The sequence below is a fragment of the Trachinotus anak genome, unplaced genomic scaffold (assembly GCF_046630095.1).
Source record: "Trachinotus anak isolate AG129_WGS33_773 ecotype Australia unplaced genomic scaffold, CSIRO_AGI_Tana_v1 ptg000003l, whole genome shotgun sequence".
NCBI lineage: Eukaryota > Metazoa > Chordata > Actinopteri > Carangiformes > Carangidae > Trachinotus > Trachinotus anak.
The window spans coordinates 18,456,918-19,400,882 of NW_027273854.1; the positions used below are offsets into that span (position 1 = coordinate 18,456,918).

The window sequence follows — 943,965 nt, forward strand, 5'->3', positions numbered from 1 at the left end:
GACTAAAAGAACAGGAAGTGAAAATTGGCTGCAAAATAACAGTTGTATGGACTAAAATGTAGCTTTGCAGAGAGGGGGTCTGGTCTGATGCTAGAAATTGAAGACGTGATTCCTCACATGGGGCCCTGAGGTGAATAAAACATACTGTCTTTACAACACACATTGTGAAGGCAGCCACCAGTAACAACAAATAATCAACACTTGATTTAATTTTGTATTTTCATAGGCCTTAGTGGTTGGGGAAAGAGTGGGAATAAAAATCAGCTTTGACTCTGGACCACCAAGACCCATCTGGAGACATCACATACAGCTCATGTCACACTTTGTGAGAATCATATAGTAAACAGAAGTTAAACTAAATATGACTATTGATTTATAGAACAACACATCAAACAGTAAAACCTGCACAGTATCGTCCTGGATCAAGACTTCAGGCAGTCATTAAATATGATGATTTTGTTTGATGTCATGCATATCTGTCCAATTAAGTTTGAACCAATGAAATTTGGGCACTAAAAGTTCATATCTCTCACTTTCCAAATTCACGTAAACCTACTTAAATTAAAGCTGTGGCATTTTAATGTAGTGTGTTATGACTTGTACTAATTTTCAGGCTTGGACCCCAGAGCAGATTCATACACAGACAAACAGTAGTAATTATAAAAGATGGTTTATTGTTTGACCACAGCAGCTCAGAATGGTCAGAGTCTCTTTTGTGGGGAATGAGCAGGGGGGCCGAGGAATCCAGCAGGTGAATGGCGTGGCAGGTAATGGAGGAGGAGGCAACAGGTGAGTGGCAGGGCTGGTGGTGTGTGGAGACAGTGGGTGAGTTGGAGTTGCAGGAACAGGATCAGCAGGAGCAGAGGAGGAGAATCAGGTAAGAGCAAAATCACAACAAATGATATTTCCAAAAATATATGAGATTGCAAGAGTTTTGGAGGCCTGGAGTATTACCATAGGGAAACAGAACAATCTTGCAGAGAGAGTGAGCAACCAGGGCTTTTCAACAGGTTTGATTGAGTGATGCAGGTGTGTCAGGATGCCAGTTGTGCGACCATGTCCCTGCTGGGAGAGAGAGGGAGAGCAGAGACACACACAGACACCCACACACACGGGAGGAGGAGACAGGGAAAAAGAGACAGGGGACAGAAAAACTGGGGAACAGGCTGTGGTCCAAGCACAACCCTGACTTTAGTGTCTATTAATCTATTTAAAAGTGAATGTGCTCAAGCCTGAAAAACAAAAGTGGAACAGTCCAAAATACACCTGGTCTTGAATGTATATGTATTTTATTCAGCTGTGTTGGTAGTAAATCCAGTGAGTCAATAAAAGCACAAAATAAAAACGAAGTTCTGTAAATGATCATCACTACCACTAGATGTCACACTAGACCTCCAGCATCTCAGCAAATTGACATTTACTTAGCTGCATATCTGTAAATAGTGCTTGGCCTCAGGTGGTAATAATTTTCAATCTCCTAAATAAATAAAAAGGAAACAAGTATCTTTTGTGTGGATTTCCAGTATAAAAACTCCATCCTTTACCAGATAGTTTTGATATGGCCAGGAATGAGTCTGTTTATCTGCTCGATAGTTCATCCTTTCGTTTCTCAGACAACACATATAAAGTGCACTTAAAGTAAAAGCAACACACGTACTAGGGCTGCCTTTTGGCTCCTCAATTCAGGTAAACCTACTTAATGCTAAACAAGTTTGACAATCATGACTGTGTGGATTTCTCACCTGACAAAACAACGGTCTGTGTCAACTCAACTTCACACTTTAGGCCTCCCTGTATTGTCTTGTTGCAGTCCCTGTTGTCTGACTGTGTTGTTGTACATGTTGACCGGCCGGCCTTAATTTCTTCCAGCATCCCTGGAAGAAATACCCCTAACACTGCAATTAGTATTTCATTATTTTTCAGGCACCTTATCAGTGTCATACTAACAGGAGCAATCAGAGTAACAGGAAAATAGTGGTAAATAAATAAATAATGGTAACAAGAAAGATCAGTAAATATGATCTGAATTTATTGAAATAATGTTACGACTACACATCTGCACGACATGTAAATCATTGCAGTCAAATGACACATGAGGACATGTACAAATACACAGTTAGACGACACATCATAGCAACTGAAGTTCAGTCAGACCCCTGAATTACATCTAAACAGGTTTCCAAACCCACCAAACCATGGGAGTGGAGAAGAGGCAAACTGGCATGAAACAGCGCCCCCTGCTGTGCCTGACACTGACCTGCTAACTGTGTTTGACACCACCTGCTGCCCTCACTGGTGCTTCTCCTCCCTGACAAGAGGCCAACTTAGAGCTTAAAGAGTGGGGAGTTTTTTTTCCATCTGTGAAGCTGCTATTTCTATAACAAATCACTGGGCTACCCAGAGATCTTGGAGGAACCGGACATCGTTTGGTACAAACAGCAGCCTCCGCCAGTCCTGGGTTAGCTTGCACATCATCTTCCACAACTTCTTCATCCTGACTCCTCCGGCTCCGTTTGACAAAGAACATGTGAATAGATGACACGTCTCTCAATAAAGACACCTCCCTCTCCTCTTTTTCGCCTGTGTTTAAAACAACCACTTTATTACTTTCATTCATTTTGAACTGGTTCAGCGATGGGTCATTTGAACACATTGGAGTAGAGGTTGTTTCCATGGCTTCCACACTTGCACTTGACCAATTATATCATTCTGTTCAGGTTAAAAAAAATATCACCCTGCTTTTTAGTGGTCATACATGATGTCATTATCTGAAAGTTAAAGAGAAAAAAAAAGAAAAGAACAAACTTTTTCTTTCTTTCCCAAACTGCTCGTTTGGGCCCCAAGTGTGTGTGGGCCCCTGGGACTGTGCCCATAATGCCCATTGGATAATCCGGCCCAGCTCTCAGGATTCACGCCAAGACATAATCTCCTGGAGGAAGAAGATTACCAGCCCTTTGTTCTCTCTCCTTCCCTTCCTCCTCCTGCTCTGCATTTCCAAGATTCTCACTCTTACCTGAAATCTTTTCTGCTTCTTTTATGGTACAACTTGATACTAATATGTGTAATCTCAGAAGCCACATTGGTAGTCTAAACAAGCCCTGTTTCTACTGAAGAAACAGTGTCACTGCCCCTCCTGTAAAGGAGGCCGCTGCACCTGCTGCTGCCAGTGCAGCTGTACCATCTACAGACACCGAGCTCTCAACAGCCTTACTGACATAACATTGTCAGAAGATTTTATCTTTGAGCTTCTTGGTAACAATCATGATGAGATCACACTGAGAGGTCAGCGGGTCTGCAAGAAATAAATAAATAAATAAAAAGTTACTGAAGTAATAAGAGAAGAGATGTGGAGAAAAAATCTTGGATCAATGACATTTTCACATTTTATTATAGAGTCGTAGAATGTCAGATAGTTAAAATGCCTGCATGTTGCATGAATGTAGTCTTTAAAAAAACTCCAAATCAATACAAGCTAATGTACGGTGGCCCTGAGAGTGAAAACACAACATTTCACAAAACACAACAACATTTCAGATTACAGACAGGGTGGGACAATGCTTCTCATAGGTGATTGGACAGAACCCAAGTCAATTCAGAGTTTATTCAGTGGATGAGTATCCAAACATCTGTTCGGTGCATCGGAGGCCTGTAAAATGAAGCAAGTTCAACATACCAGGATAGCTTTTCATTACCTGGCTTCACTTAGCCTCACATTGGCCATCCTGGATAACTTTTACTACAAAACTCTTCAATGGCTCAGCTAACTCTGGGTTTTTCTATACAGCTATGAGTGCCTTTATGTGAAGAAGGAAGAGTTGTACATGAACCATGAACAAAGTAATTAATATAAGAAGAAACTTGATACCTGCAGTTAAATCTGGTTGTACCAACAGCCAAAAGTGATATTCAACAAGGTGAAATGTAAACAAACTAGAATTGAAAGAAACCCCACTAGAAATAATTCCCAATTATTATGTTAGTATAAGGATATACTGTAAATAAGTACAGGAATTATTATTTAGTTTCTAAATGAGTGAGTATTTTCCTCGTTTTTGTCTGATGATGAACAAACTTTTATCAATATGTGATGCAGGTTAAAGTTGTCCGATTGTTTCTGCCTCCAAAGCAGAGAGGGAGTGACGGACAGCCTGACAGGAGTACCAGAACATTTGCCGGTGGCCTGAGAGTTTTGGCCAAAGTCACACTTTGTTGTGTCTTCTGAAATGGCACTGGGTTTAGTGAAATGTTGGATTTTCTGAAATGTCAGTGTGTTCTGACTCCCGGGGACCCCGTACCAGAGCCTGAAACTGCAGCCTTCTCTATTGCAGGAACATGCTACCTACCAAAAAGGAAACTGAGTGAGGTTGAGATAAAATAAGTGAAAAAAGAGCCTGAAGCCTAAATCTTTTTTTTTTTTTTTTTTTAATTTATGTTCAGTCTTTACAGTTTTGGCTGCATAATTCTCAAAATTAACAGTATCCCTCTACTTACCCACTAACATGGCGAATAAATAAATAAAAGTAGTTGTTATTCATTTAATTTTTTCTTAATGTTCTTGTATTGTTATTAAACACATCTGAAACATTTGCCAAATGAAGAAATGCAGTGCATGGCTGCAGAAGAGCAAGCTGGAGGAGGTGGGGTTTGTTTGCAGGAAGTCAGTCAGTCTCCTTAAAGGGCCAGTGTCGAGATTTGCAGCTGGATGATGGGTGGACTGGAGCTGCTGGGAATCGAAACTTAACTGGGAACTTCGTGGATTTCCTTCCTCCTCCTTGCTGTTAATTCTCGTCAGCACGGCCTCTCGGCTGCTGAAACTTTCCCCCCCTCGTCTTTCCCCACCTCAGATGCAGCATGACGCACTGATGAATTTCGCTTGGGCTCAATGAACTTCCTCACTTCATCAGGTTGGTGTGTTTGAAGTCTTCCCCGTCGCGCCATGGTGGCCAGGGGAGCGTGCAGGGTCAGGGGCTTGTTGGCTGGATATTTGGAGGCTTTAACACTGAACAGGCATGAATACAAACTCAGTGAGTGTCTGTTGTGTCTTTGCACGATGTGTCAAAGAGGCGGTTGTTTCTTGGTTTCTACTTCTGCAGGAAGTGGGCGTACATCAGCTGCATTCATGCCATCGTAACATCAGCCAGTCTTTGCTACTAATCCAGTTGTGCTGTTTGTCTTTCTCCAAGTGAACAAGCATGGATCCTGTCAGACAAAAACGCAAGGAGGAGATAAGCAAAGCTCTGAAATTTATACAGTGAGTTTTTTTTTTCTTCTGATTTTTAATTTGAGGGCCCTGATAGAAAGTGAAACCTGCCCTGTCTCTGAATGACTCATATTCTTGATAACTAAGCTGTGTCAGTACTTTGCTAAGCAAGTTTATTTCTTTTGTTCAAGGTCTTCCCTGGCTTATCCAGAGCCCGAGGGCTACCAGGTATCAGCTGTTCATACAAACACAATGTTATGTCTGTCTCCACTGTCTTTCCCCCCTTGCACTCTTGGTTTCATGCCTTTTTTATGATCCACAATCACTCAGTCAGAAGTTGTAGCTGAAATCACAGACCTCTCAATGTGCTTTCTGTTGCGCCTCCTCTGTCTCTTTTCTGGCCATCTTTCTATTCATTCTAGGCTCCATCTAAAAATAAAGATGGGACATTTTATTCTTTCTTAAAACCTTTTAAGTTTTGCCCTTTCCCTTCATAGAGGCAGTGTTGAGCTTTACCTCTGCCACTATGAAAGCTTCAGATTTTCTTATATCAGCACGATAATCCCCTTTTTGAAAGTTATTGGTCACTGTAATCATTTCTCTTGTCCACATGCACCCTGAAGGATTCCTTTGCAAAGATACTTGTCTAAAAATAGGCTTTCAGCCTTCTGAGTTAGCCAAAACAAGTGGATCTTCCTATCCAAAGTTACAGTATTTCTAGTACAAAATTCCCTCCACGCCTTAGCAAGAAAAAGTCCCAGCAAACAAATACTATACAGATACTCAAAAGACTGTTAATGTGGAAGCCAGTTGATTTTTTATCAATACTGTGGCTATAGTCCACCACTTGGGTCCAGATTGAAATGTCAAAACAAACAACTACTGGATGGATTGCCATGACATTTTGTGCATACATTTATTATCCCACTGATTTTTCCTCGAGTGCCACCACAAAGTTGATATTTTTGGTTCTTGGTGACCTGTTGTGACAGTTATTCTATGGATTGGCACCAAATTTTGTTGACATGCATGGTTCCCAGATGATGTATCCAAATAACTTCGATGCTCTCCTGACATTTCCTCTAGTGCCACCAGCATTTTTTTTTGTCTTAGCTAGGGCTGAACTATATGGAAAAACAAAAAAAAACACTTTTGGCAGATACTGCATTTGCAATATGAGTGACAATTTAGTTTGCAGTGGTCATTTTTGCATTTCATTTTCAATGGTATCATGTTTGTTGGGACTTGTACCAAACAAGTATGTTTCCTTATGTCTGGAGAATATGACTTGTAGACTGGAGCACATGTGCAGCACCACAGTGCTTCTTTTATGGTATACTGTGACATATTTTGCCTCCTGAGATTTGGATACTGCACTTGGCCATATTGTGATTTCGAATAATCGTGCAGCCCTAGTCTCAGCATATATGAAACTTGGTGCAGACAGTTATCCTCCTCAGGATGAGTTGTAATAACTTTGATCTTGTAACATTTCCCTTAGCACTGTCATCAGGTCAAACTTAAATTTGTCCGGGACTTTGGTTGCTTTAAAACATTGACAATGAAATACCACGAATGATCACATGCTAACAAGCTGCACTGGGATGGTGAATATTAGAAACATGATACTTGCTAAACATCAGCTTGTTAGCATTGTCATATTGACATTAGCATTCAGCTCAAAGCATCACTGTGCCTACGCACAGCCTCAAACACCTGCTTGCATGGCCGTACTGTAGACACTGTTGAAACTTCTCATGATGATCACTTGATTATTATTGTCACTTCAGGGTCATTATAAACAGGAGGAATGAATACAGGAATAAAAATACCAGTAACTTTCACATACAAATGGGCATGAGACAGAACTAAAAAATCTGGATGTTTCCTTTTAACCAGTTGTACCAGCAGCACAACTGAATCCATCACACAGCTTAAGTGTTTCATGATAAAGGAGTGGTGTTTGATGTACAGAATTGGACAGACTGGCAATATTTCAGATTTCAGGCCTGGAATGAATAATCAAAGTGTGAACGCTAATATTTTCTTGTACTCAAAATCTCAACTGCACTTTTTTGGACATTTTGTCTGTATCCTGTCATGATTTGCTTATCTGTTTTGCTTCTGATCTTGATCCTAGTTAAAACCTAAAGCGCTAAATAAAAAATATATCCTCCTCCTCTCCTTAACCATTTTTCAGTATTCTCAGACCCATTGTGCTGACTATCCATGCACAAGTATTGTGACTGTGTAAAATCATTCATAAAACTGGAGACACACACTCTCTTTTTTCTTTTCCTCCTCCCCAGGACTTCCTGACCCACCTCGTGTGCAACCTGCTCGATGAGGGCAACGCCTTGTTCAGAGACAGAGAGTGGGAGCAGGCCGTGAGAGAGTTCAGTGAAGGCCTGAATGTCTCATGCTATGCCGCAGGAGAGGACATCCAGATCCCTGAAGTGTTGCTGGAGAGCCTGTATGTCAACCGGGCTGCTGCCTACCACAGTATGGTGAGATACATTTGGTCCTGTGCATTTCTGAGACAATGTGCCATTCTGCAAATTTGCAACAGAACGTGTCTGTGAGCATCAGTGCAGCCAAGACAGACAAGTGTAGACATCTGTTTTGGCAACGTATGCCGCTGTAAATAAGACTTCTATGTCCTGTGATTAAACACTTCTACACACCCAAACCTGATCTGAGCGTGAGTCAGTCAACTGTTCATCCAGAAAAACTTGGATCAGCCCATAAGAATTACTGGATGAAGTAATTTTTCAACCTCTTTCAACTTTTTATCTTAAATATCAAGTACCATACCGGTGGTTAGTCTACTAAAGTTTATACTACATACCTTAATCATGAATATTTTTTAATTATGTAAAACTTCAATTGATAGCCCGAGCTTTTATTTGCTTCAGTCACAGAATTCAACCGGCCTATATTTGGGACAGACGTCCACATGGGACAGGCCTTTCATTCCTTTTGCACAGAACTCGTGCACAGCATGGATGGGAATTCTATCAAATTGATTATTTAAACCAGTATGAATATCACTGGTATAAAAACTACCAGACTATCAAATAACACATGCTGAATCATTCATTTGATCTAGCTCTGAGGGACAGCGCATCTAGGCCAACCCCGTGCACAGAGAGAGAGAGAGGCAGAGACAGAGACAGAGAGGGAGACGTGTCAAAATACCAGTAGCCGACCTGAGACGGGATGAAAGTCGAAGGTTACAATAGTTTTTTAAACCTTTACTTGCATGAGCGTTGTTCACTCTAGTGACAATACATCCAAAGAACCTGGTGTCTTATTGAGACCTGTGTTTATTTGACCAAACCAAGTTTTGACACTTTAAAAAAAAAAGTTTTGTGCAGACGTTCAGTGTTTCCAGATGATGTATCTTAAATGGCTTTAATATTCCCCTGACGTTTCTTCCAGTGGCAGCATCAATTTTCTGTGAAATGTCTGAACACATTGGAAAGATTTCCATGACTGGTACAGACATTCATGTTTCCCTCAGGATGAATTATAATGACTTTGGTGATCCCTTCATTTTAGGTCAAGAATTTAATTTGTTCTGCACTTTGGTTTGTGATCAAATACCTGCTGAACTAATAATATATCCATCAGCTACAGCTGTAGTTTGTGTGTAATGCTAAAATGCTAACACTAAATTGATGACATGGTAAACATTACATTACATTTACTCATTTGCCAGATGCTTTTATCCAAAGCGGCTTCAGTACAGTAGGAGAGTACTGTACTAAATCTATTATACCTGCTTAACATCATATTTATCATGTTTACATTTATGACAATGCTCACCACATACTAGCATTGTCATTGTAAGCACGTTAGTAAGCTGACATATGTATTTTGCATAGGGAACCACTAGCATGTCTGTAGACAGTCTTGTTTGCCCGTAAGAGATAGATTTGTGTTGTGGCAAGTATAGCTGCTAATTGGTTAGTTGATCAATAAAAAAATAATCAGCAACTATTTTCATAACTGATAAATTGTTGGGCTAATCTTTCTGCAAAAATAGCCAAAAACAAGCTGTTTTCAGCCTGTCAAATATGAAGATGTTATGCTTTTCTTTGTTTTGTATTATATGAAATTAATTTCTGACATTTTTAGACTAACAACAATTGGTCGAGATTAATTGATAATGAAAGTAATTGACGGTACAGCTCAAATCATTTCTGCATTTAAGTATTATGTACACTAAATGATTGATTAGAAAATAATGCATACATTATTTTTGAAAATGTAAATGATTTTAGCCATTTTTTAGGCTTCTTAGTCAAGATGATGATGAGTGTGGATACTACCATATCCACACTGTTTTTTTTTTGTTTTTTTTTAAACATTTTGATTTTAACTTAAAATTTGTGCTTGGTTTGAGGATAAAAATGAAAAAAAATAAAGTGTCTGGTTATATCTATACTATATTTAGTTGATATTCCTCAAAGCAAATAACAATTTCAGTGCACGGTTGGAACTGGGAAAGCCACTGAATGACAAATAATGTGGGAAACATAACATACATAATTGAAACTTCAGATATAAGGAAATGGGAAGAGAAGGTATAAGAGAAACTGTAGTTGTGATTAACAGTGCTGTCCACATATATTCCTACGGCCACTAACAGATCTCAGAATTTGGACTCAGCAGTATATGGCCTTTAAACTTGGTGTATAACGTCAAATTTCCTTTTTGCAACAAAGGGGGCTCTTCTGTCCTCACCACTCCTCTCAACTGAGTTATGAAGATAAAAACAATACCACTCTGATTTCCACCCCTAAAGAATGTGACCTGCACTAAATCATTTAGATGTTTATCATCAGTACCAGGCCCCTGAGCTTAAACCTGCATACCAAAGAAACAGTCCTCGTACAAGCTGATATTGTACCTTGTTTATGCATTAGTTTGCCTTTACTTAACTTAACTTTGATGCTCCTCATTTGAACTCTTTTCACATCTTCCACATTTGTTTCCTACAGGGGGAATATGATCGAGGTGTGAAAGACTGCGACAGAGCCCTTCAAGTGTGTAAGGAAAGCCGCAGGGCCCTGTACAGGAAGGCCCTTTGTTTGAAGGAGCTGGGGAAGTACAAGGAGGCCTACAACTGCACCACAGACTGTCTGCTCATCACTCGTCTGGTAAAGGAAAGAGAGGATTGGGAGAGTCGATGCAAATGGGTCTGAGAGCAGCCTGAATGCAAATCTGTTATTTTCATGCATAGGAACACCGCTTCATTGAGTAAGAGTGTGTGGTAATGGTTGATGTGGTAAAGGAGGGAAGTTATCACAGGGTTGGAGACATCTCACCTTTTTAAAGTCAATTGCTGGTTGTTGGGTATTGAAGTGAAATGCATTATGTTCAGATTACGTGCCTTTTTTGTTCCAGAGTAAACAGATAGGCTGTCATACTGTACACAGGCAGTGTTTAGATTTGGCCCAGCAAGCACAAAGCTGGCCACCCACGTCATTATATGTTGGTGTTTGGTTGAATGTAAGGTATGACGTCTGGTGACCAAAATTCAGGATGTCAGGACAACGTCTAATGCCAACTTTAATTTGACATAGAATACTGACGCCAGCTGACATTGATATTTTGTTAGTTTTAAGTTGTGTTGTTAAGTAACCAAAAATCCTGGCAATGTCTAGTAATCTTGACACTAAAATATTGAAATTCTAGTTGTGAGCAAAACCCAGCATTTGCAGAACATCAGCTAAATATCATAATGTCAGTTAGTGAATGTTGTGTTTTGACGTCAACCCGAGTTTCATGCTAATAGCTAATTAGCTCAAAGCACCGCTGCCTAAATACAGCCTGACAGTGCTGCTAGCATGTCTGTAGGCTCTTAGTCTTGTTTCCAAAGCTTTTAGCAACATCTCCTGGTGAAATAGAAAATGGGGTTTGTACGGTTGTCATGGAGTCATCTCAATGAGTTAAAAAAAAAAAATGTATCTTGTCAAAACTAAAAATATGTTTACAGTCTCTTTAGCATTGGTTACATGAATCTTAATGCGCTTTCTCTTAGCAAGATGTGAAGAAGTGTGGTATGCTTCATTATGTTAATGTCACAGACTCTTAGCTTGTGCACTGGATTCATTCTTTCTTCTCTTTACTCTTGACAGGATAAAGATGTGAATGAACTTGCACAGGAGCTGGCCATCCACCTAGGACTAAAAAATCGAAAACCCTATGTCAGCGCAAAGGTTGGTGAAATGATTATTGTTCAGATTTTGTTCACTGAGGAATCCACGTGAAGAATGTTAAAGTATTTCCCAGGTTTTGTCCTGTCCAGTCCTGTAAGTTAAATATGCAGTGCAGTGGGCTAGTAGCACCCAGAGATATTAAAGAAATGGCTGCTGTAAAGACATATACAATAAAGAAAACTATTTCTATTGTCTCTCAGTAGATGCCATCATATCACCTAACTCTAATGCAGACAAGGTGCAGATTTCTCCGTATCTGAACCTCAGTTTGCTTTGTCTCTCATATCCAGTTTGTTGTCTTGTCTTTTATAGGAAGACGCACTTGTAACGACAGGTGTTGCAAACGGAAACATGACCGCTGAAGCCATCAAGGCGAGTTCCACACTGTCTGTCACATTCACTGCCATACGTGAAAAAAAACTAGAATTATTCCGTTGCATTTGTATAACGCCGCCAACCAGTCCAGCTGCAGTTTGTTAGCATGTGAATTATTGAGTTATGGCCATATATATGTGTTTTGTGTGGTCACAGTGACCTTGACCTTTGACCAGACCTTTGACCAGACATATATGAAATATAATCAGTTCATCCTAGAGTCCAAATGAAGAAATTCCCTCAACATGTGAGTGAGATATGGAGTTGTGAGAAGGGAACGGACGTACATGAAAACATAACGCCTCTGGCCTCAGCAGTCTCTCAGTGTGGAGGCATAATGAGAAAATAAGATTCATACAAAGCTCCAGTCAACATGTACAAACAAACAGCAAGCACAGTTGAATTCAATTAGAAAACATTAAGCTGACAATGATCACACAATCCGTGATTGTCCGTGTTTTCCTGTTGTTGAGACTTTACTCATCTCACATATTCTCAGATCCTGTTCCAAGGGATTTGAAATGATTTTTTTTTCCCCTTATCACCTCCAGGTGTCTGGTGCTAATTTAGGAAATGGTATGAATCCTCTGAGTGGCCTCGCACCAGGTGTGAATCCTTCGACTTGATTAAAAGTATTGCATTAACAATACAGAGGACATGTATGTCTCCACATCTGTTTCAATTTTAATGTTCTGGAAAGATTTGTTCAAAATAAATTACAGGTAATCTCTAAATAAATTCCCTCCTGCTTCTCTTCAGTCAGCTTTCGTAGCATGCCTCAGTCCACCATCCCCTCCACACAACCTGCCGCCTTCTCAGTGGCCGACAGGGTGGACGTTTTGGAGGACTCCGAGCTGATGGGAGATGACTTAGACAGTCTGCTTGACGGGTTCCCCACAGGGGAGCAGGAGCCAACTGAGGTAAAATTCCTTTGTACTATGCTTGTCCATGTTCACACAGATATTTACTCTGTGTCTAAAAACACAGCCTTTCTCATTCCTTCCTCATTCCTTCCAAAAGATGCTGTGTTGTGTGGCAAAAAAGTTGAACCTGGATGCAGCCTTTGTTCTTGCAGACCAGTAACCAACTTTTGTCGCTGATAATTACTTAACTGGAAGGTCGGGAAAAGCATGTAATTATGAATTAAAAATGTCTGAGTCTTGAAAAGTTTGGATCATTGCACAGATGTATGAAAAATATATTTTTTTTGAAGAATCATGTTGTTTTTTTCATTTAGTAAAATCAATATGACAAATGATTCTTTCATCATTTTACCTCTTCTAAATTTGAATTAATATTATGTCACGCTGTCACGCTACCTAATTGTCTGAGTGAATAAATTAATGATATCAAAATCATGTTGATATTACCCACCTATTGTCACTCAACATTGATCAAAGCATTCAGATCTAGTCATCAGTTTGCAGCATTGTAGCACCTTGAGATTCTGTCTTTTTTTTTTTTTTTTTTTTTGCTTTTTTACATTGAACATCCATCTTCACTGAAGTTTCTTTCTCCATGTTTTCCAGACGTGCGTCCAGGCAGCATTCTCAGTTCCCAGCAGGACTTCCACTTGTGCGCACACAGTCCCCCCAGTGCTGCCTGCCCCAACACCCCAGCTACCCCCAGCCTTCTTCACCTCGGCCGTCAGCCAACTCAACTCGCTGGATTCCTTTTCAGGTGGTGAGCACAGCACTAGGACTGCAGCACTGGATAGCCTGGACGACCTTTTGACCTCACAAAATCTGGATGCCTTAGACAACTTCCCTGGAGTCGGAGGTGGTGCAGGTACTACAAATTTACGACTGACCTCTGCCGCACTGGATACCCTGGATGGCCTTGATTCCCTGGATGACTTCTTGGATACAACACCAAGTGCTGCTGCTACTGAGGAAGTTAATGAATCCAAAACTGAACTGGACACAGGGGAGAAGTCCCTTGATGATTTGCTAGATGAACTAGATACGCTGGAGACTGTCTCTGATCCAGGCGGTCAGTGTGGTGATGTCCCTATGACTGGTGTGAAAGCTGTGGACCAGCTTGACTCCCTGGATGCCCTGGACTCCTTTCCCTCAGTGGAAGGTGCAGCTTTGCCAGCAGTCTCTATTTGGGGAACAGGCCTGGACTCGCTCTCCGATTTCAGCTCAACTGGTGATTATGGTTTATTGGCAGCTTATATTATTGCCAAAGCAGGAGGCCTGTTCTTTCCTAATAGATGCTGATATTAGCTAGATGGCTTTAACTTACAGTAGTGTTTTTTTTTTTTTGTTTGTTTTTTTCAAGTCTTTGTAGGACTTTAAGATGTCTGTAGAAAAATTGAATATATGCCGTAATTTACAAAAAAACGAAAACAAAAACAAAAAAACAACAACAACAACAAAACAAAAACAAAAACGGAAAAGACTAAGCATAATTTTGTTTGGGGCCCCTTGAGCTACAGTACAGTGTATGTTTCATGTCCACGTCGAGGAATTTAGGAAACACTTTAGTAAGAGCATGTTGAGGTCCATATATAAATTTATGCCACGTTACACAAGAGATGTATGACATCAGTAAGCGTTCCCCTTTTTTTAAGGTAGCCCATTTAGCACAGTGTGTACACATTACATGTATACGTACAATAGACTTGATTTTCTCTTATTGCTCCCCAGGTATCACTGGCCCTCACACTGCTGTAGCTCCAGTAATGCGACCTCCAAAGAATAACTCCAAAGTAAGACTGATTATCTGGCTTGTGTTACCACCTGGTTTTGTTTTGTCTGTTCTGTTGGCATTAACTGAAACCTTATTCTTGATGTGGCAATAAAGGGGAGGAAGAACCAAGCGCCGGTTGCAGGCTCTAACCCCCTGTCTTCCACCCATGAGTTCCTGCAGGCCTGCTCTGCCTGTTTCCCTCGGCAAGGTACGTTTAGCGGTGTAGTCATGTCTCAAAGTATCTGCAATTATACGAAAATCATAATGATCCCGCTATATCTTAGTCTTTGTTTGTAGACATTCTCAGAGGTACATGTTCAGTAACAGAAACATCAACCCTTACCTTTGTTTTTTTATCTGGCTATCTTCACATTTAAAAAACATTTGTTTACAGGTCGAGGGATATATACTTTTGTTCACAAGCCGGACCTGGTTCACAGCTGTAAGCGAGACATTCTGTTATGTAGACGAAAGGCAGATTATCCTTCAGAGTGGACCAGAGTGCGACAGATGCCTCCTTGCACATCCTTTAGAGGGCCCTTTGTACTTTGCAGGGGTAAGAATCACAAAGTCAAGTAGATGATTGACTTCAGGATTTGTTGGTATTCATTGTTTATTGCTTGTTATTATAGTTGAACTGATGTTCATAGTACATAATATTTTATTCTTCAGATTACAGAGAGTATGAAGTACAATTCAGGCCTGCGAATGGTCTGGATTCAGAGATTTTCCAGGGATACACTAATAAACCTCCACAACTCCCTCCCATCCTGCACTCCTTGTAGTGGGACGGGATTTTACTGTGTAGTTTAAAAGGGAATTTGTAATAAAAGGGAGGGATTAACATGACTGTTTTGTAATTTCTTTCATGTCCAGAGCTGCTGAATTCTAAGGAATTGGGTCTGTGTAAGTACGGAGAGAAATGTACATTTGCCTACAACCAGCTGGAGATTGATGTTTGGACAGAAGAGAGGAAGGGGATGCTGGACAGAAGCCTGCTGTTTGAAACGGCAGCTGTCAAACTGGACCCTGTAAACAGCATCATACGCCTTCTACAGGAACACAAGGGCATGTTCATGTTCCTCTGTGAGGTCAGTGCACTAACAGTTTATATAGCTATCATTTTACAAACCTGCTTTCAAATCCAGTCATGTCTGTTTTACTTGTTTTCGCTATAATATAATTTGTTGTTTTATTATTTTCTTGCTCTAATATTCTAATATTTAATTATCTTTTTTAATAAATATTGATGGTTACTATTTTCTGTTATATAGTATGTATATTACTATTCTTATTTATCCTGTAATATTTTTCAGAAATTATTGTGTGATGGAAAAGTCACCCAGAGAAGAGGGTCCAAGTTTAAAGATCCTTTATTCACATAAAAGACCTGAGTTTGTCTCTGCAGAGTACAAGACTGATTAATGCAAGAAAGTACACTCAGATAGATGGTAACAAATCTCCGCCCCATGTCTCCTCTCACAGACAGTCTTTAGCCTTCTACATGTTTAACATACACAAGATGTTTTGCATTACTAGGTGTCAGATCTCTCATCTAGTCCTGGTGCTGGATGCAAGGACACTCAGGGCCCGTGTCTTCACTAGGAAGGTAGCATGGGACACACATTTCTTTCATGAGAATGAGGCCTTGTAGTCTTTAAAATTCACTAATGAAACACATGGAAATGGTACAGTACATAATGGATATAAAACAGCAAGCATAGAGTTATTATCTGGAATAAAATTAACAAACAGGTTTCCACCACATAATTCCCCCCTTTCAGGCTTTAGCCTCACCCTAGCATCTGTATGAGCACAGTAACACTTGTCCAGAGGACTTTTAACCACTCCATCTGTACGGGGAATATGGGATCAATCATATAAACCATTTCTAATCTGCGGTGGGTATACAAGTGTTTACACAGGCGAACTCTCTTAATTACTGGTTACATTAGGTGATTATGTAGACAACTGTCATACAAAGTTTGATTATATAAAGTCTTTCTTACCAGGGTGCCAGGGAGGGAACCTCCCTGTAGACACATGGATAAGTACAGAAGAGTACATTATCTCTTAGTTTCAGCATAAACAGCAATCCACACTCAACCATCACTCCATGATAAGCACATCCTCTTATCTCAGCATCTTCTATAGCATATTATGCTCTGATCTTATAAGACACTTTCTCACACTGAAAACGACCAACATTGATCTGTGTTACATCACGTTGGACCCTGAACATGCTTTTTACTTTTTTACATTACTGGTGGTTTCCCATCTGCACAGCCACTAAATGAGTGCAGAGTCTACCCATGGTCCATAGGGCACTGTATCATATACAGTGGCAGCAACGCGGAGTGTCCATCTCTGTTTGTCTGTTGTCTTTGATGTTGTCTCCTCCTCATGTACTTTGCATACATCTTATCAATTTTTAATGTATTCATATCTCTGTTAAATCATGGATAACAAAATTGGCTTTTTTCCCTTATTAACTTTCAACAATAAAGAAGCAAATGTATTCACTTCTATGATGGTAAAATATCAAAAGCCAATAGGATAGAGTTCAACATAAAATAAAATAAACAATACAGATGATAATACATAATATAATACTATAATGATAATTGTACAGAAATTAATAAATGGGTTAATAGATACAAACAGAAATTAATGCATGAATAGTTAAATGCTTAGCAATTAAAATATTTAATTGGAAATGTAACTTATTTCTGCAAATTTAAGACATTTCTACTTGTAGATATTTATGGTGAGCACCACCAACCTCATTAACATACAGACAAAAAAAATCCTGAAATGAGTATTTTAGATTACTTGAAATGTAGAAATAGAATAATAATGCTAACATTAACTTTATTGTTTGTCCTGATTAATTGCCAACAATTATATAGTTATTAATATAATTACTTATTTATGTAGTTATTTAAACATGTTATTGTATATTTATTATTTTATTGCTCTATTATTTATCTATACTAGCATTTATGTATTTATTTAATACTAATAAAACATGTTTTGTCCTCCATAGTGTGATCAATGGGATTTTCTTTTATTAAAATAAATGCTATATATGCTTTATGTAGCGTTCCCATACTGTTTTACATTAACTCTGTGATACTGAGTAGAAACTCTGGTCCCAGTTGTGTATTAAATGTTTATTACTGGAAATCAAAAAGTACCAGTTGCCAGTGTTCTATGCTTGAAGCAAGCACTGTTACACACAAATCTGTGTCTTGCACATTTACACAGCATTCTTCTGTATCATAATAGATTTATTCCATAATAGTCATTTGTTGTGGCATTCTTAATCTAATGTGTCTGTCTTTCTTGCCTTCCTGTCCTGCTGTTGGTCTTGGGTTTTTTTTCTCCTCTTTTTATTTTTGTCTTTCTGTCTCTCCAGGCGTGCTATGACAGTAAACCTAGAATCATCAGCAAGCGCTGCAGAGACAATCACACCATCTGCTCCAACTTGGATGCTCGCCACACCTTTGATGCTAATAAGTGAGCGTGTTTACAACAAATGTGTCCCTGCAATTCCTCGTCCTCTTACCCTTGACTCATCTTCTTGAACCCACTTTGATTTCTCCCTCTTTGCCTGTCAGGTGCTTGGCATTTGTGGTGAGGACCCACAATGTGAACTACAGAAAGGTCCGTCCACTGAGCGTCCTGTGCCAGTTGGATTTGTGCCACCAAGCAATCCGGTACGGCTGCCAGAGAGAGGACAACTGCCATTACGCCCACTCTATCATAGAGCTCAAAACTTGGAGAGTGCAGCGAGACACAGGTACAGACACATGCACTGGAAATAGTACAATCAATTGTGTTTGAATTTCATTTGTTATCTTTGGGGAAAGAAAACACTGAAGAGACGTAAGCTTCAGATGGTGGTGAGATGACAATATGTAAGGGGTAGCAGTAGGTGTAAACATTTCTGATTCACATTTGCTTTCTTTTAAAGATACTCTAATCAATATTTTGCTTTCATGATGTGCCACTTAACTGTTTTCATTCACTTTCACCTCTCGTGCAACTGCAGCAGCAGTTTTTATTGAAAAAGCTTAAAAAAAAACACTGTACACTACCTGCTCACCACCAAACAGCAGACAGACGAAGCTAGCAGCTAGCTGGTGAATATAATAGAGAATTTAGCAGCTTAAGAGAGTTGGTAGAAACCAAAAAAAAGAAAAAGAGAACATGAATATTTGACTTACATTGATCAGGTCGACAGAAATACAACTCCCAATGTATGATTATGTTGCTCCATATCTGCTGTATGTGTAAGTAAGCAAATGTTTGCTAACATGTATGCCATATCATTTTTCTATGGTATTAATATGTTCCAAGTATGTTTTCAATAATCCAAGTAAAAACTAGAGGATGGCAGCAGCTTGTAGTATTTCTCTCAAAATGCATCAACTTTATATCTGTATTTGTGGGTTTGTGTAATTTACAGGTATCAGCCCTGATGAGATTGTGAAAATAGCCACAAAGTATAATGACAAACAGGAGCAAAACTCAAGCAAACAGAAAGGGAACAGGGTAAGAAACAATTGTCACCACTTTTCATGAAAGGACACAATGTTTCTCCAGCATATACGTTGTCAAAGTTTGCTTTTCGTGCATCCTCTCTGTGTGCGCTTAGTTTTCTAAATGTATTGACTCTGCACGAGGAAGCGGTGACACCACCTCACTGTTTTCTTTGTGAATGTCTGCACTGACAGATATTTTCACCTTTTGTTATTTGTACTATGCTTTTTTTTTTTGAAAAGTAGTTGTTTCATTAATTATTTCATAATTGATCTTGGCAGAGGAGAAATGAAAAGTGAAGAATGCTGTAACGTGACCATCACTCTTATCTTTGTTTATTTAATGTAATCTGAGCAGTTGTCTTCTGGAAGTAGTGGGAGCAAACCAAGAGGAGGAGCTGGGAAGAATTTGAACATGAAGATGAAGTTCGCCTGCTCTCAGTGCTGGCGGGATGGTCTGATTAGTGAACCAGACAAAGCCCTCAAGTACTGCAACGCTAAGGCCAGGCATACGTGAGTAAAAATAATATATCTGCAGAGTTCCTATACATGTCAAGAAAATAATGGAAAATGTGTCTTTAATAAAACGTCTCTGTTTCTTAAATTACAAATGTTATCTATAAACATATCCTTGTAATATTATCAGAGAACCAGTTAAATACCAGCACATAAAGAAATTTAAAGCCTACTTGTTAATAAAAAAAAAAAAAAAAAGGTTAAAAACACTGGTAAATCACATATAGTCAAACATATCACAAATCACTGGTGTATTTGGATAAACCTGCAAAAATCAAGAATAAAACAAGCTAAAATAAAATCACCTACATTTTTCTGTCCTCCTCTTGTGACATCGTCTTCAGGTGGACCAAAGACAGAAGAGTGCTGCTGGTCAAGAGAAGTAAATGGGTTCAGGTCCGACCACTGCCACATGCCAAGAACTACCCATTGCAGTATGATGTAGGTGTGCTTCCTCTGTTCTTTTGCACTTGACCGCATCACATATTTCTGATCAAGCGCTCTGATTCGTCACAGACAATTCCACATTGACAAACTAGGGCCATCCCCACTCTTTCTTGCATTTGTTGTCTCTTTGTCTGTCACACTTTGTATATCTGGTCCTTTAAACATGACAATTGTAATTTTGCCCATCATGGTGTCTTTTGAAAGTTTGTTCTGCACATTGTGATCTGTGCTTAACAGTTTAAAGCTTTGTCTTTGCAGATATGTACCCAGATTTTGGAGAAAGGGAAATGTAACTATACTGGGTACTGCACCTTTGCTCACAGCCAAGAGGAGAAGGAGATGTGGATGTATATGAAGAATAATGACTGTGAGTTATTAAAATCACTCTACATTACAGTTTCCATTAAATGATAAAGCAATACAAAAACCTACCTAAGTTACTAGTTTGAGCTAGTAGTTTATCTACTTCTGTCTGGTCTCATTTTGTTGTTGTCCATCCACGTGGACATTGTGACACCACACTGAGCTACTTGCATCTGGATCTACAGCGGAGATTAAAGTGCAGGTTAAAGGTCCCATATTGTATGAAGTGAGATGTCCATGTGTTTTTGATCATAAAGCAGGTCTAGGTTCTATATTAATACTGTGAAAGTATCAAAGCCTCAGTCCACAGTGAAATGCACACAGCCTGTATTCAGAAACTGAGCCTTAAAATGAGCCATCAGGACTTCTATAACTTTGTGACGTCACAACAAAGCAGGCACCGCTCTCAGCCATGCCCCAAGCTCGGCTCAGCTTTTTATTCAATCACTCAGAAAACAATCAGAGCCTTGCTTCCGATTGGCTGACTGCCAGTCACCCTTCTGATTGGCTCACTGACCTGTTGTTACTAGAGCCTCCTGAGAGAAGGGATGTAAAACTACATTGCGCTTAAACCACAAATATATCTTCTTATGGATATCAGCACTTAAAATAAAACATCAGAAATGTATAAAATAGACCTTTAGCTCTTGTAATGCAATTACATAATCAAAAAAAGGTCTGACACTGCATTTAGATGTAGACACCTACAGTCTGATATTGATTTTTTTATCTTGCTAAATGTCCACGCAGTGATATGAGATTTTCTTTATCTACGCTTGTAGTGCGGGATATGCAGCAGATGTATGACATGTGGCTGACATTAACCGCCCAAAACCGCCAAGCAGATGGAGCCATGCTAACCCAGTCTGTTCCAGAAGAGAAACATATTGTCATGCCAACCGACTATGCTGAACCAATGGTGGGTTGACATTGGTTTTTCAGTCAAAGTCAAAGACCAAAAACGGCTTCACTGTCAACAAAACAAAAACTTCCTGACTGTGCATCTGTAAGAAGAAGATGACAGCAATTTCCTCTTTGTATTTTAGAGTGGCTTCCACTGCCGTCTGTGCGGTAGACACAGTAACAGTGAGCGACAGTGGCAGCAGCATATCTCCTCTGAGAAGCACAAGGACCGAGTGTTCAGCTGTGAGGGAGAAGACGAGGCTCTGACGTGGAGCTACCGTTTTCCTGGAACATACTTTGAACTCTGCCCCAAGTAAGACCTTTTTCCTGGATCACTTTTTGAATTCAGAAAATGATTCATTGTTGAATTCAGCAGGTCAGGGACAGGGACCCTGCATCAGAGTCTTTTTAGTCTTAATTCCAGGGTGAGGTGGGGACACCTTGATTACAAAACTAATAGGGCAACTTCGCACCCCTTAGAAATCCCTATTTTTGGAGACCTTCGTGGTTTAACTTATCACCCTGCTGCAGTGATGGACTCACAGGTGTGACAGTACACTGTGACTGTGACATAACTGAGAGTTTAAACTATTTCTGACAACAGTTTACAGTGTTTCTACTCTGATTTGACCTGACTGTGGCTCAGGAGGTAGAGCGGGTTGTCCACTAATCAGAAGGTTGCTGGTTCAGGGAGTTACACTGACACATGGTCTTCACAGTTCACGCTGTGCGTCTCTGTTAAACATTATAGTTCTTTTAGATAATGTATAGGACTATAAAGGTTTGGAATAATGAAAACAGAATAATGAAATGGAAATTAAAAACAAAACATGTTAAAACTGAAGAAACATTTAGCATCCTGTTGATGACTGACAGGTTGGGTGGCGGCTGTGCTGATGGTGTGAGCTGCGACTATGCCCACAGCGCGGAGGAGCTGCAGGAGTGGACTGAGAGACGGGATTTCCTGCGACAGAAGCTGGCCAAAGCCAGGGAAGACATGCTCATCATGCCTGATGAATTTGACTTTGGGAAGTACAACTTTTTACTTCAGGACTGAGAAGAATATATTTTGGCTTTGTGAGCTAGCTACCAAAACATCAGTATCAGTGTATTAGAAGTTTTCAAATCAAGACCAAAATGAACAGGTGATGTGATCAAACTAGCAAGGTGTCCAGTTTGCCAAAGGTGCGTTCTCAAAATGCCAAGTACCATTTACTTTAATTTGGTAAATATTTGAATTTCTTCAAGCTATGTATGGAGTTACTTGTATTTGCTCATGTCTGTTCAGCTAAAGTCTCAATACAAACTACTTAATGCTGTGAAAGTAAGACTCATTTTGGCACCAAACAGACAAACACACAGTTAATCACAGAACAGTCATAGAGGGTTTATAGTTAACCATAGATACAACTTTATGTGTGCAATGATCCATGTGGTCATCCACATGAATCTTTTCGCTTCTGTTTAAGCCGAGAGTTTATTAAGAGAAAAGTGCATTCATTCCGTAGTTCAGTAAGAGAGAGGATGTTCAAAGCCCCATAAATGATTTTTCAGACTTATCCTTTAATACAAATAAAATTTGTATTGTTCAGTTCTGATTTGAAATCAAGCAGAGACTTTAGTTTTTGGTGGTATGAATCAACTATATTTTTATTTTATCATTTACATGTGTTATTCTGTTGTTGTTTTTTTTTATCCATCAGAGATTGGTGTTGCTAAACTGGTCAAATTATTTTAATGAGACTAATAGTTGTGGTCATTGTATAGCTAAATGAGAAGTAAATAAAGTGAAGCACTGTGGCTTCAGTCAGATCTGATCCTAAGGGTTGAAAAAGAATATACAGGACAGGAAAGAAAATTAAACTCAGTGCAGTTCATCAGGTCATATAATTGCTGTGTTTATTGATGTGTGTGTGAACGTATGTTATTTGCCATAAATATTAGTATGTGTGGGGTATATTTAAGGAACTGTGCACACGTATGACCAAGAAAAGAGAAAAGGCACATATTAATAGACATAGACTGTATATACAGCATATGGTAATAACTAAAAGAGGTAGAGTTAATAAAGACAAAGAAATCTTTAGCAATAATAGCTAGAAATACCCAATGATGACAAAGATAATAAATAAAATAATCCGAATAAATAAAGGTCATGAGGGTTTGAAGTCATTAGCAGATTGTGCCCTCAACAGCAGCTATTTAACAATGGTCAACTGTAACTGGGCTCATTTACTAGTGCTGTTCTTATGTACCGATTTAAGGCATTTGCACAGTTGCGGCTACACATCTGTATTTAAAATTCAGAGAGAAATATTGTATTTTTTTACTTGAAACGTAAGAAATTCTGATTTTACATGTAAAACATAATGAGCTCATTGTTATAAAGCTAAAACCACAGCTATAAAATTAAGAATTTCATAAATATGAATCAGAATCAGAAATGTATAATAATGTAACACTCACAGGGGCCAATATTCCGTATTGAGTATTAATATTTTTGATAAGTAAATATTGCTAATTGATACTTACGTTCTTTTATTTTAATAGCGTTTTGCTGGAGTGAACTTGTGATGGAGGACCTGTACAGTGTGCCTACACCTCATCCACTTGTTGGTGTCGTCACCTTTTTTTAGTGCATTGCTCACTCCGGCCGGTAGATGGCGTGGGGGGCTCAGTTGGACCTTGAGTCCTCTCTAACCTGCACATGCTTCCGTGCGTGGGGAGAAATGTGCTCGGCTGGTCGCTGTTGTTGTGGTCCTCATCGAGCCGGGCCCGCCCCCTGCTCTTTCATTGGCTCGGCGGCGTGACTGACAGGCGCGTCCTCAACTGTCATCGAATCAACATGTGAAGGGGGCGTGGCTCCCAGCTCATTATGATGCAGACTGTTCGGACACATGCGGGAGTCCCCGTGAGGCGAGTTGCTGCAAACTTGGTAAGAAGTGACTGCGCGCACACACGCAGAAACAGACGCAGTCTCAGCTGGAGCGGTTCTCACTCGGCTGGACTCGACTTGTTGACATCAGGAGACAGTTTCACAGGTCGCTCATCATGTCAACGCTCAACCACAGCTTTTTTGAAGAAAGGAGCGACGTTCCCGATCTCCTCAAGTCCTTGGCTGACTATCCTGTCCCCTTCTCTGCCTTTGATGACACCGGTAAGAATAATATATATATATATAATGTTTTTTTCAAGCAGAAAAACAGACTTGATACATGTCAAGGCGTTGTTATCATAAAGTGCCTTTCAGTAAGCAATGGTGGAGTGTATTTATTCATGCACTTATTTTGAGGTACTTCATGTGATGCGACTTTATTTTCTACTCAGCTGCAGTAAAACTGAGAGGGAAATACTTAACCTCTAGTTTTCTGGATAAAGATTTTACGCGCAAAACACATGAAGTCCCTAAAATCCTACCTATGCTTCTAATGATCAGTTTTAGTTGAACCTGTTATGAGGATGTGTTGATTCAATTGTCTGATCACTTTGGAGGAGTAGTTTGTGATGCTGTTTAACTGCATTGCACTGTACAGAGAGGTGTGTCTGTCACTAAGCCTTGTCTCATTGATATAAATGGGGAGGACAAAGCCAGTTTTAGTTGGATATACCTGGTGCGCTGGTAACCGAGTGTAATATTTGCTGTTAAAATGACTTGAATAAAATTAGAGATTCAGGACTAGTGCTTTTACATTGATTTATTATTACTATCTCAATACTGAGTTCAGTACTTCTTTCACCATTGATGTGAAGTTACTAATACACAACTGAGCAAAACACTCATTCCAATGGCACTACATGCTGTCTGGTATCTCTCTCACACAGTTCATCGTTGCATTGATTACTGTGGTCTAAATACATGCAGATAATGATCAACTCTTATAAACTGGGCATTGTTGAACTTTAAGATAAGATCGCCTTTATTAGTCCCACAGTCGCAGTGTTACAGCAACAAAGTGTTTATGATCTCACGAGTGCCAACACAGATGAATTTCCTTCTATTTGTTTGCAGTGTGTCTCACAGTGTAATGCCACGTAGATTAGAGTACAATTGCATGTATTCTGTGGTCTAAGGCGGCTGCTGTTGTATGTTGGCAGATTCAGGCCTACATGGAAATGTGTCCAGTTGATCAAAGGCAGTAAGCTGCATTGTGTCAGCAGACTGTCTGTGCTGTTTTTCCATGCAGTCGTAACACGGCAGCCTGCAACTGATGCAACAACACTGAAACAGTCCTCACTCAGGGTTTCATCACATCATTAGTTTCTTTTTGAATTCAGTTCTTCATCTATACTTTCTTGCTTATATGCTTTTTTTTCAGCATTTTGGGCCTTAATTTGAGAGTTGGCAGTGTAGACAGACGAGGCACATGAGAAGAGATTGAGGCAGAAACAAAGGTCCCTGGCTGTAATTGACTGAGATATGTTGGAATCACATGTTATGTTAACATACAGCCACAAGAATGCCACAACATACCTGTACTCACATGTCGCGGTACGCTTTGTTCAGATATTGACAAAAACTTGGTTCTGTTGTTCTGTTTACGTAGCAAGGTCCAAGGTCAGGCTCAGCTATAAAACAGCACTCCTCCAGATGGTGAGGACAGTGTTGTTAGTAGATTATGCAATATGCTCAATTTACTGTGTATAATCAGATTTGCACAACCAAGTTAAAGCTTTTACCACCTGTTACGCTGCTCGGCGCTGCAGCCCTGAAACCCCAGTAGACCATGCTGGGATTTAGATTGAGATTAACTGGCATCTTGTTTTTGGTGCAGCTACAAAGTGTTTACATCTTTATGTCATTGGAACACATGCTAAATGCGTGCAAAGGTAATGGTCAGGTTGTAAACTCAAAAATAAACTGGGCATTGTTGAACTTTAGTGCCAACACAGAAGAATTTCCTTCTATTTGTTTGCAGTGTGTCTCACAATATAATACCATGTAGATTAGAATATCAATTAGCATGTTTCGAGCTTGTTAAAATCCATATGACAGTCTAGGTTTTTTTTTTCACATTTTCTAACTTTATTAGATATGAAATATGTGATTTTCTGTATAAAACTTAAATTGTTATAAAACCTGTAAAAGCTTAGCCTCATGGCTGTTGGCCTCATTATCAATACAGTAAGCTATATTAATATTAATATAACTTAAAAGTTGTATATGGTTAACTAATTCACTTCATTCATTATCACTGATGTAGACTGTTACGTGCCAAATACACAGGGACAGTAATTCATTCCTCCAGTTTCTACTTGTTTTGGTGCTTTAGGTGAGTTTATTGTTGACACGCATGTGGAAACTTCCCTGGACTGACAGTTTTACTGTCTTGTTTTTTGTGCCTACTAATCATATGACACGACACTGATGGGTCACCTTGCTGTCTGTCCCTTCCTTTAGCTGTGGTCAATAATGATTACATATTCTCTTTGGGACAACCTGATATTTCTTTCTCACCTTTTCCTTGGTTATTTCTTGTTTTTAAGCGGCATTATTAGCACTTAATTAACAAGAGCATGCTATAATGCAGAAAATGGAATAGTCTCTCTTGTTTGCTGAGGATCAATATTATGTATTTTATCAATGAGACCAAAAGAAGGATCAATCAATCATCTGCAGATCAATCATTCGTTTTTCTTACCGTGATTATGTCTTAGTCCACAATGTCTGACAAAGGGGAAAGATGAGGAGAGAGAGGCTTTGCGCCCTTATTTGCCCCAGAGGTGTTTGTCAGGCATACTGCATTCTCTCACCATGCTACACACTCACAATGTTGTGTGTCTGTAAAACGGCACGGCCCCTCTCGCTGCGGACAGGACACCACAGTAATACTGTTTGGATCTGCCGTTAAAACTCTGGTGCCCTGCTCAGATAGACTGAATCTTTATGCAGCAGGCATACAAAACCTTCACGTTCTCATTTGTCATGAAATACAAGTTGGACCACGAGGCCACCTCCTGTCTGAGCTGCTTCACGAGGGTAAATAAAGTGTTTCACCGTGAACGGACAGTAGAGGGCACTGACCCGTGTGTACTGTGAGACAGGGCCAGCAGATGTTTGGATGTTTTGCAGTATACACAAAGGAGACTTGTTTTTTTTTTTTTTTTTTTTAAACGTCTGCAGGATGTTCCACAAGTAATCAGGAAATATTACTTTGTACACTGTACACCTTGTTCTCCACACATTGATTTGAGAAAAGTTTGTGGTTATACAGCCAGACTGATCCAGTTAGACCTGCCACCTTGATATCGATTATCCTGACAAAGGGCCAGTCTAAAGCTAGGTCCAGTTGTATTCATTTAATCGTTGAATGTGTTCTTTTTGTACAACACATTCAAATTCCTATAATGCAATTCAAAAATGCAGAAAACACAAAAACAAAACAAAAAAACGTATATGTGAATTTCCCGTTCGTACAAAAACGACATTGATTTGTTGTATATTACATGTATAGATATGGTATATTTCCTCCTCACTATCCAATCAAGGTGACATTGCAAAAAAAACAAAAACAAAACAAACTTCACCTTAAGTGCACAATGTTTTACAAGTGCTCACTGCGAGGGCTGAGGCAGCAGAGGCTGGACCGACCTCTGCTTATTGCACGGTTCATTTCGATATGAGGGGAGTGTGAACGGCACATCGGTCCGCTCTTATAGAAACACACACAGATCAGTGGTGCAGGTGGGGTGTTGTCTGTGGTGCGGTGTGAACATCGTGTCCCCGAACACAAACATCCTGCTGATGAGAGCCACGGACCCCACGGGCCCCACGGGCCTCCATGCAGCGTGTGCGTGGAAACGTGAGGTCAGCCAGCGTTTGTATGCGGGAGAAATGGCATGAGAAACAGCATTGTGGTGTTTTTCGTCAAACATGAGGGTTGTGTGAAACACTGGAGGGCACGAGGTCATACAGAGGTGCAGCTACCGCACACACACACACACACACACACACGCACACACACACACACCTCGTTGGATTTCAGAGGGTTACTTTAAAGACCCATGCGTGGTCCAAACACTGTGGGATCTTATTATGAAGACGGGCTCAGTCGCGATCTGCGGTCCGGTAAATAACGTGTACCCGCCCGCCCCGGCTGGCACGTGCTCAGCATGTGAGTCCACGCCCCTCCACAGATCGTACCCTCACGTGAGAGGGGCGGGGGGCACGTGTTTGGCCACGGGTGTGGTGTGTTCCCGTGGAGTGGTGAGCAACGCACTGCTGTGTGTGTGTGGAGAGAGGTTGGGTGGCTGCGGACCTGAGTGAAGCCCGCAGGTGTGATCACGCTTTGTGAGTGTGTGCTTCCACACGCTTCCACGCTGTGTGGAGAAAATCACATATTTCACGAAATATGTACATTTCTTTGTGGAGAATCGGTCGGTTTACGGCCAAAGAGCGGTCGTAAAACCACTACAACACAGACAAAAAGGCGCGTCCACGCATCCCGTGCGTCTGCAGCCGGCGTGATACATATTCATGTGGACAGATCTGACAGCCAATCAGCGTCCACTATTCCCCGAGTGGGCGGGGCGTGTGGCGTGAATATGCAGCGAGGACGCCCGGTGGGCACGTAGAGCAGGGTCTGTGTAGTGTTGTGTTTTGCACCCAAAAGCGTGAATATTGACAACAGGCCTGAGAGCAGCGCCAGCAGCGGACACACAGGCGACGAGCCGCGCTTCTGTTTCCCGGAGGAGGAGGAGGCTCTGCCGGCCGCGTCAGGAGCATCGGCCCGGTCTGCTCGGAGCTCGGCCGGGAACAATGTCTGGCAAAGCCGCGGTGACAGCGGCGGCACAACCCGGTGGTAACGTCGCTTCAGTGGCTCGGCAGAAGTCCTTCCCTTTCGTTTTAAAGAAGATCATGGACATCCCCCCTCCTAATATCCTGGAGGAGGGCGACGACGGTGAGATTTAAACGTAAAACCGAGCGCTCAGGTTTCCAGGTTGTTTCTTGTGAACATGCTGCGAGTTCGCAGACGGGTTAGAAACTATTTTGCGTGTTTATCCTTCTGTGTCTGTCCCAAGTGCTGTTAATAGCATCTGGATGAAATAATGGCCGTCAATTACGCGAGATCAGCACGGATGTCCCATGTGTAGCTCGCAGCCAGTCTCGTCCGAGGCTGCGAGGAAACACGAAAGAACAAAAAGTTCTCGCTCCTCTCTGCAGCTTCCCCAGCGGCGCAAACAGACGGGGACACGCTTCAAGACCAAGACGCTGCTCGGCTTTTCATTAAACACGATCGCCTCGTGTCATCTGGTCCCTACTTTGTGTGGTGGTGGTGTGTTTTTGGGTCCATGTGTAGAACAAACAAGACTCCGCTCCTTTTTCTGTGCGTGTTTACACATCTACTCTCTGACTCCCCCAAAGCTTAATGTCCCTTATCTCCTCTAGCCATTTACTGTCTCACTTTAAAACTCATTAATAGGTTCTTTGGCTGTTACCCATATTTGTTTACCCTCCTCTCTTTTTTTTGCCAGATTTCACTTACATTGTCTTTTTCCACCAACTAATGTATTTTCTCATGTGTGTACCCATGCGTCTTTGACTCTCTGAGCAGTCATGTGGTCTCAGGAAAACCTCTCACTCATAAGCAAGCAGCTATTTATTTAATTCCCGTTCTCTCCTTTCTTTAATGCAGAAATAGAGAAGGAGAAGCTGTCCTCATCTGAGGATGTCGAGGGAGGCGGGGCTGGAGCAGCCAGCGCTGGTGGAGGTTCTAGAGGAGGAGGAGGAGGTGGTGGTGGCAGTGGGGGGGTGTCAGCCTCCCTAACCCCAGCCATTTGGGAGAAGACCATTCCCTATGATGGGGAGACCTTCCACTTGGAGTACATGGACCTGGATGAGTTCCTCCTGGAAAATGGGATCCCCGTGAGCCTGGAGGAGGAGGAGCTGCAGAAGACTCTGACCTCGGTGGATGGCAAAGGCAAATCCATCCCCAAGGTTGCTGCTACTGCGACTACTACCACCACCCCTACTACTACTACTCCTCCTCCTCCTCCTCCTACTGCAGCCTCTGTCTCTGCCTCAGCCCCTTCCCCCTCTGCCTCCACCACCTCTACAGTCACCTCAGAACCAGAGGAGGCAGTGACAGTCACTACCTTACAACCAGCTAAACTAGAGGAGGAGGAAGAGGAAGAAGATGAGGAAGAGGATGAAGGACAAGAAGAGGAATCCTTGGCTGAGGAGGCAACAGCAGAAGTGAAAGTGAAGGAGAAGAAAACAGGTGAGTCATTTAGATTTCTAGAGGTTAATAGTTGTTAAACATTGGGATAGCTGATGGGTTTTTTTTTTAGCAGATGTGTTTGTTTGGATTTACAGTTTATCTTATTGAGTAAATAATTTAATAAAAAGAATTTCCGCTGTCCCAGATTCTTAAATTCTGTATCTGGAAGCTGAATACTGGACACTAAGTCATGCCATTTGTTGCAGGTGCTGCCTGTAGTTTGTAGTTAAGTGTAGTTCTGGTTGCTCTCACTGCTAGAGATGCTGGAGTAAGATGAACTAACACGGCGTGTGTAGACACACAGACATAACACAGACCTTTGAGCCCATATATGTTTGGAGCATGGCCAGCATCACATCCACTATAGATCATTGTAACCTGTGAAAACCTTGTATCTTCAAGTTTTCTATAAAAACTAGAAAATGAAACCAGATATTGTCAGTGAGTAAAATCGGAGAACATGGTGACTAAAGCATCTACAGGCGAAATTCAATGTCATGTGTAAATGCAAGCATCACATTCACGGCTGACAGAGGGATTATCTCTCTCCCAACAATGGACAATGTTTGCACATGTGCACACAGGACAGATAGAGGCTCAAATATCAACCATTATATTTCACCTGAAAAAAGGACATTGCAGTTCCTTAAGAAAGATATTACATTACAACAGTACAATCATTGATTACAACAGAGTTTAATTGAGACATAGTAATGTCTTCTGACTGGAATCCAGTCAGAAAATCTAATTTAAAATGAAATGCAACAGAGAAATGCAGCAAATACCCACAGTTGTGCAACAATAACCAGCAAATGTTTGGTGTTTACTACGCATACTTGAAAAATCATTAAAGTAATCCAGTTACTGTTCAGTAGATCTGCTTAGCTGTGTTTTACTGGAGTGACCTTTTTGGATCCAAGCTTACATTTTCTTTCTATGCCCCCTAGAGCGTAACACACCCTCCCCCATCGACCCAGATGCAATCGAGGTGGACATTAATTTCCAGCCAGATCCCACAGACCTGGTCCTGTCCAGTGTGCCGGGGGGAGAACTGTTCAACCCGCGCAAACACAAGTTCTCTGACGAGGAGCTGAAACCGCAACCTATGATCAAGAAGGCCAAGAAAGTGTTTGTTCCTGATGAAAAGAAGGTAGGCTGATTTTTATCATATGTGTGTGGTGCTGGTCCGATGCTATGACCCATCATAAGGAGATATAATTTTTATAGCGACCAAAAGACTTGTTGATATACAGACCGGTGAGGAATTAAATGAAAATGTGAATACAGAAGCTTCTATATAAGGCAGTAGGTCTATGTGGGTGATATACTGTGACCTTTGCAGTCGCCTGATCTTAACCCAGTTGAACATCAACATGTTTCTCAGTGCTCTCCACCCCCATTACAAGACACCATGAGGATGAGGGGATATTATTTGCACAGTGTAGCATATCCCGCCAAAAGATGGTCGGACACTTCAACTGATGATTTGAAATTTATTGCAAAACTCCAAAATCATGATAATAAAGAAAAAAACAACAATGTAAAAACTGTTAGCTCCTTTCTCATACAGTTTCAGTGCATTACCTTAATATGAACTCAGTTAAACTATATAGTTACTGTAGTTTGAAACTACTTAAACACACAAACCACATCTTAATATTACAGGAATGACAATAGATACCAACCTTGTGCCTCTTCGGGGGGTTGCTAATAATACATTAAAAGTTTCCTTCTCTGTGTTCGCATCTTACTGTTTTACTGTTTTTCCCTCAGTCATACCACTGCTATGTGAACAGGAACTCCGTGTCTGTACCGGAAGATTGGTTTTCAAAATAAAAGTGCCTCTAATCAAATAAAGAAACAAGACAATATAAGCTTAAAAACAGGTGAAAATAATGCAATAAATGTAACATATGGTATTTCAGCAGGGCTATTTCCTCTCTAGGCTTAAAACATGAATTGAGTTTCTTACACATAGACTGATCAAGCGTGTGTGAGATGACTGTTTGATATTGTTTCAGGCAAAATTGAAGACAGCTCAGTGTTCTGCTCAGTCCTGGTTAGATTAAATCTTCTGCAAACAGAGGTGTGGCTTGTGTGATTTAGAGATCAAAGATGGCGCTGTTGTTTGTGTTCGACTAGGTCTCCTTTCGTCTTCCTCTCATTCACTTCCACTGTCTCCCCCTCAGGATGAGAAATACTGGTCCAGGAGAAAGAAGAACAATCTGGCAGCAAAGCGCTCTCGTGACGCACGGCGGCTGAAGGAGAACCAGATCACCGTGCGTGCCTCCTTCCTGGAGCGGGAAAACGCTGCACTGAGGCAGCAAGTGGCTGAGCTGCGGAAGGACTGTGGCCGCTGCAAGAACATCCTGGCTAGATATGAGGCTAAGTATGGCCCACTGTAAAGAACTCAGAACAAAATCCATGAAAGTATCAACGAGACAAAAGCAGAACTCCCTTCCCCGCAAAACTCAACACAGACACAAACACCAAGGGAATCTAAATTTGCACTTTTGTCTTTGCTGACCTCCAGTCACTGTGCCAAGCTCTAGTTGTTGCTTTTAACACGATGCTGGAGTTTTGGATACACACTGGCAGGCAGTGAGGCATGATGGGAGTAGTTGTCACAGGAAGGCCTGTGGAGAGCGCCTGGCTCCTACACTCAGAGAGGAAGGGGACGGTTGTGGATACTCCCATGGTCATACACACATGGAAAATATGATCTGTCTCAAGACAGTTTCAGGAAAGTCAGGGAATATGGAAAGAGCAGGCTGGTACAGAAGAATCAGAGGCTTTTAAATACTACACAAATCCGTTTTAATCACTGCATAGCACTTCTTCCTAGTGGACCAAAGCATGAGTAACATCGGTTAGAAGTTGTGTATTTAGAATGGTGCACACTTGCCGTCCCTCACTTTTCCTTGTGTTGCACTTATGTTTGTGTCTGGACTTGGGTTCAAATACTCCAGCTGAGGCTCAGAGGAAGGATGTTTATTAAGTCATGACACGGTTGGAGAGGGACAGATGAATACATGAATAAAGGAGGAGGGGGCAGATTCACGGTGTTACTTCCAGCCTGAAGAGAGAGGAAACAAAGACCTCAGGTCGGCAGAGGAGAAAAGGAGGAGCGTGTTGGTAGGGGTGTGATTCAGTCACAGTCAGTCACAGTCACAGTTAATTCCCTCTTGTAACGCACATGCACACATCTGTACACACAAAAAAAGGTGTTTAAAAAAATGTTGTATATATAGTCATCTCCCTGCACCACATAAATACATGTGTGTGTATCAGTGTGTAGTCCTTTTTTGCACTTTTTCTTAAAAAAAAAAAAAAACAGTGTGTAAAGATTATAGTGGTGGCAGGTGTCTACCTTATTTACCACAACCACAGTGGGAGACACAGCAGCTTCTAAGGAAAAAAACACGCATGACCTACGGTTAAAAGCTGCTGTGATTTAGTTTCCTTTTGTACTAACCTCAAATCAGCTTCAGGAGCCTCACACAATATTTTATTAAAGAAGACAGATTTTGGGTTCCCTTAAAAGATGGTGGTTTCACAAATACAGAAAGAGTTGTAGTTTTTTTTCTGTAGGTTACTGTCTGCTGTCAAAGGCCTAAGTTTGATGATCTCCAGGGCCCTCACTGGTGGAGGGGTATATTCATATGTAGGGATGTTTATTTTACTGCACACTGCAAGTAGAGGGCGCTAAAGCCACTACCTGCCTGCTGGTGGTGTAGTGATGGCTGGATTGATATATGTAAAAGTATATTTTTTAATTTAGCCAGGCCCAAAGTTGACTGCTTCTATACCTTGTAATTAAATGATTGTTTCATGGCCTGTATTTCCTAAGACAGGGATTCTGACTGTGTCTTTATTAACCCAATACTATTCCTTATATCTGCCAAATAGTCAATGAGTGCTGTATTTATTCTGATGGTAATAATGCATCTGTTGATTGTGATGTACAACAATATGTCAGATAATTCTATTTCCTTTGAGAAACAATACTTACAACAAAACCAATGACTAAGCAGGGAATTCAGTGGGTAAACTGTGCTTTTGGATGTTTGTGTTAATAACAGATTTATATAACTGTATGGATTTTCTTTTTTCTCTATACATACATACATACATACTGTATGTGTCTAAATACAGAAAGGACAGGGCACACTCGTATTTACCTCATCCAGCACTTCCTATTTTGAATGGGTAAAAGTTTAGTAGGGCTACAGAGACAGAGGTTGGTTGAAGCAGAGAGCACATAAAAAGCCGCTTAGTTCCATTTGGCAAAACTTTGAATCCGACTTTATAAATTGAGTTATTTTTGCCAAACTGGCTGAGCCTGTGTCTAAATTAGTAAACACATTGCAGACTGTTATGGGACTCTATATCTCAAGTGTCTTTGACTGATGCAGATTTTGCGATCAGTCATTTTGTGCTCATAATCATCTTGGAAAGAAAATAAATGTGGCAATAATACTCTGTTATGTAATGCTTGTTTAATTTCAGTGATGATGTTGTATGTAAAATTGCTATGATGTACTAAATAGAAATGCCCCAAAGTCATTTGTGCTTCCAGTTTAGATCCTCTGTCGTCTAGGATCCTAATGCATGAAACCCAGTAAACTTGTCTTTTTCTTCTTCACTGTTTTACACCAAGTGTACTTATGTTTGTAAACCATCACTGGAAACTATGATATGTTATTGGAGGGGTGGGCTGATGGTCTGTTGTACAGTGCTGTCAAAAGGAAAAGCAGAACATCTCATTTATGAAGTCTTGTGTTTATGACTTGCATAATAGCGCCACCCATCGTTGTGCAGCCAGTGCTTGACCTTGGGGTGAACATCAGCTGAAAATGGCATCTTTCAATCACTGTGTGGATTGTTTTCTATTTACTTAAGATTGATCTATATCTAGATACACTGGATCAGTTGGTGCTTTAGTGTTTTCTTGATAGTTTTATGTGTTTGTTTCATTTTCCTGATGGTGTAGTATAACAGACACTTCTAAGCAGTGCGTTTTATTTTGAATTGACATTCGGACTTGACATTGACTGTCTTATGCTGTTGATAGATCAGTGTAGTGAATGCAAACTTCGTTATTTCCTGATTGATTTAAAGTGTTCTGCATAAGGCTGACTAAAGGTACTTGCCAGGAGAGCCTTTTAAATGGTAATAAATCAAGATCTTTTATAGTACAGCATACACTATGTAGCAATCTCTCTTTTTGATGCAAAGCGCCTCATGAAACTGGGCTTGTAGATGTTGTAGGTTGTAGATAATCCAGTTCTACACATGCCAACCTGCGCCACCTGTAGGGAATGAAAATGACAGCAGCAGTGCAGAGTTTTTGACCTGCAGATGTAGCTGTGTGTAAGAAGTAACAGCTACTGCACTTCTACACATGTGCCACATGTAAATCCTGTAGCCGCTGTTTTCTGCTTTTTTTTTTTTTTTTTTTTTTTTTTTTTGGTCAGGATTTTTATTCAACTGTGGTAAAAGGTTTGCAGATTATACTTTTCCAATATTCAGTGTGTATAAAAGCTGCAGTTGTAACATTCTGCCTGCAGGTGGCGCATGTGTGAAAGTGCAGTTGTTTTCTTTGTCTGTAGATGGCGCAGACGAGCAGATGTGAGGGTCTGACCTGCTGTTTTCAGCAGTGGATCTGGTCTGAAACCGTCACTGGCTTCAGGTGCTTCACATTACAGACACTTTTTCCTTGTTTGCGATTCAAAGTAGCTCCTGCTCTCCTGAAAAAATATTTAAACGTCTTTATTGAAAACATTTTTAACATTTTGTTTGTTTTGTGGTGTTCTGCTTTATTTTCTCTCTTTTTATATAAATATATGTTTTTGTTGGGTGTTTTTGTATCGTCCTAACTATGTATAAGATACATGCAACTGCAGTGCCATGTCCTAACTGTATCTTGTACCATGTATATGAAATAAATTGGGATTTAATGACATGTGGGCTCCGGGTTTGACGTTGCCTGAGTCATCGACCAGCTGCAGCAGCTCTAATGGGAGGCACACTGAGACACAAAGAAACGATAGGTTACAAAAGAAGCACACTTTGGTGGACAATTGGAGACGTCCTCATCATTGTTGTTGCAACCGTGCACATACCCAATCGTCCCGAGTGCGCGTGTATACACACACACACACACACACAAAATGTGATTTTGTTTTTGTGTGTTGTTTTTCACTGTCCCTTCGGTGCCTCGGTCCTGCTGCTCATCAGTATTCCAGAGGAGGAGGAGATGTTGCGTAATGATCACATCAACACACAGGGGAGCAGCGTTGCGTAACAGCAGCAGCAGCAGCAGCAGCAGCAGCCTCAAAGACCAGCGGGATGGGTGTGTGTGTGTGTGTACGGAGGATGAAAAGCGGGGAAGCATGGGAGGGGCTTTGGGAATTGGGAGGGGGGACAAGTAGAGGAAAGGATCAGGTGGATGGAAAGATGGAGGGGAGAGAGGAGAGGAAAGGGTGCTGATGAGGGGGAGGGAGAACGGGAGAAGGTGGTGGAGGTGGCAAATGCATGGACAGAGGAAAGATGGAGAACAGGGGTGCAGTTTAAGACATGTGAGGGGAGGGAGATGGGATGCAGTGAGTGGGCGATGAAGATGTGTGTGTGTGTGTGTGTGTGTGTGTGTGTGTGTGTGTGGAGGAGAGCCAAGGAGGAGCCCAGTCACGCATGTTAATGTCACACCACTACATGTTAGTGTAGAAAGCACGGTCTGGTGTGTTCGCCTCACATTAGTGAACCAACCTCACAGCTGGCTGCAGCCGACAGAGACACTGGCACAGGACAGACAGACAGAGTGCTAGATGATGAAACATAAAGTAATATCTGCTGGGATGGGTCCAGCTGAGGTAGGTGGTGAGCAATCTGGCTCATCACCATTTGAGAATTTCATCTTTGCTTTGAATTATTGATCAAACATCACTTGAATTTATTTACTGCAATAAGAAGAAACGTTGCTCTGGCATTTCAATCTGAGGCTTTTCACAGAAACACAGGGATCTACTTTTCATAATCTTTGATCTGCAACATGTTCAACATTAATTGAGTATGACGCACGTCGGCAGCAAGAGGTGGAGGGGAGGTGGATTTATCTATGACCAAGCTGAAGATTCATGTCTGCATTAGTTTCCCATATAGTCACATAACGCTCCACAGCTCGGCATACCCAGAGACAATGAGGACGACACAATTAGCTTATTTTCCATGCTTATTTTTGCCAATCTGTTTTTATTACAAACTTAAAAAAAGAATCTGATACAATAAGAAACTGCAGTAGTAACTCCCCATTCCCAAGGGGCAGCACAGAAAACAGGTCATTGCATTTCAGTAGTGAAAGATTCATTATACATCTACAGGGTGTACAGATCAGATACAAAATAGGAAAAATAATAAAATACAGGCAGGAAAGAAAGCACTATATTTATACATCATCTGAACTTTTAATTATATCTATTTATTCTTAAATGTTAAATTTTACATAGAAAATAAACTTCTTTTATGACAATGAAATATTCCAAAGTGCAAAATAAAACGCACACATCGATATAAGCAAAGGACATCAGAATACAAAATTCTTATTTTTCCTTTTCATTAATGATCAACCCTGATCGTAGAACAGCCTGCATTTAGAGTTGATTCGTGTTGTGTTTCTCATCATATTCTCATCTCTTCTCCACAAACCAGCGTTCATTCTTAAAGATGTGAGGGCAAACACAGATTCTACAATTCGCACTCATCCTCAGATCTCTCACCTCAAGAGCCAGATTTATACATATAAGAAATTTAACAACACAATCTCATTTGCACTGAATAATTCGACAAATGAGGGGGAATTTTTTTTTTTTTTTTTACAAAAATTAGTCACTTGGACATTTTAGACATGCATGTGACTAAAAATCTCTCCCAGAATTGAAAACACACAATAAAATGAGCGGTTTCTTCTGTTTATTTTCTGCAGGCTTTCTCAACCAGGGTTGACGAACATCAGATCAGAATCACATTCACAACACATTCACTTCCTTCCTCCTTCTAAACCTGCTGCTAACACTGTCTTCCTATTGAAGAGAGATTGTTTTTTTTCCAGGGTGCGGAGAGGTAGAAACCCCTTTAATCCTTCAGGGTAATTTAAATTATGGCATTAAATTGCACTGGAGAAGGGTGAGCATCTGTGTAAGCAAAGACAGACTGGGATATGGCTATAGTATCAGGACCAAAAAGGACCAGGCTGGGGGGGGGGGGGGGCGGCGGCAATCTGGGTTTAGATACTGTAAAATACCGATAAAAACAGGACTGTTGCTCAGTAAAGCTGATGGGCAGTTGTTCAAAAATATGAGAAAGCAAGGAGGGAGAGGGGGGGTGTTAAAGAATAAATACCAGGGGCAACCACATGAAATGCAGTATATTCACATAAAGAGGGAAGGTGAACATTGCACTCAAATGAATGTGAAATGTGGAGGTTTTTGGTTTAAATGTACTGCCTATGGGAGTAGTGTTGTCAAACTGCCCTGGGAGCACAGATAAAGTGATATCAGCCATCTTTTCCTACACAAACCCACTGTAAACATTCACATCTTAAACTCCAAATCCAACTTGAAGAATGAATACATTTACCCGTCTTATTAGACAAATGCTGTACAAGATACAATAAACATTCAATACTTTATTCTGTACATCTTTATTTTTGTCTCAGTTTGCATATATTCATGTTATTTTCTGAAAAAATAACCTCAGCATGTAAGAAACTAAACAAAGAATCTGAACATAAGAACTTTTTATATACATATTCCTGGACTCCAGTCATGTCTTACTCATACAAATGTAAGTGAGAATTTGCAAAAACAAAAATATAGAAATACTGGAAATAAATTACAAAACAAAAATTGGGAATGCATCTTTCCCCTCACAATCAGAGCATTTACAGAGATGTGTAACTCCCCACAGATCCACTAGGAAAAAACAAACAAAACAAAACAAAAAAAAAAAAGTAAAAGAAATAACACTTGCATGCATATGACAAGCTATCACATTGCAATACCAGCGTGAGCACAAGTCAAGGGTCCTTGGATCATCATGTACAAAAACAGTTGTGGGTACAAGTCTAGAAAACATTCAAATAAACGGCCAGGACTGACAGCATCTTCACGCCCATGTGATGCATTTAAATACCAATTTAGCTTGTGTTGAATCTCTAAAGCATTTCATGACAGCTGGATCAAATATGCCTTGACCAAACCGAGGGCAAAGGAATGTGGGCGACACACAGCATCACAAGCCCAGAAATAAAGTGCTGGATAGCTCAAATTGACATGTGGGGGTTACCCTTCCCTGTAGCGACTAACCAAGAATCACATGGACCCGACTGGTAAACAAACATTAGAAACAACAGACTTCCAGTGATCTGACAGGCCATCCAATAAAACGACAAAAGCCACACACCAATAAAGAACATTCATCTTTGTATCTGTGTCCACATGGCTGCCATTTGGGAAAAGAGACAGAGCAACCTGAACTGTAGGATTCTCTGGTTTTTCTTTGTGGCAGCCAGAGAAGCAGAGATCACTGAAGAATTTCAAGAGGAGGGAGAGAATAATGTGAGCCTTTGGCTTCAATACCATTTAAGCTCACCAGAAACGTGCTCTGGGTTTTAAAGTCTCACTCTCTAAGCCAATACACTCTGGATGCCACAGAGGCAACACAGCCCCTCTAGCTGCTTCTCTCCCTCTCTCATTTCCTTCTGTCTTCCCGTCTCCCTCTCTCCTCGCATGCAGAGGAAAACCTCTCCTTCATAGTCAAAGTCATGCTAAGCCATTTATCACAATCCCCCACTGCTTAGCTGCTGCATCCCCTCCCCCTCATCACCTTCTCCGCCTGTTCACCTTCACACACTGCTGACTGAAATTGTGTGTATGTTCACATATTTCTGCATGTGAGCGTGCATGTCTGTCCATTTGAATACGTGTGAAACCATACCTTACATCCCTGTGTGTATAACTGAGGTATCACTTCATGGTTATGGTCTTAAAATACAAAGATTCATTTGCCTTTTCACATTCACCAAGGTTTTCCTGACCTTCCCAGCTGCAGTTTCCCCTGACAAGTACAACACTTTCTCCTACATCACTCCCTAACACCCACATGCTCCCTTTTTCTGCTCCCATCACTGCTCCAACTTCATTTAAACCCATGTCATGTACACATCCCAGCTGACCATAAACTGCTTTCAATATACACCCGCTGACAACAACAGAGTGAAATTGTGCCTGTGCACGAGTGCGTTTCAAGGGTAACGGGCCCAACGTACAAACAATGAGCCTCTCGATCACGCTGAGCCACAACAAAACAGAACAGGACTGCACACACAGAGACAGCAGAGCCCCCCCCCCTCTGTATTTGTGGCAAGTAGGGCAGAGCAGATTGCAGAGCAAAGTGCTGAGCTTTCCACAGCCATCGTTCCCTGCAGGACTTGGCGAGGTCCTTTTTCACAGCATGACAGTGCAGTGCAAAATGGAGCTATACTACAGCCGGGTCCATTAGACTACAAGTAAAGAGAAAAACAAATGTCTCACATTAACATTCAATGCAAAACAATAAATGTAAGAGCTTGGCAAGGACTCAACGTAGAAAGGAAGTCACCCCCACCCACTCCTGTCAAAGCGAACACAGAACGCGACAAGTAACAGCAATGGACAAAGGGGCAGGGTGGGGTTGGGGGTTATGGAGGAACAAAACAAATCACACGACATTTTCAGTGAACGTGGTATTTTAAATCTTTGTAGTAAACTAATTCTTAATTTGTATTAGTATCAGAACAATTTCTTAGAAAAACTGAAAATATCAGGAGCATCACTGTCCTAACACCCAACTCCTCCTACAGCAACTCTTCTCATTACAAATGAAGGCTTAGTTGGCCAGCACAACAGGCTGGAAGGACTGGCTGGGATATTGCAGATTGTAGCTTCCTAAACCCTCGACAAATGGCGGCTTCTCCATGTATGAAATTCCTCCGTTGCTGCCGATGATGCCCACACTCTGGGCTGGAGGAGGGCTGGAGAAGGGGTCAAAGGATGGATGGGTGTTGACAGTGTGGGGGGGCTGGAAAGGGCTGGCATGAGGTTGCATGGGCTGGGTGTCTGCATCGAAGTAAAGGGGGCCTGGTGATCCTGGGTAGACAAACTCTTTGGCGTTGGGAGAGAGCTGGCTGGGGATGGGACCTCCGAGGGAGTGCAAGGAGAGAGACAGCGGCTTGTGCTTGAGCAGCTCTGGCGTTGAGATGGTGGTCGGAGAGCGGGAAAGCATTCTCTGGGTCGGTGGTACGACAACTCCAGAGCTGGCTGGCGACCCGGCCCCGCTGCACTTCTTCATCTTGGTCGAGCCAAATTTAGTGGCGGCAAAGCTGGCGGTGGTGAAGGTGATGGGTTGGGGGCGGGCAGTGGGAAGAGCGGAGGTTGGCTGCTGAGTGGCGAGGTAGGGCAGCCCGCCACTGGGAGGGGAAGGGGTAGAGGTATTGGAGGAGTGGGCAGTAGGGTCAGTGGGCGTACTGGAGCTGGGGTAGCTGAAGAGCCCGGGGCAGGACTGGGCAGACAGAGGTGTGGGAGAGCTGGAGTGCGACGGCATGAGGGCAGGAGACGCCTGACTTCCAATCGGTACAAACACCTGAGCATCTGGGTTGAAGCCCAAATTCTTGGCTTCCTCCACCTCTGCATCTCCTTTACCCTCTCTGATCACTCCCTCAGCCCTCTCACTGTCACAGCCGAGGCCCGGAGGGTCCTCCAGGTAGAGCACCTTCACTGCCCCCTTCTCTCCAATCTGGTAGGATACCTCATAAGGGTCGATCCACACACTGAGCTCTGCAGGAACATTTGCACGCACTTCCTCCGTGTCCAGACCACTTCTCTTTGCAGCCAACTCCACCACGGGGTCCCTCGGTGCTCCGAGGTGAATGCAGCGGAAGGCAGAACCCCGGAGAGGGGCTTCAGGGTACCAGTGACCCTCAAAACGAGACACCAGTATCCTCTCCAGCTCTTCGCCAAACAGATCAGCTCGACGCCGAGGCAGCTTGTTGTACAGGTAGGATACGATGAAGTTGAGGGCAACCTTCACTTCTAGATGCATGGCGGCACCAGGTTAGCACCGTCTTGGGAGCAAAGCGTTTAAAATGATGGTGCTGAGAGTGAGGCAATGCAACTGTAACACAAGTTTTTCCTCTGGCTTATTGTAAAGTGTATGATTGTTTTAGTGTCACCATGGTAAGGCACCTTGAAGGTGGGGGCAGCAGGTTGCAGGCTGTTTTTTCGCTGTCACAAATATGTAAGTGTTTTCAGGTTCCCACTGTGAAGATGAAAACAGAAGAAAGCAGTCATTTTTCCTTGCAAGGACATGGGGAATTTTATTGTTATTCTATTGTTGTCTAGCTGTACACAGGTAATCACAATGGTGTTAAATAGACACAGACAGCTTTGATTGTACAGGGGCTGGAGGGTGCTACCAGAATAAATAAACTTTAGCAATTAATTATAACTGTTAATTTTAGGCAAATATTATTTACATTTGTTTTTGTCTTTACTGTATACTATGGTTAAAAGGACACCGGCAGTACTAAAACATTTGAAGGTCTTTATTTACTCATACTGGAACTTAAATATTATTATGAGCTGAGTTCTTTAAAACAATTGCAATTTTCTTTCAAAAAATTAAAAATTAAAATAAATAAAGTTAAAAAAAACACACACACACACACACACACACACACACACACACACACACACACACACACACACACACACACAATAAAGAAATGCTGCCAAAATCAACTAGAAAATGTGCAAGATCCTGGTGGAGCGGTTTAGCAAATGTATTAATTCAGGGACCATAATAATAGAATAAAATACAGTAGAATGGCACAGTCCATCTTCAATACATCATGAGCCTAAATACACGAGACTGGCAGAAGTGTCACTGCTTACTACAATATGGAGGCATTTCTGTATTGACCTATGAGGGCAAACATCGATTTGAATAAGGAACTTAACACTAGTCTCATCTGTTGTGAAATGACTTTACAGCCATTAAAAATTTCAAATAGATTCAAACAGTTTGGGGAAATTGTGTGAAAAAGACCAATATCATGCTTTTAGGAATGATTACTATTACTCAGGAATCATATTTCTATAATATAGTAAACAATGCAGTAAAGGTGTTGCTGTACATGGTTCGTGAGAGGTAGGCAAACTTATTTACACAACCACTATTCTTATTCAGTAACACACAGCAATTAAAATGTTTTATATTTTATATCAGTTGGTTCTTTCAACTGCAGGATGTACTGATTGATGTAACAGATGCTGTGCTGTGGGCTTCATAAATCCTTTATAATCTGAATCCGATCCCATGGAGTGCGTCCTGGTTAATGCTGTAACACAGTCACACACAGGCCATTCATCACCATGCACAGTCAAGCTGAAAAGAAAGATACATGCAAAAAAAAACAAAAAAAAAACAAAAAAAAAAAAACACACAACACCACAAGACTCCCTGAGGAAGAAGTATAAAATGGCAGGACAGTTAATCGACTCCATAGAACACCATGTCCCACCATGCAGTGCGTGCGATCACCCCCTCCCCCCTACGCGCACACACAAACAATTCACTCACATTCCCTGCCAGATGGGGATTCGGCAGCTAAGATTAGAAAGACGCCTCCGATTAAAGACAATTCTAATGTTATTACAGATAAAGCTGCAACGGCTGGATGCAGGGCTGCGGGAGTGACAGTTCAAGATGAGATTTACATTTTCCTTTTTGCATGAAAAAGGTGACATTGAAGAATAAGATGGGGGCTGGTTTGGATAGGCTATAAATAGGACCCCATTTTGCATCATCTGTGGTGCAAATTCTTTTCTACCACCTGAGTTAAAAATGAGTTAAAGTGACTGTAGCTAAGAATCTTCGAGCACAAGAGAATCCACTGGTCCATCACTTGCAACAGCCATCCTCACTAAAATCCTCGGGTGCACACACAGCTAAGCTATCTACAGCAGCTACTGCATTTTGTTCCTCTCATTACAAAAAGGCAACAGCAAGATACAAAAGCTCCAATGTCATCCAATGACATTAGAGAATAACTCAGATAATATGTGTAAATGTATTGCTTCTGGGCTGCAATAATTGGTCTAAAACATTAACACAGTAAAATCCATCAAAATCTTTCATGTTTGCAAATCTCTTCGCCGTGTTCATATTTATATCCTTCACCTGCAGATTTGTTACGGTTTGAAGGAGCTGGTTTTATTTTTAAAGGCCTGCTGTTGCGGATCAGTGCAACAGCAGGATCTCTAGTGCTATTTTTGTTTACATGGACTCATTATCAGAGCTGCAAATGTGTGACAGTGTTTGCTGCAAAGCATCCGCTACAAGTCAGGTTTTAACTATTCAGCAGCAGAGCCACAGTGATCTCACAATGAGCACAAGCTAAAATACATATTTGATTAGAAATATCATCATTGAGGTTCAGAACGACACATGCAGCCCTGCATGAACCAAGTGGTCACTACTTAAACAATCTCAATAAAATGTTATATTACTGTGATTTCTGTCTTGCTGAATCCCACTCAGTTTTCTCCCAATAGAAGTTTAAGCTGTTTGTTATTTATAAACACGCTGAATTGGTAAGATGTTACATATCTACCTGGCAAACAACAGAGGATTAATATGCAAGAGGGGAGAGATTGAAAAAATATCAACCAGGTTTGCATGTGAGGTGAGAAGCTCAGATAATAAGGCAGCAGGGTCTACCTGGGGATTACTGCCATATGTCAGTCAAAAGGCACTGGAGCAGAAAGGACACTGGTTTAGCTGACATGCAGGTGGAGAATCCCTCCTTGCCAAATTGTCGTTGTAAATTAAATTATGTAGCTAATTAAGTGGTGAACAGCCTATCGACCGAGTATGTGCACTGAGCAATGAAGAAGAGAGTCCCTCCTCAGCATAAACAACCCCGTCAAACCACGAATAAAAACGAGAGATAACATGACAGCTGGACAGACTTTTAGAGGATCACGTCGGCTAATATAAAAACGGCTAAGGCAAAAAACAAAAGCCTTGTCTTCAATGGCAGACCCGGTACTGTTATTCATTATAGTCGGCGCATTTTGATGGATAACCAAAGCTTCAGGAAAGAAAAACACCAACACACGGCAACATGCAGTTGTCAGCTGACAGGCCTCTTAGGATATTACAAGAAAATTAGCCTATTTTGTGCACCGGCCGACAGTTAATTACTCACCTATCGCTAGTGATGCCCTAGCTTGACTTTTACTCCTGCGTTTCTGTTTTAAATCCCTTGTGTTGTCTCTGATTTCAAGGCGAATGTGTCGAGTCGTCGGATTAGATGCTGACGAGAGGATATTTTTCACCTTAGTATTGTTGTTTTTTTTAAACTGCTGCCCCAATTATCTGATGGTTAGAGGGTTTTCCAGTTTGTCTTGAGCTGACAGTTTGCATGGAGGGTCCAGGGAAACTTTCCTGTTTGACAACCATGCGTATTTATACACTGTGACTCGCCCACACCCCCGTGACGGAAGGCACTACTTTCTTCGCATTGTAATGGATGCTGCTTTATTATTATTATTATTATTGTTATCATCATCATTATTATTATATTCTTTGTATAACTGTATTAATTATGTCTGCTCTCCTGTCAGAAAATCAGTAGTGTCAACCTTATAGATTATATCTTTTTCTTTCATATGAGCCCGCAGACTAATTTAAAAACAAAAAAGAAAAATAAACATGTCATTCCTCGTTTTCTAAAAACGACATCGATTTATGGTCTTTCTCGAAAAGTGGCGACACCAGTACTACACAAAAAGGACATTTATGTCCTCATGTGAAACCCAAGTTCACCTAGCAGGCGCTAGTTTTTTCGGCGGTGGGATATTTGTAGTTTCCTACGGTGCAGAACAATTTGCTAAAAATATAAGGAGTGATAGCAACAGAGTCTCTATTGGCTGGGATGGGGGAGGACCCACAGATTATAGGGCTGCAGCGTCCATTCAGCCAACCAAAGCAACCGGACTTATACCAGAGGCTTGTGGGAAATGACGTTCTTATTAGTGAATAATGTGTGATTATAAGAGTATTCAATTACTTTTTTGTTGACTATATATTTGTCCTGTGTGACGTGTATCACATATATTTTCGACACAAACAAGAATTGAAAGTGAGTAGTAGATCCTACAAAATGGGTGTGTAAAAATGCCCATCCACGGGAACAAGCTATTTTATGTTTTTGAAGTGAATAGATTATTTCATATTGCAGAAAGCCATAAAAACCTGGCTTCATTATATATCCGATCATATGTGATTTCATATCATGTATTATGCTTAAGTCTAGTTCCAGTGGATGGAAATACTGAAAGAAGTATCAATACTACACAATAATAATACAATTCAATTTGCATTCAGGGGTAGAAAATAATGTAGCACACTTAAAGTGCAGCAAAAGTGAAAGCACTCCTTATGCAGCTGAATGGCCCCCAAGGGAGTGCTATATTATATTATTGGGTTATTATCACCGTTGTGTTTCTATGTAAGCAACATGATAATGTAGTATCTGATGTAGATGAAATTAACTCAAAAATAATGGTAACTGTAACTTAGCGCAGTGAAAATACACAGTATTTTCTTCTGAATTGAAGTATGACTAGAAAGTAGAAGTGCTCAGGTACAAATACTTAAAACACAACAAGTACTTAAAAAACTGTAATCAAGAAAATGTTCACTTTCTACCATAGCCCACTTGATACATGTGGAAAAATGTATGTGACATATAGAAGTCATGTAGAAACTTAACAACAACAACAACAACAACAACAACAACAACAACAACAACAACAGTAGTAGTGTTCTTTTTAAAGCCATTGTGTATTTTTTTAGGCATCACATTAGAAATATTACATACATTACAAAAGAAGTAACCTAACAGTTACAAAGACAAACAAAGATATTCACTACTTTTCTATTAGGCCTGTATGAGGTAGGCAATGTTCAAATATGGGATTCTGCCTCCTTTTTAAAAGAGGTTTTAGCTTTTAACACCTCACATTCATGGATTTAATAATTCATAGCGTGAAATAACGGGATACTTAAGCCAGTGACGTCACACCAGAGCGACACTCATCTTTGTCAGTGAACAAAATGGCGTCTTACTGTTTGACGGTCTCTAGGCTGCAGGTAAGAAAACGTATTTTTAACTTTTACAGAATATTTAACTGTCCTGCTATGGAGTACACATGTGACAACAGATATGCCCTGTTGTGTGCTGCAGCCGCCGTCGCTTATCGTTGACCGACGGCGGGTAAACGTAGAGCACAATACGCACCAAGCCGCTTTCTGTCAGGTCACTGTGTCCCCGTTTGACTCCGGTTTGCGGCGCGTTTGTACAGTTATAAACCCCGTCCGACCTGACGATAACCAGCATAAAATTGTCTCATTGATAATAACAGTATTTAACTCAGTCCACATCACAACTGAACAGTGACTGTAAACGCACACAAGTGTCCTGTTGTTTGCAAGGTGATCGCAAGGTTACGGAGTTGTCTTAGTAACAGTTCACTCCTGACAGCGGGGACTGATGCTCAGTGGCGTGTTTCCGGTCCTGTGTTGGGTAGTGCATCATATCAGATCATGTTTATTTTGGAATCCACCGGGATTTTTGTAAGCGTATGTTTGCTGATGGATGTACACATCTTTAAGTAAGTTTTTGTGTTTTATTATCTATTTGTATTATTTATTATGTTTGATGTTATTCACATATCTTTTTATTGAAATTTCATAATCAACAAAAATACCATCACACATATAAACATTAACATACACACACATCCATGATTCCCATAAATAAATCTAATTTGGTATAAAGCAGAAGAAATTACAGGGAGAAGAATATACCTGTTATTTTACACACTAATGGAAGAGTTTGAAAGAAAGACAAAATGGTGGCCACACACTAATACAACGTTCTGGTCAAGCCTTGAGAACTATTGTGCTTCAGTTTTCTGAAGGAAAGACCATAGTGTCAGTCCTCAGTCTCACATTTCAAATGTTGAGTTTATTATTTGGATCAATATGAGGTAAATAGCATTCACTGCATGGACTTGACATTATTTACAAACTACACATCCAGACAAGTTCTTCAATGACCACAAAGCCTCTATTTTGCAATTTTGCATCTTGGTTTTTCGAAACCAGAAGAAACAATATTTGGACAAGAAGGTGGAGCTGAGGAGGAGTGAGGGGCGGATGTGACCTGCTCTGTACTCTATCCTGACTGTCAGGCAGGTCGCCATGTGTGTTACAGTCAGTCAATCACATGACAGCCACGCCCTAATGCATACCCTGATTTATAGACTATTTTCCACTAAATGAGACCGTAATTCAAAAAATGAGGTTGTACTGAAGAAGACTTGAAACTAGCCACTGAGACCATAAACTCATTAGGAAAACGTTTTCATTTTCCCATAGACTTCAGTACAGTCAGACGTCTTTTTGTAAACAGTAGATTGGATAGAATGCAGGTTGAGAGCACTTCCGCAGTGGCTTCACCTTTCAGACCAGGAGTCTACGTCCATTTTTTATAAACAGTTTGTAGTCAAGACCTCTTTGAATGTTTAAAAAACATCTGAGTGCTGTTTGTAAGACTTTGTAACGCTGTAGACTTAACTTATAGAAACACTAATCTTCAGGTTGCAAAGGCAATGGACATCCTAAAATGATTGATTCTGCTGATGAAATACACACATTACACCTGATTTAAGGGTAATCATTTACTCACAGAGGCCTATCCTTAACAGCATGTCATAACATTACAGAGTGCATGCCATTAAGTACTGTATATCTTTCATGAAATCTGAATCAAATAATTAATTTTCAGATGACAAGTAGAGACATTCAGGTGCTTCAATGGATCTAATATTGATTGTACAGACAGTATGTATGCACCTCTAGTGCTCATACGTAGTTTAACTGTGAAGGAGACAGTTGAATCAATGAGTATTGGACTGTCAGTAACAGTCCAGTGGATGAGGCTAACCTCTGAAATATGAGCTGTGTAAACTTTCACCCACTTTTTTTGAGCGCAGTGACTTTCCACTGAATATCAACACTAAAGGACAGATGTTAAGCAACTCATCATAGCTGGTTTAAAGATTGCCCCTCTACTGTATATCACACTATCATCCATAGGCATATAATGTATGTATATAATGTGTTCCTCTACATAATATAACAGCACATTGCACACTTCAAATGGATCAAAGTTATTGAAAGAAAGGTTTTGTAAGGTATATTGTGTCTACAAAGAGATGATTGTTTGGAATTGTTGAGCAGGTTTTTGAAAGTCTGTGGTCATTACCAGCATGAACAAAATCCTGGCATTCAAAGTCAGTCTTTTTCTAGAATGGAAGCAAGAGAGTTGTCAACCCATACTGTCTCCACTGCCTATGTTTGCTGAAACACAGTCTGGAGATGTTTTTTAAACTAGTGCCTGCTATTTACATGGCAAGGAGAAAAGTTAGAGATGAGTTCTAGTGTTTTAACTGAGTGAAGAGGAGCTTTTTCAGCAGGTGTAGCTGGAGTACAGTGTTAGCAATTACTGATTAATTAATATATGCTGTGTTTGTGTCTAGTACTAGTCCAGAATAGATCTAACCAATCTACTGAGCCCTTTGTAACCAAAATGGAGGATTCTTCCTTAGTCTTTGTGTTGGTCACATTTTTGCTGGTGCCCCCAGTCCAGTGTCCAGTGTTTTAACTAGCTTCACCTCCCTGGGTCCCTGGTCATGTGTTCCATTCTTTCATAATTTAATTGCCTCTCTTTCTGCTCCCTGGTTATTATATAACTCAAAACTGCATGTGTTAGTGCTGGATTCTGCAATAAAACATTGTTTATGGTGTTACTTCTCTGAATTGTATTCTTTTCCCATTGGTCTAGCTGGCCCTTGGAACAGGGGCGAGGCGATTCCATGTCTCCGCAGCCTTCAGCGCCAAAGCCAAGGTGGCCATGAGCCGTTTTGAACCTGGCTCCAGCATTAACTATGAGAAGATGCACGAGAACATCAACACTGTGCGCAGGAGGTCAGCAGCAGTTGCCCTCCTCAGAAATACACACACAGAGAGTCCTTGTTGATTACAGCTCGGCTCATGAGGAATGGCTGGTGTTTATTACAGCTACACAGTAAATCTTGTGACATTTACAGTGTTGACTTGTCAGAGCCAGCAGGGCCCAGGAGCTAACTTTGGATGACCTGGTGTTTCCCTCTTGCTTAGTTGACCACATGCTGTAATCCAGGAACAGGAAAAGCATTTTGTCTCGTGACTATTAAAAGAACAGTCAGGCCCAAATGTTTGCTGTCCTGAGAAGCCGTAGTTGCTTCTGGTGTTCAGGATTTTCCTTGATTCTTTGCCAAATGTAGTAAGTAAGTAAGTACTGTTTGTTAGACTTCATGGGCCAAACTGATAAATTTCATACATGAAGTAGGACACATTAATCCAAGTTTGCTTTAATTTGCATTTCTCAGCAAATGTAAACAGTAACAGTGAAAAGATAGTTTATCTGATTCTTCACCCAGTGTCCAATTCAACACAATATTTAACGCATCTTTGCACCAATCAACCCCACCAGGCTCGGCAGGCCTCTCACTCTATCGGAGAAGATTGTGTATGGTCACCTGGATGACCCAGCAGGGCAGGAGATCGACCGTGGCCGCACATATCTGCGTCTGCGTCCGGACCGTGTGGCTATGCAGGATGCTACAGCTCAGATGGCAATGCTTCAGTTCATCAGCAGTGGTCTGCCCAGGGTGGCTGTTCCCTCCACCATCCACTGTGATCACCTGATCGAGGCTCAGATCGGAGGGGCTCAGGACCTGCAGAGGGCTAAGGTGAGTACTATGGTACAGCGATTGGTTGCAAATTGCTATTTCCAGGAAAGAAATCTGATGAGATACGTGTTATTGTGCCTGCCTGCTATCCCACTGGCCTCCATTTTGCTGTGTAATCAGATCAGATACAACCACATGAGTTATGTCACAGAGCCTTGGACAATGGACATGATCTGGCAAGCTTATTACTATGTTAACAGACTGCTTTTCATACAGTGGAAATCATAGTTGGTAAATGAGACAAATTTAAAGCTGATTTCAGGTTAAGGAGAGTTGTTTCTTATTTTACGGCCAGTCACACGCACACATATTTGAACACCTAGCTTTGTGGGGACCCATCATTTACATAATGCATTCCCTAGGCCCTTACCCTAACCCTAACCATCACAACTAAGTGCCTAAGCCTAACCCTAAAACCAAGTCTGAAACCTGAAACGGCAATTAAAACTTGTGGGGTCCAGCATTTTGGTCCCCACAAAGCTGTCAGACTCCACAAATATAGTAAAACAACTGTCGGCTTCATAAGTTTCTCCTGTGACTTCTGGCTCAGTTTATTATGAGGTTTTGTCAGTTAACACGATGAGGGAAACAAGAGCCAATTTCTATTATGAGTAGTATTTAAACAGTGCAGTTGCACGTTGCAGTATATTTTGAATAATACTATACGTTGTTTTTTGGTTTGTAAAAAATTGGTTCATTTAAATTTTTTGTCAATTGTTAAAACGTTGTAACAATTGCCTGAATTGGCAATTACAATTTAACATTGTTTGGGCAGCATTTTATTCTTATCCAGCAGGGATTCCTGTTGCAGAGGCAGCAGCCTTTAACAGTCTGTGGGCACAATAGATAACTTGAGAGAAAAAAATCGGAAGGGTTGATCAAATTGTTTGTTTGACCTAATGCCTGGAGGTCATGTTGAATAACAGGATTTAGGATTAAGTGCTGCACCTGAGTTTATTCTCTTATAGTTCCATGAAAATAACCTCAACAGAAGCCCTAACGCCTCCCTAAATACTCCTAACACAGGAGGTGAACCAGGAGGTGTACAACTTCCTTGCAACTGCTGCAGCCAAATATGGAGTTGGCTTCTGGAAACCAGGCTCAGGGATCATCCATCAGGTAAAGTGCATTGATTTATAATTATGCTAACAATGACTTTTTTGACTTCAGTACACCTCCAAGGGTGCAGAGAAAAATCAAACAAACATTCCTTAATGATTGTACACTGTCAGCAGTGAATCAGCACACACTTCCTCCCTCAAAGTATCTGTGCCAGAACAGTTAATATAACCTCTTGTCTAGGGCTTTGAGAAACTGACATTTCTAGAAATGTAGTGCATCATAAATAACAGTCAGTTTTTTTTTTTTAAAGTTAGATGAGAAAAATGTGTGACTGACTGTGAAATGCCCCTCTTCTTTGGCCAGATCATCCTGGAGAACTATGCCTATCCTGGAGTTATGCTGATTGGTACAGACTCCCACACTCCCAATGGCGGTGGCCTGGGCGCCATCTGCATTGGAGTGGGTGGAGCTGATGCTGTGGATGTCATGGCTGGAATCCCTTGGGAGCTCAAGTGTCCCAAAGTGAGTTGCTGGCATCATCTGATTTCTTGTAAATTGATTTGAATCTTAATTAACTTTGACAGTGTCCGCCCTGTTTTCAACCATTAAATGTCTCCACAAATGTATCTTATCTGTTTGTTTTTTCCATCTGTTCAAGCCCATGTGCTTTTCCCCTTCAGGTGATTGGAGTGAGGCTGACAGGCACCCTCTCTGGCTGGACCTCTCCGAAGGACGTCATCCTGAAGGTGGCTGGCATCCTGACTGTGAAGGGCGGCACTGGAGCCATCGTAGAGTACCACGGGCCTGGAGTGGACTCAGTCTCCTGCACTGGTAAGGATGAGATACATTACAAGACTTAAACTGTTGGTGAAACACATTTGTTGTGTTGAGATACGGCAATCAAAGAAAGGAAGAACAATGACAGTTTCAATGACGCTTGAATTTTCAGGAATGGCCACTATCTGTAACATGGGTGCTGAGATTGGAGCCACTACGTCTGTTTTCCCCTACAACCACCGCATGAAGACGTACCTGGAGAAAACCGGCCGTGGAGGTCAGTCACTGACTGTTTGCCTCTGTGTGCTTAGTCTTTATTCAGTGTGTCTTACCTTCAACTTTGTCTCTTCTTTATTCCCTCACAGAGATTGCCTCTGTGGCTGATCAGTTCAAAGATGACTTAGTCCCAGACAAGGGCTGTGAATATGACCAGGTCATTGAGATTAACCTGAGTGAGGTGAGTTAAAACACTTTTCCCTGAACATTATTATCAGCATACACCAAATCCATGCTACATACTAATTATTTACACTATGTATTATACACTAAGTGTCATAGTATACTGGTTCAACAATAAGCATACAAAATATTCATCAAATTTTTATACAGGAAGTGATACAACATGTATGACAGTCAAACTCTGACTTTAGGATGTCAAAACTAATCAAATTTCCTAAAGAGATGGCAAAAAGATGTATACTTCTGTTTTCCAAGATCATTCTGGAGCTGTTTCATCACCTCCCACAAATGTTTTTAATGTTTTCCAGCTGTGAGCAGCTGCTCCATTTCCTTTGTGCTTTTGCATTGTGGGCCAACAACATCCATTAACAGCAGACTCAGGAATTAACCATATTTAAAAGCAGCATGCTGTCTGGTTTGAGTATACTCAAGTTTGTCGCTTTTCCAATGTGAATACACTAAATACTTACATTGCTTAGGATTGGGTGTAGTGTGGATTTAGGATGTACATTTACATCCTACCACCATAACACATGGTATGAGGCTATATTTTGTTATTTTGCCGTTGTGACATCAGTCTGTGTGCGGACACATCAGGATCATTAAGTGATATAATTTGATTTGATTGATTTTGGAGCACCTTGCTAGTAAGATATGTTTATTTGGTTAAGAGAAGCGTTTCAACACAGCAGCCTGCTTATTCATTAGCTAGTCAATCATACATTAACTGAATGAAAGTCCTTGGTACTGAAGCTGGGCAGTAAACCAAAAATGTTATCAGATATCATCACTGACCTGCAAAATTCTGCTTATGTTGAGTCAAAGCTTTCCTGGGGCGATTTCAAGTGCTGTCCAGTAAAAAAAACAAAAAAACTACAGCACCATCTTCTCATTTAGTCACTTACTTTTGCTTTGTCTTGCTCTGTATCATGTGGTTGTGATGGTGCATGGGGCAGCATCAGTGCTTATTAGTGTTCCTCTTTTTAAAGTTTCCCAATTTAGAAAACAATATTTATAGCATACGCAAAGATGTCCCACATTACTCAAATTATGACCGTCTTTCATTCTGCCTTGTCCCTCCCCCCCACTAACAGTTGAAGCCCCACATCAACGGACCATTCACCCCTGACCTGGCCCACCCTGTGTCCGACATTGGGGCCATAGCTAAGAAGAGTGGCTGGCCCCTGGAGGTTAAAGTTGGTCTGTATTTGTGAAACAGCCATATTGCCTTATAATGTTAAATATTTTTAATGCTTTGTCTATGAAATATGATGTTTCTTTCTCTGTTCTAGCTCTAGCTGTGTTATTGACCAGATGTGATCAGATCAAATTACAGCTCTGTCATGTTGCTGATGATCTTCCAGAGTGACTTCATAGAATGAGTGCTGAGTGAACGCAGTCTAATTCCAGTCATTGACAGAGTGTAATTATGATGATCAAGATGTATACTTACAGACTTGCTTGTCTTTTCACTTTTCTCCTCTTCAACAATTTTCCTCACATTTCATATGCAAGATGTGCTATTAAAAATAGATGAGCACTTCCAGCCGACCACTGTAACTGTATACTCCCTCCTTTTAGGTTCCTCTTTCTCCTCTTACAAACATTGCACTTGTCTCTTGTAGGTCTGATCGGCAGCTGCACCAACTCGAGCTACGAGGACATGGGCAGAGCGGCCTCTCTGGCCAAGCAGGCTCTGGATAAAGGTCTGAAGTGCAAGGCCCAGTTCACCGTCACCCCTGGCTCTGAACAGATCCGCGCCACCATTGAAAGGGATGGATATGTGAGTCAGAATCTCACCAAGTGAACTCATAGTTAAATTTAGCAAGTGACCTATAACATCTGGCCAGTGTTTTTTTTTTTTTTTTAACAAAAGACTCTTAGGCATTTCTATGTCTGAAAGAGGGAATAATTTCTATAAAAACATGTTTTTCCTCTTCTAGGCCAAGATCCTGAGTGATGTTGGAGGAATTGTTCTTGCCAATGCTTGTGGCCCCTGCATTGGACAGTGGGACAGGTATGCACTTCATTTGCAAGGGCTAATTTTGCCTTACTAGCAGCAAGGTCATGACAGTTGCTTAGTCTGTTGTGCCAACACTTGGGCACAGGGCAAAATATTTTGACAACTGCTGGCCAGATATCCATGAAATTCAGTTGAAATGTTCCCCACATGATGATTTCTGACAACTTTAGTGATGTTTGCCAAAACATTCAGACCAATATGCCCTTGTTACAACAATATTGTAATGTGATGAACACTGCTGTTTCTGGTTACTGTTTTTGCACTAGGTTGGCAGGAAAACTCATTCATGCTCCTCAAAATATACATACACAATACATCTCATAATTTGTGGAGCACATTTATTTTCCAAGATGACACTTTCATATAGTTGTATAGTTGAATGTCATGAATATTGCAGCCACTAAGGATTACTAATGGGGAGTTAGAACTGATGCACACAGTATAGAGTGAAGTCTGAAGATCAAAAATCCCTCTTCTATTTTATCTCTTCAGGAAGGACGTGAAAAAAGGAGAGAAGAATACTATCGTCACGTCATTCAACAGGAACTTCACTGCTAGGAATGATGCTAACCCAGCGACTCACGCTTTTGTCACCTCTCCTGAGGTAAGAAGGACTGCACAAGCAAAAGACAAGCTCAGGAATTCATAAATACATGGGCATCAATACACAGAATCACAGAAGCTCTTATACTCAGCACAGTGGCAGAAAAGTACTTCCAAAAAAAAAAAAAAACTGTGACATTTGCTCATCCGCTGTCTCCTGATGTTGGTTGTCTAAATGCACAGATCTAAACACATTTCACTGCTACTGTTGGCTTATTGTTCTGTAAATCAACACAGATTGTCACTGCCTTGGCCCTCGCTGGGACCCTCAACTTCAACCCTGAGACTGACTACCTAACTGCTCCTAATGGAGAGAAGTTCAAGCTGGAACCCCCCACCGGTGATGAGCTCCCATCCAGAGACTTTGACCCGGGCCAGGACACTTACCAGCACCCCCCAGCTGAGAGCAGCTCAGTCAAGGTGATTCTTTTTTTCAAGATACATTTTCAACATTTGATTATCCAGAAAGCAGCATAGCACAAATGACAACAAGACTTTTACACCGGGAACACACTGCCTGCTTTGCATGTGCGTTGCTGCCTCGCTGCTACTGCCAGTTCAATCTTGTTGGATTTCTTTTCATTATAAAATCAATTTACAATGTCACTAAAATGTGACATTGTGTCTCCACGCAAAGAATATTTATATTTTTAAATGTATATTTTTAATGTCTGTGTCATATTCAGATTCAGCATTGACACAGAAATTTTGATATGACTATCAACAGGTTTTTTACCAGTTCATTTTTGCTGGGAGCCGCACGCATCATATGTAAAAATTAGGCAAGACAGTGAATTTCTAGATGCGTAAGATGCACAGGTCACGCAGGCAGTGTGTCTGCTCTAACCTGTTAACATGGGCACTGAAACCAAAACGTTCTGCAGCCGCCATGCAGACGCCACGCAGATAGTGTGTTCCTGACCTTTGTGAGGTGAGCATCTTCTGTCTTAGCCCAGTCAGCATTGAATAAGTACACGGAATGGTATGCTAACAGAAATATGAAAGTGTGTTAAGACGTGTGTATTGTGAGAGTTGTTTAGACAGAAAAGCTTTATTGGTGTTAACTGCCTCACTACACTTAGAAAATATACCTGGAACAACCTTTGTGCCTCAGCCTGATCTGATGTTGTTCAGGTGGACGTGAACCCATCCAGCAACCGTCTGCAGCTGCTGGAGCCCTTTGATAAGTGGCATGGAAAAGACCTGGAGGATATGAGGGTCCTCATCAAGGTGAGCAGGAAATGGAATACACATTGTGATTAAAGTAAAGGAGATCTAGTAGCTCTACAACAGAAGGAAAACTGCACCAGTCACAGCCTAAATAACAATGTTATTGTCAATCAATCATATGAGAACTGAGATATCTTATCTCTCTGTGCGGTAGAGCTCCATCGTTGTCTATTTAGCTGCACTGTGGCTCTGGGTTGCATGTTCCTTCATTATGATGAACACTAAAGTTTATTTTCAGTTAATCACACATACACAATCCTGCTCCTGAAAATACTCAATGCACCAAATGTGGATTAATTTGCAGCTGAAAATAGTCCCCATCAAATGCACTATTTACTCGTTTAGCTAATGTTTGCTAAAAACTGCAGCGCCCAGTGTTGTTTTTTTTTTTTTTTTTAATGAAACTATATATGTGGGACCAGTTTTATTCAAGATTTATATCTTCAGTAGTAAAGATTAGACTTGGGGCTGAGAGACAGGGTAGAGAATTTGAAAACTGATTCCTTCTACTTTTCCTTTCTTCTGCATTTGCTGCTACTCATCCTTAGGTGAAGGGAAAGTGCACCACTGACCACATCAGTGCCGCCGGCCCCTGGCTCAAATTCCGTGGTCATCTGGACAACATCTCCAACAATCTGCTGATTGGCGCTGTCAATATTGAGAATGACGCTGTCAACAAGGTCAAGAACCAGCTGACAGGAGAGTATGGCGGTGTACCAGATGTGGCCCGCCAATACAAGGTGAGTTTGACAGGATTGTGTTGATGTATTCTTTTATATTCAGGTATATGTTAGTGTTCAACTAAATAAAAGCCCCAGGCAAAATTCTTATTTTTGTTGCATATTTTCCCAGAAACCAGATTCCTCAATTTCCTGTTCATCACTTTATTTTTCTCTGTCTTATTAAAAGCACTTTGAATTACCTTGTTATTAAGTTCTATACAAATTAAGTCTCCTAACAGCTTTTTAAATTTTCCGTGATCTTTGTTTAACTTTATAACCCAGGCCAATGGAGTGAACTGGGTGGTGGTTGGAGATGAGAACTATGGAGAAGGGTCCAGCAGAGAACATGCAGCCCTGGAGCCACGACACCTGGGAGGACGCGCCATCATTGTCAAGAGCTTTGCCAGAATCCACGGTGAGTTTCAGAAAAAACAAGCAAATATCCATATGTGTAGAGCTACTCTGGCGTTACTGGAGTTGTGCACAATTTTTATTATGCTTAAACTCAGACTGTCTATTTATTTTCCTTTTGAAAGCAGAGGCAACAGGGAAACTGTATCTTAATAGTTGTAACCGGCTAATTGAATCTGGCATGTTTACAGTCTGCCAGACTAAAGATGTCTCTGGCAGTGTCTAAGAGAGTCTCCAAGTTATTACTGCAGTCCATTACTGCCAGTTTTCTTGCACATAGGAGGCTGGATGTAGGTAAATGGGAAGATGAAAGTGTTTCTGTTCCTTTGATTTGTGTGAGAGGATTTCCTCAGAACTAGCCGAAAACACAAACAATAAAGCTTTCAACATCATTTGGTCTGTTCTCATAATTTATCGGCAGCTAATCGGTTATACTGAGACACATGCTTGTCTTATTCTCCACGATCTTGTATTTGTGTGCAACAGATATTCTCCTGTCAGACAGAGAACCCTTCTCTGGTACAGTATGAGTCAGTATCTTGCTGTTATCCTTTATTTATCCATCTTTTCTTTATTCCTCACAGAGACTAACCTGAAGAAGCAGGGCCTGCTGCCTCTGACTTTTGCTGACCCCCAGGACTACGACAAAATTCGCCCAGATGACAAGATTTCAATCACCGGCCTGAAATCCCTTGCCCCCGGCAAGGTGAGCAATCATCTGCACTAATGAAACATTGATCCAGAGGACAGCCCATCCTCTCCTAATATTATGTTAAAGAAAAACTGGATGAATGATTGACACATGATTCATGTTTGCCTCCTGTGTCCCTCTCCAGCCCCTGACAGCAGTGATTAAGCACAGCGATGGCAGCCAGACATCCATCTCTCTAAACCACACCTTCAATGAGACACAGATTGAGTGGTTCAAGGCTGGCTCCGCCCTCAACAGGATGAAGGAGCTCCAGTAGATGGTGGCGAGGAGGAAGGCGAAGCCTGTAGGGGCCTTGGCCTTGGCCTTGGCGTGGGTTAAGAAGGGGAGAACCGTGGGCCTAGAGAGGAGCTTTGCAAAGAGGGAGAGACGATTTGAACAGTAGATGGTAACCAGTAAGCAGACATGGGAACAGCTGCAGTCATGCTCAGTTAAAGAAAGAGCATACACGCACAAACACACACACATACACACAAGGTCGCTGTACAGATGAAAAGCGCACACACTCACACACACTCACACACTCACAAACACAGACAGCATTACTGTGACAGCACTCCCAGTTGACGGGCAGACATGCACAAACACACTCAAACAAGCGCACACTGTTATACTGTATCGTTCGTACTAGCAGCTTATTTGTTCATTTAGCACTCAGCTCACTTTCATACACACATGCTCACCTTTCTCCAATGAACAGCGTGGTCCTTTCCTATTTTTGTGATACACTGGCAGCACTACTGTATTTCTCTAAAGCAGAAGTTGTTGGTTTCACCATACATCGTTCCAAGTCGACCTCTGCACAAAGAGGCTCATTGGAAGCATTAACATAAAAGCATTATTCATAATCAGCTATACTGTATACTGTCTTTGATGACTGTATCTAACGGTATGCGGGCCTGATACATACAGAATATTATTTAAAACGTTGGTGAAACAGTGATGAGTTATTTAAATATCTTTAACTGTAAAATCCACTCCAAGACCAGACATTTCTTGTTCTCCATTATACCTCCTCTTTAATGTTGTTCCATCCAAACAGCTCAAGAAGCTGACTGAGTTGTTCAACTCACATGAATGTATACATTTTTCTCTTATTCTCTCCAGATGTGTCACCTGAAGTACATCTTACACACCTAATGGCGATGAACTTCAGGGTTTTGTGCTTTCTGATACAATTATTGACTTGAACAAGTGTTTCTCCGTCATTCTTGATTAGAGCCTCACTGTAAACAAACTACCAGGCTCAGTTATTTCCTCTAAGCAGCGAAATCCCATCAGCCCCTACAACTGCTCTCACTAGGTCTTGAGTATTCATGCTGCTATTGTTGCACTTTTAATTTTCATCAGCCAGCACGTGAATCTCTGTACACTCCCTGCTGCGCTTCTCATCCCCGCTTGCTTGTTCTCTTTCTTTTTGCATGATATAACACCTCATTGTGTGAAAACTTTTCTGCGTGGTTGTCTCTCTCCGACTTAGACAACAAACCAGAACATATAGTGCTGTTGTGTTAGCACTAGCCTTGCCATTCTTTTCTTTCCATTTGTGCTTTGTTGTGTGTGTGTGTGTGTGTCTCTAAGAGCCAGATGTTTTCATCAGGTTAACATCAGTCTGTGTTAGCATCTGTCTGTCCCTCTTTGCTCCTGCTGCCTCTCTTTGTATTCACCGGGCTGGCCCATGCAGTCCAAACCAAAACCTGATGTTTGGTTAAATAGGCTGTTATCAGGTTTGTGTTGATCGACAGTAAAGCTGCACTGGGTAAGATTTTAGTGTAAATTCTGGTGTAGAGTATAGACACAAGAAAGCCTCTGTGCCCATAGGAAAAAAGCAGCAGCTGTGTAATAAAAATTCTTTCTAAACAGCTGCAATCAGGCTGTGTCAAGAGAAACTGCTACACTTTTATAGTAGCTCTACATCCTGATTCAATTAGCTTTACAGATCAGTTGGTCATCCAGCTCATTGTGCTGTGGTTTCTCTGTGTTAAACTCCCAGTTTTTCAGTTAGTCCTCCGCATCATCTGGAGCTGCCAGTGTGTGAAATTGCCTCATGTAGCTGTAATGGGAGATGACAGGCTGCGTTTGTCTTTGAACTGAATTTTTTTTTTCTTTTAATCAGGTTGAAGTTTGGTCCTCCACAGCATGGGAAGGCCTGCAGTCTTCTTACACAAACTAACGCACAATCTAGTGTCCAGATGCCTGTACACTAGCACTTTGTAGAGTTAGAGAAGTAGCTTTCAGCTGTGCTTTGCTATGTGTCGTTTTTCCTCTGTAAAACATCTTCCTCTTCAGCATACATCTCTGTGGTGTGTGACTCTATAGGACTGACATACAATTTGTAATATACAGACAGTAGAAAAATCTAGATTCAAGATCATTCTCATATATATATATAAACCAGAGTTTTGCCATAATGTATTCCTAGTATGAGCCACTGAAACATTGTGGTCATATATTTTTGTGGGCTTAGGGATATTTGAGGTCATTGCTGCTATGATTTATGTGGGAGTACTGCTGGTCCTCTGTGTTTAGTTCTCTCATCATGCAGAATCTAAGTCAGTCACTTCTTCAATCTGCTGTTGCAGAAGTAAAAACATTTTGGTATAATACAGTTCCTGAAATAAAGCCCTATGTACTAAAAAGTCACTAGGTTCGGATCTGTGTGTAAATGATGTGCTGTGTAGCTGCACTTTGTATAGGGGTGTGTACGTAAATAATAAATCATTATATATATATATATATATATATATATATATATAGTAACATGCTATATGCTGCCTGTCTAAATGAGAGTCCCCAACTCCATTTGTGACCTCTTGTAGCATAGTGTCATGATATAGAGTCCCCCTGTGGTCTTTATTAAACTGAATCTCCATTAAACTAATGGTTTCGCAGAGCAGTTGACACGTGGATTGTGGGTTAAAAGAAAGAAAGCACAGGTACTGAATTGGAGCTGTCGGTTGCTGCTGGGCGTTGACAGTGAAAAGGGACTTGTTATTTTTAGGAAGGTGAATAAGCAGCAGCCCAACTTTAAGGACTTTTTGCACATAAATGACTCCTTATATGGTTAGCTATTCTTAAACTCAACTGCTCAACACTTTGAGAATCATCACAGAAACTGTTGTCTGCCCTCACTAAGATCATCTTTTTGATGTTTAAACACTCCTGATCCGAGTATCAGATTAACTGCCAAAGATGCCTAATTAAAATGTTAAGAAATAATAGTTACCATGGAGTTGTGTTTGAATCAATCATTCATTTTCATATGACATTTCAAAAATATCACCATGTCCATTATTACTTGATTACATACAGGGTATTATTTTTCTGAATGAATTCTCCAGGATCTTCAAAAAAACTGAATAATTTGATCATCATCTTTTTTCTGTCAGCACATTTAACAGCTGCTTGTGAAACTGTTTGCTTATACTGTGATGTACGATGCTACTTTGATGTTCACTGATTCAATTTTAACAGTGCTATACTGTAAACCGACAAATCAAATGATGTTGTTCATGAAGGCATTGTGTAAATAAGAATGGAAAATGAGCAGATGTTATTTTAAAGTAATGGTTCCCCTCACACTCCTGTTTTAGCATTAAGCTTGATTTTTGTAAAAGTAAATGATACAAAATGTCTGCAGTTTTGTAGCTTGTGAGATTTAAAATATCTTGACATTTACAATATAAATGGTAAATTAATAAAGGTAAAATTCTGAAATTAATGTTTTTGTGTTTTTCTTTGATCATAAGAATATATGATTGTCAGTATTGCGATGTTATTGCACATGTACTGGCCTATTATGGAGAACCAGGGATACCACAGTCAAATGAACTATCAATCCATCAACAAACAACAAACACAAATTTCAATAGACTAGTGTTTTTTGTTTGATTGTTGAACTCAACTTGGTATGGAACCTTAATCAAAGATGTGAAGAACAAAACATCTCAGAGGCCTGTCACTTTTATTTTTTAAACAATTTTGATTTAATTTCAGAAATGAATTGACTTCATGACTATTGTGCCTCTTTGTTAATACAGAAGATTTTTTTTTCATTAGAAACTGAATTAAATGCACAGAAAAATACAAAAATAATATAAATTAATGATGCCTATAATAATTATTTCAACAAAAATGTAGAAAAATATCATCAACAACTTGCAGGGATTGTTGATGTAAAAATAAAATATATTATGGAGTGATCACCGAGGACACAACATATAGAAAACAGAAAATGCATGCTATTTGGCTATTCATGTCATTTGATCTGATGTAACTGATATAATAATTTTTAGTTTTTTATATTGTTGTGTAAAATTATGGAAAACAAATAGCCCGTTAGGGCGATATAAAAAATGATAACAAGGTTAATGTAAAAAAAACAACAACTGTGCACTGTACCTTTAAGTTTTGCGACATGTCGTAAAAGCTCACTGCCGTAAATAATCACATGGAGACAACATGGATGCTTCAGACTGCTGCAGATGAATATATTTTTGTGTGTGGTCGTTAGCTAGGTTGGTGTTTCCTCCTCTTCGCTCTGGTTGTTTGTAGAGAAGAAAAACAGCAGATGCTCCTGAAGACTAAGCGGCTCGTCCTGTTGTCAGACTGACAGCTCAGACCGGTTGTTGGACCACAGGTGGTGTGTGTGTGTGTGAGTAAGTGAGTGGGGTCCTGCATCATGTTTGTGTTGGTGGAGATGGTCGACACTGTCAGGATCCCTCCGTGGAACTTCCAGAGACAACTCAACGAAGCCATAGCCGAGGAGCTCAACAAGAAACTGGCCAACAAGGTGAGTTTCACCCTCACTGAGGAAAAACCTCCATCATGATCGAGACTTCTTTTGCAAAACAGACCTCAGTTCAGCTGAAATAATAAGAGACAGGACACAATGCACGGCCAGTCATGTACAAACAGCCTTTGTAATTCATAATATTAAATGGTGCAAAGTACTTGAGGCCAGTGTCTTCCCAAGTTCAGCCTTTACTCATGAGATAACCAGTCCCAGTCCTGGTCGTCTCCCAGCCTACTTTTAGAAAATATATTTTAATAGTTTTATATGCATAAATCATAAATCTGCCTGACTTGGCTTTACATTCTGTACAGCACCTGGTGTCCTCTGTCCTCAGACCCTTGATTCAGATAAAAAACCTTTAACTGGGAAAAAAGGGAGAAAGGAAGAAGAACAACAGGGGAGGAATCCCTCCTCTAGGGCAGACAGACATGCAATAGATGTTGTGTATGTGCTGTAGACATGAATTCACTATCGATGAATTACACAACATATTTAGGAAATATGGTTCCAGGAGGATTTAAAGCAACTTACAGGTGCATCCAAAAGAGGTGGGGCCTGAGCCACATGACCTCAGCTCGATCATGAAAACCTGAAAAGAGGCCGGACCACACAGACAAGAGACAGAGAAAAGGACGCTATTCACACGCAGGGAAAAGACTGAGTCTCCTAAAGCATGAAGCTCCCAGGATGACTGATGGTCGAGGAAAACCTGGGTACTGAAGAGAGAGAGAGAGAGAGAGAGACACACACAGAGAGAGAGAGAGAGAGAGAGAGAGAGAGAGAGAGAGAGAGAGAGAGAGAGAGAGAGAGAGAGAGAGAGAGAGACACAGACAGGTTGGACAATTGTGTTCATGTTCTGGTGGACAACAGACAGGTAAAATATCATACATCTAGTTTATCATATCATTAATAGATGATGCTGATGAGCAATAAGGCGACTAACAATTATTAAACAGTGGTTCTTAAACTTTTCCACATCACTGACACAAATGAGACCGCTGACCCCCATTTGATAGGATTTTGTTCCAGGGGTCTCCATCATATTTTATTTTTGCTTTTAGATGTTTTATAACAGAAGATGTTTAACACCCATGAACCAAATAGTCATTACTATCCACTATCAGATCCAGGTGAAGATGTCTTCACATGTCTTTTTTTTGGTGTCAAACAGTCCAAAACCTTCACCAGTTTACAATGACGTGAAACATCTTCACATTTTGAGAAGCTGAAACCAGGGAATGTTTGGCACCTGAAAAATGAGTTCATTATCAAAATAGTTGATCTGTCGATCATCTAATTAATTAATAACTGTAGAGCACTGCAAGCAGTCATTATATCGATTGTACTTCACGCATCAGTTTTCTTTGTTCTGTGTCTTCCATAAATTCAAGATTAAATATTAAATATTTCAATTGGTTGTAAGTCATCAAAACTACAGAAACACCATCAATTACAACAATTTGACAGTAAACAAAAAGACATAAATGCATTACAGTGGAGGTGAAGTGATTAATGATGATATCAGGCATCTGCATGTGATTTGGATGTAAGCACAGCAGTTTGTGTTTAAAGGCAAGATTAATGAAAAGGTGTTTTTTGGCTCCTCATTTTGAATCTTAGCTTACTAAGGCTATGTTGTGATGATTGAGTAAATGCTCTGTGGAATACTGAACTTTCAACATCTTTGCATTTGCTGAACGGTGCCCCGCTCTCATCACCTCAGGTGGTCTACAATGTCGGCCTCTGCATCTGTTTATACGACATCACTAAACTGGAGGATTCCTATATATTCCCAGGGGATGGAGCCTCACACACCAAAGGTATGAGGATGGGGGTGGGAAAGCTGTGATTTTCTTCACTCGTGTTTTTCTGTCAGTCCTGCTGATGAATTGGTTTTAGGACATTTAGAGCGTGTCACCCCAAAGCAGAAAGCCTTTACCCTGACATCCTCACAGAAACTCAGATCACAGTGGCACAGGGAATGGGATTAATATACCTACTTTTCCTCATGATGGTTGATTCTGTAGAAATTTGGTAACACATGGTTTCTCTCAGGCTTTTCTGCCCTCGTTAAGAGTAAATGGAAAAACAGAATAATATAGACCCAGAAATGATTGATGCCTTTTCTTTATCCAAAAATAAAACACATCTACAGGTCTGCTGAGTGATATTAGTTGTGCTTTTACCCACTGAGAGTCTCATCCTGTCTTGGTTTTCTGTCAGTTCATTTCAGGTATGTTGTTTTTCACCCTTTCCTCGATGAGATCCTGCTCGGCAAGATCAAGTACTGCAGTCAGGAGGGAGTTCACGGTAACCTCTGTCTTAACATTGCAGCTTTTTTTGAGTAAATCTGTGCAGAAGTATTTTCAAATTCATTCTCAATAACCTTAAAAGGAGAAATAAGAAATTAGATCTGCAACTAATGTTTATTATGCTTGTCGTTTACTTCTACAACAGTTTTCCTAATTCATCCATGGTAATGAGGTAAACACTGACTGCACACTGCATCTCTCTGTTTCAGTGACAATGGGCTTCTTTGATGACATCTTGATTCCACCAGAGTCACTTCAACAGCCTGCAAAATTGTATCCTGACCTCCAGTGTTGTGATTTCATCACAAGTGCAGCTCTGCCTCGAAACATTTGTGTATTACATGTTAAAGTTTCTATATGTAACATGAAGAAAACCCTCGTTATTAATGACAACTGCAGTTCACTGAATGGCCAAATCTACAAAGTAACAGGTTCAAGAGAAAAGACATTTTGTTTTGTGCTGGGGGGGCGGTCGTTTGTTGACATTAGTGGAGTCGATTTCAAAGGAGGGCATCGGCCAAATCAGTGACATTGTGCACATGAGACTGAACATGATTGACTGGCATCAAGTTGATAGATGAAGTATCCAGTTACACTGTTATTGTCGTTTGACTGTAAACTATATTTGAAACTATAGACTACATTTGACTCTCCAGTGCTGACAGCGTGAAAACAGTGGAGATTGGTCTGGCTATGTGAGACTATAGTTTGTTTACAGGATTTATAAAGTGCAATATTGTTATTAGCTTGCTAGCTAGTACAATATGGGCTAGTGACGTTCAACGAATCATTCTCCTTGCATGATGCATTTACTGCATTTATATGATATGTGAGTGCTAGCAAGCGAGCTAGCTTTATCAATCGCTGTTTGTCTAGTTTTCACTGACAGGGCCAGCAATGTCAGCAACGCTAAATTGTCTGGATGATATAACTAAAAGTTAGCGAATTAGACAGAAAATGTTTTTGCCACACCTCATCATTAATGTCATAGTTTCCATCACAACTCTCACTTTGCTGAAACGATGCGCTAATGTGTCAGCATAATTGGATAGACCTTTTATATTGTCAAGTAACTGAAAAAGTCTGGCACTGGTTTGAGTCAACGATAATCCTGGGAGCTGAAGAGAGGTACTCGGAACCGAGCGTGAATGTCACATCCTTTGGCTTTTCCTGGAAAATTTTGTCCCGAGTTATTTACAGTACATAGAAATCAGTCCACAGGCTGTTACAGGGATCTGAGAAAGTTGGGGAAGGTCTCATTTTTTAAGTTATGTTATAATCGGTTCACACATTGGCAATCAAAAAATTGCTTCACATTCTTCCATATATTCCATATATATAATTAATTGTACTCTTCTAGAGCTGATTGTGACTGCAGTTGAAGTAGTTGCAGCTCCTGGGCTGTCAACCCGTCCTTAGCTGCGGCCTCAGCGATGAAGCAGAGCAAGTTTGGGTCTGGGAGTATGAGACGGATGAGGGGGCCCATGACCTCTACATGGACCAAGGGGAGGAGATCCGATTTCGGGTGACGGATGAAGTCTTTGTCGACACGTCGCCCACAGGCCCGGCCACTGCAGCAACAGACACACCAGCTCAGCCGGGACAGTCGACGGCGCCGCCAGCAGAGGACAGTGGGGAGAAGAAAGAGCCACCGTACACTCTGATTGTAAGAACACACTCGCTCACTAACACACATTCACATCACCAGGGGATCTGCTCAAGTAAAAACTGTTAAATTGTGTTTTTGATAAATGTGTGAAAATCCATTTTTATTTTGTTGTCTCAGACTCTTTGAGGGTGGAGCTGCACACGTCGTCAGAATTTTCTCCCTAAAGTTCACCAAACTCTGTACTTTATATTATTAACATTTTTAGACTGAATGCATCTTAATGCCTCACAGCAAACCTTCAAATGTAGCTGAAGAATGTGGTTTTGTTTTGCCAGATTTCTTAGGCCACAGCTGGCGTATCACCGTGGACCTGGTGCAGTGCCAGCTGCCCGTCATGTTCTACAGAGATAGCTCAACATTCACTGTAAACAACGGTGTCATAGAAATTGCTCTCGTTTGCCTCTGGTAGTTAAGAGAAATGGTAGCCACTTTAGCTTTGTGGTGCTAAACGGACTGTGTAATTTACTGCTGTGACTCAGCTCTTCTACTCGTGTTCAGAAGATTAATAAAGGTACAAGTTGTCCTGGCCTAAGAGATGCAACAAAAATAGCAGGAGAGACAGGGAGCTTTACATGCACAAGCAGTTCTGAGGAGAGAGGACCTATCAACCAAAATGACTGAAAGCATTTGTGAGTGCAGCAGTTTTATATGTGGCCAGAATAAAGCAAAAGTAGCTTCACGTCCATCTGACACCTCTTGCGCTGTTGTTTCAGGGGACCATCTGTGAGCCGGGGCTGGGGCTGCTGTCATGGTGGAACAGTTAGCACTGCAGTGCAAAGAGAGACTAACTGGGTGTTAGGAACAGACTGACCATCATGACTGATCGGAGACACGGAGGACATGAGGGACAGTCAGCTGGAGACACTGAACCCTGTTGTTTCAGTACAGAAGTCAAGAAGCAAAGTGGAGCTGCTTTCTGAACCAAGATACTGTTGGTGGAGATGTGACTGATTGTTTAGTAAATACTGCCCTAAAAACACCAGCTTCACGTTTACATGTAAAACTGACCATATATTTAATAACAGAAAGGTTGAAGAGTTTTCACCTTCAGCTGATATTTTCCACAAGATTTTGACCCTCAGTTGAAAAGAAAATAAGTAAGTCATTAATTGTTTGAACAAAAGTGTCATAACGGCTTTAGTGGGATGGACAGACATACACAGATCAATAAATCCGGCTTTAATGTGTCAAAGCAGATGCTGTTTAACACTCTTTGTCATTTGTCAGGCGTGAATAAATGTGATGCCTACTTATGTTAGAACTTGTATGGAGAGAAACAAGGCAGTGACATTTTGTTGACATAAAATGAGCTGTGGGTCAAATGTCTAACGCATTTGTGAATTACAATAACATGGCAACAAGTAAAGTTTTTTTTCAGAGGGGATCAACCTAGCTTTTTATTTTAAATGTTACAGCTACTGCAGGTATTTGTGCACTTATCTCCAGTTTATTCAACAACCTTGTGATATTTTCCATTTCTCTTTTGCCACAGAGAGAAAGGATATATCATCAGCGTGAGTGGATGTGATCTGGGAGTTTGTCATTGTGTGTGATTATAGGAAGTATATGAAAAAGGATTAGCCTTTAAATCCTACAGTTTGAGGGGCAGTGAAGGACATAGTCCTGCTTGTTTATAACAGATCTGCCCTCTATGTGCTTAATGTTGGTTAGCAACTCACACACACACACACACACACATAGAGTACTTATGTTTATTGTACAATCAGAAATGCAGTGGGCTGTGTTTCATGTGACAACTGCATGGTCAGTTGATATTTGTCTGTTGTGAAACTAGGCCAGACTATAAAGTTTTTATCAGCAAAAGTAGATGGGATGCATGTGACCCTCCCTGCAGACACATTGCCTACAGGAAGCTTGGCTTAAGAACAGGATGAAATCATTTACCATGTACCCGACTGTATCTCATACAAACCTGATCTCAGTGCATAAAAACAGTTGTTATTGGTTTTCATCAGTATATGTGTATGCCATGAAAGATGCAGGTAAAATGCAAAATCCAGTCTACAACAAAACACAGGCTTAATAATAGAACAGCTGTATAAAAGGTGCCATATGACAAACATAATAGAATCATGACAGAAAGAATATACTGTTCCCCCGACAGATTACACACATGACGAGGAATGAAGAAAGTCATTTTCACGCTCACATACTCTCACTCTCTCTCTCTCTCTCTCTCTCTCTCTCTCTCTCTCACACACACACACACACACACACACCCGCATCACGCCATCGGAATCTCCGCCAGCTGCGCAGACTCAGCAGCCCCTCACACCGTCACATCAGGGTTTTCCGTGGGTCCGGGCGGCTTTAGTCGACTTATTTATTTCATTACTCGTTATATAATATACACCGACTTTAAGCGCACACATCACCGCACGCACACAGATCATCCTCAACCGACTGGCGCGTCCGATGCAGTAAGTAGCATTTCTGTGAATATATGCATGTTGAAGTCTCTGCAGCGGGGGGGAGTGTGTCAGTGTGGCTTTGTGTTTGCATCGGGACAATGTCTTCTTTGCATGCATGGCAGAATGTCCGCTAAATAAAAAGGCAGGTTTTATTTATTAATATGCTATTGTATGGACGACTGAAGGGTGTTACATTTCCACCATGTCTGACCGCCAGCTGGTCCTTCCCGAACCGACCTCTCACCCTGCTTTCGTGCAAGTTATACTGTTATACCGATTGCTTTTTTTTTTTTTTTTTTGACTTTCACACATTTCTGAGAAATCGCAGAGACTGTTGCTGCTACAACTCGGGGCTTCGTGTCATTATTGCTCGTGATTTGCTAAAACAATAAAAACGGAAGAAATGCAGGGAGATCAAACCAGATTTTATGGTGTTTCTCAGAGGAAAGTGAATTGAAGTCGTGACAAACTCCACACACACAATTCCCAGACACATTACAGTCGTGCATGTCCATAATCATGGGAAAGGGAAGAGAGATTTGTCCCTGACCCGAGCCAGAGGAGCCATGACCCTCTTCATTCATTTCTGCACATCCAGATGTTCTCCTGCTGGAGCCTCTGCACACGAGTGCAAACTGAGTCTCTCTAAATGTTTTGGTCCACTCACTCACTATGGTGCAGCTGTTTCTCATTGAGAAGAATTATTACAATAATCATCAGTAGTTTTGCCCGGGCCGCTGAGAAGTACACTGCACAGTGTTGCGCTATAATATTATTTATTTCCGGTCCTGTAGGATAAAATATATAACCGTTCATTTGGGAATGGGGCACTGACGTCACGAGCGCACCACTGGAGGCGGCGTTCTGCAGCTGTTCTGACGTCACTCTAGCTCTGCCTGCATCATCAGAGGCAGAGGAGAAGAGGGGGTAGAAAAATTAAAAAAGCGCCCTGCAAACACACACGGATGAAATAACTGACATGGTGCCTGTTGTCCGGACTGTGCTGATGGTGTTTCTGGGATGAATTCGCCCCCGGATACTGACAGGAGATCAGGCAGTTGCCTCCTTATCCTGTGACCGTGGAGAAATCAGATTAGACAGACTGAAGGGCAAGGTCACCTGACTTAAAAGGTTATATTGTCCATTTCAGTATTAGTGAATAATGACAGATAGATATTTTTAACTGATTTAAGAAAGCCTGCACAAACTGGACTTTACCAGGAGTGATTACTAAATACATGCTTTTGAATTATTTTCACAACCCACGTCCCTCTGGTAGGACTCAGTGTTCTTGGACCCATACTATATATTAAAAGTCAGGATATCACAGCCTCTATTGCAACAATTTTGGTCATTCTTTTTTTTTTTTACCCTTAGCAACTCCCCCAAATATATGGATGTGCAGTACAAAATCACTGGAATACAACTTTAGTGATTGAAATTAGTTGATGTAAAGGGATTTGAGATTTGATTTGAGGAAGGGTTGGTTGTGTCCCCTGAACATTTGTCATGTTGGAAGGATTTTTTTACTCTAGCCTCAGAATAAAAGACAGTGAATATGATTTTTACTTAATAAATCCCTTATATGGTTTGTGGTTTCTGACTTGAACAGGCCTTATGACGGCTGGACACCTCCTCTCATCCTTTCTTCCCCCTGTCAGGTCTGAAAGCCATATGACGACTCTCTGATCTTCCTCCATTCTCTCCCTGTGGTCTTTCTCCTCACAGCAAGTCCTCCTGACAGACTCGAAGCGACAGTACTGACCTGGATAACTGCTGAGCCTGTGTCCCACACTGAGGCAGACGGACCCACAGATACACCAGGCGACAGACAGCGGTGTCAGCAGCCCATCAGCAGCCTGCGCCTCAAGGAGTAGCAGCAGCAGCAGCAACATCCACACCATCCTCCCCCCATCACCCTCCTCCTCTTTGTCACGTCTGACATGGCAGACCCCAGCCTCACATCGCCCTCTGGGACCCCGCTGCGCTCCCCCAACGCCCCACTCACCCTGTCCTTCCCCTTTCTGAGGGAGGGGAGCCGGGTGTGGGAGGAAGGGAAGGAGCAACCGTTGCCTCGGGATCTGCCCAGCCCACTGCCAACAAAACGCACCCGCACCTATTCAGCGTGAGTATGATCAGTGTCATTCTTAAGTACTTGTATTTTATTTGAACTTTTCAATTTCATGCTACTGTTATACTTCACATGTATTTCACAGAAAAGTATTGTCGTTTTTACACTACGTGTATCAGCATCACACAGATGCTGGTACTGAAGAGAAGTTAAATACTGTACTGTTTACACTGTGACTCAGCAGATTAGTGTTCTCATCTCTGCTGCCTCATGTTGTGACATTATGAGGTGGTGTGTAGGAGTCGATGTGATCAGCACTTCATCTTCTTTTCTCACCTCCTTCTCACATTTCTCCATGTCTCTTGTCATAAAGGCCAGAATCATGAATTGTAACTTTAAACTGCTCTCTCTACTTGTTTTTGTGCTCTGCTACAGCCATAAGACAGTAAGCCATACTGAGACGAGTAATTTTATGGTTAATGTGAGACATTTAATGCTGTCTTCCTCCCCTCTGCCTGCAGTACAGTACGTGCTCACTCAGGTCCAGTGTTCAAGGGCGTGTGTAAGAACTTCTCCAGGTCACAAGGTCACGGCTTCATACAACCCTCCCACGGTGGTGAAGACATCTTTGTTCACATCTCAGAGTGAGTGGCAGAAACACTGAACTCATTCTTAGAAGACGAAATCATGCAGATTTCCCAGCAGAGGAACAGATCATGCATCAGCTGAATTACAAATACCAGCACAAACAAACTCATACGACTGTAAGAACTCAGCAAACAACACTGTACAGTTTGTACTTCTTTAAAAGCGAAAGCTATTTTTTCCCGCTCTCCGGGGACACAGTGACACCTGCAGTAATTGGACATGCACAAAGAGTACAAGGACTTCTCTGTGCTGGTTTTATTCTACTTTTTATTCAGGACAGGTAGTACATCAAAGGTTTTCAAAGCTTTAGCAAAAACAAATTTGCGAAACTTCTCCAAACCGATTATGCAGGATGATCCAGTTCAAACATCCACCAAACATCTGCAACACGGATCTTAATCTTACCTTAAAGTTCATCAGTATCAGTGCTCCATCAGATTTCTGTATTTGCTTCTCTAACATGTATGTGTGTCTGTAGAACCACACTCTGTAAAATTATCTACCAGTATTCCTTTAAAAGTAGAGTTTGACATTTTGGGGAATATACCTATTTTCTTTTTTGCCGAGAGTACCACTGTCAAGTCAGCGTGGTAAGGATGAAGCTGTAGCCATGAAGCAATTAGTTCAACACAGGTTTAACAAAGCTCTGTTCCAAGTTCAAAATGACACCTACTAGCACATTTAAAGCTGATTAATTAAAATGTTGTGTCCTGTTTGTTGAGTCCATACATAGAAAGAAAGTAAAAGTTGTGATTTAATAAAGAGTTATTGGCTGTAACTATTTCTTCAGCAAACACGAGCCAGTTACAATGACTTGTCAGAGTCTTTGCTGGTTGGCTGTCAGGAATTTACTGTACCCTGTAGAGGTGCTGGTGTTTTACCTTTGGACAGAGCCAGGAAAGCTGTTTCCTCTTGTTTCTTCATGCTAAGCAAAGCTAACTGCATTGTGGCTCTAGCTCCATACTCCACATGAACAGGCATCTCACATTTAGCAAGAAAGTGAAAAAGCTTATTTTATCCAACGTTGAACTGTTCCTTTAAGTCAGTGGTTCTCTGACCTCCAGCTTGATGAAATCTGAAGAGGTCACAATATAACTCTGCTGGGTGATAAGCAGATTTATTGAACACAACAATCTCCCTCTGATTTTAGCTATTTTTCTTGAGAAATAACGGACAGTTCGTAGACTTCCATCTTCTAAAATTTGATTAAATTAAACAACATAAAATAGAAGAAAATATAGTTTTGTTTCAAATGTTTACTATTCTGATGTTTGGGAGTAAGTTAAACAGAGATTAGTCATAAATCATAAGAAAAAAAGGATAAGAACCACTGCTTTATGCTGCTTTACCTCATTTTTTACACCGTGACAGTGAAAAACACCATCACCTTCAAAACTCACTGTTTTCCCTCATGCTTCATCATCCTAATTTTTCTCTGTTTCAGCATCGAGGGAGAGTATGTCCCAGTTGAGGGTGACGAGGTCACATATAAAGTGTGCCGGGTCCCACCCAAGAACCTGAAGGTGCAGGCAGTCGATGTGAAAATCACACATCTCAACCCAGGGACGAAACATGAGACCTGGTCTGGGCAGATCATCAGCTCATAGGGCCTGAGCTCTGGGCCTGTTGGGCCATGCTGGGCAGGGCTGGGTAGGGGGTGGTAGATGCGCTCTGGGACTGGGTAACTCACATTCTGTGCTTAAAACCTTTTTTTTTTTTTAAACGTTTTACATACACAGCAAAATGTCCAGTTTTAGTAAGTGTCAATAACTAATTTGTAGCTGGCAATGATATATCAACTCACACAGCTGATAAACTGTCCGTTTACTACACTGATTTTGCTGTATATGTGAAACTGACCATTGATTCATTGTAAGGAAAGGCACGTGTGATTTATTTATACTTTCTATTCGAAGTCAAATTTTCAGATGGGAGTGTAAAGATACTCTGATTTTTCAATCAACCGTGAAAAATATGAAATATTTGGATAAACCGTATACATAACTGTGGTGCAGATCTTCAAACTGAGGCATGACTGCTGAGTGTACAGTAAGGAGGAGAGCGGCGCAGGACAAAAGGCTGAATTCAGTTTTACTTCCCTTCTTTGCAGCAGTGATGCACTTGTTTACTTCACCAAAGTTTCCAGGTTCACATGTTAGGCAAGCATGGGTCAGATGACTTGTTGCAACCTACACTGTGTTTACATCAAAGGCACACTTTGAAAAGATGAGCTCAAAGTTTGAATTCAACAACAGGGTTAACAGATGTAAAAGAAAGTAGTTTAGGGACTTGAGTAGGGTTAAAAATATTTTAATGATTGTGTTGCTAAGTGAAAGAAAGAAAGAAATGGCAGGTTGACAATCTGTAAAGCAGTAAATCACCCAAGACACCCAAATAAAATCTATATCAAAATCCAAAGCCCTGAATATAAATAGTTCTTAGTTTGCACCCTTGACAGGAAATCAACTTCTTCTAGGTTTCAGGTCACCAGTTTAGACAGATGAGGTTAGGACAGAAAAGAGGAAGTTTTATTTTAAATTTGAGAGGGAATGTACAGAAGGTTGGAGGCAGAGAAAATCAGAAGTTAGAAATATAGTCACTTTATGCTTTTTCCATCTAAATTCTAAATTTAGATGGAAAAAGCATAAAGTGAGACCACGACTGAAACAGAAAGACCATATTAAACCAAATATTGGCTTTCCAAAATCATAAACAAACTATATACAGTATTTTACTGTGAATGGAAAGTGGTTCCCATGAAAAATACATATCCTTGGTTGTGTTGTCTTGATTGTGGTTATTTATTTTAATTATTTATTTGATGATTTGTCCAGATTTGTGTGTGTCCTCAGTTTACAAGCTTTTATATTTTGGGTAATACACTCAAAGCTTGCACTGAAGAAATGTGAACTTCCACTATGAAAACTGCCACGACAGCACTCCAGACATCACCGTCAGGTTTTAGTCCATTTTTTTGTCCTGTTTAAAAAATCACATTTTGAAAAGGTCTAGAGCCATGAAAAAAAAAATCTAAATCTCTTTTTCTATTATTAGAAAAACATGTATCTGTGTGTGATTTACTGAGTGTAGTCATCGTGATGGTGAACTACATGACTTCATAGTTGGTGCCAATAGAGATCATTGTCACAATAATGTTGTTTGTAGTTATTCAGGTTATATACTGTACTGTATGTCATTTTCTATTACATTTGTCCCATAGAGTCTCAATGTATCTTGTCAGTGTCACTGCCTGAATTATTTCAACATGAACCTTTGTTCATTTCTGTCACATCAAAGGGCACTTTCTTTTGTGGACGAGCCACTGTGGTGGTGATCCCTATGATTACTTCTACTGAGCCTTGAAAGAACATTAAAACATTTTAAGTGTCAAAGATTTTGTGGAAGCCGTGTTTCTTTAGGTTGCATGTGGAAGTGAGACAGTGGGAGGAAGAGGAAGAGTGGTGTGAGCTCAACAAATGGTGAGAGAGATTCCTATAATAAGGTCACAATAATGTTCCCAGGCTAATGATGAGGTTGAATTGTCTTTTTCTTTTTACATCAGTCACTGAATACTCTTCCAGTACGTTACATTCTATATTTAGTTGGATTTCTGAATAAAATCAATGACATGGTTGGTGTTTGATCTGGAACAAGGCTAAACCTGAACTCCCTGTGTACTGTCTCCAAACCGAGAAAGGATAGATAAGTAAACTTCGTGCTAGTCTTCTTGAAAAACATGCCAACCTCGATAAAAGGAATTGATAAGCTCAGGGGCATATGATTCTGTTGGTCTGGACAATTTTGAACCTTGATTCCCATCCCTAGCTGGGATGGATCAGGGGTTTGCCTTGCACGAGCAAGGTGAGGCTTAGGACGAGGGGCTTACTATCACCTTTTTCCTGCTGGCCCCATGCACAGTGGCACATTACTCTGCTAGTGTAGCTCCCAGCTGCTACTCCTACCTGGCAGCATGCTGATCTAAATCTACTGCAGGTAATACATTGACTATGCATGACTACCTCACACAACCCAACATCAAATAACAGGTCCATGTGGTGCACTTAAGACCAGGTTCAGCCAATATCATTCTGTTGTAGAGCACTGGTTCCAGTCCAACCTGCACCACCTGTTGCCAAAAAAGTGAAAAGAAACAGTTTAAACAATGGACTGCTTTCAACCTGTAGAATTGCCTCTGGGCAACATTTACAGACCAGAAGTAATACACTCCACAGTTTAACTGCAACACCAAAACTTAACTCGTCCACCAACTGAGGCAATGACTGTTTCAACTGCAGTTTTTTGGTTGGACAGCAACAGAGGGGCCAATGTGAATGTCTGTGACTAACTTACTGACTGACTGAGTGATCATAATTCCACCAATGGTCAGCCGAATGCCATGTTACTGAGCTGTTGTTTACCCATTGGCTGTCGAACTTTCAAACTTAATTGGCACAGAGAGGTGGAGCGGTTTGATACCTACACAGAGACAGAGCTTTGTTAGGAATGTGGCTATATTTAAATACTTTATTTGTGGGCAAAGAGAGTAGAGACAGTAGAGACTGGCTGATACGAGGGAGGATGCAAATAGGATGTGATGATGTCAGTTGTTTACAGTGGTTCCATACCAGTTTGAAATTCTTGTGTTTTACAGCATCTGCGTAGAAAATGAAAATAACGCAACAAATAACAAAATAAAATATAACTCATGATCCAAAAATAAGCACAAAAAAATGTAATAAATAGAACCGCTATACCTACACAATAAAAATATAAACACATGAATAATGTGCTGTAAACAGTATTCTCTTGACTGAGGCATATTTTCTGCAGAATATTGATAAATCACAGAGTTCACACTCCTCTGTGTATCATTATCCTCCGTCCCCCTGGAGAGAGCAAGAAGGGAGGGTTTGGTGCTGAATACTTCACTTTGGACAGGTGAACTGCTATGTGGACAGTAACCATTGAGGCTCACTTCTCCGGTGGTCAAATGCCTGTCAAAACTTAATATGAAACACTGCTGAATAACATAGAGAGCGACCTAGATAATTAGAAAATCAAAAAATGATAAATTCATTCACAAAAGTCTGACATCTGGTGTTAGCCAAAAGTTAAAATGTATTTCACTTTGAAAGAACCTGGGTAGATCAGATAGAAACATTTCTGGCGACCTCCAGTGGTAAAATGAAAAGTGCCTGTGAGTCTGAGCGAGGAGTAAATAAGCATTTCTGAGGTCAAAGACCAGTTTGGTCCACCTGGGTTAAGAATGACACTGGACATCTGAGGTCAGTGAAATTATATCAAAATGCTTTATTACAACGAATGAATGAATAAATGAATAAATGAATGAATGAATGAATGAATGACATAAAATAAATTTTTATCCATAAATGACTGAAAACCAACATGATCACTCTTACAGTTAGCATCAGAGACATCTTAAAAGCCAATTCTCTGCTGTGCTTGTCAATCGACATGATCCTTTTGATGCAGAGGGAGTGTTTACAGCTGGTCATAGGAGTGCAGCTGATGTATGTGAATTATCAAAAGCCTCATATTCAAAATAATTATCCATCAAGGAGGCATTATCTTTCTGAACCATAACAGAGACACAGACTATTAACTTGTTATTGGAAAATTGAACTGGCAAAAAAAAACAACAAGTTGAGCAACTGTTGAAAAAAGCACAAATCTTTAAAAATTTAGCAACAAGGACTCAAGCAATAAGCATCCAATCAATCTATACAGTCAGCATGTTTACAGCGTGAAGGCCATGATACAGCTTGTAAAAATATTTTACATAAAAAGCTGTCAAAACCTACTGACAAAAGTTGGTAGAGTGACTTGGTCACAGTAGCTTAATTCACTGGTTAACATGAATCCATTGAGTCAGTAATGTTCAGTTTTAAATATAAATCTGATAAATTGTCACTTAAATGAAGCAAAACAAGCAACACTAGCAAGCTTCTTTCATTCCCAGCAGCTTTGTGAGGTTAAAACAGGATCACACAGTATACCATAAACAAATTGCATCCACTTCAGAGCGATGTAGGGACCTGGAATTACTCATATATCCTCAACTATTGAGGGGGAAAGGTCCACATCATCTTTAACACTTCATTCATGTGTCATTTTCAAAATGGACTCACAAAACAACAAGCAAAAGTCACCTGTTTTAAAATCACTCTCTCATTCTCTTATCATCTCTTTTAGCAGTTTTTAACAAGACTAAACTAAAAGTATAAAATTATCCCGACATTAGTGCAAAACATCATTCTATAGATACATATAAAGTAATGTGGAGCATTAACTTTTCATTTTATAATCTCTCAAGCATTTGGTTATATTTATATGCTACACATCGCAGAGGTGTGACTCTGCTGTCAAATACAGTATTAAAACCTCACTTGAACACATATCAACATGTAACACTTATTCAGTTACTGTCCCTTTAAACAAAAACTGTGGGTTTTATTAAACACACTTAGTGAAATCAACCCACATGGAGAAAATCAGTAGTTTATCTTTTAGCAGTTCATTAAAAGCCTGGAGTTGTACCAGCAGAGACCCACAGGCAGGGCGAGGCAGTTCAGTGCATCAGGACTCGTGTGGTGGAGCATCAAAGAAAATCTCCCGACAGAGCCTGGCTGTGTCCTCCGGGGAGTAGACTGTGAAGCCAATTGTCCGCGGGTCGTTGAAAATTTCATAGTCGTTTCCTCCCTACAGAGGGAATCATTAGCATTATAAACCAGCACATGGAGTGGATTACTGCGGCCTGAACTGGCTTCTTCTGTTACACCAAGATGCTTTTCATAATCTACAGTCATGTCATTTCAACCCCTCAGCCTTTACAAACAGTGGAAGGCCTCAGTTTCATTTCGGTGTTACTGACCTTTACAGAGCAAACTATACTATGTTACTATACTGTGTAATATACACAACAATGTTTCTCTCACAGGACTGCATCTAGCTCTGCTATAACATTTCCTAAGATGAACTTACATCTGAGGTCTCATTGCCAAAGAAATAGATGGCGTCCAGGCCTTCACTCTCCAGCAGCTCCAGACACAGTCTCTTGTCCCAGCCCTCTGGAAAAATGTCAAAGCTGATGAGACCACCTAAAACAAGAGGATGACAAATATCAGACATTGGTATAATCATCGACTTTACACACAATAGTCTTCAACAAATACACCTATATATAACAACAACAACTCATCAGTTAACACATATTTTTCATACTTTTGGCAAGGAACAGACAAAGCCCTGTTAATGTTGCATTTATGATACAGTTATGATACAGTTTTTATTAACCAGTCCACTCTTCTTTTTATTTACAGTCAACACCTCTGAGCAGCTGATGGGGGCTTTTTTAGCTCCAGGAGGGACAAACCTGTTTGTTCTGCCAGTTCAGAGAACTCGTTGGCACAAACATGCACTGTACACGGAAAAAGGGATGTGCCAAGTCAACCAAACATGGCCAAGTGTTTCTTATATTCAAGGAATCCTTAGTTAACTGTTCCATGTGTGATTATGGCTGCAGCTCAGAGATAATACCATGATGGCAATGTTTTTTTTTCTAAAACCGTGCAATTACATAGGCCAGCTCTCATTACAGCTCATTTTGGTTCTTCAATTTAAAACTCACAGAAACTCAGCTGTGTGTTGAACGATTGCATTGACCTTTGAACTGTGAAAGAAGACTGGAAAGCCTCCTGCAAAATTCTTGCCTTTCTCTTTTCCCTCCCAGTGCCCCCCCCCTCCCCTTTCCACCTTAAATTCTTTTCACCACTTTGTTTCTCAGCTGATTTCAAGAGCTGACAACAAAGGCGACAGCTGAGAAGCATCCAGCCAATCAGAGGGCTCTGTCTCTCACACACCCTCTACACACCTCCAACCGAAACAGCTTCAACTCCAGACAATAAACACCTCAGTGATACAGTCACATCTGTAACAACCCATCCCCCACCCTGCTTTTTCCCCTCCTGAGCAGAGACCACGTAAAGGCTGCTAAGCTGCTGACAATGCACGTGTAACCTTACTCAACCTTCACTCAATCCAATTACACAACCTGCCTTAATAAATACAGGTTCGTAAGCATTTTGGTCAAAGGACACAATAGGTGAAACGTTCTAGAGAGAATACAGACAGAAATCTGATAACGTCAATGAATGTTCAACACAGCAGGGACATTCTCCTGTTACAGATAGAGGACAGGTAGGTATGCAAGTCTCACACAAGGGATTGCTTGTCTGTAACTACGTCCCCTCCTCTGTGATCGGTATCATTTAATGAGGAGGAAAAATCTATACGGGATAATGGTACCTGATGTCATCAGTCTCAGTGTTGCTTACATTCTGTACACCAAGCGCGGATTGGATAGTGTCAGGTTTATATAACACCTACTGAAGAGACCAGTTGTATCAGTTAATGAGAGGGGCAGGGCAGAGATAAACACAGGGGAAGGCAAACAAATACATTAAAAACTCTGTGCAACTTCTGCTGCAACCAAAAACACATATCCGCTTTCCACCTCAGCAGCAGTGAGCATGAAGTAATATGTTACAGTGGCTGACCATTGGTTAAGTCATTAAAAAATAGAGGTTGGCAGACTTTTAGAACAGTAGACCTCTGTGAACTCAGTCATTAGATATGAAATAACGTCCCTTCTCTTTTCTGCCAGGGATCTTGGGAATGGAGACTATTAAGGAAAAACAATCTGCCTGTCTGGTTTGTTTGTCTGAACTATGAACATCCTTCACACGTCATCAGCAGAGGCTCACACCTCGCAGAGCACGTAAGCAAACACTGAGTGCCCGATTCACCTTACTGCTGCTGTGTTGCCAGAGGGAAAGAGGGAACAGTGTGTGTGTAATAGTTAACAAGGGCTCCAATGTCCAGCAGAAGGTCCTCCACACATCATTAAGTGTGAGGCAGAGGGGTCTTCTTTTTTAAACAGAGATAAGAGACAACAGACAAACATAAATGCTGTAAAACGGGTTTGTCATTAAGCTACACAGCTGTAAACAGAAAGATAGAACACAGACGACCTCCAGCAACAGAAACAAACATGCTTTTACTGGCCTGATCCCTATTATAAGGAGAGCTGGAGTGTTAAAACTGTACTAGATTTACCAATGTCCAAACACAAAGCCTATAAAATCCAGTGTGGGGTTCATGATAATTAACCAGATCTGAGCTTTGTTTAAACACTCAGAGCTGTATTTTAAATTCTAGTGGCAGTCACAGTTTTCAAAGCTACTACTTAGTATGAATAATATGTATGAAGTGATGTACAAGTCAAATAAAATTCACATGGAACAAAGTCATCCGGTGTTTCGATCACTTTTACTCGACTTCAGGGATCATTTAAAAGAGCTATTTATAAGCTTTGCTATGGCTATATAGCCATTGTTAGCATTTACATCTGTTTACTTACAGTCTTGCCAAGAGTTTCTGTGATCACTACATTTACAAAACAAGAGGATATAACTTGCCCTCTGAGAAGTGCTACTTCTTCAGGGCAGACTGGACGATACACTGACTTAGTACCAGAAAGTGACGAGATGGTCCGGCCGGGCTGAGGCTAGCAAGTTAAGCATGCTAACTACAGTAGAAGAAAATTTGTGATAAAAATAGAAGCATAGGAATTGCGTTCCACAGCTGGAGACTGCTCTTGGAAAGTAAAGGAATGAAGTTTGATGCTGAATTTGCAATGCTTCTTCCAGACTGGTAAGTAGACATCTATTAATGCTAATGTTGGCTGTGTAGCAATAGCAAAACTTACAAGCAGCTCCTTTAAGGGGAATATCAGAGTTTAAGAGGATAAAGCCAATGTGTAGTTTGCAGGGGCATCCATTCATTTATCCAATTCCAATATCTCATCTTAGGGTACCTGCCAATACCAAGTACTGATCATATTCTGCGCTATCTGCATCCCTAATTTGAAATCTGGATACCTCACTTGGTGGAGGTTGCTGTGATCATTTTTATGTGAGGTACCATGAGGCGAGGCATTGGATAAAAGAGATTTACATGGGTTGTGTTACACTGGATTCATCCCTGAGCCAGTCACACAGATAAAAAAATCACAAAAAGGGCCTGATCAGACACATTAATTAGTCTGTCAATGAAGTGTCACTGTATTTGAGGCAGCATGGATGCTTAATGACAAATACACACGGGTTTTTCCTTCTTTTTCCCTACATTTATGCCAGCTGGCTCTGCTGTGTTTTCCCTCCTGGAGATTAGGAGATGATTCATTTGTCACGTCAAATTTCCTGAATATTTACAGAATGTGGTTTGTTTGTGACTGCACATGCCTGTACAAAAATTATATATGATTTAGTTCCAGTGTGATTTCTCTCCCTCAGCCTACACATAAGTAAAGAGTTGGCTCATTTTGCGACCTCGTTAAAACTAAGGAGAAGCTATTATTGTATCATTTTTAGACCTTATTACTTTGTGGTTAATTACTAAATTAAAAAAAGGAGCAGTTTTTTGAGTAAATGGGCTTTAAGCTTTCGACTCTCTCACCTTTAGTGAACCGTAGTCCCTTTCCAGCAAACTCCTCTTTTAGGGCAGCAACAAATTTCTCCCTGATCTTCTCTCTCTGTGGAGAAAAAAAAACACTCAGATTTAAGCTTGAAGACTTATGTATTCATTTAGCACTCTGGCTGTGACTACCCCTTGGTCATAACTATTATGTGCTCTGTTCCCCAGAAGATTGAATTTATCCAACTTATCATGTACATGCCAGATCTAGATCCACAATATCTTCTGTATGAATATAACAGAGGATGCAGCTGTTTAAATGTTAGCAGGTAGCTGAAGGGTTAAGTGCTCTTCTGTGCCATCTGCTTCCTCCATATCGCCCTGCTCTGTGAGCCATCAATGGACAGCCTGTTAAGCTGTCCTGAAAACGCACCATTGTTTGACCTCTGTCTGCTTAATCGAGCACATTTCATGAAACAGAGACAGAGACAAAGAGGCGGTTCAACCATGACTCTCAGTGACTGATGTGTAAAAACATACAATTTGTATTTTTTCAAAAATGTAATACTCAAATACTCTTACTTAGACTAGAATTGCTTCATGAGCAGCCAGTGGTGACTGACACAAAGACAGCAGAACAATGACATGCTAACCCATAAATAGTGACTACAGACCACATGCAGTTGATCTGCATCATTCTCTCACATGTTGGATGGGGATGTACCATTTTGTACATACACTGGTGTAATGACAAATGGACATAACAAATAAAATGTCCTGTTCGCGGCATGCCTGGTGTTTGCTCACTAATAACAAAGTATTTTAACCTTGTCGATTTCAGAGAATTCGATTCGCTCCTCCGGTGTGCAGCTCCGACCAATGGGAGAAATGTTGAGCATTCCATTCCTGAACTCAATGAACGTCCCCCTGCAGGCGTGGTTAAAAGGGATGCATGGTTAAATGTCATTAAGAAAGACTTAACTGAGGCAGAGATCTGCTTTTGGTTGGACAAATACCAAGTCCAGAAACAGAGCATATAAACTTGTTAACATTGTGTTTCACTTTATTTTTACACAGAGGCCACAACAGGCACATTTACTGTGCTTCAACAGATCAGTGCTGATAAAGGGATTAAGTATCCTTGCATACCAGGAATGCAGGTCAAAGGTGTGAGTGTGTATGTGTGTGTGAGTATGTATCCACCTGGGGGTTTAACTAACTAGTGGTGTAATTGTTGTGCAAGTTTGGTCATAGCCTTGCCTTTTCTTTGGCAGCTTGATGAGCCCCATGTAGCTGAGGCAGAAGTTGATCAGGTCCTGAAGAAGCTCTTCCCCAATCTGGTTCTGAATAGCCTGCCGGGATGAAAATACACCTCATTAATAAACAAAATGACACTCTGTGCTCTGTGCCATTGTTGGTGATTTTTAAGGACAGTTTAATAAAGGTGAGTAAAATGATGAAGAAAAACCCCTTTCCCTGTGCATCAACATGGTAAAGAGGTCATCACCATCAGCTCTACAGGTTGAACACATGAAGCATGTACAGTATGTGCTAGGTGCATGCATGCTGTACTGCTCTCAGGACCGATACTGTGTAGCATACCAGCTGACATTGGGACTGTTCACTCACATGTTTTGAGAGGAGTTTCCCATCTTTGTACTGCACTGTCCCGTTCTCAGCAAATACATAGTCAAACTTGTGTATCACTGCAAGAGAGGAGGCAGGTGAATACATTAAAATACATTATATGCTCATCTGGCTCTCTTAAACCTGCACGGTCAACTAAATTAGTGCTTCTTCCACTTCGCTATTAGTACGGAAGAACAGCACATCCCGCTATAATTACCTGGTAGCAGATTACAGTGTATGTAACACCGCCTGGAAAAGTCAAGTTTAATCTCTCTGACCTTCCCACTCTGGCCTGTGTCTTCTCTGCCAAAGACACTCAGCAGTGAAAGTCTAACTTTGCCTGATTGAAAAGCTGATTTAATTTTGACTTGAATAATAACTGTAAAACAGCATAATAGTGATACTGATAGTGTAATAACTGTTGAATAGTGTGATAACATATTATAATGAAATGTCTCTATAACTGGGTTAGGAACTTATCAAAGGCTGTCAGAATAAACCATAAGTGATATTTAGTTCATACAGGGTGTAACACAAACCGACCAATGGTGTGACAAAATTATTACTTGAATATTGTAATAATATAATGTTATAACAACATGAAAAACTCATTATATTTTAAACCAATTCTGAGTGTCATTTTATAACATTTTCTTATGGGTTATCACATTATGCAGCAGCTACAACATCAGCTGCGTCTGATGCATCATGAAATATGAAAACATTCACCTTTAGCACACTTGGCATGGTGATGAAAGCACATGGCTCTTTCTTGGCACAACCTTTTTACATGCCAGCTGTAGACTAATATTTACTGATAGACAGGCTTTCAGTCTGTCCATGCAGGTATGTGTGAACCCGGTTAGGATGTCGCTGCCCCTGCGGTGTAAGGGTCAGTGTGCCACTGTGTTTGGATGGCAGGTTTGGGAGTCACAAGTTGATAAAGCAAAAGTAAATTTAACCACTGGAGCTGTCATGTGAGCTCATAAGTCAGCGACAGCGCAGGAGTCTAAGTTTAGTATGTTGCTTTTTTCAACTGTGACTCTCAATGTGCTGTTGTGAAATCATCTTAAGACATCCATGATGTGTTTGAATGCAACAGTTACTAGGCCAGCCCCGTGAATTGCTGCATAAATAAAGGAAGAGGAAGATGAAAAGACCGATCTAACTTCTTGTGTTATCATCCTTTTATTTCTCTATCATCAAGTCTATTTAGATGCTTGATCTTAATTCGAACTCATGGCCTAAATCCTAAATTATTCCCATTCTCTGTGCTTCACTCTGTTGACTGGTGTCAAGTTACGCAGACTTTACTGTAAAAAGTGTCAGGTCACGCTGTGATCCAGCTGGGTGAACGATGTACAGTGTACTAACTGTCAGTGGTTTTTAGACAGGAAGTGGACCACTCACCATCATCCCCCTCCCCGAGCTGCTCTGCTATCTTAGAGTAGTCCGACCCTCCCACGATGCCGATCTTCACTTTCCTCCTCAAAGTCTGGAAGAACTCGTCCAGCTGTGGGTTGATTTTCTGCAGAATATGGGGAAATGCACCTCATGTTATCTTTGTGTTAACTGGTAGAGATCCCTCTCACCACACGCCTGAACCTGCACACATTTCACTAAAAAGCTAAATATATGTGTGGCACTGTGTTATTGAGGCATTTTAACATAGTGATAACAGAGAACAATGCACAGCACTGCAGAACTTGGCTTTGTGGTGTTGCAATTTGGAGCACGTCTCCAATTATCTAACATATGGGAGAAAAATGTCTGAGCTGCACACAAGGGAGACTGCATTATATAAAATCTTGGCACTGACCTCCATCTCAAACACACACACACACACACACACACACACTGTTACCCTAGATAAACCCAAGCATTCAAACTCAATTACAAAACAAGGAAGACACATAAATCATTATAAAATAACTTGGAATGTGTAAACACAAATTCTTAACAACTTTCAGAATGACTACCGCTCAAAAATAGAGGATCAGAAAAGTGGGAATTATTCAATTTTTCTTCCAGGTAATTCACAGAGAATATTAATAAAAAAAACACACACACTATTTAAGTGAGATGACAACCAGCACACATGAGCATATACCGCACAGACCCTCCACCAGTCGCAGAAGGACAATGTAAGGTGTGAGCAGGGGAAGGGAAAGGTATTACGAAAACATGAAAACACTGTATGAGGGAGCGTGTGAGGTCAAAAGGACAGAGTGTGCTTCCAGCCGCAGTCTGTCTCCAGCCCTGGCTTGCGATGACCACAGCCCTCAGCTCACCTCTCTGGGTGCCGTCAGAGTGCCGTCCACGTCAAACAGGCACAGGGTGTTTCGGTCAGACGAGAAGCCGTTTGATTTCTCCATTTCTTCTTCTCTTTCAGCTTGTCTTGTTTACAGATGGTTTACACTTTTAGTCGCAAGTGTTACAGGTCCGCTCCCGTGCAAAGAAAGTAAAAAAAAAAAAAAAAAAATCACATTCACACAGCAGTCAGTTGAAATATCAAAATAAATAAAACAGATTTCGAGGTGAATTGTCTCCTCTTATGCGAGCTGACAGCCACTTCTTCTTCTTCTTCTTCTTCTTCTTTCCTGTCTCTACAGCTCGGCTGGCTCGGCTTGGTACGGTTCAGCTCGGCCCAGCGAAACACATGAGCTCACACTTCAACAAACACAACGTGCTCAACGTGTCTAGTGATTTTGCAACGCTGTCTCACCAGCAGCCAATCACAGCCGCGCTAAGGGAGGTGACGTCGATAAAGGGGCGGGACAGTCCGGTCAACATCAAGCTGACCTTTTACCTAAAGCGAAGAGCAGGAGTGGATGTGATGGACATATGGTATCACCTGTGTTTATTATTGTAGAGTAATGCATTATTTATCAATAAGATGAAATTATAATACAGCAAGGGACAGCATCCTAATGAATTATAAACATACTTAAGAGTAATGGAAGTAAAAGTACAGGAGTACAAATAAGTTCCTGAAGATATAATTATATTGATATACATACATTGATACGTACTTGCATCTTTTTAAGTCAGAAATATGCAATTATTACACATTTACAAACACATTACCTTGAAATTGTTTGCAAGTTTGAGTTTGTTACAATTACTCTATCACACACTGAAATTAATCACAATAGTCACAATAATTTGTGTGCCCATCCTTTTGTGTTGGATACAGTAAACTTAAAGTTTGCAGGTCTGTAACTGTTGGACACCTCTCCTCACTCCAGTGTCTATAAGAATTGAGATAATCATGAGGGACATTTATTAAAGTGACATTTATGAGGTGGAGAATGTTGCTTCAATTAATAGATATTGTGCGTGGCTTAAAAAATTAAGAGAAACAAAATTTAACCCTCAATTTTAGTGTGATTGCTTTGTACTGCATCCCAACAAAAATGCTGTACTATGTAACAATGATTTTGTTGTTTCACATTCAGCATCATAATTGCTTTTGTGGTTTCCTTTTGAAATGGTATTTAACAAGTCTGTTAAGGCCTCCTCAGGCTCAGATCACATGAGCCCTCCTCTTTATTTGATTACTGTCGATGCTCAAATCAGCTGCTATGTTACAAAGGCAGGTTTGCAGCTGGGCCCGTTTTAGTTCTGTAAGGATTTAGACTGTATTCACTTGAACTGAAAGGTTGTTTTTGTAGGCTGGCATTGCTACTGGTGACCCGCAAGAACACCATTCACTGAGAGATGATCTCATTATAGGGTTAATCTACAGTATATAAGAATTGATTGATTGTGATACAGTAACAAGGGAAGACAGAACACACTGTTTAACTAATCTCTAATGTGTAATGTGATAAATGTAATAAAAAGTTTAACATGATTTGCTTCACCAAACCAGCCCCACAACATATTGCTGCATCCTGCTGTATGCATTAGCATTAAATACCTCCACTGTGATTAAATTACAGCATGATGTCTTTGCCAGAGGGTATATAGACTAGTAAAAAAAGAATAAATCTGTAAAAGAATAAGAAAATAAATGTGGAAATATAAACAGGAATACATAAAAGAATGAATAAGTAAATAAGATATGTGGAAATATATTGAGACATGAAAGAATAAAAAGCTTTTACCAATTGCTTTTGCTAATCCTTGAAAGGCCAAACTGTCAGTCTATTGGCTTTGGTTAGCTTTTGCTCCTAGCCTGAGAAGCTGATTTGTGCATATGTGAAACCTGCTTTAACAGGAGCTCTTAGCATGTCATAGCATTAGGAACCCTCATGGCCTTCTACACTTTCAAAGAAGGCCAAACATATCAGCATTTTAAATGTTAGATGAAATCTATTACAGCTCACTTTAGCCCTCAGAACTGCCTTATTTCTTCATGGCATAGATTCAACAAGGGCTGGAAACATTCCTCAGAGATTTCGGTCAACATTGACATGACAGCATCACACAGTTGCTACACATTTGTTGGCTGCACATCCATAATGTGCATCTCCTGTTCCACTGCATCTCAAAGGGGCTCTATTGGATTGAGATCTGGTGACTGTGGAGGCCATTTGAGTACAGTGAACTCATTGTCATGTTCAAGAAACCAGTTTGAGATGATTTGAGCTTTGTGACATGGCGCATTATCCTGCTGGAAGTAGCCATCAGATGATGGGTACACTGTGGTCATAAAGGGAAGGACATGGTCAGCAACAATTATCAGGTAGGCTGTGACATTTAAACGATGCTCAGATGGTACTAAGGGGCCAAAAGTGTGCCAAGAAAATATCCCCCACACCATTATACCACCACCACCAGCCTGAACTGTTGATACAAGGCAGGAAGGATCCACGCTTTAATGTTGTTTATGCCAAATTCTGACCCTGCCATCTGAAAGTTGCAGCAGAAATTGAGACTTGTCAAACCAGACAACCGTTTTCCAATCTTCTATTGCACAATTCTGGTGAGCCCATGCAAATTGTAGCCTCAGTTTCCTGTTCTTAGCTGACAAAAGTGGCCCCCGGTGTGGTCTTCTGCTGATGTAGCCCATCTGCTTCAAGGTTCAATGTGTTGTGCATTCAGAGATGCTCTTCTGCATACCTTGGTTGAGTAGTTATTTGAGTTACTGTTGCCTTCCTCTCAGATCAACACAGTCTGGCCATTCTCCTCTGACCTCTGGCATTAACAAGGCATTTTCACCCAGAGAACTGCTGCTCAATGGATATTTTCTCTTATTCAGACCATTCTCTGTAAACCCTAGAGATGGTTGTGCAGGAAATTCACGGTAGATCAGCAGCTTCTGACATACTCAGACCAGCCCGTCTGGCAGCATCAACCAGGCCACGTTCAAAGTGACTTAAATCACCTTTCTCCCCCATTCTGATGCTTGGTTTGAACTTCAGCAGGTTGTCTTGACCATGTCTACATGCCTAAATGCATTGAGTTGCTGTCATGTGATTGGCTGATTAGATATTTGTGTTAAAGAATAGTTGAACAGGTATACCTAATAAAGTGGCCGGTGAGTGTATAAAAATCTCCCTCTCACCCCTCCTGGGGTGGTGTGTCCTCCTCAAGCTCAGGTCCTCTAGCAGAGGCCTGGGAGTTTGAGGGTTCTACACAGTATCTTAGCTGTTCCTAAGACTGTACCCCTCTGGACTGAGATCTCAGATGTTGTCAACCAACATGATATCTCGTTAGTTAGCCATCACCAGTTTGTCTGGATCTAGGAGTCCCATAGGATCTTAGCTCAGTCATTCTCAACCACCTTAGGAGGTGTCTTCCATTTTGACCTTGGGACTTCCAGTCCATACTGTTCTTGTGCTGCCATGATTAGTGCTTCTGTGCTGTATTTCAGTGCAGCTTTCTCCAGCCACTGGTAGGATTTCTTGATATTAGCCACTTCTTCTATCTGTTGGTGGTACATGCCGTGTAGGGGCTTGTCCCTCCATGATGGTTCGTCCTCCTCCTCATCATCCTCGGGTTTCTGCTGCTGCGGCCATCTTCCTGATGTACTCCTGGATCTTAGTTGTTTCATCCTGAACAGTGGTCCTTACACTCACTAGTCCTTAGCCTCCCTCGTTCCGCTTAGTGTACAGTCTCAGGGTGCTGGACTTGGGGTAATGCCCTCCATACATTGTGAGGAGCTTCCTTGTCTTGATGTCAGTGGCCTCTGTCTCCTCCTTTGGTCAGCTATTATACCAGCGGGGTATCTGATGACTGGCAGGGTGTACGTGTTGATGGCTCGGACCTTGTTCTTCCCATTCAGCTGGCTTTTTAGGATCTGTCCTCCTCTGTGTAGGCATTTGGTTGTGGCTGACTTCCCTGCAGCCTCCTCATGGTTTCCATTTATCTGTGGGATCCCAAGGTATTTGTAGTTGTTCTGAACATCTGCAATGTTGCCTTCTGGTAGTTCAACCCCCTTGGTTCTGACTATCTTCCCTCTCTTTGATACCATCCGACCACATTTATCTAGTCTTAATGACATTCCAGTGTCATTGCTCTAGACCCTGGTGATGTGGATCAGTGAGTCAATGTCTCACTCATTCCCTGCATACAGCTTGATGTCATCCATGTAGAGGAGGTGACTGATGGTTGTTCCACTTTGAAACTGGTATCCGTAGCCCCTCTTATGATGATCTGGCTGAGGGGGTTCAGGCCTATGCAGAACAGCAGCGGGGATGGCGCATCACATTGATATATGCCGCATTTGATGGTGACTTGTGCAACTGGCTTTGAGTTGGCCTCTAGAGTTGTCTTCCACAGCCCCATTGAGTTCTTGATGAAGGCCCTTAGTGTCTTGTTATACATTTCCAAGCTTTCCAGTATCTGTGTGTGCCATTGAGTTGTAGGCTTTCTTGTAGTCAATCCAGGCAGTACACAGGTTGGTCTGGATGGTCTCGCAGTCTCAATTGACTGCTCTATCAACCAGTTACTGGTGCTTGACTCCCCTGGTATTACTACCAATTCCTTTCTGGGCCCTGCTCATGCACTGAGCAATGTGCCTACTCATCTTAGCCGCTATGATGCCTGACAGGAGTTTCCATGTTGTGCATAGGCAGGTTATTGGCCAGTAGATGGATGGAGTTGCTCCCTTCTGAGAACCCCTATGATCAGGTCTGTCCATCCTTGGGTCAACCACTCTGGGTGGGTTCCATCTATCAGCAGCTGGTTCATGTGCTGCTAGACATTCATGGAGTGCAGTTAGTTTCTTTAGCCAGTAGGTGTGGATCATGTCAGGACCTGGTGCTGTCCTGCTCTTCATGCCTGACACTCTTTCTTGGATGTCTGCCATTGTAATGGTAATGGAGATTGCTGTGGTCTGCTCTTAGTTCCACTTGCCAGTACTGTTCAGTTTCATCCCTGGGTAGATTTGTCCTTGTGTTATTACCCTGCCTTTGAGAGTACACTTTGGATGGTTTGGAGGAGAACATCCTGTTTATCCTCTTAGCTTCTGCTTCTGGTGGGTAGCTAGGGCTGTGAGTCTTAGTTTGGCAGTCTCCAGTGCCTCAGGTATAGATAGTTTGTTGTACTTCTTAGGTACCCCTTTCTTCATCACACCTTTCTGTAGCTTTGAGAGCTGACTGACTTCTCTCTGTGTCACCTTGATCTTGGCCTCCAGCTTCCTCCTTCATGAGGGATGTCCTTTGTGGCTTATATTGTTCATCTTGTAGCCAAGCATCTCTAGGATCACTGTTGCTGTGGTGTATATCAGCTCATTGGTCTCAGTAATGGTCTTAGTAGAAATACACTCTAGTGCTGCATTCACATCTTCTAGCAGACTTTCAGAGGGTACTTTGTCACTTAGCCTCGGTAATCGGCCACGGGGGTGACAGGTGTCCAGCTTGGTAATGATCTTCAATCCCAGGACAACTGCCCTTGTGTTCAGGTACTCTACGCTTGTTGGGGCTTGGTACACAGTCTCGTTGTGGGGATGATGATAGCGTCCTCCTGACCCCCTTTCGTCATTTTGTGAAGATTTTGGCTGGGAGCCTGTGAGGTATGGCATAGAGCAGACATGGTGCCACTTTGAAACAGGTCACTTAAATTTCCACATAACTGACTCACTTAAATTTTTAGTATTCATTCACTCTGTATGTATAGAAACATCTTAGATTAGTTCAGATCAAGTCAAGTCAAACTTTCCTTACCACAGAGAAAATGGTCATGATGAAATTCCTAGCAAACCAAAAGTAAGATCATTCACCATACTTAATTTATATTTTGCTCCTGTGTGGCATTCTGGTAGTGTCTTCTAAGTCCATGGGACATTGGCACCTTTTTAGTGGAGGTCACCTACAAAAACATTAATTCATTCACACCTTCATTTACAACACAGGAACATGAATATTATGTTTTGACTGAAAATCAAAGGTCACCTTAAGGTCTTAGGGCTTTCAACTACATTCAAAATGACACTGGTTGTCAAAACTACACAATGTTAAGTTCCAAGGAAATTTTCTCTGCAGCTTCTCATCTCTACTGAGCAATTTATCCACAGGGGGGCAGAATGGGAGAGAAATAGAGATAGCACCTCTCAGGACACACACCTCTCACACATTTTATATCGGTTGATGGATTTTCACCAGGTTAGCAAGTTGTGAGAAAATATAAAAAGTTGATAGGGTCGATTTAAGCTTCAACATATTCATTATCTAAACAAACAAGTATTATAAGACCCGTGAATCACTGCCTATCAGGCTATTGCTCCAATACAGAACTCCCAGTTAAATACATTTCTCACAAACTGTATACAAATGCTCATGAAGTCCAGCTTCCGTCATTGTTGACTGAAGTGATGAATTAGTTGTTTGCCAGAGGAGGGCAGGGGCCTCATGCAACAAATAGCCCTTTCCATTACATACAACAATATTTGTTTTACATGTGTAAATGAGAAATGTTTACGTGGGAGTCTTGTGTGTCTAAAAGTGTGTGCTTTGAAACACTGTTTGTACGTCGAAGCCAACTTTTGTTTACCATGTAGATTGTCAAAGAATACACAACTGAAAATTGCTGCACTATTAGTAGTGGAAGTGCAGCCTAAACATTAATACTCCATTTTGATATTAACACTTTTATAAAAAACTGGATCAATATGTAACCTATTCCGTTTTAAAAAGGTCAAATTATGAGCTGGGTCAAGTGAGAGGTCAAATTATGACATAAAAAATGGCATCTTGCCATCCTAGTTTTTAAAAAATTGTATGCAATATTTTCATAATTCATTGGATAGTTGACTTTGATTTATTTTATTAATGGTGATATAGATATTTACCGTGTGGGTTTGTTGGTAGATTGATGTCTCCTAGTCACCTGGACTCTTGCATCTTTGCTGATTATTGGTACAAATTCTTGTCTAGGGCAGTTTTGCAACAGGTGACAGGCTTAATACTGGCACCATAAATCGCTTATGTGTTCTATCTTTTCCGCATTTCACAGCTATCATAAATCACCACTGCTTGGACCTGGGGTTCAGAATAAGTGATAATGTCAGAACACAAAGCAGTTTGACCCCTTTTGGCCAAGCACCTGACTTTTATGTTATTTATCTTGGCATATGTAGGGTATCTGTATATATGTTTGTATGTGTTTTGACCACACTGGACAGACTTTGTGGTAGTTAGTGGTATCTAGGTTCAATGTTCCCTTCAGTGTGGCAAAAGCCAAACCAGTTTGGTGTCATCAAGGTCTTACATTTTTTTATATGTCTGATTTATTAGTAAGCTGCTATGGATATGGTATGAGGAAGGAGGCAGTGGAGGATAACTATTGACTAATCATAAACAGACTAATCATTAGCTCTTGAAATAATGAACATGCCTCTTTATCTGACTTTGACCTCAATCCCCATTTTTCTTCCAATCCCACCAGACAGGGTCTTACAGCTTTAACCTTTATTCAAGGGATAAGGCTGTCCTTTCTCTGTTTATTGTCAACAAATCCCACAAAAAGACCAAAACCAAAAACGTGTTTGTCTGTGTCTCACTACTTTCTAACTTGTCTACTCTTTCTATATGTTCCCTATTCTTTCTCTCCTTTGTTCCTATTGAAGATGTAAATATCTAAAAAGAGGTAACAAATATATTTCATTTTTAAAAAGGCTTAGCGAACAGCTGGCTAATTTAGTTTTTAAAGGGATACAGGAATAATGTGCTGACATTTCCTATGTCGTATGTGTGCGTGTGTGTGTGTGTGTGTGTGTGTGTTTGTGTGTATGTGTGTGGCCTACGTGCTAATCCACCTGTTTGGGTGCTGTGTGAGTTGAGTGAAGGTCTCCATTAAAACAACCTTCTTATCTTCCTTTAAGCTGAGGGGAAAGTGCTCAGCTGGACCCATTTTCTCGGACTTAGAATAACAGCCACTGTTAACAACATTCAGTTGCTATTTAACAGCCAGGTTGTGACAATAAAGCAATGAGTTTTGTCCCTTTTAACACATTACTATTTCCTCTGCCTGATAATATGCCGGGGTGTGTTGAGATGGAAAGCCTCTTCACATTAAACTATAAATGGGAATAAATGGCTGCATGGCCCAGGCCAACCATGCTATTACAACGTCATATGTGTGTGTTTGTTTAGAAAGTTTACGACCCCGCAAGGTGGTGGCCAGACAGGAAACTGAGTGATGATGTACTGTACTGGAAAGGCAGGAGATTTAACTGGAAATGTTGAGCTTTAGCCCATTTCTACTTGTTTGTTTTATGTGGTAGAGTCACACAGCGTAATAATGTAGTGTTTTTTTTTTTTTTGGTGTTAATTGTGAGTTCACTAAAGAAAAAGAAACAGCACATGTGTTTGTGATCTTCCACATGTTGTGCTCCAGAGTTTTTGGAGAGATGACAATTTTTTTTTCTGACAAATATCAGACATTTTACAGAGAGCTCATTTAAATTCACTCACACAAATGTCTTGTAAATACAGCTTCTCTCTGAATGATAATTCTTTAAATTCTTATAAACTGAGAAGCACAGAGCATAAAACAGTGTGAGAAAGACAATTCTATCATGGAGTGATAAAAGAGGAATCTGACACAAGTAAGATTTAGGACTGGCAATAGGAGTACAGTGTGTTTATACAAGATATGTGAAGAGGATTGATTGATAATGAAATGACAGATCAAAAAAATAAAAATATTGTAAATACTGTAAAAGGTACAATGAGCGCTTTTGTCTAGTTAATCTAAAAAAGCAGATCAAGGCAACAGGCTGATTAAAATATAATATTTATACTGTGTACATAGTGACCAAATATTCTGACGAAAATCTAAGATTACATGAGAAAACATTTGTTTGAGAGCTTGGTGAGTGTGTAGATGAGATGTTGGGAGCTGGTAACATTTAGTTTGTGACACAAAATCAGAGAAGTTAAATGAAGGACTTTAATTTTTTAGCATCAATAAATTTACCTTAATGCAACATAACCCTGAAACTGTTGTGCTATCACTGAGAGAAAATGTGTCTTTTGCAACACTGCTTGTAGAGCTGCATCATCATGCAATCATCAGAAAATCAATCAGCGACTATTTAGATAATTGATTAACCCTTTAAAGGAGCTATTTGTACGTTTTGCTATTGCTACATAGCCAGCATTAGCCTCAACAGCTGTTTACCGACCAGTCTAGAAGAAATGTTGTGAGTTCAGCACCAGACTTCATTCTTTTACTCCCCAAGAGCTGTCTGCAGAGGTGGAAAGCAACACCAGTGTTCATTCTCCTTTCCATCACTTCTTTTCTTCTACTGATGTTAGCATGCTAACCAGCTAGTTCCGATCTGGGCGGCCCATCCTGTCGCTGTCCGATAGCGACTTACTGTAGCCTTCAATCTACCCTGAAGACTTAGCGCTGCTCAGAGGATGTATTATAACCTCTTGTAATATAAAGAGCAATGGCTGAGGCACTTGTCAAACAACAATCACCACCATCAGTTCCTGTCAAAAACCACACTTAACAGCAGAGAACACTTACAAAAGACCCCCTATAAGTGATTATCAAGTAGTTGTCTTAACACAGTGGTAAATTTAGTATTTTACAGTATTGGACTGTTGGTTGCATTACACATGATGCAAACTTTTATTGACTGTTTTTTGCTGCATGTGATCCAAATGATTAAATGATTAATCAGAAAAAAAGATAAATCTGCAGTGTGGACTGCCTTGTCTTGAAGATGTGTTTTTCTGAAACTTCAGTGGCCCAAACAAATAAAAAAACATGTTGTATCTGCAGTCCACACCTTTGATTTGGTTTAAGTGTTATATTGTAATTGATTAAAGCTGGTCTTCTCAAAATGAGGTGACACTGGCGTAGCAGTTTGGCCAAGACTTTTATAGACTTAATCCACCCTGCTTTTATAGCAGACAATATTTCTCAGCTCCACACAAGCCTTCACTTTTATTGCCTCCTTTGACCTTTGGTCCTTTCACCATGCAACCTTTTCCCCGCCCCTGTCTGTCCTCGGAACATACCAGATAATGTTAAAAAAAAAGGCAAAATATCCGTCAGCACTGATTCCACTGTCTATATATGTTTCTGTTACCAGTCTACAAGTCATGAGATGAGAATTAATCCACTATTGTCGTTGCAAAGATATTAGTGTTTTATTCCCACACTTACTCTCAGGCTGTTACTGACAAACTGGTCAGAAATGGCAATGACTTGGCAACAATCTCAGATGTTTTAACACCAGAGATGTAATGTGGAGGCAGGTCTAAACTTCATGTTTACGAACAGGATGAATTATGATCTCAGTAAGTTTCTAAGTGAGAAGTTAGTCCAGATGGAGTGTGGGAGTCTTTCCTGCTCTACCCTCCCTCTGACTGGTGCATCGACTGTCACTTGACAGTTGTTCATTAACGCACCGAGGACAGGTACACCAGCCTGTACCAAGGTGGAGGATTATTGATCTCAGGTTTGCCCTAGAGGAACAACTGGTGTGAAGATTGGATTTCTTGTCTTTTTTTGCATTTACTAAAAGTGGCTAGGGTCTATATCTTACACAAAAGTTCATACTCTTCTTTTATTTGGATGCTGGCCAGTGAATCAAGAGACTTCTACTTAGTCACTGAAGAGCCCTGTTCACTTCTGTTTTTGGACTTCTGTCGTCAGTGGAGAGGATCTGTTCAGGTGGACAAATGTAAAGACCTGCCCTCAGCCTGCTGTTTATCTTAACAAAGGTATATAATATTGACATGTAGAGACTGTGGAGAAGATACGGAATTCTGAGAGGGAAAGGAAAATCTTAAGGATCAAGATGCGCAACTCACACAGTTTACCTTACCTGGGAGTAATGATAATGGTGGTGGTCGCCAACAAGATGCTAGATGAGTGTTTGTCATCAAACCGTACGTACACCATCAATGTTGTGCTGCTGGAGGACAACACTTATGCGTGGAGTCGACCATATGTGGAGGCGGCTGTGGAACGAGCTATTGAGGAGGACAGACAGGAGAACATTAAGCATGGTATGGAGTGATCGTTTCTAAATGAGGCTGAATGGATCCTACAGATAATAACAATTAAATGTAGTCCACACAATGCTTAAGAACAACCAACAAAAACACAACAACATCTTAAAACTAAGACAGTTTCAACTGGAAGTGAAGTTGTAGCGGCTCCTAGAAAACCATTAAACAGAACTACAAAGTCAGGATGGGTGTTTACAAATGTATTAACAACTTTCTCTTCATCCTGTTGAGTGAGAAGAGATCATTACTGTTGTGTAAATGATAAAAGAGTGCTGAGAATGATAAAGACTTCAAATGAAATTTAAAATCAAAATACAGCCCAAAGCTTTTCTGGATGGAGCTTTTTACAGATAAACAAAACAAAATTTAAATGGATTGTAAAAGATTTATAAACAGACTTTTATTTCTATTTCATGATCAGTTTGTCTACATTTTATCCACACTTTAAAGTCACGTGGTCAGGGTACCATGGCTGTTTCTAGAATATTTTAATTATGGGAACTTGACAGGAGGATAGTTGGGTATTAGTTAAAATAAGTGTTCAATAAGTGTTTTTCCTTTTATAGCAAACTTTAAGAAAGTTTCCATGTTTCTTACTGTCAAATTTTTTTTTAAACACAAGAAGCAGCAAGCAAGAGTAAACTTTCATGTTCAGCTAGATAAACTAGTTTGAAAATGAAAAAAATGTCTTTGACCAGTGCTACTTTTGTTCCTTGCCACTTTTCACTGCTCAGTGCTATGGACACATTGAGGTCAGTACGAATGCTAAGGTGTGATACAGAGCCAGACAACCTCAGGAGACTAAAAGCTGCAACATGTAAATAGGACAGTTTTGTAGCTATCAAAAGACATATATCTCCTCTTTGGTAGAGGCCAGGTGTTTCTGCTTTCAGTGTTTATGCTAAGCTCTGCTGAAAATCATCCCAAACACAAAAACATCCTAAACACACACAAATGACATTGATATCAAACTTGTCGTATAAATTAAAGCAAGCAAGCGTTTACCATTAACAGGTTCGGTTTGTTGTTGGCAGATTCTATGTAACTGACATGAGACAAAGGTGCTGATCTGTTTTGAATGTGTACTGTTCTTACTACAATAAGAAAAGAGCCAACTACAGCTCACTGCAGCATGGTTCCAACCACATCATCCGACCATATACTGCATTTTTAATCTGTATAAACCCCTGAGGTATCTTGGGACATGTATATGGGGGTCCCATATTATTTTTCATAAAAATAAGTCATATTGTTTGTGTAGAATGAATTTTACTCTTACTGTAATCATTTTGTCTGAGGTTGGTCCTCCAAATGAAACTCTTTGCAATGTTCAGTATTTGTCTTGCAGCTGCTTAAAGTTTTTGTAGAAAACAAAGAAAAAACTTAGGCTAGATTTACACCTGTAGGTAATAAACCAGTCTATCTAATCTTAACATAGATAAGATTAAAGAGATTAATGGGGTCATTTCTTTTAATATTAATAACTCTTATCTTCTGTCCATGACTCAAGATTTAAACTTCACTTTGACGGCTAACTACACTGGGTTTGACACCACCATGTACAACCGGCAGGGCTGTGGGAGCAGTACCTGCGAGGGAGTGGCAATACTCAAGATACTGCATGTGAGTGTGATCAAAAGATGTCAAAAGAGGAGATTAAAATTAAGCGTTTCTTTCAGTGTTTATATTAAAGTGAAATCAATCAAGGTTGTGGAGGTTGTATAGGTAAAAATGCCATTTGGTGAAGAGGCACCGAGAGGCTCTAAGACCACTTTCATACACTTTCTGACATGAGAGAGAGAGAAACCAGAATCTCCAGTCCTGTGGTTACCTCTTATTTTTGTCCTCTGTCATCTCTAATATCTTGGCATAAAATATTTTTTTTTGAGCAACTGTAAAAAGTGATGAGTTGCAAGGAATTCAACTTTTTTGTGCCTAGATGAACCACAATAACAAGTTCACCTGTTGTGGTTTCTTCTTAACCTTAGGTCACCCTTTAGCTATTGCTTCATGACAGGATGGTTATCATGGCACACTTCAATCTAAAATTATGAATGAACCATTTAATGAAACTTTCTCTGGGATAATAAAAAAGGCTGATAGGAGAAAGTCATTACGTTATTATCTAAAAAAACTACAGTAAAAATCAGATTTTGCTGTCAGTGCCTCAGTCAATGATCAACCTCTTCTCTGCAGACCCACCATTTTGCACTAAACTGTTTCTTCATTGAGGAAGTAGACACTGTAGCAGTTGAAGGCAGAGATACAAATATACACAACTAGCAATCTGATGCAGCTATGGGATGCTGTACGTTGAACCTCTCATAGGTCTAACTCTTGTTCTCTTGGTTTGTCTTGAACAGGTATTGCTCCTGCTTTTGAGACGAGAAAGTTTTGAAAAAGTTTAGACAAGTTTATTAGGGGTTCAGGGAAATGAAGGAAATCACAAACTGACGTGGAGAATAAAGCATCATAAAAGCATTAAAAATCACAGACTGGTGATTCATATTATAAAAAATTTGGGTACACGTCATTATAAAAAACTCTGTTTCTGAGTTACATACTGATAAAGCCCCTTGATGACAGAATCACTGCATCTACTGTATCGCTCTGCAGAATAAAGGTGCAGTCGGATGCGTCATGCTGGGGCCTTCCTGCACTTATGCCACATTCCAGTTAGTGGAGTGAGTATGACTTTGGTTCTTACTATATTTAATATATACAACTTAACAGCTGACTGATTTTTCACTCAGTGAATTTTCCTGACTTTTACCTAACTTGACTTTTTCCTCAGTGATGAAATTGGCCTGAGCTTGAGCATTCCTATCATCTCTGCTGGGAGCTTCGGTCTCTCGTGTGACTATAAGCCCAAACTGACCCGGATTCTGCCTCCGGCACGCAAAATCTCAGACCTGTTATTGAACTATTTGCTGGAAACCTTGACATTTAAGGGTCGTTGGAAGCAGGTTTATGTCTACAAGAAGTCCAACAATGTGAGCGAGGACTGCTTCTGGTGAGACAACACAGGTTGAAGGTCACTTGAGTGACCCCTGTAGCTTCATTTGGATCTCCAGCATGTACAATTTTGTTCTTGTTTTATTGCCACAGGTACATCAATGCATTAGAAGCACCCTCTGCCAACTTTGCAACAAAGATAAACAGAGAAATGCTGCGGGGGGAGGAAGAGCTGAGGAATGCAATAAATGCTAAGAAAAGACACAGCAACAGTGGGTATTTTTTTGAGTTGGTTTGAATTACATCTCATTGAGCTGAACCATTCCTTCAGCAAATACTGTTCAGAACCTGAAAAACATCATGTAATGTCTGCAGTAACAGTAACAACAGATGTGAGGAGGCAAAATATCACAGAGTAAATTACTGAGCAGGGTTAGAGAGTTTGGGCCTATACTAAATCTACAAGTTATTTATTTATTTACCATAGTCGCACATCTGTGGTTTTGCGAGAAACACCTCAAAAATTGTTGGATAGATTGTCACAAAATTTGGTACAGACATAAATGTCCCATTCAGTCCAGTGCTTATTATGATTAAATACTTGAAAACCTATAATAACATTCCAGATAGACCCAAATGTAGTTTGTGCTTGGTGCTAAATGGCAAATAATAGCATGCTAACATGTCAAAACAAGATGGTAAACATTATATCTGCTAAACATCAGTGTGTTAGCATTGATCTTAGTACAGTTAGAATAGCATAATTATTGCATATGCATGTGGAATGACTTTTTTCTGTGACAGAAAACAGCTGCTCCTTTAGTCAAGGGCAACTATGTCAAACTCATGACGATTCTCTGTTATTTTGCTCTATTTTCATTTTTTCTGTCTTGGTAGAGCAACTTGCTCATCACCTGGCCACTGTTGGCTGTGAAAAATGAATGAGAATGATTTGTTGGTGGTGTTTTTGATACATAGTACATGCTTCAGCATTAAAATCAATCTGTACCCGACGTTTTTGATCTACATTTAATGTAACACTGAAATAATGTAACCAGTGCAGGAAAAGAATTGTGCTAAATGTACAGTACAGCTCAAATGTTTTTCTTCCTGCTTTAGTGAAAGTGATTTATTCATTTCAGTCTTCATCATGTGTGGGAGCCCTGATGACATTGCTTCAATAAAGGGGAAGATGGAACACCGAATAAATGAGGACATCATGTTCATCCTCCTCGATATTTACAAGTAAGCCCGGCCATGAGATTACCATTTTGCCCATTATGAAACATATTGAATATGTCGAAGTAAGGCTATTCACAGTGACAACTTCCTCCAGCCCTGATTATCACATCAACACAACAGCCAATAAAAATATGAAGGACGTCCTGGTGATCACACTGCCACAGAGGAACTACAGCTATGGATCAAACTCAGCATTCAACGACACGGTGAGCAGCAACTCACAAACAACACTGTGTAAAGCAGTTATGGTGTAACTCTCTGACTCTTTTTCTCTTTCTTTCACTCTAATGTGCAGATAAATGACTATGTGGCTGGGTATCATGATGGCGCTTTGCTGTTTGGCAAAGTGCTCAGAGAGAGGATGCTCAGCCAGCAACACAAGGGATCCTATGATGTGCCTCTGAGTGACAACCCGTTTGGAAACACCTCCTTTTACGGTACATATGAGCAGGGATAACTTGAGGCTAGCAACAAAATGGGAGACTAAATTACAATGCAAAAGAAAGTAGACACTACCACAAAGATATCATGAGATGCGGGAATAAAGCGCCTGTATGGATGAGGGTGTTGTAGTGGAGCATGCAGCCAAAATGAAGGGCTGCTTGGCAAGATGGTTCTGTCATACTTTTTATCTACAGCAACCCTTTTTTGATGCTTGTAGTTAAAGCTGAAATTATCAGTCAGTTAATTAATTGGATTGACAACTTTTTAAATAAACTGATTAATAGTTAAAATTCTATCTCAAGCTAAAATGACATTTTGTAATTCTCGTCTCTCAAATCTGAGAAGTTGGTGCTTTTTCTACACCATGCTAAACTGAGTGTCTTTGGGATTTGAGCTATCAAAAGCTATTTGAAAAGGTCACCTTGGACTCTTAATAGACCAAGCAAGTAATCAAGAAAATCACTGTGACTAATGAAGAAAAGCAGTAATTGCAGCTATAGTTATGCTTACTAATTACTGAAAAATATTGTATATCAGATTTAATCTTACTTCAAAAAAATAAAAAAGTTCTATTCTGCAGCAAAGACACATTATCTTTGCAGTTTTAAAAAAAACTTTTTGTGGATCATCCAATTCAAATGTAATTAGATTGTGATGAAATCTAAAATGCTTTCTTTGGTGTATGTGTGTGTATGGTTCTGTGTATTTCCTTCGAGCAGGTATGGGAGGACACTATGTGCTCGATGAATATGGTGACAGAGATGCTAACTTCTCCATGATTTACACGTCAACTGCCACTAGCAAGGTGAGACTGCTATCCATTCAGCAGTTTGCACATGCAGATTTTTTTTTTTTTGCCAAACTGCTTTCCTCAAAAGAGTCAGCATAAAGGTGAATATTTGTTTATATACTGTCTCTCCCCAGTATGAAATTCTGTCAGTGTTTGACACATCACGAAATGAAACCATAGAGACAAACCCAAACCTTGCCCTGCCATGGAAAGGGAATCGGTTGCCTACTGACGTGCCAGAAAACCCAGAAGGTAATACACACATACACATGGATGGTATAAAGGTAGTATGGAGAGATGTGGTGCTTCTGTAGCCTGAAAACTGTCCAGTTCAGTTTCTCTCAGGTCCTCACAGTAAAGTTTTTGTTTGTATTTCTCAAAAATGAGGAGGGAGTGTTTGAAATTGCAGGCAATGTCTATATATCGCCAACCCTATGTAGGCTCTTGCTGTAAGGTTGAGAAACTTACAGGCAACAAAACCTCAAAATTTGAAGATGACATTTAGAAATATAATGTGCTTGCATAGTCTTGTATTTTAGGTAACACTATAAATGTTTTGTTGTTAATTCCACTGTTTGTTTCCAGACTTAAATATGCAGGATGTGATTGTGATCGTTCTGAGTCTCAGTATCGTCATCGTGACAGCCATTGCTCTCATCTTCTACAGGTAGGCCGCAGACATATTTCACAACTGTATCAAGAAAGGTTATGAATCTCTGTGTTCAGAGGGCAGGGAGATGGTACAACAGCTCTGGCTAGGACATAAATTGTTGACAATTGGTGACAATATGTTTTAGTGACACAAAATATTTTGGTTGAAGTTTGGAAAACTGAAAGACCACAAAAAGCTAAAAACACTTTCATAAAGTTGTTATGTAATTGGATACACTCTGAAAATAAGAAGGTTATCCCAAAAATGCCCCCTGTACTGACCATGTATGCCTTGACTGTGTGTCTGTGTGTGGGGTCCAGGTATTACTCATGTTGTGGGGACCTAAATTTGTTCACACATTGCAGGGACTCATCATCCTTATGGGGGACAAAAACCAGTCCCTATAATGTAAATCATTAAATTTTAGATGATGACTTGACATTTTATAGTATGGCTTAAGTTAAGGTTACTAGGGTTAGAAGAGTAGTAGTTGTGGCTGAGGTTAGATTAAGTCTTTAGGAAATGAATTTAAGTCAGTGTAATGTCCTCTGAAGTCATGGAGACACAACTGTTTGTGTGTGTGTGTGTGTGTGTGTATGGTCCAGGTATTACTGAAAATGTGGGGACCTAAATCTGTTTAACCATTATGGGGACAAAGGAAGTCTGCATAATGTAAATCATTAGATTTTAAGGTGAAGACATGTTTTAAGGTTGGGGTGAGTTAGTAGGGTCAGGCAAGTAGTAGCTGTGGTTGAGGTTAGAATAAGACTTAAGGAAATATAAGTCAATGTAATGTCCTCTGAAGTCATGGAAACGCTACCGTCTGTGTGTGTGTGTGTGTGTGTGTGTGTGTGTGTATGAATAATGCTAGGCAGAACAGGAAAGAGCGTCTCCTGCAGAAGAAGTGGTCTCACATCGACCCGCACCTGATTGGTCCGCTGGATGAGAAGGCGGTCTCGCTGAAGGTAAACAGACCCATTAATCAACTGTTTCCTGCATGTTAGAGTATAATACACATAATTTACAGTAGATGCTACTTTTCTATAAGGGGTCAGGCCAGAAGGTTTGGGAGTGAAAACCTCTGGAGTGGAGTGAAAAGTTTAATATGATGAATACTCAACTAAAATTGAAGTAACCCAGAATTGTACTTAGGACCAGTACTTAGTAAATGTCTTTAGTTACTTTCTACCGCTGAATAGGAGGGCAGTAAAAGTTGACATTTGAGTGTAATGAGAAAGGAATTTGTTACTAAGTTTAACCATAAATGAAGTACTGTGTGAAGCAATCACATTCCTCTCTCACTGTACATCATATGTGTATTTATGTAACAGATTGATGAAGATAAGAGGAAGGACAGCACATACTTCAGTCATCGAGGCTGCTATGACAAAAAAGTACCTGCATTTCAACTTCCAAAAATCAATATTTAATATATAAAAAAAATAAAGAGAAAGAGATGATGATGTTGAACCTCTGTGTTTGAGTGTTTTATTTCTCTGTATTCCTCAGCCTGTAATCTTGAAAGAGCTGAAACACACGGATGGCGATTTCAACGAGGACCAGAGGATTGAGCTTAACACTGTAAGACACCTCTGTGTTTATGTAAAACTTCAAGTTTTTAAAGCATTAGTGCATTGAGTTTCTCCCCGCCACTTCCTCCTCTGTTACATATCTTCATGTTTCAGCTGCTGCGCATCGATTACTACAACCTGACCAAGTTCTACGGCACAGTGAAGTTTGAGTACGGTGTGTTTGGCGTGTTTGAGCTGTGTCAGAGGGGCTCCCTCAGGGTAAGCAGAACGTCACTCACTCAGACCCACTGTCTTGAAATTTCCCTGCATGTCAGATCCTGCAGCTGCCAGTGTTCCTTATCTCTCTTATCTCTCAGTGTATTTTATCAGTCTGTAAGTTTTCAGCACAGTGGGAGTGCAGGAAAATAATTAATTAATTAATAAAGTTTTGGAGAACTGCGCTGTCTTAATGCGGTCATATGACCTCTATAAATAATTTCTTTTTTTTTTTTTTTTCAGATTTTCAACATCAATTTAAAAAAATTGAAAACAGTTATAAGTCAAACTGATTCTGAAAAACATCCAGTCTAATGTGCAACACTGACACTTTCTAGTGTAATGTTCATATGACTTTACTTCATGTTACGTGACTACAGTACAGACAACATGTTTATGACAGAGCTCAGTGACCTCCTTTCGCCAGTGCTCACAATGACTTTACTGTTTGTTTGATAAGTGATGGACACAGTTTAAAGAATGCTAATGGTGTGTGCATGAACATAATCTCCACACACACACACACACACACACACACGCACACACACACACAAAGATTACTTAAGTATTTCACAGTTCCATTAACTGAATACAGTGAGTAAGCACAGTGGTAAACGTGATCTTTATCTGTTATTCCAGTACATTCTGAATGACAGGATCTCCTACCCAGATGAAACCTTCATGGACATGGAGTTTAAGATATCAGTCATGTATGACATAGCAAAGGTAATATTTTATTTATCTATTTTATGGGTCATTTATTCATTTTCTGTTTGTTCATTTAGCACACCAGGAACATAATGACAGAACAAATATCAACTGTTTACAAACACCCAGGATTAAAGACAGTCCTCCATTTTTGTCATCTACAGGGTATGTCTTATCTCCACTCCAGTAATATTGAAGTCCATGGTCGCCTCAAGTCCACTAACTGTGTGGTAGACAACCGCATGGTGGTCAAGATCACTGACTTTGGCTGCCACACCATCCTGAGGCCAGGCAAAGGTGAGACTGAGTTTTTCACTCAAGTTGATTATTGATCTAAACACAGAGTACTGGCAGCTCATCTTCTCCTCTCCTCTCCTCTCAGATGTATGGACAGCCCCGGAGCATCTTCGTAAAGATGGAGTGTCTCAGAAAGGCGATGTCTACAGCTATGCCATCATTGCCCATGAGATTGTTATGAGGCGAGCCCCATTCTATACACAGCACTGCTCTGATATTAGAGGTAGGCCTGCCATAAGTGACGAAACAAACAAATCAACATTTTGTTTGTTTTAAAGAGAAACTTTTTGTATGAATAATGAATTTGTTTAGGAAACTATTTGTTTATTAATATATGAGAATTGACTATGACAAAATTATTTAATTTTAATATTCATGTGGATGGGCAAACACACATAATCATCCTCAGCTCTAAGTCCTGCTCACCTTGTTTAACTGATGGCTTTGTGATCTCTCAGAGAAGATCTACAGAGTGCAGTATCCCACTGATATGGCTGTGTTTAGACCCGACCTCAACTTTGAGAGTGCATCAGAGAGGGAGATCGAGGTAAGAGAGCTGCTAAACACTGAGGGGGACATTTGCTGTTACAGTGACACACAGGTCGATAAAGCTGCTTGCATCCATCAAAGTTAAATGAAGTCGGGAAAACACTCCCCCCCTCTGATTTTGTTTTTGTCTGCATGTGTATGTGTGCTTTTGTGTGTATACAGCTGTATATGCTAATAAAGAGTTGCTGGGATGAAGACCCAGAACGGAGGCCAGATTTTAAAAGAATAGAGGTAACTCTGGGTAAGATTTTCAGGTACGTAAACACCAGACATTCATTTTAATAATTTCTATAGCCCATCACATGGCCAAAAACATGTGGACACCAGACCATTACATACATATGTGATTGCTGAACATCTCAGCCCAAGAACCTTTTAGTCTTTGGGGAAGGCTTTCTAAAAGATAGGGGTGTCCACATATTTTTGGCCATACAGTATCTGTATGAGGTATTAGACAATCAATGCTGCACTAATCTTTTGCATGATGAGTAATTCATTAAATGACATAAATATGTGTTTGTAATAATATTGTAATGTAATGTAATAATATATTCTAACTCTTACACAGTAACCTACACAACCAAGCCACTGAGACGTACATGGACAACCTGATCCGACGCCTGCAGAATTACTCAAGGACTCTGGAGCGTCTGGTGGAGGAGAGGACGTCTTTGTACAAAGCTGAGAGGGACAGAGCTGATCGCCTCAACTTTATGCTACTTCCTGGGTAGGTTCATGCCATACCTGCTGCAGGGGGCGGCTGAAAACAGCGACATGTTTAAAGCTGCACTAACCACGTTTATTTGACAATGGATCAAACTAAATGTGTGTAGTGTGAAAGAGGTTGCTCACCTTGAGAAGAGGAATTATTTCCCACCTCTGCAGTTTCCCCAGCTGTACAGAGCATTTTAGTCTACACTGATTCATTAGTTTATGGACCTCAAACCTGGCTGTCATGAGCATCATTTTCAGCAACAGCAGGGAACCGATTCAAGTGAAAAAGCTCTGATAAACCCATTGTACTCTACCAACTAGCTCGTAAACATAGTTGACAAGAGGTAGAAGGAGGGTGAATTTTTGAAACACAGCTCTACATGAATACCAGTGTTGCTCCACATTGACATAGGAAACAGTTTTATTCTCTCTTTTTATGTATTGTCTATAATTGTATACTTATCACATTTCATAAAACCTGGATGCAGGATTCTTTTTGATAGGTGGTGTGTAGAAATCATTCCAGCTTTATGCAAAAAATACTGTATATATTGATGTATGTTATGATTCAAACCAAATCCATTTCTTGGCCCCTGGGTAATAACTACCATTGTCTTTGGTGGCCACAAGTGCCTGCCCCAGCTCAAGGCAAAGCTGTATTTGTATCTACAAGTACATGTTATATTCCCTTGGCGTAAATGTAACTGTCAGCAGTTTTAATGTTATTAGAAGTTATAAATTAACATCAGCATTTTCCACTCTCCCTACCTCACCTCAGCCCAGTGGTGCGTTCGTTAAAGGAGACGGGCAGAGTGGAGCCAGAGCTGTTTGAAGAGGTGACCGTTTATTTCAGTGACATTGTGGGATTCACCACCCTCTGCCACTACAGCACCCCCATGGAGGTGGTCAACATGCTCAACCACATTTACAAGAACTTTGACAGCATCCTTGACCACCATGATGTCTATAAGGTACCCTGCTTACTGGATCCTCAATAATCTAGTGTTTAACCAGTCAAAGGGGTCACAGGGCAGTGGTGGAAGTTCAGTTTAGAGGCAGAAAGTCTCTGCTGTGTCTGCATCTGGTTGTACTATGAAGCAGCCGGGGTTGGGTTTAGACTGGTACATGTGGCTGATCATCAGCTAATGTTTTAATCAACAAAGCTTTTCATCCGTTGTCTCTCAGGTTGAGACAATAGGAGATGCATATATGGTTGCATCAGGTTTGCCCAAACGCAACGGCAACAGACATGCAGTGGACATCGCCCACATGGCCCTGGACATCCTGGCATTTGTAGGGACTTTTGAGCTGCAGCACCTGCCTGGCATCCCTCTGTGGATCCGTATTGGTGTGCATTCAGGTAACAGAAATTCATGGTTTTGTTCTGCCTGCCAGGCTGATATTTAAAATTAAGCATATTTCCATATTTAGTCCTCAAGGCAATGTAATATGTATCCATTAAAGTGGCTAATTTGACACAAAAATAAGTCATGCTTATAAATAAACACATAATGTACTTGACAGATAAAATAGCAAAAAAATAGCAAAATTTGTCATTTCCTCAAAAAAAAAAGATAAGATGTATAAAATGTCAAAAAATGTATGAGGAGGGACGGTGGCATGTGGAGTTAAACACATGAAAGTAATAAAAAGCAAGAACAGTAGGTGGCAGTGTTGTACTGATACAACACACGAGACATTTCAAGCAAATGTCTTGTGTTTGTGTGTAGGACCGTGTGCGGCAGGAGTGGTGGGGAACAAGATGCCTCGCTACTGCCTTTTTGGAGATACAGTCAACACTGCCTCACGCATGGAGTCCACAGGCCTGCGTAAGAGACAACACTCACTCACTCACTCACTCACACACACACACACACACACACACACACATTTTTTTTTAACACAATCACAATATTCAGTTCAGGTGCAGCTTCTGATGTTGTCTCTCCAGCTTTGAGAATTCACGTCAGCCAGTCCACCATCAACATCCTGCAGAGGACAGACTGCAAGTTTGAATATGAAAAGAGAGGAGAGACGTACCTGAAGGTGAGCTGGGTTTGCTTTGGCTCATTATGTACTCATTTTCCAGGCATTTATATCTAGTGTAAGCTGTGCAAATAGTGGTTACTAGTTTCATTTCCTCTGTTTGTGTGTGTGTCTATGTGTAAATGACTCACAGGGTAAAGGCAAAGAGATGACATACTGGTTAACAGGGGTGACTGGGGGCAAATACAACCTGCCAACGCCACCAACAGCGTGAGTAAAACACAGTCCCATTCAGATTTTTAATTTTGGGCATTTTATATCTTCTTACCTTTGCATCCATAATCCAAAAATGATCCTCATGTTATTGTCTCAGGGAGAACTTCCAGCGGCTGCAGCAGGACCTGGCAGAGATGATCGTGTCCAGCCTGGAGAAGCGTGGAGATGAGAGCGAGGGCTTTGAAAAGAGGAAGACCCTGTCCACCAAAATCCGTCGGAGGGAGACCAGCATCAGCCTGCAGAGTGACAGCCCGCCAGAGTACTTCCACCTGGCTGTCACCGACAACCCCAGTACCTACTTGTGATTACAGAGGAACTATGAGCACAGGAAGTAGGCTAGACATTGTCGAAGTGCGTCATAACCTGTACCTGTCTGAATCAGCACTGTTGGGTTTCTTTGGATGGCTCTGTTCATCCAGGGGTTGGAGAGACTGGGAACAGCTGTGGAATAAGCAGGCATGTTAAAGGTGAGACTTTGACACAGGGCCAAAGGGTTCAGTTGTCTTTTTTTATCCTATCATCCATTCTTCACACTTTTCACCAGCCCATCCCTCTGTCTCCTAAAATGAACTGTTTCTTGACATTACTTTGTCTCATTGTTCATTGAAAGGAAAAATCCACCTTCAGATGTGGAAGAAGAAGCGCTTGAAATAAAGCCTTCCTCTTTTATTGTGTGGCACTGACACATGATCACACTTACTTTACATCATTACATTTGAGCTGTTATTCATGGGAATAGGAAAGAAACAGGACCAAAAAGTAAAACTGGCGTAAAGAGGAGGATATATATTTTTTTACTGTGTGGAACAGAGCATCATTTTCTAATGAAGCTCACAGGTTTATTAGTCACTCTCTGCCACAGTCTTTATTTTGATTTTACCACTTGGTGGAGCCAAAGTCATACAGTAGACAGCACCATGGGTTTAAACGTCACAAACCTTTTTGAAATTTGTAACATACATAACAACCTTTACCTGCTCCGTGGACAATGATAACTTACGCTATCATTGTTGTCACAACTACATGGATTTTTTCTATTAACAAAACTATAAACAAATCACACGGTCGGTTCTCACCAAAAAGATATCGAGATATTAAAGGACAATATCAAATGTGCTCTTTTTAACTTTACTTTTAACTTTACTTTGGGCAGTTCTCTGTTTATGTTTAGATGTTGCCTTCAGGAAGCTCACTGATTGAGAAAATTTGACTAAATTATTTACCATGTAAATAGCCTTTTCTGCTGCAAAGACAGTGAAACTATGCCCAAACAATGCTTGTCAAGAATATTTCTCTTTCAAACTACAACAATGCCACCCTGTGTTCCGAACATAGGAAATATTTCTGTGATGATTTTTGTTTTGTGTTTTATTAAATGATGTTTGAAATATGGCACAAGATTCAGAGAAGTTTCTTTGTTTTTTGGCAAAACTTTGTGTAAAATACACTAAAATATACACAGACTTACAGGTATTATTGGACACCAACATACATCATAACATCTGCATTTTTTAAAAACAGTGATGAGGAATAAAACAACAACAATGGTCTAATATTATTTAAAAACCATAAAAACATGGTAGAAATGATAGATATCCAAAATTTGGATCTCACCACACCAGCCCGAGGTGCATATTACATGCAGTGGAGAAAAGTTTGTAAGAACACACACACATACATACACGCACATGCACAATTACACACACACACACACACACACATGCACGCGCTATACAGTTTTTGTTGTTACTAACGCAGTTCCACCCAGCTCTGTGGCAGGAAGTGGGATCTTGTGCTCCCTCATTGTGCTGCATGCAGGCAGTCCTCCGCCCCCATCTTTTCCAGCGTGCTTTGCGGGGCCCCTGCAAGAGATGAAGCCATCCTCCCACTTTGAGCCTGTTTGGTCCCCCAGGTGCAGGTGAGGACAGGACGACAGGGCCTCTGCTGCTCTCTGAAACATCTGTGCCTGACTGTTTCTCTCTGAGGGCAGTGGGTGAATTGTGGCAAGTGGCTCTGTTTTGTGAAGAGGCTGCAGGCCTGGCCCCACGTCCCCTGCAACACAAACAGCAGAGTCTCTGATAGTCACATTGAATAAAAGATATTGTGTGATAGGGTCTCAATGACCAGATCTATGCACATGTGGATCTGAACTGGAAAACCGTTAGCTTTTATTTTTAGTCACAAAGACAACCACACACATTCAGCATGTCTACATATCAACCCTCCACTGTTGTGGGTCTTTCTTATATTATACCGGTAAAAAAAAAAAAAAAAAAGAGTTATATTGATTTAGAGACTGATGCAGCCGTATTCATCTAACTCTTTCCTGGCACTGTGTCTCTGCTTTCTCATGGGCTGTCCCTCCCCCAAAATGCAACATTATTCACTTCAGCTCCTCATTTGATTCACCAGAAACATGTGATCAGATTTTACAGTGTGTAGGAATAAAAATATTGAAATATAGGACGGTGTGACGGTCAAAAACATTTTCTGTTTCAGTCTGTCATTTTTATTTTTTTTTATTTTCATTTTTAAATTTTATATTCCTTGAATAAAGGCTTATAACATGTAATACATGATTATATAAATGTCCATTATAGCATTGGAAACTGTAATAAAAAACAATGTAATATACATTTAAATAATGTATTAAGTAATGTAAAATGTCAGTGTATAACATTTCTGTATGACGAGGAGGCAAAGTGGCTGCATAACTACTGAAAAAGTAAGAATGCTTAGATGGGCTTCCTCGCAATGCCATATTGTTTTCACGTCAGACCATAAATTGTTGAAGGGATGTAGAATGTGTAAGTAAAATATTTAGTAGACTACTGAAAAAATGACTTTCAGACATTACGAGACAATGGTCAGACTCCTGCATTACATCACGAGGAAAACAATGATGTGTGTCACAACGACTAAAGCTGAATATCTCCACTCTGCTGATCTAGATTTTACATTCCTGGTTGTCCTGTGGATAAAGGTCTATTGACAGACAGTTCACTCAGTGAGGAGAAAAGCATGCCACTGATAAAGTGAATGTAGCTTCTCCACAGCCCTGATATTGTTTTTGTTTTACATGTAATTGAGGTGCATTCAAGAAGATTAAAAATATGCCCAGCACAAAAGCTCAAGCTTTTCCATCTGATCTCAAAGGGGCTGCTGTATATAAAGGCAGCTGGGTCACATGACTGCCAGGGTCATTTTAAATTCAGCAGTTTTAATCGGCATGTCCCCCAAAATGAATACAGACATCAGCAGCTTTCAGATATCCACCTTTATGGGTACAAGATGATCTCTCTCTCTGTCCACCAGGCCACACTCTTGCCTAAAGTTGTTAGACTTGTTATTCTGATTTCAGTGCCTCTTGGTGTGTCTTTTTTGTCAGTTTATGTGTTTTCAAGGTCATATGCAGACCTACTTCGTGCTGCCTAACCAGCGGATGCGTGTTGAAACCAGAATAGCTGGTAAGAAAGCGGGGCTGACCCAGGGGACGAGCGAGAAGAAGAGAACAGAAACTGAGGAGTTTCTACTGTGAGGAACGTCACACTTCATCACCTGCCTGCCTGCAACCCCACTTCCTCCACTTGACTCTCAGATGCCCGCTCTGCATGTTAGATCCCCCACTTAGAGTAAAAGAGATGCCTGCCACTGGATAGATGCTTGAAAAACGACATCGCTGAGGAAATATTTCATCCAAGGCATGGAAGATCACTGGGCTTAAGTGATCCATTCCTTTAGCTGTCTAATTGAAGTATCTGATATGCCTGCATATTCGATTTCAGCAACTCCTTCTATAAGAATTGTTACATCAGTTTAGGTGTTAAAAGGTCAATTACTGACATTGATCTGATTTATTTTTAAGAACAGTTACAGAAAGATGATATTAAGAGCCAGTATTTTAAAATAAATCATATTTAATGGTAAACATTTTGTGCAACTTTTTCTGAAAAGCCTCTGAAGCAGTATTTAAACCCTTATGTGACACTCAAACTCTCAACAAAAGTAAAGATAAACAAAAAATAAATTAAACAAATTAAAAACCATCGTGTCATATGAATAATTACACTGGTTGTCCTCACCTGAGCTGCTGCTGTGTCTTGCCTCTCGTCTGTATATGATGAGCCAGAGAGCCAGAGCCAAAATGGACCCCACTGTGGCCAGCACCACAAAGATCCACAAAGCCGGGCTCAGCACCATCAATGGGTCGGCCTGGGGAGCGGAGGCCATAACTCTCACGTGGTTTACATCAGCCTTCAGGGGTGGCTCTGGTGGATCAGACAGATTAAATGAGCACAAAGTGTTCACTTAAAATCAACATAGGTAGCCTATATTAATGTGGGAACTCCGTGCTTCTGCCTTCAACAGACAAGTAAACAATTTAAAGACAGCTGTACGCAGGTGAAATCCCTTAAATGGTTTGGACCAAACACGAGGAAATAAATACTGGTAGATCAGTTTGAAAACAACACGTTTTAGATAGAAAGGAAGAATACAAGCCAACATCTAAAAGTAACCTAGAGAGCATCAAGTCAAACTAGGTCTGTCAGACTTAGCACAGCTGCACTGCTCAGGGGGCAGATAAAACCTTTTAGAGGTAAAAAAACAAAAAAACAACCAAGGAGGTTCAACTTACCTGTTGGTCGGTCAGGTTCGTGTCTGGTGTCCATATTGCTGGGGATACATTTTTTGATGAGGTTGTCCCACCTCTGTCCAGCAGAACAGGCCTTCTTGGCCATTGCTTCCGTCTCACTGGGGATACATTTTTTGATGAGGTTGTCCCACCTCTGTCCAGCAGAACAGGCCTTCTTGGCCATTGCTTCCGTCTCACTGGGGATACATTTTTTGATGAGGGTGTCCCACGTCTGGCCAGCAGAACAGTTCTTCTTGGCCATGGCTGAAAGAGGGTGAGCAATGAGGAGACCTGCTGCAGTGTAACCCTCCTCTAAACTTGTGTTTGTGATTCAAACTGATAAAAAACAGTAGAGAACAGAAGTGTGAGACACTGAGGGGGGATGTGACGAGAGGGTTTATGAAATGAATACAGAGTGCCTAACAGATGTTTCAGTTCCTCCATTTCATAGGAAAGGGTGAATCACTACATGTCTCTGGGGGCAGAGAGCGCTTACTGTGTATCTTTCAAAAACAAAAAGGTCCTGACCTCCAAGCTCCTAAGCCTGGATTAAATGGTGTCTGACTGGTATTGTGTCACTGTTGTATACAAGACAATAAGGAAGAGGATCCAAAAGAAGATCACCAGATGGGCAGTTCAACAACTTTGATGAGAATAATAATAGAAAAACTAACAAGCATAAGTCATAAATAGAAACAGATGAAAAATAGAACCACCAGGCATCAGGAGGGGGCTGGTAAAGATCAAACTCTCACTCTTACATGTGATGCATCACAGCCAAGCTTTCATAAATTGCATACTAATATTTGTCATACTAACTCATATATGTGCTACAAATATTCACAACACAACCAAATACAGACAACAAAAACGTGATGATGGGGGAGTGCCTGTGGCTCATCTGCTGGAGCGTGTTCCATGAAGGTGTTTTAACCGCAGCAGCATCTTTGCCGCACGTCATTCTCTCCTTCCTGACTTTCCTCTCGAAACTTTTTAAAAAAGTGATGAACCCACTTAGCCGCACTTACGTGAATGCATTATAACACGTGTGCGAAAACACATCCATGTGCACGTTGTTCAATGCTTTTACCTTCAAAATTCACAAATCAGAGAACAGCAACTGCTTCCAGCCAAGTTAAATCACATTTTTTAGTGTCCCCTGGTCCTCGTTTTTACAATGGGATAGTGTATTTGGTTCTGTTGTCTGAATTTGAAGCTTATTTATGTATTTGGTTGTGTTGTGAATATTTGCATCACACGTGTTGCCAAATTGATGATGATGTTTTGTGAATTTGCTGGTGTTTTGTCCATTTGAATGTATTTTCTTAAGTTGCAGTGTGTTGAGCCCTGAGGGCCACTGTAAATAAGGCAGTTGTGTTACATTTTCTGGTAAGAAGTTTTCCAGAACTTTTTGCTATTGATGGCGACGAGCTTTAAAAAAAAGTAGGAAATAACAGCAATCATTGTGTGAATGCAAAGCAACAAGCTGGGTCATGTGGAGAGACTAGATTAGAACAGTAAAACTTTAATAACACAATTATCACATGAAATGATAGCAGGGTAAAAATGTGCAGCATTACACAAAAAAACACAGGCTTATACAAAAATACAAACCTGAGATATTTTCATTTAGCTCAGTACAAAAATAGATGCTCATAAATCACAGTATGACATTGCACTGATTGTTTCATTTAACATTAAAGTGATAGTGTTTTCATATCTGGACACAATCAAGCATTAAAATAAAATCTCAAAAGAGCCCAAAAAAGATAAAAGACAGAGCAGCCACTGATTTACTGCATTTTATAAAATCACATAGTTACTCTCAGTGTTCAAGGCACAAATGGCTGCAGGTATAAAAAACACTGCTCATTTCTACTGTATGTCAAAGTAAATCAATCACCATACCCTGAGTAAGACGTGTGTGAAAATACAGATTTAAAATCTGATTGGCAGTGTGACAAATTGAAAACCAAGCTTTGCATTTTATCAGGCGGAAGGAAGCACTGCAGGTCACAAAATGTATACATTTAAAAAGAAAGCACATGTTGGTGGGACGCAATTCTGATCTTTAAGTAACAGTTAAGATTAAATCATCATTGTGTAAACAAAAACACAAAAGATTGTACCTTTTACTTTGGATGTTCATTACTCTGAAAGCTTTAAAGCCTCTCCCTCTGTCTCACACCAGCACACACACCAACACACACACACACCTCTCACGGCTTGAAAAGAAGAGGCTGCATCTTGATGAAGGTGAAGTTGTAGTACTGTGGCAGGCCTTGGTGACTGATGCTGCTGAATTTATCCCAACGGAACGGCGGGAGTCCGTCCTGTGTGGTTGGCCCGTTCACTGCCTCCGCACCGAAGTCCCCAGCCATTTGGAAATCTGTCACCTGGACGCGGATCAACACACGAACGAGAGAAAATCTGAGCTGAGCTGAAACGTTTTTAAAGCTACAAAACCTACGTGACCTCTTATTAATGCAAGTTGATTTGTGGTGACAGGACACTACCTTAGTGTCATAGCAACCTCCTGGTGAAGGCCCCTCTGACCTCAAGTCGTTACGGCAGCAGATGGACTTGCAGGGGTCACCTTTGGAGTATGGATCCTTCTTGTAGTCTGAACACAAGCAAACAAAAGTAGATCTTTATTTAAAATGTGGAACCAGCTTTATCTGAACATTATCTGAGATCTGCTGTTTAGTCTCATGCAAAACACAGATTCATGATTGGGTGAGGGTTCTGCTATTGAACCACAAAAATGAGTTAGCAAAGATATCACTGTGTTTTAAACTGCGTGATCAATGTGAAACTAGACGCAGCGGTGAGATAAACGTGGGGGAAGCAAAACTGAAGAATCAAGCTTAATGCTGGCTCCGGGTGATATAGAGAGCCAGCTAAATGTGAGTCAGGCAGAGCCACACACCATTGAACCTCATGATGTGCTTCAAGGAGTCCAGGTCCTTGACATCAGCCTGGTCACGTCGGAAGATCTTGGCTCTGGGACAGAGATCATAGGAGAAGTCCTCGCCATACTCCTTCCACATCTCTCCGTAACCACTCAGCAAGTAGATCTTCTGGTGGAAAGGGATGTTGTAGGACGGCCAGTAACCTGCCGTAAACAGGCAACAAGCTTCAAACAAACCCAGTAAATGAAACAAATACAGCAGGGAAACAGAAAAAAAGATCTGCTGTTACCTCTGCGCAGAGCCTGTGTCTGGTCAGAGTACTCCACCAGACCTGGGATCTGCTCCACCACAGTCAGAGCGCCGTCATCAACACTGTGGCCCAGCTTCACTTTGCTCCTGTCCAACACCATGTACTGGTTGTTGTAGGTACCTACAAGAGTTGAGGGTGGGTGATGATTTATCAGAGGGGCTTCTGACCAGATCTCCATGATGAGTTTAACATCACTTCGCTGCCGACAGGGAAAAGTAAGCAAGTCTTAAGTCTTTGTATCATAAATAAAACCATTTATGCAAGAAGTTGCCAAATTCTCACGATCCATTTCACAATGATCATGAAGTCTTGCACAACATAAGCAAATCTTAAAATCAATTTGTGCATTTATTGTAATGTTGACAAATGCAAAACTAGACATGATGCTTGTGATGATGAAATATTCCAAGGTTCATGCTGGGGTTTTACTACTTATCTCAAAACCAGACTTGAAACTTGACCCTTGAGAAGAGTCAAATCTCACTCAGCAAGTTGATTTTCATTCTGGGCTAAAATAAATGTAATCAAACTACAAATAATGTATCAAACAATCTAAAAACTAAATCTACACCGACATGCTTTAGGAAAACGCTGGCAGTAGTTAAATATACATTATTTCTTATAAAAGTAAAACATAAGCAAAACACTCATTCTTTACTTCAACTTTCAGGTTCATAGATCTGCTTTTAAAAATGCTCTTTAATTAACTGTCATTTGTTACAGAGCGTTGTGCTCCACTCACCAGAGTTGTACATGGAGAAGGTTTTGGCCCACTCTTCTCCGGTGTGTGCCAGACTGTGAGCCAACCTGACCCTCTGCCATGCCAGCAGGCTTTTGGGGGTGATTGTGTCAAAAAGGGAGGAGTTGAAGACATTGTTGGTGGTTTGAGTCATCATCAGGCCACTGCCCAAGAGGTAGAAGTCATCCAGAGACACCAGGAAACCTGCGGGAGAGAGATACTGTGAGCTGAGACCAGCAGTGTGTGTGTGTGTCAGGGTGGAGTTTTTCCTAATGGACGTTATAGGCTCCTGCTGCTGTCAAAAATCCACATAACAGCAAAGAAACCACTGGTAAATTTGTTTTTCTCCTTTTGTTGCGATTTGTTTTGTTTATGTCGAATAACACACAAATTGCCATGATTTCACTGCCATGCTTGTTATTTTTGAAGAATTCTTGAAAAAGAGACGTCTTGGGCTCTACGTACCAGGGTAGCTGCTGAAGGACAGTTTCCCAGTGGCCGCGTGGGGCTCAGTGATGTGGAAGTCCCAGTGTTTGTAAATCCGCATGGTGGCAGCATACGTGTACCAGCTGGAGTGGGCAAACAGGAGGTTCTCAAAGCCAGGCAGCATCTGAGGAAGAGAACAGCACACAGAGAAACAGGATTCAGGATTCAATTGCCAGAAGAAAGAACTGGACTTAATGTCAATGTGACTCAGATTGGAAAAAGATTTAAATATCTGACTCGACACCTCAGCACCAATTTAGGGTCAGAGGTCAAGAAGCCGGGCATCAGTATTATGAAAAACTCTTCAGCCACACAGACTCTTTGGTGATTCCCAAGGTTTCAAAAGATACAAGAAAATTCAGGCTGAATTGCAGGGGTGTGAGTAAAGTCATACAAAAGCTACTTGATGTAATGGTGGAGCCATAAAAAAGTCATCTTGGATTTCAGTGTCAAATATCATCTCGCTGCAGTAATGTCTTGCAAAAAAGACAGAGAATGGGAGAGAGGGAGCAAGTGAGAAGGAAAGAAAGAGAGAGAAAAAACAAATACTGAGATAATATGTTGATGCAGCTACATAATTAACTATAATTCACATAATGTGAATTTTGCAAATGCTGCAATACAGACGCATAGTACAAGAAATTACAATAAGAAAGAATGTAAGTAAAATGATGGTATCTAATAAACGCATGATAATGCCCGACCAGAGAGGGGAACACTCTGGACCACTGTTACACCACAATCAGTGGTGCTTATCACGCCGTCCCCCGGGCTGCACTGGGCCACTCTGACCATGTCATGGTCCACCTGATTCCCACATACAGGCAGAAACTAAAACTGTGTAAACCTGTTGTTTACAAGAACCTCCAAGAACCTCCAATTGCACCAATCACCAGAACAAATTCCTGGTATGTGAAACATACTTGGCAATAAAATTGATTCTGATTCTGATTCTGATTCTAAAACATGTGATTTTAGGTGAAACACGTGGCAATACTGCACTCGCAACAGATCTAGGAATCATTCCCACACGAAGGAAACAATTTTTCTGCAGTTGGTGTTACTAAATAGATTTCTTACCCCACGCAAGACACATTTATGCTAAAACAAGTGTGTGTGGGAGATCTTTATTTATGTAGAAAATGAAACTATAAACTCCGCTGCATCTCTGGAAACACTGAGCACTGTAATCCTGGTGGGGGTGTTAAATGGTCACAGAGGAGAAATATTCACTTTTATCGAGTACATTATCCACTGATGCAAAGAGAAAGCTAAAAAAGAAAACGGAAAGTTTTACATCATTTAAATAAGTTAAGTATCCGAGATAGAGAAATCTCTCAGGAACTTAACTCATCACTGGTGGGTGATCGTTTTGCACACATACTTGAACACGTGTGATTACAGCAGATGTTAGAGTTGCATTGTTTACTCTTGACCACATCTTATGTAACACTGTCATTTGTGCTGCTGTGTGCATTGCTTATAATGTGAAGTATGTAACAGGCCTTCCAGCCTGCCGAGAACATGTTTTGACCTCTGACCTTGATGAGTGCAGAGCAGTGTCCCATCCCTGGAAGTTTGAAGTCTCTGAGTGGAGGGTTGGAGCTGGGCACCAAGGCTGGGATCAGATCCAGGAGGTCTCCCACCGCGTTCAGGAACTGGATGTCAAACAGGGACAGCGGCTATGGGAAGCACACGAGATTAACAGCTGTTAGTCAGAAAATGAAAACGAATAGTACTGTTGGCTTCATAGTGAGACAGCCACCAACCCAAAAATAAGTCTTTTGCAAAACAACTGTTAAACTGAGAAAAAAAAAATTCAAAATCACTGAAATCAAGAGCTGTTTGGAGACTTTCATGTTCCCTTTTTGTCTTATTGACTTTAAAGCAATACTACCAGTTACATTTTATCAATAGTTATACAATAACATTGGCACCATAAGTGATTTTGCTTGGTACTCAGTGGATCATAAACTAACTTTATCTGTTTTTTTATCAACAAAAGCATCAAATAAAACATATGATCTCATGTCCCTTAAAATTTTAGAGTGTGATTTACAGTCTGTGTATGTGTGATATATGATCACAAGGTTGGTTTGTACAGGAGGTTGCTAATTTTAAATCTGAAGTTAGCAGAGCAGTATCTGAATGTGCTGCACCACTATACAATGGTCTTTATAAGGACACTTCTGTTTTCTCTTTAACTGCAGCATATGAATACACTTAAAACCTAATTTTGAACAGTTGCAGTTGTTTCTTTTGAATTTTTGTATTTTTTCATATACATATTTTTTTCATTGTTCTTCTGGGACATTTTTATGTCTATTGTATTGTGGTGGTGTATACACAGGGCTTCTATGCATGTAAAATGTTAATGTTACATAGCCTTAATACCTTTTTCCCTTCTTTCTTGGCCCAGTCTCTTACGCCGGCTTGCAGCCCGTCCATCTGGGCCACGATGAAGCCTGCATGTTTCCACAGAGGATCAGAGCTCTTGTTCAGTTTCACCTGCTCTCTGACCCATGAATCCTGCTTCCTACAAGCACAAGAGTGACATTTACTGTAAAACACATAGAAGCAAAGAGCCAATCACTGCGTTCGTAAATAAAAACCTGTAGACATGTAGTCTAACAAATACATTTTAAGTGACATTTTTAAACTGAGATATCATCCATAGTCAGAAATATGATCCCATTGGGTGACACAAAACCCTTAAACTATTGTAAAAACTCAGTTATTGATCAGAAATTCAGATTTTTACAAACAAATATGTTCTGCAAAATTTAACAATGTGATGCAAATGCCACTACAGAGAGCGACATCACACCCCGAGCTGGGCGTAGTATGTGCTCGACTCAACAGCTCTGAGAAGAGGATATGAAAGATGATGACAGTGATGTGTGACTCAGATTGTGTTTAGTGGAGCTGCTGCTGTGGTTTTTAATTCTTAAAAGGAAACGAGAACAGACTCACGCCATGAAAATCTGAACCAGGTCGAGGGTCTTTGGGTTGTGGATCAGTTGCGGATACATGTTGGTGTAGTGGTCCATCATCTGCCTGGGGAGGGAGAATACACATGAATGTGAAATGGATGTATTCAAAATAACAATGATACTGTATTTACAGTTGTGAAACAAAGTGATTGAAGATGTTTGGTTGGTTGATTGTTTTCTATCTATCTTATGAGTTTGTATTTTTCTTTGTTGTTACAGAAGGTGTCAAAGATCAAAGTTTCCCATTTTCCTCTGTGTCTTATCAGACTAAAGTTATCAACGGACCCACTTTAGGATTGTAGTGGCTACTGTTCAACCTGTACTCTTTGATTACTGATATTTGTTTTGTTTTGATTATCAGATGTTTGAATGGCACGGATGGGCTAACATAGATCTTGTTGTGTAATGACAAGGATACTATAGGAATAGTACATTCATGACACTTACTGGGCAGTGAGGAAGCCTTCGAGGTAGCCGGCCAGGAAGAAGGTGATTTCGTCAGTCTCGGGGGTCTTTCCATAGCCAGCACGGATCTCTAGGACACTCCAACCTGTGCTGGACAGGGTATTGTTCAGGTACCCGTAGGCATCCCCCTCCGTTTCCAGCACCCCCTCCTTGAGCAGGACCATTTTGTGTTGGGGGTCCCAGTACACTGTGGCTGCTGTCATCTCTGAGAGGAAATCAAGACATGATCAAAACTAAATGTAGATACTAAATCTAAAAATCTGTAAACTACAGATATTGCATTTTTAAGCTGATTCTGCCATACAGTATACTGACAGTGCACAGATGCATCTCCATTATGGGTTGCATGTTTAATATTTTTTTGTAGCAGGAGTGACATCAACAGTACTTGAGGGTCACATGACTAGAAGAGGTGTATCCCACTTACTAAAAAATCTCAACTCAAGCTGTCATCTTCAACGCACCTTAAATTACAACAGCTGACAAAGAATTATTAAACACCATTGATGCAATACAGCATGCACGGTTTAAGCCAAACGCCATCTCTAAAATCTTGAAAAATAAAGCCATTAGATCCTTATACAACCACGCGTGAAAACGGCCTACTTACTGTCTGCAGAGGCGAAGGTCGCAGCCGCAATGAAAAAAAGAAAAACATACAGCCTCCTTACTAAAAGCATGGCTGAGTGAGAGCGGTCAAGGGCTAAAACAACTGCAGAATGGGGACAAGGACCAGCTAAAAGTGGCTCAGACGAAGAGGAAATAAGTTGTTCTGTGGCGAAGGGAAAGTCCGAGGCAGCAGGAGCGTCAGCGGAGCGGAGTGTTTCCTGATTGGCTGCGGACCGGAGGAAAAGGGAACAACACACCTTACATGTGCCCTTTGAATGGCAGCACAGTTCTACTGCTTACTTTCTGCCATGTAGGCAGAAATACCTTAAAATCACTTCGGCTTAATTTAAGGATTTTTCGTAATGGTATTTCAAACGGGTAATAAAAAGCTACACCCCAGATGGGACTCGAACCCACAATCCCTGGCTTAGGAGGCCAGTGCCTTATCCATTAGGCCACTGGGGCTGTGCGGCTCAACCACGTCATATCCTACATATTTATAGTTTCACTTAATTTGTATTTCAATCTTTCTAAAACAGGCCTGACATTCAAGTTATTATTTATCCATTTGTGGGAAAAAATAACTGTGTAAATAGGTCTACTAATTTCAGCCAAAATGCTGTAATTGTTTATGAGCCAACTTGTGCAAAAGAAACATGTAGTAGGTCCCTCTGATGCATTACATTCCAGTTATACAGAAATACAAAACAATACACAAATTGATTTTTTTTCAATCCTACATAGGGACTTTAGTGCACTCCCATCATTGCTGTCTGCGGAACAGTGTGATCTGGTGTCACACTGCCCCCTAGTGACAGCTTCAAATAAATGTTTCCACCACTAAGTCATGAAAACGCACAAGATCATCTTAATCCTCAGAAGACAAAATGAAAACAGAGTCATATAATTGAATAATTATATTCACTATAATATAGAATCAATCTTGCTAATTAAAACTTTTACATATATTTTGACAAAAAGAATAAATAAAGTTGGACTTACAAGAAAAATCACAACACCAGAGGTTTAACACACTTTGCACTTGTACATACTTTTTACAGGTAGTGTTTGCATTCAACAATCCATTACCACAGCATGGTAAAGCTCTGTGAGGCCGAGCATGTGTCCACTAGGTTTCTCCTCTTAGACAGAAATATTGCCAGTTACCGCAAAACTGGAGTGAAACAAACATGTTGAGAGGAAGTGAGCAATGTATGGGGGTGTTAAGAAAATAACATGTTAACTTTAAATTTATGGTATGAGTAGATAAAAGAGAGTGAATGGAAAAAGGCCTTGGTGTTCACAGCTCTGCCTTTTTTTAAATAACTAAAATGTGGTAAGAAGAAGAATCTAAGGGGAGTAACAGCTGCATGTAACAAACACCTCATGCAGAAACAAAATTACAGCTCACCACAAGCAAAAACGCCTTCACGTTTTGTATAATTATCCACAAGTTTCATTTGCCAGGTGTTTGTTACAATGAGGAGAAAATCTCTCTGTAGAGAGATTTAGGTGAGTAATCTCACTTTAAGATTTCAGGTAGCTAAATACATCCCTGTCCAAAATGCAGCAAGTTTGTAACAAAAAAAGTAAAAATTTAAATGTCAAGCTATAACTGTTATAATCCATATGTACATTAAACCACAGCCCAGACCCATTAGACTTCATTACACTAAGAGCTAAGAAGGCACAGCTTGTATGGATATAGTTCCTACTGAATAGCATGAAAATCCCTCCACAGTATTCAGATCAACATAAAGTTGCCTTCTGTTTTTTTTGGTTCTCTCACACACTGATTCAGCTATGACTACATGTGTGGAGGACAGTCATTTTAAAAAGCAAAAGCTTCTTTTTTTAAGGAGAAAGTTGAGAGTCAAAAAACCCACAAAGCTGTTGATTTTACAGAATCCCAGGAAAAAAACACTAACAGACCAGCATACAGCATTATAGCAGCAAATTTTCAGTTGTATTCACCTTTGCTAATCAGTGTTAACCATTCAAACTGCTATACTGCACTCCAAAGATCACTGTTTGGTGAGTGTGTTGACATTAAATGCAAGTGTACAGTTATCTTAGAGGGGTGGACTTCATCTCCACAAAAAGGCCAGTCACACTCTCTCTCTCTCACACACACACACACACACACACACACACACACACACACACACACACACACACACACACACACACACACACACACACACACACACACACACACACACACACACTCATTGGTCATCGATTAGTTTCTCAGCGCCGTTCTCTGCTTGTCTGCCTGCACTGCTTCCACCTTCCTCTCTGCCTCTTCCTTGCTCCTCCTCATCCTCTTCCTCATCTTCGGTGTAGGACAACGACTGGCTGCTGTAGTTGATCATGGTGCGGGAGAGGTCCACTTCGATGGGAAACACATCTGCCTCCTTCAGGACCGCGTAGCACTCGTCGTAGTAGTGTGACATGCCTGAGACGAAGCGCTGCAGCTGGAACACAATGTCCTGAACTGTGGATGAAGAACAGAAAAGAGCGGGGTATTGATGTGAATAAATGAACTGACAGGGAGGCTGAGCTGGTTATTGTAGAACGTTTAAATATAGGTAATGTTGTGGAAGAGATAGGTGTACAGTATATATGCAACTCATTAGCTTCTTCCTCTTTGATGTCTCATGTGATGCATGTACACTGTCTCACCACTTCACCTAACAGATTCTGCTTTAAATTTAAAATGGCAATGAAAGCAAAAACTTATTTATTTATTTTTTTTATTTTGTGTGTTTAGACCTGAAACTTAATACATCCTAGCATGAACACCATAATGGAGAAAATAGCTGAAAAAAAAAACTACAATAACAACAATGACAGACCATGTTTCTGATCCAGCAGCTCTATCTTCTCCAGAACATCCTTCCTCATTTTGGCGAATCGGGCCCGAGCCTCCTGCCGACACCGCAGCACCAGACGATACTCATAGTTACCGGTGCTGACACGATAAAGGGGCTCTCCCATGGCCTGTAGGAAAGGTCACATCATTTACTGCATCATATGTGTACATAAACATCTAGGTGACGCACACAGCCAGTGTGCTCTGTCAGGGTTTTGTGGCTCTGCCAGTTTAGAAGAATCAGTTTGTGATGACTGACTGAGTCTGAACCAGTCCGCACAAAATGAGGCAGGCCACCCTGAATATAATGTGTTAGAACCATCACAATTATATCATATTGTTTATATCATACTAGAATTCAAATGGCTACTCACAATACTGCTGTATTCTTCATCGTCCATTTCCTTCACCTTCAGGCAGTATGACTGAAAGACACAAGGAATTCATACTGTTATTCTGTTGACTGACAGTTAAACAGATTTACAGGTGTGGGCACTATGCTGTGTCGTGTACAAAAGCAGAAGAACAGAGAGCTGTTGATTTACCAGATACTCAAACTTCACATCTAGGTACTTGCGGATGGTGAGCTTGGTGTCTGGTATGGCCTTGTGAAGGTACGTGTTCAGGTCATGGAGCATCTGTCCGAGGTTTGATATGAAGTCAGAGAGACAAACAACAGAAAAGAGCAGTGTTGGATTAACTCCAAACATCTTAACAAACAAGTATGTGACCATATTTGATGAAATATAACTGAACATAAATCCAAAGCACAAAGGAAGATGGTAACACATTAAAAGTAAAAAATTCAAGGTGAAAAAGTTTTTCTATTCCTAAACCATAAAAAAAACAAAAAACATTTCCCTCACTGACAGGCCTGAGTGCTTTCAGTGCAGTGACTGCTTCAAAGCCAAATTTTAAACTATACTTACAGGTTTGATGGTCTTTAGTAGTTGAATACCATATTTCTCAATGCTGCGATGAGCATCAGCAAACTTCACAAATGCCTCACTGGCTGCAGCCTGGGGCTCTCGAACCCCGATGACAGAGAAAACATCCCCAAACGCTGGAAGGGCACATTATACAGATATTAAAGTGAGGTCTATTAAGATCATCTGTCTCTATTCTAATCTCTATTTATATTTATATATATATATTTATTTATATCAGTGTAACTCACCTCTGTGAGTCTGAGAAAGCTCAAAAAACGCTCTGAGCAGCCTCTTTGTGTGCTCCATCAGTCCTACAGGAAAACAGAGGACAAGTTAACCTTCACACTACCCTCCCTAACACAGCATGTGGGATTAAAACACCAAACATCACCTGATTCCTCTGATTACTGATGGCAAAATGTGAGTTATCACACTTAACTACACTGGTTACTGAAGTGCAGTTTTGTGTTTTGATTGCTCTTTACCTTTGTAGAGCTCTGCTGTTTTCTCCAGCTCTTCCAGTCTTTTGACCAGTCCATCTGGAAAGCAACACGAATTTACATAAGAAGAATTTCCATCTATATCAATAAACTAATAAACTTGCAATGATCATAATAATAACCTCACCGTTGCAGAGAATAGCTCTACTGAGTCCAAGAGCGTCTGCTGTGCCTGAGCTCATATTCTCTACCAGCCGATGTTTGACCTTTTTCAGCACTAAAACACACAAAACATAAGTTTAACGCTCACTCCAGCACTCAATATGAGTTATTGTTACAATAAAAGAATGCAAAGCAAAACACAATCCACATTAAGTAATATAAAGTAATTATTGATCAGAAAGTGAATAAGAGGAGGAGATACCTATATCCAGAGACTTCCCCTGTTTTGGGTCTGCCTGCAGTTTGTTGTAGTGGATCGTTGCTTCTCCCTGTCACACAGTTACATCAACAACAGCAAATAAAATAGATAAATCTAAAAGAAGATCACTAGAAAAAACAACTGGCCTCTATTCACTTATAAAATAAATCAATTTAACAACTAAAATACAATGTGTTGTTCCATTACAAATTTAATAATGTGCATGCTTTTTTTCCGCTACTTGGTGCCAGGGGTGAAATTCACATGCAGTAGTTGCACTGAAAGGCTAACAGCAACACAATTTAATCCTTTAATTCCCACACTGAAGCCTCTCTTTAATCCTCCACGCAGGAAGTCATGGAATTTCTCCGGGTGTGAACAATGAATGCCAAAAACAACACAGCCACTCTACATTGGTGACGTTATGCCAAATGCTAGGGGCTATTGTCCTGACCCCCTTTAGCATAGCTTGTCAGAACAGTTAGGTCCCTCTTCTCCACAGTCCAGTGGTGGGTTTGCACCCATAATTAGTAAACTGTTGTGATTATTCACTGATAAATCCTCAGCTACACTGGGACACAAAAATGTGAGTAATGTTTTAATCATTTGATTTGCTTCTTTTCATGTTCACATGTATTTAATTTAGTTTTTTTTAAAATTCAATTAAAGGCACTTGATAACAGTGGTGTCAAGCTAGGTCATTGAATTTGTGTTTTACTTGGTTTAATCAGAACATGAGAGATTATTCAAACAAAGACTGGTTTCTTATCTCTGTGTGTGGTGAGAGAAAAACAAACTCCCTAGCCACAAAGTAAAATTACCTGCATTTGACAAGTGGCTGGAGTTTATTTTCCATTTTAATCATCAAATACTTTCATCCCTAACTGAGAGGACTGCACAGAGCTGGTCAAAGGCTAGACTGTGTGTCCATCCACAGAATGGTAGAATGAGTATATAATAAGCCATCTGATCATGTCCTGGTGTTGCTCAGAGCTGTTTATAACTGTGAACCGTGACTCCATCTCCAGAGCTTGTGTACCTGGACAGCTTGAATCATCTTGGCCACTTCCACTTTAGTCTTTCCCTTCACCGGTTTCCCGTTCACGCCTGTGATTTCATCGCCTGCTGCCAGCGTCCCCTCCAGAGCTGCTGGGGTGTTATCAAAGACCTGTGGAAGAAGACAAAACACATTTATTAAGGTACCAATGAAACAGAGTATAGACATTTCACCTCTGATTTGATCAAATATTATAAAGATTGAAACATGATACAAATGTTCTGTCCTAGATTTCAAAACATAGTTATGATCTACTGTTCTGTACATACCTGGACAATATAGAGGCAAGGACAGTACTGTGCCCCACCACCAATACTGATGCCAATAAGGTTATTACCATCTTTCTTCAGACACACAGTGCCAGGTACTGTTGGAATCCCCCTTTTGAGGAGAAAAGATGACAGCCTGAGATTTGCAGCATTTAACTGAATGTGTTTTGGACAAGAAACACAGAATTATTGTATAATACTCGAAACTGCTCTATATACAATTTGTTTAGTAATGAGGGTGAAGTGGTCCTATATATGAATGGAAGATTTTAAAATTCACGCTGAAATATTTATCTGAATAACGCAGATCATAAAAAATGGAAAACATAATTGTGACTCACAGTTTGTCCTCCTCCAATTCATAGTCCATGTCTGTGAACATTGCAGGGCAGTGTCACTCCTGTCCCCGTAAAAACCTGAGGGTGAATATAACAAAGTCCATAACGTTAGATATTGTTTGTCTCCACCTGATGATGATTACAGAAATATCCAGTCGGCGCAGCGACAGTATTGCTACCAGTGGTACACACAGTGATTCAAAGTGGGATGAGCCTAATAATTCTGGTGGCAAACGCGATGTCTATCAAACGAAAAAGTGCTCAAAATAAAAGAGGTCATTCTGGCAGGAGAGCTTCCTCAAGACACCGACACTGACTCGCAGCCAGATCCCATTATCCGAGGAGACTCCAGCTGCTGCAGCAGATGTACGAACAGCTGGTAACGAGCATCGCATGCTAACTGCCTGGGTTAGCCGGTGAAATGAGTCTAAATGTCTTCAGCTCTTAAATTTAACGCACTGACCTCTGTAAAAACTACTGTAATATTTCATTGTAGCGACAGAAGTCAGCAGCAAGAAAACAGCTCGGTAACGCTGGCTAATTAGCTGCTAGCTACCGTAAGCTACTAGCAGGTGTCAGTTTACTGGCAGGTTCAGAGACGTCGACACGCCGTAAACGATTTACCTTCAGAGTTCGCACTGGTTACTCATACAAGTGTCCTTTCCTATGCATAAAATATATAATAATATATAATAATATGCACAAAATATCTCTCTGTAGTAGCAGCTATCTGAATTTCTGGGTGCACTGACAGCTCCTCTGTTTACTCTGTTTTGTCACTTCCGGCAACACAGCGGAAGTTGTGGAGAAAGGCTAATATAATCTTTATTGTTTTCTACTGGTCACAGTTGGATGCACCAACCTTACGTTATTAAACGGGAATAACATAATACATGTACATTTTGTTATTTAACGAATACAAAGCCCATGATGCATTTCAAAAGTCTTCAACGTATTTAAACCGATTTAAACGCGAGTTTTTCCCGCCCTCCAGTGGTCACAGTGAGGGACTGCAAGTCGTCAAGTTACTCTACATGTAGACCGTGCAACCATTTCCGGCGAGTACTTTCAAATTACAGAGACCCAACTTAATGTTATCAGAGGTGAAGTAGCACAGTCCTAAAACAGCAATGTAAGTAAGTATATACTTTAGTGAACCATCAGGACAGACACGGTGTTCAGCTAGCTTCATATGTCATGTGACCCTCGCCACTGACACTGGTTTAAAATGACAGTAAACTACATCCGGTGAGTACTGTCACAATAAAATAAACAAACCGAGGCCATCAAACCCTTCTCCAGTGAGTCATCTCCGGCATCACTACAAACGGGAGACCACAGCGGGACCAGGGGTTTAACAAGCCTTGGATTGTTCCCTTACCACAGGTTAGTTTTAGCTCTGAAAAGATAACATTTCTGGACGTGTTTGACGAGGAATGTCAGATGGAGGCAACCGGTGCTAGTTTTTGTTGGCTTTTCTAACTATGCTTAAGTTATTCACCCTCCAAAAATACCAACACACTTCTGTACAGGCTGCACTTTATGGCATGTCCACCTCGCATCAAGGCAGTCATCATCGATGTGTACCGCTTTGCATTGGCCACAGAGGAGACCTGCAACACAGAGTAAAGTTACCGTCATTGCAGACAGCGTTTCCGGTGAATCCATTTGTCAAACTACGACGAGCAATGCGGGTTTTACTGACAGGGAGCTGCGCCTTTTGATTATGTTGGGTTTTACTGATATAGGCGGTAGGAAATCACCGCTCATATAGACGGCACATCGTTTTGGTTGACGGAATATAATAACTTAGATTTTTGTGTATGGCATTTTCATGGTTGATAACAGTGCAGACATTCAATGATAATCACACTAGTGTTATTCCCACTGAGAAATCGGGACACCCTCTTTTTAACTTAATTTTTGCTTGACACATATTGCAGTTCCTGACTTTGACAGGTGGCCACTGCGCTGAACATCTTTCTACTTCATAGCTAAGTAACAATCTCCATCTGTCACAGGACGGTATCAGTATTAAAAAATATGTGAACCCTTTGAAATGACCTGGTATTCTGCATTGATTGGATTGAAAGGTGATCTGATCTTCATCAAAGTGACAATTATACAACAATTGTGAAGTTTTATGTCTTAATTAAACACAGCCATTAAACATTCAAACCTTTAATAACCTCCTTTTGGTAACAAAAACCTCAAAAAGGTGTTAATGTTAACCAATAATCCCTATAAGCCTTTAGCTGTTGCTCTGTGTTTCTTTGTTACGTTACTGATCATTTTGTGTTGTGCCTTTGAAGTCACCCTAGCTGGACCCCCTCTTCTAACTATAGTCTACAAACCCTGCATAATTGCTTAGGAGACATTAAAAGGTGGACGTCTGTCAACTCTCTGCAGCTCAGTGACACTAAATCTGAGGTCATTCTCATTGCCGCTGCTCATGTCAGGGTCCAGATTGATACCAACCTCCTTGGTCCACAGGCTTCCAACCTGAAGCCCTCTGCCGGAAATCTCAGGATAATAATTGACTCTGATTTCACGAAATCAAATCATTTGTGTCACTCACTGATCTGGAGAAGGTTATTCACACATTCATCTCATAGTGTCTTGATTACTGTAGCTCCATGTACATGTCTCCCAAACATCTCTTTGTTCTCTGATAAAAACCAAAGGTGACTGTATTTGTTATTAGAGCCCTCAAACTTTAGAACGCCCTGCCCGAGGAGATCAGGTGTGCTGAGTCACTGCCCTGGTGTAAAACAGTCAAAACATACTTGTACAAAGCAGCTTTTAATTCTGGATTTTAATGCTTTTATCTTTGGTTTCTACTTTTGGTTTTTAATTTTTAATGTAATTCTATTTGCCTTGCTAATTGACACTTTGCCTCTCTTTATTGCTTAAGTTATTAAATATAAATAATAACCATGTATATATTTCATTTTTAATTTAATTTTAATAAACAAACATGAAAACATTTTCAGCATAATAGACTGGTTGAATACCACAGATACAGTATACTCTGGTAGGTGTTACTTTTTTCTGCAATGTGAACAACAATATCCTCAACACCTTCCTCAATGTACACAGTGGCCCTTAATCTTAGTTTGTTCATCACCTCACAGTCGCACTTTGGCAGCTGTTTCTCTTGTTCAATGATCAAGGAGACAGTTAATCTCATTTGCAAGATGAGTTCAACAGCAATGATTAAACAGAGTAGTGCTTCTTCATGGAATAGGCTTCTTGACTTATTGTTACTGTTAAAAGTCCTATAACTCAGTTTTTTGTACTCTAAATTATAAATAAAGTACAATGAGACTTTACAATCACACCCCTCACATTGTGTCTTCCAGGACAGAGGACTGTGCCCCTGTACCAAGATCATCGTCCTACATCTTCCATTATCTCCAGGACTCTTCACCAACACCAGGGCTGAAAATGAGCATGGTAAGTTCAAATTTGTTGCTGCTTTTATTTCACTATACTGTACCCTGGAGTTTTTATTTGTTGAATAAAACAGTGGACAGATAGAAGAAATATTTGTTTTAGCAAGTCTGCTAACATTATGTCCAACAATAATCTTTCCTCTTCTGATCAAATTGTTTGAAACCCTGAATGACACAACTGTGTTTCTCAGCAACTCGAACTAAAGAATGTGGATCTGCGAGCTGGAGATCAGCTGAAAGTAAAGGGAGTAATTCTGCATGATGCTGAGAGGTAAGATCACCAAACACAGTATATTTATTTTATATTAGCCTCTTCACTGAATAAAAAATATAATAATATCTGTGTACATATATTCGGGTTTATTGCTTTAGTAAAATTTAGTAAGTAGTCTGTTGGTAAATGTCTAATGTTACATTCTGTGTGGTCTTCTGAGCTCTGCAAACACCTGGATGTTAGCACTACATTTCTTTTATAAACTCAGATTCCAGATCGATCTCGGCTGTGATGCAGACGACCTGGCGCTGCACTTTAACCCTCGTTTCCATGACGACACTGATGGAGCTGTGCTTGTGTGCAACTCAAAGACTGCTGGTTGTTGGGATGATGAGAAACGGGAAATACACAACCCTTTACAGAGAGGTGCAGACGTCAAGGTGAGGGAGTCCAGCTGAAGGAGGAGAAGACGTGTGTACTTGATGAAAAGTACCATGAAAGGTTTTGTAAGGATTTTCTTTGAAAGGCTTAAGGTTTGAAGGGAAAATATATTTGCTCACTTTCCCCTTGACACATAGATAGTTTGAGTTTTATGCGTCTCAGAGTGTTTTTACTAAAATGAAAAGGTTTTACTCTCTAAGCATCTGTTTTAGATTGTACTGAAGCTGGAGGGAGACACTTTTGAGGTGGAGCTTCCTGATGGACAGGAAGTCCAGTTCCCTAACCGTGTTGGCATGGATGTCATCAGCTACATCAGAGTCATGGGGGACTTCAAACTGACTTCCTTCAAGATCTGCTAAGAGATGCAGCTGCTGTAACACATGCACGCTGTGCTTCTGAGTTTGGAGAAAGACGAGACTGAGACTTGGTCAGTTATTGGAAGAAATATGAATAATCGAGAGATGTAACTCTTCAGTACACGTGAAATGTATCTTTATTTAAAAATGTCCTGTTGTTCACAAGAATAAAAAACATTTACATTTAAATGATCTTGTTTTGTTGTCTCTGAGGGGTCAGTTTAATAAACTGTTGCCTGATCCTTGCTTTGAAAAATACAGTTAGGCCCAGAAATATTTGGACAGTGACAGAAGTTTTGTTATTTTAGCTGTTTACGAAAACATATTCAGGATACAATTATATAATCAATATGGGCTTAAAGTACAGACTCTCAGCAAGGGTTTAGGAATTACAGCTCTTTAATACGTAGCCGCCTCTTTTTCAAGGGACCAAAAGTAATTGGACAATTGACTCAGAAGGCTGCAAAAAATAAAAAATAACAAGGCTGCATGGGCTCTTCGTTAACCTGTCATCAGTTAAGCAGTTAAAAGGTCTAGAGTTGATTCCAGGTGTGGTGTTTGCTTTTGGAAGCTGTTGCTGTGAACACACAACATGTGGTCAAAGGAGGTCTCAATGGAGGTGAAACACACCATCCTGAGGCTGAAAAAAAGAAGAAATCCATCAGAAATCCATCAGAGAGATAGCAGAAATGTTAGGAGTGGCCAAATCAACAGTTTGGTACATTCTGAGAAAAAAAGAGTTCCAATGGCACTGGGTCACTTGTGTTTATTGATGAGGTGACAAAAGTCAGAAGCAGCCGGATGAATTCTGAAGTGTATAGGGGTATACTTTCTGCTCAGATTCAGCCAAATGCAGCAAAGTTGATTGGACGGCGCTTCACAGTACAGATGGACAATGATCCAAAACATACTGCAAAAGCAACCCAGGAGTTTTTTAAAGCAAAGAAGTGGAATATTCTGCAATGGCCGAGTCAATCACCGGATCTCAACCCAATCGCGCATGCATTTCACTTGCTCAAGACAAAACTTAAGGCAGAAAGACCCACAAACAAGCAGCAACTGAAGACAGCTGCAGTAAAGGCCTGGCAAAGCATCAGAAAGGAGGAAACCCAGTGTTTGGTGATGTCCATGGGTTCCAGACTTCAGGCAGTCATTGCCTGCAAAAGATTCTCAACAAAATATTGAAAAGTAACATTTTACTTAGGGTTATGTTTATTTGTCCAATTACTTTTGAGCCCCTGAGATGAGGAGCGTTTGTATAAAAATAGCTACAATTCCTACATGTTTAATCATATATTTTTGTTCAACCCCCTGAATGAAACCTTAAAGTCTGCACTTCAATTCCGTTGTAGATGTTTCATTTCAAATCCAATGTGGTGGCATGCAGAACCCAAATCATGAAGATTGTGTCACTGTCCAAATATTTCTGGGCCTAACTGTATTCTCATATGACACAAACTTCAGATAGATCTGATACAGAGAGTGACAGTCCAATTAAAGGCCATTACACCAATTTTACACCTGAAGTTCAGTTTATTTGTCACAAGGAGTCCTCTACCTGTGCAAACACTCAAACTGATGTCTCTGCAGGGAGATATCTAAAGTCTGAGAAAATAACTCCAGTGATGTCATACTGATGTCATCAGGGTTATTTCTGGCTTTAGAAGCCATCTCAAATGCATCAAAGGTGACGATCTGTAACTTGATTTTACTGCTGCCTGGCATTTGATGTTATCTGTAAATAATAAAAATATACACACTGAGAAACTGGGACTGAAAAGTTACCACACAGTCAGAGAACAGAAGTATGACTAACCCCAGATTATATAGCTGAAAGCTCAAGAGCCAGATGTGAATTTCTTATAAGACCAAAAAAAGCCAAAAAAGCGTAAGGTGGTTTTCAAGTCTTATCAAATAGAAATAGTCAAATAGGCTTTAATGTGCTTCATGGATCATCTGCAAAAGGTGGGGTCTTCTACAAACAGATGGAAGGTCTCAAAAGTGTCAATTGAGACTCAATTGAGACAAAAACAAAAAAAAAGAAACATGGTCTTTCAGTAGATGTGATTTTTTTATTATGCTCATCAATAACATGAAAGGTTTTTGTGTTGTCACTGAGTGATCAGTTTATAAATGATAAAATCCTTTAGAAAACTTTTTCCTCACATGACTTACATTCTTTACATTGAGCCTGAATATCAGAAAAGCTCAGACTGAGAAAAACAACAAAGATGATATAAATATAATGATTGATTATTTGAAATTAGATTAACATAACACTTCAAATACTTCTATACAAAGCGCCCCATCCTCAATCGTGTTTTATGTTATTTAAAAAGATTCATCTTAAAATTTAGAGACTTACAAAAATACAAACGGACAACATGTGTTTGACAGTAATTTTTAGAAATTATTTACACAGGTTATCAAAGAAATATGCCTTCAACTCTTTGCGGTGTATAAATTGGTCTGACAGCATGTCTCTCATCAACCTTCTCACAACTCTTCTCAAAATTCATGGATTTTGATTTAATAAAACTTCAAAATATTCATCATGGAAACTTTTATCATATCAAAAATCTCATACTGACCAACTTTGTAGATGGCACTTTGATTTAATATTTATATTTTTTATGCCTCATTTATTCTCCAAATGACTATTGTTCTTCTGTGCTCTGTGTTTTAACTATAATCAATTATAATTATTCATCATCTTTTTCAGCTAAGTAGTTGTGTTGGATCACTCAGATTTGTACATTTCATCCAGACTTTTAATGGCATCGTCTATCCTGTAGTCTCTCCACTCACTGGGAATTTCTCCTTTGCCCTCAAATTTTAATTTATAGTGGTCCTCCAGCTGCTTTTGAAATCTACACACAAACCATTTCCAGTACGTCAGTTTAGACTCATCAGGGGTAATTCTCCAGTAAGCAAACCTTGGACCAGCAGTTCGGTACTGTTTAAATGGAATACTTGACTCAGAATCATGATGAGGATAAAAACTTTGGTCACTTGCAACATTTGTTGTGCAAAAGTTGTTGCTCATCTCCTCTGTGCCTCTATAATGCCATCCGTTAATTCCAGAGGGTCGATGAAAAGGGACACTGTGGTCATCAGGGCTGTGATCTTCTATGGTGTTGGTACAAACTGCTGAACAGAATGGACACTTCTCCCAGCAGCACTTGCACAGCTGATCAATGAGGATTTGATCAGGTGTCAGCCTGAATTCACTCATGTTATTCAGTGAGAGGCTGCTCGTCTCCTTCATGATGAGTACAAGGCCTTTCTCTATCTCTTCTTTAAGAAAGTCAAAGTTGTTTATGTCTCTGAAGGTTTCAGAACAAATGTCATCAAACATCAGCTCATCTTTTAGCAAACTGGTAAATTCCTCCAGCCACATGTCTGTGTGTCCTCTCTGGGTTTTGACTTTCTCTGTTGCAGTAAATAAAGCCTGACTTACAAATTGTTTCATGTCCTCAACATTTTTCTTGAGTATATCCTGTGCTTTATCTCTGTGAGATGTGAAGATGTATTTCTCTACTTCCTCTTTGATAAACCTCTCCACATGTTTCCTTGGTTGATGGATGTAGGTGATGAAACCTCTGAAGTCCTCTTTCTCTGCCAGTGATTTCAACACATGTTTCTCCAGGTTCAGTCTGTTCCCATTGAATGCTGGGAAACTGCACCTCATCTCTCCAGCCACATCAATGGCAGTCTTGTTGCAGACAGCCTCAACAGTGGAAACCTTCAGTTTTTCACAGATCAACTCTCCAAGAACAACAGCAGAAGAGCTTCCTTTACAGAAGCTTCTGAAAATGTTGTAATATTAATGCTTTTTATTCTCTAAATAAATTAGAGCATCATTGTTCATCTTGAATTTCTTGTGGGACTCTGAAAGCCAACTCTTAGCTCTGTCAAACACATACAGTAAGAGATCAACTGTGAACTCCTTCTTCAGAGCATATTTCCTCTTTGATTCAAATGCTGTCACTTTTTCTTTGACATTTTTGGCCACTTGTAGCAAATAAGTTGGACTGTAGCCACTTGTAGCTACAGGTTTGCTCCTGATTGTATCAAGTGAATGTTTTTCAAGTTCATCAATGAGGGATCTGAAGTGGTTTTGTTCTTCAAATGGTAAGGATCTCTTTGATGTATGTGATTCTTTTTGTTGTGTTGGCGCAAATCCAATCAGTGTTTTAATATACACCCATAGAGTTCTCCATGAATATCCTCCTTGCCCTTTTGTGTACTTCTTTGCCTTCTTTTCATCCTCTGGTTGTTGGTTTTCCTCACAATGCTCCTGATACTTGGTGAGGGTCACATAATCAAAGTAATCACAGATCTCTGATATGTTTTTGAATCTGCCACTGCTTTTGGATTCACCTATCAGAGCCCATTCAAAACCAAGTTCATACAGGATAATTACATGATCTTCCTCCAAGTTGATGTCTTCAATAGGTTTTATATCTGCAGTTAGTTCTCTCACCCAGCCTCTCCAGACAGAGTCAAACTGCTTCCTAAGTTCCTCTTCAGCTTGTGTCTTGTCTTTTAACTGCTGAGCGAGCTCTTTGCTCTTCTGTAGCAGCTTGTTCTCAAACTCTGTCTTCTGATCATCAAGCTTTTTACAAGCTGTCTTCTGCTGAATAACTTCATCCAGTTTTCTTTTCACTCCTCTCACCTGTTCATCATGAAACTCCTTGATTTTGTTTTCAAATTGGCCTCGCCACTGAACCAGCATTTCTTTGTCTCTGTCATCATCAAAGTACTTTCTCATTTCTTTTTTGATTTCTTCATATGTTTTGCTCATTTCTTTAGTAAGATAACTGAGCTCAACCTTGTCAAGTTTTCCATTTTCAATTCTGTTATAAAGCTGGTTTTCAATGGTCAACATGTTGCTCCTCAGGGCCCAGGTCCAGTTCCCGTACTGGACCTCAAGGTTTCTGTACACTTTGATTTCAAGAGTGTTTTTGAAACTGAAAACAAAGTGTTCGTTCATCAGGGCTTTCCACAGGTCCTGGACTTTGCTTTTGAACTGTGACAGAGTGATCCCAGCAGACTGTGAAGCTTTAGAGAGGATGATGTTCTTCAGCTCTTGGACGCTGTCGCTATAACCTGGATTTGGAGGAGCCATAGGTGGACTTCCCTCCCATAGTTGGGCAAAGTATTTCACATCTTTTTGCACATCAAATGCAATGACATCACTGAAACACTCAGCATCACAAACCTCCTCTTTGGCAGCGAGTTGGGCCATCTGGTCCAGTTTTTCTTGCAGGCATCTTTTTCCATCCATGTTTTTCTCTGCAGCTGCAATATCTGTAACATTCTGGTGAACAAACACACAACTTGGAGACAGTTTAACTTTCTTCATCCTCATGAAAGCCTGGACAACAATCTGCAGAATGTCCTGCATGTCAGCTGGATTCTCTCCAAAGATGTTGATCAGTGTCATGTTTCCCAGACCAACAACAAATGTTGCCAGTTCATTGTCGTGGTGAGGAGTGGTGTTACCGGCTAATTCAAGAGCACGCAGTCCTTCAGTGTCCACCACTAGAACGTAGTCAAACCTGAAGTCTTTCTTCCTCTCCTCTGACACTTTGACCAGCTGCATGAAGGCACCCTTGGTGCATCTGCCAGCACTCACTGCAAACTGTAACCCAAACATGGCATTCAGCATAGTTGATTTTCCACTGCTTTGTACGCCCAAAACTGACAACACAAACACTCTCTGGTCACCCAGTCTCTTGATGACTTCCTCTAAGAGACTAGAGATCCATGTTAAAGGCACATGACCTGCATCTCCATCCATCAGCTCCATGGGGTGTCCTGATATCATCAGCTCTGCAGCCAGCTCAGGGTATTTAGACCAGTCAGTCTGTCGCCTCTGTGTTTGTTTCTGCAGAGATTTATGGGCTTCATAGATCTGCCCCATTTCTCTAAAGATGTGCTCCAAACCAAAAGTTGCTGACTGTAGTTTTGTTGAGATTTGTTCAAGCTCAGTTTGTTTTCTGTTTAACTGATCAGACTTGTCATATTTCTTCTTCAGAGCCAAGACCTCAGACCACTTGTCATGATAGCTTTGGAGAATTGAATTGAGATCGTCAGTGGAGAGAGCATCTATTAAGATCTGAGTCCATTTCAGGAAATACTCTTTGTCTGTTGATGGCAGAGATGAGAGACTTTCAATGAACAACTTCATCAGTTCACTACAGGAAGCATCACATTGTTTCTGTCGTATTTTCATCAGTTCCTGTTGCTTTTCACTTTTCTCCTTCTCAATGTTTCCTTTGAGATGATGCAGTTCTTTGTTTATTCTGCACCACTCATGCCACAGTCGGCCTTGACAAGGGAGGAATTTATCTTTGATTTTTGAAACGTCCATCTTCTGAAGAGCATTCATTACTTTCTCTGCAGCAGATTTCCCTTTTTGGCAGACTGTGTCATCTTCATCCACTCTGATTCCAGAGACCTTGGCCATGGTTTCAAGCTGGAAGGATGTATGTGGTCCAGACAAAATCTCTCCAATGATCCTTTTCAGTTCTTCAGAAATATCTGACTGGCTTCGGTCTTTTAAACCCATTTTGAATGTTCCCTTTTTTATCTCAACAGCATCACAACTGTCATCAACAATGAGAATAATGAGAGGCTTTGAAGACTTCAGAAGGGCTGAAATAACTGTCATACTTTTGTGAGTTTTCTCCAGAGTTGGTAACAGAACAACATTGACTGAAGATTTTTCAGTCAGTATGTTACGCTGTTTTTCAAATGTCAGGGCATCACCATGAAGATTACAGAAGGCAGTGCAGTCAGTGAAGGCATCATCAGATTTACCAGCAGGACAGTACCAGGCGATCTCTGCCACACCATTCATCAAATGGCGAGATTTGGTGCTACCTGGGCAGTTTCTGTGGAAGAAGGTGTTGTGACGGTTGTTGATCAAAGTGTTGATCAGATGAGATTTAGACACCGACAGTGAACCCAGGCGGAAAAATGACACCATGGATGTCTCAGCTTCACAGATGGGCAAACTCTTCATGGTGATGATGCTTGAATTATCTTTGGTTTGAGTTATCTTCCATGTTTTTCTTATTTGCCTGAATGTCCACAGAGGACACTCAACGTACATTTTGACTGGGTCAGGAACAAGCAAAGGTAAGGCGTACTGACACTGAGAGAGCTTTGTCATCATGTTCTGCTTCAGGAAACTGTCTGAGCAGTGAAATACTGCCATTTGAATGTCCATTGGATGAATGTGAGTCTGTTTTGATTGATTAGAGTCTGGATTGGTGCTAAAAAGAAGGTCTTCGTCATTGTCTACTGTGTCAACAGTTTCAGCCACTGGAACAGATGTTGACTGGCTCACCTCAGCATGGTCTTGTCTTACAGGAATATATCTGGCTCTGTAATCTAATATCATCAACTTCTGAAGAAAAGTATGAGCTAGATCTTTCTCAGATGTTTCATGGTCCTGTTTCACAGGTGGACCTATTTTAAGAAAATCTGTTGGAGACAACTTCTGTTTGTCTTGAAGTTGAAGTCTGTGAAACAGAGTTTCAGTTTTGTTTTTCACTTCAGAAATCTTCACTGACTGCTGTAAATAATAAACAAATAACCATTCAGTGTACGTAAAAAAATGATAACATCATATGGTTATAAGGTAAATAGTCCTTAAGTTCTCACCTCATCCTTGTTTGCACTCATATCCACATCTGAGGTGCCTGCAGGACAACAATGAACCAGAGAGTTCTGTTGGATCAATACATTTTTCTCATGTTCATTGTAAATGATTTTGAATGTTAGTTATTTAGTAATTAATCTTATTTTGAAATTTTCTGTTATTGCAAAATAAAATATTTCATTAAAAATTATTTTCTCACCTGTTTCAGAAGGAACAGACTTGATTTCAGACTCTCCTCCTGTTGCTGGCTTGTCATTCCTCTCCGAGTGTTTCCCATCATTCACTCGGTCACACTGACAAAACCAGTGATTTAATTTAATCTCAAAATAAGTAGGTCAGAACCATGGTGAAGACCAACAATACAAAATGGTACACTAATTCAGAGTACAACAAAACCAAACATAAAAGTAAGGGAAAACAATGAGCACAAATAGGTTTATATTTTAGGGAGAAGAAAGTAAACTCTTCAGTAATTTCAGCTTCATTTATCTGGCATCAAACCAGGAGCAATGTGGAGTCAAAGTCTAAATTAAAAAGGCAAAGCTTCAAGTTAGAAATCAGAAATATCAGTTCTCAGAAATGACAAGGAGCAAGCCCATTGATCAGATTAGGATTTCCCAGCAAGCTTTGCTTTGTAACTTTTGAAAAGAAATGAACCAAATTAAATAAGTGGTAGCTGGATTTTTTTTCATAAACCATGCAGTTTTGGAAAATTTCAATAAGGGCAATAAAAATATAAAAGGCTATGACTCAAAACTGAACGTGTGATGGGCCCTTGACAGCTACTGGGCCCTGGTGTTGTACACCAGCTACACAGCTCCGAGATATGTCATTGTTTATAGTAATAAATGGGCCAAAAAACAGGAACAAGATAAACACACAACACTGAACATCAACAACACACCTTCAGTAAAGAAATACAAAAGCAAGGTAAAAACAATGTGCACAGCTGTTATTATTCAGGTGTGAGACACTTTTAGAAAAGAGATGCTACAGTGATGATCAAAAGTGAAGGTGAAAAATTCTTACCTTTACTCCGTTTTCATCTGTGTTCTGCTTCTTCTCTTTAACTGTAGGATGATGTGAAAACAGCAGATTGTATACAATCAAAATGAGCTAACTGTGTTCATTTTCTGTGTCACAGTAAAATGCATTACTTTATGCAGATAATATTACACATTTCACTGCCTTCACTGCTGTCTCGTTTTTCTCAGTTTCTTTGAAACAAACAACAAATGAAAATCGCTATTCTGAAATCATTGTGTGCAAATCTCTGTCTCTTTACACTTAAACAGTTTATGTATTTTTTGTTGCTTTCATACAAAAGTCACATCTATAAATACAAATACAAAAATCTATATATTATCCAGTCATGCTTTGCATTAGTGATGAAAAAGGATCAAAGTGTGTTTCCGATGATCTGTATAATTCAGATGTGTTTAGCAGCATGCTCCATGTGGAAATCCACACAGGTAACTGTCTATGCAGGTAACTTTACACAGATCATAGAAGCTTTACAGTTTTTTTCAGCTGCTTTAGCACAAACACCAAATGAAAAGAGATTCTCAAAACATGTGTGCAAATCTCAAGTCTTTTTTGCAGTTAAACAGTTCATGTAAATGCACACATCTTCAAATTATCCAGTGATGCTTTGCATTAGTTTCTGTGATGAAAATGGATTAAAGTCTTTTTCTAATGATCTGGATAACTCAGATGTGTTCACCAGCATGCTCACTGTGGAAATCCACACATGACAAATATTTGAGCCACTGCTGGAGCCTTTCAAAATTAAACGTGTTGTAGGTTTAAATCTGGTAATAATAATAATAATAATAATAATAATCTTTCAATTTAAGCAGATTCATCCTCCAATTTTAATGCAACCTGTTGTCAAATTTAAGTTCTAATTCATTAAAACACACTCACACCACAGTAACCAAGGTCGTTCCTGGTGGTCTCTGTAGCTCTCTTGGCTCCAATAATTAAATAAATGTAAGAAACTGAGCAAGAGATCAGAATAAATTATACTCAGACATAAGTACATAGAGTTTCCTGGCATAGGCACTTTTGGCATTTGTTAAGTAGAGCAAATCAAATTTTAGTACTTCACACAATGGGAGGGGATCTCGCTAAATTACATTTATGGATATTATTATTGTTACTGATGAAGATGATATTGTAGATCTGGACAGCTTTAAAGAGAATTAATCTTTATTTATGGATTTGGAGCACAGACAATCAGACAAGGATTTCCATAAGTTCTGGATTGTGGGTCTGCTGTGGTGAAACTACCATGGTGCATCGCTTTAGATGTTTCTGCTGCACGGAACTGTGTTATTATATTTTCAGACAAGCTCCTTTCATAAAGGAAGGTCCAGTGTGTCCTATGCTAAAGGAGAAAAACAAAGGAGCTTCAATGCTTCCTATCTTATCATTTACAGAAGGAGCAGCTCTTCTCATGGCTGCAACTTAGATTCCAGGTCATTTCACTCAGTTTGGAACCTTCCTAAGCTAAAAAGACTTTTCACACGCAGTTTAGAGCTTCCCCGCCTACCTAAATACCTGGTCCTGTAACCTGCCCGTCTGCCTGGATTTGTACCTGTAAGCCTGGTTCTTATCACTTGTTCAATTAAAGTGAATCCACTGCACCAGCCTGCCTGTGCTCCTACCAACAGCTGTGACAAACCAGTTGATTCATTTTGAAAGATGCAGTCCCTGAATGAAATTTATTTCACAACAATGAAGAGGGGTCCACAGTTTAGTTCACACTGACTGCTTCTGTGTTTACTTTGTGAAGAGTTTTGAAAACGTGAACCCATAGAGAAATGTATTAAAAATGAAAACAAATGTAAAATGTTACCCTGCTCATTGGCTGCTGATGGTAGTTGAGACTTGATTTCAGATTCTCCTCCCACTGTGGTGCCGTCATCTTTCTCCTGTGAGTGTTCAGCATCACCACAGTCATTTACTGGGTCACACTAAGGAAACGTGGGATTTTATACAAACTTAAGCTCAATAGATAAGAACGGTTGAAATCAAGAAAGTGAAGAGCAAAAATATAAGCGTGTTTGTATTTTAATGAGAGAGAAATTAAACTCCTCAACAAAAGTGTTTTCCACTCCTCCATGCGTCCAAGGCTCATGGAGTCAAACTCTGTCCAAGTTCAAACTAAAAGGACAAACGGCTCCAATCTTCAGCTCAGGTTCATGTTTTAGTCGTGAAATTTAACATCACTTCAGAAATGTATCAAAATGGAAATGTTGCTGTATGACAGTGACTACTGAGGGACAGGGAAACTCACCTTTTCCTCTGTTGTACCCGCTCCCTCCTGTTGATGTACTGCAGGGTAATGGAACAACAAGCAGATCACCGGATCAAACATCAGATGAATAATTTAAGTGCGAGTTAGCCATTCCAGATTAATAACATTTATTAGCAAAAATTGTGTTCATGTCAAAGATTATGAACAGGATATTTGCAATGTTCACAATTCAACAACATCTATCTACACAAAAAGAGACAATGTGGTTCATTTGAATTTTGCAGAAATGCAATACAAAAATCAAGAGAAATGAAGTTTTTCTCACGTTCTTTAGTAACAGTTGAAACAGTCTGAGATGTTGAACTTGTGTCCTTCAGTGTATCACTGTCCTCTGTGGGTCGCTCACTCATGTTACTGCTGCTTTCATTATTGATCTGTTTAACTTCATCAGTCTCTCCTGCTGATAGCTCCAAGCCTGCAAATGTAAGACATTAGTTTAATTACTTGGTTTTTTTGTTTTATTACATTATACATAAAAATCTGTGCTACTGTTCTTTAAATTTTCATGAAAATGTTACCTTTCTCATTGGATGCAGATGGTATTGTAGACATGACTTCAGGTTCTCCCCCTGCTGTTGTGCTGTCATCATTTTTATCTGAGTTTTCAGCATCACCAGCTTCATTCACTGGCTCACACTAAGAAAACAGGAAACTTCATCTGACTTTGGTCATTAGAATTTTGAAGATTAAGTATGTGAAAATGAAAAATGCACACAGTGGTACTGTACAACAGCACAAAAAATAAAAAACAAGGGAAAACTCAGCTTATCAAAGCTACAACCAGTAGGTTACTGGATTCAAAGTCTGTGTAAGTCTTAAAAAAAAAGAGCTCCAGCCTTTGGCTTAAGTTTCAGGTGTTTGCAATGAATTATAACCTGACCTCATAAAAAAGCATTGAAATAGAATTGTTGCTATATGACGGTGACAATTGAGGATCAAAGGATCTCACCTTTATTTCTGTTGTAGCTCCTCTGTTCTCCATCTGATCTGCTGCAGGATAATGTAAAAACAGCAGATTGTATAAGATCAAGAGGAGCTCACTGTTTACTTTTTGTTCATTATTGTAATTTTCATTTCTTTCCGCGGGTAACTTAAGACAGTATCACTGCTTTCAGCCAGAGAAAAATCATAGCAGCTTTATAGTTTTCCTCAGTAGCTTTGACCAACAAATGAAACAACACACGAAAAATCAAGATTCTTAAAACATTGTGAACAAATCTCAAGTCTCTTTTGCAGTTCAACAGTTAATGTATTTCTTTCATACAAAAATCAAATGTATAAGTAGAAATACAAACATCTTCAAATTATCCAGTGATGCATTAATGATGAAAGTGGATTAAATTCCTTATCTAATGATCTGGATAACTCAGATGTCTCCAGCAGCATGCTCGCTGTGGAAATCTGCACATGCAAAATACTTGTGCCACTGTTTCAAAATTAAATGTGTTGTAGGTTTAAATCTGGTAAAAAATAAATAAATAAATAAATAAAAAGAATTGATCACAGGTAAATCTTTCAATTTAAGCAGATTCATCCTCAATTTTTAATGCAAAGGCAGTGATATTGAGCTTTACATAAGAACAGTTACTGGACAAGGACCAGGCAGACATCATAGAGAGACAACAGGCGGCTCATACAGGAGGGAGGATGTAAACATACTGTATGTGATGTGCTTGGTCAGGACAGGTGGACACAGATGAACAGTCAGAGACTTGTTGGTGAGGGGAGTACTTTGTAAGAAGATGTTTGTTTGAACTGTACATAGATATATCACACACAGTAAACAGTAAACAGTATTTACTGTGAACAGGGGAAACTTGTGAATGCTCTTTTAAATCTTGTGATTGTATGAGTTTATTCAGTTGGCTGTAGATGATATTTGACTTTATTGTTGGTTTATTGTCAGTATCATTGAAAATGACAAGAGTAGATACTATTTCACATTTCTTCACAAATTTGACTTTAAATTGATGAATCACTGGTTTAATCTTTAACTATGACATGTTTTTTATAATCTGATCATGTGTCAAGTGTTACTGATAGATAGATAGATAGATAGAGAGATAGATAGATAGATAGATAGATAGATAGATAGATAGATGATCTGTGAACAGCAACATTAAAATCTCACCTGTTTGATTTTGATGAAACACTGAGGAATCTGACGTTTCTTCTTCTTCATGCTCTTTATTTTCACCACAGGTCAGTCCATTGTAGCAGTGTGGATCATTTTCAGAGACCATGACATCTATTTTTTCCAGCAGTGCTGCTATTTCATTTTCCTCTCTCATACTTTTTGTACATGTGTGGTATCTTTTTTCAACAAAACTACTATTGGCTTTCAGGTCTGTCAGTGCTCGGTCACATTCTTCATCTGAGCCATGAGTCACAACTGTCATTAAATAAGCAAGTGATTCTTTGCCAAAGGTTTTTTCTAACCACTGCACTCCTGAGCTGTAATGGCTGTTCTGCAGACCATTTGGTAGCAGGAGGAGAAAGGCATGAACTCCCTGATTTAATGGGAATTTGTCAGTGTTTTGTTGACCAAGCATGTTAATGACAGAGATGTGTCGACCACACAGATCATAGAGTGAGGATGAAAACTGTTGTGTTTGCTCGTCATGGTCAAGTAAGATGTTTTTTGATCCAACCTCAATAGAATTTGTGTCACCAATTAACACAAGTGTGAGCTCAGGCAACACTGAAACAACAAGAACAACATCTGTATGTTATTCTACACAAATCATTGACACAATGGTCTCAGAGGTTTGTTTGTGATTTTACTTTAAGTTACTACAAATGAAAAAAGAAAATGAAAAGATTCTCACGTTCTTTGATGTTTGTAGAAACAGTCTGGGATGTTGGACTTGTGTCCTTCATTGTTTCACTCTCCTCTGCAGACAGCTCACTAATGTTGGTGCTGCTTACTGTGTTGACCTCTTTGACTTCATCAGCCTCTCCTGTTGAAGGGTCAAAGTCTCCAGATTAGAGGTTAGTTAAATATGTTTTCATAAATTCACAGTGCTGAAATATAATTTGTAAAACGTGTGATTTCCTCAGTTAATTCTTCATGAAAATCTCACCTCTCTCTTTGGTTGTAGATGGTAGAGACTTGATTTCAGATTCTCCTCCTGTGGTTGTATCGTTCTGCTCTGGATGCTCAGCTTCACCAGGTTCATTCACTGAATCAGACTAAGAAAATAAGAGATTTTATTCAATGATGACTTCTCCAGGTTTGATCCACTGAGATTAAAAATGTTTTGATTGGGAACCAAAACCAAGAAAACAGCATCAAGATCAATGTCAAAATTGAAGATCAACAAATAAAGTTTATACATTTATTCATTGAAGGCGCTGCCTCTGAAACCATAGTGAGTGTGAGGGTCACTCTCCCTCTCCTCTACCAGTGAACCCACTGACACATTTCCACAAGAATTTCATCATTTCACTTTATCTGAGAGTAAAGTTGCTGCTTGTTTTATACCCAACAGAGCACAAGCACTGAGGACATTGTTGGAACTAACTGATCCAATACTTTTGCATTATATTCATTTATTCATCCATCGTCCAATCATAACCTTCTAACCTGTTGCATGTGTTTGGAAATGTTTCCAGGTCTGACCCAGTAAGATTGCTGTGGTGACTTTCACATAAAAGTGACCAAGGTGCTTTTTCAGACATGAGACCCACATGTTAAACTGCCTTCAGATTAATGTAAAGGGTCACATCTGCAGGTGGGAAAACAGTATAATAAAAAGTCAAGTTTTCTTTGTTAACGTTTGGTCAAGTTCACTCATCCACTGCCAAACATGAAGCAGCTCATAAAATGAAAACCTGATCAGTTCGAGAAGAAAACACAATTTCACAGGTCTGATCTTTTTGGACAGTGTGGACACTGTGTGTGCTATGAACTCTTATCATTTTAGATTTAGAGATTCTCTAAAGGATTCTCCGACAGTAAACACTGATTCGACTTAGAAAAAAGGGGACACTGTCAGAATAAATTCAGCTGTATGATGGTGACTTATCTTATATTTTACCTTGGTTTTAGCTGCACTTCCCTCCAGCTCATCTTCTGACAGGTCATGTAAGAAGAAGCAGATTGAACAGGATCTATCATAAAAACAATATGTAGTTTGCTAACAATATTCAACTTGTAAATTGTCTAACTTTCAAATTACCTTTGTCATCTCTCACAGATGATATTACAGGTTGGGTTTCAGACTCTCCTCCTCCTCCTGCTGTGTCGTCACGGTTCTCTCTCTCCATCTCATCGACTGCTCATCTTTACAGTCATAAGACAAAGCCATTCAGACAAATGTGATAATTAACTGTTATTGGAAAATGCAGGTGAAATGTAGCAAATATTGAAAAACTTCTCTTAGAGTAAAATGCAAGTGAGGACTTTCTGTGTATTTTGCTGAAAAAAATCATCTCAAAGTGAGTAAACATGACATATTTTTAAAATGGCGAATGATAGTTAAAGGAAATGGCCGCCAATGAGAACGCCTGTCCTTCACAGTGTCTGCTGTGAGCATTTGCTCAACCACATCAAAAGTGAAAGCAGAAAACATTCTGACACACCCAGATCAAACACACTTTAAACAGTTTACATTTCACCTGTTTTTCCTTAAACTGTAATTTGCATGTTCATACATCACATGTACAGTATCCATGATTTAAACAATAAAAAATAGTCAACAAAAATGTGAACATGCAAGATTTCATTTCTGACTTCAGCTGCTGAGTGACAGTTTAAACTCTGAATCAAAATAAATGTAACTCCTGTTGGTTTGGTTTTTATGTTATTAGAGAGAAAAAAAACTTGTTTTTCTGATGTGAGCAATTTCCAATTTTTTTCACTGAAAGCCACAAGAGTCAGGTCAAGATCAAATAAATGTGACTCTGCACAGCAACCATACACACTTGGTTAGTCTCACTCTTCCACACAAGTCATAGTAGACAAGACTTAAGAAATGTCACAGTTTGAAACCAAAGTGTCTGTTATAAAAACTATATACATGCACCAATTTTAAGGTATTTACTCAAACACATTGTAGAAATGTTGGACAAACTCACCTTTGTTTTGTGTTTCCTCAGCTCAGTGTGGTGTGTGTAGATGCGCCTCTTTGTTACAGTTGTTACTGTTCTCTATATACAGATCAGACGATTTGATAGGTCAGCCCCTCACAAACCCCTCCCACCTGCTCTTAACAAATCACAGGTGATGTGAAAGTAAAACTAAGACTGTTCTGCTCTTTCTGTTCTGATTTCTATGAAACCTCGTGACTTAGAGGAAAGTCACAGATTAAGAATTTTATGTGTTTAATATTGTCTTCAGATAAAAGTGGCGGCAATAAAGACACAATTGAGATGCGTTTTATTTTGGTAAGACTTGATACTGCAACAGTTGTTTTTCTCAGACAACTAAAAACACTGAGGAATAACTCAAGAGCCACCAGTAGCTCACCCCCCTGTTTTAGAGTTAACTCACCCAAAGTTTCAGAAGATATTTTCTGCACAAACCATGGAAGTGGAGTTCATGGAAGCAACACGACTTCACTCAGTAAATGTGCTTCAAATGCAGCTACATCAAATACACAGATATACTCACTCCTCTTCAACACTAAATAATTATTTTGTCAGTTTCTAATGAGTCACACTGCACTGTAAAAATGAAAAAGTTGAGAAAACTCAAAATTTCAAGGCAACTTTTGAGCCCAACAAAAAAATGTTGAGTTTTAAAAAAGTTTCATCAACTCATATTATTTTGTTTGTATAATTACATTTTCTTTTTTAGACAAACTTGAAAGTTTGAGTTGTGCCAACTTAAAAGTCTATGTTTTCAAACAGTTTGGCCAACTAATAATTAGTTTAATTAGTAAAACTTAAAAGTTATACCAACTAAGATTTTTACTTACTCAAAAAAGTAAGTTAGGGTTGTTAACTTAATATTTCAAGTTAAGGTTAATAACATTTAAAATTGCATTTCACAGAATACAAAACAAGTTTAAAGTTTACTTCATACTTTATTAAAAGTAATAATTGGAAACTGTTCCATTTAACATTTGTGAATGCCAGACAGCCGTAGAACAAGCAAGATGTACCACAGCTACTTCAGCAGCAGAGAATCGCTGTCTTAATGCAGCAAACCCAAGTGCAGAACAAGTAGCTCCATAACAATAATAACTTCCAAGTGTTATTGACCTTTGGTCAAATACATTCAAAACATTTTTACCATGTCGTAAACATGTCATTGTGCAGTGCACATTACAATTGTAACAACAGTAACAACATTGCTGACATATCTGAAGTGGCTGTGTCAAACACAAATACGCAAAACCTGTAAAAGCACCTGTGTGGTTAACAACACAACAGTTTATATATATTTTAACATTTAAAAAAACAATGCCAGTTAAAGGCATACAATTTAACATTGTATATTGGGCAGAATTATCCAACTGAATAAAACACCCATAAAAACAAAACAAAAAAGCAACATAAAACGATGCTCCTACCATTTTTTTCCTTTTGGTTATTAGCCTCTTGACCCTGATCCAGACAAGAGGATAACATTTTTTTAGTTTAATTAGCTTCACTCCAATGAACGGTAGTAAACGGGATTCACTCTGCTTATTCATCAGATAATCTTTCCAATGGTGTACACAGTCCTGTTTGCCTGTTGTGATTGGTTTATTTACCCAGTTATGTAATTTTTAGAGTCAAATTAGCGAGTGATGTTATTTTTGAATCAAATACTTACAGGAAGTAAAGCGCAGCTACAGCACAAGAACAACAGGAAGAATTAGGTCAACAAAATAAAATGTCTATGTACGAGGAGAAGGATAGACATTTTATTTTGTTGTCTTCTTCAAGCAAACAGGACTGTTTACACCGTTGGAAAGTTTATCTGACCAAGCAGAGTGAATCCCGTTTACAACCGTATGTTTGTTTCTTGTTAATGCACACACAGTCTAAACGATTATATCTATGCTCTTGTCTGGATCTCGATTGAGAGGGTAATTACAAGGAAAAAAACGCTGAATATAGCTTTAAGAAATAGTATGGCCTTTTTTAGTCAGGCTTTAGCTGACTTACAGTAAAAGCTTGGTTTTGAGGTTCCTGACACGCTGTGTGCAGTTGGTGGAAAGTTTCATAAAGATGGTCTCGATCACTTCAAAGGTGTACCTGTTTTCTGACTGTCATCTGGATCAGTTTCCTGATAAAAACATGAGGGTGGTGCCAAATTTAGAGATAACTGAAAATTAAGAATTAGGAACCAATTCCGTCCCATAAATCTAAAAATGTTGAGCCTCCTACTGTACTCACCAAGCATGTCCTGAAGAGCTTCTCTGAATCCTCGCGAAGAAACAGGGGTAGACCTTGCAGGGCTGTGTTCCTTCTGTGTAGTCCAATGTCAGATGTCTGAAACCCCCCCTCCAAAAAAAAAAACAACTACTGGTCAGAGATGTGACCAACACTGTATTATTACATAAGTGGTGTTGCCTCCTAAGAGCAAAAATTAGAGACTGAGCCACAGATATGTAAATTCCTATAATAAACATTTAAATTGATCTCAAGTGATCAGTCTACCTGGTGATCAAGCTTGTCAAGGAGTTTTTCCATTTCTTGACCAATGGCACCCGTCTTGGCACGGTATAATTTCAGCAGGCGAGTAAAGTACTCATCTGAGGCTGGCCTGAAGGTCCCCAATAGCTCCTTGGTGGTGACACGGTAGAACTATGCACAGATCTGTTGAACACAAAAGCAGAATCACATTTCAGTATTAAACTTACTGAAATTCATATTAATTTATTATGAATTCATATTTCACATGATTGGTTGTGCCACAAATAAGCACTTGATTTCACAGAGAAACAGCCAGGTAAAATAGTTGTCTGTGTTAGACTTGGCTGCTAATGTATAGACCGAATCAGCTGTTTGTTTAAAATTACTTTCGGGTGGAAAACCCCTGCATTAGCTTACAAACAAATTCATTGTCTTTATCCTTATTATTTCAAAGTAAATACATCTCATTCATCTCAAATGTACGGTGCCCGCATAACTTAATATCTTAATATCAACACTTTACCTGATGTTAGATTGGAGACCCGTTTCACCTGTTCAAGATAATTTGACAGCTTGAGTTTACAGTAACACAGTGCACAATGTTACTGTTACAGCTAAAGATGACAATTTAAGTTAATTTCTAATATCTCCACCACCGAGTTATCTGACTGTTGTTGTTAGCGCGACGTCACGTGATTAAGTGCGTCGCTTAGCTACAGGGTAGTCAACTACAAGCTAACTCGCTAGCATTCATTCAAAAATATACCTCAGTTGTATGGCTCATAGCCACATTTACCGCAACCTATCGATAGAAAAAACATCACCGACCACATACATGTAAAATCGTGTGTTACCTTCTTAACCCTGGCTAGCTCCGAACCGTAGTTGGGAGCTGGGTTTTGATTTGGCTCGTTGCGGGTGACAAGCGTTTAGGAGTCCGGGCCAAAGTGTGTATAGGGGAAAGGAGGACGGGAGCGACGATGGACTTTGGTGCAACACCGCACATTTAATTTCTTTTTTTTTCAGCTGAACACAATACAGGGCCTCGACTTCTGTCTGGTCACAAGTAGCATCACATGCGTCCAACTCTCTCTGTTATTGTTTTACTTCCTGCACCTCTCCCTGTCACACACACACCGGGCCACTTTCTTAAAGGCACAGGGCTGGCCGGTGACACGCCATAGATATACACACCTGTCGTTCCGATGGACAGCAGCGCCAGAGGCGGCATCTACGTGTATATGTCTATGGGTGACACGCGGCTAGGTCTTCATGCTATACAACGCTTTATTTGCTGTTAGCGGCTGAGCCCCATTGCCCCAAGAACGAGTCGGCAAGCCGGCACAACGTTAACACTCCGTTTGTGTGGTTTGGTTGAAGTGGTGAAAGTAGCAGAAGCACTGAAGTGGACGTACGCTGTTTTCATGTTTTTGTTACATGCCCATATAATTGCTTGGGGACTGAACTATGTCTCGTTTGGGTGGCAATGCTTGGTAACGGCTTTTAGCTGAGTTTCTCCCCGTCATTTTGGTATGCTTCATGTTAGGACGGGTGCTTCCTAGCAGACGCTGGTCGTCTGTGTTGTGCATGCATCTCACCTGTCCCCCATATGGGGGACTTTCGGGTTGAAGAGGCTAGCTAGCTTTCTTGCTAATATAACAACAATCTCCAAAGCCCCAAAATAATAATATAAAAGTTATGACTACACGCGTAGCCAAAACAATCGCGAATTACATTTATAATACAGAGTAACTTAAACAGTTTATTTGCGGAAATACTCACCATCAGAAAAAGCTGATCCAACATAGAGGGAGACCCACAACGTGTAGGCTTGTAGGTGAAACCCCTGAAAATTCCGTTGAGAACCCGCGTTTTTCCAAAGTGTCGAAATGAGCATGTCCATTGTAGTTGGCCCAGCCTCAAACCGAGTCTGCCTTAAACTTGTGTCTCTTGCTAACAAAGATACTACAGTGAGGCCAGCTCTTGACCCAAAATTCAACATTGTTGGTTGGATTAAATAACATTGCAAAGTTGACATGGATACTTAATGTATCTGTGTCATCTGACACAGAAATCATAATGAGACCAACAATTTTAAGTTTTCGTTTTTACAGTGTGTGGAGTTTGTTTATATCAGATATGCTGTAGGCAACCAGCAGTGATAGCAACTCCTCTGGATAACAGAACAGATGAACTTTTCCTAGAAACAGTAAATATGTTGCCATGTATTAGGTGTGTTAACCTGTTGGCTTCAGCTTGAGTCTGTTTTCATGTTTGTTCACATTTTAGACCTATAAGTGAACCGAATGAGCTATTTTAAGATCCTCTTTGTTATGAACAATTGTATAGACTGACAGCTATCACTGGATCACTTACTGAGGAGCTTTTTTCTAAGGAGATATGTGGACGTTTATTTAAAGTGGTGTTCTCATGTCTGTGTGTTCAGGTTTGACTCATATTTTTTGACACAAAAACTGACACTGATGTGAGTTTTTTTGATGACTTATTTAAACATCTTATCCATCTTATTTGGTCTGGAGATCAGTTTGACTGTTTTGATATGTTATGTGAATACATACAACCAGTAATATAAGACATGAGGAGCTCTCTGTCACAGCCTCGCTGTGACTGCAGCATTTTCCCCAGTGTTCCCTGTGTCTGTCTTTTCCCCCTGTCTGTTTTTTTTTCTGAGGTGGCACAGTGGTGTAGTGGTTAGTGCTGTTCTGGGTTTGAATCCCGGGCCTGGGGCCTTTCTGTGTGGAGTTTGTATGTTCTCCCCGTGTCTGTGTGGGTTCCCTTCAGGAGCTCCAGCTTCCTCCCACAGTCCAGAGACATGCACAGTATGTGAGAGTGCCTGGTTGTTTGTCTCTGTCTGTCAGCCCTGTGGTAGACTGGTGTGCTGTCCAGGATGTACCCTGCCCTCATCCAATCTCAGCTGGAATTTGCTCCAGCCCCCTCATGACCTGGTTCAGATAAGCAGAATAGATAATGATCATCCAATAATGGATGGATGTTTTTTTCCCCTGTGTCTCCTCCCCTTTTTGTGTGTGTGTGTGTGTGTCTGCTCCTCAACAGGGGCATGGTGCAGCACTGACTACCTGGCACACCTGCAACTCATCCCTGCTTTCCCCCAAGGATTCACATTCTCTCTCTCCTGCAGTTTTATTTAGACCTTTTATTATATCAGCCTTGTCTGCATCTGAATCTGCTCCTGGTTCCAAATAGAAATAACACCCAAATGTAACACTCTCAGCCCCGTTTATTTTGTCAAAGTGGCTCAGAGTAAAAAAGGTTGGAGACTCCTGCTGTACATGATACTAAAGGTACAAACCTCTGTTTGATTTCTGCCTAAACTGTAATGTCTTTTGTTGTTTTTGTATTTTTCTGACAATTTCCAAAAATAAATGGGATTTCCAAAGCGATTACAAACAAAGTTAACTCTTTTTCACATATAAAAAACTTTAAATAATTCGCTGGAGGAGCTGGAGGAGTGTTTCCATGCAGGAACAACAGACTATCACACAAATCTCATGAACTGGGGGTTCGTTCTCAGCTCACTGATTTTATTGTTCCAGACACAGTTTCAACATCTAGACTTTGATCTCTTCCTCCTCTTCAGAAAAGGCATATGATGTTTTGCGGCTGCGGGAAACGGCAGGAGAAGGTGTGTTGTTGTTCACCCTTGTTCCCTTTGTGAAGGACTCTCCACCATAATGACGAGACAGCACGTCAGCTGCTCTCTGAAACCTTTCTGCCTCCATTACAGGCTCCGCTCTCTGTGGAGACCCAGCGGACGCATCAGGCGTCCTCAGAGACCTCCTGTCCTCCTCTTGCTCTGTCCAGTTAGAGCTACAGGAGCGGCCCCTGTTGTTCATGCTCCTGCTGAACGAAGGGTTGGGCGAAGTCACGCCAGGGCTCTGCACAGGCGTCTCTGTTAGAGAGCTGTCGTCTTTATCTTCTTCATCTCCTCTTTCATCTTCCTCACCTGCTGCCTGGCTGTGATTGGACATCTGAAGGCAGCTGGGGTTGTCAATCAAGCTGAGCACCTCAGTCATAAGGGAGGGTCCGAGGTCTACAGTGAACGAGGTGAGGGAATCTGAGCGTTTCAGTGCGATGCTGCCGCTGCCGTCTGGTAGAGACCCTTTCTGGGCATCTCCATCTTGACACTGTCTGTCAAGGCGAGAGAGGCGGGGCAGAGTGACAAATCCAGACTGCAGTCCTGCAAACAGAGAGGACAAGAAAATGATATGACACAAGGAAAAGAAAACATCTCAGACACAGTCTCACATTTGAAGATGGCAGAATAAAACCATACAAAAATAATATCAGTGTTGGTATGTTACAAGCACTGTGTTGTAGCTGGATTTGGGATTTAAACGCTTCAGGAGAAAATTGAAGAGTCTTTTTTTTATTTTTTTCAAAATAAAAACATCTTAAAGTGAACTGGTACTTGTAACTTGTAGTGTACTGGTGAACTTTGGTATGTTTAACTAGTAGTCCCCTGGTCAATAAGATTTAATGGCCTTAGTCAGAAGGTACTAGGGTAAAAAGATTTAAGGACCTTAGCTAAAAGGTTTTAGGTCAAAAGGTCTAGGTGCCACTGGGAGATGGGTGACTCCCTCATTTTATGTAAGGAAGCCTTTTTTCTGTATTTACAGAAACCATATGTTTTACCTTAGGTTCACGAAAACAACCAGCCTATATAGACGGTGAGTTAGAGCAGTTATTCAGAGGAGATTCATATTAGCTTCGACTCCTCTCTCAGGCAACCCAGGGTGCTTGATTTGATGCTGGACTTCTTTGTAATACACCTCTTTATATACAAGCAAGACGGTGTCAGTGGAGTTTTCTTCATCATCATCACATCATCGCTGCTTAAGAAACAACAAGATCACACTGGCCACAACGCCCCTCAAAGAGTTAACGTTCGACCCATGAATACTCAGCAGTTATTACATTTGAGGACTCAGCTCTCATGGGTCAGACCACACCCAACCTCTAACTCAGTCTTCATTTTGATCTCAGCTTCACACTTGTAAAGATTTGTTACTGTATCTTATACAGTTGTGTCACTGTTGCACTGACAAAATCTGTCCACAGATATAAACACCTGCCCATGCACTCAGAACCACCTCTGTGGTAGTTCCTGCTACAGCAGGTGTCTCCAGGACCACATTTTGCCATGAGAACACACACACATGGTGAAAACAATACTAGCCACACTGCTGTGGCTGGAAAATTAAGACAGATTAATTCACTTCTGAGAGTCTGGACTCAGCTACATGATCTCTATATGATAATACAAAACAGGCCATATGCTATCAAATGAAAATAAAAGTAGTAAAAAATAGTTGTTTTTTAAAATTTGTCTATGCCTTTAAAAAAAAAATCAAAACCGATCATAAACCTTGTTGCTCAGTGATGAATGAACGTGTTGTTCTGTCTCTTATCCATATTCTGTGAAACAGAACTGATTCCAGGTGAAAGCTTAAGTAAATAAATTCAGGTTTTTCTGTGGAAATGTGTCCAGCTGTGTTTGTTTGGTAGAAACATCAAAATATGCTTGGACAAGTCTGCTCTATCGGCCCAGCCAAGCATATCAAGACAATCAGATAACTACTATATGTAACTTCACTCACACATACACTGCTTTGTTAGATACACATGGGATCTGTACACACACACACACACAAACACAGACAGACACACACACACACATTCTTGCTTTTGTCATTTGTGGGGTCCACCCAAGAGTGACTGCTGAAGACAAATATCGCTTCAAATTAACAATTAAAACAACTTTTGCTCAAAACCAGTTTTTGAAGATGGGACACTTCTTGTTTTCATCACTGGTGGGGTCCACCTTCACACACTTTGTTGTCTCTGTCTCCTCAACCTACTACATTGTCAGATATTACATTTGTCCCCAGCTATCAGCCATTTCCCTAACTGCATTTTATGAATATACTGACTGTATGTACGTGGTTGATTAGAGCTGGGCAGAAATACAGGGTGTACATACCCTTGATCACTAGTTTTCTGAGATTCTAAGATCTATTTTTTTCATATTAGCAGATGTTTCTTGTGCAAGCTCAAAATGTTTAAGTGTTTTTTTGTTTGTTTTTTTGATAAAATAGTAGCTCTAACTCACACCTCCAATCTTGTTTCATCGACTGGACCTCAGGTTTACTACCTCCTGACTCCAGTTAGCTTTTGTTGATATCATTAGCTTAGAGGTTCACATACTTTTTCCAACCTACACTGTGAATATTTGAGTTTCAAAAACAATACAATCATTTGTGTGTTATTAGTTGAAATAGATTGTGATGGTAACTTGGATGGAGAATTACATTTTATGAAAAATTTATCCTGAAATAGAGATAATTCCAAAGGTTTCATTTACTTTTTGTTGCCACTGTAGATGTACAAGTCTTGATTAACTGTAAAGCTAAAGCTAAATAGAAAATGGCCTTACTTTATTAGAATTATAAAAAAAAAAAATAGTAAATTAGATATCACAAAAGCCCTAATGCATGTTGTTATGACGCGGAGCACTATAACACACAGTATGTGACTGAATGAATAAAAAAAAAAAAAAAAAAAAAAAAGATGCCAGACAAGAAGAGTTAGATATCAAATTTAGGTCATTATGAGGAGAAAAAAAGACCAGAGTGTCATTAGTAGATGCCTTTAAAGTTCTTTAACAAAAAAAAAAAAAAAAAAAAAAAAAAAAAAAAAAAAGGAGAAAGACAGTGAAAAGAGCAATAGCCTAGTTAGGTGAGCAACAACCTCCTGCTGGCAGCTGATTCAGGTAACTGCTCAATTCTAGTCCTCCTGGACTTGAGCTCGGCTTGTAATACTATCAATCACACTGTCCTCTTAAACCGTCTGGAGGACCCCGTAGGCATATCTGGTGTTGCCCTTCAGTGGTTCACCTTCTATCTACCTGGTAGACACTTTTCAGTTGATTCTGTTTTCCTCTGCTCCTAACAACTGTTGTGTTCCCCGGGGCTCAATCTTAAGTCCCATCCTTTTCTCCCGTTACATGTTCCTGTGGGTGACATAATACAAAACCATAAAATTAAGTTCAATATTTATGCAGATGACACAAATCTATTTTCCAATGACAAAACGACTAATCCAGTCTACAAACCCTGTGTGGCGACCGGGGTTAGAGGTTAGCCAATTAATTCACTTTAACCTTAGCTTAGTGTTGCCAGACAACGCCACCCTGGGAATTTCACCCAGGGAACTATCATAATCCTAAAGGCATGCAGATCCGTCATACAACGGGGCAGAGACGAGGTCAAATTACAAAAATCACTTTATTAAACATTGAATAAAAAGAAATCCATAACATCCACCTGATGTTACCAGGGAAATTAGGGGAACCAATCAGGGTGGAGGCCTACCAGTAGGGAGATGGGTCCAAAAAATAAAGAGGGTCCCGGGAAGGTCACCCCAAACACTCGTGACACACGCACACACTGGTGAAAATCAACCTGGGGTGAAAACATACACACAACACACAAAGGAGACACCGCCACCGAGGACACCACGTCCCCCACTGTAGTCTCAACTCCCTGAAAGGACAAACACAAGAGTAAAAAAAAAAAAAAAAAAAAAAAAAAAAAAAAAATATATAAAAACCAAAATCAAACCTAACTATACAAAAAAAACAATTAGCTAAACTAGGTAAATAAATCAATACAAAAAACTAAATCATACTTTGACAAATAACCATTATCTACAACATACTCAGAAGTAACCACACGCACTTAACCAAAATGATTAATTGCAAATAATCCACACACACACACACACACACACACACACACACACACACACACACACACACACACACACACACACACTAAAGAGGCTGCCAGGCCGAAGCGACCAATGCCGCGGGTGCCGACAACCCTCCGTGAGGCAAGTCAGTCCGAAACGGAGCGACAGTGCTCGGCTCCAACAGGTGAAGCTGTGCGGCAGAATCAAAGCAGTCCCCAAAGTACTGTAATTTCCCAAAGAGGGCAATCCCCTACAATCAGTGTATTTCTCTATAAGCACAGCTATTCGCTGTGAGCAAAGCAACTTCCTGTAGGCAAACGACCTCCCGTAGGCAAAGCAGCAGTGGTCAAGCGGGCAGTGAAAGTAGCCGATACAGTGTTCCCCCAGTAAAGCCGTTACCCGTCCAGCTGCCTCTGTCCACACACGCAGGAGAGGGGAAGGACCCAAGACTGCTGTTTCTGCAGCGGCAACCTGCAAACACACACACACAAATTGCCATATGCGCACTGCAGCAACAGCGCAGTACATGAAACTGAGGACCCACCGGCAGTAATCGTGTGCAGCTCACAGACCCATGGAACCCAATCCGGCCCTACAACAAAAGCAATAGTCTTATTTACTGTCAACTAAACACGCAAACTGGTAACGCAGCCACAACTAGCCTACCTGCAAACCCCAACAGAAGAAGGACAGGGATGAGGCAACAGGAAGTGATGTGCCCTCGGCCTCCACAAGCAAGAGAGAAATCCAGTGACACCTACCGGCTTTTATACCCCCCTCTCCCTACTGCCATTGGCCAGAAGGAGACAGGCAATTAGGCACCATCTCCTACAGCTGGACACAGGGCCACAATGCTCATCCTGCTACACCTGCATACTTAGGAGACATTAAAAAGTGGATGACTGTCAACTCTCTGCAGCTCAGTAACACTAAATCTGAGGTCATTCTCATTGCCGCCACTCATGTCAGGGTCCAGATTGATACCAACCTCCTTGGTCCACTGGCTTCCAACCTAAAGCCCTCTACCAAAAAAATCTTGGTGTAATAATTAACTCTAATTTCAAACTGGACCTCAAAGTAAAAATGGTTGTGCAATCATGTCTGTATTATCTACAGAATATTGCCAAAATCAAATCATTTGTGTCATTCACCTATTTGGAGAAGGTTATTAACACATTCATCTCACAGTGTCTTGATTACTGCAGCTCCATGTATACATGTCTCCCATTTAGCCTCCTTTTACTGGCTACCTGTGTTTTTTCGAAATTATTTTGAAATACTTATATTCACTTTTAAGATCTGGTTAGGGACCTTCTTGTATCTCAGAACTACTCTCCCCTTGTGACCAAACGTGCTGCCTGAGATCCTCAGACAAAACTCTGTTATCTGTCCCAAAGTCTTGGCCAAAGGTGACTGTATTTGTTATTAGCGCCCCTAAACTCTGGAATGCCCTTCCCAAGGAGATCAGGTGTGCTGAGTCACTAGCCTGGTGTAAAACCCTGTGGATTGTAGCCAGCAGGGGGCGGTATGAGTGTGTCAACAGCAGAATACTGCCATGTTAGAGCACAGAGGAAGTTGTTTGCAGCATTCTGGGAAAAGAAAAAGGCGCGCATACGGTGACTCCTCTGTAAAATAGCGAGGAAAGACTTGGAAGACATTAAAAATAAGACTCGTTGTGCTCTGGTCAAGCACATCACAAAGTTTTGTGAACGTGAGGACTTTCTGGAGAGGGAAGACGAAGGCATGTCGGTGCTTTTGGAGCTGAACGACACACTCGACGCTCTGCGGGAGAACCGACGACGGGGGAGCACCGGCATTCGTCCTGGCACCTGCTGCTGTGGAGAGGGAGGTCGAGGTGGCTCGTTCAGCTCAACCCACATCGCAAGGAGAGCGAGGGAACCACCCCTGCTGACGCTGGAGACCCACATCGCTCAGGGAACAGCGCAGGCAGAGGTGACTCCAGGCAGAGGTAGACACTCCATCGGCAACAGCTGCTGTGCTTCTGGTGTCTTTAGAAAGGACTTCCGGATAAACTGACATGTTGGTGAGTCCACATCAAGGGACACCTTAAGGTTTAGCAGTCTTGAACACCAGATTGAAGGGGGTTTAAGGAAGAGGCTACACGGAAAAGGAGATAATGGAGGCTGTGATTCGTGCTGTAAACCCTGGCTTGAAACTGAGAAGTTACCTGGAAGGAAAAAGAGATCTCACGTTAGCCACACTCAGACAGATTTTAAGAACACACTATACTGAAAAGGATGCAACTGTGCTGTACCAACAACTGACAAAAGCTGTACAGGGGCCTGGCGAAACTGCACTTGATTTTCTGGTCAGAGTACTTGATCTGCAGCAAAAAGTTCTATTCGCATCTGAGCGAGCCCAGTCTGGCCTGAAATATAACCGAGAGCTTGTACAAAGCCAGTGTTTCCAGTCCATCATGACAGGCCTATCAAATGATAACATAAGAGGAGAAATGAGGATGTATCTGCAGGATGAGCTCAGTAGTGATGAGTTGCTTCTACAGAAAATGCAGATCGCCCAGTACAATGAAAGTGAGAGGGTCCAAAAGATTAAAATCACAAATAAAGCCACTCATAGAGCAAGTCTGAGTACAGTAGAACAAAATGGTGATGAAAATGACTCTTTCACAACAACAGCAACAGCTAAACCGAACAAACCAATTCAAGAGAATCCTTTATTTGCAAAAATAGAAGAGAGCAACACGGCAATTAGGGAACTCACAGGCCAAGTAGCATCCCTTGTGCAAACTGTCCAATGTGGGAGGCAAAACAGTGATGTCAGTCAGGCCAATGTTTTTAAGAGACCTAAGAGACAATGAGTAGCATGTCAACAGGACAAAAAGGACTGCTTTAGGTGTGGTAGTGACACACATTGGGCTAAAGGGTGCAGAGTCGGGGGCAGACAGAAACTGTTGGAAAACTCACAGAGGTTGTGACAGGGGGACATGACCTCAGAGTTAAAGTCCCAACATGACCCAAAACTGAACCCTCAAGCAGAACCTGTAAATTTGGGCACCATGAAGAGGTCATGAAAGACATTGCCCACTCACCACCCCACAGCACTTTCAAATTCACACGTGGAGCTCAAAGGAGACAAACCCTCCGGCCCATACAATCTCATTACAAAACGCAAGCGAGTTGCACAGCTTATAGGCAAAAAATGTCTTGTCTGGTGCAAAATGAACACTGTTAAGACTCAAGCCTTGTGGGGCACAGGAGCACAAGTGTCCATCATGAGTGAGGCATGGAAGTCCCAAAACTTACCTGATGCAGAAATCCGCCCAATCATTGAATTGGTAAGTGATGATGAACTACTGGATGTAAGAGCTGCAAATGGCTCAGAAATCCCTTTTCAGGGCTGGGTACCAGTTAGTTTCAGTCTGTGTGATCCAAAAGCTAAAGAAGCAGTGTCTGACAATATACTGGTTCCAATGCTAGTGAGTAGGGACATAGTTCAGAGGCCCATCATAGGATTTAATGCCATTGTCGAGATGTTATCAAGCAAAAATGATCAGGTTCAGCTTAGTGACAACATTGTAGTGCTAAGGAACTTGCTAAGGTTAGGATCAGGAAAAGTAGAAGCACTTCTAAATGTCATTCAGGGGGCTACAAATGAGAATGTTGCTTACTTTGTCAGTACAGGGCGCACATCTACTGTAGTCCCAGCAGGACAAATGAAGTGTATCACCTGTCCTTGCAAAACAGATCTGAAAGTGAAAGCTGAAATGCTATTTGAACCTGAAGTAAATCTGTCATTGGACGAGGGACTCACAATTAACTGTCAGCTGTTAAGTGTTTCCTGTCCCACACGTAAAGTCAACATTTTTGTGAGAAATACCACACAACATGACATCACAATGCCAGGCAAAACTGTGATAGGGAGCATACAGAGAATAACAGACAGTTATCTTGTGCAGCCAGACGAACAACAGGTTAGTTCAGTTGCTGCTGAAACTCCCCAGGCTCCATCATGCTCCACCACAGATCCATCTCAGGGCGATCCCCATGAAGAACTGTTTGATCCACCTATCAGTCTGGACCACTTGACCAATGAGCAGCAAGCAGTGGTCAAGCAAATGCTCAGGGAGGAATCAGGAACATTTGCTAGGCACAAGGATGATATTGGATATATTGAAAACCTGAAAATGGACATTAATTTAACTGATGAGGTCCCAGTAGCCAAAACATACAATGCCATACCTCGTCCACTGTATGATGAGGTCAAGAATCATATCCAGGACTTGCTGAATAAAGGTTTTATCCGCAAATCCACTTCCCCATATGGAGCTGCAGTAGTGTGTGTGAGAAAGAGAGATGGGGATCTAAGACTTTGTATTGATTAATAAAAAGACAATCCCAGATAGACATCCCATACCACAGATCCAGGAGATACTTGATGGTCTTGGAGGGAATGCTTGGTTCAGTGTGTTGGACCAAGGTAAAGCTTACCATCAAGGGAATGTCAGTGAGAACTCAAAGAAATTCACAGCCTTCACCACCCCCTGGGGACTGTACGAATGGAACAGAATCCCATTTGGCCTCACAAATACACCCTCCGCTTTTCAGCGCAGTATGGAAGAGAGCCTGGAGGGTCTCCGAGACAAGATATGTATTCCATACTTAGATGATGTGCTGGTCTATAGCAAAACTTTCACGCAGCATGTAGAAGATGTGAGGTCTGTCCTAAAACAACAGCGAGCTTGTGGAATTAAATTGAGGCCAGACAAGTGTGACCTGTTCAAAAATGAAGTTCGTTATGTTGGTAAAGTGATCTCAGCTGAAGGCTACAAAATGGACAATAAAGAAATAGAAGCTGTACAAGCGCTAAAGACAAAACTCCCAACAAATATCAAAGAGCTGCGCAAACTTCTTGGTTTCCTAGGCTATTATAGGAGTTATGTGCAGGATTTCTCTCGTCATGCTAAATGCTTGTACGACCTTCTCTTAGGAGGCGGAGCCCAAACCACTGAGTCAAAACTCACCTTTCGGTCAGCAGGGGCAGGACAGCTCCCCCACATCAGAAAACAGTATGGACTGACACTCACCAGACAGCGTTGAACTATTTAATTGATGTTTTGCCTAACCCACCTGTTATGGCTTATCCAAGGTTTGAAGATCCCTTCATTCTTCACATTGACGCATCGGAACAGGGACTGGGGGCAGGTCTTGTATCAGAGGCAGGAAGGCAGGCTCAGAGTTATTAGGTATGGTTCACGGACATTGACACCAGCAGAAAAAAACTATCGCTTACATTCAGGTAAGCTTGAGTTTTTAGCACTAAAATGGGCTGTTACCTTCTGTAACAATATACAGTGACAACAATCCAGTTACATATGTTTTGAGTACAGCTAAACTAAATGCGACAGGACATTGCTGGGTGTCTGAGCTTTCTGACTTCAACATAACACTTAAGTATCGCCCAGGGAAAGCAAACGTAGACGCAGATTTCCTATCTCGTGCGCCTGTGAATATGGACTCTTATATGAGTGAGTGCACAGAGCATTGCTCCCCTGAAGCTTTGAGTGTAATATTTAGCACAGTTGAAACATTAAAACAACAGGAACTGGACTGGATCTCAGTCATTACATGCAGTCCACATATTCAGGAGTTAACTGCGGTTAATCAGCCAGATGTGAAGGTAACACATCAAGAGTTACTGCAAGCACAGTTACGAGACTGTCTTATCCCGTGTACTTCAGTCGAAGGCATCTGGTCAAAAACCAGACAAAAGTGTCATGAACAGAGAAACAGTGAAAACTAAACAGTTGCTTCATGAATGGAGGAGACTATATGTTTCCCAAGAGGGTCTATTACAATGGAAAACGTCAACTTTCACTCAAATCGTGCTTCCAGAAGAGTACAAGGAGTTTGTCTACAAGTACCTTCACTGTGAGATGGGGGGTAGAACGGGTGGTAAATCTTACTAGGCAAAGGTTTTATTGGCCTGGGATGCAAAAAGATATTGAGTTTTTCATAACAAAAGTTTGTAAATGCAACATCCAGAAAAAACCTACCGTGTGTAGCAGAGCCCCCATGTGTCACTTACCTGCAACAGCTCCTTTTGAAATGGTCTCCACTGATTATCTTCACCTTGAAAAAAGCAGGGGAGGGTATGAATATATTTTAGTGATCATCGACAACTTCACTAAATTTGCTCAGGCTTATCCAACCTGTAACAAATCAGGCAAGACAGCAGCAGAAAAAATCTTTAATGATTTTTCTCTCAAATTCTGTTTCCCTGTAAAAATACATCATGACCAAGGTAAAGAATTTGAGAACCAGTTGTTCAAACAGCTGCAAAAATACACGGACATGACAAACTCAAAGACAACTCCCTATCATCCACAAGGGAACCCAGCTGAAAGATTTAATCACAATTCAATTCAATTCAATTAAATTTTATTTGTATAGCGCCAAATCATAATATACATTATCTCAAGGCACTTTACAGGGTAAGGTCAAGACCTTACTTTGTTACAGAGAAAAACCCAACAGTTCCCACAACGAGCAAGCGCTTGGCGACAGGGGGGAGGAAAAACTCCCTTTTAACAGGAAGAAACCTCCAACAGAACCGGGCTCAGGGTGGGCGGCCGTCTGCCTCGACCGGTTGGGTTTAGGAGAAGATAGAAAGAGGGGGAGGGGGAGGAGAGGGGAGAGAAGAGAGAGAGAGAGAGAGAGACCAGGAACAGCTGTGTCGGTAATGGCGTTATTAATAAAAATGACAGGTAACAGTGGTTAATAGTAAAGATGAGTAGTGGTGGATCTGGATCCTGCTGCTCCCGAGGCAGAGATACCTGCAGAATGAGGACAGAGAGAGGGAGAGAGAGGAGAAGCACAAACTACGGGAGAGAAAAAAAAAAACAAAGTTAATGGCATGAAGTCATCGAGAGAGAGAGGGGGAGAGAGACAGAAATAGGGAGAGAGCGCCCAGTGAATCATGGGAATCCCCCAGCAGTCTAGCTCTATAGCAGCATAGCTAAGGGATGGGTCAGGACATACCCGAGCCAGCCCTAACTATAAGCTTTACTAAACAAGACAGTTTTAAGCCTGATCTTAAAGGTAGAGAGGGTGTCTGCCTCCCGAACCCACACTGGGAGCTGGTTCCACAGGAGAGGAGCCTGATAGCTGAAGGCTCTGCCCCCCATTCTATTCTTACTAACTCTGGGAACCACAAGTTGACCTGCATTTAGAGAGCGAAGTGTCCTATTGGGAAAATAGGGAACTATAAGCTCTCCAAGGTACGATGGTGCCTGACCATTAATGGCTTTGTAGGTGAGGAGGAGGATTTTAAATTCGATTCTGGATTTTACAGGGAGCCAATGCAAAGAGGCTAACACAGGAGAGATGTGATCCCGTTTCCTAGTTCCTGTCAGTACTCGTGCTGCCGCATTCTGGATCAATTGGAGGCTTTTTACTGAATTTTTGGGACATCCTGACAATAAAGAGTTACAGTAGTCTAGTCTTGAGGTAACAAATGCATGAACTAGTTTTTCAGCATCCTTTAGACATAGAATGGGTCTGATTTTAGCAATATTGCGCAGGTGGAAGAAGGCTGTCCTAGAGACTTGCTTTATATGTGAAGTAAAGGACAAGTCCTGGTCAAAAATGACACCAAGGTTTCTGACTGTAGTACTGGAGGCCAAGGTGATGTCATCCAGAGTCAGTATATTATCACATAGTGTATCTCTGAGGTGTTTTGGGCCAATTACAATAACTTCAGTTTTGTCTGAATTTAAGAGTAAGAAATTACTGGTCATCCAGATTTTTATGTCCTTAAGACAGACCTGAAGCTTGGCTACCTGGTTAGTCTCACCTGGCTTCATGGATAAGTACAGCTGGGTGTCATCTGCGTAACAATGAAAATTCATCTGGTGCCTCCTAATAATGTTTCCCAGAGGAAGCATATATAGACTGAAGAGCATTGGTCCTAGCACAGAACCTTGTGGAACTCCATGACTGACTTTAGTTATGATAGAGGAGTCATTATTAACATGAACAAACTGGAGTCTATCTGACAGATATGACTTAAACCAGCTTAGTGCGGTTCCTTTGATGCCGACCATATGTTCTAGTCTCTGTAATAAAATCTTATGATCAATGGTGTCAAATGCGGCACTAAGATCTAGTAGGACAAGTACAGAGACAAGTCCATTGTCTGAAGCTATGAGGAGATCATTGGTAACCTTAACCAGAGCAGTTTCTGTGCTATGATGGACTCTAAAACCTGACTGAAAATCTTCAAACAAACCATTCCTGTGCAAATAATCACATAACTGGTTTGCAACGACCTTCTCAAGGATTTTGGAAATAAAGGGGAGGTTGGATATGGGTCTATAATTGGCTAAAACATCAGGATCAAGAGTAGGCTTTTTAAGTAGAGGTTTAATTACTGCAACTTTAAAAGCCTGCGGTACATAACCAGTTGATAAAGATAAGTTAATCAGACTTAATATAGAAGTGTCAAGTAAAGGAAAAACCTCTTTGAACAACCTTGTTGGAACGGGGTCAAGAAGACAAGTTGATGGTTTAGATAAAGAAACTGTTGAAGTGAGCTCAGGGAGATGTACAGGAGAGAAACAGTCAAAATATAAGCCAGTTACAGTGGACTCTGAGGCTGCTGAACTGGACAGTACATCTGAACCAGCTGTGGGGAGGCGATGGTGAATTTTTTCTCTAACAGAGACAATTTTATCTGTAAAGAAGCTCATGAAGTCATTACAACTGAGGGCTAAAGGTATAGATGGGTCAACAGAGCTGTGGCTGTCTGTCAGCCTGGCTACAGTGCTGAACAGAAACCTGGGATTGTTCTTGTTTTCTTCTATCAATGATGAATAATAGGATGTTCTGGCTTTACGGAGGCTTTTTTTATACGCCAATAGGCTGTCTTTCCAAGCCTTTAGAGATTCTTCCAGGTTAGTAGAACGCCACTTCCTTTCTAGCTTCCTTGAATTTTGCTTTAAAGCTCGTGTTTCTGAGTTGTACCATGGAGCTAGCCTTCTCTGACTCACTACCTTCCTCCTCAGAGGGGCCACAGTATCTAGAGTTGCACGCAGTGAGGCTACAGTAATATCAACAAAATCATCAACCTGTGTGGATGTGAAGTTAAGAGAGCTATCCCCTACTGCATTGATACATGGCAGTGGGCTCAGTACTGATGGGATCCTTTCTTTAAATTTGCTAATGGTATTGTCAGAGAGACACCTGCTGTAATAGATTTTTTCCCCAGATGCTGTGTAGTCCATGACTGAAAACTCAAATGTTAACAGAGAATGGTCAGATAAAAGAGGGTTTCTGGGAGAAACTGTTAGGTATTCAATGTCAATCCCATAAGTCAGAACCAGATCAAGGGTATGATTAAAAGAGTGAGTGGGTTCATTAACATGCTGAGAGAAGCCAATTGAGTCTAATAATGAATTAAATGCATGACTCAGGCTGTCACTTTCAACATCTACGTGAATGTTAAAATCACCCACCATGATAACTTTATCTGTGCTGAGAGCTAACTCAGATAAAAACTCTGAGAACTCAGATAAGAACTCAGAGTAAGGGGCAGGTGGACGATATACAGTAACTAGAAGGACAGGTTTTTGTGTCTTCCGGTTTGGGTGTGACAGACTAAGAATAAGGCTTTCAAATGAATGATGATTAACCTTATGCTTGGGATTCATTAATAAATTGGAGTGATAAATGGCTGCCACCCCTCCTCCTCGGCCTGTGCTTCGAGGGATATGAACGTTAACATGAGTGGGGGGTGTTGATTCATTCAGACTAACATATTCATCCTGCTGCAGCCAAGTTTCAGTCAGACAGAGCAGATCAATGTTATGATCAGTTATCAGATCATTGACTAGTAGAGATTTAGATGAGAGTGATCTGATATTCAATAATCCACATTTAATTTTCCTGTTATTTGGTTCTGGACTAACAGTTGTGCTAATTTTTATTAGGCTTTCATGTCTAACTCCTCCTCTGTTCACTTTTGATTTATTATATTTAAATGTAGGTGGTCGGGGGACAGACACAGTTTGTAGGGGGTGAATGGCAGGCGACTGCTCTAAGAGAGGCGCAGAGAAGAGTGTAAGACTGCGACTCTGCCTCCTGGTCTCAACTCTGGTTTGTCATGGCTTTGGCTTTCTAATAAACTCAGTGAAGTTTCTAGATATGAGCGCAGCTCCATCCAGCGTGGGATGTATGCCGTCCCGTCTAATCAGACCAGGTCTTCCCCAGAAAGTCTGCCAGTTATCAACAAAGCCCACATCGTTAGCGGCACACCACCTCGATAACCAGCGGTTGAACGATGACAAGCGGCTGTACATGTCATCGCTGGTCAGATTGGGTAGGGGCCCAGAGAAAACTACGGAGTCCGACATTGTTTTAGCATAAGTACACACCGACTCCACATTAATCTTAGTGATCTCCGATTGGCGTAATCGGGTGTCATTAGTGCCGGCGTGTATTACAATCGTACTGTATTTACGTTTATCCTTCACCAGCAGCTTCAGGTTTGATTCAATGTCGCCCGCTCTGGCCCCAGGAATGCATTTGACTATGGCCGCTGGTGTCGCTAACTTCACATTTCTCAGAATAGAGTCACCAATGACCAGAGTTTGTTTCCCAGCGGGTGTGTCGCTGAGTGGGGAGAACCTGTTAGAAACGTGAACAGGTTGGTGGTGAGCCGTGAGCTTTTGTTTAGGACTAAGCCTCTTCTTGTTACGAACAGTCACCCAGCCGCCCTGACCTCCCGGCTGCTCGGGAGCCGCTGGGGGGAGAGAAGGAGCTACAGAAGGAGCCACACTGGGTCGGTCCGCACCAGCTACTGGGGGCTGGCTAACTGGAGAAGCTAAAGATGTGGTTTCCATGGTGCGGAGCCGGGATTCCAAATCACTGAGCCTCGCCTCCATAACTGTGAACAAACTACATTTATTACATGTACCATTATCGCTGAAGGAGGCAGAGGAGTAACTAAACATGAGGCAGGCTGAGCAAGAGAGAGCAGGAGAGGGAGAGACAGAAGCCATCGCTAACTGCTAAGCTAAAGTAGCTAACAGAGCTAGTGTGTAAAAAGCTGTGTTTTAGCAGCAACAAACACAACACCACCAACAACCGGAAGTGACACAATACGCTTACCGCAGCATGTCGCAGCACGTCCTTCCACAGATGTTTGGAACACACCTGGTTTGTCCTACTTTTGTTCCTACAGGATACTACTAAATATACTAGTACTTTTGTTTATTATGGACTGTGGTAATTTATTTTTGGGAAGAAATGGACACCTGAGCACATGAGTTTGTGAATTGAGTTGTGACTGTCCATATGTGTGCCACAACACAATACAGACTGAAATAAGGTGAACATAGAATTTTTTTTTTCAAGATGTCAGTAACACAGTACTGTTGAAGTGTTATTACTACATTGTTGATGTTAGTGAACAGAAGTTCTATTCACAACCCATACAGTAAAGATTAGTTAACTTATGGCATTGAAAAGATGTAAATGGAATGGTTTCAGTATAAGTTTAAATTAAAAATCTCTATGGAGTGAATAGTGAGAAGATGGGAATTATTTTTGTCTCAAAGCATAAATATTGTACTGTACTGTTGTTACAACTACTCAGAGATCTAGACACTGTTGTGTTTTTGTAAGAGTAGAGTGTGAAGAGATCACATAGTATATGATTATTAGCTTCAGATGTAGTCTGTTGAGTATTGGCGCCACATTCTTTAGTTAAACTTCACTCCAAGTGCTAATGTTGAGGACAACATTTGTTTGCAGGGGAGGATTGTAGCAATCTGTGGATTGTAGCCAGCAGGGGGCGGTATGAGTGTGTCAATAGCAGAATACTGCCATGTTAGAGCACAGAGGAAGTTGGTGTGTGTGTGTGTGTGTGTGTGTGTGTGTGTGTGTGTGTGTGTGTGTGTGTGTGTGTGTGTGCGTGTGGCATTCTGAGAAAAGGAAAAAAGCGCGCGTACGGTGACTTCCAACATCTTTTTTGTAAGTCCCGCTGTGAAAATAAAAGTAATGTTTCCCACACCACGTCGTTGTGTTGTAGTGGTGTAACACTTTTAACAAATCAGGTGTGGCAGGTATGAGGATCTGAGAAAAAAAACCCCAGCTAAACCAGTTTTATCTGATTTCCCTGAAACCCTGTGATTTACAGGAAACTTTTGGTTTTAACATTAATATAACAGTAATAAAATCTCATTTATAAAAACTAATTATTTTATATCACTTCTGTTAAAAGGTAAATATTGTCCAAGGGTGTAGGAGAGTCTGATACAGTGCTGGTTGTATACCTGTGGAGTTGGGAAGTCAAACCAGACTTAAACAATTTTACATTGATCTTAATCTGATTTCGATTATTTCCAAATGTAATATTTATTATTTATCTATTAATTGCATAATTTCCAAACTTTGAAACCTCCTCTCAAATCCTTTCTCAAATATCTCAATTGATACATTGGATATTTAGCATTACCATGCCAAATGTTGTACCCTCCCCATCTCCGCTCCCCTGCCTTGATCATACTACCTGAGTGTCACTAATTTGTCCTTTTGTTTCTTTGTCTCTGACCTTGTCTAGGAGCCATTCCTGCCCCCCCTACTGAGTTCACCCTCCTGTAAGACAGTTACCTGTTGCTCATGACTAACCAATACACATCCACTACACGATCCATTCATGAACTGTCTGCGACCACACCTGGGGACAGGGTATATCTGTTCTCTGGCCCACTCTGACCCACTCTGTGTCGGTAGGCTCACCATGACCTGGAACTCCAATAAACTTACACCACCACAGCAAATTTGGAACTAGACTCGGAGTTTTCTTTTCCTCAACAGTTCGATCTTTCATGGCAACTGTTCTTTATTTTACACTGCTGACTTTTCTCTCATCATACCTGATCATCATGTCCAACTCTCTTCTTCCCCTAGAGAATCAGAGAATCACTCCATCTCCAGGTATGGACCTTTCCCAACTTCAAGCCTTGGCAGCCAAACGCAAGTCTGCTTCAGGCGGTTCTACTCATTCTATTCCGTATACCAATCGGTCTCTATCATCATCATTGCAGTCTATCTAAGGCGCCATCCAGTCCATTGACTCTCGCCTACAGGCTCTGGAGAATTCCCAAACTCCTTCAACTTCCGCAGCTTCATCACAGATTCCAATGATCCACACACCTGCACCACCACAACCTTCTGCCATTGCAAACTCTCCATCTCTGCCTCAGTATTCTCTGGCTTCTGCTGTGCCGGTGCCCATGCTAGATAGGCCCTATGTTCCATCTGCAGCTAACATTTCTTCTATTTAAGGGCTAAGATATTACAAAGGAAATACATTAATCTCCTTAGCATCATCCTCCCTTCACCGGAAAGTCACAACCGGCGAAAACATCACTGCCATCATTAAAGCAGCTGATCCTAGATTGTCCAGGCATATGTCTTTTAGTGAATTCGTTGTACCTTTTGGCATATTCTGTGAAATCATCTGTTCCGTATACCCGAGTGCAGGCAAGAATTGGATGCTTATTTGGCATTGATCAGCGATCTCAACCTGAGATATGGAAAGTACATCATCTACCAATTTCACAAGCAATTCTTCAACAAAGCTCCTCTCAAAATCTCTCGATCTAACATCTGCCTGAACTGGGCCAGACGGGATACTGAACTATTAGTCATGATAGTCGGCGGTGCTCAACCCGTTGTATGCGCTAATTGAGGACACACAGGTCACTCAGAGCCTCTCTGCCCTCAAACAATGTTCTCAAACTCTCACCAAAACTTTAAAGGCCAACTTTTTTCCACTGAGACAGAGAGAACCGACAGTCACGGCTGTAAGGTATACCTGTTCAACAACCAGCCTATATGCAATAACTTTAATGAAAACGTGTGCACTTACCCAAGCTGCAGTTTTCTTCACATCTGCAGTTACTGCAAAGATGCGCACCCAAGATCAGTGTGCCCCTGCAGGTTTCATCCTCAGCAGACTCGTCAAGGTGCAAAGGTTTATTAAAAAACCATCCATCCACTCCAATAAATGTCAGGGCACTTGCAGCAGAACTGTCTTTTCATCCTGATTCTGTGTTTGTAGATCATTTACTCCCTGGTCTCTCTCAGGGGTTTAGAGTGTTGTTTCCTCGCTAGACTCCTCATTTGTGTCAAAGAATCTCCAATCAGCTATAAAAGAACCAGCTACTGTGTCCCAGCTATTAAAAAGGGAATTGGATAAGGGCTATTTAATCAGCCCATTCCGTTCAGCGCCGTTCCCCGTCTTTTGCTCCCGTCCATTAGGAGTCGCAACAAGGAAATACTCCGGAAAGAAGAGACCCTATCTTTCTGCTCCTCAATCCACTGTTGATCGGATCACGCCATTAAACTTATTAGGTTAGCCGGTCAGGGCGTATGGGTTTCCAAAGCTGACATCACAGACACATTCAAAATAATTCCCATCCATCCATCTCAGTGGTATCCTTTTGGCCTTAAGTGGGAGTCAAAGTTTTACTTCGCAGTTTGCGTTTGGTTGCAGAAGCAGTCCAGCAATTTTCAATCAGGTTTCCGAAGTGCTTTGCTGGATTCTGCTAAACAGAGTCCGAGTTCTGTCCCTCCTTCATCTTCTAGATGATTTTCTGCTGATGGATCCTCCTCAGGATACTGTAAGTCCGGCTCATCCTTCAGAAAATTTAAAAACCTGTTTGATTATTTAAATGTTCCCCTTTCTGATGAGAAAACCATAGGTCCAGCAACGTAGCTCAAGTTCCTGGCTGTGTCTCTGGACACGGTAGAAATCAAAGCTTACCTCCCATTGGAGAAACTTGAGCCCATTCACACTATAACCATGTATTTCACTCAGTCTAAAGAAATAACAAACAAGCAACTGCTGTCCCTCCTCAGGCATCTTAATTTTGCAATGCGAGTTATTCCCCAGGGCTGTTCATTCAGGATTTGGCCGTGCCCAATTTACAGGATATTGTCTCAGTAGTTCAAGGCTGCCGCTCAGATCTGAATTTCTGGTCCCGTCTGCTGGCTGAATGGAACAGTATTTCGTTCTTTTGTGACGATCTGGTGCTATTGTAGCCGGAGGTTGTTTCCCTCCCGGCCACTACATGGCACTAGGCCAACTCGCCAGGCACCCTGATTACTGGGCGGCGCCGTGCACACTGTTATATACAGGTGTGTGGGTATACCTGACTCTCTTTTCTCCTCCAATCTCCTGTGGTGGCTGTGGTCTGGCGTGGCAGAGCCCGTTTGTTTGGCGTGGCCACCATCGAGGCGCACAATATCCTCTATACAGGTAATGTGCTCTGCCATTTCTCCTTTTTACATGGGTGCGTAACGGGCATATTGGTGATGCAATCTCCGCTCTTTGTAGCGCGTAGCACGGCCAACTGCTGGGGCCGTGGGAGACGGATTGCTCCGCTGGAAGCCTTCCGGGTCCGGTAACTCGTCCGTTTGGTAGGTTGATGTTGTCTGCCTGGCCATCGAGTCTGTCACTCAGTTCCCAGCTGATTATTGTAATGTGTACTTGTAGGCTGCCGTGTAATTGAGCCGTGGCCTGTTGGGCTCTCACTCTCCCCTGGGGCCTCATCGCTATATTGCAGGGCGAGGTGGAGGCAATTTGTTTGGCCCGCTATCGGCCACCATTCCCTGGATCTTCGCTGCTGTTTTGGCTCTCGTCTTGTGGACAACTGTGGCGACACCTGTTTTAAACAATTTTGTGTACATTTGTCTTTATTGGTTGCCTTAATGTGTGCCGAGGGCAACATTTATTTAGGTTATATTTTGTTTGTTAGGAATTAATGTAGTTATTTGTATTTCTTTGGATTTGGTTTGTTTTGTTTTGTTTTGTTACTTTACTTAAATATCTGTCTGTCCACACCAGTCTGTGTGGCCCATATGGCATGTTTTTATTAATGCTCCTCTTTGTCATTGGTCAGGTGCTGTGGGCTGAAGGCGGCAGTCCAATCCCTGGTGGCGGTGTCTTCTTCACGATTTCCTTTTGCTGTGTGTGAGTGTGCAGTGTCACGGGTGGTTTGTTTTAGGACTCCGTCCCCCTTTTTTTTTTGGTTTCCCCTTGCCGCATGGTAAACCCCAGCCCTGTCCTCATCCTCATTCCCTGCCTATGTGCTAATTTTATCGTATTATTGTGTTCGGCTGGTGTGCAACACTTTAGTTTTGTTTCTATATGTTTTTGATAGGTTTCTTTTGTAAAATAAAATTCTTTTCCCTTAATTGAAAACCGTCTCTTGCCCCATGGTATATTGAGAACCTGTGTGGCCTTACTCCTTTAATAAAAGAAAAACACTTACATTAGAATTTCCTGGGGGTGAAATTCCCCTGGGTGGCGTTGTCACAACTGAACAAAGGAAAAAAAGAAAAACCCGACCTCGCTCGCCACGCCACACTATCCTCGGATTCTTTAAAGTTTTCCACCAACGCAGCGTCCTCTGTAGGTTTTGGAGGGTGCGTCCTCCTCAGCTCTGTATGAAATTTACCCCATAACAGTAGCTTCTTCTATGGGGTAAATACGCAAACGCCTAACCCTCAATAAAACCAGGATTCCTTCCAGTACTATCGTAAATTCGGTAGCTTACCAGCTCGGTAAGTAAACTTTTTTTGGGGGGGGGGGGGATTCTTTCGGCTGTACTTGGTCTGACTGGGGGGACTTGCGCCTGGGGGGCAGAGAGAAGGGGGGAGAGAGGAGATGGTTGTCATAGGTGAGGTATGGTCAGCTGCAGCAACCGACTCAAACAGTTCAATTCAGACACAACTGTCAACTTTGCAGGCACCCTTGAATAACTCCATAGTTGTATTTTGAGATCAGTCGTACCAAAACTAGCTCGGCCCACCATGACATCACAGCTAGTTACACATACTGTATGTCCTGATATCTGACACAAGCTCAGGACATTGCATATATGTTGGCACACTCACCCAGACCTCAAACCTTATCTTTCTAGGTGCCACTCTGTCTGTGTCTCATCTTAACAAATTAATTGATCATCTTTCCTGTTCTCACTAACCACATGAGTGCCTGAGAAACACAGGTTAGTCATGACAATGTCATTCTTGTGATTGTTATCTGGATTGTGTTTTGTAATCCGATAACCGTTCTTGCTTAGCCAAGATAGATACTGTTGGCAAATGCCCAGATGTTAAAAACTAAATGAACTGACAAATGGACAATGCATTTTGCTGTCAGGATGACACATCATGATTCAGCCATTTTACCTCTGTATCCCCACAGACAGACACTCAGACACACGCACACCCTCACACACCTGTAGATACTTAGTAGATGAATCATTGTATGTTCTTACATTGTAAATAAATGTCTTTAAAAATATGTACTGGTACTTTAATGTTGCACAAAGAAGAATCTTGCCATTCTCAGTAGAACTTGCATCCTTCAACTTTACTTACTTTGTTGTGGTAATTTTGGTTGTAATTATTAATCAAAGTTCCAAATCAACAGTAATCATTTTGAGACTGCACAATATTGGCTATCTTTTGCCATTAAGTGTGTTGCCCCTGAGAATAACTGCAATTAATTTGGGAGTTGTTATTTAATATTAATATTTCTAATATTAATATTTTATTAATTTTTGATAGCCAATAATTGACAACTACCAATGGCCAACCCAAAGGAAACGTGAGACTCATATTTCTCTGCTTTGACAAACAATTTATTTTCAAGGAGACACTGACTAACATACTAAGCACATACTAACCATATGTGCTGCTGGTGTTCTTGAGGGTTTCTGGAAAAGATCAGCATATCATCCAAATACACTAACACAAAACAGTTTCACATGTCTCTCAGAACATCATTGACAAGGGCTTGGAAAACCGCCGGAGCACTGGTGAGCCCAAAAGGCGTCACTAAATACTCAAAATGTCCAAGTGGTGTGTTAATGGCTGTTTTGCATTCATCCCCCTCATCCCCCAGGTGGTAAGCACTAAGCGGATGGCTTGGTGAAGGAGTCTGAAGGCCGAATCAATGAGGCAGAGTGGGTGTCTCTGGTCTTGCTGACATTCAGCCTCAGGTGGTTGCGTCCACCACTGCTCTGTACTCCCCCTCCCCTCCCCCACCTATACACCCAACAACAGTCGAGTCATCAGAAAATTTCTGCAGGTGACATGACTCGGAGTTGTATTGAAAGTCTGTGGTGTATAAGGTGAAGAGGAAAGGGGACAGCACAGTCCCCTATGGAGCTCCTGTACTGCTAACCACCGCGTCAGACAGGACACTGCCCAGACGGACAAACTGTGGCCTGCCCGTCAGGTAGTCAGCAATCCAGGAGACAATGGAGATGTCAACACCCATCCCCCGCAGCTTTTCACTCAGCAGCAGCGGCTGGATGGTGTTAAAAGCACTGGAGAAATCAAATGAAATCAAAGAATGTGATTCTCACAGTGCTGCCTCCACCATCCAGGTGCATATGATATATATATATATATATATATATATATATATATATATATATATATATATATATATATATATATATATATATATATATATATGATGACACTATGGGAATGCAGAGGGGCTGGAGATCAATCAGGCGCCCATAATGGAGACTGGAGGTGAGTAGTGTGACATGCGATGGAGAAGCAGCATAGAGTCTGCAGGTGAGCAGTGTGGCCAGTAATGGCGGAGCGGTGAGGGAGGCTGCAGGTGAGTGGTATAGCAAGTCATGGCAGAATAGTGGGTAGGTGAGTTTCCTAACAGGAGTAGGCAGCAGTGCTGAAGCTGGACACACTGGGGAGGTGACACAGGTAAGGTTCAACCCAAGCAGGTAACAAGAGACCAAGCATACATTAAGTCCACTAGAGAGGTTAGGTGGCCTGAAGTGTTACCACAGTGAACACACACAGAACCGGCCCTAAAATTGAACCCTGAACCCTGATTGAACCCTTTTGTTAGTGGTAAGAAAGTGGATTGGATATTACCTGCTTTCACACATTGCTGTCTATCAGTTAGGCAGTTCTGGAACCACCTATAAGTAATCGGGTTACAACCAATTTTAAATAGTTTCTGTAGAAACAGCGCATGGTCAACTAAATTAAAAACTTTTGACAAGTTGAAGCAGAAGGCACCACAATGCTTCTTTTCATCCAACCCAGTCACTATATCATTTAAAATTAAAGATGTTACAGAGAGGGTGCTATGGTTGGCCCTGAATCCAGACTGAAGAGTGCTTAACACAGAATATTTAGTTAGACAAGTCTTAATTTGATATTTAACTAATGTTCCAAGAATTTTTGCCAGACAGGATAATTTAGAAATTGGACGGTTGTAGTTATGGTCATTGTTTGTTTCTCCTCTATGTAATGGAGTAACATGGGCAACCTTGCATACTTTGGGAATTGTACCTGATAAAATGATTAAGTTAAAAATATGCATTATACCTTCTGAGATTAATAGGACAGAGAGCTGCAGAAGAAAAGGGTCTAGGCCGTCTTCACCTGTTGTTTTCTTGGAGTCAATAGCAAGAAGTGCTCCATAACATTAGGATCTTTTTATCTTTTGATTGGAGCAAAGATGATAGATTAAAGGTGAACCAAGGACTGGACCTTTCTTTAAGTCTTTGTTTTTTAAATTGGGCATGTCTATTTGCCACAGAATTTAAACTGTTTATAAAATGATCCAAGGGGGGTGATTGATAGAATATCTTGTTCAGAATTAGGAGATGTAAAGGTGGATAAAGAGGGTGGCTTGGGTACTGATAACTTTAGTTGCTTGGAAGCTGGGGATTGACAGGTCAGTGGTGAGGACTCTTGTTTGTATGATGATGGTGAGATGAAACCTGGCACTGTGACCTCCTTCATTGGATAGCAGCTGGGCCTGTGTTCATAGTTGGTTTCAGATTGGAGACTGAGCTGCAGCCCCATTTTGCAGCGGACGTGCAGTGAAGTTGGCAGAGGACCAGTATTAGACGCATTATTAGGGTATTTGACCTGGGAGGTGGAAAGGATGGAGGTGATAGTACCAGCAGAGATCGCTGATACACTGCTAGTGGAGGAAACGCTTAACCCAAGATGTCATATCAATTCACCAGCTGGATATCGTGTGTTAGGGAACGTGGGAAGAGGGAAGGGATAGCCTCATCTTCTTTTTGCAACCAGTGCCCACTTTCCTGTGCTCTGGGTGTAACGTAGTGGAGCCAGGGGTTCTCTCGGACAGAAGCCAGGGTAGGAACAGCAGCGGCTGGAGCAGCAGCAGTGTTTCCAACTTGGGCATCAGTATCTATAACGCCAGTAGCTCAGGCAAGTAGAGGAATTCATCTGTACATGATGAGTGAGATGATTGCATGCACAGAACAGAGAGTGCTTCTGAATAAAGCTGTGGCTTCATATTTCCACAGGTAAACTGACTATAAAGACCACAGTAAATAAATATATAATAGTAGTACATTTGAGTATATCCTTAGTTTTAACGTTAACATACAGACACACTTAACTTGAGCTGGAAATGAGTTTTCTTCAGTAGTTAAAAATAAAGCAGGATGATCAAAAGAAGATGCATGTTTGCGAAATTGAAAGACAATCCAGTGCTATTGTGTGTAAGCTAAAGACAGTGTAATGAATGAACAGCTCTTGTGTGGGCAGTGCTTGCGTGTTGAAACATGGGGAAGGCCGACAGTCAACAGGAGAGACTTAAACGCACAAACAGAAAAACAGTTCTTAACAGTCTTTAAATCTCAAAACAAAATAATAGGCTTGGAGAAACGCTAGTCTTGTACAATTCTACAAACAATCTCACTGTATAACTTTAAGAACAGCTCATTCAGAACAACTCATTGGTTTCATGAAAAGCACACAAGGTCAGTTAACGGTTAGGCTACTTGTCAGAAGTTTTAAAAAAAATTAATGACGGTATCCATGGTATCTGTGCTATCTGTGTCGAACATTACGAATAGGTCTAGATAGTGATGACTGTGTGTTTGTGCCCTTCAGTCAAAGTGATATGTTGATGGTTGGTGGTGGGGGAACATACTGAGTTCAGAGTTGTTTACAGTTGAACAAATTGCACAACGCACAATGAGGGTTCAGTAATATTAAAAAGACAAATAAATCTGATTGACAAGAGCCGTGACACTGTTTACACAAAGAAGTTGGTAAACTTTTCAAGTAAAGGCGTGGACTGCTTGTCCACCTCAAAGTGTAACTGTCAGTCTTTACAGCTTGAGCGCTTGGTGTGGAAGTTAGTATGCACACAGATTATTCTCAGTGAATTTAACTCTTTTCAGTGCAGTCCTAATCCTCTACCAAAGAGTTCAGAATTGTGGTGTTTCACTGAGCAACAACTATCATGGCCACCAGATTGCAAAACTTGGAGCGCCAGTTACCCACAAAGGTTAAAGGAAGCAAAAAGACATTAGATTAATAGTAATGTTCAAGGTGATGGTCATGGTAGCCCATGGTTATTTTGGCCGATCATCCCCTCGCAAACATACATACTTTACCTGCTAAGACTGAAGTCACATCTAACCTCGCTAATGTCCGTCATAACCCTCATGAAAGAAATTGCTATATATGCCAGAATATGCCAAGTTCTATGCATTTGCCAATGCTCAATCTGATTCCATTTATTAAAGCAGACTACAAATTGTTCAACTGAAATGACTTTATCGTCCAGAATGGAAGACAATGCAGATGCTGCTATCTGACATTTCTTTTATGCTGTATTGTTCACTAATCAAGATATTTTGCTTTAATTGAAAAAAGATTTTTAAGAAAAGACAGGGAATAGTGAGGTTTTATTACAATATTATTGAAATTACTTTCAATCATAGATTTTGGAATTTTGAACTAATAATCTTGAATTTGTATTCATCATGTTGGGATCTTATGCCAAGTGCTGAGACCAGAACATTAGAGGGTAAACCCAGAAGCCTGAATCAGTTTTACAGCTGTGGTAAAAACAGCTGTAAAACTGGGAAATTCTTGGTTTTAAATTCAAGCTCTGGATTCTCACCGGAGGAACCCCCAGGAAACCCCGGGAATCCCCGGAACTCCCTGGTGATGTCACTCAGGTAATAAAGGAAACCCCCACATGGGCTTTTTCCCATGCTCTGTTGTTACTGTTAGAGGTACTCCAGGCTTTTCTATGTAACTCAGCTGCCGAAGCGAGCAACCAAACCAAACGTTTGACTTTCCATCTCTAAGACTTAGGCCACGAGTCTTCAACTCGCTGGTCAAGCAAAAAGACTGCCACAGAGGAAACAGCTTGCCACGATCATAGAGGAGCGAGACAAGGGCCCTTCCAGCTTTCATCCAAGGAACGCCCTGGAGCTATAGAAGCAGAAAATTACACACTCCGATCATCGGAGCGACTTAAAGTAAGAGGCTTATGTCTGGGCAGAGAATTGGAAGATAGATATTATAGCGTGCATCTTGCTGTGTTTTCCTATCAGTATTAAGCTTTTGTTGGACCATCGTGTCCTGTGACACGATGGTGACACGATGGTCCACAATGCAGAAAATACTGTGTTGTGCTGCTTAATTACTGTTGTTGCTGTGGTGAAGTTCGTACTTCTCCACATCGCTGCTTTGTGCCACTACTAACCTGATAACTGAGGTCTTTGCTAGTTGAAAGACCAGTGCCAAGTTCACCTGCCTTGTTACCGTGTGGCACTAGAACTAGAATTTTTCCCTGCTATATCCTGACACTTTCCTTTCTCCCTCTTTACTTCTTTGGTTCACACTTAAACACACACACATGCTGGCATACACAGAGCCAGACAGCATGGCAGTAATTTGGCTTGCCCTGACGCCATTTCTAGTTATAATCACATTATTCCCCATTGTTCCACTTCCCTCATTCAAACTCGTAGTGGAACCTGCCATCTAGCTCTGTGTGACGACATCACGCACGTGATCTCGACCTCGCTCACTCACACACACACATTTTTACATACACATTTACACCTATCTACATACACACTGAGGAAGAAAATAGACATTTTGTGTAGTGGGGACTTTGGCACATGTCTGTCTTACCTTGTTAATTTCCTTAACTGTCTTACAATACCACTATCTTGCTAACCGATTTAATCTGCAGGGGCCCTTCCTGCCCCCCCGATAACTTCATCATAGGTGTTACTGTGAGGTCTCTACATTCAAATGCCTTTGGTCCTACTTTCTTTTGATTTATTGTAATCATGACTGCAATGCCTGTAACAACTGTAGCAACTGTACTAACAAAGTGGAGACCTTTGGAAACAATGATGTGGACACACTGGGTTACTCCCCAATTCGGTCTTATCATCCTCGACTACCAGTAGTGAAAACATGAATTACAAGTGTTACTGACCTTGTCCATTGAAATCCTGCATTTTTATGCTACAACTGCCTTTTCTTTCCTCGTTCGTAGTATATTCTGCAAGTAATCAGTTGAGTACACCTGAGAGAAGATAATTGGCTTCCTGTTTGCTTCCCATTGAAAATGAAGCCAATGCGGAAGTGCCTTAAACCTGCATTCTATCGAATGACCATCAGGGGGTGACTCCACTGGTTGCAAAAAGAAGTCCGATTGTATGGAAGTCTATGAGAAAATGACCCTACTTCTCACATGGTTTATGACCCCAGTAAACGTTTTCATAACATGTTTATGGTCTCAATCGCTGGCATAAAGTCTTCTTCAATACAACATGATGTTCATTTTTAAAATTATAGTCCCCTTTAGAGGAAAATAGATGATAAGTAGGGTATAGGGAATGCATTGGGGCATGGCTAACATATGATTGACACATTGTCACTTGTCAATCAAGAGCAGTCCCTTTTTACAGAAAGATGTTGAATTAGCCATGAACTTGTTTTTGGGTGTAGTGTTGAATGTTGACAAGTTGTCCACACACAGTTTAAATTTTGATCTTCCATCGTATTTTCAGATCGTGAAAGTTGGTTTTAACTTTTTGTTCGTCTAAAATGTCAGCGTTGTTCAGCGTTTGGTTGAACCAAAAGACATTCTAAGGAATCGGCTGTTAAGTTTATCTGGTAAGTACATTTTACTTTTACCTTAACCCTTTTCTCGCTAGCCAAAATTAGCATCCCAGTTTCCAATTGATATCATAGTGTAGATAAATTACAAATGCACCTTGCTAGCTAGCTGGGTTAGCAGCCGACTGGAACAACAGAAGGCAATACTACATTTTCTGATCAGGTCCTCAGTTCACAAGCGGCAGATTGTAGCAATAACATTTATTGGATCTCCATTTAGAAACTCTGTTCATTCACACCGATCATCACAATACAGTTAGTGTGTTATGTATAATACACAATATAGGAAATAACTATATTTACTTATCCTGACAGCTGGTTCATGTATGTGATTAACTGTAATCTGTTATATCTGAACTAAAGTCTTCTACTGTAATTTGAAAGGTTTCAATGCTAAAAACTGAATGACCACTGCCAACAGAAGGAGGACCTCATGTATGGACCACAGTGTTTGTTTCCATTCATCTGGTTGTGGAGAAAGGAGGCTGCATGGACAACATCCTTAGTTATCAGATGGATAGTGGTGATGATGCTAGAAAACCACTTCCAGTTCAGGTGCCTCTGATGGAAAGACAGACCGGTTCTGTAGAAGCCGTAGAGATGTTAGGAGCTGTGGTATGGTGGAGCGAATCTGTCTTCCCATGAGAAGTTGTGCAGGAGAGTAGCCGCTTTCCAGAGGTGTGGCGCGGTACGACAACAAAGCCTTTGCTTTCTCACCCCCTCCTTACCACAGTCCTTTGACCGTAGCCACCGCACGCTCGGCCTCCCCATTTGCCTGAGGATACCGCGGGCTACTGGTTATGTGGGTGAACCCATACTCTGTGGCAAAGTCCTTAAAGGGAGCCCCACTGTACTGTGGCCCATTATCAGACATGACTGTCTCTGGCACTCCATGACCGCTAAACACCTCTTTCAGAGCTGCCACAACTGTCTCAGCAGAGGCCACATTGAGATGGGCCACCTCTATGTAGCGTGAAAAGTAATCCACTATCAGAAGGTAAGTCTTTTTCTTCCAAAAAAACAAGTCTGTGCCAACTCTATTCCAGGGTCTGTCTTGCACTGGTGTAGTCAGCAAGGGCTCTGTGTTCTGCTCTGTGCTGTGAACATGTACCGCAGTTTTCCACCATCTGACTGATGTGTACAGACAGACCTGGCCACCACATGGACTGGCGGGCCCTAGCTCTGCACTTGACAATACCTTGGTGTCCAATGTGAAGGTCCTGGAGAATTACTTGTCTCATGCAGTGGGGAATTACAATCCTTTGGCCCCTGAGTAGCAACTCCCCAGCCAAGGTGATATTTTCTCTTTCAGGCCAATATGGTCCCAGTTCTGGTGGGAGGGCATGTTTTTCAGGCCATGCGGTCTTGCAGTAACTGATGAGCTTAGTGCAGACAGGGTCAGCTTTCTGTTTCACTTGTATGGCTGTCAGCCTGGCTTCTGTTGCAGGGAGGCTTTGAATGACTGCATCCACAAACACTTTAACCTCTGCCTTGTCCTCTTTTTCTTTTTGTGTCCATGTGTGTTTCACAGGGGTAATGGGATAATGTATCTGCTGTTATCAAGTTCTTCCCAGGAACATGTACAATGTCAAACCTGAATCTGAGCAGCCTCAGCCGGAACCTCATCACTCTTGGTGGGAGCTCATCTAGTGCCTTGATGCTGAACAGTGGCACGAGAGGCTTGTGGTCAGTTTCCAATCTGAACTTCAGTCCCAGGAGGTATGATGAGAGACGTTCACAGGCCCACATAGCCGCCAGGGCCTCCTTTTCGATCTGTGCATATTGTTTTTCTGTCTCCGACAGTCCTCTAGAAATGAACATGACTGGCTTCCAGGCCCCTCCCTGAGGTTAAATACCTGGGTCTCCACACCAGATAGTTGGACCAGTCCCAGCCTGGTCAGGTGCGAGAAGGAACTGATGAAGCCTCTTGGATGAGAGGTGAAACGTCTTCCTAGACAAATAACCAAGTCCAGTTGCTTTGATTTAAAACTCCTTTGAGATACTATGACCTGGACAAATGAGAATATTCACGGGTCCTTTTTTGTGACATTTCCTACACTCTGCATCACAGGCGGGGCAGTCTTTCCACAGGTGTTTCTTTGAATTTCCACATCTGCCACATCCTGAAGACTGTGTGTCACCTTTCTCTTTTGTCCCCTGTTATTCTTTTTATAAATGACTTCCACTTGTCCAGTTGCTTGCCCTGTCCCCCTCAGCACTGGCTGTTGTTTTTTCACTGCTGCACTCTGTTTTACTCTCGTAATAGCTTTTTCTAATGTTAAATCTGCATCTAACTGTAAGCTTTCTGATAGCCTAGCATCTCGTATGCCTACCACTATACGGTCCTTTATTAACTGTTCTCTCAGGGCACCGAATTCACAGTGTTCAGCCAGCGTGTGTACTGCAGTTATGAAAGACTCCACACTCTCACCGGGCTCCTGGCTCCGTCTGTTGAAGCATGCTCTTTCAAATGTGACGTTCCGCTTGCTGACAGTGCGCATTGAAAGCTTCTGTGACACGCTTGTATGACTTTTTCTCTGCGTCCGTCAGAGGTAGTACATTCAAAATATCTTCGGCGTCGTCACCTGCCGCATACATGAATGCGTTCACCTGAAACTCCTCCGACTGCTTGTCCAGTCCTGATGCCATTCTGTAGCGTTCGAAGCGTTTCATCCATCTCGGCCATTAATTAGCGTCCGTGAAGTCGAACTTGCCTGGTGGGGTTAGCTGCGAAGCTAGCGGTGGGGCTACCTGTGCGGCCGCTGCTGCTTGCATATTTCCCCCGTTTCCTCCTCCTTCTTTTTTTTTCAGGTTTAGTTCGTCTTCTCCGAGTTTGCTGATCCCTCTTCTGACACCGTGTTGTGTTATGTCTTATGTCGGATGACAACAATGACGAGACGGAGACCAGAGTACAAACTTGTATTTTACTTAACTCACTTGTGCGTCCCATAAACAGGTCCCCCTAGCAACCTCTACCTAGCGTAGCTAGATCCCTTACAAAACAGTTACCACCTCAGAAATATTAGCCTTACGAAATCGTTGGTGCGTACTGAAGATCTGACAGTGAAATTTCAAAATAGTCAAGTTAAGAAAGAAAAGAAATTGATATTTAATGTCTTTTTATGGTTTTTCTTTTGTATAGTGAAGTACACCTTATGTACATTAATTTTACTCGTATCTGCTGTTACTGTCATTGAAATGTGTTTAATGTGCTTTTCTAACTTGTGATTGTAGTTTTGTTTATGGAATTTTAAATAAACCTACTGTGATTAAAGTGTACTGAGAGCATGAACTACAGAAGTGTTGCCTGGGTTTTCCAGATTTACCATACACCTTATGATGTATTTAACAGTACAGTTTGGTGAATGAATTTTCAGTGTCATTGAAATTGATCATTCATAGCACATAAAGTACATAAAACACATGCAAAGCACAAACTAAAATATCTGGCTTTTGATCCTTCATTGTCAATGTTCTAGGACATTAACATTTGATAAATATTTGTATTATTTATGTTGTTTATTGAAGCTAACATAGAAATAGCCTTCTCATTACAAATTCTGTCAAAACCACCATCAGTGCATTGTACAATCTGTGCATGTTGCTATTGTCAAAATTTATACCAGATATAATTCATACCATAAAACCATCAACAAACTTAGATCAAGCAACTCATAAATACTTTTATTGCACCTTTAAAAATCAAACACTGGAAATGTATGTAAGAAAATTTACTAAATTCAGTAACTTATAAATATAAAATACTTTTGTGGATCAAGATAAAGGTGAACTGTCACAAGTTTGCATAATAAATTGTTTCCATTCCTTCATTTTTAGTAACAAGTAGTAGAGGTGTTAGACAGCTCTTCCACTTCAGACCACTGCAGCCAAAACAATAGTTGGAGACACCATCATCACCAAGGTCGTTCCCCGTGGTCGCTGTAGCTCTCTGGGCTCCATGCTGGACGTAGCTGTCCCCAACAATCCAGACTGAGGCCGGCTGGGAAGAAACATTGTAATAGTGAGAGATGTATGATATTCCACGTGACGATCGATTGTACTGCGAGAATAAACATTAATCAAAAACACTGTTCTGTGGCGGACATGATCTCATTTCTTCCGATCTGCTGGATCTGGAGGTCTCCAGCACAGACACAGACACCAACAGTTCACTGTAATAACGTTATCGTTTTGTAACTTAATGACACTGAAAACCTGCTGTCATCACTAACACTCATTAAGTCAGGCAATAACCTTTGATTCACAAAACCAGTTTTAAAACACAACAGTGTAGTGTTTTACCATTCACAGTCTATGGTTTTACCACAAGATGTTATTCTGCTACTCTACAGTTAGCTTACATACAGTTAGCTTACTCTGTGTGTAAGATAGCACACGGTAACTTCAGTTACAATAACATTTCATTATCTGTGTGTATATTACATTCGTGTGTGTAAAATTTTCCAAATGTGGACATGCATGCAGTTAGCTATTAAAAGTCAGTTAAACGTTACCTTGACTTATGGAAAATGACTGATTTCAGATTCACACGAAGCAGCCTCGCACGGTCCGTCAGATACCCGGTGTAGGTGGGCGTGCATAGTGAGCTCGGCTCTTAGGTCAGCTCCACTCCTCACTCCTCCTCAGCTCTACCCTCTTCTCCAAATATAGTTTCTTCTGGTTTGAAAAAATCAAGATGGCGATGGCCAAATTGCAAATTCGAGGCTTCAAAACGGCAGGTCACAAACCAATGGGTGACGTCACGGTGGGTTGCCACTTGGTCTGGACAGAGATCATTTTGATTTTAAAACAATGTCAAAATGAAAAAAATGTAGTGTGGATGTAGCCAAAGAAAAATTACTTGGAGCAAGTGGCAGAGGAAAGTGTTACCCAGTGACAATAAAGGGTTAAAATATTGCAATGTATTAATATTACGTTATTAAGTTTTCTCATTTGAACAAATAATGTTTTTCTCAGTTGAAAAAATAGGGAGATGATCAGCCACTCAGTAGTCATAGTTGGTTAAGTCCTGCCTCTGGTTGAACATGACAGGTCAATCACCAAGTACCTGCACGATCAAGGTTGTGTGAGAGACAGAGATGAGATGTGCTCATGGATGTATTATAAGACCTAGGAGTTTACATATAAAATACACAACTGTCTTATAAAACATTAAATGAAATGACATTTAAACCATATGGCACTTATAATGACAGAAAAGAGGAATAGAAACATGGATTTGGTATAACATCTTTCAAATTCTTAGATTAATCATAATACAAGTGGCTAACTGATCAAACAATATAACAAAGGCTTCCTGAAGTTAATAGTAAATAAATGTGGGTTACACTGCAGTCCTTTTGATTATAATAATAAAGACAAAGACATTGTGAATGTCTGTAATGTCTGTTACCTTGTGTGAAGGATGCTGACAGTATGGTCACATGAAAGATATTATTTTAAAATCTGTTACATTTCAGCTCTATAGGATAGAAATCTGGGGATTGACTTATTGCATAACACATCACATAGTTTATTTTATATCTTTCCTCAGATCTGTGTCTGAAAAGAGAAAACTGCTGGTTTATGATTCTTCTATCTAAACAAAGATGGAGGAAGAGCAGGTGAAATGCAACTAATTGCAAAGTCCTTTCTGTGAAAATGAACTTCATAAAAATCTCATTTGCATTGTGTTTTAGCCTTGCCACAAAATGACCTGCTAGCATCATTTCAATGATCTTATCATTAGCTCAGGAGAAAGTGTTAACAAGGCAGGGCAGCTGATATCACTCTGTCATTCTGATTTAATTAGAAGAGCAGAATGGTTGCTTTAAAAGGGAGTGGTGCTTGAAATCATTCTTCTTTTGTCAACCATGGTTACCTCCAAGGAAACCCATGCTGTCATCATTGCTTTGCATCAAAAGGGCTTCACAGGCAAGGATATTGCTGCTAGTAAGTTTGCACCTAAATCAACCATTTATTAAATCATCAAGAACTCCAAGGAGAGAGGTTCAGTGGCTGTGAAGAAAGCCTACAGGCTCCCAAGAAAGTCCAGCAAGTGCCAGGACTGTATCCTAAAGAGGATTCAACTACGGGATCGGGTCGCCAACAGTGCAGAGCTTGCTAAGGAATGGCAGCAGGCAGGTGTGAGTGTTTCTGCACACACAGTGAGGCGGAGACTTTTGGATGCTGGTCTGGTGTTTCTCTCTCCAAGAAAAACATCAAGGACCGGGGTCCTGATGAAGCTGCCTTCAGACTGTTTGGGACATCCGGAAATAGGATTGTCCAGATGAAGAAAAGGCGAACTCTACCATGATTCCTGTGTCATTCCAACAGTGAAGCATCCTGAGATCATTCATGTGTGGGGTTGCTTCTCATCCAAGGGAGTGGGCTCACTCACAATTTTGCCTAAAAACACTTCCATGAATAAAGAATGCTATCAAAACATCCTCCAAGAGCAACTTTGCCCAATGATCCAGGAGCAAATTGGTGATGAACAAGGCAAAAGTGATAACATAAAGTGATTGCATAAAGTCTGTCTCCACGGACAGTGTCCAAGAAGAAAACAACTAAATGGCAAAAGACTATGAGATTGCCAAAGAACATGAAAGCAACGTAAATAGTAGCACACTACCTATGATAAACACTTTTGAAAATATCAATCCACACCACAGACTAGCACAACATGATCACTAAAGCATATAGACATACTAAATTACAAGTGTTGATATTTGTTGTTGCTGTTGACTGTTCTTAGATGTCTGTATACAGACAGTGCTTTCCATTCATCTTTCATTCGTTTGATTAATCATACCAAACATGCCAAACATGAACTGTAGATCGGTTCATGTTTAGATGTTATGGAGTGATATATCATTAAAATCATTAATAACATCAGACCAGAACCTCCCTCTCTGCAAAGCTACATTTTAGATCACACAACTCTCATTGTTTGCTAATTTCCAGTTACATTTAGTCTAAAATAAATTGGTTGAAATCTTATTTGAAAGCAGTTTTCTGAAGTTCACTTAAAATGCTCATTTGTAATTTTTGCTGCAACTGCACTAAAATGTTCACAGCATTTTTTACCAATTAATCTCCGACTATTAAAATAAACTAAAACTAAATTAATGATGATAATGTTTATGATTTTTCTTTGATTGAGCAAGTTTAATCTTTATCAAGAGAAAAATCTGGTCTTCTCTTAAAGCACATTCATAACAGAGGAAGTTTAGATACAAATGACTGTGTAAAGGGTCTATTTATTACAGTAAAATACACAGGGTTGATATCTCTGTGAGTAATTACAGATAATATACTGCAGTAAGAATAGGAGTCTGAGGACGTTACTCAAATACAGAACAAAACGAAATACTCCAAACACCAGAGAAACATGAAGAATAATTCATCAAATCCTTTAACAAAAACAGAAAACTGTGAGGAGACGATTATTGTAAAAAATTCTTATATAATGAAAACATATGAAGGTGAAAAAGTTCACATTACATACATGATTTTGATTAATGGAAATCAGTATCTCCAGTACAGGATTCATGCATTTTCACCATCAACAATACTTGAATAATAATCTCAAAACATCCACTTTATGAGTCACCCTGACTCAGTTATGTTTGATCATTTCTATTAAAACCCCTACATTCATTCCCAATTTGCAATCCTCGCTTCTCCTCGAGGGTCACAGAGGGGCTGGAGCTGATCCCAGCTGACATTTATAAAAAATAAATTACAGAGATAAAAATACAGACTTAATTAAAACTACAGACCTTGTGTTGTCTGTTTTGATGCCTTTTAATGAATGAAATGATGATTAAATCAGTACTATAGAAAAAAGGTAAAAAAAAAAAAAAAATGTAAACTACAAGCAGTTATGGCTGCTGTTTCTTATTTAAAATGAATCAAATTATATTTCTGAAAAAATGTCTCAGCTCAATATCCTACACCTGTCTTTGCTCTTTAAACTTCAAAATTGTAAGATATTTTCATGCTTCTTGTATTACAGTAAAAAGACACATCTTTAGACAAACAAAAATAATATTCTCATAACAATTCTTACTATACCTGATCATTTTTAAGAAAGGTTTCATATTGTATCAGTTTTTTTCTTTTATATATCCACATACAAATTTCTTGCATCTTCATCAAAATAGAAAATATTGCAAATTTTAGTGAAGGAAAAGTCTCCTTTATGACTAATTCTGATCTCGCTCATACTTTTTACAATTATCCTTTAACAACTATATGCTGTGTTTTCCTTTGCTTTGATCCACTCTCAGGAATACTTATGGCTTAACCTTGTACTGCAAATCACTGTGTATATGTCATAGAAATAAAATACTAAAACTTTAATTAAATTACATTGGATATATTCATTACATTCAATTACATACAAGTAATTAAAGTGGTCAAATTATAAATAGTTGCAGTGTCAGTCATTTATCTATTGTTGCACTCCTTTGTTCAACCAAAATCATCTTTTTCTTTTGATCAGATACTTTGATTAAAGCTGCAGGTCATTCACTGATTGTACATTTCATCCAGACTTTGAATCGCTTCTACTTTACTGTGTTTTCTCCACTCACTGGGGATTTCTCCGCAACCCTGGAATTTTAATTTATAGTGGTCCTCCAGTTGCTTTTGGAATCGACACACAAACCATATCCAGTATGTCAGCTTAGACTCATCAGCAGTGATCTTCCACTGAGCATACTTATCCCCGCCCTTTTGGTACTGTTTATAAGGAATTATTTCATCTGAGTCATAATGGGGATGGAAAAACTTATCACTTGCAACTAATGTTGTGCAGAAATCAAGAACCAGATCCACTTTTTTTCTAATGTGCCATCCTTCAATCCCAGAGGGGCGGTGAAAAGGGACACTGTGGTCATCAGGGCTGTGATCTTCTATGGTGTTGGTACAAACAGCTGCACAGAATGGACACTTCTCCCAGCAGCACTTGCACAGCTGATCAATGAGGATTTGATCAGGTGTCAGCCTGAATTCCTTCATGTTATTCAGTGAGAGGTTGCTCATCTCCTTCATGATGTGTTCAAGGCCTTTCTCTATCTCTTCTTTAAGAAAGTCAAAGTTGTTTATGTCTCTGAAGTTCTGAGAACAAATGTCATCAAACATCAGCTCATCTTTTAGCAAATTGGTAAATTCCTCCAGCCACATGTCTGTGTGTCCTCTCTGCGTTTTGACTCTCTCTGTTGCAGTAAATAAAGCCTGACTCACAAGTTGTTTCATGTCTTCCACATTTTTCTTGAGTATATTCCGTGCTTTATCTCTGTGAGATGTGAAGATGTATTTCTCTACTTCCTCTTTGATAAACCTCTCCACATGTTTCCTTGGATGTTTGATGTAGGTGATGAAACCTCTGAAGTCCTCTTTCTCTGCCAGTGACTTCAACACATGTTTCTCCAGGTTCAGTCTGTTCCCATTGAATGCTGGGAAACTGCACCTCATCTCTCCAGCCAGATCAATGGCAGTCTTTTTACAAACAGCCTCAACAGTGGAAACCTTCAGTTTTTCACAGATCAACTCTCCAAGCACAACAGCAGAAGAGCTTCCTTTACAGAAGCTTCTGAAAATGTTGTAATATTGATGCTTTTTATTCTCTAAATAAATCAGAGCATCATTGTTCATCTTGAATTTCTTGTGGGACTCTGAAAGCCAACTCTTAGCTCTGTCAAACACATACAGTAAGAGATCAACTGTAAACTCCTTCTTCAGAGCATATTTCCTCTTTGAATCAAATTCTGTCACTTTTTCTTTGACATTTTTGGCCACTTCTTGAAAATAGGTTGGACTGTAGCCTCTTGTAGCTACAGGTTTGTTTGTAATTATCTTAATAGTCTGTCGTTCAAGTTCATCAATGAGGGATCTGAAGTGGTTTTGTTCTTCAAATGGTAAGGATCTCTTTGATGTATGTGATTCTTTTTGTTGTGCTGGGGCAAATCCAATCAGTGTTTTAATATACACCCATGGATTTCTCCATGAATATCTTTCTTGCCCTTTTGTACACGTCTTTGCCTTCTTTTCATCCTCTGATTGTTGGTTTTCCTCACAATCCTCCTGATGCTTGGTGAGGGTCACATAATCAGAGTAATCACCGATCTCTGATATGTTTTTGTATCTGCCACTGCTTTTGGATTCATCTATAAGAGTCCATTCAAAACCAATCCCCTCAAGGATAGTTAACTGAGCTTCCTCCAAGTTAATGTCATCAATAGGTTTTATATCTGCAGTAAGTTCTCTCACCCAGCCTCTCCAGACAGAGTCAAACTGCTTCTGAAGTTCCTCTTCAGCTTGTGTCTTGTCTTTTAACTGCTGAGCGAGCTCTTTGCTCTTCTGTAGCAGCTTGTTCTCAAACTCTGTCTTCTGACCATCAAGCTTTTTACAAGCTGTCTTCTGCTGAATGACTTCATCCAGTTTTCTTTTCACTCCTCTCACCTGTTCATCATGAAATTCCCTGATTTTGTTTTCAAATTGGCCTCGCCACTGAACCAGCATTTCTTTGTCTCCATCATCATCAAAGTACTTTCTCATTTCTTTTTTGATTTCTTCATATGTTTTGCTCATTTCTTTAGAAAGATAACTGAGCTCAACCTTGTCAAGTTTTCCATTTTCAATTCTGTTATAAAGCTGGTTTTCAATGGTCAACATGTTGCTCCTCAGGGCCCAGGTCCAGTTCCCGTACTGGACCTCAAGTTTTCTGTACACTTTGATTTCAAGAGTGTTTTTGAAACTGAAAACAAAGTGTTCGTTCATCAGGGCTTTCCACAGGTCCTGGACTTTGCTTTTGAACTGTGACAGAGTGATCCCAGCAGACTGTGAAGCTTTAGAGAGGACGATGTTCTTCAGCTCTTGGACGCTGTCGCTATAACCTGGATTTGGAGGAGCCATAGGTGGACTTCCCTCCCATAGTTGGGCAAAATATTTCACATCTTTTTGCACATCAAATGCAATGACATCACTGAAACACTCAGCATCACAAACCTCCTCTTTGGCAGCGAGTTGGGCCATCTGGTCCAGTTTTTCTTGCAGGCGTCTCTTTCCATCCATGTTTTTCTGTGCAGCTGCAATATCTGTAACATTCTGGTGAACAAACACACAACTTGGAGACAGTTTAACTTTCTTCATCCTCATGAAAGCCTGAACAACAATCTGCAGAATGTCCTGCATGTCAGCTGGATTCTCTCCAAAGATGTTGATCAGTGTCATGTTTCCCAGACCAACAACAAATGTTGCCAGTTCATTGTCGTGGTGAAGAGTGGCGTTACCTGCTAATTCAAGAGCACGCAGTCCTTCAGTGTCCACCACGAGAACGTAGTCAAACCTGAAGTCTTTCTTCCTCTCCTCTGATACTTTGACCAGCTGCATGAAGGCACCCTTGGTGCATCTGCCAGCACTCACTGCAAACTGTAACCCAAACATGGCATTCAGCATAGTTGATTTTCCACTGCTTTGTACGCCCAAAACTGACAACACAAACACTCTCTGGTCACCTAGTCTCTTGATGACTTCCTCTAAAAGACTAGAGATCCATGTTAAAGGCACATGACCTGCATCTCCATCCATCAGCTCCATGGGGTGTCCTGATATCATCAGCTCTGCAGCCAGCTCAGGGTATTTAGACCAGTCAGTCTGTCGCCTCTGTGTTTGTTTCTGCAGAGATTTATGGGCTTCATAGATCTGCCCCATTTCTCTAAAGATGTGCTCCAGACCAAAAGTTGCTGCCTGTAGTTTTGTTGAGATTTGTTCAAGCTCAGTTTGTTTTCTATTTAACAGATCAGACTTGTCATGTTTCTTCTTCAGAGCCAAGACCTCAGACCACTTTTCATCATAGCTTTGGAGAATTGAATTGAGATCATCAGTGGAGAGAGCATCTATGAAGATCTGAGTCCATTTCAGGAAATACTCTTTGTCTGTTGATGGCAGAGATGAGAGACTTTCAATGAACAACTTCATCAGTTCACTACAGGAAGCATCACATTGTTTCTGTCGTATTTTCATCAGTTCCTGTTGCTTTTCACTTTTCTCCTTCTCAATGTTTCCTTTGAGATGATGCAGCTCTTTGTTTATTCTGCACCACTCATGCCACAGTCGGCCTTGACAAGGGAGCAATTTATATTTGACTCTTGACACATCCATCTCCTGAAGAGCAATCATTACTTTCTTTGCAGCAGATTTCCCTTTTTGGCAGACTGGGTCATCTTCATCCACTCTGATTCCAGAGACCTCGGCCATGGTTTCAAGCTGGAAGGATGTATGTGGTCCAGACAAAATCTCTCCAATGATCCTTTTCAGTTCTTCAGAAACATCTGAATGGCTTCTTTCTTTTAGACCTATTATGTATTTTCCCGCTGTCTTCTGAATTGCATGACGACCATCATTAGTAATGAGACAAATGAGAGGCTTTGGAGACTCAAGAAGGGCTGAGATGACTGTAGCACTACTGTCACCTTTTCTCAGAGTTGGTAACAAAACAACATTGATTGAAGATTTTTCAATCAGAATTTCACGCTGTTTTTTACAGCTTTTTTTTGACAGAGCATCACCACGAAGATTACAGAAGGCAGTGCAGTCAGTGAAGGCATCATCGGGGTTTCCAGCAGGACAGTACCAGGCGATCTCTGCCACACCATCCATCAAATGGCGAGATTTGGTGCTACCTGGGCAGTTTCTGTGGAAGAAGGTGTTGTGACGGTCGTTAATCAAAGTGTTGATCAGCTCAGATTTTGACACTGACAATGAACCCAGGCGGAAAAATGACACCATGGGTGTCTTAGCTTCACAGATGGGCAAACTCTTCATGGTGATGATGTTTGAATTATCTTTGGTTTGAGTTATCTTCCATGTTTTTCTTATTTTTCTGAATGTCCACAGAGGACACTCAACATCCATTGTGACTGGGTCAGGAACAAGCAAAGGTAAGGCGTACTGACACTGAGAGAGCTTTGTCATCATGTTCTGCTTCAGGAAACTGTCTGAGCAGTGAAATACTGCCATTTGAACGTCCATTGGATGAATATGAGTCTGTTTTGATTGATCACATTCTCCACTGGTTTCATAAAAAGCATCTAAAACACTTACTTCTGTGTTAACAGTGTCAAACAGTGGAACAGATGTTGACTGGCTCACCTCATCACTGTCTTGTCTTACAGAAATATATCTGGCTCTGTAGTTTAGCATCATCAACCTCTGAAGAAAAGTATGAGCTAGATCTTTCTCAGATGTATCATCTATTTGAAGAAAATCTGCTGGAGACAACTTCTGTTTGTCTTGAAGGTGAAGTCTGTGAAACAGTGTTTCACTTTCTCTCTGACTTTGGTTCTTCCTGTTGATCTCTTCAGAAATCTTCACTGACAGCTGTAAATAATGAATAAATACATATATATGTAATGGATATAAAAAATATAGTGGGGCAGAAGTATATACCGTATTTTCTGCACTATAGGGCGCACTGGATTATAAGGCGCACTGTCAATGAATGGTCTATTTTCGAACTTTTTTTATATATAAAGCGCACCGGACTATAAGGCACATATACACACACACTGTAATATTATGGTGAAGCACAGTATGTATTACTCCGCGACGCTCCTGACTATGATAGCCGTAATGCTGCAAGCGGTGCGGCTTTGTAGTTTACCAAAGTCATACTAAAACATTTTGACAGAGCGCCGTGAGCGCCGTGTACCACACTAAATCACTTCGAGGTCAGTAAGCACAACCAGAATTAATCCATATATAAGGCGCTCCAGATTATAAGGCACACTGTCGTTTTTTGAGAAAATCAAAGGCTTTTAAGTGCGCCTTATAGTCCGGAAAATATGGTAGTACTTGGATCTTGTGAAAAGAAATTGGGAGTTACTTACTTGATCCTTGTTTCCACTCATACCCATCTGTAAGGTACCTACAGGGCAACAATTAACCAGAGTGCCAGATCACTGTATTATTCAACTAGTTTATTTTTCTAATGTTGTCTGTAAATTATTTTGAATGTAAAGCTTAGTTAATTCTATTTTGATTGTTTCCTTTAGTTGTAAATAAAACAATTTCAAAATGTTACCTTGCTCCTTGGCTTCAGCATCACCAGAGTCACTCACTGGATCACGCTGAGAAAATGTGATTTTATATAACTTTGAGTTCACTGATTAAAACTGTTGAGATCAAGTCAGTGAAGATCAACAACACTCAGCAGTCATGTTTCTACTGCAGTTTTGCACAAAATAGAAGTGATTTTCTTTTTTTGAAAAGTCAAAAAGTGAAAAGTTTGTGTTTCCATTGAGTGATGTTGTGTAAATCAAATAAAACTGAGTTTTCTCCTCTCTCTATCATTCCAATAAAACATTGTGATGGATTTCCAGCATCTGCGAACAACAGCCATTGTAGTTTTAATCAAAAGCAATGAGGACCTCTATATCTGGCAGCAGACCCCTATCAGGGATTTTTGGGAGATAAAATCCTGAAGACTTTTGGATGTCATGTGACCACTCGTCAAATCATGTGACCTAAATTGCAGAAAAAGCATTTACACTTCACTTTTGCAGAATATTACTTTGTCAAATAACGGGAAAAACCACCTCATACAAGCATATAAATTTTTTTGTGACATTTAAGAGTTTTTTCAAAATGTACATGTTTTCATAACTTTTTTTTTTAGTTCGCAATCAAATTTAGCAATAGGCAGTTTAATGGAGACACAGCTACTAGTATGCTCTAGCGAGTACAACAGCACAAACTAGAATTATCGCCTACGCCACTCAGACTAGTTTCAGATTATATCACTGTTTATCCAGAGTCATATACAATACTAACATTTACGTGAAATTTTGTCATAATTGCTGTGTGAAGTCTTGAGTAATGGCTAAAAAGTGTTTTGTGAGGTCACCATCACCATGACCTTCGACCATCAAAATCTAATTAGTTCATCCTGGAGTCCAAGTGGACATTTGTGCCCAATTTCCTTCAAAGTGTTGACATATTGTGTTCACAAGGCCTAAACTATGTTTTGTGATGTAACCACGACCTTGACCTTTGACCACCAAAATCTAAACAGTTCATCCTGGAGTCCTGATGAATGTTTGTGCGAAAGTTGAAGTAGTTCCATCAAGGCATTACTCAACTATCTTGTCCAAAAGAATGTATGGACAGACAACTCAAAAACAGTATGCCTCCAGCTCTGGCTGTTGTCGGCACGGATGCATAAAAAGTAATACAAAGGGAGAACAGTATGTATAAATTAAGTACAAGCATGTTTGTTTTTTAATGAGAGAGAGAATAAACTCTTCAGCAAAAGTGCAGCTCCAAAGCTCCAATCTTCAGCTCAGTGTCAGATTTTAGTCATGAAATTTAACTTCAGAAATGTTACTATATATCAATATGTATATCAAAATGGAAATGTTGCTGTATGACAGTGACTACTGAGGGACAGGGAAACTCACCTTTTCCTCTGTTGTAGCTGCTCTCGTCTCCTGCTGATCTACTGCAGGGTAATGCAACAACAAGCAGATCACCGGATCAAACATCAGATGAATAATTTAACTGCTAGTTAGCCATTCCAGATTAATAACATTTATTAGCAAAAATTGTGTTCATGTCAAAGATTATGAACAGGATATTTGCAATGTTCACAATTCAACAACATCTATCTACACAAAAAGAGACAATGTGGTTCATTTGAATTTTGCAGAAATGCAATACAAAAATCAAGAGAAATGAAGTTTTTCTCACGTTCTTTAGTAACAGTTGAAACAGTCTGAGATGTTGAACTTGTGTCCTTCAGTGTATCACTGTCCTCTGTGGGTCGCTCACTCGTGTTACTGCTGCTTTCATTATTGATCTGTTTAACTTCATCAGTCTCTCCTGCTGATGGCTCCAAGCCTGCAAATGTAAGACATTAGTTTAACTAGATAGTCACTGTATTTCTCAACATTGTATGAACACTGACATACAAATTAAATCAAAGAAATCTAAACTGAACCGCAATTTTACTGTCGTGCAAATCTGTTGTTATTATACAATCCAAACTTGAATCTTTTTTTTTTTAAGTCGAGTAACCAACCAAATTAAGGACCAACATGCCGCACAGCCCTCAAGTTCATCTCACACCCAAAAGGCACTAATGCAGCTAAAACACTTCATACACAACACCTGTACCACAACACTGACTGACCACAACAATTATCCTTCTCCAACCATGTTCCATCTGTCTCTTGGTTATGCCGCTTTGCTCTATGCATCATCAAGAAAATCAGGCCTTACCCGACTCTTGGTCCAGGCCTTGATTATCTTTTGCCTCAATTACCGCAATGCTTGTCTGGTGGGCCTTCCTCTGTGCTCAGTGAAACCCTTTCAGATGGGTTTCCAATAGGGCACATATCACTACTCATCAACCCACACTGGCTCCCCATGGCCACCCGAATCAAATTCAAGTCACTAATGCTTGCCTTCAGAGTGATGTCTGAGTCTTCACCCATCAACTTGATTTCAATCATGCAGCCTTATGCTCCTTGTCAGCCAATGCGTTCCTCCAGGGAATGTCGTCTGGCAACGCCATCCCTACACACAAGGCAATCTCATACCAGACATTTCTCATCTGTTGTTCCCCAATGGTGGAACAAGCTACCAAGTTCTATCAGAGCAGGGATGTCCCTCTCTATTTTCAACAAACTCTGCTCCTTTCCTAAAACCTTAATATGTCTGACTAGCACTTACTATGTGCTTTTCGATGCACTTCCTTATAAAATCTGCCATTGCTTATTGAATAGATGTATTACCTAAAAGTTACACAAAGGTATAAGTGAGAAAACACTGTCATGATTCCTCAGCCCTGTGTAAATAGGCTGTTCTGCCCACATCCTGTCATACTCCACTCATCCACTGGATGTCCTCAGACTTTCCTCCTGTTCCCAGATCCAGCTGCTGATCTGTTTACTAATCACTGGAGCTGCAATAGTAAAGTCAAAATAATCTCCTTTCCTAACCACTTCTCCTTGACCCAGATGGAAATTGTCATGAGGTCAAGGAAAGATGTGAAAGAGAATTCATAAGGACTTAGGAAAAGACAACTGCGCTGCAGAGAGAATCCCATTGCACTTAAACTGGGATTTTTTTTCTTTTTAAAGGAACTGTTTTTTACAGCCTTATAACACATGGACGATCAATAGGCCTACTCCTTTCCTAACCACTAAAACAAAGCAAACAAGATTGAAATGTTGAAATAAGATCACATGTAAGGAATACACAAGTGGAGAAAGTCGATCCATTAAAAATAATAATTAAATAAATATAAGAAACTGAGCAAGAGATCAGAATAAATTATACTCAGACATAAGTACATAGAGTTTCCCAGCATATGCACTTTTGGCATTTTTATACATTTGTTAAGTAGAGCAAATCAAATTTTAGTGCTTCACACAATGGGAGGGGATCTCGTTAAATTACATTTATGGATATTATTATTGTTATTGATGAAGATGATATTGTAGAAATCTGGACAACTTTAAAGAGAATGAATCTTTATTTATGGATTTGGAGCACAGACAATCAGACAAGGATTTCCATAAGTTCTGGATTGTGGGTCTGCTGTGGTGAAACTACCATGGTGCATCGCTTTAGATGTTTCTGCTGCACAGAACTGTGTTATTATATTTTCAGACAAGCTCCTTTCATAAAGGAAGGTCCAGTGTGTCCTATGCTAAAGGAGAAAAACAAAGGAGCTTCAATGCTTCCTATCTTATCATTTACAGAAGGAGCAGCTCTTTTCATGGCTGCAACTTAGATTCCAGGTCATTTCACTCAGTTAGGAACCTTCCTAAGCTAAAAAGACTTTTCACACGCAGTTTAGAGCTTCCCCGCCTACCTAAATACCTGGTCCTGTAACCTGCCCGTCTGCCTGCATTTGTACCTGCAAGCCTGGTTCTTATCACTTGTTCAATTAAAGTGAATCCACTGCACCAGCCTGCCTGTGCTCCTACCAACAGCTGTGACAAACCAGTTGATTCATTTTGAAAGATGCAGTCCCTGAATGAAATTTATTTCACAACAATGAAGAGGGGTCCACAGTTTAGTTCACACTGACTGCTTCTGTGTTTACTTTGTGAGGAGTTTTGAAAATGTGAACTCATAGAGAAATGTATTAAAAATGAAAACAAATGTAAAATGTTACCCTGCTCATTGGCTGCTGATGGTAGTTGAGACTTGATTTCAGATTCTCCTCCCACTGTGGTGCCGTCATCTTTCTCCTGTGAGTGTTCAGCATCACCACAGTCATTTACTGGGTCACACTAAGGAAACGTGGGATTTTATACAAACTTAAGTTCAATAGATAAGAACGGTTGAAATCAAGAAAGTGAAGAGCAAAAATATAAGCGTGTTTGTATTTTAATGAGAGAGAAATTAAACTCCTCAACAAAAGTGTTTTCCACTCCTCCATGCGTCCAAGGCTCATGGAGTCAAACTCTGTCCAAGTTCAAACTAAAAGGACAAACGGCTCCAATCTTCAGCTCAGGTTCATGTTTTAGTCATAAAATTTAACATCACTTCAGAAATGTATCAAAATGGAAATGTTGCTGTATGACAGTGACTACTGAGGGACAGGGAAACTCACCTTTTCCTCTGTTGTAGCTGCTCTCGTCTCCTGCTGATCTACTGCAGGGTAATGCAACAACAAGCAGATCACCGGATCAAACATCAGATGAATAATTTAACTGCGAGTTAGCCATTCCAGATTAATAACATTTATTAGCAAAAATTGTGTTCATGTCAAAGATTATGAACAGGATATTTGCAATGTTCACAATTCAACAACATCTATCTACACAAAAAGAGACAATGTGGTTCATTTGAATTTTGCAGAAATGCAATACAAAAATCAAGAGAAATGAAGTTTTTCTCACGTTCTTTAGTAACAGTTGAAACAGTCTGAGATGTTGAACTTGTGTCCTTCAGTGTATCACAGTCCTCTGTGGGTCGCTCACTCGTGTTACTGCTGCTTTCATTATTGATCTGTTTAACTTCATCAGTCTCTCCTGCTGATGGCTCCAAGCCTGCAAATGTAAGACATTAGTTTAACTAGATAGTCACTGTATTTCTCAACATTGTATGAACACTGACATACAAATTAAATCAAAGAAATCTAAACTGAACCGCAATTTTACTGTCGTGCAAATCTGTTGTTATTATACAATCCAAACTTGAATCTTTTTTTTTTTAAGTCGAGTAACCAACCAAATTAAGGACCAACATGCCGCACAGCCCTCAAGTTCATCTCACACCCAAAAGGCACTAATGCAGCTAAAACACTTCATACACAACACCTGTACCACAACACTGACTGACCACAACAATTATCCTTCTCCAACCATGTTCCATCTGTCTCTTGGTTATGCCGCTTTGCTCTATGCATCATCAAGAAAATCAGGCCTTACCCGACTCTTGGTCCAGGCCTTGATTATCTTTTACCTCAACTATCGCAATGCTTGTCTGGTGGGCCTTCCTCTGTGCTCAGTGAAACCCTTTCAGATGGGTTTCCAATAGGGCACATATCACTACTCATCAACCCACACTGGCTCCCCATGGCCACCCGAATCAAATTCAAGTCACTAATGCTTGCCCTCAGAGTGATGTCTGAGTCTTCACCCATCAACTTGATTTCAATCATGCAGCCTTATGCTCCTTGTCAGCCAATGCGTTCCTCCAGGGAATGTCGTCTGGCAACGCCATCCCTACACACAAGGCAATCTCATACCAGACATTTCTCATCTGTTGTTCCCCAATGGTGGAACAAGCTACCAAGTTCTATCAGAGCAGGGATGTCCCTCTCTATTTTCAACAAACTCTGCTCCTTTCCTAAAACCTTAATATGTCTGACTAGCACTTACTATGTGCTTTTCGACGCACTTCCTTATAAAATCTGCCAGTGTTTATTGAATAGATGTATTACCTAAAAGTTACACAAAGGTATAAGTGAGAAAACACTGTCCAATTGCACCAATCACCAGAACAAATTCCTTGTATGTGGAAACATACTTGGCAATAAAACTGATTCTGATTCTGATTCATGATTCCTCAGCCCTGTGTAAATAGGCCATTCTGCCCACATCCTGTCATACTCCACTCATCCATTGGATGTCCTCAGACTTTCCTCCTGTTCCCAGATCCAGCTGCTGATCTGTTTACTAATCACTGGAGCTGCAATAGTAAAGTCAAAATAATCTCCTTTCCTAACCACTTCTCCTTGACCCAGATGGAAATTGTCATGAGGTCAAGGAAAGATGTGAAAGAGAATTCATAAGGACTTAGGAAAAGACAACTGCGCTGCAGAGAGAATCCCATTGCACTTAAACTGGGATTTTTTTTCTTTTTAAAGGAACTGTTTTTTACAGCCTTATAACACATGGACGATCAATAGGCCTACTCCTTTCCTAACCACTAAAACAAAGCAAACAAGATTGAAATGTTGAAATAAGATCACATGTAAGGAATACACAAGTGGAGAAAGTCGATCCATTAAAAATAATAATTAAATAAATATAAGAAACTGAGCAAGAGATCAGAATAAATTATACTCAGACATAAGTACATAGAGTTTCCCAGCATATGCACTTTTGGCATTTTTATACATTTGTTAAGTAGAGCAAATCAAATTTTAGTGCTTCACACAATGGGAGGGGATCTCGTTAAATTACATTTATGGATATTATTATTGTTATTGATGAAGATGATATTGTAGAAATCTGGACAACTTTAAAGAGAATGAATCTTTATTTATGGATTTGGAGCACAGACAATCAGACAAGGATTTCCATAAGTTCTGGATTGTGGGTCTGCTGTGGTGAAACTACCATGGTGCATCGCTTTAGATGTTTCTGCTGCACAGAACTGTGTTATTATATTTTCAGACAAGCTCCTTTCATAAAGGAAGGTCCAGTGTGTCCTATGCTAAAGGAGAAAAACAAAGGAGCTTCAATGCTTCCTATCTTATCATTTACAGAAGGAGCAGCTCTTCTCATGGCTGCAACTTAGATTCCAGGTCATTTCACTCAGTTAGGAACCTTCCTAAGCTAAAAAGACTTTTCACACGCAGTTTAGAGCTTCCCCGCCTACCTAAATACCTGGTCCTGTAACCTGCCCGTCTGCCTGCATTTGTACCTGTAAGCCTGGTTCTTATCACTTGTTCAATTAAAGTGAATCCACTGCACCAGCCTGCCTGTGCTCCTACCAACAGCTGTGACAAACCAGTTGATTCATTTTGAAAGATGCAGTCCCTGAATGAAATTTATTTCACAACAATGAAGAGGGGTCCACAGTTTAGTTCACACTGACTGCTTCTGTGTTTACTTTGTGAGGAGTTTTGAAAATGTGAACTCATAGAGAAATGTATTAAAAATGAAAACAAATGTAAAATGTTACCCTGCTCATTGGCTGCTGATGGTAGTTGAGACTTGATTTCAGATTCTCCTCCCACTGTGGTGCCGTCATCTTTCTCCTGTGAGTGTTCAGCATCACCACAGTCATTTACTGGGTCACACTAAGGAAACGTGGGATTTTATACAAACTTAAGTTCAATAGATAAGAACGGTTGAAATCAAGAAAGTGAAGAGCAAAAATATAAGCGTGTTTGTATTTTAATGAGAGAGAAATTAAACTCCTCAACAAAAGTGTTTTCCACTCCTCCATGCGTCCAAGGCTCATGGAGTCAAACTCTGTCCAAGTTCAAACTAAAAGGACAAACGGCTCCAATCTTCAGCTCAGGTTCATGTTTTAGTCATAAAATTTAACATCACTTCAGAAATGTATCAAAATGGAAATGTTGCTGTATGACAGTGACTACTGAGGGACAGGGAAACTCACCTTTTCCTCTGTTGTAGCTGCTCTCGTCTCCTGCTGATCTACTGCAGGGTAATGCAACAACAAGCAGATCACCGGATCAAACATCAGATGAATAATTTAACTGCGAGTTAGCCATTCCAGATTAATAACATTTATTAGCAAAAATTGTGTTCATGTCAAAGATTATGAACAGGATATTTGCAATGTTCACAATTCAACAACATCTATCTACACAAAAAGAGACAATGTGGTTCATTTGAATTTTGCAGAAATGCAATACAAAAATCAAGAGAAATGAAGTTTTTCTCACGTTCTTTAGTAACAGTTGAAACAGTCTGAGATGTTGAACTTGTGTCCTTCAGTGTATCACAGTCCTCTGTGGGTCGCTCACTCGTGTTACTGCTGCTTTCATTATTGATCTGTTTAACTTCATCAGTCTCTCCTGCTGATGGCTCCAAGCCTGCAAATGTAAGACATTAGTTTAATTACTTGGTTTTTTTGTTTTATTACATTGTGTAATGGTTGAGACAGAATTGAAAGTGAAATAATTTTACCATAAAAATCTGTGCTACTGTTCTTTAAATTTTCATTAAAATGTTACCTTTCTCATTGGATGCAGATGCTATTGTAGACATGACTTCAGGTTCTCCCCCTGCTGTTGTGCTGTCATCATTTTTATCTGAGTTTTCAGCATCACCAGGTTCATTCACTGGCTCACACTGAGGAAACAGGAGATTTGATTTGACTTTGTTCATTAGAATTTTGGAGATTAAGTATGTGAAGATGAAAAATGCACACAGTGGTACTGTACAACAGCACAAAAAATAAAAACAAGGGAAAACTCAGCTTATCAAAGCTACAACCAGTAGGTTACTGGAGTCAAAGTCTGTGTAAGTCTTAAAAAAAGAGCTCCAACCTTTAGCTGAAGTTTCAGGTGTTTGCACTGAATTATAACCTGACCTCATAAAAAAGCATTGAAATAGAATTGTTGCTATATGACGGTGACAATTGAGGATCAAAGGATCTCACCTTTATTTCTGTTGTAGCTCCTCTGTTCTCCATCTGATCTGCTGGGTGATAATGTAAAAACAGCAGATTGTATAAGATCAAGAGGAGCTCACTGTTTACTTTTTCTGAGTTACAGTAAATTTCATTTCTTTCTGCAGGTAACTTAAGACAGTATCACTGCTTTCAGCCAGAGAAAAATCATAGCAGCTTTACAGTTTTTCTCAGTAGCTTTGACCAACAAAAGAAACTACACATGAAAAATCAAGATTCTTAAAACATTGTGAACAAATCTCAAGTCTCTTTTGCAGTTCAACAGTTAATGTATTTCTTTCATACAAAAATCAAATGTATAAGTAGAAATACAAACATCTTCAAATTATCCAGTCATGCATTCATGATGAAAGTGGATTAAATTCCTTATCTAATGATCTGGATAACTCAGATGTCTCCAGCAGCATGCTCTCTGTGGAAATCTGCACATGCAAAATACTTGTGCCACTGTTTCAAAATTAAATGTGTTGTAGGTTTAAATCTCGTAAAAAATAAATAAATAAATAAAAAGAATCGATCGCAGGTAAATCTTTCAATTTAAGCAGATTCATCCTCAATTTTTAATGCAAAGGCAGTGATATTGAGCTTTACATAAGAACAGTTACTGGACATGGACCAGGCAGACATCATAGAGAGACAACAGGCGGCTCATACAGGAGGGAGGATGTAAACATACTGTATGTGATGTGCTTGGTCAGGACAGGTGGACACAGATGAACAGTCGGACACTTGTTGGTGAGGGTAGTACTTTGTAAGAAGATGTTTGTTTGAACTGTACATAGAAATATCTAATGAGATGGTGTCAGCAGATAAACAAGAGTGTTTTTTACTTTACTATCACACACAGTAAACAGTATTTACTGTGAACAGGGGAAACTTGTGAATGCTCTTTTAAATCTTGTGATTGTATGAGTTTATTCAGTTGGCTGTAGATGATATTTGACTTTATTGTTGGTTTATTGTCAGTATCATTGAAAATGACAAGAGTAGATACTATTTCACATTTCTTCACAAATTTGACTTTAAATTGATGAATCACTGGTTTAATCTTTAACTATGACATGTTTTTTATAATCTGATCATGTGTCAAGTGTTACTGATAGATAGATAGATAGATAGATAGATAGATAGATAGATAGATAGATAGATAGACAGACAGACAGACAGACAGACAGACAGACAGACAGACAGACAGACAGACAGATAGACAGATAGATAGATAGATAGATAGATAGACAGACAGACAGACAGACAGACAGACAGACAGACAGACAGACAGACAGACAGACAGACAGACAGACAGACAGACAGATAGATAGATAGATAGATAGATAGATAGATAGATAGATAGATAGATAGATAGATAGATCTGTGAACAGCAACATTAAAATCTCACCTGTTTGATTTTGATGAAACACTGAGGAATCTGACGTTTCTTCTTCTTCGTGCTCTTTATTTTCACCACAGGTCAGTCCATTGTAGCAGTGTGGATCATTTTCAGAGACCATGACATCTATTTTTTCCAGCAGTGCTGCTATTTCATTTTCCTCTCTCATACTTTTTGTACATGTGTGGTATCTTTTTTCAACAAAACTACTATTGGCTTTCAGGTCTGTCAGTGCTCAGTCACATTCTTCATCTGAGCCATGAGTCACAACTGTCATTAAATAAGCAAGTGATTCTTTGCCAAAGGTTTTTTCTAACCACTGCACTCCTGAGCTGTAATGGCTGTTCTGCAGACCATTTGGTAGCAGGAGGAGAAAGGCATGAACTCCCTGATTTAATGGGAATTTGTCAGTGTTTTGTTGACCAAGCATGTTAATGACAGAGATGTGTCGACCACACAAATCATAGAGTGAGGATGAAAACTGTTGTGTTTGCTCGTCATGGTCAAGTAAGATGTTTTTTGATCCAACCTCAATAGAATTTGTGTCACCAATTAACACAAGTGTGAGCTCAGGCAACACTGAAACAACAAGAACAACATCTGTATGTTATTCTACACAAATCATTGACACAAAGCTTGTCAAAGCTTTGTTTGTGCTTTCATGATTCTTCACAGTGTTTGAAACTCAGCTGAAATATAATTTGTAAAATGAATTATTTCCTCAGTTAATTCTTTGTGAAAATCTCACCTCTCTCTTTGGTTGTAGATGACAGAGACTTGATTTCAGACTCTCCTCCTGTGGTTGTATCGTTCTGCTCTGGATGCTCAGCTTCACCAGGTTCATTCACTGAATCAGACTAAGAAAATAAGAGATTTTATTCAGTGATGACTTCTCCAGGTTTGATCCACTGAGATTAAAAATGTTTTTATTGGGAACCAAAACCAAGAAAACAGCATCAAGATCAATGTCAAAATTGAAGATCAACAAATAAAGTTTATACATTTATTCACTGAAGGCGCTGCCTCTAAAACCATAGTGAGTGTGAGGGTCACTCTCCCTCTCCTCTACCAGTGGACCCACTGACACATTTCCACAAGAACTTCATCATTTCACTTTATCTGAGAGTAAAGTTGCTGCTTGTTTTATACCCAACAGAGCACAAGCACTGAGGACATTGTTGACTTATTACGGTGAAAATATTTTACCTTGGTTTTAGCGGCACTTCCCTCCAGCTCATCTTCTGACAGGTCATGTAAGAAGAAGCAGATTGAACAGGATCTATCATAAAAACAATATGTAGTTTGCTCACAACATTTAATTTATAAATTGTCTAACAAATTACCTTTGTCATCTCTCACAGATGATATTACAGGTTGGGTTTCAGACTCTCCTCCTCCTCCTGCTGTGTCGTCACGGTTCTCTCTCTCCATCTCATCGACTGCTCATCTTTACAGTCATAAGACAAAGCCATTCAGACAAATGTGATAATTAAATATTATTGGAAAAAGCATGATGCTGTTCAAAGCAATTCAGAAATTATTTGATCAGGAGAACATAAAACCTAGTTCATCTCATGGTAAAAGTACAACATTGAACACAAAACATTGTGGTGGACATCTTGATGATAAATCAACTTCAGGTGAAATGTTGCAAATATTCAAAAACATGTCCTCATGAAATGCAAGTGAGGCTTTTCAATGTATTTTGCTGAAAATATAATTTCAAAGTGAGGAAACATGACATATTTTTAAATGGCGGATGTTAGTTAAAGGAAATGGCAGGAGTGTCTTTATCACTGACTGTCTTTGACAACACCTGCTTGTGAAAACTAAACCACTGTGTCACACTGACAAACTTGTTCAACCACCTCAAAAGTGAAAGTAGAAAAACATTTTGACACACCCAGTTCAGACAATCACACTTTAAACAGTTAAAATTTTAACTGTTTATACATCACATGTACAGTGTCTATGATTGAAACAGGTAAGAATGAATAGTGTACAAAAACGTGAACATGGAAGATTTTACTTTTGAATTAAACTCATGAAAAAAATCTGATCAGATCTGAAGTCAAGATAAAATAAATGTGTCCCTGCACACCAAGCAAACACATTTAATAAAACCTCTTCAACACAAGTCAGAGCGGACAAGACTTAAAGAAATATCACAGTATGAAACAGAAGTTCTTGTTTGAACAGTCAATGTCTGTTATAAAAACTATACATGCCCTGATTTTTAGGTGTTACACAAACACATAGTAGAAATCTTGTACAAACTCACCTTTTGTTTTATGTTTTTCTCAGCTCAGTGTGGTGTGTGTAGGTGCGTCTGTCCTATCATGAATCCTAACTATTCTCTATATACAGATCAGACGATTTGATTCTAGGTGAGCGCCTCACAAACCCTTCCCACCTGTTGTTAACAAATCAGATGTGATGTGAGAGGTGTACTGCAGACTGGTGTGTCTGTTCTGCTCTTCCTGTTCTGACTTCCCTGAAACCTTGTGACTTAGAGGAAAATCACAAAAATAACTTCATCCATCTTGAAACAATTATACAATGATTTTAATCTGACTCTGATTATTTATATTATGGTATATGCCTTATTTTTCTTATTTTCAGCATTTGATATTTTCTTCAAATGAAGGTGGCAGCAATGAAGACGCAGTTCATTTGCATTTCATTTTGGTGTATTTTGTTTTGGTAAATCTTATCTTATTTTTTTCTTGCAAATTGTGCAACAGTTGACAGTTAAGAACACTTAGGAATGACTTTGACTTAGACAGTAATTTACTTGATTTACTTTATTTACTCTGACTCTTGGGTTCACTCTAAACAAAACTCAATGTTCTAAATTTTGCTGTGGAGGTGGATCGGTAATGGTCAGCCATGTGAGAGGATATACTAGTCAGTTAACATGCTGAACATGATATTGAAGATATAAATATATATAGATATAGATATAGATATAGATTTATGTATGCCTCAATGTAGCTTCTCTCTGGAGTCTTCATCATCCCCCTGCAATTACTGTGGTAATGTTCGTGGTCTATTACATTTCAATCTAATTTGATCCTATGTTGTAAATACTGTGTTGCTGGTGAAAAGATATTTAGGTTCAAAATAGTTTTTTATATATAGGATATACATTGTATTGTCTATGCTATGGCATTCCAATGATTATGAACAAGTTAAAATGCTGTAGTCAGCCAATGAAGCTACAAAACATAACTGAATCCCTCCATGAAAACCATGAAAAACATTTTATCTTCACTTGCTGCCGAATGGATTGTTAATCATCAGATTACCCATCACATTACACCTATGCAGTAACATCCCAATATTACCATCAGATGAGTTGGAAAATTAATTAATGTGTTACACTGAACAAAATTAATTCCTGTTAGAAACATAGACTAGTGAAGATGTAGACTGGTGATCTGTGTCTGCATTTGAGTCCAGATATTCTTTAAATGGAACAAAATTGAGATAAATCCAAAGAGTTCACTTACTTTTTCTTGCCACTGTAGTTAAACAAATCTTGATTAACCGTAAAACTAAGGATACATTTTTTTATGATTAGTTGTTTATTGTTTTCATAATGAGCAAAACATGTGCAAACATTTAAAACACAAATGACTATTACCATGTGATAAAAAAAGATAATATGAGGAATACAACTATTAGCTCACAAAAGATAAAATTAATACTTAACACATTAAGTTGAGGGTTGCAAAGAATCTTAAAAGCTTACACCTTTGCCTGGCTTCTGGCCAATGGTGTTTCAACCAAGGGTAGTATAGGTAATAGTTTACTGTTAGTTGTATTAGATACACATATTGGGAGTGAGCACTTGCACATACGGACATACTATAATGCACATACATATATACATACATACAGATATCGATGTACACACACACACACACACACACACACACGCACACACACACATTATAGTGTATATTCTACAGGCAAGTCAGTATTTAGAGCAGGGGTGTCAAACTCAAATACACAGTGGGCCAAAATTTAAAACTTGGACAAAGTCGTGGGTCAACATTGATATTTATTGAAAAAAATCTTCCTCCAGATATAACAATGAACCTTTTCATATGGACCCAAACAAGTTTTGCTTAAACATTGAATATGGAACAAGCAAAGCTTAATACTATACAATATATAACTTAATATTGCACACATGCAAAATCGAATTTCAAATAAAAAAAACACATCAATGGCATTTATTTCTTAAATAAAATTTAAATAAATATTGTATGCCTCTTTTTTTATTTGCAGCTTTCTGATTTAGATTTCAACAGTAACATTTTTCCACAGGCTAATAATAAATTTAAAAATAAAATAACAACAATAAATCAATTAACTAATAATAATGTTACTCCTGTTTTCTGCCTTTCTTTACGCCATTTTTGGGAGGGGTAGCACGGTGCCAGTAGTAGCATGAGGTTGCTATGACTACTGTCAACAGAGGAGAGGGTGTTTATGGGTCTTGTCCTGATGCGCCAAGACACCAGTAGAGCATTCTGGGATTTGTAGTTATCGTGTCGTACTGCACTCCGCTCGCAAGCCGTTTGCCCCAGAGCATGGCGGTAGTATTAGCGAAACATGCACTGTATAATACCAGCGGGCCAGCTCTAGTTGTCATTTGGTATTGTCTCGCAGGCCAAATATAATTACACTGCGGGCCAAATTTGGCCCGCGGGGCAGAGTTTGACACCTATGATTTAAAATGACCTCCCTTGGCACTAAGCACATCTTGGACTCTTTTGGGGAGACTGTCCTTAAGTTTTCTGAAGTAATCTGCTGGTGTATTATACCACTTCCCAGAGTTCTTCTCTACACTTAGGCTCTCTTTTTTGTCTTTCTCTGTCCAGGTGATCCCATAGTGCCTCTATAATATACAGGTCTGTACTCTGTGGAGGCCAGTCCATGATTGTCAGTGTTTTATCAGCTATTATTTTTCCAAATATGATTTCATTGCATTAGCAGTGTGCTTGGGATCATTATCGTGTTATCATAAAAACTAAAACCATTCTAAATCAGGTACTTTCCAGAGGGAATGGCACAATGAATTAAAAACCTGTCTGTACTTTTCAGCATTCATGATCCCATCGATTCAGACTATATTGCCAACACCACTGGCAGAATTGCAGCTCCAAACCAGGACAGACCCTCCACTATGTTTCACTGAAGGCCGCAGCGATTGGACCCAAAAATTTCAAAGTTAGATTTGTCACTCCATAATACTCTTTTCCACTGATCTTCATTCTAAGCAATGCTATAATGACCTTATATAATTACCTCCCAGTTTCTTTATTAGAATACAACCAGAAAAAAAATAGGGCCTAGGGCCTTTCTGTGTGGAGTTTGCTCTCCCTGTGTCTGTGTGGCTTCCCTCCTTCTCCCCGGCTTCCTCCCACAGTCCAAAGACATGCACATTAGGTTAATTGGTGACTTAGGTGTGAATGTGAGTGTGAATGGTTGTTTGTCTTTGTGTCAGCCCTGTGATAGACTGGCAACCTGTCTAGGGTGTACCCCGCCCTCGCCCAATGTCAGCTGGGATTGGCTCCAACCCAGTTAGGATAAGTGGTATAGATAATGGATGGATGGATGGATGGATGGATATATATAGTTATGAGATATGTGAATGACTTTCATTGTCGTTTGTATACTGCCCGAAGGAAGCTTGGAGTGGTTCACCTTTTTGATCGTAAGGTCGAGTCTCGCCAGTTTCAACCAGGTGATCAAGTGTTAGCATTGTGGTCCATTGTTGGTTCTCCTTTCCAGGCGATGTTTAGGGGGTCATGCACAGTTAAGAGCCATATGTCTGAGTGTGACTATCTTATCCATACACCGGACAGGAGAAAGAGAGTGCAATGGTGTCATGCCAATCTACTGAAGCCATACTATGGTGGGCATTCAAATGTTGGGAAGGAGGAGGAGGGGAGTAGTTCTGCTGCATCAGTGAAAGTGTAAAAGTTGGGCTAGCTGTTGCTAAGCCTGTCACAGTCCCATCTGAAGACTTTGTGGTTCCATCAGAACAGACTGTCATAGGGAAGCTGAATAACTCATCTTATTTGGAGAACTTAGAGGCTTAATTAAGTTATCTGTCAGATAATGCTTGAATTATCTTTGGTTTGAGTTATCTTCCATGTTTTTTTTATTTTTCTGAATGTCCACAGAGGACACTCAACATCCATTGTGACTGGGTCAGGAACAAGCAAAGGTAAGGCGTACTGACACTGAGAGAGCTTTGTCATCATGTTCTGCTACAGGAAACTGTCTGAGCAGTGAAACACTGCCATTTGAACGTCCATTGGATGAACGTGAGTCTGTTTTGATTGATCATGGTCTTTATTGGTGCTAAAAAGAAGGTCTTCGTCATTGTCGTATGTGTCAAACACTGGAGCAGGCTTTGAACTGTCTTGTCTTACAGGAATATATCTGGCTCTGTAATCTAACATCATCAACCTCTGAAGAAAAGTATGAGCTAGATCTTTCTCAGATGTTTCATGGTCCTGTTTCACAGGTGAACCTATTTGAAGAAAATCTGCGGGAGACAACTTCTGTTTGTATTGAAGGTGAAGTCTGTGAAGCAGAGTTTCAGTTTTCTCTTTCACTTCAGAAATCTTCACTGACTGCTGTAAATAATGAACAAATAATCATTCAGTGTATGTTAAAATGATAACATCATATATCATATAAAGTAAAGAGTCCTTCAGTTCTTGTGAAATTAATTTGGATTTCTCACCTCATCCTTGTTTGCTCTCATATCCACATCTAAGCTGCCTGTAGGACAACAATGAACCAGAGAGATCTATTAAATCAGTAATTGTTTCTAATATTCACTGTAAATGAATTTGGATGTTAGCTAGTAAGTAATTAGACCTCACTTTGACTTAGTGTTTTTGCAAAACAAAATAATTCAGTAAAATTTTCTTACTTGGTCCAGATGGAACAGACTTGATTTCAGATTCTCTTCCTCTTACTGTGTTGTTGTTGTTGTTCTTCTCAGTGTTTTCCTTCCTTGACTTGTTCACACTGAGTAAACCAGTGATTTAATAAATCTTAAAATAAGTAGGTTACACCATGGAGATTAAGAATGTGAAGATCAACAATACACAGTGGTACACTAATTCAGAGTACAACAAAACCAAAAATAAAAGTAAGGAAAAACAATGAGCAGAAATTACATGTAAAGTAGGTTTGTATATTTGAGAAGAAAACTCTTTAGTAAAACTATTTGCAGCTTCACTTATCTGGCATCAAACCAAGAGTTTTGTGGACTCAAAAATTGCCAAAAAGGCAATAGCTCCGATTAGTTGAGGTTTCAGATGCTTGTGCTAGATTTTAACCTGACATCATAAAAAATAGGCAGCATTGAAAAAGAAATGTTATTGTACAACAGTGAGCTCTGAGAATCAAATAATCTCACCTGTACCTCTGATGTAGCTGCTCTCAGCTCCAGCTGATCATCTGCAGGATATTTGTCATAACAAGCAGATCACAGAATCAAACAGAAAGAAATGTTTCTGGTCAGTGAATTCCAGGTCAGTAAGATTTAATTACAAAGATCATGTTCAGTATATTTATAATGGTCATTACTCAACAAGTTCTGTCTACTCTACATCAAATAGAGATAATATGGTTTATTGGAATTTTGTAGAAAAATCACAGGAAATGAAATATTTCTCACGTTCTTTAGTAACTGTTGAAACAGTCTGAGATGTTGAACTTGTGTCCGTCAGTGTATCACTGTCCTCTGTGGACCACTCACTCATGTTACTGTTGCTTTCATTACTGATGTGTTCAATGTCATCAGTCTCTCCTGCTGATGGATCAAAGCCTACAAATATCATAAATTAGTTTAATTAGTTGGTTTATGTATTTTATAAGTCTTTGTAAAATGTAAGATAAATCTGAGCAGAAAACAAGACAGACATCCCTGGGTTGTGATGCATCCAGGCAACCCCTTAAGATTCAGCCCCCAAATTCAAAATCCAAGGACTAGGGCTTTTCCCACAGTTTCCCACAGTAAATTAGTGGTGTGGACAATTGCAGCTCTCAAAAAACCCAGTATTTAATGGCTCTGATTGATCAACTGATGTAAACACCCCAATTTTCATCCCCTTTCTGTGCTGTGAGGTCTTTCTGAGCACAAACTATGTAGACAGATCTTCTGTTTGCCCAGCACCGTGCTGGCACGACAGAGATACCGCAGCTACATTGCAGTCAGTGACGAAAGAGGGAGTGTGGCCCCAAAAATAGTTTTAAAAACACGTCTCACACAGAGGAACCAACACTTACAGGAGCACCAACCCAGGGATGAGACATGACATATCGGTTTTGCCACTTTGAACGGTGGCTGCCAGTTTACTCTTTCTACCCTGCATCTGTGTCTGCATGTTTGTGCTCTGCAACTCCATGTGTTGACAATGTATATGTCGTCTCCAGCAAACTAGGCTGGCATTGTAAAAGGAGTCAAGCCCCTTTTTTAGCAGGTTTGCCAACATTTAAAAAACCCACTTATACCCTTTGTGGATTTTTGAGTAAAAAGGTTATAACAAGATACTGCTAATGGCCCTGGAGAGCCACATTGCAGACTCCACATGCCCCTCTGCAACCTCTTAATCTTTAGAGCTCTCTTTCAGCCTACCAGTGTTGGGCAATAACGTGTCACTCAGTAACAAATTACTGTAACATTATTACTTTCTCCAGTAACAAGTACTGTAAGGGTTTATAATTTCTAAAACAGTGATAATATTACCGTTAATAAATCATCAGAACGTGATTTGTTTTTGGTAGTGGGTAGGCCATCTTATGATGACATCGTCCTGCTGATGTTCTGGATAGCAAAGATGAACTTGCAGCTGCTAGTTTTTACGTGAAGTAAACACTACTAACCTATCTAGCGCACCTGAGGAGTTGTTTTGTAGTGTAGGAGGTTTGGTGCTCATCCCAACAAAGAAAAGATGGTCTGAAAAGAGGTTTGAGAAGCTTTGAGATATAATCATTACTTCACTTCTGAACATTGGGGTTTATTCAATATGTTGGGGCTGAAGTAACAAAACAGAGATACGCCATCATCCTAAATGTGCAATGTTTAATATTTTTGTAAAGCTAAAGTAATATAGTAATATAACGAGTAATAAAACGAATGACTTTTGATATGAAGTAATAAAGTAATATGATTACTTTTAAAGGCGTAATAAGTTAAAAAGTAACATATTACTCTTCCTGAGTAACAAGCCCATCAACGGACGTGTGAAAACAACAACATAATTGGTCTTTGCAAACATAAATGATGTACGTTTTTATTTACATACATAGTGAGGAGGGGAGAGCTGATCACAGTTAGTTACTTGAGATGCATGAGGAGACGCATTTTAAAGGTAAGTGTGAACTGACATAATAGAATAACAAGCATACTTAGAGCTGTCCACTTGTGAAGGGATCACTCAACATGCATGTTAGGTTTAAAGTCTGAATTGGGACAACTTCTCCTAGACAACTTCTCCTAGACAGCTCTCAAGCACACGCTATCTGGAGTGCTGGGTCTGATTGGTGGTATTGAACCAGGGGATGTGGATTTTTGCAAATTGCATTACAAGCTGTAGGTGGAGCCAGAGGAACCAGATTTTTGTGTTGCTTCATGTACTACTGTCAGAATATAGTGACAGAATCAGCAAATAAGACAAAACAATGGTTGCCTACTGAACCTTTAATAATGAGTAAATGAGTGGCCAAGTGAACCACAGTGAATGACTGAGTGAATGACTTGGTTACACACGGATTAATATTGACTTAAAAATGACTGCGAGTGTGACTGACTGAATGACTGAATGAGTAACCAGGATGACTTACTAAGTTCATCAGTGTGTTGTTGATACTTTGAAGAATAATTAACATGGTACATATGTGTAAGAAACCAAGAATTTGGTTTCAGGTCAGGTTTTGATAGCAGAGTTTCATTTTGTGATAGAGGTGAGATGTTTAGCTCCAAGTGTTCTGTCTCATTTGGCTTGTGTGTAGAGTTTTGACACAATTCAAATATGCAGTAAATATGTAAGCAAGTGCAAAAAACTGTAATGGAGCTGAGGAATGGAGACAAAGGGCTCCCTTTACCTGTGAAAATAGATATGTCCATTGCAAATATGAAACCGTCACTGCCCATGTATTTCCATGAGCCCTTTACGTTGGCATGGATGTTAAGCAATACATCCACTAGAGGGCAGCTCAGAGTCAAAGGTTTTCAGACAACTACAAACATGGCGACAGTGGAGGTGGTTGTAATAATGTGCCTCTTAAGAATAGGGCAAAAGTGGAGGCGTACAACACAACCAAATACACAAATACGCTGCAACACTCAAAACACAACGTAAGTGTTTCTAGGGGAAACTAAAGGTGATGAACCTGGCTGGAATTCACTTGGACCCAGTCCCAGTGCTCCCCTAAATCCTAAGCCCTGAACTCTCACTTGATGTCACCTGTTAAGTGGTTGAGTGCAAGAGGGTGCAAGGGCTCAAACTGGTATAAAGAGGAATGGGACAGCACTTTGTGACATATCACATTCACCAGGGTTATGGTGCATCTAGCAGCCTACATCCATAGGTGCATTGCTTTATATGTTGCTGTGGCAAGGAATTGTGGGACGGCAGTTTCTCCTTTCCTTTCGTGAAGGAAGGTTCAGTGTTTCCTAAGCCAAAGGAGATGAGATAGGAAGCAGTGAAGCTCCTTTCTTTATCAATTAGAGAAGTCAAACAACTTTTATTGTGGCTGCCACTTAGATACTTCCAGGTCAACTGATCCAGTTAGAAACCTTCCTGAGCAAAAGACTTCTCAACTGCAGACCCTGTCTGTGTGTGTGTCTGTAGCCTGTTAGGTGTGTCTTCCTGGTCTCTGATCCCACAAACTCAACTGCACACCTGCTACTCATCATCCCATCAACTCTACAAAAGTGGAAATTAAACTACTTTTAAACAAGTTTTGTCTTGTTGTCTGTGTCAAATGGGTCCAAATACCTGCACTGAGCTTAACAGGTTCCTCATTTCCCTGTATTTATGCTAGTCTTGTTCCCCAGTCAGTTGCCAGACATGTTTTGCCACAAAGCCAAAATAAAGTTGTACATGTGCAGCTGCTTTTTCACTTTTTCTCATTCATATGCACACACACACATACACACTCAAATTTTTTTTGCAAAAAGTTTACTTTGTTGATTTTTACAGAAGCATATAGCTGCCTCACCAGATCAGCAATGTGTTATAAATAACCAACAAGAGATTACGAATGTGTGACTTGATTTTTGTGACACTGCATTGCATAAGAGTTAAGTTATTGAATATTATTCATAAATAATGACCCAAAATTATGAAAAAGCACATATTTCCAAATTAGGTGTTGTAGTATAACCAACAGGAGACTACTGATGTGTGATTTTCATGGCATTACATTGTATCAAAGGGAAATTATTAAATATTTTTGTAGTATCTATTATTGGTGTTTCACTTTACATGGTCCTTGCACAGTAGACGCACAGCTACGAGGACAGCTTGTTTTGATGAAAACTAGCTTGTAGCTTGTTGTTTACTTTACTACAATAGGAATGATGGGTCATTTGTGTCATAACAACATTTCGATGATGAATTATTGAACTGAGAAGTTATCTCACTATGTCTCAACCCAAGGATGAGCCATATTCCTCAATTTGTCCCTCCTCACACTATTTCCTCATTTAAAGTTTGAAGTTATCACATTTTAACATGAAATGTCTCACATTATAACAATATAAGTTATCATGTGAAAAGTTGCACATTTTACAATATTCATAGTGTATTGTTAGGAAAAGTGTCTTTTTATAACATAAGTTTGTAGGTCAATATAACATGAAAATATATTGTTATAACTGGAAAATATCTTTAACATAATAACCAAGAGTTTGCAGAAAAAGCAGACACTTGGCAACTTAGCATAAATTATACCTGTAACACTCTGGAGTGAAAAATGGCAAGATTGAGATTGGGGACAATTCAGCAACACCATGACAATGACAATGGTCCCAAATTAAAACCATGTCATTATTAGTCTTATTACAACATTTACAAGCAATTCAATTAATCAGGCCTGAAGTAAAACCATCTTTGGAAAGCTTTTAATTTTTTGCTTAAACTGCTGTTTGTCAAAGAGCTTTATTTAATTACATGGTATGGTTTGAGGTTGTGTTTTGTAGTGTTGTGCTGAAATACGTTATATTATGTACTTAATTTTAAGTCCCTACTCCATCCTATTCTTTGTAAAACTTTAAAATAGATGGATGGACCAAGTGGTGACCCTTCGTGACGTCACCCATTGGTTTGTGAACTGAAGCCTCAAGTTTGTAATTTGGCCCTTGGTATCTTGGTTTTTTGAAACCAGAAGAAACCATATTTGTACGACAAGGTGGATCTGAGGAGGAGTGGATCTGACCTGCCCTGTACTCTATCCTGATTGTCAGGCAGGTTGCCATGTGTGGTACAGTCTGTCAATCACACAGTAGCCGCCACCGCGGCGACCACAATTTCAAAAATAAACATGTTGTGTTACAGACTTGAAACTAGTAAGTGAGACCATAAACTCATTAGGAAAACGTTTACTGAGGTAAATCGAGTAAGAAATAGGGCCATTTTCTCTTTGACTGCAGGACAATAAGACTACCTTTTGTCGCCCCCTGATGGTCATTAGATAGAATGCAGGTTTAAGGCACTTTGCATTGGTCTGTACTTTTCAGACACAAACTCCACGTCCATTTATATATAAAGTCTATGGGATGGACAGGTATTGCAGGTAAATGGAAGAAGTTTGGAACCACCAAACCACCAACCACTCTTCCTAGAGCTGACTGGCCTTAGTCAGGAAGATGACCAAGAACCCGATGGTCACTCTGACAGCGCTCTAGCGTTGCTCTGTGGAGAGAGGAGAACCTTCCAGAAGGACAACCATTTCTACAGCACTCCACCAATCAGGCCTGTATGGTAGAGTGGCCAGACGGGGGCCACTCCTCAGTAAAAGGCACATGACAGCCCGCCTGGAGTTTTCCAAAAGGCACCTGATGGACTCTCAGACCATGAGAAACAAAATTCTCAGGTCTGATGAAGCAAAGATTGAACTCTTTGGCCTGAATGCCAAGCGTCATGTCTGGAGGAAACCAGGCACTGCTCATTACCTGGCCAATACCATCCATACAGTACAGCATGGTGGTGGTAGCATCATGCTGTGGGGATGTTTTTCAGCAGCAGGAACTGGGAGACTAGTCAGGGTCAAGGGAAAGATTAAGCAATGTACAGAGACATCCTTGATGATAACCTGCTCCAGAGCGCTCTGGACCTCAGACTGGGGCAAAGGTTCATTAATGACCCTAAGCACACAGCCAAGATAACAAAGGAGTGACTTTGGGACAACTCTGTTAAAGTCCTTGAGTGGCCAGAGCCCAGACTTGAACCCAATTGAACATCTCTGGAAAGATCTGAAAATGGTTGTGGCACCGATGCTCCCCATCCAACCTGATGGAGCTTGAGAAGTTCTGCAGAGAGGAATGGGAGAAACTGCCCAAAAATAGGTGTGCCAAGCTTGTAGCATCATACTCAAAAAGACTTGAGGCTGTAATTGCTGCCAAAGGTGCTTCAACAAAGTATTGAGCAAAGGCTGTGAATACTTATGTACATGTTATATTTTTGTTCTTTATTTTTAATAAATTTGCAAAAGTTTCAAGCAAACTTTTTTTGCTTTGTCATTATGGGGTATTGTGTATAGAATTTTGAGGTAAAAAACAAATTTAATCCATTTTGGAATAAGGCTGTAAGATAACAAAATGTGGAAAAAGTGAAGCGCTGTGAATACTTTCCAGATGCACTGTATAACTAGTCTGGCTTCCTGTCACATCAACAATTAGGTTTAGCTTACAAATTTAGCATTCTGGTTTGGGTGAAAAGGGTAGCCTGGTATGGAGTCAAATTCCCAAGCTTGAATCATTGGTTTACTCTACCCCTGGCTCAATATGTTATTGTACAGAGGAAGGCCTAAGGCACTCAACTCTTAAACATAAAAAAGGAGAATTTCCACAATAGGGGCGCACTTCAAAAGTCCTCCATGAGAATAAAATAAATGAAAATAAAACACCTGGGAGTTTTGTTTCTCAGTTTATTTTACCATTTTGTTGGTAGACTTGGCACACAGGATAGATTCATGTGAATAGTATTATGTAACGTGGCCCTGAGAGCTCATTGCACTGCAACTTAAGAAAATACATACAAATAGATAAAACACAAGTCAATTCAGAAAACATCTCTCAATTTCACACAGTTAACTAGGAGATGGTTCAGTGAGTGTGGCATCATGGGCATCATGTCAAATTCTCAAATATCAGTGGACTGCAATTAAATATTAAGGGGGAAGAACACATGGGCTGCAGAATCTCAAATGACGCAGATAAAGATTAAAGATTAAACTAAGACAATAAATAAAAGTAGTTTCGCATGTCTTTTTTAGAGAAAAGAAAAAGTAAAGTTCTCAGAGACTAATATGGACCTAGTGTAAAGTAAAGAACAACAAAACTTCTTACCAGAGCTGCCTCCCCATGCAATGGTGAAAAGAGAATAGACGAATGTGAGAGAACTCTTTAAATAACCTTATGGTGACCAGGTACACTCGATCAGGTAAATGAGAAGTGGTGAGGGTAAAATCAAGAGCCAATCAGTGATGAGTAAAGGAAAGGAAGTGAGGTAGGTGAAGAAAGGAAGAGGAAAAAAGAAAGAAAACAGGAAACTTCATGTTCTGCAAATATTCACAACACAACCAAATACACAAACACAATGCAAATACTCACAACACAGTGGAATTGGACATGCTCACAAAGGCATGTGGAGGCTGCAGTTGTAACCTTAGTGCTGCTCCTTACTTTCTTAATCCACAGATATTCCAGTGTGCGGTGTCCTTGCTACTATTTAAAGCAGATTAACAGTGCATTACTTCTGGAAGTTGTAGTCAGGTGCTTTCAATCAAATCCAACATGTGAACAGCGTGTGTGTTCAATTAACCTCATACAATTTGAGTAACAAACTGTCGCGGAAGAGTCAGTGGAAGCGTCAGCCCTTGATTAGCATCACTGATACCTTTACCTGAGTAATTAAATCTCACTTATAAAAACTAACTATTTTATATCACTTCTGTTAAAAGGTAAATATTGTCCAAGGGTGTAGGAGAGTCTGATACAGTGCTAGTGGTATAACTGTGGAGTTGGGAAGTCAAACCAGACTTAAACAATTTTACATTGATCTTAATCTGATTCTGATTATTTCCAAATGTAATATTTATTATTTATCTAACAATCGCATAATTTCCAAACTTTGAAACCTCCTCTTAAATCCTTTCTCAAAAATCTCAATTGATACATTGGATATTTAGCATTCAGTTTACTCAAACTGAGACTATTGGCTGAGGTTATTCAGTTAACAGTATATAACCAGTATATTCCAACATCCTTTGAAAAACATGGATAGAAATATATATATATATATATATATATATATATATATATATATATATGTGTGTGTGTGTGTGTGTGTGTGTGTGTGTGTGTGTGTGTAAGTTACAAGTTCAAACCTCAAAAACCTCAAAATTATTTCAGAATATAATATCAGGAGAATATAAATTTAGTTCATCGCTTTGAAAAGAAAAAAGCCATAAAACATAAAACATTTTGGTGATCTTAAATATTGAAGATTTAACTGCAGGTGAAATGTTGCAAATATTAAAAAACTTTTCCTTTTTTAGTAACCCCTCCCACCACATATCAGGTGTGGCAGGTATGAGGATCTGAGAAAACAAAACAGCTAAACCACTTTTATCTGATTTCCCTGAAACCCTGTGACTTAGAGGAAACTTTTGGTTTTAACATTACAATAAAAAACTCACAAACCACTGTCAGCATTGAACACTACACAAAGCTGAGAAGAAATATATATGTAAATTTTTGTTCAAACCTCTTAGATCATCAACTTAGATCATCACTTTGAAAAGGACCTTTGAAACAAAACCATAAAATATGACATAAAACATTTTGGTGATCTTAAATCTTGAAGATTTAACTGCAGGTGAAATGTTGCAAATATTGAAAAACTTTTCCTTTTAGAATAAAATGCAAGTGCAATGCAAATTCAGGAAGATCTATCCTCTTGCATGCATATGCTGTATATAAACCTGATTACAGCACACCCCTTCTCACATATTCATTCATTCTTCCGGCCTGTGGCTGTCATCAGTCCTTTCAGCTGTTCAGACAGCTGTTCAAAACTAACCAATAGCAGGGTGACACACTTGCTAACTCTCGTTAGCCTATCATCTGCCGGCGCTCCCTTTTTAAAGATGTTCCATCTCACTTCTAGTTTCCTGCTCGCTGACGTGCATCTACTGCTGACATATTTCATGATCATTCGTTCAATCTTTCATGGCAACTGTTCTTTATATTACACTGCTGACTTTACTCTCATCATACCTGATCATCATGTCCGACTGAGATTCAGACTGCTTCCCCTAAACCACTCAACGCAGTGTTCGGATTGCTGCCAGACAAGAGCCCACCGGCTTGGAAATCCTGAATATTCTCAGAGAATCACTCCATCTGCAGGTCTGGACCTTTCCCAACTTCAAGCCTTGGCTGTTATGGCTTCAGAATCCCCTACCGGAGCGGTCTCACCTCCTACATCACCTCCTCCAGCTATCGACCGTAAACGTTCTAAGAAATCCCACCATGCAGCACCTCCAGCCGCAAACGCAAGTCTGCTACAGGCAGTTTCGCTCATTCTCTTCTGTATTCTGCATCGGACCAAACCAATCGGTCTCTATCATCATCATTGCAGTCTATCTAATGCGCCATCCAGTCCATTGACTCTCGCCTACAGGCTCTGGAGAATTCCCAAACTCCTTCAACTTCCGCAGCTTCATCGCCAATTCCAATGATCAACGCACCTGCACCACCGCAACCTTCTGCCATTGCAAGCTCTCCATCTCTGCCTCAGTATTCTCTGGCTTCTGCTGTGCCAGCGCCCATGCTAGATAGGCCCTATGTTCCATCTGCAGCTAACATTTCGCCTCCTTTAAGGGCTAAGATATTACAAGGGAAATAAATTAATCTCCTTAGCATCATTCTCCCTTCACCGGAAAGTCGCAACCGGCGAAAACATCACTGCCATCATTAAAGCAGCTGATCCTAGATTGTCTAGGTGTAACCAGGGTTAGTTAAACCCCAGGTTGGTTATAGTCAATTATCTGTATGTGTTACTGTCTCTTTAAATTAGGTGGCAGTTGTTGGGCGCGGTTTTCGGTGAGCGAAAAGCTGAGGGGATTGTGCATCTCACCTTAGCGCCGCTCTCTGCGAGTCCTTCTCGACCGATGTCTGGTGTGTGTGTGTGTGTGAGTAGATGCTGGAAGAGGAGAGAAGAAAGAGAAAAACTTAGAGTTGAACCGATAAAAACTAACAGAAGTCAGAAAACTGAAGAGAAGAGTCAGAGAGACAGGAGAGACCATCGGTGTGCCGCGAGTTCGAGTAGGACGATGTGAATTGTTGTAAACAATAGATATCCCGGTGAGTCACGATCAATGTTTATCTTAGCATGCTAACTCACTATCAGAGTGCTAAACACTGAAAATAACTTGAAGATTAGCCTTGAATACTCTCTAAAACCAGTCGGGATAAACTCGAAACAGGTCTGAATAATTTATTAATGTCTGAAGCCTGGGTTCATGTGTTTTATGAATCTTGTGCTGCTAGTTCATTGCTGTGTGTAAAACTCTCGGTAGCCGCTCGGTGCAGGCTAATGTGAATTAATGTGATTTATGTAAATAATACGAGCTGTATGCTAAAAACAGAGTTTATTTTGAAATGCTAAATGTGAATTCATGTTTTGGTTACTGAGATATGATGAATATTACAAGTTCATGGGGAAAAGTTATATTAAAAAATTTGTTTAAAAATGGTAGTAGTAACAAAGTAAAATGGACACTGAAAAGCAGTAACTTTATTTAAATACATTAAAATGGACTTTTATTATGGACTGAATGAGTAATTATTCCTGCATGGTTGTGTAGGCTGGTTTTTCTTCAGAGTCCTTCACTTGGGTCCTTGGTTCGTCTGCTGCCATCCACCTCCCTCTCCCTCCTAGTTGCTACTCCCCAGTCATCCACACCTGTAACCCCCCCCCCCCCAGCAATACTCCCCATTGGACATTCATTGTTAAAGAGGGCGGTAGGACTGAGTGCACTCATTTTATTTATTTTTTTCCTATTCATTTGAACTTTCTGAATAATTTACCTTTTGATACCTGAGATCTCAGAGGGTTTTTGTTATTTTTATTTTCCTTTTTTTTTTGGTTCAGGTCAAAAAAACAAAGGTACTTAAAACGGTTGTGTGCATTGAATCCAATTTTGAATGATTGTGTACTAGTACGGTTGATTTTTTCATGCAGTATCCACTGTAAGTTATTTACCATTTAACATACTGCACTGCAAAAAAAAAATATTAATTGGGTCCAATATAACTACTTCCAACCTCCAGTCTGTTGTTTCTGTGTGTTCTTTGGGGTAGATGTTACAGGTCTGATCCAGCATCAGTCAGGTAAATATCCGCGGTCTCCTCATCGGGTCTAGAGTAAAAGTTAACCCTAATTTTATTGTATGATACTACGCTGCATTAACATAACAGGTGCAAATAGGGGTTACTCAGGCATATGTCTTCCAGTGAATTCGTTGCACCTTTTGGCTTATTCCATGAAGTCATCTGTTTCGTATATACCCCAAGTGCAGGCAAGAATTGGATGCTTATTTGGCATTGATCAGCGATCTCAACCTAAGATATGGAAAGTACATCATTTATCAATTTCACAAGCAATTCTTCAACAAAGCTGCTCTCATAATCTCTCAATCTAACATCTGCCTGAACTGGGCCAGACGGGATACTTAACTATTAGTCATGATAGTCGGCGGTGCTCAACCCGTTGTATGCGCTAATTGAGGACACGTAGGTCACTCAGAGCCTCTCTGCCCTCAAACAATGTTCTCAAACTCTCACCAAAACTTTAAAGGCTAACTTTTTTCCACTGAGACAGAGAGAACCGACAGTCGCGGCTGTAAGGTATACCTGTTCAACAACCAGCCTATATGCAATAACTTTAATGAAAACGTTTGCACTTACCCAAGCTGCAGTTTTCTTCACATCTGCAGTTACTGCAAAGTTGCACACCCAAGATCAGTGTGCCCCTGCAGGTTTCATCCTCAGCAGACTCGTCAAGGTGCAAAGATTTATTAAAAAAACCATCCATCCACTCCAATAAATGTCAGGTCACTTGCAGCAGAACTGTCTTTTCATCCTGATTCTGTGTTTGTAGATCATTTACTCGCTGGTCTCTCTCAGGGGTTTAGAGTAGGTGTTGTTTCCTCGCTAGACTCCTCATTTGTGTCAAAGAATCTCCAATCAGCTATAAAAGAATCAGCTACTGTGTCCCAGCTATTAAAAAGGGAATTGGATAAGAGTTATTTAATTAGCCCATTCCGTTCAGCGCCGTTCCCCGTCTTTTTCTCCAGTCCATTAGGAGTCGCAACAAGGAAATACTCCAGAAAGAAGAGACTCGATCTTTCTGCTCCTCAGTCCACCGTTGATCAGATCAAGCCATTAAACTTATTAAGTTAGCCGGTCAGGGCGCATGGCTTTCCAAAGCTGACATCACAGACACATTCAAAATAATTCCTATCCATCCATCTCAGTGGCATCTTTTTGGCCTTAAGTGAGTTTTACTTCGCAGTTTGCGTTTGGTTGCAGAAGCAGTCCAGCAATTTTCAGTCAGGTTTCCGCAGCGCTTTGCTGGATTCTGCTAAACAGAGTCCGAGTTCCATCCCTCCTTCATCTTCTAGATGATTTTCTGCTGATCGATCCTCCTCAGGATACTGTAAGTCTGGCTCATCCTTCAGAAAATTTAAAAACCTGTTCGATTATTTAAGTGTTCCCTATTCTGATGAGAAAACCATAGGTCCAGCAACGTAGTTCAAGTTCCTGGCTGTGTCTCTGGACATGGTAGAAATGAAAGCTTCCCTCCCGTTGGAGAAACTTGAGCCCATTCACACTATAACCATGAATTTCACTCAGTCTAAAGAAATAACAAAACAGCAACTGCTGTCCCTCCTCGGGCATCTTAATTTCGCAATGAATCAGATAGATCAAGGCTGCCGCTCAGATCTGAATTTCTGGTCCCGTCTGCTGGTTGAATGGAACGGTATTTCGTTTTTCTATGACGATCTGGTGCTATCCTCGGATTCTTTAAAGTTTTCCACCGACGCAGCGCCCTCTGTAGGTTTTGGAGGGTGCATCTTCCTCAGCTCTGTATGAAATTTACCCCATAGCAGTAGCTTCTTCTATGGGGAAAATACTGGCAATGCAAACGCATCTCGGTTCAATGCAACAACGAGGCAGTCGTGAACATCATTAACAAAGGCCGCTCATCTGTTGCAGAAATCATGCCATTCATGAGATGCATTACATGGCTATCCATCACAAACAACTTCATAATCACAGCTCGTCACATTCCTGGTCATATTAAACAAATTGCTGATTCTTTATCCCGTTTCAATTTTCACACGTTCAAGTTGCTCTGTCCAGAAGCCAGCCCCTTACCTCTACCAGTTCCCCCTCTCTAACCCTCAATGAAACCAGGATTCCTTCCAGTACTATCGTAAGTTCGGTAGCTTACCAGCTTGGTAAGTAAACTTTTCTTGGGGGGAGGGGTGGGGGATTCTTTCGGCTGTACTTGCAAGTGTGGTGGCAAAAATGTTTTACCTTGTTCAATAATTGAAAAAGAAGATCTTCACGCGTCAGCTGTCTTTCTTGAGTTTAATAAACATTCATGAATGGAGTCACACAAACACAACCGAACAGCAGTACAGTAAGTGAGTGAGTGGCCTGAGGATGTTACCCAGGGCCACAGTCTTATAGTTCCAAAAACACATTCCACAAAGACAAAATACGATACTCTCTCACGGGATTGTCTCTGTGCTGAGTCTTCACCTGCTTGCCTCTCCCCCAACGCAATGTATGAACAACACACTTATCACAACGAGAAGGGCAAAGACATCCACATATATTGTCTACATGTGTTCTTCATTAGTTCACACAGAGGTCTTTCACACAATCATAAAGGATGTACAAAGGTTAGGTTAAAAAACTTCATTAGAACTATCCACACAGTCATTGGTTACACAGTTTTGAATAGGCACACATGAGTTATACCAAAATTTCCCATTACACAAGTACAGCCAAAAGAATCCCCCACCCCTGACTGGGGGGACTTGCGCCCCTATTCTTTAGGGGATTATATACATATAGGTATATGTATTTTGCTGCTGCTCATCCCAACCCTAAATAACTCCCCTACGAGACCAAGCGCCAAAGTCTATGATTTCAGCGCTATTCATCACATGTTTTGTCTAATTAAAATATATTCTTTCACTTCATTCACTTGTCTCTCTTGATTGAAATGTAAATATGAAATGACGGATGATAGTGAAGAAAAGGTAGGAGTATCTTGACCATTTATTACACATTTTCTGGGTGGAAGAAAATAATAACTCCTCCTTTTGAAAACTAAACCACTATGTCACACAAACAAACTGTTGTTCAACTGTATCAAAAGTGAAAGAATGTGTAGGTGACACACCAAGATCACAGTTCCAAAGGTATATTTTTCTTAGTCTTTCCTCATACTCTTAATTTGCATGTTTATATATAATGTGTGCAAGACCCATGATTTAAACAAGTAATAGTAATAGTGTAAAAAAATGTGAATATTTGAACATTGAAGTGTTGTGTTAAACTGCAGTCAGCTGCAGAGTGACAGTTTAAATGGACACATGCTCATTGTAGGCATTTTAGGCAGTGGACACGGGTCAGCCTGTCAACCCAGACTGGTCTGCGGCTACGACCGGCCAACTGGGAGTTGAACTGGAGACTCACTGCTCAGAAAATAGGATGAATACCAATCACTAAGCTACACTTTCGATCAATCATTCTATTTTGACTGGAAACGTTTCTGAAGCAGTTTGAGAAGTAAGTGAAACGTTATCGTTAGATAACTGATTAATGTCACTATGTGATTGTCACAAATAAATGTTTTACTATGTATATTTATTGTCATTGTAATAGTGTATATGGATAACTGCTCACTTCTGTTGTGGCTTCATTTGCATTTGTATTGTGACTTTTGTATTTGTGTTGTTGCTTTTGTATGTGTTGTGACTTTTGCATCCCATTGTCAGGGCCAGTCAGAGTGGTTGTATTTGGCAGTGGTATGTATCTGCAAAATGTTTGTGAATTTTTTGTGTTGTGAGTATTTGTAGCAGGTGATGTCAAATTGAGAAAGATGTAGTTTCTTAATTTGCACTGCGTTGAGCTCTCAATGCTGCAGTATTCAGCTGACCCGTACTGACCTATAAGAATGGAAGCATAGATGTCCTGATAACATTAGGCTGACTAATAGGTGTCAAGGCACTGTCTCCCAACCTGAAACTGCTCCCAGACACTCAGGGAGGGTGCTGATTCTTTGTAGTCAAAGTTGGAGACAGTAATTGGTAAGAGAAGTGAGGGGGGCAGAGAGAAGGGGGGAGAGAGGAGATGGTTATCATAGGTGAGGTATGGTCAGCTGCAGCAACAAACTCAAACAGTTCAATTCAGACACAACTGTCAACTTTGCAGGCACCCTTGAATAACTCCATAGTTGTATTTTGTTAGTGAGATCAGTCGTACCAAAACTAGCTCGGCCCACCATGACATCACAGGTAGTTACACATACTGTATGTCCTGATATCTGACACAAGCTCAGGACATTGCATATATGTTGGCACTCAAAACTTATCTTTCTAGGTGCCACTCTGTCTGTGTCTCATCTTAACAAATTATCATGACCATCTTTCCTGTTCTCACTAACCACATGAGTGCCTGAGAAACACAGGTTAGTTAGGTACACAATGTCATTCTTGTGATTGTTATCTGGATTGTGTTTTGTAATCCGATAACTGTTCTTGCTTAGCCAAGATAGATAGTGTTGGCAAATGCCCAGATGTTAAAACCTGAATGAACAATGCATTCTGCTGTCAGGATGACACATCATGATTCAGCCATTTTACCTCTGTATCCCCACAGACAGACACACGCACACACACACCTGTAGATACTTAGTAGCTTAATCATTGTATGTTCTTACATTGTAAATAAATGTCTTTAAAAATATGTACTGGTGTCTTTAATGTTGCACAAAGAAGAATCTTGCCAATCTCAGTAGAACTTGCATCCTTCAACTTTACTTACTTTGTTGTGGTAATTTTGGTTGTAATTATTAATCAAAGTTCCAAATCAACAGTAATCATTTTGAGACTGCACAATATTGGCTATCTTTTGCCATTAAGGGTGTTGCCCCCCGAGAATAACTGCAATTAACTTTGGAGTTGTTATTTAATATTAATATTTCTAATATTAATATTTTATGTGAAGGAAACGTGAAACTCACATTTCTCCACTTTGACAAACAATTTATTTTCAAGGAGACACTGGAGTACTAACCATATGTGCTGCTGGTGTTCTTAAGGGTTTCTGGAAAATACACTAACACAAGACAGTTTCACATGTCTCTCAGAACGTCATTGACAAGGGCTTGGAAAACCGCCGGAGCATTGGTGAGCCCAAAAGGCGTCTCCAAATACTCCAAGTGTCCAAGTGGTGTGTTAAAGGCCCCATGGCATGAAAAATGTGATTTTGGTTATTTTATCATGCTTTGGGAGGTCTCTGGGCCACATATATACTGCCCCATGCATCAAACTGGTCATAAACGGAGAAACGCACACCACCCATTTGTAGGAACCATCTCTTTAAGACGAGCGGATAGCACTTCCTGATGTCAAAGAAACGGTGTTGCGCTAGGATGCAAGGAGGGCGATGTGTCCTTGCACAGTCTGCCAAAAGCCACAGTCCTCAGAGACCAGTGGCTTCTTTTTATTTCTGGTCTTTTATAATTGTAGCCGTTAACTGAATCGCTGTTCACTGCAGCCTTTAACTGGATCACCGTTAATGCCTTCACAAACGTTAATTCAAGAAAATACAAACAGCTTCGTTCATCACTACGGTTTTTTAATGGTCTTCCGTTAACCATATATGGCGACCGTGAAGTAGGGCTGTCGATACACTGAAAAAAGTAGCAACACTAAAACGTTGTATCCGGATATGACTGAATAAAAGGGGGAAAAAAGTAGCGTTACTAGCCCCCCCCCCGCCGTTACACACGCACACAGCAGCAGGCAGGTCGGCCCCCCCCCCCCAGCACCGCTACATGAGTTACCGGTAGTTGTAGCGCATAACAATATTAACAGGGTGAGTCGCTACAGCATTAATGTCGCCGTCTTATTATTAAAGGCTGACGTTAATGACACCCACTGCTTCAAAGCAGTTACAGTGAAGGCAGCTAGGTGTGTGTGTGTGAGAGAGAGAGAGAGAGAGAGAGAGAGAGAGAGAGAGAGAGAGAGAGAGAGAGAGAGAGAGAGACCCTGACCCCCGACCCCCCAATCGCCCGCAGAGCAAAGCAGCAGGTGTGAGTGAGAGATTGTTTTTCACCACACGGCGCAGTCGCGGTGTTTCTGTGTTGGCTGCTGTCTCTGTCTCCGGATCCGAGTCCGGTTCAAACACATATGGTCTTATGCCATCCATTGCAGGTGAATTTTTCTGAATGCAGCTTAGGTTTCAGTTACATGCCTGTGATTGGCCCGACCACACGCCACTCAAAAACAGTCAGCCAATCAGCCAATCTCTCTTCTGATTGGCCAAATGACCTGTGCCTGCTGGAGCTCCAGAAAGAGGCAGGTAAATAAACCCGGAAAAGGGTGCACAGCATGGGGCCTTTAATGGCTGTTTTCCATTCATCCCCCAGGTGGTAAGCACTAAGCGGATGGCTTGGTGAAGGAGTCTGAAGGCCGAATCAATGAGGCAGAGTGGGTGTTTATTTTTTGATTTATATTTGATGTTATTGAGTCCGGTATAAACAATGCAAGTATGCAAGGAGCCATCTTTTTCCCTGCAAAGAACAATCCTGTGCCAACTGGAGACGAGGAGGAAATGAGTCCTGCAGCCAGTGACTCATGAATGTACTTCTGTACCCATTCCGGATGAGAGAGATTATTCAAACGTGTGGTGGCAGGGACTGCACTTTATGCTTATTGCAAACCTCTGCCAGGTCGTGGTGACAAGACGGAACCTGGAAGACGGAGTTGTGAGAGGGGATCAGGAAGAACTGGATCACCTTACGGTGATTGCCAGACGGGAGGAGAGAAAAGGGAACAGTCTGGTGGGTGACGTGAGAGGAGTCTGCCATCTAGGGTGGTTACTGTTTTAGGTGTAGGTAGTATTTGAATTTAAATACTTTGTTGTGAGGCAAAGGTGGTGTCCAGGAAGTTATCATCAGCGCCAGGGTCTATCAGAACTTTTAGAGAAACAGTAGTTTTTTCCAGAATGAGCACAGCCTCCAGCTGTGTGTGCTGTGGTGGATTGCAGGTGGAGGATGAAGGGATTTGGCTTACCGGTTCTCCTCCAGTCCACAGTGAGCCTTGGCTTTTGGCAAACTCGGACAAACTGAAAGAGTGTGTCCAGTTGATCAACAGTAAATGCCTGCAGACACGTGATCCAAATGCGCTCCTAGTTGCGCTACACTGGCACTTAAAGATTTGAAATATTCGATTATGCCCTACAACATTTTTCCATGCTGTTCAAGTTCCTTGTGCAGCTAGTGCGTTTCTGATTGAATCTTGATCTGCAGGCACCATGCAGAACCGGCCCTAAAATTGAACCCTGAACCTTGATTGAACCCTTTTGTTAGTGGTAAGAAAGTGGATTGGATATTACCTGCTTTCACACATTGCTGTCTATCAGACAGCAATGAAACCACCTTTAAGTAATCGGGTCACAACCAATTTTAAATAGTTTCTGTAGAAACAGGGCGTGGTCAACTAAATTAAAAACTTTTGACAAGTTGAAGCACAAGGCACCACAATGCTTCTTTTCATCCACCGCAGTCACTATATCATTTAAAATTAAAGATGTTACAGAGATGGTGCTATGGTTGGCCCTGAGTCCAGACTGAAGAGTGCTTAACACAGAATATTTAGTTAGACAAGTCTTAATTTGATGCTTAACTAATGTTCCAAGAATCTTTGCCAGACAGGATAATAGTTATGGTCGGTTGAAGTTATGGTCATTGTTTGTTTCTCCTCTATGTAATGGAGTAACATGGGCAACCTTCCATACTTTGGGGATTGTACCTGATAAAATGATTAAGTTAAAAATATGCATTATACCTTCTGAGATTAATAGGACAGAGAGCTGCAGAAGAAAAGGGTCTAGGCCGTCTTCACCTGTTGCTTTCTTGGAGTCAATAGCAAGAAGTGCTCCATAACATTAGGATCTTTTTATCTTTTGATTGGAGCAAAGATGATAGATTAAAGGTGAACCAAGGACTGGACCTTAAGTTTTTGTTTTTTAAATTGGGCATGTTTATTTGCCACAGAATTTAAACTGTTTATAAAATGATCCAAGGGGGGTGATTGATAGAATATCTTGTTCAGAATTAGGAGATGTAAAGGTGGATAAAGAGGGTGGCTTGGGTACTGATAACTTTAGTTGCTTGGAAGCTGGGGATTGACAGGTCAGTGGTGAGGACTCTTGTTTTGCATGATGATGGTGAGATGAGATCTGGCACTGTGACCTCCTTCATTGGATAGCAGCTGGGCCTGTGTTCATAGTTGGTTTCAGATTGGAGACTGAGCTGCAGCCCCATTTTGCAGCGGACGTGCAGTGAAGTTGGCAGAGGGCCAGTATTAGAGGCATTATTAGGGTATTTTACCTGGGAGGTGGAAAGGATGGAGGTGATAGTACCAGCAGAGATCGCTGATACACTGCTAGTGGAGGAAACGCTTCACCCAAGATGTCATATCAGTTCACCAGCTGGATATCGTGTGTTAGGGAACGTGGGAAGAGGGAAGGGATAGCCTCATCTTCTTTTTGCAACCAGTGACCACTTTCCAGTGCTCTGGGTGTAACGTAGTGGAGCCAGGGGTTCTCTCGGACAGAAGCCAGGGTAGGAACAGTAGCATCAGTACGAGTCCTTCTAGGGGTTTGGGGATTTGGGAAGAGATGGATCCAGTGGGGTTTAGGAGGTGTCCAGAGGTGGATGGTGTGGTGGACTGGTGAGTAGGCAATGTGAAGATGACAGATGAGTATGAGAGGGGTATCAAGATGAGGCTTCAGCGGGGGCTGGCAGCAGCACTGGTGCAAGCGATAACTGAGGGAGAAAGAGACACAGGTGAGAGCAATCCAAAAAACAATGAGCAGTGATCATGCAAAGCTTTTCTTTACTAGAGAGTTAGCGATGGCTTGGAGAGTTACCACAGTGAGAGTGGAAAACAATCTGGCGACAAGTGGATGAGGAGCCGGGGTTTTTGTACTGAGCTTGATGAATGATGATATGCAGGAGTGCCAGGTGTGCCAATGCTGGCCTTGGCTGATCTAAAGCAGCAGAACAGTAATCTTCGACTGCAGGTTCAGCAGGGATCTTCCCAGAGGTGATGGTTCTGCTGGTGTCCCTCAGTGACTTCAGCTTCAGGTAAGTGGAGACCTTTGGAAACAATGATGTAGACACACTGGGTTGCTCCCTGATTCGGTCTTATCATCCTCGACTACCAGTAGTGAAAACATGAATTACAAGTGTTACTGACCTTGTCCATTGAAATCCTGCATTTTTCTGCTACAACTGCCTTTGCTTTCCTTGTTCATAGTATATTCTACAAGTAATCAGCTGAGTACACCTGAGAGAAGATAACTGGCTTCCTATGAGAAAATTGCCCTACTTCTCACTTGATTTATGACCCAGAGTAAACGTTTTCATAACATGTTTATGGTCTCAATCGCTGGTATTAAGTCTTCTTCAATACAACATGATGTTCATTTTTAAAACTATAGTCCTTTTTAGAGGAAAATAGATGATAAAGTAGGGTATAGGGTATGCATTGGGGCGTGGCTAACGTATGATTGACACATTGTCACTTGTCAATCAAGAGCAGTCCCTTTTCACAGAACCGACAATGTTGAATTAGCCATGAACTTGTTTTTGGGTGTAGTGTTGAATGTTGACGAGTTGTCCACACACAGTTTAAATTTTGATCTTCCATCGTATTTTCAGATCGTGAAGGTTAGTTTTAACTTTTTGTTTGTCTAAAATGTCAGCGTTGTTCAGCGTCTGGTTGAGCCAAAAGACACTCTCAGGAATCAGCTGTTAAGTTTATCTGGTAAGTACATTTTACTTTTACCTTAACCCTTTTCTCGCTAGCCAAAATTAGCATCCCAATTTCCAATTGATATCATAGTGTAGATAAATTACAAATGCACCTAGCTACCTAGCTGGGTTAGCAGCCGACTGGAACAACAGAAGGCAATACTACATTTTCTGATCAGGTCCTCAGTTCACAAGCGGCAGATTGTAGCAACAACATTTATTGGATCTGTCCTTTTTATTTGACCCAATATTCTTGTTACTGGGCAATCAAATATGCTCTCATAATTTGAAGTAGCCTAGAGATTATGTCGCAGTGAAGTCAAGTGTTAATTGTGGTGTATTGATGTGTTGTAATAAAGACCGTTTAATACAACATGTTTTCATACTTAGGTCCCTGTATGTGTGTCTGTAAGTGTCCTGTGTTACACTGATGTCTTTCTTTTTACCTCTGCAGAAGAAATTCTGTTTGGACAAAGACACACGTTAGAATCTCCATTTAAAAACTCTGTTCATTCACACCGCTCATCACAATACAGTTAGTGTGTTATGTATAATATACAATATAGGAAATAACATTAGTAAATAACATGTAGCAGTTCATTCATTTGATACTGTAAGTTCACACACACACAATAGTCCTCAACTGAAGTAGACATTCATGCACTTATCCTGACAGCTGGTTCATGTATGTGATTAACTGTGATCTGTTATGTCTGAACTAAAGTCTTCTACTGTAATTTGAAAGGTTTCGATGCTAAAAACTGAATGACCACTGCCAACAGAAGGAGGACCTCATGTATGGACCACAGTGTTTGTTTCCATTCATCTGGTTGTGGAGAAAGGAGGCTGCATGGACAACATCCTTAGTTATCAGATGGACGGTGGTGATGATGCTAGAAAACCACTTCCAGTTCAGGTGCCTCTGATGGAAAGACAGACCGGTTCTGTAGAAGTTTGTTTAATATTCTCTGTCTTTGGTGTTCAAAGGATCAGTTTCTTACTTTTGACTTCTGCTGTTGTTGACAGGTGATAATAACATTTTTATTTACAGAAGTAAAGTAAAGTAGAACAAGTATTTCCCAATTTGACATTTAAAGGACGACAGCTGGCACTGTCAAACCAGAAGTGCAAACAGAAGCAGAACGTGACTCCTGTAGCAGATGTGTGCTGCCGTTACCACCTCAGAAATATTTGCCTTACAAAATCGTTGGTGTGTACTGAAGATCTGACAGTGAGATTTCAAAATAGTCAAGTTCAGAAAGCAGCAAAGAAATTGATATTTGATGTCCTTTTATGGTTTTTCTTTTGTATAGTAAAGCACAGCTTATGTACATTAGTTTTGTTCATATCTGCTGAAATGTGTTTAATGTGCTTTTCTAATTTGAGATTGTAGTTTTGTTTATGGAATCTTAAATAAATATAATGTGATTAAAGTGTACTGAGAGCAGTTTCTATGAACTACAGAAGTGTTGCCTGGGTTTTCCAGATTTACCATACACCTTGCGATGAATGTAACAGTACAGTTTGGTGAATGAGTTTTCAGTGTGATTGAAATTGATAATTCATAGCACATAAAACGCATGGAAAGCACAAAATATCTGGCTTTTGATCCTTCATTGTCAATGTTCTAGGACATTAACATTTGATAAATATTTGTATTATTTTTGTTGTTTATCGAAGCTAACATAGAAATAGCCTTCTAATTACAAATTCTGTCAAAACCACCATCAGTGCATTGTACAATATGTGCATGTTGCTATTATCAAAATTTATACCAGATATAATTCATACCATAAAACCATCAACAAACTTAGACGAAGCAACTCAAATACTTCTATTGCACCTTTAAAAAACTTAAATTTAAAAATAATCATTAACCATCAACAACACTGGAAATGTATGTAAAAAAAAAAAATTTTACTAAATTCAGTAACTTATAACAATAAAATACTTTTGTGGATTGTTACGTCCCTATTTGGCCAGGGGATGTGGGGAGTAACACAAATTTAAACCCAGGGAAAAGGAGAGGAGGAAAGCAGAAATATACAAAAAAAAAAGATAATTTACAATGACTAACACAAAGAAACATCAACGAAAAGCGGACTTCTTTGGAAGGAAGTGGTCGTTCTGCCTGAAACAGAGATACAACAAAGAATTAAATTAGCACCAAGACCAGGGTTAACAACTCTACCGAATCCGGTACACAACAGCTCACAGCTCACAGCTCACAGCTCACAGCTCACAGCTCACAGCTCACAGCTCACAGCTCACAGCTCACAAGCTTCCGAATGGCCCACTGGCACCGACTAGGTTCCTCCTCGAACTTTAAATACCCAAGCCACCTGATTAGTTAAGTGAACACTGGTGGGTTCACTTACCATGAGAACAGGGGAAGGGAAAAAGAAGGCGGATACCTGGAATGAGAGGAGGGAAACACACAACCACACCTACACACGGCTCAACAGCCGTAACATGGATCAAGGTAAAGGTGAACTGTCACAAGTTTGCATAATAAATTGTTAAAGCCCTCATTTTTAGTAACAAGTAGTAGAGGTGTTAGACAGCTCTTCCACTTCAGACCACTGCAGCCAAAACAATGGATGGAGACACCATCATCACCAAGGTCGTTCCCCGTGGTCGCTGTAGCTCTCTGGGCTCCATGCTGGACGTAGCTGTCCCCAACAATCCAGACCTAGGCCGGCTGGGAAGAAACACTGTAATAGTGAGAGATGTATGATATTCCACGTGACGATCGATTGTACTGCGAGAATAAACATTAATCAGTAACACTGTTCTGTGGCGTAAATGAGCTCATTTCTGCTGATCTGCTGGGTCTGGAGGTCTCCAGCACAGACACAGACACCAACAGTTCACTGTAATAACGTTATCGTTTTGTAACTTAATGACACCGACAACCCGCTGTCATCGTTAACACATTAAGTCAGGCAATAACCTTTGATTCACAAAACCAATTTTAAAACACAACAGTGTTGTGTTTTACCACAAGATGTTATACTGCTGCTACTCTACAGTTAGCTTACATACAGTACATACTTACTCTGTGTGTAAGCTAGCATACGGTAACTTCAGTTACAATAACATTTCATTATCCGTGTGTACATTAAATTTGTGTGTGTATTTTTTTTCCAAATGTGGACATGCATGCAGTTAGCTATTAAAAGTAAGTTAAACTTTACCTTGACTTATGGAAAATGACTGATTTCAGATTCACACGAAGCAGCCTCGCACAGTCCGTCAGATAGCCGGTGTAGGTGGGCGGGCTCTCAGGTCAGATCCACCCCTCACTCCTCAGCTTTACCCTCTTCTCCAAATATAGTTTCTCCTGGTTTCAAAAAATCAAGATGGCGACGGCCAAATTGCAAACTCGAGGCTAAAAAACGGCAGGTCACAAACCAATGGGTGACGTCACGGTGGGTTGCCACTTGGTCTGGATGGAGATCATTTTGATTTTAAAACAATGTCAAAATGAAAACAATGTAGTGTGGATGTAGCCAAAGAAAAAGTTACTTGGAGGCAGAGGAATTACATTATATACATTTCAGCTCTATAGGATAGAAATCTGGGGATTGACTTATTGTATAACACATCACATTGATTACTGAATAGTTAGTTAGTTAGTTTTCAGTGACTGCAAAGAGAAAACTGCTGGTTTATGGTTCTTCTATCTAAACAGAGATGGAGGAAGAACAGGTGAAATGCAATTAATTGCAAAGTCCTTTCTGTGAAAATGAACTTATTCATAAAAATCTCATTTGCACTGTGTTTTAGCCTTGCCACAAAATGACCTGCTAGAATCATTTCAATGACCTTATCGTTGGCTCAGGGGAAAGTGTTAATAAGGCAGGGCAGCTGATATCACTCTTCTGATTTAATTAGAAGAGCAGAATGGTTGCTTGAAAAGGGAGTGGTGCTTGAAGTCATTCTTCTTTTGTCAACCATGGTTACCTCCAAGGAAACACATGCTGTCATCATTGCTTTGCATCAAAAGGGCTTCACAGGCAAGGATATTGCTACTAGTAAGTTTGCACCTAAATCAACCATTTATTAAATCATCAAGAACTCCAAGGGGAGAGGTTCAGTGGCTGTGAAGAAAGCCTACAGGCGCCCAAGAAAGTCCAGCAAGTGCCAGGACTGTCTCCTAAAGAAGATTCAACTACGGGATCGGGTCGCCAACAGTGCAGAGCTTGCTAAGGAATGGCAGCAGGCAGGTGTGAGTGTTTCTGCACACACAGTGAGGGGGAGACATTTGGATGCTGGTCTGGTGTTTCTCTCTCCAAGAAAAACATCAAGAACAGACTGGCATTCTCCAGGAAGTACCAGGACTGGACTGCCAAGGACCGGGGTCCTGATGAAGCCGCCTTCAGACTGTTTGGGACATCTGGAAATAGGATTGTCCAGATGAAGAAAAGGTGAACTCTACCATGATTCCTGTGTCATTCCAACAGTGAAGCATCCTGAGATCATTCATGTGTGGGGTTGCTTCTCATCCAAGGGAGTGGGCTCACTCACAATTTTGCCTAAAAACACTTCCATGAATAAAGAATGCTATCAAAACATCCTCCAAGAGCAACTCTGCCCAATGATCCAGGAGCAAATTTGTCAGGTTTAAACATCCCAAAACATTATTAAAATACAAAGAGAGAAGACACAGAGTTAGAGCTCTTTTTACACGCAAGGAGAACGGACAGAGATGTACTCAGTTACACTCTCCAAACCGCTCTGAGTACATCTTGCCGTCTCCTCTTTTTTATTTCCTTAGGGTGGTCCCTAGTTATATGAGAGATGCAGCCTCTAAAGGATGGGGAAAACACAGGCTGCACTCCTTATCTGAAAAACGTTATGAGAATGCTTTCTATTCTAGCAGGTGTGTTCAAGGTCTAAGACCGTGCTATTCTATCAGTTGCATAGTTTCTCAGTACATCCCCCTGCTCTAATGAAAGGAGTTTCATGTTTATCTCTTCAGTGTGGTTTCACTCTGTGCCCCGTCCTTGACTCTGCATGTGAGTCCTCCTGATGAATCTGAAAGACAGCTTGCACAACATTCTACATAGTCACACACACACAGGCATATGTATAACTCTTAAACAGTGTAAGCAAATGTAAGATAACTTTTATGTATAATAATTCCAACATTTCCCTCCTGTTTATCATATATTTGCTTAAATTCTCATATCACTTATTTTCAGCCACTTCATTTAGATTTTCAGCTGCAAGATCATTTTTATAAGAACAAATACATTTACACTCAGAAGAAAATGTTGCATGCAAACGACGGTTTTACTCATAATCTCCTGGATCGGGAAAGAGATCAGGAAGATGCATGGAGTCGTCTTCGTCCTCTCCGGAGTCATGATCTGTACCTAACAGGGGATACATCTGTGCCACACGTTGTTCCATAGGTGATATAGCTGTGGTAATGAGATGGTTAAGCAGAGAACGCAAACAAGGAATACAACAACAACCACACAATGTCAGAATTGCTGCAAACACAGCCAATGATACTAAAATTGAGGAAATTAACACTCGATACTTTCCAAAGGCATCCATCCATGACTCCCACATCGTGGTGTCGACACCAGAATGCTCTTTCATCTTGCTGTTAAGAGTGCGTAAGCCTTCAATGGCCTTTGTCAGGCTGCCATCAGCAGCGGTGTTGTTTGGTATAAATGAACAGCACTGTTCACCAAACATCGCACAAACGCCTCCTTTTTCAGCAAGTAACATATCCATGGCTATTCTGTTTTGGAAAGACATGAGTGACGTTGCTGACAATTGTCCATGGACGGCCTCAAAACCGCTTTGAGTCCAATTTCCAAGTTTCTGAACATTGTAGTGGATGTAGTTGATTCTGTCAACGTTCTTGTTAATCGTACACCACCAACAGATAAAAGATTCGAACCCTGCTGCAATTTGATCAACCAATTTGTACTCATCAGGAACTCCACGTGGAACTCCTATTGCGTCTATGTAAGTCGGATCATTACCAGACAACCAGGTTGTAGAACATTTGTGTCTGCGCCATTGTTCAGGCATTACACTTGACAAGGTATTAATCAATTGAGCAGTAGACATTGGGTAAACAGATACTGGAAGGAGTAACGTCACTAAGGCACAGTATCCTGTTGTATTCACGGGTAAACGGTCAAAGATTCTGTCATCTCCACACCACCACCAGATGTCGCTACGAGACACTGGGGTGAAAAGTGCTGACACCGTCAGTGTAGTTGCACACCATGATCTTGACAAATTTCCTAATTGTTCTCCATTACCAGTTTTATTAATACAAGAGAAATTGCCTGGCGCCACAGTTTTTGAGAATATTGGTTTTTTCTTTTCAGGCCCAGTATTGGGGAACACTGCATCCCAGTACTGGCATGCAGCATTCGGATTAGTGTTACTCATTATGTCAAAGATGCACTCATCAGAGATAACAGCTGGTACTATCTGGAGTACGGGTCTTGGACCCATACAGACCACGCAATCTGTTTTTGTTAGATTCGCAGCTTGTTCTACCATTAATAGCCAGTTGTTGTTATAACCAGATACTCCAGTTGTGACACGAAACCATTCATCAACACTATCAAGCATAACACTGACAGCCCTCACACCAGCTTGTCGAGTATATCTATTCAATCTAGGCTGCTCTGTGGTTTTCATGGTGCTATTGACACATACAACAATCGGAAAGTAGGGGTCAGGCCCTGATGACCACGCCCACAGCAGCAGTCCCCAACAGGAAGTGTTAAACAATGTTGCATTTGGGGGACGTATTTCACCGTCGGGGAGAGAAAAAGTCAATCTAAGTTGTTCTCCTGGATGACTGAGAGTTACTCTGTCTTTAAAGAATTTAGCCTCTTCGCTATGTCCCGGTGACCAATATTGTCCTGCCTGTGTCGTAATGAGAGCACTCCAATCAAGTCGCAACACGTGTCCAGTTAGGTACCACCAATGACCCAACCAATCTTCGCCTGTGGTCCGTACAGTGCCCCGGAACCCTTTTAATGCTTTTATAGGAATATCTACAGCCGTGGTTGTATTGGGAGACACTGTGACAGTGATCGAGTTATTATACGTCCAGGATATTATCCATGGGATTCTGTTCAATCCTGGAACATTACTTCTTTTAACCCGCTCGGTGGAATTGACAGCCTGGTTTTGTTTGGGCGGCTCCCAGAGATACCATACCAGTAGAAAGGTCAGGATAAAAAACACAGTTGTTATCCAACAACAGATAGACTGATTTAACCATCTTGGAGTCATCTTAGCTAAAGGACTTTCCTCTACTTGGTTTGGTGGCTTGGAAAACTTTTCACTGATTTTCAGGTCTTACCAGACTCTACACGTCTGGCACCACCCTATTATCAGACTTCTGCTCACCTCCCCTATCGGAATCTTCAACTGAGATGACTCTTTTACAGTGTGTTAGATGTATCCAAGTACCTCTCTCCGCTACTGCAGTAGGAGTAGTTAGCAATACCTGGTAAGGTCCTTCCCATTTGGGAGAGTACCAGTGTTTCTTCTTGATGCTCTTTATTAGAACCCAGTCTCCTGGTTCCACTAATTGGGTGTCCTGCTGGGAGACAGAGGGAACGTCATCAGTGTTATCTTTCTTCTGTCTCTCCAGTATTTTTCTCATATAATCTGCAAGATTTGTTTCATCATCAGTTTCCCATTCGTTTTTAAACTGAGGCAATCTATAAGGTCGCCCAAACAGTGTTTCATATGGTGTCAGACCAGTAGTGCTGGTAATGTTTATGTACAGTTTTACTAAATCTAAACAGCCCGTCCAGGGTCTGCCAGTTTCTTCAATGCACTTTTTTAATCTATTTTTTATTGTCCCATTCATTCTTTCTACTAGACCTGCGCTTTGTGGATGATAAGCACAATGGTTTTTTAAGTCTATGTGGAACATTACACCTATTCTTTTTATTATTTGATTTACAAAGTGTGTTCTGTAATGGAAAATTTTGCTATAACTCATGTGTGCCTATTCAAAACTGTGTAACCAATGGCAGTGTGGATAGTTCTAATGAAATTTTTGAACCTAACCTTTGCACATCCTTTATGGTTGTGTGAAAGACCTCTGTGTGAACTAATGAAGAACACATGTAGACAATATATGTGGATGTCTTTGCCCTTCTCGTTGTGATAAGTGTGTTGTTCATACATTGCGTTGGGGGAGAGGCAAGCAGGTGAAGACTCAGCACAGAGACAATCCCGTGAGAGAGTATCGTATTTTGTCTTTGTGGAATGTGTTTTTGGGACTATAAGACTGTGGCCCTGGGTAACATCCTCAGGCCACTCACTCACTGACTGTACTGCTGTTCGGTTGTGTTTGTGTGACTCCATTCATGAATGTTTATTAAACTCAAGAAAGACAGCTGACGCGTGAAGATCTTCTTTTTCAATTATTGAACAAGGTAAAACATTTTTGCCACCACAGTTCCATTGTCACTGTAGATTTTTTCCGGTATGCCATAGCGAGGAATTACGTCTTTGCATAATGCTTTTGCTACTGTTAGAGCGTCTGGGTGTTTAGTTGGAAACAACTCTATCCATTTTGAGAAGGCATCTATTATTACTAGACAAAACTTTTTCCCTTCGCTGTGATTAAGTTCAATAAAATCCATATGGATTATTTGGAACGGATATTGGGGTGTTGGAAACTTACCCCTCTTTGGTCTCATATTTCCCTATGAGTTATGTTTAGCGCATGTCAAACATGCCTTACAAAAATTTTTTGAATACGAGTTAAACCCATAAGTAGTATAATGTTGTTGTATCTGTCCTACCATCCCTCCTGTTGAGACATGTGTAGAACCATGGCTCAATATTGCTGCCCATTTGTATAAATTCTTCGGTAGGATGGGTTTATTTCCTGGTCATTTATAGATGTCGTCAGTCAGTTTAGCACCATTTTTTTTCCATTGATCTTTCTCGCTTTGTGGACTTTGATGTTGCATATCTTTTAACACATCAACTGTTAATGAGTCATTTTGTTCTAAACACATTACTTTGGTGCCTTCTGCTGCTTCTTTAGCAGTTTTATCAGCAAATGCATTTCCTAATGAGACTATGTCTTTACTTCTAGTATGTGCTGCACATTTGCATGCTGCTAACTATTTAGGAAGTTTTACTGCTTGTAATAATTCAGTTAACAACTGAGTATGTGTCACAGGTTTTCCTACTGAGGTCACCATTCCTCTGTTTTGCCAGTATTGAGCAAATGTATGCACTGTAGCATAAGCATATTGACTATCAGTATAGATTGTTACTGTTTTGTTTTTCATTAGCTTACATGCTTCAGTTAGTGCCACTAGTTCTGCTGCTTGTGCTGAGTAATTTGAAGGTAGTTGTCCTGCCTTTAATACTTTATCTTGCGTTACTACAGCGTAGCCTGTTAAGGTTTTCCCTTGTTCGTTCTTTTTTGATGAACCATCAACATAAAGAACTTCCCCTTTTTCTAAAGGTTGGTCTTTTAGATCACTTCTGCTTTTAGTCATGGTTTCAGCTAATTCCTGACAGTCATGCTTTGTGCCATCATTAGGTAGTGGCATTAATGTAGCTGGATTTAAGGTTGTACACCTCTCAATTGTTAGGTGAGGTTGCGATAGCAATGTTGACATGCACGATAGATGTCTAGCTGGTGACAAAAATGTCATGTTTGTCTGCAGGAGGAGTGCAGAAACTGCATGTGGAACTCTAAGTGTTAGTGGATGGAACAATACTATTCCTGCACTAACTTCAACTGCCATAGACGCTGAAATTACTGCTCGTACACAGTGGGGCAACGCACATGCCACACTGTCCAATTTGGAGGAGAAGTAAGCGATTGGTTTCATCTTTTCTCCATGTTGTTGCACTAGTACAGAAGTCATAAAATAGCCTTTGCAATCTACCATTTGTATAAAAGGTTTCTTATAGTCTGGTAATGCTAAGGCCGTACTGGAAACCAATACTTGTTTGATTTTGCAAAATGCTTCCTCTGCCTCCTCAGTCCACTTCAGTGGAGTTGTCATGTTGATGCTTTCTTCGTACATAAGTTTATTCAATGGAGCTGTAATTTCAGCGTAATTTGGAACCCAATTCCTACAATAATTTGTCAATCCTAAGAATGACATCATTTGTTTCTTTGTTAATGGTTTTGGTGCTTGTAGAATTGCTGATTTTCTGTCTTCCACAATAGTTCTTCCTCCTGCACTCAAATTATGACCTAGGTATTTCACTTGTGTTTTACATACTTGCAGTTTATTTTTACTGACCTTATGACCTTCTTTAGCTAAATGCTTTAGCAACGCTATGGTATCTAATTTACAAGTTTCCTCATCGGGGGAGGCCAGCAGTACGTCATCTACGTAAAGTAGTACTTGGCTGCCTCCTGGAGGTTGGAATTTGGACATGCTAGCACTCATCACTTGGGAATATATTGTGGGACTTTCACAATAACCTTGTGGCAATCTAGTATATGTATAACGTTGTCCTCCGAATGTAAAAGCAAACCAAAATTGACTTTCCTTATCTACAGGAATGGAGAAGAACGCATTACTGATGTCTACTACAGTGAAAAACTTAGCATCTGGTCTTAATGAGTTTAGCAAGGTGTACGGGTCAGGAACGCATGGAGCTCTTTGAATAACTGCATTATTTACTGCTTGTAAATCCTGAACCATGCGCCATCCTGTAGATGGAGCTTGTTTCTTAACTGGGAAGATGGGAGTGTTACAAGGAGAGTCTTCACATTTAATTATTACTTCAGCCTTGATGAGATCTTCTATTACTGGTTTAATGCCTTCCTGTGCATCTGCTTTAAGGGGATATTGTCTAATGCATGGTCTGTACTCAGTTTTTGGTCTTATTTGTACAGGTAATGCCCCTTTTATTAACCCTACGTCAGATGGTCCCTTGGACCATAGTTCATTTGGTACTCCTTGTAACAATTTCTCTTCCTCCTCAGTTAACAATATGTCTCACATGTCTTTGGTGTACATATGTGTCCCGTCCTGTACTTGTATTGTCCAAAACAAGGATTTTCTTATCAGTCCTGTTGCTGCACTGGCCCACGTATTTGAAGACGTGGGAATCCAGTCAGTTGCTCTTTCCCCCTCCTGTACTATTTTTCCTAAATCCTTCCACTCAAGGTCTTTGCTTTTATGCAGAGATATGTGAGGAGGGGTCCACATTTTAAAAAGTTTATGGATCTCAGGTCCCAGAGTTACTCCGACTACAGAGTTGTGTTTTGTGTCAGAGTACACGTAATTTACTGTGACTCTGGTGGGAGTTAGCTGTTTTAGCTTTTTCTCATAATCTGTATCTGGACCTGGTGTATTTCTGTACCACATGGTCACATGCAGGTCGTCAGGTGACATTTTGTCCTGCGGAGTTGAAATGGCTCGCCCCCCCTCATTTATGAGTGCTGCCCCAGTACAGTGTGGAAGTTTGTTAGGGACATCGAGTGAGTAGTAAAAACACGGAGTTCCTGTCCCTTGCAGTACAAACACCTCTCCTTTTGCTAATTCAGACCTCCTTTTTACTGCAATGTACCCTTTATGGGTGGGAACTAATGCTAATCCTAGCAGTAGTAGCCCATCTCTTCCTAAAAGATTAACTGGACATTCTGGAAAGATTAAGATTGCAAGTTTGCCAGAGTCGCCTTTAGGGTCTCTAATCCAAACAGGTTCTGATTCGATTACTTCTTTAAGTTCACCGTCTGCGGATCTGACAGCCACTGTGTTTGGCCCTGGTTTACCATTTGGGATTGGTTCTCTACAGGTTGTTCTACATGCTCCTGTATCACACAGAAAAGTTATGGACTTTCCGTTTACTAGCAATGTTATTTCTGGTTTAGGGGAATCTAGGGCCATAATTTCTTGGAGATTTAAGATCTCCTCAGGTTGGTTTGGTTTCTTTTAATCGGCATTGGGCTTTGGACTGGAATTAATAGGTTCTTGGACTAGTCATGCAGAGGAATATTTTTGGTTTGGACAATCTTTAGCGATATGTCCTTCTGTTCCACATGACCAACATCCTCTCATCCCTGGTTGGTAAAAGTTGTGTCCTGTCCCTCGCCCTCGGAAACCTCTGCCTCTCCGACTCCTGCTTCTAGGATTTCCCCTACCCCTGCCTCCTTGATAGTACACCTCGCTTTCTCCACTAAAAAAGGTGTCAACAGGTTTTGTTTTATTCTGTTTCTTTTCTCTCATCACCTTTTCAGCATGAATGGCGTGACTTATATATTCATCTAGTGTTCCGTTTGCTAACCCTACATAGTTTTTCTCTACCCAATGGCGTAAGCCATCTCTTGAGCCAGCATGCAGGGCATTTTTCAACTGTTGCTTATACACACCATTGTCCCCCCCGTCATCAACGAGTCCACTATGAGCTTTAAACACTTTCTCCATTCTTACTCTATAAACCTCAAAGCTTTCATTTTCTAATTGCTTAGTTCTCCCTATTTCTGTATAGTTTGCTTTCCTCATAAATCTTGCCGTTGCCCGTTCCTCCAGGGCACGGATTCGATTGTTTAACTCTTGAGAATCATGATTCATGACTTCACCACCATGTAAAGGGTCCCAATTTCCCCTTATGTAATGCCAGTCTGGACCAAAAGCCTGCATCCACACCTGCTGCACCTCTTGTCCATTTAAATGGTATGACTTTCTCAAATTTTCCATGTCAATCACAAATTGGCGTATATCCTCTTTGTAGGGCGTTACGCCCTCTATAGCCTTTTTTGCATCATCAACTGTCCAGGTTCGGTATACCAGGATGGTTCTATTTCTTTCATCAGCATTAGGGTTTGCTACCTCAATCATTGGGTAGGCGTCTGCCTCATTTACATGTAACAAGGGTGGAGCAGATGGTGGCTCAGGACTAAATATTTTGCCCAGGGTCTTGGACCATGGGGCGGATTTTTCTGTTGTAGCCCTGGTCTGTCTTTGTGGTGTGACCTCCTCATAATTTGGAGGTAAAGGTGGATACAATCCTGTTCTCAACTTAACATGTTCATCTTGTGTAGGCGCTGCTACTGCTGCTGCGCTTTCTACATCAAACTCTTCCTCAACTACTTCCTGCCTACGTCGCCTACTGGAGGTTGTTTCATCATCCTCCTTTCTGTGAAACATTATCTGTTTGCTTTTTTCTATTTCTGCACTTTCCTTTCTCTTAGCCTTCCTATCACCTTCTTTTCCCTTAGCCTTCCTCTCACCTTCCTCTCTGATCTGTGCTGTTTCCAGCCAGTATTTAACATCCTCATATCCATCTTTGCGCATTTTCTTTATATTATTTTTATTAGCTTTTGCAATTGCTTCTTGTGATTTAATCAATTTCTGAGAGCTCAATTTACCATCATAGTTATATTTTTTAATCCATTTTTCAAGGTATTTTATTGTTTGTGGATCTTTCATTTCGATATATTTCCAGTCTTTGCATTGCAATGCTTCTCTAGATTTCTCTAGTTTCCTTTTCCCATTTTATATGTGTTTTAGTCCAGTGTGATAACACCTAGGGTGTTCTAAACACTGGGAAATTAAGCAGGACAGTGATTCAAATTTCCTTCTGTGGTAATTCTCACTTCAACTCTTTTAGAGTGGAGAATTCTTGCCTTTGCATCCACAAAAGTCCACTGTTTGATTCCTGCTTTTTGGTATGAGACAAAGCACCTAGTGGTATTTTATCTCCAATCACACTCACAATCACTCATTCAGTTTTTTCATCGTTTTTACGCTGCGTTTCTTTTTCTCACGGAATTTAAGTGCATCAGAGGGCTCCGCCGCCCCGCGGAATTTAACTGTCTCGCAGGGGACTCCGCCGTCCCACGCGGAATTTAACTGTGTCACAGGACTCCGTCGTCCTAATTTACCTGCCAGTGCCTAGGATATTCAGGGTTTTTCTCTAAGCGCGCAATGACCTTCAGTCATTCCATTTTTTAAAGAAAACTGTAACTCACCGATATGTCTTTCCCCTCTCGGACTACCGTCAACCATTGGATTCCAGCCAGCGGGTCGGAACTCCCAGTCCCGGAAAGGGTCTTTAAGAAAACTCACTCTATGGAGTCCACCGTGGCCACGGTTTTTCCTGGGGTCCACCTCGCCCGCTGGAATCCTCAGGTGTATTGGTATCCGGCATCCCAAAACATTATTAAAATACAAAGAGAGAAGACACAGAGTTAGAGCTCTTTTTACTCGCAAGGAGAACGGACAGAGATGTACTCAGTTACACTCTCCAAACCGCTCTGAGTACATCTTGCCGTCTCCTCTTTTTTATTTCCTTAGGGTGGTCCCTAGTTACATGAGAGATGCAGCCTCTAAAGGATGGGGAAAACACAGGCTGCACTCCTTATCTGAAAAACGTTATGAGAATGCTTTCTATTCTAGCAGGTGTGTTCAAGGTCTAAGACCGTGCTATTCTATCAGTTGCATAGTTTCTCAGTACATCCCTCTGCTCTAATGAAAGGAGTTTCATGTTTATCTCTTCAGTGTGGTTTCACTCTGTGCCTCGTCCTTGACTCTGCATGTGAGTCCTCCTGATGAATCTGAAAGACAGCTTGCACAACATTCTACATAGTCACACACACACAGGCATATGTATAACTCTTAAACAGTGTAAGCAAATGTAAGATAACTTTTATGTATAATAATTCCAACAAAATTGGTGATGAACAATGCTTTTTCAAGCACAATGGAGCACCATGTCACAAGGCAAAAGTGATAACATAAAGTGATTGCATAAAGTCTGTCTCCACGGACAGTGTCCAAGAAGAAAACAACTAAATGGCAAAAGACTATGAGATTGCCAAAGAACATGAAAGCAATGTAAATAGTAGCACACTACCTATGATAAACACTTTTGAAAATATCAGTCCACGCCACAGTCTAGCACAACATGACCACTAAAGCCTATAGACATAAAAAATTACAAGTGTTGATTATTTGTTGTTGCTGTTGACTGTTCTTAGGTGTCTGTTGTACAGACAGTACTTTCCATTCATCTTTCATTCATTTGATTAATCATACCAAACATGCCAAACATGAACTGTGGATCAGTTCATGTTTAGATGTTATGGAGTGATATATCATTAAAATCATTAATAACATCAGACCAGAACCTCCCTCTCTGCAAAGCTACATTTTAGATCACACAACTCTCATTGGTTGCTAATTTCCAGTTACATTTAGTCTAAAATAAATTGGTTGAAATCTTATTTGAAAGCAGTTTTCTGAAGTTTACTTAAAATGCTCATTTGTAATTTTTGCTGCAACAGCACTAAAATGTTCACAGCATTTTTTACCAATTAATCTCCGACTATTAAAATAAACTAAAACTAAATTAATGATGACAATGTTTATGATTTTTTCTTTGATTGATTTTTATCTCTTTATCAAGAGAAAAATCTGGTCTTCTCTTAAAGCACATTCATAACAGAGGAGGTTTAGATACCAATGACTGTGTAAAGGGTCTATTTATTACAGTAAAATACACAGGGTTGATATCTCTGTGAGTAATTACAGATAATATACTGCAGTAAGAACAGGAGTCTGAGGACGTTACTCAAATACAGAACAAAACGAAATACTCCAAACACCAGAGAAACATGAAGAATAATTCATCAAATCCTTTAACAAAAACAGAAAACTGTGAGGAGACGATTATTGTAAAAAATTCTTATATAATGAAAACATATGAAGATGAAAAAGTTCACATTACATACATGATTTTGATTAATGGAAATCAACATCTCCAATACAGGTTTCATGCATTTTCACAATCAAAAAACATCCACTTTATGAGTCACCCTGACTCAGTTATGTTTTATTTTCTCTCATTTCTATGAAAAACCCCTACATTCATTCCCAATTTGCAATCCTCGCTTCTCCTCAAGGGTCACAGAGGGGCTGGAGCTGATCCCAGCTGACATTGATAAAAAATAAATTACAGAGATAAAAATACAAACTTAATTAAAACTACAGACCTTGTGTTGTCTGTTTTGATCCCTTTTTATGAATGAAATGATGATTAAAATTGTACTATAGAAAAAAGGTAAAAAATTGAAACTACAAGCAGTTATTGCTGCTGTTTCTTATTTAAAATGAATGAAATTATATTTCTGAAAAAATGTTTCAGCTCAACATCCTACACCTGTCTTTGCTCTTTAAACTTCACAATTGTAAGACATTATCATGCTTCTTGTATTACAGTAAAAAGACAAACAAAAATATTATTCTCATAACAATTCTTACTATATCAGGTCATTTTTAAGAAAGGTTTCATATTGTATCAGTTTTTTTCTTTTATATATTCACATACAAATGTCTTGCATCTTCATCAAAACAGAAAATATTGTAAATTTTAGAGTCTCCTTTGACTAATTCTGATCTCGCTCATACTTTTTACAATTATCCTTTAATAGCTATATGCTGTGTTTTCCTTTGCTATGATCCACTCTCAGGAATAATTATGGCTTAACATCATACTGTAACTCACTGTGTATATGTCATAGTTTTTGTAATTACATACAAGTAATTAAAGTGGTCAAATTATAAATAGTTGCAGTGTCAGTCATTTATCTATTGTTGCACTCCTTTGTTCAACCAAAATCATCATTTTCTTTTATCAGATACTTTGATTAAAGCTGCAGGTCATTCACTGATTGTACATTGCCTCCAGACTTTGAATTGCTTCTACTTTACTGTGTTTTCTCCACTCACTGGGAATTTCTCCGCGACCCTGGAATTTTAATTTATAGTGGTCCTCCAGTTGCTTTTGGAATCTACACACAAACCATTTCCAATACATCAGCTTAGATTCATCAGGGGTAATTCTCCAGTTAGCAAACCTTGGACCAGCAGTCCGGTATTGTTTAAATGGAATACTTGACTCAGAATCGTGATGAGGATAAAAACTTCGGTCACTTGCAACATTTGTTGTGCAAAAGTTGTTGCTCATCTCCACTGTGCCTCTATAGTGCCATCCGTTAATTCCAGAGGGGCGATGAAAAGGGACACTGTGGTCATCAGGGCTGTGATCTTCTATGGTGTTGGTGCAAACAGCTGCACAGAATGGACACTTCTCCCAGCAACACTTGCACAGCTGATCAATGAGGATTTGATCAGGTTTCAGCCTGAATTTCATCATGTTATCCAATGAGAGCCTGCTCATCTCCTTCATGATGGGTACAAGGCCTTTCTCTGTCTCTTCTCTGAGAAATTCAAAGTTGTTTATGTCTCTGAAGTTCTGAGAACAAATGTCATCAAACATCAGCTCATCTTTTAGCAAACTGGTAAATTCCTCCAGCCACATGTCTGTGTGTCCTCTCTGGGTTTTGACTTTCTCTGTTGCAGTAAATAAAGTCTGGCTCACGAGTTTTCTCATGTCTTCAACATTTTTCTTGAGTATATTCCGTGTTTTATCTTTGTGAGATGTGAAGATGTTTTTCTCTACTTCCTCTATTATAAATCTCTCTACTTGTTTCCTTGGGTGTCGGATGTAGGTGATGAAACCTCTGAAGTCCTCTTTCTCTGCCAGTGACTTCAACACATGTTTCTCCAGGTTCAGTCTGTTCCCTTTGAATGCTGGGAAACTGCACCTCATCTCTCCAGCCAGATCAATGGCAGTCTTTTTACAGACAGCCTCAAGAATGGAAACCTTCAGTTTTTCACAGATCAACCCTCCAAGCACAACAGCAGAAGAGCTTCCTTTATAGAAGCTTCTGAAAATGTTGTAATATTGACCCCTTTTACTCTCTAAACAAGTGCGTGCATCATTGTTCATCTTGAATTTCTCGTGGGACTCTGAAAGCCAACTCTTAGCTCTGTCAAACACATACAGTAAGAGATCAACTGTAAACTCCTTCTTCAGAGCATATTTCCTCTTTGATTCAAATTCTATCACTTTTTCTTTGACGTTTTTGGCCACTTCTAGCAAATAAGTTGGACTGTAGCCACTTGTAGCAACAGGTTTATTTGTAATTATTTTAATAGTCTGTCGTTCAACTTCATCAGTGAGGGATCTGAAGTGGTTTTGTTCTTCAAATGGTAAGGATCTCTTTGATGTATGTGATTCTTTTTGTTGTGCTGGCGCAAATCCAGTCAGTGTTTTAATATACACCCATGGAGTTCTCCATGAAAATCCTCCTTGCCTTTTTGTGTACTTCTTTGCCTTCTTTTCATCCTCTGATTGTTGGTTTTCCTCACAATCCTCCCGATACTTGGTGAGGGTCACATAATCAAAGTAATTACCAACCTCTGATATGTTTTTGTATCTGCCACTGCTTTTGGATTCATCTATAAGAGCCCATTCAAAACCAAGTTCACACAGGATAATTAACTGATCATCCTCCAAGTTGATGTCTTCAATAGGTTTTATATCTGCAGTTAGTTCTCTCATCCAGCCTCTCCAGACAAAGTCAAACTGCTTCTTAAGTTCCTCTTCATCTTGTGTCTTGTCTTTTAACTGGTGAGCGAGCTCTTTGCTCTTCTGTAGCAGCTTGTTCTCAAACTCTGTCTTCTGACCATCAAGCTTTTTACAAGCTGTCTTCTGCTGAATAACTTCATCCAGTTTTCTTTTCACTCCTCTCACCTGTTCATCATGAAACTCCTTGATTTTGTTTTCAAATCGGCCTCGCCACTGAACCAACATTTCTTTGTCTCTGTCATCATCAAAGTACTTTCTCATTTCTTTTTTGATTTCTTCATATGTTTTCCTCATTTCCTTTTCAAGATAACTGAGCTCAAACTTGTCAAGTTTTCCATTTTCAATTCTGTTATAAAGCTGGTTTTCAATGGTCAACATGTTGCTCCTCAGGGCCCAGGTCCAGTTCCCGTACTGGACCTCAAGGTTTCTGTACACTTTGATTTCAAGAGTGTTTTTGAAACTGAAAACAAAGTGTTCATTCATCAAGGCTTTCCACAGGTCCTGGACTTTGCTTTTGAACTGTGACAGAGTGATACCAGCAGACTGTGAAGCTTTAGAGAGGATGATGTTCTTCAGCTCTTGGACGCTCTCGCTATAACCTGGATTTGGAGGAGCCATAGGTGGACTTCCCTCCCATAGTTGGGCAAAGTATTTCACATCTTTTTGCACATCAAATGCAATGACGTCACTGAAACACTTGGCATCACAAACCTCCTCTTTGGCAGCTAGCTGGGCCATCTGGTCCAGTTTTTCTTGCAGGCGTCTCTTTCCATCCATGTTTTTCTCTGCAGCTGCAATATCTGTAACATTCTGGTGAACAAACACACAACTTGGAGACAGTTTAACTTTCTTCATCCTCATGAAAGCCTGGACAACAATCTGCAGAATGTCCTGCATGTCAGCTGGATTCTCTCCAAAGATGTTGATCAGTGTCATGTTTCCCAGACCAACAACAAATGTTGCCAGTTCATTGTCGTGGTGAAGAGTGGCGTTACCTGCTAATTCAAGAGCACGCAGTCCTTCAGTGTCCACCACTAGAACGTAGTCAAACCTGAGGTCTTTCTTCCTCTCCTCTGACACTTTGACCAGCTGCATGAAGGCACCCTTGGTGCATCTGCCAGCACTCACTGCAAACTGTAACCCAAACATGGCATTCAGCATAGTTGATTTTCCACTGCTTTGTACACCCAAAACTGACAACACAAACACTCTCTGGTCACCCAGTCTCTTGATGACTTCCTCTAAGAGACTAGAGATCCATGTTAAAGGCACATGACCTGCATCTCCATCCATCAGCTCAATTGGGTGTCCTGATATCATCAGCTCTGCAGCCAGCTCAGGGTATTTAGACCAGTCAGTCTGTCGCCTCTGTGTTTGTTTCTGCAGAGATTTATGGGCTTCATAGATCTGCCCCATTTCTCTAAAGATGTGCTCCAAACCAAAAGTTGCTGACTGCAGTTTTGTTGATATTTGTTCAAGCTCAGTTTGTTTTCTGTTTAATTGATCAGACTTGTCATGTTTCTTCTTCAGAGCCAAGACCTCAGACCACTTGTCATCATAGTTTTGGAGAATTGAATTGAGATCATCTGTGGAGAGAGCATCTATTAAGATCTGAGTCCATTTCAGGAAATACTCTTTGTCTGTTGATGGCAGAGATGAGAGACTTTCAATGAACAACTTCATCAGTTCACTACAGGAAGCATCACATTGTTTCTGTCGCATTGTCATCAGTTCCTGTTGCTTTTCACTTTTCTCCTTCTCAATGTTTCCTTTGAGATGATACAGTTCTTTGTTTATTCTGCACCACTCATGCCACAGTCGGCCTTGACAAGGGAGGAATTTATCTTTGATTCTTGAAACGTCCATCTCCTGAAGAGCATTCATTACTTTCTTTGCAGCAGATTTCCCTTTTTGGCAGACTGTGTCATCTTCATCCACTCTGATTCCAGAGACCTTGGCCATGGTTTCAAGCTTGAAGGATGTATGTGGTCCAGACAAAATCTCTCCAATGATCCTTTTCAGTTCTTCAGAAACATCTGATTGGCTTCTGTCTTTTAGACCCATTATGTATTTTCCCTCTGTCGTCTGAATTGCACCACAATCATCATTAGTCACAAGACAAATGAGAGGCTTTGGGGACTCAAGAAGGTCTGAGATGACTGTAGTACTACTGTCACTTTTTCTCCGAATTGGTAACAGAACAACATTGATTGAAGAATTTTCAATCAGCATGTCGCGCTGTTTTTTACAGCTTTTTTTTGACAGAGCATCACCATGAAGATTACAGAAGGCAATGCAGTGAGTAAAGGCATCATTGGGTTTTCCAGCAGGACAGTACCACGCGATCTCTGCCACACCATCCATCAAATGACGAGACTTGGTGCTACCTGGGCAGTTTCTGTGGAAGAATGTGTTGTGACGATTGTTGATCAGAGTGTTGATCAGCTGAGATTTAGACACTGAAAGTGAACCCAGGCGGAAAAATGACACCATGGGTGTCTCAGCTTCACAGATGGGCAAACTCTTCATGGTGATGATGCTTGAATTATCTTTGTTTTGAGTTATCTTCCATGTTTTTCTTATTTTTCTGAATGCCCACAGAGGACACTCAACATCCATTGTGACTGGGTCAGGAACAAGCAAAGGTAAGGCGTACTGACACTGAGAGAGCTTTGTCATCATGTTCTGCTTCAGGAAACTGTCTGAGCAGTGAAATACTGCCATTTGAACGTCCATTGGATGAATGTGAGTCTGTTTTGAAAGATCACGGTCTACACTTGTGCTAAAAAAAGCATCTACAACACTTACTTTTGTGTCAACAGTTTCAGCCACTGGTACAGATGTAAGACAACTGTCTTGTCTTACAGGAATATCTCTGGCTCTGTAATCTAACATCATCAACCTCTGAACAAAAGTATGAGCTAGATCTTTCTCAGATGTATCATGGTCCTGTTTCACAGGTGGACCTATTTGAAGAAAATCTGCTGGAGACAACTTCTGTTTGTCTTGAAGGTGAAGTCTGTGAAACAGTATTTCACTTTCTCTCTGACTTTGGTTCTTCCTGTTGATCTCTTCAGAAATATTCACTGACAGCTGTAAGTAATGAATAAATATATATATATGTAAAGGATATAGAAATATAGTGGGGCAGAAGTAAATAGTGCTCAGATCTTGTGAAAAGAAATTGGGAGTCCCTTACTTGATACTTGTTTCCACTCATAACCATCTGTAAGGTACCTACAGGACGACAATTAACCAGAGTGCCAGATCACTGTATTATTCAACTAGTTTATTTTTCTAATGTTGTCTGCAAATTATTTTGAATATAAAGCTTAGTTAATTCTATTTTGATTGTTTCCTTTAGTTGTAAATAAAACAATTTCAAAATGTTACCTTTCTCCTTGGCTTCAGAATCTCCAGAGTCATTCACTGGATCACTCTGTGAAAACACGTGATTTTATACAACCTTGAGTTCACTGGTTTAAAACTGTTGCGATCAAGTCAGTGAAGATCAACAACACTCAGCAGTTATGTTTCCACTGCAGTTTTGCACAAAATAGAAGTGATTTTCTTTTTTTTGAAAAGTCAACAAAACACAATTGTGAATGGTCTGTGTTTCCATTGAGTGATGTTGTGTAAATCAAATAAAGCTGAGTTTTCTCCTCTCTCTATCATTCCAGTAAAACATTGTGATGGATTTCCAGCACCTGCTAACAACAGCCATTGTAGTTTTAATCAAAGGCAAAGAGGACGTTTGATACACGTAATGACGGAAAGACAAACCTTCTATATCTGGTGGCAGCCCCGTATCAGGGATTTTTGGGAGATAATAATTCTTAAGACTTTTGGATGTCATGTGACCACTCATTCGTCATGTGACCTAAATTGCAGAAAAAGCATTTTGACTTCTCTTTTGCAGAATATTACTTTGTCAAATAACCGGAAAAACCACCTCATACAAGCATATACATGGTTGACGAGTATGCTCTAGCGATTACAACAGCACAAACTAGAATTATTGCCTACGCCAATCAGACTAGTTTCAGATTATATCACTGTTTATCCAGAGTCATATACAATACTAACATTTATGTGAAATTTTGTCATAATTGCTGTGTGAAGTCTTGAGTAATGGCTAAAAAGTGTTTTGTGAGGTCACCATCACCATGACCTTTGACCATCAAAATCTAATTAGTTCATCCTGGCTTCCAAGTGGACATTTGTGCCAAATTTCAAGTCCAAATTTAAACTGAAAAGACAAACAGCTCCAATCTTCAGCTCAGTTTCAGATTTTAGTCATGAAATTTAACTTCAGAAATGTTACTATATATCAATATATATATCAAAATGGAAATGTTGCTTTATGAGAGTGACTACTGAGGGACAGGGAAACTCACCTTTTCCTCTGTTGTAGCTGCTCTCTCCTCCTGCTGATCTACTGCAGGGTAATGGAACAACAAGCGGATCACCGGATCAAACATGAGATGAATAATTTAACTGCGAGTTAGCCATTCCAGATTAATAACATTTATTAGCAAAAATTGTGTTCATGTCAAAGATTATGAATGGGATATTTGCAATGTTCACAATTCAACAACATCTATCTACACAAAAAGAGACAATGTGGTTCATTTGAATTTTGCAGAAATGCAATACAAAAATCAAGAGAAATGAAGTTTTTCTCACGTTCTTTAGTAACAGTTGAAACAGTCTGAGATGTTGAACTTGTGTCCTTCAGTGTATCACAGTCCTCTGTGGGTCGCTCACTCGGGTTACTGCTGCTTTCATTATTGATCTGTTTAACTTCATCAGTCTCTCCTGCTGATGGCTCCAAGCCTGCAAATGTAAGACATTGGTTTAATTACTTGTTTTTTTTGTTTTATTACATTGTGTAATGGTTGAGACAGAATTGAAAGTGAAATAATTTTACCATAAAAATCTGTGCTACTGTTCTTTAAATTTTCATGAAAATGTTACCTTTCTCATTGGATGCAGATGGTATTGTAGACATGACTTCAGGTTCTCCCCCTGCTGTTGTGCTGTCATCATTTTTATCTGAGTTTTCAGCATCACCAGGTTCATTCACTGGCTCACACTGAGGAAACAGGAGATTTGATTTGACTTTGTTCATTAGAATTTTGGAGATTAAGTATGTGAAAATGAAAAATGCACACAGTGGTACTGTACAACAGCACAAAAAATAAAAAACAAGGGAAAACTCAGCTCATCAAAGCTGCAACCAGTAGGTTACTGGAGTCAAAGTCTGTGAAAGTCTAAAAAAAAAAGAGCTCCAGCCTTTGGCTTAAGTTTCAGGTGTTTGCAATGAATTATAACCTGACCTCATAAAAAAGCATTGAAATAGAATTGTTGCTATATGACGGTGACAATTGAGGATCAAAGGATCTCACCTTTATTTCTGTTGTAGCTCCTCTGTTCTCCATCTGATCTGCTGCAGGATAATGTAAAAACAGCAGATTGTATAAGATCAAGAGGAGCTCACTGTTTACTTTTTGTGAATTATTGTAATTTTCATTTCTTTCCGCGGGTAACTTAAGACAGTATCACTGCTTTCAGCCAGAGAAAAATCATAGCAGCTTTACAGTTTTTCTCAGTAGCTTTGACCAACAAAAGAAACAACATACGAAAAATCAAGATCCTTAAAATATTGTGAACAAATCTCAAGTCTCTTTTGCAGTTCAATAGTTAATGTATTTCTTTCATACAAAAATCAAATGTATAAGTAGAAATACAAACATCTTCAAATTGTCCAGTGATGCTGTGCATTCATGATGAAAGTGGATTAAATTCCTTATCTAATGATCTGGATAACTCAGATGTCTCCAGCAGCATGCTCGCTGTGGAAAACCTGCACATGCAAAAATACTTGTGCCACTGTTTCAAAATTAGATGTGTTGTAGGTTTAAATCTCATAAAAAATAAAAAAATAAATAAAAAGAATTGATCGCAGGTAAATCTTTCAATTTAAGCAGATTCATCCTCAATTTTTGATGCAAAGGCAGTGATATTGAGCTTTACATAAGAACAGTTACTAGACATGGACCAGGCAGACATCATAGAGAGACAACAGACTGCTCATACAGGAGGGAGGATGTAAACATACTGTATGTGATGTGCTTGGTCAGGACAGGTGGACACAGGTGAACAGTCAGAGACTTGTAGGTGAGGGTAGTACTTTGTAAGAAGATGTTTTTTTGAACTGTACATAGAAATATCTAATGAGATGGTGTCAGCAGATAAACAAGAGTGTTTGGATGACAAATATTGATTTTTTTTTTTTTTACTTTACTGTCACATACAGTAAACAGTATTTACTGTGAAGAGGGGAAACTTGTGAATGCTCTTTTAAATCTTGTGATTGTATGAGTTTATTCAGTTGGCTGTAGATGATATTTGACTTTATTGTTGGTTTATTGTCAGTATCATTGAAAACGACAAGAGTAGATACTATTTCACATTTCTTCACAAATTTGACTTTAAATTGATGAATCACTGGTTTAATCTTTAGCTATGACATGTTTTTTATAATCTGATCATGTGTCAAGTGTTACAGATAGATAGATAGATAGATAGATAGATAGATAGATAGATAGATAGACAGATAGATAGATAGATAGATAGATCTGTGAACAGCAACATTAAAATCTCACCTGTTTGATTTTGATGAAACACTGAGGAATCTGACGTTTCTTCTTCTTCATGCTCTTTATTTTCACCACAGGTCAGTTCATTGTTACAGTGTGGATCATTTTCAGAGACCATGACATCTATTTTTTTCAGCAGGGCTACTATTTCATTTTCCTCTCTCATACTTTTTGTACATGTGTGGTATCTTTTTTCAACAAAACTACTATTGGCTTTCAGGTCTGTCAGTGCTCGGTCACATTCTTCATCTGAGCCATGAGTCACAACTGTCATTAAATAAGCAAGTGATTCTTTGCCAAAGGTTTTTTCTAACCACTGCACTCCTGAGCTGTAATGGCTGTTCTGCAGACCATTTGGTAGCAAGAGGAGAAAGGCATGAACTCCCTGATTTAATGGGAATTTGTCAGTGTTTTGTTGACCAAGCATGTTAATGACAGAGATGTGTCGACCACACAAATCATAGAGTGAGGATGAAAACTGTTGTGTTTGCTCGTCATGGTCAAGTAAGATGTTTTTTGATCCAACCTCAATAGAATTTGTGTCACCAATTAACACAAGTGTGAGCTCAGGCAACACTGAAACAACAAGAACAACATCTGTATGTTATTCTACACAAATCATTTGCACAAAGCTTGTCAAAGCTTTGTTTGTGCTTTCATGATTCTTCACAGTGTTTGAAACTCAGCTGAAATATAATTTGTAAAACGTGTGATTTCTTCAGTTAATTCTTCTTGAAAATCTCACCTCTCTCTTTGGTTGTAGATGGTAGAGGCTTGATTTCAGACTCTCCTCCTGTGGTTGTATCGTTCTGCTCTGGATGTTCAGCTTCACCAGGTTCATTCACTGAATCAGACTAAGAAAATAAGAGATTTTATTCAATGATGACTTCTCCAGGTTTGATCCACTGAGATTAAACATGTTTTTATTGGGAACCAAAACCAAGAAAACAGCATCAAGATCAATGTCAAAATTGAAGATCAACAAATAAAGTTTATACATTTATTCACTGAAGGCGCTGTCTCTAAAACCATAGTGAGTGTGAGGGTCACTCTCCCTCTCCTCTACCAGTGGACCCACTGACACATTTCCACAAGAACTTCATCATTTCACTTTATCTGAGAGTAAAGTTGCTGCTTGTTTTATACCCAACAGAGCACAAGCACTGAGGACATTGTTGGAACTAACTGCTCCAATACTTTTGCATTATATTCATTTATTCATCCATCATCCAATCATAACCTTCTAACCTGTTGCATGTGTTTTGGAAATGTTTCCAGGTCTGACCCAGTAAGATTGCTGTGGTGACTTTCACATAAAAGTAACCAAGGTGCTTTTTCAGACATGAGACCCACATGTTAAACTGCCTTCAGATTAATGTAAAGGGTCACATCTTCAGGTGGGAAAACAGTATAATAAAAAGTTTTCTTTGTTAACATTTGGTCAAGTTCACTCATCCACTGCCAAACATGAAGGAGCTCATAAAATGAAAACCTGATCAGTTCTAGAAGAAAACACAATTTCACAGGTCTGATCTTTTTGGACAGTGTGGACACTGTGTGTGCTACGAACTCTTATAATTTTAGATTTAGAGATTCTCTTAAGGATTCTCCGACAGTAAATACAGATTTGACTTAGAAAGAATGGGACACTGTCAGAATAAATACAGCTGTATGATGGTGACTTATCTTATATTTTACCTTGGTTTTAGCTGCACTTCCCTCCAGCTCATCTTCTGACAGGTCATGTAAGAAGAAGCAGATTGAACAGGATCTATCATAAAAACAATATGTAGTTTGCTAATAATATTCAACTTGTAAATTGTCTAACTTTCAAATTACCTTTGTCATCTCTCACAGATGATATTACAGGTTGGGTTTCAGACTCTCCTCCTCCTCCTGCTGTGTCGTCACGGTTCTCTCTCTCCATCTCATCGACTGCTCATCTTTACAGTCATAAGACAAAGCCATTCAGACAAATGTGATAATTAACTGTTATTGGAAAATGCAGGTGAAATGTAGCAAATATTGAAAAACTTCTCTTAGAGTAAAATGCAAGTGAGGCCTTTCTGTGTATTTTGTTGAAAAAAATCATTTCAAAGTGAGCAAACATGACATATTTTTAAAATGGCGGATGATTTTTAAAGGAAATGGCCACCAATAAGCGGCAATCCCTGCTGTGAGCTGTTGTTCAACCACATCAAAAGTGAAAGTAGAAAACATTCTGACACACCCAGTTCAGACAATCACACTTTAAACAGTTAAAATTTCACCTCTGTTTTTTCTTAATAACTTTAATTTGCATGTTCATACATCACATGTACAGTATCCATGATTTAAACAAGAATAAATAGTCAACAAAAATGTGAACATGCAAGGTTTCATTTCAGACATAAATTGCAGTCTGCTGCCGAGTGACAGTTTAAACTCCCGTTGGTTTGATTTTTATGTTGTTGGAGAGAAGAAACATTTCTTTCCCCTGAGCCACAATATTTCACCACTCTAGATTCCTCACACACACTCACTCATGAGAAGATCAGAGATCAAATCTGAAGGCAAAATAACAACAAGCAAACACACCTAGTCATACACACTCTTCCACACAAATCAGAGCAGATAAGACTTAAAGAAATATCACAGTATGAAACAGAAGTTCTTGTTTGAACAGTCAGTGTCTGTTATAAAAACTATACATGCACCGATTGTATTTACACAAACACATTGTAGAAATGTACAAACTCACCTTTGATTCAGCACTGTCTGGTCTGTGTAGACGCACCTGTCTTATTATGAATCCTAATGGTTGTAACTATTCTCTATATACAGATCAGACAATTTGATAGGTCAGCCCTCACACCCCTCCCACCTCTGCTCTTAAAAAATCATACATGATGTGAAAGGTGTGAAGGTCTGAGACAGTGAAACTAAGACTGTCCTGCTGTGTCTGTTCTGATTTCCATGAAACCTCGTGACTTAGAGGAAAGTCACATATTAAGTATTTTAGGTGTTTAATATTGTCTTCAGATAAAAGTGGCGGCAATAAAGACACAATTCAGATGTGTTTTATTTTGGCAAGTCTTATTTTCTATAGCAAATACTGCAATACTGATATTCTTCACAGACAACAACAAACACTAAGGAGTTAACTCACCCAAAGGTTCAGAAGATATTTTCTGCACAAACCATGGAAGTGGAGTTCGAGGAAGCAACACGACTTCACTCAGTAAATCTGCTTCAAATGCAACTACATCAAATACACAGATATACTCACTGCTCTTCAACACTAAATAATTATTTTGTCAGTTTCTAATGAGTCACACTGTGGAGTTTGTTTATATCAGATATGCTGTAGGCAACCAGCAGTGATAGCGACTCCTCTGGATAACAGAACAGATGAACTTTTCCTAGAAACAGTAAATATGTTGCCATGTATTAGGTGTGTTAACCTGTTGGCTTCAGCTTGAGTCTGTTTTTCATGTTTGTTCACATTTTAGACCTATAAGTGAACTGAATGAGCTATTTTTTCATAACTTTGTTATGAACAATTGTATAGACTGACAGCTATCACTGGATCACTTACTGAGGAGCTTTTTTCTTCTCTGATTTCTAAGAAGATATGTGGACGTTTATTTACAGTGGTGTTCTCATGTCTGTGTGTTCAGGTTTGACTCATATTTTCTGACACAAAAACTGACACTGATGTGAGTTTTTTTGATGACTTATTTAAACATCTTATTCGGTCCAGAGATCAGTTTGAGTGTTTTGATACATTATGTGAATACATACAACCAGTAATATAAGACATGAGGAGCTCTCTGTTACAGCCTCGCTGTGACTGCAGCATTTTCCCCAGTGTTCCCTGTGTCTGTCTTTTCCCCCTGTCTGTTTTTTTTCTGAGGTGGCACAGTGGTGTAGTGGTTAGTGCTGTTCTGGGTTTGAATCCCGGGCCTGGGGCCTTTCTGTGTGGAGTTTGTATGTTGTCCCCGTGTCTGTATGGGTTCCCTTCAGGAGCTCCAGCTTCCTCCCACAGTCCAGAGCACAGTATGTGAGAGTGCCTGGTTGTTTGTCTCTGTCAGCCCTGTGCTAGACTGGTGTGCTGTCCAGGATGTACCCTGCCCTCATCCAATCTCAGCTGGAATTTGCTCCAGCCCCCTCATGACCTGGTTCAGATAAGCAGAATAGATAATGATCATCCAATAATGGATGGATGTTTTTTTCCCTGTGTCTCCTCCCCTTTTTGTGTGTGTGTGTGTGTGTGTGTGTGTGTGTGTGTGTGTGTGTGTGTGTGTGTGTGTGTCTGCTCCTCAACAGGGGCATGGTGCAGCACTGACTACCTGGCACACCTGCAACTCATCCCTGCTTTCCCCCAAGGATTCACATTCTCTCTCTCCTGCTGTTTTATTTAGACCTTTTATTATATCAGCCTTGTCTGCATCTGAATCTGCTCCAGGTTCCAAATAGAAATAACACCCAAATGTAACACTCTTAGCCCCGTTTATTTTGTCAAAGTGGCTCTCAGAGTAAAAAAGCTTGGAGACTCCTGCTGTACATGATACTAAAGGTACAAACCTCTGTTTGATTTCTGCCTAAACTGTAATGTGTTTTGTTGTTTTTGTATTTTTCTGACAATTTCCAAAAATAAATGGGATTTACAAAAGGATTACAAACAAAGTTAACTCTTTTTCACACATAAAAAACTTTAAATAATTTGCTGGAGGAGCTGGAGGAGTGTTTCCATGCAGGAACAACAGACTATCACACAAATCTCATGAACTGTGGGTTTGTTCTCAGCTCACTGATTTTATTGTTCCAGACACAGTTTCAACAAATAGACTTTGATCTCTTCCTCCTCTTCAGAAAAGGCATATGATGTTTTGTGGCTGCGGGAAACGGCAGGAGAAGGTGGACGCCCAGCGGATGCATCAGGCGTCCTCAGAGACCTCCTACAGGAGCGGCCCCTGTTGTTCATGCTCCTGCTGAACGAAGGGTTGGGGGAAATCACCCCAGGGCTCTGCACAGACGTCTCTGTTAGAGAACTGTTGTCTTCATCTTCCTCACCTGCTGCCTGGCTGTGATTGGACATCTGAAGGCAGCTGGGGTTGTCAATCAAGCTGAGCACCTCAGTCATAAGGGAGGGGCCGAGGTCTACAGTGAACGAGGTGAGGGAATCTGAGCGTTTCAGTGCGATGCTGCCGCCGCCGTCTGGTAGAGACCCTTTCTGGGCGTCTCCATCTTGACACTGTCTGTCAAGGCGAGAGAGGCGGGGCAGAGTGACAAATCCAGACTGCAGTCCTGCAAACAGAGAGGACAAGAAAACACACTGACGTCTCTGATATGACACAAGGAAAAGAAAACATCTCAGGCACAGTCTCACATTTGAAGATGGCAGAATAAAACCATACAAGAATAATATCAATGATGGTATGTTACAAGCACTGTGTTGTAGCTGGATTTGGGATTTAAACTTACATTTTTAATAAATTTTCAAATTGATGGCACGTTACAAAGTGCAGACCTCTGTCAACACTTCAGGGGAAATCCATCCTACGACAGATATGAAGAGTAAATTTATTTTTTCATTAGAAACTAAAGGACATTAAACTAAGCTGAAAATAAGATGAAGTCTCAGAGTTTTTCTTTGCTACATTCAGAATAATAATTTGAGTAAATCTGATCTCCATATGGCAGTAAACCTGCCATGCTGTGTTGATTGTTTAGTTCACTACAGTCTGTCTGTCTTAGTCAGCATTTATTCAAAACAATGATAATAAAAAATGAATTAAACTAAATAATAAAAAACATCAAATGATAAATAATAAAATCAAATGTGCTGACTGAATGAGCTGTTATACAGGACGCTTGTCCAGCATTTCAAGTACCTGACCACAGGGTGGCAGCCTGTGACAACACAGCAGCAGTTTGTTTTCCACACCAGCTCCACTTGAAGAGGAGAAGGACACACTTCATCTTACAACTGTCAAACAGCAGAAAACAAGAGGAGATGTAGAGAGAGCATGATGTCACTGAAAGGAGGGGAACACAACAGATATAAATATAAATGTGAAGTGAGCTTCTCATGGAGTCCAGTGAAGAGTGGGTGACATTCAGTTGATAAAAGTGGAAAATGTAGAATAAAAGACCTTTATAGACATTGTAAGGAAAGATATTTACTGTACTAAAAATTATTTGTAAAGTCTTGGTTTAGTCAGTTATGTTTCTTTTCAGTGTTATAATTTAGATTTAAGCAGAGGAGTCCCTTTGTTCTTCTATTAACCCCCAGTTGTGATAAGCTGTGATTCTTCTCAGTTACTCTTTGCTGATTTTTATCCAAAATAAAAATAAAAAATGCTTATACTATGTGAAATTATTAAGGACCATGTAACCGAACACTTAGTTTAATCTCTCTCCTGCCAATACTGATAATTGTTACCTACATTTTTTATTAAAGAAATGATGTCTCATGCCAGGTCAGTTTCTAGTTTCTTTCTTTAAACTAGAGACCATCTTGTGATGGGATCACACCGGCCACAACACCCCTCAAAGAGTTAACGTTGGACCCATGAATACTCAGCAGTTATTACATTTGAGGACTCAGCTCTCATGGGTCAGACCACACCCAACTTCTAACTCACTCTTCATTTTGATCTCAGCTTCACACTTGTAAAGATTTGTTACTGTATCTTGTGTCACTGTTGCACTGACAAAATATGTCCACAGATATAAACACCTGCCCATGCACTCAGAACCACCTCTGTGGTAGTTCCTGCTACAGCAGCTGTCTCCAGGACCACATTTTGCCATGATAACACACACACACGGTGAAAACAATACTAGCCACACTGCTGTGGCTGGAAAATTAAGAGAGATTACTTCACTTCTGAGAGTCTGGACTCAGCTACATGATCTCTATATGATAATACAAAATAGGCCATATGCTATCAAATGAAAATAAAAGTAGTAAAAAAAATACCTAAATTCAAAACCTATCATAAACCTTGTTGCTCAGTGATGAATGAACATGTTGTTCTGTCTCTTATCCATATTCTGTGAAACAGAATGATTCCAGGTGAAAGCTAAAGTAAATAAATTCAGGGTTTTCTGTGGAAATGTGTCCAGCTGTGTTTGTTTGGTAGAAACATCAAAATATGCTTGGACAAGTCTGCTCTATCGGCCCAGCCAAGCATCTCAAGACAATCAGATAACTACTATATGTAACTTCACTCACACATACACTGCTTTGTTAGATACACATGGGATCTGTACACACACATACACAAATGCAGAAAGACACACACACATTCTTGTTTTTGTCATTTGTGGGGTCCACCCAAGAGTGACTGTTGAAGACAAATATCACTTCAAATTAACAATTAAAACAACTTTTGCACAAAACCAGTTTCTGAAGATGGATACTTCTTGTTTTCATCACTGGTGGGGTCCACCTTCGCACACTTTGTTGTCTCTGTCTCCTCAACCTACTACATTGTCAGATATTACATTTGTCCCCAGCTATCAGCCATTTCCCTCACTGCATTTTATGAATATACTGGCTGTATATACATGGTTGATTAGAGCTGGGCAGAAATACAGTGTGTACATACCCTTGATCAAAGGTTTTTCTGAGATTCTAAGATCCTTTTTTTTCATATTAGCAGATGTTTCTTGTTTCTTGTCTTTTTTTTTTGTAAACTAGTAGCTCTAACTCACACCTCCAATCTTGTTTCATCGACTGGACCTCAGGTTTACTACCTCCTGACTCCAGTTAGCTTTTGTTGATATCATTAGCTTAGAGGTTCACATACTTTTTCCAACCTACACTGTGAATATTTGAGTTTCAAAAACAATACAATCATTTGTGTGTTATTAGTTGAAATAGAATGTGATGGTAACTTGGATGGAGAATTACATTTTATGAAAAATTTATCCTGAAATAGAGATAATTCCAAAGGTTTCATTTACTTTTTGTTGCCACTGTAGATGTACAAGTCTTGATTAACTGTAAAGCTAAAGCTAAATAGAAAATGGCCTTACTTTATTAGAATTATAAAAAAATAACAAATTAGATATCACAAAAGCCCTACTGCATGTTGTAATGACACTGAGCACTCTAACACACATTATGTGAATGAATGAATGAATGAATAAATTAAAAAAATGATGCCAGACAAGAAGAGTTAGATATCAAATTTAGGTCATTATGGGGAGACAGAAGACCAGAGTGTCATCAGTAGATGCCTTTAAAATTGTTTAACAAAAAAAAAGGAGAAAGACAGTGAAAAGAGCAATAGTCCACTAGGGTCAGCAACAACCTCCTGCTGGCAGCTGATTCAGGTAACTGCTCAATTCTACTTCTATCTACCTGGAAGACACTTTTCAGTTGATTTTGTGTTTTCCTCTGCTCCTAACCACTGTTGTGTTCCCCAGGGCTCAATCTTAGGTCCCATCCTTTTCTCCCTTTACATGTTCCTGTGGGTGACATGATACAAAACCATAAAATTAAGTTCAATTTTTATGCTGAGGACACGCAAATCTATTTTCCAATGACAAAATGACTAATCCAGCCTACAAACCCTGTATACTTAGGAGACATTAAAAGGTGGATGACTGTCAACACTCCACAGCTCAGTGACACTAAATCTGAGGTCATTCTCATTGCCGCTGCTCATGTCAGGGTCCAGATTGATATCAACCTCCTTGGCTGGCTTCCAACCTAGAGCTCTCTGCCAGACATCTTGGTATAATAATTAACTCTAATTTCAAACTGGACCTCGAAGTACAAATGGTTGTGCAATCATGTCTGTATTATCTACAGAATATTGTCAAAATCAAATCATTTGTGTCATTCACCTATTTGGAGAAGGTTATTAACACATTCATCTCATAGTGTCTTGATTACTGCAGCTCCATGTACACGTCTCCCAAACATCTCTTTATTCCCTGCAACTCATCCAAAATGCTGCAGCTAGACTCTTAACTGGTTCCAAATGTGAACCAGTTAAGAGTTAAGATCATTTAGCCTCCTTTTATTGGCTACCTGTGTTTTTTAGAAATGATTTTGAAATACTTGAAAGATCTGGTGCACCTTCTGGTATCTCAGAGCTCCTCTCCCCTTATGACCAAACGTGCTGCCTGAGATCCTCAGACAAAACTCTGTTATCTGTCCCAAAGTCATGGCTAAAAACCAAAGGTGACTGTATTTGTTATTAGAGCCCCCAAACTTTGGAACGCCCTTCCCAAGGAGATCAGGTGTGCTGAGTCACTGCCCTGGTGTAAAACATTACTTGTTACGGCTCGTACTTTTGTCAGGATTGGACCCCAGAGCAGACCCAGACACAGACAAGCAGGTGAAAGAAAAAGGAAGGTTTATTGTTAGACTTCAGCAGATCAGAGTGGTCAAAGTCTCTTTTTCAGGGGATTAAGCTTGGAAGCTGATGAATCCAGCTGGTGAGTGGCGTGGCAGGTAATGGCGGGAGAATGTGGAGACAGAGGGGGAGTCAGGGGTGTGGGAGCAGGACTGGTCTCACAGCAGGAGCAGGTAGCAGCACTGGAGCAGCAAAACTCTGGAGCGAGGAGAAACACAGATGAGCACTTTGTTCTGGAGAAATCACAAAGCAAATATCTAAGTTCAAACATAAGGGACTGGAATGGCCTGACATGTTACCATGAAGCAAGCAGAACAATCTGGCAGAGAGTGGGTGATCAACCAGGGTTTTTAAACTGCCTTGATGAATGATGGGCTGCAGGTGCTGCACCACGCCTGCACCACGCCCCTGCTGGAAGGAAACACACAAGAACACAGGGGGGAGGAGACAGAGGGAAGACACACAAGGAAACACTGGGGAAAAACCCCAGCCAGGCTGTAACACTATTCAAAACATACTTGTATAAAGCAGCTTTTATCTTCGGTTTCTACTTTTGGTTCTTACTTGTGGATTTATTTTTTATTTGGTTTTGTCTGTTTTATTGATTTTATTGTTTTAAAATACAAATTTGTAATTCTTCTTGCCTTGCTAATTGACACTTTGCCTCTCTTTATTGCTTAAGTTATTAAATATAAATAATAACCATGTATATATTTCATTTTTAATTTTCAAGCAAAAAACAAACATGAAAATGTTTTCAGCATAATAGACTGGTTGAATATCACAGATACAGTATACTCTGGTAAGTGTTACTTTTTTCTGCAATGTAAACAACAATATCTTCAAGACCTTCCTCAATGTACACAGTGGCCCTTAATCTTAGTTTGTTCATCACCTCACAGTGGCACTTTGGCAGCTGTTTCTCTTGTTCAATGATCAAGGAGACAGTTAATCTCTTTTGCAAAATTCAATTCAATTCAATTCAATTTTATTTGTATAGCGCCAAATCATAATATACATTATCTCAAGGCACTTTACAGGGTAAGGTCAAGACCTTACTTTGTTACAGAATAAACCCAACAGTTCCCACAAAGAGCAAGCGCTTGGCGACAGGGGGGAGGAAAAACTCCCTTTTAACAGGAAGAAACCTCCAACAGAACCGGGCTCAGGGTGGGCGGCCGTCTGCCTCGACCGGTTGGGTTTAGGAGAAGATAGAAAGAGGGGGTGGGGGGAGGAGAGAGGAGAGAAGAGAGAGAGAGAGAGACCAGGAACAGCTGTGTCGGTAATGGTGTTATCAATAATAATGACAGGTAACAGTGGTTAATAGTAAAGATGAGTAGTGGTGGATCTGGGTCCTGCTGCTCCCGGGGCAGAAATACCTGCAGAATGAGGACAGAGAGAGGGAGAGAGAGGAGAAGCACAAACTACGGGAGAGAAAAAATACAAAGTTAATGGCATGAAGTTATCGAGAGAGAGAGGGGGAGAGAGACAGAAATAGAGAGAGAGTGCCCAGTGAATCATGGGAATCCCCCAGCAGTCTAGCTCTATAGCAGCATAACTAAGGGATGGGTCAGGACATACCCGAGCCAGCCCTAACTATAAGCTTTACTAAACAAGACAGTTTTAAGCCTGATCTTAAAGGTAGAGAGGGGGTCTGCCTCCCGAACCCACACTGGGAGCTGGTTCCACAGGAGAGGAGCCTGATAGCTGAAGGCTCTGCCCCCCATTCTACTCTTACAAACTCTGGGAACCACAAGTTGACCTGCGTTTAGAGAGCGAAGTGTCCTATTGGGAAAATACTATAATACTATAAGCTCTCCAAGGTACGATGGTGCCTGACCATTAATGGCTTTGTAGGTGAGGAGGAGGATTTTAAATTCTATCCTGGATTTTACAGGGAGCCAATGCAGAGAGGCTAACACAGGAGAGATGTGATCTCGTTTCCTAGTTCCTGTCACTACTCGTGCTGCCGCATTCTGGATCAATTGGAGGCTTTTTACTGAATTTTTGGGACATCCTGACAATAAAGAGTTACAGTAGTCCAGTCTTGAGGTAACAAATGCATGAACTAGTTTTTCAGCATCCTTTAGACATAGAATGGGTCTGATTTTAGCAATATTGCGCAGGTGGAAGAAGGCTGTCCTAGAGACTTGCTTTATATGTGAAGTAAAGGTCCTGGTCAAAAATGACACCAAGGTTTCTGACTGTAGTACTGGAGGCCAAGGTGATGTCATCCAGAGTCAGTATATTATCACATAGTGTATCTCTGAGGTGTTTTGGGCCAATTACAATAACTTCAGTTTTGTCTGAATTTAAGAGTAAGAAATTACTGGTCATCCAGATTTTTATGTCCTTAAGACAGACCTGAAGCTTGGCTACCTGGTTAGTCTCACCTGGCTTCATGGATAACTACAGCTGGGTGTCATCTGCGTAACAATGGAAATTCATCTGGTGCCTCCTAATAATGTTTCCCAGAGGGAGCATATATAGACTGAAGAGCATTGGTCCTAGCACAGAACCTTGTGGAACTCTATGACTGACTTCTGTGATGATAGAGGAGTCATTATTAACATGAACAAACTGGAGTCTATCTGACAGATATGACTTAAACCAGCTTAGTGTGGTTCCTTTGATGCCGACCATATGTTCTAGTCTCTGTAATAAAATCTTATGATCAATGGTGTCAAATGCGGCACTAAGATCTAGTAGGACAAGTACAGAGACAAGTCCATTGTCTGAGGCTATGAGTAGATCATTGGTAACCTTAACCGGAGCTGTTTCTGTGCTATGATGGACTCTAAAACCTGACTGAAAATCTTCAAACAAACCATTCCTGTGCAAATAATCACATAACTGGTTTGCAACAACCTTCTCGAGGATTTTGGAAATAAAGGGGAGGTTGGATATAGGTCTATAATTGGCTAAAACATCAGGATCAAGAGTAGGCTTTTTAAGTAGAGGTTTAATTACTGCAACTTTAAAAGCCTGCGGTACATAACCAGTTGATGAAGATAAGTTAATCAGACTTAATATAGAGGTGTCAATTAAAGGAAAAACTTCTTTGAACAACCTTGCTGGAACGGGGTCAAGAAGACAAGTCAATGGTTTAGATGGCGAAACTGTTGAAGTGAGCTCAGGGAGATGTACAGGAGAGAAACAGTCAAAATATAAGCCAGTTACAGTCGACTCTGAGGCTGCTGAACTGGACAGTACATCTGAGCCAGCTGTGGGGAGGAGATGGTGAATTTTTTTTCTAACAGAGACAATTTTATCTGTAAAGAAGCTCATAAAGTCATTACAGCTGAGGGCTAAAGGTATAGATGGGTCAACAGAGCTGTGGCTGTCTGTCAGCCTGGCTACAGTGCTGAACAGAAACCTGGGATTGTTCTTGTTTTCTTCTATCAATGATGAATAATAGGATGTTCTGGCTTTACGGAGGCTTTTTTTATACGCCAATAGGCTGTCTTTCCAAGCCTTTAGAGATTCTTCCAGGTTAGTAGAACGCCACCTTCTTTCTAGTTTCCTTGAATTTTGCTTTAAAGCTCGTGTTTCTGAGTTGTACCATGGAGCTAGCCTTCTCTGACTCACTACCTTCTTCCTCAGAGGGGCCACAGTGTCTAGAGTTGCACGCAGTGAGGCTACAGTACTGTCAGCAAGATCATCAACCTGTGTGGATGTGAAGTTAAGAGAGCTGTTCCCTAATGCATTGATACATGGCAGTGGGCTCAGTACTGATGGGATTCTTTCTTTAAATTTGCTAATGGTATTGTCAGAGAGACACCTGCTGTAATAGATTTTTTCCCCAGATGCTGTGTAGTCCATGACTGAAAACTCAAATGTTAACAGAGAATGGTCAGATAAAAGAGGGTTTCTGGGAAATACAGTTAGATATTCAATGTCAGTCCCATAAGTCAGAACCAGATCAAGGGTATGGTTAAAAGAGTGAGTGGGTTCATTAACATGCTGAGAGAAGCCAATTGAGTCTAATAATGAATTAAATGCAATACTCAGGCTGTCACTTTCAACATCTTCATGAATATTACAATCACCCACCATGATAACTTTATCTGTGCTGAGAACTAACTCAGATAAAAAGTCTGAGAACTCAGATAAGAACTCAGAGTAAGGGGCAGGTGGACGATATACAGTAACTAGTAGGACTGGTTTTTGTGTCTTCCAGTTTGGGTGAGACAGACTAAGAATAAGGCTTTCAAATGAATTATGATTAACTTTAGGCTTAGGATTTATTAGTAAATTGGAGTGATAGATGGCTGCCACCCCTCCTCCTCGGCCTGTGCTTCGAGGGATATGAATGTTAACATGAGTGGGGGGTGTTGATTCATTCAGACTAACATATTCATCCTGCTGCAGCCAGGTTTCAGTCAGACAGAGCAGATCAATGTGATGATCAGTTATCAGATCATTGACTAGTAGAGATTTAGATGAGAGTGATCTGATATTCAATAATCCACATTTAATTTTCCTGTTATTTGGTTCTGGAATAACAGTTGTGTTAATTTTTATTAGGTTTTCATGTCTAACTCCTCCTCTGTTCACTTTTGATTTATTATATTTAAATGTAGGTGGTCGGGGGACAGACACAGTTTTTAGGGGGTGAATGGCAGCGACTGCTCTAAGAGGCGCAGAGAAGAGTGTAAGACTGCGACTCTGCCTCCTGGTCTCAGCTCTGGTTTGTCCTGGCTTTGGCTTTCTAATAAACTCAGTGAAGTTTCTAGATAAGAGCGCAGCTCTATCCAGCGTGGGATGTATGCCGTCCCGTCTAATCAGACCAGGTCTTCCCCAGAAAGTCTGCCAGTTATCATCAAACCCACATCGTTAGCGGAACACCACCTCGATAACCAGCGGTTGAACGAGCGGCTGTACATGTCCCCGCTGGTCAGGTTGGGTAGGGGCCCAGAGCAAACTGGAGTCCGACATTGTTTTAGCATAAGTACACACCGACTCCACATTAATCTTAGTGATCTCCGATTGGCGTAATCGGGTGTCATTAGTGCCGACGTGCATTACAATCGTACTGTATTTACGTTTATCCTTCACCAGCAGCTTCAGGTTTGATTTAATGTCGCCCGCTCTGGCCCCAGGAAACATGTGACTATGGCCGCTGGTGTCGCTAACTTCACATTTCTCAGAATAGAGTCACCAATGACCAGAGTTTGTTTCCCAGCGGGTGTGTCGCTGAGTGGGGAGAACCTGTTGGAAACGTGAACAGGTTGGTGGTGAGCCGTGGGCTTTTGTTTAGGACTAAGCCTCTTCTTGTTCCGAACAGTCACCAGCCGCCCTGACCTCCCGGCTGCTCGGGAGCTGCTGGGGGGAGAGAAGGAGCTACAGAAGGAGCCACACCGGGTCGGTCCGCACCAGCTACTGGGGGCTGGCTAACTGGAGAAGCTAAAGATGTGGTTTCCATGGTGCGGAGCCGGGATCCAGATCTCTGAGCCTCGCCTCCATAACTGCAAACAAACCACATTTATTACATGTACCATTATCACTAAAGGAGGCAGAGGAGTAACTAAACATGAAGCAGGCTGAGCAAGAGAGAGCAGGAGAGGGAGAGACAGAAGCCATCATTAACTGCTAAGCTAAAGTAGCTAACAGAGCTAGCGTGTAAACAGCTGTGTTTTAATGAGAATCTCACGAAGAGAAGCAGAGAGCTGAGAGCGATCGAACAGAAGTTACAACAGATAATTAGCGGTTATATACAAAAATACAACGAGGATCAGCTGAATTCAGAGAGAGCAGCAACAAACACAACACCACCAACAACCGGAAGTGACACAATACGCTTACCGCAGCACGTCGCCGTCACGGAGCCTACTGAGAAAATGAGTTCAACAGCAATGATTAAACAGAGTAGTGCTTCTTCATGGAATAGGCTTCTTGACTTATTGTTACTGTTAAAAGTCCTTTCACTCAGTTTTTTGTACTCTAAATTATAAATACAGTGAGACTTTACAATCACACCCCTTACATTGTGTCTTCCAGGACAGAGGACTGTGCCCCTGTACCAAGATCATCGTCCTACATCTTCCATTATCTCCAGGACTCTTCACCAACACCAGGGCTGAAAATGAGCATGGTAAGTTCAAATTTGTTGCTGTTTTTATTTCACTATACCGTACCCTGGAAGTGTTATTTGTTGAAAAAAACAGTGGACAGATAGAAATGTTTGTTGTTGGCAAGTCTGCTAACATTATGACCAGCAATAATCTTTCCTCTTCTAATCAAATTGTTTGAAACCCTGAGCTACACAACTGTGTTTCTCAGCAACTCGAACTAAAGAATGTGGATCTGCGAGCTGGAAATCAGCTGAAAGTAAAGGGAGTAATTCTGCATGATGCTGAGAGGTAAGATCACCAAACACAGTATATTTATTTTATATTAGCCTCTTCACTGAATAAAAAATATGATAATATCTGTGTGCATAAATTCTGGTTTATTGCTGGAGTAAAATTTATTAAGTAGTCTGTTGGTAAATGTCTAATGTTACATGTCTGTGTGGTCTTCTGAGCTCTGCAAACACCTGGATGTTAGCACTACATTTCTTGTATAAACTCAGATTCCAGATCGATCTTTGCTGTGATGCAGACGACCTGGCGCTGCACTTTAACCCTTGTTTCCATGACGACACTGATGGAGCTGTGCTTGTGTGCAACTCAAAGACTGCTGGTTGTTGGGATGATGAGAAACGGGAAATACACAACCACTTACAGAGAGGAGCAGACGTCAAGGTGAGGGAGTCCAGCTGAAGGAGGAGAAGACGTGTGTACTTGATGAAAAGTACCATGAAAGGTTTTGTAAGGATTTTCTTTAAAAGGTTTAAGGTTTGAAGGGAAAATATATTTGATCACTTTCCCCTTGACACATAGATAGTTTGAGTTTTATGTGTCTCAGAGTGTTTCTACTAAAATGAAAAGGTTTTACTCTCTAAGTATGTTTTTTATTTAGATTGTACTGAAGCTGGCAGGAAACACGTTTGAGGTGGAGCTTCCTAATGGACAGGAAGTCCAGTTCCCTAACTGTATTGGCATGGACGCCATCAGCTACAACAGAGTTACAGGGGACTTCAAACTGACTTCCTTCAAGATCTGCTAAGAGATGCAGCTGCTGTAACACATGCACGCTGTGGTTCTGAGTTTGGAGAAAGACGAGACTGAGACTGAAATGTTATTTAAAAATGTCCTGTTGTACACGAGAATAAAAATGTTCAAATTATCTTGTTTTGTTGTCCCTGAGGGGTCAGTTTAATAAACTGTAACCTGACCCTGAAAAACATTTTCTCACAAATAGTGATACAAACTTCAGATAGCTCTGATACAGAGAGCAATCGTCCAATTAAAGGGACTTTACACCAATTTTATACATGAAGTTCAGTTTATTTGTCACAAGGAGTCCTCTACCTGTGCAAACACTCATGATGTCTCTGCAGGGAGATATCTAAAGTCTGAGAAAATAACTCATCAGGGTTATTTCCGCTCACACTTGAGTCTTTGAATATTTAACAAACTGGAGGTGTGTGGTTTGACAGACACTGCTGAGTTGCAGTTTGGGAAATGTAGGATCCAGTGTCTTTGGAATATTTAATAGTCTTTCTCCGCAAACTTAACAAAGATGCAATACTAAATTGTTGCAGTTCTCCTGAAAACTGGCTTTAGAAGCCATCTCATATGCATCAAAGGTGACAAACTGTAACTGGATTTTACTGCTGCCTGGCATTTGATGTTATCTGTAAATAATAAAAATATACACACTGAGAAACGGGGACTGAAAAGTTACCACACAGTCAGAGAACAGAAGTGTGTGTCACACTTTGGGCAGACAATAGAGCAGCTTAAGCCATGCGTGATTTTCTCAGAAGACTGTAATGTGAATCAGGAACCATCTACAAAAGGTGGGGTCTTCTACAAACAGATGGCAGGTCTCAAAAGTTTCAATTGAGACTTTGTCATTTGAGAAAAAAGAAACATGGTCTTTCAGTAGATATAATGTAGGTATTTTTATTATGCTCATTAATAACGTGAAAAATTAAACTCAACAGATGTGTTTGTGTTGTCACTGAGTGATCAGTTTAATAAATACATAGAAAGATAAAAACCTTTTGAAACATTTTCCTCACGTGACTTCATTACGCCTGAACATCAGAAATGTTCAGAGAGAGAAAAACAACAAATCTCATGTTGATATAGAGATAATGACAGATTATTTGAAATTTGATTAACATAATACTTCAAATACTTCTTCAACAGGAAGCACCCCGGATCAGTTGTTTTATGTTATTTAACAAGATTCAACTAAAAATGCAGAGAAAGGCAAACAGACAACACTTATTTGATAATAATATCCAATACATATTTGAGAAATTAGTTACACAGGTTATCAAAGAAGTATGCCCTCCATTCACTGCTGTGAAATCATTTCTGACAGCATGTCTCATCAACCTTCTCACAACTCTTCTCATGCTCACTAAACTTCAAATTTAATGTGATTTGATAAAAAAAAACCTCAAAATAATAATTACATAATCGTAATTATGCATCATATCAATTATTTCTCTTTCTTTTAAAAAACAAACAAATAAAAAACAACACATTGTGTTCTGCTTTATCATCATGGAAGCTTTTATCATATTATATCACACTAACCAGGTTTGTGGATGACACACTGATTTCATATTCATGTTAACACATGAGTTTTTATGCCTCATTTATTCTCCAAATTACTATTGTTCTTCTGTGCTCTGTGTTTTAAGTGTTAATATGAATAAAGCAATCAGATTTGTATATGCTGTAGTTTGTAATGATTCATTTAGTATCCACATTTGTTTGTCACAGACAAAAACAACCTGTCGATGATGAAATCAGTCAAAGTCTGTGAACGGCATTTTACAGAAGTATTGAAGTTTGATTCATGATTGTGTTAGGTCACCCAGACTGTATATTTCATCCAGACTTTTAATCGCCATAAAATGTGGGTTTACATGATTTGCAAATCATAGCATTCTGTGTGTGTCCCAACTTTTTCAGAAACGGGGTTGTACAACCTCAGTGCATCAAATGTGAGTGCACTTGTGATCACCACAGCAAATTCGATTACACGTGCGATTTCAAGTTAAGGCTAATTGCATTAATAAGGTTATAAGAGATCACCTGAACCCCACATCTCAGTTTTGGTTTGGGTTGTGTCTAATGCAGCATGGCTCCACATGGTAAAGAGGGTACAAGTGCATCAGTGGGCGACTGAACATAAGCTGAAAAAAAAGTTGCAGCAGTGATTAGAAAATATAGGAAAAAATCATACCACCAATAATTTGCTATTTGCAGGTAACTTGTGACTTAGCACAGGGATTATCTGTGGTTATTGGTGTTTCAATGTCTGATCAGACGATGCAAAGGACATTGCATAAAGTCTGTCTCTGCAGACAGAGTCTGTGTAGTTATCCCACATTTCATAAATGTACAGCGACCTCTAGTGGTAGCCCCCTGTTAGTTTGGGCGGGTGTAGCTGGGACCGGTCAGTTCTTCTGTTGTGCTGATGTTATTTTGACGAGGTGAAGCTGAGCTGTTGATTACCTAGCCGACGGGCAGCTCGGTTACTGTGTGTGCACCAGTTAGCATGTGTGTAGTTGAATGCTAATACAACAAATAAACACCTGGAAGACAGTAAGAGGGCGTCCGCGAGTTTGAGTATGACACTGTTTCACCGGTTAAAATACCCTATACGGTGGGAGTTAGTGGATCAGTGTGGTGAGTCTACTAAGACCGTACAGTAATCAACACTAAGCCAGCCCCGTGACGGAGAAGCGGAGGCCGGACAGTGTCAACAACAACACTACTACAGGAGGCTAGCGTGCGGACGAGACCCGACGGAGCGTCCCTGCCGACTGGCAACGCCTCGGACTTCAATCAAGCCCTCATCGGAAGTGATCGCTTGGTCTGTAACTGTGCTTGAGTGACTTTCATTTTGACTGTTTAGCGCGACGGCATAGGATAAGCCGATCGCCGCAAATTCGCTGTTAGCACGGTGGTTAGCCGCTAAACTAACGGCTACGCTAACGGAAGTGGATCGGCGCCATCTTAGTACAGGTACGGGGGACCGGAAGTGCGTCATCTGAACAAGGAGTGAAAGGGAGAGACAATAAAAGCATGGCGGACTGTGGAGAATTAAAGAAAAAGCGTTCCTATGCACAAGGGGCATTTAATAGGAAGGCAAATGCCATTGATTTTAATATGGACCTTTTAAATGAACATGACCTCAAACTCGAACTGAGAGCACTCAAGAGTAGTTATGAAGAGCTCTGTTATAGCAGTTTTGATTACATTGCTGTTATGGAAGAGGGAGATGCCAGTGCATATGATACGGACGTTGCTGATGTGAAGAAAAGGCTGCAGGATTGCCGCACAAAGTTTCAAGACACAGAGATGAAGGTGAAAAAGACATTGTGGTCTCGCTGTGCATCGGGTCAATTTGGCAGTCTGAAGGCGGACATGAAAGAAGTGTTCTGTCAGGCTGAAGCACTTCAGTCAGGTCATATGACCCATGAGCAGTATGATATGGTGCACACAGCATTAGAGAGCAGAGTCGAGGCACTGGAGGAGTTTGTGCGAAACTGGGACCGCTACAGCCCGGACAAGGAGGTAGATGACATGCGGGTTTGTCTCAAAGACTACAAGGAGAAGAGAAGAATGACAATACTTGCACTGACTAATTACATGCGCCAAGGCAAATCAGCGCATGATGACCTTGGTGTCCGGGCAAGCGATGAAGAGGACGAGGGAGATGTTGATAGCAAAAACGATGGCCAAAGCGGTGTGGACGGTGGAGGAACGGCTGCCGCTGATAAACCAAGTGGGCCTTCGGACGGTGGTGGAGACAGTGGCCCAGCACAGGGTGATGGTGTGCAATGTGCAGGCCCAACCACCAACCCTACCGCTGATGTGACTGGCAATGCACTGAATGGGAATAGGGACTGTCTTGATGGGGCACAAGGCAAGGGCCCCCCATCGGGGTCTCCCCAAGCGCCACCACAGAGACATCCACCACGGTGGTCCATGAATCCAACATTTGACCCTGGCTTCGCTAGCACACCGCGGCAGCAGAGAGGGGCGCATGCTGTGGTACCGGATAGTGTTGGGGCAGGACGGAGCATGTCTGCCACCTCACAGGGGTTAATCGGGCCCAGGATTGCGCTCGCACCCCTAAGCCTACCGAAGTTCTCCGGAGACAGGAGAAGCTATTGGCGATGGAAGAGTAACTGGGGGACTCTTCAAGCATTAGCTGAACCCACGGGCTCCCCAGAGTGTAGGCTCTTTCACCTGCTGGACAGTATCGCTGACGCAGTAAAGTGCGAACTCAGGCTGTCTCATTGCCGTACTGCGGAGGAGGTCTTCCGGGTTTTGGAGGACTGTTATGGGGACATGTCGCAAATAGCAGACGACATTGTACTGGAGCTACAAGATTTACCAGCTGTCCGCAACAACCAGCCGAGGGAGGCTTTGCAGCTGATCCAAGCGGTGGAAAGGGCGCTGTTGGACCTTATAGACTTGGGTTGTGAGGACGCCATAAAAAACCAGTTGGTGATCCGGTCACTTGAAAGTAAGCTACCAGACAGTCTGAAGGAAAGGTGGCTTTTGTACCGGTGTGACTCGGCCAGCAACGTCAATCCACGTAACCGGTTCGACAAACTGTGGCAGTTCCTGAGAGATCAGAAGACGGTTCTGGTGCAGCTGGAGCAGTTGCAGATCACCAGACGGCCGAACTCCGCCAGAGCAGGTGAACCGAGTCCTCGGGAAAGGCCAAAGGAAAGATTGGGGGACCGAAGGCAGGAGAGGCGTTCATTTACCAAGGCCACGGCAAGCGAGGCCAGGGTGGGATCATTGCGAGATCCTTGCAGCATGTGTGGCGAAGAGGGGCACACTGGACGTCTATACCGCTGTAAGACATTTAGGAAGGCCAACCCGGTAGAGCGAAGGGCTCAAGTAAAAAAGACAAAAGCCTGCCCCAAATGCTTGGATCTCCATGAGAGGGACAGTCCGTGTAGTAAAAATTTCCTATGTCGCAAAGATGAGTGTAAAGGAGGTGGCGCCCCTCCAGATCACCACTTTTTCCTGTGCCTCAAACCACCAGCCAAAAAGGACACGGCTAGAGCGGAGACCGAGGGGGGTAAGAGGAGAGAACCCCGTGGTCCAACCGAAGAACAAGAGGCTTTGTTTGCTAGCCTAGGTCTAACCCCGGAGCAGCTGGAGGCTGTTCGTAAGGCGTGCACAAACAAGGTGTCGTCAACAGTATGCGCTGGTAAAGATTTGGTGGACGACAGTGGACCGAAAGAGCACCCTGTCCTTATGATGTTGGTGGAGGTCACGACCAAAAGAGGAGACTGGGTCGGGGCCCTAATCGATCTAGCCTCCGATACTAACTATATCACCCACCAGGCAGCAGAGAGGCTTGGATTGTCAGGTGAGCCAATTACGCTGGTCTTATACGGTGTAGGTGGTATGGAGGCGAGGGTTGAGACAAAGAGGTACTGCGTGAGCATAAAGGTAGCCACAAAGAAGGGAACATGGCGGCTCCATGAGATGCTCTGCTATGGACTAGAGGAGATCGCCAGATTGGACCATGCAGTGGACTCGGAGCGCTTGGAGAAGTTCTTCCCGGGTGTTGTCAAACCGGGGGAGCTGACCCGCCCGGAGAAAGTTGAGTTACTCATCAGTACCCGGGAAGGTCGCCTTGCCCCCCAGCGGATGATGAGGTGCGGCGATCTGGTGTTGTGGGATGGTCCACTCGGAAAGACCGTCAGTGGCATGCACCCGGACCTTTTTGAGGACATTGAGGTAACTGCCCGCCACTCATCGACCCACTTTGCATGCTCTATGAGGGCGGGGTCCAGGAGAGTCAGGGTTCTCCATAACTGCTGCCCCGAGCTAAAGAACAGTGTTGAAGTTGGAACCACGGCCGCGTGCAATGCTAAGATCGTCAAGTGGCTGCAGTGGGACAGCATTGGGGCTGCCTGTGACCCTATGTGCGGTGGGTGTCGGTGTGGAAAGTGTGCCCCTGGGGGGAAGGAGATGTCTCTCGCTGATGAGCGAGAGTTAGAGATCATCAGGGGAGGTCTGACATTCAGGTTAAGCGACAGCCACAGCGACAAGCCCCACTGGGACGCCAAGTACCCCTGGAAAGAGAACCCTGCTACCCTGCCAAACAACCACGAAGCTGTCAAGGCAGCGTTTCTGAAATCAGAGAAGCGCCTTGAGAGGGACCCGAAGTGGAAGGAGGCTTACGCGAGGCAGGTGCACGACATGGTAGCCAGGAGTGCTGCAGTCAAGCTTTCCAAGGCTGCGATGGACAGTTGGAATGGAGCTGTGTGGTGGGTGAACCACCTGACAGCCCCCAACCCACACTCTGTCTCCACCCCAGTAAGACTAGTCTGGGACAGCAGCCGGGAATTCAAGGGTGTTAGCCTGAATGGCATCCTGCTGAAGGGACCAGACGTCTTGAACCCCATCCGGGCAGTCCTGCTCCGTTTCCGGGAGGGGGAGCACGCGGCGGTTGGAGATGTGACCAAGATGTACAACTCTGTATGGTTGGAGGATCAGGAGGTGCATGTCCATCGCTTCCTGTGGAGGGACTCTCCGGCGGACGACATTGAGGACTACGCTGTGGTACGGGTGAATATGGGTGATAAGCCGGCTGGTTGTATCGCCCAGGTGGCTATGAGGGAGACTGCCAATCTGCCCCAGTTCGCCGACAAAGTGGAAGAAAGACATGTCATTGTGGACAACGCCTATGTGGACGACATTCTGGTGTCCCACAATGACCCCCAGAGGCTGGGCGAGATCCTTCAGGGGGTCAAGGCCATTCTTGCAACTGGGGGGTTTTTTCTCAAGCCATGGGTGCGGTCTGGCCAAAGTGGGAGGCAAGGTGGTGCTCCCACCCAAACGGAGACTATCGTGTTACCCAACCAGTTACGCGATGAGGACAACAAGGCTCTGGGGGTGGGTTACCACGTGGGGGAAGACAAACTTTTCCTCAGGGTGGCCATTAATTTCTCCACAAGGAAGAAAAAGATGCGCACCGAGCTCGACCTCACCATGGAGGACATAGAGGAGAAGGCCCCAGATCCCCTTACCCGCCGAATGTTACTAAGCCAGGTGGCCGGGCTTTATGACCCCCTTGGTCTTGCGACGCCCCTGAAACAGAAGGGTGTCATTCTTGTCAGGAGGGCCTTTCAAGAGGCCGGGACATTGACTAAGGATACGTGGGACAAGCCACTGTCTGATGAGCTGCGCGGGAGGGCTACCGAGCTCTTCAAAGAGTACGCCCGGCTGAGCACCATCACTTTCCCCAGGAGTATTACACCTGCCGGCTGGCTGGGTAAACCCTGGGGGATCACATTTTCCGATGGGAGCTGTGACTCTTATGGAGCGGTTCTCTACCTGCGCTGGGAGACTTCAGGGGGTGTTGTGACCCGGCTCGTGGAGTCAAAGGCTAAATTAACTCCCCTCGACCAGAAGGGCGATGCTGTTAAGGCAGAGATCTGCGGAGCCGTCTTTGCCGCCCGTCTGAAGGGGTACTTTCTGAAGCATGGGCGGTTGAAAGTGGGCCGGTGGTACCACTTCGTCGACAGCCAGACGGTGTTGGGAGCCATCCAGCGGGAAAGCTATGGGTTCCAAACTTTCTTCGCTAACCGCGTTGGTGAGATCCAAAAGGCCGGACCCGCGACAGATTGGTGGTGGATCCCCGGTCAGTTCAATGTGGCCGATCTTGTCACGAGAGGGTGTTCCCCTGAACAGCTTGATGGTGACTCCTTGTGGCAGAAAGGTCCCGAGTTCCTGGCTAGGGTAGTGGAGGAGTGGCCCATGAAGTCTGCTGCAGAGGTGGCCGCCGGTACCAGGGAGGTTGTGAGTAAGCTCCAAAGGAAGGCTTTCTCTGCCGCCATTACAAGGGCGCAGGCAAAAAGGTTGTCTGCTCCAAGCAGCCCTACCGGAGTGGATGCCATGGTCAGAGATGGGGCGATGACGCGGCCTCCTACGAGTGACAATGGGAGATCCTCGCCAGATACTGCCACAGGGTCTTCACCCACAGCATCTAGCGTCTGCAGTACACGGAGGTTTTGGGGTTCGGCCCTTATAGGGCAAGTGACTCTTGCAAGGTTTGCTACACTAACCAAGCTTTGTGGGGCTGTGGGATACATCCGCAGAGCCTTGTACTCCTGGTTACTCGGCAGAAGCCGAACTAGTGAGCGGGAACAGTGGGAGGCAGTGCTTACAGTCCAGGAGCGAGAGGAGGCGTTCAAGGACTTATGTCTTGCTGCCCAGACAGGTGTGACTTTCCCCACGACGACACTCAACCGTCTAGTCGTGAATAAGGACAGTGCAACGGGTCTCTTGCTGTGCCACGGCCGGATCCAGTTCGTTGATATGGGGGAAACTGGGGTTCCGCTGATCCCCTACAAGGAGCGGATCAGCGTCCTCCTTGCCGAAGAAGCTCACCGCGCCAACCATGAAGGTGTCGCCGGCACTCTCCTTCGGATGAGGAAAAGAGCCTGGGTCGTGCAAGGCCCTAGAGTTGCTCGCAAAGTTGTGGACTCATGCATTCATTGCCGGAAGCGCAGAGCCAAGTTATGCTCTCAAGTAATGAGAAAACTCCCTTCAGTACGTACCGGGCCAGCAGCTCCTGTCGAGTACACAACGCTGGACCTTTTCGGTCCATACACAGTCAGGGACGGTGTAAAGCGGCGTACAAAGAGAAAGGTCTGGGGCGTGGTCTTTAGTTGTATGGCCTCAAGAGCGATCCATGCCGATCTGGTCGAGGACCTGTCGACTGAGGGCTTTCTCAAAACTTACCAGAGATTTACTGCCCTAAGGGGTCATCCCAAAAGGCTCTGGTCTGACCAGGGTACCAACTTCGTGGGGGCCAGACCTGCGTTGGAGGATTTCTACAGCTTCCTGGCTGGTATCGACAAGGGGGAAGTTCAAAGGAGAGCAGTTGTGGCTGGGACTGACTGGGTGTGGGAGTTTAGTCCAGCGGACTCACCGCATCGGAATGGGGCAGCGGAGGCAGCTGTCCGAGTATTGAAGAGGTCATTGAGCAGTGTGGGAGAGGAGGGCAACTTAACCACCCTGGAGTTCCAAACTCTCCTCTACCTGGCTGCCAACCTTTCCAATGAGAGGCCCATTGGTGCCAGAGCTCAGGTTCAGGAGGAGACTTTGGACGTTGTGACACCGAACTCATTGCTACTGGGTCGAGGGGGGCCTAGAGGTGATACTCAGGGTTTTGAATTCCCTACCTACCCTTTCAGTCGCCTGCGAGCAGTCCAGATCGAGGTGGATAAGTTTTGGAGACGTTGGAGCCAGTTGGCTGGACCTCACCTGTTCGTTCGGCAAAAGTGGCATGCCCCAGCCAGGAACGTCACCATTGGAGACCTAGTATGGGTTGCAGACCAAAACGCCCTCCGAGGTCGATTCAGGCTGGGTCGTGTTGAGGAGTCATGTCCTGATGATAAAGGTGTCGTCCGAGACGTCAAGGTGAGGATTTGTCATAGCCTCCCCATCGGCCTGGCCCAAACAAGGAAGGATAAGGAGCCGTGTCCTTCCACGATCCTACACAGGGACGTCAGGAGGCTGGTGGTGTTACTGCCAGTAGAGGAGCAGGAGGGAGTTTCGCTTCCTCCCCTAAGCATCTAAGAGGTGCTGGAACTGTGGAGACTTGAATGTGGGACTGAAACTGTTTCATTGAGCAGTTGTGATTATGCTGTTTTTTAGTAGTTACTTGCAAGTGTTTCATATCCTGTGTATTACATTGTTGTAGTAATAATAGTTATTGTGGCCTACTTGGTCTAGGACAAGTAGCCCAAGTGGGAGGTGTGTAGTTATCCCACATTTCATAAATGTACAGCGACCTCTAGTGGTAGCCCCCTGTTAGTTTGGGCGGGTGTAGCTGGGACCGGTCAGTTCTTCTGTTGTGCTGATGTTATTTTGACGAGGTGAAGCTGAGCTGTTGATTACCTAGCCGACGGGCAGCTCGGTTACTGTGTGTGCGCCAGTTAGCATGTGTGTAGTTGAATGCTAATACAACAAATAAACACCTGGAAGACAGTAAGAGGGCGTCCGCGAGTTTGAGTATGACACTGTTTCACCGGTTAAAATACCCTATACGGTGGGAGTTAGTGGATCAGTGTGGTGAGTCTACTAAGACCGTACAGAGTCCAAGAGGAAAACCACAAAATGGCAAAAAAACTATGAGATTAAATTTTGCCAAAGAACATGAAAACAAAGTAAATAGTAGTATACCATGATAAACATCTTTGAAAATATCAGTCTATACCACAGACTAGCACAACATGACCACTAAAGCCTATAGACATACAAAATTGAAATTTAAGTGTTGATTATTTGTTGTTGCTGGTCACTGTTTTTGTCTGTTGTACAGACAGTGCTTTCCATTCATCCAGGGGCCATGTTTGATGAATCATGCCAGTTGTTGATCAGTACATGTTTGGATGTTATGGATTGATATACAGTTAACATCTCTGCAAAGCTAAATTTTAGATCATACAACTCTCATTCATGGCACATTTCCAGGTTGAAATCTTATTTGAAAGTTTAACTAAAATGCTCATTTGTGATTTTTACTGCAACTTAAATGTTTGCAACATTTTTACCAACTTATCTCTTGACAATAAAAACTATTAAAATCAACTAAAAGTAAACAAAATTGTTCCTGATTAGTCTTTGATTGAGCAAGATTAATCTTTATCAAGAGAAAAATCTTTAGACACCAATGACTTTGTGAACGGTCCATTTATTACAGTAAAAGAAAATATCTTTTTTTACACTGAGGTTGATATCTCTGTGAGTAATTACAGATAATATACTGCAGTAAGAACAGGAATCTGAGGACATTAACCAAATGCAGAACAAAATGAAATACTCCACACCAGAGAAACATGAAGAATGATTCACCAAATACTTTAACAAAATCAGAAAACTGAAGAGACGATTATTGTAAAAATATTATTACATTATTAAATTATGATAAAATGAAAACACATGCAGGTGAAAAAGTTCATATTACATGCATAATTTTGATTCATGGAACTCAGCGTCTCCAATAAAGGTTTCATGTATTTTCACCATCAAAAATACTTTACTGATTTAATCTCAAAACATCCACTTTGAGTCACCCTGACTCAGTTATGTTTTATTTGCTCATTTCTATTAAAACCCCTACATTCATTCCCAATTTGCAATACTCGCTTCTCCTCAAGGGTCACAGAGGGGCTGGAACTGATCCCAGCTGACATTCATAAAAATTAAATGAAAACATATAAAAAATACAACCTTAATTAAAACTACAGACCTTGTGTTGTCTGTTTTGATGCCTTCAAATTAGTTAAATGATTAAATCTATACTATAGAAAAAAGGTACAAATTGAAACTACAAGCAGGTATGGCTGCCGTTTCTTATTTAAGATGAATGAAATTATATACACTTGTGAAAACATGTCTCAGCTCAACATCCTACACCTTTCTTTACTCTTTAAACTTAACAATTCTAAGAAAATTTCATTCTTCTTGCATTACAGTTTTAGACAAACAAAAATATAAAATACAAAAATAAAGCTATATGCTGTGTTTTCCTTTGCTTTTATCCACTCTCAAGAATCCTTATGGCTTTACATCCTACTGCAAATCACTGAATAAAAGTATTAGTATTTTATTTCTATGACATATACACAATTACATTGGATGTATTCATTACATTCAATTATGTACAGGTAATTAAAGTGGTCAAATTATACATAGTTGCAGTGTCAGTCATTTATCTATTGTTGCACTCCTTTGTTAAACTAAAATCATCTTTTTCTTTTGATCAGATACTTTGATTAAAGCTGCAGGTCATTCACTGATTGTACATTTCATCCAGACTTTGAATCGCTTCCTCTTTACTGTGTTTTCTCCACCCACTGGGAATTTCTCCATAACCCTGGAATTTTAATTTAAAGTGGTCCTCCAGTTGCTCTTGGAATTGACACACAAACCATTTCCAGTACATCAGCTTAGACTCATCAGCAGTGATCTTCCACTGAGCATACTTATCCCCACCCTTTTGGTATTGTTTATAAGGAATTCTTTCATCTGAGTCATAATGGGGATGGAAAAACTTATCACTTGCAACTAATGTTGTGCAGAAATCAATGACCAGATCCACTTTGTGTCTTTTGTGCCATCCGTTAATCCCAGAGGGTCGATGAAAAGGGACACTGTGGTCATCAGGGCTGTGATCTTCTACGGTGTTGGTACAAACAGCTGCACAGAATGGACACTTCTCCCAGCAGCACTTGCACAGCTGATCAATGAGGATTTGATCAGGTGTCAGCCTGAATTCACTCATGTTATTCAGTGAGAGGTTGCTCATCTCCTTCATGATGGGTACAAGGCCTTTCTCTGTCTCTTCTTTAAGAAAGTCAAAGTTGTTTATGTCTCTGAAGTTCTGAGAACAAATGTCATCAAACATCAGCTCATCTTTCAGCAAACTGGTAAATTCCTCCAGCCACATGTCTGTGTGTCCTCTCTGGGTTTTGACTCTCTCTGTTGCAGTAAATAAAGTCTGACTCACAAATTGTTTCATGTCTTCAACATTTTTCTTGAGTATATCCCGTGCTTTATCTCTGTGAGATGTAAAGATGTATTTCTCTACTTCCTCTTTTATAAACCTCTCCACATGTTTCCTTGGTTGATGGATGTAGGTGATGAAATCACTGAAGTCCTCTTTCTCTGCCAGTGACTTCAACACATGTTTCTCCAGGTTCAGTCTGTTCCCATTGAATGTTGGGAAACTGCACCTCATCTTTCCAGCCAGATCAATGGCAGTCTTGTTGCAGACAGCCTCAACAGTGGAAACCTTCAGTTTTTCACAGATCAACTCTCCAAGCACAACAGCAGAAGAGCTTCCTTTGCAGAAGCTTCTGAAAATGTTGTAATATTGATGCTTTTTATTCTCTAAATAAATTAGAGCATCATTGTTCATCTTGAATTTCTTGTGGGACTCTGAAAGCCAACTCTCAGCTCTGTCAAACACATACAGTAAGAGATCAACTGTAAACTCCTTCTTCAGAGCATATTTCCTCTTTGATTCAAATTCTGTCACTTTTTCTTTGACATTTTTGGCCACTTCTAACAAATAAGTTGGACTGTAGCCACTTGTAGCTACAGGTTTGCTCCTGATTGTATCAAGTGACTGTTTTTCAACATTGTCAATTAGGGATCTGATCAGTTGTTGGTCTTCATACTGAAAAGACCCTTTAAAGTAATTTAATACTTTTCTACCTGCTTTTGAAACACGGTCACGCAATTGGCTAATTGTTCCCTGTCCTCTTGTGTCTCTTTCGCTCTCTTGAGGTTGTTGGTTTTCCTCACAATATTCCTGATACTTGGTGAGGGTCACATAATCAAAGTAATCACCGATCTCTGATATGTTTTTGTATCTGCCACTGCTTTTGGATTCACCTATAAGAGCCCATTCAAAACCAAGTTCATACAGGATAATTACATGATCTTCCTCCAAGTTGATGTCTTCAATAGGTTTTGTATCTACAGTTAGTTCTCTCACCCAACCTCTCCAGACAGAGTCAAACTGCTTCTGAAGTTCCTCTTCATCTTGTGTCTTGTCTTTTAACTGCTGAGTGAGCTCTTTGCTCTTCTGTAGCAGCTTGTTCTCAAACTCTGTCTTCTGACCATCAAGCTTTTTACAAGCTGTCTTCTGCTGAATAACTTCATCCAGTTTTCTTTTCACTCCTCTCACCTGTTCATCATGAAACTCCTTGATTTTGTTTTCAAATTGGCCTTGCCACTGAACCAACATTTCTTTGTCTCCGTCATCATCAAAGTACTTTCTCATTTCTTTTTTGATTTCTTCATATGTTTTGCTCATTTCTTTAGAAAGATAACTGAGCTCAACCTTGTCAAGTTTTCCGTTTTCAATTCTGTTATAAAGCTGGTTTTCAATGGTCAACATGTTGCTCCTCAGGGCCCAGGTCCAGTTCCCGTACTGGACCTCAAGGTTTCTGTACACTTTGATTTCAAGAGTGTTTTTGAAACTGAAAACAAAGTGTTCGTTCATCAGGGCTTTCCACAGGTCCTGGACTTTGCTTTTGAACTGTGACAGAGTGATCCCAGCAGACTGTGAAGCTTTGGAGAGGACGATGTTCTTCAGCTCTTGGACGCTCTCGCTATAACCTGGATTTGGAGGAACCATAGGTGGACTTCCCTCCCATAGTTGGGCAAAGTATTTCACATCTTTTTGCACATCAAATGCAATGACATCACTGAAACACTCGGCATCACAAACCTCCTCTTTGGCAGCTAGTTGGGCCATCTGGTCCAGTTTTTCTTGCAGGCGTCTCTTTCCATCCATGTTTTTCTGTGCAGCTGCAATATCTGTAACATTCTGGTGAACAAACACACAACTTGGAGACAGTTTAACTTTCTTCATCCTCATGAAAGCCTGAACAACAATCTGCAGAATGTCCTGCATGTCAGCTGGATTCTCTCCAAAGATGTTGGTCAATGTCATGTTTCCCAGACCAACAACAAATGTTGCCAGTTCATTGTCGTGGTGAAGAGTGGTGTTACCTGCTAATTCAAGAGCACGCAGTCCTTCAGTGTCCACCACTAGAACGTAGTCAAACCTGAAGTCTATCTTCATCTCCTCTGACACTTTGACCAGCTGCATGAAGGCACCCTTGGTGCATCTGCCAGCACTCACGGCAAACTGTAACCCAAACATGGCATTCAGCATAGTTGATTTTCCACTGCTTTGTACGCCCAAAACTGACAACACAAACACTCTCTGGTCACCCAGTCTCTTGATGACTTCCTCTAAAAGACTAGAGATCCATGTTAAAGGCACATGACCTGCATCTCCATCCATCAGCTCCATGGGGTGTCCTGATATCATCAGCTCTGCAGCCAGCTCAGGGTATTTAGACCAGTCAGTCTGTCGCCTCTGTGTTTGTTTCTGTAGAGATTTATGGGCTTCATAGATCTGCCCCATTTCTCTAAAGATGTGCTCCAAACCAAAAGCTGCTGCCTGTAGTTTTGCTGAGATTTGTTCAAGTTCAGTTTGTTTTCTGTTTAACTGATCAGACTTTTCATGTTTCTTCTTCAGAGCCAAGACCTCAGACCACTTTTCATCATAGTTTTGGAGAGTTGAATTGAGATCATCTGTGGAGAGAGCATCTATTAAGATCTGAGTCCATTTCAGGAAATACTCTTTGTCTGTTGATGGCAAAGATGAGAGACTTTCAATGAACAACTTCATCAGTTTACTACAGGAAGCATCACATTGTTTCTGTCGTATTTTCATCAGTTCCTGACGCTTTTCACTTTTCTCCTTCTCAATGTTTCCTTTGAGATGATGCAGTTCTTTGTTTATTCTGCACCACTCATGCCACAGTCGGCCTTGACAAGGGAGGAATTTATCTTTAATTTCTGAAACGTCCATCTTCTGAAGCGTATTCATTACTTTCTTTGCAGCAGATTTCCCTTTTTGGCAGACTGGGTCATCTTCATCCACTCTGATTCCAGAGACCTTGGCCATGGTTTCAAGCTGGAATGATGTATGTGGTTCAGACAAAATCTCTCTAATGATCCTTTTCAGTTCCTCAGAAATATCTGACTGGTTTCGTTCTTTTAGACCCATTTTGAATTTTCCCTTTTTTATCTCAACAGCATCACAACTGTCATCAACACTGAGACAAATGAGAGGCTTTGAAGATTTAAGAAGATTTGAAAAAAATATAGTACTTTTATCACCTTTTTTCAGTGTTGATAACAAGACAACATTGACTGAAGATTTTTCAGTCAGTATGTCACGCTGTTTTTTAAATGTCAGAGCATCACCATGAAGATTACAGAAGGCAGTGCAGTCAGTGAAGGCATCATTAGGTTTTCCAGCAGGACAGTACCAGGCGATCTCTGCCACACCATCCATCAAATGGCGAGATTTGGTGCTACCTGGGCAGTTTCTGTGGAAGAAGGTGTTGTGACGGTCGTTGATCAAAGTGTTGATCAGCTGAGATTTCGACACTGAAAGTGAACCCAGGCGGAAAAATGACACCATGGGTGTCTCAGCTTTACAGATGGGCAAACTCTTGTTGTTGTTTGAATTATCTTTGGTTTGAGTTATCTTCCATGTTTTTCTTATTTGCCTGAATGTCCACAGAGGACACTCAATGTCCATTGTGACTGGGTCAGGAACAAGCAAAGGTAAGGCGTACTGACACTGAGAGAGCTTTGTCATCATGTTCTGCTTCAGGAAACTGTCTGAGCAGTGAAATACTGCCATTTGAATGTCCATTGGATGAACATGAGTCTGTTTTGAAAGATCATGGTCTACACGGGTGCTTAAAAAAGCATCTAAAACACTTTCTTCTGTGTCAGCCACTTGAACAGATGTTGACTGGCTCACCTCAGCAGTGTCTTGTCTTACAGGAATATATCTGGCTCTGTAATCTAACATCATCAACCTCTGAAGAAAAGTATGAGCTAGATCTTTCTCAGATGTTTCATGGTCCTGTTTCACAGGTGGACCAATTTGAAGAAAATCTGCGGGAGACAACTTCTGTTGATGTTTGTTGTGAAGGTGAAGTCTGTGAAACAATGTTTCTGTTTCCCTCTGACTTTGGTTCTTTCTGTTCTCTTCATAAATCTTCACTGACGGCTGTAAACAATGAATAAGTACATACATATGTACTGGATATAAAAAATATAGAAGACAGACAGGCAGAAGTAAATAGTACTCAGATCTTGTGAAAAGAAATTGGAGTTACTTACTTGATCCATGTTTCCACCCATATCCATGTCAAAGGTACCTACAGGACAGTGCCAGATCAAGGTATTATTCAACTAGTTTATTTTTCTAATGTTCTCTGCAAATTATTTTGAATGTAAAGCTTTGATAATTCTCTTTTGAGTGTTTCCTCTAGTTGTAAATGAAATTATTTCAAAATGTTACCTATCTCCTTGGTTTCAGCATCACCAGAGTCATTCACTGGGTCACTCTGTGAAAACATGTGATTTTATACAACCTTGAGTTCACTGGTTTAAAACTGTTGCGATCAAGTGCGTGACGATCAAAAACAGTCAGCAATTACGTTTCCATTGCAGTTTTGCACACAATAGAAGCAGTTTTTCTTTTTTAAAAAGTCAACAAAACATAATTGTGAATGGTCTGTTTCCATTGAGTGATGTTGTGCAAATCAAATAAAGCTGAGTTTTCTCCTCTTATCATTCCAATAAAATATCATGGTGGATTTCCAGCATCTGTTAACAACAATCATTGTAGTTCTAAACAAAGGCAACGAGGTCATCTGGTGCACACAATGATGGAAAGGGAAACCCTCTATATCTGCCAGTCCTGTATCAGGGATTTTTGGGAGATAATAATATACAAGATTTTTGGATATCATGTGACCACTTGTTATGTCATGTGACTTAAATTGCAGAAAAAGCATTTCCATTTAATTTTGCAAAATATTACTTACTTACCTATAATCTGAAAAACCACCTCATGCAAGCTTGTGTATTTTTTTTTTTTTTAGTTTGCAATTTTAAACTTAGCAATAGGCATTTTAATGGAAATGCAGCTCGAGCTCTGCTCTACCTATTCAGAGTACATCAGCGCAAACTAGAATTATCGCCTTGCAGTCATATGCTTCCGCCACTGAAACTAGTTTCAGATTACATCCCTGTTTAGCCAGAGTTATATACAATATTAACCTGTGTGAAATTTTTGTCATAATTGCTGTGTGAAGTCTTGAGAAATGGCTGAAAAGTGTTTTGTGATGTAACCACGACCTTAACCTTTGACCACCAAAATCTAATCACTTCATCCTTCAGTCCTGGCGATGTTTGTGCCAAATTTGTAGAAGTTCCATCAAGGCATTACTGACCTATCTTGTCCAAGAGATTGCACAGACAGACAACCCGAAAACAATATGCCTCCAGCTCTGGCTGTTGTTGGCACGGAGGCATAAAAAGTAATACCAAGGGAAAACTATGTATAAACAAGAGAAAATAAACTCTTCAGCAAAAGTGTTTTAAACTCCTCCATGTTTGTATTCATGAAGTCAAACTCCAAGTCCAAGTTGAAACTAAAAAGACAAACAGCTCCAACCTTCAGCTCAGGTTCAGGTTTTATTGATCAAATTTAACCTCAGAAATGTGCTCTATGAAAGTCAATACTGAGGATCAAAGGATCTCACCTTTTCCTCTGTTGCAGCTGCTCTCTCCTTCAGCTGATGGACTGCAGGGTAATGGAACAACAAGCAGATCACCGGATCAAACATGAGAGGAACAGTGGTTCATTTGAATTTTGCAGAAATCCAATACAAAATCAAGGGAAATTTCTTTAGTCACTGTTGGAACAGTCTGAGATGTTGAACTTGCGTCCCTCAGTGCATCACTGTCCTATGGGGAGCACTCACTCATGTTACTGCTGCTTTCATTGTTGATCTGTTTAACTTCATCAGTCTCTCCTACTGATGGGTAGGAGAGATCTAAACTGAAGTTTACTGTAATGTAAATCTGTTTTTATTATACAATGAAACTTCAATCTTTTTATCATTTTTTATTGAGTAACCAACCAACTTAAGTACCAACATGCCAGAAAGCCCACCAGTTCATCTCACATCCAAAAGATACTAATGCAGCTAAAACACTTCATACACAACTCTTGTACCACAACATTGATTGCATGGCTTGTTTGTTTGATTACTTTTTGCATTAGTCCTTCCTTTTTAGTGTAGTTGCTTGCCATCTTGCTGTGAAGTTAGGCACCCCTTGTGAGGTCCCTACACTTAATGCATGTGAGTAAAAGCACAGGAACACAAATGTTGTTTGCACCTCTTTTGCTGTGATGTTTCATGTACTGCGCCTGAGGTGAGTACACTGTATAGCACCCCTGGCACTCTTCAGTATTCTAGCATTCATGTAGCATTTTAAAACTGTCTCTGACCAATTATTCTTTTCCATCCATGTTCCATGTGTCTCTTGGTTGTGCCACTTTGCTCTATACATATAAGGGCACATATCACTCTGCTACTCATCAACCCACACTGGCTCCCCATGGCCACCCAAATCAAATTCAAGTCACTAATGTTTGCCTTCAGAGTGATGTCTGAGTCTTCACCCATCCACTTGATTTTAATCATGCAGCCTTATGCTCTTTCTCAGCCAATGCGTTCCTCCAGGGAATGTCGTCTGGCAACGCCATCCCTACACACAATGCAATATCACTCCAGACTCTTCTCATCTGTGGTTCCTCAATAGTGGAACAAGCTATCAATTTCTATCAGAGCAGGGGTATCCCTCTCTATTTTCAAGAATCTCTTGAAAACTCATCTCCTCTGAGAGCACCTCCTTTCCTAAAACCTTAACATGTCTAACTAGCACTTACAATACATTTTTGATGTGCTTCCTTGTACAATCTCCCAGCACTTATTCAATAGATGTATTGAAGTTACACAAAGGTATAAGTGAGAAAACAGTGTCATCATTCCTCAGCCCTGTATAAATAGGCTATTCTCCACCCATCCACTAGATGTCCTCAGACTTTCCTCCTGTCCCCAGATCCACCTGCTGATCTGTTTACGAATCACTAGAGCTGCAATCGTAAAGTCAAAATAATCTCCTTTCCTAACCAGTTCTCCCTGATCTCGATAGAAATTGTCATGAGCTCAAGGAAAGATGTGAAAGAGAATTCATAAGGACTTAGGAAAAGACAACGGCGCTGCAGAGAGAATTCCACTGTCTTTAAACTAGGATTTTATTCTTTTTAAACCAACTTTATTTTTTTATAACCTGATAACACATGGGAAATAAATAGGCCTACTCCTTTCCTGACCACAAACATGAAACAAACTAGATTGAAATGTTGACATAAGATTACATGTAAGGAATATACAAGCGGAGAAAGTTGATCCATTAAAATAATTATTTTTAAAAAATATGGAACTGAGAAAGGGATCAGAATAAATTATACATTATACTCAGACATAGGTATATAGAGTTTCCATTTTTATACATTTGTGAAGTAGAGAAAATGAATTTTTAGTGGTTCACAAAACAGGAGGGGCAACAGCTTAGATACTTCCAGGTCATTTCATTCAGTTAGGAACCTTCCTAAGCTAAAAAGTCATCAAGCACAGCCTACAGCTTTCCTGCCTGCCAACATTCCTGTTCCTTGTTTCCACCCCACTATTTTTATTCTAGTCCTTTTTCCCCAGTTTCTGAATCAAAGTCCACTGCACCAGCCTGCCTGTTCTCCTATCACCAGCTGTGACAAACAAGTCAATTAATTTTGAAAGATGCAGTCATTGAATGCATTTTGTGTCACAACAGTGAGGAGGGGTTCACAGTTTAGTTCACACTGAACGTTTCTGTGTTGACTGTGTGAGGAGTTTTGAAAATTTGAACTCATAGAGAAATGTATTCAAAAAACAAATGTAAAATGTTACCCTGCTCATTGGCTGCTGATGGTAGTTGAGACTTGATTTCAGATTCTCCTCCCACTGTGGTGCCGTCATCTTTCTCCTGTGAGTGTTCAGCATCACCACAGTCATTTACTGGGTCACACTAAGAAAACGTGGGATTTTATACAAACTTAAGTTCAATAGTGTTTTCAACTCCTATATGTGTCCAAGGTTCATGGAGTCACACTCTGTCCAAGTATAAACTAAAAAGACAAACAGCTCCAATTTTCAGCTGCGGTTCAGGTTTTAGTCATGAACCTCACTTCAGAAAATAATGTATGAAAATGGAAATGTTGCTGTATGACAGTGACTACTGAGGGACAGGGAAACTCACCTTGTCCTCTGTTGTAGCTGCTCTCTCCTCCTGTTGATCTACTGCAGGGTAATGGAACAACAAGCAGATCACCGGATCAAACATGAGATGAATAATTTAACTGCGAGTTAGCCATTCCAGATTAATAACATTTATTAGCAAAAATTGTGTTCAAAGATTATGAACAGAATATTTGCAATGTTCACGATTCAACAACATCTACAGTATCTACACAAAAAGAGACAATGTGGTTCATTTGAATTTTGCAGAAATGCAATACAAAAATCAAGAGAAATGAAGTTTTTCTCACGTTCTTTAGTAACAGTTGAAACAGTCTGAGATGTTGAACTTGTGTCCTTCAGTGTATCACTGTCCTCTGTGGGTCGCTCACTTGGGTTACTGCTGTTTTCATTATTGATCTGTTTATCTTCATCAGTCTCTCCTGCTGATGTGTCCAAGCCTACAAATATCACACATTAGTTTAATTACTTGGTTTACGTGTTTGGTTTATGCACTGTGTAACTGTTAAGCTAGAATTGAAAGTAAAATAATTTTAGCATAAAAATCTGTGCTACTGTACTTTTTCATTAAAATGTCACCTTTCTCACTGGATGCCAATGGTATTGTAGACATGACTTCAGGTTCTCCTCCTGCTTTTCTGCTCTCATCGTTCTTTTCTGAGTTTTCAGCATCACCAGGTTCATTCACTGGCTCACACTAAGAAAACACGAGACTTCATCTGACCTTGTTCATTAGAACTTTGAAGATTAAGTATGTGAAAATGAAAAATGCACACAGTGGTACTGTACAACAGCACAAACAATAAAAACAAGGGAAAACTCAGCTCATCAAAGCTGCAACCAGTAGGTTACTGGAGTCTCCAACCTCTAGCTGAAGTTTCAGGTGTTTGCGCTAAATTATAACCTGACCTCATAAAAAGGCATTTGAACAGAAATGTTGCTATATAACAGCGACAATGGAGGATCAAAGGATCTCACCTTTATCTCTGTTGTAACTCCTCTGTTCTCCATCTCATCTGCTGCAGGATAATGTAAAAACAGCAGATTGTTTAAGATCAAGAGGAGCTGACTTGATCACTGCTTTCAGCCAGAGAAAAATCATAGTTTTTAGCTTTATAGTTTTTCTCAGTAGCTTTGAACAACAAATGAAAAATCAAGATTCTCAAAAACATTGTGTACAAATCTCGAGTTCAACAGTTAATGTATGCCTTTCATACAAAAGTCAAATATATAAGTACAAATACAAAGATCTTTATATGATCCAGTGGTGCTTTGCATTTGTGATGAAAATGGATTAAAGTTTTCTAATGATCTGTGTAACTCAGATGTGTTCAGCAGCATGCTCACTGTGGAAATCTACACATGCAAATACTTTGATCACAGTCAAGATCACAATTTTTCAATTTAAGCAGATTCACCCTCAAATTTTGCAATGCAACTTGTTGTCATATTTAATTTCGAGGTGCAACTTCTCAGCTATGATTCATTAAAACACATTAACACCACAGGCAGTGATACTGAGCTTTACACAAGAACCACAGTTACTGGACAAGGACCATGCAGACATCATAGAGAGACAACAGGCGGCTCATACAGGAGGGAGGATGTAAACATACTGTATGTGATGTGCTTGGTCAGGACAGGTGGACACAGGTGAACAGTCAGAGACTTGTAGGTGAGGGTAGTACTTTGTAAGAAGATGTTTTTTTGAACTGTACATAGAAATATCTAATGAGATGGTGTCAGCAGATAAACAAGAGTGTTTGGATGACAAATTTCTCTGTTTTACTTTACTGTCACATACAGCAAACAGTAGCAGTAATGTGAACAGAGGAAACTTGTGAATGTGCTTTTAAGTTTATTCAGTTGGCTGTAGATGATATTTGACTTTATTGTTGGTTTATTGTCAGTATCACTGAAAATGACAAGAGCAGACACTGTGAACAACAACATTAAAATCTCACCTGTTTGATTTTGATGAAACACTGAGGAATCTGACGTTTGTTCTTCTTCGTGCTCTTTATTTTCACCACAGGTCAGTCCATTGTAGCAGTGTGGATCATTTTTAGAGACCATGTCATCTACTTTCCCCAACAGCGCAATTATTTCTTTTTCATCTCTCATACTTTTTGTACATGTGTGGAATCTTTTTTCAACAAAACTACTATTGGCTTTCAGGTCTGTCAGTGCTCGGTCACATTCTTCATCTGAGCCATGAGTCACAACTGTCATTAAATAAGCAAGTGATTCTTTGCCAAAGGTTTTTTCTAACCACTGCACTCCTGAGCTGTAATGGCTGTTCTGCAGACCATTTGGTAGCAGGAGGAGAAAGGCATGAACTCCCTGATTTAATGGGAATTTGTCAGTGTGTTGTTGACCAAGCATGTTAATGACAGAGATGTGTCGACCACACAAATCATAGAGTGAGGATGAAAACTGTTGTGTTTGCTCGTCATGGTCAAGTAAGATGTTTTTTGATCCAACCTCAATAGAATTTGTGTCACCAATTAACACAAGTGTGAGCTCAGGCAACACTGAAACAAGAACAACATCTGTATGTTATTCTACACAAATCATTGACACAATGGTCTCAGAGGTTTGTTTGTGATTTTACTTTAAGTTACTGCAAATGAAAAAAGAAAATGAAAAGATTCTCACGTTCTTTGATGTTTGTAGAAACAGTCTGGGATGTTGGACTTGTGTCCTTCATTGTTTCACTCTCCTCTGCAGACAGCTCACTAACATTGGTGCTGCTTACTGTGTTGACCTCTTTGACTTCATCAGCCTCTCCTGTTGAAGTCAAAGAGGTAACCACCAAATTAGAGGTTAGTTAAATATGTTTTCATAAATTCACAGTGTTTGAAACTCAGCTGAAATATAATTTGTAAAATGAATTATTTCCTCAGTTAATTCTTCTTGAAAATCTCACCTCGCTTTTTGGTTGTAGATGGTAGAGACTTGATTTCAGACTCTCCTCCTGTGGTTGTATCGTTCTGCTCTGGATGTTCAGCTTCACCAGGTTCATTCACTGAATCAGACTAAGAAAATAAGAGATTTTATTCAATGATGACTTCTCCAGGTTTGAGCCACTGAGATTAAAAATGTTTTTATTGGGAACCAAAACCAAGAAAACAGCATCAAGATCAATGTCAAAATTGAAGATCAACAAATAAAGTTTATACATTTATTCATTGAAGGCGCTGCCTCTAAAACCATAGTGAGTGTGAGGGTCACTCTCCCTCTCCTCTACCAGTGAACCCACTGACACATTTCCACAAGAACTTCATCATTTCACTTTATCTGAAAGTAAAGTTGCTGCTTGTTTTATACCCAACAGAGCACAAGCACTGAGGACATTGTTGGAACTAACTGCTCCAATACTTTTGCATTATATTCATTTATTCATCCATTGTCCAATCATAACCTTCTAACCTGTTGCATGTGTTTTGGAAATGTTTCCAGGTCTGACCCAGTAAGATTGCTGTGGTGACTTTCACATAAAAGTGACCAAGGTGCTTTTTCAGACATGAGACCCACATGTTAAACTGCCTTCAGATTAATGTAAAGGGTCACATCTGCAGGTGGGAAAACTGTATAATAAAAAGTCAAGTTTTCTTTGTTAACGTTTGGTCAAGTTCACTCATCCACTGCCAAACATGAAGCAGCTCATAAAATCAAAACCTGATCAGTTCTAGAAGAAAACACAATTTCACAGGTCTGATCTTTTTGGACAGTGTGGACACTGTGTGTGCTATGAACTCTTATCATTTTAGATTTAGAGATTCTCTTAAGGATTCTCCGACAGTAAATACTGATTTGACTTAGAAAGAATGGGACACTGTCAGAATAAATACAGCTGTATGATGGTGACTTATCTTATATTTTACCTTGGTTTTAGCGGCACTTCCCTCCAGCTCATCTTCTGACAGGTCATGTAAGAAGAAGCAGATTGAACAGGATCTATCATAAAAACAATATGTAGTTTGCTAACAGTATTCAACTTGTAAATTGTCTAACTTTCAAATTACCTTTGTCATCTCTCACAGATGATATTACAGGTTGGGTTTCAGACTCTCCTCCTCCTCCTGCTGTGTCGTCACGGTTCTCTCTCTCCATCTCATCGACTGCTCATCTTTACAGTCATAAGACAAAGCCATTCAGACAAATGTGATAATTAACTGTTATTGGAAAATGCAGGTGAAATGTAGCAAATATTGAAAAATTTCTCTTAGAGTAAAATGCAAGTGAGGACTTTCTGTGTATTTTGCTGAAAAAAATAATTTCAAAGTGAGCAAACATGACATATTTTTAAAATGGCGAATGATAGTTAAAGGAAATGGCCGCCAATGAGAACGCCTGTCTTTCACAGTCTCTGCTGTGAGCTGTTGTTTAACCACATCAAAAGTGAAAGCAGAAAACATTCTGACACACCCAGATCAAACACACTTTAAACAGTTTATATTTCACCTCTGTTTTTATTACTTAAACTGTAATTTGCATGTTCATACATCACATGTACAGTATCCATGATTTAAACAAGAAAAAATAGTCAACAAAAATGTGAACATGCAAGATTTCATTTCTGACTTCAGCTACTGAGTGACAGTTTAAACTCTGAATCAAAATAAATGTAACTCCTGTTGGTTTGGTTTTTATGTTATTAGAGAGAAAAAAAACTTGTTTTTCTGATGTGAGCAATTTCCAATTTTTTTCACTGAAAGCCACAAGAGTCAGGTCAAGATCAAATAAATGTGGCTCTGCACAGCAACCATACACACTTGGTTATACACACTATTCCACACAAGTCATAAAAGACAAGACTTAAGAAGAAATGTCACAGTTTGAAACCAGAGTTTATGTTTGAACAGTCAGTGTCTGTTATAAAAACTATATACATTTTTAAGGTATTTACTCAAACACATTGTACAAATGTTGTACAACCTCACCTTTGTTTTGTGTTTCCTCAGCTCAGTGTGGTGTGTGTAGATGCGCCTCTTATGAACCCTAACAGTTGTTACTGTTCTCTATATTACAGATCAGACGATTCGATACATCAGCCCCTCACAAACCCCTCCCACCTGCTCCCACCCCATATCACAGATGAGGTGAAAGTAAAACTAAGACTGTTCTGCTCTTTCTGCTCTAATTTCCATGAAACCTCGTGACTTAGAGGAAAGTCACAGATTAAGAATTTTATGTGTTTAATATTGTCTTCAGATAAAAGTGGCGGCAATAAAGACACAATTCAGATGTGTTTTATTTTGGTAAGACTTAATACCGCAACAGTTGTTTTTCACAGACAACTAAAAACACTTAGACACTCAAGAGCCACCAGTAGCTCACCCCCCTGTTTTAGAGTTAACTCACCCAAAGGTTCAGAAGATATTTTCTGCACAAACCATGGAAGTGGAGTTCATGGAAGCAACACGACTTCACTCAGTAAATCTGCTTCAAATGCAGCTACATCAAATACACAGATATACTCACTGCTCTTCAACACTAAATAATTATTTTGTCAGTTTCTAATGAGTCACACTGTGGAGTTTGTTTATATCAGATATGCTGTAGGCAACCAGCAGTGATAGCAACTCCTCTGGATAACAGAACAGATGAACTTTTCCTAGAAACAGTAAATATGTTGCCATGTATTAGGTGTGTTAACCTGTTGGCTTCAGCTTGAGTCTTTTTTCATGTTTGTTCACATTTTAGACCTATAAGTGAACTGAATGAGCTATTTTAAGATCCTCTTTGTTATGAACAATTATATAGACTGACAGCTATCACTGGGTTACTTACTGAGGAGCTTTTTTCTTCTCTGATTTCTAAGGAGATACATGGACGTTTATTTAAAGTGGTGTTCTCATGTCTGTGTGTTCAGGTTTGACTCATATTTTTTGACACAAAAACTGACACTGATGTGAGTTTTTTTGATGACTTATTTAAACATCTTATCCATCTTATTTGGTCCGGAGATCAGTTTGAGTGTTTTGATACATTATGTGAATACATACAACCAGTAATATAAGACATGAGGAGCTCTCTGTCACAGCCTCGCTGTGACTGCAGCATTTCCCCCAGTGTTCCCTGTGTCTGTCTTTTCCCCCTGTCTGTTTTTTTTTTCTGAGGCGGCGCAGTGGTGTAGTGGTTAGTGCTGTTCTGGGTTTGAATCCCGGGCCTGGGGCCTTTCTGTGTGGAGTTTGTATGTTCTCCCCGTGTCTGCGTGGGTTCCCTTCAGGAGCTCCAGCTTCCTCCCACAGTCCAGAGCACAGTATGTGAGAGTGCCTGGTTGTTTGTCTCTGTCTGTCAGCCCTGTGGTAGACTGGTGTGCTGTCCAAGTGCTCCTCAACAGGGGCATGGTGCAGCACTGACTACCTGGCACACCTGCAACTCATCCCTGCTTTCCCCCAAGGATTCACATTCTCTCTCTCCTGCTGTTTTATTTAGACCTTTTATTATATCAGCCTTGTCTGCATCTGAATCTGCTCCTGGTTCCAAATAGAAATAACACCCAAATGTAACACACTTTATTTTGTTAAAGTAGCTCAGAATAAAAAAGGTCGGAGACTCCTGCTGCACATGATACTAAAGGTACAAACTGTAAATGACCTTTAGTATGATCAGTATATTTCCATAAATGTGTATATTTCCATAAACGGCAGGAGAAGGTGTGTTGTTGTTCACCCATGTTCCCTTTGTGAAGGACTCTCCACCATAATGACGAGACAGCACGTCAGCTGCTCTCTGAAACCTTTCTGCCTCCATTACAGGCTCCGCTCTCTGTGGAGACCCAGCGGACGCATCAGGCGTCCTCAGAGACCTCCTGTCCTCCTCTTGCTCTGTCCAGTTAGAGCTACAGGAGCGGCCCCTGTTGTTCATGCTCCTGCTGAACGAAGGGCTGGGCGAAGTCACCCCAGGGCTCTGCACAGGCGTCTCTGATAGAGAGCTGTCGCCTTCATCTTCCTCATCCCCTTTTTCATCTTCCTCACCTGCTGCCTGGCTGTGATTGGACATCTGAAGGCAGCTGGGGTTGTCAATCAAGCTGAGCACCTCAGTCATAAGGGAGGGTCCGAGGTCTACAGTGAATGAGGTGAGGGAATCTGAGCGTTTCAGTGCGATGCTGCCGCTGCCGTCTGGTAGAGACCCTTTCTGGGCGTCACCATCTTGACACTGTCTGTCAAGGCGAGAGAGGCGGGGCAGAGTGACAAATCCAGACTGCAGTCCTGCAAACAGAGAGGACAAGAAAACACACTGACATCTCACATTTGAAGATGGCAGAATAAAACCATACAAAAATAATATCAATGTTGGTATGTTACAAGCACTGTGTTGTAGCTGGATTTGGGATTTAACTTATGTTTTTAATACATTTTCAAATTGAAGGCACGTTACAAAGTGCAGACCTCTGTCAACACTTCAGGGGAAATCCAGCCTTGTTCTTCTATTAACCCCCAGTTGTGATAAGCTGTGATTCTTCTCAATTACTCTTTGCTGATTCTTACCCAAAATAAAAATAAAAAACGCTTATACTATGTGAAATTACTTCAGTACCATGTAACCAAACACTTAGTTTAATCTCTCTCCTGTCAATACTAAAAATTGTTACCTACATTTGTTATTAAAGAAATGATGTCTCATGCCAGGTCAGTTTCTAGTTTCTTTCTTTAAACTAGAGACCATCTTGTGATGGGAACACACCGGCCACAACACCCCTCAAAGAGTTAACGTTGGACCCATGAATACTCAGCAGTTATTACATTTGAGAACTCAGCTCTCATGGGTCAGACCACACCCAACCTCTAACTCAGTCTTCATTTTGATCTCAGCTTCACACTTGTAAAGATTTGTTACTGTATCTTATACAGTTGTGTCACTGCTGCACTGACAAAATCTGTCCACAGATATAAACACCTGCCCATGCACTCAGAACCACCTCTGTGGTAGTTCCTGCTACAGCAGGTGTCTCCAGGACCACATTTTGCCATGAGAACACACACACGGTGAAAACAATACTAGCCACACAGATTAATTCACTTCTGAGAGTCTGGACTCAGCTACATGATCTCTATATGATAATACAAAATAGGCCTTATGCTATCAAATGAAAATAAAAGTAGTAAAAAAAAAAGCTTTTTAAAAAATTTTTAAAAACATTAACATAAACCTTGTTGCTCAGTGATGAATGAACGTGTTGTTCTGTCTCTTACCCATATTCTGTGAAACAGAACTGATTCCAGGTGAAAGCTGAAGTAAATAAATTCAGGGTTTTCTGTGGAAATGTGTCCAGCTGTGTTTGTTTGGCAGAAACATCAAAATATGCTTGGACAAGTCTGCTCTATCGGCCCAGCCAAGCATCTCAAGACAATCAGATAACTACTATATGTAACTTCACTCACACATACACTGCTTTGTTAGATATATATGGGATCTGTACACACACACATACACAAACACAGAAAGACACACACACATTCTTGTTTTTGTCATTTGTGGGGTCCACCCAAGAGTGACTGTTGAAGACAAATATCGCTTCAAATTAACAATTAAAACAACTTTTGCACAAAACCAGTTTTTGAAGATGGGGCACTTCTTGTTTTCATCACTGGTGGGGTCTACCTCCACACACTTTGTTGTCTCTGTCTCCTCAACCCACTACATTGTCAGATATTACGTTTGTCCCCAGCTATCAGCCATTTCCCTCACTGCATTTTATGAATATACTGGCTGTATATACATGGTTGATTAGAGCTGGGCAGAAATACAGGGTGTACATACCCTTGATCAAAGGTTTTTCTGAGATTCTAAGATCCTTTTTTTTCATATTAGCAGATGTTTCTTGTTTCTTGTCTTTTTTTTTTGTAAACTAGTAGCTCTAACTCACACCTCCAATCTTGTTTCATCGACTGGACCTCAGGTTTACTACCTCCTGACTGCAGTTAGCTTTTGTTGATATCATTAGCTTAGAGGTTCACATACTTTTTCCAACCTACACTGTGAATATTTGAGTTTCAGTATGGACAAGAACAATACAATCATTTGTGTGTTATTAGTTAAAATAGATTGTGATGGTAACTTGGATGAAGAATTATATTTCATGAAAAATTTATCCTGAAACAGAGATAATTCCAAAGGTTTCAATTACTTTTTCTTGCCACTAGTGGTGTGCAATACTGCATATTTTGGTATCGATCCAATACCAAGTAAATACGGGCCAGTATTGCCGATACCGAAACCGATACTTTTCAATAAATAAGGTGGATGCGTCATTGAATTGCTAAATCTCAATTAATTTTCATGACCTTAAGTGTTTTTTGTGATGTTCCATTTTTAATCATTAAATAGTTAAAACCCAGGACAGAATTAGGACAAAGTTTATAATTAAATATGTTAATTGTATGTTTATATAAATTGGTAGTGTTTCCATGATACCTAACTAGCTTTTTACAAATCCCACATTTTGCTGTTGTCTCGTTTTCGGCTTGAAAATACAGCCAAACAGCGCTCCTCTTCCTCTCTGCCATTCTTCCGTTGTATTTTCCCTGTGCGTGCTGACGAACCTGAGCCGGAAACTTGCTTGTTTGTTTGCTTTGCGCGTCTAAGTCACGTCACGTGACTCACGTGACGGCGCAACATCTAAACATAAGAGGGGGGAGGGGGAGCAAAGTGTGCCTGCTCTGCGCTGACACAGGAGCGGCGAGTCCGGCGACCTGGTTTCCTCTTTGCCGAAACCGCAGAACATAAAGTAAAGAATCGATCTCACCAGGCTAGTATCGATCCGATATCGATACCGACTTGGTATCGATACTATCGATATTTGGATCGATCCGCCCACCACTACTTGCCACGGTAGATGTACAAGTCTTGATTAACTGTAAAGCTAAAGCTAAATAGAAAATGGCCTTACTTTATTAGAATTATAAAAAATAACAAATTAGATATCACAAAAGCCCTACTGCATGTTGTGATGACACTGAGCACTCTAACACACATTATGTGAATGAATGAATGAATGAATAAATTAAAAAAAATGATGCCAGACAAGAAGAGTTAGATATCAAATTTAGGTCATTATGGGGAGACAGAAGACCAGAGTGTCATCGGTAGATGCCTTTAAAATTGTTTAACAAAAAAAAAGGAGAAAGACAGTGAAAAGAGCAATAGTCCATTAGGGTCAGCAACAACCTCCTGCTGGCAGCTGATTCAGGTAACTGCTCAATTCTACTTGTATCTACCTGGCAGACACTTTTCAGTTGATTCTGTTTTCCTCTGCTCCTAACAACTGTTGTGTTCCCCAGGGCTCAATCTTAGGTCCCATCCTTTTCTCCCTTTACATGTTCCTGTGGGTGACATAATACAAAACCATAAAATTAAGTTCAATTTTTATGCTGATGACACACAAATCTATTTTCCAATGACAAAATGACTAATCCAGCCTACAAACCCTGCATACTTAGGAGACATTAAAAGGTAGATGACTGTCAACTCTCTGCAGCTCAGTGACACTAAATCTGAGGTCATTCTCATTGCCGCCGCTCATGTCAGGGTCCAGATTGATACCAACCTCCTTGGCTGGCTTCCAACCTAGAGCTCTCTGCCAGACATTTTGGTAGAATAATTAACTCTAATTTCAAACTGGACCTCTAAGTAAAAATGGTTGTGCAATCATGTCTGTATTATCTACAGAATATTGCCAAAATCAAATCATTTGTGTCATTCACCTATTTGGAGAAGGTTATTAACACATTCATCTCATAGTGTCTTGATTACTGTAGCTCCATGTACACGTCTCCCAAACATCTCTTTGTTCCCTGCAACTCATCCAAAATGCTGCAGCTAGACTCTTAACTGGTTCCAAATGTGAACCAGATAAGAGTTAAGACCATTTAGCCTCCTTTTATTGGCTACCTGTGTTTTTTAGAAATGATTTTGAAATACTTAAAGATCTGGTGCACCTTCTTGTATCTCAGAACTACTCTCCCCGTATGACCAAACGTGCTGCCTGAGATCCTCAGACAAAACTCTGTTATCTGTCCCAAAGTCTTGGCTAAAAACCAAAGGTGACTGTATTTGTTATTAGAGCAAATACAGAATCCTAAACTCTGGAACGCCCTTCCCAAGGAGATCAGGTGTGCTGAGTCACTAGCCTGGTGTAAAACATGACTTGTTACGGCTCATACTTTTGTCAGGATTGGACCCCAGAGCAGACCCAGACACAGACAAGCAGGTGAAAGAAAAAGGAAGGTTTATTGTTAGACTTCAGCAGATCAGAGTGGTCAAAGTCTCTTTTTCAGGGGATTAAGCTTGGAAGCTGATGAATCCAGCTGGTGAGTAGCATGGCAGGTAATGGCGGCAGAATGTGGAGACAGAGGGGGAGTCAGGGGTGTGGGAGCAGGACTGGTCTCACAGCAGGAGCAGGTAGCAGCACTGGAGCAGCAAAACTCTGGAGCGAGGAGAAACAAAGATGAGCACTTTGTTCTGGAGAAATCACAAAGCAAATATCTAAGGGTTTTTAAACTGCCTTGATGAATGATGGGCTGCAGGTGCTGCACCACGCCTGCACCACGCCCCTGCTGGAAGGAAACACACAAGAACACAGGGGGGAGGAGACAGAGGGAAGACACACAAGGAAACACTGGGGAAAAACCCCAGCCAGGCTGTAACACTATTCAAAACATACTTGTATAAAGCAGCTTTTATCTTCGGTTTCTACTTTTGGTTCTTACTTGTGGTTTTATTTTTTATTTGGTTTTGTCTGTTTTATTGATTTTATTGTTTTAAAATATGAATTTGTAATTCTTTTTGCCTTGCTAATTGACACTTTGCCTCTCTTTATTGCTTAAGTTATTAAATATAAATAATAACCATGTATATATTTCATTTTTAATTTTCAAGCAAAAACCAAACATGAAAATGTTTTCAGCATAATAGACTGGTTGAATACCACAGATACAGTATACTCTGGTAGGTGTTGATTTTTTCTGCAATGTAAACAACAATATCTTCAACACCTTCCTCAAAGTGGCTCTTAATCTTAGTTTGTTCATCACCTCACAGTGGCACTTTGGCAGCTGTTTCTCTTGTTCAATGATCAAGGAGACAGTTAATCTCATTTGCAAAATGAGTTCAACAGCAATGATTAAACAGAGTAGTGCTTCTTCATGGAATAGGCTTCTTGACTTATTGTTACTGTTAAAAGTCCTATAACTCAATTTTTTGTACTCTAAATTATAAATAAAGTACAGTGAGACTTTACAATCACACCCCTCACATTGTGTCTTCCAGGACAGAGGACTGTGCCCCTGTACCAAGATCATCGTCCTACATCTTCCATTATCTCCAGGACTCTTCACCAACACCAGGGCTAAAAATGAGCATGGTAAGTTCAAATTTGTTGCTGTTTTTATTTCACTATACCGTACCCTGGAAGTGTTGAAAAAAACAGTGGACAGATAGAAATGTTTGTTGTTGGCAAGTCTGCTAACATTATGACCAACAATAATCTTTCCTCTTCTAATCAAATTGTTTGAAACCCTGAACTACACAACATCTTGGCTGTGATGCAGAAGACCTGGCGCTGCACTTTAACCCTCGTTTCCATGACGACACTGATGGAGCTGTGCTTGTGTACAACTCAAAGACTGCTGGTTGTTGGGATGATGACAAACGGGAAATACACAACCACTTACAGAGAGGAGCAGACGTCAAGGTGAGGGAGTCCAGCTGAAGGAGGAGAAGACGTGTGTACTTGATGAAAAGTAGCATGAAAGGTTTTGTAAGGATTTTTTGAAAGGCTTTAGGCTTGAAGAGAAAATATATTTGATCACTTTCCCCTTGACACATAGATAGTTTGAGTTTTATGTGGGTCAGAATGTTTCTACTAAAATGAAAAGGTTTTACTCTCTAAGTATGTTTTTTATTTAGATTGTATTGAAGCTGGCAGGAAACACGTTTGAGGCGGAGCTTCCTAATGGACAGGAAGTCCAGTTCACTAATCGTGTTGACATGGACGCCATCAGCTACATCAGAGTCACAGGGTACTTTAAACTGACTTCCTTCAACATCTGCTAAGAGATACAGCTGCTGTAACACATGCACGCTGTGGTTCTGAGTTTGGAGAAAGACGAGACTGAGACTGAAATGTTATATAAAAATATCCTGTTGTACACAAGAATAAAAATGTTCAAATTATCTTGTTTTGTTGTCTCTGAAGGGTCAGTTTAATAAACTGTAACCTGATCCTGAAAAACATTTTCTCACAAATAGTGATACAAACTTCAGATAGCTCTGATACAGAGAGCAATCGTCCAATTAAAGGGACTTTACACCAATTTTACACCTGAAGTTCAGTTTATTTGTCACAAGGAGTCCTCTACCTGTGCAAACACTCATGATGTCTCTGCAGGGAGATATCTAAAGTCTGATAAAATAACTCTGGTGATGTCATCAGGGTTATTTCCGCTCACACTTGAGTCTTTGAATATTTAACAAACTGGAGGTGTGTGGTTTGACAGACAGTGCCGAGTTGTAGTTTGGGAAATGTAGGATCCAGTGTCTTTGGAATATTTAATAGTCTTTCCCCGCAAACTTAACAAAGATGCAATACTAAATTGTTGCAGTTCTCCTGAAAACTGGCTTTAGAAGCCATCTCAAATGCATCAAAGGTGACGATCTATATCTGGATTTTACTGCTGCCTGGCATTTGATGTTATCTGTAAATAATAAAAATATACACACTGAAAACGGGGACTGAAAAGTTACCACACAGTCAGAGAACAGAAGTGTGTGTCACACTTTGGGCAGACAATAGAGCAGCTTAAGCCATGCGTGATTTTCTCAGAAGACTGTAATGTGAATCAGGAACTATCTACAAAAGGTGGGGTCTTCTACAAACAGATGGCAGGTCACAAAAGTTTCAATTGAGACTTTGTCATTTGAGAAAACAAAAAAAAGAAACATGGTCTTTCAGTAGATATAATGTAGGTATTTTTATTATGCTCATTAATAACGTGAAAGATTAAACTCAACAGATGTGTTGTCACTGAGTGATCAGTTTAATAAATACATAGAAAGATAAAAACCTTTTAAAACATTTTCCTCACGTGACTTCATTACGCCTGAACATCAGATATGTTCAGAGAGAGAAAAACAACAAAGTTCATGTCGATATAGAGATAATGACAGATTATTTGAAATTTGATTAGCATAATACTTCAAATACTTCTTCAACAGGAAGCATCCCAGATCAGTTGTTTTATGTTATTTAACAAGATTCAACTAAAAATGCAGAGAAATGCTAACAGACAACACTTATTTGATAATAATATCTGATACATATTTGAGAAATTAGTTACACAGGTTATCAAAGAAGTATGCCCTCCATTCACTGCTGTGAAATCATTTCTGACAGCATGTCTCATCAACCTTCTCACAACTCTTCTCATGTTCACTAAACTTCAAATTTAATGTGATTTGAAAAAACCCTCAAAATAATAATTACATAATCATAATTACGCATCATATCAATTATTTCTCTTTCTTTTAAAAAACAAACAAATAAAAAAGAACACACTGTTCTGCTTTATCATCATGGAAGCTTTTATCATATTATATCACACTAACCAGGTTTGTAGATGACACACTGATTTCATATTCATGTTAACACATGAGTTTTTATGCCTCATTTATTCTCCAAATTACTATTGTTCTTCTGTGCTCTGTGTTTTAAGTGTTAATGTGAATAAAGCAATCAGATTTGTATATGCTGTAGTTTGTAATGATTCATTTAGTATCCACATTTGTTTGTCACAGACAAAAACAACCTGTTGATGATGAAATCAGTCAAAGTCTGTGAACGGCATTTTACAGAAGTATTGAAGTTTGATTCATGATTGTGTTAGGTCACCCAGACTATACATTTCATCCAGACTTTTAATCGCCATAAACTGTGGGTTTACATGATTTGCAAATCATAGCATTCTGTGTGTGTCCCAACTTTTTCAGAAACGGGGTTGTACAACCTCAGTGCATCAAATGTGAGTGCACTTGTGATCACCACAGCAAATTCGATTACATGTGCGATTTCAAGTTAAGGCTAATTGCATTAATAAGGTTATAAGAGATCACCTGAACCCCACATCTCAGTTTTGGTTTGGGTTGTGTCTAATGCAGCATGGCTCCACATGGTAAAGAGGGTACAAGTGCATCAGTGGGCGACTGAACATAAGCTGAAAAAATAGTTGCAGCAGTGATTAGAAAATATAGGAAAAAAATCATACCACCAATAATTTGCTATTTGCAGGTAACTTGTGACTTAGCACAGGGATTATCTGTGGTTATTGGTGTTTCAATGTCTGATCAGACGATGCAAAGGACATTGCATAAAGTCTGTCTCTGCAGACAGAGTCCAAGAGGAAAACCACAAAATGGCAAAAAAACTATGAGATTAAATTTTGCCAAAGAACATGAAAACAAAGTAAATAGTAGTATACCATGATAAACATCTTTGAAAATATCAGTCTATACCACAGACTAGCACAACATGACCACTAAAGCCTATAGACATACAAAATTTTCACTTCAAATTTGCACTTTCCATTCATCCAGGGGCCATGTTTGATGAATCATGCCAGTTGTTGATCAGTACATGTTTGGATGTTATGGATTGATATACAGTTAAAATCATTAACATCTCTGCAAAGCTAAATTTTAGATCATACAACTCTCATTCATGGCACATTTCCAGGTTGAAATCTTATTTGAAAGTTTAACTAAAATGCTCATTTGTGATTTTTACTGCAACTTAAATGTTTGCAACATTTTTACCAACTAATCTCTTGACAATAAAAACTATTAAAATCAACTAAAAGTAAACAAAATTGTTCCTGATTAGTCTTTGATTGAGCAAGATTAATCTTTATCAAGAGAAAAATCTTTAGACACCAATGACTTTGTGAACGGTCCATTTATTACAGTAAAAGAAAATATCTTTTTTTACACTGAGGTTGATATCTCTGTGAGTAATTACAGATAATATACTGCAGTAAGAAGGAAGTAAGAAGGAATCTGAGGACATTAACCAAATGCAGAACAAAATGAAATACTCCACACCAGAGAAACATGAAGAATGATTCACCAAATACTTTAACAAAATCAGAAAACTGAAGAGACGATTATTGTAAAAATATTATTACATTATTAAATTATGATAAAATGAAAACACATGCAGGTGAAAAAGTTCATATTACATGCATAATTTTGATTCATGGAACTCAGCGTCTCCAATAAAGGTTTCATGTATTTTCACCATCAAAAATACTTTACTGATTTAATCTCAAAACATCCACTTTAAGTCACCCTGACTCAGTTATGTTTTATTTGCTCATTTCTATTAAAACCCCTACATTCATTCCCAATTTGCAATACTCGCTTCTCCTCAAGGGTCACAGAGGGGCTGGAACTGATCCCAGCTGACATTCATAAAAATTAAATGAAAACATATAAAAAATACAACCTTAATTAAAACTACAGACCTTGTGTTGTCTGTTTTGATGCCTTCAAATTAATTAAATGATTAAATCTATACTATAGAAAAAAGGTACAAATTGAAACTACAAGCAGGTATGGCTGCCGTTTCTTATTTAAGATGAATGAAATTATATACACTTGTGAAAACATGTCTCAGCTCAACATCCTACACCTTTCTTCACTCTTTAAACTTAACAATTCTAAGAAAATTTCATTCTTCTTGCATTACAGTTTTAGACAAACAAAAATATAAAATACAAAAATAAAGCTATATGCTGTGTTTTCCTTTGCTTTTATCCACTCTCAAGAATCCTTATGGCTTTACATCCTACTGCAAATCACTGAATAAAAGTATTAGTATTTTATTTCTATGACATATACACAATTACATTGGATGTATTCATTACATTCAATTATGTACAGGTAATTAAAGTGGTCAAATTATACATAGTTGCAGTGTCAGTCATTTATCTATTGTTGCACTCCTTTGTTAAACTAAAATCATCTTTTTCTTTTGATCAGATACTTTGATTAAAGCTGCAGGTCATTCACTGATTGTACATTTCATCCAGACTTTGAATCGCTTCCTCTTTACTGTGTTTTCTCCACTCACTGGGAATTTCTCCATAACCCTGGAATTTTAATTTATAGTGGTCCTCCAGTTGCTCTTGGAATTGACACACAAACCATTTCCAGTATGTCAGCTTAGACTCATCAGCAGTGATCTTCCACTGAGCATACTTATCCCCGCCCTTTTGGTACTGTTTATAAGGAATTCTTTCATCTGAGTCATAATGGGGATAGAAAAACTTATCACTTGCAACTAATGTTGTGCAGAAATCAATGACCAGATCCACTTTGTGTCTTTTGTGCCATCCGTTAATCCCAGAGGGTCGATGAAAAGGGACGCTGTGGTCATCAGGGCTGTGATCTTCTATGGTGTTGGTACAAACTGCTGAACAGAATGGACATGTTACCCAACAGCACTTGCACAGCTGATCAATGAGGATTTGATCAGGTGTCAGCCTGAATTCACTCATGTTATTCAGTGAGAGGCTGCTCATCTCCTTCATGATGAGTACAAGGCCTTTCTCTATCTCTTCTTTAAGAAAGTCAAAGTTGTTTATGTCTCTGAAGTTCTGAGAACAAATGTCTTCAAACATCAGCTCATCTTTCAGCAAACTGGTAAATTCCTCCAGCCACATGTCTGTGTGTCCTCTCTGGGTTTTGACTCTCTCTGTTGCAGTAAATAAAGTCGGACTCACAAATTGTTTCATGTCCTCAACATTTTTCTTGAGTATATCCCGTGCTTTATCTTTGTGAGATGTGAAGATGTATTTCTCTACTTCCTCTTTTATAAACCTCTCTACCTGTTCCCTTGGTTGATGGATGTAGGTGATGAAACCTCTGAAGTCCTCTTTCTCTGCCAGTGACTTCAACACATGTTTCTCCAGGTTCAGTCTGTTCCCACTGAATGCTGGGAAACTGCACCTCATCTTTCCAGCCAGATCAATGGCAGTCTTGTTGCAGACAGCCTCAACAGTGGAAACCTTCAGTTTTTCACAGATCAACTCTCCAAGCACAACAGCAGAAGAGCTTCCTTTATAGAAGGTTCTGAAAATGTTGTAATATTGATGCTTTTTATTCTCTAAATAAGTTAGAGCATCATTGTTCATCTTGAATTTCTTGTGGGACTCTGAAAGCCAACTCTCAGCTCTGTCAAACACATACAGTAAGAGATCAACTGTAAACTCCTTCTTCAGAGCATATTTCCTCTTTGATTCAAATTCTGTCACTTTTTCTTTGACATTTTTGGCCACTTCTAGCAAATAAGTTGGACTGTAGCCACTTGTAGCTACAGGTTTGCTCCTGATTGTATCAAGTGAATGTTTTTCAACATTGTCAATTAGGGATCTGATCAGTTGTTGGTCTTCATACTGAAAAGACCCTTTAAAATAATTTAATACTTTTCTACCTGCTTTTGAAACACGGTCACGCAATTGGCTAATTGTCCCCTGTCCTCTTGTGTCTCTTTCGCTCTCTTGAGGTTGTTGGTTTTCCTCACAATGCTCCTGATACTTGGTGAGGGTCACATAATCAAAGTAATCACCAACCTCTGATATGTTTTTGTATCTGCCACTGCTTTTGGATTCACCTATAAGAGCCCATTCAAAACCAAGTTCATACAGGATAATTACATGATCTTCCTCCAAGTTGATGTCTTCAATAGGTTTTATATCTGCAGTAAGTTCTCTCACCCAGCCTCTCCAGACAGAGTCAAACTGCTTCTGAAGTTCCTCTTCATCTTGTGTCTTGTCTTTTAACTGCTGAGCGAGCTCTTTGCTCTTCTGTAGCAGCTTGTTCTCAAACTCTGTCTTCTGACCATCAAGCTTTTTACAAGCTGTCTTCTGCTGAATAACTTCATCCAGTTTTCTTTTCACTCCTCTCACCTGTTCATCATGAAACTCCTTGATTTTGTTTTCAAATTGGCCTCGCCACTGAACCAGCATTTCTTTGTCTCTGTCATCATCAAAGTACTTTCTCATTTCTTTTTTGATTTCTTCATATGTTTTGCTCATTTCTTTAGAAAGATAACTGAGCTCAACCTTGTCAAGTTTTCCGTTTTCAATTCTGTTATAAAGCTGGTTTTCAATGGTCAACATGTTGCTCCTCAGGGCCCAGGTCCAGTTCCCGTACTGGACCTCAAGGTTTCTGTACACTTTGATTTCAAGAGTGTTTTTGAAACTGAAAACAAAGTGTTCGTTCATCAGGGCTTTCCACAGGTCCTGGACTTTGCTTTTGAACTGTGACAGAGTGATCCCAGCAGACTGTGAAGCTTTAGAGAGGACGATGTTCTTCAGCTCTTGGACGCTGTCGCTATAACCTGGATTTGGAGGAGCCATAGGTGGACTTCCCTCCCATAGTTGGGCAAAGTATTTCACATCTTTTTGCACATCAAATGCAATGACATCACTGAAACACTCGGCATCACAAACCTCCTCTTTGGCAGCTAGCTGGGCCATCTGGTCCAGTTTTTCTTGCAGGCGTCTCTTTCCATCCATGTTTTTCTGTGCAGCTGCAATATCTGTAACATTCTGGTGAACAAACACACAACTTGGAGACAGTTGAACTTTCTTCATCCTCATGAAAGCCTGGACAACAATCTGCAGAATGTCCTGCATGTCAGCTGGATTCTCTCCAAAGATGTTGATCAGTGTCATGTTTCCCAGACCAACAACAAATGTTGCCAGTTCATTGTTGTGGTGAAGAGTGGTGTTACCTGCTAATTCAAGAGCACGCAGTCCTTCAGTGTCCACCACTAGAACGTAGTCAAACCTGAAGTCTTTCTTCATCTCCTCTGACACTTTGACCAGCTGCATGAAGGCACCCTTGGTGCATCTGCCAGCAGCATAGTTCAGCATAGTTGATTTTCCACTGCTTTGTACGCCCAAAACTGACAACACAAACACTCTCTGGTCACCCAGTCTCTTGATGACTTCCTCTAAAAGACTAGAGATCCATGTTAAAGGCACATGACCTGCATCTCCATCCATCAGCTCCATGGGGTGTCCTGATATCATCAGCTCTGCAGCCAGCTCAGGGTATTTAGACCAGTCAGTCAGTCGCCTCTGTGTTTGTTTCTGTAGAGATTTATGGGCTTCATAGATCTGCCCCATTTCTCTAAAGATGTGCTCCAAACCAAAAGTTGCTGCCTGTAGTTTTGTTGAGATTTGTTCAAGTTCAGTTTGTTCTCTGTTTAACTGATCAGACTTGTCATGTTTCTTCTTCAGAGCCAAGACCTCAGACCACTTTTCTTCATAGTTTTGGAGAGTTGAATTGAGATCATCTGTGGAGAGAGCATCCATTAAGATCTGAGTCCATTTCAGGAAATACTCTTTGTCTGTTGATGGCAAAGATGAGAGACTTTCAATGAACAACTTCATCAGTTCACTACAGGAAGCATCACATTGTTTCTGTCGTATTTTCATCAGTTCCTGACGCTTTTCACTTTTCTCCTTCTCAATGTTTCCTTTGAGATGATACAGTTCTTTGTTTATTCTGCACCACTCATGCCACAGTCGGCCTTGACAAGGGAGGAATTTATCTTTAATTTCTGAAACGTCCATCTTCTGAAGCGTATTCATTACTTTCTTTGCAGCAGATTTCCCTTTTTGGCAGACTGGGTCATCTTCATCCACTCTGATTCCAGAGACCTTGGCCATGGTTTCAAGCTGGAATGATGTATGTGGTTCAGACAAAATCTCTCTAATGATCCTTTTCAGTTCCTCAGAAATATCTGACTGGTTTCGTTCTTTTAGACCCATTTTGAATTTTCCCTTTTTTATCTCAACAGCATCACAACTGTCATCAACACTGAGACAAATGAGAGGCTTTGAAGATTTAAGAAGATTTGAAAAAAATATAGTACTTTTGTCACCCTTTTTTCAGTGTTGATAACAGGACAACATTGACTGAAGATTTTTCAGTCAGTATGTCACACTGTTTTTTAAATGTCAGAGCATCACCATGAAGATTACAGAAGGCAGTGCAGTCAGTGAAGGCATCATCAGGTTTTCCAGCAGGACAGTACCAGGCGATCTCTGCCACACCATCCATCAAATGGCGAGATTTGGTGCTACCTGGGCAGTTTCTGTGGAAGAAGGTGTTGTGACGGTCGTTGATCAAAGTGTTGATCAGCTGAGATTTAGACACTGACAGTGAACCCAGGCGGAAAAATGACACCATGGGTGTCTCAGCTTTACAGATGGGCAAACTCTTGTTGTTGTTTGAATTATCTTTGGTTTGAGTTATCTTCCATGTTTTTCTTATTTGTCTGAATGTCCACAGAGGACACTCAACATCCATTGTGACTGGGTCAGGAACAAGCAAAGGTAAGGCGTACTGACACTGAGAGAGCTTTGTCATCATGTTCTGCTTCAGGAAACTGTCTGAGCAGTGAAATACTGCCATTTGAATGTCCATTGGATGAACATGAGTCTGTTTTGAAAGATCATGGTCTACACTGGTGCTTAAAAAAGCATCTAAAAACACTTTCTTCTGTGTCAACAGTTTCAGCCACTGGAACAGACGTTGACTGGCTCACCTCAACAGTGTCTTGTCTTACAGGAATATATCTGGCTCTGTAATCTAACATCATCAACCTCTGAAGAAAAGTATGAGCTAGATCTTTCTCAGATGTTTCATGGTCCTGTTTCACAGGTGGACCTATTTGAAGAAAATCTGCGGGAGACAACTTCTGTTGATGTTTGTTGTGAAGGTGAAGTCTGTGAAACAATGTTTCTGTTTCCCTCTGACTTTGGTTCTTTCTGTTCTCTTCATAAATCTTCACTGACGGCTGTAAACAATGAATAAGTACATACATATGTACTGGATATAAAAAATATAGAAGACAGACAGGCAGAAGTAAATAGTACTCAGATCTTGTGAAAAGAAATTGGAGTTACTTACTTGATCCATGTTTCCACCCATATCCATGTCAAAGGTACCTACAGGACAGTGCCAGATCAAGGTATTATTCAACTAGTTTATTTTTCTAATGTTCTCTGCAAATTATTTTGAATGTAAAGCTTTGATAATTCTCTTTTGAGTGTTTCCTCTAGTTGTAAATGAAATTATTTCAAAATGTTACCTATCTCCTTGGTTTCAGCATCACCAGAGTCATTCACTGGGTCACTCTGTGAAAACATGTGATTTTATACAACCTTGAGTTCACTGGTTTAAAACTGTTGCGATCAAGTGCGTGACGATCAAAAACAGTCAGCAATTACGTTTCCATTGCAGTTTTGCACACAATAGAAGCAGTTTTTCTTTTTTAAAAAGTCAACAAAACATAGTTGTGAATGGTCTGTTTCCATTGAGTGATGTTGTGCAAATCAACTAAAGCTGAGTTTTCTCCTCTTATCATTCCAATAAAATATCGTGGTGGATTTCCAGCATCTGTTAACAACAATCATTGTAGTTCTAAACAAAGGCAATGAGGTCATCTGGTGCACACAATGATGGAAAGGGAAACCCTCTATATCTGCCAGTCCTGTATCAGGGATTTTTGGGAGATAATAATATACAAGATTTTTGGATATCATGTGACCACTTGTTATGTCATGTGACTTAAATTGCAGAAAAAGCATTTCCATTTAATTTTGCAAAATATTACTTACTTACTTATAATCTGAAAAACCACCTCATGCAAGCTTGTGTATTTTTTTTTTTTTTAGTTTGCAATTTCAAACTTAGCAATAGGCATTTTAATGGAAATGCAGCTCGAGCTCTGCTCTACCTATTCAGAGTACATCAGCGCAAACTAGAATTATCGCCTTGCAGTCATATGCTTCCGCCACTGAAACTAGTTTCAGATTACATCCCTGTTTAGCCAGAGTTATATACAATATTAACCTGTGTGAAATTTTTTGTCATAATTGCTGTGTGAAGTCTTGAGAAATGGCTGAAAAGTGTTTTGTGATGTAACCACAACCTTAACCTTTGACCACCAAAATCTAATTACTTCATCCTTCAGTCCTGGCGATGTTTGTGCCAAATTTGTAGAAGTTCCATCAAGGCATTACTGACCTATCTTGTCCAAGAGATTGCACAGACAGACAACCCGAAAACAATATGCCTCCAGCTCTGGCTGTTGTCGGCACGGAGGCATAAAAAGTAATACCAAGGGAAAACAATATGTATAAACTAGAGAAAATAAACTCTTCAGCAAAAGTGTTTTAAACTCCTCCATGTTTGTATTCATGAAGTCAAACTCCAAGTCCAAGTTGAAACTAAAAAGACAAACAGCTCCAACCTTCAGCTCAGGTTCAGGTTTTATTGATCAAATTTAACCTCAGAAATGTGCTCTATGAAAGTCAATACTGAGGATCAAAGGATCTCACCTTTTCCTCTGTTGTAGCTGCTCTCTCCTTCAGCTGATGGACTGCAGGGTAATGGAACAACAAGCAGATCACCGGATCAAACATGAGAGGAACAGTGGTTCATTTGAATTTTGCAGAAATCCAATACAAAATCAAGGGAAATTTCTTTAGTCACTGTTGGAACAGTCTGAGATGTTGAACTTGCGTCCCTCAGTGCATCACTGTCCTATGGGGAGCACTCACTCATGTTACTGCTGCTTTCATTGTTGATCTGTTTAACTTCATCAGTCTCTCCTACTGATGGGTAGGAGAGATCTAAACTGAAGCACAAGTTTACTGTAATGTAAATCTGTTTTTATTATACAATGAAACTTCAATCTTTTTTATTAAGTAACCAACCAACTTAAGTACCAACATGCCAGAAAGCCCACCAGTTCATCTCACATCCAAAATAAACTAATGCAGCTAAAACACTTCATACACAACTCTTGTACCACAACATTGATTGCATGGCTTGTTTCTGTGATTACTTTTTGCATTAGTCCTTCCTTTTTAGTGTAGTTGTTTGCCATCTTGCTGCGAAGTTAGGCACCCCCTTGTGAGGTCCCTACACTTAATGCATGTGAGTAAAAGCACAGGAACACAAATGTTGTTTGCACCTCTTTTGCTGTGATGTTTCATGTACTGCGCCTGAGGTGAGTACACTGTATAGCACCCCTGGCACTCTTCAGTATTCTAGCATTCATGTAGCATTTTAAAACTGTCTCTGACCAATTATTCTTTTCCATCCATGTTCCATGTGTCTCTTGGTTGTGCCACTTTGCTCTATACATATAAGGGCACATATCACTCTGCTACTCATCAACCCACACTGGCTCCCCATGGCCACCCAAATCAAATTCAATTCACTAATGTTTGCCTTCAGAGTGATGTCTGAGTCTTCACCCATCCACTTGATTTTAATCATGCAGCCTTATGCTCTTTCTCAGCCAATGCGTTCCTCCACGGAATGTCGTCTGGCAACGCCATCCCTACACACAATGCAATATCACTCCAGACTCTTCTCATCTGTGGTTCCTCAATAGTGGAACAAGCTATCAATTTCTATCAGAGCAGGGGTATCCCTCTCTATTTTCAAGAATCTCTTGAAAACTCATCTCCTCTGAGAGCACCTCCTTTCCTAAAACCTTAACATGTCTAACTAGCACTTACAATACATTTTTGATGTGCTTCCGTGTACAATCTCCCAGCACTTATTCAATAGATGTATTGAAGTTACACAAAGGTATAAGTGAGAAAACAGTGTCATCATTCCTCGGCCCTGTGTAAATAGGCTATTCTGTGCCCGTCGCCTGTCATACTCCACCCATCCACTAGATGTCCTCAGACTTTCCACCAGTCCCCAGATCCACCTGCTGATCTGTTTACGAATCACTAGAGCTGCAATCGTAAAGTCAAAATCTCCTTTCCTAACCAGTTCTCCCTGATCTCGATAGAAATTGTCATGAGCTCAAGGAAAGATGTGAAAGAGAATTCATAAGGACTTTAGAAAAGACAACTGCGCTGCAGAGAGAATCCCACTGTCCTTAAACTAGGATTTTATTCTTTTTAAACCAACTTTATTTTTTTTATAACCTGATAACACATGGGAAATGAATAGGCCTACTCCTTTCCTGACCACAAACATGAAACAAACAAGATTGAAATGTTGACATAAGATTACGTGTAAGGAATATACAAGCAGAGAAAGTTGATCCATTAAAATAATTATAAAAAAAAATATGGAACTGAGAAAGGGATCAGAATAAATTATACATTATACTCAGACATAGGTATATAGAGCTTCCATTTTTATACATTTGTGAAGTGGAGAAAATGAATTTTTAGTGGTTCACAAAACAGGAGGGGCAACAGCTTAGATACTTCCAGGTCATTTCATTCAGTTAGGAACCTTCCTAAAAGTCATCAAGCACAGCCTACAGCTTTCCTGTCTGCCTACACTCCTGTTCTTTGTTTCCACCCCACTATTTTTATTCTAGTCCCTTTTCCCCAGTTTCCAAATCAGTCCACTGCACCAGCCTGCCTGTTCTCCTATCACCAGCTGTGACAAACAAGTCAATTAATTTTGAAAGATGCAGTCATTGAATGCATTTTGTGTCACAACAGTGAGGAGGGGTTCACAGTTTAGTTCACACTGAATGTTTCTGTGTTGACTGTGTGAGGAGTTTTGAAAATTTGAACTCATAGAGAAATGTATTCAAAAAACAAATGTAAAATGTTACCCTGCTCATTGGCTGCTGATGATAGTTGAGACTTGATTTCAGATTCTCCTCCCACTGTGGTGCCATTATCTTTCTCCTGTGAGTGTTCAGCATCACTACAGTCATTTACTGGGTCACACTAAGAAAACGTGGGATTTTATACAAACTTAAGTTCAATAGTGTTTTCAACTCCTATATGTGTCCAAGGTTCATGGAGTCACACTCTGTCCAAGTATAAACTAAAAAGACAAACAGCTCCAATTTTCAGCTCAGGTTTTAGTCATGAACCTCACTTCAGAAAATAATGAATCAAAATGGAAATGTTGCTGTATGACAGTGACTACTGAGGGACAGGGAAACTCACCTTTTCCTCTGTTGTAGCTGCTCTCTCCTCCTGCTGATCTACTGCAGGGTAATGGAACAACAAGCAGATCACCGGATCAAACATGAGATGCATAATTTAACTGCTAGTTAGCCATTCGAGATTAATAACATTTATTAGCAAAAATTGTGTTCATGTCAAAGATTATGAATAGGATATTTGCAATGTTCACAATTCAACAACATCTACAGTGGGTACGGAAAGTATTCAGACCCCTTAAAATTTTTCACTCTTTGTTTCATTGCAGCCATTTGCTAAAATCAAAAAAGTTCATTTTATTTCTCATTAATGTACACTCAGCACCCCATCTTGACAGAAAAAAACAGAAATGTAGAATTTTTTGCAAATTTATTAAAAAAGAAAAACTGAAATATCACATGGTCATAAGTATTCAGACCCTTTGCTGTGACACTCATATTTAACTCACATGCTGTCCATTTCTTCTGATCCTCCTTGAGATGGTTCTGCTCCTTCATTGGAGTCCAGCTGTGTTTAATTAAACTGATTGGACTTGATTAGGAAAGGCACACACCTGTCTATAAGACCTTACAGCTCACAGTGCATGTCAGAGCAAATGAGAATCATGAGGTCGAAGGAACTGCCCAAGGAGCTCAGAGACAGAATTGTGGCAAGGCACAGATCTGGCCAAGGTTACAAAAGAATTTCTGCAGCACTCAAGGTTCCTAAGAGCACAATGGCCTCCATAATCCTTACTTGGAAGAAGTTTGGGACGACCAGAACTCTTTCTAGACCTAGCTGTCCAGCCAAACTGAGCAATCGTGGGAGAAGAGCCTTGGTGAGAGAGGTAAAGAAGAACCCAAAGATCACTGTGGCTGAGCTCCAGAGATGCAGTGGGCAGATGGGAGAAAGTTCCACAAAGTCAACTATCACTGCAGCCCTCCACCAGTCAGGGCTTTATGGCAGAGTGGCCCGACGGAAGCCTCTCCTCAGTGCAAGACATATGAAAGCCCGCATAGAGTTTGCCAAAAAACACATGAGGGACTCCCAGACTATGAGAAATAGGATTCTCTGGTCTGATGAGACGAAGATTGAACTCTTTGGCATTAATTCTAAGCGGTATGTGTGGAGAAAACCAGGCACTGCTCATCACCTGCCCAATACAATCCCAACAGTGAAACATGGTGGTGGCAGCATCATGCTATGGGGGTGTTTTTCAGCTGCAGGGACAGGACGACTGGTTGCAATTGAAGGAAAGATGAATGCGGCCAAGTACAGAGATATCCTGGAAGAAAACCTCTTCCGGAGTGCTCAGGACCTCAGACTGGGCTGAAGGTTCACCTTCCAACAAGACAATGACCCTAAGCACACAGCTAAAATAACAAAGGAGTGGCTTTGGAACAACTCTGTGACCATTCCTGGCCCAGCCAGAGCCCTGACCTAAACCCAATTGAGCATCTCTGGAGAGACCTGAAAATGGCTGTCCACCAACATTCACCATCCAACCTGACGGAACTGGAGAGGATCTGCAAGGAAGAATGGCAGATGATCCCCAAATCCAGGTGTGAAAAACTTGTTGCATCATTCCGAAGAAGACTCATGGCTGTACTAGCTAAAAAGGGTGCTTGTACTCAATACTGAGCAAAGGGTCTGAATACTTATGACCATGTGATATTTCAGTTTTTCTTTTTTAATAAATTTGCAAAAATTTCTACATTTCTGTTTTTTTCTGTCAAGATGGGATGCTGAGTGTACATTAATGAGAAATAAAATGAACTTTTTTGATTTTAGCAAATGGCTGCAATGAAACAAAGAGTGAAAAATTTAAAGGGGTCTGAACACTTTTCGTACCCACTGTGTGTGTGTGTATCTATATATATATATATATATATATATATATATATACGTATACCTCAATGTAGCTTCTCTCTGGAGTCTTCATCATCCCCCTGCAATTACTGTGGTAATGTTCGTGGTCTATTACATTTCAATCTAATTTGATCCTATGTTGTAAATACTGTGTTGCCGGTGAAAAGATATTTAGGTTCAAAATAGTTTTTTATATATAGGATATACATTGTATTGTCTATGCTATGGCATTCCAATGATTATGAACAAGTTAAAATGCTGTAGTCAGCCAATGAGGCTACAAAACATTATTGAATCCCTCTATGAAAACTTTACCTGTTCCAACATTTTATCTTCACTTGCTGCCGAATGGATTGTTAATCATCAGATTACCCATCACATTACACCTATGCAGTAACATCCCAATATTACCATCAGATGAGTTGGAAAATTAATTAATGTGTTACACTGAACAAAATTAATTCCTGTTAGAAACATAGACTAGTGAAGATGTAGACTGGTGATCTGTGTCTGCATTTGAGTCCAGATATTCTTTAAATGGAACAAAATGGAGATAATTCCAAAGAGTTCACTTACTTTTTCTTGCCACTGTAGTTAAACAAGTCTTGACTAACCGTAAAACTAAGGATACATTTTTTTATGATTAGTTGTTTATTGTTTTCATAATGAGTAAAACTTGTGCAAACATTTAAAACACAAATGACTATTACCATGTGATAAAAAAAGAAAATATAAGGAATACAATCCGATAAAATTAATACTTAACACACTAAGTTGAGGGTTGCAAAGAATCTTAAAAGCTTACACCTTTGCCTGGCTTCTGGCCAACGGTGTTTCAACCAAGGGTAGTATATGTAATAGTTTACTGTTAGTTGTATGAGATACACATATTGGGAGTGAGCACTTGCGGGCATACTATAATGCACATACATATATACGTACATACAGATATCGATGTACACACACACACACACACACACACACACACACACACACACACACACACACACACACACACACACACACACATTATAGTATATATTCTACAGGCAAGTTAGTATTTAGAGTGACCTCCCTTGGTACTAAGCACAACTTGAACTCTTTTGGTGAGACTGTCTTTAAGTTTTCTGAAGTGATCTGCTGGTGTATTATACCACTTCCCAGAGTTCTTCTCTACACTTAGGCTCTCTTTTTTGTCTTTCTCTGTCCAGGTGATCTCATAGTGCCGCTATAATATTCAGGTCTGTACTCTGTGGAGGCCAGTCCATGATTGTCAGTGTTTTATCAGCTATTATTTTTCCAAATAAGATTTCACTGCATTAGCAGTGTGCTTGGGATCATTATCATGTTATCATAAAAACTAAAACCATTCTAAATCAGGTGCTTTCCAGAGGGAATGGCACAATGAATTAAAGACCTGTCTGTAATTTTCAATATTCATTATCCCATCAATTCAGACTATATTGCCAACACTACTGGCAGAATTGCAGCTCCAAACCAGGACAGACCCTGCACCATGTTTCACTGAAGGCCGCAGGCACTCATTCATCCATCTCTCTCCAACTTTTCTTCTCACATATTGTCAACGATTGGACCCAAAAATTTCAAACTTAGATTTGTCACTCCATAATACTCTAATACTTAGAATACAACCAGAAAAAAAATAGGGCCTAGGGCCTTTCTGTGTGGAGTCTGCATGTTCTCCCTGTGTCTGTGTGGCTTCCCTCCTTCTCCCCGGCTTCCTCCCACAGTCCAAAGACATGCACATTAGGTTAATTGGTGACTTAGGTGTGAATGTGAGTGTGAATGGTTGTTTGTCTTTGTGTCAGCCCTGTGATAGACTGGTGACCTGTCTAGGGTGTACCCCGCCCTCGCCCAATGTCAGCTGGGATTGGCTCCAGCCCCCCCGCAGCCCAGTTAGGATAAGTAGTATAGATAATGGATGGATGGATGGATGGATATATATAGTTATGAGTTATGTGAACGACTTTCGTTGTCGTTTGTATACTGCCTCTGCAACTGCCCGAAGGAAGCTTGGAGTGGTTCATCTTTTTGATCGTAAGACCGAGTCTCGCCAGTTTCAACCAGGTGATCAAGTGTTAGCATTGTGGTCCATTGTTGGTTCTCCTTTCCAGGCGATGTTTAGGGGGTCATGCACAGTTAAGAGCTGTATGTCTGAGTGTGACTATCTTATCCATACACCGGATCATGTCAATTTACTGAAGCCATACCATGGTGGGCATTCAAATGTTGGGAAGGAGGAGGAGGGGATTAGTTCTGCTGCATCAGTGAAAGTGTAAAAGTTGGGCTAGCTGTTGCTAAGCCTGTCACAGTCCCATCTGAAGACTTTGTGATTCCACAAAGGTGATTATTCTCACCTTTCACTGATTTCAGACACACATATTCACCCTGTGCAGCATGACAAAGATGTTGGAGATGCTAAACCAGTTAAGCAGTGCTTCTATCATATTCCTTTGGAGAAGCAAAAATGCATGGAAAAAGAGGTAAAGTACATGATTGAATGTGGTATACCAGAACCAGCATCATCCAATTGGGCTACGCCATGTTTGTTGATCCCTAAATATGATGCTTCTGATAGACTTTGTACAGATTTTGGGAAGGTCAATGCAGTCTAAACGCCAGACTGTTACCTGATGTTGCATATTGAAGCTAGTATGGATGAGGTAGGGGGTGCGAAGTTTATTACAAAGCTGGATCTTTTAAAGGGGCATTGGCAAGTACCACTGAGACAAAGGGCAAAATAAATTTCTACCTTCATAACACCTGGAGGACTTTTTTCCTACAATGTCATGCCATTTGGGTTGCAGAACACTCCAGCCATGTGACAGCATCTCATGAATTAGGTTTTGAATGGACTTTCAGAATGTACTGCATATCTGAATGATGTCGTTGTGTTCAGCATCTCAAGGCTCTGTTTGATGACCTGGTTGAGGCCAAACTGACAATTATTTGCTAAGGCCCCAGTGACATATGGTGGTCCAGGGGAGTGGGGAGTAACAGTGTTAAATAAACCGGGGAAAAGGAATAACCAGGAAACAAATGGTAAGGTTGCAAATAAGGTAATTTATTATAACGTAAATAAGGTAACCAAAATCCTTTCACGGCAACACAAAACGAGCTCCGGATAACGGGTGGAGCCAGTAGACCCTGGAAAAGAAGAAAGAGCAACAAACAGGAAGTGATAGGTTGAAACAGAGAACAGCCTCCCAGCCATAGGCAGTAACACGCAGACACTATCTGGTGTACACACAAAAACTGGCCCACTGGCCGATAACAATGATCACAGAGCTGTCACCACTCGCTAGCGCACGCATGGCACACGCTGCTGTCTGACCCACTGGCCCAGACTAGGCCTCCTAAATCCTCCTTATACTCCAGCTCTGATTGCCAAATTAGGTACAGCTGTGCTGCTTCACCTGTTGGAAAAAGGGGAGGGGCCAAGAACACAACACACACATACACAAACACCACTCCGGCACGAAACACACCACCTGAATTATTCTGTGGTTTAAAAGGAATCACTGGCAGTGATTTGGTCCCTACAGTTCTTTGAGGTATATGCAGGTTTTGGATCAGCGCCAGTCACAATATTCACTGATCATAATCCTTAGACCCCTTTGACTGGGGCCGTATGTGTTTTCCTGGCTTGGTCTGCTATGCCCTGGTCTCCTGCTTTGGCTTGCAGTGCCTGGCTTCCAGGTTCCTGCTCCATCTACTCTAGATAGCGGAGTGACTGCACCTATATGTTCCATCTGCAGCTAACATTTCTCATAGTTTAAGGGCTAAGATATTACAGGGGAAATACATTCATCTCCTCAGCATCATCCTCCCTTCACCGGAACACAAAAATAAAGTCGCAACCGGCGAAAACATCACTGCCATCATTAAAGCAGCTGATCCTAGATTGTCCAGGCAAAGATGCACACCCAAGATCAGGGTGCCCCCGCAGGTTTTGTCCTCAGAAGACTCGTCAAGGTGCAAAGATTTATTAAAAAACATAAATCCACTCCTATAAATGTCAGGTCACTTGCAGCAGGACTGTCTCTCCATCCTGATTCTGTGTTTGTAGATCATTTACTCGCTGGTCTCTCTCAGGGGTTTAGAGTGTTGTTTCCTCGTTAGATTCCTCATTTGTGTCAAAGAATCTCCAATCAGCTATAAAAGAGCCAGCTACTGTGTCCCAGCTATTAAAAAAGGAATTGGATAAGGGTTATTTAATCAGCCCATTCCGTTCAGCGCCGTTCCCCGTCTTTTGCTCCAGTCCATTAGGAGTCGCAACAAGGAAATATTCCCGGAAAGAAGAGACTCGATGTTTCTGCTCCTCAGTCCACCGTTGATCAGATCACGGCATTAAACTTATTAGGTTAGCCGGTCAGGGTGCATGGCTTTCCAAAGCTGACATCACAGACACATTCAAAATAATTCCTATCCATCCATCTCAGTGGCATCTTTTTGGCCTTAAGTGGGAGTCAAAGTTTTACCTCGCAGTTTGCGTTTGGTTGCAGAAGCAGTCCAGCAATTTTCAATCAGGTTTCCGAAGCGCTTTGCTGGTTTCTGCTAAACAGAGTCCGAGTTCCGTCCCTCCTTCATCTTCTAGATGATTTTCTGCTGATCGATCCTCCTCAGGATACTGTAAGTCCCGCTCCTCCTTCAGAAAATTTAAAAACCTGTTCGATTATTTAAGTGTTCCCCTTTCTGATGAGAAAACCATAGGTCCAGCAACATAGCTCAAGGTCCTGGCTGTGTCTCTGGACATGGTAGAAATGAAAGCTTCCCTCCCGTTGGAGAAACTCGAGCCCATTCACACTATAACCATGAATTTCACTCAGTCTAAAGAAATAACAAACAAGCAACTGCTGTCCCTCCTTGGGCATCTTAATTTTGCAATGCGAGTTATCCCCCAGGGCCGTTCATTCATTTCAAGATTGCTGGATTTGGCTTCCTCCGTGCCCAATTTACAGGATATTGTCTCAGTAGATCAAGGCTGCCGCTCAGATCTGAATTTCTGGTCCCGTCTGCTGGCTGAATGGAACGGTATTTCATTCTTTTGTGACGATCTGGTGCTATCCTCGGATTCTTTAAAGTTATCCACCGACGCAGCACCCTCTGTAGGTTTTGGAGGGTGCATCTTCCTCAGCTCTGTATGAAATTTACCCCATAGCAGTAGCTTGTCTTCTATGGGGAAAATACTGGCAACGCAAACGCATCTCGGTTCAATGCAACAACAAGGCAGTCGTCAACATCATTAACAAAGACTGCTCATCTGTTGCAGAAATCATGCCATTCATGAGACGCATTACATGGCTATCCGTCACAAACAACTTCATAATCACAGCTCGTCACATTCCTGGTCATGTTAAACAAATTGCTGATTCTTTATCCCGTTTCAATTTTCACATGTTCAAGTCGCTCTGTCCAGAAGCCAGCCCCTCGCCTCTACCAGTTCCCCTTCTAGAATCTCTAACCTTCAATGAAACCAGGATTCCTTCCAGTACTATCGTAAGTTTGGTAGCTTACCAGCTCGGTAAGTAAACTATTTTTTTGGGGGGGGGATTCTTATGGCTGTACTTGGTCTGACGGGGGGACTTGCGCCCCTATTCTTTAGGGGATTATATACATATACGTATATGTATTTTGCTGCTGCTCATCCCAACCCTAAATAACTCCCCTACGAGACCAAGCGCCAAAGTCTATGATTTCAGCGCTATTCATCACATGTTTTGTCTAATTAAAATATATACTTTCACTTCATTCACTTGTCTCTCTTGATTGAAATGTAAATATAAAATGACAGATGATAGTGAAGAAAAGATAGGAATATCTTGACTATTTATTACACATTTTCTGGGTGGAAGAAAATAATAAGTCTTCCTTTTGAAAACTAAACCACTATGTCACACAATCAAACTGTTGTTCAATTGTATCAAAAGTGAAAGAATGTGTAGGTGACACAGCCAAGATCACAGTTCCAAAGGTATATTTTTCTTATTCTTTCCTCATACTCTTAATTTGCATGTTTATATATAATGTGATTGTAGCAGAATAAAGATTTGTTGTAGTGGCTTTTGGCGTAAGAGGATCTTTCTGTTAGATCACTCCATAATTATTGGCCAATCACCATAAGGGGACGCACTATAAAAGCAGGTGACTCTCGGGTGCTCTTTCGTTTCTGCTGAGAGCGCGCGCCTCGTTTCCGGTGCCCCTTGCTTCCGCTTTGTCGCAGGTAGGAGAGAGTCGCCGTTGTTTGCAATTTGGCACGTCCTTGTTGCGAGGCTGCTTATATTGGTTGCTTATGACTTTATAGATCTCCTGGCTGTTGCTTCCCGTGTTCTGAGCAGTGAATTTACTGCTGATCGCCGCTGGTAGGTTCCTCCCCAGTTTCATTGTGCCGCAAACTCCCTGCCGATGGTATTTTACCAACAGTTGTGCTTTAGGTAATGACTGCTGGATCAGACTAGCGCCTGCAGATTCCCTTGTCTTCCTGCGGGTGAGAGCTCACGCGGCCCGATTGGTATGTAGCCTACTCTAACATTAGTTTTCTATTTTATTTTATTATTGTGGTCTAATTTGATCTGCATGCATTGTAGGAACTGGCCTGCTGTTGGTGTGCGCAGCCTTGTTGGAGCGACGGCTGCTGCCGTGGCGCACACAGCAGGGACGCTGCTGCTTTGCCTCTGGCTGTTGTTCGGCCTGTAATCGTTTAATGTGTCTGTGTTTATTTTAACTTGGGCCCGTTTTTTCTAAGTGTGAATGGGAAGAAATGTGATTGTGCAGGATTGTATTTTGCGATGTTCTGATTTATTTGTAATTTTGTACCTATTTTTCCGTATGGTTGGTTACTTTTCTTATTGTTTGTATTATTTGTGATTTATTACCCGTTTCAGTAATACAGCTGCCATCTAAGCAGCCTTAATCAGGTATGGTTTACGTTGTGTGAGTGCAGTCACACAGCTGTTCATCCACAAATAGTCTTGTAGTTTATTTTGTTATACATAGGATTTGTAAGATATTACTACTCTTCATTTTCATGTTAATGTATCGTTATATATGTGCTGATTTACTAATTGAATTGATCATTTAGCACTAATTAGTTTCTTTTCTTTAGTCTATTTTTTATTAGTTTACTTTCCTTTTTTTTCTTTGGTGACCCCACTGGCAGGAGGCCATTTTGAGAGCTGCTGATAACCAGTGTTAAGGTTTCAGCATTTGGCCACTGCATGGTTTATATCTTATGTTGGAAGTTGTAATGCCTTAATTATGTTTTGTTTGTTTTAGGAGCTGGGTACCTGCGGTGGTGGTGGGGCTGGTGTCCTTTGGTGGTGGAGCCCTCTTTTTGTGTGCAGTGTCTTGAGTCTCCCAGCGTTGACTCCACTTGTGTGGGTGTGTGTATGTACATGTGCTTTCGGGTGACTTCTCCTGGGATCCCCCTTTTTTGGGCCTACCCTACCACTAGTAAGCCCCCTAAGCTCCAGTTACTTTCAGTTACCCTGCTATTGAGTGAATTGTGTTTTTAATGATTATCCTGATGTTACTAAATTGTTAATAAATATTATTGATGGATGGAACCATGTCTCCGGCCTCCTGAGTAGAACGAACCTGTAAGCCTTTCTAAAATATCTGGTATCAATTGAGGGTTCACAATTCCTTGGGTGAAATTCCCAGGGTGGCGTTGTCGGATTACCATATGTGTAATGTATAAAACCTAGGGGTGTGTGTTTGTGTGTATTCTCCTCCCCCTCGTGCTCGCCCCGCCACAATCTGGCGTTGTCGGCAGGATATACTTTTGAGAGAGCAGAGACGTGTGTTCCATCCAACTTTGTTTTTTTGTTTTTTTTATTATTTTTTTTTCTCCTCTTTTTGGGTAAATTATATTTTGTGTATTGGAGTTAAGTGTTTAGAGGCAAAGCAGCAGCTGGTTTCCTTGGAATTTGCAGTGAACCTTTTTTTTGAGCCATGGAGGCAGAGCTACAGGAGTTGAGGGATTTAGTGGCACAGCTTAAAGCTGATAATGAGAGGCTGCGTCAAGAACAGGCTCCTTCTGTACCTGACCCCAGTGCTGTGCCATCTACCTCATCTGCAACCCCTGTGGCCCTTCCCACTGCTGGTGTCTCTGTAGCAGAGAGACTAGTGTTTGTACCAAGAGACAGGAAGTGTTCGATTTTCAGAGGAAGGTCAGGTATAGGGTTGAGTGAGTGGATTGAGGAGGTACAAGCTTGCATGAGGGCACGTCATTTATCCATAGCTGATCAGGCCTTCTTTTTGTTTGATCATTTAGAAGGGGAGGCACGGGAAGAGATAAAGTATCGTCCCGGTGCAGAACGTAGGGATCCAGCTAAGATAATTGCTGTGTTGCAGGAGCTCTATGGGTGTTCAGAGTCCTACGTAGCACTACAAGAGGCCTTTTTCTCAAGGAAGCAACAGGAAGGGGAGACTCTGTTGGAATTCTCTCTGGCTTTGATGAGTCTTATGGAGAAGGTAAAGCAGCGTGCACCAAGTGACATGGCAAACGCTGATGTTCTGTTGCGGGATCAGTTTGTGGAGCAGGTTTTGGATAGTGCACTACGTCGTGAGTTAAAACAGTATGTGCGTGGACAGCCCCTAGCTAGCCTACTGGATGTCAGGGCAGAGGCCATGAGGTGGGAGCGTGAGGGCTTGCCTAGTGCTGCACGAGGTCGCAGTAACTCTTTTCCGTCTGCAGTTGGTTTACAGTATGGGGTCCAGGGTGCCCCTCAGTTGGGGGCTAGCTCCCCTCAGGCTTCAGAGCTGAGTGAAATGAAGGAGCTGCTGAAACAACAACAAGAGCAGCTGAATCAATTAACACAAAGTATTGCTCTTTTGCAGCGCCCTCGTCCGAGTCGTTCACCTCATAGGGGCCCTATAATATGCAGGCGCTGTCAGCAGCCCGGCCATTTTGCAAGGGAGTGTGACGGGGTACGTGCTCCCCCTCACGCTCAGTCCACTTCACAGGGTCCCCCACACTTTAGCCGGCAGCCCCGTCCTACCCCGGCTTCGGAAAACTAGCGGCCACCGAATTGCAGAGCCACAATTCGGGTGGGGTTTCTACTGGCTCAGTTACTGTGTCCAGTGGCTCGGCTGATGCTTCAAAATTGATTTCATCTTGCCCTCATCTTGATGTAGACATGGGTGGTGTCACTGTGCCTTGTCTGATAGATACTGGTTCCATGGTTTCTACAATCACAGAGAGCTTCTTTCATGCCCATTTTGAGCCATGGGGTCAGGAGCACCTTCAATCATGTCACTGGTTACAGCTTAGAGCTGCCAATGGTTTGGCTATTCCCTATATTGGCTACTTAGAGCTAAGTGTTGAGCTTTGTGGTAAATTGATACCACAGTGTGGTGTGTTGGTAGTTAAGGATCCCCCTGGTGATGTGTCTTCTCAAGTCCCTGGCGTTTTGGGAATGAATGTGATCCGTAAATGTTACCAAGAGTTCTTCATGCAGCATGGTCCAGCCTTGTTTGATCTGTCCTTTGTTGTTGGGGCCCCTGAATCAGTGGTGCAGGGCCTACAGAAGTGTCATCAAGCCAGTGTGCTGGCCCCGCAGGGCCAGTCAGGGAAGGCTAGGGTCCGGGGAAGGAAGGCGTATCGCATCCCTGGTGGTATGATGAAGATAGTGGCCGCCACCTGCTCAGAACAGTACTCGGGAGCTACTGTGTTGTTTGAGCCTCTTGACTCTGGTTTGCCTGCAGGTTTGCTTGCGTCTCCTTCTCTGGTTAGGGTGTATAGGGGCATAGCCTATATACCAGTTGTTAATGTGGGTTCCAGTGAGGTGTTGCTCTATCCACGCACTATTGTAGGCACATTGGACCAGGTTAATGTGGTGAGCCTGCCCGCAGGAGTCACAGAGGTGCCATGCCAGGTCGCCACAGTGGCCGGTCAGTCAGCTTTTCCTACTGTGCAGGATCAGTTTGAGGGCTTAGATCTGTCCTCGTTGCCTTCTGAAGAGCAGGGTCAGGTGAGGTCCCTTCTCAGAAAGTACACTTCTGTGTTTTCTGTTCATGACAGTGACCTGGGTTGTACCAACCTGATATCCCATGATATTCCTCTGGTAGATGAGGTCCCCGTAAGGCAACGTTATAGGCGTATCCCTCCATCTGACTACGAAGTAGTCAAGGAGCACATCAATCAACTGCTGGAGACACAAGTGATCAGAGAGAGTAGCAGCCCTTATGCTTCCCCCATTGTGCTAGTCAAAAAGAAGGATGGCAGTCTACGGATGTGTGTTGATTACCGGCTTCTCAACAACAAGACCCGGAAAGATGCGTTCCCGTTGCCACGCATTGAGGAGTCCTTGGATACATTGACTGGTGCTCAATGGTTTTCCACTATGGACCTGGCTAGTGGGTACAACCAGGTCCCAGTCACTGAGAAGGATCGGCCCAAGACGGCATTCTGTACACCCTTCGGTTTGTTTGAATGGAACCGGATGCCCTTTGGGCTTTGTAATGCCCCTAGTACATTCCAGAGGTTGATGCAGAGGATCTTTGGTGACCAACAGGGCCAGTCTTTACTGCTCTACCTTGATGACATTGTGATTTTCTCCTCCACAGTAGAGCAGCACCTGGAGCGGTTGGATGTGGTGCTGGGTCGGCTGCAACAGGAGGGCCTCAAGGCCAAGCTCACCAAATGTGCTTTTTTCCAGAAGGAAGTGCGCTACTTGGGCCACATCATCTCCAGCAAGGGGGTCTCTACTGATCCCAGTAAGGTGGAAGTAGTGTCCAACTGGAAACCCCCTACCACTGTGTCCGAGCTGCGGTCCTTTCTGGGGTTTGCCAGCTACTATCGCCGTTTCGTGGAGGGGTTTGCCAAGCTTGCAGCCCCACTGCATCGACTGGTGGCAGAGTCGGGGGGTACCAAGTCCAAAAAGCGGCCATCAGAGGGTGTCACAGAGAATTGGACAGAAGAATGCCACAGAAGCTTTGAGACCTTAAAGACTAAACTCACTACTGCACCAGTGCTTGCTTATGCTGACTTCTCTCTACCTTTTATCTTGGAGGTTGATGCAAGTTATGGTGGCCTAGGGGCAGTGCTCTCCCAGGAGCAGGAAGGCAAGGTGAGGCCGATAGCCTTTGCTAGTCGAGGGTTGAGGCCCACTGAGCGCAACATGTTGAACTACAGTTCAATGAAGTTGGAGTTTTTGGCCCTTAAGTGGGCCATGACTGAGAAATTCAGAGAGTACCTGTTGGGCCATAAGTGTCTTGTCTATACGGACAATAACCCACTCAGTCATTTGTTAACAGCTAAACTTGGTGCTATGGAACAGCGTTGGGCAGCCCAACTTGCCTCCTTTGACTTCGAGATTAAGTATCGTTCAGGGAGAAGCAACCGGAATGCAGACGCCCTCTCCCGGCAGCATTCCCCTGGCCCCCAAGATGTGAAAGCCATGCTCGCTGGCACCCCAGTACCCAAACCCCTTCAGCAGGCTTTACAACCAGAAACGATCGAGGTAACTCAAGCGGCTGTTTCTGTCTTGCCTCAAAACACGCTCTCTGACATTTGTGCCCTCCAACAGGCCGACCCAGTTATTCAGGAAGTCTTGGTGTTCTGGAGGCAAAAGCGGCAACCCAGCCATGAGGAGAGGAAACAGTTGTCACAGCCGGCCTTGACGCTACTTCGGCAGTGGGATCGCCTGCTTGAGCGAGATGGAGTTATGTACCGCCAGGTCTTTCGCCCGGATGGGGTGGAAGCAGTGTTCCAGCTGCTGCTGCCTGCTGCTTCAATACAGGAGGTGCTGACTCGGGTTCACCAGGATCATGGCCATCAAGGTGTGGAGAGGACTTTGGCCCTTCTTCGGTCCCGGTGCTACTGGCCAGGTATGTCCACTGAGGTAGCACGGTGGTGTCAGGCTTGTGAGCGATGTCAAGTTGCCAAAGACACTCAGCCAACTGCACGGAGCTCTATGGGACATCTCCTGGCCTCGCGACCTAATGAAATTCTGGCCATTGACTACACCCTTCTAGAGCCGGCTGGTAATGGAATGGAAAATGTTTTGGTGATGACTGATGTCTTTAGCAAATATACCCTGGCCATCCCCACCCGTGATCAACGGGCCTCCACAGTGGCCCAGGTGCTGGTGGTGGAGTGGTTTTCGAAGTTTGGTGTCCCTGCCCGAATACACTCCGATCAGGGCCGCAATTTTGAGAGCTCCCTCATTCAGCAGCTTTGTGGTCTCTATGGGATTGTGAAGTCACGTACCACCCCATATCACCCAGCTGGAAATGGCCAGTGTGAACGTTTTAATCGGACCCTCCACAACCTGTTGCGTGCTTTGCCTGTGTCCCATAAGAGGGACTGGAACTCCTGTTTGCCCCAGGTCCTCTATTGTTATAACACCACCCCCCATCAAGCAACTGGTGAGTCTCCCTTTTTCCTTATGTTTGGGCAGGAACCAAGGCTGCCAGTTGATTTTCTGTTGGGCAGAGTTCAGGATCCTGTCAGTGGAGGTGTTCATGAGTGGATTCTGGAACACAAGGCCCGGCTCCAGATGGCGTTTGAAGGGGCCCAGGAACGGCTGAAGCTTTCTGCCCAGCGCCGGAAGCAGAATTATGATCGACACATTCAAGTTGCACCACTGATGGAGGGTCAGTTGGTGTTCCTACGTGACTACGGTGCCAGAGGGCGTCACAAGATCCAAGATCGGTGGAGTTCTGTGATGTACAGAGTCTGTAAAGAACCCAGGAAGGATGGAGCAGTATATACTATTGCACCAGTGGATGATCCAACCAAGGTGAAGCATGTCCATCGCACCTTGTTAAAGGCTGTTATTGGCGCGAACCCCCCCAGTCACGCTGCTACCAATAGTCCATCATGCATCAATGAGCTGGCTTCCGATGAGGAGTTGTCATGTGATGGTGACCTGCTGTTTATGAACTCAGAGGCTTTTCATGTTCACTCGGCCCAGCCACCCACTGGTCCGGTTACTGAAAGCCAAGCCGCTCCTCGATTGCTACCTGCATGCCTTGACTCAACCTCCACAGAGCCAGGTCCCTCCTTGGCTCCACTCCTAGCAACAAATGCTCCATCACCAGTCTCCGTGGCCATCCCATCCACCAGTTACACTGACACAAGTGATGTGTCAGTGCGGAGGACAACACGGTCAACAGTGGGCCAGCATTCTAATATTCACCATCTTCCTAGGCCCATGGGGCAGTTGGTGCAAGGGGCTGCAAACCCTCTTGATCCTGTGTCTAATGGAGTAGTTGCTCTTTTCAGACCTTGGTGCTAGTGTAATTTGTCTTTGTCCATCGTCGGGGCGACGATGCAAGAAGCGGGGGTAGATTGTAGCAGAATAAAGATTTGTTGTAGTGGCTTTTGGCGTAAGAGGATCTTTCTGTTAGATCACTCCATAATTATTGGCCAATCACCATAAGGGGACGCACTATAAAAGCAGGTGACTCTCGGGTGCTCTTTCGTTTCTGCTGAGAGCGCGCGCCTCGTTTCCGGTGCCCCTTGCTTCCGCTTTGTCGCAGGTAGGAGAGAGTCGCCGTTGTTTGCAATTTGGCACGTCCTTGTTGCGAGGCTGCTTATATTGGTTGCTTATGACTTTATAGATCTCCTGGCTGTTGCTTCCCGTGTTCTGAGCAGTGAATTTACTGCTGATCGCCGCTGGTAGGTTCCTCCCCAGTTTCATTGTGCCGCAAACTCCCTGCCGATGGTATTTTACCAACAGTTGTGCTTTAGGTAATGACTGCTGGATCAGACTAGCGCCTGCAGATTCCCTTGTCTTCCTGCGGGTGAGAGCTCACGCGGCCCGATTGGTATGTAGCCTACTCTAACATTAGTTTTCTATTTTATTTTATTATCGTGGTCTAATTTGATCTGCATGCATTGTAGGAACTGGCCTGCTGTTGGTGTGCGCAGCCTTGTTGGAGCGACGGCTGCTGCCGTGGCGCACACAGCAGGGACGCTGCTGCTTTGCCTCTGGCTGTTGTTCGGCCTGTAATCGTTTAATGTGTCTGTGTTTATTTTAACTTGGGCCCGTTTTTTCTAAGTGTGAATGGGAAGAAATGTGATTGTGCAGGATTGTATTTTGCGATGTTCTGATTTATTTGTAATTTTGTACCTATTTTTCCGTATGGTTGGTTACTTTTCTTATTGTTTGTATTATTTGTGATTTATTACCCGTTTCAGTAATACAGCTGCCATCTAAGCAGCCTTAATCAGGTATGGTTTACGTTGTGTGAGTGCAGTCACACAGCTGTTCATCCACAAATAGTCTTGTAGTTTATTTTGTTATACATAGGATTTGTAAGATATTACTACTCTTCATTTTCATGTTAATGTATCGTTATATATGTGCTGATTTACTAATTGAATTGATCATTTAGCACTAATTAGTTTCTTTTCTTTAGTCTATTTTTTATTAGTTTACTTTCCTTTTTTTTCTTTGGTGACCCCACTGGCAGGAGGCCATTTTGAGAGCTGCTGATAACCAGTGTTAAGGTTTCAGCATTTGGCCACTGCATGGTTTATATCTTATGTTGGAAGTTGTAATGCCTTAATTATGTTTTGTTTGTTTTAGGAGCTGGGTACCTGCGGTGGTGGTGGGGCTGGTGTCCTTTGGTGGTGGAGCCCTCTTTTTGTGTGCAGTGTCTTGAGTCTCCCAGCGTTGACTCCACTTGTGTGGGTGTGTGTATGTACATGTGCTTTCGGGTGACTTCTCCTGGGATCCCCCTTTTTTGGGCCTACCCTACCACTAGTAAGCCCCCTAAGCTCCAGTTACTTTCAGTTACCCTGCTATTGAGTGAATTGTGTTTTTAATGATTATCCTGATGTTACTAAATTGTTAATAAATATTATTGATGGATGGAACCATGTCTCCGGCCTCCTGAGTAGAACGAACCTGTAAGCCTTTCTAAAATATCTGGTATCAATTGAGGGTTCACAATTCCTTGGGTGAAATTCCCAGGGTGGCGTTGTCGGATTACCATATGTGTAATGTATAAAACCTAGGGGTGTGTGTTTGTGTGTATTCTCCTCCCCCTCGTGCTCGCCCCGCCACATGTGCAAGACCCATGATTTAAACAAGTAATAGGAATAGTGTAAAAAATGTGAATATTTGAACATTTCAATGTTGTGTTAAACTGCATTCAGCTGCAGAGTGACAGTTTAAATGGACACATGCTTATTGTAAGCTTTTTTGGCAGTGGACACGGGTCAGCCTGTCAACCCAGACCGGTCTGCGGCTACGACCGGCCAACTGGGAGTTGAACTGGAGACTCACTGCTCAGAAAATAGGATGAATACCAATCACTCAGCTACACTTTCGATCAATTATTCTATTTCGACTGGAAAAGTTTCTGAAGCAGTTTGAGAAGTAAGTGAAACATTATTGTTAGATAACTGATTAATGTCACTATGTGATTGTCACAAATAAGAAATGTTTTACTATGTATATTTATTGTTATTGTAATAGTGTATACGGTTAACTGCTCACTTCTGTTGTGGCTTCATTTGCATTTGTACTGTGACTTTTGTATTTGTGTTGTGACTTTTGCATCCCATTGTCAGGGCCAGCCAGAGTGGTGGTATTTGGCAGTGGTATGTATCTGCAAAATGTTTGTGAATTTTTTGTGTTGTGAGTATTTGTAGCAGGTGATGTCAAATTGAGAAAGATGTAGTTTCTTCATTTTCATTGCGTTTAGCTCTCAATGCTGCAGTATTCAGCTGCCCCGTACTGACCTATAAGAATGATAACATTAGGCTGACTACTAGGCACTGTCTCCCAACCTGAAACTGCTCCCAGGCACTCAGGGAGGGTCCTGATTCTTTGTAGTCAAAGTTGGAGATAGTAATTGGTAAGAGAAGTGAGGGGGGCAGAGAGAAGGGGGGAGAGAGGAGATGGTTATCATAGGTGAGGTATGGTCAGCTGCAGCAACAAACTCAAACAGTTCAATTCAGACACAACTGTCAACTTTGCAGGCACCCTTGAATAACTCCATAGTTGTATTTTGTTAGTGAGATCAGTCGTACCAAAACTAGCTCGGCCCACCATGACATCACAGGTAGTTACACATACTGTATGTCCTGATATCTGACACAAACTCAGGACATTGCATATATGTTGGCACACTCACCCAGACCTCAAACCTTATCTTTCTAGGTGCCACTCTGTCTGTGTCTCATCTTAACAAATTATCATGACCATCTTTCCTGTTTTCACTAACTACATGAGTGCCTGAGAAACACAAGTTAGTTAGGTATGCAATGTCATTCTTGTGATTGTTATCTGGATTGTGTTTTGTAATCTGATAACTGTTCTTGCTTAGCCAAGATAGATAGTGTTGGCAAATGCCCAGATGTTAAAACCTGAATGAACTGACAAATGGACAATACATTCTGCTGTCAGGATGACACATCATGATTCAGCCATTTTACCTCTGTATCCCCACAAACAGACACTCAGACACACGCACACCCACACACACCTGTAGATACTTAGTAGATGAATCATTGTATGTTCTTACATTGTAAATAAATGTCTTTAAAAATATGTACTGGTGTCTTTAATGTTGCACAAAGAAGAATCTTGCCAATCTCAGTAGAACTTGCATCCTTCAACTTTACTTACTTTGTTGTGGTAATTTTGGTTGTAATTATTAATCAAAGTTCCAAATCAACAGTAATCATTTTGAGACTGCACAATATTGGCTATCTTTTGCCATTAAGGGTGTTGCCCCCGAGAATAACTGCAAGTAATTTGGGAGTTGTTATTTAATATTAATATTTCTAATATTAATATTTTATACATTTCATTTTTGATAGCCAATAATTGACAACTACCAATGGCCAACCCAAAGGAAACGTGAAACTCACATTTCTCCACTTTGACAAACAATTTATTTTCAAGGAGACACTGGAGTACTAACCATATGTGCTGCTGGTGTTCTTGAGGGTTTCTGGAAAAGATCAGCATATCATCCAAATACACTAACACAAAACAGTTTCACATGTCTCTCAGAACGTCATTGACAAGGGCTTGGAAAACCGCCGGTGCATTGGTGAGCCCAAAAAGCGTCACTAAATACTCAAAATGTCCAAGTGGTGTGTTAATGGCTGTTTTGCATTCATCCCCCTCATCCCTCAGGTGGTAAGCACTAAGCGGATGGCTTGGTGAAGGAGTCTGAAGGCTGAATCAATGAGGCAGAGTGGGTGTTTATTTTTTAATGGTGATGTTATTGAGTCGGGTATAATCAATGCAAGTATCCAAGGAGCCATCTTTTTCCCTGCAAAGAACAATCCTGTGCCAACTGGAGACGAGGAGGAAATGAGTCCTGCAGCCAGTGACTCATGAATGTACTTCTGTACCCATTCCGGGTGAGAGAGATTATTCAAACGTGTGGTGGCAGGGACTGCACTTTATGCTTATTGCAAACCTCTGCCAGGTCGTGGTGACAAGACGGAACCTGGAAGATGGAGTTGTGAGAGGGGATCAGGAAGAACTGGATCACCTTGATTGCCTGATTGCCAGACGGGAGGAGAGATAAGGGAACAGTCTGGTGGGTGACGTGAGAGGAGTCTGCCATCTAGGGTGGTTACTGTTTTAGGTGTAGGTAGTATTTAAATTTAAATACTTTGTTGTGAGGCAAATGTGGTGTCCTGGAGGTTATCATCAGCACCAGAGTCTATCAGAACTTTGAGAGAAACAGTAGTTTTTTCCAGAATGAGCGCAGCCTCCAGCTGTGTGTGCTGTGGTGGATTGCAGGTGGAGGATGAGGAGATTTGGCTTACCGATTCTCCTCCAGTCCACAGTGAGCCTTGGCTTTTGGCAAACTCGGACAAACTGAAAGAGTGTGTCCAGTTGATCAACAGTAAATGCACAATCCCTCCCAACCCTGCAGACACGTGATCTCTTGTTGCGCTACACGGGCACTTAAAGATTTGAAATATTTGATTATGCCCTACAACATTTTTCCATGCTTTTCAAGTTCCTTGTGCAGCTAGTGTGTTTCTGATTGAATCTTGATCTGCAGGCACCATGCTGGCCAGATTGTTCTGTTAAGTTTTGGTATTAACTCAGTTTAGGACACCAGAGCAGATTCAGACTCAGAACATGCTTGGTGGTTACTGACTTTTACTGTTGACAAAGCCACAGGAGATTATCAATCAATCAATCAATCAAAGTACTTTAATGATCCCAAACTGGGAAATTGTTGCGTTGTAGCAGCAGCATAACTTACAATATGTACAATTTATTATTATTTATTTAAACAGATTTATTATATAGGGTGATGGCTTGTGGCAGGAATGATTTCCTGTATCTGTCCCTTCGACAGCGGAGCTGTAGCAGTCTGTTGGAGAAGGAACTCCGCTGTCAATCCAGTGTTTGGTGGAGAAGGTGGTCAGGGTTATCCATGATGGATAACAGTTTGTTCAGTGTCCTCCTCTCCACCACGGCCTCCACAGTGTCCTGTTTACAGCCAATAACGGAGCCAGCCCTCCTGATCAGTTTATTGAGTCTGTTGGTGTCGCTGGCTCCGATGCAGCTCCCCCTACAAACCATGGCAAAGAAAAGTACACTGGCAACAACAGACTGGTAGAACATCTCCAACATCTTGCTGCACACGTTGAAGGATCTCAGCTTCCTCAGGAAGTAGAGTCTGTTGATGTTGACGCCCAGGTACTTGTAGTCCTCAACCTCCTCCACATCCTCCCCCAGAATGCACAGTGGCTGTGAAGCCATCCTCTTTCTCCTGAAGTCGATCACCATCTCTCTGGTCTTGCCGACATTCAGCGGTTGCGTCCAGCCCACTCCACAAAGCTGTCCACCACTGCTCTGTACTCCCCCTCCCCTCCCCCACCTATACACCCAACAACAGTCGAGTCATCAGAAAATTTCTGCAGGTGACATGACTCGGAGTTGAATTGAAAGTCTGTGGTGTATAAGGTGAAGAGGAAAGGGGACAGCACAGTCCCCTGTGGAGCTCCTGTACTGCTAACCACCGTGTCAGACAGGAGACTGCCCAGACGGACAAACTGTGGCCTGCCCGTCAGGTAGTCAGCAATCCAGGAGACAATGGAGGTGTCAACACCCATCCCCCGCAACTTCTCACTCAGCAGCAGCGGCTGGATGGTGTTAAAAGCACTAGAGAAATCAAAGAATGTGATTCTCACAGTGCTGCCTCCACCATCCAGGTGCACATGATATATATATATATATATATATGATGACGCTATGGGAATGCAGAGGGGCTGGAGATCAATCAAGCAGCCATAATGGAGACTGGAGGTAAGTAGTGTGACAGGCGATGGAGAAGCAGCATAGAGTCTGCAGGTGAGCAGTGTGGCCAGTAATGGCGGAGCGGTGAGGGAGGCTGCAGGTGAGTGGTATAGCAGGTCGTGGCAGAATAGTGGGTAGGTGAGTTTCCCAACAGGAGTAGGCAGCAGCGCTGAAGCTGGACACACTGGAGAGGTGACACAGGTAAGGTTCAATCCAAGCAGGTAACAAGAGACCAAGCACACATTAAGTCCACTAGAGAGGTTAGGTGGCCTGAAGTGTTACCACAGTGAACACACACAGAACTGGCCCTAAAATTGAACCCTGAACCCTGATTGAACCCTTTTGTTAGTGGTAAGAAAGTGGATTGGATATTACCTGCTTTCACACATTGCTGTCTATCAGATAGGCAGTTCTGGAACCACCTTTAAGTAATCGGGTCACAACCAATTTTAAATAGTTTCTGTAGAAACAGGGCATGGTCAACTAAATTAAAAACTTTTGACAAGTTGAAGCACAAGGCACCACAATGCTTCTTTTCATCCACCCCAGTCACTATATCATTTAAAATTAAAGATGTTACAGAGATGGTGCTATGGTTGGCCCTGAGTCCAGACTGAAGAGTGCGTAACACAGAATATTTAGTTAGACAAGTCTTAATTTGATATTCAAGTAATGTTCCAAGAATCTTTGCCAGACAGGATAATTTAGAAATTGGACGGTTGTAGTTATGGTCATTGTTTGTTTCTCCTCTATGTAATGGAGTAACATGGGCAACCTTTCATACTTTGGGAATTGTACCTGATAAAATGATTAAGTAAAAAATATGCGTTATGCCTTCTGAGATTAATAGAACAGAGAGCTGCAGAAGAAAAGGGTCTAGGCCGTCTTCACCTGTTGCTTTCTTGGAGTCAATAGCAAGAAGTGCTCCATAACATTAGGATCTTTTTATCTTTTGATTGGAGCAAAGATGATAGATTAAAGGTGAACCAAGGACTGGACCTTAAGTTTTTGTTTTTTAAATTGGGCATGTTTATTTGCCACAGAATTTAAACTGTTTATGAAATGATCCAAGGGGGGTGATTGATAGAATATCTTGTTCAGAATTAGGAGATGTAAAGGTGGATAAAGAGGGTGGCTTGGGTACTGATAACTTTAGTTGCTTGGAAGCTGGGGATTGACAGGTCAGTGGTGAGGACTCTTGTTTTGCATGATGATGGTGAGATGAGATCTGGCACTGTGACCTCCTTCATTGGATAGCAGCTGGGCCTGCGTTCATAGTTGGTTTCAGATTGGAGACTGAGCTGCAGCCCCATTTTGCAGCGGACGTGCAGTGAAGTTGGCAGAGGGCCAGTATTAGAGGCATTATTAGGGTATTTGACCTGGGAGGTGGAGAGGATGGAGGTGATAGTATCAGCAGAGATCGCTGATACACTGCTAGTGGAGGAAACGCTTCACCCAAGATGTCATATCAGTTCACCAGCTGGATATCATGTGTTAGGGAACGTGGGAAGAGGGAAGGGATAGCCTCATCTTCTTTTTGCAACCAGTGACCACTTTCCAGTGCTCTGGGTGTAACGTAGTGGAGCCAGGGGTTCTCTCGGACAGAAGCCAGGGTAGGAACAGCAGCGGCTGGAGCAGCAGCAGTGTTCCCAACTTGGGCATCAGTATCTATAAAGCCAGTAGCTGAGGCAAGTAGAGGAATACATCTGTACATGATGAGTGAGATGATTGCATGCACAGAACAGAGAGTGCTTCTGAATAAAGCTGCGGCTTCATATTTCCACAGGTAAATTGACTATAAAGACCACAGTAAATAAAAATATAATAGTAGTACATTTGAGTATATCCTTAGTTTTAACGTTAACATACAGACACACTTAACTTGAGCTGGAAATGAGTTTTCTTCAGTAGTTAAAAATAAAGCACGCTGATCAAAAGAAGATGCATGTTTGCGAAACTGAAAGACGATCCAGTGCAATTGTGTGTAAGCTAAAGACAGTGTAATGAATGAACAGCTCTTGTGTGGGCAGTGCTTGCGTGTTGAAACATGGGGAAGGCCGACAGTTCAACAGGAGAGACTTAAACGCACAAACAGAAAAAAAGTTCTTAACAGTCTTTAAATCTCAAAACAAAATAATAGGCTTGGAGAATCGCTAGTCTTGTACAATTCCACAAACAATCTCACTGTATAAACTTTAAGAACAGCTCATTCAGAACAACTCATTGGTTTCATGAAAAGCACACAAGGTCAGTTAACGGTTCGGCTACTTGTCAGAAGATTAAAAAAATTAATGACGGTATCCATGGTATCTGTGCTATCTGTGTCGAACATTACGAATAGGTCTAGATTGTGATGAATGTGTGGCTGTGCCCTTCAGTCAAAGTGACATGTTGATGGTTGGTGGTGGGGGAACATACTGAGTTCAGAGTTTTTTACGGTTGAACAAATTGCACAACACACAATGAGGGTTCAGTACATTGGTCCTAATCAAAGAATTCAGAATTGTGGCGTTTCACTGAGCAACAACTATCATGGGCACCAGATTGCACGACTTGGAGCCCCAGTTACCCACAAAGGTTAAAGGAAGCAAAAAGACATTAGATTAATAGTAATGTTCAAGGTGATGGTCATGGTAGCCCATGGTTATTTTGGCCGATCATCCCCTCGCAAACATAAATACTTTACCTGCTAAGACTGAAGTCACATCTAATCTCGCTAATGTCCGTCATAACCCTCATGAAAGAAATCTCAGCAATTGCTAGATATGCCAGAATATGCCAAGTTCTATACATTTGCCAATTCTCAATCTGATTCCATTTATTAAAGCAGACTACAAATTGTTCAACTGAAATGACTTTATCATCCAGAATGGAAGACAGTGCAGATACTGCTATCTGACATTTCTTTTATGCTGTATTGTTCACTAATCAAGATATTTTGCTCTTTTTAATTGAAAAAAGATTTTTAAGAAAAGACAGGGAATAATGAGGTTTTATTACAATATTATTGAAATTACTTTCAATCATAGATTTTGGAATTTTGAACTAATAATCTTGACTTTGCATTCATCATGTTGGGATCTTATGCCAAGTGCTGAGACCAAAAAAATTAGAGGGTAAACCCAGAAGCCTGAATTAGTTTTACAGCTGTGGTAAAAACAGCTGTAAAACTGTGAAATTCTTGGTTTTAAATTCAAGCTCTGGATTCTCACTGGACGAAACACCAGAACCCCCGGGAATCCCCAGAACTCCCTGGTGATGTCACTCAGGTAATAAAGGAAAACCCTGCATGGGCTTTTTCCCATGCTCTGTTGTTACTGTTAGAGCTACTCCAGGCTTTTCTATGTAACTCAGCTGCCGAAGTGAGCAACCAAATCAAACGTTTGACTTTCCATCTCTAAGACTTAGGCCACGAGTCTTCAACTCACAGGTCAAGCAAAAAGACTGCCACAGAGGAAACAGCTTGCCACGATCATAGAGGAGTGAGACAAGGGCCCTTCCAGCTTTCATCCAAGGAACGCCCTGGAGCTATAGGAGCAGAATATTACACACTCCAATCATCGGAGCGACTTAAAGTAAGAGGCTTATGTCTGGGCAGAGACTTGGAAGATAGATATTATAGTGTGTATCTTGCTGTGTTTTCCTATCAGTATTAAGCTTTTGTTGGACCATCGTGTCCTGTGATTGCTAAACACTGCAGAAAATACTGTGTTGTGCTGCTTAATTACTGTTGTTGCTGTGGTGAAGTTCATACTTCTCCACATCGCTGCTTTGTGCCACTGCTAACCTGATAACTGAGGTCTTTGCTAGTTGAAAGACCATTGCCAAGTTCACCTGCCTTGTTACTGTGTGGCACTAGAACTAGAATTTTTCCCTGCTATATCCTGACACTTTCCTTTCTCCCTCTTTACTTCTTTGGTTCACACTTACACACACACAAATGCCGGCATACACAGAGCCAGACAGCGTGGCAGTAATTTGGCTTGCCCTGACGCCATTTCTAGTTATAATCACATTATTCCCCATTGTTCCACTTCCCTCATTCAAACTCGTAGTGGAACCTGCCATCTAGCTCTGTGTGACGACACCGCACACATGATCTCAGTCTCGCTCACTCACACACACACATTTTTACATACACATTTACACCTATCTACATACACACTGAGGAAGAAAATAGACATTTTGTGTAGTGGGGACTTTGGCACCTGTCTGTCTTACCTTGTTAATTTCCTTAACTGTCTTACAATACCACTACCTTGCTAACCGATTTAATCTGGGGGGCCCTTCCTGCCCCCCCGATAACTTCATCATAGGTGTTACACTGTGAGGTCTCTGCATTCAAATGCATTTGGTCCTACTTTCTTTTGCTTTATTGTAAACATGACTGCAATGCCTGTAACAACTGTAGCAACTGTATTTACATACAGGTGATCACCCCCTCAGTGTGTCACACCTTTAGGTCTGGTAAACCACAGAAAAATGGCATATTAAACCTCCTGCCAAATTTGAATGAATAAAAATATTGTCAAATATATAAAATTAGGTTTCAAACTCTGGAACGCTGGGGTCGTGTCTGCTGGAGGCACTGAAACCACGCCAATGTCTGGAAAGCTTCCTCATCACTTAAAGGTCTAACAAATCTATGCTGAAAGTAAACATGACTGCGTCCAATAGCTATATTGATTGTACACACACATACATACACATACATACACACACACGTGTTGTACATATTTTCACATTACAAATTGCTCTAAATTGTACGATGCCCTGGACCTTATCTATTTCGATGCCGGCATCGGCCAGAGAACTAGCTTATAAGCTATACAAGGAGCTAACTAAGCCCATTTTCACTGGTCAAAAAACCAGCTAAGACCCACTAACATTGGGCTTCTGTCGGCAGTGATAAATTAATTTGCAGTAGACACGGGTATTTATTGGCTCCTGCTCTGATCGGCTCCAATCAGCATTGATGTACACACAAAACAAGGGTGAACCCACTAATTTTCGCCTCTTTTCCTGCTGTAACGTCTCTCAGAGGACACAGACACACACCTGTCACCTGTCCAACATGGCGCTGTTACACCAAAAACTCGGCGGCTACACTGATCATGGGGATGAAAAACTGAGCTGCAGCTCTGAAAGTTTTAAAAAGACACAATCACAGATCGAAACATCTCATACGGAGGCCCCGACACTTTGACAGACTTTTACCAGTTTGCAGGGCGGCTAGCAGCTCACTCTCCCTCCACTGTTTCTGTGTTTGTGTGCTCTAAGTGCAGTGATGACATCACTCCCTGCAGTTGTGTGTCCTGAGATCAAAAAGAAAGACAAACTCAACTGGCTGTGAAAAAGGAGTGTATCGGCTTTTAATAATGAGTTTACCCGCATTTAAGAGCCCACTTATACCTGCTAATTTTAGTGGAAAATGGGTATTTGATGAGAGGATGAAGCAGATCTATCCTATACTATCCTTCTGGTCATGAAAAGAAGGAAAATATCATGAGTGAGTAACAATGATTATCTATTCATACATTATTCTCAAATTACTAATAACACCACACCGTTGGTATTGCTGCATCTAGGAAAGACACATTTTGGGAGGCAAGGCATAGCTAACCAGCGGGAGAGGGGGGAGAACCACTGATGCCAGTCCGTTCCGTACTTTTATACCGTTACAGCTTTAGGGGCAGGATATGCTAAGTGGGGGTCCAAGTGCGTCACCAGTACCCCGTTTAGGGCCCACCCAAAAAAATGCTCAACACAAAAATTATGAAATACAGTTTAACAGTATAACTGCACAATTCAGTACCACACAAGTTTCATGTTTCACACGTTTTCAGAATTAGTTCTCCCACATATATACTGATTTTATAAACAAATCAGTGAATTTGCTTTACAGGATCTTTAATAATAATTATGAATAATTAACAATTTATAGAAATATTTGATCATTCTAAAATTATTTCCCAATAACCAATCTGCTCCTACCTGTGCACAACAATCATTTTTACATTTTAAGAGGTTTTAATAATTGTTTTAATCTTCAAGAGTATATTTTGAGAGTTTTTAATCAATTATAATGCATTTTCATTTGCATTATTAATTATGTTTAAGAGAGCTAGAATGTTTGGTTTTAACACTGTCTTTTCTGAAGAGTGTTCTAATTGTCTCAAGGATGTGAGGGTCAAAAGCTCAGAGGCAGTTGGTAACTGTTTCATATGAGTAGAGATTTAGGTTTTGATAACCTACAAGAGGGATAATTAAAAAGGGATTTTTCTTTTCTTTTGTATGTGTATCCCAATATTATGTTGGTGCTCAGTTCGATAGGCATAGTTAGTTAATCAGTTAGTTTGTAAATTGCTTTACTGAACAGTAATAAACTGTGTAAGCATTCTTCCTGAGTATTGGAAAATAGAATATCATTTTAAGTGACACTGGAGGTTGATAAAATAAGTTCAATCCAAAGGAAAAGGAGCAAGTCAACTTTTCCCGTTGGACTGGATCAACAAGCAACCTCTACTGGTGGTTTAAAAACCCACTGGTTGGCTCCAACGCAAGAATCTGAGCAACACCAAAATATGGGCACTGATCAACTAAGGCACTGAGTAATTGATGGATCAGAGTTTGGTTAATTTATTTTAATGTCATTTTCAGATCATTTATGCATCCATTCTATTTTCTGTTTAAGATAAAATTAATTAATAACTTTTCATAAGCATTGTAATTTACAATTGTTAGGTATGAGATGATTGGTACTGTTTGTTTGATTTATTTTATTTGATTGTTATCTCACATCTTGATTGCATTATTGTATTCTCTTGTAAGTTGATTTATAGGCAGAAGTCATCCCTTGGATGTATTGTGATTTACGGTTGATATGGATACCATCAGAGGGGGTTTAAATTTCATAAGCTGGTGTGCCTTTGACATTTCCATCTTCATTAAGACTGTTAGTAGTGTTACTTCAATTCTGACAGATGTCTTATTTTATTAAATGAGTTAAATAGTTAATTGGTTTTAAGTTAGTGTTTATCTCATGATCAAAAAGGGGGTAACTGTCACAGAGATTTTCTTCACTTTCAGTGTTTCTTTTCTTTTCCTAGGCCTCACTCATTCTCTGAGAGTTCAGGCTATTAACAACCTTCAATGTTTGACTGTTTATCTTCTATTGTGACTGTGTCTAGAAGGAGCCACAACTATCCTAGCTGGGGTAAAGAAGGTCTTATAGATAAGGAGGTAGAAGGAAAACATAAACTTAGAAGATATTACTCAAATCTAGTTAGTGTCAAGGATGCGCTAAGTAGGTAAAAGGACAAGACACATGTAATATTAAATAGGTAAGAACCTGTGACAATGCGGGTTTTGATGTCCAATGGCATCTTCACACATGAATGTTTAGATAAGAGTTTAGCCTTATTTGGAGTAAGGTGTGGTAAATGTTGCAACTGTGTGAGATCTGAATATATACTAACTGTCAGACAAGACATCTTCAGAAATTGGTGTAGCACTACTCTGATACACAGCTGACTGTGTACTGCTCATCACTTTCTGCTTGGTGTTATTGTAAATAAATACCTGAAACATCTGAACTCCTGGTCATTGTGTCTTCATCAGCTCAAAAGAATTTCCATCACAGTGACCACGATCTACTAATGAAAATCCCAAATCGTTATCTAGTAACTGTTACAATTTGGGGAACAGCAGATTCAGACACAGACAGTTAGTGTGATATGATAAAATGCTTTTATTAGCATGCGCCACAGAGAGTACGAGTCCTTCTAGGGGTTTGGGGATTTGGGAAGAGATGGATCCAGTGGGGTTTAGGAGGTGTCCAGAGGTGGATGGTGTGGTGGACCGGTGAGTAGGCAATGTGAAGATGACAGATGAGTATGAGAGGGGTATCAAGATGAGGCTTCAGCGGGGGCTGGCAGCAGCACTGGTGCAAGCGATAACTGAGGGAGAAAGAGACACAGGTGAGAGCAATCCAAAAAACAATGAGCAGTGATCATGCAAAGCTTTTCTTTACTAGAGAGTTAGCGATGGCTTGGAGAGTTACCACAGTGAGAGTGGAAAACAATCTGGCGACAAGTGGATGAGGAGCCGGGGTTTTTGTACTGAGCTTGATGAATGATGATATGCAGGAGTGCCAGGTGTGCCAATGCTGGCCTTGGCTGATCTAAAGCAGCAGAACAGTAATCTTCGACTGCAGGTTCAGCAGGGATCTTCCCAGAGGTGATGGTTCTGCTGGTGTCCCTCAGTGACTTCACCTTCAGGTAAGTGGAGACCTTTGGAAACAATGATGTAGACACACTGGGTTGCTCCCTGATTCGGTCTTATCATCCTCGACTACCAGTAGTGAAAACATGAATTATAAGTGTTACTGACCTTGTCCATTGAAATCCTGCATTTTTCCGCTACAACTGCCTTTGCTTTCCTTGTTCATAGTATATTCTACAAGTAATCAGCTGAGTACACCTGAGAGAAGATAATTGGCTTCCTATGAGAAAATTGCCCTACTTCTCACTTGGTTTATGACCCAGAGTAAACGTTTTCATAACATGTTTATGGTCTCAATCGCTGGCATAAAGTCTTCTTCAATACAACATGATGTTCATTTTTAAAACTATAGTCCTCTTTAGAGGAAAATAGATGATAAAGTAGGGTATAGGGTATGCACTGGGGCATGGCGAACGTATGATTGACACATTGTCACTTGTCAATCAAGAGCAGTCCCTTTTCACAGACCCGACGATGTTGAATTAGCCATGAACTTGTTTTTGGGTGTAGTGTTGAATGTTGACGAGTTGTCCACACACAGTTTAAATTTTGATCTTCCATCGTATTTTCAGATCGTGAAGGTTAGTTTTAACTTTTTGTTTGTCTAAAATGTCAGCGTTGTTCAGCGTCTGGTTGAGCCAAAAGACACTCTCACGAATCGGCTGTTAAGTTTATCTGGTAAGTACATTTTACTTTTACCTTAACCCTTTTCTCGCTAGCCAAAATTAGCATCCCAATTTCCAATTGATATCATAGTATAGATAAATTACAAATGCACCTTGCTAGCTAGCTGGGTTAGCAGCCGACTGGAACAACAGAAGGCAATACTACATTTTCTGATGAGGTCCTCAGTTCACAAGCGGCAGATTGTAGCAATAACATTTATTGGATCTGTCCTTTTTATTTGACCCAATATTCTTGTTACTGGACAATCAAATATGCTCTCATAATTTGAAGTAGCCTAGAGATTACGTCACAGTGAAGTCAAGTGTTAATTGTGGTGTGTTGATGTGTTGTAATAAAGACCGTTTAATACAACATGTTTTCATACTTAGGTCCCTGTATGTGTGTCTGTAAGTGTCCTGTGTTACACTGATGTCTTTCTTTTTACCTCTGCAGAAGAAATTCTGTTTGCACAAAGGCACACGTTAGAATCTCCATTTAAAAACTCTGTTCATTCACACCGCTCATCACAATACAGTTAGTGTGTTATGTATAATATACAATATAGGAAATAACATTAGTAAATAACATGTAGCAGTTCATTCATTTGATACTGTAAGTTCACACACAATAGTCCTCAACTGAAGTAGACATTCATGCACTTATCCTGACAGCTGGTTCATGTATGTGATTAACTGTGATCTGTTATGTCTGAACTAAAGTCTTCTACTGTAATTTGAAAGGTTTCGATGCTAAAAACTGAATGACCACTGCCAACAGAAAGAGGACCTCATGTATGGACCACAGTGTTTGTTTCCATTCATCTGGTTGTGGAGAAAGGAGGCTGCATGGACAACATCCTTCGTTATCAGATGGATGGTGATGATGATGCCAGAAAACAACTTCCAGTTCAGGTGCCTCTGATGGAAAGACAGACCGGTTCTGTAGAAGTTTGTTTAATATTCTCTGTCTTTGGTGTTCAAAGGATCAGTTTCTTACTTTTGACTTCTGCTGTTGTTGACAGGTGATAATAACATTTTTATTTACAGAAGTAAAGTAAAGTAGAACAAGTATTTCCCAACTTGACATTTAAAGGACGACAGCTGGCACTGTCAAACCAGAGGTGCAAACAGAAGCAGAACGTGACTCCTGTAGCAGATGTGTGCTGCCGTTACCAACTCAGAAATATTAGCCTTACAAAATCGTTGGTGTGTACTGAAGATCTGACAGTGAGATTTCAAAATAGTCAAGTTCAGAAAGCAGCAAAGAAATTGATATTTGATGTCCTTTTATGGTTTTTCTTTTTATAGTGAAGTACAGCTTATGTACATTAGTTTTGTTCATATCTGCTGTTACTGTCATTGAAATGTGTTTAATGTGCTTTTCTAATTTGAGATTGTAGTTTTGTTTATGGAATCTTAAATAAATATAATGTGATTAAAGTGTACTGAGAGCATGAACTACAGAAGTGTTGCCTGGGTTTTACAGATTTACCATACACCTTGTGATGAATATAACAGTACAGATTGGTGAATGAGTTTTCAGTGTGATTGAAATTGATAATTCATAGCACATAAAGTACATAAAACGCATGGAAAGCACAAAATATCTGGCTTTTGATCCTTCATTGTCAATGTTCTGGGACATTAACATTTGATAAATATTTGTATTATTTATGTTGTTTATCAAAGCTAACATAGAAATAGCCTTCTAATTACAAATTCTGTCAAAACCACCATCAGTGCATTGTACAATCTGTGCATGTTGCTATTGTCAAAATTTATACCAGATATAATTCATACCATAAAACCATCAACAAACTTAGACGAAGCAACTCAAATACTTTTATTGCACCTTTAAAAAACTTAAATTTAAAATAATCATTAACCATCAACAACACTGGAAATGTATGTAAAAAAATTTACTGAAGTCAGTAACTTATAACAATAAAATACTTTTGTGGATTGTTACGTCCCTATTTGGCCAGGGGATGTGGGGAGTAACACAAATTTAAACCCAGGGAAAAGGAGAGGAGGAAAGCAGAAATATACAAAAAAAAGATAATTTACAATGACTAACACAAAGAAACATCAATGAAAAGCCGACTTCTTTGGAAGGAAGTGGTTGTTCTGCCTGAAACAGAGATACAACAAAGAATTAAATTAGCACCAAGACCAGGGTTAACAACTCTACCGAATCCGGTACACAGCTCACAGCTCACAGCTCACAGCTCACAGCTCACAGCTCACAGCTCACAGCTCACAGCTCACAGCTCACAGCTCACAGCTCACAGCTCACAGCTCACAGCTCACAAGCTGCCGAATGGCCCACTGGCACCGACTAGGTTCCTCCTCGAACTTTAAATACCCAAGCCACCTGATTAGTTAAGTGAACACTGGTGGGTTCACTTACCATGAGAACAGGGGAAGGGAAAAAGAAGGCGGATACCTGGAATGAGAGGAGGGAAACACACAACCACACCTACACACGGCTCAACAGCCGTAACATGGATCAAGGTAAAGGTGAACTGTCACAAGTTTGCATAATAAATTGTTAAAGCCCTCATTTTTAGTAACAAGTAGTAGAGGTGTTAGACAGCTCTTCCACTTAAGACCACTGCAGCCAAAACAATGGATGGAGACACCATCATCACCAAGGTCGTTCCCCGTGGTCACTGTAGCTCTCTGGGCTCCATGCTGGACGTAGCTGTCCCCAACAATCCAGACCTAGGCCGGCTGGGAAGAAACACTGTAATAGTGAGAGATGTATGATATTCCACGTGACGATCGATTGTACTGCGAGAATAAACATTAATCAGTAACACTGTTCTGTGGCGTAAATGAGCTCATTTCTGCTGATCTGCTGGGTCTGGAGGTCTCCAGCACAGACACAGACACCAACAGTTCACTGTAATAACGTTATCGTTTTGTAACTTAATGACACTGAAAACCTGCTGTCATCGTTAACACATTAAGTCAGGCAATAACCTTTGATTCACAAAACCAGTTTTAAAACACAACAGTGTTGTGTTTTACCACAAGATGTTATACTGCTGCTACTCTACAGTTAGCTTACATACAGTACATACTTACTCTGTGTGTAAGCTAGCATACGGTAACTTCAGTTACAATAACATTTCATTATCCGTGTGTACATTAAATTTGTGTGTTTGTGTTTTTTTTCCAAATGTGGACATGCATGCAGTTAGCTATTAAAAGTAAGTTAAACTTTACCTTGACTTATGGAAAATGACTGATTTCAGATTCACACGAAGCAGCCTCGCACAGTCCGTCAGATACCCGGTGTAGGTGGGCGGGCTCTCAGGTCAGATCCACCCCTCACTCCTCAGCTTTACCCTCTTCTCCAAATATAGTTTCTCCTGGTTTCAAAAAATCAAGATGGCGACGGCCAAATTGCAAACTCGAGGCTAAAAAACGGCAGGTCACAAACCAATGGGTGACGTCACGGTGGGTTGCCACTTGGTCTGGATGGAGATCATTTTGATTTTAAAACAATGTCAAAATGAAAACAATGTAGTGTGGATGTAGCCAAAGAAAAAGCTACTTGGAGGCAGAGGAATTACATTATATACATTTCAGCTCTATAGGATAGAAATCTGGGGATTGACTTATTGTATAACACGTCACATTGATTACTGAATAGTTAGTTGGTTAGTTTTCAGTGACTGCAAAGAGAAAACTGCTGGTTTATGATTCTTCTATCTAAACAGAGATGGAGGAAGAACAGGTGAAATGCAATTAATTGCAAAGTCCTTTCTGTGAAAATGAACTTATTCATAAAAATCTCATTTGCACTGTGTTTTAGCCTTGCCACAAAATGACCTGCTAGCATCATTTCAATGATCTTATCATTAGCTCAGGAGAAAGTGTTAACCAGGCAGGGCAGCTGATATCACTCTTCTGATTTAATTAGAAGAGCAGAATGGTTGCTTTAAAAGGGAGTGGTGCTTGAAGTCATTCTTCTTTTGTCAACCATGGTTACCTCCAAGGAAACACGTGCTGTCATCATTGCTTTGCATCAAAAGGGGCTTCACAGGCAAGGATATTGCTGCTAGTAAGTTTGCACCTAAATCAACCATTTATTAAATCATCAAGAACTCCAAGGAGAGAGGTTCAGTGGCTGTGAAGAAAGCCTACAGGCTCCCAAGAAAGTCCAGCAAGTGCCAGCACTGTCTCCTAAAGAGGATTCAACTACGGGATCGGGTCGCCAACAGTGCAGAGCTTGCTAAGGAATGGCAGCAGGCAGGTGTGAGTGTTTCTGCACACACAGTGAGGGGGAGACTTTTGGATGATGGTCTGGTGTTTCTCTCTCCAAGAAAAACTTCAAGAACAGACTGGCATTCTGCAGGAAGTACCAGGACTGGACTGCCAAGGACCGGGGTAAAGTTATTTTCTCTGATGAAGCCGCCTTCAGACTGTTTGGGACATCTGGAAACAGGATTGTCCAGATGAAGAAAAGGTGAACTCTACCATGAGTCCTGTGTCATTCCAACAGTGAAGCATCCTGAGATCATTCATGTGTGGGGTTGCTTCTCATCCAAGGGAGTGGGCTCACTCACAATTTTGCCTAAAAACACTTCCATGAATAAAGAATGCTATCAAAACATCCTCCAAGAGCAACTCTGCCCAATGATCCAGGAGCAAATTGGTGATGAACAATGCTTTTTCAAGCACAATGGAGCACCATGTCACAAGGCAAAAGTGATAACATAAAGTGATTGCATAAAGTCTGTCTCTATGGACAGTGTCCAAGAAGAAAACAACTAAATGGCAAAAGACTATGAGATTGCCAAAGACCATGAAAGCAATGTAAATAGTAGCACACTACCTATGATAAACACTTTTGAAAATATCAGTCCACACCACAGACTAGCACAACATGATCACTAAAGCATATAGACATAAAAAATTACAAGTGTTGATTATTTGTTGTTGCTGTTGACTGTTCTTAGATGTCTGTATACAGACAGTGCTTTCCATTCATCTTTCATTCATTTGATTAATCATACCAAACATGCCAAACATGAACTGTGGATCAGTTCATGTTTAGATGTTATGGAGTGATATATCATTAAAATCATTAATAACATCAGACCAGAACCTCCCTCTCTGCAAAGCTACATTTTCGATCACACAACTCTCATTGGTTGCTAATTTCCAGTTACATTTAGTCTAAAATAAATTGGTTGAAATCTTATTTGAAAGCAGTTTTCTGAAGTTCACTTAAAATGCTCATTTGTAATTTTTGCTGCAACTGCACTAAAATGTTCACAGCATTTTTTACCAATTAATCTCCAACTATTAAAATCAACTAAAACTAAATTAATGATGATAATGTTTATGATTTTTCTATGATTGAGCAAGTTTAATCTTTATCAAGAGAAAAATCTGGTCTTCTCTTAAAGCACATTCATAACAGAGGAGGTTTAGAAACCAATGACTGTGTAAAGGGTCTATTTATTACAGTAAAATACACAGGGTTGATATCTCTGTGAGTAATTACAGATAATATACTGCAGTAAGAATAGGAGTCTGAGGACATTAATCAAATACAGAACAAAACGAAATACTCCAAACACCAGAGAAACATGAAGAATAATGCATCAAATCCTTTAACAAAAACAGAAAACTGTGAGGAGACGATTATTGTAAAAAATTCTTATATAATGAAAACATATGAAGGTGAAAAAGTTCACATTACATACATGATTTTGATTAATGGAAATCAGTATCTCCAGTACAGGATTCATGCATTTTCACCATCAACAATACTTGAATAATAATCTCAAAACATCCACTTTATGAGTCACCCTGACTCAGTTATGTTTGATCATTTCTATTAAAACCCCTACATTCATTCCCAATTTGCAATCCTCGCTTCTCCTCGAGGGTCACAGAGGGGCTGGAGCTGATCCCAGCTGACATTTATAAAAAAATAATTACAGAGATAAAAATATAACCTTAATTAAAACTACACACCTTGTGTTGTCTGTTTTGATGCATTTTAATGAATGAAATGATGATTAAAATTGTACTATAGAGAAAAAAAAATTTAAACTAAGCAGTTAATGCTGCCATTCCTTATTTAAGATGAATGAAATTATATTTCTGAAAAAATGTCTCAGCTCAACATCCTACACCTGTCTTTGCTCTTTAAACTTCACAATTGTAAGAAATTTTCATGCTTCTTGTATTACAGTAAAAAGACACATCTTTAGACAAACAAAAATATTATTCTCATAACAATTTTTACTATACCTGATCATTTTTAAGAAAGGTTTCATATTGTATCAGTTTTTTTTCTTTTATATATCCACATACAAATGTCTTGCATCTTCATCAAAATAGAAAATATTACAAATTTTAGTGAAGGAAAGTCTCCTTTCTGATCTCGCTCATACTTTTTACAATTATCCTTTAACAGCTATATGCTGTGTTTTCCTTTGCTTTGATCCACTCTCAGGAATACTTATGGCTTAACTTTGTACTGCAAATCACTGTGTATATGTCATAGAAATAAAATACTAATACTTCAATTAAATTACATTGGATATATTCAAGTAATTAAAGTGGTCAAATTATAAATAGTTGCAGTGTCAGTCATTTATCTATTGTTGCACTCCTTTGTTCAGCCAAAACCATCTTTTTCTTTTATCAGATACTTTGATTAAAGCTGCAGGTCATTCACTGATTGTACATTTCATCCAGACTTTGAATCGCTTCCTCTTTACTGTGTTTTCTCCACTCACTGGGAATTTCTCCATTACCCTGGAATTTTTTTTCATGGTGGTCCTCCAGTTGCTCTTGAAATCGACACACAAACCATATCCAGTATGTCAGCTTAGACTCATCAGCAGTGATCTTCCACTGAGCATATTTATCCCCGCCCTTTTGGTACTGTTTATAAGGAATTATTTCATCTGAGTCATAATGGGGATAGAAAAACTTATCACTTGCAACTGATGTTGTGCAGAAATCGATGACCAGATCCACTGTGCCTCTACGATGCCATCCATTAATCCCAGAGGGGCGATGAAAAGGGACACTGTGGTGATCAGGGCTGTGATCTTCTATGGTGTTGGTACAAACAGCTGCACAGAATGGACACTTCTCCCAGCAGCACTTGCACAGCTGATCAATGAGGATTTGATCAGGTGTCAGCCTGAATTCACTCATGTTATTCAGTGAGAGGCTGCTCATCTCCTTCATGATGAGTACAAGGCCTTTCTCTATCTCTTCTTTAAGAAAGTCAAAGTTGTTTATGTCTCTGAAGTTCTGAGAACAAATGTCTTCAAACATCAGCTCATCTTTCAGCAAACTGGTAAATTCCTCCAGCCACATGTCTGTGTGTCCTCTCTGGGTTTTGACTCTCTCTGTTGCAGTAAATAAAGTCGGACTCACAAATTGTTTCATGTCTTCAACATTTTTCTTGAGTATATCCCGTGCTTTATCTTTGTGAGATGTGAAGATGTATTTCTCTACTTCCTCTTTTATAAACCTCTCTACCTGTTCCCTTGGTTGATGGATGTAGGTGATGAAACCTCTGAAGTCCTCTTTCTCTGCCAGTGACTTCAACACATGTTTCTCCAGGTTCAGTCTGTTCCCACTGAATGCTGGGAAACTGCACCTCATCTTTCCAGCCAGATCAATGGCAGTCTTGTTGCAGACAGCCTCAACAGTGGAAACCTTCAGTTTTTCACAGATCAACTCTCCAAGCACAACAGCAGAAGAGCTTCCTTTATAGAAGGTTCTGAAAATGTTGTAATATTGATGCTTTTTATTCTCTAAATAAGTTAGAGCATCATTGTTCATCTTGAATTTCTTGTGGGACTCTGAAAGCCAACTCTCAGCTCTGTCAAACACATACAGTAAGAGATCAACTGTAAACTCCTTCTTCAGAGCATATTTCCTCTTTGATTCAAATTCTGTCACTTTTTCTTTGACATTTTTGGCCACTTCTAGCAAATAAGTTGGACTGTAGCCACTTGTAGCAACAGGTTTGCTCCTGATTGTATCAAATGAATGTTTTTCAACATTGTCAATTAGGGATCTGATCAGTTGTTGGTCTTCATGATGAAAAGACCCTTTAAAGTAATTTAATACTTTTCTACCTGCTTTTGAAACACGGTCACGCAATTGGCTAATTGTCCTCTGTCCTCTTGTGTCTCTTTCGCTCTCTTGAAGTTGTTGGTTTTCCTCACAATGCTCCTGATACTTGGTGAGGGTCACATAATCAAAGTAATTACCGATCTCTGATATGTTTTTGTATCTGCCACTGCTTTTGGATTCGCCTATAAGAGCCCATTCAAAACCAAGTTCATACAGGATAATTACATGATCTTCCTCCAAGTTGATGTCTTCAATAGGTTTTATATCTGCAGTAAGTTCTCTCACCCAGCCTCTCCAGACAGAGTCAAACTGCTTCTTAAGTTCCTCTTCATCTTGTGTCTTGTCTTTTAACTGCTGAGCGAGCTCTTTGCTCTTCTGTAGCAGCTTGTTCTCAAACTCTGTCTTCTGACCATCAAGCTTTTTACAAGCTGTCTTCTGCTGAATAACTTCATCCAGTTTTCTTTTCACTCCTCTCACCTGTTCATCATGAAACTCCTTGATTTTGTTTTCAAATCGGCCTCGCCACTGAACCAGCATTTCTTTGTCTCTGTCATCATCAAAGTACTTTCTCATTTCTTTTTTTATTTCTTCATATGTTTTGCTCATTTCTTTAGAAAGATAACTGAGCTCAACCTTGTCAAGTTTTCCATTTTCAATTCTGTTATAAAGCTGGTTTTCAATGGTCAACATGTTGCTCCTCAGGGCCCAGGTCCAGTTCCCGTACTGGACCTCAAGGTTTCTGTACACTTTGATTTCAAGAGTGTTTTTGAAACTGAAAACAAAGTGTTCGTTCATCAGGGCTTTCCACAGGTCCTGGATTTTGCTTTTGAACTGTGACAGAGTAATCCCAGGAGACTGTGAAGCTTTGGAGAGGACGATGTTCTTCAGCTCTTGGACGCTCTCGCTATAACCTGGATTTGGGGGAGCCATAGGTGGACTTCCCTCCCATAGTTGGGCAAAGTATTTCACATCTTTTTGCACATCAAATGCAATGACATCACTTAAACACTCAGCATCACAAACCTCCTCTTTGGCAGCGAGTTGGGCCATCTGGTCCAGTTTTTCTTGCAGGCGTCTCTTTCCATCCATGTTTTTCTCTGCAGCTGCAATATCTGTAACATTCTGGTGAACAAACACACAACTTGGAGACAGTTGAACTTTCTTCATCCTCATGAAAGCCTGGACAACAATCTGCAGAATGTCCTGCATGTCAGCTGGATTCTCTCCAAAGATGTTGATCAGTGTCATGTTTCCCAGACCAACAACAAATGTTGCCAGTTCATTGTCGTGGTGAAGAGTGGCGTTACCTGCTAATTCAAGAGCACGCAGTCCTTCAGTGTCCACCACTAGAACGTAGTCAAACCTGAAGTCTTTCTTCCTCTCCTCTGACACTTTGACCAGCTGCATGAAGGCACCCTTGGTGCATCTGCCAGCACTCACGGCAAACTGTAACCCAAACATGGCATTCAGCATAGTTGATTTTCCACTGCTTTGTACACCCAAAACTGACAACACAAACACTCTCTGGTCACCCAGTCTCTTGATGACTTCCTCTAAAAGACTAGAGATCCATGTTAAAGGCACATGACCTGCATCTCCATCCATCAGCTCCATGGGGTGTCCTGATATCATCAGCTCTGCAGCCAGCTCAGGGTATTTAGACCAGTCAGTCTGTCGCCTCTGTGTTTGTTTCTGCAGAGATTTATGGGCTTCATAGATCTGCCCCATTTCTCTAAAGATGTGCTCCAGACCAAAAGTTGCTGACTGCAGTTTTGATGATACTTGTTCAAACTCAGTTTGTTTTCTGTTTAATTGATCAGACTTGTCATGTTTCTCCTTCAGAGCCAAGACCTCAGACCACTTGTCATCATAGTTTTGGAGAATTGAAGTGAGATTATCTGTGGAGAGAGCATCTATTAAGATCTGAGTCCATTTCAGGAAATACTCTTTGTCTGTTGATGGCAGAGATGAGAGACTTTCAATGAACAACTTCATCAGTTCACTACAGGAAGCATCACATTGTTTCTGTCGAATTGTCATCAGTTCCTTTTGCTTTTCACTTTTCTCCTTCTCAATGTTTCCTTTGAGATGATGCAGTTCTTTGTTTATTCTGCACCACTCATGCCACAGTCGGCCTTGACAAGGGAGGAATTTATCTTTGATTTCTGAAACGTCCATCTCCTGAAGAGCATTCATTACTTTCTTTGCAGCAGATTTCCCTTTTTGGCAGACTGCGTCATCTTCATCCACTCTGATTCCAGAGACCTTGGCCATGGTTTCAAGCTGGAAGGATGTATGTGGTCCAGACAAAATCTTTCCAATGATCTTTTTTAGTTCTTTGGAAACATCTGACTGGCTTCTGTCTTTTAGACCCATTATGTATTTTCCCTCTGTCTTCTGAATTACACGACGATCATCATTAGTAATGAGACAAATGAGAGGCTTTGGAGACTCAAGAAGGGCTGAGATGACTGTAGTACTACTGGCACCTTTTCTCAGAGTTGGTAACAGAACAACATTGATTGAAGAATTTTCAATCAGCATGTCACGCTGTTTTTTACAGCTTTTTTTTGACAGAGCATCACCATGAAGATTACAGAAGGCAATGCAGTCAGTGAAGGCATCATTGGGTTTTCCAGCAGGACAGTACCAGGCGATCTCTGCCACACCATCCATCAAATGGCAAGATTTGGTGCTATCTGGGCAGTTTCTGTGGAAGAAAGTGTTGTGACGGTCGTTGATCAAAGTGTTGATCAGCTCAGATTTAGACACTGAAAGTGAACCCAGGCGGAAAAATGACACCATGGGTGTCTCAGCTTCACAGATGGGCAAACTCTTCATGGTGATGATGCTTGAATTATCTTTGGTTTGAGTTTTCTTCCATGTTTTTCTTATTTGCCTGAATGTCCACAGAGGACACTCAACATCCATTGTGACTGGATCAGGAACAAGCAAAGGTAAGGCATACTGACACTGAGAGAGCTTTGTCATCATGTTCTGCTTCAGGAAACTGTCTGAGCAGTGAAATACTGCCATTTGAACGTCCATTGGATGAATGTGAGTCTGTTTTAATTGATCACATTCTCCACTGGTTTCATAAAAAGCATCTATAAGACTTTCTTTTGCATTTGAACTGTCAAACACTGCAACAGGATTTGAATGGCTCACCTCATCACTGTCTTGTCTTACAGGAATATATCTGGCTCTGTAATCTAACATCATCAACCTCTGAAGAAAAGTATGAGCTAGATCTTTCTCAGATGTTTCATGGTCCTGTTTCACAGGTGGACCTATTTGAAGAAAATCTGCTGGAGACAACTTCTGTTTTTCTTGAAGTTGAAGTCTGTGAAGCAGTTTTTCTCTCTGACTTTGGTTCTTGCTGTTGTTCTCCTCAGAAATCTTCTCTGATGGCTATAAACATTGAATAAATATGTACTAGATATAAAAAATGTAGAAGACAGATAGAAGTAAATAGTACTCAGCTCTGGTTTAAAGAAAGTGGAGTTACTTACTTGATCTGTGTTTCCACTTGTATCCATGTGTAAGGTACCTACAGGACAACAATTAACCAGAGTGCCAGATCAAGGTATTATTCAACTCATTTATTTTTCTAATGTTCTCTCCAAATTATTTTGAATGTAAAGCTTACTTAATTCTCTTTTGAGTGTTTCATTTAGTTGTAAATGAAATTATTTGAAAATGTTACCTTTCTCCTTGGCTTCAGCATCACCAGAGTTATTCACTGGGTCACTCTGTGAAAACATGTGATTTTATACAACCTTGAGTTTACTGGTTTAAAACTGTTGCGATCAAGTGAGTGACGATCAAAAACAGCAATCATGTTTCCATTGCAGTTTTGCACAAAATAGAAGCAATTTTTCTTTTTTAAAAAGTCAACAAAACACAATTGTGAATTGTTTGTGTTTCCATTGAGTGATGTTGTGCAAATCAACTAAAGCTGAGTTTTCTCCTCTCTTTATCATTCCAATAAAATATCGTGGTGGATTTCCAGCATCTGCTCACAACAATCATTGTAGTTTTAAACAAAGGCAACAAGATCATCTGGTGCACATAATGATGGAAAGGGAAACCCTCTATATCTGGCAGCAGCCCTGTATCAGGGATTTTTGGGAGATAATAATCTACAAGATTTTTGTCATGTGACCACGTGTCATGTCATGTGACTTAAATCGCAGAATTTCACTCATTTTCATAAACATTTTTTTTTAGTTTGAAATTTCAAATTTAGCAATAGGCAGTTTAATGGAGACGCAGCTACTGGTATGCTGTACCAATTCAGAGTACAATAGCACAAACTAGAATTATTGCCTTGTGGTCATATGCTTCCGCCAATGAGACTAGTTTCAGACACATCCCTGTTTAGCCAGAGTCATATACAGTATTAACCTTTGTGTAAAATGTTGTCATAATTGCTGTGTGAAGTATTGAGTAATGACTAATTAGTGTTTTATGACCATGACCTTGACCTTTGACCTCTGACCATCAAAATCTAATCAGTTCATCCTGAAGTCTAAGTGAACATTTGTGCCAAATTTCCTTCAAGGCATTCAAATTGCATTCACAAGGCCTCAACCATGTTTTCTGAGATTACCAAGACCCTGACCTTTGAAATGTTGCTGTATGACAGTGACTACTGAGGGACAGGGAAACTCACCTTTTCCTCTGTTGTAACTGCTCTCTCCTCCTGCTGATCTACTGCAGGGTAATGGAACAACAAGCAGATCACAGGATCAAACATGAGAGAAATAGCTTAACCGTTAGTTAGCAACATTCCATGTTGATAAGATTCATGTTTCAAAGAATATGTATAGTATATTTACACCATTCATTGTTCAACAACATTTATCTACACAAAAAAGAGACAATATGGCTCATTTGAATTTTGCAGAAATTCAATACAAAAATCAAGAGAGATGAAGTTTTTCTCACGTTCTTTCAAAGCTGTTGAAACAGTCTGAGATGTTGAACTTGAGTCCTTCAGTTTATCAGTTTCCTCTGTGGACTGCTCACTCATGATACTGCTGCTTTCATTGTTGATCTGTTTATCTTCATCAGTCTCTCCTGCTGACAGCTCTAATCCTACAAATGTCACACATTAGTTTAATTACTTGGTTTACGTGTTTGGTTTATGCACTGTGTAACTGTTGAGATAGATTGAAAGTAAAATAATTTAAGCATAAACATCTGTGCTACTTTTCTTTAAATTTCCATTAAAATGTTACCTTTCTCATTGGATGCCAATGGTATTGTAGACATGACTTCAGGTTCTCCCACTGCTGTTGTGCTCTCATTGTTTTTTTCAGAGTTTTCAGCATCACCAGGTTCATTCACTGGCTCACACTAAGAAAACAGGAGACTTGATCTGACCTTGTTCATTTGAACTTTGAAGATTAAGTATGTGAAGATGAAAAATGCACACAGTGGTACTGTACAACAGCACAAAAAATAAAAACAAGGGAAAAATCAGCTTATCAAAGCTACAACCAGTAGGTTACTGGAGTCTCCAACCTTCAGCTGAAGTTTCAGGTGTTTGCGCTAAATCATAACCTGACCTCATAAAAAGGCAATGAAATACAAATGTTGCTATATGACAGTGACAATTGAGGCTCAAAGGTTCTCACCTCTATTTCTGTTGTAGCTCCTCTGTTCTCCATCTCATCTGCTGCAGGATAATGTAAAAACAGCAGATTGTATAAGATCAAGAGGAGCTGACTTGATCACTGCTTTCAGCCAGAGAAAAATCATAGCAGCTTTATAGTTTTTCTCAGTAGCTTTGAACAACAAATGAAAGATCAAGATTCTCAAAAACATTGTGTATAAATTTCAAGTTCAATAGTTAATGTATGTCTTTCATACAAAAGTCAAATATATAAGTACAAATACAAAGATCTTTATATTATCCAGTGATGCTTTGCATTAGTGATGAAAATGGATTAAAGTCCTTTTCTAATGATCTGTGTAACTCTGATGTGTTCAGCAGCATGCTCACTGTGGAAATCTACACATGCAAAATATTTGAGCCACTGATGGAGCTTTTCAAAATTAAATGTGTTGTAGGTTTAAATCTGATAAAAAAGAATTGATCACAGTCAAGATCATCATCTTTCAATTTAAGCAGATTCACCCTCAAATTTTGCAATACAACTGTTGTCATATTTAATTTGGAGGTGCAGCTTCTCAGCTATGATTCATTAAAACACATTAACACCACAGGTAGTGATCCTGAGGTTTACACAAGAACCACAGCTACTGGACATGGACCATGCAGACATCATAGAGAGACAACAGGCGGCTCATACAGGAGGGAGGATGTTAAAATACTGTATGTGATGTGCTTGGTCAGGACAGGTGGACAGAGGTGAACAGTCAGAGACTTGTAGGTGAGGGTAGTACTTTGTAAGAAGATGTTTTTTTGAACTGTACGTACAAATATCTAATGAGATGGTGTCAGCAGATAAACAAGAGTGTTTGGATGACAAATATTGAATATATTTTTTTTTACTTTACTGTCACATACAGTAAACAGTACTTACTGTGAACAGAGGAAACTTGTGGATGCTCTTTTAAATCTGGTGTTTGTATGAGTTTATTCAGTTGGCTGTAGATGATATTTGACTTTATTGTTGGTTTATTGTCAGTATCATTGAAAATGACATGAAGAAATACTATTTTATTATCTTTTGTCTTCTTGACATTTCCTCAGACATTTGACTTTGAGTTGATGAATCATTGGTTTAATCTTTAGCTATGACATGTACTTTATAAACTGATCATATTTAAAGTGTTACTGATAGATAGATAGATAGATAGATAGATAGATAGATAGATAGATAGATAGATAGATAGATAGATAGATAGATAGATAGATAGATAGATCTGTGAACAGCAACATCTCATAAAATCTCACCTGTTTGATTCTGATGAAACACTGAGGAATCTGACGTTTCTTCTTCTTCGTGCTCTTTATTTTCACCACAGGTCAGTCCATTGTAGCAGTGTGGATCATTTTCAGAGACCATGACATCCACTTTCCCCAACAGCGCAATTATTTCATTTTCATCTCTCATACTTTTTGTACATGTGTGGAATCTTTTTTCAACAAAACTACTATTGGCTTTCAGGTCTGTCAGTGCTCGGTCACATTCTTCATCTGAGCCATGAGTCACAACTGTCATTAAATAAGCAAGTGATTCTTTGCCAAAGGTTTTTTCTAACCACTGCACTCCTGAGCTGTAATGGCTGTTCTGCAGACCATTTGGTAGCAGGAGGAGAAAGGCATGAACTCCCTGATTTAATGGGAATTTGTCAGTGTTTTGTTGACCAAGCATGTTAATGACAGAGATGTGTCGACCACACAAATCATAGAGTGAGAATGAAAACTGTTGTGTTTGCTCGTCATGGTCAAGTAAGATGTTTTTTGATCCAACCTCAATAGAATTTGTGTCACCAATTAACACAAGTGTGAGCTCAGGCAACACTGAAACAACAAGAACAACATCTGTATGTTATTCTACACAAATCAGTGACACAAAGCTTGTCATACCTTTGTTTGTGCTTTCATGATTCTTCACAGTGTTTGAAACTCAGCTGAAATATAATTTGTAAAACGTGTGATTTCCTCAGTTAATTCTTTGTGAAAATCTCACCTCTCTCTTTGGTTGTAGATGACAGAGACTTGATTTCAGACTCTCCTCCTGTGGTTGTATCATTCTGCTCTGGATGTTCAGCTTCACCAGGTTCATTCACTGAATCAGACTAAGAAAATAGATTTTATTCAATGATGACTTCTCCTGGTTTGATCCACTGAGATTAAAAATGTTTTTATTGGGAACCAAAACCAAGAAAACAGCATCAAGATCAATGTCAAAATTGAAGATCAACAAATAAAGTTTATACATTTATTCATTGAAGGCGCTGCCTCTAAAACCATAGTGAGTGTGAGGGTCACTCTCCCTCTCCTCTACCAGTGGACCCACTGACACATTTCCACAAGAACTTCATCATTTCACTTTATCTGAGAGTAAAGTTGCTGCTTGTTTTATACCCAACAGAGCACAAGCACTGAGGACATTGTTGGAACTAACTGCTCCAATACTTTTGCATTATATTCATTTATTCATCCATTGTCCAATCATAACCTTCTAACCTGTTGCATGTGTTTTGGAAATGTTTCCAGGTCTGACCCAGTAAGATTGCTGTGGTGACTTTCACATAAAAGTGACCAAGGTGCTTTTTCAGACATGAGACCCACATGTTAAACTGCCTTCAGATTAATGTAAAGGGTCACATCTGCAGGTGGGAAAACAGTATAATAAAAAGTCAAGTTTTCTTTGTTAACGTTTGGTCAAGTTCACTCATCCACTGCCAAACATGAAGCAGCTCATAAAATCAAAACCTGATCAGTTCTAGAAGAAAACACAATTTCACAGGTCTGATCTTTTTGGACAGTGTGGACACTGTGTGTGCTATGAACTCTTATCATTTTAGATTTAGAGATTCTCTTAAGGATTCTCCGACAGTAAATACTGATTTGACTTAGAAAGAATGGGACACTGTCAGAATAAATACAGCTGTATGATGGTGACTTATCTTATATTTTACCTTGGTTTTAGCGGCACTTCCCTCCAGCTCATCTTCTGACAGGTCATGTAAGAAGAAGCAGATTGAACAGGATCTATCATAAAAACAATATGTAGTTTGCTAACAATATTCAACTTGTAAATTGTCTAACTTTCAAATTACCTTTGTCATCTCTCACAGATGATATTACAGGTTGGGTTTCAGACTCTCCTCCTCCTCCTGCTGTGTCGTCACGGTTCTCTCTCTCCATCTCATCGACTGCTCATCTTTACAGTCATAAGACAAAGCCATTCAGACAAATGTGATAATTAACTGTTATTGGAAAATGCAGGTGAAATGTAGCAAATATTGAAAAATTTCTCTTAGAGTAAAATGCAAGTGAGGACTTTCTGTGTATTTTGCTGAAAAAAATAATTTCAAAGTGAGCAAACATGACATATTTTTAAAATGGCGAATGATAGTTAAAGGAAATGGCCGCCAATGAGAACGCCTGTCTTTCACAGTCTCTGCTGTGAGCTGTTGTTTAACCACATCAAAAGTGAAAGCAGAAAACATTCTGACACACCCAGATCAAACACACTTTAAACAGTTTATATTTCACCTCTGTTTTTATTACTTAAACTGTAATTTGCATGTTCATACATCACATGTACAGTATCCATGATTTAAACAAGAAAAAATAGTCAACAAAAATGTGAACATGCAAGATTTCATTTCTGACTTCAGCTGCTGAGTGACAGTTTAAACTCTGAATCAAAATAAATGTAACTCCTGTTGGTTTGGTTTTTATGTTATTAGAGAGAAAATAAAACTTGTTTTTCTGATGTGAGCAATTTCCAATTTTTTTCACTGAAAGCCACAAGAGTCAGGTCAAGATCAAATAAATGTGGCTCTGCACAGCAACCATACACACTTGGTTATACACACTATTCCACACAAGTCATAAAAGACAAGACTTAAGAAGAAATGTCACAGTTTGAAACCAGAGTTTATGTTTGAACAGTCAGTGTCTGTTATAAAAACTATATACATTTTTAAGGTATTTACTCAAACACATTGTACAAATGTTGTACAACCTCACCTTTGTTTTGTGTTTCCTCAGCTCAGTGTGGTGTGTGTAGATGCGCCTCTTATGAACCCTAACAGTTGTTACTGTTCTCTATATTACAGATCAGACGATTCGATACATCAGCCCCTCACAAACCCCTCCCACCTGCTCCCACCCCATATCACAGATGAGGTGAAAGTAAAACTAAGACTGTTCTGCTCTTTCTGCTCTAATTTCCATGAAACCTCGTTACTTAGAGGAAAGTCACAGATTAAGAATTTTATGTGTTTAATATTGTCTTCAGATAAAAGTGGCGGCAATAAAGACACAATTCAGATGTGTTTTATTTTGGTAAGACTTAATACCGCAACAGTTGTTTTTCACAGACAACTAAAAACACTAAGACACTCAAGAGCCACCAGTAGCTCACCCCCCTGTTTTAGAGTTAACTCACCCAAAGGTTCAGAAGATATTTTCTGCACAAACCATGGAAGTGGAGTTCATGGAAGCAACACGACTTCACTCAGTAAATCTGCTTCAAATGCAGCTACATCAAATACACAGATATACTCACTGCTCTTCAACACTAAATAATTATTTTGTCAGTTTCTAATGAGTCACACTGTGGAGTTTGTTTATATCAGATATGCTGTAGGCAACAAGCAGTGATAGCAACTCCTCTGGATAACAGAACAGATGAACTTTTCCTAGAAACAGTAAATATGTTGCCATGTATTAGGTGTGTTAACCTGTTGGCTTCAGCTTGAGTCTGTTTTTCATGTTTGTTCACATTTTAGACCTATAAGTGAACTGAATGAGCTATTTTAAGATCCTCTTTGTTATGTACAATTGTATAGACTGACAGCTATCACTGGATCACTTACTGAGGAGCTTTTTTCTTCTCTGATTTCTAAGGAGATACATGGACGTTTATTTAAAGTGGTGTTCTCATGTCTGTGTGTTCAGGTTTGACTCATATTTTTTGACACAAAAACTGACACTGATGTGAGTTTTTTTGATGACTTATTTAAACATCTTATCCATCTTATTTGGTCCGGAGATCAGTTTGAGTGTTTTGATACATTATGTGAATACATACAACCAGTAATATAAGACATGAGGAGCTCTCTGTCACAGCCTCGCTGTGACTGCAGCATTTTCCCCAGTGTTCCCTGTGTCTGTCTTTTCCCCCTGTCTGTTTTTTTTTCTGAGGCGGCGCAGTGGTGTAGTGGTTAGTGCTGTTCTGGGTTTGAATCCCGGGCCTGGGGCCTTTCTGTGTGGAGTTTGTATGTTCTCCCCGTGTCTGCGTGGGTTCCCTTCAGGAGCTCCAGCTTCCTCCCACAGTCCAGAGACATGCACAGTATGTGAGAGTGCCTGGTTGTTTGTCTCTGTCTGTCAGCCCTGTGCTAGACTGGTGTGCTGTCCAAGTGCTCCTCAACAGGGGCATGGTGCAGCACTGACTACCTGGCACACCTGCAACTCATCCCTGCTTTCCCCCAAGGATTCACATTCTCTCTCTCCTGCTGTTTTATTTAGACCTTTTATTATATCAGCCTTGTCTGCATCTGAATCTGCTCCTGGTTCCAAATAGAAATAACACCCAAATGTAACACACTTTATTTTGTTAAAGTAGCTCAGAATAAAAAAGGTCGGAGACTCCTGCTGCACATGATACTAAAGGTACAAACTGTAAATGACCTTTAGTATGATCAGTATATTTCCATAAATGTGTATATTTCCATAAACTGCAGGAGAAGGTGTGTTGTTGTTCACCCTTGTTCCCTTTGTGAAGGACTCTCCACCATAATGACGAGACAGCACGTCAGCTGCTCTCTGAAACCTTTCTGCCTCCATTACAGGCTCCGCTCTCTGTGGAGACCCAGCGGACGCATCAGGCGTCCTCAGAGACCTCCTGTCCTCCTCTTGCTCTGTCCAGTTAGAGCTACAGGAGCGGCCCCTGTTGTTCATGCTCCTGCTGAACGAAGGGCTGGGCGAAGTCACCCCAGGGCTCTGCACAGGCGTCTCTGATAGAGAGCTGTCGTCTTTATCTTCTTCATCTCCTCTTTCATCTTCCTCACCTGCTGCCTGGCTGTGATTGGACATCTGAAGGCAGCTGGGGTTGTCAATCAAGCTGAGCACCTCAGTCATAAGGGAGGGGCCGAGGTCTACAGTGAACGAGGTGAGGGAATCTGAGCGTTTCAGTGCGATGCTGCCGCTGCCGTCTGGTAGAGACCCTTTCTGGGCGTCTCCATCTTGACACTGTCTGTCAAGGCGAGAGAGGCGGGGCAGAGTGACAAATCCAGACGCAGTCCTGCAAACAGAGAGGACAAGAAAACACACTGACGTCTCTGATATGACACAAGGAAAAGAAAACATCTCAGGCACAGTCTCACATTTGAAGATGGCAGAATAAAACCATACAAAAATAATATCAATGATGGTATGTTACAAGCACTGTGTTGTAGCTGGATTTGGGATTTAAACTTACGTTTTTAATACATTTTCAAATTGAAGGCACGTTACAAAGTGCAGACCTCTGTCAACACTTCAGGGGAAATCCATCCTACGACAGATATGAAGAGTAAATTTATTTTTTCATTAGAAACTAAAGGACATTAAACTAAGCTGGACATAAGATGATGAAGAGTTTTTCTTTGCTACATTCAGAATAATAATTGGTGTAAATCTGATCTCCATATGGCAGTAAACCTGCCATCTTGTGTTGATTGTTATTAGTCCCATTATACACAATTTAGTTCACTATAGTCTGTCTTAGTCAGTATTTATTCAAAATAATGATAATAAAAAATACATTAAAGAAAATAATAAAACACATCGAACGATAAATAATAGAATCAAATGTGCTGACTGAATGAGCTGTTATACAGGACGCTTGTCCAGCATTTCAAGTACTTGACCACAGGGTGGCAGCCTGTGACAACACAGCAGCAGTTTGTTTTCCACACCAGCTCCACTTGAAGAGAAGGACACACTTCATCTTACAACTGTCAAACAGCAGAAAACAAGAGGAGATGTAGAGAGAGCATGATGTCACTGAAAGGAGGGAAACACAACAGATATAAATATAAATGTGAAGTGAGCTTCTCATGGAGTCCAGTGAAGACTGGGTGACATTCAGTTGATAAAAGTGGAAAATAAATAAAATAATAAAAGACCTTTATAGACATTGTAAGGAAAGATATTTACTGTCCTAAAAATATTTTGTAAAGTCTTGGTTTAGTCAGTTATGTTTCTTTGCAGTATTATAATTTAGATTTAAGCAGAGGAGTTCCTTTGTTCTTCTATTAACCCCCAGTTGTGATAAGCTGTGATTCTTCTCAGTTAATCTTTGCTGATTTTTATGCAAAATAAAAATAAAAAATGCTTATACTATGTGAAATTACTTAAGGACCATGTAACCAAACACTTAGTTTAATCTCTCTCCTGCCAATACTAATAATTATTACCTACATTTGTTATTAAAGAAATGATGTCTCATGCCAGGTCAGTTTCTAGTTTCTTTCTCTAAACTAGAGACCATCTTGTGATGGGATCACACCGGCCACAACACCCCTGTTTTTTTTTTTGTTTGATTTTTTTATAAACTAGTAACTCACACCGACTGGACCTCAGGTTTACTACCTCCTGACTCCAGTTAGCTTTTGTTGATATCATTAGCTTAGAGGTTCACATACTTTTTCCAACCTACACTGTGAATATTTGAGTTTCAATATGGACAAGCTCAATACAATCATTTGTTATGAAAAATTTATACTGAAATAGAGATAATTCCAAAGGTTTCATTTACTTTTTCTTGCCACTGTAGATGTACAAGTCTTGATTAACTGTAAAGCTAAAGCTAAATAGAAAATGGCCTTACTTTATTAGAATTATAAAAAATAGCAAATTAGATATCACAAAAGCCCTACTGCATGTTGTAATGACACTGAGCACTATAACACACATTATGTGAATGAATGAATAAATAAATAAATAAAAAATGATGCCAGACAAGAAGAGTTAGCTATCAAATTTAGGTCATTATGGGGAGACAGAAGACCAGAATATCATTAGTAGATGCCTTTAAAGTTCTTTAACAAAAAAAAAAGGAGAAAGACAGTGAAAAGAGCAATTAGTCTAGTAGGGTGAGCAACAACCTCCTGCTGGCAGCTGATTCAGGTAACTGCTCAATTCTAGTCCTCCTGGACTTGAGCTCGGCTTGTAATACTATCGATCACACTGTCCTCTTAAACCGTCTGGAGGACCCCGTAGGCATATCTGGTGTTGCCCTTCAGTGGTTCATCTTCTATCTACCTGGAAGACACTTTTCAGTTGATTCTGTGTTTTCCTCTGCTCCTAACAACTGTTGTGTTCCCCAGGGCTCAATCTTAGGTCCCATCCTTTTCTCCCGTTACATGTTCCTGTGGGTGACATAATACAAAACCATAAAATGAAGTTCAATTTTTATGCTGATGACACACAAATCTATTTTCCAATGACAAAATGACTAATCCAGTCTACAAACCCTGCATACTTAGGAGACATTAAAAGGTGGATGACTGTCAACTCTCTGCAGCTCAGTGACACTAAATCTGAGGTCATTCTCATTGCCGCCGCTCATGTCAGGGTCCAGATTGATACCAACCTCCTTGGCTGGCTTCCAACCTAAAGCCCTCTGCCAGACATTTTGGTATAATAATTAACTCTAATTTCAAACTGGACCTCAAAGTTCAACTGGTTGTGCAATCATGTCTGTATTATCTACAGAATATTGCCAAAATCAAATCATTTGTGTCATTCACCTATTTGGAGAAGGTTATTAACACATTCATCTCATAGTGTCTTGATTACTGCAGCTCCATGTACACTTCTCCCAAACATCTCTTTGTTCCCTGCAACTCATCCAAAATGCTGCAGCTAGACTCTTAACTGGTTCCAAATATGAACCACTTAAGAGTTAAGATCATTTAGCCTCTTTTTATTGGCTACCTGTGTTTTTTAGAACTGATTTTGAAATACTTATGTTCGCTTTTAAGATCCAGTTAGGCACCTTCTGGTATCTCAGAGCTCCTCTCCCCTTGTGACCAAACGTGCTGCCTGAGATCCTCGGACAAAACTCTGTTATCTGTCCCAAAGTCATGGCTAAAAACCAAAGATGATTGTATTTGTTATTAGAGCCCCCAAACTCTGGAACGCCCTTCCCAAGGAGATCAGGTGTGCTGAGTCACTAGCCTGGTGTAAAGCACTACTTGTTACGGCTCGTACTTTTGTCAGGATTGGACCCCAGAGCAGATTCAAAGGTCAAAGTCTCTTTTTCAGGGGATTAAGCTTGGAAGCCGATGAATCCAGCGGGTGAGTGGCAGCTGAAGGAGGAGAAGACGTGTGTACTTGATGAAAAGTAGCATGGAAGGTTTAGTAAGGATTTTTCGAAAGGCTTAAGGCTTGAAGGGAAAATGTATTTGCTCACTTTCCCCTTGACACATAGATAGTTTGAGTTTTATGTGTCTCAGAATGTTTCTACTAAAATGAAAAGGTCTTACTCTCTAAGCATCTTTTCTGGTTTAGATTGTATTGAAGCTGGAGGGAGACACGTTTGAGGTGGAGCTTCCTGATGGACACAAGAATAAAAATGTTCACATTTAAATGATCTTGTTTTGTTGTCTCTGAGGGCGCAGTTTCCTAAACTGTAGCCTGATCCTGGCTTTGAAAAATATTTTCTCACACACAGTGACACAACTTCAGATAGATCTGATACAGAGTGACAGTCCAATTAAAGGGGCATTACACCAATTTTACACATAAAGTTCAGTTTATTTGTCACAAGGAGTACTCTACCTGTGCAAACACTTCTGTCTCTGCAGGGAGATATCTAAAGTCTGAGAAAATAACTCTGGTGATGTCATACTGATGTCATCAGGGTTATTTCAGCTCAGACTTGAGTCTCTGAATTTTTAACAAAGTGGAGGCCAGAGGGGGTCTAATGACAGACACTGCTGAGTTGCAGTGTGGGAAATGTAGTATCCAGTGGTTTTGGAGCTTTTAAAAGTCTTTCTCCCCAAACTTAACAAAGATGCAATACTAAATTGTGGCAGTTTCCTAAAAGGCAGCAGATCACATTCAAAAAGAGGAACAGTCGACTAAGATTGTTCATGAAAACTGGCTTTAGAAGCCATCTCAAATGCATCAAAGGTGACGATCTGTCACTGGATTTTACTGCTGCCTGGCATTTGATGTTATCAGTAAATAATAAAAATATACACACTGAGAAACTGAGACTTAAAATTTACCACACAGTCAGAGAACGTGAGTTGACTAACCCAAGACCATATATCAGGAAGCTCAAGAGGCATGTGTGAATTTCTTATAAGACCAAGACAAAAAGACAAATAAGTATAAAGCAGCTTTCGAGACTTATCAAATAGAAATAGTTAGGAAGAAGACTTTAATGTGCTTCATAGATCATCTACAAAAGGTGGGATCTTCTATTAACAGATGGCAGGTCTCAAAAGTGTCAATTAACTTAGGCTTTGTCTTTGAGAAACAAAAAAAAAAAAAAGAAAATATGGTCTTTCAGTAGATATGATGTAGGTATTTTTATTATTCTCGTCAATAACATGAAAGATTAAACTCAACAGGTATCTTTGTGTTGTCACTGAGTGATCAGTTTAGAAATGATACAATCCTTGAGAAACATTTTCCTCACATGACTTAGATTCTTTACATTGAGTCTGAATATCAGAAAAGCTCACAGCTGTGAAATCATTTCTGACAGCATGTCTCATCAACCTTCTCACAACTTTTCTTATGTTCACTGAACTTCAAATTTAATGTATTTAACTTTAATAAAACCTCAAAATAATAATTGCACAATCATAATTATGCATTGTATTAAAAAAAGATTTTTCTCTTTAAAAACAAAAATAAAAAACAACACAGTGTTCTGCTTTGTCTTCATGGACATTTTTATTATATCATATCACACTAACCAGGCTTGTAGATGACACACTGATTTCATATTCATGTTAACACATGAGTTTTTATGCCTCATTTATTCTCCAAATTACTATTGTTCTTCTGTGCTTTGTGTTAATATGAATAAAGCAATCAGATTTGTATATGCTGTAGTTTGTAATGATTCATTTACTGTCTACATTTGTTTGTCACAGACAAAAACAACCTGTCGAAGATGAAAGTTTGATTTACGATTGTGTTGGGTCACCCAGATTACACATTTCATCCAGACTTTTAATCGCTTCTTCTTTAGTGTATTTTCTCCACACTCTGGGAATTTCTCCTTCACCCTGAAATTTTAAATCATAGTGGTCCTCCAGTTGCCCTTGAAATTAGCACACAAACCATATCCAGTATGTCATCTTAGACTCATCAGTCACTTGCAACTAATGTTGTGCAGAAATCGATGACCAGCTCCACTGTGCCTCTATAGTGCCATCCGTTAATCCCAGAGGGTCGATGAAAAGGGACACTGTGGTCATCAGGGCTGTGATCTTCTATGGTGTTGGTACAAACTGCTGAACAGAATGGACACTTCTCCCAGCAGCACTTGCACAGCTGATCAATGAGGATTTGATCAGGTGTCAGCCTGAATTCACTCATGTTATTCAGTGAGAGGCTGCTCGTCTCCTTCATGATGAGTACAAGGCCTTTCTCTATCTCTTCTCTGAGAAAGTCAAAGTTGTTTATGTCTCTGAAGGTTTGAGAACAAATGTCATCAAACATCAGCTCATCTTTCAGCAAACTGGTAAATTCCTCCAGCCACATGTCTGTGTGTCCTCTCTGGGTTTTGACTCTCTCTGTTGCAGTAAATAAAGTCTGACTCACAAATTGTTTCATGTCCTCAACATTTTTCTTGAGTATATCCCGTGCTTTATCTCTGTGAGATGTGAAGATGTATTTCTCTACTTCCTCTTCTATAAACCTCTCTACATGTTTCCTTGGATGTTTGATGTAGGTGATGAAATCACTGAAGTCCTCTTTCTCTGCCAGTGACTTCAACACATGTTTCTCCAGGTTCAGTCTGTTCCCACTGAATGCTGGGAAACTGCACCTCATCTCTCCAGCCACATCAATGGCAGTCTTGTTGCAGACAGCCTCAACAGTGGAAACCTTCAGTTTTTCACAGATCAACTCTCCAAGAACAACAGCAGAAGAGCTTCCTTTACAGAAGCTTCTGAAAATGTTGTAATATTGATCCTTTTTATTCTCTAAATAAGTTAGAGCATCATTGTTCATCTTGAATTTCTTGTGGGACTCTGAAAGCCAACTCTTAGCTCTGTCAAACACATACAGTAAGAGATCAACTGTGAACTCCTTCTTCAGAGCATATTTCCTCTTTGATTCAAATGCTGTCACTTTTTCTTTGACATTTTTGGCCACTTCTAGCAAATAAGTTGGACTGTAGCCACTTGTAGCAACAGGTTTGCTCCTGATTGTATCAAGTGAATGTTTTTCAACATTGTCAATTAGGGATCTGATCAGTTGTTGGTCTTCATAATGAAACCTTAATGTAACTGAATACTGTTACTGTCTCTGAAACAAATTCAACCACTCGTTTAAGTTTCCCCATTTATTTTTCTTTTCTTCCCCCTCTCAAGGTTGTTGGTTTTCCTCACAATGCTCCTGATACTTGGTGAGGGTCACATGAGAATAATCACCAACCTCTGATATGTTTTTGTATCTGCCACTGCCTTTGGATTCATCTATAACAGCCCATTCAAAACCAAGCTCTTGAAGCGTAGTTAACTTATCTACCAAGTTGATGTCTTCAATACGTCATGAATGAATAAATAGATCCTAGCAGTAACCCTCTAGAGTTTTTGGTGGGGACAATTCAGTAACACCATCAGAATAGTCGGGTTAGGCAGGTATTTGTGATGTAAGGGGCTTGGGAGTGTATTATGTCAATGAGTGAGTGAGTGAGTGAGTGAGTGAGTGAGTGAGTGATTTTCAGTGTTCCAGCAAAAAGCAAACATGAAAATGTCCTCATCATAAAAGTGGCTGAATAGCGGGGGGGGGGGGGTCACTTGATGCAGCTGAGCTAAGACGACGTCTGGTCCGGAGCTCCCAAGGAAAACTCGGTTTTAACTTATAAATAACACCCGCTCTACCTCTAACTTCGCCCAATAGTTGTAATATGGACTTGAGACCTCGAAATAAGACTCAAAGTTCAATTATTGACCACTTTTCTTCTCGGGAAGCTGGAACACGTGAAGCGAACACCAGGTGCAACATGGCGGCGAAGGACCAACGCGAGGTGGAACAAAGCTGCGCCATTTTACAGGAGATAAAACGTGGTAATGAAGCCCTCTCCCAGAAACTCGATGCCAAAACTGCTGAAATTAACCAGGCTATTTCGGGGCTGAGAACGGTAATAGATGGGATGTGCTCACGCATTACGGAGGCGGAGGAGCGGATTAGCACAGCGGAGGACAAGCTAACTGAATTGGACTCTCGCGTCCTCCGTCAGATAAAGGAGAAGGACTTTCTCATAGACAAAGTTGACCAACTACAGAACCAAAGCCGACGCAATAACATCCGCATTGTTAACCTACAAGAGGGCGGAGAAGGGACAGATCCAGTGCGGTTCTTCACAGATTGGATCCCATCGGTGCTGGGGCGAGAGCACTTTCCCGAGCCCCTGATTATTGAACGCGTGCACCGGTCCCCGACATTCAGCTCGCCAGGAGATAAACGGCCCAGACCCATCCTCATCCGCCTGCTTAAGTACCAGGACCGGGATAAAATTCTCCGAACAGCTGCTAAGATATCCAGAGAGAAAGGTGGGCTAATCACTTATAACGGAAATACGGTGATGTTTTTCCCAGAGCCTGGCGAAGCGTAGAAGGGAATATGACCACGCCAAGAAGGAGCTGCGAGCAAAGAAACTTCAGTTCAGCCTTCTCCATCCAGCGATTCTGAGAGTTATCCTACCACATGGAGAGAGGAGAGTTTTCAAAACACCCGAGGCGGCAGCATCTTTTCTCCGAGACTTCCCGGGAGGTGATGAGTCCTGATCCTTACCTGTGACCACAGGTGCAACACTGCAGCTTTTCTAAGGTCGAGAGGAAAGAGATTTTCCTGTATATTCTTTTCACGAACTATCCAGTGGCCTTTGTGTAAGTGCAATGTTATCCTTGTTATTATGGATAAAAAAAAAAAAAGGGAACTCGCTGTGTGAGACTGCACCTGAAAGACAATTTCAATTACCATGTTTATCTTTACAGGTAAAGCGGGTGTTAAAATGTCTTTATTCCATGTTACTTATATGCCGAGTGATTACAAGTTTCTATATAAAAGAGCTCCGGGCCCGACAAGGTACTAGTTAGGTATGTTACTTTCAGAAAGCGTTCAGCGGAGGTCCCGGCTGGTGATTGAATGGGGGGGGGGTTTGGGTTTCGTTTGTATTTTCTTGTTTGGTTTTATCAAAAGAGCGGCATCTTTGTTAAGTTTACAACTGAGAGACTATAAGGCGAGTCATTGTCAAACTTCTTCATATGAATAAGGTGGTGAAATTTGTTAGTTTTAATGTCAATGGTTTAAATGGGCCCGTTAAAAGGAAAAGGGTGTTAACATACCTGAAAAAGATAAAAACAGACATAGCTTTTATCCAGGAGACTCATCTTACCGCGCAAGAGCACAAAAAACTAAAGAGAGAGTGGATAGGTCAAGTCTTCTTTTCATCATTCAGCTCTAAGGCGAGAGGAATCGCCATTTTAATAAATAAAAACATCCCCATCACTATCCAGGAAACAATTAGTGACCCATCAGGCTGCTATGCTCTGATAAATTGTCGAATTTATTCGGAATACTGGACTTTGTTAAATCTCTACGCCCCCAACTATGATGATATTGCTTTTATTCAGGACATTTTTCTTAAGGTATCAGGAGGCCATAAATATATTCTCATGGGAGGAGACTTTAATTTCTGTTTAGATCCAATTTTGGATAAATCAACATCTTCCATTTCTAAAACTAAGTCAGCCTCAACTACTCAGTCATTTATGAAGGATTTAAATCTAACAGATGTTTGGAGACAGATGCACCCCCCAAATCATAGACTATTCTTATTACTCTAGTCGCCATAATTCACATACTAGAATAGATCTTTTTTTGCTGTCAACACAAGTGACTTACAGAGCATTGGAGTCTGAATATTTGCCAAGGATACTTTCCGACCACTCTCCACTCACTCTGTCCATAGAAATGCCTGAGAAAATGCAGAACATGTATAGGTGGCGTTTGAATCCGACCCTCCTTAAAAAAAAAACTGATTTTTGTAAATTTATCAGGGAACAAATTAAATTATTTTGTGAAACAAACTGTGCTTCCTCCCCCAATAGTTTCATACTATGGGATACATTAAAAGCTTATTTAAGAGGACAAATAATCTCCTACACAAAAGGACTTAAAAAAAATTATACACAGCAGAAATGGAAGAATTAGAAAGAGAAATTCTTACACTGGAAAAAGACTTTCAACAACATAGGGATAAGAAGACGTATAAACTACTGGTTAACAAAAAACTTAAGTATAATACATTATGTACATACGGGGCTGAAAAAAAAATATTTTGAGAACAAAACAAAGGTACTATGAACTGGGGGAGAAAGCTCATATTACTGTATTACTGGAACAAATAATAAATCACAAATAATACAAACAAGAAAAAACAACCAGGCTGAAACGTAGATACAAAATTACAAATAAATCAGAACACCGCAAATAGACTCCTGCTCACGATCACATTTCTTACCATTCACACTTAAAACGGGCCCAGGTTAAAATAAACACAAAGAACATTAAACGGCTGCGATCGCCAACAGCAGCCAGCTCCTACAACGCATGAAAATCAAATTAAACCAAAGTGATAAATAAATAGAAAGCTGATGTCAGAGTAGGCTACATACCAGCGTGAGCTCTCACCCGCAGGAAGACAAGGGGATCTGCAGGCGCTAGTCTGATCCAGCAGTCACTACCTGAAGCACAACTGTTTGTGAAATGCCACCGGCAGGAAGTTTGCGGCACAATGAAACCGGGGAGGAAGCTACCTGCGGCGATCAGCAGAGAGGTCACTGCTCAGAACACGGGAAGCAACAGCCAGGAGATCTGTAAAGTCATAAGCAACCAATATAAGCAGCCTCGCAACAAGGACGTGCCACAGTGCAAACAATAACGGAGCTTCTCTCCTGCCTGCGGCAAAGCGGAAGCAAGGTGCACCGGAAACGAGGCGCGCGCTCTCAGTATGAACGGGAGAGCACCCGAGAGTGACCCGCTTTTATAGTGCGTCCCCTTATGGTGATTGGCCAATGATTACCAAGTGGTCTAACAGAAAGATCCTCTGAAGCCAAAAGCTGCTGCTGGCAGGAAACACGTTTGAGGTGGAGCTTCCTGATGGACAGGAAGTCCAGTTCCCTAACTGTGTTGGCATGGATGTCATCAGCTACATCAGAGTCACAGGGGACTTCAAACTGACTTCCTTCAAGATCTGCTAAGAGATGCAGCTGCTGTAACACATGCACGCTGTGGTTCTGAGTTTGGAGAAAGACGAGACTTAGACTGAAATGTTATATAAAAATGTCCTGTTGTACACAAGAATAAAAATGTTCAAATGATCTTGTCTTGTTGTCCCTGAGGGGTCAGTTTAATAAACTGTAACCTGATCCTGAAAAACATTTTCTCACAAATAGTGACACAAACTTCAGATAGCTCTGATACAGAGAGCAATCGTCCAATTAAAGGGACTTTACACCAATTTTATACATGAAGTTCAGTTTATTTGTCACAAGGAGTCCTCTACCTGTGCAAACACTCATGATGTCTCTGCAGGGAGATATCTAAAGTCTGAGAAAATAACTCATCAGGGTTATTTCCGCTCACACTTGAGTCTTTGAATATTTAACAAACTGGAGGTGTGTGGTTTGACAGACAGTGCCGAGTTGCAGTTTGGGAAATGTAGGATCCAGTGTCTTTGGAATATTTAATAGTCTTTCTCCGCAAACCTAACAAAGATGCAATACTAAATTGTTGCAGTTCTCCTGAAAACTGGCTTTAGAAGCCATCTCAAATGCATCAAAGGTGACAAACTGGATTTTACTGCTGCCTGGCATTTGATGTTATCTGTAAATAATAAAAATATACACACTGAAAACGGGGACTGAAAAGTTACCACACAGTCAGAGAACAGAAGTGTGTGTCACACTTTGGGCAGACAATAGAGCAGCTTAAGCCATGCGTGATTTTCTCAGAAGACTGTAATGTGAATCAGGAACCATCTACAAAAGGTGAGGTCTTCTACAAACAGATGGCAGGTCTCAAAAGTTTTAATTGAGACTTTGTCATTTGAGAAAAAAAAAAGAAACATGGTCTTTCAGTAGATATAATGTAGGTATTTTTATTATGCTCATTAATAACGTGAAAGATTAAACTCAACAGATGTGTTTGTGTTGTCAGTGAGTGATCAGTTTAATAAATACATAGAAAGATAAAAACCTTTTAAAACATTTTCCTCACGTGACTTCATTACGCCTGAACATCAGATATGTTCAGAGAGAGAAAAACAACAAAGCTCATGTCGATATAGAGATAATGACAGATTATTTGAAATTTGATTAGCATAATACTTCAAATACTTCTTCAACAGGAAGCATCCCAGATCAGTTGTTTTATGTTATTTAACAAGATTCAACTAAAAATGCAGAGAAAGGCAAACAGACAACACTTATTTGATAATAATATCTGATACATATTTGAGAAATTAGTTACACAGGTTATCAAAGAAGTATGCCCTCCATTCACTGCTGTGAAATCATTTCTGACAGCATGTCTCATCAACCTTCTCACAACTCTTCTCATGTTCACTAAACTTCAAATTTAATGTGATTTGATTAAAAAAAACCTCAAAATAATAATTACATAATCGTAATTATGCATCATATCAATTATTTCTCTTTCTTTTAAAAAACAAACAAATAAAAAACAACACATTGTGTTCTGCTTTATCATCATGGAAGCTTTTATCATATTATATCACACTAACCAGTTTTGTAGATGACACACTGATTTCATATTCATGTTAACACATGAGTTTTTATGCCTCATTTATTCTCCAAACTACTATTGTTCTTCTGTGCTCTGTGTTTTAAGTGTTAATATGAATAAAGCAATCAGATTTGTATATGCTGTAGTTTGTAATGATTCATTTAGTATCCACATTTGTTTGTCACAGACAAAAACAACCTGTTGATGATGAAATCAGTCAAAGCCCGTGAACGGCATTTTACAGAAGTATTGAAGTTTGATTCATGATTGTGTTAGGTCACCCAGACTGTATATTTCATCCAGACTTTTAATCGCCTCTACTTTAGAGTGGTTTCTCCACTCACTGAGAATTTATCCTCTTCCCTGGAATTTTAAGCGATGGTGGTCTTCCAGTTCCTTTTGAAATCTACACAGAAACCATTTCCAGTTCCTCCAGCCACATGTCTGTGTGTCCTCGCTGGGTTTTGACCATGTGCAACCTCAATGCAGCAAATGTGAGTGCACTTGTGATCACCACAGCAAATTCGATTACACGTGCGATTTCAAGTTAAGGCTAATTGCATTAATAAGGTTATAAGAGATCACCTGAACCCCACATCTCAGTTTTGGTTTGGGTTGTGTCTAATGCAGCATGGCTCCACATGGTAAAGAGGGTACAAGTGCATCAGTGGGCGACTGAACATAAGCTGAAAAAATAGTTGCAGCAGTGATTATAAAATATAGGAAAAAAATCAGACCACCAATAATTTGCTATTTGCAGGTAACTTGTGACTTAGCACAGCCATTATTTCTGGATATTGGTGTTTCAATGTCTGATCAGATGATGCAAAGGACATTGCATAAAGTCTGTCTCTGCAGACAGAGTCCAAGACGAAAACCACAAAATGGCAAAAAACTATGAGATTAAATTTTGCCAAAGAACATGAAAACAAAGTAAATAGTAGTATACTATGATAAACATCTTTGAAAATATCGGTCTATACCACAGACTAGCACAACATGACCACTAAAACCTATAGACATACAAAATTGAAATTCAAGTGTTGATTATTTGTTGTTGCTGGTCACTGTTTTTAGGTGTCTGTTGTACAGACAGTGCTTTCCATTCATCCAGGGACCATGTTTGATGAATCATGCCAGTTGTTGATCAGTACATGTTTGGATGTTATGGATTGATATACAGTTAAAATCATTAACATCTCTGCAAAGCTAAATTTTAGATCATACAACTCTCATTCATGGCACATTTCCAGTTATTTTTAGTCTAAAAGAAATTGATTGAAATCTTATTTGAAAGTTTAACTAAAATGCTCATTTGTGATTTTTACTGCAACTTAAATGTTCACAGCATTTTTCACCAACTGATCTCTTGACAATAAAATCTATTAGAATCAACTAAAACTAAATTGTTCGTGATTTTTCTTTGATTAAGCAAGATTAATCTTTATCAAGAGAAAAATCTGGTCTTCTTTTAAATTGTAAGAAAATTTCATGCTTCTTGTATTACAGTAAAAAGACACATCTTTAGACAAACAAAAATATTATTCTCATAACCATTTTTACTATACCTGATAATTGTTTTCTTTTATATATCTACATACAAATGTCTTGAATCATCAAAATAGAAAATATTGTAAATTTTAGTGGAGAAAAAGTCTCCTTTGACTAATTCTGATCTTGCTCATACTTTTTACAATTATCCTTTAACAGCTATATGCTGTGTTTTCCTTTGCTTTGATCCACTCTCAGGAATACTTATGGCTTAACCTTGTACTGCAAATCACTGTGTATATGTCATAGAAATAAAATACTAATACTTCAATTAAATTACATTGGATATATTCAAGTAATTAAAGTGGTCAAATTATAAATAGTTGCAGTGTCAGTCATTTATCTATTGTTGCACTCCTTTGTTCAGCCAAAACCATCTTTTTCTTTTATCAGATACTTTGATTAAAGCTGCAGGTCATTCACTGATTGTAAATTGCCTCCAGACTTTGAATCGCTTCCTCTTTACTGTGTTTTCTCCACTCACCGGGAATTTCTCCGCAACCCTGGAATTTTAATTTATAGTGGTCCTCCAGTTGCTCTTGGAATCGACACACAAACCATATCCAGTATGTCAGCTTAGACTCATCAGCAGTGATCTTCCACTGAGCATACTTATCCCCGCCCTTTTGGTACTGTTTATAAGGAATTATTTCATCTGAGTCATAATGGGGATGGAAAAACTTATCACTTGCAACTAATGTTGTGCAGAAATCAATGACCAGCTCCACTGTGCCTCTATAATGCCACCCGTTAATCCCAGAGGGGCGATGAAAAGGGACACTGTGGTCATCAGGGCTGTGATCTTCTATGGTGTTGGTACAAACAGCTGCACAGAATGGACATGTTACCCAGCAGCACTTGCACAGCTGATCAATGAGGATTTGATCAGGTGTCAGCCTGAATTCACTCATGTTATTCAGTGAGAGGCTGCTCGTCTCCTTCATGATGGGTACAAGGCCTTTCTCTATCTCTTCTTTAAGAAAGTCAAAGTTGTTTATGTCTCTGAAGTTCTGAGAACAAATGGCTTCAAACATCAGCTCATCTTTTAGCAAACTGGTAAATTCCTCCAGCCACATGTCTGTGTATCCTCTCTGGGTTTTGACTCTCTCTGTTGCAGTAAATAAAGCCTGACTCACAAATTGTTTCATGTCCTCAACATTTTTCTTGAGTATATCCCGTGCTTTATCTTTGTGAGGTGTGAAGATGTATTTCTTTACTTCCTCTTTTATAAACCTCTCTACCTGTTCCCTTGGTTGATGGATGTAGGTGATGAAACCTCTGAAGTCCTCTTTCTCTGCCAGTGACTTCAACACATGTTTCTCCAGGTTCAGTCTGTTCCCTTTGAATGCTGGGAAACTGCACCTCATCTCTCCAGCCACATCAATGGCAGTCTTTTTGCAGACAGCCTCAACAGCGGAAACCTTCAGTTTTTCACAGATCAACTCTCCAAGCACAACAGCAGAAGAGCTTCCTTTACAGAAGCTTCTGAAAATGTTGTAATATTGATGCTTTTTATTCTCTAAATAAATTAGAGCATCATTTTTCATCTTGAATTTCTTGTGGGACTCTGAAAGCCACCTCTTAGCTCTGTCAAACACATACAGTAAGAGATCAACTGTGAACTCCTTCTTCAGAGCATATTTCCTCTTTGATTCAAATGCTGTCACCTTTTCTTTGACATTTTTGGCCACTTCTAGCAAATAAGTTGGACTGTAGCCACTTGTAGGTACAGGTTTGTTTGTAATTATCTTAATAGTCTGTCGTTCAAGTTCATCAGTGAGGGATCTGAAGTGGTTTTGTTCTTCAAATGGTAAGGATCTCTTTGATGTATGTGATTCTTTTTGTTGTGTTGGCACAAATCCAATCAGTGTTTGAAAATACACCCATGGAGTTCTCCATGAATATCCTCCTTGCCTTTTTGTACACGTCTTTGCCTTCTTTTCATCCTCTGATTGTTGGTTTTCCTCACAATCCTCCTGATACTTAGTGAGGGTCACATAATCAGAGTAATCACCGATCTCTGATATGTTTTTGTATCTGCCACTGCTTTTGGATCCATCAATAACAGCCCATTCAAAGCCAAGCTCCTCAAGGATAGTTAACTGATCATCCTCCAAGTTGATGTCTTCAATAGGTTTTATATCTGCAGTTAGTTCTCTCACCCAGCCTCTCCAGACAGAGTCAAACTGCTTCTTAAGTTCCTCTTCAGCTTGTGTCTTGTCTTTTAACTGCTGAGCGAGCTCTTTGCTCTTCTGTAGCAGCTTGTTCTCAAACTCTGTCTTCTGACCATCAAGCTTTTTACAAGCTGTCTTCTGCTGAATAACTTCATCCAGTTTTCTTTTCACTCCTCTCACTTGTTCATCATGAAACTCCTTGATTTTGTTTTCAAATTGGCCTCGCCACTGAACCAGCATTTCTTTGTCTCTGTCATCATCAAAGTACTTTCTCATTTCTTTTTTGATTTCTCCATATGTTTTGCTCATTTCTTTAGAAAGATAACTGAGCTCAACTTTGTCAAGTTTTCCATTTTCAATTCTGTTATAAAGCTGGTTTTCAATGGTCAACATGTTGCTCCTCAGGGCCCAGGTCCAGTTCCCGTACTGGACCTCAAGGTTTCTGTACACTTTGATTTCAAGAGTGTTTTTGAAACTGAAAACAAAGTGTTCGTTCATCAGGGCTTTCCACAGGTCCTGGACTTTGCTTTTGAACTGTGACAGAGTGATCCCAGGAGACTGTGAAGCTTTAGAGAGGATGATGTTCTTCAGCTCTTGGACGCTGTCGCTATAACCTGGATTTGGAGGAGCCATAGGTGGACTTCCCTCCCATAGTTGGGCAAAGTATTTCACATCTTTTTGCACATCAAATGCAATGACATCACTGAAACACTCGGCATCACAAACCTCCTCTTTGGCAGCGAGTTGGGCCATCTGGTCCAGTTTTTCTTGCAGGCGTCTCTTTCCATCCATGTTTTTCTGTGCAGCTGCAATATCTGTAACATTCTGGTGAACAAACACACAACTTGGAGACAGTTTAACTTTCTTCATCCTCATGAAAGCCTGGACAACAATCTGCAGAATGTCCTGCATGTCAGCTGGATTCTCTCCAAAGATGTTGATCAGTGTCATGTTTCCCAGACCAACAACAAATGTTGCCAGTTCATTGTCGTGGTGAGGAGTGGTGTTACCTGCTAATTCAAGAGCACGCAGTCCTTCAGTGTCCACCACTAGAACGTAGTCAAACCTGAAGTCTTTCTTCATCTCCTCTGACACTTTGACCAGCTGCATGAAGGCACCCTTGGTGCATCTGCCAGCACTCACTGCAAACTGTGACCCAAACATGGCATTCAGCATAGTTGATTTTCCACTGCTTTGTACGCCCAAAACTGACAACACAAACACTCTCTGGTCACCCAGTCTCTTGATGACTTCCTCTAAGAGACTAGAGATCCATGTTAAAGGCACATGACCTGCATCTCCATCCATCAGCTCCATCGGGTGCCCTGATATCATCAGCTCTGCAGCCAGCTCAGGGTATTTAGACCAGTCAGTCTGTCGCCTCTGTGTTTGTTTCTGCAGAGATTTATGGGCTTCATAGATCTGCCCCATTTCTCTAAAGATGTGCTCCAAACCAAAAGTTGCTGCCTGTAGTTTTGTTGAGATTTGTTCAAGCTCAGTTTGTTTTCTGTTTAATTGATCAGACTTGTCATGTTTCTTCTTCAGAGCCAAGACCTCAGACCACTTGTCATGATAGCTTTGGAGAATTGAATTGAGATCGTCAGTGGAGAGAGCATCTATCAAGATCTGAGTCCATTTCAGGAAATACTCTTTGTCTGTTGATGGCAGAGATGAGAGACTTTCAATGAACAACTTCATCAGTTCACTACAGGAAGCATCACATTGTTTCTGTCGAATTGTCATCAGTTCCTTTTGCTTTTCACTTTTGTCCTTCTCAGTGTTTCCTCTGAGATGATAGAGTTCTTTGTTTATTCTGCACCACTCATGCCACAGTCGGCCTTGACAAGGGAGGAATTTATCTTTGATTCTTGACACATTCGTCTCTTGAAGCAAATTCATTATTTTCATAGCAGCAGATTTCCCTTTTTGGCAGACTGCATCATCTTCATCCACTCTGATTCCAGAGACCTTGGCCATGGTTTCAAGCTGGAAGGATGTATGTGGTCCAGACAAAATCTCTCCAATGATCCTTTTCAGTTCCTCAGAAACATCAGACTGGCTTCGGTCTTTTAGACCCATTTTGAATTTTCCCTTTTTTACCTCAACAGCATCACAACTGTCATCAACAATGAGACAAATGAGAGGCTTTGAAGACTTAAGAAGATCTGAGAAAACTGGAGCACTTTTGTCACCCTTTTTTGGAGTTGATAACAGGACAACATTGACTGAAGATTTTTCAATCAGTATGTCACGCTGTTTTTCAATTGTCAGAGCATCACCATGAAGATTACAGAAGGCAGTGCAGTCAGTGAAGGCAGCATTGGGTTTTCCAGCAGGACAGTACCAGGCGATCTCTGCCACACCATCCATCAAATGGCGAGATTTGGTGCTACCTGGGCAGTTTCTGTGGAAGAAGGTGTTGTGACGGTCGTTGATCAAAGAGTTGATCAGCTGAGATTTAGACACTGAAAGTGAACCCAGGCGGAAAAATGACACCATGGGTATCTCAGCTTCACAGATGGGCAAACTCTTCATGGTGATGATGTTTGAGTTATCTTTGGTTTGAGTTATCTTCCATGTTTTTCTTATTTTTCTGAATGTCCACAGAGGACACTCAATGTACATTGTGACTGGGTCAGGAACAAGCAAAGGTAAGGCGTACTGACACTGAGAGAGCTTTGTCATCATGTTCTGCTTCAGGAAACTGTCTGAGCAGTGAAATACTGCCATTTGAATGTCCATTGGATGAATGTGAGTCTGTTTTGAAAGACCGCGGTCTACACTTGTGCTAAAAAAGTCATCTAAAACACTTTCTTCTGTGTTAACATTTTCAGCGACTGGAACAGACGTTGACTGGCTCACCTCAGCAGTGTCTTGTCTTACAGGAATATATCTGGCTCTGTAATCTAACATCATCAACCTCTGAACAAAAGTATGAGCTAGATCTTTCTCAGATGTATCATGGTCCTGTTTCACAGGTGGACCTATTTTAGGAAAATCTGCTGGAGACAACTTCTGGTGATGTTTGTTGTGAAGGTGAAGTCTGTGAAACAATGTTTCTATTTCTCTCTGCCTTTGGTTCTTCCTGTTGATCTCCTCAGAAATCTTCACTGACAGCTGTAAGTAATGAATAAATACATGAATATGTAGTGGAGATTAAAAAAAAATATTTCGAAGACAAACAGACGTAAATAGTCCTCAGATCTTGTGAAAAGAAATTGGAAATTACTTACTTGATCCATGTTTCCACCCATATCCATGTCAAAGGTACCTACAGGACAGTGCCAGATCAAGGTATTATTTAACTAGTTTATTTTTCTAATGCTCTCTGCAATTTATTTTGAATGTAAAGCTTACTTAATTCTCTTTTGAGTGTTTTCCTTAGTTGTAAATGAAATTATTTGAAAATGTTACCTTTCTCCTTGGCTTCAGCATCACCAGAGTCATTCACTGGATCACTCTGTGAAAACATGTGATTTTATACAACCTTGAGTTCACTGGTTTAAAACTGTTGCTGTGTTGCACAAATAGAGGCAATTTTTCTTTTTTTGAAAAGTCAAAAAGTGAAAAGTTTGTGTTTCCATTGAGCGATGTTGTGCAAATCAAATAAAGTTGAGTTTTCCCCTCTCTCTATCATTCCATTAAAACATTGTGATGGATTTCCAGCATCTGCGAACAACAGCCATTGTAGTTTTAATCAAAGGCAATGAGGACGTTTGAAACACGTAATGACGGAAAGACAAACCCTCTATATCTGGCAGCAGACCCGTATCAGGGATTTTTGGGAGATAAAATCCTGAAGACTTTTGGATGTCATGTGACCATTTGTCAAATCATGTGACTTAAATTGCAGAAAAAGCGTTTACACTTCACTTTTGCAGAATATTACTTTGTCAAATAACCCGAAAAACCACCTCATACAAGCATATACATTTTTTTGTGACATTTGAGAGTGTTTTCAAAATTCACATTTTCATCACTCTTTTTTTTAGTTCGCAATTTGAAATTTAGCTATAGGCAGTTTAGTGGAGACGCAGCTACTAGTATGCTGTACCAATTCAGAGTACAACAGCAAAAACTAGAATTATCGCCTTGCAGTCATATGCCTCCACCAATGACACTAGTTTCAGACACATCACTATTTATCCAGGGTCATATATAGTAGTAACATTTATGTGAAATTTTTGTCATAATTGCTGTTTGAAGTCTTGAGTAATGACAAAAAAGTGTTTTGTGAGGTCACCATCACCATGACCTTTGACCATCAAAATCTAATCAGTTCGTCCTGGAGTCCTGATGAATGTTTGTGCGAAAGTTGTTCCATCAAGGCATTACTGACCTATCTTGTCCACAAGAATGTATGGACAGACAACTCAAAAATAATATGCCTCCAGCTCTGGCTGTTGTCGGCACAGAGGCATAAAAAAGTAATACCAAGGGATACAATATGTATAAACTAAGTACAAGCATGTTTGTATTTTAATGAGAGAGAAAATAAGGTCTTCAGCAAAAGTGTTTTAAACTCCTCCATGTTTCTAACCAGAAGATTCATGAGGTCAAGTCAAGTCCAAGTTTAAACTGAAAAGACAAATAGCTCCAATCTTCAGCTCAGGTTCAGGTTTTATTGATCAAATTCTACCTCAGAAATGTTGCTATATGACAGTCAGTACTGAGGATCAAAGTATCTCACCTTTTCCTCTGTTGTAGCTGCTCTCTCCTCCTGCTGATCTACTGCAGGGTAATGGAACAACAAGCAGATCACCGGATCAAACATGAGAGAAATAGTTTAACCATTAGTCAGCCAAAAAGAGACAATATGATTTATTTGAATTTTGCAGAACTTCAATACAAAAATCAAAGGTAATGAAGTTTTTCTCACGTTCTTTAGTAACAGTTGAAACAGTCCGAGATGTTGAACTTGTGTCCCTCGGTGTATCACAGTCCTCTGGGGAGCGCTCACTCATGTTACTGCTGTTTTCATTGTTGATCTGTTTATCTTCATCAGTCTCTCCTGCTGATGTGTCCAAGCCTACAAATATCACACATTAGTTTAATTACTTGGTTTATGTGTTTGGTTTATGCACTGTGTAACTGTTGAGATAGAATTGAAAGTAAAATAATTTTACCATAAAAATCTGTGCTACTGTACTTTTTCATGAAAATGTTACCTTTCTCACTGGATGCCAATGGTATTGTAGACATGACTTCAGGTTCTCCTCCTGCTTTTGTGCTCTCATCGTTCTTTTCTGAGTTTTCAGCATCACCAGGTTCATTCACTGGCTCACACTAAGAAAACAGGAAACTTCATCTGACTTTGTTCATTAGAACTTTAAAGATTAAGTATGTGAAGATAAAAAATGCACACAGTGGTACTGTACAACAGCACAAAAAATAAAAACAAGGGAAAACTCAGCTTATCAAAGCTACAACCAGTAGGTTACTGGAGTTAAACTCTGTGTAAGTCTAAACTAAAGATCGAAGAGCTCCAACCTTTAGCTGAAGTTTCAGGTGTTTGCAATAAATTATAACCTGACCTCATAAAAAAAACGCATTGAAAAAGAAATGTAACTCTATGACAGTCACCAATGAGGCTCAAAGGATCTCACCTTTATTTCTGTTGTAGCTCCTCTGTTCTGCATCTGATCTGCTGCAGGATAATGTAAAAACAGCAGATTGTATAAGATCAAGAGGAGCTCACTGTTTACTTTTTCTGAGTTACAGTAAATTTAATTTCTTTCCGCGGGTAACTTAAGACAGTATCACTGCTTTCAGCCAGAGAAAAATCATAGCAGCTTTATAGTTTTTCTCAGTAGCTTTGACCAACAAATGAAACAACACACGAAAAATCAAGATTCTTAAAACATTATGAACAAATCTCAAGTCTCTTTTGCAGTTCAATAGTTAATGTATTTCTTTCATACAAAAATCAAATGTATAAGAAATACAAACATCTTCAAATTGTCCAGTGATGCTGTGCATTCATGATGAAAGTGGATTAAATTCCTTATCTAATGATCTGGATAACTCAGATGTCTCCAGCAGCATGCTCGCTGTGGAAAACCTGCACATGCAAAAATACTTGTGCCACTGTTTCAAAATTAGATGTGTTCTGGTAAAAGAAAAAAAAAGATTGTGATATTGAGCTTTACATAAGAGCAGTTACTAGACATGAACCAGGCAGACATCATAGAGAGACAACAGGCTGCTCAGAAATAAAAAAATACTGTATGTGATGTGCTTGGTCAGGACAGGTGGACAGAGGTGAACAGTCAGAGACTTGTAGGTGAGGGTAGTACTTTGTAAGAAACTGTACATACAAATATCTAATGAGATGGTGTCAGCAGATAAACAAGAGTGTTTGGATGACAAATTTCTCTGTTTTACTTTACTGTCACATACAGTAAACAGTAGCTAATGTGAACAGGGGAAACTTGTGAATGTGCTTTTAAGTTTATTCAGTTGGCTGTAGATGATATTTAATTTTTATTGTTGGTTTACTGTCAGTATCATTGAAAAGGACATGAAGAAATACTATTTTATTATCTTTTGTCTTCTTGACATTTCCTCAGACATTTGACATTGAGTTTATTAATCACTGGTTTAATCTTTAGCTATGACATGTTTTTTATAATCTGATCATGTTTCAAGTTTTACTGATAGATAGATAGATAGATAGATAGATAGATAGATAGATAGATAGATAGATAGATAGATAGATAGATAGATCTGTGAACAGCAACATTAACCTGTTTGATTTTGATGAAACACTGAGGAATCTGACGTTTCTTCTTCTTCGTGCTCTTTATTTTCACCACAGGTCAGTCCATTGTAGCAGTGTGGATCATTTTCAGAGACCATGACATCTATTTTTTCCAGCAGTGCTGCTATTTCATTTTCCTCTCTCATACTTTTTGTACATGTGTGGTATCTTTTTTCAACAAAACTACTATTGGCTTTCAGGTCTGCCAGTGCTCGGTCACATTCTTCATCTGAGCCATGAGTCACAACTGTCATTAAATAAGCAAGTGATTCTTTGCCAAAGGTTTTTTCTAACCACTGCACTCCTGAGCTGTAATGGCTGTTCTGCAGACCATTTGGTAGCAGGAGGAGAAAGGCATGAACTCCCTGATTTAATGGGAATTTGTCAGTGTTTTGTTGACCAAGCATGTTAATGACAGAGATGTGTCGACCACACAAATCATAGAGTGAGGATGAAAACTGTTGTGTTTGCTCGTCATGGTCAAGTAAGATGTTTTTTGATCCAACCTCAATAGAATTTGTGTCACCAATTAACACAAGTGTGAGCTCAGGCAACACTGAAACAACAAGAACAACATCTGTATGTTATTCTACACAAATCAGTGACACAAAGCTTGTCAAAGCTTTGTTTGTGCTTTCATGATTCTTCACAGTGTTTGAAACTCAGCTGAAATATAATTTGTAAAACGTGTGATTTCCTCAGTTAATTCTTTGTGAAAATCTCACCTCTCTCTTTGGTTGTAGATGGTAGAGACTTGATTTCAGACTCTCCTCCTGTGGTTGTATCGTTCTGCTCTGGATGCTCAGCTTCACCAGGTTCATTCACTGAATCAGACTAAGAAAATAAGAGATTTTATTCAATGATGACTTCTCCAGGTTTGATCCACTGAGATTAAACATGTTTTTATTGGGAACCAAAACCAAGAAAACAGCATCAAGATCAATGTCAAAATTGAAGATCAACAAATAAAGTTTATACATTTATTCACTGAAGGCGCTGCCTCTAAAACCATAGTGAGTGTGAGGGTCACTCTCCCTCTCCTCTACCAGTGGACCCACTGACACATTTTCACAAGAATTTCATCATTTCACTTTATCTGAGAGTAAAGTTGCTGCTTGTTTTATACCCAACAGAGCACAAGCACTGAGGACATTGTTGGAACTAACTGCTCCAATACTTTTGCATTATATTCATTTATTCATCCATTGTCCAATCATAACCTTCTAACCTGTTGCATGTGTTTTGGAAATGTTTGCTGTGGTGACTTTCACATAAAAGTGACCAAGGTGCTTTTTCAGACATGAGACCCACATGTTAAACTGCCTTCAGATTAATGTAAAGGGTCACATCTGCAGGTGGGAAAACAGTATAATAAAAAGTCAAGTTTTCTTTGTTAACGTTTGGTCAAGTTCACTCATCCACTGCCAAACATGAAGCAGCTCATAAAATCAAAACCTGATCAGTTCTAGAAAAAAACACAATTTCACAGGTCTGATCTTTTTGGACAGTGTGGACACTGTGTGTGCTATGAACTCTTATCATTTTAGATTTAGAGATTCTCTAAAGGATTCTCCGACAGTAAACACTGATTCGACTTAGAAAAAATGGGACACTGTCAGAATAAATACAGCTGTATGATGGTGACTTATCTTATATTTTACCTTGGTTTTAGCTGCACTTCCCTCCAGCTCATCTTCTGACAGGTCATGTAAGAAGAAGCAGATTGAACAGGATCTATCATAAAAACAATATGTAGTTTGCTAACAGTATTCAACTTGTAAATTGTCTAACTTTCAAATTACCTTTGTCATCTCTCACAGATGATATTACAGGTTGGGTTTCAGACTCTCCTCCTCCTCCTGCTGTGTCATCACGGTTCTCTCTCTCCATCTCATCGACTGCTCATCTTTACAGTCATAAGACAAAGCCATTCAGACAAATGTGATAATTAACTGTTATTGGAAAATGCAGGTGAAATGTAGCAAATATTGAAAAACATCTCTTGAAATAAAATGCAAGTGAGGACTTTCTGTGTAATTTGCTGAGAAAAATCATTTCAAAGTGAGCAAACATGACATACTTTTAAAATGACGAATGATTTTTGACCCATTTACAACCACGGGGATCACCGGTGACACCGTGGTGCATGTGTATTTCAAATTACCATAACTCCTCCTGAATTAGATTTTTGCAATCTCTTAAATGTTCAATCTGCACTTTTCAAGAATTTATAAAAAGAAAGTTGAAGAAAATTCAATTCCGTTTTTGTCCTTTTCTTCTCATAACACACAGCTTTAGGTATTTAATTACATAAGAATGGTAAATACTTGACAGATTTTTAAAGTTCTACTTCTCCTGGAAAAAGGGTGTAAATTATTTACACATAGGGCATCTTTTGGCACAATTATTGACAACAATAGACAAAAAAGACCAGGTGTTTTAACCCTATAATGCCAAATGCATCAAATTTGATACAAGCATTTCTGAGACCTATTGCATCACCTTATGGTAAAAACTTCACTCAAAACCCTCTTATATCCAATCTGATACTTGTCTTCCAACCCCTGGCGGATACCTTTATCACTACAACAATTCAAACGGTACATGGGACAATCCAAGTTGGCCACCTTCAGATAGTTCCCAACTCACTGGATCAAGGTAAAGAAAATTGCGATTTTTACGATTTTCCAGTGACATTTTCTTTGAAATTTTTAGTAATATTCTAACATGAACACTTTATCTGTTGAAGCAAGTTATAATTACATAATTTTTTGCATTTTAGTATGGAGTAAAATTGTGTATAAAATTTGGAAAAACCTATATGCAAATAATTTTTTGTAATTTTTTTTTTTGTCAAATTTTGTGAAAGGGCCAAATAAAGGTTCCAGATTCAAGAAATAAGAATTTTTCTGTCCATTATTTCTGGGGTCAGCCATTACAGGGTTAATAAATATCTCTATTGTTGTGGTGCTTAAAGGGTTAAAGGAAATGGCCGCCAATGAGAATGCCTGTTTTTCACAGTCTCTGCTGTGAGCTGTTGCTCAACCACGTCAACGGTGAAGTAGAAAACATTTGGACACACCCAGTTCAGAAAACCAGACTTTAAACAGTTTACATTTCACCTGTTTTTTCCTAAAACTGTAATTTGCATGTTTATTGCAAACACTTCGTCATACACGCTCTTCCACACAAGTCAGAGCAGACGAGACTTCAAGAAACATCACAGCTTGAAACCTAAGTTCTTGTTTGAACAGTCAGTGTCTGTAAAACTATATAAAACTATACATGCATACTATACATATAACATATAACTCTACATATACGTTTTAGGTATTTACACAAACACATTGTAGACATGTACAAACTGACCTTCGTGTCGTTTCCTCAGCTCAGTGCGCTGTGTAGAGTCTGTCTCATCAGACCTAACGGTGTTACTGCTGCATATAGATAAGCCATAAGTCCGACATTTGACTCTCGGCCAGCCCCTCACAAACCCCTCCCACCTGCCCTTAGCGAATCAGAGGGGATGTGAAACTGAAACTAAGACTGTTGCTCTTTCCCTTGTGATTTCCCCTAAACCTTGCGACTTAGGGGACAGACAAAAATAGCTTCATACAAACACCTCTTCTTACAGACAATCATACAGTATATAGTTTGTATATTATTATATTGTTATTATTTATCTTTCCTAAACATCTGTTATTGTTATATTTCCTTGCTGCTTTCCTGTTCTCTGCACTGCCACTTTGCAGCTGTAACACTGAATTTCCACACTGTGGGACTAATAAAGGCGATCTTACCTTATTGATCTTAATCTTTTTTTCTTTTTTTTTTTGTCCTGTCCCAGTATCATTGGCAAGCAGCATGAGTGGTCTGGATGCCTTGTGTTGTTGGGGCAGATTTACTGTGCGAAGGAGTGTGGGATACTCCTCCTATCGCATATTTTAACTTTATTAAGACAACCGGACCGCATCAGGAATGAGAGTGGACAGGGGATATATGGGGAAAAGGAAAATGGGAGTGGGGAGACGGGGAGAAACAACAACAACAGCACAACAACAGAAAAACAACCACAGTAACAATAACAATAGCTAACAATATCCACATTTATGGTCACTCTATAGTTCTTAACCATTAGATGCTCCGTATGTGTATTTGTGTATATGTGTATGTGTGTGTGTGTGTGTGTGTGTGTGTGTGTGTGTGTGTGTGTGTGTGTGTGTGTGTGTGTGCGGATCTGTCTGTGTGTGTGTGTATGAGGGAAGGGGTAGGCAGGAGTGCGTGTGTGTATGTGTGTGTGTTCATGTGTGTATGCAAGTGTGTGGCGATTTGTCATTGGATGTGGTGGGTAATTGATGTGGGGGCTGCAGTATATTATTATATTGTTATTATTTATCTTTCCTAAACATCTGTTATTGCACTTTCCTTGCTGCTTTCCTGTTCTCTGCACTGCCACTTTGCAGCTGTAACACGCCACCAGCAGCTCACCCTCCTTCTAGAGAAGCTCAGCCAACATTCCATCGACCAGCTGTAATGGAAGATTCCATGAACTCCACTTCCACAGTTTGTACGAACTGTGGAAGTGGAGTTCATGGAAGCAACACAGCTTCATTCAGTAAATGCAGCGAGTCACACAGTGGAGTCTGTTTGTATCAGATGAACTTTTGCTAGAAACAGTAAATATGTTGCCAGTCTGATTTTCATGTTTGTTTACATTATAGATTACACTGTCTATGCTATGGCATTCCACTGATTATGAACAGGTTAAAATGCTGAAGTCAGTCAATGAGTGTATGCAGTCCTGTCGTAGCCCTCTATGAAAAATGTATGTTACCTGTTCCAAGCAGGTAAAACTAACATTTTTTCTGCACTGGCTGCCAAGTGCATTGTTAACCATCAAATTACCCATCACAACACTTTTACAGTCACATCCCACTATGACCATCAGATGCAGTCATAACATTGCCACACCAATCTGTGCTGTTGTGCTGCTCCTGCTGTGTTGTAGTTTTTGGTCTGCATATGCTCTTAATAGAAACCAGAGAGGATGTCCACACAAAACAACTGGCTTTACTTATTGTAGTATCGTACAAAGTGAGTTAACATTGTAATGCAAGATGAGATTTCAAGCAATGTTTATGTATTTATTTTTTATATCAGTCCTTTAAAAATGTTTGATAAACAATCCTGTTAAAGGTACAGTCATCACATCACAGAGGAATTTCAGCGGCAGTTGTACAACAGAGTTTTTATAACATCATGAAACACACTGAAAATACACTTACAGCACTTCTCAAATGTCTTAGGGCTTTGAAACTTAACATCTTTTTCTCTGTGATTAAAATGTTGTTATGGGTTTGGTGAGTGAGGAGTAATACAGAACAGAAAAAAACAAAAAAAAATGAAACAAACAGGATTTCCAAAGCGATTACAAACAAAGTTAACTCTTTTTCACATATGAAAAACTTTAAATAATTCGCTGGAGGAGCTGGAGGAGTGTTTCCATGCAGGAACAACAGACTATCACACAAATCTCATGAACTGGGGGTTCGTTCTCAGCTCACTGATTTTATTGTTCCAGACACAGTTTCAACATCTAGACTTTGATCTCTTCCTCCTCTTCAGAAAAGGCATATGATGTTTTGCGGCTGTAGGAAACGGCAGGAGAAGGTGTGTTGTTGTTCACCCTTGTTCCCTTTGTGAAGGACTCTCCACCATAATGACGAGACAGCACGTCAGCTGCTCTCTGAAACCTTTCTGCCTCCATTACAGGCTCCGCTCTCTGTGGAGACCCAGCGGACGCATCAGGCGTCCTCAGAGACCTCCTGTCCTCCTCTTGCTCTGTCCAGTTAGAGCTACAGGAGCGGCCCCTGTTGTTCATGCTCCTGCTGAACGAAGGGCTGGGCGAAGTCACCCCAGGGCTCTGCACAGGCGTCTCTGATAGAGAGCTGTCGTCTTCATCTTCTTCATCTCCTCTTTCATCTTCCTCACCTGCTGCCTGGCTGTGATTGGACATCTGAAGGCAGCTGGGGTTGTCAATCAAGCTGAGCACCTCAGTCATAAGGGAGGGGCCGAGGTCTACAGTGAACGAGGTGAGGGAATCTGAGTGTTTCAGTGCGATGCTGCCGCCGCCGTCTGGTAGAGACCCTTTCTGGGCGTCTCCATCTTGACACTGTCTGTCAAGGCGAGAGAGGCGGGGCAGAGTGACAAATCCAGACTGCAGTCCTGCAAACAGAGAGGACAAGAAAATGATATGACACAAGGAAAAGAAAACATCTCAGACACAGTCTCACATTTGAAGATGGCAGAATAAAACCATACAAAAATAATATCAGTGTTGGTATGTTACAAACACTGTGTTGTAGCTGGATTTGGGATTTAAACACTTCAGGAGAAAATTGAAGAGTAATTTTTTTTTTTTTTTTCTTCAAAAAAATAAAAACATCTTAAAGTGAACTGGAAATAACATAATGGAGACTCTGAGTTTTCCTCTGCTACATTCAGAATAAATCTGATCTCCATGTCCCAGTAAACCTGCCATCCTGTGTTGATCGTTATTAGTCCCGTTATTCTCTGTTTATTTCACTACAGTCTGTCTGTCTTAGTCAGCATTTATTCAAAATCATAATAATAAAAAAAAAGAATTAAAAACATTACTGAAAATCAATTGTGCTGACTGAATGAGCTGTTATATAGGACGCTTGTCCAGCAATTCAATAACCTGACCACAGGGTGGCAGCCTGTGACAACACAGCAGCAGTTTGTTTTCCACACCAGCTCCACTTGAAGAGAAGGACACACTTCATCTTACAACTGTCAAACAGCAGAAAACAAGAGGAGATGTAGAGAGAGCATGATGTCACTGAAAGGAGGGGAACACAACAGATATAAATATAAATGTGAAGTGAGCTTCTCATGGAGTCCAGTGAAGACTGGGTGACATTCAGTTGATAAAAGTGGAAAATGTAGAATAAAAGACCTTTATAGACATTGTAAGGAAAGATATTTACTGTCCTAAAAATATTTTGTAAAGTCTTGGTTTAGTCAGTTATGTTTCTTTGCAGTATTATAGTTTAGATTTAATCAGAGGAGTTCCTTTGTTCTTCTATTAACCCCCAGTTGTGATAAGCTGTGATTCTTCTCAGTTAATCTTTGCTGATTCTTACCCAAAATAAAAAATAAAAAATTCTTATACTATGTGAAATTACTTCAGGATCATGTGACCAAACACTTAGTTTAATCTCTCTCCTGCCAATACTAATAATTGTTACCTACATTTGTTATTAAAGAAATGATGTCTCATGGCAGGTCAGTTTCTAGTTTCTTTCTTTAAACTAGAGACCATCTTGTGATGGGAACACACCGGCCACAACACCCCTCAAAAAGTTAACGTTGGACCCATGAATACTCAGCAGTTATTACATTTGAGGACTCAGCTCTCATGCGTCAGACCACACCCACCTTCTAACTCACTCTTCATTTTGATCTCAGCTTCACACTTGTAAAGATTTGTTACTGTATCTTGTACAGTTGTGTCACTGTTGCACTGACAAATCTGTCCACAGATATAAACACCTGCCCATGCACTCAGAACCACCTCTGTGGTAGTTCCTGCTACAGCAGGTGTCTCCAGGACCACATTTTGCCATGATAACACACACGGTGAAAACAATACTAGCCACACAGATTAATTCACTTCTGGACTCAGCTACATGATCTCTATATGATAATACAAAATAGGCCATATGCTATCAAATGAAAATAAAAGTAGTAAAAAAAATCTTATTTTTCTAAAAATTTGTCTATACCTTTAAAAAAAATTCAAAACCGATCATAAACCTTGTTGCTCAGTGATGAATGAACGTGTTGTTCTGTCTCTTATCCAAATTCTGTGAAACAGAACTGATTCCAGGTGAAAGCTAAAGTAAATAAATTCAGGGTTTTCTGTGGAAATGTGTCCAGCTGTGTTTGTTTGGTAGAAACATCAAAATATGCTTGGACAAGTCTGCTCTATCGGCCCAGCCAAGCATCTCAAGACAATCAGATAACTACTATATGTAACTTCACTCACACATACACTGCTTTGTTAGATATACATGGGATCTGTACACACACACACAAATGCAGAAAGACACACACACATTCTTGTTTTTGTCATTTGTGGGGTCCATCCAAGAGTGACTGTTGAAGACAAATATCACTTCAACTTAACAGTTAAAACAACTTTTGCTCAAAACCAGTTTTTGAAGATGGACACTTCTTGTTTTCATCACTGGTGGGGTCCACCTTCACACACTTTGTTGTCTCTGTCTCCTCAACCTACTACATTGTCAGATATTACATTTGTCCCCAGCTATCAGCCATTTCCCTAACTGCATTTTATGAATATACTGGCTGTATATACGTGGTTGATTAGAGCTGGGCAGAAATACAGGGTGTACATACCCTTGATCAAAGGTTTTTCTGAGATTCTAAGATCCTTTTTTTTCATATTAGCAGATGTTTCTTGTTTCTTGTCTTTTTTTTGATAAACTAGTAGCTCTAACTCACACCTCCGATCTTGTTTCATCGACTGGACCTCAGGTTTACTACCTCCTGACTCCAGTTAGCTTTTGTTGATATCATTAGCTTAGAGGTTCACATACTTTTTCCAACCTACACTGTGAATATTTGAGTTTCAATATGGACAAGAACAATACAATCATTTGTGTGTTATTAGTTGAAATAGATTGTGATGGTAACTTGGATGAAGAAAAATTTATACTTAAATAGAGATAATTCCAAAGGTTTCATTTACTTTTTCTTGCCACTGTAGATGTGCAAGTCTTGATCAACTGTAAAGCTAAAGCTAAATAGAAAATGGCCTTACTTTATTAAAATTATAAAAAAATAGCAAATTAGATATCACAAAATCCTGCATGTTGTAATGACACTGAGCAGTCTAACACACAGTGTGTGAATGAATGATGAACAAATGAACAAATGATGCCAGACAAGAAGAGTTAGCTATCAAATTTAGGTCATTATGAGGAGAAAAAAGCATTAGTAGATGCCTTTAAAATTCATTAACAAAAAAAAAAAAAAAAAAAAATTCAGGTAACTGCTCAATTCTAGTCCTCCTGGACTTGAGCTTGGCTTGTAATACTATCGATCACACTGTCCTCTTAAACCGTCTGGAGGACCCCGTAGGCATATCTGCTCTTCAGTGGTTCATCTTCTATCTACCTGGTAGACACTTTTCAGTTGATTCTGTGTTTTCCTCTGCTCCTAACAACTGTTGTGTTCCCCAGGGCTCAATCTTAGGTCCCATCCTTTTCTCCCTTTACAGGTTCCTTTGGGTAACATAATGCAAAACCATAAAATGAAGTTCAATTTTTATGCTGATGACACACAAATCTATTTTCCAATGACAAAATGACTAATCCATCCTACAAACCCTGCATACTTAGGAGACATTAAAAGGTGGGTGACTGTCAACTCTCTGCAGCTCAGTGACACTAAATCTGAGGTCATTCTCATTGCCGCCGCTCATGTCAGGGTCCAGATTGATATCAACCTCCTTGGCTGGCTTCCAACCTAAAGCCCTCTGCCAGACATTTTGGTATAATAATTAACTTTAATTTCAAACTGGACCTCGAAGTATAAATGGTTGTGCAATCATGTCTGTATTATCTACAGAATATTGCCAAAATCAAATCATTTGTGTCATTCACCTATTTGGAGAAGGTTATTAACACATTCATCTCATAGTGTCTTGATTACTGCAGCTCCATGTACACATGTCTCCCAAACATCTCTTTGTTCCCTGCAACTCATCCAAAATGCTGCAGCTAGACTCTAACTCTTGGAGTTAAGACCATTTAGCCTCCTTACATTGGCTACCTGTGTTTTTTAGAAATGATTTTGAAACACTTATATTCACTTTTAAGATCCAGTTAGGCACCTTCTTGTATCTCAGAACTCCTCTCCCCTTATGACCAAACGTGCTGCCCGAGATCCTCAGACAAAACTCTGTTATCTGTCCCAAAGTCTTGACTAAAAACCAAACTGTGTATTTGTCACTAGAGCCCCCAAACTTTAGAACGCCCTGCCCGAGGAGATCAGGTGTGCTGAGTCACTGCCCTGGTGTAAAACACTACTCAAAACATACCTATATAAAGCAGCTTTTAATTCTGGATTTTAATGTTTTCATCTTCGTTGTACTTTTGGTTCTTACTTGTGGTTTTATTTTTTATTTGGTTTTGTCTGTTTTATTGATTTTATTGTTTTAAAATATGAATTTGTAATTCTTTTTGCCTTGCTAATTGACACTTTGCCTCTCTTTATTGCTTAAGTTATTAAATATAAATAATAACCATGTATATATTTCATTTTTAATTTTCAAGCAAAAAACAAACATGAAAATGTTTACAGCATAATAGACTGGTTGAATACCACAGATACAGTATACTCTGGTAAGTGTTACTTTTTTCTGCAATGTGAACAACAATATCCTCAACACCTTCCTCAATGTACACAGTGGCCCTTAATCTTAATCATAATCTGTTCATCACCTCACAGTGGCACTTTGGCAGCTGTTTCTCTTGTTCAATGATCAAGGAGACAGTTAATCTCATTTGCAAAATGAGTTCAACAGCAATGATTAAACAGAGTAGTGCTTCTTCATGGAAGAGGCCGCTTGACTTATTGTTACTTTTAAAAGTCCTATCACTCGATCCTTTGTACTCTAAATTATAAATAAAGTACAGTGAGACTTTACAATCACACCCCTCACATTGTGTCTTCCAGGACAGAGGACTGTGCCCCTGTACCAAGATCATCATCCTACATCTTCCATTATCTCCAGGACTCTTCACCAACACCAGGGCTAAAAATGACCATGGTAAGTTCAAATTTGTTGCTGCTTTTATTTCACTATACTGTACCCTGGAGTTTTTATTTGTTGAATAAAACAGTGGACAGATAGAAGAAATATTTGTTTTAGCAAGTCTGCTAACATTATGACCAACAATAATCTTTCCTCTTCTAAACAAATTGTTTGAAACCCTGAACTACACAACTGTGTTTTTCAGCAACTCGAACTAAAGAATGTGGATCTGCGAGCTGGAGATCAGCTGAAAGTAAAGGGAGTAATTCTGCATGATGCTGAGAGGTAAGATCACCAAACACAGTATATTTATTTTATATTAGCCTCTTCACTGAATAAAAAATATGATAATATCTGTGTGCATAAATTCTGGTTTATTGCTGTAGTAAAATTTATTAAGTAGTTGTTGGTAAATGTCTAATGTTACATGTCTGTGTGGTCTTCTGAGCTCTGCAAACACCTGGATGTTAGCACTACATTTCTTGTATAAACTCAGATTCCAGATCGATCTCGGCTGTGATGCAGACGACCTGGCGCTGCACTTTAACCCTCGTTTCCATGACGACACTGATGGAGCTGTGCTTGTGTGCAACTCAAAGACTGCTGGTTGTTGGGATGATGAGAAACGGGAAATACACAACCACTTACAGAGAGGAGCAGACGTCAAGGTGAGGGAGTCCAGCTGAAGGAGGAGAAGACGTGTGTACTTGATGAAAAGTACCATGAAAGGTTTTGTAAGGATTTTCTTTAAAAGGCTTAAGGTTTGAAGAGAAAATATATTTGCTCACTTTCCCCTTGACACATAGATAGTTTGAGTTTTATGTGTCTACGCATCTTTTCTGTTTTAGATTGTATTGAAGCTGGCAGGAAACACATTTGAGGTGGAGCTTCCTGATGGACAGGAAGTCCAGTTCCCTAACCGTGTTGGCATGGACGCCATCAGCTACATCAGAGTCACAGGGGACTTCAAACTGACTTCCTTCAAGATCTGCTAAGAGATGCAGCTGCTGTAACACATGCACGCTGTGGTTCTGAGTTTGAAGAAAGATGAGACTGAGACTTGGTCAGTTATTGCAAGAAATAAGAATCATTAAGAGATGTCACTCTTCAGTACACGTGAAATGTATCTTAATTTAAAAATGAACACAAGAATAAAAAACGTTTAAATGATCTTGTTTTGTTGTCTCTGAGGGGTCATTTTTTAAACTGTAGACTGATCCTGGCTTTGAAAAATATTTTCTCACAAATAATGACACAAACTTCAGATAGATCTGATACAGAGAGCAACAGTCCAGTTAAAGGGGCATTACACCAATTTTACACCTGAAGTTTAGTTTATTTGTCATTTGTGTAGGCACTTATGTCTCTGCAGGGAGATATCTTAAGTCTGAGAAAATAACTCTGGTGATGTCATACTGATGTCATCAGGGTTATTTCAGCTCAGACTTGAGTCTCTGAATTTTTAAAAAACTGGAGGTGTGGAGTTTGAAAAGAAGTGGGCATTTATGAGGCCAGAGGCGGTCTAATGACAGACACTGCTGAGTTGCAGTGTGGGAAATGTAGGATCCAGTGGTTTTGGAGCTTTTAAAAGTCTTTCTCCCCAAACTTAACAAAGATGCAATACTAAATTGTGGCAGTTCTCCTGAAAAGCAGCAGATCACATACAAAAAGAGGAACAGTCGACTAAGATTGTTCATGAAAAGTGGCTTTAGAAGCCATCTCAAATGCATCAAAGGTGACAATCTGTCACTGGATTTTACTGCTGCCTGGCATTTGATGTTATCTGTAAATAATAAAAATATACACATTGAGAACTGGGACTGAAAAATTACCACACAGTCAGAGAAGAAAGTGTGACTAAATCCAGACAATATACTGTAGCAGAAAGCTCAAGAGCCATGTGTGTATTTCTTATAAGACCAAAAAAAAGCTAAATAAGCATAAGGTGGTTTTCAAGTCTTATCAAATAGAAATAGTCAAATAGGCTTTAATGTGCTTCATGGATCATCTACAAAAGGTGGGGTCTTCTACAAACAGATGGCAGGTCTCAAAAGTGTCAATTGAGACTCAATTGAGACTTTGTCATTTGACAAAACAAAAAAAAAAGAAACATGGTCTTTCAGTAGATATGATGTAGGTTTTTTTATTATGGTCACCAATAACATGATAGATTAAACTCGAGTGATCAGTTTATAAATGATACAATCCTTTAGAAAAATTTTTCTCACATGACTTACATTCTTTACATTGAACCTGAATATCAGAAAAGTTCAGACAGAGAAAAACAACAAAGATGATATAAATATAATGACAGATTTTTGGAAATTAGATTAACATAACACTTCAAATACTTCTTCCACACAAAGCGCCCCATCCTTAATTGTGTTTCCTGTTATTTAACAAGATCCAACTTAAAATTTAGAGACTTACAAAAATACAAACGGACAACAGGTGTTTGACAGTAATTTTTAGAAATTATTTACACAGGTTATCAAAGAAATATGCCTTCAACTCTTTGTTGTGTATAAGTTGGTAATTTCTGACAGCATGTCTCTCATCAGCCTTCTCACAACTAAAAAATATATGTATTTTGATTTAATAAAACTTCAAAATATCCATCATGGAAACTTTTATCATATCAAGAATCTCACACTGACCAACTTTGTAGATGGCACTTTGATTTAATATTTATATTCTTTATTCCTTATTTATTCTCCAAATTACTATTGTTCTTCTGTGCTCTGTGTTTTAACTATAATCAATTATAATCACATGAGAGCAAGTATCATCATAGTTGTACAGTTGTGTTGGATCACTCAGATTTATACATTTCATCCAGACTTTTAATTGCATCGTCTATCCTGTAGTCTCTCCACTCACTGGGAATTTCTCCATTGCCCTCAAATTTTAATTTATAGTGGTCCTCCAGTTGCTTTTCAAATCTACACACAAACCATTTCCAGTACGTCAGCTTAGACTCATCAGGGGTAATTCTCCAGTTAGCAAACCTTGGACCAGCAGTTCGGTACCATTTATACCAAATTTTTTCATGTGAATGTGAACGAGGATAAAACCTTTGATCACTTGCAACTAATGTTGTGCAGAACTCAGTAACCAGCTCCACTGTGTTTCGATAATAACCACCACTGACTGCACGGGAACGATGAAAAGGGACACTGTGGTCATCAGGGCTGTGATCTTCTATGGTGTTGGTACAAACTGCTGAACAGAATGGACACTTCTCCCAGCAGCACTTGCACAGCTGATCAATGAGGATTTGATCAGGTGTCAGCCTGAATTCACTCATGTTATTCAGTGAGAGGCTGCTCATCTCCTTCATGACTGGTTCAAGTCCTTTCTCTATCTCTTCTTTAAGAAAGTCAAAGTTGTTTATGTCTCTGAAGGTTTGAGAACAAATGTCATCAAACATCAGCTCATCTTTCAGAAAACTGGTAAATTCCTCCAGCCACATGTCTGTGTGTCCTCTCTGGGTTTTGACTCTCTCTGTTGCAGTAAATAAAGCCTGACTTACAAGTTGTTTCATGTCTTCAACATTTTTCTTGAGTATATCCCGTGCTTTATCTCTGTGAGATGTGAAGATGTATTTCTTTACTTCCTCTTTTATAAACCTCTCCACATGTTTCCTTGGGTGTCGGATGTAGGTGATGAAACCTCTGAAGTCCTCTTTCTCTGCCAGTGACTTCAACACATGTTTCTCCAGGTTCAGTCTGTTCCCATTGAATGCTGGGAAACTGCACCTCATCTCTCCAGCCAGATCAATGGCAGTCTTGTTGCAGACAGCCTCAACAGTGGAAACCTTCAGTTTTTCACAGATCAACTCTCCAAGCACAACAGCAGAAGAGCTTCCTTTGCAGAAGCTTCTGAAAATGTTGTAATATTGATGCTTTTTATTCTCTAAATAAATTAGAGCATCATTGTTCATCTTGAATTTCTTGTGGGACTCTGAAAGCCAACTCTTAGCTCTGTCAAACACATACAGTAAGAGATCAACTGTGAACTCCTTCTTCAGAGCATATTTCCTCTTTGATTCAAATTCTGTCACTTTTTCTTTGACATTTTTGGCCACTTCTAGCAAATAAGTTGGACTGTAGCCACTTGTAGGTACAGGTTTGCTCCTGATTGTATCAAATGACTGTTTTTCAACATTGTCAATTAGGGATCTGATCAGTTGTTGGTCTTCATGTTGAAAAGACCCTTTAAAGTAATTTAATACTTTTTTACCTGTTTTTGAAACAAAGCCACAAAATTGGCTAAATTTCCCCTGTCCTCTTGTGTCTCTTTCGCTCTCTTGAGGTTGTTGGTTTTCCTCACAATGCTCCTGATACTTGGTGAGGATCACATAATCAAAGTAATCACCAACCTCTGATATGTTTTTGTATCTGCCACTGTTTTTGGATTCACCTATCAGAGCCCATTCAAAACCAAGTTCATACAGGATAATTACATGATCTTCCTCCAAGTTGATGTCTTCAATAGGTTTTATATCTGCAGTTAGTTCTCTCACCCAGCCTCTCCAGACAGAGTCAAACTGCTTCCTAAGTTCCTCTTCAGCTTGTGTCTTGTCTTTTAACTGGTGAGCGAGCTCTTTGCTCTTCTGTAGCAGCTTGTTCTCAAACTCTGTCTTCTGATCATCAAGCTTTTTACAAGCTGTCTTCTGCTGAATAACTTCATCCAGTTTTCTTTTCACTCCTCTCACCTGTTCATCATGAAACTCCTTGATTTTGTTTTCAAATTGGCCTCGCCACTGAACCAACATTTCTTTGTCTCTGTCATCATCAAAGTACTTTCTCATTTCTTTTTTGATTTCTTCATATGTTTTGCTCATTTCTTTAGAAAGATAACTGAGCTCAACCTTGTCAAGTTTTCCATTTTCAATTCTGTTATAAAGCTGGTTTTCGATCGTCAACATGTTGCTCCTCAGGGCCCAGGTCCAGTTCCCGTACTGGACCTCAAGGTTTCTGTACACTTTGATTTCAAGAGTGTTTTTGAAACTGAAAACAAAGTGTTCGTTCATCAGGGCTTTCCACAGGTCCTGGACTTTGCTTTTGAACTGTGACAGAGTGATCCCAGCAGACTGTGAAGCTTTAGAGAGGATGATGTTCTTCAGCTCTTGGACGCTCTCGCTATAACCTGGATTTGGGGGAGCCATAGGTGGACTTCCCTCCCATAGTTGGGCAAAGTATTTCACATCTTTTTGCACATCAAATGCAATGACATCACTGAAACACTCGGCATCACAAACCTCCTCTTTGGCAGCGAGTTGGGCCATCTGGTCCAGTTTTTCTTGCAGGCGTCTCTTTCCATCCATGTTTTTTTCTGCAGCTGCAATATCTGTAACATTCTGGTGAACAAACACACAACTTGGAGACAGTTTAACTTTCTTCATCCTCATGAAAGCCTGGACAACAATCTGCAGAATGTCCTGCATGTCAGCTGGATTCTCTCCAAAGATGTTGATCAGTGTCATGTTTCCCAGACCAACAACAAATGTTGCCAGTTCATTGTCGTGGTGAAGAGTGGTGTTACCTGCTAATTCAAGAGCACGCAGTCCTTCAGTGTCCACCACTAGAACGTAGTCAAACCTGAAGTCTTTCTTCATCTCCTCTGACACTTTGACCAGCTGCATGAAGGCACCCTTGGTGCATCTGCCAGCACTCACTGCAAACTGTAACCCAAACATGGCATTCAGCATAGTTGATTTTCCACTGCTTTGTACGCCCAAAACTGACAACACAAACACTCTCCGGTCACCCAGTCTCTTGATGACTTCCTCTAAAAGACTAGAGATCCATGTTAAAGGCACATGACCTGCATCTCCATCCATCAGCTCCATGGGGTGTCCTGATATCATCAGCTCTGCAGCCAGCTCAGGGTATTTAGACCAGTCAGTCTGTCGCCTCTGTGTTTGTTTCTGCAGAGATTTATGGGCTTCATAGATCTGCCCCATTTCTCTAAAGATGTGCTCCAAACCAAAAGTTGCTGACTGCAGTTTTGATGATATTTGTTCAAGCTCAGTTTGTTTTCTATTTAATTGATCAGACTTGTCATGTTTCTTCTTCAGAGCCAAGACCTCAGACCACTTTTCATCATAGCTTTGGAGAATTGAATTGAGATCGTCAGTGGAGAGAGCATCTATTAAGATCTGAGTCCATTTCAGGAAATACTCTTTGTCTGTTGATGGCAGAGATGAGAGACTTTCAATTAACAACTTCATCAGTTCACTACAGGAAGCATCACATTGTTTCTGTCGTATTTTCATCAGTTCCTGACGCTTTTCACTTTTCTCCTTCTCAATGTTTCCTTTGAGATGATACAGTTCTTTGTTTATTCTGCACCACTCATGCCACAGTCGGCCTTGACAAGGGAGCAATTTATCTTTGATTCTTGACACATCCGTCTCTTGAAGCAAATTCATTATTTTCATAGCAGCAGATTTCCCTTTTTGGCAGACTGCATCATCTTCATCCACTCTGATTCCAGAGACCTTGGCCATGGTTTCAAGCTGGAAGGATGTATGTGGTCCAGACAAAATCTCTCCAATGATCCTTTTCAGTTCTTCAGAAATATCTGACTGGCTTCGGTCTTTTAGACCCATTTTGAATGTTCCCTTTTTTATCTCAACAGCATCACAACTGTCATCAACAATGAGAATAATGAGAGGCTTTGAAGACTTCAGAAGGGCTGAAATAACTGTCATACTTTTGTGAGTTTTCTCCAGAGTTGGTACGAGAACAACATTGACTGAAGATTTTTCAGTCAGTATGTTACATTGTTTTTCAAATGTCAGAGCATCACCACGAAGATTACAGAAGGCAGTGCAGTCAGTGAAGGCATCATCAGGTTTTCCAGCAGGACAGTACCAGGCGATCTCTGCCACACCATCCATCAAATGGCGAGATTTGGTGCTACCTGGGCAGTTTCTGTGGAAGAAGGTGTTGTGACGGGCGTTGATCAAAGTGTTGATCAGCTGAGATTTAGACACTGAAAGTGAACCCAGGCGGAAAAATGACACCATGAGTGTCTCAGCTTCACAGATGGGCAAACTCTTCATGGTGATGATGCTTGAATTATCTTTGGTTTGAGTTATCTTCCATGTTTTTCTTATTTTTCTGAATGTCCACAGAGGACACTCAATGTCCATTGTGACTGGGTCAGGAACAAGCAAAGGTAAGGCGTACTGACACTGAGAGAGCTTTGTCATCATGTTCTGCTTCAGGAAACTGTCTGAGCAGTGAAATACTGCCATTTGAATGTCCATTGGATGAATGTGAGTCTGTTTTGATTGATTAGAGTCTGTATTGGTGCTAAAAAGAAGGTCTAGGACGTCTGTGTCAACCCTGTCAAACAGTGGAACAGGCTTTGAACTGTCTTGTCTTACAGGAATATATCTGGCTCTGTAATCTAACATCATCAACCTCTGAAGAAAAGCATGAGCTAGATCTTTCTCAGATGTTTCATGGTCCTGTTTCACAGGTGGACCTATTTTAAGAAAATCTGCTGGAGACAACTTCTGTTTGTCTTGAAGTTGAAGTCTGTGAAACAGAGTTTCAGTTTTGTTCTTCACCTCAGTAATCTTCACTGACTGCTGTAAATAATAAACAAATAACCATTCAATGTAAATAAAAAAATGATAACATCATATGGTTATAAGGTAAATAGTCCTTAAGTTCTCACCTCATCCTTGTTTGCACTCATATCCACATCTGAGGTGCCTGCAGGACAACAATGAACCAGAGAGTTGGATCAGTACATTTTTCTAATGTTCATTGTAAATGATTTTGAATGTTAGTTATTTAGTAATTAATCTTATTTTGAAATGTTCTGTTATTGCAAAATAAAATATTTCATTAAAAATTATTTTCTCACCTGTTTCAGAAGGAACAGACTTGATTTCAGACTCTCCTCCTGTTGCTGGCTTGTCGTTCTTCTCCGAGTGTTTTCCATCATTCACTCGGTCAAACTGAAAAAAACAGTGATTTAATTTAATCTTAAAATAAGTAGGTCAGAACCATGGTGAAGACCAACAATACAAAATGGTACACTAATTAAGAGTACAACAAAACCAAACATAAAAGTAAGTAAATGAGCAGAAATTAAACGTCGAGTAGGTTTATATTTTAGGGAGAAGAAAGTAAACTCTTCAGTATTTTCAGCTTCATTTATCTGGCATCAAACCAGGAGCAATGTGGAGTCAAATACTTTCAAAGTCTAAATTAAAAAGGCAAAGCCATTGATCAGATTAGGATTTCCCAGCAGGCTTTGCTTCGTAGCTTTTGAAAAAAAATGAACCAAATTAAATAAGTGGTAGCTGGATTTTTTTTTCATAAACCATGCAGTTTTGGAAAATTTCAATAAGGGCAATAAAAATATAAAAGGCTATGACTCAAAACTGAAAGTGTGATGGGCCCTTGACAGCTACTGGGCCCTGGTGTTGTACACCAGCTACACAGCTCAGAGATATGTCATTGTTTATAGTAATAAATGGGCCAAAAAACAGGAACAAGATAAACACACAACACTGAATATCAACAACACACCTTCAGTAAAGAAATACAAAAGCAAGGTAAAACAATGTGCACAGCTGTTATTATTCAGGTGTGAGACACTTTTAGAAAACAGATGCTACAGTGATGATCAAAAGTGAAGGTGAAAAATTCTTACCTTTACTCCGTTTTCATCTGTGTTCTGCTTCTTCTCTTGAACTGTAGGATGATGTGAAAACAGCAGATTGTATACAATCAAAATGAGATAACTGTGTTCATTTTCTGTGTTACAGTAAAATTCATTACTTCCTGCAGATAATATTACACATTATCACTGCCTTCAGACAGAAAAAAATCATAGTGGCTGTCTCGTTTTTCTCAGTTTCTTTGAAACAAACAACAAATGAAAATCGCTATTCTGAAAACATTGTGTGCAAATCTCTGTCTCTTTACAGTTAAACAGTTTATGTATTTTTTAGGCATTTTTATACCTCCTCTATTTTTAATTCTTGTGTTCTCTTTAGGTTTTTATTTATTTTATTTAATTAGCATTGTTTGCACCAAGGGAGCAGCGCTCAAATTTCGTTGTACTATGTATAATGACAATAAAGGCGATTCTGATTCTGATTCTGATTGTTGCTTTCATACAAAAGTCACATCTATAAATACAAATACAAAAATCTATATATTATCCAGTCATGCTTTGCATTAGTGATGAAAAAGGATCAAAGTGTGTTTCCGATGATCTGTATAATTCAGATGTGTTTAGCAGCATGCTCCATGTGGAAATCCACACAGGTAACTGTCTATGCAGGTAACTTTACACAGATCATAGAAGCTTTACAGTTTTTTTCAGCTGCTTTAGCACAAACACCAAATGAAAAGAGATTCTCAAAACATGTGTGCAAATCTCAAGTCTTTTTTGTAGTTAAACAGTTCATGTAAATGCACACATCTTCAAATTATCCAGTGCTACTGCTTTGCATTAGCTTCTGTGATGAAAATGGATTAAAGTCTTTTTCTAATGATCTGGATAACTCAGATGTGTTCACCAGCATGCTCACTGTGGAAATCCACACATGACAAATATTTGAGCCACTGCTGGAGCCTTTCAAAATTAAATGTGTTGTAGGTTTAAATCTGGTAATAATAATAATAATAATAATAATAATAATAATAATAATAATAATAATAATAATAATAATAATAATAATCTTTCAATTTAAGCAGATTCATCCTCCAATTTTAATGCAACTCAAATTTAAGTTCTAATTCATTAAAACACATTAACACCACAGGTAGTGATCCTGAGCTTTACACAAGAACCGCAGTTACTGGACATGGACCAGGCAGACATCATAGAGAGACAACAGGCAGCTCATACAGGAGGGAGGATGTAAACATACTGTATGTGATGTGCTTGGTCAGGACAGGTGGACACAGGTGAACAGTCAGAGACTTGTAGGTGAGGGTAGTACTTTGTAAGAAGATGTTTTTTTGAACTGTACATAGAAATATCTAATGAGATGGTGTCAGCAGATAAACAAGAGTGTTTGGATGACAAATACTTAATTTCTCTGTTTTACTTTACTGTCACATACAGTAGCGAATGTGAACATGGGGAAAGTTCTGAATGAGCTTTTAAACCTGGTGTTTGTATGAGATTCAGTTGGCTGTAGATGATATTTGAATTTATTGTTGGTTCACTCTCAGTGTCATTGAAAATGACGTACAGAGAGAGATACAATTTTAGTATTGATATCTTATATCTTATCTGATATCTCATACATTACAAATACAAATTGAACCGTTTCGTACTGAACAATAACATCAGTTGCTTTTTCAGTCCACCAGATGGTGCTGTTGAGGTTTTTTCTAGTGAGGTCAGAAGAGGTCAGAGGTCACGGTCAAGGGCATTAGTGGCAGGCATCGGAGAAAGACGTCAGAAAGGCGCATCTAAATCAAACTTAGGGACTTATTTTAGATTTTTTCACAAGGATGGCTCAAATGAGATGGATATGACACTTGGGATTTGCAAAGAGTGTCGTAAGAAAATGAAATACTCTGGGAATACTGCAAACATGAGGGCTCATTTCTCATCCTGAGATAAGGTTAGCGGAGAACGGCTAAGCTAACGTTAAATCAGCTCCACCAGAAAACCAACCAACACCGGACACACCTCGCTTGACAAAGCTTCCTCCCAATACAGAGCGAACTAAGACAATAACACAATCTATCACCTGTTTCCTGTGCAAAGACCTGTGTCCAGACAGCGTTGTGGAAAACCAGGCTTTTGTGACATGCTGGAGACACTGGCGCCAGTTCTTTCACGGACACAGCCGTAACACAGGCTCTACAGAGGAGTGAGGCTAAAGAGCAGCTAAGTTTGGGAACAGCAGAGCATTAACTTGCGACGTGTGGACATCACGGGCTGTGGATTCATATGTGACTAAATAATCTGCAGTTGAAAAAAGGTGATAAATCGCAGTATATGTTATTGCAATACTGAGCATATTGCGAAATGTTTATAATTGAAATGATATTGTATTGTGAGTTAAGTATCATGATAATATCATATTGTTGGGTCTTTGATAGATAGATAGATAGATAGATAGATAGATAGATAGATCTGTGAACAGCAACATTAAAATCTCACCTGTTTGATTCTGATGAAACACTGAGGAATCTGGCGTTTCTTCTTCGTGCTCTTTATTTTCACCACAGGTCAGTCCATTGTAGCAGTGTGGATCATTTTCAGAGACCATGACATCTACTTTCCTCAACAGCGCAATTATTTCTTTTTCATCTCTCATACTTTTTGTACATGTGTGGTATCTTTTTTCAACAAAACTACTATTGGCTTTCAGGTCTGTCAGTGCTCGGTCACATTCTTCATCTGAGCCATGAGTCACAACTGTCATTAAATAAGCAAGTGATTCTTTGCCAAAGGTTTTTTCTAACCACTGCACTCCTGAGCTGTAATGGCTGTTCTGCAGACCATTTGGTAGCAGGAGGAGAAAGGCATGAACTCCCTGATTTAATGGGAATTTGTCAGTGTTTTGTTGACCAAGCATGTTAATGACAGAGATGTGTCGACCACACAAATCATAGAGTGAGAATGAAAACTGTTGTGTTTGCTCGTCATGGTCAAGTAAGATGTTTTTTGATCCAACCTCAATAGAATTTGTGTCACCAATTAACACAAGTGTGAGCTCAGGCAACACTGAAACAACAAGAACAACATCTGTATGTTATTCTACACAAATCAGTGACACAAAGCTTGTCAAAGCTTTGTTTGTGCTTTCATGATTCTTCACAGTGTTTGAAACTCAGCTGAAATATAATTTGTAAAACGTGTGATTTCCTCAGTTAATTCTTTGTGAAAATCTCACCTCTCTCTTTGGTTGTAGATGGTAGAGACTTGATTTCAGACTCTCCTCCTGTGGTTGTATCGTTCTGCTCTGGATGCTCAGCTTCACCAGGTTCATTCACTGAATCAGACTAAGAAAATAGATTTTATTCAATGATGACTTCTCCAGGTTTGATCCACTGAGATTAAAAATGTTTTTATTGGGAACCAAAACCAAGAAAACAGCATCAAGATCAATGTCAAAATTGAAGATCAACAAATAAAGTTTATACATTTATTCACTGAAGGCGCTGTCTCTAAAACCATAGTGAGTGTGAGGGTCACTCTCCCTCTCCTCTACCAGTGAACCCACTGACACATTTCCACAAGAACTTCATCATTTCACTTTATCTGAGAGTTAAGTTGCTGCTTGTTTTATACCCAACAGAGCACAAGCACTGAGGACATTGTTGGAACTAACTGCTCCAATACTTTTGCATTACATTCATTTATTCATCCATTGTCCAATCATAACCTTCTAACCTGTTGCATGTGTTTTGGAAATGTTTCCAGGTCTGACCCAGTAAGATTGCTGTGGTGACTTTCACATAAAAGTGACCAAGGTGCTTTTTCAGACATGAGACCCACATGTTAAACTGCCTTCAGATTAATGTAAAGGGTCACATCTGCAGGTGGGAAAACAGTATAATAAAAAGTCAAGTTTTCTTTGTTAACATTTGGTCAAGTTCACTCATCCACTGCCAAACATGAAGCAGCTCATAAAATGAAAACCTGATCAGTTCGAGAAGAAAACACAATTTCACAGGTCTGATCTTTTTGGACAGTGTGGACACTGTGTGTGCTACGAACTCTTATCATTTTAGATTTAGAGATTCTCTAAAGGATTCTCCGACAGTAAATACTGATTTGACTTAGAAAAAATGGGACACTGTCAGAATAAATTCAGCTGTATGATGGTGACTTATCTTATATTTTACCTTGGTTTTAGCGGCACTTCCCTCCAGCTCATCTTCTGACAGGTCATGTAAGAAGAAGCAGATTGAACAGGATCTATCATAAAAACAATATGTAGTTTGCTAACAGTATTCAACTTGTAAATTGTCTAACTTTCAAATTACCTTTGTCATCTCTCACAGATGATATTACAGGTTGGGTTTCAGACTCTCCTCCTCCTGCTGTGTCGTCACGGTTCTCTCTCTCCATCTCATCGACTGCTCATCTTTACAGTCATAAGACAAAGCCATTCAGACAAATGTGATAATTTTTTTTAAGTTATTTTTTTTGGCCTTTTTAAAGCCTTTATTGGATAGGTCAGTGAGAGAGTGACAGGAGGGTCAGGGAGAGAGAGGGGGGATGACATGCAGCAAGGGGGTCGCGGGGCCCTCCAGCCCCCCTAACTGTTATTGGAAAATGCAGGTGAAATGTTTTAAATTTTGAAAAACTTCTCTTAAAATATAAAATGCAAGTGAGGACTATCCGTGTATTTTGCTGAGAAAAAAATCATTTCAAAGTGAGCAAACATGACATACTTTTAAAATGGCGAATAATTTTTAAAGGAAATGGCCGCCAATGAGCACGCCTGTCCTTCACAGTGTCTGCATTTGTGAGGGGCTGACCGAGAGTCAAATGTCGGACTTATGACTTTTCTATATGCAGCAGTAACACCGTTAGGTCTGATGAGACAGACTCTACACAGCGCACTGAGCTGAGGAAACGACACGAAGGTCAGTTTGTACAACAAGCTGTTGCTCAACCACTTCAACGGTGAAGTAGAAAACATTTGGACACACCCAGTTCAGAAAACCAGACTTTAAACAGTTTACATTTCACCTGTTTTTTCCTAAAACTGTAATTTGCATGTTTATTGCAAACACTTCGTCATACACGCTCTTCCACACAAGTCAGAGCAGACGAGACTTCAAGAAACATCACAGCTTGAAACCTAAGTTCTTGTTTGAACAGTCAGTGTCTGTAAAACTATATAAAACTATACATGCATACTATACATATAACATATAACTCTACATATACGTTTTAGGTATTTACACAAACACATTGTAGACATGTACAAACTGACCTTCGTGTCGTTTCCTCAGCTCAGTGCGCTGTGTAGAGTCTGTCTCATCAGACCTAACGGTGTTACTGCTGCATATAGATAAGCCATAAGTCCGACATTTGACTCTCGGCCAGCCCCTCACAAACCCCTCCCACCTGCCCTTAGCGAATCAGAGGGGATGTGAAACTGAAACTAAGACTGTTGCTCTTTCCCTTGTGATTTCCCCTAAACCTTGCGACTTAGGGGACAGACAAAAATAGCTTCATACAAACACCTCTTCATACAGACAATCATACAGTATATAGTTTGTATGTTATTGTATTGTTATCATTTATCTTTCCTAAACATCTGTTATTGCACTTTCCTTGCTGCTTTCCTGTTCTCTGCACTGCCACTTTGCAGCTGTAACACTGAATTTCCACACTGTGGGACTAATAAAGGCGATCTTACCTTATTGATCTTAATCTGACTGCGATTATTTAGATTAATATCGATGCCTTATTTTTCTAAAGTATTGTTTGATAGTGTCTTCAAATAAAAGTGGCAGCAATAAAGACACAATTCAAATGTATTTTATTTTGGTAAGTCTTTTCTTTCTTTCTTTCAAGTCATGCAGCACTTCTTCACAGACAACTACAAACACTGAGGAATAACTTGTGAGCCACCAGCAGCTCACCCTCCTTCTAGAGAAGCTCAGCCAACATTCCATCGACCAGCTGTAATGGAAGATTCCATGAACTCCACTTCCACAGTTTGTACGAACTGTGGAAGTGGAGTTCATGGAAGCAACACAGCTTCATTCAGTAAATGCAGCGAGTCACACAGTGGAGTCTGTTTGTATCAGATGAACTTTTGCTAGAAACAGTAAATATGTTGCCAGTCTGATTTTCATGTTTGTTTACATTATAGATTACACTGTCTATGCTATGGCATTCCACTGATTATGAACAGGTTAAAATGCTGAAGTCAGTCAATGAGTGTATGCAGTCCTGTCGTAGCCCTCTATGAAAAATGTATGTTACCTGTTCCAAGCAGGTAAAACTAACATTTTTTCTGCACTGGCTGCCAAGTGCATTGTTAACCATCAAATTACCCATCACAACACTTTTACAGTCACATCCCACTATGACCATCAGATGCAGTCATAACATTGCCACACCAATCTGTGCTGTTGTGCTGCTCCTGCTGTGTTGTAGTTTTTGGTCTGCATATGCTCTTAATAGAAACCAGAGAGGATGTCCACACAAAACAACTGGCTTTACTTATTGTAGTATCGTACAAAGTGAGTTAACATTGTAATGCAAGATGAGATTTCAAGCAATGTTTATGTATTTATTTTTTATATCAGTCCTTTAAAAATGTTTGATAAACAATCCTGTTAAAGGTACAGTCATCACATCACAGAGGAATTTCAGCTGCAGTTGTACAACAGAGTTTTTATAACATCATGAAACACACTGAAAATACACTTACAGCACTTCTCAAATGTCTTAGGCTTTGAAACTTAACATCTTTTTCTCTGTGATTAAAATGTTGTTATGGGTTTGGTGAGTGAGGAGTAATACAGAACAGAAAAAAACAAAAAAAAATGAAATAAAATACACTTATTCAATAGTCTGAAACAGATACAAGTGAAATTAGTGTAGTTGTGACAATCTTTAAGTACTTTTAAATCCTTGTAACGTAATTGTTCATTGCTGTGACATTTTTGTTGAGTTTTTCTTGCAGTTTGTAATAAGAAAACAAACGGGATTTCCAAAGCGATTACAAACAAAGTTAACTCTTTTTCACATATGAAAAACTTTAAATAATTCGCTGGAGGGGCTGGAGGAGTGTTTCCATGCAGGAACAACAGACTATCACACAAATCTCATGAACTGGGGGTTCGTTCTCAGCTCACTGATTTTATTGTTCCAGACACAGTTTCAACATCTAGACTTTGATCTCTTCCTCCTCTTCAGAAAAGGCATATGATGTTTTGCGGCTGCGGGAAACGGCAGGAGAAGGTGTGTTGTTGTTCACCCTTGTTCCCTTTGTGAAGGACTCTCCACCATAATGACGAGACAGCACGTCAGCTGCTCTCTGAAACCTTTCTGCCTCCATTACAGGCTCCGCTCTCTGTGGAGACCCAGCGGACGCATCAGGCGTCCTCAGAGACCTCCTGTCCTCCTCTTGCTCTGTCCAGTTAGAGCTACAGGAGCGGCCCCTGTTGTTCATGCTCCTGCTGAACGAAGGGCTGGGCGAAGTCACCCCAGGGCTCTGCACAGGCGTCTCTGATAGAGAGCTGTCGTCTTTATCTTCTTCATCTCCTCTTTCATCTTCCTCACCTGCTGCCTGGCTGTGATTGGACATCTGAAGGCAGCTGGGGTTGTCAATCAAGCTGAGCACCTCAGTCATAAGGGAGGGGCCGAGGTCTACAGTGAATGAGGTGAGGGAATCTGAGCGTTTCAGTGCGATGCTGCCGCTGCCGTCTGGTAGAGACCCTTTCTGGGCGTCTCCATCTTGACACTGTCTGTCAAGGCGAGAGAGGCGGGGCAGAGTGACAAATCCAGACTGCAGTCCTGCAAACAGAGAGGACAAGAAAATGATATGACACAAGGAAAAGAAAACATCTCAGACACAGTCTCACATTTGAAGATGGCAGAATAAAACCATACAAAAATAATATCAATGTTGGTATGTTACAAGCACTGTGTTGTAGCTGGATTTGGGATTTAAACACTTCAGGAGAAAATTGAAGAGTAATTTTTTTTTTTTTTTTTTTTAAATAAAAACATCTTAAAGCGAACTGGAAATAACATAATGGAGACTCTGAGTTTTCCTCTGCTACATTCAGAATAAATCTGATCTCCATGTCCCAGTAAACCTGCCATCCTGTGTTGATCGTTATTAGTCCCATTATTCTCTGTTTATTTCACTACAGTCTGTCTGTCTTAGTCAGCATTTATTCAAAATCATAATATAAAAAGAAGAAAAGAATTAAAAACATTACTGAAAATCAAATGTGCTGACTGAATGAGCTGTTATACAGGACGCTTGTCCAGCAATTCAAGTACTTGACCACAGGGTGGCAGCCTGTGACAACACAGCAGCAGTTTGTTTTCCACACCAGCTCCACTTGAAGAGAAGGACACACTTCATCTTACAACTGTCAAACAGCAGAAAACAAGAGGAGATGTAGAGAGAGCATGATGTCACTGAAAGGAGGGGAACACAACAGATATAAATATAAATGTGAAGTGAGTTTCTCATGGAGTCCAGTGAAGAGTGGGTGACATTCAGTTGATAAAAATGGAAAATGTAGAATAAAAGACCTTTATAGACATTGTAAGGAAATATATTTACTGTACTAAAGTATTATGTAAACCACAATCTTGGTTTAGTTAGTTATGTTTCTTTTCAGTATTATAATTTGGATTTAAGCTTTGGCAGAAGAGTTCTTTTGTTCTATGAAGACCCAGCTGTGGCTCAGTCTTTGAATTCTGATAACAGAAGCCTGCCTTTCTTTTCATCACTTAAATCTGAGCAATGGATCATTGCAGAAGTTGTAATAAAACTTGTGTAAATAGCAACTGAGACAATATGAAAAGATGGATATGAATTCATGACATGAACCGAGGTACTGAGAACCGTTGGCGACGAAAAGTACCCATCATCCCTCAGATGACTGACTCTGTACGCCAACTCCACATCACTAAGTTTGGGCAAATTCCTGATGAACTGTGTAACAAATCTGGAGGCGGAGAGGGGATTTCCAGCCCAGACCCTGCACGCTGCTGCCTGATAAGCTCTGATTGGTTCGCAGATATAATGAATGGTGCGTTTATGCTGTGCATAAACAGGTGGTCACACATGCACACAGAGAAGACAGGGAATGCCCACTGAGTGTCTTTCTTTTTTTCTCCCAAACCAGCTGTGTGTGTTTGTGTTTATAGACCTAATTGTGTACAGGTGTTGCCTAGGTGATTCCAGATGACTCAGAAGAAGCCCGCTTGTTTGCTGGTTGTCTTGGAGGAATGTGGGCATTATGTTGAAAGGAGGGCAACCTCACCCTCTCTATTTATGTGTTCACCGACATTTATAGTCCTCTTTTCACCAGCTCTTCGTGTTGATTGGTCTCCTGGAGAGTGAATCGTAAGAACTGAGACTGTATTGATGTATCATTGTACCTGGTTGCATTTTTTGTCTTATTCATGTTGATTAATACTTTGCTTCTGTACCAATGGTCTGCAGCCCATAAGTAGGTCATTGGTTATTCTGTTTTGGTCACACATCAAGATTTTTTGGGGAATTTACACATTTTTTTGACAGGACAGGAAATGAGGGGGTAGAGACAGCGGGACTGACATGGAGGAAAGATTCCAGCCGGTCAGGAATCGAACCAGGGACTCACCTGCTCAAAGCATATGTGCCCAAGAGGTATGCAATGCAAACCAATTAATATGTAATTTTTCCATTATTTGTTTCAGTTATTCTATATCAGCCTTTTTTGATTTTTATCCAAAATGAAAATTTAAAAAATTGCTTATACTATGTGAAATTACTTAAGGACCATGTGACCAAACACTTTCTCTTCTGTCTCCTGCCAATACTGATAATTGTTACCTACATTTGTTATTAAAGAAATGATGTCTCATGCCAGGTCAGTTTCTAGTTTCTTTCTCTAAACTAGAGACCATCTTGTGATGGGAACACACCGGCCACAACACCCCTCAAAGAGTTAACGTTGGACCCATGAATACTCAGCAGTTATTACATTTGAGGACTCAGCTCTCATGCGTCAGACCACACCCACCTTCTAACTCACTCTTCATTTTGATCTCAGCTTCACACTTGTAAAGATTTGTTACTGTATTTTGTGTCACTGTTGCACTGACAAAATCTGTCCACGGATATAAACACCTGCCCATGCACTCAGAACCACCTCTGTGGTAGTTCCTGCTACAGCAGCTGTCTCCAGGACCACATTTTGCATTGATAACACACACACGGTGGCTGGAAAATTAAGAGAGATTAATTCACTTCTGAGAGTCTTCTCAGCTACATGATCCCTATATGATAATACAAAATAGGCCTTATGCTATCAAATGAAAATAAAAGTAGTAAAAAAAATACCTTAATTCAAAACCGATCATAAAACTTGTTGCTCAGTGATGAATGAACGTGTTGTTCTGTCTCTTATCCAAATTCTGTGAAACAGAACTGTTTCCAGGTGAAAGCTTAAGTAAATAAATTCAGGGTTTTCTGTGGAAATGTGTCCAGCTGTGTTTGTTTGGTTGTTTGCTTGGACGAGTCTGTCCTATAGGCCCAGCCAAGGAAGTCAGTTAACTTATGTGTGTAACCTCACTCACATGTACACTGCTTTGTTGGATATGGATGGGATCTGCACACACACACACACACACACACACATACACATACACACACACAGACACACACACACACACACAGTCTGAAGTTGACTTTGTGAGAGTTAATCTGCACTGCTGCTGTTGTGGCAGTGTTAAGACCTTGCTCTGTTATCTACTAAATAAACAGTTATTTTTGGGTATGATCCCTCTTTGCTTCCCTTTTCTAAAACAACAACATTTTCTCAGCTCACTTTTAACGGAGATGATCCTGCTGCTAAGATGCTTTACATAAACCCCGTCCCATGCTGGAAGTGATTATCTATATTATCTCACCATATGTGCATAGGGAGTCATCTGTTGAGCTGATAGAGCTGGGGAACAGCACCCTCTGTAGGCACCCATTAGGAGAGTCTATGTTCAGCTGGGGCAGGGAGATGGCGTTCTTGATGATGGGTGAGATGTCTGGTGGCGGGGATGACAAGTCCCGGGAGTCCCCTCGTGGCCATGGCCCAGAGTTCTTCCGTACGTGCCGAAAGGTGCGTGTGAAGAACCCAGTTGTCTTGGAGCTGTTCGCTGAGTCCGGACTTCCTGGCTCCCTGATGCCCCCGTAGTTGCTAAGGAATGAAGTGTCACCAAACACATCCCCACCACGGCCAACATGCATAGTATGTCGAAAGTCGCCCAGCGGCGGGCTGATCATGTCCACTGAGAGGTCACTCTTGAACCGGCGCTTCCCCTGAGAGCCAGACACAAGGCCCTTAATCCCTGGCAGCTTTCCCAGACTCATGGTGACAGAGTTGTGTAATTTCCCTTTAATTCGAATGAGAGCGTCTGATTACATGTCAGTCAAATTTGAATTCCAGGACAGGGTCCACCGAAAAACCAGAGAGAAAAAAAATTAAAATGCCAAGACAGTGAGGACAGAAAACACAAATATGTGGTTGTTCAGTTGGCAGAGAATGTGTGTATAATCCATTCTCCACACGGCTGGAGCCAACTATTCATCCACTGTGGGCCAACCGTTTCCCTTTTGGGTCTACAATGAAAAATGCCAGTATGGATGTAGAGTCAGTCTACGTCCCCTCGTTATTCTCCTCTTTCTCGCTCCCTCTCTTGTGCACAGCTAGTTCTGCACGTCTGCCCAAAACAACCAAACACTCAACTCACTTCTACTCAGCAGCAGCCTTCAGTCATGACAAAATAACAAAGAAGATGAATTACGAGCTAATACCCCGTTTCTTCTGGCTACCAAAGACTATGAGGCCGGAGAGTTTGGGGCCGACTTGGCACTCCTTCAGTTTCAGTTCAGAAAATGACAGTTTCGACTCGCAATATCCAGCCACAACTGCAACTCCACTGATATGTGATTTCAGCCAAACAGCTGAGCTGGTTTGTGTGAAAGAAGCAATTAAAACAGACTGATGTTTACACTGTGTTAACTTTATATCTTTTTAGACTTGGAGAACTTTCTTGTTGTCAGTCTCAAGTTGGGTTTTGCTTGCAACACTACGAGGATCACCTCATCAGGAAGTCTTGTGAAAAGTTTAATTTGCCTTTTACCCAAACCTAATGACAGAAGCTGATATTATAGATAGATATTATGGCTCAATTCAATCCAGACTATGTTTTCTCCTCTCACTATTGTTTTCAGGTTTAGTTTTCATACATGATGAATCATTCATTGTTAATTAGTGATCATGACCTACATTTCTCCTGTCTCCTCCTTTCAGCTTTAATTTTCTATAATCCTGTGCTTTTAAAGAAAGTAATTCACAAAACACAGCCGAATGCCAACCCAGTCTTCAGTCTACAGCTTACTGAGTCCCCTCTGTGCGTGTAGATCTCAACTTCTGACAGGGTCTTGTTTCTTTCATCCGATAAGTTGCTCTGCACTTGTTCAAGCAGAGTGAGAGAGAGAGCAGGGGGGGTCCACCTCCATGCACCGTCTTCTAAACCTAAAGAGGTTTATCCATGTGTGCACCACGCTGTCCATGGGACACCGGGTCTGTCGCCAAACTTCTTTGTCCTCTGTTCCCCGGTTCCTCTGTACCCAAGACGCCAGAGCTTTGACAGGCAATGAAAACAATCAGAGCAAAGGAAAAAGGAGGGGGTTGCTATCTCAAAAAGACCAATAACGTAAAGCGGCGTAATCCAGCAACTGTTTTGTCTGCATCGTCCTGGAGGAAAGATAAGGCTCCTTTAGGATTGTCCGTGCACTGGATTAGCTGATAATCTCTTCTGTCTTCCCTCCCTCTCTGACTCCCTCACTCGCTCTCTGCCTTCTTCAATCCACTTAGTTCTCCAATGGTTTCCAGGTAGGAGGGAGGGAGGGGGTCTCTGTTTTCTTTCAGTTCACTTAAGGCCAGCTAAGAGAGCAGACAGAGAGAAAAGGAAAGAGATGTGAGTTACACATTAGACCAAAGACTAAAGCAGGGACTTTCAGGCGAACATTAATGTGTCAGGCAACCAAAACTTTGGATTGACTGAAGCTGAGAATGTTTCTCTCTCTGCGTCTGTTGCCTGAGGAGTCAGAAGGTTTTCAAGGCACTCAGCTTGTCAAATAAAACCTGACTACACCGGGAATTTCGAATAGTCTTTTGTGTACTCTCTAAGTCTGTGTCATATGCAAGACCTTTTCCATTATTCTCTCTTGAGTCAACAGCGCTGCTCTGCAGCACTGAAATGTTTAGATTGTTTAGATTAGATTATTTGTCCACTGAAAAATACATAAATCTAAAACTATATTTGAAAACTATTTTGGTTAATCATTTCCATTATTTATGAAGCACAAATGCCAAACATTTGTTGATTACAGCTTTTGATGGTTCACTGCTTTTCTCCATTTCTTCCATAATAGTGAATTAAACATCTTTGGGGTTTGGACTGGTGAGTGGACAAAAAATGCCATTTGAAGGTGTCACCTTTGACTCCGGGAAACTGTTCCTGGCCTTTTTAATTATTTTGTGACATTTTATAGATGAAGCGTTAACTCTATTCTTCAAAAAATGAATAAATAATGATTCAAATAATATAATTCATCATTAGCCCAATTTTATTAAATGTAATGGATGGGTAGTGAAGTTCCTATAGATGCTTACAATTTTCTACATTCATTTTTCATGAGTTTTCTTACAACAAGGCCCTGTGTGCTTTTTTTTTTTTTTTTTTTTTTTGGATACACTTTCTTCCTGTCAGCACCGGTAAGCTCCAAACACGTGACCTCTCCAAACCGCAGCCAGTGTTGGATTAATGTCACACGCTGATGGAGATACTGTACAGCCGAGGCCAATCTGGACCTGCAATATAACAACTTGAGCAAGGTTGATCGTGCCACTCTTACTGGGCACTGGCCTGGGCTCAGATTACCTTCCCTAAATCTTTAACTAATCCCAGTTTTCCACAGTTCCCGGACAAATGGCCATCGTCCACTGTCATTAGCTTGAGGGAGGAAAAGAAAATATGAAGGGAAGGTAGCTATGATGAAGGTATGGGTGTGACAGCAGGACTTATCAGCTCAGAGATGGCCATTCCTAAAGAGGAGGAGGAGAGATTGGATGGATTGTAGCCGTTGCCTGACCACTCCTGATCCCTCAACTCATCACACTTAGCTTAAGGAAGCGATTAGAGCCTGTGGGGCACGAGAAGGTGAGAGGCAGACAAATATCCACAGTCTGTCTCAACAGCAAGTTAACAGAAACTGCTTTGTGCTGGGTTTAATGTCAGTTTCCAGATTGATGAATACCGTCAGATCCCTATCCTTAAATCCCTAAATCCCTGTCGAGGATTTGCCTCTTTTCCTTATTGATGGTGCTTTTCTGTCATCTGACGTCACAGCCGTTCATGGCGTAACTGACATGTTTTCTCCTGCCAATTTCTTTTACCCCCATATCAGTCTTTTTATATGTTTTTCTTCTTCCTTTTTGGCTTTGTGAGCCGTAAATGCAGCTCAGCTCAGATCTCTTCATGTACAACAGTGTAATACCAGCACAGAAACCGACTGTGGAAACTTTATTCAGAAAACTGGCCTCATTGAAATACACAGAAAGACATTTAGATCTGCTAAACATGTTATTTATCCGTAAATTGTACCTGCAGACATCCATAAACAAGCCTGTTTCGCGTGAGCTGCCTGACTGATTGCAGAGACAGAGGCAGACGGGCTGGAAAGTGTAATGGGAACAGCGTGCAATGGGGAGAACAGACCGGACGCCATCTATTATGGCCATCAAATAAAGGATCTGAGGACACTGATGAGAAACACATTTTACCTCCTGTCTTTATGTGTTTTTTCCCCTGTCTTCTATTTCAGGCTCTAACTTCAACCTTGCCGTGTTTATCGTTCTGTTTTTCCCTCTGTCACAAAAACACACAGTGTCAAACAAACACGCCTCCCTTCTCTGTCACTCTCCCTGCTGCAACCAGATGTAGTGTGTCAAGTCAAACATCTGGTACCACAGAGCCACAGCTTGCAGAGTCAGGCTCTTGTGACATTTGAGGGGCCGTTCAATCACTGTGGCACAGAAAAAGATACATGTGTAAGTGCATGGACTTACACACACACACACACACAAGGCTGTGTCAGTGTGGGTCAGCTCTGAGGTTGCTTCCTCCGCTGGTCTGGAGGGCCATGGTCCTTTTACGGCAGCACGGCACCAGCAAACTGTGGTTGAGGTCGGAACACCCTGACCATTACACACAGCTCCAAAATACAACATGCGCTCAGTTTAAAAGGATCGACTGCTGCAACGTGGCAATACACTCCAAGGCCTACCAGGTCCTTCTGGTGAGGGCGTGTGTGTATGTGACTTTGATGCTTTATGAATGTGATAATATCTGATTTGGATGTCTGACACCTCACCGTGATGACATGGGCTCATGATGATGGTATCAGACTGTGAACACAGATATGACATATGTGTCATATCTGAGCACTGTGACTTGTAAATGAACTTCCAGTTCACACTCTGTCTCACTTTCCTTAATGTTCTGTTGAGTCAACAAAATAACTCACAAGAGGAAACACTGCAGATAAGAATTCGCTGCACATTAAACCTCTTCAACTAGTTCAATGACTTCTTTCACAATGTGCAAAGACTTTAAAGAAAACATTGCAAAGGAACAGCAGGCTAAGCAAACAAATTCATCTTTATGGCCAGGTTTAACTCTTGCCAGTATTCTTTAGTTTCATAAATCCTTTTTTGTTATGTTCTGTCAACAGAACAAAGGGGAAATGAGGCCAAGCAACAGTGAAGCGCAAACATATCTCATTCCATTCAAAAGCTCTGCCTAACAAAGAGCATAAGGAAACATTACCTCTCCAAACTTCCACCTAGCAAACAAAAACAGGGAGGTGCAGTCAAAGAAACATAAAAGTGGCTATTCAAAGCAATGCTGCTAAGTCCTTTTCACGGTGCATCATATAAACCCTGTCCACATTTGAAATCATCCAGACAGGATGGCAGTCAGTGTCCACTAAAGTGCTACACTGCTACAAGGACGGACAGTGAGTGTCTTGCTCAGCAGGCCAGATGTTGGGATGGTTAAATGACCATGTCCCCACCCCCCTGACACGACGCCAACCACTGATCTGATGTCTGTCGCAAATCTTGGACAGTTGCTCTGTGGTTTAACCAAACATGGTCTCACCAACTGAGTCAGAACCACCCTGCAGTCCATGGTTCTCAGTAAGATGTGACCCTGTGTGAAGACATATACACTGCAGTCATGAAGACTTCAGTATAACTGTCACACCACTGCAAACACGATTGTAAAAGTTGTCCATTCGTGATGATGCAGCTTGTTTTCCTCTTGTCAGGGTTTTTGAGATGCTTCGTCATGACATATTTTAATTGAATAATGATGCTGTCTTTTGACTAATGCGCCTGCAATGTGAGCACAGGTTGTTTGGCCTCCCAGGAGCACTGATAGTTGTCTCAAGTTTGCATTTCACATGTTACTTAAAGGAGCTATTTGTAAGTTTTGCTAATGCTACATAGCCAGCATTAGCATTTATAGCCGTTTACTTACCAGTCTTGCCAAGAGCTTCAGCCATTGCATTAGACAGGTTATAATACATATTCTGAGAAACAACTTCTTCAGAGCGGACCGGACGATACTGTGACTCGCTGTCGGAAAGTGGAAAGACGGGTTAAACGGACCGCAGCCAGCTGGTTGGCATGCTAACTTCAGTAGAAAAAAAAAAAGTGACAATACAAGTCAACCTTGGCGTTGCGTCCCACAGCTGGAGACAGCTCTTAGCAAGTGAAGGAATGAAGTTTGACGCTGAACTCGCAGCGTCAACAGCTGTTTATGCTAACGTTGGCTATGTAGCAATAGCAAAAACTTGCATATGGGTCCTTTAAAGCTGACTAATTATGCTAATTTACATTCAGGTGTTTCTACATAATACCCTGTAACTGTGCTAGAGTCACTTTCCATAAGGTGGTTACTTTATCTAAACCACTTGAATGAGAAGAGAAACATTTTAACCCAGTCTGTGCGCAGTGATGAGGAAAACTCTTTTGGAGCATGGACTGTGTGTATTCATCAGCAGTCTGTGCCCTCACGCAATTTCAAGTGAGAACTTTAAAGCAAGTCTGTGTATTTACTTTAAATGACTTGCTGCTGAGTTCACACCGTCTCCAACAAGCTCCGCCATATATCATATAAACATATATCAAACAAGGCGGTTTATAAATGACCGTACCTTAAAATCAGCTCAGGACCCGTCCTTCCGCAGGCAGACGACTTCACCACCTCTTTCGCCCGATGTCCTCTTCGGTTTGCGGCGAGCACCGTGTGTTTCCGCTCCGACATGCGGCGGCTCCGAGCTTCTGCTGACAAGTGGACTGCAAGAAGATGAAGAGGAGGAGAGGGAGGAGGAGGAGGAGGAGGAGGAGGAGGAGGGTGGATTCCAGAAGTGAAGTGAATGGTGCTGATAAAAGCCAACATCAACTGGCTGTTAAAAGTTCATCTATGGTAAGTGCCAGGCCTGGGAAGACAGACAGGGAAGAGCATACAAACTAGGATGCTCATTAAAAGTGTACAGGAAAAACTAAAAAACATGAACAAGCTGAGGCTCATCGATCAAAATGTCAGTCTGAGTTCATCAGAGCAGCCAATGGCTGGAAGAAAGACACTGAGCACATTCTCCTGTGAGGCTGGATGCTGCAATAATAAACCACTGTGACTCTTCCCACACTGTGCTGTCACTGAGTGCTTGTGCTTCTGGCTAAATATGGGTACATGTGCATGTTCGTGTCTTTTGTATTTTGTCACCTTGTTTAGTTGCAGCAACTTACATATTTAAACATGAGCTGAGATATGCAGTAAACAATGCAACACACACACACACACTGACTTTTGCTCACCTCCGTAAAAATGATCTCTTAATAGCCACCATGGGTGTCATCTACTTTTCTTCTCTCCGTCACCCCTTTTGACCTCACACTTCAAAAGTAGACTCATCTCGGGCTTTCATTAGGGCATGCAACAATAGTGTGCATGTGAGAGAGAGTGTGTGTGCATGTGAGAGAGAGTGTGTGTGCATGTGAGAGAGAGTGTGTGTGCAGCAGGATAAGACATTAGCCGAGAGTTTTGAGCAGTTATAGTTGTATTTTAAACAATTAGATACCAATGATCTTGCACTTCTTTGTGAAAAGCTTAGTCTGGTGTGTGTGTGTGTGTGTGTGTGTGTGTATACAGAAAAATATATGATGCAAAAAAAGTCAAAGATAATTTTGTGACTTTTCCAAAATGTAAAATAAAAGCAAAATAAAGAAAAAATCAAAAGGAACATGAAATTATTATTTTTTATCTTAAGCCTCACTTCAGTTCACTTTCATCAGGACCCTTTCATGAAATGAAAAACCACAGCACTTCTTGTTCTCATGATTTCATCTGGCTTTGCAGTGAGTTCCAGAAGGTACGTCTGCGGTCTCACGTATAATGGAGAAAAGTATTGCTGCTGGCACCAGCTGCTGCGTCCCGATGGTGGAAAAAGATTGTGAAGCGATTCTTCAGGATGAACAGAGGACAGTGATCTTTCAGACTCGAGTCAGAAAGACCAAGCCGAGGGTCAGTGAGGGCCTGTATTGCAGCTTGGACAAACAGAAATCTGTTACTGCCGGAAACAAATGTTCTGCGGCAGATGGGAAAAGAGTGAGAAAGAAAAGAGAGGCTGAACCGACTCGGGGATGAGATGAAAGAGAAGAGGGAACAAGGTGGACACAGGAGAGGAGGCTGAAGAGAAGAGTGGGTCCGCTCTGAGGAGGGGGACGGGGGAGGCCAGTGAAGAGAAGGGGATGTGAGGAGAGGAGGAGTGGACCTTGAGAACAGACATGGGAACTGGAGGGATCATCTTTGCTGCGAACCAGGGAGGGCGAGCAGCTCCTGTTGACAACAGCTGCGATGTATCAGACGCTCTCCGATGAGCAGTGAATGTGAGGGTGAGGAAAAGAAAACCAGAGGACAGAGGGGGGCGAGAGCAATAACAGGAAATCAGGCACCATAAAACTATCAAGAATTGTGTGAAATTGTTATCGTTGTACATTTAAAAGAGGAGTGACAGAGATATAACATGGATAAAAGAAGACAAAGAGACCACATTATGAAGCTTGTGGGAATGAATAGAGGAAAGAGGAGGAGGGGGAGAGGAAGGAGTGTTAGTCAAACAGGATGAGAAGTCTCTGAGACAGAAAAAGACTCTTCCCAGGAAAAGACTTTCTCACAAATCAGAGAAGCAGCCGAGAGGCTTCATTTAGTATTCAACAGCTCAACAAATCCATTAAAAAAATTTAGAAAAAATAAAATAAAAAGTCAGTTATTCCACTTTCCCAGAGCATCACTCTTCATGGTGTTTTTGTTTCTTTATTTTTTTTTTTTTTTTGTGAGTCTGGGCCCGGTTCTGAAGGACAGACCCAGATTACAATCCTGTTCACATGAGACCCAGATGTGCATTTGGGGGACATCATTCAGGAAGTGGGATTGATCAGGTGAAGTAGGGGGAGAGCGGTGGTGAAACTGATATATGGAGGGTTGAGTTAAGGGGTACACGAAAGAGGCCAACCCCAGTGTCTTTGTTTGGACTGCGCCCCAGGCCTGTTGTTGTGGACTGTGACCTGCCAGGATGCTGAGTGCTGGCCCAGAGACAATAGAGCATTGTAACATCAGTCCTCGGTGCTTTGTAGGCTGCAGTAAAAAAACAGGCACACGCTGAAACATTTATTTCTGACAGTGACTGTTCACCTTTGTTTTTAGAAGCCTGATCTAAATCGAAGAGTCAGATGTTTCTCAGAAAGTGACTGATGGTTGGTTTCCCATCAGCTCCTGCATATTGCTTTCTTCTTTTGAAATATTTCTCAGGAAAATCGAGTAGTAAAGGGATACTACACCAAAAATCTGAGTATCAAATGCACCCCTCTGTGCTGTGTTTTACATGATTGTGATGGTACACGGCAAAGTTACCTTGAAAATCTCTCAGGAGTTGAAAATCATGTTACAGCAACAGTAAGATTATTTGACCCAATCGGATCTATGTTCAGTGCGTCACCTCCATGAATCCAAACCGACTACAGCTGCAGTGCCTTCATGTGTCAGAGCAATAGGAGAGAAGGCGTGATGCTCAGAAGCCAGACAGAGCTTCTGTATGGAAAGGAGACCAATGATCACCCATGAAACACAACTCCTTTCCAGGTGGGAAGTCAGAGGGGGATTGTGAATTTGTTGCTGGACTAGCAATCACTGTGTACTGCACTGTATTTACTGCCCTTCATTTTTTTTTTTTGTCAGTGTCAGATTTAAGCACAACACTGTCTCCTCCAAGATTCCCAAATTAGAATTTAAAAAAAAATAGTTCCCAAGGCATACACTACTTTTTGCTGACAATTCCACATTGCAAAATGAAAAATTACAAACCCCAACCCTGCCAGTGATCACACAAAATAATGACTACTCATAAGTGATGTACATATAGTTGTTTTTGGTTTTTCTGCAGATACTGTATATGTTACAGTGTTATTTCTGATAGCCACAGCCCCCACAAGGTGTCAGGTGTCATCCAATGATCAGCCACAAAGGATTTCACAGACTTTTCTCTGTTTTCTTGAGCAACTACTAGTGATAGTTTCTGCCTTTAGACCTATGGTAGAAAATAAACTGTACCAAACAGAGAAAATAATGTACGATTCCTCGTGAAATCGCCGTGTATGTGTGACTGAAACTGTGAGAAACTTTTCTGCACCTTTTGGGAGGGAGGTCACAGTCCGGAAAGCATCGAGAGCCACCGGAGCACAGTACACTCCACTGATGTCAGATTGTTCAGTGAACATGAAGCAGCAACGGGAGCAGAAGTTAGCAGATTTCAGTCGTTCTGGGTGAGTCACAGAGACTTCAGCGAGGGTTAATCCCTTGTTCCTGTGTGGTGGGGCCTGGTGCATGAGGAGACAGATGATGATGATGATGTCTGGGAGAGCTGGTGAGCATTGAAACCAGCCATTGTACTTCCAGACATGCTGTATTCATGGTTAGATTATGCAGACAGATGCCGATAGAGCTGGACATGGAAACAGAGACCAAATATTGTCAGGTGGTTTATTAGGGAACTAAATGGCTTCCTCTAATCTCAATGAATAACTCAATTCTTCAAATTCCTGTAACATGAAATACTTTTGTACCGTATATACACACACATATTGTTGTGTAAAGCTTGAAAGCTAGAACTTAAGTGTCTTACCACACTCTTTTACTTGGTTATTATCATTCCCAAGATGACAGGTCATCCTGCTGGTGTTCGTTGAGTTGATGCCAGTTAAAAACCTCAGGGGATGTGCACCAGCAGCAGGTGAGGCACGTGGCAAATGTGTGACCCTTCAGTGAAAATGTGTTTCTCCAAGTTTGCCAATGCAGACATCACACTTAAGGGCAAACATCCACCCACAATGAAATGCAAGGTTAAATATGCACAAACATATACCCAGACCAACATGCAGACGTGTTTTGCTTACCGTGACTATCGTGTCTATTACTGTACGTAAACTTGTTCCTGTTCCAGGGCAACTTTTAGTATGTGGTTGGCAATAGATGCATTTTTAAAACTGTTTGTGTATCTGGAAATTGATGTGCAGTGGTTGGTAAAGCTGTCCATGTCTGCAGTTCGAATGTGTGGTGGAGCTCAGATTTAGACAGCTATGCTACACCCTGTAATTCAAACGTCAACCCAAACCTCACTGCTCTGGAAGGAGAGTGACAGGAAGGGGAGCAGGCCTGGGCGTCAGTTTTCACTGGTACCACAAAGTCATGTGTGTGTGTGTGCACACATTTTTCTGTGTAGGTGTATCTAAATGTGAGAAGCGCAGACTCTAAGCAGAGTAATGAGTCAATCAATTACTCATTAGCACTGGTGCTGCAATATATAACACAGTTGCTTGGAAATACATCTGCACTTTTACAAGTGGAGCGGTTAACACGTAGACTACGTTTCATATGTGATCCTCTGCGTGTCATAGAAGTGGGGGTCTTATTGTCCAACCTTTGTGGAACCCGAGCAGACTTGTGACTGGACTGAAATCCCTTTTTGTACTCCAACAATATACATTTATGGCTTGTATTTTCTTCCACACAGCTTTAGTCTGAAGCTGTGTCTATTTGGGAAACTTAAAACTGATCCAGTATATCTCTAATATCCAGTACCGGCTCTAAAGCAAAGACACATCCCCACCACACTCCCCAGGCCTGGACCAAGAGATGATATATACAGTGTAGTGATTTCAAAACCTAAGTATGTAAACTTGTGCTCAGCTGCTCCTTGATTCAGGGGAGTGCACAGGTTGAATGACGCTTTCAAGTTTGTACAGATGAGGTTCTGTGAGATTTGTATGGCGAAGTAAAATATTTCACACAGCACAGCAGGTCATGGAGATCAAATCAAGTGATAAACACTCCCTAAAGTGGCCCCTGGTCTAAATCTGTCATCTTTCTGTCCCATTCATTGTTTCTCCAAGCTTCTTGTTTGTGTCAGTAAGATTTTTTTTTCACTCTGACCCTCTGGTGTTATTGATGTTGATTCTATGTTAAACAGGAAATTGCATGATATTATTCTGGGATACTTACACGAGCTCATTAAGCTGCACTGGTGCTGCAATATATAACACAGTTGCTCGGAAATACACGTGCACTTTTACAAGTGGAGTGGTTAACACATAGACTAAGTTTCATTGGTGTCTGATATTCAGTTCTCTCTTAGAAACTCAACTTTGTCATAAAGCATCAATGGTATCTGGAGGACCACCAGCCTGATCAATAGTGACAGATGCTGTCACAGTATCCTGCCTACAAAGGAAGCATAAATCACATGTCAAGATTTAAATCTGTCTCAATTACCGATGCCCCTGTCCCTCCCTTTCTCTGCCTCTGTTTTCCAAAATAAAAAAAAAGTCAGAAAAGACACATTCTTCACGGACACAAAGAGGCGATTCTGTTCAGCCGCCAGGCTTGAGTCATAGATGGAGCCATAGGGGGTCAGCTGCTGGGTGAGGAGCCAGGCCCGTTGTGTGCTGGGGAGGAGCAGAGTGGAACAAACCTAGAAACGAAACCCGCAGACACTGGTGCTGTTTAAGCTGTACATTGTTGAATAGTGATACATGTCAGCATATTTAGATTAATCCAGCTGTTCTGATTTCATCGTTTGCTGAGGCAACATTTTTCCAGTCACTTATAATAATCACACAGACATAGCAACGCAAATTCAAGAAAAGCAAATTTAAGACACCTGCTTATTTCACAAAGAGCAGCAGTGATGTTTATCAGACCCACTCACTTCCTGTTGCCTTGGGGCTGCAAGTTAAAAAAAGTAGCTGTTGGATCAAAACTGTGTTCAAGTGTAGTTCAAGACAAATCATTCAGCTGCATCTCCTGCTGGTCAACTGGCGTGACTATCTATCCCACAGTGAGAGTGATCATCATCAGCCTTGTCTTGTCTTTTTAAAAAGATACTGAAATCAACACCTGTTGTTTGAAGAGGGAAAAAAATCAACTTAAAGAGTCAAAAACCAAAGTGTACGGTGAATTGAAGGAATTCTGCACGGTTTATTTCTGTCGGACCGAGCTGTCACAATATCACACATTCCAGCATGAGCAAACTGTGGGGTCCAGTGCCGCCGTCAATGGCTCCTCTGTGTCGCTGTCACCTCAGAGACAACAGGAATGCTCATCCACTGCAGCCCCCCCCCCCTCCACGGGCCAAGGCCTGCACAGACTGTTGGAGGAAGGATTGCTCTGTCTAAAGAAGAAGCACAAAGTCAACAACAGATGCCGAGGCAGAGAGGGGAAGAAAAAGATATTAAAGAAAAGAAAAGGGTGAGCAAGAGGAAGAGGGACAGAAAGACAGACGGATGCAAGATGCGAGTTCATGAGTCACAACTAAAACAAGAGAACAAGATAAGATAAAGACGCAAGGAGGAAACTGAATTATATATATGACCTACTCTATTTCCTGTTTGTAAATTCTCACATTTAATATCAATCACCAGATGTACAGATAGAAACAATCATCCTCCCACATGGTTACCTCACTAATGGCAAACACTGCTCCACTGCTTTTGCAGGCTTTTGTGATATGTATGCAACTACACATCCTTCAGCAAGTGTGTAAAATGAAATGATGACATATTTGCACAGCTTACCACATACTAAGTGTGGCCAAGGCCTGATGCAAAGTCTGTATTTGTTTCACCACTGGAAACCAGCAGGGTTACCCGGAGAGTGTTCGCTCTGGCAGATGAGTCCATAATATATGGTATCTGCTTTATCTACAGGAAGTCACACTGTCCCTCAGCAGCAGCACAGAGACCCCAAACAGGAGGCCTGTTAGCTCAGGGGAGGCCCAGAGACAGAGAGCAGCCTGGCACTTCCTGTCCACATGCCACACCCTTTATTTAATTTGATGCTCAGAGGGCCTTCCAGTCTCTCACCTGCTGCCTTCGTTTCCGAGCTAAACCCAGAATCAGATACTGACGAGTTAATCGATCGGTAGAACATAACTCAAACAGTATGAGTCAGCTGCCCCACTTATCAAATCTAATGCTCCATTAATGACAGTCACTCTGTGGGAAGTGAATGAGACATCGCCACCATATGGTCTACTGGAATTAATAACAGTGCCTATATGAAACTCTGTGTCATTGTGTTTTGAAGTATGGGATTAGGCAGGTCTCCCATGGCAGCGCTGGTGACTAACCTGCTCTCCTCCAGGGCACAAAGTCCTACAACACAGAGCTGTCACTCCTGCAGTTTCATGAGCTATTTTTTGCCTTTGATTGCAGTGAAACACCTGGAGAGTGAGTCACAGTGTTAATGAGTCATATTTTCATAAAGATATTTCTGTGTCAAACCTTCGTTACAAATCTTCAACCAAACAGTCCTGTATGAGTTCTTACTCAGTTCAACAGATGTTCAACAATGTTCACTGTGTTGTCGCTGAGATTGTGGGCGACAGCTTCATGAGAGGGCCACCGCTGGCTGAAAGCGCCATCTAGTGCTGACGGACTCCTCCATGCCAACATTTTCTTCTTTGCCAAGGGTAAATTGAGGAAATCCGTATTATTTGATAAGTGGGGATTTTTCTATTTTCCTTGGCTGCCGATTGGCTGGTATTGGTTGACTGAGGGTGGAGGAGCTGAGTGTGTCAAGGTGTGCGTAAAAGGAGGACCTGTGCGTTTCGTGCTCCCCCGCGCTCTGACCTCACGCCTCAGTTTCTCTCCTGACTCGCCTCCGGACCTGAGCGGGATGTGGAGGACCTGACTACACTGCGATTTACCCACTTGGTCTCATCCTCAGAATATATCCACGCAGGTTGAGGACATGAGTGGTAAGTTAACTTTTCAGTAGCGCCATCCATTTTCTTTCCATACGTCCGTGTTCGTTTATAACGTGTCACCGGGAACAGACTGGCAGCAGTTCTGTCATATTATCTGGCAGCAGGTCTGTGCTGCAGCCTGTTATTTCTATAGTAGCAGTGATTGTGTCTCTGGTCCGTGTCTGTGTTAAAAAACAAAAACAAACGAAGTCTACTAGCTTTAAAACACAGTTTCAGCATCATATTTTATATTTCATACAATAATCATTATGTTGACGTGACGCTCTGTAATGATCCACCGTGGAGCATGTACTATATATATATATATATATATATATATATATATATATATATAGTACATGTATAGTATAGTATAGTATATAGTACATATATATATATATATATATATATATATATATATATATATATATATATATATATAGTACATGTATAGTATAGTATAGTATATAGTACATATATATATATATAGTACATGTATAGTATAGTATAGTATATAGTACATATATATATATATATATATCTCTCATTTCTCTCACCATTGATCTTAACTTCTTTTATAACTTTATAATTTTGCAAACTAACAGTACATTTTCTAATATTCATTAACATGGCTTATTTTGAGATAAAAGATGTGACACACATCACAAACATCTGTGAGAAATTCTAATTCCGGTTCCTATTCGCCTTCTTGTTGGAATATATCTGAACATATTGTCTGGTCAGTAGATAGCACATGTGTAGTTTTGTATCGTTAATTGTTATATATATATATATATATATATATATATATAAAACCACAAAATATAGACTTACTTCTCATTTAGAGGAAATCATATATATATATATATATATATATATATATATATATATATAAAAAATTTTTCCTCTAAATGAGAAGTCTATATTTTGTGGTTCAGATAAATATTTTTTTGCAGTTTTAACTTGACTTTAGTTTTAAGGATAAGGATTATACTCAATATTTCAATTTGTAACGACTGTTTTTGAATACATTGAGTGTAAGGTGGAAGAGGTAAGTGGTAATCACATCAGAACAATGTCTCAATAGACAGTTTATGGGTAGTCGCAGAGATTCCAGAGCATCTGGACCTGCCCCAACCTGCCTCCCTGCTCAGGTAGCTCGGATCAGCTGCACGCAGCAGCACAGGCTCACTCTCAGTATTGGTAAATAACTTGGATGGGTAACAACAGAGAGACGCTGAAGGTGAATACTTACAGAGTCACTTTTATGGCTGAGTAATTTACAGCGTTTTTCTGGAATTTCAATTTAGTCAATAAAATGTCACAAATAAAGAATCACTGGCTACAAGAGCCCAGAGCTGTGTTTGTTTGTTTGTTCCTTTGCTTGTTTGTTTTTTGAATGTAGAAAACAAGCATTATAACATGAAAGGAAACACATATGGCTCTGCATCTCAGCTGCAGTGAGAGGGGCAGGAAACTGGTGACCTGGAGCTGTCCGTGATTAGAGCAGTCTCACTACATTTGTTAAACCAACAAAAAGGAGATGTGGGATTCTGCCTGTAGATCAACACAGCTTTGGAGGGTTTGTGTTGTTGTAGTGCGCCTTGTTCAGCAATTCCTCACTGGATTTGGAAAACAAGCAAAAGCTCTCTCTACCTTACATCACTGATAACAGAATTATCTCTTATTACTATTTCATGTAGGTGGTGGTTTTCAACAAACTCCTATAGCGGCAGCTTTATTCACTTTCTCTCTGTGTCTCCTCCATGAAGTGAATGGGGCTGAGAAAGCCTTTGTCTGCGGTCCCCTGGTGTGTTTTTAGGTGTGCAACATGACTCATGCCAGTATTTTCATTCCTGCACTCTGAGGCACTGAGCCACAAAGTGTCTCTCACACAAGTTTATGACCCTCATAACAGCAGACCCTTTGCTCTACAACAGTTAAACCGAGTCTAAAACCACTGCTGCTGCTGTTATATGAACTCACACTGACTGAACTAGCAGTTTTTGATCATTCATGCAAACATTTATTGGCTTTTACCTAATGAAGGTATGTGAGATTTAACACCATACCTGCTGTCTGTCAGGAAAATGGCTTCAAGTTGAATGCTCATCTGTCAGACTCAGGTTTTGTAGGGAGTAAATCCCCCTCAGCATGCTTTGGAAGATTTACAGGAAGGAACACTCATCTCATTCCTTCACTATGCAGCAGATCAGCCTAGTAATCCTTTATGCATCCATATGAATGTCTTCTATTATAAAGCCATTCAGAGTTGGACAAAGAGGATCACCATGTAACAAAATCTCATAAATAGGGGGATTTCAAAATAGCTCATAAAGGTTTCTTACATAAAGGTTTGCTTCTGATGTCTTATCTTTGCGTTAAAAGCCAACGGACTGTGATTGGATCATGGAGGTAATTGCTGAACTGACCCACTTTTGACGGCTGACGGTAACTGTTTCAGAGACACAGATAAGCTTAGTGAGACAAAAACAAATTCCAGTGGAATTCTCCGTGGGAAACAATATTTAGTCTAGGACTGGATATAAGATATGTGTCCAAATCTGGCCCTTAGGGTTGAAATGTTAAGTGACAGAGACATGACTTGCAGTAACAGATATATCTTGAGATATATCTCAATTCATCTTAATTAAATGTTAAGAAAAAAGCATGTACAACACTGTCCTTTCATCATCAATGTGCAATCATATTTTTCCAAGGACATCCTATAACATTTTCTTGAACTGAAAAGTTTCCGGCCTTTTCCAGGTGTCACAGTTTGGGCGGAGGAGGGGGACATAGCCCCCGAGGAGGCGCGATCTTCACCCCCCTGGACAGAGGAGCGCTGTGAGGAGCTGTGGGATCGCGTGGAAGGAGTGCGACACAAGCTCACACGCATCCTAAACCCGGCCAAACTCACCCCGTACCTGCGGCAGTGCAAGGTCATCGATGAACAGGATGAAGACGAGGTGCTCAACTCCACGCAGTACCCCCTGCGCATCAGCAAGGCTGGTGAGAGGAATAAGGATTCATTTGGAGAAACATCAGTAGTATCATAGTGTCATCAGTCATCCAGCCAAAGTAATCTGGCCTGTTGCAGCAGCAGCAGCAGCAGCAGCTAAACCTCTGAGTCTGACATAGTTTATTATCTGAACACACACATATGATACACATTTTTCTAGATTGAACGTGACTCACACTCTGAGAATATCATCATCTCTGATGACTATTGCAAATAAACATGAATAAAGTTGTTTAAAAATGAGAGAGAAAAGACTCCAAGCTTTCTAACTCCAGAATTAACTTTTCTTCAATGGCAAAGTAATCCGCTGACAAATATCTGCACATCCACATTCACCCTGTGATTAGGAACTGCTAGTAGTTCATTTGGCAGACTTTGAACTGCCTCTTTGCAAAAATGTATTCAAATACACAGCAGAAAATCAAAACGAGAAGAGCAACAATGAAGAAACTTCAATACAGGTTTGCACTTGCAACGTGTAATATGTTTTTTACTGATATAAACTGATCATTGCCTGGAAGACAGGAAACTAATCTACAATCTTACAAGGTGCTTCAGATATTGGTAGCCCAGTATATCCTGTGTGGCTCTTTCATATAGAATGTCCATATAATGCTCATTATACGTGAATGATTGCGCAGCAGGTTGTCAGAGAGGAACATGTGGTAAAGATAAATGTTGCAGTGAGGGAAACAGGCAGGTGCCCCGGAGAGAGTAAGATGAAAGACATCACTAAGTAAAGGGGAGGGAGGAGTAGGAGAAGATAAAGATGAAGGGGAGATGTCGCAAGTAAAGACGGGAGGAGGACAAGCACCTGGTCCAATACTGAGTAAAAATTGTTGTTTCGTTGCCAGTGAGTTAGCTCATGCTTAAGCCAGTCATTCATCTTGTTCATGTTTGAAATACCTGCATAACTACAGGGGTTAATGACACTCACATCAAAGAGGCAGCAGTTTTGTGGTTCGACCGTTTCAGTTGTGATGGTTCACAGAACCAAATCGCTGACAGGAACATGCATCAGCTTTTTGCTTTGCTTTTTAACATTTGTCCCATCTGAAGCCCGTGGGCCGGGGATAGCATTATTGCAGTGTTTTATATCACATTTTGGTCTTTTGTTGAACAGGTCGTTTGCTGGACATTCTGCGCGTCCAGGGCCAGCGAGGTCTTCAGGCCTTCATGGAGTCGCTCGAGTTCTACCACCCAGAGCAGTACACACAGCTGACCGGACAACAGGCCACACAGCGGTGCTCCCTCATACTGGGTAAGCGGGGATTTCCCTGCATATGGAAAGCCGAGAGGATGGCAAAGGGGCACACTCAAGTCATGTGATGCAGAAATGACTCAAAATCTATTCAGCTTTAACAAAAGAAGGACAACAAGAATGTGAGGCAAGATATATCCAGTGAAAAATGGACTCTCAGGTATGGAGCCAGAGGAGAGGGATAATGTTACAGTGATACAAGCGCGTTTACCCTTTAAAACTTTCATTCATGCCTGTAGGTGCATCTGTCTTGACTGTCCATGTGGACTTTTTTAATGCTATGAAATGCCACTGACAGAAATTGCGTTAATGATTTCACTACGTCAAATTTCAGACTCAAAACCCACTTTTGTTTACGTCTTGGAACTTGAGTGCAATTCTTGACGTTTGCTGAGCATCTACATAGAAAGTTATGCGAATGGTTCTTTAATGGTACATGGTAAATACACTAAGAGATAAGAAATTCAAATGTAAATAGAATTAAAGAAGGTTTGTATTAAAATGTTGCAGTGAACAAGCAGTGAGCAAACAGAGCTGAGATACAGGCACTTACAAAGTATCTTAACAGGCTTTGCAAAATTAAACACACGATTCTTGAGTTATTATGATGCTCAAGAGTGTCTAAATGACCGTAGGGCATGCCAAACAAACACAATATACTGAAAGGTTGTGTAACATTTGGCACTAATGGACCTTAGGACTAAGTTAAAAAGCTGTAAAGCCAGAATGGGAGCTTGAGAGAAATAAGTAAATGGACTGAAGTTGGTTTGTCCTGGTAGATGTTGACCTCTGCTGCAACTCTGCTTCTGCAAAGGAAGCAGGCAGTGTCTTAGTTTACCCAAAGTGGCAAGTGCATGCTGATCGGTAGTGACGTCAGAGTAACATATCTAATCATACATCCGCTTTGTCTCCTCCCATATTAAAACTCTTAAGGCTTAAAAATGAAGTCTCTCTGACTTGCTTGTGTGTTTACTATCTCCATACACTGACCAGTTTCCCCTGTGACCTTATAACCTTCACCTGTGTCTGTCCCTCCCCAGATGAGGAAGGTCCAGAGGGTTTGACCCAGTTCCTGCTTCTGGAGGTGCGTAAACTGAGGGAGCAGCTTCGAAATAGCCGCATGTGTGAGCGACGCCTGTCTCAGCGCTGCAGGATGGCGGAGGATGAGCGCAGCCGTGCTGAGCGTAAGGCGCAGGAGTTGCGTCACGACAGACTGCAGCTCGAGAGGTTTGTCTGGCTTTTCCATAGAGATCAGTTTATTCCTCTTGAGTCGGGTTATTCCCGTTTGGAGAAAGCTGTGAAAAGAAAAGGCTGTTTTATAATAATATTCTTTCATCCTGCAGCTTCAGTGAGTGAATCCAAACTGATTAGGAGCTACAATTAATACATCTATTGTTTCTTTTTGTTTTGTTGCACAAAAATGAATCAGTGACAAATAGTAAGAATGTGACCACTGGATGATTTGTGATCTCAAGGCTGCGTCAGGACTGTGAGTCGGCCAGCCGAGAGCTGGGAAAGCTGAAGGACAGACACCTGGAGCAGGCTGTGAAGTACTCCAGGGCCTTGGAGGAGCAGGGCAAGGCCTCCAACCGAGAGAGGGAACTACTGAGGCAGGTGGGTCGGTTAGGAGCGGCATGGGTAAAATGAGGAACTATATTAAAACTACTTATGCTTGAACTGAATGTACCCTAGAAGAGACACATAGTGTCACTGATGTTTTTGGCATCACAGCAGCCTTCAAACATATTAAACCTACAGATATTAATACTATGGGTTGTCTAACACAACCACAGCCTGAGAAACCTCGGAGGCCCCTCATTGTTAAGAGGGAAGTGAGAACATGAGTCATTCCCTCTCTATTGCCACATTTCTCAGCTGATTCACAGAGTCTAAAAGCTGTTGTATACTTGCTGCAAGAATGGTCTATTAGCTGGTGATTTATAAATGCTAGTAAATTAATAGTGATCTCCTTGTTTCAAGTCCCTCACACTGGTTGCCCCTGTTGTTCTAGTGTTTGAGGAAAAGAAATGTCTTATGTGATGGCATGATAAGGCGATAAAAAGGAAGCTGAAAGACCAACTGTGTAGATGTTATCAGTCCCCAAGTTTATGTTTTTTCACAACACCATGCCACTGAGGTATGAACCACCTGGTTGCGAAATTTTTTTGGTTCATTTTATCCTTAAAGATGGTGATGTTCATAAACAGCTGCACTGTATTTCGACTATCCTCATATGACCTTGTCTGCAGTCTTCATGTGAATCAGAATTAAGAATTAATGTTTATTATTAATACACAGCTTTTTAGCCATGTCACTGGATTGAAAACACGCTTTACAGCAGCACTCCAAATGCCAGGTGTAGGAACGTAAAAGCACATTGTGAAATGTCGTGGTATATGTCTTTATGGCTGCTTTGCTCTGTCTCCTTACAGGTAGAGGAGCTGAAGTCCAGGCTGACAGAGGCAGAGCAGCAGACAGTCAGTGCTCCAGAGAAAACCACACCAGCCACCAGAAACAGTTTGCTCTCTAATGGAGTCAATGGTTCTGCTTTAACGGAGAAGCCACCGCACCATACTGAGTTTCAGAAATCCAAGAGTACAGAAACTCAAATGAGGGATTCAGTTCCTGCAACTGGCGTCATAGTATGTTAATTCTACAGTATTTATCATCTGAAAGCACCTTTATAACTGTCTCTTCTTGTGTCCGGATCAGCTACAGTGCTTTTTCCTTGTGATTTGTCCCTCAAGAGTTTTGATCTTTTTCTGGTTGTTAGTTTATGCTGTAAAAATGTTGCTTCTGTTGTTTACCTCAGGCTCTAATGGATATCCTGCAACAGGACCGCAGGGAGGCTTCAGAGCAGAGGCAGGAGCTCTGCGACATCATTGCCAGAGTACAGGAAGAACTACAGAGCACTGAAGAGCAAAGGGACAAGGTGAACAGTTACCACTCATCACCTTAAAGTGTAGTTTAATTAGATTTTCATTATTGTTTATTGTGTGGCTTTGAACATGGTTTTTCTGCCTCTGAACAGTGATTGTAATGGTGAACTATTGTATGTTTGCAGCTGGAGTCGCAGTGTGAGCAGCTGCAGCTGAAGGTGAGGACTCTCCAGCTGGACTGGGAGACAGAGCAGAAGAGGAGTATGTCCTATTTCAACCAGATCATGGAACTGGAAAAGGAGAGAGACCAGGTCAGTGTGAAGGAAGGGTCTGAATCGAGCCTGGACTCCAGCCTTAACAATTTGTACGGCATGCAAACATCCTTTCTCTGTCTTTTTTCATCTCTTTACCAGGCCCTGCGTAGTCGAGACAGCCTGCAGTTGGAGTACACTGACTGTCTGCTGGATAAGAATCGTCTGCGTAAACGCATTGCAGAGCTGCAGGCCAACCTGGAGCAGCAGCAGAGGGACCTGGAGAGAGAGAGGGAGCGGAACCAGGAGAAAATGGAGCAGAGCAGCCACTGCCTGCACTGTGTGAGTTAACACGGAGATACAGCAAGTTACGAGTGCAGCACTGTCTTTCCACTGCAACCACATTTTCTATATCAATACATGTGTCTGCCCCCCCCCAGTCCCACCTGTCTCTGTGCAGCGAGGAGCAGTGCTACGGCCCCTGCTGTTCCCTCGGCCTGGACCTGAGCCCCCGGGCCAATAGCGGCCACTTGGTGCTTAGAAAGGTCAGGGCTGCCTTTCAGCAGAATCACCATCATCCTGGTCATGATTTAAATCAGAATCAGAGGTCCTCACTGTAGGAATGCTGCCAATCACAGCAGTTGTAGCGGCTGTATATGCAGTAGAAAACCTTTCTTTACAGTAAGGGATCACATCCACGGGACACAGCTGTCTTCTCATGTTTTTATGCTATGCAAGGAATGTAGGTTTTGGACTGCAAAGCTAATTTCTTCAACTAGACTTGAATCGTGTTATTGTCTTAGAGATGTTGTAATACAGTCTTATGCAACTTTTAGCATGTTAGCACCTGCAGAAGTAGCTGTGAGCGCATGCCATGGTAACTTGTCTTTCCTGTTCCACAGACGCCATCTAGAGGTGGAGCCAACGACAACTCTGAGGGTGAGTCGTGCGCGCTGACAGCTGGAAGAAGATTCTTGAGTTTTGCACAGGAAAATACTTTTGCTTAAGCACTGCTTACATTATTTATTTGAATAATCTCTCTGCTCCTTCGCAGATTCTTGTTCCAATTCAGAGGAGAATCTTCTGTCTTCAGTGAGTAACACAGCTCTGTTCAGTGTCATTAATGGCCACATGAATGAAAGAGACAGAATGAAAGACAGAAGGAGTCAGAATCAGTGTCGTTTTATTTACCTCGATCCTCAGGCAGAAGACAATGAAAAAGAGATAAATCGGCTCTCCACGTTCCCCTTCCCTCCTTGTATGAACTCCATCAATCGACGATTCAACACAGAGTGAGTTTATCAGCCCCACGTATCCTTGGTGATACTTATTTTCAGCATTTATTACACTTGATTGACATCCCTGTTTTTACTGCTCCACAAAGGTTTGACCTGGACTCCTGGGGCAGTGATGAGAATGATAATACCACAGGTACATTTGATTCTGTCATGATTTGCATAAACAGCCACCACTGTCCTCTTTTCAAACATAATAAGAACTAGGATGATTCACTTTGAAATGAGTTTTTCATTTCCTTTCAGTCATTTGGCATCAGAGTACAATAAAACAAATTTGAGAAGACGACTTTAGTTCAGGTTTTCTTTGCATGACACACCCTGTGAGTGTGAGTTATGAGGCTCCGTGCTGTGGCGTGTTTTTAGGTGAGAACACTGAACCTTCTTTGTGGGATTCCTGGAACTCCCTACACTCTCATCTCTTCCCCCCTGACCTGGTCAACCTGCCTGCAGTCTCTTCACACCAACCCAATCCAAGTGTTCAGAGGTGCTACTTTAAAGCATTGTAGCTGTGTTCTGCTTAATAGCTAATAATGTCATGAGTAGAAACATCTAACACCTTAATAGAAGGGAATTACATTGACATTAGAGGGTTGATTTAATGAGGCTATGGTGTGAATATTGGTGCATGGACCTTTTAAGACTGTTATATAATTGCATGATCTTAATTTATAGCATATACAGGATAATAAAGCTCTCATTGAATATTAATAATCTCATTTGTAAGATTTATCTAATGTATGTGTCATATTGCTGGCCATCCCTTAGGATGCCCCCCCACTCTCCATCTTCAAGCCCCCCCACCTTACCAAAGCATGGAAGAGCCAGTCTAGCTGATGATATCACGATAATCGGAGGAAACCGAACAGGGATCTTTGTGAGCCATGTGCGAGCTGGTTCCCCTGCGGAACAATGTGGGCTGAAGGAGGGCAGCGAGCTGCTGGAGGTGTGTGTCTGTGTGGTGAATAAATTATGTGAGAATGAATATACGCTACGTAAAAAACATGCGGGCTTCAGCTCATGCTCATATGTGTGTATTTATGGGACAAATGCACGTTACAGTTCAATTGAAAGATCCTTGGCTGCAATCGAAAGTAAGACATATGAATATATTGCAGAAACATTAAGCTGTAATATAACATTCAGTTAACATGTTGTGCAGCTGGAGCGGGTTCTGTTTGGTGGGGGCAGCGTCCTGCTGGGCCAGTGCACCGCTGAGGTAGCCCACTTTTCCCTGCAGTGGTGGACAGAGCCTTCAACACTCAAACACCAGAGCAACCCAGAGGGTGAGTCTGTTATCTAAGAGATTAGAAAAATGAATGAACACATATAAAGTTATATTAATTCATGTATGAGAAAGTTGAGACTTAGCTGTCCCCTCCTCTGCTTCCTGTCATCAGCATATGCAAAGCTGTGCTCCCAGCTCTCGTTGCCAACATTCATTGGGGCTGACTCTTTCTATGTACGTGTCAATCTCAATATTGAGCCCCACGGCGAACCGCCATCTATGGGCGTGTCCTGCGATGACATTATACATGTCACAGACACAAGGTACAATGGGAAATACCACTGGAGCTGCTCCCTTGTGGACCCACGCACAGCCAGGCCCCTGCAAACAGGAACCATGCCCAACTACAACAGGTATGCTCATCAGACCTCGAATTGACTGCTGTAATATTTCAGACACTATGCCAAATCTGGCCAATGAGGACTTTTTTCACAGTTGCTCTGAAAGGCAAAGATCAGCCTGGTTTGAATCATAGTGTGTAGAACACTGTATTTTAATTATACAGCATCAGGAGTGTAAATAACCTGAATTACACCATTTTCCATCTCAGGGCACAACAGCTGTTACTTGTAAGCCTACGAAAAATGGCCCTGGAGCAAAAGGACTTCAAGAAGAAGGTGATAACCCTGCTTATATTGAAATGACAAGCTCAAGCGCTCAATGGCTCAACCACAGAACTGGTAACCACATTTAACGCAGCTAATAGATGTTTATTTTTCTCAATTTTCCTACATGCAGTTCTTGAAGAAATCATCTGGCCGTGTACGACTGGTTAAGGCGGTGGACCCCAGTGGCCGTGGGATTGGTTCCACACAGCAGGTCCTTTACACGCTCAGCAAACGTAAGATCCAGCTATAGGGTTCCCAGAATGTGGTACCAAATAGCATGATAAATCCACAACAGTCTGTGAATGTGTGCACTTTGCATTAATGTGTGCCTGTCCCCTCAGGTCACGAGGAGCACTTGATCCCTTACAGTTTAGTGCAGCCAGTGCAGGTTCAGACTAAGCGGCCAGTCATCTTCTCCCCCTCTCTTCTCTCCCGTGGTCTCATAGAGAGACTGCTGCAACCAGCAGAGTCTGGTTTGAACTTCAACACCTGCCCACCAGGTACGCACGCAGCACATACACTTATTCACACACTCGAAGACCCAGACCCTGAAAAACTCAATGAATACAAAAGGTCGACAGTTCTTCATTTGAAAGTCACATGACACGTTTCTTGTGGTTTGCAGAGCCAATCCAGGCTTCAGAGAGACAAGATAAGAGTGTGTTCTTGTTGGATTCCTGCACTCCAGAGCAGGCTCTGGGCATACGGCTGCAGTCAATCCAGGACGTCATTAGCCAGGTAATGAAAAAACACATCATTGTAGTCTTTTTCCCCGTAAGTCAATCTTATTGTTTCACAAACACACAGTTACAGCTTCTTGTCTCAACTAACAACCCAAAGTCTCCTTCAAGAACAAGTAAGAAGGATGATTGTAGATAAAATCAGTAACAACTCATAGCTGTGTACATCATCATACATCATGCAAATCTCCCTCTTTGTCATTTTCCAGGACAAGCACTGTCTACTGGAGCTGGGGCTGCTCAGTGTTGAGGGCTTACTGAGACAGGGGATTTACCCAATTGTCATCCATATCCGCCCAAAGAACAAAAAACACAAGAAGCTGAGGTAAGTGCACTTTCACTTGCTCAACGAGTACAGTAATTTCGTCAGATCATAGCTGCATAATTGTACTTAATTCAGATTTCTCCAGGTTCACCATACATTTCACACCATTCACCTGTGTAAAATAAGCATTTTACTTCATGTGCAGATTGTGGTGTGTTCTTACCCCTTTTTTTTTTCTCCAACATTTGAAATAGGAAGTTTTTCCCCCGGTGCGGGGAGGACAGTGTAATGGAGGAAGTGTGCCAGGCTGAGGAGCTGCAGCTGGAGACGCTGCCCCTGCTCTACTACACCCTGGAGCCCAGCACCTGGAGCTGCACTGATGAGCTGCTGGCAGCCATACACAATGCCATCCACAGCCAGCAGAGGGCAGTAGCATGGGTCGAACTAGACAGGCTGCAGTAGAGGAGAGATGAAGCATATGGACTGTACATCCAAAGTGCAAACTAGATTCTCCTGTCCTCGAATAAAGAATCTGGTAGCGAACCACGGTCAAGTCTCTACAGAGGATTATCATTTAGGGTTAGATCATCCTGCTGTTCTAAGTGAGTGAACCAACATCAATTTTGGACCTACTTGGAATCTCAAAGGAGGCCAGATTAGGCGTATGTGTACACAAACAGAAATTTTATAATTCTCATCTATATAGCCAAGCTGGTCTGGCTACAATGGGAGAATAGTGAACAGCAAAATTAAAACTAAAACAGATTTGTCCCTCACAGGGAAGTTACATGTGAGTACAGACTTATCTGAAACTAGCTGTTTTTATTGGCATGAATTGTACCATGTTTTTCTTCCCCATTCACACAGCTGACTACACATTAAGGTTTATTATATAAGTGTTCTGTCAAAATTAGGCTTGACAAAAGAGGTCCATCTTATAAGCATGTGGGTCACTGGTCATTGAGTTATTTTGTGAGTATAAAGTGAAGCTGTGAGGACACAAAGAGCAACAAATATAGGTGAGGAGATTGTTGTATGTTGCAGGAAGAGATGTAGCGAGGATACAAATGTGCTCATCCATATTTAGTATTTAAAAGTATCAAGCGCATATACTGTAGTTATATGAACACTTATATGAACAAAAGCTGTTTCTGGATATTCTTTAAGTGGGCTACGTATAACTGAAGGTCTGCTAGTGTTTCAACTTTATTCAAACTACATTGTACAACAGAAGCTTTGGTTCACTGTGAACAAATGGTTTTGTCTTGTAACTGCCAAATCCTTTTTTTTCTTTTGTAACCAGTTTTTTTTAAATTAATTAATACAAGAAGAATTTAGCTTTACTTCACTTGCGTGCTCAAATACACTGAATTCTGTATCCAATTGTTTGTTTGTTTTTTTATTGAAATGCAACAGCATGCATTTAGGCGTCGCTGCAGTGAGTAGATTAAATGAGGAAACTATACAAATAATCTGTCGTTTTTGAAAACTTTGAAAAGCAAACTAATTTTACATTCATTCACTAGACCAAGTCAACTAAACTAGACTATATTTTTTCTATAGAAAATATCATATGTTTATTTAAAGGGACAAAAACGCTGTGTTTTACAGAGGCAGAGTCAAAACTACCTGAAAGTGTTAACATTGTTCCTGTTCACAGGAGGAAGAAGATTCACCTTCATTCACCAGTAAAATAAAAATATGGAAAAACATGACTTTCAAATGTTTCAAAACTAAAGTTACAGAAACACCACGGTTTTCCTCACAAATCAAAATAAAATGTACTATAATGCTACTTACACTCTATTCACATATTTGTACCCATTTGTTTTTGTTGTTGTTCTTTTAATGCCATTTGTTTACCTGCTCGTGCCCCGTGTGTATGACGTCATGTTTCCGGTGACAGGACGCCCCCCGGTGGACGGTGTCGGCGCGCGCCGCGCTCCTCCTCCCCTCCCTGATCAACAACCAGCCCGGTGATATCATATGCTGGCTAAACCTCCACACAGAAGCAAAATGGCCGACAGTAAACTAACCGATCATACAGCGTCTGACAGTCATCAAGGGGTTATGCGTGTTTTGTTTACAGCTTGAGAACTACAGTCGCGCAAAAAGGATAGTCGCCTTTCCTCGTTTTTTCTACGATTAACATTTCGCCTTTCGGTGATGTCATTTCTTATTCAATTCAGCCTTGGAAGCCTCGAAGAACTCGCTCGCTAGGCTAGCTACCCTGCTAGCCTGCTAGCGGTAGGTCTGCAAGAATTTTTGCACAGAAGCACTTTATGTCCTATGTGATTCCCGAGGTGAGTATTGAACGTTAACGTTATGCGCTTTGGTGGCTGTCGTAATTTATGTGCTGGTTAATTAGGTTGATGATTTTCTGCTGTTACTCAGCCAGCAACATTTGGGTTTCTCAGTTTTAGAAGAGCTTCGCTTGTTATTCGTTGCAATGCTGAAGAAACGTCACTGAAGTCCGTCGTTTAATTTGGCCCTGTCGACCGTTAGTACCGAAAACCCGCTGGGGTTATAGCCACGTTGAAGTTAGGAAACAGGACAGCAAATAATGTAAATGAAAGGCCTTGTGTTTGAAAACAGGGGGCATATCTTTAGCCAATATGACGTTCCTGTTGTCCGCAGTCAACTGCGTACAGGTTAGATTCGTCGTGCGGAGCGACAGAGGCACCTTGCTCTGGGACAGCTTATCCCGGCAAGACCCCGGCTCTTCGGGTCACGGCACAGCGCTCAGCCGCTGCTTTAAAGTCGACTAGCATTAGCTAGTTGCTTACAGAGTAAAGCTCTTTGGTGGTTCTCGGTAGCTATTCCTTTCTTGGCCTGTCATTTATATGAAATTCACGTCGTTCGCACCTAATGCGGCTGCGAACATCTACCTTGTAGGGGCTCTCACACATTAACACAAACTAATTGTGATAGGTACTGTCGGCTGGTGTATTTATACAAGCTACGGCGAAGCTGTCTAGTTAGCTTACATTAGCGCTGTATGACATGGTGCTAATTATGTGCAGCTTAGCTAACAGAAACACTGGGCCCGGTCATATTTTCAGCTCTCGGTTATGTGATATCCCTTTACTTTTCCACATACAACACTATCCGGGTTTTCTCGGCGTCCTGTAGCATGCTTTGCTTTCAACAAAAACGGCCACACACGGCTTGGGTATGAGCTGTGTATTTGCATATCGCAAATACATATGTTTACTTTTTGCAAGGTGGGGGGCAGCGAGAGCTCGTCCTTGATAAAACTGGACAGAGCCCGTCAAGTACTCACATTAAAGCTAGTATCCTCTGGATCATGCTGCCATGGCAGTCTCTACTGTAATTCAAGAGAACATTTCCAGAAAGGTAGAGTTTAAAGTCACTTGTCTGTTTGGCTGTTGCCTGTGTTGTATGTTGGTTGGAATTGCAAGCGTTTGCTGGTTAATGAATTATGCAGTGAGAAGCTAGACTACCATGGGCTGTTGTCAAGCTGTCTGCCCCTGGTTAACATTACAGTCCTTACAAGGAGGACTGTAGGAGTATGCCTGGCTGTGATCTGGTCATATACATATTATTGATTTTGATTCAAAGTGTGTGCGTGTGTGTGCCAACAATGTTTTCTTTTTCGGACATTAAGTTACTTATTGTGGCTTGAGGTGTAATATGAACAATTGAATGTGTACATCTATTTATCCTCACAGACAGGAGAATCAGGAAAGGGAACAGTAGTTCATGGAAGACAAGAAAAAGAAGAAAGAAGATAAAAAGAAAAGGGAAACCTCTCAGAAGGTAAACAGTGTCACCAAACATTCACAGCTCATTCTGTCTATATAATTTTCAGATAATTACTGTGATACTGCTGCTTCCATATCATTACCACTTCCATGAGCATGGATTGTCTTTGGTGAATTTGACCTGATAAAAACTAATTTGGCAATTTCAGTGCTCAATTTTCTTAGATAACTTTAAGTTTTATAGCTTAGGGCTTTGGGAATGATTTTGTCATATTTGGAGATCATAAGAATGAATATCAAATGTCATATTTTTATGTTTTCTGAAACAGTGCTTTGCTATCAAATTCGCCTTTGCCTTATGTCTAACTCAATTATGACTCTGTCTTTATATTTTAGGTGCCAGAACAGAAAATCAAAGGTATGTTTTGTTTCTTTTGTTTGTCACCATCACATTCTTAAGTGATATGAACTCTTGTTTTTAAATATACTTTAATCAGCAGTACCCAGTTCTTATAAGAATTTCAATGTATTGTTATGACCAAGGGAATTATTGTATAGGGTTATGCACATGTATCCTCACAAAAATCCTAACAAATTTTGTCAGACTTTTCTTAAACTGTTAACTAAGTCTACCAGTGATTCACACCCTTTATTTGTTTGTCTCAGTGCCAGAATCAGCCAAGCCCACCTGCTCCCAGCCGCTCGCCACCCCAGGCTCAGTGTCCCCCAGCCCTGGCCCGGTTGCCCCCTCATCCCCCAGTCCTGGTGCAGCTGGGGTTTCTGCACAAGTTCCTCCTGGTGGTGGGAACAATGCAAAGCAGCGGACTGCTGTGGCCAACGGACAGCCCTCCTCCTCTCCCTCTGGAAGTCAGAGCTCCCAGCAGCAGCGATACATGTCCAGAGAGGTTCCACCGAGATTTCGCTGCCAGCAGGACCATAAAGTGTTACTGAAGAGGGGCCAGCCACCGCTGTCGTCCATGCTGCTGGGGGGTGGAGGAGGGGAAGGGGGCACAGGCGGAGGCAGTGGCTGGGTAGCCACCTCACCTGTCTCCTCACAGGGAGCAGATAACCCCAATGCAAGCACAGCTGGAGGTGTAGGTGGGTCAATGTCTCGGCACAAAAAAGATTATTGCATTTGCTATCTAGTCCACTGTGTACCACGTGTCACTAACAGTAGTGATCTTCTGTCTTATAGTAGCAGCAGTTGATGACCTTGATTTTGTTTAGAACCACAGCAGTGCATCATACAGTTTATCCAGCAGCCATTGACAGGATTTACAACAGTACACAATCCATCAGTTGACATTCTAATGTAAATGTTACTGAAATTATCATTGTAAACTTGTACATGATGATGATAATAATAATAATAATAATAATAATAATGCATTCAGTGTGGGGATTTGTAAGCTGTAGTACTCTGACCACCACTTGGTTCATTCCACAAGTCATTAGTCAACATTGTCAATGTTCAAATTGTCAATTGAATCAATGGTCTCAATTTTGTCTATATAGATTCCAACCTGGGTTCATCCTCCCCTTCACCCCCCAACTCATCCTCATTATGTGTCGCTGCTCTGTCGTCTTCTTCTACTACTACTACTTCAACTTATGCAAATTCCACATGGGGGGCGGGCTCTGGCAGCCAGTCCTCTTCTCAGGGCTGCGGGAAGGTGATTGTGGATGGGACTGACCTGGAGGATTGGCCAAGCATCCTAGGCGGGGCCAAGTTGAGTTCTGATGGGGCTGGAGGAAGGGTGCATGAGCAAGACTGCCCCAGTAACAACAACAGCAGTGCCTCATGGAGTGAGAGAAACATCCAGCAGAAGGGAGGAGCAGCAGTAGGAGGAGGAGCAGGGAACATGGACAATCCTTCCCCACCTTGTTCTTCTCCTCTTTCCTCCTCTTCCTCGCTTAATGAATGTGTTCAGTCAAGTGGTGGTGTGTGGGGCTCTTCCACCTCCTCTCAGGGGGAGGCAGGGCTAGGATCGGCAGCATTTTACAATTCCAAAGTCTCCCATCTTCTTCCTGGGCCTCAGGAGAGCTCCGTGGGTGGCAGCAGCAGTGTCCCTGGTGCCAATTTCAACCCCAACATGAACCCCTCTGCCTGGCCTGCTCTGGTGCAGGGTGGGACATCAACTTCGGCTAGTGACGGCCTTCCACTACACTCGTCCATTACTTCAGCTTCCTCGTTCTCTGCCAGCACCACCACCCTCATCACCACTCACTCTCTTTCATCTGTGAATCAAACTGGTCTTCATCAGCAGCACACTGAGACAGCTGTGGGGGCCAATAGTGGGGAACCGCAGCAGCACTTAGGAAACACAGGGGCGGAGCCGGGTTCAGGTGGGGGAGCACGAGGAGCAGGACCAAATCAAGAAGGTGGTGATGAGAGGGACTCTGTGGTGGCTACTGTTGAAGAGGAAGGGAGTGGTAACCTTTCTGGCTCTTCCTCATTAGCTGCTGCTTCTTCTTGGAGATCCATGCCTCCCGTGTCCTCTGACCTCAGTGCAGGTGCATCGCAGGCAGATGGGTGGGGTGGAGGAGGGACTGTGCCTCAGGGGCAGGAAGGGAATGTGTGGGGCTTTGGTAGCCAGAGTGAGAAGGCAGGGTGGGGCAGGGGAAATGATGGTGGCTCAAATACCCCAGTGGTATCTCAGGGAGCGTGGGAGGGAGGCAGTACAGAAGCAGAGTGGAGTGGCACAGTGGGAGGTGTAAGTTCAAGTAACTTAGCAATAGGAAGTGGAAGAGGAGGAGATGGGAGTAGCAACAGCAGTAGTAGTGGAGGCAGCGTAGGTGTTGGTGGCAGCGTTTTGCCGGACTCTGCCTCACCAAAGTTTGAAACTATGACAAAAGCTTGGGACAATCAGAAAGGGATGGAAAGTGGGGATGGGGCAGTTGGGGAGTGGGGTGGAGGAGGAGGGCAGGGTGAAGGCATGGGAGATGGAGGACCTTCATCTTCTAGTGGTGGAGGTTCCATAGCTGGAAGTGGTGGAGGAGGGAGTGGTAGCAGTGATAAGCAGGACCGAGCCTCATCTGTGCGCAACCGCTCCCAAAAGACCTCCAATGCTGAAGTGGCCTTACTTAGCATGCTCAATCGATCTGACCTGGACCCCAGGGTTCTGTCTAACATGGGCTGGGGGCAGACCCAGATTCGACAGAATGTGGCCTGGGACCTGGACACCACAACAGGAGTAGGAAGCAGAAATGAAAGAAGCACTTCATCTTCCTCTGCATTCTCATCAGCAACCATGAACACTACCACTAGTCGTGGTCATGGATATCCGTCTAACACCAGTTCAGTAACTAATGATCCATCTTCTGGAAGTCACACAACCAGCCTAAACTCTGGCCCTGCTCCAGTGAAGGATGGCTGGGATGGTGGTGCAACACAGTCCACTTGTGGTCCTCACATGCCTGGTAGCACTGTAAGGAAGCCAGGGATGCCAGAAGAAGAAATGGAGGGCAAGCCAGGGAAGGCAGCTGGAGGCTGGGGGGATCTTCCACCTGAAAACCAGGGCAAAGGATGGGGGACTGAAGATCAACAATGGAGGGATCACAGAGGAGGAGGAGGGAACAGGAGAGACATTGGAGAACAGGGTAGTGGGTGGGCAGATGGTCCAGACGATAAAGGGACAGGGGGATGGAAGGGGACTGGAAGAGGGGAGGCAGGTGGTTGGGGAGGAGATTGGGGACAGAGAGACTCTATACCTGGGGGTGGTTGGGGAGATGGGCGAAGCAGAGGTGGAAGCAACTCTGATGAGGGCTCCTCCTGGGGTAATTTGGAAGAAGGGGGATCTCAGCGAGGAGGATGGGGAGGAGGAGATGTGGGTGGAGGCAAATCTCACCAGGACTGGGGGAATGCCAAGCCCCACACAGCATCAGCACAGATACCAAACAGCCAAGTGGCACCAATGAAAGCCCCAAATCAACAGCAGCACCAATCACAGGGCCAGCAGCCACCAGGAGGTCCCATGCAAGGAGGGTGGAACAGCCGGTCCAATGTTGGAGGTGGAGGTCCACCATCCAAGAATCAGAACCAAAGTTCGGGCTGGACCTCTGGCCCGATCCCCCAAATTTCTGCAGGTGGGGGTGACACCCTAGAGCCCAGTGGCTGGGAAGAACCCTCCCCTCAGTCCATCAGTCGCAAAATGGAAATTGATGATGGCACTTCAGCATGGGGAGACCCAACCCGCTACAACAGCAAGAATGTGAACTTGTGGGACAAGAACAGTGCTACGCCCAGCCAAAGCCACAGTCAGCAGGCCCCACCACCATCCATGCAGCAACAACCACCTAGAAGGCAGCAGGGAATGCAGCACAGCAGGGACACAAACCCCAGCAGCGCTGCAGTGGGTAAGCAGAAGTTGTTCATGTATAAAGATATAGAAACAGCTGCAGCAGAGCACAAAGATATTTGCTTATGTCAGCCTCATTGACCAAATTGACTCTTGTAATTAGTATCACACGATTAACTTGGTATTTTTAATTTAAAGTGTAATATTCAGTTTCATCAATCTCTCATGTCCAGGTATGTGGGGAGGAGGGGCACAATCTGTGGATAATGGTACAGCTGCATGGGGCCAGACGTCAGATGCAGCAACAGGTTGGGGGGATCCAGATGAATCCAGCAAACCTTCTGGCTGGGGTAACCCTTCACCCAACCCTGTTAAATCTGGTAAGAACAATAAATCAAAATATTACAATATCTGAATTCTGAGTTCTCCCCGCTCCGTATCATTTCGAGATATGATGCTGAGTCTCATATAAAATAACATTACACATCTCTCAGTTTGAATTGGATTCATCATTTTTCCAAGTTCCAATCGGACTGAATCTTTAGAAATGCCTACCAATATTATTGTAACCATCTGCTTTGTTTTTGATGCAGGCACAAAGTCAATGGAAAGCTGGGGTGGGAAGGGAGAAAGCTCTGTTACAGCCTCCCGTCACCCTAGCTGGGATGAGGAAGATGATGGCGGTGGAGGGGTCTGGAACAGCACCGGCTCCCAGGGAAGCAGCTCCTCCTTCAATTCTGGTGGCTGGGGTCAGACTCATGGAGGAAAGAGAGGCAACATCAAGGTAGGGAACAGGAGGTTCTTGGATACACAAACCGGTTTATATGGCCTCTCTTGGTTCATTGTATTAAGACAAAGCAGTTGTCATTTTGTTTTGTAACTTTCCCTAATACTGACTATTATTTTCTTTTTTTGACTGAGAATATGTTTGAATTTCTTTCCAAAAGAGTGGAGGCGGAGACAGCTGGATGAACCCAGTGTCACGGCAGTTTTCAAACATGGGTCTTCTGGTATGATGTCAATTCACTCAGCAGCTGTAATAACCCTTGTTGATAATATCATTATGATGGATGGATTATCTTGTTACTATGCTATGAATGAGTGTGAGGCCACTGAATGACTTTGTTCTTTCTTAGGGTGATGACCCAAGTGATGACAAGAAGATGGAAGGAGATAAGAGAGGAATAACTGACTATAATGGAGAGATGCGAAGGGGAGGAAGAGGTGGAGGTTACCGTATGCCTAGTTCCAAAGACATGGGTCCTGTTGACATGGGGCCGTATGGTGAAAAGGTAAGAGTCTGTTTATAGTGCTAAATAGTATTAAGGCGGTTTAACACCTTTCATTTTTAAAGATGGCTATCATTTTATGTTTTTTTTTGATAATTATATCTACAATATCTGCTACATGGGTGTGAAATTCGAAGGCAAGTGTGAGTGCTTATGGTTTCCATTGAACTCCAGATGGGTGGCCATGGAGTGTTTGTTGGCAGTGGCGGAGGGATGCCTCAGCCTCGAGGGATGCACCAACCTGGCATGCATCCGATGAACCCCTCCCAGGGCTTACGTGCTCAAGTGCCTCATCAGTTCCTGTCTGCTCAGGTCTGTTGTTCACTGTCTCTGCTGTTATTAGTCAGGATGAATGTTGTATCTACATGGAGGGTCTCCTGAGTCCTGCCAGTGTTGATTTCAAATAGACAACAGTTTTTCTTGGTTATAAGATTTTCAGTAAAGTACAAAGTGATCCGTGTTTACTCTGGTTAGTCAACTCAAATATTGTCTGTTGGGCTTGCTCACTGTTGAACAGAATTTGTTATTGCCTGATTGCCTCGTGGGCTCGCAATAAATAACGCATGAGTGGCCAGGTAGCTTTTAAGGGGTCATTAACACAATGTTTAGACATTATAAAATGATCTACTTCATCCTTTTTGTTTCCCCATGTACTGTGCGATAACTGTTTTAATGGTTTTATTTTCCCAGCATTCCCCAGTTTTGTGTATCTAACATCTTGTAAAATTGCCACAGGAGATGACACCTTAGCTGTCTAATTCATCTGGCCTGAGACAGTAATGAGCCCCACACTTGTTGCATCTTGAAGTCTCTTGGCTTCATGAGAAGCAGCTGCTCAAAATTGGAATCTGTTCAGGCTTCCTCTGTGCACATGCACATGTCTAATTAATGCAAGAAATCAATCTTGTTTTCATTTAGACAAAAACATTCAGACAGTTTTCTCCCCCACACAGTCTTTCATTTGTACTCACTTTATTAACACATTTCAGTTCTTTCATCAGGCAAAGTTCATTCAGACAAATAGCACCATACAAACAGCACCATTCATATATTTGCTGAAGGCTCTCTCAAGGGAAAAAGCAGCCAGCAACACTTTCCAGTGTGCGTACAAGTTAGTCAATGGGCCCTTCAAATATAGAAAACAAACATGATACTGAGCTCAGTAAGTGAACATAAATGGGAAATATTAATATTATAAACAGTAGGTTTACATTATAATGAGGCACTTTAAGGACATTAGACTACATTGTGTAATATGAAACAGATTTGTAAAATATGTTTGTCTCTATCGTCTTCAAAAAGTACAACAACAAAAAAAGACATTAAAATAAATCTAAAAATGGCCACTACTCACATTACTCTAAGATCATTTATATATAAAAAAAAAACAAAAACACACAAGTATAACAATTTAATGAACAGAGCCCTCATCTTAACCAAGACTGGACAGTGTGTGGGATTCTTTCTCCTCAGTCAGTAGTTTTTGATCCTATGCATCTTTCACCAAGACCTCATGGTGTGAGCTTTTTGAAATTGTGAACTAATGAATTTAAATGTATTTAGTCATTCATGAATTTGGAATGAATGTTTCGCATACTCCTCCCTCCAAGTGTCTAAATCAGTAGCCATATATAAATCAGTTCCTGTGACATGCAGGTGCCGGGTCCTATGCTGAAGCAGATGCCCTCTCCTGGTGGCAGTGTGGGTGGAGTGGTGGGAGGAGTGGGAGGTGTCGGCAGCGTTGGAAGTGTCGGAGGGGTCGGTGGTGTTGGAGGAGGAGTGTTCCCTCCTCAGATTTCCCCACAGCAGCTAGCAATGCTCAGCAACATTTACCCCCACATGCAGCAGTTCCATCTGGTATGTGTCTAAATCTTTTATTGTTGATTTATGGAGTGATTCATCATACTTAAATTGCATGGTGAATTGTAGTAATCTCATCACTATCTTATATTTGCTTTGTTTACCTCCGTCTCTCACCATTTCTACGGACCATCTCACAGGCTTGTCAGCTCCTGATACAACAGCAGCAACAGCAGCAGCAGCTCCTGCAGAACCAGAGGAAGTTCCCTCAGCCTCAGCCTCTCAGGCAGCAGCCAGACCCACAGCAGGTGAGCATGATCATTTCTACACACAGAGGTAACAAATTATATGATAGGATTATTTACACCCTCTGGAAATCCACCAATGTGACTGCAATGGAGACTAGAACTTATATTATTCTAAATATTGGTAAAGGTGTTCATTTATCAGGGCAGTTTGGGAACATTCCCTGTGCTTTGCAGCAGTGACTTATTTTCTTGAATCATGTCCTTTTTAGCTGGCAAGGATTATGGCTATTCTGCAGCAGCAAAGACAGCATCAGCAGGGTGGAGTTGGAGGAGCTGCAGCAGGAGGAGGGAGCTCCAAACTGTCCCCCTCTCACCTGGGAGGAGGCCTATCCAAACAGCCCATGGTAGACCCCCTTCCACATCCTGGAATGGGGGGCCCTTTATCAGACCTTCATGCCAAAACGCAAGGGATGTACTCTGGTGAGTCTAATGTGCAAATTGTTTGTGGGTTTGAAAGATGTAGTCAGCAGTATAGTTAGCTATAAATAAAACCGGTATAAGTTTTTTGATTTTTTTGTTTTGTTTTTCTTTTTTTGTTTTTTTTTCTTTTTACTTTTAATGGTTTATAGGCTTTCAAAATAGCATAGTAGAATCCTGTCTTATGGTACTTGAAGTCAGCAGACACTGGTCAGGTTAGGATCAAGTGCGCCCTAGGCTAAAGCTTACAGCTATGTCCACCTCTCAGTATCCTGGAGCTGTCTAATTAGTGTAAACACTGACCTCTTTTCAGGGCTTGCCCCTGGTGGTAACCTGTCAGGACTTGAGCTCGGCCCCATGATGGGAGGGATGAAGGACACAGGAGGACAGCAGTCCCGCTTCAAATGGATGATGGAGGGACACTCCCCCGCTCCCTCTCCCCCTGACACAACCCTTCACAAGAATGGTGGGTAAACAGATGGTTCCTAACAGGATGTTTGCAAAAGCAAAATTCACACTTTGGGAAAGCTCACCTCCCAGACTGCTGTCAATCTGGTGTTAACTGTGCTGCTAATCACCTTCATTCACAATGTCAGTCGAAATGATATGAAACAAATTCATATCAATCTGTTTGACCTTATTTCTCTCTTGTGTACTATTCTGAAGGCCCTTTACCCAGTGCTATAAAGGTGAGAGGAGGATCCCCATACTCCCAGTATGAAATGCTGGGCGGTGATGGTTTAGGGATTCCCTCACAGGGCTCTGCAGACAGCTGGCACCGAACTCCTGGTAGTAAAATGGGGAGCAAACCTGCCACGTCTAGCTGGCCTCCAGGTAAATATATATGTTTTACTCTGGTCCTTGCCACCAAATTACAGAGAGTCAACATCAGAGAAGAAATAGACAATAGAAAATGTTTATTTCAATTCATATGACACACTTACTTCACTCAAATGTGCAGGATGCCCCTTGTTAATTAGCAAGTGCCATTTTTGTACCTAAAGAAAATCAGGGCAAACTAATTACATTATTTATTTATTTATTTATTTATTTATATATATATATATATATATATATATATATATATATAAAATCATAATCGAAATCTTCTTATGATTTTTGATTTGAAAAATAGTAATAGCATCACAGCATATAATTTATATCAGTCAATGAGTTTTCTGTTGTCCAATGACAGAGTTCCAGCCCGGTGTGCCCTGGAAGGGAATCCAGAGTAGTGGGGACCCTGAGTCTGACCCCTACATGACCCCTGGTAGTGTTCTTGGCTCCCCAGGACCCCCAAGCCTCAATGACTCTGACCACCAGTTACTGCGAGACAACATAGGTATTTGACTTAATGTGCCCAATATCTTAGTGACCAAAGCGCTTAAGAGTATTACTTATTAATCTCAAAAAAGTATGAGATTTATACTGACACAAGTTACACTTTTGTCCCAAATAAAAGCAAAGAATAGATTGTAGATTGTAATGGCAGCAAGAGAATGAAGCTGAATGACTGAGTGAAAGCATTTTTTAAATATTGCTGTCTCATCTGTTATACAGCTTAAGGTGCTGTTCTTAACTGAGAGCATTATGTTGAGTTCCCATTCAAAGCCACAGCTCTTTTCTTTGAGGATTACCTGACTGTTACCACTGTAAAATGGTGGACATTTAATATGGGGAATAATGATACACAAGTCTGTCACCTGAATTATTAACACCAAACATTTCAGTCAGTTTTTTTCCCAGAAAACTTGGAATGCCAAACTGAAAATTACATTTCCAGTTTAGCTTCTTATTACCACCCTGTGTGATGAATGTCAGCTGATCTAACTGAATTAAAATTCCACAACTGGACATAATGCTGAACGCACTTGTCGCTAATTCTGGCAGGGCCAGATTCAGGCCAGTACTACATCCATGAATGTCCGTGACTGATTAGGTTACACCATTTAACCAAGTGTTTGACTTTTCCCATTGGCCACTGCTCTTTCAAAATGACTTGATGTGAATCGTTTCTATTTCATCATCAGGAGGCCTCATACCAGCATTTCAGTATGACGCCCTGTTATGCTCCTATTGCCCTCTTTACTGTCTTTACAAACTCAACATTTCCTATAAACATTTCAAATTAAATGCCTTTTAGTGTTTTAGAACCCTTTATTTATGAACAGGGCTTTTATTGCTGTGCTGACATGCTGAAGTAATCGATGTGGCAGACCTTTGGGATTTCTCTCAGTGCTTCCGATGGCCAGTCTGACTATAGAAAATCTATAGTGCAAACAACAATAAAATCATATATATATATAATACATAATTGTGACTTAATGCTTGAAAACATGTTCCAGTACCATTTCTAGACAAGAAGTCATAGGTCAAAAGTCTGACAGTGTTCCTCACACACTTTTACTTTGGTTCCTTCAACCTTGTAATGTTTTGTAGGGCCAAACCCCTCCCTCAACACCTCGCTGCCTTCACCTGGTGCCTGGCCCTACAGTGCCTCAGACAGCCCCCTCAGCAATGCACACAGCACAGGTATGTTTTAATTTGTCCGATTTTTGAAATAGTCTTCATTTCCTTTTGCATTTTCACCTATGAATCTCCCTCATTTTGTGAGTTATTACTTGTCTTTATTTCTGTTACCATAATCGTGTTTACTGGTGTACAAGTTGGGTTCTCTCAGCAAAGATGCCTAAGGAGTTAGCTGTAATGTGTCCTCTCCACTCCCAGTTCTGTGGTCTGTTTGTCAAAACTCATTTTCCCCCTCTTTCTCCCACCCTCTCCATATCCTCTTCAGGAAAGTACTCCGAGTACAAGCCCAGCTGGCCCCCAGAGCCCATCGGACAAAACAAGTTGTGGAAGACCAATCGCAACAGCTCGCAGCTGCCACGCCCCCCTCCTGGCTTAACTAATCAGAAGCAGGCCTCGCCCTCCCCATGGGGTAGTGGAGGCCCACGGTTGGCCCGGAGCTGGGGAGGGGGAGGAATTCATCAAGAGTCAAGATTTGGGCCAGGTACTGTTTATGAGAAAATATTTCATAATTTCATAACTATTTGTCAACTTAGCACTGAACTGCTGCATATACTGCGTAGAGAAAGATCTCATTGACAGTGACATGATGACTGTGGTCTGACTGTAGTATGAAGTCTTGTATAAAAGTTGTCTCTATATAAATAAGGTTATCATCAATGTAATCTCTACCATGACAGCCCTCCAATTGTTTCAGCCTTGCCTTGTTTTCTGTTTGTCTTACTCCTTTTTTGTTTGTCTTTGAAGGCTCAGCTTGGAGCGATGGTGTGGCCTCCAGAGGCAGCTGCTGGCTGCTACTGAGCAACCTGACCCCTCAGGTAGGGAGTGAGAAAAAACATACTAAAGAGACTATTTTAAGGGATTTTGTGGCAGTAAGTAAATTTAAATTGTTAACACTGTCACCACAAGTAAACCTGCTGTCTATAAACTGAAATAATACAGAAGTGTCAGGTTAAGATGTACCATAAGTGTACTATATGAGCAACATAGAATTACAATGTCATTAAAATGCTTCATCACAGCAGAATTTGTCATGGCTGTAGTGTCCAAACAGTCTGGTCAGGGTTTAAATTCAAAAGCTTCAAACCCCTGTGCTCATTCATCTGTATTCCCCTTCAGTCTGTCTTATGCAAATGAGACAGAATGATGCGTGACCCATCTGTAATTGGATTGTGAAGTTGGATGAGCCATTTAATCAATTAGGGTCTGTACAAATGACTGTGGCATGACACTGCCCAGGGAAAAGGATAGACATGAAAATGTTTAATTATAAATCTAGACAATTTTTAAAAAAATCATATAGTTTTTTGTCTTTTACAATAATGCATGGCCTTATGCAGCCTCTTTTACACAGGCTTGCAGAACTTGTGTATATTACTGTAACTGTGACAGGATTACACACCGACAAAGCCAGCGTGTATAGTCTCACCACATTATTTATTAATTCACGAGTCTTCATACACAAAACTATTGTTGTGTAATCTCCTAGATTCCCTGACCTTTCTCTGTCCCTATAATTGATGACTCAAGATTGCGGACAATTACTTTAGCGATGTCACATCACACACACTGAATCTTTTACACTTAACCTTTATTATTCTTTCCCTGCAGATCGATGGCTCCACACTGAGGACTATCTGCATGCAGCATGGCCCCCTGCTGACCTTCCACCTTGGGCTGACCCAGGGCAGCGCTCTGATTCGCTACAGCAGCCGGCAGGAAGCAGCCAAGGCCCAGGGTGCACTGCACATGTAGGTTAACCTGTAACCTCACTAAGAAGCAAATACTTAACATTGAACATACTCCTGTTGATCTATAGAACCTTGACTTGTAATTCCCTCTCAGGTGTGTTCTGGGCAACACCACAATCCTGGCGGAGTTTGTGAGTGAGGAAGAAGTTGCTCGCTATTTTGCACATTCCCAGGCCGGAGGGGCAGAGGGAGCCAGCTCAGGAGGGGCCGCGGCCGGTGGGACACAGAGCTCATCTGGAACAGGCACCGCTGTGGCCAGTAGTGGAGGTAGCTCCCCAGGGAGTGAGCGGGCAGCAGCGGGCACAACTTCAGGTGGAAATGGAAATGGTGGTGGAGGAGGCGAAAGTGGAGCAGCGGTTCTAGGTAGTGTGCGCTCCTCTGGCTCTGGCTGGCAAAGTCTTGATGGTACAGGCGGTTCTTCAGAAACCTCTTCAGCCCAAGGACCTGGGCTGGGGATATTTTCCCAGTGGAGCACCAATGGGTCTGGGGATGGAGGAGGTGTTGGGGGAGTAGAGGCCGGGAGGTCTGGGCTCTGGGGGGGCATGGCTGCTGGATACACTAGCAGCAGCCTGTGGGGGGCACCGCAAATGGAGGAAAGGCACCAAATGGACAGCCCTGCCGCATTGTTGCCCAATGACCTGCTGGGGGGAGGAGCTGATTCCATCTGATGAGCCCCCTCCATTTGTACGTGTAGGTTTGGACACACTGATACAACATACACTGGGATACATATGTACTTACTATAGCACACACAAACACATTTACATGGTATGCATATTAATGTACTACACATATACCACATGTGCATACACATACATGGTATGCATATTAATGTGCACACACACAAAGCAGAAATGTGAGACATGCTTACACACATTCTTGTGGCCAGACTTAAGCTATTATATAAACAAATGCAGGGACTGTTAGATGTGTATACAGCCTTTTTCCACAGATGAAGATTTCAACTGCTTAGACTTGAAACCTGAAAAAGAATGAAAAGTCAGTTGGTCTGAAAGACTTGACTGGATTGCTATGTGCTTAGTAAATAGGGGACTTTTCAGCAGATTTACATACACATGCACACACCAAATACAGACAAGCCTTCAGACAGATGGGCACTGTAAACAGCATTACCTTCATCGTATAAGAGAACTTAAAACTACTACATGATGTGAGGTTCAAGTGCAGTTTGTATTCACGTCCCCTTAAAGATGGAGACAGAATCCAAACACATGCAAACAGCTCTGATTGACAGCAGAACTGTATCTTACTGTGTATGTTAAGTTTGTTTTTCTGTTTGTTTGTATGTAAGGTTTTAATTTTTGAACAGTGAAAATATTGAAAAATGTCATTGTTCTGTTTTCAAAATGCTGACCTCCTACTGTTGTATCTCACGCACTCTTTCTCTGTTATTCTCTCTTGAACATGTTTGTTACTGTTGCAGTGATAAATGTTAAATTGCTGGCAGTTTGAGGCTATGTTGCATTTCTCCATGTGTCGATACTGCGCGCAGTATCATACACATTATATGGACATGAGTATGAGTGAGACTGAGACCAAGTAAGTGGATTAAACCACCACAGTTGTTGTGCGTGTGTGTGAATGTGAGGATAATGTGTGTGTGCATGTTACTGCCTGTCATAATGTGGGCAAGGCTGCTTACTATACAGAAGGTCTATACAAAAATGTTTTGAGTGCATTCGATATACTGCTGACTGTGTGTTAAGAAATATTGGCACTAATGCTTTTTTCTCATTTGAAGTTGTTTTTTTAGCAGACTTGTCTTTTTTATTGTCCGACCTGCAATAATAAAAAAAAAAAAAAGAACATTTTAATGACACAAAGAGCTGAAGGCATATGCGTTGAGAAAATGGACATGCCAAATCTTATCAAACTGTGTGGAGTGGGAGGGAGGGGTGGGACGGGTTGTTTACAGATGCAGAGTAAGAGTTACCGTACGTTTTTAATGTTCTGTTGTTGTGTATTCGTTTTAAATTAAGACAGGCTTTAACACTCCTGTTCAGTGTTTTCGTTTTGAGATTTTACAAAGGAAAAATTTATTTAAACAAATGAGAACAAGATTAATAAAGATGAAAGTATTGGCTTCTAAATTTGTAAATGTGGTCATTTTTGTAATGTATTTGTGTGTGTGTGTGAACCCATTTTTCTGGATTTGTGCTAAAAACACTTGGAGGTTTGTAGTTTGAAACTGGCCCTTGTCTCTGTGGATGTCTCTGTTGATCTGATGCAGTGTGACAGCATCTGCAATGAAACCAAATGTGAACACTTTGAACTGCATTGTATGTTGACAATGAAAAGCTGTACTTTGAGTGTGTTACGGTGATGAGCATAACAGAGAAACGACGTTAAGGTGGAATGGCTGTTCATAGACTGGGCTGCATCGAATCAAGCCAGGATGTCCATCTGTTGCCCTCTCATTACCATCCACAAACCAATCCCTCTTAACACCCACGTCATCCTGCAGTAAGCCACTGCTTACTGTATGAAATTACTGTGAGCTGTCACTGTGTGAAGTTGGTACCTTTGCCCACAGAAACAATATCACAGACCGCTACTTTTGTCCAGAGATAAAAGCCCAGATTGAACAGATAGGACCCTTGTGACAGGACCCTGATTGTTGATATTGTTTCCCTCAAATTTAGTCACACAGGAGATGCAGCTGTGTACTGGTGGAAAAGTGATATTTCGTGCTCGTCAGGGCATCATGTGGGAGCTGCTTGTCATGCACCATATTAACTACAAGAGGACAAAAAATATTATTGTTGTTGCTACATTTACTCATATCATCATATATTTGAACCCGTACTGCATGATAACCAAACAATGAGACCAGATTCACTTTGTAAACACAGAATTATAACTCAAGAGTGACAATTAGAAACTTAACAATTAGTGAGTGGTCACATTTATGGAGGAGGAGGGGGCAGTTTCGTGTGACGTTTTTCTTTAATGACTGTGCCCTGACACCCAGGGATGACATCACCGACGTTGTGGACGGGCGTGTTGTTAAGTAACGAGAGGGGGAGACAGACTCGAGTGGAGCGGCCGCTCATGCTGCTGGAGCTTCTCAGGGACGATCAACAGGGAGTGCAACCGACGACAGAGCTAAGAGCTGGGGGCATGAAAGCCGTCAGAATCCGCTCCCATCCTCCTGTACCCGGGCCCCTGTCCGACTGACAACCACCGGATCAGAACCTCCACCGAAGCAGCTCTCGGACGAACCCAATATCGGGTGAGTGGTGGGTCGGGGAACCGGAGAAACCAGGGGGGAAAAGGAGCCTGATTCGGCCGAACTAGAGTCCCGTATTCACGGCTTACGGGAGAGGGGGAGGGGGCGAGTAGTAAGGATGGCTATCTACACAGGCTAGTCTGGTACATGGGTGCGGTTGTAACTATAATACAAAATGTGGCCAAGTGCGATATAACCACACATTTCCAGCTCGTTTTAATTTCGACAATATTCACGGTGCAGGACGTATCACGGCTCGGTGAACGTATTTCTGCTAGCTTACTCTTAGCGGCTAACACTGAACTAACGTTGATGCTTGCGGTTGGTGTGTATATATATATATATGTATATATATTTTTTTTTTACTAGGGTTACTACCGTGTGTAATTTATACAAATGAGCCTTTCTAAACATTATAACTGTTGACAGATGTCATGAAATGTAATATTATAGCTAATATTGTGCTCCAGTAACGTTGATCGTCTCTTTGCTCGCCTCAGTACAAGAGGACCGGGAAACGCAGCCTGACGTCTGACACTGCAAAAGAAATCATGAAACTATGGTTTTTGGAAGTTGGTGTTATTTTAGTGAGGGTGGAGTCTCACACACGAGTGGACTGTGCAGTGACAGCCGCCTGGGAGTGAGGGGCAGCGGCGCTGGCTTTTTCATGTGATTGTGAAATCTTCTGGCTCCGGGCATCTCTGACACTTGTTTTTCTGTTGGACTTCTTTTGCCACTTCCACACAGGACTTTTTTCCTACACAAGTGTTTCTGACTAATTTCAAGAAATGCAACTTTACCACACTTCGGACATCCTGACTCCACACCCGCCTGTAAGAAGTGACGGTTACACGCTGTAGCAGTGGATGAAGCCAGTCCACAGTCTTTCAGGCCACTACTACCATAATAGCACATGTTGCTTTTTCAAGCGGAGTGTGTGACAGGTCGTTACCACTTGCCACTCTTTAGGCAGGCCCGTTTTGAAACATCAATTAATGCATTCTTGCATGTCTCTGCAATACCAAATTCTCCCCTGTGAAGCTTTATAGAATGAGCACATGAGGGTATGTGCAACTGAAAGCCATATGGGCACAGTCTTTGAACATGCAGTAATTAATCAATGGCACTTGCAGTGTGGCCTTGTGATTAATGTTGCTCTTTAAATCAGGTCCCTGACTGCATCACATGAGACACCCTCTTGGTGTAATGAAACCTAACCCTTTATTAACCCAAATCCATCTGCCTCCGTCACATCTACTGTGGCAGGCCGTCCTTATCAGCTAGAATTGGCAAAGAGGTGTAGATCGTACATCTTGCAGTGCGATGGGTCAGTTGACGCTTTCACTTGAAATGAGGACAGAGCAATGCAAATTGTTTGAGTTGGAATCATTTGAGAAGGCTCAGATGATCCAAGACGATCGGAAATCAGGCATAACTGTTGTTGTGGAAAAGAGCTGGTGTCCTCAGCTGTGTTCTGTCTGATTTATTCCACTGCTTACAGTCAAGCAAAGTAACTCCTGTGATAATTCATTTTGAGATAAAGGAAGTTTGGCTGTAAGCAGACTGAATACAGAGGACAAGTTCTGCAGAGTTGATGACTGTTCTGCTTGCTTGAGTTGGCATGCCCACAAAACCGAGGTTGTCTGAGAATGCTTTGTTTTGCAGTTTCTCTGAGCTGTCATCATGTTGTCATGAGACTATTTCATGTTTACAGAAGAGGATGTAGATCCAGGCCACTCAAAGTGCAACACAGGAATCCAAACAGATGACACGGTCAATTTCATATATTTCCTTGTTGACTTATCAAAGTGGCACGTGATGCAAACTTATTTGATAGCCCAGAGCCTGACTATTTGAAGACACAGCTGTGCTACATTTAGAACAAGGGTCCACTGTTACTATAAAGGGCACGGCTTGTTTACATGGTGTACCCAAATCGCTGGTTGGGAAGTAAATCTCTTTAATAAATGCGCTGATGCATTCTCTGCAGCACTTTGCTTTCTGAAGTTCATTGCACAGAAATGTCTGAGGGCCTTGACACAGATAAAGTCAGCCAGCACTCCGCGCCTGCTCATGCCTTCCCTCCCTTGGCAGCGCCAGTACAGAACAGTAGAGAGCTTAGTCTTGCTTTTGCAGTGGCTGCACAATGTGGCGTGGTGGAGCGAGTACTAAATAAATGATGATCCTGCTCCAGCATCACGTGCAGTTCAGCTCAGAAGATACAATTCATTTCCTCGTGTGTACCGAGTCCTGATGCAGCCGTTGATTCTGATCCACTCCTCTTTCAGGTGGCAACTAGCATGTCTGTGTTGTTGTATTTCTTTCTCCTCCTTTCCCTGTGTTTGCTGATCTCCCTGCTTAGGCTACATTCTCACACAAGCACGTGGTCTGTTCAGCACGTCTGGGATTGACGATCATCATGTGAGCAGCTGACTGGCTCTTGAGGATATCTTCCCTCATTCTGCCACTGGGGGAAAGTCTAGGAAACAGTTCTATAATGTTTCAGAGTTAGTGGTGAGAGTACAGAGGTGCAGCACAGACAAGCTAGCTCCGATGTCACGTGTCGTGCCGCTTTCTAACCATATCGGTTTTGTCTTTTTGGTGACAGTGACGATTTGCAACCATGGAGCTGAGAGTGGGGAACAAGTACCGGCTCGGGCGAAAAATAGGGAGTGGTTCTTTTGGAGACATTTACCTTGGTAAGTGGAAACGGACAAAGTTCTTCTGTGCTTGCATGCCTTACCCAATTTTCCACTTTTCTCCTATGTTCAGGTTGTTTCCACATTAGCTGCTTTACAGTCTCTTTTCAAACTGTACCACTAAGTTCCCTTTCAGTCTGGGCACTGAATCTGATTTTCCTTCATATTCATCCATGACTGGCCTGGTACTGGAGAAATTGTCATGACTGTTGCATCTGTTTTGGTATTTATTTATTTATTTATTGATCTTGCATCTCCTCAGGTGCCAACATTGCCACCGGTGAGGAGGTAGCCATCAAGCTTGAATGTGTGAAGACCAAACACCCACAATTGCACATTGAAAGCAAGTTCTACAAGATGATGCAAGGAGGAGGTAAGAAGTGACTGCAGCTTTGACATGCATGGCAAGATTTTTCAACGCATTCCGTATCAAAACTTTTGTCACGGATAATATTGTAGAGGCAGATAACCTTACTAAGCCTGCAGGAAATTTGTACAATGAATTCTTTTAACAAAATGTCTGAGGGTCTGTCATCTCCACACATTTTTGTGATTTTTAATTCCATCTTAATTGAGTGTATGTGGATGAGAAATGTATTACCATGGAATTATCTTTCGTAAAACTCATTGATTTGTATATCACACAGTATTTGCTACATGCCAAACATTTCAGTTGTAGGTGTGCCAGTAATAAGGGGTTGAACAAACTTGTATTCTAGTGGGCATTCCATCGATAAAGTGGTGTGGTGCAGAGGGAGACTACAACGTGATGGTAATGGAGCTGCTCGGTCCCAGTCTGGAGGACCTGTTCAACTTCTGCTCCCGGAAGTTCAGCCTGAAGACTGTCCTGCTTTTGGCAGACCAGATGGTACGTCCTGTCTCTACATGAAGCTGGGGCTGTTAGACTTAGGACAGTTTCACAGTCCCCTCAGTTCACATCTCACTATCTGAAACCGTTCTGTTTATGAGCAGAATACAGAGGCGTAATATTTACAATCCTGCTAGATCATGTGCATGACCGGAATCATTTTCATTTGTTGGCGCACACTCACATATATTGCACATGATTCCCCTAAGGCTTGTTTAAAGATTATAGATGTTTTGGTCTCCACTGTACTTCAGAATACTAGCCTCTGCTTGCACTGCGCTGGCCTAGATATTTCATTTCATGGATAGCCCTCTCAAGCACAGCTCATCAAACCTTTTGTTCTAACTGCAGCCAAGTTGCTGTTTGACTCTCTACTTATAGCCTGGGGTCATCACCTTCTTGTGTCCTGTGTCCATATATCCTGTTGCCCTCCCTTGTCCTCTCTGTTTTAGTTTGTTCAAGGTATTGATGCAATGCATTTTCTCCTGTTCAGTGAGCTGAGAAAACTACATAAAGGAAGTGCTAACCTTACAGCATGTAAGATGCGATGATGTGAACTTGTGGCAATGTATTCATGTCATCATGACCCTCCCCAGTGTATCCTCTGTGTGTATCAAAATCATTTCTGTTCTGTGTTGCAGAAGCTGACAGTTTTGTCACTCTTTGTCTCACCTATGCCCTTCAGATTAGTCGCATTGAGTACATCCATTCCAAGAATTTCATCCATCGGGATGTGAAGCCTGACAACTTCCTAATGGGGCTTGGCAAGAAGGGTAACCTGGTGTACATCATTGACTTTGGCCTGGCAAAAAAGTACCGTGATGCCCGCACACACCAGCACATCCCCTACAGGGAGAACAAGAACCTGACTGGCACGGCACGCTACGCCTCCATCAACACACATCTTGGAATTGGTAATGTGCAGCATGCAAACAAACCTGATTTGCTTAGTGTTTTTTGAAGGCTATATTTTGTGTGTGTGTGTGTGTGTGTGTGTGTGTGTGTGTGTGTGTGTGTGTGTGTGTCTGTGTTGGGTGTCCGGTGTCAAGAATTGGTGCTGGATTAGTCACTTGTTTTGTAGAACATTGGATTAAATTCCTCATAAAACAAGACTGCAGTTACTTCTTGACCCTGTTGTCCACACACATGTTCTCAGGCAGTTCAGTTAGTACTCGAAAGCCCTTGTTAGACTTGGGATTCACATTTGTTTACATTCTGTGTATAGCTGCCATGGCAGTGAGCTCCAAGTGTCTAAAAGTGTGGATAGTCCTGACTTAAGCTGAAAGAAATACAGCAGTCCTGGGTTGTTATTATGCAGTCAAATGGAGGGAAAATATGACATCAGTAACTATTTGTTGGTGCAATAAAAATTGAGAGTAGAACAACACAAGTCAGATTTTATTGTATTGATAAGAACGTTAATGATGGTGTTGGCCTGGTGAGAGGCAGCTCAAGTCTTGTGTCTTCTGCTCCATCAGGGTGACACCCTCACTCCAGTTTTGACAGCTGCCTCTAAACTCCATGTTAAATGTGATTCATCAGAGCGGGCTTATGATGAGATCTCTCTGTATGTCACCCTCACCTGATACTATCACCAGTCGTCAGTTGTCTTCACTCTAATCAACAGTCATAGCCCCTTTCTTTAGAGTCTGTGTAAGAACATGTGGTTTTTAAATCTGGTGTTCTTAATAGCACTTTTTTATTTTTTCAGCTAGGATGCTACCACATCTAGCTCTACTCTACTTTTGGACGTTCTCATCTCTTTATCAGTCATTTTGTTTACACACACCCTATCAGATCATTCAGCGGATGCAAGGGAACAGAGCTTACAACAGAGAAAAAGAAGGAAATGCCAACTGGTATAGAAAACAGCCCTGCCGTGGTGTTGTCATTTCAGTGTAATGCTCTATAAGACATACTGCAGAGCATTTTTATATGCTAACTGTTTAAACACATCCTCCTATCTGATGGCAGTGTACTAGCTGAACGGTTGCAGACCCAACAAGTTATTTATCTCTGTATTTTGGTTTTATAATGTTGACTTTGGGTCAGATACTAACTGGAGGTGAGAGTGAAGGGTGGTTGGCAGAACAGCTCGGGACATGAGCTCAAACTCTGAAGGAAAAGAACTGTCTGTAATATTTAACCTTACTCTGCATCTAAAATGATTTAATAAAGCAGTTTTAGTTGTCAGTGTTTTAAGTGTTAATGAAAACACCAATTTAAATGTGAAACTTAATCAACCAGTAATCCCAGTTAGTAAGTGTTGAGATGACCATAACTTGCACTTTAGTGTATATAAAAACTGCTGATAATTATGTTGTCAGGTAAATGAGCAGTCTAGATGAAATGGGGATTAGCTGACACTGAAACTGAAACTGCCCACACCTCAAGCAAAAAAAATGACCTCATTATGCTACAGTCATCTTTCAGGCATAGATATTGGTAACCTGCTGAATAAACTAGTTGAGCCACATATTTGGCTTTGCTAGTTATCTCCATATTTCTCTGTTTTCCATCTGTAATCATGTGGAACAAAATAAATTGTTGTTTGGCCAGGTTGTGTCATGTTCCCAACTTAAAGATCCCTACAGCGCAGTATCACATGAAAGCACAGTAACATAGAAAGTCTACAGAACGGCGTGGGCCGTATTTTATCTATTAGTTGGCGACTAATAATTGTGTCTTACAAACCACTGAAACCCGTAACTTGCTCTAATTCCTTACAGACACATGATTGTTTCAAACTCGGTCCTGGGAAATGGTCCTCTGTTATGGCACTAAGTGGCTATACCTCAGCTTTTTCACTCACTCTTGTGTGCACTCTCTGTGCTTTCTGTTCACAGAGCAGTCCAGACGTGATGACCTGGAGTCTCTTGGCTATGTCCTCATGTACTTCAACCTGGGCTCCCTCCCCTGGCAGGGCCTCAAGGCTGCGACCAAGAGACAGAAGTATGAACGAATCAGCGAGAAGAAAATGTCCACACCCATCGAGGTGCTTTGCAAAGGATACCCATGTAAGTGATGTGTTTTGATGTATTGGGGTGGCAACATACTTGGTTGTGACATTATCTGCATCTGCAGTATTGGATTTCCTCAGTGTGGAATTGAACCAAAACAATGCAAATGTAATCTAATCACATAAAGTCAAAGGTGAATACCCATTCAGTTTTGCTGAGATTGTCCTCATTACTGTTTCTCCTACAGCTGAGTTCTCCACATACCTGAATTTTTGCCGTTCACTCCGTTTCGATGACAAGCCAGACTACTCCTACCTACGACAGCTCTTCAGGAATCTGTTCCACCGACAGGGCTTCTCCTATGATTATGTCTTTGACTGGAACATGCTCAAATTTGTAAGTTTGACTAGTTTCCAACTTAAGTATTGTTTATTTTAGTACTAGCTGCCACTAACTTTTTCAGCACAGTGCTCAAAAAGCCCACTTAACAGCTTACAATATAGTACAGATAATTTAAAGCACTTTTTGTCAATGGAAAAGCTTTAGTGTGGCTGTTTTCATCTATCAGGGTGCCAGTCGGACAGCTGAGGATGGGGATCGGGAGAGGAGAACGGGAGATGAGAGGGATGAGCGGATTGGAGGAGCCCCCAGGGGGTCTGCATCACGAGGCCTCCCCCCAGGTCCCAACCCTGGAGCTCCCAACAGAGTCAGGAATGGGCCAGAGCAAGCCATCTCTAACCCTGCCTCAAGGGTCCAGCAGTCTGGTGAGTTTTCTTCTACATTGCTCATGTCTCAAACTCCTACTATCTGTTATTTAATAACAATATTCCATTATTAAAATACGGATGGCAGGGTTTTTTTTTTTCCTTCAGTGTCTGCATCATATGTGGTCAGCTCTCAATTTAATGCATCATTTCAGGGAACACGTCGCCACGTGCCATTTCTCGTGCAGAGAGGGAGAGGAAGGTGAGCATGAGGCTCCACCGTGGGGCTCCTGCCAACGTATCGTCCTCTGACCTCACAGCCCGTCATGACCAGTCCAGAATTTCCACATCACAGGTGAGAAAACCCTCACAGGTCCTTTGGTTGGCCAGGTGACTCCTGCTGCCTATGCAGGAAAAACATTTTACACAGCAGGGCATCCACAAAGAATAGTTGAGTAAATCACAACCTCTTAAGCCCATAGTTCAGTACTTCAGTTATATTTTGATGACTCAACTGTAGCTAGAAAGTTTGACTTACAAAGACTGAGTTAATATTGCGACAGTTATCTCGACATTGTCTTTTTGGTGCAATATTCAGTGGAGTATTAAATGAGTTAATGTGGTGTTGAGTTAAAGATGTGAATTGTGAACCCCAATATTTTGATGTGAAAATGTTTTGACGATATGAATCCGGACCCAAAGGGATAATGGTGAATTATCACCCAGCCCTTCCTTCTCCCGCAATTCATGATAAAATAACAGGAACTCTTTCAATAAAATCAAAACCAATTCAACAACGAATACTACCCTAGAATTACAATGAGGTCCAAAGTCGACCTGCGACCACTTTCTGGTCTTGGCTGGTCTCCGACTTTTGAACTCCTTTGTAAGTCAGCACTTCTCTGATATCGTTACAGAAAGTGTGTAATACTAGTTTAAGAAATGTGGTATTTTGGGGCGACCCGATGGCCAAATGGTTAGGGTGCATAACTTGTGGGTGCAAAAGCTCTGAGCAGGCAAGTCCCAGGTTCAATTGCCGGTCGGACTCTTTAATGCATGTAATTCCCTTAGTCTTTCTGTCCCATTTCCTGTCACTGTCCACTGTCATATGAATAAAGGCTTAGAAATGCTAATAAAAAAATAGAGAAATTTAGTATTTTGGCATGGCTACTATACCATACATACGGTGTAGTACTAAAGTATTTTTTAAAAACAAATTTTCCTGTGTTTACTTTGTACTCCAGCACATGGGTTTGATACCAGAATCAATTCTGCACTTCTAAAGTAATGATGAAGTTAAACATATCTGTGCATCTATAAGACCATGGCCACAATGAGATGACATTACCATAGTCTCAGTTTCAGTAATCTGGAGTGTCACTGTTTATCAATGGATAATTCTGTTCTAAAACAACAATGCTGTCATTGGGTGACGGCTATATCATGACAAAATGTGTCCCAAGAACTGGCCATTTGCATGTATAGATATGTGTGATGTTGCTTCTAGTATGGGAAAGACCTAGTGGTTCAGCATACTATAATAATAATGATTCCTGCTGCATTTGTGTGTATGAGGGAAGGAGATCTAGATTGCTAATTCCTTCCTCTTGATTGTGTTTCTTTTGCAGGTCAGCGTGCCATTTGAGCACATGGGGAAGTAGAATTGTTTGGCTCTGCATGCACATGAAACTGACAGGTGAGGTGAAGTTTCACTGATTTATTCACATTCTGGCTGCAGAAATACATCACCAATACGCTTCTTTCTCTGATAACTAACAATCCACTTCTTGTTGCAGGGCTGCAGGTATATTCATCGCTCGGGTCTATTTTCCTTTTATTTTTTACCTTGTCTTATTTCTAGATAATTGCCAATGGACACATGGATATTAAGAAAAGGAGAGTACATTTTTAAAGGATCCAGGGAAATACATGACAGCATCCAGCACGCACTCTTTCATGAACCCTCTTTGCTGAACCCTGGATCACCACAATACAAAAAGCAAATGAATGACAGTGCTACACCATTGTTACTCCATGGTTGCTCATACCTGCCCCCCTCTTCCTTGAAGCATTCCCTCAATACCCTCTGTTTGACAAATGTGAAGGAACTGTTGGCATCAAAGAAGCAAAAAGGTATCAGGGACACACGCATGTTTCTCCTCAAAGGTCAACTTTGTGATGATATAGGCTTAGTAAAGATTTTTTCAGTTTTAACACAGCAGAAGCAACTTTTCAGTGAATGTCGTCTCTTTTATCTTAAATTGGAGCTTGTTCTGGGTTTCCTTTCTTTTGCATTGTTGAAAGAAGTAACAGCTAAAAGATGAAACGGTAGGTGGGGAGAGATAGATGAGAGGGTAGTGGACAAAAAGAAAGATAACTTTGAAAAGGATAAGTAAGTGATATTTTAGCTGTTGTAGAGTAATGTTTATGGTGAAGTAGCAATTGGTCCTTGCTTGACCTTCATCCATCTATGTTGTGATGATGTACTGTCCCTCAAAACTCAGCCACCAAAACCCCCACCGACCTTTATTTTGCCTGTTTTGATTGTCTGTTTTCGTTTGGTTTTAATGTCAGCGGGTAAGGTGAAGAATGACCATAGATATTGCAAAGAAACACTCCCAAGTCTTGAGGGAAGCGCCTCAGGAAATTCTCAGTGTATTTGACCAGAGACCATAGCTGCCCATTTTGGCTAACAAATAGTGGCTGCAATTTTTATGACAGTTCTTAATGTTACCTTTTTTATTCTTTTGTTATTGGAGGTCATTGGGGAGTGGGCAGGCTCTAATAGGGATTACATTTGGGGGATGGGGCATCCAATGAGTTTTTTTTTTTTCTCTTTTTTTTTTTTTTTTTTTAAATGTTTACTCCACTGTAAATATTTTTTTTTATTTTGATGTAAAGCCAAAATGTGGTTATTTGTTTTAAGATGTAAAGTAGAAAAATGCATACTAATGACAAAAATAGGGCCTGGGCTCAGAAGTTTAGGTATTAGTATTGTGGGATGGGCTACTGTTGCTTTGCCAGCTGGGTCATCCAACATTTGTGTGTGTGTGTGTGTGTGTGTGAGTGATACAGTAAATCCTTGCTCAGAATACAAGTACAATGTCATCTTTCTTTGTATACAGATTGTTTTTATTTGTTCTCTTTACTATTTATGTTAAACTATTTTTATTTGTCAGAAATAACTTTCTATTCTTTATTCTCTTAATTGTTGTTTTATTTCATCATCCTGTAACTTATTAGAATTACCTTGATCCCCCCCCATCTCTGTTCTTCTGTTATGCCTCAAAGGTTGTCTGTCCACCTCGTGTAATACATAGGGCTTTCAATATTCCTTCTGCAAAAAGTATACACCAATAATTTGATGTCACCTTTCAATTTTAACCTCCAGCAACCTTGATGATGTCATTCAGAAGAAAACATAGTTGATGCAATTGCAGGGATGTGTAAATAGCAGTGTACTGTGTGTAATTACCTTTGTACAGGCCACCATGACCCAGTGGCATTGTAACTGTTGGGTTGGGGATGGTATAGAGGAGGCTGTGGCGATGGGGATTTCACTTTATGTATTGTGTACTGATAGCTTGTACAGTTCTTTAACACACTTTATTTACAACAGTATTTGTGTATATTTTATGAAGTAATAAAAACGAATAACGTTGCACACAACTTTTTGCTGACCTTTTCTTCCTCATCTTTTGCTTTTTGCTGAGTGTATAAGTTCATAAACTGGTGATTGTATGGGAGGCAATAAACACAACAGCATGTGTAGTGCACTGAGCCTGTATAAAGTTAGATCATGTTTAATGGCAAGGTACCTAAAAATGCCAACAGCATGACTACGCATGCGCCAACAGCGAAGTACTTGCTGGCAGCTGCTGCCATTGGTACAGTGAACAACTGCTGGTGGTGATGTGGATGAGGTAACGGTCTCTAGTTCATCTGCAATGGATGGGAAATGGCAAGATTATAGCCGTTATTCTTCATTGACATTTTAACTTTGTAATTAAGTGTGTCGCTTCCTTAAAAACTTCTTATATTTCTGCGTTTTGACTTTACGTGGAGAAACCACAGCAAGCTAGCGCCAGGCTAGGAAGGCTAGCTAACGTTAGCTAGCAGCGCTCGGCGTAGTTAAAGCTCAGCTGCCGACACTTTCCAGCTGCATAAAAAGGGGCAAGTTTCCGGGGTTCAAACTACGATGCAGTGATCACATAAGTGGCTGACTGTCGTCTGGACGTTTGCGCTTGGCCCAAATAACTTTTTGAACTTCAAAAGGTTTGCAGTCGCCTTGAGATGAGCTAAATTGATGCTTGGATTCAAACCAGCGCAGATCAAACAACTGCAGAGGAGGTAAGTAAAGCAGCAGGATGGAGTCAGGAGCACTGAACAACAGCTCCCATTTTTTTTCTGTTTATTGTGTTTTCCTCAACTCGCAGACGGTCTCAACGCACAATCAAAATCAGCTGAGGTGAATATTGCCCCCGCTGAATTTGCATTAAATACGATGTCGCCCTTTATCTAAAATGCAGCACGGATTTGCGTGTACAGGGTCATAAAGTGTCTCGGTCTTTTGAGGGATTTGTCACAGCTACACTTAGCACAACTGAAATGAGTTGTGGTCACTGCCTCTGATTGAACACGACCTTAATGGCCTGATGCTCTCCTAGCCTAAGGACTTATGATGGTCTGTCACAAACACTGCTCTTTCGATCGAGGTCAAAGTACAATGCATGTTTTGAAACCTAGCCACGGGTGCAGTCAACAGGATTGTTGAGTTGCCCCTCTCTCTTGTCCGTGGCCCACTAGGAAACACTGAGCCCTGTTGTAGGTGCGAGAACAGACCTCACCCTATGTTCATATCTCTCAAAGAATCGGTAGATCATTTTTATTTATTTATTATGTGTAATAAGACAACCTGATTTGACTCATCCATTAATGGTTTGCTAAATGAATAAGTAGACACCATTCTCAACATACTCTTCATATTCATCAGGCTAGGCAGTATGGCAAAAAGGTGCTATGAGAAATGGTAAGACCTTTCCCCAATCTCAGTACATGCAAAATGCATTGTAAGTCAAATTGGAACTGTGTGCTGTGTCAGAAATCATTGCTGTGCAAGATCTTTGACTAAGTGATTGCTTTGTCGTAACTAAGAGAAAGGGAAACAAATTATAACGGCTGACATCTTGCACAGTCTTTAATTACACCAATTTCAAAATATAAAATAATAATAATAATAAATTCATATTCTAGCTATGTCTCACTGCTATACACACACACACACACACACATATATATATATATATATATGTGTGTGTGTAGAAAAAAAAAAACAGTCCAAGTATGCAGAAAGTTGAATTTTCTGATTAAACATATTCTGGTGTGTGTGTGACACACCATGATGTGTTTCTAGTCACTGCATGAGTTATCCATGGTCACACCGAGTGCCAATATTGAACCTATATTTAGCTGGTACACGGAGGGGGGGAATCATTGTGAAATTAGTTTCTGTGAATGATTAGATTATCGCCTTCCTGGTATCCACACCAAGACACTGACGTAGTTAGAGAGATGGCAGCACTCAGAGATCTGCGGTGATCTCATGAGGCGGGGAGCTTTAGATGCTGAGAGCTCTGGTTTGGCCTGTGTTGTTTTCATTTGTCCAAATCTGTGCTGCCTAATTATGTTACACACCGATTGTCTTATTTACACTTCTTATTCGTCATTGTTGATACTTTGATGTATGGGGTTTTCTATTGGTGTGATATCTTCCCATTCTGCTGACGTGGCACAAATGCAGTGTAAGCGTTAGCATTGACAAGGCACACACACCTAATAAAGACATCTCAGTTGGTGTTGGACTATGCAGTGTAGCCCAGTTGGCTCAGTTTATTTTTAACAATGGATATTGAGAAAAAGTGAAGCACAAATATGATACGTACAGCCACTTATTGTCTCCCATCTTTCCGACCTATAGCTCTGGTCATATAATGGTCACCTGTTCATAAAGCAAAGATTTGTGGAGTACAACAGGAACTTAACATCACCATTAGCCATTTCAGAGAGTAAGCATTTGGATGAACATTATAGTTTTTCTCCATTTCATTTCATTTATGTCAATAATCTGTACGTACCTGTGCCCTCAGGCCTCACGGTGTTAAGCTTGCACTTTAATGCTGATTTGTGGGAAGAAGAAATATTTTTGTGTTTAGCGCCATCTCTAGCTACACTACACTTCCTCCGGCCCTCAGGAAGGCACAGAGAAAAAGAAGGGGAGAAATTGGGTCAGCAGCCCTCAGCTCATTGCTGTCACCCCAGTTCGCTGTGTTTGAGTGATTCAGCCCCCCCACCCCATGTGCTGATGTGTGTGGATTTTGCACTCTCTATCAGTCTCTCCTCACCCACCTACCTTATGCCTCCTCTTTTCACTCCCTCTGCTTTGATCTCACTTCATCTGTCTATCCACACAGTCTCTTTTGGAGTGTAGATCTGTGCACTGTCCTACTTTGCTCTGTATCTTTAGCTGTTTTCTCATTCTGACATTAGCGGATAATGGCTTGAGATTTAGCTCTTGGACTATGCAGGCCTACTGCAATGCATCTACATATTTTTATATAAGCTTTATCACAGAGACATGAGGTTTTTTCAGCTGATTGTTGTTTAAATAAGCCTAGTGCTTATTAAAAATGTCTCGGCTAAATAAGTGTGTTTTACATAAAGAGCATCTTCGTTGATAAAATCTCCTCTGTCACCTTTCTTCATACAGATGAGTCAACTTTGGCGGCGAGACATACCCCTTTCAGAGAGGTTGGGGAATGACTCTCCAGTTGGCCTGGCCCTGGGGTCCCCAGCCACTGTGGGCCCACAAGGGTCCAACTCCTCCTTGGCACCAGAAGCCCCAGTGGTCACACCAGAAGAGCCATTTTTCCTCATGACGTCCACTGCCCAAACTATATCGGGTTTCTTTGTTTGGACAGCTCTTCTAATCACGTGTCACCAGGTAAGAAGACCCCAGCATTTGGTGGATGCAGATGGTTCAGTGGTCAGAGGATTGAAATGAAATTTATATCTTGAAAATTTCAGGTTCTCTCTACACAACTATAGTTATTTATGAGAGAACATGATCTAGGAGGTGGAGTTAGAATAATACACCCCAAATGTTCTGCCGGAGCCATGTGCAGTGGGACACGTAGTCGTCAATGCTTTGGTCTTATTGAAATGAATGAGCAAGTGTTTTATTTACACTGCACCATTATCAGTCTGAATGCAGCAAGATACTAAAGCTCTATATGCTTACTTATTATATGCAACAGTGGATATGGATTAATGCAAGCTTAATACAAAGTGTAAATTAATCTTTGCATCTGCTATCTAGCCCCCACAGCCTTTTGGCAGGGGGGAAAAGTTGGAGTACTGGAACCTAAACCTAAATCTTGCACATGGTCCTTCAAGTCTACCCACTATTCTCCCTCTTTTTCTTTAACCTCTGTGTAGAGAAGGTAGGTTCTCTGAGAACAAAAACAACAGGAGACATATTCACACCCAGGAGCATTTTTCCATGAGCCCCTGTTAATCTAAGGCTTTTCATTTGTACATGCACACACCGGACACATGCATGCACAAGCTTTGTGTCCCGTGGGGAGAAGGCTTCTTTTAAATATTGAGCAATTTTCTGCTTAGCTTGTCCACACTGCTTGTTTCACATTTGCTGAACAATTACATGAGGCTATTTATATTTCATACACAATTAGTGTTTGCATGAATGTAAGGAGACAAAAAGCAGTTTTTTATGAACCCACCTCTTATGAATGATGGAAGCTGGGTTGATAATACTGTTTTAGGTAGGTTTACCACCAGAGTAATAGGGATTCTTACCTAAAATCTATCTTAGATAGCCACAAGCATTAGAGTTAGAGTTCTGTTTTTCTTTTATTGTTTGGGCATTTTGTGTCCTCTTTTGATGGCTAACAGTTGAGATATGATAGGAAGTGATTGGAGAGAGAGATTGGACGGTTTCAGATGAACTCTCAGTTCATGGTGGGTGGCCCAACCTGAAAGCCACCAGGGAGTTCCTACATGCCAGGCTTTATTGACTGAAGTTGTATGTGCTGCCAAAACACAACCAGCATGAAACACCTCAGGTAGCAAGACCTTGATGAGCACTTCCTGAACTGCTGCTTGTCTGCATAGTGAGACATTTTGTGTTTTAGCTTCTTGTGTAATGTTAACAGTGGTGTTCAAAATCTCTGGAGGATGGAAGTGTTAGTGCTAGTGGTGCAGCACAGTGGATTTGTCTTGTTTATCATGTTACAATGGCGTTTTCAAGGTTAATGATTTGTCTTTCATTGTCTACTGCTGCTCTTCACAAACACTGTTAGAGAAGAGCCTTCTGTCACCTCGGCAACAGGTGCTCCTGGCTTAACTACGACATCATCAAAGACCAGGGAATGGGTGTGTGAGAGACAGTGCATGCAGAGGAGGGAGGAGGGTAACCTAGCAACAAGCCCTGTGAGCAAAGTGCACTATCTTGCTTGGTTTGTTGTCACTCGCTCTTTGTTATTTTACCCAAGGTGTGTGTCTGTTTACAGTCCAGGAAAGGTGATAGGTGGAGCATTGTGTAAGTGGAAGGGAGCCGGATGGCGCAGACAGAAGTGCTGCTGACAAAGACCCACCCTGTCCTTCCTGCCGTCTGCTGCTCTGAATAGGAGTGATAAAAGCCCTAGTATCAATTACCTGAAACAACACTAATGGCAATGCACGCACACAACACACACCTTGCAGACACACAGCACTCAGGCATATGTGCGCTGGCTGTATTCTGACCTGTACAGACAAACTAGAGCCTGGTGAGAACACGCATACAGGTTTCATGAGGTAGTTTCAGCTAACCCATTTGTCCACCACATTCTGAGTTGTGGTTTCACTTGGAGGAAGCTGATACATATATTATATATTACATCATTTTTCCTATGTTTTTAATCTGACAAATGTGTGTTGCTATTTCAAAAATTAAAAACAGTTTTGCATTCACAAGACCAGAACATTTTGCATATTTCACACAATTGTAAATATATACATTCTGCATTGTACTAATCTGCTGTTCATCAGCTCACACATGCATTTCTAGGTAACTTGTAAAGTGCTCTCTGATTAAATAGATAGGTTACCTTTGCCAGTTGATGGAAACTGTGGAAATGCATATTCTCTCTATTAACCCCTATATCCCAGAAAATCAACTACATGTTTTTATGTGTGTTTGTATAAGAATAGTTGTTTGTTCTCATGTACATGTGTATGTGCACCTGTGCCTGCCTTTCAGTGCATCTTCTTGTCTTTCTCTCCCTCCTTTGAGTATTTAATTTTATCTTAAGCTTATGCAGTATTCCTAGCATGAGCAGCTCTATTGCAAAGCCAGAGTCCCAGTGAATATGATGCCTTCAAGAAAACATGTTCCAGCTGCTTCTTTGCAACTTATGGAAGGCTGATGTTGTAGACAAGTGAAAAGTTAAATCTTCCTGTTTAGGATCCAGAGTACCTGTGTGGATCTGAAACAGCAAGTCTTAGTCTTAGTATAGTCAGTAGTATAGTATAGTCCGTATAGTTCACTCCTAAATGATCTGACATCTGATGACATCAGATGTCAGATCTGCTTCAGTTTCATGCTCGAGGAGTGACTCATTTCTGCTCCAAATTTGTGACAGAAAGATAAAAATAAATAGTTAAATGGAATAAATGATAGTTAAAGTGTTGGTACTTGTGTTATTTAATCTTTGCACCAATTGCATGTTAGATTTCTGTCATTATTGCTTATTTATTTTTAATGAAACCCATTTTTTTCTCTCCTCTTCTTTCTCTTTTCTTTTTAGATCTACATGCACCTACGTTACTACAGCTCTCCAAATGAACAGAGGCACATAGTTAGGATCCTCTTCATAGTCCCCATCTATGCCTTTGACTCTTGGCTGAGCCTTCTTTTCTTCACCAATGAGGAGTATTATGTGTACTTTGACACAGTCCGAGATTGCTATGAAGGTGAGTGGACAGAGGAACACAGTGCAATCAACTGCTACACTAGCATTTTCTGCTGTAGTCTGGATGCTGCTATATTTGACAGGCACATCGCAGCCCAATATTCCCTACAGTGTTGAGAGTGAGCGTTGTGTGCTCCAATGTGTGTCTTTTGATTCCCAGTAGAAACAAGGGAGTGAAAATTTATGAGCTGTGATACCTCAGTGGCAGATGGCCTTTGCAGTGTCTTCATTTACAAAGGTTGCCATCTTTGTTCTCATGTCTCCCTGGCCTGTTGGGATTGCAGGGGAGGGGAAACCTGTTACCTAGCAACTGTATGAAAACGGGCAAATCCTTGAGAAGACTTTTAAAAGGCGTCTCATTTGTGAGCAGATAAATCGCAACCTTGTTCTTTATCCCACCAACCTATCATGCAAATAATTTCACTGGGTATTCATGCAGAAACAGGCACTTGTATAACATGCTATGGCTATGCTAATGTGAGTTTTCTATTTTTGATACAACATCATATGCATTTTTTTAGGATAACTCATTGTACATACATCTAGTGCTAAAATGATTAGTTGGTCAACAGGAAGGCCCCTGTGATGATTTGCCTTGAAATGACAAGCTCAGCACTTCTGAAACATAATCAGCAAAACATAACTGTAATTATGACAGTTACACAAGGTGTTGACAACACTTGTATAGCTATAATTGAGTCACTGTAACTAAACCACTGCTGCTATAGCTAACATACATCAATATGTTACTGAAAGCAGTTAGAAACATCCAAGGTTGATTATGTGATTTTTTTTTTTTTTTTTTACAAATACCAGTGGTCACCATGAAAAACCAGTAACATTTTTTTCTGCAGCCTTTGTCATCTACAACTTCCTGAGTCTGTGTTACGAGTATCTGGGAGGAGAGAGCGCCATAATGGCTGAGATCAGAGGGAAACCTATTGAGTAAGTCTTGTTTGCTCTCATTTTCTTCTTCTTCTTTCTGGTATGAGCAGTTACTTTAGTAATTTAATGTTAAAACAGTCTGCTTACTTTTCTAACTACTTTGACCTGTATGAACCTGCTCTTCACTGCAGGTCAAGCTGTATGTATGGGACCTGTTGTCTGTGGGGGAAGACCTACTCCATTGGTTTCCTCAGGTTTTGCAAACAGGTACCAAACACCCTCTTTGCTCATTAACAGATCACTGTGTGATATCACTCAAAGGGTTTTATAGCTGTCCACTGTCTACACCAGTGTTCCAGCGTGTTTGATCATGCTTACTACAAACACAACATAGATCACTTTGCTGTTAACCATTGGCTGTTATTTTGGTTTTTATTCATTTCCAAGACAATAACAATCCACTTGAATAGAATTGAAGCATGTTTGAAGTATTGTAGATATCCCATCAGAGTGACTGTCACGATATACTTTACAGAACATAAATGTGTATATTCTCAGTAGAATCCATTCACTGAATCATTGATTGAATGTCACTATCATTAATATTTCCCTAGATGTGCTTGTCATTGAAAATTGGTTGTTGTCAGAAGTTTTATAATTTAGTAAAGACTGTAGTAAAACTAGGGTTTTTAGCATTGCTGCCTTGTTTTGACACTGCATTTCTTCTGTTCATTCTCTCTTGTTTCTACCATGTTTCCTCCACTGCCTCCCAATCTCTCTCATTCTTGTTTCCTCAGGCAACACTCCAGTTCTGTGTGGTGAAACCGCTGATGGCAGTGATAACTGTCATTCTCCAGGCTTTTGGGAAATACAGAGATGGAGACTTCAAGTAGGTTTCCACAGCAGCTTACCCACTGTCACTCACAGCTTGGACATGTACTTCAGCAGAGAACTCCTTATGTTCTGACTCGCTGTGTTGTGCCACACTACTGTAGACACTGACCAACTTCAGCCAAAAGCCTTTTGAGACCATAGTGGCTGAGCAACGTTCGTCAAACCCTCTGAATACGGAGCATTAATATCTTTAATGAATGATCACTCTCAAAAGACATAAATTCAAGTGTCTTGTTAACTCTACTGTTCTGTCTTCAGCTCATTGCACTAAAACGCTTCTCCCCTCCAGTGTGGCCAGTGGTTACCTGTACGTGACCATCATCTACAACATCTCCGTCAGCCTGTCGCTCTACGCTCTCTTCCTCTTCTACTTTGCCACGCGTGAGCTGCTTGTTCCATACAGCCCCGTGCTCAAGTTCTTCATGGTCAAGTCAGTCATCTTTCTCTCCTTCTGGCAGGGTAAGAAAGCCACATTCTGAGCATGTTAACTCACACACACACAGGCATGTTTTTATTCAAATGTTACGTAAATTTGAAGTGTATTTGTTATGCATTGTTATGCAAAATATTCTAGTGGGTGAAACTAGATTACAGAGTGTAATTAAGAGGCAGCTTTGCTTACTGTATGAATTAATTTGTTTTCTCTGAGTGGTGGTTTTGCTGCTTCATTTTCTGTATTTATTTGTTGGGTTGTGGGCTATGATGCTGCATCTCCCTGCCAGAAATAAAATCACAAAGGGTGGAAACTGAAGAGGTGGAAAACCTCATCACTTACTGAACATCATTGATATACCAGTCTTGTCACTTTTTGTGGCAGGTGCTTTAATTTCTCCCATCGGCTTTTCTCATGCACACATTTGAAATGCGCAAGAAAATTTTGTAATTACTCTCTCTGTGTATGATTTCTATTTTCTCACTCTTCAGGAATGCTGCTGGCCATCCTGGAGAAGTGTGGAGCCATCCCTCAGATCAATTCTGCTGACTTCTCAGTGGGCGAGGGAACAGTTGCTGCTGGTTACCAAAACTTCATCATCTGCATTGAGATGTTCTTTGCTGCTGTTGCTTTGCGCCATGCCTTTACTTACAAAGTCTACATGGATAAAAGACTGGACTCATATGGTAAAGGAAGTGCATATTAATGTGTGTTTGTGTGTGTGGGCTAGTCTGGGGTATTATGAAGCTGGTGGAATTCATCCTGGTTTGAGATAAGAAAAGTAAATCTAAATATGTGGATAATGACGATAGTTTGCCTATTTTGTGTGTTTAATTGAATATTCTATCTAATCTAGATGTACAGTTCACACAGGGCTCTTGATACAGTGATTTCTACAGTCTTTCCAAACTGATCTCTCTCTCTCTCTTTGTGTCCCACCCTTTTTACTTTGATTCCTATCTTTAACACTGTAAATATTTCTCCTTTCTTCTGCTGTTTTCCTTTTCCTTCATTTTCTGATGTTCCTTGTCTCCCTTTTCTCCTTTTTCTCTCTTCCTCCCTGTGCGTCACTGAAAGGCTCATTTCCTATCTATGGACAGTACGGTAGGTCTGATGCTAGCTGTCTTTCGTCTGTATCGTTTCGTACAGTGCTTTTTGTTTGGGGGTTTTTTTGTATTCGTTGTGGTTAAATGTCCATTACTTTAAAGTCTACCATGAATTCCATTGATACATTTAGAATCATGGGTATTTTGCCATCTTGTTTTGTTTCCTTACTTTTATTTTGTAGTCAGTGAATTCAGCTCTTGAACCTTTTTCGTTTCTCCTGGTATAATTTTGTTTAGTTTACGTTTCCCACCCAGGGTCAGTGGCTCCCTCTTACTCTCTCCCCTCTCTTCTATCAAACATGCCCCTGCTTGCTAGGAGCAGAAAGACGTGTGGGTGATAAGAACTGAGGCAATGCAAATTAGTAGCAGAAAGTGATGTTCCCTTAAAATGTTTTGAAATGTTAAAATATCCATCTTGACCTCCAGAAATATCTTACTACCCACTTTTGCTCTATTATACAATCCATAGGGAACAGATTTATTTCTTCCATCCTTCTGATTAAAATTTTGGACAAATGTATTTTTTTTAGCCAACACTTCAAAGATTTATTTGGAAAATTCACTTGACAACTGGATGGAAACACAGTTTCTGTCATTCCATCCCTCCCTCACCTTCCATCTTGCTCTGTGTCTCTTAATTAATATTTCACTTTCCCTCCACTACTTCCAGGTCGCTGTGCCCCCATGAAGAGCATCTCCAGCAGCCTGAAGGAGACCATGAATCCAGGGGACATGGTCCAGGATGCCATACATAACTTCTCCCCAGCCTATCAGCAGTACACCCAGCAGTCCACACTAGACCGCAGTGGGGGACCACCCCTCTCCCGCAGCCACAGTAACCTCAGCACCCGCGGGGACACCGAAAAGACCTTGCTGCTCAGCTCTGACGATGAGTTCTGAGACTCAGACATGCACTCAGAAGGTCACTTTACCCCCGTAGCCCATATTGAATTTTTAGCAGCTGTGTGAGACAAATCAGGTCTTTTGTTACAACCTGAACATGGAAGGTCAGATTCTGTTTTGGGGTTTTTCTTTTTCACATTTAGACAGCAATCAGAGATCAGATTCATGTCAGACTTGGGAAATTGTGTTTATCAGACTGCAGGAAGGTGTTTTACAAGGAAAAAGAGGAAATAAGGGGAGACAGAGGGAGCATGAAGAGGACAGACATGTTGTTTACAGATAAAGCATTGGGGTTAAGGGAGGTTGGGAACATTTATGTTGATGTCATAGAGGCCAGTACTGACAGAAATACCATATCTACATTCATCCATGGATCCATGAATATGGATCAGTAAAACTAACCGTGCCTGCATCCAGCATCCTTACGCTGCACTTTAGACACCACGGCAAAAAAGAAAAAAAAAAAAAAGATATAAAGTGTTCACAAGTGCCATCCTCATGTGAAACACATGGCCTCCTTCGTTCTTTAGTTTTTATATTGATTCTTAATGCACCCTCCTCCTCACCCCTCTGCCAACTCTGCCTCTTACTGAAACATTGCCAAATAGAGGGAGCAATACCCTGCGCTTCAGTTAATGAGATACACTGTCTTCAGATTTAGAGCTGATTTATTGTTAAGAAAACTAAGGAGCCTTTGAATTGCAGAGCTTCATTTTAATATATAAGAATTTAATCACAAATATTTTTTTTTATTTAAATGTTGTATGGCCTTGATGGTATAACTCATTTAAAGATTAGTGTGTTGGAAAAGTGTTATTCCAGACATGTTATAAATATTCTGTGTTTGTTTTCGTTTTGTTGGGGATTCATATGAACAAGTGAATCTAAAGTGTAATAGTATGATTGCGGCTGATGGCGCAGCTTGAGCTCCTCTCACAATGTTATTGTTTGTGGAGCACCAAGAGAACAGCTGTAGAGAGCGTGGGCAGAGGGACTGACGGAAGGACAGCACCCACACAGATTACAGATTACTGAAGAAGCAACACTTCCCTGCAGACTCGGCCCAGCTGTGATGTGCCGTGGATGGAGTCCCATAATTAAGGGCATTACAGGCAGCACAGATCAGGCCTGCCTCTGCTGGCACTGTTTATAATGGCATCACTGCCAGAGGACTAGTGAGTGCGTCAGGGCATTGGTCACTACAGACAAAGTAGGACATGTCAAGATGTGTCAGTGCAAATGAGGCTTTAAATGTGACTGTACTTGAATACTGAACAGAAACATATGGGCATTAAAAGTTGGTTTGCAAGATGATAGAATGTTACATGATACATGAAATTTTTAATTTAAATAAGATTGTTATCAACTGAGATTTAATTTGCGTTTTAGCAGCAGCCGGCATAGAAGTTGCTTGTGGTCGTGATCCTAAATATTCAATGGCAGAGCACAGCTGCTGAATAGGTCCACACACATGACATGAGGCCCGGTGCTGCCTTTAAATGTGCATTCAGCAGAATCCAAACCGATCTTAACTCTACAGCACAGTCCTTGTGAGTAATGAATATAGTCAGGATAAAAAATTAACTGCCAAATGGGTGTGCCTCCTCAAAAGTGCACAGTCAACTTTGTAAAGAGAAAATCGTACTCCATTAGAATGACAGTGTTTGTGAATTGAGGAATCCACCAGCAGTGGATAAAAAAAGTTGGTCTCCGGCTGTGACTGCTAACCCTTATCGCCTCCAACCGCCTCCTGCGCTCAATAGTTAACACATCCCTTTTCCATCCCTTGATTCACTTAAAGGCAAAAGTTGAGTGAATTTATTCTATTAATTTAACATTAACTTAGTGGTATTGAAAAAGTGAAATTCACTGCCTTACACTTTCCCCCGAGGCAACAGCATATCAAACTGAAGCGTCTTGATTCAAAACACTATCAAATAATAGTTTTGATACTATGTCATGTAAAAGCTGGATGTTAATTGTGAAGCTGAATATATTAAATCGGGAAATATTATACCAGAAAGGAAAGAATGTTGTAAATAGTTCAACTAAGCACTGCAAAACATTCATGATGACGACTGTAATGGCATTGCTTGGTATAGTGCTTTGTTTTAATATTTTTGTGTTTTAATATTTTAATTTTCATATATTCTGATTTATTTCTGTTGCATACTTTTTGATTTGTATATTGGTAATATCTCATGTTTTGATGCTATATTGGTTTCAGTTGTTGTTGAAAAGGAAATAAAAGACAAATGGAAATAAGACATATCTACCATGTTGTTGTCAGTCAGCTTTCACTGCTTAGGCCAACATGAACAATATTGTCACAACAATACGTAATATTTTGTGACACTATAAAATGTTTTTCTATTATGAAGTACACTTTTGAAATAGGTCAGAGTGAACAGAAAAATAGAAACCCCTGTTGTCAGCAGTTGTAGAAAGTGAGTGGATCTATTCAAGTACTTTGCTTGACAGTTACAGCTACCAGTTACTATGCAGGTTGAGATTTTGGAAACTTGTATCTGGCAAATGAGATGATGCACATTGAAGTGTCAGCTAATCAATGTGTTAATTAATGACCTCCACCTCCACCAGCTCCCACATTAAATGCTGGTTACACATTAATACATCAGTAATGGCCACAATGCCGTGACACAGGGGACAATTGCTTGTTGAATGAGTGGTGCTGTACTTTAAATACATTTTGCTGCTAATGCGAATGCACTATTATTTCTATTGTTTGAGAAACAATTTGAAAGCTAAACCTTTACTTTTTACTTGTATTTTTACAATGTGGTGTTGCTATAAAGGATGACAGTATTTGGTATACGAATACTCTAATGTAATCCAGTAGAATCCATCAATACAGGCTGTATGATCTTTGTCGATGTTATTTCTTTTATATTATTTGTAATTTTTTTTTTTATTACGATTGTGAGCGAATTGTTGACTTGATTGGGCTCAACATTGTTAGTGATAAAGAAAGTATTCAATATGACTCATTTATAAATACTTAATCGTAGTTATTACAAATTATGGTAGCATGTAGCAACTGCATTTTATAAATCTATGTTAGACTAGTGGTGCAAAGTGGTGAATATTAAAACATGTAAAAATCAATAAAATGCGTAAATATTACAGCTCAAATACAAAAAAAGGATCGAGACTAAAAGGTGTCAATCATACGCGAGGGGCGGGGCTTCCTCCGCAGAGGACCAATCACAGTAGCTTTCGCCCGCAGGCCGGACGTGAAGCGAACAACAACACGGGGGCGCAGTCGCTGCTGCGCTTTGTTTTTGTGGCAGCCGAGCTGAATTTTGCACTCGTTGTATTTGACATTTCAACAAGCCAATAAGAAAGTGGCAGTTTCTTCATTCAGTCCGTGTTTCAAGTTAACGTTGGCATTTCGCTGAATTAGACGGCGCGTCGGATATAGTTAGCTGCAGTGTTTTACGAGCCAGGCCTGGGACGGTAACGGAAGGTGAAAGCCAGGCTGTGAGAGACAACCGGTCCACCGAGCTGACAGTAACACTGCGGAGGCCATTTGTCCTCAAAATGAGAGGTTCGTACGGGGACAGAGATAGAGACCGTGGCCGTGACAGAGGGTAAGCAGCACAAGTCAACACAGTGAGTTAGCATGTGAGCTAATGCTAGCGCAAACTGCTGGCTGTCAGTGTAAATGTTTTGATACGTTTGTTGCTGTGCCAGTGATAATGTGAGCAGTGTGACACAGGAAAGCGAGCCATACAGTGTGAGTCCCGTTATTTCTGCAGCAGCCCTCGCTTCGGGTCCAGCAGAGGTGGCCCACCTCCGGGTAAAAAGTTTGGGAACCCCGGGGACCGTTTGCGAAAGAAGAGGTGGGACCTGGACGAGCTTCCCAAATTTGAGAAGAATTTCTACAGTGAACACGTTGAAGTGCAGCGATTGAGCCAGGTACTGATGCTGCCACAGGATGCAAACCCGTGGTGTGAAAAAGGACATTAGTGTCACTTTCAGGGTTTTTATACCGCTCGATCTTTGCTTTGTTAGTTTCACACCCTCGTTTTCCTGTCTTGTGATCTCAGTATGATGTTGAGGAGTATCGCAGGAAGAAAGAAATCACTGTTCGCGGTTCCGGCTGCCCAAAGCCCGTCACCAACTTCCATCAGGCACAGTTTCCCCGTAAGCACGTACATACATGGATATCTACACATGCTAAACTGTGCAACAGTTAATCACCCTGCCACAGCAACAACTACACTAAATCTGCTGGCTGTTAACACAAACAATCAGAATATGTTTTTCCCCCCTACCTCTCTGTCTAGAATACGTTATGGATGTGCTGATGCAGCAGAACTTCAAGGAGCCCACAGCCATTCAGGCACAAGGTTTCCCCCTGGCCCTCAGCGGAAGAGACATGGTGGGCATTGCTCAGACTGGCTCTGGGAAGACTTTATCGGTGAGATACGTATCTTCCTCTACTCCCATATTTGCAAAGATGAATGCATAAGGCACTGCTTAATCGCACGGCAGCAAAATCCACTGACCTCTCCTCTTTTCCTTTCTTCAGTATCTCTTGCCTGCAATTGTGCACATTAACCACCAGCCCTACTTGGAGCGTGGAGATGGACCCATTGTACGTGAAGAGAAACCAAATACACTGAGTAGTGTACTCTGGATCATCACAGTTTGCAAAAATTATATTAAACGTTATCTTAACACAACATTTAACACTATAAACAGTGAATGGCATTAAACGTGTGCTTTGTAGTGCTTGGTTCTGGCCCCCACAAGAGAACTGGCGCAGCAGGTCCAGCAGGTGGCATATGACTATGGAAAATCATCCCGCATCAAAAGCACTTGTGTGTATGGAGGTGCTCCCAAGGGACCTCAAATCCGAGACCTGGAGAGAGGTGAGGAGGGTTTACTGTTTGGATGAACGCTAATGCTGTTTGTGTTACATAACTAACTATTGAGTTTATCTCTCTTAGGCGTTGAGATCTGCATTGCCACACCAGGTCGTTTAATTGACTTCCTTGAGGCTGGAAAGACCAACCTGCGGCGCTGCACATACCTAGTTCTAGATGAAGCTGACCGTATGCTGGACATGGGCTTTGAACCACAGATTCGCAAAATTGTGGACCAGATTAGGGTAAGGCTAATAAGAGGATGTAGAAAATATATTTTGTTATAGAATATTAATGCAGGTAAATTAATGTTTTGAAAGTGTATGCATTATGTTTTAGTACATTTTCATTAGCAGTAATTTTAGTGTCTTTCATTACCTGTTGTTCATTTGATGTGCTCTTTGCCCAGCCTGACAGACAGACCCTGATGTGGAGCGCTACCTGGCCTAAAGAAGTTCGTCAACTGGCAGAGGACTTCCTGAAGGACTATGTCCAAATTAATGTTGGCGCGCTGGAACTCAGTGCCAACCACAACATCCTCCAGATAGTTGATGTCTGTATGGAGAGTGAGAAGGACCACAAGTAAGCGGCTGATCGCATAGCTGATCTTTCTTTGTCTGCTTCGGGTTAATTACAGTTTCTGTTGTTTAATGTCCTCTTACTATTTCTATCTTAATTATTCTTACTCCTTTCCTGATCATTTTCTACATCTCTTTCCTGTCTCTCTTCATCCTTAATTAAATGATTGTAACCTCTTTGTTTTGCATGGTAAGTGAGGTGGTCATTTCCATGTATAACTTGTAATTATTGTGTGTCTGGTATTTACTTGGTTTTCTTTCTTCAGGTTGATCCAGCTGATGGAGGAGATTATGGCTGAGAAAGAGAACAAGACTATCATCTTTGTGGAGACCAAGAAACGATGTGACGACCTCACACGCAGGATGAGACGCGATGGGTGAGTACATCTAACAGGTGTGAATGCTCTCCTCCTGAACAAGCTCATGAAAAGCTTTTTTAGGTAAAATGAACTCAACCCAGCACCAGTGATTTAATATGGTTCTGTACAGTGGAGTCTGTCATTTTTATCATACATGACTATGTTCACCATGTCTTGTAGTTGACCTAGAGCTCTGTGCGAGGGGGCAGATGGAGCACATCCTTTCCACAGTGATAAAAACTGGTTGAAACCATAAGGCCATAACTGACAGGTTGCTGTTTTGTTTTTTTCCTAGGTGGCCAGCCATGTGTATTCATGGCGATAAGAGCCAGCCAGAGAGAGACTGGGTGTTGTCAGGTACAACAAATGCACTGACATTTGAACCACAGTGACTCAAGATATTGTTCCCTTTTCTTTGATGTTGTCTCTTTGCTCTCGATCATCTATAAGTTTGTCTCGTGTTGCAGAGTTCCGTAGTGGCAAAGCTCCCATCCTCATCGCGACTGACGTGGCCTCTCGTGGTCTGGGTATGTCCTGTGTGCTCAAGTGCAAAGCAAATAATTTCCTCAGTATAACCACACACAGATATGGTACATACACAAGATATTTGACCATTTCATATGAAGAATGATATGAACAATGATTAGTAAAATAATCAGGCTTTTCACTGCATGTTTATTTACAATAGATTTATGATTAAAAGGCAACCACAAACACATACACATTTGCTTTTCTTAAGCAGCATATGATGCATCTCAGATAAAGGGTGTATCTAAGAAGCATCATATTTGAAGCAGGACTTCCTGTGAAGATTTAAGCCACTTTACACTGACAAACACTAAACATAGGAATGATGTTGAATGAAGTGTGAAGATGTAAGGGGTAAGGCTAGTGAAATAGCCCCTTACAGGATGGCAATCAACCTTTAACCTAATTCTATGTTCATTTGTTTTCTTTTCATTTTGTTTTTGTTTGTTTTTTTGTTTCCAAGTCTCTCTTCCGGCAACTAGAAGCACACAGGCCCTCGGGAGCCTGCAGCCGGACCTAGGCATGACAAATCGAAAGCTGACTTGGGGAGAGAGACGGCCTGATTAATCAGTCCCAGACACAGCCATCTCCGCTGAAAACCTAGAACAGTGCCCACAAACAAAACTCTCCCCCCTTCCAGGACGCTGGCTCCCTGGGTGACATGGGGGGGGGGGGCAAGCGCGGGATGCTGCTGGGCTTCCAAATTTGATCCTAGGGTCGGGGGCGGCTGTCAGGTGAGAGGGCGAAGAGGGCGGTGTGGAGGAGGGCGGGCTCCCCTTGGCCATGCCATCATCACAGTGACGCGCCACATCATTTCCTGATTAGATTAATTCACATTCACCCAGTGACTTTTGACAAGTTTTCAATATCTGTATTTATTCTGATGGGATATGGATTAAGAAAACTTTGCAGAGTCCTTGAGGAGATACATTTCCATTCCCAATACCAAACTTTGGAAAATTTTTACCTAAATTAGTCACGAAGATATTACACTTTAAATAGATGACACTTAAGCATTGTGAAGGTGAGATACAGTGGTGCACTCCCAGAAGACAGAGAAACAGACAACTGCCAGGAAGTGAGAGTGGAAAGCAGCCAAAGCCGGGCTTGGACGGCTATGCTGGAGGCTCCCCTCTGAACTGCCCCCTGATGCCAGCCCCTGACACCCCCCACCACTGGCTGTGCCGGCCGGCCTCTCCCTCTGCGGACGTCATGTCTGGTCCTGGCTGGCAGGAGTCCTGGCCTGGAGGAGCCACCTCTCTATAATCGATTTCCCTCTCTTTTCACTCTTGCTCTTTTCTGTCCTTTGTTTCACTCTCAATTTCTCTGCCTCTCTCACACACCATCGCTCTTTTTCCTGCTGTTGTTTTCTGTCGTGGTTACGTTACTTCTCTCCCTCTTAAATGTTTCTTCTGTCTCTCGTTCATCTGTTTTCTCTACCTCTTTCCACCACCCGTCCTCTTCTGCCCCCTATCTCATGCTCTCCTATTACCTTTGTGTTGGTTTTCTTCAGACCATTTCTGACCCTTGTCCCTTTTGTCCCTTTGCCCCCTATCCCCAAATCCACTGTGTGTCCTGCTTTAAATTTTTCTTTGTGGACATCATATCCAACCACCAGTTATGTCTGTAAATAACTCATCGGCTTTTGATGACTTGCTAAACCCCCCGTAAGGACTAGTCCGAACTGTCAGGAGTCAAATTCCCTATCAGACAGAGCCCACTGTCAAATCCCTCTTACAGACAGGTTCCACACATGTTCTCCATAGTGTCTGTTTCTTGTTACTAAACTTGAAAAGCTGGGCTCTATAATATCACTGCCTTTGGAAGTGACCTGGGAGGCATTTGGAACAAGCTACACCAATCAAAGACCATAAAAGCCCACAAGAAAGTCTGCCACACTCCACCTGTCACTGCCACACACTAATGTAAGAAATAGCAGAGGAAGTCTAACAAGATCCTTGAAGTTTACATGAAATAATCCGGTAAAGGCCTCTCCACCCATCACCTTGTACTACAAACAGCATAATCCAGCAGTACCATCTCCAGGGTCATTAAAAGGCTGGGGGACTTGAAGAGGCACAAATAAGACTAGAGTAGGACCGCATCCCAGCACAGTCCGGCTGGAGCTCTGGCCCACACAGTTTCCAGCTTTGGGAGTGTTGTGGAGGAGTGGCGAGGTGGCAGAAGGGACTGCTTTTGTCCTGAGCGCTCTCCTCCTACCCCTGCAGACCTCCTAGGACTGGTGATGGGTAGGGGGACAGAGGGGTAACTTTGTAAGCCATCACTAAATCTCTGATACAGGGTAAGTACTGTACCTCAACCCTCCCTTCCCCATTTTCTCCTCTGCCAGCCTTCATCATTATGCTTCCAAAACAAAGACTTGTTTTTCTGTAAGCAGCAGTGTTTTCTGAGCCCTTTGTCAACTGTAATGAGAAACAGACCTCTAATTTGTTTTGAACAGACTGTTTTCCTAAAAGAAATTAACTTTCTCAGTTGGTTCTTGTACTGAAACCATTAATCAACTGAATCTGTCTTTTACACAAGAATCATCTGTTGAAGTTGAAGTTTAAGTTTCAGGTCACTTGCTTCTCAAAATTAGTTTCTCTCTTTTTAAATTTCACTTCATATTGTCTAAATTCTTCAGCAAAGCACAGTAACTTTTTCACCACTTAATTCAGTTGATCAGTAGCTTTGGCTGCATGTAACCCTATTTGCATGTGTGCAAGTACGTAATTATTATACTAGATTATTCAGCCCTGTTATGTAATTGGCATGGTAAGTAGATCAATTTTCTAATTGTATATTTTACAAAAAGTTGCTCACTTGACAGGTAAGTGATGTTTTCAGAGGATGATGGGTGTCTTGCAGGTATTGTCTGTCTGAATGTTGCCAGTTTCAAAAGCACAAAAGCTAAAATTCATGAAGGAGTAAACTGATTAATTTCTCAACCAGTGTTAGTTTTATTCTGACTTCTGTTTTTATCTTTTCCATCCCTGTAACTGATCCCATCACACCACCCCCTCTCAACCCTGCTGCTGCCTCACATGTCAAGATGTGGAGGATGTCAAGTTTGTCATCAATTATGATTATCCCAATTCATCGGAGGACTACATCCATCGCATCGGCCGTACGGCCCGCAGCACCAACAAAGGCACTGCCTACACCTTCTTTACTCCAGGGAACCTCCGTCAGGCCCGTGAGCTGATCCGGGTCCTGGAGGAGGCCCGACAGGCCATCAATCCCAAACTGCTGCAGCTAGTTGACACTGGACGTGGAGGAGGCGGAGGAGGTGAGGGATGCATCCTGTTAGACTGTGGAATTCATACAGAATCAGTTTTTTTATACTTGTACAAGAGGATAATCTAATATTTTCCCTAATGTCACTCATATGACCTTATTTTGAAAGATGGGGTAAAACAGCTCAAACTATCATAAAATACCCTTGACTTTGTTTGATAGGAGCCACGGCTTTATCCCATGGTAAATAGTTGTTTTTGTGAATGAGCCAATTAGCAGTTTGATGGGAATTTGCCTTCCCTTTCTGTTAGTCCACTCTCCTGTCTTTTCCAGGTGGCCGTCCCCGTTTCCGTGGAGGCTCCAACTCTAACAATCCCAACCTGATGTACCAGGATGAGTGTGATCGGCGAATGCGTTCAGTGGGTGGGGGCAGCAACTCCAAGGACAGCCGCGGCAGCAGCAACTACAGTCGTGACGGCCGAGATAGCCGCGGCGGAAGCAGCCGGGACGGGGAGCGCAACTCCTCTTCCTCCTCATACAGAGATCGCAGTAGCAGGGATGGAGGTCGCAGCTATGGCTCCAGCTCCAACTCATATGATCAGTACCAAAATAACAGCAGCAGCAGCAGCAGCGGCCAATACAGCAGCTCCAGGGGCACCTCTGCTTCAGGGGGTGGTGGAGTGGTGCAGGCCCCACCTCCATCGTCGGTTCCCCAGCCTCTGATGGCCCAGCAGTTCAACCCTCCCCAGCCCATGATGGGCCTGATGGGGCATTCACCTTTCCAGTTCGCTCCTCCACCACCGCCTCCTCCCTCAGGGAGAAAGTAATGTTATCTGTGCACCACAGTCACACACAGCACAGCACACACTACACCCATTCATACAGCAACTATTTAGTCCTTGGCATTTGTCCCATGTCATATCAATATTCCTGTCATGAGCTTGTTTGGGTTGCAGCACTGCATCAGTGCACTGTGTTGTCGTCAAAAAATTCTAATTTGTTCAGATTTCTTAGACTGGTTCACTGATTGTTTATTCAGTGGGCAACCGTTTTTGGTTTTGACTTTTTCTGTCAAGTCAAATTAATCAGCATTAGTTATTTAATTTGACAGAAGCTTGTCAGTGTCACTCCACTGAGTTTGTCACGATTGTCTTGAAAAAGATTTTTATACTAAACATGCTGTTTTTGTATTGTGAGCCTCTTTATGTGAGCTGCTACGGAGGATTTATAGAGTATCTGATTTTCCTTCTAGGTGTTTCAAAGGTAGGTGCTGAAGTTAATTCTTGTACATTAGCTTGTTTCTGTTTTAGGTTAAATATCTTTATTTTTGGATTTGACACTTTGTAAACCACAAGATCAGTTTGTATTACTGAAGAAGACTTGATGTATCTTTCCCGATCCTTTGAACTATATCTTGATGATTTCCAGACATGGATAATAATTTAGGCCTTATAAAGGCAACTCTGCAGGGGCTTTGTGTAGTGATGGCACTAGTTCAAGTCACATGCATGTATATGAGTTTTTCCTGATTAGTGTACTAACAAATATCCTAAGACCTGCCATAGGTTACCTTATTCAGTTAATCACCTGTGTGGTTGAGTCTTTGCTGCAGTGATAATTGAGATTTTCCTAGCTAATAGCAAGTCCCCTTTTACAGTTTGTTTTTCATGTTTAATAAAGCTCTTCAATGTGTCATTGTGTACTCTTTAAATCCTTGGATGTAGAAACTTAACTACAGCACAAATTAAACATCCCTTTAATTCACAGAGAAAAAAAACCTTTATTACCCATTTGGAATAGTTTACCAGTGTTATGCTCATGCACATTGCACAAGTCAAATGTACACAACAGAACTGCCATCATTGGTATTTACAGAGCAGTTGTATTGGAGATAAGTGCAGTGGAATGTGATTGAGAGCCTGTGTTGGGGAGGAAGTGTTCAGCGTGGCTCACATGCATCGCAGACTGTTGAAACAAGTTGGACATGTTTGAGACAGACACTGTGCTCAAGGGCACCTGTGTGCAGCTCAGTTTGCATATGCTCAAGTGTTTGATAATCAGTTTTACCCAATAAATGCTAAAATATTCACTTAAATCACAAGCTAAAGAAAAAATGAACTCATATCCTACTGAAAATGCTTTGAATATATTAAGAATTTGACGTTATGATATAGCTGATGAGTATCAGACAAACTGCAGACCTAATATGACTGACATGTAACAGATGAGAAAAAACAAATCCATCTACTAAAATTTAAATAAAGTTAGAACTGCAAAATAGGCACATATGGCAGATAATACACAACTCTGATGTTACAGTAATTCTTGCTCTTTATAGAAGATGAGGAAACTACAGGGAAACTAATACTTAAGAAAAAATTCTGTGCAAATCAAAAAGTGGACTCAGTCATTGCAAAAGAAATAAGTGATATTCACTCATCACAAAATGAACAGATGCCACAAAAAGTTGATTACGTAGAGCTTTGTTTTGCAAACTAAGATGGTCTATGTAATGTACATGTTCTTTCCATCCTGGTGTGCTGGATTTTGCAAGCATTGTGTCCCGTGTTGGCAGAGCATGCAGAGGTGAAGGTAAACAACTGATAATGGATTTAAATTGACTCTGTGCCCCAGCTGGAAAAAAAACATAAAACAAAAAAAAAAAATAAGCACACCAAATCTGCAAATTTCCACACATTTGTCATAGTTTTCTTCCACCGTAGCACTGTCTGTCCAAAAGATGAAAAGACTGCAACAACTTAAAGGAAGCAGTTGCAGGTTTGTTTTAAAGCAGCCACATACAGCAGACTAGACCTAGACATACATGACTCATTTAGAGCATAGCATACACACGTTACACTGACTGAGCATGAGCGGAATCCAAGGAAAACAATAGCAATCAAAGAAAGTACAATGTCATTACAAAGGAAAACGGGCTTATGCAGAGTGTTGAGTTGGTTTAGAAGGAAGCCGAGTCTGAAAGCAGAGAGTCTGTCTGGTTGTAGTTGTATTTAAATGCTATAGGTTCCCCCACGTCTCCGGAGTAGGAAACTGTTCTAGACTGCCGCTCTCACTGTACTCCTGCTCTCCCATGGTGAAGGTTAGTCTGTACTGGAGCTGCACTTTCTCCTAAAACACGCGCACACACACACGCACACACGCGCGCGCGCACACACGCGCGCACACACGCGCACACACGCGCACACACACACACACACACACACACACACACACACACAGGATAGGAAAAGGTAGACAGGTAGATGATTAAACTTCCAGAGACCCTTTGCTGGACAAACAAACTCTGTACTAATCTTATAGTTGAAAGTCGTAAGGGACAGCTACAGACTTCCAATATGTGCAGTTCACTCGACCTTTTACTGATGGCAGTAAAAGAGTTTATGGAACATTTGTCTCACCCCACTCATTTTGTAATTCAAGTTGTATGTCATGTAGTTTCTTCTACTCAGCTTTGTCACCTTTATAGAAAGCACCATATCTCCCTGAGGGTTGAGTAACTGTCACACACAGGACAGTTTGCAGGATGACATGTTTTTTAAGGTATTATTCCTATAAGACATTTTTTTTCTTGCTGTGGGCGTCAGCTGATCAAAAGTGTACTTTTAAACACTTCACAAAACCAAACTAGGACTTAGTGGTTACTTTGGACTGCCCTATTTGAGCAATTTAAATCTGGGGGGAGATTTTCATACATCTTAGACATTATAAGCAGCTTCACCATTTTATTTTCAAGGGGATTCCCTGTGTCTAGATAGTTAAAACTCATACCTTGTTTGGATTTGCCAGCAGTAGGATCTGTGTGACAGCAGCAGGAGGAAGGATGGGGTTAAAAGCTGGGAGCTCTGTTCCTGATGGGGGCTGCAGCTTCACTGCCATAGACTGTGGTTAATAAATGAACACATTTTTTCTTTACTGGGACAGTAATTCAATTGTGGTGATTCAATAATGTCTTTACAAGATGAACTTTGCTGAGATCTGAAGCTCTTATCAAAATCAGCTGGTGATCTAATATACTGTATCCAATGGGAGACAAAGGCTCTCAACTTTGTCACTGCTGACCTTTGGAGCAGTAGTCTCAAAGTTTATGTTGGTGACAGGGACGGGGGCTGAGGACAGCATGGAGATGATCACCACCAGCACATCAGGACGAGACGGAGGCGAGTCACGAGCAAAGTGAAAGAGAACCCGCAGACTGTGTCCATCAAACACAGTCACAGGTAAGAGACTACCTGTAAAAAGAAAGAAGGATGGAGAGAGAGGAGAAGGGCATTCAATGAATCCATACAAATGCACTCCCAGGTGGGCAGAAGCATAAAGCTATCGAGTGACCTCAGTTTACTTACTGGGCTTAATGGATTCTAGTGGTACAAAAACATCCGTCAGGGTAATTTCAGCAGCAGGAGTGTCCGTGTGAGTCGGGGACATATCCAGCAACGTAGCTCCAAGGCTGGGCTGAGAGTTGAGTTGTGGCGCAGGATGTTCAGAGGCAAAAGTAGGGATGGGGTTTGGGGTAATGTTGGCCCCAGACTTGCTCTGGAGATCTCTAAGAGTTGGTTTGGACTGTTGCTTGTCCCTGAAAGCAGAAAAATGAACCCATCTCATTTCTGTGTGCTTGTGAACTTTTCACAGGGAGCCGCCAGTTTTTCCGTCGCAGTCCAAATTCAAACAAATTTCATGTGTGTATGTATGATTACTAATTCTAAATTAGATTCTGTTATTGAGTCGTTCAGTTTGAAGGTATGGCATTCAATTATCATTTTTCTAGCAATGGCAGACTTGGTCCTGGCCTTACTTGGAAAATGGCATCAAAAGGCTGCTCTGCAGCGCCTGCTGAACAGACAAGCTTATCAAATCAGAACATAGAAAATATCAAGGCTATCTTGAGGCTGTTCCCCATAGCTTTAGCAGAAATGTAACAGTGTTAGTTGAATACCATTTGACCTGCAGGCCCTCTGGAGGCAGGGACTGCTGCAGCAGTGTCTTCCCCAGCAGGTCCAGCTCGTCCAGGGCCGAATTGCCAGGTGTGGAGCCAGACGAAAGTGGCTGAGAGTGGGAGGGTGGGTCTGGACTCAGGAGGAGACTGGGTGCTGCGGGGGTGTCTGCGTCTATGCTGTCAGAGGACTGGAAGTAGAAAGTGTGTGAGGGAAACGGTGGTCTTGATGATTATACTGGAGCACTATTAAGAGCAATTTATGTTCACAAACACAATTTTCAAATAGAGGGTGTGTGTGCGTTTGACAAATGACATTAAGGTAATTTGTGCTTACAGTCACTGGACCATCACAGGTTAAGTATTACTTGAATCCTCCCTGCACTCACCTGGAAGGAGTCCCAGGCTGTGGAGTCCTCAGGCTGTGAGGGAGGGTTGGAGGTGTGCGTTCCTTCACTTAAACCTGGGGGATGCACAAAGAGTAGCATTATATTACTACTACTATTTAATTAGAAAATAATTCCACAAGTTTCTCTCTTCAATTTAAATCTAATTTAAATTCCTCATAGGGTACTCTTGAAAATAAAATATATTCAATTGTGGCATCAAAAAAAGTGTGTATTGTTTGATATGCTGTTACCGAGCGACATGAGCTCATCGTCAAGGAGACTTATCCCCATCTCCAACGAGGGGGCGTTGAGGCTGTCTGTCGGAGTGGGAAATTCAGGGAAGGATGGAGGCGACTGGGGTGATGTGTCCAATCCTGACAGATCTAGCAGTGCTGTCCTTCCTCCTGTGGGAAACGAATTCAAGCAAGTTCATTTTAAAAACAAAAAAGTACTAAAATCAATAAACATTCTTGCATTAAACTAATTACTAAAACCAATCCATGAAGACTGTCCATGTTTTTGTGTGCTCGCTGCTTCACCCACCTGTTTGTTTCTGTGTGTTTAATGTGTTGTTGCCGTTTACTATCTCCCCCTTCACCTGCTGTTTGTAGAGGTTGATGACATGAGTCAGGCTGTCGTTGGCCTGCAGGATCTCCGCTGTGCAAAGATAAGAAACAGACATTCTCATATTGTATGTCAAGAACAAAATGCTGTGAGGTTACATGATTTAACACTGACTGGCATCAACTTTATTATTATATGAGGTACTATGTCTTCTATATTTACACTCTGGGTGTGTGTCTGGATGAGGACTAATAAACAATGGGAGATCATCCCTTTTCTCCCCATTTGCATGATGTTGAACCACAGTGGAATGAAAGTAACACTCACCCAGAGCCTCGTCGTTGTCCTCCGTATCACTTGCCAGTCTAAACAGTGTAGGTCTCATTTTCTCACAGCGCTGGTACAGGTCCTACACACACACACACACACACACACACACACACACACACACACACACACACACACACACATCAAATAAAATGCTTGCAATCAAGTTTCTGATTTACAGCTCAGGCTATAGCTGTGTATACACAACTGAACTGTCTGAATCTCTGACTTTGAGGTCACCTGTATGAGTTCAGCATTACTCTGATTGCTAGCAGTGCTGTCATAGTCCTGCAGGAGCTGAGTCAGCAGAGTGACGCTCTCCTTCACCTCCTGAATGGCGTTCACCCGCTTTGACACCTTCTCTGCCCGCCTCTGATCCTAAAACAGGCAGGAGAGGAATTCACAAAGGGCATACAGAGTCGGGTGTGACAACAAACACATGCACATGTATGAAATGATCATGAAAGCAAAAGAAAAGCCGGATCAGAAAAAGACTGATAGAAAAGTCTGGGTATAAGAGCAAACGCGTCTCCTACTACCCCTTAAATCAGGACAAATTTGCTCTGAACTCCTGCTGAATCACTCTGGCAGCAACACACAAATCCCCCCAGGGCAGCCGACCCATTTCCTCATTCAGTTAATGTTCCTGCCATGAGCACAGCGCTCTGATATTTTACTCCTTTTCTTAAAAAAAAGCCCTCAAAGTGGCGGTGTAGTTCATGTATAACAGAAAAGTGCAATTTATAAAAGGAGTAGGAAAGAGGTTTACCTCTTGGACCATTTCCTTGATGAGTTTGTTGGCAGCTTTCAAGTCCTCAGGGTGCGAGCTATTCAACAGGCGAGACAGCATCTGACAAACCAGACATCCATGGTTCATATGGTGAAATATGAGTGAACATTTTTTCCTCATGCTGCCCAAGATATTTTCATATAACTACCACAGTAATACCACAGTAAAGTGCTTACTTTTGACTTCTCCTCATCCTCAAAAATGGCATTCTTAGGTCTGGGTGGAGGAAGGTTCAGTAGTTTGTCAGGTGGTAGCTCTGGGTCTTGTTTGATAATACCTGATGTACAAACACAACATGAACCAGACAAAGAGTTAAATGCTTGACAACATTACTTATGACTATAGTTATTAATTGCTATGGCCCTTCTTACAATGTAAAGAGTGTTATCAAATTAATCCCAAAAATGAACCAGATCTGCACCTTTAAGGCCTTATAACAACTTTACAAGTTACAAGTTCCATTTATCTGAAAGCAGACAGGCTCTCACCTTGTTTTTTCAGCATCTGATAAGCATCTGAGATCTTGGCCTCATCAGGTAACCCCAAAGTCCAGCTATAGATCAACTCCAAAACCTTCTTTTTTACCGGCTCTGGTGACCGTGAGCCCAGGTACTGGAAGAGGGAATGAGAACAACAACAGTGAGTTACACATACATGCACGCACGCACACACACACACACACACACACAGGTGTGTATAATAAAAAATAAAAAATAATATTTGGAAAATATAGAAGCACACAGAGAGGGAGTTGGAAAGTCTTACCTTTGGTGAAACTACTTTGATGAGTTCATTAAGAAAACGGAACTTTCCCACTTCATTATGAAACCTTTTCCCACAGTTTTTCATACACGTCTCCAGAACCTTGTAATGAAACAAAATACAAAAATATAAACATAGTTCTCTAACAGGTATGCCACTTCAGACTACTTAATACACGTGTAGACCAAAAGTAGAGGTGAATTTAGGTTTGAGGACTGTTTCTTTCTGTTACAGCACTGAGTATATCTGAGAGTATTATCAGGAACAGGAGACTCTTTGACAAACCTAACGTTGTCCCCTACATCCTACTGATTTAAGGATTGATGCATAGGGATCTTTGGGAGCCCACAGAATATTTTTATATAAGGTACACAATTTCAAATATAACCTGTATAATCGTATTCTTAGCAGAGCAGAAAAAACTGATGGGATACTAAAACTTTGCACTGAAAACCAGGATCAACATTACTGAGGTGGCTAATTCTGACAGATGCAGGTTCAGGTCTAAACTCACCAGCAGGGCCTGCATGGCCTCCCACTCCTGTGGAGACTGGATCTTGTGGGCCAGGAGCCTGGTGGCCAGTTGAGGTCTGTAATACAAATCACAAGCAATGGTGAGTGTCCAAGGTAAACAGTGGACAGAAAGTGTTCTGCAAGTAGTGCTGAGCAAGATATCTGCATCCACATCACAAAAGGAAAGTCTGGTCTCTGTGAGGATTATTTTTATTTCTCTTCTGATGCTTAGTGTGAAGAAATACTTCTAATCTGCATTCAGCACTAGATGCGTTGTAAAACACATATGCAAGTCGTGAACTGAATATGTTGATTTACATTCACAGTAAAGTTTAGTAAGCGGTTGGATTTTAAAATAAGCAGGGAAAACAGCTCACATCAGATGACTTAAATTTGAATCAGCAACAACCAGGGCATAATACCACAATTAAGGAATGAAGCACAAACTATGTCCTGGGCCAGGAGGCTCTCCTCTTACCCCTCCAAGTCATTGTTGAGCTGGTCACAGAAGGCATGGATGCTGCTCCAGTCTGTGTCTCTATTGAGTGGGTTTGTGGCTCTGTCTGAAATGTTGCAAGCAAATGGGATGTCATATAACAGAAGACAGATGTTACTTCAGATGTTACTTTACTGTATTGTATGCGAGTTATGCTGATACATGCGCTTAATATTTTGGTTGCACTAATGTTGTCAAATCAAATAACACATTTTCCAAGTGTTAAACTTTGCATTACGGTTATATTATCAATCTTAACTTCTTCAACTGAGTGAAATATGAATATCTCTACCTACCCAGGCACTGTCTCTATACTCAGCCACCTTTTTAGGTTCACCTATCACAAAGTAATGCAGCCTATTTATATCAACAAAGGTAGACAGAATATTACAATGCAATACAGATAAAATGGCAGGCGACAGTAGTTTCAACAAAAATATGATCTTCATGAAGGTATGGTTTAGTGTACAAGTTGTATATTTGTCAGTTTTCCTCTTGATATTCATTTTAAACAGGAATACGCTGGCAGCTAAGTGCATGTTGCATGATTCCTTCATACATACCCAAAGTATTTTTCTGTAATAGTTACGTTAAATCAAACGTATCTAGATTTTTAACATGCAAAACTTGAACTGAGGGCGCAAGAAAGTCAACGAAGGCATACAGGCTCCCTGAGTGACTCCATGATTTACCGAGCAGAGACATGCACAGGGCAGGTGCTAACAGGGTGACATGTTAGCTAGCTCACTGTCGGTTGTCGCACTGTGTCACTGTCTCGTCTCGAACTTTCTTACGAGACCACAGCTTTGCCATATTTATAATCTACCCCCTCTCACTAAAAAACACGGGGCCGCCATGATCGTGTCGCCCCCTGGCTGGTTCCGCTACCGAGCCGTGAAGCTAAAGCTACACCTGGTTGTGCTGTGTGTTGACAGCTGCCAGGCACAGCAGCTCCAGAGCTAGGCTAGCATCCTATATGTGACGGCGGGGTCCGAGCCCCCTCTGCTGGGGCGCTCGCTGCTGTCATTTCTGTAAAACAACTCACGGATGATATTTTGTGGGTGTCCGGGTCTCCAGACAACACTGGCTCGGTAGGATAAGTTTAAGCTACTCACTGATACGAGACTCCAAACTCTCCGCATCGGGCGGCGTAGCCATCACTGCGAGATTTATGTGGCGCGTCGGTATCGCGATGGACGCACGGGCACGTAGAGGCAGAGGGGACGCAGAACTAGAGCGGGTAGAAAGGGTATTCACACATGAACAGGATAGCGGTTTTGAAATGTATTCGTATAATACCAAAATCCCGTGTTATTTGTATATCTCACGTATTTTTTTTAAATGTATAAATTAACTAAGCTTAACAACCCTTCCTGGTGAAATAAATGATAATCACAACAGTAATGTAAGTGAACGTCCTCACCACAGCTGCATAACGTTCGTCTACATTATTTAGTGTGTTTCATATGTAAAACAATATCCACAATGTCAACGATGACAACATCAAATACTATATGTTACCCACAAATAACATCATAACATGTGACTTTGAAGGGGAATACGCAGTCTAGCTTATGTATTTCTATGATCAGAGAGTCAAGCGAGAAAACAGACCCACACCGGACGTTGAATTTCTTCAAAATTAAAGTGGGTCATTTGGTTGGAGTGGGCATCAACATAAATAAATAAATTAGAGGTAATGTACACTGATTGTAGTGTTTTCCCCAAACGTGCTGAGATTTCTCTCGAGTCGACTCGAAGTGTAAATGTTGCCATGGGTTGCCCTTTAATATGTTTTATTCCACTTGCATAACCGGAAGTGATTTTTTTTAATTTGCCTACTTTACTGATGACCAAAAGAAATGTACAAAAAATGAAGACGGATGTGTTATAGCCAATAAAAATGAATATGTTCACAAGACAAAACACGTTTATGTTATTCATTCTTGCCCGGTCATAATGAAGCTGCGATGCATCCATGTTTTGATTGTGTATTAATCTGTAAGGACACAGTAAGGACATAAAGTCTGGCAAGTCTGCATGTCACCAGAAACCTCCCCTTCCTAATTATAGCGAGGCAGCAGCTCGGCGTCTCCCTCCAGTGGCAGCTATTGTGTATCTCACCGAGTGTGAGGCACAACAAGGAGCAGCGCTGCGTGCGGCGGGACTTGGGTGATATTTACAACCTTTCCAGCGCACCGCAGATGTTTGGCCGACAGTTTCAGCAGCTCGGTGGTGGCTTGTGGTGAAAAGTGACACTGCGTTGCCGTGACAGAGGGGGGGGGGTCGCTTGAGACTTCAGTTGTGACTGGAAACAGTGAAGCAATGTGAAGTCGCCTTACATGCACCTTCGTTTTCATCTGAAAAAGCGACATAACAGGAGGAACAACGCGACTTCCTCCCTGCTGCTCCACCTACTCGATTTCGCCGCATGTTTTCTCCAAAAAAAAAAAAAAAAAAAAAAAAGTTGCAATGCAAAGGTAAGAGATGCTCGTTTCCTGTTTTATCCACAGAGGCCAACCTTTCGATCTCCTCTTAACTTCTTAACAAGTGCCATGTTCACCCAGCCCGCATGTCTAATCTCATCTCACGCAAGCGATGGCATCACCGAAGGCTTTGCGGGACTGGTGCCGCGTCACATGCGCCAGGTACCCTGATGTGGACATAAAGAACATGTCAACCTCGTTCAGAGATGGACTCGCGTTCTGTTCCATCATCCATAAACACCGACCCGACTTGATGTAAGTAATCCAGCGGTTTCATGGAGCTGTGTTGGCTGTGCAGACTCATCCTCAGGCAGATGGACGAGGACAGTGAGGTGGATCATTTTTCTTAGTGGCAAGAAGTGCGTTGCGTGATTTTGGACATGTCTCACACTGTAAACGCATTGTTTGTCCTTGTCTGTTGCATGTGGTCCTTTCCTGAGATTTGTCTTGTTGACTGTAACATGCTGTCTAATCTGGAGCAGAGCGGGACTAATCTGCTCTCCTTTGCTTAATCTCTCAACCTTTTCTTGTCCCATTAAATGAGATTAGTTAGTTTGTTTTTATCTTCTGCAATCAGTGTTTGAACTAGGATCATCTCATCTAACAGTAATCTCCGATGATGGGCTGCACTTTGCTTTATGTCTGTGGAGCCTCTGGTTGAGAATCATCCATCAATAGGCAACTCTTTTGTTTTGTTTTGTTTGCAATTTTGTCTCTTAATCATCATTTAATCAATCTCTCCATTTTCCCCACCCGGCTCCAGAGATTTTAGCGCCCTCTCCAAAGATAATGTTTATCAAAATAACAAACTGGTGAGTCCTTTAACTCTATGCTTTGCACACTAAAGCCACAAAGGAAGCATGTCTCTTTCAATTCTGCGTGTGGTATTTGTCTACTGTTAGTAACACAAAAGACACCAGCATATTTTCACAGTCATCTGCGTTCATTCTGTGCTTCTGTTTTCGGATCTATAGGCGTTTGAGGTGGCAGAGACAAAGCTGGGCATCCCTGCGTTGCTGGACCCAAAGGAAATGGTTTCCACCAAGGTGCCTGACAGCTTGAGCGTCATCACCTACATTTCACAGTACTACTACTTCTTCAACAGGAAGTCTCACGGTGTGTGGTGCTCTACAGCCTTTTATCAGATGTTCACGTCAGCAGAGGTTTATTGTCTGGCTCAGAGGCACCTCATCAAGAACTGATGATTGTTGAAGGCCCCTGTTGTATCTGCGCTCTTTGCAACACAGCACATTTTCAACATAAAGTTCTCATTTACCAACACGTGCTCCACTTTGCATGACTTTTCTTGACTTTGCAGCAGGTCCTGCTGGTTTGAGGTCATCACACGTCACAGTCTTCAACAGTCTCACTCCCGAGGGTCTGCAGCCCCTGAAGGTAGTCACTCACAGTCATTTTAACGCACACATGCTCCCAGTGTCAACATGCTTGCTTTCACATTGCTCGTTGTCATGAGCTGGATTACCATCATTGTCTGCTGGATTACCATCTATCTTGGCTGCGAGTTTCTCTTCTCCTTTCAGAGCGCGACTCATCTGGAAACCGCTAACGACCATTTATCCAGCACAAGGCCACGGACGGTGTGTAATCTGTGTTTCAAGCCCGTCCACCTCATACAGAGACATTTGGTTGACGGAAAGATCTGCCATCGCAGCTGTTTCAGGTGAGAGCACAGTTCACAAGGTAACAACACAAGGTCCTGTCAGCGTTTGGATCCAGATATATCCAGGCTGTCTGGACCCGGTTGAGACAGACTGCAGTTCACACATAAGAATGCGTCTCTAATGTGTTTCAAGTGACCCCTTGTGATCATATTAGACCTCCCTGCTCACATGTGGTTATATCTGATGGGAATCTGTCTGCACTCAGACACACAGCTTCACTTTTTTGTTTTGTTATGAATCGTTAAATAATTGAATTTTCTTTGGATTATGATTTTGTGAGTATTTTGACATTACTTGAGGCATTTTTTTTTTCTGTTAATGTGTGTTGAAGATGCTTTCACAGCAACACATTTCGTTTTTGTCGTTCAGGTGCAAATTGTGCCGCAGCACTCTTTTACCAGAGTCTTATACACAGGGAAGTGATGCTGGCTCCTTGATCTGCACTCACCACATAACAGACAGTGAAAGTACTCGTGTTGACCTTCATCTACAAACTGGATGTACTCAGAATCATTCGAAATGTAAGTTTGAGGCAGGTTATTTATCTCTTGGTGGATTGGCTATCACCAGCGTCCCTCATTACACTAGGAAAACAGAGTCACAGGACAAACAGGTTTGTCAAACAGCAGAGATGGAGGGGGAGGAAAGGCAGAAGAGGAGCGGAGACAACAGTGACTCAACTGTTGGACTGAAGAGCACGGTACCCAGCGTTAAAGACAGGTCAGTCGAAGGGGCTGGAAAAGCGGGACCCGCGCCCACTCTGTCAGACAGCGAGAAGGAAGCCACAGAGACCCAGCAGCCGCCTGAGCTCTCTGAGGTCCCGACAGAAGGAAATGCTCAGCCCGTTCCAGCACCCAGGCGAATGTTAGACTCTTCTGTGCTACCTCTTCCTGCACCCAGGATCAAAACTTCCCAGACAACAAATGGCTCACCTGCTGCAGGTAAATAGGCACTACGTTGTTTTACTGTATCTGTTCAGATTTTTTTCTCACTACTGTCTGTATGTTTGCATGTCGGTAGTAAGTCCATGTTCCTCTCCTCTCCTTCATGACAAAGTCAAAAGAATTAGTGAAGCAAATTTTTGGTTTTCTCTCTCTCTTTGTGCAGGTAATTCATCCAGCCAACGTAAATCTCCGCTCAGCTCATCTCACATGTAAGTGCACGCTTATATCAGTATCATATATTATCAAATATATCTTTTTTATATTTATTTTGCTTTTTAATATATATGCAAAATTTCCATGGTGTCTTTCAAAAGAGAGTACAAATTAAGAAAAAAAGTTTAAAAATAATCATTTCTGATGATTTCTGATTTCCTCAGAAATCCTTCCTCACTATTGGAGTCACCTCTAAAACCACCTTGTGTCTTTCTCCTTGTAGCACCAGCCCAACCAGTCCTACAGTGAAAACCAACCATCCGTGGATGACCATCGTCCATCCCGGACCCTGGACACAGCTGCCTCCCGCTCCGGCCCCAGTACCCACTCCTCGATCCAAATCTGTCTCTAGCCTGCGGGGGCCCTGGTGCAAGCCAAAAGTGCCCCCTCCCAATCCATTTGCAGAGGACATGGATGAGGAGACTCAGGAGGAGGCTGTGAAACCTGAACCTTCAGACCAAACTAAGTCTTCAGTGGAAGCTGGTCATTCAGAGAATGGTGGCAATCCCACAGAGGCTGCTGTCTGTTCAGGTGATTCTGCCATTAAATCTGATGACAATAACTTCAAACCACTGGATAAAGAGGCTGGTGGAGCTGCAGCACCTGACCCAGCAGAGGGAGGGAGCGCAGTTACTAACACAGGGCAGACTTCCAGTGAAGTAGCTAGAAGCACAACTCAAAAGGCTTCACTGGTTTTGGATGGAAATGGAAGCGCGGGCAGCTCACTACCAGATGTGACCGAAGCAGCTGCAGAGCCACATGTCGCTTCAGATCAGGCACAGAGTCGCTTTTTACCCAAGAGTCTTTCTGTGCCAGTGATCACATCTGTCCCCTCTCAAAGCTCCTCAGTGCCTGTGGGTCTAACAGGGGCACATGAATCTGTCACATCATGCCAAAGTAAGGTATGACCTTCATGGCTAATTAGTAACAATGAAATCTACTGTGAAGATGTTCTTTTACAGCTACAGTCGCAGGCTACATGGCTCTATAGAAAAGGATGTTTTTTATAGAATGTTAATGCTAAACATATCAGATTAAACAGGTTTCAAGTGCTGCAGGGGTTTATTCTATGTGCTAGTTAACGCAACATAAGAATCATACACTTTATGAAAACCCCTACAATTTTCTTTCCATGTTTAGCCGGCCTGCAAAGAGAATCCTTTTGATCGAAAAGCTGCAATCCCCAAATCAAAGACTTTCCAGGACCTCCCATCAAGACGGGCTCCTGCCCCTGGACATGGCTTCCCACTCATCAAGAGGAAGGTACAATGGCAGGCTTTAAACCTCAAAAGGCAACAAACAATAATAATAACTCGATAAATGTTTATACATATTTATTAAATAGATGAACATTGCTGCCCAAAAAGAATGACCGTCTGGTTTGTCTCCATGATGTTCAACCTTATCAGAAGGATTAAAGGCATAGTGTGCCTTTGGTTCTTCTGTTCTGCCACTTTTTTTCTTCAAGTGATGGAAAAAATATCCACAGCTCAAATAATCCGGTTGAAATTGACATATGTATTTAAGAGCTTGAAGATCCAACTGACACCAAAGTGTGTGTCATGAAGAGAGCTAATGAAAACAACTGAAATGGTCGGAGTCGTCATGTTGACATTTAAGGTGTATTGACTCATCTCCAAACGTCAATCATGCATTCTTAAAAGTCAGTCTAATATTTGATCATGTGATGATAGTTGACTGATGTATGTAAACTTGCCAGTGAAGGAACGGTGGTGACAGTGCGCGTGCATGAACATCATAGGTGCGCACTGGTACTTAAGCAAATAGCACTACACCGCTGATTAAAGGCATTATTACTTTAACTAGTTTTGATCATTCGTTTAATGATTATTTCAGCTGTGATCACAAGGTTCAGTCATTAGGAACTGCACGTGAATTGTTCTTGTGTAAATAAATTCATACATTGTGCGCAGTATTTTTGGAGTGAGCTCTTCCTGAGCTTCAGTTGTGTGTGTTGCTGACAGGTGCAGACAGACCAACATGTTTCTCCAGAAGAACTGCAGACGCAGATGGGAGAACTGGATAAACATCTGGAGGCACTGGAACTGAGAGGAGTCGAGCTGGAGAGGAATCTGAGACACTGCAAGAATGGTATTAACTGGCACAAAATCTCTCTCACTGTGGTACAGCGTGCGTAAATGTGATCAGTGTAACAGGGATGTCTACGTCTCTGCTTTCATGGTCGGTCCTTTTTATTTCAGCCAAAGACGAGGAGCGAATGCTGATGGAGTGGTTCTCTCTTATCCATGAGAGACATGTTCTGGTGCGCAGAGATGCAGAGCTGGTTTACCTGTAAGTAGTGAGCTCTGAAGAGGTGTTTTATATGCTCTTATTTTTCAGTTCCACTGCTTTTTGTTGCTGAAAAAGTTTCATGCGTTTTGGTTTTTTGTGCATTTTTCCAGGACAAAGCAGAAGAAGTTAGAGGAGAGACAGGCAGATGTGGAGTATGAGCTGCGACGTCTCCTCAATAAACCTGGTCTGTATGATACTGTGCATGTCACTTTTGTCGGCGTATATATCTGATAATAATAATAATAATAATCACCTATCATTGAACAGGGAGCATATATAATCATATGATTAATAGGCTCAATATTTCTAGGTTAACCTCTAAACATAGCTTTTTTCTGATGTGGTTTAAGGGCTTTACAAATACACACCAGATATAACAGCAGAGGTTTAAATTGTCTGGTTGTGTGAGTTTCACCTTCTCCCTTGAAACCTCACTGCGTACAGTCTCTTGAACGTGGCAAACGTGATGCAGTGCGAAGTCAATATTTGTTTTGGTTTGTTTTGTTCAATGTCACACACCTTCACCTGCACATTCAGAGAGCGACTGGAGCCAGGAGGATCGAGGTCAAGAGCAGAAGCTGATGGGCGAGCTGGTCGCCATCATTGAACAGAGGAACCAGATCGTCAGCAGCTTGGATCAGGACAGGCAGAGGTGCAGGAAAGAAACAATACATGGTGCTTTCACATTTATAGATGTTTATGTTGTTATGTAGAAATACAACTTTGTTTTTTTTTTTTGATCAGGGAAAGACAAGAGGATGAGCTTTGGGAGGCTTCGATGAAAGACAAAGGTGAGAAAATAACTTTTTAGTTCAAAACGTTTTTCATGTTGTGTGTCGTCACCTGTTCATGTCTTACTCTCCTCTCCTCTGTGAAGAAGCCAGAGCAAATTTTTGCCTTTGATTCTCTGAAGCTTATTAATGTTCTGGACACATACCTGCTTACTAAAACATTTCAAAACGGTCACCCATGTTTTAATTGCACTTAATTCTTCTATTTCTCCTCAGAGTTCCAGAAAGAAGGACTAAAAGAGCTAAAGAAGTCAAAAGGAAAGTTCAAGCCCACAAAAGTTTTTAAGATGCTGAGCCATAAAGCAGAGAGCAGCAAAGACTCCATGGACAAAAAGAGCTGACGTACGATCATCACTTGCCCTGTCTGCGATATGCAACCAATGTACATTCTTGTATTAGTTGATGTATGCAAAGCATATTTATGTGGGAAAGTTTCATGCCTTGCCTATGGAGAAAAACTGTACATATTATGATTAACAAACTTTGATTTCGAACTGTTTTTTGAGATGCCAGTTATCTGCTACGCTGAAAAAGGTGCATTTAAATTCACCCGAAACAGTCAGGTGAAACCAACTTGTCTTGAGTTGGTAAAACATTTACCAGTGTAGATAGTATTTCCATCATCAGTTTCATTGTTTTTGCACCAATGTTATGGTTTTAAGTGATGAAAGCTGGAGAGAAGATCTTGGAAATCCTGAAACAGTTTTTTTAAAAAGTGATTGAGCTTTCTGATGCAATATCTTGACTATAGTGGCTGCAGTCTCCCTTTATGTGGATGTATGCCACCTGTTGTCTTGTACACAGTTTGTTCAATGCACAAATATTTGTGCATATAATAAGAATTTCTAAAAAAAAAAAAAAAAGTTAATCCTGGAAAGACCCTTCTGTACTGAGACTTCACTAGCGCTTCAGAGACTTTTTTATGTAGTCTCAATCTAATCTGTGTAAACTAAATAGCATTGAATGCATCAGATATACTTGAGGAATTGAGTGCTGTGTTCATGTATAAATGTTTTAAGGATATTGAAATCAGTATCCACACGTTCCTGACGGTTTAAAAAGGAAATTTGCACACTTAACGACAGTGAGCAAGTGTGTCCTGCTATATTTTGCACAAATTTGTAACGCAATCTAAGTAAAATTGTGTCGGAGGGTGGACATATACCAAACCAGCACCACCATAAAAAGAGACAAATAAAAGCTGACTCACATCAAAGTGTATTTATTATATTCGACCAAGGAGCATCAATTTAAAAATGTTGACACCTTTGTGAGCAAACGCCAAAACAAGCGGAACGAAAGACAAATGTTCCTCTAAACCACCCGGAATGTTTTCCAACACACCGAGCTACCGGAAGTCGGAGTGCCATACCGCTCATGTGGGTACATGTTGACAACAAGAAGTGTCTCGGAACATTTGCAATAGTAAGGATCCACGGGGGACGTGTACGAGCCTCAAAATAAAACATGTCCGACAACGAAGACAAGTAAGTGACGACGCGCCGATTTAAAGCTGCGTGTTCACATAACACAACCCGGGCTGACGTTAAAGCTAACCAACGTTTAGCCTGTTAGCTAGCTGAGCTGCCCTTTCTAAACTTATACTGGACCTGTGGTCTTTGTCACAACTGTCCCTTGTCACATTTGTAGCTTCGATGACGGGGATTTCGATGATGCCGAGGAGGACGAGGGATTAGATGACCTTGAAAACGTGGAAGATGTAAGTAAGATTCGCTTGTCTTACAGGACAAAAGCGACATTTAGCTTGTGTGTAACTCGTCGATCCACTTGGGATCTGATCTGACTGTTGTTGCTCGCGTTTTCCACCGCTGTTCCGTGATAATGTAATTGGGTCCATATTCAGTGAGTCCAAATCTGTCTTCCTTGCTCTCGTGATCAGGAGGATCAGGAGAATGTGCAGATCCTGCCAGCAGGAGAGGGCCAGCAGGCGAACCAGAAGAGGATCACAACACCATACATGACCAAATACGAGAGGGCCAGGGTCCTGGGGACACGGGCTCTGCAGATAGCGTGAGTGATGTCGTATGTGTGAAGCTCCACACTGTCCTGGATGGTGTGTCCACACTGTCCTGACTCTTCTCCACACGCTCGTTTACACCCCTGCCTTCTGTGTTCACTGTTTTATGGCCATATGTCATAGAAGGGGAAGTGCTGAATGTGAGGACAGACACTGATGCCTCTGCTTGTATTCTTCTGCTGTTTGGAAATTGTAAATACTGGTATAAGAAGCAGCGCCTGAGGGAAATGAATTGCTAACGCCCTCTACTGTTTGATCATCACATTCATCTACAGTTTTGTCTTGTGATATACTGTGTATGTACATCAATACTAAGCTATGTGGTTTCTTATAGTGCATCAGTATCATCCTGCTTAAATTGCCAGGATAAAATGGGCTTGAAAACTATTACAAAAGTATTGGAGAGGAAACAGTTAGGCTCCAGTCTTTTAGATGAACAGTCTTTAAATCAATTAATTGATCAAACCTGATTTGTTTGACATTTCGACAACAACTTTTGTCTTTTGCAATAGCTACATAGGGATTGAGAACCAATACCTTGCCATAGTTGTATTGTAGGATGGTTTGGATGTTTGGGGGCAGCTTTATGAATTAGCCACTTACAAATATGGTTAAGCATTTACAGTTCCTGTCTACGTGCTGACTTGTTCTCAACAGGATGTGTGCTCCAGTCATGGTGGAGCTGGAGGGAGAAACAGACCCTTTGCAAATAGCAATGAAAGAGCTTAAGTAAGTAATGTTTTATCTGTTATGCCTTATAAATTTAGACCTTTAGTTTCTTTTTGTCATTATTTAAAGAGCAGGACGTTGAGCTTCTTTATACTTCCCAGTGTTTTACCGGGACTTTTGTTTGTCTCCTCCAACAGGAGCAGAAAGATCCCCATCATCATCCGCAGGTACCTTCCTGACGGGAGTTATGAAGACTGGGGTTGTGACGAGCTCATCATAACTGATTAAACAGATTATGCAGTCTGCACCGACAAAACAGTTCATGCTGTTTCACACCCTCCATCGCACTGGGTCAGTCAGCTGCACCAACCCAGAGGAGTCCTTAGACTGATGCCGTCATCACACAACTGCTTAGACCTTCACCTGAAACACAAAATTATCAGGTGACTATGTGAGTGGGTGAAATATATATAATATAAGATGTACCAAGCAGACATGTAGGTGTGGCACGCAGGTTGATAATCTGACAAATGATGAACTAACATGAAATTCAGAGTTAGTGTCTACTGTACTTCCTGTTTTAACAGCTGCATTATGACAAACATCCACAAGGGGGAAATGTAACTTAAGTCAAACATTTGTGTTTTTTACAAAGTAATCCTGTGTTAAAATTATTCCATTTGTTGTTTTGAAGGAGAGAGGTGATGAGTGTAAAATAACTGTTTTATAGTTTAGAATAAACTCTTTTGTATGAATAACCACGTCTCATTCATGTTACTTGCACTCACAGTCAGGGAAATGAGTTATTCTCTGGGTTAATCCCTCTGTCACAGCAGTTAAATACTACAATCACGCAATAAGTCAGTTACACCTGAATAAATGGGAAGGAATTGTAAGTGTGATGTCTAGTTGCCCAGAACCTACAGTATATGGCATTGCTAAATCATATTTCAGGCTCAGAAGTAATTCTTCCATTGAGAAAAATAAACTTTCTACAACACTACAACAGCCTGAGTTCAGCACCACTTTGGTGAAACTCAGCATTTAGTATTTGTATTAACTGTTGGAGGTGTTGATAAAGCTTTAGTTCTAGTAGTATTGACTAAATATCCTCTTACTAGTTACACACAGTACTGTAAGTTACAGAGAACTGTAACCCAGCAGCTGCTGGAAAATCAGTATTTCTTTTGGTGAGATTTCTCGTGCGTCTGTCAAAGCAAATTGTTAAATTATGTCAACGTTCAAAATCCGATCGATTTAAATACTCTTCCAATAGTTTGAATAAAAGGTGAACTTTATGAGCTTTCAAACATTTTTTTAGGCGTTGCTTTTGTTTCTTCGCTCTATCTCTGATATCTAGTGTGAAAGCCTGACAAACACATATGCACAAAGCAGCTAGACAGTCGGTGTATTGTTTCGGGGAAATGGGTTGTTGCCCAGGCAGAATGAAGGTCAGCGCCTGCTTGAAAAAGAAGAGGGCTGAAAGTTTACAAGAAAGAGAGGATTAAGAACTTTGTAGCAGAAGAAGCTGTGTGATGATACTCGAGCCTCTGGTAGAGGGATGGGTGGATGATGTTTTCAAATGCAGCTGGGGAACAAAACAGCTAAGATCCAAACTGATGTAGTTTCCTGTGGTTAAAATAAAGCCAAGAGGCGTGTATCGTTGTATTCTCATCCACCTCACAAACATTAAAAATATCATCAGTGAGAATCCAGTTTATACTGGTATCTATTACTGGGCTGAGCCACAGTCATGTTATTAATTTCTGAAAAACTGCCTTAATCTGTGGGACTTTTGATTGGAGGAGACAGCGCCCCAGGGGGACGCTGCACTCCTTTCATGGGGCGGAGGGGGCAGCGCATGTGACACTCACCAGTACCAGCCACATTGAGGCCACCATCAGGTCGCCCTCATCCCAGTGAAGGGTATGGCTCATGTCTCCTGACTTGTTCTTTTGCCCATTACTCCCTGCTCTCCACTTCATTTCCTTGTTTTATTTAAATCTCATCTGTCTTTATTTATTCCTCTGTGCTATCATTGTGTCCCACACATTATGTCTTTCACCATGGTTCTCATCTGCTTTTACATTTATATATCTTCATCATACAACTGTTACTGGATTGTGATCCGTCTTTTTCTAGCACTTGCTCTCTTTCACCTGTCGTGCCCGGACAATTCCCCGTTAACCATAACTTTTTATTTCACTAGGACAAAATCATCTTTGATATAATTCTTAGCATTTGTTCACTGGATTTATATCAGATTTCCATGGCTCAGTTGTATTAAATCAAATGGACTCTCACATTGATTCCTCACATCTTATATGTTATTTATAGAGCCTCTTTGTAACATATGGTGCTATGTGATTTCTTCTTTACATTTGAGCTCAGGACCATCTAACAGTCTTTGAGAAGTGGGCCACATGAGAACAATGACTCTTAATGCAGGAAAGTGCATTTTACTGCATAGTTTGGACCTTTTTGTATTCAACACAAACTCAATAGTTTGAGCGAATCATTTCTTTGTTAAATGTTACATAATGATCCCAGCAGAAAAATGTCAGTTTTTTGTTCCAGTTCTGTGGACGTTCGATGATCCCTCACATCACAAAGGTGAACCAGATCCTACTGCCTAACACGTGACCTAAGAGAATAAGATTTAGTGATCTACAATGCAGAAGCTGGATTTGAACTTGACCTTCAGAGGTTGAGAGAAACAACCTCAGCCCCTCCACCTAACAAACAAAACTTTCGGTCCATTTCTGCTCTGCACCGCATGGGAAGCTGATGGCCTCTGCTGCTCTTAGCTGACACCTGCTTCTACATCTTCTGTCTGCTTAACTTTCTTCATTTTTGGAAGGTTTAATCTCATTACAACTCCAACCTTTTTTTTTTTTTTTCTCGGTGGACGGGTTGAGTGTGGGGGATGTAAAAAGGAGGGTGGGTAGCGGGGGTTGCAGGGTCTATGTGCAGAGAGTGTATGAGAGTCCCTTTGTATCCTGGGGAAGCTACAGGCCAGGCGGTTATGGGTAAGGCTCCCTCATTGCCCTGTTTCCCTCCTCCCCCCCTGGCTCCCATTTCAATGGCCCTCTTTGTCTCTCCAAAGTATCACACAGCCGATTAAAGCAGGGGAATTAGGAGTCAGGCTTAACCTGCAACTCACACACACAAACACGCACACATAAATGCGCACTATAGTGAACTTCAAATATGCATATAGGCATGCACCCACCCACAACCCCCACCCCACCCCCAACCAACCCCCCTTCTGAGACTGGATTAGTTCAAGTTCAGTCGGAGGAAACTTCCAGCTGCAGTAACCGGCTACAATCTACAGTATGTGAATGTGGATCTGAGACTGCTCATCCTGCTGCTGTTGTAGTGTAACCTATCCTCCCCACAGTCTCTTTCACTGCCCGCACATCCAAGGCACCGTGTCTCATGTTCAGCTTGCCTCTGCTAATGGCCAGTGTTGGGCCGCTGTAGCTGCGAGCTGAGTCGCAGCCAAAGTGAATTAACCATTAGCTGAACAGATTATGCTGAGAATGTGAGCAGCGCTTGAGCCGTTAGATCCCACGGAGGCATGCGCTTCTGTTTGTGTAATTAACAGTGAGAAGATGAGTATGTGTCGCCGTCAGAACAATAGGAACATTACTATAGTGGAGGACAATTAGTTGTTTAAGAAATGAGGACGTTCAGCTTATTGTTTATTATTGTACTGTAGCTGTTATTCAGATGTTTTCATTTCCATTATTTGTTTCCGTTGTGAAAAGGTTTAATGAGGCAGACTTGTATTAAAGCGGAAATAGTAGCTTTATTTCAAGTGAGAGTAAAAGATCATTAGTCATCATCACATGTTTAGGCTTTTGCTCCTGCTGTTATTTAGAAGTCGTGTTGCTGTGCTGTGCTGGAAAGATTCAATACTAAAATTGCTGTAACAGTCAAAGAGGTTTCTTCAAAATGAAACAACTCACAGCGCACACAAACATAAAACAAATATAAATAGGAAATGTAAAATCCATAGCAACATTACAGATGTTTCACACACAGCAGTGAGGATGTAAAATGAACTCTGCCTCTTGTGCTGGAGGTAAATGGTTACATAAAAATGGGCTTTTAGCAAAGAGAAAAATGGAGCACGGATTAAAACAAGCAGTGCTGCATGAATATGGTTCAGATCTGTGTCCAGTAGTGCTAAAGAATATTTCAGTGATAATCATTAAAACAAAGCAAGATGAAGAATAAGATACTTAAAATACAGCTCTGTTCAGGAGCTGAGTTGTAGAAACAATGTGGAAATACAGTAGAGCAAAGAGAGAGGAGAAAAATACACAATGTGAGAAAAAAAATCTGATTAATTAATAGTTTTTTTTTAAAATTGAAAAAAACACAAACAGGATTTAACAAAACACAGCCTGTTGCCTCTCTGTTCTATGTGTTAGTAACAGGTATTATTATTATTATTATTATTATTATTATTATTAGGACAAGGCACATTTTATATCTAATATTAGGTTGTGTTAAAACTTATTATCTCCTGGAGGCTTTAATCTCTGGCAACTGTTTCTCAGTATTGGCATCACCCACACTGAAGCCGTCTTTAAAAAAGATTCACAACTACAATTACAGAAAAAGTGACATTTCACATTGAATACTGTTCTATAAACACACTTTAAACGACACACAAGGAAAATGGCAAAGCAGTGGTGCAGGCTTTCAGTGGAGATAATAATGACAAATAGCATTTGACAGCATTAACACAGTCAGTTGTTAAAAAAAAAAACAATGCAAAAGCTTCTGTTATGTATTCTATGACACATTGCAACCATGGTCAATGAAAACAAATGATCCAAGTATAAATAGAATTGTCTTTTATCATGAATGTTCTGCATGAAAACGTCAAAAACCGACTAAAATCATCACACTCATCAGTGCCTTTGTGAAAAAATTTCAACAGTCACTTTTGTCGCCGATACATTTTCAAGAAATGTCACATTGGAAAAAGTGTTGACAGCTAAAAGAAGACTAGCTAGCTACATAATGTAAGGTAGTTTTGGGTGTCATGTTGGGAGAAACATCTAGAAAATCTGTTTCTTCTCTGCGTATAAAGTTTTGGTCTCAAAACTTTGGTCGTTTTACAAATATTTCATATCTGTACGCATTAATATATGTACATTTTATAATTTCAAGTACATTTTACAAACTATGCTGATAATAGTAAAGTATTCATTTCACTTAACAAAACTCAACACGCTTTTATGGCATTTTTCTTCCACTTATGTTCGTTGTGTGTAAAAAAAGGCATTCGAAGTGAACAATCATTTGAATTAAATAGGGACAAATGTGCCAACAGAATGTTGTCAGTGTTTGTTGTATTGATTTCCAGAAGCAATACAAAACTAACACCTGTCTGATAAAAGGTCAATCTTGCCTGAGAAATAAATGGGCCAAGGCCAAATGATTTGGCACTCCATTCTTTCCTATAGACTGAATCTGGATCTTTCTCAGTCACACCCTTCATAAACACAGATCAGGGTTCTATATTCCAGATTTAGAGGTTGTTAATTCTCACTGTGCGTCATGGTTCCTGTTGCTGCTGACCCCATCTGTTGGCTTGTGGGGTATAGACGACTGTGTGCCTTCTCTGATACCCAGGAAGTCACCAAACCAAAGGGGACGTGATCCTTTTCCACCTATAGTTTGAAGTGCTCTGACAGCTCTGACCTGGAAAGTGCTCCATCAAAGTAACACACTCTGTGACTACTACACTGTGCGTCCCAAATCATCCAGCACGCTTCAAAAGCACCACGCTTCAAGCTCATCCTTGGGCTGTGACAGCATTACCCTGGGTGACGGCAGAGTGGGGTTTCTCCCATCTGGCCTCCCCAGCCTCCTCCCCCGGTGCTCGCCCACTCCCCCCAACCCAGACCACTTTGACCTCCGATACCACCAGCACTGCTGCTCCTTGGGTCTGACATGGGAGCTGAACCTGCACCAGTACCCTCTGGTCTCGTTGTCTGTCATGGCCGCGACAGTGTTGTGTAGACAGGCTGTTCCCAGTGCGTGGGGCTGTGCGACTGTGGTACACTGGTCGGGTCAGTGATGGGCGTGTACAGGGGCCTCTGGGAGGGACCCATGTAAGAGAAGGCTGAGTACAACCCTGAGGCCTGGCTGGAGTGGGCATAGTATGACCCTGAGGCCTGGTGGTCAGCATATTCAGCAAACTGAGCCCTGGAGGCCAGTGAGGGGAAGGCGGAACTGTAGTGAGGAAGGCTGAGGGGCGTGTATGTGACGTGGGAACCTGCTGAGACGGCCTCTGCAAAGTGACCCCCAGCACCTCCGGCCTCACTTTTGATCTGGGCCTTGGATGGGTCTGAGCCCAGAGGGGAGCTGTGATGTTGCTGTGGCTGCTGCTGCTGCTTGGAGAGCCAGGCTGCTGAGTGTCCACTGGCCGCTGCCAGAGCTGAGGAGATGCCGTAGGTGTACGGTGAGGCCGGAGAAGCTGTTGCAGCTGCTCCTCCCCCAGCACTCTGCCCAACCCCCGGGTGCCCATTCGGGGGAAGATACTGGTCAAACTCGTTGACATCAAAAGGCTCCATGTTGGCCATCACCTCGTGGCTCATCTCACCAATGTCCACATTACCAAAGTCAATGTGAGGTTTCCCCGATCCCGGAGCAACTGAGCTCCCTTCTGCTCCCATTGTGGCACGGGAGCCCCCGTTCCCAGCACCGTCCCGCTTCCCATCCCCTGCCTTCCCAGACTGAAGTTCTGTCTTGGGAGTGGTGGGAGGAGTGGGAGGACTGTGGCTCTGACCTGTAGAGACACAAGAAAACATGAAGTTACAGCTCTTTTTGTTCCATATCAGTCTGTGCACCACACTGTCCAGCTGAATCCAGACCTATCTAAAAACAGTGCGACAGGGTATCTGTGGGGTAGTAGAGGGGAGCCCGCAGCCCACCTGCAGAATGAGGGTGGTCCCCATCTGCCAGAGGGGACCCGGCTCCCCCACTGAGGGCCACTTCCAGATGGAGGCCCTTGTAGTGGGATTGGCTTTGGCTGACCTCACCCTCCGAATGGCCGTCGGCCTCACTTCCTGACCCAGAACCAATCTTTCCATTCTTGCGGCGTCGTGGCTGGTATTTGTAGTCGGGATGGTCCTTCTTGTGCTGCTTCCTCAGCCTCTCTGCTTCCTCAATGAAGGGTCGCTTGTCGCTCTCATTGAGAAGTCTTGGATAAAAGGAAAATACACAAGTAGTTGGGTTTGGTTACGCGAGAAGATGAGAAAAAAAAAATCCTAACACTTAATCCAAATTTGGCCACACTTTTATTTTGCTGCTGTGTATAAAGTATTCTATAAGAAAATGACAGACATGTCTAGATATTCAATTTAGGTCATTTTTCATTTAGGGAAACAGTAATAATCTATAAAAATTGTTAACAATAACATGAATACTAAAAGTGCACATTAAGAGAAATTCTTTAAGGCTCAGTATTTCAGAGGAAGTCAGTGATCTGGTATGTTGATATTGCAGCAGTGATGTGTTGTGCAACATGCTTCCCATTCATAAGTTTGACCAGTTTTCAATGAATATAAACACATTAACACATAATGCAGAATGCTACGGTTTCTTTCGTTGTTCCAGGTACAGCTTACTCATTCACTACATCTGCACAGCTGCATCTAATGTCATGCTTGCCAGGGGCTTTTGACTGCTGGGCAGTAATGAAATAATGCAGGCCATAGAGGCATCCTGTCTGCAAACATGCAACTGAGCTCTGTATTACTACCACTGGCAGGAATGGCATGAGAAAAGCCTGACCTTCCTCAGCCTCCCTGTTCATCGTGTTTCTGGGCTAATTAGCCAATCAGGCCCAAGCCCAAGGTCAAGTCTTCATTAAATTAATGTTCAATCCCCACAAGGTTAATGAATTTAACCTTTCTGACCTGTCTTGTCAGCAGATAGTGAGTATTCTGTAAAGGAAAGCAGCAAAGAAGGAGAGCTGCTGTGAAATGGAGACAGAACTTGAAATCTAAAGCACCGCAGGGTTTCGGTATCAGAGAGCCGGCAATGTCAACAACTAGCCCCACACTCAGGAGTTCAGTCAGAAATAATGACATATTTCATGACATATGTAGGCTAAACAAGTAAATTTGTTAACTAAAATGAGCAAGGTCATTTAATCTCATTTAAATAACATGAAAATGTTCCAATGCTTTTAACTTTCAGAGTTGAAAGGCTACACTTTCAATACGAGCTGAATGGCTCTGAAAACGCCCTCTAATCCCCTCAGCAGCCAGTTGCTCCAGCTACACGGCCAAGAATTAAACAGTGTATGAAATTAGCCTGATCTCAGGAACATGTGACCATGACGCACTCACAGCAGATACACAGTGAGCTGTGACCAAATCTGGCACACGAGACAGTGTGGCCCGTCCTGTCTCCTAAAAGTTACATACAACTGATTTACAAGAAAAACATTTCGTAGAAAACAAAATGCCACCGATTAATTTAGCCTACACGAGGGAATGTTACATTTGCCAACCGTCATTATATTAAGCAAAACTAGAAAGATTCAAGTCAAAACAGAATGAAGTAGATGGATGAATAGTGCATGTGCACAAATACCCGCAGTTGTGTCATTCTGTGAAATCATCCACGAGTGAAGGCGTCAATGTGAGCCTAACGTGTGTGAATCTTACATTAAATCCATGTGATGGAGAATTATGAAAATGAAATAAAATGAAAATGTTGGATAGAAGTGATGGGGAATTTGAGGCGGCAAAGATCAGCTGATTGAGGTGAGACTGCTGCCATTCAGATTTAGAAAACTTTCATGTTGTCATTATTGGGAAGTAAACATATTCAATGTTGTTGTGTCCAGTTTCATTCATGCCTGAAACCTTTGTCCTGTCCTAATCTGGACCCCCCCCCCCCACCCCCCACCCCTCCTAAAAATAGCCTCTGACCCCTACAGAGCACTGATCTGTGTGCGAATGTGTTTCTTAAAAGCTGAAGATTTGCAGAAGATTTGAAATGAGCAACACTGTTGCCTATATTTGTAGCCTATATATGCTAAATAAAGTCAAAGTGCAGTAGATTAGAGATTCTTAGAGAAGAGATTTTTTTTGTTTGTTTGTTTTTCTTTTGTTGTTGTTCTTTGTAAGAGTATCTCCAAACCCACTCCTGACTTGGGCTGTCCCCAAAAATGCTGCTGTGCTGTGAGTGAGCATCATCAGAGTCACTGGACAGTTGGTTGATAACACCGTTACCTGCACAGCTGTTCCTGGTCTCTCTCTCTCTCTCTCTCTCTCTCTCTCTCTCTCTTTTCTCCTCTCTCCTCCCCGCACCCCCCCTTCTTCTCCTCCTCCTAAACCCAACCGGTCGAGGCAGACGGCCGCCCACCCCGAGCCCGGTTCTGTTGGAGGTTTCTTCCTGTTAAAAGGGAGTTTGTCCTCCCCCCTGTCTCCAGGTGCTGCTCTTTGTGGGAACTGTTGGGTTTTTCTCTGTAACAAAGTAAAGTCTGGACCTGACCCTGTAAAGTTCCTCCAGATAATGTCTATCATGATTTGGCGCTATACAAATAAAACTGAATTGAATTGAATTGGCGGAAACATCAGACACTCAACTCCCCACATAAAGCCCCCCCCCCCCCTCACCTCCAGAGCTTCCCCAGGGTCTTGCTGAGCTCCGCGTTGTGCAGGTGTGGGTGCTGGTCGGCCAGTTTCCTGCGCGCGGCCTGCGCCCACACCATGAACGCGTTCATGGGCCGCTTCACGTGCTGCCTGCCCTTGCCCCCGGTGTTCACGCGCACGGGCATGGGCACGAGCGTCCAGTCGTAGCAGTTGAGCACGTGGCTCACAGCATCGCGGATCCCCGTGGGGAAGCGCTCGTCCTCGTCCTCGGACCTGGTGGACGAGCAGCCGGCCGACGCGTCGTCCAGTCCCGCCAGCTGCGGCTGCTGCTGCGGCTGCTGCTGCGGCTGCTGCCCCCGGAGAGGCGAGTCCCCCCCGCCGGTCGCACCGGAGGAATGACCCGGGGACAGGGAGCGGCTGTCGTCGGACATCCCGGGACTGAGCTCCACCTCCGATAAGCCCTGCTCCTCTCTGGACATCTTTCTAAACGCACGGACCTCCAGGTGCGCAGAGGATGCGAGGCCTGTTCCTAAAAGCTCAGCTCTACCTGTCGGGTCCTTGTTCTGGTTGTCTGTCCGGCTGACTGCTGTCTGATCTGTCCCTCTGGCTTCCTCCAAGTTATAATATAAACTGCCAGTCTGTCTCTACTCTCAGCCTCCGTTGCAAAACTCTGTGAGGGTTCCACATTAAAGTTCTTTCCATCCGTGTTGTTGGTATCATAGGCGGCTCAGTGCGCACCTTGGACCCCAGTTTACCTGCTAATGCACAAATGTCTGCGCCAAACTCACCCGGTCTCACCTCTCCCCCTTCTCTCTCTCTCTCTCTCTCTCTCTCTCTCTCTCTTTCTCTCTCTCTCTCCTCCGTGTGTCCCGCGATTGAAATCCAACAGCAAAGACCTGAAACAGCAGAGTGATGAGGAGGTCAGACGAGACAGTCCGAGCAAAACTTCTCCAACACCTGTAGACCTACGAGGAGGAGCTTCTGTTATCTGGTTAGTGTCTTTTTTTAGGTGTAGGCCAAGTCACCGGGTGTAATTGGGTTTGATTTTGCACAGTTTCTTTCTCTCCATCACAGTAATAAAACTTAAAAGACTGGTCTTAAAAGGATCACAGGATTGCCCCAACCCAGCCTTTTTTTTTTACCCAATAAAATAGTTCTTTTGCGCAACTAAATAAAAGGAATATATAACTTAAACCACTTAAAAGCATTCAGATTAGAGTCTCAAGTGCTTTCTTTTGAATGTCACAATACAAGATTAAAAGGACTCCATATTTGTTCAAACCTGCACAAGGTGAGGCTTCTGGTATTAATCCACTTCAGTTCATTTACAGGAAGACTTGCCGTAATGCTACAGAACCTTGTCCAAATTCAGGGGGCAATGCTTAAGATTTCTTATTCTATGGGGCAGACACTTTTATATAAGTGAGAATAAGTAGGCTATATATATTTGCAGAGGTCCTGCTCCCGCAAAAAAAAAAAAAAAAAAAAAAAAGCTACTGTTTAAGGTTTTGCAGTTATTCCAGGCTCCCCGGAGAGGAGGTGCTGTAATGTCAGGAGGCCGCAGCCGCACAGAGCCCGGGTTTATACTCTGCGCTCCGTGGATAAACAGCCTGGCGCTGGAAATATAAACCCCGTGTACGTGCGTGTGTCGGTACTCGTGTGTGAATTAGACACAGTCTGGCTGTTCAAACAGGGGAAGGTCTATCGGCGGGAGCAAAATGTGTCCTTGTTTTGTCCATTAAATCAACACCCTGCCTCCAACTTTACGCCCTCAATCAGCGAACTTCCCGTGAACCGGCGACGCTGTGTTTTTTGTTTTTGTTTTTTTTTTCTACTAAGGTGTCACGTTGCAGGAAAATTAGCGATCTCGCCCCCGTCCGGTGACATTATGCGAAATAGGCTGTAAGTTAAAGAGTTGGTGTTTTCTTGTGGAGGTCAAGTGGCGGATTACAGTCACTTAACCCGCAGGTTACCGCACCTTTATGTTTGGGCCGCCGCTTTTAGCCATTTGAACATGCATTTAAATGTGCGCTTCTGATTATACGCAGGAATAGTCATTTTAAATTGGCATTTGGGCTGATTGCAGAGTTTCAAAAAAAAAAAAAAAAAAAAAAAAAGACAGATAATGTGTAATAAATGTTCAACGTGCCACGAGCCCATGGATGTCAGGGACGGAGAGGAGTGATCGGGAATCACCTGACCGAGTGGAGATCTTTTCCTTTCGTCACTGAATGTGTTCGTGGTGAAGCGTGTTGCTGCTTTAACAAACAAATAAGACACAAACAAGCCGATAACACAATGTGTCCGTTTAACACGCCTGTCAGTCTCATTCAGCGGTTTTCCATTCAAGTCATGCTTGTTTTTCATTTACATTTCTGAGCACATTTATAGTGTGGGATGAATTTCGGCTATGTCGCTTGACTTGCCAATAAGTTGGCCCTAATTTGCTTGTTTGAGTTGTTATCGCTTTATTATTATTATTATTAGTATTATTAGTTAGTTTTACAATAGCTCACATTTGTCTCTGAGTTGTGTTTAGTTGTGTCATTGTCGACTTCTAAAAGTTCTCCCGTCGTTAAGAAGATTTTGGAGCCTTTAGCTTTTCTCAGTATCCTATAGGTTGTGATAATGTCTCCTCGGTCAGTCGTACAGAAAACTCTTATTTTAAACCAGGCCTATGTAGAGGAGAGAAAACCTGTCCAAACAAATGATAATCAATGATACATAAAAATGAAACATCCCAGAAATCAATGTCAAACAGGAAGACTTGTTACGCTGATAACGACCATAGGGTTTCCACTGTTCCAGTGTTTAGGATCAGCGCCCTCATCAAGAACTGTCCCGACATGTCCTTATGGTTTAAACATTCAAATATTAGTTAAATATCAGATCTACACCGAGACATGGATGATTGAAATATCCCAAATGTGATATTTAAGTTTCAGAATGAAAACAAAAAACACTCATATAGAACTACATCGCCCAGCTCACAAATCCTGAAAGCTGCTGCTGCTAATAATAATTATCATGGCGATGTTAACGACTATGAGAGGAAAGATCAATAGATCTCTAATTCTGGGTCGGGGTCTTCTGTCTGATTCCGATCAGGAGCAGTAATCGACCCGCGGCGTGAGAGCAGCAGCAGCAGCACAGGGGAGAGGGGGAAATGCTAAGCGCCTTACTTCAGCAATGAGAGCAGGAGGTCGCCGGTTTTTCACGACAATCCGCGAGTTCCCGACTGTCCAGAGTGACGCTCGCTCCCCAGCCCCCTCGCTCGCCGCGCCCGAGTATGAATGCCCGCTCTGTGTGCCGGCGCCGGGGCTTAAAGGGCCCCTTGTATGAGGCCGAGGGAAAAAAAGAAAAAGACCCCGAGGAGGACGAGTCTTAAAGGGACAGCGCGACTGTAGGGACGCAGGCCCGGAGATCTCTGATTGGTCTCTCTCTCTCTCTCTCTCTCTCTCTCTCTCCCAAAAAAATGTGGAAAAAGAGGAAATTTGAGTTTTTTGTTTTTCTCAAATGGGTCTGAGACTGAATATGAGAAGAAAGAATGCGCGTAAACTGCGCATGAAATTTTTCGCATAGAAGACTTGAACCTCTCACTTCACATTAAGAGATGTAGCCTGCAGCTTCACTAGGCTGTAATACCATGGAAATACATTCTGTATAGTGCAGGTAGTTCCGTGTCATGATTCCACACATGGTAAAATCACACAGGCCGCTGTTTTGTGTGGTAACTTGACAGGAAGTTGATGCCATTGGCAATTCTTCTGGAATGAAAATGACAACTTAACGCACCATCTCAACGGTAAATAGTAGGTCAGTTAAAACTGAGACTGTGCCCGAACCCAAAATATAAGCCTGGCGTGAGTATAAATTGGAAGCAAATTAAGAAACTTGGTCAGAAACTGGGAGAGGAGGGGGACACACTGCGCCTCTGGAGCACGAAGAGGCTGAAGTGCCTAAAAGAAGTCGAGGCTGGAAGAGAAAGTTGCATTTTAATAATGTTGCTCTCATCTTATGCACCGCAGAAACTCAAGCAAATGGGGATGAACTGACAGACCATATAGGTCCTATTTGACGGAACTTTTATAAAGCTCAAGGTTTTGGATCATCAATAAACTGAAGGTGTTTTAGAGTGAAATGTAAAGATTGAGACGTAAATCACTCCACATACACATCTATCCTAAATCCCGATATCGTGAAGTCATGAATTTAAATGGACACATTTTAGAGTAATGGCGTGCATTGATGAGGTATCATTTTTATACCGGTGTATCCATCTCTGTCCACCTGCACAGCACAGGTGTGGACCGCGCTTCTTCGCTCCGTGTGGGAGTTTTATAATTGCATCATCTGACAGAGCCGCGGCGGCGTTTCAACCACACAGCGCTGGCGGAAAATGCAGAAAAGGAAGGACGAGCGGGGACATTGTAGGCCGCACGGATACAAACACAAGCGCTGTTCCTCACAACAATGACCCCTTGTATCCCCGCCATGCGACCCACTGGCCCCCAATCCAAAAATCACCACTTTTTTTTTTTTTTTTTCATTATCCATGAATGTTGACTGTGATAAGGGAATCCTAACCATGAGTGCATCTCTCTGTCTGATTCTCTGCCTCTTTCATTCCTCCTCTCCCCTCCTTTCTTTGCGCCCTTTGTTTTATCTCAGGTGAATTGTAATCATGTGATCAAAACGAGCACCCCCTTCCCCCTTAAATGAGAAAAAAGGGGGGAACAAAAAGCAGTTTTGTGCATATAAAAAAAAGAAAAGAAAAGAAGGGAAAAGGCTTGTGTCTTCCCTTCCACCGCCACTCTTTATCCGCGTCTCAACAATCTCTGACATGCAGAGAAAAGTGCTCCAGGAGCGGGGCCACTCAGCCCGGGAGCCGTGGTGGGACTGCCCGGCCCCTGGAGCTTTAAACCGGGGACCTTCAGAGAGACACTCCGGGGATTTCTCTCCCGCTGTGCAGTTGAGGATTTGCGGCCCAGCCTCGGTTTGACGTGAGTGTTTGTTTAGGAGCGTGTGTGTATGTGTGTGTGTGTGTGTATGCGTGTGTGTGTTTGTGCACAAATAATGAAGATGTTGAGAAATGAAAGGAAATGAACAGGCCTAACAAAGTTACATCGGTGGCCCACATCAATTGATGGCCCTTAGATGAGACTGAATCCTCTCTGTGGCCACAAGATGTTTGAGAGACGCGTTGCTTGATGAAATAAATCAGGAATTGAGTCGGATTTTATGTCTTGTGATTTAACCGAGTGGCACTGTGACAAAATGCTGCAAACATGAATTTGTTCGAACTATCAGCGACAAAAAGCCCCAGTTATCTGGAGAAAAGAAAATTTCATTTAGGCAAAGTTCTGCTAGATAATGTCCTTCAGACATCCCCTGTGTGTGCAAACGAATAATGAAGGATGGCTTGAGAGTCTGCAGAGTTAGTTAAGACAGACAGAAATTAAATTAATCGAATAGAGATGAATGAATCGTTTGGAAAAACAAAGGGACTAGTGAACCGTTTTATTTCAGATGTTACTCTTCCAGCGCTTCTATTTTTATATTAGGCATATGTATAGCGTGGAGAATCAATTCTTTTTCCATAAAAGCCTTCTCTGGCAGCTGACTAAAGCTAGACAACTCACTGTAAAATGTACAATTTTTTTTAGCGGGCTTATATAATAAAAAATTAAATTTTGTTGAGTTAGGCGAGCTTTAATTAAAAAAGATGTAACTTTCAAAATAAAATACTGAACCAAACAAATCCTAAAAGAAATTGGTCTCAGTGAAATGATACAAAACTTCAGACCTTTTGTAGATTTTTTGAAAACGTAATATGCAGTAAATGATTTACTGTGTATCCTGCTCCCACTTACACTATTTAGATTCTTGGCATGAATTAATTTTGTTGATGCTAATAGTAGCTCAATGCTATTCTGCATTGCCACTAATGTGAAGCCATAATGTTCATGGAAAATATAGAACATTCATAACAATAATTTGATTCTTTTACTAAAATAGTGATTTTGTTTCACTGTACATTTATAATCCATGTAACTGTTAAGACTCACTCTGCAACTCCAAACTGTTTTTATTTCACATCAAATCCTTTGCTGAAGTAATTAGATGATAATTATTCCTGACTGGATACTTTGTACAGAAAAGACAAATGATGTTAGTTGGATAAACTCAAGATACACACAACAAGATAAACACACACACACACACACACACACACACATATAAACAGGCAGTAAAAAGAGGATGAAATGATGCAAGCTTGTTGCTCTCATGTGACAATGATGTAGTTTGTTGTGAAGCAGAAACTGAGGCACAAACACACACAAACAGCACATAGGGTGACAGTTAAAGGTCAACAGGTCGTGGCTCTGCAGAAGGCCCTGCAGTCCCATGGTCAGACCAGAATCCCCTCAGAGCTGTAAACACACACCATCATCCCCACCACTCCACCACTGGCTTTATGCAAGTATTATGTATTCCTGGTTTATGTCCTCTGGAGACTCAACTAATAACACAAGAGTTTGTGAACTGAGTCATCTACTGGTGACAGTCAATGAGCTGACCATCTCCTATTAGCTGACCTTGGCCAGGTGGCATCACTCACAAAAAAATAGTGACCAATATGCAAATATACAATAAATATACAAATTTGTAATTATTTTACAAAAAAAAATAATAATAGAATTGTAGGGCACACTGGATTTGGAGGAAATAATATGAGAGAATAGAAGAAGAAGAAGAATATAATTTAATTATGCAGTAAATTATGTGCAGTAAATTAATATTAAAAGTAATCTGAAATCATTTCACTACCAAAAGATAAATTTTACTTGGTGCATGTTTCCTCTAGACTAGTTGTTTTATATATTTTATGTTGTCACGTGGCCAGTGGGATTTTTTTATTTTTTTTACAATACAATAGAACAGTGTTTATATTGTGTGTTATGGAGTGAGGGGAAGCATTCTTCAGCCAAGGTGCCACGATGGGAGTATCACCCCTATCGCCTGTTTTCTGGTTCAGACAAACATACTCACGAGGTGCTGACTCACAAGAGACAGGAATCCGTTCAAATGGTCTGAGAATGACATTAGTGCTGAGCTGTTGAAAGTCCGAGCAGAGTTGGAAACAAGAATCTCAACATATGTGATTGTCTATATGTTAACACATGTCCCGAGTTGCTGTAGTGTTGTTTGAAAGTGGTTTATATCCCTCTCTTACTCACAGACACGCTGTCTACCCCTTTGTGACACCCTTACTCTCATTTTCTCTCATTCGCTCTTTGTCTCCCTGCATGCACCTGTGCAGGACAGAGCAGGTGTGTCGGTATTTGGTCACTGAAGTGAATCAGTCAAGCTTGCAGAAGGATCCAGCGGGCTACTGTTATTGCAGTTATTAAGTTATTATGAATGTTATCAACTTGGTCTTATATTTGACAGTAAAAGCATTCAAGCTTGAGTTGCTCCGGGAGGTCAAAGGTCAGGATCAACCGCAGAATAACAGGCGGAGTTGGAGTTGAGTTTTGCTCAAAAGAACTTCAGGGGTTTCATCCCAGGCCCCTTGTTCTTTTCAAGCAGAAGTAACTGAGCTTCTATGATTTATAGATTCTCCCATCTTAGTGATAAATGTGAGTTTTATTTCCAGTTAAAATATCATTGAATATTAAAACAAATAATTCCGTCCTTCACACAATCTTCTTGATCTTTTCACTCCACCCATCCTCCTCAGTAAATTAATGCATCTGTGTTACATTTAAATAGACGCCCCCACCGAACATCTGTGAATCCTGCCTTTGTGATCATATAGCACCAAGTTCCGAGGCCTTTGTGTTGGTCTTGTCTTTCTCTGAGATGCTGATTTGTGTGTGTGTGTGTGTGTGTGTGTGTAAGGGGTTCTGTGCCAGAACTTGGAAGGGCTTTCACTGCAGCTGGGTACTGAGGTGTTTTGTGTGCCTTCAATGTGAGTATGCAAATGTATCTATTTTTTTGTATACACTTCTGTGTGTCTGTATGTGTGTGTGTGTGTTTGCATGTCTGCATGTGCAAGCATGTATGTTACAGAAGGACATATATGTGTGTGGGCTTCAAGAAATGGACAGTGCTGCCACTGGTGCTAGTCAGATGGGCATGAATGGGGGTGAGGTGTGTGTGTGTGTGTGTGTGTGTGTGTGTGTGGCTGCCTTAGTGAATAGCCCATTGTGTGCTCTGCTTCATATCTCCACTGACCAGCCAAAGGAAAGAATCTAGTTACTCCAATTGTGTGAGGGGGAACATCTAAAGGAAATTGATATATGGGGGTTGAGGTGGTGGTGCTGGAGGGGGTGGGGGTATTGGGGTAAGGGTCCTGGGTGAAACAGAGAGAAAGAGTTTAGTTACCTGTGGCTGATCTCTATTGGTATTCTGTAATTACCCTTCTACTCATTTTAGAGCACTTGCCTCATATTTCCTGGTTTCACGGTCAGGAGCTAGTTGGTGGTGCTGACTACGTGCTCATTATTCCTCATCGCACTGTGTTTAGAGTGACAGTGGTTTATAGGTGTTTTGTAAGTTTGTGGAAATAAGAGCTCATTTTCAAGACTGTTATACTGCTTTTGGGGAGAAATGGTGACCTGGTAGTCCACCACCTAGTAGCTTTTAGCTGTCATTATGGTTTATGTAAAACAGGATGGCAGCATCAGTCTGTCGGCCAGTCGTTCCACCACTGTAGTCCAGACTTCAATTATGCTTGAAACACTTTGATGCAACATGGTTATAAGTAACTGACTTTCATCAGATTTGTACAGTGATGAAGTAGTTGCATTAAGTTGAATAACCCACTGAGATACTGCAGCTACTTGACTTCTGACCGTTGGCACCATGAGTTTAGGTTTATATTGATTACTTTTTTATACACATATACTTAGTCTCCGCTTAAGTGTAGATGTACTAAGCAATAACACATCCTTCAATATGAGCCAAAACCAGCTCTGCTCAGCCCTGCTGCAGCTGTGACAGCAACAAGAGGCAAAAGAAGAAAAAAAACAGGGACGATGCTGAGGGAATGAGAGAAAGAGAATCCTCAATGGTGCCTTGTATCCCTTGCAACTGTCCCCTGTCTCCCTCTCAGTCACATTATTCACCACTCTCTTCTTCTGCCATGCAGTTCGAATGTGTGTATATGTGTGTGGTTTTTGGCATTAAACCCCTCACACATGTCCACACATATAAGCAGATTTCATGGCAAGATTTGGAAACTCCCAAACAACCCATCTCTGTAGGACAAAGGGACATGCCTGAAAAATGATAATTGGGGCGGAATGAGAGGCGAGGGATGAGGAGATTGAGTCATTTTCAGGAAAATGCAGAAAATGGTGTTCAAGAATTCAGCCGACAACAAGGGTGTCCTTTGTTTAGGATGCTTCTGCAGCATGTCTGGCTGGCTGCTGTTTGGGACATCATCACACAGAAATGATGTGCCTCTCTAAAAATGTTCAATTTCAGTGATCCTCAGACTATTTTTCCCCTTAGCCACAACACAAAAGTCTCATTAAATATCAAATTTAGCTTGACATCCTGGTAGCTGAGCACAATATAGATTTCACAAACTTGTAAACACACTTGGTGGAAAGATAGTGGGTGCATTTATCCAAGAGCTGCGCTTATTGTGCTTTGTGTTTTGTACTTCACCTGAGAATTTACATTATATACTTCTTTTTTTAGTCATTATCTACATGTTTTACTCATTATCCATTTTACTCTAACCTTATTTTTTATACAAAAATAGCATAAATTAATGAATGAGAAATAATAATCCAATAAAGCAAGCCATTTACAGGGGCCTTCTTCGCCCAATACCTAATACCTATTCAATATAGATAAACATTTTACACACAAAACAAATTATCATCTTATAGAGTATGATTTATCCCTAGGGTGATGGACATTAATAAGCCAATTAAATGCCATCAGTAATGCAGTGTACTTTAAAGTGCATTCTGAAAATGTTCAGACCCTCTCACTTTTTTCAGTTTTGATATGTTGCAGCCTCGTGCTAAAATAGTTTAAATTCATTATTTTCCTTCATCAATCTGCACTCAATACTTACTAATGACAAAGCAAGATGTTTCTACACCTTGATTTGAGTCCACCTGTGGTCAGTTCAATTGACTGCAGATGATTTGGAAAGGCACACACCTGTCTATATAAGCTCTCTTGTCCGACAATGTATATCAGAGCGGAAATCGAGCCATGAGGTGGAAGGAACTGCCTAAATGGAGCAAGTGTGGAAGAACCAGGACTCTTCCTAGAGCTGACCGTCCAGCCAAACTTAAGAATTGGGAGAGAACGGCCTTGGTAATGGAAGTGACCAAGAACCCAATGGCTGAGCTCCAGAGATCCTGTGTGGAGATGGGAGAAAGTACGAAATGGACAGCGATCACTGTAGGACTCCATTTATGGCGGAGTGGCCAGACTGTAGCCTCTCCTCACTGAAAGACACACAAAAGCTGCTTGGAGTTTGCAAAAAAGCATCTAAAAGACTCTTCTTTTTCCTGGTCTTATGAAACCAAAATTGTACTGTTTGACCACTCATCACCTGCCCAAGTTCTTGCAAAGCTTTGAGGTGTTTCTGGGGTCTTTATCCTGCTGCAGTATGAATCCATCTCCACAAAGATGCAAACAAGAGGGTCTGGCATGTCTCTGAAGCATGGAGTGGCATTTCTGTTTGGTCAGGGTGCAGTCAATTCAGTGCAGGTGTCTCACTGCAGAGTAGGCAAAACATCTGTAGACCTGAATATTCCCACCACCACGTTTCACTGTCAGTTTGATACACTAGGGGGTAATTTTCTCTCATGTTCATGTCCTTACATACACCTTCCTGTTTCTGCTGTAAATCTTAAACTTGGATTCATCAGTGATTAGGACTTTTTTATAGTCATCCACCGTGACATGCTGGTATTTCTTAACCCACCCCAAGCATTTGGCCTTGTTTCCCTCCTGAGAAGTGGTTTAGAGACTGCTACTTGTCCTCTGAGACCACTACAAGACAACATTCTTCTGTCAGTCCTTTTGCTGATTGTTGCTTGCATTCTTTTTTTTTTTTTTTTTTAGGAAATTCTGTATCTGTCATGAAGTTGCTTTTTAATCTCTCAGGGAACTAACAGTGATGTATTGATCTTCTGATGGTTTGGTCACTTTTGGTCTGTCTGCTTTGGATGCAACTGATCTAGTTTCTGCAAAGCATTTTGGAGTTCCCTTAGAAATCTTAGTCTAGCCATGATTTGCAAGTTGAGTTACGTGAATGAGCTTCTGATGGATAGATCCAACTGAGCGTCTTCTGAATGCATGTTTCAGTATATGGGGTACAACTCAAGGAAATCTGACCTTTTGTACAAAAGTGTTAAGTTGGTCCATGACCCAAATTTGCTTAAATTTGATTTCTGACCTAGAAATAGTACAAAATCTTAAATATATATGTAATCATGTCTTGTATGAGTTTGTGTGAATGCCAGTCCTTCAGAGAAGACCAAAGTTGCATGCAAAGTACAACAATAAATATCATATTAATGCTTATAACGTGATTTTCTGGCATCTTGCATCAATAACTGAGTGCTCATTAGATGTGCATTAATCATCATTGCCTTGTGGATTGACCTGGGCTTTACTTCCTTTGATTTTATAGGACAGAAGCTGTTCTGATATGAGACAGACTTGGGGAGTACAGGAAGAGGGGTGATGCTTCTTAGGAGGAGATATGGAAAAGGAGGATAAAAAAAGTCACTTTCCAATCATGAGTTTTTCTCGGAACATTGAATTAAGGAGCGTGAACGGGCGGGGGCCTGGAGGGTCTGGGGGTGGCAGGCCGCAAAGATGCCTGAATGAAAGAGTTTGTTGTTTAATGCTGGGAGAGGCAGATGAAAGGGGAGAGGGAGATGGAGAGTTTGTCGGGCACCAGTCCCCTCTCCCATCGCCTTCTCGCCCCGCGGCCCTCCCTCACTCTGCCCATGTGAGCCAGGGTTCAAACACAGGGCCCACAGCTGTTCTCATATACACAAACACACACTTACACACACATACACACATGCTCAGACACACACAGAAGTACATATTTGGTTAAACACAGGCACACAAACATACACTTAACTAAAGCATAGAGACAGAAATGGAAAATACATGCAGAAATGTGAATCTGGAAATATGTGTGCTGCATACTTATCTGTTCACAGGCAATCACACATATACACACACACACAGCCACACAAACACACAGTCATGTGTACATGTGCCACCTATAGGTATATACTAGGAGACACCAGTCAATCAAGAACAGAAGGATCACACATTCTGTAGAGAAAAGTCAAAACTCAAACATTTAAAAACTTTATTACTACTATATACTACATATACTGTATACTATTATTACTGAAGTTGTCGGTAATGTAAATCCATCTCTGGCAGGGCGCATATTTAAGGACAAGAAAATACCATATCTGTTCGCAAAGGTCAAGAATGAACAGCCATGCTCAAACAAAGTACATGTATTAAATGCACAGTGAGACTAAATTGCATATAGAGTGTACAGAATGTTAGACTATAGTACTTGTAATAAATATGTCAGTACATAAACCTTCCTGGCTAACACAGAAAAAAGTATGATCAGACAGGTTGGGTCTAGTTTAGCTGAGGAAAGTCCAAGACCAGGTCAGCAAATGATCTTTTAAATCAGGGCCTGCCAAGTAAAGGACACATACAGTAGTACATTAGTTTGCAGTGATAAACACAGCAAATATAGACATATGCATAAATATATACAAAACATGTAGGTATCCTAATCCAGAGAAGATGCAGACAATTACAGTGCAGAGTAGTCTGTTAAATCGGTTGTCAATTATGTCAGCTTGAGTGATGGACCTTTTTTTTCTCCAGCATCCCTAACCCCATTACTCACATTCAGTCTAGATCCAGATAAGAAATAACATCAGTGTAAGGTTCAAGCTGTCAGGCCCAACAAACAAAGCCGGCATTGTCGTAGTCAGAGAAAAACGTTTGTTACTGTTCAGTGTTGTCTTAGTTCAATGGTATTCCTACATGATCAGTGATAATATCATTTAACTGACATCAACTTACATAAGAGCCTGTTTCTTCGTATGGTCAACACACTGCCCTACAAGAGCACCAAAAGCATGACTTATCCACTCATGTGAAGGGGATGTGGATATGCATCGACGCTGAACAATCACTGGAGAAGAGGTCTGAGATGAAAACGCCTTCTTACAATTTCAACTTGAAGAGATTCAGTGTATTTGATGTTAATCTTGAAATGCAGGAGACTATTAAGCACTGCTCACAGATGAAAAACATTTCATTTCATGTCGTTTTGTACAGTTCAGTAATAAGATTGAGTTGAATTGAGATGATTGGGTGAGTAGAAATGCAGAGCTTTTATATTCAGTAGTGAATATTACTTTTTAAAAGGAGGAAATGAGGAGATGAGAGTGCATCTTGTGTAAGAGTTGGCTTTAATTCTTGCAATGCAATCCTGTCATTATAAGGAAACATATTAGAGGTTTCACAGAAGCTACCTGTCTTACAGAGATAATGAACCTATTTTACAGGTTTTTATGTTATTGTGTTCACCTCTTGAAAAGCAGGTTGTCGGCCTCACTCTTCTCCCTTCTAGGATGGCACATTCTGACAGAAAATATTTTGGGAATCTGTAATCATACACCTGTAATCCAGCAACAGGGAGACAGGTGAGACCGAAGCACAGGCTCAAGATGGCTGGAGAGAGCTGCAGGGAGGAGCAGTCACTGGTGAAAGAGGGGCATGTCTGAAATTAGGTTTTCCATAGCTAAATGTGAGGATAATGTCCCACACTGACTGTGAGAAAGACTTTAATGTTTGAACGTTTAAACTGATCCAACCGTCGCAGCATCAAAAGCAGCTGATTAATTAAAAAGAGAGACCAAAGAGGACACTGGGAGCACACAGATTTAGACAGAAGTGAAGAGGATCAAAGCAGCAGGAAGGAGCTTGAAAAGGGGTCACAACAGTAACACTCAGATCAGTGGTGCATTAGTGCCTTGGGGAAAGATAGAAGAGAGGAAGAAGTACTGGAGGGGTGTAAATCCCAGGGGAAAAGATGGAGGGATGGAAAAAGACCAGAAGATGATGGACGGACACTGGCACGCACAGACACACACACATCCCATAATTAGCATGCTAACAGGCAGTTAAATGTCCCACACAAAGGCGCACTGTTGAGCCTGGGTTGTTCACTTCGGAGACAATACACAATAGGAGTCAGTGGGAGCCCCCAAATCACACTAATAGCTGATGTGGCCCAGCACGACACGGCACTATTTTACCATTCCACCGATCACACTCATTCACTCACTCACTGACTCACTAATGAAAAGCTGATAGCCTCGAGGCCTGCAGTTACTGAGCAGCCAGCTTTCCCCTTCCTCCTGATTCCCCTCTTTTCATCTTTTCATCCACTGACCGAAATGCCTCTCCTGAGGTTCAGAGGTCCAACATGTGGGCTGTTTTTGCTGTCAGGGCTCTTGTGCATGGGAACAACACCAGACAGATGGAGATGGAGGATATATAATTAAAGGAAGATCAAGACGGGACAATCATGAGGGCTGAAAGGGGAAGTCTCTTATTAGGGACACAGGGTGATTTTAACTTGATTAAAATCTAGACAGAAAAACTCAGGAGAAATGGAAATTATTTAATTATAGTACAGGAAGATGTAGTGAGTGATAAATGGAGATATTTGCCATACTGATGTAAGAAAAAAGCTCACTGCAAACAGCAGTCAGCGCTTTCTGTTAAAGCCCAATCCTGCTATTGTCTGTCAGTTTAGCCTCTCTGAACCTCTCCATCAAATTCATCTCTGGTGCAACCAGTCCCTGTACAACCAGCGTGCTTTAAGGTCTATTTCCAGGAACAACATAGATTTGCAATGTAATTATTGCCTCTTAACCTGTCCAGTGTTCAGAGGCAGTCATTTACATTTACATTTACTCATTCAGCAGTGAGGGACGACACTAAAGCTTCAGTGCGGTAGGAGACCTTGGTGTAAGTACTAAGTACTACTGCTCTATTCAATAAGTGTGGTAAGTGCTAGTTAGAGGTGTTAGGAGTGGAGGTGTATTTAGAAGAGATGAGACTTCAAGAGATTCTTGAAAACAGAGACGGTGGGACCCGCTCTGATAACATGTGGTAGCTTGTTCCACCTTTGGGGAACCACAAACGAGAACAGCCTGGACTGCGATGACATTGTGTGCCGGGATGGCAATGCAAGGCAGCCTTCCTTAGAAAAACACCATGGCCGAAAATGACCATAGGTTTTTTATGACTTAGTTCAAGTACATGGGTGCAGACCCAGAAGTCACTCTGAAGTTGAGTGTTAGTGACTGGAACAGAACAGGATCAGAGAAAGATCGCTGGTCATCAAACATGACACCCGGGTTTCTCACAGCCCTGGTTGGGCAAAAGATGAAGAGGCAGTTTGATAAAGTAACCTCACTGCATTCTCCCTCAGGATTAGAGAGATATAGATTCTTCCTCTTCTTTTTACACTTCCTCTGCTAAAGGTAACTAGAGCTCAAAAACTATAACACTTACCTCTGCAGATATGTTTAAAATCTCAGCTGCCTATCACCAAACATTACGACAAAAAATATTGTTTTGATTCAGTTGCATTTCAATGTCACTTAAAATCGAAAGATTTTTTACATTGTTTTCTTTGCTTGACCCACATCGTTCTCCATGTCACCTAGCTGCCATAAGCCAGTCAATTTTGCAGCTCTGTCCTTTTCATCAGCAGATCAAACGGTAACTGTAGAACAGATCACACAATTTGGAGAAATTCAACTTCATTATTCAGATCTGATAGTGATGTGTATTGGACAGCTTGGCATCTACTGTTCAGTATGTGTTAAAGCTATTCAAGAACAGTTCTCTGATGATTGGCCAGCAGGGGGCACTGACCTCCACTTCATGAATCGTTTGTAACATGCACTTAAGGACTTGGTGAGCAGTTCATCCTGAAGTCCAAGACTATAGACTCCTAAAAAGATGTGTTATATGTCCCTGGCACGGACACTTTGTGGGTTGAAGTATTTCACGATATCATAATCCAATAACAAGTTAAATTTGTACGTTTGCCTGTTTGTTAACTTAAGTTTTTCCCATGAAAAATAAAATCATATTTATGTCTCATTGGCAGGAGAAACTGAATTTGTAGTGTGAAGGTAGTCATAGTTCACTAGTTTTTAGCCAAACTACCTAGACCTCATGTCTAAAAATACACACACAAAAATGTTATTTTCCTCCTTTAATGATGTTGTCATTGTCAGGAGTTCGAGCAATGTAACCCCGTTGCGATAAGTGATTACTTGATGGACTCGCTGGCATCATGTGCAGCATTTCAAAGAGCACACACACCCATGTTAAACCCACACAGGTGATTTATTGCGCCTGAGTGCACTTGACTGATGTCTTCCTCAGTCTATTTTTGCCTTTGCTGCACCTGTTAGAGCAGGAAAACGATCGTTCTCATTGCTACGTAGAGTCCAGTGACCTCACATTGTTCCATTAATCAACATCAATACATTAAAACATCTGTGTTGGTGTGCAGGGCCTTTAATTAACACCTCATTGAAAACTTAAATGTTCCATATGTTCCAAAGTATCAAAGCTCTCATTCCACAGAGAGATGTACGCAGCCCGTGTTTAGGAAGTGCCAACCTTACAGAATTTGGTTTCTCTGAGTGTTTACCTGAAAACTGCTATATTTTTAGTCAATCACTTGGCCAATCAGAGCCAATCAGAGAAACCAATCAGAGAGAGGAGATGTAAAACTACATTGAGATGGTTCTTGGTACTTTTATCTTCTAATAAATAATCTTCTTATTGACCTAATATATCTTCTTATCGATATCAAAACTTAAAACAGGAAAAGTGTAAAATACGTTTTGTTTTGTTTTTTTGATGAAAAAAACTACAGGCAGAGGAAAATACTAATAGATGGATGGAGTATTCAATGTCTTCTCAGAGGTCTGGTGTTGTCACAATCCTCTAATAAAAAAATTCTTAGTTAACATGAAAATAATCATCAGACCAGTATAACATATCTAGAATTCCATGAGTGTGTCCACTGATATTCATCTGCCTCTGTTTTGCACAGTTGTTCCATCACAGTGACAAACCAGAACAGACACTTGACTGTGAGTCATTGCTCATGTTTAACCGTCCCCTTTGAAGAGTTATCAGTCACTGACATAATGATTTGTGGCACTGAAAGCCGTCCAAGTGGTCATGAAATGTTAACTTTTTATATGTACAGTATCCATTAGTTCTGTGTTGCATTTCCCTTGCCTGTAAATACTGTTACTTGATTTCTTTTGAATTTCTATTGGTCGAAATGATATGATGCACCAGGAAAAAGCAGAGGACCTGCTGTAAATCAGAAGGCTATGACATGTGGCGTGTTTATCCAAGCATGACCTGTGTCAGCTCTTTGGCCAAAGACAAGGGAAGTTAAGATATAAGATATGTTGTGAGGTTCATTTCCAACTAGTTTGATATGAAGAGATGCACTTTTCCATCACTGGACATAAAGTTAAAAAAAACAAAAACAATAACATTATGTTCAAATTTACAGTCACATTTATCAAGTTTCCGGGGCTTGTGAAATGGCATGTGATGTGATGATGTTTTGAGCTCCCTGTAACATCGCTACCATTCTGTTATCTCTTGTTAGATGCCTCACTCACTGCAATGATGCAAGTGTAAAAAAAATCAGCCCTTTCCAAGATATTCACAATGTGTTCAGATTCTCAGCCAACACACACACAGAAGTAGAGGCCAAAACACATTTTGCAGTTTTTTTCTGTTGGGTATTAATATCTTCTTTTTTCAGAACAGTCATTAATTTATATTCAGCTTTGTAAATTCACAATTCATGAGCCAGGTTCTCTGTCGCCCTTCCAGTGCACCACTGCTGGGAACACATGGTTCAGTGTTTTCTGCTCAAAGCCTCGATGATAAAAATGGCTGCAGAGGCATCTAGTGGCTCTAGATGAGCACGCACATTTCATACAGGAGCTTCAGCACTCACAGCTGCATTAGAAAAGAGACTGTTTGTGTCTGTGTGTCGACTGCCAAAAAGGAGAAACAACCAAAATTATATAAATATTTATTTGCAACATCAAAAGGAATACAAGGAAGAATAAAGTGCTTTGTACTTTAGATTTTTTTTTCTTTTCAGCTTATTTCAAATAGGACAACAGCTTGCTTAGTGCATTTTTATCTCCAAGCAGGGGTTGGGAAATCATTCAATTTATATGAAGCAGGAAGACTTTTCAGCAAAGGAAACAAAATACTATGTCTGTTACACAAAGTGGCAGTGGCATTACACTGATTGTTCTCTTGTACTCAGGTACTCTTGTGCTCTTCTGTGCTCATGTTGAAGCACTATACAATTCAAAACCAGCCTTACAGATGGGCTCTTATACACTGCCAGTCAAAACATAGTATACTTTCATATTTTTGGATCGGTCTTAAGCAAGTAAATATTAAGTTCTTTCTGAATAACCTAAAAAGAGATAATGAAAGTAAGAGTTTCAGGTAAGGTCTCAGTAAGACAGTGAAGACATTTTCATCAGGGACAAATACAGATGTCACCTGGCCACAGTCCATCTCTCCTTACCTTTCTCTCTCTCTCTCTCTCTCTCTCTCTCTCTCTCTCTCTCTGTGAGTTTGAGTGTTAAACTCACTCACATGAACGACTTGGGATTTATACATAAACATTTTGGTGTTCAGGACATTCAGGGTACTCTCAGTAGTTTAAAGACGTTGCCAGGAAACTTTAAGTATTTTTGAACAGTCAAGCATTCAAGTTAAAAACACATCTAGACATCAAATATAGAACAAATGTACAGTATAATACACATTTATATAATAAACTACAGCTGTCTGTTTCAGAGGCCTACACTGGTCAAAATATAGGTTATTCACAAGTTACTTATACTTGTTCAGCCGTTTATAACAAATTACATTGTTTGAGAGTAAAATGCAAATATAACCTTTTTCTTTTGGCTGGCAGTGTATGTTTGTCAATAAAACTGTTTACAAATGCTTCACATGTTCCTTGATATTTAACAGGTTTTGCAATGAAAATTTTGACAATTTAAATTTTGAAATCTAATACTATTGAATGCTTGTCACTGAGATGCACACAGACATCAATCATTGTCTACAGCCACTCTCTCACACTATCAGAGTAATTCAAAAATACACACATTTGGTCAAGCAAAAATAATTAGCAAAAAGAAAAAAAATCCCAAATGAGAAAAAAATAAAAGTTGTTCAAGAATAAGAGTTGTAGTATCATCAGGTGCCGCAGGTGTACTGGTCTGACAGCTGCATGGTCCCACCTAAAGGTTAGAGTAAATGCATTCTTTTGCTGTCTACATCATGGCCAAATTGTATTTAAACATATGTTGGTGTCAGTTACGATCTGTAAAATGAACTTTATTTATTTCAGTATCGTTTAGATGTACTTTCATTTGCCATCTGATTTTTGAATGTCATCTATTTTACAACCATTGTGACATATTAATTCAAAGCAGTTCTCCTGACATACATTTACACATGACTTTATGCTCTCTATCCAAATCCAGTGTCTTATTGCACGTTCCCAGAGACTCTACTCCTCAACTTTTATCCCTTGGTTTCCTGTTGTGCCTCAGAGTGGCTTCACACCTCTTTACTATCAAAGACAATGAGTACACTTTGGCTGCATGCACCCATGTGTCCAAACTATAAATCAGAGGCGCTCTGTGTTTTCCATTCCAACTCCAAACCTTTGGCGAACAGCAACAGCACACACATGAATTAAAGCCACTTCTCAGTATTGTTTCTGTTATCACTGGCTGCAGCCTCCACAAGAAACAAGTGATGAAGTGAAGTGATTCAAAAAGTAAACAAAAATGTTGCTTTATATTGATAACACTGATAATAACACTAGACTATTTTAGTATCTATAATCTAATAAAGGTGTGGGTTACTATGGAGTTAAATATTCTGTTTGGTTTTCAACATATTCACTTAAACGCAATGCTTGTTTTCAAAAGAAAAATATTTTTTAACATAAGAAATGCAGTGATTTCTCCATGAATAGCAATAAATCAAAACATTTGTTAAAAATGATTGTCTTAAGGAATCTGTATCACGTTCAGAATAAAAAAAAAACTCCCTCTGCTACACTTAATGATTGCACTTTGAATGGTCTTGTTGGTATACTGCACAGCAAACTCAACAACAACAGTTTCTCACTGATGTATACTGAAAACACCTAGAGAATGGGAGGATTTTTATGTTTTTCAGGAAAAGATTGAACAGAACAGACATTTTCACAAAAGTGCAAATAGCAGACTTTGCAGGGAACTATTGCAGGCATGATGAGCACTGAAATCCATGAACGATGTGGAGATTATCAAGCATAAATGAATCACACTTTGATTAAAGAGTGCATCTTAAAAATCGACCATTTAAGTCTTGAGCTCGGTCCTCTTCAAAAGGGAGGAGAAGTACATCAAAAGTGCTATTGCTTTCAAAGAATCTCTTGTTTACATTCACAGAGAAAAGGGCATTTTTAAGTAAAGTAGGATTCTAACTATGCAAAATGTACATACAGTCTAAAACATGACTCAAGTTTCTGGACTTGTGCTTTCCTTTGGTTATGAATTCACAATAAAAGACAGCTAAAAGCCCGTCAGTGCTTTGATTCATTGTCCTCCAGCAAAATCAGTCCGATTGGTTGTTATGGCTCTCCAAGGAATGTGCCAAAAGTTATTTAGGAAAACAATTTCTTCTTTTTCTTACTTTTAAATCCCCATGAGAAGACAAAACAAACGTATGTGAATATAAACCAACACTGGCAAGGCAAAGGGGTTGAAATATCTGTGCATGCGATCCAAAGCTCAACACATCACCAAGAAATCCTTCAGATCCCTCCCTCAGGTGAAAGAGGATGGTCATGGGAGCTCTTTAGAGCTCTTGCTCGCTCTTATACGTCACAGGATCAAGAGGAATGGCAGTCTGTAGGATGTCAAATTCCATCTGGTTATTGTCCATGTCCAGAACACACATGACGCTGTGGCTGCCTGATGTCACGGTGGCAGTGTCCTGGAACATGTTTTGGAAGTCTACAGAAACTGAAGTCCTCCTCTCCTCTGCCTTCTCCTTGCCTGCGATCTGAGAGGAGTCAAAGATGTCGTCCTCCTCCTCCCCACCGCTCAATGCTACCTCGTTCTCGTAACAGAAGGCGCTCAGCGACCTGGGGATCAAGTCTTGTGTGGTTCTGCACGCAGAGGCAGGAGAAGCAGCAGAAGAGGCCCGGCTTGCAGCCTCGTCAAGCTCTTTGGCGCTGAGGTGAGGTGTGGACGGCACCTCATAGGTCTTGTGGAAGCGAGCATAGTCTACCTTGTAGCGGTCCCGGTCCTCATAGATCACAGGCTCAAACCTGTGACCCCAGAAGATCTCATTGGCAAGGTAGGAGCTACGGAACTGGGTGGTCATGGCCGTGGCCTCCACCATCCCTTCCAGGATCACAACAATCTCAAAGTCGTCTGTCTCCAGATCAGCTCGGCTCAAAGTATACAAGGGGCTGTCTTTATCTATCTCATGGACTATAACCAGTGGGGATACTAGAAACAGCCTGTCCGTGCCCTCATCATAGCCCACATTGAGGTCCATCTGCTCCAAGGGGATAAACTCACCCTCAGCTGTGACGTATGATCGTATGAGCTGGGCACGGACATGAGCCTCCACAATGTGGCTCCTCCGCAGGTTGCCCACCCGCCACATGAGGCACAGTTTGCCATCGCGCAGGGAGATGACAGCATTTTTGGAGAACATGAGGGTCTGGTTCCTCTTCTTTGGCCGCGCCATCTTGGCCATGATGGTGCCAATCATGAAAGAGTCAATGATACAGCCTACAATGGACTGGATCACCACTGTTATCACAGCGACAGGGCATTCCTCTGTAACACAGCGCCAGCCGTAACCAATAGTGGTCTGGGTCTCCATTGAGAACAGGAGTGCCCCAAGAAATCCCTGGACATGAAGAATGCAGGGCATCCTTTGCGGCTGTCCTCCAGTTGTGTGTCCAGAGGTGGGTCCATGCAATCCACCCATTGCCAGGCCATCGCCCTTCACTGTTGCTTGCTCCTCAAAGTCTCCATGTGCCAGGGAGGTGGTGTAAAAGATAATGCCAAAGAAAAGCCAGGACACCATGAAGCTGGTGCAGAATATGAGCAGCAGGTATCTCCAGCGGATGTCCACGCAGGTGGTGAAGATGTCAGCTAGGTAGCGCTGCCTCTTTTCTTCCATGTTGGTGAATATAACATTACATTGTCCATTTTTCTTTACAAAGCGGCTCCGTACTTGGTTGGAGCCTCTTGTCAGAATCTTCCCGTTGTAGTTGTTCATCCCTCCTTGTCCCCTTGTGTTGGGCTCGGCAGCAGAGGCTCCTGACCTCCTCCGACTGTCTTCTGTCTCTAAGTTGCAGGCTGAGTGCAGGCGGAAATTGGGATTACTGTGGCCGTTGTGGAGGCCTAGGCTAGAGATCTTCTGGCGTTCCTCTTCTGGTAAAATGCCTGACACAATGCTGTACCTGTCAACAACAGAAATGGAAATTAGGGTTGATGCGATTTAACAACACTTCACTTTCTGAGTTTAGAAACGAACTTGGTTACATGACGCTCATGCTGGGTTATAGTTGATATAAACAGCCTATATAGTCTATAGACATCTGCCATGTCCTCCAACACTGACATAATGGAGGCTTCCTTTGACCCCAGCTTCAGCATATATTCAAACTTGTCATGACATTAACAAACACGTTTTAATTTATTTATTGGAATGATCAGTATATTTTTTGTGAACCAGTTCCTCATTGAAAGGTAGAAATCAATCTCAAACTTCCATTTAAATGTTTCAAAGTCGTCTGTCTCGTAATGTTTTTGAGTTAAATCATAGTCTAAACAGCTCCCTGCCCATATAACACATGTGACAAATTGATGTTGGAACAGAAAAAAATCTCAAACTGTAGTTTGTGCAGTGTGGGGAAGAGGAAGAAAGAAACGGAAGGCAGCTTATGGAGGCATTAATCTTACTGATCCTTGTGTACTTTCCAGTGTACCATTTAAAGCGCACAAAGACACTATGCACCATCTCACAGACAAGAGCGGAAGGAGGATAATAGCTGACTCATTAGGAGTACAAGGAATGCGGGCAGTATCAGTTAAGAAACAGGCACCATCAGTGTGTGAGGGGACACAAGTGAGTAAGAACAGTGGTTTAACATTTTTTGTTAACTCCCAATCACAAACAATCACTCAGACTGACTAAACTCCTGGTCAAGTGAGTGTACGAATCAAACTAACCTGTCCCTCTCCTTTACATGGAGGATTAGCAGCTGGGAAGGTGAGTTCAGTTTAACTATGTGAGAAGGATTGCTGTCATCACAGATTATTGGATTATTTCTGAGTCAGTGTCAGTCAGACAACCCATTTTCAGCTGGACATTGGTATATCTTACTTATCAAATGTAGGCTAAATGAATGTTTACTCTCTCTTTTAATCGTTCATTCATCCAGAGAGAGGGGTGTGATGTTTGAAGGTGGAGTTTTGCTCATTTTAATGACAAATCAGTCTATTATTCAGTTTTGTTGGGAGAGGTTTTGTCTTGCTATGGTCAGTCTTTATTGTGCTATGAAGAGAAGAGTTTTTAAATATCTCACTAACAAACAGTACAATAAGACAGTTTGGACCACTGCACAAAACCAGAAGACCTAAGAAACAGCTATGACATAATTAAACAGCTATGACATAATTAAACCATAACAAATAACCAAAGGCCATATCTGAAATGAGGCAGTATAAAATGAAAACTCCATGGTAATGTTTATACCGAACATAACATGTTCAACATATTTAGTCTTCATAGGTCTGAAGGAAGGAGCTCTCTGTATACGGCCGGTCAGGACAGTGTAGGATGGCCTTGGCCTTTCTAAGGATCTGCTTGCTGTAAATATCTCTGAGCTGGGCCTGACTCACCACGACTAGCTCACCATTCTTACTGGCCATGTGGAGCTTTCCAGAACAGACAACAATGCAAATAAATAAAATTGTTTGTGTAAAACTGGGTCTTCACAGGGCTGGTGTGATACTGCAACTCCAATACAAAATCAACTGAGGATAAAAATGAAACAAAATAAAGACATGAAGTTCAAGTTTCAAAATCCAAGCAGAAACATTACTCAAAACTGTAGATGTTTTATTCTTATAAATAATATGTGAGCAGAAACACTCGCAAAATGACACTTTAACTCTAATTTCTTGTTTCTTTGTTGTCATTGTCGTTGTTTGACTCAATCAGATGTTACGAGTTCAATGATACCAAATGATCTTTTTGGCAAATCTAGCAAGCTATAAATGCTGTAATTCAGGAGCAGATTCAGACCTTTATCAGTCAGAAATCAATCCACCACCTTCAGCTAGTTGAGAGTGTTGCAGCTCAGCTCCTTAAAATATGTCCACATCCAAAATTATTTTAATTAGTTTTAAGGCCAGGCTTGGGTTGACGCTGTCCGGGCCCCTAAACTTTGGAATTTGACACAGGGTCAGGGTCAGTTCCCTGTTTTATCTCACTTCTTAGACCCAATTTAAAAAAAAAAAAAAACAGCTACAGTGTGATGTCTTTTTAATATATCTATTTTATATATCTATATACATATTTGACTCATGAAGTACTTTGTTACTTATATTGAAAAGTGCTATACAAATCTCTTTTATAGTCTTTTATGTTATTATTATTATTATTATTATTATTATCATTATCATTATCATTATCATTATAAAAGTCACCACGGCCATGTACATTACATAAAGAAAGAAGGAAAGTAGTCCCAGACAGGATCCTGATTCCAGACTACTGTAAATCCCTCACCTGTTGGACCTACTTGTTCCCATGGCACCAATGATCACTGGTATGGGGTCAGGGTGGGAGGCCAGACTCTGTCCTGCTCCCAAAGATCAGGTTTCCAGCATGGAGATGGTTTTTGAACTACTGAGAAGACCACTGAGGAGACAGGGACATGATGAAAATCAGCACATTTCTGTTCTTATAAACTCATCCAAATTAAATTACAGCAAGTACACAACTTCTGCATCTAACTCAGAGAGTTACTGAGAGGACGCCCCTTGACAAAAATCTTCTTCAACTATGTTTAAATCTTATCTGACACAGTTTCATCACTTCTCATCTCCTCATATGTTCAAACACTGTTATTATGGTTGTTGTTTCTAGTCTGTGTGTGTTGTTTTACTGAGCTAAAGATGTGGATTTAGGTATAATCCTGATCTGATTCTGTGAAATATCTTAAGGAGTTGTGACCTTGTCTGACCCTGCTCTTGAGAATACATACAGCTATGAAAGGATTATCTTTTCAGACACCAGCATGGGCCTTAAGTCTTACTCTGCAATTCAACAGAGATACAAATTATTGCTTCAGATGAAATCCTGTACATGTCACGTTTCATTGGCATGATGAACATACCGTGATTATAGAGAAAACAGCAAAAACAAAATGTAGAAAAAAGGAGATTGGATACTTTGGGTACAGTTAAACAACCTGTTCTGTCAGCCAGTCTATTCAGCTTAAACCAGAAGATTAAGCAGTAGTGGCACGCACCCACCACCCCACCACTCCAGCACCCACACATACATGGTAAACAATACACTCTGCTATGACACTGCTGACAGCTTTGTTTCTATTTCAAAGTGTTTCTAGGTTTAGAATTTGGGCTCATGTCTTAAAAAATGACACATCTGGCACCGTAATACGCCTCAAAATCAAATCTCATTTGTTTCCTGTCTGACTAAAACTTCCACACTGCACAACAGCACCAAGCACAAGCTGAACAACTTTTTTCCTGAGCACAGCTGAAGTCTGTCCTAAGAACACAAAGAAAGAAAAGAAAATCCTGTCACGTAATCTTCCCATCATAATACCTGTAAGACACAGCAGTTGTAAATTCAAACTGAAGGTTGAAATAGGTTGCAGCTGTTTGTTTTTGTAGTTTTTTCCATACAGCATTTTATATCATTTCAAGGAAGTGAACACAGTCAGATTGACCCGCCTAATGTGTTAGAAAAGGGTTGACGCCTTTAATGTTTCAGGTAAAATTTGACCCTTATTTGAATTCATTAACAAGCACTTTTAAAAAAAACAAATTATAATCCAGTAAAATGTTTTATCTGCTTAAGTAACTTGTAATTTATCCACAACTATTTTATATATTATGCACAATTTGTCTATTTTATTTCTTATGATGAACAGAACAGGCAATTATCAATATGTTATAATAAAATCTTATATTATTTATATGTTAAAATGAGCAATTATTGTCACAACTGTTGTGCTGTGGGTTAAAATCAGCCACATATACTATGACAGACGTATAACTGTATATATTTCCAAGATTTGTTGTGTGCCACTCTTTATTCAATATGCTTTCTTGGTATGAACCATTATTTGACAATTATTACACAATGTCATTATACTATTATTACCAAATTTTATTACTAATATATTTGTTTTGTTATGATTTTTGTGCTACCAGATCAAATTGAACCCATAACACTACAGATGTAACTTTTTTTTAAAGGGATTTTAAAAAAGAAAAAAAGGATCAAAAATAAATAAATAAATAATCATAATAATAATAATAATGAAAGGTATGTTTCACACATTTAAACTTGAAAACAGGTAAAAAATGACCCTGGTACAATAGGAGTGTTAAAATAATTTCACATAATCAAGAGGAGAGGATCTATATATGTTTGGAAAACAATGTTACTTTACAATGACACTCACACAGGTGTACCTGTGTCTGTATGTGAATGTACTGTACATGAGGATTATATCTTGTGTTTTGTGTGTGTCTGTCTCCACACAGGTGTCCTTGGCTTCCCACCAACAACTCAGCTGTGGAATGACTACTTCCACCTCCGAGCTGTATCTACAGAATAAAAGGAAGATGCAGCGAGCCAACCATCCATCATCAGTGATGGTTCACTTTTTGCTGCAAAAGGTTTTATTGAAACTGACGATGACTGTGATGCCTTTAATGAACAGGAGGCCAGGAGAGAGAGAGCGCAGGTACTGATGTGTGACAGCAGAGATGAGACACACACACACACACACACACACACAATACAAACCAGTTAATGGTCACCAGGTAAAACTGGGGACTTTCACTGAGGCCAGTTTCCATAGGAACACGTCTCCTGTGGCATTTTGGGGGGATGGAGCAAAGTGGAGAGAATCACCAGAGACACAGTGATGTCTGCGTGTGTGTTTGTAGCGGGGGGGGGGGGGGGGGGGGGGGGGGCTAGTATACAATATTAAGTGCTCTTATAGCATGAGTCAGAGGGCGAGGAAGTGACGGGATTGAAAGGGTGCAAGACCCTCAACACAACAACACACGGTTAAACACAACATCTACATTCGATTTTAAGTAGATTTTAAATGAGGTGAAAAACACAAGTGAGGGAAAGAGAAACGTGTCTGTTTCCTGCTTATTTTCTGAATGATTTCACGACTACAATGAGAAACATTTAAGAAATCATATTCACAATCATTTTATATAGTTTGAATTGTCTTTTTTTATCACTGTGAGTTGCATATGTTTTGATTTTGTACAGTTAATCTGACAAAACAAGCAATCTGAAGACATCACCACCGTCCTCTGACAGACAGAACAATCTGTTGATAGAAGAAATAACGATCAGGTTAACTGATCATTGTTAGCTGCAGCTACTCTGCGTGGCTGCCACTACCTGTATGAATGTTGGGTATTTCTGCATGTTTCTCCTCTCTGCAGCCATATTGCATGTACATTAGTGTGTACACTTGCATCAGACTTTGCAGTGTTGTGGAAGTCTTTTACTGCATCTCTGCATCACTAACTCCTTCCTAATCCCATAAATCACAGATTAATAGTCAGTCATACGTAATCTCTGAAATAAGAAAGGTGGGGTCGTTCTGCAATGAGCGACTTGCTGGAGATCTCCTGATTGTTAATCCCAAAACAGGAAGAGATAGAGAGAGAGAAAGAGAGAGAGAGAGACAGAGACAAAGACAACCAGGTTGGGTGGGGGGGTGGGGGGGTAGTAGGGAGACTGGGATTAAGATGCAAAAGTGTCCACTTCCCCTGAAGCCTTTGGTAATCGCCCCTGATGAGACACACTGTTACATCAGCCTCAAAAAGAAATTATACATCCAGTATGAAGACCGGAGCTTTTTCTTCCCAGACATGGCCTGGCAGATCTGGTGTCTAGTGGAGCAATTACGCAAAGTGGTCTGACTCACTTTCTATCATATGTTGTTCATAACTGGTCACCAAAGACAGGAAATTAACCTTAGTGTCTAGAAAAGACTTGTATAAAATTACCAGATGCATTCAAAGGCACATCACAATATGTAGCCTTACATTTTCCACCTTGGATAATAATGACAATAATGGCAGCAAATTAAAGATGATTGTTTAAACCTACTGGGGTGAAGCACAGAATAACATTCTTACAAAAATTTAGTGTGTGAAGGGAAAACATTTGTGACATTGTTAACCCAAGTCGAATCCCTCTCACTAAAGTGGCTCGTGTTGAACTTGTATTTTGTGCATTTGTTTTTTCACTGGGGTGAAATTAGGGATGATGATCAAGAGCAGATTGAGAAAAGTATTTGTTTCTAGTTTAAAGGATTATTGAGTCATTCCACTGAGCAGGTTCACTTCACTTCCTTCATGTACTCACATGTACTATGTGATAGGCCTACATATGCTGGTTTCACCTCTGCTCGTCACGAGCCAACCCACAGAAAAGCAGTCAGCCACGCAGAGAATTATTCCCACGCTGCAATCACATCCCAGACAACCTCCGACTTGTTTTCATTTCAATTTTTTTTTTCCATATTGTCCTGTTTTCATCTTTGCAAAACATATGATATGTCCCAGTTCATATGATAGATCAGTTGGACCACATATCATTTTGTAATATGTCCCACTGTAAATGTTCCCACTGAAAAAAATAAGGATTTATCACACTTTTGCTCAATTAGAAAATCCACATGTATTTATTCATTTACTTCACTTTACTTCTCATCTGCACACCTGAATGGACACTGGACACAAAGACAGAGAGAGGTCACCACCATTGTGTCCACAGTTGGTCAGCCAATATCAGTCCTACTCCCTGCAGCTCTGCAGTAAAGCTGCTGGTTATCACCAGTTTCTGGGATGAAATGCCTCAGTGTGAAACCAGACTAGTTCAGAGTCATATAATCAAGGCAAAACAGATCAACGGAACAGATAATGTGTTTTATGGACTAAAAAGATCACTTCACTATATTCTAAGCTCTATGATAGTGTAGACTTTTGTATCCAATGTTTTGCATTGACCTTACTTTCTGTAAATTGAAGGTTTTATTGCAAACATACAAAGACAAGGATCACAGTGCTCTTTAAAACTGTTTCTGATAAACTGATCATTTACGCGTGTCTGTTTACACTGCCCAGGTACCAGCTATCATGAGGCTTTACCTTTCCCTTTCGAGAGCCTTCAGATACTTCAGTTTCTTTTTGGTATTATTTCTAGATGCACAAAAAAATAAAACTAACCTACAAAAACAGACCGAAAACTCAAAAAAGAAGGAGCGATTTCTTTGTATGTAACATATTACATCACATTTGTTTGAGGCAGATCCACAGGTGTGCAGCAACATCATCGCCTCAAGGTACATTTTATAGCTGCTGCGTACTGATATGCTTCCAGGTGATGGTTTTTGTTGAGCCTCACACGTGCCACAGAGATTTACAGTATATGAAGGAGCAGTGTGACTGTTCACTTGATCACACACGACACAGCAGTTTCCATGATGCCCGAGCTTTAGTCTGTCTGACGCAGTGCTTATTTTGCTATGATATCTGTGAAAGCTCCTACTGTGTGTAAGCACAAGTAGAACAGCTCTTAACATCTGTCATGTGGAGAGCAAAGTTTTGAGAGATGAGTTTATTCAACAAATAAAAAACTTCATCCCTCAAACTATTGTTGTGGAGGTGCATCTGCTGAGACTGAAATACTTTTATATATTCACATAAGTGATAATAGTTGATACTCACCCTCCAAGTTAGTTGTTGTTTTCTGTCACTTGGTTGTGTTTTGAATTTTTTGTGTGCCACCACTTCACTTCTCAGAATCCCAAAGGTCCCACATCCTTAGACTTCTGTGGTTTGCGATCCCTTCCCTTTTCAGTTTCTTCTTCATCGCTTCTTCATTGTTTAACCGCTGTTGTTTCTCTCTTTTAATCCTTTATTGTCCTGCGCTGCCTCCTTCACTGACTATAATCCTGTCTGTGCGCACTCTCCTGTGTGTACTCATACACCCCGAGCTGAAAATGCTGTGTCAATCTCCCCTCTGCAGAGCATGGGTTCGGAGGGGGAGGGAGAGGGAGAGGGAGAGAGGGATGGATGGATGGATGGAGGAGGAGAGGAGAGGAGAGGAGAGGAGAGGAGAGGAGAGGAGAGGAGAGGAGAGGAGAGGAGAGGAAAAAGAAGAGAAAGGGAGAAAAAATGCAAAGAGAGAGAGGAAGAGATGAGACTACAGAGGGGCTCCTACTTTGTCTGTGCACTCTAAGCATGTGTAGGTGTTGAATAATGCCTGATGTGCCCATGTAAGCGAGCAAGAACTAATTTGAGTCATGATTTCCAGGCTCTCTATGAGGAACAACAGAGATGATGCTGTAACAGGTGGGAGACAAGGAAAACTATGATGTTCAGTTGCCATCACAGTTTAAAACACCACAATGATCACAGCACTGGGCTATTCCTGTAAATTGGCCTGTAAACATAATCCCTTTACATTTACTCCCTCACAGCTGTGCCATGGATGGTTTCCAGTCCTCTAATCGCTGGTGGTGCAGTAAGCTCACTGTCAATGCATGTTAGTCTTTCAACACAGTCGAAACTCCAGAGCCCCACAGCTCTGTTCACACTGACGGCTGCATCAACACTGTTTCCTGACCTGTCACTCTGTGCTGAGTTGCACTTGCAGTGCTGTGATGCTGTGGGGGGGGTACCTCTCACATATTGTGGTATTTTCATAATGGATGCGAGGTGGGAGGGACGTCCAGTGGTCTCTGGCCAATCGAGAGCATTTGAAAGAAATGTTTTACTTATCAAAAGTGCAGTGAAAATACACATTTAGGACACAGTGAGCATATGAGTGGGTACAAGGGTCTTGGTTGAAGCTCTCATCATAGCTGACCTCCTGGTTTCAGCTGTGGTGTTCCAGCTTGTCCAACTTGATGATGACTTAGAATGACTGAGCCTGTAGACAAGAGCTACCATCGCTGTGGGACTGAATGGTTGTTCAACACTGAGAGATGACAGGAAAAGAGGGGATGGAGAAAATGAGGCAACAGCATATAACAGGTAAGATCCAAGTCAGGGGTGTTATGGGTAATAGTTGGCCCATTAACCCTAAAGGCCATCTCTTTCAATGTAAACTAAACCTAAATGTGTGTCCAATTCAATTCATGGGTGCTTCTTTAAAGAGAAGATTAGATGAATGTGTAATGCTAGATGGGCAGGTCCAGTGGCAATATTAACAATCCTGCTTGTAGTAAAAGACCAATAATAATCCAGTAATCTGTGACATCACACCACGGGTAGCAGTACTAAGGCCTGAATGAAGTCAAAGGTAAAATTAAGTTAATATTAACAACAATAACAAGTTTTATAAATTCCCAGTTCCCAGTTCTTTACCACAGCAGCTGCACCACGTTCATAGTAATAAAATGTAACATGTAGAACTTCTTTTCTTTTCCACTTGTGTTGCAATTTGTCACGACAACAGACCTTAAAACCACCCCAGCGATCCCTGCATCACTGTGTGTTCTCTCTGCTGGCTAATGAAGACTGACACCGTCTCATTGTGCTCAACAGAGAAACGATCCCAAGATTTGCTGGTTTAATTTAGAATTCCTTCATCCAGGATCCAGATGACTATATGAAATATGAATTGAGCATAACAGTTTCTATGGTAACGACTCTCACCCACAGCTCCCCTTTAGCCCCCTCATCGCTCCCTCCCTCTCTCTACCTTCTAAATTATAGAGCGGGGGGGTACTTCTTTTCAAAATGTCTTCCCCTGAATAGGGATGTGGGTCTCGCAACTGCCCATATGACAATTTCACAGAGGAGGAACGAGGGGGCGGCTGGAGACACGGTACAGTATGTAGCAGCAACAGTGAGGTAAACAGCAAACAGAAACTTCGAGGGCAGACGGAGGGAGCTCATGAGGGTAGCAAGGACACGATGAAGGAAATGATGCTTTTGACAGAAGTCTGTTTGAAAGCTGCTGTCGAGGCTGACGCGAACCGCTCAAGTGTCAGTCAAACATAACAAGGCCTGTGTGAGCTGCACAGGAAATACTGGTGCCTCGTTCAATAAGGTTTAGCATTGCATTGCTCAAGGACATGAATGAGTGGCATGAATGATGGGTACAGCTGGCTGGTACAGGTCAGCCAACCTGAACAGTAGACCCAGAGCAGGGAAATGTGGTGATACTATTGATCATTTCTCTGAATTGTTTCTTGGATTGTGGCATGTGGAAAGTTGAAAAGCGAGTGGAAATGCTGTGATAGGGGTTTTTTCTTTATTCAGACCTTGAATAGACTTTATGAAGAGAATGTTTCAAGTCTAATTCTGGTCTAATTTTGCTCCTAACAATGGCACAAAATATTTCTTTGTACCTGCGTCCAACCCTACATGGAGGATAATCCACCATGCCTGTCTGATTCCCAGTGAATAAAAGATACTTTGTCATTGATAAATAGGCTTTTGATATGAATCAAAACTATGTAAAAGTCAAACAGAGATGCTTTAAAGCCTTAAATATTCCTTAGATTATGGAGGCTATAGGCTCTAGGCTTTAAAATGAAGCTCCAGGTGGTTAATTTGAACTTTGCATGATTGCCAAAATGATTATACATATTAATTACCCCAAGCCTCATTTTAAAGATAATCACAGCCTTCACACACTATAGTGTCAGTGCCCACAGCTGAGAGGAGTCTCTGCCATAGAGCGTCAGTGGGTTTGAAAGGAATCAGAAACTAAATAACTGGGTGCCATTACAGTGAAAAAAAACAAAACAAGAAAACACAAGAAGATCGAGGGTTAAACACAGACTGATCAGACAGTCACGCAGTCCAGCAGCTAGGCAGGAGATGACCAGGCAGACAGACTCCTCAGGGCAGACTGTGTGTATGTATAAATAGCTTCTAATCAGGCCTGGGTGTCAGATTAGTTCCCATAACCTTTTGCTCAGCACACCCTTATTACAGTGGCCTATGTATGGGTCAGCTCTGTCCAGAGGATGTCCTCTACAGTACATATTCATATACCCCCATCCACATTCCTGTCTGAAATAAATCACCCACACAAGACTAATTTATCACATATATTGTATATATACTTATCAACCGTCTCCACTGTTCATGTACCATTCAAAAAATATGAACAGTTCTGCTTGAGAATAATACTCAACATGAACAACCCAGTGACACATAAAGGGACCGGGCTCTGTGCTGGATGCTTCAGGGGTGTTTAAAGAAGCTGTGTACTCTCCGTTGGTGTGTGGTGCCCCCTCACTTCTCTGCACCACCACGGATGTGCTCTAAGTAGGCTGGAAGCATTTCCTGTGTAATCTCAGGTGCCCTGTGCTGATTTTACTGCATCAAATACGAGAGTAGGATGCAGAGGAGCAGGATGTGTGCAATGCCAGAGTTCAGCTGTAATTTGTAGATTACTGTGAGAGGGAGGACGAATGAGGAGGTGGAGACGGTGGGATTTGATTGGTAGGGAGACGCCCAGTGATGACAAATGGAGGGTGAGTGGTTTTAGGTTCTGACAGCGATTCAGAAAGCAGAATTAGGAAGAAATAGAGGTAGGTGGAGCGGAAATGTCAGAAGACGGTTAAGACAGAGAGGGTGGAGGGTATTTTAAAACATTGAAAAGCATGAGTACAATTGTGCTACTAACCCTCACTGGATACAAGTCTCTCACATTGGGATAAACACTAAGATTTTTTTAGTATCACAAATCAAAGATTTGGTTTGCAGGAGCAAATATGTGACATCTGAAGATGAGTCCCTTAATCTCAACAAAAACTTTCATATTCCTTTAAAAAGTTTTATCTCAGTCTCATTTAAACCAGAAGAACAGAAATACCAACAGCTCATCACACAGCTGCAGAAGACTTGAAACATCCTTCCCAGTGGGGATGAGATATTTTCAAATGAGTCTGTTCCAGACAATTATTCATCATTGTCAATTATTTGGCTCATTGATTATTACATTGATTATTACATTTATGCATCTAATTGGCTTTAATTAAGTCTTTATTCATTTAGTGTTATCTCAGCCTGAAGACAATAGATAGATAGATAGATAGATAGATAGATAGATAGATAGATAGATAGATAGATAGATAGATAGATAGATAGATAGATAGATAGAGTTCCAGTTTATTATTGTCTGCAGCCTATCGCCATCTGCTGTTTTATCAGGGCAGTACTTCTTGAGGATGGCCAACCAGACCCAAGTATGTGCGGCCATTCTCCTAAGTAACATCAAGTTAGCCAGGACAAAGTCATAAAACACCGGATATAAAGGAATTTTACCTTCCAAATAAAACGACAACGTCCTTTAACGGGTCGGCCGGAAGTAGTTGCTGATGCCAAACATTTGCTGAACCTAATACCAGGTGACACAGATACATTTTATAGACAAAGGGGTCATTTTTAATGGGCAAATGCCGAACTGAAGCGACCGTGTTCACTAATGTGGGCTTTACTTTGAAAAGTGAGAACCGGAAAAGCGTGTGTTCGTCAGATCCGGGTTGGCTTGACGCTGGTTCCTGGTGTCCGAGCTGTCAGCCACGTCACCTCCTCTGAAACAACTTTCCAGGGAAATCCGCAGCACACACACCTCTGAGTCTGCGAGCGGAGCCAGCGTCAGTCTTACCTGTCTGTCTACACACACTTTGATAACGAGCCAACGAGCGGCCGGGACGGAGCGGAAGTGTGTGTGTGTATCTCGTCTTGTCATTTTTTTTTTTTTTTTAATTTTATTTCTTACTCGCACGGGGTTTGTGTGTGAGGCTGAGCGACTCTGCCCTGTCTCCTGTGGACGTGGAAGGCCTGAAAGCTGCTGCAAGAAGTTTTTTGTCGTTTAAGCGGAAAACAAACAACATGAACATCTTTCGCCTCGCTGGTGACGTGTCACATCTGGTGGCGATCATCATCCTGTTGCTGAAGATATGGAGGAGCAGATCCTGCTCTGGTAGGCTCACACACTGGCACCACTGCACCGACTGCATGCGCGGCCTCTGTGGGGCAGTGTGCATGCGGCTGCACGCTGCAGCAGCGGCCACACAGACGCTGGAGAGACCAGCTCGGTGTGTAATCGGGGGCACAGTGTTTGCATAATGCTGAGTAGTTCTGCAGGAGTTCAAGCTACGTGGCAGCGTTGACAATGCAAGCTGCTGCCTGCTTGTGTCGAGCGAACTGGACTGTCTGCGCTGCAGTTGAAGCTTCTCGTGTCTGTGAGCTGCTCATGGCCACTAAATGACCAGTCATCCGCTTTAGGACATGATTCATCTCATTTTAATGTTTCTTCCCCTTTAGGCATCTCTGGGAAGTCTCAGGTGCTGTTTGCACTTGTTTTCACCACCAGGTACCTTGACTTGTTCACGGTCTTCATTTCTGCTTACAACACAGTCATGAAGGTAAGTGGGTACACACACACACACACACACACACACACACGTTCCCCGGGAAGTTTACCCTAAATCTAAGCCCAGTGAAAACACTTTTCTTAGCTGAAGCTGATGCTGACTGTAGCTGCAAGTCTGTTAGACAAGCTGTGCCTACATGCCTGTGACACACACAAGCTCGCAAGTCTATCCAAACTCACACACAAACATATAGTACCTATTCAAACAGCAGTAAATCTGACCTGTAAAAACAGGCGACAGGCTGCATCATGTCTGACTATCAGTATGTCTTTCAGGTGGTGTTCCTGGCTATGTCCTATGCTACTGTGTACCTGATCTACATGCGCTTCAGGAACTCATACGACTCAGAGAACGACACCTTCCGTGTGGAGTTCCTGTTGGTGCCGGTCATCGGACTGTCCTTCCTGGAGAGCTATGCCTTCAACCCCCTGGAGGTAAATAAACACACTAAGTTATTTATCTCCATTTAAGATGTGTTCATGTGTATCTGGATTAATTACATAAAACACCTCTTCTCACATTTATTGTCAACATCCCCATTTGAAACTCATGTATCTCCCTCCTGCCGATTCCGCCCAGATTCTTTGGACCTTCTCCATCTTCCTGGAGGCGGTGGCCATAATGCCGCAACTCTTCATGATCACTAAGACCGGCGAGGCCGAGTCCATCACCACCCACTACCTGTTCTTCCTGGGCCTCTACCGAGCCCTCTACATAGCCAACTGGGTGTGGCGTTACCACACAGAGGGCTTCTTTGACCAGATTGCAGTGGTGTCCGGTGTTGTGCAGACCATTTTCTACTGTGACTTCTTCTACCTTTACGTCACAAGGGGTGAGTATAGACTGTTGTAAAGGGGATGATTCAGTATAACAACCATTAGCTGTGGCTGTGATGCCTTTAGATCAGTGGGAGAAGACTAGAAGCCTCCGACTAAACTTTTGTTGACATAATTAGTTAATAGTAGTAGTAATAGTATTATTGTTGTTATGTTAATAGTCTTTATCTATAGAGCTACGACTTAACAGGGATCTTGCCTTTGCTTGAGTAATTGCTCAAGTGTTTAATCTATAAAAGATCAAATCGATGACATATGCTCATTATAATTTACCAACCAAGCCCAAACTTTTATCTTTTGTAGCCAAAAATATCCAAACCAACTTTTTCTAATGATATGAAGCAAAGACAGGGAAGCAAAATTTAGTATATAAATATAGAAATTTTTGGTATTTTTCCTTGGTAAATGCTTCATTGATAATAAAAACTTAAGCATAGCTTGATTTATTGACTGTACATTTACTAATCAGACGTCTAAGCTGTGTGTTGTTTTGTATTCTGTCTATTGTCTGTTGTGCGAGGTTTAGTCTTAAATCCTACTTTTCCAGTTCAGTGGGATAAATATTGTGCAGTTGAGGTGACTGGGAATAGTTTCTGAGTGTTGGCTCAGCTGGCGAACACAGGAGAGGAAGAAGGTCAACGCTGTGGTTTCGAAATGAAACTCTCTTCTCACGCCTGGTTTGTTGTCCCTCTCTGTCCCCTGCCTGTCTGCAGTGCTTCGAGGAAAAGCGAAGATGACCCTGCCGATGCCCATTTAAAGGAGACGTCTGCGCCGTACGGCCGCCCACCTGTGCCTGCTACAGCTCAGCATCCGAACACAGACCTTACCCTTCAACTGTACATGTATTTAGGAATGGGACTAATGGTCTGACATCCCTCTGTAGACCAAAATGAGTGCAATTCTAGAAGTTGCATTTCTGTCTGACTGGTAGCTTTTGTGTGAGTCTGTGTGTTTGCTGGTGTGTGTATGCATATGTATGCACACGTTATGTAGGTTTGTGATGTATGTATGTATGTATGTTTGTTTGTTTGTTTTTTTCATAAGATGCAAATGTTCCACTTGAAATGTGTCCCTAATGTGCACGTGCAACTTAAATTCAGGCAAGTGTGTAACACTATGGAAACTTTATTTGTCCTTACTGTCCCCTTTAGGTACTGAGATGAGTTGAATCCACAGGGATGTACCTGAGGTTGGCTGTAGTATTTGTGTACAGCAATTACTCAGACTATATGTAGCTTTAGTTATACACATCACAAGTGTATCCTGTGTCACAGCTGTTAGAGTCCCCAGACTTTCAAAGGTTCCTACATGTCATCCAAACTCAGTCTTGCCTAGTGATTTACAGTAAAGACAAATATTCTAATATATATAATCTTCCACAAAGTGTCTTCCTATTCAGTAATGTTAAATGCTCCCTGAATAGCTTACTGTATTATGTGCAAACTTTTTTTTCCTTATTGCCAAGTATGTTAACTTTTCGTATTTCCTCTTCATCGTTGTCTTTTTGTATTTCAGTGTATTTCTTTATGGGAGAAAAAAGGGCTAAATATTTCTGTCGTGTCTTAAAGAAGCCAAAGATGGAACAGACAACTGCTGGAGCATTTCAGTGAAACAAATGTTTCTGTCTCTCTGGGGTCATCACTCCAACTGAACTGTCTTGTTATGTCAGGGGTAAAAAAAAAAAAAAAGAAGAAGAAGAAGTAAATAGGGAAAATAGCATTTGAGGGTCTTGAATTTCTGTAAAAGCTTAGACTGAAGCAAAGATTGACACTTCCAAATGTGTTACTGGGAGAAAGTTGAATTGCACACCATTTTTATGACATTACTTTTATTATAATATATGACTTCTCTCTATTCAGAACTGTGTTTTTTTTTTTATGGCCCATACACACACAAATATATGCATGCTTTCTTATTTAACGTATGGTCTGAAAGTGCTGGTGCATTGGGTCAGTGTTCGAGACTGATAGCATTAGATGCATGATGCACAGTGGGAAAAAAAGCTAAATTTTCTTTCACACATAATCACTTCTATGTCCTTGTATCATGAAATGCAGGCAGGCAAGTTCCCATCAGCGCAGGAAGGTTTTTCGGTGTTTGTATAACACCTTACTTCCCTCTCTCACAGCCCCTCCCACTGCTTTCGCCGCGGAGCTGATGGAGAGCGGCGATGCTGCCAGAGCTGCTGCCTTCTCCACCACCTTCACCTTCTTCACAGCTTTCCCTTTCCCTTTGTCCTTCCCCATGATCCCTGCCCCCTCTGCGGCGCCTTTACCCAGTGCGCTCACCAGCTCGCACCAGAAAAGCCTCTCCGCCCTCTTCCTGGCCTCTTCCTCTTCCCTCTTCCTCTCCTCCTCTTCCCTCCTTCTCCTTGTCTCTAACTCTGGTCCCTGCTCCTCTCTGTCTTCAGCCTCCTTCTGAGGGGACTCCATCTGTGGACCTCGTTGTCCCAGAATCCACTCTTGTGCCTCCTTTATGGCCCTCTCAGCCTCCTTAAACATCTCATTGCTATAGCAACCGCCTCCATTGTCTGCCACAATCTTGTCTACCTTCTTCAGAAGCTGTGCAACCTGTTGTGTGAACTCCGCAGTCTTGTCCTGCTCACTGTTATCAAAGACGTGATACCCGCCGTGGCAGCTGCTGACGAACTCCAGCAGCTCATGGCTCTCCTCCAGGAAGTCCTTGATGCATTTGCCCTGCAGCTGGTCCCCCCAGGTGAACAGCACCACGATAAACCTGGTGGCTCCAGGCCCAAATGTAGCTTTGATCCACTCCAAGGTGTCCCTTTCCTCCTGTGTGAACCTGCCGGGCTGCAGGGTCACCAAGAAGGCGTGGGGTCCCGGAGAGGACAGGACGACACACTGTCCCACTTCTGCCATGACTTCCTGAGGGGGTAGGCCTGTGTGGAAGAACCCCGGAGTGTCGATCACAGAGATGCTACGCCCGTTTACTGTCCCAGTCTGTCTCTTGCACTGTGTGGTGACAGAACAGGGGGAGGTGTCAGCCCAGAATGCAGACCTGCCCAGGATGGTGTTGCCCGAGGAGCTTCTGCCCGTCCCGGTCCTCCCCAGCAGAACAATCCTCAGAGGTTCAGCCTCTGATGCAGAGGCTGATGCTTCACAGGCTGTAACAGAAGTGCAGTCACAGTACATGACTTTTATCATCTTCTTATTAATTATTTGTTTTATTGGCAGTATTCTTATGTAATCTATCTAAAGATTTCAAATTTTATTTGTGTTCGTTTTTATTTTGGGCTGGGGTGTTTGGTTTTACATATCTAGTAGGATATTTTTGTGTGCTGCAGCCTGCTTAATAGCAGAGGTCGACATACCTTCATGTGACGCAGCACTCTCAGATGAGGACATCCTAGCAGAGGAACTGTGAGGACAGTCTGTGACCTGCCGGCGCCTCGATGGCTGAAAACACGGGTTCCGTATGTTTCCGCTGCGACTCGGATTTCCTTTTGCATTGAACTGTCATTTCATTTGCAGCAAACCGCAGGAAGCGTCAGCTGATGCGGTCCGCGGCGGAGCGGAGGGGCTCCACGCTGCCGCCGCGACGCCTCGGGGCTGAAACCAGCGAAGAGATGCTGATGTAGCGGAGACTGGTCTGCTCACCAGAGAGCAGCGATCACCAAAGCAGATGTCGATTCTGTTTCTCATAATTATCACACTGTGATGAGGTGTTACCAAATCTGATATCTGAGAGGATTTTCTGTTGCGGCTCCTCGCTGCGACCACTAGAGGGCAGCATGAACCAATCATTCTAGATATACTCGATCTCATATCAATATTTTCGGTGGCAATCAATACCTTCTTCAGCCTTAACACCACTGTCACCGGGATCACTGAAAGGTAGCGCAGGGGCCCCTTCACTGCCTCCATTTGTCTCTGGCGTCTTATGATCGGCTGAAAGTTTGGACCGGAAGTGTCATTACGCTGCCATGTGCGCCAACTTGAACACACTGCAGGTACACACAGTGGTCCCTGGAGGGCGGAGGTGTCTGGAGCTCAGTTTGGGGGCAGCGCAGGGCGAACTCATGGAGACAGCTTTTCATCTGGAGTTATTCAGCTGAGTTGAATCCATGTAATGTGTACTAGGAAGACAAACTGGCTTTTTGTGTTTATGTCTAAGTAATTGTTATGGTGAAGTTATTTTTTGGATGATTCGGAGACCAAAAGCAGGCGCGGGGGAATCATTTTCTTTTGTTATGTTTTTATCTCTGCTTTATTTTATTTTTCAATGATTTTTTTCCCTTACTTTGCATCTGTATGTCAGTTCGCTGCTAACATTTACTTGTGCGCCACCGATTATGCTAATGCGTAATGTCGCCTGCGTTTTAGCAGTGAGTTCAATTGATAGTTTCAGTTCCTCACATTGACCACTGGGGGGCAGTGAACACTCAGGGTCAAGGCAGACACAATGCTTACACCACCACTTCCAAAAGAAGCTTTTAAAATAAAACAAAAATGTCTCCAGTTCTTGAGTGGACTGAATTACTCAGTATACACAACGGATCAGATTTAACCATTGTGAAGCAGTGGAGGCTCACTCATTCATGGCATTAGCAATAGTGATGAACTAAAATTCTGGAAGTTAATGTTTGCAAAAGGGCGTCCAAGTTCTGCTTTGATCTCCTTATCAGTAGCTGTTTGATGTTAGGCAGAGCTGGCACTCAGTTAATTAGAAATGTGAAAGTGCTCACACAGCTACTGTGTTCAGGCTGCTAGTTGCCAACACTGCACGGGGAACACTCTCAACAGATTGAACAACTAGAGTTAGTCTTGTTAAACCTAATATTCTCCAAAATAGATGTCCCCATGTTTTTTGCATAATTAGGATGAGACGTGATTAATTTGACAATTCACTTTTCCTCCGATGACTCAGTATGAAGTTTTTGTTGTTTTGTTTTGTAAATTTTTAGGTCCGCTTGATTAGACTCTGCTCCATCCTTTATCTGACCTTGACAGGTACAACAGAGGGATGTCAATGAGGCACAGTCTGTACACACCCACGCAGTCTTGGGAAGTCTAATTAGGTCAAATGAGTGAAAACGCATGCGTGAGTGTACACACTGTGTGGATGTGCATGGTCTTTAAAACCCAAAGGTTACAGGCACTGGTTTGTTATTCTTCCCAAGAAGTACAAAGAAGTGTGAACCACCTTAAAAAAGAAACATGGAATGCAAAAGCACTGTGCGACCGCCTCAGGAGGTATTTAAAGGGATTTTTAACAACATTAGTTTGGGCAATTACAACCCAATTAAGTTTAATGCGTAATGCCCTTTGGGAAATTTGTTGTCTGCATGTTCATGGTGTTAAATAATATTCTAAGTATTTCTTTTATTCCTCTTAAAGATAAAACTTTGTCAATAATATGAACTTTGTCCATTGGAAAAAGCCATACTGACCTTTGTAGAGAGGCACTCAAATGAAAGGAAAAGTGATCCCATTCAAATTTTTTCCATTCTACTATATTCTATTTTTGCATTTTAAGTTTTTCAAGAAAAATAATTGTACAATTATTTTGGCAGATATTGCGATATGAGTTACGATTTCAGATGGAATGATCATTTTTGTATTTCATATTCAGTTAAATCTTTTAAAAATGAAGATGTGATTTTTGTTTGGCCTTACACCAAACAAGCATGTTCCCTTTGTAGGCCGGGGCATCTCTGCTAACAATGCGTAACAATGTTGTGACTCATTTTACCTTTATCAAAAATATTGCAGCTCCTGTGATTTTTCTGTAGCTCCTGTAATTTGGATATTGCATTTGGCCATATTGCAATTTCAAATATATTTTGATTGATTGTGCATCCCTAACTTTAAGTTTGCCTAACGTACATCCCTTAATTGTGTCTGTCTCTGTTGTAAAGAAACTATAGCAGATGTTCAACAAAGAAAACCACCTCACTCTGCCACTCGTCACATATCTAATATTTGTCCATAGTCTTTGGTCCAGCTGGTTTAGTCTGCATTGTTCCTGTGGTGATTCCCTTTATCAAGGTATCCCTCTCCAAAATTGAAAGGCAGAAGTAAACATACAGATGCAACAATGTAAGGCCAAATGAAGCAAAAACCTAGAGGGGTTCGCAGACTGCAAACTTCTGCCAAGGCCAGTGTCAAACAACATAAACCAGACTTCAGAGAAAAAAATCCAAATTCATAGTAAATGATCGAGATCTGCACCAAAATTTAATGGATTCTTCTCTGGCCCATCCAACATCCCTCCACCAAGTTCGATGCAATTCGGTTTAGTACTTTTTGTGTAATCCTGCTGACAATCAAACAAACTGACAAAGAAACAGACATGGGTGAAAACATAGCCTCCTCCTCGGAGGTAATAAGTTACTGTATGCATGAATTGGAATGGCTTGCGTGCGCTTGACGATATTGAGACAAACCAAAAATATTTAGACAGTGTATTTGACTAAGTAGGTAAATGCAGGCTAAGACATTAATTGTTTGAATATTTTTTTGAAAACCTGCATTTTAAGTAGACCTTTGCAGTGGGATCATTTGTGAAAGCAACTGAAGAAACCAAAGAAATCATCCTCTTTGTCCTTCTCACAACTGTAAGCTGGCATCTTATTTTTACCTTTTTGTTTCTTGTAAATTTCAGATGGAGTGGACCTTGGATACAGAAATTGTCAAAACTGGCAAACTGGTAAGACTGACAGCAGTTACTTTATACTTTATCAACAGGATTAGAAATCTCACTACTGCTTTGTTATTAAATACCAAAAGTTCATAGAGGTAAACCAAAGAGAACCACAGTATAACAGCTTCTCATAGACTGCAAAGAAAGTTTTTTTTACTGAACTATATGCATTTCATGAGTTTGTTTAGTAGCTCCAACAAGTAGCAGTGTTACTTTAAGCTGTAGTGAGTGATGGATTTTCAAGTCATAAAAACTGGTACTATAACTTAGTTCACGCACACAAGAAGCTCCACTGGACTGAATATTAGAAAAAAATCAACTACAGGTTCAGATATGTGCAAACCACATAAATTAGTCTAGTAATGGCATCTTTTTAAAATTTTCCTTATCCGTTCTTAGATCAGCTGCAATGATACGTTAGATTAAGTTATATGTAGATGACACATTTTCTCCTGCAACAGTTGGTAGAGGACACGGATCAAAAGTCAGGAATTAAGGAGTAAGTCATTTCCAAACCAAAAAATCAAACTTGGCTTTTTCTCTGTGAATCAATGGTGTGCAGCCTACTGAGGTTTTAAATTTACACAAGTTCGAAGTAGGCTGTTACTTGAGTTGATATCAGGATGAGCTGCTGGAGGGTCTGTCCCACTCCACCTGGTTTCTCAATGGAAAGCACGCTCCCTTGCTGGGAACCTGCTGAGTCTCTGTATCCTCTGGAGGAAAATCCCAGCTCAAAACAGGCACATCTCCACCAGTGGCACTCAACACTGAATGAGAAGCCGACACGCCTTGTCCTTGCAGCGCCATATTCTCCCTGTGTGCCTCTCTCACATCGCTGCTGTTGTTACAGTGCAGGTTGGGTTGTGAGAGACATCCAGCTCCACTGATCAAGTCTGAATTCCCTAAGTCAAAGAAGTTGTTGTTTTCACCAATCCCCAGTCCAAAGCTCTCTAGCATGTCCATTACTGATGGTGTGGATGGGCCACTGGGGATCTCCTCCTCAATAAGACTCAGTGTGGGCAAGATGTCCACCAACTCTGCCATCTCCATCGGTCGGATTACCTCAGTGATGCTGGGAGGAAAGTCCTCCTCCCCATTGTAGGACTCCTGTGTGTCCAAAATTGTAAACCCAACTTCCAACTGTGCAACAGCGGCAGGCTCTAGTCCAGATTCAATTAAAGAGCTTGCGCTTCCTAATTCAGTCAGGCCGATGCTCGTCAAGTCCACAGTTGACTGGGCGGTGATGTCCACGGGGTACCCTCCCTTTGCGACGCCCTCCATTAACACCAGTGCAGCGTCTTCGGTGACGACCGTGGTTCCTGCTGGCGCCGAGACCTCAGCAGTGACGACATTTGGTGGAGTCTCACTGTCTAAACTCTCTGAAAAGGAAACAAGCAAACAAATAAAAGCTTAGAAAGATCTCAATCTCAATCCTTTACTTATAGCATCATTGCGGCTAGAGCAAGTTGATTTACAGTTGCTTGTTCTAACAGCAATTCTTTTGACAGAGCCAGGGCAACAGTTTGTAATGTAAATGTTGTCAACCCCAGTGTTTTCTAGACTTGACTTAAATTCTCCATCAAGCAGCTTCAATATTAGACATTTTCTGTTATTGGCCCAATATACATTCGACAGCTGCTTCCAATGCTTTAGGGAAGCGATACCATATGGTATTTATGGTACATACCATATGGTAAAGAAAGATATGCAAATTTGAGTACCTCTTTTTATGACAGCAGTCTGCATCGGTTTATATTCAGTGTAGCTCCCTGTGGTTCAGTATCACATATAAAAAGGGTCGATGGGGTTGAGGATGTTGAAAGATGGTAACTGGGCTGACTGTATGTGTTATTTAGCTATGATGTTAATCTTGTAGATTTTCTTACTTGCCTGCCTCAGTCGTTAAAGTGGTACTAGAATATAATGAAGCACTTGCCCATCTGCACCCACATCATCACTGTACCTGTAATTGCTCTCTGCGCTTGTGTTCGACTGAGCCATGGCAGCCTGGCAGTCGAACTCTCCTCCTCTTCCTCACCATCAGGACGGGGTGGTGGGTCTCCACCCATCACCAAACCCAGAGGCACCGCCCCCACCCACTGCTTGGACCGAACGCACTGTAGACAGTCCATAATCCAGCGGGCATCCCTCCACACCACATCCAGACGCTGATGTAACCAGAAAATACAGGGCCACAAGCAGTGAAACAGTTACATTAGTTCAAGCTGCAACCAAGCTCCCAGTGATAAGTCTAAAATATTAAAAATATTGCTGGTGGCACACTAATCAAATACACTGATGTGTGACTCCAAGTAAAATCCTTTATCTCTTATTCATTTCCCTCATTAAACCTGTATTAATTAGGTGATGTAGAGAAAGAAAAGCAGACAACAGCTTTGAGATAACTGAGATCAGGATTTTGCAACAGCAGCTGCAACTTAGCAACAATAAGTTTGTGCAGTGCTTTCATGTTCTCACATGGGAAAGCTCGGTGATGTGGTTCAGTCTCTCTCGGGCTTCCTGCACCTCCTTAGTGTCCAGCGCCTCCCGCAGAGCCTGCTGGGCCAGATGAGTGTCTAGCTCCAGCTTCACCCAGGCCTGGCAGTACAGGGACAGGAAGTCCCGTTCATACGTCCAGAAGTGAACTGGGGATGAGCCAGAGTTAAGAGGAAAGACACAAAGACAAATCACTACATCAAAGCAGAGAGAAGAAGCATCAGAACTCATTAGCGCATTTTATCATACCTTTACCCCCGGGAGTTTTCAAGAGGGGTCAAAAGGGAAGATGGATTTAAACTAGTCACAACAAATCCTGAAGTGTGGTTCAGACACAGGATCAAAGGACTAATTAGATTAAGAAAAAAGACAATAACAGTGACTCATCTTCAAAAGAGCAAAAGAGCAGATACTGCACTTCACTGTGGCTTATGCATATTACACTTTCCAACCCAGCTGGCAGTGGTTGAAATGCACTTTACTGGTTTTATATTTGGGTTTTTTTTTTTAAACTATTTGCTTTAGTTCCTTTGAAGATGAGGCATATTTATTGACATTAATTATATCTGTTTTATCAAATGAAGTCTGTCACTTCTTATGTGATGCTACTGTTTCTTTTTTGTTGTTTTTTTTGTTTTATTTCAAAGGGCCTAAGGACACCATGCTGTCCTTAGTAAGAGAGGGTTACCCTGCCACAGTCCACAGTAATCCCAGTTTGATGGATTTATCACAGTAGGAATCACAACTTTTTTGACGTTTGATGCCAGTGGCTTTGCCTAGCTCCCCACTCGTGAAACACTGCAGCTCACTGCTGTGAGACAGATCCGATATCTGTGGACTGCAGTTCACCTACCTAGCTCAAAGATCTGCAGAGGCATGGTGAGGCCAGGCTCCTTGGTCCCCACCAGAGGCCAGTAACTGGAGCTGAAGTCCTCACTGGGAGGCAGCAGCAGCAGCATGGACAGCTTGTCTCCAAACTGCAGCAGCTCACGAGTATACACACCGTACTGGTAGGCCTGTCAGGGACACCGTAGTACAACACGTGCAAATATAAAAACAGTGTATGTGAATCTGCAAATCTGTTGAAGTCTGAATGTTGAGCTTACCCAGAAGGCAAAATGATAAATGATAAAATAGCGTAAATACCGACAAAGCAAACCAGTTCAGCAATTATTTTAAAAGGAGGATTTCACAGTGGCTGTTTGGACAGATTTTTACCCTGTAGAGGGGGATGTTGAGCTTTGTCAGGAGATGTGTGACTGCTGCTCTCAGAGACCTGACAAACTCCACCAGCCCACTGCTCTCCATCAGGCTCTCGTCCTCGCCGCTCAGCAGGTTCTGAACGCTGCCGTTGGCTGTGGTGTAAACATGACTCTGGAGCCATGCCCACTCCTCTCTGTCACAATGCAGTCAACAAAACATTGCTATAAACAGCATAATAAGTAAGATGCTGCTCCTAAGAAAATCAAGGTAAAAAAAAACAAAACATCTGTATTTTTGCACATTGTGCCCCATTAACTACTAATTGCATGCTATTTATGTTTGTTAAGACCATTTTCCAAAGCATATTATGTATTTTCAGATTGATTTTCCTCTAACATAACATGACATTGTCACATTAATGTAGCTGCAAGCGGGGGCCTTGGTGATGATTTGTGGGACAGTCAAACATCCAAAAGTTGACAGCTTTTCAATATCCTTTTTAAAGCTTTATCTACAACACCTGGCAGCAACAAGTGTGGTTTAGTATGGTTTGGAAAATGCTCATCAGCCTTTGATATCTTAGAACAACTGCCATGGTCTTTTGGCTCCAATCAGCATAGTTTGTGTGGAGGCTGGCGCAGTATATCACATGTTCAAACTGTGTTACCTGGACACATGGGCGTTGTGTCGGACCCGTGTGTGGCACAGTAGATTGGGCAGCCTCTGGGGCACCAGGATTCTGATCTGTTCTACTGAGCTGCACAGTTTTAGGATGCCCACATATAGGCCTGGCTGTGCCCACTGAATGCTGTGCCTGTGGAAGGACAGCTTCTCCTAAGGAACAGAGAGAAACAGGGGGTGTAATGTTGATATGCCTTTTATTTCCTATGTCTCATTTTGTTTCATATTTGGTTAGCTAATTTTGTTTGGGCTAAATAATTCCAGTGTGTTCCCAGAGTTGCACAGTGGAGAAAAACATGGTTCAGTAATCAACTCAGGAGAGTCAATATACTCAATCAAAATGCACTCAGTGTTCAATACATTCTGCTGCACATACTGTAGCTGCTGCTCAGCATGCCCATGATATTAGATGTTTTCTGTGTCTCTCTTTCACACAAACCCAGGTTCACCTTGAGCTGCTCATAGAGCATGTCCATGGCAGTGGGCTCAGGCAGGAGAGGAGTCCTGCTGCGGTTCTTTTCAAGCCGGGCCAGGGGCATCCAGTGGAGCGGAGGGTCGGGAGGGCTTTGAGTGGAGCAGATAAGTCAAGGTCAAAATGAAATGCAACCATGTGGAAACGCATTTTAGTATAACATGGCCAGTATAACACCATCAACCAACAGACAGGCTGGGTATCCTGAAAACATCATTCTGATTCAGGTGATTGATAAAGTGTAGCAGACCGACTGAAAACTCATTTTGAAAATGTCTGTTTCATTATGAGTGAGTGGGACATGAGTGTAAGCAGCTGAATGGGGAGTTGGAGGCCGTCCTTTAAAAAGAAAGCAGAGTTTAAAGACTCCTTTGATCCTGAGTGCTCTTTGTGGAGGAAACAACTGTCAGACAGGGATTAGGAGATTGGAACAAAAGGCTCTATCTGACCTTGGAGGGTTTGGAAACTCCTTCAGAGTCACCAGTAGTACGTTGCCCTGCCGGTCTTTCAGAGGTTCATAGTACACCTGGCCCAGGTCCACTGTTCCCAGGGAAGACTGACAGCAGAGACAGGTGGAGGGGTAAAACAGAAACACAAGGTTGAATAAATATAAGGAAACTAGGGATTACTGCAGTGAGACTCAGGTTCTGGTGGTACAGGTATGTAGCCTGAGATAGTGAAAAGAGGCAGCAGTAAGAAGAGTAGGAGGAAGAAGAGATGTAAAGAGGTAATTAAAATGGCAATTAACCCATTTTGATGCTTCTCACCATGCACAGTAAGCTGCTTAACTTCCTACCTGCAGCTGGGAAACGGCTCTTAATATGTTGTGCCTGTTCTGGAGGAGGGAGGAGGGAGATGAATGTGCAGAGGAGAGGGCCTGCTGGAGCCAGGGCACTTGTTGCCACGCACATGACAACTGCAAGAGAAAAAATATAACATTCAATTCACTCAAAATGACCCATCTCCATTCTGAAGAAATACATATGTGGAAACAATAGAAGGCTTCATGTTCATGAAAACAACTGACTGACTACTTGTTTGTTGACTGTGCTCCGAATGGATTTACAAGGTACCAGCACCATATGTAGTGTGTCAGTGTGGGTTGAATGAATGTGCACGTGTGTTTACCGACAGTTCACCTTGGCAAACCAGAGGAAGTCCTGGGTGATGGAGGTGGAGCAGCACTGGATCTCCACCAGTGGGATTTGATCCTCAGCTGTCAACATGATGTTCTCCTTGTGATAGAAGACAGTTGCCAAGTACACGCCCCTAATGAGATAATGAGATCGACATGAGAGAGACCAAATAAAGAGAACAGAAAAATGAATAGGTTATTCTAGCTGAAATTGTAAAAAAAATATATATATCTGTCTATCTCTCTCTCTCTCTCTCTCTCTAAACACACACACAAATCATGCTGTTATAAAGTCAGCTTCTAATAACACTTAACCTTACTAGAGGTTATGCAAATGATGTTTGTGCCTGCCTATATTTATAAAGCATCCTTCAAACCAGCACATTTTGAATAATGTATGCCGTGTTCAACCTCTTTTTTAAAGCAATGCTGTGGTTCCTTTCCACTGCAGTTACACCCTTTCCTGCTTACAGTAAGAGCTGCCCCGTTTATCCACCATTCTGTGCTGAACGCGATCCACTGAATGTATGTGGCAGTGAGGCGCCTTGATCAGTCACTTGCAACTTGCCACAGTTCAGTGATTTCAACCCACATCCTAATCTCGAGGGTACAGCAGCTGTTGTTCTTTTTCAATAACAGTAACAGATAAGAGTTTGGACTTGTATGTAGCAGTCTACAGTACTGTAATCGCATCTCATTTAATCTGCCACCCCCCATACCTTCAAGGCAGAGTGGGACAGGTAAGACAGATGGAGTGCTACCTTTGTAGGAGGCGAACAAACTTGGTGGCGGACTGGAACAGTTGTTTGATGCCTCGAGAGACAGACAGACGCTTGCTGGGACTCTGGGGCTTAGAGCTCTCTGCGGAGCGAAAGCAGACGAGGATGGGAGAGAGAATCACTTTATCTGCCAAAGTACATTCACTGTGCACGCACAAGATATTTGACTGAGAGAAGGTGGTGAAATGGTTTTCTCTGTGGTGAACAGAGTTAACGCATACAGAATTTGCTGCTGATATAAAATGCTGTGAAGCAGAGATATAATGCAGTAACATGAGCATATTAGGTACTTATAAAACATCACAGCAAATATATTGCAACGTCCCTGATGTGCAGTTTCTGACATTTCACAATGTCACAACCCTAGTACACCTACAGTACTCGGAAAATAAAAGCAATTCTGATCAATTCTGTCACACTGGACCACCATTTGGAGAAAATCTTACATCCATATTTTCATGCATTTCATTTAGAAACTGGATGTTGGCATGGAGCACAATGCAAGGAGAGGAGTAACAGATTTTAATGCAAAAATTAAGACTTTGATTTTATAGCATTTAATGATTAAATATGAATATATTAGGAGATAAAAATTGGCAAACAAGGGGAATATTTTTTCTGTTCATCTCATTTAGATTTCAACACTGTGACTGAAAATATTAAAATACTGTGGTAATGAATAAATAAAAAATATGAAGCCTTATGGACCCACTCTGTGTATGCTTGCTTAACACAAACTGCTCATGTGTAAATGATGCAATTGTTATATCACTAAAGACTCTGTGTTACCTATGCAGTATCCTCTGTAATGTGGTTCTCTGGCATCTTCCAGCACTTTCCTCACTATGTCCTCGTGGTTTCTGAACTGTGACTTGACACCAATGCACTCTCTCCAACCTTCGCAGGGAGCAAGAGAGAAACAAACCATTACTTCCATTTTCATGTAATTAGGGAAAATCATTCGAGACATCGACAGCTCATCAGCAAGCAAATCCTGAGCGCTGTCTTTTTTCCTATCTTGGTTGATTAGGAGGCAAGAGAGACCATCTGTGTGCTGTGACACTGAGAGTCTCAATGCTGATTCATTCTGCGCTGCTAAAACTATGCCTCCTTTTAAGTTGGATATGAATTTCAAATTGAATTCTGTTACCTCAATGACACTGCAACATGCACAACATCATTAATATCACTATTGTGGTTGTATTCGGATTCTGTTCTAATGTGACATTTCTATGTGTCTTTTTTCCTCCATTTCAAAAATATTGTGTGCCATTTTTTTTAGCTTCATTTCACAGTATGAAACGGAAAGTAAGAAAGAGCGGCTGGCATGCAAGAAAGATTATGAGTCGAATTCAAACTCAAAGTAGCATGAGTACAAGGCCCATTGACTCACAGTGACATCTTTAATTCTTCACGTTTTAATAATTCATTAATCTACCAGCCATGAGTGGATTCCACTTCTTTCAAATTGAGCTTGATGTCAGCAAAGTAATTTCATTACTTAGGGAGAAAGAGAAAAAAAATGGAGCCCCGCAAATCCACATTCATCAGTTTGCAGTTCAGTATACTCACTGGAGGGGGCAGCGCTGACTGGAGTGGAGCACTGAGGCGGGCCCCATCCTTTCACATTGTAGGCACTCACTCTTACAAAGTAATGCACCCCCTGCATTTGTAGAAGCACCAGACCGCCAAATTATCATCATGCATTAACCTTAGGAATTGTCCATTCTGAGACAAAGAAATCCACATACTGCTCTCATTATTAATTCATGTGGTTAAGTAAGGCAGTTGAGTGGGATAAGTGTTCTCTTATGTGAAGTGGTTCAGCACGGTAGACGATGATTGGGGAGTGATAAATACAGTCTGTGTGTGGGTCAAGAGCTATTGTGTGTGTATTGTACGTGTATGCGTACTAATGTGTCCCTGAACTGTTTAAATATCGGTTTGCATCCATGTGCATTTGCAGTTAGTATCTGTGGATGCCCTGATGTTTGTTTGCCTGTGTGTGTGTGTGTGCGTGCGTGTGTGTGTGTGTGTGCGCTCCATGACTTACTGCTGTGAGTCCATTGATACTAAAGGAGGGATTCTTGGTCTCTGTAACTTGGGCTGAGGCAAGGATGCGTTTGAAGCTGGCTGAGGTGCTCCATTCCACTATGAGCACAAAACAATCCCACTGACAGATTATTCTCTGGCTTTACTCAAAACCCCATAGAGGAGAACTAAGCATTTGACTGTTTACAGTGTTGGGAACTTGCTGTACCTGGGCTTAATCTACCCTTGGCTGCGAAGTATGACATTTATGCAGCTGTTAAACCAAGTAGCAAATATAGAGGGCCAAACTAGATATATAAATATAGAGCTTTTACACTGCCAGCATAAATGATGTGTGTGAATTTGATTATATTGGACCAATGCAGAACATATTCCATTAATTCCTTTTATTCATGCATCATTCCTCTGTTCATTTTTTGTCATACCTCTTAGTATCCCATCCATCCAATAGATATCAAAATCTTGTCATTGACCACCTACCTCTGTAGCGGGTGATGAGCCCCACAGTGTCACCTTCTGGCTCTTTGATCGCCACAAACAAAGAGGACGTGCTGGTCACCACTATGGACACATGACTGGGAGGGCCAGGGAGCTCTGAGTGAAACGTTTAAAAGGCAGAGCGGTGTTCAAAATGAGCACTGGTTTATTCTGAGAGAAAATATGACAGAATACAACTATAACAACCACAGAGAACTGTACTGTATACTGTATACTGAATATGTTCTTACCAAAACTCTGTCCTATTCAAATATCATTCATCTTTGTTATTACTTAATTATAAAACTATAGCCCTCACACACATTTGGCACCTGACAGGTTTATGTCAGTATAAAAGTCATTCATACTTTTATACTAACATAAACTACACAATTAATTGTGCAGCAAAACAGAGATGCTTCCCTTGGAGTTCAGTGTTTCCCCAAGACAGTGAATCTCTGTTCTGCAGCTGATCCTGCACCCTGACCTGCCTGGATTCGAAAAGAGCAGTAAGCTACTGCAACATTATTACTGCAACAGCAACCTGTAACATTTGCCCAGTAAAAATAATTTCTGCATTGTGATCAAATATAATCGTGTTCTGCTCATTGATTCTTGCCAAAGGGGCTTTATGGTTTTTATTTATTTCTGGTGAATAGATGAAGTCAAAGGCTTCAGATGAAATACACTTGCGCTTTAAATTTTGAGCATTTAGCTGACACTCTTATCTGGAGAGATTTGTAATGAGGGTAAGCTTAATTTCACTGCATCCAAAAAAGAAGAGCCGGGCCGTTATTGACCTTACAATAATTCTGTGATCATAAAACAGTCAGGAAAGAAAACTGGAAGTGCTTATGAGAGAAATGAAATGAGAGCTAAGCAGAGATTTTATTCGGAGCAATTAACGTACGGCAAACAAAAACATGAGAGTTTGAACCAAAGGAGAGTCTGGAGAGAGAAGATGTGAGCAGGCTGTTGCAGGGAAAGTAAGGCTTAATGTAGCTGCACAGAGGTTGCACCAAAAGCTCGGAGGTATGGATTGCAACTCATACATCCACCATCACCAAGATTTTGAATTTGATACAAGCAGCCACTGGCAGCTGGTGGAGTATAGGGCATGGGAGAGTTTAGAAATGTTGATGGCAAGGCAGTCTGTTGAACTCTGAACGAGGTGAAATGGGATGGAGGGAGACTTTCAAGAGGCCAGCCAGGAGTTACAAGAGTCCAGATGGGAAATCAGTAAAACCTAAGAAAGAAGTTGGGCTGAACATCTGATCACTGCGGCTTTTGTCAGCAGTGATGGAGGGCTTTGTAGAAGAGGTTATGAAAAAAACTAGCTCAACCTTGTTAAGACAGAAAAAGCAAGAATACTTGTATACTTGTACAGGCTGACCCAAGTCCACTGACCTGTGTTCTGGAAGTTCTCTCTCATCCGGCAGTACAGTTGGAGCCTGAGGCTCCAGAGGCGGATATGTCTCTGGACGTCAGACTGTGCCTGAGGGCCTGCCCCTGTCTTCCTCACTAACTCCTTCTTTCTGTCCTCCACGCGTTTACCTGCCAGTGCCACCAGAGCGTCCAGCTTAAGTGCCCACTCTGCAGGTCGGCACACTGAGAGGAAACACAGCGGAGAAAGACACAGAGAGCAAGAGAAAGGAAGAATTTGAACATGATTTGCTTTGAAGTGTGACCGTACGACAGCATTTTAAAACCATCCGCTCCCAACAGAATGTTTTCGCACTTCTAGTGTTTTAAAACATAAGACTTACACACAGGGTTGTGCCTGGCTCCCGCCTTTGTCAACACATGGAGCAGAGGGGAATTGTGAGTAAGGGCAGCCACATCCAAAGGGACCAGGCCCTGTTCGCTCACCCTGTTGACCCCCTTCTCCCTCTCTCTCTCCCAATCCTTTTCTTTCTTCTCTCCTCTCTCCCACATGCTTCCTCCTCCTCCTCCTCCAAAGCTGGTGTGGTCTCTGGACAGCAGGCTTTGTACAGCCAAAGTGTCCTCATTTTCCACTGCCTCCCACAGGGTCTTGTACTAATGGGGAGCGGGAGAGAGAGTGTAGAGCCACAGGAGGGTGGGCAGGTGAGGGAGAGACAATAAGAGGGTTCATACCGAAAGAGAGATGTATTTTATGAGAGAGGGAAAGGTTGTGCAAAGGAAGAGGCGGTGGATGAGACAGCATGTGATGTCAAAGGAAGATCTAATCATTTCAACCACGAGTCAGAGGAAAGACCTCCCCTCAAAATGACACATAAAATATCTTACAGCATCTGCAGACTTGCTGAGGTGCTTGTTGGGTGTGTCCGTTTCCCCGGCAACAGATGACTCTCCACCCCTCAGTCTGACAGACAGGTTTCTGTATATGCGTTTGGGGGAGACAGGACCCAGGGAGCGCCGGCGCTGGGGTGGGTTCCTCATGGATACAGACATGACAGGAAGGAGGAAAGGAGAGGAGAGGAGAGGAGAGGAGAGGAGAGGAGAGGAGAGGAGAGGAGAGGAGAGGAGAGGAGAGGAGAGGAGGGCACAAGAAGATAGAGAAAAGCTTAAGAGAACAAAGAAATAGTTGGAAGTGGTTAGTTCATTTAAAGAAATATGGGAGAGGAAAGTGACATTTGAAATAGAGAAACAAGAACTTAGGGAGAGTATGAAGGAAGGTGAAAGACATTAGAAACCTGGAGGAGTGTTTAACATGGAAAGAGGTGTAAAGCAAAAAGAGGGAAGTAAAAAAAAACAAAATATAGTCAGGCTCACACAAATTATTCTACAGTAAAAGCAATTTTATGCCAACTTGAAGGGTGAGTATAGGCTGAGTAGTGAGTAGGGTGAGTAGTGCCGTCGTGTGGGTGGATAAATGGATAAAAGTTACAAAGGCTGTGCACAGTAGATGAAAAATGGCTTGAAGCATTTATTTTTGTGCGTCTTACTATTCGCCCTTTTGTTCTTCTTTTACCGGCTCTAATGTGACACGAGTTTTATTCGCTCTGAATGCAGTCTCTCAGCGCACAAAGCAAGTGACCCATCAATCTAATTAACTAAAGAAAAGCAATCTCATGTAGAAGAGCCATCATTTTTTCCTTATAATAAACATGAATCTCCTCATTTCATCAGTATGAAGTCTTCACCACGACAGTAGTGATGGCTCTTTATCAGTTCCATTGCCTTCTCATCATGACAATCAGTCACTTTTGTGCATGAAAATCTCTTACAATTTTTTTTTCAACACTTGGGGCTATGGAGTCTGGCATAGTCCACCCCCCCCCCCCCCCCACCCCCCACACCCACACCCACACCCCTTCAGTAAGCAAGTCCTTCATTTGTCTCTGTCTCTTTTCTCATTGCCTCTTTCTCTCAGAGCGATTTTCACATCGCTTCGCTTTACGTCACGCCCCAAGCATTCGTATCTGAAGAGCATCTTTGTAAGAAAAAAAAAAAGGGGGTACTCAAACTCTATCATCTCTGTCATCTTTCTCTCTTGTTGCAACTTTCCCATCTACAGTAAAGCCTCAAATTTCAGTGTTTTTTTTTTTTTTTTTTTGAATTTCGTCTCTCTATCGAGCCGAGTCCTGCTGTGTGGCTGAGTAGTGCACTGTCCTTGTGTGAAACTGAATACTCCCCTGGTTGGTGCTAGCTGAGGACAGAATATGAGGGCTCTGGCCCCAGTGACACCACAGCTCACAGTGACACCTTCCCTCTGTACATGCTGCTGTGTGACTCAGTATGCTGGGATGCAGGGACATAGGGGTAATACCAGCCATTGTTATTGGTGCAGTTTTCCACTTTGTTTATTTTGTCTTACATCAGTTGTGGAAAGTGCTGATGAGACACTTGAGAGAGGAGACTGGCTTCAGTCTTTGCCCTCTTCGAGGCAATACAGAGATAAAGCGAGGCAAAACACCTGAGGAGTGTTTGCAAGTGTGCCAGCACTGCAGTGGAGAGAATAGCAGGGTAGCTTTAGGCACTTTAAAAAAAAAACCTATGTTGACCCATTAAAAGACATGCACTATCGATTCATTGTGGTTTTGTTGCATGTCAGTATCTCAGATTGTGGTGAGTTTTTTTTTTTTCTTTTTAATTTTATCTCAGCACTGTGAGCCTCATGCTGGGTAAATGCAAATGCAAACAGACTTTCTGTTTAGTCAAGTTTAGCTGTGCATGGAAACATCTGATGAGTAATACTTCTGGTACTCCAGGAAGTACTGCAATACATTCATTCGTGTGAATAAACCACAGGGGGCACCACCTTCAAGGGTTACAGTACTTTCCATTACAGTTATGTATCTTATAGATTATTTAAGAGCACAAAATCGCAACAGGCAACATTAAAATCGAGTTAAAACGCAGATTATGCTACTAACGCTTAATATTTATAATTATAATTATACATCAAACAAACAACAGCGGAACTGTAGGCAATGTTTCAGCATGTCAGGTTAGTGCAGAGGCTACAGCAGAACTCACCTCAAAAGTTCAGATAAAGTTTCTACAAGTTACAACACATCATTTTTAAGAACAACTTTAACAACTTGAACTATTGTATTGTTATAGTGATCGTAAGGAATACCACACAGGTACTACAGGTTAGACTACAGGGGTAAAACGCTGTATGTCAGAAAATAGCCGATGTAACACTACGTTAAAAAAAAAATATATATATATATATATAAATATCATAAAGTATCAAAATAACACTTAATAGGGTCACACAAAATGAAGAAACGAGGTCCATACATTTTATAAACCAGGTTAAATAAAAAAAAAAAAAAAAAAAACATCGCGGAGGACGAAGTAATATTGAGTTAGAAAAAGTTTTGAACGTCTCACCGTCGACGCTTTCACTGTAATCGGCCTTTTCTCCGGCGCTGCTCCGCTCAGCTCCTCTACTCCATCGCACCGACTCCGGGAGGTGTCACCTCTGACGGTGACGCGCACCTGAAACACTGCCGCTTCTCACACACTCACACACACTCACACTCACACACACTCACACACACACTCACACTCACACACACACACACACACTCACACACACTCACACTCACACACACACGCATGTGTGTGTGTTGTTCTTGTTCCGCCCACCTCCTGCTTCATCTCGTTTAATTTCTCAATACTAAACTTTTTTTTCTTAAACAACTTAAAGCAGTGTTGTCTGATATAAATAGTAAGCTGTTAGCCATTTCACCTGACGTGTTATGTGTGGACTGGGGGTTTTGTAGCCACAGTGTGATTTATAGATATGATAAATCTGCCCTTGTTCTCAGTGAGAGAAGAGTAGAGCAAATGTTTTATTAACAGTGAGTGCATACTGTTTCTGAGGAGAGAGGCAGCTTGATGTTCCCACATAACACGGTCGCTGCAGTTATACACACATACACTTGCCATAGTGGTAGGCATATTTGTCATCATTAACTTCACAAAAAAAAAAGCAGTTGCTGCTACATGGGCTTTAATGTAGTCCTCGCTGGAAACAGTAGGCTATGGTACAATTATGTGTGCAGAGTGATGTGACAATGTGTGGGTTGAGGTGAATGGGAACAGGTCTAGAGCTATATTTAGGGTAGCTCAACGCCCCCAGTGACGGCGACTGTCTGGGTGATGGAGTAAAATAAGCATAAAATATATCTTTATCTATCAGTGCATGATACTTTCACAGTGCAGACTAATCTTTGTGTGTGTGTGTGTGTGTGCGTGTGTGTGTATGTGCATGTGTGAGTGTGTGTGTTTGTGTGTGTGTTAGGGGAGGGATACACAGGAAGTGGTTCAAGATATATCAAGCCAAATGACAGAAAAGCAAAGGGTAAGCACTGATGTGAAAGATGTTTGCATGTTAAGTCTCCACTTATGCTTGAACAGAAGCCGAGTCCATTTGTTATTGGGCTACACTGGCTCCTGAAGAATTATCTATCTGCACTTGTTGTCAAATAAAGTTGACAGATATGCGTCGGCTCCCACCTGAGCAGTGAGGAGGGCTCTCTGTCTCGTTCTCTGTCGGCTCCTTGCTCCCAGGGGCCAATAAAACTGCACAGACTGATGGATTTAGCTTCTGTCCAAGCACAAATGGGGACTTAGGAAACAAATATTTTCCACCTTCTTGTCAGAGGTCTGCTACGCTTCTCTATCAGCCAAACAAGGCTTTGACCACTTCCTGCACACAGAGTCCTAACACAGTACTCTTTGCCTTCAGTAAGTTTGCTGGAGCACAGCGGATTTGTCAAAGCCAACACATATTGCACACACTAAGAAACTCTGCGAGATTAGGCTACTGCACACACTTACACTCATGCACACTGGTGCACAGAGACACACACTTAGATTGAGGCAGAGCTAAGCTGGCTACATTTCATGTCATGCACTACTTTGATGTGCAGTGAACTGTGTTTAAGGAGAAGTACAGAGAGATTATAAATTGACATGTTGGTAGTGGCTGATACTCGCCCCCACACTCATATCGTCAGATAGTCTCTCAGTTGCCGAGAGGCTTTTGTTGTCATGGTGATAACCAAATTGTGGCCTTCACAGCATATCATTCAGCAAACATTCATTAGAGGATAAATTGATGTTGATACATAATTTTAAAGATAATAATGTATAAATTTAGCTGGAATGTAAGATATCAGCATACCCTTGAACTTTCGACAGTGCTACTGCATAAATAACTGAGCTCCAAACCCTGGAGAGGAAACATGGGGCCTAAGTAGATGTTCAGGCAATTCAGGTTAAAAAAAAATGTCCATGATTAGTTTTAATAAGAGCCTGTGCCTCATGCACAGACTGTCACAGACGCCAACATATTTGAGATTTCACAGAAATATCAAGAATATTCCTACAATTTTTCAGATGAAGTTATAGACACCACTTCTCAATTCCTTTCAAACAATACAGTTCTTAAATCAGAGCCTCCACCTAATAAAGAGTGCCTGGATGCACCATCTTCATTGCTTATGAATGGCATGAACATATACAGTATGAGAAGAAATGTAATAATAAACATCTTTATCTCAGATAAATTCTTCAAGGAATGAAAGTACTTCACAGAGTAGTAAATTCTACTGGAGTTCATGTTTGAGAGATAATATCCTGGCTTTTACCTCATTAGTACTGTATTATTATTATCATCATGACTTTTATTTCAAAATAATGGCATAAAATATATTCAGTGCTTCATCATCTAAAGATATGTGATAAATGTTGGTGAAACATGTTTCTAATGTGAAATAGTAGTAGAAGTAAAAGTAGAATTTTTGGTGTGATTTACAGTAAACTGTGGTGTTTATGGTGCCGATAATGTTACTTTAACCCCTGAGTTATAATTTGTCAATATGAATAATGAATTACAAGTCTCTAAAACATGTTGTTAATTTTCTTATTTAAATTTTTTTCCTTTTTTGAGCGAGTTGAGCTCACATCTTCATCTTACAAACAACCAAAACGTTAACAGTATCTGGGAAGATTGATAGCTTTCCTCGTCCAGCATATCAATTAGTAATTTTAAACTTAGTATTTATTTGACTTTTTTTCAGCAATTTTTCTAAATAATTTTTTAACATATATATATTTTTTAATTGTTGTATTCTTTGCCGTTGTACTTGTTTTTGTACCTTACATTTTGCTAACAATATATTTTTAAATAAAGTTTTGATTGAAAGGGAGCCACATGAAATTCAAGCTGCTAAACAAATGTGGGACAGAGTATGAGCTGCGACACAATTGACCAGTCTAACGGTGAGTTCACCGACGTGAATGACGGTGCTTTTTTTGTGGTAGCATCGTCAATACCAACATATTTTTACATAAGAAAGCGCGGACTCTAAGTTAGTGTTTACCTGAGGAGCAGGACGGAAAAGTTGCTAATTAGCTTGCATTGGCTATAGCTAACTATGTAACTGCCTCTGTGTGGGCTAATGTCTGTTGCTAGCTAGCATTTTTAACTCAGCTGCCAGAGTTTAGCTGAGCTGCCATTTTCTGTTTTCGACAGGTGGAAGGAGCAACATGATGAGCGTAGATATTGTTCATGAGAAGTTTCACCTCAGACACGACCCGAAGTGGAGCGGCCGCCTGGGACCTGCAGAGGGCGGCGGGCTGCTGGTCTGCGTTGCCTGCGTCATTGAAATGATAGAGAGTGAAGATATTTCGGTATATAATGAACTCGTTTCATCTTATTTAAATACGAAAGTACCTACCAAAGTTAACCCTTCCGCTATACTTATTTGGCAGAATGGTGTATGTTCAGTTATAGATGTGTTTCTCAGGGACTTGTTAGGATTTACCAGAAAATATTTATGGAAAATACATTATCCTATTAGTGTCCCTTAATGCACAGGCTTTACTTACCCTCTCATATCTCCATGTGTCTCTGTTGTACAGTCAGTGAAGAAGTCCTTTGCCTTGTCTGGTATCAGTGGGGTTCTGAAGTGTTCTCCAGGGGCCTTGAGAGAGCTGCTCCAACAGGACCACAGAGTCTCCATGCGTTTTACAGCTTCACTACTGGGTGAGAAATAGTGTCACGTACGACACAAGATTGGGATGTAAGGGAAGGACCTGCATGACTTGTTAGGAAGCACTGAACTTTTTCAGATTGTTTGGAAAGTCACGTATTCCTTACCAAACAAGACACATCTCCAGTAAGTGTGACTGAGCAGTTCACAGATCTTCCATTTGATATTGACCATTATCAACCAGTACTGGTTGTTCAAGATATGCCACTGGCTTGAGTTTTGTTGTATGATCTTCCCTGTCCTTGGACCTAATGTCCACTTGGTCATTCCACGGTTGTGCTAGTGCTTCAGTCACATCACTGCTTTTCTGCAAGGTCAGACTAAAGAACTTAGACTTCAGATCTTATCATGTTACCTGAGCAGTAAGATGCAGAAAAATAATCACAATATTCAACATAAAACAGTTTTAATAAAGACATAAAAAAAGATTCACATACTTAATAAAGCAGTTCACTGCTTTTCTTTCATGTTATAGGCATAATCAAGGTAAGCATAAACCAGTACATTGATTTACTGATAACATGGGCAGACATTTGGGCCTTTATAATTACTGAGTATCATACTTGTGCCTTTCCCATGACTGCTATATTTAATATGAGATGAAATGAAATCTTTTTTTGTTTGAGTTACAATAAAAGCAGACCAGTGGCACAAAATATCAGCTAATGGCAAAAATCAAAAATCAGCCTAAAGAACTGAATTAAAGGAAACTGAATGTGAAAACCAACCAGATAACCTGACTGTCATTCTTTGTGCTTGTTTAGTATGCAGTGTTATACTCATTGATCGCAGAGTCAGACAAATTCTCTGTGTAAAAACTAGAACAGTCAACAACACATCAGATAACAAAACAGGATGATTAATGGGAATTTTCAAGCAGGGGATGAATTGAACACTCATCCCTTTATCTTAAAGGTATGTAAAGTCATCAATATTTTGTGTGTTTTAAATAGCACTGGTGAATTACATTCTACCACTGCTATGATTATACCACAGTGCATTTGTATGATATTGCATCATCAGAGGATATTACTGATACTTCCCCCTCACTGGATACACTGGATTTCTCTAGGGTATTGCAGCACAAAGTATTAGGCCTATACAATTTTAGCTCTAATCAAATTAGTGCAATGACAGGATATATGGTAAAATGGTAAGCCTGTAAAAGCTCTGACCAATATGACAAGACAATAAAAGAGCCATTGTAGTGTGTGTTGTAGTGCTTCTGGTGTGCTGAATTCAGCTACACATTATGTGTGTTTACATACGTGCAGGATAGTATTTCTAGAATCAGTCATAGAACTGGTATCATTTGTTACACACTTGCTTCATCATATGGGTTTTTTTTACCACTACATGTTTTGGAAATCCAGAAAAACTAACCCAACATATAGATGATGCAACATCTGTGACTCTCACACAGGTTCCATGTAGACAGAAAATATACAGTCTGAGCAGTGTGAGCTCAAAACTCCACAACACAAATTTCCACTTAATGTTTTCGTAACTTGTAGCCTCTGTTTTGTAAAGCTGCCATGCTTCTTAACCCGCTATGTCCATTTCTCAAGCATGAGTATTTATTTTCTAGCTTCCTTTTTCTTATTACACCTCTTTGAGACCTCTGTATATTTCAGTGGGTTTGTGAAGTCTGCTTTTTAAATCTAGCCTGTCATTACTGTTCTGTCCCTAGGGCTGCTTCACACCGTGGAGGACCCAGCGACTCTGGAAAAGGTTCATCAAGGTGAAGAGATGCCTCTTTGTGGTGTGTTGGGCTGTGTGTTTTTGTGTTTGTGTGTGTGCGCCTGCATTATTTCGCAGACTGTGTGAAAGCGCACACAGGCTATGAGTCACTCTTTTAGAGACTTACACACAAACTCTGTTTGTGACTGTGATAATGGTCATTGACAGTAACTACGTTGATGTTCTTATCTTAATATCATCTTAATATTCTTTCACTCCTGCACTGTGCATAGCTGAAGTAGCTGTTTCTCTTTAGGCAGCTATATGCAAATTTGTCTGTATCCTGTCTTAATGTTTGCTCCTCAGCAAACTAGCAGTTTTTAGTGCACAGACAGATTTGTCTCACTGCAGCTAAGTCTTTCAAAATGCAAAAATGTTTTGGTAAGTGCAAATGACAGACTGATTTTATGGTAGCTGTCTTACAATGCCTCAGGGACCACTTTGCTATAATAGTTAGTGGGGTGCTTTAATTTTGACACTGCTTTTGCTCTTTGTACGGATAATGGGTGAAGAACACATTTTGAAAGTCATTTGAGCCACACAAATAATGCATCACAATATCTGTACATGTGTGAGGAGAAACAAATGAGGAGAAAGAAAGGGAAGAATCTTCCAGAACTTTTTTAGCACCTGCTAAATAGCAGTTGCTAAATGCAAAGCAGAGAGGGACTGTATACCTGGATCTTGTCCTTATGGCAATGACATTAAATGTTATGTTAATAAAGAGCATGGACTGTTGGTAGGATATAATGATCCTGAAAGTGCAACACATTGTCACAGTCACTCACAAGATAAACACAGACTAAAACAAATCCTAAAGACAAGGAATTTAAATTGCCATTGAATTTTGAATGAATGAACTCCTTGAACGGTTATATTGTTTTTCTCACAATTCCAGATATTTTCCAGGAAAACTGTACTTAACCATGATATTTATTTAATGAATGCGTAGCTGTGTTTTTTTGTTTGGTGTGTGTGTGTCTGTGTATGTGTCTGTGTATGTACCTGTATTCATTTGTGTGTGTTTATGTGTGTCAGTGTTGGTTCAGCTGCTTGTAGAGCTCCAGAGTGAGGTGTTATATCGCTTTGTTTTGGATGAGATACACAAACAGGTGAGACCTATGGTAAAGCACACTCATCTACACATGCAGGCACAGGAACATGCTCCACATCTTAAAACTTTCAACAGCATTTGTGTAACTGGCGGCGTATCCTCCGAGGGTTGTTTAGTTTGCAGACGGTGTGCTTGTCTCCCCCTTGCTCCTGTTGTGTCACCTCTGGGGGAGGCAGTAGTGGAAAAGCTTCATTCAGTAGCTGATGCTGTGGGTGGAAAATAGTAAAGCTGTGTATACTGATGATGACAGAGAGGTATACCACCAGGCAGAGGTGCAGACAAGTCTCATTTACACTACTAGAATAGAGCCTGATTAGAACTTTCTGAACTAAATGTATTTAAAGAACCCTCCTTTGAGAATATAGAGTTTTGACGTAGTCTGACTGAGTACTGGTAAAAAAAAATTGAAAAAGTTTGTCTTCTGAGTTCTGAAAAAAACATAAATTACAGACATGTGTCTCAAATTAATATGTGAGTGGCTCTGCATTATAAATGGGAGTGTTGTAGTAGTTGTAGCTGGATTTGTTGTCAACATAGTAAAGTGAAAACCATGAATATCATTGTGGAAGCTACATTTTCTAACACCTGCTGTGCTGCTATAACTGTCCTGAAGTGGTGACTTTGAATATCCTGTATAAATAACATATCATAAGCAGAAGTGTTAGAGCTTTGGTTTATTTCTATCTGCTTTTAAGTCACCTCTTTTGTTTTGCTTGCTCATTTCTGTGCACAATGTCCCTGACTGTTTCTGTGTCAAGTATCTGAAATCTCATTGATCTTGTGCCCTGTACAGCACTTCAGTGCTCTGAAGTTTTACAATGTGAATGTGTGTCTTTGCCAAGTTTTTTTTTTTTTTTACATAGTTGCATGTCTGTTGTTACTGATTTTTATTTTGTGCATTCCCTGTCCAGCTAAGTGACCAGCTCAGTGTGAAAGCTTTCCAGCCCACATTTAAACTCTTGGGGAACCTCGTGGAAGCAGTCCCCAACCTGGCCCATAGCCTGATGACTCAGTATGGTGAGACGATGCAACAGACACCTAGTCACATCACACAGTTACGTAGGTGCTGGTGTACAAAGTGAAACAGTGTCTTTTCATGTGAATAAAATTTTTTTATGGTTATTACTAGCACTTTAGTCCTTATCAATAACTCCTGCTTTGAAGTAGAAGAGTCCTCTTTGGTGTCGACATTGCTTTTAGAGGGTAGGTGATAAACAGCCGTTGTCCTCACAAATGTTTTCAGCAATTCATTTCATTGCCTTGGTAACTTTCTCAGTAGAGGATAAAAATTTGATGTATTTAGTGGGGAGACAGTTCTCAAACTGTGGACCTGGGTAAAGCCACAGTTAGCCTGCTGAAGTGTCATTGAGCAAGGAAATGAATCAGACCCTGACCTCTGACTTCCTTGTGCACATACATTTTCCTTTAAGGGAGAATAGAAATGAAGTTTTGAATCAGTTTGGTTTGGGTCAGTTTAAATAGATAGATAGAATCATGTCAGGTCAGATGGCTCATCTTGCTGTTATACCTCTTGGTACAATAGAAAATTAAAGTGATGCGGGGACAATTCACCTCAGATGCTGAGATCCAGGAATATGTTGGAAATACTAAAGTTCACCTCTGATGGAAGAGAACTATATGAATGAGTATCCACAGTTCACTCACAACAGCCTAGTTTGACCTTTTTAATTATAATTCCGTGGAAATATTTATACTGTATCCACTTCCCCATGCTGTGCCCTATTGCACTCCCTCCGCTTCTGAGAGGTGGCAAAAAAAAAGTCACAAAACTGTATTTTACATATCCTTTCCCCTGAACTTTCTCATTTCAATTTCTCTAGCTGTATGACCTTTTCAGTTACTCTCCAGCTGCACCGAGATAACTGTGCTGTGTCCATACTTAAAATTCTGTCTGCAGAGCCAGTCCCATGCCAGCTCATGACTAAAAAAAAAAAGTTACAGAGTTACAAATACATGTTCATGCAGTGTAGTGAGGCAGAACGATAAAGCACCTCACCGCCCCTCTCACTCACAGCTACGCTGATTTAATCTCTGTAACAACCACCTGTATGATGTCTGTCTACTCACTCAACCATTACGCCACTCTGTTTAATGGGCACCGTGAACCAGCTTCAAGCGTCTGTGTGTGCTGTTGTGTGTTTGTGTCATGCCTGAGCGCTCGTCTTTACAGGCAGCGGTGAATGTGAGCCTTCAGCCAAATGAGCAGACATCATAGTCATTTTACTATGCGACGTGTGTCCACCTCCCATGTATTTTCATGAGTTCTACAAGCTCCCCTGAGCAGCTGCAGGTAGCGGCGGGTTGTTGTGATGCTGATGCAAGATGCAGGCTGCCACTATTGACTGTGTGTGCCTGTCGGTGGCCTGTCACTCAGCATGTCTCTGTGGGGCTGTTTGGACTAACGACAACAGCACGGCAATGACAACATGAGCCCAGAGCACCCAACCCATTTCACTCCCTGTCTCTCTGCCTCGCTGTCTGCCTGCCTATCTAACTGATTAACCCCTCTGCTTTTCTCACCCCATCGCTTTTCTCTGCCTGAATTTGTTTTTCATCCTCTCTCTCTCTCTCCCTCTATCTCTCTCCCCATCCCTCTCTTATTTCTGCCTTGCTGGTGTCTTACTCCCTCAGGTCCTAGCTGAGGAGTGGATACAGACAAAATCAGGGAGCAGGGAGGGAAGATGAAGCATTAATGAGATAAGGAAAGAGGAAGGCAGACAAAGATAAGTGGGAGACAAGTTAAGTGACTAAGTTAAGTGATTAGGGACATCATTTCTCTGATAAGACTCCACATGAATACACAGTTTTGACAACATATTAATGCAGACATTTAAAAGAAAGACAAAAATACAGAGAGAACTATGTTTGGCTTTGGGAGGGGGGTATTTGCATGGGCCAAAGAAATACATTTCATATGTGGAAGTATAAAGAGCCAGAGAAGAGACAGAGGGGTTTTGTTAAGCAGGGTGAAGCAGCAAGTGAAAAACAATAGATACTGTAGAACACTGCAGATCACTAGATGGACAGAGCGTGCACAGCTTCACAGTTGGGCACCAAACAGTAAACCAGGCAAACGGAAATGAACCTTTTGTTTTCTCTGTCAAAGAAAAAAGAAAATTGTTTGATCTTTTTGTTTCAGTTCTCTGTGTCTGTCTCTGTGTTTGTATGCATGCGTCATGAAGTGTGGTGTTGAACAGCAGTACGGCTTTTATTTCCTACCCATCCTGTTCCCACTCTCTTACATTTTGTTCCTTCCATTTCTATCCTATGTCCGTGGAGGTCTTATCTTTCTCCTCCCCCTCTCCCTTCTTCGCTCTCTCCCTCTCTTTATGCCTGGCTCTCATCTTGGCCGCCTCATATATTTTGGTTTAATCAAACATGTCTGGGAGCCTCTCCTGCCTCACATGGGTTTTGATCTGCTTCACAGAGCAGCTGGGCTTGGGCTTTTGCCTTCCTCCTCTATGTCTCTCTCTTCCTCCCTCTCTACACTCGCTCAGTCTCTTTTCCTCTGTCTCCTTCCAGCTCCAGCGCTGCCCTGCACTATGACATTGTTTATTATTCTGTTCACAAAGTCACACAGTTATTTACCTGTGTCTGTCTGTGGCTCACCTTCCAATATGTCTGCCCTTATTCTCATACTTTTTGCAATCTAATAATTTGATTACATGCTGCAGCAGTTTGGCTATTATACTTGTCATGTAAGATTATCTTGAGGATACTTCATTAACAGAGCTTGGTTATTAATGAATTTTTCCCCTACCGAGTCAGCACATTCATCCTTGTATAAATCACTGATATAAGGGCCTATGCTTTGACTTCTTCCACCATGTTGGTCAATCATTTGATCTGATCTGTATTTTGTGGATGTAGCTTTGTGCTCACTGAGGAACAGTAGATGGGCAGTGTGTGAAAATCATCATTTATCATTCTTTCAGTACACATACATTGTTTGGCTACTACTTTTGTTCATTATACGTAGCCGGCCCGCCGAAGCTTCCAATCCGGCCCGTGATTGAATTCCGAAATAGTGAGGAGGAAAAAAAAATCTCTTGTGGTATTTAGGGTAAAAAAAATCCCCATTATTAAAGCAACCCAAAAAGCAATTGAGGTTGAGTTCTCCTCCTTCACCTTCTTCATCTTCTCTGTGATGTTGCCATACCAGCCTCCTTGACAACAAATCTGCGTGGAAATGATCAAGTTTGTTCACAAATGCATCAAGTTTTTCCAGTGATGGACAGGACAGCCCCACGAATATCGAGGCAAAATATCTCTATCACCCCTGGTGGCTGGCTGCGGTATAGGTGATAGGAGCCTGACTGATAAAGGCTAAAAAATGCTATCAATTTTGTAAGAAAATTAAAGTATCAAAACAACAATACATTAATTAGGCCAAAATGTAAATTTTATTTAATTTTATTTTAAAGTCTGGCCCCCACAGTGTCTGCCGAGAAAGATTCTGGCCCTTCCACAAATAATAGTAGTAGTTGTAAATGTAGTAGCTGACCCCTGCTGTAGGTTGTCTGTCTGTCCCATTCTTGTGAATGTCATATCTCAGTAACATTTTGAGAGAATATACTGAAATTTGGCAGAAGTGTTGGATGAACTGATTCGATTTTGGTGGTCAAAGTTCACTGTGACCTCACAAAATACATTTTTGGCCCCATGAACGTGATATCTTGGGAACTTGAGAGAATCTCTTCAAGTTTGGTACACACATTTATTTGTAAATTGATTAGATTTTTGATGGTCAAAGGTCAAGGTCACGGTGACCTCACATGCCAGGAGGGAATTTCATTACATCTGGTACAAACATTTACTTGTACTCAAGGATGAACTGATTAGAATTTGTTAAACAAAGACGTGTTTTTGGCTGTAACTCAGAACTCACAGGCTAATTATTACACAATTTAAGACAAATGTCTAATATGATGAAGTGATGACATTTTATATTTAGATGGTCAAAGGTCAACTTCACTGTGACATCACAATCTGCAAAAACACTTCTGGTCATTATTCAGTGCTGTAGCTCAGGAACAGAACAACTTGACTGCAAGGCAGTAATTCTAGTTAGATTAGACATTGTTGACTATATTGTTTAGATTTTACTGCTTTTAATGTTTTTATTTTTTCATTTATTTACATTTCAGCATAGGTCAAACTGTTTAAATGTTATAAATAATTCTTCAAGTAGCAGAACTGGCATTAAGGTTAAATTTAACTGTGAGAAACTACATTAACAAAGTCATTCCATTTTTTATTCTGAGATACTGCAAACCATGTAAATGTTAAAAATGTCAAACTCTTAATGTGATCTGACTATTCATGAAGTGTCAAACATTGTCACTGAGTGCTGAAGCCATTGAGAAGAGTGATGGTTTCTCTGTACAGACAGATTAATGAAACACATTTTATTGAAGTGACACAGAGTCAGTAGATTTTTGTCCTTGTGAATGAAGGGATCTCAGCAGTTGATATCTCTTCTTTTAGTGCATGTCTCAATGGAGATAGTAATTATTTAGAATATATTAATGCCTCAAAGGCTGTATGACTGGGGAGTGTGTTGTCTGTCACACTGATCTTTACTAAAGACATTTGATTAGTACAGCTTGTTTGGGCATTTGAGAGCAAAAAACATGTTATGAGATTCATTTTATGTTTTTCCACAGTGTATGGTTAGTACTGTAAATGCGCACATAGAGTATGTACTTGTATGCATTGTAATAACATGTATGTAACTCTGTCACCCGTCTCCTCCCCCTGTGTCTTTATCTTCCTCTCTGTTTTTGTGACTCTGTGCCTGGCTCTCCCTCCCTGTATTTGTCTTATACCCTCCCACCCTCTGGTTCACCCTCCTCTATTAACTCAGCCTTTCTACCACTACCTATATCTTCTTACCCTTCTCTTTTGCTCTCCATGAGTGTCTCTCTCTGTCTTGTGTCTTTCTCTCTTTTTCCCCTCTTGCCATTTTGAATCATGTTCTCTGGTGAACTTGGGAGTTTCCAGCTACTGTCTTCTGTGCTCAGACAAAAGACTACTGTCCTACTCCCAGTATATTTTTTAATCTTCTCTACTCACTCTTCCCCGCCTGCCATTTTACTGCACTCAGTCCCCAATAGCCAGTCTTCAGTCCTTTCATCTTCATGGCAACTTTCCCTCCACTGTTGACTCTGCAATAGTCTGCAATAGCGAAAGAATTTGTTAAGGTGAAACTCAGCTTCACTTTGTTCCCAGTGGTTTTTCTCCTCATCCATCTCATTGCCCTCTGTTTATCTGTGTTTCTCTTACAATATATAACCAGTACCTCTGCTGTTGGTATCTTTGTCTTTCTTATGTGTCACTTGCTCACACAAACAAATAAGGCCTTTCTTGAAATCTTAAGACACATGACTTATATGGTATATTACTAATATGTAAGATAAGAACTGACCCAGTTTCCGCACATGATCACATACTGTATATGTTCTCCTCTTTTCAGAATCAGAATCATAACTGCCTTTATTGTCATTGTAAGTGAATACAATGAAATTAAAATTTGCACTCTATGATGCAAACGCAAAATCATAGGACATTGACTAAAACATTGAACAAAGAATGTGAGCAACCGGATAATAAAGACTAGAATAAACAATAGAATAAATAATCTGTATTGCACATTGTTAAATAAAGTGTGGGTGCGTAGTAGCATGGGTGGACGACACTCTTCATAGTGCTTTTTCTTATTTATTTATTCTGTGTAAATTCTCTGTTTATGTCTTTATGCATCTGTCTCCCATCTCTGTCCACCAGTGCCGTTGCTGGAGCATCTGTGCTCAGCCTTGCTTTACCCTGATGAAGCACTGAAGGCTTCGGTGCTGTATGTATGGCTCAAACTTTTTGGGACAGCCGGGGGCTCGGCGGTCCAGTCTTTACCCATCACCATCAGGGACAGAGTGTGTATCCTGTTGCTGCAGACCTTATCCAATGCAGGCTCCCCACAGCTCATCGACAACTGCATTGGTGAGAAAAAAACCTGTCAGTCACTTATTTACTTGTTAAACTCACTATTTTTTTTTTCTGGGAATAGGTTATATTGAATAGGTCTGCCCTCCATCTAGACATGCACAGATGACATGCAATACTATATTTTGCAAGATTAATTAATTAACATCTAAAAATGGTTGCATGAACCATGTTTACAAAAACAGAAATTGTGATGACAGAAACCCCAAAATGTTTTTCAGTATTTAAATATTTATATGTTCAACAGATAAATATTTATCATATTCAATAATTTCAGTAGAGTAATACCTTAATGAAGCTCTCAGGAGCAAAGCCAGGATATCTTCAAAATTGTTCTGCAGGAGAAAATTAAAATATTCATTTTTTTAAACTAAAAGTTTTCAAGGCCACATATGGGGAGTGAGTTTTGTAACTGTTGAATCTGTTTGACTGTGGAGAAACTTATCTCTTCAAGATGAATGCATAAAAATATCATTGAGCCCATCATTAGTTGCGTGGATGAAAAATTGCATATATTATTGGCCTCATTTAGATTTATTACACTGGATAGAGTCAGTGAGATTGAGTCGCTATCATCTAAAGGTTTGAAGATGTTGAGCTCTGCTATGCTTAGGCAAGTTTGAGAAATACAATTTGCAAGTGGAGATAAGGGGGAGGATGTTATTAAAATTGGATGAAATTTTGAGCTGAGCACAACAGCTACTTTGGTGACAGTCTGAGGAAAAGGCCATTATGAATTTGTTGTCATTTATGGAGCATATAACCTCACTCCCAGCTGCCTGGGAGAGAATTAGCATGAGGACAATTAGGGTGTGGACTTCAAAGAGGAGTAAAAGACTTTATAGCATGGGTGGAAATTATGGTTTTTTCATGTCAGATTTTTCATGTTAGAACCAAATTCATCAACCAACTTTTATCTCATCGCAAGAGCTATCCATTAGTTAGAGGGGTTATTTAAAAAAAAAAAAAAGTTAATAGTTTATAGAAAAAGCTAATAGGCCATAAAATAACATGTCCATCATCATCTTTCTGTAGAGGCCGTATCCAGGGTGAGGCTAACTGGAGAAAGAGGATGGATCACACTGAGATGAAAGAGTGTTTCTGTCTTGTAGAAGTTTGAGTTATAAGGATAATAATCTCTCCAGCATGTGCTTTGGTGATAACTGAAATCGGGGTCTATGCAGGACACAAAGGAGTTATTTAAAAGGAATTACAGTCATTATCTTGTAGAAATTTGAAGTTGTCAGGTTCCTAGTAGAACTGGAATAGAGTAAAATGTGGGTCCTGTTTTTATTGTAACTACATTTGAGCTGTTGCTGTTGTTGTTTGTATAATCTTAAATTGATTTAATCTTACCCTCACCAGCCCTGGGGAGAACAGCAGCATGGAGCAATTAAACAGGATTACTGCTCCTTTTCCTTATTACTGTATCATATAAAGAGTGATGAAGACATTTTTGGCAAAAGAAAATGTCCCTTTTCTCATGTTTGACAATTATTTCTTTTTTAATTATTTCAGTTTTATTCATTTGTCTTTGCTAGAATGGAAAAGAAAATCTATACAGCTAATGGCACTGTGTTTTTGCTGCTAAAAGGGCATAATGGGGGGCCTCAGTGAACTTGTGCCTCTGTGCTCATCTGTGACTATGACACTGGGCCTTATTGTAATGTTTATTACATATGTTTCAGGCCTGTGTTTTTTGTCATGTTTAACCTCACCACTTTCCAAAGGCTTTGTGTTTTTCTCCAACATGATGTGTGTGTCCATATCATTAATGTTTAATGTGGACTGACCTGACCTGTTCAAACTCTATTTAAGAAATGCCTGCAGTAAAGATTTTTATATTTTATTGATGCTATGCTTTGGCAAGATGCATTCTGCATTTTTATGATTTCCTTTATTGATTGTGAAGACTCTCCATACCACAGAAGTTTTCATAATTGCAGAAGTAGTTTGATAAGTCCGATAAGTGGGTGTCATTAAAACTATTGCTTGTGTTATCCGAAACGGACCAATTTGCTAATGAACAATAGGAAAACTAAGAAGCAGCTTTGTCTGTGACACTGATGACACAGAAACAGTTGTATCAGGTCTTTAAAAACAAACAGCAAGAAACAAAGAACTTTCTGCATCTTTGATCATGCATATTTATGAATGTACCTGTCAAACCTATTATTAATGTGTTAGGATTTGTACAGTATGTTCAGGTTGTAAAATGTTGTGCATGTGTGCATACATTTGTCATCATTATCTATTTTCACAACTTGTCTATCATCTGTTAGGCCTGCTGTGGCTGCTGGTGCAGCTGGGAGAGACAGTGTCAGTTCTGATGAACAGCCCTGAGGGTCAGATCATGTGCAGTGAGGACCAGAACATCCATGCCAACAACAGCCAGGTCATCTGCCAAAACCAAGAGCAACAGCCCCCTGAGCACCGCCATTTGCCTCTCATACTGAAACAGGTCTCTGTCCAAACATCCTGCTCGCACCCCCAAAACCTGCATTCTGGCACTGACCATAATCATAACAAGAAGTTCTAATCCTGGATTAATGTGCCTTTGAATGGGGATTCAGGGGGGGTTTACCCTGGAAAAATATTTGTGCTTCATGTCTGGGAAATCAATGTGTAGATTACATCTAGTTAGATTATCTCGGTCATGACTCACATTACAGCACAGCTCATGATGGTGGTAGTTTTTTTGTTGATCAGTATTGTGTGTTATGAGTGGCTATAAAACTAACTCTTAGCCAAATAATGACCCAAATATAATTATCACCTAAAACATAATTAATGTGTGAATAATTACTGTGAATCAGGCACAACTGCAGGAAAATGACAGAGAACTTGAGAGGCTAAGAGCGTGAAAAAAAAACTAAATCGTTACAATAGGGAAGACAAACAACAGTAACAGTGCCAGACTGAAACTGAACGAGAAAAAAAATCATGCAAACTTGAGATTTATTCACAATGTGACATGGCAGTATAAAAGAATACTGTACGACTAGAGAACAGCTGATTCCACACTCACCACATAGTGGATTGTCTAATAGGAGCTATTGACACGAAGTGACACAACCAGCACATTAAGTATATTGACAGTTTAACGAAAATCTCAATATACATAATGTATAATAAAGGTTTTATAGAAAGTGTTTTCAGATGTAACTGATTCACCCATGTTCATCTCAAGGGTTCATTCAGCTTCAGTGTAGCATATTAATTTATTATATAGATCACATTAACCTCACTTACTCAGACATAACTGAACAGTAATGTTATGTAATTATTTCTAATAGTAATGCTGATATTTTAGTCTCACCCAGTGCTGTCATGTTAGGACAATGTCACTGAATAATGGCATGAACTAACCAATTTTGTCTTCAAATGACTTCAAACTTTGCAGCTCAGAGCATAGACAGTGTACTGAAGATGAGAGCTAGACAGTTGTTATGTCATCTCTTACTGTCATCAGCAATCTGTTAGTGTTGAAGAAACTTTATGTACCTTCAGAGAGTCTATAAACACTGCAGAAGCACTGGTGCGCTGTTTGTGTCTTCAGTTGACAGGTGGATTCTAATGAAGCCTATAAATTGTGTCTCCCAGTTGCTGCTGAGTGGTGATGAGACGTTGCAGGTGACCAGTGCTAAGTGTATTGCGTCTGTCCTGGTTCATTCTCCCAGTCAGTACAGTGCTCCCTTCATCAAGGCTGACGTACCTGGTGATATGCACGCGCAGACACACAAACACAGGGGCTGGGATAGGGTAGCTTTTCAAGCTGCTGCCTTCTTTGATTTCCCCTCTACAAATAATTTCCTTTGCCTTCTTCTGCGTTCCCTTCTGACTCCCTCTCTTTGTCTAAATTTTGTTATTTTCCTTGTTCTTGTCTGTCTTTGTTGGTCTCCCCTCTGTTTCCTATATACACTGTGTCTTTTCATCATTGTAGTGATTCTATTTGTATTTCTGTCTTGCCCCAGAAATTCAGAATATGGTGGCACTTTCAAAAGACTATGTGTGAATTTGTGTGTCGTGCTAGATTTGCATGAAGACATTACACTGTATTGTTGAAGTGGTATGATGATGCCACAGAGGAGCATTGCAGTGTAACAATGTTATTCACTGTTCTCTCTTGTTTCTCTTGTCCCTCACAAAAGTTTTTTTTTCCATCTCTCTTTTCCCTCATAGAGTTTCTGTTTGACTGTCTGGCCAGTACTAGTAGTGAGATGCTGCTGTGGTCTGCCTACAGCTGTTTGGTGTTGCTGACCGAAGACTCTCTGTTCTTCTCCCAGTGTCACTCCGTCTATGGTGAGCGAGCTCAGACAGATCAGAAAAACTCATGAGGCACGCTCATGTAATCCCTTTAGAACTTCAATGTTGTGTTTCATGATGTATTGGTAAATATATATGAAAATAACTGCTGATGAGTAATTGATGAAAAGAGGAGTCATGTAACAGCTTACACAGAAAAGTCTGCAAGTTAATTAAATCCACCAAAGAGAAACTGAAGTGGTTTACCTCTGCTTCATTCTTTGTTGCAGTTTTTAGACATTTGCATCTGCTCCAAGCATTACATTTACATTACAAGGGAGACTAGAGAAACAAAGGGCTACTGTATATTGTGTTATTTCAGCTAGGCAGACGCTGCTATTGTAATGCAGCACAATATGATTATCAGACAAAATGGCCACAGAACCTAGTAGTAATTACATTTTGGCAAAAATGTCAGTATTGTGTGTCTAATGGATAGTAGTGAATACTGACATATAGATGTGTATGTGTGTGTGTTTGTATGCCTATGGTGTGTGCCTTTACTGTGGATGATGTATTCGAGGTTCCACTGTCTGGGACGTTCTTTAATCCTGCAGCACTTCAGCTCCACTCAAGAGAAACTGGTTGAAAACCACTTGAAGTATAGACTTAATTTCCCAGTACACAGGGTAACTGCTGTAGCTACTCCTGGTGCTATTAAGTTTTTGCTCTAGCTCACTATAAACATAAGGTCATGACGGTGGATTCTGTGTTGTAGTAAATTGGATGGGTGTGCATGTGCGTCCTTTGATCAGGTATTACATTTACAAGCATGTCACAGATTTTAATGTAGGAAACTGCTGTAGCCTGTAGTGTAGTGAAAGCAATCTCATAACTTTGGCACTGAGCAAGATTAGACTGTGTGAGTGTCGGGGTGGGGGGTGGGGGGTGGGCAGCCTGCCTGGTCATGTGTAAAGTTAAGTCAAGCATTTCTTTGACGCAATGAGTGTGTGTGTTTGTGTGTGTTAGGTATTGAGTCCCTGGTGCGCAGTCTGAAGGAGGCTCTGCGGCTTTCCAACCTGGAAGTGCAGAAACAAGGTCTGCTGCTCCTTACTGCAATACTGGAAAGGTGAGACTGCTCTGTAATTTTTTTTTTTTTAAACTGGCCCAGTGCCAGAATTATTCCCCTGCACTGGGTGTGTAGCTCCCTTGAAATTTCCTGCACTGAGCATCTTTGCTCACTGACTAAAATTATGCTGCTGCACCTCAGCATCTCTCCACGTTCAGCAGAGCGCTGTCCCATCACCAGAGAACAGCTGTAGCAAATAAAAATAATTACAGTTTAATTAAGGTGTCCTGTTAGCTGTAGCTCTTGTTGACATTTATATGAAAGGGTCCTTGCAAATGCAAGTGTTGTTAAACCTGCAGTGTGTATGCTAAAGGGCAGTTCAGCTAAGTCACAAAAAAATCACAGCTGAGTTTATTTATTGAGGTTTTGTGATATCTGCTGTTCTTCTGCTGCATTGAAAAGAACTGAAAAATGACAGCTGCAACATTTTGTTTGAGAAGCAGTGTCTTGTTACTCAGGATAATCCACAGATCTCACCGTAAATACATTTCATTGGGAAATATTTTCAACTGAAAAATTATTTATGGAGCATTATTTGTACTATAGCCCATCGAACATAGATATATTATTGATTTGCTATAATGATCATATGATACTTGAGTTACGCTGGAGGCTGTTGATTTAGTGTTCAAATGTTGAACCACTGAATCAATCAATGCCTTAAATGTGTATTAGTTTGTAAAACTTACCAGTTAATCAGATTCATATTATTACATTTAGTGATGTTGCAATGAAACACAAAACACACACTAACACACAAGCACACATGCACATTTACTTTTGTCATTTTTGGGGAATATTACATAGACTTAGTATAGACTTGTATCCTAACCCTAACCACTACTTGCCTAATCCCTACCCTGACCCATAAACCTAACCTAAACCTAATTCTAACCCCACAAATGCAGTAAAAAAAAACACACGCACGCACACACACACACACACACACACACACACATACACACACACACACACACACACACACACTTCTCCATGTTATTGTTACTGTGTTTGTTGTCCTTCTTCTTCCGCACTTTACATCTATGGAACCTTCAGTACCTACGGTATTTTAGAAAAACAAGTACTGTCACGTTTTCAGAATTTTGACTTTGACTTGACTGCACAGAGTTATTGGTTCTCACGACTTACATTATTAATGAAGTTTTGACATATGTATTTTCCATTTTCTAGCACTTGATAAGTTATTACCTTCTCTGTGTAGGTTATAGTCACAAATCTTGTTCATTAGTATTGCCAAAACCACACACACAATTATGATGATGATTTTTTCTTATTCATCACTATATGTTTGCTCACAATCTGAACAGTATGTACAACTTCAGCTAGACCAACATGGTAAAGCAACCTCCTGTAAAACATGTTAAATACAGTGCACTTGGAAGTTTAATTAGATTTGAATTAACTGTCTGCTGGCTCGCAGATGAAAATATATCACAAGCCAGTAAAACACTGTCATATTTCTGCGAGGCTGACATAATTTTAATGGACTGTTCCAGTCGTCACATGGCAATGATACAGGGGATAAGAGATTTTGAAGGGCGAGGGGAATTTGTCCTTTACACTGAGTGGGATAGTGAAAAAATTAGCTAGACCAGAGCTCTTAAAGTGCTGAACAAGCTAGAGTGTGTGTGTACTTGTACTTCTGTCTTTGTGAGGACTAGTTTGAGTTATAGACCTTACGGAGTGTGGACATTTTAGCTGGTCCTCACAACTTCAAAGGGCTGGTTGAGTTGGTTAGGGTTAGAGTTAGGTTGGCGATTAGGGTTAAGTTTAGGGGTTAGTTGTGGGCAAGCGGCTGTGGATTGCATTATGTCAATGAGTATCCTCACAAAGACTGAAGTACAAATATGTGCGAACGTGTGTGTGTGTGTGTGTGTGCGCGCGCACCTTTATGTGCATGCACGTGTTATTTAAGATGTTCTATGCGAATACTGTTGTGGCAACAGCGAGCCAGTCAGCACAACAACAGCACAACAGATGTTGTGGTGCCGCACCTTGGACCAGAGACATGGTCTCAGGTCTCTGGTGATCTTTGTAACACCAATAGGTCAGCACTATTTGTTTATTATGTGTGCTTGCCCTGAAAGAACAAGTGTCTGTGTAGGTGAGTGAGACAGAGGGAGGGCGGGTTCATTGGGACTCAGCAAACTGTCACTGCTGGTATTGGCACCTCAAGCCAAAGAATGATAAATAGATCAGGCCAAAGAAGACAATGTCTGCTTTTTGATGGGCTTTTATTGACGTCCATGTCAGAAACCCATATCAGTGAAAATTACTCTTAAGTTTGCTCCCTTTGTATGTATTTTTGCCAAAGTTGTCATTCGCTCATTCAGGAGATCCACAGTACCATATACTGTGATTTGTCTTCTCATTTAATGATTTTCTTCTTATAGAATCTTATAGAATTTATCATAAATGTATGTTTCTCTGTCTTGTCAAGAATCTGTTTTTCTAGCTGCTGGGCTGCATTTCAACAATGACACTTATTTATCAGTGAATGAATGCACTGTTATTTTTTGGCTTGTGGGGTTGGTGGCACATCTGTTTGTGTGTTTGTGTTTACAGGCAGCCCCCAAGTGTGCGTTTGTTCCCCAGTGGTCCAGGGTTTGTGGTGGTTTCGGAGGCTGTGATAGCTGGAGTCTCCTCCTCCTGCCTGCTGGTAGCCACACAGGGTGCCAGTGCTGCCTCTGCCCTCTTCAGGTATACACAAAAACACATACTGTAGAGAAATGACTCACATGTTGTCAAGAACACTTGTGCAGCCATATTCTGGGGATTCCTACCTTTGACATGTGATTGGTTGTTTGTTATTGAAACGTATAAGTGCTCTTTCTCAGTAAAGTCCTTCCAGACATTTAGTGATGAAGGACTATGTACATGATTGAAGTTGAATTTAAAAACAGATGCATCGACCCATTCACTTACATACACAGCCACTTACTTAGTCACTTACATTCATCAAGGAATGAGTACACATAAACAACGACCTGATACACATACAACCACACAATGTTACAGAGAAATAGTCAATGCTCACTCACAGTCTCAGAGATGCATAGACTTGGTTGTAGATTAATTAATGTAAGTGCTTTGTTAGAGTGACTTGTAAGCTTTATATCCTCTGGCAAAGCCATACCATGAGTTACACTCATTCAGTCACTCACAAACAGACACACACACTGACTCAGAAATCCACATTATGATCCTCTGTGCTGCTTGTCTGTCTCTTAACTAACAGTTATCAGTGTTGTGTATTTAATGCTGGTTATTTGCTCTGTCACTCTCTGATTCTCCAGACTGAACCACCAGTCTAGACCAGTCCAGTACAAGGAGGTAGAGGGACTGGTGGAGGCCATCACTAACAGATTCTCTGAGCTGCCCCTGCCCTCCCCTGCTCATCGGCGAAGCTCTGTGAGTTAGTTTTTCCAATCGATGGGAGTTCATTCTTCCATGATGGACTGAATGTCCTTTTCTGTTGTTTTTTTTTTTAATAACTGTCTCTCATTGCTGCTTTCTGTTCTGAATCCTGCTCTCTGTCTGAAACTTAAGGGAAAGAGTGTTGCACTTGTGGCAGTGATAGTTAAGTGGCTGTCAACAAGATATGTCTGGTTGGCATGTATTTGTGTTCCCACTTAAACAATAAATGTGCTTCACTTTAATCACACTGAGACACAATAAAGATTTGAGATTAAGATTCATGAAGTGTTAATGGGACCTATAATTCACTGAAAAAACACTGAAGGATTTCAGTGTTTCTCAGGGTCTTAATGGAGAAGATTTGTTGTTTTAGATAAATCTTTAATGATTTCCTTGAGGAAATCTCCTGGATAATCTGCTCTGATAAAATGATAATTTTCTTGGAGATGTGATTAGATTTGCTTGTGCAGTGTTTCCTCAAGTATTTTCTTCAGCAGCAGAGGAAAATGGTTTTGTTGTACCTGGGTGGTGTACGTGTGTTGTATGCCAGTGGTTGGAATGAATATCAATTGGTTTCTAAAGCACTTCAATATTTAGAAATGTAGCCATTTCAAGGTACAAGTCTGGGACTGATTTTCTCTGAACTGATCAAGTAAAAATGCTTGAAGGAGCCATTTGTAAGTTTTGCTAGTGCTACATAGCCAACATTAGCATCAACAGCTGTTTACTTAATAGTCAAGAAGAAACGTTGCAAGTTCAGCTTTCCTATGTCCTAAGGGACATAGGTAACATATTTTATATTTCATGTGAATATAATCCAATTAATCTATATATACATTGTGTTATCACCTTATTTTGAAAAACGTGTTAAATTTGCTATTCACTAAAGTCTGATGTGATTTGATAGATTGTATTATGTGTGGTGTGCTCAGGTACAATCACGATCTCATAGTCTCTGTTCAGGTAAGACTTTTCTACTGCAACACTTGTCTTTGGAAGCTGAGAAAAATGACAGCATATAGTTGCTAACGCTGCATGTCAGCTCGATCTGGTATTTATCAGGAACACTGTTGTGTCTTGCTCCTCTTCTGCTCTCTGCTCTCATCTCTTCACTCATGGTGTTTCTTCATGTTTTTTTTTGTTCCTCTCATCTCTCTCTGTGTTACCCTCCAGGGGAGTTTGAAGAGGTCAGGCCCCAGCAGCCACGCTTCCAGGTCCGAAGCATTTCTGTTCCAGGCCCTGGTTTGTTTTCAGGCTGCCTGCAGGTCAGCACATTGTCGGGTCAGATTCTCAAGGAATTTAATGGGATCACTGTAACAGTTCAAGAGTGAAAAAAGACTCAGTAATGTACAAAGTGTCCAGACTTTTCATTGTTTGATGATCAGTAGTCTACTTAAAAGGTCCACTTTATGTCTTAAAGCTTTTTTATGTCATATCAATTACAAAAAAGTAATCTGTTTTAAAAAACCCTTTTGAATTAAATTGAATTAAATATTATTGTAATAAATATTAAATATTAAATATAAATATTAAATATTTCAGCCCGCCAGCAGAATTTTTAGTTTAACAACTCAGTGAAGTCCTTGGTATGTGTGTGTACCTGCATTTCTCTCTGTCATTTATAATGTAAACTTGTGTGTGTTTGAATTCATGCATGTGTGTGTGTGTGTGTGTGTGTGTGTGTGTGTGTGTGTGTGTGTGTGTGTGTCCAAGGTTGGCTGAGGAGTGTGCATCAGAGCCTGTTCTGAAGGAGAACACGTTCACAGCTCCATCTAAACACAGCCGTGCTCAGGACTCACTGGAGTCTCTGTGTCACTGTCTGCTTCGCTGCTGCGACTCCATCTGGATACCCACCATCATTGTGAGAGCTGGACACACACAAATGCACACATCCACTTCATCATTGTCTTATCTTAACCTTCTATTTCTCCGTCACACGCACTTGTAGCCAGACACTTGAGAAAATTATCTTGCAATTCCCCACTTCTCCTTTCTGAGAAATAGGTCACAATGATTATCATGCTCTGTCTGGCGGTTCCTCTAAATGGCTGTATTAATAAGCACAGCCACACAGCCTCCGTCTTCATTAGCTCTGTGTACACATGGATCAATCAGTCTCCCTGCTCAAGTGCAACTAATTGTTTTTGTTTTAGTTTTTTTTATGCGATATTTTTCTAAAGTTTGTTCCATTCAGGCTAAAAATCAATCAGATAAGAAAAAACTGTTTACAGTTTATATTTTGGTCATTTGTCTCTGATTTGCTGTTTGTGTTTGTATGTGTGTAGAGGATGTGTGAGCGTGCACCCAGCGCTCAGATACTGCAGCACTTCTACTCCATCCTATCCTCCCAGTTCACCCTCCTTCCGTCTCTCATGCCTGTCTTTGCAAATAAGCTGGGTGAGTTGGGCAACACTGTCTTCAGATTAACACCAACTGTCCACATGATTTCAGTGTCAAACATACTGTCTTCTTATTTAACACCAGTAATCAGGCGGTGTCTGTTCCCCCATTTGCACTGGCACACATCCCCTGGCTGGGAGGGACAGCCTCGATGTCGCTGTCTTATTAAAGATCTGCCTTAACTGTTCAGCCTTGACTAGTGATCATTTCTCTGTATCTGGAGGACCTCTGAACAAGACAGGCTGACAGTCCCTGATGTTTGACAATAATACTGCAAGCATAAAGTCACTGTTGAGTGGCTGGAACAGAACCAATGATAGTGTATGATATCATAAAATAAAATTCATGCAAACATTTGATAAAGTCATGAAATATAATATCAGTCACAGAGGAATATCTCTTTGGGAATATTTTTAAAAAATTACATAAATGTTAGATGGTTTACACCAGATTATGAAGCGTGTATGTTGCTGTGCTCTTGTTCTTTTGTTTTTTTTTTACTTGCCTGCTCTTAGCCATGCTAGCAGTATGGCTCTATGGGTGGCAGTGTTGGTCTATCAGGCAGTTGCTTCCTCCACTTTTGTCCAGACTGAGATTTCAGCAAGCATTGGAACGATTGTTGTGACATTTCATCGTCCTCTCAACCTGAATTGTTATAACTTTGCTGGTCTCCTGACGTTGTCTCCAGCTCCTGTTAAGCATCAGCATGTTAGTATAGTCACTCTCAACATGTCAGTGCAGCCTCACACACTAGCAAGGCCTTAGACCCCTCGTCTTGTTTTTTACAGTCCCTCTGTGTAATGTAACACATGTCCCGCTGTCTTCATAAAATAAGACACTAACACACTTAGGCCTGTTTTTTTATGCACCCAGAAGTGGAACTGAGTAAATGAGCCACTTAATGAAATGAGATATCAAGCATTCATAGTAGTCACATTTTCTTCTATTTAATATGATGGACCAAGTGTCTCTCTTCCTATTTCACTCAGGAGCGGAGCTGAGCTGTGGTGAACTGAAAATTTAAACATAAAGTTCTCTTTAAGCATGATGAGATTCATGATATCAGTCACTGAGATGGCTGGCACAGGGACAGTCCACACAGCTCATGTTTTTAAATTAGCCCCACTCTTTCAATCTCGTAACTGCCGGCTTTGCACATACTGGAGCTGGTCTTGCCAGCAACATATAGCACCAGCCCATACCTCAGAGACACGAGAGGCCTCTGCATGTCTAACCCACATGGGAATACAAAACAATGCCACACTAATCAAGAATGCTGTTTTAATGCAATTGAGCACCTTGCTTCCAATACGTTTTAAAGTCTTAAATGTCTAAATAAACTAAATACGCAAAAACAGAAGCAATTTCACCATAAAGCTCAGTTCCCAGCTAATCATACAATGAGAAATAAACTTAATTTCATTTCATTATCACATAAAAGATTGTGTTCTCCTCTGAACCACTGAAGTTTTCTACTTCTGGAGCTAGGCGATGTTTATGAAATTAAAATCCATATTTTGTGCAGTTTAAAATTATGCCAAAAACTTGATTCTGCTCACATCAAAGATAGAGCTAAATGCCTGAATGTTGACTTGATGAAATTTCATATCACTGCAGGGGAAAGACTAAGCAATCTGTCCAAAGCTGGCAGTCCACATGATGAGCCTCAATTATTGACAGGAATCTTGTTGCCTCGGGCATCGAGACAAGCCAATGATGTGGCGTTAAAAAGAAACATAAGTTTTATGCTAAGTTTTATTTATGCTGCAAGCAATTAACAAAGCAGAACAGTTTTCAGCAGATATGGCTGAGCAGTGCCTTGGCATAGGTCCAGAGGAAAGTGAGTTAGTAGCTATATGAAATTAAGAGAGCACCCTTTTCTCTCTCTCTCTCTCTCTCTCTATCTCTCTCTCTCTATCTCTCTCTCTCTCTCTCTCTCTTTCTCTTTCTCTCTTACTCACTGCAGCAATGAATCAGCCAAGACATTAAAAACATCTTTACGATTTGTTTTTTGTTCTCCATAGAACCAAAACAGGCCTCCTGTCCCATTACCTCCAATGTTGCCATATGATGAGCTCTCCCTCCTGATCCTGGAGAGTATTTAGGATATCATTGGCAGCATTGGCATTTCTGGCAGCATGGTGTCATAATGTTTGACTCTGTATATTTTTTTTGTATGAAATGCCTGTCTTTACTTTTATGGCTGCAGCATGGGTCAAGAGCCCAACACAAATCCCCCACTCTGTGGAACAATGAAGTTAATTTTGATCTTGATGGCAGGTGTCCCTCTCTCTCTGTCTCTCCACCTCCATCTCTTCTCCTTCCTTTTTCTCCTCCTTTTACTCCTCCAAGTACTTATAATCCACTGAATTGTACTTCTTTTTGTCCTTAAGATGACAAGTTGTGCGCCTTTTCTTAGTAGCTGTTTAGCTGCAGAGTTTGATTTACAATATGTGTGTACTTTATCATGTTTTTGTTTCCTTAATTCCTTTGATGTACTTTTTAACATTCGTTTTGAAAACTATTACATAATTTTTTTTATTGTCTTCCTCCTCTTCCTTATGTCTTACTGTCTCATCCCTCCTTTATTCTGCTGTTCTCCTCCTCTTCCTTCCAGCGTCCTCTGGTTTCTACAGGCTGGCTCTGGAACACAAAGGCCTCCTCTGTGTGGGGAACAGGTAAACTGTAACAGAGTAACCTGAGGACACATTCACACACATACACAGGCAAACTCATACACAGAAATTAACAAAGCTCTGCCATCTAAAAGTGCGTGTGTATGTGTGTGTTAAACTGTTGTGGCTCAGAAAGTTGAGTTCTTATTATTATTCCCTGTCGGAGCATATTGAACAATGAGACAGATAACACGACTGAGGCGTCTGTCATTTCTGAGTCACTCTGTCTACTTTTTTCCAATAAGCCAGTCATCTCAGCAGTGTGTTTGTCTCAGAGCAACAGGTCTGCAGCTTCAAAGCCCACTGTGTTTGATTGTGTGTTTTAGGTTTAGTTGTTTTGTGTATATAAGCATATGTGCTTTTGTGGCTGTATGTATGTGTTAGAGCATGTCAGCTCGTGCCTTCGTGTGTGTTACTGTGGTCATAAATGTGGTTGACTCAGTAGGCTTTAGGCCCCTCTGCTCTGAGCTGTAATGAAACTGAACCATGCCGTGTTTGTTTCATATCTGAAAGGACCAAGTCAAGGCACATTCTGTCCTTTGTCTCACTGTTAACTTTTCACTACATTGACCGTGCATGGAGAATGTATATTGTGCTCTGTCTCGGGTGCCCTAATCTTTTCTTTATTGCAGTTTTTCTGTTCTCTTTCTTCTGTCTTTTCTCTGTATTCATGTTTACTTTCTCTGTCTCATGTGTATTTCTCCCTCTTACCAATTCTTTCAGGAACCCAGATCTGAATGTGTCTTGCTGTGGTTTTCTACTGAAACTCAGCATGTGTCTGCTCTCCCAGTCAAACCCTGCTTCTGGCTCCTACCAGTATGGTATGCAAATATGCACACACACACACAGTTACATACACACTTGCACTGCACACAGAGCTACATGCAGCACCAGTAAAAACCCTGCTGTTCCTGTCAGTTTCCAAGCAATGATGTCATTGAGACTGCTGTGTTGAGCTGTTGACAGTGTTTTGTTTATTTTGTGTAAAGAATGTCTAGTCAGCTGTTCAAATCATATATTTTCGATACCCTAACCCCCACCCCCCACCCCCCCAGCCCCCAGAAATTTTTAAAACATAAAAATACTTTTAGTATTTATTTAGTAAGTTAATTTGTTAACATTTTCTTTATGAATATGCAATAATGATAACAGAATATGCTTCACATACTAGACACAACAGGTCTCCTACATCACTGAAAGGTTTATGTGCACTAGAAGTTTCAAGTTTTCACATCGCACTTGCATAACTTGCAAAATCCTATTTAGATGTGAGATCTAGTGTCAGACTCTGCACAAATATCATTCTGCAAAATTCAAACATCCAAGTGAAGTAACAATGAGAAAAACACATTTCTGAGTGGAGGGGGGCTTTAAATATAACTCAGTGAATTAGTTTTATCATGAATTTTAGTTTCTTCATCCCTGTGAACACCTACAGTATAAATGCATGCATAGACATTTTGACTTGAGTGACTGATGAGTTATTAATTTATTCATTATAGTTATTCATTCTGTCATTGATATATTTATTTTGGTCCGGAGGTTTTTTATTATTGTGTATTGTTATATGTTCCTAGCTCAGTTAAAAGATATTGTGTAGAGCTGAACAATATGCAAAAGATATGCAACAGATATTGGTGTGATTTTTGCTGAGTCTGTACCACCAAGCATGTCCCATTACATCGGGAGAATATGATTTGTAGGCTGGGGAATCTGTGTAACACCACAGTGCTTTATTTATGGTGTGTTATGGCACATTACACCTTTATTTAAAAAACTGCAGCTCCTGTTGTTTGGATAGTGCACTTGGCCATATTGTGTTTTGATAATATTTGATTCATTGTTCAGTTTTATTATTATTTGTGCATAGAATTTGTCACCTGGCAGTATTCAGTGAATGGAGGAAGGCAAACTCGACTCAACCAAGCATCATGTGACATTTATTTGGGAAAAAAAAGCAGAATCACTGCCATAAACTGAAAAAATGGTATTACATTAAAAAAGTAAATAAAGTTACATTTCAACTTTTGTTCAGTATCTGTGCTGCATTCTCTCTCTCTCTCCCTTTCTCGCCCACTCTTGAGTACTCTCTTTCTCTGCCCCCTCTCTCTCCTCGTCTTATGTTTACTTCAAACATCAAAAACATAAAACAAGACTCTCATCCCTAATAGAGCTGCTTGTTCTCTCAAGTCAGCCAGTGTCCAACCCTGTTCAGAGGAAGGTCTCAGAGCCAGCTCAGCTCCCACAGTCAACAAACAAGCTGATGATGCTGTTTTAGAAAAACTGTTTGCAAAGACACTGAATAATCGCTGGAGCTTTCTATACAGAATGAAAAGAATGGGCTCAGAAGTGTGTACTATAAACATGGCCTTGAATTGAAAACTGAACAGTGTCTGTTTGCTACTTCTAAGTTGCTGAGGGAAGAGTTAATGCCAAATCTCTTAAATGTCAATGTGCTTTGTGACAACACAGACAACACTATATTAAAGACAAGTAACTATAGGTAAGTGAAGATGTAATTGAGTGTAACCAAATGTTAAAATCCAGCAGGACTCCCCCTCCAGTCCCTTTCTGCTAAAGAGTAAAAAACATTTTATTGGAAACTGCAGTTGCTCCCCGGAGACATGTTGTGACATTGAGACCAGAAACGAGTAAAATATTTCTTTGAGGTAATGAGATGTAAGAGTTGTACAAGCAGCCATGTAGGTGTGTGTATTTGCTTACGTGTGTTTGTGGCTGTGAATAATGAATTCTGTGGAGCTAGACTCTTGTTTGTTTCCTTTTTCTCCCTGTCAACATCCTCCTCCCTTTCATCACCCTTATCTGTGTCTGTTTCATTTGCAGCCTCTTGCTTGCTCTCTTTCTTTCTTTGCTCTCATCCTGAATTTTACTATTCCATTTTGTATGAGATATTTCTCTTGTTCAAAACGTTGGTTGTTATCTTTATTTCAAACTTTATTCAGTAGATTTAAACAGATTTTAGTTTTGCCGTTTCCCCTCTCCATCTTGTTCTGTACACTCTCCATGTTGGTGTTTTAATTGTGTGTTTTGTTAATTGAATTACTCTGATACCGCTAATTAATTGTGGTGATTTATTTAAGGGCATTCTGTCTACTTTTGCATAGCTGTCTGATAATTACATAACAGTTGTGTGAATGTTTAAGACTCCTCTTCTCTTCCTCTATTATTAAAACCTGAGCAGGAGGCAACATGTCACTGCAGCCTGCTTTGTAGATCTGTTTTTTTGTCTTTCCCCCATCTGTTGTTTCCCTTCTCATCTTCATCATCTGTCTGTCCTTTGCTGTGTTCCTCTCCCTCCCAGTCCTCCCTTTGAGGCTCCCTTTTGTCATCTTTGACATCTTTCTATTCTTCTTCCTGCCTCTTTGTGACCGCCCGTCTTGACATGGATCTGCAGCCTTCTGCTTCCTGGCCACCTCCCCCTTTGGTTCCTGTTCATATTTATTTTTCCTCTTCTTTCTGTATTTCTTGAACTCCTATTCCCTTCTTTACTTTGTCTTCCTCTCTGGTTAGTAGTCTTATTCCCCACAGACTTTGCTGTGACTTTATAGCCACTGTGTAGTCATGCATCAGTGACCCTTATCCCTGTCTGCCATCTCCATGTGCCTACTTCGTCATTGTCCTCGGTGCTGTGTGATTCCTTCATACTGTCTACTGCTTATTGCTTTGTTTCCTTCCTTCTTGCCATCTCTCTCTTTTCCCACAGTGCCATTTCCCCTATTCTGTGCCACAATTTCTGTTTCCCTTTCTCTTTCTGTGTTGGTCTCTTTCAGTTCTTTTTAAGTTGCAGCTCATATTCTTCTTCCTCCCTCCCCCCTTCCCTCACCCCCCTCTTTCTCTACAGCTCCCTAAAGACCACCCAGAGATGGAGACAACGTCACAAATAGTAGATGCAGATAGTCCTACTCTTTTTAGTCATTTCACAAGAAATTCTGAATTCCCTGGTGTACTTTCCCTTTGTCTCTTCTCTCTTCCCATCATATGTTGTGTTGTATATTCATATATATCATTTTCTTTTACCCCCCTATCCCAGTCTTTTAGTCCTCCAGCCCTTAAATAGGTTGAGGCCCTCCTCAGCTCTGTCTCTCATCTTCATCATCTTCCTGTCTCACTGTTCCCTTCCCATCATTCCACATGCCTTCTTCATCTTGTCTTGCTATTCTTCAGGGACCTCATTTATATATATAAAAAAACATTCTTTAACGTTGCTAGATAACTTGTAGGGCTTTTTCAAAGAATTTTATAAAAATTTAATTGAAGCGTCCACAACAGCCGTAGCTTGGTTAATGATGAATATTGGCTTTATGTTTTGATATAATATAGATAATTGGGAAAGTGTGAAATCAGTGTAGCCCCACTCATTTCTACCCCCAGATGATTTTTTTTACAAACCACAGCTTTGGCTTGGCTTTAGTCATAAACATAAAATTGTAAATGAGGCCTCAGGGCATCTTCTGCTGCTTTTTACTTTATTCCATCCATCTCTCTCTTTCACCCATATCCTCTCTTCTTTCTTTTCTTCTCTCTCTCTTTCCCTCAGCCTCTCTCTACAACTTTGTCCTCCTCCAGGTTTTAGCACTGATCATTAAACTCTTATCCTTTCTGCTTCCGTTGTATTTCCTCGCTCATCCCCCAGAAGCCGAGGAGGTGGAGAATCTTCTGCAGTACAACCTTCCCTCTCTGTGTTGTCGTCTGTCAGACTGGCCTTCTCTGCTGCGTGAGGTTCCGGGACTCCAGCTGTGTGAATATAAAGGGCCGAGGGCCACTCAGTACTGTCTGGTGATAATGCTACACCTTGCATTGCAGCAAGCAGACAGGTAATGTGGTGTTGAAAGAGGAGAATTGCATTTTGGTTTTGCCAGTGTTTTGCTTATTAAAAAGGGAAATCTTGTATCAAAAAAAAGGCACATTCAGGGCTGATAATTGGAGCTGGAAATTGGACTAACCAATAAGTGTCAATAAAAAGCATTTTGCTGATATAAATTCTAAACACTTGTGTGTAGTGTTGCTGCAGATTGGTTTTGCAAGCATGGGAGGCATAATTTGATTCAGATGTACTGACTCTGTTCTCCTATAGCAACATCTATTTGCACTGTAAAAAGTGTCTTTCAGCAGCACAGTAATTTTCTGGCTTGGTGGCTGCTGACTAGCTCCTGGTAGCACTGTGTTACCTGTACCAAGGGAATCAATATAAAGAGTAAAATATCACCACATCTCTTTGTTCTCATACCAGGGTGGGCAGCCAGCCAGCTGCACCAGTAGTCTCTGCCCCAGTTTTACCTGTGTATAAACTTTTTGTGGCCTGATAATATTGACTTAATCAAATGTTGCATCTTCTCAATCTTGATGTGATAATATTGACATGTCTATAGGTTCTTCCAGAAATATTTCACAAAAATAATAGTAATTTTGAGAAACATTCATTATTAATGTGGATGTGATGACCAAACACAGATATTTATTGTTGATTTTACTCAGCTGAGGTATAAATAACTTCAATAACTTGAGAAACTTTCTTTGCTTTAATGCAGTCTGTGACAGCAGAAAAGACATTTGAGCTCAGATAATAACTAGTGTCATGTCACCATCAGCATCAGAAGTACAGTGGCAAGGAAAAATTAGTGAAGCCTTTGGAATTATCTTCTATAAATTTGTCAGATATGGTCCGATCATACAAGTTACAGTACAGTTACAAACAGAGTTACAATAATGAGCTATTTTAACTAATAGCACACAAATCATTGCATTGTTTTACGGTCAAGAATTGTTGATTTGCATGAAGCTGGAAAAGGTGACCAAGGCCCTGTTCAGACCTGGTATTAACAATCGATCACAAGTGGACAGCTCTCAGTTCATGTGTCTCGTTGAGGATGCGTATGAGATCTGATCACTCAGACCACATTCAGAGGTGGTCTGGGCCACATGTGGTCACATTCTTTTAGCAGTGTGAACACAAATGCATCCTGGGCAACACTGAAGGACTGCCTCCTCTACTGATGTCCTCTGCCACAGTCTAACTAGTTCATCACAGTCTCAAAATGAACCCAAAATATTTTACTATTTAAAATGGTTAAAACCTTATTTCACTGTAGAGCTGTGCACAACGCATTGATTTGCTCAACCCCTCTGTGCCCTGCTCTCTCTCTCTCTCTCTCTCTCTCTCTCTCTCTCTCACTTTCTGAATGATCAGTAACATAAAAAACCTCAGAGTAACAGCTAAAGGCTTAAAGGGATCATTGGAGCTGGTTCACATCTCTGTTCATGAGTCCACCAGACACAGATCATGGTGCATGGTTTCCTGGAGCTTAGTGTCCATGTCAGGACACCACAGAGGAAGCTGCTGCTCTCCAAAAAAACATCACATACCTGCCTGAAGTTTGTCAAAGAGCAGCTTGACTCTCCACAACACTACTGGGAAAATGTTTAATGGACTGATGAAACTCAGGTTGAATTGTTTGGGAAGAACATGCAGCTCTATGTAAGGTGTAAAAAGGGAACTGCACCAACATGAAAACATCATCCCTAAGGTGAAGTAGGGTGGAGGGAGCATCATGATTTGGGGCTTTTCTGTCTCCGAACAGCTCGACATCATCTAGGGGAAAATAAATGATAAATAAAATAAATTCCCAAGTTTATCAAGGTCTCTTACAGGATAATGTCAGTGTGGCTCCACCTGCTGAAGCTCAGTAGAAGCTGGTGATGCAGCAGGACAATGACCCTAAACACCAAAGTAAATCTACTACAGAAAGACTTCAAACAAAGGAGTCAGACCCCAGTCAGAGTCCAGACCTTAACCCAGCAGAGATGCTGTGGATTGACCTCAGAGAACCACTCACAGCAGAGATCCTGAGAACACGTCTGAGCTGAAGCAGCTCTGTAGGAAGAAAGCTCCAAACTTCCTCCTGAACACTGAGCAGGTCTGATCAGCAGCTACTGGAGGAGCTGGTTTGAGGTTCGACCAGTTATTAAGTCCAAGGGTTCACTTACGTTTTCCACCAGCACTGTGAATGTTTAACAAATGTGTTCAGTAAAGACACAAAAGATTATAATTGTGTGTTATTAGCCAACTACTTTGTGTTTGTCTGTACTTTTGACTTAAATGAAGATCAGATGACATTTTATGACCAATTAATGCAGAAAACCAGGTCATTCCAAGAGGTTCACTTATTTTTGCTGCCACTGTAGATCAGTATATCACTTGGCTCTACCAAGAAACCAGCTGTTTTTGCATGTTGCTGTAGCTCTCCTCTCTCCCATCGAGGCTGTTCTTAAGTACATATTTTATGACTTAGGAGATACATCAGCTTCTTTGGAAAGTTTAATCTGTCCTTCAGCAGAACCTCGGCTATGCATTACCCCGAGGGAAGAGGATGAAAGCTTCTCCCTGCCACTGTGTGGTCCCATCAAAATTAATAGTGGCTGTGGCCAGAGATTTGCATAGTGTAGAGGGGCTGAGTGTGTGTAGTGCATGTGTACTCAGGCAGAGGATCTGTGTACACAAGGTGGGGTTATTAAATAACAAGACTGTGATTATGTAAATCAAACTGGCATTAGTCTCATTATTAACAGCCACACCTTGTTCGTGTGTGTGTGCGTGTGTTGGTTTACATGCTACCTGACTGGGCTTTTGTATGTGTGCATTTTTGCGTGAGAAAGTTTGTGACATCAACATGCCCGTGGAGCACTTTGTCTGCTTTGCACACACAGTTTGTGTGTTTGTCCACACTATTACCCTCACACTAAACGTGTGCTGAGGTTTGTTTGACATTCAACTATATTTGTGTCTGCATGTTTGTATACATTCAAATTCACATCCATATATAATAAGAGTCTCTCTCTCAGGCTCCTCCCAGACCAGACGGTGTTCTCCTGTGTGCTGTGGCTGTTGCTCTCAGTGCAGGAGCAGGGCAGCTGCGTCCTGCCTCATTCTGTGCTCCGCTCTGCCCTCTACCTGCTGGCAATGACACAGGACAAGAGCCCCAGCCTCGACAGGGTAACTCTGATCAGTTCGCTGAGCAGAAATCAAAACACATGCTGTTCACAACGTCAGCATCGAGGTACAGTTTAAGAAAAGGTTTAACTGTATGCTTTTAAGTGAACCTCCAGAGCATGACCATTTGGAGTTTCAAAACCCATTCTTACACATTTTAAGTATTTTGAACTGTTTTACCATTCAGCTCTTTTATGCCTACCAAAATACACTTTGACAGCTGAGACAGCAAGTCTGCCTGAGTTTTAAATATTCTATTCTGTTTTCTGTGAGATAGGTCTAGGCCACAGTAAGATGTCAAGATTTCATCAAGAAGGTGTTCAAAAGACATTTTTATGTGGGCACAGAGAAAGAGGCCAGCATGTACTGGGACTTGAGTTCTGTTTGGTTTAATATGGAACCCATTAATACTCAGAATAAAAGCTTGAAACCTCATATTCATCTTTTGATGGAAAATCCATATTGTGCTGTAGATGATTCAGTGGCAACGAATATTAATTATAGATCTTTTTTTTTAAGCTGTAGAGAACAAATAACATCTTCTCGCAAGGATGCACTTTTCTTTAGTTCAAAGAACATGTGGAAAAACAATGTGGTGCAGCTTCCCTGAAAGTATTCAATTGTATATACCTTATTTTTACTATGAATATAAATAAACAGTATATTGCAGGGGACTTCCTGCTGTGACTGAGGACTCAGTGGGGTTTAAAAGCAGTCACACATCTGGGTTGTGGAAAAAAAAATCTTTTCAAAACCACAAACTTTTGAACTTGTGTGTACAGTATGTGTGTGCTCATCTTACAGAAAATACTCTTGGACTCTTTCTTTACCTCTTTACTCAAGGCTCCTTTGAACTGCATCACCAAGGCGCTCTCCTCTTGCCAAAGCTTCTCTTCCCTCTACATTCACCATCCTGCACTCCTCCATTTCATCTGTCGCTATCCGGAGCTAGCAGAGAAATTTGGGCCCTTGGTCCTGGAACTTTGGTTGACCAAGCAAACACAGCACACAGTTACAGGACAGACCATGGTAAGGGGGCCATTGTTTCACCTCCAGGTCAGACTCACATGTTACAGTCAATGAATTCCATTAATGGATTTCACAACAACCCAGAAAGTGTTGTATTTTATGATGCATTAGACTTTTTTTTAAAATTCCCTTTGAACTCTCACAAAGAAAATCAGAACTGATGAAAAGGTGGTTGGATTTCATTCCTGCGTACAGACAGACGCACAAGAGAAGGGAGAGAAGAGAGACAGCTGTGCAGATGACAGGCAGGATGAGGAACCAGACACAGAGACCGTGGAGCTTCTGACTCTGATAGAGAAGTACCCAGCTGTTATACTGACCCTCCTGGTGAGACCCAGAAGTGGATCACATTAACGGGAACGCACTTTTAAATGCTGTCTGATTTGTGTCACACAAATGTAAAACTAATTGTAAAGCCTGAAACAGAAATAAGACTTATGTCCCACATTTTGTGGAAAACACGAGTCTTGCATTGTGTACCTGGTTGGCTTTACTGCATTAGGATGATGCTGACACAAAAACATTCCCCAATGTTTGTGTTGTGTTTGTATTTGACTTTCTGTATGACTACAGGACATGCTTTGCACCAGAGAGGCCCCCCTGGCAGAGCGAGCCCTGGGGGTGCTGGAAGTGCTTTTGAGTGGTCAAAGACACTATGAGGTCGATTTATGTGCCAACCTCAGACCAGCCCTTCTCCAGGCTCTTCAGAGGCTCAGTGTGGAGAACGGGGGACTCGGACAGGGACGCACTGAACAGGGTAAGAGACAATAAACTCAAAGGGGGAGTATATTATGCTATAGAAACATTGTTGAAATTCTTACTGCATCCTTTAAAAACTTTGGGACAAAAATCTGTGCAAAGTTCAACGCATCTACGCCTTGGCTCAAATTTATTGACACAGATGTATTTAAGAATTTGTCGAATTTCATAATGAGTCAGGCCATGTTTTTAAAAACTAAGACAGCCTCATGTAGAGGTTATGAAAATTGGAACGGTGGTTTTAATTTACACTTTTACTTGCAACTCATAGGAAAGGCTGAGATAAATCAGGCAACATGAACCCTTCATGCACCTGCAGTGTATTAGTAAAGCATGAATGCATTATTTCATTTAAAATTAATAAGATAAGATAAGTTTAAATAAGATCGCCTTTATTAGTCCCACAGTGGGGAAATTCACAGTGTTACAGCAGCAAAGTGGCAGTGCAGAGAACAGGAAAGCTAATAATAAAAGTAATGCGCAGAGTTTTTAATACATTATGTGCAATCACACACACTGTAGATAGTTCTCTAAACCATACCATCTCTATTTTTGGAGTTGATCACATCTGTTAAATCAAATACATTACCGATGCATGCACACTATACTGTAAACATACATAATGGGACTCAGAGACTCACGTGCAAAGACCTACAGTACTTTAATCACACTGCTCAAAGTGATACCACTTCATGAGGTAGTTTCGTCATGCGCCAGAAACCTGTCAGTTTTCTCTTTTGATGTTGAAAACGACACTGTTGTCTATGACAGCTTACTGGTTACATCCATCCAAACCTCTTAGCTTAGTCATGCACTGTGGCCAAATTTAGACACAGGAATTCTCACTAATACCTTACAACTTTCTGACTCTTGTGGCTTCAGAATGTTTCTCTGCAGTTTATATTCTGTTCCTCACGCAAAACAATGTCAAGCGTTTCCTACAGCGAGTCACTTTTCACTATCATGTATCAAGTTTAATGTGAACAGATTTGATTTGACACCCAGCTGTATCTCATTAAAGTGCAGATCAGTTAATTACAGCTGATAGATTGAGGTAAATGTTGCTGTTCACTCCCCCGAGTTCACCGTCTTTGATGCAGCAGACATTGTTTTGTTTTCTTCTTCTGTTTTTTCTGCCTCAGTCATACATATCAAAACTTTGTATAGCAAATGAAAGCTTTAAATGAAATTATCTCATTCCTGTACGAAGCTCATGCACACAGTACACACAAACACGCAGGTGTACCCAGCGGGCACCTACACTGTGAGATGTAACAGACAAATCTGCCCTGACTCCCCACACAGTAAACACAGAAAGAGTTAATTAAATCTTAGTTTTATAAACAGCGAGCGGCAGCAGCCACACCTGGGCTCAAATGTCCATCTCTTCATATTGACTGAAAAGTTATTTGTGATTAAGAAAAGCTATTTTGGTTAAATAACTCTCCACAGAATTCCCAGTGCAGTCTGTACGACAAAACCATTTGATGAGACAAAGACATTGCAATAAATACACAAAGGGTTTGTTATTAGACTGTAGACCGGCAGCACTGGCACAACTGGTGCTGGGAAAACAGGGGAAAGAGCCTAAAATGCTAGTGCCAGAGGTATGGCTAATGTAGTTCAGTGATGTTATTTACACAAAGAAGAGTTGTGATGGTGAGGGAGGCTACAGTCAAAATCAGAGAAACAAAACCAGAAATTCTCAAGCAGGAATCCAGAATCAAACAAAGGAACAAGGAACCAAGACATGACGCACAGAGCAACACAACTTTCTGGCAAGGAGCAAAGGAAGTGAACTGGATTATGTTCGTGAAAGGCTGATTAGTGAGCGAGGTGCAGGTGGAGAGAGCTCAGGTGACTGCAGGCCTGATGAGAAGTGGGAACAGGTGCGTATGGATGGGCGGGGCAGTCAGGTGATGAGACATGGGAAAGTCTGAGGACACCTGGTGGCAGGTCTGGGGAGGGCACACGGGCTGGGAGTGAGTGAGCAGGGGCAGGAGAAAGGAGCTGAGGAGCAGGCTGTGATTGTGTCCTAAGTCACCTACTCGTTCACTACTCACTATCTAGGGAGTTCTACATAGACAACTATATAGTTAGCTCACTGGAAGAAAAACAATTCATGGTGTATTGTGGGATACTATTAGTCCACTATATGGGGTATAATAATTCTCACTATATATTCAGACAACGGTACAAAATGGCAAACTGACTTACATAGTGACTATATAGTCACTATGTAGTGACTGATTTCGGACACAGCTTATGAAAAGCACACCATCACAGACACCTGGTTAGTGGTATCTTAGGCTCAAAGTACAAAATGAATTTATCCTTCACTCCACAAGCTTGACCTGAGAAGGCCAAGAAATTATACTGGGAATTTAAATAATGATATGAAAATAATAATTGCTACAAACATTGTAAGACATCTATAAAGTCACTTGAATAGATGAGTAGGTTCATTAGGCACGATGAGCTTTTGCAACATAATGGAAAGTTTAATTATGCTCACGTTTCATTTGATAGAACTTCTGTGCTGGTTTATGTTTGTTGGGCCATTCACTCTGGCAGAGTTAAACACACATGAATTCTGCACAGTCACTGTTCAGTCACTACACATATCTTTTATTTTTGTCAAATATGAAATTATGCAAATTACGAAAAAATAAATTACCTAGAACATTATCGTAATTAGTTGCACATTATAAGTAGTTTATATGTAAGTAATGTGGTGGTGCTATTTCTTTGAACTGTCCACCCAGGCAACCTCTGTTTTCACTGAACTGTAATCACAAAGTCTCTGCTAAAACTTGGTTAGTTTTAAATTGGAATGACATAGCAAAACAGCTCCCAGAGCACTGTCGCCCGTGATTAATGTTTCAGGGGAAGAACCATTAATCCATTACAACAAATCTTCCCAACATCCTTTGTCAACATAGACAGCGTGATGCTAGTTTATCTTGATGTCTCCCTCGCATGAAGGCTATAGTGTTTTTTTTCCCAACAGACAATCAATGTGCATAAGGTTTTTATCAAACAAAGGTTTTGTGTTGTATATGCGAGAGAGAGGAAAACTCTTGTTTTGATGTAATATTAGTTCTGAATTTCAGCATTCAGGTAGCTTAAGGAAAGTAAATTAAATCAAACATTGACCTCCATTTCAACCTATTGTGTTTTGTTTGTAAAGTACAGCATTTGTTAGATCATTTAATGAAAGAGGCAGTATACATGCAGATATGCAGAACAGCTCTGTTTCCTGTTTACTGTCTCCTATAGAATTTGTCAAATTGCAGAAACATCCAAGTCGATTACAGGTAATTACGGTGCAGGTTTGCAGGTTTGATTCTTGTGAAATCAAATGCTGTCCTGTCTAAATCAGGTGGTGCATGAGCGCCTCCAAGTTTAGAGGTTCAACTCCATGCATGCATCTCTGCTGCTGTAATGTGCTTTTGGTAGAGGCGTCTGCTGCCAGATGGCATTATTATATCTGTTTACTTGACCAGGTTAATGAGCGCAGCTGAAGGGCACAACACTAGTGTGCCAGCTGGGGATTCAGAAACTGTTGCTGTGGTTAGCCTCTGCCTGCTTTCTGCTCATCCCGAGCCCTGTGGGGATTAGGGAGTGTTATCCTGCACGTGTTCCAGTTCAGCCCACTGTAATTTGCATTAATATATACTTTATATTAGCCTCTAATGCGGCGGCATCCCAAGGGGAGATATTTTAATGTTATGCTCTACAGCGGTGAAAGGGGTATGTAGATATGTAGATGACTATTCTGCCTGATCTTCCTGCAGCCTCTTTTCCTGTTCGAGTACCCCTGCCCTTTGTCTGCTTGCACATCGTCTCCCTCTTCACATTCGCCCTCTGCTTTCTTTCTCTGAGTTTCTTTCACCCACAACCATAACCCTCCCTGGATCTAGACTCAGAATATTGTATTGTAAGTGTTCATGGTAATTTTAACATTTTTGAGTTTTCTTCTACTTGCTTCTCCTTGATCTTGATGATCTGTATTTTCTCCAGCCACCTCTCGTCAGTGTAAGATACTGTCACTTGTGTAAGAAATTTGAACAGCCGATCAGTTTGAACAATGTCCTCTATTTTACTCTATTCTACTCTGGGAAAATCAGGTTTCACTCTGAGCAATGAGGCGAGGTGAAATGTTAATTCAGGATGAGTGCCAGGCAGTCCTTTACCTGCACCCTCATCTTTCTCTCTCCCCTATACACAAATACACACGTTTCTCTCTCACTCTTCCCTCCCCACACTTTTTTATTAAATTTATCTTCTCTCTCCCGCACTTTCATTGAGTTCAAATTTAGTTTTGCCTGCATGTCTGTGTCTCTTGCCTCTTTTACAGTCGTACTTTATTTCTTTCTTTTTGTTTAGTGGTGAACTCACTCCCTCTGGTGCTGAAGCTGCTTTGTGTGACTCAGGCCAGTGACCCACCTTCATCTTCCTCCTACAGTAACATAGATGAAGTGCACTTCAAGCTTCTCTACCATGGTGAGGTTAAAAGGTGCTGCAGGCATGTCATACTAAGCATAGAGTAACTCCACACCTATCTATTAGCATACACACACACCTTCTATACACTTACATTATTCTACATACTTACACACCCAACATCAGAGTCTGAGTAAAGCGCTTGCTAGATTGCAGATAGCATTGTTTCTCGCACAGAAACTCAGAAATGCTACAGACACATAATACATATTTGCAGTGATGCATACACAATGCATGCTGAACACTCACACAGGAGCTTACATGCTGCATTACAGACACGTGAACAACGAGCGACTGCACTAAGACACATCTCTCCAGTTAACACATGGTTTGTTGTTTTCTTTTTCCTCTAACCTCCCTCTGCAAGTTGAGGCCTTGCTCATCTTTGATTTAATGTCACTATCAACAAACCCACTGAGAAGAACACTCGCTGCTGATCTGCAAATGAAAACGCTGTTCAGAGATTTACCAGACATTTACTAGACATGTTTGACATTTGCACTGGCAGATCAGATTAATTCAGTTTTTACCGACCGATGGCAGACGTGACGTGACAGGCAGCAAATGGCAAAGCTCATCTTGTTATATTTGATCTGTCTCTCACATTGTGTGTCAATGTCTTTGGATGAAATCTTTATCAAAAGCTTTTGAGAGCACCAGACTTGAATGTATGAGAGTGTGTGTATGTGTGTGTGTGTGTGTGTGTGTGTGTGTGTGTGTGTGTGTGTGTGTGTGTGTGTGTGTGTGTGTGTGTGTGTGTGTCAGTAAGTAATATAGCAGGGAGGTTGAAGCCTACCAACACAGAGAGCCTGCTGCCTGCCCTCAGATACGTGTATTGCTGCCTGAGTCTGTCCCCTGCACACTGCACTGACAGAGGTTAGACACACACTCTCTGTCTCTCTGTCTTCACACATTTGTCTTACTCCCTTTTACTCTGCCGACACTGCACCCTTCACACACTCTGCCTCTTCACCCTCTGTATCTTTCTGTGTCATTCTCTCTGCCCCTCTATTTCAACCTCTCTCTCCCTCTGCCCTGTTCTGACAGAGGTCAGAGGCTGACCTTGACAAGTACGTAGCATCGAGACACTGAGGAAATAATAAGCATACAAGCTGGCCCCTGCTGTACATCTGTATGGTACTCGGGCTGTGCCTTGGTCCTGGACATTGTCTTAGACACTTGTGCGCATATAGTTATGTTGTCAGGTCTGAGAGCTTCTCACACATTTGCACAAGAATTCTCAGGGTTGTGCTGTCACCGTGCTCAGCCAAAATATTACATACGCATAGACAAAACCACACATGCAAACATAAACATGCACCTCACACAACCACACAGTAACAAAGTCTGTAGAAGTTTGGAGATCTCATGCATACAGAAAGACACACACACACTGAACACAAACAGTTTATTTTTTTATTCGCAGATAAGAGAAAAACAAGAAGAAATGCCAATTTATCAGATGAAGGTTTTATTGGACATCTCTGTTCAAGAGAAAAATAAAAATCATTCTTGAATCCTACAAAGCCAGTGCAGAATTGGAATCAATGAGCCAAAATAAAGAAGGAATAGCTCCACTATCTAACTTCATCTAATGGAATAATTTACAGTGAGCCGCCATCAACAGGATGAATCAAGACATGTTACACTGCCTCATCATCATCAATTATATGACATGGCAAATTGATAGGAACGGATTTTATTACGGGTTAAATAATTTGACTGCACAAGCTCCCAAGAAAAAAAAAAACCCAGCAGAGGTCACTGAGCTGTTTGCTAATAAGGTGACGCTCGTGGCCAGAGAGCAGGGGTGTCATTGGGAAGCAACCTGCTTCTGCTGCAGCCTACCTACATTCACCATCTGCTTCTTTATCACCAGTGCTGAGTTTACAAATGCTAGTTATTTCAGCCTTGGGCAAGACGGTGTTTCAGCTGATGGTGTCTGTTGACCTGGTTGGCTGCCTATGTACTATATATTACCCCAATATCATGCAAATGATTTCCACTTGTATTCTGTTCGTTTTTGCTGATGCAAGAACCTCATTTTCTACATTTTATATTAAGTCAAATCAAAATATATGTTCCACTTGCTTGGTCAGGGCTAAGGTGGCAGACTGAAGACGCAATAAGAGTAAGATGTGGAATTGAGACTGTTCCAAAGGCCTCACATGTGGGTGTGTTTGCGTAATTGTGGGTGGGTGTCTGCAGTACGTCACCACATAGTCATCCAGACCAACTGCTACTGACACACAAGTGTGGAGCTCATCAAAGTGTGATGACATGGTGCCCTCTCCTCCGCAGCTGTCTCCATGCTGCTCTCCAACAGTGGACTGATGGACCAGCTGCAGACAGTCCTCGCCTCCTCCTCCTCCTCCTCCTCCTCCTCCGCCACCCCATCCCTCTCTCCATCAGCCTGTCCTCCTTCAGCCCTGCTGTGCTGCAGCCATCTACTCATGTCCTCCCTCATTACCTTGCAGCATGTTCACTCCGCTCAGGTACACATTACAGCTCAGCATCGCTCTTATCACAACTTTAGGATAAAACTTACCACAGTCAAGGAACAAGGGCAAGACACAGAACATACCATAAAATAGATTCAGATGTGGGCGTAGAATACAAAACACCAGTTTGATTTGATATGCAGTATAGTAACGATTTAGTATAAATCTTGTATAAAACAATGCACTTTCCTCTCTACTCTCAGCTCACACAGAAGGGATAATACATTCTTGCTTACAATGAGATTTCTGGCCCTCATCTTGTTATTTTTTTTCTTCCCTCCTCTCCCTTGTTCTTTCTCTCTCTCTCAATCTCCATTATTTAAGGTCCATAAGAGCATCAATTGGAGTCTGGACACAGCTGTGCAGCGTCTCGTTCTTCAGAAAAGAAACACAGACAATCTCTTGCTGGGTAACAAACTTAGAGTTTTAGCTGATGATTATTTCTGAAAGACTTCTGCCCTTGCAGGCAGCACATGCTAAAACAATTAATTAGCAATTTCAGTGCTATGCTTATAGTAAGTGTGTGTAACCTAAGTATACTTAGGTAAAAAGTGGTCTTCCACAATCTTATATTTTTCCACAGCTCATGCTTTCTCTTTTCTTGTTCTTGTTTCTCCCAGTTCTGTGTTTTCTATTGATTTCTTCTCAGTCCATCCTTTCTGTAATTTTGTTCTACTCCATTTTACACTGTCCAGTGCATCTGCAAGCACACTAGAGCATTTGTAAAACCCAAGACAAACTCAGTGCATGTCAGTGGTGTTTGGTTCAGATTTCAACAGTGTCAAACAACCCTGATTATTGAAGAAACCGTCCATATGCTGTACTAATGCCGTTCACCACCGTTTGCTTTACATGTACTCTTCCATGGGCAGAGTGACTGCCTGTCAATGTTTTATCCTTGGCAGAGGTAACCAAACCCTGTGCATGCATTTCACACACTTTCATTATATTAAGTGGCCCACATCCCGCTGCACCACTCGGAGACAGATCGTCCCTGCTGCTCCTGTGTCTCTGTCTGTCAGCTGGATAAGTGGCCTGTCAGGATCACTGTGATGTATTGGCTCCCTCCCTCTGCCTGCCTATCTCTCTTTCTCTCTCTCTTCACTCCTTCACTCACTCTGTCTCCTCTCTGTTTTTCTGTTTTATTTTTTATCTCGCTTCACATTCTACTTTTCCTTTTCCATCCACCCATCTTTCCCTCTCTATTGCTGTGCTCTCCTCCCTTTCTTCTGCTGCCACTAATTGAGTCCTCCCTCCCTCAGAGAGCTCTAATCTCAGTGTACATGTCATAAGTGCAATTCAAATGGCTGGCAGCTCTCAGTTTGGATCCCACTGTGTTTAAGCAATCATGTTGGCCATGTCTGTCTCTTAATCTCCATCACTACTTTGATCTCTTCAGTCTTGCTGCCCTTCCTTTAACCCTGTCCATCACTGCCTCACACACCATCTACACTTTAACTTCCTGTCTCACCCCGCTTTCTGTCACATATCAGTTCAAAAAATTGCCCTCAGTTCCTTTTATCTGTTATTCTGCCTCTCTCCTCTGTGCTTGTATTCCCTCTGCTACCTGCTTTTAATATCTTTTTCTATTTCAAACTTCCACTTCCCACTCGCTCACTCTCCCCTTCTGTTCTACTATGTACCTGCTTCTCCTGTGGCCTTGCCCTCTACATTTATTTGCTTTCTCCTCTTCCTCACCGCTTCCATTTCATCTTCTTTCAATTCCCTTTGACTTCCCAGACATTCACCAGTCCTCCTTTTCTCTCCCTCTCTCTCTCTCACTTTCTATTTCCAGTCAGCTACCTGAGGCTGCTCCAGGCTCTACTCGATGTTGACTTGACATCAGCAGTCGTATGTGTGAGCACTGGTCCTGGCTTGGTCGGACCCAGACCCCTGGGAGTCCAAGATGGAGCTTTGTACCCACTTGGCTCCAGAGGGGCCCAGAGCCTCTCAGCTGCTCTCAGTGGACTTCTTTTACAGGTTGTCATACTGGGGGAGGATTTATATATGTGTTGTGTGTGTGTGTGTGTGTGTGTGTGTGTGTGTGTGTGTGTTGGTCTGCACAAGAACATGTAGCTTTAAAAAGGAAACAAAGGAAGATGTAGGGCAAAATAAATTACTGGAGACACAGAAGAGACAGGTTGTGTTTGACCATGAAACTAAGGGTTAGTGCAGTCATATTGTAAATATTGGTATAGATAGCTCAGTTGTTTTTGCTGTTGAACTGTCTTAAACGGAATATGGATTTTACATCTAGAGATAAATTCTAGTCTGCTCTGGGGACTACTGCTGCTACATTGCATTTCCCACATTTCTTGTTTATGGGAGGAAGAAATAACAGCAAACACCTTCAGTAAATTTCCGTTACGTAATGAAAGGTGGAGTGTTAACAGATTTATTATTTTTCAACAAGTGATGGTTAGAAATTGAGCTTTTCTTGTGTTGGAGATGGAGACTCCAACTGTGAGCAGATGTGTGTATTTCACTGTAAAGCATTGTTATACTTAAAATCAGCAGATTTTCACTTACTTGGGATGCTAACAAATGGAGTAGGAATAATAGTATGTGCAGCAATGTTTGTTTAAGATTAAAAACAAAAATATTACATCAGATTTACCAGTGTTGATCTATCCTCAAACAGTTGTACAGTATATAATGTATGTGCAGATGTACAATACACCATGTGCTCACACAGCCGTGGGCTTCAGTGTTGATATGGGGATGCCTTCCCTCTCTTTCTTTGCTTTTGCTCCAGGGTGTTGAGATAACGTAAAGGTAATCTTTAAGATCTTTACAGCGTGACATTGAATCTGCCTTTCACAAACAATGTTGGTAGAAAATGAGGTTGCAATTGATTTAGCAGTTAGCATAATGGAATGGCACATAGATCCAGAGCAATCACAGGCGTCTCCAAAATGTTACAACAGGTAGCCGGTGTATTGACTTTAGTTACTTATTAGAGAAGAATCAGACTTGTGTCCCACCAGCATTAGTTTTACTTTAAATAGGTGAAGCATTACTTCTCCTGGGTGGCAGCCAACATGAGTGCAGAAAATAAGGCAGTAGATAGACCCTTTATCAAAGAGATTATAAAGAATCTTATCTAGTAACGTCAGCTGTGCACTGAAGAACTACATATGTTGATCCTTACATAGCCCTTTAATTTTACTGCTGTTTCAACCTGATCATTTTTTATTATTAAAGCAGAGCTCCAGCTTCACAATCCACAGAGGCACCACATAAATATGAAGCACTAAAATGCTCCATCACGCAACCAAGTACATCAGCTACTACCTTAACTACCATCAGTTAATGCTCCAGTCTGAACTGTCCCACAGTGAAAGGTTCAGTTTTTCTACATAAGAGAAGGTCAGATATTGTGAATCAATGAATCACAAAGGCTTGCAGGAGTTATGAGTAGCTGTGGAAAGAGTGTGGTAATACATTTCATCCCTGTCCATAAAATGGCAGTAAGATACATAGTGAATATAGCTGACTGTTAAGACTCATTGTCCATGAAATAGACATTGGCTCAAATTATTTTTAAGACCTTGACATACCCATACAGTAGCACACAATGACTAGATTGTGAGATTGTGAAACATGGACATGAAATCGAGGCAGTGAGAGTGCAAACACAAACAGCCACTGACAACTCCTGAAGACAGTTTAGATGAACAAGCTATTCTTGAATGAGCAGATACAAAGAGGTCGTATTGATAAACACGGGTGGAGAGTTGTTGTGGGGGGAGGTTGTGTGGAAGCCTGCTGTTCTGGATATTTTCAATGGTTTAATGCAAAACCTTGAAAAAAGCTCCAGCTAATGAAGTGTAAAACCACGGGCACACGTTGATTCGGATGTGTAAAAAAACACAACCATGGTGTGAAACCCACCTCTCCAATACTATATCATGTGGTTATGTTAATGATATATTAATTAACATGACACATACCAGCTGTAACGTTAATGAGTAATCCATCAATGATGAGAGGTAAACAAAAACACTTACACATACACTGTAGTTCCAGTAAGAGACATTATTATTTGAGTATAAATTTGAGTTTGACCATTTAAAAATAATCTGGATAAAATATGCAAACTATGGGATAATTGGGTGTCATGCCTGTTGTATCTCTCTCTTATCCTATGCCTGTGTTGCCGCCTGCCAGCCTCCGGTTCCACACCAGTGGCATTTCCTCTCTGTATAAAAGACTGTGGTGCTGAACTGAGCTGCAGCTCTATGGTTCAGTGCTCTGTAGTCTGCTGTTCAGCAGCTGATATGACTCCCCTCCTCTCTCCTCTGTTTTGCTCTCTTTCCCCCTTGATGCTCTGGTTTTGGTGGCAGAGGGAGACATCAGAGCTCCTCTCCACTCTTGTTTTCTCCCATCTTTGCTTCTCCTACACTCTGACCTCCACTTTCTCTTTCACCTCACTTTCCTGTCCCTCACTGCTCTTTGCTCTCGTTTGAACCTGTCCTTTAATCTTCGCATCCTCATCTGCCCTCTTCTCATCTGTCCTTTCTCTTACCCCTGGCCACTTCACCTCCCTCGCTCTCTCATCCCCTCCCACTCATAAATTTGACTCCTTTCTTCTCCTATCTCCTCCTCTCCGCCTCAGGATTAGGGTGTAACTCTCCACTGTCGTCTATATATCTGTCTGGCCTACTTCAGTATTTTTGGACACCGCACAGTGCTCACTGCCAGCATCACTACCGTGGGAGATACATACATTATCAAAACCTCTCTCAGTTGCTCTCTCTGGTGTTCCCTCATTCTCCCTTTTGTTTCCAGCTGCATCCATGTCCATTGGTGAGCATGAGTGTGTGTGTGTGTGTGTGTGTGTGTGTGTATGTTCATATCTGACAAGTCAGAGTGCACAGGCACACTGCACATTTCTGTGGCTCTCATGACTTGTAATGATGTGACATTTTAGAGATGGAGGATGTCTCAAAAGATCTTCTCTTTGTGTGTATACTCATCTTCTCTCTCGTGTTTCATTCTTCTGTGTTTCTCTCTCCTCAGAAGCACGAGCTGTTGCTGAGAGCCTCAGTCAACTGCCTAAGCTCCCTCCTGGGCTTCCTTCAGAGGAAGAGTCATATTACAGGTACCAGACAGAGGCACTTTGGGAATGAGTGAGTGTAGGTTAAATCTGTACATGAGACAAAAAAAAGGGTGTGATAATAAAATGATATTTTAGAGTGTTAGTGCTGTGTCTGTTTGTTGATTTGTGTCTTGTTATTCTCTCTCATAATACCTCTGTCTTCAAAGCTGTAGAATGCATGTGTGTTTATTTTATTTTACATGTGTTGATGTTGTGGCTTTCGGCAAGTTTTCTCTTGTTAACCATTTGTCAGTAATTGTACCAGGAGGAAAAGAGCAAAATTAAACTGAATTGATCTGAATAAGGCATCCTGACTTGTCATTTTTCTCCCCCTGGGTTTGTTTCATGTGTGTGTGTGTGTGTCTGTGTGTTAGCAAAACTTGTGGTGTGTCAGCCATGGAGTCGATTCCTCCTCTACTGCCTCCTCAGCTCAGGAGAGAGCTGCCTTCTGCACCCTGCCATTCTCAGACTCATCACACTTGTGAGAGGTTTTACACACACACACACACACACACACACACACACACACACACACGTCAAATCAAGTATAATTTCTTGGACGTGCTTCTAAGCAGTAATAAATATTTGATATTAAAAGTATCAAAAGTTAATGAAGGTAATAAAAACACAGAAGTGGTAGAAGTGTTTAGTCACATGAGCAATGAGAGTGAATACAGTACAGTGTTTTGCAGGCTGACTCACTGCAACACATGGAAATTAAAGACACATTATTACCATATTTTGTGTTGTGAGCTGTGGCTCTAAACACTTTCCTTTCATTTATTATTCAGTGAACGCAGGGGAGGAACCACTGATCAGCTGTAACCTGTTGAGGCACACTTAAAGGACTCTGTCTAAAATTTGGGGGTTGATGTGGGTCCTTGCACTTTTGTGTTATAGCAGATTTAACTTCAACCACAATAAATGAAATCACCTCAATGTTTATTGTTGCCTTGATTCTTCACGCTTTTCTCTCTGTCTGTTTATTTATACCTCCCTCTGGTTTTTCTCCGGTGTTTCTTAGTTACTGCATCTGCGCATGATTGTGCATTTTTATGTGTACATCTAACTGCGAACGTGTGTTTGTGTTCTCTGCAGCTCCTGCAGCACAGTAGCACAGCGGTGCTGTGGGAGCCTGACCTGCTCCAGGTGATGGAGGCGGTGGAGAGGAGGGGGGTGAAGGAGCTCAGCCAGGAAGCAGCACAGGCCCTCAGGCTCCTCCTCACACAGGTAGATGTGCGCACACACACACACATAAACAGATAAAATAATGAGAACACTGTGTGGACCTTCACAGTCATGAGCCTCTGACATGCTGGGACCAATGAATATCTATATTCATAGGTGCCATGTATAAATTGGAAAAGGAATCAAGTTCAAATTAAGTTCAGTATCAGGTGGGCTCGCACAGTGTTAATACAGTGGAAAGAAAAAATATGAGAACCTCTTTACCTGGTGATTTGCATTAGTTGGTCATAAATGTGATCTGAACAGAGACAGTGTCTGTGAGCTAATATCACACAAACAATTGTAATCTTTTGTGTCTTTATTGAACATATTTGTTAAACATTCACAGAACTGGTGGAAAACGTAAGTGAACCCTTGGACTTAATAACTGTTCGAACCTCAAACCAGCTCCTCCAGTAGCTGCTGATCAGACCTGCTCAGTGTTCAGGAGGAAGTTTGGAGCTTTCTTCCTACAGAGCTGCTTCAGCTCAGACGTGTTCTCAGGATCTCTGCTGTGAGTGGTTCTCTGAGGTCAATCCACAGCATCTCTGCTGGGTTAAGGTCTGGACTCTGACTGGGGTCTGACTCCAACAGGTGGATTTCCTTTGTTTGAAGTCTTTCTGTAGTAGATTTACTTTGGTGTTTAGGGTCATTGTCCTGCTGCATCACCAGCTTCTACTGAGCTTCAGCAGGTGGAGCCACCCTGACATTATCCTGTAAGAGACCTTGATAAACCTGGCAATTTATTTTATTTATCATTTATTTTCCCCTTGATGATGTCGAGCTGTTCAGAGAAAAGCCCCAAATCATGATGCTCCCTCCACCCTACTTCACCTCAGGGATGATGTTTTCATGTTGGTGCAGTTCCCTTTTTACACCTTACATAGAGCTGCATGTTCTTCCCAAACAATTCAACCTGAGTTTCATCAGTCCATTAAACATTTTCCCAGTAGTGTTGTGGAGAGTCAAGCTGCTCTTTGACAAACTTCAGGCAGGTATGTGATGTTTTTTTGGAGAGCAGCAGCTTCCTCTGTGGTGTCCTGACATGGACACTAAGCTCCAGGAAACCATGCACCATGATCTGTGTCTGGTGTGCTCATGAACAGAGATGTGAACCAGCTCCAATGATCCCTTTAAGCCTTTAGCTGTTACTCTGAGGTTCTTTGTTATGTTACTGATCATTGTGTGTTGTGCTTTTGGCATCATCTTAGGGAGAGTAGCCACAGAACTAAATCATCGCCTTTTACAGACATTTTGTCGGACTCATGAATAACGAAACTCTCTGAGATGACTTTGTAACCCTTTCAAACTATTCTTGATCTTGTAAGATCTGAGATTTCTCTTTCATGAGGCATGTTTCACATCAGTAAATGTTTCTTGTTAACAGCAAACAAAGGTTTTTTTTTTCTAAAACAAATTATTTAATTGACTGAACTCCAGGTTTACTAACTCCTGACTCCAGGCAGCTTTTGTTGATGCCATTACCTGAGTTCCAACCTACACTGTTAATGTTTTCACTATGAAGAATACAATGGTCTGTGTGTTATTAGTTAAAATTGGTTGTGTTGGTTCATAAAACAAATTTATACATAAATGAAGATAATTCCAAAGGCTTCACTTTTACCTTTTCTTGCTGCTGTATTACTTTGAAAATTTTTATTCATTTGCCGTAGAGAACAGCACAGGCAACAAAATACAGAGACAGCAGGGGAAATGTTAATGGGACTGAGCAGGTTTGTTTATGCAAATAAAATACCAGCATTTTGCACAGCGGCACTGCAGCAGCAAAATGCCAATTTACAACAGTAGCCTCAGTGTGGGACTTCACCACACACGTAGTGGTGCCAGGTAAAAGGTTGATTGAGAGCTTTAGTTTAACAGTGAAGTGATCAAAGACTAACACATAGTGTAAGGTTGAAGGTCACCATGTTGTCTTGGTATTTGTGGTCTGTTGTCTGAAGCTAATGTCTCCGTAAGCACACACTGACTAACTCTTTCTTAAGTTAGTTTTTTGGGCGTGTGTAAGTCTTTATTTTATGGGACAGTGGAGAGTGACAGGAAATTGGACAGAGAGAGTCCAGTCAGCAGGGAATCGAACACGGGACTCGCCTGCTCAGAGCATTCGCGCCCACGTGTTTTGCGCCCTAACCATTCGGCTATCAGGTCACCCACACACTGAATAACTTGCCTGTCAAGCAGCAGCCTGGGACAGCATTGTGCTTTCCCCACTCTACACTCTTGCTTCCACCCTTGTAACTGTATCATTGATGCTCAGGTACATGAATCTACACAGGGGAAAGACCTAGTGCAATCTAGTAGCACTTGTCACAGGCATTGATTCAGTAATCTTAGCTGGTAGTTGTAAATACTTGTCGGAGTCCAGAATCATGTCTAATGAGTCTTCATCTGTGTTGGTTGTAGAAAGTAGATACTGACTTTAAAAAAACTCTAATTGTGTCTGGACCAATCACTGCAAACTGTTTTGTGTCCACAAATTGCATTTATCAGTTACACGTCAGACAGAGGGGCTTCTGGTGTATTTAACTCTGGAGTCTGTGGTTATTTACCAACATTATCAATTAGAAATATGAGATTGAATAAATCAAAACTCTGAGTAGCTGACAAAAGATTAAAAAACTGTAACAAAACAAGCTCTCCCTCATGATCTGTATCATTGTAATATTCTTCAAGATTTTTATAGTTCACGCGGCCATGACCTCAGCACACATCTTAATGTCCACTCTTTCCGTAGTACACAAGCGTGGACCTTTAAAAATACACAGAATAAAAAAATACACAGAGGCTATGGTTTATTTCTGACTGACTTCTGGGTAACGATCAAGACACACAGGAGGCCCAGCTGACTGGTTAGTATTTAGGCATTCAAGGAATAAATACATAACTGCAGTCAGAGCTGCCAAGTCTCAATACTATTTGAACTCACTGTCTAAATTCTGTAGGCCCATCGAATTTTTCGAGAACAAAGTCCTGACCTCACTGTCTCCAAGTTATTGATTCTGATGACTGTAAAGCTTTAAGTCAGAACGATTTCTGTTCAGTTCTCAGTAAAGATTTTTTTTTTGCCGCTGGCCGTTTGTTTTTAGATGACTGCACACAGTATTCTCCTGCAAATACAAATTATGTGCATCCAGTCTCTGTTCTCTATTGAGTGTTTCATTACTGATGTTGGATGTAAACACCACCAGTTATAGATGTTTAAAAAGTTGTTAGTCTGAAGGCCTCTACTGGTTAGAGATGATTAATCAGAGCTGCTTATTTACATTAGTCTGCACTGTTCTGTGCTTGTTGTGCATATCCATTGAAAATGGCAACAACAAATGAACATAGACTATTATTACATATAATATTATTACTAGTATAACACTGAAATTTCCTCTCCAGTGCTGGCCACAAGCATACCACAGGGCCAGCCAAATTACATTCTGAGATCAGCAAAATACCAACATGTGGTTGTGACACTTGGGCTGTTGTTTTGACTGTCGTAAAAGCAGAGCCCTCAAGGTGCACTCTTTCTTAGTGGTGTATTCAGACATGACTATTGTGCAGTTAAGTTCATTTGAGTAGCACAAAAATAATATAGGAGAAATACCTGAGGCAGTGCAGCTTATTGTGGGAGCTTCACAAGCATATAATAGTCCCCACCACCCACCCACCCATAACATTGGAATATTGTCGTATTATTAATATAGGAACATTGAATTTAGAAATGCACAACACCCCCTAAGCAAAAGTGCAAACAGAAAAGGAGCTGGTGAGAGATTTTTTAAAAAATGCTAATGAACAATTTTGTTGTACAAATCATGAAGGTGAGTTGAGAAGAATAACAGGCACAAACCTTTTATTCAGACACCAAATCACAGAGATTATCCCCAGAGGAAATAGGAACTGGCTTAGAAAGTGTGTACTCTGTGTGAAAGATTTGTTTCAACAGTCAGCATATGTTGAACATGATGAACGGCACTCACTGAGCAATGTATCAGGAGCGCCACACTAACACTGGGTAGAGCCTCGCTTTGCTCTTAAAACCGCCTCAGTTCCTCGTGTTCACCGAGCTGTTGGAAACCTTGATTTGAGATTCTGCTCCGTGTTGACATGACTGCATCACATCACTTCTGCCGATTTGTCAGCTGCACTTCCACGCTGCCAGTCTCCCGTTTTACCACATCCCCTAGGTGCTCCACTGGATTCAGACCTGGTGACTGTGGAGGCCATGCACGGAAATGTACTGAACTGCACGACTAAGCAGGTCTACGTGTGTTCCTAATAAAGCGCTCGGTGAGTGTATGTCCTAGTTAGCTTTGCAGCAAATGCGTCAAGTCCATTTGGGTTTGCTAAAAGCCTTTATAAAACACAGAGGGAATACAGCCACGTCAGATTGCTGGGCTGAAGTCTGGCATCATATATAGGACCAGCAACACATTTAGTATTCTGAAAGTAGCTCAGAATCAGAGGAGTGACAGAATGATGGCTGCAGCTCCCAGTGCAGTGTGTGCATGAATCATGAACTGTGTGAATGCGTGTGCATGTTTCTGTTTTCTTGTGTAGGTGTGTGTGTGTGTGTGTGTGTGTGTGTGTATGTGTGTACTGTGTATTGATATGTGTGTTTGTGGAGACACTGAGGCAGTTTAGAAGCAAGGTTCAATGTGACAGACACATTTCTCAAGACAGTATGATTTTTCTCCCCTGTCATCTCCTCTGCTCCAATCTGTTGCACCCTCACACGAACACACACACACACACAACACGCTCACACACATTAAACTTCACAATTTTCATAGGTTTTGCTGATCTGCCTTTGGACCTAAGTGCAATCTCAGTTCATGAGGAAGTTATCTATGCACATTTGTCAGTGTTCTGATATCATTTCACTGTATTGCTTCCTCCCCGTGTGTCCTGACATATCCGTCAACTGAGAGTGTGTATGTGTGTGTACACACACACACACACACTGTGATCGCACATGCATCATTTGCTCTCGCAACTTTAGCCCATGGCTATTTCCTCTTCTTCATACATTTGCATGTGCTTGTCTTCCTGTCTCTAACTGTGTGCGTGTGTCTGTGTGATCCTGTGGCCAGTGTTAAGTGTAAGCAGGGCTGAAGCTGCTGCAGTTTGCGCTGCATAATTAGTTCGCTTCCCAGATCAGAGCTGGTCTTAGGGGAGATCCTCTTTTCATAATTTCTAAAGCTTGCAGATTTCTAATAACTCTCCCCAGTCTGGAGGGAATCTGTCACCCATCGCTCTTTCTATCTCTTTCATTCTTGCTTACATAGCCTAACCTTTCATTTGTAAGCTTTTTCTGTTTCTCCCCCTATTCCTTTGCTTCTTCTCTCCTTTTCTGTTGCTCTCCAAATTCTTCTCACCCCCACTAACTCCACTTCATTCACCTCCATTTCCCCTTTTGCGCTTTTCAATTACTGAACAGTGTTGGAACCATTTCTTTATCCTGCTCTTTCCTTCACCTGCTTGTTCCTCAAAATACCATCCTCCAGAGTCACTTGATGGGAACTGTTGCCAAATAAAAGCAGCTTTAACTTTGAGTGCAACACTCACTTGTTGTGTATGAAAATCTTTGAATGCCGCTCAAAATTTTTATGTTTCTACCAACCATGTACAGTCAGTGGTAATGCAGTCTTTAGTTTCGGTCTGATCTGTGGGTGCAGTCTTGCTGGTGTCAAATGAAAAAAGGCTCTTATCAGAGTAGTATGAGTGAGCACAGACACTGTGGGCATCCAGCTGATTACTTTGAATGATATTCACAACCCTTAAGTATTGATGTTGACATTAAACATTCTGTTTGAACCTGCTGTAACTCCATCAATGTTAATCCCTACCTGTGCACTCTATCTTAAAACCCACACCAGTCCAGACCAAAAGATATAACAAGTCTTTCATCCCTGCAGCCCTCAGCTTAGGTGCTTACTCTGTGATGGCACCGCGAATGATGATTATGGTGATTGCGAAGAAGTTAATCATAAATCAGTGAGAGTACTGAAACAATAATTTTGCTCTCAACACTATTGTTTTTGAAGTGTTGCAAACTGATTCTTAACTGTGGCACATGGCCTTCATGTATTTTCAGGCCCCCCCCCTTTTTTTTAAATTATTAATTTATGCTATTTTTGCATAAAGCAGATTTAGTTCTGTGGTCTGCACCAACTTGAACATGTGTTCGTCTCAGATCTTCAGGATGGATACAAAGATCAAACCCTCACTTAGTCTTTGAACCTCTGGCTCACGCGGGCGAACAGATCAGTGGCAGCTGAGTGTTGGCACTCGGCGGTTCATCACGAACAAGTGTGAACACTGAGTCTGAGTCTGCATCCCTTCTCAGACTACTCACAGCTGCTGGAGCTGCTCTGCAACTTTTTACCTTTTGAAAGGTTTTCTCTTGATTGTGATGATTCTCTTAATGCTGCTTACATTCACTGTTCCTCTTTGCCAAAAGTATATAGTTACATCTACAGTACGGCTTTATTTGCTGCTCCACAGCCTTTGTACACATTTTATCTCCTGCATGCGTCTTTGACAGCTGAAATAAATAGTTTCATTCTTGCGGTAGAAGAGGTTCCTGTCTTGCTTACATATTTAGCTCTCTGCAAATCCCAGGTGTGTGTGTTTGTGTGAGCGTCTCCCTGTGCTTCCTTCTGTATGCTGTAAATACAAAGATTTGCCTTTTTTCAGCTCACCTAGGTATATCGTTTTTTAAGTGACTCTCTGGTTAAAAGCAAAAATGTTTTTTCTGTAGTTTTCAGAAAATTTTATCAGCCACTAAGGAAAAAAGATCGTAATCCTCTTGTCTCTCTTTAGAGATTTTACTTTTGTTTTTATTTTTACAATTTTGATGCCTCAGCGCCGGCGACAGCCAGAGCCAGAGGCATGTTGTTTTTGGGTTGTCCATCCCATTCTCATGGACACTATATCTCAGTAACACGTTGACGGTACTTCTTCAAATTTGGCTCAAACCTTCACCTGGGCTCAAGGATGAACTAATTAGAGTTTGGTGGTTAAAGGTCAAAGGTCACTGTGACCTCACAAAACAATTTTTTTTTTTTTTTTGCTGTAAACCAAGAATTCACACACTACAAATTTCTAACAGGATAAAATGATGATGTAATGACATTTAATATCCATATTAATAATATTTAAAGGTCAACTTCACTGTGACATCATAATGTTCTGCAAAAACACCTCTGGCCATTATCCAACATTTTAACTCAGTGACCATGTTTCCTGCAACTCGACTGGTTGGTGGAGGCAGTAATTCTAGTTGGTTTTGTCCTCTTATACCACTTTTTGCTGCCTATGAACCTTCAGTTCATTCAGTGTGGAATCATGTCTTCTCCTCTTTCTCTTCATTTCTTCATTCTCCTTTGTGTTGTCATCTCTCCCTCATTATGCTGCTCATTTCTCCTGCTCCCTTTTTACTCAACAAAATAAAATTCTCCCTCTTCTTTTGTTCATGCAGATTGAGAGCAGTGTCCTGCAGCCGCCACCCACAGAGCAGCACAAGCAGAGAGTGAGGGACATGATGGAGGCCCTCGGCCCACAGACGCCAGCCTTGAGCTGCAACCCCAGTCTGCCCAGCAACATCCTGTATCCCCCACCTGAAAGTGAAACACACTCACAAACACCTCTGCACTATATAAAACACACACACCTGCTGACATACTGCATAGAATATGCAGGCATATGCACTCTCGCCTGTATCTGAACTACAGCTCACACCCTGCAAAAACCTCAAGCATGCCTGTGTAGGTCTGACAAGTGTTGTAAAGGCAGCAGCACCTCCACACGCACACACACTCAGCACATGGTGAGCGATAACCATACTTTACTTCAGTGTCAGCAGTGCATCTTTATTGATTTTCTCTGGCGATTTATTGAATGTCTGTGTTGTACCTTTCAGTTAATCTCTTTAAAGGGCGTCGTACAACAGAGTCATTAATGTATTTCAGTCAGTCAGTACTTAAAGGCTCTCTGCATCTCTCATGCTGATTGACTCCCTTTCACACAAACATTCTTCCTTTCACCCACCCACACACTCTCATATACTCTGTGTATGTCAGCTCAGTTTGATATTAGCTCTGTTCCCTACTATTATATAAAAATATAAAAACAATATTGCCATATTTATAGCTAGCAAACACAATCAGGAACAAGTGGAGCACTATGAACTGTGACTGAAACAGTAAAACTTACAAACATGCATCTGTTCATCAAACACAATGTTAACATTCAGGTGAAACATTTAAGATTGTTCACTTTCAAATTTTCTCTCTCTCTCACACACACACACACACACACACACACACACACACACACCTTCTCTCTCACCTTGCTTTATTGCTCCTTAACTCTCTTCTGCAGGCATGTTGGAGATGTGTCCATCTGTCTGTCTGACTTTACACTCTTCCAGCTAACTGGTACAGTTTAGAAACTATAACACAATTAGTTTGACAGTTCTTTTGATTGTTCAGTGTTATTTTTTCTTCCCTATATGCCCATTGTGTTTTTTCTGCACTTAAAGCAGCACATGCTGCTGCCTGGATTCTAGTGTCACAGTGAAAGAATTTACTGCATGTAATTGTTCTTTGAAAGTAATTTAAATGTACAGGCACTGGTAAAGAAAATATGCTCAACTATGATCTTTAGCAATTATAAGGCAATCCAGCCCTATAAAAAACATCTGTGCCTTTTTTTTTTTTTGGCCAACCTCAGAGCTTATGATACGATAACATTAATTACACTGGGTGTCACGACTATTTCCTAGAGCACCTAAAGGACACAGTCAGACATACAACCTCATTTGGAGATTTTTGTGCCTATAAAAATGTGGCTTCTTTTTGAATATTACAAGTTTGGAAGGACAAAAGTGGTCAAGGTGAAACCTTAGTGTGGTCATTTATTACTGGGACAGCTGAGTCATTTTCATGGATTCTGTTAATTAAGTGGCCTTTCTATCAAATTAAAAGCCGCTGTAAAATTAAAAGACTGCTTGTGCTGTGTGTTTTTCTGTGAGTCCCATGGGTCCCAGGGGTTGTGAACAGAAATTAAAAGGACACATTTGACTTTATAGCAGCACAAAATGTGTTGTTTCACGCAACACATGAAAATGAAAGAATGTAACTGACTCGGTCATTGCACTGGTTATCTTCATCCCACACCCCAACCCCCAGCTCTTTTTTCTTTAGCCCAGGGAGATGGTTTTGTCACAGCGAGGGCTGTGTTTCTACAAAACCATGGACTAGAAAGGCTTGTCATCATTATCTTCACAAAGCTACACGTTTATGAGTGTGTGGCACCTCACAGGCCATTGGTGTGTTTGATAATGACTCTGATGTGCCTTTAACTGCTGAAGGGAGCAGCTGTTCGTGATGTGATTTTGGCAAAAGTCTGCAGAATATCTTTGATTCATTTGATTAACCTTTAATTATAAAGTCAATTTTCCAAGACAGATGATAAATGTAATTCTTCTCTACTAAAGTAAACTGTTTATGGGCATTCACTCAGAGAGGTCAAGTGGAAAGATGTTGTTTCTTCTTAAAAATACTGAACGCTCATGTTGACAAAATGATCAACCACAGCCTGTCACCTTCTGTCCTATAGCGTCTACTGCAGATACAGCAAAGCAAGTAGTAAATCAATGTTTTAACTACCTCTATAAATGTCACCTCACATGTTTTGATTCTGACTATTTTAATAAAAAATGTTTTTTTCAAAAACGTGGCAGTGAAGATGTCAGCGCCGGTCAGCGCTGAGGCGTCATCATCTCAGAGGAAGCACGCTGAGAGAAACGAAACGCGGCCTGCCCCATGCCCTGGCGGTGTCTCTCTCTAAATCCTCCGTGCGGAAACCACATCCTCCTCCGTGTTTATCGCCCGCTCTCTGTCATTCGTCCAAGGCGAGCCGGTGCGATCGTGGCGCTGGCGGAGTGGAGCAGCGAGAGCCGCATGTAAATGAACACCTCCACCTCCGTGTTGTTGTCAGCTGAGGACCCACGGGGGCAAATTCACTTGTCCCGTCCCCCTCATCGGCGAGCCGACCTTTGACGTTTTGTGTGGAGATTAAAAAAAAAAAAAAAAAAGGTTAAACTGCACTACTTTGGAGCAGCGAGTCGCTGCCGAGTGGCGCTGCCGTCTCCCGCTACAGTAACACGGTGAGTGATCCGCGAGTTTTGTGGCTGTCATGTCCAGCGCTGTGTCGGTCGGATGTGTTGTGCTGGCCGCTGGATGATGGATCCGGGGAGGGGGGGGGGGCATACAGCTGCGATGACAGGCGGGATCTGTTAGTAGAGGAGCGACTTCAAATACTTGGTTAATTCCCTAAAGCGCACCCGTTGAGGAAACCCTATTTATCTAATTGTGACAAACATATTCCCACTAGATACGATCCCACAGCACAGCTTCTCAACAAACGTCTAATCACGGGCTTACAACGAAGGAGATGAACTCATAATTTCCCGTGGACAGTCGCGCCAGCAGAAGGGAGCGTGGGTCAGGTAGGGGACATGTCCTCAATTAAGCAGTCTGTAATTGATGGTTCACATGACAGTCTTTACCCAGACTCTGCCATCATCATCACCATCACGCATGTCCGCGGCTCTGCCTCGGCATGAATGATGATAGAGGGAGAGCCTCGCAGATGCAAGCGGGGAGAGAGAGAGAGAGAGAGAGAGAGATGATGTGCCAGTCCTTGAACCTGAAACCTCCCACAGCAGGCAGGCAGGCAGCCCGAGGGGAATCTGGATCCACTCCTGCTGCACATCCAGCTGTCTGATAGGCATCTTTCTTTTTCCGTGCTCTCTGGAGTTGCTTTCAGAACAAGGGTCAGTGTTTTTTCACAGAGTTGGTTGGTTTGCAGACTGTTTCTTGCTCTCGATTGAAGTTTTTATTATTATTTTATTTTTTTTCATTTTTTGGTTTACATATTATTTGCTTGTGCCTTGGGGGCCAGAGAAATAGCAGATTGGCTTTGCACCACATCGTAGAATATGGGATGCATGCTGTCACACCACGGGGAATTCAGACAGCAGAGTGGAGATGTCTTCACAGGTCCATGGTATGATTAGATGTGGGAGCCTGCTTATCTGACAAAGCTGGAACCTGGATCTCCCACACAGGAAATCAAACTTCAGCCTCTCTGCCACAGGAGATTGTTGTTGGCTGAGAAGAAAATCTCCTCCAGCCAAGAGATTTATGTGGGCTTACACAGGCTACAGCGAGAACCACTCTGCCTTCAGACACCCCCACCCACCCACCCCACGGCAAACACAGTTAGCCCAACTTGAGTGCCCCAGTGACAGACCAGATCCGAACCAGGCCCTCCTACCTCGGATACTGAACGTCGTGGGGTGGGCTGTAGGAAAATCCATCCAGTCCAGGATCCAGTAGGGGAGAATATGAGAGCACACTACATGTATGTGCACTTGGCTGATGTGTGTAGAGTGTGTGCTGTGTTGGACACCTCAAGTAAGAAAGGTGGGAGATGTAGAGATGATCTCCTTGCTGCTGTTTTGACCAGAGGCAAAAATCACTCAGACGGATGTTATGTCAGTGCTCTCTCTGTTCAAGGTCTTATTTCTTCCTGAGCAGCCCTGCATGAGGTTCAAGGGGCAGTCGAAATTAATATAGTTTTGTGCCAGTCACTCTGATTTGATCGGGGTTCAGCCGTATGTGATCTGAGTGCTTTCCTATGACTTTGACTTTCTCAAATGATCATCCTGTGTAATTAGGGTTGCCTGCTTACATTTAATGGATGCATTTAGACTCTCATTTCATTGCTGCCCATGCCACATTAAAGATGATTGATCCCCCCTTAATATCCTTCTTACGCCGCTTCTTGAAGTCTCAGCACTTTGCCCTACTACACAGAAATGTTATCAACTGCTGGATATATGTGTTGACTGCATTAAATTGTGCCGGCAGCGATAACCTTTTTGCTCATAAATATCTGTCGGAGCTGCATGGCCGCCTGCTAGGAGGCACACAGGAGCATCAAATAAGCCGATGAGCTCCCGCCACGGGAGAGACAAGGCACCCGTTTCCATGGCTGTTATCAAGAAATACTGAGGCTTTTGACCAGCACTTAAGGATATTTAGTGCAGCATTTCTCAGAAAGCTGGGAAGCTACCCAAAAAGATGTTCCCAGAATGCACAAATTGGCCTTAATCGAACATTGTCTTCACTCAGCTGTCTTCAGAAACACTTGTTTCTGCTGACTGTGTGAAAAAAAAGTTGTCCCACAATTTTATCTTTGAATAAGAGACTTCAGTGACCACAGAGACCACAAATTGAAGCCGAAGTAACCCCAACGAAAGGGAGTTCAGTCTCTCTCAGTGTGACCTCTCAGGGTTGGGAATGATATCTTGAGATCCTCTGAAGGATAAGAGCCTGAGGACAGTTGTCATGCTTCTATCAGGATGTGCTGTAAAGCCGAAGCTGTTGTAAAACAGGAGGAGGTTTTAGTGGGAAGTGATGGCTGTTGGTCCCTGTTATCATGGTTTAAGTCCAGGAGCAAACGCTTTTTTCCCCCTCTGATTTGAGTGAGATCCTTAAGGGGACAAATTAAGATTCACACCCCGAGACGTTTGCTCACTTCCTAGTCCTTCAGTTTCAGGAATCGGCAGGAAGGCTTGTAAAGATTAATTCTGTCGGTGCAAAATCACGTCCCTGGTGCTCATTATCCTCTCGCACAGCCTTGTACTCCTTGCACTTGCTCTCCTATCTGTGCGTCTTTCAGTTTTATCGCTGTGTCTTAGCAAAGGTAGATGAAATATTCACCAGGAAAGCTGTTGTTTCCTGCAGGATCTCACCTTCCAACTTCTTAATTCCTCCACCCCACCTCATTCTCCCCTACCCTAAAGCCTCAATACCCTTCTGCCCATCCCTGTGTGCCCCACACCCCCATTCAAGCCCCATACCCCTTTGCATCCCTCCCTCATTGATGGAGCCCTTGCTAAATTATGCATGAACTACGTCTTGTAGCTTTTCATCAACATTGTCTCATGCCTCCCTCGAGTTACTTCTGTTTTCTGCTAATGTTTTCTTAAAAATTTGGCTTTCATCAAATTTTCATTTGATGAGGTCCTATTTTTAGTTGTTGTATTTATCTTCTCGCTTTCATCCCCCCTTTCAAATGTATAAAAAAGCCTCTGAGGAAGAGGAAGTAGCAAGCGAATGAAAATGTTGACGAAGGCCACTCTTTTGGAGAGAGAGACCAGGGGGACAGGGGAGAGGAAAAGAAAGAGCAAAGAGCGACTCTGGTACAGGGATTGTAAATGTTCCTCGGGGGATTTTGCAAGTGGCAGACATCAGATGTGTCTTTTTAAAAGGAACAAAAGCAAGTCCTTCTATTTCACATGTTCCACAAGTAGCACAGGAGAGAGAGCCTTTCTAGCAGCTTTGGAAGAAGAGAAAAGGCCTCATGAATTTTAAAAAAACTATTTCAGTGAAAGCCTAGTTTTCAGATGAAAATGAAATCTGTATCAAAAGAAAACGTGTTCAGCCTGACAGTCAAAGTCAGAGATGTTTGCTCTGAGGGGGGAGACATACCGGCTCTCCTCTGTCGCCTTAAATGATTTGCAATCACACAACTCTGGCAAAATTGTGACATTTAACAATGTGATGTGCATCTCATGGCTTGTCATCTGTTGGTGTTCAGACGAGCATCTCTCTGCTGCCCCCTGCTGACCATGCAGAGCGTGTGTGCGGTGGTCGTGGCACTCGCCGCTGCCGCCCTCAGCTCGGCAGACTCCGACACGCACAGACCGAGACATGACTCCAACCTGGAGATCTGTATCCTTCTGCTGCCAGCATGGAGAGATGCTGCCAAATCCACAGGCATGCCGACGAATGTGAGCATGTGTGGGTGTGTGTGTGTGTGTGTGTGTGTGTGTGCAAGTCACTGAGTGTGAACTAATGCGTGCTCATGAATACATTTTTCAGTGTGACAGATGGATGATTGAGTGAGCATTTATGTGAGTTATGCCCATGTGGAGAGTGTGTGTGTCCTCCTGACCTCCTCTTGTCAGACAAGCGGCTGTTTGAGACCAAGAGGAAAGATCAGCTGAACGCGCTCAAGAACCTGGTGGAGCTGAATGACATCAACCAGCAGTACAAGATCATAGACATCATGCTGAAAGGACTCTTCAAGGTAGTGTGTGTATGTGAACTCTGACATTTTATCCTCACTGAGTCCGTGGGCAGCAGCAAAATCAAGTATAGAAAAAAAAAACAACCCAAGTTATCTCTAAGAGCTCAACCTTCCTGTGCTCTCAGCAGATAGAGGGATAATACGGTTCCCAGCCCAACAGAGAATCAAAAGCTTCAAATCCAATGATTACATTCATCAACATGTTTCCTCACATTCATTTGAATGTTAAATCAGACTCAGCCGCTCAGAGTGCCATTCCCTCGCGCTAGGCTCGACAGTATGCCTCAGTTTCCCAGAGGACAGTTATCTATGCATCTCCGTGCCTTTCAAGGACAACTAGCTTAGTCAACCTTCAGCGGCTGAAATGCATTATCAGCATTTCTGTACCACTCTGTTTGCGCGTGAGAGTGTGTCCGCTCACATCTCTGCTTTATACTACCTCCACAGACACGGATTCTAATCTCAGGCGACGTCTCCGCTCGCTAAGATTGCCTGTAATTTCACCAGTATATGAGATAAATTGCAAAATCTCTCGCCTCAGAAGACACATTTTGTATCCATAGATGCTGTGATTTTGCTTGACACAACTTTACAAGCAACGCAACAGTCAGACAGGCTTAACACAACTTTAACTTTATGATATAAACACTCCTTATGACCCACTTCTTGCCTCTAAAACCTGATCACCCGGCCGCTCATGCTGCTTGCCCTGATGGAAAGTGAAAATATCATGATAGGAATAATCAGCACAGCCTCACAGAGGTGCTAGCATGGCTGTGCTCTCCTGCTTTTGTTCACCTTCATTACCACTGCAACTTTAATACACAGCACATAGTGATACAGAGTAAATAGACCTGGCTGAGTCTCTCTCATTCTTAAGGTGCTGGAGGACTCGAGACAAATCCTGGTTGCAGCCAACATGCAGCCTGACGACCCCTTCCCCATGGACGATAAGATCAAAGAAGGTCTGACTCACTTTTACACCTCAACTGTTTCATCTTTTCATTTTTTTTTTCTTTTTCTCTCTCTCTGATTCTATAAGTCACTTTATTTAGCAGCGTCTCTTGTGCGTCTCTCACATTCTGATTCTGTCTCCCACCAACTCTGACTGGTTTGTCTTGTGCTCCTTTACCCATCTCTAAAAGCTCCACCTGTCACTCTCCCTCATCCTCATCCTCTTTTGGTGCCGGCAGCTGCCAATAATATCAACGTTCTCTTTTTACGTCGGTCCGAGTGTCGTGAATATTAGCTTCCCTTCTTTTCAGGCTTATTCAGCCCACGACCACCACCACCACATTTAAGTGTTCCTGAACAAAACCACCACCGCTTTTTGTTCTATTTATCAGCACGTTCTGTGTGTTTTCTCAGCACATATATCTCTTCAAAAATATCCTCCTCTGTCTAATTTCTTCTAATTAACCGTCTCTTTATAAACCTCTGCAGCTTATTCCCATGTGGTGGAGAATACAGCGTTTTTTGGCGATGTGGCGTTGCGTTTTCCCCGTATTGTCCACCACTACTACGACCGGAATGCCGACTGGGGTGGTCTGCTGCGCTGGGGGCTGAATTTCTGTAACCAGACCGGGGTCTTCACAGGAGGGGCCCATCAACATGTCCTCACACTTGTAAGACCAGACAATGAACTACAACTGTGCTAATTGTAACAAACGTGACTTTTCGTCAACAGCATTGTCACAACCCACCCATGTCCTCTGCACGAAGGTTGTGAAAAAATGATTCTAGCTCTGAATGCTGTAAAAACCCTGCTTTTCACTGGCTGAATTCAGGAACCATTTGTGAGATCTCCACTCTGCAGAGCTGAACAGAGAGGACGAAGTGTTGTTGCCTATATAAAGACTCAGACCATATTAAGAGCTAACGTGGTTTCAGACTGAAAGCAAAGGCCTTGAAAATAAGAAAACGAGTAATTCTTTCAACTTGTGCCTGTATGTGCAGTTTGTATGGGTTTTAATATTGATGACTGATTCAGTTTAGTTTCTTTCTGCAATTTTCACAAAATTTGAAACCTGAGCAAAATGTTAAATATGATGATGCATCAGATTTTTGCAGAGGGAAATGAGTCGAACCGAACCATTGTTGGATTAAATAGTTATAGCTCTATTGTGAAGTCTAGAATCCAGAGGTGCAGAATTCAATATAAGTGCAAATGAATACTTTTCTCTGCATGGGGGTATTGAAAGTTGAAAACACTGCAGTGAAACAGTGCAGTGCAATATACATGCACAGTATTGCACACAGTGAGGTAAATGTGACAGGTGCATAGAAACAAAAGAACTAACATAGTAGATATGGAGGTTTTAGTGCAATCCTCTGTCATGTTTGTGTACAATGCATCATCGCTGCAAAATGTGTCGTTTATGCATCATGTATTGTAACCATAGAAACTTAAAAGAGGAAAGCAGATAAAACACTATTCCCATGTTTAATGTGTGGGTTAATGAACGAAACTCTTGCAGGATTAATCTGTGACCTTAGCAACGCGCCAAGAGGATTTTATAGTGGATTCATTCTGAGACCCGAAGCAGGAGCAGTTAGCACCCTGAAAGTGTGCATCCAGCCCTCACTTGTGTGTCCGTGACCCCACGCTTACCCTCTGTTCCTCCCCTCATGAAGAAGAGAGTTTGTTTGCATCTAGTTGTCAAATTGCAGCATATTGCTGTTTAGCTACAGAATAAGTGATGAAACGGTGTCTCGTTTTCATTCCTTATCTCTTTTGCCCCCTCCTCTCCTTTTCCTCTGTACCACTCCTCTCTCAGATGTCACAGGAGCTGGGAATAACAGAGAAGTCCCCAGACTTTCTAAACCCGTATCGCACCGAGAGAGATGATGTGAGTAAGATGCATGCACGTTGTTCCCCGCTGCCTTATTCTCTGTATTATCTGTACACACAAGTAGAGACTCTGGTGACCTCTCTTAATGACTCCCCCACCAGCCATTAACACTCCACTGACCCCCGAGCTGCCACTAATACTCACCCAATGACAGCCTTCTCACACCTTTGGGACCCCTAACTCACACCTTCACAACCTGTAACATAAACATGGTGTGAGAGGGATATTCACACACACGCACACACAGACACAAACACACACACACACACACACACACACACACAAACACACACACTCGTTTTATCGTGCTGTTTTCAGAAATAATCCCGAATTTTAAAAAAACGTACATACCTTTAATAAAAATCTCTATCTCTCGGCCTTCCTAATCTGCTTCAGGTGCTTCACACTGCGGAGGCTTTCCAGAAGATCCTGAGGGAGGAAGAGAAGAGGAGGAGGAAGGAAGAGAAGAGGAAAGAGATCAGGAAAGGCCCTCGCATCTCCCGCTCTCGCACCGAGCTATAGCGCCGCACCTCAGTGCTTGTGCAGAGCAGAGAAGAAGAGGAAGGAGCATACGCACAGTCCACAAGGGGCGGCTTGACTTGTAGACACAGATGACAGTGAAGGAAATAAAAGCTGCCATCACTTGTACAAAAGCCAGGTGCTCTGTTGAGAAGAAGAGAGGAACCCTCAATGTGACGCAACAAAGTAAAATGGAAGTGGAGGTTAGTCTGACAAATGCCTGAATTGCTGTACTCTTACAGTGACTATAATTGGAAAATCTATTGTTGTATACGTGATGAAATGTGTCTCTGGAATAGGAGTTGATAAGGGAAACTCATTTTTGATAACTTGAGGATTACATAATTGTACTTTGGAATATAAGTAATTTCAATAAATTTGCTTCAAAACTTTGCAAAACCCTACTGTATCTCGTCTGGTCTAGATTCAATGTGTCTAAAGCCCAAATGCTTCAAATACGTGTGTTTGCCAAATATAATTTGACCTCACCTCATTTAAGTGTGTCCTGTTTCTCGTTAGATTCAGCTTGATTCAGTGATGGAATAGTTTTATTTCATTTTTCTTCATTTTTTTTTACTGAGATTTGTTCGAGAGATTTCTGAAAGATGTTTGTGAATAGGCAGATTTATCTTATTTTTGGCACTCTGCGTTGTAAGGACACCTCATACATTTTGTTTGCTTGAAGTACATTATCATTTTAATACTTGTTTTATCAACATCTAAGGGGATCATGAGTGTATTTTTTCTTTTGAATATTTGGCACCTGTTTCTGGTACCATTAGTCATTCTTTTTAGACCAGTCTGTAGTTGTGTCACTTTAATGATCCCTAGTTAATAAGAACTATTTTGAAAAGATCTGTCAACCACTTATTCAATATGTGACTCTTCATCTTGCTGCCCCTGCACCTGTTTCTTTGTGAAATATTTTTCTTTTTTATAGTCATTTTCTTTTTCTCTTTGCTGGAAATAGACATTTTAATAGTTTAGATCTATGGAATTGAAATCGATGTAATTTAAAAAAAAAAAAAAAAAAAAAGTATTACGACTGTTACAAAACTATAATGTATATTCAGAGAATTAATATCATTGCTGCAGAATGAACAAGCCATTTTGTTATCAGATTTAATGAAATAAAGTTACTCTGATATGTACAAAACATGGATTTCCCAGTCCCTCCGTGTGAGTGTTTGTGTGTCACAGTGAGTTGGACAGATCCGCCAACAGAGGGCAGGCAGCCGCCAAACACGCTTTACCCAAACTCCAGTGTTTTGTTTCGGGCCAACACGGTCTGAGCTCGGCCCAGTATGTAGCTGCAAACACATTCAGAAGATGATAACGAAAGCGTGAACGCAGCGAAGAAACGACCTGTTGCAGTAAAACTGTGAGACACGTCTGATAACATGGATCCGGGTGAGATTTTGTCTTCGTGTCGTGAAAGTTAACGTTTTTCGTCAGAAGTTAGCAGCTTGCTAAGGCTAGCTTGCTAATTGGCGAGTTAGCCGTTAACAGTCAATGTGAGTGAAAAGTGTTTAGCTGACTGTAGCTAATGAATGGTCGCGTTACAGCGAGGTATTAAGAATAAAAACTCGATCTCTGCATTTGATGTTTGATCTCTGGGGATCTGTCAGGGTTGGTCATCATTGGGCCGGACTTGAGTTATAAATAACACCCAGCCTAAACACCCGATGCGTAACGCTAGCTATTTCTTCCTTTCACTTGCGTGTAGCTGATCTATTCAGCTGCGGCGTTTTGTCTGTGTGCAGAAGCTTCCTGACAAACACTGACTTGACTAGGCTTACGACACAAAACGTGCATTGTCTTAATCAGCAACAAATGAAGACAATAAAAGTCTCGGTTGCTGTATTGTAATAAGGAAGTCCATGGTTTACATGTATGTAAATGCAGTTAACCTGTGACAGTGAAGTCTCTAAAGTCTCAGTGAGTTACAGACAGTTTCTGTTGTGCGGTTTTTCCTTCAGGAGATGAAGCAGACAAAAAGGATCCAGTTGATATGGAGGGTGAGAAGGAAGGTGATGACTCTGAAACCAGATGGAGTGAAGAACTCCGGCTTGTCCTCGTCGGCAAGACTGGAAGCGGCAAGAGTGCATCAGGAAACACCATCTTGGGCCGGAGGCAGTTCCTGTCACAGATCAGCGCAAGCTCCGTCACACAGATTTGTGAACTTGGGAGCACCGTGCGCGTTGAGGAGGTTGCTGTGGAGGATGGCCAGGCTGTCACACAGAGGAGGATGAAGAGAGTCACGGTGGTTGACATGCCAGGTTTTGGGGACACTCTTCTCAGTGTGGAGCAGATTCATGCAGAGATAGCCAAATGTGTGTCTCTCTCTGCCCCTGGCCCACATGCTTTCCTGCTGGTGGTGCCAATAGGACGATATACAGACAATGAGAACCAGGCTGTTTGTGAGATGGCAAAGATATTTGGGCAGGATGCAGTCTGTAACCACACAGTGGTTCTTTTTACCAGAGGTGATGACCTGGAGGGCATAGGGATTGAAGAGTACCTGAGGAAGACTGCACCTGCTGGGCTTAAGGCTCTGATTGACAGGTGTGGGGGCAGGTACCATGTCCTCAACAACAGAGACCCCAGCAACTCAGCGCAAGTTGAAGAACTCTTGATTAAGGTGGACAGGATGGTGAAGCAGACTAACAGAGGATTTTATACCAGTAACATGTTTTTAGAGGCTGAGGCTGCTATCAGGGAGGAGCAGATAAGGATGCTGAGGGAGCGAGGGGAAGCAGAGGGGGAAGCACAAGAGGGAAGTAAGGGCAACATGGAGGAACAGGTTAGACTTGCAAAACGAAGAAAGTGTGACCTAGAGTCTGACAGACAAGAAAGCAGTGATAGAGGATCACACAGGCTCAGCAGGATGGAGTTGGAAAGAGGAAATTTGGGGGATTTTAGAGTGGAGAGATGGACAGAGGAGAGCAGAGGCAAAGCTTTGAGCTTCCTTCGAAACAGAGTTGAACAAAGCAGGTATAAGGGCAGCAGCAGGGCCGTCAGCAGACGACAGTCTCTCCATTCATCCTTTATTCGCTTGAGAAGGGAGGCTGCACTCTCTGCTCAGGTGCTGGAGAGAATTAAGATTTTGGTAGCTGCTGGGACCACAGGCATGGCAGTTGGGGCAGTGTTAGGTGCGGCTGCCCCTTTAGCAGCTGCAGCTGGGGCTTCTCTTGTGGGAAACTCGGTGGGTTTTGCTGCAGGTCATCTGGCAGGGATGTCTGTAGTGGGAGGCACAGGTGTTGGGAAAGCTGTGGGGGCCATAGTGGCAGCAGCTTCAGGGAAAACTGCAGTGGCTCTGGGAGCAGCGACAGGTGGAGTTATGGGTGGTTCCATGGGAGCCATTGTTGGAGCTGGGAATGCCACTCCCAGAGAGGGTGCTCTGGATGCCCTTGGGCAAGTTAGTGTCATTGGGGCCTCTGCTGTGGGAGTGGCAGCAGGAGTGGGGGGGGCCTTGGGAGCTGGGGCTGCTTTAGGCGCAGCTCTGGAGGGAGCAGCTCTCAGCACAGCAGCCCTCAGTGGAGTTGAAACTGCAGCAGTAGGGGCAGCAGGTGTAGCCAATGCTTCTATGGTTCAAGGTAGTTTAGTTTCAGCAGCAGGGCAGCATGCAGTGGCCACTGTAGCTGCAGGTACTGGGACACCTCAGTGTGCTGCAGCAGGGGCAGCCTTAGCTCAGGAGATGGCTGCAGCTGGATCCGCTGGTGCTGTATGTGGGCTACCAGGGCCGAGCATGGCATCAGCGGCCAGCAGGGTTGTGTCAGATCCTTGGGGCACTGTGGCGGCGACTACACACATTCTCACTGCAGTGGCTGAGATTGGCAAGGCCGCAGCAGGCATTGCCCTGGCTGGTGGCCTGGTGGTGAAGGTGGTAAAGGAAAAAGTCAGATCTGGCACAGGAACAACAGAGACAAGTTACTCAGAGAAGAAGTCTTATGAGATCCACTTGAACAAATAAATACAGGCCAAAAAGGGAGTGGTAATCAAATGAATGAGATCATATTTTCTCCTATGTCCCTGATGAAATCCTACACTTCACAATAGCTTCCCTCAGTGAGAGATGTTGCTATTACCATGTGAATGTAAACCACCTCAAATATGCAGAGGTAGTAGCTCATTTGAATGTAATACGAAATAATATGAAATGTAGGATCAAGAAATCACACATTCTACATGATAAAAGAAAGAAGAAATTCTACTCGTAAATGTTGGATGGGAATGTTGAAGGCAGGTGACTGAGTTCAGTGACATTTGCAGTGCTGTGTGGGAAGACTAATAGAGGATATAAGGTACACAGTCTTGTGATACCTTTGCTTTATATGTTTTTTTTCCGAGCACATTTTTATCTGAAAGGACTGTTATAAGGTTGTGACTCATCTTCCAGCTGGTTGGTTTTGAACTAAACCTGCACCATACACATTTTTATAAAATAAGAAAAGAGAAGAGTCATTTACTTATGGAAACAGGGCTGCTGCAAATATGAGCCTTTGCAGTTCAGCCTTAAACTTATCTGAATGAATGACATGAATTTTATAAAGGATTATAATTTTTGGTTTGGCCTTTCTAAAGAATCACAGGGCTATGAGCAGAAAATAAGAAATTCTCTTAAGCACTTAATTACAATGTTTGGTGGGTGAGATTCGTGTAAATAATCTTACTTATTACAGTATTGAGTGTTAAAAATGAACAAAAGGACTGAAATATTATAAAGCATTTTAAATTCTAAAGGGTGACAGCAAATGGCTGCATTGTAATGTTTCCCATCTTGTCATATGTAAACCAGAAAAGAGTTGTGCAGTTATGTATTAACACTGGTATTAACCAACCAGTACAAACTGTTTTCATTTGCTGTAAATGTATCACGTCACTAGTTGCAGTGAAATGAACAATAAAGACAGTATTCTTTCATGACTGAGTATTTTGACCTAATTTCTTGTCCTGTGTTGTTATTTTTTTCGGTCAGTACATCAACTGCCTCAAATGTGTTACCACAGCTTTTGTACTTGCAGTGTTTGTGCTTTAGTATATTTTATCAGATTTATTAATCCACTATATTGCAGATATGACAGCTGGATTAAGTACACAGGATACATTAATAATTCAACTGTGTTTTGTATTTTATTTCTCCCTGTTTTTGTTAAAATGTATGTATATTTTAGAGTATTTACTTTTCTTTAGTAAAAAAAAAAAAAAACTTTTTATGGAGCATTTACTGTTACAGTGCTATGTTCACATAAGGACTCTAATAACTTGTAAGTATACTTTTTATATGCATGAAAGTGGTGAAAATTATTATTATACAATGGAAGGTTAACCTTTATCACACTGTCAAGTACACTGGTGATAAGAAAATGCATTTTATTTAAACAGTCTTAAGTATTTATTCTTCATTCACTTTTGTTTACTTGTTTACTTATTGTTATCAGTGTTTCTGAGGCGCTGATGAGGTCCGCTTCTTTTCATGAAGATAGGGGGCGCGGTTTATTCAAATGACACAGAAGCTTCTGATGGTTGACGTACTATCAGACCACGGTGAATACGACCTTGTCATTGGACGATGATGACTGGTCTCATGACAACAACAGCTAGGTCTGGGCCAATCACAGCCCGCTCTGGGCCACAGAGTCTGTTTGTGAATGACGTAATGAGCGTAAAACAAGATGGCGCCGTCTTAAGCATAAATCGCTGTGAATGAGTTTATCGACGTAAAAGTCTGCCTCTCTTGAGGCGCTAGCGTTGCTTCACGGTTGTTCCGGGAAGAAATAACCTTCTCGATAAGACAAGTGTCTCGTAGGCGCCGCTGAACGCCACAGAATAACCCGCGGACTCTGTTTCATTTTCTCCTGCGACTCTCCGGTAACAGCCGGAGAGGCGAGCCGCTGACAGGCAGGATGGACGGCGGAGAGTACATGGAGAACATGGACCCGACTTTAGCGGAATTAGGGGACGAATTCACCCTGGGAGACATCGACGGTGAGTGGTCGTGTCTCTGCCGACAGTGTGAAGTGCTGTCGTTTCCCCAATGAAGTTGTCGCCGGGATGTTTCCGCTTATTCTGACAGCTGTGCGAGATGCTCATCCTGCCGAGCGGAAGGTGCTGAGCAGGTCTGCGCTTGATTCATGCGAGAGCTGCAAACACACAATTTATTCCTCAAAATCTTCAAAATACAGCTGGTCTGAAGAAGGAGGGGGGTTAATAGTTCTTATCCCAAACACTTCCTGTTATTTTAGCATCTTTTAGAGTGATATGTGTTTTATCCGGTTTGATCTTTTACTTAAGTTAGTTAAAATTTATTACAAAATGTGCACATTGCAAGTATACACGTCACCTGGTGTTTTTTTGTTTGTTTGTTTTACTTTTGGAGTTTTGTCTCATAGTTCGTTAAATCCGTCCATTATTTTCACACTGACTAAACACCTTTTAAGCTTAAAGTCAAGATATGCCCTATGTAGCTATTTCAGTATGTGTCTCTCAAAAAACACCCAGGCTTTAATGGAAAAGTAAGTGAGTGAAACTGTTGACAGAGTGTTATTTTCCATGAAGCAGAGTTGGCCATCAGTGAGTGGTGTCATGCATCAGGAAGCTGTGTATTTTGGCAGCGTAGGGGTGACACAAGAGTGTGACCGTGTTATTACTGTAAGCCAAGAGTCATAAAAAGAACCCCTTCGGTTATTTGTTTACTTTATGACTTTCATGTCAAGATTTAAGTTTTTTTTTTTGTAGAGTTTTTAATGACGAAACTCTTTCCCCTTTCTTCACCATCCTTTCTGAGCTTATTCAAGCAAAGTTTGTGTGACAACATCTCTGTAAAGACCCAGTTCTGCACTCTGCAAGCAGGCACAGAGCATCCCTGATCAAATCTCCCTCTAATCAAAACAAGTTTCGGTCTTTGGCACACAGTGAAAGGACCGGGCTTTTGGTGTAACGCTGGCCAGCGCAGAGTCACCAGATTTCCATTAGGGTGGAATTTTACTGAAGGCTAAGTCACCAGACTGGACTGATGGGCTGTGTGTGTGTGTGTGTGTCTGTCTGTCTGTCTGTCTGTCTGTCTGCGTGTGTCAAACAGTGTAGGATGAAACTGAGTTGCAGGATAAACTGCTGTAACAGATAATGGATTTAACTCACCAGCACACAACAGCACAATAACAAGGCTACAGTATGTAACAAACAGTAATGGCCAACATTGATGAGACTGCACACAGGCTTATGAAACATTCCTGAAACTCTACCTGCGTTTGGTGTCTGGTGTTAATTCTCCCTTCAAAGGGGGACTTTACACAGAAAGAGCAGACAGTACCCCCCCAGCCACAGTTATGTAATCCCACTTAATCATTGTGTCAAAAGACAGGAATGTACAGATTGTGAGAGAGAAATGACAGCTGAGGGTTGATGAATTTGCAGGAAAGCTGCAGCAGAGGCAGCCCACACTCAGTTTTGTTTTGACCTTGTCTCTGTTTGGCCCACAGCTAATTGACAATTACACTTTACCTCAGTTACAGACATCGTGGGTATTATCTCCTCAATAATTCAGAGGAGAATTTGTAGTTTTGTTTTTTTTTTAGATTTATTGTATAATATCCCAGCCTCTTTCTAAACAGACATGGGATCTCAACTGACTGGTGATGGCTTTTATTGGTCTCTTTGTGCAGCAGCTGGTATACTGTACATCTCAAAAGATATTTACCCTTTGTTCCTCAGATTAGCCATGTGCATTTCCTGAGACAGTAAAGTCTCAGAGGCCCCTGTAAGGGCTCAAGCAGTTGACCCTATATTCATCTAGAACATTCTCCCTCTCCCAATTATTCCCTTAGCAACTGTGGCAGTGGTTATATAACCTATTTTCTTTGCTCTGAGCAGCCTAGGAAACTGTCCCCCTTTGATGGATTTACCCTTTGTGTCAGCTTGTCTGAAGCACTGGGGGCTCAGAGCTGCTTTGTCCTGTCTGTCATTAGCAGTCCACCCCCCATGGAGGTGTAAAAGTGCACGGTCCAGTGTGTCTGCCTACACAATGTGTGCATGTATATTTGGCATCAAAGGGCAACTGTAGACAAATGAAACAGAAATATGTGAGGCGATATATAGATAACACCTTTATTGCTTTATACACTATATTGCAATGTAGTAAGTGATGACAGCCACAGGTGGCAGGCAGTTTTCAGGCTTTCCCTCACCATCACATAGATGGTGATGTAATGGTTGTAAGTTTTATCTGTCCACTGTCTCAACTTTCCAGCTTCATACACATATTCTAGTATCCTAGCCCTGTTTTAGTGTTGTGTTTATTGTGAAATTTGTTATTATATTGGCTGTTAAGAAAATAAAATGCATTCTGCAGAAACATAGCAAAATTTCATTGTATTTCATCATAGCATCAAAAATTTAAAGTTATTTCAGATTGATAGTCTATATTAGGCAAAGATCAGAGATGAAAAGATGAAAGATAAGAGATAAAGTAATATTTTCATTCATTTGATTTATGTGCCACAGCACTATGATTTATATTTTGTAGATGTGTTATTATAAAATTGTATTACAGAGTGGCACTGGCACTCCTAGCATCTGAGGGCTACCGTACCTCTAATAAATATAATGACCAATGCATTCATTATGTTGTCACAAAGTAGTGACTGCTTGTGCTGTAACATCAGTAGAATGAAACAGGGCTGTTTGGATCTGTATGTTATTCACTGTCTCTGACACCCAGTACTAATGTTGATATGAAATAAATTTCCCAATCAGAATATTGTCTGTGGTCTAATGAGCTCAGTGATTTCATGTCATTGGAAAAAGTCAATAAATGTGGTCTGTGGATTGGATTTTCTGGTCTTGCTCTGCCGCATAATAAGACGGAGTTCAAGGCCGCAGCCTCTGCTTGTTGACACTTCACTGACCCTGACGGCTGAGCCCATATCAGTGACATAGATTAATCTGGGCTGCTTTGACCTGATGGAGCCTGTAAGACAACTGTTAAAAGTCTCATAGTTCAAAGTCCTGGTTCAAACTGGAGAAAAAAATAACTTCTGTTGAAGTTTGTCCTATTTTATAATGTGATATTGATACTGTAGACTTCATGATATTGTGATTTTTTTTTTCTTACTCAACACCAACACAAACTACAGCTTCCTAAAGCAACAACTCTATGTACCTCCTCAATCAAACAGTCCCAGCAAAAACTGAACATTTTAACCTCAGTGAAGAGAGGATGTATTGCAGGGCTGTTGCTTTCGCTTGATGTGCCTAATAAACAATTGAGTGTATACTGTTGTATCACCCAACACCCTACATATGCAGTTTGATGTCTTCTAACAAGTCTTTAATAAGTAACACCAGTTTTGTATAGCTACTGTATGACAAATTAGTAAATGCCATTTGGTGGCATTTAACATACTGCACAGTCATATTTAACAACAGGGGCAGTGCACATTCGTCATCATTCATCATTATAATCATCTATCACCTGGTCTCTCAGAGCTGCCTGATTCTTTATCTGAGTGCTCTTTTACCTTGCTCCCATTGTCTTTCGGGGCCATCAGTAAGATTACAATACTTTTTCAAGGCTATCGGTCTGAAGGCCGTTCGCTTTGGGTGCAATGGGTTCACTGGTTTATGACCAGGACAGTAGCTGTTTTTATGCACACATGTGCCACTTCAAGGCCAGGCCATGAAATTCTAGTCTAGTCTAGTAATTCTAGTCTTATCTGTTAGCAGCAGACAGCATGCACATATCTGAGAAAGATCTACAATGGGGCGACCTTACCACCTTACATTTAGTTTCAACTGAAGAAATCTCTCTCAAGGTCACTTAAGACACTTGAAAGCAACACATAGATTATTACTTCCTGTTACTGTAATATTGGGTGTTGGGCAAGGCTTTGGCTGAAAGGCAGTCAAGTAATTGTCGTCATCATCATCAGATCAGATTTAGTTTCTGTTGCAAATGTTGCTCTACTGGTTTCACAAAATGTTACACTTTCTGCTGGTGACACAGAACTGCTGCAGAGTGATACTGTAAATCCAAAACACATTTATTTAAGTTGCCTGTCTTGGTTTCACCATTTGACCATGTAGAATTGTTAAGATGTTGTTACTCATGAGCTATTAAATCTATTTTCATGATTGATATCATTGAATCAGTGGAATAATTTTGGTCTCTTAATCAAATCCAAGCTTATTGTAATGTCCATTCTGTTTTTCCGTCTCCTCAGAGATGCTGCAGTTTGTCAGCAACCAGGTGGGGGACTTCCCAGACTTGTTTGAGGAGCAGATGTCCTCAGCAGGCTCACTGCAGAGTGGCGGCACCAGCATTACGCCACGTCCTGCCATTCAAACCCCTCAAACCTCTCAAACTCCCCAAACTCCCCAAACTCCCCAGGCACCAACCCCCATGGCCTACCAGAGCTCCAACGTTAACCTCGCCGCCTCCCAGACGCTGTCTCCCCAGTCATTACCCCTCACCCCTCCCCTCACTCCCGCCCAGACCCCCTCCCCCACCACCACCTCAGTGCAGCAGCAGGTGACCCGCAGCCCTCCGCTCCTTCAGCCACGGCCTCAGGTCCAGCCCATCCAGCCTCAGCCCCAACAGACAGCTCAGCCTACCATCCAGGTATCAGCTATCTGACACAACTGTGACACAAGTCCTGTGTTTGACATGAGTGGTCACCCACGTTCCACTCATTCTACCAGCAGGTCTAATGGTATACGTCAGTTTTATTCACTGTATGAGCGTGGATTGAAAGCTGTGTTCAGGGTCAAGCTGTTCAAGTTTTAAATCATTGTGTGGGTGTGATGGGGGTGTATGACTACCACAGTGATGGATGAGCGCTGTAGTTTTGCTGTTTTCAAGGTGCCTGTCTCTCAAGCTGTAATTTTATTGTCTGTCGTGGAGGAGGTGTGGATTCATTTTCTGTTGTTGTGCCATCCATACTAAAAAGCTTCTGCTGACATGAGAAAAAGTACTGACAGACTGTAAAGTATAATATCCAGCTCAGCATCCCTACAAACACCAGTGCACATCTCAGCAAAACTCGAGTCAGCTTGAAAGATGTAGTTTATAGTCTTGAGTGAAATACCTTTTCCCTAAAACAGTACATCAGAAAAGGCAGATAAACTGTCTTCTGTTGCATCAAACTTTAATAAACTTAGAAGGAAATGCATGTTTAGATAAAGCTGTGTTTGTTTGTTTTTTTACTAATTTAAATGCAGATGCACACCCAGGGGATCCCTATGCAGACCCAGAGCTTCCCGGTCCACACCCTAGTTCAGACCCACAGCCAGACGCCCCTTCCCATCCAGACCCAGGCTGCTCAAACTGTGATGATTGCCTCCAGTGGCGGGCAGTCACGCTTCATCCAGAACCCTGTCATCTGCCACCAGAGCCCTGCTCCTGGTTTCCAAGGTGACTAAAGAGAAGAAGAGGGTATTGTGTTGAAGGTGTCAAATTGTTTCATTAAGTGGTAGAGTGACTATAAATTCATCATACATTGTCCTGTTTTTTAAAGTATCATCATTATTATTACATGTTACAATAATATGGTTTGTTCTTAGGATCTATATCATCCATCCCCTTGTCTCCTCTTCCTAGTCCTCCAACCACAGATGCAGAGCATCATGACATCACCACAGCTCCAACCAGTGACCATTCAGCATCAGCGCGTTCTGACTCCGACAGGTCAAACCATCCAGACTCTCTCTACAGCGCCGACCACAGTCCACACCATGCAACAGCAGGTGCAGCAAGTACCTGTGAGTAACACCACTGTTGTTAGCAGGTTTGGACAAGCAGTCACAGCGTCTGCTCTTCAGGGAACGAGTCCAAACAGCAATAACATGATGATTAGTTAATATCTATCTGGTAATGAAAGATCATATTTGATTATGTATTTCAAAAAAGCTGAACAACCAGTCTTGCCTTCATTGCTGCCAAAAAAATAGACAAATAGACAAATAGACATAGAATGGTGTTCTGTGTTTGTTGTTCTGTTTAATGAGGTGGATGCAGACATGACAAGATCAAAATATCTTAATTCTGTCAGCTGCTTATGAGCAAACATAAAAGTTTCATATTGATCTTTGGACATCTTTCCACCAGGTTCTGGTCCAGCAGCCCCAGATTCTGAAGACAGATTCACTGGTTCTCACAACACTTAAACCAGATGGCACACAGGTGCTGTCTACCATGCAGAGCCCCACTGGGATCACCACCTTGACCACACCCATCCAGAACACCGCTCTGCAAGTCCCGGTATGAAGCTGGCACAAATTATTGCATATTATTTACTGGTTGTTAATAATGGTCACAATTTTGGTCCCTAAAAAAAGGCGACAAAGACCCATTAACTACTGATACTTAACAATGAAACTAATTTACTGCCACTTGTTTCTGTCCCCAGACGCTGATGAGCAGCAACATCCTGACCACCGTCCCCGTTATGATGGGAGGAGGAGACAAGCTGCCGATCAAGCAGCTCCAGCCAGGCTCCTCCCACTGCACAAACGGAGCCAGATCAAATGTAGAGCAGGGCCAGGTGACGGCAGGAGGAGTAGGCCCAGGAGGGGTGGTGAAGGAGGGCGAGAGGAGGACAACCCACAACATCATTGAGAAGAGGTATCGGTCCTCCATCAACGACAAAATCGTGGAGCTCAGAGACCTGGTCATGGGCAATGACGCAAAGGTTAGTGATTTTAACACTGGGTTAGTTAAACATTACGAGTAGTCATAAATTGTTTCAGGGTTTAAATTTTTTGGGGAAAAAATCAACTGATTTTCCTCACGAGCTTGATACAAATTCAAGCCTTACATGAACTCCTTCATGTCTTTCTTCCCAGATGCATAAATCAGGAGTGCTGAGAAAGGCCATTGATTACATCAAATACCTGCAGCAGGTCAACCACAAACTACGACAGGAGAACCTGGCCCTTAAAATGGCAAACCAGAAGAACAGTAAGTGTTTTACCGCAATGAGAGCGTCGCATCACCTGTGGCAGGTTGAGATTTTAATGAATCTCTCTTTCTATCTCAGAGCCAGTGTCACTGTCTGAAGATGTGGAGCTCAAACAGGAAATAGTGATGATGTCACCTCCAGCCTCGGACTCTGGTTCCAGTTCCCCTCACCAATTCTCTCCTTACTGTGTCGACTCAGAGCCAGGCAGCCCCTTAATGGACCACGATCAGGTAACACACACACAGTTCAGGGTGTGTGGTTGTGTAACTGACGTAGGTATTGTTTTTGTACATCAAAACAGGAGTTGCTGGGTTTTTTTTTTCAGTTTTGTTTCACACTTAAATTAGGCAAAAGTAGTAATAGTAGTAGTAAAGTAGACTTAAATCGACAGAAGCCTTACTACTCCTCACTCTTCCTCGTCTGGCTTTACAGCAAAAGCCTTCAACTGCTGAACAACTAGAAGGCTTATATTGTGAAACTGCTACAGGAGGTGCAGACATACAGTTTGTCCCCAAGGGTAGAGATGTTATTGGCAATTTTAATATCTACATTTGTTGTTTTTATGTTTATGAATAATATTTACATTTTATTAAATGCATTTGTATCTGCAGTAATGATGTAAGGAGACACTATGAAGTATTTTTCATATTTTCTCTGTGGCAGCAAAACACATTACACCAGCCTTCAGAAACTCCTGCAGGTTAAACCGGGCTAACAAATACATTTTAGGGCTGACTCGCTCTGAAAGACTCAGTGTAAACACACTAAAAACATTTGCTAGACTGGCAATGTTGAGGCTACGAACAACCCATAATTCAGCACTCTCTGTAGGAGCCATTGTTTCAGCTATTCTCTCTCCATTCAAAAAGTATATCTGATTATACTTAACCAATTGTCCTGACCTCAATTATAAGACAACCCCACTTGTGCATAAAACTCCTTAGAATTGGGCCAATGTGGTGTTCATTATTGTGAACCTGTTCTCCATCTCTTTCTCTCTGTCAGGTGAAGAGTGAGCCAGATTCTCCCTCCTCTGTCGGAGTGATGGATCGTTCTCGACTGCTGCTCTGCGCCCTGACCTTCTTCTGCCTGTCCCTAAATCCGCTACCATCTCTTCTGGGCTCTGAAGACTCAGGGAGCCACAGTCTGTCTACGGGCCACGGGCCATCTAGAACACTTGTCTGGTTCCCGAGTCACACACAGGACTTTGGTGAGCAGGGCTGACCCCAGTGTTTATCAGGGTTCAAGATACAAGTTTAAAAAATTCCTGACTGAATTTGTGACACAGGTCATGGAAATATTCTAAAATCCATTCTGTCCGTTCCTCATGTTTCATTTCTTCTCATCCTCCAGCGTCCTGGCTGCGATGCCTGTTGCCATGGGTGATGGTGTGGGTGCTGAGTGGAGTGGGAGCGGTATGGGGCTGTGTCAGGGTGCTCTACCTGTGGGAGCCAGTCACACCCCTTCACTCCCCGAAATCTGTGTCCTTCTGGAGGCACCGCAAACAAGCAGACCTGCATCTCAACAGAGTAAGTACACATCAGCCCTGGGATGAGCAGGACTGAGTTAGAAATATAAATGGCTGTTTCTTTTTGTGGTGAACTAAGACCAATAATTATCCAAGAAGTCTGAAAACAGTTTGGAGTGCTATTTTTATATATTTTCCCTTGCATAAAATTTTTTTGTGTTGAGGAAATCTCTCAAATAGGAAAGAGGTAGCATTTCCAAATATAGGAAAGAATGATCCCACAACTTATTAATGTGACAGTGTGAATATTGGATCCACTTCTTCTGACTTTGCCTATCCTGGCTGTGCTAAAAGAATCAGAGTTGCTGTTTTCTCACTCATTGTAGGGCACTCCACCCTGTTTGCTTTGATTCTCACCATTTTGATGTCTCGGTTCAGCCTCGCTTTTCACTGCATGGGTTTATTTTTAGCGTTTGTTTAAATCGTGTTCAGATCTAACTTGTGACCCTCATTTCATCTTTCCCGTCAGTCTTAACTGAATACTAAACAGTTTACCATTTCTCTCGTCTCCTCTTTCCTGCAGGGAGATTACGCAGCAGCAATGGCTAGTTTAGAGACCTGCTTGTCCGTCTTGACCAGGGCTCTTCCATCAACCAATCTTGACCTGGTTTGCTCACTGTCCTGGAATCTGATTCGCTACTGCTTGCATCGTCCGACTCCCTTGGGTTGGCTGGTTCACCAGGTCAGAGGAAAGCATGAGGGGGAGGAGGCTAGGACGAGTGCAAGGGACGCAGCCCTGGTTTACCACCGGCTGAGCCAGCTGCAGCTCACAGGTGAGTGCTGAGGACAAAGTGGGCTGCTGTTGTACACAAGCTGTTGTGATGTGATTCACAGTTTGAAGTTAATGAACTGCAGGATAAGTCCTCAGTCAGTGCCAGGAAAAATGCTCAGTGGCTAAAAGAGTGATCTCACATGCTGCAAAGATTTGAAGGGAGTGTTTCTGTTCTTTGTCTGTAGGAAAGCTGCCTCAGCATAGCAGCCTGTGGGCTCTGTCTGTCTCTCTCAGCGCTGTCAACCTCAGCGAAAGCGCCCAAGGCAAGATGGCTCCTGCCCAGCTCACCCAGATCTATGTCACTGCAGCAACAGCCCTGCGCACTGTGCTGGGCCACCACCTCTCCTGTTTGCCTGTACGTCTCTGACAGGGTCCATCATCTGTCTGTACCCTAAATGTTCATTCAGTTTATCTCGTGATTCATTTCAAAAGCATAAACAGACAAAGGAGATAATAGATTTATTTCACTCCTATTTGATTTAATTTTCATCAGCTTCTTTTCCGTGTGTCTGTCTCTCAGGGTTATCTGTTGAGCTGTGCAGAGAGTGTGGCCAGCCAATCAGAGACCAAGCCCATCCCTGACTGCCTGCGCTGGCTCTTCACCCCACTGGGCAGGCAGTTCTTCCTGAGCTGTGATTGGTCAGTGAAGTCGGAGAACTGCAACGGCGTGTACACTTCTCAGAGAGACTCAGGTATGCCTCAAATGGAGGAGTTAACCAGCACTCAATTTTACTCTTCATGTCTTTCTTATATACTTTGCTTGTGTCATTCTTGGTCTTTCTAACTAATTTTAAATAATCAACAAACAGTCCTTTTGAACCAACTTTTTACTTGGTATTAAAGACATTTTGAAACCTAAAATAAATCTTGTGTGCTATAATTTGCCTGTTCCTCTTTGTTATGTCTTCCTTCCTTCAGCTGACCCCATTGCCCAGCTGCACCGCTGTTTCTGCAGGAAGCTTTTGGAGAGAGCTGTTCACACCCTCATCCAACCGCAGAGCGACTCTGACGCAAGCAAACGCAAGAACGACTCTGGGTAAGGCAGGGGTACTAGCAATGCTGCGGTACCAGGCAGCCTCAGCTCTTTACTTTCCACTACTGATGCGTTTTGTGACACTTTGGTGCAAGTTAAAGATTTACTCTGTAAACGCCCCCCCCCATTTTCCCTGGTCTGTTACTTTTTCAGGGAGTTTTCCAGTGCCCTGGAGTTCCTCCAGTTGTTGAACAGCTGTACAGAGGACTCTCCCTCCCCTCCTCCTCCCTTCTCGACTCCTCCCAATCACACCACCACTCCAGGTATGAATAGCATGAAAAGAACAACCCTTCCCATTGACAAAGAAGCATGAATCACATAGGATGTTTGTGTGGGAAAGCTCTTCAGTGCAGATTAACCAGATAGCCATCTGAGTTAATGCTGTCAACACGAATGGATTTCCTTGGCTTCATTTGCCGTACACTGACAGCCAATTTAGCTTTTGGGATTCATTTTTTTATTGGATTATCACAGATAAGTCGTGCAGTCATTGATTTGTGGTAATAAATGACTTGCAGCGGATATGAGCACATTGGTGAGCTGTTCAAGCAATGTTAATTAGCTACAGTCTTAATCAATTCTTGTTGGTCTCAAAGTGAGCCATGCTGCACACAAAGCATGATACCATCTCACACACACACACACACACACACACACACACACACACACACACACACACGCCTATTGATTTTGCAGGAAAGTTTTAAGAGACAAAGGGACAGGGGGTCTTAACCACCAAGTTCACATTTCACATTGACAAGAAAAATCTTCTCACAACCACAACAAAACCCCTCCCCAAAAAAATTTCATTTAATTTTTTTCTATATAATTTCCCTCCCTTCGTCCTGCCAGTGGGAGACCCCGTGAGTCGCTGGTGGGCTTTGGTCCTGAAGGCTGCCGTGCATTGGCTGCAGGGCGATGATGTTGTAGTGAGGTCACTGTTGGCAGAGGCAGAGCGGATGCCGAGGGCTCTACACACTCTTGAGTAAGTGAAGCGAAACTTATTAGAGTATGTCCAAATGTGGCAAAACCCAAGCTCTCACACTACAAAACACAAACTAGAATAAATATGGTGAAAGTGAAGCATTTATTCTCCATTTAAATAGTTTAACTGGTCACATTACAAGAATCTTTTGAGCTGGATTCAGAGACTTGAAGGTCATCCTTTTTTTACACAGGATTAAATGCATTAAGTGAAACTGAAGGATGTTAATAAAAACCCACAGTAAGCATCCTCACTGTTCCTCTCTAACCTCTGTGTTTTAGCCACCCTCTTCCCAAGGCTGTGCTGCTGCTTTGCAAAGCGGTTCAGATGAGTCTGTCTCCTCTGAAGGGAGAAGGAGCAGTAGCCTGCCTGTCCCACTGTGACAGAGCCAGCAGCTACCTCCGCTCCAGCATCTCAGTACCGCTCACCCAGTCTGGGAACTGGCTGAACAAGGTAGAATATCAAGACCCTTTCGCAAACACCGTCACTAATATCACCTTACAATCTCCTCTGGGTTTGTGGTTCGAGCATTTGTTATGTAATCTTGTCTTCTGTCTTTTAACCACATAAATACAGACCCAGTTACTGAGGTTTCATATCAGATTATCAGGAATCACTGAGGATAATGCATCGGGGGCTTTATCATGCATACATACACAGACACGCACATACTGCATGCTCAGTTGGGGTCAGGGCAGGCTGACGTGGGGCTGTGTGTGTGTGTGTGCACAGTGTGGGTGGCAGGAGGTGGCTGTGGTGCATTGTAGTTGCATTGCATGATCCTGAAGCCGAGTGCAATGTGTCTGCAGTGCAGTACAGAGGCCTCCCCAATCTGCACGCACCCGCTACACACCCCACCACTGCACATGAGGCAGCACTGACCTTCATGTAATTTTACTAAGTTGATTTTTGGCATGCATGTTGGGAGAGGTGCACTGGTAATGATGGTGGTTGGTTGTTGGTGGTGGGTTGTGGTTGTACTGGCAGATTTAACTCACACATTGGGTCTCAAATTCATCTCCTCCAAATATATAAATCAACCACAGTATAAAATAAATCCATATTTCTTTTGTTAATACACCAAACAGCTCTTTGATCTTTATCCCTAATCTCTCTCCTAAGGGGGTGGAGCTCCTGGTCTGTGACCTTCTGCTGACCTTGAGGACCAGTTTATGGCAGCGAGGGGGCAGCAGTAATGGAGAACCTGGCCCAGCCCCTGGATCCCAGTTGGCTGGTTTCCAGAGGGACCTCAGCGCGCTCAGAAAGCTCACACAGTGCTACAGACAGGCGCAACACAAGGTACATCTGAGACTAGATTAGTCAGTTATTGTGTGTTAAGGAATCAACAAAACGTAACAGTCACTAAAGTTTGGCTGCTGACATCTGCACGAAACAATTACAGGATGACAAAGGGCCAACACAGAGGTCTACTGTATTTCCTGTGGCTGGCAACTCAGGAAGATTAATCATTAGATTCATTTTGGATGTCTTCGGTTATTTTATAAATAATTTAGTCCTAAATACATAAATCAGCTTTCATTGTCCAGCTCTCAGCCACAAAACAAATAATCAGTTTATAATGATAAAACATTGAAATGCTGTCAACTATTCACATTTATAAAGTTGTAGCGAGCTATATGCTAAAAGTGAGAGAGACCTCAATATGTTTTAGGCCCTTTAATGTTTTTCAAGAACTCTGTGCTGCACTGATGTAAATGCTGATTTTGTTCATGATAAAACTATATTTACTGTACCAGCCTTGGAAATCAGTTTCTCTCCCACTCTTACCAGCTGCAGAAATCTCACTGCAGTTTAACATCTCATCAGTCATACTTGTAAGATTTACTGGAGTCATCATAACTGTAGCCAGAGGGTCTTGAACAACTGCTGCTTTCATAGCGGTCGGTGATCATTTGTTATGTTTAGAGTAGTGCAAGTCTTTTAAGAACCACGTGAGCTTTATCATAATCATTACATTAGATTCTGCTGTGAGACAACTCGCTGAAAAATGTTCGCTGTTGTTGCTGTGGGGGCGTTTTGCATGGAAGCCTCCACTGAAGGCAGAATATTTCCTGTGTACATCCTTGGTAGTAAATGTGCAGTGAAATGATGTGAGGCTTCAGAGTTTTCCTGCTCCAGCATCTCCCAGACAAACAATCGTTGTTGTGGCCTCTGATGTGTTTTTATTTTTCGTGCAGGTGTTTCTTCATGAGACCACAGTGAGGCTGATGGCTGGAGCCAGTCCCACGAGGACACACCAGCTGCTGGAGCACAACCTCCGACGCAGGACACACAGCTCCTACACAGCTGGTAAAGAAGACACCAACAGATTTACACATTGATAGAATGAAGTATAGGCCTCTAAATCAATTCAAATCAAATCAAATGTAGTCTCCTGTCCTGGTTACATACAAAAAGAGATAGTGTTTCTCTGGGATCCCACTCAGACATAAAAAGATAATAAATAAATAAATAAATAAATAAATGAATAATCATCCTCCTCACTGAATTGTATCCACTCACCCTGACTGCTGGCTCAGGGTCAGCTCCCCTGTGGTTGTTCTTAATCTTGATTATTAATGGTGAACTTGAAAAACTGACTCTAAACAGCCCTAGAGAGCAACATAACCTTGTATTCACACAAAGATGCACACACCCGAAAAGCTATGGACACTAATCACTGATCTTTTCTTCTTCTTTCTCCTCCCGCCTGCTGCTGTCGAAAGGTGAGTGTGTCGTGGGCGAGAGAGAGAGAGCTCATGCCATCCTGCTGGCCTGCCGCCACCTGCCCATGCCCCTGCTAACCCCGCCCGGGCACCGTGCCCGCCTTCTAGCCGAGGCCAAGCGCACCCTTGAGCGTGTGGGAGACCGCCGGTCCCTGCAGGACTGTCAGCAGATTTTGCTGCGCCTCAGTGGGGGCACGACCATCGCAGCCTCCTGAACACACACACACACACACACAGTGCGAGAACAAACACACACAGATTAGGTCTACTCGCAATACTCTGAAAAAATGAACCATCATACTTAAAAAGATATAAACCAGACTACGTATTCACCAACAATGATTCGTTCTATAACTGTCACCAGTTCATGGCCTCATACTAATCAAGGGCCTTAAATAAGGACTTTTATTCAAACTAGCACACTTTTCTCCCACACAGACACCTGATTTTAACTGTCACAGCTACATGTAACTCTCAGCCCTGTATCCACACCACAGCTAAACACGTGAAGGCTACACATTTGCTCTTTTTCATGCTTAGTTGCATTGTTGCAGCACAATCATGCCCCCTTCTGGCCATTAACACACCGTGCCGGCTAACTGCCTCGTTTTAAGCACTGCTAGACAACAAGGAAAATCAGGTTAAATAGGCCCCAAAGGGAAAAGAGACCATCATCTCATAACTGTTTAAATTAATGCAATGCAGCAGTGCATTGATTAGCTGTAGGATGCCAAGCTGTACAATCATCATTGGCACACAGTAATATGAGTGCGACAATAACGTGTAATGTCTTGATAAACTTGCAAGCTTCAATTAGGGGCTTTGGAGTATTCAAGAGTAGACAGCCGAGATCTGTTAAGCATGGCTGTTCTGTAAGATGCAGACAGAGAGCAGCACGCTTTTAACTGTACAGTGCTGAGTAGTGTCTCTCCTTATCTACCTCATACACTGTACAATGGCAGCATTGTACTGTGGAGCAAAATAGGATACTTAAGCACCATGTCAGTTATCCTGAATTTGAATCAAGTGACCGTTTGAAGTGATGCTTCATTCTAGTGAAACCTTCCTGAGCTGCTTTATTTAGACTTTAGGATTCAGCAGCACAATACTGTAGGAATTTGACTTGCTGTTGCAAGAATGACAGACGGCTACTGCGGACATGTTCTTTACTATCAAACAAGACACAGGGAAAAATGATTGGATTTGTGTAACAGCTATATAACAGAGGGAAGCAGTCAATCATGGGCCAATAAGAAAACGCCTAGATTCACACATTCATACAAATTCATACACACTACTGGTCAAAGGTTATAGAATACCTCCATCTTTGAAGTAAATTTAATTAAATTCAGCAGCCATCACACTCATCTTTCTACAGTGGAAATGAAACATCATTTGGAAACTTCATCCTAACACTTGTGCACTGAAAGGCTGCTTTTCTTTTACCTTCTGTCCAGTTCATTCCAGACCAGCTCCATGGGGTTTAAGTTTGGAGACAGTGCTGGTCATCATCATCATTTGCTTTGGGCATTTTACCACTGACCTTTGTACCATTGAAGGTGATTCACTAGACTTGAACTGCTTAAGTTACAATAAAACCTGCGGGAATGGTGGCGTTGTAAAACCTTTGACTGGTAGTGTACATATTAAATTAATTGCATACAAACTCACAATGTGGTTGTATATAGGTTGTACATAGGCAGATAAACAGTAGAATAAACAGGAAGTCCTTACCTATTGCTTGAGAGAAGACACGTCAAAGAAAGCACTGTCAAACATGTCAAATTTGGCTCGTGATGGCCAGCGTCTGACCAGGAGAGCAGAGTCAGCTGAATGTGTTATTCTACCAAAAATCATTTCACCTGCTCTAACCTTGCAAGGTGGCTTTAAAAAAAGTCACTGATGGAGAACAGCAGCTATGATCAGTTTGAATTCATGATGGATTACAGAATAATCCACCTCTCTGCTGTCCATCTGTGAAAGCCACCTTTCAAGCTTACAGGCAGTGAGTGTCTGATACTCAAAGGATTTTGGGTGGTGTATCACCTTGTGGTGTGAAGGTGGTCTGAACACAGTGATGAATGTGAGAAATGGTATTTCTCGGAAGTGATGTCCACTTATAATGTAAAGCTCTCAAGCAAAATGGCCTTGATGTAATGTAAAGAAATATTATGTTTCATCATATTTGGATTGATGGAGTTTTAGTTCTGTGAAATCCTTGTCCACTTTGCTTTTTATTCTGTCATTCCTGTTTTCTGTGCTCTGATTATCTTATTTAATGGTCATGTAATATTAATATAAATGCTTTTTTTGGTGGGAAGGGAGCAGTTTTGCAATTCTATCATTGTTTTATGTTCGTAAAAGCAGCCTAGGGTCAGAAAGTGTCAGAGGGAGAATCTCTAATACAAAAATGTTGTGTATTTTATTGGAGAAAGAAATCCTACATTTGAACAATTAGCATGATATCCTAGGATAACTTTTGTCTTTGGTACATGCTGCAATTTTTATGTTGTTTGAAAAAAACAAGCAAACACGTGTACTATTAGAAATTTCCAGAACTCTGTCTTCCAGGTCAACTTAAGATGTCAATAAGTAATGTAAGGAGTCCTGAAAATACTTAAATAAGTTTAAATATAGTTTCTTGACTGGTAAAATTGTGCAAAGAAGAAAGCAACGCTCATCCAGCCGTAGGCAGGCTGGATTTTTGCTATCATAATTATGTTTTTTGCCTCTTCTCTTGATGTATTTTATTGTCTGAATTTTTGTGTTTATTTTGATGTTTGATTTATAATAAAACAACACATGATAGTGGTTGGTATATATGATCTTTCAGTAGTAAAAGTATCATACTGTTTGCAGATGTGTAATTTGAGAAGTATAAATATAAGCACTGAAACAGAGAAAAAGAAAGAACACCACATTTCGCATTTCATCTGAGCGAGGGTGTTGGCCGGGTGTGAATGCCAGTGTAAAACTGTTGTGTGAGGGTTATTGCTTCTTCTTTCACACACACTCTGTTTAACACAGTAAACAATGCACATCTCTGTTTAATTGAGATGCTCCCAGAAATTCACAGAGATGACATGCCTGGATCCATAAGGAGTCCCTGCCACCGGAGGGAGTGGCAGTGTGCAGCACAAAACAGCTGATCACCTCAAAGGTGTCAGAGGGTTCTGGATAGTGCAATTACTGAACAAGAAAATATAAAATAAAATACAGTAAAGGAGACTAGCAGAGTGCAGTCATTACATCATGATGACTGGAAGTGTGGATCATGTAATTTCATTTGACATTCTGATGAATATATAAGATAACGGCCTGATACTAAACACATCATGCTGTCTACAATTATGCGCTTACAATAAGTAGTTCATATTTAAAGAAGCAGCACCTCATGAAATATTTTTATATAAGCAGAGATGTGACTACGGCCATTGTTCAGCCTGAAGATGTGCCTGAAACAACAAAATCGTTGTGTTTTAAACATTTAGGTTGAGCGGATCCTTTAAGACCAATGAGTCCTTGTTTCTAGCCGGACAAAGATAATTGGTGTGCTCTTTAGCAAGAGAAGCCGGAAGTAGCCAAGAGTAAACTCACGTGCACAACATGAAAAACGCAAAAAAACACAACAATGGATCCAAAAAGGCGAAGTTCAAGGCAGGGTCGAAGAAAAGAGAAAACAAATGCATCGTAATGTTTGACGACAAAGAGAGAAAGTAAGTTTATCTCCTGATAACAGTTTTTAACATAGCAGTTGTTAGCTAGCATCTTAGCATTAGCTGTCACTGCTCTGCTTCAGTAGGGTTAGCATTAGCATTCTGCCAAGTATTTCTGTTACTTTGAAAACATTTAAGTGCAGGGTGTCTTATGGCAGAGTTAACTCAAACCAAGTAAGTGCGGATATTTTGAAATAAGTATATACAGTGCAGAACAGTATATAGTTAAGTTTTAATAAGTATTCCTTAAACTCTGAAGCATTTAGGTATCAGTTTGAATTGTAAGCAACAGATTTCACTGAAAAAAATAAACATACAATGTTTCTGTCATACATATCCTGTAAGATATATTAACCTGCAGAGACTTAAAAAGGTGACTGGTTTCTTAAGTTTCGTCCCTTTCTCATCCATCAGTGACTACCTAACTGGTTTCCATAAGCGAAAGGTGGAAAGGAGGAAAGCAGCAGAAGCAGAAATTCGTAAGAAAATCAAGGAAGAGCAAATCAGAGTCAGAGAAGAGGTAAGTGTTAAATAAAAGATCAGGAACTGTGCGAGTACGTAAGGAAAGGATGTACTGATGTTATGTTGGGCTATCTTTTTTTAGAGGCATAAAGAATACATGAAGATGCTGAAGGAGAGGACAGAAGCTCTGGGTGAGTTAAAGTTAGTCAGCAGGTCATTTTACCAGTTAGTAGCTCTTGAGAAATTGCACTGATTGCTTTTTTCCTCACCCGATTTAATCTTTCAGAGGAGTGTGAAGAAGACGATCTGGAGGATGCAATAACCAGTACAACGGAGTCTGTACAGTACGATCACCCCAACCACACTGTCACCGTCACAACCATCAGTGATCTTGACCTCACTGGGGCTCACCTGCTTGGACCTGCCGCACATCAGGTAGATCGACAAGCCTCAATTCATCCTAGCAGACGTTATGTGTGCTCTTGATGAGCCTCGAGCCTTCATGATCTCCCTGAAGGAAAGCCATAACTGATACTGATGGCAATAAAACGATATTGACACTGAAAATCTTTGCTTTGAAGGATAACGGGGAGAGCAAGGATGAAGAAAATAAGGAGGAAGAGGAGCAGAAAACGAATGCAATGCCAAGAAAAGCAGGCAACCCAATCATGAATAAAAAGTAAGCTGCTCATCATGCAGGTCTCAATATATTAGCCTGATAAAACGTGGCTAGTTTTCCTTTTGGCTTTTCGTCAGATGTCATTTGTATATGTTATAACTTAAATGTTGGATTAAGAAACCTCAGTGAATGCAGAAATGCATGCACACTGTGATTGCTGCTAAATGTGCTGTACGCCCCAGAAACACAGCGGTGGCAGATGTTTCTTAAACTTGTCTGCCTGTCATCTTCCAGACCCTCTCACTCCAGCTGTTTTTTTTTTTTTTTTCCTCTCTCTCCCCTGCTGCTGCAGGATCCGCTCCCTAATGGCGTCGCTCAACACTTGCACCAGCAAGCAGAAGAGGAAAGGGAAGCAGGAAGGCCGAAGAGGACGAGGCCGTCCGACAGACAAGAGGCGTGGTGTCGCAGAGACTAAAAAGAGAGCCGGTAGGACCAGCAAGTGGCAGAGGCGTCGACAGACTGGAAAGAGGGTGCATCATCAGGACTGAAAGAGTCTGTGTGTAAAAATACTATGTAAGGTCTGAACTGTGAAGAGACTTGACGCCTTGTGTCAGATTTATGCTCCTGTATTTGAGCAGGACAAGTGTGTACTGAAAGTTGACACAAGCTGATGTGGACGCTCAGTGTCTACACCATGTTGGACCTTCTGTTATGTCAATATTTCCACAGTACCTGCCACTTGAAATCTTGAGCTCAAATTTGTACATTTTTCAAAGCAAAGCTGTTTTTGTAGTGTTATTTCTTAAAATAAACTTTACCATATTTACTGAAATTGTGATTGAATGAAATATTAACCTTGCTAACAAGTCGCCTTTTGTTGCAGCCATATGTGACACACTGTCAGTGTGCTCTGTGTGGAATTTTGTCCCCCTGTGGTCGATTGTTTGATAGGAAACCTGACGCTGTTGTCAACATCCTCTCTAGAACATGAGGAAATCAACCCTTAGCTCTGTGTTTCCTCATTGCTCAGTATTACCTGTGTGGGATCTAAAGGAGAACTGACCACTGTTTCTCCTAGAGCATCTTAGTCACTGTTCACATGAAGAACCTAAAACCACACAGCCATCGGTTTTAATGTATGTTACCCCCCCACCCCACCCCACATGACCAGTGTTTATTTATTTACGTTAACCTGAGCCGGCGTGTGCCAGCTGTCACTAGCATGAGCGTTTCATTTTGCTTTCTAAAGCCCATGATATTTAATACAACCGCTCAATACAGGAAGCGGCGGGCCACTGGCTCCATGTTGGCTCTGGGTCTGCGTGTCCTACGGGCTCCCCGCTGTGTTAACTGAGAGCCACCATGGCCGTCATGGATGCTTCAGTTTCACTCATTGTCGGAGCAGCCAATCGGATTGATTTGAGAGTTTGGCAGCTTGAGAGCACAGAGAGCATGGAGAAGAGGAGGCATGTGCCTGATGAGGGTTTGGTGGGCATTTTATCCTCGGACTCATCATGACATATTCTAAATTGAGCTGACAGCGGGAGCTTCTCTTGTCAGGTAATGCTCATCAATTCATTTCACATTTTTCTATCAAAGCCATCACAAGAGGTTGCAAAAAAAAAAACAAACCCTGTCTTAATAGGTTCATTCACCTTTCCCTCTTATCATTGCAGGCAGTGGTGCTTGTGAAAGCTGTGAAATTACTGTGCGTGTGTCTTGTGGTTGGCATTAATCCTCCTCTGTGTGCAGCTTTGGCTGGATTGTGTTTCACTGTCCTCTAGTGTGATTAGTTATCACCTATCCAAACAGTTCTGCTTTAGATCTAGCATGAACCATGAAATAAAGAACCTCTTTAGTATTCAGTGTGAGCTGCTGCTCTGTGCTTACACCTGTCTGCGGTGATGCAGTGTCACAGCCAGACTCAGCAGCATGTACAATTATCTTTGCAATATTTAAAACGAGACTATTGCATGTTTTTCTTGTTCTTATGTCACCGTACACTGTGTGTGAAAGATGCTCTGCAAGTTCTTCAAAATATATATTACTGATGACATGCATGAGTACATAACACTACTAAACTTTTTTTAACTGCAACAATTTCCAGTGGTTTAGTCATCATAACGGTTTTCCATTTATCCATACAGAGGAGTTTGGTTTATGTTGATACTGTTTGGTTTACAGTATATATCACTGCGACACTGCTCTTCGACCCTATGTTACTGTTTCTCAGTTTTTCTCTGCGGGATGTAATGAGCAGGCAGGTTCCCCCTCCGGACCCACCATGCCCCTCTCAGGCGACGAGCCCATCTGCCCCAAGTTCCAGCCCAACATCTTCGACCCCTCCCGCTGCCATGACTGCCTGCGCCAGAGGCACCTGCACGCCGGCGCAGAGGAGAGCACCCAGATAGCACCACAGCAGAAATCCACAACAGACACTGGAACTGGGGCTATAAACAGGACTGGAACTGGGATTGGGGCAGGCAAAGGAGAGTTGTTAACACCAATCCCATCCCAGGCAGAGGAAAGAGACACCACCAGCAGCAAGGTAAGAAAGAAGAGAAGCAACATGGGAAGAGGGAGGAGGGAGATGTACAGAGCAGCTAGGTAACAGGGTAGAGATGGGCACAAGAGCGGAATATGTGCTGAGTGATGGGATTAGCTCGACGTGAAGAGAGGCAGGAAGAGAGCATTAGAGGTCACAGGTGATGTCACCAAGGCAGCAATACACTGGGGGTTAGATGCTCAGTCAAGGGAAACACAAATGAGATTCTACTGCATTGCTTGATCCGGTTTTTTATCTCTCTTGCAGATCAGAAATGATGTATAAAGTTTCATGATATAATTTGGAATTTAAAATATTTGTGTTCAGTGTGTCTGTGGTAGTGTAAAATATCAAAGTTTCTATCCATTTCACACGCTGAACATGTAAACACAGTTAGTGGGATCATGTGTGTGTCTTTGTTGCTTGTGAGTAAATGAAGAAAAGGTCAGAGACGGAGAATGAGAGGTAACGGTGAGGAGCAGGGCGGTAGCAGTGGCTCCTATTATAAATTAATGTAGTTGGATCACTTACTGGCCTCGCGGGAATCACTTGAAATTTTAGAAAAAGGAGTAATGTACAGAAAGGACGGGCGTGTTTACTCTAATAAAACTGTGACAACTCTACATTTGTCTATTTACCCTACTTCCATGACATAATTGCAGTTGTCGGGTGACAGTAATGCATCTCAAAACATGGTGGATATAGAACTGTAGCACTGAAGATCCTTTGTAATACCATACCTCCAATTTCCTGAAAGAAGTAGAGATCAGTGGCAGTCACTCACGTTAACAGACACGTTTTACATCCTTTTTACAACAATCTATGTCAAGAGAAGGGTTTATGGCACGAAAAAAAGTGCTGAAATATTAATAAGGAAAGCCACAAGCCGGGTCAAGTTACAGAGGTGTAACCCTAATCGAAGAGCAGACTGAACATGTGAGTGTGTGTCAGAGAGGACAGACACTATTCAGCTAACACTTTACTCTAAGAGATGGAGCCAGACACACAGATCTAGGATTGTTATGTATGCACATTTCTACTCTGATGTAAAGTCACTGCGTATTCACTGTGAACCTATATGCTAAGAAGGAAAGCTGCCTGAGGATTGGTCATGACATTTTTTAAGCATTACCCTGGTTTGGAGGCACAGTCGTCGTGAGGAGCATCATCAGTGCTTCTTCCTGAGATGGAGTTCGCCGCGACATTGTGATTGGCCCGTGTCTTGCCTTGTCATCCTATCAGGAGGATTCTGACTCTCTGTCGGTGGTGAGCAGCTACTGTGATGTCAGTGGAGGCGGTCTAGGTTATGGGGAGAGCTCTTTGTGCATCCTGAGCCCTGACTGTGAGCTTTACATCTGTGACGGCGACGACGACAGCACTGACAGGTGGGAGCACTGATAATAAGAGATTTGAGTTTATTGTAGACATGTCTCGTAGACTGTTTTAGTGGAATGTCATTACAAGTACTGTTTAATCATTTAAAAACATTGGCAAGCACTGTAGTGAGTAGTCATATTTGTAGTCTCACCAGTTCTATTCACCAGGTTCTCAGACCCAAAACTGTCAAGTTGTGTGGTGCGCTTGCCAAGTTTCTCTATGAAATTTATATTATACAGATTAAATTCCTCCACCTCTTCGTCTCTTCCTTTTCTCCCCTCCTTCTGGCCCTTCACTCTATCAATCTTTCACCTTTCCACCTCTTCTCTTGTCATTCTTCTCACATCTCCTCTTCCATGTAGCTGTCGTGACCAGAGCGACTACCAGGAGTTCAGCAGCTCCATCAGTGCAGAGGACGAATACCTGCCGATCCATCGCCGTCCGACCAAACTCGACATGACCAGGCTTGACCCTCCACCCCACCGGGCCAACCCTCGGGCATGGATGGAAGAAGCTCGGAGTCGAGACGGCTTCACCAGGCGATCAGGTACGTGAAGGCTGACCTTGTATATTCTATTTCAAGTCCTGTGGACCAGTAGACCGAGCCTTTAGTAAACCTATGACTTACTGCACTTGACCAATCCATATCCAGTTACAGCCAAAGGTGTTCTTTACTTGGCAATGCTCTTTGATGTCACCAGCTGAGGTGTCCCTGAGCAATTATCAGTAATGCAATATAGCTCAGTTTGTGTCAGGAAGCCTCTGGTAGTTGCTCAGTAGTTGAACTTTGATGTTTGCATCTCTTATTTCTGCTATCCCTCCCTCTTTCTATTTCTGTCCCACTGCCTGACTCCTTTTTTCTTCTTCTAGGGATAAAAGAAGACAGAGAGAAACGTGAAAGTGGCTACTTCTCCCTGGGGAGAGCAGCGGGTGCCCGTTCGCTTCGTGATAACAGCCCGTCTGGTCCTTTCCGCCATTTTGAGAGAGGACATCCCATCTTCAGCGGCAGAAATGTTGAGCCCAAAGATACCATCCCATTCAGAAACCCTAATCTTTGTGTGGCGTCTGAAAGGCAGATACCAGAAAATCTAAATGAGGATCTCCCTGTGGAAATCCCTCCTCCTGACCCCTATGAAATTGCCATAGAGGTTGAGGCGCAAGTTGGCCCCCGTTCTCCGAGTCCTACTCCTTTTAAGATAGCAGAGTCACTGGCCTCACCAGGCCGAAAGGGTCTCAGCAGTTCGTATGGCCGGGGAAACCCTTCATCTCACGTTTCTTCCTATCAGCAATCAGGACGTTATGATTCCTCAAGGCAAAGCTCAGCTCTGCAATCCCGCTCTTCTTCTCCCTCACGTGGAAATTTACCATTCAGACGCAGTGAATCCACTGCTTCCCTCAGCAGGCATAACTTTGATGGTGGAGGGTGGTCACAAGGGACAGAACCACGATCCAGAAGCTGCTTGCAAAGCACTCATGCTCGAAGTGTTGAGTCAGGAACTCTGCCAAGAAACTTCAAATCGTTTGCTAGTTCAGTCAAATCCCAGTCCAGCACTATTTCTGATTTTAGGAGTGCCTTGAGGAAAACAGAAGTAAATGGGTCTTTTAGTGGTCGGGGTCATGACAGCAGAAGCTCATCTCCCTCAAGGAGAGACTATAACCCTCCAGGCCAAATGCCTCTTCGCAAAACTGAAACCACCAGCAGGTCACCACATGGACGTGGGCGTGACAGTCGTACTTCGTCTCCATCTAGGAGAACTTCACAGAGTCGTCGTGACAGTCACAGTTCCTCACCAACAAGGAGAAATTACAGCTCTTCTAGCCAATCTGTCCTTCGTAAATCTGAATCAATTCTATCTCTGAACAGACGTGGTCACAGTGGACGCTGTGGCTCGCCCATAAGGGAGGGCTATGATATTGAAAGCCAGGCTCTGCTGCGAAATTCAACAGCAAGGAATGGACTGAATGATCAAGAACATGAACATGAAAGTGCCACTATGTCTCCACCCAGGCGAGTTCATCACGCACCACGTCAATCTATACTCCGTAAGACCGAACCGAGCGCTGTTGGTAGCAGTGGAGGTCGTGAAAGCCGTTGTTCTTCCCCTGGAAGAAGAGGCCATGAAACCCCTGGTCAGTATCAACTTAGGAAAACAGACACCAATGTTTCATTAAACAGCCAAAGTCGTGAAAGCCGTAACTCCTCGCCTTCGAGGAGAGGCTATGAAGCTCCTTCTCAGTCTCTGCTCCGCAAGTCTGAAGGAAACAGTTCTGTCAGAACTCACAATATCCACGGCTCGTTGCCTTCAAGGAATACCTATGACATTCCTGAACAGCACTCACTGTGGAAAACAGAAAGTTGCAGCTCTCTAAACAGCAAGAGACACAATAGCCGCAACTCTTCTCCCTCTGGAAAGGGCAACAGGGACCCGCTGGTTTACTCATTTCTCAGAAATACCTCTAATGGAGACTCCAGCCGTTCCTTCCAGAGGAAAAACACAGACAATGACTCAAAATCTGACTCCAAACACTCACCACACTCCTGGCGGGAATCAGCTCATTCCCTTCGTAGCTCTTCATTATCTCGTGCCGCTTCACCCTCTAGACAGACCACAAATGGCAGCAGAACAGCTTTCGTCACCTTGGAAGCACCCAGGAGCCCCAGCAGCATCAGACCTAGAGTTGGTGGACACGTCTTCGAGGATTGCTGCCCCTCTCCTAATGACAAAAGGCCCTCCCACCGCACACGCAGCCCTTCTCCTTCACCTCGGACTCAAATCCAGACGCACACCTCCTCCCAGAGCTCCATGGAGTCCTCAGAGTCGGGCCAACTGTCAGTGGGGTCCACGGGAAGGAACAGGGAGGAATACGCTATGATGGCCAACCTGCCAAAGGTCAAAATGATCCATCAGAGGGAGGGACCGGGCCACAAGGGCCGTCCTCAGAACCAGCAGCCCTCTCGGAGACAGGAACTCTTCAAACCAGCCAGGTCAGACTTATATTAAAGCACAAGGAAGCACTGGTGTTGGCAAAAATATTGTACTGTGGTTAATGTTACATACTGAAATGGTCCAATTGCATGTATTTTCATGGCATTTCAGGTGTGTAAAATCACACCCCTATGCTAAATCTCGATCACTTTACTTCTTCTGCACCATCAGATTGGATAGATTTGACCAAACACTATGATAACCTGTCTTTGCTGTTCCAGCCACTCCTTGAGCAAACATCCATCCAGAGAGTGGGAAGATACAGTAGACACTGAGAGAGAATGGCACTATAGCGGCAGTGGGTATCTATCTCGGGCTCACTCCTCCACCTCATTGCAGGTAGGCTAGTTTGGGTGAAGGAAACATTGGTTTCATTGGAGTAACCTTGAAAAAAAAAACAAACATTTCTGGCAGAATTTTTGATTAGTAAAAAAGGCAGGATGCTCTTCTTCTGTTTTTCCAGTAAGGATGATCGAAATCCTAATTGTATTTTTGAGATCTCAAAGTACAGAGAGACACGACAGAGAGAATGGCATGAAGTGCTGGTAATTGGGCTTTAAATCGATACAGCAGTATGTGCACTGCAATAAGAGCCCCCCCCCATACAATGTTATTCAGTGTTTGTGCTCTGTGATTCTCACCTGCCTCGTTTGTTAATGCTTAACCACATCTTCCACATACCATACACCTGATTTGAAAAAGTCTGTGGATGTGAAACTCGGGAGGTTTCTATATTTGCTCATTAGCTTTGATTATCTCCATAACCACAAGCTGTTCTTTCCAGAGGTCTGGCAGTCCTACGGCAGATGAGGGCAGTTCTTGGAAAGGTAATCACCACAGATCAGAACAAATGCAGGTATGTGGTGCAGCCAGTCCATTTACAGTGAATGTGTATCCTCTTAGTGTATGAACGTGTATGCATATGTGGAGACGGCCTCTCTCCCACTGCGCCATATTGGGAGGGAACAGCCGATTTTTCTCTTATCACTAATGTTTGCAGTGAACGTCATAAACCTGCTGCACATATGGTTCAGTGCTAGTTTATTGTGGTTTGGTCTATTTCAATATACACTATCTTTCTGTTACATATTTACTAGACTGCTGCTGGCAGCTTGTCCAGTGTTCACACAGATTCTGTCAAGCTTTTCATGTACGTGGCACCCTAACCTGCTGGCATATCCATATCTGCACTGTGCTGCTTTTTATATTCTCTGCTTGTGTGTCTGGAGACTTCACCTACAGCCTACAGGCATTTCATAAGACTGACTGAGCTTTGTCAATTGTGGTCTGCTGGGGCATGTGTTGAAATTCCTGAACTGAAACCAATAGCTACCAAGAGAGGGTTTTTGGAGGGGGAAGTGCCACTTTGTATGCAAACCCAAAGATATTCAGTCTGGAAAATAAAGCCAGTAAATTTAGTTTTACTGTAAAGTTGGGCACTACGTAACTTTACCATGTCAAGGACCCAACAAGAGCTTTGAGAGGTCTGGTCCTAGGAAAAAGGAAGCAGTGACTCTTCGCATGAAACAGTCATTTTTATTGTTTTTTTTTTTTTTTTTTTTTGCTATTGCAATTGATCGAGATCGAGATATTCCACATGTGTCCCCTCCACTTAATCCCCTGATTGCCCCGGACCCCAGCCTGGGAGCCAGCACCGTGCGGTTAGGTGGGTTTGTTTTCTCCAACAACGCTCTCCGCGGATCCGCCCAGGAAGTGGCAGACACGGGGCAGAGAGAGCAGACTCACGGCCAGCTCACACGTAACGCTGGCTCCCCACGACTTGTCACAAAGTTAAGAAACAGTAACTTTTAGACTCCGGCAGTTTATTTATTATTATTGTCCGGTCGGGTGAATGCACTTTCCCCTTAAGGCAGGACAGAAAATCAGCTCTGACCGTCGGCGGCTCGCTTGATGAAGTTAGCATGGGGATGAATGGCGGGGTTTTATTTAATTTCGCCTAACGCCAGCGCTCTGCTGGAAAGTATCGTTTTTAACCGAGGCGTTTAGCCAGAGCTGGAGAGTAAGTTTGAGAGCAGGGAAAGCTTTTTGTTTGCGTGAGGTAACGGTACTTTTTCTTTTGTCTTCATTTCATCGTCTCCGGATCCTGCTATCATGACGGTAAGTTAAGTTGTACCTTGAAAGCAGTTTGTTTTTCCTGTTTGTCACGTCTTCCTGAATTTAACATATCTCAAACGAACTCTGGTCCAAGTGCTAGCGGTTCACATCTCGCTTTGGTTTCAATGCTTTGCTTTTAAGAGAGGTTCCTGTAGATTATAGCCAGTTTTTAATGGACTCCTCTAGCCAACGTTTGTTTGATTGGAGGGGTGTGTACATTAAATGGGCAGAACTGCTTTCAAGCTGAAATATACTTGTTGTGTTGTTTGTATGTCCATGTTTACAGCTAAGCTAAGACTTGAATATTCCTGTAACAAATCTAGAAAAAGGAAATTGGTAGCGTCTAGGTGTGGTGTAGCTTGATCTGTTGACCCTGTGTTGTTTACAGTAGAAGTGTTATTAGTCAGTAGCTTGTATGTGTCACTTGTTACAGCCATCTGTGACACATGCTCCATGTTTACACACTCACAGACAATGTTTTCATAAAATAACCTGCAGGTATTTGGCTCTAAACCATTATTATCCAGGAACTGTGATCACAATGAGTGTATCGTTAGGTATACTCCTGTTCACATTGTTCAGAGAGCTAATCTATTTAACTAAACAGAGACAAGCGAGGGGGGGGGGGGGGGCATACATGCTGTAATAGGCCTAAAGGACAAGGCTGAGCTCACCAGACAATGCTCCTCTATGCTGATGGGAGACAGGAGTCAGGAACAGTGGACGTTGTCTCAAGCTGTCGCCAGTGTTTGACCTTCTTCCTTCTGTTTTGGACCTTTGAGGGAAGGTCACTGATCTGAGAGCACATGACAAAGGAGAGACACTGTTGCATTAGGGTTATTCATAACAGATGCTGCCATTTTTTCCACTGTCTGCTTATATGCATGTATCGACTAGATAACATTAAATTACTGTATGATGAGGTTTGACACATATTAACGTGCTCCAACAGTTCATTTCCATATACACACACTTTTATGGAAGAAGTCACTGGTGATTAATCTTTTTAATCTCATTTATGTTGCAAAGTGCAGTTGTTTACCTCTGGAACAATGTCCCTATTGTTCTTATAGCTGACAGCTGATGATCCAGCCATTAGTTGTGATTGTTTACCTTATTTATTGATGTTGACAGTAGATTTAACTGGAACACAGTTCTTATCAAATTTAACAGTGCATTCATATCTTCTCAACATGGTGTTGCCCAACACATTATTCCCTTTACACAGTCTATTGGAAGTCACCAGACCTTAAAATTTGTTAGATTAAAGAAGATCAGTGGCATAGATGAGCTGACTTGTGCAGAGAAAAAAAAAGGGTGGTGCTGTGGCTTACAAGAGCGCAACTCAAGCCAGGAAGGGAGTATAAATACAGAACAGGGGTGGTTAGAGCTGACAGAACAGACTTAGAAACTATATTAGAGTTCAAACAAAGAGGGAGCAGAACAAAATGATGTAGAAAGCTGATGAAATGAACTACAAGCAGTTGCAACAGAGGAAAAAAAGAGACACCAGTGGGAGATGAGATGACGAATGCAGTGAGAGATTTAAAAGTGAGGAGTGCACATGCTAGTGAAGGGGAGATAAGCAAAGTCAGGAATGTATGTAGGAAAAAGTTGCCTAATCTTAATCTGGGATCACCACATCTTGAGGTACCTAGTGCATGTTTTCCTCTTCCTGTCATCGTGTCAAAAGCAGAAACAGGCCTCTTCCTGGAAATGGTGGAGAGTAGCTTAAGCCTGTTTCAATGCACTGTCTACACACCACACAGCTACACAGCTGCAGCAAGAGACATACAAAATATTTCATCATGCGCAGCAGAGTTGAGTTATGAACAGAAAAGTAGACACTGGTGTTTCCACTGCAAATCTCTTGAGTTTCCGAATCTTTCCTCCCTTCACTAAGGATGTGCTGCTCCAAGTCCTAAGCTTTCTGTCTGTTGTCTTCAGATATTTTGTGTCCCCCAGCCTTTACACTGTCTTGTTTCCTGCCATGTTTCACACCTCACATGCACCTTTCTTTGCAGCCATTGCCCTTTTCTCATATATCTGCGTCTGTGCAACAGAGCAGCACCCTGTTTGAAAACATGTTGTTGTTGATACTGTATGAACAACATGGGGCTTTACTGAATCATCACAACATACAATATTATCATCATGCTAAACATGAAGTGCTAATACTGAATTAAAGCATTAGAAACCTTGTAAACCTTTAGTGGAACCAGTACTGACTCAACCAGTTTTAACATGCATTTTAAGAAAGTAAGTTTCTCCTCAATAGCAACTGGTTTATGTCCTTTGTGGCAAAATAAGCCAGCAGCATTTACAGTGATTGTAAGCCTGTATTGGTGTGGTTGCTGCTAATTATTTGTTTAGAGAGGTGACTATATTGTGTATGCCACACCCTTCCATATGGGCTTTGTCATGTTGCTTCATTTGTTACATCTAGTCTAGTGTGTTTCTTTTCTTTTTCTTTTTTTGTCTCTGTAAAACCCTTTGAGACTTGCTTCAGATGACTGACTCTGCAAAATAACGACCTTCATATACACAGACAAGAGTTGTGTCCTTCACGGTTTGAAGGTCAGTGAACGTGACGTTGTGTACTCTCTGTCTTCGCAGCCTGACCTCCTGAACTTCAAAAAGGGATGGATGTCGAAACTGGACGACAGTGGAGAGGTAAAGAGCAGCAAAGCTGAGTGTGGTACTCCAGTCAGAAGTCACACCCTCCTCTCCCCTCCACCTTCACTACCCTCCTCCCTCAATCCCTCCTTCCTAATGAGAAAGGCTGTGTGTAAGGCGATAGCGCGAGATTATCCTGGTTATCACAGTAATAGCTTGGTGGCTTGAGGCACAACAGGTGTCTCCTCTCTTTGAATGATGTGCTTGAGTGAATTAGCTTCTCGCTTCACATCACATACTGGAAGTTTTTTCAGTTTAACACGAGGCCTCGCTGTGTCACTGCTCTTTCAGACCGGCCTCATTCTAAAGATAAATGTTAATGCTGCACTGTTTGGTGTTACAGTCTCAGATATTGTCATTGTGTTGTTTTGATAGTCTCCATATTTGGACTGAGGAGTTGCTGATCTCTGTTCAGTCTTGGATTAATCGATGAATCTTATGTGTTTAGTGGAAGAAGCACTGGTTTGTTCTGACTGATGCTGGGCTGAAGTACTACAGAGACTCAAGTGCAGAGGAGGTATATTCATTTTATAACATGATCTTGTTTTTTTATAAATGTCCTTCTCATAGTATTTATAAAAAACATGCTTGCGTGAGCATTTCAAGCATAAAGAAGCATAATGTATTGTCAGGTTGTGAACGTATTATTGTGTTTTCTGTGTAGAAAGATGATATGGACGGGGAGATTGACCTAAAATCCTGTGTGAAGGTGTCTGAGTTTGATGTGGAGAAGAACTACGGCTTTCAGATCCAGGTGAATATCTCTGTCACCGGTGACAGAATTGCTTCTTTATATTCCTCCCTTATTGTCTCCACCAAACACACCCACTCTCAGTGTCCGCTTCACTTTCTCATTATTCAGTTATCATGACTCACATCTCTGTCTCCTCCACCTCTCTGTCTCTCTATCTCTCCCTTTCAGCTTTCCTTTATCATCTCCATCTCATCCCAGTTCTGTCACATCTCTGTGTCTCCTTAACCTATTTCCTCCTCTGTTCTCCAGACTCGGGAGGCTGTGTTCACGCTGTCTGCCATGACGGCTGGGATCAGGCGGAACTGGATAGAGGTTTTAAAGAAGTGTATCCGGCCCAGCAGCTCTCCAGACCTCACACAGTAATTGCCAGTTGAATTGTTAAATATAAAAGCTCAAACATATAAACAGCTTTAGTGTGGAGATTTGAGAGGCTAAAATTAAGAAATGTATCATTTTTTCAGACCTTTTGCACTTAGCTCTCTTAATATAAGTGCTTCTTTCTTGACAGAAAATGACCTAATAACATTTAAACGTTTATAACTGATTAATTATCATGTGAAAATTAACACTTTTTGTCTCACCTTAATGCAGTGAAAAAGTTATTTACTTTACTCTATTCCATATCAATTACTGTTAATTGATTACTTTGGGTTTTTGGTATCTTGAAACTCCTCGCCCTAAAAAGCAGCGGCATCTGTGGATTTCTGCAACAAGTTATTTATAAGTTATAAGTGCTTGCACACAGTCTTAGCCTGAGTGGCCTTAGCGTTGTTTCAAATTCAGGTCTTTCTGCAGCTCAGCCTTGGATAAATACAGTCAGATAAGAGGCTCTGTTACTCACATGCACCAGTAACTTTGCCCTGGTTTTAGTTGCTGTATGCTTTGGCAGATGCAGATGAATCAAAGTTCCATTAATAGAGTGTCAGAATACAGTGTGGTCTGCTTTCATAATGACTCAGCGCCAGCTGTGCTTTGTTTGCCATTGATTTGCTTATTGTATCAACCCTGATGAATTTGTGATCGATCAGTTACTGCTTTCATTGATTTGAAATAGGATTTTAACTCAAAGTATCTCATCTCCCCTCTCAGGCTTCTCTATGGAGCTCTAGCATCAACAGTGGTGAGCCAATCAGAAGAGAGGTTATGAGCCAATCAGAATCAGTTTTATTGCCAAGTATGTTTTCACATACAAGGAATTTTTTCTGGTGATTGGTGCAATTGAAGAAGCTATTTTTGTGGCGAGAGATTTTGGTCCTGAAGGACCGCAGCCTCCTGCCAGAGGGGAGTGTCACAAAAAGTTTGTGTCCAGGGTGGGAGGAGTCAGCTACAATCTTCCTTGCACGCCTCAAAGTCCTTGAGGCGTACAGGTCCTGGAGGGATGGAAGATTGCAGCCAATCACCTTCTCCGCAGAGTGGATGATACGCTGCAGAAGAGAGTTCTGATTGGCTCAGAGCCTCTCCTCTGATTGGCTGACTGTTTTCTGAGTGATCGAATTAAATTTTATAAGCTTGCAGGTTAGATTGCAGGTAAACACTCAAAGAAACCAAATCCCCCCCAAGGCTGGACTGTGGGTCCAGGTGGGCCGGGTTTGGGGCATGGCTGAGAGTGGTGACTCCTTTGTTGTGACATCACAAAGTTACTGAAGTCCTGATGGCTCATTTTACAGTTCCTGAATACAGGCTGTGTGCATTTCTCTGTGCACTTAACACTTTTGATACTTTCACAGCATTGATATAGAACCTAGACCTGCTTTATAATAAAAAAAAAAAATCTCACTTTATACAATATGGGACCTTTAATTATTATTTTTTACTTAGATTACCTGGATTTAGAATTTATTTATTTATCTCTAATCTTCTCTAGATTACCTGACAGCAGCAGTGACAAGGAAAACTCCCACTCACGCTTTCTGCTGTCCTCACGTCGCCCATCATCACGTCACAGCGATGTTCAGTCAGAAGTACCGACCTCCGCTCCTTCAACTCAGCGTAGGTTCGACTACGTCGAGCTGTCCCCTGTTCCCGCCTCCTCCAGTCCTCTCCCAGCCAGTCAGAGAGAAGCAGGAGAGGGACAGGGGAGGGAGCACAGCCATTGGCAGGAGGAGAGGAACACGAGCAGCCAGTGGGAGGCTGTGCTGTCCAGGAAGGGCACTGGCATAGGATCGAACCAAAGGCTACGCATGGAGGAGGAGCTAGAGAAAAAGTGGGCTGAGTTTGAACGCATGCCGCTAAAGGAGATGAGCTCTTTACCATCAATGGGATCACGGACGTCCAGCCAGTCAGCCAGTGAGGCGCTGCAGAGGGAGGTAGTGCGTGAAGATGATTTCCCAATTTGCAAAATAAATTAAATGCAAATTAACCCTTCATCTGTCCTGATGAAGTAAACATTTCCTGTTTCTACCTTTTAACACTTAAGCCACTATTTTCAAACTTGCCCCTGCTCTTCAGCAGTGTTTTCCTTTTGAAATATTATGCAGTGGAAAATTGAAAGTAGAAACTGATAATGAGATCCCTTGAGAAGAATGCCTAAAGTGATACAGGAGATACTGCTGAAACCTCTGTCTGTTCTGTCTCTGTGTGCTGTGATGTGCATCGTAGTTTGAACCTGTGTTTGTGGACTGTGGCACGAAGGCTGTCTACACATGACATGCAGGCTGATCTGGTCAGTGAAGAGCTCTCCTAAATGCTGATATTTTATCATACAAGTCATATAATTTATAAACACCTGTTAAATTTATGCTAAAGAGAGGATCATGTGCATTTATTCATAAGAAACCCAGATTTTTTCTTGATGTTTAAGCTTCTTCTTCAGCTAGAATCTGATTCATTGAGAGGTCAGCTGTGAAGGGGGTTAAAGTTCAAATAATTTGAACTTTGAGCGCACTACCAAACATAAAATCCAACCAGTGCACCGTGCCCAGGGAGGCAGGGGAGCCAGCGTTGGCATCATCAGTCTGTCCTTAAGAAAACTGTGCCTCAAACTCGTGGTTCTGCCAGTGATGATGTGTAGATCACTTGTTGGCAGTGGGACACTCCAGCACATTCACTGATTTGTTGAAAATGTTCATTTAGTTGATTATGTTTATAAGTCAATAAGTATGAATCATTCCTGCTTGGCTTGGTTAAGCACATAGTCGTGCCTCACAGTTTTTAAATCCAAAAGCATCCAGTTTCTTCATATCCTAATACTGTAACTGCTCATGTCTTCCACTGCCAGCAGCAGCTTCTGTGCCATCTCATGTAAACATGCTAATCACATACTGAATTGACTTCAGGCTTCTGTCCACCACCTCAGTCGCTCAGTGGGCTTTACCTCCGCCCTCATCTTTTCTCAGGTGGCGTCACTGAGGCAGCAGCTGGAGGAGCTACAACGAGGGGGAAGAGGAGGAGGGGGAGGGAGAGGTGTGGGAGGTGTGCGGGCTGGCTGTGGCCCTGAGGCCCCCTGCGGCCGCAGCCTGGCAGCCATGGAGCGCGCTCACCGACATGCGCTGGAGGAGCTGCAGAGGCAGCACGACCGCCAGATCAAGGAGCTGGAGGTCGAGAAGGACAGGCTGCTGCTGGAGGAGACGCAGGACACTGCACGAGGTCAGCAGGCCAGACAGGGTCCAAAAGCTCAAAGACCAAAGTAACTGTTGCGTTGTACAACTGTGAAGCTGGCCATAATAGTCTTTATAAAATATGATTAAATGTTACAGTACTAAAAAGTTACTTTTACTAAACCGTTAAATGGCCAGTCATTAAGAAAGGTCATGTGATGAACAAGACTGGGGTCAAAGGTCAAATAGAGTTCATTAGGGTTCAGTTTATTTTTATTGTCAAACTACACTTGAGCAAAAAAGTATAAAAAGAATTGCTAACAAAACATCAGTGCTCCTGACTCCACTCCCATATCAGGGTGATAAATACCTGTGAATCATATGACGTCATTAAAACCTTCAATATACATAATGTTATTAATACGCTTGTTTTAATTTGGCATGAGCACTTAGTGCAGGTTAAGGCTGTGTAAAAAAAAAAAAAAAAAAGTTGTGTTCACGTTGAACTTTGTTCTGAGGAGCTGTCCTCAACAGGCCTCCATTTGTTTCGTCTCTGCGTGTCCCTGAGCCTCACCAGTCGCTGCTCTTACCAAGAGATCCTGCAGAAGTTGTGTCATGCTTGTGTGTTTGCGTTTCAGTGATGGAGGCTTTGAAGAAGAAACACAAAGAGGAGCTGGAGAGAGAGGTGGAGAAAGTGAAGAGGCTAAGCAGCGGGGTGCTAGACTCGCAGACCTTGCGAGCCCAGCAACAGTAAGTGACTTCAAATCAGTCTCTGCCAGTGTGACAGAGATGTTCACTGGCCACCCAGGAACATGTGGGCACAGGACACACAATCAGCCGGTCTCTACGTCTGTTGGCATGACACTGAACCCATCGAGAAACATTACTGAACTGTTAAGATAAAATAACATAATGGTTTCATGAAATGTTTTGATTTATTGAAGTGACAAAAATACAGAGTTTACAGAAATTCAGACATATAAAGAGCTTGTACAAGCAGCCCTGTCCTCTGTAAGCTCTTAGTCCATATTGCCTCGAAAATAAATTCTTGGTCATAGCCTGGCCCTCAGTCTCCAGCAGTGCAGGCCAACGTTGGTAATTTATGTGAATAGCTCTCTTGTGCTTTTAAGTGGGAGCTAGCTGACCACAAAAGGGTTTTCTGTGAAATAAAAGGTAGAATTTGCAGACTCTACAACAATCCAGGGTTCCTTGTCTAAGCGAGGCCATTACCGCAGCGGCCACTGGGTCCTGTCAGGCACTTGAGGAATGTAGAAGACTTTAGTCATGGATTAGTTTTCTTTTGTAAGCTTCATGAGGCCTTTGACACAACACTGTCTCAGAGGCTGCTACTGGAACCTGCAGTTTAGGGCTTATCTGTGCTGCCTACTCTGCGCTTTTTTTTTTTTTTGCTATTTGCATACTCTTCCTTATTTTTGTGGTTAATGGTCATGAGCAGTAAAGTTTTAAAACCACAGTAGAAAATATTTTCCTCATGAAAAAGGAAAAAAAAAACCCACTCATACTTTCTCAAAGCATGTTGCTGTTATTTAATGCAAAACATACTATACAATGACATTATAATTAACTGTAGAAAAACATATGAAGCATTTAATAGGAAGATTTCTTGCGAGGTTAGTTTTGGTCTGCGCATGTTGTACAGTGTAAGGAGGGGTGATCTCACTGGAGCTGTGCTGACGTGTAGTTCTGCATCTAACTCTGAACTCGATCAGTTTGTTTGTTAAATACATGTTGATTTCTATATTGATTTCTACAACAGTTTTATGTGGTGTTGGTCTGTTTCTGCAGGGCGGAAACTCAGTCCCTGCAGAGAGAGCTGGCTGGACTGTCTGAGCGCTATTCTCAGAAGTGTCTGGAGCTGAACCGAGCCGAGCAGGACAGCGCTGAGAGGGAGAGAGAGATCAGCCGTAAGGAAAGAGATATGGAGCAGCTGAGGAAAGAGAACCAGGTGAGTTGTCAGCAGATTGGAAAAACATACTCAGAAAAACAGGAAAAGTGATGCAGCAGTCTTGTCGTGTTTCAGTTGAAGTGAAAGATTGTTCTCCTTGATGTTGCACTGGCGTGTATAACTCTTAAATGCAACATGACATTTTTATGGGCTGTGTTACTATATATAAACTATTAAATTTTGAGAGGCACGGTCCCAAATTTCTGAACCATGACCGTAATTAGGCCTCACTTAAGTTATTTTTCACCATCCAGGCAATAAAAGAAAAAATGTGTGGAGCCTGCACTCTGGCTATGTAAGACTAGTGAACCATTGTCTGCAAATTTAAGTCAACCAAAGGGCGTCATTCAAAATCATAAAAACTAAATATTTTCTTCTGCAGGGCTTAAAGGCCCGTCTGACAGAGGAGCTCAGCCGTATGCGATCAAGCATCTCAGATCGGGGCACAGAGGACAACAAAGACAGGACGCCCTGTGAACTAGAGGTAAAGGCACTTACAATACTGTCAATACTGAGGAAGGGGTCTATGTCTGAGTTGGTTTTTGTAACTTTCTGAACTGATAGCCATCCCTTTCATGGGGTGCAAAGATGTGAAAATCTGACCTGCTGAATTTAAAAAAAACTACAGATTTTTTTTTAATACTAGTTTTAAATATTGATATACAGTTCTTGAATATAAATCAACAACAAAAAATGTAGCCAGTTAATCTAAGATCATTTACTTTGTGATAATTTCACATATCACAATGTTATATAGATTTACCACGGATAAAAGTGTAGTTACTGTATTTAGTTAAGCCAGGTATTACACAGAGCAGAACCTGTGTGTGCTTCATCTGACACATCATGCTCATCTAAAACAGTGATGTGGAGTTGTTAATATGGGGGAAGAGCGGGTTTAAAAAAAACTACTACGACTATTCCAACTATGCAGTGTACTCATCTATGAAGAAAAGTCATAGCAGAGGTAATATTGGAGGTTTGAAATTGAACTGGCATGATGTAAAGGATGACATGGAGTTTTTATGTCACAGTAAGTGTTGGCACAAGTGTTCATAAATACATTTACTCTAATATACTGAGGTAACAGAGTGAGTGTTAATGGTTTGCTTAATGACACTTCATCAGAGAGGTACTTGAACTCAGAAAGAAGTCTGCCTGCTGTCCAAACGAATGATACTGACATGTAACCAGCTTCTAAGAAGTATAATAAAGTAAAACCTAAAGTGTCAAGAAAAATAGCTTTTCATTTGTGATATTTCAGGTTAAGAAACCTGTGTTGTAGTTTTAGAATACGAATGGAATATCATGATAAGCAGCAATTTGCCAGAGGCCTAAGTTATGTACTGTATAAATTACAGAGAAACAGTGTTTCATAAATCATCCACAGCACAATTACTTTGGGTTTTTGTTGGACTCGAGTGATAATTATAAGGATTTAGGGTAATAGAAATATGTTCTGTGTGTTGTTGTTTTGGCAGTAAAATAAAATCACACTGTGTTGTTTTTCTCCCAGATTCTTCTCAGGGTGAAGGAAAATGAGATAGACTACTTACACAAGGAGATCAGCTGTCTAAGGAATGAACTGCAGGTTCTAAACACGGTACTGTGTGTGTTAATCCTTTGTACAAATATGTATGTGTTTTTGTATGAATGCTACACTATTAGGTGGATAATGTGGAATTTTAATCCTCAGATTTGCTTAAATGTCTTACAGCTGGAAACATCCCAGGATGAATCTATTAGTCGGCTTAGCTGCTCAATAAACACCTAGATGTTAAACCATATGAATCATGTACTTTTAGACATGTTTATAGCACATTTAGACAAAAAGTAAACATGTTTTCTTCATCGTGGATGTGATGTCACACTGTGATAGTACTGAGGAGCTAAAGCCCGTCTCTGACTCCTTGCTCCACAGGAGAAACGGCTGGCCTGTGAGCGATACACGGAGGTGCACGAGGAGCTGAGCGGGATGAAGGGCCGGAGCGAGCGAGAGATCCAAAGTCTAAAGGAGCACTTGAGGCTGGCCATGGCTGCTCTGCAGGAGGGGCAAAAACTGGGCAACAGCCTGGACCACTGACAACCTGCTGCTGGTACTAATGCGCTGGCAGGCACAGTGACAGGTGTGGACTAATGTAGAATAGGCAGGGAAATGGTACGCAGTAATGCAGCCAATGTCACTGCCCCTGTAGAGATTTCGAGAGGCAGGTATTTGTTCAACTAAAAATTCTTTCTATGTAATTTTTTTTTTTTGGTTTGTTTTACAGGTGTGTCTGCGCTGTGGTGACTGAATCAAAGATGGATACATAAGAGGAGCAGAGGGAGAGCAGGGAGATGATTGTTGGACTTGTACAGTTCCGGCTGTGTGGGGACCATGATAGTGCCTTGGTTTTCAATCACTCTGCCAATGAGCAGCATAGAGTAGCTATTAGCTGGTTTCATTACACTGGGCCACACATGCTATATAAAACTGCACTTTTTATTTTATTTTTTTTAATTTTTATTTTAGCTTTTGTGAGTGCAAGCGTGTATGAGTGCGCATTTGGTCTCATAACTGGAATATGTGTTGAGTGACATTTCTTTTTTTTTTTTATCAGGTTTTGTAGATAGAGAGTTCATGCTGTATCAGCTTTTTTATTGGATAAACTTCTCATCGCCACTGTGTCTTCTGCCTGAGACAGCAGGAGATAACACAGTTACAGTAGAGCTACTGTCATCTCAGTTTCCTATTGTACAGCTTTTGAGTTATGTTTACTCTGTGAAAATGGCACACATTTCTTTAGAAATGGGAGCTCATCATTTGATGTAATTATTTTTCTACCTAGTAATATTCATTATTGTATTGTTCATGCGAATATGAAATTTAGAAAAAAATTGGGATTAATACAGGACAAGACAGCAAAAGTTTCAAATTCCTGGCAAGCTGAATCTAATTGTACAGAAACATATTCAAAGTCAGCTTTCTTTCAGGATGCTTGTAAAAGCTGTTGAATGAATGTGGTCCCACATCACAGATGTCTCATATTTTTAAACCATGGCAGGAACTCTCAAGCTTCCAGTCTCCCCTGATCATTATTGGTATTTATGTGCCGCCACCACAACAAAATGACAGGTGTTGCATCAATGAGCCAATTTTTTATTGACAGTATGTATTGTGATAAAATGACTTATCTACCTGCGTTTTGAAAACATTTTCATATTTAATGTACTGAAGAGCCTGTATCGTCTTTGTAAATTATACACATTTTTGCAATCAGTAATAAAAATTAAAAAAAAGAAACAAACACTTCTGGTCTGTAATTTTACTGGTGCACCTGTAATTACAGGGGGACACATACAGTTCTTCCTGCTGTTCTTCATCCCTTTAAAAAAAATAAGACTATTGCCTGACATATGTAATAATCTATTTAGAGTTTATGCATAGCAGGTTCAGAAATATGTACTGTAATGCTCTGCAACTGACTTGAAATTTTTTCCTAATATTTTGTCCATCTTGTTTACATTTTCGGAGGGACATAAATATAAGAAACACCCTAAAAGTATAGTGTAGTTCAGTACAATAGCATTACTTACATCAGAATCAGAATCAGTTTTATTACCAAGTATGTTTCCACATACAAGGAATTTGTGCTGGTGGTTGGTGCAAACAGTAACAAAAATAGACTTAGGGAAAAAGAAGAGTAGAATTTACAAGTTAAAAATTAAAATAAGATTAAAATAAAATTAAGATTAAAAAATATACCACAAAGATTTTTTTGTTTGAACAACAAACATTTGAGTTGAATGTCTCTAAAACACGTGTTGGAATATTTCAAGGAACGTGTTAAGAACAAGGTATAAAAAGTAAAGTAAAAACTCATTATTAATGACTGAACGTCTCCTGCCTTGAATCAGCCTTCCCTCCAGGTGGCGCCACGCTGTTTGTCTACATAATTACACCACCGAGTAAGTAAAACCGGAAACGTTCAAACGGCAACAGTCATGGCGTCCACGGCGACGACCCGAACGGCCGCCGCCGCCTCTAAGATCGTTAAGCCGCTTTTTAGCCGGGACCTGGATGAAGCCAAGCGCAGGGTCCGGGAGCTGTATCGAGCCTGGTACCGAGAGGTCCCGAATACAGGTCTGTCGGTCCGCTGTGGCGGGTAAAGGGCGTGTAAGAAGCAGCGCAAGCGTCAAGGTCGAGTCTACGTTGAGGCTCAACATAATGACTTAACGTTAGCTGCTAGCAAACAGCAGCCTAAACATAACAGCGCAGTCCGCAGACGCTCTCCGCTCCATGGCATTTGATAGAAAAGCTGATATTGTAATTTAAACTAGATGAATGATGACAAACCCAGAGACTGTAAGCGTGTATTCTTTGAAACTCCTGCCGTCGTTTATCCGGCTCCAAAAAGCATTGTCCAGTGTTACAGCTGCGGTGGCATGAAGATCTATAAACCTGTGTTCTGATATTGGCGTGTGAGTGTTGGGAGATATCATACAATACAGATTACTGCTGGAAACACCGAAAACCAGCGGTGCGTTTGTCGATGCTAATAAGCTGCTCTGTGGGTTCATATTTGGTGATGACCCGTCCCTCATCAGATCGTGGTGCCAAGGGAAAAGTTTTGAAATCGGCCGTGTAGCACAGTCGCACTCCAGCTGAAGAGTCTTTTCCTATCCTAGTGTTTCAATCATGATATTTACAGTGTATGTTCACGTTGAGCGCCGGTGTTTTAAGCGCAGTGAAATGTAAAAATTGAGTACCTGGATGAATTTGATGCGGTGGAAACTTGACTTTTTGTTTGTATTTCTTTTTCCGCAGTTGCTACATTTCAGCTGGACATCACATCGCGTCAGGCCAGAGACAAAGTGAGGGAGATGTTCGATAAAAACAAGCACGTCACCGACCCCCGTGTGATTGACATGTTAGTCATTAAGGTAAAAACAGCCTTGCATTAATCTGTGAACTGCATTAACATTGACCTTAACCATTACCATTTTAACTAGCTTATTGAACTGATGGGCAGCCCAGTCCCTCTCATCAGTGTTGCTGGATCCAAAATCCTACCTCTGTTGAATGAACGTAGAAATAGGCTGTTCCATAGAGCAGCAATATTCTGTTTCCTCTCAGGTGCACTTAAAGTATTCTCTGTGCACATTATTTCACCTCCAGGGTAAAATGGAGCTTCAGGAAACGATCCACGTCTGGAAGCAGAAGACCCACATAATGCGCTTCTTCCACGAGACTGAGGAACCTCGTCCCGCTGACTTCCTGTCCAAATTCTACCGGGGTCATGACCCATGAACTGTTTAGCTGTCTGCTGATCTCTGACCCGACTGTGCTTGTTTCCAGTGTAACAGATTTTCCCCTTTACTGTAAATATACACTTAACAATCACATGCCTAAAGTTGTCTTTTATTCACAATCAAAGCTTTAGCAGAATTAACTGAGAGGGACAGTTCAACAGACAACACGTAAGATAACAGACAGTGCTGTGAACTGTGTCTTTTCACACTGTTGATGAAGCTGTTCACATCGACGTCTTTCATTTGGATAGTTTTAAGTGAACTGTCCCTTAAAGATTGTGTGGAAGAACTGTTGGATCTTGAATTTTATGTACCTAGAAATCCTGTACTGAAGGCAGGAAGCACCTCTATGAAACCTAATTTTAATTGTTCCCAGCCTCTCCCCACAGACAGCAGGTATGCTGTAATTTACTGTATGTATAATGTGTTGGGCTTTATTCAGTTTACTCTTCAGATTATATCTTGATTGGTGGTTTACTCAAAGCAGTGTTTAGGAGAGACTTGTCTCACAAACAATGGGAACTTGTGTTCTTGTCATAGCTACAGTTACATTCAGTTAAGTGACACCAGCTTTACATGTAGGACAAATGCAACCAACTTGCACCAAACTCCACTGAGCATATGCTGCATTTTACAATTGTCATTCCCTTTATTAAGACTTAACTAGTGCATGCAAATACAGTACGCTACGATCAGCCTGGAACAACCCTATCTCAGTGTCAGTGACAGCAATAACCCTGAACCCAGTGCACACAGAGGCGACTCAAGAACACAGCAGAGGAAGGCGTCTGCTCAGAGGCTCATCGACTCCTCCCAGTGGTGGTGACAAGACGAGGATCTGTGGAGGAAAGAAAACGTTTCAGTCTATAAGTGGTGACTTTTTTAAAATCTCAAACACAGACACAATTTATGAACTGACTGAAACCAACAGCCTCAAAAATCACAAAACAAAGCACACAGGGGCGTTACAATGGATTCTGCCCCTCTCTACTGATGCATTTCAGCTGCCAGTGTGGGAAAATCATTTAGCACATAAATTTGGAAAATAAAATAACATTGTTTAATATTATATGTAGGCAGTCATTCTAATTTGATGTAATTTTGTATTTTACTAATCCTGGTTGGATGTAGGACATTTCATGTTTGCCCGAACTCTGAATCAGCATCTAGTGGATGTCTCCCACAGCTGTCGCCCATGCACCAGATAGACTGAGCAAGTGTGTGTGTGTGTGTGTGTGTGTGCGCGCTGTGCCACAATTCACACTGAAGCCCACAATCCACAGTGATACCTGATAACCAGGAAGCCTACAGAGCCCTCAGTCATCATCGTCATCGTCCTCCGGGACAAAGATGTCGTGCTCCTCCAGCAGCGCGGCAAAGTTCTTGCTGATTTGAGTCCCCACATACAAGAAGGGCACCACTACCAGAGCAATCCGGATTAGGCCGAAGGGGGTCTGCTCCCCAGTGTCACACATCCCACCATAGAGACAACTACGTTAGTTCACGTCAAGCAGCTTGTCCAAGGATGTCTGACACTACATCTGTGAACGCAGTAGATCTGCTCATTCAAATCTTCAAAGATACACAAACTCCCCTGGATTTATTATTTCTCCTGCAGGGAGGACCCTCCCTCACTCCACCTTTCTCTCCTGTGTCTATTTCCGTAACCGAGCTGTCGTTCACACACCACACCGACCCCTCCAAGTCAACACTCACCTTCTTGGGTTTGGGCCGAATGGCGCCGGATGATGAGCTCACGGCTGTCCGGCGCAGCGGGGCGGCTCTCCCCGGCCCGCGGGAGGCAGCGCCGCGGGCGTTTCTGAGGGCCGACAGCCTGGCCAGGCGACCGAGGGCCGACGCCATGTTCACACAGCCAGATGCGGCAGCAATGCGGAAAACGGGAGGAAATTTTTGGAAGAGGAGGAGAAACAGCGCCGCCCTGCGCTTCTGTAACAACACACCAGTCTCACTTACTGATAATTATCCTCATTAGCAGCTATTCTGCGCAGAAACTTGAGACACCGGAAAAGGGTTTGAAATAAACGACACAGGACGCACGTCACCAGGAAAGAAGTGGTTTCAATACTTTCTCTTGCAATATGTGAAGTTGCAGCTTACATTTAAGTGCCATAACCATAAGCAGCCACATATTTAGAGAAATAAAACAGTGGTTAATATATAACATACAAAATCAAACAAAGCAACCCAATAAATACTGTACAGCATTAAATATTTACAGACTCCCTATATAACTTAACTCGGTGATGAGCAGAGAGAACACTATTAGTGGCTTTGTGATGAAATGCATGTGACTGAGGGATGACAACACACCAATACAATGGCCTTGGAAGAGTTATATAAGTGATGCATACTGTAAACACATTTAAATGTTGTTTCATCCCCGCTGTCAGTCATGACCCACAGTATAAAGTCAGTCTCCTGCCGTCAAGTCCACACAATATTAAACATTCAATTAAATTCTACAGACTTCCCCATTTGCAAATTAAATAATTTAAATAGTTTTCATGGTACAAACACAATATAAACCAAAACAATACTAACAAAATCCCCACCCACGAATGAGTAAAGAAATCTACTTCTCAAGTAACAGAGGTTAAATTTGTACTTAGTGAACCTAACAAGATGTAAACGGCCTCAAATGAATTCTTAGTGTGTCCTTAGTGCAGAAATATCCACAGCTTATGTCCCTTTCATCCTTACTTCAGCCCCTTGTAGTCGTACCGCCTCGCGTGACACAGGGAAATGGTAGCAGTGGCGCCTCATCACTAAACACAGAAACACAGTTAAGAGATGTTTACCACTGAGTGTTGTTGCCGACCCTCGGATAAATATGGCTGCTTTTCTACCTACGTCTTCCTCACCTGATGTTTGAAGGACAGATGCCTGAAGAACTTGTTGATCTCAAACACCCCAGGTTTAATGTGTGCCCCGGTCTTGTTGCTTTCCCCCAGTCTGACAATTTGTCCCTCGGTGATAGCGGCTCGGAGGCTCATGCTCTTCACTATGCGAGCGCTGGGCTCCGAGTCGGGTGTGGGCCGGGAGGACACGGTGATGTAGGAGGCGTCTTTCTGATGCGCCTCATAACTCACTGTCAGGGAGGAAGCAGGAGAATACAGGAGGTAGAACATTTTTATTTTTTGAACATGTGTATTACCTGTTCTACAGTATTCTGCAGCTAGAGCTCTTTTGAACTATGGCGACTTTTACCTGCAGAGGTGACTGCGGTGTCTGTGGTACTTGTGAGCTCCAGGAGGATTGTGGGATATGCAGGGTGCAGCAGGAAGAGTTTTCTGATGAGCGGCTCTGCTGCAGCAACACCCGGTGCCACCTGTACAGCCGGTGCATAGGTTGAGTATTTCATTGACGGCTCCAGATCAAAGCCAAAGACAATGAAGTAAAATAAGCCGTGAACATGACTCATAAAGAGAAGTGCTCTTCCTGTTTTTTTATATATAAATATTTCGTATTCATTGAGCATAACTGATTTTGCCTCAGTTATTCTCTGTGGCAGACTCACTGTTGTCTTGGTAACATTCCTCTGCGCATTGATTGGCTCTCTGGCCCAAAAAAGGAAAGCCGACTGGCCTGTCGAGGTGGAAATGGCTGAAGTTTGCAAAACGAGACGAGGACACACAAACTCTGCTGACCAGAGGAGGTGCCCGTTGGCCCCGTCAACGACCTGCGCCTGACAGACGGAGAAGAGTTAGAATTAGAGCAATTAGAGCAAACACAGAGGCCACGAAGAAAAACGTTCAATCAAGGCTCTAATTTCTTCAAAAGATTTTCTGCAGCATATGAGTCCTTGAAAAAAGCATATGAAAGGACTGATTGTTTTACCTTCATGGTACCGTTCGCTGATTGCTGAAAGAAAAGGTCAAGGACTCCATCATCATTGAAGTGTCCCAGGGCTGGTTGGCTATGACAGGAAAAGGAACATTTCAAGGAAATAAATTCAGCAAAATATTCTTACATATGACTTAATTTGTTATCAGCAGTTAATAAACTAATCATTTCTACTGAATTCCTTCAGTAGTGATACAGTGATATGCAGGGCCATTCACCTGTGGATGGGAGCTGAGTTGAAGGTCCATTTTTTACGTATGTCCCTCTGTTTGAGCACTGACAGTTTGCTGGAGCCATAAACCAGCACCCAGTCACTTCTGATAGAGTTCATGTTAGAAACAGTGTCCAGGCTGTTGTGGTTGTTGCCAAAACCAGCCACAAGAGGGAGCAGGAAGTCCACGCGCTCGGACCCCCTGGACAGAAGATACCAGAGGACAGACGATGATTTATTTCAGTCATTAACTGTCTAGTAAGCTTGAAGCTGTCGTTGCAGTCTCTTTCACTGTTCATATTTGCAACCTAGGATTTTTTAAAATTATTTTTATTGTGGCTGACTTAATTATGACCAACAAGTTTTACATTTTCTGTTTGACTCCAGTGGAATAAATAGCTGAATAAAATCAGCACACATTTGGAAGTTCAAGCATCAACATGTGGAACAGGTTTAGTATTTAACAAACAAACTTCTGTACTGTGTAACCGGAGCCAAGAGCCAGGCGTACCTGTAAATGTGTATGAAGGAGGACGAATTGGTTTTCTTGAGTTCCTCCCACCCTGGATCTCTGATTTTAAGTGCCTGAGTTACAGGCATTTTGTCAATGGCACGAGTGTAAATGTCCCGCAGAGAGATGGCCTCTACGTTACCTGGGGAGACAGACATTAACACAAAGTCTTGTAAAACCGCAACGTAAGAATAAACTGAAGCAGTTTGATTTCGAGTTTGTTCCTTTACCCAGTCCAAAGAGGATGTAATACGCCCCTTTTTGTGTCTCATGCAGTAAAGGGCCAATCAGCTTCCCTTGTCCAGTGAGGTTGAAGGGTACGGGACGTCCGATCTGTGTCCCGGTCAGTCCAGAGATCAGGGTCAGGGAGAGATCCAAATCCTGGGAATGAATGTGGCAGAAAAATAGAGACTTTTTAGGGTCCTTAATTGAGGGACTCATACAAATCAGCTGACTACCTCAGTGTAACTTAATGTGTGTGGAAAGGAGTAAAGGAGGGAGGTGGCTGACATGCAGCTGTGTGAAAAACTTTGGGAGCGTACACATGATTTTTGAAGCCACAGAGAAGTAAATACAACCCCTGCAGCAACAACACATTAAAATAGAGTCTTTCTTTAAATGTTAGTGCACTGTTACTTTTTATAACTGTGGCTTGTTCGAGTTCAGGCAGCCAATGAGTCAGTACCTCGTAACTACACACTTTTAACTTTGTCTGTCCACAGCACTTGTTTTCAAAACGACTCTGGTTTATCCAGATGTTGTTTCACAGACTTCAGACGTTCACTTTTGTGACGAGGTTACAGGTGACGTCTCCTCCATGTAGACTCTGTTTGTGCATTCGCACTGCACAGTGGATCCGTGCACCACCGGCCGCTGCGTCAGCCAAACCCTCCTGCAGCTCCTCTGCAGTCCTGTCGGGTTTTACTACCTCCTCTCTGTCCAGCTGCCATTTCTTAATGACATTTCAGACAGTGGAAAATTGAAGATAAAACATTTTGATGTCTTTATATAGCCTCCCCTGCTCTGTAGGCATCAGTGAGCTTCATTTTCAGACCCTCAGTCAGTTGTTCAGAGGAGCCAGTGGTCGTTCAGTGTCACCACAACACTTGAAGAGTCAAACCATTTATCAAGTCTGGAAATGTCATCAGCTGACAGTTCCTAATGACAACTCTTGACCTTCCCTTTATGTCCTAATGATCAATTACAGTCAATGAAGCTCTGAATGTTTTACAAGTAGCACATCCCACAGTTACTGATATTTTTTCTTTCTTTGTTTTAAGTTCTTGAGCTGAAAAGTAACAGTGTATTAACATTTTATGAAAGGTTCATTTTCCAACATCTCCTTATTGTATTTACTTATTTACACTTGACAAAACACCACAATACATAATTTTCCTGGAAGGGCCCGAATGTTTGTCTACAACTGCGGCTTTACCTCATCTGCAGGCAGGGTGGCTATGAGCAGGTCCAGGACTGAGTCCCCCTGGAGGTCTGGAAGTAACACCGCCTGGGATTCAATGTTCTTGAGCTGGACCGACGACAAGTTCTTCCCTGGGGAGTGAAAGGAAACCTCTTTGACCTTGTTTTGTTTTACACTTCGGATACTTTGAGTAGGGCTACCCTTATTGACCTGTTTTACAGGCCAACACAGTCAACACTCTTGACTTCACTCTGGTCTGGTTGGGGAACTTCAGGTTGGGAGAAACGTTGCCAAACTTTGCTTCTTTTTTATTACACATGAACAAATCCCTCACAATAATCCAACAACAAATTAAAAATCAAATACAAAAAGACATGTTTAGTAATTATTGTTAGATTAGAAGTTGCTGTTATCTCCGCATGAAAAAGACCGACTGACAGAAACCTATGTAGCTTAAACAGCCTGTCTTCTAACCTGTGGTGCCATTGACTACTGTGAGGATGGATTTGCTGATGAGGAGACACACAGGTGACAGCTGGGAGCTGTACTGCAGACCACACTGGATGTACATCACTGGCTCCCCCATGACTTTCCTCCACAGCACCTCTCCGCTGACTGCAGACAGCACCACCGCACTGTAAACTGGGGGGAAAAAACCCAGGAAACGTAGAAATAATAAAGGTTAAACAAGGAAAAAGAGGATGAGATATTAAAGTGGATTCAGGTTGGAATCAGTTGGCTCAGCAGGATATTAGATTATAGACATAGTTAAGTGCAAACAGGCACATGACAGGAATATTCTGACACCAGTCTCTTCCTCTCTTCTCGTGTAAAATGTCCCATTATTTAAATGGACTTCCTGAATCTACGGGGCGGGAACATCGGCTACGCCTTTTCAAAGGATTCTCCACATACTTTTGTTCCTCTGTGTGGGATGGGTGTCATTGGTCCATTCAGTTACACCGAGAAACACATCCTCCACAGAATCACCATCAACATCCCACAGCGCCAGTGCGGGCGGAGTCACACCTAGACCGAGAAACCAAAACAATATGAACAATATGATCAATATGAACAAAATGATCAATATTTGGCTGAAGCTTAGAAGAGTAAGGTTGTTTTTTAAGGGAGAAAATGTGTCACATGACGTAAAGATCATAGTATCAAAACATTAATGATCAAGTTTCTTCACTGTATTATCCATGTGCATTTTCTAAAACACTGTTAAGTGTTCTTGTGTGGTCATTTAAGACGTAACACTGTTGGGTTTGTGTTTATTGCCACACCACAAAACTGTCATAGTGCTGCTGAAACAGAACATGTGGTAGGCAGAGTGATGCTCACAATCCTGTGTAATTACAGATGACTAATTAAAGGGCGAGCCAGCATCGTCTAGCCAAAGAGACTCCTCGGTAAGCCCTTATTTAGAGAGTGGGGGCACCACTCTAATGAACACAATGATAATGACAGAATAAAATGTTAAAATGTAGCTTCAGTAATTCAACACAAACTTCACACGACATTATTCCTTTTACCTCCTGCGTCTCCCAGCGCTCTCTCCCACTGCCTCCTCTTTCCCAGCTCTCCCTTCTGGCAGGGGATCAGGAATGCACACAGCAGCACGATCAGCATGGCGCAGACCAGGGGCACCAAGAAGAACGCACTCCGGACAGCGTTCTTCATCCTCTTCCTCTTTTCTTCCGCATCGGTACTGTGAGCCCCCAGCCCGCCGCCACCCAGTGGACCAGCCCCCCCTCTGTCCTCCCCCGGCCTGTCCCTGCCCGAGTCCCTTTGGCTCCAGTACTGTGTGCCTTTCATGTCGTCTCTGTCCTGCCTGGATTTGCTGGGGAGGCGCTCTCTCCATTCATCCTCCTCTTCCTCTTCGTCCTCCTGTGCCTCATCTTTGGCCCCCACGAGTCTTCCGGACCTGCCACCCCGCAGCTTTGAGGACCCCGGGCCAAGGCAGCTGTCCCTGCCAAGGCCATTTCGGGGGTAGTTGAGCACGAGATCGTCCTCTTCACTCTCGTCCTCGCTGTCTGCCTGGGTGAGAGGGTCGTACTCCCCAAGCTCTGAGCCCTTCTTCCCTGCAGAGACACAGAGGGTGCTAGTGAGGCTCAGATGTCCTGTGTGGTCATTGTACTGTATTGATGCTCTGCAGACATATCGCCGATATACAATTATTAATACAATCTCAGGCAATAGTTGAATTACATAGATGTATCCTTCCCTTACTCTGGACACTTAGCAATAATAGCATTTAAGTGAATTTATATGTCCAATAATGCATTTTATTCAAGCACTGCCCTTTAATTCTTTTTTTACACTGACAATTATATTCACACACACACACACACATATATATATATATATATATATATATATATATATATATATGCATATTTATATTTATTTATTTAATTTTATTTTTTAAAACAAATTCAACTATTAACAGGACAATATGCTGTGGTTGACTTGATCATAGAAAGAAATAATAATAACAAAGTCATTGTTTTATCATCTTATCTTATCATCGCATCTGTGCATTTTTTTATCGTACTAATACTAATTATAATAACAATTGATTTTTTTTTAAGTAAAAATGTAAAAATATAGAGGCCGGCTCACAATGAAACCTCTCAAAATATAGCAAAAGAACATACAATTGAAAAAAAAAATACTACAAAATACTAAAATACTACAACTACTACAAATACTATTACAATAAGACAGCTACTACACCAGCGGATGTGTCATAACTAATGTTATATGCAGTACAACAGTTTGCCCGCTGGCAGATGTAATGTTTATTTTCGTGCCCGAGTTGTTTACCGTGCAGCACCGTGGTCGTGTTGAACATTAGCAGCTAGCTAACTGGCCGCACACAGCGGACACGCTTTGACAGAGAGGCGTCAGCACGCCGCTCTGCCCGCACAGAAAACAGGGCCCATCTTAGATGAGATGCTTTAGAAAAATGCTCACTAATGTGGGATGACACGGAGCCGATGCTAACTGTACGCGACACGCCAGGGAATTAAATGAATCAATTGCATTTGAAGAGATGAGTTGCAGGAGCGGAGCGCCACAGACCACCTCGTCCTGGCCGGTGCTGGTCTCGGTAAACGATCGGCTGAGCGCTGCTTCGTTTCTTCACGTCTCCGTCAGAAACGCACGCAGCGCATCTTACCGGGCAGTTTGAGGGCACGGGAGAGAGCTGCGGCCATTTCTCCGCTGGCGGATCCGAGAGGCGGCGACGGGAGGCAGCGGTGATAAAGAGCTGGAGGGCACCGACCCAGCAGGTTGGAGATGCGCCTGCCCAACTGTATGCTGGGACCTGTAGTTTTTCTGTGCTAATGGCCCTGCACAAGACAAAATGATCTGTCAGGGTGGTTTTCATAAAGCACTTTCAGCCCGCGGCCCGTCCATGTAATAAGAGAATAAAGAACAGAAGTCTCGTGTAAAAGTGCATTAAAGTGAATGATGTTATGAAACTTTTGAGGTTTTCATCTGTGATACAGCCGCACTGCAGTGTATTCACACACTTTCATAAGTACTGCCCTCGGAGCGGGTCGGGAGTGTTCGTGTGTTTTTGTTTCACAGTTTGAGGGTCGGGGAAGGTCCCAGTCCTGCGAGGCATCTCGCAAAGTAGGCGAGTCACCTCAGCGGCAGACCTGTGCCCTTTCAAAAATTCATCTCGCAGTATGTACGAGGACACGGGCGTCACCCCGCGTCGTTATTTTCCTTACTCATCAGTTTAAGGCATGCTCAATGGATGGTCGAGGAGGGGACTAGTCACAGTGTCCAGGGATTCTCTGTCAGGGTGCCCAGTATGGGTCATTGGCAGCAGGTTATCCTGGTTTTGTACCAACAGTTATATGTGAATGAAATAATAATTTGTATAATTAAAGTGTTATATTGTGTTTTACTGACTCTAAACTATGCTTGTGGCGCTAAACCTTGCTTATTTTTAGGACAATTTGGCGCAAAGGCTCATGGGTACCGAGGCATGACTGCTCTTTGCACTTTGACAAGAGTAGTCGATGGCAGATTGTTTATTTTTAACTGGACAGCGATTAAGTCTTCGTCACTGTAGTCTGTGTTTCAGCACTACACTGATATTTATTCTTAACTGTGCAATACATGATCAACAAATGCTGTAATTAAAACAATTCAATATATCGTCGGTTTCCCGGCAGCCATTTGCCGTTCTGACCCGAATCGGCTTCCGTAGTCCTACATAAAGCTTTCTCGTTTACGCAGGCGCTGTGAGGCAGTGCGAGAAAATGGCAGACGTTTCTTTGGATGAAGTGATACGACAGCGCGGTATTAACCTCAAGGCTGCAGCTAAACGGTATTAAAACTATTCATGCACTGATGTGTGTTCGCTTATTTAGGCCGTGCCAGCTCGAAGTTACATTTCTGAGAGCATAACGAGCATGGATAGCTGTTGGGAGCTAGTTGGTTATCGTAAGCTAACCGTAGCCCGTTACAACCAGCAGCTTCTGACTAGCTACATCGTAAAGGCTAGGCTAAGTAGCTCACATTATATGTAGGCCTTTAAGTCTGTAACCATTCAGTTTTAAATTTGAAAAATGTATGTTGCTTATTCAACTGAATACCAGTTTTAACCAAATAAATTTGTAGAAGTCGCGTTAACGCCCGTAACCAGTGTGCTTGTATTTGTAGCTTCAAATATCAGACTTAGCTAGCTAGTAAGCTAATATCTATGTTGGCTGCAAAATAGGTATCGCTCCCACTTATTAAACAAATGTGGTCATCGAAAGTAGTGGATTGAACTAGGATGCTGTTTAATCAAAATCACATTTAAAACCTCTTAGTATCACCCCCCTACTGAGTTATAAAGTAGAAATGTGGTTTTATTCACCTCAAAATATCAGAACCCAGTATGCCAGCCTCTAGACGCAGCGTGAGAAATTGAAATAATTAATGAAGTAACAAAATGTTGAATGTTTCGCTGCCAAAATCAACACTTTTATGAGCTCTTAGAATCTGATAATGTGAAAAGGAGCACCGTTTACACAATCTTAATTGTGTTTAAGTACCAGTGTTGAATCGTTTTTCTTTCTCTCAGGCCCATGTTTGGAAGAGGTGCAGGAGGCACTGGCAAGAGTTTTGATGCCAGGCAGAAGATTGGAGTCAATGATGCCAGACAGCGGCTTGGAGGAGGAACAGGTAAGTTCTGCCATCATTGTGTAGATAAATAAAAATGCTATGGCCAGGTATGTCTCATATTTAATGAAAACTAACAGACCTATGAGTGGTATGTTCAGGGGACTAAAACTAAGTTTGCAATCAATCCCCTGTCTCCCCTCAGGTTTTCAAGTGAAAGATGCCAGAGAAAAGCTGGGACAGAAAGATGCTCGCTTCAAAATTCGTGGCAGGGGAGGAGCAGGAGCAGGAGGAGTGCAGGATGCCCGTCAGATGATCAACTCTCGCAAACAAGGGCAGAATCAGTTCAGTGTCCTCGCACAGACTACACAGAAGACAGCAGTAGCACACCAAATACAGAGCCAGACACTTGTGCCACAGATACAGATACACACCAACAGCAGTCCTGGTGGTGTGAACACAAGGCAGTTTGCCCCTACTGTGCAAGGACTGAGTGTGAGGGGCAGTGCAGCAGCACAGCTGAGCAATAATATGAGAATGATGGATGCCCGTGATAGGCTGAGCCTCAAGAGGAGCATTGGAGGGACACAGACACAGACAGCTGCTGCCCCACCCCTAAAAATAACCAAGACCATCCAGGTTAGGTTAAAATAAGTTACTTTGTTTGTGTAAGATCAATGACAAATCCTACATACATACATGTATGTTTATTGAATTGTATAAGCATATTATCAGGCTTGCTTATGTAGAATGTTTCTTTTCACAGCAACGTCCGGTAGGGATGTCAGGTGGCATACGCGCAGCTTCACAGGTAGAGCTGTTCGAGAGTAACTGTGTGTTTATGAGAATATTTGTTTAAGAGAACACCATTCCCTTTCTAAGTGTAAAATTTGGTACTAAATATGTGATTTTGTTTCCAATAGCCTGTTTCCAATGAGCATGATGGCACCTCCAGTAAACAAATAAAGATTACTACTGCAAACAATATGCTACAGTCACGGGTAAGAGGTGCCTAAGGACTTAACGCATATTTTAAGTATTACATAACAAATATTAAATTCCGAAATTAAATTGTAATTTTCCTTTCCATTCCTCTGTTTCGTACAGTCTGGTGCAGCAGGCTCCACATTCTCCATGTCGGCCCCGATCACCAAGGTGGTTAAAAATGATGCTTACACGGCCCCACGTCCTCCCGTCCCTGTGGCTCCCACCCGGCCCAACACCAGCATGGCGGCCAACAGGTCCTCAGCTGCAGCCTTACAGCCAGTCTCCAGGACCCTCCAGCAAAACACAGCAGAAACCAGCACAACGGCTCCTACTCCCCCTCAGGTAACATCTCATGCATGCACCTGTTGCTCCTTTGTTGCTTGTCCCCACCATATATTATCCTTATTCTTTGCGTTTCCACTTATAATCTTTCCCCTACTCTGCCCTCTTTTACTCCCATTAAGCTTCTTAACTCCCTTGCTCCTTTACATTAAAAAGGCTAAACCAGATATTGATCTTCTGTCAGCATTTGTTCACCCTACGAAAAACATTTAGAATTCAGTACAGGAGGACTGACATCTAGCTAAGATATTTAGCATGTTAACCTTTCCACCACACTTAAAACACATTGTTTAGGCCAGCCATTTTCATTGTGTATACTTTAACATGTGGTGTTGGCATATTTCTTTCTAGCCTGCTTTCAGTCCTTTGGAGGGGACAAAAATAACAGTGAACAACCTGCATCCCCGGGTCACTGAGGAAGACATAGTTGTGAGTGAATCGCACTGTTTGCCTATAACCTTTGGTTATGTTTGATATTCAGTGATGCGGCGAAAGCTGTTGTTCCATGATGACTCATTCGCTGTGTGTTTGCACTCTCCATCTATGTGTCCACAGGAACTGTTCTGTGTGTGTGGTGCCTTGAAGCGAGCACGGCTGGTGAAGGTGGGTGTGGCTGAAGTGGTGTTTGTCCGTAAAGAGGACGCTGTGAGCGCATACAGGAAGTACAACAATCGCTGCCTGGATGGTGAGTGCCAGTAGCAAGGACGCACACATCAAATGGATCTCTGGGCTTTGGGCAATGTCTTCTGTTTTGCATACAGATTAATAACAGGAGTACTGATGACAAATTTGCTGGTTGAGGACATTATTATATGTTTGTTAAAACAAAGTGTTTTTGCTGAACTGAAGGACATTGGAAAGTATGACATTGGTCATACTTTGCATTCCTGAGACTGCCACTAACCAGCGTGATGGAGTTGGGGTGGGGTTTCTGTGTATCATTGTTTCCTTTCTTATCTTTTCTTCTTGCTCCCCTCCCCAGGCCAACCCATGAAGTGTAACCTTCATATTCAGGGAAATGTCATCACATCTGATCAGCCCATTCTATTGTAAGTGAGCCTGCGGGGCTTCATTCCTTCATTTCAAATTAATCTGTGGTTGACTGTGTTTACATGCACATACTTTATTTTGCATATTTTCAGTGAGCTGTAATTTGCCTTTAGCTTGAGTGAGCACAATTTATGCCCACTATTTTTCTTTTATGTATAAAGATCAGTGATATTTCATTTAATCAACTACATAGACGCAAGTAGTGACTATCAAGGCATGATTTGCTCATTATCTTATTTGAATAAGTGTTAAATAAGAGTTGCCTTTTAAAGAAGCAGTTACTCAGATAACACATTTCGTGATGTCGTTATTCTGACTAAGCAATAGATAGTGTTTTTAACTGACCACTCAAAATGGGTTTTGATCAAATTTGACGTAATCATGTTTAGCTTTGAGATAGAAATCTTGAGAGGTGGTTAACTTGAGATTGGTTAAGTTTCAGGAGCTCTGGTTGTCTTACACAGGACCATATATTAAAGCTTGATTGAAGAGAAAAGATATAAGCAATACAAGTTCGCACTGTCATGCCATTGTTCTGGAGGTGATCTCCCTTAAATATTTATACCCATACAAACTTGCAAATGTGCAATCCTGAACAATAATTCAATTCAATAACTTAAGTCAAATTGAATATTTCATGCAATGCCTATGTTCTCCTCAAGGGAAGATCTCATGACCCCAAAAGGCACCAGTATTATGACTGTTCACTCGTCTTAGCCGAGGTTTGGTCCAACCTTGGTTGCTATGACGACTGCTATTGGGTACTGGGCCAACTTGACTCAATAACTGTCTCGCAGCTATCCTTCAGACAGACAATGAGCTATTGCTTGTAGGGTTACTAAGTGACCTGTGTAAACACTGCCTACCACTACCTTAAGACCTAAAGGAGGACACATTCCTTTACAAGATTTATTTTGAAATGCCAGTGGTAATAGCTGTTGCTGTATTTAAGGCTTGGACTATCCACTAGATTCCAATGCATTTGGCATGACGACTACTATTTATTTATTTTTCTTATAAAATATGCAGAAGTTATGGATTAATATCCCTTTGTGGTATCGAGGAATTGTGACACCCCTTTCTCTTCTTGGCTCCTGCAGGAGGCTCAGTGACACTCCAGGCACAGGTGGTGGTACAAAGAAAGACGGTCTGCCCCCCTCCTTGTCTCGCCCCACCGGTCAACGAGCCTCTTCTCAGCCTACTCCAGAGGTGGACCCCCAGACCATCCTCAAAGCTCTGTTCAAGTCCACTGCACAGTCCACCTCCACCACTGAGCCCCCCAGCTCACAGGCTACAGCCTTTCGCATCAAGATATAGCTCATGTCTAGTGTGAATACACTGTCTGTTCATAAACATATTACTGCATTCTCAGTGTTAACATACGAACTGTGGTTTTCACCTTGACAGCAGGCAGCCGTCATTCTCATATAAAACTGATTTTTACACATTTGATATACATGACTACTCTGAACGTGAAAATTCATGGATATCAACATCCTGTTTTTGGTTTTGTGGTATCCAGATGTCACCTGTTTGTTTCTGATATGGACCAGTGGAAAGGAATGTGATGTAGTTTGTTGTTTTAATCCAATGTGGTGGGGGATGCCAAATCAGACTGGAATTGTAGTAATGACTTTTTTTGTCAATTCAATGCCAGCCCGTCCAAATATGTTGACTTTTTAAAGATAATACAGTTTAACTATTAATCAACCCCCGTATCCCAAAAATCAAAGAGGCAAAAAAGAAAAGACCTGAAAAAAAAAAACTAATTGACTCGCAGACACTGAGCAGCATTGTTATTGAGAGATGCATTATGTTTAAGGCCCTGTGCATCCACACAGGTGTGTTCAGTTACATTGTACCTCTTTTCAGATTCCCTAGGGTGTACAGACCATAGAAATAAAATGGAGAATAGACCAATCAACACTAAAAGAAACATCAAAATTCAGTAGCCATATCTGTGTGATTACACAAGACAAAGGCAGTGCCTTCAGCAAATCCTTGGCACAACTCAACTAACCTGAAAAGAGGTATTACTGGGCATAATAACTGAAAAGTACTTGTGTGAGTAAATCAGAGATGGACAGAAATTATAATACATTAAATTACAGTAAACCAGTTCTCAACCAGTCGTTTTATTTGGTTTTACCATTCTGTGGACTCCAGATTCTTGTGTGCTCTGTTTGTGGCTGGTTTTACTTGGTTGTCCCGTTTTTCTTTTGAAGCAGTATATGTTTAATTCTTTCTAGTATACATTACTTTCAATTTATGTTCAAAGACTGTAAATTACTCTGTTGCTTTCTTGGTATGTCAGTCAAGAAGAGACTAGGAAGGTCAGATGTGTCTGTGAAATGTCACCATTAAATATTTAGCTTTGTAGATGTTGTCTGAGACTCATCTTTCCTGTCTGCCATCTGATGATGAAAAATACATCTACACATTATACATACAGCATTTACGTTTGCTAAAAACCTAAATGCTAAGCCTAAAAAAGACTAGTAATAAAATTACTTAACTTCTCAATTACTATGTTTGTCCTAATTTTCAAAAGATGCCTTTATTAATTTGCCACAGCCAGCATTAGCTGCAAAAGAATTTTCTTTTTCTTTTGGGCTCCAGATATAACATTTTTACTAAAACCCAACAGCCAAAAGTAACATAATAATTATCAATGTTTTACAACAAATAAAAAAAATATTTGATTTAACCATTTCTTTTGTGTGGAAAAATGTGAAAAAGAGTTTTGTTTGGAATTTATATAGTATAAACCAACAATAACATGAATACTTTATTAGACTGAAATTGTTCTATTTGGAAAACATGTTACTGGTTTAAAAAAAACAAACAAGAAAAAACACGTTGTATTTGTACTTCCGGTGTGAAAGGTCTTACCAAAATGGCGCCGGCCAAGAAGAAACATGCCTCTAGCCAGCCTTGTATTATTCCCGGAGGATTTACAGGTATTGTTTAACAAAATTAAGGATATTTTTCGCCTACATACAGATTGGTGCAAGGACAGAACTTTTTCTCGCCATTTGACATGATTTGTTTGGTTATTCATCTTCAGCCTGGATGGCAGGGATCGCTGCTTGGTCACAGATGTTGTGCCGAGTGATGTGTTGGCTTCAGGGTTTCGTGTCTGTCTCTCTTCACAGTGCTGTCCTTACAGTTTAGTCCCGATAGTGCTGCGCAGCATAAAGTGTATGTGAAAGAGCACAGGGTGCGAGCAGAGAAGAGTTCACACAGACCGCTGGACCGGACTTTGTTCGTCCTCAACATCCCGCCATACTGCTCAGAGGTACCGTTCATGTGGCTGTCACTCAGTCAGTGTCGTTCTTGTCTGGATAATTTGATAATTAGCAAAATACATTTCCCATTGTAGTGTAACTGTTGCTGCCCTGCGGCTTGTCTTCCAGGCTGTTGTCAGAGAGTTGTTCTCGCAGTTTGGCAGTGTTCAGTCTGTGGAGCTCAGAGACCACCCGGGCTCCTTCCAGGAGTCTGGACCCAAGCTGTCCAAGTTCTTCAGACCAGCTGAAAAAAAGGTTTGCCTGGATCACTGCCGGGTTCTTCCTGCTGTAACACTATGAGACAGCATGTTTCAAGTTGTTGTTTTACCGCTCTGTCTTTGTCTCTCTCTTCCAAGGGTTTTAAAGTCGGATACATCGTGTTCCACGGCTCCTCCAGTTTAACTGCAGCTAAATCTCACCCACATAATGTGCCTCTGGTGGTCTGCACAGAGCAGCGTCCAGTGAGGACAGGAGTACAGAGTGAGTGGTGCACACAATGCAAGATTTAATATTATTCTCTCATTTCATTTCATTTCATTTCATATGGTGGTTGTTTGGTTTTGCTTGGCTTTAACTCTTAGACTTAGAATCTCAGCCACCTCCTCGATGAGGAGATTCAAAGTCAAAACCAATCTTTCTTGTGACACATGCATGTTGTGTGATGAATTCTCTTACACCAGAATGGATTCAGCAGTACACGGAGTCGTTCATTCAGTCGGACAAACTGCAACAAATAGTCGACTCCTTCATGAAAGACTACGACAAGCGGAAAGAAGAGGTGAGAGTTTTGAACCTCTTCCTCCACCATCGCTCCACCTGTCTAGTCCATGCAACTTCAACCTGGGCTTGTCTTCTTTATCACAGGAGGCAGAGCGGCAGAAGAAGGAGGCAGAGCAGCAGCAAGAGGATGAGGAGGGCTGGGTGAAAGTCACAAGAGGGCACAAGGGCACCAAGGCCCGGCCCCACAGTGAGGCAGCCAATCAGAGGACTCTACAGAAAGAGATGAGGAAGAAGAAGAGGAAGGAGCTCATGAACTTCTACACCTGGCAGCACAGAAACACACAGAAAGAACGTAAGTTGCTTATATTTAAATGGTATCACTGAGCCACTGTGAACGTATTTCAGATAACTCGTCACTCTGCTTCTAGTTTATTATTCACTGCACTGAGAGGCTTGAAAATGTTATTAAACAGAATTGTATTTCCTTATTATGGTTAACTGTATTGTATGTTCCTTTTTTTCCAGATATTGCTGAACTAAGGAAAAAGTTTGAGGAGGATAAGCAGAGAATCGCTCTGCTGAGGGCACAGAGAAAGTTCAGACCTTACTGAGTCAACTGCAGAAATTTGTATTTGCTCGTCACTGCTTTTGTGTTTTGGCTACCTTTTATATAAAGGAGCGTTTTTTGTGTTAATAAACCATTATTCTCATGAACAAATGTTAATTATTGAATTACCTGCACCCCAGGAGTTGAAATACATTTGGGAAAATCACTGTTGTTGGAAGAAAGTGGATTCCTGGCAAGCGTTTGATTAAAAGGCGACACATAGAGTGTGGCAAGGTACAGTGTCAAATACAACATTTTCTTAAGAATCGATAAACTGGCTTTGAAACCCTGAAGTAGATTAATAGTACAAAAAGAAATGTGAATGTTCAGTGGATAAGGTGAAATGATTTATTGACGTTATTCACTGTCGACTTGTGCATCACAAGCTTGCTGCATTTTTGTCTTCCGACACTTTGTGATCTGTGACCGCGCAGTGACCAGCAGGATCAGCAGCAGGGCAACACCAACACCAGAGAGGGTATACAGCGTCACCTGGAACACTGAGGAGGGGGAGGAGGAAAATGTTTAAGTTTTGCCGTTGGTCATTCACACTGTGATCCTAGTTGTGTGATGAACAGGATTTACTTGTGTTCTGTTTCACACATGGATCATCTTCCAGTTCAGTGTGGTGTCCCAGCAGCAGAGGCCCTAAGGACACCAGGTGGACCTGGTCGGACTCAGACAAGGTCTCTCTTCTCTGTCTCTCACCTTCAGATGCTGTGAGAGGGGAAAGATTAACAAATACACATATACAAAGTACATAAGACTGCACAAGGTGACACATGATATACTCACAAATGATGGCGCAGCTCTGTGCGCAGTCGGAATAATCTGTGCAGATTTCCACCCAACAGTAGAAGTACATCTAAGTGAGAGATTACGCAATTAACAAGCTGCCACAGAAGCTGTGCTGCTGGGAACAGTCTGTAGTTAATGGCAAAATACACACTCTGGTATTACTGAAACCTTACTTCCTCTACACTTGGATGGCCTGTATGAGGGTCCAAGAAGGCGAAGGTCTTGACATCAAACCTCCTCACTTGGGAGTGGGAGTTGGTCTTCCCCTGGTTGTCCACAGGGAAAGAGCTTCTCATGTTATCCAAAGGGTTTGGACATCTACCCACGAGCAGAACATTAAATTGTCAGCTACACAAGTAACCTATGGAAATCTTTTTTTTAGGTTAACACTTTAATTGCCTCCACCTCCACCTTACCCGTCATAGAGGAGCGTCCACACAGAGTGTCTAGACGAAGGGTAGGCAAAGCAGTCCCGTACACGCAGGGATAGTGTGGGGTCCGGGGACGGCTGGGCAATGGAAACTTCCACGTATGCAGCTTTACGCAGGGGCAAGCTCAGCGGAAGCTGGTCTTCAGGAAAGAAGGAAGTGAAGGATGCGTCTAGAACAATGATCACAAATACACTCAGAGGTTTTGTTCCAAGGATCTGACACATGCAAATCTACACTTGTGTGATTAAAAACTGAAAAACAAGCCCTTTTTAGTGCCTGTGGCTATTTTCATCTGCACTCCGATGGTTCCCAGTGCAATCACAGGCGGCGGGTCTGTCACTGTATATAAGGACTGCAGGTCTGCTGCATGCTTTAGATCTGATGCCGTATATTCACACAGGACCTGGAGACTAAAGCACCACAATGATCAGTGCATATGTCATCACTATAGCATGAAAACAAGTAAGCACTCTGGCGGAGCCATCAGCTCTATAGTCATGTGCAGAAGACGTCAGTACTGACCTAAATGGAGGGTGTTTGGTTATACTTTCAGTATGCAGCTCCTCCACTTCCACCTCATAAATCAAAACATCTCCATCTACCTAAAAGACAGGAAGATCAGAAAGTAAATGATTCACGGTGGGACAGAGAAACAGCACTTTAGAGAGACAATCAGAATATGTATTCTAAAATGTATTTCAGTTTGAGACAGTTTTTAAGTCTTTGGCTTAATTTAATTTGGTTTATTGTGACTCTTCATAACCTTATAGTAACCATGCCAGAATAAGCTTTGTAAAAGGTGGTGATATTTTATTCAAATACTATGAATCTTATTTTTGAATCAATTTTTGTGACAAGCAGTACCACCTTCTTCTGAGCACCACAGTCCATCACTCCAATCTTGAAGACAGCAGTGTCTGGTGTGGTGGCCACAGGGGAGCACTGTGGCTGATCCTTCACTATGAGGCTGCTGGGATTGATGGGCGGGTCTGTGTCTGTGGCCTTTACCGAGAACACAAAATGTCCATCCAGAGAGCAGGCTGGAAGGTGTGTTTACAGACAGGAAAATGCAGGATTTTTTTTTACATTTTTAACAAGCACGTTGACCAACATGTTGGGATCTGTAGGAAACGTCGGGGAGGATGTTTTTGCATGTAAATGATCTCATCACAAATTACTTCCACTCCCATACATTCTGGCAATCTTACCATTGAGTCTATGGTAGCAGGTGAAATCATGAGCATCATAGCAGCAGCCTAGTTTGTAGCAGGCCTCACTAGAAATGGTTTGGCGGCCACAGTCCACTCGCAGAGCTCTCTCTGTGTCACACTGTCCAGGTAACGCTGGAGAAGAGCCATGTTAGTCTCCTGACCTGGCACAGTAACGTGCGCTGTGCAAAACCCTGTCTGTGTTGTAAATGACACTAGTGTGGGAATAAATTATTCATAACTCTTCCCCACGCTCAAAGGAAAAAAAAAAAAAAAAAAAAAAAAAAAAAGAGTGGCAGGAAATGTTGACAGACGACATAACCGTATCAATGAGCCTGTTAACACTCCGTCAGCTGCCTCCACTCACATGTTGGGAGAAGTGGAGTCCTCTCACTGTGTCTCTTTATCAGAGGACAGCTGATATTTACCCTGAGCCATTGCTCCTCTCCTGCCAGCTGGACCTGCAGGGGGATGACCACTCTGCTGTCCTGAGGATCAAAGGTCATCACAACGTGGATGTTAAGAAGCCATATACACCATTTTTGGATTTGCATGCATGCACACACACACACACACACACACACAGTGCAGATTTACAGTTTCTTGTAACGTTTCCACTATTTCCTACACTGCAAATAATATTAATAATATATTTTATGATCCAATGCATGTCTATTCATAAATGTTTTTCAGTGCAAATGTTTTAGACACATTTATAGTAATAATAATAATAATAATAATAATAATAATAATACACACATATAATCACCTACAATTTTACCTGCTTGCAATTTCCTAGTCTGTGTGTTATGTTTTGTTGAGCATCCTGTCAGTGATCATTTTAATTCTCATGCAAGCTGTTATTTTACCTCAACCTGAGCATAGCAGCTGTCATATCTGCTGATGAAAGAGAGGCTCTGGTTTTTCTCTCTGCCCATTCTCACGCCACAGGGCCCCTCAGACTGAGGCACTGGGACTGTGGCCCCTGTCAGATCTGGGAAAACAACGAAGCACATACAGTGCAAATACTGACAGCCCATTTTAGAACAAAACGGGGTTTTTCTCGCCACCTCTATCAGAAATCTTACCTGTGACACGTATATTGTTTTGCACCGGCGGTCCAAACACAGCTTTCATTCTTCGGGCAGAGCAGGTGACTCTGGGCAGCGTGAGCTCAGGCGTCTTCTTCCTCTGGACGGCTGAGAAACCGCAGCAGTGCCGGGCCATGAGAGCAAGCACCAAAGAAACCAAACAGCGCTTTGCACAATGATAATCCATTTCCTTGTGGTTGGGATGTTCTCGTCGACTGCGCTCTGGAGGTGTCCGGGCCTTTCTTTGACACGGGGGACAGGGTCACATGACACGCGTTAATTAGTGCTGATTAGTTTGAGGCTTGCTGCGTCCTCTGCCTCCGAGGCAGGCGCTTATTGTCAGTCATGTTGTGAATGATCGGCAGTAACGTCACAGACCTGCTCAGCAATATCCACCTGTGCGTCCGGATTAAAGCTGATTTGAGAAGTAGGACAGACCAAGCTGGTAATGAATAAAAAGGTCAACGTTTAAATAATGCATCTCATGCTGGGCATATGCATGGCCCAGTGTATCCTCAGGGTGCCATTAAATGAAATCATTGCGTAACTCAAAGGCCTTGCCAACCTCAACCCCTCTCTTCCTCCCTATGGCAACTTTTGTACCCATCCATTTATTACATAAGCAATCTTACACCTTTATTCACTGCTGCACCTCGTCGGGGTCCATTTACATGTCCTGATGCATCTGTGATTAATGTTCAAAGTCCATCAAATAATCGGGTTTGGTACCAATGTTTGAATGAACTGAGATGACCACAGCGGCAGGGGAACAGACTTACACCTGCTTTAAAACTCATATCATTTCATCTGTGGGATGATCGGTGCATTTCTGTATTAATGTGATGCCAGAGGACACAGACAACATTAAACTCACATGCTGAGGTCAGAACTTTCAATGGACTAAACCTGTTAGATATTTACACCCGGTACGCTTTCAAACAATAACGTGAATGCGCAGGTCTCAGCGGGACACGGCACCTTGTGCGATAATGACGTTGATGGTCGCACCGTAAATCACGAGTTGTCAGACACCGCTGTGACGTAAGGCCCGTGACGTTTCTGGGGCATCCCGGTCGGGCTGACGATCAGACCGAGGCTCAGGCAGCAGCGGAGCAGGACGCGGCGCCTAAACATGGCTTTGAATCGGAATCATTCGCAGAACGGCGGCGTTTTGATAAGCAACGGAGAAAGGTGTGTGTTTTATATTGTGTGTGTGTTCTTATTTTGACTAACCAGCCGTCTGCCGCCTCTCTTTTTGGCTTGTTTACCTTCTACTTTCCAGTGCGTAGTCAACTCAATTGCTACCCAGCCGCTAGCATCTCGCTAGTTGGCCTGATTAGTATTAGCATAGCTAACCCATTTGTTCCACTGTTGACGTTTGAGTTAGCTGTGAACGTATCGAGGGCCAACTCAAAGCTTTGTGTGCTGTTGTATAACTGGTGTATAAACTGTTAGGATTTTGTTAACGACCGATTTAAAACCTTTCTCATAACCTGACAGTTGGTTTACGCAAGATGGCTAACGTTAGCCGAATATCAAAACAGGAAGTAGCGGTAGTTTTCGTTTGGATGTTGGCATCTTGTAAAAACAAAAATGTCATCACATGTAACATTATGTAATTTGGGTTAGCTACGGGTTGTGAAATGCAATAACGTTATTTTTTTTTTAAACACAATATTCTCACAATTACATACGTGAATCTATCATAACGATTTAACGGGTTACTTTATTTCACCTGCTCCTTCTTTGCCCAGTGTCTTAAGGGAGTGTAAGAACGTGGAGCTGTCATTCAGCGATGTCACCTGTAAGACAGACCTGCTGAAGGGGACGAAGAAGGGCACAGTTTACCTCACACCATACAGGGTAAAGTCAAAATTAAATTAAATACTTTGTATATTATCACTGCTGCTGTCTTCTTGTCTGGAAATGTGAGATTCCCCCACTTCTCATAGATCCTCTTGTGTCTCTCCCCACACACTCTCTGTCTCTTCCCTCATTCACTGGCTTAGTTGCTGTTTGTGTCCAGTAATACCAAGGATTGTCTGGGTTCAGCCATGTTCCCCTATTATCTGATGAAGGGCTGCAGCATTGAGCAGCCAGTCTTTGCAGCAAACTACATCAAAGGGACAGTTTCAGCTGAGCCTGGTGGTATGTGGTCTTTTCTTTTTACTCTTAATCACAAAGTTATGATTTGACTTATTAGATTTTACATTTATAATGATAATCATACTCATTGTAAAATACAACAGAATGAGGTGCGTTGGCTTATTAGAAATAAAAGAACTACATTTTCATTGTTGCTTCTGTCATCACCCACAATGTATTCTGTATTTGTTTTAACTGTGGTTGACTTTCTCATCAGGTGGCTGGGAGGGTCAGGCCAATTTCAAGATGTCATTCCCCAGTGGAGGAGCCATAGATCTGGGACAGCATCTCTTCAAACTGGCCACAAATGGTTTGAATGCTAGTTTACTTGGTCACTATATTCAGCATTTTACAGTGCTAGTAGGTTACAGTGGGTGAAAAAATAATGAAGTCCTTAACCAAAGTGACAATGCTATAATGTTACAAAGAAGTACTAACAGTTACATGTACTGAAGGTCTGCCCCAAAGGGCACCTTTTAAAGTACTCTATATATAAGACAGGCAGTTGAGGAAAAACTCAGAGTGAATGAGCAAACCCAAAATCTTTGGAAAGTTCAGTTTATTTGTTTCAGGAGATCGTTTTGTGCTGCTGTGTTCCAGCTTCTCGTGCTGCCCCTGCCCAGAATGGCGCTGCTTCTTACGGCTATCCTTCACCTGGAATGATGAATGGCTACGGCCCACCTCCACCTGCCGCTCATGGCTATCCCTACCCACCCCCTCCCCAGCAGAATGGATTCTATCAGGGGCCACCTCCTGCAGCTGGCAACGTGGGCTACAATTATCCAACAGCTGCTGCAGGTACACAATTCACTAGTTTGTATAGTGACATCTGTAGACCAGATTGTACTGAAGGAACCCACGACAAATGAAGTGTATTACTTTTAGGTTGGTAAATAAAATTTGCTAAAATAATCTTAACTCAAGTTGGAATTACTATCTTTTTTTCTGTAGACTTCTTTCACTTTCTTTTTTCTTACTTTCACTTTCACTCAATCAATAAACATGTAGAAAAAAACCCAATATCTCCTCTAAGATGTGTCCAGACTTTCAAAGGTGTTAGCCTTTAGGTTATGTTTCCCTACATGTGTATGCAGTGTGCAGCACATATTTGTTTTTGGATATGCGGTTATGCCAAATGTCCTCATTGCACATAGGTTAAAACGCTTGAGGCACAAATAATGCTCCTGTTTCTCTCTCTTCCTGTCATCATTTTGTTGTTTTTATCTTGTCTGTTTTTTTTGGCTTTGCTGTGTAACTAATTGCCAACAGACTGCAACCTCCATTGACCTGTAAAGTCCACCTCTCTTTCTCTTCTGCCTGTTTTATGTGTTCCAGGAATGTACCCATCTGGTTTTGACTACATGGCCCCACCTCCCCCTTACCCTGGGCCACCCCAAAATTGGACTGCACCCCCCCAGAACTGGACAGCACCACCACCACCACCTCCAGGTCTGTTTCTCTCTCTCTCTCTCGCTCTCTCTTTTTTTCCACTCTGTATGTCTGTGTCACTGCACCCGTCAGATCTGATCCGTCTGCCTCAAAGTGAATCACTTCAAAGCTCACCACCAAAAAAGGGGTGCTGTTGTCTCATTTGCTACACATCAAAATTCCGAAGGATAAACAATCTCCCCTCTTCCCCTCCCGCCCCTTTACTCTTTTCTGGCACCTTGTGGATTTCGGTGAAAACGGTCTCACCCTGAACATGGGGCGAGCTTGGGACGCTGAAATGTCAGTTTGGCATGTCTCTATTTTAGGGAAGAACTTGAGTAGGACGCTTGCCTGCACGCATCCTCAGGGTGTGCCAGTATATTTTGTCTCGTGGATGTCTGGAGCTGTCAGTTGTTGTGCTTCACATGATTAATGTTGTGCTTCTCGCATCAGTTCTCCTTACAGTGTAGGAGCTGTAGTGTCTGCTCCTAAGTATGTTCAGCAGTCATCACTGTCTGTCTTTAACTCCCTATCTTTGTCACATCTCATTTTATGCACAGGTAACTCCAAGGCGGCTGAAGCAGCAGGCAACGCATATTACAATCCCAGCAATCCACACAATGTCTACATGCCCATGGTAAGCTGCTTTGCTCGACCTCGCCTCAGTTCCAGTTGTGTGGCAGTGACAAGATATCTCCTTTAATTGCCCTTATACAATATTTTTTTTTTCTTTATTACCCACAGGAGCGGCCTCCACCATATGCACCTTATCCAGACTCTGCTAACAAGAAAAACGACTGAGGCTCAGGCTCCATCAGTTCAGCGACACTCCTCTCCCTTCCTCTGTATCTTACATATATTCAAAAGCAAGGAGTAATGTTGATGGGTACCCACTTCATCATAGAATATAGAAAAGAAAATGCAATTACTAGAAAGCTCAAAGATGTCAGTGATAATTCACCAATGAATTAATGATATTTTGGATACTGAAATAGCTTACGAAGCAATCACATCTTTTAAATACTGTTTAGTCCTTATAGTTAAGTTTTTGACAACTTGTAACTCTGGCTTTTCAGAGCTTCATTATTATTAACATTCTCAGAGATGGAATTTATTTTATTTCTGTCTAGTAGTGGGTAAGGGCGCCTAAATTGTCCTTATTAAAAGCTGAGAGAAGGAGGAGGCAGTATGGGGAATGTATTTTTTAAGACAGATTTATTACCAAAATATTTTGTAGCAGTTTCTTGATTGCAGTTCCTGTAGTTATTAATAATAGCAACTCCTAATATAAGCAGTAAAGTATTTTTGCAATATCATTGCAAGTACCGTGTGTGTTTCCTAAACAGTTTTGCATTGAGTATTTGTTGTCCATATACAAAACCAGAACTGGGTTGAATAGTGTTTAGTAGTTTAATATCTGACTGATTCTCATAGTTAAAGTTTGCTGCATATATGACCAATGTGATCCTGCACTACATCAGTTAAATTCCAGTCTAAGTAATTCCAGTGATCATATGACCAATATCTCACAGCCCCCTTCATATTTCATTATATATCAGAGGTTTTGGATAACAAAAGGTGCAGGGTAATGTTTGAAAAGAGGGATTGGATAGATTTCTTACATTAGTCTATGTATGTGCAATATTTTAACCTCACATAATAAGGTTATACATGACAAGCTGTGGTTACCAGAATGACCCTTTGCTCTGCTCTTGGCTTCTATTGTATTCATGTATGCAAAGCCAGGCTGAAACCAGAACTCTACTGTTCGAGTAGTTACACGAGTGTGGGGTTACAGGGCCACACTGACATTTTAAGGGACTATCAGTGTTTGGCCTGCTGTTGCAACTTCTTAATGCAAACCATTTATTCTTAATTAAACTAGGGTGAGGCACCAGCAGGCCGTGTAATTGCACCCCCCTCAGTGTGCATCAGTTAACACCTGTTTGAAGGACCATTCACACACAGAAGTAGTGGAAAGCATTTCTCGGGTTTTGGTTTTAGTTTGCTTGAGTTGATCAGATGTCTGTATATTAATATCTCCTTTGCAGTTCTTATTCCTTTTTCTGTCAATTAAAATCTAATAAATGTTTCATTTATGAAATTTCACATTGTGATATTTTTGTCATCTATCTAACCTTCACGACTTTTAAACTAACTTTTGAATTTTAACATGTTTGTCTAATGACATTGTAAATCACGTAATTGGGTTTTACCTAATTGGCATTTACTGTATTATTGCTGTATTCATTCATCATTAAGCCAATGATTTTTGATGTATTCAATGATCCTTATGTATTAATGTTAAATCTATCATTTATTACTGTTTGTTACTCAATTACTCAAATCTGCTCCCTACTGCTTGCTTTTGTCTGCGTCATTAAAGTTTATTGGCCATCTTTTCAAAGTAAAAGACTAATGACTAAATGACTAATTCAGACCACATTTCCTGCACCTTGTCTGATTGGCGGAGGCAAACAACCATGAGGTGTTCATTCTAGTTTCTTCTGAATTGAGTGAAAGTACAGATGGTGCATGTCTGGTTCACAGAGGTCAGTAATTTTTACTTGTCATTCCCAGAAACTAACACCTTCTGTAACAGATACTGTCCCTGACAAAATGAAGAAATGCGACTGTTGGAATTATCCACTCAAACTGAATAACATATTTATTATGTTATGAAACACTATCAAACCTGAACATTGTATTCACTCTTATCACAGAAACTCACACTGTACAGACGTATCGCATAACACTGTTTCAAGAGTATGAATAAATAAAGATGGCATTGTCATGCACTAAAACACAAACTAGTCACTGCACACAAACGCATCATGGATTAGCATATAATCACAAAGTTTATAACAACACCAATAGCTAGCTAGCTAGTTTCCACTGACAGCTGTCCACCCGTTAACTCATAAAGACTAATTCTACTTTATGGCTCAACTCCTGTTGCTTTCCAGTTCCTGACTCAGGAAAAGGTTATGTTAATGTTAATTCTATACATTTCTTTGTAGCCATCACTATGTTGTAAACTAGATTAAAGATGTGCAAAGCCCTACTGTGTGTTCTTCAGGGAGACGGGAGCTCTACAGGGACTTGATCTACCCTTAAGGACAAACATATAATTCTCAAAAGAATGAAAAAAAAAATCTGTTCAGTTGTATTTAACTACACTGAGTTCCTCTCTGTCTCACCCCTGTGGGCCAGTGGCAGTAGCATACCAATAAAAGGTACTTTTTTAAAGACCTATTTTCCCTTGGCTTACAACACCACATCTGTCTAGAAGCCTTTCATCACTCCTATCACACATGTTCTGTTTCTGGGCTATAGCAAAACAAAAGTACAGAAAAAGCGACGATGAAACGAGAGAAAAGCTACTGCACTGATGTTTTCTCCTACATTGGCCCATTGCCTGAGCACCTAACTCCAGTGTGGCAACTAAACTGTATGTGTGACAAGCGGAAGATTAGATGGGTAAAGGCAACATGGGTAATCTCTGTCTGTGTTCAAAGGCCTATCAGGTCACCATATTGTTCTTACCAACCAAACACTGTTAGAGCTACAGGACTGTCAGGTGTGAGAGGGTAGTTAAGGTTGAGTAAAGACTTCAGCATGAGATTTGACTACGATCCAGCGGCTCCTACGGCTCTTCCTGTAGAAACCACACCTCATTGCGGCGTCCGTAAGGCTTGAGTGGTGGGTCGTAGCTACAGCAGAAGTACTGCTTGCGCTGAAAGGGGGCCGTCTCGCCCAGGGTGCGTGTCAAACGCAAGGCCTCTGCTCGGTACTCACTCTCCCCTGCGAAGCCTCCAAACTGCCTGTGAACACACAGAAAAAAACAGGCAAGATCTAAATTAGGTGTATAATTAAAGTGTTTGTTTAATGAGGTGAGTGATGTGGACTTTTTAATGGATGCGCTGTCTCATTGGAGAGAAACAGGGACTTAAAAAGCACACATGCATTTGTCGGCTATAATTGGTTTTAAATTACAGTCGGTATCGTGCAGCATCTCAAATCTACATGTATAACACCACAAGGGAGATGTTGTTCCTTGTATACATCATGTTTAAGTGATGCACGTACAGAGCATAGACAGTCATGCCGGGCCGCTCCTCGATCCTAACGGCACTGTCGGTGGGAGTCGGTGGGCTTTGCTGGTAGATGGAGGGGATACGGATGCCAACCACCAACCGGCGAGACAGAACACCGTCATTCCGTGGGTACACTGTGATGATGACGGGAGCTGCTGTTCCCATGGCTTCACCTGAGAAGATGGAGATGAAAAAGTGGTTTAAAAAAGGGGAAACATAGAGGAGCAGAGAAACTCCACTATCCACTTGTCTCCTGAAAAGCAAACATAAAAGGTCAGGATTTGTGTGATTTTGTGTTGAGAACATAATATCATTACGCAAAATGCCAACACTGATATGAAAGTCTTTATTCTCACACTGCAAGAACAGGCCATGTAAATCTCACCTCTATAAATAGCAAACAAATTAAATGATAATTCAGCACCGAGGCCTGGTTTGCACTTTTAGTCGGCTGAGGTTATGTTTGTCTGTTGACCTAAAGTGAGGAAACATGAACTCAAATGACATTAGTGTCTGAGCATTATTCAAATGTATCCTCCAGTAAAGCTGAGTCACCTTTAGGTCAGCCAGCTTAAATAGGAAACCAAACTACTTTCAGTCCAAATACCCACAGAAATGAATACAACAACATGAGAGAAATGAAGAAAATCATCAGTTAGATGAAATAAATTCATGAAAAACTAGAAAAACACTTTTTCTTCTGCAGGATAAGGCACTGACTCGATATAGAGCTCAGTAAATTATGTAAAAAAGCTGAGTCCAAGATTAGTGAAAAACCTTATTTTAATAATGTGGTGTGTTTCTGCCCTGTTGCCTGCATTACACTATGAAAATCTCTCTATTAGATTAAATAAATGATCCATTTCATGTCTTTTTAAAGACACTCTTGGTTCGTGTGATTTTAAAGAAAATATGTGGCACTTCTTAGTCATCGGAGCAGGACAGATATCAGAGGCAGTGATGAGTCAGATTAGATCCTATAATGTTAATGAACACATCTTAGTGCACTGATCCACCAGGAGGTCTTGTTCTCTGATTAGTTCACCTTGTTCATTGCTCCCACCGATGTACATGAGCAGCTTCCTCACCAGCTCTCCTGTCACCTGGTCAAAAGTTCGTCCCTCAGAGGAGACAGCAGCGAATTTGGCAGCATCATATCGCCGCACCTCAAAGCTCACTCCATCCTGGGGAGAGAGGAAAGGGAAATCGGGGGGATGGCTTTTAGCCATCAGTATGCCAACCTCAGCTACACACTGTGTCATGCACAAATGCACAAATGCAGAAAATGCTTTTGTGCACATACACCCGCATTGCACACATCACACACAAACACAGTTGCTCTCTTCCTGGGGAAGGGAGCAGTGGAGAGGTTAAGATCAGATATGATTCACCTCTGACACACTGATGTTGACAATCTGCTCCTAAGGACAAAAGCCCTGAACTAGCGGGCTTTATACTCAGAGGGTTCGGCGTGTGTGTGTGTGTGTGAGTGTGTTTGTGTGTGAAACCAGTGTGGGCAGCCAAATAATAAGATGCAGATGAAACATATTCACAGTGATTTGATTTAATTTCTTCTTCTGCTCTGCAGGGTTCAGTCAGCTTGCAGAGAATAACAGGCAAGAGATGCATGGTCTTACATAACATCGCACAGGCAAAAACACACACACACAATTCACACACACTAAACTCACCCCCACCCCCCTAGACACACGGTGTTAATATGATGCAACAGTTTTGCATTAAATATGATTAAGTGGGGTTAATGTGGAGCACAGTCACTCAACTATGCTGCTGAGCAATAACTTTAATAGGTTTTGAAGGAATCTGGTTACCGTGGAGACTGTGAGGCAGGCTTCAAATACAGCCTCTCATTCCACTAACATGGTTACTCTGTGTGGTATTTTATCGTGTACTCTTCCATGTGTGTGTTAATAGGATTTTGATTTTGTCATTGTCATTTAACGTCATAATGTCATTGTCAGTCACTCCTTATACTGCTTCCCATCACTCCATAAGAAATAGCTGGCTGCTCTAAAACATACAGGTTATTATTTTGCAGATGATAATTTTTTCTGAGACAAAGATTTTCTAAACACAGCAGCAAAAACAGACAACAATGGAAAAGTGCTCAGGGCCGAATTTCCACTGCATACTCTCATCCTCATGTGGTCTTCTTGAGCATGTTTTCTCTTCCTTGAAGGAAAATTCAAATCTAAGAATACCATGCAAATAATTTTGTCTTCATCATGTAGATGAATTTGTGACGCTTGGGTCTAATCTCCAGTCATAGGGTTTCTAAATATCTTCCAACTGCTGTATTTGTGTTACTAACAACTTTTCCTCTACGTAATCCCCCCCCCCCCCCCCCCCCCCCCCCCCCGGACCGGTGAAGTAAGTGGTCCTGTAATCAGACGCTGCAGCCCCAGTCAGTCCTCAACATATACAAGATAACACTATGTTATCATGAAAGCTCTAACGTGTGACAGGTACACGGGCTCCTGCATGGTAATTACAAGGGTTTTGCTCCATATGGCTTGTCAGTGGGACCACCATTAACACTGTGTATGGGTGACGCACCAAGAAAGCAGAACCTAAAGTTCAGTTAAGCAGTGCAATTAATTTGTCCGTCATGTGTCTGCTGCTTGTGTGCATATGTGTGTTTAGCTGCTGTCTTATGCCAGCTTATGCAGCGATAATTACTCTGTGCCTGAATGAAGCACACAGAAGGTATAATCAACACTGTCTTCTCATTTTCTGCTGAAATAATCTTCTAGATTCATTAGCAAACTTATAACTAAATTTCACCTATATGTTGCTGCGAATATGTGTGTGTGTGTGTGTGTGTGTGTGCAGAAGTATGTGTGTATGCCCTGAAAGGCAGCTCCTCTGTATTGTGTGTCAGTTTTAATTAAGGGTGTAGGGTGTCAGAGTCAGGCGGGTGTTCTACAGATCAGGTGACGAGCTCTGATTTCGATACCTGCTGTTTAAACATCAGTCAAGTCCAGAGATTTGATGAACCTTCAGCTTTGACTTTTCAGTGCTGGTTAATAAGCATTTAGAGGAAGCGTGAGTACTGTAGTAACCTTGGACATTATGCTGCATTTATAAGTGATCCATCACGATCCTCTTTCTCCACTTCTCAGCAAATGACAATTAAGAGTAGACGTTTTCTGCAACAGCTCTGCAGTAAAGAGCATTATTTTCCAGTTCCAACGTGAGTATGAGAGGCTGAAATCAGTAAAAAGCAGTTATTTGTATACACTGTTTGCTTCAACGGTCTATTTTTGAATTTCGGCTTCAGACGTGAGTTGTTAGTGTGCAGTGTCAGAACAGATCTGCCTTTCTGTGGCTGTGTGTCAGTTTGGGTCATTTGATTCGCTGCCTGTCTGGTCAGATGGGCTGGAAATCCTTTGTCTCCCTGTGAAAAGTTAGCTGCTGTTCAAAGATAAAAACACAAAGCCGCGCATGCCAGCCGTGACATTACATGGCCTGATGCACATTTACAGTAGTGCACTGTAGGTCAAGAGGGCACTAGAGAAGAACCTCGAAAATGGCTGTTAGGCATTCCTTCAGTTCACAGCACACATGGCTGAGCTTATTGGAACCCTACCAATGTGTGCACACATCAAACATAAGCCAACACAACAGATGCATGAACATAACAAGGGGTGGGGAGCTGACATGGAAAGGGCACGCCCTTCCTCCTCTGTGACGTCAGTTTTCCATGTCGTTGTCCTCATCAGCGATGGTCAGTGTATCAGTATACACACCCAGTCCATATCTGAGCTCATGGGTTAACCACAGCCACCGCAGGGTCAGTCAGCCTGTCCCCTGTGGTTTCACATGCACTCACACACGCGCAGTAATCTGTCACACACCGGCTCTCATCCACAATGTCATCATGGAAAAAGCTGTGGGTCACTTTTAAATGAAACCTTTCAACCTTTCTGACCTCATTCTAGTGTGTGTGTGTGTGTGTGTGTGTGTGTGTGTGTGTGTGTGTGTGTGTGCTTTTGCTTTAAGGTTACACAAAAGTCATCACCAGCTTTCTTCATTTGTGCCTTGTTGATTGGCAGGGCACCTCTGGCTGCTGTGCCCCTTTGCCCCACGCTGCGGCTCAGCAGGCATCCTTATAGGTCACAAGTAATTAACTGCCAGGCTGTCAGTCAAGGCTGTGACAGCAGCAGCAGCAGCAGGAAAACACTGCAAAGTTCATGCAAACTATTTTGTTCAAAGCTGCCGCAACATAAGGCACTTATATTTAAGTGCTGGATAAAATATTCCCGCAGAGGGGGGAGACCTTGCACCTTTACTGTGCAGCAGGATTACTGCGCGTAACGACAGATGCCCACTCGCCTAAAGCCACGGAGAGAGGCGCACAGAGCAGACACTGAGAGAAGCTTTACAGACATCAGAGTGACAGGACACGCTGCTTACCTTGGTCTCGCTGCTGAGCAGTTTATATTCTGTCTCCTCGGTGTTTCCGAAGAGCGAATTCTTGATCATGCCAAACATGTCGCTCGGGACAGGTCTCCTCTCCTCTCTCCGCTCCTTCGCTTTAGTGTATGTCCTCTCTTTCGTCCTTGTGCTTTTTTTTTTTTTTTTTTTTTTTTAATTTTATTTTTTTTTACCTTCTCAACTCGTGGTTAAAAAAAAGAAAGAAAGGAGAAGGAGTAACTTGCAGCAGCAGAAGTATCCGGATGCTTTGTTCCACTGAACACAACTGATGCGTTCTTGTTTCTCTCTCTCTCTCTCTCTCTCTCTCCCTCCTCTTTTCGGAGGCAGAAGTTACAGATGCTGACTCCTCACCTCCTTTTGCAGAACCAAGGAATGATCAACTCAGCCTCCACTCTGATGGGTGGACTGTCTCCGCCCTCCTCCTCCTCCTCCTCTTACCAGCTTGACGATCACTCATGTCACCACCTTTCACTCATAAACGTTTAAGTTCACCAAAGGTGGGGCATCGAGATGACAGCATCATTTCCCACAGCTTATTACCCCCCAGATGCGTTCAGGTTGCGCTGTGTTATTAAAAATGCAGTGACTTGCATAACATAAGTCTGGGTCTGAAGTCCATTAGGGAGTCACCTCCTCCCAAGAGTGGAGAAGAGTGGTGTAACCTTCAGGGACACTCAGCTTTTGTTAGGGGTTCTCTCTCATTCTGTTTGTCATGGCTGTCTGTTCCGGGACACATGGAACAGTGGCGTGTGGAGAAGCACATTTACATCCTGTTTTTTTGTGTAATATAAATTTTGACACAAGCCCTCGGTTTGTCAGTATGCATTGGGCTTTATTTCCAGGGCTCTGTGTGTGCGTGTGTGTGTGTGTGTGTAGTTTGGGGCAGCACATGGGTGTATGTCTTACTCCCTGTGTCACTGTGTTGCTTTGCTTTAGGGTTAGTCTATTTAAATTCACACTGAAGGCAATGTTAGTCACCAGTGGGGAGTAAGAGGAAGCAGGAAGGGTAGATTTAATGAGAAAAAAAAGTGGGATGATAACATTGGGCCAGAAAAACTGAGGTACCATGTGAGGGAGCTGCAGAGAACAGGCAACAGAGAGAGAGAGAGAGAGAGAGAGAGAGAGAGGATCCATCTAAGCTCACTGCAACATACTGAGCAGTACATGGTCAGTATGGTGCAGCTGCAGCTTGTACTGTTAAGCAAATTGTTTCAGTGTCTTTGCAGTATCGATGATGACAGGTTTCCTTGTTACCACTGTTCCTCTTCGCTGATGTAGCTTCCCTTGTTTAAGACTTCTCCTATTGTCCCATTGCATAATGTTGCAGCATCTGCCAGTGATGCACAAGGCAACAACACACTGTGTCTTTGTCCCTCTGAGAGATGCCTTGCTTCAACAGTTACTGTTAATAGCTAGCAATAACCTAATGGCTACTGCTATTCAACTTAATGTTTTGTAGCTGGGGTTAAATGGGAAATGCAAAAAAGTGAAACATGAAAAGGGACAAAAGCTTTAATGAGCTAAGTCATTATATACTCTCAAAAGTGTCAAATATCTTCTGCATCGGCGCAAGATCATCAGTAACATAGACTGAAATATCCTGTTTCTTTAACTACACTGGGTTGCCTTTAAAGTTCATCAAACTGATATTGTATTGTTTTACAGTAGATTGACAATAGAACTGCCAGAAAGGCAGTTAATGCCTCAGTGGATGACAAGTGTAAATAATCTCATAGACAACTGTGACTATGAAGACAATAATTCACCCAGCCCATGTGATGTCATAATTTTACATTCAACACGTAACATGTTGAATATTCTCAGTGATTTCATCCATCTGATGGATGTTGTGATGAATATTTACCTTTACCTGGCTCCTGAAGGGCATGTACATGTAGTAATACACAAGCAGGAGGTTTGTTAATGTGATATGTGAAATCAGGTTCTTAAAAAAAACAGAAAGTTGCAGGTTGTGATTAATATTTTAATGAGACAAATAAATCAAAATAAAAATGTATAGTTTTTTTTTTTTTTTACTGTTTTCTTTTGGTTTTCAACAGTTAAAGAGATAAACGCAGATGTAGATAAGCTGTAGGGTACAGTGGATGATTAAATGAAACGATGTGGGGCTTCATTCAGCTTGACTCTTAAAGACGACAATGTCTCAACTGCTGCGTTTCATTTGTTTTGTTGTGTTTTACAGCTCAACAACACATTTTTCATTGTAATACTTTCACAGTTGCTTGAAATACACTCAGATTTGATTATAATCATGCTCCCCCCTTTGAACATTGGTAGAACAACACAACAGGTGCTCCCTCGAGGCAGTCCATGGTGGCAGAGGCTCCTGTCTGCCAGACTCTGGTCAAATATTTATCCCTTTGCAGTTTACTTTACATGAGGTGAATTGTATGAGGCCAGATGAATCAGCCACAGAAAAGTCATTTCTGAAGGGTTTCAAGATGTTGTACCCTCCCTTGTCATCACTTCTCCCAGCCTTTACCCCCCGGCTGAGTAGGCAACCTGAGCCCCACTAAGCCTGCAACTTCTTCTGGGCTGCGCTCCCCCTTGCCATGGTAAAGGTTATGCAGGGCCAGGTGGTTCCTGGTAGACGCCAGCAAACACAGGTATGTGTGTGAGGCATGGTGTGCCTCCTGCTGGGCACGGCAGTACCTTTCTCCTGTTACCTGTGGGCGGGGGGGGAAAAGACAAAAAATATTAGTGAAGATCAAATGATGAACCAGATCATAACATAAATGGATAGCACTGACGGTGGCTGCCAAACAGTCAGTTCATTTACACAGTGTTGGAAATTCTTTCTTTTATTGCTTTGTTTATTAAATCTGTCACCAGAGAAAAATGAAATATACATTTGTACAGAAAAGCCAGTCTAGCTGGTGGGCAACATGGAGATTTAGTGCAGAGTATAACAAAAACAGATGCGCCAGGGTTTTCTGCCACAATGTTTTTTTTCCCTTAATCAACCGTAACAGCTACATGGACAGTAAGCATTTGGTCCAGTCCCTACAGAGTGTCACATATACATGATAACGCCCATGGGTCTTTTCAGAGCTGGGACAAATACACACTGACAAGCAAGGGTTCCTCCTAGCCGTTATGCTTCACTGACTACACATGCAGACAACCACCCTGGTACGCAATGTTCTCCCAAGCATAAGTAATACAAGCTTTAAGCCTACATGCTTAAAGCCCCCAACCCTTAATGTCAACAGGCAGCTGTGTATTGGGTAAACAGAGAAACATAAATAATCACAAACACTTAGATGAACATAACACTTACTACTATTTTACATGATACTAACATTATTAACATTAATCGTAACAGCTGAATTTAGGGCTGTCCCCCAGTGAAAAAACTAACGGTAGAGGGACTGATAATTAAAAAGTTAAAATGCCTCTGCTTTGTTTTTGTTTGGTGTTAAGATGAACGTGGTCATGCAGGACTAATAATAACATCGTGTTTATTCCAGATCTATTTACTGAAGCGGATGGATACGAATTCCTTGATAACGTGTCATTTAACGGCGCTTTCTTGACTTTTAATGTTACATAAAACGTATCATGCCATGGGTAAATAATTACACTGAATGATGCCGTGATTTTATTCAGTTTGGGTTCACATTAATGCAGAGGCCTAACGACGACGACGATGTAAACACACACCGTTTAGTAAATGAACCATTAGACTGAGAGAGTAGTTTAACACCTGCGTCTAACACTGAGATGTGCTGAGGCTCATTAGCTTCTGGCTAATGTTAACGTGTCCTTCTGCCGCACAGTCACCTTGCGTTGAACTCTTGCTTAAAAGTCTAACAAAGTTGGCAAAAACAATACTGCAGTGTCAGGCTGGGTGTCCTCTCTATTCCTACATTTGTTCTGAAAGGCTGAAGCGCCAACATTAGTTTCAAATAACAAGCAAACTGGCGACGTTACGATCCGAGAGTTGTCGGGTTAGCTAACGCTAGCCGTGCAGGTTGTGATGGCAGCAGGCTAAGTTAGCTTAGGTTAGCCGAAACGCAGCCGGTGAGAAACTCGCCTTATTTTTACGAAACTGGTCCAGAACATAGCTGTAGGCCAGGGACTCTTTGTAACTCGGTCCTTGGATGGCACGTAATTCTCTCAGTATCCCTCGACAGACTCGTAGCGGCGATGACAGCGTCGCCATGTCTGGGTAGTGTTGTGATCGCTCTGCGCTGGAGGCGAGCCAGGCATGATCGATCCAACACCGCACAGTCGATGAGATGACCGCGCATCGACCAGGAGGCGGCGCTGTGTCCCACTGATAAGTTGACAACGCATGTGATGCTTCTTTCCAACTCACATTTTCCTGCAACAGTTTAAAGGTATTGTGAATTACATGTAAAATATATATTCAGGGCACGTCTACAAGTGTATGCAGCGTAATGTTATGCTGTGCAACCTGTAGCCTACATTCAACTCTTCTGTGCGTATTTGCTATGCAGTGTTGATCAGATTGGTTGTAGCTTGCTCATGAGCCTCTTCCACCAGAAGTCTGACTGTAGACAGCCGCTGGTTCACGTCTAATGTTAACACTTTACAAAGGAAACGACTGATGTTGTCCATCTCTCTTCAGATACTGTCAAAGTGTTTAAAGGTGCTGAAGCCCACTTGCTCTACTGAAGCACAGGGCCGTGGCTGTACCTGGGCTCACAGGTGCAAAAGAACGGAATTAGGAAAAAGCATGAACACAGGGTGAAGATAATACTGACTCTGACATTTATCTCATGTTTTTTTTTTTCTCCACAGATGTCTGAAACTTGGCAAAAGCTTGAGCACATGAAGTTAAATGTGTCTCATAACCAGTGTGATGCTGCCTCTTGTGATGGGTCCATCCAACGTCAGCCAAGAGAGAGCAAAGATGGAATAACTGTTTCTCCTCTTTCACATGGATTCCACCTTCAAATTCATCATGAGGTAGTTTCTTGTTGTCCTGATGCATTTATTCAAAAATGAAGCAGAACTTGCCTGAAGTTTTGGCTCCTCAGTCTTACACATCCTTGCTTGTTATTATAAATAAGACTGGGCTTGAGTTGAATTGTGAGTTAAGTAATCACTGTCTGATAAACGGGCCAGCAGAGGAGACTGAGGGGACTGTGGGGATTTGTAATCATATTTTCTTTCAGGATCTGTCAGCATCTCTCTGCCTCTCTCCGTCTCTTTCTTCCTTTTACTATAAATAACAACTTTATTATAGATAGAACAAAACCACACATGCACTGCAGGGTTGGCTGTGGGAATAAATTGACGATAATCTCTCAAAAGAGAGCAAAAGAAAAACAAAACGGTGTGGTTACCTCGCACTGTTTTTAGTGTAAGGCTCTGTAAAGCCTATTGTACACAATGTAGTGTCCTGTCTTGGTTTGCAAGTGAAATGTAATGATCTCAGTAAACATGGTTATTTGGCCCATGTCATTCCATTCACAGAAACAGAGACACTAGACAAACAGTCTTTGCCTTTGAAGGGTGCTTTTTACCAACCTATCTTTGTCTGCTACTTGCTTTGATTTGGACACTTTGGAGCGGTCATCTGTCACCATAGCAACACTGAGTTAGGCTTTGGGCAAAATGCAGAGAAAAGGATCAGTTTGCTTCATGAACGGAAAATCCTTTAATGCTTTTGTTCAATCTCTGTGCAAAAGCAGAGAGTGTAGAGCGGAAAGGTTGACGGTGTGTCTTCACACTGAGATTAGAAACAGTGATTTCAGTCGAACAGTTGAACACCGATTCATTCTGTAAATGGATTGCAGTGATACCGTGCGAAATGCAGTGACACACTGTAAAATTGAAGCAGTGAATTCTTGCTCGGATGTTCAAACAGCAGGTGTTTGGATGCCCTGAAGGCAGGTCACAGGTCATTAGACTTCACAGGCCATCACTTCACTCCCAGTGTTTCCAGTTATTCCAGCTTGTGTATTGATAATTGACTCTAGGGGGAGCCAGTCTCTTATCAGTTTCACACACCGGTTTGGTTCCTCGACATTTGTCGGAAGGCACCCCTCTCCTCCTCCTCCTCCTCCTCCTCCTCCTCCTCCTCCTCCTCCTCCTCCTCCTCATCTCTCTCTCCCTCACTCTCTCTGCCTCTCTCTCTCTCTCTCACACACTCTCTCAATGAATACTAATGCAGAGAGTGGGCCCACCTCCCTTCCTCCCATCTTTTCGCAGGGATGGGCGGGAGAGGGGAGACAGAGCAATTCCAGCTCAGTATCCTTCCTCATGAGGCAGGCAGTGCTTGACTAGCAGCAGCCCCAATGCCTTTTTTTTTTTTCTTCTCCCACTGAGCAATATTGATGATACTGTGCATTGCTGCTGCAACAATGTCTAACCTGTGTGAGTGGCACGTGATATCAGACCAGAGTTGAGACAGAGAGAGAGAGAGAGACAGAGAGAGAGGAGAGGACATCTGTGGCTTTTGTCATCTGGATGGGAAGTCCTTTTTGGGAGGAGAGACAGAAGAAAGCAGAAGGCAGCCGGGGAAGGGGAACAACTGGCAACAGCCAATCCCCCCTTCCACATATAGACTGGAGACAACGGAGGCCACTGGAGTATTTGCTTTTATCTTTCGTTTTTTGTTCTTTTTTTTCCTCATCGCGCTGCTGGGAGGTGCTTTACCTTTTCATTTGCTTGCTCTCTCGGTCCTCTGTCTTCTCATCTATTTCGCCATTTACCTGGTCAACAATTTCTTCTATTTATGAGCCAGACAAGGAGGGAGAGAGAGAGAGGCAGAGAGACAGAGAAAAAGAGAAAGAGAAAGAGGAGGGGGATTTTTTTTGCCCCCCTTTATCCTCTTTTTTCCCCCCCCTTCATTCATTCCTCCTTCCCTCTCCACTGCTATCACTTCCAGCCCTTTCTATCCCTGTGCAGCCCACGCTCCCTCCTCCCTTCACCGCCTCCCTCCTCCTCCTTCTCCCCCCCCCCCCCCCACCCCCCCCCCACCACCACTCCACTCACTGTCCACCCTGTAACTTTGGCTACTTTTTTGACTCCACCACTGTTTTAATTTCCTTTAAACAGCTTTAATAGAGACATTTTAATTGGCTTGCTTGTATTTTCTATTTATGCCTTTTTCACTTTTGTACCTTTTCCTATTTTCCCCCCTTCTCTTTTTTCCTCCTACCATCCTATGCATCTTTTTTGGGCGATTCTTAAATCTAACCATAGGTAGGTCTATTTAGTGTTTAGTGTCTGTCTCAAAGTCTTTGTTCCTTTTCTGTGTATGCAAGGTGTTTTGTGTGGGGTACACACCTTGACACACACACACACACACACACACACACACACACACACACACACACACACACACAGACACAGACACACAGACACGCACACGCTCATCGGCCTACTCTGGCTCCCCTCCCATGCGTCTCTCAGCTGATTGTTGCCTCATGCCATGTCATCGTCACGTCACTCTCCCCTTGCATACTATAATCTGTGTCTTCTGACTTGTCTTTTCTTCTTGTTCTCCTCCACCGAGACCACAGCGACTCATCAAGCAAGCACCCTCTTCAGTCGTCATCATGGACCCACATTTTGACCGCCTTGTCATTTCTGTGTTGTTGCACAAAAGTCTCCTCTGTCATTAAAATGTCTGAAATGCCCCTTTATCACACACCTTCCTCCTCCTCCTCCTCCTCCTCCTCTTCCTCCTCACACGTCCTTTTGTTTTCTGTCATGCACATTCAGAGACGTCAAAAAAACGCCACATCCGTTCTGCGGAGGATATGTGTGCGTTATTATTAGCAAACTGAGGTGCGTTTAAGTTCCCTTGCTTCACGTTCATCAGGTGAAGGTCAAACTGAGCAGAGGCCCTATTCATGAGCCCGAACAGTGCTCCGTCCGTTCTGTCGGGGTGTCATCTGTGCTTATACACTCCTCTGCCTCCTTCCTTTCCTCTGCCCTCGTTTCCTCTCTCTCTCCCTCTCTCTCTCTCCCTCTCTCTCCCTCTCTCTCTCTCTCTCGCTCTCTCTCTGTCTCGTATCTTTCTGAACTGACTCTGTTTCCCGCAGACAGACACACAAGCACTCAAAGAGAATGGACTAGGAAAAAAAACCAAAACAACAACAACAAAAAAACTGGCTTCATCATCCAGAGGATTTTTTTTCCCTTTTTTTTCCCTCCACCATAATTTTCACTTTTTTCACTCACTTTGCCTCAAGCTTTAATCTCTTTAATCACCTCTTTCCACATCTGTTTTTCTCCATCACTTTCACCCTCTCACCCCCTCTGAACTGATCCACTTATTGATTTATTTGTTGTTCCATGTTGTTTTTTTTCATTTGCTGTCTAAAAATTTCATAACCCACCACTCACATGTCATTGACTTGCTTCCATTAGAGAGTTGTTGCTGTTTATTTTTGCATTTTGGTGACGTTTTTTTTTTGTGCAATTCATCAGCTTGACTACTTCCATTTATTGAAATACACGCGGCAGATTATTCATGAATAATCTTTTGAATTTTTAGAGATAGGTTGGCTCGGAAGTATTAAGCTGAGTGTAAAGTAACTGAATAATTTGGTGTGTGTGTGTGTGAGTGAGCTACAGAGAGGCAATAGACAGATGCATAGCAAAGTGAAGCAAACCACACAACTCATTTCCTTGTTCATACCATCTTTTATATTTCCACTTTTTTTCCTGAAGGAGATTTAATGCCTCTCCTCTTCATTACATGAAGATAATGGGAAGTGGGACTTTTGAGCAAGCGTCACCCTGATAAAGGCACTCTGGATATAGCCGTTTTCCTGTGGAATTACCCTTTAAATCCTGGATTTGATTCCAAATGAAAAAATAATTAACAATTATCAAAAACTGTTCTAAATTCGGGACACTTTTTTTTTTTTTTTCACTTTTTTTTTTGTAATGGGACTGAAGCTGATTTCAATATTTCTTTTTCAACTATTGAATCTTAATGGGATTTCACTAACGCGGATTAAAGACTCAAGCAACATCTTTGTCTATTAGTTGATGTAATAGCCATGATTCTTACAATTTCTCCAGCCTTCAAAATCGATTAAATTTAATATTTCTCAGTGTTAAGGGTTAAATAGGTGAGTACGGTGCTTTGAATCCACACATGCTGTTGCTGTTGCATGTTTTGGATGATGATGATTCTTACTGATGCAGATATTCACCTTAATATTTCTGGTCATTAACTCAGTATTTATGTACTTGTGTGTGGGTGTGTGTGTGTGTGTGTGTGTGTGTGTGTGCAGGGTTAGGCAGAATTTAAATGGATATTGACGGATTATCAGAGATCTGTAATTTCCCTCACACTTCACCACCATTTATCCTTTGTAGTCTTTTTTCCCCCCATGAGCCTTTAATTCTCTGATGCATTTTATGCATGTGAAATAAAATCACATCCATACGCTCAGATCTTTTCATGCAACGTGCCTGATAATTTACTTCACATGTTAAAATGAATCTCCACACTTCATCCTTTATAGTTTTGTACTTAATCTTCCGTCCGCCCGATGGAGAGGCCACTTCTGCCTATCAAATCATCTGCTCAGTGCTGCTCCACACTCTTATTTAAAGCAGCGGAGTGTGTGTGCGTGTGCGTGTGTGTGTGTGAGAGGAATATATATGTAGATCAATAAAGTAATCTACATGAAGACGTAGACTACATTGCCCTTTTCTCAGTGTAATTATTTTTATCTGCTGTTATTCCAAAGACAGACCGGCAGTGTATCTCATCTCCTTGTGGAGTGTGTAGGAATGAAAATTTGAGTCTACAGCAAAATTCACATTCACACCCACTCTCTTTCTTTCCTGCACACACACACAGAAACACACACACACACACACACAGAAACACACACACGCAGTCACTTTGCCTGTCTATCCGTCATAGGTCCTGCAGCGATTGACCCCTTTTCTCTGATTAACTTTCCTATCATTTGGCTGACAGCAGTTTGAATTTATACCGCGTGTGTCTACGCGTGTGTGCGCTCGCTCCGCGGTCAAGGTTACGGCTCCATACCTACCAAATCCACCTGGGACCTGGTCTCATAACCCTGGACCATTACCCATTCTGCTCGGTGCTCTTGGCACACATGTGACCCCTGTAGCCTATCTACAGATGGGCACTTAAGCCCAGGTATTCTGTCAAAGCTGTCACAGCTGCCACGCTGCAAAATGGACGTCTCGGGTGCAAACTCTGCCTCCTGACACATGGCTCGCTGCTGTCTTTTTACTGTAATGATCACAAAAAATAGTGCTTGGCAGTTTTTATGAAGAGGTAAAACACGGTTATATCATTGTCTTGCCAATGTGGTGGAGGGAGGCAGCAGGAAAATGGCCAATGATGTGAACGTTATGTCCCACTTAGCTGGAAAACTGCAGTTGATACAGCTGATTTGACGAGTGCTATGCAGAGGAAGCTGACTGTGTTTTCCTTTCGAGCATAGCTGGGTGGTAGAGCGAGCAATCACTGTCCAAATGAACCGTTTGGAAGATGGATACAGCTGAGCATCACTCCCACGCAAATACAGAGGCGATTTGTTGGCGATCGTGGTGGCACAAGTAGCTCTTTGTCAAGTGCTGGATTGCAGTTGTGATTATTTTTATTGAGCTTTTTCCAAATGGATCACAGGTTTTATGACAGTCACCTTGGAAAGTAGGATCATATTTGGTGTATTGCTGAATGTACCTGCCAAATGTCACAATGCAGTTAATGTTTTACCCAGTTTGTTTTTTAGTGTAACGCTAAATTTAAAGTGCACCTTCATTCTCAGTCAGTAATGTTTGCGTATACATTGCCAGCAGGTTTTATGTATATATAGCACTAATGAAGTATTTTAAGCGTCGTGTCAATTTTTAGTGTCTGAAAGAATTTGATGCCAGGAGCTTACGTGGAAAAAGAAGTCTGCCAAAAGTCTCCAAACAGAGCTTAAGAGATTTCATAAGCACAGTGTTTGCGGTCGTCATTGATAAACAGGCCAGGAGAGGAGACAGCAGGGGCTAAAGAGATTCATAATCCTGTCCCCTCTTCCTACTGATTCTCTCTCTGTCTCTCTTTCTCCCCATGTGCTCTCTAATGAGACAACAATGCAACTCCTGTGTCTGGCTCTGAGCACTGCATCTGCATTAACGCAAGCAGCAATAACACTCCATCAGATATTTTAACTTCCACTCTGAGCCGTCGAGGGATCTGCTGTGTTCAAAAGCATCGCTGCATGTCAGTGTGTGCATCAGAAGTCAAACTGAAAAAATGCCTAAGGATGATCTGAGCTCATGAAATCCACAGTGAGGCATGAGTTCAAACTTCACACCTCAGATTCACATTATGTGCGTGATGCTACACGAGCACCTCGTCCATCATCTTGTTAAATGAGTGTATCAGTCTGCGGAGCTCCATCTAAAGCTCGTAACGTTCTGCAGCCTGTGTGTGTGTGTGTGTGTGTGTGTCTGAATCCTGTTCAACCATCAGAGTGCGAGCGGGAAGCCTATGTGGGACGACTTACAAGATAAAAAAAAAAAAAAGCACATCTCAGTTTTTATTGGCAGCACATTCACTTCAAGCGAGCAGAATACGGGTCATGATCTGATATAAAAAGGCTATTCAATAATTCATCAGAGCTGATTAAGAGGACTTGTATCGACACAGACGCTGTCCATGAGAGGAGATGGGAGTACACGGTGTGTACAGAGAGGCTACATTTAGGCCCCTTTGTGGGATTAGTATGAGCTAAGAAACAAGCTAAAAGAGCCTGGGCGTTTCAAGTGAGCAGCGTAGGCCTTCTTTGATGTTTTAATCTGCTGTACGTTCAACCCTCCTGTTTCATGTGTCGACTGTGAAGCGGCGAGCGTAGCCTACATGTGACGAGTGTGTTTGTCTGTCGTCGCATGTTGCTGTGTGTGTGTGTATGTGTTTTGTGAGGCCCATCGCTCTATTAAATATGAAGAGTACAATCTGTTACCCCGCAGAGACTTGTTTATTATTCATCAACATATTTCAATTAATCATTCATTTACCTAAAGTATGGCCCAAGCCCCCCCCCCCACCCTCCTTTCAGTTTAGACCCCTCATATGGACTCCTCTGGGGGGGGGTGTTCATGATATATGAGTGTAATCAGTATTAATAGAAGCTATTTGTTATTCTTCTGATGCAGTACATACTGTAGTTGGGGATGAGGAGACAATTTAGTATTACACTACATTTGGAAAAAAAAGTATATTATTTATCATATTGGGTTGGATTCTCCTCAAATCAGACTGTTTTATCCTTGCACACACACATGCACACACACAGTTTACTAAAGAGAATTGTGAGATGGATTTGAACAGATTAAGGATAGAGACACATTGTTTTTTTTACAGAACAGAAAGGGCCTTCGCAGTGGATTTGGATTGTAAACAGTAACACAGACCGCTGTGTTCAGATAACCATTTTAAGCACTGAGCTGTGCATTTTAAATTCCCCTCATTTAATCTTACCTTATTAATTCTAAGGGGAGCGGGGTCATAGGTTGCACACTGTGCCAAAGCGCAGTATGCTTTTATTAGAGTCTAAGTGCCTGTGACCTGCTTCTAACCCTCTGTCCTCCCTGTTTCCTCTGCAATAACAGACTGGCAGACGTCAGAAAAACAAGCAACGCCAAACATCTCTTCGGAGGAACAGAAGTGAAGCTGCTCCTGTGGAGTACAATTACCTCGAAATTGCTGCTTTACCCTCTTGACCCGTCGAGGATTTTACCTAAAACTGCTGTGAGTTCCCGGTGCCAAAAAATAAAAAAAAAACAAAAAACAAAAAAACAACCTTCCTCGTTTGCAATCAATACTTAAAGGATTACGATGTGGGAAAGAGATAAATGCTCAGCAATGTCATCTCATTTTTAATCTCACCTCTCCATTCATGAACATCTGTATTTGCAAATCCCACACACCTAATGAAGTGGTAGAGATGTGCCATTCAATTAACCATGAAGCCTAAAACATATTGATTAGATAAAGTGCAGCTGGTTAGAGCAAACAAACCCCTGGTGGAGTGACACCCGAAAATGATAAAGGACTAGTTTACTTCACGACCATTGTAGTCCACTTTATAGAGTTAATTAAACTCTTGATGTTGACAGGTGGTATTATTCCAGGTGATTAGCCAGAAAAAATACCTCTAAATTTGAATTCATAGGCCCTGTTTAGACCTGGCATTAAAGGTCCAATATTGTATAAGTGAAATGTCCATGACTTTTTTAAATTTAAAGCAGGTCTAGGTTCTATATTAACACTGTGAAAGTATCAAAGTGCTCAGTCCACAGAGAAATGCACACAGCCTGTATTCCGAAACTGAGCCTTAAAACAAGCTTCTGTAATTTTGTGATGTCAGAAAAAATCAGTCACTGCTCTCAGCCATGTCATAAGCCCAGCCCACCTGGATCCACCATCCAACCTTGCAGGATTTGCTTTCTCTGAGTGTTTACCTGCTATATTTTTATGACATCACTCAAAAAACAGTCAGCCAGTCAGAGGAGCCTCTCTTCTGATTGGCTCACTGACCTGTTGTTACTCGAGCTCGAGAGAGGGGCCTGAGAGAGGAGATGTAAAATTACAATGACAAATATATCTTCTTATGGATATCAAAACTTCACTGGAAAAGTGTAAAATATGGGACCTTTAATATAACATTAACAGGTGATCATTCAGTGTTGCCCAGGATGTGTTCACACTGCTAAAAGAACGTGGACACATGTGACCCAGACCAGCAGATGAAGCGTTCGCTCCTGAACTTACAGCTGTCGATTTGTGATCTGATCACCCGAGACTGATGTTAATCCCAGGTCTGAACAGGGCCATAGTCTCAGTGTGGTATATGTGGACAGTGGAAGAAGGGTTGGTCCCTGTTATGATGACAAAAAAAAAAAAAAAAAAATACTAGACAATGAAATATTTCAAGATACGGTAGCTGCTAGCAATCAATACTCATATTGTCCTTTCTGTCATTTTGATTGCAGTTCAGCCTCCCTCAGTCTGAGGCTATGAGAGGGAGAGAGGAGTCCCAGGCCGCACCATCATGCTACTTCTGAGACGCTGGGATGAGACTTTGGCTGGCAAAACACAAGGTAAGACGATGTTGATGCATGAGGCCTCTCTGCAGCCCGAGCTGTTCTTAGCTTTCTCGCGTTGTCCCTATAGAGAACCGCTGAAACAACCCGCCTTATCTCACCTGTGCGTGTTTGTGCGTGTGCAGCCTCCCTACGTGCACGCCTTTCCTATAGCTCAGTGATGGATGATCCAAAACTTCCTTTTTGCTTTGTATCTTCACACCAGGTTTGCTTTAGGGTCAGGATAATGGTTCAAGGTGGAGCCTACAGACAAATGGTTTAATCCTGGGTTTTTAGCACAGTGTGCACTTTGATCAATGGCATGCATCAGCGCGTGGACGTTCAGCCTGACCCAGCCCCTATCGACTATCGGCTTCATTTGCATGGCTCTACAGGCATTGATCAGGCAATTAAAGGATTTGTTGAATGAGATTTTTGAGGCGCAAGTGTGTGACCACTTGGACGTGTTTGTGTGTGTGTGTGTATGTCAGCTGCTTGTCAGGTGTGTTCATGCGCGAGTGTAGCCTATGAAAGAGGGAGAGAGACAGCAGCCTATGTTTTGTGTGATAAGATAAAAGAAGACATAACTCTCTCTCTGTCCCTGGAACTAAATTACATTGAGCAAGTGCATTTGCCACAAGAGCCCATGAGAGGCCATTATCATATCAGCACATTCCATCGTTTTCGCCTTCATTCATCTCATCACTCCTTGCTGCTAAGCTTTTTTTTTCTTTTCTAATTGCTCATAAGTTCTTCACAACCTTTTTTTTCGCTACCACCTCTCTCCCTCTCTTTCTCTCTCTGCCACTCCATCCTCTCCCGCCCTCTCCGTCCCTGCCCATGCACTATTAATCAGCCGTGACGTTTAAGAGACTGAGCCTCGGTGCAGAGGAGCAAGACTGAGAAACTACATTTTTTCTTGTTGTTGTTGTTTTTTTTTTTGTTTTTTTGTATTTGGAGATGGTGGTTGCAGGGAGGGGGGGTGGGTTGACGGACACAGTGTGTGAGGACACTACAAATGCTGCCATTACACAGTTGCTCTTATTACTTGAAGCCACCGCCTGTGCCAGCAGCAGCAGCAGCAGCAGCAGCAGCAGCAGTGCAGCTTCGTAATGAAGTGCCTCGGCCTCGGCCTTCTGTCGTTCGCTGAAAGTCACACAGCTGCCTCAGCTAATGCTGACACAGCAGATACTGCCTACCACTGCCTTACGTCATAAAACATTACCATATATATGAATTAGCAGTTATGGTGAATCTCATTAACAACACCGCCCTGTTGTCTTTGAAAAAAAAATCCCAATTATTAATCTGTTAGGCTTATTATTATGTCCAGCAAGCTTCCTGCTCTTACATAAACTGCTCAGAAAACGCACTGGCTGGAATAATGCCGAAAATGAGGACATCTTCGAATAATAATGTCTCATGAGTTTTTAAAAAAGCTTTATCTCCAACCCCCGTGTACATAACCTAAATGGGATTTTGGCCCCTCATTATATCACCACCACTCAGCGCCATTAATTAAGTGCAGCGTGGCTTTTCATTCAATTTTTTTTTTTTTACAAATCCAATTAGCAGCAGACTCTTATTTAGACTCATGTCATCATTCATACCCAACGCGGAAAACTGATGGACTACACTAATGCTGTGTGAAATATAGTTGTGAAATATTTTAGGATCACCTTTCTCCTCCCTGCTGATGTACAAGATGTAATTAACAGCAGATTTCTGTATTGAAGCATAACATTGAGATAAATGAGCACCTCCTGGGTTTATACGTCCTCCTCTAATAGTGTTTTTTTAAGTCAGGTGTTGCATTCTTCTGCTGAATAAACCAATGTGCTTATGTGCTTATTTTGGGAGAATATTCATAATTGACATCATTCCTTTTTTTTCTGAAGTCAAAGGAAGTTTTTTTTTTTTTCTTTTTTCCTTCGATTGTGTCTTCCTAAATTAGAGCAAATTCAAGAGCCGTGGAGTTAGGAGGCTTTTGATGAAGAAGAGGACAGGAGAAAAGAAACAGGGAGAGGAGGAAAAGAGAGGAAGTGTTTTGGCAATTGTTTCTAGGGACGTGGAGTGGAAGATAGAAAGAGTGCAGCTGTGTGTTTTCTCTGGAAGACAATGACTTCTGATGTGCTTGTGCTACTGTCTATTGTGTTTTGTCACCATATGTAAAATTACACAGCGGCGTGTGAGCATATCTCATTAATTTAAGAACTCAGTCTTATTGGGATAAACTTTATTCAGTCATGGCAAACTCACCCCGGCACGTTTGTCTTTGTAATGAATCCAATCATATTGTTCAACCCAGGCTCCACTGATGTTCAATTATCTTGTAATTGAATAAACTTGTAAGATGCGGCAGCAAATCATACGAGGTGGTTATTTATCGCAGAGCAATGCTATCAGTTAATATTAATTGAACCTGAGCTGCAGGATCACGTGTTTTTAGCTTAACCTGAAAACACAGCTAAGATCTGTGTGGTGGCATCGATTGGGTTGCAAAACAGCAGATCAATACAACTTCACTCATTCTTGTCTCCAGCTGCGGAGCAGTAACATAAGTCACCTGGAAAACGGCCTGCAGATCCAATCATTAGCTGAGCGCTGCACCTCCAGCATTTGCTTTGGTGGCATCTGTTATTTTCTGGCACGTCCTCAGATGCTGCTGTGAGGATGCTCCAGGTGCTTTTGGTGTTTGTTGTCCAGGTTTGAAGGATACATCTGATGTTGAGACAACTAGTTGATCAACGGAAATTTTTAGATTTGATTAAGTCATGGAAGAATGTCCAGCTTCTCAAATGTGAGGTTTTGCTGTTTTATATCATTGTAAAGTAAATTGAGAGTGTTGATGTAGCAAAGCAAGCAATCTGAAGACATCATGTTGTTGTCTGGAAGATTGTGATGGGCATTTCTCACAAATGACTGACTTTAAAAACCTTTGGTGGGTCCTTTGTGGGCCTCCCCTCAGACAATATTAAGCTGACGCACCCTGCTCCCTCCTCCTTGCCATAGAGTCGGGGATCTAGCTGACCTCTGTTTTTTTTTAAGCTTATATTTGTTAACATTTTGACAAATTAGCGCCATTAAAAGTATGCCGAATTAGCTATTAGCAGTTCCCATTTGCAGTGTATCCATGGATGTACAGACAGCTATCACTGGATTACATTGATACTGATGAAAACTTAAAACCACAATGTTCCTCAGGCAAGTTCTGGAGTTCTGAGCAGAGTCTTTTTCCTACGATCGCTAAGTGGGTTTATTGACGTTTATTCACATCGACATCAGATAGAGAGAGAGAGAGAGAGAGAGGGAGAGAAAGAGAGATCCTTGGAAAGTGTAAGTCACACTGAGTGAAAAAAAAATGTGTGTATCATGTCTGTGTCTTCAGATTTGACTGAGTTATGACTCCCAGTCAAATCAATGGTCCTAAACATTGTTTTTAGAGCATCAGACTACACTCATCTCATCTCACAAAGTATGTTTGCCTCTCTCCATGCCTGCCCTCTGGGCCAAACCAATAATAGATTAATTGTAAAGTTAGAGCTTAATCAATAATGAAAATAATTGTTAGTGGCCATCCTTGATAAATGAATGCGTATCTGTGTCTGTATATGTGTATATTGCAGTGTATTTAATTCATATAATTGTACTGGGGGTAAATGTATGACTGTCTAAAAGGTTTTCTATATACTGTATATCTGCACAGCACTGCACAGAACGACTATAATGTGCACAGATATGTCCTGCACTCCACCTCAGCTGATTTGTTGTTTTGTGGCCTCATCAAGAGGTGTGCATTGTTGAAGTCAGCGAACGGTTTGTTTCGGCGTGTGCTACAGGTCAGAGTCTATGACAGGAAACACTTGCGCTGATGCTCGGAGGACTCACAACGCAGAGAGTCAGAGGGATTTGCTCTGTAGTTGAGAGAAAGGATGATTGCAGCTGAATTATAAAACAAACACATTCTTCATTTGTACTCAGTTTATACTGCAGTGGAGTATAATAATGTACAGCTGGAAGGGCAGTGAACTTTCTAAAGACCATTGTGATGTTCAGTAGTGACTGAATAAAGGTTTTACATAACTCTGTGGAACAACTTAGACTTGGTGTTGTCATCCTTGATTTAAGGGCAGCTCCTCATATCCAGCTTTAATTCGGAATAATAACACTTGTGTCACAGAACATGATTAATGTTATACTTCCAGAATTTGATTAATGTCTTGTTGTATAGAAGCTGCAACTAAGTAATGCTATTTAAACTTCTTTTTTGTTCATCTCCGCTCTACTAAGCTACGTTTTTCTTTCCCATTATGAAAGCTGTGCTGGACAATAAATCAGCCCGTACCAGAGAAGGGATTACTTTCCCTGATACAGTGTTCTACCAGGAGCAAGCCACGCCCCCTGCTATGAGACTGGATGGCGGTGCATCATCACCAGAGCCGCACACACACACACACACACACAGACACACACACTCACACACAAAATCTCTAAAAGCCTGTTTGTGATGTTGCAAAGATGAAATGGTCAAGCATGGGCAGTGACCCTCGACCATCCCTGAGTGCTCTCTCTCTCTGGCGAGCAGAGCTGGAGATAACCCGGATGCGAGGCAGCGTCTCCTGGACCTGCTGCTGTTGATATGTCATAACTAATGCTCACCTCGCTTCACTGGCCTCAGCAAAGCAAAGCCAACTCCACAGCCTGCTCTGCCCTGCCTGCCGCCTCTCAGGCTCTCAGCCTCGGCATCAGTCTGTCCTAAAGCCTCCTACAGTTTTTTTTTCCCTGTGTGTCTGTTTGCCAGTAGATAATACTAAAAGTTATTGATTGTGTTATGTTAAGGAAAAATGCCCACCAGGAGTTTTAGCGGAAGAACTCCCAAGTGGGAGCTATTGCCTCCCTGAGGGACCTCATCCACATACTGTCAAAATGTGTGATATGTGGCAGTTAGGCTGCAGAGAGAGAGGGAAACAGAGAAGGGGGGGAGGGGGAGGGAAGAAGAGAGTAGTTCATATATGCCAGTGTGTCTCGTATAGAACAGAAAGATGGTATAACGCTTCTAACTAGGCAGACAGATAAAAGGAAGAGAAGCGAGATTGTGATGTGAGCTATTGTAAGGCACACAAACATAATAGGTTTGTCAAAGTCTGACTGATTAAACTCAATGCGCCTGAAGACGATGCAGCTCTCATTCAGCCATTTAACCTCTTCTGTGTATTCAGTCGATTGTTCCTGTTTGCATCTCACATTGATTTCTGAAAGCCAGAACCAGAGTTTCAGAACTACTGAAAACGATGTAAGTGCCGGTGTAAGATTGTTCAATTGTGAAAACTCCTTGCAAACATTTCTTTGGACAGGAGATTTCATACTCATGGATTAATTATGGATCAATTTCCACACAGTGTCATTTGTGTCTCTGTCTACCATCATGAACATGCTGGAAAAACCTTCAGAAATCTTCTCAATCTTTCCCTTTGCCAGTGTGACTGTTTGTGGCCCGATCGTCGCGCTGCATCAGTTGCTTTTTCAAAACTGAAAATCAAAAACCAAAACAGAAAAACACTCAGTTGTCTCATATAGTAGCGTGACTATTGCAGGTCACATAATATGACATATTTATTACAACCTGGATATAGGATTTTGTCATTTTGGGTGACAGCAAGTGTATTACCGTGTTGTGTTTATTTGCAATAACTTATTTTTTGGCTACTTGGGAGCAGTGGAGACGAGTTGGGAACACAACATTGACAGATGATAAGGTGAACTTGTTGCAAACAAATTTGTTATTAGTTAGTTATTGGAGCTAAAATGACGCTAGAGTGGTGAGAGTGAACCAAAACAGTAATGTTGCAGGCTGGAAAGGCTGGAGCTGAGTTCGACCGGTCTTAATTTTTCGCATAGATTAGTCTAATGCAAGTAAGACTTTCACAAAAATAAAAAGTGACTCATTTTAAGATATTAGACACCACAGGCTAACTCAGTTCTAAGATCAGTGTTACCATGGTAACAATCACTGACACCTGCGGTGACCAGTATCACCCAACAACAAAAACAAGAAAACATGGCTCATAGATTGTGGTTTGCTAACGCTGTTCTGGAGAGAGCAATGAGAAGGAAAAGTTTTTATAGAGACTGCAGCCATTTTTATTTCCAAATCATATTTCTTCTTATTGTTTTACTCTTCGCTGAATTTCTCAAATAAAACGTCCTTGTAACTGTTGAATTCTTCCAAAACACAAACATTTTCTGCTGGGGCTCAGTGGTTGGATAAGGTTCTTCGGTCGGCCATTTTTTTTTTTCCAATTTAAAAAAAAAAAAATTCATTGTACCACATTCCACCTTAAGATAGTCAAGAACTAAACAGCTTTGTGCAACGGTTGAATTTAGCCATGTGACTATTTGTTATATCTCAGCTATAGTCTAAGTCTCTCTTTGTGAAACCGGTTGAGTTGTAGCTTCATCACTGTGCGTGACCTGTTTCAATGTGTCATTTGATACATTGTTATTATTGAATTTTGATAACAGGTGCTTTAATTTTCAAATACTTTCATTCTTCCTCTTCTTTTGGGAAAAGGAAATACATGATTTGGACACATTATAATATTACTTCTAAATTCTAGTGTCCTGCCAGAATGATGAATATCATGACCTGTGTCACTGTTTTTGAAACCGTCCTCTGACACCCAGTCAACTGAAACATCTCAGTTAGCCATATTCTAAAGGTGCTAAACACGTTGGAGTTTTGTTTCTGCAGCGTGCTCAGAGGTGTCTCCTTTGTGGTAAACAGAATAACAAGGGGACCAGTGCACATATGTTTCTAATACGGCTGGTGTCACATGACAGCAGCCTGGCAATTAATTTACCATGAGTGGAGATGAGGGAATAAGGGAAAGATGAGTGGGTGCAGAGTGAGCAGTGACGTGGGTGTGAGTGAGGGTGTGACGGTTAGTGTGCAGAGATACTTTTGAAGGGGGTGTAAGTGAGTGGATGTGGGGCGTGGTGTAAATAACAGCCGCACGAGACGAGGACTGGGTGTTAAATTAGGCTTCGGCCCAAGAATGTGCCGCCTGGAAAGATGAGACAATTAGAACACATTCACATAGCCAGACCCTGATAGCACCCTCATTAAGGATGTGTGTGTCTGTGTGTGTGTGTGTGTGTGTGTGTGAGGGAGAGAGAGATTGGCTGTGAGAAGTTTTCGAATTCTCATACTGAGCCCTTGGTGATCAATAGGAGTTACTAGACTTGGAAGCAGCTTGAAACAAAGTTGATTTGACAAAACTAAGAAGCTCTATAAGGATTTAACTTGAATCCACAACACATTTCATTTTAAATATCAATAGTTGACCTGAGAGAGAAGTGGAGAATGTTGCAAATACAGGATATGCACATCAGCCCGCTGGGTCACCGAGATGCTCCATTAAACACATAGTTAAGAGCATCATAAGAGTCAGTGGAGGGTAGAGAGGCAATCGGCCTTAAAATGTCCCAGGCTAGTAGGTCTATAGGACGTCTATAGTCCTTTATATATAGACCTGAGCATATAACAGAGGATTCAAGCTGTTTTGGCTCACAGGGCTCTCACACGTTGTAATTGTTACTATAAATCCTTCCAAGGCTTTATCTTAGCTGCACAGCTAGTGTTATATGTGGCAGTTTTGATCATAAATGCTGATAGTGGTTGCAGTTATGGAAATGCAGAAATGATTGACAAGTCCCATTCTAAAACTCTGTACGGAGAAGACTACACAGGCAAGTAATTGAGGCGACAAAGATGTAGAGATTTAATTTGCCAAAAAATGACATGCTGAAGTGACTGAAGACAAACAGGCTCAACATTCTTACTGTATAGAAATAAATTAAACAAGTGGACGATGCTTTCTTGGACAAAAGCACAAGAATTCAAAACACATGAGCTGTTTGTTGAGCTTAATTCATAATAATTCATAATTAATTCATAATTCCTTACACATTAACATAAGCTGAAAAGAAAAGCAGCTTTTTTTTCTACTTGTAAAGGGCGAGCTCTGTTTTGACACCAGGAAAATAATATATTTCATTGTAAGTCCACACGAATTATCATATCTGTCATGAAAAAATTGCCCTCTGACATTATCTGTAACTGCTGCCCAAGTATCAGATTATGAAGCAGGGAAACCCTCAGGGTGACACAAGATACTGTCTCCTCAGTTGCACAGTGGAGCGTTAGTTCTAATCTACATACTGTGTTCTCCAGTCTGTGTGTGTGTGTGTGTGTGTGTGTGTGTGTGTGTGTGTGTGGCAATTTGTGTGTGTGTCTGTGTATAAGGACTTTGAGGTGACTTTTTGTTCAGCACTTTTATCATCAGTGATGTTGCATATGTGTGTTTTCACACATATTTTGTCAGCTACACACTGCTGACGATGTGGTGTAGATACACATCTGGGAAGCTTTTTGATTCTTATAATTTTAGATTGTGCTGACAGTGAAGGGAGCCACCATGAATTATAATTAATTACATATAGACAGGATTGGCATCTACTTGCTTTTCCAGCTGTTTCTTTCTGTGAGTGTGTATCTTTTGTGATAGATCAGTTGTGTAATTGAGGAGGCGATGTGGATATGCGTGAATGGTTAAGGTTGAGGGGCAGTGTCTACATGTTCATTACTTTACTCTGAGGCCTTGTGCGCCTTATACATAAATGGATTATTTCATAATATGTGTATGCATCATTCAAATTGATGCAGCCTTCTCCACTGTACTTGGGTGTGTATGTAGAGTATGAGATGGGTCAGTGCGGATGTCAGTGCATGTACAGTGTGTGTGTGTGTGTGTGTGTGTGTGTGTGTGTGCGTGTGTGTGCGTGCGTGCGTGCGTGCGTATGTACTTTAACTGTGGTTTCTGTCGTGATCATGAGTGAGCCAGACCTTAAAAAATCAATCAGCTGGAGTGAAAAAGAATGGGAGCGCACAGAAGGAAGCAAAAACAAATACACACACACACACACACACACACACACACACACACACACACACACACATACACACACACACACATAGAGTGAAGTCCTAGAACACTGCAGTGAGCCATTGAAAGTAAACGCAAGCAAAAGGAAAGTAGAGACACACTGTGCTTTTCAGTTTTCACTTCAATGCAGCAAGAGTCTTTCCACTTATCTCACTCCTGTAATCACTCGTTTTTTTCTATCCCTCCTGTTTCTTTTCTGTGTCCTCCTCTCTCATTCTGCATCATCTTTCTCGTCTAATGCTCCTTCTCTCCACAGTCTTTTTCTGTCATACTCTCTCTCTCTCTCTCTCTCTCTCTCTCTCTCTCTCTCTCTCAGTTTTTTAATTAAAATCTCTGTATCAAGGGATTCCGTTATGGTGGTGATTTAAATGGAGGGGCTGACATAAACTTAACATTACTGTCAGACCAACACAAATTCCATCAGCCTTGGTTAAATTTGCAGTGCTGGCCATTTTCCAAAAGGCTTTTTATTCTACAGCCAATATCTGTACCACCTCCTATCTATCTTTTATTCACAGATATCCCTATGTGCTGTCTTTTTTATCTATAGTGTATAGGGTCAGAGGCATGCATCATGAAGTGTAGCTACTTGCACACATGCAGACTGGAGTCTGACTCATACTGGATGTTTGAGGCTGACACTGAGAGCAGAGGCATCTTATAGGGGAACAGTGGAACTAAGCACTCAGGGCTCCAACATAAGGAGGGTCCGCAAAAACCCTAGAGTTAAAAATATGTTTTATCTGCAATTATGATAAGCATTATAGGGCAACTTTTAATGTTGCCTCAATATATAGTTTATTGTACCTAAAACAATATTAGAGCCTCTCTCACTGCTACCAGCTCTTTTCAAAAAAAAAAAAAAAAAGTACAAGTAGGCTACAAAGAGAAAAATGAAAGAACAGTCAGAGGAGATGCAGCTGTCTACAACACAGAACGGTATTTCAGAAAGGTTTAATATTGGTACATAATGTGACTAGCCAGCTAATATTGAAATAATTAGCTTGCTAATAAATTACCAGCATTGCCTTCTGTTTGTGAAGCAGCTCATGTTAAATTTTATTATGCTGCGTCTGTGTGTTGTAACAGACTGGCCTAGCCCTTGATGAAAACTAATTCATCTTTATAGTAGCAGATACAACATGATTCCAGGCAAATATTATGTGGTTTTCCAGTAACCCTTTCTCAGCGTAGGGACCAGAGTCAGATGATGACAATCTAAAAAAACTGTGACTGAAATAAGGTTCTAAAACCTCACAGTGAAAGTGTCACACACTACAGATGTATGCCTGTATTCAGAAACTGAGCCTTAAAACGAGCTGTTAGGACCGCCAAAACTTTATGATGTCATAACAAAGCAATCACTGCTCTCAGCCATTCCTCAAGCCCCGCCCACCTGGACCCACCATCCAGCCCTGCAGGATTTGGTTTCTCTGAGTGTTTACCTGAAATCTGCTATATTTCTATTTGATCACTCGGAAAGCTTTCAGCCATCGATCTGTTGTTACTAGAGATCCAGAGAGAAGGGGATGTAAAGATGATTTTTGGTACTTAAAACCACAAATATATCTTCTTATGGATATGAAAACTTCACTGGAAAAGTGTAAAATATGACCTTATTTAGACAGAGTAGCAATTGATGTTTTAAAAAGGGGAGGGACCCATTGAGGCTGCACATGAGCAGGAATCATGTTTTTGTGCTATGCCGCAGTTTGATAAAATAACAGCGTATAGGCAAATACTCGTTTCTTTAACACAAACATGTAACATAGATAAACATCCTTTAAAGACCCCCACTGAAACAATTCAAGTGTTAAACCTATGATGTTTTTTATACAATACAAGACATATCATGAGCGAAATAAGCAGTCAACACAGCAACTGCACATTTTCACCTTGGAACTGCACTGAACCAGTGACAGTCTCATAAAAATGGATTCAGACAGCCAGGGATTCATACATAACATAACTAAGAAACCAATCCGATCAACTTGTAGGGATGGCGGGGTGGGGCAAAATAAACCTGAAACTTTGTCAGTACAGAGAGCGAGAGTTTGCATTAGCACAGCCACTGCCAGTTATAAGCTAACAAACAGTATAACACAAATAAAAGATGCTAACTATGCTAACTGTTCTGATAAGGGTGCTAGTTGCCGAATTTGGTGCACAACAAACTCCTCATCTGAGTCTCAGTCTGACTGAGTGGAGTCTAACACTAACCATCTTGATACGTGCTGCTCCCTCACCAGTCACTGAAACCTTGTCAGTACAGAAGAGCAAGCGTTTGCATTAGCACAGCCACTAATACTGTGTCAGCCACTGCCAGTTACAAGCTAACAAACAACACAACCAATTAACTACGTTTAGCATTATGATACATCTTCTAGTCACAGACTTTGGTCACAATAAACTCAAAACTCTTGAGACTGGGTTGGACTGACACTGAAACGTGGTATTTCCTCAGCTAATCCTGTCTCACCCGTCAACCTAGTGCAAGCAGCGGGGGGGGGGCGGGACGTAAGGTTTGAGATTTTTTGAGGTTAAGGTTTTAAGTGTAGATGAGCTTATAGCCTCAGTTCTTGTTTTTTTTTTTGTGGGAAAACCATGTTAAACAAAATATTAATCATAGTAAAATATTTTTCCATATTTTAAAACATGTCTGGAGAGGAACTTTAAAACTGGCTGTTAAAGAATTGTGGCCAAGATTTTTTACTATAAAAAAAAAACTTCACCTTCTGTTAGACAAACTCAAACATATGTTTGGAATTTCTATGCTGCAATTTGATCTTACATACAAGCCACTCGGTATGCCGATACTGAATTCAACCTATAATATCAGCCATGTTTATATATTGGTCGCACTCGTAGCAGACAGACCTGCACATATGCTTGTCACGCACACACACTCCGACGCACTCGCACTGAGTTATATGCCCACAGTGCCAACCACCTTGCTGTGAGAAACAAGACACTTCCTCTCCTCATGGTTGCACCCCCTCCGCTCCTCTCCGCGGCCCTCCTCCTCTACGGTGGACTCACTCTCTCTGGTGGATGGGAGCCTGTGGCCGGGTCTTCATAAATCAAGATGTTACCACCGGCACTATAAGGCTACTTTTTAATTAAAACTGTGAATCAGTCTGCCCTGATTATGAATTGTACTCTGCTGCCAATGAATAAAATATACAGGGCTCACTCCCCCTCTGACTCTTGCTCTGTCTCTTTCTCTCTCTCTCTCCCTCCCTCTCTCTCTCTCTCTCTCTCTCTCTCTCATCACTCGCTGCTCAATTTTCCACCAGAAATTGAGAATGTCCACAGCAGGCCTTGGCCGTGCACTGCTACTGAAGGCTGACAGCATTGTGAAATAGTTGAGGAGTTTAGCGGTTGCATAAATATAATGACTCTATATGGAGGGTCTGGCGCCACTGGGGTCAACACCATTATATTACACAAAACAGCCAGGAGTTACAGAAACACACCAGTGAAGCTGCTAGGCCAGTGGGGCCTGGTTACCGCACACTACCACTGCTTTAATTGTGTCTCAACAAGTGAACTATGTTGTTGTTGGGTTGGATGATCCTATCAAAGGAGAGAAGAGAGTGCAGTCGATGTTATGATGCTAACAAGAGGAAGCTTTTGTCCACTGGTCATGTTGCGGTGACAATGTTTTTGTGCCATTCATGAGGACAGAGACTGCAAGAGGAGCAACTCAGGGAAGAGAGGGAGCAGCTCTGCTTTCCTTTTTTCCTCTGTCAAAGGATAGCGACGGTGGCTGTGCTATACTGTCAAATGAAATAAATAAAACCCAAATCTATGAATATATTTATATGCAAAACAGTGAGTCTTAAAAGCTCCTCTTAGGAGTACCACCAGGTTGAAGCTTAACAACATGTCTCCTTCAAGGGGCTCTATTACTAATTTATGACCTTTGCATGTCTTGCAAGTACAACTGAAACCATCCCAGGGAGATGTGGGGATGAGCCAGGCCTCAATGAAGCAGAAATTAGCCCAATGGAGCGCGGCGGCAGAGCTGGAACGCAGCGTAGCGCTGCCACTGTAGTGCCTCTGTCTCCCTTTACATTACATCAGCGGGCGAGTGCGAGGAGGAACGACTAACTGGAATTCAATCTTACAGCTTTGCACAAACAAACTCATGAATGATAATGGGTTGCTAATTGAATGTACTGGAGCGATTCACTCTGCTGACTGTGGCGCTGCAAATGGAGTCCTCCAGGTAGTCATGACGACAGGCAACAGAGAGGCTCTGGAGGTCTCCTGACCTGAGCTCCAGTCGGATCATCTTTTACACATGCTCCCGGTAGTCAGTGCTGCCATTTGGTTATATTTGCATCCATGAATAATTATAAGTAAACTGATTGCAGTTGGTGCGTCACTGAGCAGTTTGTGAAGTTAGTTTGAGTGCGGGTTTGTCTTTACACATCATTTCCCATACAAACAGTCTGATGATTTTATTCACCGTCCATGTGACCGCGAGTTAGTTTAGGTGATAATGCTGCAATAATTTGGCTTTATTTACTGTATTTCATACTTTAGATCCATATTAGAAAGATAAAGAAAACTATTTACCACAATAAAAAAAAGAATCTCACACTACTAGACATTTATTGTTGGTTGTGCAAACTGGATGTAACAGTATGTAGTTTTTATATCTCCTCTGTTATTCATCGATTATCAGTATTGATGTGTACTAAACTATATTTCACCAGTGATTAGCATCCTAAAGCGATGTGACATAGGATACTGTTGTGACTGTCCTTCACTGAGTGTCTGACCTGCAGAGGTGTCCTCGAGCAACATGCTGAATCTCTACCAGCTGCAAGGTTGTTAATGTGCAGCTGACCACTCGTCTCTGACCTTGTTGTGGACGGGAGCAGGCGAAGAGGAATTTCTTTACTAGTAACAGGTGCTTTGAAAAGCTGCTTTTCATCCAGAGGGATGGTATATTATCAGCTCACAGAGAACATACCGTCCGGCTTCACTGAGGCATTTTATCTGTGGTGCGTCTGCAGCAGACATCCTGTCATACTGCTCTCGGATTAGAAAAGCTGTCTTCGCTTTGTGGAGACCAGTTTTTACTCCGGTGCCACCCACAATGCTTAGGTGTTCACCTGTGGCAATGTGTTTGTTCCTGTCTGCTTCTGTTCCTGCTGGATGTCTGCAGACTGACTGACTGTCTTTTTTTGTGTGTATCTCAGTGGCTCTGCCTGTTGAACTGGTAACCCTGCCCGTCTGTCCATGTGTGTTTGTGTGTGTGTGTGTGTGTGTGTGTGAGTGCATGCAGTGCTGCTGTTCTTTTCCGGGGGTTGCGCGTCTTCCTCTCTCACGTCTGAGCGTTTGGTGGGATTAAATCCGGGGGACATCCGTTGGAGAGACGCTCTTAGATGTCATTATCCCTGTGGGGAGTCTCATCATCATCCTGTAGCGGGGAGAGGCACTCGGCGCACCAGCCTGGGAAGACTGCAAGAGAGACAGCCGTGACAGCCTTACGTCTGCAAGAAAATTGTGATGATCTTGCAAAAAAACAGCATCTGAAAAAACGGCGGAGACATGTACAACCTCTCTTTATTGGAAAAAGGCAGTATCAAGGCTTGGATAGTAAAATCTATCCCTGTGTAGCTTCTAATCATAGCAAGTCCTCATGAAGAATACCTGGAGCTAATTGAAATGTGTAAAATTAGCAACAGAACTGATAGCTGAAAATGAAAGTCATCAGTCAATATTCAGCCTCAGGGGAGAGTGAGGAGATAGCTTTCCTGCAGTCTGTTAGCTGAGGTGGACGTCTGTAAAAGATTATGGGTGGGGGATTTTTATATAACCTTTTGTTATTACATGTGGACATGAGGGTTTTGCATAGAGCCAAATAAAGGTGTAAAAAAATGACACTTTTGAGTAAAAGTTCCTAAAAATTAACAAAAAAAAGTGCACACATCACTAGCCCTTTGCAGGGCTAGTGATGTGTGCATTGTAGTGGCGGACACAGCAGACACAGTACAGGGGATGATTAGGCCATGTTCTTGCTTAAGCATATTTCAGGGATAGGGTTTTGATTTATCCAAGCGTACCCATGAGATGTTGATTTCCACTTGAAGTGGCAGATTTCGAGCATGAAGCCACACTGTGTTCCAGTCATTTTCTTTAAGAAACCCGTCCCGCGCCACATTCACTCCAGATTATTTTCTCCCACAATGGAGTGGTGCAGATACCTTTCTATAAAACCGTGATCACACACAAACACACTTGGCCTTACGAAGAAAACAAACAAACAAACAAACAAACACAAAAAAAAGGGAAAAAAACAAACTCTTGCACACCTACTAATCCAAAAAGGCAGAATCCTGGTGCCAAAAATAACAGCTTGGAATGAGATGGATGGAGGAGGACAGATTATTGCTGCTGTAATCTGTGAAAAGCTGACAATAAAACACATTTAAAGTGATTACAGCGCTGTTATTGGCACGGGGGGGTCACTCAATACACCGTACCCTTCCTATCCCTAGCTTTACCTTTCAGCAGACAATGCAGTCTGCTGCATAACACCGCGCATATAAACACTCCTGTAGAGGTCTTTCACAATGACACATGGACTGAAGCACTAATGCTGATGCAAGGCAGCTGAGGAGAGACAGCAAGTAGAAAAAAACCAGGCAGAAGGCAGAAGGAAACAGAGAGAAAAGTAAGGGTGGAGGAGAAAAAAGGAACAGAGTGGAGAGAGGGATTTCGGTGCTGAAGCCACAAATCATGGAGAAGATTAAGCGTCTCTTCGGCGAGGCAGAGTAGGTGTAAATAGAAACGTGTCCCTGGGAGAGATCCTAGAGACCGAGTGCTTATCTCCCTGAGTGTTGTCAAAACACATTTGTCAATCTGAAGTGTTCAAGTGTCTTTGTGTCTATAGGAGACTTGATATACAAAAATAAACAGCTGATGGTAGATGGAAGATGGTTAGAAACAAACATGCATGCCTACAAAAAGACACACAACCTGGACACACACACCACATACCACCTGAGACTAGACAAAACCATTTTCACTTTGTTATGACCCCTGGCTTGAAAGAAGTGTGCGGACGAACCAGTTGATCATGCATTACGCTCATGTCTGACTCCCTCCGCTGCAGGACCAGCACATCATCAAACAGCTGCAGGCGGGTTTACCCGTTCAACACCTGCCACATCTGAGCCGACGTTGAGAGAAATGCTTCACGTTGTGACTCTGTCTGCCCTGTAAATTAGCCAAGTGAGTTTGGGGCTCTGGCGTTCTTGTATGGCTGTGAGGGCTCACTGGGTGGCTCGGCAGCCAGGAACAGCACGTCTGCATTTGTTGTTACTCAGTCGGGGGCATTATTGATATCAAACGTGTTGTCTGAAAGCTGGGACACCCAGTTTTTCCCCCTCCACTTCCAGTATAGTTGTGCCAGTGACTGTCCAGTTCAACTCAACAAGCCTCATCATTTGCATCCATGATAAGTAGACTGTTTGTCTACAGTTGGTCTACCAGTAAGCACCGTGGTTCACTCCAGGCAACCAAACACAGTTGCTTTGCATGAGATGATTCAGCAGGGCAGAAATCTTTGAGAAATCTGAGGTGAATCACTGATACATAACAATGAAGAGTAACCCAATGAAGAGAAGTTTTTATAAAACCTGATCCACAGAGAGAGAACTGGACCCGAAGGAAGTTGTCAAAGCCCAGTAGACCTGCGTAAGTCAGGCCTTAAGAACATGATTTCTGTCCTGCCTCTTTGGCCCAGGGCCAGCTGGAATTTTATGATCCTCATAATTTCATTAATTCATTAAGGGTGGCCACTTCATAATGTTCTGGAAGTGGAGAAAGCAGCGTGATTTGTCTGAGGGCTTACCTTACATTTCATCCAATACAAGATCTACAGACTGTTAAGACTTGGCCTTTGTGCCTGTGAGTATGGATGGCTTGTTATATTAAGTTCCTTCTTAACCAATTTCCAATTTTGGGAATCAGGATGCATTTAATAATGGATTTCTAAATGCACCCACTTCCTGGCCCTACCTTCTGTTCTCTTGGCATCTTCCTGCTGACTCCTGTGACAGAACCACAGGCTCTTTGGTTCCCCAGTAACACTGCAATAGACAGATATATAAATGGTATACTTCATTCTTTTCTTCATTGTTTTAAAAGCCTGGTAGCCCACTGCATGCTCACATAATTAGTAATTTGGGAGTTTAAATCAGTTGCATCAGTTTACTAAATACAGGTATGCACAATAAAAATATAAGTTGCCATAAAGTGGCAGAAACATTTTCAAAGTGCAACATATGACTAGCACCATAAAGTCCTGTCCTACATATGAGCATCTCATGGCCTCATGTAGATGTAAACGTAGACTCTGGCAGAATTAGTACAAAACTATTCAAATTGATATTAAAATATGATACCAAATATGTGTATGAATAAAAGGAGGAAACTTGTTTGAAATAATTTTAGATCAATAGTTTGTTCCAGATGATGCCTGAAGCGCGTTTGGTTCTTCTGCCAGGCTGAATTGGAAAATAAAGTATAGACCTGTGGATAATATCGATGAGTGTTTGAGCAGGACTCTCTCACCGTGGCTGCAGCAGCTGGAGAGCAAGTCACAACAGAGATTCACTTTTAATATCAACATGCATCTTTGTCCAGACCAAAATGGCTTAACGGAGGGCGGGCCGACTCTCTCTGTGGCTCGTCGGTGATTGCAGAGGGAGTTTAGTTCGCTCACCTGGGACTCTGTCCTGTTTATCACGGATGCAGCAAGCCTGGAGCAGAGGCACGGACAAGCAGGGGAGCTGTACAGCTGCAAGGGGCTGGAGGAGACAACACTGTGCAGCAGGTTACACACACACACACACACACACACACACACACTCAACTTATAAATAAAGTAGGAAATTTTTGCGGAAGCGTAATCATAGTCCTTATGCACAGGAAGTGACTGTGCCCCCCTTGCTTTCCTCCTGCCATAATTATTCCATATATAACAAACATCTGTCTGTCTAATTATCCACAGCTCAGGGTCCACATGTTAATTTTCTCATCAGACTAAAATGTCATATGTCGAGGGGGGGACATTTCTGCCCCTGCCTGCTTTAGTTGCTTACAGCCTTTTTGCGTTTCAACAACAGCCAATTTTAAAACCTGTGAAATGAGAAACAGACGCACAAATTAGTTTTCAATAGAGACTTTAAGGCAACAGCAAGTGTTGCAGCTAAGGCCCTGGGTTGTCTGCTCTCTCCCTCCCTCCCACCATGGGGCTACAGGTTGTGTGAGTGTGATCAGCCACCCACACGTCTCGCTGCTGTGGCGGTCAAAGAGGTTGTCCAGGTAACGTTTTCTTTCGTCACCTGTCAGCACTTGTTCTGGGTCGGGGCGGGGCGCCACCTGAGGGTTTAGCCCGAAAAAGCACAAGGTGGCGCCGACGACGACTTAACAGCATCTTTCTCCCTGCAGAACACTAAAAGCCGCAGATGAAGTTTCTGGTCCTCATCTGTTCGTTTCTTCTAATGAAATCACAAGCTAGCCCTAGACAAAAGAATTATACTCATAAGTAGCCTTGAGTGTGTGTGGGTTTGACGTAACGGGCAATTTTTCAAACTCCTGGTACTTACTCTGCTGCTGCTAGCCTCTCATCATGACATTCTCATTTCAATTAAAAGGAGAAATGAAGCCACTACCGCACGCCTGACTTAGCAGGTTCAGATAATGCACATGCACCATAGATGGTTTTGAAGTCGTCCACAGAGATATAGGGAGATTGTCTTTCCATGCCATCTTCTGCTGTCCTCCTAAATATCAAACCAGGCAATAAATGTGAAAAATTGCCCGTCGCCTTTGTCCTCCAGTTTTCATGCAAATAACACCATCGACAAACCTGACACTTACCACATAATGAGAAGAGGGCGATGAGAGAGTGCGAGCTCAAGAGAGAGATAAGTGGGAGAATTTAGAGGAAGCATTGTTCGTGGAGACAAAATGATAAAACAGAGAGAGAAAGAGATAAATAGAGTTCAAATGAAAGGAAGAGAAAGAGGGAAGCGGGGAGGAAGAGAGCAATGGGCGCTTCAACGTCCCCTCTTTCTGGGAATAGACACCATTATGCCAGTAGATTGGTCCTGGAGCCTCAGCAAACATGTGATTGCAAAGCCTGGCTGGTCTGCTTTGGTGAGGGGGCTGGTGAGTGGCTGCTTCAGAACATCATGTACAGACACAGGTCCAAACACATAATCACACACACACACACACACACACACACACACACACACACCACCTTCCACCTCCACAGCAGGCTGCTGAGACAAGCTGCATGAATATTTATCAGAGCAGGTTATAATGAGTTCTCACATTAGACGGCCATTTCTTTCATATTCTCACGTATTCTAGGTTTGGCAGCAAATCCAGCATCCACCTGATTTCTCAGCTCATCAGTATGCTGCGCAGTGACCCGCAATGTGGCCTGGTCACATCCCCCAGGGCAGAAGGGCCCGGTGTGTGGGGGGGTGTAGGGCTCGGCGTCTCAAAAAATGCTACCACGGACTGAAAAATGTTTTTAATATTGTCATGTGCCGTGCGCCGTTGAATCAATTTCAAATCAAAGCCGTCTCATTGCTGAAGATTAGCACTGAGGTTACATTTTTTTTTCTGCCAGCTTTCATTTGAACAAAAAACAAAAAAAAACAAACATAAATGTCAGCTCTAAAAATGCATTAGGGAGAGCAAGCCACTGCTGGCGCTGTTCACAACCTTTCAAACCAAATTCATCAACTTGCACACACACATTTATACTGCCCACGAGCGCACAAACCATTCTCGGCAGTAATGTTTCCTGTCCTGTGTGGATTTATTACTGTGAGAGCAGAATGTGCCGTGATTGGAACAAAGTGCTGTTCAGTCACATATATTAAATACAAAACTCAAACAATATGCTGCCTGTTGGTTCACCTGTAAACCCACATAAAGTATCTTGATAAACTGGAAAGTCAATTTTCCTTATTGCGCATGTGTGTGGACCACGTCACGACCTGCCCTCGAATACATGCAGAGATCCACTGTGTACTTCCTGCTAGTTATAATTGTGTGATTTATAGCTGACAAAAAAAAAAAAAAAAAAAAAAGAGGGGAGTCAATTACAGAGCTGTGTCATGCCTCATAACCCCTGCTCTGTCAACTTTCCACTACAGCAATATGAGCCATGTCAGCCTCGACGTTCATTAATGACTATTACTGCATTTATAGTCCATTTGGGTCCACTTAGTACCTGGTTTTGTTTGGTCGGGGTGGGTAACTACCTGAAACACTGTGTTCTTACCTAATTGGCTGATGCCTTGTTGCATGTGAATCAGTCTGAAGCAGTCATAAAGGAGGCGATAGGGACTAGAGTAGAAAAAGAAGAAATACTCTCTTTAATCCTGCTGTATTAAGAGTCTTTTCTCTAAATGTCGCTTCGTGTTCAAAGATTTCATAAGTCACATCGTCACTGTGTAATAGATCTTGTTTACAGATTGGAAAATTAGCCAGTCAACAACAGTCAGCCATTAAAAGCTTTTGAGATTTGTCAGCAGGAATTTATGTGTGTTTGCCACAGTGTCTTGCAGCCGCTTGCAAGCAGTAATTCTCAAAGCAGATCCTAGGTGGCACAAACACAGTGAAGCAGTGTGATTAGCATGAAAAAACTGGCAGCAAATCAATGAAGGCTGCAGCAGATGACTTTTCGATAAATCTTTCTCAAACTTTCTCAAATAATCAGTTAATTGTCTGGTGTGTAAAATGTCGGCCAAAACAAAAAAAGAAGTTTCCTAGAGCACACAGTGTCAGAGTCCCTTTTGTGCCAAAGTTAGAACAGTTTCAGACGCCTTCTCACTGGTTTAAGGTGGGCGGGGCTCAGTTGCAAAAAGGTTATTGGCTATACTGGTTATTGGTTACTCCTGTGCACCAATCATCATAATTTAGTAACATTTGAATCAAACCTGATGACAGTTGGTGATATGTTTTTGGGTCGGTTGGACCCACAGAGTCATGATGAAGCAGGAATGATACCTGAGATGTTAGAAGGAAGACAAGTCAGTAAGAAGACAAGTCACTTACAGATTCCTGAGTAGACTAGGGCGGCCCGGTAGTCGAGTGATTAGGGCGTGTACCATGTTGAGCACAAGACGCTCTTAGCAGGCAGTCACCGGTTTGACTCCCGACCAGTCCGACTCTTTCCTGCATGTCAATCTCCTCTCTCTACCCCCTTTCCTGTCAGTCTCCACTAATCTATCATAAAGGCATAAAAAAGCCCCCCCCAAAAAAAAGATTCCTGAGTAGACTAGTCCGCAACGCCAAAGATGGTAGTTGTATGACACATGTCCCGGCCCTTCTCTGAAACAGCTAATCGTCTGCCCAACCTGGAAATATATCTAGCAAGCACACAGTCAAGGTTTACAACGGTTGGTGTTGGAACACCTTTGTTTATGCTTAGTAGAAGTATCAACTGTGGATGATTGTGTTTTAAACCTTATTCTGGGATAAAGTAATTAAACTTTTTAGTGTGTTTATCAGATTTTTTATCAGATTTATCAGTTTTGACTCTCTCCCCATTCATTTAGACTGTTGTTAGCCTGAAATAACTTCCCATGGGCGTTGCCTAGATGGCTGCTGAGTGGTGAGACTTGCTTAGAAGGACTTTGATAATACCCATGGATGCTTTTTCCAAGCTTCATTTTGAATTGCTGAGAAACTGAAAAGCATTGGAAATTTGAAATTAAGTTTTCAGGAGTTTTAAAATATGAGTCCAAAACCCAAGGTTACTCAGTTTACTATTTATCTATTATTTTCTACTACCTCACTATATAGACGAGTAAAAAAATCAGATAAGGCTTACATGTGAGAAAATGTAACCTGTGAATTTCTGACATTTTTGCTGATATAAAATAAATATCAAAATAGTTGCTGATTCATTTCAATTTTGATCAAATGGCTTCAAATTGATCAGTCAACTAGTCGTTTCAGCTCTACTCTACACATAAGATATTCTTAGATCTCTTCTTGATTATCTTGATAACAGAGTTTATATTTTCTTGCAAATGAAAGATTTTCACAAAATACTACGAAAATAATAGGATAGTGTGTAGATGGATCTTTTTGCATTTTTTAAAATGTTAAATATGTATGTGCATGTGCATTCAGAAAACTTTCCTCATGACAAAAACTGCAGAAAAGTGTGCGTGGGGGTCCGGACCTCCGGGGTCTTGGACTGGTAGAGGCTATCTGCGGTCCACCCGTGTGTAACTGATAGGGCTGCTGTGTGCACTGGTGTGGCTAATAGAGCAAATGGTGGGTGAGACGCGAGGGCTGGCTGACGGGGAAATGGGGTCATTTAGTGTCATAACCTCGCTCGTGTAATCCACAGTTTAATACACGCCTTTTGTGTTTCTTTATGAGACATGCTTTGACTCACTATGGGACTTTTTAATGGCCTCATCTTTCTGAATGATCTTTGGAGTTACACAGTGCGGTGGCTAATATAATCTGTACCCTGGGGGCGTGTGTGTGTGTGTGTGTCAGGAGAGATAGGAGATGGTGAGTTTGGTGTGTGTTTTTGTGTTCACATATAAAATGTGTCAGAGGTCTCTATGCTAATCTGAGCGTAGAGGAATTGGTGTATAAAATATTCCCACAGCAGAGTGAGCTGTGCTGAACCACATCACTGCATTTACATGATCAATGCTTATTGCAAATTGTGTGAATGCTGGTGTGTGTGTGTGTGTGTGTGTGTATCTCTGTGTCCATCAACTGTGTCTGTATGTGTGCGCATGCAGGCCTATTTTAATTGTTGCCATGGAAACAGAGTGCTGCCAGAGAAGTCCAGATTCAAAGAGGGCATCTCTCTCTTTCTCTCTCTCTCTCTCTCTCTCCCCTCTCTCTCTCCCTGTGACTCTCTCTCCTCTCTGTATTTCTTCTTCTTCCTCCTCTTCTCTTCCATCCCTCCTTCTTGCCTTTCTCTCCGTCTTCTGTCGCTCATTTCTTCCTCTCTCTTTCATCTTTCTTGCGTCTCACCAAGGTCCTCCTTGGTTTACACTATCTGTCTTTCTCTCGTTTTCCTCCCACTCCCTCCTCCTCCCTTCTCTGTCTCCTCGTGCCTCTTATCATCCCTCCCTCATTCCCTCCCTCCCACCTCTCCATCCTTCCTGGAGAGTGGTGTGCAATTGACTATTAACACAGGGACCTGTAATTAGAGCTGACGAACCTCCAGCAATTAGTTTTCCCTAAAGAAGTTGTTCTGTCATCTCTGCATACATCCCTTTATCCCTCTCTCAATCTCCCTCTTGCTTTTTCTTCCTCTCTGTCATTTTCTGTCTTATTAGCTGTCAGCTTCATTGGGTGGTTATTGTTTTAGTGTTTTTGTTCTTCTTTGTACCTTCCATCTGCCTTGTTAAAGGCAGTCATGTATGAGATGTACACACAATACACCACTCAGAACAAGTTTATGAGCAACTACACCCCCACCGTGCTGGGTATCTCTGCCCACAAAACCTGAGTGAACATCTATTCCCACTGACTGTACACCTACACCGACTATATGCTGATAAACTCAAGAGGACACATGCCCTCCCACACACTCAGATGTATACATACAGAGAACACACACATCTTGGTCAGAGAGAGAGAGAGAGAGAGAGGGAGAGAGAGCTTCTTTTTCATGTCTGGCTTTGTATCCGGCGGTGGTGCTGCTGTCCCACCTTGCCTCCATCATCTCTTTCCTCCTCTCCTCTCTGTCTTTTGCACATTTCCCTCTCTCCCTCATTCTTCTCCCCCTTTTCCACCGGTCCACCTGGCCTTTCCCTCCTGTCTGCATCCCCATTAATGAAAAGCTCTATAAATAAGCACAGAGAAGAGGGAGTTGGAGAGAAAGAGAGCGATACGGTCAAGTAGAGCGTGGGAGGGAGGTGGAGGGATGGAGAGATGGACAGCAAATGACTGTGAGTGCTAAACTAGGCCAAAAGGGGTTGAGGGAGGAGGGTGGGTATCATATCAAAGTCTTGCGAACTGCTCCGAGCGCCTCCGCTGTCAATCACTTAATCAATTTTGGCGTCAGTCAGTCTGTCTGCGTCTCAGGTCGGCGCGTCACTCATCTCGCTCCAGACAGTTGTCAGTCAGCCGGAGTTGTCATGAAGCTGTTTTTTCCTCCATCTGCCCTTTTGTCTCGTTCTCGTTCCCTCCATGATTTGCTTTGTTCTTCCCTTCCTCTCTGTTGCCCCCCCCCACTCCTCTCCGTCCTCTCCGATCAAGGATCCAGCATCTCATCTGGAGGGAGAGTTTATATCCTCCATAATATATACCATAACACTGCCTCAGAACATTCCACATGAATTATTGATCCGTGTGAGATTATACGTAAACCATAAGCCATCATACCATGTATGTGTGTGTGAGTGTGTGTGTGTGTGTGTGTGTGTGTTTATGCACTATTTATGTGTGTCAAGTGTGACCTCTTCTCTCATCCATCTGTTTGTTTAAAGCCTCGTTTTCCACAAGGTTTCCCTCTCCTCCCTCGTTGCCCCATTTCTGTGGACCGACACTGATATGCACTGATTCATATGATGCATGCAGCCTCTCAGCAATTCACTTTATTCAATCAATGTTGCATGTTGCTATGTTAACCCCTGTCTCTCTCTCTCTTGCCATCTCCCGCCTTCTTTTCTTTATTTTTCTTTCCTTTGTTTTCCTGCTTTTTTTTCCCCTATCTTCATCTCCTCCTGTCCCCCCCGTCCTCTTCCTCTGTCTTTCCAGGTATTACTCTCCCACTCCTCCACCATGCCTGTCTGCGGCCACCGCAGCCCCTCCTCACCTCATGGCCATGCTGGGGCCTCCCCCTCCGCCCCCTCGGCCGCCCAAGAGCAAGAGAGGCGAGCCCGACCCCTGCATCCGCCTCCGCCTCCATCACTCCACCGCCGCACCAGCGCCTCTCTCTGCCTCTCCCTCCTTCTCCTGCTGCTCTGCCTTCTCCACCTGCCCCCGGCCTGCCACTCACGGAGAGAGAAGGGCGGGGGAGGCGGTGGCGGCCACTACATCCCCATCCCCCAGCCCCCTCCACACCACATGGCCCTGCCCAACATCCTGCGAGGCCTCAGCATTGCCGTCGTCCTGGTGGGCAACTCCAGCGAGGTGGCGCTGGCTGGGGCCCGGGAGAAGGAGGACTTTCTCCACATGGCGCCCAACGTGGAGGTGCTGACCATGAATGAGACAGACCCTAAAAGCATCATCAAGAGCATCTGTGACCTAATGACCGAGCACTGGCTGCAGGGCGTGGTGTTTGGGGACGACACTGACCAGGAGGCCATCGCCCAGATCCTGGACTTCATTTCAGCCCAGACCCATATCCCCATCCTCGGAGTCCGCGGGGGCTCCTCCATGATCATGGCTGCCAAGGTAGGACACCCAAAGTCTTTCTTCAGAAAAACAGAAAAAAAAAGTAATTGTAATTGTGCGCGGATGTTTGTGCAGGTGGTTGGAGTGTAAAAATAAAAAAGGAACCCACCTTGGAATCAGCACAGATAAAAAAAAAAAAAACATCCTTAATAGACCTCCACTTTAATTGTTTAGCCTTGCTACTGGAGGTTCAGCACAGACAGCAGACCTGCTTGCTCATTTGCTGCCATAGCGTATGATGTAATGCTGTTTGGCTCCTGCAGGGCCATTCTTCACTATGACCTTAAATCTGTACTGGATTCCGTTTTCGATTGGCTGCATTTAGCTGTCAATCAAAGATGCGTGGCTGTCACTGCTGTGAAATCACGTTAGGGATGGATTACGTCACCGTACACACTGTGCAACCTTTTTTTCATCAACAAAAGATACATTTAAAGACTGGCCACACAGCTTAAACTACTGTAGATGAGGTTGCTATTTAGTTGTGATGAATTTGTCGTCTTTTATTTCCTGTGTGTTTTCCTGTGAAAATGTAACAGTGTCTACTTGTGTAACTGTTACTGGTTAGATGTAGCAGGGCTCTCCTTCACACTGACACCGTTACAGGCTGAGATACACTTGTGTGTGCGTGAAAGTGTGCTGCAAACTTCAGCCGTTCTCTGCTACATTGTCCTCTTGATATCTGCCCAAAACAGAGATGCCATTTTGACTGGTTTGACTACAAAAGGAGGGTTTCTCAACTCCTCCCCTACCACCATACTGCATTAGTATTAACACTGGGTGCAGACAGACAGACAGGGTAAGCTGGGGTGTCTCACTTGAAAGACAAACTGCCAACAGCTCTGAATCCAATGACAGGATCAGCTGGAGATTGCACCAGAACAGAGAGCTAGATCTCTGCCTATTTACTAGGCCTTGCCTAATGGGATAAAGCAATCTGCTGCTGCTTTATCTGCGTCCGCCTGGGATCTGTGCTTGGAACCCATTCCACAAAATCAGCTCATTCATTTGTTATTTTAGACACAAATCCAGCTGTATTAAATAATAAGGAAAAAGTCTCTTGAATGAAACCTATGCTAAAAGACAGACACTGCTGTCCTGATGTTGCTGGTTGCTTGGATCTGGGGCCTCATAGAGTCTCAGTCTTATCTCAGCCATCCCTGTCTTTCTCCGCGTTGTCTCTCTCCCGTTTGTCTGCTGACCCTCTGGTGTCAACAGGTCGTTGTACCAGCAGAGACATGAGTCGCAGTGACACGGCGAGGCCAGCGGCCACCACTGAATCTCTTCTCTCTGTTCCTTCTCATTAGAGCACTCAGGAGAGAGATGGCAGGGAAACGTCCAAAAACTGCACTCTTCCGAGCACAAAGAGTGCTCCCCAGTGCGCACATTTTCTCGCAGCACAGTGCTCATTCATGCACACATGGTCTCCTTTTTCTTAAATTTGAGCTCTCTCTGGCCCAGCGCTGCGGCCACATGTGTCTTTAACCTCCCCCAACCCCACCAATATAACATATAAATCACTGAAAGCACCCTGGCTGCCCTCCTGGCCCATGGATAGCTACACTACCTGTGGCAATTTATGTTTGTGTTTTATAGCATGGAAAGATGCAGGGATGTGGTGGAGGGGGAGGTGAAGCAGTGTGGGGGATAGTTGAGGAATGCAGGGGTGTGGGTGTGTGCGTGTGTATGCGCAGGGACTATCATTCATTAAGCACATGTGCCCTAAGTGCACCAGGCAGCAGGAAAGAGCAGTGTTTTGTGGCAGAGGTTTAAATGGATTTCCCCGGCCACAAGCCAGAGTCAGCCTCTCCTGAGAGCCTCCTCCTGGCTGCACCGGGGCCCAGGAGAGCGAGGACGGGGCTGCGCTAAAGCTCAGTCTCCAAACGGATTTGTGTCTGCTTAATGGGCTGAGACAATGGAGTGGCGAAAATGCGATAGAGAAGGATCAGAGGAAGGAGCGAGAGAGAGAGAGGGAGAGAGAGAGAGGGAACACAAGGGGGGAAAGTGGAGAAATCGAGATAGTGAGGATGAGATTGGGTGGAAGAATTTCTGCTTTCAGTGAAAGTGGGCAGGGGAGGAGGGGCGGGAATACTTTGAAGGGTTTTGGCCAGATCAGGTGGTGTTCAGACAGAGCTGTCTGTCTGTAGAGGTGATGGACAGATGAGGGGTAGAGACAAGGGCTGAGGCAACGGCAGAAGAGCTCGACTGGGACGAACGTGGGGAGGGAGTCTGAGATGGAGACACAGAGGGAGATAAAGAGAGAGCAGGAGGGAGAGAAAGACAGAGTGAGGAGAGAGAACTTTTCGCCCACACAGCAGAGATGGAGAGAAAAAAAGAGTAATTGTGTAAGATAGAATAACAGGATGTGTTAGAGGACTTATGAAAAGGAAGTGGACTGACAGAGACTGGGAAATAGGGATTGCAATATGAGGTGTTTATCTTACAGCCTCGCTCCATCACACACACAAATACACACACACACACAAAAAAGTGTGCACCCATCAAGACTGAAGGCCAGCTGCTGCTATTACAGTTGGCAAGACAACCCCTCCTTTTTCATTACACATCCAGGGAAGGATGATAACAGGGAGCGACACACAAGGCGGAGAATACAGCGTTTCGATTTTTAGTGCAGCCTGAATAGGAGAAGATTTTGGAGAAACGGTACAAGATAATTCCATAAAATGTACCCTCCGGAGCAAAGTAGTGTAGCGCCGTGTGAAGAGTCAGGTTGAATCAGAATCACAATAACATTTTTCTCCTCACATATGCATCTACAAGGAGTGTTACTTGGTATGTGTGGTGTTGAAAAGAAAGCTAAGCGCAGCATCATGTGCCAGTGGGAGATACCGGTCCCCATCCAGCCCAGTATCATCACCCAAGACTTTTCTAACATAACTGTCTCTCAATCAGCTGTACAGCTCGGCGAGCCTTCTGACATCTGTAACAAGAACAAAACTGGATTTTTTTTTTTAGAGCAGTTCTCCTTGGGGATGGAGCAAAACTGCAGCAGCAGCTCAGCAATGGAAAAATAGGGAGTACAGCTACTACAGTGGTTGCATCTGTACATAGAGCTCAGCAGTGGGAAGTGGCTGTGGTGCTGTAGTTACTGCTAGTGCAGAGAAAAAGTGAACTTCTGTATAAGCTTGAAAAGAAGGAGAGTTAAATGGATGAAGGAGGAGGCCAGGTGGCTCCAGCATCAACAAGGAATGAAGAAGGAGGAGGAGGAGGAGGAGGAGGAGGGGAAAAGGGAGAGATGGATGGAGGCAAAGGGCACGCACATCTATATCAATGAATAAGATCAGAGAGGGAGGGCTGGGCGGTAAGTAAGAGGATGAGTGTACTGAGTGCATGGCCGCACGACTGAGACAGAGAGAAGGAGAGAGACGGAGAGAGGGGAAGGCAGAGTGACACAGAGCGTGTGTTCGCAGGGAGCGCAGCAGCAGGTGTATCGGCATCTATCCGGCGTGGCCAATGGTACAATGAAAAAGAGAAGCCGCCTCTCTCTGCTCAGCGGAGGAGGAATAAAGGAGGAGAGAAAGATGGATAGAGCACAGCTGTAGCCACATCTGTGAAAGACAGGATATGATAAAGGAGGAGGAGGAGACGGAGGAGAGAGAGGGAAGGCATCCAACAGTTTAAGGGTGTGTGTGTGTGTGTCCTTGCTCGTCTGTGTGTGTTCATGTGAATTTGTGTTACCTAGCCAACATGGCTGTAGTTGCCAGTCTTTTGTCAGTAGTGGTTTCCAGCACCACCCTGCTAGTTGTCCCTCTACAGCGTGTGTTGGACTGCAGTAATCAGTCTGATCTAAAGCTTTGGCTAATGCTCATATTATCAAGACATGGTGAGCCATTTTCCTCCGCTTGTCTAGAAGGTATGGCTTTGTAGTGGTACAAATAGCTGTAGTTGTCGCCGATCACCCCAGGGCTGCTGCACAATACGAACAGCGAGCTAATCTATGAGTGGAAGCTACTGCTGCTGTAGATCAGTGGAGAGATAGCATCCACTTGTGCTCAGGATTTAAATGTAAGATCGTCAGCAATTAATGAAAAAAAAAGAAAGGAAAAAGCAGCCGAGCCCGATCACCTGAGGGAAGCTATAATATAAGATGAATACATTTTGCACACATGCAAACACATGCAGGCAGACACACAAAAAACAGCGCGGGCATGCACACGCCCACACCCCAGTTTTCTTAAGTATACACAAAGACGTATGCTACAAGGGTAATTCATGTATGAATATTAAATAGATAGTGGAAGAAATGCCACGCTAAATCCACAATGAACTGCTGTGGCTGCAACATCACACACACACACACACGCACACGTACTAACAAAAACACGGTCGATTCACACACACACACACAAACAAGATGTGTTTGCTGCCATCTTTTGTGCAACTGGCAGCCGTCTCCAGGAACAAAAACACAGCAGGATGCCATCAATTAACTTTCGCCCAAATAATTCAGGCCTCAAATGTGGTCGTTTGCCTGTGGGCGTCCAAGCTTTTGTAAGGAAAGAGAGAGGGAGTGATTTTGTGTCTGAGAGCACAACTGTCCCTGCATGTGTGTGCGTGTGTGTGTGTGTGTGTGTGTGTGTGGTAATTCTTCAGAGGAAACCGGCTCGATGATAGTGTAGAATTGGTGTTGAACTGTGTCCAGGGATAATTGTTGTGGAGGGTGTGTATGTGTGTGTGTGTGTATGTGTGTGTGTGTGTGTGTGTGTGTGTGTGTGTGTGTGTGTGTGAGCGAGCCTGTTGAACCATTTAATAAGAGCACAGGGTTGAATGCAGTGGAACAATTAATGCCCATACCTCATTTTAATGTTTAAGGGGAAATTGTTGTGTTGTTAATTAATTTTTGGTCACAAAAAGAATTCTTCTTGTTTTGGGCGTCACTTCCTGTTTGACGCACACTCACCACATCCTCTTGGGGGTTTCAGTCCAGTGGGTTGAACATAAATGTACCTGCATTTATATTCCCAATTAATGTCCTACAATAGCACCTGTTGTTGTAATAATCACTGAGGTCCTGTACTCTATTAATGTAATGTGCCGTTCGGCTTGGCAGCACCGCGTCCTTGCTAAAACATGGACGCAATTAGAGGCATTTGTAAATGATGAGAGAATTAAAAGTGAGTGTTCCTGTGCCTGATGTCTCGCTCTGTGTTTCCTGTTGTCTGCTTTTTTATTTCTGTTCCCATCTCTTTCCCCTAATTGTTTAGCTCATTCATGAATTTTGTTGTGTCCACTACAGTAAACACAGTAAAACCCTTGTAAGAGCTTTCTGATCTATCCTCTCATCCTGGATATGTTCTCTGTCCTTTTTTTTTGCTGCTACCTTTATCCAGTTCTATTTTTGGGTGCCTCTCTGTTGGCTGTTTTATTGTCTCTCTGTCTCTAATCTTCGTCATATTCATGTGGTTGTTTTCAGTTGCAAGCTCGTTATGATTGGCTTGTCTTGTCTGGAAGTTTTAAGACTGAATCTTGTTTATATTATCAATAACATCTATTGAGAACAGTATGAAAAAGCTAAAATCCCTATAAAAAAGTCAATCAAACAGTTTAATTAAAGTTATATTAAAGGCCACACAAGGAGTGGCACATCTTTCTTTTTCCAAATAGGTGTTTATCATTATTTTTACACAGCAGTTTTTCAAAGTGGAGAATAACGCAGTTGCTCATGTTTACTGTGGTGATGGTCCTGTACGATGGTTCTGTACCAGGACCATCACCACATCACTGACACACATTACTGACGTGTCCGCATCTGCAGACACACTGTGAGCCGGGTTTCCGTGGCTCGACGAAATGTCCCACTACTAGTCTCTTCTTTACCTTCTCATTGTCCTGGTTTAGAAAATGTGACAACCCACTGTGTGTGTTCCCCTTTTCTGGAGAGAGAAAGATCGAGAGAGAGAGAGAGGGAGAGAGAGAGCGAGAGAGAGAGAGAGAGAGAGAGAGAACGAGAGAGAAGGAGGAGGGTGGGAAGGAGGTAGTGAGAAATATCGAGAGCCCTAAATTTATGTGTCCTATTTTCCAACCCCGTTGGTCTCAATTTACTCCGGCCATTTAGAATGTGGCCATTTTTAAACTCACCCCATAACTTTCTTCTATACTCCCCCTCCCTCCCCCTCCTCCCTCCCTCCCTGAACTGCCTCACTTTCAGTCTTTCCATCTCAAGTCTATTTCTCTCCTCTGCTCTTTTGCTTGACGTTACAAACAGATTGCTCCCATTCAGTAGATTAACGTCGGCAGATATCGTGGTTATGTGAGCTCTGAGAGGACTAGGGAAATAAGTACAAATGATATGAGTTTGGCTTTTACAAAATGATTGATATCACAGGAACAAAATAAAATGGTGTTTTTTTTTACGTGTTGGATGAAGAACTGGAAGTGGCCTTACTCTGATTTGTTCAGTTCCGGCTTTTCCCTCCATCCAGCTCCCGCCTTCTTTTACCCCTGCATGTTTTCAGGAGTTCTCTTTCATTTGCCCTCTCTTTCCTTATGATGAATGTGGTCGGCTGGCAAAGGTCTGGTTCATCCTGTGGCAGCTCACATGAGGCAGACAGACAGATTTACACCAGATGCACAGGTGTTAATTCACCCTCCTCCCCCACTGACCTTCTTACCTGTCCCCCCACCCACTTCCTGCCTTCCTTCAAGCTCCCTCTCTATGATCCTCCCCATTCGAAGGCACTAGAATGGAGTAGAAAGAAAACATCCCTCACACCTCCAGCCATGTATCCTCACCTCTCTCTTTTTTTTTTCCCTCCTCACTGGTTCAGGCACTGTCTGACGCCCACCCCCTCCCCTCCCCTCCCCTTTCCTCCTGCTTGGCCTCTTTTACTTCATTCTCACTCTGCCCCCCTGGTACAGGACCAGGCACACCTTCCTCTCCATCCCAAGCCTCCATTCACGTCTCCTGACTCCCTCTGGCCGTGCCCTTACGCCCCCCCCCCCCCCCCCCCCCCCCCTCCCTCTCGCCTTCCTCCTCTCACTTCATTGCAACTATAGCACCAGCCTCATCTCCCCTCCCTCCCTCCCTCCTCTCCTTTCCTCACTCCTTGCCCCTCCTCTACCTCTCATCCCACAAGACACAAATTGCCCAGGCCTCCCTTTTCCCACTCCTCCCTACATCACCACCACCACAGCGATCTACAAGAACCCCCCCCCCCCATTTCCTCCCCTTCTTTGACACCCATCCTCCCCTCTTATCCCCTCGTGGACCTTACACCAGCCCTTTGCCAGGACCCTTATTAGCCTTATCTCCGCCTGCCTCCGCCCCGATTCAGAGGTGGAGAGGGAATGGACCTCTATCTATTCATGGGCAGAGATGAGTCAGAGCTTTTCTATAAAGCCATACAATATAAGAGGAGAGGAAAGGAGAGGAGAGGGGGGAAACTTTAGACTGGTTAATTACCGCCTCAACAGCAACTACAAATGAAAGGATCAAAGACATGCTGCTGCTGCTGCCCCACCCCGCCAAACACAAACCTCTTTAACCTTTGACATGACCATTTCGCCTCCAACTGTTTACATCTGTCCATACATAAACCTCTGTCTCTGTTGGTCCTGGTGACGGATGGTGAGATTCAGCCCCTCGAACACCCAGCGTGTTCCTGTGAGAACAAAACAGAGCGAGACTTCACTTCGTCTTCACTGGAAATCGCTCTAGATTAGAGTGTCACTCAAAGCTGAGACGCGTAACATTTTTACATCCAGAAATCGTTCATTTTGATTCATTAGTATAATCACTGTAAACAAATGAGGCTGTTGCTGAAAAGCGTGGCAGCTTCTGCGCTAGATTTGATGGTTTGTGCCACATGGTCTTATTTGGCCAAAGGGGGATGATCCTCCAGCTCAAATTGATTTTCTTTGCAGTAAGGTCATAATAATAATAATAATAATAATAATAATAATTATTATTATTATTATTATTTAAATACACTTAATTTATATAGCACTTTTCATACACAAAATGCAGCTCAAAGTGCTTTGACAAATATAAAATAGACAAGAACATAAAACAGGAAGGAAGAGAGAAAAAAAGAATTAGAATAAAATCAAATAAACAACTCTAAGAGCTAATTGAATGCTAAAATGAACAGGTATGTTTTCAGTTCTTATTTGAAAATGTCCACTGAATCTGCCCCTCTAATATTTCTTGGTAGGGTGTTCCACAACTTCGGAGCATATCGGATGTATTATGGACGCATTAATTCAGTCATGATATATTGATTTTTAGAATGACATTGAAGTACATGTTGCACTTTTGGATGCCAACATTATAAATAGGGATTAAAACAGAAATCATTATGATGCTATTAATCACCTGCCCACTGGTCATTGTGAGGCAGAGATGGTAAAGAATCACATCTTTTATGGATACATACAAGTTTGACTCAGTTAGGATCTTGGAGTTAAAAGGTATAGCGATGTATATCCATCACTATAAAACTGTGTGTCAATTTCTGGACTTTTTTGACAATGTGACAGTGTGCCAGAGCAAAATCGAACTGCTGTTGAATATGGTGCTGAGGGGAGATACCTGTATACTCACTGAGACTCATGTCTGTTTGCTCAGTGACACTCGGCTCCAGAGCTCGCAAATGGAGAGGTACAGTGGAGTTTGAGATGGGTGGATCCCTGTGTGTGTGTGTGTGTGTGTGTGTGTGTGTGTGTGTGTGTGTGTGTGTGTGTGTGTGTGAGTCAACTGGCTTGTCTGGTCATATCAGTGCGCAAATCCTCCACAGCCTCAGCGGGTCTGTCCTCAAAGTGGTTTGGAAATGAGCAAAGGGGAGAGAAAAGGAAGGTTCTGCTGGAGAATACGATGCAATGGCAACAAAGGAGACTGGAAGGAAAAGAGGCCAGAGGATGCATCTGGATAATCCAACTGATCATGTGACTTTGTTGACCAGTTAAAGAGTTAAACTAGTTCATCCAGTCGCTCTGTGCTCATCACTGTACTTCATAAACATTTCAGATGTTGATGTATATCACAATATAGCAACTATATAGATGAATCAAATGGATTCATGGTTGTGCTCTGTTCATCAATCAGACAAAGCTCCTCACAAACATCTGACCAAAACACCAGTAGCTCATATTTTTGATTTTGATTTTATTAATTTGGTCTTTGGAAAATGATAACAAAATATGCATCGATTAGTCTGCAGATTATTTTATATATATATATATATATATATATATATATATATATATATAGATAGATTATTATTGATAGATTAATCAATAATTTGTTTGTTCTACAGTCCAAAACCTAAAGTGTTCACAAAGACCAAGAAAACCTGTCATAGTATAGAAGCTGTTTGGTGTTTTTGCTTGAAAAAACACCAAAATGATTGTTAAAATCGAATAACTTTTTGTCAGTTGTCTAATAGATTAATCGACTTATTGTTTCAGCTCTAAAAATCTCATCATATCATCAAGATCTGAGTGAACTGAAAGTCAGTAAATGGAAATATTGAATTATCACCTCGCCGTATAACTGCCTGTTTGCCTGAATCTGAATTTCATTTCACAAATACGACCCTCATTTTTAATGCTTTATTTAGTTATCAACTTTTTTCTTCATTTCTATCAGTTTGTCTTTCTTTTCAGACCTCTTCTGATTTCATTCTTTTCTTTCTGCCATCCCCGTGTTTGTCTTTGCTTTGTCCGAGCTCATGGCCTCCTGTGTGGAGCAACTGTTACAGTCCCTGTGTCAGTGGAAGAAATAAGAGAAGGAAGGGAAGACAGGGAGAGGAAAGAAAACTAGGATAACAGGGGAGGGAGAGAGGGAAAGAAAGAGAAAGAGATAGAAGGATTAGAAGTAAAGAAGGGACGAAGGAGGCCGGGATGTGGAAGAAGACAGGCATGAGCGAAGACCACAATGTACTCGCTCAATTACTCACCAGTGCTGTGCCAAGCTGGTCCTCATCAGAGCCACATGCTGTGAGATACACACACACACACACACACACACACACACACACATATGCAGACACTTACATAAACTGTACTGGCCTATGTCTTCACAGACATCCCAAAAAAATAATAACGTGAGGGCATCGACAGAAACACAAACAGTCTCTCTCTCTCTCTCTCTCTCTCTCACACACACACACACACACACACACACACACACACACATATGCAGACACTTACATAAACTGTACTGGCCTATGTCTTCAAAGACATCCCAAAAAAATAATAACGTGAGGGCATCGACAGAAACACAAACAGTCTCTCTCTCTCTCTCTCTCTCTCTCTCTCTCTCTCTCTCTCTCTCTCTCTCTCTCTCTCTCTCTCACACACACACACACACACACACACACACGTTTTCCAGGTGACAATCCAATCTATTTAGGTGTCAGAGGCTGTTTCCATCTGAACTGACCTGGACTAAGCTTTTCACCCTGAGACAGATGCCAGATGGGAAAACAGGCCAGCAGTCCACCATCAACACCCTTTCCACCCTCTTTTGTGCACGACTACACACAGGTGGATTGTTGTAAGAGAGAAATAGCTTTGCAGTAAAGTGTAAGTGTAACAGTAAATGTATAGATTTGCATGTTCAAACTCTGCTCTTTATAATGAAGCCACAGGAGCAAACTCACTTTCCTAGTGGTCATTCTTCTTTTTCTGGCATTTGTTGTAGAATTGCATGAAGTGCAATATTTTCAAATAGCATCATTCGTCTATTCTTTGTAATTACAGATAAAAGTGCTTCTTTCTGTGTTTATCTTATTGCAGTTCATAGATTAGATTGTTTGAAACAGATCCCAAGAATATCATACTAGCTTTCTTTTGAAAATCCAGATCCATGTGTTTATAGAGTAATGGCCACGAAAGCATTCCTGGGGTTGAAGAAAAAAAACCAAAAAAAACACAGAAACACAGAAAAGATCTTTTTGCTCAACCCCATTCTGTCTCATTGCATCTCTACCTCTTTATTTTATTTTTTTAGCTCAACTGCTCTGCCGCTCTCCCTCTCCTCTCCCTCTCTCTCTCACGTCATGCGAGTTGAGGTGAAGCGAGCTCCTGTGATGAATGTAAATGTTGCCCCTCCCCTCCCTTGTTCTCCTAAATTACAGCAAACACCACCTCCTCTTTAGTCTTCACTCTCTCTGTCTGTCTGCATTTACCCACAAGCCTGCAGTTCGTCCACGCACGTCGACCGGCGGGCAATCTGCCCAGCCTTCAGCATCCATATCAACACGTTTAGAGATACAGTACACAGATGTATGAGTCAGACATGACAAATAGACAGCACTGTGAGACCAAGATACACCTCCAGCATGTATGAAGCTCACTGTGTGTGGATACTTTCAGTACAGTATGAAGGCCTGAATACACTTGGCTCATTCTACTCATCTTGTATTGGTCACCAGAGACAGGCAGGATTTCATATTTTGATATATACTGTACATCAATAGTTACTTTTTGTGGATTTCACATTTTGGCAGGACAGAAATTACCATGTGATTTATTGTGCGTTCTACAGCGCTGTTGGGAAATTTAAAAATATTGCTGCAGATCGGATGCATAGATGTGGGAGTACAAAGGCATCTAGTGAAAAGTATTTACATTTGTGGGCAGTTCACTGAACCAGTCCCACGGATTAGTTATTTTTAATTAGGGAAGTAGAGCTGCCACCAGTCTGGTCTTTTTTTCCCTCCACCAACAGAACACCTTAATGCTATACTCTTTGTCACCCTAAACTATTTCAACTGCAAAGCCAGCACAGAGAATTGAGTTTATGACACACACTGACATATACTGTACATGCATGAGTTGACAACTTCCACCAATTCCTTCAGTGTTGTAAAGCCAACTCAGAAAAATGAGGCACATGATGTTCTCTGCAGGGATTTGACAGTAGGAGCCCTGAGTCCCATACAGCATCTCCAGCATCCCCATGTTTATCATTTAAGAGTCATGTTGTAAATAAATAAATACATAAATAAAGGATTGATCAGACGATTTTAGAAAAGTCTATTGCCAACAGGCTCAATACACCTCTGAGAAAATTGACAAAATCAGACTAGACTGGATTCAATCCAGGCCGTAGAATCCATTCTGTAATCATTGCACTGCCTCTTTAATATTCTGTACTCTTCTCACACTAGCCATGCAGACTTAGTTATCATCTCCCTGGATGCTGAAAAGGCATTTGACCAGGTAGAACAGTCATATTTGTTTGCTGTTCTCATAATATCGTAAATTTGACATAGGAGATAAATTTATATCCTGGAGGAGAACTCTGTGCAGGCACCCCAAAGCACAAATACTTATTAATAGAATACTGTTGTCCCCATTTGGCCTCTGAAGAGGTACTCCACAGGGCTGTCCTTTGTCTGCCTTTCTCTTTGCCTTTGCCATTGCCTTAGCAGAAAAAAAATGAACAAAATAATCTATTCATGGCTTTCGCTCTAAATCTGCATCACATGAAATATCTTTATATGCAGATGATGACCTGATTTATGTAACAAAGCCACTTATAAGTATCCCAGTGATCCTAGACACAACAGAGCATTTCAGAGCACCTATAAAATAAACTGGAATAAAAGTAAATTTATTCCAGCAGGATTTATTGACTGTCCTGACACTTTCCCTTTAAAATCTATAGACAAATTTACTCATCTTGGCATAGTAGTGACAAAACTACCAGGCTCTTCTTCCGGCTATTCTCCATTGTTGGAGAAACTGCAAACAGATATTCAGCTCTGGAGGTCCCTTTCTATTTCTCTTATTGGAAGGGTAAATGCCATCAAGATTATTTTTCTTCTATAACTTTTGTATCGCTTTCACTTACTGAAATAAATACTAAAATATTACCCTTTATATGGAATTAAAAAAATCACAAGATCTGGCACTGGGTTCTGGCACTCCCTAACTTCCACTTCTATTATTGGGAATCTAATTGATGGTAAATTATCTCATTCGTGGTGAATAGGGGATAGAGGGTCCATAGGTGATCTGTACTTAGATGGAACATTTGCAAAAATATGGACTCCACATGAGTGATATTTTAAGGTTTCTAGAAATAAGGAACTCACACCGGCATGAATTTCCTATGGGCAAACCCTCATGGCTGGACAAATGCTTTAGAAATAATGGAAATGACAAATCCAACTCCTTCCTATATGAAACACTACAATCATTTTATATACCCACAACAACTGCAATTAAAGGTGCTTGGGAAGATAAACTAGGATTTAAAATTTCTGACAGAATTTTGGAACAGTCCAGAGGAAATCACTGTTCCATAAACTCCAGACATTGCCTCATTCACTTTAAACTTGTCCATAGGCTCCATTATTCTACATGACACAGTATATTTCCAGATGTCTCTCCAGATGCTGGTACTACATGTACACTGTCCCAACTTCCAGGGTTATTGGCGAGAAATTTTCAAAGTCAAAACAGAGGTCACCCAACAGTGTATCGATCCAGATAGCCTTTTCATACTATTTGGGGCATCAGATCAATCACTCAAACTGTCAAGGAACCAACAGCAGTTTGTTTCATATGGATTATTAACAGAAAAAAAGCTTATCCTAACATTCTGGAGGAAAATTAGATTGGGGGCTTGGAGCAGGTTTTGGGGGTGGGAAGGTGTGGGGGTGGGCAGGATGTATCTTGTTTCTGGTTTCCCTTTATTTATTTTTTCTTTTGCCTTTTTAAGTATGTGTTTTGGTTTTGTTTCCTTTTTATCTATCAATGTATTGTTGAATATACTGGATAAACCTAGAGAACATTAATAAGCTATTATACTGTTTGCACCTTCTGTCAGATGATTCCCCAATGAAACTTACATGAGAAAAAAATGGAAAAAACTAAATAAAACAACATTAAAGATTTTTAGGAAATTATTTGCTTTCATGTCGAGAGTTAGATGAGAAGATCAATGCCACTGTACAGGAATATAAAGCTGGAGGCAGCAGTCAGTTAGCTAAGGCTGGTTGTTTCCCCTGTTTCCTGTCTTAATGCTAAACTAAGTTAGCTGACTGCTGGCCGGAGCTTCATATTTAGCATACAAAAGTAACTGATGTCAATATTCACATTTAACTGTCAGCAAGAAAGAGAAAAGCACTTTTCTCAAAATGTCAAAGTTTCCCTTTAAAGGAAATCACAATAAATGTTCTTTTCTTTTAAACCATAGCCAATTCTTTGATAAAATTCTACTGTGAAAACCTGTAAAATAAGGTTTATACCAGACACTCCTTAGAATAAATAAAAGTCTCAATCATATGTTACAAAAGAAAAGTTCATGAAAGTTGATTTTGATTTTAATACTATTACTTGTCAATATATTACAACATTATCATTAAAAGCTCAATTTTTTTGTGACATTATAAACTTCATCATCGTCACTGTCGTCATCATCATCATCATCACCACCATTATTATAATGCCACTGGACATTCTAGTGTTTGTCATCCTATTATCTCTATTACATTACCATGTTAAGTCATTATCGTCATCATTATCAATAAAACTACCCCCACTGGCCATTTTATTATTTGCATTAGCTCCTGTATTTGTTCTCTGTCACATCAGTCCTGCGTCAAGCACTTGGTTTAGTAGACTGGAGCATTGGCTGCCCTGTTCTCCGTCAAAGACTGATTTGCATTAGCAAAGTCAAACAGGCTTAATAGACTTTTATTGGCATGAGGCGGTCGGGCGCTGAGGGGGGCTTTTAAACAATGCAATATGCTAATAAACAGAATGTTGTGTACTATGACAACAACTAGCACAACAACAACAACACACACACAAAAAAAAACCAATCCCATATACACGCAAGCATCCAACCCATAACAACTTTGCCATTAGGACGTCATTAGATGGTCTAATGGTAAAGAGAAACAGGAAAGATAGGAGGAATGTTATTGTGACATGCAAGTCAGTCAAATAACTACATCTCAAGTTTATGACATTTTTGGTGTGCGTCCTTGCTTAGTGTGAACTCTAAGTGTGAAGAGTCTTTGCATAGCTCCCACAAGTTACACCAAGGTTATTTTGTTAGATAAGAATGTGAAAGTAATAGACCAGACCTGTGTTGCATTCTCCCCTTGTCCTGGATAAGGGCCAAGTTGATAGTAACACCTACCTACAGCGTGCTGTGCATCACACTCGATGGAATAGATTCTGCAACACACTGTAGCTGAACCTTTATCTCTCTATAAATGATGCCAACAACAAAGATAAGTGACCAAAAAAAAAAGATGAGAACCAAATTTGTATCTGCTTGTATGACTTAGATCTATTTACGTAGCCACACAAAACAGAATACTGAATTGTGCTGTATAGTGTGGACCATGTAAAAGAAAGATCCAGGGTCACATTTTGCCCTCCGACTAGTTTGTTGTCCTTGGATTGTGGCGGTGCAGCTCCTGATTTATGTGCAGCAGGTTTTTTCTTTTATATATATGAAGATTGTAGTTCTTTGAGGGTGGAAGGAGGTGGAAGTCTACTTTGCTCTCTGCACTCTAAAGTTCAGGGATGTTTTCATATGGTTATAGTAGAGACCATGGAAAGCGGCTGATGTTCATGAAACCGCCCCTCTGTAGAGGCTATTATCTTCTTGAAATATAGCAACATCACGACAGAACCGTGTTTTCACCTTGGGGTAAAGCATAACAGCCATATAGCCATATACACTACCTTGGCTGTTATATGACGATGCGAAGCAACCATTGGACATAATGGCTCCCTTATTATAGATCCACCATGAAGCTAAGCAGTGGGCAGTAAACCCTGAGCCTTGTTTTTCGGGAAGTTCTAATGCAGAGTTGCCTAGTATCCTACTTTATAGTGGGAATAAGATCTATATTGGACAACTGGGCACCTCATGATTTACATCCAGCGCCAATGTTTAGAGCTAATGCAGGAAGTAGCGTGTCCTGTATCAAGCAAGGCAGGAAGTAAGAGAGTGGAGGCTGAGGTGGTGGATGGCTCGCAGTGTGTCTGATCCATCTTCATCTCATCAGATCTGTAATTAACAGGCATCTTCTTATTAACTACAACTACAATCGTTTCCTAACTTGAGGCAAGTGTTGTGGTTACCTAACCCTAACTCTACCCTAACCATAGTTTATTTTCCATAAGGACAGTCTTATCTAACCTTAACCGAAGTGTAGTTGCCATGTAGGAGGTGAGAATTTTACAAATGTTAGCAATGGATGTAAAAAATGTTATTGAATCTTGTCTAGTTTTGCTGAGTTATCTAATGTGATTTGTTTTATAAATCAAATTCTTCTCATTGTCTAAATATTAGGAGGTGTTCTGCTGGACGACAAGTTGCTATTACTGTCCTCCCTCTCTCTGCTGTCTTCACCATCTATTCTTAATGCAAAGTTTTGGAAAATCCAACATTTCTGCCAACTAGTGGTGGTCTGTTCCTGTCCATCAGTCAAACCTTCATTTGAGTAAACATCTTGTGGTCTCATTTTGAGAATTAGTCAAACTTTGCCTCAAGGGATGTCAGTTCAGGCTATTTTGAAGGTGTCATTTTGGAGCGTTGTTAGCTGACTCATGTTGCTTTGAAACTTGTACATTGAAATTTTATCTATCAGATGTCTTTTTAAGCTTGCACAGCTAATTAAAATTGCGCATCAATTGGATGCGATTCTCCTGTGTAAGTGTCTTAGTGTTTCAAAGTTCTTTTTTTTTTTTTTTTTTTTTTAAATATGGTAATATGGAGCTTCTGTGATGTACTGTAATCCTGCCAACCCCCCATCCCACCCCAGCCCGTACCCACATACTGTGTTTCACTTTAAATGCTAATCAACATGGCTCAACAGCAATTGAAAACCACAATCATTACATGGACATCTAGTCAGTGGTTTTGATGATTTAGGCCGTATAAAGCAGAGAGTTAAACAGAGGAGAGAAAGTTGTGACAGTATTTGATCCAAGGGCAGCAGGGAGACGCACAAGGCTTCAGGGGTGGCCGACTTAACCACGCAGGTATCTCTGGGCACAAACATCACTTTCCTCTGTGTTACACTCTGCAGGGGTTTCTATTATCAAGCAAGTCATTCACCCGTATCTGTTTTAGCACAACACTATTTTAAAAAATAATTTCTCCCCTCGCATCTTTCTTGTTGACTTACATGGCAGTATCAACAGCGTCAACAGAGTGATTTGTGCTGATGATGGATGGAGTCATGAAACACACAGTGCCTACAGAAACTTGCTGCAAGACACCTTAACCCCCCCAACCACACACATTGCTGCCACACACCACAGCATACTGCTTCCTGAACCCGCAGCATCTCTCCATGGAGAAACCTACCTTTACATGAACGGTACATTTCGTACATAGGGTCGCACCTGACCCATATGGCTGTGAGCAGCTTCGCAGCTCTGCACTGCTATATGGGAGTGACAGTCTGTTCCTGTATGGAGAGGACCGACATCTCCCGTGCCCCAGAGCGGTGCCGGGGGTAGGGAATGTGCTGCTTCCCATACTGGTATTAACATCATGATTCTCTGTACTTGACGCCTGAAAAATATTAAACCCCCTGCAAGTGAGTCACTGTGTTCTCTGGCCATAGAGTTCAAGCACATTCTCATAAGTAATTCAGGCTGTAGCGAGTGTAACTTCAACCACCTTCCCTTGCAGGGCACATGATTAAATGTAAATGTAATAACACAGCAAGATTTATAGTGCAAGGATTTCATTTGAAAATGCTCTAGTAACCTATAGTAACCCCTGATAAGTTTTATTTTCATACCATTACTTTAAAAGTGCTTTTCAATTTATTTTTTTTTTAAGTCTTATTTTGAAGTGAAACCGTTTAAAACATTTATTTGTTTGATCTCTTCTGGCAATAAGGGAGAAAACAAATCCCATTTTATTTTGAGATGAAATTTCAGCGACATGCAGTAGGTTAGGAACACGCTCCGTTTGCCTGCTCGGCCCTGCAGTGGAAAGTAGGTTATTGTCTCCGATGCCCCAGAGCAAAGCAGAGAGCGAGCAACATGCCTGCTGCCTACAGTAATATCAACATGCTGTCTAGTATCAGGGCTTAGAGAGTGTAATTGTGCACATTACACATTTTAGCAGCTCGTATTAAAGCGTTAGATTCTTTAACTTCTTCCTGCTTGACTTTTCTGAGACAAATTCAAATTAAGATACTGCCCTGTTTTATATTAGGCGCTGGAGTATATCAGTTTGTGTCAAGTAGAAAATAAACATGACTTCTGATTTGCAGGCATTATAAATGAACAGTTAATGATATGAACTCTTCTTTTGCACATACACACCAGGTACAAAATCATTTCCACTGGATTCTCCTCTCTGCCTCTTCATCCTGTCAGACCTATCAAGATGCAGTTGAGCATCACCGAGTGGTGAAGCGAAGGGTCAGCAGCATGCCTTCTGTATAACAAACTATCAACATGTCTTCTGAATACTAAAGAAAAGCATTTCCTGTCTGACTCTCACTTATTCGCCCAGCCTTTCTCCGTTAAATATGAATATCATAGGGAAGAGTAGGTTTTTCCTGCACTCTTGGTGCTGCCGCTTTGACCTTCGCAGTCCTTACTGTTGTCTGCTTGGTACGTTGGCGATTTACAAATTTAATCTCTTCCTGTGGCTGATTTTGCGCGTCCCTTTTGATAAGAGAATCTGCTGAATGCTCAAATGCAAATGTGCGCGTTGGGTCGGCAATACAAAATCATAATATTAACATCCCCTCAGCTCCAACAAGCCCAACGGTGCACAAGGACGCCAGGGGCTGCTCCTCGGATGCCCGTGTGCCCCGCGGCCTGATGGGCCAATCGTTGCTCAGCCCAAAGTGCGGAGTGATTTGCCACTGTACGGGAGCCATGGCAGGACCGATGGCAGGTGTTAGACAGATTAGTGTGTGTCTGTACTAGTTTGAGTTTGTGTGTGGGCAGTGGGGAAGTGGCAGCAGGATGCGTGTTGAGTTGTGAGTTGAAAGGTGCAGAAAAGAGCACTGTGTGGGTGGTTGCATGTGTGTATATCTTGTCTGAGTGCTTGTGTGTGTTTGTTAGTGTAGAAGAACGTATAAATGCATGTAGGTGACTGTTTTTTTTTTTTTGTGTGTGTGCGTGTTTGTGTGTGTGTGCTCCATACAAGCAGTGAGTGGCATTCTCTTTTTGTTCCCCACTAATGGCATCCTTAGCAGGGCTGTTACGATGGAAACCACGTTGCCACGGAAACGCAGCCTGTCTCTGTGAATTAGAAGTATTTCACTCCCTCCCTTTGCCTATCTCAACCTCTCTCTCACTTTGTCACCCTCTATCTCTTTATCTCTCTCTCTCTCTCTTTCTTTCCCTCTCTCTCTCCACTCCTCTATCTTTCTGTCTCTTCATCTCTGTTTCTCTTCTCCACCTATCTCCCCTTCAACCCGACAGGGCAGCAGCTGACACCTGAAGAGAGGTATGCATGTACATGAAAGAGTGAGGGACTGACAGACTGACCGAGAAGGAGGAAGAGGGAGAGGGAGAGAGAGAGTGAAAATAGGAGTGGGAGTGGAATTTGTTTGTGAGGTAAAAAACTGTGTGAAGGAGAGGTGGGTGGAGGGACAGATAGAGGGACAGAGGAGGATTTAAGTGGGGCAAATATTCATGTAAGAGATCATGTAGCAGTGAGGGGATACACCACATGGACAAAAGTATGTGGACATGGGCTTTAATGTGTTACATTAAAGTACATTACAATAATGGGGAATGGCCTCTTGTTAAAAAAAATGTAATCAAATTAAAACTATCAGTTGTCCATATACTTATGCAACAAATAGACTATTGATTTTTCTTTTTTGTTTTGAATATCATAATTTTCAGAATCAGAATTTGTGCTGGTTGTGTTGCTAGGCAACAGCAGGCTAAACAGGAAGGAGATGGCAAGGTGTTGAAATCAGGAGAGAGATAAATTCTACCAACTGCTTTCAAATCTTGATCCATCTCAGCCTATAAGGATGTAGTGCGGCTTCCTGCTACACGATACTATTATTATGACACTGTTTTTCCAGCATAGATAATGTTAGCTACACAGCCTCCTATTATACGTTCATAATCACACAGATTCAAAGCATTACATTGGCATGGCCCTCAATGAGAAGTTACACAAATAACCCTAACTCCAGGATGTGTGGGCTAAGCTCTCTGTAGTTGAATACTGGAGCACTGATTTCGGACAGCACACAAACACCTGTGTCATAGGTGTCCAGCTACACTGTTACTTAAAAGATATTCCTGGACCCCTAGCCAATCAGAATCAACAATTTTAAGTGTCCAGCTTATAGTCTTCAACAGCAACTTCACTCCTCTGTGATCCTGTAGGAATTTGCTCCCATTCATGCACAAAGCCACTGATGTAGCGTGCTGCAGCTGGTGCACCACTTCATCCCAAAGGTGTTGGATGCGGTTGTGGTTGTAAAGGCTCTGTGCAGGACAGTCAAGTTGTTTGACAAAAAAGGGGAAAACTCATTTCTTGGAAGGAGCACCGAACCGGAGCACTGATTGCTATGATGACACAGGAGAGAGCCCTCCCCATACTGATGCCACAAAGTTGGGAGCACACTGCTGCCAAAAATATAACTGTGGCATTGAGGGCGCCCTGTGGAGTTTTCTTGTAAACATTCACAGTTTCTCACCAGTTTCTCTCTGTGCGCGTCCTTCAGCCCTAACAAACACGTTGAGTGCATCTTTTTTCATTATAAGACAGTTGCAAACCTGATGTTGGAAATGTTTTGAATCCTGCGTTGTTTACATCCCCGTTTACCAGCTTCCTGCCCTTACTGGCACATTTCTACGCTTTTTGCACGTTACCAACACCAAGTGTCGATCAGTGGAACAGTGTGAAACAAGAATAAAAATATTCCTCCATAAATGTGAAAAAATCCACAGGCTGTTTTTCAAGATTTCCCTTAATTGAAACAAAGGAGCCGAGTCCAAACCAGGCCGTACAGTCTGTAATGTCATGCTCACATTGACAGAGGAGACACATTTAGAGAGCAGGGATAAAATATTCAAACACAAAAAGGCTTGATTAGAAGACAGTGTCGAGATAGAGAGAGTTAAAGGAGGCAGAGAGTTTGAGTCCTGTTCCACATATGGAGGGTGAGAAAACAGAGAGAAAGAGAAGGAGGGGGGAAACTGAGAGCGAGGGAGATTGATTATGTCCTCTTAAGTGCTTTCGGCATTATTGGAACTGTACTGTCCTCCCAAACCAGGCAATTTGAATTAACATTGCAGGGGGAGTGATTGAGAGGGAGAAAAAAAATGGAGAAGCGGGACAAGGGAGAGATAGCAGTGAGAGAAGGAGAAGGAACGAGGGCGGGAGGGCGAGGGGACGAAGGGGGCGGGTTGGCACTGGAGACAGAGAGGGAGAGTGAGGGTCTGGAGGGAGGATAGAGCGATAGATAGAATAACTGGGTTCAAAAGTAGGACAGAGTCAGAGATGGCAAGAGACAAAGGGAAAAAGCGTGAGAGAGAGAGACAGAAAGAAAGAGCATTCAGGGTTGAGAAGACTTGCAAGACGAGCCAAATTGAAAAAATCAACACGCTAAACTCTACTTTATAAATTCCAGCTGAGTGCTGTGCATAATAATCCATTTGGAGGATAATAACTTTAGAAATTCGACTTTAAATATTCATTCTAAATGCTGAATCGTCAGAACGAAAATCCATTTGGGGAATAATAATAATCCAATCAGGAACAGGAGGAAAAGATAAAACAGGAGAGTGAGAGACAGAGGCATAACTTGAAAGAGAATGGACAGATGGGTTTGGATAAAGTTCAGATAATAAGAGAGAGGGTGTCGGGTGAAGCACCAGCGAAGCAGGGAAAGGACAGTTAAGGACGTGCAAGTAAAAAGGATTGAGCGTGGGAAATGAGGAGTGTGTGTGTGTGTGTGTGTGTGTGTGTGTGTGTGTGTGTGTGTGCATGTATGAAGTGTGTGCTGGGGGATAACAACATACAAAGAAGAGGCTGATAGAGATGGAGGGATGGGATGTGCAGGACCGGTGCAGATGGGAGGAAAGGAGATGGATGTGAAGCGACAAAGCTGGAGGAACAAAATGTGTGATGAGAGGACAAAAAAAAAAAGTCATGCAAACTTAAACAAGCTTTGAAGCGTTTGTCAGTTGTCTCTCCTGCCTTCACTCCCTGGTCCCTGTGGTGTCTGACTCTTCCTCTCCTCAGTTACTCCCTTCCTCTATCCCTCTCTCTCTTTGCTCACCCCCCACCTCCCCTCTTAAACCTGCCTCCTGATTGAAGTGGACTGACCCCTGCCCTGTTGACTGCACAGGCTGGACAAATAAAGCAAACATTAAGTCACGCTTTACGCTGCACGCAGAGCGCATTACTCTGAGGAGGACGGGGCGGCGGCCTGATGGAAATGAAATTCCAGTGATGGAGCACCTGCCTCTTTAGTCTAATGAGAATCCTGGTCAGGTGATAATTTAATATCACTGAGAAGAAAGAGGCAGAGGTGGAGCCAGGATGCTTTGCATCAGGCCAGGGATTTTTCAGGCTATTTGGGATTATAGTTTTTCTGACAGGTTTCAGATTAAATAATCCTTGTTTTCCTTATTCCATCTTTTTTTATGACCCTTGAGTGTGGCACATGAAAAGCATCCCAGCAGAGAGGCAGCTGCAGGTTGAACACTAGTGGTGGAAGTAAAAGTACAAAGGTATTTTCAGCTAAATGTGCTTCAATGTGCTTCTTGTGTCAGTAAAACAGCCTCTGTGACTGGTGCATATTAATATATATATATTACATTATTAGATTCACATCAGGAGGATGTAGTTCAGCAGTTTTATTTACAGATCGTATTGTCCAGTGGTTCCCAACCAAGGGGTCAGGCCCCTCCAAAGGGTCACAAGATAAATCTGAGATGTCCTGAGATGCATTGTGGATGAGGAAAGAAAAAAAGACAAATTCTGTCACACTCATTTGTGTTCGTTTTCTTCTCTAATCTTTGCTTTTTGTGAAATATTTGATTACAACAATTACTAAATGAAACCATCAGACTTTAGAAGGGAAATGTCTCTGTGGTGGAAACATGACAAGGAGCCACAAAACATGTTTTTTGTAATCTTTAATCATTATTATTATATTATTATTATTATATGTAAATCTGAAAAATTACTAGTAAATACAGCTGTCAGATAAATGTAGTGGAGTAAAAAAGTACACAATTTCCCTCTGGCTTGTGGTAACATAATGATAAAATAATAGGTACAAATACCTAAAAAATGTACTTGAATAAATGTACTTGGTTATTGTCCACCACTGGTGAAGAGAAAACCATGGGAATACTTTGTTTGTATTATACTACTTTGTGTGTCCTGTGCTGTGTGTGTCTGTCATGTCCCAGCTGGTTAGTTTCCGCTTTGTAAAAGCTGAAAATAGACTTGCGTTGTTTTGGCGAGTGCACCTGCAGTTTAGACACAGATGTTTTGGCCTCTTTGAAACTGTGAGTCATCTCATGTTGCTTTGAAAACTCACATATCAAAGTAGTGCACATTGCCAGACTTCTGCTACAGCTGACATCTGCTAATGGACCTAACTTTGCAGCAGTGCTCTTAACTGGGATTATTGTCGTCTTCGGTTTTAATTTTTGTTCCCTTCGCTGGTATACATTTGTCTTTCTTAGTTTAGATTTTAAATAAAGATGCTTGGTTGTTGGTTCTTGTCAATGCAATCTATAAAGTCTTAATAAAAAAAAGAAAGATTTACTTTGACCGAGGAGGTTCTGAATTCACTTGCATTTTAATGTGGACAAATATTTTTTCGTCCATAACTTCCCAGTAGTTTGTAGTTTCATTCTGTATTAATAACATACATTTATTATGTGAGGACAAGTGCTTGTGACAGAATAATTTGCTAATTAATGCATTAATTAACTTATTTAATGACCCTATTAGCATACTGCAACTAGTTATGTTTAATAAAACATTGCATATGCTGGGCCAGTAGGCAGCTCAAGTGTTTTTGCATGTTGGTTCTAATTATGTCCTTAACAGAATATGTTCGGTGTATATGTGCATCTGCATGAGATCATTATTGATATCAGCTGATGTAGTGGACTGAAGCCTGGCTCACCTGCACAGTAAACACTGCTACTGCACTCGCCCTCAGCCGGTGATTGTGCCATACATTACGGCTGCATTCAGAGTTCATACCCTGAGAGAGCTCTCACAGGGGCGAGGCAACTCATCACGCAAACTCACTTTAATGCAAAGCACAGCGCCGCACAGCGCAGAGCTCTGCCTCCATTACCTGCTGTGGGATTTGTCTGGTGAACGTAGCCTGCCTGTCTGACTCTGTCTAATTCATGTTGTTGTAGCCGCTGCTTGGGCTTTTACAGTTCACATGTGTCTCGCCTGCATTTCAATTACACGTGTTATCTTGGTAGTTTCACGATGGAGGTGAGAAACAAGGTGCAATGTGTCTTCACAGTTTTAACCTCGGCGTACAGTATTTGTTTTACTGTGTGTACTCTGCTTTCTATGTGTGGTAGCTTTATTCTTTGTAGTGCAAGATTATAAAACAAACCCAGTGGCTAAATTGCAAATGGGTGTGTGTGTGTGTGTGTTTGTGAGTGTGTGTGTGTGCTCATGCACCACAGTGATACCATGTTCTGACAGATATTTTTAGCATCTTTTTCAAAATTAATACATTTTAATTAAGAATTCAGATTCTTTGGATGGAGACAGAGACAGAGGAGAGATGTGATGGAGCAAACAGAGAGGAAGTAGAGCAATATTAACAAGGTGAGAGGGAGACAACAATACACACATAGTATAGTATAGATGTAGATGTAGAAACAAACAGTTGAATTTCTGTTTTTTGTGCCTTTCTTCCTCTTTGTTCACTCCCCGACATGAAGCCCGGATGCTGCTGCAGCGCCACTATGTCCAATAAATAAGTAGCTGCCATTATAGACGTGCAAGGCCGTAAAGCATTTGCCACTGACACTCATAGGATCTTTGAATATGTGAGTGTGTGAGCTGCGTACATGTAAGTGTGTATGTGTGAGTCACCAGCACAGTCTCCAGATGCAGGATTCAACTTCTGTTCGGTGACACAGCAGCATGCAGGGAGGCGAGGAGAGAGCGGATGTGACTGCCAAAAGCTGGCTTTAGTGCCACAGCTGGTGTGTGTGTGTGTTTGTGTGTGTGTGTGTGTCTGTGTGCATGTACGCAGGTGCATATTATGTGTATGTACGCTTCAAATATGCGTGTTTGTTGCAGCACAGAAGCCATACATGTGCCTTCATTCATGTGCGCGTGTGCACGGAGGCACAGCGAGGGAGAGGAAGAATCTCTCGCACCTCCGCTGTGTGTATTCTGTGGCTGCTGTTGCAACCAACTGTCAGGCGGAGAGGAGCGAGGGAGGAGATGAGGAGGGGGATGGGAGCAGGCTGAATAGGTGTGAAATCATAACCAGTGCTCACGGATGTAGAAAACCATCTATCAGGGGTGTTTGTGCATATGAAATCACATCTAAAGGGTTAATCAGCCAGTAAAAGGTTTATGGGCGGCTTCTGTTCATTACTAACCCAGCTGTGAACCACTGGCGGGAAAGAGGTGCTTGGATTGATTATTTTTAACAAGCATCATTCAGGATGATCAAACCCTCCTCATCAAAATGTTTGATGCGATGCCCAGAACCTTTAGTTAATATTCTCATCCCTGGTGCTTTATGTGTCACTGCAGGGCTGGCAAATGATTTTCCCAGTGTGTCTTTAGCGCGTACTGCTTCCCCTTTGCAGATTTCCAACTGTTTTAAGAAATAAAATCAAGATACTTCTTGGCTGTGAGCTCGGTGTTGCTTGATATTTACTCCAAAGAGGACCAAGAAGGCTCAAGAAGGCTGAAGTCAGGTCAGGCTGAATATTTTAACTTATTTTACATGGTAGACTCAGGCTCAAAAACGCAGAGAATGTGCCTTTTTTCATCATTTAGTTTACACTTCCAGTCTTAAGATGGTTGAATGCCGACAGAGATCTATACATTATTTCAAGGACATTCCTCAGAGATCAGCAGCTGCTTATAAAATCAACACAAGTAACTAAACTGTGTCCATTTGCTCTGTAACAGCACCAAAGTACTTATTCCCTTCTTCTTCTCTTTTGAGTAAATCATTAGGAAAATAAAGTGGTATCATTTTACTGAAGTGCAGCTGTATGGGGGTGGGTAGTAACTAAATACATTTACTTGATTACTGTACTGAAGTATGTCTGTGGACTATCTGTAGGCTATTTTATGTTGGTATTATTTTACCTTTACTCCACTACGCTTAAAGACAAATGCTAAAGACAAAGTACTTTTGACTCCACTACGTTTCTAGGAAGTGCTCATTATTTTGAAGCAGAATGAATTTTCTTTTATTTTGAAAAATGTGATAGACCACACACTGTGTTTATCACAGGAGGAAAACCAATCACAGCCAACTCCTACACTGTCAGTCATGTTGTGTTTGCTGCATATTTGAACAGCTCAGTTTGAACTCAGCAGCGTCCTAGCGATGGCTACGAGCACCGCGGCCTTATCTTAAGTCCATGTTTGAAATCTTAGAAATAAAAAAAGATTCCTTCATCTTAGATATTTGCTGTTTACCACAACCAAACTTTATCTCTTCCTAAAGAAAAAAAAATTTAAACGACATTGGCTCTTTTTGTTGACTCAGTTGTGTTTTTATGGCCATTTCTGTCGGCCTTATCATATATTCTACAAGCTTTTTATTGTACAGGTTCTACCGTCCTTTTGAAATGTCCTTTTGAATACTTAAGTAATATAAAAAGTACTTCAGCACTTTAACTTAGGTAAAAATATGACTGAACCTTCACTTGTATTGGAGTAATATTTGACCAGGAGGATCTAAACTTTGACTCAAGTGATGGAGCTTTGTTCACCTCTGTAGATGTCGTAGGTGGTCAAGGTGGGGCTGATTTGAACTGCTTAATACCCTGTTACGTCATTTCATCTGTAGCAAGTTGTATTGTATTGTATTTTATAAACTGATTATAGATTTATGATTAAGTTTTTATTTGAAACTTTTATCAAATAAATGTAGCAGAGGAAAAAATTACAATACGTCTAAAGGAAATGTGGTGGAATGAATATATATATATATAGCATAAAATGGAAATACCCATGTGAACTACACAGTCTGATCTTGTAGAAAATCACAATTCTATTTATTAGAAAAGAAAAAAAAGCATGTGGATCTTTGTTGCTTTTCAGCCAGTCCTCCCCCTCCCCTCTTTCTTTTCACCCTCAGTTCAAAGGTTCAAAGACGAGCTTTACTGGTGTGACAGACGGGTGTTGTTCCACTGTTGGATCAGCAGCACACCGCTCTTTTATTTCCAAACCTGTGTCGAGTGCCCACACATTCATGTTGTAGAGAACGGTTACATGTCTGATGTGACTTACTATTAAAACAGCATATGACAGCAGCACTAAACCTTTTCTCTCCGTCCTCCTGGGCCTGCTCCTCCTTTTCTCTGTAAATGCCGTGTCCAGCAGTGTGAAATCTGTTAATCGATCGTGACACTGATTGTGGGTCGCTGTTGTAGGGCGACCGTGGTGAAAGAGGGAGAGAGAAAGGGACAGAGGAGCCAAGGGGATAGAGAGAGAGAGAGAGAGAGAGTGAGGTGTAGTGCACGTGCAAAAGAGAGGGTGAGAGGATGGGTGAAGCAGAAGGAGAGGAAGAGATGAAAGAGAGGGTGAGCACGTGCATTAGAGACAGGAAGAGAATAATGGCTGGGCGGAGTGTGTGTGTGTGTGGGTGTTGGTGTGTGTTTGTGTGTGTGTGTAGTGAAGTGGGAGGGTGAATGAAATATTCCTAATTGTCGGGCTGGAGATTGCTGGTTGCTGGTTTAACGGCTTGATGACTCTAATGGGCCATTGTGTGCCATTTAGATATTGTTGTGGTTAAAAAGCTTTGGCAGCCACAGAGGACGCCTGTCACGGCAACACGCAGAGGGAGAGGGAAGATGGGCCACACATGTGTCTCAGTGTTTGGTTAATGTGTGTGAAGGGAGAGAGAGAGATGGGTAAATGTGAGAGGAGGAGAATACAGTTATTTCATGTTTATTTTAGAGGGAGAGGCAGAAAGAGAGAGCAACACAGTGTTAAAATTAGTTACTCTAAACGTTTCCTGATATTTGGAGCAAATGTATTATATCATCAATCTAAAAATCTGGAAATAAAATTTGACCCAAACAACTGTTGGTTTGACACCACGTTAAGAGATCATATCTTCACCCCTCTCAGCCTCCACTACAGACATGTCCATCAAAAATGAAGGGTCAATTTGATTCAGTCTGGCAGCCTGTTCTTAGAATTGACTGAAAATGGTTCAAGTATCCAGCTGGTCATGAGAATCATGTCCTGTAACAGTACACAGCCTCAGATCAACCAAATTATTGCCAAAGATAAAGAAAGATACAACAGCCATTGGACATCAGTACTGTAAACTACACTACTGTTCAGCACTGAAAAGATAATAACATATGGCAAGTTACAAAACTATATGTAAGCGAGCATAACCTGGCTGTTAAGACAAACCTGGCAAGCCAGAAAAAAATGGCTGTGCCAGCTTTGTGAAAAATTAGATAAAGACAGAGCAGAGAGAACACTTCCTGTTCCATTGCAAAATGAATAAAGAAATAAGAAGATGTAAATTGTTTTGTTTTTTTTGACAAAGTAAAAAAAAAAAAATCCAACCAGAAAAAAAAGTATTACAGTTTAAACTATTTTGTGATTGACTATTTTCTTTTTCTTTATTTCTCATGCAGATTACCATCTAACTGACTGATTTGTATTTACTACATGAATATTAAGTAATGAGGCTTCGTTATTTACTGATTTACAGATGAAATAACAAACTGCGCCGTGGCCCTCTTCTGCTCCGGGCCCGCTCTGAATGGTCAGGGTGAAAAGCCTTACACTCCGCTCACGTAACACACCTGCTGCTGTGAGAGAGCGCGGACGATAATTACGCACTGTAAAAAGTCTCAAAACAGGAACGGGAGGTCAAAATAACTCATTGAGCCGTGGCGGTGAAGATATCACATGGTGCAAGTGCACACACACACACACACACACACACACACACACACACTCACGTACACGCATACACGGTGAAGTCATGTTGGGAGAGCAGGCGGGGGCTGTCGTCACTGGTCGTTACACACTGTGGCCCCAAACAAGTTAGAGGAGAGCCTCAGCTTGCAGTAGGAGGCTTAATATGTTGTCATGTATGAACAGACCCAAAGTGAACACTTTCAGCAGAATTCTTGATTGGTGGGAGTAAATTATTTAAACAGCATTTGTGCAGGACTGATTGGCTATCACTGTGTGTATTTACTTAGGAAAAAAACATTGCCATAGAAACAACAGCATACTGCATGTTAGAGCATGTCACAGCTTCAGGGAAACCAGCAGAACAAAACATGAGCTCCTTCAAAATGTGAATGCTGCTTTGATTTTTTAGTGATTTATTTTCTTCCATGGTTTTTTGTATTGATTAGTTTTTCTTTTCGCAGTGGCTGCTCCTTCTTCTTCCATTACCCCCTTGCAAAAATTTGAAAATGAATGAAAAAAGGTCTGTAGACAAATTTTTGATCACAGTCAGCTCTTACCAACAGACTGTAAATGAAGGTGGATGTAGCCTCTGTGGTTTTGAGGCTCAGAGTGAGGTGCTCCACAGTTGCCATCGTGCCAGTGCCTGACCCCACCTAACTCCTAGATAATCCAAACATGGACAAAGAGGTGTGGTGTGAGTGGAACCGAGACTTCGGTGCATGTCGGTTTGTGGCAAACACATGCTCACCCACCTGTCACTCCGATTGGTGTCGCCCTCAATTATGCAGAACTTTCAGACTTAATTACATTTAAAAGGATGAGTTATATTAAAAAATCACCCAGTACAGTTGTCATGAAGGATGAAATTAGCTACAAAGACCAAAGCTGTTTTTTGTACCGGGCCGTAAACACGTTTATTTCTGTTGTAAAGTTGGACATTTTAACATGAGAGTCTGTGGGGATTGAGCCAGCCTCAAGCCTCAAGCGACCATTCAAAGAAGTGCAGTTTTTAGCTTCATTTTCAGCCATGTTCTAACCTTGCTGACAAATACACTGTATTTCCTTTGACTCCTTCACAATAAAAGCCTCTCTGTCTTTCACCAGTTAGGGGATGCTTGGTTTGCATGAGCAAGAAATATAAAACAGCTCTTGCGGAATGTAAACAAACTGAATGGCTATTGCTGAAAAATATGAGAAAGTGCCGGCCATAAATAGTATCTAAAAGAGGGCGTGAAGGACTGTAATGGTCGTGCCAATAATACAAATTTGAATTAGGAAGCAAATGAGAGAAAGTGAGTGAACCCTGGGATTAGGAATGGTATGGACTGAAGTGTTCATCTGTCCTAGAGCTAAACACATCTCTCTCACGTCTCTGCTACATGCAACTCTGGCTCCCTGCCCTCCTGTCTTTTTTTAAAGCTTCACTGGCTCTACTTTCTTTTAATCAGGACAGACACATGCACATAGGTAGCCACAAGTGCACACCAAGCAAAGGGAGGGTTTGAAGTGTTCGCGTGCGGCTTGATGAAGCAAAAACAGGGTTAGTCAGTCAGGGAAGGAAGACTGGAGCGAGTGAGGGAAGGAGAAGAGGAGCATAAAGATTGGCTTATTGTCTTAGCCCGTCTTTTAACATGTTCTGTTGTGGAGACAACCCCCCGCCACTGTCACGCCAATAAAGCAGATTTGAATTTGAATTTTCTTCGCAGTTAATGGAAGGAGTCCTCAGTGGGGGAGCCTGAGACAGGAAGAGGGTGGTCTGTGTGAATCAGGGACCAGAGAAGAATGAACACATCGGTTTTCATTTTATCATGTGCCTCCTCGTAATTTACTCCTCTCATCGTTTCATTGATACAGAACATTTGTTACATCTGTCATCGAGCCTCTGCCGCCGCCTCGACCTCTGCACCCCTGCTCCTTGAGGTGGCGGAGACGGAGGACCTGAGGCTCGTTCTGCGGTTGTACTCGTTAAGTCGCTGTGGAAGACAGCGCCAGCTAAATGCCTGAAATGCTAATGTAAAATGTAGGGGACAGGAAGAGAGCAGCGGAGATAAAAGAGGGGGGAGATAGAGGGAGTAGTCTTTGCTTTGGGAGGGATCGGAGAAGGCGAGGAGGAGGTGGAGGAGGAGGGAGAACAGAGATGGAGAGGGTGGTCTCGGCACTGACAGTGACTGAGAGCGAGCCTTTATCGTGTTGCCAGGAAAAGAACACAGAAGCACATATCAACTGTACTCTCACTCTATTTCCCCTCGCCCTCTGTTCGCCTCCTCCTCCTCCTCCTCACCCCTCGCTCTTTCTCCTCCCTCTGAAGACCGCGTGGTTGCATGATTTGCTCATTCCTGTAGGCTGAAGACAGTCGTAAGGTTTAACGTTGACCTTGGCCCTTGTTTCGTTGCTGCAGCTGCCACTGATGTATTGTAGACAAAGGGTTAAATTGGGGGTGAGGTGAGGTGAAGGAAGTGGATTCATGTCGGATGAGTGTGTGTGTATGTGTGTGTGTGAGAGAGAGAGAGGGGGAGAATACGGTTCTCATTGTGTGAAGTGGCGAGAAACGGCCCCAGCATGATGATGGCTCTGGGCCTACAGCTGACAGCGCAGCCCAGGTGCACCCTGGGATGCATGATAGATGGAGAGAGGGAGGAAGGAAGAGAGGGAAGGAGGAAGAGAGCAACAGAAGAAGACAGCAGAGAAGAATGTAAAAAGGGGGGGCTAAGCCTGGGTGGGGGTGGGGGGGTGGGGGTTATAGAGGCTGTCAGAGAAGGAAGAGAAAGAAGGAGGGAAGAAGGTGAGAAGGAGGGAAGAGGGGAGTGAAGGAGGGAGAGCAGGGGATAACAGGAGGAGAGATGAAGAGTGGAGAGTTGAGGGCAAGCTGGAGCAGGAGATTGAAATCAGTAGATATGACAGGAGTGGCAGAGATAGCAGAGGACAGACGGAGAGAGTGGAGAGGGAATAAATGGATAAATAACATCCTTCATCTGGACCTTACGCTCCCCATCTCTCTCCCTCCCTCTTCTCTCTGTCTCTCTTCCCGTCTGCTCTACCCGCCGTCACCTCTTCCCTCCTCCTCTGCGCTTATAGCAAGAGACAGGAAGAAAGATGCCTGACGACAGAAGCATGCTCACCTCCCCGACTCCCTAAACCACTTTACAGCCGCCTTGGAAAACTCTGTGGTCGTCCTGCACCTCAGCGTCTTCACTGTCCCCACTTCCACTCCCACTCCCACCTCTGGGACTTTCTTCCTTTTTACTGAGGAACATTTTAAAACTCTTTTGTCAGAGTTGTTAGGTTGAGAATAGATCAGCTGAAGGACCCAAAATGAAACATTATAATATTATGAATTAGAGCCTGTCTGATTAAGAGGCTTTAGTTTGATAAGATTGCTCCACTCATTGCGATCTGGTATGGTTCAGATGTAATTCAGCTCTACACTGGGTGTTCGACAGTTCGCTGCTTCTTTGAGACATTTGCATGAATCTGTTCTACACCTGTTGCTTCGTTTATCAAAAACAAGTGGTTTTAATAGTTGAGAAGGTTTGAGAGTTTGGAGAGGAAGCAGGTCACATTAATATCTGGACAATTACTGACTGATCCAACTGATTTCTCTTTAAGACTTCAGTCTCGTGGCTCAGCTTGAGAGTTATTACCTCAATGAGTCTGTCTACTTCCTGGCCGTGAGACGTTGGCTGTGAACTAGAACTGTTGAGTTGTTCCCAATGAGGAGAGAGCGTACGCTCACCGGCTGCTCTGAGCGCTTCTTGTTGAAAATCTCTGAACCAATCAGAAGGGGTGGGATTCATCACCGTCCGTCGCCTGGGGCCACGGCCGACGTCTGGCCCATATACCACATCTGAGCAGATTCAAGCTGTTATTCTCAGGTATTGACTGTCAGCAGGAAGATTCTCTGTGTTGTTCTGAATTGGTCCACGAGTGGAGACAACATCTGACAATTAGGCTGTGTATGGGCCAGATTCGCGCCGTGGAGCCGGGTCATACTAGGCCGAGGAAAACTAGCATGTGGCCAAAGTATGGGCTGGATTTCTTTTGCTATCTGGGTTGTATTGCAAGTATGATAAAGAAAAAATATAAGATCAGAATCTTATTTAATCCTTACATAGCTGCTTAGCTTCCATAGTCAGACAAACAAAACAGAGGCTAGATTTATTCTTTACTGTATTATTTGTATTTTTAGGATGCGAACTAACCAGTGTGTTTGACAAGATTGGTCCGGGTTGAAAAACCAGTAGAGATCAGTACAGTTCAGCTAACGTGACCCTGCACACAGCGGGGAAGTCCGACACAGCGGAAGCGCAACAAAACGTAGTCAGCTACAGTAATGAAATGCTTTGGAACTAACGGTCAGTTACTGCTGCAGGAAGTAAGCTAGTTAGCAGAGGATGCTAGCACTGTTGAATCCATCCCTTACACACCCTTAAACTCCAGTGCGTTTGGTTTTTAAACGGCTAAAACAGACACCATCCTCCAGCTCTCTAAATGCAGAGCATGTCCACCGTGTTTTCTATATCTGGGGATGAACAGGAGACATCTTAGCTATGTCACAGCTTATCTGCAATATGCTGCAAAACAAAACTCTGTTGTACGTTGGTAAAACTCACTTTCTACCTCATTATTTATCACATGCTGCATCTCTCCCAGCTATACATCTTCAGAGACAAACACAAAGATATAAAAGCTTGACTATATTTTGTAGACTCACCCTTCCCTCAAGCCACCCTATTTAGTCTCCTTAGCCTAACTCTATGAGACATACACACACACACACACAGACACACACACACACACACACAGAAAGAACTATAACCACTCCACAAGGACCAGCGGACAAACAAGAGCAGCAGCAGGAAAAGCATCAGACTGCAGAGGCCCCTCGGTGGGTCGTCTGCTAAACTTAGAGCAGAAATGGGCCAGAGAGAAACGATCTGTGCATTTGTGTGTCTGTGCCTGTGTGTGCGCGCGTCTGAGTGTTAAGTGGTATTAACTTCCATTCAGACACTGTCTGATTGTGTCAAGATGTGAGGAAAAACACCCTCTCCTGCATCGTGTCTCTTACCCAGTTTAATTTGTTCCTTCCAGTTTCTTTTTGTAGTATTGTTTCTGCCTTTCTTTTTTTGAAATGTCTGTTCATTCTTCAAATCCCTGGAGGGGCACGCCAGCATCGTCATATTGCAATATTCAAAATCATGTCAAGTCAAAATTAGTCAAATATTTTAATGAAGACCTGTGCTTTTTTAAAATTAGGGTTCAAAAAGTACTTAAAATAAGGTCACTGCTAATTAGATGATGGTCTGACAAATGTGCCAGCTAATTAAGCTTGTATGTGTTTGATTAAAGATAAGTAGGCTTCCATGATAAAAAATGTGATGATGAGGCACGAGAAAGGCGACGTAGAGGGAAAAAGAGAGATGGGAAGTGAGGGGAGGTTTAATTGAGGTAGGGATGATAAGTGTGTGTATGTGTGTGTGTGTGTGTGTGTGTGTGAAGTGAGAGAGCGAACGGGGGACAGAGAGGAATGAAGAGGGAGCAGAGAGGACGGCTTGTCATCAATACGTAATTTCGGCGCACGTGGTGATGGCGCCTTGTGCTCACAGGTTTTGTCAGAAATGAACACACTTCAGCACTTGTGTGTGTATCCTTGGATCCATCTATAGTGTGTGTGTGTGTGTGCGTGCGTGCGTGCGTGCGTGCGTGCGTGCGTGCATGCGTGTGTGTGTGTGTGTGTGTGAAAATGCCTGTGGCTGTGGTGAGTTTATATCTCCTGCCCACAGTCTTTTAAATTCGCTATATTCAAGCGAAGGCCAGCTGTTCCCCCTTCCTCCTGCCTCACCTCCCACTCCTGCTCTCTCTTTTTTATCCCTCCATCCATCCTCTTTCCCTCTGTCTCGCTCTCCCACTCTCTCTCTCTCTCTTGCTGGCTGGCTCCTCTTTCCATCAGCCAGTGCAGCAGCAGTCAATAGCAGCCCCCCCCCCCCCCCCCCCCCCCCCCCCCCCCCCCCCCGCTCAAGTTCAAAGGAGCCTTTATAGGCAGGATAGAAATATGCATTGCCAAAAACCTCCCAGCAACAGACACCATCATCTCTCTCTGGCTTGCTCTACCTTTCTATCTTAGTCTTTGTCTTTTTTCCTCTCACATTCTTCCTCTCTGTCTTTTCCTCATCGCTACTTCCTCACAAAGAAAAAAAAACATTCATCATATACAGCCGTCCTCAAAATTATTCATACCCTTGCTGATTCTTGTGATTTTTTTCATTTAGTGATGAAATAAATGCTTGTTTTCAAATTTGTGTTTTAGCTTCATGTGACCAACAATTGAAAGAATGACAACAATATAAAATAATTTTAAAAAATCATTTCTGGGGTATTTTATTAACGGAGTCCAAAAAAAATGCCATGTTCAAAATTATTCATACCCTAGTCCATCGTCTTTATTTAATAGTCAATGGCATAGCCTTTATTCTTTATGACTGCTTCCAGACGATTCTTGTACGTGTCCACAAGCTTCTTGCACATCTCCTGTGGGATGTTGGCCCACTCTTCCTTGGCGAATGCCTCAAGCTGGGTCAGGTTGGTTGGTTTCCTCGCCATCACTCTGGTCTTCAAGTGATGCCACAAATTCTCAATTGGATTGAGGTCAGGACTTTGACTTGGCCATTCCAGGACACTGATGTCATTGTCCTTGAACCATTTCTTGACTACCTTGGCGGTGTGTTTAGGATCATTGTCTTGCTGGTACATCCAGTTTTGGCCAAGCTTGAGTTTTTCAGCAGATTCCTTGACATTTTCATCAAGTATCCTGATATAATCCTCCTTTTTCATGATACCTTGGACCTTGACGAGATTGCCTGTGCCACTGGAAGAGAAACATCCCCACAGCATTATGCTTCCACCACCATACTTGACAGTGGGCACAGTGTTCTTTGGTCTATAGGCTTCTCCTTTCTTCCTCCAGACATACTGGGTATCCATATGGCCAAATAACTCCAGTTTTGTCTCATCAGACCACAGGATGGTTGACCAAAAGCTGGGATCTTGCTTCAGATGACCTCTACAAAAGGCCAGGCGAGCGACCAGATGTTTTTTCCTGAGCAGCGGCGTCTTCCGAGGTTTACGTCCATGGAGACCTCCTCTGTGCAAAACTCGCTCAATGGTGGACCGTGACACCTTTGTCCCTGTCTGCTCAAGGGTTTGAATTAGGGCCTTGGTTGTGGTCCGTGGGTTGGTGTTGACCTCTCGGCAGATTCTCCTGGCAAGTTTGGGGGACACCTTACACTTTCGGCCACGCCCACTGAGGTTTTTGACAGTGTTGAACCTCTTGTGCTTGTTGATGATGCTCTGGACGGTTGAGACAGGGACACCATACTGCTTGGAAATGGCCTTGTAACCCTTTCCTTCACTGTGGGCCTGCACAAGACGCTGACGCAGGTCCTCACTGAGCTCCTTCTTCTTTACCATGATGACCAGAGATTAACAATGACCTGAACACTTTCCCACTATTTATACTCTTCTGGAAAGATGCTATTTTTTTAACCTTGTTTAACATTTGGTCAACAAAAAAGGTATTCATTCCAATGAGACATCATGAAATAACTTTGGGACAAAGATGAACACATTTGGGACATTTTTGTTGAGATATTGCCAGGGGTATGAATAATTTTGAACATGGCATTTTTTGGTAATCCGACAATAAAATACCCATGAATTTAAGAGTTTCTTGAATTGTGTATTGTTGTCGTTCTTTCACTTGTTGGTCACATATAATTCATAAACAAACTTGACAAAAATGCATTAGTTTCATCGCAAAAATAAAAAATCACAAAATTAACAAGGGTATGAATAATTTTGAGGACGGCTGTAAATGTATATGGTACACTTAATGTTTATTAAAATGCCTTGAAAGCAATATATTGCTGCGGGAATGGCAACTTAGTGCTTTTACATGGGCTTATTAGGATGTTAGGCCTCTTCCCACATTCTCATACATTATCTGTGCTACTTCATGTATTTTTGTTACTATGTCAGGATAGGTAAACCATGCATTTATTGTAAAGTAACACAACACAGAAATCAGGGTTTGTTTTTTTTTTACCCCTGTGTATCCATCCTTATTAGAGGTTTTCACAGGTCCAAAGCTGGACCTGATCCAAAAAATGCACCTGTGGAAATTCTTCCCAAACAAGCAGAAATTAATATTTAGAAAAGAGAGGCCTGGCAAAGTCAATGTGAACAGAGCCTAACAGGGGGTGAACGCTAACAATGGCAGCAGCCGGATGTATGATGATGTATTATGTTCTAAAAACCAATGTACAGTCACATAAGACTAATACCAAAAATAATTCACTTATATCATGTACTTCAAAGACTAATTTATAGAAAAAACTGAAAGCCCTGTTTTCACCCCCTGTACCTACAACAAAACAATCTGTAACCAACTATTTGATAAGATATCCATTTTAATATCTGTGAATCAAATTCCAAAATAGCATACATTTAACTGGATGCCTTTTTTTTTTTTTTTAACAAATTTCTTCCTGTGGGGATTATGACATATGTGATTAGAGCTGATACCAAAGATACTTGGATCTATTCAGATCTGCCATTACACATTTTGTTACACACACCTGAGACCAGTGTCAGTAAAGGGAAACCCTACATGTCCATCTAGACTGAATATGGACCCGGTCCAACTCAGGACTCTTGTCTTGTTTCCTCCGAACCAAGTGGACCTGTGAGAATCTCCAGTGTTTATGTATTTATGAAACCCATTAAATCCAACCACAAAACTTATTTCCCATATGGTCTCAAGTCGTCAAAAACCAAGACATATCAGAAAGCTCAAATAAAACAGTAACACACACCTAACTGATGACTAAAGTTAACTTTCAGAATAATGAAAGTATTTATCTTGTTCCTTTATTGGAGCAATATGTACTTTAAATCTCTGTATTGTCTTTGTCCATGTTGGAAACTGTGTTGCTTTGCTGTAGCCTTTACTGTGCCAGCTGACATGAGCAATATGTACAGTGTGTTATCTGAAAGTAACGCACGTGCGAGCCAATCAGAGGTAGGCTACATATTCTCTGGTGTCACTGTATGATTTGATATAAATGACTGAGCTTTGAAACATTTTCAGCACCATGTCAGCTGTCAGTCACAGTGAAAACACACAGGAAACAGGGCTCCTGCAGCTAAAAGCATGGCACAGTGTGGTACATTATATTGTAATATGGTATTATATTACAGATTGTGTTGTAGTGACTGTTTCCTGCGGTTACATTTGAACTCAGTGTGGACAGAATGCAGTGCATGTTAGTGCAAATGTGTTTGTGTGCTTGCATTTCCATGTTCTTGGTTTGCTGTTTGTGCTTTATGTGATCACCGCACAACACACTTCTCCATTTAGCAGTGTGCCTGGTGTTGTTTTATTGTGTATGAGTGCTTGTATGTGTGTGTCTAAAGCAACACCACAGTATTAGTCTGTGATTGCAGTGTCGATCTGTCATTTTGTTTTGTATCGTGAGTGTTTGCGTGTTCTCTTTGAGGATGGCTGTGTGTGTGGGTGTGCTGCCCTGCCCACACTCAAATGTGAGTACACTGTGTTTGTGTTCAAAGTCATTTAAATTTGTATGCATGTGTGTGCATGTGTGTGCATGTGTGTGTGTGTGTGTGTGTGTGTGAGTGCGCGCATATTCCAGAACAAGATTGGAAGTGGGTCTATTTCTTTTGCACTCACTGATGTGCCCCTGTCTGTGTAATTGAAATACCTGAGTTATTGACTCTCTCTCTCCTCCAAGTCAAATAACTGCTCCAGGAGTGTGTGAGTGCACTCATTTGGAGGCTTTGGGGCAGAGCAGGCAACTCTGGCAGACCATGGCCTGCCAACCATGGGCTACACACACACACACACACACACACACAGACACAGAAACACACACACATATTGTATATATGTGACAGAGATTGAGGCCAGACCTACACAAATACGCACACCCAGGCACACACAGGCACATTACAGGCAGAAACACACACATATTCATTGATACACACATACAAACTACAGAAACGGACACATACACACCTGATACGTCTCTATCAGACACTAACACACACACATGTTTCAAGTAGAGGAGGGCACACACGTGTCGCTGTCTCTCTCTTCCTCTCTCTGACAGCAGCGGTCCTCTCTGGTTGAACAACTCAGGCTTAGCCTCCTCCTGCCTAAATGGCTGGCTGGCTGCCTTACACACACACACACACACACACACACAAAATCACACAGAGACACACACACACCCCCGTCTGCCTGCTCCTTCACTGACTCCTGGCTTCCTGCCCCTTCACTGCTCACTCGCTCCATGCAGGATCACAGCCGTCTGCCAGCCTGCCCTCTTCCTCTCCATTCATCCTATTGTCACCACATTGTCCTCTGCCTCTGTCCCTCTGGAGGCTTCAAATCTCAGCTACATCCTCGCTGCTTTTTGTACATCTCTATCCTTTATTCTCGCTTGTTTAATTCCTTTCTCTCCCTTTAGTTCCTCTCTGTTTCTCTCTTTTCTCTTATCTGTTCTCTCCTCTACGCTTTTTTTTTTTTTTTTTACATCTCGCCGTATCTCTCCATCTCTCTCTCCCTACGGGTCTCCACTGGCCACTCATCCTGCTGTATTGTGTGGTGTAGTGTATTGTTGTCTTTGTACAGTAGCCAGCGCTGACGTCAGCCGTGGATCCACAGAGAAGACAGTGACCGGCTCAGGAGCATATTCAAAGCCTTGCTGGCCGGCTTCCTGCATCTGGCTGACTGACTCTCTGGCCTCGCTACCCCCTCTGGGAATTTTAATACTCACTAATCGATCACCTTGTGCCAACAGAGGTGGTAATGTGGCCAGACCCTAATTATTGTTGCTGTAAATGAAGAGAGGTGTTTTGCCGCACTTCATTTTACAAGATTTCTTATCATTCAACCCACTCCCACCAGCTTTTTTGTTTTTTTAACACCCCTACCGCTCACCCTCCCTCTTGTCCTGCTTCTGTGTCTCTTGCACTTCTTTTAGCATGTATTTTTCTCAGAGGCTAATGAAAATTCTGCAGACCTCTGGCACTCTGAATGAGTGTGTTGGACAGTACATTAATACTGCTCTTAAGAAGAAGAGAGAGAGATAGAGAGAGAAAGCCAGAGGAAATTGGGGGGGTGCTGTACAGAGGATAAAGGGGGGAGTGGGAGTGTGCAAGTCTGGAAATTCAATTATAACTGTGCCCTGGCAGTAATTCCACTGGTATAAATGGGATGACAGAGCGAGAGAAGAGATGGATAGAGATGGATGAAGGATGAGAGAGAAAGAGGAAGAGAACAGATAGAAAGCTGAGGAACAAATGGTTTCAAGTTGGCTGAGAAACACGACTACAACATCAGCGCATGCATCATTATTTCATGGTTTTTAAAACACAGCCTCTGCATTGAATTCAGCATTAGATGCACACGTTTTCTATTTCGCGCAACACAGGATAATGACACGTTTTCAACCTCAAGGATGCAGCACATTACGCTCATTATTTGCGAGAGTGTTCGGCAAGTGTTTTTCATGCGCATTGTGCCTCTCAGCGTGCCACCTCAACGGTATAGCCCTGATCTCATTAATGCAGAAACAAGGTAATGGATCAACCCGTGTGGATCCCCTGGGAGGAGCAGGTTAGCCTTTGATGTTGAGTGAAGCACAGAGACAGCCCTAAGAAGCCAGAGAGATTTCAACACCCTGCCTGCCAGGCCTGGCTGTCAGCTACAACTGATTTTACTCGCATACAATCCAACATGACTTGCCAAAAAAAATCATTCATTCTCATTCATATAATTAGAAGCAAGAATATCCAAGAACATAAATATACTACTGTACATTGTGTGCACGGGAGTTGTCATAGACTGACTCACACATACACACGGACAATAACGAGCTCATGTCGCAGAACTGCAGAGTCTTGTCTAGACTTGCATTTCTCACCTCCTCCTCTTCTTCTGTCCGGCTCGATATTCCATCTCTACACTGCTGGCGAGTGGCAGGCTTGAATATCAGTGTGTGAGCGATGTTTATTGGATATTCTGTGTCTGACTGTACTCTGATTTGGTTTACTGTACATGCTGTATCTCTCATATTTAGATTGAGCCCCTCTGAGGGAAGGGACGTAGTCAGTGCAGTGTGTTCAGGGAAGGTGTGGGAACATTCGTTGTCTAATAATTGCCGCCTTGCAGGTTTCATTGAAATAACATTGCTCTAACACGGCTGTAATAAAACAAACTGATGAAAATGATCGATGAGAGTGAGGACAGTGGCTTCAAGTCCCCAGAATTTGCTCCAGTCACCCATGTGTACAAACTCATTAAAGGAGTCATAAAGGCAACTAATGAAACTCATGACCGGTATCATTACAAGCACACTGGTGTCCTCTCGCCTTTCTCCTCTGTGAGCGAGAGAAGAAAGGCAGCTAAATTAATGTTCGCACCAATAATGTTACAAAACCACCGCTGTCCTTTAAGTAGTAGCTGTTCTCCTCTGTGTGTGAAGCCAACTAAATTAAAGTTGAGGCCAGTGTTGTTACATAACCATTTACACTCTGCATCTATGTCCCTCTCTGTGTGTGTGTCATTTTCAGGATGACAACTCCATGTTCTTTCAGTTTGGCCCCTCTATCGAGCAGCAGGCTTCGGTCATGCTGAACATCATGGAGGAATACGACTGGTACATCTTCTCCATCGTCACCACTTACTACCCAGGTTACCAGGACTTTGTCACCAAGGTAACTGTACTAAGCTGAGACAACATGCACCGATGATCAGGATATACAGGAAAGATGACACAGAGCACAATATGAATACCCTTCATTCTCTTAATGTTATAATGGTAATATTTCAGCCGTGCTCTGTGGAATCTACTTTAAAAAATGAACATGAATGTTTAACATATGATGCTCATTCAGGGGATGGTATGAACCCAAACACTGGACCTCTGCACCCTATAATAATCCCAGTGATGCTTAATGTAACAGCTTCATCCTTACATTAATGCAAAAGTTACTGTGGAGCAAGTGTCAGATTAAATTGATAAGAAGTACAAGTGCCTTGACTAATTTGTCAATAAATGTCCATGACATGAACTCAAATTAATGTCTCACAATTAACCTGTTTCCTCTGTCCCATTCAGATCCGTAGCACCATCGAGAACAGCTTTGTGGGCTGGGAACTAGAGGAAGTTTTACTACTTGACATGTCCGTAGATGATGGAGATTCAAAGATCCAGAACCAGCTGAAGAAGCTCCAGAGTCCTGTCATTCTCCTCTACTGCACAAAAGAGGAGGCCAACACCATCTTCGAGGTGGCCCACTCTGTTGGGATCACTGGATACGGCTACACATGGATAGTGCCCTCGCTCGTAGCTGGAGACACTGATGTCGTGCCTGCAGAGTTCCCCACAGGTAGGAAGTCATGTTTGGAAACTGAGTCAAAATTAAAAATTTCAATTGCATAACATTTTTATCTGGAATAACCTCATATGTGGAAAGATATTTGCTTGCCCTGAGCTCAAATCCTAAACCCTTTGTAAGTACACCAATCACATTACATGCAGCGTTTGGTTGACGTTTATCCAAAGTGCACTAAAAGTACAATAAATGGATGCTGTTTTTTTTACATAGGTGCCCTCAGTCTGAATCAAATCCCTAACCACTCAGTCTCCTCAGTGCTTTACTCTACAGGATGACTGCACAACTGGGGAGGTCAGCGATGGTGTAACATAATCAATTGCTAACACACATGTAGCTAGCAATTGCAAATCACAATTAACTGATCATCATTAGCAAAAGTCAGCAAAGTGACTCTTGCTAATGTCGGCAATATTTATCTTAAGTTAATATTAGCCTAAAATTAGCCATTAACGTTAGCTAGCATTGCTCATCATAAGCTACTAGTCATACCAGACCAAGTGAGGCTATAGCAGCAAACCTCCTTAGTGTGTTGAACTTAGCAGGATATAACATTTCATTTGTAAGAGAGGAAATGTGGCCTTTCTTCGCTCAAACATTAGATTGTCTCACTTGAAGACAGCAATTACCTTAAGTTTTATGGTATTTGTTTCAAAATCTACTTTTATCATCAGCTAATGACAACTGTGAGATGCGACTGAAAGTTCTGGAAAAAGCTGCTGAGTGGACCTTACTCTGTCAAATTATTCTCCCATGAGCTTAAAAGATGATGAACATTGTTATTCCGTCACTGAGGATGGAAATTGAGGTCGCAATGCTAACAACACTTAGCTCAGAAGCAGCGGTGTCATCCTGTTTTTGTTATTGTGCTCTTGCATTGATCATTTATGGTGATGCTAGTCTGCTAATCCAGGCTAAAATGCTAACATGTCAGTCACTGCTTATGAAAGCAAAGACAAAAACATGTACCTTCACCCAAGATGTGGCAGTATCCTTTTGCAGTACTTTGTCTTACGCTTGACTAATTTGACATCGCAGAAGTAACTCCGAGCCTCAAAAATGCTAGTTTTGCCAAATTTTATTTTCTGTTTGGACTTTTCCTGCAAGACAAAAAACAAAAAAACAAAACAAAAAAAAAGAACTGACCTTTCTTAGCAAGAAGTGAGGGAGTATTTCTGCCCCGCCCTCTCCCCACAACACCACTGGAGGTCATTCTAACCTTTGAAGGTCAAATGTGGAAGCAAAGTGACATCTAAGTTGGGGTACATAAACCATTCAACCCGCTCACGCAATCTGTCAGACCTACCTGTCAGACTTCCTCATGTAACACGACTTTCAGCACCTGGGGGTGCGCAGACACTTTTAGAAAGGCCACCTCACAGTGGGAATCAAACCTTTAACTGTTGGCGATGTTGCCGCCCTGAGAACTAATGGAACCTTCTACGACTTTAGTCCATTTTATTCTCTGTAGGAGAATAAACTGTAGAGCAGGTAGTATATTTACTCTGGATGTATGAGCTTGATAATTTGTCGGTGTTTGGCTTGTTGATTTACAGCGAAGGCGAGATATTACACTGCTGCCTGTCCTCAGCAGTTTCTGGGAAATGGTCGCCAGGCTGAACCTGAGATCGTTGTGCTGTTCAAGCACCGTAACTCAAACTTTTTACCTCTGCTCCCTTATTGGCATCCATGGATGATTTACTCTAAATTGGAGTTAGGTGTGTGTTGTGCTCCTATGAGTGTGCGTGCCTATGGGTGTGTTTTTTATGCCTTTGTGTGTAATGCCAGTGTAATCTAATAGGTTGTGTGTTTATGCTTTTGTGTGTACCTCATACGGAGGTAGGCCAGTGTTTACATGTAGGACAGAGTTAACAAAACTATGGTCGTGTGTGTTTTGTTGTGTGTGTGTTTGTGTCAGTTTGCCCGTTCCAAATTAGGGTTCCACTCTATAAAGTTTGATATATCACCATATCAGTTATGTAAATCACACACAACAACTTCCCTCTTGATTTATGTTGCCACGGAGATAATCGTGACTGGCTCATGTACTGCCTGAATGATTACAAAGTGGAGCTGGCGGAGTGACTGTGTTGATGGACACACACGAACCTCATTGAGTTAGCATTGAATTATCATGGGATTAATCTTATGGGACATGATGACAGATAGTAGGCTAAATGTCAGCCACTCATTTAATGTGTGATGAATAGGATACACAATTTGCAAATATACATGACAATCAAAGTAGCCCTACAGTCTAACTTAAACAACAAAATGGTAGACAGTTACAACAGTAGAGGATATATATTATATGTTCGTTCAAATGGTGATACATTTTGGTATCTTGTGTATTTATGGACATTAATTTACTGTAAAATATGATGCTGGATTGGCATTATACATTGGAACCATATTATAGTTTAGATGTTAAAAATGTGCATACAACCTATGTCAGTATGCAGATGGCTGAGCTGCTCACAGCACTGCTGCTGCTGCTGCTGCTGCAGGATCTGTGCTTGTCAATGCTGCCCTCTGCCAATGAGATGAACATGATGGAGGGATTTTACTTCACAGCTTCAGCAGCGACAGTCTGTAAAACCTGCACTGAGAGCAGCCTCACATTCATAAGGAGCTGCTAAAGCACCTGAAAGACTTTAATCTTTGCCTTTTTTTTTTTTTTTTTTTGAGCTGTGTTTAAGTTGTGTTATTGCAGAAGCATTACTATCCCGACAATGGCACTGAATGCATTTGTCTTGCCTCGTGATAGATTTTAAAAGAACACTCACACTCACATTAATCACAGTTAAGGCTCTACTCTACAAGAGCAAGGTATTTGTAGACCTTTGGCATTCAGGTGCAGAACTCAGTCGTTCAACCAAGCCTGATCTCTGTGTTTCAACCTCAACATCAGAAAAGCCACATGAAGCCTGTCCTTCTGAACTTACACAGAGCCCAACGACACTGTGGCACAGCATGTGACTGATGCTGTGGTGGTGGTGTGTGCTCTGGGTGAATGCAGCGGTTCGGGGTTCAGCAGAAGGTGCACGCTAGCTGTTGGGCTAATTTGCTTACTAGGCACACTTAATAATTTGCACCACGTGTGATGAAGAGCCTCCAATTCTCCTGGGTAATTCCACTGATGCCTTCTTTAAGTGGCGCTCTGGGGAACCATTTCTCCTCCCACTCTCCTCCTTCCTTCCCTTTCCTCCTTATTTCTTAGTTGTTCCCAGTGTTTTCTGTCTTGCTATATTTCAGTGTCCTCTGACTCCCATCCAAATGTCTCTTCCCTTCAATTTTTTTTTTATTTTTTCCCTCCTGCATCTTTGTGTGTGTCAGAGTTTCCCTCGCTGCTCATTCTGTCCCTCTTTTTCCTCCTCGTCCCTCTCAGCGCTCTCTCTCTCTTTCTAACAGCCTTTCTGTCTCTATTCTTCCTGATCAGAGTTACTCACGACTGCTGCACAGACTATGCTAACGTAAACACCCAATCTGACATCACTGACAGTAATAAGCTGTTTCCAAAAATACCCGGTGATACGGTAGTTCTGCTATTACGATCTCCAATCAGTTTGCCTGCGTGTGGATACGGTGTTTGTGATTTTTTTTTGTGTATGTGCGTATGTGTGTGCGTATCTGTGACAGCCTTAAAAACAGAGACCGTAGCCAGTTTACTGGCCAGAAAAAAAGCTTTTACAGCTGCTACAGTGCTTTTAAGCTATAACGTTGCCAGTTGACATGTCTGTGTTATGACATTTAAACATGTCCTGAGAGATGTATGAATATTAACATCGCACAGCAGTTCCCAAGATGTAGCAAAGAATACACTACACCGAACATGCACATGCTGCCAACACACACACACACAAACACACACGCACACCGTCGTACCCTTCCCATAAAATAATAAAAGTGATATGTGTAAAAAGGAACAAGTGATGGGAGTGAGTGAGTGAGTGTTGAGAAAGTGTCAACTGTGTGTGACATTAGATGTGGTCCTGGTGGGCCGGAGCTGTCAGCGCTGAGGCCCCGCGAGGAAGGCAGGTTGCCAGGCCGCCTGTCTATTTCTGCACACTGACATGGTAGTGGACTGGCTGACATGTGGTCATACACTGTCAGAAAGATGCAGACCAACTGATGGACAGAGAGAGGGACAGATTAAAAGGCAGACAGAGAGACAGATAGCCTGATAAATTGACTTGAAGGCAGGACGTGCTTCACTGAGAGCCGTGTGACCTGAGAGAAAGATCAGTTATTGGCAGTTTTTCAAAAGTCATAAGGGCACTTGCAGCTTAGAGTTTAGATTAGACCGGGCTGATTGAGGTTTCCACATTAAATAGACAATGTGGCTTTGATTTTACACAGAAGTAAACAAAAGCTGGCTTTTCATTTCCAGCTAGTGACCACGGATTGTTGCTAGCAGATTTCACCAGCTTTAGCAAGCCAGCATAAGCAAATGCTAACGCTAAAACTCCGTTTGTTGAAAAATCAGTCTCCAGCTGACCATTTAATATTTTCAGATGATTTATTTTAAACAGGGAAACCAACAAAAGAGTCTTTAATATGTGCATAATAGATACCTTCATTTAATAATGCTAAAATTCTGAGGCCAGCTTCCTCACCAGCTGATGATCCGTTTACAGGCTATGTTAATAAAGAAATATATGTTAATGAATAAATAAATAAAATGAAAAAATAAAATGAAAACAAACCCCCCCCAAAAATTACATATTTTACGCTGTCTTTCACAAATTTGACTGGACCCAAACAAGCTGAACAGAGCTGCTGCTGTTTCTCTAAACTCTGATATACTCACACCTTGTTGACTTAACAGGTATTTTCTAACGTTACCTGTAACCCCACAAAATATAGTAGGCTAATGACATGCCAATTGCTTTTGGAAATAACACTAGGCTAGTACTTTACATAAAAAACTAGGTACCCTGGCATGCTAATGTTTTGAGTTAACATTAAAGCAGATAAACACACTGTTAAATCCATTCCCAACAATTTTGCTCCCGTGTTTTTGGTTTTTGAAAGGTGATTAAAAAAAGACATCAAGCAAGTTTCACTTGTAGTAAGGCACCATGCTTACTGTTTAGACATGTAGAGAAATACAAAACTTGATAGCAGTTAGCGTACGGTCAGTAGGCATATGGGACAAACAGTGTCTGGAGAAAAGTAAATAAGCAACACTTCCTTCTTTCTTAACAGCAGCCATGAACCTTGAGGAAGGTAACGATGCTCTACTGGGTGTGCTCATATCCCAAAAGTGCGAGTTTGTGATTAATTGGGTGGTTGAGACATTTGACCTAGTCCAGTAAGGACCTATGAACTCAACCCAAGGTGCATAAATGATTCTCCTAAATAAATAAAAATGCTAAGAAATAAATAAACGAAGATCCAAGATCCAAAAAGAATCCAAACCAATGAGACCCCTTGTGATCCAAAGCCCAATAACAGTCCCACCTGTTAGCTCTAACCTGATAAAACCCTGACAGTGCTGCACAGGAGAACTAAATGATTGGTCATTAAAAAGAGATTGAGCACACGAGGCTTAGTGCTGGACAGCATGCGCTTTATGTCATCAATTAACAGTGACTGTTTGTCATGAGTTAATCATATTATCAATAATGGCTGTTTATTATCAGTGAAACTCATTATCAAAATGTCAGCTTTGTTTGAACAGATGCATGATTGGTCTAATTTTCAAAGTAAATCAACTTTTCTCATAATGTTTCAATGTGTTTCTGATGAAAAGATAAATAAAAATAAACACAGATAAAATAAGTAATAAATAAAATAAAATAAATGTCCTCTTGGGTCCATGCACATAAATCAGTGAATTCAAGCAGGGAGGACATCCTCAGACAGCCGTCCTTGGTTAAATAAGGGTACAAAAAATAAAGTGAAGAAAAAAATAAAATAAAATAAAATAAAGAAAAAACATTTAAGGTCAAGTGCTGTCAGCTTCGGGAATAATTTAAATATTGATGTATTTTCTACTTGCCACTCACTCCATGATAATCACCAGCAGAAAGGCACAGTAGTGTGGAGGAAGGCCAGGCATGCCGGCAAACAGTTGAATGGACTGATGGATGGTTGGAAGGGCAACGGAAGAGATGGGCATGAAGTCACACACGCACAGAGAGAGAGAGAGAGAGAGAGAAAGAGAGAGAGAGAGAGAGAGAGAGAGAGAGAGACCTACAAATTAATGTTCACAAACAGACAGATTGTCAAAAGAAAACAGGACTCAGGCAGACAGAAGGACAGATAAACAGACATACAGACAGTGCAAAGGCCAACAAACAGAGACAGACAGGGCTTTAGACAGACAGATGGACAAACACAGCAAGGTGATAGACGCTTAGTCAGGCAGGGTGGGAGTACTTTTCATCTGCTCTCTGAGTCATCACGTAGTGAGTGCTCTGTCTCTTGGAGTGTGTTCAAAACATGTACACTCTGTATACCCTCACAGAATTATCCCTATCTGTTCCTGCTTCACTTTGCTCCATCTGTCTGTCTCTCTGTCACTTCAGTCTTCCCCACATGATCCAATTCACCTCTCTCATTCTCATACCTTACCACACATTCCTGACTCCTTCCCTTCTTACCTCTCTATTTTTACTAAGCCCTCTTCCACCGTCTACCTCACCATCTCTTTTGCTGTCTTTCTTCTTCCCACATATCCCCTGATCTTTCTCTTTCCTCTTCTTCCTCCGTCCATCCAGGCCTGCTCTCCGTGTCCTACGATGAGTGGGACTACGGCCTAGAGGCCCGTGTTCGCGATGGTGTGGCGATCATCACTATGGCAACCTCAACCATGATGATGGACCGCGGACCTCACACCCTGCTCAAGTCTGAGTGCCATGGAGCCCCTGACAAGAAGACCCCCATCTCAGGCAACCCCAACGAAGTGCTCAGGTGAGTGGAGGTGGTGGCTGGATTGTGTTGTTTACTGTTGAGGGCGGTAAAAATTTGAATGTTTGTTACCAAGAAATAGTGACATGACAAAGTGGGAAATACAGTGTCAGTTATAAACTCATACATTTTATGATACAGTAGATTATGACTTGATAGACACTAGATAATTGGTAAACAGTGCACCAAGATCTCCGTCTAGTCTTATTTACACATTGCAGTCACTTTTTAATGATTTTACTATTTGGTTAACTCTATAATGTTGTGGCAGTAGAAGAAGATATATCCTGTCATTTGGTGTCTCGTATGGATTGGATCTAAAAAAAATTGCTCTCTTCTTTTTTCCTTTTTTTCCTCTTCTCTTCCATTCAAAAAGTCTACATTTTTAAGAGCCTTTAAAAAGTGACTGACAAACTGTTATGGTTTGGTATTGTATAATTGTACAGTGTATGGAATTCAAAAATCAATTTATCACTGTCAAGTTCATTGGAACATCTTGTGTATTTGCTTTAATATATTAGAGAATTTTTAGTGGTATTATTCCATAATGTTGTGGCACAGTGGTGCAGTGGTTAGCACTGTCGCCTCACAGCAAGAAGGTTCTGGGTTTGGATCCGCTGGCTGGCCAGGGGGGAGTGGGAAGTTTGCATGTTTTCCTCTGGGTACTCCAGCTTCCTCCCAGAAATCAAAGATATCCAGGTTAGGATAATTTCCGACTCTTCCTGTGTGTGTGTGTGTGTGTGTGTGTGTGTGTGTGTGTGTGTTTGTTTGTTTGTTTGTTTGTTTGTGTGAATGGTTGTATGTCTAAATGTAAGCCCTGCGATGGACTGGCGATCTGTCTACGGTGTGCCCCGCCTTTGCCCAGTGTCAGCTGGGATTGGCACCAGTGTCCCTAAAAGTACAAGCTGTATGGCTGATGAACGAATGAATGTCCCATAATGCATAAACTGAAAGCTGAATACTGACACATATTCATAATCTTTCACCTGTCAACTTTTGAATCACTGTAGTATCTATCACTGTGAGAAGGTCTGCGTGCACTGCAGGAACAACGTCCTGGTACTGACTTCATGTGCAGGAACACAAGCTTACTTTTTTGGTTTAAAGCAATCCAGCACAAACTCAGTGAAAGCCAGCTCTGTGGTGTACAAATTTAAAATACAGTGCAGGAGGCCATGTGTCTCAGCGGTGGTCTCATTTGTTTACCGTCATTTATTTACAATTACACTAATGTCTCCAAATTAATGTGGCAATGATTTATGGATATTAAAATGCTACACACAGCAGCTTCAAAAAGTGCACAGGTTCAGGTGGAGCTCAACACGAGCTGGTGTTCTAGCAAAGATCAGCACAACCATGGATGCAGCAGATGCTGGAACACGCACACAGAAACACACCCATGCACATGCACCTTCATCCCCTGCACACTGTGATCATCCTCCCCCCATGTAATAATACCCCACATACACAAACACCCCCTTCACATGCCCCTTCCTCGGGAAAATCCAACCCCACCCCCCCAGCTGTCCGTCTCAGCAGCAGGCCTTTTGAACTGCTGGTGAAGTGCGGCGTTCGGTGGCGCTTCGCTCTGCGCGCTACCTAATTGGTCCCAATGGCGTTTCAGTCGGCGAACACTGGCCCCTGTCGTGCTGTGCTCCAGAGCTCAGCACAGTGTTATACTCAGGGGCTGTTCCACCCCTCTGCTACTCTGTTTGTCTACTGTAGAAGTGTGTGTGTGTGGTTATGTGTGTTATTGTTGTGCTAAAGAGCGACAGTCAGTGAGGACCAGATGTGTGTGTTCCTGTGTTGTACAGTTTGTGTGCGCTAAAGTCACCTATGAGAGCCTAGTTGCTGCTGTTGTTGATAAATCTTGTTTCTCACTCATGGTTTGGTACAAAAGCAGCTGTATGGTGGCTAATGTGAGGCTCACAGTACAAGACATATTAGTACTAAAACACATAATCTCTGCTTCTTCTGCTTTCTGAAATGCTAGTCTTCACATTCGCACTCGCACAGCATCTGGAGAATACACTTCTGCACAAACACATGCACACACACCTCTTTGGATTAGACTGCATCTGAGGGATGTGGATAAATTTTCTGCACATGCTCCGCACTTAACTGCATCCTACACTAAGGCAGCAAAGCTTTGTTGTCCGCTCCAGTAAACTCTTTAGATGTCATTTCAACCCCTGTCTGCTGGTTCTCTCCTTTCTGAAGCTTCGCATTTGTTTCACCACTGCTTACTGCTTTGAGATAAGAGTGGAGTTTATGGCAGCTGCTGTTGCCCCAGAATACGTATACAATTCCCCTGCTCTGTTCATGTGTGCCTCGCTGCGCTCTGCTCTGCTCTTTCTTGACTCCATCATGTTCTGCTCGGTCCTCTCCTGCCCTGTAGTCTTCTCCTTTGTTCTGCCCCTTTTATACATCTGCTCTTCTCTTCTCTGCTTTGTTCCACTTTATTCTCTTTTGTGGAGCGCTGCTCTGCTCTGTTTTATCTGCTCACACCTTCTCCTCTCCTCTGTTATCTCCTCTCCTCTCCTCTCCTCTGTTGTCTCCTCTCCTCTCCTCTGTTGTCTCCTCTCCTGGTTTTCCTCCCTTCTCCACTGTTCTGCTCCTCCCCAACCATTGTCTGCGCTCCAGACCTGCAGTTTTATAATCAACTTAGCTGTGTTGTTGATTAGATCAGTTGCGAACGCTGCTAAGATCCTTCGCCCCTCACTGCCTTAACTAAATTTGTTCGGTGATAACCTTTGTCTTCAGGTGCTCAATCAAGAGATTAGCATTTGGCCTTCAGTCTATATACTAGGAAACTGAAAGAATGGCTGGTTGCCTGGCTTGCTGGCTGCTTGGTTGGCTGGCTGGATGGATGCCCTGCTGCTTTGGTTGGTTCACTACTAAGGGAATCAGTAGATGAATAGATGACAGGTAAAAGGGAAAGGGAAGCAACTCAATCAGAAGGCTCTCTCGTATGGTGGGAAGACTGTCACTCTCCAAAGAATTCAAGCACCATCTGTAAATTTTCATTTTAAGGAAATCATGAATGAATCAGGTAGAGTCACACTTCCTTGTTAGCCGTTGAGGCTAATGGCATTTAATAACTGTGCTAGAGTGGAAAACAAGTGCTGTGTCTCAATCTCATCTACTTCCATACCAACACTTTCTATTTGAGTGCTTAAGTGCGTTCACACTGACAAGTATGGCAACATGCAGTCCACTATAATTACCTGGATGGTGCCAAAAGATTCTCACTCTTAACCGTCGCCATCTTGGCTACGTAGTGGAAGGGGCGGAACCACCAACGTATTTTCAAACTTGTCATTTCCAGTGAGTGCACAACATCAGTGTTTGATTGGGGACAACACTGCCAAGGCCAGAGAGAGTACTGTGTACACAGTGTACTACATCTGAATGTACTGACTGAAGTATCTCATATGAGGCCCATCAATCAATCTCTAAGGCTCAGTTTTGAGCCGTTGCCTCATTGTAGAGCAGTGAGCCTCTCAACTCAAATATTTCAGCTGTTTATCCATTACTTTTAGTCATTTTCGACCTTTTTTTCCAGAACATTAAGATATTTCAATTATTTATTTATTACTTTTAGCCATTTTAATAATTCATCTATCACTTTTAGTTATCCGTTTCAGCTACTAAATGTTTCAACTATCTGTTACTGTTAGCTAACCACTTCAACTTGTCTGCTTGGTTGCTAACTAGTTTTCAGGCACTCTTAATTTTCTTGACTCAGTATATGTGAATGTATTTTTTTTTTAAATCAAACCATAAATTCTTTACAATCACGTGAGCTACTTGACAGTTCCCCTGGTTGGGTTTAGAGAGAGACTTCCTGCCTCTTGAAAACTCACCAACTCATGAAGAACAACTTAAACTGTAGATTTCCAATCAATCAAAATCTGATTTATTCTGAGACTCAGTTTTGTGAGGTAATTCAGGAGACTTTCTTCCTGGATGTCCGCCATATTTGAAAACTTGCTTTTGAAAATTCATGTTGTAAATGTCAAACAACAACAGCCAATGGTGATGGAAAGACGGAAGGGGTTTTACAGCCTTGTTGGATCCTTCATGTTACAATCAATACACATGTGCTTTGGGACACTACATCTGCATATGCCAGTCTGATGCTTTACGTATGTTTTTAAAGATGGAGATTACAAAGCAGTTCTGTATGGGATGCGTGGAAATATGTGAATCATATCTAGTTTACATTTCTGTCTGCTGTTGAATGATGAAGAACTGCTGCATGGTCACGGTCATCTACTTGACTTCATAAGCCATACATTATGCTGATCCCTCTCTGCTTAGCATTTCCTTGTCCAGCCCTTAGCGCTTCATAGAATACCACAAGAGAAGGACATGTCACTCCGCTAAGTAAATTAAGTCCACTGTAGCCAGCACTGTGACATTCCGGCTAATGCTACAGTCTGAGCCTGACAAGTGAAGATAGCAGAAAGAGGAAGACGAGGGCAGAGCACAGAGAGCGGAAGACAGAGCGAGGGAGAGACGGAAAGAGAGACCACTGGTGAGCAGTACGCAGCAGTGTGAGAATCATGAGTTTGACAACAGTGGCCCTGACCTTGCCAGGCGTGGACAGGTTCCAAATGAGCTTGGAGTTGGAAAGGTGTCAAGTCCTTTTAAGCTCTGTGGACATTTTTGAACTTTTGTTGCTTCAGTGAGGCTTTCAATAGAGTGGATGCTGTATGTGTTTGTGTGTTTGCGTGTGTGTGTGTTTGTGCGTTCTCCTGTGTGTGTGTGCGTGCAGAACACTCTGAAGCAGCATTTTGACCTTATTGAGCTGAGGGATGAGTGTGTGCCAGCTCAATGGACAGAGTGTTCACCTAGGTGTGTGTGTGTGTGCGCTTCTAGGTTTTTCAGATTGAGTATATAAAGGCTTTTGGAGTGTGTGTTTATGGGGCAGGCCAGTGGTAGACATAAAAAAGGTACCTGTTTGTGATGGGGCCTGATTGGAACTAGGTCAGGATGCTCCTGCTCTGTCTGTCTTTCTCCTCCCACATCTTTTCATCAGTCTCTGTCACCAAATCTACCATTACCTATAGTATATAAAGCTGCTCTTGGTCTATCTCTCCCTTCTTCCTCTCTCTCTCCCTCCCCACCCCCTCTTTCCCCTCCTAAACCCAACTGGTCGAGCTAGATGGCAGCCCACCCTGAGTCTGGTTCTATCAGAGGTTTCTTCTTGTTAAAAGCGAGTTTTCCTCCCCTGTCGCCAAGTGCTTGTCCTTTGTGGGAACTGTCGTGTCTCTCTATAATAAAGTAAGGTCTCGGCCTTACTGTGTAAAGTGCCTTGAGCTAATGTATATTATGATTTGGTGCTATGCAAATAAAACTCAATTGAACTGAATTGAGATCTCTTTTTCTCTGCCAGGTTTATTCACTTCTCTGCTTTTCTGTTTCTTTTCTGCGGTGCAAGTGTCACAGGTGCTGGACTCCTCTTCATCATCGTTATCATTACCATTATCATTATTGTTGTTATTGCTATTTTCACCTCAAACTGTCTGGATTTAAAAAAATGCAGACTGACTGCAACGGAACTAGGCAGATACATTCAAAACGTCTGAAAAAAATCCCCAGAAGGTCGTAGAGATTTCATTCGTGAAATATGTGATGAAACTTTGTTTCACTGCAACCAGTGGACTGTTACGAGGTCTGTCACTCTACTTTTTTCATAAAATAAATGCTGTCAGAACCGAGCAACAGATTGTTTAGAGTATGAAGATGAAATGTTGTTAAAAAAGATTGAAATCTATTTAAAATTGAGAATTTGGTAACAATGGACCACAAGGACCAGGGTTCAGATCCAGAGACTCTGTCCCTTGACTTCTGCTGCTGGAGTAACTCACCCACTGATCACCAGCACAGTGATTCATAATATTTTAAGTTTTACAGGTCTTTAGGTTATTCACTCTTCAATGTAGAGCTCAGTAATCCTAACCAATACTAAACTAATGTTTATGGTGCGTTGCTGTCATGGAAGGTTGTGTTGTCCTGATGGCGTAGTGATGTAGACATATGGTGTGTGACAGGAAGGTCAATGATTCAAATCCAGATTGGCAACTTTGGTTTGAGTATCTTCCTGTTTCTCTCTATTGTCTGTTGTGATCTGTTATGTATTGACTGTTGTATGAAGCATATATGCTAAACAATGTGCCTGCTCATCTCTGCTTGTGACTTTATACTCATTACATTATTTTCTTTTTCTTCCTTTATTCCCTTAATACACTCTTCTGTAGGAGATTATATTTTTTTTATTGTTATATGCTTTTGAGGTTTTTTTTTTCAAAGTGCTCAGAAATGAGAAACAAGGAGAAATATGGTGTTGCCCCACATGTTTTATCCATTAGCCAATCTGGGCTACCATTTTAAATTCTTTTCATGGTAATTAGTTTTGATTAAGTGCTGTCTACCATTTGTCAAAAGTGAATCAAATCAAAACCAAATTATACCTTGTGCCATTGGCCACCTCCCCTCCTCTCTGTACCTCGGTTCCTGTCTTGTCATCTCTCCACTTCCTTCCCATTAGCACAATTTATTACACTGTTTACACATTCAGTTCCCAGGTCTGAATACACACATGGATGCCACTAGATACATACATGTGCAAACACTTACATGCACTACAAATTCACACCTCCCCCCACATTCACGTGGTATACCCCAAGCATGCATGCAGCAAAGCCACAATATGTTTGTGTGCCTCGACCACACCGTGCCATCTGGGGCATGTTATCATTCTCCATATAGATTCCCCCTCTACAAATCCAATAAGTACATTGCACCACAGTAATTGCTAAGGAGTGTAATTCATGACTAATTCATGTCAGGGTTAATTTATTAAAAATGACTTATCAATATTTCACACAACTCCTCCATTATTCACACCAGAACATGCGCTAAAACGTATCTGTGTCAGGCCGTGGAGTTAGCATGGCAAACTGTTTGTGTGTGTGTCTGTGTGTGTGTGTGTGTGTGTGTGTGTGTGTGGGTATGGGACTGTGTGTGTGGTATTGTGCTGTTCTGATTTATAATGACAAGAATATTCCTCAAATAAAAGTAGAAAGGAGAAATTCACTGAAATGTAATGCCACACAAAGACGAGGCAGTGAGTGAAGAGGACAGTGTAGATTTCCTGTCGGAGTCCGGTCAGTGTCACTCGCTTTCATTCGCCAGGTGGAGACAGCTGCTGCTGCTGTTTGAATTTTAATTCACCTGCTGTACAGTACAGCTGAGACACTCTCCCCTAGCCTGAGCTGGAAACTGTGACGGGTGCAACAGGATATCAAAACAATGGGTTTAATAGGTGGGCGGATGTGAGCCTCCGTCTTATCATGCTATTCACACACACTATATGCACAGCATTCCTCGCATGCATGTTACTTATATGATATAATATAATATAATATATGACATAGGGAGGGGGGTTGGACTACAGGTTTATGTTCACATGTTTATTTGTGTCTCTGACATGGCAGCAGAGGCGATGAAGGTGACTGTTTGTCATCCAGCTTTAAGCTTAACACTTAACACCCAGCTGCCTCAGTGGAGCTGTTCAGTGACTGGGGAGCTTCCAGATGTGGGTGCACTGTATATACCTCTGTGAGTGTGAATTCGGAGTAAACCCATCACTGTTCAAGTGTGTGTTGACACGTGTGTGTCCAGTTTTATTGGTAGCGGTACAGGAGGTTCAGCGGAGGTGACAGAACGGAGAGGTACCATCACAGTGTGATGAGAGGAGAGGGAACAGAGCTTTGCAGTCTAGTAGTAATGTGTCCCATCCCCTCCCTCTTTTTCTTTGAATCCAACCTCTCTCGCTCTCTCTCTGTCTCTTTCCCTCCCACCCTCTGCGAGATTACCGTTACCATAGTAACGCAACAGATTGGCTTGGAAGTCACAGTGGTTGTGGGTGCCATGGCAACACACATATGCTTGTGTTCCGCTCTGTTACTGCTGTCAACATGTGTAGGATGCAGACGCACACACACACAGACACAGGTAGACACACACAAAGGCCCAACATTGTAGCATGTAACAATAGCTTGCTCAGTAAAGATTAAAGGGGGCACAGCGTCAAGTCATTTTGTAAATGGCTTATGATTTATGCAGCAGATTCTGTGCACTTTGTATCAGTGCCAAGGCTCTACAGGATGGGGCTGTTAGCCGGACACATGGGGCTGCATGAGACGGTACGATGCTGGACGATTCTGCTCATCACAGCCCATTGAAAATATCAATATTTAATACAGGAAATAGAATAAGGAAGCTAGCATTAGAGTAATTGCTGGATTATTACATAAGTCACTCCATTCTGCACATGCCTAGAGCAGTATACAGACAGATACAAATATACATAGAAACAAAGGGAAAGTTCACTGAAATGAGACTATTATATTTCTGAGATGCTTCCATCAGTTGTAAGCTTCCTGATCAGCTGTGGTTTGCTCCAGCAAAGGTGTGACAGCTTTAGTGGTAAAACATTTTGAGTGCAGCAGAGAGGAGGTATGTAACGTTTAAAGTGGAGCTGCAGTGAGGTTGAGCTTCATCGCGACAGCTCAAGACAAACAGATTCTGCTGGTCATCGTGTGTCCTGATACATGACCCAGTCCGGTGTTTCCACCCCCGCCCCCCCCTTCCAAACACCGAGCCAACGCCACACACACACATGCACACACACACACACACTTTCCCTTGTCATTTATTTATTCATCTGCATATATATGGTGTGCACGGTTTTGAGGTACAGTGTTTCCATGGAAACAGTCACAGAGAGAGAGAGAGAGAGAGAGAGAGAGAGGGAGAGAGGGACAGAAGGAGAGAGAGTGAAGTGTGAGGGAGTGAAAGAGTTAAGAGACTCTGTGTGTGTGTATGTGTGTGTGTGTGTGTGTGTGTGTGTGTGTGTGTGTGTGTGTGTGGGATGACAGTGAAGTGATCTTGAGTTCACCTGACATAAACATTCCTGTTCTCATATACACACACTTACACACTCCCACACACATTCACCATAATCACACACTGTTTGTGTGTGTTTGTGTGCCTGTGTGCGCATGTGTTGTGTTTAGTTGAAGGGAGGTGAAATGATTTCAGCTGACAGAAACAATGCTGCTTTCTCTCGCTTTCTCCTTCTCCACCACACAAACGCACCGAGTGAAGTAGACACACAGCGGCAGACACAAACAGATGCACACACACACACCAACACACACTGATCTGACAAGCTGCTATTGGTGTATTATATAGTACTTTTTGTTGCATTTGATGCCAGATACAAACTGCATTGCTCTTTTTTGGTGCCTCCCCTCTCCAGAGCTCGCTTTACTGTCTGTCAATGGGACACAGCAAGACTGGTTAATTCATCTTTTAAATGGTGTAACCAAAATTTCAACAGTTTAAGCTATTTCTTAACTAGTCATCCATGTGTCCAGCTAGATCATTTGTTCTACTGCTTCATGCTTCCTGACAGTATAGACTTATCACAGCAGCTAAACTGATTATGATTCTGTGAACATAACTAAATCATATTTTTAATTAGTAGAAAAAAGTGTTTCAATTCCAGTAAAAAACAACTTAAAATTACTGTATGTTTATAGGAACTTGAATACTGTCCAAGCAGTAATTTCAAATTCAAGATATAGGTGACGTGAGCTCTTAAAAAGGGGAATTCATTACAGTTTGCAGGTTTATTTTTTTTTGTTGCTTTTCTGTCGACAGTACAATCTGATAATTAGGAGGATGGATAAGTTAGGTTTTAATTGTATTTATATCACCCCCTTGAAAATGTGGTAACTAATCACAGTTAGATCTTGATCCAGCCAGGGAGACAAGGCGGTTAGCTTAGCTTAGCGCAAAGACTGGAAGCAGGCGGAAACAGCTAGTTTTGCTCTGTGCAAAGTGTACCTACCAGCACTTCTAAAGCTCACTAATGAACACATTATGTCTTGTTTATTTAATCTGTAGAGAAACCAAAGTGTAAAACCATATTTACAATTATGTACTATTTCTTGGTTGGAACAAGTAAGTGTCCTAGAATCTGTGCTGGCTGCCTGACAAAGGCTCCCAGCCAAGAAACAGTCCAGTGTATAACCCCTCCTTAAAACTGTGAATTGATGCTTTTATACTAAGGTTTTTGTATGGATTAAACAAATGAGCTATATTAATTTGTGAACTTTAAAGGTGCTGGTAGGTGGATTTTGTAATAGGTAGACACAAGCTAACTGTTTCCTCCTGTTTCCAGGCTTTGTGCTAAGCTATGCTAAGCTAAGCAGCTACCGGCTGTAGCTTTAATAGTTAATGAACAGGTGTGAGAGTGGTGTCGATCTTCTCATCCAACTGTCCACCTCAAATCAAACAAGCATATTTTCCAAAGAGTCATCAGTTTATTGCTTTAAGGTCAATAAGTAAATTATTACTATCAAATAACAGACTGTCTAAGACTGATTTCACTGCCAAAATGGTGTTGACTGGACAGATAACATCAGAGTGTTACAGGAATTTAATACGATCCAGAGCGCAACCCTGACTTTTAAACTTTGCTTTGACCCCCACCCAAAAAAAAAAAAAAGTTGATTTGGAGACTTGATGTCATCATCTCAAATGTACCTTGTAACATTCATCGTATCGGATGAGAGAGAAATAATTTGCTGATTTTCTTTTACTTCAGTCTTGTCTTAAAATCATCATTAGCTGTTCTGCTCAAATGTCTGTCAGCAACTGATGACTAATGTACAATACATTCATCTATTAATGGAAAAGCTGATGGTTAGACATCAGCTGATGGCTATTTCCTGGCAGTTGATGAATCTGCGTAATGTCAGTGTGTTTGTCTGAAAAGATAGATGCTTAAAAAATAAACTGACATGCAATGAAACTTTAATGTTTGGGAAATTGAGCCATTGACAAAGATAAATAGAGTGAATAAAACATTTGTGTGCTGCCACTGCCAGAGATATTTTTCAGTAAGTGATATATGCCTCTCTTTCTCTGTCTCTCTTGTCAATGTGTCCCCCCTGCAGGTACCTGATGAATGTGACGTTTGAGGGACGTAATCTGTCGTTCAGCGAGGACGGATACCAAATGCACCCCAAGCTGGTCATCATTCTGCTCAACAAGGAGAGACAGTGGGACAGGGTGAGAGAGATATTAGAAAGGGAGAGATAACATCCATGTATGAGTGTGTGTGTGTGTGTGTGTGTGTGTCTACATCTGTGTTCATGTTGGTGTTTAAATTGTAAGAAAAATGGTCAATAATGGTCATGCGTAGCCTTTGCGTTCAATTCAAAACCAAAATGTCCCCTGATGTTAGCAGTTAAATAATGTGTGAAGTGTTAAAGAAAGAATGACAGGATGGTAGTGATACCAGGTAGTAAGCTGTATTCTGTAAGTACAGTATCTGATTGGTCCACGAGTATCTGTCTGTGTCTCTCTATCTGCATCGCTTATCAACTGATTTTCACTTTTTAAGCATTTTAAGCCTTAAGCTTTATAGGCGCTACTCTGATTAGATATTATCAACTAAGCAAAGGTGCCTTTGAGCAATTTGCTGCTGCATAGACTCCAGAGTGGTGATGTACGAAGAATGCTGCAGGAGTCCACAGCTGTTCATTTTAAAAGTTTGATAAACTATTTCATATCAACCATTATTTATGTAGTATTTTTACAAAATCATCCTTCACGTTGGGGAGTTTTGTCTGCCAAAAACAAAGTGTTTTTGTTTTGTTTTAAACTAATTTCTACCACAAAAAGATCAGATCAGAACTCACATTGAGCAAGTCAAGTAACAAGAGCAAGTAAAGTAACAAGACTAGGTCAAAACCTAGTATATGGCTGGACTGCGTCATACTTTCAATCTGCCTAGTGTCGGCCAGTTTTAGCCCTGTATCAGTTTGCTTCTCTCCTCCTCTGTGCTCACATACATTGTTTTTAATACAACCAAATTACCAGTAAAGCTGCTCTTATTTACATGTTTTTCTGTTTCTGTTGAACAAGTAGATATAGTTGTAAATTATATGTAAAAAATGTAAAAAAGTAGATATAGTGATGGAAAAACTGCACATTAAAGGAGATATTGATAACCAACATCAGCATTAACAGCTGTTAAATTACCAGTCTTGCCAAGACCTTCGGCCACTATTGTGTTTACAATACGAGATGTTAGAGTATGCCTCAGTGCTACTTCCTCAGGGCAGACTGGATGCTACAGTTCCTCAATATCGTACAGTGACAAGATGGGCCAACTGGGCCTGAGCTAGCTAGTTAGCATGCTAACAACATTAGTGATAGAAATAGAAGCAAAACAAGAGGGTTGCCTTTCACCACTGGAAACAACTCACTTCCAATCCTAGAGAGGTGTACCTGCGGAGGGAAAGCCCGACCTCACACTCAAAGAGAAAAACTGACGGCTTTTCTCAACAGAAAGTAACTGAGGTTTGTCCAGAAATTTTTATAGTCAGGCTTTCTTTTAAAATAAAGCCAATACAAGAGTCAAGAGAACGCAAAATTGTCAACTCTGCTTGTTTGCACCAAATCATTTTGAAAGACAACAATGAATAAGGAAACTCAACACTTGGCTGGCTGACCAATGTTGTGACCTTATCACTCAGCCACGCAGCATTTGGTGGGCCAGTGGTGTAACTTCATCACTCAGTCAGTCAGCCAGTCAGCGACAGACATTCTCATTTATAGGGCTGGCTCCATTTTTACAGTCCAGCCAGAAATATCACCTGTGTCCATGTGATACTATGCACATTTAAGCCTCACCATACTATAAATATGGTACTGTAAGGATACAGCAAAAAGAGAAAAAGATGTAATTTTCTGCTGTGAAAAATCAATAAAATATGTATTTTATGCATGTTGTGGTTGTGTTTTCGGAAATCAACACCATTTGACTTTTAGAAAACAGAACAGACCATAGTTTTGACAAGAGAGATGCAGTTATCATCAGGTTTATGTGGCAACTGAACCATGATGAGCCACCTTAGGGGTCTCATTTATCAAATCATACATTGAACAAGTTCTCACCTTCCTGCAAACACCAATAACGAATCTTACCTATTCTACCTCCATCTGTTTGTGCACGTACAGGCTTGCTTCAGAAATACCCCTAGAGTGCCAAATATGGTCATGGAAGCCTTTGAAAGCCTTAAAGTACCTAAAGTACAGACTCATGGACATGTTTCACTGTATTGGTTCCTGCATTGTTAATGGTGTTCTTTTACATTGTGGTCTACCACGTTTCCATTGTTTCCACTCATTTGTTACACAAGTATTTATTGTGGGTGACTGCAAATGGACTGTGAGTGTTTGGGTGGGAATAACTGGCCAACTTCTCTCTACTGTACATAAAGCTAAGTATGAGCGACACGTTGTTAGGGCTGTTGCTATCCCAGACATGTTGCATAAAGGCTCTGACTATTGTACCTGGTACTGCTACAAATAGAGACTTCAAGGATATTAAATAAAGACACGGTTTGGGGAGAGACAGAAAAAAAAGATTCACTTTTTCATGGTCAAATAAAAAATTGCAAAAAGACAAAATAGGCATTGGGCACAGAATCACCTCAGTTCAATTCATTTTTACCAGTTTACTTTAAATTAGCTTTTTAATTGCTGTGCTTTTTTAACAGACTGTAGTTGAACTGGGCAGCTTCTTTGTGTACACATGATGTATACTTGGTCAGCTCTCTTTCAATAAATGAAGGTTAAAAATCCTGTTTCAAAGGTGGAGAAATAGATAAAAAGTCTCTTAGTATGGATGGCAGACAAGGTGGTAGTGCAGATGGGGCAACAATAATCCTGAGTCACACTCTGAACCAACAACCTCAAATGAACCTGATGCACCTCACCACCTGCAAAGTTACCAGCGTGCATCTGTGTTTCCTGATGCTCCCTCTCTATTGTATCTGTGTTCTGCAGTCTGACTCCTTTGACTCTTTCTATTCTTTATTCTCAGTATTTCTCTCTTTCTTCTGCCTCTCTAATCTATATTCTGTCCTCTGATCAGAGAACAAGGTGAATCACTCCCCTCCTGTCTCCCCTCTCTCTCCATCTCCCCTCGCAGCCTGCACCACCTCTTCTCTCTCCTCCTCCTCCTCTCACTCCCTCACTCATGTTTAATTCTTAGCCTGACTTCCAGCTGAACCACTATTCTTGGATCCTAATGAGTTCCAGCTCCTACAACCATCCTTCCACTGCACCTTTGAAGTGGTGTAAAGACTGTGTAGTGTCCAGTCCCGTTTACTCCCCTCTGGGCTGATTTTAACCCTTTTCTCTCCACCCCCCTTCCTCTCTCCATCCCTGTCTGTCTCTATCACTTACTTACTCTTTTTGTGCAGATAGAAGAAGGCTGCATTGTGCCTGAGGGATACACAGGCTCGGCTTGTCCACTCCAGGCAGCCTTGCCAAGTTTGTGTTCCCTGGAGTGCAGAATGCAGTGTGTGTATGTGTGTGTGTGTGTGTGTGTGTGTGTGTGTGTGTACATTTACATATTTAACAAGTGTGCAATCCTGACTTTACACACTCGCCCCACAGCTCCCTGTCCTCCCCTATCTCCCATTTTAGTGTGTCCAATTATCTGATGATCCATATCCATTTCCACCCACATCCTTCCCCTGATGAAAGTGGCCTACAGGGCACTTATAGAGGAAAGGGCACAGACAGAGTCTCCAGGTACGGTTCCATGCGCCTGGCATCTGAGGGAAATTGACTAATTGATGACGCTTATTCTGTGGAGTAGAGCCACAAGGGCTGGAGGGCCCTCTAGACGTACAGCTGGACACTCCTCTACAGAAGAGCCAGCATTTTGCATCTGAATGAGGCACCATCTCTGGCTTTCTTTCTCTCTCTTGACTCTTTTGCTCCATCTGTAGTTTTGTCTCTCCCTTTCTCTCTGCAAATTGAGCGCATTCTCATATCTCTCCATCCACTTCTCTGTTTCTCTCCCCACCCGCTCCTCCTGATCTGAATTCTGCTCTTTCCCCCGTTTCAGTCTCGCCCTTCATGTTAACCTTGCTCTCATTCTCTGCACTGGGTCCCAGCTTGTTCCTCTCCTCTCCTCTCCTCTTCTCTCCTCGTTTTAGTGTCAGTTGCACTAATCACGATTAGAAAATGAGGCAAAAACAACTCATTTTTAGAATGAGCTTTTTGGCATAACAACCATACAAACTCCTCTTTGCTTTTTGGTCGAGCAAGCGTTGGCAAATGTTTGCAGTTTTTTCTGTCTGGATTTTAAAATTGAATTTGATTCCATTTGAATTGGATTCCTGCCCAGCGGTTCATTTCATGTGTGTACTTTACTGTTACATCTCCTCTCACTGAGTCGATGAGCTACGTATTCAGACTGACTCACAAAAGAATTCATGTCTAAGACTACCGCTCTCCGTAACTGCAGGTACCCAGTGGTGGAAAAAAATCAAGAATGCATTTCTAAATGAAAAAAATAAGGGAACAAAACTGTTTATGATTTGCTTGTTTGCTGTATCTCTGTTCAGGTGGGTAAATGGGAGAATGGCTCCCTGTCCATGAAGTACCATGTGTGGCCTCGCTATGAACTGTACGGTGGGGCAGCAAACAGGGAGGATGACCACCTGTCCATCGTGACATTGGAGGAGGCTCCGTTCGTCATTGTGGAGGACGTGGATCCGCTTAGCGGGACCTGCATGAGGAACACGGTCCCCTGCCGGAAACAGATCAAGACACTGTGAGACTCAGAGCTCAGATACATCAAATCAGTGTCAGAGAAACAAGAATAAGAATTCATGAGAAGACGAAGCAGTCATTTGTGTTCAGTAGTGAGTTGAGTTAATGTGTGTTCAGCAGTGCATATTGATAGACACAGTGTTTTTTTGATTGTCCATCTGCCACAGTGGCTACACTACACAGATTTACCTCCTGTAGAACTGACCAAAGTAGAAATGAAAAGAAAAAAAAAAACCTGGCAACTGCCTAAATGTTGCTCATGAATGATGTTAATTTCTCATGGCAGCTTTGCACAGCCAGAGGTAGAATCAGTTCACACTTAGTCAGTGTGAGAGTGACAGTGCCAGAGACACCGAATCATGATTACAATTAGCGGTTCAGACAGAAGTACATATTTGATTAAATAATCTTCTATCCATGCGTCTCTCTGTCTGTCTGTGTGCAGTAATCAGACAAAGGAGTCAGGGATCTACATCAAGCGCTGCTGTAAGGGTTTTTGCATCGACATCTTGAAGAAGATTGCCAAGTCTGTCAAGTTCACCTACGACCTTTACCTGGTCACGAACGGAAAACACGGCAAGAAGATCAATGGAACCTGGAATGGCATGGTGGGCGAGGTGAGGAGATAACATGTGACTGTGTGTTTCCCTCTTGCATGTATTTTTTGCAGATCACTAATAACTAATACAACTCAGACTGACAATAAAATATCACCAAAGTGGCCAAATCCGCTGCTGTAATCCACACTCCTGTAAATGTTCAGTGAGTGGGAAGCTGCCAGATGTCGCAGGTCAGAAAATAAAGCCTCTCTTACAAATTATTCAACAATTTCATTACTTGCAAATGAAGATTGTACCGAACTTGTACTTTGCAACACCATCTTATCATAATTGATGTTACTGCTGTTTAAAGGGTGATATAAAGACATGTTGTCTATCAGAGTGGCTGTGTACACTTCCTAAACACTTTGGCTAAATATCAGGTAAAGAAGGAGAGTGACTTCCTCCTGCTGTTGGGGGTCAGCACAGAATATGAAACATGCTTTGGTGCACTGAGTTGAAATTGAGATTTGATTATATTTATTTACACACAGAAAATAGTACAGTAGACAACAATGACACAACAGAAAGTTGACTTTTTCCTACAGACTGAAAAGGTGTAGGGTGAAGCTACTGCTTTTATTTGCTTCCCCTTTTGCGAAATGCTTTCTATGTGATGTCAAAAGTAACAGAAAAATGTTACCCTGTTCCCACTATACTAATGTTAACATGCTGTTTTGATCAGTTTTATTTTTCTCCCCTAAATTTTTTTCAGCATTCTTTTAAATGTACAAAATATGCCACTCATTCTCAGTCCCACACACTTACACCACCTCTCTCAAATCAAATTGGATACTTTGAAGTAGTAATTTACTCCTGAATTGTGTAGTTTTAAAATGAACCACGTCTTGGTGAAAATCAAGTCTCTCAGCTTCAGAGCCTGGAATTTAATCGACAGTTGTTTTGTTTACACTTCATTCAGTTTTATTTTCAAGTATCAGGAATGGATTTGTATTTGGTTTACATGTGGTCCCTCTTACTTCCACTCAGTAAGAGATGCAGGGTAGTATGAGTGAACAATGCAAAGTCCTTAATTTATTGCAGCATTGCAGTAGATTTTCACATTTTTGCTTTGACATAATTTGTACGTGGTTGGCAGCATAATTTATCATCCATTATCACTCCCAGGTATTGATTTCAGGCACTCTCTCAGTTTCAACATCACTTATTGTAGGTTTGGTTTCTAAATTTGTTGCCAGAGCTGATGAATTATGTCTCATTTAGATTCAGATCATTTGCTACTTTTGAATTTATTTGTACCCACAAAATAATGTGTAAATTGTCATCAGCGTGCAGTCGCTGTAATTCTGGGTTTTGATCCATCACATCAAGACACTTGGATTTACTGCTGAGGTGTGGGTGAAGGTGAAGAAGAGATCAAAGTGAAGACAGAGTTACAGTCTGCGTTCACCCCTCTGAGCTCGATGACCTGTGCTATACTTAGCTTCCATAGGAGCTGCCTGAAGGGTTCATTTCCTCTTTGAAGTGTGTTTTCATACCTTTAATTATGAGCTTTCCTTTCCGGGTCAACCCTCTGCCTGACAGGCCTAACACTTATGTCAGATGGGCTAAGCATCTCACCCAAGGGTGTGTACAGTTCAGTCAGCTGCATCAATTCACTTTGGGCTTTAAACAGTCTCTAATTGACATTGGTCCCAAGGTAAGGTCGTTGTCACTTCTCATACTTCCACCTTGAAGAGTGAGCTGCGCTTGTGCTGTCTGACTGCGGCGATTTGTTAATGAAGGAAAAGGCAAACAGATCGATAGCACCCCAAAGGTCACAGGTTGACAAGAGCCCCTGTCCCTCTTTGTGTGGACATTGAAGTTTGAACAACCTTCACAAGTCACAGCCAAGATTCTGCCTCCATGTTTTTCCCTGCATTAAAACTTTTGCGATTCAATTTACATTAAACTGAACCATTTAATCTATTATATAAAGCCATTTTAGTGATGTTGCCAGTCAGCCTGTGTCTTTAGTGGGCACTGAGCTGTAAGTGTGGTCACCTGTAATAAACTCTATCACCCTGACTAAAAGCGCTGTAATGTGCCATCTCCTTCTCACCTCCACAGATGGATGGTCATTAGGAGGAGGGGGGAGGGCATTCATCTACCTCTGTCTTTCACACACAGACACACACGCCGACAAGGGACCCTTACGCATGAATGATCACAGAAATAAGAGGATACGTGCATGAATGCAGACACATGGACACAGGAGCTCACGTCCAGACTGCTTCCATATGTGCACAACGAGGTCGCGCTTATCTCTCTCTTTTCCCTCTCTCTCGCGCACACACACATACACACACACCAACACCTCACCATAGTTCAGCCATATCTGCTGTATCTAACAAAACCCGACCTGTATCTCTCTCCAGCTGGAATGCAGCCAAAACTACAGTATATGTCACACTCTTAATGGACAGAGATCTGGACTGATGCTGACACACACACACACAGACACACTGAAGGACGTGCCTCGGCACACTCCTGAACACTCACTGAGATCACTGAGGGCCTTTACACAATTTGCCACAGCTTGGGAAGACAAAAGATCAAAAAGGAAGAAGAAAAAATCAATGAGCACTTTGAGAAGGTCTACATTTTGTTCTAACTTGATTCTGGCAGTCAGTGTCAGATTTCATGGGCTGCACTGACTTGTGCTGCCCCTTAATGCTCCTAATCTAAAATATTAGAGGCAATACACTTGATTACATGAGTTTGGCCTCACTAGCAGAAGCACATAAAGACACTGGCGCACACACACATACACACACACCAGTTGAGACACATAAACGCACACAAATGCAGATCCGCGCTCACTCATTCTCAATAACACCCACATGGGTCACTTTCATAACACGGAGAGAACAAGTCGTAGGAGGGAGATGGAGAGAGCGAATGGAGAGAGAGAGAGAGAGAGAGAGAGAGGAAGTGAGTACACTGCTGGATGGACTTGTTCTCTTCCCCGGGGAGACGTTCGCACATTCCAGACACACACACACACACAGGCGCACAGACGCAAACATGCACATCCATACTTGCATACTGATAGAAGAAGTAAGATCGAGAAGTTACAGATGCACACACACACAAACGAACAGACACTTGGAGAAGTGCGGATAATGTGCAGAGTATTTGTGTAATATTCTCCCTGCCTGTAAAGGTCCACTTCACAGGTGGAGAACAAAGGTTCACTCCCCTCTCTTACTCTCTGTCTTTTTCCCTTTATGACTCACTCATATGCACACACACACACACACACACACACACTAACGCTGAAGCACATTGGAGCTTTGAGTCACACACGCCTTATTAACTCAGTGAGACAGTCTCGTCCCACTTTACCCCTGTGCTGTAGGGCTGTAAAATTTGGGGCTAAATATACTACCTGTGCAGAGGTACTGGAGGGAGGGGGGCAGGTAGGAAGGAGAGGCATTGGGCCGGCTATTTCAAGCAGCCATGACCCACTGTGGTAACCCACTTTCCTCCTCCCTCTTTCTGTCTTTCTCCCTCTTTCCCTCCCCTGGTGAGCATCACGAGTGTCCACTCTGAGTGCTTTGTGTGTGTGTGGAAAGTGTGTTGTCCTCCTGTCTCTACCTGCCGTGCTCCATCTTGTATCTCTAATGTTTCCATTTTCATATGTTAATTTGTCTTTCTCCACTTTTTTCTAATGCATCCACTTTCCCTCAACCTGTCCCATCTGCTAATATGTCAGGTTTGATTTCCTACATTTCCCACATTACTGTTTAGTATCTAAAAGAGAGAGTGGCTGAACCTGCTCCATGCTTCATACATGTGAGTGGAGATGGCAACTAGTAGCACTATCTAACTTTTCCCCTTTACTCGGAACAGACTTGTTGCTGAATTGCATTGTGGTCAGTTGACAAATTGCTATTTCGACCTCTTCTCCACCACAGTGGACTTACAGCAGTTACACAGTGTCTGTGTAATCATCAGTGTAAAATGATGCATATAAGGGCCTCACACTAAAACAGCACTTTGTCCTTAACAGATTAGATTACTGCGAGGAGAGGTTTATTCACATTTATTCATTTATCCACTGAACACAATGGACCTGGAAATGCAGGGCACATCACAAAGGCCATTTTCAGCCCCATTGAAGTCCACACTGTGAAGATGTCCACCATTGTCACTGTCAAATTTCTCAACAAGAATCACTCACATTCAGAAAGACAGCACGATCACCTTCAAATGAACTGATAGCTGTGATATGCTATTTTTATGCTGTTTTTTTTTTTTTTTTTTTACTATAAGCTATTCTTAACTATGTAGACTGAATGTGTTTCTTGAATGTTTTTTGTTCCCCCCCTCAGGGAAAAACTGAAGTTTTAGGACAGATGTTTCCTTTAAAGTTTTCTCCCTTCACCACCTCGCAGTGCTCCAGTAGATTGTTGGTTGTTGGATGAGATGAGATGATGGATGTTTAAACAATGCACGGTCTTTTTTCTGTCTGTTTTCGTGCCTCGTGCCTAGGTGGTGTTAAAAAACGCCCACATGGCCGTCGGCTCCTTGACCATCAATGAGGAGAGGTCGGAGGTCATCGACTTTTCCGTCCCCTTCATCGAGACAGGCATCAGCGTCATGGTCTCCCGGAGCAACGGCACTGTTTCGCCATCGGCCTTCTTAGGTGAGGAACTCAGAAGCCAGCTGTCAGAAACTGAGGGATGGTGGCAGAGATGTGTGAACGGAGGACACTCAAGGCCATGTTTTGACAGTTTTATGAACATTGTAACTATGAGGGTCTCATAAAACACAAAAGCAGTTGTGTAGGTTTGTCATCTTTTCTACAGAGCATTGGGAAACTGTTAACACCAGCTGTTTAAACCCTGCTCAGTAATGGCCTCCTCTTCCTGGCTGGAGAAGGTGGTTTTTGGTTCTGAGTTGCACTGGGTGCTTGGACCCCGGTTAACCTGCCAGCGGGTTTATTATTATTATCATTATGCCGCCCGATTTTGCCAGGATAGGTACTATAGGTGGGGCTGTAGATGAAAATGATCTATGACTGCTATAATAAAGATAAACATCACATTTTCAGATACTTTATATCTTCATGTTTGGTACATTGAGATGTTTTGACCTTAAGTGTGATGCAACTGTCTTTTCTTCAGCCCTCCTGACAGACTCAGGTCAGCCTGGCCTCCACTTTCTACTTCTGAGGAGATTCAGTGGACACACCAAGAAATTAGAGTCTAGTTTTAATGCATTGGTGCCATGAGGAGGAATGCTGGAGTACATGATAATATGGCTAACTGTGTGTTTATTCTCTTTTCCGCTCCCTGTCTCTCTGCCCTCTTATATTTCCCACTCCTACTCCATTTCTCTGACTCTCCCTTCCTCTTCTCAATCTGGCGCACTACATTTGCATATCTCTCTTGCCCTCTCCCTCTCTCGCTTCATTTTCTCTTCCTCTCTTTCACTTTGCCGCCCTCGCTCTTTTTTCCCTATTCCTCCCGCTATCCCGACGTCCCTCGCCACTTCCCCATCTTCTTCCTCCTCACAACCCTCTTTCCCCTACTCTCTTCTCTTTTCCTTATCTTGGTCCGTCCACACTCCCTCCCCGAATCCCTCCTCTCCCTCTCCTCTCTTCCCTCTCTCCGCCCTCCAGAGCCCTTCAGTGCGGATGTGTGGGTGATGATGTTTGTGATGCTGTTGCTGGTGTCAGCAGTGGCTGTGTTTATATTCGAGTACTTCAGCCCTGTGGGCTACAACCGCTGTCTGGCTGACGGCAAAGGTGAGAGGCCTCAGCTCAACACACACAAACACACACACAGACACACACACATAGACACAGGCATGGTACCTGCACTACTGTTTGAGGATATAGATGCAAATAAATGCAGAACACACCAGATGGGAGGGTGCACTTAGGTTGAATTTAGCAATGGAATTATATCTTTGCAACATATGACATGATGTTTTACTTTAGGAAAACTAAAAGTTAGACTTGCATCGCTAAAAAGCCTTATGTGAGTTCATCTTTTCTGTTTTGCGAAAAAGAACAATTGTTCATTTTTAAACAGATAATTTGCAGTACTGAACCCATTCTGTAGGGAATGTAATTCCAGTCAGATTACATGTATCTGTGTAACAACAAAGTGTCACTGCCAACAGAAATCAGTCACATTGAACATAATCAACTGGAAGCACAGTTAATGGTGTTGGGGAAATGTTGAAGTCTGGTGTTTTATAAGCTGCAACAACCCAGCACATTTCAACTAAAAGATATTTGCCAAAGCAAGTAAGTAGTATATAAGTATCCTGTGTAGGAGACAGGTTTGCCTCCTGATGAACAGTGAGGATGTTTTAGTGGGTCTGAGAATCACAAACACTAACCAAAGCAAATAATAACATTGAAATAACACTTCACTTTCTTTTGGCATCACCATTTTCACAGGCTACTTTTAACCGTTTGCCCTAATTGAGAAAGGTAATAATCAACTTGAATGCTGCTGGGTTATACACACTCCACAACCAGCATTTAGTGTCCTGTTGGGTTTAATTCTCTGACATTTTCTAGGTTTCTGATTTTATGAATCACTTCTAAATGGGAGGATGCTGAGCAGCCAACTTGAATGATGACTTGGATGTGAGGCTACCACCAGCACATGAAAGCAGCGCAGTAGTTTTGGCAAAGAAAAATAATCTGTTGGTGGAATTGTGAGTCTAAATCAAGCCAAGTGTTATCTGCGCAGGGATGAAACCATTTTCATCCTCGCTGATGAAGTTTGATGAGGCTCCAAAGTATTCAGAGAACTTGCTGGTGGGCAGTTTAGTCCTTAAGTGAGAGGATGTTTGATGAGTAATGCTCCGACTAGTAATTTACTCCAAACAAGCAAGCACAGGTACAGAAGCTTTGCAGGTTAATGCCTCCATCTGTGATGGTACCACTGTGGATCGTCTGATGCCGATTGTCTTTTTGCACAATGACTGATGGAGACACAGATGCACACAAACACTGTGAGCCGCCTCCACATATAGACCAGCCGTCCTCGCTGACCCAATGACTTCATTCTCCTCTCCTCCTCCTCCTCTTCCTCCACGCTGCTCTCTTTTTTTTATCACTTACAGGTGTGTCTCACTGCTTTGGTTTCAACACACCTCTAGTGCTGCTTCCTTCACACTACACCAATCATTTGCATTAATTTCCATATTTCCCAAAATCACGTCAGCTCTGACAGCGAGGGGCTAGTTTTGTGTTAGATCTCCCCCCCCAAAAAGATAAGAATCAAAAAAAAAATCAATGTCTTCCCACAACTCTGTCTCTGATGTGGCTATATATAGACAATGGCGATCTTTTTTTCATTCCTCTCATCCTTCATCATGTTCTGGAGGAGATGTAGCCCTCCCGAAAGCTCTGTTCTCTTCTGTGTGCCTCCATGTTTTATCTGCTTGTAGCACTATGGGAGTTTGGTATCATGAAGAGTCTGGATCGAAGTTTGGACTCAAAGGATTCAACGCAATAATGTATCAATGGCTTGACTGCGGATTTGTAAAGTCTTTGCCCAATTCATTTAACCAACTTTCTTGCAAACTTCACACAGGAGATATTTGGCACGATAATGTCAGTTTGTCCATGAACAAAAAGCCTCATACAACAATACAAACCCATGCGCTTGCACACAGTCTCTCTCTCTCACACGCTCACACATACCCACACAAACATTATGAACCAACTCCTAATCACAGCATACTGGCTGGAATGAACCAGTCTTCTCTCAGCTCATGTATGAATTGAATCAACACGGTTCTTAAATCATTCCAAAAAATCAAAAATGTTACATTCACATTTGTGATATATATATATATATATATATATATATATATATGCACTCAATTAACAGTTCTCTTCATGAAGGTTATAATATTCAGTTTTTGTTGAAACTGCTTTAGAGAGACTAGCAGCTCTAAATGCTAACACTAGCATGGTAATGTGCTTACAAAGGCCAAACTAACATAGTGATGTTCAACATGTGTACCATTTCAATTTTGTGTGTTAGCATGCTAACTTTAGCTATCTAACTTGAAGCAAAAAAACTACAACTGACTCTGATGGGAATGTCATTAGTTTCCTACTGGACAAATTAAAAATTGAAAATTGACGATCGCAGAAAATGTTGATCTATCACATTTTTATAATTCCTCCTGAGGAAGACACGAACGTGGACCAAAGTGGTGGAACGACCACACGACAGACAGACCGACACTGCCATGAAATAACAAATAACGTGTTAAAACTGTAAATGCCAGACCAGAGTGCCTTTCACGAAAATAAAGTGAATTTCGACCAGTGAAAGAATTAAAGATGACATTTAGTTTGCTTCTCCTAAATAAAATCACTGCTCTGTTGGAGGCCCACCAGTAAAAGCAGCCCAACTGTTTATCCCACACACTAGTTTAGGAATAAGGCTGATCTGTCACATATTCTTTAAGCATGACTGTGTATCTTTCAGAGCCTCACGGTCCATCCTTCACCATCGGTAAGGCCATCTGGCTGCTGTGGGGTCTGGTCTTCAACAACTCTGTGCCGGTGCAGAACCCCAAAGGCACCACCAGTAAGATCATGGTGTCAGTGTGGGCCTTCTTTGCTGTCATCTTCCTCGCCTCTTACACTGCCAACCTGGCTGCTTTTATGATCCAGGAGGAATACGTTGACCAGGTATCTGGTCTCTCAGACAAAAAGGTATGATGGAAGGCTTTTCTTTGATCATGTGCTGTCTTCTTTTTCTAATCTGTACCTCAAATTTGGAAAGATTATGTTTTTACATGCCTCTTTCTCTTGATTGCTCCGTCTTCTGTGTTTAGTTCCAAAGTCCCAACGACTTCTCGCCTCCATTTCGTTTTGGCACTGTCCCGAATGGGAGTACAGAGAGGAACATTAGGAACAACTATCCAGAAATGCACTCCTACATGACCAAGTTCCACCAGAGAAACGTCAACGAGGCTCTGCAGAGCCTCAAGTCCGGGTGAGGAGCAGTGAAGTTGAGCTGTTTATTTAGCTTGATTTGACCTTGACCAACTGACTGTTACAGTCCAAACAAAAAAGGTTTTCATAGCAAAATGAATTCAAAGTATCAAAGTTTGACAAAATAGGGACTATCACCTTTAGATATTAAATGTAAATATATAAATATTTTTTAGTGCTTGTTAAAGTCTTGGCTTCAGGCATGTAAGCATCTCTTCAGGAGTTTATGATATTTAACCTCATTATGTCAAGTTCAAGGGGTTGAATTCAATTTCATTGGAGCAGCTGTTATAGTGTTTATCAGAGGAAGGAGAGAGTGTTGGAGAACAGCAGCCTGAAAACATGGAAAGGTCTCATGGCCATTATAAGGTCGTCATATACTGAAATATAAAGTGCAAATTGCAAGGAGAAAGGGTCAAAAAATAGTCCACGCTAAAGTGTCTTGTTTATGTCTTTTCTACTTGTTTGCATGTAAACATATTGTAGCTGAAAAACTCCAATAATACTTGGCCTCCCCCTCTTCAGTTTTCATCGAGTGTGCCTTTTTCGCCAGTCTGTGTGCCAGCTCCAGCCTTTGGCAAACCAAGTGGAAGTCTATTACACTTATCAGCAGCTTAGTGCTATTTAGCAGGTTAATTGGAATGTTGTAGCAGTGATGTCTGACTCCTAAGTGCTAATTAATTGTAACCTATCTCTCTCTCTCCCTCTCTCTTTCTCCCTCTCTCTCTCTTTTTCATTAGCAAACTAGACGCTTTCATTTATGATGCAGCCGTACTGAACTACATGGCTGGCAGGGACGAGGGCTGCAAGCTGGTGACCATTGGCAGCGGCTACATCTTTGCCACCACGGGGTACGGCATCGCCATCCAGAAGGAGTCGCTCTGGAAGAGGCACGTGGACCTGGCCATCCTGCAGCTGTTTGGAGACGGTGAGACAGTGTGCTGTTTTCTTTTCATTTCTTCATTTATTCATAGATACTGCAAAGCTTAATGCCCTCAGTGAGCAGAGACTCTGTCATGCATACAGCTGTGTTGATGTGATGAGTTGTATATTTAATTACTCAAAGATGCACCAGATAGTCGCTGAGATAATACTCCAGTCTACCAGGGAAGGGAAGTGATTGACAGCCCCACAGCAAACATTAAAGGATAAGTCTGGTTTATTTCAACTGTGGTCTTGTTTTATTGACTTTGGCCACAGTTTCTTCCATTTATCATGCATCATGATAACATGATACTCAGCAAGTGAATTTGTGAAGTCTAGGGACACGGTGACGTCACTAAAATGAAGCCTGGTGGGGCGATCATACAAGCGGAAGAGTTAGTTAAGAGCTGATCTATACTAGTTTATCTGGAGGGCAAAAATGAAATGTGGATAATAATACCTCATAGCACATGAACACAGTTCACTTCAAGAGCTACCTTGAGGCACTTGATTTGCACATAATTTGCCCACAAGTTTATTTCTTATCTATGTTATTGTAAAATATAATACTTGCAAGAATCTCTACCCTTAACTCATGCAGAAAAGTTTAGTCATACTTTGGGTTTCACCCACTCCCATCTGTTCAGAATAAGAACTAGCAGAGGGAGGAGAAACTCATAGTTTATGTAAGGAATTTGTGTGTCAGGGACCACAATTTTAGTGTTTAATTGGCTCTGCAAGTCAAATGTACAGTAATCCCACTCTCATACACCCAGCACAGAGAGAAATGTGGTGCTAGAAATATAAGTTGAGATTTAGCTCCATCATGGGGGCCATATGCTTTATGATCACGCTTGCCTTTTATGGGAGACTGTTCCAGCTCTCCAGGGGTTGTTCTTTTGAAACACGCTTCATTCCTGTCAGCTCTGGCTGGAGCATTAATGAATCTCAGAACGAGCAGGGAATGAAATGAAATGTGTTCAAAATGTCCATTCCTAACCCATACAGTACATGCTTTATGGTTTTCAAGCAAAAACTCCTCATCGTAAACAAGTCAAAATGTCACAGACAACGGCTGCTCGCCGAGTTTATCGACTTCAACACTCTAATTTCACAATGTCCTGTTTTGATATACAGCTCAATTCAGAATGGGAATGTAATGGAAGTTTGGCATGTGTGTGTTGTAGCTAGTTTATTTGGGCATGGTCCAGCGTGTTGTGAGCATCCTGAACCAAGGGCCCTCCGGGGCCCACTATAGTGCGTCCCAGTTAGGGGTGCCAGCATAGCTCCTGGTGTATTTCGACAGCGTGTGTGTATGAGTTTGTGGGTTTGTGTTTGTGTGTGTGTGTGTGCTTGCACATGTGAATATGGGTCAGGCCTCTGAAAATGAGAGTGCCTATGTGTATAAGAGAGAGGGGTGTGTGTGTGTGTGTGTGTGTGTGTGTGTGTGTGTGTGTGTGTGTGCGTGTGTGTTAGAGAGATAAAGAGAGAGCAGAGGAGATTCTGACTATTTGTGACACAGGTTTATTTTTATTAACCTACATACAATTCAATAAGAGTGTTGTGTGTTAATTTTCTCTGACTTATTTACTATAGCTTTGATTATTTATGTGTTTAACTGACAAATTATTTTTCAAACATGTATGTTAGACTAATTTGTGTGTATCTGTTTTTGTATGAACGCATGTGTATGTGTGTGTGTTTGAATATGGGTCGGCTCACAGTATCACCCCCTCCCGTGTGCCGCTACAACAACATTCATACACGAACCAAGCGGCCCTGTCTCGCCCCTCTCAGGATTTCAATGTCACTTTGCCACATCTCACCATCCACTCCCCTCCTGGTGGCCTAGAAAGTGATCAGACTCACGTGGAAAGCCCAGTGGCCTGGTACGAAGGCTGGAAGGGAGTCTGGGTAGTTTGACGCAGACATGAGCAAAAAATATACCACAGCTGTCGTGAAAAAGAAACTGCTATTTTGATTGGTGATTTTCTAATTAGCTGTTGGATGGAAAGTTTTGAAGTCACTCAGCTGAGTTTAATGACTTTATGCCCTTGAAGCCAATGAAATACCTGTTGCATCATTTCAGAGATACCAGACATCAGTGAGAAAAGAATTACTTTTCCCTCAGCTCTAAAATGTGCTTTTTAAACTTTATTTTAATCTTTTGACTCTAAACCACTTTTGATAGTAAATGATTATATTCCATACCTTTACTTATTAGTCTATGAAAAGTAAAAAGAAATGAGAAGTAGCAGACAACAGGCATTAAGATAAATGAAGATATAAACTGATAAAAAAGCACATGGTTTTATTTATTTATTTAAAATTTATGAACAATATTTGACAGTCTGCAACTGTCCAACATGATTGAATGATTCAATGTCATTCTGTCAGTTTGATCTTCCAGTGTCCTTTATTTCATTCCCCTTGCATTATTGTACACAGAGCAGGGGGAATAGTTAAATAGTTAAACAGTTCAAAGAATAGTTTTTGGGAAATACAGTCGTTTGCTCTCTGGTAGAGAGTTGATTGTGAAGATTGGTTTCACTCTGACAGTAAATATGTGTGTGTAAATATGTAAATGTAATGTGTTAATTAGTTAATTTAGAGGTGCTAGTAGGTGGTTTTGTTGCATTTAAATTTAGCCAGGTTAGCTGTTTCTCCCTGTTTCCAGTCTTTGCTATGTTAAGCTAATTTAGCTGGTGGTAGCTTCATATTTAGCGTACTGACATGAAACAAGGATTGATCTTTTCATATAACTGCGCTAGTAAACAAATCAGAGCATTACAGAAATGTTAAACTATTGCTTTAAGGTCACAAAGTTGTAAAAGTAGTTTTATCTCAGACATAAAATCAGTTAAATTCCCAAAACTCACAGTAAACACTAAAAATCAACTTGCAGAGACCTCAGACTTTCTTGAGATAAATATGAAAAAACATCTCAAAGTTTTGCTAAACAAAAAACAGCAACCTTAACTCAAGATCCTCTTACTAGCTTTTTCTGGACCTTGCAATCCCATTTCATGTTCATCAACAGATAGTGCTAGCTTGGTTGTCATAGAGATAGCTCAGTCATCATCACATGACATATGGAACTTAAGTTGATAATGATCATGAGATGCTGTTGAAAGCTCCAGAAAAAGCTAGTAAGTGGTACAAAGGACACAATGAATTTGTTCAGTCACTGTCTTTTTTTTTTTTGCTAATTTCACAGAAGATATTGGAACATGTAGCAAAACCACAGGGGTAAATGAACAATGGCTGCTTCAGTTTCAGGGTTGAGAACTCAGCCTTGGTTAATGTCACTGCTGTCTGGTGTGTAAAGAGCCTAGTGGCATTGAAATGAAGTTGAGGCTCGGTTTTTGTATCTGTAACTAGGTATTTTAGGTGTATGTTGGCATGAACTATTAAAAAAAAAAGATAATCGTTGGTCTAAAACATCATCATGGTTGCCAGAAGAAAAAATGTGTTAGTAATGACAAATTATAGTTTTTACATTAACATTTATTGACAGTCACTTTTGACAGTGTTGGATCTTCCTAGAAGTGTAACTGTGATGTCCTGGAAATGTCCAGTTTTTGCATCCTCACGTGTGTGCTCTGAATTCCTTCTGTCAGATGACCAACGAACAACATAGAAACAACACAAAATGGTTACAGTTAAATTTATCCCTTTATCAGCAGATATGACTAGAGGCTGTTGCATGATTGTGTCTGTGTATCTTTGCTGGCACGCATGCACATGTGTGAAGCCTCTGCCTGAGTTTGTATGCTGTGGAGCTCCGAGTTGTTGTTCAGAGGCCAGCCAGTGCTCCGGTGCAAGAGTCGCGCTGACGTTCAGCGACAGCGGCTGAATGTATGATTAATTAAGCGACGCCTGTCCTGCCACAGTCGGCTTTGATAGAGAACAGCTCGTGATGAAACAGAAGGTGACCCACAAAGAGACCAGAAGCTCGGGGACCAGCATCAGACGCATGGGCAGCCGCTCGAACCCACACACACACACACACACAGACATGCAAACACCCGTTCTTCACACTTTTCATAGATCCACACACTTTAATTTAGATGCTTGTTTTAAAAACCCACAGGCACACAGTGATTAACAGAAATGTCTTCATATCAGATGAGTGAAATGAGCACGTGACCGATGGTGTGTGTTTCACTCTTATCCTGTCCGCTATGAAGCTGACTGCAAAACTGAGACTGTGCTTCACTTCTAACTCTCCTGACTCCCCTTTCTCCCCGCCTGCCCGCCATCTCTCCTCCTCTCTTCTTCTGTTGCATCATCCCTCCATCCCTTGTGTCCCCCAATACCCATCCTGTTATTACATCATATCCCTCCTTTCTACTTCATATTTTACATTCCTTCCCACTTTTTTCACACCCCTTTATTTCAATTCCCATACGAATTATAAAAACTCTTCTCCACATGTCGTCATCATGCCCCCATCCTCTGTCTAATCTCCTTTTTATTCTTCCATCCATCCTGCTCCCTCAACCTCTTTCCCATCCCTCTCCCCTGCCCTCTCATCCACCTCTCCCTGCCTTACCATACCATCTGTTTCCCCCTTCATCCGCTCACTCTCTTGCCTCCCTTGTCCTCTCTGTGCCATTACATTGCCTCCATCCAGGTGAGATGGAGGAGCTGGAGTCCCTGTGGCTGACGGGGATCTGCCACCACGAGAAGAACGAGGTGATGTCCAGCCAGCTGGATGTGGACAACATGGCCGGTGTCTTCTACATGCTTGGTGCAGCCATGGCTCTGTCGCTCATCACCTTCATCTGTGAACACTGGTTCTACTGGCAGCTTCGCTTCTGCTTCATGGGCGTCTGCTCCGGCCAGCCCGGCTTCGTCTTCACCATTAGCAGGGTGAGAAATTACAGGAAAATACAGTTTCGGTTCATATTTCAAGCAGATGTGTCCAACTGCATGGTTCAGTATAATTACCACTGTTGGAAAACTGTTTATCAGCTTGCCATGGCTTGTACTTTCTCACAAATATTCTGATTTACAGATTCAGTTAAAGTCTGTTCAAGACAGAGCCAGCTTACTGGAGCTGAAACATTTAACACCTTGCTTGTGTTTCCAAGCATCAAAATCAAGCATAAGCCCAGTAGTATCACACGTTGCTACCTGGCGCACTTTCCAGATTGTGCCGTGGCTGATATAAATAAACGTCAACTTCCATTCAAACTTCCACACAGCGTTCAGCAGCTACTCTTTGCCAAAGTTAAAACCAAAGGTGATAACTTCAGATATTTTTGCTTTAACACCTGAGAAGGAGTGCTACATACAGTGGGGTTTAGTTGTATTTTTTCACGTTTTAATTGCTCTGAGTAGCAGATGGAGAAATCCTGAAACCCTCTGTAAATTTGATCACACAACCTGAATTGCCATTTTGTGGTAAACTATACCCCTGTGATAGCTGATTATTATTGTGAGCACTCTCTGGCAGGCTCAGCACCTCTCTCATGCTTTAAAAGATGGGTTTTCTTATATCATTAAGTTTGGTTTTTCTCATTGTTGAAGTTGAATGGGTGATAAGTCATTTTTATTCAGTCATCACACAAAATACAGTAAATATAAACAATATAAACAGCAAAAAAGTCAATGGTCCATGTATTGAGTAGTGACTGAACAGGCTCAGGCCAAAGTAAAATGCTTATATATACTTACCTACATTCTTATCAATTTAAGCTGCACACCAAGACGAAAGGAAAAGTTTCCACACTTGTAACCCTCACAAATACCTCTGTAAACCACTCCTTTGAAAACCAAAAGCAAATTACACATTTTTAAATTTATACTAGCACGGTTCCATAATTTAAAAAAAGAAAATCATTCACATTTGTAACTCTCACAAATAGCTTTGCAGATCATTCTTTTGAAAACCGAACGCGAATTACACATTTTTAAATTTATATTAGGGTCGTTTCACAATTTAACCCCAACAACAGAAATACATCTCTTTTTAGTCCCTTTTTTAGCTTTTTGTACAGTAAATTTACAAACATCTCTAAGATCATATTCACTCTCCTGTATTGAAAAGAACTTTTGTTCACATTCTTGGAGTGCCTTCGATTTAACTCTGAACATTATTTGCATAATTTTATAATATACTAAATCATTAAATTTCATAGCATGAGAGTGTGTGATCAGAGTAACCAGCCTTACTAATAATATGTATGTATAATATGTATAGGACTATTGAATTTAGACCTTTGTTTTAAAGGTTGACCCCACACTTCTGCATAATAAGTTATATAGGGAAGTATAAGTGTGCAGGAAATTAAATACATACACAATTATATCCCTAGATTTATACAGAATTGGGGAAGACAGGAAAGTATGGAGGAGTACAAAACATCCAAATAGGTTATACTTCTCCAATTAACCTTTTCAACACTGAATCCTCCTCGTCTGTAAAGTCACCTTCAAGTATTCATCCCCCCATCATCAGCCTTACTGATGTGTCTTTACTCCTCAAGGCTTTAGTGATGTGAAAACTGTGAATGAGCAAACCAAATTCTCACTTCCGAAGCCTGAACAGATACAGGAGCTCTCTCCTTTTTGTCTTGATGCTAAGGCCTTTCTGATGTCCATGAGGTAAATATTTACAAAATGTTGAGCCGAAATCAATATTTCACTCAACTAAAATCAGCCACAGAACCGGTGAGGGTAGATTACCGGATCCCAGGGGACCAAAGTCACCCCCGAGGTATTTGATTTGCATTCCAATTGTTTTGACATGGCTCCTGTGTAATTCACTGTGTGCCTCTGAAGGTGAACCGCTGCGGGCTAAACCACGTGGCTAATTTACAGCAGAGAGCCACACACTGCTGCTCTCTCTCCCTCCATTTGATATGCTGCTGTGGTGCCAGCGCTGCTTGTGCCAAGAAAGCAAGGCTATAGAAAAAAAAAAAAAACCAACATAACATTTTCCCCTCTCTGCTCCAATATTACGCTCCAGTGCCCAACTTTGATTATTTTGTATGGTGTTAATTTTATGACGTTGCTGTTGCCTTGTTTATGGCTGTGTGTGCGTGTCTGTGACTGTTTGTGTAGAAGGAGCATAAAGTACCAGTTGCTAAAATGTCAGTTGACTTCTCATTTCCAAAGACAGGCCGCTTGGCGTTGTTTTTGATTATTACACCATTAGAATTTGTATGGGAACTGGATCTGGGAGCAATTATGCTTTGTATAACATTCAGTGATCACTCTCATTTACAGAAATTACCTCTGTCTTTGCTACAATGTGACAACAAAAATGAACACTGTGTGTCCGCAAATGACGCCAAATGATTCACTATATTAAAATATTCAGGGGAAATTTTCATCAAATGTTCATTTGCATATGTAGCACAGAGCTCGGGCATTATGAAACAACAACAGTGGAAATTATGGTTTATTACCTTTCCAGGATCCTCAGCCACAGCGTCACATCATCTCCTTCTCATTGACTCGAGTGTTGTCTCTCCAGCCTCGGACGTATCTTCCCCTTTTTCTTTTCTTCTTTCTTGCGCTGCCGCTCAGATTGATTCCGCTTTTTTAATTTCACAGCATAATCCAATAAACTTTATTGTTATTACAGCAATTAACATTTAGGCCCGGCAGTGTAAAAAATGAGACATCTGTCACGGTTGGCGTGAGTCACGTGGCCTCAGTCATGGCTTCACGGTCGGTTAACGCTCCCACCCTCGGAGGGGCTCCGCAGCTTTGTGAGCGGCTCTCCCCTGGCTACCTGCTCCTCCAGGTCCCACCTGCAACACTGAAACAAATTAATTAAATCGATTTAAAAAGCCTCTAATGACTTTAGAACAGTAAATGTATTAGAGGTTTTAATCACCCCTCTTTTCACAGCCCTTGCATTAAATCATGGCTGTGTTCATTTGCATTTAGCATCATATACTTGCACCACACACATGCAGTATTAAATTATAAGTTGCTACATGTACAGTAGGTGGTCTATATGCAATCGTACATAGGGGACAGCTAGTTATTTGTTGATTTCCTGCCTCTCTGTACCAGTGTAATCACTTATAGATTTTGCTGTGATCCCCTGGTGGATTGAAAATTCTTAGGAACCCTCAGGCCGCAATTATTGCTATTCACACATTCTGTCCAAATAAGCAGCTACTGTAGCACCAGGCCGGCAGCAGTCTGCCAACTGTTACAGTATGTGGGCATGTGGAGTAGACAAAATCTGCTGTTGAATATGAAGCAGCCATTACTTTTTTAAATGTCCAAGATTTGATGCACTACAGTATTACGTTTGTCTATCTGAGAGTGGTCTATTTGTATGTGTGTGTGTCCCTGTCTGACAGAAAGCACAAATGTTCAGTCTGACCTTGCCCTCCAACACCATCACTGCTCAATACAACACAATCTTGGCATCTGTACAGGTGAAAACCTAATGGGGGAAGATAATCCTCAGATTAAGGTGGATGCTTGTGGAAAAATTCAGCCCAAGATGTGATTATGTCATAGATCTCACGGGAGGGAAGATCAGAGACAGATTCTGCAACAGGTGGGGTGTAATCAGGACAATAAAAGAAGAAAAACAAAAGAGATGAAATGGTGACAAATTATACAAACAGGCAGATGGAAAAAAGAAACAGAGATGAGACAGATAAGGACCAGACAAACATTGAAAGATGGTTCTAAGTGAAAAAATATCACGCAGGTGGGTGTATACATTCATCCTGCGCCTCAAGATTCCCATCCATATCCCATCTTTCTCAAATACTGTTGAGTCATTTAGTATTTATGTTAACCTCTCTTTGTTTTAGCCACTGTCAAGCTTTACATACTTGGCTGTTAACAGACTGTGAAATTGAAAGAAGTAATAACATTATCTATAAACCTGGAATGAGGGATGAAGGCCTTTTTGCTGCAATGCAGGCGCTGTCCACGTAGCTAATTAACTGCCAGAAACGAGTGGCCAGGCAAAGGAGAACCAAGGGTCAACAAGTCATATTAGTGAATAAAAGGAGATGGGGAAGAGTCATAGCTTAACAGTAGAGAATATTTGACGGCCGCTGACCTCTTGGCAGAGTCCTGACCTCTGTAGTGGATAGCAGGGCGAAGGTCAGCTGATCTTTGATCTCTTACAGTGGAAAGCATCCCTTTATTTCCAAAGCCATCTACAGATGTCCAGAAAAACTGAGTAAAATCATTGTTTGGAATTGATCTGATCCTTTACCATCCCCATCTGTCACGCCTGGTTTGCTCTCCTCTGTACATCCATTTTTATCTGAATATTGTATCATACATCACTGAATGCAAATGGGGCAGTTTATCTTTCTGTCACTGTAATGCTCAGCCAGTGTCTCCTTGGCTTGGCCTTTATCTTCAGAAGGGATTGTGTTGTGGCCGGTGGCTCCGAGGGGTAGTGGAACTGAGGTGTTTAATAACTGCCGGAGGATATTGTCAGCTGAATTCTAATCACATTGATTAAAGGTATTGACCAGTGGGACTCTGGGGTTTTTACAGCCTCTTTGCCTTTATCAATCATCCACCGTCCGGCTTCACGATCCTCTCTAAATCTTCATGCTGTGCTCACTCGCACTGTTTCACTTTATCTCACATCTATAAATTACATGTACGTACTATATACAGTATTTACTGGGGAAGGTATTGACAGCATCAGCAGAAAGAGCTGCTCTCACATTACCTCATCTACTGTAGGTTCAAAAAAACAGGGTGGTCAGGGTAAATGTATGTCCACTGTTTTGTCAATAGTAATAGTGAATGATAATAGTTGAGTTTACCAACTGTTTACAATGTGCAGTCTTTAATGTTGTCTCCTGGTCTGTTTTCCCCACACAGGGCATCTACAGCTGTATCCATGGGGTGCAGATTGAGGAGAAAAGCAGCTCGGCACTGAACTCCCCATCAGCCACCATGAACAACACCCATTCCAACATTATGCGCCTCCTACGCACCGCCAAGAACATGGCCTCCCTGTCCGGGGTGAACGGCTCACCACACAGTGCTCTGGACTTCATCCGTCGCGAATCCTCTGTTTATGACATCTCCGAACACCGGCGCAGTTTGGCGGGCCACTCAGACTGCAAGGCTCCGTACCTACCAGAAGACAACATGTTCAGCGACTACATCAGTGAGGTGGAGAGGACGTTTGGCAGCCTCCACCTGAAGGACAGCAATCTGTACCAGGACCACTACCTGCATCACCATGGCTCAACTCTTGGGCTCAGTGGACCTCCTCCCAATAGGCCCCATAGTTTGGGCAGTGCTAGTTCTCTGGAGGGCGGTATGTTCGACTGTGACAGCCTGGGTGGAGGGGTGGCTCCTATTTTCACCACCCAGCCCTGCTCAGCACTGACCCACAGGAACATGAGCAAGTTTGACCTCCTGTCTGGACAGACTCCTCCCTCAGGCCAGAGCTTCAAGGGAGGGCTGCCAGACCTGTACGGGAAGTTCTCTTTTAAAGGAGGAGCCTCAAGTTCCACCTACATCCCTGGGCATGGCTATTGTGGAGGGAGAGGAGATGACGATGGGAATATACGCTCAGATGTCTCGGACATTTCCACGCACACGGTAACTTACGGTAACCTGGAGGGCAATGCCAAGAAGCGCAAACAATACCGCGATAGCCTGAAAAAGAGGCCGGCCTCTGCCAAGTCCAGACGGGAGCTGGACGAGATTGAGCTGGGCTACAGGAGGAAACCCTACCACATCAGCCACCACCACTACCACAGCCACCGCTCTACCTCCCCACCACTTTTCCCCTCTGAACGCAAGAGAGGAGGAGGAGGTGGAGGCGGAAACAATGATGGGAACTCCTATCTCTTCAGAGAAAAGGAAAGCGTTAGGGATTTTTATTTGGACCAGTTTCGGCCCAAAGAGGGCGTCCCTCAGTGGGAGCATGTGGACCTGACAGAGGGCCCTGGGAATAGAGATGGGGGGGCCTGCACCTCCTTGGTTCCAGTGGATGACTTTCTTAAGAGCAAACCCAAAAAGTCAGATTCAAAGAGTGGGGGAGGATCTGGGTTGGCAGGAGGAGACTGGGAGTGCAGAAACTGTCGGGCTAGTGGAGGGGGCAAGCAGATGTCCATGCATGGAGGGGGTGGTGGCGTGTATGGTGGTGGTATGAGTTGCGGGTCGTCAGGAGGCGGAGGAAACAGCCGCCCCAGCTCTGCAACCTGCATGCGCTGCGAGGGCTGTAAAAAGACAGGAAACCTCTATGATATCAGCGAGGACAACAACCACCTCTTGGAACAGATGGGGGGAAGCAAAGGTGGGGGAGGAGGAGGAGGTATGGGCGCAGGTCCTCAGTCTCAATCTCAGGCCCAGCAGAGGAGGAAGAGTGGAGGATTCGGCAAGCCACTTAGGCGGCAGCACTCGTATGACACATTTGTCGACCTTCAGAAAGAGGAGTCAGGTGGGATGGGAAGTTTGATGGGGGGTCTAGGAGGAGGTGGAGGGATGAGTGGCGCAGGCATGGGAGGGATGCTGCCCCCACCCAGGAGCGTTAGCTTGAAGGAGAAAGAACGTTACATGGAGGGCACCAGCCCCTTCGCACACATATTCGAGCGTCACGGGGGCTCGGAGAGAGAAAGGGAAAGAGACAGGGACCCGTTGTTTTATGGAGGAGAGGGCCGGAAAGGACCTGGCTCACCATTTGGTCTGTTTAGAGGCGGAGAGGGCCTCCACCGCCGCTCCATCGGAGAGAGAGACATGAGAGACAGGGATAAGTCTTTGATGGAAGGTGGCGGTGGGGCAGCGTTCTCTTTATCCAAATCTCTTTACCCTGACCGGGTAAACCAAAACCCCTTTATACCCACCTTTGGGGATGACCAGTGTCTGATGCACGGAGCCAAACAATATTACATGAAAAAGCAACAGCAGCAGCAGCAACAAGTTGCCAAAAACAGCCGAAGTGACTTCAGGGGCCAGATGAGCACGACGTCATACCTGCCAGCGTCTGCCACGGCGGGGGTGATGTCTAATGTAGCCCCCCGGTTCCCAAAAGAGCTCAGCCTTGGTGGAATGAACCACCACGGCTCCATGCTGGGGGTTGGCCCCCCACGTCCCTTCAATGGAAGCAATGGCCATGTGTACGAGAAACTCTCCAGCATTGAGTCTGATGTGTGAGAGGAGAAAAAGGGGAGGAGGAGCAGATAACGACAGGGGAGAAGGGGAGAGGAGTAGAGGCATGCAGTGTTAGGAGATCAGGGATGATTTTAAAGACGCTGTCCACACACTGCAAACCGAGCCCATATTGAAACAGCAAGATGAGAGACAGAGAAGGAAGAGACTGAAAGGTTGAGACTGTGATTTAGAAAAATAAGATTGAGGGAAAAACGGAAAAGTCTTGATTTTTGCAAGAAAATCTGGGTAAAAAAATCAGGACACCCCGAGGAGGCGTGGGCTCTTAAGCCTCCCTCAGAAACGGCCAAAGCTACTCTACTTTTATGTCCAAACACAGTTGATTAACATTCCCCTCAACCTCACAAACGCACTCAACTCAACAAGTCCATCACTTCATCCACCAGTGAGGCAGAAGTCAATGTACTTGGTTATTATCGCGAAGAGACGACACCTCATCTTAGTTTGATACTGGACGTGTGAGCCTGGTGCGATTTGATGGCTGTCTGAGAGCCCCCGCTGAGTGCTTACGAGGAAAGACTGCGAGAGCGGAGAGAGAAGCAAACTGCCCATCTGCCCCTGTGTCACCACAGAAAGGAGACATTGTCACGTTTACCAGAGCCGCGACACAGGAGATGACTAGTGCTTCTCTCTCCTCCTCTCTTGCTCGCTCTCTGTGGAAGGAGACAGCCTGGCCTGTCCATCTCTCTCTCCGTCCTGCACTCGTCCCACTCCTCTATTCTCCCTCTCTCCTCTTTTCTCCCAGCCCCCGCTCCTCCTCCTCATCCCTGACGCCAAAAGAGCCGATCTTGTTTGCTATGAGAAATACAATCACGAATGATAATAAGATATTCTTATAGAAAAAAAACAGGGTATAAGAACAACAATAATATTGATAACATTGTGAATAACAAAGATGTTAGTATTGATTATGATAACACAGCTTATGATATCACTAAGTTTTTCTTGTTTTATGTTCTGTTGGTAGAATATTTCACTACTGTTTTAGTATCTGACGTTGTATCCTGTCTGCCCCTGGTGGCAGCAGGAACGTTGTCCTTAGTTCAACCAACAAGCCAGAAAGACTGAGTCCTTAACTCCTGTTTTTCTGATTTCTGTAGAATATTTTACTCCATGCTCATTCATTTATTTGCTCCTTTTGGAAAAACCGGATCTCGAAGACGCATTTAGAGCTGACAGATCCTTACTTGATGTTTCAAGATGTTACAAATCAAAGCGCACACACACACACATACACACACACACACACACACACACACACACTTAAAACACATACAGTTTTTGTCGGTCTGAACTTGTGTTACTGTGAACAACACGTTTTCGTCAGAGGCTGAAGATACTGAGAGGAAGGACGTGCCTTAATGGTCTCCAGTGGATGTGTCCTCCAGTGCACATGTGGTCCTCAACGCGACAAGCACCGGGATGGACCAGCATGCTTTTAGGCTGCTGCGGTGTTCTCTTCTTCACGTATATGAGCCAAAACTGCAGTAAACATTTACAGCAGGCTTGAGACGCCGCACCCTGATGGTTTAGATACAAGACGCCGTTGGAGATGTTTTATAACTTCGTAAAATAATTTCATATGTCAAGTATGGGCAGTGCTTTATGAAGCAGTTGTATTCAGGATGTCCCACTGTCACGGATAGACCGATGGGTCTCACTTCACAACACGGCAGCCTTTAGACCACTTCTTTTATTCAGGTTACATAACAACAGTCACCAGGCACTTACTTTTTTCGGCCTCTCACTAGTATCTCGTAGACGGCATTACTTTTCACTCACGTAAGCAGTCTAAGAGGCGCGCACAGTAAGCTCTGTCCGGACAATATATGCACTGTCGTTTATGTAGAGAAGTGTTGTTGCCCCATGACAATGATACTGATAAAAGCTTGAGCGGAGGAGGATGTCTATTTGAGAGAGGCCTCTTGAACGCTGACTGAGGCGTCGTTAAAGCGGCCATCTTGCGAAAGCTTTCAGGCTTTTTTCTTTTTTTTTTCTTCGACTAATGTAGATAGTCTTTTTAGCTGGAGAGGCCTCATTTATTGCACAGGACCTTTTACTCAGTGTAGGTTCAGGCACTCGGTAGACATGCCTTATCATCCCATCACCCCCTCCCCCCCAACCTGCCCCCACACCCGAGTTGTCTGATGATGATGACTCATCATATTGCTGTACAGAATAAGGAAGCCTCTATTAGTTATTTAAAGGTTTGATCTTCGATTAGCTGCGGGTGTCAGAAGTTCAAGGGCTGCAGGAGATTGCGCAGGAGTGCTGGCCTGAGATGGGATCTGCTAGAGGGTGTAGAGTGTGATCTTTGTCAGTGCATACTTCTATCTTATACGCCGATCAAATGCACCAATGGAATAGGTTATAGGTGCGTGCGTGTATGTGTGTGTGTGTGTGCGCGTATGTGTGTGTGTATGCATGTGTGGAGGGAAGGAAATCACGGTCGAATGATAACAGCTGTTTTTTTCCCCCCTATTAACCTGCTGATAACTATTCATAAGTTCAATTCAAGCCTCTGTTAACACTGTCCAAGTGAGACTGATCGAGTTAGCCTTAAATCAAACAGATTCACCCCTCCCCCACCAAACCCCACCCCCAATAAACGACTCTCCCAATAATTACATTGGGATCTCTGGAATTTTTATACGCACACATTTTGAAAGTTCAGGTCAACCATTATCAGCGAGAGGGTGTAAGAAGGAGACGGGGGAACGTGGGGGGAAAATGATGAGGAAATCAGAAGGAGCAGAAGCAAGACTTGGGAGTGAGCATCAATCAGTGTCAGCATTAGTACATTCAATCTTTTCCTTGTAAATAATATATTTAAAACTCTTTTCACTTTGTACAGTAAACAGACAGACAGGATGTAACTTTCAATATGTTTTACAGCAATTTAAGAAATAAACAAAACAATAATAAAAATTCATAAAAACAAAAAAATACATCAACAAAAATATGCAAAATATAGTTAAGACACAAATATTACTAATCATAAGTGATATAATTGAACCTCTTTTTCTTTCAATCTCATGTTTACTTGATTATGATAGTTTACCAATCAGTATACTGATTATGTTAAGAATTATGCTTTTTCTTATTTTCACTAAAGTGTTGGAAATTGAGGATAATTTATTGTAGGTGTAGACGTTTGGTGATAAAAGGGGAAAGTTTAGTTTTAGGAGTCTTTGCTAAGTTTCCCTTGAATTGTGTTAGATTCTCTCTTTTTAAAGTAAGCTCTTCTTCATGCTTTTTGAGATCAATTCAATTATCTACACATTTATGTAATACAATATTACATGTATACATAGATGATATTTGCATATAGAGGCAGTATATTGTGATCCTTCATTTTTAAGCAGCAATCCTTGTTAAAAACTCACAAAATATTTGTGTTTTTGTTGCCCGTTTCTTTTTTTTTCTTTCTTTCTTTCTTTCTTTTTTGACCTGGGCTCTAACGGTGATTGCACACAAAATTTAGAGCCATCGTCGGCCCGGCCTATCCTGTTCCCTCTCTATGTTTGGGATAGACATCACTGTGGTAAAGGAAGATATAATATATATATATATACACACACACACAGACATATATATAAATGTACACACATGCACACACACATATAAACACACACAAAAGCACACTGGAGATTTGCCAGTGTTGATGTTGTTGATATATGAACGAGCATAGGTTCATCTTATTGAGAATCCATTTGAAGCTGAAATGCATTTGTGCAACCCCTTATTAAAAGGTGAAACATTTGTTCTGTCATGTTTCATTTAATGTCGAGCTTCGCTTCAGGGGAGTCAACTTGTTGTTGCTCTATTTTAACTCACATATTACTAAAACTGTGTTATTTGACAGCTGCAAACACTTAAATGCTTTGGATTCTAATTTATTTTGTGCAACTTTGTGCACTGCTTGTTCCTCTGTATGAGAAGAGAAATATAATTTGTAATTTGTTGTGTACATATGCAATTTTGTCCCCATGCAGTCAGAAATTATTTCCCCTGCTCTTCTTCTGTGTGGTACTGATTCCAATAAGTCTCTATAATCTTCTCCGCAGCCCTGAGAGAAGAAATTCATCTCTCTTCTGTTTTTCTTCTCAACTGCTTTCATGTCCAGAGGGTTGATTGAAAAGTGAAAAATGTATCCATGTGCACATAAACTCTGTTGGGTTTTGCATATTTTTCACACAAGCCACCAGGTTTATTGTCCTCATTTGCAATAAGTCATTTGTAATTACTGCACACTGTATGTGCCAACACATCAGTTGCTGTTTTTTGTTTTTTTTCCTGCACTGGAAGGCAAGCTTGGGCCAGTTTATAGCTACTGGTCGGGAAGTTGAGCTGCACCTGACACTGTGGTAAACATGCTATCATCAGGCCTTTACCACCTCCAGCTGCTCTGCTGTGCAGCCGGCACGCGCAGGTCGGCTGGTCAGCAGTGCAGAGTAAGCAGGGCTCGTCAGAGGTCTTTATTTCCCTTAAGGCCAGGTTGGTTCCAGCCTTCCTTCTCTGCACACGAGCACATTTGTTCCAACACTTAACGTAGAGCAAAACACTGTGTCACACTTTTTTCTGTTTTTTAAGCAACACAAGAAATGGCTTTGGCAAGTTAGTGGGCTGGAGCATCCTGAAGGTGGAGGATGTAAATACCACCTCAGCTGACGTGTGTTTTTCTGTCAGGATGACTGACACATGGGACCAAATAACAGCATGACACGGCGGGCTGCAGGGATCGACACACTGCTTCAACCGAGTGGTGAAAATGTATTTTTGCATTTAGTGTTTTTTTGGAGGAAAGGTAATTGATATGTTCATGGTGACTAAGTTGTATCTGCTTATTCTTTTATCAATGAGACACTTGTGTGATTTCATCTCATGCCGACGGGAGGAATTATACTGTGAATATGACTGACGTGTCGTGAGGGTTCATGTAATTTAGCAGTTCACCCTGATCCATTACAAAACTTGTTTACTAATATTTTAAAGTTCTTTCTGTGTGTATGTGTATGAATATGTATTGATATTGCTTTATATTGATGCATACAAAAGATTTTTTATTAAATTGTGTACAGTTTTGTTTGTTCGTTAATATTGCTGTTTTCCATCTTTATCATCCATAACTGGAGAGTGGATTGCTTTACCTGGATGAACTGATGATAACATGACATAAGGGGTTGCTCCTAAATGTATTTCACAAGGTGAACGGGTTTATGAAAACACATCTTCACTGAGGCTGCATAGCCCGATTAAATTTGCTGTGGGTTGACAAAAAAACATGTAACATATGAATAGTATCAATTGTATACATAATGATATACATAATATTATTCTTGGCCATTCTTTTCTCTTTTTGTGGCCCTTTTCTTTGAAATAATACCAAAATTTTTACACCATACGAACAGAAAACCACACAAAAACAAATAATTGTACAGGTTGTGTAAATACTGAATATTGGGGAAAACATTTACCTTCTTTTTTTTGTATGGAAACGATCAAAGTTAATCTCAATAACAAAAATTAACCACGTCATGACAAAAATTGCAAAAAAACATCATTAAGGTACTTCTAATAAGGATAATACTGATATCTACAATTATAAGTGCTCAAATAAGACTATTCTTTCTCTTTGTACATGATGAACAAAATGAAGTGTTGAGTATTAATAATAAAAAACTAGAAGTTTCACGCATATGGCATACATGAGTCTTTTTAAGCTTTGTTGTGCTGACCTTTGAACTCTGAATCTTTGACACACACATGCACAGACGTTCTTGATTCACTTAAATTTGGCTGCTTTATTTATGTGCTGGAGAAGTTCTCCCCTTCTTGCATCACTTGTGAATGTCTCTCATGTCTCAGCAGTTTTGACTGAGTCTATCTGCCCACTGTAGTGAACACACACACACACACACGGCCAGTCTGTCTGCCTCTCTACCTCCTTCCTTTAGTCTTCCTTTTTGTCTCTGACAACCCACACCTTTCGTAGAGTCTTGCTCCCCTCTCTCTCTCTCTCTCTCTCTCTCTCTCTTTATTTCACAAACACATCCATTGTCATGCTCTCAAAAGCATGATCTCTCTGTCACACACGAGCTGGCTCTCTCTCTCTGCGGGCTGGCAGGAGTCTCTGGGAACGGAGGAGAGGAGAGGTCTGCCTGAGAAACCAGGGCCATATGGTGACTGTATGGTGGAATGGTTGAGTCTGGGTCTGTCCCCTCTACAATCCACACTGCTGCTGGCGCTCTCCACAGCCTCGTCTGATGGCGTCCAGCCCCCTCAGGGCTCTCCCAGGCTGCTCTCATCACCCCACCTCCACACCCATACACCCCAAACCACACATACACACGCACACACTGCGCCGCAGTACAGTGGACCTGCTTGAGACCTCCCATTATACCTGCTTGAGAGATCCCATTATGCTCCTCTTCTCCTGCGCCCTCAGGCACAGCTGTTGTGTGCTCTGAAGTTAAAAGCGAGGTTCAGGCTGAAGTGGTTCCCATTTCAGCTCACCTGTGAGACAGCACAAACCAGTGTGTAGCACTATAATGCTCTTTTTTGTGTTAACCTTTATTTATCAACAGTGAGACTGAGGGTGTTTTTCACAATGCATAACAATTATCTGAGGTCAGGGAAGCGGGACAGGTTGGAAAAGCAGGATGATGGAAGTAAATGAAGAAAACCCTCCCTTGTCTAAGCAATTGCCATCAAACTGTCATTGAGAAGGGCATTTATCTTCCAGCGGTCTCCATCGCTCTTCAGTTTATATTCAGTTACATTGTGCTTGTACTGAGCAGGTCCCTTGAGCAAATGTATTTAAATATATGAATAATAATCAAGGCAGTCTGCGAAGGAGGATACAGGCAAAACATCCCAGAGGAAATCATAGCTAAAAATCATGTGCATTTAGCTCAGCTGCTAATGTCAGGAGATGTATCGACTCTTTTTTCAGGCAGGATTCATGGTTGAAGTTGTACACCCTACAAACGGCAGGTTAGCTGAATTTGAATTAGAATGTCTCCTGGAGATGGAAAGCAAGATTCAATATGCAAATCTTCAATGTAGGCGTGTGTGATTCGCTGTTTTATGATGCTGTTTTGGTTTTTTTTTCCACGTGACAAAAACACCTCAAATCCAAAAAGCCATGTAGTTCTCTCACTGTGGGATTGAGCTGGGCTGTGCAGGCTGTAAATTTTACATTTTGGCATTTTAACAAGCATACCTTATCTGGAGTGACTTAAAGATGCATTAAGATTTTTACTGCCCCATAGCACAAAATGACCACAATATATCTGCGGGGGTTTGATAGAGCTGTTGATCAATGCCAGTAACTCACTGCTTACTTTGCCAGGTATCGTAAGGAGACTTTAGAAAGCACTCCCTTTCCTCACCATATCCTCACCCACTCCCTAGCACTGGCATTATCAGCTGGTCAAAGATGGAGGACGGGCTGTATCCGTGAGAAAATCAGCAACATAAACACTTTTTGTGCTTAAGCTGGAAAAGCAAAGTGCTTTCATTTTGCTTTGTGGTCCATCAATTTTTCATTCAGTGTATCTCTGCCATTTCTGTTCTGATTAGAGAGCTCTCTGTCTCTCAAGTGTTAGAATGAGATTAGCGCAGGTCTGTCTGTTAGCATCTAAGCTATGTTACAGACCTGTTGATGTTTATACAATTCTCTGGTTGCCCATTAGATGGAACTGAGGTTACAAGTTCCTTTGTATTCAAAAATCAATGTGAGCACTTATGCTATGCAGACGCCTCATAGTGGCACTAGAAGAAAAGTCAGAGGATCACTAAAACCATTAGGGCACATCCTCTGGGAACCATGAATGTATGTACAACCTTTTGAGGCAATCAACCTGTAGATGTTAAGATTTTGATGTTTAGATGTGAAGATCAGTGATAAAGTTGACCAGCTGATGACATTAGAGGAAAAGCCAGTGGATCACCAAAGTTACTACGGTTCGTCCTCTGGGGAACATGACTGTCTGTACAACTTTTTACAGCAATCCATCCAAAAGTTGTTGAGATATCTCATTCTGAACCAAAGCGAAAGGGTGGAATGAGCTGCATCACTAGAGCCACGTTGCTAGTATGAAGACAGCAACTGTAAGACATGAGTGGTAAACTGAGGGGTGGGGTGAGGGGGATTTTAAAAGATAGAATGAGAGAGAGAGTGAGAAGAAGAGAGAGAGAGTCAATCAAGGACCTCTACTATCATCTCAGCTACTTCACCAAAATAGTGACGATGAGATGAAGTGGCTGGGCGGTGCAGACTCTCACCTGCGCTCCCCACAGACCACAGCTAGAAAATTGGTGTCTGCCAGAGAGCAACAAAACATGTCTGAAGTGAGGCCATGCTGTACCTGTTAGACTTCAACTGCAGTTAATCATACAACAACACTATAACTGACTACCTCTGTGTCCACTCTGTATCCTCACTATCTGACCTACTCTCTAGCTTCTGAGCATTTTGCCTTTACCTGCTCAGAGCAGCTGTCCCCCTCCCAGCTATGATGATGCCCACCTCCCCATCCATCATCCCTGGAACAGCACACACACCCCCACACTCGGGGCTCACATTAATTTTTCAGTCACACTGGCAAGCAAGACTTATTAAATTATTGATGGAGGGAGTGAGGTGTGAGGAAAAAAGGATGAGATCTATTAGTAAGATAGAGAGTCACGTGCTTAGTTGCAAACCACCTCCACCTTAAATGTGAATGATCACTGTTTGTGCCTCAGTTTTGTCCTGGTTGTTACGGCCTAGGATTAGCTGAATGAAGTGTAGTTGTTGATGTTGGTCTGGTTTGGAGAGCTGGACAGTCTGAGCAGGATCCTGACGTATGTGAATCTGACAACTTTACTTCAAGAGCCACTCAGAGGCAAAATCTGGCTCTCCATCTGCCTCTCAGTGTTGTATTCTCCTGTCTATCACCCGATACTCTCACTAACACTAAGACTTCCTTAAATGCCTCACTCTTGCCTCCCTACTTCTCTCCCCTCCTCTCTTGAACTGTCTTTATCCCACTTTTACTCCCTCTCTCTCCAAGGCCCCCTTCTATTGTGCGTCAGCTTGAATTATTAGGATGGAGAGGTGTGTGTGTGTGTGTGTGTGTGTGGGGGGGGGGGGGGGCGGAGTGTCATGGTAATAAAAGACTGAGAGCCCTGTGAGTTATGGATCAGAGTTCACTGGATTATTGAGAATAAGAGAGAAAGAAGGAGAGAGGGAGAGAGAGAGAGAGAGAGAGAAAGTGAGATGGAGGGAGAAGAGGGGTAAAAAGGACAGATGACAGTTGTGGAGGTACTGCAGTACTGTAATTTAAGAGCCCAGTAAGGCAAGTTTCTGTTCTATTTTGGTGGTAAAACTCACTTTATCCTTGAGACTTTAGGAGAGTCATTTGTTTGCAGAAAATTGCTCCGCTTTTTTCTGTGTGTGCCTGTGTCTGACCGATGTCTACAGCACCACTCTGTCATTCTCCTGCTCTCTCTTATATCTCTCATTGTCCGTCCCTTCTCTCTCTTCTCTTCAGAAAGTATCTTGAAGTACATTTTAACAATTAACAGTTACCTAGCAACAGGATACATAATGTCAAACGTCTGAGGCAGCAATGAAATGTAAAGTATATGATTCACAGTATAGGAACATACCAATAATGCGTTGTATTCAGTAGATGAGAGACAGAGGGTCTGGGGGATCCAACAAGATCAGCTGAATTATTTAATTGAAACTAATTCCTGCATCTGGTGTCTGACACATGCTGATTACACACACACTCTGCACACAGCGACACAGCCAACAAACTGCTCCTTCAGATTTAAAGGACCAGTGTGTAGGATGTGGAAGGAATGTAATATTCATAATTATGTTTTCATTGGTGTATAATCACCCATAACTAGCAATCATTGTGTTTTCGTTAGCTCAGAATGAACTCTTTGTATCTACACAGGGAGCGGGTCCTCTTCCATGCAGACCACCATGTTGCACTGCTATGTTTCTACAATAGCCCACAATGGACAAACAAAACACTGGTTCTAGATGCATTTCTACATTACCTGAAGGCCATCGTAGATTCTCCTATATGCTTTGAAAGGCAGGGGAGGGGAGGGGTATTCAGGTGGTTGCAGTCTGCAACCTCACCACTAGATGCCACTAAATCTTACACACTGGTCCTTTAATTTGGCTTGATACTGATTGTTCTCTCTCTGTGTGTGTGTGTGTGTGTGTGTGTGTGTGTGTGTGTGTGCATCTAGGAACTGAGCTGCTAGTGGAGGAACATCAGGCACTGATTTCACACAGCAGCTACACAGCACACACCAGACTTCATGATCGATGCGATGGAGAGAAACCATCAATACACACCACACAAAGCGTATAGAATTGTAGCTTATGGGGATGGCAGTTTATTTCATAATGCAGCATTTGAAGAGTGAGACAGGAGATACTGGAAACTGGCAAGCATTGAAGCGTTCTTTTATTTTGACCTCTAAATGTCCTACTTTTCATTGGCAGACATCCATCATATCAAATGGTTACACTGGAGTGAACTTTAATTTGCTTGTGAATTTGAGTTTGACTTGATTTGGGCTTAAGTTCACACATTCACCAAATTAAATTACATTTATTGGGGTGGCAATACTTTAAAGGAATAATATTTTTAGTATACTATATTTATAAACATTTTGGGGAATACATTTTATGCTTAATTTCTTTCTTGCCAAGAGTTGGATGAGAACATGAATACCACTCTCATGATTGTAGCTAAATGTGAAGCTAAAGCCAGCTGCCGGCTAACTTAGCGAGCTTACAAAGGTGGAAACAGTTAGAAAATAAAATGATCCAAATGCAACACTTCAAATGAATGAACATATTCCAAAAAGTATTGTCAGCATTTCTTCCTTCAGGGTAATTAAAATGCTGACCATCCTGTTGTTGCAGCATGTGTTAGGGTTTTCAAACCATCAATAGCGCCTATAGTGAAAGAATGACTTCACACCGTTTAGCACAAATTGTTACTGTTCTCTAGCACAGAATGATTCAGAGTTAACAAAGCACATACGTGTAGACAAAATGACAGGTGTGCCGACATGATGGAGATGAATAATCGCGATGAGACCGAATAGCTCAAGATTTTGTACTGCAGAGTGATGGGATGAGAGAGAGAGAGAGAGAGAGAGAGAGAGAGAGAGAGAGAGATGGGGAGCGGAAAGATGCATGGAGATTAAGAGAGAGGGACAGATGGAGTGACAGGACAGCAACAAGTGAGAGAACGATGCTATGGCAAAAGACAGAAGGTGAAAAGGAAGTGCTGAGGAGAAAGGGTTAAAGAGGAGAGAGAAGAGAGATGGTTGCCTCGGCAACAGCAGCCAGCGTTTTCTCTCTTTATCAGTCCCTCTTGTACACACAGACACATACACATACATACACATGTTCGTTCCCCCCTCTCCTCTCCCTGTGGCACAGCGTTAAAGTTTTGCTGGCGTATATTAACACGCTGCTCTTCCTGGAACAGATTTCTTCAAAGGGCGATGTGTTTGTCTGATGCTGTGGCAGCACTCAGAAGCACAGGATGTACTTTGAAATGAATGGCATTGTACAATGAGCTCAACCAATGAGCTGAATCATATCATATCATATCATATCATATCATATCATATCATATCATATCATATCATTAGTCAAGGATTATTATAATGCTATCTGTGGTGTTTCCATTCTTATCAGCATTTTAATATTGTTCATATTGTTGGTATATAGATTTGTGGATTTGTGGAAATTTTTTTTTCATGTCACCTATTCAGAAGTATATTATTGCTGCTCTGTCGCTCTCCTGCTGAGATTAAATTAAATGTTAAATTAAATGTACAGTCACCACAAGGTGCAATGAATAATAAGACGATAATAGCACTTTATTGATGGAGCTTTAGGTTGCAATATGCCAACAGCTCTATTTTCCACTGCAACATTTAGTAGGCTGGTTGCTTCAGAAAAGTAAACTACAGTGTTAAAAATAACTATACTTACACTGCAACATATGTATTCACATGCAAGCCATATACACCCTGTCAGCTCTCACTCCACTGGCTCCTGTTGTGTATCAACCTGCTCCGTCTTCCTGGCTAAACCCTGACATGCATGTATCTGTGTGGTGCATCGCCTCATGACAGCCGCCACAGGGGGGAGGAGATCCAGTGTCTAAGGTCACTTCTGGCATCACACGAGGAGTGTGTGAAAGCTTGTGTGCTGTGTGAGTGGTGAGCGCGTGCGGGTGTGTGTGAAGTGTGTTTTCCTTGTGTCCTGCTTGCATGACATATTTACGCAGAATGCCATATAGGCTTGTTATGTGACGTGTGAGGCATCTCCAGCATACCAGTGTAAATGTATGTGACGTGTGTGATGTCAGCAATGCATGTGTCTACATTTCTTCAGCGCGTGCACCCCATGTGTGTGAGAGAGACATATATCACCGGAGAGAGGAGAGTACGGACCCCCAAGGAGGAGTGGAGTAATAAAGCACAGAGACCTGCCACGAGTCGCAAGGACAGTACAGGGATGATGATGGTACCATCAAATTTAATAGGCTGCAGGAGAAGGTGGGTGAGAGTAGAAGAAGAGAGGACAGGAGGAGCTGCTCAGGAAGGAGGGGGGGGGGGGGGGGGGGGGGGGGGCATTAGCTGTGAAGGCAAAGCAAAGGGGACAAACTGGCTTAATTGGGACAATCACTCCCCTGCACTTCACATTCTGTAGTACGTCTGATTTGAATTATGATCCCAATATGTCCCTGAGGACCTCGGCTCTGTGATTCACCTCTTCCACCACCCACCACCCACCATGATCCACCTCTAAAACCCTTGGATCAACTTGTTACCTGGCACGCTGGCTTTGCACACTTTCACTTCTCCTGCTTGGGAAGCTGATGCTGAAGCCCAGCCAGCCTCTCATCCCCCCCCCCCCACCCCCCCCCTTTCACACTCTCCCACCCTCCCTCCATCCCTCCCGGTATCCGTAGTGATTGGAGGCAGGATTCTGAGGTTGCTAGGAGACGAGGCAGTGTGGCAGCCGGCCTCAGTGTGAGAGAGAGTTATGTGAGAGCAGAGATGGACATTAGGAGAGAGCACCCCCTGCTGGCCACTGCTGGCTATTAATGCCTACAGTAAAAATGACCTGTTCAGTGCCTCTTGGCACCTCTCATCTTTAGTGAACAAACTAAAGGATCATGCAAAGGTGAGTGTGTGTGTTTGTGTATTTAAGTGGGACAGGGCTGTTTAGAGCTGGAGTGTATGTTCTTTGTTGTTATTTTATAACCAGATTTGGTGAATACCATTTGTAAGATGGGAACAATCACTCTAATGGTGGTGGTCAGAGCAAATACTGATTATGTCCCTTTGAGGAAAATACATCTTTGCATCATCAGTCCCTGCTAAGGTCACAGATTTATAGTTGGAGCTGTTGCAAGTGTATTTCATCTGGGCTACATCATGCTCTTTGATCTATAAGAGTTTCACTGAGATTGTGAGCGGGGCACCACACCTAGTAGCAATCAAAGTTCTAGATCTCATTTCTCCGTGTATGCAGAATTATGTTTTCAAAGCTGTGCCCATTCTTCTGATATAATACTTAATGTCTGTGGGACACTAATTGTGATATTGTAGGACACTCCAGATGAAGAAGGATCAAAGACTGTGAAATTGTACCAAAGCATAACTTTAGAAGCACACACTTCAAAGGGACTGATGGATTGGGATTTCAGACAAAATAATATGAAGACTATTTTTTCATGCTGTAATATGAGGCCAGATTGTGAGCATGAGCATCACAGCAGCATGTTTGTTGTATGACTCTGACTCCCTGTGGTCATCAAGGAAACTGCAAATCACTGCTACTTTTGGCCATGTCATTGGCCATTGCTGTATGAACTGGATGCTGCAGGATGCTAATGTTATCCTGGCTAGTATTTTGTTTTTAGTGCACTTCTGCATATGAGCTGCCAAATGCTTTCTGTTTATCTTAGCGGCTATTCTACCCAGTGTTTTACAAAATCAAAGGCAATTAAATCATATGGACAGTGTCATAAATAATATTACATCGTACATTTATATACAAATATGTACATGTACAGTATATCTGTTTTTATGCATTATTTTTCAAGTTAATGTGAGGTGTAAATTAAATGAGTATCTTCCAAAGTTAAAATATTTTCAGTGCAAAATTCCCTCTCTGTGTTTCCCTGAACATTGTTGCTGAGCTGCAGTAGATGGACTGTACCTTTGGAATAAACCCACACAAGCTTCATATTAACCTCAGATCAACTTTAGATTATATTTTTGCTGAGTAAACAGGAGAAAAGTTTGTAGCAAGTACAAACCTGCTCTAATGTTCATAGACATGCTTGAAAAACTGTGGACCTGTCCTTTAAGCGCCACACGTTCCCCCAGTAGTGACTGTTGTGCTGTGGGAACATGTGACTCTTATAAATCTTATCAGATCATCAGCAGTCATTATTGGTTATTATATCCACAGGCATAATCAGTGACAGAATGAACCTCCTAACCAGCCTCACACCTTCACATAAAAATGACTCTTGAGAGTGGATTGTATTCAGGGTGAGCAGTGAGCAGTGAGCAGGCACAGTGCAGGCACTTATCCACTGTTCCTCTCTCCATGCGCTCAGGTTATAGAACTATGTTCCAGCTGAGTTTTAATTGCCCATTCACCTGCTTGAGTGACATCTAGCTCACCTGCGCCTCAAGCCTTCTGGACAATGTAGAGCTTTTGTGCAAAACCAGACAGATTGAACACACTGAAAATAATTCTATGTAAATGTTTGCAATGATGCTAAATGTCCTCTTTGGCATGTCAAAGACATTTTGGTAAGAGGACTTACATATTCGCTCATGGTACTTAGTTTGCTTCGATTTCTCTAAAAGTAGAGATTGTCAAAGTGGAAAAGCAGACTGTGTTTTCTCATGCAACAGCTCTTATATAGCATTCACGAGTAAGAAAATATGAAAGCAGTTGACACAATGTTGTTTTTCATATTAATTCCTGTAAACAGATAGCAGCCTATGCTGCAGAGGATGCAAGTCGTGACAATATCAACCATTAGCTACACATTGCATTGCAGCCTTGGGATGTTTCCTGTAATGAAAGTACAGTGAAATAAAATTAGCTTTTTTTTTCATCGTCATTTTAAATGAAAAACTCTTACCAATGAATACAGAGCCATGAAACCAGTGTGGGCACTATTCAACTGTCTGCACACAGATGATCAGACCACAAAGGAAGCTTGAGTCCTTTTGCGGTATAAAACACTGTTCTCCCACTATGCACTGAAAATATCACGCTAACATGAATAAATACAACAATGTTAGGCTCTCATAATTCAATTTCTCATTATCTATCACATATTTAACTTTAGGTTTGTATTGATGCAATTTGAAAGCAAAACATATAAGCTAATTGCAAGATATATGCTTCAAGGACCTTCCAGTGAGGGAAGGGAAGTGCTAGTCACAATCATCTTAGTCAATGAGCGAGGAGAGGATGGTTCTGTAGGAATGAGCGCAAACATGATTGTGTGCATGTCACAAAGACACAGATGCCTTTAACTGTGTTCAAAACCGGTTGCTTTCTCTACAACATGCACTTTGAGCCTCCTCTGTAGAAGATTTTGTGACCTTGTCCATGATGGAGCGAGTCTGTGTGTATCCCAGCAGGCGTTCCTGTTGATTGGACAAGCCTGGCTGGCTGACTTGCTGGCCCAGAGTATCAATGCCCTTTATCTTGCCTCTCAGCTCTTTCACTTCGACTTAGCGGCAACACAAGTACACAACCGCTTGTGAGCGATTCACCGTTGAAGATTTGTGGTCGACAAACAAGAGTGTCTGTATGAAACAGCACATGTAAAAAGCAAATGTAGATATGTAGCCTAAAAATTATCCACAGTTAAGGCTCTGTGATGCAGTTGCTATGGCAACTATGATAGAAATAGACGTGTATCTGCAAGGGAATGAAATGTATTGAACTGTTGTTTAGAAACTGAGAGAGATTTTACTCTTTTGATTGACAGGTTAAGTGAGTGGCTGCATACAGATGTGTGCACGCTTGTGTGCCATGTCTGAGTGTGGTGCATGTGTTTGTGCGTTTCAGACTGGATCCTTGTGATTGATTGTGTATATGTCTTTGTATGAGCATTTGTGGTTTCTATGTATGTATGTATGTCATGGCGAGTGTGTGTGTGTGTGTGTGTGTGCGCGCGCGCATGCGTGACACACTGCAGTACATTAAAAGTGCAGCACCATGGATGGGGGGCATAGGGCACATCATTATGATGGTAGGAGAGTGTGAGTGGGTCTGCACTGCACTCACTGGCCCTGTGTGAGAGCAGATAAGCTCAGGCAGAGACAACACAATAAATTTAATGGGAAAAGGACTCTGTTTGTAGCACCTCCATTGTTGTTCTGGCCATGATGATGCTCTGAGAGTGTCATGTCAAACATTAACCAATAGCTAGATATTATGGTAATGATTTAAGTGGCTTTTCTTTGTGGTAAAGAAAAAAAAAAAAAAACTGCTCTGTGTATGCATTTCAGCATTAAAGAGACCACAATAAACTTAAGCTTCATCCATTGCACTGCAGTCTTCCTCTAATGCAGCCATACCTATTTGCTCACAAATTGTCTTTTATCTGTTATGGACTTATTCATTTCAGACACAACCTACCATTCCATTCAATCCTGTCTCCTCTCCATATTGCCTTTGTACCCTGGTGCCTTCATTAGTCTACCCTAATTCACTTTGACTTGAGATGAAACAAGAACAAAGGAGCTGTGTTAAAACGCTCAGCCCAGACATTCAAAAATTGCATTTGCAATATAAGTCTAATCTTATATTTTATGGTGTAAATAGGTAAAAATCAGTGGAAAAGAAAAAGCTTCAGAGAGGGAGGGGAGATGGAGGGATGTGATGGAGAGAGATGAGGGAGGGGGTGCAGGAATATGAGTGTGTATGCATTTTCAAGGCGGTCTTTCTGTTGCAAGAAAAAAACAGTAGTCTAACAGGAAAACGAATAGGTCGAGCTACTGATGAAGGCATGCAAATGCAATTTAGTGACGGAAACTGACGTTTGAGATCTTCATGTGTTAGTGGACGCTTGTGTGATAGGAATGTATTTAATTTTAGTGCGAGATAGGTGGAATCACCTAAGCGGTGTGTGAAAGAGGGAGAGAGAGGCGAGGGAACAAGAGGGGAGGGGGCGGGGGTGTATGGACCTCACTGGTTACGGGACCTACAGGCACCCCGATTGTGCTCTGCTCTCATCATTTTTGGAGGTGAGGACAAAAGAAAAAAGGGGGAATCGGAAGAAAGGCCCGGGATCTGAGTGTCGTGACGGGCCCCCCGACTTCGCCGCCGCTGGTCGGGGTTGTCTGGACTCAAAAGGGTGAGGGAAAAGCGGCGGAGCAGTCGACTCTAGACTGGGGTTTCCTGCCACAGCAGCGGGATTGTCACAAAACAGCCTTTCACTCTTCGAGGGGCCTTGTAATGCTACGTTTTCAGGTATGCATTTAGAGTATGTTAGCTAGCCTGTCTCTGACTCACTTGCCTCTCCCTGGCAAACGTTAGCTCTGTTTATTCAAGGAAAATGTCAGCCTGCGTGATGATAATTTTCTGATGCAGTACCCACACCAGGTCTCTTGCTAGTATATGTTATATATGCTAGCTGCCCCATTTACTCACAGCCCAAGTGAATTTCTGAGGGGGGAAACATCTGCACCCAATCACCTCTCTTTTGTAGCTAAACGCTGCTTGCCTGCTCTGTGCCTTTAGCCCGCTGTAACTATCGGCTTGTGCACGTCCTCAAATGCTTGTTATAATGTAATAAACGCAAATTAGCTGACTCGCTACGATGCTAACTGGTGGTTGTGGCTTAGCTAGCTCCCAACATATGCGACTAGCTGGCATATTTAATTTGCAGTTATGTGAGGTATTTTGGCTAACGCTAAGCCTACAAAGCTAAAAGAGGCAGCACTACAAAGCTAATTGTAATGCGTATACCTTGCTATTGGCTAATGTAGCTGCTAAGGCTATTGTACAGAAGCCAGTGTTGTGTTGATGACAACCTGAGACGATAAACCAAACATAACAGAGCTGGCGTTGGGTCATTATCTGCAGAAAGCGTTGCGTATGCTCTTATCAGTTAGGCAGCTATGCAACTGATTGACTTGCTGACAGACTGCATTGAGTCAGTTTTCATTAATGCTGCACTGCTGTGTGTATCGTGAATGCTGCTGCCTGGTCGTGCACAGTGAGCTGCTGTGATTAATTAGTAATCAAGCTATGGGCTAATGGACGGATAGAGATGAATAGTTTCCTTCTAACTTTACCAGTTTCACACAGCATCACCCACCTACGCTGGCGTTGACCCATAATGTGTCGCTTGGGCATAGATCCCTGTTTGATAATACAGTCTGTAGGACTCCCATTTGATTTACAAGGTATCATCAGTTTGTTTTGTAGCCCCCCTGTTAATGTCCCCCCCTCCCCCGTTCTTCTTCATCTGCTAATCACTTTCTCCGTGGTGAAAAACAATAAATTACATTGGTGTAAGTAGGCTCCCACTAATGATAAATGAACACATGATTAATGATAGATAACACCAGTTAGACTGATAGTTAGAACCATGAGCAGTGCAGCTCAGATTAAGTCTACAGTAAAGACAAGCTGCCCGAAGTTGTTTTAGGGCCATTAACTATTTTACAGTGTATTTGAAGTAGACAATAGAGGCTTGTGTCACACATGGCAATTATGGGTACTGACCCCATAAAGGTGGCGTCATCCCTTTAAGTATCACCCATAATAATTAAGGCCCATTAAAACAAGTGAAATACCCTAAAGTTAATGGTGTTTAGTCCCATTGTAAAGAGGTGGGAGATGGACTGCTTCTGTCTTGGCTCCACAAAGCTGTTTGTTTACATGTGAAGTAGTGTTTGTGACCTTGTCTATGTTACTTTGTTGTTTTAATTGCATGCTGCTGCTAACCCACTTCTCTCTCCACCAACCCTGTTTGTTATCAGTTGGAAGAGACAGCTTAGGCGTGTATTGTAACAGCTCTAACCACAGTAAAGGCTGTACCCACAGTGCATATTGAAATAGGAGCATTGAGATGAGGCCAGAAAGCTTTTTAAGTAGTGAAATGAGGAGCTGAATTGATAGCACATCCAACAAGGATGTGATGTTAACTTTGTTATTGGTTTGGTTAATATATTTGCAATAGACCTGTGTGATTATTTTGGTGGACTACAAAAGATAAGTTCATGTAATGGGAAATGCTGATGTTATATGTAACATGTGATCCTTTGAATTTTTTTTTTCTTTTTCAATGAACACAGCTTCAGCAATATAGAAATGAAATAATGAAAGTTACAGAAGGCCTCAAAACTAATTTCATTAATTTTGTTTGAACCTGCAGTTATAAATACGTCACATTCACAGTCTGAAAACTGGAATTAACCCAAAATCTATTTGAGTGACCACAATTCATTTCAATTAATTTGTTAATTACAGCAACAGGGCGTTAGCACAAGATATGGTAAGCAAATGTTCCCATTTCATTTTTACCTGCTAACTTTTTTGATTCATCTTCTGTATTTGCAGAGTTGTGAAGGCTTCTGGTCAGCAACTCCTGGAAAATGAACTTATCCGCATGGAAATACTGAAGAGAAACAGAAAAAAGGAGCTTGAATTGACTGAATTTAAGTGGAATAAATGGATTACCCTCCTTTTGGAAAATTGTTGCCATGGAACTAGGTAGAATTAAATGATGGTTGAGAGAAAAAAACAAAGGTAAGACAGCTACATGCTGAAGATACAGGAGAGCACCACGAAGAATCTGAACACAGAGTCAAGGAAAGAACGAGCACTAAATAGGGACCAAAGACCTCTACAGTCCAAGTGAATGCATGGAGTAGCAAAAAAAGTAAAAAGAAAATTGTATTTGAAAGGAATGACCAAGAAAAAGAACATCTCAAAAAGTATTACACTCTGCATCCACATATTGATGAGACTATCAATGGAGTGTTTGTCTCTGGGAGTGTTTAGTGAGGGTCTGTACTCAGACCTCTTGATTCTATTACAGCAGGGTTTTTCTCACACAGGTGTGAGTCAGGTCATACATGTTGGCGAACTGAAGGATTGCTGTGACGGGACACAGTCTCAATGGTTGTATTGAGATTTTTTGTTTGATTGTTTTTTTGCACAAGATGCTGTTGGATCATAACTCAATTTAATCCTAACATAGCTCTGCTTGCTTGAGCCGTTACTATAGTGGAGTGTATACACATAAAGACATTTGAGGTTGAACATCTCCCATGGTGGTGTGTCAGTTGTCCATGATATCATTGCCTGACCAGTGCCAAACCACGTCAGCTTCATGGCAATGATTGCACACTTTTAATTTAACGTTTAATCTTGCATTTTTCTGCAGTAGAAACTTGCTTCATTACTTATTTCATTTTTTTTATTCTTGGAAAAATTCAATTTTTTTAAGACCCAGTAATTAAGTGAACTTGAAACTGAAAACAACCATCACGTCAAAGAAGAAAGCTTTTTACCATTTGGCCTTTTTATGTATTGATAAAACCATTATTTGTTCGACCTCCCTAAAACTTTCTGCTACAAAAACATCTGCGGTATATATTCCTCTGCTTCAGCTCTTTGGTGGATTTCAAAAGCATTTGCTTGTTTTACTGCCAGGCCATAGACTCTCTCTTTGTCATTTATGGTTACTGCCATAAGCCTTCCAGTTTCTGATCAGAAACATTCCCTGATATAGACACTGACAGATATTTTAGCTTTTGATCCAAACTTGGAGAAAAACAATGCAGAATTTTTCTAACAGTCCGGCTCCCGCCTCTCTCCCCCATGGGTTCACTGGGAGAGGTGCAGGGGGACCTCCGTATCCCCCTCAGCCAGCAGATCCGCAAATCTCCCCAAGGATGACAGATGATTATGCAGGGATGCAACAGCAGAGCCTGCACAGAGCCCATCACCACCCTGGTCAGGCTAGCCACATGCTTGCTTACAGTGCTAGAAACAGAGGAGCTGTGGAGCCACCACCAACACAGGGTAACATTCACAGTGGCAGCAGTAACAACCCTTACAGGAAGGACGCCATGGATTATTATTTTTCGATGGGTGGGAAGGACAGGCACAGAAGGGGAGGTATGGCTTATGGAGCAAGCTTTGGGTACCCTAATATTGATGGACATTTGCCTCATCAGTACAGGCATGCAGCATCTGGCTCTGCTCCACCATCTGGCCTGATGTCACCATATCCAGTAGACTATGGCTCCGGTGCTAGTTCAGGTGGAGGTGCTGGTGCTGGAGCGTTCTCTCCTACTCACCAGTACAATATGAGTCAGAACCCTGCAATGCAGTCAGTGCCAGGTTCTCAGATGCAGCACCGCCAGCATGGGCAAACCTTCCCAGCTGTCCACCATGGACAGCAGCATAGGAGCTATCCGCACTCCGGGCACAGAATGACCCCACAGTACCCACACTATTCCCCACAGGGTGGAGCATCCACGGGGTCATCTGGAATGTACAGCCCCCCTCCGCAGAGATATCTCGACGGGGCTGCTAGCACTGGGTTTGATCCCAAAGTCAACAGTTCTCCCAGTGTCAACTCCAGTTCAAACTCAGTCTCCAGCTCAGTTGCTGCTAACAATGTGGGGCCAATGGAGAATGTTCAACAGAGTTACCATGCTTCAAATTATCCTGGATATTCCCCACAGACGCATTCTCTTCACAAGCAGGCCACACTACAGCACCGCAACTCACAGCACAATTTAGGGGTAGGTTATGACAACTCTCTCAAGATGCAGCACCAGGGCCCGTCTCCAGGGTCTGTATATGCTAAACATCATCAAACCTCCAATCCCAGTATACCTCAAGCAGCATCTCAAGAAATAGCCAAATCCCCAATGCACCCCAATGCTCAGCAAACCCAGATCAACCAAAACTTTAGCCCAATATCCAACCCCTCTCCAGCCGCCTCAGCAGTGCATTCCCCCAGCTGTAGTTCCTCGCCCTCCCCTTTGATGGGTGTCTCAGAGGCACATGGAAACCCCTCAGGTCATGGTCCTTCACATCCTCCTACATCAAACCCCCGTAGCAGCCATGGTCATGGCAGATTACTGCAGACTATGCCTCAGTTAAGTCCCACACCCAACTCAAATAGCAGCATCAGTAGTTGTGGTAGCAGTGGCAGTCATAAAGCTCACAGCATGAGTTCAGCTGGAGGAAGCAGTCTTCCTCCAACAGGCCGCAACAAAATAGGTCTAAGCGCAGGAATTGGATCTCGAGAGGAAGGCTCTTCTGTTTATTCATCGTCTCCACTTGATAAAATACCGGATGCAGGCCTGAATAGTCTTAATGCCTTGAGCTCACAAGTAGCCAATTTACCAAACACAGTTCAGCACATGCTCCTCACTGACACAGTGCTTTCACAGAAGAAGAAAGATGGTGGGCAGATGCAACAGGCAACACATAGCGTGCCCCCGTCACAACCAAGGAGTCGAAATGCAAGTGCAGCCTCAAGCACTAGCACAGTCAAAGATGGAAGTGCAGTGGGGAGTGGTGATGGTGCCAGTTTAGATGCCGGTGCTGATGAGGACTCCTCATTGATGTCAGTTGGAGGCTCATCAGGGACCAAGGTGGAGCGTGAGGAACAGTTTTCTGAGGGGGAGCACGGGAGAGTGAGGCAAATGAGTGGTGCAAGCAGTGGATCTGAAACAACTGGCTATCAACCTCCACCTCAGAGTCAAAACCAACCACAGACTGGACAGGCATCAAGTGTTAAAACAGTCAGCTCTGATTCACCGTCGAAAGAACCAAGTGGTTCTGAAACAAAAGCAAATGAAGCTCATGTTCCTTCATCATCATCTCCATCTTTTGGATGTCAGTCATCAGAGACCGGCCCAGTTTCACATTCAACTCCTCCAGTTTCTTCATCACCCTCGTCCACCTCCTCTAGTATTCCTCCTCCCCAGCCGAATTGTGTCTCAGAGCCTGGTTTAAAGTATAATGACAACAGAGGTGGCCACAGGAAGACGACAGAAATTAAAAATGAAGTCATCAAAAATGAAAGTGAAGGCGCAGATGAGAAAACTGAGAAAAGCAGTAGCCAAATGCAACGAGATGGGGAAGTCAATACACAAAATGGTCAGGACAAAGAAAATAGGTTGCACTCTGCATCCAGATTACACAATAACCAGAGGGAAGAAAAGCACACATCTGAGGAGCAGCAAAGTGCCAGTAGTGTTGGTGTGATTGTTTCAGCTCGATCTGAGGGAGGTCACACTGAAAAAAGCAAGCACCCCCAAGACAACTGTATTGAAGAGAAACAGTCACACTCTTACTTAAGAGAGTCAAGCAGTCATAATGGGGAGGAAGGAGTGGATCTGACTTTATATTCCTCCCATCACCAGAAATCAAATTTTGGACGGCCTCAAAATCCTCCCCAGTCTGGACCTCATAAATATGGCTACCCAGAATCAACATATGGCTCAGATTTGTCAATGAAGAAGAGAGGGAGGGCTGGCGCTGCGAGTGCAATGGAATCAAATTCCAGATACTTAGGATACCAACAATCACAAGCTGGTTATGGCCCTGTGCTTCCAAAAGATGCTGGTTCTGTAGCAGAGGGTTTGGTGAAGAGAGGGCAAGGAGCAGGAGGTAAAGTTCACGAGGATAATTCACAAATGCAGCAGTTTCCCAGCCTTTTACAAGAGGTTCTTCAAGGTTACAATTTAGATAGACGTTATGGCAGACCAGAGCAGGCATTTCCTGCCCATCTCCAAGTTCAACAACAGTTTCAAACTAGACACCCGTATGGCATAACTGAAAATATGAGGCTGCAGAGTGGAGGATCTGAGGCTTCATCTCATTCTGCCCAAGTGGGCAGCTCTGGCAAGCCTTCACATCCAAACTTAAGGCATGGAAGTGAGCCTGATTTCACCACAGATCCTCAGTCTTCTGTGAAGTCAGAAATGTCCAATGCTAAGAGTTTGCAAAATACTGAAAAACCTGAAGTGGGCTTGTCTCAGAGTCATGTACCACCAGCTGCAGAGTCTCAGCAACCCCCACCCAAACATATAAACTTAGCTGACTATTCTCTGCCACAGAGAAAAGTGTTTTCTAATGTGTCCACTCCATCCTCTGCTGTGCAGGAGCTCCTTTTGCAAGAGCCAGAGCCGCTAACAGGCAGCATTGGTCAAACTGAGTCTCAAAAGTCATCAGGCTCCATATTAGCCCCATCAGAGCGACGCTCTGTCATCTGTGATGTGTCGCCAAACCGACGCAGCACACCAGAGAGGGACAGGGAAAGTGACAGAGAGAGAGAGCGAGAGAAAAGTCAGAGTGGAGCCTCTGTGATTCAACAGCCATTTTCCTCTCCACCAGCAGCCAATGATCTGAGTAAAAAGGATACAGGAGAGAAACAAGTGGTGAAAATGGAAACAGCATCAAAAGAGGCTGGCCCAGACGCTGTAAATTTACAAACTGATCATCATGGCAGCAGTGGAGCTAATGAGGCAGATATAGAGTATCTTCCCAAGTCTGTCCATTCATCTGTTGTAATGAATGCTGACCCCTACAGGCGAGGTAATGTAGATATTTCCCCCTTACCTTCTCACCCTATGAGCACTAATCCTTTATCTTCACCCTCAAGGCATCCGTCCTATCTTCATGGTGTTGATTTATCAACTGGCAGTAGCAGCGGTTTTCCTGGGTATCGATATGGAGATACAAGAGAAGGAAATATAATGCCACGCAGTAACCCGCATTTCCCACCCCACCATCCATACCATAACTTATCCCCCCAGGCCCAATCCTCAAATAAGCTTCAAATGTATCCTCACCCTCGTGGCCTCCCTCATCACCCGCATGACATGAGTGACTGGGTAAAAGCAATGAACAGGCCCTCTAAGGAGATGATGATGCAGCCTGGTTCTTCTCCAGGAAGACATAAGGTCGGCCAATCAGAGCAGAGACAGAGGATGATCTCCCAAGCTGACATGCCGGGCGAACCACACGCAACCAAAACTTCACTCCATCATCAAAGCGCTTACTTTGATATGAAAATGTGGGAGGCAACGCACTCTGGAAGAGATGGCCCCAGAATGATAGAGGGAGACTCCTACTACAGAACACAGCCTCCCCCTCCCCCTCCCCCTCCACCTCCTCCTGCTCCAGTAGCTGCACTCGGACCTACTCCTCCACAAATGACTCATGGCCAAAATGCTGCTGATCCTGAGGTCTCCCGAGGAGTCGCAGAGGAAACCAAACATCCCTGCCCACCTCCTCCATCCAGCTCCACCAAGCCTCCTGCTGAGATGAACTCCACTCCGCGTCAGACTAAAGCTGGGGGTTCTGGAGACACAAATCCACTAATATTGAGAAGGAGAGTTCGTTCTTTTATCTCTCCTATTCCTGCCAAAAGGCAACTCCAGGATGCGGTTCAGCAGAGGGCTGCCACAAATTCACATCACTCCCCTGGGGCCCAGTCTGAGACTGGCCATCACAATGAAGATGACTCGTCCAGTTCAGATATCCCATGTCCCAGGCTCTCTTCCCCTCTGCCAGGAGAGAACACCTATTCACAACCTTTATCTCCATCAACTGGTAATACCAAGGTTTTGCCTCCCAGGAAAGGACGAGGTTTGAAACTAGAGGCAATAGTGCAGAAAATCACGCCAAATATTAAAAAGCCAGCAGGCCATGCTGATGATGAGTCAAATCATTACCCAGGCTTTTCTCATTCAGAAATTCCACCGTTTAATGATTCACAGGACCAAGACTTAGCACATTTCCCCAGGGTTGCAGGAGGGGATGATAGTTACATGGATGAAAGTCACTCATTAAACGACATGATTCCCTTTAGAGGAGTTGATGAGACTGGGCCTTTACCTCCGTCTGCTTATCCATGTGATCCCCATCAGACCTCCCAAGCCCTCAAACAACAAGACTTTGACTTTGGATTAGGGGCCGCCGTAGTATCAGCATCTGATGACAAAGAGGACTTTGCTTTGCTCGGACCTTTACCCCCTCCTCCACCTCTTCCTCGCCCAGTGCAGGGTTCCCCACCTCCATCCTCATCTGCTCTGTCAGACATTCAGCATTTCACCAACACTTACCAGCAGCTTGAGACAAGAAGAGGAGAACAGTCTGCTGCTAACCTTCTGCGACAGAAACTTCAAGAATCTGGCATGGGATTTGATGATTATCCTGGCAGTGACTACTATGGAACCACCCCGCCACACCACGGCCAGGCTCAAGGACACATGCTGAACAGACATCAGATTTCCTCTGGGAGGTCCAGTCTGTCACCACAAGATTCTAAGCCCCCAGAGAGTCTTGTGCCTAAAGGCTATTTCCCATCTGGCAAGAAGAAGGGCAGGCCTGTTGGGAGCGTGAATAAACAAAAACGGGCCCAGAACCAAGCCCAGACGCAGGCACCGGCCCAGACTCAAGTCCAGACACAGAACACAACTCTGAGTGCTCCTCCAGCCCCACCCACTCAAGCTACAGCTGCTGCTACAACTCCACAGACTACCAGCAGCCCACCAGCCCCTGCAGCACCCCCACTGTCAGACAATAAAATCACTCCCCCGCTGGCCCCACCAATTTTAACCCAAGTAGTCAAAGTGGATGGTGAGAGTGAGGACACACAGCCTGAGACTGAGGTCAAACCTGTGCGACGGAGACGTAGAGGTGTGAAAGATGAAGACGAGCCACTAGAGGCAAGGGGGCGACAGAGGAGGAGGAGGAGAGGGGCAGCAGTGGCGACACCGTCAGTGGCTAAAGATGATCCAGATACACCTGTAGGGGCTGGAGGAAGTCCCGGCACAAACAGAGTATTTTTGGATCCAAATAGAAAAGGCCCGTTTGTTCCACACATACATGTGGAAAATAAAATACCAGAGATTGGGGCGGTGTGCACCATTGTAAATGCTGAGGAGGACAAGACGAAAGGAGAGCGTAGTGCAGTCGGAGGGAAAGCAGGCGGGAGTGGAATTGATTCTCTCCTGACCTCAGCTCTTCCCTCGCAGTTATCTAAGAGAGACAGAGAATCAGAGAAAAGGAAGACAGACGAGGTGGAAACTACACTTCAGTCAGGAAAAGCACTTCCTTCATCTGGCTATGTTGTTTCAGGACCTGTGATTACAGAGACCAATCACTCTGGCCGCCTGCTTTGCTGCCTGTGTCAGAAATGGGCAAATTACAAACACCTTGGAGATCTCTATGGGCCTTTCTATCCAGCTGAATATGCTGCAAAGCTCCCCAAGAACCAGCCCCAGGTCAGACAATGTCAGGCTACCACAGGGACAAACAAAACAGGACCAAATTCAGATGTTAGCTCAAATACTTTGAGCACTATCCAAGACTCACAAACACAAGAGACTCAGTTTAATAAGCCTTCGACTGAGAGCGACTTTGCCATCAGCCTTGATTCAAACCCAACATCTCTTAACACTCCAGTTAGAGCTGCCTCCCCAGCTGGGGGAGAGGATATGATGATGCATATGGCTGGCAAGCTCAGTAACACCGCCTCCTCTTCCTCCTCCTCTTCCTCCTCCTCTTCCTCCTCCTCCTCCTCCTCCTCCTCCTCCTCCTCCTCCTCCTCCTCCTCCACCACCACCACGACCACCACCACCACCACCACCAGTAAAACAACATCTCTAACCTGGGACATGAATCTAGATATTCGACCTATCCCTGAGCTTAAGAAAGAGCCGGACCTTGAGATTGACCAGCAGCAGGTGCAAAAACAGCTGCAGCCGCCAACAGATGAAGCTCAGCAACGACCTCAGCACAGAAAGCTGACCTCACATCCCCGCTTTAAGAGGAGGCACAAATCTAGTGAGGATTCCCCCAGAATGGTGCCATCCAACAGTAAGGCGTCCCTGCCCTTTCAGCCCCCTCCACCAGCCTTGGACTCCCTGGGACCCTTGGCACAACTTGCCCAGCTGCCTCAGATGCCCATGGACCCAGAGGAGCTGTGGGTCCATGAAGGATGCATGGTGTGGACCAGTGGCGTGTACCTTGTCAATGGGAGGCTGTATGGCCTGCAGGAGGCACTAGATGGCGCCAGAGAAACAGTGAGTGTCCTTTGTATGTATTTGACCTGTTTTGTTTTGGGATAATTCAGGTTTACAGCTCCTTATTTCTGCTGCTGACTCAAACTGTTTAAAATGCAGTTTGGGAAATAAGCAGACATGTCAGTGGTTTAATGGTGTTATGTGTTTATTGATTTTTATCATTTTGCCAGGCCCTTATCTGTTCTTCACTGTCTAGTAGAGTTTTAAGCTGTATTGATTTCTTCTTTTCCATTCTGTCTGTCTCCGCTCAGAGCTGCTCGTACTGTGAGATGGTTGGCTCAACACTGGGCTGCTACAGTAAAGGCTGTACACTTCGCTATCACTACCTGTGCGCTATTGAAGCAGGTGAGTGGATGCATTAAATACAAACATACTGTGAAATCTGAGTTGTTAAAACACAAATATTGTGTTTAGGAGCTCTGTGGCAATCTGTGCACAGTATTGATAGTTTCTCTCTTCCCTCCAGATTGCTCTCTGAATGAAGATAACTTCTCTCTGCGGTGTCCGAAGCACAAGGTAAAGAAGGAGAGGTTGGTTTTCAAACTGTTTCTGGGGAATTTTCATGTTGTGTGATTTGGTGAAAATGCTTTCTCTTTTACGTTAGCCACTCTAGGTCCTCACCCCCCCACAATCACCTACTGAGCTGGCAGGCTTCATTTCTTTCAATCATCTCTCACCCCAGCAATTTTCTTTCTTTCTCGCTCTCAGTTTACCCAGAGCATCCGGCCAGCCAAGTCAGTGTACCTGGAGCAGTCAGAGAGAGGCTGAGAGAAACGGAGAGGAAGAAGAGACACAGGAGTCCGGGAGCTGTAAGTTTAGACTGGGTTGTATGTTTTTGTGTGTGTTTGAGTAGTCCACCCTTTCAGATCTGTTATTTCTTTGAAATTTAACCATACTTCATCATACAGCAGGTTTGATCACCAGAAGTACATCTTCATCCATGTTATTGCTTTACTTGGTCGGAGACTGGTCTCTCATTAATGGACCTTCAGTGAATCACTGATTTGTTGCATCAAGGTTGTTTCTATCTTTTCTATTCATACAGTTTCATTTCACACATTAACACAACTCTTTGTTGGCTGGTTCTCGGACTCCTAGATAGATGAAGATCATTCTGCTCTTACACTCCTCCTCACCTCACCTTTGTGGCTATACTCTGTCACTGCCTCCCTCTCACTTTCTGGACTGTCATTGTGGAAACTAAAGACGTACCTCACCACATCTCCCCTTTCCTTTCTCTTTAAGTAAGATTACAGCAGAGTACTGTTGCTGGGCAACTTTTCTCTTTACCCCATTGTGTCTTCATTCCAGTATATTCTTGACTACAACCAATCACATAGTAATAGATGCCCAGTGTTTGTGAAATTTACCTGGTAACACATTGATTAGCTATAAAATGACAGCACACTCAATTGCACATGTACTTTCTCTCTTCTTTGCCAGCATGCAGGGCAAACGTGAAGATTGCATGGATGTTGCTGATGATGCTTACCTCCATTTTTTTGTGTTTCCTTTCATAGGTTAGTTTGGACAATAGAAGACTGAGAATCTTGTTTGTGAAACAGCCCCAAATGTGAAAGGACCAGGACTGGCACCTGTGACAGAGAACAACAAAGGGAATGTACAATTTCTCTACAGGAATCAGCATTATTTACATTTAAGACAATGGGGAAAAGAAACCTTTTTTTTCCCCGAGAGAATTATTGCTCTTTACTTAAAAGCAGAAAAAGAAAAAAAAACATGGACATTCAACATAGAGGAACAGAGCTACAGGAAAAAGACAAAAAAAAAAAAACTACAAAGGTCGAAGTGGAATTAAATGAGATGTCAAGACTGACGGAGGAACTTTTTTAAAGAACAAAAGAAACAAACTTCCTCCCTAGGCTTACTTTGATTTTCCTCAGACACCCTCAAAGTGTTAAACTCTTGTTTATCATCATCTGTATTATCATTTACCTTTTTTTTCCAGGTTTTCTTTGGTTTGCTTTGAAGAGTCGTACTGGGAGCAAGCTGGGTGTCAAATCCAGAAAAGAAAAAGGCGAGAATGTTGTATCCTCTCGCAAGTAGTATTTTATCTTATGATATTAGGATGGTCACAATTATTATTTTAGTCCTCATTATTATTTTGTATCCTCATTAGTATTTACTCATAAAAATGACATGGATGTATCTCACTTTATATTCAGTCAACATATAAATTGGATTTTTTTTTTTCCCATTCCTGGAGAGGGAGGAGCCAGAGTGATGTTGTCTGGAATGTCAGGGTCGAGTTTGCCACAAAGACATTATTGCCTTGGAGAACGGACATCTGTTGCCTTTCAAAAGTCACGTGTATGAGTGAGAAGTATGTGTGTGAGAAACTGAAAAATGCCGATATCTGGGTCTTTGATTCCATTTTGATCCTTTTGAAAAGTGTTCTTATTTTTCATCACTGGGGTTTTTACGGTACAGATAGTATTCATGAAAAATCAGATGGACAGTCTTATTTTTCAAGTACAAAATGTTTGTAATGTGCAAAGAGAAGGAGAGAGCCTTGTTAGGGGAGGAGATGACACTATGGACTAATGTGTGTCCGCCATCTTTAACCGTGCTGACTGGAAAAAGATGGAGGACAGGACACTGAAGAGTTTTCATTGTTGTGGAACTGTGTACTGGGTGCACAAGTGTGTATGTTCTACATAGGAAGTTGCGTTTGACTGACAGGTGTCAGTCCCTCGGACAGTGATGAAACATTTTTGGAACTGAAAACCTTGGAGGATGTGTCATAAGAGTGGCTGTGATTGGCCAAATGTTCTGGCCAGTGGGGAGAAAGCCTAACCAAGTACTTTTGAATGGTTTCATTCTGAAGTGATGCAGCAGTGATTTGATCGGGAGATGCAAAATCCATTCAAAAGAAGCATTGCCATAAAATTTAAAAGTGAGTCGTACATGGTGTTGTCTTTATCATTTTTTATTGTTATTCTTGTAAAAAAAAAAATCAAGCTGAGAAGACAGTTACACTATCAAAACCATGCTGTATTAGAAACCTGTCAATATGTATATGAATTATGAATACACTTAAAAAATGCTTCAAGTATGCTTTTCTTCTTATTTCCAAAACATTTTTGTTACTTTTGTTGCACTGATAAAACCACCTGTTTCAGTTTCATCTGAAATTTTCTGCCCCAATTTCTATTTGCTTTTACCAAACTCCCAGCCTCCCTCTCTCTTTTTTGCCCAGCTTTTAATGGCACATAAACTTTCTTTCTATCCTTTCTTCTTGTCTTTTCAGTTTTCAGGGAGTGCATAACCCCTTTCTGACTTTTTCAGACTCTTGAGTCTAAAAGCTGTTGTACCAGGTGAAGGATTCTGTGTTTTTTGTTAGTCTACGTCCACTATTCAGTTAATGTGTGAATTCTTGAGTTATGGTTAAAACCATGTTTTGTGTGGTCACAGCGGCCTTTGATCACCAAAATGTATTGAGTTCATCTTGGAGTTCAAGTGAATGTTAGTGTCAAATTTGAAGGAATTCCTCTAAGGTGTTTACTGAGATATTGTGTTGATAAGGCCAAAATGTGTTTTTTGAGGTCACAGTGACCTTGACCTTTGACCACGGAGCACTAAAGTGTAATCAATTTATTCTTGAATCAAAGTGATTGTTTATACCAAATTTTCATATATTCTGAGCTTCATGAGAATAGGACGCATTGTGGTACAGACAACCTGAGAACATAATGCCTCTGTCCACGGCTTTCACCAGCGCAGAGACATAAATAGAAAGGTAAAACCAAATTGTCTGATTTATCTCAAGTTCAAATAGATTATGAAAATATCAAAATCCAATCGTCATGAAAGATGAAAGCAGATACTCAAAATTTTAAACATTATATGGTTATTTGTATAATAGTGTGTAAATTTGTGCCTGAGGTTTTTGTCACAAATTAAACTGCTGGGCTTCAAATTATCAACCAAGATGTAATAGGACAATGATTCTCAACCAGAGGTACTTCTGCTGTTGCTAGGGATTAGATGAAAAGAGCAGAGTAGTGTTACATCAATTAATCTTAAGAAATAAAATGTACAATTCAGTCAATCAAAGTAGCTATGATTACTGAATAAACAGCAGAACATAATTGATAAAATGTTGAAATAGCTAAAATAATGGATAATTGGTCAAAATAGTTAGGATAAGGTAATTTAAAAAAGGCTAAAATGGCTCAAATCAATTAAACAGCAGAAAGTAAGTGATCAAATGTTGAAATAGATAAAAGTAATGACTAAAGGACTGAAATAGTTAGCTAAAAGTAGGGGAGAAATGGTTGAAAAGGATACCTAAAAGTAATGTGCCAATGGTGAAAAAGCTAAAAGCATTGGAAAAATACTTAATACGTAAGGCATTAACAGTTGAACTAGTTAAAAGTAAAGAAAAAATGGTTGAAACATTTATCTCCTGTTACGCCTACAAATGAAAAGTTGACCAGACCAACGTAAAAACTGATACCACAGTTGTTTGAAAACATTATTGTTACAATGCAATTAAAATAATTATATCCAGATTAAATCAAATAAACACATTTAAAACACAGTGGGTGGTGTTGATGAAGGGGGACTTGAGCTGACCTGTTAATGGTTTTAGGGGTACACACAGAAAAGACGGAGAACCATTGGTTTAGGATATAATCAAGTGTAATCAAGTGATTGCAGTTGACTGCAGTTAGTTAAATAAGCCACCCTTACCCTCACCCCCCCTCAGAGTCAAACAGTTGTCAAATTGTACATGTATAGCGCAACAAATCAGATATTGCCCAAGTAACAGTGTGTTCCTGGCACATTTATTCACCATTTCAAGGTCATGCTGATTTACGCATTAAAACAGAATGCTGGATGCTTTTACAGGCTGAAGGCATTGAAGAGGGGGCAGATAAGAGGAGAGGAGATGAATGAAATAGATCAAAATAAGTCTCGGAATCAAAATGAAAACAGATGGAACAGAGTTGTCTGTTTTGGATTTATACTGATGGATTAAAGAGGAGGGAGTGTGTGTGTGTGCGTGTGTGTGTGTGCGTGTGTGTGTGTGAGACATGCTCACAGTTGTGTCTGACCACTGGGTTCGCATCATAAAGACTGACAGTCACTCTTCTCGCAGAGGTCAGTGTGACGGCCAAAATCTTCCATCACTCTCACTATCTGATGAGGAGTGAAAAGGAGCGTGGACGAGAAGAGAAGTGGGGCCGCATGTTTCTTTCACCTCCCTCACTTACCTGATGAGGGAACGGAGGACAAAGTAAGACGTAAGAGTGTCTGGAGGAGGTGAGTGCTTCTTTTTTCCCCCATCCTCCTTCATTCAAATTTAATTCACTGCTTGACATCAAGTGCTCAAAGGTTTTGGTTTGAGCATCTTGTCTCCTGGAGAGGTTCCACAGTGACAGCAATTTTCACCTATTTTCCTCAGATTTAACTGCCTGTCTTCCCACCAATTACCAGTAGTGTGCTGATTTTCTGTCACAGTCTCTTTATTCTTTAGATGTGATTAGTCATGTAAAACCGCTGGCTCCCCCGCACTTTCTCTTTCAAACATCTCACTAATCATCTCAGGCAATTGGGCAGAGCTGCTTCTCCTTGGAGACTAATAACATGCTGGCGATATTTTTAGTGACATGCAAGAGTGGAGGTGCTACCTGAAGTCAAGTAGCCTAACAACCAAAAACTTGAGCTACTCATTCACTTGTCAGACATTTAACATAGTGTTGACATGTTACTTTTTATTTTTTTAAAGTGAATTAGCCCATATTCATGCTTGAACATTACAGTTGAGAGTTGCACATTTAACCATTTCTCTATGTTTCTTCCCATCACTACATTTCCTCCACCGGTCCAACCCCCCCCTTGAACCTCTGCAAGATGGCGTTCTTGCAGCAGATGCGTTCCCCTCGCCTCTCCTTTATCCAGACTGTTTTGTCTCTCATCCTGGGCGCTGTTACCCTCATGTCCTCCTACTGGTGCGTGGGTAAACAGAAGGTGCCCAAGCCGCTCTGTTCGCCCACCAAGAGCAGCAACTGCATCCCCGTTCCCGGCGTCTCCAACTCCTCCAGCATCCATTTCTCCTGGGAGACAGGCGACGACCGCTTTGTCTTTCCTACCTTTCACACTGGCCTATTCATCACCTGCGAGGAAAACATCTACACAGACGCATGGGGTGAGAGATGAGGGAAAAAAAGTATGAGATAGATTTGAAATATCAAGAACATTTTATTGATTTCTGTACTGTTCAGATGTGCCTAAAAAGGTGAAAATGTGAGAGAAAATAAATTCCCCGTCCAGTCAGCTGACAATAAAATTCCTCTCTGATCACTAAGGATGGTCAAAGGTCAAAGTTGCTTAGTTTCTTTAAAAAGAGTAAAAGCACCGACATATCACTAGTGATGCTGAAAAGGATTAAGCAGACAGAGGAAATTAAGGAATGAGAGAAAACTGGATTTGTACAATGAAATCTAAACAGATGCACTGATAGAACTCAGTAATACATGTGGCCATGGTCACAGTATACAATCAGTATTATTGTAAGGGATTTCATGTATGGCCCTGGTCAAATGTGCTTATCAGGTTGTGTGTGTGTGTGAGTGTGGTAGAGAATATGCCCAAGGTGAGATGAGGATCCACACAGAAACAGGGTGAAACAAATTGTGTCATAACTGTGGCACCGGCGCCACAGACAATCAAATAGGTCACAGGAGGGGAGGAAATCCAAGGTGATAATATGAATTGAGGTCTCAGGTGTGTTAATGCGGTGTGTGTAAATCTGTGTTTGGGTGGGTGAGTGAGTGAATGTGTGTGTGTATGTGTGCGTGTGGGTATGTGCTCAGCCCAAAGAGGATTATCATTTATGTGTGTGTGTGTGTGTGTGTGTGTGTGTGTGTGTGTGTGTGTGTGTGTGTGTGTGTGTGTGTTCTGCTCACTGAGATTTAGACTTCAACACCATGACTCAATTATGGATTAGAAACCCAGAGAGAGGAAGAAAGGTTAATAGGATTCACAAACATCAGCCTGGTGTTCACTGTCTCATTTGCAGCTGATTTGCAACTGAGTTTGAGTGATGCTGAAGTTCAGCCAAAAGTTACAACTGACTTATGGTGTCAATTATATAAACCAGTCAGCATTATGTAATGAATGGTTTGGTATCGAATTGTTAGCAGTAGTAAAAAAAAAAAGAAAGAAATTTCAACATGGAGGTGGAACTGCTGTAAGAACTGTAAATTTCCCTTCTATGATGAACCGATGAAGGTATTTTATTGTGGAGGATTACAAATATTATGAAATATTTCACATAAATATTGCAGTAATTGTAAAATTGCAAAATGTTTTTCCTTAAAGCAGCAATAATTGATTTATCAACGACGAATCTGCTTGTAGGTTACAGATGTAGTGATGAACCCACAGACAATTATCACTCACAGTTACCCTCAGCTCTATGGAGCTTTTTAGTGACTTTCAGCTTATTGTTTTGGTTTTCTGCCCTGAAGCTTTACTGTTTTGGTTCTCTATCAATACCCTAGCATCACTTTTGGTTGCAGAAGGCAGCTGTTTTAAATGAAAAAAGTTCTAATAACCCACTGTAAACAACCTACTCATCACCAAACAACAGAAAGCCGAAGTTAGCGACTAGCCAACATGCTACCCATAAGTAGCTGCCAAAGGGCATGATATATCCCTCAGGAGGTGGTGGAGACGAAAAACAGAGCTAAAAGGAGTTGATTATGAAAATAGATTCACCAGGTGGACAGAAAGAAAAGACAATGACTGAATGCTAATGGTCCTCCGCTGGTGTGTAAATGTATGCTAATATTAGCTATATCAGTTTGAAAAGTGACAACACGGTTTCGTGAATGATGGCCCAAAATTAGTTTTTAATGTTAATGTTATATTGATGACTGTTACAATATTAGGATATTTTTCCATTGTTTTTAATGTAGCTTTGTGTTTGTCACTTACATAACTCTATAGCATAATCATTTAAAGCATTTGGGAGATTGTCCCTGCAGGTTGGTGAAAATGTTCTTTATCTGTATCTTCATTTGCTTGTCTCTCTGCATCTGTTTTCTTAAGTGTGCCGAGCTTATATGGCCACCGTAATTTAGAGCCAGATACGATGCTCTGATTATTGCAGCTGTCATGTAAACACGTTGGTAAACAAGCCACAAAGAAGCTTAACTGACAGCAGAAACGGGTTGTTTTCTTTTTTTTTTAATGCCATTGCTAGCAGTGGTGGGAAAAAAAACAAACTCATTTTGTGGCTGAAACCAAAATGCTGTCATGTGGAAATGAATAAGTGAAAATGAAAACAGCACCAGAATGAAAAATAAGACACAATGACAAAGGCTCATTTTGTGGCACTACTAAGGTTTTTGCTGCAGACCCCACCCTTCCAGATTTATACCAAACAAATCTTATAATCTCTCATCAGGTTACTTTAGGCCATGTAAACACTTTGTGCAAACTGCTACCTCAATCTGCTTGGTCACACAGTAATTTGACTGCAGTGTTCATTTAAATGTATAATAACCTCTATACAGTTTAGAGAAATGACGCAGAGTACCGTGAAATATCTCGACCATATGAGCTCTACTGAAGACTTTCCATTGCAAATTGCCAAATGTCCTCCTAGTATAAGACTGATTTGTTGTCAGTAATTGACATTTGTCTTTTGATTTCCAGAGGAGAAGTGTCGAGGCTTTTACACTTTGACTCCAGGATCTGAAAAAGGTAAGTGGATTCATCACTTTCTCCTGGGTTTTTCTCGTCACTTTGTGTTTGGTTGACTGATTGTTTGAAATCCATATCTTCATCTCTTCAACCTCTCCTCCTCCCTCCACAGCAATGATGTGGCTGTCCCTGTCACTGGAGATCATGTATATAGGTCTTCTGTTAATCAGCTGCATGCTGCTGTCTGTGCAGTTGTGTATCAGGGCCTGGTTCCCCTCTACGCAGCGCTGGGGCCAGATGCTCAATGCATTTGCTGCAGTCTTCACAGTCCTGGGAGGTACAGCAATTTTTTTTACATATACACAGAATGATCTTGGTGACAACATAGGAGGATTATCAGTATTACCAATTATTTAGCCAATCGATTGGTATGTTCACTCCCGCCCTCCTGTCTTCTCAGGTCTGCTCGGGATGGTGGGTCACATGATGTTCATGCAGGTGTTTCAGATCACTGTCTCAATGGGACCGGAGGATTTCAAACCTCACAGCTATGGCTACTCCTGGGCGTTCTAGTAAGTTCATTACACACACTGCAGACTCAAATCTCACACACATGGGGCCTGATTTATTTAAACTGCATCCAGTCACAAGGATCCACGCACACTGATCCTCAGTCTACTTATCTACTCTCTTTCAGGCTTGGAACATAGTGTACTGAGGGTTTTGGATGTGGTTTTAGTTGCAAAGCGAATATTAAAAAGTTTTTTCAGTGGTACAGTATTTATGTCATTTAATCAGTTGAAAGAGAAACTATCCAACCTACCATCCACCAATTTATTCTGATTTACAATTCTGAAACAAAATCATGCTTTTCCAGTTTTCCAAGTTTTTGCTTTTTCACTCAAGTCAAAGTCAGAATGGACTCAGTATATATTTGCTTACACTTGTATACATTTTCTGCACATTTATGAAAACACAAAAACACTAACAAACCACCTGTTTTTGAGCCTCTACATGTTTCTCTGTGTGTCTCTGTCATCAGTGTGGCCTGGTTTGCCTTCACTGTGTGTATGTCAGCCGGTGTTTCCACGCTCAACAACTACACCAAGAAGGTCCTGATGGTGGGACCCAGGCGTACCTCTGGCCTCAACCCCTGCAGCTTTAACTTTGTGGGACTCCTGCCGCCGGCTCCTTACTACACCCCTCCAAACCCAGCCATCACCCTGGCCTGTCCCCCGTCCCCTCCCCGGATCTCCCATCTGTCTCCCTACTATGAGCCCACTTCAGCGACGGTGCCGCCCTCCACCACTCCGAGGCTCACGCACTCCCACTCCCTTCCGCTCCCCCACTCGGACTCCTTCCCTCCTCCCCCGCCCCATCCCGCGCCTTCGTCACCGTTCCACCGCCTGTCCCTCCCTTCTCCATCACCCACACCGTTCGTCTCTGTCCACATGACCCTGCCAGGACACCAAGTGAACCGTTATGAACCGGAGGAGGACTACAGCCCACTGTGAACCACTGATGCAGACTGGAGTCAGTCAGAGGACCTACGCCCATCTTGGCATTGCAGTTTGATGTTTGTCAGGGTCTTGTCATGTGCTCTGAATTTACATTGCAGTCCACTGACTCAATTAATCCAAGTAATTAGCTTTGATCATAATCACTGTGTTCTAATAAAGAACGGCAATGCAGATGCAGAAGAGACCTCAACCGATTCAAGCCAACCACTGTTTTGTAAAGTGACCGTAATACAGAAATACTTCAATTTATATGAAATAAATGTGTGAGATATAAATGAATGAGAAGCCACTGGAACATTTTACCGTCCCTATTCAGTCCAACTCAGAACAAATGGAAAAGAAACAAATTACAGCTTCAGTGACTGGTTGAAAATCAAGTTTTAATGTAATAAAAATCATTGTCATTGCCAAGTAACGGTAGCAAAAATAACAGCATTAGACACATGGAGCATTATGGGAAACAAAACATATTTACACATTATATTTCACGCACGTTGAAACAGAGCTGATTTGACTGAGAGTTCATGAAAGGTCGATATGTTACTGGTATATGGCTGCACTTACAGCCAGACAAGATATTTGATTAGTTGATTTATGTGAAATGGTGTGTTTGATTTGTAACACATGTAGTTCTTACAAGGTCATTACTCTGACACGTTTGAAAAAAAGTTCCACTTTATTAGTGTAATAGTTCCTGGGAGAGAGCCAGATAGTACTGTAAATGATTTGACATTGTACTGCAGCACGATACATTGATGTTTTCCTGATCACAAATAATTTGAAAACATAATTACACCATTGATTTCACACTTTATATCAATGCATAGTGTTATCATTAGATTACGCACAAATCTCTTTTAAGAGCTCAAACAGATAGATTTACCAGGCACTGATGGCATCACATTGTAGTTACACTTTGTTTAATGAGTGGCACATTACATGGAGTCAGACCAGAGCAGATAATAATACTAACAATATAATATTGAAAAAACTACATAATAAACTCACCCCTTTTTATCCAGTACTCATATCCATATGTAAATGTACATTACAAAAAAAAGGACCACAGAGTTTACTCTTCAACCTGCTTTTGCTGCAAGCCAGAAACATTGTTGGATCTTAATTGATCAAATCATCTTTATAAACATTGAGGCCTTTTGTTTTTCAGATAACTACAAAAACATTTGTAATTCTTAGATGACCTTAAGAAATAAAGGCCAAACTCTGAGATGAAAATACACTCAAATACAGCTGTGATTGACTGAGCTTGCCTTTTACTGCAGGAATAACCAAAACTGAAAGCAGACTCAATGAAACACAAGTATGTATTTGAGAAGGTAAGCAGGTCTGCTAGATCTGTAGCTAAATTTACATTAGCAGCTCAACTCTGATGTCCCAAACAGATATGTAGTAAATAAAAACTCTAATCCACTGAAACTAAACCCAGATTCTAGCTGAAAGAGTAGATCCAGCCAAAGATGTTGGGCAGGTTGGAGCAAGCTCTAGTGTCCTTCTCACGCTGTCTTCTTGCGTAGCACAAAGTAAATGATGGAGGAGATGAATGTGAGAGCGAAGGAGATCCACGCCAGGATGAAGGAGTGACCGTACCAGCCCTTCTCCTCATCTATGTGGAAGCGGTCTGTGTAGATGGAGGCTGCAATCATGATGCACAGGCCTGGAGACAAGGACAGGCGGACATGAGAGAGGACAGTGAATGAGGGAAGAAAATTTGTGAAAGCTGCTGTCACTGTCAGAGAAAGAAATCAAACATGAGACACAGAGAAGCACTCACAGGCGAGGAACTGAAAGATGCCGGAGATGGTGAACCTCTTTCCTTTGTCGAGGGTGAAGAGCTGAGCCAAAAACACAAAGATGCCCAGGATGGAGAATATACAGGCTAGCACCGAGCTGGCCTGCACTGCCTGGAGGTAATCTGCAGGGGGAGCCAGAGAGAGAGCAACATGAAAGATTCTGTGTGTGTGTGTGTGCCACAGGGAGGGGATGTCTTAAATATGAGCTAAACATCATATTGACACACCCAGGAAATGGTGAGACTGCAGTTCTGAGAGGCAGGAATGTTGCATTCAAACATGCCAAATGTTTCAGGATTTCAAAACATCCTGTTTGTGCTGCCATGTAAAAACACAACAGTATGTTTTGAAGGTTTTTGTTCTTCATTTTTGTTCATCATTTTGAACTATGCTGGTCCTAATTTGCAATGCAAAAAAATATGAATTTGGATAACTGCAAACTTATTGTGTGTCCCCAGTTGATTTGATTTTGTTCAGGGAGGACGTCACAATAAAACAAAACTTCATGAAAAGGTCTTTCCATGTGCCCCTGTAGGTGTGTATTTAATGTGCAAGACACAGCTTCTCAAAACATTACTGCTCCTTATTATGACTCAAAAATACAATACAATAGAGAGAGCCTGTTTTCACAATCAGCCTCTTGCTGTGAGTGACGGGATCCTACTCAACACAGCTAGAAAAAGGTGACATCACCTATTTCCATTCACCAATCAGGATTTAGCAACATTTGACTCAGAATCCGGTGACGGTTGGAGGGTTGTTTTGTTTGCTGTCAATCAAACCTGATTAAACCACGCCCACACAGCCCTGCTGAAGCAGATTGGCTTTTAGCATTTCTGAGCATGAAATTCTTAATAAATGACACCTTAAGATATCTTTATTTAACTTTGGTCTTGGTGATTTTTGCATTCATTCTTTATATCGTTTTAATGAATAGCAAGATGAACTTAATCAAACAATAAATCAATGAAATTTTTGTGGCAAACTAATACGAGTGTTTAAGCGTTGTATCCATGGAAACATGTTCTCTTCACACTACATCTCTGCAGGACAGGTCTTACCTTCTGGGTAGTGTGAGCCTGTGGGGATATCGGTGTAGTTCCACACTCCGTTTTGCAGTATCCACCGGGCCCAAATGTCAGTGGAGATAGTGTCAGTCATCCACCAGGCCTGAGGAGGAGGGCAGAGGGACAAAATTTTACATTTCAAATCATGTTACAACTCTTGTGCAGTGGTTGCACAAATAAAAACAGCCCACATACATGTTTAAGGACAATGGATGAGTCAAAAAATGAGGAGAATTCAAAACAGGGGCAGTAGTAAACACGGCAGCAGAGCCAAGAAGAGTGTGTGTGTTCACCCCCATGTCCTGACATGAAACTGCAGGCAAAGGGACAACAATCAGAAGTGGAATTCTACAATCCTCACTCTCATATGCAACAGTCAGAATGTCACAAATTTACGTGTGTGTACTGCATGTGCCGGCACACCGTCTGACTGACACCTCGCCTGCAGTTTACATGAACACACACACTCAGCGGCAGTGGGTGACGACACCGTGGTCGGCCCATCTGACATCCAGGAATGTCAGATATGTGGCCCTGAGAGGAACAGTGGACCTTTGACGGAAAAGGAATGAAGGCCTCGAGTGATGAAAGAGAGGTGAGCAGCTGATCACTCATCAGTTCTGACTCTGTGCTTTCCGTCAGCATGGTAACGATGCACATAACTTCACTACTGTCATTTTAACACTCACACTAGGGAGGAAGCTAGGGATTAATTAGGCTGTGGCAAGCGTGCCTTGAGGCTGTAAGGCTGTGTAGTTGTGTATATGGCTTTGTATGTGTGTGTGTGTGTGTGTGTGTGTATGTATGCAGGGGAATGATGCACTGTACATGTATGTTGAGATAAAACTCAGTCTTACTTACATTGTCAATAGTAGCCACCAGGAGGAGGATGATGCAGATGATGTGCAGGGCAAAGATGGCTGCGAGGAGGATCAGCATGTTGACTGTGCTGGAGAGAGGGAGGCGCAAAAAGAAAACTTGTAACATCACTTTCCACCCTTTATTATGCAAGATGAATATAACTGAGGAACTCACATTCAACCTGAAGAAAACAAACACACACACACACACACACACACACTGAACAAAAAGTATCAAATGTGGCCTATAACAAAGGCTCCACACTTCCTGCTTGGTTTCAGACAGGGAGTCATTAATGACAGCTCCAAGCACACACACACACACACACATACACATACAAATTTTCATAAACACACTGAAAGCAAGGCCCAAACCTGGCACTCGCTCAGGGTGTGGCTTCACAACTTTAATTACTTTGAGTTACTGCTAAAGCGCTCCCAGTGAAAGTGAAAATAGACTTCAAGATAATGTTGGTATCAGGAATAAGAGCGGAGGCAGATGCAGAGGTGTTGCTGTATATTTGTAAAGACAGAAATCAGTACATTAAATCAGGTCATGCCTGGGTAAACAGATATTGTTGGTAATGGGAGGCAGAGAGCGTTAAGGAGGGAAGTTCATGTCAGGCAGATGAGTTTGGGCTTGTCTTGTGCTAGAACCCCGCCACTCCTTAAAATAACTGTAGAGAATACCTGTTGGCCCACGCCCAATATCCCCAGTTTGAATTACTACATGCTATCATACATTGAATGAGATATCAGTCAGATCAGAGGTTCGATCAGTATATACTTTTATTTATATGTGAACCATCTGCGGCTGTATCCAGTGTGGAGGCTGCCCTGGGCGTGAACAGAGGAAAAGGCACATCTGGTATGTGCTGGTTCTCTCTACTGTGAAGGAGTGGTCAAGGGCTTGGTCCACACTCACACTCACACACACACATGGTTGCCAGTTCCCTCTCTCTCACATGCAACGACATTCATACACAGACATGGAGCGCCAACGGCACACTGATACACATGTGATCATGCCTGACACATGTCTACAAGTGTTTTCCACCTTTCATCTGCCTCAGACGGCAACAGTGAAGTTAAAGATTGAGTTTGTAAATATTTGCTCTGTATAATTTCTGCCTAAATTGCCTCAAGCACAAATACAGACATGCTCCTGAGTTGTCTTCTGACAGACGATCAAACTTTAATGAACAACGTCTGGATGGAAAAAAAAACAAGCTTTAATTTAAAACACACTCGTTGAATGCTTTGATCAAATGTCTTCCAAAAAAACCTCTCCTGAAAACACAACTTGTGTCGTGTCAACTGTTCCAGCTGGGACTTTTAGATCTGGCCTGGATGTGGCATATGTTCCATTACTCAAAATCAAATACATGTGGCTGACGTTAGATTTTTAGAGTGCTAAGCATCCAGGAAAAAAAGAGTAGGAAAGCAGACCTTTGCCTTTTAACAATTTAACACAAGACTAGTCACTTCAGTAGCTGACTGCTGCAGGAACACATCTGGAAAGTTGCTGAAGTTACTGTAACTCAGTGGCAAAGTTGCCTGTGAAGGTGAACAGGTATGTTTGAGGTGCACACACAAACACACACAAATACACACACACACACACACACACACACACACACACACACACACACACACACACACACACCTGCCTTTACTATTTAACTCATCATCATTTGCTTTTCTTATATAAAAATAAAGAAATACTGAATAAAAACAGCAGGAAAGCTCCTGTTCAAACACCACAGTTTTAAGAAGCTATAGAGAAGTAAGAAATACAGAGGGAATCAAAGAGCAGAAGAAGAGTCTCTGACTTACTGTTTGACGGCTGTCTGTCTCTGTAAGTTTAATCCTCCTGCTCTCAATGATACTAATTTCAGACTCAGAGTCTAAATGCACAAACACTAGAAACTACCCTTCCGCCCACTTTTACCCCGCCCTCTGTTTAAGTCCACACCCCAGACAAGCCTCTCGCTTGCTTGCTCACATCTCTGCCTCCTACGCCCCCCCCCCCCCCCCCCCCCCCCCCCCCCCCCCCCCATCCCACTCCACTCTTTTCTCCCAGTCCCACCCTCTCTTTCTTTCTGTCTACTTTAAACATATGCAGAGGCTCAAACCAGCCACTGTTTCAACAACCTTTGCGGGCTGGCAATAGATTTTACTCATGTGTTTGGTGTCTCATGTCTTTGTCACTTAGCTGATGCTGGTGTTTCTCTGTGGGAGCGCAGCTGATGACTCACTGGTGTTTGAGGGGGGAACTCCCACAACACTGGACATTATTGACACTGATTTTACGCATGCTGCCATGGCGACAGACTGCAGCCAGGCCAAATCACAATCACGTTGTTGCTGTTGACTATACAAACAGTCAAACCTGGGCACGTGAACACACACACACACACACACACACACACACACATATACACACACACACACACACAACTGACAGTGTAGTGTTTCTTCCTGATCACCGCCCTCTGTGTTTTCCCGCTTTTGTTACAGAGGAAGAGGTTTCAGGATGAAGGAATGTTGTTGGTTGCGAGGGAAAAAGAGGTGGGGGCAAATGAGTGCAAGTCATAGCTTGAGTGAGAGAGAAGGAGGGAAAAAGAGGGAGGGGATGAGAACAGAGGGAGGAAGATGGAAAGAGACACGAAGGTGGTGAGAGAGGAATTTGGAAGGGGGGGGGGTGTAACTCACATTTCACACTGCTATGAGTTCATTAATTATTACTGGCTATCATTGTTTCATTGGCGATGATTGATATGGGCTTAATGGTTCCAATGAGTCAAAGTAATCTGCTTGTGGAACAGATTAGTCGCATTAGTTTAGACTGAGGGAGAATCTTTCAACTTTATCTGCCAATGTCACATTACATAATTGCACAATAACATTTGCTTGTTTGTCATGGAGCTCAATGATTATGGTTGAATTCCTGTTGCAAATGTCAGAGCTAATCATATCTAACAATGCAAAATGTTTCTCTTTAACTATGAGACACGCTAAGAGAGAAGGAAGATTAAAAAAAAAACGCTGTTGTCTTCAGAGAACTATGCCAAAAAAAGTCAAAAATGAGACTTTTTATATGTTGCACACACTCAGGATAGGGCATGGATACAGAAATTTAAACGCCAATTCACAGCACAGCATGGTTATAACACACAAAGGCAACTAGATTTTACCCAAAGTCATAGTTTTACGATGTGGCTGGATTTTAAAACTGTTCTGGGACAACTGTTAAGTAGAGACCAGCAATAATTATCCATTGTTTAGTGTTCAGCAATGATTAAAAAAAAAGGTTTAGACTTGCAGTTGGGACATTTGAAATAGGTGATGTACTGAAACAGTTGAAAGTTAAAGTGGCAGCTGGAATACAGTAACTGACAGAGACTAGAATTACCACACCATGGTTGGCCTCTGCCACTCACTAGTTTCAGATTACATCGCTGTTTATCTAGAGTCATATTGAATATTAACCATTTGTGTGAAATGTTGTTGTAATTGATGTGTGAAGTCTTGAGTAATGGCTAAAAAGTTCACACTTTGACCTTTGACCTTAGACCACCAAAATCTAATCAGTTCGTCCTTGCGTCCAAGTGAACATTTGTGACAAATTTGAGGAAATTCCCTCACGTGTTATGGAGATTTTGTGTTCATACAGCCAAAACTGTGTTTTGTGAGGTCATCATGTCCTTGACCTTTGACCATCAAAGGCTAATCAGTTTGTTCTTGGGTCCAAGTGGACATTTTTGCCGAATTTGAAGAACTGACCTCACGGACGGATGGCAAACAAAGTAACAAAGTGCAGAAGAAACACAACACTAAAACACTAAATGAAGTGTAATTACTGAAAACAGATGAAATCTGACATCTAACATCTTGCCATCTAACCACTATTTAAAGTTGTTGAATTGTCAGTTGAAGAGTAAAAGGTGCAAATGCAAATGTCAGTTTGTGTGTCTGGGGTGAAAGTAATTGAAATTTCAGGTTAAGCTGAAGCATAGACTGTGAAATGTGAGCAGTTGAAGCGTCAGCCCTGGCAGTGGTTAAAATATCAGGTGAAGTGTCAGATTTAAAAGTGACATAAAAATGATTTAAAGCGTCTATTGACAAGTAATAACTGTAGGCAAAAGTGTTCAAGTGTAAATGCTGGAAGTACTTGAAATACCACAGAAGGTATGAAAAGAGAATTCAACTTAAACAGCGATTACTGAAAAAATGAGAAATATGAAAAAGCTGAATGAATGTGATGATTTGAAAGAAGATGGGCAGAATTTTCAGAATCTGAACATTTTGTCCATTCTCTCAAAAGAATAAAATAGAAAACTGTTTCTAGGAAACAGCATAAGGAACCTCCTAAAAAAGTGTCTAGTAGATGAGGAAGCAGAATAATAACAGTAAATACCAGAATATGAGTGTGCATCGCTAAAGCCAAGCACACTAATAAAAGCCAGGCAGGAAAATCAGATATAAATAAATAGATAGAGATGTACAAAAATACTCTAGGTGCGGACTGGGAGACTGAGGTCGCTTGTTTGCTTCTGGTGAGTATAAAAATACGCTGATACGCCAACAAAAGTCTGAGTCAAAGGCTCAGCAGAGTACCTGGTCAGTATCATGTCAGCCTGCTTCAGCCTCAGGTATGAGCCAGCAGGATAATAACAGGCTTCAGAAATAATTTACCTACAAATACAATGACCTCAAAAGGCAGCAAAGCCTGCTCAAGTTTATAGCAAGGCTACTTGTGTAGCTACAATCTGCTCAGTTCATCAGGTTACACACACACACACAAGGAGAAACTCTATCATCTGAGATCTTCAATCTTAGGAATGAAACCAAGGCACTTCTTCTTTGATAAAAGAAGAACAATGCTGTGTATTTCGGTATGGTTGTCATGGAAAATATCCTTTTTCATATGTAGACAGAGACACTCAGAGAACTGGAATGCTAAACATAGGCAAGTGTTTAACTAAATGATTCCTCTGCCATGGTAACACTTCTGATTTCTGAGCCTTGTGCACATCACTCATTTCCATGACAACACTATCAAACACCATGGAAGCCACAGTAAGTATACAACCCATCTAACCCTTTAGAAAGGGTGACACAGTGTTCACAAATTCATGTTCAACAGTCTTATGAATTTCAGACACCACACCTTGATCATACAACTCAAGTGTCCCACCCAAATCCCCATGGGAAAGAATGTAAATCCATTGATAGTTTGCAAGTCAGGTTTGGAGTAAGGTTGTATAATCCCATCAAAATCTACACTGCATCTGCTAAATCTAGCCAGAAATCGATCACCAACACAGGCAGCTCCACCCAAGCTGACAGACAACTCCCTCCATGTGTACAAGGATGGTGGATGTGTTCATATGAGGACCTGAACAATTTGTACAATTTGAATTGAGATCTAGAAAGAATAACAATGGAGTGTAGGAAAACACAAGAGAGACAGACTGAGAATAAGAGAGAGAGAAGTGAGAATGGAGAATGTGGTTGGACCTGATTCTTTTTGGGGCGTGTCGACCCCACCTTGCATGTGAGGTAAGTCATGGTTTGTACTGTACCGTTCAGCGTGGTACGGCACTCCTTTCACAGCATAACTTCACAAAATTGCACTGAGAGTTACTGAGTGAAACCAGCGTGGATGCCTGTGGAGCCAGAACTACATCAATTATGCAAGAATCAAACCTTTTTTTCGGCTCTTGGTATATTTTCAGGAGAGGAAATACCATGAGTCATGCATCAGTCAGCTATCATTTTTCAGAGTAAAAATTTGACCATGTCTCGGTCTACCACTGCATGTAGCAGGGGGCGGGGCAGGAACTTAGCCGCAACACGTTTTTTAGATCTAAACACAAGTCAACAAATCACATGCCTGTGTTGCTTCTGAAGAAGACCAATAGGGTGGCTTGCTCAACAAACAGCCCTTTGTCACGCTGCCATTGCTGATCAGGACTGGAAAAACCAGAGTCATAAAGGATCACTGGAACAGTTGTGATATTGTCTGAGATGCCAAGTTTTGTGTGCACAATTATTAATGATGATTTCTTGAAATACTTTCTCAGGGTTGGCTGGTTCATGGTGGCTCTATTAGTTCCAGAGCGCAGTTTAGTGCACACCGTGGGATCATTAAAGAGTTGAATGTGGATGCAGAACTGACTCTGCTACCCAAAAATCTCAGAAACACACAGAACTGAACAACATTACACTTTGGCATTTTCCATTCTGGAAAGAGAGTTAAGTGGCCTGTCAAGAAGAGATAACTTTTCCAACTCCTCTATCGCAGATTACTTGTTGCATCTTCTGTCTTAAAGCCGTAGCTCTGAGTCTTGCGTTCTTGATCACTGCTTGTTTTGGTAAACTGGTAACATCAGATATTAATCTCTCTGACAGATGTTAGTCTGCCCTGAAAAAGAATATCAACTAAATGCTAAAAATATAAACTTGATGTAAACAGACAAACAGGGTCTAAAGCAGGACAGATTGCTATTTTTGGTTGAGTAATAACAAAATCTCTTAATTAAGGTGTTTGCGATGAAGCTCAGTGAGGGAGCATTTCAACATGACTGTGTGAAACAAAGCCAGCAGAGCGTTGCCTACATGCCAGCAGAGCGGGCCTGACCACAGCCAAGTCACTGCTCCTTTACACAATAGTAAAGCTCTCTGTCTGAGGATGACTGTCTCACTCTGCTCATTCTTTCCCTTTCTTACACAATGTTGCACCCTGCCCTGAGATTTATAACAAAACCAGCCTGAGCGTATGCAGTATTTACAGGATTTCCAGGGGCAATTTCAAGGACTGTGAACGTTCTTTTGAATTAGGCGGAGCAAACAAAAGGGTCTGATGTCAGTGGCTTTGTGTTGAAACTTCTCATCTCACCACAGGCTGTTGACTAATTGGAAACTATCACCATCGGCCACCTTCATGCTCCCAGTGTCACCGGGCTGGTTTTGATGACAAGCTACTGCACAGGCATGTCAGCAGAGGAGTGACACACACACATTCACACACATGAACTCACACTTACTTGGATATCCACATACATGTTCACATCCTCACCTTTTTATATAAGTAGTGACACAAATAAACAACATTCGTTCATACGTTTTACGTACTCATCAACCTCTTAAGGAGTGTCACACAGACACTGGAGAATGAACACACACACACACACACACACACACACACACACACACACACACACACACACACACACACAGACCTTCCTACCCACTGCCCTCTATGTGTCTCAGGAGTGAGATGATCATCAGTTTCATTTTCCAGGAATGGTCACCTCCCCAGTGTGCTTTTCTAGTCGCGGCCTTCTGCTCCACAGTCACTTGTTAATTGAAGGCGACCTCAGCCTCATTTAATCAGTAAGCAACTGAAGGCGTCTCTTGTTTTGGAATGCATATTCAAGATGTGGATGTACGAGCAGCTCGGCAACATGAATTTTGCCATGGTCCCCAAAGTCCTAGGTTCAATTTAGCATCATTTGTGACCCAGTCATTTGGTAAGTATTGATAAGCATGTTTCAAATACCTATCACATTTCAGATGTCCAAATGGTGTTCCACAGGGTCTCTACTTGGCCTCGTGTTTTCTCTAGTCAGCCAAATCACATGACAATACACTGTAATGTCAGTGACGATGATCCTGTATGACCTTGTTTTTGCTTAATCTTTAATTAATCCTAAATTTAATTTAATCTAATCTTATTTCAAATTGTATTCCTACTATTCCACCCACTTTTGTTGTTTTTTGCTTTGTTTGCTCATCTTAGGTAATATATTTGAAATGCTTTTTATATATACAATTTAATATAATATATTACTTTTTATTCAAATTTTCATTATTAACAATAAACTATTTTTTGATTTTATACACCTGTTTACTATAAATATATATTCTTTACATATAATGTATATTTGATTAAAATGTAAGAATATGTAGTATTAGTAGACTGGAATCAAAGAGCGAAGAGAAGAGAAGAGAAGAGAAGAGAAGAGAAGAGAAGAGAAGAGAAGAGAAGAGAAGAGAAGAGAAGAGAAATAATATGGTACAGACCAGCCAATCATGTGGGAGATGGGCAGACAGAGACAAACTCTGAGTGAAGTTTGCATGTGCTCTGTTGGCTGGCTGCCTGTGGTTTGACTGAAAATCAGACAGAAACATTTTGAGGAGTCTGTTATGAACCAGACAGCTTCCAGTGGGGCAAATGTCGTGTGTGTCAGTTGTGGTGTGGTGCCCTAGCCACCGTTTACATTCAATAAAAAAAAGAATTTCTCATATTTAGTCAAGACGACCCGTTTCCATGGTTACTGGCCAGGGGTTTTCATTCTTGATTCACTTCCTCACCCTGAGCACTCTTTTTGTAGACCCCCCCCCCCCTCGCTGACATTACTACATTTAACCCCAGTTTCTCTTCACGTGATTCCTTCTCTACTTTGGGAACATTTCAGCTCCTCCTGTTTCCTGCTCGGTGCCACCCCTGCATTTATGCCGCCCCCACAAGGCCTTGCTCTCTCAATGAAATCCAGACTGTACTCGCACTCGGAGTCTAAAGAAAACAACTCCTGGCTGTAGCTAGGCAACTCCAAATATGAGTCATCACACGGCCGCGCCCATCATCAACTGATCAACCTTCCCACTTCTCCACACACACACACACACACACACACACACACACACTCACAGCTTCAGATCCTCTTTATGAAGGGAACTTGTTCAAATCATTCAAACTGTTCATCGGTGGTGGTTCAAACTGAGTGGATGTGGGGTTCATCTGGTTCTTCTGCCCTCTTCTAACCTACAGACAGAACATTCCTCATTCACTGAGAGAAAATTACCTCAGTTGATAACATCATGACCGCAATGTGATGACTGATCACAGCTTGGCAGAGTCACTTACTGTCAGATGGTGGACTTGGCGGTAAACTTACAGTGATCTTGTTTCTGGGCTGATTACACAGTAGTTCACAGATAATATCACTATTTTTCATTGAAAGATGGTGCATCTATAGCTTGTTAAACCCATATTTGATACATTTATGTTTTACAATCAGGCCAGATGGCAGTCTACCATGAGGAACACTGGAAATAGAGATTTCATTTCAATAATGTAAATAATATAAAAAAAAATTAAAAGGATCATAGGTTTAGTTTGACAATACAGAGAGAATACTTATAGATTTCTTAGAAAGAGGGCAAAGGTCAAATGTCTTCAATGTAATGGTGGCATGAAATCTGTTAGAAAAGCAGAGCCACAAATGCATTTGAAATGTTTTTTAAAAGAAGGATTCACCTACTCAAAAGTATAAAACACATGGAAAGCAAGTTATTTCTAAAAAAAATATAATACTGTATGTGTGTTCTAAAAATCCCCCCCTATTGTCTGCTTAGATATTGTGATATTATACTGTAACAGACAGACAGACAGACAGATAGATAGATAGATAGATAGATAGATAGATAGATAGATAGATAGATAGATAGATAGATAAGAGATGTACATCAGGTACAGATGAAAAATAATTCTCTACAATTGCTGACTTCATGCAATGCAGTGCTGCCCTCTAGTGGACAAAAGTCCTTGTGCCAAAGCTTATTAATAGTTGGTATAAAGAATAAATTTCAATTAAAAAATAAATTCATCAACACAATCAGTGTTCTGCTTAAAACTAATTATCTATTTGGTTTACAGGGTGAAGGACCAAGTGCCTTCATTAACAGTTAAAAAAACATTTATTTATTACCTTGAAACTTTTTCAATTTTTTTGAATTAGTTACAAATATATAATCATGATTTTGAAGTAAAGAGATGTTTCAGAGCTTAATATGGCCCGAAAAAAGAAAGAATACAAAATGAAATGACAGCCCGAACAATGCAGAAATTAATGTCAACAATGTTTTAACACCTCTAACTTAAACTACAAAAAAAAAAAAAAAAAAAAAAAAAAAAAAAAGAACATCTGCCCCAGTTGCGATGATAATGCGCCACCTACTGAGCACTTGCCACCCTGGCTAATTAGTGAACAGGTGTGTTATTAGGAAGTCTACTAAAACACTGCAGGTGTTCGCTCTGTCCCAGTGTTTTGGTGCACAGACAGAAACTCGCATTGGAAATGCATTTAAAACAAAAAGGATACTTTCTCATTTACGCCATCACAATAATAACTTTGCCTTCAGTTGGCCGGTGTGAACCTACTTATTCATCCCAACCAAATTCTGATTTGGCTTTTCATAATGTCAGGAACAAAGAATTAACGACGACAAGAGCAAGCTACACCTCCAGCCGAGAGGACAGACAGCGGCAAGGCCTCGACTCAAGGCAGGGAGAACAAGTCTCTGATGACGGAGCACTGACCAAACCCTCTGGACGGAGGCCTCGACAGAGATTGAGAGCCAGAATGGCGTCTTCTTCAAGTGACACAAGTTTCAAAAATCACCAGAAACCACAAACCGCGGGAGAGTGGATGTATTCGTCTAACGACCCGTCTAATGAGGACTGCACCAAAGGACAAATTAAGCAGATAATTAAAGGTAGTTTTTACATTGTCGGTCAACTTGAAGCAAACATCCCTAATGTGGGCTTCCAATCAGATTCTGCTGTTTCAGGTAAGATACTCCTCGTAAGTCCTCTGTATGACAGTGCTTGACAGTGTTTAGTTGCATATTTAGTAGTAACTTGTCCCTAAGAATGTAGATTTAGCATCCAGGTTTGGTGCTGGAAACATGGTGCTGCTGTGTAGGTGATGTCATTATAGTCCTACTCTATCCTGGACTATTCTGGACTTTCTGGATGTGAATTTTGGCAAGATTTTAAGGGAGAAAGAAGAAAAATCTTAAATTTGCCTTCCAAATATGTTTTCTGGAGTAGAAAAATGTTTGGACAACAATTTGTGCTCTATTTTTTTTTTTTTAGTGAAGGGGGACTATGGTGGAATGCAGCACATGATTAATAATACTAACATCACAACTAACAGATCTAAAACCTTTTTAATTGGGTGTTTAGACAGAGTCGCAATATGTTGATGGAAGTGCTTTAGCCTAATGCAGCTGTTTTAGCAGTATCTGTCTACACACTGCTACTTACAGGAGGTCACATTTTTAATATTAAGTCTCGCTAAATGGGTATGAAATAGAGCACAGACCCTGTATTTAAGAAACTGTGGTCGCTGATAAATTTTTAAAAAACAAATAAATGAGAAAAAAAATTATCAGATGAGAAGTGTTGTGTGTACTGTTTTTTTTTTTTTTTTTTTTCTGGAGCCACACTGAAGACAAATTTTAATCTCAATTTGATAAGATTTCTTTTCTTTTCTGAAAGTTGCAGTCAGTGATTCGCCCACTGACAAACCCACTCACTGCCTTATGTTCCACAAAAATACAAACACTGACATGTTATATATGTCCTGTCTGTTGCGACCTCTGGGCTGGTTTGTTTTTGTTTACCAGTCCAGGCTGAGGGAGGCCAGGGGAGGATCAGAGGTCAGCAGTTCAGAGGCTCAGAGGAGAGCTGGCAGAGGCTCCAGCCTGTGGTGGAGTGTGGACACGATGCCATGACCCTCATTGTCAGGAGGAGACGAGCTGTACAACTACTGCTGGATCGAGGTGAGGCTACATCTTCTCCATTTATAAACACTCCAGCTCCATGACTTGGATAGTGACAGTGGAATCCATAGCTTTAAGTTTTAATTTGGGAAATGTACTGTATAGTATATTTGGAGCTGGTGTATCTCGACCTTAATTTATCCCTTTTTTTTTTTTTTTTTTTCAGAAGAGTGAAATTAAAGTTTTCCTTTGGTGTCTATTTGTGTCTCAGCGAATGAGTCATCTGTGGCCCTGTCCCAGCTGCCGCCTCAGTGTGGTTACTCGGTTCAAACCACATGGAGAGACCTCAGTCTGATGGCTCACTACGATGCCTGCCATGTCACACAAGAGGTGCAGGATCCAAACAGTATAAATCATTCAGGTTCTAATGCACACATGAGTTTAGCACTGCTGACTTTTACCAAATAGCTAGTACTGCCTCAGGGTCTCAACACACTTTGACTATGAGTGATAGTCAGGTTGCTTCTGTGCCCTGATGGTCACCTAAAAATGTTCTTACTTTGTTTGGTGTTTACTTTCATTTTTTAACAGCAATAATCACAGTTCACCACTAACTGTTCACACAGTTAAGATGAATAATACATTTCACCTGATGACTCAGTACACTCTTATTTCATCAAGATAGTTAGGGACTTAAACACACGGTTGACTCATGTTTTAATTATTTCAAGAGAAAAGCTTGTTTCTTAAACATAGAGACGTCTTCTCTAATATATGCAAAATGTTTTCAGCCCAGGGCAGTAAAAGTATTTTAAAAACGCTGTTAAAATGTGTGTGGTCAGGATGGCAGCTATGTGTTGCCCCTGCTGTGGAGGGGGGCTCCAGTCAAGATGTCCTGTCCAGTCTCTCAGATACAGCCTCATGCCACAGGCCTGTCCTCCTTGTGCTGCTCCCCGTATGGTATGACTGTCAAAGTGCAGAGACGGTCTGCTACAGAGGAGCTGAGGATAAATGGTAAACACCAAAAACTTAAACTTTTCATTCTCATTTTAATGTTTCTTTCCTGGCTTTAAGATAAAAATCATGTGTTTTTTGTTTTTTTTTGTTTTTTTTTCCCCCTTTTCACTTAAGTGAGAGGGGAGTGGACCCCTCTGGTGTTGTTAGCTGAGCGGTGTGGCTACATCTTGGACACACAAGGTGCAGAGATTGTAATCACTGCTCCATACCTTACATGTGGCGTCACAGTGAAGGTGAGGAGAATTTCAGAAAAAAATAACTACTGCTGACATATACTGTAGGTGGATACAAGTGATGCTGCTGTAAACTACTAAAATTGCATTTTTGGTATGTGAAAGTTTTTTGTTAAACTTGTTAATGGAAACATTTGAGGGAATTTCTATATAATTTAATCCACTAAAGAACCTCTTAAAGCTAATACATTTCCACTAGAAAACAGAATCAAAATATCTTCAAGAATCAAAAATCATCTGTCAACTATTAATGAAATGTTATAAATTATATAAATTAAATCTCCTATCATCACCAAAACTCAAAATACTTAAACATAAAAGACAAAATCTAGTTTTTTCAATGTGTCTGGAGATTTTATCATTTTGAAAACAAAAAAGTATTACAGAAGGTATGAAATGACCCCCACATTATTTCCTAATACATTTCTGAACCCTCACCTCAACTGGCAAATATGGACGTAGTTAACTTCCTTGCACAATATTCATAACTGAATAAATCCTTGTATGTTTGCAACATTATCAAATATTGAGTTAACACAGAGTTCAGATGTCTACTCTCGTGTCATAAACAGAACTGTGCATGTGTTACATTTCTAAAAAATCTCTTAAAGAAAATCTGATCTTTGTTTCAGGCTGGAAAATACACACTTTATCTTCAAATAGGAGAAAAAACATTCACACTGTCCTGTCCAGGTTCTCCCCCTGAAGAACCCTCACTAACCCATCAGCCTCTTGTCAACAGCAGGGGCACAACACAGCTGAAACCAGAAACCCTGGAGCCTTTTCCATGGGCCCCACCTTTCTACCTGGCCCCACTTTACTATCCTCACCCTACATATCATCACCAGTATCCTACACCTGATCTTTATGATGCACATAACCCTCTGACTCCCTCATCTTCAACTCCTGACCCTACATTGGGTCCAAAGCCTCTCCCTCCTGTTGATTCCCAGCCAGTCTATCTGGAGCACTACTCCCACCAGATTCCTGTCAGGGAGGCCTATAAACAGTTAGGTGTACGCAGTTCTCTATCATCTACAGATGAAATGGAAGATTCAAGCCAAGTGTATCCAGATCTACAACAAAAACGAGAAACTCCTGTCTTAGGTGTCTCTGAGAAGCAGAGTGCTGCACAGTCTCCTTGCTCAGCTACAGGCTCTCCAGATCAAGTTGAAGCTCCTTCTCTCCAGCCTCCCAGCTACGCCTTCAATCCATACTACCACTACTACCATCACCCCAAAATCCCTCTTCCTGGCCCACCTCGAGACCCTGATCCCGGTCCTGAAGTTCCTGAAGAATTGCCTTCAACTAATTCTCATACCCGTGAATTTCCTGTGTTGCCCCCCAATGTCCAGCAGTCCGAGGCTAACTCAGACCAGGTCCCTCAGTCTGTGCCTGATGCTGCCTCTCATCCTTACATCCTTCAAGCAAGTCCTAAATCTGTTCACCAAGCCCCTGCACCTCCTGCACCTTATCCACAGCCTTATCCATACCACTACTTCTATAACTTTGCACATATTTCTAGAGGCGAGGCTAAAAGGTTGGCTCCTCTACATCACAACATGGCTGCAAAAACAAATTTGTCCGACATTCACCCACTTTCTCGCTCATCGGTGCTTCCAGTTCATGAAAAATACAATGTGAATCCCTACAGAGATCAGCCAAATGCAGATGAAATGACTAATATTGAAAAATACAGAGCCGACCGGATCAAAAATCCACTTCTGTCTGAAGCTGATGATGATGATGATGTAAAACCAGAGTTGGATGACAAAATGAGAATCTCTACACCTGTGTCTCCTACAGTCCAACCTCGCCTCCCACCTAATTATTCTCCTGAACCAAACCCTGTTGGAGTGCCTCCTCCTGCACAACCCACTTTTCCCAGTCAATCTAACCATAATCCTCCTCCTTACCCATACAACTACCACCCTTACTATCACTACTATCAGATGTATTATGCACCTGAAGGTTTACAGAGAACTGACAACCATGTGTCTGCACCTTTATCCAAAGAAGCTTCAGACCCACTGCTTCAAACATCTTCCTCTCCAGTGTCGCATCCATCTTATCGCAAACATCAAACCACTGCTTCACCCACAGAATCAGCATATGGTGTTCAAAATGGCCTCCTACATCCTTACTACTACTATTACTACCTCTTCTACCAGCCTAAAGTGTCCACAGACAACCAGGAACTACATCCTGCAGGCAGTATTGACTCTGAAAAAGCATCCTCAAAATCACAGTCTAAGCTTCCCTCTGACTCTGACCACAGCAGGATGGATTCACTGGATCATGCTCCTGAAGCAGGATATCCCAGCATCCCTTGGCCACTGCACAGTCCTTCCCATAGTTTCTATTCCCATTTTATGACTCAGCAACATCCATATCATCCTTTGGGGCATCCTGGTGGAGAAGAAGAGAGGCTGGACGATGAAATGAGAGGTAAAGTCTTTAGTTCAGCTGTGTTTACACCTCTGCCTCTGGGTTAGTGGAAGTGTTCTCTGTGCAAAGACAGATGTGTAGAGTTGGTGTCTTTACCTCAGATCACCACAAGGGGGCAGACAGTAGTTCAATCCTGGCATCTTTCTCTAGCTGTAACCTGACACTTGTGTGGCATAAACTCTGACTCATCTTTTAATTCACCCGTCCTCTCTTTGCCGTTGAATAGATATAATAGTAACTAGCTCTCCTGTCCTTGTTTATTCTATGCACACACAGATCGCCTCAAGGCAAACACATACACACCCTCTGCCTCGCCCTGTGGCCTTGGCCCTGTATCAGATGTCTGCTGTTCATACCCTGTGAAGGGTGAGTCTCTCCAAAACACCAACCTTGTTAAGACTTGTCTGACTTAAATTAATTCACAATAAAGAAAATCACACAATTGGATGACTGATGTGTAGGCGTTCAGGCAAAAAGTCCAAGCCAAAGATTTGAAGAAATGAGTCTGTGATCTTGCCTCCACTTGAATATTTATTCAGAAGGGTTTTTAAACACTGTTTTACTGTGTGTGTGTGTGTGTGTGTGTGTGTGTGTGTGTGTGTGTGTGTGTGTGTCTGTCTGTCTGTCTGTCTGTCTGTCTGTCTGTCTGTCTGTCTGTCTGTCTGTCTGTCTGTCTGTCTGTCTGTCTGTCTGTCTGTCTGTCTGTCTGTCAACAGACTGTACAATGGGACAGCATTTTGTCTTTGTGGTGCCTGACTCTGTGGTGGAGCCCACACTGGCCCCTCCTCCTCATCCCTCTGAGAACAGTAATGTGTCCTGCACACTGCAGAGACTGACCTCTGACCCTGACATCTACACTGTGCCCCTGGATGGCTGTGGAGTAAACAAACTTGTAAGGCTCACTTTTGTGGTCACAGCTAAATAAAGTGATGCTGTCCACAAAGCTTTGGCTTTGACTGATCTCATTTCTTGTCACTTGCAGTCAACTGGAGAGAGCTTTGTTTTGTGAAATGATGTAAACCATTTTCGTAATGTCATATCCTTGTTAGGAGTTTGGTGAGACAGTGGTTCATCTTTTGGAAGTCCAAGGTTTCCATTCTCTTCAACAAGACCACGATTCTGAGCAGTACTCCCCCATCAGGTATGTTTCTTCTGTTTGCAGGTATTTGGTAAGTATCTTCTATTCAGAGTTCAATGTTCATTTTATTTCAGAGGGATGTGGGAAATCTCATTTGACTATGATGTCAAACATTTGCATTGCAAACATCTTGTAGCACGAAAGTTTGTTCTGTCGCCCTTCCTACTCTCAAACAGCTGAGGGAGGATCAAAGATTTTTATATCTCTGTACTGATCATTGTGAGGGCTTCTACTGACATTTCCTGTTAGTATTCTTATTTCTGCAGTTTATTCCATTGTTTTAGATGAAATTTGTTCTTTTGTTTACCCCACAATGCAATGGACTAAAGATGAAGAATCTACAGGGGTCCACGAGGGACACTCGTCTGGTTATCCATTTAACAAATTTGTCATAAAGTTCAATATGATCAGTTAAAATGCACATACTTAAATAAAAATGTTGTCCTGATTTTTTTTTTTTTTTGATTTTTTTTTTTTTAAATATAAATGGCGTTCATTAAGCTTAAAAAGATAGTTACTACACTCACCCTGAAGACCACCAATATGATTATTTCATGTTCATTTTCTATAATGAGGGGCACAAACCAAAACACAAAATAGGAGAAAAATAGGTAGTGTTCTTAAAATAGCATCCTTAGTGTTGTAGCTAAGGAAAGCTACAACAGCTTCTGCCATCAGATGCTTGGTTTAGAACAATAACACAGTGAGTTGTAGCTTTCCTAAAGGAAACACTACAACCCTTATAGACCACAAACGTTGCGATGTTTGATTTTTTTTCTATGCCCTGCCGTCTCCTGTAAGTCAGTTGTCTGTTGATCCACAGGTTGATGGTGGAGTGTAGTTCCTCCCCTGGTTCTCCAGGTGAAGTAAGGCTCCATGTGATGGATCAACCTCCACCTTCCATTCAGCCTACACCAGCCTCTGTCGCTGTGCAACTGAGAATAGCAATAGGTGAGCAGTTTTTCTTTTTGGTAATCTCATTAAACCACACATCACACCTCTTGATAGTTTAATTCAGTCTTCACAGTCAGTGAGCCGTCAATGAACCAGGTCTTCTGTAGGCCTGTTATGAAGGTGATGCCTGAGCATTATTAGAAATTATCATTTACTTGTTGTTGATCACTCAATTTTGTTTAATGTTAGAATATAATTCTTTTCTTGGTAGATGAGTCCTTCACCAGCTACCACCCTGAGGCTCACCTGCCTCTCAGTCTCATGCGAGGCAGACCACTTTATCTTGAAGTGAGCCTGCTGGACCCTCCAGAGCCAGACCTGGTGCTGCTGGTTCACTCCTGCCTGGCCTACACTCAGTCTCCTTATACCAGCTGGATCCTCATTCACAGTCGGTATGTTTATACAGAGATCATGTAAAATAAATGCCAATTCCGTCTGAATGTTCCTTTTTATAGTCACAAAGCTCAAGAGTTCAAGAACAACCAACTACTTTATCCTTTTTAGCTGATTAAACATCTTATACCTATGTAAGACAGTAATGCTTGGCACTGTTGACTTAATGTGTTATTGTACTACACCAAGCATATGACTCTATCTGATGGCAGAAGCTTGTCTTTATCCACACAGTAGTTGTATTATGTGACTGTTTGAATGTCTCATGCAGCTGCAGGAGTCAACAGGCCATTTCAGTATATTATTACCTGTTCTTCATACACCAGTATTTTATTGAATTTAGATTAAATCTGAGCAGCCATTGTTACCCCTATAATAACAAACCTAATCCCAGGATCACACTACAGTGTCAGAGTAATAATGGCCTGAATTGACAGATGCTCAGTGCCTAATCAGGGGTGTGAAGAATGATGAATGTCAGTATGACAATTTTGTTAATTTCCCCTTGTGACTGATGACAAACACCTCAAGACTGTGATGGAAACACCTTTTTGCCTTGTTTGAACTTCACAAAGAGAAGGTGGCCCCTCTTGATAAATTATGCATGTCATGAAAAACTGCAAGCAATGATGGAGAGGGGGCAATATGATCACCTAATGTGACACAGTGACAATAGTAAGTAAAAGTCTACAGTGAACACTGACGGCCCCTTGAGGATGACTCCACATTTCTGGGAGAAATCTAATCAAAATCTGATTAGCAGATGGTACAGGCATGTTAATTGATTTAAAATATCTCATGGTCTTATCTCTAGAGCCACCCTCAGGACAAACTTAACATTTGTAAAACATTTTACATTTAATTTTGTCCTACACATCTGTATTCTGTGGCGTAAGCAACCTTGCTTTTTGCATGTTATTCCTTTCTTCAGTTGTAACAGTCCTGTTATATGTTGTTTATCTTCCCCAGCCAGGGTGATTCACAGCTGCTTTCCTCCCCACGCTCTGTCCCCCACCACATCCGGAGGATCATAAGTTCCAGCTTCCTGTCCCTGCCCACAGACAGTTCCTCCTACATGGCTAAAGGAGGACACTCTCTCCTGGGGGATCCAGAGGTACCTCCCACCTAACTAACTCACACTCACAAGTAAACACCTACTGCATTCATGTCTCTGAAGTGACTGATAATATGGTGCTTTTAAGGTTAGGCCTCCTAAAGATAAGTAAACTCTCAAAACACAGTAAAGTAAATTCATAATGGTAGCTAAATGTAGACTATTACTTTTTAACCATTTTAACGTTTTTTTTTTGTTTGTTTTTTTTGCTTCCCCTAGATCTACTTTTTGTGCTTGACAGAAGTGTGCTCTGCCTCAGATGGTGACTGCACTGTCAGCTGGAGCAACAATAAGTTCAACACAGTAGAAAGACACAAGAGGAACTGGGAAGTGGTTCAGTAGTTCATCTGGAGGCTCACATGGTTCTTATAAATTTGTTAGAAATATATTCATATTTTGAAGGACTTGTGGATTTGAGGTTGAACAGAAAACCATTATCCCTATACGTGCTGCATGTGTATGTCAATGGTTTTAGAACACCTCTGTTTTTTCAGTTGTTACTGATATGTATATATTGTTATCTCTGAGAACAAATAAATAATAAAGCAACGAAAAAATCCAATCGTAAATCCTAAATTTTGTCAAAATTTCTGACTCATCCAGCAGCTGAACACACTTGTGATGTTCTCTCAACAATGGAAATGAGACATTGTTTAAAAAAATCATCCAAACAATGAAGAGAAGTTTCCATAAATGTGTTACACTTGCAGGTTGCTTTGCTTTCACATTCTGTCCAGTTCATCTAAGTCTTAAACCATGGGGTTTCAGTCTGTCTTTGAATAATGTGACCAAGAAGAAGTAGGTAAAAGCTAAATAAAATTGGTGCTAAAACTGAGCCCTGAGAGGCAGGGTTGTTCACAGAGACACACAACCTCCTATTCGACAAGTAAAATAAAAATTATTCTAAAGCAGTGTGGTCAACTGTGTCAAAGGTCCAGAAGTACGAGTACTGAGAACATGCCATAAGCAGCAGCCAGTAAAAGGTCATCAGTAATGTTGAGCAGAGCAGTCTCAGTACCTTGATATTTGCTAAAGCCTGACTGTAACTTGTTGTTTTCCAGTGCAGAGGAGTTGCTTGGACACTTTTTTTTCCTAAAATTTTTGATATAAAAGGCAATTTGTAAATTTGGTCCGAAGTTTTGAGGGAGAGAGGGGTTGGCAGTGGGATCACACAAGCAGTTTTAAAACAATCAAGGACACAACCATTAGACAAGGAACTGTTACAAACAGAGAAAACTGCACAGATGGATTCCTTTCAATGCACTAAATATATGTGGGGACATAATTTTCATTCTCATGATCCAATTAAGTCATTATATCTGACTTTGCATTCCAAGAGTCCAGAGCTTTAAAAACAGGCCACAGCTTAGAGCAACAACCACAAATTCAACACAAATAATGCTGCATTAGAATCAAATGAGTGAAATCATGAGCTGTTCGTAAAATGTGATTCATCAGCTTTGAAGATGCATACGTCACTACGTTAACTTATTTTTCCTCATAGGTCCCAACCCTGATGTGTGAGCAATGAAATAAAGACAATGACAAAATTGCACTCTTGTTTTGTCATTTTATTGAAACAAGTACACAAGTGTTACTGAAGAAGAAAAAACACTACAATATTTATTTCTGAAATTGTGAACTTAAAAACAATATAGTCCAATGCAATAGTTAGTACTAAAGAGTACACGGAAATAAAACAAACAGTTCAAGGCATTCAGCTGTTTTCCTTTTTAAGTAGGTCACTTAATCTATTTTTATTTGGTAAATTTTATCAGGAACAGAAACCTGAGGGAATGAAAGTTTAACTATTTTAATGACAATTCCTCAGTAGGAAGGCAGCGCTTGATTCTTCACAGCTCTTTTGAACTCTTTGTACAGTCAGTTTAACAGCCTCACACAGAAGCTGCAGAAAATTTCTGTCACACTCAAGAAGGTCTTGACTCTTTTTCCGTCCAGTCCTGTGGCCCTTGAGCTCACACATTAACAAAGGAACTTAGGTGGAATGCAGGTTTTACAAAACTATAGCAAATAAAAATTACTCTTGGACCAATATAACTTTACACCTCGATAGTAATAAAATAAGTATCAACAACAACGTGAAGCTAACTGTCTAGTCACTTAATGACTGGTGTGGAGAGCAGAGCGAAGATGATGTAGCACAACCCCTTAAAATGTAAAGAACAACTCACTTTTACCAAATCTAACATAAAAACTTAACAGATTTTTAATAAAATGATCCCTTTTGTATTTATACATACACTTTTAACAAATAGTGGTACTTGTCATGGCTCAGTGAATGTTGAACTTGTCCACATGCAGCAACAGACAAAAAGAAAATAAGCACAAAACTTAAAAGTATTAGAGCTGTTGTCATTATATTACAAAACACTGCATATCAAGATAACAGCTAAAATGTGTGACAGGCAGGTGGACATTTGTTATAAACGAGTCTCTCATCCATCCAGTGGATGTGTTGTTTTCATCCTCAGATTACTTATCGTATGCCCACATCCAGAGGCCTGTCAGGTCAGCGCACACATGGTGTCTACCTGTCACGGTCTCTAGTCGGATGAGTAACAGCTAATCATAAGTAAAATACATTTCACCCAGGGCATAAAACATGCTTGAAAAGCACAATAAAATATTGACTGTTGCTCTGACCAAAGCAGGAATTTGTTTTATAGGTCAGATTATTGGCTCAATGTAATGTTTCAGGACATAAAAATAAAAATGAACACAATTCTAGTTAAAAAAACTAGTGTGATCAGTAGTTGACATACAGAGGAAAGTCTGTAAACACTGATTTCATGTTTGAGCCTGAATTCCAGCAATGGTCTTCATAGATGAGGCAAAGGAGGGGAAGGGTTGAAATCCTCCTCTTTAGTACACGGTGGAATAGTAGGCAGTGATGTCCCGATTGATCTTCTTGATCTGTTGCAGGAGGATAATGGTGCAGACCAGGGCAGTAATCTATCATTGCACACACAGAAGGAGAAGGGGAAGTAAAGAGCAGGGATGGCATAAGGGGCTGTGCAGTGAAAAACCCAAACTGCGTCCTCCTCGTTTACACCTCCACGATTAAACCAGCCACAGGATGAGATACTGGGAGATTAGTTGCAGCGAAGCCCCTGCTACTAGTCTGCATGCAGCCATGTAAACAGAAGCTTGTGTGAAACTGGAAAAGGCAAAGTGTTCAGTGAGGAATAAGAAGACATATAAAGGAAAAATCCAACTCCTGTAATGTATGCTACATTCTTTACCAGTAAATAGAAAAATACAGAAAAAACTTTAGTAGCAGTTTTTTACACTGGTGGGACGGACAAAAATAATTTCCACCTAAATGCAGAAAGTTAGGAAAGGAGAGAGGAATTGATTCTTTTTAAATGTAGCTTAGTGATGCATGACTGTTGAAAATATGTGAATAATTATTATAACTGACTTTGATTTAAAATGTGTCTGCTGTTAAATTCACCCACTGTAGCTGTGCTTGGAAAATCTTTAGCATTTGGCCGATTATCTGTAGGAATGAGGAAAGATTCGCCACCAGCGCAGACGTCACCGTTACTGTGTTTAAGGTCTTTTAGGGTGGATATTTCCTTTAAAGGGAGTTGACGACATCAGGACAGCATTACAGTGAGAGTGAAAGCTGATCTGAGCGCACTAGGCCTGAGCCACAGGGATGTTGGCCACAGTGAGGGGGGTGAAGATGACCGGGTCCTGGTCAGGGCAGGGGTAGGAGGTGGAGACAAATTCATGCTGAGATGGTTGGGGGTTAGCCAGGGCAGGGGTGGACTGAGTCAGGATGATGTACTGAGGCGATGAGACAGACAGACGGATCTTTGCACTAAGCGTCGTGCTGCAAATCAGAGCTATGATCTATGCGAACCAATGATTGGGAGAATGAAAGAAAAGAAGAAAAAAAAAATGTTTTAAAGCAAGGCAGGGGGAGAAGTATTGATTGAGAGAGACAGGGGAATGCAGAGTGATTAGAACATGGTTATTTCCTTTATAATCAACAAGAGCAAAAGACAAAATTAAGCTTGTCCATGGGCATGCAGCTGAATGATGCAGTTTCTTCACAAAGATATTTGTCACTTTCACTGTCACTCAATCTGTTCCCTCAGTATAGTGTTTTAACTTTAAGTTCATGTGCTGTATTGTACGCAGTGTAGAGTTTATGTTTGCAGTGCAATATAAATAAGGCTCATTGTTTTCAGTTTTTATCCATTTCACCAAACAGTGTAGGACGGTCTAACTCTAGCAGCTCTGAGAGAAGTTCTTAGGCGCAGCGGTGCATTGAGCTAAATGCTAATGTTAGCATGTTAACATACTCAGAATGACAATGCTAACATGCTGATGTGTAGCAGGTACATTCACCATTTTAGTTTAGCATATTATTATTATTATTATTATTATTGTTATTACTACTACTATTTAATTGCCACGGACATTCATTGTTTCCAGAGGATGAATCTTAATGGATGACTAATTTTTAAACCTGAGTCCTATTTTTCTTTGGGACTAAATAATTGATAGGGACAAAAAATTTGGTAATTGGACAAATATTGAGCAGGAATGCTATAACTGGCAAACAAAAAATGAATGCAATATAATTCCACTGAGCATTTGTCCCTGTCAAAGTACGTCCACTAACAGTGTTTTTTCTGATTGTTATTATAGGTGTCTGACAACATTATAATAAAAAGGACCACCACAGAGATAGGCAAGATCTCTTTTGTTTAACTAGAAACAGCTGATATATCAGCACCGGACTCCATTGACAAAAAGAGTAATTTTATCTTGCAGAACGTGGGAGTTGCTGGTCTTACGCTGCCTCGATTGGTTAGTTTGTTTGTCTTATTGTGTGACTTCAGTGGTGTAAGAAGTATTCACATCCTTTACTTAAGTAAAAGTACCAATTCAGCAATGTAAAAATTTTACATAAAAGTAGTAGAAAATGTACTTTGGTGTAGGATTTCTTCTCCTATTTGACCTGCAGTAGTCGTCCCAGTAAAATCACTATGGTCTGCAAGGAGTGAATTCATTGATTTTAGCACAAGTAGCCACAACTTCAGTGTGTCCCTGTCCCCCAAAGGCATCCTGTGAGAGCTTCAGGAAGTGTGGCGCATTGCTTTGTTGCCACAATTCAGAAATGTGCAAACTTGAACTACTTGAACTTTTAGATAATAAGCTGTACTTTGTGTGCTCCCACTCTTTACTGCATGACCATCTCTCACTCTAACTTAAGTTTAAACACCCTGCAACAGCTCACATCCTGTGGGATTTCAAAGTGAGACTTTGGTGACATTAGACACACGTTAATTTCTGTAGGAATCCTATCCATAAAGCAGTCAGGCACTTAATATCAATCTAATAACAAATAATCTCATCCAAATTTAGTGGCTTTTTAAAAATAAATATTCAATAAGAGACAGACACACACACACACACACACACACGCCTTAGCGCTTGTCCCTGGAGGCCACTGTAACCCATTTGACTATGAGCCAATTGGAGCAAAGACCTGTATCTGTTTTCTGACTAGCTGCCTGGTTTGGTGCCTCAGTATATTTCTAAATTCCATTTTATTGCTCTTCACTATGAACTGCAGTGTACCCTGATTCAATTTTTGAAAATTATTTTGTTAAATTAAATTCATTCACTGCGTCTAAGCACAGAAATGTGCAGTGTGCAACATGTTTGCCTACCAACAGAGCTCCAGTTCCAAGGAAGATGCCCATCACCAGTGGTGCTTTACTGTCGAAGACATTTGCGATGACATCAGGACAACTCTGTAAGACGACCGAGAAAGGAGAAACTGTGAGCACCTACTGTACTGTACTTAACCACAGAATACAGCAGGTACAGGTAACTCTTGGCTGAAGTCAAAACAACTTCATTAAGACAGCTCTATTTCTCAGCACCAACTTACAGGCATGACTATGCGCTCCAGAAATCCATCTGGCTCGGGACAGGTCTGTTTGGCCAACTCTACCAGCGAGATCCCTGTCACTCCACAGCAGTGAAGCTACAGAGCAGGTGGAGGAGGACGGAGATGAAGACAGATTATGACATTTCACATTATATCATCAATATATGAAGCCCCCATGTGATCACAGTTATTTCAATAAATAAATGAGTAATTATGAAATAAAGTATTTTGAATAAATTAATGAAATATATAATCTAAATTAAGCTTTAGTAAAATAATTTAAAAAAAATTACAAAACCTTAAGTCAATATGATATTTCACCATTATTTCATGTCACTTTTTATGACTCGTGTTATCACTGCCCTCTCACCTTTCAGCCACTAAATGTAGCTAACTGAGCCAGCTAGTTAAATATTTGGCAGTGGTTGTTAAGCATGTTAGCTTAGGAGAGGCAGGGGACATGTGATTGGCTGAAGAGTGAGAGGGCAAAGACAAAACCACTGTAATAAAAACTGATATTATGAAATGCAATTTTGACATGAAATAAAAGCATCATTGGAGAAATGCTGTATGATTAAAAAAAAAGAAAATATATAATGCATTGTTTTTAAATTAATTAATTAATTACTTAATAAGAACTTATAAATATACATACAATATACTACTTTATAATATGAAAATAAATTATAATTATTTTATAATGGAGTTGAATTTTAATAATTTAATTTCAGAAATTACTGGCCATTTAGGTATTTTACACAATTTATAGATTGATAGATACATAGATACATTGTAGGTCATACAACGAAACTTCATTGGAGCAATCCAGTTAGCAGTATAAATATAAATCCATCCATTTTCTATACCGCTTATCCGAAACTGGGGGGAAACTGCGGGGGCATTGACATTGGCTGAGGGCAGGGTTCACCCTGGACAGGTTGCCAGTCTATTGCAGGGCTGACACATAGAAACAAACAACCTCATACACACTCACTCACACACCTGTGGGTGGTTTAGAGTTACCAGTCAACCTAATGTGCATGTCTTTGGACTGTGGGAGGGAGCCGGAGTACCCGGAGGGAACCCATGCAGACGCAGGGAGAACATGCAAACACAGAAAGGCCCCAGGCCCGGGGTTTGAACCCAGAACCTTCTGTGAGGCGACAGCACTAACCACTGCACCACCACATAGATATAAAAATGACCACTTACACATTCATACCCATAAGTTTTAAAATAGGTAATATTGATATAGACATATATATGGCTACATTTAGTTCTGGTAGTGCCTGAAAGGTGAGAGGGCAGTGACAACACAAGTCATGAAAACTGACATGAAATAATGGTGAAATAATAATAATAATAATAATAATGAGTTAAGGTTTTTTAATAAAAAAAAATAATAAAGTAATGCTTAATTTATATAATTTATATTTATATTATTATGTAATATTTTTTAATCATTTTATTTATATATTGAACACTTTGGACTTCCATATAAATGGACTGTACAAAGAAATAGAAAAGAATGATTAAATGCACACCTTTAAAAAGCCTTTAAGACAACTGCTTCATAGTACAACTATGCTTTTTATCAAACTAGAATGAAGGAGTAGTCACTTGGTGCTTACCATCCTGTGGACGAATGTAAGACTGACACCAATTCCTGGATCTCCTCCATTTTTCACGTACAGAACATACATGCTGCTGTAGAACTCTGCCATGTTAACTCCAACCTAAATTATGACAATTAAAACACAACTTCATGGTTAGAAATGTTAAGTATTAAATTTTTGATTGATTGTTTTCCATCCCATTTTACTGGTCCTCCCCTCCCTCTCCATTTCCATTTCCCTCTCACCTCATATCTCCTGGAATAAGCGAGCACTCCAACAACAATTTCAGCTCCAGCCAGAATGGCCAGAAGGGCAGAGAACTGAAAGGAGAGGAAGAAGTCAATAAACTTTAATTAAAAGACTTTAATGAAACAGATTATTAAACCTGATGAGCACACAGGGACAAGTAAACAAACAGCACGACACAAGGACATGCAAATATGCTTGTTTCTGTTTTTTCTCCAGTAGGAAGAACACTTTACGTCAGTGCTCTTATAAAATATAAAATACCCTACAAAGTGTTTTAAGACACAGTATTTTCACCTCTTTTATGAAGCATCTATAAAGGTTGGTGGTTACTGCAAAATCATGATGAGGTACAATATAAACTTTGCCTTTCATGGCCACTGAGGCTGCTTTACTGTTAGTGTTATGACTAATGACTGAGAGATGTTCTGACATGTTCTGTGTTGCGATCCATAAAACGTGTATTGAGCAGCAGGCGGTTTCTTCCTTTGTCAGATATAAACTTCATATTAACAATTCTGGGAAGGAAAGTGTTGCAGCTTGTTGCTGTGCAAATGTCATGGCCTGTTTGTTCCTACAACACACAAGCCTTCTCAGTCTTCTGCCTTTGTGCTATGTAACAGTGAAGGAATGCCTCTGAACTACCAAAGGGACACTGTGACAAGACTATGAGATAAAACTGGAAAATCCCACTAAACAAGGCACCAGAGGGAAAACAACAAAAGCATTATTTGAGAAGTTTTTGGAGGTAATCGCAGATTTTAATAAAACAAAAACTAATTTGTGTATGTTTGATTTTGCAACATATTTTAATCCCTGTTTAATCGTTTATTAAGCCCACGTTGTTGGGGACATCACTTTGCACCACCAGACCCAGGCTTTATGCTTAAAAGAGCCTAGATCTTTTCACCAGCAGAAAGAACAATGAATGAAAACAAGAGACTGCTGCGTGCCAAATAAAGACAACGGTCAAAAGTGCAGAATCCTGAAGATTCAGAGATCTCACCAGAGGCAGAGCAAGGGAGAAACTAAAAAGATCTCCTTACATTCCCCATTCCTCCCTCACAGTTATCATTCTCCCACCTGCGCGCGTGCGTGTATGTGTGGTTGGGTTTCCCTCAACATGAAACTGAAACTGTTTCGATACACTGGTTAGAAATATTAAAATATGTGTCTGCAGGTTTCAGAATTTGACCTTTCGGTGATGTAGCTTAAAAACCAAACCTCAGCGAGAAGTAGCACAAGCAAACAAGTGATCTCAGAGCAGCTTACACGAGAGCTACAAGGTAATGGCAATACAGAAACGTTCTCACAAAAGTGTCGAGTTGTACAGCTGCTCTTATCTGCTAGATAAATAGTCATTTTAAAGAGCCCCACATCATTATTGTGATTTGCTTGCTGATCATCTAGCTATTGATGAGTATTATAAAAATCAGTTTTAATCCTTGAAGTCATGTGTTGCATTAGCACTTTTAGTCTCTTGTGTGTGAACAGTCCATTCACTCCAAAAAAAAAAAGGTTGAAATTCTCAGTGAAATAGCGAAGTGGTAGTCTAGCAGCTTTTTGTTTTTCTCAGTTCTTGATTAAAAGGCCACAACTGAAACATCCATCTGTTGCTCTGATTTCCTGTCTCAGTCTTTGAGCTGCTCATCATCACAGGGCTGCTTAGGTCACCTAGGATGATTTATTTCATCTAAAGCGATTTTCACCTTTTGATCACCGCTACATATCGTGGCCTCAGACAGGTGTGCTAATAAACCTTTCACTATCTGACATTAACCACTGTCTTCACGAGGAGGAGCATAGTAGCGACTTATTCAGTAAATAGGCCCTGTTGAGACCTGGCATTAACACACGTCTTCAGTGATCTGATCACAAGAGCGTGGGGAACAGAGGGGCTAAGCGAATTGATGCGCTGCACGCAGCTCTAACTGCTCTATACTGCTAAAATGTGGTCTGAGTGATTGGATCTCAAATGCTTCCTCGATGAGCGTTGGGCGCTTTCCCACCTGTACTAAGAGCTGTCCACTGGTATCACTGATGTTAATACCAGGTCTGAACATGGCCATGGCGATGCCTTCTCTGAATGCAGGAAAAAGGAAATTCATTTTCTTTGCCTCTTGTAGAGATCAGCGTTTGTAGGCAAATATGAGCTTGCAAGCACGCTGACACTGTACAGGCAGACAAAATTACAGCCTGGGCTTTGCCGTCTTCCCAGCATTTCTGTGACTACAGAACCAAAACAAACAAAGCTCATTTCCTTTATTACCTCAACTTGGCCCATTGAAGTAGTCAGCTTATGTTGTTGAAAACAGAGCTCCCTCACAAGATTTTCAGACAAATGTGACTTGCAACTTCACTAGTGGTTACAGTTTAGCAGTTGTGAAAGAAGGGTTTCATAACAGGAAACTGTGCTGTTGATCAGTTACTGTGGATAAAAGAAAAAACGTCTTACCACTTGCAGGGCGCATCTTTTCTCATTGCAGGCACCGTAGTCTCCAAACATAACCACGATGAGCATCACTGAACCCAGAGCTATCAGCACCGTCACACCTGATACAGGAAAGACAGAGACACACCTGTCCTTGAATATGTGTAAGAAGCAAAAAAATCTTCATGTTTTTTGGGGTTTTTTTGGGGAGAAATGGCACAGATTTGAGTAAAATACAAACTCACCAATAACAAATGCACTTGAGTTGAGCTCATCTATTCCAAAGATGCCTCTGGTGTTATTGCTGAACCTCAACCACAGGCCTAGACCCAAGAAGGCAAACCCCACCACCTGCCAAAGAGGAATAAAGCCACAGTGTGAATGCACAGACCACATCCATTGCTGGCTACTTTCAATTTGTCAAATATTCAATTGACAGGTGTAGTCCTTTTTTAGTGATAGAGTCAGGTGTGACATTTTCCACAAAAGCAGAAGCTGAATTTTCTATACAGGACTTAAATATTGTTGCTGTTACCACCTGCCACAGCTAGGTAAACAAAAAGAACTATTCAAGGCATTTCAGACAACATAAATACACTAAAACAACATGCGGCTGTTGACAAGACACCATGTGTTAAGCACAAGAACGATAACCACATTACAAAAAAAAAAGGAATAAGTGTAATTTCTCTTTTTAAATTTCTGTGGTGGAGACAGTGGGTGAGAAATAGTAGAAGTGGCTGGTACATCCTTCACATTGACTGGTACAGTTAATTTCCAGAAATTAAAGTGAAGTACATTTATGTATGTTTTTTTTAATCTAGAAAAAAAAAACTTAACTGTATTATGCTTGCTTCTAAGTGCCATCTTACAAAACTAAATAAATAAATAAATAATAATAATAATACAGTAAATAAAATGCAAAGCAAGAAATAAAAGACTTACCGCAAAGATGAGGTTGAAAATGACGAGGATATATTTGCAGACGATGCCACATCCATCCAGTGCCATGATGACCAGTTTGTTATGTGCACTTAAGAGTCTGTAAGGTGTATAAAGGAATTACCTCATCACTTCTGCAGGCCTGTTGCGTCGCAGTCTACACGTATATTTAAAATACACCCGTACACACACACTGTAACCTCGTAGTTTCGAGAGTTATGCAGGATTTTAGCTGTAAATTCTGTATAAAGCTGTTACGTTTAAACAAATAGTGCTCTACCTTTTAAAAAATATATTATAACCTCGAGTGACGTGGCAGCCATGTTGAACAGAAAATGAGCTACAAATGAAATAAATACCTGTATTTGCAGGCGGTTTCAGCGCTCGTTCTTCTCGGATTAGATAGCCGGAAAATCCTCCGCGTAGGAAACAGATCCAAAATCCTAATGCTACTGCGTGATCATTTTGCAGCCGCTATGTGCGTCATGCCCCGCCCCCTTGATCCCGCTCAGTGTTGCCATTGGCTGAGAGGGGTGACTGACGCGAGGTAGCAGCTATGAGCAGAGGGGAGCATGCGGGTGCCGACAGAGGAAAGGAAACAACGTGAAAGGTGAAGTGAAACTTAAGGAAACGAAAGCTACGGGAATGTAAAATCTTTGGTCCTGTATGTTGTGAACGATGATAGAGCCGTGTTTCGTTTTTGATCCAGTATCATTTGACGTGGCCACTTGTAACAGGAAGTCATTAACAAATATAGAGCCGAGCCAAACAATGTTGGAGCCCACGGTAATTCCTTATCATTTATTTATTTAGATATTGATCTTAAAGAAGGAAAAAACATCAACCAAGGTTTTTGAGACACCTCCACTCGAAGAGGAACGAAGCACAACCATATTTTCGCATATCTGTGATATTTCTGTTCTGTGAACAGGGGTGGTTGTACAACCCCGTTTCCAAAAAAGTTGGGACACAGAGTAAAATGTAAAGGAAAAGTGGATGCGACGATTTGCAAATCATGTAAACCCATATTTGATTGAAAATAGAACAAGGACAACATATCAAATGTTGAAATGCTGAATTTGATGCCAGCAACACGTTTCAAAAAAAGTTGGGACAGGGGCAACAAAAGACTGGAAAAGTTGTGTAATGCTAAACCCCCCCCAAAAAAAAACAAAACAAAACAAAACAAAAACAAAGCCTGGCTGAATATCTCACAACTAATTAGGTTAATTGGCAACAGGTCAGTAAGATGTTTGGGTATAAAAAGTGCCTGTCAGAGAGGGAGAGTCTGTGCAGTGAAGACG

At 41.5% G+C, this 943,965-nt stretch overlaps 56 protein-coding genes, 6 long non-coding RNA genes, 2 other non-coding genes and 1 pseudogene across 115 annotated transcripts; 34 read left to right on the forward strand and 31 right to left on the reverse strand.

Moving 5' to 3' along the window:
• Positions 1–4,681: 4,681 nt before the first annotated feature.
• Positions 4,682–23,152, forward strand: LOC139618419 (zinc finger CCCH domain-containing protein 7B-like). Of its 3 annotated transcripts, none has more exons than XM_071474312.1 (23): positions 4,682–4,904; positions 5,184–5,251; positions 5,392–5,428; positions 7,510–7,707; positions 10,207–10,365; positions 11,347–11,427; positions 11,740–11,799; positions 12,354–12,408; positions 12,562–12,722; positions 13,332–13,953; positions 14,454–14,515; positions 14,611–14,704; positions 14,891–15,052; positions 15,373–15,587; positions 17,915–18,015; positions 18,117–18,298; positions 18,968–19,053; positions 19,399–19,553; positions 19,901–19,997; positions 20,262–20,370; positions 21,149–21,285; positions 21,413–21,582; positions 22,146–23,152. In XM_071474312.1, the coding sequence occupies exons 2-23, from the start codon at positions 5,193–5,195 to the stop codon at positions 22,324–22,326; spliced, it is 3,183 nt and encodes a 1,060-aa protein (XP_071330413.1). In that variant the 5' UTR covers positions 4,682–4,904; positions 5,184–5,192; the 3' UTR covers positions 22,327–23,152. The 3 variants fall into 3 exon arrangements, with proteins under 3 accessions (XP_071330413.1, XP_071330415.1, XP_071330414.1); XM_071474314.1 differs by having other exon boundaries at positions 4,809–4,904; positions 5,094–5,251; positions 22,146–22,483; XM_071474313.1 differs by having other exon boundaries at positions 4,885–5,024; positions 22,146–22,483.
• A 1,022-nt stretch (positions 23,153–24,174) lies between these two features.
• tefb (TEF transcription factor, PAR bZIP family member b) lies at positions 24,175–36,452 on the forward strand. 2 transcript variants are annotated; one of them, XM_071474316.1, is made up of 4 exons: positions 24,175–24,426; positions 29,903–30,487; positions 31,435–31,637; positions 32,677–36,452. In XM_071474316.1, exons 1-4 carry the CDS (start codon positions 24,321–24,323, stop codon positions 32,890–32,892), a joined length of 1,110 nt encoding a protein of 369 aa, XP_071330417.1. In that variant the 5' UTR covers positions 24,175–24,320; the 3' UTR covers positions 32,893–36,452. The 2 variants fall into 2 exon arrangements, with proteins under 2 accessions (XP_071330417.1, XP_071330416.1); XM_071474315.1 differs by lacking the exon at positions 24,175–24,426 and adding an exon at positions 28,840–29,167 and having other exon boundaries at positions 32,677–33,821.
• Positions 36,453–41,106: 4,654 nt separating this feature from the next.
• On the reverse strand, positions 41,107–46,009 carry LOC139618422 (protein Tob2). Its single transcript, XM_071474318.1, has 2 exons — positions 45,792–46,009; positions 41,107–42,838 (listed from the first exon to the last, which is right to left on the reverse strand). Exon 2 carries the CDS (start codon positions 42,620–42,622, stop codon positions 41,411–41,413), a length of 1,212 nt encoding a protein of 403 aa, XP_071330419.1. The 5' UTR covers positions 42,623–42,838; positions 45,792–46,009; the 3' UTR covers positions 41,107–41,410.
• Positions 46,010–47,671: 1,662 nt separating this feature from the next.
• LOC139618423 (aconitate hydratase, mitochondrial-like) lies at positions 47,672–63,160 on the forward strand. The gene is made up of 18 exons (XM_071474319.1): positions 47,672–47,740; positions 50,499–50,641; positions 51,189–51,447; positions 52,474–52,566; positions 52,873–53,031; positions 53,190–53,340; positions 53,459–53,563; positions 53,652–53,743; positions 54,840–54,945; positions 55,371–55,528; positions 55,689–55,762; positions 56,261–56,372; positions 56,609–56,791; positions 57,506–57,601; positions 58,150–58,341; positions 58,606–58,738; positions 59,319–59,440; positions 59,571–63,160. The coding sequence occupies exons 1-18, from the start codon at positions 47,705–47,707 to the stop codon at positions 59,700–59,702; spliced, it is 2,346 nt and encodes a 781-aa protein (XP_071330420.1). The 5' UTR covers positions 47,672–47,704; the 3' UTR covers positions 59,703–63,160.
• A 714-nt stretch (positions 63,161–63,874) lies between these two features.
• polr3h (polymerase (RNA) III (DNA directed) polypeptide H) lies at positions 63,875–69,416 on the forward strand. Its single transcript, XM_071474320.1, has 6 exons — positions 63,875–64,235; positions 65,962–66,058; positions 66,462–66,548; positions 66,760–66,823; positions 67,982–68,216; positions 68,933–69,416. The coding sequence occupies exons 1-6, from the start codon at positions 64,125–64,127 to the stop codon at positions 68,981–68,983; spliced, it is 645 nt and encodes a 214-aa protein (XP_071330421.1). The 5' UTR covers positions 63,875–64,124; the 3' UTR covers positions 68,984–69,416.
• Positions 69,417–70,510: 1,094 nt separating this feature from the next.
• On the forward strand, positions 70,511–76,762 carry csdc2b (cold shock domain containing C2, RNA binding b). The gene is made up of 4 exons (XM_071474321.1): positions 70,511–70,660; positions 72,380–72,776; positions 73,244–73,366; positions 74,815–76,762. Exons 2-4 carry the CDS (start codon positions 72,595–72,597, stop codon positions 74,975–74,977), a joined length of 468 nt encoding a protein of 155 aa, XP_071330422.1. The 5' UTR covers positions 70,511–70,660; positions 72,380–72,594; the 3' UTR covers positions 74,978–76,762.
• A 1,894-nt stretch (positions 76,763–78,656) lies between these two features.
• Positions 78,657–88,176, reverse strand: LOC139618426 (phosphomannomutase 1-like). Its single transcript, XM_071474322.1, has 8 exons — positions 87,785–88,176; positions 86,904–87,021; positions 85,494–85,570; positions 85,125–85,216; positions 84,692–84,791; positions 83,907–83,982; positions 80,373–80,488; positions 78,657–80,090 (listed from the first exon to the last, which is right to left on the reverse strand). The coding sequence occupies exons 1-8, from the start codon at positions 87,866–87,868 to the stop codon at positions 79,968–79,970; spliced, it is 786 nt and encodes a 261-aa protein (XP_071330423.1). The 5' UTR covers positions 87,869–88,176; the 3' UTR covers positions 78,657–79,967.
• A 10,107-nt stretch (positions 88,177–98,283) lies between these two features.
• On the forward strand, positions 98,284–112,714 carry gucy2ca (guanylate cyclase 2Ca). The gene is made up of 27 exons (XM_071474323.1): positions 98,284–98,911; positions 100,425–100,537; positions 101,531–101,598; positions 101,709–101,927; positions 102,023–102,141; positions 103,012–103,114; positions 103,206–103,317; positions 103,407–103,548; positions 104,275–104,360; positions 104,480–104,597; positions 104,931–105,012; positions 105,869–105,962; positions 106,329–106,391; positions 106,507–106,578; positions 106,683–106,787; positions 107,424–107,510; positions 107,657–107,789; positions 107,875–108,012; positions 108,248–108,336; positions 108,501–108,592; positions 108,907–109,065; positions 109,831–110,023; positions 110,238–110,412; positions 110,783–110,881; positions 111,004–111,098; positions 111,232–111,308; positions 111,412–112,714. The coding sequence occupies exons 1-27, from the start codon at positions 98,701–98,703 to the stop codon at positions 111,617–111,619; spliced, it is 3,252 nt and encodes a 1,083-aa protein (XP_071330424.1). The 5' UTR covers positions 98,284–98,700; the 3' UTR covers positions 111,620–112,714.
• Positions 111,480–116,324, reverse strand: LOC139618428 (uncharacterized). The gene is made up of 5 exons (XM_071474325.1): positions 115,951–116,324; positions 115,397–115,582; positions 113,069–113,366; positions 111,684–111,755; positions 111,480–111,612 (listed from the first exon to the last, which is right to left on the reverse strand). The coding sequence occupies exons 1-5, from the start codon at positions 116,207–116,209 to the stop codon at positions 111,591–111,593; spliced, it is 837 nt and encodes a 278-aa protein (XP_071330426.1). The 5' UTR covers positions 116,210–116,324; the 3' UTR covers positions 111,480–111,590.
• Positions 116,325–117,452: 1,128 nt separating this feature from the next.
• plbd1a (phospholipase B domain containing 1a) lies at positions 117,453–124,679 on the reverse strand. The gene is made up of 11 exons (XM_071474374.1): positions 124,463–124,679; positions 123,835–124,057; positions 123,368–123,451; positions 122,789–122,930; positions 121,936–122,076; positions 120,374–120,518; positions 119,912–120,112; positions 119,149–119,289; positions 118,877–119,062; positions 118,464–118,570; positions 117,453–118,343 (listed from the first exon to the last, which is right to left on the reverse strand). The coding sequence occupies exons 1-11, from the start codon at positions 124,530–124,532 to the stop codon at positions 118,167–118,169; spliced, it is 1,617 nt and encodes a 538-aa protein (XP_071330475.1). The 5' UTR covers positions 124,533–124,679; the 3' UTR covers positions 117,453–118,166.
• A 174-nt stretch (positions 124,680–124,853) lies between these two features.
• trnar-ccu (transfer RNA arginine (anticodon CCU)) lies at positions 124,854–124,926 on the reverse strand. Its single transcript has one exon. It is a non-coding gene; the product is annotated as a tRNA-Arg (tRNA).
• Positions 124,927–125,363: 437 nt separating this feature from the next.
• Positions 125,364–131,572, reverse strand: pick1 (protein interacting with prkca 1). Of its 2 annotated transcripts, none has more exons than XM_071474383.1 (13): positions 131,415–131,572; positions 130,794–130,868; positions 130,453–130,564; positions 130,166–130,294; positions 129,130–129,196; positions 128,893–128,982; positions 128,751–128,804; positions 128,514–128,576; positions 128,266–128,399; positions 127,882–127,974; positions 127,711–127,761; positions 127,320–127,464; positions 125,364–126,958 (listed from the first exon to the last, which is right to left on the reverse strand). In XM_071474383.1, the coding sequence occupies exons 2-13, from the start codon at positions 130,832–130,834 to the stop codon at positions 126,690–126,692; spliced, it is 1,248 nt and encodes a 415-aa protein (XP_071330484.1). In that variant the 5' UTR covers positions 130,835–130,868; positions 131,415–131,572; the 3' UTR covers positions 125,364–126,689. The 2 variants fall into 2 exon arrangements, with proteins under 2 accessions (XP_071330484.1, XP_071330483.1); XM_071474382.1 differs by lacking the exon at positions 131,415–131,572 and adding an exon at positions 130,983–131,133.
• On the forward strand, positions 130,185–135,445 carry LOC139618455 (galectin-2-like). 3 transcript variants are annotated; one of them, XM_071474393.1, is made up of 5 exons: positions 130,185–130,325; positions 134,153–134,246; positions 134,437–134,516; positions 134,728–134,899; positions 135,113–135,445. In XM_071474393.1, the coding sequence occupies exons 2-5, from the start codon at positions 134,238–134,240 to the stop codon at positions 135,257–135,259; spliced, it is 408 nt and encodes a 135-aa protein (XP_071330494.1). In that variant the 5' UTR covers positions 130,185–130,325; positions 134,153–134,237; the 3' UTR covers positions 135,260–135,445. The 3 variants fall into 3 exon arrangements, with proteins under 3 accessions (XP_071330494.1, XP_071330497.1, XP_071330495.1); XM_071474396.1 differs by lacking the exon at positions 130,185–130,325 and adding an exon at positions 131,040–131,169; XM_071474394.1 differs by lacking the exon at positions 130,185–130,325 and adding an exon at positions 132,050–132,176.
• A 1,325-nt stretch (positions 135,446–136,770) lies between these two features.
• Positions 136,771–402,837, reverse strand: LOC139618429 (interferon-induced very large GTPase 1-like). 12 transcript variants are annotated; one of them, XM_071474327.1, is made up of 24 exons: positions 402,426–402,803; positions 373,631–373,734; positions 373,490–373,524; positions 372,535–372,643; positions 303,320–303,451; positions 302,626–303,195; positions 301,640–301,680; positions 301,241–301,358; positions 300,952–301,101; positions 300,663–300,703; positions 300,314–300,431; positions 261,450–261,599; positions 261,161–261,201; positions 207,072–207,189; positions 204,557–204,706; positions 204,268–204,308; positions 203,827–203,944; positions 201,390–201,539; positions 201,101–201,141; positions 145,792–145,909; positions 143,961–144,001; positions 143,131–143,251; positions 142,934–142,971; positions 136,771–142,844 (listed from the first exon to the last, which is right to left on the reverse strand). In XM_071474327.1, the coding sequence occupies exons 2-24, from the start codon at positions 373,716–373,718 to the stop codon at positions 139,083–139,085; spliced, it is 6,291 nt and encodes a 2,096-aa protein (XP_071330428.1). In that variant the 5' UTR covers positions 373,719–373,734; positions 402,426–402,803; the 3' UTR covers positions 136,771–139,082. The 12 variants fall into 12 exon arrangements, with proteins under 12 accessions (XP_071330428.1, XP_071330439.1, XP_071330427.1 ...); XM_071474326.1 differs by lacking the exons at positions 136,771–142,844; positions 142,934–142,971; positions 143,131–143,251; ... (8 more) ...; positions 261,161–261,201; positions 261,450–261,599 and adding exons at positions 290,584–296,517; positions 296,631–296,668; positions 296,812–296,857; positions 298,061–298,101 and having other exon boundaries at positions 300,314–300,389; positions 402,426–402,837; XM_071474338.1 differs by lacking the exons at positions 136,771–142,844; positions 142,934–142,971; positions 143,131–143,251; ... (17 more) ...; positions 373,631–373,734; positions 402,426–402,803 and adding exons at positions 252,527–259,856; positions 259,963–260,000; positions 260,157–260,202; ... (5 more) ...; positions 265,124–265,158; positions 265,265–265,423.
• LOC139608991 (GTPase IMAP family member 6-like) lies at positions 147,863–151,383 on the reverse strand. Its single transcript, XM_071463178.1, has 7 exons — positions 151,333–151,383; positions 150,435–150,538; positions 150,294–150,328; positions 149,337–149,445; positions 149,082–149,213; positions 148,385–148,954; positions 147,863–148,008 (listed from the first exon to the last, which is right to left on the reverse strand). The coding sequence occupies exons 2-7, from the start codon at positions 150,520–150,522 to the stop codon at positions 147,863–147,865; spliced, it is 1,080 nt and encodes a 359-aa protein (XP_071319279.1). The 5' UTR covers positions 150,523–150,538; positions 151,333–151,383.
• Positions 157,403–212,377, reverse strand: LOC139618450 (cdc42 effector protein 1-like). Its single transcript, XM_071474386.1, has 5 exons — positions 212,219–212,377; positions 211,281–211,384; positions 211,144–211,178; positions 210,686–210,794; positions 157,403–158,041 (listed from the first exon to the last, which is right to left on the reverse strand). The coding sequence occupies exons 2-5, from the start codon at positions 211,366–211,368 to the stop codon at positions 157,413–157,415; spliced, it is 861 nt and encodes a 286-aa protein (XP_071330487.1). The 5' UTR covers positions 211,369–211,384; positions 212,219–212,377; the 3' UTR covers positions 157,403–157,412.
• LOC139608899 (uncharacterized) lies at positions 161,953–162,352 on the reverse strand. Its single transcript, XR_011685111.1, has 3 exons — positions 162,280–162,352; positions 162,158–162,205; positions 161,953–162,084 (listed from the first exon to the last, which is right to left on the reverse strand). It is a non-coding gene; the product is annotated as an uncharacterized lncRNA (long non-coding RNA).
• Positions 193,556–199,568, reverse strand: LOC139618433 (interferon-induced very large GTPase 1-like). Its single transcript, XM_071474348.1, has 2 exons — positions 199,532–199,568; positions 193,556–199,022 (listed from the first exon to the last, which is right to left on the reverse strand). Exons 1-2 carry the CDS (start codon positions 199,556–199,558, stop codon positions 194,169–194,171), a joined length of 4,881 nt encoding a protein of 1,626 aa, XP_071330449.1. The 5' UTR covers positions 199,559–199,568; the 3' UTR covers positions 193,556–194,168.
• Positions 215,650–217,384, reverse strand: LOC139618462 (uncharacterized). Its single transcript, XR_011689739.1, has 3 exons — positions 216,899–217,384; positions 216,707–216,744; positions 215,650–216,596 (listed from the first exon to the last, which is right to left on the reverse strand). It is a non-coding gene; the product is annotated as an uncharacterized lncRNA (long non-coding RNA).
• On the forward strand, positions 234,347–240,909 carry LOC139618461 (uncharacterized). Its single transcript, XR_011689738.1, has 2 exons — positions 234,347–237,665; positions 238,286–240,909. It is a non-coding gene; the product is annotated as an uncharacterized lncRNA (long non-coding RNA).
• On the forward strand, positions 312,673–411,267 carry LOC139618456 (galectin-2-like). 2 transcript variants are annotated; one of them, XM_071474397.1, is made up of 4 exons: positions 312,673–313,034; positions 410,129–410,208; positions 410,420–410,591; positions 410,772–411,267. In XM_071474397.1, exons 1-4 carry the CDS (start codon positions 313,026–313,028, stop codon positions 410,916–410,918), a joined length of 408 nt encoding a protein of 135 aa, XP_071330498.1. In that variant the 5' UTR covers positions 312,673–313,025; the 3' UTR covers positions 410,919–411,267. The 2 variants fall into 2 exon arrangements, with proteins under 2 accessions (XP_071330498.1, XP_071330499.1); XM_071474398.1 differs by lacking the exon at positions 312,673–313,034 and adding an exon at positions 409,803–409,938.
• Positions 316,726–326,459, reverse strand: LOC139618434 (interferon-induced very large GTPase 1-like). Its single transcript, XM_071474349.1, is given in 7 exon segments — positions 316,726–321,621; positions 321,623–322,231; positions 322,233–322,538; positions 322,652–322,689; positions 322,833–322,878; positions 324,085–324,125; positions 326,346–326,459. Coding segments are annotated over 4 exon segments (4,833 nt in total). The 5' UTR covers positions 322,679–322,689; positions 322,833–322,878; positions 324,085–324,125; positions 326,346–326,459; the 3' UTR covers positions 316,726–317,730.
• On the reverse strand, positions 376,176–376,907 carry LOC139618452 (uncharacterized). The gene has a single exon (XM_071474388.1). The coding sequence runs from the start codon at positions 376,890–376,892 to the stop codon at positions 376,191–376,193; it is 702 nt and encodes a 233-aa protein (XP_071330489.1). The 5' UTR covers positions 376,893–376,907; the 3' UTR covers positions 376,176–376,190.
• Positions 381,095–383,100, reverse strand: LOC139618451 (interferon-induced very large GTPase 1-like; annotated as a pseudogene).
• LOC139618431 (interferon-induced very large GTPase 1-like) lies at positions 404,107–424,262 on the reverse strand. Of its 7 annotated transcripts, none has more exons than XM_071474346.1 (9): positions 423,875–424,232; positions 422,916–423,016; positions 422,775–422,809; positions 421,820–421,928; positions 421,084–421,650; positions 418,606–418,646; positions 417,811–417,904; positions 417,619–417,656; positions 405,027–405,281 (listed from the first exon to the last, which is right to left on the reverse strand). In XM_071474346.1, exons 2-9 carry the CDS (start codon positions 422,998–423,000, stop codon positions 405,168–405,170), a joined length of 1,083 nt encoding a protein of 360 aa, XP_071330447.1. In that variant the 5' UTR covers positions 423,001–423,016; positions 423,875–424,232; the 3' UTR covers positions 405,027–405,167. The 7 variants fall into 7 exon arrangements, with proteins under 7 accessions (XP_071330446.1, XP_071330448.1, XP_071330447.1 ...); XM_071474344.1 differs by lacking the exon at positions 405,027–405,281 and adding an exon at positions 412,051–417,526 and having other exon boundaries at positions 423,875–424,193; XM_071474343.1 differs by lacking the exon at positions 405,027–405,281 and adding an exon at positions 412,051–417,529 and having other exon boundaries at positions 422,775–422,806; positions 423,875–424,192.
• Positions 424,263–424,409: 147 nt separating this feature from the next.
• LOC139618449 (cdc42 effector protein 1-like) lies at positions 424,410–436,345 on the reverse strand. Its single transcript, XM_071474385.1, has 3 exons — positions 435,911–436,345; positions 429,538–431,570; positions 424,410–426,414 (listed from the first exon to the last, which is right to left on the reverse strand). The coding sequence occupies exons 2-3, from the start codon at positions 429,989–429,991 to the stop codon at positions 425,786–425,788; spliced, it is 1,083 nt and encodes a 360-aa protein (XP_071330486.1). The 5' UTR covers positions 429,992–431,570; positions 435,911–436,345; the 3' UTR covers positions 424,410–425,785.
• A 5,986-nt stretch (positions 436,346–442,331) lies between these two features.
• Positions 442,332–443,761, reverse strand: LOC139618460 (uncharacterized). The gene is made up of 3 exons (XR_011689737.1): positions 443,637–443,761; positions 443,438–443,530; positions 442,332–442,480 (listed from the first exon to the last, which is right to left on the reverse strand). It is a non-coding gene; the product is annotated as an uncharacterized lncRNA (long non-coding RNA).
• On the forward strand, positions 443,626–457,470 carry LOC139618437 (caspase recruitment domain-containing protein 11). The gene is made up of 24 exons (XM_071474359.1): positions 443,626–444,067; positions 446,825–447,067; positions 448,201–448,338; positions 449,379–449,565; positions 449,814–449,952; positions 450,771–450,980; positions 451,151–451,270; positions 451,403–451,528; positions 451,631–451,810; positions 451,909–452,013; positions 452,371–452,407; positions 452,523–452,560; positions 452,672–452,760; positions 452,853–452,899; positions 453,130–453,250; positions 453,532–453,709; positions 453,926–454,049; positions 454,164–454,404; positions 454,602–454,668; positions 454,790–454,892; positions 455,001–455,159; positions 455,285–455,397; positions 455,609–455,724; positions 455,919–457,470. The coding sequence occupies exons 1-24, from the start codon at positions 444,061–444,063 to the stop codon at positions 456,124–456,126; spliced, it is 3,096 nt and encodes a 1,031-aa protein (XP_071330460.1). The 5' UTR covers positions 443,626–444,060; the 3' UTR covers positions 456,127–457,470.
• A 137-nt stretch (positions 457,471–457,607) lies between these two features.
• On the forward strand, positions 457,608–473,889 carry LOC139618430 (trinucleotide repeat-containing gene 6B protein-like). The gene is made up of 21 exons (XM_071474339.1): positions 457,608–457,967; positions 459,357–459,444; positions 459,786–459,807; positions 460,056–460,487; positions 460,905–463,745; positions 463,921–464,067; positions 464,281–464,471; positions 464,635–464,697; positions 464,824–464,979; positions 465,151–465,288; positions 466,633–466,833; positions 466,977–467,084; positions 467,294–467,504; positions 467,815–467,967; positions 468,168–468,335; positions 468,697–468,843; positions 469,941–470,033; positions 470,296–470,511; positions 470,775–470,845; positions 471,639–471,778; positions 471,873–473,889. Exons 2-21 carry the CDS (start codon positions 459,388–459,390, stop codon positions 472,444–472,446), a joined length of 6,129 nt encoding a protein of 2,042 aa, XP_071330440.1. The 5' UTR covers positions 457,608–457,967; positions 459,357–459,387; the 3' UTR covers positions 472,447–473,889.
• Positions 473,890–474,765: 876 nt separating this feature from the next.
• LOC139618445 (casein kinase I) lies at positions 474,766–485,928 on the forward strand. Of its 2 annotated transcripts, none has more exons than XM_071474377.1 (11): positions 474,766–475,031; positions 477,637–477,727; positions 477,990–478,100; positions 478,447–478,595; positions 479,281–479,509; positions 481,442–481,612; positions 481,803–481,951; positions 482,124–482,319; positions 482,475–482,614; positions 483,888–483,955; positions 484,056–485,928. In XM_071474377.1, the coding sequence occupies exons 2-10, from the start codon at positions 477,652–477,654 to the stop codon at positions 483,918–483,920; spliced, it is 1,254 nt and encodes a 417-aa protein (XP_071330478.1). In that variant the 5' UTR covers positions 474,766–475,031; positions 477,637–477,651; the 3' UTR covers positions 483,921–483,955; positions 484,056–485,928. The 2 variants fall into 2 exon arrangements, with proteins under 2 accessions (XP_071330478.1, XP_071330480.1); XM_071474379.1 differs by lacking the exon at positions 474,766–475,031 and adding an exon at positions 475,145–477,542.
• Positions 485,929–486,099: 171 nt separating this feature from the next.
• On the forward strand, positions 486,100–498,780 carry LOC139618446 (transmembrane protein 184B-like). 2 transcript variants are annotated; one of them, XM_071474381.1, is made up of 9 exons: positions 486,100–486,182; positions 489,026–489,259; positions 492,126–492,291; positions 493,145–493,235; positions 493,367–493,442; positions 493,973–494,064; positions 494,359–494,528; positions 494,994–495,188; positions 496,279–498,780. In XM_071474381.1, the coding sequence occupies exons 2-9, from the start codon at positions 489,026–489,028 to the stop codon at positions 496,506–496,508; spliced, it is 1,254 nt and encodes a 417-aa protein (XP_071330482.1). In that variant the 5' UTR covers positions 486,100–486,182; the 3' UTR covers positions 496,509–498,780. The 2 variants fall into 2 exon arrangements, with proteins under 2 accessions (XP_071330482.1, XP_071330481.1); XM_071474380.1 differs by having other exon boundaries at positions 486,107–486,609.
• Positions 498,781–499,741: 961 nt separating this feature from the next.
• Positions 499,742–507,798, forward strand: LOC139618441 (probable ATP-dependent RNA helicase DDX17). 2 transcript variants are annotated; one of them, XM_071474371.1, is made up of 13 exons: positions 499,742–500,122; positions 500,294–500,450; positions 500,582–500,678; positions 500,822–500,955; positions 501,067–501,132; positions 501,268–501,409; positions 501,488–501,648; positions 501,813–501,985; positions 502,248–502,358; positions 502,636–502,697; positions 502,808–502,867; positions 505,921–506,157; positions 506,439–507,798. In XM_071474371.1, exons 1-13 carry the CDS (start codon positions 500,073–500,075, stop codon positions 506,930–506,932), a joined length of 1,944 nt encoding a protein of 647 aa, XP_071330472.1. In that variant the 5' UTR covers positions 499,742–500,072; the 3' UTR covers positions 506,933–507,798. The 2 variants fall into 2 exon arrangements, with proteins under 2 accessions (XP_071330472.1, XP_071330471.1); XM_071474370.1 differs by having other exon boundaries at positions 499,743–500,122; positions 500,291–500,450.
• A 62-nt stretch (positions 507,799–507,860) lies between these two features.
• On the reverse strand, positions 507,861–516,129 carry LOC139618439 (ADP-ribosylation factor-binding protein GGA1-like). 3 transcript variants are annotated; one of them, XM_071474366.1, is made up of 17 exons: positions 516,013–516,129; positions 514,880–514,964; positions 514,403–514,478; positions 513,892–513,990; positions 513,615–513,738; positions 513,303–513,403; positions 513,106–513,186; positions 512,577–512,714; positions 512,337–512,418; positions 511,989–512,102; positions 511,697–511,849; positions 511,446–511,519; positions 511,060–511,247; positions 510,470–510,699; positions 510,186–510,355; positions 509,895–510,005; positions 507,861–509,234 (listed from the first exon to the last, which is right to left on the reverse strand). In XM_071474366.1, the coding sequence occupies exons 1-17, from the start codon at positions 516,053–516,055 to the stop codon at positions 509,124–509,126; spliced, it is 1,980 nt and encodes a 659-aa protein (XP_071330467.1). In that variant the 5' UTR covers positions 516,056–516,129; the 3' UTR covers positions 507,861–509,123. The 3 variants fall into 3 exon arrangements, with proteins under 3 accessions (XP_071330467.1, XP_071330466.1, XP_071330468.1); XM_071474365.1 differs by having other exon boundaries at positions 515,943–516,054; XM_071474367.1 differs by lacking the exon at positions 516,013–516,129 and adding an exon at positions 515,194–515,212.
• Positions 516,130–517,007: 878 nt separating this feature from the next.
• On the forward strand, positions 517,008–524,542 carry LOC139618438 (MICAL-like protein 1). 4 transcript variants are annotated; one of them, XM_071474362.1, is made up of 15 exons: positions 517,008–517,638; positions 518,147–518,195; positions 518,358–518,499; positions 518,705–518,778; positions 518,925–519,064; positions 519,435–520,006; positions 520,173–520,218; positions 520,446–521,124; positions 521,363–521,485; positions 522,208–522,334; positions 522,445–522,535; positions 522,646–522,719; positions 523,073–523,187; positions 523,280–523,326; positions 523,543–524,542. In XM_071474362.1, exons 1-15 carry the CDS (start codon positions 517,496–517,498, stop codon positions 523,665–523,667), a joined length of 2,547 nt encoding a protein of 848 aa, XP_071330463.1. In that variant the 5' UTR covers positions 517,008–517,495; the 3' UTR covers positions 523,668–524,542. The 4 variants fall into 4 exon arrangements, with proteins under 4 accessions (XP_071330463.1, XP_071330462.1, XP_071330464.1 ...); XM_071474361.1 differs by having other exon boundaries at positions 517,009–517,638; positions 518,702–518,778; XM_071474363.1 differs by having other exon boundaries at positions 517,496–517,742; positions 518,702–518,778.
• A 109-nt stretch (positions 524,543–524,651) lies between these two features.
• polr2f (RNA polymerase II, I and III subunit F) lies at positions 524,652–526,791 on the forward strand. The gene is made up of 5 exons (XM_071474399.1): positions 524,652–524,813; positions 524,977–525,046; positions 525,227–525,357; positions 526,022–526,093; positions 526,231–526,791. Exons 1-5 carry the CDS (start codon positions 524,794–524,796, stop codon positions 526,319–526,321), a joined length of 384 nt encoding a protein of 127 aa, XP_071330500.1. The 5' UTR covers positions 524,652–524,793; the 3' UTR covers positions 526,322–526,791.
• Positions 526,792–529,822: 3,031 nt separating this feature from the next.
• On the reverse strand, positions 529,823–538,979 carry sox10 (SRY-box transcription factor 10). 2 transcript variants are annotated; one of them, XM_071474375.1, is made up of 4 exons: positions 538,851–538,979; positions 535,693–536,564; positions 532,993–533,261; positions 529,823–532,847 (listed from the first exon to the last, which is right to left on the reverse strand). In XM_071474375.1, exons 2-4 carry the CDS (start codon positions 536,145–536,147, stop codon positions 532,054–532,056), a joined length of 1,518 nt encoding a protein of 505 aa, XP_071330476.1. In that variant the 5' UTR covers positions 536,148–536,564; positions 538,851–538,979; the 3' UTR covers positions 529,823–532,053. The 2 variants fall into 2 exon arrangements, with proteins under 2 accessions (XP_071330476.1, XP_071330477.1); XM_071474376.1 differs by having other exon boundaries at positions 533,101–533,261; positions 538,851–538,976.
• Positions 538,980–540,231: 1,252 nt separating this feature from the next.
• Positions 540,232–562,957, forward strand: LOC139618459 (uncharacterized). The gene is made up of 2 exons (XR_011689736.1): positions 540,232–540,671; positions 562,701–562,957. It is a non-coding gene; the product is annotated as an uncharacterized lncRNA (long non-coding RNA).
• On the reverse strand, positions 553,854–566,552 carry kcnj4 (potassium inwardly rectifying channel subfamily J member 4). 2 transcript variants are annotated; one of them, XM_071474372.1, is made up of 3 exons: positions 565,923–566,550; positions 560,689–560,820; positions 553,854–558,352 (listed from the first exon to the last, which is right to left on the reverse strand). In XM_071474372.1, exons 2-3 carry the CDS (start codon positions 560,709–560,711, stop codon positions 556,726–556,728), a joined length of 1,650 nt encoding a protein of 549 aa, XP_071330473.1. In that variant the 5' UTR covers positions 560,712–560,820; positions 565,923–566,550; the 3' UTR covers positions 553,854–556,725. The 2 variants fall into 2 exon arrangements, with proteins under 2 accessions (XP_071330473.1, XP_071330474.1); XM_071474373.1 differs by lacking the exon at positions 560,689–560,820 and having other exon boundaries at positions 565,923–566,552.
• A 4,158-nt stretch (positions 566,553–570,710) lies between these two features.
• kdelr3 (KDEL endoplasmic reticulum protein retention receptor 3) lies at positions 570,711–574,290 on the forward strand. The gene is made up of 5 exons (XM_071474392.1): positions 570,711–571,146; positions 571,491–571,591; positions 571,876–572,034; positions 572,180–572,432; positions 573,150–574,290. Exons 1-5 carry the CDS (start codon positions 571,056–571,058, stop codon positions 573,191–573,193), a joined length of 648 nt encoding a protein of 215 aa, XP_071330493.1. The 5' UTR covers positions 570,711–571,055; the 3' UTR covers positions 573,194–574,290.
• On the reverse strand, positions 574,106–575,901 carry LOC139618448 (GTPase IMAP family member 7-like). The gene is made up of 2 exons (XM_071474384.1): positions 575,768–575,901; positions 574,106–575,560 (listed from the first exon to the last, which is right to left on the reverse strand). Exons 1-2 carry the CDS (start codon positions 575,799–575,801, stop codon positions 574,509–574,511), a joined length of 1,086 nt encoding a protein of 361 aa, XP_071330485.1. The 5' UTR covers positions 575,802–575,901; the 3' UTR covers positions 574,106–574,508.
• Positions 575,902–576,381: 480 nt separating this feature from the next.
• On the forward strand, positions 576,382–586,642 carry LOC139618458 (uncharacterized). The gene is made up of 4 exons (XR_011689735.1): positions 576,382–576,522; positions 579,061–579,105; positions 583,923–584,068; positions 585,086–586,642. It is a non-coding gene; the product is annotated as an uncharacterized lncRNA (long non-coding RNA).
• LOC139618436 (ankyrin repeat and fibronectin type-III domain-containing protein 1) lies at positions 578,221–593,420 on the reverse strand. The gene is made up of 19 exons (XM_071474358.1): positions 593,219–593,420; positions 590,663–591,069; positions 590,161–590,431; positions 589,802–590,002; positions 588,398–588,511; positions 587,919–588,016; positions 587,438–587,528; positions 586,655–586,762; positions 585,848–585,947; positions 585,091–585,220; positions 584,748–584,867; positions 584,401–584,507; positions 583,929–584,043; positions 583,466–583,632; positions 582,814–582,991; positions 582,449–582,611; positions 581,578–581,744; positions 581,063–581,267; positions 578,221–580,478 (listed from the first exon to the last, which is right to left on the reverse strand). Exons 2-19 carry the CDS (start codon positions 590,825–590,827, stop codon positions 579,718–579,720), a joined length of 3,261 nt encoding a protein of 1,086 aa, XP_071330459.1. The 5' UTR covers positions 590,828–591,069; positions 593,219–593,420; the 3' UTR covers positions 578,221–579,717.
• Positions 593,421–595,947: 2,527 nt separating this feature from the next.
• Positions 595,948–652,732, forward strand: LOC139618435 (meiosis inhibitor protein 1). 8 transcript variants are annotated; one of them, XM_071474353.1, is made up of 33 exons: positions 595,948–596,119; positions 596,373–596,530; positions 596,762–596,885; positions 598,583–598,633; positions 599,671–599,744; positions 600,658–600,763; positions 606,554–606,763; positions 609,049–609,227; positions 610,370–610,484; positions 610,949–611,068; positions 612,041–612,140; positions 614,727–614,861; positions 615,458–615,572; positions 616,752–616,843; positions 617,292–617,439; positions 617,864–617,975; positions 620,596–620,656; positions 621,377–621,474; positions 625,308–625,488; positions 628,514–628,664; positions 629,505–629,690; positions 629,886–630,017; positions 630,264–630,447; positions 634,839–634,955; positions 635,721–635,831; positions 637,257–637,450; positions 637,781–637,865; positions 639,252–639,436; positions 642,479–642,560; positions 642,932–643,038; positions 643,656–643,787; positions 651,274–651,401; positions 652,176–652,732. In XM_071474353.1, the coding sequence occupies exons 1-33, from the start codon at positions 596,089–596,091 to the stop codon at positions 652,240–652,242; spliced, it is 4,071 nt and encodes a 1,356-aa protein (XP_071330454.1). In that variant the 5' UTR covers positions 595,948–596,088; the 3' UTR covers positions 652,243–652,732. The 8 variants fall into 8 exon arrangements, 7 of the variants coding, with proteins under 7 accessions (XP_071330454.1, XP_071330458.1, XP_071330451.1 ...); XM_071474357.1 differs by having other exon boundaries at positions 625,311–625,488; XM_071474350.1 differs by lacking the exon at positions 652,176–652,732 and having other exon boundaries at positions 651,274–651,832.
• A 948-nt stretch (positions 652,733–653,680) lies between these two features.
• ccdc134 (coiled-coil domain containing 134) lies at positions 653,681–662,486 on the forward strand. Of its 2 annotated transcripts, XM_071474391.1 has the most exons (8): positions 653,681–653,964; positions 654,192–654,306; positions 657,468–657,601; positions 657,838–657,959; positions 658,840–658,924; positions 659,403–659,584; positions 660,737–660,808; positions 661,208–662,342. In XM_071474391.1, the coding sequence occupies exons 3-8, from the start codon at positions 657,499–657,501 to the stop codon at positions 661,331–661,333; spliced, it is 690 nt and encodes a 229-aa protein (XP_071330492.1). In that variant the 5' UTR covers positions 653,681–653,964; positions 654,192–654,306; positions 657,468–657,498; the 3' UTR covers positions 661,334–662,342. The 2 variants fall into 2 exon arrangements, with proteins under 2 accessions (XP_071330492.1, XP_071330490.1); XM_071474389.1 differs by lacking the exon at positions 654,192–654,306 and having other exon boundaries at positions 661,208–662,486.
• A 66-nt stretch (positions 662,487–662,552) lies between these two features.
• On the forward strand, positions 662,553–666,253 carry LOC139618440 (uncharacterized). The gene is made up of 2 exons (XM_071474368.1): positions 662,553–662,740; positions 663,310–666,253. Exons 1-2 carry the CDS (start codon positions 662,731–662,733, stop codon positions 665,301–665,303), a joined length of 2,004 nt encoding a protein of 667 aa, XP_071330469.1. The 5' UTR covers positions 662,553–662,730; the 3' UTR covers positions 665,304–666,253.
• A 721-nt stretch (positions 666,254–666,974) lies between these two features.
• srebf2 (sterol regulatory element binding transcription factor 2) lies at positions 666,975–684,141 on the forward strand. The gene is made up of 20 exons (XM_071474403.1): positions 666,975–667,318; positions 671,551–671,948; positions 672,548–672,740; positions 672,927–673,087; positions 673,434–673,586; positions 673,735–674,016; positions 674,171–674,285; positions 674,365–674,516; positions 675,292–675,496; positions 675,640–675,815; positions 676,338–676,587; positions 676,772–676,941; positions 677,107–677,278; positions 677,505–677,622; positions 677,773–677,882; positions 678,472–678,604; positions 678,886–679,057; positions 679,727–679,903; positions 680,803–680,914; positions 681,331–684,141. The coding sequence occupies exons 1-20, from the start codon at positions 667,237–667,239 to the stop codon at positions 681,543–681,545; spliced, it is 3,546 nt and encodes a 1,181-aa protein (XP_071330504.1). The 5' UTR covers positions 666,975–667,236; the 3' UTR covers positions 681,546–684,141.
• Positions 684,142–684,864: 723 nt separating this feature from the next.
• Positions 684,865–686,959, forward strand: nol12 (nucleolar protein 12). Its single transcript, XM_071474413.1, has 6 exons — positions 684,865–685,046; positions 685,461–685,566; positions 685,651–685,699; positions 685,795–685,943; positions 686,090–686,187; positions 686,480–686,959. The coding sequence occupies exons 1-6, from the start codon at positions 684,937–684,939 to the stop codon at positions 686,673–686,675; spliced, it is 708 nt and encodes a 235-aa protein (XP_071330514.1). The 5' UTR covers positions 684,865–684,936; the 3' UTR covers positions 686,676–686,959.
• Positions 686,960–687,422: 463 nt separating this feature from the next.
• LOC139609218 (micronuclear linker histone polyprotein) lies at positions 687,423–693,946 on the forward strand. Its single transcript, XM_071463514.1, has 5 exons — positions 687,423–690,057; positions 690,412–690,596; positions 690,920–693,035; positions 693,258–693,375; positions 693,821–693,946. Exons 2-5 carry the CDS (start codon positions 690,506–690,508, stop codon positions 693,944–693,946), a joined length of 2,451 nt encoding a protein of 816 aa, XP_071319615.1. The 5' UTR covers positions 687,423–690,057; positions 690,412–690,505.
• A 749-nt stretch (positions 693,947–694,695) lies between these two features.
• Positions 694,696–707,370, forward strand: triobpb (TRIO and F-actin binding protein b). Its single transcript, XM_071474407.1, has 13 exons — positions 694,696–695,154; positions 697,768–697,824; positions 698,276–698,344; positions 698,492–698,581; positions 698,831–698,940; positions 700,446–700,887; positions 701,917–702,166; positions 702,756–702,867; positions 703,924–704,083; positions 704,466–704,567; positions 705,600–705,686; positions 706,005–706,209; positions 706,354–707,370. The coding sequence occupies exons 1-12, from the start codon at positions 695,149–695,151 to the stop codon at positions 706,164–706,166; spliced, it is 1,647 nt and encodes a 548-aa protein (XP_071330508.1). The 5' UTR covers positions 694,696–695,148; the 3' UTR covers positions 706,167–706,209; positions 706,354–707,370.
• A 659-nt stretch (positions 707,371–708,029) lies between these two features.
• On the forward strand, positions 708,030–709,466 carry ndufa6 (NADH:ubiquinone oxidoreductase subunit A6). The gene is made up of 3 exons (XM_071474415.1): positions 708,030–708,206; positions 708,891–709,006; positions 709,242–709,466. Exons 1-3 carry the CDS (start codon positions 708,068–708,070, stop codon positions 709,371–709,373), a joined length of 387 nt encoding a protein of 128 aa, XP_071330516.1. The 5' UTR covers positions 708,030–708,067; the 3' UTR covers positions 709,374–709,466.
• Positions 709,467–709,468: 2 nt separating this feature from the next.
• On the reverse strand, positions 709,469–711,382 carry LOC139618476 (essential MCU regulator, mitochondrial). Its single transcript, XM_071474417.1, has 3 exons — positions 711,092–711,382; positions 710,665–710,829; positions 709,469–710,213 (listed from the first exon to the last, which is right to left on the reverse strand). The coding sequence occupies exons 1-2, from the start codon at positions 711,236–711,238 to the stop codon at positions 710,692–710,694; spliced, it is 285 nt and encodes a 94-aa protein (XP_071330518.1). The 5' UTR covers positions 711,239–711,382; the 3' UTR covers positions 709,469–710,213; positions 710,665–710,691.
• A 54-nt stretch (positions 711,383–711,436) lies between these two features.
• fam234b (family with sequence similarity 234 member B) lies at positions 711,437–718,714 on the reverse strand. Of its 3 annotated transcripts, none has more exons than XM_071474406.1 (13): positions 718,566–718,714; positions 716,917–717,465; positions 716,297–716,410; positions 715,856–716,023; positions 715,397–715,512; positions 714,192–714,342; positions 713,962–714,103; positions 713,458–713,652; positions 713,234–713,312; positions 712,914–713,081; positions 712,604–712,724; positions 712,258–712,484; positions 711,437–712,161 (listed from the first exon to the last, which is right to left on the reverse strand). In XM_071474406.1, exons 1-13 carry the CDS (start codon positions 718,600–718,602, stop codon positions 712,159–712,161), a joined length of 2,070 nt encoding a protein of 689 aa, XP_071330507.1. In that variant the 5' UTR covers positions 718,603–718,714; the 3' UTR covers positions 711,437–712,158. The 3 variants fall into 3 exon arrangements, with proteins under 3 accessions (XP_071330507.1, XP_071330505.1, XP_071330506.1); XM_071474404.1 differs by having other exon boundaries at positions 712,604–712,763; XM_071474405.1 differs by lacking the exon at positions 718,566–718,714 and adding an exon at positions 718,211–718,507 and having other exon boundaries at positions 712,604–712,763.
• Positions 718,715–718,988: 274 nt separating this feature from the next.
• Positions 718,989–719,141, reverse strand: LOC139618776 (U12 minor spliceosomal RNA). The gene has a single exon (XR_011689788.1). It is a non-coding gene; the product is annotated as a U12 minor spliceosomal RNA (small nuclear RNA).
• Positions 719,142–719,571: 430 nt separating this feature from the next.
• Positions 719,572–725,266, forward strand: poldip3 (polymerase (DNA-directed), delta interacting protein 3). Its single transcript, XM_071474409.1, has 10 exons — positions 719,572–719,729; positions 720,471–720,571; positions 720,714–721,147; positions 721,275–721,319; positions 721,432–721,509; positions 721,616–721,837; positions 722,189–722,266; positions 722,393–722,522; positions 722,820–722,886; positions 723,988–725,266. Exons 1-10 carry the CDS (start codon positions 719,662–719,664, stop codon positions 724,202–724,204), a joined length of 1,440 nt encoding a protein of 479 aa, XP_071330510.1. The 5' UTR covers positions 719,572–719,661; the 3' UTR covers positions 724,205–725,266.
• A 448-nt stretch (positions 725,267–725,714) lies between these two features.
• rrp7a (ribosomal RNA processing 7 homolog A) lies at positions 725,715–727,612 on the forward strand. Its single transcript, XM_071474410.1, has 7 exons — positions 725,715–725,847; positions 726,043–726,185; positions 726,304–726,429; positions 726,531–726,654; positions 726,855–726,952; positions 727,039–727,246; positions 727,420–727,612. The coding sequence occupies exons 1-7, from the start codon at positions 725,784–725,786 to the stop codon at positions 727,503–727,505; spliced, it is 849 nt and encodes a 282-aa protein (XP_071330511.1). The 5' UTR covers positions 725,715–725,783; the 3' UTR covers positions 727,506–727,612.
• Positions 727,613–727,835: 223 nt separating this feature from the next.
• LOC139618467 (zona pellucida sperm-binding protein 4-like) lies at positions 727,836–731,925 on the reverse strand. Its single transcript, XM_071474408.1, has 12 exons — positions 731,027–731,925; positions 730,808–730,932; positions 730,306–730,426; positions 729,939–730,073; positions 729,598–729,770; positions 729,253–729,332; positions 729,007–729,140; positions 728,716–728,899; positions 728,473–728,617; positions 728,297–728,366; positions 728,087–728,218; positions 727,836–728,001 (listed from the first exon to the last, which is right to left on the reverse strand). The coding sequence occupies exons 1-12, from the start codon at positions 731,214–731,216 to the stop codon at positions 727,859–727,861; spliced, it is 1,632 nt and encodes a 543-aa protein (XP_071330509.1). The 5' UTR covers positions 731,217–731,925; the 3' UTR covers positions 727,836–727,858.
• A 134-nt stretch (positions 731,926–732,059) lies between these two features.
• wbp2nl (WBP2 N-terminal like) lies at positions 732,060–736,711 on the forward strand. The gene is made up of 8 exons (XM_071474411.1): positions 732,060–732,220; positions 732,784–732,892; positions 733,039–733,177; positions 733,392–733,484; positions 733,775–733,972; positions 734,510–734,623; positions 735,163–735,239; positions 735,347–736,711. Exons 1-8 carry the CDS (start codon positions 732,162–732,164, stop codon positions 735,401–735,403), a joined length of 846 nt encoding a protein of 281 aa, XP_071330512.1. The 5' UTR covers positions 732,060–732,161; the 3' UTR covers positions 735,404–736,711.
• LOC139618473 (heme-binding protein 1-like) lies at positions 736,110–743,570 on the reverse strand. The gene is made up of 4 exons (XM_071474414.1): positions 743,137–743,570; positions 739,745–739,883; positions 738,692–738,872; positions 736,110–738,426 (listed from the first exon to the last, which is right to left on the reverse strand). The coding sequence occupies exons 1-4, from the start codon at positions 743,212–743,214 to the stop codon at positions 738,249–738,251; spliced, it is 576 nt and encodes a 191-aa protein (XP_071330515.1). The 5' UTR covers positions 743,215–743,570; the 3' UTR covers positions 736,110–738,248.
• A 1,557-nt stretch (positions 743,571–745,127) lies between these two features.
• fmc1 (formation of mitochondrial complex V assembly factor 1 homolog) lies at positions 745,128–747,396 on the reverse strand. Its single transcript, XM_071474416.1, has 2 exons — positions 747,215–747,396; positions 745,128–745,844 (listed from the first exon to the last, which is right to left on the reverse strand). Exons 1-2 carry the CDS (start codon positions 747,341–747,343, stop codon positions 745,641–745,643), a joined length of 333 nt encoding a protein of 110 aa, XP_071330517.1. The 5' UTR covers positions 747,344–747,396; the 3' UTR covers positions 745,128–745,640.
• grin2ba (glutamate receptor, ionotropic, N-methyl D-aspartate 2B, genome duplicate a) lies at positions 747,382–876,214 on the forward strand. Of its 2 annotated transcripts, XM_071474401.1 has the most exons (18): positions 747,382–747,521; positions 747,946–748,113; positions 755,764–755,902; positions 757,147–757,254; positions 782,034–782,672; positions 824,407–824,550; positions 824,955–825,225; positions 831,957–832,149; positions 843,186–843,300; positions 847,662–847,870; positions 848,315–848,486; positions 852,966–853,119; positions 854,098–854,223; positions 856,943–857,172; positions 857,295–857,455; positions 858,195–858,382; positions 863,015–863,253; positions 868,213–876,214. In XM_071474401.1, the coding sequence occupies exons 4-18, from the start codon at positions 757,228–757,230 to the stop codon at positions 870,499–870,501; spliced, it is 5,157 nt and encodes a 1,718-aa protein (XP_071330502.1). In that variant the 5' UTR covers positions 747,382–747,521; positions 747,946–748,113; positions 755,764–755,902; positions 757,147–757,227; the 3' UTR covers positions 870,502–876,214. The 2 variants fall into 2 exon arrangements, with proteins under 2 accessions (XP_071330502.1, XP_071330503.1); XM_071474402.1 differs by having other exon boundaries at positions 747,515–748,113.
• An 11,338-nt stretch (positions 876,215–887,552) lies between these two features.
• tcf20 (transcription factor 20) lies at positions 887,553–901,753 on the forward strand. 3 transcript variants are annotated; one of them, XM_071474418.1, is made up of 6 exons: positions 887,553–888,079; positions 890,177–898,680; positions 898,932–899,025; positions 899,147–899,210; positions 899,389–899,489; positions 900,201–901,753. In XM_071474418.1, exons 2-6 carry the CDS (start codon positions 891,400–891,402, stop codon positions 900,203–900,205), a joined length of 7,545 nt encoding a protein of 2,514 aa, XP_071330519.1. In that variant the 5' UTR covers positions 887,553–888,079; positions 890,177–891,399; the 3' UTR covers positions 900,206–901,753. The 3 variants fall into 3 exon arrangements, with proteins under 3 accessions (XP_071330519.1, XP_071330521.1, XP_071330520.1); XM_071474420.1 differs by having other exon boundaries at positions 899,147–899,196; XM_071474419.1 differs by having other exon boundaries at positions 887,553–887,963.
• A 141-nt stretch (positions 901,754–901,894) lies between these two features.
• LOC139618479 (germ cell-specific gene 1-like protein) lies at positions 901,895–909,720 on the forward strand. 2 transcript variants are annotated; one of them, XM_071474422.1, is made up of 6 exons: positions 901,895–903,969; positions 904,561–904,855; positions 907,372–907,419; positions 907,532–907,696; positions 907,820–907,931; positions 908,402–909,720. In XM_071474422.1, exons 2-6 carry the CDS (start codon positions 904,561–904,563, stop codon positions 908,871–908,873), a joined length of 1,092 nt encoding a protein of 363 aa, XP_071330523.1. In that variant the 5' UTR covers positions 901,895–903,969; the 3' UTR covers positions 908,874–909,720. The 2 variants fall into 2 exon arrangements, with proteins under 2 accessions (XP_071330523.1, XP_071330522.1); XM_071474421.1 differs by having other exon boundaries at positions 901,895–904,855.
• LOC139618480 (epithelial membrane protein 2-like) lies at positions 909,239–914,568 on the reverse strand. Its single transcript, XM_071474423.1, has 5 exons — positions 914,454–914,568; positions 912,619–912,706; positions 911,752–911,860; positions 910,672–910,812; positions 909,239–910,554 (listed from the first exon to the last, which is right to left on the reverse strand). The coding sequence occupies exons 2-5, from the start codon at positions 912,694–912,696 to the stop codon at positions 910,394–910,396; spliced, it is 489 nt and encodes a 162-aa protein (XP_071330524.1). The 5' UTR covers positions 912,697–912,706; positions 914,454–914,568; the 3' UTR covers positions 909,239–910,393.
• Positions 914,569–922,637: 8,069 nt separating this feature from the next.
• Positions 922,638–932,060, forward strand: LOC139618481 (uncharacterized). 3 transcript variants are annotated; one of them, XM_071474425.1, is made up of 13 exons: positions 922,639–923,258; positions 924,099–924,254; positions 924,466–924,584; positions 925,037–925,208; positions 925,326–925,444; positions 926,077–927,892; positions 928,169–928,258; positions 928,609–928,784; positions 928,942–929,033; positions 929,854–929,981; positions 930,196–930,376; positions 931,347–931,491; positions 931,711–932,060. In XM_071474425.1, the coding sequence occupies exons 1-13, from the start codon at positions 922,766–922,768 to the stop codon at positions 931,831–931,833; spliced, it is 3,810 nt and encodes a 1,269-aa protein (XP_071330526.1). In that variant the 5' UTR covers positions 922,639–922,765; the 3' UTR covers positions 931,834–932,060. The 3 variants fall into 3 exon arrangements, with proteins under 3 accessions (XP_071330528.1, XP_071330526.1, XP_071330527.1); XM_071474426.1 differs by having other exon boundaries at positions 922,639–923,183; XM_071474427.1 differs by lacking the exon at positions 928,169–928,258 and having other exon boundaries at positions 922,638–923,258.
• A 987-nt stretch (positions 932,061–933,047) lies between these two features.
• LOC139618482 (CD9 antigen) lies at positions 933,048–943,178 on the reverse strand. Of its 2 annotated transcripts, none has more exons than XM_071474428.1 (9): positions 943,021–943,178; positions 942,665–942,761; positions 941,965–942,070; positions 941,744–941,841; positions 939,288–939,362; positions 939,058–939,162; positions 937,427–937,522; positions 937,203–937,286; positions 933,048–935,370 (listed from the first exon to the last, which is right to left on the reverse strand). In XM_071474428.1, the coding sequence occupies exons 2-9, from the start codon at positions 942,728–942,730 to the stop codon at positions 935,155–935,157; spliced, it is 846 nt and encodes a 281-aa protein (XP_071330529.1). In that variant the 5' UTR covers positions 942,731–942,761; positions 943,021–943,178; the 3' UTR covers positions 933,048–935,154. The 2 variants fall into 2 exon arrangements, with proteins under 2 accessions (XP_071330529.1, XP_071330530.1); XM_071474429.1 differs by having other exon boundaries at positions 933,048–934,464; positions 943,021–943,177.
• Positions 943,179–943,965: the final 787 nt, after the last annotated feature.

Coding starts and splice junctions, on each gene's coding strand:
- LOC139618419 (XM_071474312.1), top strand. CDS start 5,193: ATGGATCCTGTCAGACAAAAACGCAAGGAGGAGATAAGCAAAGCTCTG. Junction 7,708..10,206: donor CTGCTGCCTACCACAGTATG/GTGAGATACATT, acceptor TGTTTCCTACAG/GGGGAATATGATCGAGGTGT. Junction 15,588..17,914: donor TGTTCATGTTCCTCTGTGAG/GTCAGTGCACTA, acceptor CTGTCTCTCCAG/GCGTGCTATGACAGTAAACC.
- tefb (XM_071474315.1), top strand. CDS start 29,026: ATGTCTGGCAAAGCCGCGGTGACAGCGGCGGCACAACCCGGTGGTAAC. Junction 29,168..29,902: donor CCTGGAGGAGGGCGACGACG/GTGAGATTTAAA, acceptor TCTTTAATGCAG/AAATAGAGAAGGAGAAGCTG. Junction 31,638..32,676: donor TTGTTCCTGATGAAAAGAAG/GTAGGCTGATTT, acceptor TCTCCCCCTCAG/GATGAGAAATACTGGTCCAG.
- LOC139618422 (XM_071474318.1), bottom strand. CDS start 42,622: ATGCATCTAGAAGTGAAGGTTGCCCTCAACTTCATCGTATCCTACCTG.
- LOC139618423 (XM_071474319.1), top strand. CDS start 47,705: ATGGCGTCTTACTGTTTGACGGTCTCTAGGCTGCAG. Junction 53,744..54,839: donor TTGAGATTAACCTGAGTGAG/GTGAGTTAAAAC, acceptor CCCCACTAACAG/TTGAAGCCCCACATCAACGG. Junction 58,739..59,318: donor GAGCTTTGCCAGAATCCACG/GTGAGTTTCAGA, acceptor TATTCCTCACAG/AGACTAACCTGAAGAAGCAG.
- polr3h (XM_071474320.1), top strand. CDS start 64,125: ATGTTTGTGTTGGTGGAGATGGTCGACACTGTCAGGATCCCTCCGTGG. Junction 66,059..66,461: donor TGGAGCCTCACACACCAAAG/GTATGAGGATGG, acceptor GTTTTCTGTCAG/TTCATTTCAGGTATGTTGTT. Junction 66,824..67,981: donor CTTCAACAGCCTGCAAAATT/GTATCCTGACCT, acceptor CTGCGGCCTCAG/CGATGAAGCAGAGCAAGTTT.
- csdc2b (XM_071474321.1), top strand. CDS start 72,595: ATGGCAGACCCCAGCCTCACATCGCCCTCTGGGACCCCGCTGCGCTCC. Junction 72,777..73,243: donor CGCACCCGCACCTATTCAGC/GTGAGTATGATC, acceptor CTCTGCCTGCAG/TACAGTACGTGCTCACTCAG. Junction 73,367..74,814: donor ATCTTTGTTCACATCTCAGA/GTGAGTGGCAGA, acceptor TCTCTGTTTCAG/CATCGAGGGAGAGTATGTCC.
- LOC139618426 (XM_071474322.1), bottom strand. CDS start 87,868: ATGGAGAAATCAAACGGCTTCTCGTCTGACCGAAACACCCTGTGCCTG. Junction 85,571..86,903: donor GCTCGGGGAGGGGGATGATG/GTGAGTGGTCCA, acceptor CCTCTCTTGCAG/TGATACACAAGTTTGACTAT. Junction 83,983..84,691: donor AATTCTCTGAAATCGACAAG/GTTAAAATACTT, acceptor TTTTCTCCACAG/AGAGAGAAGATCAGGGAGAA.
- gucy2ca (XM_071474323.1), top strand. CDS start 98,701: ATGCGCAACTCACACAGTTTACCTTACCTGGGAGTAATGATAATGGTG. Junction 109,066..109,830: donor AACTTTATGCTACTTCCTGG/GTAGGTTCATGC, acceptor ACCTCACCTCAG/CCCAGTGGTGCGTTCGTTAA. Junction 111,099..111,231: donor GAGGAGAGACGTACCTGAAG/GTGAGCTGGGTT, acceptor AATGACTCACAG/GGTAAAGGCAAAGAGATGAC.
- LOC139618428 (XM_071474325.1), bottom strand. CDS start 116,209: ATGGCCAAGAAGAACTGTTCTGCTGGCCAGACGTGGGACACCCTCATC. Junction 111,756..113,068: donor ACAGAGCTGGGTGGAACTGC/GTTAGTAACAAC, acceptor CTTATTCCACAG/CTGTTCCCAGTCTCTCCAAC. Junction 111,613..111,683: donor AACAGTGCTGATTCAGACAG/GTACAGGTTATG, acceptor TGTAATCACAAG/TAGGTACTGGGGTTGTCGGT.
- plbd1a (XM_071474374.1), bottom strand. CDS start 124,532: ATGCTTTTAGTAAGGAGGCTGTATGTTTTTCTTTTTTTCATTGCGGCT. Junction 120,519..121,935: donor ACTGCTCTGCACTCATCAAG/GTCAGAGGTCAA, acceptor TCTCTTCCTCAG/ATGCTGCCTGGCTTTGAGAA. Junction 118,571..118,876: donor GCACATCATGAGGTTCAATG/GTGTGTGGCTCT, acceptor GCTTGTGTTCAG/ACTACAAGAAGGATCCATAC.
- pick1 (XM_071474383.1), bottom strand. CDS start 130,834: ATGTTCACAGACATGGACTATGAATTGGAGGAGGACAAACT. Junction 130,565..130,793: donor GAATTGGAGGAGGACAAACT/GTGAGTCACAAT, acceptor TCTCCTCAAAAG/GGGGATTCCAACAGTACCTG. Junction 127,762..127,881: donor ATGTGAAGTTTGAGTATCTG/GTAAATCAACAG, acceptor TGTGTCTTTCAG/TCATACTGCCTGAAGGTGAA.
- LOC139618455 (XM_071474393.1), top strand. Junction 134,517..134,727: donor ATTCTGCATGATGCTGAGAG/GTAAGATCACCA, acceptor TTATAAACTCAG/ATTCCAGATCGATCTCGGCT. Junction 134,900..135,112: donor AGAGAGGTGCAGACGTCAAG/GTGAGGGAGTCC, acceptor CATCTGTTTTAG/ATTGTACTGAAGCTGGAGGG.
- LOC139608991 (XM_071463178.1), bottom strand. CDS start 150,522: ATGGAGAGAGAGAACCGTGACGACACAGCAGGAGGAGGAGGAGAGTCT. Junction 148,955..149,081: donor TTCTACAAACATCAAAGAAC/GTGAGAATCTTT, acceptor TTGTTGTTTCAG/TGTTGCCTGAGCTCACACTT. Junction 148,009..148,384: donor GTTTCATCAAAATCAAACAG/GTGAGATTTTAA, acceptor ATCTATGTACAG/TTCAAACAAACATCTTCTTA.
- LOC139618433 (XM_071474348.1), bottom strand. CDS start 199,558: ATGGGTATGAGTGGAAACAAGGATCAA. Junction 199,023..199,531: donor TGAGTGGAAACAAGGATCAA/GTAAGTAACTCC, acceptor CATTATTTACAG/CTGTCAGTGAAGATTTCTGA.
- LOC139618450 (XM_071474386.1), bottom strand. CDS start 211,368: ATGGAGAGAGAGAACCGTGACGACACAGCAGGAGGAGGAGGAGAGTCT. Junction 211,179..211,280: donor ATCTGTGAGAGATGACAAAG/GTAATTTGTTAG, acceptor ATGACCTGTCAG/AAGATGAGCTGGAGGGAAGT. Junction 158,042..210,685: donor ATCTACAACCAAAGAGAGAG/GTGAGATTTTCA, acceptor CTCTGTTTGCAG/GACTGCAGTCTGGATTTGTC.
- LOC139618456 (XM_071474397.1), top strand. Junction 410,209..410,419: donor ATTCTGCATGATGCTGAGAG/GTAAGATCACCA, acceptor GTATAAACTCAG/ATTCCAGATCGATCTCGGCT. Junction 410,592..410,771: donor AGAGAGGAGCAGACGTCAAG/GTGAGGGAGTCC, acceptor TTTCTGTTTTAG/ATTGTATTGAAGCTGGCAGG.
- LOC139618429 (XM_071474326.1), bottom strand. CDS start 373,718: ATGGAGAGAGAGAACCGTGACGACACAGCAGGAGGAGGAGGAGAGTCT. Junction 303,196..303,319: donor TTCTACAAACATCAAAGAAC/GTGAGAATCTTT, acceptor TTCTTGTTTCAG/TGTTGCCTGAGCTCACACTT. Junction 298,102..300,313: donor ATCAGCAGCCAATGAGCAGG/GTAACATTTTAC, acceptor ATTACCCTGCAG/TCCATCAGCTGAAGGAGAGA.
- LOC139618452 (XM_071474388.1), bottom strand. CDS start 376,892: ATGTTTTCTTTTCCTTGTGTCATATCAGAGACGTCAGTGTGTTTTCTT.
- LOC139618431 (XM_071474340.1), bottom strand. CDS start 423,000: ATGGAGAGAGAGAACCGTGACGACACAGCAGGAGGAGGAGAGTCTGAA. Junction 418,647..421,083: donor GTTTCATCAGAATCAAACAG/GTGAGATTTTAA, acceptor ATCATCCTACAG/TTCAAGAGAAGAAGCAGAAC. Junction 417,905..418,605: donor CAGATGAAAACGGAGTAAAG/GTAAGAATTTTT, acceptor TGTTTTTTTCAG/TTTGACCGAGTGAATGATGG.
- LOC139618449 (XM_071474385.1), bottom strand. CDS start 429,991: ATGAGTCTGGGAAAGCTGCCAGGGATTAAGGGCCTTGTGTCTGGCTCT. Junction 426,415..429,537: donor TGACTCCCTATGCACATATG/GTGAGATAATAT, acceptor CTCTGTTTGCAG/GACTGCAGTCTGGATTTGTC.
- LOC139618437 (XM_071474359.1), top strand. Junction 451,529..451,630: donor TGGAAAAGGAGAGAGACCAG/GTCAGTGTGAAG, acceptor TCTCTTTACCAG/GCCCTGCGTAGTCGAGACAG. Junction 454,669..454,789: donor AAAAGGACTTCAAGAAGAAG/GTGATAACCCTG, acceptor TCCTACATGCAG/TTCTTGAAGAAATCATCTGG.
- LOC139618430 (XM_071474339.1), top strand. CDS start 459,388: ATGGAAGACAAGAAAAAGAAGAAAGAAGATAAAAAGAAAAGGGAAACC. Junction 467,505..467,814: donor AACGCAAGGGATGTACTCTG/GTGAGTCTAATG, acceptor ACCTCTTTTCAG/GGCTTGCCCCTGGTGGTAAC. Junction 471,779..471,872: donor GCCCAGGGTGCACTGCACAT/GTAGGTTAACCT, acceptor ATTCCCTCTCAG/GTGTGTTCTGGGCAACACCA.
- LOC139618445 (XM_071474377.1), top strand. CDS start 477,652: ATGGAGCTGAGAGTGGGGAACAAGTACCGGCTCGGGCGAAAAATAGGG. Junction 478,596..479,280: donor TGCTTTTGGCAGACCAGATG/GTACGTCCTGTC, acceptor TATGCCCTTCAG/ATTAGTCGCATTGAGTACAT. Junction 482,615..483,887: donor CCAGAATTTCCACATCACAG/GTGAGAAAACCC, acceptor TTTCTTTTGCAG/GTCAGCGTGCCATTTGAGCA.
- LOC139618446 (XM_071474381.1), top strand. CDS start 489,026: ATGAGTCAACTTTGGCGGCGAGACATACCCCTTTCAGAGAGGTTGGGG. Junction 493,443..493,972: donor TCCTCAGGTTTTGCAAACAG/GTACCAAACACC, acceptor TTGTTTCCTCAG/GCAACACTCCAGTTCTGTGT. Junction 494,529..494,993: donor CTTTCTCTCCTTCTGGCAGG/GTAAGAAAGCCA, acceptor CTCACTCTTCAG/GAATGCTGCTGGCCATCCTG.
- LOC139618441 (XM_071474370.1), top strand. CDS start 500,073: ATGAGAGGTTCGTACGGGGACAGAGATAGAGACCGTGGCCGTGACAGA. Junction 500,123..500,290: donor GACCGTGGCCGTGACAGAGG/GTAAGCAGCACA, acceptor TTATTTCTGCAG/CAGCCCTCGCTTCGGGTCCA. Junction 500,451..500,581: donor AAGTGCAGCGATTGAGCCAG/GTACTGATGCTG, acceptor TTGTGATCTCAG/TATGATGTTGAGGAGTATCG.
- LOC139618439 (XM_071474365.1), bottom strand. CDS start 516,039: ATGCGGAGAGTTTGGAGTCTCGTATCAGTGAGTAGCTTAAACTTATCC. Junction 514,479..514,879: donor CTCAACAATGACTTGGAGGG/GTAAGAGGAGAG, acceptor TTTGTATTACAG/ACCTCAACTGGCCACCAGGC. Junction 512,419..512,576: donor GTAATGCTGAACTCATACAG/GTGACCTCAAAG, acceptor GTGTGTGTGTAG/GACCTGTACCAGCGCTGTGA.
- LOC139618438 (XM_071474361.1), top strand. CDS start 517,496: ATGGCATCACCGAAGGCTTTGCGGGACTGGTGCCGCGTCACATGCGCC. Junction 518,500..518,701: donor CTTCAACAGGAAGTCTCACG/GTGTGTGGTGCT, acceptor TTGACTTTGCAG/CAGGTCCTGCTGGTTTGAGG. Junction 521,125..521,362: donor TCACATCATGCCAAAGTAAG/GTATGACCTTCA, acceptor TTCCATGTTTAG/CCGGCCTGCAAAGAGAATCC.
- polr2f (XM_071474399.1), top strand. CDS start 524,794: ATGTCCGACAACGAAGACAA. Junction 524,814..524,976: donor ATGTCCGACAACGAAGACAA/GTAAGTGACGAC, acceptor TCACATTTGTAG/CTTCGATGACGGGGATTTCG. Junction 525,358..526,021: donor ACACGGGCTCTGCAGATAGC/GTGAGTGATGTC, acceptor TGTTCTCAACAG/GATGTGTGCTCCAGTCATGG.
- sox10 (XM_071474375.1), bottom strand. CDS start 536,147: ATGTCCAGAGAGGAGCAGGGCTTATCGGAGGTGGAGCTCAGTCCCGGG. Junction 533,262..535,692: donor ACCCTGGGGAAGCTCTGGAG/GTGAGGGGGGGG, acceptor CTTTTATCCAAG/ACTTCTCAATGAGAGCGACA. Junction 532,848..532,992: donor GGACCACCCTCATTCTGCAG/GTGGGCTGCGGG, acceptor GTGTCTCTACAG/GTCAGAGCCACAGTCCTCCC.
- kcnj4 (XM_071474372.1), bottom strand. CDS start 560,711: ATGGGAACAAGTAGGTCCAACAG. Junction 558,353..560,688: donor GGAACAAGTAGGTCCAACAG/GTGAGGGATTTA, acceptor TGTTGTTGACAG/GTACAGCATTGTGTCAGGCA.
- kdelr3 (XM_071474392.1), top strand. CDS start 571,056: ATGAACATCTTTCGCCTCGCTGGTGACGTGTCACATCTGGTGGCGATC. Junction 571,592..571,875: donor CTTACAACACAGTCATGAAG/GTAAGTGGGTAC, acceptor TATGTCTTTCAG/GTGGTGTTCCTGGCTATGTC. Junction 572,433..573,149: donor CTACCTTTACGTCACAAGGG/GTGAGTATAGAC, acceptor GCCTGTCTGCAG/TGCTTCGAGGAAAAGCGAAG.
- LOC139618448 (XM_071474384.1), bottom strand. CDS start 575,801: ATGTCCTCATCTGAGAGTGCTGCGTCACATGAAG. Junction 575,561..575,767: donor GAGTGCTGCGTCACATGAAG/GTATGTCGACCT, acceptor CTTCTGTTACAG/CCTGTGAAGCATCAGCCTCT.
- LOC139618436 (XM_071474358.1), bottom strand. CDS start 590,827: ATGTCTGTATCCATGAGGAACCCACCCCAGCGCCGGCGCTCCCTGGGT. Junction 583,633..583,928: donor TGCTCTATGAGCAGCTCAAG/GTGAACCTGGGT, acceptor TCTGTTCCTTAG/GAGAAGCTGTCCTTCCACAG. Junction 580,479..581,062: donor AGCGCAGAGAGCAATTACAG/GTACAGTGATGA, acceptor TTTCCTTTTCAG/AGAGTTTAGACAGTGAGACT.
- LOC139618435 (XM_071474350.1), top strand. CDS start 596,089: ATGAGCTGCGACACAATTGACCAGTCTAACG. Junction 614,862..615,457: donor GCTGCCTCTGCCCTCTTCAG/GTATACACAAAA, acceptor CTGATTCTCCAG/ACTGAACCACCAGTCTAGAC. Junction 621,475..625,307: donor TTCTGGCTCCTACCAGTATG/GTATGCAAATAT, acceptor CTCATCCCCCAG/AAGCCGAGGAGGTGGAGAAT.
- ccdc134 (XM_071474389.1), top strand. CDS start 657,499: ATGCAGAGCGTGTGTGCGGTGGTCGTGGCACTCGCCGCTGCCGCCCTC. Junction 657,602..657,837: donor TGACTCCAACCTGGAGATCT/GTATCCTTCTGC, acceptor TCCTCTTGTCAG/ACAAGCGGCTGTTTGAGACC. Junction 658,925..659,402: donor GGACGATAAGATCAAAGAAG/GTCTGACTCACT, acceptor AAACCTCTGCAG/CTTATTCCCATGTGGTGGAG.
- srebf2 (XM_071474403.1), top strand. CDS start 667,237: ATGGACGGCGGAGAGTACATGGAGAACATGGACCCGACTTTAGCGGAA. Junction 673,088..673,433: donor AGCAGGTGCAGCAAGTACCT/GTGAGTAACACC, acceptor TCTTTCCACCAG/GTTCTGGTCCAGCAGCCCCA. Junction 674,017..674,170: donor TCATGGGCAATGACGCAAAG/GTTAGTGATTTT, acceptor CTTTCTTCCCAG/ATGCATAAATCAGGAGTGCT.
- nol12 (XM_071474413.1), top strand. CDS start 684,937: ATGAAAAACGCAAAAAAACACAACAATGGATCCAAAAAGGCGAAGTTC. Junction 685,700..685,794: donor GGAGAGGACAGAAGCTCTGG/GTGAGTTAAAGT, acceptor TTAATCTTTCAG/AGGAGTGTGAAGAAGACGAT. Junction 686,188..686,479: donor AACCCAATCATGAATAAAAA/GTAAGCTGCTCA, acceptor CTGCTGCTGCAG/GATCCGCTCCCTAATGGCGT.
- LOC139609218 (XM_071463514.1), top strand. CDS start 690,506: ATGACCAGGCTTGACCCTCCACCCCACCGGGCCAACCCTCGGGCATGG. Junction 690,597..690,919: donor CGGCTTCACCAGGCGATCAG/GTACGTGAAGGC, acceptor TTCTTCTTCTAG/GGATAAAAGAAGACAGAGAG. Junction 693,376..693,820: donor ACTCCTCCACCTCATTGCAG/GTAGGCTAGTTT, acceptor TGTTCTTTCCAG/AGGTCTGGCAGTCCTACGGC.
- triobpb (XM_071474407.1), top strand. Junction 704,568..705,599: donor GGACGCCCTGTGAACTAGAG/GTAAAGGCACTT, acceptor TTTTTCTCCCAG/ATTCTTCTCAGGGTGAAGGA. Junction 705,687..706,004: donor AACTGCAGGTTCTAAACACG/GTACTGTGTGTG, acceptor CTTGCTCCACAG/GAGAAACGGCTGGCCTGTGA.
- ndufa6 (XM_071474415.1), top strand. CDS start 708,068: ATGGCGTCCACGGCGACGACCCGAACGGCCGCCGCCGCCTCTAAGATC. Junction 708,207..708,890: donor CCGAGAGGTCCCGAATACAG/GTCTGTCGGTCC, acceptor CTTTTTCCGCAG/TTGCTACATTTCAGCTGGAC. Junction 709,007..709,241: donor TTGACATGTTAGTCATTAAG/GTAAAAACAGCC, acceptor TTTCACCTCCAG/GGTAAAATGGAGCTTCAGGA.
- LOC139618476 (XM_071474417.1), bottom strand. CDS start 711,238: ATGGCGTCGGCCCTCGGTCGCCTGGCCAGGCTGTCGGCCCTCAGAAAC. Junction 710,830..711,091: donor TTCGGCCCAAACCCAAGAAG/GTGAGTGTTGAC, acceptor ACTGGGGAGCAG/ACCCCCTTCGGCCTAATCCG.
- fam234b (XM_071474404.1), bottom strand. CDS start 718,602: ATGGCCGCAGCTCTCTCCCGTGCCCTCAAACTGCCCG. Junction 716,024..716,296: donor TCCCACACAGAGGAACAAAA/GTATGTGGAGAA, acceptor TTTTCCCCCCAG/TTTACAGTGCGGTGGTGCTG. Junction 714,343..715,396: donor CCACCCTGCCTGCAGATGAG/GTAAAGCCGCAG, acceptor ATTCATTCCCAG/GATTTGGATCTCTCCCTGAC.
- poldip3 (XM_071474409.1), top strand. CDS start 719,662: ATGGCAGACGTTTCTTTGGATGAAGTGATACGACAGCGCGGTATTAAC. Junction 721,148..721,274: donor AAATAACCAAGACCATCCAG/GTTAGGTTAAAA, acceptor TTCTTTTCACAG/CAACGTCCGGTAGGGATGTC. Junction 722,523..722,819: donor CAACAATCGCTGCCTGGATG/GTGAGTGCCAGT, acceptor TCCCCTCCCCAG/GCCAACCCATGAAGTGTAAC.
- rrp7a (XM_071474410.1), top strand. CDS start 725,784: ATGGCGCCGGCCAAGAAGAAACATGCCTCTAGCCAGCCTTGTATTATT. Junction 726,430..726,530: donor TCAGACCAGCTGAAAAAAAG/GTTTGCCTGGAT, acceptor CTCTCTTCCAAG/GGTTTTAAAGTCGGATACAT. Junction 726,953..727,038: donor ACGACAAGCGGAAAGAAGAG/GTGAGAGTTTTG, acceptor TCTTTATCACAG/GAGGCAGAGCGGCAGAAGAA.
- LOC139618467 (XM_071474408.1), bottom strand. CDS start 731,216: ATGGATTATCATTGTGCAAAGCGCTGTTTGGTTTCTTTGGTGCTTGCT. Junction 729,333..729,597: donor ACTGTGGTGCTCAGAAGAAG/GTGGTACTGCTT, acceptor CCTGTCTTTTAG/GTAGATGGAGATGTTTTGAT. Junction 729,141..729,252: donor ACCAAACACCCTCCATTTAG/GTCAGTACTGAC, acceptor GTGGTGCTTTAG/TCTCCAGGTCCTGTGTGAAT.
- wbp2nl (XM_071474411.1), top strand. CDS start 732,162: ATGGCTTTGAATCGGAATCATTCGCAGAACGGCGGCGTTTTGATAAGC. Junction 732,893..733,038: donor TTTACCTCACACCATACAGG/GTAAAGTCAAAA, acceptor TCACTGGCTTAG/TTGCTGTTTGTGTCCAGTAA. Junction 733,485..733,774: donor CTTCAAACTGGCCACAAATG/GTTTGAATGCTA, acceptor GCTGTGTTCCAG/CTTCTCGTGCTGCCCCTGCC.
- LOC139618473 (XM_071474414.1), bottom strand. CDS start 743,214: ATGTTTGGCATGATCAAGAATTCGCTCTTCGGAAACACCGAGGAGACA. Junction 739,884..743,136: donor TGCTCAGCAGCGAGACCAAG/GTAAGCAGCGTG, acceptor CTCTCTCCCCAG/GATGGAGTGAGCTTTGAGGT. Junction 738,873..739,744: donor CGGTGGGAGCAATGAACAAG/GTGAACTAATCA, acceptor CCATCTTCTCAG/GTGAAGCCATGGGAACAGCA.
- fmc1 (XM_071474416.1), bottom strand. CDS start 747,343: ATGGCGACGCTGTCATCGCCGCTACGAGTCTGTCGAGGGATACTGAGA. Junction 745,845..747,214: donor ACCAGTTTCGTAAAAATAAG/GCGAGTTTCTCA, acceptor CCCCGCCCACAG/GTAACAGGAGAAAGGTACTG.
- grin2ba (XM_071474401.1), top strand. CDS start 757,228: ATGAGACTTTGGCTGGCAAAACACAAG. Junction 854,224..856,942: donor CTGTCTGGCTGACGGCAAAG/GTGAGAGGCCTC, acceptor TGTATCTTTCAG/AGCCTCACGGTCCATCCTTC. Junction 857,173..857,294: donor CTGGTCTCTCAGACAAAAAG/GTATGATGGAAG, acceptor TTCTGTGTTTAG/TTCCAAAGTCCCAACGACTT.
- tcf20 (XM_071474418.1), top strand. CDS start 891,400: ATGCAGAATTTTTCTAACAGTCCGGCTCCCGCCTCTCTCCCCCATGGG. Junction 899,026..899,146: donor CCTGTGCGCTATTGAAGCAG/GTGAGTGGATGC, acceptor TCTTCCCTCCAG/ATTGCTCTCTGAATGAAGAT. Junction 899,211..899,388: donor CACAAGGTAAAGAAGGAGAG/GTTGGTTTTCAA, acceptor TCTCGCTCTCAG/TTTACCCAGAGCATCCGGCC.
- LOC139618479 (XM_071474421.1), top strand. CDS start 904,561: ATGGCGTTCTTGCAGCAGATGCGTTCCCCTCGCCTCTCCTTTATCCAG. Junction 904,856..907,371: donor CATCTACACAGACGCATGGG/GTGAGAGATGAG, acceptor TTTGATTTCCAG/AGGAGAAGTGTCGAGGCTTT. Junction 907,697..907,819: donor AGTCTTCACAGTCCTGGGAG/GTACAGCAATTT, acceptor CTGTCTTCTCAG/GTCTGCTCGGGATGGTGGGT.
- LOC139618480 (XM_071474423.1), bottom strand. CDS start 912,696: ATGCTGATCCTCCTCGCAGCCATCTTTGCCCTGCACATCATCTGCATC. Junction 911,861..912,618: donor TGGTGGCTACTATTGACAAT/GTAAGTAAGACT, acceptor CCTCCTCCTCAG/GCCTGGTGGATGACTGACAC. Junction 910,555..910,671: donor CATCTTTCAGTTCCTCGCCT/GTGAGTGCTTCT, acceptor CCTTGTCTCCAG/GCCTGTGCATCATGATTGCA.
- LOC139618481 (XM_071474425.1), top strand. CDS start 922,766: ATGCATTTAAAACAAAAAGGATACTTTCTCATTTACGCCATCACAATA. Junction 925,445..926,076: donor CATGTGGCGTCACAGTGAAG/GTGAGGAGAATT, acceptor TCTTTGTTTCAG/GCTGGAAAATACACACTTTA. Junction 929,982..930,195: donor GCAACTGAGAATAGCAATAG/GTGAGCAGTTTT, acceptor TTTTCTTGGTAG/ATGAGTCCTTCACCAGCTAC.
- LOC139618482 (XM_071474428.1), bottom strand. CDS start 942,730: ATGGCACTGGATGGATGTGGCATCGTCTGCAAATATATCCTCGTCATT. Junction 939,363..941,743: donor AAAGATGCGCCCTGCAAGTG/GTAAGACGTTTT, acceptor CTCTCCTTTCAG/TTCTCTGCCCTTCTGGCCAT. Junction 937,287..937,426: donor TGGAGCGCATAGTCATGCCT/GTAAGTTGGTGC, acceptor GTCGTCTTACAG/AGTTGTCCTGATGTCATCGC.